The sequence below is a fragment of the Harpia harpyja genome, chromosome 23 (assembly GCF_026419915.1).
Source record: "Harpia harpyja isolate bHarHar1 chromosome 23, bHarHar1 primary haplotype, whole genome shotgun sequence".
Taxonomy (NCBI): Eukaryota; Metazoa; Chordata; class Aves; order Accipitriformes; family Accipitridae; genus Harpia; species Harpia harpyja.
In genome coordinates, this window is record NC_068962.1 from 10,118,599 (window position 1) to 11,272,031 (window position 1,153,433).

Below are 1,153,433 nucleotides of genomic sequence, written 5' to 3' on the forward strand. Positions count from 1 at the left end.
AGCTGTAGATGGTTCACTATGCATATGGGTGTACGATTCAGGCATCCCTTAACTTTCTCAGGTACTGCTTAGGCACCCAGACCTCCTAAATTCGCTCACCGGCCAAAATTTCAGTCCCTAAAATACAGATGTGACACCAACAGGATTGCCTCTGGGGAAAGGGAACTCCAACTCCAGCTGCTCTGGTACCAGCTAATGCAGCTCAGTTTCTCACAGAAATCCATTATTCAGCAAGTCCTTTTCTGATTTTGCGGTGGAGAAATCTGGCACGGAGCTCTTGACCTCCTGCCCCATTTCGAGCCGAGCAGCAAGCCATGAACCAAGTCCCCGTGCCCAGAGGTTATGGTTCTGCTTATAAGAGTTCACTGAAGTTCTAATTCCTCGCCTCTCTTCTTCCCAAGTTGAACACAAACTGAAAATCAACGACCGAAAATCACGTTCATGCAGCAGAAAATTTCCGGTTATTGTCCAGCCTACCTGTAAGCTACCAGCAGATTGCAACTAGACTTGAGACCATGCCTGTGTTAACAGGCAGCAGTCAGAGGACGTAGATTCCCGCTCAGCCCGTAGCGCAGCCGCCCTGGAGCGGTGTCGGACTGTGCCAGCCGCCGTGGTTTCAGGTGCTGTTCAGGGCGCGGTGGGACGCCCGGGCTCCCGGGGGCAGCAGGGCAGGGCCTGGCTCCAGGCCCCATCCCACCGCCCCAGCCAGGAGCGGGGCAGCCGGGGGGCTGCCCCAGGCCCGGGCATCAGGCACCTCCCTGGGTCTGAGGCCGGGCCGGGAGATGGGCCCACGGGTGGGCCTGTCCCCGCGGGGCCCACGGCCGGGCCAGGCTGTGGGGAGCTGGAGAGCGGCCCTGCTGCCGTGTGCTGGGTGGGGGGCTGACGGCCCCGGGGGGCTGACGGGGGGTCCTGGGCCGTGGGCAGGGCGAGGGGAGTCCGGGGACGGGGGGGTCAGGACTAGGAGGACTCTGGTGCCCTCGGGAGCCTGAGACAGGGCCACGGACCATTCCAGATTGGAAAGGATGGATGAGGCCGTTTCCTTTGGGGCAGAAGAGGAGTTAGCCTTGTGGCTACGGGCTTTGCAAACCTTCCTCTCCCCAGGCCCAAGCTTTCTCTTTTCACAAGAATGAACAATAAACAGACAAAGTCTGAGATATCATGTCCTGTGACAACAGCTGTTGCCTGTTGAAAGTTTATCCTCTCATACCTACGAGCGAAAGATCTTCTCTTAAGCATCTTTGGGCAATCCAAATGTTTTTGCCCTTAGTCTCATAGCACCTTAGGCCGGGGTCTTTAACAGTTTTTCTAACTCATTTTTTGGATGTGCCTCTTACAGAGCCACCTCAAACACCACACTTTTAATCTGCTGGAGCCTGTTCAGAGAAGGGCAACGAAGCTGGTGAGGGGCCTGGAGCACAAGTCTTATGAGGAGCGGCTGAGGGAACTGGGGTTGTTTAGCCTGGAGAAAAGGAGGCTGAGGGGAGACCTTATCGCTCTCTACAACCACCTGAAAGGGGGTTGGAGCCAGGTGAGGGTCGGTCTCTTCTCCCAAGTAACAAGTGACAGAACAAGAGGAAACGGCCTCAAGTTGTGCCAGGGGAGGTTTAGATTGGAAGTTAGGAAAAAATTCTGCACTGAAATGGTTGTCAAGCACTGGAACAGGCTGCCCAGGGAAGTGGTTGAGTCACCACCCCTGGAGGTATTTAAAAAGCGCGTAGACGGAGTACTCCATAACATGGTTTAGTGGGCATGGATGATGGTTGGACTCGATGATCTTGAAGGTCTTTTCCAACCTAAATGATTCTATGATTCTATGATTCTAATCTCTGCTGCCATAGAGATCAGATTTCCATTTGGCCACTGGGTAGTGCGGCATAGCTGCACCCTCAGGTTGTGGCTTTGAGTGGCTGAGCCCGCACAGATTCCTCGTCTGATCCCCACACACCTCTGGGAGTTATAGGAGACCGACAGTGCCTTGCAAGGCCTTGCAAGGGGCTGCCTGCGTGCTTTACCATCGTCATTCCTTGCTTCTGTTCTTTATGCTCAATTTAAATTGGGGGTTTTAGAACTGTATCTTTGGAATTGCCCAGAACAATACAAAGCTTCTGGTCTTGCTCACGTGTTTGTTTCTGCAGGCTAAGATGTCTTGTGTGGATCCCTGACAGTGAGCAGAACTTTGCTGGAGGTGTGAACTGTCAGTTCTGCCAGGCCAGGCGCTTACTCCTTCGAGAAATCTGTTATCTCCTGGAAAGCATCCTTAAACTCTTCCTCAATATTTTGTTTCCCTCAGCAATGTATCTTCTCAAGAAGATCATTTAAAAAAAGGAAAAACTTTTTTTTCTTTCAGAAATTGTGAAGTTTCCAAGTTAATTTTACCCGCATACTTAGTTTTCTTCCCTTCTTAACAGGGGAAAGATCACTCCTATAATACCCTGAATCTAACCATTTACCTTCTACTGTGACTTTTCTTCCAGTGATAATATCACGGTTTCTGGCAGCACACAGGCCTGTGCACCTGTGTCCAACTTAAAATGAATAAATGTTTCATTTGCTTTTGGACTGGTTGCTAATTCATCTTCTGTTGCAATGATGTCCAAAAATTCCTGTTTCTTCATTCTCTCTTCAGATTCTCCTGGCACCGGTAAACTCTTAGAAAGTGATGTAATTACTTACAGTGTCTCCATTTTCTTCTGAAGGCCAGGCATTGTGTTGTTTATTGCAATGCATGGAACTGTTTCATGTATGCTGATTTTCATCTCCACATGCTTTCCTTCTCCCTTATTACAGTAATTAATCTTCTTTTGCATCTTCTGTGTCAAAATTGTGTTCACCCCTTCATGCAGTCCAGGCTGGATGATAGCTTTGCATGCTCTGTCAAAGTAAAAATCTAAATTTTTAGAGTTGAAACTGGATCTCCTATTAATTACTGTCTTCTAATTCAGATTTCAAACATGATTTGCTATACAGAAACTTAGCCTCCCAGATTTGAGGTGTTTCAGCCCTCTGTAAGTCAGAAAGTTTTGTATCTTTTCATTCTGTGATTAAGACAACCTCTCTCATTTCATGTAACATGGAGCAGAGTATTCCTCCATCTTTGTGAAAGAGCTTCAGAGCCTGCCTTCTCTCTCCCGGTGTTTGTGAAGACAGTCAGGTTCTACTCAAAGTACTCCGCATCTCTCTAGGATTTCAGATATTTTAAAATCATTCTATTTATCTTTCAAGTATTTTTTTTTTCTTTAGTTTGCTTCCCTCCTGGCATCCTGCATGGATCAGGAATCATCAGAATCAAAGTACTTGACAAATGTCTGGTTTAAGCTGTAATATCCCAGTCATTAACACTTGATCGATGCATTTCCAGATCACTCAGTAATATACTTTTGATCCGGATCAGATGTGGGCATGCAACCACTGTTTCATAAAATTAAGAGCATATGATATGGTGTTAATGCTGTCTTTATGCTACGGGATTTTTGATCCTGCACTATAGTCTCTAAACCTGACTTTAATGTGTAGTCAGACCATGACCTCAGCGCCTGAGTTGTAAGCTAACAGCACAGCCTAATGTGAGCCTTAGCAGAACACAATGCATTCCCTGTTGCATTTGCAAGGGTATCTATCTGAAGTGTGTAACTCCCCACTAGTTTAGATGAGTTACACAAAGGAACCATGGTCAAAGATGAAATGTGTAACAGTGTATTTTTGTCCATAGACAATGACATAGGACCTCTTGATACTAAATGTAAACCTGTTAAATTTTTTTTAATTCTTTACTATGTTTCTCATTAGTCTGTCATTTTTTTCCTTGCCTGCATATTTCAGAGTCCAGATCTGCATCATCACAATAAGCTTTGGGTCCGAATGCCAGTTTAAATATACATTTATTGAATGTCAGTGTATGTTTAAATTGACTTTCAAACCCAAATAATTAAAATGCTCTTTAAATATTACCGATTTACTCTTTCCTGTGAGGTATGCCTTTAACTTACATTGTAGCTTTAATCTATGAAGTCACTGTGGTAGACAGGGAGAAGGTTGCAGGTTAACCAAAGAACACTTTACTTCAGAAATCCTGTCATGAAAAGATGAACGTAATTGTCCTCAAATGAGCAAGCTGACATACAGGAGGAGAGCATCTATTTCTTCTTTGTCTCTTCCGCAGAGCACAGTTTATTACATTTGTCTCCATTCTCTCATTTACAAAACAGGTGTGGAAATGTATTTGAATATGCTTAGGGTCAGAATCTGGAAGGAAACACCTATGAGCGTATTCTTTATGTCACTATGAATTCCAGTACTAACCGTATTTCATAATTTGTGAAAGTCCTCAGTGGTTGATTGAGGGATTGGGAAGATTTGAAACCTGACATTGTGGAAATTGCTGCTTCCGATTTCAACAAGGAAAGTAAAACTTTTGGCAGATGATACACTGGGACAGAGACATAAAAATATGGGTCCGGAAAGGCTCTTAAGGGATCATTTAGCCCATTTGTTTCTCGCGGGTGAAGGTCGCCTATTAGATGGGATATCAAGCTTCCCCAGAGTGGTGTTGGCTCTGTGCCAACTTATCACCTTCTGTGCCATCGCTTTTGCATAAAGCATCCTAACGCAGTGAAGCCTGAGTGCCCTTGGATGCGTAGGCAATGGATTCAGGGGGGATGAGGATGAAGGGCTGGCAGTCTCCTGAGTGGAGGTAAAGTGGCAAGCAGGATGCAGAGACAATGCTGAACTGGAATAGGCTGAAGTGAGCACTCATCCTATATTAATGCTCATCTTCCCACCGGCTTTGTGCTTATTACTGTAGTCCTTGAAAGGCTGTATGCTGTGAGTTACTGTGGACAGGGCTGGAAGACAATCTTACAAAATATGGGATGGGAGGTGTGGAACCCTGCGCCTTTGGAGCCAGATCATATATAGAGACATGGGAGGCCTGCGGGGTAGGACAGAAAAAGCTGATTATCTATAATGATCAATGATCTACTGCACACATCACTATAAAAATCATTCTTTCCATCCCTTGTTAGATGGTCCTGTAACATCTCCCTTCCTTACTCTCAGAGGAGAGCTCTGCAGATTTTCTCTGAAGCTTCACAGATATTCTGCCTGGATCTGGAGGAGAGAATTAGTAGATTTTGAACAGGAAACCTTCAGTTGTGAACTAAATTCATGTGCAAATACTAAAATTTATATTCTGTGGGGAGCTAAATGGATTTCCGAGCTCTGCAAGCTTAGAAGACTGGAAAATTGCCAGAAACCTGGCAAGGTGACGTCGTCATCATTCTGCAATTACTGTGGTGTAACATAACCTAAGCTTTCTTGAGGGGAAAACAATCCATACTGATCTTGTACAATAAGCCTCTGTCAAGCACTTCCATTTTCGGGAAGCTACAGTGTAGACAGTGCTTTGAACTGGAGTAAATCACACAGTTAACAGAGGGCTCCATGGAACCTGAGACCATAGCTGAACAAATTCCAGTGGACCAAGAGCAACCTCTAGTTCAACACTTTGAATTCATACTTTTCTTTTCCAGTAAGACTTTTAAAGTCCAGGTAGGACTTTGAAAATACATAATAATACCACACATGGTTACACATACATAGGCACAAATGTGAAGTCTGAAAGAAGGGAAACCTAGCAGACAGAATCTAAGCTTCTTTTCTTGGCAGATGTAAGGATTTTACTTTTCTTTTAAGATAACTGTAACATTCCTTAGTTAATGGGGGGGGGGTGACTTTAAAAGTTGATGCCTTGAGGGCTTGATACTCTGACATTCAGAATTTATTTTATATGGTGAAAAAGATATTGTGCCAACGAGTTGATTTCCTACTTTTTTTCTACTTATTACTACAATAAAAGGAGCATTTGTATTAAACAAAAAAATCCTTAATTTAACCTTCTGGGAAAAATGTATGAGAACTAGGCTAGATTGTTGATACTTGTTTGTAATAGAAAATGTACTGGTGTCCTTGCTACATGCCATATAAAAGGTATTAAGACTGGGAAAAGTCCTTATATTTTCCACTGAGTAAAGGAGTTTATACGTCATACAGAGAAGAACCATGTTCTCATCAATTCACTTTTTCCTTTTGCATAAGCTGTACAGGAAATCCTGGACTGGTAGGAATGCTGATTATTTGGCTGCTGATTAATTTTCACAGAAACAAAGGAAATTCTAAAAATATTTCAAGAAAACTCTAACAAATTCTTGAAGAAGAGTATGCACACAGAACTACATGAAACGAGCATCTTTCATAAGGTTCAGAAAATCTCCCTTCAGTAGTTACCTAACTACCGGAAGAACCTGAACTGAGGAATTCAACCACTTGTCTCTGTTTCCCCCCAAATTACAAAAATCTTCGTAACCGTCAAAACTTTGAAACTAACGTGTATCCATCATGCATCCTTGGTAGAAGTGGTTATAAAACATTACCACAAACATTCTCGTCTACAACTTGCTAACATGCAACACTTCATACCTCAGGAAAGTCAAGGTGACTTTCCTGGTGCATGGAAGTTGTTTAGTGCAGGAGAAGATAGAGCCATAGACCTTGTGAACTCCATCCCTTTCTTCCTCTGCCAGTATCTTCTGCGTTAAGGTGCAGCACTGTGAAATCACATTTGGCCGTTTTCCTTGAAATGCCAGTACTTCGAGTCAAGTGGTTACAAAAGAATCTCTTCTACTTTTTTAACAAGTGTTACCCTACTTAAACAGTGACTGAGCTGAACCATGCAGTTCAGAAAGCAGAAGATACATTAAAATAAACAAACAAATAAACAACTTCTTTGTCCTCACCGTTAAAAATACTGACTTCTGAATGCCTGACAGTCAGAAAGAGAGGATAGCATGAAGCAGTCTGCGCTCAGATGTTGAGTGGGAACAGCTCCTCCTTAGAAGTCTCACATCATTAGTGCAGAAGGGCAATACGAGAGGACTCTCTCAAGCCCAATAAATACAAAAAAGCATGCTCAGACACTAGCTCTGGATTTGTCACAGGAGTTATTAGGAAAAAGAGCAGACAGAAAATACATTCTAAGAAAACCTAACAAGGATTTTCAACACTGCTCCTTCTCTGATCATTCCAGTATTAAAATAGCCTTGCAAAAGGGGATGGGAAATGGGAAGAAAAAGGCTCCTGGGGTTACTGTGTAATGACTTTTAGATTCATGTTAATGATTGATATAATGGATGGAAATTGAGAAGATATTCCTTGCATGGCAGTATTACCTCATCTCATATTCAACAGAGAGCAATGGGAATATTTACTAAAACAATACAAAAAGACAAGGTGACTTTCTTTTCCAGAAATGAAAAAATGAAATTGAAAATGAAAATAGAGAAACATGGGAAAACTTAATGGAAACATTACTATATCTTTGCCTAAATTGCAACTTTCATCAAATCCTGACATATTTGTAAAAACCGTGAAATATACAACTAGACACAGTAGAATCAATGACAGAAATTCATCATTCCGTGCTGTTCAAAGCACCATGCTGCAAGGTATGTATTTATACACCATGACAGTACAAGCACAATCACTTTTGTAAATCAAATAGTTATATCCAAGCAGACTCAAGTCAAACATGTTGCCTCACATCTTTAACGCCCACTGAGCTGGCTTAGAATTTTCCCATTAGAGATAATTATTTACAAAACTTTGTGTGTGTTGAGCATACAATGTGTAAAAATAGATACCCTAACTGGAAACAATTCTCCTTTCCATTCTGTTCAATTATTTTGGTTTACATTTGCTATGTTCCAAATGGTCAACATCTTTTTTTCATTAATTAATTAAATTAGTCTTGCTTTTGTTTTCTGTTCTAGCTAAACAAAGTCTAAAAAGTTTCCATTGTTGCTGTTGCTGTGTTTCCAAAACATCCCGTGGTATGTCCAACTCGCTATATATTTGGCTATTTTTTGTGTGCTTGCTTTGAATGTTCAGTCTGCATATCATGCAATGTTCTTTCTGGCATCACATGTCTGAATTTCCTTCCTAGCCTCTCAGTTATTGGTTCATGGCATACTAATTTGATCATGATATGAATATAAAGATTAAATGTGTATATTGCACATACCAGATTTATCTTGCAAAGAAGTCTGGGGTAAATATGTTTCAGAAATGTTTACTTTAACTATTGATTTGATTTTGAAAACATATTTCTTTGGCTTTGTTTGTGCCTATTTTGTGTACATGTTCCATAAATACTTTCATAAATGATCTTCATTAAATGAGTAGTTACAACTGCTGATTTTGATCAGATGCTCTAACAGTTGCCAGAAACATCATTCATAATTCATATTCCATTATTAATCCCCCCCCTTCACTTTACCATTCTTGCTGTTGTAGCTCACGATCCCCTACGATATTCCCCACTTATTTTTACTACAATCAAGTGCCTCATGACCTACCCAGGACTGGAGTAGTGAGGCTAAGCAGATGAACCAAGGTCTGCAGAAACAGATCTTGCTTTGCTGCAGAAATTATCCAGTCAGAAAACAAAGCAGTGGAAAATGTAAATAATAATTCCATACCATTTGTGGACCATCTGCAGGCCAACAGTTACTCCCCGAGGAAATGAATGTAAATTTCAAGACAACAAATATGAGAGATAAATATGATCTCCTAGTACAACTCACATCAGGGGGAATTCAACAGCAAGCAATGAGACAGAATCAGGTAGGCATCTTGCAGGCTGATTTTTAGCTCTTCAAACAAGGTTTAAATTAGATATAAGTAGTTCATGTATTTTACACCTAGGAGAAGAATTCACATCAACCAAGTAACAAGTTAAATTAGTCATTTAATCTGTCACAATGTTTTTCTGTTCTACTATGTAGCACATACACACTCAGTGAAAAATACTCTTTTTACAAAGAAAGATGACATTCAGTCCAGAAAATGGGAACGCTTTGTAGTATTCTTCTGACAGTGCTTACTGAAGCATGCTTGTTTTGTTATGGGAAGCAATTTATTACCCGTGTGCATTTTAGGGCTTCTTCTTAGCAACAAATTGCCGAGGTAAAAAAACCTGGCATTTTAAGACCACAGACAAATACAAAATTTTTCAGGAACTGAATGTAAACATTTCTAAGATCACTTCCAACAGAAGATACATTGATTAGACACACAAAAAAAAAAGAATGAAAAGGAACTTTAAAATATTAATAGGGTTGTAGCTAACTTTCGTAACAAACATTAGGGACTTCAGGTTTTCATTGATAAGTTGTGTCTTACATAAAACTGCCTGTCTAGAATAATTTGCCTTGGGTTTTGGGAGAGCAGACCACTGGAATTCATGTTGCTCAGTACATCACTGTTTTGTTTTCGTAGGCCATATAAACTGAAGGAAATGACTGAGTATATTGGCATTGGGACTTTGTAATTCTAAAACTGTTTGTAATAGGCACAGACATTCTCTGCATCTACAAAACAAATTTCAGATTTCTCTTCTATAAGAAAGCTTATTTAGATTACTTGAAAATATATGTTGCAAACTTTTAGTTCAACTGGAAAACGGTACTTCTCTCCAACACTCCATTATCACACAAATGAAGAAAATAAACCAAAAAGAACAGGTGAAAAGTCCATGGAAGTTAAATATTAAAGATAAAATGACATTTCTAATACAAAAGGATAGCTTTCCTGAGGAGATGTTTCAAGAGTGAAGGTCAATTTTTGAAAAGCACTTTAAAGAACACTTTGTTTTGAAGAGGACTGTCAGAATGCAAATGTAGTGATAATGCAGACGGTGTATGTCCAAGGTGCTCTTCTGCCAACAAAAAGAGATGTTTATGATTTATCACACATAATAATACTCACCTGTTGGAACAGAAATTGGGTTTGGTTTTTTTTTTTTGGTTCTTTTTAATAATGTCCTCTAGGCAACCTGGGAATGATAATTTGTATTGCAATGATCAATGGCAAGCCTGTGAATTCACTGTTCAAGGGAGGCACTCTAGTTCAATAAAAAAATGCTTAGAAAAACCTGGAATAGTACCCTCCACTGTATTGCAAAGCACAGTGCCACTTCTCCTAGAAGACAAAGTAAGTCCTGCAACAATATTCTTGGGAAAGGAAAAGACAATTCGAGAAAATGAAAAATCATCCATTCTTTGCAGTGAAAACTTAGCAGATTTTAGACAGTATTTTAATTTAGCTCCTAGAAGAGGTCTATGCACGTACTTTAGTTTTGATAATCCATGATACATGTGCCTTTCCAGAAAACGTCATTGTATTTTGCACACTGAGCTCTGGCTGCCACTGCTGACATACAGTAGTGCTCATATCCTTCCCCAGTCTTCCGTGAAGGCAGAAGAAGAAAGTATGTAGAAGAAATACGAAGGAAGCAAGAAGAGGAGAATTAATGAGACATGATCTCCAAAATAAAAACTGGAATACAGGTTCTTAGACCCATATTTTCAAATGGATACACCAAAGCATGTGTAATCAGTCTGAATCTCACCCACTTGTTCCAAGAACAGAATTGTTTTCTGATATAACACTTTGTTTCAGTTTTAGTGATGGAAGAGAGATCTGATACTGAGACCTGGAAAGTGTTCTAATTGAAGGTATTTGAGTAAGACAAGGAGCCTTTAGATCACCAGATCTTTTTGATTATGGTGTATTTGTGTTTCTGTCTACAGTGTTTAACTATTCTCTCACCAGCTGGACCCAATCACTTGTGTGCATAGAGAGAAAATATAGGAAAAAAATACTTTAGCAGGTGCGTATGTGAGGTCCTCAATCTTCAGGACCTTAACAACTGCATGCCAAAACTTTCCTGGAGCTGAGATACACAAAACCCAAACCATCCTTGACATGAGCTGAGGACAGGCATAGCTTGGAGAAGTTCACCGTAGAAGAGAACAGTTCCCCAAACGACTGACCACTCCACTGAATTAATAAGGCTACTCGCTGCAATGACTGGACCCATCAGGTACAAATCAGGCTGACTTCCACAGCTGGAATTACCCAGCATTTGGTGGCAGTGTGTCCCAGACACTAATTACATGAAACAGCTCTGCAGGAGACATCCTTGAACTGCTCATCAGCCACAAGCATCGTGCGAGCTGTTCATTGCTACCCTTAGACCCTGAGAGAAAACTCTTAGCCCAAAGTGCTTGAAGGCATAACACAAGCAGCGGGTGGGAGAACAGAAGTAATAAAGCTCTTCCTTCTTTATTCTTCTAGACCGTGCTCCTGTCTTAAAAACTCAGACCTGATGCTCAGAGGATACACCCGCTCCTCCCCTGGACTACACAGGAGTACAGCCATATCAGGGCAGTACTCCACCACAGCCAACTGGCGATGCTGCAAAGCATAGAATTAATTTGGGTTAATACCGTACTAACAGGCTTCTGTGGCCTCTGGGACCCAAGGTAATAATATTGCAGTTGTACATGGTGTAAAGTGGATCTATCTTTCCTTTCCTGAGCTGGAGAATCAGAATGCAAAGCTGGTCTCAAACCTTAACTGACTAAAAAGCAGCGAATTAAATTGACATTAACTTCGGATGACAAAGCGGTAAAGAAACTAAGTGCTCACTGTGAACTGTAACCTTCTCTTGCATGTATTCAGATTTGTTTTGGCAGCTGTTTTAATGGAGAAACATTACATTATTTACCATGCCACAACACTCCTATTTCATTCAATAAAATTGTAAAACACTAACGCGTAAAAACATGAATGTTCCTAGATTTGCTCTTCCAGAAACTTAGGTACAGTTTGCCAAGGAAAAATTAGCAACATACGAAACTGCAATATTTCAATAATACACTAGAAGTGAATGAATAATTGTGATACATTTTACACTTAATTAATTTATGTTGTCTTAAAGCTAAATGCTAAATCATAACAAACAGGAAAATTTAAAAAACTTATTCCCACTGACAAACTGAAATATTAATTTCATTCTTCACTGAGTTCCTACCTCCAGTTACAAAATTTTCAAGTCCTGCTGGAAATATTTTCAATAAAATCACATTTTGAAAGTATTTTCCATAGAAATCCATTCTGAAAATACATCTGAAATGGAATTGTAAAAATCAATCAAAATTTATGTCTCACAGTCTACATTTATAGGTTTCTTATGCAATTCATGGGCTGTGCAGAAAGAGTTATTAATTAACATTACTTTCTTTAACACATAGTTCATGAATAAGGGATGCGCTGCCTGCAAAGTGCTGATAGAGGTGCCTAATTGGGTAAACATACCATTTATATAAATTCAATTCTTTGTTTTACAACAATCTATAAAATTTCTGCACAGAGGAAGGGAAGGAAGGGAAATACAGGTTTACAGTGAAATCTTGCTCTGAAGATACTCTGTTAAAGTACTGTAACAAATGTTGCTTTTTGAAGACTTATGGCTAAATCTTACTTTCCTTATTCATAAAAACAGTTATAATAGAGTTCATGGGAATTTTACCATTGGCTTCAGTGAAAGTACAGGCTGTGACACTTGAGTTATTCTTAGGAACAATAAGTGCCATTTAACTCTGTATTACTGTAATCAGTGCTCTCATTGTTAAAGGACCAGTGAGTGGAGAAAAGAAAATCCTGGGAGTTTTAATGCATTAAAAACATATTATCTGAAATAAAAAATAAACAAAAAGCCATCTGAACCTTCTCTTACTACATATCAGGAAGATTTCAATGATGAACCAGTGTTCACAATAACTTCTATACTGTTCAACTTCCAATACGTATAGATAAAGGAAGTGTACACAATCTCTTTGCCTTCACAAATGTAAATTTGGAACTGTCTTTGTACAAAAGATATTTGATCATCCACACTGTTTGTCTTCAGCAGATGCTTTTGTATCCAAGCCTGCTCCCATGGAAATCAACAGAAATTTGCCAGTAACTCAAACGAAGACGACCCAGGTCTTCACTATGGAAGTGTATGTAATGGATTGTTTTGTATTGGTATCTGTTAATGTTTTATCGATGGACTTTTTGCATAATGCTGAATGCTTGGAATTGTCCTTATTTTCTATATAGACAAATTACAATTATTCAAAGGATGTGGATGTCTTCAGAAAAGTGATGATTTCCATTTCAATGCTATTTAAATGTCTGACTTACTTAGGAAATTATTTTTTCTCCACAACACATGATTTCAATAATTGGTGTTTAGATAGATGACATTAAACTTGATTCATGTGATTATCTAGTGCAAATGGAATGGTTATCCAAAAAAATCACCTCTTAGATACACGTTACATTTTCTCTCACTTCTGCAATACTGTTTGAGGATAAGCACAGGAAGAAACTGTGCTTCTCAAAGTTTTTTCTTTGAATACCTTCTTTTTCTAAATAAACTCAATTAAATTCTGTTTACTACCCCCCCCAAAAGTTCAACATCACTACAGAAGTGTGACTTTTAAAAAAAGCAAATGAGCAATTCTCTAAAGGTCTTGTTGGCCAGAGATTTTTTTACATAGATCAAAAATCTGTCTAGGGGTAATCTTAATGATATTCATTTTCACTACATGACTCTACAATACATTCATATTCTCAAATTAAAACTAAAATTTCCGGGAAAGTAAGGGTTTACATTTTTTTTACTTGCATACATTTTATTTTTATTTTAAAATTTTTAATCATAAACAGCATAGCAACATTTTTGCTGAAATCACCCTTATAACCCTTGCTAGGTAATAATAATCTGTCAATAACCAACACTGAAGAGCTTAAAGTTGATAAAACTTGGTTTATATGCTGTCCATTGAGTATTTTGTGAGTTGTGTTCTTTGAATTGATACCCATGCCTTAGAGCATAAAAAGCTTAGCAAATGGCACATTTATCCAAGTAATGTACAGCTCATTCTACACTTTTTAACATCTGTGTGTCCTCTTGATGACTTCAGCCTTTCTAAGACTAACAAGTGACTTTAGGATTTATAGTTGAGAAACAGCATGGCTGCTTCTGCTGTCAGTCTTTATTCATTACTCTAATAATAGGAGGTGTAATAAACAACATAGATTTACAACTGTACATTTTAATTATTGTTTCTGAAGGTTTACATAATCTGGAGAGGTGATCACTGTTCCTTCTTATTTGGAATTTTCTCTTTTGGTGCCAGACGCTACTGAGTTATTCAGTAAGCAGACAGCTTTGCTCTTTTCATCAGTGATTCATGAAAGAGTTGACAGTTGGTGTGTTAAGGCAATCTGAGCTTCAGTCTAACAATCTGATTTGTTGGCTCAGTAGATTTACTGCATCTTGATTTTCTTGATAAATTCCATGTGAAACCCAATACCAGCTGCCCTGACAACATCTTTATCTACATGAGTAAGTTCATATTGGTCCAGATGCAAAGACAAAGAGACTTACATAAAACAGAATTTTGTAATGAAAAGTTAAAAGTTTGCATAGGTTTCACATGCAGAATTTTTTTGATCCACAGATAAACTATAGTTAAATTTAGAAGTGATATTTTGGTTTTGGACAGTCTTTGTTAATTTTTAACAAAGACATTAAATAATTGTATCTTGTTAGCATGTGTTACATACAAGAAGAAATGGAAAGTCCTTGCTTGGTATACATAGCCACTGTGACTGTAATTGCAAAAGACTGAAAAGAGATAATTTAATGATAAACTATTAAAAACAAAACAAAACAAAAAAATCAAGCATAGACCCAAACTATGAATTATACAACAGGTACAAATTAAATGTTGTATAGAAAATAGCTTGATTTCCTGGGGTGAACAGTATATCAGATTGGTGCCCTAAAAAGATTTTTCACTTTTGCAGCTAGTTCCTAGATTTTAGGCAAGTTTCTTGCTGAAAGTTCATGCTTTCCTGTATTTCCATTGAGTAAGATAATTACATTTCTTCCTACAGTTTATAAAGAGTAGTAATATGCTTTGCAAATCTTTGAGAGAGTTTGTCCACATAATCTTGCCTATGTGTTTTGTATTTGTGAGTGAGGCAGTACGCTCCCCCCAGCAGGAAACAAAACTCCAGGCAGGTAGAAGAGAAAAAAACCCCAAACCCTGGAGGCCGCAGGTTGAAAGTTGAACAGACCAGTCGAGATGTGCCAGGTACACTGAGGCGACCTTTTTGCCCAATAGGGATTAAATGACCACAGATCAGATTCCACAAGGGTATAAACGGGGTCCCGCCGGAGGACACGTTGGCAGTCCTCCTCGGAGCAGCGGGTCTGCAGTCGGGGACTCCCCCTCGGGCCGGGGCACCGCCCGAGGTAACTCCTCGAGGGAGAGAGCCCTCTGCTTTTAGGTGAGTGATATGCGCGTTTTGAGCCATCATTTTTAAATCTTAAGGATTCTTAAGTCGGCTGTGTAGTACTAATTCCCCTTACATTGTTGAGCCTGTAGTTCACTACTGTTACCGGAGTTCTAACTAACTTTTCTACTGAAGAATAAATCTGACTTTTAACACCTGTTGGATTTGATTGTGTGTGTCTCCATAACAGTGAGTTTAACAAATTCTGGCCAACAGTGCCTCATGATGTAACCTGTACATATACTGTGCTTTCCCACCCAAGAACACACTTATGCAGCACAATTTCAATTTCTTCTAAACTTCATTTGTAATCTAGAAACCATTTTCTGATTTCCTTTGAATCCACAGTTCTGAGGAAATGACGGTATATAGTAGGAAGCCTCTTGGATAAAACAACTTAAAATGACTGTAAAAAAAAAAAAAAATCTAGAAGTAGCTCCCACTCATAGCAATTAGTTGAAATCATTTACTGGTTTGATGAGTAACCAAACTGTATTATGAGAAAGGTCCACCTGTGGAACATAAACCACAGGACAAAATTTTGTAACCTATTAATGATAGTATTGACTGAAGTATCCAACAGACTGAACTGACTGAAGAAGTATGTTAAATGGATTTCAATAATGGTATCTGGAGAAATCTTTGAATGTCGGACATACCCATTCTAAGAGTTCTGTTGCCTTTTAACACAAAGCAGAGAGTAGAGTGTCATTCTCTTGCAGATTTCATGAACAGCATCACTGGGATGGGGAGGCAAGTGTCTGTTCCTCTCCAGTTTGATACAGACATTGCAGACAGTCTTGAGGAGGATGCAGGTGTATACTGGGAAGATTGGTGTACAACTGCCTGTTCTAACAGTTTGAGGCAAATCTTCATTATGTTGGTGAGTTTCTTTGGACATTTGAGTTTAATGATAATGTGCACTGGAATTTCTGTGAAGAAGATGCCTCAGAGCTCTTGAATCAAAAAAGACTCCTGAAGAGAAGATGTGCATAGTATTTTTTAATAACCAATGCCTCTCAGGCTGCCTGGTGCTTATTAATCTCTCTGATCATCAGGAATTAATTTTAAGGCTTTAAGAGAGAAAGCAACACGAAGCATAACTGCAGTGCAACTTCTCTGAGGCATCCTAAATCTTAGAAGGATTTTACTCCTTTTCTTAGAGTACGCTGAAATACAGCATTGACAAAGATGACAACCAGGGATAAGGAAATTCAAAGAAACCAACTGCTTCAGCAGTTGCCTAGAGATACAGAATATAGAGCCACCAAACTGAGTTGGTTATTTCAGATGGTGAGGGAACTGCAGCTGTATCCCAGAGAATTAGGCCATGTTCCCATCTGTCAGGAAGTATGGGAATTTTGGAAACTGCAAAATTTGAATGGATCTCAGAAACTAAGGAAGCTAAAGTCACAGTTCTAAGGGATAGGTGGCCAATTTAAATGTCTGGACAACTGTACTTCAGTTCTGATTTGATTAAGGACACTGAAAATTCTTCATGGCTCATAGCCTAGCATGGATTCCTCTCAGAGCACTAGGATATATATCAGCAAGAAGAAGGACATGTATCAGTAAGAATGATAAGACGCATGGGATAAACAGATTTAAAGATGCTAACAAAGACTGGGTATTCAGCTACTTCCCAGAGAAAAGGAACTCTGAAGCACCATACTAAGTTGGCTATTTCACACATAAGCAGGGAAGAATTTCTTGGTGCTGGTCCTATTTTACCACTTGCCCTTAGTATTGTTGATCTCTGGCAATATAATGACACACTTATGATAGTTTTTAGGAAAAAAAGTAAATCTGAACCAGTAAGTACTGACAGGAAAGAATACTCCAATCATCAAAAAGACATATAGCTGCCACCAAGCCAAATACACTTAGCATGCTTCTCCTGTGCAGATTTGATGCCATCATAGGACATACAGATTTTGAGTCTCAAGATTTTAACTCCATCGTGACACAGCAAAAGCATTTTAACTCTAAGCAGACAGTTGTTATTTTAACAGTAAATTAACGAATAACATCAATGAAGAAGATAGTTTGTAATAAAAAATACTTAATATTTAATCAGAAAAAAACTTGAAACTAAAATCCCAGAAACTAAAACAGCACAAAATTTTTTTGTGGTGTGATGTTCTAAGGCATGAATCAGAACTGCAGAATTAAAGCTTATTGTCACAAAAGCAGGCTTGGAGATCTTAGGGCTACAACATATTCTTGGATAGTAAGGTTGCACACATACCCTGCATATACTCTTGTTCCTCCATCCAAGAACAGGTTTCAGCTGTAAGAAAAATAAATAAACCACTCCAATTCTGCTACAGAATCACAGGTGTGCCATGAACAGAATCAGGCAAACACCTGAGGGAAAGCAGGTATATCCACTATTCCTTCGGGAGCGTATCAAGATAGATAGCTCTCTGTCACACTGAAAGAAAATGGAGATTCTTTTCTATCAAAAGACTTCATCATACTTAGGATATGGTTTACATTATGGAAGAACTTCTGGCAATAACCATGAAGAAAAATAATTTTATTCATCTCGATTACTGTCAGGAATTTTTCCATTATGTAAACAATAGCTCATAGGTATTCAGCCATGCAAAGCTTTGAAACAGCTTTGAGAGCAGACAGCAACTGACTTTGCGGAATGCAAACTCGTCATATAAACCTCTTGATAGTTATTATTCTGAGAAGCACATTGCCTCTGTCTTCGCCCGCATAGACTACAAAGTGCGTGAAAAGTACTGAAAGAGCCTGAGAAGTTGCTGGGGGGGGGCATGCAAATTTATTCAGACCTTTTTGAGTCAGTGGAAAAGCACTTTGGCTAATCCTAGAGATGTGCTTGTTATTCTAAACTGTTGCAAATGTCCTCTTAAGATAGTAATAAGAATTCAACTTTGAATTTAGATAGCATTACACACATTAAAATATCACACGAAATTAGCAATAGTCTGTATGCCCTACGCAATTTCAACTGTGTTCAAATTAAACCAGGTGGGGCTTGCTGAAACAAATACTTTTGGGCCATAACAGCATACTTTTAAGCACTTGCTTTCAGTGAGAAACTGTGCTTGCTTTGTTTGGACATCATATATGCCTGGTTTTTAGTATTTGGTCTGAAAAAGCAGAAGAATCAATTCATAACACAAAAAAGGCAATTTCATCCCCGAGTAAATTTTTTCAACAGCACATAAGACTGGGATGACAACACACTAACACTTCACTAATAATTAGTCAACATGTCTTAGCAGAACATAATGTAATAAAACCTATTTTTCTAAGATTCTTGTTCATCTTTTTTCTTTTTAACATCATGTACTTTAGATTGCCTCTTTATATCCGATATTACTGTTTTTTTTTCCTTCCAGATGCTTAGAGGTTAGGAAAGGATTTTATTTCTTTTCATTCCTCTCCTGGGAAAAGAATCTACCAGCTTGTTAGTTTCCTCAGTACTCCCTATATAACAAAAAGTGGCATATATGGAAGGCCTCATTTTCTTTTCTTAGCTCTACTCCAAAGATGCTGTGAGCACCTGCAACTTCTGTTAATTTCCTTGGGTATTGCAGGTGTTCAGCAGCTCTAATGATTGAACGTACTGGGACCAAACAAATGCGAGAAGCTCATACTGGATCCATGGAGGACTGTGAGTCCAAAAATAGACAGCAGTGAACTTACATCACCCAAAAAAAGTATTTCTTCCAAGTGAACACATCAAGAAAGATGTAACTTGTTAGAAGAATACCTTACTTCTCTTTTCTTGAATGGCCATGTTCACAAGCTCTCATTATATTTTGCAGACTGAAACAGAATAAGATTTGTTCCTACTCACATCTGAATCTCAGTCTGATTCCCGTGACTATTACTGTCACTATACAATTCATATAAAAATCTTTTCTCTTGTTCTAATCTTCTGCTTACCAAAGTTGCATTTTCCCCTTTCCTTCTTTAATGCTGTAGTTTATTATTTATTTGTTGTCCTTTTTTCTGTGCACTGGTAGTTAATTATGTTTTGTATATGCTGGAGAATTCTAATAAAAGCACTAGGTCTTAGAACAGAAACTTTTCTCTTTTTTAATTGATGGAAAATCTGCAAGTTTAATTAGGCAACCCACCGAGATAAATGCATCAACAAATAAATTTCCCACTCATGAAGGCAGTACAGCCAACGAGAAACTGCTTAGCAAGTTTCAATTCACTTGGGTACCACAGTCTTTACACCCAAGACATTTGGGCCAGATAATAGCTTTCTGATACAACCCAAGGATTACAGAGTGAACCCCAGCAGGGCAGCTGATTCTTAAGCACTGGGAAATCTCCCACTGGATTAGAGCACACACATTTTTTCTTTCAGAGCGACAAGCGAACAAGTGCATGCCAGGAACACGCCTGAAGGAAGAAGGGGTTAATACAAAACTGCTCTTTGCAGGTAGTTGCTATCTAGGCTCTTCTAGGCTGCTCTCTAAATAAGGTGGTTCTGATGACCTGGAGAACAGGGAATTAGAAAGATCCTATTTAGGCTACGAACCTCTTGTTTACAGTGCAGGTATTTTTCTGTTTACACTATGCACCATCTGAATCCAGAAAAGAAAAAGGCGAGGCTAGTCTGAGACTGCTGATGCCAGCCACTGATAAAAATTGAGAAGGTATGATCTTGTGATGAGAAATATCAAAAGAAGGGGTATTGATACATAGTATAATGCCTTAAAAGGAAGAAACATAAAAATTATTTTAAAATAATAATCACATAATAGGGGTCGTAACTTTTATAATAAAGCCAGGTGTTCAACACTGTTTAATAACTGACATAAGGAAGCAATGGTATTTGTAAAAGAGATATTTATTTCTCATGATTCAAAGAGGCATTGCACTTCCGCAGCTGAAAAGCAAACAGTGTACTTGAGGAATCAATTAAAAATAACAGAATAAAAGTGAGGAAACAGCAGTATCAATTCAGAGTTTTCAACCTATCTGGAATTTGCTTCCACTTAAAAACATGACTGTTTCTTCAAAGCAATAACTGCATAGCATCTGGGGGATTTCACGGGATCAAATAACTTCACAAGTCCAGACCAGGCAATGTTGTCCTATAAAATGATATATGATTGAAGTACATAAAAATGTGTTTGACCTAAAAGCTAAGATATGGTAATAGGTCCACATTTTGAAATACAAAATTGAAAAAAAAAAATTATCCTTAATGCAAAGCAGGAAAAACACTTAACTAACAAGAAAAATCAGGGAAAGTTTGTTGTGAAAAAAAGGACACCCAAACCAGGATGTATTTTAAAGTCATTATATTATTTTTGGCACTATCAAATGATAGCTTACCACACCCTTCATCAATAAACCTTTTTTTCAGTTGAACTAGAGCAAAGAAGTTAAGGGTCAAGTCCTACTCATTTTATGCAGCACATTCTGCTACCGAAGCTAATTAACTGACTTTTCAAATGAATCAGGCCAGCTGGATCTGGTCTTCATGTTGCATATGGCTTTTATCGTTCCTATTTTTTCTTCCTAAACACATTTTGTGAATCAACCAGTACAAGATTAAATCAATGCGTACATTACATTTAGAAAGGTAAATTAGTGCTAAATGCAGCAAGTCTGATCTCCTGTCTTGGAAATCATACAGATCTCTATGTGATTTATAACTGGTTGGCATTTGGGAAAATACATCATTATTTAAATATTTCAAATTGCCTCTGTAAAAATACCAGTTAGAACAAAAGCATACATTTACTACAACTCAGTTGTTCCAAGTGCACTGTGGCAGAGAATAAAGTGAATTTTTACTTATGATAAAATGGAGCTGTTAAAATGAGAGGTTTATGGTGGAAAACCAGAGCTATTCACATGAATGGGTTTAAACTTTATTTTCAAATTTTATTTTGACCGTGGCCCAGAGCAGAAGCTGGAAGATGCTGCCATTTCCTCCTAGGAAATTATTATTTGTCCAAAAAATGTTTACTGGTGCAGAGAAAGTATGACTGCTGCTTCTGAGTTAATCAGGCCAAGCTCAAAATTAGTGTTAGAAGAAACCCTGTAATAGAAATCATTATGGAGTAAATGTAGTAGCATTTGCTTATTATATCCCAGGTCTATACTTGTAAAATATATCCAGGCTGTATGTTAGTCAAATGTACCTCAGTTGACCCATACAGTTGGAAAAAGTGCACCCTCTCTCATCATTGATCTTAATTAAGAAACAATAAAAGGAAATCATAAACATTTTGGACCTAATTCAAAATTTCTTGAATTATATGTTCTAAACCATATTCATTGGAAGCTCTAGCATGTACAGCACAATGTTTGTTTAGCATTTCCAATATTCTTTTTAATTATTAAATATCTCAATATGTTGCATAAAATGAGATTTCTCGCATATTTAATTAATTTATTTTTTACTGCCTATTGACTAGTAATTACCATACAATTAAAAGAACATAAACTTTACTGTTGCTGCTTTGCTGAAAATAAAAACATCTGCTGGGCATATGTTTATACTAAATGAATGAATGCTTATACTTTTGCAAATATGATGAGAATAATAATTCTGCAACAGAGACTTTTGGTCTGCACAGTAATAAATTGGCTGAAATAGTCTCATTTCACTGATGTAGCCTTTAGGTATCATAAAATGTAATGCAAAAATACCTGCTCCTTGAGGTAGCAAAGACGATCCAGAAGTATCAGAAGTTCTATGCAGGGAGCCAGAACAACCTTCAACTGAAAGAAAGATTAGATACTATAATGATTTTGGGAAAGAGGGACAATGCACTTCCACATGGCTACACTTCCACAGAACAATTCCAGTAAGATCAATCATTTTCTAGTGGTTCTGTTGTACAAATGTCACCTTGCCAATTTTCCCTGTGGGATGGACATCTTCAAAACAGATTATATTAAAGATCAAAAATACATGGAATGCCATAAAGCCAGGAAACTATGTTATTTAGTTGGTTTCGAGACATTGTCCAACAAGAAAATGAAATTATATGAAGCAGAACAATTTTAAAGAGGGAAATAATGAATTTTAATAAAAAGAATTTTTATGAAATAACTGCATGGAGACCAGTCTAGGTTTAAAAGGAGGCTGACATTTCATTTTCCAGGGTAATAGTCCCTCTTGAAAAAGAATCATCCATGTGTTCGCTTTATTATTTTACTGACACCTAATATAGTTTTGGAAAAGGATATGCTCCAAAGTTTGAAACGGGGAGCAGCTTTGTTTTGAGATTGCATACCACAGTGTAAGACAGTCCACCTCCACATAAAACTTAACAAGGCTTTGTTCTAGACTAGCACATATATACAAGGTAATAGTATTAATCCTATAACTTTTACCATATTAAATGCTTCAAGCTCATTCATTCTGTGCTTGTATTTTTCGTAGTAATCCATTATACAGCTGTCTGGGAGCTGCAAGGGATTAAAAAAAGAAAAGATATCAGAGTTTTTCTAGTTACATTTTCAAGAGAACTTTAAAATGAAATATTTTTTTTCCTAATTGAAAGTCACACTACAAAATGAAATCCATGTTTTGTTTTTGAAATTAGCACTTTCCTAAGGTTTACAATAATTTTCCAATAGCAGTTTCTCAGTTCTCATTTACAGTAGCTGTTCTTCAGACGGCATTTTGCACTGACATGAAATACTGAGATACATTCATTATTCAGAAAGCTCTAGCCATTCTTAAATGAGTATTACACAGTAAAGTGGAGATAACATTCTCATTTCCCTTCCCATATATCTTAGCCCCTCCTCACCCCCGGCCCCAAGAGATTTATTTAAATAGTTGAGGAGTGGATTCTGGTGTGAGAGTTACATGCTTCAGTCAGGACTTCTGGATGGTATTTCACATTACAAAACCTCCTATCAGATTCTGGAAATACTACTTTGTTTCACTGTGCTGCCTAAAGATATCCATCTTTAAAATAAAATTTTCTCTATTTACTTTGAACTACTACATGTTCTCCTCTTCTTTTCCCAGCCACCTGATGCAACATTGCCAGCACTGCCACTATGACTGTAAATGCTGCGATATGAGGCTGAATTTGATACGAAGGCAGCTCAAGAACTCAACTAAGTCGAATACCCCTTCCCTTTTCAGCCCTTAGCGCCCAGTGCACCACAGCAGGTAGCTAGAGCTATGACCATAACTGCTCTTCACAAAGCGTGCTCTCTCTAGGGCAGCCAGACCACACCATATTCCAGTTTTTAAGGGTCATGATGTCTCTGCTCTTCTGCTGCCCACAGTCCTGGCCACTAAACAAGACGGTCGAGCTGGCCACTTAAGGAACCTGTCAGAGGAGTGGGAAGTAGGGTTGCAATGTTACTGGTGATGGAGGCTGCTGGAGAGAGCGGAGCTGAAAGAGCCTGATCTACTTCTTCAGTACTGGGAGTCTGCAGTATGGCTACTCTGTGGTGGCTATGGAAAGAGCTAGTCCACAACCCAGCGGAAAAGTAACAGTACAGACGGACGTGTAGACGCGGCCCTAAGGGCCACGGTTTAGTGGTGGACTTGGCAGCGTTGGGTTTATGGTTGGACTCGATGATCTTAAAAGTCTTTTCCAACCTAAATGATTCTGCGGTTCTATAACAAAAGACTAGGAAAGCTGAAGTCTTTAATACACTTCTGCACACATTTATTAGTGTATTAGAGTCACCTGAGAGCATGTGGCTAATCCAGTTGCAAAGAAGTAAAATCTCAGCCTAAAACAGGGAAACAAACTAGAGAAAATTTTCAAAAATTGTAAGTTTTCAAATCATGTATGTATTATGAACTTCATCCTAGGACAGCCAAGAAGGGAATGAAGTGACCTCGGAACTATTACTCGTTGTCACTGAGAAGTTCTCAAAGATGGTATGTCAGATGGCTAGTGAATGTATGTCTTTTATTATAGAGCAGTCCGTTCAAATTCAATGCACTGAAAAAAAATGGAACAAATGAAGAATTTAAAAACACTGAAAGATAAGCAGATGAGTAATAGTCAACATGAAGTTGTCAAGAACAAATCACAACTCAGGCTACTTTGCTTGTAAGGAGGGTGCAATATTTCACGACAGTGAAATATGTAAGGTTGTCATATATTTTGATTTCAGCAAGATTTTTGACACCATTTCACACAACAATTTTACAAGCAAATTTAAGAAACAAGGTTTAGATAAAAGTATTATAAAGTGAGTGAAAACTGTTTGAATGACCATAACTGGAGAGTAGTTATTAATGAGCCTTTGAACAACTGAAAAGACCTGCTGACTGGAGGTCCATTACAAAATGCAATGTTTTCACTAAGAACTCAGACACCAAAACAGAAACCACATTAACCAAGTCTGTAAATGTGCAACAGGAAGGCATTGCTAGAACTTAAAATAATTTTCAGAAATTGGAGCATTGCTTAGAAAAGAAGTTTGAAATGCTGTACAGAAAAGCAGAAGGGACTACACTCAGGCAGAAATAATCAGCTGTTCAGGATGGGGAACACCAAATGACAGTCTGAGAGATATAGCAGATCACAAGCTGAGCGAGAGTCACAGTTGTGCTACTGCAAAAAAAGCAATCACCATTCTGTGATATGTATGGGAGAGCAGCCTGCAAAGCGCAGGAAGTAATCCTTCAACTCTGCTTTGCAGTGGCAAAGCTCGAGCCGGAATACTGCATCCATTTTTGGGCATCAGATTTCAAAGAAAGAAATGAACTGTCTGAAAAAGCCCTGAGAGAGAAAAGAGATCAGAGATCTAGAAAACAGGACCTATGAAGAAAGACTGAGAGAACTGGAACTGATCAGGCTAAATTAGAGAAAATTGAGAGTGGGCATAATAACAGTTTTTACAAGGGTATCACCAAGAAGCTGGGAACAGTTTGTTCACTGTGTCTACGGTGGATAGGATAAGAACTAATGGGCCTACATTGCAGCAAAAAAAATTCGGCCAAAAACTTGAAACTTTCTCTCTTTGAGGTTAATTAAGGACTGGGGAAGTTGTCAGCCTCCATTACAGGAAACTTTAAGAAGATTTGACAAATATGTTTTCAGGAACGACACAAAATTCTAACTCTGCCTTAAGACAAGAGAATGGGTTAGAAAAAATTTTGTAGTCTTTCAGTCATATTTTCTTAATTTAGAAAGTACTTTTTCCCAACTACAGAGGCAGTTTGAGTGGCTGATCTGGCATTACTGACATGGACTAGCAGGACTTTTTTGGTCTTGTTGCTATTTTATTTCCAGTAAAGCTGTGCAAATATCTGAGGGTTTTTTTTTTTTTTCTCCTCCCCTCTAAAGAGTCAAACTAACTGAAACATATCAGTCATGAGATAAACAAAATGGTTTATTTAACCTCTGCCCTATAAGCTTTTCGTTTCAACTGAGAATTAAAAGGCGTTTAGTATAATGGATTTTTGAAATTACAGGCTATTTGGAATTAAAATACAAAGACCTGTATTTGTAAAAATGCAGTCATGAAACTTTTCTGCTTTTGCTTCCTTTACGTTCTCCATTTTTCAACATGAAGCATTCAAACTGAAAGAAAACAAGCTGTGAAATGTTTGGCAAATAAAAAGCTGGGTCAAAAATGTCTCTTGGATGTTGCCACGCTCGAGTACAGAGCTTTTCCACTCCCTCCTTGCTTGCTACACATTCCGACTGAGTGCATCCTGCTGTCACGGATAGATTAGCTACTATTCCAAACTGTGCCTCAGTTAAAAGTTTGGTGAGTGAACCAATTCAATGCAACAGCCCAGCTGGAAAAGAGAGAAATTGTCCACCAAAAAGCATTGATAGAAAAGGGCATGAAAAGGGTAACTGGTAGCTAGCTATGTGGTCAATTTATTGCAAGGAAGCTAAAACCCAGATAACACTGACTTTGTCTGAAACTGCAACAGCTTGCCACCGGGCTTCAGTTCTTAAAAGGCACCCAAGACAATCTTCAGCTATCCTTCCAAGGTGAAGTAGGAGTAAAGTATTGCTTGCATTTTCAGGAACAGACCTGTACTTACACATGCAAAGTGAGCCCCATTTAGCCACTGGAGTTGTCCATGCAACTGTTCTCTATGCAGGGTTGCCACACATTTGTGTATCCCGAAAAAATTCTTTAAGTATGTGCACTGAACGTTTTTCTTACACGTTGATACTACAAACTTATGGCCTGAGTGAAAATGCACGAAAAAACCCAAATACATATATCATGCACTTGTCTTAATAATGATTCTGCACTCAAAGACCTAGCTTATGCTGCTGATATTCAATTAACCTTCAATACATACAGAGAGGTTTTGGTCAGTATTTCTTTGCTGATTTAGCTGCAATGTCTCCTGGTCTTTATCAGGTGGTGAACAAAAGCACCTCGTCTCTTTGCACTGTGATGGTGGTGCATGCTTTCTTTTAAACTGATTTCTTTGAGGATTGGTGCGGTCACTCCAATAGCTGAAACAACCAAGAGGAACCAGAGGGCGGCAAGGTCTCCACGGACCCAGTTACAACTATACTATATGCTGGAGGTGGCACCAAAACTGTACCATAGGCCAGACTCATCTGCTGTGAACACTGGGAGACTCAACAGAGCCCTGAGAGCACGTGAGATACCGCGCCCGAGTTCGACTGCAATCCCACAAACACGCCGACTGAGCATGGGCTGAAAGGAAAACTGAAATTCAGGCACAAGGTGTGTGACAATTCGTGATACCATGCTTCACAATTCTCCAGAGAGTATTTTTTCAGAGTTGTGTCTTTCCCTAGACTGGGAGTATTTTGGCTGAATGAAAGTCTCTTTTTTACTGTCCAACGCTGCACACACCCTGCAGAGGAGAGACAGAGCCTAAGGATACGGTTCCACCGTCTGTTTAAACAGATGTAATTCCTCTTTGCTGCCTCAAAGGGACTGCTTTCCCCTGCACTGACTGCACATTTCCATGTTTCCTCTTTCTTCTTGTACCAGCATTATCATGAACGCTAGCACGAGTACAAGAAAGCAGTAAGGCAACCCTTTGAGAAGTGTCTTAGATCAGTTCAAAACACTTGGGAGACCATACCATACGGCAATTTTTTACAATTTTCCCATGACTATGGTAGTTAAAAATAATGTAATGTAATGTAATGTAATGTAATATAGTGTAAAATAATGTAAAACAGATAATGCAATTACTGAGAAACTTAAGTTTATTTAGAACTTTGTTTAAAATGCATTTCAAATGAATGCAATCTGTATTACTTATAATTATATCTAATTGAAATAAAAGTCACATCTCTGAAGATTCCTTGTCAGACTAAAATGCTATGCTACCATAATTGGCATAGTATTTTGTGTGTTTGAAAAACAATTATACTTGAAAACAGCATTATGCACATATACTTTGTAGGCTGTAATACAAGTGTTACCTGAGCCTTCATTCAATATTTCCCTAAGTAACAAATGAACCAGGAAATCTGTGAGCTGAAAATCTTTCTGTCCAAGAAAACAATTAAGTCAACTCTTCAACAATTGTAAAATGTATTAAGTGTGTAAATTCATTTAGTGCCTTCATTTTTTTGACTGTTTAGACTCAGTTAACTGCCGTGTTAGAATTCATGGGAAAGTGGAGAGTATAGTTTTGGCTTTGGCTCCATGTTTGCCTAGCAGCTGTACACAATAAAAAGCATCAAAATTAGAAATAATCTTAGCAAAGACCAACCACTTTGAGGTATTCACTATCATTTAAAGATATCGACACTGAATTTTGTGTGGGATAGACATTAAGATTATAAGAAATCTCAGGTTAAAATTCCCTCTCTCCCAATTTCCACAAAAATTCTCCTTTTTAGTTCCCAGTGTAGTTGTACATACTCAGGTTAGTTCATGTCTTAATGTATTATACAGTTCCACTACTGACAGTTCCCCAGTCTTAATTATGTGGTTTCTCAACACTTTTTAAAACAACAGTAAAATTAAGCCACAGTGAGATTCTTATACTTCCCTTCATTTGCAAACTGCATTTTACGATATCCCACTAGTCATTGCTGAGGAGATATTACAGGTCAAGGGACACTCTATGGTAAGCTAAGAGAAGCGCATCTCCATTTACCCAATGTCCTCTTCCCTGCCTCATTGAAGTAGGTTGTTGTAAAGAATTGTCCTGTACAAAACACTGGCCAAAACGATGGCTGCATTTTTTCTCATTCAGCACATTGATCATTGGTTCACATTATCTCAGCATTCAAATTTTCAAGCAAGCATGGAAACAGGCTGCACTACGTGATCAACAGAAGCTCAGAAAGATCCGGTGCAGATCCCACAGGACACACGGCACAACCTTATTGCATCCCCAGTTACAAGGCGTATCTTTTTCAGTTTCACCCTGGGATGACATCCTATAAGCAATGTAGCTTGGGAGGATTAAAGTGGTGAGGGTTGTAACATACTAAGTCAAAGCGGGCATTTTATTAACTTCATAACAGAACACAGTGCAATGATGTTTTTAAAAGACACTGACAAATGCCAAAGAAGGGGGGAAGGTGCTCTTAAATATTTTGTCAGAGCAGAAGAGCCAGTCACACTCTTTTCACAGTAGCAGCAGTGTTGTCTACCATAATAACATTTCACTTCCAAGAAAGTAGCTTCTTTCAATGCAACTTAGCTGACAGAAATAAAAGAAAAAAGAAAAAAAAAAGAAAAAAAGAGACCATCACAAAACCCACCAAGTTTTCAGAAAACGTTCTGGTGGCACTTAGCATTCTTCCAAGAAATCTACTTGAAAACAAAATTGGTTTAACCCACCAGTATCTCAAATAGCACACCACGCTAAAACTTAAATTATGAATTTGCCAGTGGTAATTCTCTAGTTAAGACTCAATTTTCAGAAACTGAGAAATATTACAGATGAGAAATTAACAACATATTAAGCCATTTGAATTTAGGAAGTAAAAGAAAACCATTTGGTTAAAGAGTTCATATCAGTCCTGAATTAAGCTTAGAAATTCTTCGCTCAACTAATCCTTTGGGATAGGTTTAGAGAATGCCACACTCCTTTGGTCAAAATTCTGTAAGGTCAGAAATCAGCAATTCATATGAAAAACTACTTTTGCTTGCAAAAATTTAAACATACAATCTGTATTAAAGGTGGAAAAAGTAAAGATCCGTCTATTACTTTAGAATGTTCTCACATGGCCGTGGAAACCTTATCAAGCATTTTCTAGGAAGGATGGAACTGCCCAAACACCTCGTTTTAAAAAAGTGCAGCTTTCTAAATACTGTAATGCAACTTATCCTGACAAGCTCCACAAAGACAGAGGCTTTTTATCTTGTCCCAGGCTCACCTGCTCATTGAATTACAACATAGCTTGTCAATGGTGTGTACGGAGCACAGTGTCTCTTAATTACATGGTTTAAAATTATGAAAAAACATGCGAAACATTCTGTTCAACATATTTTGACATAGTTGTGTTCAATGAATCAGAAGACCATTAGAACATCTGAAGCACAGCTGGTGTAGGACCAAACTAGGAAATATACGTGATAAATTGCAAAAGGCATTGTACGAGAAGCACAGATGTGGAAATGGGAAGGAATATCCTCAGAGCCTACTCACCATCACAGGAGTAGGACATGCTCGGGGACTAAAACCAGGACAGCTCATGACACAGGTTGGACTGAGAGCCAACGTGGGGGACAGGGCTTCCAGATGCATGTTCCTCAGAGGGACTACAAAGTCTGCAATTGCTCGAGAGATGTTTCCAAACATTTTCCCAGCCACTGACTGTGAAGTTATCTGCAACGTACATTTACCACTGCATTTTCACAATGCATTTACAGGACATCTGAGTCTCTCAGCAGGAGTCTTTGAAAGTCCCATCTTTAAGTTCTTGCCCTTGCAGTGCGTTAAGTAAAGTGTCCCCGTCTAATACTATAGGAATCTGAACAAAGCAAATTGGAACTATTTTTGCATTAATTTTAAGAAGAGCGCTATTATCGTATAAATAAATGCAAGCAAGCACAGCATAATTTACACCTGCTGAAAATTTATTCAGGACTGAGCCTAATACATTAAATATAGATTTAGCTAACATGAATAACTGCCTCATCTTAAAATGAGAAGACATCTCCTTATTCCATGCTCACTCTGCCATCTGAGCAGTTATAAAGAGGAAACATATTTAAAACTGCAGTTCTAATAAGTGATAAATTACTGAAATTCTCCAAGTGTAAACCCAGTTATTTTAAAAATTAACATATCCTTATTTTATTTTTAAAAAAACCCAACAGAATCCATTATTTTATTATCATCTTACAAAACTCAGACTTTTGACTTTATTTTTTACTTGATAGTTATAGCACTGAGAGATCACTCAGCTCAGCTATTTAGTTTTCAGGTTTTACATGTATGCTAATGCTACTGGTAGGTGCTTTCATCAACAAAGTGAAAGCAAAAAGTCACATATGCATGCTCTTGTGTTTTCTTAAAAAGTATCACTGTTTTAAAAAATCAGTACAACTATACGAAACATACACCAACTAGTCACACTAACTCTATATAAAGTTTCCAAAGACATAAGAAAAAAAAAATTGTCTGACAAAAAATAACCAATTAGTGAAAAAAAAATTGCATTTTCACACAAATTCAGATTTCAGTATTATCTACCAGTTTTACCACTCAAATAGTCTGGAGTTTGCAAAACCACAAAGTCAATGTAGCAAAGGGAAGTAATTTAGGAATTCCAGCAAAACTGAACTAGTAAGCCCAACGTATATCAGATACCTCTGGATTTATTTAATTATATTAAAAATGCAGACATAATTAATATAGGGAAAGGATTACTTTATAAATGAATGATATGTAATATTTTCAGAGATTCTTATAAAAATAAACCAAAATTATATAAAATTATTAATTATAAATAAACCTAAAAGTTTTGGTTATTGTAGAGAAAGCAAGCACTAACACGCTTATTTAATTAAAGGTACTTCTAAATACATAACCTTTGCAGAAAATACAGGATGATATGACATATTTAAATTTAGCTACATAGCTACATCAAGGCTTTGAAATATTTTGAGTCTAACATTGATAGACATATCAAATATCAAAGTTGTTTAAATTACTTCAGATGATAAATGAGCTTTTTACAGGACATGAGTTTCTCTTACCATGTTATTAATGTAAATGCTCCTGTGATGGGTACAGCGCCTCACAGAAGGGTCTAGTGCCCTTTACTGACCCACTAGCTGAGACCTGACAGCTGTAAATCTTTTTGGGATGCTCTACCTGAAGTACAGGATCAGAAAAAGACAAATGGGCAGCAGCTGTTTTTAAGAAGTCTGGTCAGCGTTAGAGCAAACAGGGATGGCAGGAACTAGGCATTAACCATCTGTTTATTGTTGCAGATCTCATCTCAGGTTGTTAGGTGGGGCAGCAGCCAAATAAATGACTTTTTCCAGGGGAAGAGCCCCAGCAACTTCAAGTTACGTGCAGGCACTAGACTGTTTGAAACCGAAATACACCGGTCACGGAGACTTGGAAGCTCAGTTAAACAAAACCAAGTAAATCTGCACCAACACACTCGCTGACAGGCACATAAGCTTCTCTTTATGTGTGAAAGCTTAAGGTGACCCTACCTCTGAAAATGCTATTGAATCTCCGCAGCCTATGCCTACATCTGAAAGGGTTAAGTGCTTTGTGAAGTATTTTGACTAAGACAAAGTAACTACCTTATATGCTATTAGCCCACAGCAGTAACTATAGCGTGAATAAAGCAGGAGATGAAATCAAAAAGTGACTAATAGCTTTTCTTTGCGGATGTGTCAGGAGTGTTTCCAGCCCTGCATATCTTCCTGCAATCGGATGTGGCATTAAATAGCATTCTCTCCTTATTCCCAGACCGCACTTCACATGAATCCTGGCCAGCTTCTCTTTGTTGTACAGCTCCACCCGCCGAGGCTCGCGCTCCCTGGCAGCAACGGATCCTAGCTGGGTCGTGCATCACAAAGTCTGCCAGACACGCATCCAGGCATTAGCCTTGTAACCACTTGCTCCCTTTAATCGCCTTAAAGCCAGGCCCCGTGAAAGATCTTTTGCTAATCTACCCCAAGAACTACGGGACAGCAGGCAGTTTAAGAACGTTTTGGGTTTTTTTTCTTCAAAGACTCTAGGAATACAAAAATACTTATACAAGGACTTTTTGCTGTGGCAGTGCCATTTGTAGCATTTACTGCCTTCAGCAGCAATCAAATGTATTAATGAAGAGGCTCGGTTTTAAATCCATCTGCAACGCAGCTACAAACAGAGCTGAAACATGTTCTGCTGGAGAGGAAGGAGTGATTGCTCTTGCTGTTTGAAAGAAGCAAGGCTAACAAGTGTAAGAGTGGCCAGCTCCTCTAGGAGAAAGAACAGGGATGAATGCTTCATTCTCTTACGTGAGTCCCACATCTATGTTAAATTAGGTAAACCAGTGAATAAAAGGGAAAAGAAATCTTCTCATAGAAAGAATTTCTGCCACATGTATGTGACACTGAGTGCTCTGCCTATACAACATGGAGTGTAGCTATGACAAAGAAAACAACCAGGAATAAAATATTGCCTTGGTGTGTATCCAGAACAATTACTAAGGCCCTGTGCAGGGCTCCATAGCCCACAAAGCAATTCCATTAGTTCTGAAGCTAGACACAATATAGCCATACCTGTGAAGCATCAAGCTCACACTACAAAAGACCTCTCTCTGCCCTCAGAAAATGAGAATACAGACATTCAGTAGTCATGGTGTATGTCTCCATTTTACTACTGAGGTGGAGAGATTTGTGAAAGGAATGATCCTGCACCAAAAGGCAGAAAAATATAGTTCATTTGCATCTCACTGTTTAATCTGGACTTGACAGGCTCTTCCACATTGAAAAGAAACACAATGGAGGAAATTATTTTTCCTAAGGTAATAGGAAACTTCAGTCCCTGAACAGTAACTTGTAACAATGAACGGCCCTAGGTGATTGATAAATGCTATTTTTTTTGTAGAAAAACTATTTTACTATTTTGTCTCACTAACACGCTTCTGATTGTCAATCTTTTCATAAAGGGTCTGGTTCTTATTCAAAAAAGTAAAGATCTTCATATCTATTTCATAAATGAAAGAGGCAGAGGGGCTTGTTCACATGAAGAATTGGCAGGATTAAAGAACTTATCTTTACTGAAAAACAATAGCAAAAATGAACTTACTGTTTGGATATTTATCCCTGATAAATCGAGCCTTCATCAGTTCTATATTTAGCAAAAGGCATACACTTACATAAATGAGTATCACGGCAGGTTAGGTGTCTTACGCCCTCGCTCCCTCTACCCTGCCTCCACAGTTGTCCAGACTCAAAAACGACTGACTGCGCTGCACCAGGGTTGCCCCTTGATTGGGAACGGAGACACTGGTGTGTACAAAGGCAGCAGTTCATCACGAACCACGCGTTTGGAAGGATGTTTATGTCCCACAGTCCAGATTCATCCGCAGTGATCAAAACCATCCATGACTTTACCATCTGTGCCAAGCTACCAAATCCTGGCAGTGACTCCTAAAAACTTAGTGCCACTGCCCCTCTACTTTTCAGTACACCTATTATCATGAAGAGATTAAAGTCTCTTCGATTTTCTGATAAGCACAGCAGAAGACCTGAGACTCGCTGTTTTCTGACTTCTTGTTTTTTAAAACATATTTTTGCACACATAAAGCAGACTCACATGCAAACTATTTTTCTCACAGTTCTCTATTTATATTACACAGTGTTACTCAGTTTTAGCTGTTTTTTTAACAGCACCTAAATAAATTTATGCATGAAGACAATGACTGCCTCTTTTTCTTGGCGAATGACAGGCACATTTTGGATTATTCCTGAAGTATCCTTCATATATGCTTACTCTTGCCTTATATTCTTCCCAAGACATCAGTTTTTGGCCACTGCCGGAGACAGAGTAGACATTCGGTCTATGCAGTACAGCTGCTCTTTTGTTCACTTTTAAAAACAGAGCTAGAAAACAAATTCTGCATAAATTTCTCTTTGATTTTTGTTGTCTTTGAGAGCAAATGTTTAGGCTTCATCACATTTTTAGCTATGTAAGTATTTTTCTTCTGAAGAGAGGAATTTAACACATTCTCCAATATTGTGTAGCTGGAGTGCTGACTCCACCATGAAAACTGCAGTGTCAGAACCACTGTTGAGGGAGCAGTAACAACTTTCCTCTCAGTAGTATCAAAATAGCATGGTTTTCTGCTGCTGCAGATTTCAACATAGCTGGGAAATAAAAAATAATATTGTTTAGATCAGCATAAAATTCAGTCTTAAGTATGCAGCCAGCTGTACATAAAAATGAGGAGAAATATAAACAAAAATGAGCATTTACTTGAATCAGGTCTTTAGCAACCACACAAACATGTGCAGCCTGAAGTAGTGTTGACAGACATCTTTCTCTCAGGGCAACTTGCATTTGTCCAGACCCTTTCTAGCAAAAGGCGGTGTGTCTAAAATCAGACATATTGACACAAAGTTTCTATGCTTACTGGATTTAAAGAAAGTGCATGCTGTTAGCGCCTATTTATACAGAAAAGCAAACAGGTAACTCAATTTGCAAACAGAATGACAAATAATCCTTTTAAAACACAGTGAACTTCAGGCATATGTCTTTTTTTTTAATGCTGTAAGCATGACTCCAATGTCATTTGCATTTACTTGTTTATTTGGCTTTGCATTTTTCTCCTAGTTCATGGTTTGATGTGCCTGGCAAATTTTAAGTGATTTGACATTTTGCCTACGGATTTTAAGCATTGCTTTACCAAAGACTACTCCAACTGCAACATTTACCTTAAATATCTTACATACTTACCACTCCTACTTTTTTCTTTGATTTGTACTACATTTTTTAATAATCAGCCTACTACTCTCCTGTGTCTCCATTGCACAACTTGTTCTCACAGAGTGGTTGTGATCTTCACACAGTCATATTCCATGCCTAATGCTATGTTGCCATCTGTTGACCAATTTAGCAGTTGTAGTACTAAGACAAGACATTCAAGAACATATAAAAATCTCTGGAAGATTTTTTAAGTTTAAATCTCAATTTTGTATTTTCTTCTTTATCTACAAAAGTTATTTAAAAATCTTAATATTTATCCCTAACATTTATTAATTTAAAGAAAAAAAGTATTGGGCCTTCCAAGATCTTCAAAGGCCTCTTAAGGAGACTGTCTAAAGGCTAAAATAAATTGGAAATACTTTGGGAACTAAATTGCAAGAGAAACATACTGCATGGATGGAATTGCCTATCATGCTATAATGTTACATTTTTCAGTTTCAAAAGGTGTCCAAAGGGATCAAGATAATATTGCTACAGAAAAAATGAAAATAAAAAGGGGTCAAAGTGTTTACTATGTGATTCATTATTCATGTTTTTTTGGATCACTTTCAGTATAAACTTAAGTACAGACGAAAAAGTAACATGTTTGTATAGGATAGTATTTCAGCTGGATTTAAAAGGGTGCAAGAGTTACTTTTATCAGGGTGTATAGTATTAGCACAGGCAAGAAGTTCTTCATGCCTGCTTCGCTCGGCATATGAAAAGTGTATTTACCTCTAAATGACAGCATGTATAAAATAGAGTATGTATTACATTTTTTTGCCTCAAAGGAGATTTGTAGGATTAACTTCAGAAATACTGGAAAGGCTTAAAAAAATTCTTATAATGAGCACCATGTATAAAAAAGGATTGGTTTTATATAAAGTCATTAGAATAAAGTAATTTTAAAACAAAATCTTTTAAAGAATTTATACATGGAAGTCTATTTCCAAAAAAACAAGAAAAAACCCAACCTTGATATTGTCTTTTTATGAATACATAAAAATAAGTATGGATTGGCTCTATTAATTTTAATTAAAAAGAGAATGCTTTGTATTTATACAGCAATATACAAACTGAATCAACTCAGTGGTTTAAACATTGCATTGTGGTGCTGACTTCAAGAACTTAACATAGATATAAGAATTTAATGCAGTCTCTGTTTAGTGACTCACCTTTGAATCATCCAGTTCCAGCTTTTTCAGAGACTTTCTGACATAATCTATGAAGGAGGATGATTTGGAGAAAATTTTCCCAACATGTCGATCACTGCAAATACAGCATTGAGATGCAGGCTTTTATACACCCAACCACAGAAATTTACACATTTTTAATTCAATTTTTAATTCAGGAGAAATAAATTAGTTGGACAGCTACTACTGTCAAGTTAGTAACAATTTTCCTTTTTCCCCCTTCTATTTAAAACAGAACAAGCTTGTTAATACTTGAAGAAATTTCTAGATGCAGCAACTGTACAATTGTACTATAGTTATAGCACGGTTATTATTTTACCTAAAAATTTCAGAGTTAGTTGAAGGTTTCTTTTAATTTCTCCCCTAATATTTTTATTTCCCTTTGTGAATGACAAAATTCTTATTTCTGATGACAGATATTTCCTTCTATACTTCTATAATACTTCTATAATTTACTGTAATGCCGCTGTAATTTATTTACCTTCAAACACTGAACTGAGCAAATGCCAAGTTGGAGTGAAATTTCACTTTTGCTTGTTACCTTGTGTTCTTATCCTCGCAATTTTTATTTCACTAAATGATGCCAGAATTTTCTCCTGTTTACAACTCAATGGCCTGCTTTTGAAGCCAGCCAAAAATGTGGGTTGTTTCAGAAAACATGTTAAAATAATGCATGAAAACTTAAAAAATCATATAGGAAGACTGAATCTTAACAGGCCACTTACATTTGTTGTCTTTTCTGTGTTTAAAATATCTTGGAGAAACAACATGCAAAGTTTTTGTTAGTCTGAATTTGCTTTCTTGAGTAACATAATTCCTCTTCCAGCTGTGCAGTGTAGGAGTTACATTTTCAGCTACAGTAGCTGTTTGTGAGTATTCAGTTACTTAAGAGGAAATACACTTTCTCCCCCGTGAAACACAAAATGGAAATATCTTCGTTTAAAACTTTTTCCCCTCTTCATTCCGAGTTAACCACCTTTCTCCTTAATTAAGGATCAGGATTAACGTCTACTGAGGTCAACAGAAAGACTTCATTCAGTGGCAGTTTTAACACTGTTTCACTGGCAGGGACCCCCACTCACTGAGAATCAACAGTGGCATTTATTTTTAAAGAAAGAATTTCTGTTGTCGTATTTAATATTCAGATGCTCTTAAACACTTGGGCTGATGCAGTCTGGAAATCAGTTAATGATGATGCTGTTATGCCATTCTTTGGAAGACGGGTGTCCGTCCTCCTAATCACAAGCTACTGGGGGAAAGGTATTGCCTGGGTCTGGCTGGGATGGAGCTAACATCACAGCAACCCACGCAGTGCTGCGCGTTGGATTTGTGACTACAACAGTGCTGGTAACACACCAATGTTTCAGCTGTTGCCATACAGGGATTGCACAGCATCAAGGCCTTCTCTGTTTCTCCCTCTGCCCCCCAGGGAGCAGGCTGGGGCTGCACAAGAAGTGCGGGGGGACACGGCCAGGACAGCTGACCCGAATGGACCACAGGGATACTCCATGCCGTATAACATCATGCTCAGCAATAAAACTGGGGGGGGGAGGTCTTTCCAACGTAGCCATTCCTTTTATTTCAAAAGTATAATCTTAATTACTTCCTCCAAATGATACTTCCTTTAACAGATGAAACACATTATCATCTATCTCACACTTTTTCTTTTCTTGACAATTTAGTAGCCATGATTTTATGTGTGATATTTTATGTAATTTTAAAATAAACCAGAATTTCTTCTTTCAGGAGTTTGACCTTCTGAACAGTAAGCTGTCTGGCTCTACATTTAGCAAAAGATTTGGGGGTATCTGCATTAGCACTTACTTTAGATCAAGAGTATACTTCTGAAGTGAATTTTCTGGTTTTCCCTACCTCTCATGCCTTGGTTCACACTGTGGAATAGGATCAGAGCTCAAAAAAAGGGTTATTTTCAAACTAAATTAAACTGGAAGGTGTGCTTCTGGATGTGCTCCAAGTGCTAATGGGCATACATCCCACAGAATTAGATAAAATCTAATCCAACTACAACTCCAGAAAAAGAGTACAGTGCAGATGTTAGGTCCTCAGCACCAGCTCTCCAAATCCCATCCTACAAGGGCACGGTACTTGCCAGTGCAGGCATAGGCAGTAAGTAGCTCTTTACAGCCCTGATGGCCATTGAGCTTTCAGCAGTTTTTCTCAGGATAAATGGAAATGTCTTTTTGTTTTCTGCAGTATTAAAGCTGCTAGGACCTCTGCATAACAGGGTAGCCCCGGATTGTGTTGACTTTTTAGTGACTTTGCTGTCAGTTCTCTGGTGAAGATATGTTCTACCCACACATCCAGTACCAAAGAGGACCTCATTCAGCTATGGGTAAAGAAAGGGCAATACATTTGTGATGTGGATTGAGGATGAACAGATCTATCCTGCATTTTAATATGTATACACAGTCTGATGAGACTGATTCTTACACCCTTCTGCTTTCTAAGAAATAACTTTCTCTACAGAATAGAGGTGGAAGAGAATCAGATCTTTGGTTCGTATCCTGTGAATTCAGAGCTTCCTACCTTTTGGTGACACCATAAATTTCTTCTATAATAACCTGAAGAACAGCTCGATAAAACAATGATTCTGTAGGCAGCTGCAAAAAATTTTACAACAGCAAGGATTTAAAATTGGCATTGAAATTAAGATCAGAGTAACAAAAACAGTACTGGCTTCCTTAACTACTTATTGGCTTGTATTCTTTACAATCAGTCATAACAGGTTTAAGAGGACAATTTACTAATGTTCTTGCATCCAGTTAAAATTACGTTTTTGGGTCAGATTCTAACATAACCATGAATGAAAGAAAAAAAAAGAAACCCAAACTCTGAAATAAAAGTTCAAAGGTTGGCAGAGGGAAAAAGAACAGAGGAAAAACATACTGATCACAACCCAAATTCTACTACGCAAAATAAATACAGCAATTTACCTAAGCTGTTTTAAAGACAAAAGGAGGAATTCCCTAGCTGAATCTTCATATACTGTAGTCTGAACCACGCTCATAAAAACAGAATACACTGAAAACTTTGTATCTTTGTATATGAAAGATCTGTTTGCATAAAAATAGTTAATGCTTGCCAATTAAAAATTCACGGCAAAATGCATTTACAGTAAAAGACTGCTGGGGTCAGTGGGCTTACATATGGGAAGAAGAGGTGTCTCAGGCAGTATTTGCACAATTGGTGTCCACCATCCCCAAAAGGATAACTTGCACAACAATAATTCAAAGTATTCACCGGGAAAAAATATACAGGGATTAAAAATTAGAATGATGATGTTTCTAACAGGTTCAAGCTTTTGTCATAACAATTTCTATTTTTACATCAGTTGATAAAACACTGGGATAGAGTGATCCAAACCAGGGATATCAGAAGGACATTCGTACTGAATTTATGTATTAGCTGAAAGATCGTGAAAGAAGTTAGGAAAGGTAGTTTAATGCCTTAGATTTTAAGCTGTGCTTTTTTTTCCAAACTCTTAATTGTCAAAAGAAAACAGATTCACTAAGTACAATCACAGTAATAAAAATGTGATTTCATGATGACACATGCTATCTATCAGGATTTGATATAGTGTGTGCTAGTATTTTAGATCCCAGAAATGTAGAAGTTCAATAAAAGGTCATGGATTAAGAGCATTCAAGTTGGAAAACCACATTTTATCTTAGAATGGCTAAAATAAACAACATAACTTACCATTTGGCCAACTGCAACTCGCTCCAAAGCCTTTAAGAGGGAAGGAATTAAATTGCTGATATGTTTATTCTTTATCAGAACATTTTATAAACACATTGTATAAAAGTCAGAGAAGATGATATTTTAAAAGATTAATGGTGTGACATAACATGAGCTCGCACACTTTAAAGTGTTAATACCTTTAGGGACTCATAATCAGCTCACTCCTGTTATTTTGGTTTATTTACAGGAGAAGCAATGATAACCAGCTGTATGGAAATAGATGCATGCAAAATTTGTTTGTTTTTCTTAGTGTTGTAAAAGAATTTCAGAGGATTACTTTTTGTGAAAGTTCTAAAAAGAAATGTATTTTTCTTGAGTCTGTTCCTACCGAAATGCAAATAAATCACTTTGCATATTCAACTATTGTAAAGTAAATGTTAGTTCAATGTACAATGCCTTTAAATACTTTTAGTCCCTAGTATTCAGATAAACTGAACTTCCACATGTAAAGTTAAATAAAATAAAAACTTCAGAGGAACTGCAGTTTAAAATGTTGTGCACTATCTTTCACTAGATTCTTCATACCATAAATCCTGATGTAGGTGTGAGAGTACTTGATTTTTATGACCACAGTGACAAAGACAATTAATTAAAAGCATGGAATATTTTTCCACAGTTGAAAAGATACTGTGCCTATAAAAATTTCAACCGAGTATTAAAGATAGTAGTAGAAATGAAGATAAAAATTCAATAAATTATCTGACACAACAACAAATTAGATAGCAAACCAAAAATGCCTCACCACTTATGGGTCATCGTCACCTTTAGTCCCCAGACTCCACTACAGTCAACAGGACTGCTTGTCTCTGAATCACCCACTTCTCCTTCTCTTAAGTTTTAGAACTGATCTTGTATTTCAGACTGTTCTTCAAACACGGTCCAAGCAGTTGCAGTTCCTCTGTTTCATGGCTTTGCCCAACTTTCAGGTTTGACTTTTGCTGTATAAGCTATAGCTCTCATACCAGCATAGATCTGCTGCTGCTTAGAAGATGGATGTGGGTTCTAACATGTACTGTAAGGGTCTGAAACTGAAACTCTCATCCAGAACCTTTGGTCCTTGGCACTTTAACCACTTTGAATGACATCTACTAATGAACGTCAGTAATAATGCTGAGTGTCATTGCTCAGTAAATTCAGTTTCCCCTAGCCAGCCACTCCCCCTAGGAAGCTGCACTGCACTGTCTCCCTTGTACCTCCAAGAAGGCAAGGAAAATCCTAGTAATGAAAAATGCATAGAGGGAATTACAAACATAATAACAGTAGAAGTATCTAGTGACACAGGAGAACTCTGCCTTTCATGAATGTTTAAACAAAAAGTTTTTAACTGCCAAATTTCTGTGATTTCTGTGAAATCTAAAATAGATATATATGGCATGATCAGTACTGTCTCTTGGGCGTCATTTGCTTACAAAATTTATCTTCCTACCATTGTTGAAAAACAGCCCAAACTTTTCCTTTCCAAAAGAAATGGAATGGGAAAGGAAATAGCTAATGTGTCAGCTGAGGAGGAATTGGTATTGTATGACACTGACAAGAAAAAGAGAAAAGGCAAATCCCTTTTAGAAAGCACTTTTTGTGGTAAGTTTTACAGCACCATCTCTAAAAGGAACAATTTTTTTCTTGCACCTTGCCAAGGGTAACACATTTAAACCTTACGAATACTAAACAACTGTCCTTCTATACCTTCTCTTGATAGCATTTAATTATCATGTTAGTTCAAGTTTACACAACCTTGATACGTTAGCCTATACTGAGTCTTTAGTCTACACTGTTCTCCGTAATGGAGGTACAGAGCTAGCAGCAGAAGCTAGCCAGAACCTGATGCAATTCATCTTGACATCAGAAATTAAAAATTAATACAGGAAAGGAATAGCAGTCTTCCAACTGAAACAGTGGTTGAAATTTTCAGTACATATCTGTTTTTTCAAATTAGACAACAGTTCACCATCCTGTCTTGATGAGGTTAGGTCTTTAAAAGCACTTTGTCTCTTGGTGCAATGTTAAAAAGATGTTTCCAGTCTCTTAAGCCACATGGATTTTACAGCTTTTCTAGTTTTTGGAATAGACAGGTTTGTTTAGGTTTTAAACAGTCAGAACATTCAATATTATGAATCACGAAGGCGTTGGGGGAGTTACTGATTGCAATCCTTCTACAATTACCTTGTTCCCGCCTAAGTCCTTGGCCAGTAACTATTACCCTGCGGGGTTACCTTGTTTAGGTTTCAACAAAGGTTTGGCCTTTCTGTCCACTCTTAAAATACATTTCTGTCAATACTCATTTTTTCATGCCTTCAGCAAGTATAAAATATATAAAGCTGGAAGGTCAATACTATTTTTTTAAGATACAATTCATCATGCTTACAACATTAATGATGTTATTTTGTAGAGTCTTGGATTAAAGTCATGGCTCTAGGATTAGAAGCCAAAAACAATGAATCCTATAACATCTGGATAAAGCTCTCTGTAGGAAAAAGAAAAGAAGGGGAATCATACCAAGCATGCTGACATTCTAGCATTGCGACCACAGCACCAGCCCTCGTCCTTCAAGTACTGACACATGGGAAATCCCCACACTTCCTCTGGGCATTCTGCAAAATGGAGAAAAAAAAAAATAGGCACAGCTTTCATGGGCTATTTTTCTCTTACTTACAGAATGCACAATGTATTGAGCAGGATGAACAGTAGTAAATGGTAGCGGAAACACTTAACTCTACTAGCCCAGTACCAAAAACCATGCTAGTGTTATAAAAAAACTATTTTCCCCATAACAGATGTTTTCAGTTTATGCTGAATTTCTGATCATTTCACATTTTCCAAAACTCTTTTAAGTGAGTGTCTTTTACGAAAATCCGCTGAAAAAAAGTTCCAAGGGACAAGACAAGAGTTTGCAAGTACTCATGGCAGCCCATGCCATGCCATGAGTCACAAGATCTAAGACGGCAGTCGTTCAATGTAGCAGGACTTCAGTATCGCTTCTCATTGGGTTCTTCTTCCATCATAAACATCTTTTAAACATCACACAGAACGATGTGTATTTGTTTATTTCAGTTCTGAAGGCCCACGCTTTGCTGCGAGGCAGAATGTTTGTTTTCCAGAAAAGAGCAGCTGCAAAGGCTCTTGCTGTTTCTTCAAAACATCAAGAAGCATTTGCATCACAATCTGTGCTCAGTTTGTTTCAGTATCATTTATATTTTGAATAACAACACAATTCTTAATGTTTAACACTAATGCAAATGTGGGAAAACTAAAGTACGGGCATTACTTTATAGATGTTCATAATACCTAGTTTTAAATGTGGACAAACTCTACATTGTTTGAATTTTCATTAGCACGTTTGTCAGCTGATTTTTTGGAATGCTGAATAAGAATTACTACTTTCTTTAAAAAAAACCCCAAATTGGCTAGAATCCTGGCTTTTTAGCATAGAAAGATGACTTGGGCATATTTAAAGATAAATCATGTAACGGGGTTAAAAAAAGGGCAGCAGAAATGTGACTCTTCAAATTTACCAACAGTTTGAGATACACACATGTAAGTAGAATTCATTTCATAAAAGTTAAGCAAAGAAAAAGGGAAATAGGAAACTATAAAGGATACCACCCTCCTCTGCACAGCGAAAGCCCTCAGTTTTCTAGCAGTAGTCCCCAGCCTTTGCTGATCTCTACAGAGTAACAGCAAGCAGGTAATCTTCTGCAGGCAACCTCACAGTTTGCTCTTCTTTTAACCCTGAGAAATGTCAGAGTCAGAGGCTCTTAGGGCATGAATACTGGTTTGAGGACCACGATTTAAGAACAGGATTTTAATTCTGGATAATTAGCAGAAGGAGAAAGAAAATTCCTTTAGATATAAAGATGAAATTTGACAAAACAGACTGCAACTGGTTTCAGCACTAGGAATGTACTAAGAATTTTTAAGTGCCTCATGACAAGCTATAAAACATTAATTAACTTCAAGTCCAATTATTGAGTACATGGAATAAAACTGAGTATTTCTACCGCCGGGATGGTAATAAGAACTTATTAAATACATTATTTGCAAAGGAAACAATGACTACCATGGTTCCTATTGTAAGATTCACACTAATAAGTCCTTCTAATATATATGTTTAAATATTTCGAAATAAAAATTTGCAAACTGAGTTAGAAAGATGAAATAATTGATCTTTTCAAGTAATCCCTTCTAATTTACACCCTGTCCTCTAGGCAAACTAATCATCCATGCAAGTTAAAGTTGCTGCCCGCTGAGCTGCAAACTCAATATTAGTGCACTGTACTCATGCATAATTCTGAAGAATTTATGACACCTTTGAAAAAGATAATCAGGCAAAGCACCATCTTCATTTAAATTATTGGAACTGTAAAGTAGGAGGAAAAGAGAGGGAAACTAATGCTCTAACTGAAAATATTTTGTGTATATCCAAAGTTGACCACATATCTACAATACTGCTTTGAGTTCTATTTATTTTTCCATATCCAATCCACTCTCAAGCACTCTGATTAAAAAAAAAAATTGTAGGATGAATATATTGCTATAAAGTTCATATATTTATCAGCTACATTTTAAAAATCTGGAAATTCTTTTAATACCTGCAACTATTTTCAGATATACTTAGTATTATATAGCTCACTAATTACCATATTGCGCTTCCATCTGACCACACAGCAGCTGTTCTAAACTGTATGAATCTCCAAAAACGTTCAAGCAACATTTTAAGTATGGGTATTCTATGGGAGATTCCACAGCAAACAGCTGAAGTGTTCAATAGCGCATGAAGCAATCATGTTATTATAATTCAGGATAGAGGAGCCAATCAGACAGAATTCTTTCCAAGAAAAGTTAACAAAATCGGGAATTCTAGATAATCATTTGATGAGCTGAACCAAAGCTATTCTATAATCCTAGAACCTATTAATTAAATAGCTATGACTTTACCTCTAAGCTGACCTCTTAAAAAGACTAAATCATGCATTTAATAAAAAGAATTGCTGCAAATATTGCATGAAAAAAATAACTGGGGGAAAAAAAAGGGTAATTCTGTTATGTTCTAGAACAAAATCTATAAACCAAACTATAATTTTAATGTTAATCACTTACAGAGGATGAGAACATAGGAAACGTGATAGAGTTAAAGCAGCATCATGAACAACATGAAAAGTTGTATCCTAGTTCAGCTTTGTAGAACAGGATGGTTCTTTGGAAATGCACACAGATAAAATACTGATTAAGGTAGCTTGAAGATACTTGCTGTAATTGTTCACTGTCCCCATAAATCGAATACATCTGGCAGAAGTCAGAAAACATTCTCATCAAAATCACCCCGTCACACACAGCAGGGTAAGACAAAGTGTAGATTACACAGAAACATCTAATGCTGAATAAAACAGAAAAGAACAATTCCACCCATTAGCCAAGGAACAAATTCCTATTATTTCCCTCTGACTGAGTTTAGTAACATTCGTATTTTCATGGAAGAGTTGTTTAAATGTATATATTTAAACAAACTAATCCTGTCCTTACCATTGTTTTTTGATAGTAAAGAACATTTTTCTGGTAGCCAATATCTCCTCTCCTAGAAAAGGATTTCAATAGGAACTTTCCAAATTTTCACTAACTTTTTCCATTACAATTTTTTCATCTCATTTGAAAAAAAGAGGAAATTAATGGATCTTAAAACATAGGTGGGAGAATCCTTTTAAATATTCACATACTTTAAGCAATCCTTCAATGGATTTACTAACTCTTCTGTGACCACATAGATGTCTCATGACTAACCCTTCAGCAGCTCATTTCTCACACTCCTCTAACAGGCAGACATGTTATACGTTTTGAAGAGAATATACTATATGGAGAAGCTGTCTTCGGTTTATTACATACTTGGAAACCTGTGGAAGAGATTAACACTTTGGGAAACAGGTGCAAATACATCCAGATGCCAGCCAGAACAGAAAAATATTCCCAGAATTTTTCACTCAATGCTGCCTAGCAAAGGAGAATACAAAGCCTAAGGTCTATATTGGTAAAACATTTTAAATTTAAATAAATGTAAAGTCTCATACTTTAACATCAGCTGAACAAGACTGTATTTTCTATAAAGTATGTCAGATTACCTTTCCACTTCTTCTAGGAACCCAATACTACTACTGCTTTTTAATATTTTGTCAGAACAAAGTTCTTATGTCTTAACTTAGTCCTGGAAGTCATATAGAATCATAGAATCAGAGAATCATAGAATCATTTCGGTTGGAAAAGACCTTCAAGATCATCAAGTCCAACCATTAACCATGCCCCCTAAACCATGCCCTGGAGTACCCTGTCCACTCGCTTTTTGAATACCTCCAGGGATGGTGAATCAACCACTTCCCTGGGCAGCCCATTCCAATGTTTGACAACCCTCTCAGTAAAAAAATTCTTCCTAATATCTAACCTAAATCTCCCTTGCCTCAACTTGAGGCCATTTCCTCTTGTCCTGTCTCCAGACACCTGACAGAAGAGACCAACACCCACCTCACTACAACCCCCTTTCAGGTAGTTGTAGAGAGCGATAAGGTCTCCCCTCAGCCTCCTCTTATTTCCTGTTTATTTTTTATTATTTAGATCATTTTGTAAGACCCTCAGTAAATTGCTCTTAAGTTCTGTAGAGGAATTGGACTGCTATTTTGTGTCATTTTTGTAATACTGCAATAGTAGCGGCATATACCATTTGGTACAGCTGTATTATTTTGAACTTTTTTTGTAAAGGATTTTCTCCCTTTCTATTCAGCTTCCAAATGAAAAAAAAAGGCAATACAAATGGACAGCTGGTACACTGAAAACATTATACTGAGAAGTAAAAAAGTATAAATCACAACAAATACATTATATGTTTATAATTAGGTCAGCTACAACTTCCCTCATCATGATTTAATTCTGTCTGGATACAGAGAAAAGCTTCAAGTGAGCCTGATTGTGGTTACCATCCTATTCACAGATACATTAAGACTCTTACTGGCTCAGTAGTGTTTCAAAGAATTTTTTTAAAAGAGTTGTTTAACTAACGAAACAATTAAGTGTAGCTAGGAAGCAGGATTTCCAAAATATAGAAAACACTCATTTTTCTATTTATGTTTCTGTTTCTGGTAGTTATGGAAAAAATATCTGGCAGCAGAAGTAAGATGAAAGGATTTTACTAGCTACTCCTTCTGTATGTGCACAAAGGTTTCCAAGGAAGATCAAGAGAATGGGACAAGCTTCTCCACTATCTTTAATATTAGGCCTTCCATAGTTCTTCATCTGTAAGCAAGATAGTACAATTTCTAGTGTGTTAACATTTAAAATTTACTTTGCACAGCTTTACGGCACTATATAGTTTTTAAGAAACAAAGGACCAACAGGTTTTATTGTTACTAGACAAATGAGCTTAACTAGGGCTCCATGTAGTCTTGCAGTCTTGTTTATTGTCCTTTGCTAACATGTCATGAAAACGTATTTGCATTTACACTTCCCATGGTTTTACTTTCTTGCAATTCCCAACTGTTCTGAACTGCAGTTTCCAATATACCAACTAATTTGTTATGTTTCCTGCTTTACCTTCTGGAAGAGAGAGTTTTATTAAGATAATGTATGGAATGCTATTTGTTAAACTCATCCTGGCAGAAACAGTCCAAATTTTGTCACGAAACAATGCCTATCCCAATGGTTAATGGTTAATTTATGGAAAAAAAAAATATATTCAGGGCTTTGTTTCACTTTTGTGGTATGGTATAGATGATTATAATGTCTGTTTTGAAATTCTTCATCTGCTCTTTAAAAACGAAGTGACACAAATAAGTTATGAAAAATGGCAAAGTACTATAAAATAGAGGATTCTGATTTTTTTGAAATGTACTTTATCTTTCTATTCTATTTTAAGTTTTTAATATTTTCTAGTATATACATAATGACAACAGAAGAGATTTATTTTCTAGTAATGAAGTGCATCAGATCGTAAATAGCATGTGGCAAAGAGAAGGCAGAAATATCCTTTTAGTGCACAGGCTGAAGTTCCCATTCTACTTACTGTATTTTGTTTAAGAAATCATATTCTCCTTAAAAAAAAAAAATTGCATATTTCATTTGTAAACTTTACCTTTAATTAGGCAATTTTTATTGAAATGTTGTGAAACACTACTATCCTGAATTTTTCAGCATGAGAACATAACTTCAAGAGAAAGACAGCTTATTCTAATTTAGTACTTATGCTGACAGTACACCCACAGCTAGTGCTGTATGAAACCACTCACACAGTAGTTTTTAGTGACAGATATCTTAAACTTCCTTTAAAAATTACCATTAATACTGAAACCAGTTTCTGTATTGAACTTCACCTATCATTTTTTTTTGTTTAATACAGAAATGTACTAATGATTTGAAATGATAATATTAAATTGTTAATATGAAGAATTTGAAATGTATTTCAAAATGGTTTAAGCATTATCAGTAGTTCCTAACAATACCATCCAGTGAGTTATCATTGCAGTATAATCTTGTCAGTTCTAAATACTTAAATATAGCTTTGTCTCTTACCACTTAAAAACTGCATTGGATAAAAACACCTACATCTACATTTATTTGTGAAGTGGGATCAATATCAGCCCACGTAAAATATTGCATGTAAGAATGTAATCAGTTAATGTAGAAGTATTCCTAAGAGAACTTTAATTCCTTATTATATTTTCTTATCTTTTTTTATTACATTAAACCAGTCACATCTCCTACTCATTTGCTATTATTTTGATATTAATATCTTTCAGCTGATTCCTTCCTGATGTTTTAGTGCCTCGTCTTTGCCCATCCTCACAGCCTCTACCCCCAGTTTCCAAATTCCACTACAGTTATAAAGTATAATTCCCTAATTTGCCTTTCTACTGCAGTGTATGATTTAGGTATTTATGATGGTAATCCCCACTGATTCAGTGAGCTGTTTTTCAAAGGCTTTATTGATATTTTTTTCATTTTCTCAATTTCAAAGCATGAGAAACCTGGAGTTCAGACACTTATTAATTAACTTCAGTTGCATTTTTGTACTGTACATTATTCACATCCAGTGCACTTGAGTGTCTATGATCTCCTTCTGTGATCACAAAAGAAAAAGGAAAACAAAGATGAGAATAAAAGAAATGCAAGACTATGCAAAGGCTCCATTTTGAACCACTCCTGGGCACCTAGAGAATACTCAAGGCAAAAATAAAAGGAGTGCCAATTGTACAGAAAAAGCACAACTGACTGAAGATCAGACACAGCTGTCAGTGTGAGGTAATTGTGCAAGGACTGCCAAGCACATTGAAAAATCTCTGTATTAATCATATACCTGTTGGCCAACAATGCTTTGGGATTCTCGCCAAAGTCAAACAGATAAGGGCAACATGACATGGCACCTAAAACCTGTGTACATGGCTGAATCTGCAAGGCTGGTACTAAGATCTGCTCTTCAGCTATTTAATTCAAAGAGCAATACCTGAGAGATAACAACCATAGGAATCATGTCCTTGCTTGGGTAGTTCCTGACATACTGATGGTCAGATAAAAAAAAGCTATAACTATTCCCTTTCCCCTTGTTCCTAATTATCCTCTGTCCCACCATTCCTGTTTTAGTATTTGAAGTTGTTAGAAAAATCAATGTGTCCTTAAGAGTGTACGGTAAATGGCCAAATTGCATCTTTACCTATATAAAAAGCTGTGATCTAAAAAGCCTTGGCAGGATCTCCTTCTGTCTAACTAGAGCCTTCCTTCTTCCAAGGAATATAGCCAGCATTCCTAGAAGTGTAAAGCTAAAGAAAAAAAAAGAAAGAAAGCAGGGCACATTTGAGAACTGTAAATGGCATTATAAATTTAAATTAATTTCCCTTCTTCTCTTCAATTTTTTGATCTCAGTTTCATCATAGAACCACATAATTTTTAGGTTGGAAAAGACCTTTAAAATCATTGAGTCCAACCTTAAACCTAACACTGCCAAGTCCACAGCTAAACCATGTCCCTAAGGGCCACATCTACATGTCTTTTAAATACCTCCAGGGGTGGTGACTCAACCACTTCCCTGGGCAGCCTGTTCCAACACTTGACAACCCTTTTGGTGAAGAAATTTTTCCTAATATCCAATCTAAACCTCCCCTGCTGCAACTTGAGGCCATTTCCCCTTGTTCTATGGCTTGTTACTTGGGAGAAGAGACCGACCCGCACCTCACTCCAACCCCCTTTCAGGTGGTTGCAGAGAGCTATAAGGTCTCCCCTCAGCCTCCTTTTCTCCAGGCTAAACAACCCCAGGTCCCTCAGCCGCTCATCATAAGACTTGTGCTCCAGGCCCCTCACCAGCTTCGTTGCCCTTCTCTGGACACGCTCCAGCACCTCCGTGTCTTTCTTGTCATGAGGGGCCCAAAACTGAACACATATTTGAGGTGCAGCGTCACCAGTGCCGAGTACAGGGGGACGATCGCTTCCCTGCTCCTGCTGGCCCCACTAGTTCTTTTTGTTCTCCTTTTTTTAACTAATCAGATTCTTTCAAAATATTTTTATTAAAATGTTTTTTATAGAGAAAGGGATTTTTCTATCTATCACTCTGAAGACAATAACATGTGATTAATAATAGAAACACATTACTGAAAACTAAAAGGAAACCTTGCAGGGCAACACCAAGCGAAAGACGGATGAATGGTTCCTGACAGTTTTACGTCAGCCCTGGCATTTCAGCAGGGGCCACAGCAAGGCAGGGAGGGAGCCCCATCCTTCTGGACTTGTTACTGCTCGGAAGGCCCTGGATGACTTACAGTCAAGCAAATCAGAGAAGCGGAGTGAGGATGGAGACGACAAGCTCAGGCTCAGAAGTAGCTCAGTGACGAAGAAGCCTGGTCTCCCCGGAGAAAACAGAGTTCCTTCTAGTACTACCAACAAACCCAGGAACTGCCATAAAAGTTGAGGTTAGTAGCTGTGACAGGAAATTAAAATAAATTCATTGCTGACGCTGTATTAAAATATTGCTTTTTAGACCTGTTACCTACTTCTAGGAACTTAGCACTAGTCATATTAAAAATCAACAACAGAAACATGGAACTCCAATGCAAACACCCAGTGAATAAGATTTGATTTGCACATCGGCCTTTGATTTGGACATGTATATAGTGCATTAAATACTATGCCATTTCCAATTCTATGATTCAAGAGACAATAGTAATTTTCCAAATGCAGAAACCAAAACATTTACTAGTAAAAAGAACATTATATTCTGGTACGTCAATTGTAACTACAATATTAAAAATTTTACATTTTTGCAAAGTGCTAATTACAACTGTATTAACTGGAAAGAAAAATTACCCCTAATTTTTAAGTTAAATTACCTGGAAAAAAACTCATCTTTACTGGTAAACATGGTAAATGTATAAATTCTCTTTAGTGCAAAAATAAAATGGAGTTATAGGATACAAAATCCATAAACTGCCCTAAAAATGTATATGCTAAAGGAAGAGTATTTTTATGTAAACTCTTTATACTGTGATCAAATATTTTTCTCAATTTTGTTATGTATAAAAACTTATTTTCCTAGACTGGACAAAGGAATATCCTGCAGTTGCTTTTAATAAACTCCAGACAAAAGGGAGATGAATTTCAACACCGGCAAAGGCTGTTTTATACACTAGACTTGTCTACTTCTTTCACTGAGAGAAAACTCCCACTGAAGCCAATTACCACCTTTTCATACTACTGGACATCTCTCATAGCACTCAGTTAGCAAGGCGTGACACAAATTTAAAAAACTAAAAGAATTTATATTCTAAATCAGACAAATCCCATTTGCAAAGTAGGAGAAAGAGGTATAATATATGCATAGACACAATATGTAGCTATCCTTATATATCTTTTAATATAACCAGTAACATTAACGGAACTATATTTTATACCTCCTACTTCTAATTCTCCTCATCCCAGTCATCATTAGCTGTCAAATTTATGTAATATCTCAGTGGAAATAGGTCTTCTGTAACAACCATGAGATATGCCTATGTAAGAACTGCAGGAGTGGATATAACATTATTATAATACATCAGAAGTCTTCTGCACGACAAACCCTGTAACATCCAAGTTGGAATTAACACTCAGAGGTCACACTGTACATTATTCTCACCAAGGCCCTGAAATTGTAATACTCGGTACAGAATATTATGCTTAAAAGGAACCCTGCTGAAGTCATTCAAATACTACAAATTGTGTAGCCTACTTATATGCTGTAGACTGCTGGATTAGAACATGTTCAATTGTATATTTATGTTGATATTATGCTACAGAGATGTGTAAAAAGGCAATATCCTAAGAATTATAAAAATCAATCATCGTCACTGAAACTGTGGAAGATACATTAAATTACTTCCCAGAAACTATATTTCAAGATGGGAAGAAGTTTTCTGAAGTTCTGTATTTGAAAATGGCCTTTGCTTTCAAAATAAAGCTTCTTCTGTCTTATTTCAGTTTGAAAGATCTTTTCTATTTGTTCTCCCTTGTCAAATACGACAATGTTTATTTGCCTAGTTTGGTATAAAATGCACAATGCAGGAGATTTTATGTTGAAACAAACCATTTTTTTTCTGTTTCAAAAAAGGTCAATAGACAATTATTTGATACTTTATTTTTTCAAAAACTATTATTATGTTCTGGCAGATGTTACTGAAATAAGTGGTATATTGAACATGGGTAGTTCATCATTTTCATGATATTTTGTTTCCAGAGAATTCATGTTAGAGTCCTTAATAACTGCTGGAGAAACAGGCATTAGTTCACATACCATAAGCTCTCTGCTCTTGACAAACAAAGGCTGTCACTACGCACAGAAGTCAGGTAAGGAATTACCCTATTCAGACCAGCAGAAAATATACAGCGACATTGTGCCTCAACAGTGTTATAAATACTACCAACCAAACAGGAGATTAATCTTGCTTACCAAGGATTTATAGCTTTAGTAATTCTTCTGCTGTCAGTATAATTAGTCTTTTTGCACTTGATCTCAATAATAGTCATTATAAAAAAAGTGAAGTTTTTTTTCTTCTCAGCTATGTAATTTTTATTATGTTCTAAATATTCTGACTCTATTTCAGAGCATGAAATTGTTAGGGTATTATTCTGAATCTCCTTGAGAGAGCACAAACTATTTAACTGTGTTCTGCACAGTGACAGAAGAAAAAAGGTTATTAACAGAGAACTTTCTTAGTTCAGTAGTGTAATTGGCACAGGCAAACAACATTTTTCTTTCAATGGTTATAAAAGTAAAAAATAATTCTCTATGTTCTTTGATAATAATTTGAAAAGACCTCAACTGTTCTTTAACTTTAATCTCAAATCTCTTCGACCTTTTGCAGATATCTGAGTGTCTACAGAATTTCTTATAAATAGATAGTACTTATAGGACTATCATTGTGATAAAGCTATAAAGGACTGCTCAAAGAAACAAAGCATGGAAGAAAAGCTAAATACAGTTCTTAAGCCACAGTCCCGCTTCATAGAAGGAACTCATCAGATGAAATATCTAAAATTGAAGGATCCCTCGAAGAAGTTAGAGAAAAACAGAAGTTGTAAACAGCAAAAAATTGCCAAGGCCATATGGCATTCATCCGGAAACTAAAAACAGGTTGAAATTGCCAAACTGCAGTGTGCAACTTCTTGATTAAAACTCTTTGGTTCTAAAGATCTGAAAAGCAGGTAATGTAATATTAATGCTTATGAAGAGCTCAAGGGAAGGTCCAGGGAGCTTCCAAACAGGAAGCCTCACATTTATATGGAGAGAAAGTATTTTAAAGAATAGAGTCATTGGATATATGAGGAAATATAACATATTTGGGAACAGTCAAAGTGACTTTCTTAAAGGGATGTCATATCTCACAAACATATTGGAATTGTTTTTGAAGGCTTCAAGTAACACTTAGACAAGAACGATAAGAGTGGGTTTCCAAATGGCATTCAACAAGACCATTACAGAAACTATCAAAACACAGAACAAGATAAAAAGTATTCCTATGGGTAAGTAATTGACAGAAACAAAGGATGGGAATAAAATACCATTTTTCACAGAGGACAGAGATCACCAGCAGAGGCCTAAGGAGACTTGTGCTGGAACAGGTTGTTCATCAAATTCACAAATGATCTGAAAAAGTTAATGAAGAGTAGGACAAAGTTTGCTGATGATCCTAAGCATAATAAAAATCAGAGCCATTTCTAATAAAAATTAGAGATGAAATGGCATATAAAATTCAATGTAGATGAAAGTGATTCAAATTGGGAAAAATATTAACCTTAAATATACAATGAATGGCTATGAACTGAGAGCTGACAGTTTGATAATAAGATCAGTCCAGTACTAAGAAAAGGAAAAAAATACATCAAGAATTATTACGGAAAAAAAAACCCAGAAAACACTATTATGCTACTATATAAATCCATTCTGCACTTGAATTTGAATTCTGTGTTTGGATTTGTTTTTCTCACCTCAGATAACAAGTAATACCACTCAAAAAGGTGGAGAGAAGAGAAACAGGATTGTCATAAGTAAGGAACATTTTAATAACAGGAGCAAGTAATAAAAAAAATCAAAGCTGTAAAACTCTAAAGGAGATATAAAGGATAAAAGGAGAATGAAAAATCTGCAAAATCATGAATGGGATGGAGAAAATAGATAGGGACAGATGTGTACTGGCTTTTACACCCAAAACTAAGGGGTATAAAAAACCTCCATGCAGTTAGCAGCTCTCAAACAATTAAAAGGAAATGCTTCTTCATACACCATGCAGTTGATTCGTTACTGTAGCATGCTATAGATGCTAAAAGTTTACATATGTTCAAAAGTAACCTTAAGGATTCAAGGAATGAAAATCCATCAAGGGTTATTTAATGCAAATATACCACTTTGGTCCAAGATGTTCATGAGCCAAAACATGCTGGAAGCAACAAGAGTATCTGGGGGAAGTATTGCTATTTACTCCCTATGATTTTATACTCTTCTCTATATGTCTGCTATTGGTCTCTATGGAAGACAAGATACTGGAATAGAGGAACCTTTGATGGTAACAGATTGCACGACTTCCATGTCTCTGTTATGGGTACTGAAGCCAGGCCGTATGTTTATTTTGTATCTTCATTCTACTTTGTTATCAAAATATTATTTTATATAAAAATGAATTAGTCTTCTTTCATATACTGATGCTGCATCTGTCAAAAAAAAAGGCCTGGGAATGTGACATAAGTAATACAGACATTAAAACTATATTCTCAGGTCTACCACAGTAGCAGACAGTGTGAAGGCAAGCTAATTATTAACATATGAAATTGTACTTTGATAGTAAAGCAAAGAATTACAGACATTCATTACCTGTAGCAGTGGAGACAGAAGTCTGCAAAATTCTCAGCTATTTCAAGTATTTAAGTACCTTGAAAAACTCAGCTAAAGATGTTTCTAATAAAACATCATGAATACAATGGCAGTTTGGTGCTTATTTTAAAGTTGGGACCATCTTGGTGGATTTATGCCAGCTTAAACTAATTGATGACCTGTTTCATAGTGTGTTTTAATCATAAAAATAACATGGAAATTATGTCACTCAACTTTTTCACTCGTCCATTAATATTAATGAAATTACAACAAATCTGTATTCAAAAGTGTTAAGCTTGGATCATAACCAAGGGAAAATTATTTATCTTAAGTGATTCTGAAATCCTAGAGGATTCATATTACAAAGTGATACCAAAATCTTGCATGCACTTTCCAGTACTAGGACAAAGACAGAATAATTATTGAGTAAAGATTATTTAAGATGAATAAGTAATTCCAAATAATGACATAAAATTCTTGATAGCATCTTCTGAGACTGTAGTTAAATGGAATTAAATGTCATTTTTCCTTCCCTTGAGAATTTTCAGTGGAAAGCAATCTTTATTACCCTCATCAAAATCCTTCACACACAGCCTACTTTGTCTGTTTGTATACACTGCCAAAGTCAGTCGAGGCAGTATTGAAACACAAATAACCCAACCTGCTTCAGGTCTTCCATAGCATCTGTCTTCCATGACATCATAGTATCTGAGTCTACTTCTAGGATTCCAAACAGAGAGGAACTACTTAAACTGCCTTCTTCCTTTATGGGAAAGACTAAATCTTCCTTGGCCAAAGACTTCACAGTTCCTTGAGTTTGTATTTTTCCTAAAAATCCCATCACTAAACAGGATTTTTCTGGGGGGAGTGGGGAGCAAAGGGGGAAGAAAAATATTCTTCCACTTCAGGAAATAGAATCAGTTGTCACTGAATAATTTTCAAAACCCAAACCTAGGGTATGCTTTAGTTACTGCGCATTATAGAAACTTTGGCTTTCTCAATTGTAATCTCTTACTGTGTACACACACAATTATAAATGTAAGACAGTTTTAGGTTTTAATATATTTTTGCTACATTTATTCATGAAAAATACATTAATAACTGAAATAGGTAATGCTGTCATTTAACATCTGTAATACTTACCTAGTTAATATTTTTTCAAGTTTCATATTTTTTCAGGATCAATTTTGATAGGAAACATCTGGGTTTTAGTGACTAGTTAGCTCTGTCACAAATTCATGGAAATGTGCCCTGTGCAGCAATATCTAAAGATGCCTTGGAAAGGAAATCAAGCTTTTTGATCTTTTGCTTGGATGTGTTTTTCTGTGTTGCCATGGTATCAGTGATAGCTATTTTAAGACATTGGCTGTGGAATACCTTTGAAAATATACCTAGGCCACACATAAATCATCTGTACTCTAATACTTCTAAACCAGTAACTAATCTTTCCATATTTCAATGGAACAGAGTGATATGAAGCCACTGTTTGTGTAAGGAACCCTTTAGAAAATTCAGTTTTGAAGTTTTTGTCCGCTGAATCCACCTTATTCAAGGCCTTTTTGGTTTTCACAAATCTGATAAAATTCTGTATGTGAACTTTGACTACCCTTTGCATCCTTTTCAGTTCCTTTAATTATGTTCACTAGCTTTTAAAAGTTAGAGCTTAACAAATGCAGTCAAAGTTTGCATTTACATAACTCGAGAGTCCAAGGCTCTTACTCTTCTGCAAAAGGTTTGCTGACTTCTTCCAGAGTGCCTTAACGAGAAGCTGCTCTCCACAGCTCCCAGGCTGGCTCTAGAACTCCTCTGCCCAGCATATATCTTCTTTGTCCTAGAGCAGTGACCTGACACTGGAAATCCTTACAAAAGCTGGAGTTCCCAAGTTGCAGTACTCAAGCTAACCTCAAAAAGGGTTTCTATCAGACAGCTATCATTGAAACTACCTATAGAACTACACCTATGTCTTATTTCAAATCATGACATACTTATTTATAAGTAGCTCCTTAGCAATAGCAATGTTCATGTGCTTTTTTCTGAAAACAGAGGATATCATTTTGAAGAATTTCACTGGTTTCTAGACTGGTACTGATGTGTTTGGTGGTACAGAGGAGGAAAGGAAAAGAATTAGAATACATAAACACATCCTTTTAAGGAAAGTCAAGTCTTTTTGAAAATATCTTAAATTTGCAGTTACTGTCTGTTAAGGGATAATCATAGTCCACCTGGTGCATTGCTCCAGAAATGTATTAGCTGAATGTAAGATAAAACAGCTCCCCCAAATCCTAAGAATAGCTCCTGAACAGAGGCACAGAGTTTGTTTTTAACCTAAAAATCATTAGCAAACTGATTTTTTTCCAGAAAAACTGCCATAATGGTTTGCTATGTAAATAGGTTTATGTAAAAAGTCTCTAATAAATAGTAAAATCCTTACTACTCTGATGTAATTGACTACCCGATGCAGTAACAGTGAAGAAAAACCCCAAAGGAATCAATTATACTAATGGCTAAGTGCATTTTATCCATAGAAGAATCTCTGTATAAACAGCCAATTCTCCTTAGAGAAAGCCAAAGTAAAACCACTTAGAATTTTCCAAGAGCTGTCATAATATTCCTTATTAACTGAAATTTAGTATTTGGTACTGCTTATAACAGCACTGAAATTTAAAGACAGGTGTTAAAAGTCACTGGCTTCAACTTTTTTTAATTGAATTGAAATTTGACATTACACAGCACCTCTTGGTTGTTGTAGTTACTAATAAATCAAAACAAAGGCTTTCATGATCTTAAGAGTTCAAAATTATTCCCAGCATAATTGGAAATGTGGTCCCATGACAAAAATTTCCAGACGAATTTAGCTTATTTATAGACGCGTAGAAGGACACTGTATACTGATTGCAATATTCAAGACTGTGACTACTGGCACCTAATTTCATCAGAAATGCTCCCAAAGTATTCACAGTGGGTCCAATGGCAAACTGAATCAGGCAGTCTTGCAATATCTTTACCCTTTTTAGAATATATGAGGAATGTAAGGCATTATTCCCTGTAGTTAGCTCCTTAGAGACAAACAAACCAAACTTGCGATAACCAAGGTGATTCAATAGCCCGCCAAAAATAGCATAGTAACATTTTGTTGATATTTTGTCAACTCACCACCTCAGACTTATAACCACTACGTTAGGCATCAAAACAGGTAAAATATCTTCCCATGAGTATCAGTTAATTCCAGTTAATAAGAAGTGGAAAAGCAATTTTTCACTGGCCTCAAACAAGATTGATCTTGGTATTAAATAAAACTTAACTGCCAAAAAACATACAGCCCAGCCATCTCAAGTGATGGCAACCATCAGTCCACAGCAGCTTTTCTGTGAGCTGGCACATCTGCTTCAACTAGGCTTATGAGAACAACCATCTGCATTTACATAAAAGAAGCAGCGAAGATGGAGAATGTGCTACTCTGGGGGAAAGAGCTTTGACATGCACTTGCCTTAACCTTGTCCTTAAGGGTGTGCACCTCAAGAAAATAAAAAAGCTTTTAAACTGGGCAAAAAAATAATATAAATATAAAATAGAGCAATGACATTTTTAAAACACATTTGTAAAAACTTTGCAGCCTCAAAGCTACTAAGTCAAGTTAAAATAAGTATAGAATGCTTTATAACAGAGTGTGTCCTCACAGGCAAGCCCTTGCTTACTGGACTGATTTCAAACAAGTAAGTGATTTCCTGTGTGGCAGAAAATTCTGCCCAATACTCTCTGCTTCTCAGGACGATCTTCTATCCATCACCGCAGAGATCTAGCTCTAAGTCTGCATCCTAATACTCAAACTAGTCTCTCCTCATAAGGCTTCCACAGGTCTCTGCAATCTCTGGCTGATGCCTAGATTAGGCAGTAGCTTCCCTGAGCTTGGTATCAGAGCCTGGGCAAGTGAAGGACTACCTACGGTAGAGATTATATTGGCTCAGGGACCACACAGCAAACTGGAAATACACAAGTCACAAGTGCATGCGACCAGGTGTGATGCATTTCAGGAAACTGAGGCAACTGGCTGGTGTCACCCGAAGGCCGCACTTTTATCATCTTTGAAAGGTCACCTCCATCAAGGGAAGTTCCTGATGACAGGAGAAAGGCAAACGTCACACCCATCTTCAGTCTAACCTCAGTTCTCAATAAGCTTATGGAGTAAATTTTCCTGGAAACCATGCCCAGGCCCATGAAGAACAAGGAGATTGAGAATAGCTGGCAGGAATTTACCAGGGACTGACAAACTTTATTGCCGCCTTTGATGCAGTGAACTCCATGAACTCATGCTCCATGAACTAGGGGAGAGCACAGTCAGTTTACCTGGACTTCAGCGAGGCTTTCAGCAAGGTTTCCTTAGTACCTTTATAGACAAATTGGAAAGATATGACTCAAACAGGTGGACTCTAAGGTGGGTAGAAAATTGATAGGACTGTGAAGCTTAACAGTGAAGCCTGCAGGTTAAGGGATGTGATTATTCCCCCTTTTTAGCACTTGTAAGTGTGAGAGTATCTAGAGTGCTTCTTTGGGCTCTCCAGCCCACCACACTGACTTACTGGAATGAGTTCAGTGGTGGCAAGAGGACTACAGGGCTGCAGAGAAGGTCAAGAAGGGATCTAACTGCTGTCTTCAACTACCTAAAGGAAAGGGAACGGAAAAGATTAAGCCAGACTATTCTTGGAAGTACACAATGAAAAGACAATAGATAATGCACAAAAGCTGCAAATTCTGAACAGATATGAGAAAAAAACTTCACACTGAGTGCAAACATTGGAATGGGCTGCTGAATCACTGCCCTTGGAGATATTCAAAACACGGCTGGACAAGGCCCTGAACAACCTGATCTAAGCTGGCCCTGCCTTGCGCCATGATCTGGACCAGATGACCTCCAGAAGCCACCTCCAGCTTCCAAGTTAAATTATTTCATCATGATTCTATGATTTGGACCATTTTGGAAGCAGTACCAATATTCACTTGCCTCAGACAGCTGCAAGAGGAATTAGTTTACTTCTTGTACAAGTGAATTGTTGGATACATACCACCCGATTAGTTACAGAGCCCTCTAGTATCCTCTACAATGCTTTGTCAGTTTGAAATCCATGCATAGGAAGTATACACATAAGCTGTAGTCCTAATTCTTTCCCATTTTCCCTTTTAAGAAATTTTAACTTTTAGATATTGTCGGTCCTTGTGCTCTTATACCTCCACTGTGCATTTAAGAACAAGCCATACAGCAGAAGACTTTTCCAGGGGAATACAACAGCATTATAGATTTTAGAATATGTACCCTCATAGTAATAGTAAAAAAAAAAAATCAAATTTTTTGAGCATCACTGGAACTACTTATGCATTCTTTCCCAGAAAAAGAATACTGTAATTTCCTTTTATTCTGCCCAAAGGTTCTTCTTTGAGAATAATTTTTATGATTCAAGCTGAGAAAAATCAAACAGCTAGAAATTCCAACATGCAATTTGGCTTCATTTCCATACTGCTGTGAAACTGCAGTATCTCTTACCACTGTGCATGTACATCTTTTTGTTTGAACTTAAAATAGGTTATCACATCTGATCCTTTGGTGGTGTCTGAGTAACAATAATTTAGTAAAGCCTTATGCACTGGTCTGGAAAAAGTAATCCTACAGCTAGAACAGGAAGTCATGTCCTCTTTGCAATAATAAGAAACAACCAAATGTTTCAGACACACAAACTTAATGACAAGTGCCTGAAAAGTTTGTCATTTTTTAAAACTCTGATGTAAAAGGAATTGTATGTTTTTACTAATAATCGCATTTCCATAACTTAGAACTTTTGATTGTATTTTCTTTTTCTTTGTTTTTGAGGTGAAGTATTGTGAAATAACTGAAATTAATACACTGCAAAAACTCTTAAAATTGTTGCAGAGCAAGATAAAAACATTAAAAGATCATTAAAGCAACCAAGAGCTAGCATGTGTCATGGTCAGTCTGGAGCCGTGCCTTAGCTGCCTGAGCAGCCAACTGTTAAAGAGCTGCAGCTGGGTTCCACCTGCCTTTCTGTCTGTGAAGTTCCCTGAAAGAGCTGAAATAAACTTCGCCAATCCACCCCTCTCTCAGATTTGATTGATATGATGATCAGGTTCTGGGACTTCAGCAGATGGTCATTTAGACAGCTCAGCTACATACCACTTGTCTCAGGAAAGCCAGCTACTTAACGTTTTTCATTATCCAGAATTTACCTTTCAAGTAAAGATACCAACTTTCTAACAAAAATGAAAAAAACCCCACATTTGAAAGAAAATTTGCCTGTAGGGTGAATCCCCAAATAATCTTCTGGTTGTCTCCCCAGGAAAAACAGCTATATATGTACTGTTCCATAATGTTCTAAACTGGCAATGCCCCAGATGAGTGTTTTTTGGAGTAATAACTTACATTACAAGGACTTAATTCTGCTCATAGTTGTATATGTACAACTCAACATAAATGGATGTTGCATGCAGACAGCCAAGGGCAAAATCTGGTACAAAATATTTCAAAGGGATGAAAACATATTGGACTAAAAAAGCCTCCACATTTTACAAGTGAAGTAATGGAATAAAACCAGCTGTATTCATAACCACATAAAAACATTCTGCATTAATGTCCCTAATTTCAGTAAGCATATTAGGAATATTGGCATAACAGAAAAGCTACAGGGCATCCGGGAGTGAATGACCCACATAATGTAATTAAAACCAGTACTAAATAAGCCACTGGAAAGGAACAAACACAAGGAGGTTATTAATTAAAAGGTATAATACTCTCAATATGCAAACTGGCAGCCACAAGTTAAGCTCAGAAGAATTACCTTCTTGGTTTTCAAACTGTTCTGACAACAGATGGTAGCAGCAGCCTACACTGCAAACTGCTTTGATTTCAGGCTTGGCAGTAAAAATTCGTAGTGTATTTGCAGCAAGATCTCCACATGTATGTAGACCCACCATCATACAGTCCTAAGAAGAAAAAGAAAAAAAAAGCAACAATAAAATATCTCCCTTTTCAACTGAAAGAGCACGAATGACAACAAACTCCAAAACCGAAACATGCTGCAAATGGTTATCGAGCTGTAAGATTTAAATACACAACTCCATGAGGACTCCTGCTGTTCTGTTCTAGAATTTTTCAATGAATAATAAAAGCTCTTCAGTGCTAAGAAAACATGGTGCATTGCCTCTGTGGGGAGACAGACTGCTCATTGCTTTGTTCAGGTAAGGAACTACATACCTCTGCACTCTACCTTCACCGACTGTGAGGAAGCAGAAGTTCAAGACTATAAAGAGCAGCTGGTTTACCTGCATGGAAGGGAACATCTACATGGTGACTGGACATGGGCCATTTTCTCTTGTCTTTCCTAGCTTTCCTGTTATTGTTATTATTACCACTGCTACTTCCTTTTCTTACTTCAGATTTACTGCTGTAAATCTGGCTGGACCTATCTATGGCATTTCTACTACTTTAAGTTGCTGAAATCAAAACCACTTTCTAAATACAGATGTAACAGTACAGAGCAGGCTTTGTTATTTCCAAAACTGTAGTACTGCCACAGTTTTGCAGTGTGTCTATTACTATTCAACAACAAATGAGTACTTTCTTCCATAGCACAAAGTAAGAACTTCAGCTTCAGATGCTGTGTTCTTCTGTCCATTCTATTTCCTGCTTTCCTTTTTCCTCAATTTCCTTTTTCCCTCTATTTCTCCATCCAAATTGTCCCTCTTCTCACCATTCATAACAAGATATTTCTCTTCTGGCATTATTAGTTGGAATCTACACTGTAAACATGGTGTTGTTTTGAATTTCAGCCTTATTAACAAGGTTATCAACAAGAAATTAGCCCAGAGACATTCAACTGGGATACCTTTCTATAATCATTCTGACTTTATATGCACACCTACTTTTGCTGCTCTATATCTGATTTTCTCACCCATCTGTATTACATATGTACATGCGAAACACTAAAACCTCCCCTTTCCTCTGTTTTTTTAATTCTCCCTGTCCCCCTTCTCACCTTCCACTTTGTGCTGCTTCTCTGTGCTTGCCCTCTCCCTGTCTTAGGATCCAAAATTTTTAGGTGACAAGTTCAGTTTAAGTCCAGCTTAGTTTTTAAAGACTTTTTTCCTATCAGTCAGCTTCGGCTCACCATTCCACAAAGCTTTTTTCCACATGAAATTACAGAAATAGTGGAAGAAGTTTGGAAGCTAAGGGAAGATGTGCACTTGCAAGGGGAACATTTAAACCCCAAGACAGGAAAAGTTAGAGAGATTCTTTCAGGAGAAAGCTAGTGGAGGATGGCTACCACATGCAAGACAGAGGAAACACATTACAACGCTCAAAACTTCTGAACAATCTGAGGGCAGTCTGTCTGTGTCAGGTACACTTTTGGACCACCACTGACTTCAGTGAGGTTGCCTGGGTATAACTGAAAGTACCTTCTGGATTGCTGGCTTAAGTATAGGAAAATTTGGTATCTCCTAGTCCTGGAGCATATTTCATCAGCAGATTAATTTCAGAACTTAGCATATAAATCAGTAAATACTAATTTTACCCACTCCCATTTGTTCCCAGCTTAGGAAAGTTAGAGGAAAAAAAATTAATTTATGGTTACAATAAAAAATTGTAAATATTTGTAAAACTATTTCTAAAAAATATTTTATTTCTAAAAATTCTCAAAACACTTTAAAACATGTAAATGATTGCACATTTTGAAGTTTTTTAATTACACACATTCATCACACATAATGTGCAGTTTGGTTATTACTATTTTTTAACTCAATGAAGCTTTTACCTTTTCTGACAGTAATTTTTTTTATTTATAAAGAAAGGCAGTGATATAGGATTTCTTTTACCTTTTACATCGTACAAATTACATACTAAGAGCATACAAAATCCAACTGTGCAAGTGTAAAGGCATATGCTTCATCAACAAACCCTGCTGCTCAGGGTGTCTTTTGCAGACAGACATGAGCTTGCTCCACATGTTCTCAGATACTCAGTAGGATTTATTAGCTCAAGTTATAGGGCCATCAGCACAAGCCTATGGTCTTGAATCAGAGATGAATTACACCCCTGAATATAACAGTTCAGTTACTACCGAACACAGACAAGTTTTTATCTTTCCATAAAAGACTGAATGTATGTACCCAATCAATGTACGTTAGCTCAGGCATAGCAACTAAACAGCCACACAGCTTCCAGACTTGTGTCACTGTCTTTGGGCAGCTGAGCTTGGGCTTGTTTGTGTAGACACAATCCCTGCCAGCTAGTAAATTACTAGATGAATTTAAAGTAACTCTGAAAAGTCAAAATATAAAAACATTATTTGCAAATAGGGCTCTTTACAAACTCTTTATGCTGAGTAGTATACATAGTAAATAAATTCTCCAATGCCTTCAAAGTTCAATTGAAATTACAAAAATATAAAACTTTAAAAGTAAGAAATTTCAAGAAAATTTAAATTCCAGTGCTTAATATATCCATCTACCTGGTAAATATAACTCTTTTCATAATAATTAGATGTTATCTATAACCACAATTGTAAAATGCCTGAATGCGCTAATATGTATGCTGTTAACTTTGACAACTGATTATTATCTACCCCATAAATTCTAAAGGCTGCTTTACGAATTCAAAATAATCCCAACACATATATTAAAATAGAAAAACAATCCACTAGACATACTTCCGCTAACTGGCTGAAAAACATTAGTGGGCCAGAATATTCATTTACACCACTGACAGCATTCTATGTACATCCAGCAAACAGTATGTACATACGAAAAGGGCAATATAAAGACAATAGACAATCTACTTCAAATATTAGTAAAATAACCTCCAGATCTGTTATGATGTCACTGAGTTCTGTTTCTGCAGTGATGCAAGAGGTCAATGGAAAATACAGGTTTGATTCACTCGACTTGCTTGCTTTAGCCTTGAGAGATGCCATTTTTCTTTGTGCCTTTTCTTCTTCACAGAGTTCCCCACAGTTACACTGAGATGAAGAAAAAACTTCTACAGCATCAGCAGGCAGAACATTTAAAATAGCAAGAACCTCTTCAGAAAGTTTGCTTTCATCAGACTGTGTCCGCGCCACCAAATCAACTTCAGTTTGTTTGCTGGTTTCAGATGTAGCTATTTCTGTGAAACCACAAGAAGGAACTAAATCTTGGATAGTCCCTTGGTCCTGACTTTGAAGACTGCTGTCATTATTTAAGGGCTTTTCAATGATTGCTTTACATTTAACTTCATTTTCCACTGGCCTGTCATTTGCCTTTTCCAACCTCTGGCTTTTGAGGTTTGCTCTTCCTCGACTCTGATACGCTCTCCAGTGTTTCTTCAATTTTCTGTTCCTTTCATGAGCACCATTAGTGTTGGTGTTTGAGGAGTCAATTCCATAAACTTTTAAGTTATATTGCATGGACAAAAATGAACTCAAGTAGCCTTTTCCAGAACCTATATCAATTACCTAGATAATGGGGAAAAAAGAAAATAAAATTTGCTATATTAATGAGCAACAAGATACACTTCAATCAAAAGCAAAATAATTCCCTAAGAATTTAAGCATGGATTTAATACCCACCTTATCAGTATCATCCCTCCTAATACACTTAGTTCTTTTGCTTTGTTGGTCCACCTTCTGACTTTAAAACACAGGCTAAGTCTTAAATGATTTGCTCCAGAAAACAGACACTGCAATGCTTATGCAATGCACATGTCCTGACTCTTCTGGGAAAGACTTTCAGTATATTTTTTGACACAGAACTTCTTCCTGCTAAAGAAAATAACCATAAACCACCACCACCTGCCCTTGCTAAACTGGGTCAGACTATAAAGTTAGCAAAGAAAGTGTTCACAGTATTTAGCTTTAGGCACCTAACTACCATACTGAGGAGCCTACTACCACTAGGTGTACAGAAATAAGCATCTTCAGATTCGGTGCCTGACTTAATCACTTCAGATGTGACCTAAAGACAGGTGATATTGATATCCCCCTTTATGTCAGAACGCTTATTTATACCGCTTTCCCATTCTGTGAAAATGATCCATACAGCTTTGATTAACATGAGGATGCTTTTGTAATAAAACTAAGGGGCTCGTACGTCACGTGCTTTCCACTGCCTGTTCTGGAAGGAGGAGTAAATAGAAGGGATAACTAGCTGACAGGTTTAGTTTGTCTCATAGTTGATAGCATGTGCTAGATCAGTGACTGATATAACACAGGAAGGAAAACACTATACACGGTAGTAGCAGAAACAAGGGTAACCTGAAACCTTTAAGCACATAACTACTGTTTTATATCATGTGTGTTTTAATTTGTAAAAAATATATAACAAAATATTTTACAAGAATAGGCAGAGTGACATTTCTCTAAGGAAAGAAAATGATAATGTTTGCTTCTGTTCAGGTATCTACCAAAAACTATATTGACTAGATATAATGACTTCTTTCTACATATTCCTGAAAGTGTTTGATTCAAGAACATGTAGGTCTTGTTCTTGGTCTGTCACGCGTTCTTAGGAAAGCTTACATTGATATTTGTAAGTCCAAATAGCAGCATACACTACATGGATCCATCTTAAACTCAACTGCATAGTTTTTTACCAGGTAAGAATACTCAGTACAGCAATACTCTTACTGAAATGAAAGATTTATTCCTTATTCTAAGAAAGTTAAAGATTTGTACAGCCGTGGAATTAGAAAGAAAAATTTGAAGCAATGTCACTAAAGACTACGTAAAACAGTGGAGAATACACACTATTAGGTAAAAATCGTTTACCCAGGCTGCACGTGGCTTTCTCATCTGCACTCATCATGTGATATTGCTGCATATTTGCCATCTAGGTATGCTACAATCCTCAAATTTCTTGAATGAAATCAGTACAGGAGTGGATTTAGTGAAATAGAATTGATATAATCTAAGCATACTTTTTGAAAGTGACATTTATTCATCACATTTATCACCAGTATTCTCCTAGATTATTTAAAAGTGAAGGAAAGAAAAGTGTTCAAGGAATAACTTTACCCACTATTTTATGTAACAGATACTACTATTATGCAGAACATGCACACCTCCACTTCTACAACGTTTTTAATTATTTCTGTGAAAGGCAGCATTTGGACACAAGAGTCAGCTAGTGAATTATTCCCAACTCCTATGTGTGACCTCTAGTGGCTGTAAAGACAAACTGCTGTTTGGGTAAGGTTTTTTCAGTTGTTTCCAAGTAAAAAGAAACTAGTAATATATTGTTAAATTAGCACTGGGAGAATAGTTTTAAAACGAAAGGAAAATTTGACTAGAAATACGAAGGCAATGATCTTGTGCTAAACAAATAGACGGCATTAAATTAATCCCTGCTTTACCTTCCCTTGATTACATAAGGAAAGGTAATCAGCAATCCATAGCGTATCTGCCAAGCATGAACTTTCAAAATGAAATTTCCATGATATAATGGACTCCAAAGGTCTTGTCCATAGTGAGTTGGGTACTATGTTTAAACACAGTTTCTGGCACAGCATAATCAAGAACTTTGTTTCCAGAAGCATTCCAACATTTCCCAGCACCAAATCACAAATTTAATGGATGCTGAATGCAGAATTATATCATACTTACATTACACATTGCAACTTTTGCTGCACATGTTGCAATTTCCAAGGAAAACTTTCACAAATACATTAAAGAAAAAAAATGTGCATTTAAACAAAGAAGAATCATCACTGACTTCTTTTCATAGTTTAATCAAGAACTTCTTTACAAAATGAAGTTCCAATTGTACAATAGGAACAATGCTTAAAAGGGGCAGTAAACAACTGAAAAAAACCCCTTTAGTTAGTTTGCTTTAATGTTTTAATTCAAATCATTAACCTAGAAGTGATTACAATAGTAATAAAATTTTTGCTTTTATTCTCATTTTACTATTTATTATACTACATTATAAAATACCACAGGAGAGCAATATCCTCTACCACCCATTATACATCATGGGTATGGAGGTGAAATGGAGGGCATTTTTCAAGCTGTCAGTGATCTGTAATATCTGAAAGAAACACCCTGAGGACACGTGCTGTTGTAAAACATGTGTTGTGTTTTCATAGCTCTAGATTTTTTAATTAAATGTTGCATATATTTTGTTTTGCGAGAAGGACAGAAAAAAAATCAATAAGGAAAAAACTCTCCTAAAACTTTACAATTTCTATATTTTTTTAAGTTGAAAGGTAACCAAAACAAAAGGAGTTGCTTTTTAATAACTGAGAAGGAGCCTTTTCTTTTTTTTTTTTTTAATGTAACTGGAAAGCTCTTTTCATATATTAGGGATTTGTAACTTTGCACAAATAAATTTTGTTACAGTGTATGACTAAAATGGAAAAAAGTTAATATAGAGCAGTCAGCATTTCATATTCAGTGACATACTGCAATAATATTTTTCATTAAATGTTACAATTTTTTCAAAAAATAAACAGAAAATAATCCTTTGTATAAAGATACTCCAAGCCATCTGATAAAAGTGCATAATCACTGGATGAAATTGCAGCATATTGACACATACTTAATAATGATTGGTTTGAGATTTTATTACCAGCTACATCGGGACTTAGGTTAGGTCATTAAGGTGGCTCTACTTTTTTACTCTCCGAACGTGGGTTTTCCTTTCCTTTCATTCCTGAATCTCACAGGAACTATTTAAAATCTAAATGAAAATGCTATATGAAACACCACCTTCCAGAGAACACTTAGTATTGCATTATAAGCAAACTACGCTCTCCTACAGCTTTTTCAGTACGTGAAAGTCTTCAACACTTGAACAACTAATACTTGCCTGAAGCAAAAGCTAAGCAAGGCAAAAAACATGCTAATGATAGAAGAAATTACTTTCACAAATCTGCTGCTACTGTATTTCTATTCTTTACAGAGTGCATCCACTTTAGGGCTGTTGAGGGCACCCACACTTGTCACTGCGGCTGGCTCTTGAAAGAGTTGCTGGAGAGATCGCCTTCCATCGCTGTAAGCGATCGCAGATGCTCACAAATTGACTGCATCTCATCCAGTAATATTTGGCCTGAATTGCAGCTCTCTATTTACTTGGTAATCCCAGTTGTAAGGAGAAGACTGCTTAAAACTTTGCCTTCGTCAGTCGTTCCTCACAAAACAGATGGTCAGGATTCAGAGTTTTGATCTCTGTTTTCAAGGATGCCACAGGCCTGACCCAAACCTATCAAGAGTACCGCATCATTTACATTATCTAAATTAAACTCAGCCTGAGCCAAATAACTTTCTAATCAAAGTTCAGCTTCAGCAACTCGGAGCTGAACCCAAGTTTTGGGGCCTGCCCTTCGGTCTGTGGTGGCAGCAGCAGCAACTCAGGACGCTGCAGTTACATCTCTACCACTAACCAGAACAAAGCACGGCCATGTACTCTACCCCCAGCACTCAGCTGGCCACACCATTAATTTTGAGCAGCCCCCCTGGTGCAGGGATGAAGCAGGCCAACTAGCACTCTCCCATTTCAAAGGCCAGGCACAGTATGGGGGACGAGATACACCAGAGACCATGGTAATACAGACCTGGCCTGCCCAACTGCAGTTGTCTCTTCCCCCTTACAACCAATATGTTAATTTGAAACTATACTCAGACGTATTTACTTAGGGAAAAAAAAGGCTCAGAGGGAATATGTTCAGCATAAAATCTGGGCACATACCTTATTAATCTTTGGTTTTAAACAAATATAGTTTGTTCTCCACAAATCTTTGTGGGAACAAGTATTAGGCTGGAGGAAATTGGTCTCCATTTACACTTACAGCCCCTTGCACAGAAAGCAAGTGCAGCTCAGATGTAGAAAGGAATCAAATGCAGTGTCCACAGTCACTAGTCATCTACAGTTTAAAGCGAGGATGAAGCTACATTAGCCAGTTACTAGCATTATAGAGGTTAAAATGATTAAACCAACTCAGTTCACCCAGATACTTAGTAATACTTAGTTATTACCACAACAAAGGTCTGAGACATGGCATCTAACAGAAAGTTTAACATTTAAAAAGCTTACAGAAAAATTACTTGTATGTAAAACAAGGAAATGGTATTGGTGTACTTTTGTCTAATAGAATGTGAAATATGGTACTCAAGTATTGCCAACAGATCCACAAGTGAACATCTACGAGGTTTTAATGCAACAGTGATCTAGTGCACTGTGCAATCACAATTACATGCTAAAAAGAAAGGATAAGTTACAATCAAGTTTCAGAAAGGAATCCTGCAATTCTTCACCATCCAAGGATGAACTTGCCATCTGATGTATGAAACGGCCAACTCATAGAGTAATCACTGGGTGGTAATGGTGTTGGGTGTCCAAATCTCACATGTGTTCTACCAAATGTATTTTATGCACACTCTGCTACATAAATCTCTGCTTAATCTGGTCTCTCTTCAAACTAAAAAGGTCATAACTAAATTCCTAATTAAACAACCCATGTTAAATAAAGGTGAACAGCATTAAACAATAGGAAACAATTTAAATTTCTTGTGCCAGAATAAGATGAGCTTTCAAAATTTCTCAGATCTTCTACTTGGGTCTCTATGTGGCACTCTTGTGTGCCTGACAGAAGAAGAACGAAGTTTTGCTCTCCTAGTGATGCTTATGGTAAATTCCCAGCACTATAATACTGATAAACATGGCAGTACTCGCGTATAGCAAAAAGCAGTACAATTTTTAGCTGCTCAACATATAGAGGATGATTATAATTTCTTAATATTTTTCATGAGTCATAAAATGATTATGACTCAATGAAAGGCAGCTCCTTTGGAATGATACATTTGTAAACAAAATTGTCCTTCAGCTTGGCTGTAAAGGTTCTTGGCCCTAATTGTTCTTTAGGTACAATTATCTACAGGAAAAATAAGAACAGCAGTAACAGAATATCAAAATTATGTACTCAAACACAATAAGGAGAATAATTTGGAAGGTACAAGGTAACACACAGTAGGAAATGCTTTCTTACCTGCTTTATACCACAGTAATTCGCTATGTTGTCTACCAGCTCTGACATCACCTGCACTTCATGTGATTTCTTATTATTCATAAACTCATCAGTTTTGATACCTGTATCAGATTAAGAAAATACATACACATTAACACAACCTATAATAATAAAGATTTCTAATCAATCAGAAAAAATACCAGCCTAAAAATATGCTATAGTATTTTTATATTTTAAGGATAGTAATTTTTAATTAAAAACTCATTAAATTATTACAAGACTAAACTTCTGAATTACAGATGAATTAGTAAAATTCCACACTGTAAAACTTAGTACTGTTGGTGTAGTTTTAAGATGTAGCATATCTAATACCTGACCAAATATTAGACAATAGCTACTACTATAAAATTGTTCTTCCTGTTCATTCAAAAATATTTATTTTTGTGTCATTTATCACATTTACCTTTACATAGGTGAAATATAAGGGCAGAGACAATTAATAATCACACAGTATGGCTTGTTAATTATACAGATTTGACCACAATATCAAGTGGAAGATGTCTCAAATGAAAGTTATGAGTGATGTTGGGGAAACTCAAAGGAAGATGCACCTTTATTTTTTTAACCTATAGATGGGTTATAGAACTACTACATCTTTATGGTACAAAATCACTCATTTCAGTGTTGCTGGAGAATGTGTTAATGAGATGGAGTCAATCTCTGCCACGGGTTTAATGCTTGCGGAGAATACGAAGCACCCACTTGCTAATCCCTACATCCCCCAACCAAAGGAGGAGCTCAGAAGTCACTCCCTTGGGAGAAACCCACACATTTCTCATAGGTGACCAACACTACAGTACACTTGGCTCTAAGTTAAATTGATGGAAATATTTGTAAGTCTGAGTGATGGCAGAAGAAACTGGACCGTTACTGATGAGTATGCTCCTAGAAAACAAGACTTTTCTACATGACTAGGCAGATTAATATACTTTCCTGTTCTCTGCTTTTTGCACAGTATGTGTTCAACTGTCCAGAAACTGATCATTAGACAAAAACTATGTTCATTCCTTGATCAGATCATGCTGGGAACAGAGCCAAGAGTGTTACTTCTTTAGAAGAGAGTAGGGAATTGAACTGAGCTCATGAGAAACCTAATGTTTTCTCTATTTTTCCCCAAACCCACAGGATCTCTCCATTTCTTAAACATCTGGTTTTTTATAATAAACTGTTATGACAATACTTAAAATCTAATATAGACTGTATGAACTGACAAAAGAAAAAAAATAGACTAAAATACTTTTAAACAAAACAAATAGCAGAAACAAGTGTTTGTCATTTCACTAAAGATTCGCCTTAACTTTCAAATTGTGAATATCTACCCGGTGCCCTAAAAACCTCTTAATTTGTAAGCATTTCAAAAGAAAGAAAAAAGACAGAAAAAAAAAATTTTTAAAAAGTCTCTTTTTTTGTTTATATTTGAACATTTTAGTGCCTGGATAGGCTCATCAGAAGAAGAGGCAGAATGGTAGCAGGAAGAAACAGACATTTAACTTCTTGACAGAAGTAAAAGTTGTTTGACTGTTCTCCAAAGCAGCACTGTCACTTTGAACTATCACCACATACTGCACCTTTTACTCTTCGGTATAGTATGAACTCAAAAGACTGAATTGGGTAATGCTGTGTGAAGTACCATTTCAGAGAGTACTTAAGCCAAATTAAGTATTTCAAACATGGAAGAAATCCAGAAATCCAGAAACAAGACCCAACTTAACGTCAAATAAGTATTTCAAACATGGAAGGAATCCAGAAATCCAGAAACAAGACCCAACTTACAAAAGCTGAGGTTCCACACAGAAAAATCATAGTTTGCTTATACCTACATATATAAAGTATTTATCATCTTAGCTACTAAAGTTTCTTAACCATTTTTAGACTTCTTTTCCTACCTTTTGCAGAATGAGCACTCTGCTTGTATTTCAGCTCAGGAAAAATGATACTGTGCAGAAAATTATGGATTTTTTTCTGCAAAATTCTGATAGATTTTTTAGCATTATTTTGAAAAACAATCAGTCATATTGCAATCTAATAGAAAAAATGTATTTGGGGGCTGTTTTATATTGCCAAGACAACTGCAAATTTGAAAAAAATATATATACTAGTTTTAAACAAACTGTGTAAATTCATTCTGCTATCACAAAATTACTTTCCTGAAACAAATAATCATACATGTAGATTTCCTTATTATGTGTATAACTGATGCAAGCAGAACAAATACTAATTTCAAAAACCATAAGAAATTTAGAGATCCATCTCCTTTTGTGGTGAAAAAAGAAAGTGGGGTTCGAATACTTCACAGAAGTACCCTTGATATAATAGAGTAACAGAACGCTTAATGTTACTAGTTTTAGCTGGTACTGAAATAGTACTCATTTCCACTGTGAATCCCTAGCACAGGTAGCTGCTTTCCATTTGAAAAACTGCTTCAACTCTGTAATGCCATTTACAGCTACATCTTTAGTTGTGAAGCTGAACAAATTAAGGAGAGACTGTCCTTTATACAGGGCTAACACAGATCTTCCTAAGATCTCCTATGGCAGGGTGCAGGGGTTTTATACCCCAACTACCTGTGGGAATTCAGATATACCAGATAAAAAAAAAAAAATTCACAGTCCACACCAGACAACACCACCTATACAGAAGTTACACTACTATGATTTAATTCCATAAGCCCGAGTGAGGGACCAGGATAACCATATACTAAAAAAAAACATTGAGGCAGAGTGATATCCAGTATATAGCATTTAAAGACAGATTTGTTAACAGTCATTGCATGACTACTACCTTGGCGATAAACACATTGCAAATGTAGAGAGTACTCTTAATCCAGTACTGTAACAACCCTCACTTCTTATATCGGATGTGGACGTGTAACAAGATAAATTCTTCCTGCTGGCTTCCTCCCCTTGGGCCAGGCTCTTCTGGACCCCATGGGCTCGGTGCAAGCAACCTGATGGTGCTGTAAGGACCACAATGACCTTCATTAGGAAGCAATGGAGAAAGCCCCTTAGACTCAGAACTCCATTCTGAGCAGCTGTGTCCACAGTATGCTTGAAATGTTTGTGCTTACCAATTATTCCAAGGAAGGACAGCAATATGTCTACGTTAAGATGGTGAAGAAGTTAGAGAGCTATGCAAGTATGCAAACTGTGGGAATAGGCTCATAAGCATGTTTGTCTTAGAACAAGAAAATGTATTAAAAACATCTGAAACATAAATGGAATTATCCTGATGCATACTTTTCAGAATATGAGCAAGGCCATGGTAAAGTTGCCAATTTTCTCAGACTCACACTTCTTTTGACTTGCAAGCTTTAGTATGTCAGGAAATGAATATATTTTCTGAAATACAGAATTAAGTCCAAAATATCTAAAACAGCTTAAGTTAAAAGATCACAACTTTCATTTGGCAACTTGCACGTTATGAATCCGTAATTTGGTATTTTGCTTCTGCCAAATGATTACCAGGAACTTCAATTAAGTTAATTTAACTGATTCTTACTGCCAATTCAACACAAAGGTTTTGAATTATAATACCATTGCATACATTTGGAACACGTTTTATTTTTTCTATAAAGAACAATTTAGAATTACTGCATCACAAACCCAGGCCTGAGTTACCCAACTGAGCAGCACTCCTGCAAGACACAGAATAAAATACTCAGCAACTGCCTTATCCTGATGCTCCATTCTGCATGACAAGAAGATGAAAGAATCCTTGTAGTTTTGTCTAAGAAAGCTAATCCAGATATGAACTCAAGCACAAGGATAACAAAGTAGAACTAGAGAATTACAGAAAATTAAGCGGAACACAGGGAATGAGAGCATAATAAAAATGAAAAGAGCTAAAAAGCAAGCAGAAGAAAAGCAGCATGCAGTTGTCAAACAAGAAAAAAGGGCTTCAGATGAAAGAAGGGCAAAAGGAAAGAAGCCAGGAAGTAAGACCAATGCACAACAACCCATTAAGACTATCTTAGCTATAGCATTTTAGTACTTCTGAAGAAATGAAAAACTGGGGAGCCAATCATGGAAAATGGCAAAATTGGAAAGAGAAGATTGCTGTAGAAAACGGGAGAGATGCACAACATATATATAATGGTGCTATCACTTAGGATAAGAAACATCAGAGTTTTAACATATTACAGAGATGAAACACACTAGAAGGCAAAGACAGAGAGCTGCTCAGTCTGTCTCTGAAAAACTAATGACAAATCTGAAAGACAGTGACAAATCTATAAAGATTGAGGACTCCATGAAAAGCACGTTTTCAGTGAAAATTACAGCAGTCCAAGTAAGTATAAATGCCAGTTTATCATCTGATACAAAAAATATAATGAAGGGTAAGACTTCCAGTGTCCAACTCGATGCCAACTTGAGAGTGTTTTAATTCAACGTCTTTAACTACAGAAAATGAAATCACTCTAGTTTTATGACATATAATTGGTATTGGTCCAAAACATACAGAATGAATAAAAATGAATTTTTTTGAGACATCAAACACTTATTGGACCATATTCAGCTAAACGCCAAAGCACATATTTAATATTAAACAAAAGATGTAACATGAAAACCCACTTGCCAGATTTTAGGGTGAGACTTTTAAAAGAAAGCAAGACTAGCAACCATGATTCCTGCTGCTTAAGGAGAAGAAAAACAAAGGGAATTAACAAGATATCTCAAAAAATGATGTGCCTGCTTGTCTATCTCATCCCCTTTAAAACTGAATCTCAGGAAGGGTCTATAGGTACTGAACGCTGTGACCTCTTTGCTCAAATTTTAGTAAGAGAATCCATTTTCTAAACAAAGGCAATGAAGAAACTATCTAGGAACAAATGAAAATTGAAGTGAGAAGCATGTAGGAAGAAAACCCAACAAACCACTCTCCAAAACCAAAGGTCCTATAGTGAATAAGTAAAAATTTAAATACAAATGTAAATATACCTGTTGTTCCTTGATTGTCTCCTCTCAGTGCTTCAAGTACATCTTCTAACGGGGTACACACTCCAAGGCTGGACAAAGAATAATATTTAGCAGCCAAGGCAAACAAATGTACATTGATAAGCTTCTTAGAGTTTTCACAAAACACATCGGAAAACATGTCGTCATCATCTGTACAGAAAAGAAAAAGAAAAGATTTCTGTCAACAGTGCTTAACATCTCTGTAATAGTGCTGACAGAGAACTACAAGCAATAAATTCTTGGTATCAGACAGAAGTAACCATTTACTTTGCTTCCATAAGTGGGAAAACTCATTATTTTTCTTCAGCTGTATTCCCCCTTCAGAACTGCAGTCAAATTTCGCTCTTATCTGAACTAGTGTAAATGTGGAAAAATCTATTGTTTTAGCAGAGCTACTTTAGTATAATCAACAAGAGAATTCAGGCAACATTATCACTTCTCTTTTGTTTACAAACTTGCTCATTATACATTTCCTAATCATCCCCATCTGACAACACACACTACTAGATTTTTTAAGAAATGCAGCTGTTCAATATATGAACTGTTTTGATTTACAATCACCATATTCACATACTTTCCAAGCTGCTTTGTAACTGGTGAATCTGCTGGGAGAATTAAATTAATTTTTATTACCAATCAGGTGTGAGCCAAAGTTAGATTCCAATGCATATTTTGTTTGACTCAGGATGAAATGCTTCAGTTTGGTATTACTTAGTTCTTAAGTTTCAAAAATGTACACTTATTTCTAGGTGAAACATATTGGTATGAATCATTTATTAATTCTGAGATGGTTTTGTATTGTCTAATTCCTCTCTATTTCAGCTAAAACTATTTGTGAATTCTACATAGCTTTGCTAATAATTTTGTAATTCTTTTAAAATATATAAAAGCTAAGCAGTCCAGCAAACAAACAGTTACAAAGATTTAGAAAATATCTCCTGGTTTGCCTTTTGTCTTATGGGTAGATGTTGAGCAAGCACATACCTAGCACAGTAGCTTTCCTGAATCTGGCCTACCCACCTGCATGACAACAGATACAGCTGTTTTTAATTGACCTCACCTCTAATACTCTTAATTTTCTTGCATGACAACAATTAAAGGTCATGCATATATTACAATTTATTGAAAACAGTCCCAATAGTGTCAACATGTTAATTTTCATAGTATTATGCTACAAAGGCTTAAGTCCAGCAACCAAACTTTGGACCTAAGAAAGAATCAATATTGTCTAAGCTATGACCAGAATTAATATTATTTCAGTTTCTGCATGGCGCTTCTTACTCCTCTCTACGACAAAATTAGAAAGCAAGCCACCTTTCTCTATAAAAGACTTTCTTATTTGAACTTCTGAACATCCAGTAACTTTTAGTTAGTGAACCTTCATAAAGGATAAGGGTGTAACATGATACTAGAGAACAGAAACAAAGAGAAACACTAAACCAGAATAGACTGCAAAGTTTTTAGGGAGAAGTGGTAATTTTGTTTTCCAATGTCTCTGTGGAGATATGTTAGAGGAAGATAAGAAATTAGATGCGTGCATTTTGAAATGACTGAAGAAAAATAAATTTCCTTTCTGACTATACCTTCAAATCAAGCAAATAATGGAAAAGACTAATATAATGGGATAAGATAATCAAACACTTTTGGACAATGTACAGAATTGCGCTTCCGCCCCCCCCCCCAAAGTTTCAAAAACCATAAAAGGAGGTGAAAATCTACACACAAACAGTATTTTTGAGTTCTGTTGGGTAAATTTTATGCAAGGAGTTCTTACAAGAAACTGTCACAGCTTGAGTTATTGCTGAAGAAGAAAATTTCAGTTCATTTTTAACAGGGGGTTCACTCATTGAACTTATTTTAGATTTTCTGCGAATGAACAGCGTTCCAGAAAATTTATAGACATTCACAAAATGAATGTAGTCTGAATCAGTAAAATGCATAGAAATCTTTAGGTCTGATGCAGTGGTAAGAAATCACTAATCTGTCAAGAACAAGGTTTAAGGGATTCAACAAGCAATTATATGCCAACAATTCTTGAGAAACCGATAGACATGAGACATTAAGTCAAAAGGTGCAGAGGGATATTTTGACCAGCCAGCTGCTCAGCAGTTTTACCAGGTGAAGAAGAAATCTAATTTTCTTGATGAGAAGTGGGTGTTCCACTTTGTTTCATGCATATTACGACTTCTTTGAATTAGTATAGTATTTAGTATAACACACTGGAGAAAAGTCTGGCCCATTCTAATACACATTTATGTTGTTCTTTATCTCCAAATTTTATTTCCTCAGTAACCAGTATGGTTTGGGGTTTTTTTTCCATTTTAGAAAACTGGAGCACATAACACTGAAACATACAATCTTTTTATCAACTGGCACATATTTTTAAATACACTGGCTAATCTTTTATGACAAAACAAAACAAAAATCGATCAAGCAAAAAACTTTCCCCCAAAATCCACTTCTTTTCTTCATGGCATAACATTATATGAAATAAAGGAGATTTGAAAATACATTGGAATGTCATGCTGTTACAAAGTATTTCTTCAACATATGTGAGATGCATGAGAAACATCTGAATAAAATTGGAGTTTTGTAATTTTCATTTTCATACATGTATATTACCTATGTATTAAATGCATTTTGGTTTATAAGCAGTATTTTTTCAAAATGTCTGGCTAGATATTGGATGTTTTTGATTGACTTTTATATTTTAAATACACTGAACTGTATCAATAGTGGAAAAAAATGTGCTTTCTATCATTACCGTAGCATCAGATACTTGGGGGTGCAAGAAGAAATAACGCCATTCTTCCTCCATGCAACAGGATAGCAATAAAATTCACAAAAACATGTCACTTTCACATAACTAGTCTATTAGAAGATGCTTTCGTTGACTCCAAGTGTACTAATATATCCATTCTTCCAGTAATATTAAGCAGCTTAGAATTGCTCTTAATGTAAACTTTCAATGGTATTAGTAGAAATAAACAGAAAAAATATAAACCAACCTGAAATATCCTACAGGTGTCATAAATATTACATTTATGTATTTGCTTTAGTTCAAAAGGCAGAGATGAATGCAAACGTTACTGACAAATTAGGTACTTATATGTTGTTTATAAACATGATCTACTTCGATACTTGCGGCATGTTTGTTTCACTGCAATAGGTAGGATCTTTAAGTACATTAGTTTCCTTTATTGGAAATAAACTCACTTATGCCGATGTTAATACCAGCCCTCCAATGCACGGTACAGAAATAGGTACTGGAAAAGGTTTGTTTCAAAGCTTCAGACTTGCCTACCATCTCAGCCCAGAATGGCATCCCAGTCCAACAGAAGTTTCTACAAGGTCTAGGCCAGCATATATATCTCTTCATCCAGAGGTGTCATTCAGAGAAGACAACAGTTAATTCAAAAAATGCGCACAAATACGCACACAAGGATGACACGCCTGCATAAGCTACTATGAGTTGAATATTTTGTTTAATCAATACTGTACTGAAGCTATTATCTGGAATGAAAGCTAGGGCTCTCCCATCCATTTCTACTGTAAGGTCTATAGTCACCTTTCTTCAAACTGGATGAACACCAACTTCTTGGATATTGTAATGGTGATACCCTTAACATCTACCAAATGACTAAATGCAAGAATGCCATTCACCTAAGACACCTCACCTCTGCAACACCAGCCATCATCCAAAACACAGCAAACCCAGTATCTCTCATCTCCTCTGTAAGGAATACATATTATATACCTCATTGGCAACTTTCAGCCAACAACCACTGTGGAAATAAACATGTGAATTACATATACAAACTTGCTACAGTACAAAAAGAAAACTATCATCAACCCTGCACATACACATCTTACACCACACCACCCTGACACTGACAAGGAAAATCATTAAACCTATATACCCTTGAAGAAATTTATCCTTATTTTTCCCACCTAACTTTCAAATAGCTCACCAAGTCAACAGCATAAGCAAATATTCGGCACATGAGAGTTCACAATATTTGGCAACCCAATCTTCCTTTCACATTACTTCCTGCTGATCCCACTATATTGCACAAATACAACTTATCGTGAAACTTCGTAACTTTCCTAGGTTAAAGACTGATTATTGAAATTTAGAATTTTCTGCTTCTTTGTCAGAACTCATGAAAAGCTTCTAAACCCACCACTTGCCTGCTTTCACTTTTTCAGCACCTGACATAAAATATATTAACTTTTCTTACAAATCTCACTTAACTGATATTAAATGCAGTAATACCCAGTGTTCTATAATTTCCCTGAATTCAGTTATCTGATGGAAGAACATGAACAGAGCTAGTAGGATTTCATGCACGATCACTAGTATATAATCTGTAATAACACTCCTGCCAAATTTAAATTGTTGTTCCAGCTTGCCAATTAAAAGAAAAAAAACAACTATATTAAGGTATCTGAAGCATGACTTCAAGCTATGGAATGGCAGTTATCAGATTACTATTATTTTTGAATATTAAAAATGTTAGTTTTCTCAAAATGTTTCTACTTTGGTTGCTCACAAGATGACATCTAATATGTCTTTTAACCAGTCAGTCCATACATTTGCAAATAAATCTTCAGAGGAAAGAAACATATGCAAAAAAATTGGAATTATGGTACAAACAGTAATTTACAGTAAAATATGAAAATACTTAAACCACAGATTTTTCTATGCCTGTGTCCAATTTACAGCAATGACGTGATAAATGACATGCAGTATGGCAAATGTCAGCTTTTTGATGTATAAAAATATAAAACAGTTTTCTATATCTAAAAATGGATCTGAAATTTTTTTGTATGGTACAACTGAAAACAAGGGTTCTACCCTTTGTATGGTCATTATAATGAAATATCATCTGATGAGTATCTGAAAATGTTCTTTGAAACTGATTTACAGAACGTGTAATATTCTGTAACATGATTATCTTCTTGCATATAATACTGTACAACAGAATTTCTTGCTTGCTAGCTTCTATTCAGCATATGTAGTTGTCAAAATCCCTATAGTAACATAAAATATTGTGCAGAATAACAGTTTCGTGCCAATCTGCAATAATGTTACTTTTTAGTTTGCACAGCTATGTGAGTAGGAACTGACAACTTCACATTTTCAGATCAATTCTGTCAAATGTAGCTTATGTTTCCCTATAATTTAATTTGGGATCCCTATTAGAACAGATTCTAGAAAACTTTTCATAATAGTTTAGGGATTGTGAATGTATAAATGTAAAACTTCTCAAACTCTTACGAAGCAAAGGTTTTACCATGTGAAATCAAAATGTCATTTTACGCATATTTTGAGTAAAGTATCTGGGGTACATGACCACAGTGTCATTTGAGCATGCAAAATAAATCTATGCTCATCGCCACACTCCAATAAAAGGTAGTTCTATGAATGATAGCATGAGAACCTTTTAGTAGCCATTTCAAGGTAAATCTAAATAACTAACATTGAAGTTGTTGTGGTTTAACCCCAGCCAGCAACTAAGCACCACGCAGCCGCTCACTCACTTCCCCCCCACCCAGTGGGATGGGGGAGAAAATCGGGAAAAAAGAAGCAAAACCCGCAGGTTGAGATAAGAACGGCCTAATAGAACAGAAAAGGAGAAACTAATAATGATAATGATAACACTAATAAAATGACAACAGCAATAATGAAAGGATTGGAATGTACAAATTATGCGCAGTGCAATTGCTCACCACCCGCCGACCGACACCCAGCCAGTCCCCGAGCGGCGAATCCCTGCCCCCCACTCCCCAGTTCCTATACTGGATGGGACATCACATGGTATGGAATACCCCGTTGGCCAGTTTAGGTCAGGTGCCCTGGCTGTGTCCTGTGCCAACTTCTTGCGCCCCTCCAGCTTTCTCGCTGGCTGGGCATGAGAAGCTGAAAAATCCTTGACTTTAGTCTAAACACTACTTAGCAACAACTGAAAACATCAGTGTTATCAACATTCTTCGCATACTGAACTCAAAACATAGCACCGTACCAGCTACTAGGAAAACAATTAACTCTATCTCAGCTGAAACTAGGACAGAAATATCTGATACTTGTGAAGAACAACCACACAAACAGTTAATATTTTAGAGGAATATAAGGAAGAGCCATTTCTGTTTATGTTGGGTTTCAAGATCTCTAATGGTTTCTGATCTCTAATGTTATGAAGTTGTACTAATGCACTCAAGTAAGTTATGATACCAAGTTTCTCAATCCTAACTTTAATACAGGCTAATAGTGTGTTCATTTTCAAATACAGGTAGATGTTTGCAGGTATCTTCACTAAGAAACTCGTATTCTACTACAATGTATTTTCATCATATGACCGGATAGACAGATACCATGCAGTCAAACAAGTCAGGCACAAACGACCAAATCAGCAAACACATGCCCATTTGATCCCAGTGCCTCCAATTTTGTCATGATACTGGAGAAATTTTGAGAGTGTGTCAAAACCTGACAAATGTTAAATAGCATACTATAATTTTGAGGCTAGAAAAAAAGAGCAATTCTCTTTTTTTTTTAATGAGCAAAAGTAATCCCTGCAGAAACCAAAGAAATGTTATATTTTAGCCACAGCATGAAGGCTTCATAACCTTCTAAAGCACATGCTTCATTTTAGCCATAAATTGTGCCTTTTGTTCCAGTAATTTCTGTACCGGATTCCGTAACATGCATTTTGAGTATAGATCATTAAATGATTTTCTGATTTTAAAAACTACAAAACAATACTCTGCCTTCCTGATTCTCTTTCTACTCTACAGGCCACCACTTCAGTGTCTGCATCATTTCATGGGCTTTCCCATAGAAACAGGTAAGATCAGGGTAATTTTCCTTTAGTGTTTTCTTTTTTATGACTTCAGCGAATAATTAGTGCTGTTCCAGCCTCTATTTACATTTAATTTTATGTCCCGTTGCTCTGAATCAGCTCTGACTCTGACATTACCTGTCAAAAACATTAGAAGTTTTTCCTCGCTGCTTCCCAACACTTTTGCTTGCAGACTGGACAACTGTCTTGTTTCCATCTGGCTCTCAAAGTTAATTCATAATCCAGTGTCTTTTTCATGCACAAATAAACTCTGTGGGTTTTTTTCCCAGATACCTCAACCCTTTAAAAATGAGTCTTACAGTTAATATTTTGAAGGTCTTTAAATCCAAGAGAGAAACGTTACAAGTGATGTAGCAATTCACAGTTCTTCAATCTCTGTCCAAAGCCAAATCATTATCTTAGCTTGCCTGCTATGCCAAAAAGTACACAGCTCCACATGCTACTTTCTGCAGACCCTTCTGTTACACTTAACGTGCTTTCCTGTCTCACGTGTCATTTAACGTAGCATTTCAGAACTATCGCTATGCGAGAGCTATCTACGCTCCATAAGCTTTGGCATGATGCAGGTTTTTCTCGGCTAAGTGCTTTGTCAGAGATTTTACCTTAGTTTTGAAACTGATCTCTTTGCTTGGGCTCAGTCCCCTCAAGTACTATACCTTTCAGATGCTTTATCTTCATTTCTGTGCTCTGCCTGAAAGCGTGTTACTGGTATGTTTCCCTTCTACTTGGACTGCAGTAAATTCAGTAATAGAGTTCCATAGCTGGCCTCCTCCTGAGTTACTTGAAAATTACTAAAAATATGAAGTGCTTCCTAAATAGGTCTTGTCAGAAATAAAACTGTTTTCTGTCTTCCTTTGCCAGACACTCATCATTACAGATATAGAGGAAAGCGGTGTTTAAGACTTTTCCAGCTGTCCTCCACACTTCCAGAGTTTGAACATTTGGAGGACTCGTAACTGTTACATCTTTCCACTCATGTAGAGGGGTTTTTTTTGGTTCATTTTACTTCAGTTCTTCAGAAATTAGTCAGAGCGAAGAGCCTGACAGTTAGGAGTTTCATTTCGTTCCCCAACGAACAGGATGAAACTTATGAGACCGCCATCACAACTGTCACTACCGAGAGCCTCCTAAAGCGCAATTCCTCCCACCGCGGCTATACTTCCTCCGAACCGCGACGGCTCCGAATACATCCCGTTACTCTGGAAGAGACGAGCGCTGCTGGTGCAAACACAGGCGTGAAAAAGCGGGAGCGGGTTCTGCTGAAAGCAGGCTAACCGCCACGGGAATGGCCGTGGCTGAACGCGTGGGGGGAAAAAAAGCAGCTCAAGCAGAGCGGTGTGAAATTCTCCTGTTTTATGAAAGCACGGACAATAATTCCAAACGTCGGTAGGAGGACAGTGAGGAGGTCTCAGGAGGGAGAAGAGAAACCGTCGCCCGCTGAGGCGGCCGGAGGCGGGCAACCACATGAGAGGCCCACGGGTGGCCCCAGCAGCCCAGGCGCCGCGGGAGCCCGCCGTGCCGCCACGGGAGCCCGCGCTGCCGCAACGCCGGCTCTGTGGGCCGTCACCCCTGTCCCCCCCCCGACCCCCCCAACCCCGAGCAACGGCGCCGCGAACGCCACCGGGCCCCGTCCCCGTCCCCGTCCCCGTCCCCACAGCAGGGCCCTCCGGCGGGGCCGGCGGACACCCCCCCCGCCCCACTCACCCCACAGCGCCGCCGCGGCGCCGCCGCCTTCCGCCAGGGGGCGCCGCAGTGCCAGTGGCCCGGCGGCGCGCAGCTCCCGCAGCACGGCGGCGGGGGGAGGCGCCACCAGGCGGTCCCACAGCCCGCCCGTGTAGAACTCCACCGTGTGGGCGCGGCAGAGGGGCAGCGCGCGCGCCAGGAACCCGGCCGCCCGCCGCAGCCTCGCCGCCGCCGCCGCCGGCGATAGCTGGGGCGGCAGCCAGCCGGGCCGTCGCGACATGGCAACGGCGGGCGGGCGGCGCTCGGCTCGTCGGGGCCGCCGGCGGCTACGCAGGCGGGTGTAATCGAGTGGCGGCGGCGCAGGGCGGTGACGTCGCCTCGCTGCGCGACGCCGGCAGAGCGATGGCGGGGGGCGGCGGGCCGGCGGCTCCGGCGGAGGAAAATGGCGGCGCCGCGTCCCGCGGTCCGCGCCGAAAGCGGCTGTGGAGGAGGCCCGGCCTGCTGCGCGATGTCATGGGCAGCGTCCAGGAGGGTGAGGCGGCGGCGGGGGGGGGCAGCCTGAGGCGGCGGCGGGTGGGAGAGACGGCGCCGAGGGAGGCCCGGCCCGGCCCGGCCCGGCCCCGGGCCTCCCGTCTGGGTCGGACCTGCGTGCCTTGGTGAGGGAGCCCCGAGCCCCGTCCTCTCCCGCTGTGTGAGGGGGGGCTGAGGGCACGCTGCGCGGGTAGTCCGTCACCGGGGAGGGGGTCTCGGTATTTGGAAACGGGTTCGGGCTATTGACGGGTGGGTACGCGAATGTAAAAATGAACCGGTAGGAAAAAGGGCGCTGGTTTTGCAGCACTTTTCTGAAATTTCAACTTTATAGGAAGAATCAAAGGGAGAGCTGGGAGTAATTCGGACTTGCTGCCTTCAGAAACTGTTTTGCTGATGAATATTACAAAAGCCAGTAGCTCTTAAGACTAATGCAATAAGAAATAACATCTGAACAGATTAGCGAAAAGTTGTGTTTAACTTAAGATTGGTAAGTGGTTATATAATGATTGAGACTGAAACAACCATGACTTGATGTTGCCTTCAAGGCTAAACCATTCTATGATGTAGCACACGTGAAGTCATGGACAAGCTCTTCTTGGACAGGTGTAGAAAGAAAGCAGCAGCAATAAAAACTCTATTTGTGTGAAAAGATGTAATGGAATATTCATGTAGTATAAACCAGTGATTTAGTGACTCTTTTTTTCCTCTGGCAGTTGCAGACTACTTAAGCAGCCAGTATTACTATTATCAGTGCGTTCTTGAGACTATCTTTAGGAATCTGTTCTGGAGTCTGTTTTGATGTTGCATATGAAGCTGTCAAAAGTAGGAGAGAAGTGAAACGTTAATACATCTTTTCACTGGATTCAAAAAGCATTGGCAAAGGTGTATAATGTGGAGTGTGCATTAAGTAGTATGTTTGCAATGGCATGTTCTTTCAAGGGTTTAGGTGATAATTTTCAGTAAATCTGTACAAGCTGCATTGCTACAGTAGGAGACAGACTTATAACAGTGCTTTTTTTCGTTATTAAAATCTGCAGAAGTAGTGGCTTTTTCTATTTTGGAAAGAAAATGGATTGAAATGGTCCTGGCAACAATTGAATGGTTTGGTACTGCTTCAGTACAGGTGTATTTAACTCCCTTTTTCTTGTGTTTTCAGGACGAGGATTTGCATTTCGGAGAAAACAAAAGATTGAAAGACAATACAGGAAATTATTGAAAAGGGGAAGAAAGGTCCATTCACAACAGGATAATCAGTTTACTGACACTTATCCAGAGCACTTGAAACATCTTTACCTAGCTGAGGAAGAAATGCTTAAGAAACGGTGCAGGGCTCCAGATGATTCAGTTTTATCAGAAGAAAAACTTAATAAAGCAGTAGAGTAAGTTTTTTAAATATGTCTCTAAAAAGAAGTAATTGTTTCCATCATTGAAGAAATATTTTAGATCTTACACTTTATGTGGACTTCAGTATGGTGATTTGCTTTACTAAAAAATATTTTCCTATAACATATAAATATTTTTCCTAATTGTTAGAAAATTTAAACATACAGCTTTGTTGTGTTTGCATCAGAATCAGAAAACAAAATTGATGATGGCTAGGGCTTGATTCCACAGAAATAATGTGACAGTTACTGTTGTACCTTAAGGATAAGGTTCAGCTCAAGAGCAGTAAGTGCTTGGCCTATTTCTTACCATATCTACAAAGATAAGAGCCTGCTTTTCAGGTAGCGTGCTTTTGAGTCTGCAGAGTTTTCCTTTGAATTGATTCTCAGTGTTTTTAAATTAATGTTACTTTTCAGACACATTTTTTGCATTATCTTTCTGTTCCCAGTTTGATAAGTTGTCTTCTTCATATTGCACTGTTTTTCTGCTAGAGTGAGTGATGTTGTGTGCAGTTACCCTTTTGTGGTATGGCTAGTTTGGGGGGGGATTTTAACTATGAATTTAAAAAAAAAAATGAAATGGAGGATTTAGTAAAACCTTAAGGCAGTAAAGTGTTCTTGATCAATGTCATAATTTTAAATAATAGAGATGTCATAGCAGTTTTCCAGTGGTGTTTGGGTTTTTTGTTTTCTTTTAAATTTACTTATAATGATTGGGAGAAGTCAGGTGGAGTTTCTCTCTTGCGGTCTAACAGATGTCAGACAACTTAAACCATTTTTTCCCTGTGTGACAGTAATTCCCCCTGAAATCTTGGTTAGGTATGTTAGTAAAATGAAAAGCATAGTCACGGCAGTGTTTTTAAACAGCATCCAAGTACGGTGATGGAGATAATGCCCTTTTGTCCGCAGTACAAGGAGCGTCATAAGTCTTTGAATTCCAAGGTGTATCTATATCTAAACTTTCCTGGGAAGAATGCTGGTGAGATGGGGGGAAAGGCAGTCAGATCTAAGCCCAGCAGTGGCAGAAAGGTACAGTTTTGTCTGGAATAGGCAGCTAATGCGTGGGGATGTCTGAAATAGGACTCATGTTTTTCTTTAAACCAGAGGGTTTCTTAATTTTGCTTAAACTGTGGTCATTGTGATTGTAAACCAGAATTAATAATTCTGCAGAAATGTGACTGCTAATCTGTGAGGTGGTGTGATGCATAGAGTCTACTAGATAGGCTTCAGTATTCTATGAGAATATAAAATAAGACTTTGGTCAGATAATTCTATTTTTAGCATATGTTGCAATTTAAGTAGTTTTGTACTTGAGACGATGAGGTGTCTTTACACAGTATTGCCACAAGATGGAGATGAGAATAAAGCAAAGATTTTTGTTTTCTTTTCTCCAGAAGAAAGTCGTATTTCTAAATGAAATTATTAGCAAATACCTTTTCTTTCCTTTTTGATCGTCTGTCTGAAATCCCCTAGATGATGATGGCTAGTTTTCAACTTTTTGTAGTGTGAGTAATAGAGTAATCAAAAACTTATTTTGCAAACAGTTCTTAAATATCTAGCAAGGCTTGTATTTTTCAAGTGTGAAATGTCTTTGCTACCACACTGTTTATGTAATGGCTTTATTGTGAATCAGAAAAAAAAAATAATTTAGAGCTAAATAACCAGAAAAATCCACTCAAAGTAGTGTGACAGTAAATGCCAAACAAATGGCACTGGTTTTCTTGTACTGTTTTCTTTGGTGAAAGATAGCTGGGCAGTTTTTTATACTGAAATTTGGAAGGAACATTATTTAGGTTCCTAATTTCAGAACATTAAGGACAATAATATTCCATCTCCTTCAAGAAAACAAAGCTTTTAGAAAGGCATTGTTACTACTGTGCTTTTTCACCTTGCCATGTCAGCCTGACTTCTCTGGCAGGCAGTCTGCTAGCAGCTGGCTGTCCTCATATCTCTGCAGTTGCATCCATATGTCAGAACTAGAGAGAATACAGTGCTAAGCTAGTGCATTCAGTTTTTCTAGCTCTGAAGAGCTCATATGATGGGGAGAAAACCCTCTTTTAGGCACTCTTTAAACTCCATGGAACATCATCCACATGAAGATCTAGCAGATAAGGTATATGTGTTACTAAAAGTTGTGTGCAGTCCAGTGTTTGGTACACTTGGCATTAGAGGAGTTTATTGTGCTGAGTTTTCATGCTAGCTGCTCATTACGTTACATGTAATGGTGTTGGGTATCATGTAAGAGTGGTGCAAATAGGTATCCGTTCAAGGTAGAAGGTTGAGTCTTCTGAAATCTGTATTTCTAATTGACTTCCCCAAATATGCAAAAAACAGCGGAAGAGTGGAAGACTATGCTCTGATTCTGGAGTGGCTATGGGATATATGGTTATGTCTGCTTGGTGATAGTCTGTATCTGAAGCACATGTACTTTTTCTTACAGGTCAGTTATGACTGAAGGGAAGTTTAAGAAGAAAACATCCAATCAGAAGGCAAAAGAAGAGTATGAGAAAATAAAGGCTGAGCGTGCTAGAAAGAAAGAGGTAAATCTTAAACAGAGATCTTTCTTCATTGTAGACAAAGATTAGATTAATACCATTTCTACCTGTCAGTCTTCCATCTGGACCTGAATAGGACCATGGGAGAGGAACACAGGAATTGGTATTTCAGTCTTTTTCAACTGGACAGTAATATTCAGACATGCAGGTGTTCAAAGTTATAATTCTCTTTGTCCTTACTATTTTTGTCTTGTAGTTGCCATTAGCAGGATTGTACTCTGTCAGTTGGTACACCAAGAAAAACTTAGAGCTTGATCTGCATATCCCAGTGGATTATACTAGACCTCTTAAACATTGTAGAAGGGGAAGTAATAACAATACCATCTTGTGATGAAAAATGAAATATCCATCCTGTTTCTTATGTTGTTACCATAATGCAGTCTTTATTTTACCTTTTTATGTGCTTTGACCAACAGTGAAACAATTAAATGTAATAGTAACCATGGCCAAAATCTTTAGTAATTTTTTCCTTTGTTCTAATTTAATGGAACTCATTCTTACAGGGCGTATCTTAATATTACCATTGTTGAATAACTCAGTTGAGTTACTCATTTGAGACATCCTTATTTAGCTAGTTCTGTTCTCTCCCAATACATTGTTCATTGCACTGTAAAATGGCACACATGGTAGCATTGTAGAAGTTGTGTAACTTGCTGCTGACAGACTCAATTTCAGTAACTACTGTGTAAGTATTATGTAAATATATAGCTGGATAAAACATATTATTTCTCCAGTTTAGTTGTGTTGAAAACTAGAGTAGTTTTATGCAAGTGGATCCATGATTCTGTGTGAGTTACATGGTTGTTCAGCTGAGAGCTTCTTTTTTGAATATTGGATACAGATCATGCTAAAAGAAATGAATGTTATGACCAGCTTATTTATAGGAAATGGGAACAAACAAAAACGCAGTAAGACAGGAAGGAGTTTTCTTTGAGCAGCACGTAAGAGTTGCCTGAGGGGAGGTGTTAGCACTTTTGGTCTTATTCAAGGTATTTAGGCAAAACAAACAGTAGCCAAATTCCACAATAACAGTAATCATTTATGTGGAACATTGGTATGATAATCACATACTTTACCCTCACATATGTTAGCAAATGCTGGATTTGCTGTTATTTGTTTCGGGAAAAGAAATAGGCTTAAAGGCACAGTTTTGGCCTCCACACTATATAAAAAAGCTAGGATTTAGTAGAGATCAGAAAAAATATAAACGTAAGTAACAACTACCTAAGTAAGATGAATGTTCTTGCTTTGAGTAAGCATTTGGTTGGTAGCTTAAATGGATGTTGGTTACAACAGTATGCTGAAGAGCAGTAGAATTATTAGATAGGTAGTGAATTACTGGTAAGTTGGAGCTGATGCTACTCTGGTTTAAAAAAAAAAAAGGAATTAATGATATTAATCATTGTTACGGTATAAACTTTATGAGAACAAATCATCCAAATGAACGGAAGCAGTCCTTCAGTCTGATTTGTGATGTCTTGCATATTTTGGTAGGACATGATATAAGTGAAGCAAGCTAGTTAGCTTGCTTATTGTGGATATTTGCCCAAATTACTTACTAAAATGACAACACTAGAGAAGGGGGTGTAAGCTGTTTGATAAAAATTGAACATAATATCATGATGATCATCCATATAGTGTAAGAGCCTCCATTAGTGTTTTGGTTGCATATGTGCTGTCCCCTCAACACAGAAAGTTTGTGCAGTTGAAAATTTGGTTAGTCTTTTTTTTTTCCTTCTGTCTTAGTAAAGACAGCAGTCTCTGTCGCTTTGAAAAGGACAGGTCAGTAATAGTTTGGTCTTGATTAAGTTGCCCTAGGTAATGCTGCTTGTGGTGCTGTCCTAGTATCACAAACCTGCCCAACTTCCAGCTCCAGATATGTCCCATATCCTGTCTGCCAGTGCCATGCAGATGTGCCCAGTATCCTAGCACATCTGGATTGGCAAGAGATTTACATGGATACCACTGGATCAGACTCATTCTTTCTTGCACTCGAGAGGAGAAACTGGGAAATTTTTGCCACTTTGTCATTTAAGGGGAAAAGTCAAGGAGCTCATTTTGCGGAAAGGAAATAGTATATATTTTAGCAACAAACCTTATTGCAGGGTGTTCCACCGAAGAAAACTTGGCTCTTCTCTTGAAGCTTGTATTGGTTTTGTGTGGCAAGGTTTTGGTAGCTACCAAAAGACTGTGATGGGTTAACCCTGGCTGAATGCCAGGTGCCCACCAGAGCTATTCTATCACTCCCCCTCCTTCTCAACTGGATAGGGGAGAAAAAATATAACAAAGAGCTTGTGGGTCGAGATAAGGATAGGAGAGATCACTCACCAATTACCGTCACGGGCAAAACAGACTCAGTTTGGGGAAAAATTAACTTGATTTATTACAAATCAACCGGAGTAGGGTAATGAGAAATAAAACCAAATCTCAGAACACCTTCCCTCCACCCCTCCCTTCTTCCCGGGCACAACTTCACTCCCGGATTCTCTACCACCCCCCCAGCGGCACAGGGGGACGGGGATGGGGTTTACGGTCAGTTCATCACACGTTATTTTCTGCCGCTTCATCCTCCTCAGGGGGAGGACTCATCACACTCTTCCCCTGCTCCAGCGTGGGGTCCCACCCACGGGAGACAGTCCTCCATGAACTTCTCCAACGTGGGTCCTTCCCACGGGCTGCAGTTCTTCACGAACTGCTCCAGCATGGGTCCTTTCCACGGTGTGCAGTCCTTCAGGCACAGACTGCTCCAGCGTGAGCCCCCCACGGGGTCACAAGTCCTGCCAGAAAACCTGCTCCGTGGGCTCCTCTCTCCACAGATCCGCAGGTCCTGCCAGGAGCCTGCTCCAGCGCGGGGTTCCCACGGGGTCACAGCCTCCTTCGGGAACCCACCTGCTCCGGCGTGGGGTCCTCCACGGGCTGCAGGTGGAGATCTGCTGCACTGTGGACCTCCATGGACTGCAGGGGGACAGCCTGCCTCACCATGGTCTTCACCACGGGCTGCAGGGGAATCTCTGCTCCGGCGCCTGGAGCATCTCCTCCCCCTCCTTCTTCACTGACCTTGGTGTCCGCAGGGTTGTTTCTCTTACATGTTCTCACTCCTCTCTCCGGCTGCCGAATACCGCCGTCCCAACTTTTTTTCCTTCTTAAAAATGTTATCACAGAGGCGTTACCACTATCGCTGATTGGCTCGGCCTTGGCCGGCGGCGGGTCTGTCTTAGAGCCGGCTGGTATGGGCTCTGTCGAACACAGGGGAAGCTTCCAGCAGCTTCTTACAGAAGCCACCCCTGTAACCCCACCCGCTACCAAAACCTTGCCACACAAAACCAATACAAAGCTTTAGGAAATATAGTATGTTTTGATTACGGTATATGCTGAAAGAGCATCCTGGGTAAGCTTTTAAGAGTAACGGTGTTTCTAGTGTCAGTACAATACCTAACTGCGAGCATGTTTACAGAAAGAAATCTTATTGCTTATAGATAGCTTCATAGTTACAGAAGATATGTAATTATTTCATAATCCTATCTATCCATTTAATTTCAGGAAGCAGAAAAAAGAAAACAACAAAGAGAAGCAGCTCAACGGTTGTACAAGCAAAAGAAAATGGAAGCTTATAAAATACTGAGTAAGAAGACAAAAAAAGGACAGCCAAATCTAAATTTACAGATGGAGTTTCTTCTTCAGAAAATACAACAAAACACGTAAACCTCTGCATACATCTTAATTGCAGGCTTTGAGTTACCTGTGGACTTTTTATAAAATTACTTTTAATAAATAATGTCTTTTTGCTTCTATATCTCTTTTGTCATTGGCTTGATTTATCTCATCAGTCCAGCAGTGGAGGATATTCATCCTGAAATATGTATTCCATGCTGAGAATGAGAGATCTGGTACCCTGAAAATAAATGGTCTGTATTTCTAAGCTTAAATTTTATTAGCTATGTAATATCCTGAATTCCAAATCATTAGAGCCTAATACCATCTGAACATGAATCTACATAGCATAAAGCATTTTTTTTCTAGCTCTAACACTTCCTGTGATTGTGACTACTAAAATTATGAGAGGAGTAAAATGATGCATGTGATATAATTAATATCTCATGAACTGCCAAGGCTAGGAGTCTGTCTTGTGTGCTGTTGGATAGGGTTTGGCACATGAAAACAAAGAACATACATAAACTATACTTGGATGGCTATTATTTGTCATTCTCCACAAAGAATAAAACTTACCAAAGGTCCAAAACTGGTTTGAATGTAAAGATCTTGTAGACTTAACATACACTTTGTGCTTGGTGATTTATACTTTGGTGATTTATTTGTTCAAAAACTTAAGTATGACTTTCTAGCTATGATGGATCACGTAGATGAGTTGAGGTTTTCGTATGCGGAGCGTATCAAGCTTCTAATCTTTCTTCTTCAGAAAATCTTTAGAAGAAGAATTCTTTTAAACCTTGATTTGGAGGTGCAATTAGGGATCTTTGGCCTAATGAAAGCATTCTTAGTAAGACTAATAAGTTTGCAATAAAACAGGTTAACTATTTTCCTTAAGTTTATACAGGAGAATACTATTACACCTTTGCCTTTATCTCAGTCTATTTTGGCAGCCAACAAATAATACTGAGTTTTTTTGAGCATATAATAAAGACTAGTTAGACATTAAAGAAGTAAGAAATGTCTTGGAAGAAATTTCTCACATCATGCTCCATAAGATTTGCAATACGTTTACAGTATCACAGTATTAAATTATCTCATTTAGAAGTTGATGTCAGCTGCAAAAAATTCCTTATTTAAAATACATGTGAAAAATAAATAGTTTTGAATTGTATGATAAGTGCTGTTAAATGAGGAATAGTTTAGGAGTTTGAGTTGGCTAAAATGTTACTTGTGTCAGTATCCTGAGGCTTTTTCCGCCTCATCTTGTTACACTTTTTGCAAGGCTTTGAATCCTTGTGCTGTGATGTCATTTAGGAAAAACTGAACACAAGTCTTAAGATAGTACACCAACAGATAATGTGGGAGCTTTTCATGAAATGGGCATGTCCATTTCAGGAGAGAAGGGGAGCATAGATTTGACATTCTTATTCTGTTTTATACTTTTGCCTCTATGTTTTTTTCTGATAATTGCTGTAATTCCCAATTTTGAATGGGCTCTGAGCTGAAACGTTGAAGAGCAGAAATCTGCAAAGTGCCCAGAAAGTGGGAAAGGCAAGTTTTGGCATACAGAGTCTTTTGATTCTTGTCATTCTAGGCTGTCAACTTTTATTTAAAAAAATGCAAACAACTATTTGTAATTATTTGGTTTTTTATCAGTAGTGCGAAAGACTTAAAACGTTAGCTTCATGTAACTTGTGAATGACGTGAAATATCTTCCATGTGAATTCATGGTTGAAGTTCTTCTATTTTTTTGTTTGTGTGTGTCTGTTACCCTATATGAGCTTTTATCATTCTTTGGCTAAGGAAATGTTAAACACAAATATTATGAATTGTCATCTTAAAAAGAACTCTTCTCAGTTTGCCATCAGTTCACTTACATACCTGCTGGGCAGATGTTTGCCATGATGTCAGCTGACTGGAAAGATTTCAGAAAACTAAGTTTTAGACCAGTAATTCCATTGGTCAATGGCCATCCTGAATTACTGGTATCGCTATAGGTACTGGTATACAGTCCAAATACCAGTACACTTTTAGATATGGTGTTTATCTGTAAAGCATTTCGATAAGTTTGAATGATGCATTTGAAATCCAGATTTTCTGTTGTCTTAAATTGAGTGAAAACTTTACTCTCAAAGTATTCCATATGCTTGATTCTTCCTGGAGAATAGGCTAGGTAATATGAGGGGTTTTTTTCATTCTTCCTTAGCAACAAGAAGTCTCAGTTGTTGCTTAGTGGAAAAAACCAGAATTCTTCTCTGAAAGAAATCTCCATTTTTTTGCTTGCATTATTCTTTCTTTTTGTTTAAGAATTACAATTTTCAGAGGAATTCAGGATTCCACAGTATTGGCCATTAAAATGTAATCTTACCTCATTCTAACTTCGATTCGTGCCCTTCTCTTTAGTCTTCTTATTCCATGTTCTTGGTGATAGTTAATATGAAACAGACGAGTTTTATCAGATTTTCCTGAAGAGGCCCCTGAAAATGCCTCCCTCTTCCCGCAGTGCTTCAGATATCCTGATCAGGCAGAGCACTTAATCAAAAACCTGTGCGGCATCTGACCTTAGCCCCAGCATTGCTGGTTTCAAGGAGGAGAGGGCATTTCTGTCATTTCTCCCCATCACTTTCTCTCCTGCATAGCTTTATTTGATTTGGAGGTAAAACGGGGCTATGACTAAGCCCAGCTTCTCACAGACTTTTATACGAGAGACCTTCTTTTCCACCAGAAGTTAATTCTTGATACAACAGTTCTAAGAGGAGGAAGTTAAAATTACATATTTCCTCACGCTGTCCTTTGCCTTTGATTACCATGAAGCAGCGGCCCAGGACAGTAGTCGTGAGAAGCCAGTGCAGTCCAGCGTCTCGGCTGCTGCCTGAGCCGGCCGCACTCCTGCACCATCAAGGCTCTTAGATGAATTCAGTACCGCTGGAAGGCAGCGATACAGCAGTGCTGATGCTGCGTGGCTGAAGGTCTTACAGGCAGAGAAGGGAATTGAGCCTTTGCTTTCATTGACAGAGTAGCACTGTAACAACTGACCGGTCATCTTTTTATGGAGAAAAGTGTGGAGAATGGAGGGAAGGAATGTTTTGAGGAAGGAAATAAAGATCTAATTACTTTTTTTGATGTGGTGGTCACTAGGAAAATAGTCCGAGAGCAGTTAGATAAGTTTGTGGAGGCTGCCTGTAAAAGCCACTGCTTTCAACTGTGTCTTTTAATTTGAAGCACATGAGAAGTTAGTCCAATGGGATATTAAACTTGTACTGGTTTTTATTAAACTTTGCTGTGAATATGTAGTGAAGACGTTGATATGTGAAAAAGAGGTGCGTAAGTCCTGTTGCCATTCTTTTTTTTTTTTCCTAGCCACACACTCAAACTTCTCTCTTCTCTAGCAGTTTGTTTTCTATTTTCTGAAAGCCTGCAGATTGCACGTAGTTGTGTCTTTCCAGTACATCTGAGTAAGATGAAGTGGAAGGGATAGGGCTGCACAGTTTGAAATTTTATCCTTTAAGTTGGATAGTCGGTGAATGCAGGAAACTTCAGACGCCTCTTTTTTCCTTTCATTATAGACAGGTGAAGCTTTGAATCAGAAATATGGGAGGAAAGAAAGCATCAGGTACAATACGTTCATTTTCTCTTTTTGGTTCTGAGGAACAGAATGTGAAGCTTCCCTTGCTCCCTTTGCAGGTAATTTGTTGGGAAATCATAATAGTAACTTAGATGGATCATCTCATTAAGCTGGCTTTGACAGTACAGGGACTTTCTCACCCTATACCCATCTCAAAAGAACTTTTTTTCTTGCCACTTATAGGAAAAACAAAACAAAAGCTTTCATCCATTAAGATACTAAGGCTTTGGAAATGTGGGACAATGTAGACTTTGGATTTTTTTTTTCTTTACAGTCTGATAAATTATGCCTGCACTAAGAATTATGTAAAGAACATGAAGTTAAAAACCTGATTGTAATCTTGGTGTCTATTTCTGCTTTCACAAAGTAATGTTTTAAATCATTAATCAAAGAGTTTAGAAGCACTTCTAAATGGATTAATCAACAGAAGTGGTGTGAGCATAAGAAAAACGGAAGGGCACTTCATTTAATAAAATCAGTGAGGACAGGACAGAGTTCCAAAATACCAATTTTCCGTAGAATTTTTATTAACTCATGCATGCCTTCTGGAAATTGCTGAGTAAGTAGTTAATAGTGAACTGGAAGCCATGCAGTGAGCTTGCTGACTCCTCTAAAGAAAACCTTTATGGGATGTGAAAAAGAAAAAAAGTCTGAAGTCATTCAGTCTGAACTCTTGGTAAGATAATTGTTGGTCCGTTCATAAAGCTGCTGTGTAACTGGACCTACAACATGCTGGGTGCTCTACCTTTTGTGTACAGCTTTGCCATGAACTTTGTTGTCTTCTATGTAGTTTTTAATTAGTAGCAATTTGGATCATTATTTTCAAGTCTGGATTTATTCATATATTTTCCCAAAAGAGAAATTATCCCCACATTTGTATCTGTTTTTTTAATATCTTGGTATCAACGCAGTTGAGGAAACATGTCTGTTGAGAAACTATATTTGAGGATCCCACTTTGCAAATTAGAAAAGAAAATAAACATTATAAAAATAAACTAAGCTAGCTTCATGTTTTACTAACCTAACCAGTCCACACTTGCTCACTAGATAACGTGATAAGAAGTGGCACGTAGATTTAAACTATCTATATGCAAAAATGCTGAATTTTATTTTGTCTTTTGTGTTACAAAACCCCGAGTGCTAATAGCACTCTCCCTACGGAGAGTCTCTGGTTTCTGCTCGTGGTAGGTGCTCTGGTGCTGGAATCCAGGATCTGCAGATGAAGTGGTTGCGGCTCTGCTGCACTGATCTGCTAATGGGGCGTCAGAGTGGGCTAAACTCCCTGCTCATGTCCTCCTCGCTGGAGAAATGCTGCTCTTTGGAATTGAACGAAAAACAGATACCTCTGGTTTTGACCCTTGATAGTTGCCAGGTTATGAGAGCTGATACTGTGTGTTAAGACTGTCCTTCTAATCTAAGAAACAATTTATTTTGAAAAAAAAAAGGGGGGGAAGAGTACTATTTGTTACATATATACACAGCATTGAACAAGGATATCTAGCTACAAGGAGAGTGCCAAGAGGATAAATGATAAGTTCATCTAGATAAAGTTATTTTATCAAGTCATTTAGTTTGTTTTCCTCTGTGTTACTGGAAACCTGTAGTCAAAAGTAACAGCAGGCTACAGCTAACCGGTTCTTTTACGTACTTTTTAGATGATGATTGCTTTTATCAATTATGTTTGGATAGCTCAGGGGATTAAGGAGAGTTCTGGAGATTAGTAGTCAGAGTCCGACCTTTTCATTTAGGTCCTGTGCTTATATTTATTGTGACCATAGTGATTAAACTCTTTTCTTCCTGAGAGCTATGCAGTAGCTAGAAATCTTTAGTGGTAAACGTGTCATGAAATCATACAGCTTGTGGTTTTAATTGGGAAGTCCACAGAAGTGCACAGAAAGGGAATAATCTGTTTAATCTGAAGTGACTTTGGGCAATGCTGAAGATGACAGAAACTACAAAACGGGTAAGAATAAGAGTAGTGGTTCTGTAGCTACCAGCAGGATTTCACTTTGAAGTAGCTGTCACTAATAATTGGGGAAGCAGTGAACAAATAAAAGCATTATGGAAATAAATGCGGGTATGTGCATTCAGGAACTATGGATGCTAATTCTTCCATAATACCCATAAACGGTACAAGTGTTGAGACATGCAGCATACAGGGGTGACTGTAATGTAGTAGTCTCAATGCATTGAAGATTTAACTCCATGGCAGGTGTCAAAACCAGGAGTATGGTGCAGTATGGGCTTGGGTTTCCCTATGACATCGATGCACTTTTTTCATTGTTCCTGTGTTTATTATCTGAAAAAAACAACACGTAAGGGAGCTACAAGAGTGTTGTTTATTGGTTTTGTGTATTTTAGAGATCACAGTTTTACATCTGATGACCCTGGCATGTAGTGAAAGGTGTTCTGAGACATGAAAAGTAGTAAGTAAAAACAACAATCAGGGAATTCCTGAAATATTTTTTGACAAACTGAAGGTAGTTTTATTGGTCCTGTTCTAAGAATATCAATGTAACATTCTAACTCTAATGTTCTTAGGGTTTTCTGTAGTCAGTGAGGATACCGTCAAGGGGCAGACAATCTCATCTGAACCTAAATCACAGGTACCACACCTGCAGATACATATCTATCTATAAGGAGTTTATGGTGACTAGTTCCAACATCTAGACTTGTAGAGGTAGGTGAGATGAGTCCTGTCCTGAAGGTATCACACACAGCTGACCAGGACAGGGCAGCAGGGTACCGTGTTCCTCAGCTCCCTTTGAGTAGGGAGCTGTTAATTTTGTTATGGTAGTTTCTCTCTCTGTCCCTGAATTATTTTTTTTTTAGTTAAACAGTAATGATTTGCTACAAGGTAGGTTATTTTTCTTTTTTTCTTTTAGTTCCTTATGTGATATAATAAAGTACTAGGACTTAACTGCCAATAGCAGATGGAAAGTACATGTCCTACAATTGCTGACATGTCATCCTAATCTAAAAGTCAAAGGCATGCTGGCATGAAATTAGAACTAATTCTCCTCCTATTTAACATTTAAAAAAATTAAAACTGTACTGTAATACGTAGTATGTTTTAGGTCAACGGGCAGCTCAAATCAGTTACACACATGGCTTAGATCACTTTAGAGAGACCCAAGTGGTGAAATGTGTGCACTAGCAAAATAATGCTAGATTATGGTAAGGCCTTCATGTTTTATCACTCACTTGTTAATATTTATGTTCAATTTCTTTTATTGTCCAGTTAAGTTAGATCAAATATAAGGTAAAATAAATAAATACTCTTTTTTTCAAAATAGAATCCTAAGTTGAATACTTAACAATGGATTTTTTAATTTGTTCTTAGTTTCAAGGACAGGTTGTAGTTTTGTATGGAGAAGTATCCACCAGACTAGTCAGGCTGGTGCTGTTAAGTGTTCTTTCCCCGAGAGCTGCATACACCAATTGAGCGTTTATAATTAAAACAGTCTTCAGGCTGATTTAATTTATGTTTCCTACCTACACCAGTTTTGGGTTTGCTCCCTGATGACAGGACTGCTGTATTTTTGTCGAGGATTTTCCAGGGAGGAATGGAAGTAGCTGCCCTCCACAGATGGCTGTCTCATTGGCAGGAAATTCGTCTGGTCTCAGCACTGAGGATTTGCTGTGCAGACACAAACTCTGCATTCAGTGCACACACAGTATGGCTGATCTGGCCCAGACTCATCAGATTTATGGCAGGAAGCTTTACAGCTGATCTGTACAGATATCGAGCATTTGAAGCTTCTAGAAATTTTACTGCATGTTTACATACATGGCACAAAACTAGCTTGCTCAGCATCCCTGACAGTTGGCAACACAGTAGTCAAGTCTGCATCCACGCTACTGGGTATCTAAAAGTTGTGTGAAAATGTTAGGTCATCAAACATCATCAAATGACATTGCTGGATACAAAAAGTCCACTAACACCAAATATTTCATAACCCTATCTGTTAATAAATTAAAGCCAAGCTTATTTTTCATAAGTGCAGTTGCTTTTGCTTCAGTGTCGTTTTTCAGTTTGCATCTTATTTTCTGATGATAGCTAAAAAACCCCAACGTTCTGCACTTACGATCCTGGAGCATATATCTGCTGGAGGTAGGACATGTCTTCTCAGATATAAAGCTGTAATACATGATATTTTATACTCCACTATAATCAATAATGTGAGTTTTTGTCATCTCGGAGAAATATGCTAGAATATAATTTCCGCTTTTGAATACAGCACATACATTTCATTCTCCAAATACAATGCAGTGAAAGCTTTTTTATGCTGTTTTGATTTCTCATAATGGTCCATCTGTAGAAATTATAGATATAAAAAGTATGAATTCATGCTGTGTCACAATTTCTACTGATATTTATGATTTTTTTCTGCTATTTATTTCACTGGGGGGGATGTCCTGGGTTTTTTTATTGTAGATAGTATAAATAAAACTGGTACCTTAGGTGGAAAATGGTATTTGGGTTTAATGAGGTAGACAGAGTTCCTTTTAAAATAATCTGGTATGCATTAAAATACAGCTAGTGGTTGATAAACCAATACACAATAAAATATCTATTTATTCAAAGTATGATTTTTGTAATTGTCATATAGGTGTCAACATGTTGAATTGCACTGCAGATTGGAAAACACAAAACAGTATTTCATATGCACTGTGCTCAAGATTAAAGCAAGGGAAGGGGAATATAAATTACACATCCATACCCACACACAGGTATCTGTAAACACAGGTCTGATTTTCAGGCAATTCCTTAAGATAGTCATTTTTTTATTTCAAAAACGATGTCTTGTTGTCTGGGTGGTAGTGATTGCTGTGGTCAGTGTTATTTTAAAACCAATTATATACATCATTTTGAGGTATTTTTACTTTCTGAACCTGCAAGTATATGAGGTTTTTCTTCTTGATCCTTTTTTACAGTATTCTGCTCTGAAGGCAATCTGTTCTTTAATGCAGGGAGATAATGTGTGGAGGTACACTGATAAATTATCTTTGCACTAAGAGCAATAAATCATGCCAAAAATGGCAAACACTTTGTATTTAACAAATATTTTCACTGGGAGTACACAAAGAGGACAAAACACGGTTACAACATACACAGGAACACCTTCCACTTCTGCATCGTGCTTAGTAGTAGAGCAAGTTGTCAAATTTTCAGCTGCGTAAGTGGGGGCAGGACAGCTCTTCCAATGCACGTCCTCACTTCCCATCTCTGCTCAGAACAAGCACGCTTAGGAATGGGCTTCATCTTAAATCAGTGGGGCTTAAGCCCATGCTCAAAATTAATCATACAAAGTAAGAGAAACTAAAAAGGAAAATAAAAGGCTACCTCATCCATCCTCTGACCTCTTACGTTGTTTGGGGTTTTTTTCCTTGAGTTGGAACCTAAGTCTTATGATTTGTATTTATTTCTGGCAGAGTACTTTTCATTACATCACCCCTGACTGCACCATAAAAGCAAATGAGCAGTTACGTGGCAGTAGGCAGGCACAGCAGGAGCTCATTAGGAGCAGTACCACATTGGAAGCTTTTTGAAACACCAGATTTTTGACTGCATTGTCAGAAGATGTCAGAATTAAGCATATTTCTGTGGGAATCCTGAGCTAGTACAGGCAGTAAATAGCATGCAGAAGGAATTTTTCATGAAAGTTTTAAATGTCAGGTAAATTCTGAATATTGCTCATACCTTCAACCTTCACAACTGATGAAATCCTAAGGTTTTTTGACTAGAAGGTGGACCTACATTTAATACTCTGTATATGATGAAAATGAAGATTGTTTGCCAACTTCCTTGGTTCTGAAAGGTAGAGGTATTTTGCAAAAGTAATGTACAGGCATGACTTTCACAGTAGCACCCTTAATTTTTTAATATTTTTAACTTTCTGAACATTCTTGGGTTGTACTGTAAACTTTTTTACAATACGTCATGACCTTCCTTGGATTTGGGTTATCAAAACAAAAACATGGGTATGGTGAGGTTTGAATATTTACTGTTTAAGGAAAAACTTGTAACTGAAAAGAAAAAAAAAGGAAAAAAGTAATCAGAAGTGAGCTTAACCTGAATATATAATGTGCAGGTAAGACTGTCATTTTATTTCCTTAGAACATCATTTCACAAGTGTGAAATAAGCTACGTCAGACCTTAGGTAGCTGTAAAAAAACCCACACCACCATAAAGCAACAAAAAAACCCCTGAAAAGCAGGAACAGCTAGAATCATCTCTGTCAGTTAGTTTGCATTAGGTGTCTCAAAAAGGTGTAGTCTCCTAAAAATTATGAACTTGATACAGAAATGATTCTTTGACCTGTGCTATAAAAAATGCCAGAGTAGATGTTTAGTGTATGACTTGTTTGCAGTTCGAATTATTACCTAATATGTTTGGCGTATTATTCCTACTCCACCAAAACCTAATTCGTACTGAAGACTGCAGAGTTTTGCATCTGTTAACAGTTGCAGATAAATTACAGGCTGAAAAGCTTTTCATTATCCCTCCATTTCATTGTCTTTTAGTTTCAGTTCTGTGGTATTATTAATAAATCATAAACAGTTCTTTCCAGGTAGTAGCGGGCCTATTGTATGTGAAAGAAGAGATTTATTCTGGAGTGGGTTTGCTATTAGATATAAGGAAGATGCCATCGTTAAAGTGATGGGGGATCAAAGAAGTCTATTTTTTACTTCTCTAACCAGCATGGAGGAAGAGATCTTGTTCTTCTTCCTGGCTTGGGGCAAGAGCATTTCCCTAAACTATGTTTTCTTCTTTGATATATTGAGTGCACTTCCTCATAAGCTTGTATTTTTAACAGAAAGTGACACATCACAGTAAAGTTGGGAGCCCAACAGAAAAGAAAGGGATGGAAAGCACAGACAGTTGGGAGAACTGGTTACAACTGTGTGTTTCTTAATACAAACAATATTCAGAATACAGGTTCATATGAACTGCTGTTTTACAAAACCAGTGCATATAAGTAATGAAATAACTCATGTAGTTTAACAGAGAAGTTCATACCTACAGAACTTATTTTATTCTAAGCTCTTTAGGGTATATAACCAGGATATTTCTTTCAGTTTAAAACAGGGATGCCATTTCAAGTAGCTAAATAATCTCAGTTGGGGAAAAAAATAAATGTAGTTTAAGTGTGGAAAATAAGTACTACAAAGTAAAGGGTTATTTATTAGCAAAAGCCAGTGTTGTCATCTATTTTGTATTTAGTCTAAAACTTGAAACTAATTTCAGGTTTTTAGATTAAAAAAACCCCAAACACTCTGAAATTCAAGTTTTCCCTGGTGCCAACTCGATTTGGATGTTTCCCAATGACTGTTTCTATAGCAACAGCAAACATATTATGAAGATAATTTTAAAACATTTTTAAACATCTCACATTTGTGGTTATCTAGCTTCAGAAGGTGGTATCAAATACCTGTCTACATTTCAGCTGAGCCACTGCACAGAAAAGATGGAAAGAAATAATTTGCAGCACCCATGCTTCCACTGGTACTGCATGTGTGCAAGCACTTCTCGGGGCTCTTTTTGTTCTTGGTGAAGAAAAGCCCACTGGGTGGAGGCATGGAGCTGAATTTCATCAGGAGACAGCAATTCATAGATTAATAAATGTAAAAAAAGGAAGGGACATTAAGATCAAAACCTGATAGACTTGTTCAATGAAGTCTGTAAGACTTGATCTTTACTTGAAGTTGCGCACACCTTCCTTAAAACCTACTGATTATAATTTGAAATTATTTCTGGCATTAGACAATACATGGAAAAATTTTGTGAACTGCTCAGAGGTATCCCTTATTTTTAATTTTATGCTGTCCAGTTACAATTTTTGCTATATCCTGCTCTAGCTTTGCTGGTTACACGAACAATACTGTAATGGTTACATATGTATTTATGCTTCCTAATCTACACAGAAGGAAACCCTGAAGTCTTGGAGTATAGAGTCTACTTTGGTAATTTTGGGGCTCTTCTGAGAGCTAATTGCTAGTTTGTCAACACTTTGCTCTTAATAGGGGCACCAAAGCTGAGCAAGGCTAACTGTTCCACAAGCCATTGTAGGTTGCACACCACCTTGTTTTCCACGACATTAAACACTGATCCCGTGCTTAAGAAGAGACTTGGCCACGTCCCTCGATTTCTCATCTGAACTTGCTGCCCGGCTAATAGTATGAAGAGACAACCCTTCCTGCAACAGAAACTGAGAGCAGCAGCAGAAGCTTTCTCCCGCAGGCGCTGCCAGCTGTGGCTGCACATTCCGGTGGCCCCAGTGTCACAGGCAGCTCAAACGCTGGTAGCCCAGTAAGCCTCTGCTCCTGGGGACCAACCTGAAAGGACACAGAGGGTTTGCCTGCATCCCCTGCAGTGGTTCGGACGGAGGAGTTGCTTCACCAGGGCTGGTGACCTCGCAGACAGAACCGGGGGTGCAGGGCCAGCAGCAGTCTATTGACATCCGTTACATACCCATATAGGGACTTTCAAGGGAGTGCTGTGAGGTGCTGGGATTTGCTAATCTCTGCCTAATCTGCTCTCCTGAGCCTTGGACACGGTTTCAGCCCAGGACCGCTATCTGTCAGCTGTAATGATAGCGACATCTGCCATTGACTCGTCCTCTATTGCTATATCTCCGAGCAACATGGTATGAGGTCTTCTCTGTGGAACTGTGTGGGAAGAAAAAACAAAGTCAAATGAGACCTAGTTCAAGGCTTGACAAATATCCTCATAGTCAGCTCTAGTTAATGGAGGCACAAGTACCACAAGGTCAGACTTCATAATTTTGTCTCTAGATGCCTATTCTGTGCTCCTTCCTGGAAAAAGCTTGGAGAAGGTCTCCAGAAGAATTCCAATTAGTTAGTGGAGTCTTGGCAAATGTTGACCCATCTGTGAGACAAGTCAGTGCCCCAAGGCTAACCCAAGTGAGTGCTGTGCTGCTGCAGTGTTGTTATGGCTCGTCTTTGTGTTGGTTCACTTGTACATCTTCAGCCAGGCACAAAGGCAGTCTGCAGACAGGATATATACACCTTTAAAGTAAAAGCAAAAAATTATTGGTTAACATACAGGAGAGAGCAAGGAGTTACTGAGCTGTTAGTCTAAGCATCAGTGTGCCCACCACCTCTGGTACAAAGAAACTTTGCTGAGAGGCCAGCATCAGTTGGGAAGGGGAAGGGTTGGACACCACCACACATCCTTCGTGCTTCAAGTCGCTGTCGGCCACCAGCTGCACCAACGCTGATGACACTGACAATTCGACCCAATGCTTCATAGCTAGTTCCCAAGTGAACAGACCAGCCTGACTTACCTCCCTGCTTTTTTCCCATTAGGACTTTAAACCTTTCCGTGCTGGTGTTTTCTCTCTTGTGTCTTTGAGGTACTAATGATGCTGTCTCAACAATCCTACCCCCGGGTGAGACCGTTGTCTTTTCTTTCTCTTTGCAGATCTTGTCGCAGCACCTTCATGGCAGTCTGAGCCCAGGGTATTCTGCTGTGTCACATGAGAGCGGAGTCTTGGATGCCCAGCGCACTGGGGAGAGTCGGGGCAGCCTTCAGATGGGGTTGAGGAGGGAGGGTTTCAGCCTGTGCACTGATCCAAGGAAAGGTGGGCAGGAGTTCATTCCTCTGGAGAACTAAATTAATCATATTACTGGTTCTACTCTGTTGCTTCTTTTCACAACCCAGTGTAAATTACAAAAAGACTGGGGATTTCTTGTTGCTTGAAGTCACTCTGGATCGCAGGAGCAGTTTTCGTGCAGGTCAGGGTGCTCTGCTTTCAAGTTCGGGAGTGGGCGATACGGTGTGGTATCAGGTTCTGCCAGCCCAGGTCCAGGACTCCCATTTGTCCTTGCCCCTAGCATTCCTATTTGCCCATTCCTCCGTCCTGCCTAGGTGTGAATCACAGCCCTGTCTTTGTGTTTATTGGTACCCCCAATTTGGTGTCCAGGTCACTAATAACATTGTTAGACGTGACGGGTCCCAGGACAGACCCCTGTGGTACTCCACTTCTCACCGGCTCCAGGTAGCATCCTACGGCCATCTGAGTGCAGTCATCCAGCAGCTTTTTACCCATCTAGTAACCTGTTTAGTAATCATTTTTTGAATGGGAAATACACAATGTGTATTTTATTTTGCTTTTCCCCCAGGTAGTGAGTAGAAATATTTATTGAAAATTGGAGCCCTTTATGATTTTTTTTTAATCAGTTTGTTCCTGAAATAGCATTGATAGGATTCCTTTTGTCCTAAATAGACCTTAATTTATTTTTATTTTCCTTACTACCAGCTGTAGAGCTTCCTTTTTATCCTTTAATTTCCTCTATTGATTTTCTACAATTTCTTATTGATATTCATTTCACTATCCTTCTTTTTTTCTGCTCTCTTGAACATAAAAAGGATTTTTTTATTAATCTGTACAACTCTGTGATGTATATATGTAATAAAAATGAAAATGTAGAGGTACTAATTTATGTGCATAAATTCAGCTCATTTAGTATTACTGAAAATAATGAGTATCATAAAAGAGGCAGTGATACTCCACATAAAAATAGTAAAAGCATCCAACAATCCCGAAGCTGAAGAATATTTTCAAGAGTATTTTCTACTGTGTTCTAAAATCCACTGTCACCTTGGACAGCTCTCAATGCATAGTATCTAGGGGGAAGAAAGAGGCCTTTCCACTGAAGATTTTAAAACCAATGTTATCTGCTGTACCAAGATTATTCTAAAAATCTTATATAATTATTTTGGAAATAATTTCATCCAGCTCAGTAATATTAGGTCCTATCCTTCATCCTGACAGACGATGAGTTAGGTCACAGAATTACAAATTTTTGTAGCTTAGTTCCAGTGATCATGACTTGATTATATTTGTTATGTGCAAAATACATACTGAGGAAGGAGTAAGCTTATAATACTTCACAAGATACAGTACTACCCTGGCATACACTTCCTGTTCAGGGATCTCTCAATTCTAGCAAAATAATATAAGGTTATTACAATATAAGGTTGTAAAATAGCTAGATAGCTTGTTTATGATTTCTGATACTTTTATCTCGTAGATTTACAATGAACTAAGCCAATCCAGGAATTTACAAGAAAAAGTGCCCTTGTGCATTTATGCAGATTTTTTTCCTGACTGTTCTTCTCCTGAGACAAAATGTATAGTACACATAAATTGTGGCAACTTACAAATTTGATTTTACTCATGAGTTTTATGGGTAAATGGATGTTTTCCAAACAAACTCATCACCAAGATCTTGTTTACATAATTTGATTGACAAACACCTTGGTACAATTACTTACATACTGTGGAAAAATTCCTGGGGAAAAGCGTAATTGAAGGGATTATTTTGTTTGCTGGAGCTCTAGCGGTATTCTAACAACAACAGTGTATGTACAACAGGGAATATTTTATATAACGCCGAGCCTTTTTTAAATGTCAGGTTTCGTTCCAGATGGCTTTTGAAAACACAACCCTGGTAGACTATTGAATTTGAATTCTAGGGATTGCAATTTCTATGACACCCACTCGGGATAATTACTCTTATGTGTGGTTGGAATCCATAGTCCAGAGCTATACCTGAGGAAGCAGCAATTCGTGCAGAGCTGGAGTGAGGCACAGTGAAGAGAGCTCACCCAACCTGGCAGCGTAGTGTCTGTCATGTGAAGCTCAAAGGCTTCATCGCAGTCTGAAGAGGGCACAGGGTAAGGTAGCTGCCATCTCAGCTCCTTTCTGTAAACTGCTCCCTCAAAGACAGTACCACCTGCTATCATTAAGGAGTGAACATAATAAGTAGGAATGATGCTGGCTTGGCACTGCTCCATCCTGCGTGGTGGTGGTACTCCTTGTGTCTTTGAAGAGCATCCAGCAGAACCAGTCCGTCAGCGGGCAGCAGGAGAGAGTGGGGAAAATACTGGGTGACTCTCCTGTTTTCTGTTATATCAGTTATTCATCACTGTTTACCAAATGCTTTAGGGAAACACAATTCAGCCTGCACGTTATGCACGTCTTCCATTCATGGTGTAATTGAATCTGATATTATAGATTTTTATTCTGACTGTTCTACCAAAACATTTTAAATAGCAGAATGATTGATAAGTAGTAGGTAGCAATGATGATTTTTTTCCTGGTGTACCTGTAAAATGAATATGAGTATTTTAGGATTATCTGTAGCATTACATGTTCCACAGTCTTCAACATCTCTGCAGTTTTGACCTTCAGAGAGAGAGTGTAAAAAGACACTGAGTGTGCCTGTGTGTGTACACGTTTAAAATGTGAAGATGTTACATACTTTCCATTGTGTGATTTTACTCTGGATCCATACAGTAATTAATCTGTTTTAAGAATGAGCAGTTCCAGGGAAGTAATCATGTTCATTACACAAAGGGATAAAATGACGTTTTAAAACAGGTATTAAGAAACTTCAGCAGAGTTGAAGCCATACCGCTGAAGTACTTGATCTCCTCCTTTGCCCATCTATTTTGAAGGCTCTCGTTATTTTTGTTGCACTACTCGATACTAATGATGTTCAGATACTTTTCCTTTTCCTCTAATACTATACTGGTTATATTGTTTCACTACCTGCAAATCGGAGGTAAGATTGCTTCAGCTGGGCTTGTTATAGCCTGGAATTGTTCTGCTGGAAATCAGGAAAACTGATGTTCAGGTCTGAAGATACTGCCTTTCCACTCTGACCATCATATAAAGAACTGGATTGAACGTTTTCTTAGCCTGTCTCAGAGGAAAAGTAACTGTCAAACAAAGGCTAGTCCCTGGGGAACAGAAAAAGAAACCAATAATCTTATGTGAAGTTTCTGGTAGCTGGCCAATTTTCTTGACTGAATAGGGTGTTCTTTCCAGGTCAGTATCTTGATTATGCTTCTTGATTTGGGGTTTTACTGGCTTCTGAGGTAAAAGAAGGAACACCAACTTGATTTCTACTTTTCTTATTAATAGCCCTTTCCCACAGAGCTTCACGACAATATTTTCCCCAGAGAGCCTTAAAACAATACAGCTTTTCCAGACTGAACAGCTTTCTTCTTGGTTCCTCTTCAAGTCAGCAAAGCCTGCTTTCTTGGCTTCTGCCTTTTTTCAACATGGAATAAAGAGAAATCTCTAAGTAATGAAGCAGACTCATTTGAAGTTGATCCTTATTACAATTTTAGCTTTGCAATTTACTGATGGGCAGCCTGAGCCTTGCAAAAAAAAAAAAAAAAAGGCTGAAAAACCAGTGCTGTGAAGTAACCTCCATGGCTTCAGTCTTCACTGCTGGATCTGCCAGCGTTCCTCTCGGTAGTTACGAGGATGAAGAAAGGAGTCTGTAGTGGCAGATCTCAATGTAAGATCAGGCCATTACTCATAATGGGTAGATTTCAAACACCATAAAAGTCATACTAGGTAGCAATGCCTTGTGGAGTTAGCATCTTATCACATATATGTTAACATAGTATAACAGTTATGATATCTCCCAGAAAATAAAGTAACAAAAAATAATTCAATTGTTTTTAAACTCACTAGAGTTTAATGAGAAAACATTAGATATTTTTAAAGTTTGTTTTGCTAAAAGAAAATTAAATTTCTGTCATAAAGCCGTAGTAGTAGCAGTAGTAGTATTAGTAAAATTATCCAGATACTTTAATATTTAAAAAATAGGCATATGCTTAAGTGTGATGATTAGTCATAATTGAAGCAGCTTGTATTAACTTCATTTTATTTAATTGATTCTTGGAGTAAAATTCTGATCTGTTGAAGGCAATCAGGTTTCCATCTTGCGTTTTCAGCATGCCAAGTTTTCTCCCCTCTGTTTCTTTTGTTAACCTTTTTTGCCCCCATTCCAGTCTTTCATTTCTTGAAATGATAGAGTTCAAAGATCTCATCACAAGACCTGATAGATCTTGTGGACCATAGCCCTTAATTTGATGTGTCAGTAATTTTCAAGCTGTAAAAGCAAGCTTGCTAGAGCTCCAGATGAACATATTTTATTTCTTCTTTCTAGTGCATGAGGATGGTAACACCAGCAGAGTGCCTCAAGACCTTGCTGTCTCTGTGATAGAGAACACCCAGATTTCTAGGACCTCAAAGAAAAACACAGTCAATTCATGTCAAACCACTGATTTCTCACTACCCCCGTCCCCTTACCACTCTTTTCAAATAGCTACAGCTAGAGACTTCTTCCTCTGCTTGGAAATGCCATGTATCAGTGCACAGGCAGTAGTAGATCCTGTAAGAAGCATAAGTCACCTTCCCTCTGGTGTCGAGGAACAAATGCCTCACCTCAGATGTGCACCCAAAGGCAAATCTGTTTGGTGGTGTGACAAAGGTACAGGAAAGCATTTTGTAGAACCTGCTGCTTTCACACAGGACACAGAGAGCATTTCAGGGCATTTTGGAAAGAAAGTAAGTTCCAACAACTCCTAGTTTTCATGCTCTCAGTTCGCTTTAGAGGCAGATGAATGAAAATTTCTAGTATCCTTTACAGAAACTATGAAGTACAATCTTAGCAGAAGTCATATGATTCCAGATTTCCTTTGCACATCCCAAACAACATTATCTTGAAAGAAAGCCAAAATGTCATTTCAAAGCACTGTTAACAAATGTATAGTCTGAATAAACACATGTCTCTGCATTCTACCACTAGGTCAATAAAACATTTACAAAACTCAGTTCTAAAAACAAACTGCAAACTTCTACAGAGGAAGTTCAATACTTATGTAGTTACTAATTTTACTGCTTCATGGGTTTAAATTCAGTGGTGGATTTCATGCTAGTCTAAAATGAAGCTTAAGTTCAGTCAAAAATAATAGTATGTCTAGGTTATTTATATCCTCTAATGTCATCAGTTTTTATTTATTACAATCCTGCTATGGCATACTGTTGCATTGTGGGAGGTGGGGTGTGTGTTCTTGTGTCCGGTTGTGTGGTACATGAATTTTTCCAGTGACGGCGTAGAATCCTTCAGAAAAAAAATCCAGACACACAGATTGCTGAATGACAATGTATGGCTCTTTGGGTTTTTTAACTCACGTTTTGTTAATTCCCGAGAAGTAGTTCATAGAACTTCAGGAATGGGTGGATCACAAGCCAAAAAGCAGTCCTTACTATTGAGCAATCCTCCTCATAACTGGGGTCTGGATGCTAAAGTCAAGTCAGAAGCAGCTCAGGGTTGGAAACCAGCAACTACAAATCACATTCACGAAGGAAGGAAAATCATGTCAGGGCAGTATATCAGAATTTTAGCTACATCTTTTGACTAGAATTCTTTCCAGATGGATCTCTTTTAAACCAGCCTTTTCTTAATGTATTGTTTCATAAACAACATTTTGCCCTAACAGAGTAGATGGGATTTTCTGAGGAGTGGCCATTCAGGTCACCTAGAGTAGGGAGAGCCACTTCCAGGTAGGAGGATTTATTTATGGGCATTCACATGAGGATGGTAAGGAACAGACTCTAAGGAAGAAGAGCTGGATATGCTCTAGGAGTCCTTCATCACATCAGAAAATCGTCTGGGATGGTTTGCAGGGAAACATGTATTTTTTTTTTGCTGAAGAAGGGGAAGAGTTGGTTCCCTCATACATCCCTCTGCACTGCTTTACTTAAGACCCTTGTGCCATTTGCATGGGCCATTTCTCTTTGCTAAATGTTTGCGGGGTCTTTTTGTTGTTGTTGTTGAAGGACCTTGCTGTGACTCTGTATGATACTTGACCGTCTCTTTTGGTGAAGCTTTTGATTTCTTTTTTTTCTGGCACCCAGCTAAAACTTCCAAGATCCAAGAACCTCATGCAGTATCAGGAAACACAAGCTGTGGATTAATTCAGATTTAACAGACCTGAACTTCTCTGCACCTAATCTGGTTTTATTCTAAACTAGGAAATGCAGGCAATATTGCAAGTGAGACGTTTACTGCTCATCAATGGTGTCAGTCTTCCAGCATTTCTGAAGTTCTCATAATACGGCTATCTTCATGCCATAAAAAGGATTGCTTAGTAATGATACATGAAGACTGTGAAAATATAACAATTTCCTACAAGGTCTGATTCCATCAGGATCACTGCTAGTGTGAACTTTTGAAACCCATGGAAGAATTTGCTTGGAACCAAATCATGAAATTAGATATTCGGGTGTTATGGTATGGAATTTTAAATGGTGATAATAGCAAGAAATGCTTCTTAAAGGGTTTTCTGCTTACATTTTATGATTCAAATGTTTGTGTTGGTTTATATTTTGTCTTGCCTTGCCTGCATGTGGAACATTTAGAGAACTACTGAAAAATATGGAAGGCATGACATATTCTTCATTGCAATAATGCCCTTCCTAAAAGGATATTTTTCCAGTGATAGAACCAGGTCATTGACAAAGAAACCTTGTTTTACTGTCTGTATTTTTATAACAAACCTGATTTGGGCCTTCTTTAGACGATTGCTTTCCTTTATGTGGATTCCGCAAATGTAACAGATCAGAATAAACAATTCTTAGCAGAACTTGGAACCTTGCTTAGTAATAAAGAGTTACATTTTTAAAAGGTTGGATTTCCTAACATAATGACAGTTCACACAGGACTGAGATCAACAGTACTTTCAGTCACTGACTGGGGAACTGCAGAGTTCTTCTGCATGCTGTGTTTTAGGCAAAAAAAAAACCAACCAAAAACAATTTCTTCCTGACCTTACAAGTATTTCCTTCTTAGTGAGAGTTCAAATTATGTCAGATTTTGTCACAGAAAACCAATAGAAGAAATATTAGTAATATATGTCAGTGAGTTGGGAGTGGAGAAAGAACCAATATAAGGCTCAGTAAGTATTCTTCACAAAATATACCCTGTTTCCAAAGAGGGGCTTCACTTTAATTATTTTTGCTTCAGATTTCATCCACTGAATTATGAATTTCTTAAATGAGAAAAAAAAAAAGTGTCTCACTTCTCCAGGGAAAACAGCAAACTGTCTCAAATAATGAGCTGCTGGATTTGTGGAATTGCCTCCTTTGTTGTCATGGAAACTAAAGTTATGAAAAATTGAATGAAAGAAGCTGATGATGCCTCCCATAGTATTCCTGTAACTCTTAGAGTTGTTATTGTTCCTTAACACAGATAATTATTTGTAAACATTTTGGAGCAAAGGATGGAACAATATGGAGTTTTTTTGAAGAGTAACAATATTTACGTGCATAACTGGAGCATACTAATGCTTGTTAATCAATATTCTACAGAAGAATATTACAAATAGTAATCCCAGTGAAGTTAGTTGGTTAAAATTTACCAGTGAAAGCAGTAGGAACAGAATTTGATCCAAGTGATGAGGAATGATTGTTCCACAAATCCCTAGGAGTTTCCACCATTGGGAATTTATCTCTTTCTAAAGGTTAACTGACAGTTATTCTAGGACTAAAACATTCTTCAACTGTTGTTTCCACAAGGTTAGTGTACAAAACTCTTCCAAAAAAAAAAAAAGCAATGCACTGTCTCCTACAACACAAATCACCTGAACAAAATCAAGCATGTATTTTGTTTAAAACAGGTCTTGTGGGATCAGCCCAGCAAAATCCTCTGGATCAATTGGTCTAGCCAGTTTATAGCTGTGGTCTTAATTATGTCTATAGCTGGCTTCTGAAAAAAAATGATGTGCTTTAGGGTAGTCCAACAGTTCATAAATATGGACATTTTACTTTGGTAATCATCTAGATCAACTTCTTTATTAAGATGGTATCTTGTATCATCAGGGAAGCAGCCAAATCAGAGGTAGTTTGCACCTGAAATATACAGATGTTTGTTGGGCATCAGCCCAAATCCTACCTCTAGTTTATCTTTTCTTGTTGATTTGACAGGTAACTATTCTCTTTTTTTGGTCACAGCATGCGATTGCTATTTTAATAATCTTAAAGCATCTGGGATTTGTCCATGCATTCTTTACAATTATTCTAAAAACTACTACTCAAATAGATATCTACAGCTCGAACAAAAAGAAAGAAAGGAAGGAAGAAAAGGAATAGAAGTCCAGGCATAAGCACTGGCTTTTTGAAGTTGGTAGTGACAGTTCTTTCAACCACCTCTTTCGACAAATTTAATGTTACATGTTTTCGCTACCTTACAAACTGGTACAGTTAGTAGAACTTAAAAATCAGTCATGATGAACCTCACCTCTTACAACGTACCAGCATGTGATACCCCTTTCTGTATAGTAAATTAATGGTTAGAGCTCTGGATATATAGCTAATATCTTGGGTTAATTCTCCTCTTCCACTTAAAGTGATTCAAATCTAAACTAAGATACATTCCGTGCAAGTCATTTAACAACTTGTTTAGAGGCTGGGTGAAAATACCCTCCAGCTTCTCTGTTGAAGCTGTGCATTCTGCAGCAATTAACTTAGTCTTCTCTTAATAGTGAATGGACAGCAGGACCATTATGGACCATGATGGTTTGGGTGTTCCCATGCGAAGGAGTAATCAAAGATTTTTACCCTCTATTCCTATGACTGATTGCACTTTTCATTAAAAAGATTTTGAATATATGGCAGAAGCATTTCTGAGAAGAGGACCCTAGCCACAAGGCACACCTCTGTTTTCTGGCTGTGGTGCTAGGGCCAGTGCCTTCTGCCTCCCAGTTAGTCTGGGGAGCTGTCTGCTGGCTATGCTGGCAAGTTTGCATTGGCATCTCAGGTATCTGACTCGTCCCAGAAACTCTATAAGCAAAGTGCTTAATGCAAAGCTTTTTTTTTATTTTCAGACATCAAAGTAGTATTATTATAGTACTTAACATAATGACTGTTTAATGTACCTAAATCTTTATTGAATCTGATCCTTATTTTTTTCTGCTTTACTTTTTCACTGTGAAGTGATGTTATAATTCATTGCTATTGTTCACAAAGATACTGTTAGAAAAAGCATACAACTGGTGAGTCACTCAGGTACTAAATTAATGAGCGCCATAAAATCGAAGTAGATAAGAATAGATAAAACAATACAATAAAATATATCATTTCAATTTATGAATCTTAAAAATAACTTCCATAAACTAAAAATCCATTAAAAGCTATTCTCATGCAGTCGATGAGAGTAGTATTTCCTATGAAAATACAAATGGTAATATTAGCAGATAAACTGCAGGAACAATAGTGCAAAAATTAAACCGTTCTGTTCATTCTTTATAAAAAGGACAGGTTATTTAGAAATTTATAAAAAAATACCAAGTGCAAAAGAAAACTCAATTATTATCAATCAGAGTTTTGTGTTGCTTTCAGAGAAGTCAGAATTTTGCAAGTTTCTTCTTTGACTTCACTTTAACTTTATTCAGAGTTGTTCATCCTGATTCAAATCATGTTCCACTTTAACTCTGTCATTGAAACCTAAAGCCAGGATTACTTGAAGGACATGTTTGACTGCTTTCCCTAAATCATACCTTTGCCAAATCTCCTGGTTTAATCACATTGTTTTTCCAGAACCATATCCTAGATTTGTGTAGTTAAGAGTTTCAGCTGCAAGTTTTTTCCATATGTCTTCTTTATTAAGCATCCTGTCTTTATAGAAGCAGATAAAAACTAGAAAATATGACTTTAAAAGCCCATAAAGGCACACATTCCAGAAAACAAATAAAAATAACCTCAAACTGTTCTTTTTATAGCTGTTTTTTGTGACCTAGCCTCTTTGAGGTTATATCTTCAGTGACACAGGATCAACATCTCAAGACACATGTAGGAAACAATAATGTTTTTCAAGACAGATATGCTTTTGTTTCAGTGAAAGGAAACAAAAAGCTCTCTGAGTCTTCATACGAATGTTTTTTTCATTATAAAAGCAAGGAAACAAGACTTTTGTTTAACCTCAGGAAGAATGAAGACATTAGAAGTGCTAACAGGTTACATCCTTCATATAATTTGCACTTTTCAGACAATTTATGAAGGCAGAAAATTCTAAAAGATATTCTTTTACGTTAGGCAGTCTGTTTATCCACAAACCAAAATGTACTTGATTTATGACCACATATAACTCTTTTTAACAGGTTAGTAATATCATGATTATTGATAATTTAATAACCAAAAGTTGAATGGCTTGGAAATTTTACATTTTTTAGAGATAAAAGGAACAAGGGAGCTTTTAAATATTAACATGTTTGTTAGGACCATTCTATGCACAACATTAAAATATAATCCCCACAAGGCCAACCTTCCTCTCTCTTCTTTCATTGACATAACTTTTTCCGCTATTCTGGGGTGAAATTAAATTAAACATATACCAATACAGTTAAAATATCTCAGCAATGTCAGCATATCTCAGATCAGATGAGGAAGCTACGTTTATCCACTGGAACATTTAACGAAAGCTCATTCTCTACCACTGGAACTTTCCAGGATGATCTCTGGAAGAATTCTTAGCCCCCTATCTAATATCTTTTTCAATACCTGCAATTCTGATTCATCACTAATAAACATTTTTGAATTCAAGATAATTTTTTTTCTAAAATGTATGCTCTCATTCAAGTACTCCTATGTGATATTAAGGAAAAATAATTAAACCCTGTGGACTGTTGGTGCAATTCTGAAAATTGGAGGAGATTAATCTCATCCAGCTTTCACTTTCTTGAATTTAGGCACCTAGTCTATGTTAGTTGTTTAGGATCCTGTTATATACCATGAAGAAAACAGGTAGCGCCAGACACTGGGTCGTCCTGCTGTAAGACAGGTGTCTAAGCCAGGACAAACAGTGTGCTTTCCAGCAATACCTTTCCCTCTCTCCCACGATTGACGGTGGTGGTATCGGGATGACAAGCGTTAAGCAGATGATGCCGAAGTTTTTGTTAGCAAAATGAAGGGCAATCAGCTTCCTTTCGTAAGGAAGTTCTCATCACCACAGTACTTCAACACCAGGAAATTCAGATGCTGTAAGGCCTGTTTCTGTGCTGCGTCCCAGCACTGGCAGCGGCACCTTTCCTACCTCCATGGCTCCTCTCTGCTGGCGTTGCCACCTGCTCTCCTGCCCGCCGGCCAGCAGCTCCCAGCTCCTCCTCTGCCGTGACTGGGGGGGCCACGCTGGCCTCTGCCAGGTCCCAGGTGAGAAACTCGCTGTGTCAGAGGAGCAACTTGCTGCATATGGGGGTGGGATAACTCAAATTCAGCTTCTAAGCATATATTAGAAGTCCTTAAGGGGAGAGGAGAAATTATGGAAGGGCCAAGTGAGAACTTGGAGGAAAAAGCCTGCCGGGAAGTGGTCAAAAGGGAAAAGGACAGCTGTAGCAGAAGAGACAAAATGTGAGACTTACTTGTGTATGTATAAAACCAAGGTGATATATAGAGGACCACGGAAGAAGAGGCTGTTGGAACAAAGAAGGAGACGTAGTTCAGAGGTTATTTTTATGATGGACATGACTTGTCCTTGAACAGCCTGGCTTGTCAACAGTTAAACGGAATCTCTTGAATAACCTATAGAGTGACATTTGTTTCCATAAATTATTCACTGAATACCTACAAGTAACAAACTCGTTTGTCGTAACTGGCTTTCAAGCAAAAAAAGGGTGAAATTTTCAATACAATATTCAAACAGCTGGAGTTCAGATATGTTTTTATGTATGTCAGCCACAAATACACTTGAGGTGTTATTAGATGGCAAGTGTGATAAACAGGGCATTTCCTTTGCATCAAATGCTATTGATTGCTGAGCTCAGAGAGACATTGTCTGCTGAAAATGTGGAGTATTTGAGCTTTTGCCAGTTTCTTGTTGCTGAGCAACGGCATTTGTCCTTTCCAGTTTCTTGTGTGTATGTAGCTTGTACATATGGATTAAGCTGAATGTAGAAAGAAAACTATCATCTTAACTATTTAATGACCAAATAAAACACCTCCTCTGCTTAAAGAGTAAGAGCTGCCAAGCAGTACGTTTTCTGGATTTTCCTACACAGCTTGGGCTAGAAAGAGGACGCGGCAGTCGGGGAGCAGCCAGAGCAGGGACGGGGAGCGGGCAGCCCAGGCGGCCCCGTGCCGGCCGGGCAGGAGCTCGAAGCCAGGGCTCAGAGATGGTGACCAGGCCCAACCCAGGGCCCGGATCATAAGACAGCACCATGGTGATGGGGTGGGTCCAAGGTGCAGCCAGGACAACGGGCCGGGGACAGACATGGCCCTGGGATGGCTGGGCAAGGCCACGGGGGTGGCGATGGGCTGAGGCCGGGCCGGGAGATGGGCCCACGGGTGGGCCTGGGCCCACGGGTGGGCCTGTCCCCGCGGGGCCCACGGCCGGGCCGGGCTGTGGGGAGCTGGAGAGCGGCCCTGCTGCCGTGTGCTGGGTGGGGGGCTGACGGCCCCGGGGGGCTGACGGGGGGTCCTGGGCCGTGGGCAGGGCGAGGGAGCCGCGGTGCCCCAGGTCCCTGACGCTGGTTTTGGTGAACACCTTTAGTGAGCGTCACGTGTTCTCACTGCTCTGTCTGGAGTACTTTATAACGCCGAATTTCTGGAGAGAAAGCAAAGACCTTTTACTATGCTTTATGCGGTACCTGCATTTTTTTCATTCCATAAGGCCTGTGCGAGCTAAAAATTAGTATTCGTTATCAATAAGCATGTTCTCCAAAGCTTGGACTGTCAGCAAGACAGTCTGTGGGATCCATCACATCCCACAAAGTGGGATTCACATGACAGCGCTAAAGATTATTTTGACCTTTTCGTCAGTCACTTTGAAATGTCAGAGGTTTTCAACTGACTCCACACAGCACCTTTAGCTCCATTAAGCACCTGTTTTCTATCTGATATTTTAAATTTTAATAATGAGTTCAAATAGCTGCATGTTAATTAACACAACACAAAGTGATTTCACTTGTATTTCCAAGTGGGAAAGCTATAGGTAAATTCGACTTCACTGATGTTCAAGTATGAAGTCATCACTGAACCCAGCTTCCAACTCTTTCAGCTCCTCTGACGTCCACGGTGCTTAATTAGAACATTTTTATGAGTCATCGATGAAGGTCAACAGTAAATGTCTTAAGTGTGATGAGAAACTGTCGTGTTGGATTGAGTTACTGATACCTGAAAGTGGTTTGGTCAGACTTTAATTCAACTTTTCTATTCTAGCAGTTCTAACTGGAGTCTTACTGCTGTCAGCAACCTAACTTTTGCCTGCCAGCTGAAAAAGTTATTAGTAGCAGTACAGCAGTTGAAGACTTTTCTAGAGTATATCTGATTTGATAAGTGAAGAGAAACATTGTCTTAAATTTTGAAGAGCTATTACAGCTATCTATTAAGAGGAAAGCTTGACCCTAGAAATGCTGGCCATCATTTTCTCTCTACATTCAGTGCTGTCTGCATCAGTATCTAACTGCTGGTTGCTGTCTCCTTCAAGAATAGTGTTATGTGTACATGAAATGTAACTTTACAGGATGCCTGTCACAGTGAGTAAAGTAAGAGAATAAATCTAGTCAGCTGCTAAGTTTTTTTGTGAAAATGCCTTTTCAGGATCAGAACGAGACATTGCAAAAGTTAGGTATGAAACAGTGTTTAAACAAATGAAGAACACTTTATTTTTTTAATTTCATGAAAGTTGCAAGGCTTCTATTCTTCCATACAGCCATATTGAGTAAATAAAAAAGATACGAAACAATTTTTCATATGCAGCTCATGCATGAAGATGATTTCTATATGAACGATCACAGGAACTTCTCACAAATTAATTATGTATATCTGACTTCCTCAACCCCCTCTCTGGCCACAAATATACCTTCTTTGGATGTGTCATAGCACCCCAAATCTTTGAACTCTTTCAGACATTCATCACAAATTGTAAAACTTCCTTCCCTCCTGTTATAGTCCAATGCCTAGAACAAGCAAGATTTATGTCTGCATCTGTTACCGTCTTCTCCAAAGGGAAGAAAGCACACCCAGAGTATCTTCTGGAGGAGGCTGGTAACTAGAAGTAGAGATTCCAAACTAACCAGTAATATCCATGTTTTTCCCCAAGATGGTGATTGTCCTGTGTGTGGAAAGCCGTATCATGTTACTTTAAGGAATGTGATTGTTCTGTTTGAATGCATGCTGCTTGAATTCCTAAATTTTAAGGAAACTGGATTCTTTTGGTGTCGAGTGTGAAAACAATTATGTTAAAATGACTCTTTAAATATTCTCATTATATTTCCCTAAAAAAAAGTATTGTGGTTTTCCTTTTTTCCTCTAACATAGGTGGCATATTGTAGAGTAAGTACAGCTATATCATAAGATGTTTATAAACAGCCATTTCTGTTCACCCAAACAATTGTTCATTCAGGGTCTCCCAAAATGGAGGTGAGGTGTAAGAGTAAATGACACAGCTTATCAAGTAGAAGACCTTGGTACATTTCATTCCTTGGCCATTTTGGCTTTTGATTGCATTTCTTAGTGTCAAGGGTGTTATGTCCTTAGCTAAACTTATATACAAATATGGTCTGCATATGTACTTGGATTTATATATACATGTATGTGTATGTATATGTGATACATATGATGATTCAGTCATGGTCTGGAAATAATTGGCTTCATAATAAAGCTTTCATCATAAGCTTTAAATTAAGGTAGTGTCACCATAGCTAATCTATTCTAGTCATGCCCTGTTAATATAAATTATTAATATATATCATTCAACAGCAGTGAGTCTACTCTGTAATAAATACGGGAAAGCATAACTGGATGGGACACATTAGGAAATTAAGCTTTGGGGTTGAGAGGTTGAAAATCCCAGTAGCAATAAGCCAACTGGTACTTTTACATTTCTGTTAGAGAAATGTAACAAATCATGCACGGTGAAAGTACAGTGTGGACATAAGGCTAATCCTAAGTCATTCAGATTAATATTATAATGAAAGATTTCTGCAGAAAAAGGGTATGGCTGCTGAATTAATAACATAATTTCTTAAGCTGATGTGTTGGTCTCATCCTCTGATTTTTGCACAGTGATTTTTTTGTGCAGTTACCTGCGTACTGAGTTCCTTTCTTCAACACTAAGCACTAAGCAGCAAGAGGAAGCTCTGCAGAAGTACAGCAAGTAACAGGGTTACAGATATAATACAAATGCTATGATCCAATATTAATACTGATGAAACAAAATTTTTTATCTGAAATAATCTCAAATCCTTGTTAAATCTAGAAGCAGCAGCAGCCTTTACCACAGTAACATTATTGCTACAGCACAAAACTAATAGATGCATTCAGTTCTGCAATGTGAGTCTACCAGCAGCCTTGCTGAAGCCAACTTCTGTGAAGAGAGCGCTGGAGTTCTACCTTAATTGCAAATTTAACCAAGTATAGATTTACCTACTGAGTTACATCGAAATTTCATATAGCTGACTTGGGATTTACCTAGAAAGTTCCCTCCAGTCCCTCGTAGTCATGATTTTGGTTCATGTTGCATGTATTTCTTGGTCATATGACATAGAAGCTCCTCTAAAGCCCTACAGGATCTGAATTTAAGATGGTATTTAGTTAACTGCGATGCCGTCACCAATTGTGCAAGGAGAACTGCAATGCCACTTACCTGACACAATTCATACTTGCATCCAGAGTCAGTTTGCTTCAGCTGCTCCCCAGAATTTGTGCTAAAACGGGTAGATTATGTAAAGTTCAAAGCTGTATGTTCAAAAATACATCCAGTTAATGGTTTTATGAAACTAATATTTATATGGCACTGCAAAGCCAACCGTTTTGTCACAGTATGAATGGAAGTAATGATCACTGGTGAATATTTTGGTACGGAGTAGGTATCATTATTTTAAGAACTTACACTTTTCTGATAAGCTTGTGTCTGTAACCAATATTATTGAAGCAACAGAGTAGAAGGAAGCATTTTACTTTCGTTTTTGAGACCATATCATAAAATTCTCTTCATAAATGGAGTAAACTCCAAGTTTGAAAATCCTGAAGTTGTTTAACTCCCATTACAGCCATAGGAAGGCTATTCTGGAAGTGTACTTCTGCGGGAGGCCTTCTGAATTCTAACCAAAATTTATTCGTGGCCAGTTTGTTTCTATTTCTTTTTATGCCAACATTGTCCCTTAGATTAAATAGCTCTTATTCCTCTCCCTTGTTTATCCCCAAAGTATTTATAGAGAGTGACTATATTCCCTCTCAGCTTTTGTTTTGGTAGGCTAAACAAGGCAAGCTCTGATGACAGATGGTTGGCCAGAACCCAGCCAGGCAAAGCTGACACACCAGCTCCAGAAAGCCAGGAGTAGTCAGTCTTTGGAGGCAACTCCACACTCTAATGCAACCCACCAGAGACTTGAGAGCAAATAAACATTCTCTTGGGCTGTAGCTGTCTCACTTCTTCCCATTCCCCCGTTACCAATTCTCCATGAACTAATTTTTTTAAATGTCAGTCAGAAGCTCAAACCCTTTTATAGAGATGGGAGTTGTAATTGTAGCCTGAGTTGACATAACTGGACTACTTTTCATCTAATTTGTACACCAGAATAAATGAAACTGGCTGCTTGTCACCATGGGTGAGGTAATCCCTACATGTAGTGCTCAATCTTAGAAACTGGCTAATCTCCAAACTGTAAAAATGAATAGGTTGGGCTGTTGAAATACACTTTGAAATCTTGTTCCTGTAAATCTTACATGGGAAAAATATGGATTCTGCTACCTACAGATAATTTTTTGACTAAAAAATCTGGTCAAGGTTTGCCCTATGTCCACGTTTTGCTTTTAAAGAAGTCCAATCTAAAAGGAGTATTTATCAGGACCAATGATCCATAATTGGCTATCTGTTTCCCTCCCTCCTGTTGTCAGTTCCTCCCATCCTTTCTTCCTTCCTCCTCCCCCTCCCTCCCTCTGTCCTCTCCCTCACTCCCTCACTCCCTTCCCTCCTTCCTATCCTCTTTCTATTACTCAGGTTTCTGTTTTATCACATGTCATGGGAATCATCCCTCATTCTGCTGCTCAAATGTTTACATGTTTGAATGAATCGGGGCATAATTTTCAGTGCCAAAATAAGTCCATTAGCACATTCTCTTGATTCATTAGGATATATAATCTGATTATTTTATGCTAAAATTTTCTATCTTCAATTTATCAAACTTGTTCTTTTTCAACATAATTTTTTCTTACTTCCTAGTTCTTCCTATTTTATTTTGTTTTCTTGTTTAAACTGTATTTAAAAGAACTGGAGGAATATGACAATCAAGAAAATATATTCCATTTGACACTACTGACACTTTTCTTATATATTATGTCATATCGACACATTTCCTCTTTCATGTGACTGAGCATGATTAAATGCTTCAGCAGAAACTGAAGCTTTGTTGGCTGTGGATGGACTTTTGGCTTTTCAGTGCTATAATAATATGAATAATATATTTGTTCATTACACTGCCCTCAACAGAGAATGCTGCTCAACAGAAAAAAAACTTTTACCTTACACAGGGGTCTGCTAACTGGGTTTTTGCACCTGCATGAAGTTCAATTTCAATAAGGATAGCTGCAATAACTGGACCCAAATACCTATTATATCCAATATCTTAGCAAACATTCTCGGTACTATCAACTAAAATGCTGCCATTTTCCTCAATAAAATTCATACTCACAGCTATTCAACCAGCAGCCTTTGATTGTGAACACTTTGCAAGAGTAATTTTAAAATAAAACCCAATTTTATTTGGACAGTGACTGAGCAAGGAAGACCTGAAGAATATCTAAGTTCACTTTGAAAGCTGAAATTCTTTAAAGTATAACATGGCATTATCACATTAAAACATGTCTGCTTGAAATGCCTCAAATCTTCAGTGCGCATGTGAGTGTGCAGGTAGGGACTGGGTAAAAGACTAGTGCAGGAAAGGCAGCTCCCAGTGGAGAGGAAGAGGGAGAGAGGAGATGGGAGAGGAGAAAGCGAAGACAAAATATCCCAATCAAGCAACTTCCCATCAGCATCTTCAGAGCAGTGATAATGACTGGCCTGAGCTGACTGGCACGAGAAACTGGGACTTGACAGATGTATTAAAAAATCCAGCAAATATAAGAGCAGTGCAAACCTGCCCGGGTACTGGTTGGCACGGACAGCAAGTGCCTCCAGATGATTCCTAACATACAGGTATTCACAATGCCACCGTACACTTACTTTTCCTTCCTTAATGTTTCTCTTTGCCTGTCTGGATTTCCATATGTTGTACTCTGCCTTACTACCATATGGTGCAATGAAATGTAATAGCTTCTATGTAAAGTTGTATGCAAAGCATTCCTCCACCAGCTGAAGGCTCGCATTACAGTCTTCTCATTGTGAGTAGCCCCATCACTTTCTGGATGATCCCCTGATGTGATTTTTATTCTATTTACATTGGCTTCAAACAGATATTGCATACTGACACTGTTTCTCCATATTTGTGTTTTGAGAGGTTCCTTGGAAATATTTAGCTCTCCAACGCATAATTTTCTTTGGTTTTTCTTTGTTGGCTGTTGCTGCTGCTTTTTTTATAGTTATTAGTAGCTACATTTTTAACCTTTGTTCTTGACAATTTTAAGGTTAAGACTGTGGTAAAGTATTTCAGTGTTTAATATTCTCGAGTGATGACGTTTTAGAATTTCAGTGACCAATTATTGATTATTATGGTTTTAACATAAACATATTATTTAAAAATGAATGAAATGCCAGGAAAATAAGGAAGAAATGACTTATCAAATAAAATTATTTATATGGTTCATTTTTTTTGTATTTCCTTTGATTTAAAAGTTGTTCGGCACAGCTCTGCACACTTTCACTACACATTTTATCATGCATATATATGTTAGCACAATAACATGCTGTCACTGGGAGGAACATGCCATACAGGCAAGGGTAGTTGATAGTAATTCTTGAAGAAATAACTGCTAAAGGCAAAATTACTTCCAGGGGATTCCTGGAACTGATGTAGCCCTGTTTAATAGTGGGTTAAGTGTTTTTGTATGCAAGCAGAGAAGGTCCTATTCTTGTATGGTGAAGTACCTTTTGAATCTGACAAGGGACAAAACTGAATCATTGACGGAAAGACCTCATTTTCAAATCAGTTCTGTTTTGATAGTTCAAAGGCAATATTAAAACACACAAATCTGCTTCATCTGTCAGAGCATGGGAAAGGGAATATGGCTGGAGCAAAGATGCACATGAGCAGAATGTTTCTATGCTGTAGATAGTCCTAAATTATGAACTGTTATGCAGCCCTGAAATGGGTTACTGCTATTAGTAGATGTGGAAAACGTAAAATGACAAGGTTTTAGATGTCTTTTTTTTGTAACTTGCATTTATTACATTTCAGTTTGACTATAACTATGGTGTACAATGTAAAGAAATATCCATTTCTTGTTCCAGTCATTCTGGAGAGAAAAGAGACTGTTTTGTTCCTTCAGAAATGAATTTTTCTAGTCTTTCTTGTTTAGAACTGATAATCATAAACAGCAATGGATTTTTTTATAATTTATTTTGCTTTTCTATGCTACCAGATTTTGCCTATATGTCCCATTGCAAATTGGTTTGCTATACCTTTATCAGTATTTGCTCTATACTTATATTTAAGCTTGTCTCTTTCACGGTGTAGTCTTGTTATATTAGGATTACATTTGGTTTGACTGATTTGTTATCTTTTTAGTGTTAGTTTTCAGATTTAGCGAGTAGCATATACAAGATGTTTATGTTGCAAACACTGTGTCTTGCTGTGTTTGAAAAGCTTTCTCAAAGAAGATTTTGTAGGTTTTTTGCAAAGCACAGTGCTTTTTATTTACTTTCTTATCTCTGACCTTACCACCTTTCATGTGAAAGTTTCTCCCTTTACCTAAATCTTAGAAAGTCAGGACATCATACTCAATGGGACTGGTAAATTTAAAGTGTTGTAGCCTCTTAACATTTAATCTACCTAGAGAATCCTCCTTTTAGCACTACTTGCAGTCACCTCTTAAGGTAGTTCCCTAACTAGTGCATGACTTTTACAATACAATGTACATTTACATTTAAAAAGTGATGTGAAATCTTGTCTATGGTTTACTTCAGACGACATACACTGCATTTCTTTTGTTTTAAAAAACCAGATAACTCGCAGATTAATTTGGCATAATTTAATTCTGCATATCCTCTGCTGCATGTTGTTTTATTTTTCTCCAGGTGTTATTTTTTCTTGCTTTCGTAATTTGTTCTAATATCTTTCACAAAATTGAAATCAGACTACAGGGTATTGTCAGTGACTGTCATGTCAGTTTTCTTCCCTCTTGTTAATATTTTGTGCTTTTGAATTAAATGTCACTTAAACTCAGTAGACCTCACAAACCTTATTTTTTCAGAATCATGTGATGTAAGTAAACACTGAACTCTTTCAGTTTTGATCTTCTTTGGTTGAATCAGTCCTCTCAATCAGGAACATTTTATTAGCAGGCATCATATGGACTTTTTGATTGGAAGTGTCATAGGAGACCAGAACTGGCTCCCTCGTTCACAGACTAAATTTTGGTCTTTAGATAGCTGCCTCTTGTACTATTATTTTAGCCTCAAACATCTATTGAGAGATGACTGGGCTATGGTCAGATAAGACTGAACTCAATGTTGTTTTAAAGATATAAGGTTAAATATATAACATATCTTTAGGAAATAAATGACCATTTTTGGTTATAGCACTTTGAGTGTTAGCAGTTATTTTTCATTACTCCCCACTTTATGAGGTGTTAAGATGTTAAATGACAATGCAAACTATGGTTTTATTTGAGAATATTGTAGCTCATGGCTTGTGTCTTCCTTTAATGTCCACAAAGAAAATGGATGCACTGGAGAACAATGCATATATGCATTCATTAGTGTATTAATTCAGGTAGTAGACATTGTAGTAAAACAATTAGCACACATGCAAGCTCTTTTAATCACTTTAATAATTCTGTAGATGATTGAAAGTTTCAAAATTCTGAAATGTTTATTATAAACCCCAAACCCAAACTAATGATTATTTTGCTGTCTACAGTGAATTCTCAGTATGTGGAGAGAAGTGTTTGTTTGAAGTGCAAAAACAATTACAAACAAATCCACCTTGTAATAGCAAGCAGTCTGAAAATCAGAATTATCTTTGCTCCCATAAATGTGTGTATGCTGCAAAAAACTCCCTTGAGGACACTGGAATTACACAACTAGTACCCAGGAGAAAGGGACTGAGTTCTGAGGAGTAATTCTATACTGAACATTCAAGGAATGCAATACCAGATATCTTCAAGGAAGATGAAAGAGTGGCTTTCACTACTGTAACTGTGTTGATGGCTGCTTGATACTCAAAGAAACCAAAACAAGGAGCCAGATTAGTTTAATTCCACTGTTGTGTGGTTTTTGTTTGTTTTGTTTGTTGTTTGGGGTTTTTTTAATATCTTGTTTGCCACAATTTACAAGGTAATGACATTTTCGATGTACTAAAGACTTTCCACCGAATTGTTAATAAATACCTTGAGCTTCTAATACCACATTTAGCAGGACTAGAACTTTTAAGAAGTCTGCTCTAAGGTTGTTCCTGCTAAATTCTGTACTTGCAAATAAAACAGAATTTATTCTCAGTACTGTATCCATTTCTGTTATATTAGTCAGGGTGTTGTACTAAATACCTGCCAGCTGCCTGTTTGTAACATGACATTTTCAGATGTTTATTATGAGTGTAACAGTGATTGTGAAGATGATGGTGCATTTCCCAGAAGTGGACAAATTTATCTCCAAGAACAGAGGAAAAATATGAAGATAGCTTTGCAGCATATTCTTTAGCAGATGTTGCTATGTAATAGACATTGGTCCACAGGGAAAGCCACAGAAATTTGTTTGTGTGCTTAAACAGTGCTTTGAAATGTTCCTGCTGAGCGGTAGATACAATACAAACTGTATAGTGTTTGTGACAAACTGGTTCTCACAGATAAGTATATAATTAACACGAAATAAAAGGTGTTATTCATGCCTTAACTTGAGAATATATTGTTCCAGAAATCAAAAATCAACATGTTCTTGAGACAGAGCCGTGGTTACATAGCTGCTAAACGTACGTTCTGTGGAGGGAGCTGGCTGTTCTAATGATTACATCTGGCATCTGGTTTAAAGCCTTTTATACTTTTTGAATTAGCTGGTTCTTAAAATACACAGGCTGGCTCTTAAAAGTTATACTCATGACTTCAAAGAGAGAAGCTGACTGTGGCGTGTTGACCCTGGCTGGATACCAGCTTCCTACCAAAGCTGCTATATCACTCCCCCTTCTCAAATGGACAGGGGAGAGAAAATATAATGGAAGGCTCGTGGGTCGAGATTAGGACAGTGCAATAAAGGTAAAGCAAAGATCACATGTGAAACTGAAGGAAAACAAAATATTTTATTCTCTACTTCCCATCAGTAGGCGATGCCCAGCCACTTCCCGGGAAGCAGGGCTTCAGTACACGTAGTGGTTGCTCCAGAAGACAAACGTAAATAACAAATGCCCCCACTTCCTCCTCCCTTTACTTAGCTTTTCTTGCTGAGCTGATGTCATATGGTATGGAATATCCCTTAGGTCAGTTTGGGTCAGGTGTCCCAGCTATTTCCCCTCCCAAGCTCTTGCCCCAGCCTGCCAGTGGGGGGGAATCTTGGAGAGACAGCCTTGATGCTGTGGCAGCACTGCTCAGCAGTGGCCAAAACACTGGTGTGTTATCAACGCCTTTCTAGGGACCAGTACAGAGCACAGCACGACGACGGCTGCTGTGGGGAGAATTAATTCTGAGGCAGACCCAATACACTGATGAGCCACTTGAAGTACACAGATCTGATAATATTTGGTAAAGTACTGTAACTGGGGATCTTGAGGTAGAGATAATAAAACATTTTAGAGAAAGAGGTGAAGGAGTAAGAAAGGATTTAGGTTATTTTAGCTAGGTTTTCAAATAGGCAATTTTTTGTCTGTGCATTTGAGCTGCAACATATCTCAGGACTTCCAATTAATTTTAAAAGCAGTGCTATCAATGAAACTTCACAAAGCAGGTACATTAAACTTGTTCCAATATTTGTTGCAGTATGATTTTGTATCACTAGTTCTTTGGTATCCATAATCTGCCACAGCAGTCACAATCAATTTCTTTGAGATAATACTCCTGAAATTTAATAGTGAAAACACTACGAATTCCCGGGATCTTTTGTTGAGAACTCTCTTGTAGACAATACCAATATTTAACACAAAACTTCTTGTGGAAGTAGCTTGAAGGAAAGAGAGACTCAGTTGTCTTAAGAGCCTTGGTTTTTATTTTTCTATAATAATACACAAAAGTAACTGTGCATGTATGGATATATAAGCTGAAGAAATTGCAAAGATACATTTGTATAAATCTAAATATTCAAAATGGTAAGTTTGAAGTTGAAGATGCATGTTTTTTACAGTTCTTTAAATCTAGAGTAAGAACTAAAATGAAAACTGGCTCTTCAATAATGAATTACGTTCCATTTAATGGGTTGGTTTTCCACAGCACTTAATACTCTTTTCAAGTTATTCCATTTATTATTGCTCTAAAATGTCTATTGCTATGAACATTCCTACAGTTCATAGGTGTACCTCCTGGTTTTGATTGCTGAGCACAAGTCTCACTTGATGCCTTGCGTTTTGACATCTGATTTAGCCCTAGGAACCTCATTTTGGCAGCTCCTTATCTCTAATCGAGCTAGGATCATTCTAGCCCATTCCACCTCTCTGAAAACAGGTCATACTGCTTTCTGCCTACTAATGTAGCATGCTAAGTAAACCACTGAGACCATTACATTGGAACATCATCCTACAAATTTCTATCCCCAGTACTCAAAAATCTGTTTTCCAGAAAAACATCTCCACAACAGAAGAACAACAGCTTCTACTTGTTATTTTCATTCTGCTTGGATGTGTTCAATTCCCTGATATAGTCATGTTAGAGTTCTGTTTACTTTGCACTAGAGGAGCAATGCTACTGCTCAGACGTTTAATGCTATTAATTAGCAATAATGCATATAACCATGAACATTAGAGCCAGATAAATGCCTCCTACCATTTTAATTATCTTAAAAGAGACATGAAAGATAGACGGACCTATTTATTTAACAGCTGAAAGAGAAAATATTTGTCTGTTGGCCATACATAGCCTTTGTATCTTTGGTAACAATACCAAATTATGTAGTTAAAATAGGCTGTCAAAACCAAATGCATGTACTGAGAATTTTTGTACTAAAAATGCAATTACATACTTTTATTTATTGTGGTTTAGTTCATTAGCCACAAAGATTTTTCTTTTAATATGCCGCAAGCTCAATTATTCTTAAGTAGCTTGCTATACAGTGCTGCCATTAGAATAAAAAGAGGAAGATCTAGATTATTCTTTTTTTGTTAAATCTGTCATAGCTAAACAGAATATAGCCTACTTATTATTAAATGCCACTTGCCCAGGCTTTAACTATGGACTTTCACTATGGGTTTGTTAAATTCTGTAATATACTACCTGTCATAGTAAATCTCAATACCAATTTAACCAGGGATTTTGCTTAAAATAACTCCTTGCACTGGATATGAGCTACATATATTATAGGTGTTATTTTAACTATTGCTAGTTAATCTAAACAGTATATCAACTGCCCTTTAAATTTTTTCAGTCTATATGTGCCAAAATTTGGCTTCTGTTCCACTGCTTAAGGTTGGAATTGCTGAGGGGAAGAAGAGGACTGAAAGGTGGAGAAGATTTGGGACACATAGAGCCCTAAACACATATCTACCCATATCTGAGCAGAGCAAGTGGAATTATGAGTAAGCTGGTTGCTGTCTGCCTTTCAGGCACTGTCACGTTATTGGTGTTTGAGAGTCAAGTTGGCCATCTGAGAAGGCATCAAAACCATGTCCTGGGAACAGAATGGTTTTCTGGGAGACTGAACATAGAGCTCTTATACACTGTGGAGATACCACCCAAGATGTGCTACCTCCAGGAACTGACTAGATTTAGATCATGCTCAGTAAGAGTTTGATTCTCTGGCACCACAAACCTGATGGCAGTCATGCTTGTACCACCAAGGCATGGCATCACATATTTGAGATGGAAACTTAGCAAAGAATGAGTGTGCTCCTCAGCCTGAAGGCCCTAGTGTAGTTGTATTCCTTAGTGTTGAAAAACTAAGATGCTTAACCAATGGAAAATTAATGAAAACTGACTAAACGTTATTGCTTTGTCTGGGTTACATCCAATGGGTATGAACATGCACAGAAAAAACTAAATTGGTAAAAAAAAATGGCATGCTATCACATGACCGTTCTTACTGGGAAAATTTGCACCTAATAGGTTGTTTTTCAAACCAGGGTTCTTTTCAAAGGTCAAACCCAGTATTTGCAGATCCTTTGAAATTGAAATGATTTCTGTTTCAGCAAGTAGGGGAGCAGGAAGGGGAGGGAGGAATGGTTGGGAGGACAGAGGAAGGTGTGATGCACAGCTAGCAGAGCACAAGCAGACCAGTAGCCCTCGGACACCAGGCAGGATCACTCAACAGAGACAAGTCTGGCTTGTGCCAGCAGACAGCAGAGCAAGGATGCCATCCCCAGACCCACTCATGGAGCAGAGAGTGGCCTGAGAGTCCATCCCTAACAGTGGCTAAAAAAGGGATTGAGAGGAGTGAGGCAACGCGTGGCCAAGAAAGCCAGGAAGGGGGTAAGGCACCGCTGCAGGGGTGGCTGACAGAGCACCGCACAGCATGCGGCCCAGGGCTGGAAGAGTTAGCTGTGCGAGGGACAGCCAGCTGAAGAAGGAGCTTGGCAGAGCTGTTCCCCCCACCTTATCCTTTCAATTGCTACAAGGTCTTGCTTCCCTGTAATACTTAACTGTAACTGCAGAAACCAGCTGACCTAGTAGTTGCTTTCCCAGAGGAAGAGGAGCACAGATTGTTACAGTTACCTTTCAGAAATTACAACTCTGCTTATCTACGTTGTTAAGAGTGTTCTGCCTGCAATATAAAGATGAAAATACCTCTGTTATTCTGCACAGTAAAGCTCTTTATGGATGGTAGGCAGTCACAATAAGAGCAATTCTTTTTTAATAGGATTTCACTGTGATGTTTTAAGTGTTCACACTGAAGTTCTGCCTGCACACTATGGTTCAGGCTTTACGGTTCCCTGGTACTTTACATGCATGCTCATACTACTTTACGCTATGTTACTTATGGGACTTGCTAAATATAGATCATGTTTGGTTTTCATATATGACTGTGGACTCCTCTATTCTGCCATGGAGCTTTGCCATCAAGTTGTACGTGAGCAGAAATGGCTCTGGGTAAGACAGAAGGGAGAATACTCAGGAAAACGTTAAGCAGACACCTGCAGTTTCCTTAAACATTTCTCAGGTGCAGTATTTTACCTGCTCAATTTGGCTTGTTTGCTACCAAGTGCTTTGGCCCAGTGTATTTAATGACCTTTTACAGAGGACAGACCTTGACCACCTAAGGGAGTCTTTGGGACATCACTGGTACTATTAGAGGGAGCAGATGTTCATTAAAAAAACAGGGTATTTACCTGCTTCAGAATCAGTTACTGTTGGCTGGCTCACAGACCTGAAAGGGCAAACCAGTAACAGATTACGAAAAGTGCTCAGTACTTGTCTGCTGAAGAAAGAACACCAGCTATTGTCAAGATACTCTTGCCAGACTTATGAAGCTTTGCTGTTCATGAAAACTTGTTTCATTGGCAGTAGCACAGAGAACAAGTCTTTCAGGTATTTGCAGATACACAGCACAATTTATACAAGTAAGCATAGTTCAGATGGATAAACTGTATTTGAATAAACTGTATTTGAATATAGAGATGGATAGGAAGCAGGAGGTCCAGCCCCTCCCCCCCCAAACATATTATGGAATTTTCTGTGAAACAAAAATAAAAAAAAAAAAAAATAAACATTTATTTGTGACTTTGAGATTTAATAATTTTCAGTAAAAATATTTTAATTTTAAAAGATCATTTGGAAAAAAAAACCCCAAACTTTCAACACAGAAATGCTCTTTGGTGGGTTGACCTTGGCTAGACACCAGGTGCACAACAAGCCAGTCTGTCACTGCCATTCTCAGCTGCACAGGGGGAGAAAAATGTGATGAAAGGCTCGTGGGTTGAGATAAGAACAGGGAGAGACCACTCAACCAATTACCGTCCCAGTCAAAACAGACTCAACTTGGGGAAATTAGTTTAATTTATTACCAATCAAATCAGAGTAGGATAATGAGAAAAAATGCCAAATCTTAAAACACCTTCCCCCCACCCCTCCCTTCTTCCCAGGCACAGCTTCACTCCCAAATTCTCTACCTACCTGCCCCAGTGGCGCAGGGGAATGGGGAATGGGGGTTGGGGTCAGTTCATCACATGTTGTCTCTGCCGCTCCTTCCTCCTCAGGGGCAGGACTCCTCACTCGTCCCCTGCGCCAGCATGGGTTCCCTCCCACAGGAGACAGTCTTCCACGAACTTCTCCAGCCTGGGTCCTTCCCACGGGCTGCAGTTCTTCACAAACTGCTCCAGCTTGGGTCCCTTCCATGAGCTGCAGTCCTTCAGGCACAGACTGCTCCACCGTGGGGGGCACAAGTCCTGCCAGGAGCTTGCTCCAGCACGGGCTTCCCACGAGGTCACAGCCTCCTTTGGGCACCCATGTGCTCTGGCGTGGGGTCCTCCCCAGGCTGCAGGTGGATATCTGCTCCACCGTGGACCTCCACAGGCTGCGGGGGGACAGCCTGCCTCACCATGGTCTTCATCACCACGGGCTGCAGGGGAATCTCTGCTCCAGTGCCTCGAGCACCTCTTCCCCCTCCTTCTGCACTGACCTGGGGGTCTGCAGGGTTGTTTCTCTCATGTATTCTCACTTCCAGCTCTGTTGCCCAGCAGTTTTTCCCCTTCTTAAATCTGTTCTCCCAGAGGTGCTACCACCATCGCTGATGGTTGCGGCCTGGGCCAGCGGCGGGTCCGACTTTGAGCCTGCTGGCATGGGCTCTGTTGGACGTAGGAGAAGCTTCTAGCAGCCCCCTTCCCCCCGCTACCAAAAGCTTGCCACGCAAATCCAAAATCTTCTCAAATATATGACATAGTATATTACTGAAATTCTGCATTTTGTTTTGAAACTAGATACTATTTTCCAGCCATGTTTTTCTAAATGTTTCTTTTTTTTATGTGATATGGCTACCAAAATTTTCCTTAAAAAATAAAAGGATCAGCTACAGTTAAGTAAACCAATCCAATTTGATGCACAAACTGACTTGTGATGTTTAATATCCTGGGTTACAGAAGATGTCAGAACAGACTGATATTTTCAGGCCGGAGTCTAATCTTACATACACCAGACTGGTATCATCAGTGCAGCTGATCATCATACATTGCAGGAGACTAGGCAAAACTCAGGATATAGCTATGCTAGACAATAATTCTAATCACATTCCATTGTTAAAAGCTAAACAGAACAATTCACTTTAAAAAGTTATTTATGTTTACTTTGAAAGTAGTCTTTGTACCATTAAAAACAGAGGAAAACTACACCTCATAGTTAGCCATTTTATTTGTCCTCTACTTCTTTATGAAGAGGTAAAAAGATATGCAATGATAACACTATTTTAGTGAGCAGTGTACTATTTTCAGAAGAATAACTCAATTTTGTAAGCACTGGGGATTTGTGAGTCTCTTATAAATCAACAGTATTTTTCAGTATAGAAAAGCTGCTGCTGTCAGCTGCCAAAAATTGCTATAACCCATCAAAGTCACTGGAAATATGGTCATATACACCAGGTGACAGCAGGATCAGAAGATTCAGCTTCAGAACAATTTGAAAGAATCAGAACTGCGTGCATAAAATAGCCACCAAAATAGAGTGCAATGTAAACACTACTTTGGCATGAGATGAAACAACTTCAGAAAAAAAATATAATACCTAGAGAGGTGTGGATATAATCAGAATCCTTCAAAAAGTATCAAGAAAGACAGTGAGCAAAACAGTAGTTGAACCAAAATAGAATGTAAACACAGAAGTAAATTCTGCATTAATGTAATAGCTACCAAACAGCGAATGGTACAAGCAGTGAATAGATCTGAACCATGAAGACTCTGACAGTCACAGTAGTGGCTAAGACATGAGTATCTCATTCCTTCCACCTAGTCACTGGATAATTTGCTCTGATACTTGTCTTAACAATGTGCCCTATTACTTTTTATGTATTGGTTTCCAAGAAAATTAAACTAGTAACTCTCACTTGAAACATTTCTAATTCTTATTTCTAAACTTAAGCAATACATTACTTGCAGTGGGTGTAATTTTTTTCTTCTTCACTCCTCATGCATTTTCCCTCGCAGGCCTTGCTGTGTCCTGAAAATCAACTCACCTTTTCCACAGTTGTCCATTACTTATGGAATTGCAGTTTCATGTTATAGATATTCAATATTAATGTATTTAAAATAACTTCTCTTATACTTGCACCATTGTAAAATGAAGGAAACTTTGCCTTCCATTTTTGGTATATAATAAATCCAATTAATGAAACTTCTTTTACTTTTGTGCTAGCACAAGAAGGTCCAGGTTAAGTAACTGAGAGATTGCATTAATTCCAGCTGAGTTAATGAAGCTGATGTGCTAGTTAGCAGAAAATTACTGTTAATTACTAAGGGTCAACCTCTGAATAAAAAAAAGAGTTTACATACAATGAAAACCTTTTCAAAACTAGGATGGTGTGAAATGCAATTTGCAGTAGTAATAAAACAGCATTGAACTCTGAGAAACAGACATCCATACCCTTGTTCTCTGCTTGCATCTATTTCGACAGATCAAAAGTCTTCATTAAGTCCACTGAAGCCATAAATATAAAATATTACTTGATCCAATGTCATTTAAGTCTGTACCATTGTAAGACTTTCTATTTAGATTGACTCCTGAGCCTGTGATGAATCTTGTGGAGTGAATGCCTGGGTTTTTTTCTTCTAATCCTCTGCTGCATAGGTGCTTTTCACAGCTGCAAGCGCATTAGCTTCGGTACAGTTTGAATTTATATCTTTGAAGAGACAGGAGAGAGGACTGCATGTAATTTCAGCCACCTAAAAGTTAGGTTTCCAGCCCAAATCACCTATCTTCATCTGTGTTCTTTCTATTCCAAGAAAGACAGCAATGCACTGTGACCTGGTAAACAGCTGACAATTTTAAGGAACATGTCTTAGCATCTGGTGAAACTTAAGAATATTTTGCCTAAATTGTTTTTTGGTTTTTTTAATGCAGTAAATGCTCTTGCTTGTAGAGATGTTCTATACAACCACAGTAAAGTCCACCAATGCGAGACACATCACTACTGCTAGACAGGCAAAGGCAGAATCCTCTTGTGTAGAAGAAGGAAAAAGTAGCTGCAATGTATTTACCTGTAAGGATAGAAGAGTAAGGTAATATTTGGTGATTGATAAACTAAACTTCAGATCTTGATAGGTAAAAAGAAACATGGAAAAAAAAATCCATCACTGTGGAGCAAGGCACTTTCTACAGATGAAAGCTACAGAAACACAATGGAAAACACCGTCAAGCAGTTTACCCTCTTGGGTGAGCAGGTGCAGGTGAGACTGTAAAGATGCAAATCGTGTCCTCCACTAAGAACAGGGAAGAAGAAAGCAGCACAGATAAGACAGATTTTCAGACTACTTTCTCTGAAAGGCTAACAAAACTTATGTGGATATTCACAGAACTACCCATACTTTTAGTTATTTCTGCTTGTAATTGCTTCTAGGCTTTAAAAGAACTTCAAGGGTGTTGCAAAATACACAGCAGCTAAAGAAGGAGCGTATCAAACTACAAAGTGTAGTAGTTATCAGTTACACTGAGTGAGAAGAGGAAAGAGAATGAAAGGAAGTCTGCATTGATTAAATACTACAAAGACCCATTGCTGGCACCGGCTAATGGAGTTATTGAGAAAACTTTGGGTTCTACTCCCAAAAGTAGCTTCTCATAATTAATTTATTATATTGTATTGCTTCTGCAACCCATTAAGAAAGAATGTTGTGACGTAGAAACCTACATTGTTGGCTCTTAAATTATGACTGCAATGCTCTTTCTAACCACAAAGGAATTTGTTTGGAAATTGTATCAGATAGAAACAAGGATAAATATAAACAAATATTGTACTAGTAATTTTAATAGAAAAATAGAAAACCAGAAAAATGCAATTGAAAAGCTTTTCTGTCTTTTTGCCCAAACAAGACATAATGGCTTTTGGGAGCAATCATGGAAATTTTTTATATCTGCATGTGACTGAATGTTCTAAGCTAGACATGTAAAGGAGTTTGTACACATATTATATACTGGCATGTATAATTAGTTTATTGCTGGTCATATGCTAAACCAAATAGTGAAGCTGGAGGAAAGCATATTCATTCAAACACCAGCACAAGGTACATTCTAAGCTTCAAAAATAATTGTTTATAAAAATAATCTTTTTATTGCCTGTGCTCTGGTATATTCTGCAAATTCTGCTAAGTCACAATTTCTCTAGTCAGTGGAGTCAACAGAGGTTTTTCTTTAATATCTCAGAGCCCAGAAGTCAAAGTTTCAACAACTATCTGGATCCTCAAAACATTTGAAATTAATATGTAGGTAAATATGTGGATTAAGAGTTCTGAAAGTGCTCCAAATTCATAAAATTCATAAATTCAGGAATCATTTGAAGCACAGACTTATAGAAGATTATGAAGATGATTTTAGAATGGAACTGCATAAAGTAAAACACATAATTCACTCTGTTTAGTGTATCACTATGAACTGAAGTAGCTTCCAAAGTAGTACCAATGGATAACTAATACAGAATGTGTATATATAGATGCTGATGAATTTGTTCTGTTTTCTTAAGCAGAGAAACTAATTCAAAGTTGTCAAAAAGAAGGAGGAATTGTTTAACTTCTTCAGGCATTCATTTTTGACATCAGTAATGGATGATGACACAGAAATACATTTCTTTATTAAATACTCTTGTGTAAACATAGGAGCCAAAATGATTTTTCTGACTAAGAGTACAATTCCTTTTTGATGTAGTTCAATTACGTATGTCACCCACCTGATAGCATGCTTTACTTCATATAGATTTATATTCCTCCACAGAATATAGGCTATATCTTATGGCTCTAATGATGGCAGGCTCTTTCTTCTCAATCCTGTGCTGAGCTGAGCCATCGTGGCCCAAGCACGTTTGTCTGTGTCTGGCCTTCTGGAAGTCTGCTGGGCTCTCCAGTGCTCTAGGAGCCATGCCTACCCTCGAGGAGCAGACCAGAAGATGGACACTTCACTTGGTCCTGTCACTCTTGACACTATGGATCACTCCTGCTTCCGTCCCATCCCAGGGGCTGGCATCAAACAACCCACACTGGGCTGCACCACAGACTCGGAGAGGTGGCAGGGAAGCTGGAGACAGTCCGTACTCATCACGGAGATGTGAGGATGTCGTGCATGTCTGCAACTGCTGACCAAGGGGCTGACATCCTCCATAATGACAGAGCAGCTGATGGAGGACGCTGGCTGGAATCACCAGCCCCGCAGTGTCTTGACAAGGTGGACACCGTGTGAACGGCAGTGGGGCCATGGGGGACAAGTAATGACGACCTGTGGAGCAGGTATTCCTGACAAGCTGCCCTGCCAGAAACATTCAAAACACTTAGGGAATGGCCTAAATGAGCACTGTAGATACAGGAGGCTCTGGCTGCTCTCCGCTGTATCCTGCAAGGTGGGGATACTAACTACACTCTCTCCTTACCAGGCTCAAGTACAGCTTCATAATCTTGTCTAACATAAAAAGCCCAGCAGAACTTGTGGGTTCCTTCTCATTGCTGATCATGCTGAAATACTAGACTTCCTGAGTATGTTTCAAACTGATTAAGATACCATCAGACTACCCCATATGTGTTTTCCTTAAATTCTAGATATATGACATTTAATATGTCCAGTGCCGATATTTTATTAATTTTGTGCATCAGTAAATAGATCCACACTTGAAGTATTACTGCGCAAGCCGTGTATCTCAAGCTTATTAAAAATAACACTTTGAAAGAAGAGCTTTATTGCAGAAATGCTGACGTATTTTTATATTAGCAATTTTTTTCATGAGGGCAACTGGACACTAGGGAGTGTTCAGTGCTTATGCCATAGTTTTAACAATGCCAAATTTATGGTACAAGTCTAACATCTGCCACCTTGTTGGGACAAAGACCGACTCCATAATATGAGGGCAGAACTTCAAACTAGCCATCAAAATCAAGCTTTGCCAAGAAATGCACCACTGATCTAAACCCATCTGAAACGGACATGAGATATCTGACTAGTCATAAGTTATACCACAACTAAAATTTTCAAAAATTCTTGAATGGTGAGCTTAAATGTCATTCACTTCCATTAGCACACCTAGACAGATTTTGTAAAGGTACTTAATAACCTGAAAATATCAGTAGATACCTAGGGGCACTTAAAAAAGTTTTGCCTGTAGCTGCCCAAATGTCTGTAAGACTTGGTCCTTAGTTGCCCACTTTAGATTTCAAGTCAGGACTTTAATGTAGTTCCACACACAACTTTTCAGTGACAGTGCTGTTTTCAATAGGTTTCATTCTTCTTCCTGTTTTCCAAGAACTCATTTCCACAGCCAAAATATAACCAAGGAAAATTAGAATTGTTCTTTTATTAAGCTATAAAGTTTATAATTCAGCTGGTTTGGATTTAAAGTTGAGCCTGACTTGGTTGAGAGCCCAGCCCCACAAACAGTTGTGCTGGGGATCTCTGAGGGAGCAGCATCATGAAGCAGCCACAGCAGGTGGGAACGGCCAACAATATCTTAAAAGTGTTGCAGAATATGAACATTTGTCTTTAGGCTGTATTTACTTTGGTGCTTTCAAAAATGTGTCTGAAATAGCTGCTGGTTGTTACAGAAAAGGTCTCTATTCATCTTGGGACATGAGAGTGTTTCTATGTGTATCTGGAAGAGAAAGATTCAGGAGGCACTAAGGACACTTTCAGATGTATTTCATCTGGAGCAGAGGTAGTATTTTTTTGTAAACTACATACTGTGACTTCTTTTTCAGTGCAGTGCTCAATTGCAGCACAGCTATCTACGTTTTCTAATATCCATAGAAGTATGGATAATCAGTGTACAAGGAGGGATGCACGTCAACCACATAACACAAGGCATTTTTTCAGTAAAACGTTGTGTCATGCTATCAGTAATTCAGTATATTTAGTACACTTTTCATTTAAGCTTGGAAAGATGTAGACTTTTATAACACTAGGACTGAATGAGGCTTGAGAAAAAGCATTGCAAAACTTGGCATGTATGCAATAATTTATCATTAAGGAAAGAGAATCAATGCTTGTTTAACCTATTATCGCTGCTGCTAAGTAGGTAATTCAACAAAAGTTGTTTTCTTGCTATTTAAGAGGAGAAATTTTGATTAAAGCAATACATTAAGTTATTAAAGCAATGATTAAAGCAATATAAGAAAGAAACCAATTTTAGCTTATGAAACTCTTCTTCCTTCTTGCAATCTCTTCTGTTTACATCCTCAGGAAATCAGGGTGATGTCTGCATTGGTTTTGTATTTACGCTTCCCAGGCTCACTAGTCACTGCCCTGATAATTCCGCCAGGTCACATCGGTCAGTTTGTGCAAGGACATAACTAGGTGTGGTGCATCAGAGCTAAAACATCAGACCTGAGAGAATGAAAAATAAGCTGCAGCCTGAGGGACTGCCAAAGACATGATTTCAGATGAACTACACTCTTAAAAGAAAATTAAAATAAATATTTGAGGGCATGTGATTAATTTGGTTTGTCGTTAGGTGTGTACAATCAAAAAGAGAGGTTAACATTTCTTTCAGCTGCAGCTGATACCACATTTCTGAAAGTATGTATAGCAATAGCAACATGTCAGATTCCAATCACTCTTACCTCTGTTGGTGTGCAAGGAAACTGGTGTGTGCTCAGAATAAAGAAATAGGTTGATCCTTTATATAGGAATTTAAGACTCTAAGGTGACCCATGCACAGGGTCATTGAGCTGGTTTGTTTTCAAACAGAGTTAGTTTAAATCAACACAATCCCCTGCTCAGACACTTTATACAAGTTACACTGCATAATTCTAAGCACATAATTTTGGCCCCTGAGCTGGATAGTCAAAGCAATGTGAATCTCCCCTAAAGCCTATTGATTTAGGTTGTACTGATTTAAAAAAACCCTCACACAAGGGTAAACTACATGATTTTTAAAGTGACATTAATTATACAAAAAGCAATTTCGTGTGTAAGTTTTTGTAAATATCGGCCCCTCTATAGTAGTAAATGACACTTATACTAGTGAACTAGGCTGCGGCACAGGCACGGATGCTGTCCTGTTTTCACCCCCGTGGTTTAGCGGTGCTGAGCCTGGCTCTGCCCCGGCTGCTGCCCACCTTGCTGCAATGCCCGGGCAGGGTTTGGCTGATAGCTCAGACTGGCGGGTAGTATGGAGGAAGCTAACCCATTTTGGGGCAAAACCCCAAATCTGGCTGTATTGGTACACGCAGTGCCACACAACTTGTCCACCGTGCCAGAGAGTTACGGCCTCTTTTTGTTTTACTAGTGCAGTACCAAGAGGGATTCCAGTCTCCTCCCAATTTTCCTCCTCCTTTCAAAATCAGGCAGTAATCCAGAACAATTCCTGAGGTTTGTCTTTGTCTGAATATAGTGATGTTGTACTATTTGACTATTGCAACTTTATATTTACTTTTTTATATTTAATAATGTAGTTACATTAACAGAGCCTTCATGTATTAGCATAGTGGTTCAGACAAGGCAATAAAGTATGCCAAGATAGTTATTTTAATATAAGTGAAATTGTAGCTGTGATGAAAACGGAGGACTCTATTTCTTTGCGTATATCATTACAGTTAAAGCAATGCAAGATGCACTGTGTATATTACACTGAAAAATGATGAGGAGGCAGAGTGGTAAGCGTTGGAAGAAATACAGAATGATATAAACACAATTGTTGTCAAATAGGTGATGCTACCTCCTCCCCACACCTTGGACCATAAATCTTGGTTTACCCGAATGCATATTTGTAACGGAAACTCCTATATAGTTTTATTCTATTTACTTTTCAGCACCAGACAGAGTGGTTTTGCCATCAGACTGGAAATACTCATCCTTCACATTCCGTCAGAAGCTCACAGAATAAACTGCCAATAAATGTTCTGCTTCCTTAGTAGCTTTATGGCACAACCAGTATTACTATCTTGTCAATAAAATTCACATGCAATTTCACTGAATTCAGATATACCTGAAGGCTTATCTTTGGCATATTTTTAGCTGAATATACATCTTGCTGCATAAAGGTTGTGAAGCTTAAGGCGCAGAAAATTTAGGAAGAGATTTTCAAAAAAAAAGGGCTTTGAATCTATATGGATATTTTCTTGGAAAACAAAACTGTAGTCATAAAATACTTAAACTATCCATATTTTATTTAACCTGAAAACAGTTTTCTGTTATAATATTACATATGTTTTCCTATTCATCTCATGTATCAGAATTCTAGGAATTATTCATGTGAGGAACAAATAGATTTTCTGGGAAAAACCCTGTGAACTCAGGCTCTTCACAGGACATAAAATCCATTGGGAGGCTGTAAGGGACAGCATGGAGAGCAGCTGATGGCAAGAACAGTGTGACACAGAGCTTTTAATTTTCTGGTCCTCATTGGAAGGGTTAACTGTTGTCAGAGACACCTTGCCCTTCCCACGGCAGACATCTGTGGGTGCCTTGGCTGACCCAAGACACAGTTCAGGGTATTCTCCTAGCAGCTTCGCGGGCAGTGATGTGCAGTCCACTGCGGAACGTCAGCCTATTAGTGGGATCTCTAAGTCTGGAAAATGGTGGACATTTAGATACTGCAGTGATTCATTTAAGAGTTTTCCTTTAAGAGATACTACACTTATTTGCTATGTGTAGATATTAAAAACCTATGGCCTACAACTTCATTTACATGTGTATCATGTACACACGCATGCCTAGGTGCCCTATGCATGTGTAAGGTGTACATGCGTATAAGCCTGCCGTGCCTTCAAACTTAGGAAGGAGTGATGATGTAAATCATAGGCAGGGTGCAAGGTCAGGAGCATATACAGAGTTGTACATTTGTAATCCTTGTAGTAATGACGGTGAATTTAGCCTCCAAACATATTAAGCTAAAAGATTATTTTAAACCTTTTATTAATACAAGGTTTCTTTTCATGTCAATAGTATATACATTGGTATATACTTTAGAAATATATGTGCAATATATCTTCCAGTGTACTTGGCATATGTGTCTTCGTCAATAAATTAAGGCCTTCTCAGTGCCTACATATACTTACAATCATCCACTTAATAGACTTACTGGTTTGCTTTACACAATATCTAAAAATAGAAATAACAAATATATGAATTTAAAAATGTGTAGTTTGGAAACACCTTATAATAGCAAATTAGCTGGTTTATGTGTTGATATATAATAAAACAAAAAGCAACATAATCCTCTGTGACCAAAAAGATTATTCCAGGCATGGAAAAAGACCTTAAATGAATGATCTTAAACACATTTCACTTTACCTGAACATCTTCTAAACCATAAATAAAATAATCTAAATCAAAATAGGCACTTAAAACATTTCTGAAATGAACTTAATATACATGACTGAAGATAGACAGGTGGATTTTATGCAGCAGTCTGTAAGTTTGTTAAATTAATCTAATAGGTATTTTTCATTTAAGTACAGTAAGATCAGAAAATTGGACCATTTTGAAAGAGGATTGTCATATATTTCTCTGGGGACCAATTATCCTCAACAAACCAGTAGGATTCCCCTCAATCTTTAAGTCTTTTACATAGGACAAGGCTGAGGTACTTAAAATGTAATTTTTATCTATCAGGTCCTTAGATTTTCTACTTCTCAGTGGCACTGTGAAACTTCACACTTCCTCAATTTCCTACCACCTCTGCTGTGAAACTACCCAGGGTCTACCTGGAAATTCTGAGAATAGTAGAAAACCTTACTACACCTCTGCCAATTTTGGCACTAACACAAAAAATTGTTTCGTTACTCCTCAAGTATTTAGTGATTTCTTTTCCATGCAGGATTCCTTTTTCAGAATAATATGTCTTTCATTTTACTGAACATGTTTAATATGAAATAAATAATTAAACTAAAATCACATGTCAAATTGTGTAGCCCTTATATACATGCATACGTCATGTATAATATACAAATGGTATGTATCTGTCTTGATAAAAACAAATAGCTATGTCATTTTAGAAGTTAAATAAAAAAGTATTCATGAGATTGTGCCAGCAATCACTTATTGAAGTGTTGTTGGTTTAAAACAAAGAAAGAATGGGTGGAACTGCTTAATTATGATAAGGTTTTACCTCCTCATGACTTCTAGATAGCTGCATTACCCTTCCAGATAATATTCCCCTGACATATTAATAAGGTCCTGACTACTTCAACAGTGTTAATTAAAGTTAAACCTTTACCTGAAATTTTCAATGACTATTGAACTTACATGTAAATTACTTCAGATCTTTAAAGAGAGAACTTTTATAATTTTCATCAGTATTCATTTCAGCTGTGTTGGAATGGTCCCTTCAGCTGTTCCTGCAGGCCTGGTAAGGCAATTTCATCATGGATAGGACTCAAACTGCATTGAAATGAAATAACAGCTATTTCGGAAGTTGCTAGTTACGGTTTTCATTTTTGTCACAGTTTCTGGGACTGTTTGATCATAGAGCATTAAAATAAATGCCCATCACTGCTGTCAGTTTTTTTGTAACGTCAGAAAAGTTTGTCAGGAGGAAGATTTCATTTTTTTTATTATCTTCTCGTGAGTTATTTTGTGTGTAGACAAATATAGCCCAAGAAGAATTCATGGGATCCATAAATTGCAGTCTAAGGTTCACAAAAAAAATGATGGCTGGTCTTGAAAGATGAATATGAGGTAAATTCACAAATTGATAGGTACACACATATCTATCCACACTACTGACAAAGTTTCTGCTGTATTAAGTACTATGGGGACAGGACTTATGTTAGAAATACTGTTTTAAAGTTACTAATGCCACATTTCTATATTTTTAGAACTTGCTGTTGATGTGTAAGAGGGTAAATTTTCTGTCATTTAACATTAGCTAAGTCATCCTGTCACCAGAAAACTATTTGCATTACTGACTCTTCGACTTTAACCCCATGTGCCCATAGGCAATTAAATTCCTGAATTATGATTAGCTAAAGGCATTCTCCATTGGACCTTCTTCATTACTGTGATGAAGCTTTCATGTTGTAGTACAATGTGCCATACAGCAAAATGCAAACATTTCAAGAACACGGTTCTGTGACATAGCCTCAAAGCCACCACCAACAGATCTCACAAGATGATTTGAAATTTAATTGCATTTAATACAAATAATACGTATATGACTATTAAAACAGAATTTCAAAACATTTCGTAGATTGTTCACGCTTCATCAAGCCCAAACGGATTCCAGTTAGGTTTCCAGTAGTTTGAAAGATAGAAAAAAATGTTGCACTGAAGCAGAAAAACACCTCCATAGGGCAATATGTCTTACATTTTTTACAACAGGATGAATTGTCTTTCAGAAGTGCCTATTCCTCTGCATTTGCTATGTAGGAGACTAGAAAACTTAGTTGTAGCTTGGCTTTTTAATTATAATTAAGCTTTCAGATGGTTATTATTAGGGAAGATTAATCTTATTTTAGCGTATTATAAAGGCATTTAGGAGTCAATTAAAGTTAGCTGGGATTCATCCAAAGTTCAATGCTTACTCAGAAAGTTATGAAATTAAGGTATAGTCAGTATTTATTTTGCAATTTGTTCTGCATCTGCCAGCATTTGTTTTAAGTGACTGAATAGCTCTTCCTTGGTTTCTCTATGGTATGTATTTTTAAAATACTAAAAAAAGGACGATACAATTAGTTTCACCCTTTTAAGTATAATTTTCTTTTAATCATCAGACAAAAATTAAGAGATCTTAGACTTCACACCAGGAAGCTCAGGGATGCAGGGCTTTTTTCTCTCAGGACTTGCAGGATTTCACTTAGGCAGAGTTGCAGACAGGCTGCTAAATGAGCAACAACTCAGGACAGGCTATGAGACTTATGTAGCAGGCACGCTTCTTCAGGTCTAGATTGTGTCTCACCAAAAGTCTTTGCTCAGCTGTCATCACCATGTGTACCAAAATCCTACTGACATGACTTAGGAAAGCTGTTCATGAGCAATTTGTTAAAGACAGTCATAGTTTACAGTCCTAGACTAAACTCTTCATGAAGAAAAAACAGTGGCTCTTACCAGAGGTAGAACTGATATTTTCAAATAAGATCCTCAAAACAAGTTCATGAAAATGAAATACGCTTTGTGCCACTTATAGCAAAGTATGTTTGCAAAAAAGGGTCTCCCTATTTTTCCCTCCAGACTGAAAACTTAGAGAGTAATAGCTTATTCAATCATAATTATTCTGGTCTCAGGCTTTACCTCAATGTGTTTACTTAACCCTTGTTTACTTGAATGTTACAACATACTTCATATTACTGGCAGCTCTAAGGAAGGAAGGCTGATTGATTGATCCGTCATTCGAGTTAAAACCTTGTCAATTCACACCTCAGTTTGGGAAGCAAAAACCACAAGCATGGTTCAAATAATTTATAACATGGCAATTTCTTTATTTGTGTTCAAGTATAGATTGGGGGTGGAGGAGCTGGGCTACTTCTTAAGTGTTTCTTATTAATGTAATGAACAATGAACAACTACTAAGCAAAATCAGAAGCTGGCCCATGTTTACATGAGTTCTATTTTTATGATTTGCAAAAAGTACAAGTAAAGCTTTGGATAATGGCTCAATATGGTTCACAGGATTAAACACATCAGCTTTTCACATTAAAAGATCACAGAAGTGAACATATTACAGGATTAATTTTTTGAGTCACTTTATGATATTTAAAAATATTTAGCTAATGTGAGGAAATATTATATTCACACTTCAAAGGCATTTTTTACTTTAGTTACCCAGCCAGGACTAATCCAGTTAAAAAGAGAAATGGAGTAGGGAAAAGCTTTGTTAGCATCAAGCTAATAGTGAAGTGAAACATTTATTACTATCAACAGTCCATGTTTTCTATTTCTCTTTGAGAAAGTGATAATGCAAGTTGAAAGATTTGTAAATAGAGGACAGACAACTAAATGCTCCAGTGCCTGCTCTTGTTTTAAGGAAAAAAAATTTTCAGCTTAAAGTAATAACATCTCACCTTAAAATGTTCTCAGCAGAAAACGTGGAATTGAACCAATTTGCTTTAGAAGGGAAGTTGAAAGGGAAGCTGGCTGAACTGAAGACAGGTAAGCAGAGGCAGATGCAGTACAGCTAGGCAGAAAATGAAAGGCCCGCTTATTCCTGTGTGATGTTCTTTGTTTGACAGGTTGCTTACACTTGGCAAAGCATTTGTGTAAAGCAGATGCTGGAATACATTCAGAAGTACACAGCTTTGACATAAAACTTATGTTGAATATAGCATTCTCTACGAGATAACAAAAGATTGACCCTGACAAAAGCATAATGAGATCTTTTTAAGCTCTCATCAGCACTTCAGTGCAATGAATTGATCTTCACTATGTTTTTCCAAGGATGTTTACAAGTACAAGATGAAAGTGGTCCTAGCTGTTGCGGCAAATCTATTCCTCACTCTGACAGAACCTAAATGTTTGTCAAAATACAAGAAAGATGCCGAATTCTATAGGGTAAAAGTCTTGTAGATAAATGACAAACATTAGTCCTCATGTTGTTTACATAACAATCTCCCTTATTTTTGTAGTACTGTAGAAATGTCTCGTGCTACAGATTTTGCAGTTAAAATGCCTTTCAGGGCTGTAGCTGTTTTAAATACCCTGTGATGTGAAATTCTGTCAAAAATGGGTCAAGCATGAACTGAAGGTTGGTTCAATGGAAGACAAAGGATGTTATCATACAGAAAATGAGAGCTTCCTTTCACATTGTGGCTGTTTCAATGTAGTAATGGTTTTCACCCTATTCCACAAATTTTTTTTTTTTTTTTTTGCTGTTAAAAGGGTTCTGTATAGTTAAATGTAAGAATGTTCAATAATAACAGTTCATTAATCACTAAATGCATTAATCTAGGCTCTAGAATCACAGTTATATTTTCTCATGAGTAGTACAGCAACTTTATAACTCACAGAAAGCGACAATGTATGCATGTACATAATCTGTATACATACACCTATGAATAGATATGCATGAGCATAACTTGGATACTAGTACGCATGTTCATTTCTGTGTGGTGTAAGTCTCAATCCACTCTATTTTCTGCTTTTTTCTGCACATATCAAGTCTTCTAATCAGTGGTTTGAATTGTTAAGCTTTGTGGGGACTTCTCTTGAAGATCGCTCATTTTGCTGTGTACCTACACTCTTGACAACTATATGAAAAGTACTATTAGATGTATGGCATAATGTAAGAGCTGGAAAGTTATAAATAGTCCAAGAAAGATTTATGAAGGAAGCCTGCTGACAAGTGTAGACAGGTACTTGTTGAAAGAAAACAATCATGTAGTTCCTTAATTTAGCAAAGTAATAGCATCAGTCTGTACTAAGGACAGCTGTGGGTGCTCCTTACATTAACAGGCATATAGCCTGTGCTTATACCTGCATATGTGGATGAGGTTTTAAATATCAAATTATACATACAATAATTATTAATTTACTTACCCCAATAAACTGTATTATTGAATCACTGGGATGTGATTTGTATCTAATATGATGGCTATTCATATTTAGGACAACACACTGAGAACCCAGAACTTATAATGGTATATGCTTCCTGGTATTGTAAAATAGGATATACTGATACGCTGTTTCACAGGCGGTTTTTTATACTTAATGCTGCAAATACTGTTATACAAATCTTTACTGACGTAGTTCTTAAAACATAGTATGGACTTTCTGATTAAGTGAAATCTGTGCTGAAGAAAATAATAAGGAAGGCATAAAGGTGGCCATTGGAAGATGTCCTTCCTCTTAACTGCAAAGATAAATTTATATAAAGATGTAATGTTCAGAACTGAGGTCTAGTCTGAGGATTTTTACCAAAAATTAGATATGTGAGATTTTATTCACATTTGTTTTCCAGAACTGAGAAGCTTAATCTTTGTGGTTTTCCAAATCAGGACATTTCAGGTTTTGACGCCCCTGCTAACTGTACATGGCAGATTTCCCATGTCCCAGGAGATGTGCCTCTCCCTAGACTCAACAGAAGAAAGGGCAAGTATAGTAACACAGCTGTGGGCACAAAAATATCCTGATATTAATGGAGTGGGAAGGAAGATGGTGCTGAGCTTGCTTTCCTCCCTTTCCTTCCCTCCCCAGTCCCCACTGGGCACACAGCAGGAGGCTGCCTTTTTGGTGAGTGGGAGGGGGGCACTTCTGGTGGGGGTCTTCTGTCCCCTTTCCACCCCCCCTCCCTGCCACATTACATCCTCGTTTACATCTCCAGAGCGCTTCTGCAGCTTTTCTCCGGCTCCGTTAATTTGGTAAATACGGCCTGGGAGTCAGAGCAAAACTGCAGTACTGCAAATATGAGTAGCATACGAGTCTCTTGTGGGAGAGACAGGCAAATGGGCTCATGTAATTCTTTTTACTCCTCGTCTATAATTACTGTGCTCTAGAGGCTGCGGCAACGTGCACTGGTAGTAAGTTTGGATTTTATAACCTCTAAGCTTCAGGAATTTGAATCCATATTTTTCCGCTTCTGATGAAGTACCATAACCACCAGGTGAAGAGGCAGAGTAAGGATATTTCAGCCTCCATGTGGAAAGTCTTACATCAGAGGACAGAAATCTTTGTTAAGCCAGAAGGAGAAGAGAAAGACCGTGACTCCTTCCACCCAAATGGAAGAGGAATGTGGGTTTGGCTCCCAGGGCTGCCTGCCCATATGACATTCATGAGCTGCTGGACACCAGTCCCCACAGAGCACTGGGAGGGGTGACGACGGTGAAGGGTAGATAAACTCGATCTTGCTGGCTTAAAGCTGATTGCATAAAGCAAGTTATAAAACTTGTATTAAAATAAACTTTGAAGGGAAATGAGGAGGCAGAGTTACCAATATTTATGTTATTATTCTACATACCATTTTTTAGTTGAAGGCACCATTCTTCTCTTTGAGAACCAAAGTGAATCTTAACAGTGATGCTGAGTCGTATTCTGGTACGTGGAAATAAAAAAAAAATTGCTCTTGTCAGTGTCCACTGTATTGACCTGAAAGAATTTTTCCCTTTATGTTTTTAATTCAAGATTTTAGCATCAACCAGTTAAAGGTCAAAACATACAGATACACTTTAAATGAAGAAATACATTTATCCAACAGTTTCAAATGTTTGTATCTCAAGAGAGCTATCTATACTGTAGATGCTCAAGAAATTTTCTTTTGTTTTGTTAACTTGCAAGTGAAATTATCAGTAAGATGTACAGAGAGAATATACAATGAACCATACAGTGAATTTGTAAATGAAATTTTATTTATTCTGATTTAAAAATAAATTCACATCATCTAGATGATTTAATTAGATTCTTACTTATTTGATACATCTTTAATTTTTTTTTTTTTTAGGATGTCTGCTTAAAGGTAGTCCTCTTAATAGGCCTGCCTTATTTGTAAAGGCCAGTGGAATGATTTTGAGAAAATTAATCTCATGTTATCTACTTCTACTTATTTGAATGACAAGAAATTTTCTAGTGGATAGTGGTAGAGTACCTTCTCCGCTGGAGTTTTCATCTCAGTTCACTTCAGCTGCTGCATGTTACATTGTGTACCACACCTATTCTACTCATTTGATTTTCACAGTTTAGTATCTGCTAAGTATTCTTACAGTGATTTCATGGAGAATTCCCACATACCCTTTCATCCAAGTCTTAGTCAAGCCCAGGTCCATCTTCACTCTGAAGATGAAATGCTATTGTGTTTATTCTTCCATAGATTATCCCATATGAAAAACATGTTTTTGCATATTTTGTTAAAGAAATGTAATTATGTGACTGAATGTTAAGATGTCATTTGACTCTCAGCAGAGTATTTGGGTACCCTGCATATATCTTTATATAACTGTAATAAAGATTGAAATTAATCAGCACTCAGGTAGTTTTGGGCAAAGCATAGAGGCTTTGGAAAGATGTCACCTTACAGTTCATAGGGCTATCCTTCTTGCTCGCTGTGTTGTATCCTGATTGAAGAGTGCAAGGTAGCTAACCAGAAGAATCCAAAGTAGCCAACACCACTTTAGATCTAACACTAAGGTCCAATTTGTTTTAATGCTTATAAGACAATATTTACATAAAGAGCAGTATGGTAAAGGATATGGTAAAGAGCGATCTGAAAGAATGGAACATCTGCACAGCTCATCTGGGTTTGTTGCTGTCTTGTATCCAGTCTAGAAACAGCTTCACCTGTTGATGTGTGGTCAACGCTGATAATTGCCCAGGTGGTTAAGTTATGTGATTCTGATACAACATTAATTAGTTATTCCCATAGAAATTTTCTGGTTTCTTTAATTTGATAACACATTCTGAAAACTATCTATGAATGTATATTTTCTTATATGAGTTGTTCACCTTATACATTCTGTTTGCTGAGATAATCTAGTCATCCGTGGACCATGCATCAGAGCACTTTTTTTGAGATGCGTACTAATATTCTTTGAGGACATTGTATTTCACCTATCTTTTTGTCTGGTTCAAGATAACCTAATGTCCTGGGTTCAGCTGGGGTAGAGTTAATTTTCACAGGAACCTGGGAGGGGGCACAGCCAGGACAGCTGACCTGAAGTAGCCAAGGAGCTATTCCATACCGTGTGCCCTCATGCTCAGCATATAACTGGGGAGCGGGCTGGGGCGGGTCTCTGGGCTTTCAGTGGGGGAAGTGGCAGAGCATCAGGTTCCAGGTGGTGAGCAGTTGCACTGTGCATCACTCGTTTTGTATATTCTTTTATTAGTACCATTGTTGTTGTTGTAACTTCTCTTTTTGTGTTGTCCCAGCAAATTGTCCTTATCTCAACCCTTGAGGTTCTTCTTTTTTTTTCTTTTCTCCTTTCTGATTGTCCTCCCCATCCCACCGGAGGAGGGGCTGGGAGGAGTGAGCAAGTGGCTGCGTGGTCCTTTGTTACTGGCTGGGCTGAAACCATGACACCTAATTATATTCTTTGTCCTGTATACTTTTTTACTTGAAGGTTCTCAGATTTCCTAGGATGCCTGGAAAGTCAATTTACATAGCCATAGTAAAGGATTATATATGCTTGTGTGTATGTATTATACACACATATTACATATATAAAAATACATACCTACATACTATACATATGTATGTATACTATCTGACTGCTTTTTCTTAACTTAACATCCACCTGACTATGGCAATATCAGTCATGTTTTTTGTAGTTACCCAAGTTGTTTGTCTAAAGTTGTTTAGTTCACTTAAGGCTACAACAGTTGTACTAGATGTCTTAAACCTGAATTTAGATTTGAGGGAATAATGTCCTCCACAGCATGTAAATAGGTGCCTGAGAACTCTGGTCCTGTAGTCTATGAAAATATAAGTAACAGCCCCTTCATCACTTTCTTCTTATATCTTTTATCTCTGGATTAAATAGTAGAATCTTTTTGACCCTTCCATCCAGAATTTCTCTGTTACTGTTATTATTTTTCCTCTATTTTTAATTGCAGTGATAATTATTTCTGAGTTACAATGACCAGAATTGAACACTGAATTACAAAAAATAATAATTTTTTTTTTTTTTTTAATGCATCCAAGGAATTGCTACTTTGTGTGTGATTTCACAGAATCCCAGATAGCTGCCTCGTTGAGGTTGGCAGGGACCTCTGGAGGGGATCTGGACCAATCCTCCTGCTCAAGCAGGGCCACCTAAAGCCTGTTGCCCATGACCATGTCCAGACGGCTTTTGAGTATCTCCAGGGTTGGAGACTCCACAACCGCTCTGGGCAGCCTGTGCCAGTGCTCGGCCGCCCTCACAGTAAAAAAGTATTTCCTCATGTTCAGAGGGAACCTCCTGTGTTTTGGTTTGTGCCCATTACCTCTGGGTACCACCCTTCATTGCCTGTATTCTGTTACAACTTATTAATGAACATATTTCTAGGCAAAAATGTAAATCTAAAGACAGAATTTATGCAAGGAAGAAAATGATTATATCAATGCTTGATAAAACATAAATCTTCCATGTAATGACAACATATAATATCTTTAATGAATTATTTACGTCTGTTGTAGGTAGTTATGAAGTAAATTAAATTAATTTAAAAAAAAATGGAGTTTAGAAACATTTTCCCCATCATGATGTTAATCCATATCAGAGTTAGTAACAACTGTGCACTTAAGAGTAATTTTACTTTTGAGATTTGGGGTTTTCTAATGCTACCTTTCATATAATTACAACGTATCTGTCGTATTCTTTAACCTATTAATTATAAAGATATACTTTCAATCTTAATTTAGTTTTAAGAAAGAGTATTCCCCTGTGGTATATTGTATAATTTTTTGCTTTGTCTTCAAAAAATCTTGAGCTACAGACCCAAAAAAATGTTCTTTAGAGGAGATGCAGAATCCAGTATAAAGACTTTAGGTCTGCTGAGAAAAGATTTGCTTTTGTTTTAGCTATCATTTTATAAACTGCAATGTGGAAAACTACTGACTTCAGTTTGTCTGCCAAAGCTCCTTTGTTTATATAGGAGCTCAGGGTAGCAATGCTATAGGGTGACATCCAGGCACAGATGTCCAAGTAAATAAGCTGTCATAAAATCTTTAAAGAGCAGTCAGTGATAGAAGCGAGGACTTCTTGATTTTGTATTACGTTCCTCTGCAACCCACAGAATTATTGCTTTACAGCAGTACTATAATGGCTACCTAAACTGCTAACATGAATTTCTGCTGATGAACACAACTATTGCATGTGGAACCCTATCTTAAAAGAATGCTATTAAGAGCAGAGAGTAAAACACTCAAAAGCTAAGAAATGCCAGATATAGTTCGCAGTGGGGCAAAGCAATACCTATTATTAGCTTAACTGAAGGGACTAGAATAAACAGGCAAGGTTTTATGCACACAGACCTGTGACTGAAAGAGTAGCAGGCAACTTCAAGGTAAACAAATGAAGAACCTGTGCAAGAATGAAGGGTTAGCATAATGTCAGGATGAAAACAAATGAGGATGTACCACTCAACTTACATGTCCCTGAATTCACCATTTTAAGCACTGAGCAGTGTTCTACAAGCTTTTGTTTCCAGCCTTACCTTCTGAAGCAAATTAGTAGAAATTGAACATTGTTTTTTAATGTATAGTATGTGCTGGTATCTAGACTTGTTTGTACAGCTGCTCCATAACTTATTTAGATGTAAAACATAAAAGAAATGAAAGAAATTTCACAGTCCATTTAAAGCATGGAGCCAAATATTGCATTTTCTGTAGAAGACTGTAAAACAGGAAAATCTCAGCTCATATGAATGCATGGAAGTAAACATAATCAGCATGGAATGGAAATTTAGTAAATTAGACACGTGGAGCGCCAAATCAGTGATTTTTTAATACAGTCCTTGGATCTGGTTCCTGAGCCTCCCTATTCTATTCAATATTTTCTCTGCTTTTTCACTTGACTATATGAAAAAAGCTTCAGGATTTTGTATGTGTTTTGTTTAGTGGATGTTTTACAGACCCATTCTGAATCTCACCATAGTAGCCATTTTAAAAAACACACTTTTATCTGAGGCTTGCCTTAATCTTTCCACTGGAGGAGAAATACTCTTGGTGTTAATGAAATGCCTTACATCCTACAGAATTTTATTTTCCATTTTATCTTGTTCGCCTCAAGCCTATGCTTTTCTCAGCTGTCAGGAAGTAAGAATTTTCGTTGTTTCTTATCCATCCCTTTAGTTTATCTGGTTACCTTTTGCTTTTCATTTTGTGTGTTTGGAGCAATGTCATGTAAGCCAGCTGCTCATCGTACAGTGGATTTTTTAGAGCTTGCGTCTGTTTCCAATTTTACTGGCTTGACAGATGTCTATGGCTCATATTAAGATTAAATTAGCTTCCTGAGACAGTCTATACCTCATACAACCATTTTGGTTTTTTTCCGCACTCTGCTGTGCCACTACAGGTCTGTCTTTTACTAATGAGAAATGCAATTTTCCAGTTTCATATATGTTAGTTTTACATTTTCAACTATACAGACATCCATCCACTGGTTCCCACTGCCTTTAGTTTTAAACAAAAAAAACCCTGGACAATGCAGCACATTTCCCAGATAGCATATCGGCTATGGTAAAGCCTTGCCCACCCATTAACGAGATGGAGTTCCTGCCTGGGGTGCTGAACATTGGTCCTGAGCCTGCTACTGATGTCTATCTTCATTTTACTGTTTTATGGATCACGACTCTCTCTTTCGTCTGCATCAGGTCATAATAATCAGTGATGCACTCACCCTACCATGGGATTACAGTAGGGAAGAGACAGAGCTCATTTTTTACTTATTTGTGTGCACATCTTCATTTAAGCAATGTTTATTCTATTAAAGGAGACTAGGAGCAGTCTGAAGTCCCTTCAGCAAGCCCAGCTGTAGTCTTTTGCAGATGTCTATAATAAAGCCAGGCAGCTGAGTAATTTTGTAGAGGACCAGCTTAATCCTACCATTGTTTCCCTAGGGATGCGGCATGTTTACGCCATTACGGAGCTGAAGAAGCTGGTTTTGGAAATCATTATGACAGTTTATGCTACTCCCTCACCAAACTGAAGGTGAAGAGAAAAGACCTCTCTTTTTCAGTGCAAATCATAGACATGGTAAATCTAGTGAAAGGTCTAGAAAATGCCACTCTTCGTTTACGGCACTTGGTTTCTGTTTTACAGACCTTGGTTTCTGTAATTTTTTGTAGACATTTAAGCATCTGAGTATTTCTTGAGCTTCAAATACTGATATGTTCTTTAAAGATTTGCATAGCTACTTATAGACAGGCTTCCAATTCTGTGGAAAACTAGGAAAATCTGCAATTTCCTTTTAGGACAGATTGAGCTAGCGATACATTTATCTCTACATTCAACTCTTAGCTATAGCTTTGTCCAGTTTATATGTTTAACAGAAAACATATAACAGGAAAAATAGCTTTAAGATTAAATACCAAAACTGAAAAGAAACTTTTTTTACTCCCACTCTCCACTTCCATCCTCTGAATGTGATAACTGGGACTCATTCTGCTAGACAGCCTATTAGGTTGGAGATGAAGTGTAATTTTCCTTCCCAACATCCCTTCTGCAAAACCCATATCAAGGAACATGCCATAATTTAGGAAGATGTTACAAAAGGGGCTGCAACACTTCACATGAGAGACCTGTTCATCGCCGGATAGCCTCTCAGTGCTGTCCTATAATAACTCCTGGGCTCTTGATTTAGGAAGGGGTCATGCCAACATCCAAACCAGTCAGGGGCCAAGAGCATAACTGAAAACTGGCATAAATCTGCTTCAGCGCTGACAGCCTCGACAGGGAGATCTGTGATATGTTGCTACACAGGACAACATGGGGGTCTACCTTGGCCTTGCTGCTGGGGTGTGGGCAGTCTGTATGGCTGCTTCTCCACCTTCCCATGACTGTCACTGAAAAGCAATTGACACAACTTTGACTGACTGACAAATCTCTGAGTTTTCTTGATTGATGGCTATCGAGTGATGTCTTTAGTGAACATATGTGATTTCAGAACTTGCGATAAAGTGTGGGCAAGTTATGTCACTTGCAAGAAACTTGCCCCCTGGGTATGGCTCCAAGCTCTATATGAACTACTGACAGCTTGCAAGCAATTTGTTTTCCAGCTCAGAACTTTTCTGGAAGAGTTTTGTCTCTATCGTGTAAATGTTTGTATATACATATATACATATACCCATGTATAGATACATATTTGAGAATTTCAGTCTGTCTAGCGTTGTATCTTATAACTAGTGGGGGAAAAACTCCACAGGATTCCTCAGTGGCTGCAAGTTTATAATACATCTGGCTCAGATATGATATGACAGCTGTTCAGAATACGCATATTTGTTCGACATTTTAAGACGATTAAGCTGAATTTGGTTTAGATTCTAATACTTTAAATTAGCCATGGAATTTACAGACTGCCCTAATTTTCAGTTTTGTAGCAGAGATTCAAAGCAAAAATCCGCATATTTTCTAAATATTATTAATTTATATGTTGATGCTACTTTTTTGTATTTATTGAGCTAATATTATATAAAATATTAGACAAACTGTGATTTCTTATTTTCAGTGGGAATGAAGCAGTGAAGTAGATATTTTACCTATGGCATGGGGTCGGCATAATTTTTATTTCTATTTTATTCCTTTTGCGCATATACATAGATATCGTGTGTAGTTTTGAGATTGTTTCTCTGTATTTGAAACAATTATTTTGAATCATAGGATGGTTTGGGTTGGAAGGGACCTTTAAAGATCATCTAGTTCCGACCCCTCCACCATGGGCAGGGACACCTTCCACTAGACCAGGTTGCTCAAAGCCCCATCCAGCCTGGCCTTGAACACTGCCAGGGATGGGGCAGCCACAACCTCTCTGGGCAACCTCTTCCAGTGTCTCACCACCCTCACAGCGAAGAACTTCTTCCTCACACCTAATCTAAATCTACCCTCTTTCAGTTTAAAACCATTCCCCCTTGCCCTATCACTACAGGTCCTTGTAAAAAGTCCCTCTCCATCTTTCCTGTAGGCCCCCTTTAAGTACTGGCAGGCTGCTGTAACATCTCCCCAGAGCCTTCTCTTCTCCAGGCTGAACAACCTCAACTCTCTCAGCCTGTCTTCACAGGAGAGGTGCTCCAGCCCCCAATCATCTTTGTGGCCCTTCTCTGGACTCGCTCCAACAGGTCCATGTCCTCCTTGTGTCAGGGGCCCCAGAGCTGGCTGCAGTCCTGCAGGTGGGGTTTCATGAGAGCCAAGTAGAGGGGGAGAATCACCTCCCTCGACCTGTTGGCCACTCTTCTTTTGATGAAGCCTATGAATGTATTTGTATTCTTTTGAAATCATAGAATAATTTATTCTGGAAGGAATCAGTGTAGATCGTCTAGTTCAACCTTCTCAAAGTAGCTCCACTCAGATCAGGTTGCTCAGCACTTTGTCCAGCCAAAGCTGAATACGTCCAAGGATCAAATCTCCACAACCACCCTGAGCAACCTGTTCCAATGTCTGACCACTCTCATAGTAAAATAGTTTTTCCTTATATTTAAAAGAATTTCACATGTTGCAACTTGTGTGTTTTGCCTGTTATCCTACCACTGTGTTACTTTTGAGAAGACTTTGACTGTGTCTTCTCTATGCCCTACCTTTAAGCAGCAGAAGACAGCAGTAAGGTCTCCCTTTACCCTTCTCTTGTTAAGGCTGAAGAGCCCCAACTCTCTCAGCCTCTCATTGTACTTCATGTGCTCCAGCCCCTCACCTTCCTGGTAGCCCTTCACTGGACATGCTCCAGTCTGCCAGTGTCCTTTTTGTACAGGGGAGCCCCAGACTGTATGCAGCACTCCAGATGGGTGTCACAAGTGCCGAAGAAAAAAGAAGGATGGTTGCCCTTGACCTCCCGGCTGCAGTCCTGCCAATGCCACCCAAGGGGAAGATCTTTGCTGCCAGGGTACACGGCTGGCTCAGTTTACAACCATTTTGAAATTAAAATCTTCTAAGAAATATATGTAATGTTTATGTCTTTTAAGCAATCATCGTTAAATATTCAAAGAAAAATCCACGTGTGAAATCACAGCTGCCTACATCACAGACATGATGTGCAGCATCGGGCGGTGGCACCGGGACACAGGGAAACACCTTTGGCTCCCGGTTCTTCTTGGGAGCATCAGTTTGCAGAACGCGTCGGGATCAGGGACATCCCCGCACTGCCAGCGTCGGAGCATGTAATGCGTGCAGTCAGTCTGTTTCAGCAGTTACCCTGTCGTGGGCTTGCAATGAAATACGTTCCCTGATGATCTTGTCAGGAACGCGCAGCCTGTACTCGCCGAGCGTGCTGGCAGGCAATAGACGGTTTATTATGGTATACTTTGTCTTTTTGCTCAATGTCCAATCTGGAGTTCAAAAATATATGTGAAATGCATGATATCCATAAAGATTATGCTCTGTAGTAAGAGGACACATACATAGTTTATAAATAGCTATTAAGTTATTAATACTAGCTGTAAGTGCATAACATGGGCTGAGCTGTTAAGGAATCTTGCTCTGGTTTCAGAGGCTACATCTTGAGCCACACTCTCGAATTCTGTTACGGCCCAAACCTAATTACTTACTTAAACTGAAATTTGGTTCATGGTCATTTCGTTCAGGTGCTCAGGAGCTGTTAGAGGTGTGATACTGGCCGTATGAGCTGTAGCTACAAGAAAGCATTCTCTGAATGGACCAACAAAGCTCAGGCAGATCTTTGATTTTTGACAAAACATTTGCATTGGATTACTCGAAGCATATCAGTAGAATGAGTTAAAGTTCTTTACAGGCTGATCTTCAAAGATCTATAATTGATCTGTACTAAGGCTATTTTAATCTATAGTGTTCTAAGCTACTTAGAAATAAACACTATTACAATCTAAAAATCTTTTCAATATTAATAATTTAAAAACCCTTTGTAAAAGGCATATATTTATAAATTTACAATTAATTTAACAGTTGCTCTTGGCAGTAGGATTGAACTGAAAAAATATAGTTATGTCTTTGCTTTAACTTAGTTGCTTTCTTCAAAAAGGTTTTGCTTATGCTGTATACAGTTTCAGGTGAGTACTGCTTGGCAAGCTGACTGCAGCTTTTATTAGCATCTATTGATGATGTTATTGAACTTATTTGACTAAACTGATAAAAATACAGCTACACACATGAAAACAGTAGGCTCTGGCTAATATCCATAAACACAAAAAAGAAATGTATTAATTGATGCAAAAAACAGTCCATATAGCCTTATCAAAATAGCAGTTGCCTTTAAATAAAACTAACCCAATTACTATTTAAAATCTATATTACAAGATCATGGTTGTGAAATTAAGCTTTCATAAGTACGGTACTGGCTCCCTGTGGAATTTGTTAAAAATAAAGCCCATGAACTCATGCTAAGTTCTTTGCTTTTGGAGAACTAGCTGGGTGGTGGTATCTGAATGACGAATTAATTGATGTCTTGTTTTACTAATACTGTTAAACATGTAGTCCTTTTCTATTTACCGAACACTATTTTAATCACAACAGTAAATGACAATAACAGTTAATCTACATAATGCACTAGTGAATTAGCTGGTGGAAGTTACATTTTCCATTTCCAGATGGGGATGTACCCCCTAATTTTGACTACCTAGTTTGAGACTTCCAAGGCCTTTTTTCTTGAATTATTCCCAAATAATTTTAGTCAGATAAAACTCCATATTTTCAATGATCTCAGCGTTAATTGTGAATTTTTGGAGTGCCTAGAAACCTATAGGTCTCAGTTAAAAGATACACTTTAAACTGGCTTTACCATTTTTTCTCAAAGTAGCTTCATAACACTCTCCATACCTAAGAATTAAAAATAATACATTCTGAACTACCTGTAGGGTTAGCCTAAAATCACATGTAATGCATCGAGTGGTTGCAAATCAGTCATTTTAGCCTCTCAGGTCTGACATACTCCTTTTTCAAATGTAGGTTTTTTTCATTTTTAGATATGTATTTCTGTATACACTGAAATGTATAAGCAATACTTTTAAAAAATTGTTTGGAGCATCAGCTGACCTTTTGGAAAACAGCAGAATAATAATAGCTTTAGTCTGCGCTTTAGATGATACTCTTTTTCCCTTTGACTTGTGATCATTGCAAATACACTACATACTTGTTTTCAAAGTGTATTTTTTTCATTACTTATCTTTTTTATCATTACTACAAAATTCTACTGATCTTTAGAAACTGAAAAGGTTTTGTACATCCACTGTTACAATTAACTTTTTTCCCTGTCCAATAAAAGAATATCCCAGATTATATGCATTCTGGAAGTTAGCGACTGGAAATAATTCATGAGTTATCTATGCTGGACAGGCAACTGAAAATGAGCTTTCATTGTGATATCACGGCAAAAGCAATTAATGAGACTTTGGGGGTTTTTTTCAGATCAGAAAGACCTTCTGTCATCTGTATACATGTATATAGTGAAAAATATCTAAATAAATAAAATAAATAAATAATAGCAGTCTCTTTCATCTAGCAGGTGAAAGTATCACAAGAGCCAGGGTATGAAAGCTGTATCAAGCTTCAGTCATTGGAGCTCCTATTAGCAATCATTAACCACAGAAGCAAACTACTGGGGGAGTGACAGCTCCTTATCTCTTCATGTCTTCAAAAACCGTGTCAGATGTCTCTCTATAGTGTAGCCAAACATAAGCATTAAGCTCAATATAGGGTAAGTGAGAGTAGTGTATTGGTCTGTACTATGGAGACAAGAATATGTTATTTTCACTCTTTAGTGGCATTTCTGGAAGGTCTACAAGTCTTAGGCACAGACCAGATTTGCATAAATCATCTGATAGTCTCTTCTGGCCTCTCTAAATTTTTTAACCGTATGAAAATCCTTACAGATTTGAAACCGTAGATATGCATTCAGTGCCACTCATGGTAGCTCAGTTACCAGCCAGCTTTTCAGTGGTAAAATGAGGTACCAGCCAAGGCTGGCAGTGGCTGCAATAGGAGAATCATCAGCCAAAGTGGATGTCACCATTCCAGCTGCTCCAGGACCCTCCTTGTAATGACCAGGTCCAGGTGTCTCCAGACCCTGTTCTTGGCAACTCTGGAATAACAGGGGAAGAAAGGGAAGAAAGAATAGTTACGAGAAGTAACCTGTGTAAAGCAGGAGATTATATTACTGCAGTACTTCAGCTAAAGTAAAGGAAATTAATAAAAGGGCAAAGGGAAAATGTCCAAAGGAAATGGAAACTCAGTAACTGAGTAGATAGTAGGCAGTTATGGGAAGTGGAGGAAGGCAAACAAGACCTTAATTATCAGAGAGCGGGGTGAAGGGTGGGTCTCTACCATGAGATGTACTCTTAGCCAGGGCTCCTCTTACTTAGAACAGGTTGCTTTCACCTCAGAAGGAGAAAATTGTTTTGTGGCCAATAAACCACAGCGTGGGATGAAAGGTCACGGCGGGGGAGGCAATGTAGACTAGAGAGACAAAAAAGAGTGATGCAAGAGATATAAAACAGGAAGTAGTAAACAAAATCATGAAAAGCAGAGAAAGAGAAAGAATGAAATGAAACAAAGATGAACATGAGAAATGGAAGAAGACAAAGGATGCAGGCAAAGATGGTGAGGAATGAGGAGGAAGGTATGAAAAGCTATTTACTTCTGAAGTTGCCGATTTCTCTGTTTGCACTGGTAGTTAATTGTAGATGACAGAGGAATTATAGAAAGAAGTATACATTAAGATGTGCAATATGACAAAAAAAGAAATGAAATTAGTCTAAAAACACAGGTAGTGTAACTGGAAATAATTGCTTAAGGGACCATTCTGTTATCAGCACAGAGACCAGAGTCAGTGGCTACGTATTAGCACAGGGTCCGTGCTAGTGAATGGTTTGCAAACTGCCTACTGTGAGTGATTCCTGGCCCATTCCAGCTGCTGAGCTGTGGCAAGGGATGGCTCTGGAGAGCACGAGCTGGTTTTGGCCAAATTCATGCCAAAGAACTCTCTAGTTACTATTATAAATAGTCCTGGTCCAGGGGGAACCAATATTTCCAGGCTTACTTGAATTTACTAGCACAGATGCAGACTGTGAGTCCAGGATAATATCTAAATAGCATGAGAAACGGAGCTGCACTTCAACCACAGGAGTAAATCTGGCCCCTGAGAAAGGGCAGCGCTCTGAAGGTACCGTACGGGATGACTGTTTGATGGAGAGATGGAAGGGACAGGGGTAATCAAACACAAATACAGGCCTCCTGCTACAATTGTAGAGATTAATGACAGTGAAACTGAGAAGGAGCAATCAAAGCAGGAAGGAAAGGTGGGATTAAATATCAAGATCTCGGCTTCAGCACAGCGGGATTTGAAGTTTCAGATACTCATCTACCAGCAACATTCCTGTCCGCTCTGCTGCATAGAGTTTATTAGGTGATAAGAAAGGCTGCTATTAAAAATTAGACCATGCTATTAAAAATTAGACACCATTTCCCAAAGCTGAACTTCGGGCATGTTTTAAAAGTTTCCATAGCTCTCTGCAGGAATCATCTTTTTACTAGTGTGTGTGCTTCAGTGCCCGAAAACCTTCAAGACATTCATCGCTTTTAAAGCAGAACAGAAGTTGGTTCTAGGCAGCAGCAATATGAACTCGGGCCTTTAATATTCTGTGGGTATATTCTTAAAACGTCAGTGCATATTTTAGACACTTCACTGCACTTCTGTGCGTCACTTCATGTTTTCAGTTTCTGTTCTGAAGTGCAAATATATGAGACACCACTGAAAAACCTTCAATTGCCATTGTACTGCCTCTGCGGTTTCTTTTGATTCATCATAATAGCTCATCATGGGAACTGCTTCTCTGTACACTTACGTGGATACTGTTCAGTGAAGGTTGTTTGGCAAGATGCATATATCCCCTCAAGGGAAAGAAATACTTTTGTTGTCATCTTTTGCCCCCACATGAGCAGGTGTAAACAAGCTCTGTTTGGGGAAATAATCCAGTGTGTTGACAGTTGCTTCCTCCAAAGTTGTTACTCCAAAGCTGGAAAACGTGCTAGCTAACCTGCCTGGTTTCATATACTGAATTAAAAAAAAAGCATTAGACATTTCAGTATATTTATTTTCCATTTAAAATCACTAAAAGTCAACAGAAATGCTTTTGAAAAAACAAGTGAATAATACTGCTTTAAAATGTGGATTCCTTTCAATGCAAGTGCAGTGTTTAGATGAAAATTAAATGGTTTTAAACAATTTCTGTGAAATAGAAATAGTATTCAAAGCTCTATGGGGTTTTTTTTAAATCAAAAGTACTAAAAGTATTATTGAAAAAAAGCAACTCCCTGCAGTGCCTTGAAGTGTGTGACATTCTGTAGGAAAAACACTGAACCTTGAACTAAGATCCTGTAAGACAGATCTGCTTCTTTTTTCAAATACATATTTTTATTTTCTTGAACTACAAGCAAACACTGATAGCAATAGTACCTCAGGCATGTCATTCTAGAGGCTAAGTTGGACCAGAGGCATACACATTTTTCAGAATATGTGGGTTTTTTTCTGTGATAAAATGCTGTATTTTCTTCTGTAATATAAATTCTATTTACAGAATTTTATGATCGGTTACATATGAAACATAGTGTTCATGCTTCAGATTTTATTAAGCCTCTCTGCAATAAAGGTAAAGATTTGCTTAGTTTTATTTGTTGCCTTCCTTTTTGGTATACTGAAATAGAGAATTAATTTGTGAGTTGCACATATTCTACGCAGCCCGAGCATGCCGTTCATTTCTTTTACTGGTAGGTGAACAATTGGGATGCAACTTTAGAGCTACTGTCGACTATTTAGCCATTAATTTTTGTGGAAAAGTACAGTTCTTAATCTATGTGTGGGTGGCAGCATGGTTCAGAAGATCAGGTTCTGCACCGCAAGCAGGATTTCTGGGTGTTATTTCTGGTTCAGTCAGTGACTTGCCATATGACTACAGGCATTTGCTCTTGGCCTCAGTTTCCTTACGGATAAAGTAGAAGTGACAACACTAGATTTCCTTCACAAACTCCCCTGAAAGCTAGGAAAGAAACACTAATGGAAGTATCATGAAAGACGTTCCATTGTAAATCAGCAGAAAAATATACTTACGGAGGTAATTATTTCTATGCTAGATGAAAACTAGCTAGCCCAGGTACGGAAACAGTAATGCTGCTACAGTACAGAGTTCAGCATGAATTGCAAAACCCACCCAGGACCTGAGTAAATATTCTGTTGGCTAACCTGCACAGAATTTGAAGTCAGCGCATGAATACCCAGAAGAAGGTTGGAAGGTGTTCCTGCACGTCTGGGTGAGCTGCAGCCCCACTTCTGACTGTAGATTATCTCCATCAGTAAGTGAAATACGCAGGACTTAACAGAAAGGTATTAATGAAGAGCTGACAGTGTAAAATATTGCAAGACTCTTAAAAGTGAAATCCTGAAAATCAGATAAATCCTGAAATATTCAGAACAAATTTAAATGCAAGTCTGCCTGCTCCCACTTCCCGCGTGTGAGATACCCACACCGGCTCCTTTGCCATGCTCATATGCATGTTCTGCATCAAGAGCTTCTCAATTCAAAGCACAGCGCCCATGTCCCGCTCCCTCCTTCCACATGAGATATTGCTCTTTGCCCTCACCCGTCATCCACGCGGCGGCCAGGTTGGCACGGTGTAATGGAGCCAAAAAGCCGTGGCACCACTGCCCTGCCACGAAGCGATGATGGGCTCTCTACCAGTTTTGCGTTCAAGGAGAGAGCACCCACGGCAGCTCCAGCCTGGCGCTGTGCTTTGCCTCCATTTTACGACTTTATCAGAGTCCTGACATATCAGGTTTCTTACACAGTAAAAAACCAGAGACCTGTTCAATAGAGTATGCTCAGAACTGAAGGCTTAAAGACGGGGGGGCTTAACAGTACTTGATAGGCCTTCAAATATTTAGGAGTGAGCATAAATCTAGGGAAAGGCTTGGCCTCGTTTTCAAGCAACTCAATACAGGATTCAGCCGCAGCTACCCAGATGTAAAACACACAGTATAAAGGAGCTTAAAATTGTCAAGTAGTTCCTGAATAAATGAGTGGCTGTGTATGAAGTGATTGGAAATGGATAATATTAGCATATAATCTTTGCCAATGTATGGCACTGAATATATGGTTATTAGTAGAGCTCCTTAGTATAATTTCAGACAAGATTTTCTCTACAGCATTTCTACCTGGCTTTGTGATACAACAACTTGTGGTCAACCAACAAAAATGGAATTATGTAATCAAAACAAAATTAAAATCTAAGTATAACCAAATATCCATGGTGTCTGATGCTATATGTTGTTCCAAAACGCAGTAGTACAAGTAAAGCAAACACAGATGATGCAGAACAGAACACCTTGCAAAACTTTTTGCAAGTTCACGAAGCTTTTTTTCAGCTTCCAAGGGGTCTAGATTCACAAGTGGATGCAGTCAAGCAACTGACTGCCTGGGAAGCGTGATAACTGTCACATTGCAAAAACTCTTTTTATGCATAAATATGTCTTCTGTATAATACAAATATACTGCAGAAAGCATTTCTCTGTATCTCTGCCTCATCAACTCAATTTTCAAATTTCATCTGAAAAATGGATCTCCCCTTTGCCTGCCTACTCACCCACCCAAACTTCCTTCTCTATGCTTATATTTTTTTGGCTTTTTCCCTGTTATTTATTTCTAGAAACCGTTTAAAGATCTGAAAGATGTTACATAAAATTAAACTGTATTCAGTAAGACTCATCCAGCAAAACAGACAACAAATACCTAAGCCCCCACTATATTAGAACCGCTTTCACGGATATTTGGACAGCAATCTGACATTGAGGTCTTTTTTTAATACCTCTTCAGCCACCTTTCAATATTTTCTCCTTTCTTCTTTTCTTCTGCCTTCTGCTGTCCCTGTAACACCGTAAGGGGAAACCAGGTCTATGTGGAGAAGTAGCAGCATCAGTCTGGGGAAGGCGGTGGTAGAACTGGTGTGGAATCACTGCAGCACACAGCTCGGCGGCAGCAGCGAAGCCAGCTGACTTCAGCAGGGAATGCAAGGGCTGGAAAGGAATGAAAGAGAGGAAACTAGTGATACTGCCTTAGAGCCGAAATGAACCATTAGCTCTCTTTTGTAACACAGAAGGGTGTGATGAAAACCTGCCTGAGAACAATCACATCTGACCTTTAAAAATTTTGCTTTTAGAGGTTACTCTCTCTGTTTTGGGGGTGGTTTTTTAGACAACAAGCCTTCATTGAATGTAAAGGATGAGCAGGTTTTCCCCTTGCTCTTATCTGCCAAATTTCTTATTGGGTTAAGTACTTTCTCCTGCACGCTATTAGAGCCAATATTTTCCAAAATCAAGGAGACCCACAGTCCGTACGCTCCCTGAGGCGCAGGGAACCCTAATCACGGACCTGAGCCTCCTTCAGCAAAGTCCATGGTAAAACCCTTGCTGACCTGGAGACTGGCTAAGCCTCTGTGTGTGCTCACAAGTCCAGCTTCAACCAGAGGACTTCCCAGTGGAGAAGCCAGTGAGAGTCAAACCGGTCCCTATGGGGTAAATCCAATTCCCACTGCTGTCAGTAGTCATTGGCTTTGCTGGCTGCTTCACAGTGGTTTTATATCATGACAGTAAGTGGGCAGAAGGCTGCTGTAGTAGCATTAAGGCATACAACACAAGCTTTATATCTTCTGTAGTCTGCAACTTTTGAAGCATGATCAGGTATTTTACAAGTAATATCTAATACAGCTGAATAGGGTAGCATTCATTTACAAAAAGAGAGAAAGGGAACTGAAGCAAATGTTTAGGAGTAGTGGGAAACTGTACAACCACTTAAAACAAAGACATTTTTGATTAGATCTGATATTAAAGCTCAGGGGGAACAGGGGAAGATGAATGCCCTGCAGAGTTATTAATTAGGAAAATAAAGGTAAAAGAACTTTCTTATTGCTGCCATTCCATAAAGTGGATTAGGCTGATGATGAGCATTTAGTGCTTTACTCTAGAAAATTGTAGTTACTGTTCCAGTACATTGGAACAGTACATATGGGATACAAAATATTTCTCCGAAAATTACTTGAATATTGAGATGTCTACATAATTGTGAACTAATTAAAGAAGAAATGAAGTTCCTAAATTCAATGGCTGACATTTGACTTTTATTCTCTCTATATCTAAATTCTGTGAATGTTGTACAGCATTTTAACCTTCTGATTTTGAGCTTGGAAATTCTTTTGTCAATAACTGTAGCGGCATTAAAGATTATAATGGACACAGTTGATTGAAAACCGTTGTTTGTATTAATATCCTACAAAAATACCGTTTGATACTACTTTTGTACTTCTGTATACTGTTATTATGACACAGTTGGGAGAGGACGTAGCTGAAAAAAAAAAATTTATTTGTCAAGACTGGGGAAAACAGAAGGAGAACTGAAGGACTATGGCGTGACTTTTCCCCAAAGGTGTTTAAAAATGGCATCTGATTTGCCATCCTTCATTCCTCATATATGAAGGAATGTTTCAGTTAGGAGTCACACACTACCTCTGATTTACCAAATACACTATTAGTAATTTAGTAATTTAGCTTTCCTCCTTGAGCACTCTTAAAACTTTTGGGTGAATATTGTCTGATCTGAAGATTTCTTAGTGTTCCTTGTGCTAATAGGTTTCACAGCCTCATCAAGAGCCACTCAAATTGCACACAGATGTTTATTGAGCCCTTCCTCACAAAGGAAAGGATTGGGTCACAGGAACCTTCCCACTTTCTTCAGCAGTGAACACTGCTCAGTACTTTTCCATTTCGATTCCCTCTAATGGCTTAGTCCTCCTGTGCCTTCCTTTTATACATCCTGATCACCAGCTTGCCCTACAGAATCTCTGGAAGGTTTTATTCTCCTGCTGGGTTTGAAGAAGGATTTAATATTAAATTTGATTCTTCTACTATTCATTCCTCACCTGTTCTTATTGTATTTTTATATCTACTTTGCCAGAATTTACAAGGTGGGTTTTTTTTGTTTTATTTCCCTCATTCTCATATACCATCAGCTTCCTCTCACCTTATTCAAGACCTTAATAGGGATATGTACTGCTCCTGTGCTTACAGTAAGGCATTTTCTTCTTACTGTTTGTAAGGATTTAACTGTTTGAACTGCTCCTTTTGGCAAGCAACTTTCTTTTTAACAATTTCCCTCATTTTTACCAGTTTCCTTTTTTTTGAAGCTCAACACTCCAATTTAGTGGACTGCCCGCCTTTATTATTCTTGTAGGTATTTCAGATTCCCAGTTCCCAAAGGCCAGTGCTAGAGAGCCGCTCTTTGCCTGGAGCACTTTGAAAGAGAACCTGTGCATTACTCACAAGCCAGCCCAGGGTTGCATTTCCTACTGCGGGCTCCCTAATCAGCTGTTTCTCTATTTCTTGCCGGTGCCACTGATGGTATCTAAAAATTCTCTACTTCACATCCGGATATGACATTTGTCTAGTCTGTCTGAGAGTAATTAAAGTCTCTAGTTACACTTGTATTTCCTGCTTCTGTATCTCTTTCAGCATATCCCAGTAAATGTTGCTCTCCTAGTTGAGTCACTGATAATATAGATTCCATACTACATTCTTATTGTTAAGACTGAAACACCAATTCATATCTAACCTTCTCTCTGGGTCACTTTCATTGCACTTTTATCTAGCATAGACGGTGGCAGAATATACGCAAATTAAGAGTAAACAATTGTTTATTAGCTATTGCACACAATAGGGAAATGAAGACTAATGAGCTGCTAGGCTGAGCATTAATATGCTCACCCCCCCCTTCACTGAAGTAGCAGTAGAGCCTTTCTCGGCCAGACTATTGTCAGTCAGAAGGAAAGGGTTATCCTCGGTTGCTCCTTGGTCCTTGGGCTGCACCTCCACGCCGTCTTGTTGCTGTCTTTGGAGTCTCTATTTTCCAATATCCCTTGTGTTTTCACTTTTTTATCTTGCATGGTTCAGCTCACATACTTTCTTTTACCTTCACAAGAGTTTCCTGAGTAGGACAGAGCCAAACCAGAGCCGTGTTGTACCAGACCAGGCCCTGGATCGCATACAGCTGAGCCCTAGGGCTGAGAGCTATTTATATAGGCCCCCTGTAACTCACGGAGGTGTTTGGAGCATTAACGTGATTTAAGGTCTCAGTATGAGAGCCTTCTCTATGACTAGTGGAATTTATTCTACCTTTCCTACATATTTTGGTTTTTTAGCATTGCAATGGCCCACCAAACTTTTGAAAAAGCGAGTAAAACAAAGTCTTAATTTAAGGGTAGATTTCGTTCTACTTCTGTCAACTTCTTAGTTTGCTGGCATTGGAGCAGAAGCAAATGCTGCTGCTCCAGTTCCCTTTTGTGAGTTCCAGTCTGAATGGCACTGTATGTGTTTGATTACCTGTGTGACAATACACTAAACAGCCATGTTTTCAAGATTGAAAATTTGGTATTTCTTCGACCAAGGTGAAATTGAAGCTGAAAAAAAGATTTAATTTCATTTAAAGCATCTCATTTAAGTGTCTTTGCATATGAAATATGCTTCACTTTTGCACGTGAAAATGTTGCAGTTTTGCATCCTTTTCACTCTTCGCCTGGGCCACTGAAGATGACACTAACATCTCTGTGATGGGTTGCATGGCTGCCTGTGTTGGTGGGCAGCTGGGAGGTCACACAGCCGTGCAGGAGCAGAGCGGACCGCTGGGCAGAGCTGGCACAAGTCCCGTTGAGGGCACTGCCCTGCCGTCACCCTCGGCTCCCGCCCTGCCGTCCCCTGCGGAGCATTCCCCTCCGGCTGCCCCTGACAGGCAGGGACCCGGCACCAGGCGGCACAGCTTCCAAAAACCTCTTTTTCCTGCAGCCTGGTCTGTGATGGCACTGTGGCAAAGCTGACCATGAGCACAGGCAGCCAAACCTTCAAGGGATGGGGGGCAGGAGAGGTTGCAGAGCCCATTAGTGCAGTCAGGACCCTGACATCCATTACTGTTTAAGTTTTATTTTCATTTCCTTCTTCCTTCACAGTCGTTTCTGGTGATCTTGCATTCTCAGACATGTTCAATTTAAATTCATGAAGCATTACACCTCCAGCTGCCTTTCCAACATCTTTCCTTGATTTGTCTTTTATCACTCCAACACCTCACCTGTGTATTTTGTTTATTGATACGGCTGGGAGGAAGGACATCCATCTCCTGTTTGCTACATATTTACCAATAGCTCAAGTACATTTGTCTTATTATGGAAAATCAGCCTGCTCCTCAGTTCTTTTCCCTTTCTGTTCCATTTCTAATCTCCTGTCTCTCTCCCTCAAAACATAATTTTTTCTCACTGCCATCACCACTAGCCTAGGGACCACATGCTGATTACTCTTTGAACAAGGGACGTGTCTGTTGGATCCTCCTCTGGGGTGACCTGCCCACCCCCCCCCCCCCATTTATCCCAAGTTCCCTCTTTGACTCCCTATCTATCTCATGTAATAAATTCAAGGCTTTCATCCTTCATTTCTATATTACTACACAATCACCTTTGCCTCCAAATCAACTTTCAATTTTTTTTTTAATTTTCCTCTTCACCTCCTCTTGCAGCTGACTTCCTTCCCTTCTGTGGTTTTCATTGCACCTCTCCTGGGCTCCTCCATTTTTTTAGGCTGCCATGAGTGACACCACACACCGTCCGTGATGGGCTGGGGTAGTAAATACCCAGTTCTGCGTCAAACCACAGAGCTTCGCTCAATGCCCAACCATGGGCTGTCCCCACCGCGGGCGCTCGCAGCCTGCCCCGAGCACCAGTTTCTCCACGCGCCCGCAGCGCTCTCAGCCATCAGCCGGTGGTTTGCCCTCACGCTGCTCCTCTGCTCTTATAACTTGACTGCTCTGATACCCGACAGGATTAACCAAAGCTCACATGCTAACGCTACCGTCAACCAAGCCCAGCCCATGCCAGCTGCCAGATTAACTTATTTTGCTGGAGACTTGGAAAAATCTCTCCACCCTTAGCTCTTTTATCTTTGGAAATGGCAGTTTCTTTTGTTTTAATTAGACTAGGACACTTTAATCAACTTCTAAATAAGAACTTTTAATTCAAAACACTCCTTATATATACACACATATAACTGTATACACAGATGTACACACACACACATATATATATAAAATAAAAGCTGTGTGTAACCACTCTTTATATATGGAAAGCCTGCAAAATAAAGGAGGGATTAATACCAGAAGCAGTTGCCACTCCATTCCCATGAGGTTGCTCAAGCAGTGAGCTATTACAGCATTAGAGTGTAAAGCACCACAGCTACAGAAAAGTGATGTCTTATATTTTAATTTCAGTGATTTGAAGTAAGTATACTTTTTTCCTTTGTGTGACTGTGGGATTGACACCAAATCATTTATTGGCCATGTGCTAGCAATCATCCTGAGGTCCTTGTCAAATTTTGTAATGAATTCTTCTCGGTTCAGCACTTGGTTTTGGGTAATGGGAAGTCTGCCAAGTTCTGAAATTTGATTTAAAGCTTTTAGCTAATTGTACTTCTTTTCTATTAGTTTCATTTAACAAATTCGTTGCAGTGAAACTGCAGTTTATGACCTTGTTTTTCTTCTAAAACAGAATAAATTGCTATAAAAATTTCACAGTAGGGAGGCAACAATTGTACAAGCAAAGCTCACACCCCCTCAAAATATTAAATCAGGATCTCTTTTCCTAGGTAGCAAATGCAGTCCATTATTAAAAATAAACAAATATATATACTGCTGAGATTGTGTCCACATTTCTATTGCAATTTAATTTCACAGGAACCTTGACACGAGAGTTTTTTGGAAGTTCTGATGGTTCTAGGGAATAATGAATTTCGGTTTATACAACATGAGGATATTGGCACATCTTCTTTGTTTGGACCAATAATCTTTTCTGATTAATTCATGCTGATCAATGACTTGCTTCAAAATAATAATCCACAGTGGAACAGGTGACCCCAAGGATGAGAAATCAAGGGGAAGTACAAGTAGAAATACAGGTCAGGATCAGCTTAGCTTCTTGGGAACTCCTAGGACCATCACGCAAAATTTTGCCAAGATGCAGAGGACTCTACACTGCATGTACAGCAAGTCTGACATTACTGGAGATGTGATGGAGAGTCCTTTCTGCACCTGAGGAGACTTCAGGGTGATGGGCAGGTTGTCAGTGGGGAGGGTTAAGCTGGGCTTTGGAGCTAATGCTTAAAGGCAGCTCTGAGCCAAGCTTTTATTACTGCTGAGTAGTTTCTGTTGCTGGTCACTATTCTGTACACTTCCTAAATCATATTAGCCTCAGCTTCTGACAGCTATGATGATAATCTAAATTTAGGTGAACTTTGCTCATTTTCTGCTCAATGTATCTCCCAAAACTTCCTCAGTAATTATTATTCAACATTGCACTTCTTAGAAAACTTCTTTTAAAAACAAATTGAGCTTAAATTTATTAGTGTGCCTGGGAAATGTTTACAAGGAAAGGTAACTAAGTAAATGTTAATTAAGCCATTAATACTTGACACATGGCACACTAGTTCATTTTTCTTTCAGTGAAAGAGAATTGAAAATGTTTGGGTTTTTCACCTGAGTCTTATGGTAAAACTTATAGAGCAGCTAGCCACCCAGATAGTTTTTCAAATGAAAGACCAGGAATGGCAGAGTTTCATTCATTTCATGTCTGGAACTGATGAAAGGGAACCTGCACAGAGATCCTTTTCTAATGCTTTTCACAGCTACGAAAAAAAAAGAACAATTCCTTTTCAAACAAAAATGTTGAATGATAGATTGAACCCCAAAGCTTTCACATCTGTTCTACAGTTGCCTAATACCGCTTGCTGTGGTGCAAAAAGGGGCTATGCGATTTAATACACAACAAACTTGTGCCAATCTTTCCATCACTTATTTCAATTGACAGCATGTTTTCACATATTCAGCTTTTAATGTCTGCCCTGAAGTCGGATCGTTGATTTTGACACATCCCTTTATGCTTTCCACTTACTAGATTTTAAAAAAGTGGGAATGTGGCTTGTATGTTAAAGGTTTCCTATCGTTACTGTCACACACAGCACCGCTTTCGAGGACTTCTCTGTGAAGTTCGTGACTTCTTGCTTTCAGTCCCGTGTTTGCAAACCATCCCCACCAGGCGGGAACCATATCCGAGACATCCAGCATAAAAAGGGAGGGCTTATGTTATGGAAATATGTTTCAGGCAGAACATAGCTTTTATGGACAATAATAAACTATCTTAACTGTAATGTTCCTTTACAAGTTTAAATTAATCGTAACTGCCAGCTGTCACCAATTACTTCCTGGGCCATGTGAGATGTATGAAATATGCTCAGATTCAGAGGGGCTAAACAAGTTTGAAATGATGTAACTTGCACCTTTTCAGGTCCTTTTTAAGAAATTGCGATGATGGGTTGTCATCCATATATCACTGAACACTGCAGGTTCTCATTTCACTGATTTCTTTTAGTCTCTTTTAGCCCAGTTTTTTTGGTCTCTGTTATACTAATTATTACAAGTTTTAACTGAATAAGTACTTAAATCACAGTCAGCTCTACTGAATGCAAATGATTGAACAGGAACTCAAATAATTTACAGCAGGAAGCAGCAGTTGGAAGGAAAATGTATGTTTTTGGTAAGCAAAGAAAGTACCGTGAAAGATTGGAACTGGAGCAGGACAGCACTGTTTGCTTTGGTTTCTAGCAAAGATTTAGTCTGAGGTGTTTGGTATTCTCCAACAATACCAAAGATGTGTTAGAGCCCCCCAAACCTTCATGGTCAAAAATTACTATGCTTGCTGCTATAAGGTAAGACTTAACAGTTTTTGTCACTTCATTAAATGGAGAGTAGTCAGGTTAGGCGAAACAGTTGGTACATTTACGCAAAGGGAGAAAACACACCATTAAAAGCCATTCTCATCCAGCAGTTTTTACTGCTGCCCGTTCTGGCATTGTTTTAAGCATACATGTGCATGTTTGATTTTAGTCATTCCTTTGGCTTCAAAAGCCTCTTTCCTCCCCCAGGTAAAACAAGCTGTATTAAGGAACCCCAGGAGTCACAAAATGGGAACAATTCTGGTATCGTATCAAAAGTTCATGCACAATTATTATGCCGTCTTTCATATAGGTATTATCAGGCTAAAAGTTAAGAATAACTGGGATTTATTTACGTTTGACTGTTTTGTTCATGTTTTGGTATAACTTCTCAAGTGACTGAATTGGTGCTGGAGTTTGCTAACGGTGAAGAAGTTAGAGGTCCACTATCCCAAAGTGTTTCACTGTTGTCAGGCTTATCAAGAGATGATACATAGAAGACAATTATCTATTTGTATGCTCACATCATGTCTGATTTATCATCCCAGTAGATAGAGGCCAATGCAACATTCCTGCCTGTTTCCAGTCAGCGCCAGAGGTGAAGGTGAGAGGTTTGGACTTTAAAGGCAGAAAGAGGAGATGATTGGTTATAACGGCTACAGTTGTCAGCCAAGAGGGGAAGGAGGCACTGAAAAGAAATTAAACCCTGGCTATTCTTGTTACGAAGCAAACGGAAAGTTAGATGAATGAGGGGAAAAAAGGTCTTTTTAATGTCTACCATAAGTCAATTAAACACAATGAATAATGATGATGACTTGAATGCATTTGTCTGTCTGTCTTCACCTCTGCCTTTTCTATATATCTGTGATAATACAGCATGTTTTGAATGCTACAAATAGGTGCTTGTATTTTTATTTTACTAGCTTTGCTTGAGTGAGGTAATTTAAAGTAACTAGATTTCCTTAAAATATTATTTATTCAAGGTATGATAAAGTTGCCTTGGAGAAATTCTCAGTTGTAAGGTTGGGTAGATTAGCCCTGTCAGTCAAAATAACATTTCACTCCAAAAGTAAGTATTTGTAATTACTAGATTTAAATGATAAAGTACAACTATAAACTAGCCTCAAACAGTTTTCCCATCTGTATATAAAATATTTTCCTTTGGCTAACTTTGAGGCACTTCTGCTTGAAAAAACTTTGAACCAGTGGAACTTTGGTTGTCCAGCTGACAATCTTTTGTCTACAGATCAGCATCAAAAATTAGTGTCACTAACTTGCTGAGTGTTCAGTGAGGAAGTCGGCAGTTACCTCTTTCCTCCTTCCTGAGGAGGACACAAATGACCCCTCCATATTTAACAGTATTATCAGGCATCATGTAAATGTAGTTCATTTAATCATATTGTTCAGGAAAAAAAACCTTAAAAGCCACTAGAGCCTGTGTGTCACCATAGTTTGGGAAGAACTCATGTAGATGTACTCTCGCATTAGTTTTGATATTGAACTGCTTATCACACACCAGCTGAAGGAGGCATCATTATTTTTCTCCATGTATTGGTTTATTTAGGATTTGGCTTTGAAACAATCACAGAACTTCACTGCTGGTCAGTAATCTACATTGGAATTGAAATCTCAAACTTTTAGGCTTTGAATCAGTTTGAATTCAGATGTGCACCCAGGACAAGGATGTATGGTATGTAGCAACAAATTGTCTTCCAGGTTTGCAGAACTAACCTACTAGTAAATAACTAAAGGTGTGGTGGTGGTGGTGGTGGTGCTGTTGACACCCCATGTAATCTAAATAATGTGAATTTTGAACCAGTATGATCTGGATTTTTAAGAGTTCTGATAACCTATGATTTTGAGAGGAATGAATGGAAGCAGCCTCTTATGGGCTGTACAGAACAGAGCATCCAAAAGAAACACTTACTCTTCAAGCACACTTTAACAATAAACCACCTTCAACTTCAGTTTCTGCTGCAAAATAGATCTTCATATTGTTACCTATGATTTAACTAGGTGCTGTATAAATACACACTGCTGAAACAAACAGGCAGAGAGAGAGTAGGAGCTTGGGATCCTCTCGCTCCCATGGTGATGCTCCTTCCAATACAGCAAAGTTCTGATCTACGACAACAGCTCCTAAATGAAACACTAATATAAGAAATAACAAGTCATTGTATCTTGAATAAATGATCCTAATCTTTCCTACTGCACTAACAGCTTTTTCAAAATGATTGGGTTCAAATCTCCCAGGATAATGACATTTTGAAGACACTGAATGTACAACATTCCATCTGAGGAATACCCTCTGAAATTATTTACTTTTAATTGCCTAACTATTCAGAGATTATTTAAGTTAGGCAAAACAAACTGATGACAGATTCATAATTTTTGAAATTAAAAAATATGTACACTCTTTCATTCTTTACACTCATAAATTTCACTGGGAAAGTACATTGCTTCTACTGCGCTTCACTCAGTCAATTACCTGATCATAATCAGACATTTTTGTGGAGCACTGGTATGATTCAGTCCCTTTCAAGAGGAAAATGTGAGCATCTTGAATGGCTATAGCATTACCAGAAACCACTCTCAGTTATTTCCTAATTTAAAGAATTTTTGCTTGGTCCTTTTCTTCTGTGCAGGACTTTCTGGCTACTTTAGCTGTTACCTTGGCAACTGTTTGGTCATTTATATTGCAAACACTGTTTGTAAGCTACAAAGAGCTTTTTGAGAAGAAAAGGGAAAGGTTAAACAACAATAAAAAAATTCTTGTTCTCTTTAGCCTTTCTATTTCTGCAGTCCCTCACTACTTCAGGAAAGAAAGTCTTGGGGACCCTACTAGAGCTTGAATTGCTGGTAGGTAGAAAGGAAGGGGGCAGAGGAGGAGAAGAAGTGTCTGTGCAGATGCATTTCTGTGATAGTAACAAGCATGAAAGAAAAATACTGAATGTGTGCAACTCTGAAGTCCTTGGAATAAAGGAACATCAGCATTTGAAGACTCCCTAAAAACAATTAAAAATTAAAATGAATAAATAATACAATAATTATTGAAAAAAACAGTATTAGAACTCAGAGAGAAGAAAACTTCTAAAACAGGGTAAAAGCTGTTGCTTATTGTGTACTGTAGTCTGACAGAGAAATATCATGCTATTTCAGCTACTAAAAAGTCATACTTCTGCACGGGCAGTTCTGCTCTGTTTTTAAGCGAGTTGGCAGAGCCAGTGCTGATCCCTGCGCTACTATTGCTAGACAATTTCCACCATTTTCCTCATTCAAAACCAACAGGAGTCTCTCAACCCCATGTTGCTCTCAGCAGTGTAGACATAACCATAGACTATGAATCAAACAACAGTTGAAAAATCCAAACCAGATTTCCAGTAATCTACATGTACAAAATGAAAGACTACTACAATCAAACTCATAATTACTTATGAACCCTAGATAACAGTAGGGTCAAATTTTGCTGTTTGACATATGCTTAGGAATGCATGATTTCAGTCGCCTTTTCTCTCCCAGCATAGTAATGAAAGAAACACTAGCTTCTGTTTCTTATCAGGACACAACTAGTCCAGTATTTCTACACAAAGATTTCTCAAATAATTTGGAAATCCTCAAAATACCCTGGAAAAAGAAGAAAAGATCATTTATGTCCAGCTATGAAGGACATACACATTTGTTCCTTAGGGTACAGAAGACCTGAAATCTGAATTAGCATAAATTGTACGTGGTTAAACTGAAGATCAAATATAAAAAAATCCACCAGAAAAATCAAGAAAATTGATAGCAAAAAGCTAGTATATATGAACTTACAGTCTAACTGAAGAATACATAAAACTTGGTTTCAACATAAAAGATCAATATTAAACTGACACAATCTTTCCGGCACAATAGTATCACAGATGCTGCAATAAGAGTAGCTGATTATCAGACAAACTGCACTGTGTGGGTGAAGAAACATAGAATTATATGAAAAGAAAAAGACCGAAACAGAAAAACTGCAAAGAGGAATTAGGAAGGAAACAAAATGAAATACATGGATAACAGTGGCAAAGATTCTGAAGAAAATGCTGAAAGGAATGATAGTGAAATATGGCATCAATTCCCATTTCTAAGTAGTGGGTTCACAGCAATAAGAGTGTCTATGAAAAATAAACAAAGAAAAAACCCTCACTACAGTGATAATAAAAAGAAGAAAGAGTATAATAAAAGGTTTCCAAAAGCTATTTGTAGATTAGCATCAAAGAGATTAAGTTGTAATGGAAATTAAACATTCACAATTACATACAACAGTTTCTTACACCACAAAGAAATGATACATGCAGAAAGACACTGAAGTCAAGGAAATCTGTTGGTAAATCTAAACCAGTGGGAAATTTGTGGTCATGAACTCATCACTAAAATATTTAATCTTTTTAATGAAATATAGGACTAATAAAAGCTCTCAAAAAGATGCCATTATAGACTAAGTATCAGAGTGATTCAAGTTACTCCAATAGTTAGTGAGATATTTTATTTCTTTTGGTAATAACCTGTTTACCATAGCACCAGATTAACCAGCAAAAAGAAGACAACTGGTTAAAGATAAGAAGCTGGAATTTCGACCTGAAAGGTCACACATTGACCAGATTTTCAATATACACATAGATATCGAAAAGGCCAACAGATGAAAAAAGCCACCAAAAATCCTTTAATATGTAACTTTTAGATTTTAATGAAGTATTTGGCATTCCATACCACAATTCACTCAGGAACATCCTGAAGTTTAAGGTCTACCAACAGAAATAATTAGCTTTGAAAAGGTTTCACATTAAGATTAAGGTCAAACTGCACAAGTCTATAGTAACAGAAAATCATGTCAGTGAGAATTTATTCTCTTACATCTGCCTGCATTGCCTGTGATTTCAGTATGATAAAAAGCAGAGACTCATACAACACAGACAATACCTGATTTAAAAAAACGTTTTCTAGATTCAGATTTTCTAAATGAAACTGTTCTTTGAAGAAGTGAAATTTAAAAAGAAATCTTTAAAAGGAAGTTACATGAAGTTGTTCTTTTAAAAAGTGACAGGAAAACATGCCAGCAGAGAATATTTTCATCCAGAATTGCACAAACAGAGCTAACAATTCATTACAAAAAAAAAGCAGTTCTCAGCTTTGACTTATCGTAGAAGGCAAAAGGATACATGGCACCAGACCATTCATTTTCTTCACTGTTAATGTGAATTCTGATAATAACCAAAGAGAAATAATGTCTGAATTGCCAAAGCAGCAGAAGCAGCAGTTGTAGTTGATCATCAGAAAAGTACAACTTAAAAAAAAAGAGCCTATGAACTTAACTCCAGTGCGATTACTTTAACACAATAAAAGCTACACAGAAAAGATACACAAAAATATGGATAGAGCTGAAAGCACTATGTAGTTAATGCAGGGTATTTAAAAATGCATCCGTTTTCATCAAAATACTGAATATTTTTTCCTCTAAATTTTTCTGGAAGCTAGAAATAACTAGGCATATCTTAAAAATAAACCAAGACAATCTCTAAGACAGACATGCACTGTACGTGGAGGAACACACAAAAGACGACCTACACAATTTGGTGACAAAGACCATCCTAGGACAGACAACGACGGTGGAGCCTGCTTTATGTTCTCTGTCATTAGATGAGACAGAAAAGAATCACAGTCAACATAAAACAATCGCATGATCATCAGGTTAGCTGACTACATCACTCACTTTTAATCTGTGACATGGTTCTTCATGCAGTGCCATATCAAATTCAGAATTTAATGTCAATAACTTGCAAAATTATGCCTCTCATTGATCATGTAAACTTTTTTATTGCACTAGTGCGCAAACAACTTCATGTCTTCTTTACAGTATCTTTTATCATTCCTTGCACACTACACACTTGCAATTTATAACGTCTTCCCAGATGTTTGAGTCTTTTATTCATTAAAGGCATAAATTCAGCAAGCCTTTAAAGCAAATTCATATATTTAGACAAGTATTTAGTTCTATTAAGTCAATACTTCAAAGTGATCTTTAAATGAAGCTCATACCCTAAGGGGTATTTTTGAGCCAGAGCTACAAATCCTGTCAGAAATTCATTTCTTGCATGCAGGCTTTGTTCCATTGTGTTTCAAGATTGTACCAGACTAATACATGTCTAAGCTGCATAGCGTGTGCTCCACTGACACTCAGGATCGCCTAAATTGCACCCATGTCATTTATACACTACTAATGCTCGCTTGCATTGGGAGAGCAGTAAGTTTCTCAGGTCAGGAAACTTACTTCCCTTCTGGTACAATACTGTAAGTACACAAGAAATAAAAACACTCGTTAATTTGAAAAAAAGAGAAGGAAAAAAAGAGCAATTTTCTGCTACGAAGGCAAAGCACTCTGTAGTTTTAAAGGGGATATACATGCCTGAGACATTCAATTCCTCCTTGAAGCCTGAGGAGTAAAACACATTAGCTCCCTTTTGAGACTTAGCTAAAACCAGTAAAATTCATCATCTGATCCAGAGTTTTAACTTGTGACCTGGGGAGCCAAGGCTACTCTTGGGGGAGCAAATCAGGGATCTACTTTCTCCTTTAATATTGATGATAAAACTTGAAAGTCATTTACCTTTTTGATGTTAGTACAATGTAAATTTGTCTCCACATTTTTTTTGTTTGATTAAACTTTCACAAATGTATGAGTAATGGAAACTGATTTGTCAGGATTAGAATTTCGCAGCGGAGCCATAGTACTGATGGTTTCTAGCACCAGAGCCACGCAAACTTCCCATCTAAGGATAGAATAAAGTAAAACCAGATAGGTTGAAACAGCTTGAGGGAGCTAGGTTTGCAAAATTCTGTGCATATTTCAGCTGGCTGATGAGAGTAGACATCATATGAGCGTCCATATGTTTTTCTGGGCTGACAGACAAAAATTAACTGTTTCTGGTTTTAGTTCACTGGAATTTAGGAATTCTATTTTTCTTCTTAGGGAACCCAAATATGAAACCGTGTTCCTAAGAATTCTACTTGTTTTTCAGGAAATGAGAATGAAAAAAGGGGCTGTGCCTAGTTGTAAAAGAAAGTTTTTCTGGTCAAAAGTGAAAGCTTTTAAAAAGTTTTTTAAGAGTCTCATCAGCAACAGTTTTGGTCTGTCAGAGGAACCCTCACCACAGTAACAGTTGTCTGACAGTTGCTCTCTTAAATACTCAGACTAATACCACCTAATGCATTAATATTCCACAATGCTGGATTGGATATCCTAACAGAACATCTTTCCCCTTGCAATTTCAATTTATGTACTCCATGTTTGGGACCCACCTCAAAGAGGGCAGTGGCAACTGTGCATTCATACCTACCTGAGCTGCATTTCTGGATTCCCCCAAATGATTACACTCTTACTAACAAATCTGTTAACCCCATTTGGGAAGGATGGAGGACAGATTTATGTGTTGTCTTCTGCACTGAAAATAATTAGTATCAGAACATCAGAAGCTGGTCTGGCACCCTGTTCATCTAGTTGTTTTGTGCTATTTCTGTCCCGCCTTTAACCTCTGAGATCTAGAGAAATCAGGAATAACCTTTTCTGTATGCATACAGGCTGTGACCTCTGCAGTTTCAGACTCGTTTTCAGCTCAGCCAACAGCCACCCATCTCATTAGCATGTTATTTCAGGCAAAACAGCACCTGGAAACCAGAATTTTATAGACCAGCATCCCTCATCTGTACGCAGAATATCAGCCATTCACTGCTGGTGGAAAATATTGTGACTCCTTGCCCAGGAGAATTTTGTTTGCTTGCTGCTCGAAATACGCTGCATGCCTGTTTGGTTGTCTGTTGCTTTGCCCAAAAAACCTTTCCCGTGCTTGCCCATTTTAACTTCATTTTCAACACAACCTCCTTTATGATTTGGCTAAACTTAGGTTTCAGAGGCTACCCATGCTTTTACACTTTTTGTATATCACTATGTTTTGCTTTTTCTCTTTTCTCCCACCAGCAGCATCTCTGGTGTTATTTCTTTGGCCTTGAACCACTTTCCATCTCCCGCCAAGTGCCATAGATCCACAAAGTGCTTGTTCTGCAGTTGTAATTTTGCTGCTTCATATAAAAGAGCAGAGCTTGCTCTGGAGCCCTTGCTATAAATAGAACAGAATTTTTCTTAGGTCTCCTTCTGATTTGCCAGATTGATTGTATCTCTGCTAATCAACCTGAATAATACATTGGCATTCTCCTTTTCTCTTAAAATCATCCTATATAAATATTTTGCTTGATGCTTCTGAAAGGTTATTTATACTGTTTTAAACAGAAGAATGTCTTTATCATGCCTAAATGTTTTAACCTTTAATTTTATGTTGAAACATCATTACATGTACACATCACTTGCGTACATATAATTGAGCTATCTGAAGGCTAATTCTGTTAAGGTGACCTTAAACTACATTTTTTCACTTCTCTTTCTATCTTTTCCATCTTTCTGGATGCCAGTCTTCAGAACATGTCAGTAAAACCAGGAAGATGTTTATCATGCATTTAAATACAAAAACTTGCTCTCTTCCCCTCACACTTCCCTGTAAATGCCTTGAAAATGCTGTTTTAAATTATAGATTAACATCTTGAACAATTCTAATATAAAAAAAAAATCCAGTTTACATATCTCAGTGCGGAAAGGGAGAGAAATTTGGTTAATAAGGCTTTTAAAAATAATATAATTAAGAAACCAGGTCATTAAGAGAATAATGAAGAGTTGGTCATTGTTATGGTAATTTCACTATCAGGAAAAGGGGAAATCTATAGGTCTATTAAAAAAGTGATTGATAATATAGCCTTAAATATTTGCACAGTTTGCAAGTACATTTAAATAGAATGTAATCTAATTTCTTTTGGAAGTAAATACTTGCACCTGCAAAGTTTGCAATGGAAAAAAATGAAATATAGCTGTAGTTTCCACCTACAGCTAGGATCCAATCCCGTTCAAAACCAAGCACCTGTACCTGTAATGAGCTGTTTGAGTATTCAGAACAGATATATCAAATTTGTACCTTCAGCTAATTGCCCAAGAGAGTACAATAATTAAGAAAATAGCCGAGGAATAGGACACCTATTCCCCATTCCTGCCTCTGCTATAAAATGTTACTTCCATGTATTTAAGATGACTTTTCAAATTCTTATGCACATTTAAGAAATCTATTGCAGTCTCGTTTGGGAGTAAAGGGGAGAGCAGGTGTATTTTTTGGTATATACAAGATACTTGCTGTTGTGCTGATGTCTCATGACAATCTGAAACATCCTACAGCAGTTCTGCTAGTGCACTCTCAGCTGATGCATGACACACAGGATGGCAAACCCAAAATGTGCCTAAGCCTGGAACGATTGCCGATAGAAACAGAAAGAAAACATACACAAGGAATGACACACACATCCATAATTTATATGCTATTAGCAGGAATATTTCCTCCATTTCGGTACAACTGTCAGATCCTCAGTAATTATTAGAATATTGCGCAGAAAACAAGCCGAGAATATGGGCAGGAAAAGGCATTTCACATGCTTTGGCCAAATGAGTCTCAGCATTAATGCTATATTTCTTTTTATATCTATAGCTGTGTATCTGAAGATATCCCCTATGAATCAATAGAAGCAGAGGGCATCTTAAATAGCAAAAGAAAAAATAATCATAATTTTGCTAAACTAAGGTGAGGAAGTTAATATTTCTTTTTCAGGTGAGCACCAAGAAGGTGATTAATCACAGGGTGAGTACATGGTCTGATGACTCAATCATTTAGAAAAGCATTCATTACAATTGCCATCTCACTGCAATAATTTATGTTATTTTCATGTTATTTAGAAAGTTTTAGGGTTCTTTGCACTCACTTTAATCAGAGATGGGGATTCAGAAAGATATGAATGTTCTGGTGCCACTAAAAAGTCAGATATTGAACATATTTCTGTAGTTATACACAGATAGGTAAAACAGAAAGAAGATACAGAGACAGATTGTCTAAGGTGCCCACCAAAGCCGTTCTATCACTCCCCCTCCTTCTCAGCTGGACCGGGGAGAGAAAATATAACAAAGAGCTTGTGGGTCAAGATAAGGATAGGAGAGATCACTCACCAATTAGCGTCACGGGCAAAACAGACTCAGCTTGGGGAAAATTAACTCAATTTATTACAAATCAACCAGAGTAGGGTAATGAGAAATAAAACCAAATCTCAGAACACCTTCCCTCCACCCCTCCCTTCTTCCCGGGCACAACTTCACTCCCGGATTCTCTACCAACCCCCCAGCGGCACAGGGGGACGGGGATGGGGTTTACGGTCAGTTCATCACACGTTATTTTCTGCCGCTTCATCCTCCTCAGGGGGAGGACTCATCACACTCTTCCCCTGCTCCAGCGTGGGGTCCCTCCCACGGGAGACAGTCCTCCACAAACTTCTCCAACGTGGGTCCTTCCCACGGGCTGCAGTTCTTCACGAACTGCTCCAGCATGGGTCCTTTCCACGGCATGCAGTCCTTCAGGAGCACACTGCTCCAGCGTGGGTCCCCCACGGGGTCACAAGTCCTGCCAGAAAACCTGCTCCGTGGGCTCCTCTCCACAGATCCGCAGGTCCTGCCAGGAGGAGCCTGCTCCAGCGCGGGGTTCCCACGGGGTCACAGCCTCCTTCGGGAACCCACCTGCTCTGGCGTGGGGTCCTCCACGGGCTGCAGGTGGAGATCTGCTCCACTGTGGACCTCCCTGGGCTGCAGGGGAACAGCCTGCCTCACCGTGGTCTTCCCCACGGGCTGCAGGGGAATCTCTGCTCCGGTGCCTGGAGCATCTCCTCCCCCTCCTTCTTCACTGACCTTGGTGTCCGCAGGGTTGTTTCTCTTACATGTTCTCACTCCTCTCTCCGGCTGCCGTTTTCGTCCGTCCCAACTTTTTTCCCTTTCTAAAAATGTTATCACAGAGGCGTTACCACTATCGCTGATTGGCTCGGCCTTGGCCGGCGGTGGGTCCGTCTTAGAGCCGGCCGGTATGGGCTCTCTCGAACACAGGGGAAGCTTCCAGCAGCTTCTTACAGAAGCCACCCCTGTAACCCCCCCCACTACCAAAACCTTGCCACACAAAGCCAATAATACATTGTCATTCACAGAGACAGGAATAGGAACGAGAGGTAATGATAGAGGGTCCTCTGCGTTAATTAGTAGATCTTAAGAACTGTCTTTCCCAAAGCACATGCTACTAGATGCAGAAGGACTTCGCGTTATGAGAAACATTGTCCATACCCTAACTACTGTGAATTTGCCTGTGCAGTTGCTTATTAGCACAAACAAGCAGCACTAAATATTTTGGCAACGTGCGCTGACGTTCCAAGGTAGGTCTTTGGAGGGACCAATGTTTAGAGGGACTGTCCTGGTTTCAGCTGCAACAGAGTTAATTTTCTTTCTAGTAGTTGGTATAGTGTTATGTTTTGGGTTCAGTAAGAGAAGAATGTTGATAACACACTGATGTTTTCAGTTGTTGCTAAGTAATGTTTAGACTCAGTCAAGGATTTTTCAGCTTCTCATGCCCAGCCAGCAAGAAGGCTGGAGGGGCACAAGGAGTTGGGAGGGGACACAGCCAGGGCAGCTGACCCAAACTGGCCAACGGGGTATTCCACACCAGGTGACGTCATGCCCAGTATATAAACTGGGGGGAGTTGGCCTGGAAGGACCGCTGCTCAGGAACTAACTGGGCATCGGTCGGTGAGTGGTAAGCAATTGCATTGTGCATCACTTGTTTTGTATATTCCAGTCCTTTTATTATTATTGTCATTTTATTATTGTTATTATTATAATTATAATCTTCTTCCTTTCTGTGTTATTAAACTGTTCTTATCTCAATCCACGAGTTTTACTTTTTTTTCCGATTCTCCTCCCCATCCTGCTGGGTGGGGGTGAGCGAATGGCTGCGTGGTGCTTAGCTGCCAGCTGAGGTTAAACCACAACAAGGGACTAACCTCTGGAGGGACAGATCTTCACTGTACATTGTACACAGAACTGTTGGATACTAGCTGCATTTGATTTTACCTCTTCTGTGTTTACCAGCCAAATTAAATGTACATCTGGTACATGAAGCAAGTAATACTGCTTAACCCATTGTAATATGAAATCACTCATATGCAAATTACAATGCAGCTTTTGCATGTCAGATGGGAGCTTACTCGACAAAAAAGAGCCTTAAGGAATGTAGAATTGAGATTTATGCATAAAGTAAGTGAATATTAAATATATGCATGAAGAAATACTGATGGTTTTAAATATAGTTACAGAATTAGACACTTGTAAGACAACTTCATATTCAAACATATTTTGCATATGCCCACTAGTATGTATTGACAATAATAGAACTAGAGAACAGTCTAGCATAGACATTTGTTATATGTACAAACAAGGTCTGCTTTTGTCTTTTAGTATGGATAAAGCCTTAGTTTAAAAGATGTCTCAGTGAAGTTTAAGGATGTCAGCCTGAATCAAGGTTTCAGAATCCATCCAATAGTGATTCTCAGGAGCATGTGAAAAGGATAACAACATACTCTTTAAATAAGATTTGGTAAGTAAATAATCTTTATGTAAATACAAAAAGATGTACCCACTGAAAAATAGTGTTTAATTATATTTGTCAAGAGTGTGATTCTATTATCCCTATTTAAATTGTCACATTGTAGCAGTGATTATTCCCACCACAGTCAAACCCAGGCAAATTATTTCTAGAATACAGAGCAATTTCATAAATACACTGCTACCTAATTCTGGAGATGACTAAGTTTGTGATGTTAAAGTTCTGCATCTAGATATGTCATTGAACATCCTAACTATAATGCTGCCAAGCATCCAGGTCCAAAACTGACTCTTAGTAGGAGCATTTTTCAGTTGATTTTGCTAGAAGGAAAGGATTCATTAGACACTACCAGAATACACCTTGCATTGACTTCTCTTACCTACTGCAATGATGTCCATAAGGTAGGCTCTTGAAAAACATATGCTGTATAGTTGATGCAAATAAATGATGTTTGTGCTACAAGAAAATACAGGGCAAGCATAGAAAGAGCAGATTGAGAAATGAGAACAGACCTGGATATGGATGAGAAAAGACACCAAATTTTGAAGGACAGGTCAAATTTCTGGTAGGGATGTAAAGGAAAAGTCAGAAATAGTCAAGAAATGGAGATAACCTTGATTGAGAGGAGAAGTCTTAGAGCAGAGATTTAGATGGTCATCTTTTGGAGATAGAAAGGAAGTAGGGTTTTGTACTTGCAGACTGATGAGTAGGATATTGAACACTCATGATATGGGTAGTGCAGCTGCTCTTATTAATTCAGAGTGAGACCCAGAGCATAGAAGCAACACAGGTAGAATGGGTTTCTTGAGTAAAACCTGAGCCATTTTGCACATAGTGGTACAGATTCTGTGACACCAGGGCCACACCACTGGTGGAACCACAACTGGCCTTTCGTGATCTATACCCTCTAGTCGTACCTATTTGGGGGAATTTTTGTAATTGTAATTGTCCAAGAATACAGTACAAGTACATTGCCTTTGGGACTGCAAGATGACTTTCTCAGGGCTTTCTTATGCACACCATGGATTATATCCTATGCCCACCTAATTTAGCCACCATAGATGGAGCTATTTGGAAGTTCTGTGTTACAGAGCTTCCGCGTGTGCCAAGATGGATAGTACATTTGTCTTCTACATTCTCCTTTCCTTTGATTGGACTGTGAAGAGCCCATATCTTATACCAATTTACCAAACATTTTGTGTTTGAGTTCAGTTTAGGAGAAATGACTATTGTTAATTAGAAAAAGTGCTGCAAAGAACTGAAGAAGGGAAAGGAATACATTTAAGAAGCAAAGCAGGAGTGGAGAGAATAAGGTGTTGGGCTACATAGAAATGCTGAGAGTAGAGCAGGAATTAGAGTTCAGTTTCCATTAGTGGAACTGATGATGAATGTATGTGATCATTACCTCCTAAAGAGAGTCTAGATAGTATGAATAAGGAAGCATGACAACGGTGCTATGGATAAAAAAAGCTTTAAGTCACACTTACCAGCAGCTCTGAGTGAGACAGTTACAAAAATTAATGCAATGAGTGGATTTGTAGAGAGCAATTCATCTTGCTGTAAAATAGGTGTCTGAAAGTTGGCCAGCTGAATGTTTTTTTATACTCTGTTTACTGTATCAAATGACCATATTGATCTCCTTCACCTGTAACACCACATCTAGCTTATGCTAGACATCTAAGTTTAGTCTTAATCTGAGACTGAATCCCATTCATGAAGGCAACACATCTGAAAAGATGAACAAGCCAGCTGGGCTCCATCGGTGAATAGCAGGAAGACTGGACTGGATGTAGTTCTCTAGAAGAACCTGCTGAGACTGCTGTTGGAGCTCTCACTAGGAAGAAAGACCTCATGACATCTACATCTGGTGTCATAGGTGAAAAAACAGCTTAAACTGTCAGTGTTAACAGGTGGCAGATAATTGAGGGAGGGTGGTGAATGTCCGAAATTGAACTTTTGAGCAGGTTGGCTGTAAATTTTGATAACGCTGCGACTAAAACTGAATGTCCTGAATGCTCCAATGTATAAAGAGACATAAGCCAGAAATATCAGTTAGGACACTGTTTGCCCATTGTGCTTCTGTGTGCAGACTATTTAGATTTGGAAAACAGGGAAATCAGAGTGCTGAAAAGAAAAGGTCAAAAAGAAATGTTTGTGGAAAGAAGGGGTTACAGAAATAAGAAGGGAGTCTGGAAAGAAAATCCTGTCTGGAGGGAATATCCTGGAAGTCAGGAGATGTCTATGACTCCAGAAGGCTGGAGATCAGAGAGGTGTGTGGAGATAAATGCTGGGTGATACCCAGGGACCTTGGCCCAGTAACACCCAAGACTGGGAACTGTGAGTAGCGGCACAGCAGAAACCAAAATTACTTTCTGCCCAGCCTTCCTAGACCAGCAGCGATCTCCCTGATGGGAAGTCAGGAAATAGCGAACCTGACACTGCGGAGGAAGCAAGTGAGTGTGTAAAATAAGAAAGAAGAGTAAAATCTCTAATCTTTTTGGTTCTTAAATAAACCCCAGTGTCTGGTTCTACTACTGGTTGTCACTTGGTCTGTCTAGCTTGTGACAGCGGCTCATATCGTAGTAAAGCATGATTCTCCAGTTTGGCATGCATGGCTTGGATGACCTGTCACATCCTACTGCACCTGTAATGATTATAAAAGCTTTGCTGTTAATGGATCCCAGTACAACTGTCTGGCCTTTAATTAACTTCTTATCTGTACCTTGATATTTTTTATGTTAGAGGCTCATTCAAGACAGAGGATGTATACCATCCTACCATCTTATTCAAGCAGCCCAGGGAATGAGACCTGTTTCTAGGGCCATCAGCATAGGTGAACTGGGTTTATATCAATACATGGACTGGTTTACATCAACACCTGCTGCAGAATACAGACCCTGGCAGATATTGCCCTTTGTTCTACAGTAGATTTTTTTTGGCAAAATGGTTCATTTCAGATCAGAACTGGATGCAAACCAGTTACAGTCGGTATTAATAATGGGGCATCTTGGACCCAAGAGCAAAACAGGAGCAAGACAGCATGACAGTAAATAAGCACCTTTAATGTGGTGCTTCAAAGAAGTAGGCTCAGTGACTGTGGTTCCAGTACAGGTGCAGTGATTTTTCCAGAGGGGCCAGCATTCAGGTGGCAGCATTTAGCCCCACTGTCCTGTGATTAGACAGGAGTTACATGGAAAGAAAAGAGCTTAATGTGGAGGTCTGCCCCCTCAGTTTTTTCAAAACAAATGGATGAGGCAGAGGAGTGGGTAGTAGTAATCCAAAAGGTAGAAATTATTTGAAGTGTAGCCTGCTGAAGCAGAAAAGGCAGTAGGAGGGGATTGAGAGCTGCTATATAATGACAGAAACTGGAAGGTGTCACATTGTCACCCACACAAAAGCAGTTCATTGCTGCACAGACCGTGTGGCTGCTAACCACCAAGGTGCACAGGTATCAAGTACACACGACCAGTGATCTTTGGCCTCTGAATGTACTTACTGTGGGGCTTCGTTAGCGTTTTCAGTGCATCAAGCCTCTCAGCACCAATCACCGAAATCACAAGCAGATCAGACCAGGATATCTGTGTCTGCTCCTGGTTGATCTTCTGTGCCTTCTGGGCTTTTTAAAGCTAGGTTCATCCACTATTTCAGCAGCATCCCTACCTTGGGTTTTTTTATACTTATCTGAGTATTAACATCATAATCAGATGCTGATGCCACTCTGATCTTTTAATCAAGGTCAATTTAAACATTTATTAGTTTGTTAGCACATGGTCATATAAAGATGTTAATTGCCTCAATTTCATCCTCCATAAAACTGGCAGTTCTACAAATATATCTAGCTGATATTCCAGTGTAGAGATAGCAATATTTTATTTAAAGCAAACCAAAAAAACCTTCACAGGCATGGGTCTGAAAACTGGGAGATGCTTGAATATATCAAGCAGACTCATTACAGGTAGGTGAAAGTCATTGTGACCTGATAGTGCAAAGGTCTGGGACATCCACCCAATAAAAATCTCTTGGTATAGCTTAAGATGTCATTACAGATCATCTCACAGGGAAAAAAGCCTGGACATGCTCACCTTTCAGTCCTTGTTTCAGCTTCCCTTCCATATAGATGCAGACAATAAAGAATGATTTTTTTTTTTAGAAATCTGAGCTGTGTAAATTAGTTTTCATAATACTGCAAACCTCTCATGTTTCTGTAGTACTAGGTGAAGGGATTTTCACTTCAAAGTTGGGATGTCACAGGAATTTAAGATAAAATTAATGTTTGAACAGGCCCTCCTCAACAAACAGAGCCTCTCAACAGCTTGTTCTTTCAACTGAGGACACATAGCAGGTATATATGTGTGTGTGTATATATATATTTTTATATATATATGCAGGTGTATATATATGGATGAATGGATGGATATATAGACAGATGCATAAATGTCATCTGAGGGTATATATTCTACCTTTATTTTGTCTTCATCAGCCCAAACCACTATCAAGCTTTACACTTTCCTTTTCTAAGCTAGTCAGCAACCAAATCTTCCTTCAATATTTCTTGACTCTCATTCTTCCTAGTTACAGCTCAAAGAAGACAGCGTATGAGCCTTTCCATTTCTCTTACAGATTGCAACCTTCAAACGTCAGAGAAGCAGCAAGCTAATCTGCTGATGTTGCCCTTTTTCAGGTTTTTAGTGCAGGAGAAGCACTGGCCAACCATTTCTGTTCTATTCCACTCTGCTCTGTTCTGCCCTGTTCCTCATGATAGACAGGTCTCCAGTTCTCTTTTAAGAAAGTGCATGGATAAATTCTTCTTTTGATTTTCTTTAGAAAGAACCTATTGCTTTTCTTCAAGAACATCTCACCTCATATCAATTCCTCCTCAGAAAAAAATCCCAACCTGTCAGCAATCCTTCCTTCTGTCTCTTCCCCTCTTATTCTGTGCCACTTAACCCTGCTGATCAGATCCATCTAGGACACACATACTCAACAACAAGTGGAGCTGAATCAGCTTTGGGGGTGGATGAACCCTTGTACAGGTCCTAACAACTTACCTGGCAGTAAATGACTGGTATTAGTGTGGGGGCAAGTGGACTGTATGTAGCATTACAGACTGGTTGTCTTCTTTCTGTCCATAATTTTGTGTCTCAGTTTTATCCCAAAGAAGTTTATTGCTCACCTTCTATCTGTCTGAGTTTCTAAGGTGACCCTACCGGTTGTGTTGTAAGTTAAGTGGTGATACAGAGAGATGGTTTTTTCCTTCATGCTGTTACTCTGAATTTCAGTGGTACCTGTGTATCTTTCTGTTTTGAATAATAGTAACCACCAGGATATAGGGAGCTTAGTGTTCCTGCTTGAAGCTTACTTTGCTTGGAAATCATTTGATAAACTCAACTCCTGTTTAGGGTGCTACTGGCTTGGATTATGTCTTTTTTCCCTCTAAACAGTTCTCAGTTGCTGGAAAACAGGCTTGTAGGCAAAGGTTCTTATTGGATCCAACCATGCAGGACTGCTAGCTTTCAAGAGTGGAAGATGCAGAAGTCAAAAAGAAAACATAAGGGAAAAGACTTCCTGTGGCTTTTTATCTAGTCAGAAATAGAATTAATAGTAGTTTCCATTGGCACCCAAACAGAAGCAGTTACGCCAGTTATTATACCATTACAGCTTCTCCCTAAAAAGGGTGCGTACCATCTCGCGCTGTTCTTTTACACAGGTTTGCCAAGACAGCCCCTTTTGAAGGAGCTAGGTGAAAGCTGCTGGGCCAAAATGTCTCATTAGATAGTTGTAAAATAAATAGCAGGAAAAGAAGTTAAATTTGAGTTTGATATTTTCAACTTGATAATTTTAGCTTGAAAAAACCTTAGAGGTACGCTCAAGCAAGCTAAGATCTTTAGATATCCTTGTCTTTAGATAAGGAAAGCGATCTCTTTCCAGCTCTTTTATCTGCTGTACTAATGAAACAAGGGCAGCTACAGGCAAAACTGTGAACCCACTGAAGTATAGAGCATGAGACCCCATCACTTGTGTTGTCCCTCCCTGCTGCCTGTATTTTATAATAAGCTTTACTAAGCTGGTATTTTTCTTAACATCTTAAATACAAGGATTGGGAGACTATGACAGCAACCTGGTTTCTATGTTTTAGAAGTACTCCTGCTTTTCTCATCAAATCATTCATCCTCAATGAAAAAGGTCCAGTTTCATACATTTAAATCCCACCAGTCATGTAAAGACTGTATGTTAAACTATGTAGCTGTCGGTTTTAAATTTTTCTTACTATTTTTGAGCACTGGCATAACAATGATCAAAGAGGCTGTGACATATCTGGGTACAATGAGAAAGATTTCTTCCTCGTCTTTATGCCAGAATTGCTTATAGAAAAAGAAATATTGAGCACTCTTTAGAATAATTCTGTTCAAATTTCTCTTCAGATTACCTTTCAGTGTCTCTTATCCTAAGTTATCTCTCCAAAAGTCCAACCTTTGCTCCTTTCCCTTGAGTGGGGAATGGTGGTGGGGAACAATCACAGAAAGAACAACCAACTGAATGCCAAGTGCTTTGTACTCTTTTTATCTTTCCTTGAGCAGAACAAAATATCGCCATATATAAAACCTATATAAATCATAAGGCTGCCTGAGGCTAGTTTTTTACTTTCCCTTTTTCTCCTGATATATCTTGCTTTACAATGAGCATGCACACTTCAAGGGATACCTCAGGAAAGACAGAATAATTTTTTCCCCCATTATTTCTTTGATCCAGACTGCACTATCTTCACTTCTCAGTTTCACTCTTCAGTGGGTAAAATGGATGAAGTCTAAATTTGTGAGGAAAGCAGATTAATTGCAAAGATATTTGGTCTCCATAGTAATGTTGCATCTTTGTTATTAGAGATGAAACATCACAGGTAAATAATGCAGAAAAGTCAAAAGCCTGGACTCTTATCAATAATAATTCTTAACCACTTCCCCCCATCTGCTCGTATGTTTTCTTTTGAAAGAAAATTTGCATTGTTCAAATAATTAAATATTGGTAAAAAGTTTATGAGAGAAGCTTGAAATCTAATTGATGGATTGGTTAATTACGGTAAAAAATAACCATGTAGTCATATAAACAAATTTTTTTAAAAAGCCATTCCCCAGAAGAACAGAACATTTAAGATGAAGATGTAAGTTTAATATATGCTATCTTTGGAAAAGAAAAAAGAAACAACAATACCCACCGTATCTGCTTTTTGATACTTATTATCTGTGCCTTACAATGTGCCCACTCATGCACATTTGCCACTATTGCCCAAGTTGTCTTTTATTTTAGCAAAATATGAGTTTGAATGTAGCTTTTTATCTCAAAGAAAAAATTTCTGGAAGAATGAGCAGAATAAAGGAAGAAAATTCAATTATTCACTCACATTCACATTTATTGAAGATATGCTTTTGTCTGCTACAAGCAAAAAGAGAAAATTCACACAAAGGGAAGGTGCACTTTGCTTAGATATGTGAATTCCTTCCAAGTAGCTGCAACAGCCATGTGCACTTTCATAACACTACAATACACATAAGTATGTATGGGTTTGGTGGGAAGAAATGAAATAATCATGCAATTTACTATGGAAGCACACTCAACGACTCATCTCCTGAGGATTCATCGCAGGTCATTGCTCAGTTTGTTCACAGAACAAAGACAAAAAGTCAATGGAAATATGTCAGACTACATATGTGAGGACCTGACTTTGCATTTTTTGCAAAGATTTCAGGAAAATGGACTTCAAGAAATTAACAATCACAGCAGTTCATACAGTTTCTAAGATCATTTTAAGCACACATAAATTTCTGGAAGCCTGTTTGTCTATTTGCTTTTTAGCCTTTGGTTTAATCCTAATTCAGATGAGGTAATTAAAAAAAAAAAAAAAAGAAAAAGGACAGCATGACATATACTGCTATCTTCTATATGCAGATATCCTTGTTGATTTTTTTTTTTTTAATATTCTCCCTTCACAAAACATGTATGTTTTTCATCTTTCTGTGACTTTATTTTTCTTCTCCATAGCATTTTGTTTCAGGCTGATGACTATATTGCAGTAAGGAACATTATGGAAGTTATCACTCATTAAACAGCTGCATGTTGTGAAGCAAACAGAAATATTAAAGAAACTTATCATAAAATGAGTTGTTTATTTTGAAGCACAGAACTGTAAAAACAGCTTTTGCTGTTGTTTTTTTTTTTTTTTTTTCCTGCCTACATTCCTCTGGTGATTTTAAGCTACCTGGAAAGTGGTATTTTGTTACTGCTTTCTCCCATCCCTGCTAAATAATTTCTTAGGTATAATCACTTGTTTCTTGGTTGTTTCTCTTATTCCCTGCCATTCTTAGCTGTTACTTTTATTCCTTTTCAGCCTAGAGGTTGACATAGACCTAAATACTATCATTTCACCACAGGGACAAATTACCTTCTCTCTCAGTAGCTTAAGACAATACTATATCTAGAAATGTTTGATGAGTTGGGCTTGAGAGAAAAAACAGAATGTCTACATTTTATGCTACTGGAATTTAATCTTCATAATAGGACACAGAATAAAATCCCACAGCCAAGATATTCTGATAATAGTTGATTAATATGTAGTTTATTTTATAGTGTAGAATGCCTGTTTGTATATAAATGCAAAACGAGAAAGGAGTTGCCATGTTCTTGCACTTTTTCTAAATATTTTGTCTTTAAAATTGCTCATGAACTCCAGCTATTACCTTCAATCTCAGGGGCACATACATACCTATATAATCCCTAAATAAATAAAATAATAATTAAAAAAAGTTGCTGCCAATATAGTGTTTTGAAGTCTTTATGCAATGGACATTCTCAGACACAAAGAATGACAGTTTGCAGCAAACCTTAAAGAAAATAAATTTAAAAGTTTTTAATTTTATGTATACACTTGCATATATATTAATACATGATTATATTGATCAGGACTTTAAAACTTCACCATGCCAGAATAATTCTGTTTTCTCTCAGATGAAAATAGGTTTCCCAAGAAAAATACACAGAAGAAGTCATATTTCTCTTATGATACTATTCTCCATATTCCTTTTGCCTTTGAGTTCTGAATTGTTATATAATAACAATATAACAGAAATAAACAGGAATTTTCTGATGAAGCTTTTTTTGCTAGAAAGAATTAGTCAGAAAGAAAAATTTTCATGAAAATTTTGTCATCCTCTTTAGGAAAAATCTCTTTGGGGAAAATTTTCCAGGGTCCATGATGGCATCTGGGGAAGTGTGTTGCAGGGTGATGGTATGACAGACTGCTTCCACAGATTTGTTATTTAACCTAAAACCATATGGCAGATCATTTACTAGTTTTAAATGTACCATAGGGTCATTCTGGACTATCTGGGAAACCTATTGCTGTTAAAAGACCATGGGGTTTTTTCCTTCTAACTATCACTATATAATATCCAAAATTTCCTCACACTAATTTGCCTTATGATGCATCTTGGCTTTCAGCCACTTGAATTTGATGTGGAACTTGCTCAAACCTCATGATTAATAAATGCAGCAGTTTTATATTAATCAAAAAATGGCAAGATATTAAACTTTCTGGGTAGCATGAAGTGTTATTTATGTGCTTCTGAAGTAGTATTCGGTGTTTCTAAAATTATGATGCTAGGTAAGCTCAGTTTGTTCACCTGCTTACCACAGATGCATTGCTTCGATGAATAATTAACCATACATGCACTTGTCAGGAATAGCCACTATTTTTCATTCTTTCTGCTGTGATGAAATTTTCTGTTAGATACTATTTTCCATTTCCTTCAGCAACATTTTTGTATTCCCAAAAATAACTGAAAGTACTTAAATTCAACATTCTAAGTAAAATAGTTTTCTACAAAGCCCCGTGCTGGAACACATTTGTTGAGAAATCAGCCAAAAAAAGGGAAGACAGGGTTGGACTGTCACGCGACACACGGAGGAAGCCAAGAGGACACCAGGCTAAGCAGGTAGCGGCCCAAAACCAAAGGCATGTAAAGATGTGACACTACTAAATACAGCTGAACATTTCTTCATCCCATCATCCAACAGCTACACAAAGCAGCAGCATACGGCGGCAGCAGCCCGAGCCATATGGGTGTCTGCAGGGACTCCAGCAAAGATCATAGCGAAGGCAGGGAGTGCGCTGCCGGCAGCACATGAACGTGCCTGCCAAGAGCCGATGGGCTTATGCATCACGAGAGCAGACACTGAGGAAACATCCCTGCCTCATCACCTTCCCATTGGTGCCCTCCGACACTACCAAGTCAGAAAGTTCATGTTTTAAATTCCTGAAAAGAGCACAGTATTAAAGACATGCAGCCACCTGTACTGATCTTTCACGGGAATGCATACAAGTCCCACGAGTGAGCGTTTACAGGATGTACAAAAAATGTCAATCAGTGCACGTCAACAGTTGGAAATCTGTCTAAAACTGTAGCCTCTCTATTACTAACTCTCTTGAGACAACAACGCAGTGACTTTTGCAAATATATCTTTTTCCTTTGTATGTTAGCTATGAAGCTGATTCAAGGAGCCTTTGTGACGATGGCTCAAGAGGAGGATGCCCAGAGAGCCGGTGACTCTGGGTGACTTCCCACCTCCACGGAACTGGAGTCCCTTTCACCTGCTGGTCTCACATTTGGAACACAAGAAAGAAGGAACTGAAAGTTTGGGAGGCTGTGTAGAGTCTCAGTGGCGATGAAACGCTGTCTGAATGACAGCTGGGCTTATCTACCCAAGCTCTGGGCCAACAGCTCAATCAGACAGTTCTGAAGAAGCTGTCATCTAGGAAAAACATAGCTGCTTGAGATAACAGTATCATGTAAGACTCAGGTAGCTTGCGTGTGTTGTTCATTTTTGATATATTGTCTTCTGGCTTCCAAAGGCATTACTATTCTGTGCCTTAACCTGTACATAGGTTTTATATACAGAAATAATTTGTCTAAGTTTCACATGAAAACAAAATTAAAGATACAGTGAAATGAATTTTAAGACTAATTGCTTAATGAGATTATGCAGTATAAGTGAGTTTATGACTTGTCAAGAAAATCCTACCCAATACTGTTGATAAAAACACAAATGCAATTTTCATCTATTGCTGTTGAATGAAATACTCTTTTTTTTCCCATAAACAAAATTTGAAAGATTTTTCAGAATAACTAAGTGCTGCTGAATCCTGTTGCATTCAGTCATAGCTATAGTGGTCAGGAACTAAAAAACTGTCAGTACTATAGAATCATTCTCAGGCTTAGCAGGATAAGATTTTATAGCTAATAATTGAATGTCTGTGTGTTTCATATAATATGGCAATAAATATCTGTCCTGGTTGCTCTCAGCACTTTTGCACATGTCAGTTTTTAGAATATTTTAAATATTTCTATAGATTTTAGATAAGTCACATTGATCCCCCCCCCATTAATTGCTTTTAGCTTCTGTCAATTACAAACATTTTTCTATGGAGTGGTCAAATTCCTGTTTGATCATATTCACAGATCTTTGTATTAGTCTGAGTAAATTTATAGTTCAATTTTACAGAGTTGTCACTCATTTTACATGAAGGACAATTTGCCCTTCTCATGGAAAATCTGAATCTAAATGTTGTACTGTATTTTTAAAACAAGCTACATGTCCCTGCAAGTAATTCCACTTAGCAGTGGTGGCTTGCAAGGGCTCATCTTGTAAAGGAAAAAGGGACAGTATTGAAAAATATTTCCTCAGATTTCTAACAAAATGGTAATAGAAACTTTATGTATAAAATATAACATACATTTATTGTCTTCATACATATGAATATTATTTACCTAAATCTTAACACTCCCCTTTGAGACACAGAATAGTAGTATGTATTCAATGTTTTGCTATATACCCCAATGTTTTTAGGAAGAAGGACTAGCTCTCTCTCACTAATCCCCAGGATTTATGCATGACACAGAGAGGCTAAGCTCCATATGTCTCCTGTCTTTTCCTGCTAGCTTGCTTTTTTCAAGTCAGTAGCGTCTTGTGACTGATAGCATCAAAAACTCTCATGTTCATGCACGGCCATTTACCCTTTACCCAAAGGCAAAATACTTTGCACTTCAGAACTGATAATAATTTTCCTGAGTATAGGGACTCTGCTTCCAGAACGCTTGTGGATCTTTGTGTATGTAGTTAATGAAGGTGAAATGTGGCCTCTTCTAGGGGCTGCTCAGTGTGGTGATGGGAAAGCAGAATTTTATGCGGCTACAGTCCTGGAAGCACACCGGTGACAGCAGAAGACAGCAGCTCTTGTGGCTCAGGTCCTCCCCAGGACTGCTGTTCTTTCCCACTTCTTGGCCCAGCACAAAGCTACATTAAAAAAATGTGGTACAATGAACCGGACTGGACACAGCACATGGGGGCTTTTCTGATGTAGGCATTCAAAGGTGATATGATTTTAGCAACCTAGATCTGCTTAGAGTTTTGACATCCTCTAAAGGATCATGAGCTTCCCCTGAAATGTCTTTTCTGACAAAGAATAAACTACTCAAAATAAACAGTCTACAATAATGATGTTTACACAGCAGATCAAAAGGATGCATTTTTACTGCATCAAAAGAGAACATGGCATTAGGCAATGACTTTTCAGGATGACAGTTTCTAAGATTTCACGCTCATTGTCATGGGTTGATAGTTTTGCCAGCTGGAATGGAAAATATTTGCACCTTTTTCTTGAGCCTGTACAAGTAATTTTGCCCGAGGTTTGGATTGTAGTTGTACACAGCCTAGGCTAGTAATACTCACCCCATGGCCTTATTCTGCATATAAACTTAATGCTGCCTCACTACTAAATGAAGAATGGCTCTTTTTGTTTGACAGGTGACAGATCTTCCATGAGATGAGCTGCAAGAAAATTTTCAAATGTTTGAGGAACAAAGGTGTGTCTTGGTGTTACTTTTTCATATATGACAAAATGATTAATATAAGTTTAAGTATTAGCTCACCGTACAAAATACCAAGGCAGTATTTCATTACCATGTATTGTCCTTTCTGTACAGACCAGGTATAGAAAAAACAGCTGGTAGGATAGTTGGAAAAGTATTACAAAACTACATTGTGCTCACACAATAAGGCAGTTAATGAGTCCTAGTCTCAGCTAAGTAAAACCCAATTCAGAGCAGACAAAGTAGCAAGAAGATCAATTAGTTGCTAATAAACCACCACGTATTATAATAAACTGGTACTGATCTTGGAGTAAAATTCAAATTCAGTTTTATGTGATGTGACTTCCGGAAGATACCAATAAGCACTTGCAGTGGTAATTTCTACTTACCACGATGGTTTTTCTAGGTGACCGTTAGTTTAGACACCGTCTGTAAGTAATGTGCTTTGTTATAAGTGTGAGAGTTTAGAGTTTCCTGCAGCTCATAAGAAAATGCATAAATAGCCTTGTCTGCCTCACTTCCACCTTTTGCTATGATTAAAGAGGGAACCTTTTCTAGAGATGTTGGATGGTTACATCCAGAACTTCCGTGCCGTGCCATATGATGCCATTTACCTCTATCATATGACCAAAATCTTTGACAGCTCTTCTGACTGCATAGTAAGAGGTCTTCAGGAAGGAGGGAAGTGGGGACTGAGATGCCAGGAGGAGACCACTTCAGCAATGTGAGTACAGAGAAGTAGGAAGCACCCGCGCTTACAGTCCCTGAGGATTCTATCCTCCTATCTCACTGTACGTAATGTAATAAAACAATATTTCTCTGGTATCTTGTGCCCCAGACACCTAATATTAGGTGCACTCACTCAACCTCATTCACTTATATCCTTGCTGATCATAAGTGTCATCATCTACTCCTGTGGGAATGTATCAGTGCAGGTTTGAGCCTTTTCCACAGCTTCTTTTGAATTGGCCTAGGCAGTGGTGATTGTCCAGCATCCAAGAGAGGAATCTGATTTGTGACCAGTAGCAATGTTGACACTGCACATGACAATGCACCCTTAGGAGCAACTATTCTTGGCAACTATTGAAAGCAAAACTCAGGCATCTCCACAGTTTTTAAAAACCTCCTGAATTCAGCCTGCATTCATGTCACTTAGATGTTGGTTGCTCTTCCCGCAGATGTCCTCATGGCACAGGGCTCCTGCAGGGAAAACACCGACGTCTCTCGTCTGCCCAACATCATTAGTGACAAGCTGGATCTGGCAGCTAGAGGCTGCACAGAGTCCAGGTGTGGTCACACGGCAGATAAATATGTGTTGGAGGACACTGTAGGCACTATCTGTACCCAACCTTTCCCTTCCCAAAATAGTAGTTGGAGTGGTCTGCATATAGTCCCAAGGGCCAGCTGGATGGGCAGCATGTTGAGCCTCCAGCCTGTCCTGTGATTCTGCCCTCAGTGTCGTGTGACTCTTAGCGAGGACTGTGTAAGTACAGTCGTACACAGAGTCAATTCCCGATTTAGCAACAAAGCCCCTGTGTGCTAAGTACTATACAGAGCAAATTAACAGAGAAAATGTCTCCCAACCTACATGACTTAGAGTTAGGAGAAAGACAAAACTAGCATAAGGGTCAATGAGAGGAGGAGGAGAGGTTAACAAGAACAGAATTCCTGTCACTTTTTCTGAATATTTTTTTTTTAAAAAATAGACAATATTGCATGAATTGTGTGTGTTTATTAGTTGAGGGGATTAATCTGGTGTGGCTAAAGACATGAAGCGCTGTGCTACTGTTTAAACTCATCAGACCACATATCTAGAGAGGAGAAAAAAAAGCTCACAACCCTAAATTACTTGCTTAAATGAACCTTTTAAAAAGATAGTGATGTACAAGAAACCCTGAAGGATTTAGGAAGCTTATCAGCCTCTATGCAGACTTGCTTGTTTCTGCTCTGTGTCTCAAGCATCATTCTAAGGGTTGGAAATTCATTTTCTCCTGTTGCACTGTTTTAACCATAGAATGTCAAAGCTGACACGTTCAAAATACATTCCAACCTTGAAAATGCATCTTCTTTTTTTTTTTTTTCCAGAAACAACTTTGATAAGTTTTAATCAACAACCCTGAAATAACTGTATCAGGCCTTAAAACAGTTATGAAATGCTAGCTCCTTGGGCGTGGGAAGGCAACCATTCAGCAAATCTAGGGGATGGCTTCATTGCAAGTGACCAAAAGAGCAGCACTTCACTCCTTGAGCTTTTTTTTTTTTCTTTTTTGAATTGGTACTGCCACTATATGGACAAATATCATTCCCTCTGGGTACATCAGAAACTGGAAACCTTGCCAGTTTAATTCTCTGTTCTTTCACTAAAGTGCAAGGAAGCTCAGGCTTGAATATCTATCTTGAAACTACAGATTCTTGACAGAGCACATCTGACCATCGTGCAAATCCCCCAAGAGTTGCAGGGTCTGCTTTAGAAGAGCTGAGAGTCAAGAATACTACATGGGACTTTAAAATTATTCCAGAATTTTTGGGACTAGATTGTAGTTCAGATGATAAGCCTACACAAGCAGAAAAAGAAAACTAAGGTACCTCATATGGCCCCCTGCAAATATCTTACTGTGCCGTGGTAGGTGACCATGTTGTGCAGCCACTGATTTTTAAGCAAAATATGTAGGAACAGGAGGGTGAGGAATGGATGGTGCCAACCTTCTGTGTCCCCAGAGTGCTGGATGGCAGAGGTGACCTGAGGAACGCATCTAATTAATGACAGTAGAAGTCATGAGTCTGATGCGATAAGGAAACAAAGTGGCATTGAACTTTATGAATGCGAAACTACTTCTAAGATGGTACAGCTCTCACAGCACATTTTGCTAGGGGCTGTGACAAAGGACATACTAAACCTTTAATGCTATGTAACAGCTTTCCCAGAGCTAAGCAGGGGTCGCTTTCATGCAGAATACTGATATAAAATGTGAGGAAATAAAAATATGACAGGAAAAACAGAATCCTAAACAACAATTTATTGTGATTCAGGAATAATAGCTAACATCCATTATGATTTATTTTGTCCATTGACCAAAGGGCTTTTTTTCTTGCTACTGTCTTATATCTCACACCTTTTTATTTGGGAGAGACATTTTGTATATTTTCGCTCTACTTTTCTGAGAGGAATAAACATTTCTTGTTTTGATATATATCCACTTAAATTGGATAGAGATTAATCTTTGCATGTGTTACCAATGTCACTCTTGGAAGTCCTGGTTTCTGTGCTTCTTTTTAAGGAATGGAGTCCTCTGCCCAGATTTTGTCGTACACTGTATTATGCAGATTGCTGTGGCACGCAAGGGCAGTCCTGCTGAGCAGGAGCACCCAGGCTACAAGTCTCAGTACGGCAGCCCCTTGGAAAAGTAGAGCTCGAACATCAGAATTAAGGTAGATTTCAGTTTGATTCAACAAGTAGGAGCAAAGTGTTTCAAGTCAGAAATGGTTGAACATAACGGTGTGTTTGCAATTATTCAAAGAAAAAAATTTAGAATAATTATTTTAAAATGTCAAAGACTTGCTGTTCCATAAAAAAATTAATTATGAAACAAATATGAGAAAGCCCTTCTACTTCCGATGTTATGACATGGAAACTACAGGGTTTGAGAGCCTTTGAAGGAAGTAACCATTGCATCACATTCTCCCCATAGCAAACTTTCATCAGAAATTTCCCATTAAAATATCCCCATTGACAATAGTGACTTCTAGGGAGGACAAAGGAGTGTCTCTGATATGATTCTCCTGAATCTGTTTTCTCTAAATATTTTATACTAATCTTAACTGTAATGTTGGAAGGAAGAGGAATGTGGAGATGCTGTTGAAAAGATTACTTGCAGTTTTTAATCCTTTCTACTACTGAGGGGAATATATATTCCCTACAGAAACTAGAAATAATAGACAATGTCTTATAAGCTGTTTATGTCAATGTTAAAACCAGGCATCATTAATATATTATTATTGAGAAGTTTAATTCAGTTTAACCAAAGGAAGAGTTAAACTCCCCATTTTTCTTTCTTTTTTTTTTTTTTTTTTTTTCCTAGATTATATTTCAATATTCCTGACTGCTAGATGCAGGTGTGGGATTTGTTTGGGGTTTTTTCCATATGACCTAGGATAGACAAAGCATCAACAAAGGTTAAATGAAGACACAAAAGCAATGGAGAGTTTGAATTTCCTACCACAAATTAGATTAGTCCTTGCTAAACCCTGTCTGTGCTTAGTGTGTTTAATGGACAGTTTTTCCTCTGCTTTCTTGCACTAGGGGCTCCAGGATGGGACCAGAGAGGCGTCGTCTAGACGTGGTGGGAAATGACACCGCCTGCCAAGTGCTGTGCTTGAGCAGAGGGTAACTGGCAGGCTGATTATCAAGCATTCCCCTGCTCCTACCAATAACTTTCAGACACAAAAGACAATCAACATTTTCATTATTTGTTGTTTCATTATTTTGTTTTGCTTCATTATTTTTGTAATTTTGTTAAGCCTATTTCCTTCTTAATGTTGGCAAAGTGTAACAAGAGTTTTGTATTTTTTTAAAAAGTGTCCTTTCCCCAAAGCGCAATTTAAATTAATCTTGAAACTATTTGGAATGCATTTCCTGCTCTAATGGCAAGGTAGAGGCTTTTTTAACCTTCCCTTTCTGTAATTTCACTTTCTTCTGAACACTGAAATTAGTTTTCCACTTACCACTTATAACTATTAATCCCCTGATATAGAAAACCATGGCTTTTCCAGAAGAAATATTTGGTCGGAAATTCTAGCATCCTTGCAATCAGTGGTCTGGTCGCCACCCTGTGAATCTGCAGGATCTTTGTGGCTGAAATTGCTGTCAACCTCCTGTGCTACATTAACTCATATAATGTGACAGACTGCAAAGGCAGTCGCATCTTGGGTTTTAGTGACAAATCAATGGCAGAACTCCCTTTGCCTCCAATGTGGCTGAGTATCACACACATAGAGCAGTCTTGGGCATACATCTCATCCAGCAATAGCAAAACAGGCTGGGAAATTTCTCATCCTGCTGAGGAAGCTTGGATTTTCTGATGAAAGGCAGGCCTTCAAAAATAAAAAAAAAGGGCTATCTTGCTCTTGAATTGATCTTACATGTGTAAAATATACTTTCTGCTTATTTATGCAAATTCCTCTACAGGAATTTGACTCCATATTTATGAATTGCTCTTAATATTTGAGCAAGACTAGTGTTATCCATTTTCTTATTGTTTACACTGAATAATAAAAATACACAGACAAAATTCTTTTAGAAGTGCTGCTTCTTTTGAAATACCTCCTGGTGCAGGGCAGAATGCTGAAATTTCAAAAAATGGGTAAGTGATGTACTCTCAGAAATGTAAACAAAGTTTCCTTGCCTTTTATAGTGTAGCAGGTATATTGTGGTTTTTTTAATTACTTCATCCTCTTAGATAGGCAGACAGTTTCAAACCTGAGTGTTTTCTTCTCAACATACGTGGCAGATGCAATATTAGGGAGCTTGCAGCAAACTCAAACAAGGGCATGATTATATAGAAAGCCTGAAAAGAATTGTGTCTACATCATCAATATTTTAAATACATTTTCAAATTATTTCAAGAATCTTTCTTTAAATAATAATTCTATAATGAAAGACACACCATAATGCTATGCTAAATCAGTTCAGATTATTGGAAGAAACAATATTACAAACCCCAGGCATCAAACAAAATAATCTGAAAATTGAATTTAGTAGCTACCAAAAGAAAATAAACAATATGTTTAAATAATCAGGAAAGAAATTTGTGATTAATGTTAAAGCCAAGTTCATAGATGAGTACTGCTTTCAAAGTTATTCAGATATTTTGCTTTTTAAATTGGCTTTTGCATAAATATTGCAACTTTTAGTATTTAAGCTATGCTTTTATGTTATTACTTGATACATAAAATGTTTTGATTAGAAAGAAACAATCACTTGACATTTAGCTTTGAATCTGTTGCCAACAAAGTATGCAGAGTCTATTTAATATCATCCTACTCTCATTAATATATTTATTATTCCATTTAAGCATAGTAATTGTAATAACTCTGAGTGCCATGGCAAAGTGAAATGATAATTCATATTCTTAGATTTGACTTCTAGGTCTCTGTGATTTGTTTTCATTATGGTTTGTTGGTTTTGCATTGCCTTTCTCCTTTCTAGTGTGTGGGATCGATTATATTGGTGGATGTAAGGAAATGAGGATTGTAAAATCTTTATTAAAAGAATTACTGATAGTAACCATTGTAGAGTTTTAGGAAAGTTATGGTTTGGGGGGCGTTGAGGAGTTTGTTTGTTTGTTTTGTGGGGGTTTTTCTAATTCCCATGCTCAAAACAAGTTTTATCCTAAAGATTTAATTTCAGTATAAATTCTAAGGGGAAACTAAGATCTAAGAAAACTATCCTATCTGTGGTCATTTATGCAAGTATTGTTAACTCACTGTGCTTATATAAATTGATCTTACATAAATGACATTTTTTTACTTTTCATAGTTTACGTACTGAGTAAAAAATCAGTCTTAACTCCTCCACAGCTTTTGGTGCTCTCCCCACCGATCTTGTTTTTTTCTAGCCAAAGAACTGATCTCCCTTTATTATAATTTACTGGTAAATCAGTGTTTTTACATGCAAAGATGCAAGCTAGATTATCTTCAGTTACCACTTTTCAAGTCATAGGGGTAGTTTTCTTGCACATTTCCTCTGCAATGAGCGGAGAAGCAAGCTGGCCACAGCCTTCTTTCACACCAGCTTTCTAACAGACAGAGAAATGCATTAAGATGCCTGCAGAACTTCAATACAGAGCCTAACTATTTTAATGGGCATTATATTTGGTTTGCTTCTGAAATGTTCTTCACTGTTCTTCTGTTTAGTTGCCTTTGTTGAGTGCCACTGTACCTAAGCTACTAGTGCATGTTCACGCACAAACTGAAAAATTGTGGAAAAACCTTTATGTATTTTGAAGTAGGATGAATAGACATAAATCCATCTTATGCCTCAGATCATAACAGGAACACAAGTTCAATGTGTATTCTTTTAATTTATTTGAAAAATACAGTATTTACAACTGTAATTTATATGACAAGAGACTGTCTTTTTAAAATACAATATGCATTTTGTCTAGCAAAACAATTTGCTATTTATTCCTACAGACTGGTATAGAATAGTACCCAGCTATTTAAAATAAAAGTGATCCAAATAATAAATATAACTGATGGATCACTAAACTATAACCTGAAAAATGAATGAACACTTTTAGATAATGTTTGGTTTAAAAAGATCATGTAAGTAGAAGTCTAGTTTGGACAGGCAGTTGTCTACTGCGTATGCATACTGGCTTTCAGAGGGCATATAGGCAATTTCTCTTCACTACTCAGTTCATTGGTTAAATTCAAACCAAGCAGTAAAAATGTTCATTTCTTCATGTGAACCGATGTGCAAATCACTGAACTGAAGAAAAGCTGAGTGAGCAACGCAGAAAAGATGGAATTTGTCTTAGAGATGAGGGCTAAGACCAAGGGCTTAAGATATACACGGTATATCTTAAAAGTATGCGGCAAATTTATGTTATATTACCCCTTTGCATTTGCAGTCTGGGACAAGCTACATCATTTTCCCAAGCAGAATTTAAGAGCACTGGAAGGTTTCATCATCGTCTCCTGGAGATGCAGGGAAGGGATGGATCAGCACGATATCAGTACCACTGCCTACTGTGACATTGGGGGGGAGTAGGAAAGCAGGGGCAGGGGATGGGGCTGTGATCTTCCCCTCTCTAACTATGCTGACTGTAGAGATTGCACCTGTGGTGGAGTAGAAAATGGCCATAAAAAAGGTCCAAACCAAGGCCACAAAACCTCGAGACTGCAAAGACTTTCCTTACACTGAGTTGCCGGGGAGGCACCCTACTTGGAGGGCAAAACCAGCCAGGGACAGCATTCAATTAATAAAGTTATCATGAAACTTTTTAATGTATTAAAAGAAAGATGCCAGGGATGCCTAGTATGGAGCACAGAAAGAATTCAGCCATTTTGCCCTTGTGCTTCAGCTGTAGCCTTAGTGCAGAAACATGATAAAACTCTCTGTACTTAATAGCTCTGCAAGAGGCATTCGCAATAACACTCAGACATACCTTATTTTAATGAGCTGTCTGGTAAACTGTCTGTAGGGTTACTTCAAGGCAAAGTTTGTGCTCTGTGACATACCTTCTTCTAGCACAAAGATGAGTCCAGTATCGCCTGAGCAGCCTGTTCCTATAGGAAGGGTGGTTTTATTTCCTCACTGTCTTTCTCTACTGAGTCAATAGATCATGGAACTCCTTTGGGATCCCCTTTCCTTTAAAACATCTCTCTCCAGGAGATAAACTCTGTGTGTGTCTTCTCAAAAGCATAGGCACGATCTTCGTTCTTTCCAATTTCAGTCCTTTTCTCTAAAGATTGATTAACAAAACAACCAAAATAAGTAACTCACTGATAAGGTTTTCCTATTAGTAGGACCTCCGAAAACATGAATGAGGTAAAATCCGAACTCAGCAGCTTGAGCACCTTTCCTGCATTAATCACTTTTATTTGCATTACTATTTGAGAGGACGGTGCAGATAAATTCAAAGGAAATACAGGGCTGAAGCTGACATTAGTCTTAGCTTTACTTGGTTTTACCTCTGTAATCAGTGCTATTGAGTACAGCTACCTGGGACTCTTCTGAAACAATTTAAACATCGATTCATTACATTATTTTGATGATCCACTTATTAGGAAAAAAAATCTTCGATAAAACCAAGTGGGGGCAAGAATGTATGCCTGCAGGCTGCAGCACTGCCTGAGGATTTCAACCCGCGTGTCTCAGCGCTGCTTCAGCTGACCGAGGCGGCGGGCTGGTGGTTCGCACTCTGGAGTTAGGACCTTTGCCGGGTGCTGCCTTACGCCACATGGATGGGCCAGCTCGGTCAGTGTGTTGTTATTTTGCTCTGGTTTGTGGTGGAGATGTGCCCAGAGCAGTCGTCAGGCCACTGGCATTGCCAGGACTCTCTGTTTCAGTCAGAGCAAGGATCCGAACCTCCTCCTCTCCCAAGAGCCACTGCTGACGGGGTGCAGCTTTATCTCTAACTATCCATTTTAACAAAAATAAAATTTTAAGTTATTAAATACTTTATGCTAGAATTACACTAGATGTACTACTGCAATATATATTTTATATTCTTGTAGAACTGCTACCCAATAGGAAAACAATTTTTATTCCATGAAGATTTCTAAAGTATTCACGAACACAATTCTTACTTATGTTGTCCCAGAAATTACTAAGCACATAATTTACAATGTCCCAGCTACCTATATGATTACTGTGTCAAGTATATTGCAAAGCTTCAGAAAGTCATGGAAGCACCATCAATCATGAAGTGCTAACCTGAATGTTAGCTCAGCTTCTTTTACCAACCCCAGTAAACCTGCTTAATTAAGAAAGGAATGCAGCATCATTTTAGAACCTAAGGTATTGTTGGCTTAAAACATCAATCATATTTTTAAAACAAATTTTAGTTTGAAATATTGGTAGTCAGCTTCCATACCACTGAGAATATTTTTTTTGCTTAAAGTAATTGTAACAGTGGATACCTGTCCCTGAAAAGGAATACCATTTTATTATCACTCCAAAATATTTTTGCTCCTTCCTGAAGTACGATCTTCACGGAGATCACCTAACAATTCTTGCCTCCCCGTGGCAGTGAAACAACTTAAATTCAATTGTCACCAAAGCTTTCCAAGGTCTGAAAAAGCAGTAGAATACTATAGGTAATAGGCTCTGTAAATCCTTTAAATAACTTTATTTTCAGTAACAAACAGACATGTAATTTTACATCTTTTAAACTCCTGTCCATATATGTATTTTCCAGAAAAGATCTTGTTCAACACCTGTTATCAAATGCAAAAAGGTAACATTTCATAAAATCAGAACTAGCTGGTAAAAACAAAGCAAAAAACCCAACCCCCAACCAAACCAATCTGCAAACCCAACACCTAAACCCAGCAGATTTACATGAAAGATTTCTGGGGAGTAAACGCCTTGGCAGAGGCTTAAGGTGCCGACGTGCATGGCGCCGGCAGGACCGACACAGGCTCTCGTCACCCAGAGACACGTCTGGGGGATGCCACCGCTCCCCGCTGTCCCTGAGCCCTCCGCAGCGTTTAAGCAAATACAGACATAGGGCCGATGAGCAAAGCCCTTCTCTGAGCTGCGTTTCCATGTGCACTGGAGGCAGCCTTAACTTGCAAGAAGTATTTCTGCCCTCCTGAGAGCGTGTTTCTGCCACTGTGCTCTCGCCGCCTTTGTGCTGGTACGAGGACTTGGGTAGCCAAGCAGTGAAGCCAAGGGGTGAAATCCTAGGTGTTAGAGCAAACCTCATTGAAAAAGACAGTTTATTGCTGAGTTTATTTCAGAAATTAACACGTAAACTGATTCCCCATCTGAAAGGCTTCTGAGCCATGCTGAAGAATATCATTGCTGATTTTGTTTGATCTTTCTAAATATTGACTTGATCATTCCTTAATTATTTAAACATTTAAATTCTTCTCAGCTCTTATTCAAGTTGTTATATATTGTCCAACCTTAACTCTATTGAAAAACCCTAAGAACAGAAGGAATGTCAGTGACCCTTTACTTGGTGATGAAGAATAAAGTAATGAGTGACTGAGTATGTGCAGTGGCTTGATTCTGTGTTCGCCACTGGCTTCTTGATAAGAGACCAAATTTAAAAAGGAGAATTTTTGAATAGCCTTGTGCCTTTTTCTGGCGTACGAGATGGCGTACCTTTTCCAGTACAAAAATTCAGGTTACTGCATTCCTGCTGTCAGGCTCCATGAAAGGCTCACTGCAAGTCAGCATAATGGTCATCAACAGGAAAATGAGAAGATAACAGTTTGAAGAAAAATCTGCAGTTATTCAGTCAGGGTTGAAATGGTTGCAGTGATCTAAAATAAAGAAGCATTATATAGCACAGGACAGAATAAAGGGCTAAATTTACAATTTTACAGTTGCATATTTAAAAACAAAGCAAATTTAATGTGTTTCAGAAACATCCAAGTCACTGAGAGCAGCCACTGTCAGGACCCTGAGGGATGACTCCTACCTACCCTTCTCGTAACGTTTACAAACACTTTTTTTGTCTTAAAGAAACCTGCAATCCTGCATGGTTCTCATTTCCTTTCATTGCATTAGTATTGACTTCCATTAGTACTAATTATCCTTTTTAGTGCCTTATTTCAGGTGGTTAATACTTGCTGTAATGGGAGTCGCATAAATTAACTCCCTTCTGAACTGGGAGAGAAGATTGGAAGATCTTTGGGGCAAGAATTATTCCTTCTTTTTCTATCTTAACAGTCCCGAAGTGTAACTACCCTTTCTTATCTTGGTCAAAGGCTCATAAGCATTGCTGTAATAGAAACACAAAGGCTCGCATGCCATTGCCAACGCATGATTTAATGTAGCTAACATGGTGCAGAGGGAATTATAAGTCCCAAGATGGGACCATGAGAGACGCTACGTTGCGACTTGGACCCTGTAATAATTACAACAACAAATTTTATTGTGCAGCCTTCCTCAGCATTGTTGACCAAAACCTTATGAGAAAGCATTATATTTTGTTGGCTTTACTACTATGAAATTTAATATAAAAATAATTTAATTCATATTTCTGCTGTCTTATGTTTCACACTTGTAACCCATTCTCTCAACATTACAAAATAAATGCTTACATGTAAAATAGATAAATCTATTATATTGTACATTTAGCCTCAGAGCGAAGTAAACATGTCAAAACAAACAACTCCAAGTGCCTTCATTGCTAAAAAACACATAATCCAAAAAAACCATATTTTATTTTATTTTGATGAATATTTATGTTCAGATTCTTTAAAGTAAGCAGTGATAGTAATAATTCCTGAGGATGCATTCCTGAGGAATGCCGTATCAGAGTTTTAGCTCAATCACAGTCCACAGAAGGAATTTATTTCAGCTGATCTGTATAATAGTTATGGGAATAACAGTCACAGACCTCCTATCCTTTAATCTCCAGCCACTTAATACTGAATATAATAAAAATGTGTTTGTGTGCATATGTGCATAGACGTAAACATTGACAATGCAGCCACCATTTTACACTCTGGCAGGGCTGCACTAAAAAGAGAAGACTTTCATAACTGCACTTCCCAATAAGTGCAAACGTAGAAATGAAATGCTGCAGGGGAGCGAGGAGCGAGAGTGAACGGAGGCACAGTTTGTACATTTAAGCCTCCAGTCTGGAAATTCAGGTATCATAGTTATATCTGCAGCCATATATCCCTCTCGTTAGCAGTGAATAAACTGGGCCACGTCACAGAGGATTAAGTACAGGCCACAGCGCAAAAGAGCAACTGGAAAACAAAAGAAAACAGCTTGGTCCCCATTTGCTCCGACAGAAATCATTTTTTCGGGGAGCTGTGCTTAATTTGAGCTTTTGAAAAATGCCTGCAGCAGCTGGCAAGTGGGGTGAAATTCAGTTTGTCCTAAATTTAGGTCTCTGGTGCGTAGGTACCGTCAGGAGCATTAGGGTGCCCCAGCTCCCATTTGGGTCGTTCAGCACGGTCAGGGGAGGTGGGAGATGCTCCGCAGGGTGGAGGGGAACCTAACCCACCCCCGTACCACAGCCGCACCGCTGCGGTCAAAGCTGGGACAGCATTCGGGTCTCTCCCCCAACATCTGGCTGCCCCTCGAGCGGAGGGTGTCCCCAGGTCCCCCACCGAGCCCTCGCAGGGGGACGGGGCGGCCGTGGAGGCAGTGGGTGCCCGCCGCCGCCCCGCTCGCCTCTCCTCGGCCACCAGCCTGCAGAAGCTTGGTAAAGGGCTGACGGACTGGCACCAGTTAGCAACTGGGATAATCCAGATATACACACTGGGGGAGGTCAAAGCTTTCCAGTTGAGGAGTGCCTTTTAGGAGGGAGGCCCATACCTCTATTTTTATGCATTTTTTTCCCCCACAAAAATATTACATAAAGGACCCTATTTTGAAAGGATATTCCGAAGGAAAAGGTAAACACGCAAATACTAAAAAAATGCTAAGTTATTAATTCCTACCATTAACTGACTCTACTTTTGCACACACACAGGACAATTCAGTCTTTACTAGGCCACATCACTTTGATTTGGATGGCTGCTTGCCTCATTTGCTAAATAAGTAGCTATTCAGTATCTGTTTTTCTCCTCCTCATTTGACCTATGTTCCCATGGCCCATTTAGCATACACCTTATATTTCACCCTTTTTTTTTTTCTTTTAAATGGCTTTGTTCACCTTTCTGGAGAACGTCCTGACTGAGTATAAGCCTGGCTGTATGGAAAATGTCCACATCCCTGATACTGGGCCTCTGGGGAACAAAGCAATGGAAAATCTCATAATTCAAGAGAAAGTACAATTTTGCGATTCCATGATTTGGCCACCCCTTAGAATGAATGAATCCTGGGTTTCATCCTCTGGTGCCCGACTATTTGTCATATTTTATCCCATGACCAGCTACCATAAAACACAAAAACAGTGTTTCCAGGAGCCTTAGTTCAAACTTTTTCTTTCTAATTATTGATCTTGATTTGGTAAGTTTTATGGGAGGTTTTTTAGGTGCTTAAAGGTGTTACTTTGATTCCTAGACTTTCTTTTCCCCCAAATAAAATGCTACTAAAATTCTGCTGGGAGGCCTTGGAACATGCTATTGTGACAGCATGTCCTGTTCAGCATGGATAATCCTCGCCAGAAAATTTACTGAGAACATTATTTTAACCCTAACATAGGTCTCCTGTGGGGGACAATATGCTGATGGGATTGTTAAAGTTGTTATGATTATTAGTATGATTGTTGTTAGATACAATGACTGTAGAAAGTGTAAGACTTGAAGCCATAGGCAATGTTAAAAAAGACAACTAATTTTAACTGTGTGCATGACTACCAACTCTGTCTGTAGGATGGGGATGCCCTTTAGGAGGGAGGATCATGCCTCTGTTTTTATGCATTTTTTTCCCCACATAAAAATTACATAAAGGACCCTATTTTAAAAGGAGGATCCTAGGAGGATGTCTGTTTGTGTAGAGAAATCAAAATTTTAAAATAACTATGTATTAAGAAACAATAAACCCCTCATGAATAGAATTTGCATATAAATATTTTGAGTATACTTTTGCCTGCACCAAATTACTAAATTTTTATGCGTTGCTGAAAAGCACAAAGAGATCATTTCTGGTGTGTTTGCAATCTGCAGCATATAGGGATGATCGAAGTCCTGATTAGCAATGTTTTACGGTATGACTATAGATCAGTGTAGGAGTAAGAAGGAAGACAAAGACCTCAACACAAGCTGCAAAATATAGTAACAATTACTTCTTTTTTCATGACGCTTGCATTATTACTTAGCTTTTAAAACCTATATAAAATGTGTACCTCAGAAATGTATTTCCCTACAATACATGTTTTTCCAATGCAAATTTCTGGAGGCTGAAGTGTTTCTAATACTTTTTGGATGACTAGTACTGGAACAAAAAGTAGAGGGACTGGATTTATTGGAAAGGACTGAAACAGCTATGAAGGGTCACAAATTAGACTGACTGCAGGAAAATTATATTCAACAACATCCAGTGATTGCACTGAAATGATTCTTCATGAGGCTAAATTTAAAACAGAATTTTTTAAGACTCAGGAAATAAATACAGAAGGGTAAGAATGAGTGCAGGAAAATTATTTTCAGCAATGAGCAATGATTGCACTGGAAAACATTCATTGTGACATTAAATTTTAAAAAAAGAACTTTTTTTACCTTTAATCTGAGATTGAGAGGCTATTGATTGTCTTCTGTGAAAATAAATATTGGGGTCATGAAATTGTTGGGTGTCTCTGTCATTGCTATAAGAAGGATGAGAGCTTTCCTTCCAAGCCCAAATTTCCATGTATGATCTATTTAGCATTCAGTGATACCTCATTATCATCACAGACTAAATGAAGCAGAATGGTCTAGTAGCTTGGCTTGCATTATTCTACTCCATGATTTCTGACCCTAAACTTAATTCAGTTTAGCATAGCTGCATTGTTACTGTCTTTGGCAAATTGGGTTTACGTCCTTGCTTTGCTACTTCTTCCAGCACTGATTTTTAGCTACATAGTAAAACATTGCTAATCAACACTTCACCCATCCCCACAACCTGCAGATTGCAAGCACACACAAAACTGATCTCTCCATGCTTTTCAGCAAAGAATTAGCAGTAAATATGGTACCAAGTCTTCAGAGAAAAAAAGAAACAGAACTTGTGCAGACTACTGTAAATGTTAGAAGTTAAATAATGACTTAGGTATTCCACAAACAATAGTCTGTGGCACTTTGCTTTTTCTTAAAGTTTCTTTTTATTTCTACAAAGCTATAAGATTCAGAGACTAAAGTTATCATTCCCTCCTCAATGCACAATAATAAAACTCTGCCACTTTGAAAAACCTGTTGGCATATTTTTATGTTGGCATGGTTTTGTTTTTCAAAGGAACTTGTCTTCTCTTCCGTCTTACACAGAAAGTAATGGGAAGATCCTACTGATATGAAAACTACCTTACAATAAAAACACAGAGGTCTCTTTTCTATAAGTAAAATGAAAAAAATCTTTAATTTCTGATTTCATCTGATTAAAATCTCTTTCAGGAAAGGGTTTTAATTCTTTATGCCCCACCTATGAGTTTTGACACATGCATAAGCCATAAAGTGAATGTAAGTACTCATTTATAGAATTAAAGTGCTGCAAAATTGTTTTAATGCACATAGTAATGAGGCCCAGGACTGTAAAAATAGCTACAACCTCCAAGGCATTCTATTAGGACTCATTTTATAATGAGTAAATTTGCACTAATTTTCCATGGAAGGAGAGTATATGTATTAACTTTTGGTGAGTTTTGGCAATGTGTATCCTCCAATTTGGCAATTTCATGATAAAGCTTTATCACATACAAGCAGAAAATTCCTTCCAAGATATATATTTGTTTGAACAGATAGAAACCTATCTCCCACTTTTTTTTTTTTTTCACATAGAGATTTTTTTAAAAGAAATATTTTCAAATTCTCAAATCATTTAGGGTATGAAGTGTATGCTGTTGAACTATATGTCAGCCTAAAACTAGGATGTAGTTTTTCCTAAAACTAGGAAAGCTTGTATCTTTCATAACATTTTTTTCTTGTTATATTTCCCAGATCATATCTGGTTACTTTTGCAAAGCACATAGAAGCTTTTAAGTCCACCTCTACTAAAAATCACAGTTAAAAATACACAGATGTATTTAAATATATTTTTAAGTGAACATACAGTTAAGTGTTTTAGTGCCATTTTGCATCTAGCAGTATTATCTTTTAGGTCCCAAACTGTGGCAAAACATTAAACACAAGCCACATTTTGATGCTAATAACTTCCTGAAGTACTTATAGTTACTCTTGTGCTTAAATGCTTACTTGGATCACTCATTACATTTGGTGGAGCATTTTTAATTTGCAAGAGAAATAGGATATTTCTTGTAAGAATAAGGAGGGGGGAAAAAGATAGGTTCAGTACAACTGTTTGAATAAAACAATCAGAAATTAAAAATAACTTATTAATTTAAATTAGGAGTAGTTCCCACAGAGAATAGTAAGATAAAGAGAAAAAATGGAGACACGATGGACAGAAACTTTGTAAGTAAAGGATAAGTAATACCCAACCAAATTTAATCCTTGTGGTTCAGGTGGTAAAGGGAAGGATTCCTCTTATTTATTCTTCTTATTTAACTGTAGTTGAGCCATTCAGAAAAAAAAAAAAGACACTTGAAAAGTGAGATTCACCCCACCTTGGTATCTAAAGCAGGTGTGATCAATAGCGGTCTAGAAGCTCTTACTGACTATGGGCACTTCTAGGAAATGCAGAAAAATGACTCAAACATAAATGCTGACTTAGCTGACATCTTTAGCTAGGTGAAATGAATCCCTCCTTAATGTCACTGTGTGGTTCCTTAGGAGGAAGGGCATCTCTATAATGAAATGTGAATGTCTGAAATGGATGGAGGGAAAGAAGGGGGCAACTTTCAGAAAACAGTGGCACACTGACCAAAAGTAAATAATTTAAAGACTTCATAAACAAACTATTATGTAAACAAGTCTAAATTGTGGCATTATTTTCAAAATAAGGATGTGATTGTTTTGAAATAAAAGGTAATGTTTTGTTAGCATTCTTTTTGTTCAATAAAAAAAAGTTTGATGAATATGCCACAAAATTCCATCAAAAAAAAAGAATACAAAAAAACCATCAAAGTGAAGTTCTCTTTCACATAAGACTTTTTCACAATGGGCATTCCCCTGTCTCAATGGCAGCTGTGGACACTTCCAAGTTTGGGGTCCATTTGTTGTTGTTACCTGCCTCCACATGCAGCACACTTTTGAGTCCATATAAATAAGAGGTTTCACAGGATTTGAAGATAGACAGAGATAATATTATTACATATATAAGTAATATACTTTAGTTTCACCAATTATCTGCAACAGTTTTAATCTAAAAGTTGCTAAACCTTTATCTCTTGTGTATCTGAACCACACCTCAGGGACAGGATCTCTGCTTTTTCTCCTCCTTCAGTGACAGCAAAGACAGAAATTTCATGCATCCCACTCTCAGACAGCACTGGGTAAATCCTCACAGGCAACTGAACATATACGGTGAAAGCCAGCCCCCATTTTCTGTACAAACAAGAGCCTAACAAAGACAGTTTTGCTGGCTCCTTCGCTGAAAACAGGGAAAATAAGTGACAAAGAACTGAGGGTAATTTTTTTCAGATCCCTCTTCACTCTCCTGCCAAGTTGCAGAAAATTCAGAAGGAGCCAGGAAGAAGACATTTCTTGTTCATAACCACTATAAAAGGGAGTTGTGTAGTGTCCCTCTTTCCCTGAGCTATTTTACCTGCAAGACCACAGATACCTTGGGAAAATAATGTTTCTTGTACCACTCAATCATTTGCTTCCAGGTACTGTTGTTCCACCCCTCCAGTTTATCTCCAAAATATTGTTTGTTAATAAACAGAAAGGCTCTACCTTCATTGTTTCTACAGTTTGCTCCTTATGTGTTTAGAAAGAGAAACAACAGAAAATAAAAGTTAATTAAATAAATGGAAATACTGATTATGTGAGGGAGATTACATCAGTTTTCTTATTTGGTTCATAAAAAATAAAGTAGAAAGGCAATTATCTGTCCCATTCCATAGACAATCTTTTACAAAAAAATTGTAGAACTGGAACAGGCACTGAATTCTTCATGGTATGAAAGGAAGCAATATATGGTGCTCGTTTTAGCTCTCAAGTCTGCCTACAAGTCAGTAGGCAGATAAGTATTTCAGAATCTATGATTGAGATCTGTCGTTACGGCTCTCTCTTCAAAAAATTACAGAATATAAAAATAAATTTCCTGTAGAAGTACTGATGATCTCTTCTGGGAGAATCTCAAAGAGAGCCTTTTGCTTTTTCTACAATTAAAGTCTTCAATACCTTTAAAAGCCACCACTAAAACCCCTTCAAAACAAGTCTGTGAGTGAAAAAAGTGGAAAGACTACTTCCAACCTTTCAAATGCTCCATTTTCTATGCTGTGATCCTTGATTACCTAAAAAAGAAGGCAGGCAAATGGAAATAATATCTGATTTGCCAAATGCCTGCACACTTTTAAGTAAATCTGTCTTGGCTCCTTAGCCACTGAGTTTCAGATGTGTATAGTGGCAGAACTCTTGCTTTGCTTTCAGCCAGCAAACACAGCAACAGTATATAAAAATATCGGTCCTTACCCAATCATTCTTGGGGTGAACAGCCTTAGGACTAGCTAACTATCCTCTGGTATGGATCAGGAAAAACTGCTTGTCAGTACAGACACCAGACACCATATGAGAGGATATACATGCATTCATTTGAATATCATCAAACTCATTTCTCCGTTTCAAGCAAACGAATCTTAGGAAACGTGGCACACATGTAAGAGCTAAAAAGACAGAAAGTAATTGGCACCATCACGAGTAGTTGGGAATGTGTCCAGGGAGCAGCCCTGTGGGAGAAAGTCAGAATTTGCCTTCTCATGAACGACCTTAGAGCTGAGATGATGCAGTCCAGACCAGTTAACCTCTCTAGGCATTACAGGTTGGAAATTGGTTTATGTGCTTTACATTCAAATCCAGATGCAAAGTTGAAAGAGCTTTATTCCATGAGACATGGAAAAGCAGAGGCTGTTTCAGAAATAAGCTAAAGGCTTTGCTCATATCTCTCTTCATGACTGAAAGTAAAGTTAGTAAAAAAGAATTGTGAAGGGACAAGGCTCAGTGATTGCAATTGCAATCACGTTACCCCTCAGGTCTTTGTTTTGGTTCTTGATTTAAATGTAATTGAAAACCCTTCTCAGTAACATATTTGTGAAACATAGCAGAACAGAGATCAGTCCTGAAATCAGAACCCAGTGTTTGGGAGAGGAATGATAGTTGCTTACTCTAAAGGAATAAGAGCTTTTGCTCCTCTCACTGAGAATATGGTAAAAAGAAAGACGTACTTTTGTTAGAGGTTCCATTCTTATATTCACTGGGGAATAACTAGATGTCTATCCTACAGCTCTCACAATCTTCCTCATATGCCACGAAGCTACAGAACCATGTAGAACAGTTGTCATGGTTTAACCCCAGCCGGCAGCTCAGCCCCACACAGCTGCTTGTTCATTCCCCCGGGTGGGATGGGGGAGAGAATCAGAAGGGTAAAAGTGAGAAAACTCATGGGCTGAGATAAAGACATTTTAATATGTAAAGCAAAAGCCACGCACACAAGCAACGCAAGATGAGGAATTCATTCTCCACCTCCCATGGGCAGGCAGGTGTTCAGCCATCTCCAGGGCAGCAGGGCTCCATCACGCAAAGCGGTCACTTGGGAAGACAAACGCCATCACTCCCAGCGTCCCCCCTTCCTTCGTCTTCCCCCATGACGTCCTGTGGGCTGGAATATCCCTTGGGGCAGCTGGGGGCAGCTGTCCCGGCTCTGTCCCCTCCCGACTCCTCGTGCCCCCCTCGCTGCTGGGGGGAGAAGCAGAAAAGGCCTCGGCTCTGTGTGAGCACTGCTCAGCAGGAACGAAAACATCCCTGGGTTATCAGCACTGCTTCCAGCACAAAGCCAAAACACAGCCCCATACCAGCTACTGTGAAGAAAATTAACTCTATCCCAGCCAAACAGTGCACAAGGACAGAGCCACATTTAAGGAATAATGTGTTAGAAAAACTAACAAGCAATTATTACACACACACACACACACACACATATAATATTGACAATATTAAAGACAATTGCATTTCTTTACTAGGCTAAGAGTATGTATCTTAAGTCATGTAGTATGCAGGCTCAGTAACTTTTCTTTTTTTTTTGAGAATTGCTGACTGCATTAAACATCCAGAAGAACTGCATTGAAAAATCACATCATAATTATCTTTGAAAATTGTAAAACCAGATCAAATTTCTAAACAAACAAACCAACCACATCAAAACCGTAAGAAATAAGGGAAAATAAAATACAAGCACAGGCAGTTACCTCGTGAACTACTTTAATCAGCTATGAATACATCCTCTCTGAGTAGTTCTCTAAGCTGCATCGTTGCCCCTCAGGTTTATTCAAACAACGTAGTTTCTTAGAATGTGAATACCACAGCAGGGAGCATTTTGTAATCATTGCTTACTATTGAAATTACTGTTGAAAAGCTTTGTTTTGTTTTTTCAATGTTCATTATGATTACATCATTGTACTTTCAAGTTCTTCCTCCTCTCCTTCCTGTAACTAATGAGCAAAACTAAACAAAACTTAAAAAACCAAAATTGACTTGGCCTCACTACTGAGCCTGTGATCCAGCCTTGTTTACCTGAATTGTTGAAATAAATTAATAACTTGTATGTAAGAAAGTAAGTGTATATTAAAGTAAATTTACAAGTTCCATAATTTGAGACAAATTTATAAATCTAAACATCCAAAGAAAATAAATTGCATATTTGTCCAGAGCCTTCAGGGGATACTGAATGGCTCTTCAGCGGCTCATCCTTACTATATACTCCTCTAAAAACTCAGCAAGTTTGTGGACAAAAAGATTGTATCCAGTCAGGAGGTAAGGTACAAGTGACTGCAGAAACTTCCCTCCTTACATTCCCAGGCACTAGGGCAGCAGCATCCTCCCTTCTGTGGTGCACCACTTCATACGCAGTATTGAAGAGAGTGACCTGGTTACTCTTCGCTTCCCTGCAACCCATCTCAGTCAGTCAGTTCCTTCCTCCCTCTTTACAGACAAATGACCATGCTCCACGTTCTGCTGGGATGGCTCGTGGAGGCACAGGACACGGCAGAATTCTGCTTTATTGTGAATTTTGCTGTAGGGACCAAAAAGCTTTCTCGAGATTAGTCATCAGCTAAACTCTGTTATTTTCACTCCTGTTTCTTGGCAACTGGATAGTAAGTATATAGAATGTCTAGTCTTTCCATGCTACAGATTTGTCAGCTCAAGCTTTAAGTTTGTATTCTACCAAACAAAGAGACTTAGTGAGGTATGGTGATACAACCAGTGCTATATAATATACTATCTCCATACAAGTTCAGTCTATGTGTATTTTCACTCTAAGATGCACAAAAATTGTATTATAATAAAAACTTGACACTATTGTATTCTTCCAAGTGTCATTTGAAAGAATCCTTCAGTCTGTTACATCATTCTGTTAAAGCCAAGTCTAAGTATTCCACTTAATGGTAACAGTAAGCAGTGAACAAAAGCTACAGAATTCTTTAAAATATCTGAAATTGCAGTGGAATAAGCTAATAAAGACTAAATGGAGTTTTCTTGTCAGCTTGAGGTAGAATAAGAATTTCAATATCTTATATTAGCCTCTGCAGAGTAGCTTTCCAGTTTCCCAGGGAACCTCAGGTAAATTTGGTATTAATAAAAAAATATCAGAATTGCAGATGATATGAATTTTCTAAGGGGGCAATGATAGATGGTACTGGCAATCAAATGTTTTCCAGGTTGTTAATTATTTTTATTTACTTTTAAATTATTATTTCTTCTCCACATTATTTTTTATTGCTAATTATTTTTAAAAGCTAAGAAATAAGCCAGAAGGTATCATATATAAAGGCATTAGTTTCTCATTTTAGTTTAGACAGTCGAGGTATGCAATTTGTATTGTTGGCATAGATCACTAGAAATGTACTAAAAGTCCAGAACACACAAACTATTCGGTCCTTCAAACACAAGACAGCATCACTCACCCAATAACTTCAGCAGGGGAAGTACTTACAGTGCAGCATGAGCTCCTTTGTCAGTTTGCATTTCTTTGCAGTTTTCCAGGACACTGATTGGAATGAAAGGGTGCATGGGCATGTACTGACAAGGAATTCTTCAGGGTAGTCTATCTATTCTTTCTGCAGCATGCCAAGAAGGTGAAAATGGAGAAAACCTAAAGTATTGAGGGCAGGCTGTTGAAAAACAGCTGAAGTAACAGATTTTACGCTTCCTGGTGGAAGCTTGGATTAATTATAAGGACTGAAAATCTGGATGACTGCATACTCCATGCTCTGAAACTGCATTCAGAAATAAGAATTGATAGTTAGAGAGTATATTTGTCAATGTAGAATACACTCATCTCTTGGTCGCTCAGCAGGATTAACGACTGCTTTAAACACTGCTGTTCCCAACAGTGTCACAGAAAAAACTCCTGTTGTCTTCTGCAAAAGCAAGAAAGGATTTTTCTGTTTTAAATTCTCTGGGAGGGGACACCCAAACATAATCACACTATCAAAATTCACCTGTGACATGAAATTCTTGTCTCTCTAGGCTCCGTAGTCAGGAAAGGTAATACAGACTGCCTGAATCACATTTCTGCTTTGAACAGCTTTCTTCTGGAGCCAAATTATTGCCGACGAATGTAGAGAGAGTCCAGGGACTGGTCTGCTGTTTGGGGGAAAACAGTATTCTGGGCAATTTTGGTTTACTCTCCATCTTTATATAAGGTGGAAATAATGTTTATTAGGCTTCTGAGTGACTGATACTGTAATCAAGCAATTCTGTTTATTTTTTGTTTAAAGTCCTGTCAATTGCTTTTCCCCACTCATTATTATGAGGCCATTATGTATGTTTTAGAATATATTCATTGGTATGTGAGCTGTGCTTCATTTTATTGAAATTATTCTTAGTTACAATGAAGACAGAAGGAGTAGGTAGAGGCAGAAGACTTCTCTCAAATATCCAATGTTTGGATGACTATTTTGCTGCTGCAGTTTCATTTCTCTGTTAGAAAAAATATTTCTCTCAGAAAAAATATTTGGGGGGGGGAAATAAATAACTTCTAAGGTAAAAGTTCATCAGAAGATCAAATAGTGTAAACACCCACAGTAATGTGATTTATTACTTAAGTCAATCCCTAGAACAATGGCATTTTGGCTGCTAACTTTGTTAAAACCTTCTTCAGAGGGCAGGTAAAGCAGTTGCTGAAATGGTTTGAAAACTTGAGTAAAAAGATGAAATAGTATTGAAAATATTGTAGAGGAAATTACCCAAGTGAAAGCAAAATTCTTTATTAACCAGTTCAGTCAGGAATTGAGAAACTGCATCTAAATATTTTCAAAATTTATGATACAATTTCTATTGTAATAGAAAAATTGACTGGCTCCATGTTCAAGTAGTAGAAAAACACACCAAATTCATGCAGTAATTTTGTATTGGGTTTGGTATTCATTTACCAATTACTCTGTAAAAAACACAAAAGTGAGTAGGAGTCTTGGATAAATATGCTAACCTGCAAAAACCTGCTTCTAATATTGCATATCTTGGGTAAAGTTTTAATAACCGTCTTTGTTGCTGGGAGTTTCAAGTCTTCCTCATTTATGTATTCTAAACTGTATCACAGTCCTCTGTTATAATGATCTCAATTCCCTTTCAAAGAACCATCTTTTATCTAATCTTTAATCTCAATTTCTTTGTGGGTAAGGAGGTTGTTCCACAGTATTATGAAGACAGTGTGAAAAGGACTTACTGACATTAGTAAGAACTGAATTGAGCTTAGAAACCCCTATATCTGGGGTTTTTTTCCCTTGGCCTTTAATATTTGTCAGTGTTTCATCTTCCTTTTTCCAGATAATCAATGATTATAAAATTTTTTATTAGTGTTAGATACTCCAAAGAAAGTGTACAAGATAAAAACCATTTCTGTAGTACTTCAAAGCTAATTTACTACTGATACTTAAATTTGGGTTATTCTACCCTCAGAATCTAAAAATAACCTGCTAAAATTACACATACATCCTAATTCTTAGAAGAGACCCAAGCTTTCTCATTAATTCTTTTCCAAAAGTCCTGGAGGAAGACCTGAAAGAGGAAGAATCTTTTAACTTTATCTCAGTCTTTCCATCTGCCCTTATCCAGAAATTGCAACATTTTAAAAATATATGTCTTAATTAAAATTTATGCTTTTGAAAGTGTTGTTGGGTCCAGCAGACACGCAGGGAGGGATTTTTTTAATATTGTTTTCATAAAAATAAGGCATGTCACAAAAATGACTGATGCTGTTTACTCATACTACTCCATGAGGAAAAAAATCCATTAGTTTTTCCTGTGTGTGATGCCTTCATTTTTTCCAATAAAATAAATAAAAAATGAAGCCTGTTGAGTCTCAGACATGGAAGTCTCAGTTCCCTGGGGAGCTTGTTCTATTAGCACTGACATCACTATGCAAGAAATCCTGTCCCTCAATTGACAGGGTGCTTCATTTGGGACTGCTGGCATCTGTGGAAAATTGTTTACCAAATGGTGGCACTCATATTGTCCTTTCATAAAGATGAAAACAGATTTTTTTTTTTTTAGCATGGCAAATTAACATTACTACTCCTTCTGTTTTGAAAAAAATACAAAAGGTGACAGTGTTGGCACTAATATTCTGCAGAAATACATGTCCTGAAGTAAGTAAGTGTTTAAAAACATCTATCCTTGGCTGAGCTGTTTAAACCCTGATCTAGTGAGATAGCTTTGTGCTGCAATTTACAGAGTTCTGAGCTGATGTTTCCTTTTAAAGCTGGGATTTTGTTAATATCGGTATTGTAAGCTTAAATTTTTTTTTTTTTTTAATTAAATAAACTGAAATCCCCAGTAGACACAAATCTGTGTGACTCCTCAGCACAAATGAGTAATGTACACTAAGGATCTGGCCTTAGTAGATAGTGCAGGCCATATAAAGACCAAAGAAAAAATTGCCTTAGCTATAACTTTTGCTATAACAGCAGATTTCCTAAAAGTAACAGAAAGTTTGCATAGCAAGCCTTAATTACTAAAAATTTTCTAGTCACTGGGATCGTACTTGAAAAAGTCAGAATGGATTTTTTTTGTTAACGACATTTTGCAACATATATTCTCCTCTTCTGGTGGGGGCAACTTTTTTTGCACAAGTCTTATCTAAAACATGTCATTGAAATTACTTTTTCGGCCAGATTTAAAAACAGTCGTCTTTGAAGATATAGAGTGGGAAACAAGGGGATTATGGAGAAAGGAGAACTAGTATTAACAGGATTTACTCATCCTGGAATGCCTGTTTTATATTTGTGCTTTTGATTAAAAAAACTGCAAGATTTTATATTTAGCAATACTTCTGGCTAATAGGAAAGTCTTTGTTTCTCCATTCCTAACTGCAAGATGATCTGGTGAGAAGGAATTCCAGCCATTGCCTTTGTGTAGTGAAGTTATTTTCATAAAACTTAGATCTTTGTGAAAATAGTTTTAACAACTATATCACAAAGTTACTAGCCATGATTTTTGCACTGTTTGTGTGAAATATATAGAATAATTATCAGTTATTATCTAAAAGAAAGGAAGATAGTTTTCCACTATATTTGATTCGTGACTGCAAAACTTCAAAAAACACCAAATGAAAATATTAAAATAGAATATAAAATTCCACAGAGTGAGGAATGGGGAGAGACTCCCTTTGTTGAGAAAATCATCCATTAAATTAGTGGTGTCTAAGAAATATAAGAGATTGTACCAGGTGTAATTAAACTCCAGTGAAGGGAAAAATATTTCTTTTGGTTGGAGGAACAGTGCTGTCTCCTGAATAAAGAAGGAGTCAACATGCTTTGGGGAGAAAGATTACTCCTAACCAGTTCCCTTTTTAAGTGGTTGCAGTGGGATGGTCCTTTGCTGACCTGGGATGAGCCAGGGAGAGCTCTCGCAGTCACTTCATACAATGGGGACTGTGCCTGGACCCAAAAGTTCCTTCAGAGGATTGTCACAAAGTAAGTAATTATTTTTAGATATTCCTCAAACATTTTCTTTTACTTTGAAAGGGTTGCTTTTCAAGGATCTTGGCATATTACGGCAAATACTAAGATTTACTGAAGTTCTGTATCTTAATACTTTTACAGTGTAGATGTATATGCCTTATGAGAGGTATTAATCTGCCCTGTTTACCCAATTAATTTAACGACTTAACTGCTCATTTTTGCACACTAGCTAATTAATCTGCCATCAGATCTATTCATTTTCTGACCTAACATTTGCAATTTCTTCTTCCTTCTAGCTCAGTAGGTAGGTTTCCCTTACTTTTTCTTTCATTTCTCCAACAGATCAAAAAAAACTTTCTTAAAATATGAGAATTTTCAGATTTTCCTTTTTTTTTTTTGCATTTGTTACTTTAAACTTTTTTATAGATTAAAAAAAAATTACTCTGTGGCTATAGAACTTTCTGATCAGGTGTAAAGAAAATTTGGGCTTACTAAATGCATATTAGGCTGTGGTGGGTTGACCCTGGCTGCCAGCCAAGCCCCCCTGCAGCTGCTCATCCATGCCATCTCTCCCAGTGGAATGCGAGACAATACGAAGACAAAAGCGAGAAAACTTGTTGGTCAAGATAAAGGCTGTTTAATAGGTGAAGAAAAGAAAAGGAAAAGATACCCAAGCAAAGCAAAGGAAATCACTCACCATCTCCCAGAGGCAGACTGATGCCCACCCAGTCTCTGCACAGTATCCACCTTGGAAGACATTCCCCCCCCACCTTCTTCTACCCCAGATTTTGTTGCTGAGTTATGATGTCATACGCTATTGGAGTACCCCTTTGGCCAATTTGGGTCAGCTGTCCCAGCCGTGTCCCCTTCCAATCTCTCGTCCACCCCTCAGCCTACTCACTGGGGGAGGCACAGAGTGGGAAAAAGAAAAGGTTTTGATGCTGCGCAATCGCTGTTCAGCAATAACCCAAACCCTGGTGCGTTATCAACCCTGGTTTAGTCACAAATCCAAACCAACACCACAGGGGTTGTTGTGAAGAAAGTTAACAGCCAGTGGACTATCCCAGGTTCATTCAGCTGTGTGGATTGCTCTTCACTCTGTTTACGTATCAAACCATACTGAACTGACAAGCAGAGATAACAGATTTACATATTATCTTCTGATGCTTTGGAAAAAATGTTGTAAAAGTCACTGACCAAGTTTCAACCTTTTTAGGAATAATGCTGAATATAAAAAGGAAGAGGCTGTGGAGCTGGTTAAATGCCAACAGATTGTCGCCGGCTATTTTTCCTGCAAGCTTTACAAGTAGCTGATTATATTGTACACAGTTGTACGTTCTTGAAACAATATAATTGTTCAAGTAAATTTTGCTGTTTAGACTACAGATGTTTCATTCAGTGTATAATCAGGGCTAATAAAACCTAATAATACTGAATAATTGGTCATGCCATAATTAGATTTGACTCAGCATACTTTTGTGTTTAAAAATGCTCTAGATACAGACTAAGCTTTATTCTCTCAAAACAAGTAATTCAAATGATGAGGCAGGTGCTTTCTCTGGTTTCATTACAATTCCTCTATTTTCTGATTTTTTTTTTTTTTTTCCAAAAACTTTCTAAGGACAGAGGAGACAGCAGCCATGACTTACTCTTCCAGTCCACAACTGAAGAAACCAGATTATTTCTCTAGCTAAATTTTAATGTGTAACGTTATGGATCTTCACAGAAATGTTGCAAAACTCAGCTGGGTAGTACTTCTACAACTGATAGTTCTGGCAGGTTGAAAGTAAATAATGAGGAATTATTTTAACCATTCATGGAAAAGCAGTTTTAGCACAGAAGACACTCACGTTCACTTACCTTGAAGCTGAATGCTGCAGTCTGTCATCCTAAGCATGTCTTAAATCACAGGCTTTTAGAGCTTTCTCTTTTGAGCTTGTGTTTGAAGTTTTGTAATTGTACGGAGCATTTTTGATTCCAAACTGTTAATAAGGTAGAAGAACATACGCAGACAAAAACTATCTCTATCTGCTTGCAATTACTTTTGCATTCCAAATGAAGTACTGGATATTATAAAAGACCCCATACCTCATAACTAAATAATACAGAAGGAATTTTGCTTTTTCTTGACAGTATCAGAAAAGTGGACGTACTTCAGACCAGGTGCAAACACAACCCCCTCTGAATTCTATACCTACAGTGGCACTTAAAAGTAAAATGTCCAGACGTCCTGGAAGGAATATTGCATTTTTAATACATGCAAAGATTAAAACTGCAACACCCTCTGAATTCTGTATCTGTAATGGCATGTTATGGGGAAAGAATCCAGACCTCCTGAAAGGGATATTACACTTTTTAATATATGGAGAGATTAAAACTCAACAAGAACAACTCAGAATGAATGATGTTTAGGCTTTTTTAATTTATCCATTGCCTCTTTGAAGGACAGTACCATTTCCCATTTAAATAACTAAACTAATTGCCATATCAGCATTTGCCCACAATAACAAGAAGGAACATGTGGAAGCTTTACTACAGGGCAGAGTAACTAAAATATATAGAATATATAGAAAATATATAGAAGGACATACTTTTACTACGGATACTAAGAGAGTGTACTGTGTCTCTAGCCTAGAGGCCTCACTGGGAAACACGTACAGTTCTACCTTTTAAGCTACACCTTGGGTTTTTACTCAGGTTTTGCCAAAGGAGCATGTCCTTGGGGGCTCAGACCTGCCTGTGTATTGACAGAGCCCTGCTGACCCCCCCCTCTGGCCTGCCCCCCTCACAGCTTTAGGATATCTTTGTTCCAAGTTTCTTTTGTAACCCAAATATCCAGTGAACTTGAAAATCAGAAATCCCTTTGGGGTTTTTTTTTTGAGATGATTCATTCTCTGACCTCCAGATATCAGAAGTGGGAATACACTGTTGTACGTCCCCCTCGCTACGTGCCTACTTATAAATCAGCTCACAAGATATTGGCACTGCCTACAGAGACTCCAAATGGTAAAGTCCCCGTGTTAAATATTTATACTCCAAATACAGTTTGTATGAATACAAAATGAGTGCCACAAACTGAAGTATTCTCATTTTGAAAAGCTATTACAATTTACAATTAACTTGACAAACTTAACGTAAGACCTACTATCTCTTTTTCCTCTGGCATTAGTGATCCAGGGAAGGTTTTCTCCTTCTCAATGAGCTGAAAGGTTTGTGATATGCTTTAACATGAAAAATCATTATTTTGAGGATTTGGGGGCTTGGGTTTGTTGGGTTTTGGTTTTGGTTTTTTTTTTTTTTAATTTGGATTGCTGCTTCATTCCCAGTACTTGATATTAAAAAGATGTTAGATAGCGTGTGCCCCAACCAAATATTTCACAAAAATACACTTTCTTTGAACGGAGGATGTTTTGTTCACATGATAAAAGGCAATGTGTCCACTGTACTGTAATATCTGAAATCATTACTATGGGTATGGTATTTGTGAAATATTGAACAATAAAGAGTACTTTTCTGAAGAGCAATTTAGTATAAAAAAGATACTATATAATACAGTTCTGCATGTGGCAACGTATTTAATCCCTAATTAATAGCTGGGGTGTTTCATTTCGACTTTATCTTTTATAAATGTCATTAAGTAGGCATTGTTACAGAACAAAAGGAATCTGCTCTATTTTTCTTTCTGTTGTAATATGAAACATGGCGGACGATAGCTACATTTTTCTAGAAATGGAGAAGCAAGCAAGTACAAAAAGAAAAGACAGATCAAAAAAAGGCTCAAAGCTGCTTCCCATTGCAGCTGAAAACAGGCTCTTAGGCTGTACCAAAGCAGCGATATGCCCAGCAACTCTGGTTCTGTAACCAAATCTAACATCACGCGAAAGCTACTTTTGTTAGAAACCGCTCAGGGAAAGCAGGGCTAGCATCCATCTTCCACCCTGCCAAGAAGGCGATGCTGTCCCAGAAGGATTTCTGGAAGAGGCTGGCTCACAGGTTCATCCCCGGAGGCAGCGAACTCACTGCCCCGTCAGCTGCAACCTCAACGGTTTGCGGAGAAGCAGCAGTTCTCCTGCCCGCTCCTCGGCAATCTCCACTTCCACTCTGCCCCTACTCGGTCAGCTCACACAAAAACTGCAAATTACACAAAATGGCCCACATGGTTAAACTGTGTAAGAAAGATGAAACTCTTTAATGTAGCTTCAGACACCCACTGTGTTATAAACCGTGAATTGCTCTTATTTTAAGATATATTTTAATAAAGGTGATGTTCAAGATACACGAGACACATTACGTATTATCTTTCATACTTCAAAATTCCAACTATGTGGTAACAACAGCCATTTAAGAGAGCTGTAACTATCACTTGTGCTCATGCAGATGCGTTTTTTGAGGACTTTCACTTATATTTATACCACTGCAGTGTTAAGTTACCCTCCTCTAAGTCAAATAATTTTGGTTACATAGAGGTACCTTGCAGGTCTTCATGAGTAGTTTCTTTATATGATTCCGTTTCGGACATCTGCCAAAACAAGTGAGATTTAGTGCATCAAATTTAAGACTGGGTACAAACTCCTGAAATATTAGCACTATGGGATTCTTCGCCACAGCAAGGACAGTTAATGCAAAAAGCAGGAGTTTAAAACACAGACTGAAGTAATATGCAGAATTCAGAAAATATTTTGAAAATAATACATTCAAAGTCTTTGCTTTTATCTTAATCATAAGTGTCTATGTTTGTTAGATTGGACTGATAATATTTAATATAATAACATTTGAAACAAATGTGCTGTAATGTGTATTTTGTGTTAAATTTGGCTTATTAGAAAGGAACGTGATAGGTATATTTAAAAAAACCACCTCATCTTCACATATGATTTTCATCCCAAAATATTTTCTGAACACAGGATACATTTCTTCATGAAGCGAAGCAAATTTATGATTAGAATAGAGGCTAACAACTAGGAAAAAAGCAAAGCATAAAAGAGATGGTTGGACAACAAAAAGAAGAAAAATTCCAGTTTGTTTTAAAAAGGATGCAGGGCAGACGATAGCTGTTTATGACAATTTCAACTGTGACATGGTACAAAGCAGTGTCCCTCCCTGCCAACACAAATGAATATTTGGGGTTTTTTTCTGAATCATTCAAAATGTTGCATTTGTTCTAAGTTTTACTAAGTTCTAGAAAATTAACCCCATCAGGGTTGACTCTGAAAATGAAGGGTTTCTGGGTTTCAAACTTGAAGCTCACCCCAGCAAAACTAATAAGACCTATAAGTCTTGCCTTATATTTTTTCCAGTTACTTGTAGCTTTGGGAAATGTAACTGTTAGGTCGGGATTCCCTTGATAAGAATCTACCCATGATTGACTAGTATGCATATACATATATACAAATACATAGAATTAGGTATATATATATAAATTTCAGCACAACATTCATCTCTTCAGTGACGGTGGTAAGGAAAAAGCTATGTTTTTCTTAAAAAATCTGAGCCTCATATTGTTTGTAAAATGATAGTCCTTCTTCGCTCTTGGAAGCAACCCAGAATTTGACAAAGAATTCATCCTAGTGTCAAGAAGATGCTCTTACTGTCCTTCTGCAAAAGAACTCAGATTTGGTTGATTCCCGAGTTCCTAAAACTAATCTCGGCATTTCTCACAGTTGAGCTGTCTAGAGGTCCACTTCTCCTAAGCCCAGACTTCCCAAAAGTGTAGACACTGATTTTAAGCTTTCCTGAAATTTTTTTTCTCTGCTCTGGGATGTATTATGCTACAAGACACCAGAACTGAGAGCCTGGTCTCCCCTGTCAGGTAAGGCAGTATACAAGAAAAATAATGTATTCTTGCATGTAAGTAAGTAAGGAAGATGCTGAACTCAGGTCAGCAGAAAAGAAAGGTGAAAAAGGAGTTGAGGGGGGAGGGAATAGGAGTAAGTCTCTCCACAGGCAATGTGAACATCACTGCAGTTGCAAGCAATAAAAGAATGGATAAGAGGAACTCCCATCTTCCTCATTTTCTATACAACAGGTGGAGATACTCCCGACCTGTTTTGCAGATGTGCTCAGGAAACAAATACAATTAGTGGGAGCTCTGTTTTGAACCTAGGAGAGTATCACATGCTGCCAAATCCTCTGAAAAAAAAATGCCTTGGGCTTCTGCAATTAGCATCTACAATTAGTTATTACTTGGAAATTTGGGCATTATCTGTATACTTCAGTTCCAGGTGTGCAAGTAGGTATAATAATTCCACATTTTTCACAGAGGTGATACTAAAATACATGCCTTAACATCTGCTATCTATTTCATATATTGTTGAAACAGAAACCCTTAAAAAACAAGTAGTTATGTTTTCTGTTCAGGACATAGAGAATATGTTAGTGAAAAGGGCATTTGGCCAAAAACTGAATGATGTTTATGAAAAGTAATACTGAGTAACTACGCATTCAGTAAAGGAAGTAGGAATGCTGTGACAAAAGAATAGAATGAGAGCTTGTAGATGAAATCTGGTTTCCGTAATCACAGAGGATCCAAATTAATGTTATATAGACAGGAACAGAAATTATGTGCTGCTTAAAATTTGGCTGCTTGATCCAGCACTTAAAGACCACAAAGTTCTTTCAGAATAGGTAATCTTTTATGTAATATTCATATACTTTAGAGAGCAATTATTCCCACTTATATTGAGTAAGTTGGTGCTGGTTGGCAATAAATCTCATTGCAGCACAATTTCTACAAGCTGTGCTCTACTCCCAAGGGTGCCTGCAAAGTTGAAAATGGAGAAAATTTGTATTTTGCCTGGCTGTAAAAAGACATGCTGCCTACCAATCAGTCAGGAGACAACATCTGACAGCCTCACCAAGAATCAGGCATTCATATGAAAGCCAAAGTTAATTCAAAGATTCCGTAAAATACTGCAAGGATTTAAACAATGTGTGACAGCGTAAATCCACAAATTATTAATTAGTCATGAGAATCTGCAAATATTTACTTAGGATTATCTCCACACAACTCCTTCAGGAATTACTGTTTGGAGTTGCTTATTCATTTGTGTTTGCAGACTAGCTTCAGGAAAATAAAATATTTTTAAAGATGAGACAAAGAATGGATTAATATTTTCACTGAGTTTCTGCTAAAATTTCTCTGATAAGCACCTTTATATTCTACCCATTCAGCCTTAAAAGGTGAGGTCAGTTCATGTGTAGGAAGAGCCTGATTAAACTATTTCAGAGGCAAAAGGTATTTACTTCCAGAAATTCCCAGTGCACAGACTAGGGACAAGCTTATCTATTGCATACCCTATAAAAAGCATTCTTCAAATAATTCACTCCTCATTTTTAGGTAATTGATTGCATTTCTACCAACCATCTGTAAGGACAAATATTTTTCCCTTAAGAAATCTAACTTCCTGGCACAATGCTGAAAGTTAATGTAGTCAATAAATATAAAGGATGTGCCCTATTAATGTATTATATACCTCAATAACGAGGAATGAGCAACCTGTCTACGTACTAACAAACAAGGATATCAGTTACAGCAGAATATATTTTTTCATGCAGAAGTTCCCAAATTGTGGGTCCTGAACCTGTGGTGGCAACCTGTTTGCTGTTCCTTCTTGAGGACTTCTGCTTCTCACTTCCAACAGCCAAGTTATACTAAAGGTTACACAAGAAGCTTAAAAATAGCAATTCTTTTATAAGGGATAAGTATTTTATAAAGTCTGAGAACTAAACGCAGGGTATAGTGACATTATCAGCACTGAAGAGTCTCCTGCCCAGTCTCCAGCTTTCACTTGCCAAAGGCACAGGTTACCCACAGGAGCAGATGCCTCAGGTACTGCTGGGCACTTAAGACAGAACTAGACACTTACTTACATCTTTGTGTGTGAACTGGTCCAGAGATTTCTCTGAATTCCCTTAAAACCTTAGCTTACGGAAGATGAGGTGTTTTTCTCATTTCCATCTGTGTTACAGTGTTCAGCTCATGAGGCTGAGTTAAGCTAGAGTAAATGAAAATGGCACTGGTCGTACTGTCCTATAAAGCACACTGATGTCTTTTATCATTTGTGTGCTCTGCCACTCTTGGAAGTCCCATGCCTAAAAGGCTTGTGATATCTCCATCTTTGCTTCTCCTGATAATGTATTTGTTTATATTTTTTTTAGTTACAACTGTGGATATTATCAAGTGTAGTTGGATGCTAATAAACCTTAAATGGATGTAAATGACAGAAACTAAAGATCTAAATGCAACCGATAACTTTACCATTCACAACACTCAGTAAAATGTGTGTAATTCAATAAGGTTTTAGAAGCAGTCAAGATTGAAGGAAAGATGTAATTTGAGCTGTATAGGTAGGAAATTGCAGTGAACTGTGCACTTGTATGGGACAGCAGAAGCACCGTATCGATGAACTCTGTCTGCTCTAACGGCTGTGTCTACTGCACTGATTTTGTTCAGAGCAGAAGTACAGTTTTGAAGCTAATCCCCTGCTTGTCTCCATTTACCATGTGTTACTTCAGTGCTGAGAGCAGTTTTGGTGTTTGTGAAATAGATTTTTTTTCAGAGGAAACTAAATCAGAAGCTCTGCTCTCTAAATGTTTCAGTGCTAATGGGGACATTATGCTCCGAACCAAGGTGCAGGTTGTACTACCACAAGATCTTCCACCAGGTACTTAACATTTTTTCCTTACAAAAAGAGTCCAACCACATGAGTAGCTGAAACACTCAACCCAAAGTATGGGTTGAATCACTCAATCCAGACCGAATTTAAACTGAAATAACCCTGCACTATTATATGATGGGAGCGGGTGTAGCCTTAGCTTCAGACACTTCTCTTTACAGATCGTTTCCCATTGTGCTGCATTGCCTGCTAATCTAGGCATAGAGATATATTAAGTTTCATTTTTTAGCACTTAAATAAACTTTGATGATTTTAGAAACCCAGGCGCAGACACCCCTCTGGCTTTCTCTTTTTAGCAGTGGCAAGAACTTCAACAGGGAACCCAGCAGTTCCTTTGCTCATCCCATCTTGCAATAGATAGCCAAAACTAGTCCTATCCTTGTTGGTACAGTTAAATAGTGTATTGCAAAAACATCTGGAAAGAAAATGGACTAAATTATTAACACTATTTGCTCATATATGTTTCAAATGTTTCTGATTTCTGACAATCAGAAATCAAGTTTTTTTTCAGTGTCTCTGACTTCTTATGAAATAAAGATGAGGAAGCCAAGGTTGTTATGCACTGTGGCACAGAGAGTTTCTTATAAAGTTTCTTATAAACACACTGAGAAGTGCCTTCAGTAGCGCTCTAAGTAATTATTCAGAGAGTGGATACTTGGAAAACAATGGCTATCGCTGATCCAGAAGTCTTGATTACGAGATATTGGATTTATAGAGGTAGTGAGCTGCAAGGGGCCTCAACAAAGCCAATATCCTTCTATTGATGCAACAGTAAGATCTTACACTGGTAATTGTGAGCAATCAGGAAATAGAAATATGAAAGCAACTCCTACAAGGTTAAGTTCACTGCATAGCATCTTCTGTAAGTTCTGGTCTATGTATATACAAGGTTACCTAGAAAGTAAAGCAGCTGTTATTTTCAGATCTTGAAAAGTGCTGGCGTTACTAGTGATACTGATATAATTCAGACTCAGGCCAAAAAAGTTATAATTTTGATACAAATTTTAAAATAAGACAAAAGATTATTTTAATTGATATCATGTTCTATTTGTTGTGAATTTGCATATCTGTTTTTTTCCTACAGCTTATTAATTTTATTCTTTCTCAGAATGAAGGGAAAAATTCCTTTTTAAGAGGCTAGTCTTTTGTTACCAAAAATATTTCGAAAATTGATAAAAAAACTCCTTACAAAATTAGAGACAACAGATAATTTCATGACCAGTAGCTAAATCTCTTCTGCTAGCCCAGCCAATGTTGCTTAGATAAGGATTGCCTGTGTTCATGCTCTCATTAAAGTCACTAGGAATTAGCAGTTGAAGTTGATGAGTCCCTCCTAGCAAATGCAAGTCATCGGTTCCTCCAAGCAGCAAATCTGCCTGGCAGAGGTTTGCAGCCACATGAAACAGCCACAGCTCTTGTATTGCTGGGGGGTGGCAGCTGAGAATTAACATGTCCTCTGGAACATGTGATGGCCACTTCTGTAGTTAATAATAAGACCTAGTTTTAGTCAGAGCTTTTCAATGGTAACTCTGAATCCTTCACAAATGAGGCCTCTTTACCTCCAGAGAAACGGATGGACAAAAATGACTTGTTCTAGTCATCACTGTCAAAGCTGGGAAGGGATATAAAATAGAAAATTTTCCCCTTTTGCTTTATTCAGAAGAATGGCTACATAATATGTGCAATCCATGCATCTGAGGGCTGAGCCAGCAAAACAATCGTTAGTGGATTTTGCCTTAAATTTCATGGGAAGAATGGGCTTTCCCCCTGCTTGTTTGATGCTTGTTTGGAAGTGGGTATTTAGTAGCAGTAGGGAACGAAGGTTTTGTTGAAGAAATAATAGCAGGCTGATGGTAGGCACAGTATGGTCCTTCTCTGGTCTGCATTCAGCCCAGCAGGAGCACCAGAACGGCAGTGTTCACTCACTCACAACTGTGTGTTAGAATATCAGTTAAACTCTTTAAAATATTATTTTTATATTACTATTTTCAATTGGTTTTCAATGCATGGGGCTGTCAGCTGCATGCAAACTTTTTCAGAAAAAAGTCTTTCCATCTCTGTGTCTTCATATACTGAATATTGAAATTTCATGATACAGAATGCAGGATAATGCAGGATACATTATCTTCCCAACTTGAAAAACAAGAGTTCTTTTTCATTGCATTTGTGTGCCATCATTGTAGCACTCAAATGATGTTCAGCAAACCAAAAGTACGTTGCAAAGTAATGTTGCAATTCTGGAACCTGAGGTCCTTGTGTATTGTACGTTTGCTCTGTGTTATCTCTATTTTTTTTCTTTTCCTTATGAGCTGTCACTATTTCAAGACAATTTTAATTAAACCCCAATGCACGTGCAAAATTAAAATACTTGATAAAGGACAGAGAGCTCTGCCATTTGTAGGCTCAGTCCCCAAGATATTGCAACAGTCCTTGCAAATGCTAATTATTTTGCAGCTGTCAGTACTCAAACAATGTTTATTTATTAATAATGAGAATTTTTTTAGTTGTGTGTCTCTACAGTATTCTGGAAGCTGTCGTGCTAATATGCTGCTCCATGTTTTCATAGTTTATAAACCTTGTCATTTATGTATAAGGAGAAAATAGGAATAACTCTTACTATGGCATTTGCTTTACATTCATCTCCATTCACTGTTATTCCAAAATATCTGAGAAGACATATTCATGGCTGTGTCTGCCACTTTCTTATTTAAGACAGTTACCTTCTTTTCATTTTATGATCCCTCTCAATCTTTCAGAATGAGTTTTAAGAAATATTTCACTTGCACCTGACTGTCTTGAAATTCCCTCTTAGAAATTTTAAGATTCTGGCATTTGTAGTTTAAAAGTATATCCATTAATTCAAGCAGTAAGCATAATGAAACAATGCCATATCAAAGTAACAGCTCTCCCACTAACACCAGCAGAAAATGTTTTTGAGGTATTTATTCAAAAAAGAAAAATCTGAGAGAGAATGAGGGACATACAGGCATTAATGCCTGACATAACAAACATTTTAAATTCTTTAATTGACTAATTAATTAATGTGACATTTTTTCCCTCTGATAAATATTGTGGGTGACAAGTAACTGGAAGTTATAGCACTCTGAACCAAGGAAGAAAGCACTTATCGTAGAGAGTATGTACAGGGTGCATAAAGTGGTGTGGGATATTTAAAGTGTAAAGCTGTTCAGATACACAGAAGATGTAATGTTTTCTTGGAACTGAGCACTCAGTGAATCACACAATTAATTTTGATAATGGAATAGAGTGTCCATAAAATTCTACAGGGAATTAACCAATATGAAGTATTTCCAAGACACAATGTTTTCCTGCTGATTTATATACTCAACCTTTGGAGAATTATTAGGTCTAATAGTATCAGTCGGTATTACTTTACTTCTAATAAATAAAATTGCTGATTGCAGCACAGAAATATTAGAAACTGTGAACTATAATTGCTAGATTGACTACTACGAGTGGTGGCTGTCAGCCAGTCAAAACACATATGTTGGGTTATTATTTAATACAATAACCTAAGGCAGAACTCCAGCAGAAATCATAATGCATATTGCCTAATTAAAGAATATCAAAGTGTATCATCATGGAGACAATGACTCAATGTTAGGACAATAAATGTACTCCTACCGTTAATATTCCTTAACTTCTGAGAGTTTCACTTGGCAGGATTAACATTATGGAAGAACCATTTTCAAGACCGAATTTGCTGGCGAGGTCTGAATGCAAATTGCCATACCCGATGAGACCAGTGAGCCTCTAATCCACAGTGGTGCTCCAGGAGCTGCAAGATCCACCTGAACGGCAGGGCTGTGCTCCAAACCACACAGCTGCTGAGCAACGCACACCTTCCCCAATCCGGTGCTCCAAGGCTGGAAAATGCCACCACGCATTACTGTTTGCATCTCTTCTAACTTTTGACTAATGTCTTTGGACACACGCTAAATTTGCCATCCTTACAAATTCACCGTCCTGCCTTTATTACAGTTCTACTTAGTGCCTTGGTATGGCCACCACTTCACCAGTCCTTTTCTTGCCTATGACTGAGACTACCTAATCACTGCAATTCCATAACCCTGTTGTTTTGTTTCTCTGCATTCTCTGCATAAGTTTCAAAATTACAAGTCAATCCTTCGATGATTTCGCATGCCGTTTAAGAGAACTGAACTAAACAACATCTCTCTGTAAGGCAGAGACGGCCTAAGGACTCTCCCACTTTGTGGCAGGTTTGAAGGTGTGCAGTTCAGAAGTGTACTTTGACGAGTGGGGATGTCACAGGCAAATTCATCACATTAGTCCTAATGTCAGTGTTATGTTGCTATTGGTTAGTAAACATTTTAAATGCATCTTGTTTCAAACCATAACTTATTAAACCTGCTAGAAAGCTATGTCCATTTAGTGAAATTGCTAATTAAATTAGAGGATATGGGGACAAAATCCTCACATTTGAGGAAGTTTATTTAGTCTTCTAAACTAATAAACTTTAGTAGTTATTGTACAATGGAAATTATCTGTGGAAATTTATATATATGTGTATGTGGAGAGAGAGAGAGAGAGAGAGAGAGGAAGGAAAGGCATTACACAAGTTTTCTTTCAGTTAATGAATCATTAAGTCCCATTCTTGAAAAGGTGTTATGAAGCGCCCCTCTAATGGGGCTTAAGTCCCTTTGTACATTTTCACTTCCCCATTTCCCAGTTTTAGAAGGTGTAGCTGCAGTCTGCAGTTCTTGGGGTAGTAAATCCTGATGCTGCTTGTGGCCCATGTCACTCTGACCTTGTAATGTTCAGTCTTTTTGAAAAAACTCCAGGAATTCTGAGGACTGCAAGTGAGAAAAAGGAACTGACTGCTTTCTGTCACTCATAATTGGTAACTGAGACAAATCTGCATGTAAGTTTATTTTGTAAGTTATAATAACTACAAGTTAGTTACTAACCAGTTGCTACTGGTTAGTGTAAAAAAACCTGCATGCTGATACTGGAATGAAGAGGAACCTTTATAATGGAAGTTGTTAGGCATTGTAGATCATTAGCTTCTCTTCTAATATCTAATAAATCTCAACTCTACATATGAAGTTACCTGAAACACATAACGTGTGTTAAGTATTTTAGGTGAAATGTCTAGCATGTCAGACATCTAACGGACTTTGTACTACATGGTAAACACAGAGGCACCTATAAATACTGGACCTGAAAAATCTTCTTATCGGGGTAGAGAAAATATACAGGTAGCTCAACAACTGTAAAAAGTGCAACGGTACTATAAACTATAAAAGGAAAAAGCAAAAGAACACATCAACAAAATACATTTGTCAAATACAGATGTTTTTTCTTGTGAGAACACTCTGTCCAACTCCCTAGCAGTGAGCTATGCTCTCAGAATGAAGCAGTGTGGCAATGCTACAGGAACCATAGCCTCAGAAGACATTCAGAGCACAAGTAATAAAAAAATGAAGAAATAATTGCAATACATAAGTGTATACTTATGATTGGATTGTACAAAATGATTAGGGGTTGCCACAACCAGATGAACAGCCACCTTCTGAAAATAAATGTTTCAGTAGCAAATTGGCCACCCTGAATTTGTAATGCTTGTTTCCTAGTTCTTTTCTTAGAAAATCTGATTCATAGTGATTTCCTGTAATGACTGAAAGATCCCTAAAGAAAAGTATGCTGGTTTTAACCTTAAACCATAAATTTCTTATATGGCAGCTACCATTTTACTGACTATGGCTGCTCTTTGGTTTTACTGTGGCATCTGTGCTCCTTTAAAACAATAGCAAGCTGTTGAATGTGAATGGTGGCTATGAAACAGATTGTTAAAATTTCCTCTTCCAATAGGATAGTTTTGCTTTTGAGCATTTCTACTTTCTCTCTGAGACCAGTGACATGATTTTCAGCTAGTGGAAATCAGCAGAGTTCTGTCGCCTTCCTCCAGAGCTGTAAATCTGGACAAGTATTAAAACTTGTTTGTTTTGCAGTTCAACATCTACAGGGGTTATTACATCACTAGTAAACAAGATTTCTGCTTGAAGGTGTTTTCAAAATACTTCTGTAAAGAAACAATGAAAAGAACCATGAACTTAGAAGAGATAAAAATACTTAGGGTTTCCTTCCAAGAGTTCATACTGCTCACTGACACACACTTTTTAACTGTTTCAATCAAGTGCTTCTTATGTGCACTTCTACAAGGATCTCTGCGGAATAACGATGTTGTCTTATATGTGTCAGATGTCAGTGTGGATGGAAGAAACTCCACTGGCGCTCATGAGAAGGGAATTGGCAGAGAGTGAATGATTTGTATTAGCAGAAGTGCTTTTGGTGTCCTCTATCCAGTATATCACTGCTTGTTGACCTACTCTGTTGCTTTCTGGAGTAAAATCCAATAAACTGGTGCCAGTCAGTGCCTCTTGTTATTCTTAAATAATGCCATGCATACTGTAGAAATGAATGGTAAAACAGGAAAAAAAAAAAAAAATCCAAGCTTCATTCTGATTTCAAACTGGTGTTACATCAGTATATCTCCAACAGATGCAAGAGAAGAGGACCTTGTTGTTAAGCACTGAGATATGACTCAGAACATGTTGGTGAAATTTCCAGTTCGGCAGATTTTTTGTGACCTTGAGAAAGACATGCAATCCTAATGTATCTCAACTTCTTCAACTTATTCAGGAATAATACTGTAACTTCTTAAAAAAAAGCTTAATTGGGGATAAACTCACTGTCTTTTCAAGAGCTTCTGTACAACGAAAGAATGTACTGTTGTATGTCATTAGGATAAGACCTCCTTCCGTGAGGTCCTCTGAAATATCTTTGCTTTTGGTGGCTTCAGTTTAGACTGAACATGTAGAAACTGAGTGTGCAACGATGTGCAGTAGAAATGGGAGGATCAGAAAAATGTTGGAACCCAAGGAAAGGGTAAAAAGAGGATGGACTTTGCTGTATTATATGCTGAAAATGTAGTTGTGTTTGACCATTCTGATGGGATTTTTAAGCATATAGGGTTCCCAGTGGCTTGCCAGCCCCAAACCTCTATTAGAATCAAAGCAAAGTCACACATTTTAGGAGAAGTGTAGAAAATGAAGTGAGAATGGACACCTCCACCTTGGAGAAGGAGGGAACCCATGAGACACTCTAATGCCAAGGCCAAGTAGAACGGAGAGTTTTATATCCACATTGCTCAAAGCCAACATTCTTCTAAAGAAGACAGTAGCACCCCCATCCCACAACACTTGGAGATTGCCTTGGCTGACTATGTACTCCACCTTTGAGCTTGCTTATGCCCCATACACCTCTCTAATACATCCACTCCCTGTGCAACATGTAGTGTCATGATCTTCATAAAAAAAAAGGCTGCAGACCTACACATTTTTGGCGTCTCTGCTCATCCCTCTCCAAAGACTGATGTTGCCTATTGTGAACATAGGGATCACTGCTGCTGTGGGTGCATCTGTCATCTCTTCAGGTGTTATCCATGGATAAGCCAGAAAATACTTGATGCAGTTTTTGACCCACCCATGAGTCTATCATTCTCTGCAGAATGGTAGCTTTTTTTCCTGTTGCAAACACTTCGTGGGATGACTGAGGTGAGATTCAGGGCCTGGGAGTCCAATGCTCACCAGTGGACCAACAGACTCTGTACACATAGGATAAACAGAAGTTTTGGGTGCATCTGTGAGGCTCTGCAGGGAGCCAGTGGCTACTGGGCAGCAGCAGAGTGGCAGCATCGCCTTGCAGTCCCTGGTGCATAACTATGGGCAAAAGGAGACAAGCAGACGACCTTCTTGGAGTATGAGAAAGATTCCGGCCACAAGTAACTCAGAAATCAGGAAATCTTACTTTATGAACAGCAAAAAATGTTTATTCAAGGGACATGTTAGGAACAAATCAACTTTTCTAGTACTGTCAAGAAATGTTGATTAATGACTGTATTTTCTGCAGCTCATAGGACCTTTTTTTCTGTAACAAGTGTGGATCTTTATCAGATGTTTCACTGTTACAAGAAGATTAAGAACCAGAAAAATGCCAAAGATGCGTTTTTTATCTTAGATTCATTTCAGTGAAGAGTACAGCTTTATCTAAACATGTGGTGTCTATCTAAATATATAGATTTTCTCTCAAAAGCACATTTAAAATTATCTTATCTGAATAAGATAGTCTTACCAGATATCTTTGTTATTTAGTCAATCCTTTTTGCAAAGTGAAAAAACATTAATTCTCCTCTGGTGTCTTTGTCTTGAGACTAGCTTTTAAATAGAAGGAGAATATGAATTTGTTTTCTTTTGCAAAAAGATCTCACCAGTGTGATGAATGAAAAACTCCAGTGTATCCCTCTTAAACAATTTAGGCATGACTATAAATATTTTCTCAAATGCATATGAAATTTTCTTAGGTATCTGGGTTTTTTTTGAGATGATGATGATATGGGGAAAGGGTGGGAGAAGGAGAGCGAGGATTATTCCCAGGATCTCTAGGCTACTTCCCTGGACATATCTGAAATTTGAGCTTTTTTGTGTTTGACTTTATGTAAATTATTTCTGTTCTTTGATTAGATGGGCGTGATTGCATTCTGTTGGGTTTTTTCACATTGACAAGTAGTGGCTCCTAGGAGAATTTCAGCTGATGTCCCCTGATAGAAAATCTGGCAGGATGGAAAGATGAAAAGCCTTAAAGTTGTAAACATTCCTTTCAGATAGAAAGAATTGTCTATTGTTGTGCAAGATGAGGGAAATTTAGAATAATTTTAATCGTGATACATTTAGCTTTTACTTTAGGTAGTCCTTATTTATTTTCTTAGAAAAACTACAGCACATCAAGTTTTATCAATAAGTTGTAAAGAATAAAAGTTAGGTTTTTACATAGGAAAACATTTAACAATACACAAATTGCTGAAAAATGGCTGCCATTCTTTACAGTTCAGGTGGGAGTCTTTTCTTTGACTTTAATGAAGATGTGATCCGTTTCCCAATGGACACCTTGGAAGAGTCTTTCTTTATAACCATGCCTGGTAAGATTTCCCCAGGAATACTAGATTGCAGTGGTCTCTGTTTCTCTGAGACCTAGCTCCACAGCATACAATTTCATGCCATTGTTTCAGGAAATTTTGTGCAGCAGCTGCTTCCAAAGGCTGCAGAGCTGTTTCAGACTTCACCCATTTTTTACTCTCTTTAATGCAATAAGCTATGGGGGTCTTCCTCTGACGTTGTGTAGTCTCATGCAAGTCATAGACCCCAGTCCTGTAACAAAAGCACTCTGCTTGCTTTGCCACCTGCCCTCTAAATTTGAACTAAGGCTATCTCTTTTCCATTCTATTAAAAGAAATAGAAAACTTTTACCATGACCAACAATGGGGATAATAAATTATATGGCATAATACACATTATTGGATTTTTTTCCCAGTTGTGATCAGGAAATAATAGGACAATTATAACAAGAAAAAACAGTATGGAAGCAAAATGAAGAAAAATGAAGAAAAGTCTATAAAGGAATACTTCAGTGTAAGATTTTATTTTATGGTTTGTATTGGAGTACCAGGTATATAAAAATTAAAGCAACTTTCCTTCTGATTTCTCCTTTGGGACAGAGCTCCTATTTGAGACTTAGCAGGAATTCATACTTTCCATTTTTCCCCATGAGTTCTGTATCTGTGATCGCTGCTGTGGGAAAGGATAGAATTAACTGCAACACAGCTCTTTCCTCTTGCTTATCATGGTTAAATCTTAGATTTACCCTTTAAATCTTAAATGTACCAAGGTTAAATGTTTCTTTCTGAAGAAAGAATTGTTTGCATTAGAGAACAGGTGGAGTGTCAATAATACATTTCTTTGGAATAGCACTGCATATTGTATCTGTTCCCAGATGTTTGTGTCATATTGTTTAGGGGCAAATATGAAACATAGGTACAATTTATTACCTAGGGGGTTTGCACAGGAATATGTTTGGAACAAGGACAGTAAATGGACTGAGAGAGATTGTTCACAGACTGCTCATCATGCAGCTATTGTCAGGTAACAGATGTTTTCAGCATCATAAACTCATCATAATTCAAAAATGAAAGCTAAATCAGTCAATCAATTAAAACCCATGTAATTTTTACACTCCCTAAAATGAATGTCTTAGTTCCTAATTCTTCCAGGTGCGTACGGTCTTGCTTAACTGTAAACCTCAGGGAGAGTCAAAGTTCTCAATGCTTTTTGAGCCTTATTCTTAATTTCTCAGCTGAAAAGGAGCAAGACAACATGCAAGTTCCTATTTCTGAAAAATAAAAACTAGGTTTTTTATGTCAGGAGCTCAGCTGGATCTAAGCAGAAGTACAACACAGAAGTACTAGCTGATTACAAGATGATTTGGGGCCATGAAAGTAACAATACCCTCATGAAGTCTCAATTCTATGTATAATTCTGTTCAAGAAAGATCTTAGAATTGCATAGGAATAGAAAAAGATTGCTAAGCTGATAGGAAGAATGAAATGTTTTCCTGTTTTCTATGGAGACTAAAAAATCTTAAGTTCTTTGCTTTATCAAATGAAGGCTGAAAGGAGATATCACCATTGCATAAAACCAAAATGAAAAAAAAACAATGAGAAGAGAAGAAAATCTTTGCACTAAGAGCCAGGACTAGCACAAAAGGAAAATGGCAACAAATTAACTAAGAACAAATATCTCCAGAAAGTACAAAACCAAAACCCAAATGACTCATTTTTGGAACACACCAAAAATGGAAGTCATAGGCCCCCAAATTGTCATTGTTTTGTAAAAGAAGGTCCTAGAGCCCTGCTGTCTCTGAGAGCAAGGTACTGGAATCAGTGACTCAGGATGGTCATTCTTCTTTCCAGCCTCACCAAACTGCTAAAAGACATTAGCTTTGGGGGTTTGGTTTGGGTTTCTTTGTTTTGTTTTGTTTTTCCCATCCTATGTCTCTCAAGGTCTATCTGAACACATTAGTAACTCTTGATTCTAGTGAATTAGGACAAAACTTAATCATAGAGTTTATATATTTACTTACAACAAGATAAATCCTGGTGTGCGAGGACAGATGTTAATAAGGTGAAATTTGCAACTGTGTGCAAGCATGTGCACATGTGCACACATATACAACCACTTTTCTGCATAGTTGCACAATTCAATATTAAATAATTCTTCATTACCTGTAAGCTATTTAAATATATACCATTGAGCAGTAAGCTCATGGAAGCAGCTGTCCCCAGAGATGTCTAAAGTGAGGCTGACACTGTTATTAAATCGCAGATAGGTCTCCTAATTTTCTTGTTTCAAAATCAAAAATAATTATTGGTAAAACCAGTTGAGGGCTCTGAGTAATAACCACAAATGTACTTGTCAGTCATTTACAAAGAAAGAAAATGAGTAATTAAATCTATCATACGGAAATGAAGCCACTAAAATTTTCTTAGCTATCAAAAAATAATTCGTGTTTCACTGTAGAAACCTTTACTCTCAAATACAAAAGCCCCACCACCCCGGTTAGAAATTTCCCACCCACAATGAGCACACATGAGTCTTTGTGTATTAACACTCTCTAATTTACAGTTCCATTTTGAAAAACAGCAGAAGCAACTGGACCGTGGAATAAATTATCAAGGGAAGTGGTCATGGCAACATCACTTCAGAGAGTGAAGTCTGTGACATTAGCGAGGATGGCTTAATGAACCGCTGTGCCAAATGTAGGTCGAGTTGTATCGTACAGATAGTTGGATTATCTGACCCTGAAACCAGAGACTTCAGTTTCCACCGCCATCAGTCTGCGCTTTTCCTTTTCCCCAGCCTTCCTGTCTCATTCTCAGGCTTTTTCCAGCCGGAGGTGGCTGCCAGCGGGGGGGTGGCTGTGTCTGTGCTGTAGCCCCCACCCCGGGGGCACCCAGCGGTCGGGCTGCCCGACCGCCTCCACCGCCTTCCATGCCCCTGGAGAATCCTTGTTGCTTGTTGTGCCCCAGCGAGAAAGCCACGCACGAACCTCATGAGCACACCAGCCTGACAGCCTGCATCTGCCGGTGCAGTAAAGTAGATGAAGCAGGTGGCATAAGACAGCTCTTCTCCTCAAGGAAAAAAAAAAAAACAAAACCAAAACCAAAAAAGACTCCTTAAGGAACTAAAGAGAAGAGGAAAATCCTAAAAATCCTTGACCTGTGCTGTCCCAGGGACTTGGTCCAGGCATTTGTCTGGCTGCTTCTGGTTGCCACAGGCCAGAGCTGTGCCAGGGAGCGCATTAACAACTAAATGGTATAGATGATGTCGGAAGAATGCCTGTGCCCACACCGCAGCCCATTTCTAGCTACCCGAGGCATTAGCCTGGCAGGCAGGTGTGCTCTTCTGGTTTTGACACCATCACCTCACAGTTTTCATTTCTCTTTCTGTTTTTGTATTGTTGTCCCCAATGTCAAATTGATTGATGGGATTTTTTTTACCTTTGTATATTTTGAGGAAGGAAAGGTGGTGTTTGCAGCTGTCAATGTGCAGAGATGAGTGCCATCTCAGTGCCCGGATGCACCACATGACATGACATGGGTGAATATATTCATTGTGAATCTAATTATTCCCTTGGCCACCTTTCTAAAACCTTGTCTATCAGCATATCTTTTTTTGGACCAGGAAGCTCCTCAAAGGAGAAATCTCTGTAAGTGGTTTTTTTTTCTTTCCCTAAGCATCCATTACCGACTAGAGCTGGAGACAAGATAGAGGCTGGGTCAGATTTTGGGTCCTGAGCCAGTACTGTTGTTTTGTTCCATGGTCTACTCTTATTACAGGATCTTACCATAGGATACAAGCAGAGTTTAGTTGCTTCATATTTCTTTAAATGGATGAATTTTTTTTAATAAAAATTACAGCAAAACTGAAGCTGCAAAAGGCTAATTTTAATGAAGTATAATTTAAAAAAGAGACCCTCTGCATGATATTTGCAATAACTTATTTTGTGGCCGAAGACTAGAATTACTGCACTTCTTGTAGATCCTTCACAAAAAAATAAAATAACAAAAAACCTCATGTCCTCAAGAACATGGAAGTGAAACTCACAGTTCACTGAAATGAAAAACTGCCATGACTATTTTCCTTCCAGGCTGTCTTCTTGTTTTAGTAACTACCCACAAGCTCTAGCTATGAAATGTGAAACATGAAAGGCCAGAGAGACTGGAACTTTCAATAAAAAAGCCATATTCATCACAATAACAGAAAAGATTCATTTCACATGAAAGCGAAAAATTAAATCTATGCCTCCACATGTTGTGACAGGTACTGGTCCAAATGAGGTACTAAGTAAGAAGGACTGACTGCACTCAGACTATGAATTCATATGAGTGGATGCCTGATGCATTTATTACAAATATAAACAAACCAAACTTCTACATCCTTTAGTTACCTGAAATGCAATCATGGCTGTGGAATACAATTTACCTCCCAAATAGCCACAGAGTAGTATTCTGACGACTAAAGGACAACTAGGAAGAAAATATTTTTACTTTATTTTTCTTTTGTAACCAGCAACATCTAACTTTACTGCCCATTTCATGACCCTTTATTAGGTTAATGACTGGAACAGATTGCCCAGAGAGGCTGTGCTGTTTCCATCCTTGGAGGTTTTCAAGACCCGCCTGGATAAAGCCCAGAGCAACCTGCTCTGATCCCAGAACTGAATCTGCTTTGAGCAGGAGGCTGGACTAGAGGCATCTGAGGTCCTTTCCAACTTGAATTATCTTATGATCTTTTCAGTCATTCAAAGTTCTAAAAATTTATATTACTTTTAAAATATGCTTAGCTAACTGTTCTTCATTTTCCTGTTTGCCTTATTCTGTATTCATTACTTTTTATACAGGTGTCCTTCTGGGGAAGGAGTGCACAACACCAGGTTTCTCCAGAAGAAACAGCTGAGATCACTGGATGATTTCTGCTTATAATGATAGCTAAAGTGGTGACAGCCAAATGTGTGTGTTGTACGGAACATCTAGACAAAATGGGGTTTTAGTCCTGTCTGAATAAAGAGGCATTTGGAATTAAATTTGAGAAACACACATGCACAGACACACACACACATCCACCAGATACATGGACCTCAAAAATGCAAAGTCTGTTTTCTCGTGTCATTGCTTGTGAACAGAAACTGAATCAAAACCTGTGCTTTTGCTCAAAGGAATGACAATAGTTTCCATTAGCAATGCAATATAATGAACAAGCTGAGCTCTTCAGACCTGATTGTTGTTTCAGTAGTGAAACTGGTGTGAACAGGGTTTTTCCTGAATTAGAATCCAGGACCCTTCCCAAAATCACAGGCTGAGGGATTGCTGGTAGGTGTAGTTAACATGCACATTTATGCAGGGCCTTTCTATCAGAAGTCTTTTGCTTTATGTAGCCCTTATAGACCAGGAAGGCACACAGCCAGCTGAAGAAGGACAGTAAACACCTTAAGCATTGTACAGCTGTAGAGAAGGGAAGGCAAAACCTGGGTAAGAAATTCTCAGTGAACTCTTAAGTGCAGGCTGGGTGATCTTTGTTATTTATAAGACTAATTCACAGTCCTTTTAGGTCTCCATCAAAAGCAGCATATATTTAAAGGCACAGCAGGTAGTTTGGTGACTCAAGGAAAGATATGGTCAGTCACTCCTGCTAGGATTTAAATCTCTCTTTTGAGAGAATTTTGTCACTTTGCGTTCATACATTATTATTTTTAAAGTTAACTAATAATGGTTTGATAAACTATTTTTGCTACTTAGACGAAGTAACCATGAGCAACGGACCTACTGACTATGCAGAATTGGGAAAAAAGGACTTCAAGAGAAACTTTTTGATATATCAACAACCTATTGTGAACTTTTATTAATGTGAGATTATTACTTTCTAGTCCACACATGTTGTCTCAACGCAACATCCTTGTTGCTAAATTGAAGAGATATGGGTTTGACGGACAGACTATTCAATAGATAAGGATTTGACTGGATGGACACATCCAAAGAGTTGCAGTCAAGAGCTCAATGTCCAAATGGAGATCAGTAACAAGTGGTGACCCTCAGGGGTCTGTATGGGGACCGGCACTGTTCAATATCTTTATTATTGACACTGACAGGGGGATTGAGTGCACCCTCAGCAAGTTTGCACATGACACCAAGCTGTGTGGTGCAGTTGATGTGTTTGAGGGGTGGGATGCCATCCAGAGGGACCTTGACAGGCTTGAGAAGTGGACCAATGTGAACCTCATGAAGCTCAACAAGACCAAGTGCAAGGTCCTGCACGTTGTCAGGGAAATCCCCAATATCATCAGTACAGACTAGGGGATGAACGGATTGAGAGCAGCCCTGGAGAGTAGAACTTGGGGGTACTGGTGGATGAAAGATTGGATATGACCTGGCAATCATATCCTGGGCTGCATCAAAAGAAGCATGGCCAGCAGGCTGAGGGAGGTGATTCTCCCCCTCTACTTCCCTCTGGTGAGACCCCACCTGCAGTTCTGTGTTCAGCTCTGAGGTCCTCAGCCCAGGAAAGACAGGGACCTGTTGGAGCGGGTCCAGAGAAGGGCCACAAAAATGATGGGAGGGATGGAAAACCTCTCCTATGAAGACAAGCTGAGACAGTTGGGGTTGTTCAGCCTGGAGAAGAGAAGGCTCCCGGGACACCTTATTGCAGCCTTTCAATATATAAAGAGGGCTTATAAGAAAGATGGAGAGACACTTTTTACCAGGGCCTGTAGTGACAAGACAAGGGGCAATGGTTTTAAACTAAAAGAGGGTAGATTTAGATTGGATATAAAGAAGACATTTTTTACAACGAGGGTGGTGAGACACTGGAACAGGTTGCCCAGAGAAATTGTGGATGCTCAAACCCTGGAAGTGCTCAAGGTCAGGTTGGACAGGGCTTTGAGCAACCTGGTCTAGTTGAAGATGACTAGATTATCTTTAAAAGTCCCTCCTAACCCAAACCATCCTTTAGTTGTGTTTATGTCTATCCATTTATCTATCCAAAACATGATAATATAATTACTTGTCCTATAGTTTGCTGGTCCTTCTAGAGCGAAAAAAGGCAGACAGAAAAAATGTAAGAGAGCATAGTTCAACTATATTTGCTTCAGGCACATAAATATTTTATTGAAGTAAGGCATTTGTGTAGGTCATCAATTTTCAGTCTAAAGCATTTTCTTTATCTTCACTCTCATTCACTGGAGAGAATCAAATGGGAAACTCCAACATCCCAGTGCAAGTATAATATAAATTTGTTTCTATTTTGAATGTGTATGAACTAATGTCTCCATATTCTTGGCTTTAACAAAGCTGTACTAGTGCAGATTGAATAATGACAGTATTTTTCGCTTTCTCATTTTCTTTTAATATTGTTTTCTTATTATATTGAATTCTATGAATTTGAATTTTTGAAAAGATTAAGAGGAATATGATTCTCTGCATGCCTCTATCTCCTGTATTCATTTATACCATCATTGCAAAATAGTTGTAAAGCATTACTGAGACTGGCTAACAGAATTTTATACTCACACAATTTAGTATAAATGAAAACAGAAGCAGAAGAACAGTGTAAATCGAACCATTTATGAGGAGTGGCTGTGCAGTGAGAGCCATGTGCTGATAAACACCTGTCAGCAAATAGGTGACTCCAGGCCAACCTCTCTCTTGAAAGCATCTCAAGTTCTTTTGGAAGCGATTTTAGGAAGTTTGAGATGGTTTTGAATCCTGGCCACAGTGCTTAGAAAGATGCCTTCCAGCCTCTCAGGTCTTCAAGGCAACTCAGGGAAAGATAAGTTCAGTCACTTCTGCTAGGATCTGAATTTGTGGTTGGGGAGAATTTTGCAACCTTGTACTCATACATTATCATTTCATAGTTTGTTTAAATAACTCGGCTAATTAGACCAAAGCTATCCTCACCTTGTCCTTGAAGTAGTCAACATCTTTTAATTCCGATATGCTGATCCTGTAGGATTATGGCTTCCTTTCACAGCAAGGGAACTTGTGCGAAGAAAAGAGCAAATGGACTTCGCCTACATTCTTCTCATCATGAGAGGTGGTTCTGCATCCTGTAATAATTGAATAGTATGTCTTGAGCCGTTGTGCAGCTAACAGCTTCAATATTTTTAGTGGGAAAGAGCTCTATTAGTGCTTACTGACAAGCTATCTGTTGTTGTTTGCGTGATTTCAGTAGAATATATGTTATTTAAAAAAGCATGCAAATAGACTAACACACGTTTCTCTTGCTTTTTCCCATTTATTATTAAAGAACATGTATTTTGTAATTAAAAAAAATGATTCTAATACTAAAGTAAAGAAATTTTGCTTTAAAGAGTTTTTAAATGGGTTTAGATAGACTCTTAGGCACATATGATGTATTAGAAAAATATAAATTTCAAAGTGTTCTAGTGGTACAAATCAGAAAGAGATTTGCTTTTTATGCTTATACAATAAGATTGTTTGTTACAGGTGGTATAAGTAGTAAAGCCTGTACTTAAGGATGCCTACTAGCTTCCATTAAAAGACTCAGGCTGTAATTACTTTTAATCTTGTCAAACTTAATGTACCACTCAGACTGGAATTTTCCATGCTATGCCTACTAAAGGGAGAATTTGCTGAGGAAATAGTTAAAATACTTTAGCCTTTTCCCAGGAAGAGATTAGGGAAAATAATTTGATTCCTTATAATAATAACACTCTTAAGTCAGAGATTTTTTTTTCTTTTGAAAGATGTCATGCTTTCTTATTTTATTAAGTATAATAAAATAACCACAATTTATTATTTTTGTTAACGTTCTCCCAAACTTGGCCAACTGATAAACCATTAACAAATTACAATATGCGGATGGCAATTAATGTTCTACTCTGCCTGCTGTGACCCATCCACTCTCAGCTCATTTGTGTGTACTAGCTTGGACTGGGAATATAGAATATATCTAGGCTGTTGACACAGTAATTGGTAGCAACAGGGGGAACGCAAGAAACATCTGATTCCAGAAAGTGTGCAGGATAGCAGGGCTGCTTGGCTTCACCAAAGCCACTGCTGACCACTGCTGGAAACCTGAGTGTATTTGTTTGCTCCAGGGAGGTGGGAGGAGTTGTTGAGAGCTGAAGCTAGTGGGATATGACAGTCCTGTCAAGTCACTAAGTGGAAAGGGAAGAGACAGTTGCTGGTGAACATGTGCAGGGATAAGGATGGCCAAGTTCCCTGAAGGGACAGCACTTGGTACCCTTCCCTTTTGTTAAGTGCCTGATGCCGCCTCCTCCTCCACCTCCTTCTCCTCCTTCCTCCTCCTCCTCCTCCTCCTTCCTCCAGGAGACGTGCTACACGCATTTCCTCCCGGAAGGCTGTACTAATTAAAATGGCACTTACAAATACAGAGTGTGAGGGATGGTGATCAAGGGGGAGGAGGAGGACGCGGTCACAGGTGGCTGGAGTCAAGAGGGTGTATGAAAACATTCAAGCCCTGACTAGGCTGCAATGCGCCCTCCTGGGAATTATCGACACCGTTTGTCCCAGAAGTGCCTCGGAGTGCCATGGATCAGCAGGGTGCCAAGATGAGAGCTGGCACCCTCAGGAGGGAGGGCTATGCTGAATGCCAAGAGCTTAGTCAGCCAGGGGAAAGGGAGAAGATTTGGATAGCTAGGCAATGGAAGAAGGATTTTGAAAGAGGACAGGAGGTAGGAAAAGGTGCTGGGATGGTTTGGAGACTGAGGGAAGAAGAGCAGAAGGAAGAGCTAAGAAGGAATATGAGGAAAAGGAGGTTGGAGAGATGCAGGAAGGATGGGGTCAGGAAGGTAAGAGCCTGAAAGGGAGACGGGTTCAGGTATGCCCATGGAGAGGAATAAAAAGAGAGAGCACTCACAGGAGCATCGTGGTCTCCTCCACCACTCCAAAAGGGTTGGAGAAGATGGAGGCGAAAAGGAGAGTCTGAGAATAGAGACAGCTCCAGAAATCTTTGTCCCCCGTGTATAAGCACGAGACTACACGCTCACAGAATGTGTGTCAAGCAAACTATTGCAGAGGTATTTATTACACTATACATAATTATGTGATCATAAGCGTGGTCAGCCCTTTCCACAAGATCCTGATTTTATTAAGTATGCAAAACAAAAAGAAATAAGGAACTAATGTCCAGGGCAGTAGTAGGGCAAGAATAATAATGGATTAGTGGTCTGAGTATCTCTGTTGCATCCACTCAGAAGCTCAGCAACCAAGTGGAAAAAAAAAAAAAAAAAAGAAATGTCCTAGAAGAGTGGAGGATATCCTTGCTTCTGCCACTGAGTGCCTTTGTGAGAGGCTGGACAGTTCATTTAAACCAGATTGGTAGTACGTGGTTTTGGATATCTCAAAGAACACACCTTAGCTCCATTTTGTAGAAAAGAACCAGGAGCTCTGCTTTCAGCATATAAAGATGAAAAATGCATTCAAATGCTATCAGAGTACTAAGTATTCTGAAAAACTCACCTCTGTGTGTTTCAAATTAGCACCCTGAAGAATGGATACTTTGGATAATTTTGGCCTTAAGCTATTTACGATAATTCCCCATGTGTGAAATGGAGTTACCTCACAGAAGGACTGTGTAGATAAATTCATTAGCATCTTTAAAAAATGCACTGGATGCACGGGCAAGCATTTAGAAAAGCTCATGAGAGAATGAACAATTCTGTGTTCAGAACAGGTTCAGTAAATAATGAATGGATCCATACACCTGGAATAATGAAGAATAAACAAATAAAATAACATCAAGCTATCCTTTCAAGGAATACTCTTTTTTTCTTACACTTCAGCAGACAGGGTTGTGGGAAAAAAAAGTATGTAACTCTACCAGTTAAAACTGTATCATGAGCTATAGGAAGCCCAGTTAAGGTAGCCAGAGCTAATTTTGCAATTTCAATGCAGATTTCAGGAGCGGGAGGAAATGTGTTATTATATAATACTAGACATTTCAATCACTACTCAATTCTTTGGTGTGAATACTGCAAGTATGGTTCCAGAAAGTTTTTCCTTGGTAGATACTTTCAACAAAAGAAAATGTTTTCTTTTGTGCCTCCACTGAGGTGGAGGCAAAGCTCTCATTTAATTTCAGAGATGGGAAGACTGAAGCTGTTTACTATGCTCCTAAATGTACAGTACTCATCTGTTTTTAATCATTATTATGACTATTTGATAAAAGTCAAACTTTGGAACTGTACTGTTGTGGTGCTTTTTAAATGAATAATATCATCTGTGTATATCTTTGGCACACTGTCCAAATTTTCTCTTTTAAAAAGCATTGCATGTAGGTACTCCATCTCAAATAATAGGAAAATAAGGAAATAAGGCATAAGGAAAAAAAGGTAAACCTGAACCTGTTTTCTTATAATTTTTCTGAGCATTAGACACACAACTTTCTTCAATACAGATATCACAGCATTTATATGGTTTTTTTAAGATCCAATGAATGTAATAAATGTCTTAAGCTCAGCTTCTCTACTTGGCAGTTTCACCATGATCCCTTGTTACAAATAAGAGTTTATACTCTAATCTTTAAGGACAGCTTATGTAAAAGAAAACACTCTTGAAGCAAAATAGTGACGTAATTAGCTGTGTCATTAAAACCTTTCTGAACATAACGATCACTGTCAGGCACACAGGAATTACAGACTACTGTGCTTCTTTCAGTTTTAAATTACAGAAAGGTTCAGAGTATGTTGTCTGAAAGTCATCACACAGAATCAGCAGTGACCACCTACTCCATAAAGAGGGCATAATTTCATAATAATTCAAACAGTAGTGCCACACTGGCAGTTCAGGTTATATTTTCAACATAAGAAGGTAATTTATTATGTGCTTTCCATGTCCTAATTCATTGTTAGTGTGAGTGAATGAGAGTTCAGAAAATGAAGATATGCTCATGTACCTTACCTCTAAGTGTCTGTTCAGCTTAGCCATGGGACAGGTTAGGAAAGTCTGAGTACTGATTTGTTGTCACCTGTTACGTGTTCATAGAAGTGATGTAAACTCAGCTCTGTGTTTTGAATACTTTCATGGATATGGTTACAGAGAACACAGTATGTACCGTATACACTTCTTTTCTATACTATGTTGATTTTCTAGAGGCATGGTACCCTCAAAAGTCCCAATGATGGCAGCTATCTAGGAATTTTATGGTGAGTGAATAGCTGTGGCACGTGTCTCAGTTTCCACACAACATAGTGTGACATAACATAGAATAATGAATGGTTTCAGAAGTGAGTGTTGTAAGCATTAATGAAATTATCAATAGAAGATAGTTTGTACAAACATCAATGTTCAACATTGACCTGATTATTATTAGCTTACAAATGATGCCACCCCAAAATCAAAATAAGGAACTAAACCAAATCATCAAATTATGTTAGGTTGATACACTGTTTGTAGGTTAAATATAGAAATCTATACAAGGAGTTTTGAAGAAACTCAAAAGTGGGAAGATAAAACACCTAAGAAGAAACTGGATTTTTGTTATTGGGAAAATGAAGATGAAATTAAACTTCATTCACCTGGCTGGTTAATTGATGGAACATAATAAAAAAATTATATAGTTTGGCCAATTATTCCCACTTTTAAGGAGGAAACCTCTGCAATGGCTCTATCAAATGATAGATCTTAAACATTTGGAACTAAATTCATATTCTACCATTTTATGATATGATCCTGAAGAGCCAGAGAAATTAAATTCTATCCCCTTTGTCAAATGATCGTCATTTAATAAATGTGTTCATTGTGAATGAGGATGAAGTACTCTGTTCCTTGCATCCTCAAAGAGGGAATTCCCTCATTTAGCTGAAAAACCCGAAGTGAAAATCAAAAGGCAACAAGTTTCTTAAAGTGAAATGCACAATGTTATTGACTCTGTATGTTACTATAAATAGAGCATATGTTATCTAAGAATTTGTCAGTGGATGAATTTATCAGGAAAACAGGTTTAGAACAAAACAAAAGGGAATAACTTTTACACAACATATATTAAATAGTGAAAATTGTTGCCAAAGAACATTGCAGAACAGAAAACTGGAAATATGTTAAAAATGGGTAGACAAATTAATGGAAGTTTTGTTCATTTGTGACTGTTTAATTTAAGAGTGTGCAATTACCCCTAGCATAAGAAGGCATTAATCTGCTGAATCTGGAAGAGCATTTCAGAAAAACTGGTTGTTATACTCTCCCATTAGCATCCACAGTTCTGCGCTATTTTAGACAGTTTGTTATGTAACTGGAATCCTTGCTGCAACCCAGCATGTTCTATTCTTATGGTCATGATGAGGCTGGGTAAAGTTACTTTTGTCTCTACATACATACATATATACAGACACAGATAAAGCACTCATAGATGGTAAGTTTAGCTTAATCTGCCTTTGCACTGTGCTGAGGACCTCCAAAGACTCCTTGGTATCTGGGAACCTGTTGAGTGGTTTTAAGAAATAAGATTAATAAATGCACTGTTACAGTTTAAATAGAATTTTTTAATACTCCTTGCTATAAATTGTTAAAGAGACATAGTTTCTTATTGCTGTCCTATTTTAAGCACTATCCACTGCCCTTTTCTAGGACCACATTCTTCATTAGAATAATCAGAGTTCTGCCTTCTATTTTTAAATGAACTGGTACACTTCAGTCAGATACTCTGCAGTCAACAAATATGTTCTGCATAGTTCCCCGTCGGAAGGAATCTCTGTTTTCCACTTTGAGAACAGTTCTCTCACTGAAGAAATATTCAGAGATATACTGACATAAATGAGATTGCTTATGGTCTTGTAGCACTGTTCCTTCTTTTCAGATAATAAAATATCGATTGAGGCCCCAAGAACAAATAAGTGCAATAAATCACCACCTGAACTGCATATATGAAACAAAGGTAGCTTTTCTAAAACTAAATACATTTACATTATAATAAGATTTGTAATTCATATATGCAACATAAAGAGAAGAAGATTAATGTGGTCAGATTCATTACAGTCCTGAACTGATTAGTGTGATGCTAATTATTCTTCCATTTATAAATAGTTTTATATGGGGGCAAGTATGTGGAGGCTTCTTGGGCAATGTAATGTGGCAACAACACTGCATGAATACTAGAAGAAATAGTTTTTAATGGTACTATACCAATTCATAGTAGGAGATAGGTCACCTACCTCATGTCCTAAATAAATACTCTATAGCCTTACGTAAGCAGCAAACAGTTGGAGAAGAAAATTATTAATTTCTCTGAAGAACAGAGAACTCATATAACATTCTTGTTTTCTTGTTGCTTAGTTGTCTTGCTTACAATAAACTAAAAATATGAAAAAAAATCCTTAATAAAATACATTAGATTAGAAATGAAATATGCAATTATGAGATAGTAAAATTTCATACCATAAATAATCTTTCAGGCATCGGAAAGAGTCAAACTTCCATATTCTAACAAAACCAAAATTCCCCTGCCTGTGGAACTGAATGTTACAGTTGAAATACTAATGAAAATCCTGAGAAATGCCACCAGAAAAAGCAGTAACTACCTTAACCCCAATGCAAAGCATGGAATCAGAGAGTACATAGAGTGTCTGAAAATGGGAGTAATCTAGTCAAGATACCCATGGACTTAGCAATAAGCAGATTTTATGAGTGATCAGCTTTAGCCTAACTTTGCTTTCACTGAAGTCAGTAGCAAAATTCCAGCAAACTCCCCAGGAGCACTGCTAGTACAAAGCAGAGAGTCTTGGAAAATCATGCCCTCGAGATTTGAGAAGAATTCTTTGTAAACAATCCTTTTCAACTGCTTAATAACTTCTCCTTGTTATTTGTGCACCTCTGTGTGGTGGGATGCAAGCCTGCTTCTGACTCTGAAGCTGCGGCACATTTCCTATCCATACCCTCGTGCCGTGTTGGATGCAGCTCAGCACTCCGCAGCTCAGCACTCCACCGCTCTGCTCCATGCTTTGCTCTCCAGGGAAAGGCGACAGCACTACGCAGACGAGAAGGGAGCCGCAGCAGTCCCTGGCCAGGATCTCATCGCAGTGACTGATACCCTGAGCCCATTGGGCTCACCTGCCAGCTGGTTTAGATGCTGTTTAGGATGAGCCTCTGGCAAGTCAGACATACGAGTTAGAGGTAGCACATACAGAAGAAAGCAAAAAATGCAGAAGCTTCGCATAGACGTGTCCATACGTATACACTCATACACGCACTCAGGAGAAAGTTCGCATTCTTTTAATTTTCATTGCTGGTTCCTATCTGTTTCTATTTTACTTAAAGCGTATAAGTAGTTTCTGCCTTTCCAGATGCTATGGTTTCCTCTTGCAAACTGTTACAGATTTAGGCGAGTCTAATGCAGCTGACTTTCCCTGTAATTATTGTTTATGTGGTGAATCAGGAAAAAGCTATTTAAATGTTACAGTCTTTCCAGGTTTTATTATCTTGCCTTTGTAGGAGGACTTTTCTGTCCAATCTGACTCTATCTGATCTAAATGCTTATATGGGCCCAGATCCAGTGTAGCTTTTAAGCACTTATTTTGCTTCAAAGAGTTCATTCTACCCTTGCAATTTCAGTGTGATTACTTTTATATACAAAATGTATATATGTTTGCTTTTCATACAAAATGAAGCTTGTCCCTAAATACTCTGCTCACTCAGGACGATAACTGTCCAGTTGGTAGAGTACAGCCCGCCTGTGACAGCTTTGTTGTCATGGACATGCAGCTAGTGCTTCAACTTCCTTCTGCTTTGGCTATGAAGTTTTGCTCCCCAAGCAACATCTCATGACTTATGGAGTCAAAAAATGGCTTTAAAATAATCCTGCATTCTAACTTGTCTTTAAGCAAGAAGCTTTCTTCAAAGGTCTATCCAGCCCTTCAGTATGGCTCCCATGGAAGCACCTCCATTTGAGCCTACAGAGTCCTAACAGAGTTCAGGTTCCCATATTTCTGTGAAGTACAACCTTGGATAGATGAGGAACCTACCTACCCTATTTCATAAACACCTTTATTCTTCCTCTACAGTAACTTGTTATATGGTATCCAATGGGGATAATTCTGGGAAGACAACCTATAACCAGCTCTCAGCTCTGTGCTCTGTCAAAGCCATCTTAACCTCAGATTTCACCTTTTCCTTACTGCTTATAAAAGTCTTTCAGGAATGGAAGTAAAGAACTCCTAAAGTGTCTCTTGGAAATTACGTAGTGATTCTTCTTCCTAGTACTCCATGTCACCTGTTATTCCCACAGCATTTCTGGATAGCTGGTCAGCAATTCTTCTATTGAAAATTGCAAAGATGAATCTCAAAAACATTTTTAAGGTTTTTGAGAAAGCTGTGCATAAAGAAATATGCCAAATAAAACGTGGTAGCTTGTAGTTTATACCTTGGAGTACACCACTGTGTTGCAGTGTCCTTGGTGCCTTAGCCTTTGGTACTGCTAAGGGTCTTCTATCTGCAGCTCTGTAACCTGCCTTTTCTTTTCCCTCACAGCCATTGAGGAGTTTTCCCTTCCACTTTTTTTCCTCCCCCTCTCTCTCTCTCCTCATGTCTTTTCTTATTTTTCCTAGAAAGTAACTTCCACCATTAGAGTCAATCTATGCCATCAGCTATGGAGGCCACCAATAAATCTTTGTGTATGTAAACATCCAGTTTGTGCAACATAAGTGATGAAGAATTAAACCCCAACACCTCCGAGTTTTAGATTGCTGCTTTTTGCACCTCTGTTGCATGCTGAAATTTCTGCAAAGTCAGTAACTTTATGAAACACACGTTGATCCACTTTCTAAATGTTCAAAATACTTCTATACTTCTGCATGATAGTAGGGGTTGGTTACATTATATGAAGCAGAAAGTGTTTGCCAAAGAGAAGACATAATGTGCTGTTTAACAAGATCAAGGGAGTCTGTCAAAAGATGGGGTATATTTTAACACCATCCTTAGATTTTGAAATGCAACTTTCAAAGCAAATTCCGATTAGGGTGGAAAGCTCCTCAATTCAAGCATTTTAAGAAATAATAGATAGCCCTCATGTTGTCAGGATTAAGTTCCAGAAATTAGGTTTTATCTTTAACCACCTGTCAGTTGATTTCTTTGGCAGCAATGCAATTGAATAGTAAGAGCTCTTTTTAAACCTAGGTGAAAAGGTTTCCTGTTACTGGCATGAAAATACAAATCCTCAGTGTAGCTAAACAGCACACTTGGAAAGAATAAATATTAGAAACAGTTTCAGTGGAATGGTGTGAAACTGAAATGGACAGTTACATTCACCACTGTTGCCACCTAAAAGTCCTATTTACATCAAAATGGGTGAAAAAAGAATTGAAAATTATATTCTGGCATAGACATGTAAAATTATCCAACTGCTAAGAAATTAAGTCGTATTCCTTCATTCGCATTTGCAAGCTTAATTGTCTCAGAGTTAAAATTAATTTTAAGCATTTGCTCATTTATCCAAAGTAATAAAGAGACTGGGTTTATATACCATTAAGGTTTATTTCATGATTTCTCTCAAACCTTCAGAAACTTCGTAGAGAACACAAATATTGATAGTGAGCTTCATAAAGTAAAACTATAACTAAAACCTGATGGTCTAGATTTCAGCAAACAAAAATTCTAACTTTTAACGCAAGCTTAAAAAATATGCCTACAACTTCAGCGCTTCAAAAGTGCCCAGGTGACTTCAGATTCACCTGTCTGTAAAATCATGCAGCAGTTAGGTGGTAGTGGATGGGTAGCCTCTTAAAGGTCTCCTGGAATTGATATGCTAACATGAGTCAGAAGATTAGTGTGGTCTTTTGGTCAAGGAAATGGACTTGGAATTAAGACATCCAGGTGTAATTCCAGGGTCTTTTACACTGAGCTTAAATAAATTTTCTGGCTGCCTGTGAGTAATCCTTTCATTTCCGTGTCCTTTTTCTGTCTTGCGTGGTTATAAACGATTAAGGACAGAGCTGTTGTGAAGAGAGAAATTTCCTGCTTTCCCAGCAAGAGGGAGAAGTGAAATCCATTGCTCTGCAAAGGGAATGTCAGCAGGAAAGACTATTTGAAAACTACCAGTCATTAAAAAAGACACCGATCTTGATGTCAGTAAAGAAGGAGTGTGGGCATCAACAGAGGCCTTCCTATTCAAGCTTTCTAAACTTTGAAGACAGTGAACTCAAAAGTAAAGAATTGGTGGTTATGGAAACATGTTATCTGAAACAGCTGTTCTTTTCCTAAGTGACTGTGGCTTTTTGTCCACTCATTCTAGACTGAGCTACTAGGAGCTCGGAAGTAGCCAAATCTCAGCTGCAGATTAAGTTGTACCTTCTGCTACTTTGGGGATGTAGCTCTAAGTAACATAGTCATCAATTCTTGTGATATTATAAGATCACAAGATTTCTAATTTTCTTATTTTCTAACAAACTTTAAGTTCAGACGATTTATATACTACAGGTCTATTTACAGTGTTGCTACACCTGGAAATGCCCATCCACCTTTGAACTTGCCAGCAAATGTCATCATTCCTATTACCAATGAGTAGTGAAAGAGAAAGACATTCAAATAATCAAAGTGTTGGAAAACATCTTGTTGCTCACTGCACATAACAGAATGAAAAGGAAAAGGAAATATTGGTGGAACTGAAATAGAGATAGTGATGGAACGGCATATTAATTGCCCATCCAAGAGTTATCAATTTTAGATATTGCTCTCAGTGAGAAGCAAAATGGAGATAAGTCACTTAAAATCTTCTTGTTTAATCACTTGTCAGGCTAAGTTAGTTAATAAAAGGATCAACTACTGTATTTAGGTAAAAAATAGCATGGGAAATAAATACTATATTCTCTTGAAGATAAATATGTTAAAATTCTAAATCATATTTCAATAGTTTGAAAACAGGTTTTGTGCTTGTATAATCTCAGGCAGTACCAGCTCCATGGCATGTTTTGCACATGGTTATGTACCTATATTTTTAAATATTTACTGGTTTTGTTTATCCATGTTTCTCAGCTGGGTCATTGTGATTTTATTCTCTTGCTGCATGAAAAGAAAGGGAAAAATCCTTAACAACCTGTTACAAATAAAACTGGTTTGTCTCTGAACTGTAGTGTGTGAAGTGATACACGGAAGCAGTTTGATGGAGCTATCTGAAAACTCATCATACAACAATTGTCATCACTTTAATTCCTTGAGGGTTATTCCTTATTCATATTAAGAAAAGAATGGCACTTCATAAAAGAAGATCTCAGCAACTTCTCAGAGAGAACTGAGAAGTTGTTCAAAAATATCTATGGTTTAAAATGACATTAATCCTTTAAAATTGTTGTGGAGGACATACAGGTCCCCTGAGGTTATTCACATAAGCAACAGCTGAAGATTTAAGCCCACAGTATCTCTTAACCTTAGATGTTTCTACCTGCTATGCCTGTCTGAGAGAACTGTCTTACAAATAGCATACTATAATAATCACTAAGTAAGTGAGGCTTTGGATCATTTTCCCCCCCCTTTTTTGTCATGTCCTCCATTCCCTGAAGAGCAGATGTGAGAGTCTCTATTTTTTTTCAAGACCATGATTCATAGTAAATAATAACTAGTATGGTACTTTAGTTTCCAGTGATGCTAAGGTTTAAAATAGAGGCTGTACCTGAAATTGAGATCAATTGATAGTGTCATCCAGCAGAAAAAAAGATACATGTTTTAAATTACTTAACTTTTCAAATGTTCTTGACATGTAAAAATAACATGGTTGCTGTGTTCCAATTACAGGACTGACATGTTATAAACAGAGATGTCTAACATAGAAAACAGATATTTTCAAAAGTAGGCCAGAAACAAAACACTCTGTCAACCTCCAGCATTGACAAAATCTGGTGAGACAAAGGGTGCTCAATTCGGTCAGTTAAATTGAGGTGTCTAGTGCCCTCTGAGGCTCTTTTGTGTATCTGAAGCTCTCCCCTGGGGCTGTCCTCCACACCTCACCTCAGGGAGTCCCATAGCCTCTGGACTGGCCAAGCTCAAGCACCATACCACAAATGGCACTAGATGCTCGGTGTTTACAATAGAAACTCATGGACTTGCACTTAGATCAGCATCTGCCCTGTGATTTCTGTGACATTGTTAACAAATCAGAAGTTGAATCTGCCTCTCACAATCCAAAGACAAAGCAAACTAGACTAAACAGATTTCTCTAATCAAGGATTGGTTTCAACCTAAGTGAGAAGACCCAAGTTTCTGTCTTTGAAGCTGTATACCTTTGAGTAAACAATGCTTGGTTTTGAAGGCATCAATTTGATTTGCCTCCATCCTAGGTAATTCTGGAGGAATGATATCAAATACATTCGGTCTGTCAGCGTGACCTAGTCTGAGACTGGCAAAATTATGTGCTCCGTGGAAAGGGAGGGGAAGATAGTCAAACCTGTCCCCACAAAAATGTACTTGTGCATGTGTAAAAGGACTCAAAAATACAACTCAGACTGCAACCATTGTACAGGTTGATTAAGGCAATTAGTTTTTAATTGTTTTCAAAGGAATGTTTCCAGTTTGTGTGAAATAATCAAGCATCTGTCATTCTTTAAGCTGTGGCTCTCAAGATTTCTAAGACTTTTTTTGCCAACTCATCTGCAAAGTAGCAAACACTTTGTAGCATGCCTTCTGTGCATGTCTGCTGCTTCTTCTCATTCTTTGTCAGGGCTTCCTTTGGTGTAAATTCCACTCTGCATAAATTTGTAGGTCACAGCAGAACTGAAGAGGTAACCCATACAAAGTTGTAAAGAGACTTGAGAACCAAACTGTAAGGAAACTTGAGATATGCAAAGACATTTTTTGTACTACTAACTACATCCAAATAAGCAATGGCACAGATACACCATAGAAGCAGCTACATTTATCCTTCTGTTCATTGAGAACCTATTCTATTAAAATATGTGGTGGCTTAATTCAGAGCTTTAGTCTTTTAATTTCTCTTAAAAGAATGCTTTGATGCCAGTTTACCTGACAAGGCAAGACTTTAATAAATGAGGGAAAGAGCTTAGCAGACAGAAGTGTAATCAGTACACAGTGCAATTAGTCAAAGCTCTGTATCTGCTCGAAAAAGCAACAGATAATAATGCAAGAAATACTTATTTTCTTTTCTGTTTTATGCAACTCACACTTAAAAAGCTTTACTCAATTATACAGAAGAAAACCCAACCCTGAAGTTTAAGTGAAATAACTTCCCCATCTAGATCACTTTTATTGAAGGATGGACAATGTTCTTAAATTGCACATATACATATATATAAAAGAGCTCTAAGATGGTATTAGTAAGGATTTGATACACGTTACGAAATAAGAAGAGATAGAAAAATAGAACAGATCATTTTTCTCATTCAAAACCTCTTTGGAGGTAGATGTAAAAGAGACTCCTCTGGATAGTGCTTTTGTAGACCCCCAGGATTGGATACAAATATGAGTAACATTATTAGGGGTATTAATACTGCTGAGAATATTTTGTTTTGAGAAACTGTAGCTTCTGATAGTACAAAACCATCACCAGGCTTTTCTGCAGCATGTATAATGATAGGTGTGATAGCCTACAGATTCTTCTACAATAGCCACTGAACTGAAAAGAGACTATCCTATTTTAAATGTGGTTTTCTTAAATAATGAGGTCATTAAAAAAGAGCTAGAAGTAAAAGAGCAAACAAAAAAATCTTGGATTGAGTGACCATGGGTTGATTTAATTGAATAAAAGTATATCTATAACTAAAGTTCTCCAGCCTGACTCATTTCCCATCGGACTTCTCTCCTCTAGGGAGAATGTCATTTTTCATTAAGAGTTAAATCAGGATAGCTATTGGTAAGCAAGTGGGAAGGCAAAACGATGACTCAGAATAACATCCCACAGCAAACATTTGAGGGTACTTTGAAGATGAGTCACTGAAGAGGCTAGTTCAACCCCCTGAATTCACAGAATTATTTTTCAATGGACTGAGTCAAAAAACCCTAAACCAGGGTGAGAAACAGAAATTCAGTCAAAAGTGAAACTAAAATGGAAAAGGAATGGAAGGACTATTCAAAGAAAGAAATAGAGAAGACAGGTGTCTTTACTGAACAGTGAAGTTCAGCTGTGACTGACATTTGAGTATGCAGTTTGGTGGTTTAAATACCTTTTTCCTCAATACAATGCTTGAACCTGTTATTTAGATTAAATAATGTTTTTATTTGAAGAAAACTCTCCATTTAGTCTGTTTATCACCGATTACAGCCTCCCAAAGTGAACAACACAGTCATGCCTGCTGACTAAGAACAGTTGATCCAGAAGGTGTTAACCAGGGTTCTGCCTGAAACCAAGAAGACTGGGGAGCACAAGAGATGGAGGATGAAAGACGGTAACCAAGAAGCTGTCTTCATATTCCTAAAAAAGGATTCTGTAGTGCCAAAAGGCCTAGGGACTGGTTTTGACACTGAGGTCAGAGAGCACTGAGTGGCTGTGTCCACAGTACATAGTATTTGGCTCAGGGTAATTTTTTTTTTTTTTTGCCCCCAAGAGGAACCCCTGACTCCAGATGAGCATTTTTTGTTTGCTTTTTCCAGTTTATGTTGTATGCAACAACATGAGGAATGTGTTGCAGTCCATCAGAATGGTGCTATTTCATATCATGAAATGGAATGCACCTATCACCTGATACCTGGTATGGCATGAGGGCATGAGAGTGTTTAGAGGTTGCAAAGCCTGGTGGAGCATAATATTGGAAGATGACGTACAGCAGAAGGAGCTCAGCTTGGTAAAGTCTTGTCCATGCTGCCTATTGGGAAGAGTCTCTGGAATAAGCTATGTTCTGACCTCTGCTTGGTGTTGTCTCAGGGGATATCCACTGGAAAGAAAAATGGTAGCTGAGGCTGAACAGAAGACTCTGTGGGTTTCACTCACTATGCAGGAGTTGCACAGGGGAGGCAGAGCTGCCATCGTCAGCTATTGCCCCATCCCCAGAATCAGAGGAAAATTATCCTGGAGTTTTTTGCAGCCCTATGGGATATGTAATTACTTCTTCCTGGGAATACTGGAGATACACCTTAGACTAAGAGCACTCTTCCACTTTGCTAGTACTTTGTTTGTCAGACCTTGCACCTGACTTGCTGGTAAGAAGTTGTGTCCCCTGTTCTTCAATTTCCACACAGAAGGCACTTAACCAGTTTTTGGAAGCATGGTGCAAGTCAAAAGAAGCTTGACCAATGGGACAAAATGTAAGAGACAATTTCATGAAATATTTTTAAGAAGTTACTAATATGTTTTCAAAAACTGGTAAAAGAGAAATCACCATAGCCTTAGCAAAAAAGAGATAGCAAAAATATGCTGCTGTGGGAAATATGTGCTATGCAGCAAATTGCCATTGTATTGACAAAGTAAAACAGATAAGAATACAATTGAGATAACCCATAGAAATGTTTATTATCATTTTGTGTATTTCATTACACTTAAGAATCACATGTCAAGGACATAAAAGCTTAGCGAACTGCAAACTGGTTGTCCTACGCCAGGGCACTGGAATCCCATGCTAGGAATTCTCATATATAACTTCAATTTCTACAGACAACTAGAAAGAAATCATAAGAATAGCTAATTAGAAAGAAGTGATTTTACATGATGATTCTTTTGTTCCATGTGCACCCACAGGGAGGAAAAAGACCCAATGCTGACGAGTCATGCAGGTTCTCAGGAAGGACGACTGTTGGATGGCTTCTCTCTGTCATCCATGTAGAGACTGAAGTGGAAGGACTAAGTCAGGAAATGATGAACCACGACACTGTAGGCAGAGTATAGAAAAAAACAAGAAAGTGGAAAAAATCACCAAAGTAAAAAACTGGACAAACCAACTGAATACAGTGGTAATAAAGCATTAACCCGCTGCATGTATGGAAGAGTATGTTACATGTATGTGAAATAAGTTGGAGAGCAAAAATTATAATCAGTCAAATGCAATAAATCAGGCTCAGCTTATTCCTTACTAACAGCATCTGTTTTCTATTCAGCTATTTTTATGAAACTTGTAGGAACTTAATATATTCGATATATCTTCCCTCCAGGGGAAACAGACATACCGCATACAGTGTGTAACCATGACATTTATTATTATATTTAAAATGAAATATATTTCATTATCTCAGCAGTGAAATCTTGTTGAAGTAGTTAACACAATGAATTATGGCTGAAGTTTTTGACTAAAACAATCAAAATTAGCTAGCAATGATGGTTTATAGTAGTTAGGAAAGAAATCATAGAATCATAGAATATCTTGAGTTGGAAGTGATCCATAAGAATCAAATCCAGCTAGGATTTACACAATTCTTCTGAGTCTGCTTTTATTTTTTTCTTTTTAAAAGAAAATAATATTTTAAATAAGCAATCTAATACATAAATACTTCAACTCCATAAATAATAAAGCCAGTTCAAGTTATATCAGTGCAACTTTTTCATTTAGAAAAGGCCAAAGATGAAAAAAATGAAAGATTATGCTTTACAGAATTAGAAGGAACTGGATTTAGACAAGGCATGTGGAAGTAAGTGATTTGAACAATCTCATTTTTGTAAAAACTTCAATTACCAGATTTGCTTAAATTACTTGGCAATTAGTGAGAAAATCAGCTGGTAGCTCTGTGAAGCTAATGACCAAAAAACTCATTTGAAGTCCACTAATGTCATGAAAAATCAAAGCAAAGATAACCTTCCTTGAATCTTTAGATTTATTAATGCCTGCAGGGAGGGATTGTATTATTCATACGTTCTTAATTCAAAACAAATATTTCACCGGATTCCCTTGTGTCTACTAAGAAGGGAGCTTATTAGCAGTTTTCACCATGGAAACACTAATAAGATATCTTTTCTCTATAAAACTATCTATTTTCATAAATATTTAAATAATGTATTTCCGAAATTCTGAAGTGCCAAATTTGGTTGAAACTGGCCAATGTGACCAGAAAATATTGGATGAAGGCAGAGGAAGTGTCTCACATACTCAGGCATACATGAAGCTGGGACAAAAAAACTTGGGTGCAGCATCTTCACTCAACTATGCATTCTGGGTTCTGGCCTTACATCTTGATATTTTCAAGTCCATTCCTTCAAAATCTCAGTAAAAGATCAGAAATGCAACCACACTATAAAATTTCACACCTCTCTACCCTCAGTTGGACACATGGGAAATAACTGAAGTTTATAAAAGACAGGAAGAGGGAGAATGATAAAAGGTCGATGCTGGGCAAGGAATCCAATAGGGTATTCCCCAGAAAAGAACAGGAAACATCGGAACTTTAGTTTCTCAACAGATGCTCACTGAGATCAGGCTAATGAAAACAGCTTGCAAAGTGAATTTAGTAGTCAGAAAACTGTATCTGTTTTAAATAAAATCATCTCGTCTCAGCTTGTCCAATCATATTGCAGCACAAATACACATATATCATTTCTGTAAAAAGGTGCAGTTATAGTGGGCCTGAAGGTTTTTGCTAAGTATCCAAAACACTGAGTTTGAGTCTCACTTCACACCCATGTCAAAGCTGACCTTCAGTGGTCCAGCTCTAAGGGATGCAGGTTATCAGGTGGGGAACAAGGCTGACTGGAATGTCACTCATACATCACCGGCTATAAAAACTCTTATCATTTAAATATTATTGCCCAGCAAACTGCCTAGGTTTAAGACAGATAATTTGTCTGTATGTTAGGAATACCACTGATGTCATTTTAACCATTATTTTAAAATTCCTAACTGCTAGATAATGGTTCACAACATATTTGTAAAATGATTCATGCTGCCATCACAGTGCCCTTCCAAGTCTTCTGGAAAATGTTATTTTTGTAGCACATAGAGCACACAGCACATAGAGATCCCAGCCATACATCAATGCCTTAATATGCCCTCTGTATTTCAATATATAAAATATTCTAAACACACATAAAAAAGAGATACACTGCCTTAACAGATCTTGCAGTTGACTTTGATATGATCCAGTCTCACCTTTGTAGCAGTTTTCAGCACTTTTTGTGATCTTTTGTAACACTGCATGAGAGAAAATGCTGCATACTCAGTTGGATTTGTATTGAAGGCAGTGTCCCATGCTAAAGAATATGTGAACATCTGCCACTAGAGTCAATGAAGTTGTACAATTAATTAATTAATATTTAAAGTACGTTAAAGATGAAAAGTGCTATGTGCTATTATTGCTTGTTGATGACTTTTGATGAGTGTATTAAATGAAAGTCTGATAATTCATGAAATCTCAGAATGAATCTTTTCCTGAACCATTAAGTCATTGGAACACTTATTCTACAGGTAAACAGAAAAGAAAATCAGGTTATTTGTTTCCAGCACATCATATGTAAGATGCATGTATTTTTAATTTGAATTAAACAGAAGAAACATGAGTTAAAACAAATGAAATGCTTGGGAATTGTACTTATTGTGTGATATAATTGTTTACTTTTTTACTTCTAATATCTTCCATTACCGAACAGTGCATCACCTTTCATCGATAACTAAATGGACCGTTGACAGTTTTCAGTTGAGTTAATTCGTACCAGGATCAAATACTCACTGTGACTCTCTGTCAAATGGCATGGGTAACAAAATGCTGACTGGTTTAACGATCTGGAGTACACAGAGCATGCCAGTAACCTCAAGTGCTAGCACAATTATTTGCTAGTTTTCAACAGCAAATAATAAATTGACCATCAGAGCAAAGACAGTCTCTTGCCTCCTCAGATGAGACCTACATTTGAGCAAAGGGCAATTCAGTTTCTTTGTTTTCCATCACTGAAGAAGGATCATTTAATTATAGAATTTCTAGTTATTAAACATGGTTATCAAGTTTATCGTAAAGTACATTGATTTTGAATATATGTGAGAATAATGTATACACAGAAAAGATGCAAAAGAATTTTGATCATTTAATAATCTTTTGGGGGGGGAAGAGGGGGTGGGTAAAAATGGGCTTCATTTCACAACCTCACCATTAGTAATCTCAAGAAAGGGAAGCAGGGAGACAAATAGTTTTTCATTCTAGGACAGGACTGAGCATTAATTTCCCCAAGGAGCCTCCTCAGAAGTAATTTCTACAATTTATAAATCAATTTTAACAGTTGCTCCCATTTCAGACTGTATTAGCTACATTGATTCATATGTTTGTGTATTGTCCTACTAAGGTTGTTGATGAAGATCTTTAATTCTTTTTTCCAGATTTTCTAAGCGTTTGTCTTTTAAAAATTCTAGATTTCAAAATTGCTCTGATTACTTTTCATAGAAGCATCCGAGTCCCACTTCTGGAAATACATGGGAAGAAACAAACATGCCTGTGTTTTCAAATTAATATGTCTCTGTCTTTCCATTAGAAATTTTGTGAGTATCTCTGCATTTCATACCTACAAATGTGAAATATTTGAGAGTGGCGTTTGGGTACTGCTTGGCTCTAGCAAAATACGGCTTTTTGTCTGTCACATTTTTATTTTGTCTCCCAAGCAGATCAAGCAGCCTAGTAAAATCTGCTTCTTAATTTACATGAGGCATGGATTCTCTGGGGCTTGAGGCACGCTCTCTCTAAATGCGCTGGCAACAGTGACTGCACCGTGTTGCACACACGCGCGCCAGCCTGTCGTGTGATGAAATGGCTGACCAATAATAGATTCGCAGAGGGCGTAAATCCGCTAATGGTGATTTGATGTTTTGCTTCCTTCTCTTGAGAGACTAATAGGTTGGGAGGAAAGGGAGGTCATGTGGCAGCAGGGAAGACATTTGGAAAGGCGATGGGCAGAGAGTCAGGTTCCCCGGGGAGACGGGGGGTTGTTTAACAGGGAGCTGTCGCGGGCAGGTGGTTGAGTGCTCTTTGCCACCCGCCGGGAAGCAGAGACAGCAGCTTAACTGGTGGCCTAAGCAGCGATGCACTGAGCAGGCAACTACAGAAATTTCTGCACAGGGATGTTACATCAAATCATCCAGTAACCACATAAACTGAACTGATGGTAACAATTATGAAAGTGCCCACATTAGGAAGTGGTAGAGAATTTTTCCACTAGAACTTCCTTCCAACAGAAAATTAAGTTTTCTTAACTAAGCAGTACCACTGCTTCTCTCAAAAGCATTATACTTGTCCTAGACTAATAACTATTTCCCAAATAGTTCTAACTGACATATTAATTCTGGTACATAAAACTAAATACCCAACCTATGTGAAAGAGAACATTTTTAATAAATTTATATTTTTAAAAATGTGACTATGTAGTGAAGTCATGATGTCACTTCTTACAATACTTGAACAAGCAGAAATACAGACATTCACCTGCCTGTAGAGATTTTATTTTACAAAAAAGCATTATTAATAGCAGCAGAACTAAGATTAGAATAACTAATAGTTCTCTGTACTGTTATTGATAGTTGTTCCCTAAATTATATTGATAGTTTTGAATTGTAGATTGATGTGTTATTAGTGATAACTAATTGTAGTTTAAATAACAAAAGCAAAACTCCTCAAGGTTCTTTTAGAGAAGGTAAGTGGAGGTACCAGGAGTAGAAAGTCTTAACTAAATAATTTTATTTGAATGTAAAAAATTTCATTTGTAAATATATTTTAAAATAATTAAGTGAAAAGCCTTACTGACGTATTAATGGAGGTTGAGAAGTATTCTGAAGATTTTTCCCCTATTAGCTTGATCATTGAGATGAAAAATCCTGGGTTTACAAATACATTATTCTTAGAAAGGAATGCTAAACATGACGGGAACTCAGGTGTTCAGTTTGAAAAAAAATCATGGCTTTTAAAAATATTACCTTTCAATTCCAATCTCCCCATTTACATTTCTTTTAAATTTTGAAAGAGAAAGAACTGCATTATTAATGGTAAAATAATAAAAGCATCTGGTTTTGGTCCTGAAAGGGACAATTAAAATATTTCTGATGAAGAAACTGGATGTCTTAAAAGTCATTGCTTTAAGAAGAATATGCATCATAATATATCAACACATGATTGATGTAGCATATGAAAATAATTTATTTATATCATACAGTGTCTTAATAAGTGTCTTCACAGAGAAAATAACCATTGCAGTAGCCACTACATGTCATTCTTCTTGCAAGTTATACTGCAGAGTCATGCTAAAACTTGACTGGAAATTAAAAAGTCACCACCTCCTCAAATAACCTTTCAAGACAACTCCCCCAACATCCTTGTTCTGGTTTGAAAAAAATGCCTTTGCTGAAGCGGCTCTTCCTGTAGTAGTATGATTAGTATGATAGCAGCAGTGATATAGACTATAGTTTTCTAAAGTGTGAGCCTCTTTTTTAAAAAATTAAAAAAAAGTTCTCTCTTACCTATCCTCCCTCTGTTCTGATGGTGACAAACACAAAATACTATGGCTATAAAATAAGCCTGTGTAAAACTGCCCTCAAGCCAGTGTTCTCAGTATCTGTATATATATGTAAGATTATGCTGACCCTTCACATGGGAGGCATGAGTGCAGCCCCAAAAGATATACCTAATATAGCTTAAATTTAGCAGGGTAAAGCAATCAAAAGTTAGCAGCTCAGGTTTCAGTATGGGCCTATGAGAACATACTTTCAGAAATTTAACTACAGGTATGACTTTTGTGGCATGAATGCTTCAGCTAGCTGGATGAAAGCAAGTTTAAGTATAGTTATAGTTGCTGCAATCATGCCTCCAGTTGCAATATAGACATAATGTAAGACCTCCTGTGGAGAGATAAATCAAACTCTGAAAGTCAAATACATTTGGTTTCTCAGATATGTTTCAGGTAATTTACAATTATAAAAGTTGCACAGTAGGACTGCTGCTTCAACATGATATAAGCTGTTCTGCTGTGCTACACCAGTTCTCTCTGCAAAAGAGAAAACAAGGATAAGAAGTTATTTTAAATTAGAAAAAGAGATGCTAAACCAAGAAACTAATCTAAAACAAGACTTTCAGACAGCCACAGATCAAATCATCTCTGCAATGTTAATCTTCATCTTGAAAAGAGAGCTAGGGAAAAGTGTCTTTTCTTTCCTTGATTTTTGTCCTCAACAGAAATCTGAATGATTTGACTCAATGATTTTTCATGCCACAAAAAGCATAAACATATCTGCAACTACGATTAGGTTTATAGTGACATTAATTTGTGCGGTTATACCTATTACTGGTACTAATACAATATTTTTTACATTTCCTTTCTCTAATTATGCAGAGAGCAGTACAACACATGCAAAAAAATCCTTTTGTAAATATAAGAACTTACAATGGAATATAATAGATTTCTTCACTGTTTTCAGTGACAGGTTATAAAATGATATACTAATTTCTTGTTTCACAAATTTTTCTCATACTTATTACAGACAAAAATGTGAAGCTCGTAAAATATACTTGAGAAATTCAAAGAACAAAAACTAAGCTGATAACAGTCTGCTCCTAATTACTAATATTTACTACACCTGCACAACAGATGTATATTAGTAAGATATGTATGTTACCTCGTCAAGATTAAGCTAGAACCCCTTCTTTATTTTAATTCAAAACTGGATGGTATAGGGTATAAAAAGCTTGTGACCTCTTTTGTGGGACAGCACTTTAGGCTAAAAGTAGTCTAAAGTGTTCATTCGTCCAGCTTAAAATCTAACATACCCTCTCTATGTGACAGTGCCTTCTCCCTGTCTGCAGAATTTCAGAGTTATTAGGCATCTAGAACCACTAAAAAGGAGATATGTTTTATCACACACTAATTCATACAGGATGATAAGGTGATAAGAAATAATGAATAACCTAAACAAGACAAAAATATTCCTTGCACGTGCCCAAGGTGACAGATGTTGTTATGTCATGTTTAGCAGGGGTCTGATCCATTATCTTCTGAAGTCAGCGGAAATTATCTGGCTTTACTGAGACTGAATGAGACTCACAGAGGACTATGGACTTTTTAATACCATATTAGGTCACTTTGTCTAGTAGTTAAATTCATAAAAATTCCTCTCACTGGAAGAAAAAAATAATTAGTAAGAAGCACTCTGCTCTTTGAAAGAAATTAGCTCCCTACAGTTATTCTAAGCTATTTATGAACAATTTTGTGTAGTTTCATGTACTTTCAAACACCAGCTAAGGTCATACAGGTGTTGCCATCACTATCTTGCACTGGTAATAGAAATGTCAATTCTTTTAAAATTGCTGGTGCTTAATCTAAGTACCAGCAGCAAACACAACACCCCAGGAAGATGGATATTAGCAAGAATTGTAGATATATTAACTTTGATACCAAAGTATGATCTGTCTGTGGCTTCCTTAGGATCACCTGGATGTTTTGTGAAGAAACCAAATTTCCACAGAGGACACAACTTGGTCTTCTGTAAAATTATCATAATTTAGTAAAAGAACTTAAAGGAAACGAACAGCACAGATATTCTGTGTTGGTTTCAATTTAAGGGTACGTGTCCGTGCAGGTAGGTGTAGAACGTGGTGGGCTCATAGCACACGTGCTCTGAGCCAGCTGGACTGCACCAGCAAGGTCTGGAAGCCAGTGAGACCCAACAGTACAGACCCACGCCTGAGTCAATGAGCTCATCCTAAGTAACAAAGGAGAGGATCAAGTGTGCGTGGGGGGATCTACAAGGAGAAGAGGGGGAGTATATGCATATCCTCACCCCCAGATCCCGTGCAGGGTCTGTGGTAACTTCTAGGACTTCCTGCCTCAGGGGCCTCCAGCTCTCCCAGAACTTCAGACCTTCTGCTCCAGAGCTTACCCCCGAGTTCTTCCTTCCCAGAACTTTCAAATCCCGGTCTCCTCTATGCTCACACCTCCCTCATTCAACTTAATGCACATAGTGCCCTACTACGGTTGTCCAAGAGTCCCTAGGCTTATTTAGCATATTTAGAGCTACTTAGCTGTCACCAACCCTTCTCTTACAACTTGTCCTCACAATGAACCATCCTCTGAAGGCTTCTTTCTGTATTTGCCTGACCCAAGCCTTTTCACTGAGAACTTCATGTATCTTCCATTCACGTCTATGATCCTGGAGCTAATTCACAGAATTACATTAAATATTGTCATGAACTCTTTGTGCTAAGTAGAGAATTGTGTCCCCTAATAATACTGAGATTCCTGAAGAAATGTGTCAGTGACTTATGAAAATGTATGGATCCCAAAATGTATTTGATGATCTGGGCTTCAGTGATTTCCAAAGGTGACAGAGGAAGTTAATGGCAGAGAGAGAAATTACAGAATACAAACTGCAAAATTATCTTTGTTTTTGTAATAAGTGCCCTAGCTTTAACAATGCATTGCAGAAAATTTCTCATATTCCTAGATATACTGCACTGAATTATAAATTTTTCCAATTCCTCAGATGTATCCCTTCCTCCAAACCATGCCTCCTCATTTATTCACCTTCTTCTCTTTGATTGAATGTCTGTGTTCTGTTTAGCCACTTGTCAAACTACAGTCCTTAGCCCTGCAAAAATTTGCTTTTATGACTTGTGAACAGTAGTAGGGCTCAATGCTACAGCATTTCTTCCAAACAGCCTCTGATTTACAGCACTCAGAGAAAGGAATTAAAAGTAACAGATCTCTATGTGTATATACTGTTACTGTTGGCTTTCCCTCAAGCCCTTACATAGACAGAATTTCATTTTGATGTTTCCACTTGTCATCAGGACAAAATGATAGCCTTTTTGCTACAGCCTAAATATTATACTGGGACATCTGTTGGTCCTCTGCCTTTTTTTGTAGGTTGATTCTTTTTTCCCATTGATTCTTTTGGTCTGCAAATTCTTATTCTGAGCAAAAGAAAATGTAACATTGGGGTTCTGCTGCTTATCAAAGCCATTCTTTCACTTTTCCTACTAATAGCCTTTCACCATCTCTACAGTAATTTAGCTTAGATAACAAGCATAGCTGTTCAAGGAAATATATACATTTTCTGTTATTCACAATGCTCTTCTCACTTAGGGTAGTGTTACAATTTTTAAGCAATGTTTCTAAATTTGGAGTTAAACTAAGAATAGATCAAAATATCACAAAGTGTCATGTTTGCACTTTATTTTTGTTTTACTGATGAATACAATGACCAAACTGTCTAATGTTCTTTTAGGTTGCCATTTAATCTTTTTTAGTTATGACTCATACATTAAAAATAAACAATCAATATTTATGTGTATCCTGAGTGTGCTCTTATAAGGAAAGACAAAGATGTTCTCTCAGAAGATCTGTAGGCAAGTTATTTTTAAAAAATGACATATTTTTGAGTAAGTGGAGATCCTGCTACTGTGGGAATATTTGACTGCATGCAATCTTGGCATTGATTCCACGCACCTCAGGCAGAGTTATTTATTATAATGCTTATTGGTGCACTATAGCTAGTTAAGGGCATAGTTTCCTTTTTTTCCCTAATGCAGGAGAAACCTTTACATCTTCATTTTTGTTTTAATATAGTAATCAGATTACTAAAGAAACTGTGCTTCAGTTCTGGAAACTATAGAAGTACATGGATAGGCTTGTGATGTAGATTCCAACCAAGGTATTTTCTGTCCTTCTACTGAGCACTCTAAACTCAGATGGAATATAACAGTAATTTTTATGTATATAAAACAAAACTGACAGTAGGCAATGAGTCATCTTTCAAACTGATGAAATATATATACACATATACAATCCTTTATCAATAGAATACACCAATTCGTAAAGATAGCACTCTAATCTGTTCCTTCCACATTACTAGCAGCAGTTAAAAATTGCATAGATTTTGTACTGCAACCCAAATGATATGAGAAGAGAAATAAATGCAAGTAGTACTTTTTCTAGTAGTGGATCTATACGCTGTTTGTTTTAACCTGTGGCTGGCAAGACAGAAAACATGTAAAATGGGATTTTTGATGCTATGATAAGCTTATTTTGGTTTCTGCCCTGTCTGTTGGTGAGGACACACCCACACAGTTTGGCTCATTACCTCTAAGCATGACTGATTTATTTTTGATGGAAAAAATGGCACAACACTACAAATTAGTCAACTGGAGCTATAATTGAAAGAAAGTAGAGCACATGAACGACTTGTTTTGAATGCCCCTATAAATCCACTCGATTTTCACTACTAGCATCTGACAAAGCTGGCAAATGCTCTGGTGCTACAAAAGCTTAAGGCATGCAAAAGCCTTTGATGCCTCATTTGTCGGAACAAGTAGTGGAAAATATTATCTATTTCAGAGTGGGAAGGTGAATGGCATGAAATGTGATGAGTTTGGTTTGCTAGCATTATATCTGACTTTTACTTAGTGAATTACAGTAAATACAAGCTCCAGAAATTTTTCTTGACTTCAGACTAGCACAACCATTTCTGTCCACCACAGGATCCTGGAAAATAGCTTGTAGTTTGCATTGACTATATTAATTAAGCAACCTCTTAGAATTTACTGTGGTACTTTATTTTTTCATTCAGCGTTACAACAGGAAGGTTATTGAGGACCTGACTTACACAAGTGAGACAAAATCTTGGGAAATAAAATAACTTTTGGTACAAAATCATGACAACACAAAAGCACAATAACACTTGACAGAGGAAAAGAATCAATATAAATTATCATATCTGCAGATGCACTACAATCTTCCCATCTCAGCTGGGAACTAACACAGGTATTGTCTCACCAGAATTACAGATGACTGCTCCAGGAAGGTATCGATCCAGTTTGCCTGAATTCCCAGTTAACGGAAAGAAAGAAGTGCCTCTAAAGATCTACACAGACAGATCCAGTAGCGGCTTTCTTTTTTTAAATGACTACACTGCAAATGCAGTCAACATGGTTTTTCCTTAAATCTTAATATCAACAGAGCTCTACTTGAGAGACAGGCACATCATTCTGTCCAAAGCAGCCACCTTTCAGTATCAACCACTAATGTTAAGTGCCAAGGGAACTATTAAAAAATTAGGGAGAGTCCTGGAAAGTAGATGGACTGCATTGCTACTTAGAAGGAAGAGAATTTTGAAATGGACCTAACTCCTAATTTAGGCAAAATTTAGCACATTACTAAAATCCCAGTATATACTACTTAGACAATCCTTATGGCGAGTCCTAAGAAAGGTGAGATGGTGGTAAACAGCATTCTGAAGAATTCTCCTCCAACGACACTATGTCGAGACATTTCCTTTTCAGAGTTACTTCTATCTGTACTCCTCCTCTCATTACAAATTTCAGATGCTTTATCTTCGATTAGATGTTCTTATATCTATGCTATTTATCTTAATTATACAAATAAAAAATGTTAAAAAGTATTACAGAAATCTATGATGTTACTGTGTGAGTATTTTTTACTGTGATTTACACTTCTTCCATTAGCAGTTCATCATTTTTCACAATGTCTTAACAAGTCTTCTAAATTATTCAGCATTGCAGTAATAATACTAAATCGTGTAATATAGCGTCATTGTTAGGTATCTTGCAAACTTGCATTGAACTTCTATCTAATATAGGTCTTCAGGCCTGTTTGTTCCCTGCTTACCATTCAGCCTGGCTGTAAGTCTGTAACTAGCTGTAGATATGATTTAAAATCCGGTTTCCTAAATATCAGCAAAACCAGGCCAAGATTCAGGCTTTGTCATAAAGGTTTAGGTAGCTTTGACTGGAAAATGTTTGCTAATAAAGAAACTTACAGCTTATACTTAAGAACTCAAAAAAATGCAATTAGTGCAATGCTGAGTACCATGATCTCAAACCTCCTGCCATCTCACAGAATTGCCATCTCTGATTTGACTGTGCAGACCTGCCAAACTGTGCAACAACATGCCTAAAGGGAAAATCTGAAAGGAATGATTTCTCTGCCTAAGCCAATCATGAATTGGAATGCTGCAAACTGAGAGGAACTTAAGCGTCTACTCTTTATTAAAGATCAATGTCTAAATCTAGCCAGATAGGCAATTCTTTCTGACTGAGATACCTCGGTAGGAATCCTCTCCTGTTAATTGTCCAGAGATTAGTTTTCTGTTAAGAAGAAAACAACATTATGTGTAACAATAGCCAATATCTTAGCAGTTAAAGTTCCTCAGCTAAGTAATGTGAAAATCAGTGTCAAAATCCTATTTCATCCAATTTGAAGCAGGGACTTCATGATCAAAATCAGTGCTAAAATCATTGGAGGTCTGAATAGCACAACCCTCTTTCAGAGGTCTTTCTTCTTGTACTCTTTCAGTGTTTTTAAATACTTATATCCCCCCCAAATATTTGGGTCTCAGTTACATACACCACCTCTAGCCTCTAAGGTATAGTTCTGGCCCAAAGAATACTTTGTTGGTTACAGAAAATAGAAGAATTTTAACATGAAGGACTGAGATTCTCCACCTTTCCACTGACGTTCAATTTAGGGCATTTCCCAAAATACAGGTTCAGGTCACTACCTTACATCAGGCAGACTAGGAATCTGATCCAAAATCTCTCATCTCAAATGGGCTCATAATAGATGTAGGATTTGCACAGCAGCTTTCTATTGCAAATGTTACATTTCATGAAAAAGAGGTCTAACAAAGTCCTGGCAGGACATGGCTCTGGTCCTCAGAGGTTCATGAGCTATGCCATCAGTTTCAGTTAATTGGCTATGGGACAGCATCAGTGTTTAGGTATCTTTCCATCTGCTCACTGACATATAGCCACTGGTGCATATGTCAGAGGTGGAGCTAGGGACTTTGAAAGGTAAATTAGATCTTAAGTATTTTGTAAATCTCGTCCATAAACTGAAATTATTCCTGGGGTTGCAGAGGACTGGCATTTCATAGAATTTTCTTCCATCTCTTCATCTCTGTTTAGAGTTTGATGAAAACAATATGAAATACACTCTTAATCAATGTGAATGGTGTTGCCCCGCTAGAATATATTAGAACATATATAAAACATAGTAAGTTCTATTAAGTTAATATATAGAGGACATATTACACCCTTCCACTTAATGGACAATTTCTTTCTTTGATACTTAACTGTTCTGCAGGTATGGCCCTGCATGTAACATTGTCCTTAAACACTGTAATATAAATTTATTTAAATGGGTTTTTTTTGTTTTGTTTGGGTTTTTTTTAGTTATATGCCTTTTTGTATGGGAGAGTTGCATTGGAAATGGATTTTTGGATTCCTGTACACAAAATTGACTTGTCTAAGTAGAATTTATCACCTTCTCCCAATACAATTAAATAATAATATTGGGAAATTTCTTAAAGTCTCTGTAAATTATAAAAGGAGTTTTTTTCAGCTCTGCTACCATCCACTGTTCACATTCCCCAAAGCAACAGAAAACAAGGACCAAACACATCCAAATAAAGCCATTTGTACAATTCATGAAACACTGCAGAAAGCAACTTGCTCTTGAAATAAATAACAGTTTTCCTGTGATTAAAAAAATCTACTAAGCAGTTCTGATTTCTATTCCAGATCACTCCCACACACTTAGAAGGAGCCTGCTGTATTTTTTGAACTGCAGAAGATACTGGGATTTATATTTCTTCTAGCTGCACATGAGCATAAACTACATGAGGCCAAATTTCTTTTTATTGCAACTCTTGCTGATGTAAGGGAGTTACCTACTGAATAAAATGTCTGTTCCTGGTTCCAATTCTAAAGTATACCAACATTACTAAAAGAATAATTTACTTCAACATATTTAGTAATGAAACTTACTTAAACCTAGAAGTTCAGCTCATAATCCATTAATTTAATGTAGAGATATTTTTCTTCTGAAGCCATGAAAAAACTCTGCATTATAGGGTTTAAACATTGAAACATTCTCCCCCTTTAATCCAGGTATAGTTCCTTCTTTGTTTCAGATTGCTTTCAAAACTTATTCTTAGCTCCAGTCTTGTTACAGCCACAAGTATTAAGAGCCCTTCATATGATCTCATTTTGGATGTGTTTCAGCTGAAGATATAAGATATAATTTTAGTTAAACCAGTGCAAATTTTATACCTAGACAAGGCCTATATTCCAATTGTTAAATATTTATTATTGGTAATAGTATGACTCAAGATGATCCCACTGCTTGCTTATAATTCCAAGTAGAACGTCCATGCTTTCTCATTCTCCTTCCAGCCATATCTAACACCTTCTAGTTTTCAAGCATTGCTCATTTGACATGGGATATTAAGTAGTGCCAAGAAATGTAATATCCATAATGTTATTTTTACAGAGGTATTTCCAAGGCCATTGGCCATTTCTTAACAGGTCACAAAATTCAGATGAATTCCAGGTTATTAGATAACATTTATTTCTAACAATTTCATTTGCTTTTACATTTCCTTTTACTGTTTTTGCTGGAATGATACTATTTTTGATAAATATTTTTTTTCATGAGGCTGTTTTAGTTTTACTGCAATTTTTGTTTGCTATTCTGAATCCATTTGTTTGCAGCTTTCCAAGTGTAAATTCAACTTTTCGTCAAGGAAGTTACAGCCAGGTAATTTTTGCACAGATATTCCAAAGATGGCAACTTTCCTTTAGCTCTCTCTCCAAATTTTCTTCAGGCTTGAGATCAAATGTCCCCCTGCGTGCACAGAGTAGAAAAAGAAATAAAAATGTCTGTAGTTATTTGGTTGATGTTGGGTTTAAAGATGAACAGCATTCTTCACACCTCCAACCTAAGGATCTATCTTCCTAAGGGAATAAAACATCACAGAGCAACAGAGTCTGCACTTTTCAATGGCTACAATGATAACTAAAAAGCTTTTCTTTGGTGTGTAGGGAAATAAGGTCCCATTTTGGGATGTAAATACTTCATTCATATTAGACCACAGAAAATAAGTAACCCTAAAACACCTCAGACAGAAAATAAAATGCATTGAACAGCTTTTATGCCTGAATTATCTTGTCTAAAGATTTATGATCTTAAAAAGAATGAGACAGTACTTTCTTGAAGTAAAATATCCTTGCTCAGTGCTCACAACACCTTTATTGCTAGGCTGCATCAGGAAACAGGCCTCCTCATGTTGTCACACTGATTTGTTTCTTCCTTCCCTTGTTAGAGCTTCTTCCATTTTTTTCTTTTGTCCATTATTACTTCATGGCTTTTTCAGCTGTGCAATTCACTCCTATATTTTTCATATTCTAATGATATTCTTTTTTTGCATCCTGCTTTTATCCTTCAGTTCTGTTTTCAGTCCATCCTCTAGTCACCAGAAAGCTACACAGAGTTGGTGTCATCCAAAGCTGAGTTCTGCAGATGCAGCAACAAGAAAGGTGATGCTGTGGTCTCCACAGCCCAAGTCAGTACTCACACAACTCTCTATCTATCAGCACAAAACAGGAGCTAGAAGAAAAGGTAGAAATATTCACACTAGACAGAAAACCTGTTTGCTGTTTTTGCAGACGTGATAAGAATGGATTTGGATTGTTTGTGATGATTACTTGGAATCAGCTTTCCCCATCCATACTAAAATTTTTCTATTCAGTATGTAACCTTCTCTCCCAAAAGAGAGGACATCATTCTGAAAACTGTTAAATCATTATAAAGTTTGAAAAAGTTAAAAACATCACAAAGAGGAAATCTGTACAAGTTTGCATTACTGACTTGGTGGTTTTCAGGTGTTCAAAATACCTCTACTCCTATGCTCTAGTACAGTGCACAACACCACTTATTAAGGCACGCTGAATAAAGATGTATCATTAAAATTGTAATGCTACTTTAGAAGAATAAAGAGGAATAGACATATACATATTTCCTACAGGTACAGCAGCACTCCTCAATTGTCCAAACCCCTTTTTGGACAAGACTGGACTCACTCTTTTGAGGGGCTTGATCATTCAAATTTTTTGAGATGTGGAATCTGTGCTGGGAATGGTTTGGTTGGGTTTTCTGGGTTTGTTTATTTGTTTTTGTTTTTGTCTTAGAGTACTGCATAAACTACTTCATAGGGAAAAATATGGTATCATGTAAAAATTAGAAGTGATAATGAATATTCTGTTTTCCTCTGCATAAAAACCCCTAAACAGATGAACCTACTCCCAAACTTCACACAACTAAAACAAGTTGTTTCTAAAGAAATGAATTCTGATACCACTACATGTTCTGAACATGCCATCAATCCATAATTAGATTCATCACCTTCAAGAGGGGTGCCACACTAGTTATCGAAAAAGGATGTCCAAGCGCAGTCCAAGAAAGAGGCAAGTGTGATATAAGAGCACATGCAAATGAAATTCAAGCCCTGTAGCTGTAAATGTCATCCTGTGTTCTGCAAAATTTGAATATGAAAGATTTTGTTTTCTGCTCTATTTGTTGTCTTGGTGCAGAAGATATAAATACACTGGGAAGAGATGATTAATTTGTTTTGAAAAGTGATACATCCGATGCTTTATTTGCTGACCATCTAGAATCATATTCTGACACATTTAAACTCCTGCTGGTTAGTATTTTACTTTGAGAACAGCTTCATTGATTTTTGGTCTGGCCCTGAGTCCAGGGAGAAAAGTGCCTAGTATGTGTTCTGATTTGGTTTTGCTTTACATCAGTCATGCAGAAGGAAGGACAATTGATATGTCATTTGAAAAGAAGTGATGTCAAGTCAGCATGTTTCTTTCTGCTCTTCTCCCACTTGCTGAAGAGGCACAAGGGCATATTTGGACTTCGGAAGTTTGAGGACTCTTTCTTGAACTCTTTTTCACAAAAGAAGACCATAGCTAGGTATCTGAACAATCTCCCTCCCCCGTTCCCTCCTTCTCTTTTTCTAAATACTAGAGCAACTGCTACTACTTGAGATGCTGGATACATGCCTACAATGAAGGACACAACAAAAATGAAAAGGAATTCACAGTGATGCAGATACAATTTATTTCCACTGTAACCATGGTTTCATCAGTGAGTACTTCTATTGTTAGTACACCACTTTAAAGGCAAAGAGGAAAACAGCAGGTCTTTCTGATAGCAAGATAGATTTGAATCCAACATGACAGAATGTCTTATGTAAGGAAGACACAAGACTTAGGGGAGTCTATTATAGTTCTCATTACCGCCAGGACATTCCTGAATTACTGAAAAAAATCACATGCTTGAAAACACTATATGCCTTAACGGATTTCCTAATACTTTGTAGAATACTCAGAAATTATGGAGACTGCATCATGCAGTGAAAAGCTAAAATAGGACAATATACGCAGATAGTTTCTAGTACGATCATTAGTATTGTATATGCTCATCACATATTTTCATTCAGTCATTTAATCTAACAAGCAGTTTTGGATTAATTTAATGAATTTAAACTACATTCATTCCCAAATAGACATTTTATAGCAAGTCATATTAATACATTTGGAAGATATTTCTGTTCCTCTTGAAATTTTATCTGAAACTTGGCACACTACATCTTTAATCCCCACAGTTGGTATCTACTTCGGATATAATGGCAAGGATTAATGCAATGCAGAATGAAAAGTAAAAACCAGTGAAGTTGTCAGAAAAAAAAAACCACAGGCAAAGGCATCTATTTCCTAGAAATACTGACTACAAGATAATTAAACTTAGTATAGTAAGAAGGCTGAAAAGTCAAGCACTCAGATGGCAAGAAATTCCAAACATAAAGACAAAAAAACCATGGGGAGTATTAGCATAGCTGTATTTTACTATTCTGTATTTTTAAAATCCCCTTTATGAGTTACCTATAAATATAATGGGTCAAAAGAGCCAACTCTGAAATCAAATAGAGTCAGGGTAGTGACTTGGTAAGAAAGTTTTATCCCTTTATATACATACCAATGAAAGTCATGACAGACTTTACCAAATTAATGTGTTTAGAAATTCTGCCATAGGACTTTCTGTTTATCATCTGCAGAAGAGATCTGGGCTGTGGGACAAACAGCTTACATGAGCCTCAGAACCGCTAACAGACAGACAGACAGACAGACAGCAGTGTCTCTCTTGATTTTAACACTTGCATTTTGGAGGTGATGTTTAACAACACATAGATGATGCGATCTTAAGGCCAGTCCACCTGCTGTGGACTTCACTGTTTGTATGGAGAAGTCAGGACAAAGGCTTAACTATTTCTCATGCTATTTTTACTTTCCTCCCTAATTCTCCCAGGCTGGGGTCACAATTTCAAACTCCTTGGAACTGTTTCATCCAGGTTCAGAAGCACTGACCCACATTTAAAAGGAAAATAAAACAACACAGAAGACAACACTTAACGTACTTGATTTTTTTCACAAGCATCATTCTAGTTGTCCTTATTTTCTCTCTTTCCTCCTCGCTACTCAGAAGTCCTAGTTAAACTACAGGTTTGACATGCCTATATCACTTCAAATCCCAGAGTCATAAGATTGCATGAGAGGAAATTTATTTTTAAACAAAATATGAAACTCTCAGGTTCCATTATGTTGCAAAAGAAGTCTTGAAAGCGCAACCAAATGCAAGAAATACAGCAATATGTGCAGAAAACCTGAAACCAAAGTTCTGAAATCTGCCACAATCAGATACAGCCAGAGAGGAGAGCGTGGACCTCACAGCCCTGCGCCCTCTGCCATGCCGCCCTTGTGACAGCGCTCCCGAGAGCTCGTGCCATGGATGTGGATCTCTTCAGCTCAGTATATTGCTTGTGCTAGCTGCACAGGGACCTCGCGACAGCATGGCAGCAGTGACAGGAGACGATAAGATGCCTCTCTGGAGGTGAAAGGCAGAGAAATGTCCCTGAGCGAATGCCTGGCTTGCCCTGAGAGGGCTCCTTCAAGAGCCATTGACTTGCGTTGCATGTCAAGGCCGCAGAGGGTAGCTGTGACGAAGCGCTGGGTGCTGGCTGAAAGCATCAGTGCTGGGACCGCAGGCTGACACACACGCTCCGTGACACCTCACGCACCACGCACCGAGTACCAAACGACGCTTCTCCCAGGCAAAGCTCAGTCACCTCAGATGCACCCTCACTTTAAAACAACAACAAAAAAGCAAGAGAGCTGCATGTACTTCAGTCTCTTATTCTTCACTTTGTTCCCCATTTATGTGGCTCACTATTTAAAGCGTTCAGTCTTTGTGTACAGTCAGTATGAAGTTATTTGTAAAAATAATGTGTGGTAAATTGGCAGACAAGTACGGTTTAAAATACAGACAATCTGTTGAGTGATTCAGGAGAGCTGCCATAAAATTTCATTTCTTACATTATAATATGTTTAACATTTTATGCAACATCGTACTTCAAGAAAAATGGTAAGATTAAACAGTAAAGATTCTTTGAAAACGCCTTGCAGGGAAGAGCGCACAGAGCGACTGTCAGGGCACAGCGGGGGCCGGGCCTGGGGTGGCAGGGGCTCCCCCGGGGCGGCCTGGCAGGGCCCGGCGCCGGGGCCTGTCCCAGCCCCAGCCCCGATCGGGGCAGCCCCAGCCCCCGGGCGTCGGGCACCTCCCCGGGGACGGGGACCGGCCGAGGCCGGGCCGGGAGATGGGCCCACGGGTGGGCCTGTCCCCGCGGGGCCCACGGCCGGGCCGGGCTGTGGGGAGCTGGAGAGCGGCCCTGCTGCCGTGTGCTGGGTGGGGGGCTGACGGCCCCGGGGGGCTGACGGGGGTCCTGGGCCGTGGGCAGGGCGAGGGGAGTCCGGGGACGGGTCCTGATGGTGCCCTTGGGTCCCTGGTTTATTGAGCTTTCAAGGGAGAGACAAGTATCTACAAACAGTACCATTGTAACCTCTAAGAAAAGAAAATCTATAACTGATATTCTATAATTCACAGAAAGAAAACTTCAGTGTATTTTTCCAGGGTGGAGTTGATAGTATTGTGATCTGGTGACTTTATGAAATAGTAGGATTCCACTACTTGCACTGGGCTACAGAAGACCGCAAACATCTTATAATATATTTGGGGCCTGAGGGCCCTGACAGCAGCTATTAGCAAATGCTGGCAACTTTCTACTTAGATTCACCACTTCTTAAAATTCCATAAAGACTCAAAAAACAATAATCATCTTCTACACTCAGAAATTAATAATGGAGTCAACGTACCAAGTTGTTCAAACACATGAAGAAAAGAGAATACCAATTGTTTTTGTAATTGTAATTAAAAAAATTAAACAGACATAATGAATGATTAATTCGAACATCTAAACACTGTGAAATCCAAAGTCCGTTGAGGCTAAAACCCATGCCTATGTAGAGCCAGAATTTCATCCCAGTTCTTTACACCGATATCTAGCACACAATGTAGTCTCTTTGTGTTGCTGTCATTCTGTATTAGAAACTATCTCAAGAAAAGTAGCAAGCCAACAAAACATTCTTACTTTATTTAGTTAAACTCAATAGGTTTGATTTTTAAGGAAAGTAAATGGGCTTTTTTGTTCAGATGTTTATTAGTTAGACCTTAAATAATAAATGCAGGGGAAAGAGAGGTGTTGGGGAGCTTTCACTACCTGCAAACTGTCTGGCAAAACACAACATATTTTTAAGTTCAAGATCTGCAGAAACTTTCTCCATGTTTACTATTGGTTAGCATTAAGACTCCATTGGGTTTTGTGTTCCACATATATAGGTTTTCCTTTATCAGTACAATATTTTCTATGCCAAACTCGGTTTTCTTTAATCTTTTTCCTGGCAAGAGTACACTTGAATGTTTTTCCCATTTTCATCTGTAGCATTAAAGATCCATAGCAGGGAAGTTCTCAGCTTTGTAAGACCTAATTGGCCCCACCATACTCTTTACGTCCGAGTTAACTGTTAGGCAAAGAGGTATCCTATTGCTTCTGATGAGATTCACACAAGAAAATGAGGTAAAGGACAGTTTGTCTATGCCAAGCAGTAGGAGATTCTCTGAAGGAAAACAGCATTGTGGGGTAAGGCCTGTCAATAAATATTTATTAAATCAGGGGATGGGAAAAGAGCATCCTGTACTTTGTCAGTGCTCTTACCACTGAAGTCTGACGCTAGTGGTAGTTATTGTCTTTTCTCTCTCTCCCTAGCAGAATGTGTATTATGACAGTCATCTTTTTAACACAGCATCAATTTAATTGGAAAATAACTGACTAATTGTATTAATCACCCTATGAATGATAACGGTTGTCTTTTCTTTCTGAGAATGCTAGGTAAGATGTACTCACCGGTTAACTACATAATCTCTCTTACTTTCCTGTCTGGTGTTTGAAATAATTCCTATTTGTGCAGAGTTTATTTTTTACTTTAAACTGCATATTTTTCTCCTTTGCAAATTTCAGATAGTCTTTTTCCTATCATTTGGAAGATTTTTATCTTTTATAATAGTTATCTATGTGTATTAGATTTGATTTGCTTTTATCTCAACAAATGAAGATAGAAATGGACTACCTGGAAGCAAAAGGTAGAGTTGCTTTTTAAAAAAATTATTAATAATCAATAATAGCTGTTAATGGTAATCTTCAGCTTTCCAGTAATAACCTGGAAAATTATTCTTACCAAAATGAAACAAATGCTAAAAAAGTAGGAACAAAAAAAATCTCCAGGATATAAAGGAGATGTGGAGAAGTAGAATATGAACAAAAGATAATTTCTTAGGTGTGTAAAAATTTCATTCTAAAATGGAACTTCTATTGGTCACATTCTATAGTAAGATTTGCTCATTTTCATGTGAAATATTGAAAAAAATACTGAAATAATATTTGGGGTTTTCATAAATTTATCTGGTAATTTTCTGGAGAATTCTTACTGCATTGAGATTTTGTGGGCATGATTTTTTTTTTTTTTTAAATTCTCTTGGGGACCTGTTGGTAGGTGTGTATGCAAGTATGTGCGTGTGCATGAAATGTGACAAGTCTCCTTCAGCTGGGATCTTGAGTTCTGCAAACAATGACTTTTTGTTCATCTTTGCTTTTCTACTTGCCTTTCCTTTCCTTCTTCTGTTAACTAATGGTAGGAGAAGTGTGAAGCTTGTCATGCATACAGATGTTAAGAAATCTTTGCCATGACTGAAAACAGTTTGAAAGTAACGAAATAAATTGCTAGCAGCAATGCACATAATTAGCAGAAAATATGACTCACTTACTTAAAGGGTAAAACTTAGAAATATTGCAAATACATGTATTTCTCCCTACTACTGAATTTCTAGTCCATTCTACTGTGAATTTTTATTCAGGTAATTGAAAAAAGTAGAATCAACATTTTTATATTTTTCATTAAATGGGCATTAAATAGCACTAAAAATTATAAGCACAAGTAACATTTGACAATAATATATTATGCCAAGTATGCTCTGGAATAGCTTACCTTTTGTCTAACATATAGACAGCAAAATAAAGAGTAGGCTCAACATTACTGAGTTTTATGTAAATTTAAATTTGTACTGCTTCATGTTTAATGACACAACAAGCACTCATAGTTCTTTGTTCATGGATGGCTGATTATTCATGTTACTGTATAAGTGTATAAAGAAGTACAGAAAAGAGCAAATGTAAGAACCCTGTATTGCTGTGCAGTCTGACAAGGGGAGAGGCTGAAAACTGCCAACCCTGTTGCAATGTAGTTAATGCTGTTTGGGCCACATGATGAAATATGCTTTTTTGGTTGCAAGAACAGTAGCATACAAACCACTTTAATTTCTCTCTCTTTGTTTTTTTTTTTGTTCTTGTCTGTCATTTATTTGATTGCTATCTGATATTCTTTGTCAGGTGTATTTTGTGGGCAGCAAACTCAACAGGTACATAATAATATGGTTTGTGTATGAAAACACATGTGAGTACATGAATTTCCAAAACAAGCACCAGTGTTGGCTTTTTGTAGTCCTGCACCTTCCACTGTTTTTCTCTTACTGATGATTGTGAACCTAAGCTTGTGCCATAAAGAAGGTGTATGGTTCATACACTGGCTTCTCTTTCTCAGTTTTACATTAATTAAGAAAATACTTTGTACAGATAGAACTCCCACAGTCATTCTCCTTTTTCTGGAAAGAAAACTGGAAACCCCTCCAAAGTACCTGGTTGTTAACAGGAATGCTAGACTCCACAGTGAATAAAGAATCCAGTTTCTTTTTCTTGTTCTCTATTTTTTAAAGGCCTGATTTCATAATTGGCCCCATGTACTAAACAAAATGAATTTACATTGTCCAGAAAGGAAGAAAACTACTTTCTTTTGCTTTAATGTAATTCCTTTAACCAACAAAAAAAAGACCTTTAACCTTGAAACAGTGAGAGCCAGTACATGTATATGGTAAAGCTAAAAAATACCTTGGTGGAGAAAGATTTAAAACTGTATTGCTAATTTTTGTCCTTTTAAATATATATATATAGTATAAATTTAAATAAATATATTTTAAAATAAATAATTTTGAATTATTTATTTTAAAAAAATTTTAAAATGTTGTTTTGCACATCTGTGATGAAGATTTCCCAGCCATAACAGAACCCCATAAACAACTCAGCGTTCTCTGAAACTTTTAAAACACAGTAGGAACGAACAACAGCAGATATTGAAACACAGTGCTGGAATCTCCTAAACTATTGATTCTGCCTATTGACAAAGCAAGGCTTTATTCTGTTGGCAACCCATTATCTTATGAAGTTCTTTCCTAGCACCAGAAGTTACCATTCTCTTAACTGCACCAAAGTGGAAGTGCATATGCTTTGGCTACACATGAAAGTGAATGGTTGAAAGGGGGAGAAACTAATTAAAGAAAAACAGATCATTTTTTGTGAAAAACTATTTAACATTCCAGGTAAGGCGTTTAACCTGTATGGTTCATTATATCCCATTCTCTAGCATAATATTCATATACTTTCAAAATAATTCACAAAGTGTTTTCATTAATATCTCTTTTAACTAGCATCTCTTGTGTATTTTTTTCTTTACCTTGTCACAGGCAGAAGGTGTACGATGAAGTGTCTTACTTCAGCATGTTTTCCAGTGTGCCTTTGTTTTGGCATGTTTATACACTGCTACATTCAGCCCAGCAGCTAAGAAAATCCTATGAGGGTCCTTCATTCTATAATTTTTGCTGAGCAGATGAGATTTTTCCCAATAACGAAACATTCTGTTATAATAAAAGAACGTAACTGTCAAACCCTGAACTTTAATTAATCTAAACTACAGACATCCAAAAAAGCCATGGAATATTTGAAAGTATTGAGAATCAGAACTTGTTTTAAAATTCCATACCCCCATGCTTAAAATCTAGAATAAGAAGTGGAGTGTACATTTTGGCTTTCTCTGACTAACCTGTCTAGCTAAGGAGCCATATTGCACCACAGTGCAGTACTCGCAGTTTCCTGATGATAGAAGGATTTTTATCAGATGAATAGCACTTTTGTAGCAAAGCTGAGAGATTATGAACGTCTAAATAGCTGAAGCTATCTCATTGATGTTACACTGAGATAGAATTTACTGGCAATGTAGTGAGGGAAATTTTAATTTGAATGCTGCTTTGCATGAGTTTAGTGTAAGCAGGTTTGATTTGTGTGTGAAGGAGCCAGGAATGACCTGAAACACCTGTGAGATGCCTCAATATCTTGACATTTTCAGATGGAGAGGTCATTGGTCTCTACCTTCTTACCTTTTTCAGGTTTTTGATGGAGCAAGAATCTTGGGGTGGAAAGGTAGACTAATGGTGTCAGTTAGTTTGTCATGCTACTGGCTATGATGCCCCACCCCTGGCAGTGTTCAAGGCCAGGCTGGATGGGGCTTTGAGCAACCTGGTCTAGTGGAAGGTGTCCCTGCCCATGGTAGGGGGGTCGGAACTAGATGCCCTCTAAAGGTCTCTTCCAACCCAAACCATTCCAGGATTAATGATAAGATCTTTCATCAGCATCAGTTTATGTCTCATGTTATTCTTTGCTGGTTCCCCTGGACAACATCTACTTTGTGGTCCTCAAGCTTGGCTTTGGAATTAGTTCCTCTTTCTTTAACTCACGGTAGGTAAGGAAGTGGATTATGAATTGAATGACCTTTAACGAATGCATTATGATCACAACCTTTAAAATGTTTAAAGTATTTTTAAAATCATGATACATTGTTTCTTCATCACAGTTGCTATTTTAATAGTCTGCATGCGTAGGACATGAATTTCTCCCTCACGTGCCTGGATTTCAGTGGCTTTTAAGGACATTGCTGTTACCCACTCAAATTTGTTCCATGCCATTGGCAAAGACCAATTTAGAGCAATTTGTAAAAAACCTGAAACTAGACAAAAAGGAAAAATTATACCAGAAATGCAAGAAATTTTTTCATGCCTTCATGCAGTTTTTTGCTTGCACCTATATGTTAAAGATAATTAAAATAATAATTAAATTGCAGTCTGAGAATCTGCTAGCACAGCTAGCTATCTCAGTACAGCTCAATGCCATTTTTCATTTTTTATGATAATCATGGTAGGGTAAAATTTTCTATTACACCTTAAGTATTTCAATAGCAGACTGAATTAAAATGTTTGCTCACATCTTATGCCACTTTAGTTGCAAGCAACACTTCAGCTGAGTAACATGAGACAGAGTGGGAAAAGAGCAGAATTACTGCTCTTAAACAGTGTTCCCAATCTCAGATCACCAAAAAAAAGTTCCCCTTCAGTTTTCAGGTCTCATATACAACAGTATCTGAGTAACTGGGATTTTCAAGCAGGTCTTTATCAGCCCTTAAATCATGTCTCCAGAAAAAGCACCCTGAAGGGCTGTAATAAGACCAGAAGATTCTGGTCCAATCAACCATCCCACAGCCAGAAACTAGAACCTGCTCTACAGATAAGCCTAACTGAGACAGAGATAAAAGCTGTTCTTTCCCAGCTGAGGACTTTCAGCTGTACTGAAAGGTGCTAACTATGCTGTCAAACTCTCAGGCTTGTCTTTTATTGGTCTTTAGTTGGCTTTGAACAATTCACATCTAAGCTAAAGGTATGTCCTCATTCTAAACTTTCTCTCCCCTCCATCAAATGTCTGCAATGAGAGATTTTTAAAGTTACCATGACAATTTTTGAGGCCACATGTGGAATGTTTTTTGTGTGAGAAAACCACGTTTAGGACAGTCTTCTAGTGAAACACAGCAATCGAGTTATAGAAGGTAAAACCCACAGCTGAAATAGGTAAGAAATTTAAAGTGAGGAACTACAGAGGAACCCTTAAAGCTATGATAATATGCAGAGAACCTTTGGGAAATAAGCATGAATGTAATTGTAAAGTACAATTGGAATTATAACTCCAATTACATTGGGATGTAATTTATTCACACAATATTACATTTCTTTTTTCCAGTCTCAGCCAAGATCCTCTGAACTTTATTTTTGCACTCCTCTCTTAGTCTCTAAGGGCTTCTTTATCAAATGAAGACTAGCTCTAAATATTGCTGCTTTTTTTTAATTCCTATGTAATATTTCTAAGACAGGTTCTGCTTTCTCCATCTTCATCTAAAAATCTTATGCAGGCCTTCATCATGCTGTAGTAGCTGTTGACAGGCTTTAACAAATGAAGTGCTGTATCATCAATACTACTCAAAAGAGGGCTACAAGAATCACTTTCCCTTCTTACTGCTTTGACTAGATCACATATCTTTGGAACCATTACCTGCTCCTCATTTTGCACTGTATGTCTTGAAAGTAAACGCAAATCTTTCCCAAGTTGGTTCATCACCTCCCTACACAATCAGTTATTCCTTGAGAGTACGGTGGTGTCTGTTTCCCTCTTTTGCCCTGTTCATAGCAAAAGATTTTGTAAGTCTCCACTTCATCTTTGGTGGAGACAGCATGTGAGAAAGACCCATGGCGAGACTTTCACAGGGGAGGAAGCCAGTTTTCAGACATGTCTTTAAAATATTCTTTCTGAAATAAGATTATATTTTATTTTTTGAAATAACCTGGCAAATGGTAAGGAGGACTTCCTATGGTAATAAAGAGTACAGTCTCACTGTACTTTTCCCACTTGTCTTTACCCACTTAATTTATCTCCTGTAAATTCCATGTGCTCAAATACCAGATGAAACAGAGCCAGTTGACAGAGAGACTGAGCATTTCATACTTTTGGGGTAATTAATAGATCTCATTGGCATACTTGGAGTTTAGATAAGCAAAACTATGTTTTGGAGATCTGATGGTCAAATTCCATTCAAGGGAAGCTTAAGCTCATAATTAAATAGTACATTCAGTACTTTTCACTACTGAAGTTTCCATAAAATATATCATTATGCTTTTACGCTTTTGATCAAAATTATTCATGCAGTTAAATTTTACCAAAATATGCCCTCTACTGTAGGGAGTATTCCCTTATTATGAGAAAGCCCAAAGGACTTGCTCCATCCCAGTTTTTGTGGTTCTTCCATAGTTCATTTTCCATTCCTTAGAATTTTTCCTTCTTCTTCCATCTCATTGACCTCAAAAGCCTACATGCTTGAATAGAAGGAGACTCCTGTTTAAATTGGTATCACAAAGCACAGGTACTAATTGGCAGCTTCTGCACTATGCAGTAACCTCAGCACTGTGGAACACAATATTTCAGCCACTTACTCGTCTGTGAATCTGGCAACAGAGAAGCTAAGGGCAGCAGGTCAACTAGGACAATGCTGTGAGTAGCAATAATAGTCTTTTTGTGCTGGGTTTTTGCTTTAATGATTGAAAGGGAGTAGAGAGAATGGGCATGAGGAGCTGAGGGGCCAACAGACTTCCCAAAGTATTCCACAAATGTTTATAAATCAAATGACTATGAAGGAGGCCTGCCTGCTATACAGCTTTGCAAATAATTGACTCCTCCAGTCCATGGAACGGGGACTAGAATCTTTTCCAAGGTAAGTGCTGAAAATAACCACCTTGAGTGAACACAGACAGTGAGCTCATGCCTGGCAAGCGCTTTAATCAGTAAGTTGCTGTTTGAAAGAGGGGAAGAAGGAACGATGTCATCAATATTTATCAAAACTTAGAAAAGAGTGATACTCCCATGCAAACACATGCTGTTATAAAAAATAACAGTGCTGAGTTCTAGAGTTTGAAACTGCAAATCCTGACCTGACCTACGTACCTTATTGTACAGACAGTAATGTGCTTTAACTCCAAAGAATGGAAAAAAAACCCCAAACAAATAATGGAAAAACCCCCCATCAGATATGCTCTTCTTTGAAGAATTTCATACTAGCCAGCCTATGTGGCTGCCTGCCGAACATGCTTGCTCTCACAAGTGCTTTCTGAGCTGCTTAGTTTTTCCTCACTCACCTAACTCAAAGCTCAGATTTGTTGGGATAGCCAGGCACATAGTCTCTGAGGGATATGGATCTTGCCCTCAGCTACAGTGGGAGTGTCAGGCAACTGCTCTAATAGTGTAAGGATCTGGAATGGCCAAGGAAAGTGACAAAAAGCCACTTGGAATAGTGGCACGGTTGGAGGGCAAGAGCTACTTTATTTTGGCTCTTTTAACCCATGCATCGTGCTGAAAGGCCAAGCTCTGGCAACAAACTCTGGCATGGCAGCAGTACTTTCTTTGCATTTGTTTTTGAAATGTCCATGCTGGCAACTCTTCTCAGCTCTTTGCCTTCTACCGTACATGTGCATCCTCTGTGCATTTACATTTTCCACTATACAGTGTCAAACCTACTGTGAAGGCACCACAGCAGCAAGCATCGCTGAGCCTGAACCTGCTGCTGGCTGCGGCTCCCCCGCCCCTCCAGCACCTGTCTAAAGCCGACGAAGTGACTTCAGGCTTCTGAAGCAACGCAGTCAATCCTGCCTGGATGAAACTTTTTTTGGGGGTATGTGGAAGAAAAATAAATACTGAAACGTTTCTTGCAAGAGCAAAGTTTGCGTAGCTGATACCAGCACATCATCCTCCAACTGGGATGAACTTAACTACAAACCAGCGCTCTGAAAACGCCAGCTTCAAATCGTTTTCGGGTACTCCTTTATTCACGACGCCCAGTTCCCCCAAGAACCCCCGCCAGTGCCCCGTCTGCCCGTCCCTTTTCCACCCGCCCGCCTCGGGCTGCGTGGGCCAGCACTGGCGGGTGAGGAGGGCCGCAGGACGGGAGGCTGAAGGGACATCTCCGGGGGCAGCAGACCGCCTCGCCGGGCGGAGGTGGCGTTTAGCGGCTACGGGTCCGCAATCCCCTCGCTCCCTTCGCGCTGCCGGCTTGGCGGGACTCGCTTGGGCCGCCCGCCCGCCCGCCACACAGCCGTTGGGACGGGGACGGGGACGTCTGAGGGGGGTCCCGCGCGCAGCGGGGCGCGTGGGGAGCGGCGGGCGCCAACGGACGGGCACGCGCCCCCCTGCCCGCCCGCCCTTTTTAACGGTCGCTCTGAGGAGAGGAGAGGGGAGAGGAGGAAAGGAAGCGCCGCTCCCCCGTTAGGATCGGGCCCCAGTGTCCTTTTTTTTAATTATTATTATTATTTTTTGCCTTTAAGGAGTGGGCGTGAGGGAATTAGCGCCCTGCGAGCCGCGAAGCAGCAGTAGCAGCTGCCTTCGGGGAGCCGTGTGCGTGAGGCAGGGAGAGGAGACGTGATTACTTCAGAATTTATTTAAGGACTGGTGGAAACCACTGCAGCGGCTTCCAGGGGAAGTCCCCGCCGAGGAGGAGCGCGCCGAGCCCAGCGGCGCCCGTAGCCGCTCCCTCCGCCGCCACCCCCGCCTCTGCCTCGCCCGCCCTCCGGCCGTGCCGCCCGCCCAGCCTTCGGACCCGGGGAGAGGGCGCCTGCTCACGCCTAGCGTTTCCAAACGCGTAATATTAATTACACGCCCGGACTATTCAGATTATAGCAGATTTTACCACTGCTTTGTCATGGTCGGATTACAGCAGATGATACGTTTTATTACACTATATATCCGATTAGATGAGATGTACTGGCGCTTCGCCTGAACTCTTTTAAATTGCAGAATACGGCGCTTTAGAGCTCGCATACCGCTTTCGATCCAGGCATCCCCCAGCGATCAGCCAGGACGAGGGCAGCACAGCGGCGGGGGGACGGCGGTCCCTGCCCCTCGGCGGGCAGCCGGTGGCGGTGCCCCGGGTGCGGCTGCTTCTGCCCCGGGTGCGGCTGCTTCCGCCCCGCGGAGCGGAGGCGCCCGGGACGCGCAGGCTGGTCCGCAGGGCACGTGCCGTGGGTGACCTGCCGGGGCTCTCTCTCCCAGCTCCCGCTGCCGCGGCTCCTGCTCTGGACCGCTGAGATCAGGCGCTGTAGGGTGCCTGCTAGGCAGCGATGAGCTGTGGGTAGAGGATTTCTTTCTGTAAAGCAGAAAAGCGCGTTTGCTTTTGATCGTGCAGGCAGTCGTGCGTGCGTGTGGACTTCAGTCACGCGCAGAGGCATAATTAGCCTGGGAGGTATTGAGGAACCAGAGAAGCCAGATATCGCTCAGTTAAGTTTAACAAAAGATGAGAAATAAAAGAAAGATGCTTTCGCCCTGGCCCCTCCCCCCTGTAATCGCTTGGCCTCCAGCTGCGAAGATGCTGTTGCTCGAAAGGGGCTGCTGGAGCTTTAAGAGCCGCTCCCCCCCCCTCCTGCTCCCGACAATGGTCTGAGCCGAGCTTTGCTTCTCAAAGCAAAATTTGTAATATGCCATTTTTCCCATGGATGCTTCTCCTCTTGGCTGCTGACGAAGTGACCGAAGAAAATGCTGAGGTGCCAAGCAGCCAGTCTTGCCGGAGGACGGGTGCAGGGGCTTGGGGTTCCTCGGAGCAACGCCTGTGTCACCATTGCTAGGAAGATGGTCCAGGAGTGCTCGGCTGTGTGAGTCCCCGCTCGAAGCTGGTGGAGACTGCGGTTGTTATTGATCAAGTGAAATAGCAGACGCCGAAATAAAAGCCACTAGGTACTGAACCTTCTATTTCTGAGTTAGACATTCCTTCCTTAGCCCCGATACCCTCCGGGGAGGTGAGGTGCAAATGCAAAATCTTGCTGTCTGCCTCTTGCTGTAGTACTTGTGTGGTATTTAAATGCATTTCTGTAATGGGAGTCGGGAGTTGGGGAATTTCAGACTAAAAAACGTGAAGCCAACTTCTTTTTTTTTTTTTTTTTTTCGTGTGGTTGAGAGGGATACGAGGCTGGAGGGATGACATAAAGAACCAATGGTTGGAATGAGTCCTTTTTTTAAGGTACTGTGTTGATCACCCCTCCTGTGTGGAAGGAGTGCAGGATGCTTCTGTTAAAGGTGATATCATAGTTTAGTGGAGACTGGCAGGTAAGGAGTTAACTAGGAGGAGGAATATGCATGTAATGCAACTCAGACAATAGGAAGGATTTTCCTTATGGAATTAAACTGTGCTGCCTAAGAGCGATCTTGCTGAGAACATCTGAGAAGACATAATTGCAGTAAGAACTGGTTTTATCAGCCACTGTATCTATTTAATGATTTGGAAAAAAATAGCTTGTAAATGCAAAATATCCGGAATGATCCAATGAAATGAGTTTTCAAGCTGATGTCACTGTGGACAGGCTAGAATGTATGGTAGTTCGATTTCTACTTCTTTCTCCTGCAGCAAAATTACAAGTAACTTGGAATGACTCCTCAACCTTGGTGTACAAATCAAACATCTGAGTATACAGAAAACAAGCTTTTAAAACCAGTTATGGACAGAAGGGTGAGGGAATAAAATTAGATTCATATCTAAGGTGGTAGCCATCAAGGTGAGCAAAATGAATGCTTATCTAAGAGCCTTTGTCAGGCAGAAGCCAAGTAGTATTCCGTCTTCTCATTCCCAGAGCTTGCCCAAGTGAAAGAAGCCCAGCTGGTGAATTATTCCCAGGCTACATGAGATTGCAGAGGCGTTTGTTACAACATTCACTTTAAAAAAATAAATAATCCAAGACTCTTGGACAGTCAAGATAACAGAAGATGTCAAATAGGGTGGGGTCCAATGAGAAGAAAGATTAGAACTTTCTCATTTTCCACCTTTATAGGACATGTACCACAGAAATTTCAAGTAGCTTTAGAAAAAGTCAGTATTGAGGATGTTCTTTCACACCTGGTCCGGACATGATTATCAGCATCTGTGGACAGAAGATAATATAAGACAGTTGCTATCAATTTAGTTGTTAATGGAGTAGCTCCTGAAAAGGAGCTTTATATAATTCTTAACCAAGGGTGGGCATATCCTGTGCTGTTTGTTGCAATTTTTGTCCGTTCACTCACCTGGATGTCCGAACTGAGCTGCAGAATTCCTAACTGAGCTAATGTCGAGTTCACTCTTCATGGGAACATAATGCAGCTAAGGCTATAGATTTGCTGTGACGTTTTTTCAACCTGAAGAATCTTTAATGCAATGGCAATGAACCACATTCTTTCCCCTTCTCATAGAACAGATGACTTTAAACAGTCATTGCTTTTTGCCAGTTCAATGTTGTGTGTTTAGAGGGGAAACCTGTTCATGATTCTTCATAATATTGTAGGCAATGGTCACATAACATCCAGCGTGCTCCCAGCGTGCATAACATATTTTTTATTTTTATGCTCCTGTTTGGAGGTAGTAAAATGACAGGAGGTTGATGGCTTGCCTATGTTAGTGACTTTTCCAACCATCTACACTGATCCAAACCCACTGAAGTCCATGACAGAATTTCCATGAATTTAAGCAGTTGTTGGATTGGCCTCCATGCAAATGATTGGAGAAAATACTGAACTAGGAACCAATCAACCTGGAATAGATTTTGCAGTAGATGGTGTAGTAGATACACAATGGACAAGGAAGAGAATGTATTTAGAAAACTTTAATGTGCTGCTTCACAGGTCTAGAACTACTATTAAAACAAGTGCTTAGGCTTTGTTTCAAATAAGAAGAATTCTAAAGTTTTTACATTGCCTAAAAGTCTTTCCCTAGGGAGCATGTATGTGCTACATGGATTTTAAGGAAAGCAGTAATTCATCAGTATCCTGCTCCCCCTTCAGAACCTCTCAGAAGCTTTGGGACAGTCGTAAGGTGCTACACAAGTTCAGCATCTGCTGCAGTCCTTGAGAGTTTTGGGCACTTCATGTGCTCTCCGAGCAAGGGAATTGTAATGTCTGCTCTGTGGCTCCTGATGAATCTAAGAAACAGTGTTTGTGTATTAACAGTAAAATGCTGGTGACTTAAAGTAAATGCATATTTCATTGAGGAATTGCTTTACTTACATTCAGAATACCAGGTAAAGTGGTAAACTTTTTACTGCAGAGATACTAAGTTTAGTATCAATGGATCTTTTGTTTTTCTTTTTAAAGAAAGAGAAACACATTTTAAAAGTCTTATTTTTATTGTCTTAGATCAGTCAAGCATAGCTTTAATTAAGTTGTATTACTACAGGGCAAGTCAGCTTTTTTCTGGCAAAGGAACAAAAAATTTCTCTTTTTTCCTTTGAATAAAGAGGTATATATAATGCATGTTTAGGTATTAATGAGGCATATGTCACCTTGCTAAGCCCTTTCCCTCCACTCCTTCCTCTTCTTTGCAGTCTTGGCTGTATGGGAAGTATTGCACAGAATAATATACATGAGGGCTTATTCTGTTATCATGGTATTCTGTGGTCTTGAAGATATGGGACAGAGGTGTTTAATCCACCACTTGCAGTTCCTAGCACCCACTGAAGGAAATTCCAGGTCCATCAGTGTTCTCTTGGATGCCTGTGTTCCCTCATATTTATTTAACTCAGCGTGCCTTCACTCATATCCTGACAGAGCAAGATGGCTGCCACTTAATAGTGGGTTGCTGCTACTGTAGTTATCGGGCCTGTTCCTCACTTCCTCCTGAGGACCAGGATAGTTAATGAAGGTCTTCATTACCTGTTCCCTCTCCACTTCCATTCATCCCTCAACTCCTATTCTGACTCAGTTTTCTGGGGGCAACAGCCTGCAGTTCTCTAGTGGCACAAAGAGCTGCATGACTTGCTGGATGCATGGTTGGCCACCACTGGTATAATTAAGTAGGATTTGAGGTATCAGATTAGGAAACCAAACTGGATGCCTGAAGTACTCCTTCATCTTTTCCTCCTTCTTTCATGTGACCAGTGTCTTGGTAAAGAAATCTGTAGTAAATTACTTCAGTGGGAATTTACTCAGTCTCTGCAAAGCTGACTCCCGGTAGCTAGTTACAGATTTCTGAGTTTACTCAACACCATGTATCTTTCCTGTGAGAAGCAAGCAAGTCTGTGTTTCTTGGTTCTTGGGTTTGTTTGGGGGTTGGTTGGTTTGTTTGACTGGTTGACTGGTTTTTTGAGAGGATGGTGTTAGGAAAGCTTTTTTTTCCCTGATGTGAGTATGATGTGTTCATATTTTTACTTATCATTAATGGCATAGCCAGGAAACTTCCGAAATGTACCAAGCACCTCATGCCTTTACATATGTTGTAAACATTAACTTGATGACCTTGAATAGGAACAACTTCAATGTTGGAATTTTGGGGAAAAAATATTTATTTATATGTACCGTTTGTTCCCTTTAGAAGGAGCATATACCACTTAACTACTGTCATACCATACATATGTGTTCCCCTGCCAAGCTAGGCTTCAGCAGCTTTTCAGTCTTTATTCTAAAAATATTTTTTTGTTATTTGCTTTACTGTGATTCACTGGGTAAGTAAAAAAAATATAAAGCATTAAAATCTTTCTTCAAACCTTTTGAAAGAATATAAGTGAGGCCATAAAAGTTGAATTATAAGACTTTTCAAACTTTTAAATTTAAAATGTTCTGAGAGGTGGCATTTTATCATCCCATATAATATTTTAGTTTCTTTTTTTGTGTATATTTTCTGACAAACTGTAATTGCCTACATTTCCAAAAATAAGCAGATTTTTGTTTAAATTTGGTTGTCTAAAAAGTATGTGTTTGTTTCTCATCCTCATGTGGTTATGTTTTCAGATTTCTCTGGTTTGTGGGTTTTTTGGGCAGGTTTTTTTTTATTATTTTTATTTTAATGTCACTCAGAGATTAGCACGTTTAGTGTAAATAGCAATATCTGAAAATGTGGCCATACTTGTAATCAAGTGTAACTGAGTTTTATTTTTTATTTTTTAACGACAATTTTGTTTACTTTTTGTAGAAGTCTTCCAAGTATATAGACCCCCAAATTCTCCACAAGGCAGGCCATCCTAATAAAATCAATGCGGGGTGGGTTTTTTGTTGCAGGTTTGTTTGTTTGTTTGTTTGGGGGTTTTTTTTGAATGCAATGAAATGAGCCACAATGTGGGGTTTTGGTTTTGGGTTTTTTTTCAAATTCCTCTCCAGCTTATTTAAATGTATATTAAATTTCAGAATCTCTCTGGTAAATAAGTGAATCCTTTGAACTTAAAGCTCTCTTCAGACAGATGGAGTTATTCAGTGTGGAAGGGACCTTTAAAGGTCATCTGTGCCAACCCCTTGCCCAATGCTGGGCCAAATGCAAAATAAGATGAGGTTGCTCAGTGCAGGTTTGGAAAATAAAAAGAAGATTCAGTGATTGCTGTAAATTTCTGAAGTTTAAGGCAGGTATTTATATACTCCAATTTTGCTTGTATTTTTATTGCATTAACCTGAAAATTGTAAGAGAAGTTACTTTGAAATTTAGAATTGTGGCAATGCAGTTCAAGCTTTGTGTTATAAACTTCAGAGAAGGCATTCTGATGCTTCATGCACATTGTTGTATGTCTTTGCTCATCCTTCCTTTACTGTTACTGTCAGCTCTGACTTCTTTTTCCCTAACAGGACTCATCAAAGATATGTAACTGTAATTGCCTTGTAGTAGTTGATAGGAATGTATTGATTAGTGAGAGGAATACTACCCTGGGATAACAAAAATCTTAGCATAGGAGCTGGCACATGCAAACTGAATGGAGAGATTAAAATATATGCACAGACTCAATGAACATATTTTTGCATCTGAATTGCAGTGTGCACATGGAGTTGAATGAGGAACTAACAGCCTGTTACACTGTATAAGACCAATTCAGAAGAGCAGAGGGCTGGAAACTTCATCCTGACCTTTTATCTTTTGGGGCTGTCTCTGGTTATATAGTTATATACAGTCAATTGTATGACAGGGGAGCAGGGTCTCAAACCATTGGCTGATAAACACAATTAGACAACATGGAATATCCAGATGTCAGTTTATGACTATATTTGGTGTATCCAAAAGTTATGGTTTAGAAAATCAAGTCCTATCAGCCTAACCAGTTTTTGAAGCAGTAAGAATGGAGGACAAAAACGAAGTTTAAAGATGGTCCATTATTTATCCTGCTGAGTTCTGTTCTGAGTAGAATTGATATCTACATGAATTAATAAGAACTGTGTACTTGAGATGAATACCTGCCACATACGCATGGTCCATTATTCCTGAACTGTATATATATCCACTAAGTCTGGGATACATCTGACCTGTCTATATGAAAATTGATTCATGCATATATAGTGAAATGTATCTGAGATATATCAAAAGTTCTGTAAACTCACAGATCAGCTACAAAAACACGTGTGGCATGGTAGGTCTAAAATGTAATAGAAGTGGGCCTGCCAATAGCCTTATTCTGAGCCTTTAAAAACTGCAGCATTGAATGTGGCTCTGTCTCCCCTATAAATACAATTGAAAAAAGCATATATTTTTCACAGAAAGAATGACTAATTCTGGTTATTTTACTAGCGAGATCACTTTCAGTGTCTAATGGTTGAAATCCTTCCTGTATAAAATATGCTTTAGCTTAACACAGATTTATGGTCTGCGATTAGTGGGGCAAGAGTAGGTAGTTAAAATGATTCCTTCTGATTTCAGTGTATGAAATATTTCAGTTGATTATACTATGAAACCAGAGTTAAAATTGTTGGGGTTTTGGCATTTTTTAATCACCAAAATTAGCTTTAAAATTTAAAATTACATAGAAGGAAAATCAGAAGTTGCCCTCTTCCCCCACTGGAAATTTAAAAATACAATTAAAATTACTCAGGGTATGACCACATTAGCAATCAGACCTAACTGTTCATAGCAATACTATTTTTATTTTATGTTTTAATGTGAATCCCAGTTGTTTCCATCTACATTGTGTTGGCTTGGTTCTCTATGTGTTTTTGGTGTGTGCAAACTAAATTCCTTTCAGCTATAATTAAACTCGAAGCTTACTCTTAAATCTAATGTCCTGACCCCATGTGTGAACCACATCATCATGTGGTTAACCAAGGGTTGTCTAATACATACACACCATCAGAAGGCTCTGGAAACTTCAAGAACTCTTGTAACTCCCTGACGTGATTCACTTCCTATATAAAGATCCAAATGCATATGTGCCCTCCTGTTTGTCCTTAGCTGCCAGTCTTCTACTACTAAATTGTGATCAGTCTGTTTGCTGACACTGTTCCTCTACTTCTGTTGAAGTCCTTTCTCTGCTATACCTGCCCTAGCTTTTGTTGCAGCCCCTCTTGGTGAATCTCCCTTTTTTCCTTTTTTTTTCTTCCTTTTAAAATTATTCAGATAGTCTCACTATTTTGATTCCTTCCTGCTATCAAGCAGAAAATTCATAAAGGGTGCAGTAAGGTCCTGGGGAAGTGGCTCTGTTCTTGAACATGTGCTGGAGGAAGGCCAGCATTTCTTGGGAACAGTGTTAAATGGTGGCAGCCTCAGGACATTGAAAGCATCCCATCTGCTGGCAGGTGTAAGAGTGATAAATGCCAGATAAAGTTTAAAAAAAGAAAAAGAATGCTTTTCTAAAGGCAAGAAGACACAAATCATAGTAAATCAGAACACCATGGCATATAGGTCTTTCACGAAGAACTATAAGAAATCTTTCTTTGGGAGCCCCACAATAAACCTGCAGTTGTTTGAAAGTTTGCTTCTGTTTTTCTGAGTTGATGACCCAGGAACATCCTGAGAAGCTGGGTTCCCTTCAGAGTTGTTCTGGGGGTCCTTGTTGTTAGCTCCCACAAAAGATCCAAGTGAGGACATGGCCCAGGATTCCCATTTCCCCTGCTCCTCACTGTTTCAAGTATCAATGCAGCCCTTTCTGGCACACCCTACCAGTATTTCTGATCTGGCCCAGGTTAGCATACTGCTTTTTGATATTTGTCTCCAAGCTGAGGGTGGGGAAAGGGAGAGGATGCATGTGGTTCCAGTGGAATAATGGTATTGATTTCCGAACTGCTGGAAAGCAACGTACATCACCAGTGTGACTGCAAGACCTGTTGTACCTTTTAAAGATTCTCCTGGGGCTGTGAGCTGTGGGAGAAAACTTCCAAATAGCAACTGCCTACATCAGGAACTGCCCACCTGTTCTCTGCCTTCTCTGCGGTCTTACTCATTGTCCAAGTTTGTTACTTGTGCCATGTCAGGATAGTGCAGCCCAGGCTTTCAAAATAAGCACAGTGCATGGTCCACTCCCCTCCCTGCATGCAGCAGCTTAGAGGGTAGAGAAGACATGGTAATAGTGCCATGAGCATTCAACCCATGGATTCCATTGCTGCCCCACAACCACTTGTATATATGGCTTCCCACATCCCCGTAATGACTACAGGTGGAGATTTTCTATCTACTTTGAATACAAGGTGCTAAGGTAGCAACAGCTGTCTGCACAGAGGTTTCCTTACCTGTTTCCACACACACACCAGCACGCATGAAAAACTGCACCACTCTCACTCTGCCACTGCCTGTGAGCAGCAGTCGTGTATGCTGTGGTGTTCAGACCATAAACCTGATCTGCATGTGCAGGAGGTAATTTCTTGAATGATGAAAGTTCACCAATGAGAATCCCACAGGGCAGGAAGTTTGCCCCATGAGATGTTGATGATCATGAGGCAGGAAAGGTTCAGTGACGATCTAAATTGTTTTCTTTAGTCTTAAAGAATGGGCATGCAGAGACCTTGGTCTCTGGCCACCTGCTGCATATGGAAAAGTTATGATTGAACTGAGCAAGTGGCAGATGGCCTTGGATGTTTTAGTTATCCCTTTGCTCACTGTGAACTTGACCGTCTCAAACTGGTTAGCCACAGGTGGGACCTGGTGGAGACACTCCACAGAGTGATGGCCACTTGCCAAGTGAAATGTACTCCCACAACATTGTGAGAGGATCGTGGAGGCAAGACAGTGGATCCCCCCAGTTGATAGTCCCACAGCTCGAGGTATCTGTGGACAGTGGGCAAAGCAGTTACAACAGCAAGAGCTCCCCAAAAGCTGTTCTGCCTCTGCAGAGAAATTGAAGTGTAGGAGGATGAGTACTCATTTATTCAAACCATCCTTCTGCTGGTGCAGCTGCAGAGTTTAGTCACTCCCCATCTGTGGTGCTTCACAGTACACACTGTCCATACTCAGAAGAGGAAGTGGTAGGTACCATGAAGGTCAGTTGCTAATGGTGCAAATATTTTTAATCTTGAAGCTTTTTATGGCAGTGGAGGCACTGATGTATTAACCTCATATCAGTATGAAAGGACATTGTGGTACTTGCTAGTGGAGCCTATAGTTTAGGAGAGGCAAAGGTTTCTGGAATAGAAACTTTTGAACCTCATGTGTAATGGAGATACGCAGCATCGAATTAGATAATCCTGAGTAAATATACCTGACCTAAATATATTGGAGATGTGAGGAACTTTTCAGTGTCTATCACTTCAAGCTATTAACTGCTTCTCTTGCACCTCATTAATTACTAAGTGGATAATAGCCACAAGCAACCTTTACCTTGCCTCCAGTCTGCTTTAAAAACAGGACCAAGACCTACCTGAAACCTCAGTAGTGAAGCTATTGCTTATGAAAGCTATGCAGCAGTAGCTGATAATTCATGCTGAAATACCAATGTTTGATGCCAACTTTGCTAGTTATCGTATCTGCTGAAAAAGTGAAAATTAAGAATACTAAATTCTGCATGAACATTCAGAATATGATCAAGGCCAGCTAATCTGAGTGAAGCTGTTTAATTTTCCCAGTAAATCTTAGCAGTAAGTAGCGTTAGCACAAGGCTTGTTTGTGACTTAGTAATAGTAGGAGGAGTTCGTTTTAATGAATTAAGTACAGGTGTCTTAGCTCCTTTGTTCCCTGGTGTATGGCCTGTCTTTAAATTACATTCTGTAACAGCTAGATCTTCCATTTTTCATAAATTCCACTTTCACCAGTTCCATTTTCCTACTTTGGAAAGCAGACCAGATTTAAGAATATGTAGAGCTAATCCATCATAATATTGAGAGGGAAATAGTGAGAATGTTACACGATGGCACATTTAACAGTGGAAGTGTGTCAACCGCATGTATTGTAGAAAAAGTTCATGTCTGGAAGGTCCACAGCAAGCTCCTAAGTAAAATATTTTAACTTCCAGTAGATGAACCAAAAGCACCTTGATCCCACTTGCTGAGATAAAAGGCTTCCAATAGTTACTACAATAACAGTTTCCTGAAATTAACCCTTAAATATGTATAAAGTTATATCTGCTGTACTTCTTCAGTCATACTAGAAAACAGTTTCTGATTCTTTGGGTGACTGTCATTGGGTAGATATCTTCTGTTATTAACACAGTCTTTTTATTTAAAAAAAAGATCTGAGCTTTGAGACCTGTCATATCTTTGTTTTGTTTTGTTTTGTTTTTTCCATCTACAGAACCCAGTATCTCGTAGCATAAGTTTCTCCACATACACAAACTGAGGTTTTGAGATATACATAAGAAGCTTTATAATTGAAGAATGGGACTAGGTGATATTATTTACTCTGCTCAGGACTGTTTTTAGGAAACAAACAACAGTGATTCTGTCCCTGGTAATTCAATTTGCACAAGATACCACAGGGATGGTAATTAGCAGAGAGTTTCTAGTTCTTGACCTCTTACTGAACGAGCTCACTGGAGAATAATTTCCCCTGAGGGTGGGAATAACTAGATAGAAAAATAGATTAACCTGGCATTGTTAAGGCAGCATGATACTGGATCGATGGTTAGCCTGAGCTGTACTGTAGAAATGCCTAGAGCAGGACAAACTCTGGCAATTAATGGCAGCTACTGGCATCAATACCAGCAATTCAACAATGACATTAAGTAAGAGAGGGCGGAAAATCAACAAGAAAGGAGACTACAATTGCAGAGGAAGTCTTTTCTGTCATTTTAAAAGAGCATTATTTGCAAAACTATTAATTTAAAATATTCTGTTACCCTCTGTCTCCTTCCAGTCATTCTTCTCTCAGTTTAGAAAGCACATTCAAAGTCTTTGCTGTGTGGAATTAATCACTGTATTTAATCCCTGTCTATCGACCATCTGATTAACATTGAAAGCACAAAGTTGAAAGAGGGAACAATGCAATAATCTACTGTGTCCATATGACAGAGTAAATTCCTCTTATGAAATCCCCTCAAATGTTTTTCTACTGAAGAGCTTTTCCTTGATTTGTGTTTTTTTTAAAGAAATGATGTGTGAAGTGATGCCAACGATAAACGAGGACACCCCGATGAGTCAACGGGGGTCCCAAAGCAGTGGCTCGGACTCAGATTCTCACTTTGAGCAGCTGATGGTGAACATGCTGGATGAAAGGGACCGTCTCCTTGATACTCTTCGGGAGACACAGGAAAGCTTGTCACTTGCACAGCAACGCCTACAGGATGTCATCTATGACAGAGACTCCCTCCAGCGACAGCTTAACTCAGCCCTGCCTCAGGTATGTAGTTTATAAAGATATTTTTTTTAGGTTCACTGATTTTTCTGCTTAATGCCCCTTACTTTAACCGTAATCAGTATTTATTCCTTGAGGCCCAAATTCTGCTCCTGTTGAGGTTGGCTGCAGAACTCCTATAGATTTAATAGTACCTGGTTTGACCTCTTTGGGCCCTGTCTTCTCTTCAAAGTTAAGAGTAGGAGTAATGCTGTTGACTTCAAGGAGAGCAAGATGAAGGCCTGTAGCTACTGGTTCTTTTGGCTGTTGCTCTAGCATTTACAACAGATGAGGGATCATTTAAATTAAAGACCTAATGGTGGGAATGAAGAAAAAACAATGAGGATATTTCCTGCAGACTCTATTCCAGATAAGATTTTCTAACTAGTGTTACAACAAATAAAACTAGCTTATGTAGGTTAAATAAGGCACTACACAAAACCACAAAAACAACTGATATCTTAATATTTTTATTCATTTATTTTAAAAATAATTATATAAATTTCTTTATCTAAAATTACCTTGGTCTTTTTTTAGGAACTGCAAAATTAATGTCTTAATTTAAAATAATAATATGATATTATATTTCAATATTATATATCAATATAACATTATTTTTCAATATACTAGAATTAAAAGCAAAGAAACATCTTAGTTCAGTCAGTATATCTGGCCAGAGGTTTGAAATATACCATGATTCAAAACACAGTTTTTTCCCCATGTTATTTTCTTTGCGTCTTCCAACTGTCACTTAATAGAAAATTTTATTGTAGCCATGAGGGCCTGGGCATACTTACCTGGGCAAAGTTGTATACCTGTTAGACAGTGGTTAGAGAGGAAGACAGATTCAGCTGTGTGATTGGAATAAGGAGGTGGTAAGGATGAATCAAATGAGTGAGAAAGTTCTAAAGATAGAAAGGAAAAAGGCACCCACTGGAGTAGGGAACAGAAGCAGTTGCTTAAGGGCTAACCCCAGCAGGCTGTTGGAATATCTTGGGGTAGGGCTAAAAAAGAGAGAGGGAGACTGTAATAATTTGAAGAATAGCATTAGCAACTTCAGCATGAGCTCCAGGCAATAAGAATGGCTGCACTGGGCTTGGGTCAAACAAAAAGGAGTAGCAATGATCTTGATATACAGTAAAATCAAGGGGTTTTTTTGTTTTTTTCTAATTTGTGGGCAGTTGAGCTTTTCTTCCACTGGTGTCTCTTCATAGAACAATGTAAAAGAATAAGTGAAAGACAGCATAGATCCTTTATTCGAAGTTTTATTGCTAGAAATCTGAAGAATAGAGGAGGTACTGCATCTGTGAACCCCCATTCGGTGTGCCGCGTAGCACAGAGGTGCTCTCCACTCAGCCCATGGTGAGGTATTTCTGTTGAGCATTAGCAGGTGTCTAAGCCTTAATGTTTGTTTCTCACACAAGCAAAACTGCTAAAATGCAGGAGACTACCTAAGGAAAATAATATTCAGCATAAATGCGATACAGAGCCTAAAAGAAACAGAAATTCTAAGGAACTGGATCATGACATGATTTTGATCTTCATTTCTTCTAGTAAAAGTTGGTGTTGTATGTTTTTGAATGATAGCCGTACACCCCCTTAAAAGTAATTGATTTGTCATGTGAACACTTTGCACTACCATGTACCATTAAGAATGTGTATTTCAGATAGCATTCATCCATATATCTAAGTAGAGATGTGGGTTTCCCATATGAGGAACTGTGTGACATACTGCTTACACTTTAAAGCAGAACCAGATTTTTTCCTATCAGTTAGGTTGTCTGGATCTTCATGTAAGCAATTCAATTCTGTAGAAATCTGTTTCTATAAGTACAGAGCACTGGCCTAGTAATACAACATTCTAGTAATAACAGCCTTCCAAGAAAATAACTTCCATATGACTGCCATACTATTTAGCTTCCTTTCTGGACTTGAGATACTCTACATAATACTTCTATCATTTTCTTTTTTGTTTATGGTTTTATGAATGGCAAGCTTGCATTGCTAGCTGCCTGACATAGCCCTATGACAAAATGCTACCCAGTACTTTTATCATGGAGAGGAAGAATTCTGTGTTCACTTGATTTAAGAGAAGAATACATAAGTATACGATAACTACATGATAATTATTACTTAGTTATAACCTGACATCTAATGAGGCTTGCTTTATCAGAATACATTTCTTTTAGCTCTTGATTTCTTGAGTGGTTTTCAAAATTCTATTATTTCTTAGCATTTACATAGTGCTTTGCATGTAGAAAGTGTGTATTGACACAGTTACATTCTGAAGCATTTTTGTTAGGACACTGGTTTTTGTCTTAAACAGTTGAAAATATGATCTGGAAAAATCATTGCACTTTTCATAAATAGAATCTGAACAAAAAGAACCTGCATGAAAACTGGGGTAATGTCTGATTGGAAATAGGAGATATGAAGCTTGAGATATTAGTTAATGCTGTTAGAGCTACAGCTGTTAATGCTGTAGCCAAAATGCAAAATATGACTGTAGATGGCTCTAGGTTTTTATACTGATCTATGCTGTAACAGAACAATGTATAGTTAACTACATGTTTCAAATTTCAGTTAAAAAAATATAGTTGTCTTGCTAATTTCTATCATTGAAGTAATTTTTATTTCCATTAGATTAGCAGTCTTAACTTTATGAACATCTAAGTTTAACTGAACAGCTATGTTTAAGGAAGGAGGGAAAAAGTGAGCAGGCAATTACAGACCAGTTAGACTAAATGTAATAATAGAGAAGACTTAAAACTTATTTTGGAGGAAAAACTAATAATAAGTCAAAAAGTTAACCTAAAAATATGACCAGGGTTTACCAAAATTATCTTTATACAGAATAACTCAACATCACCCTTTGGTACCAGAATTGTTAGACTACGGAACTATGATATCCCTAAAATAGATATCTTTTGAAATGGCCCCATTTAAATTACTAGTAGATGTGAAGTGAGTAAGAAAAAGTAAGATAATTAGTAAGGTAAGTAATAGAGAGAGGAAAAATTTTCACTTACTGTAGACATTGACAGGATGGAAGGAGACTGGTAGTAGTAGTTGATTAAGAAGGTGTTTTGGGATCAGTTTTTGTTAATTTGAGCACAAGAAGGAGGAGCATGCTAGTGGAAATTTTTGATGACACAAAATTTAGTTGAACAGTCAACTAAGAGAATGAGTATGATAGCACACAAGAACAAGAGTAACAGAGGTAGGATGATATTGCATGGTACTGACGTGCGGAAAACAGACTCCACAATCAGTGAGATTGTAAAGTAGGTATGTTTATTCAGCGCTGGGCCGCACGGGGGGTAGTCCCACCAAAGTCGTGCACGCCGCACTCGGCAGTTTGTCTCAAGTTTATACAGTCAAGTGTTACATATTCACAATACACCTATACATATGCATGACCTATCCCCGCTCCATATTAAAATTAGCTCCGAGAGGTCATTTCCATAGTCTCCTCTCAACTGCGCTTGCGCAGTGCCTCTTTATGGTGGTCGTCTGGTGGTCGCAGAGATGAAGATAGATGACTCCTCTTCGTCACCGCTAGTAACCTTTTTTCTTGCGCAGGCTCAGTGATTTCTTGGTATTCACCCAAGCCGCAAGACCAGTCTTAGCTGGCTCTTGGGGCCTGCTCCTGCTTCTTATCAGGAGCTGTCTTTACCTCATTGGCTGGTCCTTGGGACTAGCTCTTCTTATCAAAGACTGTCTTTGCCTCAGCTAATTTCAACAATGTAAGCGCTAAACATCATCCTTCATCCCCCCTTATTATGTCTACCGAGATTCTTTTGACTCCCCTTGTCTCAGTACAAACATGAGGGCCTTATATCTAGCAGTTGATAACAAAAACTTATGTTCCAACCTTTTAGGTAGCAGCAGTAGAGACGGAAAATATACGTGATACAACGGCTGTAGGCAGCCAGTGGGAGGTGGGTGTAAAAAAGGCAAATATAATTCTGAAATGTATTATGTAAGAGATTTCTATTAGAAGTACGTAAGTATTAATGCAATTAAACCAAGGGGTGGTTTGAACCTCATTGCCTGGGTTTTGGCTCAGTAGTGACTGAGAGCCAACTTCAGGCTGGAAGAGATTCAGGAAAAGACTGCTAGAGCAAAGAGGCAATAACATCTTCTGCATGAAAAGACTAATTGAAGTTTTCATACTTCTGGGGAAAACTGAGTTGAGAGGGAATATGAGTGATTTAGTAAATTTTCTTGGAGAGGCAGGAAGATGGAGTGACTAGGTAAAGATGAAAGAAATTCTTTAAGCCAAAAATAATGTTGATGGAGGAAAAAATGAATATAGGGTACCATGACTAAAGATGTATCATTCATCAGAAGAAGGTCTTCAATTATCAAGGAATGACATCCAGAATTCATCTTTCTTAGACAAAGACAGGGTGAAAACCCCAAACTGTTTTCAAGATGAAGCTGGTGTGAAAGACATTATATATCATAGTACCTTTGGTTAACCTTTGAACTTTGACCCAGAACACCCCTCCCTGTTCTTTATTTCAGACTTCACTGTGGAGCAATTCTACTTTGTGTGGGGATTATTCACACAAAGAATGAAACACGAGTCTGAATATTTTTACTAAAACTATTAGAATTACGTGATAGTACAGTTAAGTTGAGAAGTGTTCTGTGCGTAATAGGTCTTTTGATAATAAGAATCTAGTTCACAAGTGATCTTGTTTATTCTTCCCGAAGCTGCCTGTTGACAGCGGAAGCCTCTAAGGAAAGTGTATTTGGGTCTGCACTGCATGTTCCCTTACAACAGGAATTTATTGTATTTAGGTCATAAATCTTGAGTCCAGCAAAAAAATAATAATTGCTAAATACAGTACAACTCTACTGTAATGGGAAAGCATAGGATCTAAATACTTAACAGTATGTTTTTATTTTATTGGAGTAAAATTAGGTCCCTTATTGTAGCATTAAAAAGTGCTCTACTAAAAAGGCTGGTAACTGTAGTTCGAAACTGTAACTCCTGTTTTGAGTGGTAGGAAAAGGAGAATGTTCAGTTACATCTTTCTCAGGCAAATTTCACCATAATCTTCTCTAAGCTAGATTGTCTAGAAAATGTCATCTATATTAGTTGTAGTGTAAACAAACATTGAAGAAATACAATTTATGTCATTGTAAGACTTAAAATGAATTGTAAGAATCATAAGAGTTATTGTAAATGTGCTCTGATAAACAATGCTGAACTAGGCTTGTTTTGTGATTGGTTTATTGTTTCTTTTAGTCTTTCAAAAATAAGTTTCAAAGTATGGAAGATGCTGAGGTATTATTTATATGAAGATGTTCATAGGTCATCAGTCTCTAGTCAAATATGTGTATTTTGTTCATTAATAATGTACTTGCTCAGTGATTTACTTAGAAATTAATCTGATATTCACAGAATCACAAAATGGGTGGGGTTGGAAGGGACCTCTGGAGGTCTCCTTGTCCAACCAACCCTTCTGCTCCAGCAGGGTTACTAAGAACAGGCTGCCCAGAACTGTATCCAGATGGCTTTTCAGTATCTCTGAGAGTAGACTCCATAACCTCTCTGGGCAACCTCTGCCAGTGCTCAGTCACCCTTAGAGTAAAAAGTGCTTCCTGATGTTCAGGAGGAACCTCCTGTGTTTCAGTTTGTGCCCATTGCCTCCTGAATATTATATTACCAGAAACAGGGATAACAATGTGGCCCAGGCCTGTGGCTGTGTGAGATGATGAAGTAGAACAACCTTGCAAGCACTTTAAAAGACTTTAAGATGCTGAAATGGATCCTGATGATTGTCAAAGTCAGAAAAACTTCTCTGATAATTGTCAGTCTCTTTCTCCTATCCTGCACTGGGAATTTAGCTAGACATTACTGGGCTCATTATTAAAGGATTGATGAAAATGTGTAAGATCTTTTCACTCTGATGAGTGAGTTACTTTCAGTTTGAATCTGGACTAATAGCAGAATTATACTGTGGATGATTCTGAGAAAATAAATTCCAAATTAAGTTTTCAAACACAATGGCTTGATTTTCAATTTGAATGTTTATATAATTTTTATAAAAAATATTAAATTCTTTTAAAGTCCTTTGAATCAAAATAAAATATTGAAACTTTATCTTTTTTTTACATTAATATTAGAAGTCAATGATATTGCAACAATTTTTTTGGAAGTTTTGTGCTTATTTCATAAAAATCAGCATTTTTAAATTTTAAATGTTGCTACAGAGCTTAGAGAAATGCCGTTGCAAGGCTGAAAAGCCTGTGATAATCACAATTTGAAAGCAAACTTCATAGGTAAAATATTGTTCCAATTGAAAATGGTAGATCATGACCTGCATTCATTGACTAGTGCTTTGATATTTACAGTAATACATTGATTTTGTTCAGTCATTGAATAAAAAATCTGGTTTTAGAGAAAATTAATAGATGATCGAAATGTCATACCATTGATGACATTGCTGTAATTATGCTGATGTTTTCAAGTGGGTAAAAGATGTTGGTACATAGTTTTTGTTGCTTTAAAGAATACATAAAATATCTAATTCTTTATTTACCAAACCTTCCCTTTGTGTGTTTTATCTCCTTTACTGGGCAGTTGCTGGATTTTTCTAAAGAAGGTCTAAGTTTTGATTTCACTAAACATTTATTTTAGCAGATTTTTTTTTTTACATAGCTGTAGTTCTTCTCGTGTTCTGATGATTGGAATCTGCACCTATGCTATGTCTTTTATAGTACAATTCATTCTGACTAATAAAGCTGTCTAAAAGTTAAGCATTCAGTCTTAATCATATAGAATCTTTCTATAAGAAAATAGGAAAATTAGGCCCTTCAGAAAGGGCAGTTAATTCTGTAAGATGGGTAGGGTGAACCAGGAAATGCTCTGGTTTTGTTTTGTGTTTTCCTCATGACTATAGAAAGAGCCTTAATGCCTAGCTTGGGTGGTTAACTTTTAGATGGCTAAACTTATATGAGGTGAATTCTTCTATGCATGGGTTTAAAATCCCTAAATTTAAAATGGACCTTTTAAAACTACAACAGTCTAAATATGCTATTCTTTGGTAGAGATCATAGAGTAATTTATACTGAGAGGGACTGTTGGAATGCAAGTGGTCCAAACCCCCTGCAAAGCGAGGCTGGCTATCCAGGCCTAGGAAGAGGGTGTTACTGAAATACATATTAATCTGTTTCCCAGAATCATAGAATAGTTTGGGTTGGAAGAGATCTTTAGAGGTCATCTAGCTCATCTGAGACAGCATCTTCCCCTGAGAAACTGTACAGCAATAATAAACAACTCTGTTAGTGGTGGCTAGCAAACAAATGTGTAACTTTTCATTTGATGAAATATTTAATAAAAATTTACAACTTTATGAAAGACCTTCCAATATTACATGTACAATAGAAAAATTGACTTGCCTGTTTCTATACTAGCCTCTTTAGAATTTTATTGAAAGTATCTTTACTATGAATCTTTACAACAGACAGGGAAACATCCAGTACCAAAGAATTAAAGTCACACTTTCTTCTTAGTCTTGATAAGGAACATGGAGGGGAAATGGCTCCAGTTTCTTAATCTATTTTTCTTTAATTTTTTTATTTCCAGCACCTTCGAGTGTATTGTGATTCCAGTGGATATCTCTGCTGGAGTTCTAAACATCTAGTTCTAATTGAAGTATAAATTCTTCAAAATGTAGCAAAAATATTTTTTTTTCTCTCTAATAGAAATTATCATTAGCACTACTTTAAAATCTGCTCTTTCTGAATATAGATAGTAGAATTGTTTGGGGTGTGGGACTGCAATGCTAAAAAGAATCCTTTGATATCCCCTAGTACCCCATAGATTTCAGCTAAACTCTAATTGTTAGCTACAATAATTCAGTAATAAAATCAATAATAGAAATATACTGGTAATCATTAAGGTTTTATTTCATCTAATAAGATACCACTTATTTAGAAATGCTTACTGGAGGCATGATAAAAGGGAAAATCCAAAGAGAGAAATGTAATGACCTTGTTTTATTGAACCAGTTTATGTAATTTGATCAATATTAAGCTTTAATAGGATTGTGATTAGACAATTTTGTTGATAGCCTTGCAGTTTCTTCCAATACTGATGAACAACGAATGTTTTACTGCCAGGGACAAGAAAGGTATAGGAAGACAACAGTAAGTCAGTAGGGCCTTATTCTGAGGTTCTATTTTCTGTTTAAATGTGTGTGCATATAGTGCATAGATACAAAAATAAAATAGCCCACCAGAAAAAAATAAACACATTTTTAAGTAATTGAAAAGAATTTTTGTTCCTTTAAGATTGGACGCTTGCTAAGCAATTTCAGGTATTTGCTGTTTGGGTAGAAATAATAGTTTGACCCACAGTATTGTTCTTAAAATAGCTCTTCTTGTGATGAAGATGGAATGATGGCTTTCTTCCTGTTTATTTCCTTCTGGCTATGCTGAAGAACATAGAGTACCAATGGCATCCTGTATATTTGAATGAATAATCAGTACTTTTTTTGAGGTACTAAAAACCTTTGTATGATGGGCTTTTGTAAGGTCTCCATCAATTTTTTTCATATTGCAAGATAAAACATTTTTTTCTCACATTTCCACAGAGTAGTTTAAAAAGAATTCCAAGAAGTGAAATGGAGATCCTATCCCATGTGTCTGAGGTGGAGGTTCCAAGTTTTCTGTCTCAGAAGTCCAGTGAAGCACTTAGTATTCATGTATGAAAATTAAAGCTTAATCCAGTGCTTGTTGCTATCTCTAGGAGATTTCCACTGTCTTAGAGAACAGTTGTTCAGGCTACTAAATAAAAATGTCTTAATTGTCAGGTGTTCTGAACCCATGCAGTTCCCATTAAAGTCAGTGCAAGCAGCAAGTCTTTGTGACTGCCAAAATCAGTTTAGATTACTAAATATGAACATAAATATTTTCATAAACAAATTGGAATGATGCTTTTTTTGCTAGTTGTCTCAACTGTTTATCTCAAGATATGAAAATTAAGGGAAGCATATTGATATATATGCAAAAGACTAGGTATTAAACATAACTATTATTAATTCTAGTAGAGTAAATATAGAGGTAAGTACATTTTGTTAGAGGATTTAAATGTATGATGGAGAGACAGAGCATCTGGAATTCAAAGGAAACTTGGCATTATTAAGTTACAATGGTTTAAGTGGAAGACAATGCTGAAATATTAGTTAGGTCCAACCTTAGAATCATGTAGGAAAGATTTTAAGTGTTACCCTCCTCAGGGAGCATGTATGCAGAACATGTATACATAGCTGTTCTTTTTCTACATAGGAGCAAATAAAAGTTGTTTGCATAGTATTAAATACCAATTTTATGATGGTTGACAACTCCTAACTAATATTATCTGTCAAAACACAGACTGACTGTATCAGTGGTGTAAGTAGGACAATGCTTTTAGCTGGCTCCTCTCTAAACTGTCTTTTTTTTTTTTAAACTGCCAGCATATTCCCAACAGAGCACAATCATAGGTATAATTGTACATACAAGTAGTTACTTGGATTCTTTTCAAGTATGAGTTTATTTCCTTGCTGTTATGAAGTTCTGTGTATTCAGTAGTGTGTTGCAAATATTGATAAGCAGGAGATTTTCTCTTAAAAGCTGTGGACTTTGTAATAAATACTTGATGACTGAAGAAGACTGATGTGACAGTCCAGCAAAGAAAAAGCTGGGATACAAGAAAAAGGACAGAAACATAAATATTTAGAGGAGGAGGAGCATGTGGTGAATGCCTGAAGCTAGCAACAAGACTATGTACTCCCATTTCACTATATCTGCTTCATAAACATTGCTATCAATTATTTTAGCTTGAACCAGGCACATCAACTGCTACATTAACTATTGATGGCTCATTATCTGAATGCTTATAAAGACACATGACTGAATATGAGATAAAAATGCAATGGTGCTGGTCAACAAATTAGAGCAGAGACGGTTATCCAAGTGCTTGTAAATGAAGCTGTTGCCATGAAAATTGTAGACGCCATAGTTTCCATAACAGCTATAGTCATGGTTTTTTTTCTAGTTTTCATAACAGCTATAGTTGTAACAGCTATAGTCATGCCTGTCAGTGTTTCAAGAGGCATTTGGACAATGGCCTTAATTATATCATTTAACTTGGTCAGCCCTGAAGTGGTCAGGCAGTTGGACTAGATTATTGTTGTAGGTCCTTTCCAGCTGAACTATTCTATTCTGTTCTACAGTGAGGAAAAACTGGAAAAAATAAAAGCAATTTTATAAAGCTTAACTCTTAGGGGATACTCTTTGCTCATGTCCTTGAAAGTGGACGGTAGAGGCTCAGACATCATCCAAGAACAGCACATCAGGACAAAAATTGAAGACAAAAATGTAGCTTCTGGAAAATACATATTCCTTTTTTAATGCTTTCTCTGTTAAAAGCAAAGAAAATGCAAAATATTTAAGAATCAGCTTTTAGAAGTGTCTTACTCAGACTATCTTCTATATTAACAAATATTTGCTTAAACTAACAAGTATTTGGTCAAAACCATAAAATGATGTTAGGAATGTGATTTTTTTCTAAAGTACACATAATTTAACTCTCATTGAAGTCTGTGGAATTTTCCTGTTGACTCTGAAGAAAACAGGTTTGCTTATATTGTTGAATGTGTATCTTTCACGTGATCCGCAGGATTCTGAACTTCTATGGGTAGAAGTTAAGGGCCAGGTAGAGCAATAACCTTATTTTATATAATATAACATTTCTACAGTCTACTCAAGAATCTGCTCGAAATCATTTGCTGACTATATCTTATCTTTAAGTGTGTTTTTTCCTAGTTAGGATCAGATTATGGTTTGTTTTTTTTTTTTTAAATTATCCTTGGTCTACTTCATTCTTCACCGTGTATGAGTTCTAAAAAACCACCAATTATACTGTGACAGTCAATTTGTTATGACAGTCAATCATCTGTCAAAAGAGATAATATTAAATAAATCTTGGAGACCTACAGTAAGGTCCTCTGTTGTAGGTCGGTTTATTTGAAATTATGAAGTAACCAGAATTACAGATTTGGTTTTTCCCATATGTTTGGGTTTTTTGTGAAACTCTAAGCAGAAGGAACATAATGATAAAGGGAAGGAGTAATAATGAAAAGGTAATGAACAAGTAGATAAACCATACTTCTGCATCAAAGTGGTAGAACTCAGTAAGGAGGATAGAATGAAAGACAGTCTGCGCAGGAAGTAAAGCCCTAGGCCAGAGTTCATGGAGGTCAGTACAGAAGTTTTTCCATTTATTTCAATCACTGATAGAACTAGTCCTTAAAGGGCAAGTAGTTAAGGAGCAAGCTGAGCAAAGGGGCAGAGAGGCTGCGAATCTGTTCTCATAATCTTTTCACTAGCTGTTTGGCATTGAAGTTACATCCATTATCAAATAATTGCATTACATGTTTAAACAAGCGCACACAATAAAAAACAACCCTGCAGTTTTATTAGGAGAAATTCATCCCCCATCTTGGAACAACCTTCCTGTCTATGATTCCTTTGGAGCCTGATCTTCTGCCTGAATAGCCCCCTGCATGTCTACAGTTTCATGGGTTACATGGAAGACCGGGCACATGCATGAGAATGCAGTGCTTCTTGAAATGCATGCAGTTACTTCTGAAGTTCTTTGGGCAGTATTTTAGACATATCCTAGTAAGTTAGGGAAGAAATATGCAGGGGCTTCTGGAAAACATTTTGGTTAGGCATGGTGGGGCTTCTAGAATACGTTTTAGTTGGGCGAAACCATTTGTGATTGTTAATTTTTAGGTTGTCTAGCTAAGAAGATGTGAGTATTTGCACTGTGCCCATGTCGAAAGTGCTCCTTGACATTCTCACTTAAAACAAGGCTCATGAGAGTATTTGAGTCTGTGGTGCAAAATTCTGATTTTTGTAATTTTTTTGCTGTTATAAGGACAAATACGGTATAGGCATTGAACACTCTGAACTAAGTACTACATTCAGAACATAGATTTTCTGATCTCCTGAAAAAAAAGTTACTGTTTCTTTGGTACTAATGAATAAAAGTGCCATCTGGACAAACGTGTTTTGGAGATGGGATTTGGAGATTATACACTAAGTTTGTGTATTATACTTCCTTTGCTTAATAGTATCAAATCCTACATTGACAATGGAAATACTGAATACCCAAGACACTAAGAAATGCTGAACACATTTGCAATGTTTTCTTTGCTAAAAGGTGAAGGATGAATACTATCGTATATAATTGGTGCGTAAGCATATTGTTATACAACTTTGGTCAAAAAGTATAGAAGACAGTACTTCTGAAATAATGAACACTAGGTAGATATAATTTCCCCTATTCAATTAATTTGTCATTAGCAGTAAAATCTTGATATCAGAAGTATTCCAAGAAAAAATGAGATATTTTAAGATAGAGAATTTCTTACTGTGCAGTAATTTATAGACAATCATATCGGATCCAGATACCTGACTATTATTTGAGTTGCTGTTTGTATCTGCTATAAACTAGCACAAACTTTGTCAGCCAAAACATATTTAAAATTCTAATACCGGATATGTGGAGAAAATCAACTTGTCCCATTTCTTTATCCTGTTTTATTGAATATTCAACTACGTTCTGTGGCTCATTTTCCTTTCCATCTAACTCTACCTAGGCTCTCAGCTATAACACAAATTTAACTGTCTTCTGTGTTAAGAAAAATGAGTATTTTTGTGTAGTCCCACTGATCCATTTTCTGTGTGAACTACTACTACTTCTGGCCACAACCGTGGCTTGCCATTATGAGCATACAGTCAACAATATAGTATCTCACATGTATTGTATAGATTCCCTACAGAGACTCAATATTTGGATTGTGTGGGCAGGTTTGAGGAGGTACTATTTATTGAAAATTGTAATTTTGAAAAATTTATTTTAAATTTCAAAAAATGCTTTTAAGAAACAGCACAGTTTTTCACAAAATTGAACATGTCTGTGCATTTATAACTTCTCAGATTAGTCTTCAGAAATAATACTGTCTATAGGGAGATGGTTTTGTTTCCATGCAAATAGAAAGTTCTGCGTACTTTATTAGGATCAGCGAAGATTATTTGGGAACCTACATTTAAGTTCGAAAGTTGATAATCTGACTTCCAAAACAAATGGTTACACAAGATCTCAAATAACCTGAATCAGACTTGCTAAAATGTATACATTTGCCACTAAAAATATCACTGTATATTTCTCTATATATTTCCAATTTCACTATTTCAGCTGGTTACAATTCTTTATAATTTAGTCATGGTTGAATCTGAACTATACACTGACAGTTATTTTCTGTTTGAATACATCCTTGATAATTTTGCTTCTTACTTTCATATTATAGAGCTATGATAGCTAGTATTACAAGAAGATCAGTAACAATTTAAGGTAATAAAAAAAATCAATGTTTTGAACTATGTTAGAAGATGCAGAAAAAGAAATTTTTTGTTGCTGGTCATTATTTGTATTCTCAGACATTATAGAAAGAGAAGTGAGAAGAATCACTTTTGCTCTGGACAGAATAAAACCAGAAAGTACTTGTCTCCTAGAAGAATACGAGCAGATACATATGAAACATCTGAAATGCTACTTATTCTAACCCAGTGCTGCGTTTTTGAGTCCTTCACCATAATGTCTCTCTGTTTTTCAAAGTAACTTTCCTATATTACCTAATTTGCATGATGATAATGATATGGCAGTAATCCCCTTAAAGAAGCCACAAAAATGTTTCTTTTACGTAGTTTAACAAAGAAAGAGTTTACACTTACAGATGTTTTTAGATGTATTTTAAAGATGCCTTCCAGATGAGACTAAAATTCTCGTTTCTCACTGGTTATTTAAACAAACAAAGAAGTACTTTATTTGAAATCATATGGCACTGAACTGAATGTAAAGCAGAAGTTTTCTAGGCCTATACATTAAGAACTGTTTTAGCTTTACAATTCTTTGTTTGATTTTTCCAATGATGGGAGAATGACCTCAGGCATAACATATAGGCAAGTGTTGCCGAGTTCATAGCCCCATAGTGCTCATTTCCATAGTGCACAAACACCAGCTGCTCACAAAGAGATGTCAAAGCAAAGGCCTAATGAGAGGAGTAACAACAGGGCAAGCACTGTACTATGAGATCTCCAGAATGCTTTCCCAGACTTCTATCATTTGCAGCTAAGGGCAGGTTTTCAACTTCAGCTTATATTCTACTCCTAAGATAGAAGTAAAGTGTTTGTGTTCCAAAACTGGTCCAGTCACTTTTAGGCCCATGTAAAATTTAAAAAAATTATAGCATGGACTTCCACCTACTTTTTATTTTTTTTAAATTTATCATTTACGACATCACCAGCTGATGTCCTGACCTACACAAAGACCTAAATGATGTGAAAAATCAGCCTTGCTATTACATTTCAACAACAAAGAAAGTATTTAGATACTTGTAAACATGCCAATCTTGTACATGAATGTGCTTGTCTGCATGCAAGCAACGAAATAAAGGAATGCATACATTATATTAATTAACTACAAGCTACTGATCCAGATGCACTTAAAAATCTGAAAACAGATGTGACCAAGTCCAGTAGCAAGTTAAATTTAGTGGGCTCATCAATGCGAGTGTTTTCTCCAAGTAGAGAAGGAAAAATTAAAAGGTATAGATACTACTGAATGCAAAATACTTTTTGGATTATCTTAATGACTCTGCTTCGGAGAAGAGCAAGAGCACATTATACATTGTCCTTGCAAAATTGTTCTGTTGTCATTTTTGCACAGAACATATCCTTGAGTAAGAACGTAACCTGCCTACCTCCTCTTTTTCCATGAGTCAGTTGTGACTCATGATTGTTGTACATTGTCTTCCAAAAGTGAGTTATTTTATGAGTATGAAGTGTGCTATGTATGAGGAACTGTGACACAAGTCAAAGTCACGGTAGATATTATTAGAATATTCATATGGAATGTTGTACATTAACAGAATTTTAAATGGCTTGTGACATCTTCTGGTTTGAAAAGGATGATGCTCTACATGCTGAAGATAAGTAATATATTTGTTTTTCTGACAGGGTGCTCATTTTGTAATGTAGTTGTATAAGTTACAAAATTTGATTATATTGTACCCTTAGTATCCTTTTAATTTCTAGTAGTAAATCGATATTGGTATCTATTTAGACTGTTATTGGAGATTTAGGTTCCTTTCTCCTCTGTCCAACCTTTTTTCCCCAAAAACTTCTGCAGCTTGTTGCTTCTGAAAGCAATTTTTGCGCTCATAATATACACGCTTGTTGGAAGCAGTTTTAGTCACTTGTGAGAGTAGATTTACATGGAATATGGATAAAACACTGATGGCTGCACGTGCCCAGTCTCGGATGCAGTGCCGTTGCTGGAGCTGTTCTTGTAGTAATAATACACATGTTCAATTAACTGAGATTTTCTATTAAAATTCAATTGCTACTACACAAAAGTTTCTACTGGTTTTTATTTTAAAAAAAATCAAAAATTAATCTGATTGCATAATCATCCTATAAAATGTTACTATTATCTAAAACATTATTTTTAAATCATTATAGTTTGGACTTTCCATGAAAGAGAAACTGTTAAATATTTTCAGTCTTTATTTCAACAGTTTTAGAAGAATATTTTGGAACCATTTAATATAAATGCATCTTTGAAAAAACAGGGTTTTGGGAAAAAATACAATTCTGTATTAGGAGCGGAGGTTGCATTTTATGAAGAAAGAAATTATTCACTAAAAATTCTCGTTTTGACAGCCAGACTGATTTTTCAGAGCATGTCAAGACTAGGATATTGTTTTTGTTAGGAAAAAAATGTAACATTAGAAAAGTTGAAGACATTTTTTACAGACATTGAAGAATTTTTGAACATCTTAATGAAATGTTTATATTTTTCATTTAGAAACAGTATTCTATTTTGAATTTGCCTATTTGAGAAATAGTCTTCTGTTTTGAATTTGCCTATTTGAAAAGAAAAAAATTACCTTCAGCTGGAATAAAACATTTCAGCTGAAATGAAAAGCAGGTTTTGGGGATTTGTCTGGGTTTTGTTATCAAGAAAATCAGAAAAAAAAAATCCATAGTATAGAAGGTAAAAACAGTTTATTAGAAATTAAATTTTAAAAACAGTTAATTGCTAAACTTTAATTTTAAAGCAGTGAAATCAGCATGAATATGTTGTTACTTACCATTGTCTATTTCACTGAATTCTTCTTACTTATGTAAATATGATGATTTCAGAAAGAAGAGTAGCTAGGACTCTGGCTAGCCATTCACATTCTGCTTTTGGTAATGATTACTTTAGGGGGATATGCCACATATGTGGTGGGTTGTTTTTTTTTTTAATGAGACATAAAATAGATTGGTATTTCATGAAGGTGTAAAAATTCCTATCTGTCCATTTCTCTTCTGTTTTAGTAAAACAACAAATGGTGGTTATTCTGCCTTCTACTACAATTACGTCTCTTGTTACCTTTCTTCCTGAAAAACACTTCTTGCTTGACCATGTTGATTCCAACTTTACTTAGCATTATTCAGTGGTACAATTGATTGCCTCTGTTCACAGCTGGAGAGAAAAAGAGGAGGAAATACTATGGTGCGGTTTGATCTTTGTTATTCTACCAGTTTTTAAAGGCAAAGTATTTAGAAATAAGGAGGGCATGCTTCTATTTAATTAGATGTTATTCTGTGGTTTAAAATCAAATATGTTTCCTCTCTGTTTTTTTAATTGAACTGAGCCTATATGCCCATATAAGTTTCCAATAGTTAGATATTTTGCACCTGGTTTATTTAAGAAACTGTCAGTGGATTATTTGAGGAGCTTTCTCTGCCCTCTACCATCTAACCAATCTAGTCTCTTAACCCTTTTTCTCCAAAGGTAATTAATGCACTGCATTTGACATTAGTGGCTTTATTTTTGAGTCAAATTCTAATGGGAAGTCTTTTCTACAACTAACATGACATATACAAACCTTTTGGCTTGGAAATCTAATTAATATTCTGTTTGGCACTTCAGAGACAATTGTCCTTTAGGACCTTCTGGAACTGCATAGGACCATTTCTTATTAAGCTTTGGATAGAGATCTTTTAAAGCTTATTTTACCACATTCTGTAAATCTGCAATTCAGTGAACCAAAGCAATACCTTGCAGTTCCTTCCACATTTTGGGCATAGCAGGAACTGACGACCTTATTTCTCGTTTAGTAACTATGAGGTACTCAGCATTACTGAGCACATGGAGAGGAAAGGAGGAGAACACACTATAGTTGAAAGGTTTGCAACTTCAGCAAAGCAGCAGGAGTACATTGGGAATAACACTTAAGATGTTCTCTAAATTCTTGCCTTATGACATTTTTGTGGAGAGTTACCTTTCAACTAATTGAGCAGGATGCCAATTTACATCTCAAAATATAACATGAAGTTTAATTTAACAATGTTTTGTACTTTTTCAGTGTTCTATACCAAGGTAAAATGTTATGGAAATTAAAATGTGATATTTCTACAGAGCAGTTTACATATTTTTTTTTTTTAAATTACAACCTATTTCTTGGTAGGAATGAACCTGAAATAACAAAATTCTTCATTTGTCTAGCTGTCCCCTATAGAAGATGGCTCTTTTCCTTCATATTAAACTGTTGCTCTGAAAAACTGAGAAACTTGTATTTTTTCCTATCTCGAACAGATAGATGTCACTTCCATGCTTACTTTCATTAAAAAATTTAAAATCATTTTGAAAACGTTATCTGCATTTCTACAGTAGGACTGTGAAGCAATTGCATCAAGGAGTGAGGAGACAACCCACTGTAGATCATTTCTTGCTTTCTTTGTTCAGGGTCACTCAGCTGGTAGAAATGTTGCAGGAAAATCAAGGGACATCTTACAACTGCAGTGAGGCAGTGCATTTTTTTTAAAGGAAAAAGGTCTTAAATATCCCAAAGCCTATATCTCTTATGTATTATATGAGTAATCAAAATATTGACCACTGTTGCATCATTTCTATTTAGTTTTTAAATTATACTGATTTTTAAAGTGATTGTAAGAAGACAGGTACCTAATTAGAAAACATAGGAGTTTTTTAATTAGAAGTAAGAGTGGCCATATTTTGAAAGAGCAGCCTTCTTTGGAAGGTATAACTTGTGCTTACAGGATAAAAGCAGACATACAATTCTTTCTGGTAAGTTACAGATAATGTAACTTTGTACTTCTAACTACCTGCTTATGAATATAAATAGAGCAGTGAGGAATGGCAGTATTCATATTTACTTCTACTAATTCAGTCTGCAGAAGTAGTTTGAATATAAAAAAAAAGTGGGACTATGTGACTATATGCTTGGGAGTCTGTACTTGGGATGTGAGTGCATAGCAAGAAAATGAGTCTTTATAAAACAAGACACTGGACTGTGATTTAGAAAAGCTCAGCAGTACTTAGGTCTGCCTCTGATGCCCTAGGAAACCATAGGTCAGTCACTTAAATTTGCTGTTCGTCAAATCTCTGAAATGGTTTCCTTTCTTTTTCTTTACCTTTTTAATGTTTCTCAGGTGTAGCCCAGGCTTTGATGTAACTGGTCGCTCATTTCCTCTGTCACTCAAGAAAACGCAATCTCTTCATACATCAAGATGAACATTATTCTAGTTTCTTAATATTGAGCTCTGTTAAGGTATACAGTAGTCTTCCAAAGAGAACAGCAGAGTGCTATCTACATGTACTGTTTGAAACTAGGCTGAAAAACTATTTTAGATAAAACTTTGAGCTGGCTTTTGGAATCGATTGTGGACATTCTTGTATCAGATTTAAATACCTTTTCTTGTTCAAACCTAGGAGCAAAGTTTTACCAAGAAACCTGTTATAATAAAGCTTTTAAGTTGCCTTTGAAAGGGGAGATGGGGAGCAGATTAGTGTTAACAAATAGAGAAAGATAACCTGTGCAAGACCAGGAAGGTTTAACGCCAATTCTGGGTGACACTGAATGAAGCTGAAACTTCCGATTTATGCTACAGGCAAATGAGCACTGTAGGGTTTAGGTTGTGGAAACTACTTGTGAGAGAGCTAAGAAAGCGGGATTTGTATTTCATTGCTTCCTTGGTTGGTTCATTGCACAGCTGAGTATTTTGAAAGATGTACAATACATTTTGGAACATTCAGTTTTGCAGTAAATATTAATACTTGTGCAGCAGTGACTTTCAAGGAATTGAGCTATGTATCTTTTATTAATATATGGTAATGAAAAAATTTCAGTTTATAAATCAATACACATCTTAAATCCATCTTTGTAACCACAGGAAAATTTATACAGCATATAATTCCTACTTCATATTAATACTGATTCAGTCATTGATGCCACTGAAGTTTATGGTAGGGCCAAATAAGTCTTTGCATTTGTAGTGTCCCAGTATGGGTGGATACTTTTCAGGTTTTCTTCCTTTCATCAAGCTTTCTCAGAAAAATGCCACTTGTGTTGAAGACTTTTTGCAAAAGTCTTTTTCTTTTTGCAACTTTTATTTGTTCCATTTAGGTATCTCTTAATTTTCTGCTTACTTTTCGACTATAGTCTTAAAAAACCAGAACTGTTTGCTGTCTTTTCTGATTATCACTTTCTTTTAAGTTTAGGTGTGTAAAATTTCTAGCTGCCTTAAAGCAATAAAAAAGAGCCACAGATATGATATGCTGAAATAGTTGAATAACTGTAATAAAAAGCAAAGCTTTAGCAGCACTGGTTAATGCAAAACTCTGTGGGAAAATTATTTCCATTGCTATTAAATGGGTGTATTTAATGTACAAATTCATTTTACTAATACACAATCTTGCCACTAAGTATTCAAGAGCAATACAAAAAATACAAGATGAGCTTGCAAACTTATATACTTGTGGCATTTATATAATATTTTTTGTATTAGCAGTCTTCATATTTAGTGTGGTTGTGTGGTATGTGTACTGTAGATTTTTATCGCTTTATGATTATTTAAAAATATAAAGAAATAATGCTGTAGATGACACTATATGCCCGTATGATAAAATCAAGGTGCTATAAGAGCTGGGGGCTCCCTGGGATCCAGGGGTCCGTCAGGGCAGGGCTGGAGACCGGCCCTGCTGCCGTGTCGCTGGGTTGGGGGCTGATGGCCCCGGGGGGCTGACGTGGGGTCCTGGGCCATGAGCAGGGTGAGGGGAGTCCAGGGAGGGGTCAGGGACAGTCAGGGCTGACGGTGCCCTTGGGTCCCTGGTTTATTGAGCTTTCAAGGGAGAGAGAAGTATCTACAAACAGTACCATTGTAACCTCTAAGAAAAGAAAATCTATAACTGATATTCTATAATTCACAGAAAGAAAACTTCAGTGTATTTTTCCAGGGTGGAGTTGATAGTATTGTGATCTGGTGACTTTATGAAATAGTAGGATTCCACTACTTGCACTGGGCTGTGAAAGATTAGAAATGTATTGTGAAATGTGAAAACCTCTTTATTTTGCATGTATTGATGGCTCATGCTTGTTATGAATTTCTTTTTTGTGCATTTATCCCCAAATTTGAAATGCATAATTCAGAAGGAATTTTTCAATCCGATTTTTACACTGACAGTTACATTCAAAAGTTATGATTTTGCAGGTTATAGCAAGTGGTAAAGTCTTTGTTCAGCCAGTTTGTCTTCAGCAGGCTTCAAATAGCTGGTAGGCAGGGCAGTGCTCTTTTGAAGAAGCAGGGGATCGGAGATAGGTAACTTTCTTAGAAATTTGAGAAAACTTAAATTCTGACACAAGAGACTTAAAAATCATTTTTGAATTCTGCTAGCAGGAAGATGATGAGCCTAATTATATATGCCTGAGTGACAAAACAATATAAATTAGTATGATTTGTTATCAATACCCAATTAGGTTATAACTGAGGTTTGTTAGAGATGACAATTGTCATTGAGATTTTAAAACAAAAATACTTCTCAACTAAAATGAGTCTTGAAATTCCTTCATATGGGATATAAATTAGCTGTTAATATACTAGTGAACTTGGTCACAGATGATCTTATCTAGTGATTTAGAGCTTAATGATCTGGAGGTGTTCCTTTTATTATAACAGAGATACTTCATGTAATTACTTGACTGAAGGGATATAATGTACTTAGGTTTATAAACCATATATGATTTTTACAGTCTTTGTTACATCAGGGTTTTAGTGGTTGTCTAACATGCAGAAAAAAGGGCACTTCTTTTAATAAGTGTCGTGGTTTAACCCCAGCCAGCAACTAAACACCACGCAGCCGCTCACTCCCTCCCTCCCACCCAGTGGGATGGGGGAGAAAATCGGGAAAAAGAAGCAAAACCCGTGGGTTGAGATAAGAACAGTTTAATAGAACAGAGAAAGAAGAAACTAATAATGATAATGATAACACTAATAAAATGACAACAGCAATAATGAAAGGATTGGAATGTACAAATGATGCGCAGTGCAATTGCTCACCACCCGCCGACCGACACCCCGCCAGTCCCCGAGCGGCGAAACCCTGCCCCCACTTCCCCGTTCCTCTACTAGATGGGACGTCACATGGTATGGAATACCCCGTTGGCCAGTTTGGGTCAGGTGCCCTGGCTGTGTCCTGTGCCAACTTCTTGTGCCCCTCCAGCTTTCTCACTGGCTGGGCATGAGAAGCTGAAAAATCCTTGACATTAGTCTAAACACTACTGAGCAACAACTGAAAACATCAGTGTTCTCAACATTCTTCGCATACTGAACTCAAAACATAGCACCGTACCAGCTACTGGGAAGACAGTTAACTCTATCCCAGCTGAAACCAGGACAATAAGGAAGAAGAAAATCAACATAAGGAAAAATACAGTATTATTGTCCCTATAAATGATGGTTAATGCGTACTTTAACACTTTCACATGACTGTCCTTCCTTTCAAAGCATTTTAGGTTGGTGGGATACAGTCTTAATGTGACAGCCCTAATTATAAAATTGTCATTTCTGGAAATTAATAAAAAATTTCATTAAGAGCTCAGTGATTATATTTGTGAAGATTGTCTAGCTAATTTAAGTTGCAAGGGTACAGGATGCTATTAAGTGGTAATCTCATGCATTTTAATAGTTGTGTAATTCTGAATAATTTTGAGGAGATTGTTAAACAAATTCTGTGATACTGTTGAAGATGCTTTTAACAGTAGATTGTTCATACCCCATTCATTTTCAGCTTCCAAATATAAATTGGAAAACAGGTATAGGTTAAATCACTTGAGAGGCTGGGTGATTAACCTAGTTAGCAGGCTCATACAGTCGTTGCTGCTCCACATAACAGCAGTCAGATGGGCATACATCAGTAGGGCGGCTTTGTGTCCTGGTGGGACAGATTGCCCTCATTCTTTGGGGCATCTGCAGCATCCCTATTAGTTTCACTGACTTTAAAAAATGGCCCAGATCCTTAAATGTGTCTTTTGCCTAACTGCCTTTGATTCCTCAAAGAGGTTAAGCTTAAAACACAACCAGACTTGTTATCCAAACCTCCAGTCTTCCTCTGTGAGCCCTGTACCTCAACTTTCACATCCACTGGCTTCAGTTAAATACTCCTCACTGTGCCAGTAATTAGCTCAGGGTGGCTAGCAGCTGCAGTTTCTGCAGCCAACAGCCTACACTGCTGCAAGTTCTTGGAAAAGGAACCTTGATTCTCATCTAGTCATTGTCTGTTTTGTGGGAAATTAAAAACCTATAATTTTGCTTCATTGCTTTAATGCTAAAAAATACAAACCTGGTATAAAATGTAGGTCTCTGGAGTACCATATGTTATTTTTTATTGCCTACAGGCTGGCCAACCGAGTATAATTGGCTGAGAATGTATGTATTTTTTGGCTTCTCAGGCTGCTCAACACTGATGCTGAATTGCGTATAAGAGAGGTCATAGAAAGAGCACAGTACATTATGCTGGCTGTTGAACTCCTCTAGGCAGAGTTATGCAAATATATATAACTTTGCACTCTGTCATCTTTCTTCTGAGTGGATTTATTTCAAAAGAAAGTTGGTCTTTTCTGATCTGTAATCATGACTTGGCTTGTAGTCTAGGTCACTTATTCTGTGACCAGCCTCACTAAGGGAATGCAGTTGCATGTAAAGTAAAACTAACTTCTGGGAGTAGTATCATCTGAATTTAGTTTTCTGATTTTGTGGGCTTGTAGTAATATTCACATGAAATGGAACCAACTAAAAAGAAAAAAAACCACCAACAAACTTAATCTAGCTCATAACTAATGAACAAATCTTCAGTAAGTCTTCCTTCTCCCTAGAGGGAGAACTCTATATTAGGAGTATATAGGTATTTCTCATGTATTTGTACAGTTGTCACAGAAACACTAGCTGGACTGTTACCATTATAGAGCTCTGGTGAAGCAATACGTTTTTCTAAACAGCTTTTGAAGTATAGCCTTAGGCTTACAATAACTGTTAGTTGAGGGTTATAGAATCTGAACTGATAATCTAACTTATGAAACACATTGCTAGCTTCTTAAAGGCTGGGTATGGTCACCAAAGTCAACCAGAAGACAGGACAACAAAATCTTAAAGTGGCATCTCTAGTAAATTTTTTTTTTCTAGACTGGGATGGGGAACTGAAGTCACTAGGTCAGATGTGGTAACATGCTGATGTAAAGTGCGTCAAAAAAGATTTTGAGAATTTTTTTTTTTTTTTCAAAATTGGTAGTCTGTTAATAAGCCACCTCCTGTTTTCAAACCTATTGAAATTATCTGTATTTTAGATGCTAAAAGGATATTTTATACAGCAACAAATAATTTATTGGATAAATTGAGATTAACCTTAATCTGTGAAAATAGATACAGGTATAACATTTCTGCTTTCTAATGGACTCACTAGTCTCCTAGCAAGACCTACAAGTTGAGGTAAGGCTAATTTGGACATGAGGTACGACTCTTTGCATAGGCAGTGATGATAATACATCATTGGTGAGACAGTAAGAAAAATTGTTAAGGAATTTGGTAGATTCCTAATCTTTTTAAGTTGAAGTGCTTCTTGTTGAAAAGAAAGACTTCAGCCTTCTTCAAGTTTTTCTCAATAAAAGTTTACATTGCAGTTAAAAGCATATTGCTGCAAAATATTGGGAAAGTAGGAAGAGGATGTAATGATAGGAAGTTATGTCAAATGAAGTTGTAAACTGGCCATATAGATAAGAAAGGCTTATTGCAAGACAGTTTACTTAACAATGAAAGGTTGGAAAATGACATCATGCATTCTCAATTACTGAAAATAAAAATAATATGGTATGAAATATGATTTTTTTCATTAGAAACTCTAAATGTAGAGGGGATCCTATGGTATGGTAATGCTTGATAACATTGCAAAAGATAAAAGGCTAGAGAAGTCAGATAACCATAATATGTAGAATGCAAAGTTAATGATTTGGGTTTTGTGTGTAATTAGAATGGGAGGGTTAGCCTGCATGTGAATAAAAGAAATTTAGTCAATCTTGAACGTGATGGAAAAACCTGCTATAAGACAAATATTCTGTTGAAAAGAATTTCATATAAAATCATGTGTAATAATAAAATGCAGCTAGTATCTTAGCAACTATATGAGTGAAAATCATGATAGGCGTGCAATTGTTTCTTTGTTTATGATGATACATTGTGGGTAGGAAAATGAATCTGAACTTCTTTCCAAAAGGTTGTGTTACATTTCTTTAGCAGCTTAAAATCATAAAAATCTGAACTCTACAGTTCTGCATAAAAAGTTATGTGGGTTGTTCTAAAAGGCTGTGTAAGGCTTCTGTAAAAGGAGAGATTTTACAAAGGTAAGGTCCATCAGTAATCATTCTTGTCACGAAATCAAACATTCAGTTGGTAGCTGTGAAGTAGAATGGCTATGAGAAAGGCCCACAGGGGGAGGACAGTAAAACTAGCAAGCGAACTGGAAGGAAGTCACACTGATACTTAAAGGCACAACTTAAAGTATTACAAAACAAAAATAATAAAAAAACCCTAATGAGCAAAATGGTTCCTTTGTGGATGAGTGGTTCTTTCTGCTGCTGCTTTATAACCAGTTTGATTTCAGGGCCCTGAATTTATTAATGTGTTATAACTGTACTCTGCATGCAAATATTTCCCTATTCTGCTCCTTTTGTTTCTCTTGTTATAAATTATGTATCAGTAGTAATAAAATAAAGCTTTTCTCTTTAGAGCATATTCTTAACACAGTGTGGGGACAGGGAAGTGGTAGGGTCTGCCTCACGCACAAGCCCTGCTCCTGCCATGCCATTGTACTTCATGTATGCTTAAAGCAAATCCTATGGGCCTATGTATAAATAGAAACAGCAGCTTCATGAAGTGTTCAGCCTCCTGTTGTTTGTGGAATGAGAATATGACCTATTCCAGAGACACAAAATTGCCTAGTTTAGAAGGAAGGATTTTGGCATTTAAGCATTTTTTGATAGTTTGGTTATTTTCTTCATTTTATATTATTATCTTGGCTTTTGGGGGAAGAAAGTTTCTGATTTGATATGTTTTACTCATTTTAAAACTGAGTGCAGAAGTAGCTGATGATCAAGAAATGAGCAGAGGGATATCTGACATTACTGATTTGTATCTCAACCTCATTGTGCGCTTTTCTTTGTTGATTTACTGCTTTCAACCCACATCAACAGCTGTGTGACACAGTTACCTCCAGGTCCCTTTAAATTATACATGTCTGAATGTTCATTTTTTTTTTTTTAAAGTGCTTTTGGCACATAATATATAGATATGCTCCAGTGCAGATAAAAATTTTGGTATGTTTAGGTTTGTGAGAAAGATCTTTGCATAAGAAAAGTGATATCTGCAAATGTCATGAATTAATAATTAACTAAAATTAATGAAAAAGTGGCTGGTGATGGAATAAAGAACCAATGTTAGAAACTGATTTGGAATGAAATCACAGGTGCTTTTTTCTTTTGTTTTTTTACTTATTTATACAAAACAGACTTCTAGCATGCAACAAACACTTGGTTTGCATGTTCTTTAAAGGTGAAGCAGCACAGGGCTTCTACACCTGGCTAGCTACACCTGAGTGGGTTTGATGTCAGGGAGGGAGACAGTAACCAACTGGCAAGCAGAAAACATGGCATGCAGCTGTGTGCAGGAAGAGGCTTGGTGGGCTGGCTGGTTGCAGACAGCTGCTTTGTGTCATGGAGGAAGTTGGTGTAGCTTGAGTTACTACTTTGGAGAGAGCCCGTTATCAGATGGTTTCCACTGTCAACAGGATGTTTTTGCCCTCAGTCTACTTGCAGATAAAGGAACTTCAAAGTGGGATTCTGCAGCACCTGAAGTTAATTTTTCTTGGAGAAGTTACATAAAAGTAGCAGGAGGAATAATAGGGAGTGGTAGAAAAATGGTTATGGCTGCTCTTATCTTGGTTGTAGAGCAAACTTGTGCTTCCCTGCTGGCTCCTATGGGATTGGTTACTGAAGTCTGATTAATACATCAGGAGTGGTGTTGCCATGAAAGCAGGAACAGTTGCTGGAGATCTGTTGAGTGCCTTGTGAACTACTGGATGGTGAAGGGGTGAGATGGTGTCCTGTTGTACCGTTGTCACGCTTCTGCCTCAACAGTTAATAACACAGACTTTTTTTTCCCCAGTACTTCCCTGTGTTAATGCTCTCTTTGTTCCATCTCTCATTTGCTTTCTTGTGGCAATGGTGATGTTTTCATTAGCTTAGATTAATTTAACAGTGCTCCATGCTGATTTAACTCTAGTTACTGTAATTTTTCAATAAAAGTTCTTAGGCATAAATTTTCAGGTATAAATTCACAACACTGTTTTAAAAGCTCTTATTTTTATTCTGATCTTCCTTACTGTAAAGCTGAAAAGAATCTGTATCTGTGTTCTCTCAACCTTGTAAGTGACCTTCTAACCTGTGGAGAGAACTTACCATCTCCTTCCCTGGGGAAGGCAAATTACCCATAACTAAATTTCAACTCCCCTTTTGTGTGATTTATTAATCATACCGATAATTTGCCATTCTTTATGTTAAGCTTGTGATTCAAAATCCTGATGAAGTGTAGTTTCTGTTCAGAATCACCAGACAAAATAGCTTCTGTAGGGCTATCTCACTCCATTATGTTGTTCTAAAACATGTCTAATTCTGACACCAGGCTATGTGCTGGTAACAGTGAATTCAGAAACATATTGCTTTCTTCTGCACACAAAATAATTTCATTAGAAAAAGAAAAGTAGTATCAGGATGGGCCTGTTACTCTTCCTGTTCTGTTGTAGAACTGTTGTTAGCCTTGCCTCTAATAATAACAGTATGGATACCTGCACACTCTTAAATTTGTATTATTTTCAAAACCTGTTAGTCTCTCTCTTAATTTTCAGGTTTATTGAAAAAGGACATATTCAGTTACCTTAAATTTTCCTCTCATAGTCTGGATATAATGTATTTGTTTTGTGCCTTATTTTAGTCAGGCAATGACAGCTGTCTGCTACCAATGGTCTGTAGAAATACATGTATTTTTCCTAATACCACCTCCTTTAATATTTCACATTAATATTAATGTTTAATATCAAATGAAGAAGTTAAAGCCTTGTAGTCATACGTTTATGCTACCATTGAATTTCTGAAAAGAATGAAGTATTTGGGGTTTTGCTTACTGATGCATAGTTTCAAGTGCTTTTCTAGAAAAGCATTCAGTATCTACTTCCCTGGAAATAATTCAATGAGCACTCAAATGTCCTTGTGGAGCTGATGCAAATTCTACAGTTTTATGCTGTATTATCTTTGAATATATGCCATGCCCTCTGAAGCTGTTTATTATATTCCGTATAATCATTAAGTTATACAACCCATTAATTAGCTTTATTACAATAAGACCTTTACATGAAGTAAACTGCTTTGGATGATGATATAGTGAATGTCGAGGGCAAATAGAAGGGAGAGAAATGTTATGTTTTAAGCTTCATTTATGTTTAAGATCAGTATAGATTATTGGCTGAACTTACCCTTAAAGAATCTAATATTAACAAAGCAAATAACGTAAGAAGCTTGATTAATTTGATATGCAGACCAACAGCTCTAAACTTAAATTCTGGTCATTTGATTACATTTTATTTTATCTGTTTGTTGTAGAAATTTGTATTCAGTTAAATGTACCACCAGGACAACTTTTTGTAATAGTTTGGTGAAAGGAGTTTTTCTTACTGTTCAGGCTATAGCTATACAAATCTTTAAGTGATGAAGTTAGGATGGTATTTTTAATAAAGAAGTAAATAACTGTTAGATTTCCTCTAGTTCATAATGGAAATGTTGGGGGATGCAAATTCTGTTTTTTATATTGAAGTTATTCTATGATTTGTATTTTGACAATATCATGTATGCTGCCACTGAAAGTAGTAGTTTGATGCACACCTAATATCTTGTTACGGAAGCTGAACTTCAAAAATACAAAAGAAGCAAAATACTAAAACTGAATTGTAGGTTTGTAACAATGCTACCTCATATGCAAGAGTCCAGTGAAAATAACCTAAAGAAGTGTTGAGGAGAGCTCTTGGATTTGGCAGCCTTTTTCTTGTGCTTCCTCATTGTAATAAGTAATGGGCTAATAATTCCATAAGTTCTCCATTTAGAAGACTGGGATCATTAGTGCTAGGCAGCATGCTGCAGGTATGTTACCAGAAGGTCAGAAAATGAAATAAAAATGCCTTTGTGAGTATATGCTTAAAAGTTTTTTGGTTTTGCTTTTTTTTTCCCACTTCCTATTGGTACATGAGGCAATTCTGAAAAGACTTTTGATTTCCCTTTGTGATTGTTTTACACTTAGAAATCTCAGCAGTGTCAGGTGTTTTCTTAAATGAAATCAGCCTGTGCTTTTACCTCCAAACCTACATTAAAACATTACAATTTAAAGAATCAAATAGTATCCTTCTGGTTGCAGTGAATGGGTAGGAGGAACAACATGTTCAATTCTTATTAAAGCAGATAGCTTTTTGCGAGGAGGACCATCTCCAAGAAATTTCTCACTTGGTGGGGGTGGGGCAGTGGGAAGAAAACAGGAGGGTAAGCATGTCATAGACTTGGCAGCTAAATGAGGTTTTATTTTTCCTTCTCTGTCTTAATGTGCAGATTAGGTACATTTGCACAATTGTAAATGTTGTCAGTTCTGCATGATCAGGGGAATGCAAATTGTCTATTTCAGTGACAAACTTCTTCATTCTTTCCCTTTTGTATATTACATTAAAGCAATGAGATGTGTAGTTTGTCTAAACTATTTTTATTCTAATAATGTACTATCCACAAAACTTATAATAGGAAGAAATTGAACTATTTTGTCTCCAACTGTCTGCCTTTCTTACTTTAACAAGATAATTTAAAAACAAATAACAAAAAAACACCCCAAAACCACAGGGCTTAAAGGTATGGTAATTTGTTCCTCAGCTTCTGCAAGGTAACTTTTCTAACATATCAGGATTTTTAGGTATCAGTGAACTGAGGACACTCAATAGTGTTCAAAATCGAATCCAGTAGCATTTTACCTGAGGCTTTTTACTAGTCTAGAATCCCTCTTGTTCTCTGTTCTGTTTCTTTAACTATGGGAGGGTTTTTTCAAGGCCCCTATATGTTTGTATACGTTACCTGTATGAGCAGCAATATCTTAAATTCTGGCCCTGATCAGAATTATTGTGGATACATCTATTCAGCTATGAACATATTTAATTACAGCCTGGTTTTGTCTGTCTTTTTCACTTGGATCAGGAAATGTACACTGTGTTCTTCCTCAAATCTAGTTGTATTTTAGTCATCTGCTCATTCCTACTAGCACAACAGACTTATTTCCATAGGAGAGTCTTTGGCTGCAGAGAAGAAAAATGGCCATCAGACTGTGCTGTGTATTCCATGGCTGTCAACATTAAATCAAAACCTCAATTTAGTGAAAGCAAATCAGATGGGCCATTGTTAGTCTGACACTTTTGTTCTGAACTTAAAAAGACCTCAAAATTTTTTACTATTAGAAATTGGTAATGCATCCTCAACTGAAAAACAAAGCTACTTAAATTAATAAACCAACTGGATAAAGATTAAATATAGAATCACTTAGGTTGGAAAAGACCCTTAAGATCATCAAGTCCAACCGTTAACCTAACACTGCGAAGTCCACCACTAAACCATGTCCCTAAGGGCCACGTCTACATGTCTCTGAAATACCTCCAGGGGTGGTGACTCAGCCACTTCCCTGGGCAACCTGTTCCAATGTTTGACAACCCTTTTGGTGAAGGAATTTTTCCTAATATCCGATCTAAACCTCCCCTGGCGCAACTTGAGGCCATTTCCCCTTGTTCTATTGCTTGTTACTTGGGAGAAGAGACCACTCACTTTGCTACAACCTCCTTTCAGGTAGTTGCAGAGAGCGGTAAGGTCTCCCCTCAGCCTCCTTTTCTCCAGGCTAAACAACCCCAGGTCCCTCAGCTGCTCCTCATCAGACTAGTGCTCTAGACCCTTCACCAGCTTTGTTGCTCTTTGAACACAGTCCAGCACCTCAATGTCTTTCTTGTAGTGAGGGTCCCAAAACTGAACACAGTATTGGAGGTGTATTCTCACCAGTTTACCTTATTAAAGATGGAGTGGGTGACAGTATGTGTTGTTAAGACGCCTGACAGTTTTGACTCCCTAAGGAATGCTGAGAAGTTTTTAAGCACTGGAATGCATCTTAATTTTATTTCTCTAACTCTGAAGTAGTTCTGATTATCATTCTATTTGGCATGCAATATAAAGTGCCTGATTTTCCTTCTTCCTGCACATTTAAACTATAGCTCAGTTTTCACTGTGGTTTAGAAGCACAAAGTCTATCTGTCAACACTGAAACCTAGATTATCATGACCAGAACTTGCCTAAACAGATGACACAGAAGTGCAATTTTGTTTGTTTCTTTGTTGAAGCAACTGGTGTTTTTACATGAGAAGAATTCCAGCCTCCTTGCAACACTGAAATGACACAAATTACAACATGGTTCTTCTGTTACCTTCTGAAATTAATACATTTTGACATAGCATTTGCATAGATTCTAATGTCCAATAGACCATAAACATTAAATATTCCATCATATGCAGGTTATGCTATGCTGGCTGGAAGCAAAAAGTTACATAGGAGATGCTCTGCAATATGCAAGTTCATAATATGCAATGCTGAGCACTTTCTGACAGGTACAGGAGTTCCCTCACTTCCTACTGGGTTCTTTTCCTTTAATGCATTCCAACTCTGTCACAAGTTATCATTCATGTTGTTGCTCTGTTTAGCATTTCTTGCTATCCCTAACACTTTTTATCTTGGAGGTGCAATGGCCCTTGAAATCTAATTTACTATGTAAAAATTTTAAAGGGTGATGTACACTCACATACAGGAAAGCAGATCACGAATACCTAAGAGGCTCAGGGTACTGGTTGTCATCCCTTACTAAGTCCTGTAAAAGGGATGCAAGCGATAACTGCCAACGTATTTCATACACATCATTACTCTCCCCCCGCCAGCATTTACATGCCCGCCATGTCCAGTTTGGTGACTTAGTACAGAAGGTTACGACAGGATTCTGTGTGTGGAAGTCAAAACAGCGTTAACTACAACCAGAAAATATGATGTAGATGTATTTAGATTCAGAGCTACTAAACAAATAATAAACATAAATTATTGTGACTATGTCTTTTCAAACCGAAAGAAGACAGTGTGAACCGGAGGAACAATATTAGTGTGGTCCTAATAAGACTACCAGACAGACCTTAGAAATTCAGTCTTATGGAGGTGGGGTGATGGTGGTCAGAAAAGGCCATCTAGTACAATGCCTCCCACTCTTCACCGTTCAGACTTGACTTCATTTAATCAAGAACTTTTTCATGCTTCATTATAGTACTTAGCTCCTGGTGAATGAGTAACAAATTTGGAAGGTGACAGGCTCACTTGATGTTTGTAATGCCATTGAGAGAAGCTCTGACCCAATAGTCCATTCCAGTCTAGTCACACTAACTCTAAAAACTAATGTGTGGTTCCTTTCAGTCTAAGGGTGTAGATTAACAGTGAAGGTGAGGAATGAGCAATGAAGCTTCATGGCTGCTGTAAGATAAAAACAGTGCAAACTGCACTGCAGATGAAGTAATTAATGCAGCTATGTCATATGCTGGCTTTGCATTCTTCTCCCCCTACCCCTCCTTGACTATAAATTGCACTGACAAACCCAGAAGCAGAGATCCAAGTCGCCTATATGCTTCCTGGCTCACAGGTAGGAATTCAGTTTGATCCAGTGTTCTGCCTTCTAAATAGGATGTGAGGGATGATCGTATACATATGACAGCAATAGGTGCAGCTCCACTGCTAGTGCTGGTTTTGATGCTGTCAGTGTGGATTTTTTAAGAAATAGCTGTCCTCTCTCTGCAGTCACAAATTACAGTTGTGCAGAAATTCTTGATCTACATTTTATTCTTCAAGGAGTGCATTTAATTAAGAATTGGAAACTGCATCGATCCCTTTTATCCCTATCAATGCTTGGCAGATCCATAATTTTATCAGATGTGACTCCTTTTTTTTTTTCTCTCCCTTACTGAATTGGGTTTTATCTTATGTTAGAAAGAGATACAGTTTATAGCATAAAACAGGGTTTCATAAAGTGATGGTAAATAAGCCTGAACTTTTGTGTGTACAGTAGAGATTTGCTAAACAATGGGAGACATTTAAGATTTTTCCTAGCTTTGAAAAGTTTGAGGTTTGGGGGTTTGTTTTGGTTTGCTTTTTTCATAGAAATGGCTACACGCTCTCACCTCATGCCTTTCTTTTGTAATTCTAAATTATACTTGTCAACTAAAATTTACTAGATCAATTAACATCAGCCTTAACTGCTTCAGAGTCTCAGCTCTTGCCCTTCTTTCTCATGTTTTCCAGTGGGTGAATGACACATGCTGGGTTAAGAGCTCTGAGTAGCTCTTTTTTATTCTCCAACATGGTTTCGTTCCAGTTGATCTGTTATAACATTTATCCCCTAATCATGGTGGTTGAGAAACAGGATGTAAGTTGGGAATTCGGAAAGGTGTATGTCCTTCTATCCTTCTGTTCCCCATTTAAGAATTCTCTTTAAGAATCTACTCCTCATTTGAAATTAAATTTCTTAATTAAGAGAGTTTCAACTCTTAATTTGAAATCAACTTGTTTAATTTGCATGGTGCTTCTTTAGTTGTAGTTTTCTGAAAATAGCATTAAAACTTAATTTTTTGTTGTATAGAGTTAATAATTGCTATATAATTGTTAGATATTTCTTTTGATAAAAAGAGCTTCAGATAAAAAGTAAACATGTGAGTTTGGGAATTGCTTCATTTAAAACATGGAGAATTTTAGGAGCATTATTCTGCTCCAAAACCTACTTAAGTCTTTCTTCTCTGCTTCTACTTATTATGTGATTTTAAAAAAATTGCCTTAGGCCCCTCTCATCCCACTAGGAATGGGAGGGCACTAAAGCAAAGGCAAGCCATGTCAAATGCCACACAAAATGGAAGTGTATCAGTAGATAATGCTAGTCCTGTCAGTTCATTTTTGTGGTATGAGAAGTTTATGTGACAATGTTCACCACTGATGAATGCTGAAATACGGAAAATTTGAGTTTGGGCAGGGGAAAAGAAAGAGGTAGGCTCAGAATATATCTGGCCTTGTTCATTAATATTTCGTGCAAACCTAACTGAGTTTCTTCCTTGGAAAATGTTTCATAATGTTACTTTTTAAAAATGTGTCTATGTGAGTTGAATGTTTATTGTATTTCTTGGTTTTTAATTGACATTTCCTGGTACATCAGTTTTGCAGATAAATCAACCTCTTCTACTTAGTCAGGAAAATGCATTGACTGCATAATATTTATCACATTGAAAGAACATATTGATGTTATTGTCAGTTTTGCCTGACCATAAGCTTGGACTTGAACAGACTGATGTAATTCCTGTCTTCTTAATGTATTAAATATAAAAGTTTTAATGTGGAATAGACTACAAATTAGGCAGGGAAAATTCTGAGGGTTTTTTTTTTTAAAGCCATCTTAAACACAAAAGGATTGTTGAAGTCAAGTAGACTCAGTTCATGTAAGCAACATGTAGGGGGAAGCAGTTGGAATGGCTGCATCGTTCTGATTTTCTCTGTGTGCCCACCTAATTAAAAAAAAATACAAAACCAAAACAGCCCATTACTGAGAGACTGTTCAGGAAGATTTCAGTCTTTAAGACTGTCCTGGTTTCAGCTGGGATAGAGTTAACTGTCTTCCTAGTAGCTGGTACAGTGCTATGTTTTGAGTTCAGAGCGAAGAATGTTGATAACACTGATGTTTTCAGTTGTTGCTCAGTAGTGTTTAGACTAATGTCAAGGATTTTTCAGCTTCTCATGCCCAGCCAGTGAGAAAGCTGGAGGGGCACAAGAAGTTGGCACAGGACACAGCCAGGGCACCTGACCCAAACTGGCCAACGGTGTATTCCATACCATGTGACGTCCCATCCAGTACAGAAACGGGGAAGTGGGGGGCAGGGATTCGCCGCTCGGGGGACTGGCTGGGTGTCGGTCGGCGGGTGGTGAGCAATTGCACTGCGTATCATTTGTACATTCCAATCCTTTCATTATTACTGTTGTCATTTTATTAGTGTTATCATTATCATTATTAGTTTCTTCTTTTCTGTTCTATTAAACCGTTCTTATCTCAACCCACGGGTTTTGCTTCTTCTCCCGATTTTCTCCCCCATCCCACTGGGTGGGGGGGAGTGAGTGAGCGGCTGCGTGGTGTTTAGTTGCTGGCTGGGGTTAAACCACGACAGTCCTTTTTGGCGCCCAACGTGGGGCACGAAGGGTTGAGATAACGACAAACCTGACCAGAGCTTGTTAAAACAAATTTGTTATAAGCATTCATTATATCGGTCTAATAGTTGCTGGTCATTATGTTGATTTATGTGTTCTTAGAGTTGTTGCTCTGGTTTTTAAAGTTCTGTTATGTATCACCTCGCTTGCTGTATGTAGTCCCTCTTCTGCTGCTTATCATCCGTGGGAGGTGGATTAAGGTTTTCGCTTTGATGTATTGTATAACACTGGTTTATGGTATGATAAAGTCGTCGGCTGTGGGATTAATCCGGTACTTGCACCCAGCATTGTCACCTTTATACTGTGGAAGCCATCTGTGGGAAACTATTAATAATTATACCATTTACCTTTCCTCCTTGGAAAACCAGTCTATGGGTGGGATACCTTTCTTCCCCTCTCCTTTCTCCTTCAGTCCAGTTACAATGGTGTTTGAGAATTTTGAAAAATTTGAATACTCTTGGGATGTTGGGACCAGCACGGTCCTAGCCCTACTGCTAGGAATTAGCATGCTTCTGAATGTGGTTCAGCTCTCATTTAAGGTTAAACAACTATTTAAGAAAATCACCCAGAGATCTGCCCCAAGGCTGGATAATTATGAGTGGCAGGGTGTGTGGGGTAGTATGGGCAAGTACCTAGAAAAGTGGGCACCTCCAGTGTTTTGGAAATTCACCCCTGAACAAGTGCAGAATCCAGAAGAACTAGTAAAATATTTGGAAAAGGTATGCTGTCACCCCGGCAGCTCCAGAGAGATACAAATTACTGCAACGTGCTGGGGCCTGGCCCATGCCTATCGAGCCCTGTTCGACACCACTCAGTACCCTCAAGGGGAAGAGAAGGTCTCTGGACCTAACAACAAAACGATGAGCACTGTGGCTATCCAAACCTCAGCGACAGGCACTGCAGCCCCTCCAGCCTCGGCAATGAGCACGGCAGCTACCCAAACCTCGGCAACGGGCACTGAGGTCCCTCCAGCCCCAGCAACGAGCACAGCAGCTACCCAAACCTTGACAACAGACACTGCGGTTATCCAAGACCTGGCGAGCGGTACTGCAACTGAACCAGTGGACCAACCTGCACCAGTATCAGTTGCCCCCGTACAGAAAAAGAAATATACAAAAAAATCAGTTCGCTTAGCGAAGGATGAAGGCGAACCAGGGTCATCACGGGAACAGGAGGAAGAGGCAGAACCAGAGGTAATAACCCGGTCCCTATCCTTGAGTGAGCTGCGGGATATGCGAAAAGATTTTGGCCGCCGTATAGGTGAGCATATTATCACCTGGCTCCTCCGATGCTGGGACAATGGGGCTAATAGCTTGGAATTAGAAGGTAGGGAAGCCAAGCAGCTGGGATCGCTTGCCAGGGAAGGTGGCATTGACAAGGCAATTGGAAAAGGGACACAAGCCATCAGCCTCTGGAGGCGACTCCTGTCAAGTGTGAAGGAAAGGTACCCCTTTAAGGAAGATGTTATATGTCAATCAAGCAAGTGGACAACCATGGAAAAAGGTATCCAATATCTGAGGGAATTAGCTGTGCTAGAGACAATTCATCATGATCCGGACAACCCACAATTACCCAAAGATCCAGACGAAGTCCAATGCACACGACCCATGTGGCGGAAGTTTGTACGGAGCGCACCATCGTCCTATGCCAACTCACTGGCAATAATGACCTGGAAAGACGAAGAGGCACCGACAGTGGATGAAGTGGCTCGCCAACTCCGTCAATACGAAGAGAATCTCTCCTCCTCCCTACAAGCCTGCATTTCGGCTGTGGAGAAGCTGTCCGAGGATTTCCAGCAATTCAAAGAGGAGATGTCCTGTTGCCCACCTGTAAGGACCAATGTCTCAGCTATTAGGAGTGAGCGCTCCTCTGCCCAAGAGAAAGAATATAGAAGGTACACACCGCGAGGTGCCCTGTGGTTTTACTTATGTGATCATGGAGAGGACATGAGGAAATGGGATGGAAAACCTACCTCGGTCCTAAATGCACGGGTACGTGAGCTGCGAGGAAAAAACACCACAAAAGGGGATTCTACCAGGAAAAATGCCGCTCCGGTTTCCAAACAGAGTAGAAGGGCTGATCTTATTTCTGATCCTCTTGAAGGGACTTCTGAGCCAATTTTACGAGAAGTGAATACTGGATACTCTGACCAGAATTAGAGGGGCCCTGCCTCCAGCCAGGTGGAGGAAAGGGATAACCGGGTCTATTGGACTGTGTGGATTCGATGGCCTGGCACGTTAGACCCACAGGAGTATAAGGCTCTAGTAGACACCGGCGCACAGTGTACTTTAATGCCATCAAGTTATGAAGGGGCAGAACCCATTTCTATTTCTGGTGTGACAGGGGGATCCCAAGAGTTAACTGTATTGGAAGCTGAAGTAAGCCTAACTGGGAATGAATGGCAGAAACACCCCATTGTGACTGGTCCAGAGGCTCCGTGCATCCTTGGCATAGACTATCTCAGGAGAGGGTATTTTAAGGACCCAAAGGGGTATCGATGGGCTTTTGGTATAGCTGCCTTGGAGACGGAGGGCACGGAACAGCTGTCTACCCTGCCTGGTCTCTCTCAAGACCCTTCGATTGTGGGGTTGCTGAGGGTTGAAGAACAACAAGTACCAATTGCTACCACGACGGTGCACCGGCGGCAATATCGCACCAACCGAGACTCTCTGATTCCCATCCACAAGTTGATTCGCCAACTGGAGAGCCAAGGAGTGATCAGCAAAACTCGCTCACCTTTTAATAGTCCCATATGGCCCGTGCGAAAGTCTAATGGGGAGTGGAGACTAACAGTTGACTATCGCGGCCTGAATGAAGTTACGCCACCGCTGAGTGCTGCCGTTCCAGATATGCTAGAACTTCAATACGAACTAGAGTCAAAGGCAGCCAAGTGGTATGCTACAATTGACATTGCTAATGCGTTTTTCTCAATCCCTCTGGCAGCAGAGTGTCGTCCACAATTTGCCTTTACTTGGAGGGGTGTCCAGTACACTTGGAATCGACTGCCCCAGGGGTGGAAACACAGCCCCACCATTTGCCATGGACTAATCCAGACTGCACTGGAAAAAGGTGAAGCTCCGGAACACCTGCAATACATTGATGACATCATCGTATGGGGCAACACGGCAGAAGAAGTCTTTGAGAAAGGGAAGAAAATAATCCAAATCCTTCTGAAAGCCGGTTTTGCCATAAAAGAAGGTAAGGTCAAGGGACCTGCACGGGAGATCCAGTTTTTAGGAATAAAATGGCAAGATGGGCGTCGTCAGATCCCAATGGATGTGATTAACAAAATAGCAGCTATGTCTCCACCAACTAATAAAAAGGAAACACAGGCCTTCTTAGGTGTCGTGGGGTTTTGGAGAATGCATATTCCAAATTACAGTCTGATTGTAAGCCCTCTCTATCAAGTGACCCGAAAGAAGAATGATTTTCAATGGGGCCCTGAGCAACAACAAGCCTTTGAACAAATTAAACGGGAGATTGTTCACGCAGTAGCCCTTGGACCAGTCCGGACAGGACAAGATGTTAAAAATGTGCTCTATACTGCAGCTGGGGAGAATGGCCCTACCTGGAGCCTCTGGCAGAAAGCACCTGGGGAGACCCGAGGCCGACCCCTGGGGTTTTGGAGTCGGGGATACAGAGGATCCGAGGCTCGCTATACTCCAACTGAAAAGGAGATATTGGCAGCATATGAAGGAGTTCAAGCTGCCTCAGAAGTTGTTGGTACTGAAACACAGCTCCTCTTAGCACCCCGACTGCCAGTGCTGGGCTGGATGTTCAAAGGGAGGGTCTCCTCTACACATCACGCGACTGATGCCACGTGGAGTAAGTGGATTGCACTGATCACACAACGGGCTCGCATAGGAAACCCCAGTCGCCCAGGAATTTTGGAAGTGATCACGGACTGGCCAGAAGGCAAAGATTTTGGAATGTCGCCAGAGGAGGAGGTGGCACGTGCTGAAGAGGCCCCGCTGTATAATAAACTGCCAGAAAATGAGAGGCAATATGCCCTGTTCACTGACGGATCCTGTCGCATCGTGGGAAAGCATCGGAGGTGGAAAGCTGCCGTATGGAGTCCTACACGACAAGTTGCAGAAACTGCTGAAGGAGAAGGTGAATCGAGTCAGTTTGCAGAGGTGAAAGCCATCCAGCTAGCATTAGATATTGCTGAAAGAGAAAAGTGGCCAGTGCTCTATCTCTATACTGACTCATGGATGGTGGCAAATGCCCTGTGGGGCTGGCTACAGCAATGGAAGCAGAGCAACTGGCAGCGCAGAGGTAAACCCATCTGGGCTGCCGCACTGTGGCAAGATATTGCATCCCGGCTAGAGAATCTGGTTGTAAAAGTACGTCACGTAGATGCTCACATACCCAAGAGTCGGGCCACTGAAGAACATCAAAACAACCAACAGGTGGATCAGGCTGCCAAGATTGAAGTGGCTCAGGTGGACCTGGACTGGCAACATAAGGGTGAGCTATTTATGGCTCGGTGGGCCCATGATGCTTCAGGCCATCAGGGAAGAGATGCAACATATAGATGGGCTCGTGACCGAGGGGTGGACTTGACCATGGACACTATTGCACAGGTTATCCATGAATGTGAAACATGTGCTGCAATTAAGCAAGCCAAGCGGTTAAAGCCCCTGTGGTATGGAGGGCGATGGCTGAAATATAAATATGGAGAAGCCTGGCAGATTGACTATATCACACTCCCACAAACTCGCCAAGGCAAGCGCTATGTGCTCACGATGGTGGAAGCAACCACTGGATGGCTGGAAACATATTCTGTGCCCCATGCCACCGCCCGGAACACTATCCTGGGCCTAGAAAAGCAAGTCTTGTGGCGACATGGCACCCCAGAACGAATTGAGTCAGACAACGGGACTCATTTCCGAAACAACCTCATAGACACCTGGGCCAAAGAGCATGGCATTGAGTGGGTGTATCATATCCCCTATCATGCACCAGCCTCTGGGAAAATTGAGCGATACAATGGACTGTTAAAGACTACATTGAGAGCAATGGGGGGTGGAACTTTCAAACATTGGGATACACATTTAGCAAAAGCCACCTGGTTAGTCAACACCAGAGGATCTGCCAATCGGGGTGGCCCTGCCCAGTCGGAATTTTTACATACTGTAGAAGGGGATAAAGTCCCTGTAGTGCACATAAAAAATATGTTAGGGAAGACAGTCTGGGTTACTCCTGCCTCAGGCAAAGGTAAACCCATTCGTGGGATTGCTTTTGCTCAAGGGCCTGGGTGCACTTGGTGGGTGATGCGAAAAGATGGGGAAGTCCGATGTGTGCCTCAAGGGGATTTAATTTTAGGTGAGAACAGCCAGAATTAAACTGTATATTAGTTGCTATATAACCCTGCTACTGTATATTATCCTTACTATAATTATGTGCTATATCCATAGTACTATAGTAAGAATCACTTAGATCAAGCAAGAAAAGAACTGTGATAAAACTGAGCAAAGCGCAGTAGTGATGGAACCAGAACTGACTCCAGCATGCAACAATCCAACGGTGCACACCATCCTCCTGCTGCGCCAAATGTCACCTGCTTGTCACACTGCACTGAAGCCCAATTCTGCTCTACCGACTGAGAGGACTTTGCACCATCCCTCCTGCCCAGAAAGACTGGTATGACAGATGGAGCCCAGAGTCGGAAACTAAATGAACTCAATGAACATTTTATGAACATGACCCATGAACTAAAGGAATGATATCTCTGTGTGTGTATACATATATATATATCATTGCTCATATGTCTTAAAGGGATGGAAAAGTGATGATCGATCAGGATGTAACTAAAGGTATGGGAACTGTGCATGACGTCAATGGTATAGAATAAGGGGTGGATACTGTCCTGGTTTCAGCTGGGATAGAGTTAACTGTCTTCCTAGTAGCTGGTACAGTGCTATGTTTTGAGTTCAGAGCGAAGAATGTTGATAACACTGATGTTTTCAGTTGTTGCTCAGTAGTGTTTAGACTAATGTCAAGGATTTTTCAGCTTCTCATGCCCAGCCAGTGAGAAAGCTGGAGGGGCACAAGAAGTTGGCACAGGACACAGCCAGGGCACCTGACCCAAACTGGCCAACGGTGTATTCCATACCATGTGACGTCCCATCCAGTACAGAAACGGGGAAGTGGGGGGCAGGGATTCGCCGCTCGGGGGACTGGCTGGGTGTCGGTCGGCGGGTGGTGAGCAATTGCACTGCGTATCATTTGTACATTCCAATCCTTTCATTATTACTGTTGTCATTTTATTAGTGTTATCATTATCATTATTAGTTTCTTCTTTTCTGTTCTATTAAACCGTTCTTATCTCAACCCACGGGTTTTGCTTCTTCTCCCGATTTTCTCCCCCATCCCACTGGGTGGGGGGGAGTGAGTGAGCGGCTGCGTGGTGTTTAGTTGCTGGCTGGGGTTAAACCACGACACTGATCTTAGCCTGATCTGTGTCACAGCTGCAACACTGCAATCTGTCTGTAGCATTTTTCTATGCCTGTGCCGATTTTGTTCACCAGTAACAGACCTGCAAGTGTTTTATGTATTCATCCTTTACTGTGATGAGCCTTTCAGCATTGTAAATTGTTCCATTTTATGGGAGAATAGAATGGCAACTTTGTCAGTTGTTGGCTCCACTATGATTTGAGTACTTTGTGTGTACTGATGTATTCCCCCACTGATAAATGAAATGGATTTGCTACAGTAATTCTTTCATTCTTAAAGTAGATCATAACATTTGAAGGTGAGTTTTATTTACTTCAGTATAAAATTATGTCTTTATTTCCTTATCCTGCATCTGTTTCACTATTAAAAAGCCCTATAGAAAATCAAAGCATCTATAAAATTGTTAATTTTTGCTTTTCTGTAGAACTCGATAGTTGATTTTTGAAGACTAAAGAGTCAGGTTCTACATTCTCTGATCACCTGTTGTTTGATTCCTAGCAATTATTTTTTTCATAAAATTAAGGACTGATTATGGTAAAAAGGATTCATTTTGAACTTGGTATCAAAAATTGTGAAATAGTTGAGGACAGAAGGGACCCCGATGACCATCTAGTCCAATCACCCTGCTCAAAGCAGTCAGCTAGGGGAGGTTACTCAGGACCATGTCCAGTTGAGTTTTGAATATCTTCAGGGACAGAGAGTCCTTAACCCCTCTCACCAAATTGTTCCAGTGTTTGATCACCATTACAGTAAAAAAGCTTTTTTTTTTCCATACGTTTAAACAGAATTTTTTGTATTTCACTTTATGCCCATTACCTCTTGTCCACTCACTGTGCATCACTGAGAAGAGTCTGGTTCCATCTTCTTTTCGCACTCCCATTCAGCATTTATACACATTGGTAAGATCCTCTCTGAGCCTTCTCAGGACTAAACAATCACTTTGAACAATTGAGATGGTACTGTTCATGTGTATACCTTAGAATTTTCTGGAAAGTAACAATTTCAGTGAAGATATGATATTTTCATCTATTTGGTAATCTTCTATTTGGCATTGTGCCTGTACATTGTGGCTGATGTTTGTACAGCTGTTAGGAATTGCTCGCAAAGAGACTTGCAGTAGGGAATCTAGCACATAATGTTAGATACAGAAGAGTTCATCTTTTTAAAATCTACAGATGTTCAATCCAAAAAGATAAAAAGAAAATCTCTTTAAAGTATTTTAAAACCCATTCTTAGTAATGTTAGTTCATTGTGTTCTATGAAGTTTTTAAAAAAACACATTAATGTTTGCTGTGGAATTTATGGATTCTACTCAACGTCTGCTAGATGCTTTGCAGTGAACAAGGAGATGATTTCTACCCCAAAGACGTGCTATTAAGATAAGACTGTGGGTTAAGGTAGCAAGAGGAATTTAATTTGCCAGTGTTGATTGGCAGAAGACAATACTGAGTACAAAGGTAATCTGGGTGTGCCCACATCAGCCCTTGCACAAGTTTTTATTCTTACTGCAACAAAACAGAATTTTATTAGATAATTTGAAGGGAAGTAGTAAAGTAACAGAAATTTGTGGAGAATTCCTTTAAAAAAAGAGAAGCAGTTTTAGATGAAACTCAAAGATGTAGATTATAGAACGTCACAAAATAAGCAAGAGTTTTGTATCGTGGCATGCTGAATGGTCAGCTCCCATTGAATCCCCCATAGAACTCCAGTTAGGAAATCGGGTAGCTATCTTACTAGTACTGTGGTTTGAGAGAGAGAAGTCAAGAAACATCATTCCTTTTGGAAGATAAATGCATCATGAATCTGAATCAAGCAACTGCTTTTCATACTTAGGTGCACAAGAGAAATGATGTGGGGGGTTTTTCTTCTTTCTCCTAGTTTAGGCAGTCTCTGTTATGTTGCTATAGTCCAATTTAATGGATTGTTTTCTGTTGCATTCAATCTTCAACTCAATATCTGGTGTTATGGGCCTACTACTTTATTTACCAGTGGGTAATTTCACAATGTGTTTAAGACACTTCTCACCAATAAACAGCTCAAAAGTGAGTGTGTGTGGGAAGGCTCAACTGAAAACTGTCTGAATACGCTTGCTGTGCATACAAGAAATGCTTAGAGAGTTTCAGGAAGAAGTGTTTCTCCTGATTCTGGGACACTTGACTTTTTTTTCTTTGGTAGCTTAATCATATCCAGCCAAATGGTGGAGGCTGCCTTCTGGTCTATGTTTCTTGATGTCTTTCTCATGGACAATCAGAACAGGAAGGGGAATTTGAACATAACAAATTCTTTCCCGACATGGAGCTCAGGAGCAAACCTAGAACTAAGTTCCTAGTTCTGCATGCTGATGGATATCTAATAGATTCTTAAATTACAGCTCACAGTGAAGGAAAAATACAGTGTAAGGACAATCCATAAGGGTTTTTTTTTTTACTTACAGATGTCAGTGTTCATTGTTATAAAAGGAAGGAGAATTTGTATTCACAAACCAGTTTCTAATGCTATTGTATGGTTGTGAGAGAGAAATGATTAAGCAGAGCAACAAAGAGAATTAAACATTAAAGGCTGCTGGGTGTTCTGTTTCTGTAAACACTTCTGTATTCTGAATTAAATAGCACGTAGCTTTTCAAAGCCAAACCATTCTAACTTCTGGGCCAGGTAGTGAAAAAACTTACTGAGTTTAGATGTCATATTTGATACAAAGTTGAATTGCATGTGTAATAATCTCCTTTAGGGCCTGATCCAAGACCTCTTTTGAACAAACTGTCACATTTCTGAGATGTCCTGATAAGAACAGCCAGATTGAATGAACACAGATTCCAGTCTACTGGAGAACATTGTAATTAGCATTTCTGCAATTTGGCCATAGATTTGAATTAAGCCCACACTATCTTCTGTTATTTTTAGTGACACACTTATCTTTGCTCTGTCCTTTAGAGTTGTAAAAAGCTTTTAACCACAGAGTAGGCTCAGTGGAATATTCTTTTGCCTTAGCTTACTTTGGCACTGATGTAGGTAAAAGCATCAGGAGTGGGAAAGATGGAGTTGCAAACTCTTGTACTTCAGCTCTGGACTGCCCTGCTACCTAGGACAGCCCGGTATTTCCTGCTGTAACTTGGATGTGCCAACAGCCATTATGAGCACTGGAGCAGCACAAACTTGGGAATGTGGAATGACCTTGGCTCTCACCTCCCTCAGGCCTCTCAGAAACAGTAATAATACCATAGTGAGATTGCCTTGTATTTCTGGAGCCAATACAGGCATCAGCTGACCTTGGTGAGAGCTAGTAGTGCTCACAATGCAGATCTGAGGCTGGGAAGTAGAGGCTCTAGACTTGTTTTCACTCTCCATCCTCATCACTTAATACCTTAATCTATTCAAATGCTGTTAAATATAAACATGGATTTATTCACCAAACTTCTTAGTTCTGCTGATATATCTATAAGCAATATTCATTTGAATAAAGGAAGGCAGGCCAAACACAAATTAATATTATGGGAACTTCATCATCAGTGTTCCACTGTCCAGAGGAAAGTTCAGTCACATTCTATGGGGCAGATACAAAATGGTGTCTTGAAACAGGCAATGATTAGATTTGTTTGTTTTGCTTACAAACAAAAAAGACATCTCAAAAGAACAAGGAAAAAAATCTCATATTAACTTCAAGTTTAATTAGACTGTAATTAATTAGAGTATGTGAATTATCACTCATCTGCATTTTGTACATTTTTTCAGATTTCTTTGTCTTTTTATGTCGAATCAGAATAGATTGCCTCCAGTTTTACTTGTCCAAAAATGTGAGTAATAAAAATTGAATAGGCATAGTGCACTGAAATATCTCAGCATAGATGCTCATACCCACTGAAAAAGAAAGGGCATTATATTAGAAAGGCAAACAGCCATGAATAATCAAACAAAACTCTCCATGTATATTCTCCATGTATATTGGGACTTAAGCAGAGTAAGAGAGAGAGAAAAAAGACTCATTAGCAAAAGAACAGCTGGCAGAAACACATGTTTATTCTTTATGTCTCTCATGAGATATACAGCTTTCTTCTCTTATTGGAAAATTTAAATTGATAGTGTCATTTGTAATAAAAACAGTTCATGTAGCTTGACTTCATTTGAGGTATGTGCAGGAAGATAGTAAATTCTTTATAGTTCTTCAGGATGGTAATATCTATTAATAAAAATCAACACTTACTAAAAGCCACATAGTGACAATTACATACAGAATCTTGTAGACAATTTTTTTTAAATGAAAAATCTGGAATAAACATACTCCTATCCCTGTCTGAAGCAAGATGGTGGGTGTAGGCAGGTAAAATGATTTTCTCACAGCTTAGTGATTTAACCCTAGTCATACTTTCCTTAACCTATTCCACTTAGTTATAGCCATTCTTTGAAACAAAACTGCAAAATATGCTGAGACTGTGATTTTATTTTATTTCTAAAGATCTGTGAACTTATTTTTGTAAATGGTTGTGAATAGAGTTTCCATACTGATCATTGAACTGGAGTGAAGAATCACTAATGAAAGATATTTTGTGTAGTGTCTGAAGGCTGTAATATTTTTTTACCATTAAAAAATTAAGAGGATAGTTCTTTCTCTTCCTGTCCCTCATTATCTTTTAGTAGATACATAAAATATAATTAAAGATGCTATTGAAATGTGAAGCTTACTCTCTATAAATTCTGTTATGTTCCCCCACGACGGAAAAGCATGTTTGTATGAATAAAATATCTATCAAGAATTTATGATCTGGAGGGTGCAACTTACTGGACTGGTGGTCAAAAAAGGTCAGTTTGACATAACAATTTCCCCAGAGTCCTACTTGACTAAAGAGAATACAAACTATTGCTGTACACGATGTGTTCAGTTTCCTGTACATATTTTGACGATGATACAGGAAAATACTTCAGAACTTATTAATTTATTGTTCGGTATTTAATATCGCATGATTTTGAATTACTTATGAAATTGGTGCATGACTGGGCAAAATCTAGCTTCTGTTTGTTTTTTGTTTTTAAAGAAAACCCCAAACAGCTCTGCAATACCTGTTTTGAAGTTGTTATGCCTCCTCAGTATAAAATGTGTTCTTGGCTGGAAGACAACTTTTTAATAAAGATTATTATTTTAGAATAAAAAAACCTTCCAAGGGCTAAACTGCATGACTGAAGATGCACAAGTGGACTTGCTTGCTCCCTGCCCTCCGCCCCATCAGTTTTACCCGTTATATTCTGCCTGTGTAATGCCAGTTACTCTTAAGAAAATACAGCTTAAAATTCCCAAAGAAGTAGAGAAATCAAGTCCTGAGAGTACAGTAAGCTTCGGGACCTTAGAACACAAGTGACTTTTAAGTCCCTGGCAGTGTTTCACTGAAGCACTAGAGTAACGTGAATCAAATGTGATATAAAGCTCAGAAACGTTAAGCAGTCTCCTCATTACTGAGTTGAAGAATAAACTGTAAAGTATGTTAGGGAATTTATGTTAAAAGTTTAAAAGCAAAGGTATTATTTTTTTAAAAAGCTTCTACTTTTGAATATATGTTTATGTTTACTTTCTATCATATGAAATGTCTTCCTTTCCACTGGTAAGTCTAGTATTTTCTTTGTAAATGGAAGGTACTTACAAAGAAGAAGGTAGACGTGGAGTAGACATGTAAGATTTGAGCTTATTTTCAGCAAAGAAACAGGATGATCCTAAACACTTAAGATTCTTACTCTTATCTGTTATTTAAAAAATTATATTGAGAAGTGATCAGTCTTTGGAAAGCGCCATCTCTGTGAGAGGAGTGAAACCAGTCTACTGTGATCGCACTTGAAGTGCAGTCAGGATTACTGTCTCCCCTTCGCTCCACCTGTCATCAGGTTTATGTACCTGCAAAGGGGAACATGCATACCTCCAGGGTATGCAAAATCACATAAAACCACACTAAATTGGACAAGTTGGTTTCATATAGAAGCAAACCCAGTTTTAATTCCTTCTTCAACCTTTGTTTTTGCAAGGGTTAATATTTTGTTCTTTACCTTGGTATATGTTTGTATTTCTTCTCAGTTTTTATGTACTAAATGCCAGCTTTCAATCATATTTAAGGTACTTTGATGAGACAAGTGAAACAAGAAGTCCTGCCTGAGAGGCAATTTGGAGTAAAATACTACTTAAAGATGAGGTTAAATGTCCTACCCATCTTTGACGAGACCTGGGCAATAGCCACTTTACAAAGGAGATAGTGATATTTTTCTACCATATTCCTGTAAAAGCAAATATATGAAAACCTTCAAGACAATTGGATGTATCTTGGTAGATTGTTCTGCAGGATTGTAAATGCCATTGCTTCCTCTTGGTGATATTTGAAAGTGAGGTTGATACTTAGCAAAGATTCATCTAATGAACTTTTGGCTTTTGCTGAGGTTGCTGGTGTTTAACTGCATATACTCCAATACAAACCATTTAATGTGAGTTCGTTTATTTTATTGATGGGAAGTAGGATAGGTATCCCCTTCTGTCCTGCTCTCGTTTGGAATTATTAACTCAAAAATTTCTGAAGGGATTTTCAGCACACACTTTCAAAACAAAATATTTTGGTGAAAAGTGCAAGTACAGAAACATGTAACCACAGATGTTAACTTCTCCCAAAGTTATGAAAATGGGAGAGGGTGAAAAAGCATTAAAATTAGAGATGGTTGAATTTTTTTTGTCAAAGACATTATTCAACAAATTATTTGTTATTGGATAATTTGAAACTCACATTTGACTATTTCTGTAGCTCGTTGGAGTGACTTCTCAACTTGTTTAGTGAATAAGAATTTTTTTTTTTAATTTTCATTCTTTCCCTGCTATTTAATTTGTTTCATTTAAAAAAAAAAAAAAACCAAAAAAAAAAGCCCCCACGCTTTACATCCTTGTATATCAGGAGCTACCAGAGCTCATTTGAAATACATAAAACTAAAAATGCTTTATATCTCCAAACCGTGTTGTGCGTGAAGACTAATAAAGACTTTTTTTGCAGTGGCGATCATTTAGTTATTCTGATTTTTAAAGCAGAAGAAATGGATGGATTAAATGATCTTTCCAAAGACATATAACCGAAGTAAGACCTAGATCCATACACTAATTGTTGCTTTAAAAAGAGATCTTCTTAATGAAAGGCAGAGTTTTTTTCAAATGTAACCTTTACTTTGAAATTCTGTCACTTTCTGGCTCAGGTAAGCACTGTGTTAATGCCTCTGATTTCAAATGTTGTACAATGTAAACAAATATTAGATTATTCACAACTACTTTCATATAATATGAATGAAAAGTAAATAGGCTAAGATGGGATGCATATGAATCACTGAATCACTTAAAATTATTGTTCTTGTAAGTGAAGACTTTACCAAGATTTCTGTCCTAGTTTCTTCTTCATCTGTGCCTGTTGTGGTTTAACCTCAGCAGCAACTAAGCACCACGCAGCTGCTCTATCACTCCCCTCCTCAACTGGACAGGGGAGAGAAAATATAACAAAAGGCTCGTGGGTTGAGATAAGAACAGGGAGAGATCACTCAACCAATTACCGTCTCGAGCAAAACAGACTTGACTTGGGGAAAATGAACTTAATTTATTACCAATGAAATCAGAGTAGGATAATGAGAAATAAAACCACACCTTAAAACACCTTCCCCCCACCCCTCCCTTCTTCCCAGGCACAGCTTCACTCCCAAATTCTCTACCTACCCGCCCCAGCAGTGCAGGGGAATGGGGAATGGGGGTTGGGGTCAGTTCATCACATGTTGTCTCTGCCGCTCCTTCCTCCTCAGGGGTAGGACTCCTCACTCTTCCCCAGCTCCAGCGTGGGGTTCCTCCCATGGGAGACAGTCCTTCACGAACTTCTCCAGCATGAGTCCTTCCCACGGGCTGCAGTTCTTCATGAACTGCTCCAGCGTGGGTCCCTTCCCCGGGCTGCAGTCCTTCAGGCGCAGACTGCTCAGGTGTGGGTCCCCCACGGGGTCACAAGTCCTGCCAGCAGACCTGCTCCAGCGTGGACTCCTCTCTCCACAGGGCCACAGGTCCTGCCAGGAGCCTGCTCCAGCACAGGCTTCCCACAGGGTCACAGCCTCCTTCAGGCATCCCCCTGCTCTGGCGTGGGGTCCTCCCTGGGCTGCAGGTGGACAGCCTGCCTCACCATCATCTTCCCCACAGGCTGCAGGGGAATCTCTGCTCCGGCGCCTCGAGCACCTCCTCCTCCTCCTTCTCCACTGACCTGGGGGTCTGCAGGGTTGTTTCTCTTACATGTTCTCACTCCTCTCTCCGGCTACAGTTTCTATGCTGCAGCAACTTTTTTCCCCTTCTTAAATCTGTTCTCCCAGAGGCACTACCACCGTTGCTGATGGGCTCGGCCTTGGCCAGCAGCGGGTCTGTCTTGGAGCTGGCTGGCATTGACTCTGTTGGACATAGGGGAAGCTTCCAGCAGCTTCTCTCAGAAGCCACCCCTGTAGCCCCCCCGCTACCAAAACCATGTCATGCAGACCCAATACAGTGCCTTTGGTCTTTTCAAGTTGCCTTGTGACTATGACCCCACCGGTCTACTCCTGTGCAGAGTGTTTGTCATGTGTTGGATGATTTATTATTTTTTATCCTGGGGAAAGTAACTTTTGGCACTTGATGGAAATTCCTCCTGGTTGATTGGACAGTCCTTTACTGGAAAGGCTGACTTCCTCATTTCCCAGGCAGCTGTTCACCAAACTGACCTCTTGGTCATGTGTAGCTAGACCGTGCCAGGAGCTGCAGGCAAGAGAGCCTGTGTAGCTTCCCTGCTGCATAAGCACTCAGGTGGATCCTTTGGGAAAGCTACTGGGTGCTCAACTTCCTTCCCTGGCGGTTACCAGGAACTTCGTTTTCCTTCTCAAAGCAGTTCTGATTGTAGCTTGGCAGTTCTTTTGTTGAAGGAAAAAGAATATCTTCTTCTTCAACAGTTCAGATCAGTTGGGGAATTGGCAGCTCCTAAAACCAGGCTTTGAGAGCTGGCCATGAGTCTGTTAAGTCCAGCAAATGTACTAGTTGGAGATTTCAGTGGATTGTGTGAAACATCTGGAATGAGTGACTGCTGTTATATGGCACAAGCCAGCTGTGGGTTACCAATTTACTGTGATTTAGGTATGTCTCCAACCTTTTGTTGTCAGCAGCTGTTCCTGGGATGCAATGACCCACTGTCTAGCGGTACCCAGAGCAGGATCTGCTGTTGGGTTTCCATCACAAATGATTAGGCAGGAACTACTGGCAGTGAATTGCACCCTTCCTTCACGTCTGCCACCATGGAGTGGAAGGGTATTATTCTTGTCATGTGGGTGGAGAGGTTCCTTCTAAAGACCAATTTCTCTTCTTAACAGGCTAGGTGAAATTTGTGGCTGTGCCAAAACTGCATTGCTTTCTCTTAATCGAAGACATGCCAAGACAGGATGTTCAAGGGTAGGATTTCATTGTAGCTGATGTTTTGGTTTTGATTTCAGACTGAGATGAATTTCTATTTAAAGTTGTGCTTCCAGTGGTTATTAATAACGTGTAATGTTTAGGCTGCTCTGAAAACCATGCTTGGTTTTCTTCCAAATAAACATTATTTGCTAGTTGGTCATAACTAATAAATACATAGCTAAGTTATTGGGAAACATTACTAAGAATTGCACATGATTAGGCATTTTATAGTGCTGTATTTTTCTTGGAAATTGGTGCTTCATTAAACACATTACTTCAGAATGTGATTGCTCTATGCCTTTATACTACTTGAGTTCAGAAAAATATACCTGCAATTGTGTCATTGTGAGTAACTTAGAAATAGTATTACTACTAAGACACTGTAATATTTGCACTGTGTTTTTATTACTTTGGTACGTCCTGTGTTCAGTTTCATCATGAGACATTCATTGCTAGTATTTCTTCAAATGCAAATGTAGACATGCACTTTCAAAAGAATTGTAATTTTATTTGCTGCTCTACTAGATTATACTACATGGATTGATCTACCGCATTATATTTTAATGAAAAGAAGCATGAATTTATTTTGGCTGTCTGCCTACCTTCATTTTGCTATCACGTTAGGTAAGAAAATTAACTATCGGTTTGAATGTGTGTCTTTAACAGCATTGTAACAAAAATCAACCCATTACCACAACTTCAGCCATAATCCAGTTTACTTTTTATACACATTGGTGTTTGTTTTAAGTCTGTGATATATTTTTTTTTAATTCTACTTTTTGCTTTTATATATCCTTCCTTGTTTCCTTCTTTTCAGTATTACATCAGGTTTTTTAGCAGTCTCCCACCTACTTGCTTTATAGAGGTCAGAAGGACGCATGTGAGAGTACCACCTTTCACAGCTGCCATAGAAGCTTGGTTTACATGTATATATGTAAGATACCTCTGAGGTCCATATTGATAAATTAGTGTAGTATTTAACTCAGTACTTACGTGGAAGGCCTCAGAAAGGCGTCATACATGTGATGTACGTGTCTATCAATATGAAGTAGTTGTTACTATATGTCTTCATTTTGGGAGGGACCTGTGAAACATGCATCCTAACTGTCAATATTGCATGTCATCATAAGTTGGGGGGAAAGAGTTGGATAAGTAAGAGAAGAAATTTCTACTTTTTTCTGCTTTTTCTGTAACATCAAATTAATAGCTGTTCATTGTAGAATTATGGGAAAAAATGAATATTCTTCAAGAAAATTTTCTGCTCTTTACAAAACCCAATGCTTAGCCAAAGACATATTACAAAAAAAGTCTAAGTAGATACTCATGCATAAACTGTGAAATTCCAATATCTTTTGCAGTGTACTGTCTGTGTATTTAGACAGTTGTATTTAGAACATTTTAAAATATGTATGCCCTGATTATGCATGTTATTATATTTTTAAATAATTATGACCTAATATGTATGTACACTGTAACAGTAATACAGTGTGTTCTGAAAAATACATTAAAAGTGACGTGGCTTTGCTACTGGTTTTTCTTTTTTTTTTTTGGATGGTGCTGGAAAACCTCGGTGTCTATACTACACTTCATTTGTTTATTTTTTCATGAATATTTGAGACCTTTCTAAATCATGCATATTTAGATGAGCTATATCTATAACCATGTTTCTGTTGTCTTCTTTGAAGAAGATACTATAGCATGATAGTATAATGGTTGAACTTCAAGGATTACTAAATTAGTTATGAACTTGGATTTTTTATCTGTAGTTTTTTTGTCATTTCCTATGTATATGTATGTGTCATATCAAATCAGTATTACAAATGGCTTTCTCTTGTGTTTTGTTTCAACAGCATTCCTCGTTTGGCTGGTGTAAAAGCATGTTAAAATAGATTTGGTAGTTTTGCTATTCAGACAAGCTTTTTTTGCCTTGTGCTTAGAAAATACTTTTTTCTTTTTCCCCTGCAAAAATTTTTAACAACACTTTTACTGTTCTCATTTATGCATCCCTGTGGCATCTGAAACCTTACCATATACTTTTCAGAGATCAATTTTCAAGCATGAACATTGTAATAAGACACTAGCTGCCCAAATATGCATGTTTATTATAAAAAATGCAGGTATTAATGGCTAAACTGAAAAACAGAGTTTATACTAATAACATAAAAATGTAACGTAAGACCATTTTCATCCAGTGCCAGCTTCTATTGTGGTTGATATAACTGCACATAAGTGAGAAAAGTTTTGGGGAGGTACTGATAAATGCTTGTTACTAAGCCCTCATTCTTTTTTGTAAGAAATCATATTGTAAAAAATAATAATTAAGGAATATATTTCTCATATACCAGTCTTGTATTTGCATTAAATTTCAGCACCTGCGAGTCTGGATGTCTTAATTTGTATAAATTATGTATTTAGTAAAAAAAATACTGGCTAGTATTATTAGAAAAGATGGAATCTATCAGGATATTAATTGTTAAAATTGTTTTTCTATGAAAGCTAGGAGGTATGTGATGTTCCTGAACTTAATGTGCCTAATGCATTGATACAAGGAGAGGACTATTTGGATAAAAATAAACTACAAAGCATTATCCAGTAGAGCTCATTAATGTGGAGTTTCTTTTGTGTTTGTATACAGTGAAATGGTGGATGAGAGGATATTTGGTTCAGACTATATTGAAACTAATCTGCTAGATTTTTCATCCAAAAATTCAAATTTTGATATTTCACCTTTAATGAATTAAAAAAATACTTTGATCCAAAACAAAAATTTGTTTTAAAAAATATTATATTTTTTGGTTTGTTGGGTTTTTTCCCAATTTAGGACAATTTGGGGCTAATGCTGATTAGGAATGGACAGGCAGATTTTTTTAAAATGAAGATTTCTGTCCTTTATTTATATGAGTGCAATGACAAAAAAAATGGTTTCTGTGATTCCCACTTCACTTTTGTTTCCTGACCATTTTGAATGTCAGAGAAAAAGCATTAAACGTGTACTTACCATACCTCATTCAGAATGCAAACATGCGATAACACTAATGTTTCTGGATTTAAGATATTTAATTGGGTAGCTAACTATAGTTGGTATTTCAGAGTAGTTCATTTTAAAGTTCCTCGTGTGATCTTAGTGAAATCAAATGGACTGTTTTTTCCTGTCTGATTGATGCTTATTACTCCAGACAGGTATACCTGGAGCTCCGCTCACACCAGTGTGAGATAAAGCTGTTCCAATGTAGGACCAGAGAGGATTGTTCTAGCAGGCAAGAAGGCACAAGATGAGGCCTAGGCTGCTAATTAACCTTAATTAGGAGCAATTTGTTTATAATCAGAAGGTTTATAGCCTACTCTTAAGTACTTCAGTCCTCCCTGTGGTGGCTCTTTTCAGGAATTCCACCAGATGAGCCCTGTATAAGGCTTTGAATGCATGTTGTATCTGAATGTCTGTGGCATCTTCACATGTAGAGTACAAAACCTTCCTTGACACTGATGGAAAACTGTATTTTTTGTGGTAGTAGTAACTGCTTCTACACTGCATTTTTTATTGTGTTCTCTGTTACAAAGTTCACATCAGCACTGTACAGACATTTGAGAGGCAGAACTAGACTTGGTGCATGCTGGTGCTTTTCAGAAAAAAATAATTTTAGGTAGCTTACAAAAGGTATAACGAAGTCCATCCCAAAATCTTTTGGGTAAGGACTCATGAGGTTTTACAAGGTCTGAGGTCTAGGCTGCGACTTTATTTCTTCTCTTGTGGTGTTCATCTTTTTGCACCTGCTACTTGTTATATTTGTAGTTGTTTTTTCCAGGAGGTACTGGAGACCTTTTGAAAGAACAGGAGCTAACAGAGAAACAGTAAAAAACAGATGCAAAGACAGCTAGAGGGATTTTGGACCTACCTGTAATATGACATATTTAATATCCAGATATAGTTCTTGCCATCCCTGAAAATTTTCCTGAAGGGATTGAGGATGCTAGGCTTGTATAGAAATACTTTCTCAAAGCTGCAGGAATGGGGTAAATATTTTAAGTATCAGATGTCAGGTACAGTAGGCACAGAAAAATAAAAGGGCATGTAGAAAAAAAAGCTTGAAAAGAAATACAGTATTTTGCTTTATATCAGAGACATGAGACCTGAAGAGACTGTTGCATTTAAAGGATAATTTTTTCTTTTCATTGTTATCTCAATTATCATCCTGTTAATCCAGATATAGGGGAATACCTCAATTATATTGATTCCTGAAACCAGAAAATGCAACCCAAAGAACAATTTAGACTTACCTGAATTAAACTGGAAGGAAAACCAGTAGTACTTAAGTTACAGTTTTAAATTCAAAACTTATTTGGGAAAGTAAGACTCTAATACACATTTTATGGTGAAAGCAAACATGGTCACAAAGATGTCCACATGTATTTCTTCTCATTTTACATATGCTTTCATTTGAGGTGGCAGACTGTAGTGGTCTACCTAGTGTACAGTAAAAAAACCTGAAACGTCTCACAAAAAAAAAAAAATTTAGGCTGAGGTTAAAGAGTGGAAAAAGTTGTATTAACTGTTTAGGGTTAGTACTGCCATTCATACTGGTACTTACTTTTTAAATTTTCCTAATTAGCATAACTTAAGAGCATGGGCTTTTATCAAAGTGTGTTTTTCTGGGTGGAGGTGAAGGAAAAGGAGTTAAGATTTCTGGAGCTGAGACTTTCTGGAAGCAGATTTGAGCTTGCTCACCCTATGCGAGCTGGAACATCCCAGCTGGTAGAAAGTTCATGCACTGTGATTCCAGGCAAAGGAACTGAACTGTAAGCTTGAACTCGGTCCCAAGCTGCTGTCCTTGATGTCATTGTCCTCTGGAGAAAGGATTATTGGAATAGGAGTCAGTGTAGTGCCCAGATCAGGACACTGCCACCAGATTGCAGCAGTCAGTAAGCACAAGCAAGAGCGCTGCCATGGGGGAAAGAGGCACTACCTCCCCCAGAGGATGATTCTGAAATGCAGTGTCTGGCTTGGTGGACCTCAGAACAGCCACATTGCTTGAGGTGGAGCAGTCCTTTACCCCTTCTTGAATCATAGTTGGAGGAGCCTGAAGAGGGAACAGCCTTCAAGCAGATAACATTGTTTATGTTACAGGACACAGCCAGTGAGATAAACAACATTCAGCCCCGGATCTCCTCATAGTGATGAATGCCATCTCTCACTCCAAAATGACTGACTTCACATAGTCTTATTCATGTGGATGTTGGCGCATAGTTTAAGATGAAGTCAAGGAGCAGAAGAAGGAACTAGTACAACCACAAGTAACAGGGAAAAGTACTAATGGAAATATGAGCCAGCAAGTTTATTCTAATGCCTCAGTCTCCTTGTTAGGAGGATAATTGTCCATTACAGGGTTTGCAGGCACACAATTAAAACAAGATGGCTTTATGGCGTTTCCCCATCCTGTCATTCTCTCAAACCTTCCAAGTGCCCTTTATGTTACTGAGAATTCAGTTTATTTCAGAGCAAGATTTAGGCTCCTCTGTTTCTTTTAAAGAGGTTAGAGTATTATATTGACATAAAGACTGTAAAATATTGCCATTCTATATATGATCCATGGTGTCATCATAGCACAGAGTAGTGAGACACAGCTTATCAGTTTTCCCACTGCATATTCAACAGAATCTCTTTCTACATTTTTAGGTGTATGTTTTCTGTTAGTTTGTTAATTGCTACCACATGGCTTCAGGGTTTCCATTGCTAACCCATCTCTACCACTTCCTCCACTCAAAATCCCTTTCTGTCACATCCCCAGTCAAAATGCAAAGCTATATATGAAGGTACTGGTCTATTCCTGCCGATCGCCCTTTCCTCCCATCCATTATCTTTCTGTTGATGCAGTTAACTCTCACCTCACGTGACCTCCTGGCTATAATAAATGGTTCCCATACAAATGAAGAAGTATTTAAAAAAATATTTCCTCACTCTGCTCTTTAGTCTGCAAAAGTCTGTGGGAGTGCTAATTTCCTTGATTGTGAAAAGCCTTGTGTTAATATCCGCTGCAAATCATCAGCTGTAAAGGATTACTTTTTTTCATCCTTTTCCTTCTGTAATACCTTACATGGAACAGCATCCACAGACAGAGGTGCCACTTTTTGACCAAAGTAAACAAGAGGAAAAAGCAATTAGGAAATGATACAACAGTAGCCTGCCTCTGGAATATGCCACTTAACAGGGGAATGCTTCAAAAATAGAATTCTCCTCTTCTTTATCTGTCCAACAACAGAAACAGAAACATAAATGCTTGCTTACTGAGTGAAGAGATTGCAAAAAAGAATTCTCTGTAACCTTGTCAGCTGAAGTGGTGAATTAAATGCCATGTCTTAAATTACTCAAGATATCAACAAACTCACAGTCAGGCAAGGCTAAAAATGTGATAGTCCAGATACCATTTCCTTGCCATCCTCTGTCTGAATAGATCACATATGGTCCTAGGCAAAGCAGTACTCTCCTCTGAAAGTTCTCCATATCCTGACAATAGCTTTTAAGCATCGACGTGGTGTTGAATTTTAGTAGAATTACAACATCCAGGGTATTTTTAGTTGCGTGGTTGGGTTTTTTAATTGAATGAAAAAATAATGACATAAAGCTTAACCTGATTTTAGTATATCATGTTGGTATTAATGATCTGTTGCTCAACTTGCAGTTTAACCCTACATATTAGGGGTGGGTTGTTGGTTTTCTTTAATGTCCTTCTGGAGAGACAGTTTCAGGCATTGACAGGGTACTGTCAGAAATTCATGTCATATGTTAACCCAGATCAGGGGACTGCCTGTCAGGAATACCAGTAGATGGATGTATGGATATAGAAAACTGACTGAGGATTTAAAATTTTGGGTGTCGTGTGTATCACAAATAGTTTTGTTAAAGATACACATTTCTGTTAGTAGTTTTTGGAGAAAGAGGAAAAAACTCAAACCAAAACAAAAAAAAAGCACTTTCATTTTTTAATTTGGTATAATGTGTTTTTTTCTTTTCATTTGACTCCAGAAATTAGTCACAGATATAACAACTAAGTCTCAGAAGATAAATTTTGTCCTTTGAAAAAGAAGAGAGGATGTTGAAATTGATGTTCTACCTATTTTTCCTCTTAATTTTCTATGTGTGTATTTTCTACACAGAATTTTACCGTGGTAATAAATTACCAACCTTGTTGCCTTTCAAAACTGTACTGTTTACTTTTGGCAAGACTCAGGGGTACTTAAAGAGATTAAACAGGACAATTACTAAGTAAAGTCTCTCAACACTATCTTGCTAATGTGAGAAAGTGCATGCATGCTTCAGTTTAAATGAGAGATGTGAAAAACAAGTTTTTAATATATCATAGTACTGTAGAACATGATGTAAATGTGTTGGAGCAACTTGATGGTTATTGGAAAAGGAAATAAGAATGGACATGAAGCAGCAAGGTTGCTATGGGGAAACATATTAGATCTTTTCATTGCATGCTTTGTAGCCTTTGAGGAATTCTTACAGAGCTGGAATTGGTGACCATTATTTGAGACATCCCTGAATTGGTGTTTCTTCATTTTCTGGGAGGAATGAATTCTTTTTTATTTCCTTTTTTTTTTCTCCCCTCCCCCTCCCCAGCTGTGGAAAGCCTGATTTTACAAAACATCAAATGAAGTAACTGCTTTTCTTAGCATGGTTAGTAAGTGTAAAGGACTCATTGAAGACAAATAAGGTCTCTTCCACTTCCTAGTAATTCTGAGAGCATTAAGGAATGTAATGAGAGGTCTTCTGGGTCCTTCTGGCACAGGCTGATCTTATGCAGTTCCATACTTTGTAGTAATCTCATTGAATTTTTGTCAGCTTTTTTCAGGACCAGGAATTGTGGTGGTGGTTGCTTTTATTTCCTTCTATCTTCTTTTTTTTTTACCATCAGAGAAAGAAGAGGAGATCAGATCAATACTTAAAAAAATAATGCCCACTGTAAAAAACATGAGGCTAGAAATTAGAAATATTTTTAAAAAAGCTAAAATGGATATTGTTTGCTACTGTTTGAATTGAGAAAGCATATATAATTTGATGAAGTCTATTTAGGGCTATTGTGTAATAGTTCTTATTTATTAAGCTTGAAAAAAGAGTACAAATAAAAACTATTGCAGAGAATTTTGTAAGAGATTAAGTAGTTGACTACACAAGTTTTAACCATGTTGTGGTTTAACCCTAGTTGGCAGCTAAGCCGCACACAGCTGCTCATTCACTCCCCTGCAGTGGAATGGAGGAGAGAATCAGAAGGGTAAAAGTGAGAAAACTCATGGGTTGAGATAAAGACAGTTTAATAGGGAAAGCAAAAGCCGCACGCGCAAGCAAAGCAACACAAGGAATCCATCCACCCCTTCCCACGGGCAGGCAGGTGTTCAGCCATCTCCAGGACAGCAGGGCTCCATCACGCATAACAGTGACTTGGAAAGACAAACGCCATCACTCCGAATGTCCCCCCTTCCTTCTTCTTCCCCCATGATGTCCTATGGGCTGGAATATCCCTTGGGGCAGCTGGGGTCAGCTGTCCCGGCTCTGTCCCCTCCCGATTCCTTGTGCCCCCCCAGCCTGCTCGCTGGTGGGGTGGGGGGAGAAGCAGAAAAGACCTTGACGCTGTGTGAGCACTGCTCAGCAGTAACTGAAACATCCCTGGGTTATCAGCACTGTTTCCAGCACAAAGCCAAAACACAACCCCACACTAGCTACTGTGAAGAAAATTAACTCTATCCCAGCCAAAACTAGCACAAACCGTTATCTCCTCCTATGTCTGAAATTAATCCTGTTTTGGATTATTACCTCCACTTACTCTCACACTAGTAAATGTAATAACAGAACTTCAGTACTTTTAGCCATTGGAACCATAAAATTCCAGATAATTAATGAGACAATTTGGATAAAAGACAGAATATTCAATTCTGTGGAAGTTGCAGTTAATATGTTGCACTGTTGAAACAGTGTTAAAACGCAATCAAAACACAGAATAAAATCTTTTGTCTCATTGTTATACTGCCTCTTCTTTCCTTTGAAAAATTGAAGCCCAAATATCAAAGAAACAGAGTAGACAAAGCAGAATAAAAACATTGCATCTAAAAGAAGGGACTGTGATTATACAAAATACTAAAAAGCAATCATACTTCTTGCTGTGCTATGTCTTCAATGAAATCGCTAATGTCATTTTATTCTAAACTTTTAGTTTTATCAAGGTGTGCAAAAAGTAGACAGTGCTTTATTAAGTCTGAAGGTTGCACTTACACCCAGAAAATGGCCAAATAAGGTTTTCATATAGAAATCTGCATTATGGTAATTTAACCATTGTTTAAAGTATTTTCCATGTAAGCAACTATTAATATATTTAGGCTTTTTATTTTGAAAGGTTTATAATCTTTACTGTGATCTGTGGGAAACTGAGAAACTTATTTCTCGTAACAGGTGTAACTTTTCAGGGGAAAAAGGAGCATGGGAACTCTATGTTCCTCCATAGAGTCTTGCAAAACACAAAGTATTTTGCTCCAAAGGTTGTAATGTGTTCAGGGTTTTTTGTTTATTTATATAGCCAAATGAAAGAAATATTTATGTATTTGACATATATTTGACATACCTATTTCATAAATGAACATTTGCATCAGAACATATCCATTTTCATTCCCATCTCTGGGAATCTCTGTCAATCTCTCTAAATATGCACTGGGGTCTGAAATGTGCCCTCCCTAAGTAAATGCAGTCTATTTTGCAGTCACAAGTGCTAATTTAGTGTTTTGAATTATTTTAAAATGGGTGTAAGAATTATGTGAATTATGCACACACAACAAACCTTTTAAAGAAAATAAATCTGTGCCTTGTATAGCAGGTGATGTTTACATGTTTACTGTGACATAGAAGTGACTGATTTTTAAAGAAGGGCATCATCTGCTTTTTGCATGCATTTTTTTCTTTTATAGAAGTGTTAAAATTATTATTGCATCAGAAATCCTTCTTGTTAACATTACGATTGCAATAATCACATGGAAAATTTGGTGTCCTCTTCAGCACACCATTATTTAGTAAATAGGACATAAGCTTCTGAAATTGCTCCTTGCTCTATGTGGGACCTGTTTTCTATTTAAAAAATAAAAACACAAATTATTTTCAGATTCAGATAGCAACTAAATACTATGTATTAATATTAATGTATTAAATAGCCTTGGAGCTGATCTAAAGAGTATTAATTTCAGCTGTTTCATATTAACTTGATTTTTCAGGGCTGTTTCTAGTTTCTGAGAGGAACCAGAAAGAGTATTTCCAAGTTCTATTCTGCCATCCTATTTGAGACATATCCTGCAAACCTAGTACAGCTAAAGGATGCATTTTAATTGTCTTTTTATACTGTTGATAGATCTCTTTTGCTGTGCCTTATGTTTTACTTTATCATAATCAATTATCTTTGTACCTGAGCATGAATTCTGTAAGCTCTGTCAAAATTCCTTCTAATGTGTTAATGACCTTTTTTTTCTAAAATCACAGTTAGTGTGGATGCAAATATAGTAAATTACTTAAGATGTTAATATTTTTCTGCTTTAACTTGCAGCAATACTTTCCCAGTTTGTAACAACAATTTTCCTGCAATTTAGAAGAGGGTAATGGGGACGTATCTCTGATGGGCCAACTAGAGAAGGGTATGCAAAGAAAACAGTCTGCAGCCAAAAAGGAAAAATGGATTTTTCACAGTGATACTAACACAAGAAGCTGATGAGCTGCTCTGTGTTCATCAGTCTATTTCCTTATGTGAATCCATGTCCGAAGGGATAATGGTAATTTCTGCCTTGTCAAATTCTCCCCTTCTTCCCGATTATCCTTGCACCACTGATTCAATCACCTGACATTCTGTTGCAGATTAATTCTTCCCTTGTGGCTTTTTTTTTAATGGAGTATGGATTCAATACAGAAATACATGTTGAATAAGTGCAAGATTATAATTTTAGGAGGTTCCTTTGTGGCCAAATGCTTTTGTATCAGCAGAAGGAAAAGGGAAGTAAGAGGGAGACAAATGAAAGGAGGTGATTGGGAAGAGAGGATGTGACAGGGAAATTGTGTTCTGGATAAAATGTCAAGAGGAGGGGGATGTGGAAAGTTGCTCTGGTTGTGTCACTTCCAGGAGATTCCATGAAAGGATTAAGTCGCCTGCAAATATCAGCACTGGATCCTTGTGAGTGTTCTGTCACTGTGAAAGGAGTACACACAAACATTGAACGTTTTTCAGGGTTATGTATAATTTCTCATTTCCTGTCATCAGTCAAAGGTGAGTGATGTGAATTAAAAAATCCAACAACCTGTAGGCAATAATACACCTTAAAAACCCACAGCAATTCACTGGTACTAAACACTGAGGAGAGTAAGGCACAAAGAAGCAACTGAAGCATGGATCTTTATGTTCCATTTTTGTGCCTTCCTCTCTCCAGTAGTATCCAAAAAGTTCAAAGAGAAAGAGAGACATACAATGTGTATAAGAACTGGAGAGGGCCTGAATAACTGAATAGCTCCATAGATCATTGAGAGACTTGGCATTGTTGAGCCTGGAGAAGAGAAGGCTCCAGGGAGACCTTATAGCAGCCTTTCAATATATGAAGAGGGCTTATAAGAAAGATGGAGAGAGACTTTTTACCAAGGCCTGTAGTGACAGGACAAGGGGCAATGGTTTTGAACTGAAAGAGGGTAGATTTAGATTGGATATATGGAAGAAATTTTTTATGATGAGGCTGGTGAGGCACGGGAATGGGTTGTCCAAAGAATTTGTAAGTGCCTCATCCCTGGAAATGTTCAAGGCCAGATTGGATGGGGCTTTGAGCAACCCGATCTACGGAAAGATGTCCCTGCCCATGGCAGGGGGGTTGGAACTAGATGATCTTTAAAGGTCCCTTCCAGCCCAAACCATTCTAGAATTCTATGATTATTATGAGTGCAAGACATACCAGAAAAATTTAAGTATATCATTACAGCTCAATACAGTAGTGTATAGCATTCAAATTTGCTGGATAGGTGATGCAACCGTCTTTCAGGACTTGGAGTATAGCAGAAATTAATTGAAAAATGACATGCCCTTTGAAAGCATTAGCTATACATAGGAACTAACTGCGTATTTGTCTTTCATGTTGATGGTATCCAAGCAGAAAAATATCAGATGTGTTAGTAAGCTCTGTCTCCTGATCTCCTTATTGTTAAAACTTCATTGTGTAAAATCTTCACTGTATGTAACAAACTTTTTCACCCTTTAGAGGGATTCCAGTGTAGATGTTGGAGAAGACATTTAAGGATCAGCGTTAGTCCCATGAACTCCAGATGGAAAGAAAGCCCATAGCCCATCTTTTACTACTTTGAACCTTCTCCTTTTCTAGCACAGAACTTTTTTTAAACAATTATGTATTTCAGTCTTTCATGGGAAATATTCTTCAGACACATTAGAGGAGAAACAGTTGCTCATTTTACAGAATCTTTAGTGAAGATACTGTTTCGTATGCCTTATCAGGACAAAGTTGAAGATCTTATTTAAAAGTTTAATGCCCTAAGCTATCATTCCACTAAAAGGAAAGCAGTTTTTATAAACATGTTGCTTAAGAGCTTTCATTTGAAAATAATTAATTAAAAAGAATAAACAACACCACCCAAGAGTGATAGGACTGTTTACTTGCAATATACAGTAGATAAGGAGTTTAAGTTAATGAATGTATTTGAATGAAAATATAAAATTAATAGCCAAGTTTAATGTCTCACACAGGAAACTTTAACAGTTATGGAGATTTCGAGGTTTGCCTAGGCCCTCCAAAACTTGGAATCCTTCTATAATTCATAATACTTTTCTGTAATCATCCCAGGTCAGCTATATGCACCACGGCTTCTGTCAGCTAAATCATGCACAGTATTGGGGAAGGTGGGAATATTTAAGTTATTAAACTGTCTGGAATAAAATACTCCATATATTTAGGAGCACTGTGCTTTGTCCCAGTGAAACAGTACAGTTCTGAAGTGAATGCAAGAGGGCAGTGTGAGATATTCAGTGTGGAAGGTCCTCTAAGGATATAGACTATAATAATTCCTGCAGTGAGTCTGGGATGTTAGCTCCTGTCAGCAACAGCCACGTGTTGGCAGCTTTAGAAAATCTCTAAGGCAGTCCATCGTATTAGCCCCAGAGAAGATGGTAGGGGAGGAAGCCCTTTGCAGATCCTCTCCAAGTTTTTTGGGGTATACTGGAACTTCAGGTGTTTTTCAGTTAACATGGAGGGTTGGGTTCATGTGCTTCAGCTATAATTCTTAATTGTTAAAAAATAATTATAGCTTTTTTATTTTGATGTTTTAAATTTCTTAGAGAGAGATTTGCTCTCAAACGTGATGAGCCAAAGCCATCCTTATGAAGCTGCTAATGATGCGTGATAAAAGTGACATGCTTGCTTGAAGTGAGTGATTTGACTGATACTTCTCTTAAAAATAAAATAAATTCATTTTAATGTACATTTAGAAAGGAATGCAAATACTTTATATGTTATGCATGAAAAACAGTTTCAATAATCTTTACTTTTCCAGTTATCCCACTTCCCAGTGGGAGCTGTGTGTGTATTTCTTTCTGAACAGAAATGAAAAATATTCCTACTTATGTATGATCTTCCTGAATCTGAATATGTTTATAAATACATACTTATAGGGGGAATTTATACAGTAGTCACAGAGGCACATCATTTATTAAAAAAATTTAATATTATTTATGAAATCTGTATTTTAAAAGAGTACAATTATGTTGCTAAACCAAGAATTTAGGAACAGCTTGAAGCCTCCTGTCATTATTAAGGTAATCGCAATACAGAAGTACAGAATAAGGTAATGTTAGAAACAATAATCGAAAGAGAAAATATGCCCAACTTGAGGAAATTTTTGATTACTTCCTTTACATGCTCCTGACTCTTGCTTTCCTTCTAGTAAAGGACTTGTGTTATTATTGCATTACTTCCTAAACCAAATATCACCTTTTTATAACTGATCATCTCAGGAGAATGGAGATAGTAAAATGCAGTTGTATTTGCATTCCTACTGCTTAATTTCATATAGATACGAAGAAAAAGCAAGGCTGTGCCTATAAGACACAGACCCAAACTGTGAGAAGCACAGCCGCATTACCTCAAGGGAATTGCAGGGGGGCATGGTGTGCCTCAGGGAGGGACAAAAAGAACAACTGATTCAACAGGAAATGTGCTTAGAGCAATGCCCTGAGAAAGATGTCATCCACTGCTGAAGGTGATGGGGGAGAGGAATAGTTTGCTGCCTCTAATGGCTTGCATTGTGTGCAAGGCTACATTCCTATTTGTGTTACAACTGAGTGATCTTCTGAGAGCTCCAATAATTGCAGCTATGTTTCTCCCTGTGTACATTACTTTTAACAATGCCCTAAGAATGACTCCTGGCTGTATAAATTACACAGAAAAGATCTCGGCATGCCCTCCATATTGGACCTCCTCTGTCATCAACAGTGAATTGTAAGAGTACAACAGTGGTAGTTATAATTTGAGGAAAATTCACAGTATGACTGATTAGATTTTCTTTTGACATTTTAATCATCATAAAGGCTCATTGCTGCTTTGTTGCACTGAAACCTTTGTGAATTGGATAATAAATACATGCCACATATTTGAAGGATGACTCCTTTCCCTGAAATGAGTTAAGCTTGACTAAATGTTGAAAATGCTACAATGCTATCAGTTGGCAAATAGGTTGGTTTCTTAGAAATGTTCTTAGACTGTATAACACATTTGTTTTAAAATATCATACAGCAATTATTTTAAAATCAATACTGTATATTTTCTGGAAACTTAGCTGCTAATGGACAGTTTATTTGAACAGGTAATTACTATGATAACCAATTTAACGTGTTGTAGCTTTTCTGAGAAATGCTTTTGAGAACCAACTTTATCGCAGTACAATTTAAATGGATTTCAGAACAACTTGCAGTGGATTTGGATAATATCCTTTCCATCAGAACCTAATTGGCAGGAAATGTGATTAATAATACATAAGGACTTCTTCAAAAAGTTGATTGCTTGTAAGCATGCTAAAATACCTGAATAACTCTGCACAGCATTACACAGTGCCTACTGTGTAAATAGTCCCATGCAAGCTACCGAGACTAGTGAACCAAGTAGACTTAACTTTCAGACATTGCTAACAAACTACCTTATGAATGTCACATAGGAAAAGGTTCTCAGAATGGGTGTTCTAAATCAGTAGATACTTCTTTGAAATTCAGGCTTAGGCCTTACTTTGTAGATAGCTATGTCTGGACTTACGAGTTGTCTGTCTGCAAGCACTGATAAAGAAATTTGGGCTTTATATTCTAATAACAATCCAGACAGTATTTCTAAAAATTGACATTTGCCATGAGCATTTAGGACCAGTTTCAATACATCCAATTGTTTCTGTATAGTACCTTATTTTTTTATATGCTGCTTAATATGTGTCTGGTTTGCAAAAATATGTACACAACATATGTCTTTTCTATTTGCTTCTTGTCCGAAACAGTTTTAGTGCAAATTAGTACATATATAGTGACTATTATTAATGTTGGCATTAGTCTGGAATCATTTGTTATACCCACTCATCTATATTTTGCATGCTGATCATGTTGAAAATCAATGAAGCATGTGAAATTGTAAACGACAAAGTGAAGGCATTTGCCATTCTATCCACTTCTGCCCACAGATTAACTCTTCAATCTTCAAAAAATAAAATCCCCATGATTCTGAAGGCCAACAATATGAGGTCCAGCCATGTGAAATTTGTCGTGCCCACAAATGGAGATTTGTACCTGTTGTACCAAAATTTCACATAAGGTGTTCAAATGATAAAGCAGCTATAGTGATGTGTACCCATTTCTGTTGTAGATGATTTGCACGCATTGATTTATACCCACGATGTTGCTTGTATAGTATGTAAGTTTGTGTTGGTAAAACAAGAGGAGAGGGAATGAAGCAATGTGGCTGAATTGTTCAAGGTCACTTTTATGAAGTTAGTAGCAGAGGTGGGACTAGAAGTCAACCATTTTTGTAATTGTGCTGTAGACCAATCATTCCCAGAATCCTATCTAGGTGATTATATCCACCTTACATTACAATGCCTTTCCTAAAGGGCATTGAACTCCAAGCTTGATTAATGGTGACACATTACTTTCTGTGACAGGAGCATAAGCTCTGAATGAACAATTATTTAAATGTTCTCAGCTGAGAATCATGCCCTCGTCATCCATGCTTGATGTACAAACGTGGTCTCCTGACTGTCTACGCTTTTGCCCATCTGTTTGGATGGCATAATGCCTGTTCTCAAGTAGGTCAAAACCTTGCCGTAGGGCATGTATGCCAGGCAACAATGGCTTTCAGTGGAAGACTGCATAACCCTGAAAGTGTCTTCACTTCTGCAGGAAGTCCTTCTTTTGGTGTAGGATTGAATCGTTAGCTCCTCAGGTTTATATACTTATCCTCAGATATTGCAAAGCAGCATGTGAACAATGGAGAGGAAAAGGAGAGAATGGCCTGATATGATGGAAATGAGGCAAGAAAGAATCTTTCTTTGGTTTTATCTTATATGAACTCTGAGGAGAACAGTATAGTTTTAATGTTTTAAAGTGTGGAACCTGCCAGGCCAAGGGGAGAATCTGGTATGGTGTCTGTTGTGTTAGTCTTCTCTGTCTATTTCTACTCCACATATTCAGGCCCCGAGGCTGAAAAACAGGGGCATGTTGGTCAATGCACAGACCTCTGATTTCTCAAGAAGACCACTTACTGTAGGAGGTATTGCATAGAGAGCAGACTGTCTTAAAATAATTTTCATCCAAGAAATGAGTGAGGATATATACATAATTTATTTAGTCTGACCTTAATACTTGCCTTGTTTATATCTGATGCGTAAGAAGGCAGCATACAAAATTGCTATGTGGTATGACTTGCTCATTGTATGAACACTTATCTATAGACAGCAACATAAGTATCTTTCTCTTTGCAGGAGGTAGTAAAATGAGTAAAATACCAGGTATGTGTTTGTAAATGTTGGTCTTCTCTCAATAGAGTAGACAGGAGTCAATCTTCTGAGCCTGATGGCTGCTGTACTCTGGAAAATACAAGCTAAGCTCTTTTAGGTTATATTAAATAATGATTTAAATTTTCCATCACAAAATATTTGAGATGCTGTCACGTTTATTTTATTTCCAGCCAGTATATACTAGCATAGCAATATAAGCACAAAAATAGTTAAAATTATGGTTCAGTTTCAATGGCTTCAGTACCCTGAAAGTCACTGAAAGGATTTAGACTGGGCATCTGTCCTATTTTTTCCCCTATGATTTAAGATCTCCAGGGTTATCTCAGATAGGTACTGGTTGAAATTGATATTCACATTAATGTACTTATTGCAAAACACCCCAACAACACTAAAAGCTTCTGGAGTTCAGATACTACAGAAAACTCCATACAGGTTATAGTGCACTAAATCCATGAAATATAAGGGAATAAGCAAAGTGCCCTCTAGTGTAAAAAGCTTAGCAATGCCTGTTGATAGAGTGAGTATAATATATAGATAAAATCATCCACTCTATTTTTGATGTAGTAAGGGCATGGATAGAGCTGAACTTTTTTCATTTTGCTGATAATTCACAACTGATTTTTTCACTAGCACGTTAGTCTGATTTATTGATTATGAAAGCAAACTCAGGCCCACCACCAGGAAAAATCAAACAAAACAAGAATAAATAGCTCAAAATCAGTATTAGGCATATGCTGTCCTAAAGAAACATGTTTGCATTATGAAATACTGCTGGTCTTTCTTTGAACAATGTCAGTCCTGGTGGCCTCTGCCAATCTTTTGTGTTTCTTCCTCTCCTTCCCTTTTGCCATAAAGCTTGAGCTGAAGTTGCCAGTGCCGTTGCCTGTCTAGAACAGACAGAAAAAGTTTGAGAAGAGCTAACATCACCAAGGTGTGTACCTAAGGTTCCTCACATATACCTTATAATTAGTCTGCTGTTCCTGTCTAGCTGTAATCCAATGCAATCTTCTAGTTAAATTGTCCAAGTTCTCCATTGTGAACAATGGATACATATTTGTATAAATCTTCAGGTGGGCAGTCTAAAGTGCTTAAACGAAGAGCCCAGGTCTCAAAATTAGTTTCACAAATGGTCTTGTTCTGTAAAGTGATTCGATGCATCTGTATGCTGGCCTGGAAGTCTTAAGACAGCTGGTAGGAAATGTTACATACAAGATATTTCTGTGCACACGTGTGACTCAGAGCTTCTCAGAATTATTCAGGACTCAGTTACCTTCTGAGATGACAGGCTATTATTTAGTAGTCTAAAGGTTAGAATAGGAGACTTGGGGTCTCAGTTCTTCTCAGCTTGGATCCATAACTGTGTCACCCTAAATGAATGACCTAGCCACCAGAATGCCACCAGCCGTCAATAGGGCCTCTCAGCATCCTGCCCAGGGAAGCTGTGTTACTCTGCAGCCACAAGTGCAAGAAACTCTCAGGTGGAACAAGGGTGAGCTGGAGCACAGCACAGGTCTGGTAAGACCAGCCAGCTGGGAAGGGGCAGCCCAACAGTTCCAGCACCTGATGCTTGGGCTGCTGGAATCGTGTAGAAAACCACTGAACTAACTTTCTTTCAACCAAGTGCCCTAAATTCTTACAGTGCCTTTGTACCAAGGTTTATCTTGCTGGCCTTGTTTCTGGACCCTTGTACTGTTTTGCAGTCCCAGCATCAGCAAGAGCCATGGCAGGAGCTCTCACACAGAATAGGCATTTGTGTGGAAGTTAAGGCTGTCTTCTTGAATTGGGAGTTCTGGTTCACAGCCTACTGGGCTGTGTAAGTGTTTTTACCATTAGGATGTGACTTAAATTCAGTATAGTCACATTATGAAAGTGTATTGTTTGTCCATATACCTCAGATACATCTAAACATTTTTCAGGGACCTACAGATGAAATCTGGCCTTCCAATAATGAAACAAAGGAGTAGGAAATACTGGGTCCTTGGAATGCATCACAGTATACCTCCATGAAACAGCAAACTGACAGAGAATCAAAACCAAGTCAGAGTGATATAAACAATTTCTGTGATGGTTCTTCAGAGCTGCTTCAAAACCACTTGCAAAGCTTGAAGATACATGCAGGGTATTGGATATTCTCAGAGCAGTTTAGAAGGACTTCACAAAATACCCTTTTGTCTGCTTTCTCTTGCCATATCCCAGAAATAACAGGCAGCCTCCAGGGAAGCCCAAACAGTTGTGCTCAAAACATTAGACCAAATCTTTCTTAATAAAATTCAGGAATGTGTACTACAGATGTCTCAGGGTATGTTAGCAGTGTGTGGTCAGTAATGATGGCCTTTTGCAGCCCAGAGAATTGTTACGATAGACCATAGGAAATTAAACAGCCTACTCTGAAGCGCTAAGGGAGAGCTGTTTTCTGTCTCCATTGTCCTAATAAATGATGGGCTGCAACAGATTTCACAGTTTCATCAGAACTTTCTATAAGTTTATCTCTACAACTTTAGACCACCCTCCTTTAAGCATATGATTCATTTAAATTACATGGTCTGGAGGTCAGTCTGCTGAAGATCTACAGAGGGAAGCCTTAGGAAAACTAGCTGGCTAAATGTTAAGGTTAGGGACTGTTAATAATCCTCTATTCTTTTCTTCCTGAATTTAATCCTTTCAGTGTCAGCATTATAATAAGGGGCACTTATGGTTTGCCTTGCACTCCTGTTATTAATACTAAGTAGGAGCCAGTCATTTTACAGATCTTGCAACTTCCCAGTCAGCAGGTCTGTATTTATGGATGCTATTCTGAGATACCTAATTTCCTGTGCGCCCTGTGAAGCCTTGGTGCCTAATACAGGGTTTTGGATTCCTCCCCAGTGACCAGGTGCCTCCAAGTTACTTGTATAAGCTCCTGACATTTTTTTAGTGTCTAGCCATTAAAACAGAGAGTTAATCACTGTTGAACTTCAAAGTGTTTTGTCCAGTGACATGAGGTATCTGGATGTTAGGAAACAATAGGGTGAAGAACTCCCTGATCAGAAACAAATTAGACAAATTTTACATAAGGAAGCAAAAAAGCTGTAAGTGGATTTATGTTACTTTAAAAAATTCAGAATTGTAAAAATCAGAGTAGTATAGGTCAAACCTATGCAAATGTGTACGTCAACCCTCATTTAAATGTATTTTTAAAGAGATTTAATAGGAGTAACAGATAACGAAAGCTTGAATTCAAGAGCAGCTCCTTTTGAATTAGAAGTATTTCACAGGGCGTTGAAACTTTGCATAGAAATCTGGCCTGAAGATATGTGGTACAGGTTTTGGTTAACACCTCATGAAACATCTGAAATTAATCACTATTAATAATAAGGATTCTTGTAGATAATAAAGGAACTATTGTTCATATCACAGGAAAATCAGTCAGGCTCCTGAAATGTTTATGACTGTCAGGCTTAATTATTCCTGGATTCACCAGGTATGCGATAAATCTGATAAAATGTGATTTAGTCTCATGAAATGAATTCAGGCCAGGTTGCTGGTACTGAATATCAAAAGTACTCAATCTGTAGCCATCTTTGGCAAATAGTGCTCTTTACAGTAAAGGTCAAGTATCAGTTGTTCTGAAAACTGTCCTACCAAGTGAAACAACTCTTGTTGTTCTTATTCAGTAGCTGTATAAATGGGGGGTATAAATAATCATGCTGTGGTTATCAAGAAGCAGCAGCACAAACAAAAGCATCTTAAAAAATGTACGTTAAATCCAGACTCAGTGGTCGGTCAGTCTGTTATTTGGTCTTCCTGCTACCATCCCCGCTACTTCTGTTGCCTTTCCCCTTCTTTGCTAGAAGTGGTAAAAATTATAAGGTGAATCCCAATGTGCTGCATTTTTTATTGCTATTTTATTATATGCATCCCATTTTCAGGATATTTTTTCCTTGCTGTTTATCTCTCAGCTAAATTTGGAAAGCTCTCTGCATGCTGGTGTTCTGTTGAATGAGCTGGCCGCCTGAATAGATACGTGATGTGATTTTGCACCAGTTAGGGACTGTAAAATAAGGGTACTGTTCTCTGGCTTGCCAAGGGCCTCTTTACATATATAAAATCTTGCCTCCTCATATGTGAAAAGGCAAAACTAAACCAATAATCCATTTGCTGATTAATTCTCAGATTTAGCAGATAAATCATTTGGAGGAAAGGAGGAAGGGGAGATGCCTCACACTCTAAAATAACAAATTCAGGACATTGTTTGTTAGAAAGTAAGGTGAGAAAGGGACCACTAAGATCAGCTACACACATCTGCCCATAGAATTCCTCCTAGGTACTGCCATACGTTGTGTCTGAAGTGAAGCAGCTGAAACCTCTTCATTTTAGAGACTCAGACTGAATATATCAAATTTTGTGGTAAGTTATTTTGGTTTTTAATTTCTAAACAGAGAAGTGTTCTTGCATCTTAATTCTAGTGTCGTATGTGTACACTACAGTGCCAGAGACAAGAATGAAGCAAATGTATATCTTATATCTAAAATCTTCAGATTTTGCACTTTTTTTTCCACAACCAAAATTAATAAAATGTTTAGTTAAATTTCATATACATTTCCAAAGTTATCCAAGCTTGAGTTCACAAAGTCATATAATTTCACAAGCTTTTAGCACAAAGCTGCTTCTGCAGAAAAAATAAAACCAAATGAAACAGTGCTGGAGAAGAGATGATGAACAGGAGCAAACCATAGAGAAGACAGAAGCAGGGCAGAGCTCTGAGGCACTTCAGCTGTAAGGATCTTGCCTGTGATACAAAAGGGAATCTGAGCTGTCTTTGCCTGCCTCTCTGGCTAAGTTTAAAGAGCTATGCTTCTGAAGTCTATACCTAGCTCTAATGGAGCTGCTCTTGGGAATCCTCTAATATGTTCCTTTTTGGTCGTACATTAAGCACCTTGTGAGAACACCCTCATTTCTAGTCAACTCATTTTGAGAAATACATAAACCACTGCTTTCCCAGTATCTCATTTTAGATACCATTCCCATAATGTTTCCTTTATTGAGTGAAGGCTCTACCATATAAAAGTCACAGTTTTATATAATGTTGTTGCAACTCTATAGTACAATAGGAACAAAATGAAAACACATAACTTTTTAAAGGCATCAGTTATGACTACCACTGGCAGATAACCAAAAATTCTGTAAAGGAAACTGCCACGTGCTGCCAGCAGCTCATAACGAGCACACTCAAATCTTTACATAATATTTCCACTTTGAATATGCTGCTTTTAACATCTGGAAATAGTGCTGAAATTACTTTTCCCTGAATTTTTGCTGGATATGTAGAAATCTCCTAGGCCATGTTTGCTTTTCACAGACTTTTAATAAATGAGTTTATTACAGGGATGATCAGTGATACAAGGAATTTTATTAGTTATGCAAAGTGAGTTTTGTAATTATAATTGTGGATGATGGCATCAGAAATTGATTTATGTTATGTAAAGATGTAAATGTGTCCATTTAAAACAAGGCATGTCAGATGAGAATACTCATCCTTTTTCAGAAAAAGTAACAACCAAGAGTTGTTCATAAAAATAATTAGAACTCTACCCAATATTAAATAAATACTGAAAAAACTTCTTTTCACAGACTTCAAAAACAGCAATAGAGATATAGTGAGTGAATAATTGTTCATTGTATATTAGTCACCCTGTTTCAGTAATTATTATTACTAATAATAGCTGTCTCAGAATGTTTGGACACTGAATTTGATTTAACTTTTCCATCTGCTTATCAAATAAACATCCTTAATTAGGCAAAGACTTGGAAAGAATCATTAGGAACCATTGACTAAACATAGCTAGGACTTTGTGGAGACATGAACCATATCTTTTTACTATCTCTTCCAGAGCAAGGGCCACCCCAAAGTCACAGGAGTTGTATTGTCATTTTCCCTGTATGGAAATTGTAGGATTTCCCTTGTCTTCTCTGGCTTTCGTCCCGAACAGCTGTTCACAATATCTCACAGGATAAAATTGATACTAGTATTATGAGACTTGAAAGGATCCAATTATGCATCACACTGTCTTGGGCTGTCTTCTAACCAAACATCATGGTTGGGAGCAGTGTAACTTGTCATCGCATCATGTGCAAACAGCATCTCAAGTGATGTTTAAGGATTAAAAATTTCCTGTGCATCATGGCATACAGCAATCCATGCACCCCCCACCAGCCCTGGAGGATTAGATCTATCCATTTACTTTATCTTTGTAAAAGGCACTTCCAGTTTGAGGCAGGAGGAAAGCGAGAAGATGTGTGAGTGAAGGAGAAGGGTTCATAGAACTTCTACTTTCAGCAGTAGAAATATAATTTCTATTTTTTTTTTGTTTTCCAAGCCTCCAGAAAACAATATATAAAATTAGAGCCTTAATTTTAAACATGGGCCTGCATTTGATTTTAAGACAATACTTTGCTAATTAAAAAATGTTTATATTTTCTGGCACAGCCTCAGACTATTCCATATTTCTGCAATTAAAAATATAAAACATGTTCAGTTTCCATTGTTCATCAAAAATACGGGAAAAAATGGTTTGTTCTGCCTTCTTGTAGCTTCTTACTCCCTCTCCTTGCTCCCTGTTTACTTGGTTTCCTCTTCTCCTCCCCAGCTGCTTAGAGATTGTTCTGTCCCTGTGGCTTTGCTCTCTGTGGCTTCACACTCCTGATTTGCTCTCTGCAGTTGTCTCCTCTGCTGCCGCGCTTTGCGTGTGAGCTGCAGCAAACTGTCATTGACAAATCTCAGAGAACATTAGGAGCTGGGATTTTTGTTTTTTCCCCTTGCTGTGCTTACATGTGGAAAAGTAAGAAAACAAGGATGGGGGAGTGTATCGCGTTGATGTTTATTCTATTTCCCCCTCTATCCTGTCTAAATGATGATACATATTGTGCTTATATGTGCCTAAAGCATAACACAATCAGGATAGACAGTAGCAGTGTACTGAAACTAAATAAATGAGACAAGAGTTTCTCTCAAAACCTTGTCAATGATTTCCTTTAAAAGATTGCCATAAATCCCTATTTGCTTCATAAAAACAACTTCTGCTGCATATCTGCAGCAAAGTTGCAGAGAGACTGTCTTAACACATTGCCAGAGGATTTTTCTGGCTGAGCCAAACCATTTTCATAGAAGAAAATTGAAATTATAATCGTATTGGGAGATTCTGTGATCCATGCTAAAAGAGATTACATTTAAAATGTAGCATTTATGTTAGACAAAGCTATTTCCACTATTGATATTTTTATTGATAGTATATTTCAAGAGAAATTAATTTAACTTAATTTCATAAAATATGTTTGCTTAAATTTATTGAGAAGCGGTAAGGTCCTGTGTACTTGTGTAAAGCCTTCTTACTTCTAGTATATTTAATTTAAAATGAAAAAATACCCAAAACCTGTCTATAAAATAACATTCCTGCTTCAAGTTTTTGCTTATCAATAAACATATTTCTCAGACATCAGCTCATTGCAGACAGTATAATAATCTTAGGGGAAAATCTGGTTACCAGCATGCTAGGAAAAGTTAACTACATAAACTGTCATAGATAAGGCAGGAAGTGACAGCTAATTATTATGTCTGTGATTAATCTTTGCAACTGAGTAGTACAAAACATCTCAACTCCACTGTGCTGCTATATATATGTGTAACATGAAGACGTGGGACTAAACCTTAAGTCTGAATCTCTCCACCTCAGACTAGAACTTTGAATTCTTATTTTCAAGAAGATTTAATAATTTATACATTGATTAATTCCCATTTTATTGGTTATATCTACTATGAGTCAAAATTAATTGAAATTACAATCTCAGCAAGCATTTTGATGGTAATCATCTGTAGATGGAGTTGGACACAGCTCTGATGTGAATGGGGGAAATAAGCACAGACCTTGTGGTGGGGATGGCCCTTCAGTATGGGACTTCAGCTCCACTTGAATTCCTCTCCTAATTCCTATAACATGCTCTCACTGAGCTGGCAGCACTCATGTTTACAAAAGGGTTGTATGATTTCTCTGTGTCTTGGTAAATCTGGAACGCAGGCTGAAGCAGCTAGAGACCTGCAGTGTCTGCGCCGCGTCAGGGGGTTGATGGGGGATGGCAGGGACATAAAGTCCCGTTTCTCTCCCCTGGTACTTCTGCACACTGTAGCTACAACGTTGGAAAGTCTCCTGCCAGTTGAGCTCTCTTGGTACTGGAATTGAGAGAGCTACAGGAAACCAGCCACCTGCAGCATTAATTATTGAGACATTTACAGCTACTCGGAAAACTTCCTTAGCTTCCTGGCCCACATCAATGCTGTAATTTCAAATAATTATTGGGTCATTCTGTTCACGGAACCAGCCAGCTTAGAACTAATGAAGAGTTTAAGTTAGCTGAAATTTGAGACGGTGCAACTCATTAGTTGTCCTGAACATTATTGATCAGAAAAGGATGTTGTAGTAAGCTTCCCTGACATCTGATTTCTTTCAAAAAGAAAGGCTGAGCCACCTAAGCCCAATTCCCTCACCAGCAGGAGGGAGAGAAAAACTGCCAGTAGCACTCTGTATCATCAGAGGCTGTTGACAGCGCTCAGGAACTGGCAGATGCTTGGAGCAAAACTGCTTTCCTGAGGGCATGGAGATCCTGGTTGCACTTCATGTTCAAGTGGGCATTTGTAAGGCTGGAGACAGGTGATAATCCCTTCACACTCTGGCATCTTTTGGATACTTTTCTTTGGAGGGAGAGGGCACAGGTAGAGAAAAATAGTATGCATGATGGGTAGAGCATCCTGGAGCAGTTTCCTGCAAAATGAACTTAATCTGTATTTCTTCTTAGGCTGGGTCTGCTGATACAAGGATCAGATTGAGTGTTTTCTGTGAGCTGATGCAAGTTACAGCTATCACAATAAAAGGAAATAGAGGCTTTCTTCTGTTTTGTTTTTGCTCTTGATTACTTAGCTCATCGATGCAAGTGAATCTCTATCGCTTTATTTGTTATAAGGTGACCAAAAAGAACAGTACAAGCCTGGTTAGTTTGCCCAGCCTGTTTGCCCAGCCTGTGCCTGGGGAGAGAGGATGCAACTTTGCTTGTTCCAGCAGGCTGCACACATTCCTACTGCTCTTGGCACTGGAGATGGCGTGAAGAGAAGTGTGGCCGATCCTCGGCAGCATCCGAAGTGAAAGACGTTGGTCTCTGGACTTTCTTCTGACTCCCAATCTCTGTCCTTGCAGCTGCTCGTGAACCCTAGGAGAAGGAGATATGGTCCTGTGCTGAACCCTTCCTGCCAGCCCAAGGGGAGGAGTTGGGTGCCTGTGTTAGTAAGGAAAGAGGATAACACGGGGGAAGGTGGAGGAGGGAGGAGAGTGGTTTTTAAATGGAAAGAGAGCTCCTGAAAGCTCACTTGTCTCCCAGTCTCCCTAGCTTCCCCACTACCTATCTAGCATACTTCTACTTCCCACTCCTATAGCAATATTTTACCCATGTAGCTGAGAAGTTTTAAAGTATCTTTTACTTCTGCCCAGGACCTGCTTCCACTGTCATGCAATATTATTTGCTGTTTAACCTGCTTTTTCATAGCACTTTAACAAAAAGGTAGACTTTCTGCTGTGAAGGTAAGATTGCTACAGTATCTCTGTTTATTACCAATTACAGTTCAAGTTTTTTTGTTGGTAAAAGAATTTTTCATATAGCTAAGGGCAGTTCAGGTCACAACAGGAAGTTTTTTTTTCAAGGAAAACAAATGTCAACATCTGCAAATGTTGTTAAGTTAATGAAAATGGGCTAAAATCATTAAGTATAATACAACATATGCCTCACTGGACCAGAGGTTCAGGTTTCAGAGACGTTTGCACAATTCCCACCAAAGCCTGTCTTTTTCATCAAAAGCAGAACTTTACCTGTCTATTAATATTTTACTTTACTATGTATGGTTTTGTTATTTATCTGTCCTTACGAGTAACTCACAACTTTATTGGATTTGTGCTAACCTCATTCCCACAAGATTCAGACGTGTAATCGTCTTACATTTCTCAAGTGAGGAAACAAAACGAAGAGAGATCAAAAACACGGTTTTGACAATTCTGCTTACCCTGTAGAGTTCCTGACTCTGGGAATAACCCTGCTGCTGCCAATGAAGCTTTTTCATGGAGCAAATCAAAGCTGCTAGAGGCTTGAAGGGCATGTCTAAATCTTTCTGGAACCCATCTGAACTAGCTTAGTGATGGGTTCAAAACCAACAGCAGGAAATGAACTCCAGGCTCCCGACACCTAGTGTGATACTTTGGAAGCAAGTGACCTGTTTCCATCACACAGTTGACCCCTGTCTCCCATGAAAGTTGTGGGCTGAAAGAGGGCAGAGGAGAGTTGTGGAGCTGTGTCTCCCGGCCTGCAGCCCGCGGCTGCTCCCTGCCTCACCCTGGCAGGCAGGCGCAGGTCCGCAGCTCCCGCAGCCCGGCCCCGCAGCTCGGCAGCCGCTGCCGCGGCTGCGGGACCGGCGCCGCGCTCCCTCTTGCTCCCCGTAGCTTTGCCGTGGTGAACATCGTCTCAGGAAGCGAGGGACGAGACGCCCTGGGTGGGACCTCGGCCGGATTGGCAGGAGGTCACTGGCCAGAGACTACCGTGCTTTAAATCCCGTTTTCACAAGCAAATTAGTCTCCGTGAAGTGTTTTTCCTCACTGTTTACTAGTTAAAACGTTTTGTTACGCAGGCTTCGTTGAAAATACTTGCATAGGTAAAATGGAGTTGAACCTCTTACCGTTTCTTGGCATTTTACCTTGCTAGGCACAGCAAAGTAGGATTTTTAAAGAAAGAGCACCATCTTGTGGAGGTACGTGTCCTGAGTGTGCAGAACAGCCCAAATCCTGGTGAGAGCCGTGCCCTTAAACTTGGGCCCTGCGAGTTTCAGCATCGGTAGTCTTTGTAGTTACAGTTTTACCGCTGAGAGTTAAGTAAATAAGAAAAAATAAAAGAGGAAGAAAAGATAACGTTTCTTTTGTATTATCATAAGCATTCATGAAGAGTAATTTGGAAGCATAAAAATAATTTCAGGGTTTATTGAAGTAGATAAAATTTAAGATTAAATGAGGAGAAACTTCTATACATACTCTAAGGTGACAAAGCTAGATTTGAGGCTAATTCCTGAGAACATGAACTTGAGGTTTATGATTCCTGTACAGAAATTATTCTAGAGTGTAAGTTTGGGCCATACACTTTCATATAATTCTTCGCTAGACCAAGGCAACGGCCTTAAAAGAAAAGCCATAGTACTCTCCTTTGCAGTACAGCCAGCTATTAGAGCCTGGATTTAAGCCTATAGTACATTCGTCATAAAGCAGTCACTTCTGTACTAGTTGTTATTATGCTGTAGGTGAAGTGCAGTCTTCTTAGACCTTCTGTTATATTTTATATTTCTCTGGACCTTTCTGTACTATCTGGCTGGTTTCGTGCTTTGTTTTTCAGAGGCATTAAGTATAAAAATGTCAAATAGAACTGCTTCATTAAATGGAAATGAGATGATAAATTGATTGTATTTATATAAGCTAGTCAGTTTACTCAAGCCATCACTTATTTACATAAAATTGAAATAAATCAGCACTCAAAATTTACATTTTTACTGCACTTTATTTTCATGTGTATGTGGCACTCTCTGATCCTCCAGTGTAGTTGCTGTGGCTCTTACATAGAGCAGCTGTTGAAATCAGGCCTGGTATTGCCTGCCCATGATCAAGTCTGCACAAATGTCCCAGCAAGAATACAGTCATCCATGAGGCAACTGCATCACACTGACACTGATCATTTGGTATATCAGAAATAAAGGCTTTGTATAGGAGCATAAAAGTGTCTTCTTCAAAACTAAATACAGGATTTCTTTTGCCTTCACTTAATAGCAGAAGAGATTCTCCTATGACAAATATTCTGTTGCACTATTTTAACATTTTATATATATGCATACATAAATATATATCTAATAAAGATGTATACTTTCAGATATATACATATATGTACACATCTCTGCAGAATAATTCCCAAAAGTTGATTCAATGAATAAGTGAACGGATTTACATTTTTATGTCTCTTTCCAACATACAACAACCTTGCAATAACTGTTTTGTTGGTGGAAATGCAGTTCAAAATGGGTATAACTTAATGACTTGCAAAAGTACTTAGAAGTCCCTTTTGTATTACCAGAGTGGACTTCATAACCATGAAAATCATTTTTGTATTCCCGTTAAATGTCCTAGCCATCCTATATAGACATTGATTGTTACTGTTATTTCATATCAGATGGTGTGTGTTTAAAGCAAGTGCTAAATCAGACTGAAACACATGCTTTGATATGTGAATCACTCTTTAAGCAGAAAATTACCTGAAAATTTCCACTTAAGCTTTTGAAGGAGTCAGATTATTTCTGATGGCTTCCTGAAAAAGTTCAAACTGTAGTTTTCTTTTTAGAAAGCAGCTTGTTCTTACTATTGTTGAAGGGTAGGTAGGCTAACATGACCGATCACAGTGATACCTTTGTTCCTATCCTGGTAAGTGTATTTTGTCTGTGCTCTGGTAATGGCCGTGTGTGTATTTAGGCTAAAAGCATACATTAAAGCCTTAGAGTTTGATGTGTCTACCTCCAGTGAACACAGATCAAAATGAGCACAAACTATATATTACACTCTCATGTGAGAGATCAGCAAGTGAGACTTTTTGACCCAGTATGGTAGAAAAACACAGGTGCTGCCAAGTAGAGGAGACTGGAGATCTAACAGTCTGGTATGCCCTTTGTCCCTTAGGGATACATACTTCCAAAGAAAAAGCAAGAAATTTGGAAGGACATTTTGACTATCCATTTACAATAGAAATTGTCAGTTTGTTGGTGGGGTTTTTTGGAGGGTTATTGTTTTGTTTTAAAACTTTGAATTCAAGATAGAAATTAGCATCTTGCACTTGGGTAAGCTATGATTTTTTCCAGGGTTCTTTAAAATTTATTTTGTCTTACAATTTTAAATGTTCTGTGTGTGTAGGTAGGTGATCATCCTTTACCTTGAAACCTACTAAGTGCTGGAAGTGAAAACTCACAGAAATAGGCTGTACATATTCTAAATTCTCTGGCTTTGAATGACTATTCTAATGGATTTGACATTTGTTTCCTTTCCCTCTTTAGTTGCTGTCTCTTTGCAGTTTTGGGGAGTCTGTTGTATCTTTTACCTTGCTCAAAAAACCATCAGAACATGTTCTGAAACAAATGCCTGCAGCAGCTTCAGATATTGTCACCTCTCTACTTGGTGAGAGAGGCCTACCCTTGGTCTGGGTCACCTCCTGTTCTGACAGAAATGAAGATGTACTTTCATCTCAGCCACTGCAAATCACAATCCAGTGCAGCAGTGCAAATCATTTTTGTTGGTAGTTTGAGCTAATGTTGCAGCTTACAAAATGTAATGTGTGTGAGTGAATCTCTGTTTGTGAAAAAGGCAGAATACTAAAAATGGGTATACATACCACTTTCTACAGTTTAAGAAAATCATTGCCTTTACTCACGTCTGTTCATGTTTAAGATGTGTGAAAAGTTTCTTAGTGTTAGGAACAGCTTTTCCTCTTTTGGTGGTATATGTGATGGGTGCCTTCTTCTGAAATCACACATCTAAATACATCTGCCTGGAATCTAACAGCCACAGCTCTACTGGAGACAGAAGGAAGGTGGTGTAATTTTATCTTTGTTTTGTCTGAGGGCTTTTTCTCCAATACCTCATTATTTCTTATTTAGAAGTCTGCTTGAAGGTTTGTTCTGTTGTGTTCTCTCTTTTTTTTAAAATATATTTTGCAGTTGGTGCATAATATTGGGATTTCAATGTGCACAGCAAATACATTAAAACAAAATCAAAAAAACCCTCTTCTTGTTCCCCTTCTTCCACAAATATAAGAAATTCTAGTTTCTGTAACAATCTTGGCTTTGTAGAGTTACTTGAACTTGTAAAAGACTGAGGGATGTGTATTCCTACCAGGATTCGTTGTTAGCTTCCATTTTATTATATTTATCAAAGTCATTTCAAGAATCCGGCCCTGTATTATGTAATTTGTCAGGATTCATACTCATCCGAAGAGATCGTTAAAACAATTACATGCAAGCTGACAGGAAAGCTGTGTTTAAACATTCTACATGAAGCATGTACTTTTACATATGTTCATAAGGAAATGTTTACTTGCCAAAAGCTGGGTAAAACTTTCTGGCATGTTTTGATGAGGTGAACATTAAGGTGTTGTCCATTACTTGGTGAACAAAAAAAATGCAGTCATTGGCTACTTAAATTTAAGTCATAGTCTTTGTGTAGCCAACAAACCACAATCTCCCTACTATATTGTGTGTTATCTTTGATAAATTTCTGTAGATTTGTCCCAGCCCTGGCAAGCATGGTCCCTGGTGCAGCTGCCTACCGCTTCTCCTTGTTAGGACCCTGAGTCAATAAGCTTCAGTTTGCCTGAGTTCACTTTTGTATAGAGCAGTCTTTGCCCAATTTTTTTTTAAAATCACACTTAGTTCTGAGATCCATTGGCTTTCCAGTGGTGCCCACAAGTCCTTTTCCTTGATTCCACTTCTGCAGGCAGTCTGTGTTTGCAGCTGGGCATTTGAGAGCTTTAAGAACATGTGTAGAATACAACACATCTATACACATTTTATGCGTACGTTGATTACTTCTGGCTCCAACACAGCTAGAAGTCTATAGAAACTCTGCACCTGACACAAATTTCCCAGTTTCAGAGATCCTATTACTTCAGGTTTTTTACCATTCTCAAGTGGGGATTTTGGGGTTTCTTTTTGGTCGCTGTAGGTTTGCTCAGTTCTGTTTGGCCTGGTCAGGTGCTGTGGCGGATCCCCTGCCTGTGCTGAGCTGGCAGTGCTCCATGTGATCCCATGACTCAGAAAAGAGGAGACTACCACCAGCATTTGCTTTCCTTGTCATGCGCTGTCCTTGTATTTTGCCAGCCACTTGCAGACAAGGAGAAAACTTGCTCTCCCAGATCACCAGTCCATCGTTTTGCTTAAGGTAACTGTAGGGACATATGAATCAAGATTGTTGGCAACAAATGGCAGAGTTTTCACATTTTGATACTCTATGATTGAATAATTTCACAGTAACAAATTCAACAAGAAATGTTAGCACTGACTTTTTCCTGCAAAGAGTTAGAAAATTTTGAAAAATACTCCCAATGCAGGGACAATTCTGAGAAATTTTCAGCCTCATTGCACTTTATAGCACTGTTGTTACAACTGTCATATACGAGTAACACGGTACTACCTCTAGAGAACAGATGTGATTATGTCTTTTGTACTGTTTATCTTGCATGAAACAGAAGCACATATAGTTCTGTACAAATTTTTCACAAAGGATACAAATACTTGTCCCACTCATGTGAGCTTTAAAACTCATTCCAGTAAAACTATAAATTATATTTGCTATTTTAATGAGTTCAATAGGCTAGCAACAAACTGAGAAAAATTTCATGAGAAGTACTTGGTACCCCTAACTATCAGTGATTTTGAAGGCTCATCTTAAACCTTTATCTAAAATATGTACTACTGACTACTGCTGAGCAAAGTTGCTCATGTGCAAATATGTTTGCAAGACTGAAACTCTAGAGAATTATCATGAATTAGTGTCTGGCCTTTTTGCCAAACTTTAAAATATCCAGAAATTAAGAAAACAATAACCCAAATTATGTCCCATATTTTTTTCCAGATGAAATATTTTATGTATGTATTAAAAATAGTTTACAATTCACCTTACTGCCTTTTCTCTTGAATGAGGCAACAAACCTCTTTAATTTTGGTAACAGCCATAATAACACTTCAGAGGACCCCTGATTTACTTCCTCTGTAATTGCCTTCTGCTTCCATTAGAACTGTTTATCACTAATTTTAAGCAACACATAACACAAAGGGTTTCTGAAATTACTATGACTGTGTGCATTACCTATGGAAGGACTATAAATTTGAATTAACTAAATGTTGTCATGTCTTTTTGACAAAAAGAGATCAAGATACAGCTTGCAGAAAAGTTTGATGTAGTTTATAGTTACCACCACTCCGTTAAAGTAATAATGAAACAATAATGGGCCAGTGACCGAGTTAAAACTTCAATATAAAGCTGCCATGCTGACACCAGTGAGTCGGGAACATATATTCTTAACTTTTCCCACAATTATGGATTGAGTAATCTGGATTATATAACAAGCGCCTGTCCCTATCGAAGCTGTTCATAGATTGCTTTTCCAAGAAGCAAGCACTTTGCAGGGGAACGACGACTGGTGGAGGAGCCCCAACATATGTCATTTTTTCCAACATTATCCTTGTTTTGATGGAAGACTTTGCATCTCTGCAGAATTATTGCCCGTCTCCATCTCTTGCAACCCCCTTTTCATTTGCTGGTGACCTGAAATAGCATCCTTAAGGGATCCTCACCCGCTGTGGAAGAGTCTTTGGGGGAAGACCTGTCCCCAAGCGAGGAGCAGCGGCACCCCCGGCGGCAGCCGCACCCCCGGCGGCAGCGCTTGCGGCAGGCAGCGGCGCCGGCGGCGGCGGGACGCGGTTGGAGGCAGCGGGATCGGCCGGTCGGCGCTGCTGTGACAGGCTTGACAGCAGATGGCAGTCAGTGGAAGAGGACCGGGCGAGGGCTCGGCTGTCGCCATTTGCTTTGCTGGCATTGCGGGGTGTTACACACGCCGAGAACACGGGCGTGCAGGAGAGGGTTTCGGCTGATTTCGAAAAGTCAGCCTTTCGGCTTCTCAGACCTGAAAAGTGCTTCAGTATAGTATCTTGAACTAGAAATAATGCCTTATAATGCCTTTATATTTTACACTTTATCCATGGTCGCTTCAGGTTTAAATCGTGCCTAAGATGTTATATTTTACTAGGAAGATGTGCGTTTTCCTCATGTCATTTAACAAATAGCTTTTGCTAGGATTAAATGAATCATGCACATAAATCCTCACTTCCATGTCCATTAAAATGAAAATAAGCCTCTAGAGCATCAGTGTCCACTTGGCTATTCTCACCCTAAAGATTTAGTGCCTAAATCCATGTTAAATTTGTGACATGTATGTCTGAGAAATCACCTGCTTCACACATATTGTGATACTGAGTGTTTGTAGATGGCTGTTAACTGCATCCTGCTTGACGGAGATTAGAAAGTGGGCCCTTCTGTTTTAAATAGGATATGCATATACTTAAAGAAAAGCCTACTTAGTGACTGGGGGGCCACTTTCTAATCTCAGATACATAGCATGCTCTGCCTATTTACTACATATGGAAAACCATGATACTGAGGAGAGATTAGTGTGGCATTAAACCCGTGCATTCTGTGATAAATTACCTGTATGATGATAAATATTTTAAAATAATTTCTTGAACCATAGAGTGTTTTTTTCTTCTTTTTAAGTGTATCAGCAGCTTCCCTAAGCATTTTTCTGAAACCTCTATTTAAAAGCCAGTATGCAACTTTGATGTGACCTTTGGTAGAATGATTCACATATTATTTTTGCATGAATAGTTTGATACCCACATTTGTTCTCTTTGTATCTGCAACGGCAAGTCATATGGGGATAATTAGTTTTGTTTTAGAAGCAACCATAACGCAGTGGGAATGGACATCTTCCACATAAGGTGAATTCCTTTAAAGTATCTTTCTTTTTACTTGTTTTTGGCTTTGTTTTCCTTTCTTTCTTTCTGAAGAAACATCCTCATCTTTCTGAAGACATTCTCAACACTGCACAATCATCAGAGAAGGCTGATTTTTAAAATGCCTCAAGTGATAGAAACCCAGTGCAAGACATAGAGGACAGAGTAATATTTAAATATGTAGAAGAGTGTGATGCAAAATTTACATCAGCACAGAAGCCAAAACCTGAAGCTTCCTCTTCCAATAATGTCATCTTTCAGCAACAAGAAACCAAAAAGTGTTCTGATTTTTGGCTGGAACCTTGGGAGGAGCTGCTGTTCACCCCACACAGCGCTGTTGGACTCACATGCTGCTCATAGACCTCTCCCTCTGCCAACTGAATAGTATAGAAAAAGACTAGCTCTGCTACCACTTCTTTTTTTATTAGGTGAAGTAGAAAAAGATGTAGCTTCTTAGCATTCATTGTGCTAAACAATTCCTTTGAACACCTACATGTACATTAAGATGCTTGTATACTGAGTTGCAGGGAAAACCCAATGCAAGAGGTGTAAGTCCTCACTTGGATGGTAGATGAAATCTTTTTTTTTGTGGTAATTGTGTAACCGGTCCACTGTTATGCCCTCATCCTTTCGTTTATGTAGCCTAGTTTCATGGGAAAAGCTCCTCGTCTTCCAATATAAGCTGGTTTTTTTCCCTGTGTCATCTTTGCAATATCTGTGCAGCAATATTCTGTGTCAGTAGAAACACTGTTCTGTGAGGCAGCCTTTGCTTTGTAACAGTTTTGAAACCTACATATAGTGTAACATTGGTTTTAACTAGCCTAGTATTTTATTATATGTCATTAGGGGATGCATTTGGTAGTTGCAGTGTTCATAGCGTGTATGTTTGTTGCAGGGTTTATGTCAGTGGTATTTTCTGTATCAGCTGGAAGAAGGGAGTAAAAGTACTTTCTTTTCTCTGTGTATGCTTCCAGGGCTGATGCATCGCAGTCTACAGAGCAGAAAAGGCCACACAGAGTTGTACCATTTTGGACTTTTCTGTGGATAGTGACGTGTCTCAATAGCCATAGATACAACTCCTGTGTTCTGCCATCTTCAGAACAAAACATCAAATGAGGTCTGAGCCAACCAGACTTTAATGGAAGCAACATTTTGTTAATTGTTTCTATAAAATCTAGCTCACCAAATTCATTGAGCAGCCAATAAACAAGAGGAAGAAACCCCAGGTTTATCAGTGCCTAAACCAGAAGGCTTTCATTGTATAACCTACCAAATCCATAGAATAAACACATTAATGTTGAAAATAACTCTTCTGATGGAAAAGGTCCAGTGTAGTTTTGACAGCTGCATTTTTAAAGACGTTATAGTTAATCGCTCTTTTCTTAAATGAATGGATGAGCAAAAACATTTGGTCCTCTGAATTTAGCCACATGATCCTAGCTCAAACTTAGGTCCTAAACCCCCAACCAATCATAAAATAAATTATTGTGAATGCATATACATTACAGCTTTAAGAGTTGATTTAGGAAACACTGAAAACTGTTAAACCATGGACATCCTGTCAAAAGTTATTTACCATTCAGCTGATGCAGAACTTTTTGTTCTGTACTTCTAGATTTTTAGGGCAATATTATTCACTACTGGAAGTAATTTCTTTTAATGAAGAACTGATTACAGAATAAGAACTTACCAGTGAATACTTTTCATTTAGCACAGCTCAGCTGCTGGAGAAGTATCTATGTCCTCTCACTTATCATAGGAGCTGAGCACCCATCATTTCAGTGGAAGGTGATAGAATATGAGGATGCTCAGCATGTATTGGAAAGAGCCTGTGGTTAGCAACACCTCCTGGCAATCATTAACTGAAACAAAAGCTGGGGGGGGAACAGGTTTTAATTAAAAATTGCTTCTTCAGAGCCAGCTGCTTGTAGCTGCGTATTGCTGAAGGGTGAAATCATTTGTGAAACAAGCAGACTGAAAAATAAAATTAAATTTAAAAACCCTCAACTTTTACAAGCAGAGGTGCCTACAGTTTTATGCAGTACTTCTGTCTGCAAGACTGAATATGATCTGTACTCTGGTGATTAAATCAGGAACACTTAGTGAAGGAGGATGTTGTCTTTTGGACTCTGCTGTGGCACTGATTACAGCTATTAAGATGCTGGAGTGTGGCAAGTGAGCAGAATAAGAAAAAGCCTGTCTTCTGGCTAAAGCAGTTGAAAGCTTCTCTGAAGCATGCCGTGCTGCCTCTGCTACAGACTACTTGTATGATTTTGGTCAAATCACATAAACATAAATCGTAACAGACAATCAAGTGCTGGTCTTGACACATGGTCTCTGTTCTTAACTCTTAAGACCATCTAATGTTTGCAGGTCTCAAGCACTCCCAGTAAGAATGACAAAATTTCTTTGGTCATATAATATTGAGTTAGCTGAAAAAAGTTGTTTAAGGTACTTCATGTTGGATGTAAAATTAACTGACGCTTTTGGCTGCAATTTGCCGATGGCACTCATCTGAATTACTGATATGTAGTGGAAAGTAAAAAACAACCTCATCTCAAGTTGCACAAAAGAAATGAGACTTTGAATCACTGGGATGCAATGGCAATATAGAGAAATACAGTTTTTCCTGGGTAGGTGTTAGCAAGACTAAGTTAATTGTAAGGCCAGGTCTTAAGCAGTTGAATACCTTCTTATTCAGAGAGCAACATCAAAATGTCGAAAATATTTTTAAAACCCTGTCGGGAGAAAATAAAAGATATCAGATCACAAAGAGTGTCATTGTCCAGAGTAGTTCATTATGCTGAATTTTAGGAAATTTAAAAGAAGTCTGGAAATATATTCAATTTAGAAACTTTTCATGAAGATCAGTCCTGCCAAATCAGGAAAACAAGCCAACCTAAAAGTACGATGGAACTTCTGCTTCCTTATTTCCTCAAGATAAGAAACACCTCCATACCACATGGATTTAATGCTTAGACTAGAATACATAAAAGGATAAAAATTATGGGAAGGAAAACATGGACAGGCAGGATCAACGGGTGGAGGCCAATTGTATGAGGTTCAACGAGGCTCAGTGCCAGGTCCTGGACTTGGGTCACAACAACCCCATGCAACGCTACAGGCTTGGGGAAGAGTGGCTGGAAAGCTGCCCGGCAGAAAAGGACCTGGGAGTATTGGTCAACAGCCGGCTGAATATGAGCCAGCAGTGTGCCCGGGTGGCCAAGAAGGCCAATAGCATCCTGGCCTGTATCAGAAATAGTGTGGCCAGCAGGACTAGGGAAGGGATCGTCCCCCTGTACTTGGCACTGGTGAGGCCACACCTCGAATATGTGTTCAGTTTTGGGCCCCTCACTACAAGAAAGACATTGAGGTGCTGGAGCGTGTTCAAAGAAGGGCAATGAAGCTGGAGAAAGGTCTAGAGCACAAGTCTTATGAGGAGCAGCTGAGGGACCTGGGGTTGTTTAGCCTGGAGAAAAGGAGGCTGGGGGGAGACCTTATCGCTCTCTACAACTACCTGAAAGGAGGTTGTAGTGAGGTGAGGGTCAGTCTCTTTTCCCAAGTAACAAGCAATAGGATAAGAGGAAACAGCCTCAAGTTGCGCCAGGGGAGGTTTAGATTGGATATTAGGAAAGATTTCTTCACCGAAAGGGTTGTCAAGCCTTGGAACAGGTTGCCCAGGGAAGTGGCTGAGTCACCACCCCTGGAGGTATTTAAAAGACATGTAGACGTGGCCTTTAGGGACATGATTTAATGGTGGACTTGGCAGTGTTAGGTTAATGGTTGGACTCAATGATCTTAAGGGTCTTTTTCAACCTAAATGATTCTATGATTCTATATTTAATCTTTTATGGAAGAGGATAGCAAAACTTGGAATTCAGACGTTACATTGTGGTTCATATGTACATTTGTTTCCTCCTGCAGGTATCTCCCAAGGATTGAGATAGACTTTTGTTTCTTCAGGGCTATTTCTACTGTCCAGGATGTTGCAAAAAAAGTGCCATTTCTTGTCCCAAACATATTCAAAAAGAATTAGTAGTTGTCAAAGGATGCCCTGAATAGGCCTGAGAAAAGATGTGAAAAGTTCTGATCACATCTAGTAATTCTGCTCCTCTATTTCAAGAAAACTCTCATTCCTTAAGAGTAAGGTCAAATGTTTTAAAGCAGAGCCCAACACCTTAAAAATAAAACAAAACACCACCACCAGCAGCCAACAAATCTGCTATGTTGCTCTTTGGCTTGGCTATTACAGGATCCAAATGCTGTCTTCCACTGGCACATTTTTCAGCCATTTCTTTAGTACCTTATGCAATTATTGTGCAATAGTTTTCAACTTTTTTTTTTCCTTTTTCATTTTTAGCATGTTCTTCTCATGTTTCAACAGTTTATGTCATAGTCTTTTAATATTGCTAAGATTTATGCTTTTCTAGGAATGTCTGCTTATGACATGATCCCTCTTGGCTAGACCATGCACACTGTTGTATAAATTATGTGTAATTTACATTACAGAAGTGGAACATTCTCCAAGATCAGTTATTTTCTACACTGAACTACTGTTCTCTTATTCTAGGACTGAAACTTACATCTAACTTCTAGATACTTTTAAGATATATACTTCCTTTGGCCAATGCTATTTCTGTATAATTAACTGTATTCACCTGAGTTCTGACATCTGATTACAAGACACACGTAAACCTTGTGCAATGGTTGTTTTTGCATCTTTTTACATTTGGCTTTTCTTGTGGGTTCTTTGCAAACAGGGTTTCCCTTTAAAAGGAAACAATCTTCTATTATCTTTTTAATTTGTATCCTTTCCTGCTTTATCTTCTCATTTCTGAAGATTAGTAGGTGTCCTGGTTTCAGCTGGGATAGAGTTAACTGTCTTCCTAGTAGCTGGTACGGTGCTATGTTTTGAGTTCAGTATGCGAAGAATGTTGAGAACACTGATGTTTTCAGTTGTTGCTCAGTAGTGTTTAGACTAAAGTCAAGGATTTTTCAGCTTCTCATGCTCAGCCAGCAAGAAAGCTGGAGGGGCACAAGAAGTTGGCACAGGACACAGCCAGCGCACCTGACCCAAACTGGCCAACGGGGTATTCCATACCATGGGACGTCCCATCTAGTATAGGAACTGGGAAGTGGGGACGGGGAATCGCCGCTGGGGGACTAGCTGGGTGTCGGTCGGCGGGTGGTGAGCAATTGCACTGCGCATCATTTGTACATTCCAATCCTTTCATTATTACTGTTGTCATTTTATTAGTGTTATCATTATCATTATTAGTTTCTTCTGTTCTATTAAACCGTTCTTATCTCAACCCACGGGTTTTGCTTCTTTTCCTGATTTTCTCCCCCATCCCACTGGGTGCGGGGGAGTGAGTGAGCAGCTGCATGGTGTTTAGTTGCTGGCTGGGGTTAAACCATGACAGTAGGTGTATTGGCTTTGTGTGGCAAGGTTTTGGTAGCTGGGGGGGTTACAGGGGTGGCTTCTGTAAGAAGCTGCTGGAAGCTTCCCCTGTGTTCGAGAGAGCCAATACCAGCCGGCTCTAAGACGGACCCGCCACCGGCCAAGGCCGAGCCAATCAGCGATAGTGGTAACGCCTCTGTGATAACATTTTTAAGAAGGGAAAAGAAGTTGGGACAGACGGAAAATGGCAGCCGGAGAGAGGAGTGAGAACATGTAAGAGAAACAACCCTGCAGACACCCAGGTCAGTGCAGAAGGAGGGGGAGGAGGTGCTCCAGGCACCGGAGCAGAGATTCCCCTGCAGCCTGTGGCGAAGACCACGGTGAGGCAGGCTGTCCCCCTGCAGCCCAGGAAGGTCCATGGTGGAGCAGATCTCCACCTGCAGCCCGGGGAGGACCCCACGCCGGAGCAGGTGGGTTCCCAAAGGAGGCTGTGACCCCGTGGGAACCCTGCACTGGAGCAGGCTCCTGGCAGGACCTGTGGATCTGTGGAGAGGAGCCCACGGAGCAGGTTTTCTGGCAGGACTTGTGACCCTGTGGGGGACCCACACTGGAGCAGTGTGCTCCTGAAGGACTGCATGCCGTGGAAAGGACCCATGCTGGAGCAGTTCGTGAAGAACTGCAGCCCGTGGGAAGGACCCACGTTGGAGAAGTTTGTGGAGGACTGTCTCCCGTGGGAGGGACCCCACGCTGGAGCAGGGGAAGAGTGTGATGAGTCCTCCCCCTGAGGAGGATGAAGCGGCAGAAAATAACGTGTGATGAACTGACCGTAAACCCCATCCCCGTCCCCCTGTGCTGCTGGGGGGTTGGTAGAGAATCCAAGAGTGAAGTTGTGCCCGGGAAGAAGGGAGGGGTGGAGGGAAGGTGTTCTGAGATTTGGTTTTATTTCTCATTACCCTACTCTGGTTGATTTGTAATAAATTGAGTTAATTTTCCCCAAGCTGAGTCTGTTTTGCCCGTGACGCTAATTGGTGAGTGATCTCTCCTATCCTTATCTTGACCCACAAGCTCTTTGTTATATTTTCTCTGCCCTGTCCAGCTGAGGGGGGGGAGTGATAGAATGGCTTTGGTGGGCACCTGGCATCCAGCCAGGGTCAACCCACCACAGTAGGATATATTAGTTTCTAAGTATTTCCTTGAAATACAAGATATTTTCTATGCTCTTGACAGCTCCCATGTAACTTGCATTGTATTGTTTTGGTTTGTTTTTTTCTCCTGCCCGTCTGTTAGGTTTTGTCCCTTTGCATTTTTAGTATTTCTGTTATGTTTCTCAAAGTATTCTTTAACTGTGCTGTACACATTATGTGCTTTGTGCTTTCATTTGAGATTTCTGTGTGTGTTTCTCCTTGTTTGCTGCTTGTGGTAAACTCGGGCCTGAATCTTGAGTCACCTTTCATGTGCTGTTTCATTATTAACTGTGGAGATTCTTCCAAATATTCTACATGGATAAGCATATCAAAACCGGTAAAATTTTGACAACTTATGTTTCCCCATTCTCTCAGACTTTATTTCAGACTATGTGCACTCTGTATTCAGGAAATATGATTGCAATATGTCTAGATAATATAACTTGTGCCAAGTTTGTTCTAGATGACTTGCATATAAAGAGCCTTGAAGACTTGGCAGCACAGCTGCCAGGAGTCAATGATCTTCTATAGACAATACAGGCAGAGCACATGCTGGTTTACATCAACAGCTAGGGATAACTGAGTGAAATGAATTAAAGGTATCCATCATCTATGTGGTACCAGTCTGCATTCTCCCCCAGTTACAATGTCATATTCTTCAGTCAAAAATGCAACTACTGCACGGCATCCAGTATGGTTTATCTTCACTGAAATTTTAGAAATAGTTGATTAATATTAATCATTCATATCCTATCTTTAAATATGAACCTAAACTCCAAATAATTTTCAACAGCAAGACTGGAAATGCATGAAATCTTTTATTATGTGCTATAACTTTAAACCTTCTGGAAAGGCTTGGCATGTTTATATGCTAGTAAATCAAACAGTACTGGGAAATGTTCCTAGATGGTCGAACACAATCATCTGTAGTAGTTATCTATTGGCCCAGACCCTGGCACACTTTTCATTCACACTAATTTACGCTTTTTCCAGACAATTGCTAGTATGGTGTGGGAATAGGACTGTTGCAGGGACTATTCCCAGTAAGCAGTTTGCATGCAGCCTCTTTGGACAATTCAGTGTCGACTAGCATATTGGTGTACTCTTCTGTGCCAGTTGGCCACAACGACTGGGAACTTTCCCAAGCACTTTTAGTTTACTCCTATAAATACAGCTTTCCTTTCCCCTCTAATGGTGTCACAGCCTCCATGCCAACTCTGCTACCTCTTCTGTTTTAGCTTTGACAGGTTATGCCTGCCTCTTTCTTGCCCCCTTAATGTCTCCAGCAACTCAGATTAGCAACTCCAGAGATGGGCAGTAAAAGTGAATGTTTGGGATGGGATTGCTTAGGAGGATGATCTTTGTCTAAACTGAAACTAGAAACAACAGAGCTGAAAAAGAGTCTGTAAAAGGGTATCCATGAAACAGATTTCTGCTTTTTGAAAGTTATCGGTAAAAGTAAAAGCTTATGTTTAGCCCTCATGGAAAGGGATGATTTTTAACCACAGTGCTTGATATAACATGCCATTTTTAATTTAACTAGAGCATTCAGCATTCCACGACGGACATTTTTTTCTCGAATAACTGTTTACCATTTTACCTTTTAGATTCATTAACTGCAAAAATGAAATTTCAGAAATTAGGAAGATTTTTTTCAAGGTTCTTGTAAAGCAAATTAAGAGTTCACTGGTTAATTCAATATGTGAACAGTTCAAAGACATATGAAGTAATAAAATACCTTGTTTAGCTTGAACAGAAACCCAGTTCATCTGTTCAGATATTATGAGGCGGAGTGTATGTAATGGAAAATTATGGGGAGATAATCATGAATGAGTCATTTGAAATTTTTAAAAAATAAAATCACAAGTTTTATTTAAATTGTTGACTCATCTGTGTTTTGTTTTCCCAACTGTTCTATCTTGCTTGTCTGTCAAATCATGCCCATGGTCATCTTATTTTTTTCAGTTAAACAGAAAGTGCAAATGTTGAAAACCGTTCTGCCATTTAGTGAAATCTTTCTTGGTCAGTGTCCGAAAGCTTTGAGTTACAATTTGTATTTGTGCTTGTCTAAATTGGTTCATATGCCACCTGTTTATTCTGAGATGTAATGTTGTTCAATCTTAGCAAACCACAGTAAACTGCAATTTCAGTGCCATTTTCCATGCACCAGCTAGAAGGTTTGGAGTCTTGGTAAATGAATGGAAGTAGGAGTAAGATAAAATGTTTCCTTCTGATTTCCATCTGGATGTGCAGTGAAGGAGCAAGATGTATTCTGTCATGGTAAGCTGCTATCTGGAGATATAGAGACAGATAGTGAAAATGATTAGGGGTAAGAAAGAATTTTTAAGTGAAGAGAGGGTGTCAGGATTAGCACTGATTGGTTAAAGGAGAAATAAACCAGGACCTATTTATATAAAATGTAAGTGCTATAGAGGAGCTGCACCAAATGTATCTATTTATTTTCTTAATGGAGTAGAGGCCAGTGGATGAAGTTGAAAGATAAAAAATTTAAAACTGATGAAGTCAAACAAATGGTATTCTGTGTATAATATTTCTATGGGTGTCTTTCCCATAAGGTACTGCTGAGAATACGTACTATGTCAGACTCAGGAAAGGATTAAACTTTTGTATGGATAATGCAGTCTAAATCTGTGGTTGGCTTATGCCATTTTTTTTTTCCACATGAAAATTCTTCCTAATGCACTTCAATTAGGAAAATTTTCTACATGACAAATACTCTGATTTTACTGTTCTATTAGCCATAGGTGCATATATTTTATATACATCTTAAGTTCATTATATATCTGGTGCTCCACAATTTTTAAGGATTTCCTATGCCACCTTAAGAACATATTAATTAACACTGCCACTACTTGACACTTAACAAAAATTAAAGCTGCTTGATACTATATGAAATTCTAAACAAAATTCTGAGCTTTGAATCGTAATAAATGTGTGTTGTATCCATTTAATGTACATAAGAGACATGTTCATGCTGCAGTGAACATGAAATAAGCACAGGTATGGTACCAAGAATTAGGAACTGTCTGGCCTGAGGTTGCTATGTTATTTAACCTTGTTGATGTGATTTAATTTGTTTGTGTCACAATATCTCCTTTTATAAAATGTGAGTAATTTTGCAGTTAATTTTACCGTGCGCCATAATTTTCTGTATCTTAGTCTGGGATGTTAATCTTGCATGTGATGATTATAACAGCAGACTGAATCTGGATGTGGCTGTGAATTTGTTGCTGTGGATGTTGCTTTTCACATCATTTGTTTTAGGAAAGTACGAAAAGCCATTTTCAGGTTTGTGTGGTTTTGTTTTTGTTTCACATAGTTGTAGGAATAGTTATTTCTAATAGTAAATTTCCCTCAGGTGTACTTAAATCAGTGGTGGGGTTTTTTGTCCTTGATTATAATATTTTCTTGTCATATTTTGATGATTTGTTTAACATTCAGTTCAGGCTCCCAGGGTAGGATTCACTGCACCTAACTTCAGACATCTACAGTGTAGGCATTTCTGTCTTTACTGCCTCCCACCTCTGTGGTGTGATTCATCTCAAACTAAAATAGACATCTAAAATAGGTCAGAAGCAGTGCCCCTTGAAAGTGCGTGTCTTTACTGACTTTAAAGGGAGCCTGTGTTAACACACAGAGGCGCTGGTGCTTACGCTGCAAATAAAGCCCACCAGAAGACGCTGGTGTTCATTCCTGCCATTGCTTTCTTGAAAGAAAGAAATGGAAAAGCTACCTTATATACATTGGCGAGGAGCTTTCAGTGTGGGGATGTAGTCCTTGCTCAATAGCAGCCACAGAATTCTCAGCTTCCCACCTGGTATCACTCCACCTGAGGCTCTCTGTCCATGAATAATGCTCTTCTTTTGATCTAACATCTTTATAGACTTACCACTAAGCTCTCAGCATTTTCAAAATGAGCTGTGAGTGCAGAACATGAGGCAGTAGTCATCTGCTACTGTGCAGAAGGGACAAGATGTTGTTTAAAGATGAGAGCAGTACTGTGTCTGTATCCCAGTGTTTAATTTAGGTTTGACTACGTTTGTATGCTTTTGTCAAGTAGCTATTTTTCCTGACCATCCAGTCCAAGTGTACGTTTCTAGATCGTGATCTTTAATAACGACAGTTCTTTCTTCAGTTAATATTGGCACACACATTTGTTAATTATCGATCCACCTTCATCTCAATTTTCTAGCTAGAGATATAGATTAAGACATAAGAATGTTAAGAACATATATATTACACTGCTTATAAGTTTATGGCACTTTTTAGATGTATGGCAAGATAAATCGTGAATAATGCTGCTTAGTCACTTGCATGATGAATATTGAAGGGAAATTTTTTTTCCCTTTATATGTCATCCAGACTGAATGCAGAAAGGAAATAAAAAACACTTTTATTTTTCCTATGTCCTATAAATACTGTCTTACTTACTTAATATCCTATCCTCATTTTTATTTCAAAACATGTTTAATAAAGAATAAAGGTGGCTATTGTGAAGATTAAGACATAGAAAGTCCTTTTTCGGGATTTAGCATGTTTGAAGCTAGTCAGCCTAAAAGTTAGGAAAGTGTTGTTTTATATTGTTGACTTTTAACTTTTCTTTCAGAATTTTCAGAAAATAAATAGGATAATTGAAAATCAACATTAAATCGGCATTAACAAGCACAGCATATTCTATGATTGCCCAAGTCTGAATTACGAAGGAAATAAAAATAAAAAAAAAAAATTAGTTTTATTTGAATTTACGTTTCCTAGCACTGGAAAAGTATCTTTCAACTGCATTTGTATATCATAATTTTCTTCCCAGAAAAATGCAACATTTGCTTCTACTTAATAGGTATGCAGTTGCTGGATAGTTCCCCTTGTAAGGGGAAAAGAAAGTCTGCTGAGTCAAGAGCTGGAACAGCCATTTGCCCTCAGGACAGTATTGACTGTTTTGTTTTATAATCCCATATATTTTTTGTGTTGGAAAGATGATTTTAGACAGTATCAGTACACAAACACTCCCACTGCACTTTTGAAAAGGAAAATGGCATCAAGAGGTTAAGGACAAGTGCAGAAGAAACAGGATACATTTTTAGAAGAGACACTGTTTCTGTTTTCTACCATGACCACTTACCTTTATAAGGCTGTATGTGTGACAGTGAAGAGATGTGCACTATAGCAAAGTCTTGGAAGTCTTTTCAAGCTAATATGTTATTACTGATTTGTGGTATGTACTTAAAGAAAAAAAGTGTTAGAAGGTTTGATTGCTTGTCTTTAGCTATAAATGGGAATTTTGCATCATCTGTAGCAGACTACATTTTGTGAATAGAGTTGGAGCAACAGGTCTGACATTTTCAAATTAGCTCAGTCACTCCAAGTACCTGGCCTGTTATGTGTACAACAGTGAGACCTGATGCTCAAAATGGCATCAGCATCATGTAACAGCATCAGCAGGGCTGAAGCGACTTAGAGAGGCTATTCAAAGACTGAGCATCCTTGAAAATTAGATGAAGATGTCTTCAATTAAACAACCAAATTAATTACTGCTTTTGGAAGTATGACTGTAAATATTGTTCCCTTTAACAGTCCTTTAGCAGATTCCAATTCCAAGGGTTGTAATCCCACTCAGAATCATTGCTATAGTTAGCTTCAGGACTGAAAAGCTACTAGGGTAACTCTACTTCTGAGAATTTTATTAGAATATCAGTAATATTTCAATTCTTGCACAATGTGAAAGAAGGCATGATTATGCAGTTTTATGGTTTTATTCTGGTTATTCGTGTTTCTCCAGTTTATGTTCATTTAATTTGGAAATATGTTCACTGACACTCTGGAAAAACTATGAAATTTTAATCGAGAAAGAAAACAAACAGACCTCCTTTTGCAAAGGCCTACTGATATACTCACTCAAGTGAGTATTCCCAGTTCCCGTGTAAAGTATGGGACTAATCAGTTGTGAATTTTAGCTTTTGATTCAAGTCTTTAAGTTCTTACTCAAAGGACCCGTTTAGCAACTTGCATCACTCATTAAGATGAAAGATGTTTGCCAGATGGAGCAGAAATAGAAATAAATGACGAAGACAATTGCCTTGGCACAACCTTTCCTGAGAGCCTTTATCTTCTAGCTATAATTCTGCTACTCATTTTCATTAATAGTTTACTACTTGTGGAACAGAATACTTCTCAGTGTATGTAAGGACTGCAGAATCAGTATAAAATAAATGCATAGAATGAAAATGAATAAAATAGTACCGTTAGGAAGAAAAAATATTTTTTTAAGAAGGAGAGGCAGGTTAAAGAGGATATCTATTCATAGTGAGCTGTGCTAAGTTGTAGTGCTTGAACACATTATCTCAAATTTGTATGTTCTTTTGTTTTCCATCATAGGCCCTTACCCTATTTTTAACCTCATGATGAGGCACATAATGTAAGATGTTCACTTAAAATGAAAAAGCCTCTCTGCTGAGGATGATACTTAGGTAATGTATTATCAATGATAATCATCTCTTACGTTCTTTCATAATTTCTCTCATCCTTAATGTACTGTGATCCTTTGCAGTAATTTACGTGATTTAGATTCTACATTTACTGGTAAGAAACGACTTTTATTTTCCCAAGTACAGTGATACCACTGTGTATAATGTTACAATATAAACAACTTCAAAGGATGTAAATAACGAAAGTGATACCTAAGTGATATAATGCAGGGTGAAATAACAAGCTGACTGTTTTCATTATTTCTTTGCTACCATCTGGGATCACATTATTTTGGAGGTTTTGGTCTTGACTCGTCAAGAGTTAATGTTAGATTTGGCTGGAATTTTATTAAAAATACTTACAAATGCAGTCAGTGCTATGATTCTACATTAAAAAGTATCTTTAATTCCGAAGAGCCTCTAGACTTTTTCATGAAATATGTAGTTATGCCACAAACCAGAAATGCAGTCATTCCTGGCATCAAAAGTGAATGGCAGAGGACACAGGTTGTGTACTAAATATAGTTTAGTATCTGTGCTTTTGGCAGTTGAAGCCCAACAGTTGTAGAGAAAAGTATGTATCTTTACAAATCAGGTAAGATACAAGTTAGAGGAACAGAGAGAAATCTTCCCTCAATTTTTTGTTGTTCTGTTTCATTACACATTCTCCCAACTCTGCCATCCTTTCCTCCTTTAACTCTCACATTATGCTCAATGTCCAGAACACTTCTCTATATTCAAGCATTATGTTTTAATTCAGTTTCTTTTTTAGATTCACTCAGTGAGTCACTGTCATCAATACCTAACTTAAAAATAGATAAAAACAGTGTTTATATGAGGTTCATTTCAGTTACCTAATAAGCTTCTGTGTACAATATTGATTTACTGATGGTCAAGTTACATAGAGGAAACATAGATCCAGTGCTGAGAAGGTGAAGTGTTTCAGGAAAAACAGAATGATACTTTGGATATTTCATCCCAGCTTTGTTGAACCATGCAGAAAGGGAGTCAGATATAGAACTATTTAATCAGTAAGTCTTGAGAGTGTGAGAATTAATTTCTCACACCTGTGATGACCAGAATCTTGTAGGCCACTGCTGCACAAAAGTCCTAGCTGTGGTCAACAATTGCCTGTCCAGAACGTATAAAAGGAAGAGAAATTTTGCTTCTACCCACGCAAACAAATTGCAAAATCAAGCATTGTCTTTTGGACTTATTTGTGTTGTGGTTGCATTTGATGATTGTTGATTATGGACTGCATACTTGATAGGTTGTAGAAAATGTATTCTGGATTAGTTCCTGTATTCATAAACTCACTTAGATGTTGAATCAGTGATTTTAATTTTATTGACCTTTTATAGCATAGAGATAGTTAGCATTAGAAAAATGAATTCTGAAGTTTGCCATTTAAGAGAGAAGTGGTTACGAAAGTTTGAAGTTGATTAGTTGATGTTGACTTTGTTTTTTCAAAATAATTGCAATACTTGGTAAAATGTCCCAGTATATACAAAAAAGCAAGGGTACTTCAAAAAGGAATTACATTAATTTCTGCATTTCCTCTGAAAGCTTCAGTCATTGTTCTTGTGGTTGAAAGGGAAGCCATTGTACAGAATACACCTGTTGGGACATGTTTTATCCTTTACTATTGCTGACATATGGTTTATACAGCTAACAGAAGACATCTGTTCTGCCATGTACTTGCCTTCATAGGTTACACAAATGCTTATGTCTGAGGTTAAAATAGGGCTTATAAGTGCATACTGACTTGGTACCAGCACTTACTCTTGTAAGACATGATTCCCTGTACAAGCATTGGTATTTGTATATTCAAGATACAAAGCAACAAAGAACAATGATGGAAAATGTTGATAATCAGCTCTTAATTACAGAAACAGAATGAATAACAGGCTTTACTTATCAATAAGATAAGCTGATCTATTTCTACAATTCTTCCATGCTAAAAGGTTTTTCTGTTTGTACCAGAAGGCTGAAAGGGAGCAAAAACTTCGTTGTACTATGTTTCATTTTCCTTAATTCTCCCTCCCACTTTGCCTTCTGGGAGCTATACCAGCTGGGAAAGGTTAGTTTCTGACACTTGGTATGTATTAGTTTTATACATTCTTTAAAATATATTCATTTGCCAGTTAATATGTTTTTGTGTTGCTTTTTTTGATGGAAAAAATGGAAATACTTCTGGTGTAGAACTTCATTAAATGAGCTAAAAGGAATTGTAAATTAATTTGGATATGGAGAACAATTGGATGTGATGTGTGACTTTATGAAGATATTCATTGCAATTTGATATGCAATTTGAATGTCTTTTTTTCTGAACTGTGGTAAAGGTTTAACATCATTTCAGCCATTAATAGTTGGAGATCTGAACTCTTCAAACATCAACAGTTTTCAGTTTAAAGCAAATTCAGGGAATTTTAGCCAGATGAGTAATATATCATATGATACTCCCTCTATATTGATGTCCACAACAGCAGATATTAAAGAAACATCAATTCAAGTACAGTATTGTAGATTTTGGAAGCTTAGTAGGATTTCTGTGAGCCTGTGAAGTAAAAGTGATGTGGTCTAGGTTTAATATGAAAGCACTCTAATATTCTGAAAATCACACACTCATTGCTCCTGGAGGAAGGCATGTTTCTTTAACATGGTTTTTCCTGACAGAGACAGAAATGAGAACAGCATGTGATATAAAGTCCGTGTTTCTGGATAATTACGCACCTAATTTAATAAGAGCTGGTGATTTAAATCTTAACTCAAAACATCTGCTTTTCTATTGCACTACATATTCTGAAGAGAAACTATATCACACAAGCACTAGCATATTAAAAAGCTAAGTGTGTTTGTCAATTTAAAAAAGTGCATCTTGTCTCTGCAGTCAGAGATACAAGTTTTTGTATTAGTGTCCCTGAATTTTCAAAGTACTTCACATAATCGTCTTATATATATATATATTCCTTCTTTTTCGTTGGGTAACTTACTGGTTTTTTAATACATATATATCTCTCTACATATCTACATATATCAACATATATATACATTTTTGTATCTACTATAAAAAATAGTAGGCCACTCATCAAAAAACCCATGAGTTTTTTCAAAAATTATACCACACTGAAAGTTTTGGAGAGGGTTATCTATTTAAAATGCAAAGTCAATGTAACACACATAATATAGATTCAGAGCTTGGTAACTCATACATTCAAAAGTAATTGGAAATAAAGCCATCTCCGGAGCATTGCCACATCTCATACTTTTAAACATGTAGGATTTATTTTCTTTTCATACAGACTTTTTTTCCTCCACTACAACTCTTTCACTTCATGGGGTAATTAAATCATTCATTGGAAGACTCACTGAAGCAAGTATTTGAATTGGTACTACATCCTTTTTGAGCACTTCTACCACTGAGCTGTAGTCATGCTCTGTAGGTCTGCTTCTCCGTTTGTCCTGTTGGGTCTGTTCAGTTTCTTTTATTCTGTTCCACTTTCTGCTTGCTTTCAGGCTGTGTTGCTTGATACCCAGCTTAGTGGTTGTGGCATTCAGTTAGACATGGGAGACCTGGCATTCAGCTCCTTGTTCTGAGGAGATTGCTGAATGCCAGCTTTTGGGCTGCTGGCTTTTCTGAAATGCAACTGTCTCTCTCTGTAATTGTGAACACGCATTCTGCCACGCATCAGTTCATACTTTACTGAATTTACCTATACTCTGACTGATTCCTAGAGGAGGTTGGTTTCATGTTTTTTGGAAAAACACTGCTTTACGCAAATGTTTTCAAGCTGTTTAAGTGTTACATTGAAATTATGTTCTGATTCCATGAGGGTCCTGCAAGAACATGGTGTTGGCCTGTTTCACAGTGAGCTAAAAGAAAATTTATAGTCATTACTGGGGGCATTTTCACATGAGGTAAAAGTTAGTGGAGAGATAGAACAACAGTTCTAATGCCATGCCTTCTCTCCAGATCTATACTGATTAGCTAGGGAGATGTGTTTATTCGAACTTAAATGCAGGAAGAGGGGGTGTTGTTGGTTTTTTTTGTTATTATTGTTGTTGGTGGTTTTTTTCAATGCAAATTTCTTCACCTGAGTAGGAAAGCCAAAACAACAGATAAAAGAGCGGGAGCAGTATTTTGAAAAGCAGTAATTTTTTCAAAATAACGGGCAATAATAAGTCATGGCAGACAGTGATCCCAGTAAGAGCTCCCAGTCAAAGGCTGCAGCTAGATGTGCAGTACTTGAGGAACACATAGGGAACTAGCAAGTCAAAATACAGCAATGGTGTTATGATCATGGAGGGCATTATTGAGACTGTCACTAGAGCAGTTATGTTTAACTTTGGTATGGACCATTTCTTAAAGATGTTGACAATATTTTTTTAGGAATGAACTAGCTTAAGGTTTAGCAAATGCCAATATGGGAAGATGAACTCATTTTCTTATATCTCTGGTAGAAACGAGGATTAAAGAATTGTGAAAATTGAAGCAAGAGAAGTTCAACATAATAGGTACAGTTATTTAGCAGTGCAAGTAATTGTCTATTGGAGAAATGTACGTGGGATTTTGCACATGAATTCTTCAAACTATGCATTTGTTGAGGAGACTAAAAGGTAAATTTCCATCATCTTTCAGGGCAAACGACCTTAAGTGTACATAAAAGAAACTTTATTCATTGCACTGCGGGGAAATAGCACATGTTTGGTAGGTAGATTATAAAGAAGAAAGTATCAGCTCAGAATAAAAGGTTGTATATTCAAATTACCAACAATCTGATATCTTTCCTTTGATGAGTTGAGGGGCCCCTTTGCTAATACCACCATCTAGGTCTTCTGGAAGAGAACTCAAAGAGGGGAGAATAATCTGTAATCTGAAATCTAGGTCTCAAGAAAATGTTCCAGACAGTAGTTTTGCTTTGATTCAGTAAATGTTATAGAAGCAATATCGTGCTAATCATAAGAAATTGTTAGACACGACTAGGATCTAAGAGGATTTTTTCTCTTTGGCTTACAAAATATGATTATTGTGGTATGTGCCACACTGGCATACACATTTAGACGGACAGACATCTCTGCATCTATCCCAACTCCTTTCGTAGTCATTTTACTTTAGCTGTATTATCTTCAGTTGCTAAAAGCATTAAGATAAAACAGCATAAAAAACAGAGGCAGCCTGGCAACTCACCAGGCTTTTAGATTTTTGACAAGTTTCATTTTGAAAGTACCATTTCTTAAGTGGTTTCTCTGTCTCTCTTTTAAACCTTATGAATAAAATTCAGAGTGCTTGACAGAACGTGTAAAGTTAGTTTTCCAACCACTTTACATTTTTTACCCTTTACTGAAACACTACTTTTGAATTTTTGTAGATGGAACACTTATTTTTTGTTGCTAAAAGGTGTCAAGTTCTTTGAATATTACTTTCTTTAATGTCTTCATGTAGTTCAAGTGATCTGCATGTGAAGAAAAAATGCAATGAATGCTTTTTGGATGTTCGATGCAGGTGTTCACAAGTATTATTGACCTTAAAAAATAACTTTTAAAAAAGATATTGTGTACAGCTAATGAGCTAAGCTGTAGGTCTATAGCTTTGTGAAGCACAGTAAGGTTCAGAATAAAATTTCAACCTTATACTTAGTAATGTTAGGTAAACCTTTCCTAAAGAGAGATTCAGACTGAAGATGAGAAAAAAGAATTAGAAAAGAATGAGAAAAGAGAGGCTTATAATGTGTATTATACTTAAACTGACTGTAGCTCTCTAAACAGTCTCACAAATATTTATTTCCCACTATTTGCAGTCTGTAGTAGCACAAAAAAAATTACGGAATATAAAAAATATTAATTTGGAGAGTAATACACTGTTGCTTTTATCTAGACAAGGCAGTCAAAACAAAAAAAACACCTTCATGTTATTTAAAGCAAGTTGGTGTGTGTTAACATAGCTGTCAGCAACTGAAATGATAAAATTATCATTGTTATCAAATACAGCTATAAACTGAACACAAGGCATGCTTCAAGTTAGTCAGAAGAGGTCCTCTGTTTTTCACTGTGCACGCTTGCTTGAAATGGAACTGTGTGTTATTGGTTAACTGGGATGCTTAGCATAATCACTTTGCAAGGCTGTGGTGGAGGGAGGTGATTATCACTGAGAACAGATGGGCAGGTCCAAAGCATTGCCAGATTCTGCACAAGCTCCATGTGCTGTAGGTTCTAGCTCTCCTTTCTTCGGCATTTCTAATTTTTATTCATTGTGCATATTTTGAAGGGCTAGCTGAGCTAGAGGTCAGGGAGTGACGACCTTACAGTTTAGCTCACAGATGTAGGAGTGGGGAATTCAAAGCGCTGTCACTATACGTCTGAACGGATGGGGCAGACTGCATTTTGTACGATTGCCTCCCTAAATGTATGAAAGGATTTATCTCTGAGCTTAGCACTCTACTCTGCATCTGTAGCTCTCTGTGGATTGTATTGTGTGTGTGACCAGAAATGATATTCTTGGATATGAACACTGTCTCTGCCTCTCCTAAAGTGCATCCTCCTAATGGGACCCGGTTTTATACTTTTCAGGTAAGAGAACTCAACAAAACCGAAAGGATTTTTCTAGGTACTTAAACAATATGTAAACTTTGAGTAAGAGTAGCTAATAGGTTAAGAAGCTTATGTGTTAATTAGTTTTGTATTGGTAGGAGAAAATATGTAAGAAATCAATATCATTACAGTAAGTTTGCTGCCTCAAAAAAATCAGCATGTAAATTGTTCCTAAACAAACATAAAATTGCATTCACAATGATTTGCTATTGATTGTCTTTACCAATAATATTATCATGTTACAATTCATTAGTTTTATAGCTCCTTAGATAGACACACATTGTCCTTCTGTTTAGTTCAGATAAGCACTGTGTTGGCATTATCAGAAATTGCAAATTCATATTATACAAAAAAATATTTTTAAAACTTTGTATGTTGTACCTGTCTGGATTTTTTTATATTAAACCTGAATGTAGTTTCATGCTAGCTGATGCTTGATTTGATTCATGTGGATAGTAATCATACATGTGCAATTGATAGAACAGCAGAATCTATTGTCAGGTTTATTAAGGTTCTCAGTTTTAAGCCAAGTTTTGCCTCATTCAGGTAAATAAGCTTGTGTGCTTAGCTAAAGGTAAGAATTTATTATATGCTCTAATGTGCAAACCAGTCTAATTACAACCAGCTTTCAGTAGCATTTATTTAAAAGAAATCTTCAGTGCCTTGGCTCTGGAAAACTATGTAATCTTACATTAAGATTTAACAATAATAAAAAAACCCCACACCCCCCCTGCCCCAGCTGCTCCTTATAGCACTCCAGCCCTGCAGGGCAATTCAAACACTTCACTACTTAAAGTGGCAATAGCTTTTTCAGCTCAGCCTCTGATATAGTTAGTATTTAAATAACCTTCCCATTCCTGGTCGTGTAACGGTTTTGTCTTTTTGGTTACTTTATGCTATTGTAGAGTGATATCTTTAATATGTAATAAATCCTGTGTATGCTACCAGAGCAAACAATCTGAGGCAATTAAAAGTTGATCATAAAATGTGTGGCAAAATTCTTTAACAAAATACAGGTACCCCATTCTTTGGGTCCAATAACTGCATTTCATTCTTGTCTTCTTTTAATCCATTGTTTTTAATTGTACTGTCTTGCCCTTCTTACAGTGATGTCAAATGATAGTTGAGGGCTGTGCAGAAAGAGTGGCATCCTCCTAACAGTGATGATCTGCTGATCCTGGCAGTGATTCAGAGACATGAATGCCCCAGGCCTGTTCGTCTACAGCATGACTACTTTTTTCACACACTGACATCTAAATATTCTGTACAGCCTTCTGTAGCTATGCTCTTAAACGCAGTTCCTGACGTCAGGTGTTCTTTCTGAGTGTGTTGAGTTGGAAAAGTCACTAAAATTAGGATGCTTGGTTGTGATACCAAATTGACTATTATGTGGTACTTTATGAAAGTAAGCACTAACAATGAAGTATATAATTTTTTTACAGTCTGTATTGTTGCTACTAGCAATCTCTGTGATTACTGTAGACATTATCCCACATAAAAAAAATTCTCTTTTAAAAATTATTTCTTCCACTGATTTTTAAGCTGAGGGGACAATAGATAAAAGGGAAATATAACCGAATTTCCTGTTGCATTCTGGATACTTTAGTGAGCAATGTAGAGTTAAATGACCTTGGAATGTAAAGCTGCTAATTCAGGACAGTCTGTGTTCGTGTTCTAGAATGGCTTGGTGCTATCAGTGCTAAAAGAATCCCCCCAAAATTAAAAAAAAAAGTCAACGAAAGAAAGCCTGTATTTTCCTGTGCTGCCCTTTTAAAATTATTTTTTCTATGTATTTGTTTACATATGTGCAGTGTAAAGAAAGATATGTGAAGCAACTTTCAAGTTCTTGCCTTGGCTTCCTTTGTCATTCCTTGCTTCCTAGCTTCTGACCACCATGTTTGTGGTATCTTGTCTTTCCCTCTTGAGTTACTTCAGTCTTTGCTTACACATGTAATAGTTGCTGAGAAGGACTTTATATGACTCTTGTTAATTGTTCTGTTTTAAACTACTTTCACTGTTTGCTTTCTTACCTCTTCTGTTGTTTCTATATGTTACATTGTAATCTCTTTGTGACAGAGAATGTCTTTCATTTAAGTAGCTTGCAAAGTTATGGGACAGCTTAATGGTTCTTAATTTGAAATATATATGCTGGTATTTAACCTAAAGGTGTGTAAATAATCTTAGCAAAGCCAATGTCTGGCATATTTAAAACTGAACAATACAAAAATTGTGAGATGAGGGCCTGAACTCTGACTGGTGGAGGGTAATGAATGATTAAGCTACTGAATTAATTGTACATTGATGTAATGATTAAGCAGCTGAATTAATTATAGATTGATTCAAAACTGCAACATATTAATTATTTCAGCAACAAAAATGGTACTGAAAGAAGCACAAAGTGTGTGTGCAAGTTGTAACTTTATTATCAGCATTTCACTGATGTTCGTAGGAAATAAGACTGAATTGTCCTCTATGGGCCAAGGAATCGGACTGGCCATACAGGGATGCATCTAGCAGAGCACTTGGGCTGGGGAGAATCATAATTAGTGGATATCTCTACAAGTTTTTGAGCATTTATTAAGATCTTAATCAAATGCTTTGAATAGTATGCTTTAAAATCAACTTTATAAAATGTGTTTACTTTATAAGTGAGCATTAATTGAAATTAGAAGTCTACCATAAATTTTCAAATTCAGAGATTTTCTTGCCTGGTGAACTTTATTTTTAGTAGATGAAATTAACAAGGAATTTCTTGACAACTAATTGCAACATTTAAAATTATATTTTCACCTGCAGTGACACAGAATGAATAAACATTTTTTTTCACTTCCCCCTTCTCTCCACTTTGTTTTCTTTTATCTTCTTTGTGCTCCGGGGCTTCTAGTGTTCAGAAAAAGTATTGAATTTGAACATTACATTGCTATTTTCAATATCTAGAAGCTATGAAATTCCTAGTACCTTTGCTCTGCTCAGGAAATCTGTCCCGAAATTCTGCAAATGTTAAAAGCGTGATTTGGTTCAGTATATTCGCTGAACCACCTGCTATAATTAAAAGACGCTTAAGCTTTGAACCCTAGACTGTGCTTGATTAAAGCAATTAAAATAGAAAACTGTATCAGAGGAGGTCATATAAAGAAGTTCATACTGTATGAAAGGAAGGAGTTGTAATGCTATTATGAACAAGGTTTAGCTTTATAATAACCAAGGCAATACCAAAGTTTGGTGCTTTGTATTTCAATATCTCTGTTTCATCTCAATTTGCTTGTGCCAACCTTGGCAGACTTCTGCAGCTTTATAACAGAAAGCAGTGATTTTCTTTCTTTTTGTCTTCAAGCTTGATAAAAAGATAGTATTTCTGCTACTCTATGTGGATAAATTAGTTTGCCAGCAGTCCCACAGTGAGCATGTATCTTTCATGAACATTGTAAACATCGAAGTCCAAGTAGTAACATGGCCTTGCTCTCTGGTTAGTCTTGTATTTCACTGTATTTAGCAGTTATTTGCATAAAATAATGATAAAGGTGGAAATGTTTGGATTAGAAAGGAAATATTTTTAACTTGGTTATTGTTTATGAAATGGGAAACATTAATGCACTGAAAAAATATTTTTTAATCAAGCTGTTTTTATAGAGAACTTGAGGGTGGTTACTTTTTTGTGAAAGCATAGCACAAAGTAACTTAATTTTGAAATTTCAGATTTCGTTTTTGAAAGTTGTGTAATACTGCTTTGATCATTTAAAAGCAACTTAAGTTTACATTGGTGTTTATCATATCCAGTAAATATTTTTTGTTTTCTTATATTGGTTGTCTACACTAATACATGTGAATACTAACTTGCACAACTTCTAAACATTCAAAATATCTTCACATTGTACACGATATTTATTTCAACAGAATTCGAAATTGAAAGAGCCTTTTTTCTGTTTCAGCCTCTTTGCAAAAGAAAAACAACTGAAATATTTATATGAACAGTATTTTTAACTCTTGTAACATTCAATTATTAAGCTAAACACACATCTGAAGTGCAGATCTAAGCACAGACCTAAATGAGGGCTAAAAGTGGTTGCTAATAGGCAGAACTTAGGAACTAGGCATGTGCCGTAGAGAGAGACAAACACGCTCAAATTGCAGCGGTACACGGGGTCTCATGGATCCGGCTGCATCTTTGGCTTTGAAATCAGCAGTACATAGTAATGGTTTCCATAAATGTTAAACACAAACTTTCAAATATTTGCAAGCAATACTAGCCTATTTTATAGTCAGATGAGATTTGTGGTTTATAAATGAACTCTTAGGACAATTAGAGTATACTCCTTTTTGCTAACAAGTAGTGAAGTAAGGGCTGGTCTTTTCTGAAACCTTGGGAGGTTAAAGCAATTTTTTAAAGTTATCAGATGATCAGAAGGTCTATAAAGAAATAAAACAACTTTCTTACAAAACCTGCAGAGAAATCCTAAAATATTCATATGACATAAAAATGTAAATACACTATGAACTACTGTAAAAGTGCATTGCTGATGGAAGGTTTGAAACTGGGTTACTGGGAAACTGGGAAACATTTCTATACATAAAACATATCTATCACCATGATGCTGATTACTACTGTTTTTTATTTCTTAGCAACTAAGTGTTACACTGCAATGATAGTGAATTAACAACAGAATGCAAACAAAAATGTTACTTTCCGGTAGAGAATATGCTTTGAGCTGTGTGAAGAAAAACATATCCTATAAGAAATACTAGATGCACTCATTAATTTTCCTATTAGTTCCTATATTAATAGTTTACATGAACTGTATACTTACCCAGAATGTCTGTTTTATACTGTCCTGTAGTTTTAGTGTTTCAGTAATGCTATTGTTCTTTCATGTACCTTCTTATATGGAAATAGTAAATGAAACAAAAAACCTTTCCTACAAGAGAAAGTATCTTGTTAAATTTTATAATTGCAATTATTAGCATACATTTATCATTAGGTTATGCTTTGGGCAGGTATGCCATGCTACTCTGCTTAGTAAGCCATAACTTTTCTTTTTGAATATTTTGTTGCCTCACATATTTCTATGCAATATAATTTAATATCAAAGACAACAGCTTTTGAGTTTCTTTGCAGAAATTCCCAGTTCTATGAAAAAAATATATTTTTGGTGATGGAGATAGGTTATTAGTCACCTTTTATCTGATGTGATCACTCCTACCACTACAAAATTATTGTAAAATGTGTATTTGATGACTCTATTTGTACTCTATGCAGACTTAATTGCATGTGTAGAAAATATACCATATATAACATGCAGAATAGGGCCAAAAATTTGTGTGTACTTTCAGAGCTGTGTCACCTGGTTCACAGAAGAACTGCGGAATCTGATCTTATCTCAAACCCTTCTGCGGGCTGAGCATGTGGGCAGCTCCTTCCAGCAACCCTCTGCCAGGCATGGGATTTCTCCCTCAGTTTTGCCTAAATAAAGATTTTTCTCTTCTCATTTAACTGACTGGCCCAGTATGTTTTTTTTAGAAACATGTAGAAGTACTAGAGACATGTTCTTTGTGAAAGCTGCAAGTCCATAGCCAACTGGTAACTTGTATCAGTAATGATCATAAACATCAGTAAAAGGCCAACTATAACAGGAGTCAACTGAATAATTGGTTTTGTGTGCAAAAAGTTGTGGTACATATCATGTAGGTTGTTGTAGACTTCAGAAGGTTTGAAAGCTGTGTTAGTGAATATAAATGATAACAGTGGCAGAAAGGCTGACAGTGAGGTGTTTTTAAAGACTTTTGACATGTTAACAGTGACAGAAAATAGTAATGCTGGACCAGTGCTTTACCCTGTAGCCAAAAAAAAAATCATTAAAAAGTCTGTGCAGTGTCAAAGGCAGGAGACAATAATAAAGTGATTTGCATTGCAAATAGCTTGGAAATATTTATAGCCGTATAAGTGGGTTTTATATAATTTTGGAATTTAGGAATTTCAGAGAAATAGTGTGAGGAATATGCTTACAGGCTCTTTACTGAGAAATAAATGGCAAATGGCAATAGAGGCTGGTCTTACATTACAAGTGAGTGTTACATATTCTTATTTACTATTATTATTCTGTGATATGTATTTTTATTGCCTGTTTTGTGAAGGACAAACTTAAAGCTTTTCTGCTCAAATACAGACATGTTATTGCAGTGTTAGTCTGAATGTGCCCCAAAATATTAATGTTCTCTGTACTGAAACAGTTATAAAAATTTGAAGGAGAAATATTTAAAAATTTTACACATTAAAACATGTGACACCAAATAAGCTTTCAGAAAGTTTCATCTGGTAGTGCTGTTAAATTTTTTTTTTTATTATTTTTTTTAGAATGGAGAAGACTGTGAACATTTGTTAATCAGTGCAGCTATACTGATGGTTTAATCATTTTACCAAGCTGGTGAGAATGTGGCACTTGGACTCCAAAAATGGAACAGAATTATTCAGGCTGACAGGAAAATAAGAACATTGTCTAAGTGTTCAGCTAAAAAGCCCTAAAACTGTGTTACTGTGAAGTCTTTAATGTACTGTGCCTTAAGTATGTAGAGAAATAATTTTGTTTGCACAAGGGCTTTTGTCTAATTCTGTTGTGCCATAGAATTGTGATTCGTGGCCATCAGAGCTCATGAAAGACAATGTCCTCACCACCAGCAATCCTGTCCACACCTGTGACACAGGGAGTCTGTGGGTCTTTGAAAAGCTACTTGTTTTCTGGTTAGCTTCTGAGTTTTAGCTGGAATCGTGCTGAGAGCTGCCCCAACTGCCTCCACATACCCTCTTCCTGTTTGAAAATCAGTAGCAGTGCATGGCCCCACATATTCCATAGGGTTTTTTCCAGCCGGTCAATAAAATGGTCTGATAGTTTTTATGAATATGTTGTTCTGCATGCAGTGAACTGGGAAGGGTGACTTGACTGAATATTAACTGACTGTTTTGATCTATAGATACATTTGCATCCATCCTCTGGGATGGAAACACACATTGCTTAAGGAAGAAATGAGAAACATTATGGTTCTAAGATGCCTAATTACCATGAATTTGGTAGTGGAAATCAGGAAAACTAATCCTTCTCCCCAAAAGCTGCAAGACGAAACTAAATATATGTGCACACACAGACACATGCTTTCCAAAAAACAATCAAGAAAATAATTGAGCATGGAACAATTCTGTCTATAGTATGTTTCAGTTGTAATAATTAGTAAATTATGTTGTTTACTCCAAAAATATGATAATTAGAGTAAGCAAAGAATACAGGACCTTAAAATACATACGTAAAACAAAATAGAAAGAGCTTAAAGGCTTTGTGTCTTAAGTCAATATTCATGTAAATTTTTCTTTTGCCTGTCATACAAAAATATTTTGTCCTCATAATAGCATTTTTTCATGTGTTGAAACTGAACAGTAACGAAGCAGAGCAGTCAATGTATCTTTCCCATGCAGAATTCCTGTCATTCAGAGTGTGGCTGAGTCTACTTTGCGAAGTAATGGAGAAAAGAGTCAGAAAGTACTTTCCTTTTTCTGCCAGAAGAACTGGGGCTAAAACAGAGCTGCTGCTTCTTTTGCAGCTAAGTGGATGTGACCAATAAAAGCAGGGGACCAGTCAGAGGAATAGCACTAGGAATGCTTTCCTCCTATTCCAGAAATAGGATCATGATATGGTTTCTGAATCATCGCTAGAGACCATGTTTCTGGATCAATTTCAGAAGTGTCTTCAGTGTTGGAATCTGAACCTGGGCTTCTTTTACCATAATTTGCATAGAAAATAAAACTAGAGGAAGAAATCTACTGGTATTTTCCAGAATAGTAAGAATACTAAGGGTTATTACACAATAATGTGTGTGGGTTTGATATTGGTTGGTCCATTCTCCTAACTGAACTCAACCTGTATAAACTGAGATAGCAGAATGTTTGGATAATAAACTTTCCTTACAGGGAAAAATGGAATAATACAGGCATAGCCTTTTCTGAGAGCACAGATTGTGTCTCTGTAGATGGGTGTCCTGAACATCCTGTATAAACTGTGATGATAACCTTTTGGAAATGGCATGGTTTTTCCCTTGATGAGTGTTACCAATCTTGCTATGCAGTACTGCTGAAGTTTTCCCATCCCTGCCTGGGAGGAGAGTGTAAGTAATTTTCTGATTTCATTGTACATTTCAAATATATTCCTAGTAGTTGTCTCGGATCGTGCTGCCTCCTTCTTCTTGATCTGCTACACATTGGACCAAGTAGAGGATGGTACCACTTCCTGGTATTTAGTAAAAGAGGGTGTTTGGTCTGGAAGCTTTTAGTGTTGCCTTGATTGGCTTTTAGTACTGTGTATAACTTCAACTTCAAAATTCTTCTCAGTATAGCTTTTACTGTCTGAAAGCCTGAATTAGTCAGCTGTAAGAATGTAAATGTAGCCCTCTACATCAGCTGATAAGCCTATGCTAATTAGATATCCTTCAAGAGCTGGAAATACTGTGTATCAGCACTTAAAAAAAAGGTTTTTCGTTCGGAGAAAGATATAGTCTAGAGAAAGATATAGTTGCATAGAAACAACTTATTAGACTTGGAAAAAAATAAGTAAATTAAATTAGTATAATTACTATCTAGCACAGTGTTCACTTTATTTTATATAAAGCATTTTGTCCTCACAGTCTTTTTGTACATAGTTCATACATTTGTAAGGCAAGAGGTTCTGTTGCTCACCTGTTATGCACGTAGCATTTATACAGTCTTCATTATCAACAGCATCAGCTGATGATGCTGAGAGGTGGGTGGTCTACCTGCAAATTTCTTCTCTTTCTTACATCTGTCTTAAGGCAAGGAAAAAAGCAGATGAAGACAGACAATGCAAAATACTTGGCATGTTGAACTGTCCTATGATTGAAGGCAAGCAATAAAATGCATGATTTTAATGGTTTTAAATAAGTTGTGATGTGAAACTTTTTTGCTGAGAAACTTATTAACCTATAGGTATGTCTATTGGGGGGAAATTACTGTGATAAAAGCATTAAATTAAATATTCCAATTTTACCTTTATTCATAGGTTGTATTTTCACTTTGAATGGAGTAGTATTAATATACATTACAAGATTTTTAATACTAAATTTCTTAGTAGTGATTTCAGTAAATAAATTTTATTTTGCCTAATCTATTCCTGTCTGGTTCAATATTCAGTTGGCAGTTATGCTTAGCATAACATTTATGGAGGACTATGAGGCTAGGATTGCTTTGAAATGACAGCTGACATAATTCAGTTGATATTGTGATTCACTCAAATATGTAAACAAATGAGAAAAATATGGATTCAGTATTTCCACTGAAAGAATTAGAATTACTGATTCATGAAAATTTAAGTGATCTGTTTATATTTTTTCACTAGGAGGAATTATACAGTTTCACATGACTAAGAGTGCTTGTTCCTATGAAATGTGTTATTTCTAGTGATAGGTCTAACAAAGTATGAGCTGATTTTTTTTTTTTAATTAAGTATTCTAATACTGCATGCATGGTGGTGGCACAGTGTGAGGAATGACTTTATCTACACCATCAGCCATAACAGTGTTGGTGCTGAGCAAAGCCAGAGTGGCTAGGAGATGCCAGTGGCACTGAAAATGCATTGAGGGTGTGATTACATGTAGAGAACACTTGTGCTAATAAGCCTAACTGAGGTGTAAGTGAAGCTACTTGATCTGGATTCCTGTGCTTATGTCTCCATTAGTAAGTAGTGTGGCAGAATAGAAGTTAATCTCTAGAGCAGAAGAGGAGAATCTGATGTCTGTATCGTCCACGTTTGGGGCCAGGTGGGTTATTTTGGAATAGGTCTAGTTAGGTCCCATTGGCTGAACATCCAGGAATGGACGGAAAGCATTAGATGCACTCTCAGAGATCATCTTTCAATTTCATTTCGTCCAGGAGGCATCCAGTTCAGGCACTCTGAAATCACTTCATGATGCAAACCAAAGCAAGTTGAGACAGTGGGGAAATTTGCTTCAGACCTCCTGATGCAAACTAAAACACTAATGTAGACTTGATTTCTGTAATGGCATGCTCTGATAAAGAGCATTTCAGAATAAGGGCTGAGTTCTGTGAGTCCCAAATTGTACTATGCAAGAGCATAGGAGTCCAGAAAGATAAGCCTTCCTATGTTGAGCTAATCTTTGTCAATATAACTATATTCATAAAGACTATGTTGACTCTCTAATGTTGTACAGTCATTTCAGTGGAATCTTCTCAAGGCATGCTATTTGCAGTGTGTTTTATTATTTTCCTAGGACTCTATTACTAAAATAAATATAATGTGGAAAAAATTATTATTAGAATGTTACATTTCTGAGCAAATAAAGTATTGATGTACAGTTTTGATGAAGCAAAGAAAAAGATTTTTTGACATTAAGTTGTGGAAACCTCTTTTCTTTGCCATACTTTTGTATTAGTAGTAGGCAGACAGAAAATTATTTCAGGTTAGTAATTGAGTCTCTGTTTCATGTAGTTGTGAACCTGAATTCTAGATTGGCTCAGTGGACGGATTTGATGTATCTCATAAGATTTGAAAACATATGTGGCCTCTGTTGGCCTGAAGCCTTGGATGGCTTGGCTAGCACTGTAATGAACAGTGGAGCGTAAAGCTAAGTATCTGCTAAACTATGCTCAGCAAAAGAATGAAATTAGTAACTTAGAGTAAACACACACATATACACATCTATTGCTTGAAGTAAAGCTGTCAATATCAACCTTTGTGCTTCAGATAAAGATCTGATGACAGTAGTGTGTATGTTCATCTGCTCAGACTGGGAACATTGTAGCTTGCTTGAGATGGTCTGTGAATTTTCAGCTGGTCAGTAGAAGAGACCAAAAGATTTTTAAGTTTGGATAAACCAAGGGGTGATACTGAAGCCAAATTTGGGATTCTCCATCAGCTTGCAGTTTAGTAGCAGAAGAAACAATCCTCTCTGCTTTCAGCAGATACAACACTCACCATCATGTTTCTCACATACATAAAACTAACACAGCTCACATACAAATATAAGTGAATGAAGAAAGAATGAGCAGTTTTGGAACAGTCTCGAAGAGATGATCAGAGATAGTTTGGTTTGGTTTGGTTTGGTTTTTTTAATATTTCAGATAATGGTATAAAACTCAATGGATTTAACCAAACTATTAATCAAGGAGCCAAGGAAAAATTCAGGTCAGTAGGGAGCATGAACACCAAACTAGAAGTAACCCATTAAACTAAAGAATCTGTCAATTCTACATAGAAACATTACTTTTTACTTCTATTTTTAAACATAATATCTTTCCAAGCACACACAAAGCTTCTCTGCAGATATAATTCGTAAGAGATTTATGAGAATTCCTAGAGGTATGATGGGAAGCTGTAATGGGTTCATTATGGAGGGGTAGTGCTTTGAATTGCTTCTTGGAGTTAGACTGCTGGCAAGTAGTTGAATAGATATCCTCTTTTAATCAAAGTAATTTTGGAAGCATCAGTCATGGTTTTTAGTTAAAGCTTAATTGGATTTTGCATTTACCATAGCATAATCATATTTAGTACTCAGTATGGCTTCTTTTTTTTTTCCCCTCTCTCTCAGAAGTCACTATTTGTTGTTACATCCTTTTGAATAGTAAGAAAACAAAATGTACAAGTTATGTTGAGATATTTTCTACTGTGTTCCTTTTTTCTAAGGGTGACTCAGTGAATAATATGCAGAATACAGCTGCTATTGAATGCAGTAGAAACAAGTATCTTTTCTTCCAATACTGTGCTCTGCCACAGCGCATCTTTGGTGACTAGAAGGCAGACAATACTTACCATAACTAATATGAAAGCCTGTCCCAGATTGTATGTACCCTGAAGGAAATCTCACTTTTGCAGAGCTCTGCCACTATAAAGAGGTCATATCTGAAGTCAATAATGAGCCTCAGCTTTGTCAATATTCAATATTCATTGGCTCTGATTCCAGTTTTCCAGACAAACAAACTTTAGAAAAGTGATCTTACCTTTCAGTAGCTCTCTAAAATAAATAGATGCAAACTGACACAAAAGCCTGCCTTGATCAAGTAACAGAATTCATTCAGGTTTTGTGTAGCAAATGAATCCAGCAGTATTTTAAATAAATGAACATTTGTTTTCTCCTGACAAAGAAAAGTTCATATTTTTGGCTGCATTTTGCTTTTACCCTCTCACTACTAGCATTTCAGACTCGGCAGGACACTACGTAGTGCACAGCACCTTTTGCGTTTGTGGAATTAGCGCTCCTGAGGGTGGTGGCCCAGGTGGACTAGAATTGTAATGTATTTTGGCTGTTTCCACATTAAATAAATAGATCTACTTTTTACATTTAGCCCAATATTAAAAAACTCCTAATCTGTTTTTGCTACCTATTGAAGATACCTTTAATTGGATTCTTTATGTAGTTCTTATTCATCTTCAACACTTTTATTATGTGATTTTCTAAAAACACCAAACTTTGTGGTGCAGTTCCCTGATAATCATCATTTTTAGCCTGCTCTCTTATAGGGCATTTTCTTGTCATAGACTTTTAATAATTTCAAGTTACAGTTTAAAGCTACACACTTTTGGTCAGGTATTAGTATGCAGTTGTTGTCAAGTATCATTTTGGGAGTTAGACAGCAGATAGGCCAAATAGCCTTTATGCAGAATTACATTCTTAAACTCAGAATAAATCATCAGGGACTATAAGGGAAAAAAACACCCAAAAACCCAAACCCAAACCAACCAAGAACAAAACTATTGTTGGAAATTTCTCACAGTTACCCACTTCTTTTCTTACTCTTCCAGGAACAGCAATATATGACGCACAGACTGCATCTTATTTCCCTATTTTGAGAGCACAACTCCATTGGAGGTTTGAGGTTCAGGACAAGTTTCATCCTCTCTCTCACCTTTGGCTTGTGAGGAGATTCCTAATAGGTCTCTGAAACCAACTCTCCTTCCATTACACATGGTTTTTAATATTCATAGGCTATTTATGGAGGGAAGCTTAGTCCTCTGGAAGCATGAAAGTATCAGTAATGTATTAGTGTAAATTTAATCTCTAATCTTTGTAAAACAACAACTGAGAGACCAGTCTTTTTTATTCAACAAGTGGAGGATTTGATTAGATTATCTAATTTAAAATGCCCTTCCCTCTTAATGTAGGTGTCTTCTACTTAAATGTAATGCTTATCTGTAAGAATTTTTAAATGTCATTGCTAGAAGTGGAAAATAAAGGAACGAATCTATTCTCCACCCCTTTAGTCTATATTTTGGTGCAATTTGCATCAGCTCTTTGCTTTCCTGTATAAACAGAGAAATCTGATGTGCATTGAAGTCTTCTAACACCAGCTCCTGGTCCTGTTTGAGTCTCATTGATGTTCTTTGGAATATCAAGAATTTTTCTAAACAGCACTGGACCCATAGTCTCCTGATTTGTGGGCATGGGCATGTTTAATTTAAAAACTATGCTAAGCAAATGTGGTGGCATGACCCTGAAAATAGGCAGTATTAGATCTAATGGTTACACCCTTAGGTTAATTCTTGCCTCTAAACTAAAACGAATGTGATTTTATCTCTTCAAACAACTATTACTTTCTGGAGAAAGAGCAGTTTGCACTTTTCTAGTCAGTCAGAATCACCCAATTAAATTACCATGACTCCGGCGTGGTCTTTGACTCTATCTTTAGAGTAACAGTGGTGGGTTTAGTAGAACAATAATATTCTGTACAATTCTGTACAGTACAACTGTATTGTAAGCATTTAAGGAGAAAAGGAAATTCAGAAGTTCAAAGGAAATGCTCATGAGAAAATCCATGCTCTTATTTATCAATCTTTTAAAATGCAAGTTTAAAGGGGGAGTTAGCTGTCCATTTCTGTTGTAAAATCAATTGTTACACTAACTTAATAAAGATCCTAACTCTGCAAAAAATGTAAAAGACTATAAATCTCCCCTCTCTGTATGACAGACCATTGATTTCAAGGGAGTTATTCCTAATCCATGACTGTAAGCTTCTGTGTATCTTCATAGGACCAAAGCCTGTCTGCCTTGTAAATTTGCTACCTATCTAGCTTATGCTAAAAATGATATGTCAAATCAGGAAGATTGTTATTTCAGCAACTCTCAGATACTTTTTTAGAGAAGTGGCACTTGCAGGTGTACCTGTAGCTCAGTTTGCATAGTCACTATGCTTAGTAGCATAGTGCAACATTGCTGCTCTCAAATATTTCCTGCTTTCAGTGCAGGACTTGTCTGCTATTTTAATTGTTTGGGGGTTTTTTCCTGAAGTACCATAATGATGTTGTGAAACTTCAGCACAAGTGTTTTGGAGCAGTTTCTAAGTCAATGGTAAATTAATCCTTTTATGCCTTCAAAAACATTGACTTTTTTAAACAATACATATTTTGTATTTTAAGGTAAACCATATGAAGTAGATCCATACTTCCAGCATGTTTGTGAGTTGATATCATAGAAGATTTTTTTTTTTCTGATTTTTATTTTGAAATGTCTGGATAAAGCTTTACCCTGCAAAATTTGAGAAATGCACTTGAAAAATCTTTCTTACAGCAGTACTTATGCAGTCACTTTTTCACAGGAATATTTTTCCCCAGTAATTATATATAAACTAATTATATAAATATAGATGAATTCAAATACATGCATGTGTGCATAAAAATATATATATATTTTTCACTATAAAAAAATAGCACTTTGGAATCTGATATAAATGGCAGGACATCAGAAATCTTTGGAGCACTCAAAGAGTAGAGGTTTTTTGGTAATTTTGAGGGATTTCAGCCATCAGAGTTTAAAAATACCTCTGAGAAAGCATGAGCTGTTACAGCTATGCAGCTGTCATTATCTGTCACAGACCGCTTAAATATACTGTTGAGTATTATTTAATTACTGACACTATTCATAAGAAGTTTTGTGTTTTTCCAGACAAATTTGAGGGTATGCCAATCTAGTCTTGCTTTGCCTAGGTGCAATCAGCTAAAGGCTTATTGTGTGACCTCTGAGTAAAATCATACACTAATAAAATCCTAATGTCCTGATGGTAGTGTAACTGAAGCTTTCTGATATGTCACTGGAATAGAGTCCAGAATAGGAGCTTAGCCTTGTATGCTGGACTCTATCATACCCCTAATCCTGTGGGTAGGAATACGATATATGTGAAATGCTCGCATAGTTCAGGACCGGCTTTCCACACTGTGTGACTAGTTGAAACCTCTGTAAATAGAACTTTTTTATTTCTCAGGTTTTTTACTGCTTTCAGAATATCACTGGGTAAGGCTGTATAGAAAACTGGTGAACATAGAGAGAGCTTACCTTCCATTTCTCCAGAAAAGAATGGACTGTCCAGGCAACTATTTCCCATCATTCCCATTTATTATCTGAATGAAGCAAGCTTCACCTTAAGACTTTTACCTCTTGGAGACCTCTGGGCTTAAGGAAGCTGGGGAAAGTCAGCATATAGTTGGAGCTGGTAGTTGACACATGTTTGCATGTTTCCTCTCTGTGATTCATTCATAGAATGCCAGATTTCAGAAAACTGCTTTTGAATACTTGATTTCAGTTTCAGGAAAAAAATGTATTAGTTGACCACCCATCAATGAAGAATGATTTCAGACCTGTGAGGTGAGGAGTTGAGGGCCAGATGCACAAGGAGATATTAGCATGACCCTCATTTTGGCTTATGGCTTTCACTAAAAAGGTAGGAATGCCATTGTAGCTAAGTCTAAATGTGCAGTTAAGCAACAGAGAAAAAATTTGGATTAAGTATACAGTTAAGCACCTGCAAGACTTGAAAAATCACATTTAGCCTATCATTTTTCCCCAAAGGTAGCCAGAACAAGGGAATGAGGTATGTTGGCCAACACAGTTGCCTCCATAAATATGTCAAGACCAAATATGTTTGCTTTCGGCAAGTCAGCATTTATGGAATCATCCCTGGTAATTCCCTGTTCAGCAAACAAAAACTTAACAAATCTAGATCTCTGCAATTGAGCAAAGGTCTAGAGTTAGGTCTTTTGAAGATCATCAGTTCTTGTAAGAGGAAGAATTTAGAGATATGAATTGTTTTTATTAAAGAGAGGATTTTACCAAGGGGACAATAAGCATTCATTTCAATCTTGAGAAGCTTAAGTGAGAAGGACTTACTGTGGTTGAAGAATATGCTGGAAGCTTTTCTATGGCAGCTGCAGCATGTGAGATCCAAATCACAAATTGGATTGCATTTCTCTCACACACAAAAAAGGATATAGATATTTTCAAATTTAAGTCCCACTCATTTCATGTACCAGCTGCTTTATCACCATTTAGTCTCCTTTTATTCCACTTACAGTTCTGATATAGTTACAGTTCTTTTAACATCTCATTGAACATGGCAGAAATATACATTCAGATAGCAGCTGAGTATACAGTATGGTATGACTGGATAGTATAATCTACTGAAGAAATAATAAAAATGTTTTCATTCCATATGTTCTGCATATTTGGGAAAAACGGGCATGTTAGCTCTGATTTTTCACCTGACATTTGCATGAAACTAGTGTAAGAGTGGAAAGTCAAACCCACTATTTTCTTCCACTTAATTTCTTCCAAATAACAGTGTTATATTACTTCCCGACAGGGTTTAATTAATGGCTCTGGAGATTTTTCCTAAACTAAGCTTTGAGATTCTTCAGAAAATTCAACTGTGAATTTATCTGACCAGAAGAACACTAGCAGGCTTGTTGTCATCATTATTTTATTTACAGTGTATATGTGTCTTTGTCTGTGATGTGAGAGAGTTAAAATAATTTCAATTATATGTACAATTTTATAAATGGGTGAGCACAGCTAAGACCCATTTTTTGCTAAGTGAAAGTACGATTATACTTTTTCTCTTTTCAGAAACAAATTTGGATTAGAAGTCAAGGGAAATATAGATTCCCTCCATTTGTCTGTATTTTGGGGTCCTCTGAGGACTCGTCTTTCTAATATAAACGTTTCACCTTCACTTCCAGGGCAAGGTTCATCTCACTTGATATTCTATATCTGTACTGTGAAGCTCTACCCGGACTTCTAAACCTACTTGCAATTCCACCAACCTCTTTTCTGCATACCGAGTAAAGATATAAACTACTCTAAAAGTACCTGTTTCTAAGATTCTGAGGGCAGCTGAGGATGGGTGTCTTTGATTTTTTTATGTGCTGATTTTTGGTCAAATCAAACTTACCTGCAGTGTCCAGAGACTTGAGAATGAATATTTGTTTTGTTTTTAGACTTAGCTTATATTTTTGCATTTTGAAAATTTAAGGAGTAGGTTATTCTTCATGAAAATTTACTGTGTGTGTTCACTGTATACTTACTTGGAGGAAAGCAAATCTGAATATGAAAAAATGTATATTCCATCACCTTCTGAAAAAATAGATAAAGATAAGCTGATAGAAGATTTGATGTGTGGTTGTCTGATCCTTTCTTGCCTAACGTTATGTTAGAGAGTGTGATACAGACATGGAAAAATGACTTTGTTCTACTGAAATAAACATCATTCACTGATTTTTATATAAAATGTTATGTATATAACCATGGTAAGACTGGGGTTTCCAGTGAAGAACAGATGCAGTTTGGGGTTTTAGATCAATCTTTCTTTAAAGAACACGTCTAAAAATACTGTTTACTTACATTTGTAGTAGAATTGGCTACGCTTTCAAATTTGAATACTCTCTCTACGATATGTTTACTTTGCTTACACTGCTGAAGGAAATTTCTGTTTAATATTCAAAATAGTTTTGATATAATCATATCTGTCAAGAATTGAGAGACAGAGCAAAACAAATGAATTATGTCAAAGTTTACACATCAAGAGATCAATCTTGACTTAATAAATAATGGTAGAGTATTCTTTATAAGAACCATATATTAAAATTGTCAGCCCTTTTAAATGCTGTATTATCCTTTTTTGGTTAAAAACAGATGAACTATAGAGGTTGATTTTAAGAAGTCAGAGAATTTAAGGGAAAACTTGTTCAATTTTTGTACATTTCGTCTAATCCTGACATCAGACATCAATTCTAGGTAAAATGAAACCCTTCTCCTTGGTTAAAGGAATACACTCAGGTTTGTAACAACAAAAATTAGACATATTATTGCTGAAATTCAGTGGAATTTTTCACTTTTCTAAAGTGATAGAGATATTTCTGCAGAATTCAAGTAATCTATTGAACAAACAATACATAAGGAGCTGTTCGATTATGGAAAATTAATATTATCTCTTTTATTAAAGTGTAATTGTAAAAATAATTACAGATTTCACCATGCAGTATGGCTGAAAGTTAAAATCTATCCCAATTTGCTCTTTTCTGCCATCCTATTTGATTCCACCCTGAAATCCATCATAGGAAGAAGACAGTAAATTCTACAAGTGCATCCATCAAATAAAAGCATACATCCAATAAATAGAAGCATACATCAGGCATAATGGACTGAGAGATAACTTTCTTTTGTCCTCTGTCTCTGAAAAGTAAGCTTTTCCTTAAGTAGAAGTAGAAAGACCAGAGAACTGCAGCTTTTTTTCACTATTTCAAGCCGTCTGTGATGGTCATAGCACTGATCTACAGCACCTTACGAATGCTATGACCTGCATGGTCTACTAGGTTCTTGAAATCTTTAATGATTTGGTTCTAGAGTAGTGTAGTTAGGCAGTTTGTAGCAAACAAATGCAATGGCTTTAGATAAGCAGCTCTCCAGAAAATATTTTACCAGGGCTAGGAAACAATGACTGTTGTCTAAAGAAACCAACTATGTATAACTACAGGGTCTAACGACTTCTACTGAATCTAGGAACAACAAATTAGTAAAGTTAGGGAGTTACTGTCTAGAAAGAGAGGGAGAACTGGTCAGTGACTGTCAGAGTAAAAAAATACATTGACCCCAGATTTTCAAAGTCTGAGATTATATGGGCCTAGTAATACTTTAGATAAGAAAATATGTTCTTCATTTTTTTTTTTTTTTTTTTTTGGTCATTAATGTTGAACCTTTTCTCAATATCTCAGATATTTTAAAAGTCATGTATTTCAAGTGAACTCCTCTGAATGGAATTTTTTTAGGATCTGCTGGTTGAGTAATTCATGCAGAAGGTGCCACAGTCCTTTAGCCAAGGATGACTTCCAGAGGGATAGAAAATTCAACTCATTGTCAAAGGGGTTCTGTGGAATTTATCATTTCAAATATCAGTTGGCTCCAAATCTCCCTTGCTTAAAGCCAAAACTGTCTGAAACCCATATAAGACAGAAAGAAGTGCAGGGGGTTTTGTAGGTAAAAATATAATCTTTGCCTTCAGCATGGAGTGGCAGCACTTGAAGACTCACTTCAGAGGCTAATTAGAAATGTAGCAAGATCTGTAGCTGTGACATTCCTTAGTTCAAAAATACAGTTTACTTCCATATAAAGGTCAAGCATCTTGAAAATGTTTAAAAACTGAACAGGATCTGCCACGATATCGAATGTTTCATGCAAAGCTGTAGGCGAAAGGTTTCTCCTGAACATGCCATTAGATAAAAGACAAATTGTTCAGTGTCATTATCTAGGTTTTTTTCCAAACTAGCAGGTAAATGACTTTCTTTAAAGTAGTTTTGGAAGTGTTTAAAGAAGTTGTTTTGTAGAAAACAGTAGTGCTGGAGAACGGGGGCTCCAAAACAAAATAATCATCTGTTCTTGCAAATCAGGTATTGAAGTAGAATGATTTTGTTTGTAGACCCACAAATCCAAGAAACAGTATTTATTGCAGCCCCTAGCAGAACAGATGGAACTCTGTGCTTCTCAACTTGCTAATTAAACGCAAATTAAATCTTGTTTCATATCAGCTATTGTTTGTCTTTCTCTTTCTTTGTTCAGAGCAGTGACAAGAAGGCATATAATTCTTCTTACTTTCCCTCTCCTCTTTTCCTGCTTCTGCCTACCCTATGTGCTGATATCCTTAAGAAAAGCTAAAATTTTGCATGTAAGATTTTTTTTTTAAGAGATAGAAGGGTAACATACTTTAAGAAATTTAAGCTTCCTTCACAGTCTAAAAATTTTTGACATTCTTGTGCTTTGTGGGCTAGAAAGAACATTTCAGTTCGAAGTCCTGCTGTGGTAATAATAATGAGAGTTTTACCACCTACAATGTAAGGGTAGCTCTGTTGCAAGTATTCAGAATGAATAACTTTTGAGCTGACCTTTTCCATCTCTCAAAGGAAGGATTAATGATAAAGGCCGGCATGTTTTGTTCAGATTGTCAGTGTTTTCAAAGACTATGAGCCCCCAAAGCTTTGCAACTTTTGTGGAGCTTACTCACTGTGTAAGTGACATATTACACAAAAAATACTGCTCTATAGGAAAGCTGATGGAAATATGTAAGATAAATGACTTCCTTACAAATGCTTCCGAATATTTTTAATATAAAATTTTATACAAAACCATATCAATATATTCCAGGATTTAGTATCTAATGAATTATTTGTTATTGGATTTTCATCAAATACACATTAAAATATATAGTATATTTATGCTTTTTATGAAAATAAATATTATATTCTGGTGTAATTATCTTTCTATTTTAAAATTATAAAGATTTAAGGGTTAACTCTGTCGGTCTTAGAAATGCTGGAATTTGATAGTAGTATTGTATTTAAATTATAAAATGTATGAGATACATTGGCTCATATAGACCATAGCTGCAAAGGTCTAGAAATATATCATTTTGTTAATTCATTTCTATGATACATTCCCTTTAAAAAATTTCCATTGTCCTGCTATTTACCGTTGTTGGAAATTAGCAATACTAAAGGTATGATATTAAAAACAAATAATGGTTCTCTAACTTTCCCCATAATCATGCAGAACCTCTATTTCCAATATTCCTACAACACTAAACATATACTTGGTTGGAGGTATTAGCAATTATCCTTATTATTTGCCCTTGCCGTGGTGCATTTTTTTCAGTATCAGATTAAATAACCTATCTGTAATCTTTCTAGATGGAAAACTGCAGCTGACTTAAGTGGTTCTCTAAGAGGTCAAAAATAGGCTCTTTTTTATGTAATAGTGCTATTTTAAGACAATAAGACCAAATAAATAAGATGTTAAGCTAACAAAGCTACATTTGATTTAGTTTCCCTGTTACTGTTTTATAGGATGTTAAAATGCTACAGCATGTAACTTTCACAGATTTTCTTTATATTAAATATTATAAAATTATAATTATATTATTATTTAAAATAAAATTTGTATACTATTTGTATACTGCCTTTTATCAAAGGCATTCAGGTTTTTTCTTCCCTAAGATCTCTATCAGAAACATAGTTTTATCAAAACTGTATTTCAAATGATTATTTTTTAAAAAAAATTTAATGTCTCAAAATGTTTTGCATTATTCATGTACAGAAAGAAGACTAACAGAATCTTTTTCAGAATACACTACATAATATTAGCTAACTCTGCTAAGCTTTTACAAACATTTCTGCTAGAGAAATGGGAGCACCACTTTGTTGTGTGGTAGGTGGTGTGTCTCCTTTGTGAAGAACACAAAAATGCTTGACACTGGTCAGTGGGTTGAGCAATACTTTTGCTATCAGGCATTTTCCAGGAGCTTTATTTGAACCCTTTATTTAAGTGAAAACAAAACAAAACAAAACACAAAAAACCTTCAATAAGACAGTATAGTTACATGTGTATATATAATAAAATTCAAAACTAGTTTTGAAGGTTGATACCAGCTGGGTCATTATTAGAATATAAGTGAAGACATTAACAATTTAATGCTTCATCCAGAGAGAAAAACAGAACAGAAAAAACCTGGAGCCTCCCATAATTCTTTTTTTCTTTCATATATTTTAAGGAACAAAATGTTTTCAAATATTACCTAGACAGAAAAAAGATTTTTTTTTTCCCTAAGCCAAGCTGAGCTGGTGAGCAGAGATGTAGCCATTTAGCATAACTGCAACTATTACCATGTCATAATCATACATAAATATTAAATATTTCTTCTAAAGAATTTGAGTAATAGGCTAGATCTGTTTTAAACACTGTTGGGTTTTATTCCAGTCCAATTTGATATTTAATAGAAATGTGTCAGCAATTCAATCTAGAGACATATTTCACTAGAATGGTAGTATAAAAATAGGAAGGATAATAAACTTGCTCTTTATTGTCAAAGAGCAAAGCCACTACAATAAACAAGCAGCTATGACCCGTACGTCATTTTCAGCATTGTTGGGAGCTTACTGGTAATTGAAGAGTACTAGAAATGTTAAGCAAAATAGCTAGTTTTCCTTTTCCAGGAGAGGGAGAATAAATGCAGGCTAGTGCCAGGAAAAAAAACAGAAAAAGCAGTCAGCATGGATCTGTGGTTTATTGACTTTCTTAGCTACCTCTTCCAACTTTCACTTTCACTCTGCCCAAGGATGGCATCCTATGGATAGAAAAAGAAATAAACAATAAAAGTCATGGTCATATATACAAGATAACGACTGCCACAGCTAGCATTGCATAAAGGACACTATACAGAACAAGATGAAGAATTTACAAACCTGTGTCATCTTTTATTAGGAATTTAAAACATCTTCCAGTGATTTCAGCTGTCATTTTTTCCCCTCTCTGAAGCTTGTCTTAAGAACAGACTAGGTTGCTTCTCCTTAGAGGGTCTTTGTGATCCAGGAGCGATGAGAGGGTTTTGTCGTTTTGTATGCCATAAGTACAAAACAAAATATTAAATGATAGATTTTTTTAAATCTCCCCTAACCCAAAAAGCAGAGTCCAAAGTCCCAGTTTCTTTTTGTAATGCATTTAATAAAAATATAGGACTACAGAACAATTCCATGAAGTTTTTCTGGTTACTGAATCTCTCTTTTCCTATTTTTTCTTGCTCGAAACTTATGTCCAGTTTCCTTCAGCACTTTGGCGATATTATGAAAAGTATTTTAGATCAATGACCCAGAAAGACCATATTTTTTTCTTTTTCCCTCTCTGTCTGTAACTGTCTTGTGCATATTTTATCTTTGTATACCATATTTTCCTTATTCTGGTGAGTTTTCAAAATGTATTTCTTTAACTGTAGAGTTAAGAAACCTTTTTTTTCTTTATATTAATATATACACTTATAATTGCACACAGAAAATATTTCTTAGTCATAGCCTAATATGCCTGACTTTTTAAAAAAAAGACAACTTCTTAAAAAAGCAACATTAATAATACATTAAATACAATAAAACTTTTTTTGCAGCAGATTGTTTTTATATTCTCAACTGTGTGAACTGGTGCTTTGATTTAAACACTAAAAAGCTCTCCAACATTTACATGGAAGGTTTGAAAGTGTACCACCAAGCGTGTTTTTTTCACAAAATTCAGCCCATGCAACAAAGCTGCCCAGAATAATCAGTAAAAAATTTCATCTCAGTTTTGGTCGCTCTCTTGTATTTTAATTTAGGCTTGAAAATCATAATTCATTGCATATTATCAGACTACTAATTCAAAAATAAAAAATCTATCAGAAAAATAAACACTTTGATCTGTGAGAGTACTTTGAATCTTGTGGAAGGAAAAAGATTCACCAGCTCCTCTCAGTCTAAACCATTTCACTATGTTAATTTCAATAAGGTCTATGTCGAGGGAATAGTACAAAGCAATCCAGACGTCCTCTAACTTTCTCTATTCACCTTACCAATTTTTACCACTACACTCCCTGTATGCTCTCCTGAGAACAGATATTTTGCAAAGGATGTTATCTTTAGGCTTACCTAATGAAACATTTTCAGTGGGGTCCCAACATGATAGGGCATGGGAATTTTAGAAGTTTTTAGCCATGGGAATATTTTGGCACCATATACTTAGCAGGAAGATTTATTGCCAGACACTGATGTTACAGCTAAGTTAAAATTAAACTGGCATGAGACTGGTGAGACAAAGCTTAATGTTTTGAAGAAGCTGAAGTTGCTCCATATTTGGAAGCCTAGCTCTAGGTGGGAAGCCTTTTCTTGTATTAGATTAGAAAAATGGAAGCAATTTTAAAAAACATTTCATACTTTTCCTTCGCTTTTCCTTTTTGCTAATTTAGATCACATGATGCAATTTTGCCTTTGTTTCTTTTGTTCTAAATCTTAACTATACAACCTTTTTTGGAAGAAAGTAATATACATCAGATGCATAGTTGTTCCACTCCTTCCCATCTTTTCCTCCCAACTCCGGCCTCCTCCCCTTTTAGAAGCAGAAATCTGCTACAGACAAATTACTATACTTTCACACTTCTCTCATATGCATGGGCTGACATGTTTGTGTTACCAGCAGGCTGGGAAATGGAGAAAGCTCTGCAGCTTCTCTGTCCTTCTTCTGCACTGTTCAATCGTTTGAATAAGGGACTTGCAGAAAACTGGTGAAGCATTTCAGAAAGATACGCAGTCCAGTGTGCAGTGTGGACCTCTATATTAAATATGCTGTGATTGAAATGCAAGACTTGCAGGAAGAAAGCTCCATGGGGTAAGAAATGTAGAGCCTATGTATACTAGACAAAGTATAGAGCTATGCACAGAGTCCCACTGAACTCTGCCAGCACTGACTTCCGTTCATGCTATTTTGCATTGTTAGACCTGAAGAATGCCCTTCAAGACAAGCCAGCTCTGTTACCTTGGAAACATCCATCTGTCCATGGACAATCTGCCCAGCACTTCTGCAACTTTTCAGAGCTTTTATCAACATTTACTGAAACAGCACCTTTGACTCAAACTAAAACTTGGTTATGTTTATGGAAAAATCACCATTAGCCACTCTGGATTTTTGATGACACTTCAGCAGCCTGACTGGAAAAAAAGTTTGTTATGCAAGAGCAGGTCTTCCTGTCTATCCAAAGCCTGAATGTTGCCTCATTTATTCCTGCTTCAGTCTACCTATTTACCCACAGAAACTACCATTATTGCAATAGTTTGGAAAAATTGGCCTTTTCCACTTCTTGAGGATGGCCTCAAAGGGGGGCATCATTTTGCTGGGACAAGTAACAGGCACTAATATTGTTATTTAAGGTGATTACTTACTCTCAACTTACTGTTGAGATCTGGAGTTGTGTGTCTCAACTCCAACACAATACAGAGCACGAAGCTTCTGGCTGCTGCTGCTGGTCTTAGTTGTAATTATGCACACAATCTGAACTGAGGGACATACGGCTTAGTACAATGTTCTATATTTTTGGGAAAGCATCAAATGTGTCTTAAGGGTCAAACTTCATGTTTTTCTTAAACAGACTGACTTCATGGGTCAGTTAAATAGAACCACTCAGCTGTGATCCTGAAAACCTGTTACGAACTTCTCATACAGACTCAGGCAATTTACTTGACCTTCCTTTTTCTTCATTCTGCAGGTGTAAAATGAGATTAAAACGCCCTTTTCCCCATCCCTTGATCATCTGATGTGTTTAGATTGAAGATGTGAAGGGGAGGGAGTAAGGCCGTTGACCACATGACTTTCTCTATTGCTTTAAATGTCCCAATTTTCATTTAGAAACAACTTGCAATTAGCCTTCCTGAGACATTTTCCCCCCATGTACTAGCACCAAAGCTGCAATTAGCAGAGCCACTGCAACTAGATATCCATCAAGATGAGAAAGAGAGGGAGGGAGAGACTGATGGCAGGGCCAAACTGCTTCAGAAAGACCTGATAGCCCCAAATTGTTATGTTGAATAGTCTGTGTTTGGTGACTTTTGGGGCACTCTTTTCACCTGGAGTCAGGAGAAAGATAGATGGGTTGGCTGTTAAGCAAGTACTGTTCTTCCTAATGAATGGGGCTTTACTTTGAAATACCTGTAGACTTTGTGCAGTTTGCAAATGAAGTGTGCTTCCTCTCTTACTTGGTACTAAGAAAACTGGGCTTTCAACCTCGTATTTGGCCTTTAAGCACCATCATAATTAATGATAGTAGAAGTTTGCCTGAATAAAGACTAAATACGTGTTAAAAAGAACCTGTGCACTTGTCCTGTGTTCTATTTTTGAGAAAAGAAACTTTACATTCAAATTAAAGTCAGCCTCAAAAACCATTCTTGACTTTTGAAATGCTACTCATTTAAATTTTAAGATATTATCCTCTTTTTTCTTTTGACATAATTTTCTAATAACACGCCATATTATATATGCATGAAAAAAATTACTGCATTAGCAATAGTATTAGGTTTTGCTTTTCTTGAGACTGTTTGTATTTCTTTTAAAAGATAAGTAACAAAACCAAAAAGTTTCAGTTTAGCATTTAACCAGAGGTGATTTGATACATGAAGTGGTATTTCTCATACATCTCAAGATGAGAGAATGTCAGTAGGATCAGTCTACTAAAACTCCTTGGGATGCTTCATGATTTCAAGGATAATGAAGTGCAGGGATTTGGCAAATTTCCTCTGGGAAGGCAAAGCTTGTCACCTGCCTAAGACTCCTATCAAAGCTACTTCACAGATAAACTGTAGGTTGAGGTGTGACTTAGATGAAGAAATATCAAATCACCTGGTTTGATCAAATTCTACAGAATAGAGGCTGCCTAAGGAGACTTCCTAATTTGGACTGCAAATGCAGTTATTTATTTTAAAAGATAAGTTTCTTAAAAAGCAATAAAGGAAATTCAAGTAAGGCTGAGAATGCAGATCATGTTTTTGCTCCTTGCTATGTGGCATTTTTCATCTTTCACAATAATCATGCTTAGTTCATCAGCTATCTCTTGGCACATCTCATCTGATATATGTTATTGGGAGCATCTCACATCATGCAGTATCATAGCAGGTTTGACCAATAAAATTTAAAGGGAGATTTTTATTTGAATTTTTTTTTCCAACAAATTCTGTATGTAACAAGGTGGGAAAGCTATGATCCCACGAGAGACTGATTTTTAAAATTTCAGTTTTGTTTCTCTGAATTCAGAGAAGTTATTTGTGTGACAGCCATAGTGAGTGACAGGTTTAAGAATCCAGTATGGGATGAACAGACTAAACATGGATTACTCTGATCCTTAAGGGAACAATTTTACTTTATTCCTGTCTTAATAGCAACATAGTTTTTAAATACAAGTTTGTATTGAGTTCGTGCATTATTTGAAGCGTTGTTTTTTTGTTTTTGTAACATTTTATATTATAGGTCAACTATTGTGTAAGCAGGATAACAGCAATGTACCCCTGAAACTGAAGTATCACATGGTCAGTTACTGTACTAGTGCTATTTATTATTAATCGACTGCTTATAAAGTCAGATATATAAATAATCCAGTGTAATTAAGACTGTCAAAAGGACATTATCAGTCCTTTAAGTCTACAAAACCATTTTATAAAATGTGATCCTCATTCTATGTCCCATTCAGAACTGATAACCTTTTTTTTTTTTCCTTTTCAAGTTTTTGGCGAAACTAATCCCGCTCAAAGGGACTGCCTTTGCCCACACTGTGCTGTGACAAATTCCTTAGGAAATGCTACCAAGGAACCTTAATTTCATTTGTGACTTCTTGGTTAGTCATAGACAAGACATTTTCCTTGTAGAAAAGCACAGAGGAAAAGGTCTGAAATAAAATGGTCCTCCATATAGGCTTTTCTGGGAACATGAGACAGAATGGCAAAACGCAGCATAGAAAAAGGACTGCAGCAGTCCTAATTTTAAAGTCACTTTCGAACTTTCTGGAAAGAAGATACATTTTTGTTGATGATATTTAGGATGAAGTACCCAAAGACTTATCAAAGAAAATGTTCTCGTTCTTTGTATGGACTTAGAGATATGTCTCATATTGGTCTCAGTATCAATAGATGCTGGGAAAAATACACTAGCCTCTAGAGCCTGCACTTTAGAAATCCAATAAAAGAGACAAATATCTAGGGGACAGTCAATTCTAAGGTACATGAGAGAGACAGTGTAGGCATCTAAATTTAGAAAAATTGTGGGGCACAATGATGTGGGATAATCTGGCATTGTGGGGTAATACCTGGTATGTAATACCTAACAGTTATTTAAAAATACAGTCACAAACCAAGAGGAAATTTGATTTCAAATAGGCAAAGCCAGACCGAATGTTGTGCATATAAACAGAGCATGTTCCTGTTTCCAGACCTACCTATTGGAGCAGATTGCCTATACATTTACTGTTTGGCTCCAAACTTTCATTGCCATGTTTTAGACCATAATTAGTTTTTTAAAAAATCTGAAAAAGAGGTATTTGAATAGAAACATTTTTTCCTTTGTGTGATTATATTTAGATAAAGTTTTCAGAGATCTACATCTTGTGATTAAAAAATCACTCATTTTAATTGAAATTCTATGAGAAAAGGATACTGATCATATTTTGAAATATGATTAACTATGTTAATTTTTATTTGTACTTTTCAGCATATAAAACAGATGTCTTTGAGCATCACATTCATGTACATGTATATAATCAAACAGCTGAGCAGATCAAGGAATGTCAGGCTTGCTTGCCATCTCATGTATGCAAATCACGCCTTGTAAGTTTATTATAATTAAGGTGGGTGATTCTTTTAAATGGTAGAATTACATGAATAAATCCAATTGCATTGCTACCAGAGGAATTGAATTCAAAGTCCACTGTAGGCCTAAGGGAGTTGGCAGTGTCCAATTAAATGAAAAGCATGTCTAATACTAAGTGGCTAACAGAAACATAATTACCATGGATAACTAGAAATAACAGGATTAGAAATGAAAAATTACACATTATAATTCTGATCCTGGATTTATTGTGCATTAATTCAGTAGTGAAGCCATGCATAGCAAATATGAGGATTGGAACTTAAATAAGGGTGGATCAACTTTTATTATTGTCTTTTGAGGAAGCAGGATAATATGGGACTACCTGGTACATAGACATTTACGCTTCTTCTAATACCCCAGCTAAAAACACTGCAGTAACTAGCTATAACATTGCCAAAATCTTGCTACAGACATGCTCAGACCAACACAGACCCACACTTAGTATGGTCTAATTCACAGATTTGTTCTTGCTGATAGTTGCAGCTGTGGGGAATCTTTTTACTCCTGTGTAGAATTTTTAGCAGGTATTATCAGCTTATTGAAAGGAAACTGCTTTTGATACAAAACCAGGACTGGGTGAACTAAAACTAGGAGGACTTCATTGTGTTGCCAAAAATACGTGTTCTGATAAGGCCTACCGTGTGCTGTCGGGGTGCATGAAGAAGCTAATGAGGAACAACATGTAGGTAGTGTAGTACTAGTAAAACAAAGTATTTTGAACTCCCTTTTAAGAGGCGGGAGAGAAGAACCAGGCATGAGGATCCTTTCTGCCCCACCAAAGAGAACAGCACCTGGCCAGTGAGTGCTTTAATTAGGTGAATTCGAAGGTGGGTTTATTGATAAAAATCAATCTATCTGAGGTATCAAACCAGGTAGAGCTTATGTTTTTCTCTGCTTGTATTCAATGTATGCTCATTAGCAATGGCTTTTAACATGCCTTGTCTCTGTCTTCCACAACTGCCATGATCCCCTAATACAATTGCTAATTGTAATACTCTTCCTTCCTTCACGTAGTTGTGAGAAATAGTCTATTATTCCTGAATTTTACTTTTAAATTAATCTAGTCTTTTTCTTCTAGACTGCCCAACTTTCCACTGTACATTACCTAGATAATCCATCATAACACTTATGCAAAAGACTGTATAATTTGATCTTGAAATGTTTCTATTTATACTGAGCTTATCCAATTAAAAACAGTAAACGCTTAATTAATCCTTACAGCTTTATACAACATTGTTTAATTACTGCAATATAGTATTGGCAAGAAAAGTAGTAGTTATATATCTGTAATATACTTAGAGGTACTAATGGATTCGATTTAACTCTTTTGTGGCCCAAATGTTTATCTCCTTATTCTGTGGAAACTTACATCAAAGCCATCAGCAGTTTTTAATGTGTCCAGAGGCAAATCCCCTAAATAAATTCTCTTCATATGCAGGAATAATTAACTCTCAGTCTTGTGATGCTCTGTGCATGGATCACAGATCAGAATTTATTGTATTAAGGAAAAGCACATCAAGGTTACAAAATCAGAACATCAATGAATTTACATGTTTCACAAAGCAAATCTCTTATTTCAGCTTCTCAAGGATACATTACTATTAAAAGGCACCATGTACTTTGTTTTGTTTTGATTCCTTGTTTATTGCAGAACATATGAAGCATTTGTAAATAAGCTAATACCTTCTATTTCATATTCAGGTTTCTTTTCTTGTTCTCTACATTCTTAATAGTTTTATCATTTTGACAACTGGTGTGATATTACCAATACAGCAAATGGGGCTTCCATGATGTAACAAAGCCATCTGCTTCTGTAACAAAAATATTACTGAGCTTCCTAGTTTTGAGTCCATGTACCTGTCGTAAACCATCTTTGAGTATAACTTTTAAAAGCAGGGTACTTCCGTGAAGTGGACTGACCTGGACATTCACCCAGCATCTGCTGTTGGGTTTGAGTTTTACGATGTTTGGCCTAAATTCAATTCAGCTTCCCCCAGGCTGATTGGGCTGCAGCGCTCTCTCTCCTTGCCCTTGCCCAGCTGGATGCCTGCTTTCCAGTGGCTCGGCCTCCTTGGTGTGGGTACCAAAGCTGTCCCACGGCCCCCTTGTCTAGAAATGTTTGTTATCTGTCACAACACTGGCCAGTTTCAACTCTAATTGAGCTTTCGCCTTTCATGTCTTCTCCCTGCATAAACAAACCACAGCTCTGTAATCTTCCTGCGAAGCCTGACCTTGCTTCCAGAGGTTCTCCAGCTTCAGTTCAGTTGTCGATCTCTCCAAGCACAGACTCAGAAGTCACGAAGGTATTCCAATGTTGATCATCTCTAACTTTTGCTAGCCCAAGAAAATAATGATTTAAGCAGAACAATACAAGAGTTGAATGTGTTTTCTCACAGAAGTTAATTACTGCCAATCAGACTTTCCCTGGACTTGGAGGGTCATGATTTAAAAATCCAACATCCTTCCTTCCTTTTCTTCTTTCAGCATCTTTTTCTTTTACAGTATGGATGTCCACATTCTCTTCTCAGCAGCTGATTTTTTCTTCTATTCTACACAACTGGAGAGAGTTTTCCTTTATAGCTTCAACCTTTTCCAGATAGTCTCTTCGTTGGTTTCACTCAGTCACCTTCCTTAGGTATTTGTTGCCTGACCCACTTCTCTGACACTGAGTTTTGAAAAACTCCTTAAACCCAGAGGATTGTCTTTTTATAGTTTCATTATATTACTACTGAGTCATTGTTTCATACAGAAGTTAAAAAGGAAACAAATAAGGCTCCACATTCAAATGAGGCTTGCAGCCTGTGATAGAGCCCTCAAATCAGTTAGAATTATTAACTTGTACCCTGACAGGCTTCCCAAACTATCACATAAGTGAGGAAACCAGAAAAATTGAATGCTATAGGAATGCAAGATCTATACAAACACAGACTTCAAAGGTCAGTTTTAATTTGAAGGTCAATTTTTGTCCCTTAATATCTGGCTATTTATTTAGCCACACAATACACAAACATAATTCAGTTAATCCGTCTTGTACATACACACTTCCCCGCAATCCCTAGACCTCATATTCTGGGACACTTAACATTTGAAATAATCGGGTATCTATTGCAATGGGCAAAAGTATCACGAAGATAAAGCAAACGTCCAGGAGAAGAGTAGAAAAAAAGGGTTATGGAGAAGAACATTAAGTATATCACACGGGTCCCTGCTTGTAACTTAGATGCCAAATCAAATTTCACCACCAATTAAACTGCACATAAGTTCTAAACCGTGGAGTGGCTGTCAGTGGAAGAGGTAATTTTGAAAGAGGAGGGAGGTGTGTTAGAGCATTGCTGCCAGGTCTAGCAAACTCCTCAGTACAGAATGCAACATGAAACCCAGGAGGCTTTGGTTACCTTACTGGCTTACTGAACCATAAAGATGAAAATGTTCAACTTAGGGCAAGACTGAATAATTGGTTTTACTTTCTTGCCAAAAAGTAAGTTGAAAAGGAAGAATAAAATATATTTTAAGTTGAACTGCCTATTTCATTAGACAGGTACTTTATTTCACTTCCTGGTGTGAAATACTGTCCCATAAAAGTTAAATATGTAGATTTTTTTCAATATCTAAAGTAGTATTTTGAGATAAAAATTCAATTAATTTTGAAGACATCAAAATTTAGCAAAAATACTAGTAAAATCTGTCATCTAATGAAAGTAAATTTGTAAATAATTTTATTGACCTGAATCTCTGACTTTTTTGGTGTTACTATTAGAATGAAAATAAATCCAGTTCCTTGCATTATTTTTCCTGTGACATGGTTGTAAAATTATTTTTATAGGAGGTTGCCATGGACCTACCTCTTTAAAAGTCTACGGTCATAAAAAGCTAAATTCTTCCCGTTGCTTGCAATCTTTAAATATTTTGTTCAAACAATCTCAAGCACATACTTTAACTTCTGATAAAAAATTACTTCACCGCAATATTTAAATGATACTATATGAAATATTGTTAAAGTGTATAGCTACATATTTGTATTAGAAAAATATGTTTCTGTATTTTGTATCATACAAGGTAGTTCTTAATCACTCAGCTAAGCATTTTCACTTTTGCCCATCTCTGTTTTTCTCATCATCATATCCTCTCTGTGGCTTGACTCTGCTTCAGAAAAACCACTGTAGCATGTACATAAGTGCTTGTCATAGCTGATCAAAGATGGGGTTTGATAGTGCTAGTGAATCAAGTCGTCTTTCTTAGCTGAAATCCCTGTGTTCAGCTGCTCACAGACAGTATAGGTCAGCTTTTGAGCCGTATCAGTGCCTTCTCAGGAAAGAAAAAAATCAGAAGCTTTCACCTTGCAAGCCACTGGACCCATCTTTCCTTTTTACATCTGGTTCATGCCTTTTGCATACCGACACCAGAACCTCAGTGATGGTGGTTTTTTTATTTTATCCTATTGGTAAAACAGTTATCAGCTGTGTCCAAAAGCTTACGGGGTCAAAGGAGCACCATCCCCAGTCAATAGGATTGCTTCTCTGAATTAGTGCCACTTTCTGTTATCTTGTTCTGCCTTTTTTTTTTTTTTTAAATGATATTGTTTGTACTTCAGATCAGGATGCCTGTGCCAATTTATTTTCAAATATAACATGGTGACTTTTTGTGCCATTTAAAAGGAAGTAATAGCGATTACTGCTACCAGAAGGCTTACATCTGGGAAAGCTCTCTGAAATCTGTGTGATACACTCTACCAACCCACAATACTCTGTTGGTGATGCCTGGAAAGCTTTCCTGAAGCTAGCTGTGCAATCAAAGAATGTGGAGGTAGTATTTGTTTTTACAGGTAAAATGAATCTCTACTGATAGTCAGAGCTAAAACTGTACACTACCAAAGACATCAGAAAAGTGTTAACTGATTTTCTGTATATAGGCAGATTTAAAAGAAAAATTATTTAGCCTAGACACAGCTTCTTGGTGGTCCACAGAGTCTGTAAGAGTAACTTACTCCTAATAGAAGTGCCTGTTACTACCCAACCACCTCTACAAGCAGCTGCAGCTGTGATTAAGAAGAGAAATACAGCTGTAAAGCAATTTACTAACCCACTGCTGCTTAACTTAATTTGAATGCTCCTTACGGCTTTAGTAACGTAGTTTTATCATGTAGTGTTTTATTTGATCTGAATATGCTAATGAAGAAGACTGAAGTGCGTATGAAGACAAGGGAAAAGTAGCAAAAAAAGAAAAAAGTACAATACTGGGAGAAGACAATTATATGTTAGCTATATTTCCATGATGCTTGTATTAGTGGTTTTTAATCCTAAAACAGCTGCATAAAGAATGTTGAAGTGCTTTTCAGACTAATTAATAACATAGTGAAGTCACGTTTACTACTTACTAATCAACACATGGTTTTGATCGGACAAATGAAGCCACTGTTTTGTTAGTGAATTATAAAGATTGAAGCTTTAGTTTCATCAAAGTGCATTAGACATCCTTAACTTACTTGAATGTGATGACCTTTGGAAGCTGATGAAATTCCTTACGCTTAAAATTAAGCACATGGTATAGTAATTTGCAAAGTCAGAGACCTTGAATGTTGGCACCCATAAAAAAAGTGAAAGAGGAATAAGTCTAGTGTGTCAAGAAGCTGTTAAAAGTATTCCATTTTTAGCAATAATACTTTTCATAAGCACAGAATGTCCTAAGTGAACCTGAGATATTTATCTCATTGACTTCACATAATTTACAGAAAGCCTATCCAAGTTAAACTCATTATCAGTGTACCAAACAATTCATTAAAAAAATAGAAATTCTGGCTATAAAAAGGAAGGCAGAGTTAAGCATGAGATATCTTGAACAAGTATTAAAAAAAGCATCTGGTAGAAAATTAAATTGACCTTCACAAAAGAATAAACATTAGATTAACAAAATAAAATTAGGTATTTTTAATCCAGGTATCATAGTTTGGGGTTTTTTTCTTCAATAAAATACCAAAGCTAAAGCAATTAAAGTATCTTCTAGTTGAGAAAAATTAAAGCAAAACAATAAAACAATAACACAATAATAATAATAATAATTGAACAATAAAAGTAAAATCCCTGTTTAAAATTCATTTAGTATTATTAATGTTCTCATTGCATATTGACATAATTCTTATGTAGCCTGTACTTGCAAGTATTTTTCTCTCGGATTTCTCAAGAAAATAAATTACTCAGTATCTTCCATATGTTGTTCCTCACTGAATAACACCTACCTAGTTCATGCTGCAATGCTATAGACTTCAAGGATGCCCAACATTGAAGACAAGTGGTTTGACTCAAAAAGAGGAAAGAGGTGCTTTAAAGAACAAGCCTGAATACCTTTTCTTTCCTCACACGCAATCAGTTTCCAGGTGGTTTGGAAGACATTTTGGGTTTATTAACTGTCTGTTCCCTTTGCCCAGGAAGGTCATTTGGCTGCTTGAAGAAAAGATTGAGTCCTCTGTGCTGACTCTTTCTGAGAGCACTGTGCCATGTTTGTCTTTTGCAGGGTGGACAAGCATTTGTCCTTTCTCAACTGATGCAGATGGCATGGTTTTTCAATCTGCTCTGCAATGGCTTAGTAGTTTGATTTTTTTTTTTTCCTTGCCAGTGTTCAAGTACAAATCAATAACTCATGCCACTTTCTTTCTTCAAAAGTGTTGGTTTGGCCAATTCCAAGAAGAACCAAGGTTTTTAGGTGCCTCTCAACACTTAGAAATCACTGTTCTGAAAATCTAAAGTGCTCCCACCTGTTGGTCAAGTGTGGGATTTGACTGGTTTAGTGTCAAGTAAATACTGCCCCAGCTATTCATTGCATTGGGGAAAGGAGTGAGATTTTAGTTTTTGGACAGTTCCAGTGTTACAGGGGTCAGTGGTCAGGAGGCTGCAGTCATGATATGGAATACACAGTTCCTTTGATAGCAGGAGCTAAAAAAAAAACCCCAAACCCCCAACAACCAAACAAAAAACCATCCTATAAAAGCTGACTAGACATCTAGGAATTTTTTTGGTTTGGCTTGATTTTCTATTTTTTTTTCATTCTTGTTGATGTTACAAAATTAGAGAGCATCATAGTGCTCCAACCATGTTGTGGCCTCCAGGGCAGGCTATTTGAAGACCCAAAGGCTGCCAAGCTCTTGTGAATCACATGAATAAGTGCCAACAGACAAAGGTGAAAGTTGGCTGGTGGACAGTGAATTTAGGAAACAAGGTTAAGGAATTTTAGGTCCAGCAAATGAGATATCTTACATCCAGTGTGATCCCTGAGGGACTTAAAGGATTTTTGCTCACATGTTTATGCAATACAAATGGTGCTTTTATTACCAAGATCTGGATATGCATATCTTGTGTCTAGTTATTATTATTTTATGTGTGTATTCAAGAGAGCTGGGGCCTGTCATTTAAGCCTTGCCCTGTATTTGTGTCATGCTGCTTTGTGTGTCTAGGCCAGTTTAGGATTTTCAGAGTTCTTATGTATTCAGCTGAAATCTGAGTGAAGCCCTCTGGGATTGTAATTTATGGGTTTGTTTTGGTGTGTTCTGTTATTGTTCTGTGCATGTTTGTTTTGTTATATGAAATGCAAAACTCCTTGTTTACTTTCTGACAAGGGATTAGCTTCATCTAGAGTAAAAGAGTACTTTGAATGAGCTTCTGCTGCTAACAGTGAGTAGGATCCTAAGCTCCAAGTCTTTAAACCTTTTATGTGAAGGGATCAGTGGGGATTTTTAAGTTGACTAAACTGATGGAGATTACGATACGGAACACCCCCCGAATAGCTGAAAAGGTTAGACATACGTTTTAGGCAAATGTACTTCAGTAGAGTAATCAGAAAGCAATACAGTGTCAAAGAGTTACAAAATACCACGAAGAAAGTTAAAGCAAAAATTGTATAGGTTTTTTGCACAGAATTTTACCTGCAATTTACCTGAAATTTAATGTGCCAAGTATAATGTAGCTGTTAGGTATGATAAAAAACACTTTTCCTAATGTCGCTAGAATGCCACTGTTTAATTATAAATAATATAAAGATATTATCCATTAGATAATTGGATTAAGCTGTAATTGAAAAAAAAATGCTGCTAAATTATCTAGGTAGCTAAAATAAATATCAAGATAATGGTATGTCTTCATATAGCAAAACCAATCTCAGATAGATTTTAGGAAGATTGTTATTATGAAATCTTAATTTACCTCTTTTTTTTTGTAATATATTCACATGGAATTCATTGTAAATAGATTCACATGGAATTTACTGTATTCAGGTACTACCGCACGACTTAACTGCCAGTGATATTTTATTCAGACTTTAAGATGGAATGACCAAAGGAAATTTTTAATAATGAAAAAGGTTACTTATGTATTTTTAAAGGTAGTCAAGGCCTTTAAGAAGTATAATCTACTCCTGCCCATATATTACAAAGTTGCTCAAACCATACTGTGCAACTTCATTGCATTGGGATTCTAAACACTAAAATTGGATGGGGAGGTGTTCTTAAGTTTTGACAGGGTTAGATTCAAGTTATTAATGAAAGGGTTATTCTTCACCAAAGTTCAACTGTATTTTCTAGAGAAAACTGCAAGATTGAAGTTGCAAACTCTAAGTGTGTATCTGACCAGTTTTAACTTCTTCAGAAACAGCTATATTTCTCAATTTGAAAGGGACATTTTTCCCCCTCACAGAATGCAAAAATGTATACTGGAAAATTTTTACTTTATTTTAAAAAGTTGAAATGAGTTTTGCTACATACCATCAGAAACCCTTTTTTCAGCCTCCAGAACTTCTGGGACACTCGTGTAGGCTTAGGTAGGCAGGGGAAACTCAAGGCTGCCCTCTAATGGCACTTTCTCCAGCGAGCCAGTGTAGCACAGCTAACCAAAACTACCTGGTAATTACCGTACTGTAGGTTACACAAACCATTTCCAGTAATTATAGCTCTTCTTTATTTCTGCAGAACACCTGTAAGAAAGTGTACTTTTCATCAAATGAAGAAACAGTTGAAAATGTCTGTGGCGATTTTAATGTTACAGAGTTCACAGAGGGGAGAATGGTTTTTACTCTTCACAAATCACTTCTGTATAAAAAAGAAAAGAAAAAGACAAAGGTACTTAATTTATGAAGCAGTAGGCTCTGCTCTTTGCTGAAATGAATTTCATTTTGTCAGTGCACTGCAATTAGAGAATATTAGGAGAATGATTATGACTGTTCTTTTTTTGTATCTGGGTGCATGTTAGAGCTGTTAACTTCTATCAGCTGGATATCATCCCCAAATTAGGGAAAGAGCAGGTTCTGGCAGGACTCCAGACATGCTACTGCCAACGGATGCACCTGTGTGCTGGGTGTGAGCTTTACAAAGGCTCCAGAAAGCAAAAGAGAGCTTAATTCACTGTAATTGTGGTGGGGGTTTTTTTCTTTGGTTTTTGGAGGCTTTTTTTGAGCCTTGTGAGGAACAAATTACCTTTTGATTGGAAATGTCCCTGTGATATGAAATAATAGAGGGCTGTGTTCTGCTTCAAAATGAGCAAAACAGTCTTATTTTGCATTATTACTCAAAAAGAAAAAAAAGGGGGGGGGAAGATGGAATTATACAGAGCATTCCCATTGCTTTTGAGTACCTAAATAATGTATTTTATACACACTTCTTTTTAGGTACTATTGGTTGACTCTGAGAGGTAATTTCTGCTATTAGAATGTACACAAACAACATTCCTGTGCTTTTAAGTGACTATGTCTTTGCAGAGCACATTCATTTGATCAGATATGACTTCTAAAAAAATCACACTGATGCTGGCCAATAACATTAGCTTTTTTTAATTTGTAGACCTTTCAGCATTACCTAAGAAAAGTTTCAAGTATATTGCTCTCACCAAAGCTGTCTGTTGGTCTGGAGGAGGCATGCCAAATTGAGCTGAAGCTGAAACTCAGGAGCAGCCGTAAAATGTCTCATGCTCCCTCAGAGAATTGGCAGTATTTCTAATGAAAAGCTGCACTAGAATTGAGTTAATTCACTTTTTCATTCTTCCAGAGGAACAAAGGGCACACAGTAATGGAGTGGTAAGAGCTGTGTTTACGCTTATGCCTACTGCAGAAGCAGTAAGATGACACGCAGTATAGCTCAGAAATGCAGACCCTGTTATGAGTAACCCCATAATTTTGTAGGCTTAAGAGAACCTTTCCTATAAGTACTTAATCCTGTGTGGGGTTTTCATGCTTTTTCCATGCAGCATCTGGGAGATTATAAACCTTGTAATTATTAGGGGAGCAAAAACTGCAAACTCCCTAAACTCAAAAATCATAAGCTGTGAGTAATTCTCAAAACTTTCCTTGTGTAAGGATATGACCCAACTGTTGCAAACAGGTAGGAGGATAGGTAGAAGGTAGGTAGATATGTAGATAAGAAAAAAAAAAAGTGTTGATGTGTACTGAAATGATAGCTACTCTCTTGGATCTCTCTGTTTTCCTATGTTCTCCTCCAGTCTGTTTTGAAAGACAATTATTTCAAAGGATGTTTCACTGTAGGACCTTCTTTCCAATTAATATTTCTTATAAAGTAGAAGCTCTGTAAATTTCTAATTTGTGTCACACCAGTTGGACACAGAGGGTAACAGAAGTTAAGAAGAAACTTTCAATTTTTTTAAAATAAAAAAATTATCTTATGTTAAACTAAAAATGAAAACAAAAAAGCATTTACTGAAACAAGGGCATAACAGTGAGAACCTTGCAAGATCATAAGCTGAAATGTATTTATCATTGGCAAATTAGTTTTACAAAAATATTGCCAAAATAGGGGCTACTTTTGAGTTCATGGAGGCAGAATCTGGCCATTGGTCTATCAAGTGCATTAGAACCAAGAAGGAAATTTCAAAGCTCATTAGGAATATTTTATGTCTGTGAAAATCAGGTACCAAGTTGATGTAAGTTCCATTTCCCCAGATACCAGAGAACTATGAGCTCCAGTTTTGGTGGCGGTGGAGTTCAGGTTTGATTTACTCAATGCTTCGTGTTGACAGTGTTTTAGTGAGATAGTGGGGAAGGTATTTATGCTGCTTACATTGGGTATTTAAGGTAGCTTTCCTGATCAGGGAGACAGAGGTGCTCCTCCACAAGACCAAACTTAGGACTCACATGCCCTGAGACTGTGATTATGCAGACCCCTAACCTGACATAGCAGCTGCCTGCTGTCCATGGGCAGTCATGGACCCCTGTTCTCTCCTTCCATTAACACATTGTGGCCTCAGGGTTCTGCCCTCCCCTTTGCATTGCCGGGACATTTGCTGGATACTTTAAATCACCCCCATGGCAGTTTGGTTTTTTTTTTTCCCACCTGAAAATTTCTGGGTTTATTAAGTTAAGTGATCTCACAGAGGAGTCAAATAAGCTGCAGAGGTGCATATGGTCAGCATATGGCAATAGGATCTACCCTTTCAGAACCTGTAAACTCTTATGTCAGCTTGTTAGATCTCCTGAAAGTGTACTCTGAATCACCCTGGCAGAAATCCACCCTGCCCACTGTCTCCTGGGGATGCTGCTGGGGCAGTTTGGCTTCCAACCTACATGCCTCAGTTAGGCAGCATCAGTATTCCCCCACACCCCAAAAATCAGTGAAGAAATTGTTTTGATTTCTCTTTGGCAGTCTTGCACTCTGCCACTCTCTGAAGTTGATGACCTCTTTCTAATCTACATAGAGTCCTGAACTGCTAAACTTGTGTAATTTATCATGTCATTGCAGCTGCCCTCTGGGATGTTGTACAGGAATTTTGATTATTTTAATCACATCATTTTAATTGGCTTTATGAATGGTACTCTTTAAAACTTAAAAATAATTACAGAGCATAATTTACATTTAGCAAGAGCACATAGCTCGTAATAGTGAATGAATAATACATTTACTTGACTTGAAGCTTTTTCAGTTATGGTACACTGATACAGACAGCTTCTAATATCTTTTATACTCTATGTTATTTCTTAGAACAGTGGGTTTTGAGGTTTTGGGTGTTTGGGTTCTTTTTTTTAATGTCAAGTCTCCCTAGAGGCTAAAGATGAAAATAAAAGACTGTCTGAGGCACCTCTCTGTAAAATAATGAAATAATCTCCTTGCCTAACTCAGACCTACAGGTCTGCAATTAATATGATAATGTGACTCTTCTGTTGGTCTTCCCCATATACAAGCTAATTTATTTGTTCCTATATGTTCATCAGTGTTTTCTAGTAGAGGATAAGCTGCTAAGACTTTTCTAGTTTGCAACTTAACTTGAATAGATACATTTAGTATCAAGCCAAATCATGAATGCTGCCTCCTATATTAAAAATATCATTGGAAATTGGCAGTTGTAGAAAAAGAATATGAAAAAACTTTCTATTACTAAATTCTATCCTTTTCTGTTGGCAGTCTACATGTAGAAAATCAGTAACTTCTCTTCCCAAATAAAAACAGATACTCCATAATTAGCTTTTCCTAATAATCCAAATCTGCATGTGTATACATGCTTGTGATTATTTCACAGTATAAAGCCTGGAGGGCCTGTACTCTCGTTTTCAGTATTTAAATAATAGAATATTATTCTAATACTTCCTTAGCCTGCTAAGAGTCAGTTACACCTATGTATAGAACCTAATTAATTATTCAGAATAATGAATACATTTTATGCCTAAGGTATTGTAAATATTGGTTATGTTGATACTTCAGGGAATCAGAGAAATTTTCAATTAATCCAAGCAATTTTTTAAATTGTCAAAATAACTAATTTTTTAATCTAAAAATACATACTGTAAAATTCATTCTGCATGTTCATTCTGTGCATTTCTCTTATATTGGTTTTGGAATAATTGAGTCCACTGCAGTGGCTTTAAGGGAAACTTGTAATTGGTAAGCACAAAGCCAGATTTTATTTTCTTTTGCAAAATAAATTCTGTCCTGAACTATTAATACATGGAGTATTTATGCAGTTACATAATAATCTGCCCAATTTTTATTTTTTATGTTTTAATATATTCTGAAATAAGGTCATAGTTCGAAAAGACTTGGACAGTTAAATTTTAGGTCAAACTGTATGTCAGGAGAAAGCTGAGGGGCAGGTATTTCTCTGCCTGCGTATGAAGTGATAATAATTTTGTTGCTTATCTTCTGGCTATGACATGAGAGTTTTATCAGAGAGCGAGCGTGCTCACTGTACCTGCATAACAGATTGACACATTTGCACTAAGCTACTATTACTCAGAGACTATGTTAAAGACACTGTGTAGTTGCAATGCAAGCTGCTCTCCAGCAAGGTTCCTTGTATTTCAAAGTCATAGTATGTTTGACCTTATTTATCTCTGAGAAGTCTGACCTGGTGCAAATGTATTCCATTTTCTCCTAATATGAAATTATATTTGAGATATTTTTAGTTCTTAATCATTGGACAAAGCCTTCTTTCCCAATAATGGGAGGACAGACATGAATTTATATAATCTCTTTTATCTTGATGCTATATGTAGTTAAAGATTAGGCTAATAATTCTGACATTTCCCCTGTTTCAGTGCCTGCAACTTTAATGCACTATTGGCCTTCCTATTACTTTCATATGTTCTAATAAGAAAACAATAGGCAGGAACAAGTGTGTGCGAAATGTGTTCATTAAAATAGCATACGAAAGCAAAGAAATGTTTTTTTATTAATAGTTGCCTCAGCATTCTTTTATTTTATGTGTGGATAGAGTGTGAACAAACTAAAGGTATGTGCTGCTACTTCATAGAAAATCTAAGGTAGAACATAGTCATTATTAAGTTTAGTAGAGAAAGTTTGGCCATCAAGTTCTTTCCTTCATTATTACCACCTTATTCAGATTTACCAGGATTAAAATTTATTTATATTACAGGAATGACTCTGGCTACATATAAAAAGGGAACAGGACTCTTGGATATTAAGACTGGACTAGAACAGTGTACCCATGAGAACATTAATAGATCTGTTATGACACTTATTTTCCTGTTAGAGGGGTGTTGTCTGTATTTATAGATTACATCTCCCAAATAGATATATCTGTTCTGAGACAGATGGGAGAGTGGGCACTCTGTACCAGCTGTAGGGAGACAGGCATTAAGCAGCCACAACTTGGCTCCTCTGTTATTTGCACATCTTGCCTTCTCTTAGGAGAAGTTGCCTTTCTTAACCACATATTTACAATTACTGTGGCATATATTTGTTTTTCTGAAAGTCATTTTTACTCTTTTATTGTTAAGCATTTGTCGTAGAAGACCATTGTTCACATACGTTCACAGTAGGAGGTATAACTGGATATTAAAAATAATATATTAAATGAGGTTAAAGATGCAATACAGAATTCAGTGATGCCTGTGTACAAAGCTACAGCTTGTACTGTAGGATGATTTTAGAGCATAATATAACCTTCGGTTAATACCATTGATACTACACATGAAGTGCTAATTAACTATATTTAGATACTGTTGTTAATACCTTTATATTGCATATATATAAAGATATTCAGCATCAACATTGTATTGCTCAAGTAATGTATTACTTGAATAACACATAGGGACTATGGTAGTGACTTCTGTACAAAGGTATTTTCTTTGCTTTCCGCTGAGGAGGTGGAAATAGCACCAAAGAGTGGGAGTCTAACAAAGTGTCCCTTTGCAATTCTAAATAACAGTGTAAGCATGTTTTAAGTTAAGTACTCTCTCTCCAAGCTACACATCTATCTGCTTGATCTGGTAGCCTGCAAAATGTTCTGTTAAATCCACCACTGTAATAGGTTACATGTTACACTGTAATATGTTATCTTCCACTGCTTCCTCAGCAAGCAAGTAAACAATGCTCAGAGAAGGGGGATATATGTAGGGACTCACAGTGCATGCATTAAGTCGATGATCCACCATATTTCACTTGCAGTATTTGTTTTACTGCAAGAAAAACTTCTGAGTACCAGGTGTGTCACTGGACTTATGAAATACTGCAATAGTGTTAAAATTTCTTCTTTAACACATTTCTTAAATGAGACATCTCAAAATTTCTTGCACAAACACATCCTCTTTCCTCCACAGCATGTACTTAAGGCTAAATTCAGGAAATTGGTGCTCAATATAACCATCAGCTTTGCTATTGTGAATTTGTGTGTCATCTGCTGAAAGTTCCCTATGCTAAACATGATGTAGGAATGTGTTTAGGACTCAGGCTCTCAAAGTCCCGTGATGAATACAGATGCCAACCTCTTTTGTAAGGAAAAAAATGGTTTAGTTTTAATAATCACAAAGAGTGCTTTAAAATATAACAATGTTTGCAGAAAGTGAGAAGTAATAACTAAGAGGGCAGGAATGATTCCATTAATCCAGATGTGTCCTAAATTTCACTGGAAGACCTCTGCCAATGGTATCCCAGTCCTCGTCATTGTCAGTAGCTTATTGTGGTTTCAGTCAGAGTATTTATTTCGTAAGGGAACTGGAGCATGAATCATCTTCACTTTGAAATGGACTTTAACTGGTCTTGTGGTGCAGAGAAAGTCAAGGACAGATTAAAAAAAACTTGTGATGCTTTTTGGAAGCTGTTTCATGCAATCCTGAAACCCAGTTTAGATATGTGCTGGGTGTGGTGCTGGAGTTAATAGGACTTTGCTGTAATGAGGCACTTTTGGCATAGTTCTTGAACAAAGTTGGTTTCCTTCTTGCCAAAGAAAATCCAGTAGATAGAAGCAGGTAAAAAACAGTCTTAGGAATTTGTTTGCAACAATAAAAAGGGCAACAATGATAAGGAAGCAAGCAGCAGAGGTGGAAAATGAATAAAAGAACCGAGTGCTGATCTATAGCTCCTAATGATAGTGTTTACCTCCATCATATATTGTCATGGCTACTAGGTAGCTAATAGCCTAGTAACCTTAGTATTCCTCTGGGACTCCAGGCAGCTGACCAGTCCTCCAGCCTCACCTGAGCTGGCAAGTTCTGGCCAACTTCAGATCTTACATATGATGAATGGAAAACCAAATAAATTTGATACTGCATGCACTTATTGCATGTTTGAATGCAACAGTTGAACTCAGAGCATCTCAGATGTGTCAAAGAAGTGTTCTGCACACTTCATAATCCCTGAGTTTTCATTGTTGTAGGCTGACCTGGGATTGCAGCACAAGGAGACTGTAAGTATGCAACCTTACTCTGATGGTAAGATTACCTTAATCTGGCTTTGAATAGGAAGGAACAAGGTCCCTTTTTTGCTCCTCCCTGATGCATTTGTGCACGTAACTGTGCAGAAACTTCTACATAAATATTGCAGGCTTTCTGTGTGTGCCAGCTATGGCCCTTACTCGCAAAGCACAACACCCTGGCTTTCTGTGCCACAACATCTCCATTACTACAGTAGTTGACTCTCCATGGTGATATGAATCTGCAGATGACATGCAAAGTTTAAAGCTGGATACTACTGTGGAGTCCATCTAATGGAAAAATTAGAACAAATGACAGTCTTTCTGTTTCAAGAGCTGGTGACGGGTGTGGTGGTGATGTCAACAAGTGATGGATAAGTGCTCCAGAGGTAGAATTATACTGTCTGAAATTTGTTCTGATGTTGAATATATTGAGTGTTGTTTAGTGCTCAGATTCTTCCGTTTGGCACAGGTCAGATGATAAAAACTTGGAAAACCAAAATGGCAAATAATGTCTATGAGGAAAATTATATAACTTCAGACCAGTAATAGCAAATAAAGCCGTTCTAGCTTCACAGTTTAGGTACAGCAGAGTTCCATGGACATCGACAGTACATCCTAATGAGTGCCCCTGAAATAAAAGCAATTTATATAAATAAAACAAAATAATTGATTGTAATCTGCTATTAAATAAAAATTGTTTACTCAACTCCCTTTTGAACACTATTTTACAGTGGTTATTTTCTTTTTCTTTTCCCCTATAAGTACTTCTAGTTACCTGTATCTTCTAGTAAATAGAATGGATTACATCTAAAAACAATTACTGATTTAAAGAATAACTTATGCTCTTGTTGAAACAAGAGAGAACATTCAGCCTGAGAAGAAATTCTGCAAACAATGCAAAAATAGGTTTAGCTACTTTTATACGATTATTTACTCCAGTTCTCCAAATCATTGGTATCAAGGATCTTCCATGTGGAGATGAGAGCAAGAGAAGTGCAATACAGCTCCCTCAAGGGGGATTATTATGGGGAAACTAATACAGAGGGAATAACGGAGTCCTAAAAATAGACTCAGCCTTACAATGTCCTGTTACCATCATAACTTTCCAACTATGTTGTCAGGCACCTGATACCGAGAGATCAAGAGATTAGACAAAAGGCTTTGTATGCTAAAAACATACAAATTCCACTGAATGTGTGCACGTTTATAATTAGGGAGTATTATTGCATGTTCATGAGGCAGGAAACTCACATGAATACACACCTATTTAAGCAGAAAGATAAAGGGAAATTCTGCATTTGCAGCTTAAGGAAGTGAAAGGGACAATGAGGAGCAAAATCGTTAGCTAAATTTGGCCTCTTGCTCTCACAGTATTACAGTCATTTTATTTTTATAGTTATAATTGAAAATAATCTTGAAGCATCTCTTCTCTGTAAAGGAGCTGTGTATAAACAGCACCTTCTCACTCCCCTGATCTGTCTCTTGCACACATTCTGAGTCATACATGTGCACTTCAGGGACAACTATTTTTTCTCTTTTTTTCTCTCCTTTAGAATTCTAACATCAACAGCACTCTAGGGAAGGCAGGTGCGATGTATTCCACCCAGCATATCATCACCATTAGCACTGACTCCATTCTCATTCCAAAATGTTAATTGTTCTCAGTGACCAAGATAAAAATAACCATTTCTGACTTTCAGATTCTGGTGTCAACCTGCATGCAGTGGATTTCTCTATGCCTTTTAACTGCAGTATGTTTTTCATACTAGAATTACTTTTCCAGTAATTTTTAATAGTAATCATAATACCAACTGTTGTACCTTTAGTGGAGAGATTGTTACTTTTCTTTGTGTTTTTCAGAAATCAGTGCAAAGAAAAAGCCCCAATCCAGCATTTATTTTGAAGAGAGTAAAATTTTAAGTAGCTTTCATCATCTTTGCCTTTTTATTGGCAAAATCATTCTTAAGGATTTGTTCTTTAAGCAGTTTTCATAAGAAATGCATGAGATATACGTATATAAAGCTGTAAAGTTATGTAGCCACACATAGGTACATACTCTGTATAGTTTAATTGATACGAGTAGTTTTCAGTATTTGCGGACTTTCATACAAGGTTTAAATTATTTTTGTAGTGCTGATACAGTTACGTGTTGTTAGACTTCAGAAATTCTAAAGAAATCTTTAGAAAGACAGCTATTGGAGAAGTTTCATAGTCAAACACAAAAATTCAAAAGCAGTGACCAACCTGAAAATGTTTTGTGTTTACTTGTCCAACTGCATGCTGATTTACTGGAATACCTGAAAGAGAACTGAATATGCAGTTTGTTTCTTATTTTGATGCTTTGATGCTCTCTGCATTAATACCAAAATAAAAATGGATTAGAAGTTAAACCACAGAAAGATTTTCCTTGGGAATTCCTGTAACTATATTCCTATTTACTGACTTATTTCTGTGTTTAAATGAAATAGAGATATAAAACTGCATTCATTAGTAGCTTATCCCTTCAAAATCTGATAGAATTGAAATACTTAAATGGTTACAAAAGAAGGGTGGCTGCGAAATAGATTGTTATTAAATATAAAATCTAAATCTATGTCATTCTGTTCTAAACATAAGAGGGTTAAGTAGGTGTCCTGGTTTCAGCTGGGATAGAGTTAACTGTCTTCCTAGTAGCTGGTACAGTGCTATGTTTTGAGTTCAGAGCGAAGAATGTTGATAACACTGATGTTTTCAGTTGTTGCTCAGTAGTGTTTAGACTAACGTCAAGGATTTTTCAGCTTCTCATGCCCAGCCAGTGAGAAAGCTGGAGGGGCACAAGAAGTTGGCACAGGACACAGCCAGGGCACCTGACCCAAACTGGCCAACGGTGTATTCCATACCATGTGACGTCCCATCCAGTACAGAAACGGGGAAGTGGGGGGCAGGGATTCGCCGCTCGGGGGACTGGCTGGGTGTCGGTCGGCGGGTGGTGAGCAATTGCACTGCGTATCATTTGTACATTCCAATCCTTTCATTATTGCTGTTGTCATTTTATTAGTGTTATCATTATCATTATTAGTTTCTTCTTTTCTGTTCTATTAAACCGTTCTTATCTCAACCCACGGGTTTTGCTTCTTCTCCCGATTTTCTCCCCCATCCCACTGGGTGGGGGGGAGTGAGTGAGCGGCTGCGTGGTGTTTAGTTGCTGGCTGGGGTTAAACCACGACAGTAGGCTGTCAGTAGCACTGTTCAATTAAAAATGGCTTATATCCCCTAGTTCTGCTATTAAAGTCTGTCTGTTTGACTTAATTCCACAATAAAATTGTTCTGTTAAAAATTCTTGTAACAGCATATGGACAGGGTTTTATGTTAGTCAAGCAGATGCACCCAGAATTCTAATACGTACTTAAGGAGATACCCTTTTAACAATATAAAGACTTAACCTATATTTACAGCTGGGATTTGCATGAGGGTTTATTCAGTGAGGTATTAGTGGCCACCATCATGCTACACATGCTTTTTTTTTTTTTGTGGGTGTATTCAAATAAGAAAAACTCAAATCAGCACAATGAAGATTATGTCAGAAATACCCTTTTCTTTCAATTTATATATATGTGTATTTATATGTGTGTGTGTATATATATATACATAAAAAACCCTAAATCAAACACAGGCTGTGAACAAATACTATGAATGCTTTCTGACTAATTGATCACTCTGCCAGCTGTCAAAAAGCCTTTAGTCTTAAGTATGTTTTCCAGTACTGCTCAAAAAAAATTCTAAATAGCAAGTGATGTGGCTATTAAAAGTGGCTGAGATGCCTAAACATCTTACAGCATAAAGTTGTCAAACAAGGTGATGCTCTTGAAGCTTGTGAGAAGGGGATACAGAGAAGTGGTCACAGGACCTGTGGCATTTATATGTTGACTCCTCTTGACTTGAACTTTGGATGTTCCTGTGGGCCCCAGTCAAGTATTTGGTTGTGCTGTGCTAGGTATTGGACACAAAGTGTGTACAACCCAAAAGCATATGCAAATTAGGTTAGACAATTTATTGTGGGGTTAGTTGACACAAAGTCCTTAGGAAAGGCAACAGGCAGTAATAACAGCATAAAGGGAAGTGGGCAGGGTACACTACCTTTCAGGCCATTGGTAAATACTTTTAGAGGCTACAAGAGAATAAGAAGTGCAAAGAATACCAATGCGTAAGAGTTGTGAATCTAAGTGGGAGACTTCTCAGGTGTTTAAATTGTTCCTGGGCAGAATGATTCACAGTATTTGGGGAAAAGTTGGACCGATACATGACAGAACAGCAACTGCTGGCAGATTAGAAATGAGAAAAAAGGTTAGGAGAATTTCGACAAAAACATGTGCAATGAAACAAAGACATAGCTACCTAACTGCCTCTATCTTAGCAAAATAAAATAACTATTTTGATTATATCTCTCTGTTCATGTAGATAAACCTGGTGCAGTGAAATTCTGGACATAATATTTTGGGTTTAGTTTATAAAATAGAGTAGAATACAAGCTTCAGTTTACACTGTTTATGAGTTTTTAGTTTAGATTGGTTATGCGTTTGTATGTGAGCCCAGAGAAGGTACTGGATATGATGGATATAATATATATATAACATAATGGATATTTTTATTAATGTACTTGAGAAAGAGAGAAACACTCTTAGAACCTGTGCCTCTCACAACTTTTTTTTTCTTTCATAAAAATCATTGTGTTTTGTGCTGTGAAGTAAAATGACACCATTCAGTATATATTTTCAAGTTTAACCTAGCTGTGCAAAGGCTGCAGTTCAATACATTTTGATTTTCGGTGGCAGAAACTCTTATCTCCAAGCTGGATGCTTATAAAAAGGACTCCTCCTCTTTTTGCACCTGTCCAAACTCATTCTTCAGCTTTGCAGTTTTTTAACTCCTGCAGAAATGCAGAAGCGAAGCTTTCTAAAATGGGCAGTTGGCCAGCAGTAATCAGCCATGTTCAGAAATGCTGCGTGCTGCTCTGCTTCTGCCTCGTGATTTTACAGACTGCTAATCCACAGGATCCTTCTTAATCCATCCCTGCTGGCTTTCATTTTTAAGGTTTTATTATAAGGTTATACCTCATGCAAAGGCCTTGAACTAACTATAATATTTGTAAAGAACAGTTTTATACATTCATCTTTCTGACATATAACATTTGTACTCTTCAAAAATATTGTATCTGTTTTTAACATCAGGACTGTTATATGCTCTATGTAGTGTACTGACTTTTCAATATTGGTGACACTACTTAGAAAGTCTGATTAAAGTTGAGGTCCCATTATTCTCCGCAGGGTAGAAATGTAGTTGTGGCTACAAAGAGTGCACAGTGTAACAATTTGACACACCAAATTAAGGGAAGGCTGGAACAGAGGTGTAAAAGCAGAAAACAATGCATTACTGCATAAGACATAATGCTTAATGTACTTGCAAATAAAGTTTGCAAACTTGCAGGTTTTTAAGGCATTTTACATGTTGCACAGTTGGGATTTACCAGCAGCGGGTGTCTCTGTTTCTAGAACTATAATTGTACTCTAAAAGCTCAATACTCAATAGTAATTTAGGAAAGATAGAATTCTATTAGTCAACAGTGACAGAAGCATGTAGTTCAGAAGATAAAGAATAACAAAAGTCTTAAGTGAAGTATTCAAAACCATAATAAAACATGAGCAGTGAAGATGTGACACTTCATTCCAATCCAACAAATGTTAAAATCTAGACACCACTCCATCTTGCTTTCAAAGTATAAGTAGATTTTTCCATGCAAGTTCTTTCATCTAGTGTCAGGAAGTGACATGGAAAAAAGTACACATGCAAATTTGTGGATATCACGAAGGGATATCTGAATGTTTGTCAGTCCAAGTTCACTTGTAAGAAAGTGGTTTTATTGTTTTAAATCAGCACATTCTCCTAAGTGCGGTTTCAGAATGCTTGAGTACTGAGTACAGCACAGTATCCTCATGTGTTTGGAAAAGTATCAGATCCAAATGAAGCATGTTTTTCATCACCTCATCCTGACAGCTTTGAAACTTTTGGAGGTCTAGAAATGATCATGTGTTAACTCCGCATAAGGATATATATTGGTTACAGTTCTTGAGATGACAGTCTCATCTCAGAAAAAAGAGGTGAGCTGGCAGTAGTACTGATTGTTCTGACAAGATATCTGTCTATTAAATAAAACTTGGGCACTAAAAGACTACAAAATCAACCATTTGGAAGGTATTTGTTAGCAGCTTTTCATTTGCTTTTGTGGAATAGCAGCATTGAATATATCTATTCTACTTCCATTTGGTTGCAATAATGTGTTGAGCAAAAGTATGCGCTTGTGATGGCTTAAAATGTTAAGCATTATTCTTTTTATCACCTAGGTATTCTGGATATTTCACAAAGCTCCATTTTGGAAACTTTGGAGAGAGGTTAAATACTTTTTATCTGAAATTCCCTTGAAATGATCCCCAGTCATTGCAAAATTTTGAGACCATCTCTTGTGTTTTGTGTTGACCTAAAGCTGGAAATCAGGTTTCAGAACACATTTACAAGAGTAATCTTAAAAGATATTTATCAAGAAGTAAAAATTGCAGTTTGTCTGTCTCTTACATGATTGGAAATAGATAAAAATCTGAGGTGGAAGCTCTGATAATAGTTCGTTCATAATGTTCCTGAAGTTACTAATAGTTTCTTGTTTCACTTCTCCAGAACTGGTGAACTTGCTCCTGCTGATCTTGAATTTGAAAAATGAGTGAGCTTCATTCATGTTTTTTTCCATTTATTTTGCATTTCTGTTGGTACAACAGACAAATCTGTTAGGTTGGGTTGTTCTTTTGGTTTCTCGATATGCATCCAGTAATGTTAAAAGGAAAATTTTGGAAGCCTTAAAGCTAGTTTTTTGATGTATGTTCGAAGTGTTACAGGGAGCTCTTCACACATAAGCAACATGGTTTTGAGAAGCTGCAGTCTGCATCTTCCTCTTTACTGAAATTCAAGTACTCAGATCACATGCTCTGAAGTAGTTGGCTTGATGGTCTTACCTGCATTTTGGATTGAGCAAATTTGGAGCAGCTTTCTCATGTGGGTGACATGGTTTTATTCTAAACAGCACGCAAGGATTTAGTGTTCATATTCCATGTGACTTAAAAGTTCAGCAGAACTGGTTCAGAGCAATAGATTCTTTTATTCTTCTTCTGACAGCTGTAGGGATTATTTCTTATCTAGAGCAATATGTGCAAACAAAACATCAATTTACAACAGGTAATGCTATCATATTTGAAATGAAATGGTTAAAACTGAAGCCCTGTACTTAAAAACAAATATAAGCCTACATATATAGGTGAAAACCACCATTGTATTTGATTTCTCATTGGATTAGTCAATAGTATTTATACTAATAATCTCAACAACAATATGAGTTGTAGTTTATTTTCTAATATAGTATATGATATACAACCCTAAGAAGCAATGCTGGAAAACTGATACAGCAAATGTTTAAAATCTAAGGATTTTGTGTACTGTGTTTGCAGTGGTGACTTTTTTTTGAAAAGCTTTACTTAGGAATCTCTGCCTACATTTTTTAAATGCAAGTTTCTGTCTTTTTTAGTTTTAAAGATTAAAATAAGAGTCAATTGAGTCATCAAGAGATCTTAGAAACAACTAATAATGAGGTGTGAACCATTTCATCTTCTCTTTTGGAGCCCCATGAGCTTATACAGCTCACTGCAGTCCCAAGGGATCTAACGCCTCAGCAGTGCATGGCACAAAGCAGCATAGAAACACCTGCTTTGTATCCAAAAACAGGGTTTATTTTGTTGTTGTTCCTGGATTACTGAGCACTTCTTCTTCATAGGCATCATGCCCCACTGGTACAGCTATGCTGCTTACCATTCTGGAGTTAGGTCATTCAGGACAAAGTCAGGGGTCTTCTATTGCACAGCATAGCCATGCTCACAGACTCTGTTCTTTGCACTGTATGTTTTGAAATGGTTCCAGTTTGCTTAAAAAACCTTTTTTTTTTTTTTTTTTTAAATTGCTGGCATATTTTGTTGAGTTTCTGTGTCTAGTTGGTACAGTCTGTGCTGGGCTTCTTTTTGACTCTTACTCTTTCCCTGTGCTTATAAGGAATAAGTCATAAAATGTACTTTTTGTTCTGTGGGCAACTTGCACATACACGCAGCGAGCAGGAGGCTCCAGATGAGCACACTGAAGAAGTGTAGTCAGCCTGGAGAGCTGAGCGGCACCTGAAGCTTGGGGGCTGCTGGCGCTGGCTACAAATACAAGCATTTACTGGTACATACTATTGCCAGGCTACCTAGTGATAAAAACAGATCAAAACTTACCATTTTCCTCTCTAAAGCCTGCTGATGAATACTGCTATATGTGAGCAGGGTATTCTTGTTTTTCTGCTGTGAGAGTTAACAAAATTTCAGCAATGTGTAAACACTGTGAAAGAAAAATTAGCTATCCCATCTGCTTTCCTCTGACTAACATTTCTTCCATCACATGTTTAACACTAAGCCTCTCTGATGGAATTAAAAATAGATAGCTACAGAGGAGCCCACATCTATTCATTGACACTCAGTCTTTGAAACTTACAACCATAAAATCACTGGAGTAACAGACCCAACCAGGCATATATATAAAAGGCAGATTTTCATTAAATGCTCCAGTTACACTGTTTCTGTATCTCATCCTCTCAGGAAAATTCTGTTGGGAAGTTCAAATATGAAGATAAATTGATGAGGCTTACACAAACTGGAAAAGTGAAAAGGGTTAATTTTAAATCCTCAGGATGGCGAAAAGCAGGTTTCATTTATTCTGGCTCTCATACCAGCCTATCACTGCAGTATCTGATCACCTCAGAATCACTGTTATAGTGACAGTGAATAATTGATCTTTTTGCTTGGCAGCACGATACAAAAAGGGAAGAGGATAACTGTTGCACTCTGAGCTTGTCACAGCCTAAAGGGTTACCTGGCCTGCAGGTGTGTAGAGATCGCAACTGTGGGTTTGTAGGACATGGAGGCTTTATTCTTTAAATCTCTACATTATTACAGATCACCACAAATACCACAAAAGTCACCACTAGCAAGTATACCTATGATTAATAAAGCATATATATATCTCTATCTCTCAAGCTATTACAAATTAGCAGCAATCAATAGGATAGCAGCGATCAATAGTAACAACAATCAATAATAGCAGCAATCAAGTACATATATAATATTATAGATTACTACAAACATAGAACTAGTGAAGCACACGTATCAATAATATAACAGCAAATATACTTATGATACAGTACTTACATGTATATACATGGTAACAAGCACATTAAACAGATACCAGAAGGGGCCAAACCATCCCAGAAGAGGGAGGGCAAAATGAACTGACCCCAATTTTTTTTTGCCAGACCATTTTCCTGTTCTTGCAGTTAGAGCAGCCAATGGAAGTGTCTGATCCTTACTTTCTCAGGATGTATTCCCCTTTTTCCAGACTATTTTTCACACTTTCAGACGATAAGTTGCCATTACAGTTCATTGGGTTTGCACTTATTGATGGTATCTCGGGATCTCTCTGGTTTCTATGTACTCAGCTGTACTTCAAAGATGCCAGCTGCACTTCTCAGGAATGCTTCTGGTTCACAGGCCGAGTTCCCAGGCTAACAACTCCCAGGCTGGCAGGCATGTTCTCTGTCAGTATTTCAGCAGACATTTTCTTCTATTCAGTAATTTTCCCTTCCAACCAGGTCGCTTTTAAGGCTGCTCACATCAGAGCTATAATTGCAAGTTTTAATTTTTCTATTAATAAGAACTTTGTCAGAAAAAAGTGAAATATTTGATTACAAAGCCGATAGTTTACATAGGTAGTTTAAGTAAACTAAGAAAGTGTCATGTGGTCCACTTTTTTACTTATTGTTTAGTAGCTGTTACATTGATCCAGGATCAGACATTAAATCCAAGCAGCCTTTAGATTCCTTCTGTGCTTGGGAACATTTGCCTCCACTCCTGCCGTCTTCTAGAAGATGGTGCAGCAGCCAGGCTATCCCTTCATCGTGGTCTAACCCCAGCCAGCAGCTCAGCCTCACACAGCCACTTGTTCACTCCCACCAGTGGGATGGGGGAGAGAATCGCAAGGGTGAAAGTGAGAAAACTCGTGGGTTGAGATAAAGACAGTTTAATAAGGAAAGCAAAAGCCACGCACGCAAGCAAAGCATAACAAGGAATTCATCCACCACCTCCCATGGGCAGGCAGGTGTTCAGCCATCTCCAGGACAGCAGGGCTCCATCACGCATAACAGTGACTTGGAAAGACAAACGCCATCACTCCGAATGTCCCCCCTTCCTTCTTCTTCCCCCATGATGTCCTATGGGCTGGAATATCCCTTGGGGCAGCTGGGGTCAGCTGTCCCGGCTCTGTCCCCTCCCGATTCCTTGTGCCCCCCCAGCCTGCTCGCTGGTGGGGTGGGGGGAGAAGCAGAAAAGACCTTGACGCTGTGTGAGCACTGCTCAGCAGTAACTGAAACATCCCTGGGTTATCAGCACTGTTTCCAGCACAAAGCCAAAACACAACCCCACACTAGCTACTGTGAAGAAAATTAACTCTATCCCAGCCAAAACCAGCACACCCTTGATGTGCTGATCTCTTGCTTGGCACCAAGCCATCACCTGTAAACCATTAACAACAGGGTAGGGCAGGGATGAAAATCCAAGTGTGCCATTACCGGGGGAAGTGCCCCAACTGGTCTGAAAGTCATTTTCTCTTCTGGAGGAGCTAACCATATGTAAAAGGGAATAAGTCCAACAGGAGAGATTAAAGTTCACAAAACTTTTGTGAACTTAATCCTGTGGACATTCACCTGAGCAGTAGCAGACTTTGGTTCATATCCATGTTCTGAAAATGGTAGAGACTAAATTTGACATAAGTGTCCCCCCTATCGTGTGACTCTCTTAGCTATACTGTGCATTGACTTGGGGGTCTCCATCTTAACATTGGAAATGCTCTTAGTAATTCAGAGAGAAGTAAAAGAGAGATACTGTTGCAGGGTGACAGCGGAGGACAAGGAATTTTAGTGCCTGAGTGCTAACTAATCTCCCACTGGAATGTCAGATACATAATCTTTTTTTTTTTTTTTTAAATAACAATATAGTAGTTCCTAATGGGATTTCAAGTGTATCAAAACTTTTGAATATTAACAGCAAACCCAAACTATGGGCACAGATATAGGGAACTGAAGATGCATAACCACATAAACTGTCTTAAACAAATATGCATGTAAAATGTTTTATTCTCAGTTTCACTGAGATGATGGTTGAAACAGAGTATGTTTTCAAAACAGATTGACCTGAAATCATAGCTACGATTTCCTTTAAATTCCTGTCTTATTTTAAGAACATTGGGGTATTTCTCTCACTATAAACTATTTAATTATTCAGTATCACATAGGGTTGCAAAATGTCTTGAAATTTTTTTTCCTTATAGATGCTTATGATTAGTCCCATCATTGTTTTTGAGACAGGTGGATGAGTAAAACCATAAAGCTATTAAAATTGCATCGAAAGAGGCAGAGCTGTTGATAAAAACAGTGGGATTCTGAGCTAGAAAAGACAGTACTTCCATTAAGTAAGGTTACATGACACTCATGGCTAAGACTGTCAAATGAATGCACTTATTGATACAATGTATGTATCTTTTTTCCACAACAAATGTTGTGTTAATGATTATAACCACCACACTTCTGACTCACATATTATTAACCATGTCTTCTGCCAGTGTTAATCATGTATTCCTTTGATGCACAAAAGTACCTATGCCAAGTCATTGTCTGGAGAGAGTAACAGTTAATATACGTATGGTGAAATTCTTCGTAGGTTTGCTTTTTTATATTGTTGAAAGATAATGTACTGTATTTGAAACATTATTTAGTCAATTGCAATATAAATTACTGACTATATATCATCTTTTTGGTAACCATTTTTTTCCTGAGCTTATTTCCTGTGGCAAGTGCTACAATTTCAAGTAATGTTTCTAACTCTAAAAATTCTAGGGTCCTGTTTTAATTACTGTCATGCACCAAAGTGCAAGCAAAAAAATAAATGGAAAAAAGTCAGGAATTAATCATACTTTGAAGTCGTGTAGATGGATGGATAGATGGATGTCAGAAAAAATTCATAGTGCATCCTAAAAAAACACCTTTTCCATATACACAAAAATTATAATAATTAGAGAAATACACCTTAAAATCAGTTATGGTTAAGTTATTACTAACTGAAGATACTTCTTAGTTACATAAGATACTTTGTTATGCTAAGCCCTTCATGTCATACCAATAAGACTAGCTTCAGGAGTGAGCTCTTTGCAGCGTTCAGGCCTGTACAGAACTGTCACCCTTTGAGGTATTTTCCTATAGTCAGAGGCAACTCGCTTGGGAAACACTTGCACATGCGAGTTTTGGAATGTGACTGTCCCGTGCCCAGCTAGCACTTCTTCTGGCTTTCCACTTTTGGGAATGTCATGCTGTGGGTCTCCCCAAGGTGTGGACTTGGCAGCTGTGCATCAGTTACCAACAGAAACTGCAAGAGGATAATCTCTGTTTCTCATCCTCCTTCCCCCTACCAAATACATGAGCTGTTTTCACTGCTTTTAAGATATTCCTTTTAAGACATTCCTGTGAGTTAGCCTAGCCAGGATGACTGTTTATGCACACTGTTAACTGCTGATATGTGCAAGCTAATGCAACTTAGTTTAGACCGCAGTGAAAAAACAAAAGTTACTTGAATCATTTCAAGTTCTAATAAGTCAAATTACTTTGCATCTTCCACAGGCCAAGAGCAGGCAGTCAATCTGCAGTGCCTCTTTTGGTAAATTTGCTGTCATCTGCATATTTGCAATTATAATGCTTTCTGCAGTATCTTAATACCAATGAGATATTTCCTTTTATGTTTTATGTGGAATTGGGGTATTACAGATTACATTAAAGTTAGCCTTTTAACTCCATTTGCAACTGAAATACAGAACATCTTGGAGGAAGGATTTAATATTGAGTGAAATTAGAGCGGGGGTTGAGTGTTCCCAAGCTGGAATAAGTTTGCTACAGTTAAAACCCATAACACTGTAAGAAATACAGTGTGGTTTATTTTTTATAGAAATATTGCTGTCACCATTCCTCAGCAGTCTGATTGCCTAGACATTCTTTTGGTTTCTGAATGCATCCTTTACAAATAGCAACTTGTTTGTATTTTGCTTGAAATGGGAACTCAGCTCAGCTTCCTTCTGACAGAGATGTGGTAATCTGCAGCACCAACCAGAAAATCCGGTGTATTTGGCACCTGCTAAAGTTTTCCTTTCCTGTGCTTGCCTGTGAGCAGTGATGATGCAGCAATGGTGAGGAAACAGCTTTTCAAAGCAAAGTATTGTGTTTTGCCAAGAAAAATGGAATTAAAAACCAAAATGCCTTGTCCATGCTTGGCACTGCTTAGGAAGCAAGGCCGGCAGCTTTTTGGCTAAGAGAGAGGACTGTGCTATCTTCAAACCATCTAACTGTAGGCAATTCACTCAGATGTTAAGAATCACCTTTGAAAGTACCTGCTTTTCTCACTCACAGGTCAGGAATCTTGAGCTTTTAACTTCGAGTACCCTGAATTACATTTAATTTAGGTAAGATGTGCAAATAATTCAATTTCAGCTTTCCTGGTACAGATTCCGGATCATAGTTGCTGTTTATAGATCTGTGCTCTCTCCATTTCTTCTCTGTAGGACTGGTCTTTTAACTGATCAGAGTATTTTGATTTGCCCTTTCCCAACTGTTAGAAGACTGGCCCTATTAACAAAGCTAAGATCTTCATTACATCAGGCTGGCTGGCTGTGTGTTTTATGGGGATTCTGCTTCTGGTACTATTAGTTCATATCTTTCTTTTCCCTTTCTAGCTATGTTTCATGACCACTTTTTAGCTTATAAAATTAATACTGGAAGTACACATAACATGCAGATAAATCATATGATAGTTTACTAGGTTGTTACGGGTGGCAAGTTTTCAGTGACAATATGATGTAAAATTTTGATTTAAAAAAAATAAATACTGGAAAGCTGTATTTCTTTTTTCTAACCCCAAAATAATGTTCAACAAATTCTATTTCTTATTAAAATTACAAAATGTTATCAGTGTTGATATCAGATCCTCATGGTTTAAATTTGGATTTTTACACTAATCAACAAAATACTTCTGTTTTGCAAACTAGATTCTGTATTTTTTATATATGCATTTGTCTATATCTGCAGTTATGATGTACTCAAAAAGATTGGTTTTTGTCTGCATTTGTAGTCTTTCATGTTGCTGCGTGGGTGAGTCTGAGAAAAATATATAGCCAATATTTATCCAGTGATGCTTTGATGCTAATTCTTTGGCTGTTTGAGTAAGTGTTGCCAGGGTAATGTTTACTCTTTTTATTATATTCTGTTCATTGTAGTCAGTGAAGTGTGTGCTCTTGAATTTAGCATTTTAAGTTGTGCTATAGTCTCAGTTTTATGTGGGCACAATAATTATTGTAATACTTTAAAATCCTGGTGCTTAGCTAGGTAGAATAGCTGTATGCAGAGAAGCAGTATCGTAGGTTTCAGGAAACCTTTTCTTCCCTGGACCACTCCTTGGTCACTGCTGTAGCACCAAGGACTAGCAGCAGCATAGCAAAGGAAACTGGGCTCGTGGGCATGCCCAGCTATCTTGCTCACTTTCCTCAAGTCTTCTGGCATACATGCGCTTTAAGCACCTTTGTCATTATTTTCAATGGATTTTCAATATCCGTTTCTGTTCATTTGCATTAAAAAGACGTAGCTTTTCCAACATACTCTGTTAGGAAATTTGGCCTGATTTATGCTTCAGGCAGCTGAAGGGAATATTACATGTAGAGAAAATAGACTACTTAAAGAAAAGTTCCCAAAGCTTATTTTTTTCTTGGAGCATTTTGGATTTGGACTTTCAGTCAATGTGGTGTTGAGTTATAGACCAGTGTCAAAAATGACAGTTGAAAAAGAGTTTTAAAAAGCTTTTGTGAATAAACGTGCTGTTTTAATACATAAAGACCCACAATCCTCAGTCTGCTGATCTTCACCTGCAAAGTTTCATATTTAATTTAAATCAAAATTATTTCAGTTCTTTCCTTTACAATTAGAATTTAATTTCATTTTTTTAATGTGCTCTTCTTAATAATGCCTTTCATGAAAGCTTTTGTGGAAAGACTGCGTAATCTCCCTCTCCTACCTAGCCAAGTTATCAGATGTAGAAATCTACGTTTGAGCTATAGTTAATGGAGAGGAATAACCACATTTATGTGCATTTCGTCCTAAAATAGATCCTGACATATGTCAGATGAATTTTGTTTTTATTTTGATTGTGTAGGGTTTTGGGGGTTGGGTTTTTTTAACTTCTTGGACTCTGTGGATGAACACATTATTTCCCTGCCCTGGTGCAATGCAAGAGATGAAACTATATCTGAGGGCTAATGCAAATAATCTTTTGTTTTCAATAACATAGATATAGTATACCACTTTTCAGATTCTTTCAGAAGATAGTAAAAAAGAGGCTTCTGGTTTGCCTTTTCCTCACTCACAGCTTCTTTGTTATTTTCAGTGGAAGTGCCTCCACCTCCTCTCCACTGATATCCTCCACCTTTGGGCAGTCTTTCCAAGGTGTAGTTTCACTGCGTGCATCTGCCACTGCTCATGGCTTTTTCAAATGACATTAATGTGAAGCTGAACTGATTTCTGACATCTGGCTGCTGCCCAAAGGTTTATGAACAGCTGAGAAAAAGACCAAAGTCTTGTTAATTTGTCTTTGCTGCTGCTTAGCAGCATCATAAGCAGCCTCAGTTCCTGAAACTGTATGTAAATCATGAATGTGTCACTGCACTACTGTATATTTGTTTGGTAATTGGATGTCTTTTTGTATCTCAAAAGATTGGGGGGTGTCTTTAAATGCAAAGAAAAATCCTGCTGCTGAAGTCTGTGACAGGCTTCTACACTCACCAGGAAAAGCAAATAAAGCAAAAACAGCAAAGTGCATCCAGCCAATGCACATGTATCCCAAGCATACATTTTTTATACACACATGAAACATTCCCTTCTGCCTTTTTCAGCACTATACTTGCACAGTGCCTAGTGAACATGGTGGCAAGTTATAATATAAATTACTTTAAATAATAATTGCTGTAAGACAGTAAGAATGCACATGATGGCCCTGACCTATTCAGGACCTGAAGAATGTTGTACAGTCATCAGTAAGACAGGGAGAGAGAGAGCCAGATTGCTTCGAAGCTGGCCCAACAGAGTAGCATTAAATCCCCCAGGAATTAGCACTATCATATGCCTGTCCCACTCGTATCTTCAAGAGCAAACTGTATTTTTTCAGCAGTGTCTTCTCTAGAAGGATAAACATTTAAAACAAACCACCAAACTAAGAGCAGTTCCACCAAAACACTTTGCAGACTGCAGATATCTATGTATCTGTACATGTTTTTCTCTGAGGGGACAGACTATGCGAAAAATCAGTGTGCAACAGTGTTAGCCGTATTTACTTGGCTTGTAGAATGATGTTATAGCTATAAAAGTGGTAATTAACTTGTATAAAAATAGAAAATAGAATATGAAATTCTTTTTATGGGGTCTAGGGTTTACACTGATAATCTCAGCAGACCTGTTGTTGCTGGAATTAGAACTGGCAGAGCTTTAATCAAAAACCCTCCTTTCTCTTGCATCATCAGGCAAGAGAGAGAGTGTTTTTAGGTACTTTTTATTTTCCTTTTTAACTTTCTCCAACTCTATAGTTTTAAAAACATAGATTCTTCTATTCTCTAAAGAAAGATAGAACAGAAATAAATTCTCTTAATCACTATGTAGCCAAGTGCCAAAGGGGAAATCACCATGAATGAAAAGAAGCACTTTTTTTGTTGTGGATACTTTTCCAAAATGTATTTAAATCAAAGGTGGGGAGAGGGAAGAAAGTATATGTACTTTAAAATCCTTTTCATACAGTATTTTCTCAGATAATGTTCAAAATTATCTATCTTAGTAGAAATTACCAATGATGTGATGATAGCTGAGATTGGGGCTTGTTGTTTGAGAGGATGGGTACTGTACATTTCAAAGCTGTACCAAGACAGCTTTTAGTTATATACTCAATCTGTGTAAGGTTATTATATTTTACTGTGCATTCACATCCCCTAAAATTTAATGAACCGTCCAAGAAGTGTTAAATGTGGCCTTTCCTATGTCCCCCATCCCTGAGTTGTGTTGCAGAGTCTGGGATGGAGGATGCAGAGTCGAAGTCAACCTTGCTGTCGGTTTGTCCCTGTAGTGGCTGAAGCAGTTTTCTCCACTAACTCGCTCTAGGTTTGTGCAGGTCTCTTGACACAACTGCGCTGAACACAGCAGTGGGGGGCGGAGTATGGTCAGTCCTTCGTGACTGGCCTCCCTGGCCACAGGGGATGGACTGTGTCAAGTCATTTCTTTTTCATCCTGCACCATGGGACTGAGTTGAGGGAAGACATTATGTCCCTTTTCCTTTGTAAGAGGAGTAAAACAGTAGTTTTCCACTTTACTGTCTAAAGAGAGAACTTCTCCTCATTACCTCATATGCCTTCTCTTATTTTTCCTAGAAGGAGTCATTGGTCTACATTTAAAGTCTGGCATATTGGCGATTCGTAAAGCAACATAGCATAGATGGTACAAGCTTACATGTGACAAAGCAGGCAATGACTTGCAGAGGGGGTACAGTAGGAAGTTCCCAGACAGATGTAGGAAACTTTAAATTAATAGAAGTTGTTTTTTTATACTGTAATGGCTATTTTTTTTAATATGAAGTGTATGAAGGATAAACCATTACTGAAACTTAGCTATCTATGTTTACAGTTTCCAGATAGACTTATCTTGAAGACTGTTATTGAAGGACCACTTTGCTGTTGGTCAAAATAGTTCAGTCTATATTCTGATGATTTGGCTTGATGAGGGTATTTCAACAGATTAGGCACAGCACAAATTCTTTTATATATATGTATGTACAGCTAAATGGTAAAGGTGTGTTTAGTGCCTTTAAAGAGTATCCTATCTGACTTCTACTTTCCTGAGTAAATACACAAGCCAGAAATAACAAAACACAAATCTCTTCTTTTAAGATGCAAGTAGCTTGCCCTCAATGTTGGTGTTCGAGAATTTATAGTGGTGGGAATTTTTTTTATGGTTTTCCCATCATAAGAACACTTATCTAGTCATGAAGCCAGATAACATAGTGCTTAAATCAAAACTACAAGCACTGATTGGCTTCTTCAGGGAAAAAGACATTCACCTCTTGCCTAGTGGGAATGCTTAGTTGCAAAATTCCTCAAGACTGTCTTTCAGGCTTTTCATCATTATTACACACATTCACACCGTGAGATTTATTTTTAGCTGTTCTGTTACTGGAAAATTACCAAAAAAAAAAGAGCTTAATTTAGCCTTTATGCTATATTCTCCCTGAAAATATATACATAATAAATGATGTAAAAACACTGTTGTGAACCTGAATCCTATCTGTCTGCAGCCTAAAGTACCCTGAAAAGGACATGAAAAATGAGCACTGAGGAGACTGACATGATCACAAGCCTGAATGAAGGTTTCTGTGCTTTATCCCTTACCATCTTACCTTCTCCTTGTGCATGTTAATCGACAGTTGAGGTATACCATTCTGGGCCTCCCTGATGTACATGGTGGGGTCGTACCAGTTGCTCCTTATTGTTTGCTCACACTCATGCAGAATAACCATGTCCCAGAGTCCTCCATAGCCCAGGCAGAGCAGAGGCTCTCTCAGGAGTGCAAGAAGGTGCTGCATTAGGCACTCACCCAAGGGCATGGTTTAATAACAACAACAACAACAACAACAAAATAATAATAATAACAACAACAATAATAGAATATACAAAACAAGTGATGCACAATACAATTGCTCACCACCCACTGACTGATGCCCAGCCAATCCCCGGCCGCTGTATCCCCCGGCCAAGTCTCCCCAGTTTATATACTGGGCATGACGTCCTATGATGTGGAATACCCCTTTGGCTCGTTGGGGTCAGCTGTCCTGGCTGTGTCCCCTCACAGCTTCTTGTGGACTGCTTGCTGGCAAAGCATGGGAAACTGAAAAATCCTTAACTTAGGATAAGCGCTACTTAGCAACAACTAAAACATCAGTGTGTTATCAACATTATTCTCACACTAAATCCAAAACACAGCACTAACAGCTACTAGGAAGAAAATTAACTTTATTTCAGCTGAAAGCAGGACAGCTCCTCAGGTGCGCTCAAGTTCTATCTAACCTGGATCTGTCAGAGGTCTGATCTCCTGGGACCATGTGCACAGTTTAGCATCGTTCTTAACACACCTTCCTAAACTACGTTTGTCTTATTGCAAGGCAGTATGCAGACACATGTGAACTACTGTATCATCCTTCCCCACAGCCTGGGCATTGGTGAAAAGAGAGATTATTACTGTAGGCTGGGGACAGATCTGGCAGCTGGGTGACTAGAGAAGCAGGATTTCAGGGAGTGCAGGAAAGCACTGTAGGTGTATTTTGTTGGTGGTTTACTTTTTTCTTTTATTTTTCTCTTTCATTTTCTTTAACCCTCTTCCTTCCCTCCCCTCCCCTCCCTTCCCCTCCCCTTCCCTTCCCTTCCCTTCCCTCCCCTTTTCCCTCTGTTTTCCCTCCCATTTTCCCTTCCCTTTTCCATACTAGTCATTGATAAAATGACTTGGAACTGGACCTGGAATGTAATTATCAGACTCGTCATGCTTCATTAGGCAAAGCAAAAGAGTAGTCAACATGATTTCCACAGACCTAGTTTGAACATCAATTAGCATAACATTCCAACATGTTCATATAGTTTCATATTTTTACATTATATCAAATGAGCGTGTCCTTTGTTTTCTACACTTGTAATAAAAAAAGAATCTTGTTCGAAAAGACTTTATGCAAAGGAAATTCTGACAATTAGGCAAGGAAATATTTTTCATTTTTTGACTAAGAACTATTCAGACAGTTCCTTTCTAGACTATTAATTAACTAAATATTTAATGATGGAATATATGCCTGAATTATTTCTGTGCCTTGGTACAACACAGAGTCATTATCTTGAGATGTTTTAATGGCTGTATGAACTCAAACTCTGCTTCTGTGATCACTGTTCTGAATTTTTATTTGCTGTAATAAATTTCTCCTATGTTCAATACATTTAAATCAATATTTTATAGTGTAAATATAAAAGCTTATTATAACTATGATGATTTTCTGCATTCACATATCAAAAGATTTTAAAAATGATTAATCAAAGAATAATTAGAGAGTTCAGTCACTGTGATGCAGGTAAACAAATAAATATGAATCTTACTATCTCTTTAAAGTGCTCACTTAATGATGTATTACCTTACCTTGTATCATCTTGTAACAGTACTGTGGGAATATTACTGTACAGACTGCAAGGTCTGTCTTTCTACATACTATGTTTTAAGGGCAAGATCTTGCAGATTTTTACACGTAGATTTACCTCTGCAGTGATAACAAGTTCCCTGTAGCTCAGTGGGAATACTCCCATGTACAAAGTCAATGTGTACAGGTCAGTGTACATACCAGAGCTCCTGTTGATATAGATGATTGTAGGGGGTGGTTTTTGTTACTTCTTGTTACTTTTTTTTTCCAGGCTATCATCACCAAGCATATAATAATTACTAATTTATGTACAGTGTATGTACATATGTATGTGGATGGATACTGGTGTGTGTGTATATGTACAATATATATCAAATCTTAGAATCATAGAATAGTTTGGGTTGGAAGAGACCTTTAATGGTCATCTAGTCCAACCCCCCTGCAATTACCAGGGACATCTTCAACTGGATCAGGTTGCTCAGAGCCCTGTCCAACCTGACCTGGAACGTTTCCAGGGATGGGGCATCAACCACCTCTCTGCGCAACCTGTTCCAGTGTTTCACCACCCTCATCATAAAAAATTTCTTCCTTATATCTAGTCTGAATATACCCTCTTTTAGTTTAAAACCATTACCCCTTGTCCTATTGCAACATGCCCTTCTAAAAAGTTTGTCCCCATCTTTCTTATAATCCCCCTTCAAGCACTGAAAGGCTGCAATGAGGTCTCCTCAGAGCTTTCTCTTCTCCAGGTTGAACAGCCTTAGATACTTTGTATATATTGCATCTTATATATGCAAAATTATTGTATATTTATATGTACACACACATGCAGAGACACACCATTTTGTGTGTGCTTAACTTCAGAGTATGGACACTTTCAATTCTATTGAGTTGAAAGTACTAAGTTGATAATTTAGGACCATTCATTTACTTCCCATATTTACAATGTCATTACATGTAACTGAATAGTTGACTGAATGAGAAAGTATAATTAAAGAACAAGGATCATAAATGATTTTTTTAGATGGAGGAAGAAAAATAAATTATGTATATTTTGGTTCAGTGATAAAAGATCACTTTCTGCACAGAACCAGCTGACAGCTTCAGGTAAGAGGCCCCTTGCAAAGACAACGTTGATATACTAAGGGCAGCTGATAGTAAGATGGGGCAATATAAAGCATTAGATTTAGTGAAAAGGTTATTGTTGGTGGGTTTGTTGGATTTTTTTGAATAAAATATCTAACATTGTTTTTTAGTACAAATGTTAGGAGAAATTACAGTGACTTTTTTTTTGTTTAATTTAGATGATATATTAATAGGTCAAACTCATTTTTCAGGGATAACTATGCATTTCCATGGAAGAAACAGTGGTGGGATTTCACAGATTTTACTGAGAACTTACATGACATGTAAGTCCCATACAGGCTGAGTTCCAGTGTTAGGGACAAACTCTGGTTTTGCTGTATACCCAGAAGTGTGTTTTACTGAGATTTAAGTATTAATTATAGTTATATAACTTTTTTCAGTTTGAGATACCAATGCTAATATGTAATTTCCAGAAAAGCAGAATTTCAATGCATCAACCTGCTGAGCTCATTTTCCAAAATAAATACCAACTTCTATAGTCAATTAAGTCCTCTACGCGAGTAGTCAGGAGAGATTCAAATGTATCCTTTACATTTTGACCTCCCTAGTTATGTGTCTGTTATGCTGTAGGAACGTCCTCCTCAACAGATCTAAGTGTGGCATGGTCTGCCTTCCAACTTCTTTTCCACCCAAAAGTCTACCTTGCAAGTGGGCTGTGAGTCTGAGTCACTTGGTGGCATTCAGCTTTCCTGGTGAGTCTCAAACTATTGGGCACTAACGTGTCCCAAAGGCTGCAGTCAACCCTTACCCAAAAGCATGCTGCATATGACTGGCAAGTTTGGTCTTCAATGGGCCTGCAAGACTTGTCTTCATTGCTGTATTGCTTTCTAAGCCAGCCTTTACAGACAGTTTTAAGACTTAAAGCCTGCCAGTGGGTCTCTGGGGTGGCTGCAGAAGAGGAATGACATGTTGTTTGTTTGTAATGATGTTGGCAATGAGGTGAGACCTGAAGTCACTTGTTGGTTGTCACAGACTTAATTTATCCAGAGCAAGCCTCAAGAGCTTCAAACTTTTCCATCACTTGAAACTTCAGGCAAGTGCAGAGCTGTCACTAGAACTGTTGTCAGGATTAAAATTCTGTCCAGACTGTCTAGGGATAGACTAGGAAAGGTGGTAAATCTTCACATCCTTCACGCTTTGTTCCCTTCTATTGTAGGAGCTCTCTGTCCTTCTCAATTTATAGGTACCAAATCTAGCATAATGAAAACCCTACATGCTGTAACATGAAATAACATTTAGTATTGAAAAATAATAGAATCATAGCATTACTTGGGTTGGAAATGATCTCTGGGGGTCATCTAGTCCATGCATGGCTAACTTTATAACTAGATCAGGTGTCCCAGGGTCCTGTCCAGTCTAGTTTTGAAATGGTCTTCCATAAACAAGAACACGGTGGTGGGATGATTGTTAGATAGGTATTCCATATGCAGTCTGTGAATTTTAAATAAACCTTTGAGTTTATTAAAGTACCCTTTGCCAATATCTGGATATCACACTTCCTTTCACTTTAGAACAGGCAATATGAATGACATCTGAGAATATATTCTGTTACTGTGAATTCACATGATGACTTCTCAAAGCTAGTAGAATAGACTCATACTATCAAAGATATCACATACATCTGCTGTATCTATGGTGTAATGTACAGTGATATGCTGTGATGACTGTATGGTCTTCAGTTTTAACAGGGAGTATTTGTTTTGTAGCATTACTTCTAGTCCAGCCCACACTTAAAAATAAACCAAAAAACCAAACTAATGGATTCTGCGTTAGTGTACATTTGTGCACAGGTATGTATCAGTACAATATAGCTTAAACGGATTTCAACTTGAGTTGAAGGTACTGGTTGTTGAAGTAATCATGTGAGATGCATGGGATATTACGTGGAACAGGCTTCACTTCAGAATAGGCTTAGCTGAAGCCACTTTCCTAGTCTGAGTGCAGAGAATAGGCAGTGAATTTCACTATGAAATATAAACTTCTTGAAATATTGTACTTATTTATTGTGGAAGTGTTCCTTTTGGTCTTGTTTTTTGCTCCAACTACTAAAGTAACAAATAGAATACTTTCTACAGAAATGGCTTTAGAAAGTAGATAACAGGTCTTTTCCTTTTGGGCTTTTTACCTTGACAACTGTTCAGATAGCCTGCTAAGCATGACCTCAGTTAGCACCCCCACAAAAAGATAACACATAAGGGAAGAAACAGTTCTTTTCTGACATTGCGTAGTTTCACTAATTACTGTGAGTAAATAAAATTTTCAGAAGACTAAAACACCTAAATAGCATTTTGGACTGTGGTGAGTGATGTAAGACTGGTCAGCACAAAATTCTTGTTAAGAAACACCAAATATTGCTCTGAGGGATAGTTTTTTATATCCATCTGTCAGATACCTACATTATAGACATCAAAGAATTGGGGAAGATTCTGCACTGGTTTCTTCAATCTATCAACAAATTAGATTTATTCAGTGCATATCTCTGAATTTGTCAGCAGCTTTGGATACCACTGATTATAAAACCTGACTTTCTTCTTTATTCCATGTCCTTAATTTGGACATGGCCTTGAAATTATTGCTGTACTGCTCATATCATAACTGAGAGCAATAGTTCCTGCTTTACCAGAGCTTTGACTGGGGACTTGCTAAGAAGGTTTGGATTATAACAATGTTGGTATTTAGGAAAATATGTCTCGTTTCATGTGACCTGAACAGCAAGATCACTTGAATGCTGAGTGTAACTAACCAGTTAAAAAAATGCAGTTGCTACATGGTGTAAATGCAGGAATATTGATGTTAGACTTCATGAATTTTCACATATTTCTTGTAGGTTAATTTACAGAATTAGCTAAAACTTTGTTTAATTTTAGTGTTTCCACAGAAGCTCGAAATTGTAGTCTCATATATCCTTTGTCACGCTTCCTATCTAGTTGTGAAATACAGGCCAGTTTGGCGCATATGTGGGCCGTTATTTGTGATTATTGCCTGATGCGGTCTTGGAAACTCCAGGAGGTGTAGCTTGGCTGTGTATGTACCTAGAGGGCTTTTTGTAGGTGATGCATTTTCTGAAAATGTTTTCAGATGTGCCACAGCCTCACACAAGGTCTTTCTATGTGGAAACCCAAAAGAGAGAAGAGAAGGAGCCTGGAAACATTTCTGGGTCCATCATTTAGGAGACAGCTTGAGAATCTGTCCCTGTGCATGTGGTTCACAGGAAATAGTAGCTGAAGTGCTCATCCCAAGCAAGCATATATGCATGTTCTAGAGCTTCATTTTCAGAATTTTCTCTCCCTGTTGACTCTATTTTCTCCTCTGATAAATTTTAATGCTTATGCATTTTCTCAGGGAGGAAGACCAAACTGTAATAGAAAGTTTCATGAATATTAATTCTAATAGGTTATAGTTACTAGGGTACAAATACTAGGTAGATGCTATAATATTAGATGCACTCCTGAATGGAATAAATATTTTATGGACATGCATGAGATGGGAATTGCTGCATTACTTACACTACCTAACTCATTCATGGATTTTGTATCTCAAATGATTGCCAGTAAAATCTTTATGACAATACATTTGCCTCAACATGCACAGTTTGAAGACAAACAATTTGAGAATTAATGCACAAATGTTATACTTTTTATTTAATATTTTTCTTTCATTTCTCTTCTCTGACACTTGACATTTTAGGTACTATGAGTCCAGTTGGATAGGAAATTACCATGGCTATAAGGAAATAGCCTTACAGTGTTGAAATATCAGGGATCACTCATTTCCAATTATGTGAAGTTTCCCATAGTAGGCCTGAAGAGTCAAAATATTGGACCTTAAACCCATCAGCTGCTAGAATTGAACACTGTTCATTTTATACCTTTAATCAATAAACCTTTATTCACAGTTTTACAAGAGGAAAGAAGAGGAAAAGTGTTTACAAGATAATTTGAAAAATTAGGCTAAAGTTACTCAGAGATTATTGCTGTTAACAGCAATGGACAGCAAAGATGAATTAGTTAACAGAGCTCAGATGCAGCAGTCAAAAGTATACAGTAGATCTACCTTTTCGCACAAAAGTGCAAAATTATCAGAAAACATCATATATGAGATGTACATAGATTAAAAAAAGTGCAGAAATGTGTAAACTATTTACACATTAATCCAGGTGCATTTGTTTCAACCCTTTTTTAGTAGTTGTCTATGTATAAATATTGAGATTAAATTTAATAAGCCTTAAACCATTATTAAATAAAGATGTGTGAGACTGAAATATTGAATGGATAAAGTTTATAATGTCTATGTTTTCTTGTGCTGAGATATTGTTTATGTAGAACAGTGTCATGCTGACATAATGTGGGCTGTGTTTTCCTTACAAAATTCTGGAGCAACAGTGGTGTGAAAGATCCATCTAAACATGATACATGAATTGACCATGAAGTTGCTTTGCATGGAAATGTTCTTTTCAAAAGTAACTGCTTTGTATGAATTGAAATCTCCTTTGGAAAAAAAAAACCAATAAAAAAGCATTATAAAAATTTTTTCAAATATTTAATGGTGTAAATCTGAAGAAGGGAACTCTGACACAAGCAAGTTAAGAACTTGCCAGCACATGTGGAGAGTTTTGCTTAAAATTAAAAATTTACTCTCTTTGTTACCACTAATAGCATAATTCTCCTTTAAAACATTGAAAGTTTAAAACTACTTCAAATATTGAAAAACTGTTACAAATCACAATGTGAAGTTCATTGGCATTATGTGCTTTGTCAATAGATGAACATGGATACTTGCCTGGGGCTGTTATTCAATATATTGCTAATGTGCACATTTTTGTTTACTGCAAAAGTAAGTCATAATATACAATCAGTCTTAACTTCCTCATAAATTATAATAGTAAAGTCATAATAAAACACATCTTGCAATATGCTGTATTTTCCAAATGTTATATTGTGCTATTAAAAATACTTGAATCCAAAAATACTGTCGTCTTGTCAGTTCTGAATACCAGGTTTACTAAATTGAGTTGGTAAATAGTCACAGAAGTAAAGCTTAGGTCAATATTTACTTTGAGAGATGATGAAGCTCAACTATAATTAGCATGAACATTGCATGTATTGTTACATATGCTCTCAACAATGGAAAGAAATTGTTTAGAAGATTAGTCTAGAACTGTTCGTTTGGTTTTTTTAATGGCAATCAGGATAGATTGAGCCAGAGGTTTAAAAAATACTTCTAGAACTTTTTGAAAATCTGCTGTTAATTTCTTCTGAAGTAAATATTGAGATCTGAAGAAATGTCAACTGGTCAGATTGCCTACTAGTCGGGGTTTTTCTAAAGAAGAATGCTATATGTTGGGCTCTGCAAAAATAAAAGAAAGAGTCGTGAAAAAGGAAGAAAAGTAACATTCAATGCTAAAATAAATTCTTCAGGTAGCTGAAGGGACTTCCAGATTTTTAACTGCACATAGCTTTTTTCCTACTATTTTTCCACTCCTATGATTGTTTGGTGCAACAGAAAAGTCTGAGACAGCATGAAAAATTTATCAATTTAATAGGTAAAGTCTACCTGGTATTTTAATAGGTTTACTTCTTTTGATGTCTTTCTATAAGATGTTTTAATTTGCGGGGAGAAGTTCCTACTTTCTTTAAACCTCACAAACAGGTAAAACCTCTTGCTTTATGTAGAGACCTCAGGTTAAAGTTAGCCACGGAGCTATGATTATTTCTCCGTAGTTATCTGGCTGTTTGACAGTGCTTCAGAGTTCACTTCTGTGAACGCAGTACAGAACACTGAAGTGACTTACTGTTTGCTTGGTCTCAGTGCCTCATGAGCCAGGATATGTAACAATACTTACAATTTTTTGGTGTGAATTTCAGTTGAGCCACATTTTTGTTCTTTTAGATCAGCTTGCTTGAATGATAATAACATTCATCTTGTTAGCATGGTGTAATTTAAATATACTGTAGCACTGTACAAAATTCTGTTCCATTCAGCAGAATCTCTGTTGCCCCCTTTTTCAGATGACGGTTGCTGCTGGTACGAGCATTGAGAATAACATTCAAAGGACCATATCCTGCCCTAATGTATGTTCAAAATATCTTGGATTTTTGCGTAATTTAAATGCAAAGCCTCCTTATGTGAATTTGATATTTTGTTGCCCACAGAAGCTTGTGCATCTTGAGGTTACTTGACATTATATATTTCAGGGTCAATGAATATTGTACTACAAGTGAGGTCTCAGCCTATCAAAATTACCAAATTACTGTCATTTTTTTCTGTATGGTTTGATGGTGCAGATAGAGACAATGATAATATATTCACAGTTCCTTCTGTGTTTACCTTGCTTCCCACCCAGCTCAATGCTCCTGTCAGTTGAAATCAGTAGAACAGCAATAGGCAAAATGAGGAAAGCAATGAGAGCCTGTATTTATTCTACTTAACGTTGTTCTAAATTGGATTTTGATATAAAGATGTGTAAGACTAAATTTAGAAGGAAGGCAATTTCATTTTTCTTGCTTAAACAAATATATACCATGACTTAAAATAGAAGAAGGGAGGAGTTACTATTGCTCATGAAAGGTAAAATAAGAAATCTATTTTGTTAACAAAAGAAGAAAATTATTCACTTGTAGTATAATAGGTCATTTATCTTTTTTTACTAAAACTATTCGGATAATGGAAAGTCATTGGGCCAAAATTGAACTCTTATACATTAATGGGGAAACATTAATGAGAATTTGGGATGTACCACTGAGAAAAGACTGTGGGTCTGCATTATATAGAAGCTATTTTTTATCATGTAATGTGTTTAATAATTTATTTTTCAGCTGAAGATTATCATGTTCATGGGGGAACTGGCAGAAGGAATTCTGGATAAACATTTCCATCACCTTGAGTTCTTTTAAGATAAATAATCACAGTACAAGCACAATATAGTTAAAATAACTAATAGCTAAGAGAAAAAATACCGTGATTTAATATTGGCAAGAAGTTAGTTAATCCTCCCTATCTGGGAAAAAAATTCAACATTTTAAAACAATCTTTTTTCTGGAAAGTTTGTGCTCTTAAGGGAACATAGAGAAATTCTTACACTGCATTCTTAGAAGATACTGCATCTGACTATCTGAATCATTATGGATTTCTGAATAGATTCCTTGAATGGACCAAAATTATAAATTCTTGGCTGTGATTCATATGTTCGATTCCAGTTTCAGACTTGCTTCTATGCAGAGGAAAAAAGCTTCCTCAATATGTAATGTATGATTAATCTCCAATCTCTTCTGGATTTTCAACATGACTAACTTCTCCAAGGCAATTTTAGTATTTCCATTTTGCAAATATTTCTATTCTGCAAATAGTACCACAATAGTTCCTGTGTAGATAACAGTGAAAAATATTACAATTCAGTTGAAAGACTAGGCTTTAATATTTCCCTCTCAATCTCTCCATGAACTAAAAAGAATTCTTAAATGGTCTTTAATAAATAAGTTAGTTCCCATTCTAGATTTCACCTTTAGTGTAAATGCACTAAAAATAAAAACTTTCATGTTTAAAACTACTGTTTATTTCCTCCCCAGGGGAAAATAACACAGTTCAGTCGCAAAGGGTGTGAAACAAACTCTTGCCATTATTATTTACTTATACCCAAAGTCATTGTCAAGTGGTCATGAGGCCTAATTTTGGATTCTCACTTTATGAATAGGTGCAAAAAATCAAGTTCTTAACTCTGAAGACTCTTAACCAGGACATAACAGTATTTGTTCTGTTTCAGACTTCCAACTAATTCTCAATGAAAGTTTATCTTACGCAGATGATTTTTTATACTTGAATTCCTGAAATTTCTTTTCAGTTTTATCAGATTTTTGAATTTATAATTAATAATGACTGAAGGTCCTGTCAGATACAAAAGAATCCTGTTCAGAGACAGAATATAATGCCTACCAATGTCTACATGTCATCCAAATGCACAAAGCCTGCAGCAAGAGCAAAGAGTGGAAATCTGTACTCACCCTTTCACCCAGCATCTTGCAGGGAGGATAGGAAGGGAAGGCAGTTCTGCTTTACATGTACTTCTCTTACCACAAAATCTACCTGGGGCACTGTAACAATTGCAAAAGCAGATCCAGCTTCAGTTTAGAGAAATACCGTAACTGAAAAGAGACATCCAAAACTTGATGAATAATTGCAAAGTTTTACTCATTCCTAAATCCTCTAGTTTCCTGATGATAGGAAACTGTTTATGTAGCTATTTGTTATTGAATAAAACCCGGCTCCTTAGACTTTTTCACAAGTACACTTTTATATTATGACTGATTGTTCTTATGCTAATTAGAAAAAAATTACTAAAGGAACAACTTAGTGCCCTTTGTAATATATGAGAAAGGAAATTAATTCAATCATTTATTTTATTCCATTGAATTCCAAACCCGCAATTACCTGTGTGAACAATACTTTTAATAACTGGCATTAAGGCTGTCGAATCTACAGCTGAAACTGAATGCATGGTCACTTTTCAGTTATTGGGCTACATTATTCTGAAATGTTTTCTGGTTTCTTGTAATTACTGTGAATTGTACAACTTTGTATTTCTGCCTTTTGTAAAAAGGATAGCTGTGGAGGATGCTTTCAGAAGCATAAAATTTTCAGTCAGTATATATTGCACTGGTTCAGCATTTTAATTACATTGCATTAATTATAAAACTCAGTTATTTAGTCAAAAAAAGGCACAATACATTTGATTTGGCTTTTCTGGCTCTTAATCTCAGACCTAAAATATATTTCTAGAAGTACTCATCTAGAAGCAGAGTTTGAGATGCTAAAATTGTACAGAAAACATAGAATAGATTGTTCATGAGCCACATATGCTAAAATATTCAAAAAGGCTTTATTAAACCTGAGTAACATCTCTTAACATTATTAATAACAAATGTAAGCAGGTTTTTAGATATACAGTGTGTAGTATATCATTTTGCTTAATAGAAATACACTACAAAGCTAGCAATAAAACTGAAACTCAAGAAGAAACTGCAATATATTCAAAATTGAGAACTCAGATATTATAATGATTTCAAGGTACAATTTTGTGGGCAGTTTCCCACAAATGAAAAAATCTAATTTGCGTGCTGTTGCTCTGTGAAGTTTACAACTCCACAATCTTCATTACAGGCCTCAGTTTACCTTTATTCCCACGTAAACTTTCTGTTTTCTATTTCTCATTATTATAAATTGTTTACACGACAGCTGAGTGGAGAAATTGGTATTATATGCAATAGTAATATGCTATTGCGGTTTATTCCCTTCTACGTATTGCTTAGGGGGATAATAAGAGGCACTTAACTGCTAGGTTTGCTGTCTTTCATGCAAGATATCCCAAATCTTGACTGCATCTCTCTATATATGTATTATATTTATAGATTAGTCTTTAAACGACCACTACAATTGCTGTATACTTTGAAAACACTCTTTCTTGATAAAAAGTAATTTCTGTAGATGTACTCTTAAAGTATACTTGTGTTCTAATATGCCTGGATGGACATTACTGATGCATATAGAGTAGTTTAGACAGAACGCTCTATCATACTTTGATATCTCAATGCCATTACTCGATGGCTGGAAACAGTGCAAGCTAATGGTCAGAACAAAGACAGGACACTTTGTATGCAGATCCAGTTGCTGTGGTTGCATGACCTTGAGCTTCTGCAAAATGGCAGTATTAATACCCCTTTTTTTTTACAGCTCTTTAAGGTCCACAGTAAAAATGTAAACAGCAAAATACAAAAGAAAGTGGTGGCAGGTATTAAACATGCTGTGTTTTCTTCATTTGAAACAGCAGAACTTAAGTCTGTGATTTTTTAAAACAAAATTGCTGCATATAATAAATGAAAACATACTTCACTGCATATAACTGCAAAGAAAACTAATTATTTAATTTTAATCAAGCGCAAAACCAATGCATTTTGTTATTGCACCATCAGCTATTCCACTACTCTTTCATGGAAAAGCCACATTTGTTCTGTCTAAAGGGATACATACCTACAGGAATTCTTCATAGAGCTAGTCACAAGTTTTACAGTAATTACTTTGAAAATGCAGGGTTTTTTAAATTCCAGCATATGTGATTCAGGCTGTTTTGTTTGGGTAGATGTTTTTATTAATTACATAGCTTAATGTGTGTAAATTTTTAACATCAATGTTTTTGATTATCTTATGGCTTTAGACAAGATATAGAGCATATATATAGACATTTTCTACAGTAGTTCTGTAGAAAACAGCAATTTGCTTATTTTTTATCAAATCAGATGTTATGCAGCATCTTATAAAACTGCAGTTTTTCATTCATCAGCAATCTTAAGTCTTTATTTCAAAAAGTGTTTTGGGAGGGTTACAGTAAGGCGGGGGGAGAGAGAAAAAGCTTTGGTAATATATAGATACCTTAAAATATCAGTGTATTTATTTTTCTCCCAAATTAGAATGAAACTACTTCCTATGCTTTCCAGATACTTTGTTTTCTATCAGAGATTAAATCCTGCTTGTTTTCGTAAGTTTGTTCGTGTGAATATGCTGAGCATGTTTTTTCCTTAAGTTTAAGCCAAATGCCTTTATTCTCAGGTAAACTGAAGCAGAAGTAATTTTTTCTATCCTGGGTACATTTCTGAGATTAAGAGGAAAAAATAATCCAGAACTACTACACATAGGAACAGAAAGTCAGAAGCCTGAACATAATTACAAACCTCCGGTCTTTCTCAGGTTGCTATGAAAGCTCTGAAACTCCTTCATCTCTTTCAACCTTCATAGGATTCTGGGATTTACCAAATAGTGACCTACCTCTTGAAGCTACAAACCCATTTTATGTGATCACCTGTCACTTTCAAGTGTCAGACCCTCTTGGCATATAGATGTCTTATTTTTGTCCATGGAAGGAAAAAAATCATAGGGAGGTTTCCTTTCTCAAGCTTTTACCCAAACTCCATAGTTCAAGGTCTGCAGGAGTTACTTCATTAACCACTAAACTTGCAAACAGAAAAGCAATTTCAGTTTGTTCTCACTGCCAATGACTGTGCAGCCCTATATTTTGAGCATGACACTAATCTTTTGGCCCTCATCTCCTGTTTCCCTGCCACAGGGCCAGCAAATCTCACTGTGCAGCTCAACATTTCTGCCTCTGCTCCAGACCTCATGACAGGCAATTAGCTGGCAGATCTGCTGCCTGGCCAGCTGTGCCAAGTGTGTTAAATCCTAAGGTAGAAAGAGATAGCAGCAATGTGCTGCAACTGGAGAGAAGAATCACTGTATGTCTTAGCAACAGCGTGGTGTCCTGGTCCTCAAGTACGTGGCTGCATGCTCATGGTAATGCTGTTACGTGTACAGCATCGGTGTCCCAGCATAGCTTTGCAAGCACTCCACTTTTCCATGGCATTTGGACTGACACAGGCCCAATGCATTTATTCTATTCATTTGAGAGATTGAAAATTGCAAAATGGAAATCGGGAATTAGGAGTTGTAGCAGCATTAGCAAGGGATTTGCAAGGAACAATGCTCAGATGATATCAAAGTTGTTCCATACCCTTTTAATTTTTACTTTTATATATGAACGTGAATGGACACAGTACCATATGGTTAGGTCTGTTTTCAACTACAGCATGCCAATTTATAGGTGCTTATCTGTTGCATCCTGGGACAGGAAACAACTTTAAAATCAGTACATCAATATCATGATGAAGCGTATTATATGAAAAAAATCTTGCCTGGGTTCACAGAAACTAGATGTTACTGGACAGCTTTACTGAGCAGATCCACTGGAGTGAAATATGCAGGACCCTTAAGCTAGGTATTCGTCTCTGTGGCCCGCTGAGAGGCTTAACTGTTCTTGTGGGCTGACCTTGGTCAGCAGCCAGACACCCACCAGCTCCCCCCTCAGTCCCCCTCTTCAACAGGACAGGGGGAGAAAATAGGATGAGAAAGCTCATAGGTCAAGATAAAGATGGGGAGATCACATACCTGTTACCACATGGGCAAAACAGACTTCATTTGGGGAAAACTAGTTTAATTTATTGCCAATTAAAATAGAATTGGATGGTGAGAAACAAAGACAAAATTTAAAAAATTAAAATAACACCTCTGTTGTGGTTTAACCCCAGCCAGCAACTAAGCACCACGCAGCTGCTCACTCACTACTCACCCCCCACCCAGTGGGATAGGGGAGAGAATTGGAAAAAAAGTAAAATTTGTGGGTTGAGATAAGAACAGTTTAATAGGACAGAAAGGAAGAAACTAATAATGATAATAATAAAATAATAATATAATAAAATAATTGCAACATACAAAACGAGTGATGCACAATGCAATTACTTACCACTTGCCAACCAATGCCCAGTTAGGTCCTGAGCAGCGATCCCCTCCCAGCCAACTCCCCCCAGTTTGTATACTGGGCATGACGTCACATGGTATGGAATACCCCGTTGGCCAATTGGGGTCAGCTGTCCTGGCTGTGTCCCCTCCCAACTCCTTGTGCCCCTCCAGCCTTCTTGCTGGCTGGGCATGAGAAGCTGAAAAATCCTTGACTGAGTACTTAGTACACTACTTAGTACACTACTTAGCAACAACTGAGAACGTCAGTGTGTTATCAACATTCTTCTCATCCTGAACCCAAAACATAACACTATACCAGCTACTAGAAATAAAATTAACTCTATCCTAGCTGAAGCCAGGACAACCTCCCACATAATCCCATGTTTTTTGCCAGGCTCAACTTCACCCCTTCTCTCCCAACTCCTCCAGTCCCGCACCCCAAGCAGCACAGAGGGGTTGGGAATAGGAGTTGGGGGTCAGTCCATAACAGCTCCTCTCCGCTGCTCCTTCTTCCTCACACTGTGAGCCACCATCTGCAAGAGCAAATGAAGAAAAGTTTATCACCAGAGGCTTTCTCCCTCTTCAGCTCATGCCACATCTCAAAACAGTTTCCATGTGCTTTCAGGAAAGGAGCTGAAAAGAACTGAAGCACTTACCTAGTATTTTCTGTTTTCTTTTAGACTTCCTCACTAGTTTTCTTTTTTTTTGTTGGTTTGGGTTCCCCCCCTCCCCTGCTTCTGAGACACATCTTAATTAAGGAGGCTTTCAAGCCACAGAATGAAAATCTAGATTTGGAAAGAACTATGCTTTGCCTGACTTTTAAAGGAAATCTAGGCATATAACGATGCCCTTTGGGGAGAAGAGCAGATTTTCATTGGTTTGGTAACATTTTGCCTCTGTATTATTACTGAGAAAAATCTTGGTCCTATCATCAGAAAACAGATGGGAGGAAACCATTCCATGACAGAGATTTAAAGCATAGGAAAAAATTTTCTAGGTAACAGTGATGCTCCTAGATACTTTCATTTACTACTCTTCTAGAACTTGCATTTGTCTTGGAAAACAGATACAGAAGAGCCACCAGCTGTTAATGACTGAGAACTAACTCATTTGGCAAAGGCCAATTGGCAAAGTCCTTTGCAAGAATAAAGGAACGCCATCCACCCCTTTGCTGTACCCTCCTACACTGGTCCAAATGTTACTGCTGACACTTTCCTGAACACTTATTATGCTGAGTTAAGAGGGCTGGAAAGAGAGCTTGACTCTTTGCTGCAGCCATTAGCAGGCTCAGTCATCATCCCCTTCTAATAACATAATCTCAGTTTTATTCAGTTTCAAGGAGTTGTATTCACTTTGACACCATCATGAATCAAAATGAAGTTTACATCCCAGCATTCTTACTGGTCCTTACAAAAAAACCCACCAAACACAAAGCCAGCAAAGGTCAAAACTGTACCCCAATCAATGAAACATTGGGAGAAACTGTCCTTGAAAGATGACTAGTGTGCTTCTTAGCAAATAAGAGCCTAAATGGATTTAGAAAATCCATTTAAATTTTTATTTATCTGTCTTTGCCACATGGCTGTCAAGTACTGTGATTTTGTTATCATTACAATGTAAAGTCATTTTTAATCTATTCAAGGCATGGATAATTGCCACTCACTATCATCAGTGAAAGTCTGTGATAAAATGCTCACTGATTGTCATCTCAGACTAGGATTTAGATTACTTGGGATATCTAGCTGTTTCTTAGTCATAATCTTGTTTGTTTTAAATACTGTGTGTTTATACACTGATATTTCAATTAAATGGAAGTATTTGACTAAACATCTTCAGCTCTAACTTTAGTAAAGAAGAATTAACTCTGATTACTTGTAACTTGATCAGTGCATCAAATCACAGACTTACTTTTCTGCAACCAGTAACACTACACTTTCTTGCTTTGGTTACATGTAAATTTCTATAGCTACTAAAGGTGTTGACTGACTCCTGGCAGTTTAAATAGTCGACAATTGTAAAAAGAACATTATTCAACATTTACAATACTTTTCAATCTCCTAAAACATGCAATCTCCCCAAATGACAGGCCATGTCACTCCCAGTGTGTCTGAAAAGAAGTTCACATGTTTCTGTTCTGCACTTTTTCTGCACTACACATTTGGAAAGTTGTACTAAGCTAGGTTCTACACTGGGTAGGTGAGTGAGGAGGGGTTTAAGATAGAAACATGAGTGTCCTGGTCCTGAAGAGTTAGGACCAGGACCTGTGAAAAAGAAATCAGCTCAGATTCAGTTTATTTTTATGTTTAGATCTCAAGGAATCCTTCAATTAAACTAAGTAATGAAAGCTTGAAATTCCTTATTTTCATGGTTTTAATTGACAACAGCAGCAGCTTACAGTTTTTTCTTCCTTCTATTATATTGAAATAGTTGATGGCAAAGAGTTTTTCATGTTTTTTCATGACAATATTATAATATGCTAAAATGTACAAAATACACTTTTAGAATCAGTGTCCAGTAGGTTGAAATTGTTTGAATTACACTAAACAGATCTTTCAAAGTCTCAAAATGGGATAACTAAAAATCCTAATAATAACAAAAGTTTAAGCTTACATAAACTCATGGACATGCTATTTTTTTACAAGTGATGATAACAAAGGTTTTGATTTAATCTTCTAACACATTTTAAAGCTGAAGTTAAATATACCTATTAAGGATGAACAGTCATAATCTTATATGTGTTTAGCCAAAGTTTAAAAAAAACCATTTTTTTACACCTATGTGGAAATCTTTATTTTTCATTAAAACATATGCCTAAGCTGGATAATGAAAGTGTAAAAGGATAGCCACAAAATGACAGTAAACAGTTCACGGAGCATCAGTATTAGTCATGTCCATGCTACTTACTTTTAATATTGATGTTCAATAGTTCAGTGCTGCTGTCCTGGTCCTAAATCTTCACAGAGTGGCAAATTGTGCATTTCTGATGTGAAGTCTGTGAACAGAAGGGTTATGTCGAAATTGTACTTCAGGTGTTTGATGGGTCACTGCATCCACCCTGTCGTTCTTGTCTGCTGCTCGTGGCTGTGATCAGAGCCCATCACTGTTCCCGCCTGCCCTGCCTGCCAGGGTGTTGCTCTCCCCAGCAGCAATGGTTGCAGATACAAACGACTCTGATTTATGTGGGGATGTGCCTGGGGCACATCCAACCCCACGACTGGAAAGAGTATCTTTTCCCCAACATAGATATAGCTGAGATGAATATGCTGCCAGGCAAATTTGATTTAAAATGGAATCAGTTTCTAAAACCATTTAGAAATTGTTTCTAAAAATGTGGCTATAATCTATGTAAATGCATCTGAGTTCTTCAGAAGATAGTAGAAGGGATTGTACGTGTGACAGATAACAAGACAAATCAGTTGCTTTAGTGGTTTAAAACCATGTCCCTTCAATTTAAATCCCATAATGCGAAACTTCTGGCATTTAAAATGGCAGTAGCTGCTAGTATTGTGGTTGCTAGCTAGTAACTACAATACTAGCGTAGAGTTTGAAGATAACTTGAGTTTTGAGGACAACATAACCCCCAAAGATGTTCAGAAAACCCCACTCAAGCTCTGCTCCCATGTTTAGTGTTTACAGATACTCATAGAATTAAAATTAAAATCACTGTAGACTCTAAAACAAAGACTTTTGATGGATTATATAATCAGATTAGAGCTAGGACTTCAGTACTGCAAATAATTAATGTCGATTGATGCTAAAACATACTTTTGGTGTCGGGGTCTCCTGCTCTGTCTTGATTTTGGGGTACAGCTTTTCCTTAATGAGCCTGGGAGCCTTTCTCTCTTGCTGTTGTGGCACCTTTGCTGGAACCAAGGGGAGGCAGAGGAGGAAGCTCTCCCATGCAAAGGGGAAAAATCCTGGACTAGAACAAAATAACAGTCAGATTGAAAAGGGCAGCCAAGGAGTCACTAAGCATGGAGTCTGGAAGCAGGATCAGAGACACCAGTGGGAACAGGGGCTGGTGGCTGTGGAGCAGGGACATGAACTGAGGCAGATGAGAAGTAAGAGTAGAGAAGAAAGTTTTCAATGACACAGCTCTCCCAGCTGAAAAAAGCAGATCATCAAAAAGAAAACTTTTCATGGGAATGTATCAGGTTTTATAGGAAAGATATCTCAGGTCTAGAGACTGAGGGAGGATGAAAGCATGACAGAGGTGCCCGCTCAGAAGGTATCCTAAGTTCCAATAGACAAAACTGTGAATGATGGTATAATAGTGGCTTGTGTGCATGAGGCATTTCTGTAGACAACCATAATCCTGCTACTGACACCTAAATAAGTCTTGCACTCTTCTAATATAGCCCTTTTACTGTAATTATATATATATATGTACAAATATGTTACATTTTGAGTGGTGAGATAGAAATTTGGTTGTAACTGTTTCCCCAGCCAATAGTTCTGGTTTGTTAAATTGCTCATAGTTGTCTGCTAAGAAGAAACAAACACGACCTGAGCAAGAAAAGGAATTATTTTAAAGGTCAGTATTACTTAAGCACTTGTTTCATGCTTACAGAAGATTAGAAATTAGAGTTAGAAATAATTGGAAAGCATACCGATATTGCAAGAGATGGATCAGAGGAAAAAGCTTACACCAAAGCTTATGTTTTGAATTTGCTCAGTGCCTCAAGGAAGTCACTGGCTTGGAAGTGCGTAAATGCTTTATACAATAACGATTGAATATAATACTAAGGCAAGGATTAAACTTGATTTTAGTTTCCCAAAGGAAATGCCAGGGAAAAAAGAAATCTATACTGTGAGAACTCTAAACTGTATATCTCAAATATAGCATATTTATTTTCTTCATCTGAGGAGCCATGATGACAGACCATTAAAAGAAATTCATTAAGAGAAACTTTCCCTCCAGTGTTACATTTACATTCTAATGCTGCTGCAGTATGAATTAGTTTATGTTTGCAAAAAGATAGAAGTGGGAATATGATCCTTCTGTAGAGTTTGAATTTCACCTGACCTTTGAATTGCACCATTACTTTTTCATTCATATGTAGTAAACCTATTAAGGGTTACCTGGGTAGTGATACAATTAATTTTGCAACTCTTCATTTTCTGATTAAATTGCTGATGCATTTTAATCTAGGTAAATAAAACAAGCACAAAAAAAACTTTAGAAGAACTTGTCATCCATCAGTTATTTGTTATCTGATCTTTGTTATATCTAATTATTGTATGTATGTAAAATATTTTTTTTGATATAGATATGTCTGTCCTTTGTATTACACATCTTAGATACCCAACAATATGAAATTATTAGCATCAACTGGCTTCTTATTCCATTATTCCCTGTCTTGTATTTTAAATAGAAAAGGGCATAATTATATAGTAAGGTACAATTATAGGGTAAGGAAGAAGTGTGAAGAGACGGATGATTTGAAATAAGAGAAATATTTAAAAATTAAACAGAAAGAACAAAAAGAAACATATTTAGCGACAAGTGAGCAGAAAGAAACCTTATGAAGATACTTCTAGAAAGGCATCCTGTGATCTGCTAAACATACTTTTTTTCTCTATACATACTAAATTTTCTCTCTCTTAAACATATACTTTTTCTATATGAATAGATTTCCCTAGACAAATAATGAACAGATTTTACTAGCATGACTTCTTGATTGATGCATATTGAGTTACTTCTTAGCTTTATTATTCTTGCAATTAGACTTAATCCAAATTTGATACAAATGGAAAAAGAACCCTTTTCAGATCTTAGTTTAAAAAACTTCTCAGGATTAGTCTGAATCTGTCTAAATTTCTGTTCTGACAGTAGTATTAACATAATTCTGAAAACTGGATAGTGAGAAATCACAAACTTTACAGAGATTAGTTTCTCCATTTTATAAAATATTAATTTAAAAAATATTTTTGAAGAAATAACCTTATTTTACTTTCATAAAATAAAAAGTTAAATGAGTTCTCCTGTCTTCTCTATGGCCACATCCTCCAGGTGAGGATCAAAACCTATTAACAATTTTTTAATTTTGTCCTGATTCACGGAATCAACTAGTACTGCATTTGAGAAATAGATAGATTAATTTTGAGAGAATTGAAAAAGAATCAGTTTGAAGCATGGATGCCCAGTTAGATTTAGATGTGGAGCATGTGCTGGGTGGCTGGTTTCCTCTCTCAATTCTTTAATATATTCTTGTCATGAGCTCATTCTGTGCCTCCCCTTGAAGGGCATGTTCCCTACCAGGGAGAGGGGGAAGGAGAGCAAGAATGTATTTGGTTGCAAGATTATAAGAATAGAAGCAGAACTGTTTTCACTTTGCAAAATTATCAAAGAAATAAAAATAGCATGTGTTGTCATGGATGAGTGGTTTAGATCACTTAATCTGTAAAAGGGCGACTTAACAGAATTTGATGGTAAGGTTCACTCTTACTTACTACATGGGAGAAACATACAAAGGAAAATTGAGTTAGAATTGATTTTTCCATGATTTGCACAGAGGTCAGAGATGCAAAAAAGTAAGGGAAACCCTCCCATTGAGTCACGAGGTTCAGAATGGACCCCCTTGCTTTCTAAACTCCTGATGGAGCTTAAGGGTGGCTATGTCCAATCTTAATCTCAGACCTGGTCAGTGGTTTATATCTAAGAGATTCAAAGGGTATGGAAACCCTCCCATTGAGTCATGAGGTTCAGAATGGACCCCCTTGCTTTCTAAACTCCTTCTCAGAGAGGAGTCTAGGTGTGGCTGGATCCAGACTTAGTCTCCAACATGGCCAACAGTTTATATCTAAAATATTATATGTGCACAATCAATCCTTTAAATCCCTTACTGAGGATTTCAAAGTTTAGCATGCTATTAATCACTTAGCGATCCATCTAGGCATCCAGTGTTAGTTTGCTCTGAAGTTCAAGCCCTCAGTTTCCCAAAATGGACTCTCAGGCATCGAGTCTTAGAAAAATAAATAATTTAATAAAGTGGTACAGCAGCAGGACCAGCTCCCGCTGAGTGCCTCCAGGGAGGGACCGGTGGAAGGAAGGGGGGAAGGAGAAGGAGGAGAAGGAGAAGGAGAAGGAGAAGGAGAAGGAGAAGGAGAAGGAGAGGAAGGACCCGAACAAAGAAATCCCTGGGCACTTATACCCTGTAAGGTATAATAGTCTGTAAGACTATTCACCTGCCCCTCACACACTCTTCATGCATCTTACACACACCCTTTGGTCCCATAGTGATTCTGGTCTGACACCGTCTGACTCCTTATTGGATTCCTTCACTGTCTCCAGGCAAGCTGTTTGTTATCTTGTTGAGTTGCAGGTGCTGTTGATGGTTGTAGCCTTGAAGCCTTCTTATCTCCTGATCTCTGTTGGCTCTGGAGGCCCCTGTTTTGACTAAGTAGGTACCTGTTCAGTAAATCTAAGCTAAGGTTTATGGCTGCGGCTTAATATTTCAACAAATCTAGCTTCTCATGCTAAGTAAGTAAACCTAAGCAAACAGCATACTAAATCACACAACATGATAACTCTAAGTGATTCATTCTATTTAAAACTGACTTATTTAAGCTAAAAGACTAGTATCTCATAATATTGAGAGACGTCCATGCTCAAGGGGCGAGTTGCCTGGCATGCAGTCCAGTTGCTGTCCGGGGAGAATTCAAATCGGGCTCATCCAACATTCTGTCACTGGTAAAAGATATTGTTGCTGGGGATGACCACTATGCAGCCACACTGCCTAGCAGGGAGAGCTCAAAGAAGGCTCACTTAGGCTGTGATATTTATGGGATAAAGTGGTTGGCTTGTAGTCAGATTGCATACAATGGGAGAGGTATGCATGAGACTCCTTGTACCCACAACTTTGTGTCTCTCTGCTCCTTTGTGGGTTTCCTAGAGGAGTTCTTGGCCCGGCTATGCTCAGGCCTTTACCTCCTTTGGAGCCTGTACCAAACTGCTGCTGGTTTGGTTAAGCAGGGGTCAAGTGCATCCATCACATGTATATTGTGAAAAAAGCCTTACTGGATTTCAAAAGTGATAGAAGTATCTCTTAGAATGGTCTAATTTTTCTGGTGAATTAAATCAGCACTTTACTATTGACTTCAATATATTTTGCTCATTTTCATCAGATGAAAATTTGGCACTTTGTCTCTTTGATCTACTATTTTGCTAAAGCAAAATAATTAGAAAGTTACTGAAATATTATTAGCTTAAGCTTACACTGGAAATCTATTTCTTTTGGCCGTCATGCGGAAGGAGTTTTATATTTCCATTTAGTTTCTGAAGGATTTTTGAGGTTTTTTTGGGGCAGGTATCATTACTGAAGCTTTATTAGGAACTGTTACCTTTAAATTAATTTTCTTTTTCAAATATCATCCTCAAATTTCATAATATGTTTTTATTTGTTCCATAAACAATGTCTTTGATATTTCTCTTAAAGGAGATGAAAACAGAATCATAGAATCATAGAATTATAGAATAGTTTGGGTTGGAAGAGACCTTTAATGGTCATCTAGTCCAACCCCCCTGCAATTACCAGGGACATCTTCAACTGGATCAGGTTGCTCAGAGCCCTGTCCAACCTGACCTGGAATGTTTCCAGGGATGGGGCATCAACCACCTCTCTGCGCAACCTGTTCCAGTGTTTCACCACCCTCATCGTAAAAAATTTCTTCCTTATATCTAGTCTGAATATACCCTCTTTTAGTTTAAAACCATTACCCCTTGTCCTATTGCAACACGCCCTTCTAAAAAGTTTGTCCCCATCTTTCTTATAATCCCCCTTCAAGCACTGAAAGGCTGCAATAAGGTCTCCCCAGACCCTTCTCTTCTCCAGGCTGAATAACCCCAACTCTCTCAGCCTTTCTTAATAGAAGAGTTGTTCCATCCCTCTGATCATTTCTGTGGCCCTCCTCTGGACCAGCTCCAACAGGACCATAGATACAGAACTAACCACTTGTTCAACTCAATTGATTTTAAAATATTGGGTAGGCATCAATATTTACCTTGAAAAGGAATCAATTTTGATTGATGACTCTATGTTTAAACAACATCTTTGAAAAGATGCAGTTTCTCAAGATGTATTGTTTACTATTAGATCCAGTTCATCAATATGTGAATTACCTGCCTGGCTATTTAAAAGAATATGGTTTGTCATAAATTACATGGACTGTAGCTGGGAAGTTTGACACAAGGCTATGCAGTCACACTGGGAGTCTTTCCTCATTTTGATTTTCTCACACATTTACACCTGTTTTAACTCAGAACCCAAACCCAAATGAAAATGGTAAAAGTAGATGAAGGGTAAAAATAGGACTAAGAGGTCATAATCTGTTTAATATTTCTAAATTGATATATATAATGTGATCTATATGACATAGCCTGTATCAAATTGCATTTTGCAGTCACGATTCATCCATGCTAGGTCTATTTTTTCTCCAGGAGGCAGGAAAAGACTGGGAACAATAGTGAGTCTCAATCCTGTGTATTACACAGTCACCAGAAACAAGCATACTGCTCACACGTAGGAACAACATTACTTCGTGGGAGCTACTGTAGGAAAACCCCATGTACTTCCTAGATACTGTTTTACCTTTCTTTTCCATAGGACAGTCTGGTCTTATGACCTCCTGCCCACAAACAGCATAACATCCCATAACATGTTAATTTTCCTGTTCTTACATCCCTTTGAGGACAAGTCTGAGCTGTTAGAGTGGTACAGTTTGGAGATCTCATTTAACCTCCAACTCCAGCACCAGCTGTCCAGGTGGCATACACCTGGGGACAGTTTTAGCATGCAATAGATTTAGTTAATTCTGCAAAGAAAATATGCCTTACAAGGTAAGGAGACAGGTTTTCAGGGACTATCTTGCAGTATAGTTCCTTTTTGGTAATTAAAAATGTGTGACTTGTTTCTATATATTATAGCTAGTCCAAAATCCTCCAAAGGTATCCCAGAAGGCATGTCATTCTCTCCACTTCTTGGTCTCCCCTTAAAATATTTTATTCTGACATGACAAAAATTATGACATTTTTGTGGTTATTCATTTATTAGTGTGTCTAAGGAACAAAAAGGGTTTGTACAGGTTCCCATAGAAAATTACATTTTTATGAAGATCTGACTTGTAGCAAAGTGTGTGCTTTTATTCTTCACTCTGGAGCTGTACCTGAGGATGAGGTCTTCTTCAGACAGTATCTCTGTCACAGCTCGTGGTATCATGCACTCTGCAGCTGTGAGCAGAGGAGATGAACTTTATTTGGCCTGAACAAAAGCATTTGCCCAAGATCAGGACCAGGAAGGAGAGTGAAGTGGCAATGCTATGGCAAACACTTAGGAATTCCTAGCACAGTCAGGGAGTCAGGGACAGGAAGCCACTGCAGGACATCTTGACTCTTAAATCTCAACCAGATGCTACAACAGCCATCTGCAGATTTTTTTTTTTATTCTGCCAGCCGTGTGGACAGCTCATGATGCAATTTGGGAATTGCAGGCTGTGGAGACAGACATCTCTGTAGCTGGCATAAATGTACACTGCTGCTTATCCCAGAAGGCCCTCAAAGGGAAGGGAAGCACAGAACAGTTTTTTCTTGTTGTTCTGCCCTATACTTTCCTATCCTTGGATGCAAGGATCTTATAGTCTTTGTTTAATCTCTCTTCAGGAACACTGCAGTAGTGGACAGCCCTGACTCTAAGCTACTGCTGCACTGTGGAGATTGCCTGTGGCTGGAGGTGATTGTCCATGGCTGTAAGCTGTTAGAATGGTCCCAGCACAATTTATTCCCAGGACAACTAGCTCTCACCCAAAGCAATTCCCAGGTTTGGTTTGGGAGTTGTCATGACCCAGAGATAGCAAGCCACTGAGTAATTTGCCAGTAGTTACCCTGTTTTGAAGGCTAAGGAAGTGTAATTAGCATAGGTTTGGCCAGAGTATGTAATTTTGCCCTTACCCTTGAAGTGTATCAAGTTTCCACTTGCAGTTTTGGTGGTCTATAGAAGAATGTACGGCTGTTACCTAGGTCTTCATAAACACACACAGGCATGGTTAATTCTCATTCCTGTCAGAAAGCCCATGTGCCTTGCAATAATACATTTGTTCTTACATTCTTCATTGCTATTTCTATATACTATTCTTTTCCTTGTATGTTACACATATTTTTAATTAATTGTTATGTCATTCCATTGTAGAAGATTACTGAAATCTGGAGGTTACTTCTGTCTTGTTGAATTTCTTACCCTGGGGTTTTTTTCACTTATAACATTGTTAGCTACTGTTTACATATTTTACTTTTATTCCCACCAGTTTCAGTTATTTTTCATATTTTTGCTATTGTTTTGTTCATTCACTTTCCTGCTTACAATTTAATGCACTTTTCAAAGCTGCTTCATTTTGCTGAAAAGATGACTTTACTGTTAATCAGGAAAAGGAGGAATGTATTTCCTGTGTTTACACTCACAATGTTAGTTCAACATAAAGATGAGAAAGAGAGCGGAAATGAGAGTTCCCACTGAAAAGTGAGCCATATCAAAAGGTTGCATGGCCCATGTTGCTGGCCCACGACTCTGTAAAGGAAGAGTTAGCAATCAAAGCACTGAAGAACACACACAATACAGACCCATCAAGCTCTAGGTTCTACTGTATGAAAGCATATAATTCAGCTCTCCCCTGGGATTACTGTTTGTTTGTCAGCCCAGGTGGCTGTGATGTCTATCTTTTCTCATTTCTGTTGATTTATCAGGAAAAATGATTATGCAGTATGTAGCTGAAGCCAATTATCTGTCATGTTGTCACATTGTCTCTGACTTGTCCCTCACAATTTACTGCCTCTTTTTTTATACTGAGATTATAAATTCCTTCGGAGAGAAACCATACCTTTCTCTGCTTTCATACCACACAGTGTGATGAAATACTAGGCCTTGGGTAGGGTTTCTACTGCAAATTTATAAAAATTATTTAATATGAAATAAATTTTTTGTGTGTATGGAATGTTATAGCATAAGGACTGAAAGGAAATTTATATTACTTTCACTTGGATCAGCCAGAGACAACACCCAATATATCTGACCTTAAAGAGAAGGTGTTTCCAAGTATTGTACTGCTGGTGGCAAAAATTTCCAAAGCTATGTATGTATGGGATGATATATTTGGGTTTCTTAATATTTTCAAATTACATAAAAGCACCAGCTTTCTTTGTCAAGTTTTGATAGTTTAGTTCTTGTCCCTTCAAAAAAGTTTACTGGCTTAAACTTCTAAGCCTGACTGACTTTTGAGAGAACTGTCTGAAGTCAGACTCCAAAGTCAGGGTAGAGGAATCCCAACTATATAAATGGATAATTCCATCCTTGAGGAGGAATCCATTCACTGGATTTAGGTATCAAGATGCAGATTACTTTTTGGAATTAAAAGTTCCCAAAATATTAAGGCGTTTTTGTGATCTAGTTTAGCAAGATTTACTGTGAGGGGCTAACTTTCTGACATGGTTAGCCTTGCCACATTAACAGATCCGATGGAGGGTGTGGCTGATGATGCACATCTCTTATCTGGGTCGCAGCATGATTTTTTTTTCTTGATTGAAGATAGTGCAGTAGGTGCTAGAGGCATTGCCGCCTGGTACTTTCAAGCCATGGGGAATCGTTTATGACATTACTGCTACCATAGAAACCTATTTCAACTCAACAGAAATTCAATTCACGGAAAAAGCTTTTGAGTCCAAATCATTCATATATTGTTACTCCTAAGAGGTTTGCCAATGCAGTCGAGGCTTCTGGAAACATTTTGCAGTCCCTCGGAGCGGTAGTTTTATTCAGATGCTTTGAAACTCTGACTGTATCCACAATGTGGTCCCATGGTCTCTCCTTTTAGTAGAGCCCCAACATAAACTAACATTCTCCACACATGCCTACATAATATCATCAGTTTCTAAAGAAGTGAAGAAATCTGACAGAGCTATTGAATTGCTACTGCTGAGTTTTCAGAATATCAGAGCCCAATAATCTCTGACCAGGTTCTTTTAGATATTACGTATGAGGAAGGTTTAAGGTTTAATACCAAATTTACTTGTTTGAAGGTATTTGACATTTCCTGGGATTTTGATTTAGAAAAGTGATACAGCAATATTCTGAAATCGCAATGCAAGCACAATATACCAATCACACTATACAGTGAAATCAGATAATGAACATAATTCCCATAACCGTTCTCTCTAAGCTTTTATGGCATTGGGCATTCCTAGTTGCTGGGAAGGAATACATAGGTTGAAGCCACCTCAAACCTGCTGCTCTCTTCAAAGTCACTTTTCCTGTTTGCTCAATATTTATACTCTTTGTTGGGCTGAGACACATATACTGCTCCCCCATGTTGGCCGGTCTGACTTAGGAAGATAATACTTTCTATTGATTATTTTAGAGAAGGCCATTTACATAAACAGTTGACCCACTCAACTGATACAGCCATTTGTCTACAATAAAGGCCACCCTTCAGTCTCCTTGGTGTTAAGTTTAGCTCTCTTTATGATAGCTGTGGCCACTTCCAACATTCTTTTCTGACCTTCATGAGCACATCACCCTTGCCTGTCTTCTGTGACCTTTATTTCTTTGTAGGGGTTCATTGATTGATCTCACAGAATCAGCAATATTGCAAAATGCAGCAAATATTCTTGGAAGAACAAAAAGAACATGTTAAGCAGTTCGTACATGCATCTCCCTTTTTCCTTAACAAGTCCAAATGACCACATTCAGATAATAAAGCTGAAGTTTGTCAAATTCACCTTCTTTGTCAAGTATTCTGGAATACAGAAGTCCTAATATGGAAATCTCATCAATAGACAAACAGAAACATGATACTGCACATAGGAAAGGTGAAGAAGACATTGGTCATATGAATAATTCTTTTTATTACATAATTAATTCTCTGATACCAAAACAAAGATTTGTTTTAAAATGTTTTATAAAGATATCTATGAAATACTATCCAGTTATTACAGAGAAGGCCATTAGAGAATAATTTAAAAGAAATAAAACTTTTCATTTATATTTAAAAATTAAGATATGTGTAAGTTCTTATGCAAACTGTTGTTTGAAGATCTAGTAAAGACTGCATGCACATATGTTCATACAGTTTTACATAAGCTACCTAATAACAGACAAATAAAATAGTTTAAATCTTGACATAGTTTGTAGAAAAAGAGGAAATCAAGTTGAATAGGCTTCCTGAGGCAAAACAGAAGATACAACTTTATGCAAAGCTCAGCATGATCCGAGGGGAAGGATATTTTCAAGTATTTCTATTTCAGTAGATATGGACTTGTGTGTCTATGTATATTAAGTGCAAAAAATGGTAGCTTTTATTATCCCCTTTATTTTTGGAGAGAGGCCTTGTTCATTTCTCATATTTCATTTTTTCCTGTTGAGAAAGTCTTTTGATATGATTGCATTGCTTTGGGTTTTGGGTTGTTTGGTTTTTGGTTTTTGTTTCCGAAAAGGTCTAAAAGAGGGTAATGAACACTGAAATGTTGTCACTGCATTTTAATTCATTTAGTCTTGTTATTTTTGGCCACTGAATGCAGTTGAAAAATAACTCCAAAATTTAAAGAAGGAACTGTACTTTTCTTAGATGTCCGTTTACTCTCTCCCACATTAGAATACATTGCTTTCTTAGTGTATAAGGCATATATAGTTCACTTTAAATAAAAATATTGTATTAACTTATACGGTAGCTTAGTGGCTTATTCATAAAGTTGGTAATAAAATTTTGAATAATAGAAACTGGAAATGGAAATGTTAGATAACACACAGCTTTACAGAATATTGAAAACCAATTGTTTCAAAAAAGATGAGAAGGAGAAGAGATGCCTCAAGGTGGTACTTTCAGTTCCGTAATATTAACTGATTTTCTTGCATTCCAGTAGTGCTAAAATAGATATCTGCCTACGTAGATACCTTCAAGACTTTTAGTAAATTCATATGTGATGATTATATACTAAATACAGTGCAGGCAGCTAACCTTTTGGCTGGCAAAGAAGTCTGATTTTCAGTTCATCAAGCAGGTCAAGACTCTGCCCAGGTATACTAAGGCAATACCTTTCCAAACTGTTAGGTGGTTTAGCACCCAGGCAGGGATTTAGGACAAATTTAGGAAAATTTATGAGGTTACCCGCAGACAGTTTACAGACAGAGATAGCTATGGTAGCTGTGAGAGAGCTGAAGGTGGGCTGAGTTGCAGGCTGCATGGCCACACCTGGGACAGTGTTTTACGGGCAGCTAGGATGTAGATTTTGGCATGTAACAAGAATCTCTGGAGTTATCTTCTGCCTTATTTCTGATGCCTGGGATTCTTTCATTTTTTACCTCCTCCTCGTCACAACCTTTGTTAAACAATATAAACTCAAAAGTGCTAAACTAGATCTCTGCCTGAAACAGATATATTCAAGTTTTTTAGTAAACTAATGGGTGATGGCTATATACTAAATATATTGCAGGCAATTACCTTTTTGTGGTGCCAGATATTTCAGGGCTTCAGACTGAGAGGATTGCAGGTCTCTAAATCAAAGTTTACAAAGTGTAGTACAGTATGATTGCTGTAATTATTAGTTATCTTTACTACACTTAACTAAGTCCCTCTGCTTTTGTTACAAGTAGCAAAGCACATACATTCCCTAGAGAATGGGGAACTAGTGAAGCATCATTTTCTGCAGGATTTATGTTCTTCCTGCTTAGAAAAATCTTGCTTTTATGACTGGGAAATTTATTTTCATATATGGGTGGCATGATGCAGTGCTGTAGCCTTAATTCATGATCTACTTTTCTCCATATCAAAAGTACCAAATCCCATTTCTCTTGATTGAAATATTTCTTTACAATGATAAGAAATTTTCCTCTTTTACAAAGGAGCTAAAAGGTAAATGTTTAACATAAACGGCTTACTATAGAGTTTTGTTGGTAATTTATGCAAACAAGCAACTGCTCAGTTTTACCAACCCTAAACTAGTATAAGAAATTGTCTTCCAGAAAGACTGTCATCTATTAAGTTTTGCTTTTCGCTGAATTTTAGTATCCTTTTGATTGCAATCATCACTTTTTTCTCAGACTTCTCACATGATGACTTTTTTTTTTTGTAGATACGCCAAATAGTTGATGAGTGAAGGGAGATTCCTTTATTTACTTTATTTACTTTTATTTGCTTTCTGTTTTATTGAAGAGATACTTCCACATAATTATTTATAAATTTATCTCCACCTTTTGCCCAGTTGCCCATCAAAGAAAGCATTAACCACATTCAGAAACCTGACGGAATAAGCTGTTGGAGCAAGTTAATTGCTATTAACTCTTAATTGCTTATCAGTTTATCAGGGCAAGCAGAGAGTTTAATACAGGGCTACCATCATGGATACTTTGGTGATACTTAAACCTAACAATCTTAATCTCATTTGTGAATGCTGGCACTTAGAGTCATGTTGTGGCATCATGATTTCATCCACTGCTACCGGGCCGGGAGAGGTACCAGAGTAAGTCATCCTGGCTAGAGACGGAGGAAGGAGTGCCTGTGTGAGAGCTGCCCATAAGCTCATGAGCCCTAACTGTGGCTTTCTGCCTAGCTACAGTAAAAATTTTCCTCTTAAATTAATATGCTTTTCAATTATAAATTGGCTTCAAGGAATTGAGGGGTTGGGTCTAGGGACTGACTTTTAAGGAGCTAAATCCTTCAAAGTTTTTCCACTGTTGTGACTGAGTTTGATTTCTTTGCATCAACAGGCTTCAGGAAGAGGGGTACTGGGGCAAAAGGAGGAGAATATAGCTGTAAGGTTTTGAAGCACTCTGAACTGCTATGGGACCCCAAGCTTCAGCACATGTCTAGTTGTATATTGTGGTTGCTGTCTTGTGGTTGTCATGAGAAATATAAATAGCCAGTTTAGGAAAGATAGAACATTATCTGATTTAGCAATATTGCATGATAATATATAGGTATACAAGCAACTTTAGGAAGATTGATGAGGTTACAGTACTAATACATTTCAACCCAGCTGGCAATTATGACCATGCTCTGAAACAAGTGTTCCACTGTTTGGATCCACAATATGTTGGATTTCTGGTGTTTGTCTTTGTTTGGATGTTTACTTGTCATTTTTATAATGGTCTTGTTTCTGGAAATATACTGTAAATAAATATACCCAGGGAAAAATATGTATCTAACATACACTTTTATACACGTTACCTAGTTTGGGGTTTTTGTTTTGGTTTGGATTTTTTTTTTTAAATTTCTGAACGTTGGGGTTAGCACATCTTGGAGAAATACAAATCATAAACTGAATATCATACAGTAAAATGTAAGAAGTTTGTGAAGTATTTCTATGCAGTGAATCTGACAGATGTTATCTATGGGCAGGTAGGAATGAGTCTGTATGCATTCCATCTCACAGGGGAGGCATAATATAAACATGGTTTGTTTATGTTGCAAATACACCAGGATTTCTGAGAATCAGTATTATTAAAATCGTGTTTTCAATTTCTCTTGATGTTAGCTACTGCAAACGCAGAGTGATAAAGAAGGGCTGAGTTATAGTCTGAGTCTAGTGGGTTATGAGATCTAAATGTATCTTCTGAAAGTATTTAATAGTCTGTATGTGTGTGTTTGTGAGTGTGCATGTATTTCACTAAAACACTACCTTAGAAAGGTAATTTTTATTTCCTCTCCCCTTCATATAACTCTTTCAGATCTTGTGGTGTTAGCTGTAATCCTAAACTGAGCTTTCCTGAATAGAAGAGCTCAAAGCTGTCACGTATACTCTGTCCTGAACATTATCATCTGTGTTTATTTAGTTATCTGGAGACACAACATAGTAAAAGGGGACAGATGTAACATTGAATTGGCAGTAATGTAGTAGGATAATGAACTTCAAACAGAAACAGTAGCTCTACAGCACCTCAAAGGCAACTGGGCTTGTCTGAAGTGTAACTTTCATTTAGAGCACTAGATCTGGATCAGCAAATCTGATTTAGCTTTCAAAGTGACAGTCACACTTCAAACAAGCCCAACTGCTTCTGAAGTGTGTGTGTGAAGATTAGGTAGCAAACCTTTCTGTGAGACATGCTTGTAGTAAATATTTTAAACATAACTTAAAAAAAAATCTCCGTGCTTGCCCATTTCTGAGTTTTCATTTTTATGGAGAAATACAGGTAGTGTTAGCTGGAGTCTTCTAAGTTATAGAACTAAATTAACAAAAGTGGCTTCTAGTTCATATATTGTGTAATGTTTATGTGAGGTGATCATATGCATACACCAGTAGTTCTGGCAAGACATGCAACAAAACTCAGGAATGTGCATACATTTTTCATCAGAACAGATACCACACCAGTTTTTGGAAGTCACGGACTAGACCCCAATTTTGGGGTACAGTCCTGCTGGTAGTCATGCTGTTCTCTGGTAGTGCACAGGCACTACCCATGCCTGAAGGACTAAATAACAAGATGTGGACAGAAAGGCATGAATGGCCTGGGCTCTGAGTAGAAGCACCCTCTGGACCACCTGTCCAGTAGGCAGCTCAAAAATTTATAGCTAATGAGGCCTTATTTTGATGTAACTTCTTTATTTATTGAATGCAATCACCGGAGTCCTGCCGAGCTCTTGATAAGCAGTGTTTTTTCTTACATATTGAACTACTTCTTATAGCCAAGAGTACACTATGTATAGAAGATGTAATTTATAAATTTTTTTCTCCTCTCATGAACACAGCACATTATTGCACATCAGTGAAAACATCCTTTCATCAAAATTTCTGATTTAGTGTCCTGTTTTTCTGAAATCATCAAGACTCTATTATTTTTGCTGACTCAAATAAAATCCTTTAGGATAACAAATATTTTTATTATTATCACTATTAACTACTGGACTTTATCAACTTCTTTCTTTACAGAGAAAAAGATAAGTTTACTCACTACATTTTCAGAATTAAAAAACTGCTATGTGTTTTACATCAATTATCCTCTATTCTTATAAAAAAAAAGAAAATTTTTAAAAGACTTTAGTAGTGGGCAAGAGCACATGGATGAAATTGCCAATGTCTGAATGTTAACATCATTTTAAGATGTTTTATTATTCCTTTATCTTTAAAATGTGAGGCACAGAGGCTAGTCAGATCTTTGTTGGTTGTGCAGTTTCTGATATAGAAAATGCCATTCTTTAATTTGGTGTTCCTGGCGTCTGTAAGTACATTGTATATTTTTCCTCAGGACAAAGTCTATGTCAGTAATTACCAATTTATCTTTAATTACCAATTCATCAAATTTCTTGATGAAGAACATCTCAACTAATGATATTGTTTTCTCTACTGAAGTTTTTAAATTTGATTGTAATAGTATAGACCAAATGAAAGATTACTGTTAACAATCTCAGTATATAAAACAAGGTTTGAGCAAATTTTAATGTTATTTCTATTGTACATAAAAAAGCCAAATGTTCTGTTAGATTGCTGGAAAAAGCAAAATTGGGATTCCTGCTTGAGGTACATATTTGTACTTTGTGGATATTAGATAACAGTTTAGACTAATTGGAAAGAGAGCAAATCAACATAAGAAGAAAAAGTAATTTGTTTTCAGTCAAAGCATCAGTAAAACATTTCTACAAAACAAACCACATATATCTTACATTTCTTATCAAACAGGAAGCAAATTAGTTAAATCCATGGCTTAAATTAACTCCACCAGAGACACCAATAAAGTGCTATGTGTAAATGCAATTTCATCATAGAAGTAAATATATGCTGTAGTCATCTAAATTAAAGGATCCACCAATAGAAGGTAAAGTAGAATTCACAGTAGTGAAACTGTATATATGGATTCATTGTCATGGACTCAAAAAATAAAAGTATCTTCCAAATGTCATTTATTCCATCATCATTCTTTGATACAAGACCATAAACCCTTACAGATATTTGTCTGAATTGTCACTGAAAGCATGTCACTACACAGTTCCTATATAGCCAGTTTTTTTGCTTAACTATTCTTATAAAGGGTTTTCCTAATACCGCCCTGAACTGCCTTAGCTGCAGTTTAACGTAGTTATTTATGCCCCATTCTTAATGCACACAGAGAATAATCACTCTTGTCATTATAACAAACAACCTTTTGCTTATTGGAGCAACAATACTTCATCCTCAGTTAAACTTCTCTTTTCTAGAGAAAACAATCTGTCCTTTTTAAACCATCTTACAGACACTCTCTCCCCTACATTTCATTATATTCTTATTTGAACTTTCTGGTGTTCATCCTGACTGGTCACTTGTCTTGTCTTCCCCAACAACCAAACCACCCCATACTACTCCAGTTGAATACTAGCGCCTAGAAGAGTGGGATAATTACTACCAATTTATAGTTGTTATTTCCACAATTTTATTTTTGGGGGCAGAGTGAGGGTGGTGATTGCCACCAGTGATACCAACTGTAAAGTGATCCCTGATAGCTAAAGTTGGGAATTTTATTTACTTCTCTCTAACAAGCTTTAGTTATACTGGTCAGACCAGAAGCAGACTTCTATAGTGTAGGAGAAAGAGTTTTCCCAATTGCCTTTATAGAAGTCCTATATAGAAAAATAAGGAATTCAAAGGTGTAGTTCTTTTCAACCCAGAAGAGATATCTATAGCATGTTGGGTCAATCACATCCTACAAGTTCCTTTATTCCCCTTTGGTGCTCTTGGGTGACCAGCTTGGATATAGATTTTAATACAACATACCTTTCAAATTAGGTGAGAGAAATCCAACCCAGAAAATCTAATATTTGCATATGCAAGCTTCAGTTAGCACCTATTCTTGCCAGGAAAAAGATCAAACATAGTTTATGCGAAGAGATCAGTTGATGGATGAGGTCATTTAGTAGACTTGATTCTGTTTTTAGCTTGACAAATCTTTTTCTGATAAAAAGAAGAAAACCCCCAACTTTTTAACTTAATGATTTTTTGTTAGAACCAAGTATATATAATATTCTGAAGTTTGGGGGTTGTTATTCAAAATAATAGAATTAAGGCTGTTTACATTTTCACTGTCCTCCTTTTCTAAAATATTTTACACACTGAGCAAATTCATAAAAAAAATGGGAAACAGTGGAAAACAGCCAAAATATCAGATACTTTTCACTTGATTTTATAAAGTAATGAAAAAATTACTTTTTTTAGTTTTTAAGTATATTTAAAATATTAAATTATTTAATGTCAGTTACTTAGTATGCCATTTCAAATTCTGAAAGGGGAAAAATATGATTTTACTGTGGAAGGAAGGATGTGTTCTGAATCAGAGCAGCAGACTTGTTGACCTATTATTAATAACCGAATGGGTCATCATGGATAAAATTTACCCAGAGACAATACTGAGGAAGAAGAGGAGGAGGCAAGTGTCAGAGCAGTATGTGTTACCCAAAATGAGGGAGAAGGAAAGGTCACCCTGTATTTTGTCAAGTTTGCCTGGAAGAAAACAACAAGATGCTGTGCAGACAAAGAAGTCAAAGCTAGAGAAATAAAGAGTTTGAAAAGTGAGTCAGGCATGCTAAAAGTCAACCAGACTTGTAAGCTGGAATTGGCACCAAAATAAGCTGCGCATTCCTTACCAACATTATAAGACAAGGCCTATTCTGTTTAGTGGTAACTATGTGTTGCTTCTTACAGTCACCCTTCATATATCCTCTCTGTCAGGATTTATTTTAGGTTATTTCTCAGGGCCATGTACTGACCTCAATCTGCCTTACAATGAGAGTTCTATGTATGTGTGTATGTGCTGAAGCCATTGTACAGTCTGTAAAGTGCTTCAATAATTTGCATATTGTCCAGGGTGATTCCCTTTATAACTTTGTGTTTATTTTAATTTTGCAAAACAAAATGCAGGATGATAAGCATAAAATAAGACTGAGCTGACAATAGGAGGTTGTAGTCTTGTATTTCAATACAGCAATTTATTCTCTGCTTATGCTACTGCTCTGTGACCATTTCACATATTTAATATTTAAATATCTGGAAAAATATCCTTCTGATTAATTAGAATAAAATCAATCCAATTTTCCATAAAATTATTTTATGAAGTACTCATGGTCTGCCATTTTAGACCATATTTTGCCTTTTTCTCTTTATAGTGGCTATGTAAGAGCCACTAAGATCACACCTGAAGAAAAGCACCTTATTCCTTGACTATGAAGGCATGGTGTGAGTCAAAGTTCAACATGATGTGGCCCACCCACATCATATTATTTATTATATAATTTACTACTAGTGGCCAATTTTCTTGAAGGGGTTAAAAAAAAAAAGCCCACTGCATAAAAATGGGAGAAAGGGAGACTGAATCAATTTGGTTTACATTTATTTGTGGAGAAGTACAGAAAACTCTCCATGCAAACAGCATCATAGTGAAAACTGATCTGATAATATTTTTAAGAGACTAATTCAGAGACTAATCTACAATTTTGAAAGTATAACTTTTTTATTTGTGAAGAGACCAAAATTTTAGTCCTGAGATCCAAACAGATTTCCTGTTCTTACCTGGGTCCTGTTACAATACAGTATTTCAGGGTACATGTTTTCCAGCCTAAAACTTGTGTGCAAGTGAACTCTCATTTTGAGCAGAAATGTAAAAATAAACATTTCAGAAATTGACACTAACCCACATATTTAAATCTTGCATTCAACCTGAGCTAGAATCAAGGACTATTATTATGGCTCTTCTGTAGTAAGAAGATCGAGTGAATTACATTCAGAATTTTGTAGTGTTTTGTCTTCTTAATGGGAGTCAACAAGGTTGAAATTTATGTGCCGGTAATGGCAAAGTTGCTAAAAAGAATCCTTGGTCATTTAAAAAGCATGGAGAATTTCCAACATTTCCAATGAAGGAATAATAAGAAAGAAGGTACAATTTTTTTTACAAAATTGGATTGGATGAAAACAAAACTCTGAGGGAATTGTAGTAGATAGTAATTTCCTATGTTAAATGAGTTACATCTAAATTTGTGGGAAAGCAGATTGTTTAGCATAGCTTGTGTTGAATGTAAAATAAAAATGATAAAGCCTTACCATTCTTTCTTCATGCAGAGGTTAGTTCACTCATTCATTCCTGAAATGAGCTGTAGTTCAAAGATGGAAAATCCAGAGGAGGAGATTTTAAACCGAATCTCCGCAGCATCTCTGAAATGGAATTTTATGGATTTGGTTTTTTGTCTTACAAAATTTCTCCTTTCTTTCAGTAGGGGGTTTTTTTGGGGGGTGGGGGTGATGAGAGACTGTTTGTATTTTCATTTCAACTGACTCTGTAATGTACTGTATACACATGCTCAACAGTTAACCATTGCAGCTATGAGGTCTCATAATTTTTGTGGCATACCCTCAGCTTGCAGACTAGCTATATACATTTTCTGCATATTTGGTCACAAAAAATAAACCTCGCAGGCCTTTCCTGGGAACAATAAGCAAAGAAAGCAGCATTTGTTAAGCCAATCCCTGGAGGCAGAGATTTAATAGTGAGAGCGCTGTGGTATGCGTCCCCTGCGCAGTCCTGCTGCCAACACATCTGGCAGGGCTGTCAGCCTGCCTGTCCCGATGGCCTCGCGCTCTCCCAGGCACCCTCCAGCCTCTGCTCTGACTGTATGTCAGCTGCTTCACCAGGGGAAGTCCTTGCCTTTTTTTTATTTGTAACGCCTAGCGATCCCTTCGGTGGCTACAAATTTCTGTTGAATTTGTTTTCAAGGCTTCTGCCCTCTCCTCAAATATAAACATGGGATAAATGAAGAGCTGTCATTTTGAGTCAGCTGTTTTTCAGTCAGGCTGAGTGTTATAGCCCAAGTATTAAGACAAAAAGAGAAACAGCAGATAAGACAGGCTCTGAGATTATGTTTATTCAGATGGCAAAAAAATGCTCTTTCTTGGGTTGTTTATCATGAAAAAAATTTGTTAGTGTTCTGATGTCATAGTATAGTATAAAACCAGTGCAATCAACTGAATAATTTTCATACAGTTTTAAGTCACTTCAGTTCTTAATTAGCTTTATAGCTACACAACTTCTACATAAGCTTTGAGAGTGCAGTTGTGCCTGTCAAATCGTATTAGTTATGCAACAGATACCACCTTCAGGGCTCCCAAAGTATGACTGACCATGCAAGATTTCTGCTGCAAACAATAATTCCAGGTGACAGTATTCCCTTGATCCCTGTATGTGTAAGAGGGAATTGCACGAGCAGAGGTTGTTATCATTACATGTTATTTATTAGATAACTGGGTAAAACAAAAATATGCTTTGCTTTGCTTCTAACCTGTGGGAGAAACATGTTCCCTGGAGCACTACATTGTCATATCTCAGGGACACCTTGGATGAAAAGGGTGTATTTAAAATGAGTTTTACTTGTAGTTTTGGAAGCATGAGTTGAAAAACAAGTTGTTGTGAGGTTTTATCCTAGTTAGTAATTCATCAAAGCAGATGTGACAGAAATAATCATTTGTAAAGCTCTAGGGCAAACTCAATTATATTTTGAGACTTTCCCTGTAAAAGGCTTATGATATAAACACCAAGAAAAAAACGCCTCTTTCTGTCATCATTCGATTCAGAGAAGTCAAAGCTCTTGGCAACTGAGCCATCTCTAGTACTTCAGATGAAGAGAGAAAGTTGGCCACTTCAGCTCCAGAGGTACGAAGAGGTGACTGCTTGTTGTAAATGCTAGTACTGCAGATATGGCAAGAGCACAGAGGAATTTCAGAGCAACAGCAACTGAATAATTAAAAGGCTTGCAAGGGCTGTGTCAGTGACTCAAGTAAAAAGGTCTAAAATACTGGACACAGGTAGCCCAGCTAAAGTGGATGCTAATAGTTATTATAAATATAAGCTGAAGATATTTTGAGGCTGAGAGGGCAATGTGTTAGGTATGGGACTCTGGGAGCAGAATTTTGAGTAATGATTTGTTTTTAAGCAAACGAAAACTTAAGCTGATGACCAAACAAAATTTCCCTGAGAATAAGCTCCATGCTGCTCAGCAAACTAGTAGGAACTCCATTCCTTAATTATTTGAGATTATATTGACTAAAGCATTAGGGACTGTACTGCTGGTAGCAGACTTGCCTTGGCACAGCAAAGAATGTACAATTTGATAAACTCGTATCTTTTTCCATTTCCAAGGAAAGCAACAAAAGCACATTATCAGACCGCTTTGCCTTACTGTAGTTAGGAACTGAATCTGTAAGTCACCAGCTGATACTTGTTATCCTTTTCACCACCTGTCACCCATCCAGATGCCCAAGCATATGCCAAAATGTCTATTTTAATTCCAACTGAAACATTACAAAGAAATTAGAAAATATAAAAACAACAACATACTACATAGATTACACAAAAAGTTTATTCTGTGAGATTCTGAAAGTATTATAGACACTTACCCATGTGTGTAAACTGTAAATTAGTAGCAAGAGTTCCACCCTGTAGTGCTATAAAGTTTCTCTTAAGAGGAATATGAAGAAAAAAAAAAGTGTATGTATGGTTTTGTGCTTCAAAATTCCTATGCAATCTGACTTGAGATCGTTAGCTTTCTGTTAAATATGATATTTTCATTTGGTATGTAACATTAATTATAACCTTAAGGACAGGAGTTTTTTAAACAAATTCTGGACAGAATAACACGGCTGGACTAGCAGTTTCTGAATCCTAGAGTAAGACCTACAGGCAGAAGTTTTAATGATATTTTTGAAAAGTGAGAGAGGTGTTTTAAAATTTAAAACTCATTTTCAAAGCTAAGTTAAGGGCTTTAACATCAAAGTATGCTGCATAGCCTTACAAGTTCTTGACCACTAGGGTATAAGATGAAAATACTGATTAGGAGGTATGTCACAAAACATCACTACATGGTTCATGTGATCAATAGCTGATCTCTAAAAGAAAATCCACTGAGGATATCAGAACAACACTTTCCTTACTACCATGTGATTTGCATGGAGGTTTACTGTGAATCCAGTTCCAGCTGCTGAAAAATGAAAAAACAACAACTTAGTTACACATTGTCAGAATAACACTTGAAATCTATTTGAATACTTTTTAATATATTATTAATAATACCATATACCATTAACTATTTAGAAACTTGATTAAAACAGAATGAGCCTAGCAATACCTACCAAACTTCTGTTGAATGGCACTTTAGTTCAGATAAAAGCTGCTTTCAGCAACTCAAGGGGAAGCAGCAAACTAAGCCCTTTTGAGATCATTGCTAGCTTTTGTCTTAAATAAGTAGATTTAGTCTCAGCTTCATCCTACTGGCTGATAAGATAAGCCACCTGGACATGTTTTTTTCTTAAACTGCTTTTTTTGGGGGGGGAGGTGGGAATTAGGAATTACTTCAGTTTAACTCTGGCTGCTTGTGGGTTCTTTTAATCACTGACTATTTTGGTCAAACTAAAATTAACTTATTATTTAAAAATATGTATATTTCATTGTTAAGCAGCGATGCTGTTCATGAAGACATCTTTTTCTTCTGACACATGATCACAAATTCTAAAGGCTTTTCATACTTTGCCTCACTGTTTACATGAGACATGTAGCATCTTTTTGCTGTAAAGGATAAAATTAACCACTATAATTCTGTATATGTTGTGCCTGTCAAAAATAAACACATATGGCGTAAACCCTTTTCATTACTGAAATGAATGACAAATCTGTGACTGCCCTTTGTACAGGCAAAAATTTATATATATATTTGAAGAGTAACAGCAATGGTAAAATCAAGACATTTTAATAGGAATTTTTACAACTGAAAAAATGTGTTTTTCAGAAAACCTGTTACTTGCATGTATAAAACTTACCATCAGGAACAACTTAAAATCCAGTTTCATTTTATGTTGTTCTTTCATAGGAAACTCACTCCAAACTAACAAACATTAATATTGTTGTGACTCATCACAGCCTTTCACTATAATACCCAAATACAATTTAATAGCTAAATTCAAATATCAAGTAAAAATAATGAGAGTATTTTTTTTACAACACACATATTACTTATGTTAATCTGATATTAGATAGATTTTGATCAGTGAATACCTGATATATATATATACCTGCCATATATGTATGTATATATACCTACTGTATTGCAATGGTGCCCTACAGAGAAGCAAGAACACTCGCTAAGTGGATATGTTGAGTTGAACCTCATTATGCGTAAAATGTGGTGTCTCTGTTGCTATGAAATAGGCCAGTTCTGTTCTTCTGGTGTGGTTCTGATAGATTATGTATGAGGGATGTTGCCATCACCTTGAACCTTCTTTTGTTTCTAAACTTAAATCAGTGTTTTCCGTAGGCACTTTTTATTAGATATGGCTAGACTTTAAATGGTTTTGGTAGATGCTGATGCTTACATATGCTATTTCAGTTTGTGTTGATGATTTTAAATATTATTTAAATCCTCAAACTCTAGAATGCATATGGATTTGATTATACTAGTGTTTACATCTTCATATATAATTTTATTCCACAGGAATTTGCTGCACTAACAAAAGAATTAAATGCATGCAGGGAACAGCTGCTTGAAAAAGAGGAGGAGATTTCAGAACTGAAAGCTGAAAGAAACAACACAAGAGTAAGTATACAGCAGACCTTTTCTGGATATCATGTATTTGTAAAGCAGGAGGAATATACTTACATATAAATTTAGATCTTCATTTGTATACATAAAAAGACAAAATTCCAGCCTTTTAATAAGTACTTGAGACTTGTAAGGTTCTAAGTAACAGGATGTATCTACCGTGCTACAGTCCTGGAGGAAACAAGCGTATGTGTTAGCAAGATATATTACAAAAATGGCTGATTTTGTATATAACATGGTAAGTACATTCAGTTTAAATGTTTTCTAAAGCAAGGGACTCATGCAGCCTTCTAAGCCCCAGGGCCTGCTTACGTAGCCCTCACATATCCTCATCTCTTACCAAGGCAAAAGGCAAGGTTACAACAGAGCCAGCTTTCCCTTGTGGTACAAAAGGTGTACAGAATGGTTTTCAGAATAAAATAATTTGCACATGCAGGTGTCTGGGCAAAGGCAGAAGTGATCAAATGTGAGATGGGAATGGAGGAGGCTTTATGGGGTGTGGAAAGGTGTGAAAAAAGAGATGGAGTAGTCCCAGACCAGCCAGGAGTCAGGCTGGTAATGAACATGTGGAATAGATTTCAGAGAGGTTGAACACCAAGGATGTTTTCTCATATACATATGTCATTCTTCTGTGATCTGGATAACTCTTCCTGTTTTCCTCCTCTCACTAAACTAAAAGCACTTTGACCGCTCAGATAGCATCTTTCCTTGGTCAGCTAATTTGCATTCTGAAGGAAACCTAACAATGTACATGACAAAAGAACTGGGAGAGGGTCTTTCTCCCTCCTTTCTTCTGTCCAGCTATAGCACCAGGGTGCCAAGAAATCCAAGGAAGGACAGATGATACAGATGCCTACAAAGAGGCAAAGCTGCCCCATCTACCTCCATGCTAGCTTGGAGGTGCAGGAGATGATCACATTTAGCACAAAAGACGTAGAGGGGATGGGTTTGGGAAATGTGATGGGAGACATAGGTGAGACCTACTTTTTCTCCCACGACTCTCATACATTCTAAACAGTCCAAAATGACTTCCACAAAAATAGAATTAATTAGTGGAGAAGCATGTAGGAATTGCACTGCATTTTTTAGTTTTAGCAAACCATCTCAACTTTCTAAAGCTGCTTAAATTATCAGTAACTGCTACATGTATCAGTTATTTTAGTATTTAAGGTAAAAATACGAAAGTCAATGAAGAAAATCATTTACATAGACTAAAGAATACTTTTTGTTAATTTCCAGCACAAACTTTTGAATACAGAGATGTAGTTAAAATATACACTCAACTGTACTTGTTCAATAATCTACATATACCCATTCCTGCACAGAACATCCTTCCATTTGCCTTCCTTTACAGAAAAAATACCATGTAAACTAAATTTGCAGTGTCTCTTCTCAGTTGTCCTAGGTTCTTCATAAGCATGTGCACAAAACTGCCTAGCACAATGCTTTATCCATTTCACTACAATGCCCATTGAACACCGACTTTGGTATATTAAAACTGCAGTGTACCAATACTTACTGTGGGTCTGATATAAGTAGTGCAGACTAGCAATAATCCCAAGACAGCCTAGTAGCCAAAGATAGTCACTTGCCAAACAACTGTGGGAGAAAAGGAAGATGAGTCAACTGCAAGTCATCGCGTAAGTCAGACTTAGCTTTATCATAGGCACTTTCTTTGCAAACCAAGAGGCTTAAAGAGCATCCATTGTTATGTTTCTGTGTTATGTAAAAGAAAAGTCAGTAAGAGCTTTTCTAGGAGAACTAATACCAACAAATGAGAGTTATAGAGTGTGATAATCTTTGCGAGAAGTCCTTGCAGTTAAAATTAGTAAACTCTTAACAGTGTATTTTCAGAATGAGGATTAAGGTAGGTATTGGAGATGAAAAGATTTAGGCTATGAAAAAATATAGGAAATGCAGGAGATGTTACGGTAAACAAGAGGTAAAGATATAGTCCAAGTATTAATGGAGAAGGAGGGAGAAAAAAATCAGACATGCCTTACCCTGACCTCTAGCATCTTCATTAATAAGTTGTCACCCCATGGTGTCATATATATGTTCTTGCCAGGCTCTAAGCTGCCATATGCTACATTAGTTGCCGGACTTTGCTGTAATAGTCATACCGTCTTCCACAGGCTCCTGTATACTTCTTTTGTAGGGAAAGACCAGCATTTTAGATACAAAGCTGTTGTCTTCAGAATACAGTCTCAATGATGTGGTAGCGATGAGATTTCTAGCAACATTCATTGAGAAGGCATTGCCTGTAAAGAGGCACTTTTGCAAACTGAGATTTATGCAAAACAGCATTAATATTTTGTAAGAAAAGGTTGCTCCAAATTTTTTCTGTTAATTAAGCAAAGATTGTAATAAAGTAATAATATTTGGAGGACCACTGATACACTTTTGCAATGAGGAAATTAATTGTCTTTTCTGATATATGAAGTTAGTCCAACTAATGCTTCTTTCTTGCATCCCACTAGTGTTCACACTTAACCCAGCTCTAGCTTGGCTATGCTAGCAAGGCTTACCTGCCCTCCCAGGACATGCTCATGCATAACCACACGTACTGGAACTACTCACTACAACCACTTTTGTCCCAAGTAGCTCTTCCTACTACCTTTAAATAAAAAGGCTCAGTTCCAAATTCTCAGATTGCTGTTTCTGAATTTTTTAACCCAACCTTTCATCTCCCTGGGGTAACAGCATAAAGATACTGTTTGAAGTACCTACTTCTTCAAACTGAAGATCAGCAAGAAGAAATAAAGTGGCAACTCTGTCAGATTCCAAGTACACACTAGCCTTCTAGCTCCCTTGTACATTTTCAGTTATGCCTAGCTGGCAGTTTTTTTCTTTACTCTAGACCCACACCTATGTGTTTCTTTATTTCTTGGCAACAGTCTTGTACAGTTTTTGCCAATCTCCACAAAAACAAACAACCAAAAACCCAAAACAACACACATCATGATTTGCCACTCTATGCCAAGCTGCAGTGGCAGACTCTGACAGTAACATGTATTAGAGAGAGACCGTGATGGAATTACATTCTTTGGGATCCGTACACTCCAGGTCTCATCCAAAATACCAGGGTTTAAACCTTACCCCAATATTTAATCAAGTTCCTTCTCAATCCTTCTAGCAGCATTCTTAAGCAAAGCTTCCTACTGACCTTTTGCTTTTGAATATGTATTTTTACTGCCTATGATAATTAACTTTTTCTAACATATTACAGTAGAAATATTTTCATGTCAAGAACTTAGCTGGCAACTTAATCTGTCAGTACGCGAGGCAAAATAAAAAATGCAGGAGCATACGTTTATGTATTGATTGGTGTGGCATTGCTGACAGGAGGACAAACAGGTTCTCTCTGGAAAATCATTGCATGGGACTTTGAAAACATATACAAAGATATCTTAATAGAAACCGTTATTTCTCTGGATATTCTGTAGCTAGAATGATCACCTATAGCATGCGGAAAACAGCATCTTTTCTGAAGCTGGAACACAGGTCAGTGTGATCTAGCATATTATTTAATGGAAATTATAAAATAACACTAATTTGGCTGTGCTAAGTTTAATTAAAATTGAAAGTTATTTTTGTCTCAATCTGTACTTTTTAAAAGTAGGAAAAGTTTGTAGGATTAACTTATGAAATCAGAATATGATTATGAGGAAATTCGGGGTTTGGTTTGGCAGCTGAAACAAAAAAATCTATTATAATACTGATATGGATTAATCTGATTGTGTTTTTTTCACTACAACAAAAAAACAGACACATACATATGCTTTTTGTATACAGCATAAAATGTTACTTAAATTGGTCTGAAATATTTTAGTTCAAGCAGTTTTAGAAACAAGAAAAATTAAACCTATGTTAATGAATGAAACAGCAGTAACAAAGACAGTGTCATTGTCTTTCTTTTACTTAATACCTCAGGAGCTGAAGCATTTACTAAAGTGAACAAGGCTGGCTTAGATTTAATTTTATTCATATTTTATTGTCTCAGTTCCTTAGTGAATGGTTTATGAAACATCTTCAATTAGGCACTGCAGTCTCATAATACCCATAGATCAGAACTTCACCCTATATTTATGATTAAATTTCCCTTTTATTGTGTTGGGAAACTACAAATATCTTTTAAAGTATGGTTTTAACTCATTTATTTAGCTCATTTTCTTAGAGGTCCTTTTACTTATATCAGTTTGATAAGTGCTGAAACTAGATTGGGCACTCTATTTTCTTTTTTAAACATAGTGAGTTCTTACTGTTTGAGAGCACTGTACACATGAAAATAAGTATAACTGTTTCCTAAAGTTCTGTAAAGGCAAAAGCATTGTTTCACTAATGTCAATGACAGTAATCTTCATTACTTTTGCCTCAATATTATGATCTATCTTCTAGACACCTGTGTTTCTTCTGTCACAGAAAACAGGGTGACAATAGATATAAATGTAATACATAGTAATTCAATACCTGTATTTTCAGACACTGTAAAATAGTTATTATATTTGTATTCATTACTCTCATAAAACCCCTTTTCTTCATTTCTATTACTTTGTATCATTATCCTGATTATTACATTTTCTTTTGTACTTTTGCTTCACATATGTGTGTTTCCATTAAGGTTTTAGGTTGCCAGTATTTTCTTTTCTGTCTTGGTTGTACAGAAAGACAGACATGGGACATATGCTGTAGTTAGGCTGTAACTGCAAATTGGTTTCCACCACTGTGGAACAATGCTGAAGAAAATGACTGATTTTCTACTGGTTTTAGAGATAATCTTCAACCCCATGTCTGCTTATTTTACTTGTCTTCTTTGCCTGCACCAGAGATGGAGATTCACCAAACAATGTGCATTCTAAATATAGACTGAAAGGAAATTCAATTTTGCCTGTGCTGATGAGAAATTTTAAGTTGGACCTCTAAAGAGAATTGTCTTCTCAGTGGGTTGCCCCATTCCTCTAAGGAATCCCTTAAGCTAAGTCTGTCTCATTTTAGTAAATCCCTTATCTTTTATATTTTTCCCTGTATTCCATTATTTATGCCTCTCCTTTTCTCTCCATCACCCTCTCCTGAATCTTTAATTTCTCCATTTATTATCCTGCTGTGAACTTTTTTTTTTTTTTTACAAATAGGTTTGTTAAAAAGAAAGAAAGTTAAGATAACATATTTTGTATTGATTAAAATCCAGGTCCTGTGGTAATACAAACTCTGCTGAGTCACACTAATTTCAGCTTACTGAGTCATCATTCCTGATAAAGAATGTTTTAACTTTTTTCGTTTTCCATATGTAAATCAGTGTCCATGGAGTAATGATGGTATAGTATAATATATGTGGGTAATAACCTACAGCGATGCAATTTATACCATTAAATTTAGCCATGCATTTCCATTTCACAGAAATCACTCACTTCCTTAAGTGCTTTAGAAGTGATTTGAGAAATACAGGAAGCTGGCTATATTCTAACAATATTCTCTATTCTTGTTGATTTAGTTCTAATTAACATTTTAAAGATGCTTCATTCACTAACAAAATATGCACTAGAACATTTTTCAGTCCTTAAATGATTATATTTATACATTCTTTATGCTCATGAAGAGTCCAGAGCTCCAGAAACCTTCATCCCATTTAGCTAAGATAGAGTTATCAGCACAGCATCTTAAGCATCCTAAAATTTGCCCAGCATAAGAGTAAAATTCACTTGTCAGATTATTTCATAATTGATTGTCAAGCTTATGCTTTCCAGTAGGAAAAGCATAGCAATGATGCGTGGGTGATTCTGTCCCGCCTGCTGCTGTTGATCTTCATCTTCTTTTCTCTGCACGCTGCCTGTCCCTCTGAGTGCTTGACAACTGTAGCAGCTTGGCACAGTGTGAGGGAGCAGAAAATGCTCAGCAGCCCATGATCTTTCTTAATGCCAGAGTTGAATTGCAACATACCAAAATACCTAAAGCTGTTTCTAACTATTCTCTTGTAGTTTAAATGAACTACCAATATTGTTACAATGTTATTTCGACAAGAAATCTTGTGGTCTTCTCACAAATATATGGAATTGTAATTCTTGAATTATATAGGGGGGAAAGTCCTCATCATGCCTCCATGCCCCCAAGTTATTGTGATTTCCTTAAGTCATTAAACTTAAACGTTGCTTGGACACACCATTATCTTCAATGTCAATTTTATATGTTTATACGTCTCTTCCCCCATCATTGCAGCAATGGGACACTTCATCGTTCTGTCAGTGTAGTTACATTTGCTCTTCCCAGGGAAGCAAGGAAGATCTACTACCCTTTTTTTAATATAATTGTAGTTGAGGCAACGATGGATAAAATAGCAGTATCATTTCAGCAGAGCAGGAGGCAAGGATTTGCCATCAGGTGCTCAGTCACAGTCAGATGTTCCAACCCTTGGGCTATTCTTCCCTTTCAGCATGTCTGGGAGTAATGTGGCACTGGGAGACCTGGTTAATAATACTGTCTGCTCAGCTGGATTTGCTGTAAGCAGTGCTTACAGAATTTGTGGAGAAATAGAGTTGACTTTTGTTGAAAAGCAAAAGCAAGAAACCTTTACAAGCCAGAAACCTATGTCAGCATGCCTTCTTGAGCATTCTTAGGGCTGATGGTAAGGAAAATTCTGGTGTTCAGAGGTAGTTTCCTGAAAAATGAACCACTGTAAACTGAGTAGCTTGAGTGAATAAGAACAGAAAGAAAAAGCGTGAAATGTTCACAAGTAGTGCAGTAAATCTTCATGAGTATTTTGACACTTAGCTGTGACGTCAGCTCATCTGTCTTTATGTAGTAAAATAGGCAACACAATATTTTGCACTTGATTTATTTAACAACTATGAAGTATATGCAGACATTGAAATATGGTTTTGTTACCTCTAGAATGGTAATTCTAAGCTAAAGGCAAAATTAGCTTTTGTGTATATTAAATGGATGACTTTCATTGGTTTAGTTTTAGATATTATGCACATTTCTAACATGGCAGTAACAACCTAAAGTTAAATATGTTATCTGCTGCTCTACAAAGGGCCAAGGTGCTGCACTCTTCATCCCACATAGTAAACTCCTCCACAATCACCCCATTAGAAATTCTGAGTTCCCACCACTCTGCTCTCTTCTTATACTTGGAAACCTTGTTTAACTTTTTTTCTCTCTTCGTCAGTATCTTCGATCTCTAATCTTCCTTCTCTTAGTAAGGATCTTGTCTTTCTTCTGTCCATGCTGACTTCAAATTCCTTGTCAAGATTGTCTGTTTACACCAGTTCAAAATGAGGTTCTAGATGTATATTAGGTTTTTTTCCTGTGTTCCTTATTTACCTCTGTGCTGTAGGTTATGCATAATTCCTTCTGTCATGAAAGTTTTTTCCATGTCAAGAATTCTGTGTCACCACCATTTTTCTTCTCTCCTAAACTAGATTTTCTCATTTTTCCTTTCAGCTAAGACTTGCATGCAGGCTCTCAGAACTCTCCTTTCTAATCTAATCACAGTGTTTGTCTGGGAGATAAGTTGTTTAGGGTAGTAAGGCATCAAATGTGATAAATCTGCTGAGCATTAAGGCAAAAAATAGTTACCAAAGTTTTGTTGTTTTGGACCATTTTAATGGGTGTCAGTTTGAGCTTCAGACAACTACAGACTTATGGAAGGAATGGCCACGCTAAAAGCTCAACTGTGGTTCAACATTTTCCTTTTTTTCCCCAATTTCTCTAGAAATTCATAGCATTTTGACTGGATTTAGGCTGTTCCAGAGGTAGCTATGATGCATTGAAAAGTTTCTGCATAAAGAAAGGCAGACAAGACAGATAACAGAGCAGGATGAGCCAGGCTCTAGCGGGAACAGTCAGCAAGTGGGAATGACTGTGGAGAGGTACAAATCCACAGCATAGATTAGAGTCAGAGTCTGGCTACCCCAGGGCTACGGAGTGGGGCAGAGTTGGGCTGCAGAGAGAAGGAAATGTTGCAGCCACACAGTCTCTTTGGAGAGATGGCGCAGAGAGTAGATTGTAGCATTAGAAATCTACTATACTTTCCTCCAGCTATCTCCTAGGTAAACTAGGTGGCCTAGAAAAATCATGAAGTTATATGAATTTAGAACAAAATTCAGAAATTCAGTTCTATTCATGACAGCAATTAACTGTGTATTTAAGTACTGCTATGAACAGAAATACTCTGTAAGTATTTGGAAGCTATTCTGATCTCATTTGAGTTACAACCTTACCATGGCCCCGTACCGAGTTCCTGATGGCTCTATGATGACGAAGTCTCTTCGAATTTGCCTGTTACTTTAGACTGCCTCAAATAATTAAAAATCCACCTATATCTGCCATCATCCCTGCAGGGATCTGATGACAAAGCTCATGAATTTCTTGCTCATTTGCCTTTGATAAATACAGGCCATCACCTGAATTCAGAAATGGTAGAAATACCCTCCTTTCTTGAACTGGAGTCATTACAATTCTTAACGTATTAACAATGTTTGCATATGTGTTCACTATTTTTTGTAAATAATAGAGCTATTGTAACATAATAACCAGCTGCAAATACAGACACAAGAATCACGTTTGAAGCAAAGTTAACATCAAACCCTAATCATTTGTGACTTAATAGCAATATATTACAACTGTAATGTGATTACACTCTGATTTTGCTCTTCTATGTCTATAATGTAACAATAAAGTCATTATGTGACTGAGAATAACTACGGATTACAGATAAATATATATCTTTACTAATAGTAGCTATATTAAGAACCACATCGAAGGAGAAATAATAAACAATTATAATAAACAATTATCCATGGTAACTTTCAAATTTCCAGTTCAATGACTTAGATATAATTGTATGCTGTGATTACAATACAGTTAACATGCATTGTGATTCATGAATTTAGCTAGCCTCCTTTAACCTCACAGCTAACCAATTGTCTTTTATGTTCAGACAGTAAGAACAGCAATGGTAGCCCTATGAAAGTATAGACAAATGGGGAATTTTCTATACAACATCAACATATCGTTTTAATTTTTCATTTAATCTCTGAGTAATAAGGAAAAATAATTATCATATTTTTTTACAATAGGTTATTTACAGGTTATTTTACAGATATTTAGAATAGCCTGAAATTTCTCTGTATGGACCTTTTTGTCTTCCATCTTGTTTGCAATACAACAGAGACAATGAACAGTTTAGAGCACATCCTAGTGACAAATGCCATTAGATGTGGCATTTAGAATGAATAGTCTTAAAAATGTAATAAAATAGACTGTTTACTTTTATATATTTTTTAAAGTAACTTCCAGAATAAATTGAAAATATATTACTGTTAGGGTGAATTAATTATAAACTTCTTTAGTATTTTTGCATGATGCTTTAGACTGGCCTTGGTTGTTACTTGGTTGTTAATGTTCATCAATTACTATCACAAATAATATCATAAATATGTACTTAATTTAGTTAAATAGTGACTCTATGCTGAGTGATTTGTTGTTCTCGCTTTTCATAGCAGAGTTTTAAGTAAAATCACAAGTAGATCTCCTATTGTTCTATTTATTCCATCTGATTTAGAATCATGAAGTGTTGTCAATAATTCCAGCAGTCTCTCCTACAATGAGGTTGCCAAGAAAATTGCCATTTGTTACCATGCACTTTGTAGTTAGTATTTCCATGGCATTTAGGTGCACAAAAATTAATAACCTTTTATATCAAATCCAATAGCTGTTACTGGAGCATTTGGAGTGCCTTGTCTCAAGACACGAAAGGTCACTGAGGATGACAGTGGTGAAACGGCAAGCACAGTCTCCCTCAGGAGTTTCCAGTGAAGTTGAGGTCCTCAAAGCTCTGAAATCTCTGTTTGAGCACCACAAGGCTTTGGATGAAAAGGTACAGTATGGGAAAAAAGCTTACTAAATACACTCTTTACCTTACTTAACTGTGCCTTATGATGCAGCAGAGAAACAGTATTGTTTATTTACTTCTTGGAATATGTCCTGTACTTACAGCATTTACATGTGTCCAGAGAAATCCATAAGAATGTATGACCAATAGCTGTAATGCACTTCAGGTCACTTATCTATCCTTTGTAGACAATAGTACTGACTTTTCAAAATAAGCAAATCTCACCCCTACAAGATATGCTTCTCCTATTTAGCACTAAATACAGATGACACCTTGGAATTTATTGTCTGTACAACATGCTTTTAAGTTATTGCTGAGAAAATGTAGGTATCTCAAATTTTTAAAACACACAGAGTAAAAAGGCAGAATGAGATGTTTCTAACTACATAAAGGAACTTGCCTCTTAAAAATTTTCAGGAGGAAAACCTCCTAAGTTTCAGAGATGTTTTTTAGCATTTACTACATAAGCACAGCATTCCCTCTACAAATAGGGTAACCTAAAATAAGTAGTAGATACTTTGTTATCAGAGGTAATGAAGGGCTTACAGAATTAAGATAAAAACCCCTGGTGATAACTGCATCTAGTCATGCTAATTAAGAGCCTCTTTCCACTGGATTCCTCATGTGTCCTGTGCTGGAAGGACTCCTTTGTGTGAATGAAATTTTGTACAACTATGAGGTATCACCTTGAGCATTGCTTACATGAATGCAGAAATCCAGTTCATTTCTAGAAACAATAAGCTCAGAAGATGATGTATCTGAGTTAGTAAGTGCCTCAAAGCTACACATGCAGGGAGCACGTGAGAACCATTGCTCACAAGCAAAGAACCCTGTTCCTTGTAGGGTCTGTCTTGGCTGATTTGCTTGGGCTGCAGCTGAGTTGCTTCTCTGAGATGGTTGGGTAAGCAGGGGAGACATTGTGCAGCACAGCATCTGAAACCGTTGACTGCACAGTTGAGCTGTGTTGTGTAGAACTAGTTAAATCGTCTCACAGTAATAAATTTAACTTTTTTAAATTCAGAAATATACTCAGAAAGTTGGCTGTATTTAAGGAGCTATTATTAAAAGAAACAGCTTTATGAGAAGGATAGCTGTAGTTATATAGTAATATTTATTTTTCGTTGGTAATAAAGGTGTTAAACACTGGGTTATGAGTCATACTGGGTTAACTATCAAGTTCAAAGTTAAATGAATTTAAGGAACTTATGCCAAATCAAAACTTAGTTTGTGTTTAGGTATATCTCTTTAGTTATATGTTCTATTCAGTTACATATCATGAAAGCATATTTAAAGAAAATCTAGAAAAGGGAATATAATGACTTCTACCCACTGTAAGCAATTAATTGTAATAAGAAATTGGATGTCATTAAGACTTACAAAATCCTGTATTATTAAAAATATCTTTTGAGAATCGATAGGGTTTATGGTCTGAGCTTTGATCTTTTATCCTACAATTTAAACATTGATAAAACTATAGAGTAGGGAGCTCTCCTGCTTTTAAACTTTTTGACACTGTGCTGGATAAATATGAGAAATAAGAAGAACTAAACTTTAAATAGATTCTGATTATTCAGCAGTTATGTACTTCTTACGTATTTTGTGAAGGTTTTAGTGTTTCGGTACTATGCAGTTAATTTTACATGTCATTTTGAAAATTATTGTACAGAATTAGATTGAAGCTAAATATAATATTTTGACCTATATTCTTGAAAATTATATATATATATATTTTTAATGTAACAAACAGGTTAAAATCAGTATTCCGTTCATTTAAAAATTTTGGAATGACACAGGTACGCATCTTACATATATAATGGGTCTCTGACCTAGCAGTGGTGATAATTATCAGTGTAGAAAAATCAGCCATCTGCAATCATATTAACAGGAGATTTGTTACATTATAAAACAAGTTTTAAATTTGATTGGCCAAAATTACTTTTTTCCTATGTGCTATTCACCTATGCGTCGAACCTTTTTTATTTTGATATAATAAATCATATTTTTATTATAAAACATTCCAAGGTCAATCAAGGAAACAGTTTAGTAAATAATTTTAAAATACTTTGATATAAATCTAGCACACATTATTTTCAGGTACAAATCCTGTATAAAATTATGTATTTATGTTATAGTGTCTCTCTTTAGAAGGATTAAATCAAAGATGTTTTATATATCATCCAGATACCTGATAATATAATGCTATCACATTATACCACACATTGTCAGCATTATTGGGATTTTGATTCCAAAATAATGGAAGTAAAAAAGACTGCATGCACCCAAATGTGCTAAAAAACCTTTATGGCATGTAAGTCATCTATTATACACTTTCTTTGACAGAAAAATTATATAAGTTAGATTTGTTTCAGACCCTTCAGAAATAAGATATTAACCCACCTATTAAAATTCGTTGAAGTTATTCAGAGACTAGTAGAATAATGTAGGTTGGACCTCCTGATGACGTCTGGCCCAACCCCCTACTCAAAGCAGGGCCAACTGTTTCAGGTTGCTTAGGGTCCTGTCTAATCAACTTCTGAGTATCTCCAGGGAGAAAACCTATCCTGGTGTTTCGCTACCCTCATTGCAATTTTTTTTTCCATAATCCCTAGCTGGAGTTTCCGTTGTTGAGTCTTGCACCTGTTCCCTTTTGTCCTGTCACGCTGCATCTCCAAGAAGAAGCTGGCTTTGTTTTCTCCACATCTTCTGGTTAGCTAGTTGTAGACAGCAGTAAGGTCTCGCATGAACCTTCCCTTCTTAAGTTTGACCAGACCCAGCTCTCTCAGCCTCTTCTCATATGCCGTGTGCTCCAGCCCATGACCACATTGGTGGGCCTTCACTGAAGTCTGTCAGTCTTTCTTGTACCGGGGAGCCCAAAACCAGATGCAGTCTCAAAAGTTCAGAGGGGAATAATTGTTTCCCTCAACGTCCTGACTGAACTGTGTGTCTGGCCTTATTCACCCCTAGGTCTTTTCTGCAAAACTGCTTTCTCTTCCCCAAGCCTATCCTGGGGTTATTCCATTCATAGTAATGGGATGCGACTTGGACTTTGTGTCACTGATCACAAACCTCTGAGCCTTGCAGTCCAGACAGTTTTCTATGCGCTGTATAATCTACTTATCCAATTCATATATCACCCTTTTCTCCAGGGGTAAATGGAAGATCTTGCAGAAAGCCTTGGTAAAGACAAAGTAAAAAGCATTCACTGTTCTCCCCTCATCCATGGAGCTGGTCATCTCATCACAGAAGGCAATAAGGTTGGCCAGATGTCATTTGCCTTTGACAAAGCCATACTGGCTCTTCCCAGTCCCTGTCTTGCTCTTTATGTGCCTGGCAATGGCTTCCAGGAAGATTTGCTCCATAACCTTCCGAACACTGGCCAGCTTGGACTTCCCTGGATCTTCCCAGGATAATACCTGGCTTTCATGATGGTGGACACAACATTTGTGGGTTTTCCACTCATCAGCAATCTCCCCTGACTGCCATTACCTTTCGAAGATGAAAAAGGCCTCACTGTGACAAATTAATCAAGTCGCTCAGCACCCTTGGGTGCAGCCAATCTGCTCCCTTTGACTTACGTATGTCTTGTCCTCCTGTATTGTGGGTGATGCTTCACTCCCACAGACGCTGCCATTATGCTCAGGGAGGCCTGAGGGCAGAACTTTGCAGTAAATACTGAGGCAAAACCCCATGATATATGATATACTGATGTCACAGGAAATAAACACTGCCCCATCAGAAAATGCACCCAAAACCGAAGTAGGTTAATGGAGAAAGACCAATGAAAACTGTCAAAAGTGCATTGAAAATGTATCATGACCCTTTGCAAATAAATAATGAAAACTTTTCTGTAATCTTTTTCTTCACAAAAAATGTTGACATTGAAACCAATAATTGAGCCAGTACACCCTTGAGAAAGCATAACAAGATATTTTCATTAAAATGTTTGCCTTTTAAACTTACAAAACTCCCAAGAAAGTCTTTACAGTCTTCCTAAATGCAAATTTTCTTTCATGTTTTCACTTCCTACACTAAAACATCTCGAGGTGATGTAAAAGCTCTGCCACTGGTCATGCAAGGATTGCTATGTACACAGTACAAGAACTACAAAAACATCCTCATTACTGTAACAAAATGCAATGAAAAATACAAAACAGACTGGAAGGTGGAAATATTACATGAAGTCTGGACTTTGCCTTTACCTTTTGTCGAAAAGATAGACCACCATAAAGAGATCACGGCCATGATTGCATTATTCAGAGAAAGCGTGACTGTCATTGACAGTTATTTCAGTGTCTGACAGCTCCTTCAGCATCCCTTCACACCCTGTAGAATGAAAGCTTGTCATGAGCTTCCTACACTAGAGAGCCAGTCCTGTCTGGCTGAACCCAATAGGTACATCCTAGTGAGAAGAAGGTGGTAAGAGCATGCTGTTATTCTTACCCCATTATCCATACGAGCTCCTAACAGTGCCAAACAACAATCTTCATAGTCTGTTCTTGCATAGTTGTAGTGTACTTTGTGAGAATTTTCTCTTTAGGGCATGGGGATAATGAAAGAGTTAATTTAGTTTATAAATATTTACTATTTTATGTGTATCTCAAAGAAAACTCATTGTGTCTTCTTGGGTGAGTTGTGTCACAGCAAATGAAATTGATACTGCACTAACTGCATTATTATTATTTAGAAATTTAATTTGACAGAAGCTATACATATTTTCAAACATCTTTATATATCTAATTATGCTAGTATTTTTAGAAATCTGAAAACACAGGACATGGGCAGTTCTGCTACGAATACCAATTCTAGATTTTCTTTATGTACAAAGTTAAATTCAGTGATTGTTTTTCCTAAGTGTAAGGTTAGGTTACATCCCACAAACAATGAGCATTGTTTAAAAAATGGGAAGTTTTAAACACTAGAGGTTAGGACTGATTATGACTGGGACCGATGTGAAATTCTGACTTAACATTTGTAATAGCCTTTGCTATTGAGTAAAGTCACTTGAAATTTGCAGCTGTATTCATAGGGAAGACAGTCTGTGTGGAAACTTCTCTTCAGTTAATCACCCCTCACCTTAATGCTTCAGATCTCAAAGACTTCTCTTACTGCTGCTAAGTAGCTGATACCTTTCTTTGTTTTATTTCATGCAATGAAAAGTTGTAGAAAAAAGGTAAGACGGTACTATGAAATATTTTGGGATATTATATATGGATATACACAGAATAGTTTATAATACAGCAAATGAAGATGAGATTTACTAGACATCATTAAAGTTGAATAGAATATAGAAGACCAGATTAACTTCACGGTTAGAATGACATTGAGTATAGAGTAGATCGGGAAGTACGTATTCCTTATGTGCAATTCAGGAAGAACAAAAGCTAGAAAAATGGTTATTTTATATATACCATTCTATAGCTATAATTGACTTCTAATATCTGTCTGAACATGTTTATTTTCCTGCAGACATTTTTCCTGTTTTGCTTTAAACTTGGGGTTCAACATTTAAAATGTACATTTGGAAAGAAGAAACTGTTTGAAGCAACTTCTTCTCCAAATCCATTTTTTTTGTCAATTTTTTTGGAAAAGTGTCCAGTTGATCTTCACAGAGGAAAGCAACTACCAGGTGTTATTGTCCTAGCTAAGATTCAAAAAACACTGGTTCTCTTGAGATTAATTCATGGCAGAAAAGTATGCCTAATCTTCTTGCAAATAAAAACAACCTATTCATGTCAACATTATCACTATCTTTTTATTCATTAGCAGGTAGCTAGGAGAGCTTTTATTCAGTAGACTGTTCATGAAGAAAAAAGCAATCCAATTCTAGCATGCACAAGTGTTTTTTAAAAGCTCTTTGTGGGCTGCAGATCTGGAGAGAATGAAGAAAGAATTTGACAGCAAGGAAAAAAGTGGGAAGCAGTTGCTAGGAGACAGAGAAAGATGGGTGATATTTTGCACTGGCAGCAGTGCTAACATGACATTGACTGTGTTACATTTCAAGATAATGTGGTTGCATTAAGCCAGAGGAATACCCAGTCATCTGGGCACATGTTGGATACACCCTCTAACATGGAGAGAGCAACTCTTTTCTGCTGTGTCTATGGCACTGTAGTGGGAATCTGTCCTTTAAAAATGCATATTATAGCATGTTCTGACAGATCAGGTGACATCTGGTTAGTTTTACTTTATGAAACTTTACTTAGAAAAGCTTTATCTAGTGCCCAAGAAAATAGAAATACATTGAAGGACAATATGAAATTTAAGTAGTATGTTATTTCTGAAGTGATAAACACAATCTCACTAAGATAATGCTTACTTCTATGAACTATAGTGACTCACTGTCTCTGAATTCCAGAAAGGAGAAAACAATGCAATATTCTAATAATTAATTTGCATTCATCATATGAAAAAAAAAATTATCAGATAAAAATAGTTTGCATTTGTTCCAGCTCCTTTTTCTCTAACAAGATAGTGACCAGGAGCAACACCCTTTCCTGCACCTCTCAGAAATGAGGATGGTTCTGTTTGTTTTGTTTGCTGTAATATAATTACAAAATTATTTGCAATACATTTGTATATGGCTTTTCAGAGGCTTTGGCTGTTGACCCGTGTTTAGATTCAAAGGTTATTCGATATGAACTTACAAAGTTACAAAGGAAAACATTAATACAATTACCAACTGGTAAATACTGTTCAGAGTAAAATTTTTTTCAAAATATATGTATACCACATACGTTAGTGTGGCATTTGTAGCCTGTACTCTTTCCTGGAATGTGAATGGCCAAACCTGAAATCTTTAATCAGCTTTTGTGTTCTTCCTCGAGTTTATTTTGAAATCAGTTGAAGACTGAGAAAGGAATTTAAAGTCAGAAATAAAGTTAGTTTCTGGGCTGTAAACCAGAGCAGATTTCTCCTTCAGATCAGAGCGCTGATGTAGAACTTTTCCTTTTTTTCACTGATAAAATCAAAGATTTCCCTCAACTTTAACAGCCACTATGTATGTGGTTGAACATGAAGAACTAATTGCAACATTTCCAATGTCACCATGGCAAATGTGAATCTGAATTAGTTGCTTACTGGTCAGATGAAAGGGAAAAAGAAGTCATCTGTGCCAAGGCGCAGTTGCTTTCAGTTCCTTTAGCAACTCTTATATTCAGAGAACAAATAAGGGCCATCAGACAGCAATTTTGGTTAGGTCATTATAAAAAAGGCAGTGAATTAACTGTGTACATAGAAGGGAGGGAAGACAAGGCAAGGCAAGGCAAGGAAAGGCAAAGGAAAGGAAACAACTTCCAACTGTTGCTCTGTGTCACACTGTACTGTTCCATGTTGTTGCTGACAATAATGAAAAATATTGGATTTGAATATAATAGCTTGATAATCAGAGTAAAGATATTAATTGTCTACCTATTATTTTTTCTGAAGTGCCATGTAAAAAATGTCTCCTAAATGTTCTTTGAAACAAATGCCTATTATTTCCAAGGACTGTTGTTTTCAGGCTTTAAAATGTCCATATAAAACCCACTACGATTCAGTTCTACAGTGCCACAGTGTGTAAACGTTAAGGATAATTTTTCTGATTCCAGCTCCTTGTGGAGCTGTGACCTCCTCAGTAATGTGGCCTAGTTGGTTTGCAAATTCTAACACTGTTCAAAGTGAACGCCAGTGGTAGACATCTTATAACATATTTTTTAAGCATGCATTCTCATTTATAAAACACTTAGGCTTGAATACATGGAGGGTTTAGGAAACTTATGAAAATTTAAAGTAAAATTACCAACTCATTGCATTTCATTTCAGCTATTAACAACTGCCGTCTTATGAATTTTCTCTTAATCATCTTGTCCCTCAGCAGCGCTTACAGCCAAGAGGACTGAAGCCAGAAAGATGACTGTCATTTTTCCATGTATTTTTTACATCTAAGCTGAGATTTCCATTAAGAAATTGTTGTCTGCCAGCTCCCACTGTGGTTAGAGAGGTTGAAATCAGGCCTCTTGAAGACAGGATTACACCCCTCACTGGTAGGACATGGACTTTAATAGTGGAGAGCTAGTGAAAGACAGAAATGGTGGTGGGAAGAGAAGCAGGATACAGAAAGAGAGTTTGGGGATCCACAGAGGAGTTGGGGGAACCTCTGGGAAGGCAGAGAGTGTGGTAGGAGGAGAGAGAGAGGAAAAATGTGAGTACCTTGTAGTGGACTCACACTGCCTTGGACTTTTCATCCATCTGGGTGGGGAAACAGGTCATTGAGCAGCCCTTGGAAGCTGGTAGAAGAACTGGAGAAATAGTACTGTTTTTCAAGCAGAATATGATTTAAAAAATAGGAAAAAGGAAAGGCAAATGAAGTAAGAAATACTTTTTCAGCTATTTAAACAATTAAAGTTTTTCAATTACAGCCAGAATAATTGATGCATTATACATTTGGTGTGAAGTATTTTTATGAAAAATAGAATTAGATGGAAATTATGAATAAATTAGAATTAGTAAAGATAATATTTCAAATTAATTTTACATATTCCGAGTGTGTTAGAATTGAATACTAAAAAAATTACATAAAATGATTGTGATAATAGCTTATGTACTATGATAAATCTGAAGCTTTATGAGGATGTTTTCCAGGAATTATGTAGCTCATTTTGGAAAGCAAGCTTTATGGTTAAAGATTTTTGCATATATATTTGATGAAAAATAGTACAAAAATTTAATAAATAGCAAAATCATTTGGGGTTCCATTGCAGATTTTCACTGTATTCTGTTGTTCTGGTGCATGAAAACAGTTGAAACAGCCATGAAAATTTGTAGTAATTTTCACTCTTATTACTGCCACTCAGAGATGGCTCAGTCACTGCCACTTCAAGATGGCTTAAACTTCTTTTGCATCAGGTGAGGAACAGGTACAGTCAGTTACTGCAGCTTACCTATTGACTACATAGTCACACCCTATAGGAAATGTCCATTTAAGCTACAGCCTGCATCTTTGGGAACATTAACAGTTCGGTTTTTTCAGTCTTATAGAGCTGAAGGCATAGACGGAAATTAAAAAATCAGAAATTGGACTAAAAAATTGAGGATTATTTCTAATCTTGAGAATGTCTTAATATTTCTTATACCTTAACACTCTTCAACTCACTTTTCTTTTGCTCCTTTGAATAAATCACTTGTGATTTCTGTTCTGTTAAGGCTAGCAATATTGTTTAGTGTATAGTAAAACTATAGTTACCTGAGAGCATTCAAATAATTTATGTGAATACATAAAATAAATTTTCAATTTTTCTGTTAATAAAGCTGAAGTATGTAAAGAGAACAAAAAACCTCAAAGTACTGCATGAACAACTATATTTGCATTTGTTAGAAAGGCTGAATAATTTTCTTTTTTAGTGTTGTTTTTCCTGAATATGTATTTGATCTGTAGATTTAGTTAGTTTTAAAGTTTAGTGAAAATGCTATGTTATAGTTTTGCTAAGTAATTTTAATCTATTAAATTCTAAGCCATTCTTGGGAGGTAGTGAGTCTCTGCAAAATTTCACTTCTATAAGTAGTAATGGAAAATAAATTATGTAAGGAAAGGTAATATTTATTAGACTAAGAGGTATCACTGGAAAAAGTATGAAAGTGTTAGGACATACACAACCTTTTCAGGGATCTTCTATATTTGTCAAGGGTGTGAAAACAACTGTACGTACATGAAAATGTACAATGTTCCATTGTACATGAAAGATTGATTTTTGTTTTGCTTTGTTTTCCAGCTACATCTCTTGGTCTAATAGAATATGCTAACTTTCCCTACAAACATTGCTAACAGCCTTAAACATCCTTGGACCACCAGCTGGAACAGCATTGCTGCAGCATAGGTGGAACACGTATAGAAATACATCCTGAGTGTTGACTAATTAGCCAGGTTGTAAAATCATGTGAGGTGCCTAATGAAGTTGTATAGATTAGGAGAGGAGTTGCCATAGGCTCCCTTCATGGTCAGGAGAGAGAGTCACGTACCCACAGCCCTGAAGATTGTTTTGGGTCTGATTTGCCTTTAATCATATTGGGAGACTGGCAACTACATTGCCAGCTTAGGTTGTCTATGCTACCTGAGCTGACGCTTAGCCAGAGCACTCAAACAACAGTAAATATGTCTTCAGAGGTATTAAATTGCTATTATTTAATAATAATTAATATTTAGTAATAATTACACTAGTAATAATAATTGAGTAGATCATAGACAACCTTAGAACAGAATAGGTCATCTATGAAACTGGTACAAACACAGCAGTCTTTTCTGCTTATGAGAGTATATCTTGTTTATGACTTTTTGCAGAACCCAAACAAACTGCATGATGATGTAAAAATACTTTAGTATGTGTGCCTGAAGTCAATGCTGCAAGTTATTTTTTCAGTCAATTTGTTGCAATCAATTAATATGAACAGATTAGTTATCTTCCATGGAGTGGACTTAAAACATCTGCAAATGGTTTTTTCTTATCCTTTGTAAAAGATGCTTGTGAACAGCGTTTTATTTTTATGCCTAGTGTGGTCTTAGATTATTTGCATTTGCTATGCATTCCATAAAATTATAGGCAAACTGTGGAACAGCAGTATGGCATTTAAAGTTTGACACCTATTTTCGTGGGTTAAGTCTTCCTATAGTTAGGTTTAAATGTTTACTACACAGTATGTCTCATGAAAGGATGCAACACACATGCCTGCAAATGGACTGGCAGGGCATGCAGTAGTGCATATGGCAGATTATATAATCTTTAAAGACTGATAGAAATTACGTTACTGCACATATTTTGATTTTTCTTCTAGGTAAGGGAACGACTGAGGGTTTCTTTAGAAAGAGTCTCTGCACTGGAAGAAGAACTAGCTGCTGCTAACCAGGAGGTAACATAAAACACTTTCTCCCCTTTTGAGGTTCAATTTCTCTAATACTCTGTCCCATGTATTCCCTGTCACTTTTCTTCAAACTGTCAGAAAAAAAAAAAAAAGATCAATTACATTCTGAGTAAGCTGCTCAGTGAGGCTTGTTTAAGGTGGTTGTAAGATTAATACAACCTTCTGGTTACTGATTTGTTCCCTTCTTCTATTCCCTTGTGAGCAAGCCAAAATCCAAGAGCTAGTGACAGATTCCCAAATTTCTTGTTGGACATGAAAAAGGAGTGAACCAACGAATGTGTCAGATACTATAAACAATTTAATAATCTGAATTTCCATTTTACTATAAAATTAAGTAAAACACACACATACATATACACATTATATAAATGTTAACATTGATCAAGGAAGGATTATGGATGACCTTGAAATTTAGGTTTGTCTCTTCCCTTTTAATTGCAGTGTATCATGGTGAACTGTGGTGCCATGTAACTATTGTGAACTTGGACAAGAGATTTTTTCTCCTGTACAGTATTCTGCAGACTGTTCTCTTTTGTTTGAAAGGGTGAACAGCAACACATAACTGTATTGCACACACAGCTGTACACACATACAGAAAGGAATTTTGCACCCCAGAGACATGATTCTGAAGCCAGAAAATATAAATAATAGAGTCTGCTGGTGACTTCACCATTCCTATCATGTTCTGAATCTCCACCTAACATGTGCTTCTCACACTGTTACAAATAAGTCAGACAAGCAATAGAGTTGGTTTAAAGCTATTTTGGGTTATGTCCATTTACCAGTGTCATTTTACTCAGGTTTAAGACAAACTGAAAACAGCCACAGACAAACTTAAAGTACTACCAAATAATTCTGGAAAAATGAAATAACTGTAGTTCAGAATAATGTATGATAATGTAAAATAGAGACTCCTAAAGTAATTTTTTTCCAATATTAAGCTCGAAAAGTTACTTTCTTAAAGTAACTTCTTAAAAATAGGATCTGCAATTAAGATATTAGTACTTCCTTTTAATAAACTATGGACCAGATTATATTGAATCAACCTTTTCTTCTCTGAATTAACTGCACTTTATCTGTACAAAAATAAAATCCCTCTTTTATTCTTCCTTTTCACAGTCTCCAGAATACTTGGCTTCAAATGACTTAGTTATACTATGTTGCATAATCTGTTATTTGCACTAGTGTTTATTAAATAGAAAGCAGCCCCTTTGGTCAGTCAAGCCAACTGAGATGCATCGCACTCCCCTAATCCTTCCCAATCATGATCCAATTAAATCCAAGTTCACTTCACGGGGCATGGGACCAGGTCTTTAGAGCGTTGCCTTGTTATCTGGAGTTTTTAAAAAAAATTAGTGAAACTTGTATTGACAGTAAGCTGTAAAAACATACACAATGAAATTAAATTGAAATAGGACTTTCATAGCCTTTCTTGCCCCAAATCCTTAGAAATGTTGTACAAACTTTGTGTCTACATGATACTAAAAACATTTAGAATGACATTTAATCAACCAAGCATAACATAACCATTAACTCAATATAAATACTGTTATTCCAGTTTCCTGTGAGAAAATGTTAAAGATGAAAAATGGAAATTCAATTAAATAATAATGAAAAAAGAGCTAGATGGGAAGCAATGTGGAAGAGAATGAGTGGATTATTTTCAAACAGTTAATGCATTTGAACAAGAGGTCAGATAATGTTCACGCAATTAGTTATTTAAACGAGACAAAATTAATTAGAGAACTGCAATATATAAGCCTGGTTTTATGCTAGATTCCACAGTGAATACACAGGCAATAAAGGGCTTTAAAAATTTATTGTACTATATATGAAAATAAATGAGCCAAGTTTCCAAGGGAATTGAATATGTTTTTCAGGAAATTCTGTATTCCTGTCACTCAGTGTCTGTTCTCCCAAGAGAATTAATAATTTCTTTCATATCCATTTTCTCATACTGATTCTGAGTGTCCTACATATTCAGGACTATACCTAAACATAAAATGATGATGGTAAATTGGTCCCCTGATTAAATGAGTATATGATTCGGTATATAACAAGTATGAGATTCAGGGATAAAAAATAGTAGAAATGTGTATGTTAAGATGGCACCTTTCTCTGAAAACTTATGGCTGTGGCTCTGACACAGAGCAACAATAAGAAACTGCAGACAGTCATGAGTACTTATTGGGAATATCCTTATATAAAGAGGAAAATTGAGTAACAGAGACTATAGCTTTCCATCATTAGATGGTAAATAAGCTCTCATTTAACAGTCTTTGTAGCATATGACATACATACCAAAGGGAGTGAAAACATCTCTAACTCTGGCAAAGCTGTTTTCAACTCTAGTTGCCAACACCATCTTACAAAGAATGTCATATTTGATAGGGAATATTAACACACATTGACTTTAAACTGCAGGGGCAACTGAGATGGACAGTTGGATCCATCGGGGGAACTTAGCACGTGTAGCTAATGTTTATATGTAGTCACACAAGGGTAATAGAAAAGGGCTTTGGTCTGCAGTTCCAACAGTGACTATTGATATGGCATAAGTCACTGTTGTTGGTTCAACTGAACTTTTCAGAAACAAGAACGTCCACCAAACGGTTCATTGCTGTTTTGATTCTGTGAAGGCAATAGTTTCTATAAAAAAGTGAACATGTAGTTTATCTCCTTTTCACGTAAATGCTACACAGAAATTATTCTGATTTTATGTAACATTTTTAATTTGCTAGCAATTTGTAAGGTTTTCAAAAAGCCAACTCTCTGTATAAATTACAATATAAAATATACATCAAATTATCAAGGGAATGTTTACCACAGGTTTAACAACAATGTTATAGGGGTAGAATTAACCAAATCAGTTACATTAACTATTCTACTGAATATGAAGTCTTGGGTTTAAATTGTGTCAAGCTGCAGGATACTTATAGGGTACATTAGCTCCTTAGTAAAGCATGTTTACAAACACTAAACATTATACTGTATCTTACAGAGCACAGGATTCAGCTCAGAATTAGGACTCTTGAATTTGAGTGTCTACATGTGAGCCGGTATCTAAAATCTGTCTGTAGTCTGTGGAGCTCCAGTAAATCCAGTCTGCCAGCTAACCTGGTGGTTAATCTGCCAGGGCTGCCAGATACATCACAAAATTGATAGGAGAGCCATGTCTGTCTGGAGCTCGAGGTGGGGAAGGAATATTCCTTGTCACTACGATGACACCAAATGCCTATGTAAGGTAACTGACTCTCACAACAAGCTCATATGCAGACACCTAATACATAGACAGCTAAATTTAGGTGTCTTACTCCTTACAAACAGCAGAAGCAATCTGAGTCAGGCAGTGGGCTTCTAGATATGGGGAGATTACAAAATGGGCCTATATTATATTTAAAGAGTGGATTGCAAATTCTTTAAATACATGGTTTACAAGGGGAAAAAGTTATTTGACTATTTTATTTTGCTGCAGCTGATTAGTGGCAGTAGAAGGGACCTTTAAACATAGCAGCAATCTGAATTGCTGTTGGTGAATTTTCATGCAGACTGGGGCAAGATAACTCTCTACAGTAATTAAATTCCATAGTCATCCTTGTAATATTTGCTTTTTATCAGCAGTTATTACACAATGTACCCAAAATTATCACATTTTTTTCTTTATGCTTACACTGGAAGCCATTATTTGTTCACAACTGGTAGAGATGTCCTATTCAGTGTGTCTATTGTAGCTGACAGGAATAGTAGATATTGTTAACAATTTTCAAAAAAATTTACCTCCGGTTTTAGTTAAAATTGCTGTAAAACATAGCTACATTTGCTTACCCCTCAGGTGCTTTTAAAATAATGCTGGTTTTCATCTGGTTCCACATAACGCATGGCCTCTCCAAATAGTTTTGTCTCTGAAGGTTATAATTTGCAGTTAGCAATTAGACAAGCTGCAAGTGGTGCATCCAATACCAAAGCTCAGTGGTACAATAGTGTCTGTCTATGAACATTTTGAAGGTATATGTGATGTTTTTCAGTGAGTATATGAACATTTTCAAATTCCAACAAAGTTCTGCTAACCAGCTTCCTTTTTACACACTAATGTGAGAAGAATGAGTCTCATTTGCAAGGGAAGTGGGATGTGAATTTTCCTTCCCAGTTTTGTCATTTATGATCTTCATGGAAATTAACTTTAATATTGAAATTACTGACAAAATAACCACTTTTTTCCACAGCTTTTGAGATCCTCTTGTTAGCATTACGAGCGTGAGTCCTTGTTAAAAGTATGCTAAACTACAGCACTTGCAAATGACACACTAAGATACTTCATTAGTGCCATATGTCACCAGGAACTCAAGCTCTAGTGGCTTCCACAGGGCAAGGCTACATAGATTATAGACCACGGCCCAGAGCGATGCTTTTAAATCCATTTCTGCTGCAATGTGCGGTGTTAAATGACAACAGTTGCAATTTCCGTTAACAGATTTCACTGTTTCCCAGAACTCTCAACAAATAGTTTCCCAAAAAATAACCTTCAGAGCTTTTTCCCAAGGCTTGTATGTAAAATTAAGCTTTATACATAGTTAATACCATACTGTGAAAAAGTAATTTTTTTAATGGCTGCGCTTACTTTGCACATGAATTTTCTCCTGCCCATTTTAAACATTTATTCAGCCCTTGTAAAATCTTCCTGTATTAATAAGAATTGTATGATAAGTGGCATTCCAAAACCCTTTTTTGTTTCTGGTTAATATGCTGGCTTTTCTTTCTTTCTTCATTAGTAGAAAATGTGGCATGACAAATACAGCTTTAATTACATTTATTATCTCAAAGATATACTTTAGGAACCCAGAAAACGCTGGGACTGTGTAGAATATGAAATTAGAGAAATTACAGGTTTGAGTTTATATATCACTGTACTACCATACGCTTTTCTTCAGCATTTGTTGAAAATGCCAATGCTGTTTGCAAATGCCAAACATATTGCTTCTGTCAATTGACACATAGATTATATTTAAAACACTCAAGCTTCCTTTTAAAACCTCATTGTTACAATTTCCACTTGCTTCTACAGAATTTTACTCAACTTTGAGGCTAAATTTAACTCTTGGAGCTATCAGAGAGCTTGCAAGAGTTTTGGACCATAGACCTCTGCTTCGTGTAACTGCATGCATTCACCTATTTGGGCAGTGGGTTTCTTCCTGCCGGTGGGTTAGTTTATTCATTAGGGTGCCCTAATGCTATTTTTTATAGCATCCATGAAAGCATTCATACATCACTGAAGAGAAAGGATGATTTGCAATTTGTGATTCTTTATATTCTATACCAGAAACACCAGAAAACATAAACGCTTATTGACCAAAGAACTTTCAAATACCATGTTAATTGCTTAACTTTTGCTATGCAGGGCAAGTCAAGAAACCAGTAAAAAATGCAGATACTTTTAACAGTTGAGGACAGTTTTGACTCTGACCATGAGGGATGCTGCAGACATGATTGTAGTATCATTACTGTTAATGTAATGTTCTGTAATATTTAATATATATGTATTTTAAAGTAAAACCTCAGCTGACTATGGCATGTGCTTTTTCCCCATGGTTGGATGTGAAAACATATTTTTATCCCCAGCTGTTTCAGGTCCTATTAGCTTAAGGCACTTTTTGTTGCAGGAGTTTCTTGGTGGCCTTAGCCTTTTTATGTAAATACAATGCAAAGTGATTTTGGAGTAGAAATGTTGTTAAAGGAATAGTTTGCTGAGAAAAATAATATGTGCATTTCTTGAACGTATAGTATACACAGGATTTCATCAATCTGAAATTCAGAAATGATGGATGTCAAATCTCTGGATGAAACTGGGTGAAATTCAGTGACTTTTTTTTTGAAGAAGGCCAGGTAGATGGCTTATACCTGTTTCTGGTGACTTTAAGTATATTTTTTTGTGAAAAATCTGAAACAGCCTTCATCTATAGTACCTTGTTTTACCATATTTTCTCAGAATGGTGTAACTGAAAGTTATTGCTTTCTAAACTCTCTCCTACATATTAATTTTATTTTTTTTAAGCTATAAATTTACACAGGTCTAACTCTGGAGAGACCTTCTTTGTGGTCTGAACTTTAATTTTAAATGTCTATGTAATTGTGCCAAATTGTATCTTTTCTGCAAAGTTGCACATAATTAAAAATATCTTTATTTGAAATTTAATCTTTATATGCTATATGTAATTGCTTTTCATTCTGCCTTTACCCTTAGCCATCTAGTTACATGTTAACTCTGCAAAAAGTTATTGTTGCCCTTAAGTTTTAAATGTGGTAATGAAGCAAAATGAAGTGGGGTTTTGTGAATGTTTCTCATACTCCATATTCCAGAGCATTAATTCCTGTCTCTACACATTTGAATTAGGATGAGTGGCATGGCAGCTGAAAAGGTTGAAAATTACTACAGCAGCACTACATCCTTCATTGCCTTATTTTTTTACAAAGTCAAAAAGAAATAAGCACAAGAAATAGTCAAGTCGCTATAGCTATTTCATTTTATGTACTCAAGTAATTCTAATCTAAGTTCTCAGAGGAAAAAAACACTAAAAGTCTTTGTGCATATTGAAGTCAGCAGGGCTGATCTTTGCATTGCCATCAAAAGCATTTTTCACTAAATTCAGGGCAGAATAGGTCTAAAATTCAAGGCATTTTTCAGATAGTCACTTTAGAACATTAATTTCTATTGACGTATTTGAGACAAACTTCACTATTCCACTTGCAAAAGTGGTTTCTTAGCATAATTTCCATAAATATATACCACAGAGAAGAATTCTTCAATTTTGAGTGCAAAAAGAACATATCTTTTCTACAGTGACAGCAAATAATGATTTTGCATGTATTTTAGTATTGTTATACAAAAATATTGATAAAAAATGCTCATAGATTTAATTTCCCCGCCTATAAATTTCCTTAGTGACTTATGCCTATTTATGTGTTGGCCACAGTGTACTGTTGGCAACCTAGTAATATATGTTAAATAAGTTCAGCAACTTTGGTCTTCACTGAAATGATTTTGCAGAGCAGAAGTGTGTAGATGCCCAAATGTCTTAGGGTATTTTTAAAAGACATCCTGAAATGCTCTGTTCTCTTACCCCTCCATTCAGCATGTGGCCACCTGTAACAAATCCTAAAATAATGATGGCATGTTCAAATTTTGCATTGACTTTTCATCTAATTTGAATGCCTCCTACATATTCTTTAGAAGAAACCAGTTTGTAAGAAAGACTGTGATCAACAGAAAGGATGTGTGGTCTGTGCTTGTATTCATGGAGAGCTTCTTTAGAAAAACGTAGCTGAAGGGAGAGGCTTTTTATTCCTTCATTAATCCAGTGTGATTAATGGTTCTAATAAAATCTTTGATGTTGAGTGCTTGGTAACTTGTATATATTACTATCCTTTCAATATCATGTTATCAAGACAACTGTTACTTTCTATTTTTACTTTCCAAATATTGTAAGACCCCAAATATGAATAGATTAGGGTCCTTCAGGATGTTACGGCTGTTAAGGAAGAGTCAGATTCTTCCACTGAAATGATATATTCAGGCTTCTAAGCATCTCCACTGCAATTTTGATGTTTTAGAACCTTGTGTCATGGCTAATACTTCTCCTTCGTTTTTTTTACTTGTGAAATTTTTAATGGGTTTTGTTATGTAAAGATTTGTGACTAGAGTGAATCCCAGTATCACAGATTTATCATTGAAGAGTAGAGTTTAGTTTTAGTCAGATTATTCACAAAACAGCCTGAGATCTATTGCACCTCTCAATTTTCTTCTATGGCACATCCTTATGTATCAATAAGCATACATACATTACTCTCAAACCGCTATAAACTGTTAATTGCAGTTTCTGAAAAAAAGAAAAATCTAAGTTTTGTAAGATACTGCTTAAAAGAACATGGCAAAAGGTAAAAAAGCCATGTAAAACTGTGATTTGCTAATTCCTCTTTCTTAATTGTTCCCCCAAACCTGCTGTGCAGCTATGAAGCAGTTGTTTAAATATACATTAAAAGAGCAGAAAGCTAGATATTGTAAATATATTTTGCAAATCTCTTCAAATCTACTTCATTTTTTTGTCTAACAGAAACATTTGACTTAATGAAACCTTGGTCCCCCATGATTAGAAACATGGGTGGTTTAATGCTTTGGTTTTATCTCTGAATAAATGATGACTGGAGATTAAAAATTCCCAGTTTCCTCTAAACCTTGCAGCACAAACGCTCCATAAAATTAGCATCTTCATCAAAATGAGCATAAACCTAATCCAGTATATTCTCTCACTAATATTCACTCCTTAAACGTCATACCTGTCACCTTCACTACTGATTATTGTTAAGCAAGTGATGACAAATTTTTAGTCTTTCACATCTTTTCTTTTTTCCAACTCTTTGGTCCAAATAATTAAACAAAAGTAACTAGGAAATCTATGACAAATATTCATACTATTCTTTTGTTTAAATGTTATATTCTCATTTTTATAATACCTGTGGCCTCAGACTTTTGCCTTTGGGGTGAAACTGTATTTCTATTTGCATTAAAAAATGTGGCCTAATCTTAATTACAACTTAGAGTGCTGCAGAAATATAAATATTTATTGGTACATTTAGTAGTAATACAGTCCATCTTCACATTCATATTGGAGTGCTTTTATTACACATTTTTACTGTGATTGTTATTGCATTACTACACTCCCAATAGAGCTCCAGTAAAGGACTAGGACTCCATTTTGTTGTAAAAAAAAATATTAAAACATGGTTTCTGCTCCATGGCATTTATAGTATAAATTTGCCTTGTAGTGTCCGTTGCTCATACAGCTGTGGAACGGAGAGTGTTACTGTAAAGCCAAGGTAGCACGCTGACCTGTGCAATACATGTGATGGTCATTACTTACCCCTTTTACTGTCACAGGAGCTCTGTGAATATCACTCACAGGACTCGGGCTAATCTGGTCCTTTTTGAATATTCTTTCTCCTAAAAGCATTGAGGTTATTTTAACTGGGGTGACTGGCTGACTGTTCCTACAGCAGAAAAAGTAGGATGCAATCCAATAGAATTCATGGGTGTGATGATCAACTTCCCAAGTATTGATAGATGAACTTGGCTAAATTGCATACCTTGATTTTTGACAGCTGATGGCTGTAGTGGCATCTACTCCGGTATGCAGTCTGCCACAAAATTGTTGTCCTGGTACACCACATAAATCCTGGTACGCTGCATGAATCCTAGCGTGCTCACCACATCATAACTCCATGCTTGGGAGTTAAATACTGAGTACATGCCCTCACCCCAGCTCCATGCCTGTTTTTTTTAATGGAAGAGAGGCTGGGGCTGCAGGCAGGGAGGGAATGACAGTGCTTTCTATGAGGTCCTGAGACTCAGTAACTGTAGGACATGGTGTTCAGGGCTCACTACGTAACACAACTGCTCTGCAATTAATCAGCATGTATGGAAAATTTCTGTTTTCTGGATCTCATGAGGTTGAGTAATTGGAGTTATTTTGGGGGTCTGTACAATGGTTTGTATTCATCAGTAAATAGGGATCACGGAGCATGCCTGACATTCCTGCACAACAGCAAACAAATATATCAATATGTGACACAGAGCCGTGAAGCTGAAGAACATGTCTCAGAGAGTGATAAATGGATCTCCTGTTATCGTCTCTACTTTATTCCAGAGAATTACAGAATAGGAAAGCTCTGAGTTTCTAGCACAGGTTTCATGGATTTCTTATTTACCACATATTCCTCACCCAAAGCAGAAAAAGGGGAGAAAGAGGAGGTGGGATGACAGCCAAGGAAATATAAGCTGAAAGAAGAACACAGGGATGGCAGGAGCCAGATGTGTGGCTGAGCATATTTCACAATTGTTTGCCTACACACCTGAAAACTCCAGGAGATTAATGAAACTGGAAGGTCATTTGTATATGGGTATTTTAGGGATTGTTCGTAGTCAGCATGAGATTAGACACTGGGATAAATTCAGATTGGATTTAACGTCATATATTTGGCAGCCCTTTTAGGGAGCTTAACAAGTCAATGGAATACAACTCTCACTGGCCCTGGTTTCATAAGGTTATGTTAGCAAATGCCTTACTTTAAACATGCCAGCTTCTTAAAGTAAAGAATATAGTATATATTCAAAGGTATGCTTAGCTGATTTGCATTGTAGAGCTTACTATTACTTGTACAAACGATATCAGTGAAAATTTTAATGTCTAATGTTTAATTTGCTCACAATATACACAGAGTGCCTTTCATGAGACATCAGAAAGAATATATCACTTCTCTTTGATCGGGTTTTTTGGGATTCATAAACTTTAAAATGTATGCCATTTTATCCTGCACTGGAAGTATAAATTCAGGTTTAAGAACACAGCTGATTATCTTTCTGTCTGTATCAGCTTCAGGGTCATTTGACATTTGTCAGATTAGATGTTCATGCAGCTCAAGATAATTTCACTGCAAGAATCAGTCTTGTTGATTCTGTATCATTAACAATCTTCTTGCGCATCCATCTTGATAAAAATGCAAAACCCTTACCCATTATCCTTTGCTTTTAACCTGCTGGAACAATATATTGTTTTAACATTTGTTTAATGTGCTTGTGTGGAATGATTATGCAATTTTGTGTATATTTGTTAAATATTACATGTTTTATTAAGAACATCCACATCCACTAACTCTTAAACCAGATTTTAAATAGTATAACAAGATCACAGTATTATCTTTTATGCCTATTACTCTCCATAATCAATTTTTTAATGTATGAATAGGCCTTACATGCTGCATTTGAATAAAAGATTTAAATTAATAACATGAGTCAATAAATATAATCAAATTTAAGCTTCAATAGGCTCATATTTATTAATCAATATTCCCATTAACATATGAACTAGAAAATGTATCATTTGTGTTTTCATACTAGATGAAAACCCAACAGTGCCCATGCAGCTGTAAGAGTATTCTGCAAATTCATAACACAGTTAACTAGCAAGACAGTAAAAATTAATGTCTGTAAGCAGTGTCAGCAATAACGTGAATCAAGAGTAATTTGCTACTCCGAGATCTGTATAGGCCCTCCATTGTCAACAGGCAGAGCAAGGTCCACAAGCATGACAAATCAATTCCACGTTTATTACTGATAGACTATGAAGAAAATTATTACCATTTTGCTACTGGTCTGCTAACGCTGATAAAACAGCTTAGCAATAAAACATTTGTGAGAAAAATAGAAATAGAGACTGTGCTGGGGATGTGCAAAGGACAGATGTATCTTGGTAAATGCTTACCTAAGTAATCATATCAGGAGATTTTTAAAATTAGGGGTTTTTTAATTTAGTGCAAACAAGTTCCCATCATATGTCTGTAATAGAAATAAATACAGAAATAATTTTACTTGAGATCCAAAAATGTAAAAAATATTTTGGGTTTGATGAGGCAAAATTAGATACTCATACTTCTTTGGGATCTTGACTGGAAAATGACAGCATTAGGAAATATTAAATAATCTTCAGTAATATTAAGAGGGACTATCAATGTATAGGTGGAATTATTCCAAGAGGAGCTGTAGAGGGTTTGTTTTACCTGGTTCAGTCCATGAGAAATGATCCAGCTTGCTTGACATTGCATCTGGAGAGTGTAGTTTGGACGCCTTTAATCATGTAGAATCCATGGTTACAAAAAAGAAGGAAAAAAAGAAACCGTGTGTATAATTCTTTTGCATTAGAACATGGCTATCATGTTAGATTCCTTTCTGCAGTAATCCTAGAATGAAAACATTATTTTAGAAATTCACCTTATGAAGAATATTCTTTATCATTAAAAAACGTATAAAAATTGTATTAGTGAGGACCGTATCCTTGACGTTCACTGGAGAACTCTGTGGAAAAAAATCACTCCCAGTAAGAATGTCATTGAAAAGTATTAAGATCTTGACTAAAATTAATTGAGTACATTTGGTTTAAGGTTTGAAATGTAGACTTTAATTCACTCTACTGTGCTTTGATTTTAACAGACTGGGAGTTGGTTGACTTTTCTTCAGTTTGTGCATGCAGATCAGGGCTTTGATATTCTTTAATTGTAGTTCTGGGGTAAGGTTCATTTCCTTTCTGGATTTTTACTCATATCCTATCTATCTGTTGTATTTTCATGTTTGTACAATCAGTAACACAGATGGTGATTTTAATACAGATACACTGTATAGGAAAATCTAATAAAACTGACTACATATGCAGAATAGTGGTGTTTTCACAACAGATGTGTCCAGTCAAAATAAATCTAAACAATCTCAGAGTCTCTAGGTGACAATATGCAGACAAAGAATACAAAATTTCATTTGGGGAAGACTGTTTTTACTCAGAGGGAAATATATTAATGTAATCAGAAGAGGAAAATGGATTTGCAGTGCAAGCTAAATACTTCATTTTAACCTGAGCAGGCTTTTTCAAAACAAATTATATACCTTAAGCATGGGTAGTTTTCAATTAAGTGCTTATGTACTAAGAGCAACTACATAAAGCCCTAGAGGCACATTATTTTATTTATGATTAATGTCCTGGATACTAAAAATAAGTTTGTATGTATAAACATATATATCCATATATAATTTTATAAACAGGATGTATATAATTATATAAATAAAATATCGGTGTATATATTATCATATATATCATATATATATACACACACATGCTATGTATATATATTTCAATAACTCATATATTGTTGAAAACAATGAAGATCATAATGTTTCTGCCAAATCCATCCTCGACTCTGACCAGCTGGAAATCATCCCTGGACTACCAACGAACTCTAGGGCTTTTGTATCCTGGTTTCGGTACATTACTAGTGTCTTTGTGAGAGTAATAATGAAAGAATAATAAATTTGCTACTATTTTATTGAGCTTGGTTAGAAAAAAAAAGCAAGAGAAATTCGTCAGCAGGTGTCAAATGCACACTATAATGCAACCATGTAATTGATATTTGTTATTATTTTTTCATTGTGCTAGTCTCTGTAAAAGACAGTTCTTTCACTGTATTGTGTTTCATACAATTTTGGTAACGAATTAAAAGCAGTACATTTTTGTTTAGTTAGAAAAGGGTTTCTGAAGAAAATGTACTGAAATGTACCTGGTAATTTTCTGTGAAAAATCTTGACAGATATTCTTTTTCATAATAGCAACTGCACAATTGCTTTAAATGACTCCTGTTTGCAAAGTGTTGCCATTACCCCATAGAAATAGACGGTGCATGCTCTAGACAGTTATTTACACAGTAACACTTAATTTGGTTCAGAATTCATAATGAAGCGAAGGAGACTAATAAACCCTATTGCCTTATTACCAGCCTAACATATTAGTGTATTATTACATTTAAAGCATAAAAATGACTGCTGATCCAGGCAGTCAGTGTTTGGAAGGAGTCAGGGCTCAGTGACGGTTTAAAGGGACGACAGGAGGTCCTGCGAGCGGTCCCCCACTGCAGCCAGCCGAGTGCCACAGCTGTGGGCTACCCCTGGACCACAGTACCCTTGTCACGAACAGAAGTGACCTTTGTAGGCAGGTCAATAAAACACTGATAGCCAGGACCTGTCAGTAGTTACGACCACAAACCACCAGCAGGAAAAGATCACGTGTGGTTAGCGTCTTCATGTTTTCCAGTTAAAATTATGAATCTGTGGCAGATTCAGAGCATCTCCAGTCATCTTTGCATGTTGTCATTCATTATTTGCACTTCAGTGACATGAAAGCAGAGTCTGAAAGTGCTAGCCACCATGCCAGCAGGGTCACAGAGAGCAGTGCCTACGTCAAGATTATAAGAATAAAATAATCAAAACATACCAGAAGCTGCAAAAGCAAGATGGTTTAGCTTTCTTTGACAGAACTTAAAGCATAGAAGGTAAAGACTTATCTAAACCATGAAAGAACTGTAACTGAGGGTGGGAGCTCAGTGTACTACCTCCCCCTTTTGCCACAAGGTAAAGACCCTCTGACTTTTTAAGTCAACTATCTTTTACAACGCTCCTCTGATCAGCTTAAAAAGTGTTGCTGTAAATCTGAATGTACATTCTCTTGCAGAGCCTGCTATCAGATGCTGGATTTCTGGTAATGATAAGGCAACGCTTCTTGGCCATTAAGGAGTAAGAGTGTAGAGATTCTATTTCAATTTCTACTTATTTAAACTCCATGTAGCACAAACGTACAAGATTTGTTTTCATTAGGACTGCTACTGTCTAATCTCCAAGGGTTATAAACACTCCCTCACGAGGATGATTTCACCTTAATCAGTATTTCTCCATAGCAATGAAAGCTAAAGAGCAATATTAATAAAAGGTCAACAATCTCAAAAAGGAAGGAAGAGAAGAATTTATGATGTAAAAATGTTGAAAATACGTATTACTCATAACTCCTACAGGTTTTTTCTTTGAATAAAGTAGTATTTTTCTTGTCACGTCAGGACACATTTTAAAGGGCTCAATTGTGTAAAGTTTCTGGAAAGCTCACCACTTAAATAGCAATAAAATACACTGGAATCCAGGCAAATATAAAATAAACCTAGCTGAGGTTGTCAGTCAGACACGAACACTTAGTTTACAAATGAATTTTCAGAGTGATACAAAAGCCCTACTTGCAAATTTTCCTGTTTCTGTTTTAAGTAGTTGAATGGGAGAGAAGGCAAAGTGCTAAGTTAAAAAAAAACAAAAACTTTTATGTTTTTTTCTTCCCCCAAAGTGAGCCCAAAGTGCATTGTTAGTGCTGAAGGTTTCATTCCCCACCTTCAAAGTTATTTTTGCAATCTGAAAAGGCTTTTTTTCTTTTCTTTTCTTCTCTCAAAGTGTGGCTAATGTTGATTACAATGCTGTACAGTCCATAGGTATTTTAACTCCTACCTGTTGTGAAAATAAAGCTCTAAGTCCGTATTTACGCTTTTAAATATAACTGGTTGCAAAGCTCAGAAACTGCATTGCTGAATGGAAAAACTAAAGCATTTCAGCACTAAAGTCATCTTCAGGGAGATTCATTTTTTTCTGTTGTTTTAAAAGTCTCTGTATGGATTTATGAGAAGTTTGGTTTATGAAGCCAAAATGTGCATTTATGATAGCCTGAAGAGCATCTTGCATTCACTCTCTCAAATGCTATGTATATAGCCAGTCATCAATCCTATGCAGTTCATTTGATCACGATACTGAAATGTACTGAGATTTTAGCTACCACTCTGGGAAGGAAGATCCCCCCCACCACAAGCCAACACCTCACTTTTCCATGTGTATTTATTAATTTCATTTTATACATGGATAACTCCAAAATTCTGTATTTGCTTCTCTGTTGGGGAAAAAAAAAGAAAAATCTGTTTCTTGCCTTAATCCCTTCTTTATCCCATCTACCAAAGTCAGGCACTTCGGTAGATGAGAAGTTTCAATTTAGTGAATCTTAGACTTTCATCTGCTGTTGTCTAGTAAAGAATGTTGAGAAGGTGGCTGAGCCACACACATCACTTCTCCCCTGGCTTTTGGGGAACACTTTCATGGTCTTATTACTGGACCATCCCACTAGTACACCTTTCATCAGTTATTCAGAGACCAAGCAACCTCCCTACTTGGGCTCTTCCTTTGATCAATATAGAAAATGAAGCCAATCAGAATTTGTGACTCAATCCCATTGACTGCTGGAAATAATTAAAGCATTGTTGATCTTTATGACAGGCTAAGAAAGTTGTCATTAGTGGATGACTAAATAGAGTTTGTTCAGTCGTGTTGACTAGTATATAAGTTTTTATTGGGAAAAGGAAGTCTTGTGAGAGTTTAAATGGCAGGTGTCAGGACGATATCTGCCAAAACCACCTAAGCCAGTGCACTGCTTTATGTATTGAAATTCAGGTAGGTCTTGTTTCAGTGCAATCAAGCTGCTAATCCTGAGATCCTTTGTAGTGCTCCACGTGTGCCTCTCCAGGGCAGCTAGCACTCAGTTGGTACCTCTGCTTCTCACCGCGAGAGCTTGTGATCCAACCGCTGTCCTGCGGGGCCTGTGGTTACACCCACTTCTGTGCTATTTACTGGAAGACCCTGTACCTTGGCACAGGCAAAACTTCCTCTGGGATCCTGCAAACAGTGACAGCATGATGTAACTTAAAAGTGGTTTCTTTCATGCAAAATATGATTTATTGTGCCAAGAGGTGCCATGTCATGATTTTGTCTTTCCTGCCTTGTTTCTTATCTCATTCCAGAGCACATAATAAAACATAAACAAATACACAGGGACATGTGCAATATTCATAGGTATGAATGTAGAGGTTTCCCCCAGTTCTTCAGGATGTATGTTTTAGGCATGTTCGAAAATAGGACTGTTCAATTGGAATATGTTTAAAGCCTAGAAATGGCTAATCTTCTTGCCAGAACAAATTAAAAATCTTAATAATGTATCTACTTTCAGGCAAAATTTAATTGGTCATTCAAAAAACTTGCCACTATAGTGTAAAAACAGATTTCCATTCACGTCTTTTCATACTAGTTTGACTACTTCTAAACCATCACATTATAATGGCTATACAGAGTTCTTGTTCGTGATTTATCAAGTGGTCTATCATGTGAACTTATCAGTGATTTATTCAGTGATGTGAATATGTGTGAAAACACATGCAGGCAAGTGAATACTATGCTATGCTGGAATTGCTATAATTTGGCAATCATGAGGCTGCAAGTGATTACAATGCAGTGGGACAAGAAGGAGTATGAGCCGGAAAGTGGGGGATGAAAAGACTTTCAGACACCACCATGACAATTTGTTTTGCCTTTGGTTTGTAAATTGTACTACTTTGTAGACTGGAGGAATCTGCTAAGAAATTTCAAATCCCTGGTAGATTTTTCTCTGTGCTTGTATAATATCCCCTGCCCCTGTAACAGAGAATGCATTTCTGCGCCTCGGGTACCACAGTTCCTAGTTTTGCATCCTCTATGAAACTATGTTGAAGTGGAAACTTGTGACCAGCGACTCCCGTGCACTTACTCATGCTGCTGCTGATATTCTGCTGATAAACTCGGACTGAGAGGATGGAGTCACAAATGTCTTAAAGTACTGCAGCTAAATCTGTCACACCTCAGCTGAGAGAGTCATTAAAATTGCAGTAAAAGTTGAAACTATCCAGTGGGATTCTAATAAAATATTGAAAGTATCTTTTCAAAGAGGATTATTAAAAGATTCCTTTTTACTCATGAAGAAATACAGTTAAAATTAATATTTTGACATATCCGAGCTTTTTATGTAAGTCCTTTTCTTACAATTTACAGCAGGCATCCAGGTGACCCCCACTGAATGAGATGCATCCTTCCTAAACCTACCTGCAGGAGCACATAAAATCTCACATAATTGTCTTGGTTTGGTTAAAATGCCCTCCCCTTCATGAAAAAATCTCCTTTTATAATACCTGTTTTTTACTCAGATTCATAAAAGGATCAATTTGTTTTTCATTAAAATGTTTTGCAAGTGTGCATCCCATGCTGTGTTTTTCACAAAAGAGTGAAAGAAATATAGTGTATTGTTTATACAAGATCCTGATAATACAAAATGCTGTTTACCATTATAATTCCTTTCAAAAGCTACATATAAAATGTCAAGAAAATGTATGTGCATTTCTGGCCCTATATCTAAAATAAAATATTAATAATGACAAATTTAATGTACAATTGAAACAAATTCAATCACCCTATTTAAATATCCTGAACTCTCTAACCAGTGGCTTCTGAAAGGCTGCGTTGAGGTTAACACAAATTAGAAATATATAAATAAATTGGAAAAGTCTATATTTATGTTTATGAATCAGGATTTACATTACCATTGAAGCAGAAGGAAGTCACTTCAGTCTCTAAGCATCCTTTATTCCCCGTGCTACACTTAATATTTACCATATAAAATGATAGACATTGATTAGAGCTTAACACAAGCTATCCCTGTCAAAATTAAAGCAAAGTCAGAAGGTGGACCAGGAGTCTGAATTATGTTCTCAATAGACTGAAATCTGATGTTTAACACTGTTTAAATATAGACTGTTATGATAGAATAATGTAGGAGGACATCCAGGTAGGCAATTTCACTGTTCTCTGAAAGACTTACATAAATAAGAGCTGGATGGAAAACTGACGCAATATAGTCACAAGAAGTTTGGGTTAACATACTATCCATGTAAAAAGAAACACCTTCTTGATAAGAGGAGATTAGACAAAAAGCCTTCTAGATCTGTCAGCTGTAGCAAAGTGAAACATGGTTATCAGTGAGTTTAATTGCCTAGGTCAGATTTGTTTCAATGTTGGAAGATCAAAGAAACAAGTTCAGTGGTTTAAGGTAGGGCAAGTTTATAAACCAGCTTTTCAAAACCTTAAAATAATTGTCTTCCTTTAATGCCTTCCTTACATTTTTTTAAGTGATCCAGGTTCTTACTGGTTTTAGGGGACTGTTTATATAACATTGTATATGTGTGTTTAGAGCCTCTGTTAACAGCAAGAGTATTGTTCTAAAACTCTTTAAAGTAATGATAAATTAAATAAATGCAAAGTAGAAAAATTTAAATAATTAAGTAAAAAAAAATTCCTACTGTTTTAAATATTAGAAGGAATCCTACAAAAAGAAACCTCTGTAAACATTTGGCTGTATATGCTTATTAATTACATATCTTTATATCTCCACATACTGTAATCATTTATTCAATGGAAATCAAAATTAAATCAAGATGATTACAGTAATTACATTTAAATCCTTTGCTGGCAGATGGGTTTCAACACAATTTAAATAGCAAAAACAGTAAAGAAAAACTCAATAGAGAAGTTGATTATGCAACTATTTTAAAAATTAGAATAGGATTTTATTTAGCCTACACAGAGGCCATATACTTTTGAAAACATATAACTAATCTTTTTTTTTTCTCTATACCGTACTGTGTACAGTACTCTGTACTGTATACACACTGTGTGAAGAGAAGTATGTATCCATAAGGTAAGGGGAACAGTTTTCCCCACTGTCTCTGAGAAGTGGGCAGGATCAGGCTAGTGTATAATACCATATTACAGGCATGCTTTTTACTTCATAACTCGAGTTACATCTGGAATTTCTTCAGTCCTTTGATGGTATTTATTTTGCTTAAATTTAGCCATTATAATGGGAGCCCCTAGTTTAAGATAATTGTCTGTTTTCCCTTCAGTCAGGAGAAAATGTATGCACATCGTTCATCCCACCTGTTTCAGCCACAGAAGACCCACTGGCGATGTTTCTCGCTCCAGTGTTTATAGAAGGAATCAGATAACCACTTCAATCTAAGCGTTCAACAGTTTGGCTTTTCAGTTATGCTGCTCTGTGCCAGCAAGATAAGTTCAAGATTTTCAGCTCAGTTATTGTAATTCTGCCTGAAGTCACTGCCTGATACAGGATGCCTAATGCTGAAAGTTAGCGGTTTTGCTCTCAGTACTCCGTGCTCTGTGCTGGGGTCACTTACGGAGTGCTCACTTTTTACAGAACAGCAGCACTGGAAACAAGGCCTCGGGGGCCAAGACTTCAAGCAAAAGAAATTGTTATGGGTAGGAAAAGTACCCAGAATACCATCCTTGGAATTTACAGTATATGATATACATTGATAGTAACAACAGCTTCTCCCTGAGGACGTCAGAACACTTACAGGGAAAGCCTAGTGGCAAGGGCATTACTTTGTCTGGTCCCTAACTGGTCAATATTCTCTGATTCACCCCAAATCTTATCAGGTAACACCACCAGTGATCATCTCAGACTTCCAAATCCTGAGCCCCCCCTGAGATTTCAACTACAAAATCATTCTTCCTGTCTAAAGTTATCATTCTTCCTTCCTGCAGCTGTCAGTGCTGCTTATGGACCAAATATCACCATGATTTATAACAGAAGAAGGAATGCATTTAGTTCCTTTCCACCAGCCTGGAGGGATTTCAACTTAATATGTGAACAAGAAAATATTTTCTTACATATTTATATCTTATATCTAGACCATGTCTGACAAGTTTCGTGGTGTTTTGTAGGTTTTGTGCTCCTTTCTTACCGGATTTAAAGTAATTTGATCAAGAAAATAAGAAATTAATTTAGGTTTGTTCTTACACATCTGGTTGCAAAGTAGCAGTCATCTTTCTGTTATTACATGCTCACAAAAAAGCCCAGAACACAAAAACACAGGACAAAAAGCAGCCAAAATATACATCTCTGAACAAAATCATGAGAGATTGAAGAATGCTGGTGCTTTGAGGGGAAGTCTGGCAGCGAGACAATTACTGCTCCTAGGAAATCTCATAAAAGCTTTTCCATTGATGCTTGAGATATGTGTACATAGTAAAGAGACAGGAGCAAAGTTCTGTAAATGTAAGACAGACTCCTGAATGACACCAGACTGCACAGACCAACAAGTGTGTAATTAAAAGGTGGATCTATAATAGGCAAGCCTTAAAAAAAAAAGTGTAATAAGTTGGTAGTTCCTTTTCATTGCTGTTACAGGTAAGTATAGTATGTATTCGTAGTACAGTTAATTACCTGAAGCCTGAATCTATAATGAGGTAACGAATGGCCACTCAAACAATTGGAAATAGAGAACGGATTAAGTTGCAGCAGCAGAGGTACCCAGTCATTTAGGATTTTGTGTGTTTAGAAATGGATTCTGATCTCACACCTCTCAAATAATTTAATTAACTGTTTTGTAAAATACCCAATGTAAACATGTAGAGGAAATGCTTTTCCTGCTTTATTTTGTGTCTTGTGAGAGACACTTTGCACCATGAATAAATCGGTTGCATCTTCATGTATAGTTTGTGTTCCAGTTTGGGGTTTTTTTGTCCAATGAGCCTAGTTCAAATGTTGCCATATTTGTGTGCTGATTTTTCCTTTTCTTTTTGGTTATCCTTCACGGTTTAGTAGTTCTTGCAACTACAATGTGAATCTTTTATTTCTTTCGTTTGTATGTCTTAGTCTCCTACTACAGATAGCAATCAGAGTGTTTTCCTTGCTAAATAGATGGAATTTATGCTATTTCTTACTGATTTATAGTCTTATTCATTATGAAATTATTGTCTTATTACATTGTCCTTTTCACCAGCATAGCTGATGGGTATGGTTGTATAACATCAGGTACTTCTTCAGATCAGTTCTGGCTTATGTATTGATATTCTGTTCTATGGTGTATTTTAATATTTGAAATGAATATTCCCTTAATACCTGAATTCAGACTACTCTTTTCAAGTGTACAGGCATGAGATGTACATTTGGTCATTTATGGAAATGTAGATTTGGTCATTTATGGAAATGAAGACCAGTTGTAATTTTGAATCTGAATCGTTGAATCCTAACTTCATAAAAAAAATCATTCGGTGATGTCGGTAGATAATGGACACAAATTTTGCTAAGATTTTGGAGGGAATTTATATGAGTAATGTAGTAGGGATGTTTACCAAAATTGTAATTCAAAAAGCTGGGCTTTAGGAAAGTTGAAAATATTTTAGAGTTGAGACAAAAAGGTAGAAGTTGTGTAAGGATATGTTCAGAATGATTATGACAGAGTGGGGCTTTAGAAATTATGCCATTTGTTTCTATGTACCTTTGAAATCCAGAAGAAAGAATCTAAATAGATGGAAGTTCTTTAAAGTTTCAATGTTATGAAATTGTCCCTTGTCAGTCATAAAAACTGATTAAAAAATGTGAGAAGAATGTTGAAGATCAAAATGCCTGTGAGAAGAGAACAAGATAAAGCAATGTTTCTTTAGATTATAGGATATTGTCATGGGCTTAAGCAACAAAAGTTAGAAAGGTCCAACTAGAAAAGTAATACTCTACATTCTAGTATTCTTAAATTCACAACCATTGTTTCAGTTTTCTCAATCAAAAAACAACTTTTCAGTTCAGCTGACTGAGTTTGGCAAAGTTAGCAGGGAGCCAAATTTAAACTTGCAACGGAAACCTATCTTTAGACTTAACCATGGAGAGACTAGAATCTCTGAAATTTTACACTCCCTTTACATTAGAGTCATGTTGAAATGTGTTGCTGTGGTCCAGGTCAAATCTTGACAAGTGTGCTAAATAGGGAAATAATGTCTGTGATAGCAATTTAGAAAAGGAATCTAATCATTTGAGGTCCACAATCAGAAGTTGATAACGAAAAAATACGTGATATGTTTGATCATATTTTAGCAGGTATTATCTGGACTTGAATGCTTAGGTTGATTGTCCAGTTTGGGGTACAACAATGGTAAATACAACAATGGTATTTATCCACATTTATTTTCTATTAATCTGTCTTTTAATTTTTTGGATTTTGTTTGGTTTGAGCAGATACGACTCCATCCTCAAGAATGTTACCTTTTACTTTTTCAAAGGAGAACTTAGCGTGAAAACCATTAGGAATTTAACCTTATGGGGTTAAATAGTATGTAGGTACTTGGAAAGCTGTCTGTAGACATGTTTTCATAGAATCATAGAATGGTTTGGGTTGGAAGGGACCTTAAAGATCATCTAGTTCCAACCCCCCTGCCATGGGCAGGGACACCTTCCACTAGACCGGTTTGCTCAAAGCCCCTTCCAGCCTGGCCTTGAACACTGCCAGGGATGGGGCAGCCACAGCCTTCACCAACCTCACAGTGAAGAACTTCTTCCTCACATCTTATCTAAATCTACCTTCTTTCAGTTTAAAGCCATTACCCCTTGTCCTATCACTACATGCCCTTGTAAAAAGTCCCTCTCCAGCTTTCTTGCAGGCCCCCATTAGGTACTGGCAGGCTGCTATAAGGTCTCCCAAGAGCCTTCTCTTCTGCAGGCTGAACCGCAACTCTCTCAGTCTGTCTTCATAGGAGAGGTGCTCCAGCCCTCTGATGGATCTTTGTGGTCCTTCTCTGGACTCACTCCAACAGTCCATGTCCTTTGTATGTTGAGGGCCCCAGAACTGAACACAGTACTGCAGATGGGGTCTCATGAGAGTGGAGTAGAGGGGAGAGTCACCTCCCTCGAACTGCTGGTCATGCTTCTTTTGATGCAGCTCAGGATACGATTGGCTTTCTGGGCTGCAAACGCACATTGCTGGGTCATGTTGAGCTTCTCATCAACCAATACCCCCAAGTCCTTCTCAGGGCTGCTCTCAATCCACTCATCGCCCAGCCTGTATTTGTGCTTGGGATTGCCCCAACCGATGCGCAGGACCTTGCACTTGGCCTTGTTGAACTTCATGAGGTTCACACAGGCCCACCTCTCAAGCCTGTCAGGGTCCCTCTGGATGGCATCCCTTCCCTCCAGCGTGTCGACCGAACCGCACAGCTTGGTGTCATCGGCAAACTTGCTGAGGGTGCACTCAATCCTACCGTCCATGGCACTGACAAAGATGTTAAACAGTGCAGGTCCCAATACCGACCCCTGAGGAACGTCACTTGTCACTGGTCTCCACTTGGACATCGAGCCATTGACCGCAACTCTTTGAGTGCAATCGTCCAGCCAATTCCTCATCCACTGAGTGATCCATCCATCAAATCCATATCTCTCCAATTTAGAGACAAGGATGTTGTGCAGGTCAGTGTCAAATGCTTTGCACAAGTCCAGGTATTTGACACTGTCCTGCATGATATCCTTGTTTTGTAGTAGATATGTTAAGTTGGATATCATAAACATAAAATCATCAATATAAGAAATAGGCATTTCTCAAAAGTAGTATTACTGAGTTTTATCTGTATTGAACAGTTGGTTTCTTACCTGGATCTGTGCTATTATCGCTGTCTGCTGTTGTAATGATCATTAGAATTTAAGAAGATTCAGAGGCTACCTAGGAAAAAAATTAGTCTCATCCATGTCTTCACCTTCACCTATTTCATCATCATCATCTATTCAGCCATGTTTTTGCTACTTGTGTAGAAAGTTACACAAATTGTTCAGTGATTAAATTAGCACATTTTCAAATAATTTGCACATTATTGAAAGTTCAAGTTAAATAAGAAATAAGTAAGTAATAAACAAGAGTGTGGTAGCCATTAAAAACCTTTTGTCTCAACAAACTGAAAAGTAAAAATTCATGTTTATTTGTAAGACACAGGAGAGTTTCCATGCTTCCTGAGCAGCACTAATTCTGCCTTAATTTATTCTTTAAATCAAGAGGAGAGAACAAGTATGAAAGCAAGTTAGCTGTGTGGTTCTTCAGAACTTAGATCTGTTATCTGATGACTACCCTAGAGCTGAAACTTTTAAGACAAGCCAGACTTCAAACTCCATGTTGTTCTTGTATACAGTTACTCTGCATTCATTACAGTAATAAAACCATTGAAAAAATAAGCTTTAACAATGGATGGATTTTTTGCAATGAAATTGTTCCCAAAGACTCAATAATCAAGCGAATCCCCCAAAATAATGATACACAATATTGTATTCTTTTATTTGCCTTTCACTTTGAAGGGATAATTGAATTTTATTTATTTATTTACTTACTTACTTAGAAAGTGGTGACCCTAGGGTACCTAAACACCAGCAGAGGCCAAGAAAAAATAAACCATTGTGGAATATGTGATGAAATGATAAAATTTTGCAGTACTGTTTATGCAATATTCTTATTGAGCTAAAGGGTGATTAAGGATTTGTATTAGACACAGGTGATAATTCAAAATGAAGGCATAGTGAAGTCTGCATTGTAATGGATCAGTGAAGGATACTCACATGAAAATCCAGATCTATTGTTGACTACCAGTTAACATATCCTGTGATTTTACATTTGTTTCACATGATGTTCAATTACTCTCCATAAATCATAATTTTATAATATATACATTGAAGTATCTCCCTTAGTCTATCTGAAGTCACTTTTAGCACTAATTGATGGCTAATTTTGCTTGCTGGGAATCATATTTCTGTAGTTGAGATTTGAGAACCATTTAAACAGTAAAGAAAAAAAAATGAGTGAAGCTATTCAGAAAAAAGAGTTATTAAATTACTGATTACTGTGTACCAAGGGAGTCTATGCTAATGAGATTATAAAGACCTTTTTCTGTTATTTGAGACAAACCTAATTCTCTTATTTAAGCAAAACGTTTTAAAGCTCAGTGTATTTGTACAACCCCAAAAGACACAGATTGTCTCAATTTTAATTCCACTCTTTTATATTTTGCTATAATTGCTTAGGGTGAAATGTTGCCCTCAAGTCTCGGTTTTGGCACTGAAATCAGTGGGAGTCACACAAGTTCTGCAAGGGCTGTAACTTGGAATTTAGTGAGCAGTGAATCAGCCTGACTCATAGCACAACAGTTTTCAACATTTGTATTAAGGAAGAGTTGTTTAAAGTGGTGTGTCCCTGAGATCTCAAATGCTTTTCAGAGCAGATTCAAATGGTCTTTACAATCCGAACTTAAACATCAGTTAAAAAACATATTTGAAAAAAAGTCTTTTTTTTCCAAACTAAATTATACAGATCAAAGTAAATATATTTTTAATGTAAATTAAAATTAAATTAAATTAAATATCCCACAAAACCTTGGCTGCTGTACAAGCTTACCAGGTAGTACTGTCTTAAATCTTCCCTCCTACCCCATGCTTTTGTATTCTAGGACAGGACAGTGGTTTGAGGCGTTTCTGACTCAGGATTTATGTAGACACAATACAGTGACAGAAGCCTTTAAATTTACACCAGCTTTCCAGAAATGGCATCTATACATCCTACCAGTGTTCTACTGCGTTTAATACACAATATTATCCACTCAGCAAATAATTTATTACATGTGCTTATGAAAGCAGAATGGTACAGAGAGATCTAACTGTGCAATTTATCAAAATAAATGTTTTATATTAGCCAGATCTTCCAACTTAGCATAGTATAACATGTAAAATGTTTTAGGACCTGAATATTTCCATCCTGTGTATTGTCTTAGAGTAAGCTACAAAGTTTGAGAGAAAGCAACGTATTTTCCACTAGCTGCATGGGATTTTTAATAGCACTACCAATAAATAAAACAATATTTTTAATACAATAAAACCTATTTGTCTATGCTCTAAAATAGTCAATGAATACCACAGTAGAGGACTTTTACGTACACTTTTTTCTTAGCAAAAAACACTGAAAACTTATGTTGCAGTTACTAACAGATGGGAAGTTGACAGAAAGCTAACACTTCGCTTTACATCACTTGGTTTTGATTCATAGCCTTTTGGCACTGTTTTTGCTATAACACCAGTTTGGCATCCATTGTGTGCTATATGAAAGAATGAGTCTTGTTCTTGCAGTGTTACAAAATCAATGCCTAACAGCTCTTTCATCTTTTGAGATTAAAAAAAAGTACCCTAGCACGAAGTAAGGATAGAAGATAAAACAAGACAATGTTGACTATCCTGTCATTTATTGGTTCCTTTGTATCCTTAATGGCCTTTAGTCGTTATTAATAGGTTTGGTTTTTAAACTTCCCTGAACATACAGACATAATTTTGCAAATGCTACAAATGACCAAGATAGGATGAAAATGTTAATAGATTTAACAAGTTGTCTGCTCAGTAGTTTTTTGGTATCTCATGTATATTGACCACTTATTTTCTTTCTTTTGCAGATTGTAGCTTTGCGTGAGCAAAATGCACACATTCAAAGGAAAATGGCAGCTGGTGAAGGGCCTGCTGAATCAGAGCATATTGAAGGAATGGAGCCAGGGCAAAAGGTTCATGAAAAGGTAGGAAATGTTAGTTTTCATTGGATCACACAATCAATATGAGAAATAATCAGATGTTAGATTTTTGTAATGTGAATATTTTATGGGATGTCCCTTTAGAATATTGTCTGCCTACTGAAACCAGTATCAAAAAATGAGCTTGTTTAAATGGAAAGGAAATGCAAATGGGCAGGTCCTTGCTCTTTGATAGGGTATTGAGTTAGACCCACAGCTTATAACAAACTTTTCTTGGAATTTTTTGCATAATGCTACAATTAAGGATACTATATCCTGCTGAGTGATCCTCTGTATGTCACATACAGAAGAGCAAGGTGTAGTGGCACGTATATGTCAAAGGGTATATATGCAAAAACTGCTGCCAAAATAGTCCATAAGGGGATGACAGAGACCTAAAAACTAGAAAAAGTGATTTTCCTCTCTGCTACCTATAGATACTGTTCAAATTCATGTCCATGTTCATCTAGAGAGAAGTGAAGAGCATTTTACTTAGCACTATTTCAATAAGAAACAGGTATATAGAATTTAGGCTATTTGCCTCTTAAGGCTGAAAGAGAAAAAAAGGTAGAGAATATCAGATTTAGAAACAAGGTCTTCTTCTAAGCCTTTGTTTTCCACTTTGATAAAAACCAAGTTGCGTATCTTCCTCTCTTGCTTCACAGTTATTAAATTAAAATGCAAGCATAACATAACATTTGACAGACAGCTGAAATAAGTAGAGCTGCTGCTTGGATCTCTAATTGTGCATTTTTGTGTAATGGCATGTGATGAACAGTGGCATAAATCATACTTATAAAAAATAACATTCATCATTACTTATTTATTTTATAGGCAATCCAATTCACAAGGGCGCACTTGCACTGCAAGCATTAATTTTACATGTTTTGTGGTTTATTTTATGTGTGTCTTTTTCGTTGAGTAATCTATGTAGTTGAGAAACATACAGTAAACAAATACTGTTCAGCCACTTTCCTCTTCCTTGCAAAATCTTACTCTTTGACACATCCGTGAAATTTTGCTAAAACAGTGAACATCCCACTCACTTGTGCTTTTAAATACAACCACACTGCTTAGCTGAAAATCTCTAATTTTCCACTTTCTTCGCAAGCTGTGTCTTCTAATTTGAATCATTGGTCTCGTTACTTACAAGCAGAACAAAGTGGAAATAAGAATATCTGTCCTTTAAGAAATCTGCGTATTTAAACATTAATGAAAGAGGAATGAAAGCCAAAGTAACACATTAATATCATTTTATATGAAATGTTTCTAGATTATTATGTCCAGAAAAATTCTGTGCTTCCTAATCAAAACAATTTAAGTTGGTCTTGTTAAGCTGAGTTAAAGGCTTGTGCTTACTAAGTTTTGCTCCTTATAGCAATGAAAGCATACTGGATAGGGAGTTAACAGGAGGCTATACTGACACCAGATCGAGTCCACTCTCATTCACATCCTCTGCACTAGCTGCTCTCTACCTTTCTACTGTTACCTTAGTGCCCACCATTAATACCTTCTTATTTTGTGAAGAGAAGTCACCACTTTGTAAGATACTTCAGCTGAAGCCCAGACTCTAAGCATCCATTGAGAAAATATTCCTTCAACTTCAGCAGTAGGGATGGAGAACAATAAGCTATGCAGTAACGGTTTGTACCCTCTTATAATGCACGAGATCAAGGTTCAGGTTCAGTCATCTGAGTAGATCCTACATTTTAGGTTTCGACTTTGAGGCTGATGATAGTCCCAACAACTATATAGGTAGAACTTAAGCAGTACCTTCAGGAAGTCGCTGTATTAATCATGCGTATCTTCTTGGACTTCCCAGGAGACACGGACATGGTAAAGTCTATGCAGACATCGAAGTACAGCTTGCCTAGGTTCCCAGAACGGGTAGTCCCAAACTGCTATAGGCAATTAGAGGATTCCTCAGGTAAAAGTTACCTACAGAAAGAGTTAGCCAGCATGGCTAACATGGAAAACATGAAGACTGGACTGTTTTCTGAGATTTAGGTGTGTCAAAGTTTAACATCCATTCTGAAGCTGGAATAACTTCTTGTGTATTTAGGAAAAAGATGTCACCATAGATTTCAGCTCATTTGTAGCATCAGGACGGAATTATTACTATACTCTCAGGGGAAAAAAAGCAAGATAATCTGACTGCATTCCACAGCAACACAGAAATATTTTGTATTCCTTCAGTGTCTAGAATAGGTGCTAAAAGTTGTTACTATATACTTTTAGGCTACTTCCTCTTAAGAGGATAGAAAGAACAGTCCAAGAACTTTTCTGGGCCATTCATTTTCTTTTTCAAAAAATCTTGGAAAAATGAGACATTGCCAGAAAACTGAAAAGTTAATGTCATGCCAATAATCAAAACAGTATGACCAAAGTTGCATTAGTCTGTTTATCTACATTGATACCAGCAAAATTCTGAAAAAGCTAATAGGGAAAATTAAGAATTAAAAAAAAGTAGTTTATGTATATATATTTTTATGAGACAAAAAAATTGGTTCAAAAGGAAATTGTTCTACTGTACCATAAACTGATTTCTATAAAACAATGGCTCAGTACATAGTTATTTTTTTTTTAAATGAGCAGTAAGGGAAATCAAGCTAGTTAATCTTTAAGAAAGAGAAATCTTATTAATGGTGACAGGGTGTAATCATAAATGGAGACTCATTATCAAGTATAAATGAAACATCTCAAAAGAAAATAATGGTAAAATAGAAGTAATGAGAAGTATTAACTATGAATATTTATTACTTAAGAAAAAAAAAAACACCAAAACAAACAAAAAAACCAAAAACCAAAGCAAAAATTCTAAGAAGAGAAAGAGTGAATGGCTTTTAATTCTGATTTCACAGAATTCCAAACTTTGTAAGATATCTGCTGTAGGAAAGTATTAGGGATTTCAACATGGAATCATCCTGATTTAAAACAAAACAACAAAAAAACCAACAAGGAGCCTCTTGGGTCTAGCTTTTTGTGCCTGGAACAGACTGCAGATCGCACTGTGAGTTGCTTTCATTGGCAGGTGGATGCCAGGTCATTAAACAGGTAAGGTCACACGTGTTCTCTAGGGGGTACCTGGACCAGGTAGGTTAAAATTTCTGCTCTATGGCAATAAAGCTTCTAAGCTATATTGTTTAGGCAAGAGAAATTTAAAAGCTAGCAGATACAGAAACCTGCAGAGAGGCCCACTTGCACAAACAAAAGAGCTTTAAAGGATTTTAAAAAGTTGTTTAAAAAAAACCTGAGAAAGATCACCTGATGTGGGAATTAAGATGCAACCATTTCTATTATCAGATATTCTCCTACCTAGATCTGTGACCACTGGACACCACTTGCCACCACCCAGATCCTTCGCTTGATCTGTAAGGACAATAGCCTGATTTCCCCACAAGGGCAGGCCAGGAAAGGCAGAATTCCCAGTGAATAAAGTGCCCATTGGGAAATCTATTAGGAAGCAGGTAGGGAAGCTGCAAAGGTGGGACTGAAGAGCATTAGAGATCAAGATGATACCAGTGGAGGATGCATGCAGGGATGTTAAAGGAAAGAAGCTGGGCAGATATGAAGCTCTGCAGTGGCACAAACAGTGAAGAAGGTGTTAACGGGGCAATGTAGAAAAAGATTGTTATCATCTGGTAGAAGACTAAGTAGGAATAACTTGCTATCCATTCAGATAAGGTTCTACTATAAATCACGAAGTAGGAAGATGAAATGGATTAAGTGTCTTATGAGCAATAAGCAGAATTATTCAGAAGGTAGGACCTACACTGAAGATAACCTAGGGTGGTGTAATTGCCAGTGACAGAGGTAGGATCTCAACCCCAGGTAGGGAATAAGCTTCATCCCTTGCTATGGAAAGAGCCCTCTGATAAAACCTCATAGTTATTTTTTAGGAATTCATACAAGGTACAGGAAGGCTGGAATGAAGAAACATAATACCTACATGATATGGGAAACAGGATTGTAATAATTCTACAGAAATGGTTCTGGGGATTAATGTGGATGATAAAAATACAACAGATCAGCAGTATAAAGGCAAATGCCATGGTGGGATAGCTAAACAGAACTTGAACCTGCAGAACGTGAAATATTCCTGGACCTTCCTTGGCATCAATAAAGCTTCAGCTGAAGTCTTGTATCCAGCTTTGAGTGCCACTCTTAGAGAGATGTGGACTGTCTTGAGAATTCAGAAGATGGCAATAGAAACAATCAGAAATCTAGAGAACATAACCTGTGCGAAGAATTTTCAAGATGTAGGCTGAAAGCCTAGAGAGGAAGAGACTAATGGACACAGAATTATTATCTTCAAATGTAGAAAATGTACCTTCAGATATAAAGAGAATCAATCAATCTAGTGAGAACACTAGAACAGACTGCTGAGATCAGGTGGAGTCTCCACAACTGGAAACTTTTTAGGATTTTTAGGAGAAATAACCTACATTTTAGACAGGGTACAGTGCCAAGAAGGTGGTGGGCTAGGTGGCCAGCTCTATGATTGTGTCACAGGGCAGCTGAAACATTGCTTTAAATTCTATAATCACAAGCGCTGTCCTCTGAACCACCAAGGCTTCCAACAGTAACATATTAATTCCCAATAAAAATGATAATATATTCAGTAATTGCTTCAGAATTCTGAATACAAAAGCAGTCTTATGAGATGCTAAAGCAAGGCATATATCCTTCTCATTGACAACTACATGACCAGTTCTCATATATGAAGGCTAAAGGGAACTTTAAAATAGAGAAAAAAGACAAAAAATATTCCAATGATAAAATTAATGAAACAAAGACAAGCAATAAATATGAGAAACAATTAATAAGTATGTAGAGTAATCCAAGAATATGCAAAACTCCAGAATTGGCCCTCATTGCCATGTATCAGTGTAAATTTTTTAATGTGAAATAATGAAATCATATTAATTGTTTAAATCTGTAAGAAAAGTTTCAAAGGAAAAAGAAAATAAAGAAATTGTGGCATACCAATGATCCAGTTAAGCAAGCACTTTTTATTCTCAGTTCAAAACTGTGACAGGTTTTAGAGAAAATCCATCACAACAAATATTTGGAATTATTCCTATGCAAGCTTTTTTTTTCCAAGTTCTATTTTGTTATGTGTAGAACTGTATCTGAAACATTTTTTCATGTCCTATCTGAAGTCACTTGGAATAGTTCTATTATTCATATTATAAACAAAATATACATATCTAGAGAGAGAGAGTCTACATTACAAGTATAAAAACCTCGTGTATTCTTATGGAACTTCACTTCTTCACCAGTTAGGGTTTTTTTCAGACAAATGACTATACAAAGGCTAATATTTTTGTTTGGAAGAAAAAAAATTGTACATACCAGAGATCAGCATAAGATTATTTGCCCATCTAACTCATAACCCATTGTGCTATTTCCCATGTAATTTTGTCAGTATGATTCCTTCTGGTTTTTATCAAAAAGCAATATAGAAGTCCCTCTAAGTGTATGAAGTAATGAGTTACTTGAGGAATCCAATGCCTCTACTTTTATTTGCCATTTTGAACTAGCAATCATTTTCATCTATATCCAATCAATGATCATGTTCAGGTTGGAGGAAGGAAATCTTTTTCCACAATATTTGAAGGATGATTTGTCAAGATAGCCTAAATAAATGATTTTCCTTACTAAAACAGTAACTAGTATATTTAAAGACATATTGGGATGCCTGAACCTGTGGCTGAATCTCATGCACCATCTACCATATGTAACTGGAGCAAGAAATAGGAATGAGTCTCAGATGCTGATAGGAAGCACAGTGTGCTCTCATTTCTTGCTATAAACTCTGTCCCTTTAAAGTGGTGCTTGCTGGACCCCCAAAAATAAGATACTAGGAATAAGTAGTTTTCAAATAAAGTCATTGTTTCATACTGGTATTTATTTCAGCTTCTATAAGAACCATGGAAATTGAATTATTCAGTAAAATGGAATGTTTTCAGAAATGCCCATATGCAAACTGAGAAGGATTGAAGTTGCTTTGTAAAAACATTGAATCTTCTGATGTTTGTATACCTTAAATGTCCACCATAAAAGTATCCCCTTCACTTATAATGATCTCTTTCCTTGATGGTTCAAAAGTCATTGCCTATTTCTGGCCCGTATTGGAGAATATTCCACAGTAAGTTCCACACCACATCTTTTAGTTCAAACATATAACAAATCTTTGCTATAATTCTTCTGAAGTTAATGGATTTTTATCAGAGATGAATTGGCCTGGGGAATGACTATTTTTATCCTCAAAGATGCCTTGTATGTTTAGGAGGGTTCCTGCTTGACAAAGCACTTCAGCGTGGATTTCTGTTACACTGAAGACATGAAAGCTAAGTGTTTAAGTACAGTGTAAATCGGGGTGTTTCTCCTTGGAAGCACACTGTTTCTATTTTTCAACTTCATTGCTGACATTTGTAACTGCAACTTGTAAACACTAGTAAAATAGAAAGCCTGTTTGTCCCTATTTGGTGCCTTTTTTTTTTTTTAATATTTCATATGTCACTATGTTACCTATAACCTGCTAAAAAGGGAACTCATCCTTATTCCAAGATCCATAACTGTACCATTAAAACTCATTAACTAGTTTTGTGGTTTTACCTACTTTTTCTAACAAGTATACCACACTGGTCTTACCCGTAGTAAGGGCAGTTTTACCAGCATAGTTGTTCCCTTCCCATCAGGAAAATAAACCAGAATATTTTAGGCATGTGGAAACAGATACATATACCAGGATATGTAAAACAGTCTGATAGTTCTGGTGCAACAAAGACCTTTTTCTCCTAAATAAAAAAGGTACATTTTATGAGGAACTCAGAGCTGTATATAATTACTTCTAACAGCTGGGGGTATTTTGCCTTATAATATACCTCAGGCAGTCACATTCAACTTATTTAAGAATCACATTTTTTCTTCGCACTCATAACACTAACTTATTCCAATAATTAAATCAAATGCTGGTAGTTTATAAATATTAAAATCTGTTAAGACATTGACATTGTATCCTGTAGGAGCAAACAGTGCGCTAAAATGTTCAGAGTGCAGATCAAATACCGTTAAAATGAAATAATATAGTAAAAGTAGCAGATTGCTTTCAGAGCAATCATCAGAATCTGTTCCACTTTTGAACTTGACTATTTTTCACTTTTCTGATCACTTTGTAGGGTTAGTAGAAAACTGCAGAACAAAACTTTCAGTTTCAGTTTTTACTTATTTATATCATGTGTGCTCCTTTTTTTGAATGAATAGATAAAAAATCTTTCCTTTTAACTGGCAGCATAGTGGAATGGCAGAGAAAGGAGTGAAGGCAGGACACATGGAGCCCTCAACAGACGGACCAGTTTAAAAGAGGACTTAGTAAGGATTGAACACCAACCAGTTTGTAGGGTGTTTGTAACTCAGAGAAAGTTTGCTGTAAGAACTTTTTGTTTTGCTGTTACTGAATGCAGTCAGAATGCATGATGTATAAAAAATAGTGGGAGACATGATCCTTGCCCCAAAGCATTCACATTCTGAATTAGAGAAATAATACACTTCAGACACAAAATACATTTGATAACCAGATGGTGGGTTTGTTTCCAAGTAATGCAGATATCTTTCTGGCTTTCTAATCATCTCTTTCTGGATTAATATTGATAAAGTTAATTAAAGAAGCATGTGCTGAGGGGGACTTAATGAAGCTTGATGGCTTGGCCCACCTGGGGAGGTGAGGAGTTTTCAGAGTGAAAGGAAATATGGATAAAAGCTGCAGCTGGGAGTAGAAGTCTTTGTGAATCTAAGGAGTAAGTTTGGGGGAAGTATGTAATGTTTTCTCTGAAAAGGTCTAGGCAAATATTTTGTAAGTACTGTTCTGCTTAATAGTTTAGTATGTCTGCATGACTATGAATACTTAGTGCTCAACATTATAGCATAGGGATTTTATTATACTGAAAAGCTGCATTACTTATGCATTATTTACATGATAAATCAATAAACTTCTCAGTCAGATCTTTACTTTTTTGAGAAATCAGCTCTTGATCTGTTTCAGCTCTTTGTTTCTTATAAATTAATTTGTCTTTCAGTCATATAAACTTCTTTTCCTTTTTACCTAATGGAAAACCCTATATACTTGTACATATCAAGCCTGTTAAAACACTGATTTTAAAAGTCTCATTACCTTTGCAGGGGAATTTTACACTTCAAGCACTGTGCTAGCTGACAGCATTGGCTGACTGACCTTTGCTGGATGATTTTTGGCAAGGAGTTGCCAGGCCAGTCATTTCTAGTGGTAGGTTGGTGAGACTAATAAGAAAAAGGAGTTAGTCAAGGCAAATGAGAGCAGGGTTTGCCTGTATAATTTGGTTTGGGCAGCTAACTAGCCCTTATAATAAAGAAGCGGGAACTGATTTCCTTCTCCTGTGTAAGATCTCAGAAACTCTTCTAATAGTGCAAAAGAGAAATAGGCAGGCATTCTGGAAGAGGCCAGCAACAAGAAGAAAAATGCCCACCCATCAAGTAAGCTCCCCCCCCTCCCCCCCATGCCATTTTGCAAAGTGAATAACGTGTGACAGGTGATTGCAGGCATCAGAAAGAAGAATAAGAACTGAAAGTTGATCAGGTAGCAGAGTTATTCCAGATCTTTAAAGTAGCAGTAAAAACTGGAGTCTTTTGATGGCTTGGTAGAAAGAGCAAGAAAGTGAGGATGTTTGGAGAGAAAAGTGCTGGAGAAGGTAGCTATTTTTACATCAGTATTGGGGTGGGGAAGAAATATTTCAGCTGAGAGAACATTGGTTTTGATAGCTGATTAGAGGTTAGAGAAAATTCAGAGTAACTGAAGAGGAGGCCTCTAATGATTGTGAGATTACTGCCTGACACAGACCAAAAGACATAGAACAACCTAGAGAAGTAGCACAGCCTTCAAACATAAAGAATCAACCAGCCACTTAGAAATTACTGTGACAGTTTAGGTGTAATGCTGTTATTTTTGGCATAGCTTTTCATGTTCTGTTTTGTGTGCTGATTATACAGATTATGATCATATTGCTTTTGCTTGTTCAGTTGTCGCTTGTGATTGGGCTATCACATAGCTACGTATCTGTGTTCATATCACTTAATCTCTTTTAAACCTTTTGCATGAGACATTTGAGTGCAACAGGGGTGGAAAAACTCTACACTATAGTGAAAAGCAGCTTCTGGCAACTTGTTATTCATTTATGCTTACATCTCAAACAGCATCAGTAGACATTACTCTTTGTAGCATTACATTTTACTCTTACTTTCATAAAGTCAACTGAAGTGTATAATTTAGCTTCCTTTGGTGATTATTTTACTTCCTTTTTAGTATTTCCATACTACAGAATTCAGACAAGTTTATTTAACCTGAGAAATATATGGTATTTCTGTCTCTCCCCTGATGATCTGGCCTTTGTGGCCAGCTTTTCTAAGTCAGACAGAACATCTCCACCACTACAGAGCTAAAAATAATCTCATTTCTCTGGGATTTGGGACAAAATTTTCCAATTTGTCTGCCTAACCATTTTTAAAGCCTTAAAAAAAACAAAAACCAAAACACCTGTTTTTCAAGTTTTTAAACTTTATATTGCCATTTCTTTCCTACTCTTCCTCATGTTGAATTTTCTATATATGTATTATTCGTAGGACTTACGTTGGTTCAAAGAGAGTCTAAATATAACTTAGATTTTAAAATTGGTACTACTACTGATCATGTGGTATTTAGAAAATATTTCTAGTGATTTATACCATCAAAGTTCTGTATATTGCATGTGAAGTACAGGAAAGCTCTCTTATCTCAGCTGCCATAGCAGCAGCTGACTGACTAAAAGTCAGAACAACTGGCTAAATACATCCATATTTTATAGAGCAACAGCTGGCGCCTGCCTTAGTAGAAGAGGAGGGGAGAAGTGTCACAAAATGAAGTGAGTCAGTGATGAATAACAGGGAGTAAAAAAGGGATCTTGAAGTCCAGTCACCATGAGTATTAGGGTCACAGGCTCGTGGCAGATATGAGGATATGTCATATCTGGAGGCAGGTAACAGTATAGTCCAGTGTCCAAGAGCTTCTGCAGCAATGACGTTCTGTTACTTAGAAACAATTCTGTCTTATTTTTTTAACCTTTCTAAATATTGTGATTTTTCTAAGAACAACGGAACTTGCTGAACCTTAGCTTGTATCCATTGCTTTATTTTTTGTGTATGCTTTAGATCATTGCTTTCTTGTCCAACTTCATACTGGCAAAAAAAAAGAAAAAAATAAAATGCCCTGATTTGGCATGTTAAAAGATTCAGAGAGAACTTGCATAAACTTGTGTTCTTTGCTTACACGTATTTACAATATTTATATGGACAAATGTACCTTCACATAGTTAGCAAATAGAACTTACGATATGCAGACCTTTGAAAAGCCATTTTAATGTTAGATTTTATGTTGCATGTCAAGAAAAATATGTATAATCAAAAGGGTGCTTTTAACAAAGGTTTTCATGTTTTTAAAGATAACTCATAACTGACATAACTTTAGTGTAACATAGTGTCATAAGTCTGTGTGATGCTATTTGCCAAAGGTAGCTAGCCTAACTAATACAGACAGTTGCCTTGAACATTAGGAGGAGAGAGCCTGAGAGAAATTTGTTCAGCATGAACTCTCAGAAACCACAATGACATTATACTGACTTGAGAACATGGTGAGGACTTCAATTTTGACGCTAGGGATTTATGGTGCAATGAACTTGCCAGTACTCCTTTAAAAAAAGAATTTAGAGAGTGTCTTAGTAAAGAGTAGACATAAGGCACACACTCCTAGGGTTTAAAAAACCAAACCACCAAACAAAATATCACAAAGAAAAAAAAAAAAACAGTGCTTATACCATAAAAATACTAGTTGTTCTAGGAATTCTGAAAGACCAGACTTCTGAGTTTTAAGATTATTTTCAATTATTCAATGGTACCTTTTGGTTAGACAGAGCTTAATGTAGTCCTCAGGCATGGAAATGTTTATGTACATGGGCACCATGTGAATCACCCGTGCTCATCCTACCACAAACTTCTCAGGCACTGATGAGGAGTTCTATCAAGCAAATGAATCCTATCTCCACTGCTGGTTGTTCAGCAGTAACCCTGTGAGATATTCTTTTTTTCCTTCTCTCCACTCTCTCGGGTTAAATTCTAGCACAAAATACGTAATTAATTGCTGGTTGATAGTATTTAGACCAAACATATCTGATGTTTTAGAACTGGAGAGAAAATATCACTTGGAGATGCTTTTTACTGTTCTTGGGGTTTGCCTTTATAAAACTAGGTTCCTGTGTATATTTTGCTACATATGTAGTTGACTGTAAGGTTCTTTCTACAAAATAAAATGGAGAAGTATTTTGCCTGGGACAATTTTACAATTTCTTTGCTAACTGCTGTAGTCTGGTGTCATTCTTTTTCTTGAACTTAAGTGTACCTCAACTCAGTTTGCATTCAGTATTATTGCTAAGGCTTAATTGAAAGGGCAATATGAAATGGATTAACAGAGGCTCCAATATTCTGGTTTAGTCTTGTTTTACGCTTTCTCCTGCTGTTCCATTTACCATTGTTCTTATTTTTTACTAGTAAACCAGTCTGCTGCTGGTTTTCCTTTTATTATTTCATGGCAGAGAGAATAGGGGAGAGAAGCAACGATTTAGGGGGGATTTATTGTTATGTGCTACCCAATTTGCTGTCCTTCTCCCTGCTGGCACTCCTATACAAGCAGCAGATTGCCTTATGGCTGTGCTTTTTGGATCTTGAAAGAAAGAAAATCTGATACCAGGGGTCTTGGTTTCCTTTTCATACTGTTCAGCGGTAGGGAACATGAACATTTATTTCCCTCCTCCATTTCCACAGACCATAAGCAACTCAAAGATATTCCCACATGCCCCCCCCCCCCCCCCCCCGGGCATTTTTTGTTTAATCCCTATTACCCTTTATGGCACTCGGTCCTACAGGATATTTTTTGAACTTTGATGTCCTCTGCAGTATGCCACCTCAGCTGTAGTTAATACCATCACTGTCATCAGATTTACTTGGCGATTATTTCATCTCCTTTCTGTTTCTCCTCCTAGCTCGCTTTGCTATATTTGGTTGAGTGTAAAAGCTTTCTTTATGAAGTAAGGGTATTTCTGAAACCCTTAGTATGGACTGTGATTTCTCTGTTACTTATCTGGTATGTGGTGATATACCACAAAAAAAGCCCTCCAAAAACCAGCAGCAGACCTTCCTCTTGCTCTTGCTTTTCCCAGCGATGAGGAAAACAAGTGCTACGTTGCTGGGTACAGATGTACTTGCTCTATTTACCTTTGTTTGCTCTGAACTAGCCCAAGCAAAGACGTCTGGAGTTGTATGAAGTCTTTCAGGCTGATGCCAACCAGATTTCTCATCTGGCTGAGAAACCCATGGAAGGGGACAGGGGAGAGGGCAGAGACCCTGATGGCATGAGTCACAGGCGTGTACACATTGCTGCTGTGTGTACCTGTTGTGTCTGCAGAAAGCAAAAAAGATGAAGTCAAAACTATATGAGGATACCATTTCTGCAGCATTGTGGTCTAAATAAGTAAATGTGATAGGAACAGGTGGACTATCTTCTCTTGGATAAACCAGTTAGTAAAAAAAAAAAAAAGCAAAGCATTGGAGCGTATTAGTTATTTGCCACATTTCTTTTTTCAAGGAAAAATAGCCATTGCTAGTAGATGCTTTTATGTGAAATTATTGAAATTAAGGAATGTGTCCATATGTAGCTTTTTCATGACCACATTTGATAGGCAGCATCACAAAATTTGTTGAAGGCTTTATCTAGATGACTAACTTGTAAGCCAGATCTGGGGACCGTCTACATTTTTCATTTGCTCTGCTAGAATATTGCAACTGGTTAGAAAGTTTCCTTTAATGTTCCTGCCCTCCTTTAAAGACTTCCCAATTGTTTCAGCTTACTTTCAGTACTTTCTTTTTCCACCCCTCTGTACTAATTTGACACTATTTCTTGCATATATTGGCGATTTAGGGTAGTGTAGGGGTATGACAGTTAAGAATATCTACTTTGAAACTTCTTCTGTCTGTGCTCTTTTGAGAAGATTTCCCTTAGTGCTTCAGGTAATAATTAACAGAGATCTATTCAAAACATAGATTTCATTATTATAAGCATTCAACTAATCATTTATTTACAAATGGATTGCTATTAATACACAGCATCATCAACAGGAAACTCTTTGAATACCAGGAAATATTTCAGCACAAAAAATTCAACCAGATTACAAAAAAAAAAAAAAAAAGAAAAAAGAAAAATTCAGCCCGATTTAAAAAAAAAAAAAAAAGAAAAGAAAAGATGAGGGACATGGACATTCTTCACAAAACCAGTAATAGAGAAGATGCTGCAGTTCTGACTCCCAGCTTATTCTGTAGGGAATTCCTCTGGGGCATGGGAGGTTCCTGCTCCTTTCACTAATTCAGAAAATGTGTTTGAATCAGCATCATATACAGGATGCCTTTTGCTTCTACTGGCATAGCATATTTTCACATTCTTGTTTGAGCTTCTTTTGTTTGGGAGGGCAAATTCAATGAAAGGTAAAATTTGTTCATCTGTGACAACCGCTAAAATTGCTGTATGAGACTAAAACTGTAAAACAGATTATAGTTATCATAGATTAAAAAGCTATCTCAAATTTACACAATGGAATAAAGTATGATGCCCTGTTTGAGTACTATTTTTTTTACATATGTGATTGCTGCATATTAATGGGATTTTGATTGAAGTAGACTAACTGAACACTTTCCAAATCACAAACTGAGTGTAAATAAGTTTTTAATTGCTATTGTCATTTTACCATGGTGTCCTGAAAGTAGATCAATGATGGTTCAGCAGCTAACATAAAATGTCAAAATAATATAATTAACCAGTATAAAGAAAGCAATTTTGGAACTCAGTTATTTGATGTAATGAATTTTTAGAGTAAAATAATTTTATTCAATGATCTGCAGAGGGGCAGGTGGTCTTGATCTGGGTTAATTTTATGGCTGATTGGGGAAAGAATGTTGTTAAAGCCATTAAGCAAAGTAATGTTCTTTGAATTGCTAGAAGATTTCTGTATAAATATATTTTGACAATAATAATACAGAAGTGCTAAGGAAAGCAAGCTTGGTTTCCTCTCAGATCTTGCTAGGAATATTTCTTATATACATTGCTATACATCCTACCATCTGAAGGACAAGAAGCGCCTTTTAGGACCAATATTCCTGTATGATGCTATCTGATCCATAACCTATTTAAAATGACAGTTACGGTGAAATACTTTGTTCCCATACTGCATAATGTAAATTTAACCAATAAAATTGCACCTAATCAAGAAAGTTAATGACAGGTTGGACTAGTTTGGTTTTATTTTTTCATGTTATAAGTCAAAATCAAATCATTTTGGTTTTGCTTGTTCTTTTTGCCTATTTTTTTGACATGAGATAAATTTGTATGAAACCATGGCTTAGCCTATGCTGGAAAAGGTTAGTGCAACTATCTGTTACAATGAGGCAATGCTAACAAGTCCTGCTAGTGAATGCATTTCTTTCCTGGAATCATTTATTTGCAATATAAATCATATTCCTGAGATCATATTCCAAATGCAATGTGAGTTTTGGACTCTTTTTTTTTTTTTTTTTTTTTTTTTTTTCCTTTTTCTTTATAACTATATTCATACCAGGGCTTTCAGCAGCACACAAACTACTTCATCAGAACTTGTTTCTAATGTAGACCTAGCCAGTATGTTGTCCAGACTTTAACTACTTTCTGGTACAGTCAGTTTGTGATTTATTTGTGTTGCTTCCTGTCTGCAGCGTGGCCTATCTTGCAAATGAAATAGACTGATTAAGTTTAAATGCTGTGTAAGTTGAGCTAAGATGTATTTGTGTCATTTGGTGCTTTTTAGGAGTAGTATTGTTGCAATTTGTACTTGAATAGTCATGATGTCAAACTAAAGCTATTTTTGTATAGTATTCTGCTCTTAATGCAAATGTTTACTTCTCCCTGTGATGTTACATTCTGGAATCCCTTGATATGAATGAATACTAATCTTTTGCAATTTTTTCGTTACTACACCTGTCATGTACCTAATGTAGATATGTAAGGTAATGTAGATAAGGTAAGATAATGTCTTATCTTACCTATCCTATCTATCTAATCTAATCTAATGAAAATTATTGTGTTTTTCTCTTCCTAGTTGCTTCTGTAATTTTTAAAATAATCTTTGGTTTAGAAATTCTTTAGATAGAGTCCACATTAAAAGATAATTAATAAATGATGTCATTTCTGTGTTAACAGCGCCTATCAAATGGCTCCATCGACTCAAATGATGAAGCCAGTCAAGTTGTTGAACTTCAGGAACTACTGGAAAAGCAAAACTATGAAATGGCACAAATGAAGGAGCGTTTGGCTGCACTGTCTTCCCGGGTGGGAGAGGTAGAGCAGGAAGCAGAGACCACCAGAAAGGAGCTCATTAAAACAGAGGAAATGAACAGTAAATATCAGAGAGACATTAGAGAGGTAAGGAGTTCACCACACTCACCTCCTATTTCTTGGCTGTTGTTCCTGTGATACCAACTACAGACTGCCAGAGGCCAATGAATACGGACAGCAAAAGCTGGGCACTGATAAAAGCCCTTGTACATAGGAAACACAAAATTTACATTAAGAAATAGTGCTGGAAATCTCTTTATAAAACCGTGTTCATAAAAGTGGGTGTGTATATGTGCAACTCTAATAGGAGGAAGGCCAACTCCTTAGTGGGTTAGCTTTACTACAGTGCATTCTGGCAAGTTTTCAGCTATTTCAAGTTTTTAAGATGAACTCTGCTAAATAGAGATGCTGGTCAGGTAGACAGTCTGAAGTACATTTTTAAAACTCCTGGGCTGTTTTATAAAATGGTGTTATTTATATAATCAATTACAATATTTACTCCTGTGTGGTAACTTCATTACCTCTGTTATAATATTCTATTCCCTTCTCTCAATAAAGAGATATATAATTCAGTTTTCCTTTCTTTCCTCCTCTTAAATTTGTGGTGCTCCTTAGTACTCCAGAGTGCTCCCGAGTATCTTCTCTTACGTGGATGTTCTCAATATGTGTGGATGGATGGCTTCTAGAATCTATTTTAGTATTTTGATATTAAAGTAGTTATCTTTCTGTTACCCTGCTTCCTAAATATAGGTATTTCATATGGATTTATGTGTGTGTGTGTATATATATGGATTTGTATGTATATATTTAACCTGTTATTTCTAGTATTCTGGAAGAAATGTTCCTTCAGAACTTCTGATGCCTGACACAGCCTCAAAGTGTCTTCACATCTTTGTACTCTGCCTCTTTTAAGTATTGTATCATTTTTATCTGGTTACAAAGAATAGTTTGCGCTGATATGTTTCTCCTTTCCCACCACTGCTACATCATATCACTAGGGATCTCTGATATCTCCACTCTCATTTACCTCTTGACAAATATTGCTGTCTCACAAATGCTTGATTGCCACTTGCTGTTTCTCTCTTAAATACCACGTCACACCAGCTACAGGCTTACTTGCTTTTAGCCCTTTGCTTCCTAAGCAGAGTGGCCACTAATACATTTGCATGTAGAATAATTACCAAATGTCAGTGCAAAATCTGCCCTGAAATATATTTGTAAAGTTGGAAGTGCCTGTCTTCATTATTTCGTACTGCCACAAAACATAGTCTTCCCAACACAGAAAATGAAATACCTGTAACAAGAAGGGTAGTTTAGTATTGGATAAATTACTGGATTTTTTGTGTGTGTGTTTTTTTAATTAATTGCATATGTAATTAGGGGGTTTTTATGTTTTTTTTTCCAGCAATATGCAAAAGGATCACCTCGATATGGTCCATTTTAGGACTAGCTATTTGGATCTATTTATATGTTCATTGTGTCTTGAAAAATAATCTTGCTTACTTCAACACTGCTTTCATAATGTAATATAACGCAAACAGCAAGATATGCTCATCAGTAAATATTTTCATTGTGAAAGATTATGTGGCAACATGTAAGTCTTCTCAAGAGCCAGACACAAGTTTAAAACTAATAAAATTTTCTGCCTTCACTAAAATTAATTGAAGAGAAATAAACAATGTAACAGACAGACTAATGAATAATCTATCTAAATTACAGCTATTGACTTCAGTGAGGCCAGCTTTTGTAATACATGAATAAAAACAGCTCAAGATTTTAAAGGAATCCTATTCATAACGTATATGGATAATGTGGGTAACATACCCATGTCTTATGGTTATGTCGTGTACCCAGCATCATGGTCACTTGTTTGTCTGAAATTTCAGGACGTGTCACGGGCTGTCTGCTACATGTACTTTGGCAGAAATTTTTAGCAGGAAGAGTAAAAATGTGCCTATACGTTTTTCCCCACATCACTGTACTATGTTTCTACTATTATGTAACCATATCAGTTTTTCTGTTTTCTGATCAAGCCTGCTGCTTTTTAAGAAACAAGCAAGTAAATGTGAGCTGGGTTTGCTATGGGTTTTTGCACTGAAAAATATAGAAACTAGAAAAATACACAAAAGGTGAGGATTGTTTCTGTTTGCTCTACTCAACAGCTACCTCTTTAAATATTGTAGTTGCAAGAAATCCCAAAGGAAATAAATTCTCTGTAAAACAGAAAAATTACTGCTGAGCATACCTTACATCCTTGTCTACTGTTAGCATGAAAATTAAACTGACATAAAATTCTGTAGCATTTTAATTGCATGGTTCTTGATGGTTTTTTTGTCACATTAGGCAATGGCACAAAAGGAAGATATGGAAGAAAGAATAACTACGCTGGAGAAGCGCTACCTCAGTGCACAGAGAGAATCCACCTCCATACATGACATGAACGATAAGCTGGAAAATGAACTGGCAAACAAGGAAGCCATCCTACGTCAGGTGCAGTATCTGCATGAGTTGCTTCCTTCATACACAATGAAAATTAATGCAAAAAAGGGGGCAGATCTACACTAGGAGGTTTCCATTAGGTTAATCTGTTCATTTTTAATCAACAGATCAGTTAATCTAAAAAAAAAAAAAACCCTAAGTTGTTCAGCATCTCTAAGCTTTATATCAGCTACTACAACCGTGAATACCAAATCAATGTGTACATTCAATACTGGAAAATAACTGTGGTTTCTAATAGTGTCTTGCATAAGTGCACATAGTCATATCGCCTAGGTAAAGGATTATCTTTGTTTCTTATGTAACAATTTTCTGAATTTTATTTAATAAAAATAAAAATTAAAAATAGTATCAGAAATTCCCTTCTGCAGGAAAGATGAAAATTTGCATACAGTATATTCTAGTGATTTCACATATTAGTAGTATGTAAATAAAATTTCACAAAGCTAAACTATCCATGAATATGTTTTTAAAAAAGAGTGTAATGTGATTGCGCAGCTTTCTCTCATGGTACATTTTTTCCATGATGATTCCAAAAGCTGAAGTGTAAAGTGAAGAGAAAACACTGGTTTGTGATTTGAAGAATACAATGTGAACAGAAAGCTAACATGAAATGAAAATAATTCACTGTTAAAAATGAAATTCCTCCTCAGCCTCAGTATTAGACTTCTTTATTTTTTTCACCTATCATGTCTTGAAACATATGGGAAATAAGCCTGTATGATCTGATAATCTCTGCTTCTCTGATTGCATGCAGATATATTTACATATACATGCACGCATCCCTCTGTATGTGTGTATGTATATTTGTATGTGACTAACTCTTCAGGGAAATTAAAGCATCGGAACTCAAACTTTCCGGCTTCTGCCAGCTACCTTTGACTATTTTAAGAGGTATCTTCAATTGTTAGAAAAAAACCCAAACCACCAACAACCAGCAATGGAAAAGTAAGGTACCTGTATCTGAGTTTTTATTGCTGCCAATGTAAGTCCTGCTGTGCTGCAGAGGTCTACCTACTCAAAGCAGTGATCAACAGAACCAGGCTTAGAATGTATACAGGCAGACTTAAAGTTGATTTGCAGCATTCTGATGCGAAAAGCCTGCCTTTTCATGCTTTTGAAGAGTTCAGAAGAAATCTAAAAGCACACTCCTTTTTCATTATGTCTTCTATAACCTGGAATGAATAGGAAAGCAGGAAACACTTATCAAGCTGTTAAAAAATTCTTAATCATGTGGTGCATCTCAGTAGGCCAGAAAATACTGCAGTTATCAAAAGTCCTCCTGTTTCTCTTTAATGGTTATCACAGGTTAATCAATTTCACCTCCTTAAAATCAGACTTAATTGTAGGTTCACAATGAACAATATCGCTGCAACCTTAAGCAAGTAGCAACCAGGTTATGATCATGAATGAAATGTTAAAACTGACACTTCCTAATATGTGATTGGCATTTGTTCAGAAAATTGCATTTGGCAATTTGTTCAGAAACTTTTCTGGGAATTCTATCCTTCTGGAATTTTACTTCTTTCCCAGTTTAGCTCATATATAAACTTTTCCATGAGATGGACCCCATATTTCTATTTAGAAAATTCTCATTTTACTGGCACCAATACTTTTATTTGCTCAGAGAAACAACAGGTTGATCAGAGGAGCTTTTTGTTCATCTGCATTAGTGCCATTTTACAACTCCTTTTCTTCATCTCCATATGCTACTTGAGCCTCAAATCACTCATCATTAGCAAGACAGGCAGCCTACACTGTTCCAGGCTTGAGTTAATACCTCTCCAAGAAGCTCTCCCAGGTTGTGGAGTGTCTATGCCTATGTAACGAGTTGTGATCGCTTCCCCAACACCTAAGAAACTGAAGGAAAATCTTAATTTTGATTATTTTTTTTTATACCTGTTTATCTGTCTTTGGCCTTCAGCTGGAAGACAAAAACAGACAGCTGCAGGAGCGTCTAGAGCTGGCTGAGCAGAAGCTGCAGCAGACGATGAGGAAGGCTGAAACCTTACCCGAAGTGGAGGCTGAGCTGGCTCAGAGAATTGCAGCTCTGACTAAGGTACTGCCCTGAGAAATAGGTTCACTTCAGAAGCCCCGTTGTTTAATGTTGATTTGCATCCCGATTCCTCACCTCAAGGACAAAACAAAAGTAGTGTCAAACTGATTTGAAAGAAGAAAACGTTTCCTGATAAGTATGTGCCACAAGTTTAACCAGGAATGGTCTCAATACTGTGTTTGTAATTCTTAGCATTTTGGTAATAGGAAAAGTAGTTATCTGTAAGTTAGCCTAGACTATATTTACAAAGGAGTCATCTATTTCCAATATATGTGAGCATTACTTATCCTAGGAGGATTCGTTTTACTGTGTAAGAGTTTCTAATTTAAGGGGAGAGGGGTGGGGGGAAGTCTCATTCTTATACTTACTTAGTTCTGGATGTTTTCATACACCGTGTATTTGGAAACAATTACTTTCATTCCAATAAGTGCTATAAAATCAAATCTTAGTGGCAGCTGGGATCATTTGTACAACACAAATGAAGACAACTTGCAGTACATACTTACAAGGTTTGTTTTGAATGATTCTTTGTATCATATATCTGCAAAGACAAATGTGAATCCTTGAGAGGACTTCAAACTGTTTTTTCTGATAAATTTATTATATGGCAGCTTTCTTGCAGAAAAATAAGATAAAAATAATTTTCCAGTTGTGTGGTTTTCCTATTTGGCCTCTAATACTTTCAGGTGTGCATGTAGTTAATACTATAGCTCAGGTATTATCAGCTTCATAAAGACATATAATGGTAATATGTTTATTCTTCATCTCTTAAAATCAGGCAAATAAAGAAAAATGCATTTAAGAGGTTGTATTACATATCATTCTGATTTATCTAAGCTTTCCTTTCTCTATTGCCAAGGAATATTTCCAGCTATTTATGTGCCTAGCTATTTTTAAATTTGATGGATTTTTTTCAATTCTCATGTTTTTCCATTTATAGTGAAGCCTTAAGTGCTGAGCCGCTCATTAATAAAGTGTGATTTTTAAGTAATTTAGTTAAGAAGTAGAAAGAAAGAAAGAGAGGCTTTGTGGGCATTTGGTTTGGGTTTTTTTATTTTATTAAGGCAAGATCATTATTCAGTAATCAAGATTTTGTGCTGTCAACTTTAGGTTTATATGAATGGGTGGGAATCTGAAAGAGAGACTGAAAATGGTGGGGAAAAAAGAAGAATCAGCAAAAAGAGAGCTATATGAAATACCAAATAAATATCATTGCATTTTAATAAAAACTCAGGTGCACATAAGAGCAATCCCTTGGCATTTTAACATTTTTTTTCAGTTGTTTCTGATTCAACAAATAATCACATATTCTAATGCCCTCAGTAGCTTAAAAATATTGTTTTCTATTTTAAGAGGATTTTTCCTGAATAATTTCTCCAGCAATTAGGCACCAGTAAGTATTTTGCAGTCTCAAGCATGTCTTTTCTTGCAACTGCATTTTTCCTTGAACTTATATTAATGACAAATATTGTAAGAAGAAGTCCCATTTCAGCCATGCAGAGCACTCAGAGATTTCCATGAGATACTGTTGTTGTTGTGACCATAAAGCTGCAGTATACATCTCCGTTTGTCTTCTTACATTATTTCATGGGATGTGGTTAGAGAGCTGTGAACAGAGCTGGTGCTCCACTCCATTTCACTTTGATGTACTTTATCAAAGTTTTTGCCAAGCAGGAAACTCTAAGAAGTATATTAGACTGTAATGTCGGTTCTGTTCATTTCTCTGTGATTACATGAAAAACTGAAGAAATTTATTTTATTAAAAATTGTGTCTTCTTGGAATACATGACATGAAGAAGGTCAGAATTTGGCCAACAGGCCAAATAAGCCTATGTTTTATATATCTTGTATACAACATCTTTGCAAAATGTAGAGCTTATTAAAGTGCTGGTTTGACAGCTCTGAAGTTTAAAGTCCAGTACTTTTCATGGATCACATAAATGTAGCTCGGAATCAAGGATGACGCTGTAGTCACTGCAGCTTACTTTAGTTTTAAATTAGCTAGCTGGTATACTGTTACCACACTAGCTATTCAGTGAAAGCTGCAAGACCTACCTAAGGGGCTGAATAATGCTTAATTAATTTTGCCTTTGTTGAGCTTTGTGCCAGCATACACATTGTTGGTAGGGCTCAAATTAGCCAGCTTCAGACTACCTTAAGTCTGCCTACCTGAGCTATGGTCACTGCATGTCCCTGTATACTAAGTAAAAGATGAGCCCCCTGAATCAGCTAGTCTTTCTGCACTGCAAAAAAGTCAAAACTGATTCTCCTTTCTTTTGTACTACCTCAATGAAAGTGGCTTCTCTGAGATTAATGGGGTTACAATCATATGAAAGAGGTGAGTTAAGCCTAATATGTTTTACATGTTTTTTAAAGGAAAGTAGTATGGGATAACTGGAAACCATGACTGCTTCACTGTGGGTAAAATATAAGACCAATTATTTACATGTGGAGATAAAACAGAACAAACGTGTTCTGGATTTTGATGTGATTTTCTCCCCCCTCCCCCCCTCAAGTTTAAAATATGCATGTTACAATTCTGCATTCAATTTCTTATACCCTTCCTCATAATAAATCTGGGTTGGGATTCTGCAAAAGAAGGGTGGAGAATGAGATCCTCTTATGGTGTCAGTTTTTAAAACGAGTTGTTTTTCTTTTTTATATATATGGGCTAGTGAATGTCTTTTGCTACTTTTCCATGCCCAAACTAGTTCATAAGGAGTGAAATTCCAAAGTTTGGACTATACAGTGAACTCAGATAAGTACCCATAAATTTACCTGAATCATTTGAACTTTTCTTTGGTTTTGTTTTCACTGTGTTCTGCCCATTGGGTGAGCAACTGGAGGGTTAGTCAGCCTGTGGCAGACTAACCTGGAACAGCATGATCCCATGTACTGTGCTGTCCTGCCTGGCCGTTGCACTGGTATCTGTCTGGTCATGACAAGTAGCACAGCCCTCAGCATGTATCCCAAGGTTTAGACTGCCATGACTCATTGAGCCACCTTGTACTCACTCTCACAGTATTGGTCTGCTTGTTTGCCTGCCCTGGAGAAGAGGCAGTTGGTAGTAGAAAGAACCTCCCTCCAATATTAACTAAACCTTTCTTTATCCTGTAAGATGTGTATTTTCCTCAGAAGGGACAGACATTGGAGCTTCCAGAATCTCCAGATGGTTAGTCTGTCAAGCACGCTTTCTCCCTGCATGTATTCAAGGAGCGGTCTAGTGGAGACAACAAACATCTACCTACTTCCATTCACTTGCTCCCAACAGTAGCCACTCTCCCCCTCAGGTGCTTGTGCAGCCGAGGTACTGTGTCACTTCTCTGATCACAAGACAGCAGTCAGCATTTTACTCCATCATTCCTGTATGCAGGTCACCAGAAATACCGACAGTGCTTTTTAGCTGCATTAGAGAAGCACTGAGGTGGAGAAGAGGAAACCATAATCATCATAAACCACATTTAGCATAGTAACACCTTCAGCTTATTTTAAAGGTGATTAAAAAATGACTTGAAAGTTGGAGGCAAGCGGGCCACAGTGCTTGTTTTGTGACAATGTGGGGATCTGGTTTGCATTAAGTAGGGAAGAAGTTGCAAGAAAGTGAAAGGAGGTGGTCTAGAGTGGAAAGGATGTAAAGCGGGGAAAAGTTCTGCAAGAAACGGATATGGTTAAGATGCAAACCTCTCTGAGAACAAGGGAGAGAGAGAAAATGATGTGTTAGCTGGAGAAGGAAGTTGATAAACCTTCTTCTGGGGGAGGGGGGGGAAGAAAAGCACAAATCTTCTGTGGGGAGGGAAGCCTAAAAGTCCACATTTACAACACATTACTGTCTTCTCAAACCATCCCTCCTCTTGTGCTTCCTTTTCCACAGAAGATTTTGTCCTGATAGGAGGAAGAAATGAAAGAAGCAAGTTTGACAGAGCTAAATGGAAGGAGTTGCTTACTAAACCTACAAGGTGTAGAAGGTAGTGGAGAAATGAAGGAGGGGCAAGAATGTGTGGATATCTAGTGACTGAAAGGCTGGGTTTCAGAAAAAGGGGTGACGTAAGCCAACATATTTTGTCACATTTGTAACAGGTTAGAAGTGAGCATGTGAACAAATAGCTGATAACTTTAAGCTGTTGTTACTTAGTCATCATGATCACCTATTTTCACCTTCAATTGCATAGCTCAATGCGATAATGCATTCCTTCTTCTTGAATAACTCACTCATTCCAAGGATAGCCAAAGGAATGTGTACCATAGAAAGCCAGTAGAAAATCCAGAGACAGCAGGTGTTCAGAAGTCAAGGTCTCAAAACTGTGGAAATTGGCTTGTACCATTAGAAAAGTTTAGATTTGTTCATGCAGCTCAGCACGAGGAAGAAAAATTGTAGCACCTGTACTGTACAGGTGCTTTCTGCATCTGAAATTGGATTATTTTTTTTCAACTAAGATGCAAAGACCTAGAAAATGTGCAGTGCCAACAGTAACAGATGATGGGAAAGCAACATTTTTTTGGTGGGTGCAGGAGCAGCAGCAGAGTTTTAACAGGGTTAGAGAGCAACAATACAAGCTGCTTCGGTATTCCTTCAAAGCAAAATTTTCCTATTACTGGCTTGTACTGGCTATTTCTATGCTATTTCATAGCATATAGAGTGCAAAGTGAGCATTAAGACTCATGCTGGTATCTCATAGGTGTCAGACATTGTTAGGTTTTGTCCATATATTTTTAATCCAAACTAAGATGCACAGTTTCACAAATCTGTTTATAACTGAATGTGCTGGCTAAATGCTTTAAATGCTAGTTGCTGAATACCGCACCATGTGTCTTACTAATCCTCCTGTACAGCGTACTAGTGCACAGGCATGCAAGTCATATACTAAAAAGAAGAATGTAGGGTAAGGTCTGCCAAGCAAGTAGTCACACAAGTTCCACTTCAGAAAGTTTTTAACTCAGTTAACTCTTAGCAAAGCAAATCAGAAGAAATCCAACTTCTGTTTATGAACCTCAGAGTCTACAGCTGTCCCTTCTGTCTCACGTGTATCTGAAATTCTGGTACGGGAATGTGACTAACACTGGTGTCTCAGCCTCTGCCTCGTGCCTCAAACCACAAGGCAGAGATGGAGACGTTCAATATTTTTATGGTAGGCTCCCAAGTCTCAAAGAGCCTAATCCAGTGGGAATGTCTGGGGCTGACTAACATACATGGACAACACAAAAGTGTAGCCACCACAGGTGTGTCAATCCTGACAGTACGGCCTGGGGAAGTCTGTGCAGGAAGCATTTGCAAATCCCTTAGGGAACAGCTAAATTGCTAGGTCTTTTTGTCTGGCAGGGTCTCTTTGAGACCTAGGTTGGGGCCTTCCTCAGCGTAAAGGGCAATGAGAGGTGTTGAAACCCTCATTTGGGGGGTTGCCAGCTAGGCACACCAGGAGACGGAAGGACTGCTCTTTCCTGCTGCAGCTATTTGTCTACAGGTGGGTTTCTGCAAGTGAGAGGAAAAAAAGGAGTATGTATGTGTGTTGCTGTCTCCCTCGCCCATACAGAGGATGCCCTCTTGATTCATGTCCCTGCTGCAGGGGCTGCTTGTGCATTTGGCACGTAATACCCAGTGATTAAAATCCCTAAATAGCATAAGAGCCTGGGGTGGGTACTAAGGCTGCACACCTGTGCTTGTTCTCTGCCAGACAAGCAGTGGAGACTAATTGTTTAATGTCTCAGTTATAAAATAATTTGGTTCTTTTAAAGTAATACAGAATAACACTTTAGAAACAAACAAATGAAATGCACATAGATAAAGGGAACATAAAATATTCAAATACATTTTAAGTGCTTAGAATAATGACATTTATTTTGATTCTAAGGCAAACTGAATTTTAATTAATTTTAAAGTCTCTTTATCCTACCAAAGAGTTGTAAAGTGAGATGAATGTGGAGATCAGCTCTGTTTTCTTTTATGCTGGGAAACAAAGTACCGGTACTCTGAGCCACATTCAGGAAGATTTTTTTTTTAATAAGGATGTACCTATGAACATTTTAATAATCTTAGAGAAATAACTGAAAACTATCATCCAAAAAGATTTTATATTTATCATCCAAAAAGATTTTTTTAAACGTATACCTTACTGAATTATTAAAGCAGTAGGAAGTTATGAAATAACAGAAACAGGCTTGGTTTCTGTCTGATCTTTTGGTCCTGATAATACTACTGAGTTTAAGTTATGGGTAATTTTAAGTTACGATGTACATCTGGAATTACTTTGGTATTTATTCCTAATTATTCTGATAAATCATTAGTAGGCAACAGTATGAAAAAAAGTCTTACAAAAAAAACAGTTGTAAAATTAGTATTTCATGTACATATTAAAGTTTGCTCATCTAAAGATGGAGTTCAGGATCTCTTTTTGAGAGAGGGTAAATCTGACAGTGAAATAGCATTTGACAAGCACAAGCTCACAACTCAAAGTCATCAGTAGCACTGTCTATATGCCTTATGCACATTCCTGTTTCCATAGCAACAAATCCAATATAGCATTTCCCTTTCTTTAAGGGCTTTTTTTTTCATTTTGAATGATAACATAGACTTGTTTGATATGACAATAACATGAATATTCATGTTTTGTAACAAATGACCTAATTAAGGTCAACTTCTGTCAGAAATAGTAATGAATCTTTGGATGGATTACCACTTCTATACTCAGTAATGACTTTTCATTCCTATTAATGAATTTTTATTTATAGGTTCTTCTTTTATCTGATGACCTTGATCTTCCAAAGAGATCCACCAGGGTGGATCCTTTCAAAGGGACGAAAACTATATTGTTTATTTGGATGACAGGGCTTATGTAGTGTATTCTAAAATGGAATACTAAAGCTCGAGCCTTGTCTCTTTTGATGTTCTTTCTGTTTTCTAGAAATTAGGGAATGTACCATAACATTGCACAGTTCTGTAACTGACCGATCCATTAATTTAGTATTTATGCATTGTTTTCATTCCTAGAAAATGATAGAAGAATTATAAAGGACTTTCTGACACTGGCCTCACAGAGTCCTGTTCTGGTGTTTAGTTTGCCATAATTCAGGAAAAAACATTAGATTAGACAGTATTGCTTTGAATCCACTCTGTAGTAATATGTCATCAGCCAGCCATCACTAACCTTGAACCTCCATGTGTAGGTTGATAGCTTTTTTAGCATTCCATTCTTTTCTGTTTCTCCACATCAACTGCATCATATTCACCAAGTATCAGTGTAGTTTATTCCACGTAAAAATCTGTCAGTTAAAAGTATTAAATTTTCAGTCACGCTTTTCTTTTAAGCATTCTGTGCTGTGTTCTGTTCAGTGTCAGTGTCTTTAGTTCTGATTTTTCAATTTTGTCCCTCTCCTTTTCCTTGACTTGTTAGTCTGATCCAACCTCTTCTACCTCATCTGATGATTATCAATATGTTATGGAAGCTAAACTACAAGAAATGATCTCCATACGTAGGAAGGTAGTCCTACTGGACTTTACTTTCTATTGCTAAATAGAATCCATCTGATTTGTTTTCATTTTCTTTAACTTATTTTATTTTTTTTATTGATAATCAACCATCGTGCAGTTCAGTGCTTCAGGAGCTTACAATTTTACGATGGCAGGTTTGTGTTCAAACCATGCACAGTCTGCATGTTACATTTGGCTGATTTCATTGCTCATAAATAACTCCAATGTTTTGCTGATGCTTGGATGTAACAGGCCTTTGTAGCTGACACATTTCAAGCAATGCTGTTCAGCTGCCTGTTTAAATAAAGTTTCTTTTCGGAAAAATAAGTTTGCAGTTAGTAGTAGCTTGCTTTATGTTTTGTTTAAACTTTACTGACATAAAAACTTACAAAGCCACTTAAATTACAGAAGGAGTCTTTCTATTTTTTTACAGGCAGAAGAAAGACATGGAAACATTGAGGAACGTATGAGACACTTAGAAGCTCAACTTGAAGAGAAGAATCAGGAACTTCAAAGAGTATGTGTATTGCAGACAACTTCTGTGCACTTTTCTTCTTTTAATTTGTCAGTGTAGCGCTACATTATGCACTCTAGCACACAAATCTATCTACTGGTAAATATTTTATTTATAGCAGTGATGGCAGCATCTTCCCACTTAACCATCTTAATATACTAGTTTACATCTAGTTTCAGCATTCAGAGTATTCTACTAATACAACAATGAATGTGCATTAATCAGTAACTAATTAGATTTCCTGTGGAATTTCTTTAAATGGCTACAGTTAACACAATTTTTTTTTTATTTTTTAATGATACGAGTCTGTACTGGCTAATTTTGGAGCCTACAAATCTGTCTCTTCTATTCTACATTAAAGGCAAGGCAAAGAGAAAAAATGAATGAGGAGCACAACAAAAGATTATCAGATACCGTAGACAGACTTTTGACAGAATCCAATGAGCGTCTGCAGCTACACTTAAAAGAGAGAATGGCAGCACTTGAAGAAAAGGTACAGTGCAAAAAGCAGTATAAAGTTCAGTTTAATAAAGATTCTCCTGTATGAAACATGTTCTACTTTTATCAGGATGGAGGCATCATGCTAATTTTGTATTATCAAGTATTACCACAAATATGGTCTAACTTACACCTTCCACTTTTAATTCAAGAGTGCGCTCAAGCATCTTTCCAGAACTACTGCAAACTGGATATGCTGAACATTGTGAGTCCCTGTTTTATCAGCAGGGAGTCTGATGAAGAGCTTGTAAAGGACCAGTGCACGACATGGTGCAAGGCACTGAGAGAAAGTGGATGAGAACTGAGGAATGGCCACGTTTCAGATGTGCTGTCATTCCTGTATTTTAACCTGCTGATTTTACCTCCCTTCTCCCTCTGGGAAGAGTAAAATGCTGTCACCACAGGAGAAGGAGCATCTGCCCTTGGAAAGGGAATGTTATTTACAGGTTTTCTGTGATGTGAGATACAGCAGGCCTGCAAAATTCAAATCCTTTGACCTTGATATACACCCTCCTTAATCCCTCCCTCTTCTACGTATTTACCTTCAGTTTGATCTAAGGGGAATCTTTCAGTGTCTTTCAGAAGGATATTTCAGAACCTCTCAGAGGATGTACTTCTGGTTTATATCATTGAAACAAAATGTCGTACAAAGCAAGAAATAGGCCTGCCAAAAGAAGAACCTGGGAGAAATAGATGTGTAAGAGTGTGACAGTTGCTCAGTTCAAGCAAGATGCAAAGTTTTTGCTGTTCTTGAAAAAACATGGTCCTACATGTTTGGATTATTTCCAGCGTTTAAAATTTAATATATACTCAAATGAAGCATTAAAGGATTTTAGTTTTAAAGCCCAATGAATATGAACTTTGCTAACTTGTACGTGGAGGCTACATATATATGGTGATATCTGCTATTTAACATATCTCTAATTTCCTTCTCTCTTTTTTTTTTTTGTCTTCTTTTTATTTCTAGAATGTTTTGATTCAAGAGTCTGAAAGTTTTAGGAAAAACCTGGAGGAGTCTTTGCATGACAAGGTACTATAAAATACTCTGATTTTATCTGTTTTTATCAAAAGTTATATATTTATTATTTGGAAATATGTATATGGTATATTAATTATCCAACTAGCATGTAAAATCTTCCTGGCATCAATAATAATTCCTTTAATCACCCACATGCCTTAACTAGCCTTCGAGGGTCTCTAACAATTGTTCTGAGCCAAGTTCATGGTTGAGATCCTAGCCTCAGGAATTCAATACTGAAATTCATATTGATTTCACTGGCTCTGGAATTTTTGTTCTATCAGTTTTAATTCTGAAAAAGTCTTGTTTAACAAAAATGTATGCATAACTGGTTACACTTTCATAGTGAAGAATGTAATTGCTTGATGTGATGCAATTCTTCTTAACAGGTGCAGTGGCATTATGCTAAATACAGCTGAAAGTGGCCTTTTTTAGTTTGTTGCAAACTAACCCCTAATACTGTTTAGTGAATCAGTCAAATTAATTATATTTGTTCCAATCCCAAATGTTAGGATTTTGTTTTGAAGTTTTACTTGCCTTGAGTACAGTAGGATACACAAATGTATCTGCATTCAGATTCACAGAAGTGTTTTTGTAATGTATCAAATCCATTTAAAAGCGATTGTATAGAATTTAAAAAACATAACTCCATTCCATACTAATATAATTATATATCATATGACATTCAAAATCAAGAACTTTGAGAAAAATAACAAAAGAAGTATCTGTTCAAATGAACTGTTATTTTATCTACATTCAGATAACCTTGTAGAAAGGCAGTGAGATTAAAGTCCAAAAAAGCAGCTCGTACTGCATTTTAAATAAATAAAATTTCTGTGCTGTACTACCACAGTTATAAGGTGATTCAGCTGTCTCAAAATCAGGATCATACTTCACCATCAAGTTAGATAACAAAAAGGACATTTCTAAAGCTGTGTCAATTGAAACAAAAGTTTCTATGATTTTGCTACCAGAGAATCTAAACCTGAATTATGCATACCAATTTTGTCTGTGTAAATAAGGTATTTTTCCAATGTTATCTCCAACTTAACTGTATTGTTTTAATAGCATTAGAGTGGAAGTGAATACAGTGGCTAATTCTTTCAGTCTGTTTTCTGGCTTGAATGTACATATCAACTCTTGACAAAGATGAAAAATCCAGTACAAAAATCTACATTTGTATCAAAAGTATTTTTGTAAAGATATTTTTATTTATTATATTTATTGAGTCTTGCTTAAGGGTGGGAAGTGAAAAAAATAGACGACCTCCGTTACCACTCCGTGCAATTGGAGATGAGTTCTCTTCACACACAACCACATACATCTGACTCCAGAGCTTCTAAGTTCCCACTTTAAAGGGTTTATTTGTTCCACTTTGAAACTGATGAAGCAATTTCAGATAAATGGACATAACAGCAGATATTAATAATCTCTATATAACTAGCAAATGATACAAGTAGAGTGACCACCAAGTCATCTCAGTAATTCTATTCAACCAAGAAATAGTGTAAAAATACTGTAATAAGAATTATTGAATCTGATATTACTTAAGTGCAGATCCTTTTCCTTCCTAGTGTTTTGGAATCCTGAACATTTTAAACTCTAGGAACAGCAGTGTTACATCTTCATCCCATGTTCTTTCTTAATATCTTTTAAAATTCTTTGATTTCATTTTATTAGTAGACGATAGTTATTTGTACAATTTGGGAACAGTGCTGTTTTCCCTAGTGGTTGCTGTCAATAGCCTTTTTGTTAGTTGGTTCCAAAAATCCAATTTTTGTGGCACACTGTCATTTGTCACTAGCAGCACCTCATACTGGAATTTCATCAACTCCCAAGAGTGAGCTGTAAAGCTGCAGTTCACCAAGTCACCTAAAATGTGGTTGTCTCTAAGTCTGTGTCTCTGTCAGTAAATAAAAAGGTCAGGACACAATCTCGGTCTCTAAAGGACAAATGGAGTGTTGCACACTGAACTATGCCTGGCACGGATAGTGCAGTTAATGCACAAATTGGTGCTGGTTCTTCTTTTCCTCACCCTAGCTATATAAGAAAAAAAAAAAAAAGTTTCAAGGACAAACCTGTCCTGTCATCACTTCCAGCTAGTGGAAAAACAGTAGAGTGTTCTACAGATTCCTCTTGATGCATATTGTCTTATTAGCAATAATGAGACTTGAATGAGTTCGTTGCCTTTTCTTGCTATAGTCAGTGCTACCTTCAGTGTGTCTTATCTTACTTGTTTAGCTTTATGAGAGCAATATCTCATAAAGTAAATGTATTTTATATCACAAGTAAGTATGTCTTACTATTCTCATTTGCAGGAAAGACTTGCCGAAGAAATTGAGAAACTGAGATCTGAACTGGATCAAATGAAATTGAGGGCTGGTTCTTTAATCGAACCCACCTTGTCAAGGTAATATTTAATGGCAAAAGTTTCCTCACTTTGAGTTGAAATAGACCATAAATGTAAGTGTCAAGCCTTTACAACAGGGGTGTGTTCAGACCACGCATAAAAATAGTCATGTATGTCTTTAAAAATGTAAAATCTGTGCAATGATTATTACTGTTGCTTTTCACTTTTTTCATAGGTAAACGGGGCCTTATAGCAGTGAGTATGCACTGAAATATTACTGAGATTAAGGAAAGTCTTTTAAATGATGGAATCTTTTCAAAAGTATATGCAAATATCCCTTTTTTTTCCCAGGAGACCTTAAAAATAAAGTTCAAATCATCGTCTTTAATGCTGAAACTGATCAGCATATTTATGCTCATATTTATTTATTTATTCTATCAATTATATCTAATAATTATTTTTTTATTAGCAAGAAATAACTCAGCTTTGCTTAGTGTGTAGCATAAAACCACGAATCTTCAGCTAAAGATCAAGGCAGTATTGAGGGAGATCTGAAATTATCATAACAGGACATTAAATATTATGCCTCTTTTTGGCGGAAAAGCAATATGGGAACAACAGTGAGACAGAGACCATAAAAATAGCTATTAACAGCTGAAATTAATTTATAATTCTAGAAAGTCCTTCTTGCCTAAAAGTATCCCTCAAAATAAAATTGTTACTTTATTGATAATTGCATGCCATGTCCTGTTTTCATAACAAGCAACATGTTAATGTCTAAAACCTGCCAGCCAAAGCTCATGGACCAAGACTAAATTCAGAGCACTGTAATCCTCTGAAGTTATTCTTGTTGGATAATTTTTTTGCTTGCATCAGGTATTGTCTGCCCATTGTTTCCTCAGACATCTTGCTCAGTATCTGGACATACTGTCTCCCTCAGCCTTTTACTGTGTCTTGGAATAATATTTTTCTATACATGGAGAAGTGTAAATCGATTAAATTCAGAATGTGATGCTTGTAACTGTTCCAATTTTTGTTCCTTTGGGAGTGTAAGTGTGACTACAGGCACACACAACACTTTTTTGAGAGTGCTCACGAGGACACAGACTATTGAACTGCTGCAACAAACAGCAGAGACTTTTTGGAGCAGTGTCGGTGAACAGCAGCCTTTCTTGCTGGGCAGATGAGTATCACTAGCTTGTGCTCTGTAACTAGGAGTCCGACTAGCCCTTGTCAAAGGGCTGTTTGAACTTGGTAAGCTGTCTAAATGTCTTGGGAATCCAGCAGATTCCCCTAAAACAGTATACTTACCCTTCCATGACCTCACCTCACGAAGCTACCAGCCCTCTCAGGAATAGGGAGGTATCAGCATTACATACTTGCTGTTCTCAGCCATATGCAGTTCTGTATTTGCAGGAGTTTGTTCTTGCAGCAGAAGAATAATGAAGCTGGTCAGCAGATAGGTATTTGCTGCCAGAGACTGGAACTTGGGCTCTTTCTTTTCTCCTGCCAACTTACTGCACAAGTACTAAGTACTTTCAATTATCAGAGCAAAGTTCTATTACAGCAAATACTGTACACAGAAAATAAAAAACAGTCACTGCCCTAGAGGGTTTACTATATAACAGATGAGAGACATACAGACAAACTAAACATACAAAAACCCCAAAAGATTATCATCTGGTACTGTAGATGGAGGGCTTAGGACATTTGTAGCCCAACTGTTGTCAAGTTTTCTTATTGGTATAATGAAAAAAGTGAGGTTTAGAGAATTTTTTAAAAGGTAAAATCATAATTTTTCTAATATTATGGAAGTTCCTACCAGGCATGACAGGAAGCATAAGAGAAGATAAACTGATGGTTGTTCAGAAAAGGACATTTATGACAACAGTATGAGCTCTGATGTATGCTCTACCCAAAACTAAGTTCTAAAACATTATTCAGTATCTGTGACATTTTTATGGATCTGATTTTATTGCTATGGCACATAGCCACGTTTCAGGAATTCCGGTACCTCTTTTTTTTAATTTGTTTTCTTATGGTATTTATTTTTTATAAAAGAAACTGTGTTAGTGCTTGAAATCCTTCCATTATTATTGTAGATTTGTCACATTACTTATAATACCAGATAGTAATTACGTTTCTTCCTTCCACTCTGTCAAAGTAGCTCATAGCAGAGGCTTTCATGTCTTGTCTTATGATGTTTTCGTATTTCCCATTTATCAATATACAGGCATCACAGTTGTAATATTTTATCTTTCACTTTTACTTTATTAATGTGATGTTTAAAATTTTAGACCAATGCTTCAGTCTTCCAAGTATGAGTATGTTTTAATTCAAATGAAATTCTCCTCAAGGAAAAGTGGATCTCTATGTTTAGAAACTGACTCGGAACTAGAGCCCAGGAAAACAGTCGTGCTTACAGCCTTCAGTTTTCAGCACAGATATCTGTGGTTTTCTGAATTATTTCCTTCATTTTGGAAAGCAGGCATTCTCTTACTTAGCTTTTTTTATGTCTAGAATTAAAGCCATCATTTTACTGAACAGCATTCTTTTCAAAGTGAGAGAAGTGCTTAAACCCAAAACTTATTCCTATATTGTGTCCCCAAACTGATTACTACCATTGCTGTGAACCCCATAAGTTGTCTGTATGTGATTGCAAGCATTTTTCCCAAGTTTAAAAAAAAAAATAATTAAAAAAAATTTAAGTATGACATTAAACTCTCATTTTATGCTCTTATAGATAGTAAAATGTCAAACACATTTTAGGATTCGCTATAAGCAAATACATACTTAGTTGTCTTATTAGTATAGTATTTGTTACATTTCATTTTTCTACTGTAATCATGCTATTCATATATTTTCATGTGTAGATTGCTTATGTGTTAAGAACTAGAAATTGTTTAGGTCTCTACTGCTGTGGCTGGATGCTCAGATGGTGCACGGAGCCTCTGCTCTTCTGACTCAGCTACACGGCAGGTGGGCAGAATGCTTCTATTGCACCGTGCAGGGAACTTCACTGCTGTTGTGTGACCAAGGACAGAAAGACCAGGGACCGTTGTCTGCAGCCAAGCAAAGATATGCTGAAGTCATGATGTATATGCCTCACTACAAGGTCCCAAGACTTACCAGGACTACAGGAAAAATTGGGGGTTAAAACTCTCAAAAGCATCATCAAGTAAAGATGAATCATTCATAACCAATGTTATATATTGCAGGCCAGTTCACTGATATTTTCATAATGTAGAGCACAGACTTACAGTAGGAAAGTGTTATAGATATCCTCACTCATGAACATGTAACGTGCTTACAGTAACCTCAGGCGTATTTATTCAGGCGAGTAATGGAAGGAAAATATACAGGATAGTACATTCAGCAGCCAGTTCTGTTAATTATCCTGAAATCTACTTGTTTTATCATGTTAAAGTTTTGGATGGTAAGTTTTACTGTGCAAGTCCTTCATTTTGAAAAATCAAAGGTTTTATTTGTTTTCTTCCTTAATTTTCTCGTAATATGATTTCAAGTTTTCACCTTTAAATAGTACTTTGTGATGTGTTTTTGTCATTTATTATGTGATACATAACAATTTGTTTGTTTAAAAAAAGAAATCTGTGTTCCTAGACTGAAGGTCATTGGGTTGTTGTTGTTGTTGTTGTTACTATTAGTCTCTCAGTCTACTTATGTGGTTCTTTTTATAGGCCTCACCTTGACACATCAGCAGAGCTGAGGTATTCTGTGGGCTCCCTGGTTGATAGCCAGTCTGACTATCGGTCAACTAAAGTGATAAGGCGACCTAGAAGAGGCCGGATGGGAGTACGCAGAGATGAACCAAAGGTTAATCCCCAATTTCTTCTCGTATATTCCCTGATAAGAGAATGTATTTCAGGCTGTTAAGCTTACAGTTGATGTATTTCCAGAAAACAACAACAACAACAACAAAGCCAACAACCCACCAAACAAGAAAACCCAATCCAAATAGCAGGATTTTTCTATACATGCTCAAACAAAAGTACGGTTGTACTAAAATGAAGGCAGAAAAGATTGAAGTTCAGACAACAAAGTTCAAACATACTAGACTATCTGTCTTTTCTGGGTGTTTGTGTAAATTTTCCTGATGGTTAATTTTACACAGCATTAGAAATTACATGAAAATACTTTACATCATCTATGGTAATATTGCAAGTATTAATGGAGAATTAATCATTGAATAAATACTCTTAAATGTTAGTTGCTTTCCTTTCCCATTTTATAGAAGTTCAACTTTGCAGTTGTTTTTCATGGAATAAGCCATATACATCCTAATTCCTACTCAGGTAAAATCACTTGGAGATCACGAGTGGAATAGAACCCAGCAGATTGGCGTTTTGAGCAGCCATCCCTTTGAAAGCGACACTGAAATGTCCGACATCGATGACGATGATAGAGAAACACTTTTCAGCTCCATGGACCTCCTGTCACCAAGTGGCCATTCCGATGCCCAGACTCTGGCCATGATGCTTCAGGAGCAGCTAGATGCAATCAATAAAGAAATCAGGTATGTAGCCTGAAGCAGCTGTCATGCACTTCTGATCACAGCTTCAAGCTTCCTTTAGTGCATGAGTTCAGGTACTGATCATAACAATTAGGAAACCACTTGTACATTTAAAGGATTGATAAAGTGTCTGCTTTTCATAAGTGATTATCGATTGTGTGAAGATAACAATGGCGTCTTCATTTCCTAACCATAGAAATTTCTTTCAAAAAATGTTCCAAGTGAAGAACTGCTGGCCAATTAAAGAGAAATACATTAGAGAAGGCTAGCACATGGCAGATTTGACAGATCACTATTCATAGTCCTCTTTTCAAGGTCTTTTACACTGTTCTGCATGACTCCACTTTCTAATGATCTAATATCAGAAATATTTTATTTCAGTGCTCTTCATGCTTTCTTCTGATAATTATTCCTGTGTTACATTTCATATAAGCCACGTTTTCTAAGACATGGTTTTGATTTTCTATGGAGGCATAGAATTTGATTTTTCATGCTCCAAGTTGGGTTATAGTGCTTGGAAATAGGTGATGCTTTGAATGTAACTTAATAATTTCTGTGCAAATTTAATGGTGTGATAGACAATCCAATGACATATTTTAATTAAGTGATTTTTATAAATGAAACCATATTTTACACTTAAAGCATTCCTACATGTTTTTCAGGAAGGGTAACTTTAAAAGAACTTGGTGTATGAAAACCATCCTCTCATTAGTGAAATATAATCAAAACCAGATTACTTTTTGCCAGATCTCAGTCTTTCTCTGAGCAAGATAACTTTAAAAGGAGAACTCTATTGAAATATATTGAATTTGAATAACTTTTCTGTTCAGGGGAAGACTTTTTGTTACAGATCTACAGCTTTGCATTTTCACTTCTCCCAGAATTTCTTCATTCAGATAGGATTACACTGCTATTTTCTCAAATCTCTTATTAGACTTGTCAAGATAGAAAGTCAAAAGAGAAATTGTGTTGTTGTAAGTGTAAATCTCCTTAAAGCAGTATGTATAAAAGACAGACCCTTATCTGTGTTTTCTGTTATTACAAAGAAGTCAGCACTGTGACCGATTCAGGAAGCTGTAGATGGAACAAGTATATTTGTTTTAAAAAATACTACCAAATTGACAATTTAACAAGTAATTATGTAATACATTAAAACGTTTTCACACGGAATTGTACCTGCAGGTGACATAGTGGGATATTATTCGTGCCACCCTGAATCAGATCACTGTTTTACTTAACAGAGGATCTTGACTTAGATGTTAGGTACAGTTTTGTCTCAAAAAGGAAGCAAAGGTGCACATTGTATATAGCTGTTTTTACTGGAGGTCCACTGAGAGTAGTTTATTTCCCCTACTGCTAAGCTTATACTGAAGTATAGGCTTTCATTACCATCACTGTCATTATTAAAGAACCAGGTAACTAATTTTGTATTCTTTTTTTTTTTAATATGTTTCAGGAAAAAATGGTTCTACAAGGATAGTCTTATAAACTGTACTGCATTTCACATTTTCTTGTTTTGTTTTGTTTTTTTCTTTTTCTTGACAAACACTATAAGGGTTTATCAAATGATTGGAGATGTCAAAAGAGATTAAGGATTTATTTTGCCTTAGATTGGTTTTATTATACAAGATGATTCAGAATTTAGATTACTAAAATTAAAAAGATTGTTATAATTCCGTTTCAAAATATTATTTGCTGTTAAGTTTCTGCCACGCCTCATTTCAGAAACAACTGTAGACATTTTATCACAGCACAGGAATTCGTAGGTTTCTATTTTCAATGTATTATGGTTTCGTTTATTGTACTTGCTTCATTTCACTCAGAAGAGCCTGGTTCACGGTTTCAGCCTCCCCAGACTTTGTATTCTCTCATTTAACCTTGATCCCTCATACTTTTTCTTCCTCTTCTCAAAAAAAGACTCCTTCTAACGTGGGTTCATGGGCAAAGGTTTTTTTATAAACACATTTTTTCATTCTAGGTGCAATCACAATGAAAAACCAAAACTAAAGAACCCAGTGGAAGCATCCCATGAGGCTATATGTGTTTAAGAAGCTTATATTTGTTGTTAACAAGAGAGCTATTTTAATTAAATTCACTTAAAAACTCAACGGTTTAGAAACAACTGTCATTTTTTCATCAATTTGTAGAGATGAAACGGACAATTTGTTTTGCATCTTCTCTTGTTTTATTAATACGGATTATCTTAGCAATTCCCTTCTTAAAGGTCCAATTTCATTTGACTTTAAATTTGTGTTCGTGCTTTAGCAACAGAAAATCAGATGAAGCCAACTTAAGATTGGAATTAGTTTCCTATGGTAAATCGGATTGTTAAACCCCCTCCCCTATACTGTCTCCTTTGCAAAGGAACCAATTTTCCTGAAATGTCATATGACAAGTCTTGTTGTTGGGCAGCTTCTTCAAAGAGTTTTTGAGGACGGAGGAATTAAGAAGAACTTTATAATTCTGGTGATTAAAAAATACCCTTTTCAATATTATTTTGGAGTTGATCTATGATATTCATCTTTGTTTTATTTTCAAATCTCATTTGAAAGGAAATATTTTTTAGTTTTGCTTTTGGGGTATTCAGAGACAAATACAACCACATTCTTCTTTTATTTAATAAGGTTAATCCAAGAAGAGAAAGAGTCGACAGAACTGCGTGCCGAAGAGATAGAGAACAGAGTGGCCAGCGTGAGTCTGGAAGGCTTAAATCTAGCCAGAGTCCACCAAGGTACATCCATTACTGGCTCGGTGACAGCATCGTCACTTGCAAGCTCATCCCCTCCCAGTGGACACTCAACTCCTAAACTCACACCTCGCAGTCCAGCCAGGGAGATGGACAGAATGGGGGTTATGACGCTGGTAAGAAACTTTGTGATGCCAATTTTAGGTGTGATATTTCTAGGGTTAAGTACTTTTCACTGTATGAATCGCTCATGTCTCTAATTCTTTAGTCACCTTTTCATCATACATACTGATAGCAAATTCCATAGAATATGGACGTTTGGGTTGGTTTGGGTTTTGTTACTGTGTTTTTGAGCATTGCATGATTCAGCAGGGACATAATGATCTGAGGATCAAGGGCCTTCAGCACACAGGCAGTGGAATTAATAAGAAACAGAACTGATCACTGAAATTACTGTAATCAATTTAGAAGTAAAATATGTTTAGTAATGAAAAGCTCTGAAGTGATACAGTTATTACACAGTAGTCTGTGGGACTATTGCTGAGTTTAAACCTCCAGGAAACATTAAAACCTGTTACTTCTAGGAGACATTAAAACCTGTTACTTCATATGTATGATCATTTGGGTATACTTCCATATTCGGGGCACTCTTTGCAGAATTTTGTATGTATTCTTCATATCAAGCACTTGAAATAACTGCTTTGTTTTCCAATAATTCATTTAACTGATATATTTTGACACTACAAGCAGCACACATAGATACCAAGCCGTCAAATTATCATGCAAAGCATTTCTAACATTGCTGTACTTTGAGGACGTATTCTGAAATGTCTGGTTTGATTTGAAAAGGGATTTGCAAAAAAAAATTAATTTTGGTCCTAGACAAAAAGAAACAGTGCAACAGTCAAGTAAGTGAAGGGTAGCGCATGTCGACATATTCAAGATGTACAACTCTGATGCTGATAAGAGTGCAGATGCAGGGTTCAGTGTTCACTGTGGGCTACAAACCAGTCTGGAGCCTGGGTGAATTCATCCCTTTAAGCACTAGGAGAGAATCAAAGCAGCCCACTCTGCTGATCTCTACATACAGGGAGGAGAATAAGATATGTGTAACCCCATTTTTTATTTGCTGTTTCTCTGATAATCGTAATGTCACCAATGTCCCCTTGTGGTCCATTCCTGGGAAGCAGCAGCACTGGTTCCCTGTGGAGCCTCTCAGCAGAGGGGAAATGAGCCTTGATCTCAATCAGAAAGCAGAAGTTAACTCTCCTAGCCAAGAAGGCGGCTAAGAAGAGCTGGGAGTGGAGCCTGGCTGTTCATTCTGCTCAGCTGGGAGCAGGGACTTTTGTCCGCTATCATCTAGCCGAGTACTCCCTTTTCTGGGAACTGACAACTACTTGTATCCACTTCTACCCCTCCCAGTTTAGGATGATGTTTGCTGCCTTCTTGGGGACTAAAGACAGCAGAGAGGAGGTCAGGGCTGGCAGTTGTGGCAGACTGCAGCACTGATTCTTTGCTGCTGCCCCCAGTTCCCACTGCAGAACAGCAGGAATGAAAATGTTGGTGGTGCAGACCATTGTGGAGGAGGTGGGTACGCAGGCTGCTGCAGTGCCACCCGCTTCACCAAAGCAGCACCCTCCCAAATACGCAGTTTGGCTCCATTTCACCAACCATTTAAACTAAGCAATCTGGCTACAGATAAATGGCAATGGTTTAAACTGACCTTCCAGCAGACACCGGCACTGCCTGGTTGCCTTGATTTGGACACAGTAACTTTGGGTCAGTAGGTTCATCCGATTCAAATACAAAATGACAGCATAGCCTCTGCACTTCAGGTTGCCGTGGCCTCACTGGCATCCAGCTCTAGCTGTGCTAAAGCTCAGATGGCTATGTCTGTATGAGTTTCAGCTGAACTCTTGACATATCGTAAGCTGTAGAAGCAGCACCCCACGGCATGCTCAGCAGCACAGCCCACAACTTGGCTCACCCTCATCAACTATGTCAGGACACTTCTGCCCTGCGCTGTTTCAGCAGGAGTTCGGTGTTGAATATCTCCTCCTTACTGGCTGGAATACTTACAACAGGCTATTAGACATCCTCTAAGTGGAAACTTTGAGTTGGGAAGAGTTCTGTAGAGGTCTGGTCTCCAGAGCCCAAATTGCCAAATGATCCTGTAAGGGCTGGCTGGAGAAGCAGTACTGCATGAGTTTCCAAAGCCCAGGTCCATGCAGTAAATAAATTCTGCAGTATATCTTCAGCTTTCCTTGAATTAATGAGACATCTACCGAAACTGAAAATGGAAAGGGGATTGAACAAGACACATTCTAGCAGCCTTCTACTGCCAAATAATGCTGCAGTACAGAAGATGGGTGAATTAGTATCCATTGACTGAAAATGCATCACTTTAATATGGGATAACTGGAGAGAAAGACCACTTTTTCAGACATGGTATTTGTTGGTGATATTTTGTGTTTATACTTGGTGAGACACCAATAGATTTGTAATATTAGGTAAAAAAAATAATTCTGTGTTGGGGGTAGTGGAAGGATTTACATGAAAACTCCAAAACCAAAAACTGCTGCTATAAGCTTGCAATGTTCTATTCTTTACTAAGCTTATGAAAATGAAGGAGATGGAAACTTTAATAAAAATAACTCCTTTCCTAGAATGCCATATTTGTCAGGAGTTATATTATGTTATGACACCAAGTATAATTAGTATATAGTATGGATAGTATTAAATTAATGAAATCTCTGCTTCCCACTTCTGAGTGTGAGAAGAACGAATGTGTGGCATTTTGTTATGCTCAAATAAGATTTATTAATCATTCTTTTTTTGTTGTTGCTGCTTTTGTTACCAATCTAAGCCAAGCGACCTAAGGAAACATCGGAGAAAGGTATGATACTGGGGGGATTTTTATGTTTGGGAGAACACATTTGTCATATTCCTCTGCTATTTAGATAACCAGGTTCCTTGCCAGCCACTGCATCCCCTCTGCTCCTTTTCACTCACTTCCTAAACATAATCATTTTAATCCTACTTGGAAAGGCTTGCAGAGGTCACAGCTAAGCCACAGAATCAAGGCCCACCAGTGATACCTTGGAGTAGTAGCCTCCACAGCACAAGCTCAAAGGAATAGCTAAAAAAAAGTGTGGACACACACAAGTATTTTGGCCATTCTTCTTGCTGGAGGAACCAAAGTCAGATTACTTGAAATCTTCTGGAGCAATATCAAGTTGCTTACAGAATTGGCACTGTATATGGGATCTTTACATGAGCAGAGACAGTAATTAAGATAAATCATTATATGCTGTGACAAAATTCCTTTTTGTTCGGGCTTATTTTTAAGCATTCTGACCATTCTGCTAACAAGCTATGGAGACAGTGGTCCTGTTTATGTCTGCATTTACCTTCTCCCTTATATCCCTGAGAAACTTTGTTTACTTGAATAATCCCGTTTAATGCAAGAGACCCACTCACATCTAAGGTTATTTTCATGTTTAGACCTTTACTGCATCAACCTATTTGGCATAAAAGGAATGAATTTTTTTCTCCAAGTGTAATCTCTCCTCTTTCAAATACATACTTTAAGCTGCCATATTTAGGCAATTGCTCTTTCCCAATAGCCTCTTTCAAAATAAGAATCCTTACAATTGGCTCAAAAAATTGCACTTGAAACTATACATGCTTCAATTCACTTGACAAATCGGTGCAGCATATGTTGAAACTCTCTTGAAAAGCTAATCAGCTCTCAATGGAGTCTCTCTCCCCCAGATTGCAGTAGTTGAAGAAGATGGGCGTGAAGATAAAGCCACAATCAAATGTGAAACTTCTCCTCCTCCAACACCCAGAGCTATCAGAATGACTCACACCCTTCCTTCTTCATACCACAATGATGCCAGAAGGTAAGATGTTTGTAACATGAATTGCCACCTCACAGTTTTACCACGTATTATTGTTTAACTGTTCCAAAATGACCTGATTCTTCCTGTTTCTTCTTGGCAATTGTTTCCCCTGCCATAAGAGAGAAAGCCTTAGCCTTTGCCTCTTGCATGACCCTGAGAACGTTTGTCAGTGCTAAAATACATGCTGGATATTTCTAGTTTGAGGTAGAGTTTTGATCACTACTAGAAGCAGTGATACTGCAAATCCTAGAAAGACAAACAGCAGGCTGATTCCTGTATTTTTTATCAATTGTTCTTAGCAAATTAAAAATATTTATTTTCCACCTTTTTTTTTTTTTCTTTTAATAAGATCCAGTCAGCCTGGTGGAGAAAATGTGATGTTGTATTGCTCTACATGTTGCTAAATCATTTAAAGAAGAAGATGTGATTGTTTCACTTGTTGGGAGATCATTCCTAAAGTATAACTGATTAATTTGTTTGCAGAGCTGCTCAGAAGAAAGTAAAAAATTATCTGCAAATGTTATCTATTCCATTTCTTTATTATCATTTTCTAGTAGTTTGCCCGCTTCGTTGGAGCCAGAAAGCATTGGTCTTGGCAGTGTCAATAGCAGCCAGGACTCCCTGCACAAGGCTCCCAAGAAGAAAGGAATCAAGTCTTCAATAGGACGTTTGTTTGGTAAAAAAGAGAAGGCTCGACTTGGACAGCTCAGTAAGGAATTAGTGGTAACAAGCCAAGGTCACCATTTCGCAGTCATTTTTCCATTTTTAATTTTGCTTCTTTTCAGTTTCCAATTTGCTTATTTTTCTCTTTTTGTCTGGCAGAACTTTCCCATTAAACTTCATTGCTCTTAGCAATTACATTTGTCAGGAGTTTGCTATGACTATAATGCAAATGAAAGGAGACTTCTGGCACAAATTAGTAGACTCAGCCTCTTCACTGAACCTACTGCTTCAATAGTCTCTTGAAGTAGGGTAAAAGTGCTAACAGTGTATTCTCAAATAACCAAAATAAAGAGGAGGTGAGAAAGTAGTAAGTAATAAACCACTATAAGGGGTGTAACTAGATGATATGGAAGGTCCTTGCAAGTAAGTGTAGCTGCCTTTCACATTCCAGTGTGTCAATAGATGTCTGCTGGTGCCTCTCACTGAATGTATTTACCGTACTCTTTCAATTAGTTATGCTGCTCACGGCGATGCTTTTTCTTCCTACTTCTTCTGCCCTTTTCCCTTGCCAAGACCTTAGTCTAATTCATTCCCGGTTAAAAATCTTTCCCTGTGATATTCCATAGGATATGTCTATACCACATGCAAAAAAAAAAAAAAAAAAAAAATCAGTCCTAGCATAACTTTATTTAACTACCTTAGGTAGCATACGCAATGGAAGGTGCAATGACAGTCTTCAGCAAAGGCTTACAGCCTGCATCCCCAGATGGGCAAATACATCCTTAGCTGCAGTCTATATTGCTAGGCTATCTGATTTAGCTAGATTAAGATTAGTATATATACACATGCCAACACAAGCATCAAATTGGTATAGATGTGTCAGTAAAATAGAAATACTAGCTCTTTCCTAGTCACGAAGATGTCACACAGTACGAATTTGTGAGGCACTAAATTTTTACTGCCATGGTGATCACTTAACACCTGTAAAAGAATTTTAAGGGTTTGCAATAACCGTAAACACTTAAGCTCTATGTAAGCCTGAAATTAAAAAACTAAATTCCTATTAAAACATGTCCTTATCACAACTAACAAACCCATCATTAAAATGGTACAGAATAAAATAAGGTAATATTAAGGTCAAATTATCAGAGAAAAATCAAATAACTGAGCATTCTCTGTTTAAACTCCAGCCTTTCTCCTCTCTGCCTGTGAGAATCTTCTGTTCTTGAAAAAAATTAACTAATTTCTTAGTGCAATTTAAATTCCCCTTTTTCTCACTATGGGAAGAGTAAAACTGATTTATTCAATCTTTTTTGTAGTTTAATGTAGTTCAGAATCTGTTAAATGAGTGTCTCAAATACACCTGCATGTCACTGTCTGCACTGATGGAGAATCTCATAACTTTAGACTGTGTTATTAATTCACATTTACATTGCATAAAACTGTTTTATTGATACTGATGGATTACACATAATAATCTATGATTTCACAGTAACTCATGAACGTAGAGGACAAAGATGTAATAAATGTGTTGGTCTTCCCTGCAGTTCCTTGCAATGTGGAACAAAAATAACAACTTTAAAGATTATCTCAGGAGCAATGTAATCTGGCAAAAGATTAATTTCTTAATAATACCCACCATGATTAATAAGACATATGTATAATTGGATAAAGCCTATTTGTAATTCCCAACACTAGCTTATGAAATTGCAAAAAGATATTAGTGAAGATTTGCAATTAAATGAAATTTTTGTGGTTTCCATCCTTTAGCTCAACAGCAAAGATTTCAGTATAATGAACATTTTAGTTAAGCAACCTAGATTTACAAGCATGTATAAAATTAACAGTAGGACTGTTAACTGACAAAAAGTAGGAACAAAATATTTTTAGAAATTGAAATGACACTGAAAAGCTGAATTATAGAGTAGTTTTCCTCATCTTAATTTTTAAGATACCAAAAGATATTGAGTGGCAGTTTCCATTCAATGGCAGTACTCTGAAGACAAAACAAAATTTAAAAAATAGCAATCATGGTAGTACTTGAATCAATTCAATGACAGGTATGCTATCTGTGCAGCTATATAATTAAATAGGTCTATTTATAGTAAGATACTATATCACAGAAATCTAGATAGTAAGTCCTATCATTACTGCACTGCAATATATTTGTATAGTTTTCATAACCTAAATTTATAATACAAAATCAATAAAAGAATCTCATTTAATTCCTTGCTTAAATTAAACATTCCAATTTGATACAGTTACATACTTCTTATATTTTTGAATATGGAAAATACCTTTTCTTCAATAGCATGTCAAATACCAAAGAGGTAATAAATGTAATTTTTAGCCTCAGAAATATTTGCTTTCTTATATGCATATTTGCACCTGCACACACTTAAAGGAGCACTTTAAAAGTTCACATCAATGCAGAGGATATTAGGGTTCCCAGTGATATTATACACTCTAAGTACGCATAATACTTCTGTAACTAATTCTATAATATCTCTAAAATCACATGTAATATATATTCATATTTAAGAAGTAATATTGGAACCTCCAAAGTTTTATCACTAAATTCAGCAGAGCCAGGCTATCACCCCAAAGATTTCCTTTCTCTGCATTCCCTGCAAAATTCTGAAATTATTAGTTTTCAACTGCTAAACTTGCCATAGTTTTGTTATTTTATAATTTGCTACTTTTACCATCTCTGCTAAATTATTTGTGTTATTGTTCAAAGGCAAATTCATGCTTTAGGAGATCTTTCTTAGAATCAAGATTCAAGATTTCTAGATTCTTCAAGTTTTCTTTTAAATATTGGAGAGGGAAAAGGAATGTCACAGGGAGCACAAGTGCCTTTTGGGGTTGGATTGTTTATTTATTTATTTATTTGATTGATTTTAAACTTATCCAGTCTTCTCTCACTTGAGGAATACCACACTAGACACTTAGATATTCTTCCCATGTTACATTTTAAATATTCTAGTCCCTAAAACAAACAATGCATTGCAGGGATTTTTAGCCCTGCCCAGGCAAGCTGATCTGTATGGTGTATACAAAGGTCAGCTTGCTAGGAAACATTTGTTGTGGCCATCTGCGTGCCGAAGATGCTGACAGGCACAATCACCTCATCCAGTACAACGTACCCTGGGTTACTCAAAGGGCCAGATGTGTTTGTCTTACGGTGAAGTCCATTATGCCAAGAATACGTTCCAGTCTGTGACAAACCCCTCATTGCACTGCCCTCACACCATCTCTGTCTAACATACTGAGGGCTGCTCTCTCAGAAAGGTGCAATATATTGATACAGCCGTTTGCTAAATTAAAAACTTACTCCAGAGTCCGCCAGAAACATTTCCTGAGATATTCTGGAAAACTTTGAAAGGCCGATGAAGTAAAGTATACATTCGTTTTTCCTGCATTTGTCATTGGAAGCATCATTCTCATCATGAGACTTGCACAAGTAGTGTCTTCTTTAATAAAGAAAAATTCTGTCTAGACAAGCAGGAGTGTGAAAACTACACCTGCTTTGAAAGGACAGCTTAAAACCAGGCTTTTCTAAGTTAACGTCATAAACACGATACAGCAGTAGGTTTTGTTCTCACTTGATTGAGGTGCCTGTAAATGTGACTTGTAAAAAGGCTGTGATGCTATTTCACTATGTAACATTTACTTGTTATTTTATGGTTAAAAATCAATGAATTGGAATATAAATATTTTAATTTATACTGTGCTGTCTTAATTATGCCAGTGTTCACTCTACAATTGTTCACTATCCGTTAGCTGAGAAATAAGAAGTTGCCATTGCCAAATGGAGTCAAGCACCAACGTTTACCATACTCTTGTGTCTTCCTTCTTGTGCCAGTTACACACCTTCTGAATAGCAGCACAGGAGAAAAGCAGCCTTCAAAGAAGTGCTGCAGCCTCTCTGTCTGCACACATATGTGTGCAAATGAGAGGACAGCGTGGAGCCAGAGCCAGGAGACCGTACTGACAGCTCCATGAGCAGGTCCCTTCTTCCTTGAATCTAGGCAGCAATAAAAAAGTCAGAGCATCTTTCCACTTTTGCACTAGGAAAGTCATGTTAGTGGATATATTGTACGATCAGCGTGGATCATACAACACCAGTCGTGTCCTTAGTTTATAATACTATCTGATTTTGGTCCAGGTGTCCTTGCTTACTGCAAGCTTCCCTTGTCACTCTATGCAAGCTATTCAAGTTCCCATGACTTTGACAGGAATTAGGTGCCTATGAGATACATCCAGAGAGACCTAGGAGGCTTTTTACTTCTCCGACAGATTCTTTGTGTCATCTCTGGCTTGGGAGTTTGCAGGGATAATGACATCGGAGACTCTAAGACTCTGTGAGAGCAAAATGAAGACTTTAGTATTACAACATTAAGTGATGCTGTCTTATGTCAATAATAATGATACAGTTCTTGAGAAGGCACTTTCATTTGTACATTTCCCAACTAAGATTAAAAAATGGCAAGGGCATTGCTTACTTAGGACCAAGAGCCTGAGCCTTAGGAGGCAAAGAAAAACAGGCAAAGTACATCAGCGTGCTTTTCTCATACATTTCTGCTAAACACATGGAGGAGGAAACAATTTTTCCCTCTACTTCTACTCTTTCCCATGTAGTAAACGCTTGCCAGAATTCACCTCTGTAGGTGGTAGATGGTATCCACAAACCCCAGATGTCATGGCCTAAGGAAACAAACATAGATGATGGTGGCGGGTGAGAGGGGGATTGAAGGGCTGAGGAAGGGAACTAGGAAAGGGCTTTGGGAAAATACAGCGGGGTTTGGTTTGTTTTCTTTTCTTTTCCAGGAGGTTACATGGAAACAGAGGCAGCAGCTCAGGAATCTCTGGGATTAGGCAAACTTGGAACCCAAGCAGAAAAGGACCGAAGACTAAAGAAAAAGTGAGTACCTTTTTCACATGACTTTCACCGGCTCAAACTTGATTCACATGTCAGGTTTTGTGTTGGTTTTACGCAGACATGTAAGGAGAAGCAAGACCATTTACTATGGCAGTTTACCACTTAGTATGGTTTTTTTCCAGTGTAAAAGTTTTTATAGCTGCATATAAAATATAGGGAAAAATATTTAGAGTCTGTCAATTGTACAATAGTGTTTCATTTGTGAAAGAACATAGGTTTATGAGAGAGAGACATTTTCTATTTCATGTTGTCATTAATTCCGTGCCGTTTGCCTTCTCTGCAATTCTTAAAAAATAGCCAGGCATTTAATGACTCACTACATAGATTTTTCAGAAGGGAAGAAAAGACTTTTTGCATTATCTATTGAACACATGATTATTTCTGTCTATAGAAGTCAAAGGCTCGCCATAAACCGTAGAAGCTTCGCTTTCTTTTTGCCTGTCAGCACATGGCAACCTAGCTTTTTGTTCGCATAAATTATGTAATAATTTAACGCTGTCTTTGGTGCACCTCCTTGTAAAACCAGTAAACTGACTCATAGCAGCTGCCAGGAGCTAAGGAGAACTATTAAAATAAAGCTACAAACACAAAAGAAATCTCTTGGCAGCATCACAGTTCCAGTGTAATTAGAAGGTGTCAGAGAAAAAAGATGGTAGTTAGAAACGGCTTTGTAAATTCATTCTGTAAACAAACAGGTTTATTTTTCATCCATAACCATTAATTTTAGTGCTATTATTTGTATTCTGAAAGCCTCATTTTTAAAATTTGTAGGGTTCTCAGGTTTCTTTCAGTCTTTTAATGTTCCTTTGCAAAGCTTCAAGAGAATTTGTAGTTCTAATCCAAAGAATCTAGGGGTAATGTTTCAGCTTCTCTTTAAATTTATATGTAGAATATTTTTAATCACTACTTTCATATCAAGCTCCTGATGAAATATAACTTTAAATGCACACATCCATGTAATGCACAAATATAAGTGTTCCACTTGAATCAGCCTCAATTTAGCAATTAAAGATAGAGAAGCAGTCATTGTGCTAGCTGAGAGAGAAGAAACATTTTAAATTCAATTAAGAAACTCACAATAACATTCACAGAGATATCGCAGTTGATGAGTCATGTCCCTGTATTTCTTATCTATACATTTTTATCACTCTTTAGTCATTTAGAAATATATAGATATAAAGAGTATATTACTATGCTTTTTTTACTAAATCTAGAAAGCATCTTTGAGACTGTCGTTACCATTCGTAAAGAATATCATTGATTTTTCAGCAGCCTATTTTTTGCAGTCCCTATTTATCTTTCAGCTCTGAGGACTGAAGGTACCACAGTATTGAAATCACTTTGAAGGGACGAATGTGTTCACTTTGTTCACTTTCTCATATGTTAATTCCTTAAACTGGATAAAATAACATAAGATCTAACACGTACTACTGCATACATGACATGACTACTTCATATAAGACAGTGGCTACCAAGTTTGGGGTCTGGAAATAGTAGGTGTACAGGTAACCTGTTATTAGTCTTCTGTCTAACCTCACACTATTAGACTTTTCCATGCTTTCTGTTTTTCAAGTCTTTCCTTTCTTTCTCCTGTGTCTGTCTGTCCTTGGTTCTTTATGGATTAGATATACTCAAAATGTTCTCTGGTGGAAGGAAAGGAATCTTTCCTTTGTGGCTATGACTATTCATCTAGTCTGAATTGTATAGTATTTATCCTAAGTATATGTTATATACTTATGTCATGAAGATTTTTAATTTTTTCCCTGTTCCTTTAGATTTGTTTGTCTTCTTACTTTGGAATCCTTACAACTGCTTTTAGGATTCCTCTTAGGTTACTATCTGAGAAGAGTTAACATACATTGCTAGTTTATATTTATATTATATAGTTGTAGAGGAACTGTTAATATGGGAAAAATGTAACATTTTGTGTTAGAGATAATTCAGTAGAATCTCATGTATATGATAGTCATTAGGGTGGCAAGCTATTAATAGGGTGTAATAGAAATAACATTTCCTTGTAAAAAATGCAGTCAGGTATTTGCATGTCTTATCTTGGAAAGTATTAAGTTGAAACAGTCCAGAAAGTCATTTAAATGAAAAGTTTGTCTCAGTAGGTCAGATTCCTTTTTGCCAATACTTAACAACACATAACTCCCTCTGGAAGTAGAGCCTTCAAATACCTACAGTAGCTGCAAGATTGCTGATCTGGGTAGTGCAAATGAGAATGCTATGCTGTGTAACATTAAGGATGACAATAATGTGTATGAGGTCTTTATAAGACGTATTAAGAGAAGTCTGAGAATAATTTGCTATCTCATGATGTAGCAGTAGGATTTAAGTCCAAGTGTTTGATTCCTTTTTACTGCTAAACAGGCTCTACAAACCCTGCAGAGGCAGAGCCCTGTCTCTGGAACAAAGAGAGCAGAGCACTTCACCTTGTAAGGATTTCTATGGCTTAGTTTAGATTAGGACATAACACCCCAAGAGAACCAGGCCCACCAGAAGGATAGTTAGAGGATAGGCTAAAGCAGGGAAGGACTCCTTTGTATTACATTTCAGGTCTGGGAGAGCTTTCTTTATGCTGACTTTGTCACTTCCTTAGGGGAAAAACAAAAAAAAACAAAAAAAACCCCACAAAACAAAAAAAAAAACCCAAAACAAAACAAAAAAACCCCACAAAACAGTGATCGCAGAGCCAATTCCCTTTTCTACAAAGCAGGAATAATACCACATACTGAACTTGTGTTTCTCTTACACACGTAAGTCAAGTGAAATGGCTTTCAGCCCTGTTAACAGCTCAGCAAACTTCTCTTTCAGATCAATGGTAGTTCTGGTGCAGGAAAGCAAGGATTCTCTCCTTGACATGAAACCAGAGGTCTGATTCATCACTGTGATCAACACATTCTCGCGGTACTCATTAACTCACCAGAGTTTGCAATTAGCTTTGAGTTAGTAAATTAAAACTGGGTACAAGTTATTATAATAAGATGAATTCCTGTTAAAATGTTATCCATGGTATTTCTTTCAGTTGAATTAATCTCTTAAGTGAAAAATACCTTAAAATGCCAAAATTCTACTTTTGCATTTTTTAATGTATTCAACTTCATCAGTAATGCAGCAAGGATGCCCCGACCCCAGGGATGAAGCAGCACGATGTTTCAAATTCTGAGCTGCCACCGGCAGTAGGTACTAGTGGTCCTCCAGGTGTCCTGGCCACCTGAGTAGCAAGCACGTGCGTTGACCCTGCTCTGGCCTCATGGAGTTACAAACACACTGCATCGTGTTATACTATTTTAGCACAATTTGCATGCATAGAATAGATTACTGAATAATACATTTCACTCTGAAAAGTTTCATGAGAGAATATGGTAATTCTGGAGACCAATACCCTCTCTGGTGTCATTAAAATAGCTTTCAAAGTTTTCCTGCTTCTTGCTTAGAAGATGCTATTTAGATGTAAAATTTCTTTCAGTTTCAATTGACTACTTAGGCATCATTAAAATGTAATTAACAGTTTGTCTCAGTGATATGCCAGACATTTATAAACCTCAAACAAGAGTCTGTATTCATCCAACATTTGGTTATTACAGTAGATTTATTAGGAACAAGTATTTGTCCTAAGGCATCAAAGAGAAATTAAAGAAGCTGTGTAGAATTTCTTAATTAGACCCAACATGTTCCTAAAATCATCTGAAAAGATGAACTTAAGTTGCCTGAATCATCCATAGATGTTTGCTCTCAGACATTAAATGTGACAGCTCTACTTAATATTGAAACTTTTTAAGTCTTACTAGTTGTAAATCGAGCATGCAGTCCTAGAAAACAAAAAATGAATGTTAGAGGTATTTAGAGCGTTTAGGTTGTTATTCCATTATTTGGTGAAAATGAGTGATGTTGGGGTGTGACAAAAGAATAATGCACTGCATTTTTTTTTATTCAAACTAGCCTTTATATTCCACTTCTCTTGTTCTATACAAAAGCTGTTAATATTTTGTATGTAATGTCTTCTGCCTTTTGTCTGACTCTCGGAGCCTGTTTGCCTAATGAGTAACTTCTTCAAGAAAACTCAGTTTAGGACTAAAAGCATTAATGGTGCTGCTACCCTCTATGTCACCATTATATTCATTTGAGTCCCCTAATGATTCAAATAATTTGCACTCATCTGAATCCTAAATTTTATTTGCTTAAGATATATTTTCCAGAAGGCAGCCATCACTGAAATGAGGAATGGAGCTTTTCTCTTAGTACTTCTTTTCTAGCAAGTAATCGGTCTCCCTGTGAAAAATGGTTACCTAATTCCCAATTCTGACTTTTGTAGGTACCTTTTCTCTGTGACCCTGTATACTCTATCCCAGCTGTTCATAAGATCATCCTTTGTGGGTGTTTTTGCACCAAATAATATGACGGTGCACAATAACTTGGCCTTGGCTTTCACCCAGGGGTGTTGTGATAGCACAAGCTGGGACCCAGCGTAGGAAGTTTCAGGTCATTTCAGTTTCTATCGCAACTCATAAAGGTTTGCGGAGGGTTCGGATACAACCATATTGTCCTCCGGGACAGCAGAAGTTGATCAGCATGTGTCCCACAAGACAATTCATGCCTCAGAAAAAGAGTAGATAACACTGCGCCTAAAATCAAATTATCTGTATCCCCATTAAAAACACATATCCCCGCTGACCTTATATCAGGTAGCAAATTAAGGCGCTTAACAGAAGCTCTATAAATGTTTTTCTGTCCTTTTAACTAAAATACCATATGATGAACCCTTTCTAAAAATCTTCTTTAACAATGGACACAATGGACTCAGCCAAACTTGAAATATTATCAAGAAATAGAGCCATGCTTGCTTACCTTTTTGCTATAACTGTCCTAGTGAATATCAGTTGTATTCTCCTCGTCCACAGTTTTGCTCAGGAGTGATGTCAAACTGTCCTTACCCAAAAGCCACACTGGTGGCAAATACAGCTCTGAAGAGCCTTGCTTTGTCTTTCAAAGTGCAGCATAGCTCTGAGCACCAGTAATATATATCCTTTTCACATGTAAAATTTGATTTGATCTGCAACAATATGCAGTGTTGCAGCAAGTAAGTATCTGCCTGAAGAAGGAAGCATGCTGAAGACAGACAAGACATATATGTCTTCTGTAAAAGTGTGTAATGGTTGGTCATAATCACTGATATTTCACAGGATGTGTTTATTTCATCCTGTGCAAGGCACCAACATAAGGCAAGGCTTGAGAGACATTTAAGTGCTATGGAGTCCTAGGTTGTCACAGGGAGGTGGATTTGACCTTGTCCACACTGCTAGTACAGTTTGAGATCGGCCTATGCCATCGCATCCTCAGCAATCCCAAATACAAATTATCTCCATGAAAAAAAATTCATATGCAAGTCAGCCAGCCTGGATCATACTGACAGGATTCCAGCCCAGAAGCTGATGAATTCCCCAGTTTATTAATATGAATGTTCGAATAACAATCATTACATACCTCATAGCCAGTGAAATAACTGCACTGTGACATAATGCTGTCACTCCTAGTCATCTGGCAGTGTTAGGATGGGTCAAGAGCAGAGCTTTAGCTTCACACTTTTCTTCAATTTTTGTTGATTTGACTCTGGTCAAGAATCTATTAATTCCACATTTCCAAAACAAGCTTAAGATGTGAGGTTTATGTTTTCCAAGGAAAATCGAAGTAAACCATTCTTTCCTATGAACCTGTTTTGGGGAGATTTACTCCACAGGTACAGGTTTTTGTTTGCCAGATATAGCCTCCTGCCTTCAGGTGGATTGCAGAAAAGCCTTGATATGCCAGGACACGTACATATGCTTACATACACGAATAAAGACCTGTAAAATCAAGGCCTAAGTAATTCTCATGTGTAAAATTACAGTGTAAAAAGAAATTCTTAGTATTCATAGCCTTATAATTAACCTTGCAGAGAGAATTGCAGTGCTGTTAATTCTCAGCTGACTACAGAGATGTACATATTAAAGAGTAGTAACTTTCATATGAACAGAAGAGCATGTTGTATTAATTGACTCTTCTTCCTTTCTACCTAGAAAAAGAAAGAATTATAAATGTTGATAAATTCCTTTGATAGATTTGACAAATTGCTAATAATGCTTCAGTCCTTTTCTTTTGTTGGTTTTCATTTGTATATATCCTTCAAAAATTGGGAGATGATAGAGAGAAGTCACAAAAAATAGGCCTCATGTTGTGGTAATCCACATTTAAATAAAATCAGTAAAAGAAAACAGAACACTGGGACTTCCATTTTTTACAGGTGAACCTAAGTTTTAGATCCCTGTCAACAGGCTACTTGAAAAAGTGTCTAGGTAGTCCTTTTTGTGGAATAAGAGTTTGAACCACTGTAGTTATCATTTAGTTGATTTTGAATCCACACAATGCCCCTTTAATTAAGTTTTATGTGTGCAGCTGCAATTAGAATTTGACATAGTGTATTTGTGACTACAGATAATCTGTCCTCTGCAGTATACAAATAGCTGTTTCTAATTATTTTCTTAATTGCACACATTTTGAAAAAATGAATCCAATTGGATTAATTAAGGTCTTTTTCTGTGCCATCCATCTAATGTTCCTGTATATTTAATGCATATTAAACACCATTATATCCTAAATGTACATGTTTTATTTTTGTACAGTAGCTCTTAAGAATGCAATGCCTTTTTTTTCCCCCAATCTTTTATTTACTAAATCATTAGGAAAATTCAAGTTTTGCATTTAATTTCTTCCCTTCCTACCTCATCTATGAGAAACTACTTGATGCTGTTAGTAGCTTTCAGACTGATCTTTAGTTCTTCCTCCCTTTCCAGCAAACAGTACTGTGTTCAGTAGCTATTATTTTCTATTTCCTGATTCCAGTGGAGGAAGGAGAAGTATTCAGTGTTCTGATACACAGTTTAGGATTGTCTGCTGTGTCCACCATGGTTTTCTCTTGGCCGGACTGGTGTCTAATCCTTGAGACATACATAAAGATGAGTTTTCTTTTTAAACTTAATTCCTTTAGCAAACATTTTTAACACTTACTGGAAGACCCTTTCAAATCATTAGTCAGTAAAAGCTTTTGCAATGTTAAAAAGGTATCTTGGTACTACATTGGATACTTGGAGCCTTTTTAGCATTACAAATGTAAGGATATATGGGTATTTATCTTGCGGAGGATTATTAAACCTTACCCATTATTCTGAGGATGAAAGAATTGATACAACATTTTATTCTAGATCTAACTCATATTTTTAAAAATCTTGTCTTTTTAAAAATAATGGTTTTATCCTTTGCCAAGTTCTTTTTATTCTTTTCCTCATAAAAGATAAGGATATTTTTATCAACAAGTTGCAAGTTTTTAATCAAACAAAAACAGAACAAGGCCCCAGTCCTTGCCTTATCTACACATATAGGCCTATCTATTGCAGTTTGGGATTTCTGGATAAATGTAAGCAACTACCCTCATGCATGCAGCTGGCTCTCTAAATGATGGTCTCCAGCAGATGCAAATATCCTGTCAGATTAACTGTAGAATTAAGGTTTAAGGGAAGAATGGATAAAACACAGCAGAGGAAAAAAATACTACATAACTTTTAGTTTAATACATGTCAAAGGGAAATACTTGTGTTCCTTCAAATAAAATGGTGATAAAATGGTTGTCTTATGAAAAGGTGAAAGCTACAATTTAAAGATCCATTTTTTTCTGCTGTATTTTATTATTCTGCAGACAAAATGTTCAGGCAGTGAAGGAATATCCCTTCATCCTCTGCTTCTATGATGGGGGAGACTGGAACAGCCTTCAGGTCCCACAAGTTATCCCCAAGCGACTGCAAACTGCCAACTCATTAAACCTGCCAGAAAATGACTCGCATTCCAGTTAATCCCCATGTTCATTTCTCTCTACCCATACCCAAAGGAGTATTCTGAGGAAGATGTAAGAAGTGGGAGTTCTAGTTCAATAGACTCTGAAAGGTCCAAAATTAAAATCTCTTGCAGCAAAGGTATTCAAGTCAGTCGTTACAGTTAGCTCAGCAGAAAATGAGCATGAATCATGAATGCATATTCAATTCTAGTGCTACTTCCATCAGATTTGGTAATTGTTTGAATAGTTCCTTAGTCCTTTATTTATACTGCATACCTTCGTTGTCCTTCCCTTCCTTAATTTTCCTTTCTTAAACTTTCTGTGTATAAATGTCATTTGATTCCATCTACTTTTCTGTATCACACTTTCTCTCCTCTCTCCCAGCTGTTCTGCTGATCTCACACATGTGAAAACAAAATTTAAGATCTTGAAACCACCACTCTCCTGAACTCACTGAAATGTCTGCAACCTCTTCTTAATTAATGAGAGCACAGGCTTTTTGCCCCTAAGTTTTCTACAGCTGTGTCTACCAAGCATTTTTATATCTCTGTAAATCCTTCATTAATAGAAATATAATATTCTGACATGTCTGGGTTTCATTCAGGCATATAATTTTCTTTTTATGATGGCAATTAAAGGATGCTGAAGAAAGTTTATTATCGCCAATGGCATCCCGCTTTCTCCTACAGATACTGTTACCAATTATATTGGCAAGACTAGGTTACTTAGAGGGCAAATCACTCATACCAGTATTGTTACTAATCTAGCATTAGTACGACTGCTTAAATTAAAATACCACACAACAAGAATAACCATTACAAATGTTAGTCCTATGTGCATGAAATCTGCATACTTAAAAAAAAAAACCACCACAAAACCCCAAGTCTAGGTCATTTGTGATTACAGTAAGATATTTTGCTAAAGTATTAGTAAAGTGCGCATGGAAAAGTAAACCTTGGTTTGTAGTCCACTCAATTTTTCTGTGTCTCTATAGTAACTTGCTTAAATCCACAGGTTTGGGATTTTCAGGATTTTTGGTGTTACACAAAAATCATTATGAAATTATTCAAATCTGGGCAAAATGCTTTGATTTGAAAATACCTTCACTGTGTTTACAGATCTTTGCCACAAATATGTATTTTAGATGGTAGAAGTGCTGTGCTGAGTGGTACCTAATAAATAGCCAACATCAGTTTAATGAAAATCTCATTTTGAAAGATGTATCTGTTCTTCAAAACAACATTAACTTCTTTAAAGCATTCAAAGACCACTTAGAAAGATTTTCATAGTTATAATGGTTGTATTATTTTATCTATCATATGATTTTATTTTATTTTTTATGGATGACTATATGTTCATTAACATTTATGTGCTTTTTTTTTTTTCCATTCATCTCTCTCCATCTCATGAAAAGCATATCTGGGTAAGTTAAAACACCATGGCTGCTGAACGTATTCATTTTCAGCACCATGTTTATTTTCTTCGTTTTATTTCTTTTTGTTTTTCTGTGAACCTTATGTAACAAAATCATGCATAAAACTGACCCAAATAAAAACTTTCGAAGTATCCAAAATAATGGTAAACCTTGAAAACATACACAAATTCAGGTCAGGACTTGCTCCTGTAGGGCTTAACAGAATGGATTAACTAGTTGGAGATAACTTCTGTCAATTTCTGTAAATAAACACATTTGGGGAGGTCTAAAGTCCAGAATCACAAAGGCATTTGAAAGTTTAAGTCACTGAAAAAATCGTGAGAGTGAAGGCCTAGATTAACAAATGCTGTTAAGGCATAAATTCTGTTTAATTAAATCACAGAGGACTCAAATTCGTAAACACTCTAGTAATCCAGAGTACACAATTTCTTTTTTTCCTGTTTGAGCCCTCATGCTGTGTAGTAGTTGTACAATAATATTTCATTTATGCTTATAATTTTACTGTTTTCTTTTTCACCGGTTCATTTTTTTATGTTTGGGTTTGGCTTTTTTTAAAATTGTTAACCTGATATCAAGTTTAAAATCTTCGTCTCCTCTTTGATCTATTGTACAAATGTTATTTTTTCTTGAATAATTTTTGGAACTTGGGGAGAAAATTTCATCTGTTCAAAGCATGTATGAGCTATAACTTTCTAAAGGTGTAAGGACAAAAAACTCAAAGAGAACAGAGGTTACCCCATTAATTTAGAATACGTGATTTTGAAATGGCTTTATAAAAATAGATTTGATAACATTTAATCAACGTGGGAACTCCAGGGGTCTCTAATGCAGGACAGTACATACAAGATTGCAAGGCTATGTATTATGCAAGTCTGTTTATTTCACAGGTGTTTTATTTTTTTTTTAATAGTAGCTCTCAGAAGCTCTAATTTGTTAGGGTCTGTATTAAGCATTCCTGAACATGCTTCACTTAATATGTCTTCAGAAAAAAAAAATGCTGTCCTTCAGTTTCCCTATACTTAAAATGTACACCTATATAGAATAATCACAGCATTGTTAAATCTGCTTTGCTAATCTGTGTTATCTGGGATGCTATTAAATTTAGAGTTATACTTCCTTGTTTTCTAGATTTAAAAACTTTTATTTATTAGTTGCATCTTGATTTCTGTATTTCAGTCATTTTTTCTGAAAACTCCTTAAAGTTGGATACAAAACAGTTTGTAAAGAAGGAAATTGAATTTTGCCCATTGTTCTCAGTCTATTATATCAAGTATCAAAAAGGAGAAAGAATGAGGATTTCAAATATTTAAAAGCCAGGTCACTTAAGTGCCGAAGTTGAAACAAGATCTGACCCAGTTTTTAATTAGTGCAGTCTTTAAGTCAGATGGATCCTTTCAGATTAAATTAAATCAGCATTATGTGGCAATATCAAGTCTGAATCTCTCTTCTTTTTCTTTTCTACTTCCTACTTTAAAAACATTTATAGTCTTGCAGAAAAATAAATAGATAAAATGTAACTTATTATTTTTTATTAGACATTTAATATCATTATTAATTTATCCAAATTCAGCTACCTTATTTTGTCATACAATGACCTTAGCTACAGGATTCTACCCTCTCTTAAATATTTAGATGACAATAGAAAAGATAAAATCCAAATCCAGCTTAATTCATTAGAAATCCTCTCTCCTGAATTTTGGAGTCTTTGAATGTGAGTATGTTAGCTTTCAAGAGGCAGATGTGTTTAATCTTAACTTGAAATTATAGGATTACTCAGATGAATGCAGCATATTTGGCCTATCCTTTCTGTCTAAATCTCTTCTAGAAACCAATCATGTATAATATTTTGTTGTAAACTAAACATTTTAGTATTCATGATAACAATAATCATGATAGTATCAGTAATAATAATAATAATCAGAGGGTCAATGCTTTTGTCTGTTATTTTTTTGAGAAAATGTCTATGAGTAAAGGCCATTTCATAGGATCTAAATTGCCCATTAGCCAAAATTTTTAACTAAATTCTGCTTGGATTTTACTAACATGATTTGGCTCTTGACTTCACTGTGCCTCGTTTTCAATTTATCTCACATTCATGATTACATTTTAACTAAGAGACATTGTAATATGCGTAATATAATATCCCTGACGACTTTTCTTGTGAACCCTACTAGAACTATCAGAGTAAATGCTATTATTTGCAGAAATATGAAGATCTCTGTTGAAACATTGTTCAAGTTTCATCAAGACAGTGTGTGGACTTTGTGTACTGCACCGAGTCTTTGCATTATGTGTGCCAGAAATCCTAAGCTGTTATTTCTCGTTTGCTTCATGGGGGGAGCCTCATCTTCGTAAAGAAAATTGAATGTCACTAAAGTGACACACTTTAAATCAAGATCTTGTTAACTTCCGACACAAAGTCTATTTAAAGATTATTCTTATTTTTAATAAAAGTTCATTGAGTTTTATGCAATGAGTTGGTGAGGGCTGCTGATACAGAGCTAGAATTTTCCTGGTGCAAGGGAAGGATATATATGAGGGAGAAAATTTGCAGGATAATAACATAGTTTTGCTCTTATCATTTCCCCCTTCCTTTTGCTCCCATGTACCTCTGCTCTCTAGAGGGATATTGAAGCATTCGTAGTCCCCATGGTATAAGACAGTTGTGCTCTCAGCTTGGTAGGTTGATGATGATTTGGGCAGTTGTACCTGGGTCTCAGAAAAATGGTGCTAAAGAAAATGGCCCGATGCAACAATATCCTTAGAAAGTCATTTTGGGGAGGATTAAACATCAGAAGTCAGTGCTGGGGAGGCAGCCCCGCTTCTCTGACACACAACTTGACATGACGTGATTTTTTTTTTTTTTTCCTCTGTCTTTGAAAAAGAAAAAAAAAAAGAGCAAAGGCAGCCCACTTTGAGGCACTCTCTCTGAAACAGACAAATACAAGCATCTCTCAAATTTTGGATGACTGCTAAACAGTTGAGGTTCATGAAATTTCCTGACTTTGCAAAACCAGGCTCAGGGTAGTGATATATTTTAAATAGCATATTGCAGTTACTCCCATAATGTCTCCAGGAAGAGGATTTCGTTCTTGAACAGTAATAATGTTATCTTTAAAAATATGGCTTTAATTTGGAATTCATTCCAGTGGTAGTAAGTGCTTTAAAGCCTTGTCTGTAAAATAATAGCATTTATAATAATGCTTAATAAATGTCAATTATTCCTTATCAGCTTGTTTTCATATGTTGCCAAAAAACTAAATGAGCATGGAAATAATTACATTTTAATTCCCTACCTCCTTACCAATGCAAAGTGGCCACATTATAACATGTAGTACTCATCTGAAAAAGCCTTAGTGAGGAGAAAATCCCCATGTTCCCCTGCAAAGCATCTTCTAAATTAGAGAAACTGTCTAATGCTATTCACGATCTCCAGACCCTATCTTTGTAATGAAAGGAAGAGGGAGTGACGAGCTTTAGGATATTCATGTCTTCTTCCTCCTGTGATCAGTTCTATGTTTTTGTAAGGAAAATTGAACTGCAGTCGCCAATGTTGGGCTCTGGGGACCTGTTTTCAGGAAGCCAGTGACTATCCCACAAGGACAACAGTACATTCAGGCGGTTCTAAAATATAAGGATTATATTTCAAAATAGGGAGATCACTGGATTCCTTTTTCTGATTATTTGCACTATGGATCAAAATGATACATGTTTTTTCCTACGTGACACTTTTAACTTATTTTGAAAGAGTGGAGTTTTTTCTATAGTGCTAGTTCATATAAAAAAAACCCAGAGTTTTCTTTGACTACCAACTAAAGAATATCTCTCTTAGTCAAAATATAGAAAATCTGGGGTTAGTTCTGGTTTAGAAATTGAAAATTCAGGTTCTGCAGATCTCCTAGTGTATATTAAGAAGTAGTCAAAGAATACTGTTCAAGAAGAAAAATATAATTTAAATAAACTTTAATATCTGAGAGGTGTTTAAATGAAACTTCTGAGGGAAGGAAGTATAAATTCTGAAGCATAAATTTTTTTTAAGGGAAAGAAATATTATAAAAATCCTTTTAGTATTCCACATCAATAAGTGAGGCACAGGCCTTATGATGGCTGTATTCCCTGTGTGCGTCTGAGTAAAGGATTTTAACTTTACACTAAAAATATTTTCAAACCAAAACACTTTCCTTCTACATGCCAAGACCCTCTGGATTATGTTTATCATGCTGTAGTCCTTGGCTATAGCATATATAGGGCATCCCTTTTCTGGCCTGGCCCCATTTTCTTCAGCCAAAATCAATAACCACAACTATATTTTCCTTTAGCTCTGTGAGCCAGAATGCCTCTGAAGTAACAGAAGTGCTTTCCTACTCTTCTAGAGTATATTTGTTTGAGAAGCACTGGAATAATGCTAAGCCTCCACACCACGCCTCAGGCCAGTTCAAATGTTGCAAAGTCACAGAGGACTCCCTAGAAATATGTACGTTATAATTCCAGCATAAAGGAAATAAGTTTTTCATGGAAGTGAGAACTTAAAGTGCCAATGCCTCTTCTGCAGGCACCTCGGTGGCTTAGGCCACGCAGGGATTTAACACCAAATCAAAGAAATAAGCCAAAAGTTCTTCCTGAACCCCGTCACCTTGTAGACCACATGCTGCTCGCCTGCTTGGAGCAGGAGACCAACGCAAGCAAGGAAGGCCCCTGGCCCTCAAAGCCATAATCTCCTTTTTTTCTTACCGCGATAGCCAACCCTGCCCTTTCAGCTGGTATGGGTGACGAGAATACCCCAGATGAGGAAAAATCTGGGCTCAGGTTCCCCCAAGGACGGCGCCTCCACGGGACTCCCAGCCGCCGAAGGGGCCGTTCCCTGGGCGCGGGCCGGCTTTGGGAAGGCAGCGAGTCACACAGGGTTTTGGAGGGTCCGTGCTCTGCCGTGGGACACCAAAGGTGGCCAGGTGAGGAAGGGGCATCCCTGAAAGTTTGGCTCTCCCTAAGGACCGCCGTGTGGCACCGGCGGGAGGTACAGCACTGCTGTAGCCGTGCGGGCAGCCTGCGGAGCCAGCGTGAGGGAAGGCTGCAGCCCCAACACCTCGTCCGCAGGTAGCTCGGAGGCGGTCACGGCTGGCCGTGCCTCGATTCTGCTCTCCTAAGCAGCCAAGCGTGTACGTCTCTCTTGGCCTTCGCTGCTGGTCTCCCCGGGAATATGGCATTCCCGCACCTCCAACAGCTACTGAAGGGAACGTGGTGTTTATGCACCCAGAGAGCAACTTCTCGTTTTACTGAAGATTATGCTTTCACAGAAAGCAAAATTCTTTGGAAATCTGAGTGACAAAGGATGAGGTATGCTGCAAAGGATGTGTGGGAGGAGAAGCTAGATAAACTTCAGTAACGCTGTCAAGTATTTGTAATGTTACATATTACTACAGCATAAACATAGAAAGTAAAGCAGCTGTCTTTCTATTAATATTCAGAGCCAGAGATTTAAACACATATGCAAAATTGCATATTTGAGTTCCATTTTCCACTAAAGCTGAATTCTCTCAGTCTGGCCCCTCAGCAGTGCAAAAATCCCAGAAGGAATACTCCTTAGGGGTAAGATGATTCCATCGCTTTTATCTGCTGTGATTTTGTAGTATATATATTTGAAAGGCTGCTAAGGCAGTGAAGAATTGCCGAGGGATAACTGAACCACAAAGGCTGTAGTAATAAAGGAGGACGGAGCAAAATTGAAGCTGTAATTCCAAGATTTCTTTGTTATGTGGGAATGTAAGCAAATTTTAATACTGCACTAGCATAGTCCCTGTCTAATTTGTTTCTCACTACCGCTTGTTGCTGAGAGCCTTCTTTGGTGTTTCACTCAGTAGGAAGCAGCTGAAAATATGTTGTTAAATACCAGGAAAAAAAGACTTGTGAGGGACTGCTTTTTCTATGCACCACCACGGTGGGCTCTTTATTCCTGCTCCAGGAATAAAAATGTCTGGTCAAATGGTTGAATGTGTTTAATATAGAGCATTTTCCTGATAGTCTAGCTGACTGGCCTATACGTAACTTTACCAAATATTTAATGCCACTGTATTAAAAGTATATTTTAAGCTTTGAGCATGATGTTTTACATACACACTCATTGCAGTCCAGAAAAGCTGCAAATGCAGGAGTTGGATTGGTATCGGATCAACTCAATAGATATATATCTATGTATATATGTATAAAATTGAGAAACCACATCAATTCCATAATTATAAAAATGTATACACCAGTAAACCACATGGATTTCTGTTGTATATAAGCAATAATAAAAAAAAAAAAAATTAACACGGAACTATTAAAGATACAACCAACTCTTAATTAGCCACAGATGGCTTATTTAAAATGCTGAATAGCTGTACTCCAGAGACCCTAGAATTGTGCATAGCTGGTCCAGGAGGTTTTGTGTTTCAAACACAGAGACCACTCAGACCCAGCTGCGTTACATCCATGCTTGGCTCAGGTCTAGAAGTTGACTTTTGTGGGCCTTTCTGGGTCATTACCAGACCAGAGCTATGCTAGTCTCAGCAGGAATCTCTGTTTTCTCTCTTCACCAATATCTTCTATTATATGGGTGATCCTTTTGAATAGGTTATCCCAATTCTATATTGCTTCAGCTAAGAACAGGCAGAAGCCTTGCCTTTTGTATGTTAGGTGTTTAAAGGGATGCAAAAATGCACCAAGAAAAAAAAAGAAGAGTTGGGAATAGTTTAAGGAATACATTCAAAAAGGGGAAGGAGCTGTATTGTTCACTGGTCTTTTCTATGCCTGTCGGCGTGTTTCACTATTGTTACCCTTAACGAAGAGGCACAGTTGCATCTGTATTGTCCCTACACATACCTCTGCATATGTAACGTTTTTTAATCCATTTTTAGACATGAACTTCTGGAAGAAGCTCGGAGAAAGGGTTTGCCTTTTGCACAGTGGGATGGCCCAACAGTGGTTGCCTGGCTGGAGGTGAGTGTTGGCCATAACTTGGAAATGTGAGTCACGTTTGTAGACTGCTTCTGTGTGCTCGTCCTTACAAATTCTAAAGGAGACTATTAAAGTCTCCTTCTCTCTCCCTTGTGCGCTGTGCCATGAGCACTAAGAAGATTTTGACACTGGATGGCATAAAGCAGAGACTAGAGCTGCAAAAAGTAAGACAGGATTACACAGGGGGATGAGGACAGGAAAAAAGGCTTATTAAACGCACTCAAACCCCGAATTTATGAAATCTTATAATTTCTCAGTCTCTAAATATCTAGGAACTCCACAGACAGAGTTTATGTAGGGTGATGTGCTAAGGACAAAACAAAAATTAGCTATCAAATTTTATTTGAGCTTAACACAGAAGTTACATCTTCAGAATTTTTAATAAATTTAAAGAATTTGTAACTTTCTGGGTTTTTTAAAATATAATGGGAAAGGGCTGATTGGCCTAGATATCACTCAGAACAGGAAAAAGAGGTGTTCCTCTTGGCACTTTCACCCAGGGTGTGGGAGATCTAGGTTGAAATCTGTCTGATTTGACAGGCAGTGCCTTCACCTCTGGAATCTAATCTGCAGAGGGCTCTCCTTGATTTGGAGACCCTAAATGAATGGATTTTGGAACCCATCCAGAGAAACATTCAGCAGAGCTGTCCATCAGTCTTGACAAAAATCAATGAATGTTTTAGGTGAAAGAACTATTCAAAAACTACCCAGATGCTGAGGGGAGGACAAGGCAGAAAGTAAGGATGTTCTTATACAAATACATGGTCATTTTTACATGACAAGGCTGTATCACTTCAGCGGAGATACAAGCTCTTTGTTTGCTCAAGGAACAGGTGTCTCTATTCCTTGTCTATACCAAGTGTCTCTATGTATTCCCACCAATTCTCAGGTCTGCTGAGGGTATCATCCCTCCATTGATCATCAGATAGAATTTGTAGAGTTTCTCCCTTCAATTAAAAAAAAAAAGGTTCCTCTCCAAAGCTTTAACAGGAGTATGTTCAGGGAATAAATGAAGGATGAGGAATGAAAGCAGCTAATGTCTATAAAATTTCTGCTTCATATTGGAATTGCTGAAGGTACCTAATGAAAAAGATGAAACGAAAACTGCAGAAAGGCAGTTCAAGCATTTGCATATGACCTTGGAAAATGGGATGGTATCTTCCTTCCCCAAAAATATCTCTGTTAATATGGAACATTCATTAACTTGGCCACTACCTAACTTTTTCATATGACTTTGAGAGCTCTGTAACCATATTTGTATCAGTTGGAAATATACAATATTACAGTCAAAGCTGATTTGCTGGAAATGTGAACATACAAAGGTCTATACATTTCTGAATACTGAGGAAAAATCTGCCCTTGATGTCCTCCAGGGTGACCCAAAATTTGAAGACATTTCTGACAAGTTAAGCCCCAGTCTTTTTTTCCTTTGATTCTTAGCTCTAAAATAGGATATGCTTCCTGTATGTCTCAGAGAGGGGCTGTAAAAAGAAATTGATGTCTATGAACTTCTTGGGAAATATGATGAGAGTAGCACAGGAAAGCCCATGAGGAAGTTTATGTTGCAGTATTCAATGCAGATTGAATACTGATGATAAAAAGATATGAGGACAGAAGTACTGTATTTCTTCAGTGAGCATCAGTGCATTCAGTCAGCAGATGGACACTGTGCGCATTTCATACTCTCCTGGGGAATATATAATATGTGACCCTTCGACTAAAGAACGAAAATAATATTAAAGGAGACAAAGGCCCAAAATAAAGAAGTATATGTGATAGCGATTGTGACATTTCCAAACTTTTCAGGGCTTGACTTTTCAGCCGTAGCATTTATTCTGGTCATTTGTATGTGGCACAGATGTAGGTGAGATGTATTTTAAGAACTGTGGCTTTTCTTAGCTAATTCTGGAAGAGTATATCAATCTTGATATCTAGGTTCTCGGCATAGAAAAATTACTGTGCCCTCTTCTTAGAGACTGTTTTCATCTAACTGCACTTTTTGGTAGAGACAGCTGTTTGTTAAAGAACTAATTTACCTAATGAGCGGCAAACATTTGAATCTATTTCTGCAGGGTGAATAACTCCCAGTATTTACGCTTTCCTGCTTTCAAATGCATGTATGAAAAAAATTAATGTCAAATTAAATGAGAATATTAAATACATTTTAAAGCTATGCATAGTTTCCTCATGGCCCTTTGTTTAAGTGCAGCTGGGTGTAATCTACGTAATTTTTGTTTTCATTTTTGGACTTTCATGAAACTTTGTATTTTGTTACAGTTAGTTGGAATTAGATCATATTTTTGAGGTTCAGACTAGCATTGGATGGAAGGCAGTGGCTCATCCCATCAGTGGGAAGGGCTTTTTGAAACATGATGCAGTCGTTCCTCAAGCTCTGTGATACATCAGGAGTCAGTACAGAAAAGCCTGACTGAGCTCTTTTGGAATCTGACATTCAAGTCTGTTTTCCCTGTGACATAACAGCGATCTAACAGCTGTATTTTAAGTAAATGTTTCCCAGATAAGGTATAGACTTGTTAATAACCACACAGTAGTTCCCTGTACTACAAGAAATTAAATAAAAATCCCTTCAACTGGTCTCTGCTTTCCAGATTTGTTGGTGAATTTACTGATGGCATATCTTGACTCCTTTCCGTGACCTTGTGTCCTCTTTTAGTAAGCCATTATTAAGAGAGAAAATTAAAATAACGAAATGAGCTAATTCTGATGGCCTATTCGAGATGCACCTAGCTAGGCCTGTCTTTGTTTTCCATTGCGTTATCCCCAAAATCTCAGTGATTATGGCATTTGCTGCTTACATCCAGTTTTTGCTACAGCATGATGTGTTTCATACTGTGACAGAAACTTCCCACATGTATGTATCCCTGCTATGGAATTATCTCCTTTGGGAGCAAAGAGCTGTAGACACTGACAGTCGTATTAATGAGGCAGCACAAAATGAGAAAGCTGAGAAAACCAAGAAGAATTCTTACTCAGTAGGTCCCAGGAAAGACTGCTAGGAGTGGCGAGTACCTCTTACAAGGAAAGACTAAGCGGTGAAGCAAGGGGCTGTTGCTGACCTCAGCTGGTAAGGCTAACATTAAGGAGAAGAAAAGCATGAAGCCGCAAATATGTATCTTCTAAATCCACAGGTGATGTAGCTGTGCTCACGTTTTGCTGCAACTTCTAACCAGTATTTTTAGCTGGGATGTGACGCCATACCAGACTGTTCCCAAATTTACAGTAAGCTCAGTCCTCACTAGGTCGGTTATGTGAACTGTGCTTGGTTTATTTCTACCAAGAAAATAAAAGCTGAGAAATGTAAGACTGTGCCCCATAAGTACACCATGGGGACTAAAACGGAAAAAGAGAGAAAGCCATTTTGGTCCAAAAGTGAAAAAATTACTTAATTCCTTTTAGATTGTTTTCTGTATATAAGACAAGACTATCAAATGGGCAGTAACACTGACGTGTGCCACTACTTGCTCCTTAAAGGCCTAGGAAAGGAGTAGGCGCTGGAGGCACAGCTCTAAAAATAATTCAAAGCATCCCTTGCTTTAAAGTTCTGGTTACAATAAAAGCAACTAAAAGAGTTCATATGAAGCCGTGGCAATTTCAAAAGTTCTGAAACAATTCTGGTTTATTAAAGACTATGATATTCATACTCATTTGTGTGTATTACCATGCTGATTCAGACTGATAGGTGCCTCGATGATTAATTTAATTTGAGAAATGAAGCAATGCTTTGGGTGAATGCGTCCTTTCTCTCAACAGCTCTGGCTAGGCATGCCAGCCTGGTACGTTGCTGCCTGCCGCGCCAACGTGAAGAGCGGAGCTATTATGTCTGCTTTGTCCGATACCGAGATCCAAAGAGAAATTGGAATCAGCAATCCTCTTCATCGCTTAAAGCTCCGATTAGCAATCCAGGAGATGGTATCACTGACAAGTCCATCAGCACCTCCAACATCCAGAACAGTGAGTCCTGTTCAGCTAACTCTTTCTTCCCCACCACCTTGCAGGAGTCTGCAGAAAGACTTTTGTAGTACGAGTGGCTCTGTGGTAACACTCACTTCCCAATCAGTGTGAACTGTCCTATAGATACTCAGAAGGACCTGTTCATCACTTGCTTGATTGTTGATCACTGATATTTTTCCTTTAGCAGATACTCTTTTTTTATTTTTCAAGTAGTGCTTTTGATTAACCTTGATGTTATCTAAATGATCGGTATTGAGCATCTTATTTGTAGTTTTGCCTGTCTCTTCCTTTAAGTCATCTCTCCCAACCAAACCAGATTGTGTTTCTCTTTTTTTGTTTCTCTTCTTTTTTTTTTTCTTTTTTTTGGGGGGGTGGGGGGGTGGGATGGGGAGGAGCAAGGCAGGAGCGGGGAGATGTTATGTAGGAATACAGCTCCTTTGAATCTTGTTCCCATTCTCCTTTTTTGCATCCTTTCAAATGTTATCTAATCTGAGTTGGCTGGCTTTCGGTTCTTCATGCTTTTAAGAGAAGCAGTGATTGGAGGTGTGAAAGGAGAGTCTGGAAGGGAGAAGTGGAGTGTGTGCATTCGGTGAGGAAGGGAGAGAGAGCCACAGGAGACAGGAAGGAAGCAAGTAAAGAAGAAACACAGAGATACAAGTCTGAAAGGAAAGGGCAATATATCAAAAAGAGCAAGAAAGTAGATTAGGGGAGAGTAAGAATATATGTGCTATAGATAAAAAGCACCTTTTAGTGGAAAATGAAGAAAACCAGGCCAAACTGATGAGGAGATAAAGAAACGAGATACCAAAAGGGGAGTTTCATGCTGAGAGGCTGATGGTGATGGCTATGAAAGAGGCAACAGAGACTGTAATAAAAAAAAAAAAAAAAAGTCTTGATCAGATGGGAAACATGGCATAGAAGTGAAGGACAAAGACTACTACTCAAGTAGTGCAGCCCAGACTTCTAATAGTAAGATGATGATAATAATAGTAATAATAATAATAATATTTATTTTTTTTAGTCTCTTTTCTTCATGGAATTCATGGAGAATCTTTTGGTGGAAATGAGGGGTACCAGATCCACTGAGCAACATAAGTAACTGGGCAACAGGACTGTAATGTTCCTATTGACTGGCCTTTTATCTTCATGTCATATATGTCATAACCATGGTAATACTATGAATCATAATGGACTTCACCTAAGTAAAGCAGTATAGATTCAACAGGAATTGGAATTACTAAACAAAATTAATTTTGATTTTAAAAGCATAAGAGCATATTTCAAAGCATAAGAGCATTGACAGTTATGAAATGAGAAAACAGTATATTCAAGCTAGAAACATTGGGAATAATTCTGCCTTGGTTTTTTTATTTCTCCCTGAGTAATTGGCAGCACAAAGCTGCCCTGCCTTGCAATGTGCATTTCCAAGTCCCAAGTCTTTCTGCCTCCCCTCTTTCTCAGGAAAGGAGTGAATTTACTTCAGCTCTCAAGAAAACACAGCAGACTTCCACACCCCCTCCCTGCCTCATCTCATTGTCCTAGTAATAATCTGACTGAAAACAATAGGATGAGGGAAAATAGTTTTACAAGTGAATTCTCTTGACATTTTTGATTTACAGACATGCAGCGGAAGTAATCATTATTTAGATTACAGTATGAGCATGTGATGTGTGCAGAATATTTAGGCTGGAAAATCTTTGAGAACTGAAGCTTACCTCCAGACAGCTATGAGCTAAAGGTTGTATTTGCCACTTGTGTGTGAAATGCAGCTTTAATTATTATTCTTTCCTTTGTGACGGTGGTCCGCCAGATTTCATCCATCAGTTCTAGTTGAAGCACTCCATCGAGTCTGTTCAGAATCCTCTAACTGAAAGATACAAACCAAGTTGTCTAAAGTTGTCTCTAGTTGCAGCTCGGTAGAGGCAAGGACGTGGTTGTGCTGATGGTGATGCTATACGCTGTTAACTTACAGTGGTGCTGCCTTTCTTCTTTACCACTGCTTACCTAATGTGGATCCCACCTGCCTTCCTGCGGGCCTTGTCCATAGCCCTCAGGCAATGTTTGGGTGACCCATGAAGAAATGGAAAATCTTGCTGCTCCAGCTAAGACGGTTAGTCTTTCCACTTCCATTTAAAATGGTTTCAGTGCTTGAAAGAGAACTAGGATGTATCTCGTCTCCTTTAACACAGATGCCGTATCTTCTGTAGGATGCTTCCCAAGCATGCCATTAGAAGGTTGCAGGGAGTCGTGAAATTGAATCTAAAGAACAGTTACATCCTTTCTCAGCAAAAGAAATTACAAACTGTATTGCGATCACAAAAATTGTGTGAACCTAAAACCAGTATTGGAGTTTTACAGTACATAATAGTTTCGCTGCCAGTGTGAAACCTCATTTAATGAAATGAAATTGTCACGGTTACAGGTGCAACATTTCCCCTGTACTCTACTCCCTAAGAAGTACCTCTTCTAAATATAGTTTTATATTTGCTGAAAACAGAAGGAACTAAGAAAAAGCTTGAGAATGGTGCCTTACACAACTCAGTGTTTTCATTAATGCTGAGTCTTTCATGTCCATACTTGTGTATTCATGCTCTTTGATTTAGGGTGCATGGAGTGTGTCATTTAGTTATTGACTTTTGTCAAACCTCTCCCTGCTTTGGGGGGACATAAATAAATATTAATAGATTTTATTCAACAGTTCTGACTTTTTTCTTTTACTTGGAACATATGTTATTTTAGGTTTTGTTTTTAGCATTACATCATAACAACTCCATAACAGTGCGTATAAAACATAATACAATCCTACAGTGAGACGTCTGAAAAACCTGTCTTCAGATTAGAAAATGGTATAGTCAGCCCAGTCCATAAATGGTGGGGGACGTACTGAAGCTAAATTTTGATGCAATAAAGACTTATTTCTTAGAAATTTATGCTTGCTATACTATTTTAAGTTTTCTCATGAACATTCATGAAGCAGATTTTCATCAGTAACTTTTTTTTTTACAGCTGAGCTTATTTTCAATTTTATTATGTTGGCAAAGATAAATACAAATGTAATAACACTCAACTAACCAGAAGTAGAGTTGATCCTGTTTAACTGGCCAGCCAGAAAACTATAGTTTTGCCATTAAAAATGTTATATAAAAAGCTCCTTTACAATACATTCACAGGAAGACACCTTTTTGTTGTGAATGTTGCAAAATCTAACTAGAAACAAAAAATGGCATCTCTAATGCCCAATTTTGTAAGTAAATGGTTGTGTTTTGATTGTGAAACCCTAAAAAGTGTTTAAGATAATGCTGTAAAGGTTCACCAAGCTATAATGATTTTATATCTTGAAAACTTAGCTAGATTTGCCCTGCTAAGATTTTATGGTTTGGGTCTTGTAAACTACCTTAAAAGCTAGTTTAGCCCAGAGCATTGCTGCTGACTGGAGTTATTTTATCGGCACATTTTACATGTATGTTTTCATTGGTTCTAAGATTAACATACACGTGAAACCCACATCTTTTTATAACTCTTTTTTATTGTCTTTTCACCTGCTTTACTAATTGCTTCCTGCTGATAACACAGAAGGAGTCTGAAGAAGGCAGCTGGGCTCAGGTATGACCCTTTCACATGATTTTTTTGAACTGAAAGCTAATAATAATGTACTTAACAGTGTATCAATATGCATAGAGCAGTATAGTATTGTGACAGTATCTCGACTGAATTATGATTTACACATTTTAGAGTTCTTCTAATACAAAGAAAATATTCTCTGGACAGGTTTCCTAGGAAAAGCACAAAGAGGTACATATGCTGTAAATATTTTTCTTAAAAGAAACAACTACATTCCAGAGACATCCTCTACCTCCCAGCCAAATCTAGAAAAAGTATTTTTGAGAACAGGCTAATTAAATATGCCAAGAGTTTGAGATCTAACATTTCTAAAATTACACCAGATTTTTTTTAGAACAATTGTATAAATCACACCCAAGTATCAGTCTACAAATAGTCTTGTATAATTAGGAACAAAATTTTTCACTTCAGTTAGACTAACAGTTACTTATATTTTTCAGCTTCTTTCTCTCTAATATATGCACACCCTTACACAATCTTACTGTCTTTATTTATGGCATGGCTTTTCTCTTCAAAATCTCAGGAATGAGAGATGAGGGGACTATATTTTCCCCCATAGAAAATATCCAGCTCTACACTGGGTTATCCTTTTGTCTATAATGACAGAAGACATTAAAAACAAAACCAAAAAGATAATTAGGCTTGAAAGCGATGCTCAAAGCTGAGCACGATCCTATTGAAGAGGTGTTAATTTTTTGATTTACGAGTTCTCTTTTCTGTTAAGTTTTAGTAGTACAAAATAATTGCCAATAGTGAGATGTAAAATCTATTTTGCATCTTAATTGTGCAACCCACATAAAAATAGCTCAACGTGCGTATGTTTTTTTCATATACTTTCTTCCTCACCCTATTGAAATTTCAGCTGAACAATGAAGTCACTTAATGTCTGAATGCTAGCTTCTAGGAGGAATCCGGTTTGCTTGTATCTTAAAGAATTAATTTATTGAGCTCTGCATATGATGCACTTAGGTTTAAGCTGTTCACAGCTGAAAATATCTCATTATTAAAATGTATTTGGTCACCTGCTCTGACTGATGGTGAAGACTGATGGGGAAGGTAAGCTTGGCTGACAAACGACTGAAATGAACTTTTAGTCCCAAAAGGACTACAGGTGTGTAACCATGAAGTGTCATTAGATCCTATCTAGGAAATCCTAGCCCCCACTAAACAATGACACAAACTTCAGTGGATTCCCTGAGGCCACGTTTGTATTACCAAGTTCAATGTAGGAATTGCCTAGCATAAATATTCTAGAAGGTCAACTGAAAGCAAGTAAGATTATGAAGCAAACACATTTTGATTGTGTAATAAGTTTGCTTGCATTTAAAAGTCAAAATTGAAACTACTATTTCTTATTATAAAAAAAATTGCTTAAAATTTACAAAGATAGAAAACAAGACACAACAGGCAAAACTGCTATCAGTAACAAATATCTCACGGTGGCTTCCACATCCAAGGCCAAAACGATGTAAAAATGAAGCATTGGGGTTTTTTTTAGACAGGATTTCTAAGCTAGGAAGTCTCACTAGAAAGGAGCAGAGCAGATAGATAGACATTCTGTCTTCAGTCTGTGGTGCAACCTGGAACAAACTCAAGAATTTATTCACCCTCTCCCTTTTTTTTCCCTGCAGACCCTGGCTTATGGCGATATGAACCACGAATGGATAGGTAACGAATGGCTCCCCAGTCTGGGTTTACCTCAGTACCGAAGTTATTTTATGGAATGCCTGGTAGATGCGAGGATGTTAGATCACCTGACAAAGAAAGATCTGCGTGTGCACTTAAAAATGGTGGATAGCTTTCATCGGTATGTTGGTATAAAGACTATACCTATAAAGACACACATAGTCTGATGTAGTGTTCAGTGCTGCACAGAATAAAAACTTACTTTCTGTGGTTCTGGTAGAAAACCACACAGAAAAGTGAATGCTGAGTGTCAGAAATCTGAATTGAGAGAGATTCCTTTAGTAATAGCAACCGCATTGCAATTATGTGTCTCAAAACTAAGATATTGGTACAGATAAATTTCATAGTGAGTGGGGAACCATTAATACATAAATAAAACCTTGACACTACAGAAACAGACATAATTTATTAAGTGGTTTAAAGTATCAGAAAGCGGCAGACTAAGATTTGAAGCCGTGAGATCTCATAATAATGAAAAGCTATTGTGTGTAGCACATAAAAGCTGTTAACAGTACAAGCAAATTGACAGTTGTTCGCGTTACCTAGGGATATAGCCAGGAAGCTAAATTGGAAATATGGAAATAAAGGCATTTAGACTTTAGGGAGAATGATGTTTATGTGACAGGAAAGGGATTTTTTTTTTTAATGTACTGTCTGTCACTTTTTTTGAGGCCTGATTTGACAAAACATTTCACGGCTCTCAAGGGCTGACCTTTTCTGAATGCGATTTTTAATGTTTTGGCTTTCTTATGGTAGAACATTTATTCAAACATACTCATTTTGGTTTCGTCCATTTCATTTTTGAAGTCTGTGGAGTTTTTTTAATGGTTTTGCTCTGCCCTCTATCCTCAAGATTTGCTACATGGGCACTAGGAAACACCTCATGTGACATGCAGGAAATACATCCTACATATGTTCCCATCTTCAAAATTATCTTTATTAACTCTGTAAATGTTTCTTTTTAAATAACAGAACAAGCTTGCAATATGGAATCATGTGTTTAAAGAGATTGAATTATGATAGAAAAGAACTGGAAAAGCGAAGAGAAATGAGTCAGCATGAAATAAAAGGTGATAGTTCCTGGGAATGAATACTGGGAATGTTTCTTCTTTTGAAGCTTGACATTATTAACCCCTTGTCATGCCATTTTAGCAAAGCATTTAAGCATGTGCTTTAAGTAAAACTAACCTGTCCATCTGTCTTCAGAACACAAAATATCTCCTTATATTAGGCACAGTTAAGTACTTTGCTAAATTGGGGCTGCAATTCCGAATGGTGGTTTGATACATACCTTTTGCTAAATTGGATTTTGGGGACTTGGATTTTGGGGACAGAGCTTATCGCTGCCTCTTTCAGTTTTAGAAGCAGGCGGCCAAATAGCTTGCAGCTCAGCGGGATGTGCTGGGGGCATTGCTGGGAAATGGCAGCACTCAGGACCCTAACACTGTGCTCCTGCTTTTGAAAAACTTTGCCTTTGATTTCTTGCTTCAAATTATGTACCATAGAAAATGTTGCTTGGAGAGGTGGCCGCTGAGGCAGCTGGTTGGTATATAAGAATAGTTCCTAACAGAACTGGCCTTATTAGAAGATTTAACATCTGATTTTAAAGTATTATTCCGTGTGAAGCTCTCTAGAGCAGCTGCAGGCTCGCTGCGCGGTTCCTTTTATATGTAACAATTAGTGGTGTTGGTTATTTTTTCCATTACCAGAAGTGAATCCTTTGATTCCTTTAAGCATTTCCAGCTCTAGCAAATACAGCAGTTAACACTTCTCAAGGGAATTATGAAGGGGGAACGGCTACAGTGAAAGCGTGCATTTGCTCAAGGCAGATGGTGGCATGCACTAAGGCGAAGACTTTGCCTTGGATGTGGAGGCATCGGTGTCAGTCAGCCTGAGTGGGTATAGCTGGAGACTGACGTGGGGGAATTGGGTATCGGTCCCAAATTTGGGTGTTGCTTCAAGGCTAGTCACTGCTAGGACAAGGGTAATAACCCACAGCCTCCTTCACCCAACCTTCCCCCGGCCGTGGATCGGTCAGTTAGACACGGTCCCAGGTGGGATTTGTCTCAGTGATCCCTGGCTGCCATGCTGTGTTTCAGCTGATCCTGACCCCAAAGTCTGGGATGCTCTTGGTCAGGCGATGAAGAATGCCTGCTCCCAGGACAGCTACGTTAGCGGGACTCCTAAGGGTTCAGGAAAAAGCCTCATCACTTAGTAACACAAAACTCAGTATTATGTTTCCTACTCACAAGTATAAAGATCAGTATAAGTAACTGTCTTTTAATCTTACAGGCAGGGTAGAATACTTCTTTTTATAATAGCCAAGTCCTCGGAAATGGTTTCCTAGCTTGTTTTGCTGCCTCAGCTTTATAACTGGCATGGACCTTAACAGCTCAAACAGCTTTCTGAACCAAAAATAGGTTTAGGCTCTAAAACTGTGAACTCATCATTTGCTTTATGGCATGTTATGAAATGGTGACCCAAGCCTCAAAACGTGTAATACAAAACTTTCAAGTGAAGCCTTGAGGAATGGATATTTCTCCTGTGCTCTTGCACTGTTAAACTGTAAAATCTTGCCCAAGAATTGAAAAAGGATATCTATAGGAGGTGGGAGGAATTGCATTCTGGAGCTGCCCTCTGGAGGCACCTTTCTCATTTGGACTAAACATTTAACTTGAAGGTAGCTAAAAATCACGCAGGATTTTGGAGATATTAAAGCTCTATGAATAGTTTGCTGGCATTCCTCATTTAAGAAATAAAGCAGTATGACATCCACAGTGCATGCAAAACTACAGAGCCTGGAAGTCGTCAGGTATCAGGAGACTGAACTGGTGTTATGTCCTTACAGATGTGCTGGTATGGAGCAATGATCGAGTCATACGCTGGATACAAGCTATTGGCCTCCGGGAATATGCAAATAATATTCTAGAAAGCGGTGTACATGGTTCACTTATAGCGCTGGATGAAAACTTTGATTACAGCAGTTTAGCTTTATTATTACAGATTCCAACACAAAACACCCAGGCAAGTTTGCTCATGCTAATTCTGGTTAATCTGTACACATTATTGCCTTTGATTCATCTTCAACCATTTTAATTTTTTACTTTGGTATCCCTAGGCACGGCAGATCCTTGAGAGAGAATACAACAACCTTTTAGCACTAGGAACTGAAAGACGACTTGAGGAAGTAATTAATTTTATTTTCAGTATTTATAAAGTATCACAGTAAAATATAAAAATTAAATTGAATGCATGAAGACATGCTAATTTGCACACTGTTAAAAAGAGTCAGTTACAGCTTTAAAAAAAAATTAGGAAATGCCAGTCAAGGTTTTTAAAGTAACCTCAGTATGACTACATATTCATATCATTTTGGATGCTAAATTTGGCACTGCACTCTTACCTTAAAGATAAACATTTTCCATAGAGGAAACATGCAGAAAGGAGTAGAATTTTCTCTCTGGCCAGAGCAAGTGGCGGTGGGGTGGATGCCTGTGCAACCTGTTCTTTAGGACGCTTACACCCTTTCTTTAAAAATAAAGAAAGAAGAAAAGTGGATTTTTGGTGGGTTTGGGGTTTTTTTTTTTTTTTTGGTTCTTCAAAGTTAATCTGTACGTAATAGAGTGGGATTTGGGACAGTTATCTAGGATAGAGAATCTCACATCCACCTATGGAAAATATCCAATCTTAAGGTAAGAGTCCAGTGCAAAAATGTTCAAGTCTTGAATTTCTGCACGAGAGGAGGAATAAAACTTTTAAGGACTTGCTGAAAATGTGAGATACCTATGAATTCTGGGCATGCACATGAATCTTTAATTCTTTTTTAGCACTTTATGTAAGCCTCCTAATGCAGTAACAAACCACTTTACTTTCTGTTACTGTGTTTGGAAGAGAGCTGACTTTTAAGAAAGTTCTATTTCGGCTGATACTAAAACCCTCTACTATATGGAGCCAGAGGTTTAAGAAGAGTTTTCCACCCTAGCATTTAATATTTCTAAAGCATTTACTTTTCCAAGAGAGTCTCAAACGCATTGCAGCTACTGGATGCAGTGCAACAGAGCAGGGTAGTTGTAGAACACATTTGACACTGGGAGAGGCAGCAGACAGCAGGATAATTAATCAAAAAAATTCACTTTGCTTTATCAAGTACAACTCTGTGTTGACAGAGCGATGACAAGAACTTCAGACGCGGCCCCTCCTGGCGACGACAGTTTCCTCCGCGCGAGGTTCATGGGATCAGCATGATGCCGGGCTCATCGGAAACGCTGCCGGCTGGGTTCAGATTAACCACAACATCAGGGCAGTCACGGAAGATGGCGACTGATGGTATGCAGTCATTTCTGCACTTACTGTTGAAAAGCAAGCGGCTTATTCTAGCATGCTAAATTGACTTTTTGTGCATGTCTGTCTTGCACCAGAATGGCTGTGTTCACATAACTAGGATGAACACAGTCTGGGAGAGTTGAATTAATTGGGGAATGGACAAGCACTGTGACTTGGCATACTGTTGATTTTTTCAGGTTTGCTTCAGAGTGTCAGTGTTTATATATATATATAAAAAAAAAAGGCCACCTAGCCATCCTAGATCTGCAAAGGAAACATTAGAAATAGAGGGATTAATTTACTGACTTTCAACTAAGATTGCATATAATATCTAAGCAAATTTTTCAGCTCATTAGCCTCTCCAGCAGGTGGAAGGTATTTTAGAGAATGAACTTAGAAAGGGCTATCACCTTTATTTTCCTATTTGACTTTCAAACTAACTAGCTTAGCCTTGACCATCAAATAATTCAAGTTGCTAGTAATTAATAACAATCAGATGGGTAGTGTAGTTAGCAAATACTGAACTTAAGGTACTAATTGAGTTACTGTATACTAGTCTTCATTTTCTCTGGAAAAATTTTAATTTCCAAAAGATACACTAACTCAGCAATGATTGGAAAAGTAACAAGCAGATCATAATTAAAAAATAAGTCAAACTTAAAAATCATTGTAAGAGGGCAGGCAGAAGGGACAAATCCCATTGCAGCTACTCTGTCAGGTCTATGGATGATAAAGCCATGTATATCTGCCTGAAGTTCTGAGAAGTACCAGTACACAGATTGGCCCATTTAAAAATACTGCTGTTCATTTCCTCATGAGAGAATTTAGGTCTATGAATATACTTGTCTCAAAGTAATTTAATACACTGCTTGTACTGATTACATTTTGTAACTCTTGAATAAACTTGGTATGACAATATTGCCATCTAAATTCCATTACAGCCATCTAAATTCCATTAGTTTCTCACCTTTAAAAACAAGACTTCATAGTTGCAGTCACAGATGGAATAATTTACTGGTTGCATCACTGAATTCCATTGACTCCACTGCTCATGTGCACGCTTTGCTTTTAATCCTGTACTTCTTAGCAATGATGAAGCTGAAAGACAAGAATCCATTCGAAGGCAAATTCCATGTACAAATAAAGGCACTAGCTCCCTAGGCACTTCCATGGCCCACATTACTGTAGCAGCCAAGAACCTTACAAACATTCATGGATTTCATCTTCTAGCCATGCTATGATGGCATGGTTAATGGTTGGACTCGATGATCTTGAAGGTCTTTTCCAACCGAAATGATTCTATGATTCTATGATGTAGAAGATATTATTGCCATTTTACAGATGGGGAACTAAGGCACTAGGGAGATTTAGTGATTTACTTGAGGTCTTCCAGACAGTTTATTATTGAGCTGGGTACTGAACTCAGTAGACTTAAAGGTAGGTAGCTTTGAAGACCAATGTCTTCATCCAGGATTTGGCTTCCTATCTCCCAGTGCTAAGAACACTATAGTATTTAAACAGCATGATAGGTACAGTATTAGGACTTCCAACAAAACAAAGACAAAATTGAGTTTTAAACTGTAGTCACTTACTTAAGACAGATTTCAATAGTACACCAGACATGAAGAAACTCTCAGTTCTGAACTAGACCGTGCCCCGATCATGTCACAGAAAGCCACAGAGCAATTTAATAGCCACCCTTCCAGTGGGAAACAGACTGATTTATTTTCTTCCTGATTCTAAAGAGGTTCTGGTTTGTTTCTTTTTTTTGCAATTTGCAGTTGCTTCATCACGACTGCAGAGGTTAGACAGCTCAACAGTTCGCACATACTCATGCTGACAAGGCCTAGCAAAGAAGCCAGCACTGAATTGTTGTGAGTATTCATAAGGGGCCATCATGAAAGCTCCTTATAAAACTGTACACTACACCCAATATTCCTTGGCATTATTCAAGCAAGAGCCAGCATGGCACAGAGGATCTAACTCAGACTCACTAGGGTGGTCATTTGATCATGACGACAGTCTCAAGCTCAGTCTGAGAGAGGCTATGCTATTCTTTTCCCCATCTCAAACAGCAGATTCTTTCTGCTGAAACCACTTTAGCAGATAAGACAAAAGTTTTCAGAGAACCCTGTGCAGATGATAGCTCACCAACCACAATGTATTTTGTACGCTCTCAAACTTAAAGGTAGAACTGGGGAGACAGCAGTAGGCACAGGGCCTGAATTTACTTTGAGAACTTGAAGGAGTTCTACCAGGAGCTAAGGAGAGGGGGTGGGGGGAAAGCTAGTAAAGCAGAAGAGATTTACTTTTCTTTTTTTAATGAGAGATATGGCTCAATTTAGAACATCAGGTAGCTGCACAAAGCTAGAACAAAACTTCCCCTATACAGAAAATCTTCCAAAGTTATCTATTACAGAAATTCTTGCACTTCTCAAATCATTCAGAATTGACTAGTGACAAAGAAAGGATATTCTGAGCTGAATGCAACTTTGGATCAGATTTAGTACTGGAATTTATGTTGCATTTCTCACCACTTATCTTTTGAATATGGCTATAAATCTCACTCTTCCAGAGTTCTGAGGAAATAAAGTTTTCTGCTACATCACAAGTTTTGCAAAATACTAACATGATGAGCGCTTTCATCAATATGGCACCATTTCATGCTAATATTTTCTCAGTAAAACAGTTTTGTTTTCCATTTAGTTACTCAGGGGATTGTAGGGGAGCTGGAAAGAATATTTGGATAGCACCAAAACCTCACCAGGTATTAAACATGCTTCGGTAGCTGTTACATATTATAGGCAAGATATGCCAGGATCTGCAAGAAAGTCCTTTTTTTAGACTCCCAAGACTGGGAGAGGCTTGGGGCCATCGAGATTTTACTAATTCTGGGCAGGTTCAAAACGTGTTTAGGAACAGCAAATGTTACCAGTGGAAAATATAGATTGCTCAGGATCCTACCGATGATATAAGCATTACTTCACAGATCTTCAGGAGACTGCAAGAGTATAAAATCTGAAAAATAAGCACAGGAGATTTTTTTTTAAAAATAGGTATGTTTAGCAGCTGGTCCTACAAAGATGATGATGAAACACATGAACTATATAAATCTTTTAATGTGTACATATTATTTATAGATTAGAACTTGGTGTTATGTCAGTGAAGCCAATGACAGTACTCTCAGTGGGTTCAGTAGGGGTAGAAACTGATAGCAGAGATGTGTATCTTTTCTCCTATATGCTTCAGAATTGCACTGCTGAAAGCAATAAAGTATGACCAAAAATTAAGTTCAAACACCAAGCTATCTATTAGGCCAATAGTAATGGGCCAGGCACATGAGGTGATATTTTCCAATAGGTTTGAAGAGTGCAGCAAGGGCAGAAATTGAAAATTGGTATGTTAACAAAAATTAACTTAAGATTATCCAAGCTGTTTATTCCCACTGTATTCAAAAACTGTCTAAAGAGTAGCAATCCACAAACAGAAGTAAAGTGGCAAACTTTGCTGGCACTATATGTATATGGGAGTTACGCATTTTGAGCAAAAAGATGTTTATACAAAATTGTACGAGCTGTACAAGTTAACTTCCATTTCTACAGGAGTTATTAGTAGTGTTTCAAGTATCAGTGATATGTATCACATTGGTACTTGCTGCTTGTCCACTATTCTGCCAATTACATTCTAATCTTAAATGCTTGAGAGCTCTATAAGAATATCAAATTTACATCTAAATTGCAAAGGCTAATAAATGAGGAAGACTGACACTAAAATACTACTATTTCTTTTCACTTACCATATACTCCTTTTAAAGAAGCAACAAGATGGTGTGAACTACAACTTTAGTATATGCGCTGTTCGTAAGTGCAACTTCAAAATGTCATGCAGGTTAGAAACCAAAGAGCAAGTTAAAATAATTTTGGATTTCAGTAAATTACATAAAAAAATATGCAGGGAAAAGATTTCCTTCATTATTATATCAAACTTGAAAACTTAAAAAAATTACCTGAATCTCAAGGATGAATGCATAAACAAAAACTGCTCCTATGGGGGATGTGAAGTTGGTTGAAGGGCAACAGAAGAGTTTTGTGATCACAGTTTCTTCATGATGCCTCCTGAAATTTTCCAGATCCAGGTCAGACTGAGACCCAGGCTTGTAACACCTTGCCTAGAATACATCAGTAGCTGTGTTACTCTGGTGACTAAATTATCTGCATGCATAGAATCAGGGACTGATTCTAACTAAGAAGCAGAGGGGATGGATAGCTGGATGAGCTATCACACAATAGCAATATAAGAGAATTTTTAATATAGTAAAGGGGAATATGCAGATGAAGAGCAGACTGAAAAGAGAGCTGCAAACAGGTTGCACGTGGAACAAATGAGATGGCCTGTGATCACAGCAGGCTGCAGATTCTTGCATTCTGCTACTCACCTTTCTTACAGAGAATGTCAGCACCTCGTATTTCAAAATAGTTTATGCCAACACCACCAATTGGGTACAACCTTACAGTGTCTTACGGTGTTTCTTCACAACAGCTGGGTTCAATTCATATGCTTTTAAGTTGCATTTCAGGCATTTTTTTAAACATTTGTTGAAACCACCCTGACAAGCTGCCAGAAACCATGAACTGACATTCTCAGAACAGTTACATGAGCTTACTCTGCGCAGCCCAGTGCGCAGCACTCTCAAGATCAGAAATTTAAGAACATTTAACACATTGCTGGTGTCTGGCCATATAATCTTGCAAAGAAGTTTACCGTAGAGCACATGGGACAGGTCAAGCCTTCTGCTGTGGTGTAGGTTGCCCAGCTGAGCCTCTGCAATGCCATTACACAGCCAGTGGACTGGGCAGTCACACTGTCTAAGCTTTCCCAACACTTTCTCTTATGAAGTACTTGTCACCACCAAGTCAGAAGTTTCAGCCAGGACAGTTTTGTTGCCACAGGCTGGGACAATAGAACATACTAGTTTCACTTTTATCCTAATGAAATGTCAAAGGGCATTTGGCAAAATCAGCAATGCACTTTATCAATGAAGGATTCCAAAGAGGATTTGTAAAGACAGATGGAGAAGAGTTCCAAAAAGATGTGAATAATCTGGAAACAGCTGGTCCATAGCAAAGGAATTGTCAGGGTGAAGAAGGCAAATGCTGTCAAGCTGCAGTGAACAAGACTCACAGGGTACATTGACAAAGTCTATAACACTTAAAATGTGTGTTCCGCCTTGTGCCACACAGGCAAAGGTCTCCAGATGCAGGAAACTAACCCCAGTGCTGAATCAAAACAGCAAGAAAACAACTGTAAAATGAACATAAGCAGGAGTCTGTTTTGATCTAGGACAAAAATCAGTATACATTAGTAAAAGATTAAAATGCATTATTAATAGATTTATGTTGCAGATCTAAAATTAAACAACAAATGCATGTCTCGTGTGTTAGTAAAACATGCACTAGCTTAGTGCTATAATATTTTCTGGTGTCATTGCATCCTAGACCAAATTAGAATCAAAGCATCTCGCTAATTAATGTTTGTTTGTTTTCTCCCTTAGATGTCATCTCTTTCTTCTACTTTACCTGAAGTGCACTCCCGCTACTTAGGAAAAAGAGCATTAAAACTCTCTGCAAGAACAGGGTAATAGGGAAGAGAACACATAAGGTTTATCAGACAAACAGATATGATGTTCCTTTCATGTATTGGTTAGTTTAAAACAAGAATAAAAAAAATACCTAAATTACTACAAAAAAAAAAAAAAAGAAAAACAAAACAACCTCCCCCTTTCCTCTCAGCATCTCTGTCATCAGAAATTTGGCAGTAGTGCACATCCAAAGCTTTTATCAAATGAAGCCACTCATTTTTACATTGTTCCATCTGTTTTATTGTAAAATACTAGACATTTACGTATTTACTGTGTATGTATTTCTTTTAAAATGTGTAAGTCTTATGTAAATGGATATAAATATGATTTTTTAAAAATAAAATCTATGGTACATGGGGTCTCAGTGCAAACATTTGACAATACAGTGTCAATAATACTGTTTGTATCTTTCCATTCCACCATTTTTACAGTTTTTGGATTGTAACAGTCAAATGAATATGTTTAGCAGAGTTAGAAGCTTCAACATGTTCCTACTGAGAAAATCTGTCAATATTTAAAGCTGAACACCTGCCTCTGATGATGTATAATAGGATGACATAACCTGGAACTGGAGCCAAAATGGACCTCTAAAGACAAAATGGAAATGTTAGATATCTATAGAGAAGCACCATAATGGCTCACCTGTTAAAAACAAACAAATAAACCCAGAAGAACTGTTTACAAAAAAAAAAAAGCAATTTAATAAAACATGATTTATACAAAAAACCAAAAACTTTCTTCTATGTTACCTGCGGACCAAGACGAATCTTGCTTTACCAAGAGCCACCTTTTCGTTCCAGGATCTTCAGACACCAGCCAGCATTGGAAAATTAAATCTAATATTTGCATAGAATCAGATTCTTGTTTCCAGATATAGTCAACAAAGAAAAAGAAAGAAAAGAGAAGCCAAACCCCACCATTTCTTCATAATAACAGGGCATTAGACAGGCTCCTGTCTAACGTTATGCTTTTAGCCAAGATGGCCTTGCTGAGACTTCACAGAAGTCAGTTTTATCAGAGGAAATAACTGAAAGACAGAGTGATTAATATATAGTGTATAAAAGTTTAGAAGAGCAATTATTACCTGCTGTGGCTTTATTTGGTGGTGTTATTGTTGTTTATTCTTTGTTTAAATGGGAAGTTTCAAAGTAAGACCTACTTAATAGTCATTTACCTATTTGCTATTTTTCTGCTGCTTGATCTTAGCTCAAGACCTGTCTTTTAGTTATTTCTTTTAGCAGTTTGATCTGCAATGTTTGCACGTACATAAACATTTGTTTTGTCTATTTTCATTTGGCAAATTTCAGTCAATCAGATGGTGAAAGATTTTTCTCCCCCAATGTCAATAAAAAAGAATTCAGTGCTATTTGTGTTTATAAGTGTATTAAGCTTGGTACGTAGTAGCATTAAAATAGTTTGGATGCCAGATACTTCTCATAGCTAAGCGTAAGCACATTTTGCCACAAACAGGTGGGAGTCACGATGGAGTTACTGGTCAGAATCTGCCACAAGAGGGAGCACGGAACTCGCTGATGGGTGATGGCCTGGGTTAGCACCCAGCTCTACACAGACACGGCTCTTTTACATACAGTGCCTGGGGTTTAACCGACATCCTTGCTGATGTTCCGTCTTCTCCTCCCTCAACCTCCTTTTGGATTATTTTAGTCCAGAATGTCGCGAAGTAAAGCAATGCAAACACCATTTTCAGTGGCTGCAGTATCATTTGAATACACTTCCCCTCGTAAACACCAGCTCCTATTTTACAGAATTCTTTTTCAGCCCACGCTCTTACAGCTCATGCTCAAATTCAGGGGGCAGAAGGGGATGAGGTGTGTTGGGGAAAAGAATGAGCAAGACCTTGCAACCAAAGCTGCAGGTATCCTGCCCCAGGAGTACAGCAGCCCAAAACTATTTATTTCACAGTGGAAGAAAACCGACCAGAAGAATTAAAAATGTATTTTAAAAAGAGGATTATTGTGGACTTCAGTTTTGCTCTAAGGCTCACATATAAAATCTCCTAGTACATGCCTGTCTCCCCCATATGAGCTGAAGCTCTAGTCTCAACAGCTAGAAATTGTGGCTATTCTAAATATTGTCTAGTTGGCTCCAACCCTTTCACTACGCTGGGAATAATTACTACATCAACCTCCTCCAGCCAAGTTTCAGTAACTCCCTGACCATTCAAATCTACCCACATGCTGCTTCTCTCTAAAAATAAAATTAAGAAAAGCAGCGCTCTCCTACCACTTATTAAACAGGCTTGTTCTTCCTTGATGGTATAACCAGGTTGCTGGGCAGCACCAGAGCCGTCCACAAGAATGACTACTCCTTCTTCTCCCTTCCTCCAGCTCGGCACAAAGCTAAAGCTGCAGACAAAGCATTCTGCTATCACAGTTCCTCAGCAAAAGGCTCCTCTGGAAAACAAAAGCAATGCCCATGAAACAACTACTTTTCCATACTGTACTGCTGCAATAACGTGGCTTGCTTTGTCTGGATTTTCTGAATACTCATGAATGAGACATTTGGCATTTCTGGAATCTTCCACATTACCAGGGCAGGAGCAGAGTGAGTACACCTGACCACTCTGCCCCTCTCTTTTATCCCAGTCTTGATCTTAAATGATTCCCACCAAAACAGAAAATAAAAAAAAGAGGAAAAAAAAAAAGAGGAAGAAAATGTAAAAAAAAAAGCTCAGACTTCTGCAGAAAGCAGAAGTTATTACAAATATTTTTATCATGGAGACACTCTAAGAATGCTAACTATTCAAGCTCTTCACAAACAGTTCAGAGGACAGATCATTGTTTCTTGTCAATATTAATGAGCAAATAGCCCCTCAGAAAGGTAAGTGCCTAAGTATCCATTACTAATGGGGGTTTTGTTTTGTTTAAAAGGTCCGATATTAATTCTCTCTTCCTTAAAAAGAGAGCCCCAAACTAGAAAACAGGTTACCTTTTCTTACAAGTGGAGAAACTGGTGTAAGAACATGAGATGTCATTGGGAAAACTATACAAGATCTACGAAATAAATTCTCTTCTCCTACATCCTATTGCAGTATCTTTACTAGAGGGCTCTCACTAATTAGTTCCCCTCCCCTGCTTCTGCAATTACAGTGTGATGGCTGCAGCCAGGATAACTACAGCAAACATACACAACTTAACATCTCAGCTTTCATTGTACAAAAAAGAAGTAATGGCCATGTACCTTGTGAATGTGCCAGTTTCTCTGTGATAAGACCCTTGTAGTTTCTCACTGATATAAAAAAAAAAACCATCAGTGACAACTCCCAAGATCGATCTCTTGCCCTGTAGCTATTCAGCATAGGTTGCTAAAAGTTGTAGCATTGTGAAAACGAAAAATACTCAGCAGTCTCTGCACAGCACTACATTATTTGGCATAGGCCTCCTATTAAAGCCTTGCTACTTAAATAATCCATCCAGAAGAAAATAATATCTTCAACTAACTGCAACTTATATAAAAAGTATTTAAAGAAAGTTTTCAGGACATCTCTGAGGAGCAAAATTACTCCCACATACAAATCACTAACCTGTATAGTTAGCGTATCTACCGTAAAGCATCATTAGCCTTTACTCAGTCTTTAAAAGCTTTTACTCCTTGTTCAGATTGTGATTTTCAGTTAAATCAAATAGCTGAACAGGGTGGCTACCTTATGCAATTATTTAGCAAAAAACAAGTACAGCACAGACTCAAACTAGGCTGTTTTATTATATGACTGTATGACCTGCTTCAACATGGTTGGCTCAGCTGCATGCAGTCCCTAGTGAAAAAACACATGGACATTTTATTTATTTCCTATGTAGCTGGTAGAGCTCATTGACTTTACAAAAAGGTTACAGGCACAAGGCAACACTGGAGTATGGCTCATGTTAATTAGCACCTATCACCTTTTAGCTCCCACATCAATCTGCTGGTTTATTTTATCCCTTAACAGGGCTATCATCCTTACCTCTACGCAACAGAAGGTAACAGTATGTCTGGACTCTTTTGAGGACACACTGCCATAGCAAAATACATCTAGACTTAAATTCTACCTTAGCTTAGCCTAAGTACAGAACCTCTCTTTTATACCAACATCATCTGAATTTGCATATGGCTTACTGTTTCTTCCTCGGGAAAGCATTGTCGAGTTTGAGTAACTTCTCTGCTTTTAAACTTTTCTGTGAACATGTATTTTAAATAGGATTTTTACATTTATTGTTCAATTAAAAACCTGCAGCTTGAGAAGTAACACATGTAGAGAGTGTATCCTTCATCCCCTGCTTTGTTGAGAACCCCATAACTATTTTGAAATAGCCTATGAAGTCAAGAATGGGCTGCCTAGTATCTGTATTTGCTAAATTTCCTGGTTATATGTATCTCAGTGAGCCTGAAATGTCTGATTATGTCAGCAAAAGCACATTCTGGTTATCCTTACCGTAAGTGATACAAGCCACAACCACCAAATTATCAGAAAATGCAAAGGGTAAATGCCTGCCTTCATTTAAAATACATTGTTTTTATTGAATAGTACTATGGACAAATCAAGATTTTCACAGACTTGAAAGCCAGAAATTATCTCTCATTCTACAAAAACAGACACTTCAGAAAGTTATTGAGTAAAAAAATTATAGGAATCTAATTTATAGCAGAAAGACTTAGAAAAAAACAACAGTGGATCAAGAAAACTAATTTTAAAATTTATAAAAATTTAAAAGACATAAAGGCTCATAATTTAGAATTGAGGACAATTTATGTCTGCAATAATTTTCACAGTAGAATTCCTACTTATTACTGTCCTCAGTTCATGATTTACCTTTTGTAAACTGTTTTAGCCAAACTCAAGTTACTGGTCACATTATACAATAATGGATTGAAATGTAAGGTTACATGACTTCATATGAGACAGATAATCCAGTGACTCCTTCCTTTTAAGGCTATAGAAATGTATGAATTCTATTTGCAATTCTTAGCAATCTTAATATCAGCATATAATGACAAAATGCAGAGACTTTAGTATGCTTCATTGGCTGTGACAATATGGTAAAGAACACAGAAACGTTTCTGAAGTAAAAAAATTTAGTCCCAAATCATTACTAGTTTTTAAAATGTGGTATTTCCTAACAGAAAGTCTCTTTCTGTACTTCAGTAACTGACACGTTCGTTATCAACGTTATTATCCCATTTAATTTTTCTTTAGCACTTCTTCAATGTGTTTAAACACACTAGCATCTTCAATGGTCGGTGTTATCTGAAAAGGAAGAATATACAGAAGCATGTGATAGTAGATTGTGGTCCTTCAACAGTAAAACAGAATTTCATTCAGAGAATCTTCTAAATCTAGCCATCAAAAGCAATCAAGAAAAAAGTATCTGGAAAGCTCTGGAACAAAAAAGTCTTTTGGGTAAGCTACAGTAGAAGTAAAATACAATGTACTACCTGAAGTCACGGACCAGTTGCAGAATGGTCTAGAGAATCGAAACCGTGATGTTGTGTCTTTGATGTGCATATGTGCCTAATTCATTAAAGCATACATCTCCAGCTTACCTTATAGGGCTTTCCACTGACAAGTGCAGAAAGAGCTGAACGTGGTATCTTGCCAGAGCGTGTTTTCGGTAGCTGTTTCACAAACACCCCCTTCTGGAAAGCTGCTACCGGACCAATGTTAGTTCGAACTTGCTCAACAATCTCTTCCAAAATCTTCTCCTCTTCTGTCTTTGTACCTAGTGAAGAAGTTCACATACTTCACCTTTTCTGGGACTTTTGCAAGTCTAAGTAACATCAGCATCAGCGAGCTCTCACCTTCTCTCAGTACACACAGCGCAAATGGAACATGTCCTTTTAAAGGATCCTCCTGGCCCACAATAGCACAGTCTGCCACAGCGTGATGGAGGAGAACACACTGAGGGACAGAAAACAACACTAAACTGAACTAATAATAACTGAATATTTCAGTGAAAAAATTCCATAGGCATGGACATAAAAAATAAACTTATTTCCTACATTTTGACAGCAAGAAGTATTTAATCAGTACACCTCAGGATTCCAATTACACATTGCAGATGCACATGTGTGTATAGTTTCATACACACGTGTAGTTTTCAAACAAACATGAGAAATAAAAACTACAGTAACACAAGATACAAATATAGAACAAAACAAAGGTGATTTCCTGACAGCTTTGGTAGGGTATCACATCTTTGGTTTTGTTAGTGAGATCTTTGCTGGAACAAATAACATTAGTCTAACGTTACGAATAACATGGAGTTAAGTGTGTGGAGTAAGGACCAAAACCACAGAAGCACTCCTACTACAGGGCTATAAATTATATTGGTTCATGCTCTCTGACTCCTATCTTTTTCATTCTTTATTGCACAAAGGCATAGTTCCAACCAAAGCCCAACACAGGCCCAACCTCAGCTTGCAGCTAGCCTAGTTCAGCTCACTCTCTTGGAAACGCTAGGTCTCAGGCTCCTTAGACAAAAAAGGGAATTAAACAAGAGTCCCCTCCTTCCTACTACACATTTACACTATTATACAAGTGATGGACAGTAGCACTAATATCTCAAACTCTCCTTTAGGAAAAACGTGAGAAGATTCTCTTTTCTTTCCAATTAGCCAGCTCAAGTTCTCATTTCCTGGAGAAAAGTCACCAAGAAGTCTCAGTACATACTGAGATGTGTGTCACCAACTCCGGGACAAAGTTGGACTTAAGATACCAGCAGTTGTGAATCCTCTTCCAAAGCAACTGGCTCTTTTCATGTAGATATCAGTGTCCCTTGGGGCATCTTGCTGTCAGCAGTGCTTTCAACATGTCCTCTGTACTCAACCCCGAAGAGGACCTAACATGACCCTACACAAAGGCAATACAGAGGCCACGTAATTATTAATTTATCTGTGCATACAAGGACAATGTGTTTGCTAATAGCAGATCTTCACATGCTGGTTGTCAAATCAAAGGCAGTGGGATGATTGAGAGGAAGACTAACTAAAAGAAGTTTTAAGAATAAAGGCTTTTTTTTTTTTTAATTAAGTAGGAACACCACATTTGCATTGGCTACTCATACAATGGCATGAGCATGAAGAAGACAACAGGAAAGGTACAGAGAAGACAGGAGAAAAAAACCTGAAGGAATGGAAAGCTTAATCATTGTTGTTCCAATTAACAAAATGAAGGCTCTTGTGTGACCTGGTTGTGAAACCGATGGTGGAAGGAACAATTCAAAAGGTCTCCCATAACCCATCCTCAAAACAGATTTCACCATCCTTAAGATATGTAGTCAAAACAGGAAGGAGAAACTGATGGTGGAAGGAACAATTCAAAAGGTCTCCCATAACCCATCCTCAAAACAGATTTCACCATCCTTAAGATATGTAGTCAAAACAGGAAGGAGAAACTGGATCTCTGTTCCGTGGTCACTGCAACACACACCAACTAGTTTTCAGCCAAAAAATCTGCACAAGATGTTACTCACGTGCTTTGTTTGACAGAAGCTATACTCATTTCACGAACTATGATCCTAGAAATGTCCCATGTTACAAAAAAGCAAATGGGAAACACTTAGCTTAATAGTAGAGGCATACCCTATCAAAATACAAAAGCATGACTGTTTACACACAGCTTTTGAAACTCTATTTTTCAAAGGAATTAAATGGGATGTACACAAGCCATATATAGAACAGCAAGTGCGACAGACTGGAGTTAGTTCTGGCGAGGCTTATCCCAGAACTAGAAGGGCAGAGCAGCCTGCTGCAAAAATGCTGAAGTTAAATATCCATAAGTACATTTGAACTCAGATGCAGCCTACTTTGTCCAGAAGTCATTGTATCCAAACTGACAAATCATACAGGAATGAACCTTAGCAACTCCAAATCTCCATCATATTTCAATGCATCACATACACTTATGTTCTTTGGTCACTTCTAGTCCAGAGCCTCAATAATGCATTCCATTTCCTGCTATAAATACCCATTCTTTCCTGCTCCAACTTCTCGATCCTGACCACAGCAACTTGATTGACATATGTAACACCCCCCGCCCAAAACCCAAAACTACAACAAAAAAAAAAAAAGGAAAGAAAAAGAACAAAAGGCAACGAATTATGGAAATGTAGACTAGTAAGGTCTACAACTAGAGTAACTATAGTTTTTCACAGAAACGTAGGAAAAAGGATTTCTCATGCTAAATTCCTCGATTTCAAGTCTGTTGCCTCAGATAGGCAAGAATTGATTTGGTTTTTTTCAGAGTCAAGGCAAGCAGGGACACCATAGATATACAGACAAAAGAGATGGATAGATCAACACAAGCTGAGGTTACCCTAATGGCTAACATTCACTGATTGGCAAGGTAAACAGTAACACCTACTGCATTGCAGTAAAGATGGAGCTCCAATGATACCAATAGATACCTTAGACAAAGAAACTAATTGTTTGGAACATAGTAAAGCTGAAATTCTTAGTGAAAGCACTAAGGAAAAGCTTGTTAAGCTTGTAATGCAGCTATAATGTAAATGCAGATAATATACTTGCTCAACAAGGTGACTGTCACTTAATTAGATGGCGATTCAATGAACCTTTAATTCTGTATTTACTGATCTTACTGAAGAGCTAACTGTGGTCTTGTTAATGCTTTCCCATTTAACTAGCAATTTGCTGTGCATGCATTAACAACACTCTTGTTTTTTAGCTTTGTTCAAAAGGTGAATAGAAAAGCTTCTAGAATTTTGTAGTGATGAAAATTTTTTTGCTTCTAGGGAAAAGACCTAACTAGCAGGGAGAAAAACAGACACTGAGCTTGGGATGATGGATACAAAGGTAATACAGCTGAGAAGGGGATTCAATTCATCATTTGTTAAAGGAGCTTCAGATTCAGCCTGAAGTGAAGAAAGAATGCCCAGCTCAGTCCCTGAGCAGTCGAGCAGTCAGGGGTGGGGATGAGATTCTCCGCCACGCTTTAGTAGAGCAACACAGAAAACTGACTTCAAAGGGAAAGAGGTTTAAGCGGACTGAAAACCAACTTTATGTCTCCATAGACCCAAGTCAGGGCAGCAGCTGGTTCAGCTCCCTGGCTGACCGATCCTCAAAGGATTGCCTATGTTTACCTGAATTTGTTCACTTCTGTGTAATCAGAATGTCTTCTATTCTCTTTTAAGTTTTCTAGCCTTTAAAAAAAATAGTCACTAGGCTAATAGACATTATAAAGCAAAAAAATGACTAACAGATTAGTTTGTGATTCAGTGAACAGTTAAATTCTGAGTTCTTAAAAGTGTATTTTTCCCTTGTACGTGCCCAGCACACCCTTTTCTATACTCCCTGAATAAGCAATTGATATGTCATCAGGGAAATTTGTAACTGGCAATCAATCACAGTGGTTCCAGAGAGGTGAGTGAACAATGATATGAAATTCAGATACTATTATGAACTGCACTATTTTCAACTTTTTGAGTTGAATGGGTATTACATTAATACTTTCAATTTAACAGCAGGGGTTTTTTACAGAAATTTTCATTGTTCATTTAACACTGCTCATACAATAAGAGACAAAACAGGTCTCAAGAAACTGTGAAGGAAGCTCTTCAAATCAAGAAAAAGCACTGGATGCCAGTCTATGTGAAAAGAATTCAGCCAACACCAAGCTCTTTAAAAAAACCCACAACTAAAATCTGTATTCTAGGAATGGAAGTTTCTACTCCTAAGTAACTACAGTAGCTGGTGAAACTACTTGGCACACTGACCCTACATTATCTTAATGTATTCCCAAATAAATACATTATCAGAGCTTACAGGAATGCTTCCCATACTACCATATTGCCCCTTAATTCCACCTTCAAATATCAAATCATGCCTCTCTTATCAATCCCATGGTACAAACTGCTTATTGTTGACTAAATTTATTATGGTACTGGAAAGCACCTTAACAGGAAGGACCTGAAACAATTAGTGTTTTGCTTAAAAGTACCAATGGAAATGCAATCAAAGAAAGCAGAAAGAAAATGAGAGAGTTTGTGATATTTTCAGTCTCAGCTTTCTTTATTCATCTCTCACTCTTCTATTTTACTGTCAGGCAACACTAACCTCTTCAATTGCGCCTGCTGAAATTCTGTGTCCGGCAACATTGATCACATCATCAGCTCGGGACAGGACGTATAAATAGCCATCTTCATCCATATAACCTGCATCCATGGTATCATAATATCCCTAAACACAACACAACCAAAAATAAACTCAGAAATAGGAACATCCATTCATCTCCCATGAAACCAACAAACAAAACTGATTGTTTCAAATGAAATACAGTTTTGGTGCCTGAAAGATTTAATTCTGTAATATTTTTCACCATTCTTACATCATAATATACCACACAGCTCCCTTTCCAGAAAGGTTTTGTAGTCTTTGTTAAGACAGAACAGAAGACAACACATAAACCTGGATTTTTTCCAACTCTGCTTATTTTGATCCCTGACAGCTTGGAGAAGGATGTTGCCTGAATCGACACAAGGAGAATGGAATGGTTACAATATAATGACAGTTGTTCAAATTGCTCCTAAGGATATTCCTGTTCGCTGGATCCAAACATACATCATCATCATCATGCAAGTGCACACAAAATATAATTTGCCTGATCAATTCACTCATTTACCTTCATTGAGGCAAACCTTCCATTTTGGAAATTCACATAGGACCAATGTATCTATTCCTGTAAGGAAAGGAGGAAGCCAGTCCTTGGATAGTCAATCTGACAAGGAAACATAACTAATGCAGTAAGGAGCCTTCAATGTATTTAGATGCACAGTGAGCAAGTGTATATTTTGGACTTATACTAAGTTAGAATGGCTGCATGTCAACAGCAGTAGCATATTTGAAGCTATGCTAGTCTAAGGTTGCGAGGCTTGTTTCTGTTATTAGATCAAATGACATGAAACAACTTTTAGGCTCAGGAGCTTGCAGTTTACTTCTTCTGTTTCAGATCTTAAAAAAAAAAAAAAAAAAAAAGTGTGCCCAAAAGCTTAAAGTATGGATGAAGAAAGTTTTACCTTGAAATGTTTTTAACTATATAATATATATCAAAGATCTCCCATTAAAATAAGATATGATAATTTTGTATATTATCCAGTTTAAATCTACTATCATTCAGTCCTACAGGATTACCAAAAGTTTATATAATTCATTTCGTAATTCTTACTGGAAATTTTTGGAAATATAACTTCTGGAACGTTTCCTGATTTTCCCAAAGACCTGAGAATGCTCCAGGAGGCAAAGGCAACCTTAAATTAAAAAGAGCAGAGGGAAGTAGTAAGAAACACAGATATAACAGGTACAGCTCATGCTCTCTATTCATACTTCATATTCAAATAGTCATTGGCTATACAATCAGAAAACAGTTCAGCTTAATAATATGCTGATAACAGATCACAAAGACCATATATTTATTGTGATCACATGCATATAGCTCTGAACTGTATCCAGGCCATACCTTATATATAACATAAGCATCTCTGGCATTCAGTAAAACAATGTTTGGTCTAGTAAACACTATATACCGTACTATAAATATGTTATCAGCATTCAGCTTTCAACATTTCCAAGGAAAAAGCATGTCAGAAACGTGTGCATATATGTTATGATACAGACAACTTCGTTATTACAGGTATCTCTTTCTCTAACACACATACACACTCACACATGCATAGACATATTAATTGAATTATCAGACACACAGATCTTCAGTTTCTGTAAAAAGATATAACTCAAATGACTTCAGTCATGAGAATCTGAACAAAAATGCTTTTCTTTATTTAAACTGTGCATAATATTGGAATTATTGGAGGAGTTCTTTGAAAGTATATTGATACAAGTCACTTTTAGAACTTTCTAAAATAACTGGACTTATTTTTATTTTTTTAAGAAGCAAAGCTGCAAAATTCTGGATGGGTTTATTCGCTGAGTTTTCAATGCATATTATACACTCATTTTTCAGTCAAGGACATGGGCATGACAGAATATGGGACACTCCACATACATATCTGCCAGAAGAAGAGAAGCTACAGAAGTCTCAGCTAACAAAGAAGCGGTTGTTTCTTCCTTCAAAGCTCTGACAGAGTTAAACACAGCTTACTTAAACTGCCTAAGACACACATATTTGGGCATATCAACACAAATTTTATGAAGCTTAACCCTAGTAACAGAGGGAGAATGATCATGCAAGCAAGCATATTTATACAGATAGAATCATACGTGCCTTATGCAGGTTTTACTAGCATATGCCTGCATTCCTAACCAGCAAATCTTTAGCCAGGGTTATTTTATTTTCTACTCCAGTAGTGTCCCTGTGACACCAGAAGGCAACATCTCTCTCTACCACTGAAACACACCTCTGCAGTGTAGCAATACCAGTATCATTACAAGTCTCCTATGATGTTCAGGTCACAAGAACAGGTGCTACCAGCTCAGTGACATGGACATTTCTAACATCACATTTACAAAAAGAATAGGGTTTTATATATATATATATATATATACACACACACACACTTTTTTTTTTTTACCTAAATTTGCTGTTGTCATGGTTTAACCCCAGCCAGCAACTAAGCACCACGCAGCTGCTCACTCACTTCACCCCCACCCAGTGGGATGGGGGAGAAAATCGGGAAAAGAATTGAAACTTGTGGTTTGAGATAAGAACGGTTTAATAGAACAGAAAAGAAGAAACTAATAATGATGATGATAACACTAATAAAATGACAACAGCAATAATAAAAGGATTGGAACGTACAAATAATGCGCAGTGCAATTGCTCACCACCCGCCAATCAACACCCAGCTAGTCCCGGAGCGGCGATCCCCCACCCCCACTCCCCCCAGTTTATATATTGGGCATGACGTCACACGGTATGGAATACCCTGTTGGCCAGTTTGGGTCAGGTGCCCTGGCTGTGTCCCATGCCAACTTCTTGTGCCCCTCCAGCCTTCTTGCTGGCTGGGCATGAGAAGCTGAAAAATCCTTGACTTTAGTCTAAACACTACTGAGCAACAACTGAAAACATCAGTGTTATCAACATTCTTCGCTCTGAACTCAAAACATAGCACTGTACCAGCTACTAGGAAGACAATTAACTCTATCCCAGCTGAAACCAGGACAGCTGTAAATAGTACAAGCTACATTGAAAAGACCGTATCATCTAGTAATGATTCAAATCCATTATTTTTTACAATCCCAAGTTTTTTCAGTTTAATTCAGCTCGATTAGCATAATAGAATATACTACTATAAATATTTCTACTTTCTCTGAGGGTTCTGGCTCAACACATCCTATAAATCACATTCCCTGAAAGTATGGTTAAAGCAAGGCCAGAAATGGCAAGACACTTCCCAGGTAGTCACCCAGGCTGCAGGAGGGCAGGTTGGCTTCTGCCCATCTGGAGGGAATTCACTGGCCTATTTTAAGCCTTTCAAGCTTAGTACGCATCTTCGCGATACACAAACATGACCTATAGAGTATTTGCCTTGGAAAAAAATAAATTAGAAAAACAATATATTGATCCTGGTGTCTGTGTATGTACGAGTTCAAAAGAAAAATCTCTTGTTTAGATTCAAGAAAAACCACTACAGAATGGTAGTTACTATGGTTGTTGCCTGGTTGCTAATAGCACAGCAATTCGTAACAGCCTCAGTCACTGCACATTTTGCACTTTAAATTTATTTAACAGTCTGAAGCATCCTTGTGATGGGAGAGAAAGGACAATTCATATTGACAAAGTCCTTAATTTCTCCACAGCTCTATTCAGTACTTTGCGGTTAGTCATTAAATAGAAAAACCAATTTCATTGCTGAAATCAGAGAAGCACTTTCCTTTCTGTAACTGCAAATGTTTAGAAATCTAAACCCAGAAGTACGTAACATATCACCAGAAATATAATTCCTGCTCCCACCATTTGGTGTTGCTTTTTTAGTTGGGGGGTTTTTGTTTTGGGGGTGATTTTTTTTGGGGGGGGGGGGGGAGGCCACAGTGTTTGGTTTTCTTGTGGTTGGTTTTTTTTAAAGGAAAATTGCATTGATAAGTACATGCACAGTGCATATTTCGTAAGTCTATGGAAACCAGACTGCTAAACTACTGGCTACCACAGGTACGTCCATAGTGCAAATCATAGCACAATACAGACACAATCTGAAAATGTGCTTCCATGGCTTTCTGTAAAAGATTATTTGCAGTTTGGACTCCATTCCATCTACAAAGCAAAAACTGAATGCTATCTTCCATGTGTCCATCTTTCAGGCAAAATAATTTCAGAGCAATAGGCACATACAATTCTTCCGTGATAGTAAAGTTCTTAGCATTATGACTGACTAGAATTTCTAGGTGCTGTGCAAACACAAATAATTAATAAAATTAATAAAGGTAGAATTCAGCTTGCCAGAACATAATTACATGTATTGGAATTTTGCCAGGACATCAGAATTAAAATGCCCAGAGCCAAAAATACCTCCATCCCACTGCTCTCAGTGGGAACGCTGCCATGAACTCCAAAGAGAGCAGAACTGGATCATAATTATGTGCAAGGAGCCAAAGAGAGAAAATGAGATAGTCAGAATATAATGGCAACCTGAAAGCAAACACCTCTTCCTTTCCTCAACCCCCCCATAATAAAGGAACATTTTGAGATGTTGGCTTTGGGTCTATTCTCCCTAGGAAACAACACACACCTACAAAAGTTCCGTATTGAAAAACTCTTGCCTCTTTGTCCAAACACTGAGTTGATGCTCAAGGCCTTTTGGGGTTATTTTTATTAAGAGGATATATTGACCAAAAAATGCCAGGTATGCATAAGTAAGCATGATTGCCCCAGAGATGGTCCTGCTTTGCTTTCACAAGCGACAGGACCACAGAAGACCAAGAGAGGAGCAGGTAGGTTCCTTCATCATCATTTCCACAAGATACAAAGAAGTTGCTTTGCTTGGTTTCCCTTTGGGCCATATTTACTGTATTTCTCTAGCTATCTGATACCTTCTCTCTCTCTCTCATGCTGCATGCCAAGCCACTACCCAGTCAGTGTTGAGCCTTTGCATCTACTATTAGTTCCAAGATAAGCCCACCCTTACGCTATTCTTGCTTTGATTTTTCATATGGTCATAACTCTGGTAGCATCTTCTATCTCCTCACTGCTTCCTCCTTCTGGAGGAGACAGTCACAAGCTTCAACAAATACAAATTCAAGACAAGCTTGCCAGCTTTTTCTAAAATATGAATGTGTTACCAACTATATTGGATCAGTCTAACTACAGTCAACTCATCCTGTTTAACTAGCAAGAACAGGCAGTTTCAAACCCAAGCTGAGGTTCAAGCCAAAAAACCTACACTGAGCTGAATCAAAACATGTGAACTTGAGAAAAGTTTACCTTTGGATTGCAAACCTCAAAAAAGATGTATAGGTCTGAATTTTGATCTCACTCATGCCAATTTTTCACCAGTACATCAGCAGTATAAATGATGCTATTCTCCATTTACTCCAGTGAAATTAAGATGACAATTGTAGTACTACAGTAATACAGATCCAGGTCCATTTCTCACTTCAAGGTTGAATACATTTAGAACAGCATCAGGAAAGCTAGGTAAACTGTGTAAATTAATGATGTAAATTATATGGGTTCATTTTGCAAGGATCCACTCCGGTTACATTTTACAAAGATAAGAAGGTAATTTCATTATAAATTGGAGAAACTAAGACAGATAGGTAAGCTTGGCAGCATCACAAAAAAAGTCTGAAGTACTTTCACAGTAACGGTCTTCTGCTAGAGAATTTTAAATGACAATCATTATCTGTTTTTTAAGCATTGGTTCACAGTTCATTTATTTCATACAACGGTGGCTGACCTTACACAGAACAGCCCACCTTTAGCTTAGCCCAATAAAGTCTGACTCCATGTGTCACATCCTTTCAGGATGCCTCTCATCAAAATGGTGTAAGATTTCTTTTTGATGGAACAAAGCAATTATGGACACAGCACTCAAAAGATAATTTACACAGAAAAGCAGATTTCTGAAAGTACAAATGAAAGTCAAAAACTATTAGACATGCTACCTTGCTGAGTTTCTGAAAAAACATCCTTTTATTTTATGGTAGACAATGGTACTCACAGGCTGTTCATTACAGCCAGTCAAAGCAAGTATAAGCCATTGTTAAATGAGTTTGGGCTTGTGAATGGAGCTAAATCATCTTGACTGGCAGCTATATTATTACTCAGCATTTATGTAGTGCTGTGCATAAACATCACTCAAAAAAATTTTTGATTGCAAGTTCTAAAGCCATCTGGAATCTAGAAGCTTTTTCAGACACTAGGAACAACAGCATAGGAAAAAGGGTGGAGAAGAGGTAAGAGAAGAGTAGAGGATCTCAAACATTCATCAGTCTGCATGAAGCACTATTTTAGTTAGCTGAAAAGGGTCACAAAAGTAGTTGGTCTCAGTGTGGATTTTGCAGAAAAAAAATACAGTTTAGTGGGGAAGAGAGAAAGCCATCCAAAACTAGTGAAAGAGCTTGGAAAAAGCTAAAAGTAAAGAAAGTTCAAATGCTACTCACACGTACTCAGCCAGAGATCTGTTAGAAAACCTATCTTGGGCCAAATTGCTCTCACATTGAAAGTCCTACTCATTGTTTCACTCATAAAGGGAAAAGACAAAGCTGATAAACGTGGAAGGCTGGCAGGGAGAGAAATTTTTTGCACAGATTCTTCATGATCATCTAATCTGCCCTCCCATGTAACACAGGCTAAAGGATGCCATCTACTAGATCCTGCCTCAATCCTGTAACTTTTGGTTAAAATGGATATGCAGGTTTGACCTAGAGGTGTCAAAGAAAACCAGCCTATTCCCAATAAGTTGTTCCAATGGTTTAATACTTTCACTGTTAAAACTGTGGTTTATTTCTCATCTGAATATATCTAGCTTCAGCTTCCAATCTCTTTATGCTAGATTAAACAGCCAACTCTCAGAGATTTCTTTGTCCTGTAGGTATTTCCTGACCTTGATAAAGTTATCATTTACCTGATCTTGGATGAACTACATACCACAAGTTAATCTGTAAGTTTCTTTAAGCCAAGCTTTCCAGCACTCAAGTCACTCTCATTCATACCTTCTCTAAAACCCAGTCACTTTCTCAATAGTCTTTTGAAATATGGCCATAAAAACTGAACATAATGCATTAATGGTTTTTCTAACATCATATCCACAGATAGTAATATTAGGTCCTTTTCAGTTTCCCTACTGAATAACAAGGAATCATATTGCCTTAGTCATACTAGCAGCTACATTTCATTCAAAGATCTCGTGTATTCAGAGGTTTATTCACTGTAACATAAAAAGCTCCTCTGAAAGTCACTGCTTTCTAGGGCACAGTCCTTCATCTTATAAATCTAGCAAATTTTCACTCTTCCTAACTGTATGGCCTTTACTTACAAGAACATATTGCAAGTGGTCTGTGCAGGATGACACACTTTACACGATTCTGCAAGCAACGCCTTTCTCCCTCCAGCAATCTTCCTTGAGGCCAAGCCACTCAGACCAGTCTGCAACATGTCCTCTGTTGGGTTGCCTTTAATTTTCTGCTACCTTATGTAATTTTTAAATTTATTTTATATTAAAAAAAAAAAACCACATTAAACACCACTTCCAAAATGGCAAAGCACATCATTAAAATGACAAAAAATAAAAACAACTCAAGCAATGGAGATATAGCTTAATCCCCTTCAGACAGTCTAGAACAATCACATATGACAGAGACATTTCTTAGCACATCTAAGTACTTGAATTTTGGAGATTATTACATTCATAGAACAAAATCTCAGAATATTGAGTCTTGTTTTTTACCACTGGATAAAATTTAATGATAAAAGTATAGAGTCTTTTAAAAGCACAGAACAGCAATAGTGTCACACTTACAAAAAGAGAAAAATTGACAACATTCATTACTGAGACACTATGTAATGATAAGATCTTCAGTGGCTATTTTGGCATCTCAGGTAGCTTCTATCTAACCATCTGTCTTCTGAGCTAAGGCTATATACCCCTCTCCTGGCTTCAGATGAAGTCTCCCCTCGCTTTCCTTATCTAAAAACACTGCCATTGCACCCAGCCTCCTTTTCTTCCTGGGAAAGGGAAGAGTGCAAATGAGAGCTGTGACCTCTCTCGTGCATATCCCAAGTTAGAATGCCCAAATGCTGATCCACCAAGTCTTACAAGATTTTTCTTATTTTCTTTAATAGAATACCGAGGTACTATGCTGTGCTACGAAAGATTACATCTTTTTCTTTCCCTTTTCTTCCTTTAAGCTCTTTTGGTTAGCATTTCTATTGTGCATCTTAATGACTACATGCCTAGCTTCAGGTTGCTGCAGACTTCCATGTAGACACTGATTTTTTTTTTTTTTAATGCATTATAAGAAATACTAAATAAGTAAGCTTTTTATTGAACATCTATTTGCTCTCTAAATACTGTATAAAGATTGAACACAGTACCACAAATAGTGAAACTATGAATGGGTTGCTTGATTCTGAACAATATCTCTTCCACTAAAGGATATTAACTTCATGGTATTTGCTTCAAACTCCTGTCACATTTCTATTCAGCTAACTTAAAATCTGAAATTATGAAAAGCTCTAAGTTTATCATGACCCTTTCTTTATAAAACCTCATGAATAAATATTATTTTTCAATACTTTACACTCTTAGAGCACTGTACAGAAAGTTTTGCACGATTTTACTCTATATAATGGGGTGGGTAATCATTTCAATCATTTTAACTATTGACAGAACATTATAAGTTTCCTTCCTCTTCCTCCACTAATCCCAAATTCACAAAAACCCCCCCACAACATTAATGGTCTGCAGCACCTTTCACACAGTCACTGTTCTTAAATGCAATTTAACCAACACAAGCAAAGCATTTCAGAATCACTGTATGATGTATCTACATTGTCTTACCTCTTTCTGAATATGGAACACAAATATTTATCAGTAAAACAAATTTGTAAATACTTATCCCATAAACCTCCATTATTATGGCACAAAATTAACTATACAAACACTAGAGGAAATGTAAGTAGGATCTACCAGGAAATTTACTGACAGGCATTACTCTCTGGATAGAATGAGTATATGGCAAATGTAGTCCTCTTGCTGTTGTGAGTAAACATAAAAAATAATGCTAGCTAATGAGACAGTGCCGACAACTGCTTCATAAAAAAAACGTAATAGGTTTGTGATCTTTATAATGTACAAGAGCAAAACTGAGTTTCCCACTGCACTGGAATTTAAATTGGATTTCTTTTTGCTAATGTTCCTTATGAGAACAGATAACTTTGAAAATTCTCATGGCTAATCATGATTACATATACACACACACACACGCATTTTCAAGTGTGTATTAATTACAGGCAGGTGAGAACAATGCAAGCAGAAGTGTGTCACTAAATCAGACTGGTCTTACTAATGGAAGCGGAGGTCATTGCTGCTATCATTTTCACTTCAGAATAAATCCTCGGTTAATTGTCTTTCATGTCCAAAGATTCTAGCTCAAAAAAATGTAAATTTAGAAACAATTCATATGAGCACACTCTCATGAGCTGCAGTCATCTTCGTTTTCCCTTGTCCTTTCATCATAAATGTTGTGACACTACATTTGATTACTTTATCCTGAGAGACTTGTGAAGTCAAAAAGTTTACTGTGTTGTCTAGGTAAATTAGCCTGTATGAGAGTTCTTGTCAGCAAAAAACTTTCCAAAGGGCACAGATGATGGTTATATGAAAAAAACCCCAGGTATCAGTTGGTAGATGAGAAAACAAAAGAACGTACTTGGAGCAGAAAGATGGAGTAATTAGGTGTAAGAATTACTTATCTAAAGTATTTGACTCCTGCAGGATAAAATTAAAGTTTAAAACTCTGTTGCAAGCATATTTTAAATACTAAACTTACGAGCACCACAGGCCTCAAGCAGCCCCCAATAGTCTTTACGGGGAGTTAGACTGGGATAAAAATAACGAAGAGCAGCAGCATCACACTGCTTTTGCACACCTGGTATTGTAGGTAGTGTGAGGCCAGTCTCCAAGAAATACTGAAGAATATTTCTCAACTCACATATGCTGCAGATAAAGCAAACACTTTTGTTTTTTTCTAAAATGGTACACCGTATTTTGCTGCTGAGTGTATGACAGAGTAATAGTTGAAACTATCCTGACTCCCCCATTTTCTTCCAGCTGCGTGGGGACATGTCCCTGGGGTGACCAACAAACACTGCTAGTAACAAGGATGATCCCCACTATTTTTAAGGGGCCTGTACATGTAGAAGCCTGACGAAGAGATGAAGAGTGGAAAGGCTTTTTTGCAGGAGGGCTTTATGAAAACTAGCCCTAATCAAAAAATGAAAAAAGTTTACAGCTAAATAACTGCTTAGCTGAATGAAGCAGAAGATAAAAAAAATGTGATGCCTTAACCTAACAGCCAGAGATTTTTATGACCAAAAAAACCAAGTGAACGCTGCAGAAAGTTGTCACTTACCAGGAAACCTGGAACAAAATGTTAAGATGCTGCAAACCGTAATATCCTAAAACCAACTTCTGTTAACAGTCCACAGATTGAAACCTTGGAAGTGTTAAAAAATCCACAACTGGCCTCCTAAAGCTGATCAATACCTTTGCCTTGGTTTTGGGGTTTGGTTTTTTTCGGTTAAGCTGCAGAATGAATTTTAAGAGAGCCTATTGTCTCAAAAGAGCAAGTCAGAAAAAGGTTGGAAGAGAAAGAGGGGTGATAGTTAACCTACCTCACACTTGGTTTCATATCAACTATGTTAATGATACAATTTAATTTCTTTGCCCCTTGCTCTCCCCCCTATTTCAGAATGGACATTACAATACATATGGACATGATAAAATAATAGTGTCCCCATGCCATTACTCTTTCTTGAGTGATCCAATGAAAAGAAAAAAAAAAAACAAAAGTAAAACCAAAACCCCCCCCTTTTTCCCTATCAATTTATTTGACTGCAGCAGAAGTCAAGATAAAATAAAACAAAACAAAACAAACAACAACAAAAGTCAATATATAAACACATTTGTAATCCCTTAAGATAAATGCCTAAACGTGGGGCCACATTAGGGAAAATAAATTCTGGCTTTAAGAGTTTGACAATAAGCCCAAACAGGATCTTCTAATATGGCAATATCCACTCCTGACAGGCACTTAAAGATAATAATGACTCAGAAACGTATGCACACATCTACCAACATTACCTGTTAGTAGATGTAATTCGGGTTGTTTGGCAGAGTTGCTAAGGATGGAGTTCATTTTATTTTGCTTTTGGTAGATAATGCTAAGCACCTACCCTAAGCTAGCTGTATCACCCCTGCAGTCAGTGGAGAGACAGGAGCACAGGTAGGCAATTTATTCCATCCTAGCTGAATGCCTAAGACAGCTAGGATCAATTTTCTTACAAAATACATTTCTCTCTCTCCACTGATTACAAGCTTACGTTTTATTATGGCATCAGGCACTACAGAGGTGAGAGCTTCAAAAGATAGCCCTCCACTCCGACCTGGATTACGGATACTGCAAACCACAGCTTATTAAAGCCTGGAGCAATTTTAATTATTCATACTCAGCAATGGAATGAATGCACAATCTTACATGTGTCACAGGAAAACTATGCCTAAATACGAGTCTGCTGCTTCGGGGGAGATCCGTGTGTGCACTTAAACACATGCCTGCGTGTCTGGTGGCTTAGCCCAAGATGTTGAAAATTAGGCAGGGCATAGACCTCATCCTGAAAACAAACGTTTGTGTCACACAGTACAATAACTTAATGTGAGACTGTCTTAGCCTCCACAGGGGTCTCGTCACATTAGATCAGTAGTACAGCTGAGCAAAAAACCTCTGTACCTTCCCAAGGAAGCGCTCTGCAGCCAGCCAGCCTGCATTTTCAGCGCTGCACGCCTGCAGCACGCTTCGGTGCCTGTCGCTCTCGCGCATCTCATCTCCAGCTCATGTGGCCACTGCCTCAATCCTCAGCTAACTTCTCTCTTCAACAGCTCATCGGAATTGGTACACCTCTCCCAACGCTTTGGCTTTTGACAGAATTTCAGTTCACTGAAGGTTAATGCTAATCTTCATATTTCCTTCCATTCATCTAAGCAAGCAGTGAAGAGACTGAGTTACCAAAACTCTCCTAAATTTTATGACAGAAGAAGTGGATGAATGCATTTCTTTTGGGACTTGTATTTGCTGGCAGTTAGTTAGTGTTCAGAGCTGAAGTATTTTCTGTGACTGAAAACAGAGAAGACTACAGCTAACGTGTTAAACACAAAGTAGGTATCTGTCTGAGAAAAATGCCATTTCCCTAAAAGCCTGTGAAACATCCAGAATCCGGAGCTGGCATGGGCTGTGGGGAGCAGTAGCCTGTCGAGATCTACAGAAGTAAGGAAAGGTTCTGGCAACACTGAGACGGCAGAAGGTAAGATATGAGAAATGTAACTGATGTTCACAATGTTATCTAAACAGTGGCCCCTCTATCCGAGAAAAGGTGCCAAGAAAGGTGTACTTTCAAAAAGAATATTAAAGCTTATGGAACTCATCTGACAGGAGTCTGGTAAATGGTACTAAAAATCACCTACATGATGAACAGCAGGGCTTTTTTTTCCTTTCTTTCTCTTTTTGCTGGAGTCTTTTCCTGTAGGTATTTTGTCCAAGTACTACCACAACTGAACACTGTTTCATGCAAAGCACGTGCGGAGACTTCTTGCTGTTTTTACAGAGAACAGAAAACATACATTCTCCCTCTAAGAATGTGCATCAATTGGGATTAGGAGATAGTGAAAGAGGAGGCAGCATCACACCCGTAAACCAAAGCATGTCAATCTGCGCTGCTGTACTATTTCACTAAACTGAAAGATAAAATAGCGAAGAGAATGATTCAATATCTTGCTCATACATCACAACAGGAAGGCTTCATCCTGTGCCAACAGGATGGTAATTAAGAAAATGGTAAACTTTGCTGTAGTCTAAGAAAAAAAAACAGCAATCCACACTCATTCACTCACACAAGTTCATCTGCAATTTTTCAACATTAATGGACATAAAAAGTTCTGGCAGTTTGGTACCAATATCAGAGACAGGCATGCTTTTCAACCCTTGTTACTTCAATTATTGTTTTATACATATATATATATATATATATATATATAAAAAAATATATATATATAAAAACTTCAGTCAAAAGACAATCAACCCATGCAGGAAGCTTCTCAACTGTAACAGACTTAGTTTGCTTACTTTACCACAATATTTCCCAAAGTCTTCGCCTTCACTGGTTCCTTATTTTCATCCAGAATCATCACTGTAAAAAAGTAATATAGGAAGAGGACTCCTGGTAAGTAGTGTATTTTCAGGTGGAGGACAGCATCTTTCTTCATGCATATCAACTTATGTCACACTTCAGAATGGCAATACACCAAGAAACAAAAGGAATTAAGTAATTTGGGAGTGCCAAACTGGATAATCTCATGATCTAATTAACATTCAGCCTTAAGTATAAAAAGTCTTAAATAGTACTCGTGCTTTGGGAGCAGAAATAGCACAAGGTCCCAAAAGGGAAAAACATAGAACTGAAAATTAAAAGATACCTTCATACTGGAAAATCTAAACTTCCAAATAGCAAAGGACTCTTCAGATACATGACAAATCCAAGAAAAAGTGTGCAGGTAACATGAGTAGAAGTAACAACTAAGATTACTGGAGGCTAACCCGGTTAACATGAGAAATACTATTAGCAGTAAGTAAGTGTGTCTGGTTTTCAAAGGCTCTCAGGAGACCCAGAATAACGCTCCCCCGCTGACAAGGCTTATTCTCCTCTAGCACAAAGAGGTAAAGTAACTCGTGAACCACCCAAAGCCGCAGAGCAGGTAATGCCAGAGGACAGCGAAGAATCCAGACCTCCCAACAGAAGCCTCTTCCCTGGATGACACTGGCCCATCGCCTTCAGTGAAAGCATCATATCCTGGTACTGAGGTTTCTGAGGAAAAACACCTGCAATAGCCTCTTCCATGCAGTCACCTGGGAAATCTACTACAACCACCCATTCTATCTGAAGGTATGGGCATAAGGAAGGAATGGCAGGTATCAGCTTGGCCTGTGATACATGGAATTAAACAAAGTGAAATGACTAAACCATGGAAAAACAGGGAGGGAAGGTTTTGACAGACTGGGCTGACAAGGATTTAAAAACATGGTTTTTGAAGCCTGCCCAAGCAAAGAAAGCAATGTTCAGCTAAATCTAAATTACTACAAGTAATCTTACATTCTGTATTAAAAAGTTCCAGAGGAAACGGGGAAAAGAGGATGACAGACTTCTGATTAAAACCCTGCTAACACTCTTATGAGTAATATCATACCCTATCTGTCCAAAGAATGCCAACGTCTGTAATTTACTCTTTCTGGCTGAAGCCACTCCTGCAAAAAGGACAGTAATTTTTAAGTAACTGAAGAGCCTGCTGAAAGCAATGGCTCAGCACATAGACACAAGCAAGTGTGCAAGGTCAGTTTTACAAATCAGTGACTTGGAAGGAGTAACTGGGATAGGAAATCAAAAGGATGAACGGACACACAGAAGACACTTATGAAAAACAGCAAGAATGGCATAAATAAAACCCATTTATGATCTGTAAACACTTTTTTTTTTTACTTATGTATTTTAGATGGTGTAAGAACATGTATAAGAACATAGTATTGTTAGATTTAGAGAATTTAGGCTTAGAACACACAATGAAAAAGACCCACTCACATGTAGCTTTCAATGCTTTCTCTCCTATTTTTTCCTATTTTTATTATACTAAAGTAAAATCTAATCAGTTTATTGTAACTATTATCAAGGTAGCAACTCCAGCATTTATTGTCCTCCTTGCAAGCAGTGTATTTCAATGTACAAAAATGTACTACACTGCTCACTCCTGAATTACTGAAGAACTGACTTAATTCTTCAAAATGTGGGACTTGCTTCAGTTTGAAAACAGTGCAATGAAATTATCTGGAAAGGGTTCAAGTAGATCAAAGGAAAGCACAATATAATGTCTGATTTGAGGCAACAGAGCTAGAAATTAATATGGTATCTTGATTCACTTTTAAATGCAATTTGTGCCACTGCACTTTGATATCATAGCTAAATACTGCTTTTATTCTTTATATTCTAAAAAATCAGCAATCAGTTTATTTTAGCAATACTGTGACAGGAAAGAATTTGGCTGCGTTTAGGAAAAAAAAAAAGTAGATTTTGAAACTTTCTATTTATATCAGAGCATAAACACAACATAACTTTAGCAATGTCCGAAACCATTAACAGTTGCATGTACCATCTAAAAATACAGAATCTATCTTCTAAATGGCATAAGGATCTCTTCTAATTAATATAGTAATAGCAACAAAACAACATCAAAACAGAAGTGGGTGACAGCAAGACAGCTGCCAGTACAGGGTAATTTCAAGATCCACTATTTTATGACTGGCTGCATTACAGGACATAATTGGCCTCAAACCAAAGACTGAGAAGTAAAGTTCTTTCATAAATTGTTAGTGAATTTTAGTGCTCATTGTATGTTTCCCTTTTAAGGCATGCTAAAGACATTTCCTTCATTCTGTCTGAAGAAATTCTTTACTTACACTAGGCCCAATGTTCCAAAAAATTCATATGAAATTTTAATATTCTTCCTACTCATACTTTTTTCTAGGCCTGACTATCATCTGATAGCACGTGTGATGCAATTACATTCTTCCACTCTTCCCTATTTATTACAACTCTGGACAAACTTCGCAGCTTTGTTTTAATGTTGTTTTTAAGCTACGGCTTGTCTTCATGCCATAACTGTAAATGCCAAAACCCAGAGCTGCTGACAATGTTTATTTTCTTTAATGTTCACTTCCACTTGTATGTAAGCAGAAGAAAAAACAGCTTAGCTCTTTCTGCCCAGTGATGTAACAACTTTTCCTGAAGATGGTTTGATGTTTAATGTAATTATTTTTCGGACTTCAAGTAATTCTTGAAAACTGTATTAAAATCAGGTTTCCCAAGTATGAAAATATTTTTGCATTCTTAATCCTGTGGCTGCACCCTCTGCATGCAAATACCTTCCAGACAATGAGCTCTCATCCTTTTAATGTTGGTCCATAGCCTATCATTTCTCCCAGCTGGAAGTAAAAATGCTCCACAAGTACTGAAAGATAATGTGCTTAACAACTCTCTTAAATATGAGCCCCTATACCTGTACAAAAAGGCAGAAACCTGACTGATTTTCTTCAAGAAAGTATGAGATGAGTTCAAATAGAAGATTTATATCCTTGCCAACCTGCTTGTTAGCTCACTATGATGTATTTGTGGAAGACGCAGACCTCAGTAAGAATTTGCTTTATGCACTTCAGAATACTTCTCATATAAAATTGTAGGGCCAAAAAAAAATCTAATCAATCTAATCAATGTATCTCTGAGACATAATTATTCGATGTACATCTCCCAAACCAAAACTATTTAGCCTCTGAAAATTGAAAACACAGGTATAACAGAACACTCAAAGTGTAAGTTACAGCAATTATTTGTCTAGTTAACATTCCCTTTTTTGCTGATAGTTATTACTAATGTTTTTCTTCCTGATTTGCCAATACAAATTTTACTACTGGTCATTTAAAACAGTGCAACTATAAAAAAAGCCTTAAAGCACAGTATTTTTTCATATCTATCTTTTTTATATCCAGTGTAGAAATATGTGCTAGCCCTTTCTTATAAGAAAGGTATGAGTAGCTGATCAATTTTCTTAAATGTAACTCTGAATTTCTTAGTCACAATCACATTCCACAACACAAAAAAGCAGAGCTTCCTGTTACAGGAAAGAGGAAAATGTGTTAATAAGACTGTAATTTGCATTCTCTATGAGGTATGAAAATTAAAGAGCACTTACTCTGGAATATAAGCAATATCCTTTCCTATTATCATGTTTAGCACAGTCTTACCATTGTATCCTGGCACTGGTTTTCCTGCCTGTCCAGGTGGAGGTGTTGTAGAGTTCCCCAAACCAATACAGGAAGCAGTAATTGCAGAACCAGATTCTGTTAAGAGAACACAAATATTGTCAGTTAAGGTTGTTCTTAGTGTCATTTAGTATTTATTGGTTCTAAGTTTTACCTCTAGTTCTGCACATCAAAATAAAATAAAATAAAATAAAATGAAATAAAACAAAATAAAATAATCCCAGACAAGCAAAGGAAGATTTAGAATTCAGGAGCTCTTATGTATTATCTAATGAATGTAAGTTCACTACAGAAATCTGCATTCTTCAAAAGGGAATTTTTTCCATTCCATAGAAGACAGTCAGAAATAAACACTTTCTGTATTACACCTGTAGTTTATTCTGCTAAAGGTATAAGGTCATACCATGCCATTAAGAAACTGCCTACAGCAAAGCCATGATAGAAATACTGTGCAGGGCAGATGTACTTCAAGGGTTATTTCATGAGTCAATATCCTTGGGAAGAATGAAATCCAGAAAAAAACATCAATCCATTCTTGGTTGATTGTCTTACCGCTGTAAAGCAATACCAAAGCATCTGTTGTTCTATTCTGGAGCTACACATTCAGAGGTTTGGAAGGTGAATAAATGCCAAATCTTCTCCATGACAATATTGGTCACAAAGATCAGAGAAGAGGTAGTGCCTAACAAAATTTACTGTAAATAATGAAGGCAGGAATAGCTCTTTTATAGTCCTGGAGATCTCACTAGTATTTCTTGGTGGGAACTATTTCAGGTAACAAAAAGGCTCAAAAAGAAACAGGGTAGAAAAGTCAGACCTACATTTTCAGTGTTGCCAAAATAACTCAAAAAGAACAACCTAAGGAATGGGATTCAAACTGCTGCAAGGTTTTGTGATCATAATCCAGATGTTTTCTCCTCTTCCACCCACAAACATTAAAGTTTTACTAACCACAGCATTTTGGAGTGCGTTGCGGGGGGGGGGGAGATGTGAGAAAACAAATATCTCTTGGTTTTTTAATCTTACGAAGATATTCATTCACCTAACTGCCAACAGACAAACGGAACACTGGCACTGTGTGCCTGTGCTCCTGCACGGAGCCCATGGAAGGCAGGTCTGGAATCCCGCTGAAGCGCCAGCGTAAAATACCTTGTTTGGAGCTTCCAGATGAGACAGCACAAATATCTCCTGGAATGCCTATGCCTTCCTAATTATCCCCTAGTTAGGCAGCTAAAAATTCCTCCCATTTCACTTTCCTCTTTCTCTTAAGCAAGCTCAATTTCACATAACATTTTTATACTACAAGAGTTGTTATTGTAGAAGAAGAATAAAAACTATCAAGTCATATAACACAGAGTCTAAGTTTGAAAAAAAGACAAGTTGCTCTTCTCTCTTTCCCTCTAAGAAAAAAATCTATAGAAGTTACTTTTAAATGCTGTTGTAACTCTGAGCCACATAAAACAAAGCGTAGGTGGTTGTAAATATTAGCAGAAACACAGTATGAGACTATTACTTTAAAAACATGGCCTTATTCTGGAGATGGCATTCTGGAGATGTCCCAAGTCTCAGGTCACTTGGCCTGGAATTCATAGTCCACGCCACCCTCAAGTGTCAGCACAACAAAGCAGGTTTGTCTTCAGCTCTATATTTATATCTGATCAGTATGGTCAAAACTATTTTCAGTTCCCTTGCATTAGGAAATTACAGTTGGTTTTGCTGTGAATTTTCTCAGCTTCCTTAGCATTCATCTGCCACCTCAGAAGTTGTGTAAATGACTACTCAAGTGGTAAAAGAAGCAAGAACAAAATCACAGAAACTTGTGATGGGTTTACGTTAGGTGTTAGTAAGCCGCTGAAAATTAGCATTAACATAGCATAGTTAAGCTAGGGCCTAACTCCAGCTGTGGGACACAGAATGAGAATTATCAACCCTCAGTGCTAATAAAGACAGGCTAAAAATTTTGCTTAGCTGCTTCCCCAACTTCCCCTGTTCCTTCTTCTACATAATGCACATTCCCCGCATAATCGTGAATCCTGATCTTTTCTTTCAACAAGCAGAACACCCAAGCTACAATTACAGTGGTGACACAATATCAAAATGATCTAACATACTCCATCCATGATCACACTGAAAGTTGCAGGAAGAGAAACCCACAATTTATTCAACAGTTCGGGAGCTTCATTTTCTGCACAGTACCTACACTGAAGACTTTCTTCCTCTTTTCCTCAGAACAGAATGAAAAATGGTATTTTTCTTAGAGAACAGTGAATTGGAAAAGACAGTGGAAGGAACAGTTTCTTTTCTGACTGTGTTAGGAAGAAAAGAAGTAGCATCACGGAATTATATCTTGCTTTACATATTGCATGGCAAGAGCTAAAAACCATGCTGTAACAGATCAGGTAAGAAGGGTATTCTCCTATCGCCCAAACATAGTAATTGGGTTTGCTACTGAGAGGTAGGGAACACAGCATCACTGTTAACCTGATGTACCAGTAAGATCTGCATGAACTGGGAATTGACAAACATTTCTAATCAAGAGCTCTCAATCAAAAAACCCTGAGGGGAGAGGGAGAATCTGAAATTTCTGAAAATTAGTTTGGATTTGCTTGACTCTCTGATACCTTGCTAATGAAAACAATATAAACTAGAAAGGAAACTTCATTATACTAATTAGTCTGTATTTGTCCCTGCTTTTCAGACAACAGCAAATAAAACTGAGTGAAAGTCCACTTATTCTAAACAAGAATCACAAGTTCTAAAACTTTGCGAATAGGTCTTTAGAATTGCTGCTTTTTCTTCTATTGTCTTCTCAGTTACCAGTGGATATATCATTTTCATATTTATCCAGTGCTCTAATCTCTAAGCTGTACATTCAGTTCCCATGGGACAGTAAGACTTTTTAAATACATGAAAAAAAATGGGGTTTTGGTGCTTAGAACAGATATTAATTCAGACAGGGAATCCCAAAAGCATCTGCTCTTTGTGTTAGATTAACAGTTCCTGAATGCTAAAGATTCCCTTACAATGTAGAAGCACAAAGGAGTACTGTCAAAGGATAGCATGAATCTTTGTGCTGTACATTTCTTGGGAAATTAATGCATATCTTCCAAACAGGATGGTGGATTGAAATATCAATTTCCCAAACCTATCAGAAAACAGCAACCCCTTTCTAGGACAGCATTTTTTATCACAGAAAACAGTGACTTGGAAGTGGAATTCAATTCAAAAATCCTGCTGACAAGAAGTCATCACTGTCCAGAAGAACACAGAAAAATAAGTACTGATGAGAAATTTTCCTTACCAATTATGTGTAATACAAGTACTGTGTGGCCCTTTTATATATTTCCAGTAAGTAAAGTTGCTTACGAATCTTTGGTTTGAATTAAGGTTGGTTGCTTTACAATTCAAGTCAGGACCTATATGCAGGTCACAAGACACAGGTCTGAAAGTTAAAACAGCAACAGTTTGAAGAAGGATAAAGCTTGTCAAATCAACATTGTATTCCACCTACACCTTACATCAGGTTTCTGAATTCACAAACACACATCCCTTACCTGACCCTCACTTGTTTATCGTTGCAGATTCTCTGAAATGAATACACAGCATCTCAACAGATTCCCAATGCTGAAGTCTTTAGGAACTTGCATATTTTTAATGTAAGGAACAGAACAGTAGATCTGTCTTCCAGTCAGTCCCTTCTGCAAAAATGTTTAGGCACTAACCTTCCACTCACTACGCTAGCCAGTTAGCTCACCCTCCGGCTGTGGAAGGCTTTTCAGGGACAACTGGATCATAAAACCAATTTCCTTTTTGCATAACACCTTATAATGTGACAATGAAACAGCTATTTAGAAGAGCAATGTTTTACACCCGAAGAGCAATGTTTCACAACTAGTCTGGCAACTACATTCAACATCTGCTCTGAGTTATAATGGAATGAATACATATACCTCTGAGAATAATGAAAAGCATCTCACTGAGACTTGGAAGAGAGAGTTAGTGAGAGATCATCTTAAAATCATAGCTGTTAAAGTGTCCCAAGTCCCTCCTTACACTTTTACTTTCAGGAGAAGGACTGATGTAAAGAAATAGCCCTCGAAATTCAAAGATGTGGCCGCCTTTGTTTTGTCCCACTCTACAGGCAAGTGAAAGACATTATTTTAGCCATATTTCAACATTATTGAGCTATATTGGACAATTAATAAATAGTCCAATACAGGCATTTTTGTTGCATTTGCACCTCTGGAAGCAATTCTTATGCCAGAGAAGGTGCTGCTGATGCAGAAGGAAGAAGTGCACTCTTGTGAGTAGCAAGGGGAATCTGTGAGGCTACGCCTGACTTTATTCATCAGAAAGCTTCCACCTACCCGTGTGCCTGACTTGCAGAAGCTGTGCTCTGCCAAATGATGCAGAGCAACAGCTAGTAAGTTCTGTGCTCAAAATTGCCCTGCTCATTCACAGTCAACAGTCAAGTTCAATCAAAATAAACAGTTTTGAAATAACTCACGACTTTAAAGATGCCCTGTACCACTTACATTCCTGATACATTATAATTTCTAGACAGTGTCTCTTGTTCCTCAACATAATAGACTGTCACACTGCTGAAATACTCTATTTTCTGGTAGGAAGTACTTAGGGAAAATACGCCGCATTCTGACATTAATATTTGAGTTTGGGCTGCTCTAAGTGAGTAATGTAAGGCTGTCTGCTTTGAATTTCTTAGGATGCAATGGATAGACACGAAGCATACTAAAGAGGTGGGAAGTTGTTATGTAGCAGGAGAAAAAAGAGAAGAAAAAGGAGCAATTGTCATACGTTAACACATTAATGAATGCAATAAATATAATACACTAAATTCTCACCGTGGCAGTGCTGTTTTGAGCCATTTTCCTGGCAAAGCTGTCATTTTGGTTGAGGGGAATTAAAGGCATTACTACAGCACAAGACAGCACTGATAAAATGGAGAAGAGGATCTACGGAAGGGAGAAAGCTTAGGCAGCAACTGATTACAAATCCATCCACATAGCAAGAATGAAGCTCTGAGGACACTCCCTACACATGCTCCCTCCACACAGTGCTTATTTAATTATGCCAGAAAGGGTGGAATGAAAACTTCAATAAAGTAACAGCAACGTTTTCTAGTATGGCAACAACTACTGGGCATCCAGGAACAAAAGACCACAGTACCAGATGAATTATAGCACTCAAAATCTGCATCACAGCATACCATACTGTTTCCTTATAATAAAACCAAATCTAACACATCACAGAAATAATATGTACTGGGAGGGTCCTGAAGATTCAGGGGCCAGATCATCAAGTATTCATATAGACCTCATTTCCTTCATCCTTCAGCGTATGACTGTGGAGAGCAAAGAAGCCAGTTTCCCAGTCAGTTCTTCATCCCCAAAATCCAAGCAAGTTTCTAAGTCTCTGACTGCACTAGCAGTAGGTGGCCTCACTCACAACTTGTAATTTAGCACTGTTAACCCTGACAAATTTTGTCTAGATAGCCATGCTGCAGGCTGGTAGCTCAAGCACCACTTTAGTCTTATGCTACTGGTGTTGGAAGATAATTTCACATAATTGTACAGTACAGCTCAGCCATGACTTCAGCAAGGACTCAAAAACGTCCACTGTATAATTCTGCCGTGAAGTTTTCTTTACCTCTTCCCTGGAAGAGATCTATGTTCTCTGCTCAGCTCCAGGTTGGTGCATGAGACATGATGAAGTATTAATGTGTAGAAAGACCAACTACACCTGGCTAGTGCTGAGTATTTAACTACAAACAGTCTGATGCTAATTATTCCTCAACACTAAAACAAGGTGATGACACCTGGCCACTATTATCCCAGGGCCCTAAAGGGCAGAGGAGAACAGGTTGGATAATCCCAATGCAATGTGATGGGTGATGCTGGGCTGTCAGCTTGCAGACTGCCACAAAAGTCCACAGTATAGCTGCACCCGCATTGTTAGTATATGTTGATATGCCATGATTTTTACCACCTTCTAAGGGTAAAGGCTAGTGAAAATTACTGTTCAGATCTATGATAATTATATCATGAGCTTCCCCATCTATTTTACTCATTTCCTCTTCATTTTGCTTAAGCCTGTCATCAGATGAAGTAAAATTTAATGACAGAGCTTATATTTACTGAAATTCTCATCTTCTAATATATTTAGCAGGGTTCTGCAGCAAATTATAACAGAAAAGTGAGAGGAGCCACAAGGAGACAAAATGACTGAAGAATCTGGAGAACTCTAAATCCTTAAGGATTCCCTGATTCAGTTTTACCAACTGCCAGAAAGCAAGTCTGAAATTAAATCCAATTCACACATTATGTACAATTAGGTTAGATTAAAGACAATCTGTCATCCTAAACTGTGAAAGGCTTTGCTGCCTAATACTGAAACTTCAAAAACTCTTTCATGCATCATTTGGCATTTCATTTCACCCCTTATTTCTGAGGAGTATGACAGATGCAGCAGAAAAATTCTTGAACAGTGATGGTAATTATTTATTTTTCCTCCATCTGACTGCATTCTTAAACTATTCCCCTTGTGAATTAAGCACATGCAGCATCAACACAATAAATACCAGGTGCATACAGAATGCCAAAATATGGTAAGTGAGTAGCAGGGGTCTATCCTAGCGAAACCCCCAAGAAGTATCAAATTTTAGGTGGGGTATACAAGTTGAGTGATTTGTAATAAAGATTTTCATACTTGTCTTACAAGGAGTTTTTCAACTCCTTACAAACTTCAGTAAGGCTAGGGTAAAGAATATGCAGTAAACCAACTGGAAAGAATTTCAGTTAAGACTTTCTTGCTCAAATATTATTTAGAGAGACTATCACATCTAAAGCATGACAGCATGACCTTGTCCATCAGGCTGCTTACAATTTAGATTACATTCATTTGGCAGAAGATCAGAACAATTTGCTACCTTGAGGTGGGATGGCTGCAAAACATGTTCATTGACCCCACTAGTACTCTACAAAACAGTGTAAAACCTCTACAAGTTAACTGTAAGTCTCATGGAAAAACAACAGTGTTTTTCACCTATTCTTCACATTCAAGTGAAATTAAATTTGACCTTTCTCACTTGGTTAAATTGTATACAGAGCCTTAAAAAACCTCTACTTAACTGCTTAACTTTCTCTACACTGAAACTGTAATGTAGAAACTTCACTCAGGAAACATGGAAAAGAGATATAAATAGGAAATGAAGGAATTCCTTTTTTAAAGGGTGACTAAGGAAACCAGAAAGATCTGTTAAACAGACTCTCAAGTACAGCTGTATTTGTACAATAGGACCAGTGCATTGCACAAAAATTTGCTTTTTTTCTGGTTATGAATACTTGCTGTTCAGTATTCACTTCCACTTGAAGTTCTCCTGATTCTCTATATTCTTTATTGTACGGTAGCACCAAGGGTGCTCAATCAACAACAGGGCCATACACTACAGACACCACAGAAAGTGGTTATTGTCTGAAAGACAGCACAGACAATAGCTAAGAGGGACAATAATGTGACAGCCATATTCATTTTCATTATCCATTATATGAAGAAGGATGATTTTGTAATTAAAATGCACAACTGGACACTGCACAGTTGACTTGAGCTAATTTAAATGCATATCAGTGAAGATAACAGAAAAAAAAAGTGTGGTCTCATTATCCTTCTACACCTTGGCTGTACATTCCCGTCTTCCTTTTTCCCCCATTTTTACATGGAATTGGATTGAACTGATTCAGGTTTCAAAAAAAAAAAACATATTATACTTTCTTTCAGCCAGGTTAATTTTTGCCTAAATCAGTGCTCTGATTCTGCTTGCCATGCGGCCACACGCATGGCAGGACAGGTACAAAGGCAGTGCCAGAGCTGAAGGAGGGATGCTCCACTCACTCTTTCACTGGTGGTTTGCACTCACATAAGCTTAGACCGTTCACAAATCACACACCCAGTTACACACTGCCACCGCCGAGCTATTTATCTCAGTATGTTTCATTTAAAACAGGAATAGTATCACAAGTATTTCCTCCCCCACAATCAATTTGTCCATTTAGTCTTAATTCACAGTTTAGGATATCACTTTACATTTTAATGTCAAATGCAACACAGGTACACATTTAAGTGCTTTCATAAGCGAGGCCATTTTTCTGAAACCAAGTTTCAGTGACAAATAGCTTTCTGAAAGCTCATCTATGTAGTTACTCTATTGGTTTAACTTTATATCAGATCCTATCCTGCAGTGGTATTGATGAATGCCTCCCACCTCAGCTGGGACGCTATTTCCAATCTTTAAAAGGAAATACTGCATTAGATTCAGTGCTGCACTAATTAAAGTATATTCACATTTAAATAAATGGGCAAGCATTCCCATATTATTATGCACATATACAGCACTGAGAATGACAGCTTCAAGCTTGTTTGCACAATCTAGGAATTATGATGTTAGTATAAACCTGGCTGTGGAGCCATATTAATACATGTACAACAACAGCTGTGTACAGCTAGCCAGAAGCAGAGTGTTTCCCTCATTTCTTGTGAGTGTACAGAAGCACAGGAGAAAAAAAATCACAAAATAAGCTAAAGGTATTTGAAAATCTGAAGCCTGTTTCTCAAAATAAAATCCATTTTTTTTATAAAGGAATATATTTTCTGAAAGTAGCTGAGTTTCCATGCTTATTCTTAGAATTTAACGTCAGAAGAGAAACCAGTAATTCTTTTAGTATTTTCTAAATGCTTCAAAGCACTTGTAGTCATAATGCTTCTATTACCATGAATACATATTACACTTGTGAAGGCCAAATACTTCTTGTATAACCATTCCATTGCTATATTCAATCCACTCATTTGAAAACAAAATAAACCCCCCAAACCATTAAAATTTCCTCAAGTCTCGCCTTCACAGTCCTATCCAAACACAGACCGTATTTACAAACTGTGCTGTTTGTGCTATCATACATATACACAAGGCCTCTGAAGATTTCAAAGCACATCCAAATAAAATCTCCAGAATAAATGTACAAAATGTAATGTAAAGAAGCTCTAACGAGCTTAGTTAAAGGTTGGTGGGCCATGACAAGTATTAAAACCAAAGAAGGAAATAAGTTCAGTTATCATGAACTGGCAAGCTAGTCATAAAGCACGAGAAGTTTATGCATTCATTTTGTAAGCACATCAGGCCCTTCTGCCTCCAAATGGTAATTTATAATATACATCTTGTAAGTTGCCTATAGCAAAATGACAGCCAAGATAATCAGAGGAGAATAGAAAGCTTTTTGGTCATATTTTGAAGATGTCAGATGGCATGTTTAAAGATGTGTTAAGTTGGGCAACGCACTGAATTATAATATATTTTCAGACTAAAGCTGAATTTCACATTTTTATTTTCCTCGTACTGTAACATCATAACTGATACATGAAGAAATGCTAAGAGATAAATGGAGATTATAAAAAGTAATTACACATCTCAGTGCTAACTGTTTACTGTTTAATCATTTGGGGGAATCTTAATATATTGTATGCATAGTAATACTGCCAAGATGGAAAAGACAGATAAAATTACTACTGTGCAATTTCAATATTTTTTCCTGTATCAGAGTCTAACATCTCAGAAACTCCTGTTCTCTCTCTTTCTACCTTCACTGGGCAGCCTTAGATCCTGCAAAGGACCATTCCTTCCATGCACTAGATCCATGCAGCTTACTACTAGCTTTCCTGCTCCTAAATCATCAGGAAATTCATCTACTTTACACTAATAAGGACTTTATTCTCTGAGCAACAGAAAAAGCAGTTGCCATGTGACAAGAATGAGATCAGCAACCTGTAACATCTTCACACATATACATACTGGAGGTGCTGTTACAGCTTGTCTACTTCAGACAGATGAGACTGCATTATTCTTATTTAACATATCCACTCCTAAAGGTGTCCCCTCTTCTTCATTTGCCTATTCAGTGCATACTAAACATTGTTCATGGCTAAGCTCCATAACTTCAGGATGCTTTACAGTTCTTTTTTTTTTTCAGTCATCTAAACCACATCAGTGAAATTCTAAAAAGGAGGAAAACATTTATAATACTTCATTCATATTAATGCATGTCCCCGGCTGCATGTGGAAAGACAATCAGAAAAGATTAAGATTAATAAGCACTGAGAAACTGAAGTCAAATGGGAACAGAAAAGCTTAATACACACTTTCTATCAATTCTAAGTTAGAAAATGTCAGCGCAAATGAGACAGAGTGGCAACGGCACAGCTGATACTGAATTTGTATCAAGACAGGAGGTGCTGACCAGTGGGAAGAAAAGAGTATAGCCAGGAGGCAAAGAGAACCTTCCCAGCAATTTAAAGAACAGAGGTGCATCCTTTTTTTTACCAGAAGGACCTAGTGTGCTTACTGACTTAACCATGACCAAACTGTAATCAATTCCATAAATAAAAGCAAAAGGAATCCATCTTTTTTTCAAGCCACAACACCTCTGACCCAGTATCATCTTTGCAACATGGTGCATTTCCCGAAATGCATGGGAGAACTGAATGCCATGTGAAATGCACATCTGAAATAACCCTCAAAAGAGAAACATTTTGGGAGGAGAAAACACACTTCATGAAATGAGGGAGACAGTGAACAGCACTGAAGACCACAATAAACCTATGCAGCTGTAATGATTCATTCAAAGTAAAAACACCTTGGAGAATATGTATATAATCCAGACATACATTCTTTCATGTCCAACACACACATAAGCAGTACATAGTAATAAACAAGACATTTCTGTAAAAAATACTTCCTAGCTAAGCAAATACAGTCTAAATTTCTGAAGGAGAATGCTCGTCACGTGGATTCCACAGAGAAAACTCATGAAAATTCAAGACTGGAAAGATGAGTATAGATGACTGTAAGACTGAAACACTACAGAAGGCAACACAATCAGGGAAGCAACATCACCCATTTTACTAAGGCATGTCACGAATCATATATGATGGAGATGCTAAACTGTGTTAGCATGAACAGAGATTCAATATTTTACCATTAGATTAACAAGGATTATACCAATAAAATGCCTGGTTCTGAGCACTGGCAGTCTTCAAGGCTTAACTCTCTTCTCTACCTGCCTGGAAACAGGATGGTCCGAGGTAATGTTTTCACAAGTAAGCAATTTTTCCACCTTTACAAATAAAGGCTCATTTAAGATACTTCTGCAATTCTAATGCTCTGTGTGACTGCCCATATAGTTCATATCATAACAAAACCCCTTCAACAAAAAATAAGGTGGGGTGGAAGGAGAGTGAGGCTGAGGAAATTTTGTCTCTGCCATTACAGCACGCTCCTGGGATGTAGGCACAGACTGAGGGCTCCCATGTCCCACGCTGAGGAGGGGCAGGTTCCCCCCCGCCTTCCTCCACATCTGAGTGGTAACATGACTGGAATACTGGGACAGAGAGGGACAACTGCTCTTCACAGATTTAAGAGGCTGGTTGGCTCCCCGAAAGCTATTTAGCCCCAATTACTTGGCTCATTAGAAGCACAAGAGTGTCAATTTCTAATTTAAATCCATGTCACTCCTTTCAGTCATGTTAAATTATCATAAGATAAAAATTGCAAGAACTAACAATGCTCCAACCTCAAGAAAGAAGCCAATCATCAGGAGGAGTTAGGAAACAGCTCCTTGATTTTGACACAGGTTGATCAAGCAGACAAATAAAAAATACATTAAAGTTCTGTTCTTTTTTCCTTTTTCTGAAGCTCACGGTAAAGGCCACTATACAGAACGAGACAGCCACACGCTACCAAAAGGTCAGTCTCTGCCTTGGCAATGCCCGTGGCCCCTAAAAAAATTTCCTCCTCTCACTCCTCCAATATGGACAACCAAAAACCTGTTTGAACTGGGTGTCCTAACATGACACTGAAGGAATGACGAGCTACTGTAACTAATGACACGCAGTCCACATCTGCACAAGTCTGATTACTAAGCAGCAAACAATGGCTGAAACAATCTTTATGTTCATACCCTTAAAGGACAGAATGCAAGCCCCCAGCTAGAGACATGATAAATGACCACTTTTCTCCTCTTCCTCTACATGAATACCTGTTATAAGTTCAGTTATCCACAAAATTATGCTCAGAGGACTCTGCAACTCAGGGCTGCAGAGCTGCAGAAGTTACTGCAGAGTAATTCCCACTTTTGTAGAACTGTTCTGCAGGATATGAGCTTCCACTAAAAAAATATGATCCTAGTCTTGACAGGATACACACATCTTCAAAAAGCACGAACTGCACCTACACTGAGGCACCACCTGATAACCTAACCAGTAGCCTGGACTTTGGAAGAAATTTGTTTCATCTCAGCTCTATTCTTGGGCTCTATAACTTCAGAACTGAATTTTTGGCACTCAAAAAAAAAAAACTTTCCAAGAATTGACTCTTTGCTACAAATTAAACAGCCACCCTTTGTTTAGTTTACCTTTCCTGCTGCCTCTTGGTCTGAAAATGTCACCATATTAAAGGAATGCACTGGACTGGAATGCATCATATTAAGGAATGCACTGGACTGATCTGCACAGTTTTGAATGGGGCAAAGCAGAAGATGATTGAAGAAAAAAATCTGGAGTACAATTGTCAAATGTGGGGAGATAGAGGTCTATACTGACAAGGTAATTCACCTAAAGAACAGTTCTGTAGTGGAAACCTGGAAAAATTAGCTAACAGAATTCAGTTGCAAAATCCATCCTTCCAGACACTCACGAGAAGATTCTGCGCAATGTTGCCAAGACAACACAATGGAAACTGAAGACTGGGGACCACGTCATGCTGCTTGGAGACCACATTAATAATCTCTTCCCCATACATGATTGTGGTAGGAATTACTTCATAGAAATATATTACAGTGAGTGCACTTAACTATGATTCGCATTTTTTACATTTAATTCAATGATACAGTTTTGTTTGCATAGTCCTAATAAAAGACCTGTATAACCATTACTCCTATGTGGAATTACATAATAATAGTATGTTCTAATAAAAAAAATATTAACAACATAGCATTTGCATGTTTTGGAGGTAGGACACAGAGAAGGAACAAGAACAATTTTAAAAGTGATAGAGTATATTAATTAATTGTGCTACAGAACTTGGGGAATTCCTACCAGTCAATTTTATCACATTATGTCTCAGAGCATCCAAGATCTCATTACAACATGCGCATACTATAACCTTCTTTTTCAGCAGTGATAATGTAGGAAGCACTATGTGATTTTTGTCCTAATGCCTGCTGCAGACAGCCATTCCTTACTGAATAAGGCAGCTTATTTCCATGAAAACAGAAAACATGCACAATCTTCTCATAGTTCTGCCTGCTAGCGAGCTGACACTCAGAACATAGAAGGTATCTCCAATTTGAGTCTCCTACACTTGCATGCTCTGTAACTGATTCCCATAGCACACGACCAAAAAAGTTGTATGGAAACATGTCTCTTGACTGAGATTTTATGCATGTCAAATTTTATCACTGAATTTTCCGTTTCAGTTCTGTTTCATCTGAATTTTCCCATACATCCTCAAAGACAGAGTCTCAAAGTGTTTTTATTTAAAAATATCGAGAAAAAAACCTCTTTACAACCTATACTTGTGAAGAAATGGAAATTTGACTTCTTAACATTTTTTTAAAATGTCAAAAACGATGTGGTAGAGTTTCGGTTTATTTCTTTTTACCACAAAATACTGAATAGCTAACATGAAAGCGGTTGAGAATGTTTTAACAAGCTTTCAGAGCCTTCGTGCTTCCACAGTTCATCACAACCTCATGGCTGTTACCCCTTTTTTTCTTCTAGAATTCAAAGCTGGCTCCAAAACCAACGTAACCCAAACTCACATTTATTTGTGTATTGAGGCCTCTCCCAAGGATGTGACACAGCAGATACAATCCACTGTTTAGGCTACTTCAAATAGATTTGGCAAGGTGCCCTGTAACATACTTACCTGTAATACTGAAACAGAGCTACTGTATCATTTCCTTAAAAGATAACTACACACAGAGACAGAACAAGGTCTAAAATGTACATTCCTGTTCCCTTTCAGAGAAAATATCACAAAATATATGTAAATATGACAAGAAAATTTATCTCTGAGCAAGAAAAATCTCTGTTTTCTAAAACTCAGTTTGCAATGGCTTCCTGGATAGCTTGCGGCAAGATACTTGTCTTTCTCTATTTAATGTCTGCAAGACTGCAATAACTTTACTCACTTCGTAGGTGTGTTAAAAGAATTAATTTGCTTGTGTTTGCACAATTACTTTGAAAATGAAAATTGCTATTAAAATGCTAAGTGTCATTTTGTATAAATAAGCAAAAACTGAACACCTGCACAAATCCAAAACAAGACTATCCTCTCTCCATGTATGGATGAGTAAAGGATCTGAAAGTCCCGTTCTTTCATCCATTGCCATGTCTCCAAAGAAAACAGCAAGTGCTTATCAGCTCTTGCTGCCTCAAATCCTACTTGCTGCTCATTGATCCTGTGGCATACATTTCACAGCTTGTAAGATGTGCTTATTGTACTTGTAACACAAATTTTAACATTTAAAATAAGTGTTATTGATGAAGGCGTATTGACACAAATCAAAGTTTTAATCAATCATACTTTCCAGGTGTAGCTGCTTTGAAGTCCCCTAATGAAAGCTTTCTTCTGTTTCAATGTACTGTTTCAACTCACAGTGATTTCATATACTCCATAAATCTTCCAAAGACAAAATGAAAGAAAACTCTATCTACATTTCTTCGTCCATACTCATTTATTTCTAGTTTCAATATATGGCAAAGGGGCCAAGAACTTTGAAGATATCTTACTGAACCTGAAGCAGCAAGTGGTTTGCACTTCCTTTTTATTTTATAATACTTTTGTTTGTCAGTCTTTTGTTTCCCTTCACTCATACTCATTTCTGTCTCCAAATAATGACTCAGTCTCTTCTCATCTCTACAAAGCTGATCTTTTCCCTCCTTTTCTCAGTCATAAACAAGGGAATAGAAATTACCCAATCATACAAGAAACATGGAAATAGAAATTAGCCCATCATACAGGAAACACTAATTACCCAGATACTGGATTGCCCTCCTCCTCCATCTTGTACTTTAGTCTTAGTTGAAAGAGCCAACAACTAAGACATAACTGCATAAGTAAGACCTACAGTTTTCAGGTAAAATTAAGATGCCAACATTTCTCACAGTTTTACAATGCTCTTGTTTTGGAAGAATGCAGACAAATATCAAATTGGGGAATAAGTAACAATTTGCCAGATTATCAAAGGTCAAAAGCATTTTCGTATCTAGAAGTAAGTCAGAAGCTTTCAATCTTGGGCATAACAAAACACCAATTTATAACTTCAGCTGCAATTTAATTACAAAAAAGGTAATTCATAAAATTCAATAGTTTGGGGTTTTGAATTGAATTTCATTATAAAAAAATTCCATTTTAAAAACTTATTAGCTCTACATAAAAGAGCTAATTGTCTCAACCTCTTCCTGCTAGAAGTGATTACGGCTTTTATTCTGTGCTTTTAGTTGTTATTTTTTATTTTAGAGATGGTTAGGAAAATTGTTATTCTGAATTTCTGGGTCCTCTGTTCTGTATCAGTCACTAACCTTCCCTATTTCTAATATGAAGTGAAACAGCCAGTTATCTACTCTCTAAAATATTTCACATTCAGCACGTACAGCTTTAACCTAGCATACTGAAATCCAGTACTATTGGATTGAAAATGCTTTTCCAGCACAGAAATCCACTTTCAACGTTATTTTACGAAGTGATAGACACAGCTAAACGTGACATAACTGCTTGTTTTTTCACAGTTAATGGGATACGTTTCATATTCTGCTAAAAGAGAGGTGACTGAACAGCAGAAGGGAAGGCTGCCTTTGTCCACAACCCTGGTTGCTGTGCTCTGGGACAAGCGAAGCCTTTCAGAGGGAGGAGGACCCACTTCTTCCCCCTGAGCAGTTGAGCATGTTAATCTCAAGGGAAGTCCAGGAACACAGGACAGTGTGGGGAGAAGCATTTCTGTTTCATCTCACCTAACAGACCTGACCATTCTCTATTTTAAAAGTTATACAAATCTAGTTCATTAGCTCGTATTCCATTAAGCACTTTTTCCTACGCCTAGGAGGCAAGGAGGGGGTGTTGCACTTTATGTGAGAGGGGCTCAGCCTTGTCAGAGGTCAGGTCAGGAGCCGGTTGAGAACTTCAGAGCTAAGACCAGAAGACCAGCAGGCAGACCAACATTCATGCTCTTGTAGTAAGTATCTGCTGAGGACCTCCCGATGAGGATAAGGCCTGTAGATGAAGCCTTCTTCAAACAAATGGAAGAAGTCTCACATTCACAGGCCTTCGTCCTTATGGGGGACTTTAACCACCCTGGTATCTTCTTGAAGGACAACACAGCAGGGCACAAGCAATCCAGATTTATGGAGTGCATTGATGACAACTTCCTGACAAAGGTGATCAAGGACCCAATAAGGAAAGGTGCTCTGCTGGACCTCATGCATACAAACAAGGAAGAAATGGTCAGAAGCAGCCTTGGCTGCAGTGACCATGAAATGGTGGAGTGAAGGATTCTGAAAAGAGGGAGCAAGGCAAAAGCAAGACCACAGCCTTGGATTTCAGGGCTGACTCTAATCTCTTCAGAGATCTGCTTAGAAGTATCCCACAGGATACAGAGAGAAAAGGGTTCCAGGAGAGCTGGTTGATATTCAAGGATCACTTCCTCCAAGCTGAAGAGAAGTCCATCCTGACAAATAGGAAATCAAAGGCAGGAGGCCTGACTGGATGAGCAAGGAGCTCCTCACTGAACTCAGACATAGAAAGGAAGTGTACAAGAGATGGAGTAGGGGCAGATGGCCCAGAAGGAGTACAAAGATGCTGTCCAATTCTGCAGGGATGGGATTAGGAAAGCCAAGGCTCACCTGAAGTAGAATCTGGCAAAGGCCATGAAGGGCAACAAGAAAAGATTCTACAAGTACATAAACAGCAAAAGGAGGAGTAGGGAAAACATGAGCCTGCTGCTGAACAGGACAGGGGATCTGGTGGCAAAGGTCACAGAAAAGGCTGAGGTACTGAATGCCTTCTTCACCTCAGTCTTTACTGGTAAGACTGACTTTCAGGATTCCCAGACCCCTGAGACCAGAAGTCTGGAGCAAGGAAGACTTACCCTTGGTTGAAGAGGACCGGGTTAGGTAGCACTTAAATAAACTGAACATACATTAAGTCCATGGGGCCTCATGAATGGCACCCGGGAGTGCTGAGGGAGCTGACTGATGTCATTGCAATGCTGCTCTCAATTACCTTACCAGATCATGGTGACTGGGAGAAGTTCCTGAAGACTGGAAGAGAACAAATGTCAGTCCTCTCTTCGAGAAAGGCAAGAAGGAAGATCCAGGGAACTACAGGCTGGTCACCCTCACCTTAGCCCCTGGGAAGGTGATGAAGCAACTAATGCTGGAAAGCATTTCCAAACACACAAAGGACAAGAAGGTGATCAGGAGTAGCCAGCATGGATTTATAAAGGGGAAATCATGCTTAATCAACATGATTGCCTTCTACAATGAGATGACTAGCTTTGTGGATGAGGGGAGAGCAGTGCATGTTGTTTACCTCTACCTTAGTAAGGTTTTTGACACTGCCTCCTGCAGCACTCTCACAGATAAGCTGACAAAGTATGGGTTAGATAAACAGACAGCGAGGTAGACTGAGAACTGTCTGAACAGCCAGGCCCTGAGGGGTGTGACCAGTGGCACAAAGTCCCATTGGAGGCAAATCACTAGTGGTGTACCCCAGGGGTTGATAGTGAGGCCAATACTGTTCAATTTCTTAATTAATTACCTGGACAATGGGAAACATTGTGCCCTCAGCAAGTTTGCAGATGATGTAAAACTAGGAGGAGCAGCTGATATATCAGACAGGTGTGCTGCCATTCAGAGGCACCTCGATAGGCTGGAGAAATAGGTCAACAGGAACCTCATGAAGTTCAACAAAGGGAATCACAAAGTGTGGGGAGGAATAACCCCAGGCACCACTGCACACTGGGGACCAGCCAGCTGGAAAGAGGAGAATCTGCAGAGAACGAACTCAGGATCCTGGTGGACAGCAAGATGACTACGAGGCAGCAATGCATCCTTGCAGCAAAGAAGGCCAATAGCATCCCAGGCTGTAAAAGGAAGAATGTTGTCAGCAGGCTGAGGGAGACGATCCTTCCTCTACCCAGCACTGGTGGGGTCACACGTCAAGGGGCCAGTTCTGGGTTCCCCAGTACAAGAGATGTAGCTACTGGAAAGAATCCAGTGAAAAGCCAGGAAAAGGGACATCTTTCATATGGGGAGAGGCTCAGAGCGCTAGGACTGTTCAGTCTGGAGAAGGCTCAGGGGAGATGTCATCAATGTGTATAAATACGGGATGGGAGGGAATAAACAGGCTGCCAGACTTCTCAGTTGTGCCCACTGACAAGACAAGAGGCAATAGGCACAAACTAAAACACAAGATATTCCAGCTGAGCACAAGAAAAAACATTTTTACTGTGAGGACGGTCAAACACTGGCACAGGCTGCCCAGAGAGGTTGGGGAATCCCCATCCATAGAGGTATTCAGAACTAGACAGGATCCTGGGCAGCTCTCTCTCTGACCCTGCTTGAGCAGGGGGCTTGAACTAGATGACATCAGGAGGTCCATCAACCTCAACGATTCTGTGATTCTTCCTTCCTTCTTAGCCCTTGAAATTCAGTTCTCTGATAGGAACTCCGACTTAGTAAATTTTTCCTTCAGACTGAATGCCTTGCTTACATTCAACAGCACACATTTCCACAGAAATCACTTGGACATAAAAATGGATCTTTAATCAAATTATTAAATGCTCTCAAACACTGTATTTGAAATGGTCTTAGCTCATTAAGTCCTGCTACAGTTTAATTTAAGAGCATGCCATGAATATAAAAATGAAGAAACATAGTGTATCCTGAGCTGGGCTTGTGGTCGTCTTTGAAAAATCTCTCATACACAGTCTTACCTCCACACACTATGAGTACAATTACATCCACATGCTTAAGATCTCTCATTGATATCTGAGATATATCTGAATGAATGCAGTAACATTAAACTTTTGCACTAAATATAAGTCAAAGCTATAGGCAATTATATATATATATATCTGTGCACAGACAGATAAAAACACACGCAAAATTACACACAGTAATATTGCTTACTGCCAGTTCAGTAAACAAAGACATTATTTGATCTTTTAACCTTTTGCAGTTAATTGCTCATTCTGCATCAGAGGCCTGTTCTTGCCTACAGACATTAGGATCATAGAGAAGTGAGCAAAATATAGGTCTCATCCCTCGTATTTATCAATTAATTAGCAGATTAAATCAAGATTAAATAAAAAATGATACTACCACCTTCCAGAACTTTCTCAGTATTTATCTAAGATGGGGGGGGGGGGGGGGTGTTAATAAAAATTATGCATTTTAAACCTCCTCAACTGATTTCATTATGTAACATATTATAGATGAACTAAAGAGTTTTCCACTTTTTATTCTAATCTTATATATCTGCTATCTGACCCATCATGGGGGGATCAAAACATTTTTCAACATAGAGAGAGAGACCAGAGAAAATCTTCATCTCAAAACAATGATGCACAGAAAATAGAAGAGGTATTCTTGGAAGGAAGCGAAGGACGGCAGGGAGGAGAGAGTTTTTGTAATACAATTCCTTAGCTTAAACAGCAATAATATCTGTAAGAAGCAAAATCCAAATTTGATCTTGTAATAGTGAAACGTGAAAATATCTTAATCCGTAGTTATAAGGAGATACATTTGATCAAGGCTTATTCCAGAATTCAACTGGGATTTTTGCAAAGTTACACATAGATTGGTACTCCAATTCCTTCATTGCAGTCTAAATATCTAATCCTCCTCCAGTGAAATAAATGGGAAACATTCCAAAATAATCAGTAGAAGTTGGATGAGATCCATACAGAACAATATTAAAGACCAAGGAGTCTACTCTGTGCTGCAGATTGTTTATTTTTAATTACATAAAATGTATGTGCAAAAAACTTAAACCTGAAAGCTTCCCTAAATACCAAATCTTCTGTCACAAAATAGTCACGCATGCAAACAATATAAAAATATACCTAGAAAAGACACCTAGAAAAAACACTGATGCAAACTTTTTTTTTTTTACTATATACAGGCATCAGAAAATACCTTTTTAATATATATATAGCTTTTAAAAATGCTGTGTTTTAAATATATCCTGAAGTCACTTTTCAGACCGCTTCCAAACAACATTCTTCCTGTTTGAATTTTTATTTTCACGCTTGGTCCTGCCTATTTAAATGTTCATGGAAAGAGAAACCAGTTCTACCTGCAGACTCGGGAAACAAGTCTGAAAATATCTCCTCCCCTTATTTTACAACACTCACCAGTTTGCCACCAGTGGTCCAAGACAGGTACCTTGAAGACCTTTTTTGACCATTGTAGCGTGTCCACATCACAGTGCTCACCAGCTACAAATAACGTTCTGAACCTTCAAATAAAAATAAAAAAAGTATATCTATCTTGATCTGGATGGGGAAAGGAAAACAAGATAACAAATTCAGTAAATAGCTCTGGTCAGTGTCCCAGATAAAGAGAAAAGGGAAGGGAGGACTCTTACCCTTTGTATGCTCCTTCCTACTAAGTAACAATTAGAATCTTAGCAATATTCATTTATGCTACTTAATACATCATGTAAAAGAAACTTTATTTTCTGAATGCAAAGACCTTGGGAGACCAGAGGCAAGCAACTGTCAATGGAAGTAAAAAAATCATTAAATGCTCTGTACACAGGAACTAGGGAGATACTGTTAAGCAAAACATAAGAATGAACTACCAAAAAAGAGTCAGAAACAGATATCAGAAAAATTAGTAAAGAAATAAACAAAACTAAAAGGAAATACCTGTAGCATAACTCTTAGTTTTAAGTTGTTAATAATGTTCCATTTAAACAGATTTTAGTATTTTTGAACTGCTGAGTCATCTTTTTATAGACATTTGGAGATTAGTTTTGGGGGAAACAATGGGACATAAAGCCATTTTCCTGTGGAGAGGCAGGCTATATATACATAAACAAACAAACAAAAAAAAGTAATCCTACTAGATAATGCCAATCAGAACAACATTCAGCAGCCTTGGGTCCCTGATCGTAGTACTAGACTTCAGCTCATTTGACTGGACACTCCACAGCCAACTTTGGCAGAGAAGAGATGCAACGCCTGGCAGTCCTGACAGACGTGATCTGCATGTTTGTACCATTAAATTAGGCAGTGCTATATAACTGGGTATTAAACCCACACACAGACTTTAACTTCGGAATCTTTTATCGGATGTTTAGTCACACTTTATCATCCTTCATTAAGCATTACAAATTCACTTCACACCCTGTTTAGAATGATAAGCTCCTCTATGTCAATGGTAGCTTTCTTAAATATGACTATCAGCACTCAGAAGCTAGACATTACCGTACATTACTGCGTGCTGCTAAGGTTTTGATCTTTCTAACACTTGCACAGTAACTTCATTCATGTCATAGCCGATTTTTTGCACTTATTTCCTAACAAGCAATTTAAAGCCCTGTTAAATTGCATACGGTGTGGCCTCACCCTGAGTACTGTGTGCAGTTCTGGGTCCCACAGTTTAAGAAGGATGTTCACGTCCTTGAATGCGTCCAGAGGAGGGCAAGAAAGCTGGTGGCAGGGCTGGACGGCATGTCCTGTGAGGAGCGGCTGAGGACGTTGGGTTTGTCTAGTTTGGAGAGAAGGAGGCTGAGGGGCGACCTCCTTGCTCTCTGCAGCTTCCCGAGGAGGGGACATGGGGAGGGAGGTGCTGAGCTCTTCTCCCTGGGGTCCAGGGATGGGACACATGGGAATGGTTCAAACCTGCGCCAGACGAGGTTTAGGCTCGACACTAGGAAGCATTTCTTTACTGAGAGGGTGGTCAAACCCTGGAACAGGCTTCCTAGAGAGGTGGTCGGTGCCCCAAGCCTGTCAGTGTTTAAGAGGCATTTGGACAGTGCCCTTAATAACATGTTTTAACTGTTGGTCAGCCCTGAATTGGTCAGGCAGCTGGACTGGATGATCGTTGTAAGTCCCTTCCAACCGAAATATTCTATTCTACAGTCATGTATACTCATGACACTGACAAGACATTGTCACCTAATAAGAAGATACTAAGGAAAGAATCATTTACCATCTTGCCCCAACACCTCCAACAACGAAATAAGCAATCCTTTTCAGGTAGAAACACAGAACTTTTAATTAAAGGTTCATGATGTACAGATGAAAATGAACGGCCAGCTAAACTCGGATGAACTGCTGATTTATATTCAATACTTTGTCATCAGTACATGCCTAGTTTTATAGTCTGTGTTGTGACAGCATGATTTCTACTGAGAGCAATGCATAGTATTTATCTTACTTGGTTCTTATTATCCAAAAAATATGGCTATGCTGAACTAGTTCTCTAGGCTTCTATAGTCCACAAAGAACAAGAGGCAACTTTAGAGTAATTTACCTTTAAGAGACTCAAAAGGGTAAGGTTTATTTTTTACACGACAAAAACAAAATGAAAACCAAAATGAAACAAAATCCCAGGCCCTAGAGCAATACTAACACATGACTAAGCCACAATATAGAGACTTTGTTAAGCTACTGTTTAAAAAAAATAGCAATACACAGAGCTATTAAGTTATTGCATTATAACTTGAAGGGATGTTCCTGCATCTCTGAAAAAGGAAATCAGGAATGTCTGAAAATTTTGGACATTCTTATTCTGCTGCACACTTAAACATGTTCCTATTTAAGCAAGATTTTGGAACAGAAATCAGCTATTGGGAAAGAAAATCTAAACCATAGGGAAAATTAAGCTGTAACATTTCTGGTTTCATTTTACAGAAAAATCACAACGGAAAACTGCATCTCCTTCCCTGGAAGGCTGGTGCAGCAATCTGAAACACTTCAGCCACGTCACTGCCTGTTTGTAACCACCAAGTAGGTGCAATCCTGTCATGAGGTATAATGTGAATTCTGAATGCAGAGATGCCACACACATGCCCTATTACTACAGACCAAAGAACTTGCTTCCCTTCTGTAGTATCTGCACAGGGTGAGCTCATGCCTTCCCTCTCTCGAATCCTCCCTACTCAGCATATGACCAAGATAGACAGCACTTTCATTTTACCCAGAGATGCAATTTAAAACCTCAAAGAGTAGAGGGAAGAGAGGAAAGATAAGAGGCAAACACAGATTCAGTCTCCACATCAGAAGAACTCTGTTTACTAGCAAATAACCTCTTTCTTTCTTTGAGTCAAAGTGTACAGGTGTACTCACACTACAAGTGACTAAACATTTCACAAACAGCCTGCCATGCCAAGAGAAACTGCAGACACACTCTACCAAGTACTGCATCAATCCTCGAGGCTTCCAAGATGACAGAATGCCAAAGATATGAATGGAGCTTCATGTGGCCCAATGTCAGACCCTGGGATTAAAAATGCTTCTCCAAAATGTTCCCTTGTTAGGATTGCAGCACGCTCTACCACAGCCAGACCGATATCAGTGACATTTTGTTTCGCTTCAAGTCTTCACACAGTCCATTATGAATGAAGACAACTGCTGAACAAAGGACTTGATCCTTGTCCTTCAGCAATGGACACAAACTGCATTGATTTTGTAAAACCTGTAGACTTGTGGCCACAAAAAGAATTCTTAGATATGGTGGGCATGAAACAAATTTCACTTCAGAGGCATTTAGAAATTTAGAAAGAGAACTATGAGATTCATCTTTCCATGTAGATAAATCCAGAAAGCAATCTAGGAAATTATGAGAAAAAAACAGAGCAAGTAACTCAAGGGTGTCAGAAATGAGAAACGCACAGATCAGCATGTCTGACCATAGAACTGGGAATACCTCTAAGAGGGAACCTAGAGATTGACCTCTCATCTAGAGACCACAGACATCCCATAACAAGGCCGCTCAAACCAAAAAGCATACTTTGAATATTCACACTCCATTCCTCTCCAGAGGACAGGCACATCCCATTAGCATAAAAGGCAGCCTCTCACAGTGTAAGGACTAGTGACCTACTTGCCATGTAGATGCAAGGCAGGAGAAGGTACAGAGTAAAGCTACATCTGGACACAACATAAGTAAAACATGGGATGAAACTTCATGAAGTGCAATAAGCCACGTGCCCTAAAATTGAACAGTTTTTTTCACAGTGATGCTTGGCCTAGACATAAAAAAATTTATGAGTTTATTGTCTTTTAGATCCACTTACAGATCCATAGAATACAGGAAAAGAAAATTCCACAAGCAAAAGATATTGGGAACTCTAATCACCAAGTTAGGGACCCCTGCACCAGCTAAATATAACAAACTGACAATGGTCTCATCTGTGAACTAAGTAGAAGTAACAATCATAGAGGTAGTCATCATCATAACTTTGATATATGAAAATCAACTTACTGCATATCTAGTTACAAAGTTACAAAAGTCAGAAGATCTTGAACAATGTTACCATGTCGAATTTGAACATGCAGCTGAAAGAATTCAATTTCCTTAATTTCAGAACAGCATTTCGGCCAGCCCTCCTTTCTCACACCCCAAGATGGCTTGGAGTGGCTTCTTTCTTGGAATAGAAGGCAGGGGGTCAAATGTATAAGCAGCTTTCACATCAAATAAGCATAGTTTTCTGTACTCATACATATACAACATCATTTTGGTAAACTGCTTTCTGAGCACATCTCCCACATTAGAAGATAATGATTGTAATGAGTGTGACCCCAATCAATACCTTGCACCTGAATGCTTTTTATTGTAAAGCTCAAGCCATTGCTGATAATTACAGTTAATAGCTAACTGGAAGTTATAACACAGATAAAAGTTTATGATAGAAGAGAACAAAATACTGTATAAGTAAAAACCACAAACATGTACTTCATGAAAAGTTTTGTGAGACTCATGGTCACATGCAGGGCACTCCTGTTAAGCACTGCTCAATGTACATTATATGGAATGTTCTGTAATTAGGCATGTTAAAGACAACATTTCAGCTATGATGTAAAAATTCAATTTATGAATTCATTAACTTTATAAACTGCTGAAAAATTCTGTGAAGTGTCCTTGTTTTAAAAATAGGGCTATTAAAACACCAAGAACTTAAAAGACTTGACAAGTTAACTAAAAAAGTTAAGACATCATGTTACCCCCTGAGCCAAAAGCAGAATTCCTCTCTTCTGAATCACCAGCTTTAATAATCAGATTTAATAATCTGCAGGCTCAAGAGCAACCTTATGTTGTGAGAAGGAGAGGGATTAGCTCTTTGGCAAATTTACAGCACAGAAGAATCAAAAAGACTATCAGAGCAAAGTGCCGCAAGCCTAACAAAGCATAAGAACTATGGAATTATTTTCTCCTATCAAACAGTATAGCAAGAGAGAGGTGGCAATGGTTATAAAATGTCCCACTCTTAAGTGGACTGTCAAAAAATTGTTCACACTTCAAAGTATGTCAGTGCACCTGTTATTGCAATCATCTATCACTGCAATGCAGTTAATCGGGAAGAAAGATCTTAAAACCTCTCTGTTAAATAAATATGTCCTAAGCTGTTTTTCTGAAAAACTACATTTCGAACACAGAATTCGGTGCAATCAAGCTTTTAGGCCCTATTCAAGAGTCCAGCAGAGTGGACTTGAAGTATCACCCAATATAGGGGACAGATCAAGGTCCCTAATGGCCCTGATGCAATCTAAATTGTTCAATACAGGATGTACATTTTGGTGTCACTCCAAGCACAAAAGAAACCACATCTCCAAACTATTTCCCAAAAGCAGAAGTGTTCACATGGGTAATAACCTGAGCTGCACTTTTCCACATTAAAAGATCATGGAAGTGTTTTTAATTCTGGAATGCATATGCCAGTTTTTTTCTGGCAAAGAAAAACTCTATCTGTATCATGTTAAATAAGCTTTTTTTCCTGAAAAGACAGCGAGGAAGGTTCATTTGCACTTCTTAACATAAACTGGAAATAAAAGCTCTTACTAATTCTTAATGCACCTGGAGACTGCAGACACCTAAACATGTAAAATAAGGAAGTAATATTTTCAGGTCTTCTGATTTTTCTCCATTGATGTGTTTGTTTTCCTCCCTGAATAGATTTTATCTTGGTCATGAGGGTCCGAACACTGGAGGTTTGGGTGACAGAGTTAGAGAGACACAGAACACAGTTACAGCTCAGCTCCTTCTCGCGGTGCAGGTGAAGGGGTGCTCCACAAAGGCTCTTCATAAACACAGCTCAGGACTCACAGGAACGGCCATACATGATCTACCGCAGCCCAGACTAGGGGGTAGCAGGCAGAACTGCATAATGTACTTCAGTCGTCCTAAATTCTGGGTCTTAATCACATATCCTCTAGCAGCATATGTGAGACATCAATTATATGAGAAAGTATTTTGTTCTAGCAGTTTTGAATTTGACACTTTAATTTCAAATCCTCTTGTGCCTGTGTTATGAGACAGAAAATGGGAGTTTCTAATCTACTTTATATTCATTATTTCTGCACAGTTTTTATGCAGTCTCATATTTCTTTCTAAAGCAAGTGCATTAATATCTGGTATCAGATGAACAAGCTAGAATCTCTAGGTTCTCTCAATATAAAATGGCAGAACATTCATAATTGACCAAAAGTGAAGAAAGCCAAGTAGGCTATAGAGTACAAACTGCAAATTACTACTTGTATGTTAATCTAACCTGCTGAGTTGTTGCCCCATTTCATGTAAAACTATCAGTTGTCAATCATTTGGAAATCAGACCTAACCAGTTCATAACAATTAAGTCAATTAAAGGATGAAGTGTGATTCCAAACATGGGAAGAATTAATGGCTTGCTGTTACGGAGTTACCTCATGAAGACAAGAACAGATTCCAAAAGCTGAACAGAATACCCCCAGGTACATGAGGGTCACAGAATTTGGATGCTACTTGTTTTTCAAACACAACAGCCAGCAATACGATCAGACAGCCTGCTTAGCAGCACTGTGTGTTATCAAAAGCCTAGTCTTTAGATCCTCTAGCAATATGTGGTTGAACAGGGCTTTTATCCTACAGTATTATAAATTAAATATCTCTTTTACTGTTACCCATGAGCCATGTTTAAGACATAGGTGACATTTTGTGTCAAAGGCAAACATATTTCAAGATTTGACTCCAATAGCCAACAAGGAATTTGAAGCATACACACTAGAACCTTTGGAAACCTCACATATAATTTTGGGTGGAGACCAGTGATGCCACCAACATCAGTTCTTAACAGAAATTTATTTTACTTAAGTCATTTCAAAAGAACCCAAGTCTGCTTATAATTCAGTCTACTCCTGTAAATCAAGTACTCCCTTGTATACTAGAAGCTGGCATTGCCTACCAACTCTGTACCTTATCAGTAATTGTCTTTTTTAACAGGATTTTTTAAAAGTGACATTGACCTTTATCAGTTTTTTAATGGAATTTTTCAGGAATGAAATGTACTGTGGTGGAAATCTCTTTCAGGACTGCATTCTTGGACATGTGTTTTGGAGTCTCTAGAGTAAGTAAGGCTACATCTTAGCCCAGGTAGCAGAAACACATCTCATTTCAATGATTCTGCACCATGTAACAGAAAAGAAAGCACCATAGATCAAGTAAATGAACTAAAAGTAAGACTGATTTCAAACTAAAACTGACAAAATTCATTTGACCTTGGATGGGAAAGTCCATCCAAATACCACCCAAAAGCAAGGATTTTCCTAGAATGGAAATTTTAATCACCTGTTGGACTCGCATTTCTTAACAACTGCACCTACTAGATACTAAATGCTGCACTACAGGGTTTAGTAAAGAGAAGTCACGGACCACAAATGACACGGCCCAAAGCTGAGTGAATTATGAGACAACTAAATCTGCAGACAAATGGAGAAGCTCATGCACTGAACAGGAATGATGAAATACCTCTTTACATCTGGGGCAACTGGTATCAGCAAGGAGATTCTTACCTGGAATTCTCATTTGGCCAGAAAATGCAACAACTTACAGAGCAGGTTAGCAGATTTTTCCATTAAATGAATATGCTAAAGGCAGACTAAGTCAGTTTAGTCATTGCCTAAAAAATGCTGAGGAACAGCAATTAAATTTTCTAGAATCTGAATCACTTTCTTGTGACATCATAGAAGAATAGTGCATTAGGGTCTCAAATGAGCTTGTTTCCTATTTCAAGGAGGGGTAAGGATTGATGATAGCACTCAAAACAGATGGACGAAAGTAATGATGAACTTGTGATGAATACCTCAGGAATAAATCCAGCTTACTTTCCTGGGCAATTAAGAATGTGGAGGTCTCATGAAGCTACATGGCTTTGCATTTTCCCCTTCCCTCTGGGCAAGTGTAATAAAAGATGTTCTTATGACTGAATACTGCCTATACAGTCTGACACAGTCCTTGCTGAATAATTTGCTCAGCATCAAACTACAAGATTAGATGTGGTCCAAACCCACATATTTTTCATTTTTATAATGTTTGCCATAAGATACAGAAACTTGGTCTGTAGAAGTACTAAACGCTCATGGATGCAAGCCAGTGTGAGAGGCATTTTATTAATATAATGCTAGTAACACATTTTAACTATATAAAGCGAAGAACTCTGAAATAGTGGTAGTTCAGTGGCTCAGACTAGGTATTCAAAACTAACAGAAGACTTTGACCTTAATCTCTCTGTGCCTCAGCTTCCCATCTGCAAAATACAGATAATACTACTCTCTCATCTCACAGGGGATTTGTGAGGATGAACTCAGTCATGATTTTGAAGCATGCTGATAGTATAGTGATAAACACCTTAAAAACAGTACAAGATAGCAAATAGCTCAGTCATTGGAGCACATAACCATAAACAGTAACTAAGTTATGGGGAGATAAACAAAACATTGACTAGCTGCTGATTAAATGAACACTAAAGATCCTGTGCACTCAGTAAAATGAGAGGTCATGTGGGAAAACAGTACGGGGTCATGCAATCCAAGACTGTATTACAGGGTATAAGCACACTGGAGTAAAATTAAGGTTGAGCAAGCAATCCTAACCCAGTAAGACCTCTTAACCTTAGAGTCATAATCTTTTCAACAGCTTTCATCTCCTCTAAACTATCAATATAAATTTACAAGCAAATACATGTACACCTAAATTGTCAAGAATACATTTAAATTCTGCTATACAGAGGTGGGCAAAGCCCCAGACACTCTGCTATTCTTAGTTCATCCAGCCTGTTTCTGTAAGAAACTGCTTCCAGTGTATCCTTAGTTCACCTTTTCAGAGAGTACTGCTTTCCCAAGGCTCCCTCAGGGTCCTGCTGACGGATTGCTCTAATTGCAGTTGGTGAAGTAAAGAAGGCAGCTACTTCATGCTCTGCTAGCACGCGGAAATAGGCACCAGCATCTGGCGTTCCCACAGGCTTCCCCTATGGAGAGAATAATTTAAAATGTCACAGGATAAAAATACCTCATAATTCCTTGACAGTTCAAGGCTTGAACACGTAACAGTAGTGGTAGCACAGCAACAGAAGTAATTTCAAGTAAGACTTTAAAGAAGGCTTTGTTAAAAATAATAATACCGCGAGCGTATTCACTTGTAGAAATAAATTCACAAGCTTTGGGCACAATCTCTTGCATGAACACAGCACATACTAGCTGCTACTTAGAAAAATAGGACAAACAGACATGCGAATGAAAAGACAGCCACAAAGAGCTGTTATTACACTGGCAGCAGAGAGAGTCATGTCTCCATCTACCCTTATTGCGAAGCAGCCTCTAAAACACCCAGAGTCCCACTGAACTAGGAGTCTCTAGACACAGTGGCACTGCAGCTATATCTCCATGCACAGGCCTATGGGACATAGTAACAGCTTTTTCTCACCTAGAAATTTCCTCCCAATTCTGGAAAAATACCCACTTAACTGCTTACAGCTGGCTTCTTGCAACCTTTGTGCTGCTACCCCCACATGAAGCCTGGAGAGAAGCTGAAGTCCCCTTTTCTGTTTTAGTGTGCTGCCAGACTGTGGTCTGGTTTGTGGTTGGGTTTTTTTTAAAAACTAAACATGGTCCTGAGCTAAGGGGCATAGTCAAGAGAACTGTAAACAGAAGTAATCTGATGTGACAAATTGTCCAATGCTAAGTAATAATAATAAAAAAATAATCAAAAATACTTTTCTGTGGTGCTGCAAATATGAAAAGCACTCAGCACAGGATCATATAATCAAATCTTAGTGTATGTAATTACCGCAGTGCATGAACGGCTCCTTACATGTTCTGAAATTATAAAAAGATGATGTTAATGTGGAACGAGTTTTAGTGTTACAGGTGTTGCCATAACCTTTTCACTAGAAAGGCCACACTTGGAAGACGAACTTTGACAGAGTACACAAGTTAGGAGACACATACACTTTTCACACTGCAAACACAGCTTTGTCAACCCTTTATGCAAGAAGCCACAAACACGGAGAAAGTTTCACCACTGAAATGTCACCACCTTTACAGCAGTTCACCAGTCACAAGACAAATTCATACCTTCACCATCCTTGTGTAAATGCAAATTTGGAATAGATAGATTAATAGGTCCGGGGGGGGGAACAGTACACAAACTCTTAATTAATACTTTTCATTTTACAACGATCCAAAGGAACAGAGGGATATGAATACCTTGAAGAATTTACTAAATTCAGTATTTTTATTCTGATAATGAGGCACTAGTAACACAGTAAATGCCTTTATGAAAAGGCACACTAATCAAGTTAGTTGCCCCATCCCAGCATAAAAAGCAGCATGCTGGCTGCAATGCAGGCTCACAGGAATTCATCCCTTTCCCTCTTTCCCATCTGCCCTCCCCACTGCAGCCTTCCCCAGGCTTGTTCTGCCTCCAGCTGTGCCTGAACACTGGCAAGAGCACTGATGAACCATTTGGCAGATTTAAAGCAAGACACCTGAGGCTGGATACGTACCATTGGCTTTGCAGCCCTATGGTGAGATACTGCTGGCAAGAGGAGTGCTGGAGCAGAGGATCACCATAAAAGGAAAAAAACCCAAGACAAAACAGAATGCACAATTGAAAAGTCTTTTTTTTTAAAGGATGGAGCAGGCGGTAAGAAGCAAATGGAGAAAATAAACAAAAGAAACAGTTTGCAGCCCAAGTAGCAGGGAGGAGTATCACCAATGCCAAAACCCCTCTTTTTGCTAACAGCCAATCCTAAATTACCAAAGAGAAATGCAAAAGAATGCTATTTGCTTGCTGAAAAAGTGAGTTACGTCCTTTTTTCTGTCAGATAACACACAGTTCCCAAAGAAAAATCTTTCACCAGACTGTCTTTAAGCATCATCCTTGCAGCCTTCTTTATCACAACTTTCACGTGTTCAATACTTTTTCACAAACCTATTTATTCAAGTTGATGTCATCTCCCTATAATATTCACCATACCTGCAGATCTGTGACCATCTGGTTAGGAGTTCAAGCCCACATGACTAACTAACACTAAAACAAACGGTCTCAGACTCTGAAAAATTCCAACTTTCCATAAACTTCTCTTTAACTAATGACGTAATTGAACAAGTAGCAATCATCTTGGACAGCAAAAAACCTAACTACGGAGTAATCTGAAATTGGTTAGTCTGCCAGTAATAACGTAGGCTGTATTTTTAACCAAATGGCAATGTCCAGAGCCCATAAAAGGGCTGTGTCTGGCCCTGAGCACATCCACTCCCTCCTAGGGGCTCAGCTGCCAGTGCTAAAGGCCAGGTTTGCCATGGTGCAGGTGTGTAACCTTGGATCAGACCACCAGAAAAACAGCAGAGTTGTGAGAAGAGCTGAAAGGAGCCTCTCCTTCCTCAGGAGGTGATTTATGCTCAGGCCCTCACCCTTGGTCCCTGCCCGAGCTACGTCACAGCCGTGCCTGTGCCTCACACCTCCAGCAAGCTCGAGCCTGAGAGCATCTTCAACGCAAGCAGCTAAACCTTCAGGAATGCGTGGCCAGGCATGAAGGGCTCTGACAGGTTGGTATTTATATGTCACAGGTAAGCTACAGCAGCTTTGGTTTGGAGAAGTACCATTCTCAGATCTAGGAGAAAAACAAATAAAACGCAAAGAGTGCAAGGAAAGGAATAGAAAATTCACCTGACAGTTGATAGGAAATAATACCCAAAGAATAAGGCCACACTTAAAATATTCATTTAGGAAAAAAAAAAACTGGCCCAGCTGTAAAATATTGTTACTGATTCTGCAGAAAAACTTCCCTGTGCCTTGGCAGCTGTTCACAGTTTAGCAAATGTATAAACAAAAACTGACATAAGCAAAACAAATCTGAGACAGTGCAAATTAATTTCAGAGCCCAAAAAACTACAAATAAAATTGCCAAAGAGAGTTCCCATTCATTACACAAAAATTTTAAGAAGTACTGCAAGATGCCATGAGAGGCTTATTACCACATGCAATTTTGATTTTTAAAAAGTTAGCAATATAAACAATAAAGCACAGAGTAATTGAATTCAGAATATGCTGACAGATTGCTGAGTCAACTGGGGACTATGAGCAAATGAGATGCTTCCACTAGATTTCTGCAGGGATCAGTTCAAGTCCTGTTGCTATTCGGTATTTGCATCAATACTGGAGATGAAAATTTATTTTAAAAGTTACTGGCAATAATATCTCTGGTTGGCAGGAACTGAGAGCATGGTAAACAAGAACAAGGCAGTCAGAAAGAGAATGATCTGCCTCACCTAATTTAAAAAAAGAAAAGTAGAAACAGACACTTCTTGTACCAGCTAGGAGAATTCAAGTAGAAAAGACTTTCTTTCAATAACCTACCACGAGACTCTGAGACAGACAGACAGATAGGAACACCTTTCTGAAAGTACCTAGATTTAGCATGTAATTTATCTGATGTCTACCAGCTGAGCAGACATCCTGAGGCAGGAATGTGTTGATGGCTAATACATGATTACAAAAGCAGATTCATAGTCAGGCAGCAAGAATGATCAAGGGGATAGAAAAGTTCTCCTATGGAGAAAGTCAGAATGGATTACTTGAGGAAAAAGACATGTAAGAGGCACTATAATAAAATAACCAACAATGCATCAGTAACAGCACGGCAATTCCCTTTCTGTCTGACCCCTAACAAGGGGCTGTTCAATTAAAGATAAATTCAAAATCATGAGGAGGAAATTCTCTCTGCATAGCAAGTATTATACATGGAACTCATTGCCACTAAAACCTGTTGATGCCAAAGCACACACAAAATCCTGACATAGCAGGATTCAAACAAATATGTTCATAGAAGCATTCACCCTTCTGCTGCTGACCCTGCTGCCAAACCTCCACTAAGGACTTGAGATGATACGTCCTACTGAATTCGCTCCACAAATACAATCAGTATGGACGATGGCAGAAAGATCACAAAACTGGCAAACTTCAGAGACAGTGCTTGCTTTGTAAGCTGATGATAATGGCTTACAAGAACTGTAGAAAGGCTGGATGCCTCCAAGAACTGTGCCAAATGAGAGCAGTCAAACCTGTTGCTGCTGTTGTGCAGCCTGCAGTTTTGTTGCGACAGCAGATTTGTGTACCCTGCAGATTTGTTGGGGACTGGAAGGACCCCAGTGAGCATTGTGAGGAAGGCTTCACGTGCACAGCAATGTCTTGCTACAGCTCTGTATGGGACAACAGCTACTTCTCTGTCCCAGACCACCCAAATGAAGTCCTTAATGCATGGCTCCTTGGCAAGCATGGGCATCCTCTCCCTCATCCTAGCTCCAATTCAAAGCGCCAAGCACTGCAACTACAATTCTGCCTTTTTCCTGACATCACAGGGAGCAGCTAGGCTTCCTCTTCACGCTTCCCTGTTGCTTACAGCTCGTGATCCCATTAGCAAGAGCAATCCAGAGTGGGCTCTGAGACTTCAAGTAGCTTATTTATAGCTGAAGTTTGTCATGCCTTGGAGAGAAACAATCCAGGACAGATTATAAAAAAAAACAAACAAACCTTGCTGTATTCAAAGGAATTCATTACCGTCTTCACATTCCCAACAGTGGTGTTACAGCAAGTGAAAATTGAAAGCACATAGTTTCCATAGCAAATGTTAAAATGACACATTGTCACCTACTAAGTAATTTAAAAATAAACAAATCTCTTTAAGAAGTGAGGGTATGAAGTCGGCACAGTTTATATTCAATAGTGGTTGTCTCTAGGCAAAGGGGATGAGGTATTCTTTCCCCGTACCTAAACACCATAGTGATAGGCCCTAGCCCAAAAGCCATCATTAGGCAATCATTTAGGAAAAACTTTTGACTACAAATTTATGAATATTCACTGTTAAGACAGTCTTCTGAGCAGAAGAAAAATTATACACTCTTTGTCTTTCGTAAAGATTATTTTTCTCCCTGTATATACAGAAGCCTTCCTTTTCTTCCCATTTTTAATCCTCAAAAAGATGACACTGATGTCAGGAACACTGATTGGTGGCACCTCAGAGAAAGAAAAATGGGAAATGTTCTTATTACTGTTTAATAATGCTCTCACCAAGAGCAAAAATCACAAAGCAGACATGTAGGTCAACCACATATTAACTCTGATTCTTCTTTAATACTCACTGTTAAAGAAATAGGATTTTTACTCTTTTTATTTTCCAAACCCAACACATTTTAAATTCAGAGGTGCCTTTATAATGACAATAACCATCTTGATCCCCATGCATTCACACAGAGATAAAGCTTCACTGTAAGATGACTGTGTAACAGAGACTGCTGAAGGAACTCATCACTTTCCACCCCGTTCCTTCTTGTCTTACTCTACACCTGCTAGAATGAAAACCTCTTCATTGCAGTATTTATTTTAGCAGTTCTCTTCTGCCAAATAAATGCAACAATTTTAGGTGGCCCAGTGTATCAGTGCTCAAAAATAGCTACTATAAAACTATCAAAGTCTTTCCTTATCTCTAAGAAACTGCCATTTTTCTCACACTGCTTTCATCTTCTACTTAACTAGTGTGGTGGTGGTGAGTTAATCCCTTTGGAATGAAGAATCTAATTAACATCTATTAGGTGTTTAAATATTAATTAGACTATAGTAATTTAATACTCAAGCTAATATGATATTTGATTCTATAAAAGTGCATTTCTGCTACCGGGTGAAGTTTTTCCTCCTTGTTATTCAGAATATCAGAGAAGTCAACCACCATGGTCCCCAGCCTTAAAATTCTATGAATTTAGTGGGAAATCACTGGGGGTTTTCCAGACAAACTAGAAAATGGAACTCTTTTGTAATAGAATTAAACTTGAAAAGGAATAAAACCTATTTCTTTCTATTTTTTTTTACTATTGCATTTCTATTTTTGTAGTGAAAGTCATTTATAACTGGACTTCTCTGTTTAATTATTTGTAGAGATCCTGATGCCACTGAAGCCCCCAAAATTGCATACCAGAACTATATTGAGCATCTGGAGATGAAATAAAGATGGAGATGGGATTTAAAAAGTATCCAACATTAGCTAAATTGTGCAAGTTATAAAATGAGCCCAGAAAAGAGCTCGATTTCTTTCTTCAAATTTCAGCTGAACTCACACATTTAGTGTCGCTACACTCTGAATACATATGTGTTCACTGCCTCCAAAATTTCTTGATTAAAAAGCAAAGAAACTTAAAAGAAGACCTTATTATTCATGAAGTAGGATTCTAAAATACAAAAAAAAAAATCAAAGCAATACTTTTTGACTAGTGGATAGAACAGTTGAATAAATCAACTGAAAACTGTGCATGATTAAATACACTTAGAAATATAAGAAATAGCCATGCACGTGAGGGGGGAAAATAGATAAATATCTATATAGGTACACTTACATAGCATGTAGGCTTACCTTTATGAACACCCATCTGCCTACGGGAATGCACATGTATGACACACACTGACACTGCAAGGACAAGCTCTTAACAGCATATGCTGAGATTTCTCACACTCCTACACAGACAAATAAGAATTTGGTCTACAAATTCTTTAGTCAAAACAGCTGACAGTTTACTATTTCATGGACTGCAAAACCAGCAGTGATCCTAACTAGAGGACTTGTATATACTACCGAGTTAGTGATCCACATAACAGTTGACCTGAGAAGGTGCAGCCCTGTGCTGTGCTTGTCTCTCTCTTAACTTTGCCCAGAAGATCTATTCTGTGTGAGTAAATCCAAGCGAAGTAAGAAAGCAAAGATTTCTAGCTTGTGTAGAGACCATATACCAGAAAATTAACCTCACATATTGATCCATACTAACACAAAAAATGTCTTCAGCTATAAGATCAGCGAAAAATAGATATTCTTTTCCTAGAGTGTATTTCTGCTTCATAAATCTTGAACATACTTATTAACTCTGATTACCTATACATATAATTTAAGTTACTGGTAAAGTAGATTCAAGATAGAAGGACAGCACCTTAGTAGTTAATTAAATATAGCTTACAGTGATGACCACACATCCTTTTAAGCCTTCATTTCCAGACAACAGAACGAGGTCAAAATAAGTAACAGGGTTTTTTGCTCAAGATACTGAATTTCCAAAGATTTCACAGGGTCTTTACATACTATGAAGATGTAACAGCAAAGATTGTTACCACCCGACAGGAGAGGCGCAAATGGAGTCTTGTGGGATTTAAGTGCAGCACACAGACTGTTCTTCCTCACTCATTCACCTCAGGAAAAGGCAAGTGAAAAATGCACACTAAATACCTCAGTATGCAAAGCCATGCATACTCCAGTTAATTTTTCAGAGCTGAAGCTTGTTTCTCTTGTTTACAGTGATCTCTTCTGACACCACAATAATGCAGAAAATAATGTCCAGACTGTTTCTCTTCTTCACAGGAAAAATGATCTTTTTATACACAACAGAAAGAACATTGCAGGGATCTCTTTCTTTCATAAGTAGTTAACTGAGAGCCTACATGACTTAACTCAACATACTAAAATCAATCCCCAAATTATTTAGTGAACCTTCAGGAGTTCTAACAGATGTATCCATGCTTGCCCTACATAAGCGAACACCACACAGGAAGAATCTGACAAGCATGACCTCTGGGATGAGCAAAAGGTACAGGACAGCTGTACAGTATGTACACACGTACTACAAAATATCAGGAATCCACCTCTGCATCCGGAGTTATTTACAAGTTCAAGTACACAAGTATATAGTGTTAGTTCTTCTGGACATTTTTATCCATCTATGCAAATGTATGTATCTGAACATATGAACTGTGGTAAATTTACTGTACTCCCTTTTCCACATAAAGATATAGTTACTAAGGGATCCTTTCTGCAAAAGTCTATTTCATGAGTTCAACATATTCTCTCACCTACCTGTTCCTCTTGAATTCTGCCTTTTTTTCTTTTCCTAGGATTTTGCCCTACTGCTTTTAAACAAACGCCTTCCTCCTTTTTTTAAAAACCTACTTGATTACTTTTAATTTGCAATGTCCTAGAAATAACCTTGCTTCCTAATGTCCTTCAGAACTTGTACGTGCACTAAGAACCAAGCATCACTCCTGCAATCAGCAAGCTGACACTTGTCATTGACTCAAAAGCTTTCAGAAGTTCCACAGTGAGCTGGTTTGTAAATTCACAGAAGCAAGTGGATTCCACTAGCTTAGCACATCAGAGACTCTTCAAAAAAGAGCTAAGCATAAGCAATACTCAAACAAATGGCTGATTTTTACTGCCATAGTTGCACTGTAGATATTCTCTGCATCATGTATTTCAATAATGCATTCATTGTAAGCTTTCATGCTGAACGCTGAAAGTAAGCAAGTCAGTAAACTTTATCTGGACAGAAGGTACATTGAGATTCAAATTAAGAATAACTATTTGTTTAAGTTTGCTCCAGCTGCTGCAATCACTGGCTGGGAGCATTAAGGCATGCGAGCTTCTCTGTCTTAGCCATTTAGAGAAAAAAACCCTTGTGCTTGTCATTATCACTTTGTGTACTTCAATAAAAAAATACTTGTTTTGCAAACCTGCTTTTCAGAGAGATTACTGAAAAATCAATCCAATGCCTAGAAGCTAAAAAACAAAGTTATTTGCCTCAGATCCTACAGATCACAAAATAATGAGGAAAAAAACCATCCTGACAAAAGCTCATTTTCTATTTCATAAAACAACTTAACACACTACCCACAGTCTTTCCATGAACAGAAGAAAAAGTTAACACTTTTAAAACTTAACCACAAAGACAAGAACACATTCCAAAACACATTTTTAAGACCTCAAGATTTGCTTTGCTTTTAAACATTGCATTTTGTTTCCTATTTTACATTTTTCTGTTACAAAAATGATAAACAACAGGATTTTGTACAAAGCAACATACACAGGTGTCACGTAGGCACAATCTGCTGTTCTATAAGAGATTATCAATCTTCTTCCTACTACATGCACTGGTAAAAATAAACTTAGTACCACATGAAATAATAACATGAAACATGAATGCGAGCACATATGGTGTCACAGACTTTGTTTACATAGCAAGTAGTGAGGTGAATTAGAGCAGATTAGTAGATCAAGCCATTTAATGCCAATGCTCTTTACCTCTTCCATAGATGTTATTTGAGGGTTATTTTAGATGAGACTTAGCCTTGTTTACTGGACCAAAAATGCAGTTCAAAGTTTTCTGATGGAAAGCTAACCAACAGATCTTTGCTTCCTTGATTGAATGGACTTCTCTTCTAGGAAGTGTCATGCTGTCCCTTTCACCTCTTTCATACAGATGACAGTAGCATGTCAGTTCACACACTGCCAGTAGACTCCACCATAAAGTTTCTATATACCCGCATTCCGTATCTCTGGTCACAGAACCAAAACATATGCCAGTGCCTTCTTGCCAAGAAGGAACAGGATCATTCATGATGTCCTCAATGCCAATGAGCATCATGAGAGATGCTGCATACCCTTGTGCCCCACACCGTAAGGTACACTCTGACAATGGTGCAGCACTGGCCTAACATAATTGTGCTTTTACTGAATGCATAATGGAACCGCAGTCTACATTTGGTCATCTGAAAGACACTAGGCTACGTGGGACAGACACTGTGCAAATGTTTCCAATACCTTCCAAATTCAGGGTATCACTTTTAGTCTGAGCCATCTGTGAGGACATCTTTGAGACCTTCTTTCAGACTGAAACACTGAGCACAACTTCTGCAGTACCTGTATGAAGGGTTCTCTGCTCTCTTTGCCATAGGTGGGGCAACCAGCAATGCACTTGTGTCAGGACTTTGCTCCTTCACTGAATACAGTCATCAACCCACTGAGCATTCAGGTGTGGAGTGGGATGGGAGGAACACTACTGGACATCAATGTCTTTCAATCTGGCAAATGTTATGCAATGATTAAAAAGGAACTGATTCCAAATACTTCTCTCTGTCTTTAGTTTTCCCCTCTTCCACACTTGTGTGCCTCACACACTCCCTTGCTGCATGCAATCCATTTGTTTTGGGTAAACCTGGGTAATTCAACTATGCCTTACCCCAGCCTGCAGTGCCCGTCCCTTTATGACCTTTCCTGAGTGTGACTTGGGGCAGAGGAAGAGACAATATATTGCCAACAACAACCTTAACCACTGCATTTCAAAGAAACGGTATCATCCTGAATGGTATTTGTTGTACAAGCAACTGACTGCAGGACAGGACAGGATCTGACATGTGGCCAGAAGTACCAGCAGGACTACCACCAAAAGGTAGGTCCTTTATACACTGCATTTGAGACAGTGTGGCTGGGGTTTTGTGCAAAAGCCTCGGAGAGATGTTATCAAGGCATGCCACTTCCCTGACTTACGCGATTTCCAGGACTGTGCCTGGCACACAGGCAGAGCTGGGATGGGGCACGTGGTGTCTGATGGAGCTTGTTGCTCCACAGAACTTCCCTCACAGCTCATGGCCCCTGGGGAGTCGTCTCTCAAGGCATAGCAGCTCTCACAGTCAATCCAGAGACTCACACTGCCTTTCCACAGCTCTGCGACCAGTGCCCTAATTCTACCAGAAACCTCCTAAACACAGTCCCACGCTCAACACATGTACAGGAAAGGAGTACGCACGCTTACTCATGCGGGCAGCCGGACCCCTGATTTTGCAGTTCCCATTGCCTGCCGTGGCAGAGAAGGGACGTTCCTGCATGTTGTCTCGCGGGGGTCCTCTGGGGGTTGCAGGCACGTAGATGTGTGCAGCACTGTAGGCACACTTTTCCCTGGACTTTTCTCCTGGACTGTTGGTCCTGGGACTAAGGGTGTGGATGGCTTCATGAGCAGTGGGCTTGGTGGAGTGCTCTCCCATCCCCTGACAATCTGTTCAAGATCTCTGTGGTAGCAGCACACGCACCATGCCACCTCTGAAGCATGGTTTTCCCACCTCATCAAGAACATGGTCTTCATCTACTTGAAATGAATGCAGCACTGCTTGTCAGTCATCTCCCACTCTACAGCAGGCTTGACATTAGCAACAGGGTGGTTCATCTGCTGGAGAAACTTTTGGGCCTTTCAGAGCACATGCTGTCAAGCTCCAGGTTGCCCCTTGCTCAATATTCTGGAAGGTCAATGGAATGGTTTTCACTATTGCAAAATGCAGCAGTCGGAAAGGAGGAATAATTTTAATAAGGTTGTAAGAAAGATGTTCATAAAGGAGGAACAGCAAAAGAAATAGGGCTGGTGAAGACGATAGAAGCAAAAGCTTGGGAGAAATAAAGGAGCAGCTGAAAGTCAGAACAAGCAGACATCTGGCGGTCATTAGGAAATGTGAAACTGCACATAGCATTTGGCCCTTTTGCATAGCACAAGTACTGCAGAATAAGGTGGGAGCTCTTGACAGTTTTAAAGCTTTCTGTTGGCAGATGTAGTTTTCATTTGTTCTGGAAAACTTCACAGCAATGCAGTCCCACTCATTGGATCCTACCCTTTTATCCCAAGTGGCAAAGCTTCTGTCTTAGCTTTCTCTGTAAAGATGTCATTCATATGTCTAAAACCACTCAGTGAACCAAATCAATAAGCAAGGACAATCAGACGACTTATTTCAGAACTGCACTACTGCTGCGATTTGAAATATCATGTAGACACACCCCTAATGACTACTGCTTTTCTGGAGTTGAGGATTCTTGACCCACTTCAGGAGGCATCTTCTGCTTGAGAATCTCACTTATAAGTTTATAAAGAGAGTGAACTTCGAGCAGTAAAGTCTACTTCTAACTTCCAAAACAGGATGCAGCAAGCCACAGTCAGTTCTGTAGTGTCTGATGCAGCGGCATCCAAACAATTTTGGAGGCAACCTCATCTTACTACAACTGTCCATGCTTCTTCAGTATCCCCAGGATTCAGAAACATATTTACTCAAAATTCAGGCACAATCCCAGCAACAGCTACCCACTAACAGCAATGTTGGTAACTGTGAAGCACATCTCAACCAATACCAACTTAACTGGTTGTGCAAACACCAAAGGATTGTTTTGATAATGCTTGTTCCTGAAAACAGTAACAATCCATTTCTGTTCTAGTATGGTCATCTTCAGTTGTATGGTGTAATAGCAGAAAGATGGAGAAAGTTTAATTGTAATATCCATTTTCTTATGCAGAACTTCTGCACCTATGATGGTCTGTAAAACAGTATGTTTCCACCATGTCATGCTGACTCCCCTGCTCCAGAAGCACTGGGTACACGTGGTGCTCTAACAATTGCTATATTCACAATGTCATCAAAGCTTGTTTCATGTGCTTTTTCATGCCCTCGGTATCCAGTACGTTTACCATACTTCTGCAGTTCTTGTATGGTCTGAGTTACCACTGGATTCCTCTTAATGGCTCACATGTTTCTAATTACCACTACAAATCAACAGAGGTGATCAGCATGCCACGATGGCAGAGCTAAAACAACTCCTGCCTCTAGGACTGTTGAACAAGACAGACCAATTACTAGGTGGGTGTCATGCTGCACAGTGTCGGAGAAGTTGGGATATACCTAGAATTCCTAATGTCAGGTGAATGCAGACAACCAAGTCTCAGCATGCTGAAGAGCTAACAATGTTGGCGCTTCTACATAAAATGTCTTTCACTATCACTGATGGATACTGGATTCACTCTCTGAATAATAAAGAGGATGATTCAAGCAACACTGTATTTTCTTCCCTGGTGATTAGAGAACCAACAATAACTTCTGAAAAAATAACAACGTAAGGCAGCGTGATTGCTTTTTTGAGCACCAAAGTTTGGAAGCAGCAGGCCACTCTAATTGGACTAGTCTCCTCTCCACCCCACTGAGTTTCATCCCCCAAGGAGAAGGACCAAGACCTGAATGTCATTTGAGTCTTGGCTTCAGGTGCCTTGAGTGGTAGAGGGAGGAAAGAAGACACAAGTCTCCTTAAAAGTTCTGGCTCCAACCATAGAGCTGCCAATTGCCTCCAACTCAGATCCAGTAAGAATCTGTCATCTCCAGACATGCAAAACACAACATCCTCACCTAGATACATAATAAAGACAGTCTAACGGCCTATGGCTGAAGCCTCAACAACACAAGTACACTCCACCATCTGCCATTTCTAGGTCTGTTGTTTTGGAGTTCCTTGCCCCATCAACCATCACCAGTCACACAGATGAAGCAGACATATTTGAAGGATAGTGAAGTAAGTTTTCCTTAAGAATTACTACAATAGACAGGAGAGTAAAAACACTGAAGATATACACACAATTTAAACATATGTGGCATGAAGAATAGACAGGCATAAACAGGATCATCAGGATCATCAACCAGGGGAGATATTGCCTTTTCAAAGGCTGGCTTTTTAGAATGCATCATACCTCATACAAAACTGTAGTATTCCCATGAAGGAGAGGCCCATAGCAAACGTAGGAATGACCAACAACCCAGCCTAAATCAGAAGCTGCCCACCACACCTAAAATGAAATAAAAACGTAAATATCGTGAGGATTTATTAAGAGGAGTTCAAAAACATTTACAGGACATTTAAACAGAATTACCTCACCAGGTTTGAGTCCATATACAGCTGACATTGTCCAGTTCAGCATAACTGCGTAGCCACCTGTTGGTCTGACAACACCCTAAATGAGAAAATTTGAATATTTAAGATCATTTGAAGGATGCAATGATAATCCTGCCTTCAAAGAAATTTGGGGGTTTTAGCAGCAATTGACTTAAAGTTGCCTAATTCCAATGCTCCTCACTTAAGAAAAGGATCCATTCCAACAAGTACATGCTTGTGCTAGCATTCCCACTGAAGAAGTAATTTGGGAAAACAAACAAACAAATAAACAAACATACATTAAGACAAACATAAAAACCCAACCCAGGACCTAGATGACAACAGTTTTCAGAAGATAACTAACAAAACTAGAATTCTCTCATTAAAATCGGATATAGAAATATTTAGTCAACATACGCTGACAAAAAATAAGAGATTATTTACCTCACTTCAACTGTGGCCATCTAAATGCTAGGCATGTTTTAAATTCATTGCCTAGTCTCTCTGTATCATCACTGGAAAAGAGGTGGAGTAACCAATCCTTAAAATAACCAGGGTGAATTACTCCCTGAAATGTTCCCCTCTTTCTGCACTGACTCTTTTTAAAGATGTCAGAAAATTGACTTAAACCAGCTGTCTATTTTTGAAAGGTTTATTATCTAGCCCAAAGTATACATACAAATGCAAAACAAAGAACATCCCAGTCTTAGTCTAAAAGAGGGATTTGAAAATTAGAATGAGAGAGCATCAATAGCATCATGCACCTTGGTAAGCTGAAAATCAGCTCTGGAACCGTTAAGGGGAAAAATTTAGAAATATTTTATAATATTTCTATGCTTAATATACATTTAATCATCTTCTAGTACACTGTTTCTAGAAGACAGAATTAAGTAAACTATGTCCTGAACTAAAATTCAGATGAGATTGATCAGACCAAACAGCTATCTACAGTGCGGACATTACAATGCAGCTCTGTCTGTGCTAGGCACAGTACATTCTCTTTATGTAGTTAATAGAATGAAATAGGCACTTCCAGACCTCGCCCAAAAAACAAGGGACTGTGGAGGCAATATATTAACTCATTAAAATGGAGGTTGCCACAGCAGAGAATGGTTAACTAACAATCCACGAATTTCAGAAAGCAGACTGCCTTTGTTAGTCTCAGCTTCTTAGTCCCTGCTCTTAGATTAACAAAACTTTTGTTATGAAGGTCATAACTGAGTAATTTTACTTGCATGACCATTTAAAAGCAAGTTCCTTAAATGAATAAAAAGTTATTTTATTCATTGTTACTTACTGCACTTAGTACTAGTTGACAATCTCCCTCTTATAAGGGTGATTCATTCAAGGTGTCTATTCTTCTCTGAAGAGCCAACACAGTGAAGTAAACTTCTGAGAACTTTTATCTCTGATATACTGTATTTTTGAACTAACAGTCAAGGAAAATACCTGTTGTAACAAAGGATCTTACCTTGGACCTTTATAATGAAATAATTCAAGATACATATGTTTCTTTAAAGTGCCCATGTTCAAGGCAAAATTAGAAGACATTTTTCTCAGCAAAACTGATGTTTGTTTTCCCTTACCTCCCCACAGATTCTGAACTTTATAGGCCACATCATTAAACAATTTTCTAGTAGTAGTCTAAGCACTGCCATATCCAGGGATGTGTGATACTGTCTCTGAATTTGTGGTGGTAAGACCACTGCCAGAAAATTCTATTCAGCTTGCCTTCTACACTTGAAAAGAGAACTGTAAGTAACAAGCAAACACTCAAGAGTTTGCTTTTAAATTAGGATCTTTTAAAAATATATCATTAAGACTAATTGACATTTGAAAGCAAACATTTTCAAAGAATGCCCTGTTAGTTTTCACTTACTCAATCTAAACTTTCATTTTCATGGGAATTATGTTCTCAGAACTGTTCAGTAACACAAGCCTTCAGAGCACACTTAAATCCATTTAATCTGTAATGTCATTCACTACATCTTATCTATGGGAAGATGAGCTACTATGTAAATAATGAATAAGCAAAGACTATTCAGCAATAAATGCTATCACACAAGTGATATATTAAGTAATCTTGCCATTAAGTGACTATACTATGCTTATCTGAAACAGTTAAAACACAGAAGATATTAATGGATAAAAGAAATTCTGCTGTCCTCAAAAGTTTATACTATACAAACATTTTGAAGTAAATGCAGTTTATCTTTAGATTATTACTATTTAAATAAACGAACATGATTTATTTCTAGACACTGACTGTAAAGTAGTGAAATGTGAAGAAATGAGATTAAACCATTTCTAGCAAGGCTTATCATTTATAGCACTGAGCTCTGGCAAACAATTTCAACCTGTTAATTAAATATTTTCTCAAGTGGAACTGCAAATAGGTTGGTCACAGACACTTAGACTACAGATAGTCCTTTACCTTGGGCAAGCCTGTTGTTCCAGATGTATACAGAATATAAAGTGGATGGTCTGAGGGAACGGAGACACATTTATAACACTGTGCTTTTGCAAGCTCTTCTTCCCAGTCCAGATCGCGACCTGGGGCAAGAGGAACATGGCCCTGCCCATCGAAAAATAGAATATTGTCAAAAGAAAAACAGATGCAATAAATGGAATTGGGTCAAAAAACATGTACTATTTAATTTTTTTGTACAATACTATTCAACATTCTGAACAATAATCTCTCTGCTGCATTAGTTCGATTTACTATTTAAATCTTACGACTACAAACTTCTCCCATAAAATTCAAAAACAAACTACAACAGATACACTAAAAATTTTACTTGTACAAGAGAAAAGGCACGTGCACTACATACACATCTGAAAGTTAACATAAAGGCACAACAACTGTACACCCACCAAATTAGGTCGCTTGTAAATGAGAACTTTATCAGGTTTGCTCTGTGCCCTTGCCAGTGCTCCATCGAGGAGGGATATGTATTCCACTTTCCTTTTTGGTTCTACTCCAAAACTTGCTGTTACAATAAGTTTGGGCTAAAATAAAGAAGTTAGATTGTTAATATATACATTTGCAATATATTTCATATGTAACCTAAGAACATGTTTTCCATGAAATTCTTTGATTAATGATGTTCAATGTAAAAAATCTATCTTCACATAATTAGAAACAGGGGGTTAGATCAGTTTTCTAAGGAAATCAAGCTTGTGTGATCTTGCTGTCCATGCATGTTTTTTGTTCAGGAGCACACTAATAACTTCTGACACTCTTCACCATTTTCAACCAAATTTGAGTAAGGAATCAGCAGTATTAAGTTCTTGTAAGTTGCATAAAAATTAATGAAGAGAGACAAAAACCCATCTGCACCTTAGCCCCTCCATTAAGGAAAAGTGGTACAGTGATGGCAACAATTATCTGTCCTGTTTAGCCTGCTTTCTAATTATCTGCCTGCACCCAATGGCATATTTCAAAACTAGCTGTAGCACTTTGCTGGCTCTTTTTCAGCCTGCAATTAAATGGCATGGGAGGGAAAACAGGAGAAAGAGGAAAAAGAAGGCAAACAAGAGATGACAGGAAACTAGAAACACACGAAGAGAATAAGCTAAAGTCATAAGGCACATGAGGGAAGTAAAGCTAGAGTCTTTCAAGTGATGGTTGCGGGATTCAGGATGCAAAACCACTAAAAATCAGTTTTCCATCGTTCAGGGGTTTTTTAGAATAATTTCTATTTCCAAAGGTGGATTTAGCATCTTTGTCATTAAATTAGCCTCAGGTTTTATATAAGATTTCCTAAGTCAAGAAATCTGCGTACAAACTATTTTGACTTAGGTCCTAAGATCAGTATTTTTATTTCTTGTATTTCAGGAAATAAAAGGTAGCACCAAAGAAACTATGTGTTAGAACACATTTTAATTGGAGAAGAATGAGTCTTCAATCTCCTTGCTTTTGGGGTTTTAGAATTATATTTATCTTATGCCCCTCAGTTTGATCAAGCTAGTTTACTAATTGTAGGCATTAGCATAAATCTCATTAAGTAGGCACAAACCACAATGCCACAGTTAAGGCTGCATTAAACTCAGAACAGAAAGCACAGATTAAATTGTTTTCTTGTGCAATAATAAAAAGTTTCCTGTCCAAATCTGCCATTCAGGGGAGTTTGCTAATTAGTGTGTATTCAAAATAAAGATTTCAGATGCGCTTTAACATTTCAGCATTTGTATTCTTTCTCTTTTGGTATGCACTGATTTTAATAAAAGATGATACAATGCAGTGCAGTTAAACTGAAAATTCATCTGGAGGCTACCCTGAAATTAGACCGTAATTAATGTAAGATATTAACACAGTTCTACTCAATTGTTAAGATGAAAGACTGTTGTCAACACTAGGTTTACAGTCATTTGTAAATGGTGCCACCTCTGCTCATCAACTGTTTTGTATGCAGTAACGAGGTCTAAAAATAACCAATACTAAATTGGCTAAGGTGTTGTATTTCCCAAGTGAGGGTTGCTACTTGGAAGCATCAAAGATCACTCTGTGCAAATCAAAGGTCCATTACTGGCTTTAACTGCTGTTTTCTAGTGTTTTACCTCTCTGCCTACTGACATTACTTCCCCTGCATCTCTGCTCCCATACTGCTTTTATACACCCACTTCACACCTCTTCTGTGGCTCCATGTAGTCCTGCACAATAAGATTAGATAGAAATATAACTAGCTTGAATGAAAACCAGGAAAGTTCAAAGGTTTGCTGGAGAAGGAATGTCAGTGACAGTGAGCTGTAGAAAAAAAAAAAACAACAATATGAAGAAGTAGAAATGAGATAAAGCAAGGCCCAATAGTACCAGACCAACAATTTTATTCTGTTGTAAAGACTCCTCCTACAAATTCTTCTACAGTCCCTAACAGCATTCAAGGCAAAGTTTAGAAAAAGCTATAAATACATTTTATTGGCCCAGCTAATAAAGCTGCAAAAAGCCCAAACTGAAAATCAACTAGCTTTGGGGCACAAAATGTCAGGAGTTTCATGAAGATGTTTACTGAGAGATCCAGCACTTGGGCCTTCATTATTCAACACACAACGCTTGTTCCTCCTCATGCCCCAGCAGCACATCTGATCACAAGCCTATGCTCAAACTTACTGCACTTTTGTTGTGCCTCACTCCTCCTTAAAAAGAGTGACACGCATTTTAATGAAATCCAGTGCCTATGCAGTCATTATATAGCTCTGCTGCACCTGCTGGTATTGCACTGGCTTTGTGGTGAGATGATCCATGTCAGACTGCCATGCACATTAAATCCTGCCAATATTATACAGTGCTCTAAAGAAAGAGACCTGAATCATACCATACAAGTAGTTAAAAATAAAACACAATATAGTGCCTTCTAATCTACAATACATATTCCAAAAATAAACAGTGCAGGACAAGAAAAGACCAGACTGCAACTATTGTAAGGCAATTGTGTATCTTAAGTATCAGCAGCTGAGCTTGCAGCCTAATCACTCAAAAGGTTTGATCGTGTTATGATGAGTAGGGGTGATGATTCATAGCCACATCTGTGCACAGGAACTATGTCTTATTCAGAATAAACTATTACAAAAGATTAGGTCATTTTTTTCAAGGAGGTCTTACTAAAATTTCCAGATGTGTCAACTGTAAATAAGTGAGGAATACAGTATTTCCAACCTCAATGAAAGGCAGTAACAGTTTTGAGTTAACTTCAGTGTCTCGTACATTTTGTCCTGTTGCGACAGGACAAGGGGCGATGGTTTTAAACTAAAAGAGAGTAGATTCAGACTAGATATAAGGAAGAAATTTTTTTACAGTGAAGGTGGTGAAACACTGGAACAGGTTGCCCAGAGAGGTGGTTGATGCCCCATCCCTGGAAACATTCAAGGTCAGGCTGGACAGGGCTCTGAGCAACCTGATCCAGCTGAAGATGTCCCTGGTCATTGCCGGGGGGTTGGACTAGATGACCTTTAAAGGTCCCTTCCAACGCAAACTATTCTATGATTCTATGAAAGTATCTACTGTTTCAATATTGCAAACTATATATTCCCAGATTCAGGTGAAAGGAAAGATGACAAGAAATGCCTGTTCTCACGCCTGTAACACTTCATCACAATTCACGGCAGAATGTCTGTAACTGCTAATACCTGACGAGTAGAAATTATCAGCTGCAGGACTTTGCAGCATTCCCAGACCTACTTAAAATTCAAGATAAATTAAGGTAAGCTGGTAAAGTATGTGTACCTTTTCATAGTCACTAGAAAGTGCTTGTTATTTCTTTCACTTAAATATTCCAATAAAATATGAAGTTCGACCTTTCTTCCACAAGAGCATCTCACAGCCAGCTTTCCATTGCACATCTTTAACTCCTAATTAATCTCAGCAACATTAGGTCCTGTACTGCAGCATCTAAACCAATTCACATAAAAGCCTAAAAGAAAGGTTAGGGTTTTTTGAGACTGCTTCGATTAACTTCTGAGTTCAGCAGAATATCATCTATCACAGCTACTTATATACATATCTTAAAGATAGTCTCAGTAGTGTGCAATTCACTTATCAAGAAAGCTTTACTGTGTTGCAAAATTGGGGCATGTTTTGAAATTTAGACTGAGGATGTGCCTCTCCACTTACACTTTCATTACACATCAGATGGACCAAAAATCATCCACAATATTTAGATGTGCCTTTTAAAGAAACAAAAAGGCAATATACATTAGGATTTAATCCATGGCCTGCAGCTAGTAATTCTATAGCTAACCCTTTGAAAGACTTGCTATGTGACCTTGGGTAAATCACTTAAACTTCCTCTGTTTTCTTTTTAATGCACGAAGCAAGGATTATGATTACTGTGCTGTCTCCCTTTGTTCCTCAGAGAAAATCCATTGGGATTAATTAGTTAATATTTGCAAGATACTCTAAAAGTAAATGCGCTAGATGATTTGTATTGTAGTAACCTTCATTTTAAAAGTTTATCATTTTTTCTTCTACAGCATTTTTCCCTAATTCTATGAGTTAAAATTAATTTTTATAGCTTGTTAAAAAAGTGGGGGAGTGGGAAGAAAGACAGGGAAAACTATGGAGCTGTTGTTAGCTCTCCCCCAGGTTTTTTTCACAATTCCAACAAACCATTTCAGCCATTTTATTAACTTCTTTGTTAAAACATCAAGGCGAGGAGGGGGGATGCATTCAACTTTCTATTTACAGATATTCATAAAATTCAAGCCTTGGTGATGTGAAAAGCACTTCCATACACAAAAATCTAAGTACAAGTTCCACAAATCCTGTGGACTTTACCCTGCATAGTGTTTTGGCTTATATGGCTAACCAACGGGATTCAGTGATAGATGGCCACCATGGATGGTCCGAATGATCTAGACGACTCATCAAGATGACAAAGACTTGTCTTGTTCACTGGTGGAAAACAAGAACAGAAACTTCCAGTACAAACATTTTTAGCTGGTTTGCAACTAATGCACATGCAAGCTACTAATATGCACATGTAAGCTACTAAATAGATTATTAAAGTACTATTTGTATTTTCATTTACAAAGACTTACATAATGCTTCATAAACAAGCTCAACTTGTGCCGAACTTGGAAGCCTTTAAAGCATTCAGCTCTATCAATTATGTTCTCTGCAGAGTCACTTACTTAAGGCAACTGGTTCCCTAGCTGCCTTGATTCATGTAGAAATTAGATGAAGTAGATTTATAGCTAAAAAAATGTACTACTTAATATGTCTAAACATCAAGTAAAATAATGAAGTCATTTAGGGTAGGCAGCATTTTCCTCATAGACTTGAGGAAAATGCTGGGCGAAAAGCCAATTTTAAGGGGACGCTTTGTAGAAAAAGATTGACAAATGGGAGAAGAAAGTATGCTCTAAACAGACAGCAGCGTGTTAAACTCATGCTTTTTCAAAAGAGGTCAAAATTTGTATCTCAATGTCTGTTATAAAAATATCAACCTCAGCACAGATGTAGTACTTTGTTCACACTGCAATGTTAGGTATTATAAACAAATTGAGACTGCATGCCACACAAACACAAATGTTGTTACCCTCTCTGGAAAAAAAAGCGGGTTTTTTGGCATTCACTTACATAAGTAACTAATGCAATGGTGTTTGTTGTTCCAAATACATATTACCTTTGCATGATCAATGCGAACAGAAAGCTCTTTAGACGCAAATCCACCAAAAATCAGGCTATGGATGGCTCCTATTCTTGCACAAGCCAACATACAGTACACTGTCTGTGGAATCATGGGCATGTAGATGACCACACGATCTCCTTTCTTCACACCATGTCTGACCATGACATCAGCTAACTTGGAGACCTGTACTGACAAAACATTCCCAACATATTAGAAGTTTCTCCAGATCTGCTGTTGCCCCATAAAAAATAACTTTCACACAATCAACAGATGCAGGACATTAAGATGATGAGCCAGTATGATATGGAAAGTTGATGAACAATGTAATCCAGGTTCAATAAATTTAGGACAATTTCCTTTTTGCAAAAAACCACTGTAATACTTTTTATTTTGTAAAATGGGAATGGATTGAAACTAATTATTTTACACATTACAGCAAACAAAATCAATAGTGATGTTTTGCAAATTTTTAAATGACACTCTAACCTCTCATTCTTTTATCCAGATAACTGCTTATATTTCTTAATTTTAGCTTTTAAGAATGGATGTAAACAGGGCATTTCATAATGCAAATTCTGTCCTAACTAGCTAAGTTTGAAACACAAATCAATATGTAGTAATATTTTCTCTACTACAGTGGTGTAAACTTTGCAGAATCTGAGATAAGAAATCTTACACCCTGAACTAAATGTAAATACAAATTCAGAGAAACATGTTTAGATTTAAGAAGTCATTTTTTCCTCTCCTTTTCAGATTTTCATTTTTGTTATGCGGAACCCTGAAGACAGACTATGCATGGCAGCAAAGGACTGGAACTCAAGAAATGTGATAGATGAGCAGCAATGTCAGCCATCTGTATCACCATGAGAAAATATTTATTACCTCAACAGTGTATAGTATTCTGTCACAAAACTAGTATTGAATATTTCATTAGTACATCAGGACGGAAAATTTACCACATAGTAAGTTCTGTTAGAGTGAGCATAGGACCCTGTGACAAGCACTGTGCACTTGTTCCAACCTGCTTGCTGCGGCATGGAAATGTGGCATCTTCTGAAGGAAAAGCAAATTACTAATTCCCCAAGAGCGACTGAATGAAGTCAGCTGTCAGAGGTTTCTCGAGTTCCAGCAGCTGACAGCTGTGTAACACTCAGTATCTAAACCTGCTCACTGCCTTTAAATTTTTCAATTAGACATCAGTGTGTAGAGGTGTATAAGTAGTAGAGGTAAAACTGCACGTAACTGTGCACAAAACATATGTTAATAGGTTAACAAGAAAAACTGTAGACTAAGAAGAACCAAAGTAGACTAATAAGCTAGGGAACAGGATGGAAGTAGAAACATCCCAGGAAGTCGTGAGCTGGAATACTGCATAAGCATGGTTGTTTACATGCCAGTCAGATGTAACCAGAACAGGAGTTCTGCTTGCAATAGTTTTACATTAGTGATAAGACTAAAAAGTTAAATTCTCTAGGAAGTGCTTGGGATATCTGAAGACATAAATCTAAGTTGAGAACAAAGGAGTTGCTCTGTCTTACAGGGGAACCCTTCTTACCTACAGCAGTAAAACTTTTCTTTAAGAGGTTGCCATTCACGAGAAAATACTACAATAAACATAAGAAGTTTAAACATTCTAATTTCTTTCACTATCAGTGTAACATGAATCTACTCATATATGAATTCCTTACATCTTACCTGTACTGCATTATTCCTTATTTATTCATTTATCACATAGATAATGTTTCAAGTAAAACTTAGTCTCGTGAAAGACTCTTCTTCAGGTACTATCAGACTCGAGAGAAAGGAAAGGGGAGACAAATTCCTGAGAGCAGCAGGGGGATGTTGCCTGTAGAATAGAAAATACCCAAACTCCTGAAGCAGTAAGAGATGATTCAGTGACTCAGCAAATAATGTAAGCAATGGGAGCAGCCTAGGCCAATAATACACATTGTGCAAGCAGGACAGGTGGGAAGGACCCTCTTTTTCAAGGATGAGCTAGTCAGGAGGGTAGATTTTATTTGAAATGTTTTGCTTTCATTTATATTATTCATCAAATTTGAGTTTTCTCTATTTAGAGAGTTACTTTTTTCCGGTTTAATATTTCAAATTCCAGTACCACTATTACTTTCCGAGATTTGTAGGCATTAGGCTCTTTCTTTTATCGTCATATTCAAGAAAATTTGGGGCAATTACATCCAATCCTAGAAGCCTGATACATGTACTGAACACGATAATATAGCATTACTCACTGCTTCTCTCTTCAGTGGGAACACATGTTCAGATTTACAGCAACCTGAGACAGTAACATCCAGAAGCTCCAGATGTATCTGACCTGTGTTTGCATTAAATACAGAGCTCATCCACAATAAACTGCATATTTCTACACTTCTGCCTGAGGATTTAAGAAAATGGAAACATAGAAGGTCCAAGCACCCATTGCTTACATCAGAAGATAACAGCATAGCTTCCATTTTTTATAAACATTTCATAAATCCCTGATGTTATTTTCAAACACAAGAGTGAATATGTTTATAAGGCAAAGTCATCACCATACCAAGCTGAAAACTCACACAAACTAAAGTATGTATATGATTTATTTGTAACAGACCTCTTATATTAAATGTTACTGATTATCAAAAGAAAATATTTTTAATTCTAGACCTATTAATACCCATCTATGAAACTGATATATGCTGTCAAAACCCAACAAAAATCAACAAGGCCTGGACATGTACACAACTAGAATTTATTGCCATACTACTGGCATTTACAGTCATTTCTAGATAGGACTGGTGAATGTAATTGTAAGTAAGAACAACAACTCTACTTCCAAAGGCAAATTACTTTTCTATACTTCCTACTGTGAACACATCAAAATCTGCAAACTCATTGTAACACAGAGCTAATATCACCTATCTCAAAGAACTGAGAAAACTAATCCTTATCTTTGCTGCTTATGAGACTCTCAAGCAGAGTGTTGACAAAAAGGCCAGAGGCAATGAAAACAATATTTAATGAGTAATTTTATAGTCAGTGTAAGTATGGATAGTAGGCAATAAGGAGTTATACACAATAGATGAGTATTATTATTCATTGTTATTATTTTATAATTATTAATGATGATGAAAAAGGTAATGTTTGCCTGCTAAAGGAAAAAGGCATCATTTAAAGATCATAATTAGTAATTTTGTAATAGAAGATTCCCAGTACCTGTATACAAGCTATATAACTGGTACTTGGTTGTAGGAGGGAGACAATGAAGAGATCTGCATGTACTTAAGTCATTTTTATTGAAACGTATCATAGGTAAATTGTACTTAAAGCAGCATAGATGTAGCATGCTGTAGACAGAAACCACGTCTTCCCATGTAAGCAAACCCAGTAATCACCTGTCTGCACTTAACGTCCCCACCCTAGAGAGTTTAATGCCACTGAAGACAACAACCCAATACAATATGTAGGTATCTGATTTTCCTTGTGCCCTTTCCCTCATCCTTCCGACAGCTGGGGAACATTTGGGCTACACAATAAAACACTGTCTCTATCTGCAACTATTTGGAAGACTAGGGAACATCATAAAGCAGGTTTACATTGACCTTAAGACTGATGTGGAAACCCTGAAACATCCAAGCAATCACTCTTCCTAAAAAAAAGGAGGGGGGGGCAGAGGGAAGCGTGAGTAGTAACATTTCATTAAACTGTTAAAAGCCATGAAACCTTCCACTTTGTTACAGTGTGTTGTCATTTATGGTTTACATTAAGACAATGTACTTTATCACTCAAGATTTTACAGTTGCTATTTTCCTACCAGCATGCTGTTTCTCCGCTGTTCTTCAAGTTTAAGATTGCTCTATCACTTTAATATATTTGACACTTCAGTAATAAAACCCTTCAGACCAAGTGATATAATAAGAAACTCAAGTAGGCTTTCAGCTTTGAAGATCTGGGCTTAAATTACATTTTATCAAATGCAAGCCCCCAGTGACCATGGCTTTATTTTCACCCAGCCACCAAAAAAATACTACATCTGTGTTAGCAGTGCAGGTTTGGAGAAGTACTGCAGTTCTGAAGTAAACCACCTGGCTGTCCCTAGTACAAAAAGCAGTTTTGGTCCATGCCAAAAGAATTCTTCTAAGAAGATACTAAAACAGAAATTCCACTCAAAATGCTCAAAAGAGGGATTTCAAACCTTCCTGGGTTGAACAATGACTGGGTCTCACCAGTGTCGAGTCCTTCAATGCAAGCTAAACACAAAAGGATTCTTCAAATACCAAGAGCTCCTGAAATATCCTGAAGTGCATCTCACGGCATAAAAAAAGCCACGTCACATACACATTCCTCTAAACCAAAGGAAGCAAGTCACCTTATGCTCTTCAGCTTCTCCACTGTGCTGTTCTTCCAAGACTACTAAAGGAAGTACTCCTTCCTACTCCCCCACCCCTTGATCAGCCTCTTCACTCTTCTGTTACTCTTCTTAATTATTGTTTCCTCCTTTTACTACTGCTGCAAAAGCTTCTCCAGCAGATGCACCACCCTGTTGCTAACATCAAGCCTGCTGCAGAGTGGCAGCGGACCGACAAGTGGTGCTGCATTCATTTCAAGTACATGAAGACCATCCTTCAGAGGTGGCATGGTGCATGTGCCCCTACCGCAGAGATCTTGAACAGATCGTCAGGAGAGGGGAAAGCACTCCACCAAGACCCACTGCTCATCCACAGACATCCACGGACATCCACGGACATCCACGCCCTTGGTACCAGGATCAGTAGTCCTGGGACACAGTCAAGGGAAAAGCATGGCAATGGTGCTGCACACATCTACGTGCCTGCAACCCCCAGAGGACCCCCGCGAGACAACATGCAGGAACGTCCCTTCTCTGCCACGGCAGGCAATGGGAACTGCAAAATCAGGGGTCCGGCTGCCCACATGAGTAAGCGTGCGTACTCCTTTCCTGTACATGTGTTGAGCGTGGGACTGTGTTTAGGAGGTTTCTGGTAGAATTAGGGCACTGGTCGCAGAGCTGTGGAAAGGCAGTGTGAGTCTCTGGATTGACTGTGAGAGCTGCTATGCCTTGAGAGACGACTCCCCAGGGGCCATGAGCTGTGAGGGAAGTTCTGTGGAGCAACAAGCTCCATCAGACACCACGTGCCCCATCCCAGCTCTGCCTGTGTGCCAGGCACAGTCCTGGAAATCGCGTAAGTCAGGGAAGTGGCATGCCTTGATAACATCTCTCCGAGGCTTTTGCACAAAACCCCAGCCACACTGTCTCAAATGCAGTGTATAAAGGACCTACCTTTTGGTGGTAGTCCTGCTGGTACCCTCTTTCACAAGTAATAAGAAAAAATATAAATCAGGATTATTTCTATTTCTTTCTTATACAGCCAGACAGCTGCTGGGATTGCAGCTAGTTGCAGTAATTTCTCCTTCCTTCTTTCAGATGCCAAGAAGTTCTTTGGATTGAGAGGAAGCTGGGGATTTTGGGGAAAGGCTATTTTCCTTCCTGGTTTGGGAAGTCAGCTGTGCACTGTGTGTCTCCAAGGAGGGACTGGGATGAGATGGGGATTCTATAATACTTATCAGCTTGGCATGGATTTAATGTTTGATCAGAAGTGATGCCATGGCATTCACTCTGCAGAAGAGATGGGTTCCAGACAACCATTTGCCTCAGAAGGGATTTCTGGTACTTGTGAAGGATGGCCCAAAGTGTTCTGCACAACTCCTACAGCATCTATGTTCCCCTAAAAGGGCAATATCCACTCGGGGTGGGGAGAGAAATCAAGCAGCAGTGAGAGAGATGAGGGGTGAGCATGGCACTTCCTAAAGGAATCCACAAGTCAAGGAAGCAAAGATTTGTGGGGTAGCTATGTTCAGACAGCTTTGAAGTGAGCGATGGGACATTCGGTTCAAAGCATGAAACTAAACCTAGTCCAAAGTAAAACTCACAAACCACATACAGTGGAAATGTCAGGAGCCTCAGCAGTTAATTTAGCATGGCTTTGCTTCACTCATCTGCCCAAGCTGCACCAAATTATACATTACTGTTGGCATTGCTGACATTGACATGCTGCAGTACAACTACCTTCAGTCAGGGGAGATCAAGTTCCAGCTGCTTCTTCAGACTTTTACAGTGCACTTGGAAGTCTTTTGTGTGGAATGTGAAAAACCCAAGACATCACTCTTCGTAAATTCCTGATTAGTCTCATCCTTTAAAGAATACTAATATTGATATTTTTTAAGAGCTACCCCAGCGACATCACAGTTAAATCTTTCTAGGACATGCACTGAAGAATGCCATTTGAGATTTAAATAAGAGAAGGAAAACCAGCATTAAAGAAGTCTAATACATAGTTTTATGAAGATAATGTTGCTTTACCAGACAAAGAGGATAAAAAGTTGGGTTGTCAGTCTCAGTAGGATTTTCTATCCGTATTCTAGTTTTGATTCTAAATCAGCTCTGAGAAAAAATATCTACAAATGAAAGTTACTATTTCTAGCTAAGAAGGAATTGGTCATTTTTCAAGGCAGAAGGCAAAGAAAAAAGATGGAGTAAAGCATGAAGAATGAGAAAGACTACTAGAAACAGAACAATCTGGGCGATTCCTCAGTCACGTACAGGAGATACGAGCAGAGCAAGACAGATACACATATAAATCCAAACTGACAATGGCTAATACAGCTATTTTGGAAGAATATGCTTTTAAGGTGTGTATTTATGGAAAAAACCTTCCTACAGAAGAAATTACATCCTAGTCCACTGTTGATAACCTGAAGCCCTTCTTTCTCATCCATGTTTTTGTAACATTCAATGCTGTCAGAGGCTTGGGGGGGTGCTGGTTTTACTAATCCCGTCACGTTACTGCACTCAGAAATTGTTTATTACGACACATGTTAACTGTGAATTGTTATTGAATCACAGAGAGAAATCATACTGCTTTTGTGCACATGATCTGTCAAACGTCAACAACTGCAAATAATATGACTCTCAAATTCTTAAGATTTCTTTGTAGCAAGTGAGGTGTTCTAGAGAATACACCCAATGATGTAAACAGAAGGGTTTTTTACCTAACAACCTTTGCCTTAACTTGAAAATGGTAGCATTTTCCAACACAATCAGAAAATTTGTTTTTGAATGAACAGAAGCCATTGCTCCTTATTTCTTCCGGGTGTCTTTATATTTCCCTAATACTACACAGGCTCAGTAATATTTCTAACAGAATTTGTGTCTCCCTTATCTTTTCCTGCCACCTCACTACTGGAATTAGAGAATGTCCCAAGGCATACTCAAAACTTTCACCTACATCCCATTTCACTGGCTTCAGTCCAACATTGTAATCCCCATTTAAAGGCCTGTAACAGGCATCAGTAAAGAAAAAAGTCCAATCAGTACATTCCAGAAGACTGTTATGTCTTAAATTTGCCAAATTTCTCCACTCTGCATTTGGAAGATTTCATCTGTAACAACATATAATTAACACACTTAAAATGCAACTGTATGCACTACGTACAACTTCACTTTGACTGTAATTCTCAAGACTTTCCAAGTGTGAAGACAGCATAGTTGTACAGAATATCAACACAAACTGATCTTGCCATTATTTATATCAATAAAGAATTGCTGAAATTGTCCTGCAATCCTTCTGTTCCAGTTCTGCCAAAAAAAGAAGTTTCCCACAGGTTGGGCACCAAACATCCACAAGCTTCCAACATTTCTCTCAATTATTTATAGTTTAGTGGTGCTTAACTTCAAAATTGCAGCATCACTGTAGCTCATAGGTCTGAACAGCAGTAAAACAAGTAAAAAGGGCAGGGATAATTTGAAAACAGCAGGCTTCCTGAGTACATAGCTCAAGCTATCCCACCCTCCCTAAGGAGCCTTATTATCTCCAGCCAAGCACCTATGTCATTTTTTTCATCCTTACCATGAGTTTGATCCTGGAACAAATGATCCAACCTGCTACAAAACTCTGCCTCTTCCCATCCTGTGACCCACAGTTATCCTACATAACTTCTGGTGAATCCATCTATAAACTCCACTTTTATTAGGAATTCCACCACTTCAAGTGCTGATCTCTTGTAGAGACATTTTGAACAGGCAGCCTCTCTGAAAAGACATCATCATTACACTAACAGCTTACTGGCCAGACAGACTACTACATATTCGTTGGATATGGACAGTCCAAACAACAGTCTGAACACAGATACACACTGTCAGGCTATTTTAAATTGGGAAAGGAACTCAGGAAAGAAGGCAAAAGGCTTCTTTGCCCGCCAAGAGGTTCATCAACTTTGGTCATATGTCTGATCTGCACTCATACTGATCTACAACGAAACATTCGGAGCACTGAAAGTCTATTTCAAAATGACAAGATACAGTACTTTTAGCTTACGCTGAGCAGACTGTGAACACAGTGACAAGCAGTGACTGAGGGCTGTGAGCCAAACGCCATCACCCACGCTCCACAGGGGTTTTGGTAGGCCTTTTCTAAGTCTCTCCTAGCACTTACAAGATCCATGACACAAAATATAGCTGCCCACGTCTCTCCCACTTTCAGCAGATCTCTTTGTGAATACCTTTGTTATCAGGTGTCCAGTAGTTACCAGGTAAGCCAAGTTAAATTTAGTCCACAAGAGTAGACTAGAAAGCTTTGACAGACAAGATATTAATCTCAAATCCTGCCTTTCACTTATATTCCCTTGATTAAGGGAATTAATTAATCCCTTTGATTAAGAAGAAGAGCAAACTGTAGAGAATTCAAAAATGGTATTTAGATAGGAGTCAACTACCAGCAAGATTATAATGAATGTCTGAATGAATTCTGCTATATACTCCCAGAAAACTTAAACCAGTTCTTCCGTTCAGTTTGGTAATGCTGCTGTAAGAGGAAATGTGGAGGAAAGGATGTGTACGTCAACTAGCAAAATTTTCTCGTTCTGCACAAATCTGCCATATCCTAAAACATCTAATACACTTATAGGGAATAGAGACACACACTTAGGAGACTTAATACCAACATCAAGCTTAAAAAGCAAAACAAAGGCTACTTTTCAAGTGCTTTTCAGAGGAAATTTCTACAGAGAGAGTCCTTTAAGATCATTTACATTAAAATGTTGTATTACTTCATTAAAATAAAACAAGAATGTATTTTTATATGTATATGTATGTATAAATTTATTTCATATATACGTGTATATATTACATATATATTTATATATGGCATATGACACAACATTGTATATATAAATGTATAACTTTATATATATTCTATATATTATATACATATAAAATAATAAATAAAATTAGATAAGGAGCTGGGCCCTTTTAAAGTCTTCTGATTTCTTAAAACACCGAAGCTAGTTGTTCTAGCTCCAGCATACTGTATGGTAACTTCCAACTTCTTTTTTGGACTTGGTAAACCAAGAGAAAACTGCTGAGGAGTAAATGTTTTCTATATTTTCCTTAAAAAGTTGAGTGCAGTACAGGTTTATCATTTTTTGTAGCTGTATGACTTCTCTTTTCTTGCAACAGTGGAATAAAATCCTCACAAACTGAATTACTGTATTGTGAACCTTATTTCACATTTCAAACCACAGGTTCACATTACTCCAGACACTACATGCGTATCTGAGGTAGAGTGAGTGTGTTCCATTTGCTGTAATGCATCTTGCACATTGAAATACATTAAGGAAGAACATGAGTCTGACTCCAACGTTTCTTTGTACTCAGTGTTAAGTGCAACCGCTACATATAACTGGAAGAAAAAAGCCAGCTAAACAGAGGAGTGGCGTGAGGGTAAACCACCAGCTGACAGCTGTGAGAGCAGAGAACTTTGAATGGGGCAGACTGCAAACATCCATGGAGGCAACAGCCCGCGGTCAGGCACTGAGTAAATCTGAATGGGCTGATGCAGAACTGGATATTCAGGACCCCAGCTGGGGGTAAGCTACCTCAGCCGATGGGGAAGTCGAAATCCACAGACTTTCCAGACAGAAAGCTAGTGCAGGGCCACCAGCACCCCCACTACAGCCTGCAATGGGGCAGGTGACGCAGCTTGCTTTAGAGCTCCTCCCTGTTAAATTTCATTTGGTTTTACACTCAGTTATGTGCAGCAATAGCCAAGGTACACATCTTCATTTCTACAGAACTGAATTTTTGTCCATTGTAGCAATCGTCAAGTGACTTGACTAATACTTTGCTTTACCTTTGAAATATGAAATAAGAACTGTTGGGGGGGGGGGGGAGAAATTCAATAGCGAAAAGTTCAAAATTTAAGCAACTAGGAAAAAAATTATTAAACTGCAGAAGATAAAGAAGAACTAGAGGAAGATCAAAACCTCTTAGATGCAGTATAATTGGGTACAGGTAGTGAAGCTTATAAATCAATACTGAGCACAGCAAAAGGAACAAACTAGCAAGGTAGACCATTTCTACCTCTCTCGTATCTACCTGCTGTGCAATATTTACTGCCCATTTTCAGTAACAAGGTTATTCTCAAACATACCTGTTCAAGAAGTTCCTTATATGTTATTTTCTCTTTGGTATTTGTTACAGGACTGTCATAAATAATGGCAATTTGGTCTCCTCGTCCATTCTCAACATGACGATCTACAGCATTGTAACAGATATTCAGCTCTCCACCTACAAACCTAAAAAAGAAGTTGGAAGTATGTAACAGCCAGTCTTCCAAACTAATAAGACTATTCTTTTGCATTTTATGGTTTTTTTTAAGGAATGAGAGCATGCAATTATAATATAGCTCATAAAACTTTATACTCTTTTATATATTTTATTTATATATTATATATTTGTATATATTTATATATTTTATATAGATACACTTTTTATTCTATAATCTCACTATTTACTCAAGAAGCTAAATAAGCTTATTAATGAAAACAGTGAAAGTAAAGTACTGTACCGTAATTGACTTAACTAAGAACCTGCTAAACTTGGTCCTGATTTAACTTACTTTTCATCAATCATTCTGATTTTTATAGCTAAGATTTCACAGAAAAAGCACACATTCACATAAAATAATCTGACATTATGAAAATACGTTATTACACTACTTTGTATCGGCATGCACACATACCCTTTTTAAGAAAAACAGGTTCAGGACTCAAAATATTCTTATTCATCTCTTGGCAATAACAGTTAAGAATACAAGCATCTGTATCTAAATGAAACTGACCCCAACAGTTATAAGATCTTATAAATTTGTCTGACATTCATAATGCATTTGACATTACCGTGTTTTACATCAGTGACTCAAAATCCCCTGTAAAGCAATGTGAGTCATAGTCTCTTCAGCAGCCAGATATTTACAGAAAATTGTCATCTTCTAATTAAAGAAAAACGCTTCACAAACTCAGGTTCCATTTTTATTGTCATTTTACACAGAAAAAGAAAATTGAAGTGCAGCATAATCCTCAAGTAAGAAAATACAGAAGGCATCAGACACATAGATGACTCTACTAACTGAAAGATGACACAAAATCTAAAAATTAAAGTTCATGCTAAATAATGCTCTCTGTTTATTTTGCTATCTGCACGTATCTCTCTACAGCAATAAGAAGAGCAACACACAGAAAAAACACAGTTGAGAGTTTCCAAAAAGTTCTATGGGGATGCTCTACTGTGATAATGTATTGTTATAATGTAACTAGAAATAAAAACAGACAGCCTGAAGTAACCCACTATTAGTTGAAAAAGTATTTCCCTTTTCACCTTTCCTGTCTAGTAAAGGACTGCTCTAAATCAGGATATTTTATATATTATTCGTCTATCCATATGCACAGAAGTCAAAGAATGGCAATTATTAAACCAAAACCAGCTAGGATGTTTAGGATGCAGCAATCTTCTATTATGACACCTTTACAATGCCATTAATAAGTAGAAAGTGGGGGACCAGGAAAGTAACAAAAACATTCTGTACTACAAACCCCTTTCCATAAAAGAAGAACTGTATGAACAATAAAGGATTGGTGGTTGTTTCATGTAATATAGAGAAACTCTGTATTACTGTCATAAAAAGTTGTGTAGGATTCAGGTCATCCATTGATTTTATATCAAATGACTGCAGGATGATATGAACAAGGGAACAAGGGAGTGCAGCACCTGGGCTACTATGTGTAACCACCTAAGAACAGTCAAAACATGAGCAAGCACTGGAGCTTTGATTCTTCTAAAGATACATGGCAACATCAACGCTGTCACATAAATTTTTAATAATTGTTTGCGAACAAGTATGTGAAAGAGATGTGACTGCAAGTTGAAACAAAACCCAAGACTATCTGGACAGTGTAATGAGAGCTTTGCAACCCCGTTCAGAAGGAGGGAGGCTCTTACGGGATCAGAGAAACAGAGATGCACCTACCATGACCATAACTGCAAGACTTTCACTTCTCTACTGTCACCCAAGGACATGCTCAAATACTTCATTCTGGCTGACAAATAAAAGCTGCTTGGCTTTGAAAAGGTGCCCTGTGCTGCTGCAAACTTCTGTTGATACAGCGATTCCCAAGGACACGAATACCTGTGAGGAACTCTGATTTGCTTGAATAAGCTTTAGTTGGAAAGAAACAGCAGCATGAAACCAGGACCCAGTCTTGGAATAAGGACGTCAATGAGATGCTCCTATTTAAAACAGAGGTCTAGAATCAAAAAGAAAATATTCCAATAGACTGCAGAAAGATCAGAGGTGGATCTGCAGGATGTTTGTAAGAACTGCCAGTAAATCTTGCCATAATAGGCAGGACTGTAAAATGCTAATCTGTTGCTAACCAGACAATTATCTCAATGAGGCTTACCAACTGAATCCAAGTCTGAAGAACCTTATTTTAGGCCGTGTTCCTAATGCTGAGAAATTAATAACATTCAACAAATGGAGCAGAGGAAGAGTAAAACAAATAAAAAGAGTAAACAGTAACAACTCTAATACATAAAAGAAACTGCATTCAGTTCACTAGCAGTCTCTTTGAAGAGCTCATCTACCGTTCACTGGTGCTATGGTGCAAAAACATGACAAGGTTCTTCCTGTCAAAAATGACAGCAGAATTTAAAACTGGTTATAACATCAAAACAGCTTGCTTTACAGCAACATTTTAAACCAATATTCTGACAATATCTACCTATCCTTTTGATAAGTCTTTTTTCCCCATACAACCATGAAAGCAGCTGCCTTTGATAATCCACATTATGCATAACTAAGATCTAATAAGGCATCTTTTTAATAACTGGAGTGCAGTTACCCACATTAGGACCCTCTTAAGCCTCTTCAAAGCTGCCTACAGCAGTCACCTAGGACTTACTGCTTCTTCGTGACTGGGGCTTGGCACCTCCCATCTCACCCCGGCCCTGAGGTCTCGCACAGTTTCTGTTGTTTCACAAACAGGAATCTCAAGCACACGCACTTACCTCTTTAATCATACTTTAAAATGACTACTCTGTTAACCTTTTAGAGGTAGGAGTAGTAGAGGGCATGAAAGCACTGATCTCCTGTTCATTTTTTACTCTTGGCAAGACAGTCACTTAGGTCTTCCATAGCAGGACTCCCATTACATACAGCTTAACACCTACCATCTATGGCCTGGAAATTTTTTTTTACTGCATTCAGTATTTTTTTGGATGTGACAACAGCCTACTTGCTAGTAACTAAATAAGTATAGTAGTGAAGAAGGCAACACATAATTACGCCTTAATTCACCTCACTCAAATATTCAAAAGTTATGCTTTTATTTCCAACACTATCTGCTATCTGAAGAATCAAAGCAGTTGTATTCAGAGACAATTTTTAGTCTTCATTCAATGGTTCAGAAGCAGAGATAATTAAGAATAAAAAAAGAAAGAAAGTAAAGGCTCTGAATAAAGCTGGCATATATGCAAAAGAAAAAACTACATTAAAATCATTTTGCACCACAACTGTAAAAAAAGCATATTGCTAAAATCCTTTTTTGCCATGCCGGGTACATATACTTCTCCAAGCCAGCTTCCCAGGAATCAACGGGATGTTTTTTTAATTTTTCTAGATGAAGCAAGAACAGAAGCTGAATAAAATGTTAGACAAAACCACAACAATATTAGATATTTTGAGATAATACTATGTTAATTGATCCAGTCACATTTTTTAAAAGTGTAAGCAACATTTGAATAGCAATCTGCGCAACATTCCTAAAGTTCAAAGGGGATTTTATATTGCACTTACATCTTAGAATCAGGGAAAAAACATAACTTGCAAAATTGCCCTCTGCCTGCACACGTTAGGAAAAACTGTTTCCACGTTCCTGAAGAAATACTTGCTTTAACCTTTCTAACTGGGATTCCACAAGATCCCAAAATAATCTGTTGAAGTGTTTCACTTTCTTTAGCATTAAAAAGAATTTTCTTTCTAACACCTAAAATCTACATCTCCCTTGTTGCAATTTAAGACTTCTAGTTTTGACCTCTTCAAAGCCAACTCAAAGAACAGTTTTTCCTTCAACTTTGTAGCCAAATTCTACATGTTTTAAAACTTAGGTCTCCTTTTTGGCTTCTACACCAATTTCAATTCCTCCATCCTTTTCTTGACCAATCATGCTTTTTTGCTCTTCTCATTATTTTTGATGTGGGCAAAAACAGATGATGTTTTGCGCCATACCAGCCACTGATGCAGGTCAGAACACTCAGTGGTACCTGGGATTACTGCCTCAACAAAACAGCCAGGGATGGTGACATTGATCACATAGCTTTCGGAAATCATTTTGCATCCCACTGACCAAATACTGGTATTTCCAATGGCAGAGACTAAAGCAAACGCACTAGGGCATGCTGCACATTTCTTTCGTGCTCTTACAGTATTTAGAGAGGATGAATTGGCATTTCCCTTATAGCTACATTTTACATATGTTAACCGCCTCCTTCAACTTCTTCAACTGAAGTAAATGAGACTGGAAAATATATGAAAACTATGTTTCCATAAGTATCACGTTTGGCAACCAAAAACATAGATACTGCAAGAAATGGGTATTTATTAATTGACCTAATAATACGTTATGAATAGATAAATTCTAAGTCAAGAAGCACATACATGAACTTCTTAATACTATTTTTAAGGTCTCCATAAACTGCTTCCTAGGTAAACCTCAGAACCAGAGCTACATCTTCACCCTGTTAGACCAGTAAGCTATGCTTTTCTTGGAAGCCTTGGCCTCTTCCTCACTTATGTTCTGTCCTCTTCATTTTCTCTTCAACACGTCCTCTGAAAGAGCCTCTAGTATCCTCTCTCTCTCTCATATTCAGTCTTTTCCTCAAAGAACTTATCTATCTGTCGTCCTGCTGAGCACACTGAATGCTGGTAACCATGTGGGACTTCAGAGGCATTACAGTAGTACACTAGTATCACATACAGCCTGTTATCACTTAAGGTGAACTTCAATAAAAAAAGTTGCATATTAAGACATTAAAGAGGATTACACAAATCTGAATTGCTTAATGTTCTATTATCCACAACAGAGCAACAGATACCTGACATCCAAACAATAATTATGGCCTGATGTTGAGTCTTCAGAGACTTCCATCTTTGCATAATCCCACAGAATCATGGACTGGTTGAGGTTGGAAGGGACCTCTGGAGGGAAACTGGTCCAACCCCCTGCTTAGGCAGGTCCATCTGGAGCCAGCAGACCAGGACCGTGTCCCGATGGCTTTCGAATATCTCCAAGGATGGAGACCCCACAACCAACTCTGTGTCAGTGCTCAGTCACTCTCACATTAAAAAAGTGTTTCCTGATGTTTGGAGGGAACCCCCTGTGTTTCAGTTTGTGCCCATTGCCTCTGGTCCTCTCACTGGGCACCACTGGAAAGAGCCTGGCTCAGTTTTCTGTACACCCTCCCTTCAGGTATTTGCCCACATTAGCGAGATAACTTCAGTCTGTGGCAATTTGCATCCACAGAGGGAGAAGGATGCAAGTGAGAAGTGAGGCCAGAAAAGACCCTTGGAAGATAAGTCTGACTTCAGCCCATGAAACTTTATCCAGTTATCCCTGCTGTAAGGCCAAATAACTTCCATCTGAGAAGTCACAATGCTTTACAAAGACCTAACCTTGTTACTTTCAGCTAGCAAGCTTATCATGCTTAGCAAATCAAACCGTTTGTTTGACACAATCTGATAGCAAAATCATGCTCACTAGCATGTATTAATTCTCATTCCTTAGTTCTTAAAAAGTAACCATTGTATTGACTTCTTCATTATTCTGTTCAGGAATGCCAGAGCCAGGGAGCTTTACCAGTCTTTAATCATAGAACCGTTTACATTGGAAAAGACCCCTAAGATCATCGAGTCCAACCATTAACCTAACACTGCCAAGTCCACCACTAAACCATGTCCCTAAGGGCCACATCTACATGTCTTTTAAATACCTCCAGGGATGGTGACTCAGCCACTTCCCCTGGCAGCCTGTTCCAATGCTTGACAACCCTTTTAGTGAAGAAATCTTTCCTAATATCCAATCTAAACCTCCCCTGGCGCAACTTGAGGCTGTTTCCTCTTATCCTATTGCTTGTTACTTGGGAAAAGAGACTGACCCTCACCTCACTACAACCTCCTTTCAGGTAGTTGTAGAGAGCAATAAGGTCTCCCCCCAGCCTCCTTTTCTCCAGGCTAAACAACCCCAGTTCCCTCAGCCACTCCTCATAAGACTTGTGCTCTAGACCCTTCTCTAGACCCTAATTATGCAGGCAATCCTACCTGCCCGTTTTGCATACTGCCATGACCTAAAAATCAAGGTCAGTGGGCCCTATCCATCTGTTTTAGGCCTTCTGACTGTTATACAGCCCTGCAGACTTAAAGAGATTTATCCTGGCTGGGTGCTGTTTAACATTCAGCTTAAGACATACAAACAATTTTCACTACTAGAGGTGCCAAGCAGTAATGTCAGACACCAATAAGAAAGCAAGCTCCACTCTGCTGGTTCTGTATCTCTTCATGCGGGCAAATTTGAGAATGATTAATATTTTTAATTATATTTCTAGAATGATTAATATTTTTAAATTAAAATCAAACCAGAAAAATATAAAAATGGCAAAGAATGTCAGTGTACCAAAGAAGACCCTCATCCTGCTTTGCCTTTTTCATTCTATATTGGCTTCTCCTTGAGAAAAGATAAAAGAGCATGATGTAAACTTGCTCAAAAAGAGGCGGTGGTGGTCAACACAAAATTTTAACAGGGCAATTGCCTTTGAGGAAGTACTGAAAATCCTATCTGGCAATTTATAAGAAGGATATCGCGTTCTGTCTCAGGGCACTCTGCCATTCACCACACGGGTATATACATCGCAACGCCAATGCTTCTGCCAAACGCTACTTTAACCACATCCTCTAAATTATGACCTACTTAGATAGTTTAAGCAACTCTGAAAGCCACCCTGTCTGCCTTTTCGCACACCTGCCTCCCCTAGCACCCGGTGCCGGGTTTCCCGTGCTCGCAGCAGCCCACTCCCCACCCAGGCCCAAAAGGGGACAGACGGGAGAGCGCGGGGCACGCTCACCCGTGTCATCCGGGCACGCGTGGGCTCACAGAGGCGTGTGTCGCACCTGTCCCAGTGCCCGCCAACCGCCCTCTCACCCCAACACGCTCATCCGTGCCGCTTTTAATCATTAAGCGGGACCAAGGGTAATCATTAAACTCCTCCATGCTCCGCAGCCACCTCCTCCTGCCGCAGCCCACTCCAAATACGTGCCGGGGTAGTTTCGTCTCAACCACACGACCCCCGCACCCAGCACACCCGCAGCCCCCGCGGCAGCCAGCCCTCCCCGCCACGGCAGAGCCCCCGGCCCCGGCCCCGCACCGCGGGGGACACGGGCAGACTCACCAGGAGGCGCTCCCCGGGCGGCCCCTCTCCAGGGCCCGGGCCCAGGGCTTGAACCACTGGATCTGCTCGGCGGCAGCTCCCCACACCTTCTCGGGCTCCCTCACGGAGGACCTGAAAACTTCCTCGTACTCGCCCAGCGCCCGGGAGGAGGCGGCGCGGCCGCCGGGCGGCGGGCGGCGGGCGGCGGCGGGCCGGCCCGGCAGCGGGCTCCCCGCGCAGGGCCCTCCCGGCCCCCTCCAGGCACCGCCGCCGCCCCGGCCCGCCGCCGCCCCGACAAGTTTCGGCAGCGCCGCCAGCCTGCCCAGGAAGCCCATCTTCCGCGGCCTTCAAGGGCGAGGAGCCGCGCGGGCTTCGCTAAGGCTCCGCAAAGCCCTCAGACGGCACAAGGCGGAGCGGCGGCGGCGGCGGCCGTTGCCCGGGGCACGGCGGGGCTGCCCCCGCCCCGCGCCCCGGCGCTGCCCCCGGCCGCCGGCTCCCCTCAGACAAGGGAACGCGGAAGCGACTCGGAGCCGGGCGGGCAGCGTCGCCTCGGCCGGGGGCGGGCGGGAAGGAAGGCGGGAAGGCGGGCGGCCGGCGGCGGCTGCTGCCCCCGGTGGAGCCGCGGGAGGGTCGGGGCGGGCGCCATGTCGGGGCGGCCGGCCTCGTCAGCGCTCGGCGGCGACCGGCGGCGGAGAGGGACGGAGAAAGGGGCGACCCGAGATTATTTTTGACTTGATGGTTTGCATGACAGGTAGCCATAACGCTCCTCCAGTATTTGTTTTGACAGACATTCTTGCTTTGAGAAAACTTCCCTGTGACGAAGTGAGGCGTACTGTTTGTGCCAGGAAGAATGTTTGTTCTGTTTGCTAGAAGACCTCCGTCATCGGTAGCGGATCTTTCGGTTTGCGCATCTTGGCATATATTTAGAAACCCTTCCTGAGTTTCGGTGGTGATGTTTCAGAGTGTTATAATGCACAAGGCAGCTAAGACATACACCATCTTCAAAGATCTTATTTTGTTTCTTACGAAATTATTTTAGCGCTATAATAAGTCTGTCCATTACAGGTCTCTCAGGAAATTCTTCCTGCAGTCACATTATAAAAATGTCATATGGCTAAGGGGGACTCTATAATAGGTTTTATATTCATGGTTAACTTAGGCATCCGTTACCTGACTGTTGTTGAATTGGTGTGATAGGAACATAACAATTTATCACATTGCAGGTAAAGGAATAAGGGGATGAGAAAAACTAGACTGCTTACCTACTACAGTAGGTTTAATATATGAAATCAATTTCTTATCCTGGCTCAAAAAAACAAGAGGGGTGGAGGTTTGGCCTACAGAGTTCAAGTTCATCAGAACTTTTAGGTCACCTTCAAAATGACTAATAGTCTTTCAGCATAAACACTGGTTGCTGCTTCTGTTTTCTGAGGCAAATATAATTAGCTCACAGAGAGTTTCCCATGGCTTGTAGAGTCTATTATCATTGCCCAGTGTGGTATGAACTACCTGTCCCACGCTGCACTGCCGTTCACCTCTTTCCTCCCCATCAGTGCCTCAATAACGTACAGCCCTGAGTGGCATAATGCGCTTTCCAAAATGTCCAAGTCAAGCATCAGAGACTTATTTCTAAAAAGAAGTTAATACCCCCAAACCCTAAAACACCTGAAGGACTAAGCGGACATTTTATGAAAACTTCCTTACTGCAAGGTAAAGGCTACAGCATGTCAACAAAGCAAGAAAATAGAAGAGATGTTTTTCAAAAAAAAAAAAAAAAAGAGAACTAAAAATACATGTTCTCAAATGTAATTATTTTATGATTACATTTGAGAACACTGCTTTCTCACACACTTTCACCACTGTGACAGGACAATTGCTGTCAATAAAGTCCATGAGCCAAGATTTAGAAAATAAATAAAATAAAGAGGGAAGCTTGCAGAGACTGTAAACACTGTGACACCATGACAGCCCTGAAATCAGATGCCATTGATGGATGCCTGGTGGTATGGCATGCATTGTACAAATGTGCCTGAAGAACACAAGTTCCTGGTCAGGTCACATGTAGTTGATCTTGGCATTTTAAAAATATTCCCAGAATTATCTCTTTTATTTCCTACCTTTATGATGGCTAGACTAATTTTGACTTGAAAGAACCATTCTGACTGAAAATTGTTATGGAAACTTGATTAATTTTTTTGTTGCCTGCTCAGAATTCAGCACACACAGCCTTAGACTTGAGGGTGTTCACAAGCCCACTATGTGGCTGAATCCAGTGCGATGACTGTCTACCTGAGGCATGCAACTGGTGGACTTAACGAGACGTATCAATTGCCTCAGCCCAATTTGTGAAGCCGACTCCCCCAAATCAAATTGTTAGAGGTACATTATGTCCACTCCTGAGGGTAACCCTTCAGATTAATTGCCTTATAAGCTACGTTCTTTGGATCACCAACACTTTGATGCCCATCTAGTTAGGGAGGGTCCTATAGCAGTTGGATGCAGCCAGCCTCTGGGTGGTGATAGCAATCTGTTTCTGAGCTGGAACATCTCCCTTTTCTCTACTGGGGAGAAAACTGTGGAGGCCAGGCTCGCTAAAATATTTAAGTATGTGTATTCTGTAACATGTTAGTTGTAGGCACTAACACTGAAAGAAGTATCCTGAGATTAAACACCTACTGGGTTGTGTCTGCTGATGTGGTGTTGAAGAGCAACGCTAACCATTTTTCCGCTCTGTCCATAGTGTGTGTTTATTGTGAAGGTATAAGCATTTGGCAAAGGAATTTGCATTGCAACAGTAAACACGCTGCTATTCATTTTGAATATACGTCCTACTAGAAATAATACACCAGAGGTGTAGGGGATACAAATGAACTTAATTGGAACATGAAGTGCATTAAATTCCTATTTTAGCTAACATCCTAATATCGGTTTCCTGAAGGAGTGTTTCTAATGAGTATCTGTGGAATGTACTTTGTTAATTAAACTCATCACAGGCCGTACTGATAGCTAAAAGGGTAAAGAAGGGATTGCTACTTCTCCCAATTGCTTACTAGCAATTTAAGGTTCACCTACAAATGCCATTGTAGCAGATTTCTGAACTGATGAATTTTCCCTCTAAGGATTTTTTTTATTTTTTGCAAAACCTGATGCTCCTGAAATTCACTCTGAACAAAGAATTTTGAAGTAATGTCAAGTGATGTGTGTAGCAATTACCCTTGTAGCTGTAGACTTCCTTGAAAAATACATGTATGTTTCTAGGCATAGATTAGCAAAGAACAAACTGTGAAACATGGCCTGGGTACTTCTGTAATTGCAAAATCATTTATCTGAAGCCTTTCTTTCATTTAAAAAAACATTTTTGCTGCAACTGTATCCTTTAGTGTAAGGCATGCATGTTTGAAGATACATGTATGTTGAAAAAAGATTAGCAGAAAAGTATTACAAATATCCCCTCCTGTATACGAAATGCTCTGACTGTCCTAGTGTACAAGACTTCCAAACTTTGGTAATTCAAATTTGTGCTTTTGTAAGCACAAAGTAAAACTGTAGTTTAAGAATTAGTACATTTTTTAAATAACTTTCCTATAGTTCTATACTACCTTTTGTCCAACTCTTAGACTGTATCTATCCTGAAGAACTGCCAGTCTTGTACAAGGAAGTTTCACAGTCCTGTATATTGTTGATGTCTAAAAAATAGAGGCAGGCACAGTTTTCTACAATATGCAGTAGTGTGCAGAGTTAAGTTCAAGTCAAAATAAACTTTTCCATTTTCCTGAAAGGTTATGGAAGTAGTAGTAGTAACCAGCACCTTCTATGGTATATAAGTAGATATAGTTATTCTTCCAGTTTAATATCCAGTCTTAGAATATTAAACATCTCACTTGAAATCCACTAAAAATCTTGTACAGAATTCAAAATAATTAAATTATTACTGGAAAAAATACATATTTTGAAATAGAACTTTTCAAGTAGATATTTTGACTATTTTAAGTGAATGTAAAAGATGGCATGGTTTGTTCTGCAATAGTAAGATCTGGTCATAGGGAAAACCAAAACAAAACAAAACAAAACAAGCAAACAAAAACCAAAACAAACAGAAAACCCCACAGAAATACCTGTACTCACCGCTTTTCTTTGACTGCTGCCTTCCAGCCTAAAGATGCCTTCGTGTCAGAGGTCTTGGGTATACTTAGTTTTTGCAGCGCTTAGAATAGTGATGCAGTGCAAAGTAGTGAAATCAATGTGCCCGTGGTGGATGACCCACCTGCCCACTGAAGTGCTGGAAATTCATGACCTTCCGTTTATTTCTGTCTTCTGGAAATGAGTGTATAGTGTGCTGGGAGACAAACGATGAGAACTTATAAAAATGCTAAAATATCTGTCTCTGCAGGCAGAAGCCACTTTTTACAGACTTCTGGAAAGTGCTGAAATGAAAGTCTGACTCAATCCAGGTGACAATGAGTTAGAGATCCTTTGGGATGAAAATGTGATTTTAGTATCAATTATTACTGATGTTATCATTTGATTCCTCCCCAAGGAGGTCTTACAGTTCAGGACAACCTGTATTTCATCCATATTTTTCCAGATCTAAGTTCTATTTCAGAAAGCTTCTCAGGCATATGCTGAGATTTATTCATGCAAGTAGTCTTACTCACATGAGACCGTGATAAATCCGAGTCAAATGTTCAGACAGCTTTGATAAAACTCTGCTGGGCAATGAACTTCCATACTTTTAAGTTATAAGAAGACTTTGAAAATGTGAGAAGCAAAATCAGATAGATAATGGGGATTTCTTAATTTTTAAAAAAACACTAAAAGAACTAACACACCACATAACAAATCAAGCACATGAAAGCAAAATAGTTTCACGCAAAAGCAAAATTTATGATATGTTCTTCAGTATTTAAGCATGTTTGAGGAAAAGAGTCCATGGTAAATTCCATGGAAGACAAATAGAATTTTAGCTTCTGCTTTGCATTTCTGCTGTTGTGGACTTAACTTACAAACCTGATGATGTAATTTTATGAAGACTGTCATTGAACTTTGATTTTTAGGTAATCCATGTCCCTGGGCCGCCCAGCTTCCTGAAATTGCAGATTATTGATTGTTTGTCTCTGCAAGAGTAAAATCTGCTGTTTTATCCAAAGCTGTTCCCATTTCTTTGGTATGCCTCTACCACTGTTTTCCAGATCACTGCATCAGAACCATCACAGGCACAAGCACTGTTATTACAAAACCTTCAACATTCAATATATATTCTTCAAAGGGCACAAAAGGACTTCACCTGTATTCTTACTGATGTTCCTTTTGAACGTGATAACAAAAATAACCATGGATTTTGCAACCTTTTTTTTACCCAGAAAGTTGTCTTTTTCACAGAACTATGAAAGAGTCCATTAGCCCTCAATCTAAGTGTTAATGTCACTATTGGCATAAAAATAATTTTTAAATTACCTGTTATATCAATATTTCTTATCAGCAACACTTTCTCAAATTGAGAATACAGCCCAAGAAGTATGAAGAAGTTAGCCATTACTGGAGAAACTCTATGCTTAAAAATTGCAGTGACTCTTAAGTTGTATTTTCAACCTTCCTTGGCTAAGATAAAACAGGAGGGCTGATTTTTCCCAGAATATCCAGACTTCCCTGGGTCTAAAGTACAGAGATTCTGTCTCCTGTCCTGGAGGGGTTGGGGAGGGCGAGGGGGGTATGGTTTGTATGTAGCTAAAGATGGAAAAAAAAAAAAAGACATACGCTTGAGATTTTCAGAATACCTAAAATCTAGTACCGAGCTGCTTTCGCGCTCAAAGCTCCGTGTTTCACACGAGAGCTCTGGGTGCACAAGGAGTGCAGAACTTGCATTATTGGCTGGGCTAAAGACTCCTGGGATGCTCCTAGGAGCACAGAGTTAGTTGGCACAGCTTTAGTACTTATCTCGTCACCTGTCACATCCCTCTGCAAGAAGCTATCAGTCGTATTGCAAGGGCAGCAAACTTGCCTAGGAGCCTGGCCCATGGCATATTTCGGCTCAGCATGTTAACATATACTGAAGGGCGTTTTTTTGTATAACTTGACGTTGGCTTAGTCTGCTCCATTTCTTGTTATCTCCCAAAGTTTCATTCTTGCAATCCCATTCTCAATAGTTGCTGGATTTTGTCCTTGTGACATATTTCATGATCCTTACTCCACTTAGGAATCCTTATTCCTTATATTCACTCACTGCATGACAAGAAAAGCTAATGTACAAACACTGTGGCAATGTGCTGGTGTAGTTCATCTGCAGAATTATCTTGCAAGCAAACAAGAGATTAACACCTAAATTGACTAAGTGCAAAGTCCATAGCATAATCCATTACAACTGTCATTTATTAATGTGTGCTATATTTTTAAGAATGCGAGTTCATCCAGAGCCATACAACAAATAAATCTGTGAATTCCTTGAATGATCCCAGTTTTGAGCAGCTCAGACTGGTAAAGAATGGATGAAATTTCACAGCAGCTTAGGGAAGAAATAGTAGCTGTCACTCCGTTTGCCCCAAATAACATCAGTAATAATCTCTGGAAATAGCTTTTTCTATAGCTCATCTTGCAAATTAGCATGTCACAGGATTCTGGAAGAATCTAAATAAAAAAAAAGGCATGAATTCAGGGCCGAGAATCATTATATGAAGCAGAAGAACTCTCAACTGGTAAGCCAGCAGCAAAACCATACGTCCACATACATTCAGTTGTACATTCAAGTCCACATTTTCTCATGGCCTCACTCTCTTATGGTGCTGAACTAGGCTGCCAGTCATTTACGTTTGCACCCTCAGAAATAAGATTCCAGAATTAAATTTCATAGCTATGGGGATTTTAGATTGCAAGGTAAAATTTTAGACTCACTAGAGGCCAAAAGTCATTGATTATAACAGAGCAGAGGCTACACAAGGTACTATTTTTTAGTCTCTGTACATATTTATACTAGTGTAAAATGAGTATAGCAGATTCATGGACACTTACCCTACTTTTCACACATCAAGGAGAAATTCAAGGTAAAAGGCAGTGAAGAATCTTCTGCCATCAGATAACCTATTTAAGCTCTCTGGAACTGAAAAAAAGGCAGGAAAACCAATTCCTTTGTCAAATTAGTTTCATAGAAGTGGGATTCAATGAGGCAGACATCCCACATTGAAACCTGATCATTTGCCTTATCACTGTTGTGCTATTTTTCCTTCTCCAGGCACCCTGAAGTTTACTTGAAGTACCTATACGGTTCTGCTTTTTCAGGGTCAAGGGAAGGAATTTCAACATGCACACTGTGTGTTCAAATATTTGCTCACTCCTGTTAAGGAAAAGCAGTGAATGACTTCTAGGTATATGTTTTAGATAATGCACAATATTGGATCTTGAAGATTTATTTTTCAGTAATAGCTTTAGGGGGCTTATACTCAATATTTCTGCTCACTGGAATAGCTGGGTTACTTATAAATCTAAAGGACATTCAGCTGGTTCTTGCTCAGTTATCCAGTGTCTGTATTTGGAATTATATAACAAACGATATTTTACTGTATAATTTAATAGCGGAGGCTAAATTTCCCATTCATTTTGAAGGTCTAGCTCTCTAGTGGACTCTTCTTAAGCCATGCAGTTGTTATCACAGCCTTTGACAAGACTGAATTCATGAATATTTGTGTGAAATATTTAGATGTGCATTACAGAGGGCAGCTTAAGCATCCAATGTGAGCTTGGGAATTTGTTAGAATTTTAGAACCAAGTCTTACGGGCTATACCCGAACAGATTGCTTTATTGGCTGTCAAACCCAAGGCAGCCCATTTAAGCTGTTGTGTCCACGTATAATGGTCTCTAGAAACCAGAGTCCAAAGTATGACTTCTTGACCGCTAGGAATATTAGGCCAGCAAAACCAATGTCCAGGCTTTACATCTCATGGTGAATATAAAAAAAGTCCTTGAGCAAAAGCTGAGTCCTTACTTTTTAAATAGATTTGTTTTTCATCTCATATAAAAATCCTACATGGACTCATTAACAGCAGAAAATAATTTTTATATGCAGTTAATTCTCTGATATTTTAAGTCTCTTTTCTTGTAAAGAGCTACCCTAAAGGATGTCTCTCCCTCTATAGAACACTATGATATTTCATAGAAAGCAAACAAAAAAGCATCCTTCCTTGTAACAATTGGAAAAGCCAGATGGCATCTTCTGTAAAATTCCGTTCCCAAAAAGTTGACCTATTTTCTTGACAGTTAACATATTTAATGAAAAATGAATTCACAGGATTCTATTTTCCCAATAACAAAATTTGCTCCCTTTTTACACTAGTTATGGTTTGCTACTGAATGTCTTCTTTCCTTATTTAAGTGTAGGTAAATGTGGAAAACAAAAGCTAAAAACCTATCTCCTCTCATTCTGGCACTAACATAGACGGGACAGTAGATAAAACATCATGAATAAAATGGAAAAGCTTGCTATTTCTGCTCGCTGACTGCGCCATAACCAAATATCACAAGGTTAAGTATTAATACCTATACAAACAATTGACACCCTGTGAGCTACACAATCTCTGACCAACCTGAACTACTTTTTAAATTCTAAGAAAGAGCTTGTTATAAAGAGTATGAAACTATTGTGGATATTTTCCAAGTCTAATCTGATCAGCCCTTACTTTCTATTTCTGGCAATCAAGAGGAAAAATGAATATCAAGTCATGTCTCCTTCCAAAGCTAACAGCATGCACATATATAGGTTAACTTTTTTAGGACAACTACAGGGTGGTTTTCTATACATCACTACCTAGTTTGTTATGGGGTTTTACCAGTCTTAAAAATCTGCAGATCCAAGAACCCCCGTGTACGGGAAAACATTCCAATCATAGACATTTCTGTACGTTTTAGTAACAAAACAGCCTGACTTAACACAAGGGATAGTAAAATACATGGATGAATTTAAAGAACTAAATTCATTTAAAATAAATTAATCAGAGAAACAAATACTTCTTCATAAACTTTGTCTGCTAATTTGTGGCAGTAACAGTCTTATTTTCTAGCAGCTCCAAGCATAAGAACAAAATCACAGTCTCAATATCCACCAATAGATTTATTTCCAGCCGTCAGATCAAGGACGTGTTAGGGTAAGGATCAATACCCTCTGATTTCTGTCTCAATACCTGTAAGTGCCAATTCAAGCAACAGGCTTGCGTAAACTAAACAGCTAAAAAACAATCATTATCCTCAGCCTTACTCCTCAGTAAAAAGGGTCATGATAATTCCATTGTAGCTTCAATGATGATATTTTAGAAAAAAAAAATCCCTCCTCTTCATATGCTGAATATTTTTTGCATACATATACCTCTAGATCTAGGAATATTTTGCAAAAGCAGGTTTAATTGAAGAAAAAAAGGTGTTGCAATATATAGAATACAAACAAGTGGCAAAACCAGAAGCATTAGTTTTCTTAATAACTTGTTTGTATCTTAGCCAAAGGAAGAATAACTCCATTATAACATGTCTTCATGGATATTGGCCATCAAATTTTGGTTTCTTTCTGTACATCTATATCAAAAGGATTAGGTAGTGTCATGTAACAATACAAAAATAAAAAGCAGACTCTAGTATAACTTCAATTTAACAAGCTATCCAAACTCGAAATTTCATTCTCTGTCACAAACTTAGCAACAAAGCAAAGAGATGCCAATTCCACTTTCCATATTCCTTACACCTTTGAAGGTACAGATAGAAAGCTCCCTATGACAGATTTGTTTATGATCCTATTTCACCCATTCAGTTACACAGAATCTCACTTAATCTTCTATTTTTTCCCAGCTACCCTAACCTTTTGCATCTTCTTTTCTGACAGAGTTCAGTTTTGGCATTATTTTTTGTCCTCTGAGGTTTTAAAGACCATCTCATTTTCATTGAACTAGTATATACACTATTCTTTAGAGCATTTCATGGTCAGGCCCAAACTGTTTTCTTCATTTTTGGCTTCCGTGAGCCAATTTCACTTCTGGAGCTCTGACTTTTGATGTATTGCACATGGTCATCATTGCAGTGTGGAAAAAATACAAAGGCTTGAATATGCCTCTGAACATTCTCCATATATTCAAAATTAACTGCCTATTTGACATGTCAAAATATTGCCAGCTGAATTTTAAACGTCAAGATTCTCTTAGATAATAACTTTGGATTTTGAAAGCCTTCATTTGAGGACCATAACCACCCTATAAACTTTAATGAATTTATTTTCTCAGTAACCCTGTGAGTTAGTATGCATTAGAACCACATTTACACTAGGGTAAAGTAAAACATTAAATACTTCAGTGGTATATGAATATAGCTCCACTAGCCATAACGATTTTTTTCCCAAATTACAACCATCACGAACTAAAACAAGTCAGGCGCTGCTCCTTAGCCAAAATCAAACAGGAAAGCTTATGTCTAAGAAAGCGTTTAGTTATATATCTGAATAAATATCTAGGCAGAATCTCTGCATCTAAATTCAAGAGAACAATCAAAGAAAGCCCTGAGGCACCATAAACTATTCTACCACATTGCCCAGTGTGGTTACTGATGACACCGAACATAGGGGATACCTAGGTCCTTCTCAAAGGCACTAGGTCACATAAATTGGGCATCTGAATTGCTCCCTAACTTTATCTCCTGCTTTATGAGCATGCTAATCAGATGCAACCCAGGCTGTGGACAATAGTACCACCTCCTCCTCTTCCACCATTAACAGCAAACAGTGAGGCCTCTTTGGTTACTTGAAGGAACTTTTGCACACATTGATTTTTCAAGACAAGATTTGAGGGTCAAAAAACAATGGCAATGTCAAGCTACAACCTTGACCTGGGTGCCTAAATTCCAGGAGCAGGGAAGGAAAGGGAACTCAGACATAGATTTCTACTCATTATTTCCTTCTGGCTCTCTGTAGGAACCTGTTTTGTTGTTGTGGTTGTCTGAAGAAAATAAAGGTATAAGTACGAGGGAAAATCTTTGTCAATTAAAGAAGCCTGACTTTCTGTAAATCAAAAATAACTAAAGCAGTCCTTTGTCAGTCTGAAGCGGCTCCAGCCCACACTTCCTCTCTCCTAATTGCCATAGCTAACCTGTGCAATGCAAAGGGGAGCAGGGACAGGAGGAAGAAAAAGCCTCATTTTGTTGTCCAAGGGACAGTGACTTGGAGGTTGGAGCTGGGTTTGCATTCCAGGCTTAGTTCTCAAGGTTACCTCACAGAATCACAGACTGGTTGAGGTTGGAAGGGACCTTTGGAGGGAAACTGGTCCATCCCTCCTGCTTAAGCAGGGCCACCTGGAGCCAGTAGACCAGGACCATGTCCAGATGGCTTTTGAATATCTCCAAGGATGTGCCACTGCTTAGTCACCTTCACATTAAAAAAGTGTTTCCTGATGTTTGGAGGGAACCTCCTGTGTTTCAGTTTGTGCCCATTGCCTCTTGTCCTGTCACTGGGCACCACTGAAAAGAACCTGGCTCCATCCTCTATACTATACACTCTTCCTTCAGGTATTTATATACATTGATGAGATCCCCCTGAGCCTTCTCTTCTTCAGGCTCAGCAGCCCCAGCTCTCCCAGCCTTTCCTCAGAGGAGAGATTTTCCAGCCCCTTAATCATCTTAGTGGCCCTTCATTGGACTCTCTTCTCTCCTGCTAGCAGCCCAGGACACCATTCGCCTTCTTGGCCACAAGAGCACGTTGCTGGCTCATGTTCAACTTGGTATCCACCAGGACGCCCAGTTCCTTTTCTGCCAAGCTGCTTTCCAGCTCAGTGGTCCCCAGAATATACTGGTGCATGGGGTTGTTCCTCTCCAGGTGCAGAACTTTACCTTTCCCCTTGTTGAATTTCATGAGGTTCCTGTCAGCCCTTTTCTCCAGCCTGTTGAGGTCCATCCAGATGGCAGCACGACCCTCTGGCATATCAGCCATTCGTCCTGGTTTGGTGTCATCCACAAACTTGCTGAGGGTACATCTGCCCCATCATCCTGGCCACTAATGAAGATGGATTGACCCCTGGGGTACACTGCTAGTTACTGGCCTCCAACTAGGCTTTGTGTTGCTGATCACCACCCTCTGGGCTCTGCCATTCATCCAGTTTTCAGTCCACCTTACTGTCTGCTTATTCAGCCCATTCAGCCATCAAGAGTTTGTCTTTGAGGATCTTATGGGAGACAGTGTTAAATGCCTTACTGGAGTCCAGGTAGACAATATCCACGGCTAGCCCCTCATCTGCCAGGCCAGTCATTTCATCATAGAAGTTTATCAAGTTGGTCAAGCATGAGTTCCCATTGGTGATCATTCTTGATTACTCCTGAGGATTTTCTTGTCCTTTATGACCCTGGAAATGGTTTCATCACCATTCATCATAGGGATGGAGGTGAGACTGACCAGCCTGTAGTTCCCTGGGTCCTCCTTTTTGCCCTTCTTGAAGATATGAGTGACATTTGCTTTCCTCCGATCTTCGTGCACTTCTCCCAGTTGCCATGTCTGATCAAAGATTATCAAGAGTAGCCTCGCAATGGCAGCAGGCAGCTCCCTCACCACTTGTGGGCGCATCCCATCGGGGCCTGTGGTCTTATGTATGTCCTGTTTGCTTAAGTATTCCCTGACCTGATCCTCTTCCACCAAGGGTACCTCTTCCTTGTTCCAGACTTTTCCCGTGCTGTCTGGGACCTGGGATTCCTGAAGGATGGTATTGCTAGTAAAGACTGACACAAAGGCGGCATTTAGTACCTCAGCCCTTTCCATGCCCTGTGTAACCAGGTCCCCTGTCTCGTTGAGCAATGGGCCCACATTTTCCCTAGTCTTCCTTTTGTCCCTTATGTACTTATAGAAGCCCTTCTTGGTTTTGACATCCCTGGCCAGATTCAATTACATTTGGGCTTTAGCTTTCCAAACGTCATCCCTGGATGCTCGGACAATGTTTCTGTATTCCTCCCATGTTACCCATCCTTCCTTCCACCCTCTATATGCTTCCTTTTAGTGTTTTGAGTTTGGCCAGGAGTTCCTTGTTCATCCACACAGGCCTCCTGGCATTTTTGTGTGCCTTCATATTCTTTGGGATAGAACTCTCCTTAGCTTGGTGAAGGAGATTTCTGGTTTTATTCTATGCATTTTATATAAAATCCACAAAAGGGAAAAGGGACAAAGCCATTCCTCACCTACTGCCTTGCCCACAAAAGACACACTCATGCGTGTGAGACAGTGCTGGAGGTACTTGGTTCACTTTGCAAATTACACCACCTGCAGTTTTCCCCCAACCATTAAACAGAGAAGTTCAGACTGCAGGTTTGGAGTTAATTGCCTCATCTACCTAAACATTGATTTAGACATCACAAACTTTTTAAAAATTTTTTAAACCCATATAGCCCTTATGTAGTTGCACTTTAGTCAGTTGAACCTGAGGACTTTTAAATAGAGGGATGTATGTTTAGATGGTCTGTTGAACTGGAACTCTCAACAGCCTTGTAAAAGATGTACAACACAGTCATGTTAGAATGTATGCTCATTTATAGACAGTACCAGCATTTTTATACCTGTTTTGCATGGGTCTCATGATTAAATAAGCGCAAAACAGTAACAAATAAATCCTCTTTTTTGTTTTTGAACTTGTGATCTAGAGATGATTAATGGTAGCTCATTAATCAGGCTGAGTTATTTATTTCACTCAATTCTAAGGCTTATGTTCTAATGAATCCTTTACAAGAAAAACACATACTCGTTATGTAATAGCTGTGTGTGCTTGAGAGGGGTTTTGTGCTTTGTTGTTGCTTTTTAATCATCTTTAAATTTACTACTTCTTGTAATGGACACTTGTGTATTTATAACAATATTCTGTTTACCCCTTAGATTATTCATGCCTGAGTGGCTAGGCTACTGCGGGAAAAGGTTTAATGAGTTTCAAGGGGATAGCACTGTAAAAACAGGAAAAATATAAAACAAGTGCCTGAATACTAATGTAACCCTCTAGCTAAAGCATATCGTCCAAACCTATGATAATAGACAGTCGCCCCATGACGTACCTAATTTTTAATAGGATACCTTTATTCCTAATTGTACAGTATCTCCTTACCTGATGTCTTTCTAAATGAACCACACTGTAGCTAAGCATTTCAACAAAGCACACCTTAAAACTGAGATGGTTGCCCCTACCCTGAATCTTTTACATGTAAGAGCTCCACATATTAGCAGGCTCTTCTATTTCACGTTTCGATTTTCAGAAAATTGAGCTGTTTGTCATGGTGACTCCTATGGACAATGGACAACTGTCACAATGAAATCCAATATTGCCATACTCATGTTTGAATTAGATGCATAACCCCTTAATTTGTTTGCTTCAATTGTTTTTATCCAGGAAAACACAGATTTCACTTAGCTACTTATTTCTTTTCGTAAAAGATGTTTATTGTTTCTCCCAGTGCTAAATTTATAATTAATCTTCACAACATTTTATCTAATTGTGTTTTCACAGAGCTCAATAACTTTTTTTGGCTAAAAAATGCAAAATCAGAATGTCCAATTTGCCACAAAACTAAAATCTACATATTCACACCAGTGGTTTACATTTCATATTTAATTCCTTCTCTCAGTCACCTACAAGGATTTTGAGATTTCTTGAAGTTTTTTCTATTTCTGCTCTCCTCTAGGGTTCCTGAAGTCTTCTCTGATCTCGGTAGTGCCACAAAGTATCCTGCAATTGGCTTCTAAAGTATGTTAAATATGCTATCACGGCAAACTCTTCTGATCCTGCATTATTGAAGGCTCAAAAAAATTTTATTTCACTTCCTCCACTGTTAATCTGGCCTCTCATCCTGCTGTCTTTGAAATGTAAAGTTTATCTCCACTGACTGCTAAGCAAAAAGCTTCACAGTGCATGCTGGATCTTCAGCTCTTCATAAATTCACTGCAGTTTCTCCTGTTTTCTTTTGACCCACATTTCTGCAGATGAACAAAAATGAACAGAATGAAATCACCTATACAATATTCTTATCCACTACCTGTTGATTTAATTGCCTACCTCTTCTTATTTTCACTAGGTCTTTGTCCCATTCTCTAATCTGTCAGTAAAACACCCTGAGACTGAGGCTGCCCTGTCCCTTGCCCTGGGTCACCAAATACTTCTTTACCCTTTGCGCAGCAGGGGCAGGTGTTGCGCATCTGAAGAAACAATGTCATGAAAAGCTGGAAGAAAAAACGGAAGTTTTGGCTATCACTTGAGTCTGATACGAGATCTAGCGTGCTACTTTCACCACATCTTTTCTGATCAATAGTAAGGGTTTGTATATTTATGAATCTAGAGGCAGCAGAGAAAGGCCTTTATTCCACATCATCCTTATATTGATCCAACAAAAATAACTCACGTGAGTGAACATAAAGAAAATCCATTTAAGTAATGACATATGTGACATACAATATGTCACCTCCCATTTTAAGTAGATCTGGAAAAGCTCATCTTGCTCTATAGGTAAAGGTATAGCAGAGGCATCACAGCCAAAGCTTAGCAACAAAAAAGCACAGCATGGAGGATCCTATCCACCCCCCATTTGCTGGGTAATTTACAGGCTGGATTTGTACAGTATTTGTACAGTGATCCATTCACAGTCTCCCCCAAAAAGTGAAGATCTCTGTGAAAAGATGCTTTCAGAACAGAATGCCAGTTTTCTAGTTGTGGAAGAAACCTGGCAGCGGGGCTGCTATTTCCATCTATTGCCACTGCAGGATTGCTGTATATGGCCACACAAAATGAATCCAGGGCCATAGAATCCACAAACTGAATTATTCTCACAAGACTGCTACCAAGCTAATAGACATCCAGAGAGGAATGTCATGCATCTACCGTGCTTTTGAATTTCTGACACTTCCCCCTCATCCAAACTCAGATGAATGGCTTTTGAAGGAGTTCCTGCATTGTGTGGGGGAATACAAAGATTTTTAGCCCCAGGGCCCCTTACTTTGTTGGAAGTGGTTATGAAAAGAACTGTGTGAGATGCACTCCTGAAAAGGGTTTTTTATTACCAGACTTACATCTAATAACTTTGTCATGGATTTCTACACTGTGGTAAGCCTTTGGAGAACTCCAGAAGAGACATGGCAATATCAGTAGTATAACAAACAGACAATTGATGGGACTCAAGAGACCAACGTTTACCGCTGTGCTGCTAGCAAGTCATTTAAACTCTGTGCTTGAGCCTCTTCCTCTGTAAAATGCAGTCTTGACAGTCATCTCCCTTGAAAGCATTTTCAGATCAATTGGTAATATCCGAGTTACTAACCACTGCTTTTGTGCAGCAGCGTGGTGGTCGCTGTGCCCTCTATCTACAGGTTTCAGCAGCCTGAGGGTCTTTGCCACTTCCCCGAGTTACCATGGGCCACTGACATCAAGACTATTTGAATAAGTTCATGCTAAAAGTTAAGAAACTTCTGGCTGCTTTGCTTTCTCTCTTCGTGCTGGTTTTATATCAGTAGTGCTTTCTGATAGACGATTTTCCCCCTGCTTCCACACTACTCACAACATTGCAGCCAGACTTGGGGATAACTGTAATGACAAACGACTCCTCAGTTGTCATATTAACTGGGTTTTGCTCCTGCATACATTTAATGCAATCAACAAAAATCTACCTCAAGAAGATTCAATCACAAGCTAGATGGCAGATCCATCGCTTTCCTCAGAACCAGCTCTATTAAATATCAGGAAGTGAAAAATAGTCAGAATATGGTGAGTGTCACAAGAACACAGCCTTCTCCTTGCACAGCCCAGGAAAACTTCTACATGAAGCTTCACTCCAAAATTCTTTTCTATTTCTCACCTGGAAAACAGGAAGTTTTAACAGATATTAAATTGATATTTATAAGTCATATGATAAATTATAAACATAACCTATAATCACAAGTGGTTTAATTATAGGGGCAACCAGCCATAAGATGTGTGCAGGGCTATACATATAAATATCCCAAACAGTAATGCATTATTACAGTAGTTTCTAGGACAACATGTCTTGGGCAATAGAAGTTATATTTAAATTAGCAAGTCATGCAGCACAATGGGAATGGATATACAGAAGGAAAAAGTTGCTGCTGAGAACCTTAATGGCTAAAATACACTTTTTTAAGGAAATCTTACTTTGGATTCCCTTTAATCTGGTCCCAAGCATTAAATTGCTATTAACAGCTGAAATGCATTAAGTGCACCTTGGAGCATATCTTCTGCTTTATCATCATCTGAAGGGAATTCCACTTGCCTGCCCAAGGTCTGGTCTGTCATGTGAAATTCCAGAAATTGTCACAGAATATGCCATATGCTGAATTTCTTTCTGAACATGTTACAGAATTTTTGAACTTCAGACTGTGGCTTTGCATAAAATGTTAAAAGAAGGTCTTTAAATGTTTTGTGGTATCAGCCTACCTCCTCTCTCTAACAGAACAGAAGCGCTGCCCAAGGCCGTGAACCATGGCTAAATGCACTACTGGCCAACTGGTGCTCAGTCACAGCTCGAATGTGCAGCATGAGAAGGCACACTGCCTTGAATGTACTGATTGCTTAAGAAAGACTTTTCTGGTTGAGAAACAGAAGAAAAAACAGCTGTTAATTTTAGAGTGTACATTTTTGGTTATTTGTTTAACATGAATTACACCACTAGTAAGTACAAGTCTTATTTCAGTGCAGTTCTTTAAAAGCAGACTGACAACAAAAGGCAGTTTCTTCCTGTGATTTTAATTTATTATCCACTTTCCTCTTGCTTACTAACACTAAGCTGGTTTTATACCAACCAGTGCTCTTTTCAGTAACAGAGCATTTGATAGCTGCCCTAGCGTTGATAATGATGCAAGAAATGAGATATGTTGATCCCTCCTAGTTCTGATGGAAGAACAAAAGAAAGTGGCAAAGAAGTGAGAAACAGAACTTTTTCTGACAAATCAGGCAGCTAAAGCTCAAGAAATCAGTAATTAAGAGCACAGACAACTGAATATACTGAGTTGGACTGATACAGGGGAGAAACTTGGTGAATCTTGTGCAGACATGAACAAGAGGCAAGCAAAGGCACCACATCTGTCTCCCCTTCCTAAGAGAAAAGAAAGGAGAAGAAATTTAGTCACCCTTCAGCATGTACCACAAAAATCTATCCAATGACAATGAAAATTAGAACAATCAGAAATAGATCTTTTTTCTTAAACACACTTCCAAATAGAAAGATAAACTTCAAAAAATTCTTTGTAGAAACAACTTTTTTGTTACAATCTATGATTTTAGTATCTAAGCTGATGCAATTTGATTCCTATTTGTGAGGGAGATGCTTAACTGCAAAATTGAATGTTATATTAAGATAGCTTTATAGCCAATCATGGCAATTATTTCACTCACATTAAATCATCTGCTGCTGGTTTTTTCTACATGACATTTTTATAGGCTATCTTTGAAACATTTATTATTCCTAAAAAAAGCACTGATGAAGTGATGTGGCCAGGAGAATATTTATGTAATCAAGCTTGCTTTTGGCTAATATCTCCAAGATTTCATTTAATCCAAATATAAGAAATGCAAAGCCTGCCCATCTACAAAAAGTAACCTCTTTTTCTACTTTGGACGTGACATTCTAATGGAAGGTGAATCCTAGTAGTGAGTAAACACAGGACTTCTGTGGAGCCCATAGCTGCAAAAAGTTCACACTTCTCCATAACATAGGGAATCAGAGGTCATAATCTTTCATCTCTCAGACCCAACGTAAAATCTGAGCACTTTCCAAGGCACTAACTCACTTCCCCAGCAATACACTTTGCTAGCCAAGAGAGCTCCACTTTCTACCACCCATTACTAATGGTCAAAACTGTTAATGCGTTCCAGCTCGCTCACTTTTATGGCCAAAGCACTATCAGTATATAGGATACTGCTTTGTAGAGTTCTGGCAGTGTGAAAATGAGATGTTATTGTGCCTTTCCCACCAAATTAGTCTCCTATTGGTTTTTTTTCTTTGAGCATCCCACATCATTTCACAGCAACACATTGCATTGTCTCAGTTAAAAGTGACTGATTCCCACAACAATTTTTATATGAACACTGCTAATGAATGTGTGAACCTTTCTGAACCACAAACCAAAAAATTTATGGTTGATTAATCATAAAAAGCATACTTCATACGTTGGAGGTCTGAGGAGAGAAAACTCAGAGTTCCACATGAGTGAGTGAGGACCATAGAGCTCATTGCTCCAGTAAGGGCTGGGACAGAACTGAGCCGTAGGGTCTTAGGGCAACCAGTATCAGCCATTGGATGCTCACCTGGGGGTTCAGAGTATTCAGCAGCTTCCCAGTTGCCATAGTGCCAGTTACGGGAGCTGCATTTGATCTACTTGCAGATGTATGCGAGATACACAGGTGGGTCACCTGTGGTTTTGGTCTTGCTCATTTGCATCAATGAGAGTCTTGCCTACAGAAGTAGTACAGGACCATCCTACACCAGTAATGATCCATAGATTCTATTTTCAGATCAGTGAAATAAATGTATTAGATTTGGTTCAGCACAAGAATAGGATGCATGCGTGGTGGACAGAGGGGAGTAGAAACACTGTTAGATCCTTGCTGGCTGAAGCCCTTCAATCCTTGCTATTTAGGATAATCAGGATACGGGAAGGGACTTGGAGTAGCTCCTTCTAAAAGTGAATGTTGTACAGCTGTAGATCCTTTAAAAAGATTGTCATATACAAACTTCTATCAAAATTAGTTTACAACATTTTAATGATATAAAAAATGCACTTTTCCTTTCCTATTTTAAATAGAAAACTGTCACTTACTTTATACTAGTGTTATGTATACCAAATCAATACAAGTATAATCAGCATTCTCCTTATGAAAAAAATGAAGTTATCTCGAAGACCAGGCATTATTTAAGATTTTCATTTAAAAATAGCGTAAACCCTAACTTTGAAATAAAAAGTGTCAACAAACCATGCATTTTTAATTAGATTTTCATTTATTTGCATTTAAAAAGAATAAAAACTTTTGAGATACTGTTTTTCTCATTTGAAATTCTTGAAGCGTTTCCAAGGATGGAGTGGCCTGCTGCTTTGATATTGCTACTTATTCACAGAATTATCAAAACTCAAGCCTTAAAAATTTACCTCTTTTTCTCTAAAACTAACAATATAATCACTTTTTAAAAAAATTATTGCAATTTTAATTTAATGCAGCAGATTTTTTTTTTAATACAGCATCAAAGAGGACAACAAATCAAAATAAAAAAATAGCCTTGGCTTATTTCTAAAATATAGTCCATTATCCAGAAAGACTTAAAAGAAAAGTAATATAGAAATTGTTTGAGAATATTTTCTAAAATCATTAAAGAAAGAAAGTCAAAGTAAACTGCCTTCATAATACTCTACTTCATTTCTATTCAGTGGTATTAGACAAATTCATATTTGTTTTCCTCCTGTTTTTTCGCTAATTCTTGTGTAGTATGTTTTGCTGGTGACTTATTTGTCCTAATTATAAACTTCCATGCTGCACTCTCTCCATGTTCTTTTTACAGAGATGAGTGCCTGAAAAGTTTTATTTAAGGACATCAGAAAAATAGCAAGATGCCCTAATTGGGTTTGTAATTTTCAAATTATTTATGCTCTTTGCCTTATTTTATGAGTACAGCAGAGCAGAAATATTTGTCAGATTCAAACAATATTTTCTAAAAATATTTCTGGAATAGAGATGCAGAGGCTCATGCCTTCTGATTCACTTGTGATGCCTAAACATTCATGAACAAAAATTGACCCTCTTGATTTTTGTTAGTCTCATTTTCAAGTTTTGTAACAATTCTGTTGCACTGAAATGTAGGTGGGGTTTTGGCAGGGGGCGGGGTATTTTGGTTTGGTTTGGTTTGGTTTGGTTTTGACAAAACATTGGATGGTCTTGCTATGGAAAAATCTAAGATAGAAACACAAAGCCCAGAAATGCATATATAATGACTGAATCCCTCCATTAAGAATGCAAGTACTAGAACTCAGACAATTCGAACATATTTTTCTTCATTCAAAACTAACCTGGTTTAATGTTCATCTTCACTCTGTTTATTTAATTTGCTGAACTAGAATTTGTTAGATATATATATTTTAATGTAAAATATATATTTTTCCTTCCCATCACAGACATTTCCTGAGCATTAGGGTAGGACAGTAAAGACAAAAATTGCTCAAAGTGTCTCAGTGTCCCTCCTGGGAAGGGTGGATATAATATTCAGGATAACAGGACTGTTGCTGCAGCTTACATTTTCTGGTATGCTAGCTTTTCCCTTTTGCTCCCTGCTGCATACAACACTGTAATCCAGAGCCTTAGGGGAGGGAAACCTTGAGCATGGAAATGTAATGACAACCGAGACCTCGGGAAGTCACCCATCCCTTCACCACAAAGACTGCCGAGTGTGCCTGAACCTGAGACACGGCTTGTTAGCCTGCTCTGCAGAACGTCCACCAACACTGCCTCCAGGATTTCCCCCTGTGCTCCCCTCCTGTTCTCCATAGCTAATGAGCTTTCCCTCGTACCCTGCTTACAACTTCTTTATGGCAAGCTGAGCTCATTATTGTTCACCGTGCTAAGCAGACATAATGTATGACCGCTATCTTCATCAGAACAACTTTCCACGTGTTTGAAGACACCTCTTATGTCCTCTCGCAGGTTTCTGGTTTCAAGACTAAAGACGTACAACTCTTTCAACCTGCTTTCATGTTTTATAATCCTTTTATTCTTGTTGCCCTGTTTTGAACTCTCTTCAGTTTGTCTACGTGTCTAAAATAGTTACAGCATTTCAGATGAGCAGGTGAGGACTACTTCCTTGGATCAAGCAGAGCGAACTACTTTATCATCCATGTCTTTTTTCCCTTCCTCTTTGCATCAATATCATACAGTAATTCATAGTCTGATTCTTTTGTACGGTACTTGGTCAATTATTTTCCATTCCCTGTTTGAAAGTAGGATTTCATTTTAGGGAAGTCATACTTTACAAAGGTGAATGTTCTGCACCAGGGGTGGGGAGGGCAGAGAGAGAGAGAGAGATGGTGAAGGGGTTTGGGGGGGGATTTCAGTTTAAAATGCCCAACAAAAAGTGGCATGATAACATAGCTGTTTTAATAAGATAGAATAAAAACAGGAGTATAGATAGTGAGTAAATCTTGCATCCTGTCAGATGCTGGGAATTCCACTTTCACACAGCATCAGACAGACCGCAGATGGATTTTCCCCCAGCACGCTGCGCAGATCCTGTCCGTGGATGGGTTCCTTCTCCCTCCCATGCTGTAGTGCCTTTAATTTTGTGTAACAAGCATAACTATGCATCTTCTCCTGACAGGCTGGACTGTTATCTCCATCGTAACATCCACCAGCATGCAGCACAGGCTGGTATGGGGCACTCCAGCAGATTTCCTTACAGCAGCTGCCATGCTAACGTATGGGCTGCTCCAGCCTTAGGCACAGGGCCCGACAGAGCAGACACGGCCTGCTCAAGATCACTAACTCCTCAAATACAATGTCTTCCGCAAGGCTCCCAATACAACAAAGGACACTCAGTTTTGCACTGTTGATTTCAGACCATTTCCCTAGTTTTATCAAAATAATACTCCATGTGAGCACCCAAGCCAACTTTTCGGAAGCTGCCATGGCCTCCCGTGCATAATGCTCTCATTCATTCACCAAGGTGAGTAAGCATAATAGACCTCCTGAAGGATCTCCTAGGAAAGAGCTTGGCATCACCTTTATCCACAATGCTTTTATCTCATCAAACACATACATGGGATGGTCTTCCCTGCCCGTAGAGAAAAATCAGAAAATCCACTTTCTTATTTATCACTTTTGCCCAGTGTTTTTACTGTGGTAGGGTGAAGGATTTAGAAATGTGTGCATTTTTTCTTTTTGCTTTGTAGTGACAAAAAAGAAATTAAAATAAGTATTCAGCTGGACTAGGAAGGAATTCACTTGCTCTCTTAACGTCTTGAGCTCCATTAAGTTTCTGTCCTTTCAGAGGTCTAAGAATGGCTAGAGATCCAGGTAAAAGTAATCGGTTGTCCCGGTAATAGAATTGCAAATGCTATTCTTGTTTTTAAAGTTCAGAATATCGGTTCTCTGTTTAGTTTAGCATTTAGAGATTGTCAGGTACTGCAGTAAATAAATTCATAAGAAATGACATTTCTGCAATTTTGCAAAACACAAGGATGATCTTTATGTCAAACAGAGGAAATGTGGATTTGTCCAGCAAATTCTGTAGTACTGCTGAGAGGATAAGCATTACAGAAACAGGCTCAAAGTTTGTTCTTATTGGGTGTAGATTTGTGTACTAGCCATTGAACTTCTGCTGTTGAAAAAGATGTCAGAAAACTTACACAAACAGAAAATGGAAAAATAGCATGTGTGATTCTTTAATCAATTGCAAGGTGAAATAAGGAATGGAATAGCTTTTTTTCTTCTTTTTTTGTTGCTTGAGTCTAGCAGCAAGGGTCCTGCAACTTAGGTCTCAACATATATTTAGTAGAATCAGGAAACAAGGTCAGCATGTATTGTACTAGCATGTATAAAAATACATAGAAAATATTAAAGAAAATGCTAAGAATGAAATGGCATTATATAAATTGAAACATACACCTTCACCTGCAATATCAGCAGCATCAAAAGATATTAAAAATGAGTGCAGAATGCCATATGACATAATACTAAAAAAGATGTGAATTGTATAATTCAAAGAGAAAGAAAATAAAGATAATTGTTAGAAATACAGAAGACAATGAATGGATCGTGTAAGTAGGTTACTTAGATGCTCCTATGTACACTCTCAGAGTATAAAGGTAGGTAATAAGTGTTGAAAATGAAAGAAAACACCTATCTTGTTAAGGATCCATTTCATTCTCACCCTTTCATAAGAACAATTTTTCCAAGATGGAGAAAGTCCTGTGATACATCTGTTTTTCACAGGCTCTTGCAAAACCAGTTTTTTGATACTTTGTCTCAGTTCTGCCCATCCACACACCCATACATCACCATTAGCTCCGTGACTACAATGGAAGTTTTAGCAGTAAAAGGGCTGCCCGCTGCACCTGATCTGAGAGCTCTTTCTGCAGCAGGCAATGGTAAGAGCGCAAGGAACCCTTTCATCCAACTCTGTAGAGCAGCTTGATCAAATTATAGCTGGCCTGAGAACCAGGTATTTCATTGTTCACCTTGCTTCACATACCTCTCAACATAACACTTTAGGTGGATGTCTCCAGTTTTGTTAAAGAATTGAAAAAAAGGAACCCCAAAGAAAGCTCATTTCTGTATTTTCAACAGTCTCATAAAGTTATCATATTCACATTGTGATAGTACATTGGTCTCCTCAGGTAGCACCTGTTGAAGACTAGAAGGATTTTTCTATTTTGGGACAGTATTTTTCTATACATGGTTTTGACTCAAAAATAATCGAGTTGGTTCAGTGCAGTCTGACTGGATTCTTCTTTGCTTGGAAACCAGAAATAGAAAATTACAACCCAAGAAGTAGTGAGTCACAAAATGATTATTTGAAATCAGGTTTTAAAGCAGAAAACATTTTGTAACCCTAGCATCACTATTGCCCATGCAGGAATTCAAGTTATTAAAATCAAAAGCGTAAGGGAGAAAAGCAGGACAAGCAAGGTAGGTTGTTTTGAACCTACATATCTGTAATAGCACCAACAACAGTATTGCTTATAGATGTTCTCAGCTGGAAAAAGAGAAAATGGAATTGTAACATAGATTTTTCTCCCTCAAAACCTATTCATGTTTTATTGTGGAGGCTTTCCATGAACAGCTTTAGCTCAATTTGAGCATAGAGGTATTAAATACAGAGTGAATGAAAGAGAACGTTTAGACAGGAGTAGTAGCACAGACCCACAAAAGGATTTTGGTGGCTGACATGGGGTGTAGGCTGAAATGGCAGTCTGATCTATTTGCTGTTATCACTGTTCTGTGGGATTTATGCAAAAGTGACAGCCTCATACAGACTGGGTACTTTTGATAATAAAATTCAAGCACAGGATAGTATCTTTCAATCAAAAACATAGTAAGTTGAGTTACTTCATTCTGCTGTTTCTATATTCAGCCAGTTTATCTTACCAATACTCAAAGACCTGAATCTTAAATATTTTTGCAGTGCTAAGATAAACCTTTAGGTAATTTCTGGCATTGTACTAGAAGACTATCAGGAATCAAGTTTCTGCAAAACAAACAAACAAAGAAGTACTGCATTTTCATTCACTCACTGAAAGAATTTCAAACACTACAATACACATCAAAAAGAATCTCAGTCCTTTCACAGAAGGCAATATGATGTAGTAATGATATAAGGAGTGTTGAAAGGGGACTGACTAAATGACATTCATTTGTTTTGAAATTAAAAGAAAATGAAACCATTTCTCCCTAAAGATTGGTATTTCCACTTCAAGCACCTAGAACTAACATTAAGTCATCTTTTAAAGCACTCAAGCCCTGCCACACAGATGTAAAGCTGCAAGATTTTATAACTCAATCAAGACCCTTCTGTTCTCTCTTTGAAACAAGAAAGGAAAATGGAAGTGTGTAGGTGCTGCAAAGATGAAAAGGAAGGTTCAAGGAGGCCACTGGGCAAAGTGCATACTAGTTCCTAAAATTTCCATTACATGCTTTTTTTCCAGCTTGCAGATTATACTCATGGAAAGACTCTCATCAAGCTCAATTGTGCCTGTTCCTCAGCCTGTGTATGGAAGAGAAACATTTTAAGCAGTGCCTATTCAGGGCAGCAAAGCTTACCTTTCTCCAACTGTTCAGGGAATTTTTTCTACAGTTATGAGGTCAGCCTAGATAGGAAGTACATTCATGATGAACAAAAAGTAATATTCCCTGTTAACATATTAAAGGGAGAAGTTGCACTGCTGCTGACAAGTGCTAGACAACTCAGTACCTCGCACCAAATGCTTACTCATCCATTTGTCTAGACAAATCTGTGATGATACAGGCAGGTTTTTTCAGCTCCAGATCAACAGCTGGGTGCTTCTATCGCCCCCATAACTCCCTTTAATGACCTGAATACATCAAGTTATTTCATTTCTAGGATTTCTGAACATTGTTTCAGAGTGAAAAGCTCCAAAAGAATAGTCATCTTACAGAGATCCCTCAAACATTAAAAGTTGCTTTATTCAGAGATAGTACTTCCTTACTTCTGGGTCTGGCAGTTCCCAATGATGGAGCAGAACAGGTCATAAATTCAATATGGGGCTATAAAAATGTATAAATGCAGGAAATTTAAAATTTTGCATGAAATTTCATCTTCGTCCACTGCAATAACTTTCATGACTTCATTTCTAATTAGAAAAATCTTCAATCATAAAGATGAAAGGGCATGAAGGTGTGTTATATGCCAGAGTTTGCCTCAGGTAGTGACAATATATTTTCCTCTTGTGCTTCAAATATCTGACTGGTTTGGGCCATTTTTAAGGACAACAATTACAACTTTGTTTTTAATTCAGTTACTAGTACTAGTTCTGTCAGTTCAAACCCGCCCAAATTACTATCAGAAAATGCCCTCTATCTTACTTTTCACTTCTTCTGAGAACCACATATAATGGCTTTTACTTTATTCCTATGACCGCAAATATGGAACTCATTTAAAGTTCTGTATCAGTGCAAAGTTATCTGTATGTCAACCTATCAATCTTTCAAACAATTATTTCATGCATTCTGTTGCAGAAGTGTCCAGTAAGCACAGATTTGCTGTATTCCTTGAGTGGAAACAGAGATTTTTCAAATGATGCATTTCTTCTCTCTGTTTTTAGATCTTAGTTTGGACTTCTATAAAAATTTTGTGCCAGAGATTTCCTTTGTTTGCATTAAGACAGAAATCACACCCATTGTTTATCATCTCTTAGAAACCTGTAATTCTTTTTATTTTCTGGCTCTTCCCTATTACTGAGTTCTGTTTTGAGTCTTGTAACCTAAGATCTTGGGTGTGACACATCTACAGCAGTTCCAGATGATTTAGTCAGTATTATTTTAGTGATCACATACATTACAGCAGGAATATCTCTATTCATTGAGAAAACACTGTAACCCAGTGTTGTTACATTTATACTGGAGGAGGACCAAAACCAAAATGGCTACTGTAGAATAGCGAGCGATGTATACTCCTTCTTTACCTCGGAACCAAATCTGCACCGAGATGAAATATTCACTTCACTTTCACACTTTTAAGGGATTGAATTCTAGTCTAGGCATGGCATATGGAGGGATCATTGCCCATTGCAAAAGGCCAACTTTGTCTACTTTGGGCATCATACTAGCCTATCCTCAGTGGGTCTTTCTCATCAGATTCTGCAAACCAAGAAATAGTATCTGTACTCAATATAGTATCTGTGAAAGCAGCTCTTTTAGAAAGTTGTTACAAGTAGCATAGTACTGACCAAGAAAATGCTTGCTCGGCTTTTCCACTGACATTCTTAGAGAGGAATATGAAACAGACATGTAAAGGAGAGCACAGCATTGTAATCTGTGCAACGTACACAGTAACACGGGGACTGAGTGGCCACAAAGGCCGTTGCTATGTGTGAGCATCACCAGAATGCATTTCTGGTAGAGAAACAGAAGCCTCTGCTCTCCCATGTAGCAGGGATGTGAAGGACAGGGAGAATGACAGGGAGAAAGGCTGTAAGGAAACAGCATTTTCTACGGACAGACAAGCTAAAGGCATTTAGTGCAATGAGCAGATCATATAATAAATTCTCTCTTTCTTACCTGTTCCATATCAATACAAATGCAGGCAGACCTTGATTACTATTGCAGTGAATAATAAGCAGGTTTGAGACTATATAAAACAAAAGCATAAGTGATACTCTGATAAGAGGCAAGAAACACATTACAGATGCTGAATTTCAAGAAAAAATAAAAAGTAAACAAAATAATGTTATCTGGATTTTTTCCATGACAAGGATTTTTAAATAGTCAGCTAGATTTTTAAAATATTGTGATTTGGAAGCAGAAACCCATAAAAAGAGACATTGAATACAAGCAAGATGGGAAATGAAGATAGGAGAACCCCTGAGCAAGTTATAGGAAACTCCTCTGTCTTTCTCCTGGAAGACTAGAAAACAAGACTGCTTTCCTGCTCTATTTAGTTTGGCAGCAGACCAGTATGTCCAGTATGACTGGGGTGGTCTAGGGTCTTATTATTAGCATCTGCCCACCTAACAATACTACTATTAAAAGGCCATTCCAACCTTCCAAAGAGGAAGGGAAGATTAAACTGCTGTAAGTGGAAATATATGTCATTCTTTTTTGCCCGTGTGTTTTATTTTTTGTTTTCCTTTGGCTACTGATCAGGACTGCCATTTTCCTACTATAGTCACCCAACTTGAGTGCATAACATGACGGTTCACAGTACTACTCATGACAGACCATAACCTGATTTTCCTGAAAGGTTAGCAAAGACAATTTGCATGAACAATTACAGTGTCAAAAGCAGCTAAAGGCCTAACCTATGCTTAACTGCCATCTCCATGTGATTTTTTTTTCCTAATTTTTCCTTTAGAGACAAAACAAGCCACTCACCACAGATGAAAAACTTGACTACCCGGAATTCAAAGGGGTTGTGTGTCAAAGCAGCACTTCTGGTGAACTCTTGCTCCCTATCAACCTCTTTTACAGTTTACACTTGAAATTTCCAGCTCAAGGTTCTCAGTTAAATTGTTTCAGCTGTTCATCTTAAGAGCCACCCACTCATGAGTAAAAATGACTTGACTACTACAAAAATAAAATCCGGACAGGAAATTAATGAAATTCATAACTCCCAGAACAAAACTAGGGCTTTATTTTCAAGAGTAGCTTTTTTTATTTACTGCTTCACTCTTTCTCCATTAAATAAATATGGTGTTTATCTATACAAGTGCGTCATTCTCTATTACCCAGAATTTGCAAAGTTATCCTTGGATTTGCCATGAAAATGAGTGCTTTTAAGCAGAATTGTATTTTTCCATATGACTTAACAGTTGTATAGAACATAATGAAGCAGGCAGGAATCTGCATGTATTTAATTAAGTCTACCAATCTGTCAGTCCTACAGCATTCACCTTTAGTTGTGTTCATTATATAGTTTGATTGTGTTTGCTACTGTTAGGTTTCTAAACTTAGTATGTGCTGTAAACACTGTTGCCCATGGCACAGGTCTCCTGTGGAGTATTCAGGTCTCCCTGCAGTACTCAGGTCAGCAGATTTGCAGTTGTCCTGGACCATAAATGAAAAAAAAGACATTGAAAACTAACCTTTCTAGTGCACACAATTTTTCTAAATTTAGAAATTTATTCAAAAGACCTGACCGGATATAGCATGGTAGTTGTGTCCCATAAGAAATTATCCACATCAAACAACTGATAACGTGTACAAAATGTCTTGCTATGTTAAATCCTTTTTGGGGTTAAAAAAATGCAACAAAAAAACGAAGGCAGGATTTATTCCAAAGCCTGTTAATGATATTTGCAAAGAGCCTTTTTGAGTCAGAATGCAAAGTTTGCTCCATGGTGGCTTAATTTGCCAGGCAAGAAGTGCTCTCAAGCTCTGCTAATCAAAAGATTGAAATGCAGCCTTTGGGATCAGGCTGAGCCTGTTACTCAGAAGCTGAAAGAATTTAGTTGAGTTGCCAGACCAACCTTAGAATCTTTCTTCAAAATACAGTTAGTTTTCACCCTTTGCCACTCCAGTAGAGTGAAATCTCAGCACAATGCAAGACAGATTAGACATGCAAATGCCTATTAATAATAAAGACAGGTAGGTGTGTCTCTTTCACAGTTCAGGAAAATTACCATGGTTTCCAAGGGCCTTATGGACTTCAGAAGCCTACTGCAGAATATACCATAACCTAGTTATTTAGAGGTTAGATGACAAATCAGTGAGACAGTTGACTGTATGAATAATATTGTTTTTTCAAATGGATGTCTTCTAATGCAATGATTTTATCTTCTAATATAATTTCTTGGTTTGCTTGTTTAGAGAGTTAAAAAACATCAGACATGTCTCCTCTTACTTGTTCTCTCCTGTAATCACATATAAACGTCCTTCAAAACACTCCTAGTGTATGTACTAAATTACATTGCATCTGCTTCGTAATTCATGACTACCAGTTGCACAGTCTTCCTTTGAATGCTCTTTGTGTCTTCAACAGTGCAAAACTAGTCAAATGGGCATTAGCAGTAATATTAACATATTCTGCAGGGGAATATATGCAAATTCACAAACAGATATGCACCTATAGCTATGCTTAACTGGTAGAATCACAGACTGGTTGAGGTTGGAAGGGACCTCTGGAGGGGATCTGGTCCAACCCCTCTGCTCAAGCAGGGCCATGTAGGACCAGTTGCCCAGGCCCATGTCCAGATGGCTTTTGAGTATCTCCAGGGCTGGAGACTCCTTTCTGGGCAACCTGTGCCAGTGCTCGGCCACCCTCACGGTAAAAAAGCATTTCCTGATGTTCAGAGGGAACCTCCTGTGTTTCAGTGTGCCTCTGGTCTTATCACCAGGCATCACTGAAAAGAGCCTGGCTCCATCTTCTTTACACCCTCCCACCAAGATGAGATCCCCCTGAGCTGCCTTTTCTCCAGGCTGAACAGCTTCAGCCTTTCCCTTAGAGGAGAAATGCTCCAGTCCCTTAAACATCTTAGTGGCCCTCTCCAGTCTGTCTACGTCTCTTTTGTACTGGGAAGCCCAGAACTGGACACAGTACTCCAGGTGTGGCCTCACCAGTGCTGAATAGAGGAGAAATGCGCCACTCTCCGGTACTTCACGCTTCAAACATATACCAGCACTTTCCGAAGTTGTTTTGGTACTTCCAGGTCTCAGGGCCAGTATTTCTGAATTTCAATTACTGTACTAGATACACTGACAGCAATTACTTTAATAAAACAGACTGTCTGGTATATTCATCTATTACATGTAACCGTGCATATGTACACATATGTATTTCATACAGGAAAGAGCTATTCAGAAGACCCCAGTTATGCTGAATTTAGTATCATTTTATGCAGAGTCTCAGCTTGCTGTACGTTACCATAGGGTTTAAGTCTTTGTTGAATAATTCAACACTATACTTGTCACTGTTGGAACTTCCATTTATGCTGCTATTAGGTTCTCATCTGACAGACAGCTATGGTCCTTGTAACTCTCTTCTTATCTGGAGAAGTAATTTTATTTTCTCACCCAGTGCTCATGCCAACCATGCATATTATTTTCCTTGTCTCTCCTTCTGTAAAGACATTTTTCCTGACATTTACCTCTTAGATTTCTTAATTTTAGAGAAGATTCATGCCAGTAACTACTTAAATCATCTTCAGGTATATACATTCTCCAGCAGCTGTTTCTATTTAAACATGCTTCTTGAACTTCAAGGAATGTTCTATGAGAGACCTGTAAGATTTTTTTGCTGCTGATCCGTAAAATCATGTACTTACTTGAGTTTGAATATCTTCTTTTTCACACTTGCATAGCCCAGCAGAGGTCTCTTAGCAATTCTTGGATTTAAAAAGGGTTGCAAGATTAACATGTAAACAAACAAGTGAAATAATATATGTCTTGTATAAAAAGAAAACTTAACCCTTTCCACAAACAACCACCAAAGGAAGCCCTGTAAGTGTTATGCAATTCTCAAGAAGTAAGTGATCTGAAAAAACCCCAACATTGGCACTTTTTTCTTTGAGGACTGCTGTCAGGCATCTATGTCATTTAATAAGTGCCCAGACAAATGGTCATGATATGCACTTAAATGTAACCATCCTCAAATGATGAATCAGGGTTTCAATATCCTCCTGGCATCTGCAAACACTTAAGCTGACAGGTACCTTCAGAACTCTCAAAAATGCTTTTCTGATTTTTATTGCATTTAGATCACTGAGATAAAACTTGATCAATGATGTGTCAGTAAATATAGCAATGGGTAAAACTGGAATTTTATATATTTCAGATTACATCTGTCAATGTTTTATGTTTAAATACATACTGCATCAACCTGTCTGGTGAACTGATGTTCTTTATTACATATTTTATGAGATAAATGTTTGGTGGAACACAAAATTTTGATATATTCAAGAGACAAGCTTACTAGCAATTTATTCATATTGATTTCAGGGCCATGAAAACATACACAGGACTCATCCTTTTATCAGAAAATTCCCTGTTATCAGAAGGTTTTCTTCAGATGTTTGCTACTTTGCTTTGGTTGTATTAATAAAATAACTTAGAAACCCACTCATTTTTAATATTGTAATAAATTCTGTGAGGAAATGATCAGGCAGGAGCTGAATGTTAAGCAGAGACAGCATACAGAGGTTTTATACTACAAGCTCCTTTACTTTTAAAAATTAAATACTTTAGTAATGGAATAGTTCAACGAAGCATTCATCTGAAATACCCAAGATTAAAAACACCACAATAATTAATACAACTACTTGTTATGAGGAAATAATATAAATAGGACCAATAAGGAGAAGACATTTTGCTTCCTAATAACAAGAATTGAATTGCCAGTCAGGACCTAGCGGGACCTATACTCAATGAATACAGAAAAGGTAAAGCTACCAAACTTCTATTTCCGGAATTGACAATAAAAGGAAAAACAGTAACTTTGATCCTAAAAGTAAGTCATAGTGAAAGCTGAGGAAGTTAGCAAGCAGTAAAAATGAAATATGTTATTAATTTTAATAAATATATATTAATGAAAAAATGACATTTGAAAGAAAATTGGAACTAGTTCCAGTCTTTTGCACTTTGTTTTACCACTTGAGAAAGAACACATTAACCTGCACAACCACAACAAATGTACCATTGAACTTCTAGTTTAAACCTCATGCAAGATCCACCTTACACTATGAAATAATACCCCAATACACCATGCAAGAGATCCAGTTATTTTAGAATAGCTGTGATCTTTGTTATGAAAGACTTCTACAATCGGGGAAGAAGTTTACAAATGGCAGATTAAATGGGACTTAAAACCATGCAGAAATCAGGTACAGATATGCAATCCTGTAACAGACAAAGAGAGATATCCAGTCAGTCCTCCCCACATCCTAAACTGGATTTTCTCTCCTGTCTTTGGCTTGATACCCAATCTGGTAGATATTCTCAAAACACACATGCAGAACTGGACCCGGGAAAGCGAGAAGTCGACCCACACCTGATCTGAGATCCCTCTCAGGTCTCAGACACGTTCTGAGCAGCCAGGCAGCACCAGCACACATATAGCCATGTTCAGGATAACCAGCAGAGGCTTGGGCACCTGGAAGGTTCAACGGAGCTGGGACTTTAAGCATTTCATGATGCCCAGATACCACTTTTACCTTCACAGAGTAGCAAATTATTTCCTTGTGGCTCTATTCTCAACTTTTGGGAGCAGATCTGCAGCCTTGTAGTCCATGAAATATGGGATTCCCCCCTGCTTGTAGACCACAGTCATCATGCAAGCTACCAACACAGACCTCAGGTCTTGTGAGGCTTTGGTCTTGTCCTGGACTGTCTGGAGCCATGGTTTAGTTTGTTTAGCTGTAACAGCAATTATTGAACAACCAGGTGACTACAATTCTTTTAATTTTTGCTAAGATTTCGTAGAATCATAGAACCATTTACATTGGAAAAGACCCTTAAGATCATTGAGTCCAACCATTAACCTAACACTGCCAAGTCCATGTCCCTAAGCGCCACGTCTACATGTCTTTTAAATACCTCCAGGGATGGTGATTCAACCACTTCCCCGGGCAGCCTGGTCCAGTGCTTGACAGCCCTTTCAGTGAAGAAATTTTTCCTAATATCCAATCTAAACCTCCCCTGGCGCATCAGTTGTACAATTGTGTGGTGAAATCCTCTCACATATTTCTCATATATTTCTGTAACTAATAGATGATAATAACAAATAGTTACTGTAGGGGGTGAACTACTTTTTATACTAAAATAATGTAGTGTGGAGGAGTACAAGCATGAGATGACAGCAGGGACCTTGAAAGTGTGGGCACAGGATGATACTGGAGGCCCCAGGGCTATAAGCAATTTACCAGCAGTCAGCTACTGGTTATTGAAAGGAATGCAACCTTTGGAGCTGTGCAAAACTAGTGTTAGGCTTAACAAAACTTATGCATATCCAGCATACATATACCACAACATATATTGCAAACCCAGATGTAGTGCCACATTGCAGATTAATGAAGAAAAAGCAAGGTATAGTGTGTGTTAGCAAACACATGAAAACGAGCCCGGGAGTGAGGAGGAAGAAGCCATTAACATCAGCATCATACTCATCCTATGAAAAGACCTGGGATGCCAATACCTTGCTGATTAGACTGTTAAGACTTCAATTAGGTTAACAATAAGTTCTTCTTGGCTTTGCCTATGAGGTCCTCCCTTTTTCCCATAACAAGATTTTAAGTGTAACAAGTTGGTGGGACTTCAAGCACCTATTCTGTAACTCAGATGCAACAGATTGGGAATAGATTGAGACAGTTTGAGATTGCAAAGGGGTGAATGGCTGGAAGAAAGATGAATTGCATCAATGCACCATCACAGATTCAAAGGAAGAAAAGTATAGCTGCCATTTTCAGACTTACAGAAATAACTTTTATTACTTATATAAATACATTTTAAAGAAATTTTTATACATATACCCCTATATTAAGGGGGAAGACATTGTTATACAGTGTGCCAAAGTAACAAGTGCCTTTTCTTCAAGATCTGGAGTAGAGAAAAACATCAGGCCTAATAACAACATTCAAAACTAAGATATAAATGACGAAGGGGTCTGTAAGAAAGGGAGAGGTGATAATATAATTCATGTCATTTTGCTGACAGTCAGTCTCACAGCCTGCTCTGCCAATCACCAAGAATAGCAGCAGTCACCCAGCAAGGAGAACTGATTACAGGCAGTGAGAGGTAAGGACAAAGAGTTTGTTCCTTTGCTAGGATTCCTGGCTTCTCAAACGCTGAATATTTATGTTAACTTATCACTGCAGTTCACATATTTCAAATGCAATTCATAAATTATTGTGTGCATTACTGAAAAATAAATGGCATTTTCTTTGTAGTTAGCTATTCTGGACACAATAAGGTAAATTATAGTTAAATAATTGATGTCTTTGTTGCTGTCTTTTCTAATCCTGTGAGTGGTTAGTGAGAGCAGTGACTTCAATTTCTAATTACGATGAATCTCTTCTGCTTGTGGAAAACAGATCAGAGCATGAAAGAAAACACACCAATTCAGGTAGCTGCTGTCACAAGCTGCATGTAAGATGACATCATCCAGTGCTAAAAGGCTACAAACACGAAATATGCTTTAAAGGTGCATATACCCAAGCAGTCTGCTATTGCCTGAGATCATGAACATGTATGTGTTGCTAATAGACACTCCAAAGACAATAAGAGAAAGCCCCACAAGCATTTCCATGCAATTTTTGCTGTAACAACTCACAAGATACTTATCTTTTTTTCTTTGGGAGACTTCAGAAATTACTCAAATCCTTTCAGAATGAACCCTGAGTGATCCCTTCACTTCCAAAGCTCTCAGCCATGCAGTTTCTTGTCTTTGCTCAACTTTTCCCCAACTAGTCCCACATTTTTGGAACCTTGTCGGCCTGCTGACAGGATGAAATACATAGTAGTTCACGTAGACATTCCTTGCTTCCCATAAGCTGTGTGAAGACAGCAGTATAATTCATGTTTCTTGATACATCCCAAAGTCTGACAGTCTCAAATGTTACAGCAGTTGGCTAATGCTGAAGCTCTGCTGTGTTCGGGGAGAAGTAAAAGAAGAGAAAATAGTTCTGAAGAATTTGCTTCCTTCGAAACATCCTCCACTATTGATGATCTTCCCTGTCATATTTTAAGTCTGTCTGCACCCAAAAAATCATTTTGGATTCATTCAGTGTTTCTTGATCTCCAAATATCAGTCAGGAAAAAAAAAGTGCGAGTAATCAGAAGGTCATAATCAAGTGTGATCTGTCATTGACACAGCGATGCCAACTGTCAAGATAACCAAGCCTCATCCCTGCAACCCAGAATGAAACAAAGATCCAAAGTAAGCAAAATTCATCTCGGTACAGCTGTCTTATTCCTTTGCTAGTGATGTGCTAGAGTCCTCTGCAGCAACGCTTTCCTGTAACTAGATAGTCATGGCACGCCGTTGGATCGCTGAACGACCAAGGATAGATCCTTACAGGAAGCCCTATGAGACTGAAGAGTCATGCTAAGTCCAAATGTTGCAGGAAAACTCAGAGCAGCTTGAATATGACCTCTAGGCCTAATGCTGACCAGTCCAAAGCAGAAAGCCGATGTTTATAATTTCTGAAATCTCTGGCCATCTGTTCTCTAAAGCTTTACAATATTTCTATTCTGCACATGTCTAAGCAACAAGGCCAGCTTTGTAGCTGACTCATAATCCCACTCCCTGAAATTACTTCCTTATATTAAGAAAGTAGTCTTAATAAAAATGGGGGTGGGAACCCTTTCCCTTTTAAACTGCTACATCTAACATCTGGAATGTGCCCATCTTTGTTTATGCTGTTCTGTATGACTGAAACAAAGTCCCTAATGAATATTGTTTAATGCCTGCAGTGTCCTGACATTGCACTGGTAGAAATATTTAAATTCCCATTTTTGAGCTAACTGAAGCTTGGCTTAAACAGGCTCCACAACATTCATTTTGGTCTGAACAAAACAATCATTTTTCTCTTTTTCTAATTCTCAGTGATGCAAAGCTAAAATGCCTTCCAGTGCCAGTTACATTTTGTTTTGGGGTTAGTGAAAAATGAAGTAATGCCTTTAAAATGCCTAACAGCTAGTGGTGGAAGCCTCATCCAGGAGATTCTCAACACCTGCAGTTCTGCTTTGCCCTGAGTATTGACCATCTCTGTACTGAAATATTTACCAACCCACTGGCGGGCAAAACACATCTTTGCTTCGCCTAGTCTCTTGGATTTCTTCAGTTCTTCTTCTGTCCTTGTGGATGCTAATAATCTAATCTGTTAGTAATAACATCAACCCTATGAACTAATGAATGCAATTGATAAATTATGTCTCAGAGAGTACTTGCTGTGCTCAGCATAAAGGCTAGCTGTTCTTCTTCATGTGACCACAATGCTGTTTTGTTTAGCTAGCCTGTAAAATAATGCCCGTTGTATTTTCTTTAGCTGCGCTCCATGTAATTTGTATTTGCATGGGGGAACTGGAGGAGTGGCTTTGAATAATGCCAGTTCAAAAGCCCAAGAGTTCTCTGTGGAAGTATTCCCTTACTCAACTTTCCAGGGAGTTAGCACAGCTCAATATCTTGAAGCACTGGATCCTAAAATATCCTTTACGCCTCACTGCAATTCATTTGTCGAGTATACACGTACACAGAGACTCAGTTTCTGCATGTATCACTGAAAGTGGTTTTAGACTTCATTTCTCAGGGGTTGAATGCCATAGAAACAGTTAAAAAGCATTTTGTGCACTTACTATTAACAAAGTCCCTTAGCAGGCCAGTCTCACAGCACAAAATCCACTTAAACACTCTATTTAATACACTATAGTAGGTTTGTGGATGTAAATAGCCTTTAGCTTTTATCAGAAATACCAACAGAGGCATTAAGAATGGTAGCATTGGGACCTCTAGGTATATCAGACATGGTGTTTTAACTGAAGTGGGGGGAGCAAGGAATAATAGCATGACTGTCAAAGAAGCTGGGGAGGGAATCAAACTTTCACAGTCTGTCTCCAGAGCGACAGTCTTACTGTCATCATCAAGTCATCAGACCTGACAGAACTAGCCAAGGGATATTTATTGTGACACAAAAACAGATTAAAAATTGACTTCTTTATAAGAAAGCATTTGTTTTTAAGCTCACTGGTTGTTGCCAGACCTTTTGAACCATAGCCACTTTCCAACCTGCAAAATGTTTCAAGCTTTAACATGTACCCATTTTATCAAATGTTGTATCAAATGCCCAGACCAGCTATAGACCATCCCACTCCTCAGCCCAGAAACATGGTTCAGCAGAAAGAGGAGATAGCTGAGAGCCCTCTTCCTTCCTGGTGGGAATCCCCTTCGAAGGGGAACACCAGTCAAAACATGAATTTTGAGCAGCATGGTCTCGGGAAGTGGAAAGGTGTCATCTCGTAGAGCAAAGAGGATATGGCTGCTTTTTGGGCTCCTCAGCCAGGACCAGCTGAGGAGCCTCTGTGATCTGTGACACAGCAATTTAGCTTTCTTCGTTACTCCTGCAGACATTCCCAAGTTGTTTAGGGATATTCTCCTTTAATTTTAGGATGTTCCTAATGAGAACCAAAAGCAAGGGGTCCCACCGCAGCTCACCTCTACCCCCTTGTGCATACAGCCTTAGGGTATGACCATATACTGGCTACCATGTTACGCTGTATCAAGTCATTTCCTTCAATACAGAGCTTGCTCACAGCTGAGAAAAGAAAAAAAAAAAAAAAAAAAAAGAATTTTGGTGTCTCCAGCCCCCAGCGTTGCAACAGTATTCAGTTTTACAGCACTAGCAGAACAACAGCCACAGAAGCGGAGGGTGCCAGTGCAGGTCCAAGTGGCCAGGCACACTTCCAGGGGCTGTGGGTAGGTGATGGAGTCCCACACTTTCTTCTCCTACTAAATGAAGGAAGGATCGACCCTGCCAGCAGACAGCATCTTGTCCTATGACAGAGACCGGGGCTGTCGGAGCCCGGTCAGGACTGCTGTCTCACTGCAGGGCAGCGTTCCCCGCAGGCAGGGACCGCTCACCTCCGGCGTGACCGTGGGGTTCAGGAAGGCAGCCACAGCGCAGGGGTATGCCGTGTGCCGCTCTCTTTATTTTGTTGCCCAAGTCGGTTATGCTTGAAGCCAGCTCTGCTTCTATGTTATTGGCCTGGAAGACGAGCAGTGTGTTGTGGGAAAAGCTTCTTCAACAGCTACACAAAGTGAAAATGTAAAGCACACATAATTGATGGGGGATGGTTTTGCAAGATCTGGATATAGAGGGGAAAATCCTTCCAGCTCCACACCTTACGGTTCTAATCCCGCACCAGAAGATGAATCTGAATCAAGATACTGAAATCCCCTGCTCTTCTGAAATTGTTACCTGTTCATAATAATAGTCCTGTTCTCTTGCAAATACCCTGGAGTACAGCCAGGTTTAGCAGTTTTACATAAAGACTGTTCTGAAATCCCTCACAAGCTAGGAAAACAGACACAGCTTTTCTTTTGCATGGAAACTAAGAATCCACAGGTATCTCTGGAGGGAAAAAAGAAAACAGACTTTAAATCCCTCACTGGCCCATCTGTGAGATAAAGAGTTTCCCTTCTTGCTGCCAGAGAACTTGAGCTCAAAATAGTCTGTTCAGTCTCACTTCAGGAGAAAAAAAAAATGAATAAACTGCAAAACTGAGACCTTTTGCAGGCAGAGAGCAAAAGAAAAAATTACAAGTCTAGCGAATTCCCATCCCACAGCCTGCTGATAGCAGTGCCCTTCTCTTGTTATTTTTCTCACTTAGTTTCTGGGCTGTCTGGTGCTCTGGTACCCAGTCCTCCCTGTCTGAAATCCACTGACATTGCCTTAGTAATGCATTACCAAGTCAAACCCCAACTGCCCATGCAGGTTTCACACACAGCACTGGAGAGTGCAACACAGAGATGTTCGACCCTATGAAGTCCCCTTGGGTTCAGCGAAGCTTATTTAGTTCAGTCTTAGTAAATGACAGACATCGTACAGGTCTCGCTCCATTCGGGTTAGTAGCTCAGAACGGTAGGGAAGGTCAGGGGACATTCCACAGCTGGCCAAACTGGATCTGGGACAGGAGGTAGAGCTGCTGGACCCGGACTTACTCTGATCACCCAGGCTCATCAAGTTCTCCCCTCTCTCCTAGCACGTGAGATATCATCGAGTGATAAAAAGAGCAGCTCACATGACAATAGGAGGAATGGCAGTAATAGGCTATAGTAACTGTATTAGGCTGGTCCAGGTGTCTTGTAGCTGCATGTCACTGCATATGGGGCCTCATCCTGCCATGTTTTTAGCAGTGCACCTCCAGTATTCACTGGCAAATAGCAATGAGGTCTAGTGGAGAGGATCCTGGACAGGGAAACTAAATGTATTCCACTGATGCAGAAGAGTGAAATGCGAGTGTAACTGCAGGAAGGGTGCTGGACAAGAGGTGGATGTGAAAGGCTTGCTCTCAGGGTGTGAAATTTTCCAGGTAAAGAAGAGGTGACAATAAAGATCAGCAGCACTTCTGCTTTTCCTCAGATGAATCTTTCCAAGGATTGTGAGGATTCATTCCCTTACCATATAATCAGTGCTGTTCCTTTGCTGATTTTATTAGCTAATTTTATTAGCTTCATGGCTGAACCAGCAGAAGTAGACTCAGCTATCTTTGCAAAATGTAATAGGTAATCAACCACTTACAGGGCAGATCCTCAATGCATCTAGGGCAATTCAGTACATGAAGTGCATATGCTGGCCAGGGTAAAGGTACAGGACAGCATTGTACAAAAAAAAAAAAAAAGTATTACTTAAGTCAAAGGACAAAGTTGAATTCAGAAAAAAAAAAAGTAAGCAGAGCAGAATCAAGCCAGGACATGATTTCTCTCTGATAATTTCTCTCCTCCACCCTGCCACCTCTCTCTCTGGCAAAGCAGAAGGCCTTGGTTAGGGATACTCTTACTTTACTGTGCTACTGCACAGAGCTAAGTTGGTCCCTGTGCCCACGCTTGAGTGCCGTACAATTCCCCAACTCACACAGCACTCCCCAACTTCGGAGAGACTGCCTCGTCTCCTATGTCCCAATATAGGTAGTGTCAGGAATCTAGAGTTTCACAGTAGGTGACAGCAGAAGGGCATTACTGGCAAGATGCTAAAGAGGCCCGTGAATCACAGCCAGGCTGAGCGGGTCCGCGGGGCAGACACAAACGGCGTGCAGCCTGGAATGCCCTCACGTGAATTACCGTGAACGAGCTGGCGACTGTCCAGCGGTCACTACGCTCAGAGCCACTGCTTCCGAGGGCTGCTCGTAGGGCACAATTAACTGTACATCCATGAGGGGAATTTGCCTGACTAGGCAGAGATGCGGCAAAACATGGCTTCTTGTGCCGATGCAGGGCGATGGTACCGTCACACGGAGCTTCAGTACGACGCGCTCACAGGCTCACTGCAGCCCCTGACCAGGTGAGATAGTTCTGACCATCACTGCAGCGACCGAGACAGACCTGGAGAAAAACTGGAGGCTCATCGTTTGACGATAGCTGTTGATGTGACAGGAGTGCTGCTACAGCGGGCCTTGTTCGTCATCAGTGGCAGTGGAGAAAGCAGGGCAGAAGACCCCTGCGACCTGGTGTTAATCCCAGCGGTATCTGTCTATTATTTCTTTAACTAGTTTTTCTTTTAAAAGTTAGATATAAACTGCTGACAGTGCTGCAGCCATTAGAGTGGAAAAAATTGAGAATTTGTTCTCTGGCCTGGAACGGAACATGGGTCAACTTGAAGGCAAATTTGATGGCTTTGAATGTGAATGAAGAGCAAATTTACCAGAATGGTGTCATCTGAGGGCTCTCAGCAGATGGACAACAGCATGTGTTGGAGAATACACTTCGTATAGTGCCAAGAGGAAATGTTCTTCTGAATATTAAAAATAAGTTATCAAAAAAATCAGCCAGGAACCTTAAATTTGTACATTTCAGGCTTCCCTGAAGGCCTTCCATGAGGAGAATATTGTATATGTCATTTAATTAGATTCTGAACTGACTTGGGCACATGTTCTCACATTAGTTAACTGCACTGAAGCAAGTAAGTTTGCCATGAGAGAAAAGATAGAGTATGCCCAGACGTTTGCAGGATTAGTCTTGCAGACTCTCTCTCTGGCTCAGGAACTAAGACTTCAAACTGCCTCTAGACAAACAAGTTTACCAAAATACTGGGACTACACACAGTCGTATCAGCATCTGTATGCATCTAAAATCCATACGTGCCCTGAAGCTGGTTTTGCCTCTGGGATGCACAAGGAAATAGAATAACTTGGCAAGTGAGTATGACTGCATTGCAGTGACCAGATGTGATTTAATTGTTCACAATGTCACACAGATCAACTCTGAAGTGATGTTGATCGGAGATGCAGAGATGACCATTAAACTGCTTCTTAGAACAAGACAACTTAATCATATTTCCCCTTGGCTCTCTTTCCTTCTGAAGACAAAGTATTATTCTCAACAACAATCATCAGTAGCCCTGACATTCTGGTCTCCAGCAGTACTTAAATACTGTCATCTCTTGTGAGCGTGTCTCTAAAAAAGCGGAGGAAAGCTTCAGTACAATCATTATGTATCTTCTGAAAGCTAAAATAAAATTAATCTTTTCCTTTTTTTTTTTAATAAAAAGCAGGACTGAAACAGAAATACTGCTGAGTTTCATTTTAGTCACAACATTTTTTTCTCCAAGTTCTCAGTTTTTTATTCTTCACTGGTTTGTTGGTGCTTTTTAATCCTCAGATTGACAAACCTGGTTATCTGTGTAGCTTAATCAGGTAATCGATGATTTCAGATAATACTTAAGCTTAACTTAAACCTCGTATGTCTATAAACACATAAGCTTTGCAAGCAGCTTGCTTTTCTTCACTTCCCAATTAAAATCTGAAAATGCACTCTAAATCCCAAAAGGGCTTTTTAATCATATTTTATTTTTTATGGCTCAAAAAGGTACTTACAGAGTATACTAAAATCAGAGTTAATTACAGTAACTCCTTGCAATCAAGGTTCCACCCATTTTTGGATGCGTATCATAATGTCACTGATCTCACATGAAAATTAACACAGGACTAACAGTTTCAGGAAATACAAGGCTGATAGCCAGCGTTATCTGTTGCACTGTTCACACTCCCAAATTAATTAGCTGTGGCAATTTTACAGAACTGTGGTTTGTCCTTGCACTTCTTTCTCTACGCCTACATGCTTGACCATGCACCTCCTTGTAACTACCACTATTAGTTCACCACTCATAATTCTAAACTATTGAAAATTATATGTTCTGCTGTTTTAACTTCCTTTTAAGGTATGTATCTATTTCATGACCACATATTCTTTCCCTGTCATCATTCTGTGTAGGGATGTTTTGATGGAAACAGTGAGAAACCCAGTGAAACACAATCAGTAAACATATTCCCATGGACAAGTCTACTTTTTTTTTTCCCCCACTCAAAGGGTTCTTGTTAAGAAATCCCATTGATCCAAAAATTCTATCCAAATTGTATATTAATAGAGTGGACAAAGAAGGTAGGTGGATAATTCATTATGCTGGTCTATGAGAAGAGCAAATAAATGCCTTTGTTCAGTTGTTCAAATAACTAAAACCACTGTGTGAATTCATGTATTATAGGTATGTTAAGACTACAGGTACCGTGCTTGAAGATGAAGCCTGAACTGGCATTTAACTAGCTAACTGAAGATGTCTGTGGCTTCACAGAGGATAATTTACACTCTTCTCAAAGGTCCTCGGTACTGATAAAATTTAAGTGCAGATCCGATCCTTAGAAGAGTCAAAAATAAGTAAGTCACGGTAACAAAGGGAAATAGATTCAAGTTTCAGATTTCAAGGGTATCCAAAGGTGATCATGGGTTGAAGGTCTGATTTGTAACTGCTTTTAAACTGCCTCCCTGCCTAAAAGAAAAGGGGGACCCTGCCCGCCAAGGCACAGCCCACTTCCCCAAATAGCAAATGTAAGCCTACCAGCAACAGGTTTGCTTTCCTTAGCTTTTGCAGTAGTTATTTTTAAAGTGACTACATAGACTTACAGGCTTCTAGAGACAATAGAAATAGTGAGGTGGAAACTCGCTGGACTGAGTAGACCCTCCCCACCTGAATTTCAATGTAGCCCAAGGAGAATTTCAGCAAAGCTCGGTCCCGTTCTCCCTGTTGTCAACTGCAGTTGACTCTTTAACAAAACCAGAAAAAATAAAGTATTTTTAAAGGCCAAATTTCCATGCAGTTTCCATGGCAGAACTTGCTGTTTGAGAAATCTAATGGTTTAACAGCAGTTTGTTTATTGGATTTTAAAAAAGGGAGGATTCTTTCCCCTGTAGATGCAAAATGCCACTCAAAAAGCAAATCCGAATGATGACAAAAATCCTCCGCCTTCTGAGAATACACAGCCTGTGTTACAACACTACCACAATCTTTGCTTTTAGTTGTGCTGAAGTGCAAGGCACAAGTGAAGCACAAAAAAGAGAAAAGGCTGAATGCATATTCTGAATCAGTCCTAAGAGGTGGTCTAGGGTCTTGAAAGTTCTCTGTACCTGGAATCTTCTCTGAAATAACCTGGAGTTTCACGCAATGTGCAAACATAACCAAACTATGTTTAATGGGGGAATGACTGATACAGCTGATCATCCTGCAAACTGAGTGTGTAGCAGTCCCCAGGGCTGTCAAGTTGATACAAGAACAGTGGAATAACATGCTGCGTTTAACAAAAAGATGAACAAACAAGATATAACTGTGTCATGTAATAAAAATTATCTATTTTGTAGCCTCGGGGTGAAATAAAGCAGCTGCCCAACAAACTTTTCAATGTAAAGCTGGATGTGAAAATTCCTGCAGCAAACTGAAATTTCACGGGAAACGTAGGTAGGAACCCAAATGTAAGTACCCGAGGTGAAATTTAGCCCTGACAAGACATTTAGCACAATGACTAATATCCAGAATATGGCTAAAAGGCATAAAACAATGCTGTGTAACCCAAACACAGATTTAGCTGTGCCACTGTGGTACGGCCCCTTGCCACAGAGCCCTGTAGCCGTCATAAATAGGGCTTCCACCTCTGGTAGGGGTGGTGCTGGTACTGAAGTGAATATCTGCATTTACAACAGTATTCCAGTCGTGGAGCAGCATCTTAATTAATTATCCCATGCAAAGCTTAGGAAAAGGGGAGATGTGCTACCCTGGCAGCCAACAAATGCATTCAGAGTGGTGCTGGGTTTTCCCACATTGCATTGCACTGTGCTGTGTAGAAATAATTCTCTGGCCCTTGTAGCACCAATTCTTGAGGGAAGCCAAAGGGTCGTAAAAGTCATGAGAGTAACAGAGCACAATCATTACCTCATCTAACCTCCTGAATACCTCAGCCATTCTGTTTTTCTTTAGAAGTTAGATCAAAGCAAGCCTTTTAGAAGGACCTCTGATTTTTGTTAAGATTTCAAGCAACAGTGAGTAATTGGTCCTTATCTTGTCCTTATTGCTAGAATAGTACATCTTACTCAAGGTTGAATTTCTTAAACTTCCAGTCACAGGATCACCTTATAAGACTAGAAATTTAAAGACTATAAATCCCTCCACTATTACACCTCTTCCATATACATAGACCTACACACAGCGATTCAGTTCCTTCTTACCCTTTTCTTTGATAAGCTCTGACTGAGGTTCTTACACCTCATGTCAAAGCTGATTTTCCATCTTGAAAGGCAAACACCAGATCTGGACACAGTATTCCAGTCAGTTGTTTTATGGATGCTACGTACACAAGAAAGACAATTTCTCTAGTTTTATTTGCCATTCCTCATTTATATATTCAAGGATTGCATTAGCCCTTCTGGCAACATTGCACCAAGAACTTACACTGAGCCTGCTACGTAAGAACACCCCTCCCCAAAACAATCTCCAGTCTTGGAAGTAACCATTGTGTTCTTCATCGCTTGCTTGCAGTGGCACTAAAACACATTATTTTTTAAATATAACAATCTAATCCAGCTATTCAGATAATTCTTACCAGTAATTTGGACAGTTTATTACAGAACCATAGAATAATTTTGGTTGAAAAGGACCTAAAAAATATCCAGTCCAAATACTCTTGCTCAAAGCCGGGCTAACTTCACAGTAAAAGCAGGTTGCCCAGATCCTTTCCCAGTCAGGTTTGAAAATCTTGAAAGATGGGAGATTTCACAGCCTCTCTGGACAACATCTTTCAAGGTTTACCCACTTCTATGGGTAAGTTGTTTGTTTTTGTTTAATTTTAACCTGAGTTATCTAAAAGCATAGCCACTGAAGCCTTTATATCCACATTTTAGATCTTTGAACAAAATACTGAATTTTGTTAAAAATTTAGCCAGAAAAAGTCTACAGGCATCTTATCAGCAATAGCCTTATTCACTGGCACCTGACCACTAACTACATGTTAAAGATGTGTCCGTACGCCAGTTTCCAGTCCATATGATATAAAATCTGTTAATTCAGTCTAGTTACATTGGTTCTGTAAACATCATGTGATATTGAATTAAAAGCTTCAATACAGCCCAAGGTATCAACAAGATGACTGACAGTCAGACCAGTTGCTTCTTTCTAAAGAAACACACCTGCCAAGGTGGCAGGCTGCCTGGTACTCATTCTTTTTGACTGCTGACTTTTGCTATTAACTAATTAACTATTTCTCCTGGGAGCTGGCAAAGCAAGAGCTACTGCACAGCTCCCTGCCTCATTCCACCCCCTTTCTCCAGCTGCTGAATTCAGCTGGACATCTTTTGCAGTTTTCCCAGTTCGGCTGCTTAAAGTATGCCTCAGCTAGGTCTTTAACGTTCATGAGCGTTAACTATGCAGCTATGCTGATTAGGAAATGTTTAATTTCAGCAAATGCTGCTTTTCATCTTCCTTGAGTGCAGCTAATACTCCCATTCAAGTCTCTCATCCAAGTGCCAACTAGCCCCTGTGGCAGAGCACACGAAATCTGACCAGAAGTAGATAAAAAAGGATAAACCCAGAATAAGCTTATTGCTTTACACAAGCACCCTGCTCAAGCTCAAACTTTGATTTTTCTGAAGTTACGTATTTCTAAAAAGTTACATATTTGGCATTAACACTACATATTTATTAACAGACAAGTTATTCTAATAACTGTATTTTGCTTCAAAATGTCTGTTTGCAAGATGGCAGTTTAAAAGAGCAAGTCTGAGGGTTATGAAGTTCTATATCGAAAGCAACTTGATCAGCTAATTAACTTGGCACCTAGCTTTTAGTATTATTTAAACACACTTTTGTATCTGTAATACATTTTTTTCAAGTGTCATAACAGTTTGAGAGTTGTCACATTAGGTTGTTATAGCTCCAAATGTGTACTTCTTCTCCGTTCAGGACTATGAATCCAATATACAGTAATGTGACTACTTAAGAGGAGCTGTTACACTTTATGTCAATCCAGCTGCTATGCAAGTACATAAAATCTACATAATAAAAATCCTTATGTTGATTTTGATTTTAAAAACTGACTGCTTGCCAGGAACTGATTTCTTGACTTTGATATTTTAGCCAACTGAAACATTTTCTTGTCAAGGTACCCAAATGGGCTACTGTTTATTGTTTATTAATTAGAGAAACTTGTGCTGAATTCAGTTTATCAGGAGAAGTGGGTGGTTCATATATATTATTTAAACTTCTCTAATTTTAAAACGGCCAAATGTATTTTCAATCTGCTCTGAAAACTTTTAACGGCGAAATTTCCACAGCTTCCCTAATTATCTATACTGGTACTTAAATACCCTCGCAGTTGAAAGCTTTTATTGATGTGCAACTGCCGTACTTCCCAAGTCCCCTGTGGTCTGTCAGATCCCGGTGGGTGCGGAGAAGAGCGCTGCCTTCCCCTTCGGAGGGACGCTCCACCCCGTCCCAGCGCTCCTTGGGCAAACGCAAGACCACAGGTACTGCAGAGGGCAATGGTTAAAAGAGGACGCCATTCTTCACTCGGTCTCCACACCGTTGTTCACCGTAGGGAAGGCAGCAGAGACTCTGTGGGACTCTGCCACACCACCACCACCCTCCTCCGACGGCAGCTGAGCGGGTTCCTTTGACTTCACGCGAACAACGCGAGTGGACCATCAGAGGGCTGCAAGCAAGCAGAGCTCCAGTGTGAGATCCCACCTCCAGGGATGGTCTCCTGGGAAGGCCTCCACGCTCACACAAGCGGCAGCTGATCTGTAAGCGGCGGCCGCCACCCGTCTGGGACCAACCTCCCGCTCTGCAGACGCGGGGGACTCAACCCCACGCTGCGAAGACGTCTCGGGTGCGCTTCGTGAGAGGACGCCGGGTGTCCTGAGGATGGCCGGGCCGCGCCCAGCAGTTAGAAAAGAGGCGATGCCCGGCCCCATGGCGAGGCCGACGGTTTGGTCCGTCCAAAAGGGCCCCTACCCGGCCCGTCCCTCCGGCCGAGGCCCTGCACAGGGGCCAGGTACCTCCTCTCCCGCCTTCGCACGCGGATTTACATCCCCTGCGGCCCCTCCTCGGCGCAGTGCCTCCCCCCACACACGCACCGTCCCCCCTCCCCGCCGCCGACCGGGCCCCCAGCCCCGGGACGGGGCGGCACGGCCCGCCCCGGCCCGCCCCGCCGCCCCCGGCCCAGGCGAGGCCGGGCCGCCGGATCCGGCCCCCGCCCGTCCTCCCCGCCCCGCGGCGCTGCGGCGCTCCCCGCCCTCAGCCCTCTCTCTCTCTCCCCCTCTCCTTCTCTCTCCCTCCGCCGGCCGCTGCGGCATCCCCGGGGCGGCGGGACCGGCGGCCGCCCGTCCTCGCCACCCCCGACCCCCGCGCACGGCCCCTGCGGGCCCCGGGACTGCGCCCTGAGGCGAGCGCCGTGAGGAGAGGGCCTCCCGCCAGGCCCGGCTCCGCTCGGCGCAGCGATGCCGGCAGCCCGGGCCGGGCCGCGCCGGGCCGCCCTGCGCCCGCAGCATCGCGGCGCCCCGTCTGTGGCGAGCCGCCCTCCCCTGGGCACCCTCTCCGCCCCGCTCGCCTCCTCCTCCTCCCACGGAGCCACCCTCCTCCTCCGCCCCCTCTCCCTGCCAGCCTCCTCCCCGCCCTTCCCCGCACTCCACGCCGGTGCCGGAGCCGCGCGTCACTCGGGCTCCAGCCCCGCCGCAGACATGGCGACACTGACAGCGGTCCAGCCGCTCACGCTGGACAGAGGTAAGCGCGGCTGCCGCCGCCGCCGCCGCCGCTCCCCGCCCGCCCCACCGCTCCGCGCCCTGGCCCGGGGCCGGGGCCGCCGCGGCGGAGCGCGGGGTCTTCTCCCCCCCCCCCCCCCCGCAGCCCCCCAGCGCGGCGGGCGGCGGGCGCTGCCGCGGCGGCTCGCCCCGGCCCCGCGACGCGTGGGGCCGGCTGTGGCGGAGGGCTCGGGTGGGAGGCAGGAGAAGGGCCGAAACGGAGGAAATAAAAACTTTGTGCGGGCGGCGGGAGGGCTGGCATCCCGCCGGCGGCAGCGCGGCGGTGCCGCGGGCGCGGGATGTGGCTCCGCGGCCAGCGCTCCGCTCCGCCGGGGCAGCTCCTCGGTGCCGCTCCGTCGCCTCCGCCCTGCGGGGCTCCCCCTCGGGCGCTCGGCCCCGAGGGCTCCGCCGCCGCCCCCCGCAGGTGGCTCGGCGAGGGGGGTGCTCCGTGGAGGGGCCGGGGGGGGGGGGCAGCGGCTCCGGCCGGCCGTTCCCGGCAGCGCGTTGGGAGCTCGCTCCTCCCGAGGAGACAGTGGTTTCTTGGCAAAATGCGGCGTTTCGGGGGGCTGGCGGGGGGGGGGGGGGGGGGTATGAGGGGAAGAGATCGGTGACTGCAACTTCTCTCTTCGCTGGCGTTAGTGATGCTACCCGACGGAGCAGCGCTTCTGCGTGTTCCTGTAGACAACTACTCGGTCCGGGTAGCGAGGGCGGCTGGTGTTTTGCTAGCCTTGAGACTCTTTCAGTATAATGTAAGAGGGTGCTGAAATCTTGAAGTTATGTTAAAATTCAACTTTTGCTTCCAGGCTGTAAAAATTGGACCTCTCCCCCGCAGTGCATTTGTGCCCATAACAAGGCTCAGCAGAAACATTACTAGATTCTGTGGGTTACAGAGGAGAGTGACTTACCATTCCGATCTGTTTCGCTCCTTCGGCTCCATCGGTTAGAGAGGTCCAACAGCTCCCGATACAGCATCCTGAATTGCCGAGGTGTCCTTCTTCCTAACTTGCATCCAGAGGCTCCAAGCATGTATAAATCTTGTACTCTTGAAAGTATGATTGAGGCCAGTGCCTTGGTTTTTTGAATGTTTTTTTCCAGAGGATTAAGATGGGCTTTCACAGCAAGGTAGAGAGCTTCTTGCCATAAATCCTGTGCAAAAGAAACCTGATGAACTCAGTTTCAAAATGGTAAAGGAGGGATAGGCAATGAAACCCAATTGAGAGCAAAACAGCCCACAAAGTACTCTAAATACAGTTTGCTGGATGGCTTAAATTCCAACATTAGTAGAAAAGGAGACTCTAAAGTTATTTTTACTGAAATAACAAAGTGCTAGCATGCACTTTAAATAAAACTGCTCAGAAATCCACTGTGTAATCTACAGTTTCACCCTAATACTGTTTTCAGTAAGCAGGACAAATCTATTTCCTGGCAAAGAGTTGAACAGATGGCAATCCATTAGCAAACCTGGCTTTTCATAGGAAAGTATTACTATTTCGGAATTACACATTCCTTTTCGTTACTAAAACTATGCTTTAAAAAATCCACAATACACAAAAATGCAAATTAGTCCCAATTTAAATATAAGCATCTGTTGTCTGTGTCCAGGATATGCTTAACCATTTGGCAGGGGTGCCAACATTACAGTCTCCCTGGTTGTCAGCCAGGGCTGGTATTAGTGCGAGTGAGATAAAACATCACAGAATGATAGGATGTGACGTGCAAAAGGAAAATACAGACAAGAAAAAATAGATTTAAATACGGCACCTGGCCTGCAGAAGGCCATTTCGTCAGAGGGCTACACTTCGTCACCTGTAACATGTTGCTGCTACGTCAACTGAAGAGGGTGGGCTGAAGCAACCCCAGAAGCAACTAGACCAAACCCAGTGCTTCCAGATATTTCCTCTGTAGTCTTTCTTTCATAGCCATGGAAGAAGTAAAGTGCTACATGGTGAGATTTTCCAGATTTCTGTTAGTTTTATTAAAGCAGACGCAGCTATGTTTACTGTCACTATGCTTTGCACAGCTCTGCTGTGATCCAGGCGCAGCCCTGAAAAGTCTTGTACACTCATATCCACTTTGCCATGTCCCACGGAGAGCTCAGCGCAGCAAGAAAATAGCAAGTGTTTCAGGAGAGACGGCGTTAATAACCTTGCATTGCTGAGGGAATTGTTGCTTGATCTCTGGTCAGGAAGTGTCCTTCATTTTCCCCTGCTAAGGGTCACTGAAACGGTAAAACTTCCTGTAAGATACGCTCTGACGTGCTCTCCTCCTGGACAAAACATATACACTGTATTCTAGTACACGGATGGGAGCTTTCTTAAAGCCTGACCTAAATGGAATTCAAAACCTGTACGGTAAAATGAATTACCATTTAAAGGTGAGGGCATGTTGTGTGTGAATGATTGAAAGCCAATTACATTCTGGAAGATTACTTCAGTCCAAAGCGTAGGAATTAATTTCCTTAATTCCTGTCATCATGTGCCTTTCTACCTGCACAAATGTGTGCAGGTTCCATTAGGGCTCTTTAATATGTGGAACAAGTTCACAAAATAATGGAAATTTTAATCACTTACAATTTAATCTCAAAGGCTTTTGCCTGACCTTTGTGTGGTGCTCTGCTGGGAGGAGGGGAAGGAATCCGCAACTGTTCCAGGGAGGAAACGTAAAGGAGTGGAGCTGCGTATGGGTACTGCTCAGGGTGCTTAAGGAGGGTGGCCCCAGTGTTTGGGAGCTTTGGAAGGGGGAAGAGCCTGCCTGTCGGGCATCTTCCAACAGCCAAGTAGGTCTTCTCCGTAAAAAAGTGCACTCTTCCTTTCTTTATTGCAGATGTCTTCCATCCTGAATTGTTACCACCCCATCAGTAATCTCTGGTGTCCATCAGAGCTAACTGGGGGAATTTTTTAGGCCGATTCAAAGCTTAAGCCCTGAAGATATAGGGAACTATGCCTTGTTCCAGTTGAGACGGAAAGTTACAGTGCTGTCTTTCATAAAATGACAAGCAAAAAAAGTAAGGTTTTTTTGTTTGGGTTTTGGGTTTGGTTTTTTTTTTCATTTTATGTTCAAGGTTATGGATTTTGAAGTATGTTCCCAGCTTAATTTACCTCCATTCAAAAAACCAAACCAGTCGCTCCAAACCAAAAGGGAAATGTTGAAAAACACCTATACAATTATTTCTTACTTCTTCCACAGGTGTGTCTTTAGTAAGAACTTGGTTGACACTAATTTTGGCTACAGAGAGCTCTGGTTGCAGTTAGTTGGCATTTTCCAACAGTATTTCTTTGTATTGGCATACCGCTTGTCTTGTCGCATCTTGCATCTCGTCCTTCTCTACATGGGATGGGCAGTGCTGCCTTTGCCTCTCCTCTCAATGTCTTTTCTCTTACGCAGAGGTGTTGTCTCAGCCTACCCCATCACGAGCAGTTGCTGCCTTCCCCTTTATTATCCAGAGCCCCATGTCTCCCTTGCATGCCATCTTCTGTTGCCTGGCTCTTCTCAAAGCCTCAGTGCAGTTAACTCCATCGCTCTGTGCATTGCCTATAACCCTCATCCATTTTCACTGTTCAGCAACCCAATTTCCTCCTCTAATCCTCTGTTCTTCTGCTGTCCCATGACCGCCGGCACCTCACCAGCTTGACGTTGTCTCAGATGCTGCACACGCATCCAGCAGCAGTGTTCTGCTTTTCTCCAAGTGCAGTGTCATCTCCCCCAGCCAGCTTAGCCTCCTCGTGGTTCTCCGGGGACCTCCTGTGAGTTTCTGTGTGCCGCACGTACACATTGCGAGCAATTAGAAATTGAAGGAAGCTTGTTGTGGGTGTGTTAGCACAGTCTGATGGAAGCATTTTCTGCAAGTACCATTATGCTCCCAGAAATACATTGAGAGGGAATAGATTTCTGTGCTTCCCTTGGCACTCATTTTGGGAGTGGTCATATGGAGGCCTGCAAATGGAAGCAGACGTCTTTCTAGCTATGCATAATAGATGTTGCTCTATCTGAACTTTTTTATTTTGCTAAACCTCTGGCAAATTTTTCATAAAGCTTATCTTACTTACAATTTTACTTGGGCTCTTCCTTCCAAGATGGAAATCTGCTCTGGAAGAAAACTGACCATGTATTTGCTCAGATTGCTGCAAAACCTCAGTCCTGGTTTCTCGCTGCATAGGACCTTGAAAGTGGCAGCTTTAAAAGGGCACTTTTTCAAAAGTTCTTTTTGTTTTTGAATATACTATATAATTAGCCTGTGCAAACACCATCTTATGATTAAGAGCAGGGGAATATCTTTTCATGTGAAGGGGGGCTTTCAAACTGTCTTTTGTTAATAATCCGTGTCCTATTATGTTTTTCCTTATATAGTTACTATTCATGTCACTGATAGTTTCACTTCTTCATGTGACTGAGGATAAAAGAAGAAATTTGAATAGACTGAATATACAGTGCTGATGTTTTAATCCCTGTGAAGTTTCATAACAAGGTCATAGCTATTGGCTATTGACAACCAAATTTCTCTTGCTTTCAACTATATCCTTGGAAACTGGAAAGACTTCTTGCTGTTTGGCTGTAACGCGTGACTGAGTTGCGTTGGTTTTTTATGAATTCAAGCAAATATTTTTCCAGTGAGTGGGTGTCCCAAAACTTCCCAAAAATCCTTTAGAGAGCACCATGTTCAGTGACGATGAATAAGAATATGAATGGGCTTGGAATTGCCATCGGCTGTTAGAGGTGGTAGACAATCTCTGTCAGATGTGGTACCGGATGGCGCCTGACCGTTAATATGCATTGGTACTTGCTAGAGTACTCCTCCTTCCTTCCTCCTCTCCTCTTCTTGTCGTTCTTCTTTTCATTACATCCTCATAGCCTATATAAATGGGGATTTTTCCCCATCTGTGCCCATATATATGTATGTAACAGAAATTGTATCGAACATAAGTTGCGGTAGACTGCGCATATATTAGTATAATGTATATTATCTTGGGAAAAAATATATAACATACTCATCAGGAAGAGAAAATCAGATTCATAAAGTGTGAAATACAGTCCTTGACAGCGGAGCAGCATAAGGCCAGATCTCTTTCGCACAGGGTGAAGCCCTGTGGAGCAGTGCTAAGCGATGTGCTGCTTCCCGCCTGGCTCCCTGTCTGTCACGGGGATGCCTTCTCTTGCTCTTCAGCCTAGCGTGCTAAAATTGAAAAATACTTCTGCAAGTGCCACACGCTTTAAGTCTAGCATTTCTCTGTTGGGTGTGCCAACTGAGGACATGTAAATAACCAAATTCATTCTTCCAAGAAAAAAAAAAAGGCCTATTGTTTGTAGGAACAGAAAAAAGTGACAATTCTGGTCACAGACTGAAATGTTTGGGGTTTTTTACATCAGTGTGTCAACATTTATTTGATTTTTTTAAATGCATTTTTATGAAGGGACGGGTTAAGGTAAGCGTACCGAGCTGGTGGTTTGTGGGCGATGAGCGGGACGTTTTGTGAGGACCCGTGCAGTTGAAGTGTCGGTTCGTTAAGTGTGCCGCTCAGCCCTGCCTCCTGGGGCTCTGGAGCCGGCGTAGGAGCAAGTGCCTGCCTCCATGTCATCTTTGGTTTTCGCGAGCGGTGTAAAAATACATGGTTTGAAAAGTTAAATGCGCGTGTCCGGCTTAAATGTCTCCGGCAGCACGGGCCTGGCCTGAAGAGGCGCTGGGGCACATGGCGGCACGGGAGCTCGCCCCTGAGGCGGGCCGGGCGCCCAGGGGAGCGCAGCCTTCGGCCGGCCTTCCCCTCGCGGAGAGGGCCCTGTCCGCCGGGCCGGGGCGGCTCGTGGGGACGTGGAAAGTGAGGGAGCTGCACCTGCGCACAGACCCGTGGAGACGTCTGCTGCGAAAACTCGTGGCATCTGGTAACGTCGTCACCTTTGTGGAGCGTAGAGGGGGAGTGTCTTAAACTTCCAGTCACGTTTCCTTCAGAAACACGTAACTGATAATCGGGCGTATTTCTGCGGGAGCTGGATGTGCGGTCAGGAAATGTTTGTGAGGCACCTTTGAAAGAGTAACCAGGCTCATGGCCCGCCAGCGGCCACGCGGGGACCTTGTGTTCCTCCTGCTCTGTCAGGCTGAAAATATTCTTTAGACATGGTAGCAGTGAAATATAATCGGTTTAGTCTATCTATCTGATTTTATCCCGTGTAGAGCAAAGTGGTAAGCAGAGCTCGCCTGTGTGTGTCCTGCTTGGGATCCCTCAAAGGGGACCTGCTCCTGCAGCTGGGCGAAGTGGATGGAGGCTTTCACAAGCCCCTGCAGAGGTGCAGGATTCACCATTTGCAACATGTTGCAAGAGTGTTAGTGGTGGTTAGAAAGCACAAGGGGTGCTATTTTTATATGTAGTAAATGTATACTCTCTGTCGACACATAATGTTGAAAAGGAAGGATTTGTTTTATAAATAACATCCCTATGCTGGATCCTACAAACTTCAGTTTCGCACTGATGTCTGAGAGACATTTGTGTAACTACAGAAAAAAAAGGATTAACCTCTTAGTGCAATTGTAAGTAAACAATTTGCTTAATTCCATCCTATCGCTTGAGTTGGACCCCTCTGATGATGTTACCAGACAGAAACTTTTTTAAAAAATGTGACAAATCACCAAAGTCATCAGCTTTGTGCAGAGGATAATTCGTTCTTTGAGTTCGCTCTTTCAGGACACATACATGCACATCTCTCCTTAACATAGATGACACTCATGCAAATGCAAAAAGATATAAATACAAGCTTTTGGCTGACCTGTGTTATTCAGATACAAAATAATGTTCTTGTAGGTAATGCAATAGAATTTGAAATATGGATTACATAAAACTATTTATTTTAGTTACTCATTAGAAGCACAAGTAATGAGAAGTTGAGGATTTAAGAGAAAACCAAGCAAAGGCAGGTAGTGTTTTGAGAAGCACAAAACTGTAAATTTGTAAGTCTGCCTTCCATCACACACAGTTAATTTGTTTCACGTGATGCATTTTTGACATTTTAAAAGTAATACTTACTAATGTGCGTAAACTGTACATGTATGTATAAATCCAGGCATTTTCAAAGTTAATCTCAGTCAGCTTAATCTTCTTTTGAGACATTTGCTGGAGATTCAGCCTCTGAATGAGAAACATTCAACTGTTAATTCTCTATTCAGATGAGAAGATTTGATTCAGAAATGCACATTTACATACTAACACTGTTTTCCTGAGTATTTAAACCACAGGCTTGGATCTCAGATATGTTAAATACAGAGTGAGATGTATGCACATATTTGAGAACTTGTTTCACCAGGGTCCAAAACGGAGTGGTTAAATAAACCCCAAATTTCTCAAATGCAACTCAGCTAAGTTACCAGGAAACGCATACAGCTTCTCATAATGCATTGTTACCCTAGTGCTACTTTATTAATAATCGTAAGAAAAAGAGAGAAAAAATCTTGATTAGAAAACTGTTTATCAAGAAGAGATCGGAGGAGGATTGTTCTTTATTATTTAAAAGATGGAACAATGAAGTATCCATGAACACACAGAGCATCAAAGCATTGATTTTAATTATTTCTGTATAAATGTTGATAATTGTATAAGGAAGACTGTTGCCCAAAATAGGGTCTTAATTTAGTTCTTCTGAACCAAAATTACTTTTTTACTGGTTCTTTTCAATAAAAGCCCATGTTTAATCGCTAATCGTTCACATCTGCTAACTCTTTAATTTTCTTTTTCAACCATGTTTTCTGGAAATGAGTAAATCTTCTAGACCTTAATGTATGAATCCCTCTACAATCAGTTAAGCATTGGGGAAGAATGTACTTTAAATAGATTAGGTGGATGACCATGGCCATCAGCAGCAGTCTTAGCCCTCAGAAATTTATGTACCATCATCTCTTCCCTTTTCAATAGATTTGGCAGCAGTGTTTTTGTCAAATGGTATTTACTGAATCAGCACAGGAACAAATGGATAATATAGCTGTTCTTTGTTATACAGAGCCAGATCAGAGAAACTGGAAGAGGGCATGATGGCTTTAAAATCTATGAAGCAGTCTTTGGAAAAAGAGGTGGTTGTAGGTGATCATGCCTGATCCCCTCTGTAGCCTGTAGCTCAATAGTAATAGCTCTGGAGTTTCTACTAAATTATACAGCACCTTTTGCATCCTAATGGTACAACCATGTCAAAGCATGCCAGGTGTGTCCCTCATGTCTTAGGTAGATACCTTGTGAAATCAGGCTGCAACCCGAGATGAGTTCCAGTTCTGCTCCTATTCTCAGCATCATTCAACATGTAGGACACCAAGCAACAGCACTGCAAAGGTGACAGTGAGCTCTCTTGTTTCTCACAGGAGCTTTCTGTTTCAAGGTTTTGTTTGTATCTTGCAGCAGCAATTCAACATAGTTACAGCTTGCTTCTACGATCATGTTTGTTGCAAAGTTGAAAGTTAACAGTGGTCAGTTGCTGACATCTACCAGCAGCATATCTGTACTGCCTAGTTTTGCAGGGATTTATTCACAAAGGGTTTTATTTATATTGTTTTCTTCTTGCTGTTGTAGCTTTCCACATACACACTTTCAAAGAACAGGATTTCTTCCTTTCATGAGAAATGACTAGTATGTAGCCAGCTACCAGAGGGATTCAATCTGCAAAAAGCAATATCCTTAAATCCACTAAAATGGAAGAGAGAATATTAACTCTCTTCTTGTTACCTGAGCCTACAGATAAAGTCGTGTTAGGTATGTGTATGTAACAACGTATGTTGCATCCATTGTATTGCATAAATGCCATCTTTTGACTGTTCTCTCACCGGAGTCTCAAACCACCTAGAAAAACAGAAGATAAAATCATGATGCTAGACTTCAAGTGACAATTTGTATTGTCACTATGTACAGTTGCCAGTAGCCCACAGCCATCTTTCTCATCTTTCTGGTAATAACAGAAAAAGATTTAAGACTAAGATTAGCTGGAGAGATAAGAACTGAGGAGAGGCAGCAGGAGACTCAAGTAATGACATATGAGCAGAGAAGAAAGTGAGAGTTACTGCTTTGGCTCAAACACGGTGCCTGTTGTGAAGGAGAATTAGCATCCCGAAGTTAACCTTACCTCCCTTTGTGAGACACCTGTTTGGGTCTTTTTTTCCCTCTTCCTGTCTTCTTCCCTGCCAACAAAAATCTCTCTGATGCAAACTAAAAACACACGCTGGAAGTATCAGTGTGGGAAAGGCATGAGGTTGCCCATATGGCCAATACTTTTGGTTTGTGATGTGCACATAGGACGCATAAATACTTGCTTTTGCTTAGGCAGGGGAGTGAGAGGATGGATTTCAGCAAAAAGAAAGTGTGTTGTTTTTCATCCTTGTAATTATTTCTGTTTTCTGCTTCTCTAGCTTAGTCAAATTTTTAATTCCCTCACTGATTTTAGTGTTTTTCTGTATATGCTTGTGATTTAAAATACAAAAGCAAGTAGGCTGTTAAGTAGGGTCTTTGGAGTATGTTAATGTACCAGTCTTTTTTTCTTTTAATCTAGGATCAGAACCTCTAAAGTGTTCATGTTTGCAGTTTCAGCAAAGTGTCCAGTGTGCTTTTGTCTAGAGTTTAAAGCAGCTCCACTCCAGCATGGTGAGCGGTGTCTGCTGAGGCAGAACTGATCCTACAAGATCAAGTGACGTTGTGATCAGGAGACAGATGAGGCTGGTAGAGAGCTATCAAGGCATCTCTTTACAGGGTATCTATGGCTACAGGAGGCAGTAGACAGCTTCCTTGCTTTCACATATTTCAACTTATAGGAACTTATTCATTAAGGCCAGGTCTGTTCACCATACTGAATTTCTCAGGGAATTACAGCTTTGCTTCAGAGGATTTTCTTTTTGTCATTTCCTAATTTCAGGACAGAACAGAGTCAGACAGAACACCAGTTTACATGTCCTGTGTAGGCAAATAACTGCTTTGAACACCTGAGATTTCTTTTTTTAAAAAATACTTACAGAAAGACTGAGAATTAAAATAAATAACACAAAGCTTCAAACTACAGAATATCCTGCTTCCTGCAGGAAACAAGGGTTAAATTTTTTTATTTAAGGAATGAATAAATACTTATATATTCATTATATATAATATATATATTTATTTGAATACAAAATAAACTTTAAAAAAACTGTTGTCTTTTTGTGTCATATTTGTAGCCGACTGTCCCTAGTCAAAAACAGGAACAGAATCATGTCTCATCTTTTCTGTTCAGCAGTGAGTGGCTAGCTATAAGTCATAGTTATGATCACAAAGAGCAGGTGTGATTGAGCAATATAAAGTCAAAACTATATACAAAGGGAAAAAAAGGAATTTTACCTTCCCTTCCCTTTTCTCTATAGCTAATGCAGGGGAAAAATCATGGCATTCTGTTTTAAGTACTGTGTTAGAAAATACCATGGTTTTCAATGCTCTTCTTTCTTTGCATTTTCAGCTTTATTTCTTAATCTTTTCTCTTAAAGAATAATGTGGTAACTTGTTTTCACACCGATGCTATGTTCAATGCCTTCTATACAAAAGCAGTGGGTGCTGTCAAATGTAAAGGGTTGGTGTATCTGTAATTTCTTGATTTCTCACAGATGGCAAAATCTTCTGGTGAAAATTTTTGAACTCATATTTATGTACCTCCTCATCCTGATTGCTTTAGAAATTGCAGTGAAACTAATAAATTTGGAAGAATAAAAATTATATCAGTGTTTAAAAATGATTAGGTTTTAAGGTTAATTTTAAATGCCCATCTTTGAAAATTCTGAATTGCATTATTACTCTTCAGGCTGCAAATTAAGCCAGTGAAACTCATCTTATTGAAACGATCCTGAATTACCCATTAATTCAATCTTTACTGTTCTGTGATTTATTGTTACTCCTTTAAAAAGCAACAATGGAAATGTGACAGTAACAAGCCACTTTCTCTAAGTATCTGATGAACTCTTTAAAGTTTTAGGAACTCTCTAGATCTCTCTCTCTCTCACACACACATGCACACACGCACATGCACACGCACGCAGAGTTGCTGACAAAGATGCCCCTGTGACATCAGTTATGTGAAGGCTTCAAGGAAAAAATTGAGGACTGGCTCTGTCTATGTACGGTAATGAATATGCTAAGAAGATTGACCAAAGTAAAGCAAATCCAGTTCTCCCAGTTGGCCTTCATGGTAGGTTAAGGCTCTGATAATCCCTAGCTGAGGAGAAGAACAGAAATCACTAGTTAAAACTTAGGAGAGTGAGAAGGCGGGGGAAGATTACTCAAGACATTGTAGACATTGTGAGGTTCAGAGAACATAGAGGAGCATATTTTTTCATTTAAGAGAACCTTCTGAATGTTGCATTTGAACAAGCTAAGCAGCGTATTCAGGAGCAGTATGCTTGAAATGGCAGTATTTCAGTATTTCAGGCAGAATGCCTGAAACAGCAAAAGTGACTGAAATTGCTGAAGAGAGCCCTGAAGGGCTTTTGTGGTGTTGAGGATGCTGGATGGAGGGGTCTGCACACAGTTTGCTGTCTGTATTTGGATCACAGGTGGCACTGCTTTCCCTGAAAATAAACTGTATCCTTTCTATAAGTTATTTTGCAAAACATCTCAGAACTTTGCTGTCATATTCAGGTGTTCCTGCCAAAGCTGCTGGGAAAACTCATGGTATGCACTGTTACACATTACACATGTTATACACTGCCTTGGGGTGTGCAACAGCTGGGTCACAGACTCTGTGTCTGAGAAATAGAGTGAAGCAGAGAACTTGGATGCCCATGGTGTGCTTGAGAAGGTTGAGCCAGACAGAACCTGGGTGCAGTTCAAAGGTATAGAAACATGTAGACCAAAACACGGTCTGACGACTAGCCCAAGAAAATAAGTCTGTTCCAGGCAGTGGGGGACTATTTAACTGCCTAATAGTCTCTTAAGTCAGAATATAACATTTATTTTAAGGACTGCAGACCATAGACTCTCACTCATAGACTAGCACAAGAGAGGAAGGTTAGACACTGGTAGATATACAACAGTTTTCACATTTCGCTGTATAAAGCGCGCATGCAGGTATGTAGAAACGCATGGGGATATATGCCGTTAACGTCATTGGGGGCAGTTGTCTCACATCAGGCAAAATGAGACAGACAGATATACTCAATCATATTTCATGGTTCATTTTTCTCATACATTAAGAAGAAAAAAATCCATAAAATCATTGGTTAATGCATTTTTAAAAGCTTCAACTAAAAAACACATTGGCCTGCCCGCTAACAACACTGTTCTTGTCAAATGTAACTGTTCTGAAGTACAGTGTCTCCTGGACCGCATGGAGATAAATTTGCATGAGACATTCACTGTATATCTGGACAGTAAGGGTGGGTTTCAGCATACTGATGTAGATGTCTAATACGCAGGATGCAGGCATTTACATCTGAGCTAATCATCTAGTCTCCCTTTATAGTCAACAAAGGGAAAAGGCACTCCCGGAGTATGATTCATCTTGTCTAAAATAGGTCAGATGAATTGTAGCCTCAAAGCGACTGTTTTTCCTCATTGACTGTAATGGCAATCTAGGGTGAGTCGCTGAGCTGTCGATGTCTATATCAGAAGTGTGGCGGCTTGAAACCCTCACCACAAGATGCGTCATGAGAGCTCTGTATGGTTGTTCTTTGTTACATTTATTTGTGCATTCATAGTAATGTTTAACCGCAGAAGTGTGAAGTGACACTGCGTTAAATCTGTAACTGCTACCCATATCATCTAAACTAGAGTATGAAAGCACTGGTAGTATTATTCTCGCTATAATTAATTTGAATAGACCTTACAGATACACACTATAAAGTGTTGAATAATATTGCTGTTTTCTAATAGCTTAGCTCATTGCTCCCTGCACATCGATGATTCACCATGGTGAAGTACACCTTTACTCCTACTGGTTAGCATGAAATTTTGGGCAAGACACCCATACCAACTTAAATGGGAAAAAAAAGGCTACTTTTTGCCTCAGTGTTTCTGAACTCTTCAGATTCGATTAAATAAAAAATTAATGGAAGAGCTTTTGTATTTCAGGAGAGCACTGTGCTGATAGTAAGGAACCAAAGAGGTGAATGGAAGCATATTGGACAGTCTGGTGTTTGACACCAGAGTAAGAATTTCCATGTTGTACGAAGCAGCGACTGACAGCAGAGCTCTAGTAATACAGAAAATTTTCAAGAGATACACACTGAAGATTTTCCGAAGCTGGTGCTTTAACCATGAAGTCACATAAATAGTTTGATACAATGTACTAGGGCTACTAGCTATGAATTATGAATGAACTTTGCTAATCACCACGGAATTCTGATTGCCCAACCATTGATTACCTGCTGTCATTTGACAGTGTTTGGAGAAGATTGCTAAATATAATAAAGCATCCCATGTAGGCTTTGGGAATTATGATCAAAAGTTGACAGAATAATATTAAGAATTCTGGAATGTATTCTCATGAGCTTAAAGGAATAAATAAACCTCAACGAAAGTACTGGAGAAATGAAAAACTACTGACAATTATAAGGACCTGTTATGTCATGCAAATTCTTCACCTTCAGCCTGATTAAAGGTCTTCAAGCATGACAGAACAGAGCTTGAAAACTGCCAGGATTATTATTCTGTAATGCCATGGTGAAGGTAGTGAATATTTTAGAGACTTACTGAGTATCCTTGCTGTCAATTTGTAGTGATGTTCCACCTCTTTGAGGTACCAAAGGGTGGTGTTTATGCAACACATTTGCTGTTCCTAGTAACTGGCATACTAATGCAGCGGAGGTCTCCAGAATTAACAGGAATGAGGCATAGAAAGACCTCAGGAAGATGAGAAACCTGTTCTCTAACATCTTGTTAATAAACAAACAATCACTGTATTTTGGCTTTGGGAACAACCCAACAACATTATTCTAGAGTAGTTATCAGAGTAAAGAAATACTATGTTTCTGAGTAATTACTGTTTGAACCCAAGCTAGTATTACACAGTGTTGTAGCTACTATTGAACTGCATAATAGTCTTTTAAGTCAGAGGATAATATATTTATGTTAAGGACTGCAGACCAGCTCATAGACTAGCACAAGAGAGGAAGGTTAGGCAGTGGTAGATACACAACAGTTTTCACATTTTGCAGTAGAAAGCACGCATGTACGTTCTTTTTCAAGAGTCACTCTGGTATTAAATGGGACACATTTAGCATGCTAAAATAATTTGCTACATTTTTCCTAATAATTTTCAACCTATCTGACTAAACTGAAACAAACATAAACCCTGCACAAAATCTACCAGAGTGAAACCCCAGACTGGACAAGTTTCACAGAATGCTGGACCCTAGTCTACCCAATTTTAACAGTAATGTAAAAGAGCGCCAAGTTCAGATGAGCCAGGATTCTTTCTGTGGATTCCTAATTTGCTTTCAAATTGTAAAAGCTGAATTGCAAAGTATTGGAAATAGCGTTTACTTTTCAAAACATCCAGCAAATTAAACAGATCAGTCTGCGTTGTGCATTGCTAGCTATTTGAACAAAAAATCAGCAAGTAAAAACAATATATAACGGAACAAAGTGATAACTAAGCCAGGTGACCTTTTTCTCAACTCCACTATGCTATATGGTTACATATACATGATTCAACTTTGTTTAGTATAGCATGGGAATGTTCCACTTGTATTACAGTATGGTATCCTGCTAGTTCTATGTTCTAGTGATGCCTCTCTCTCTTAGGGATTGTATGGTAACCTCCTGCTTGTGTCCTACTAGCAATGCAGATGAAATTTCATTCAAATGAAAATACAGAAAGAACACTTGAAATGAGATTTTTTTTTCTGAGAGTCATGCTTTTCTTTTGATGAGTACACTTGATAAAATGTGTTCCACCCACCCGCAGCCCCCCTGCCTTCCCTGTGTTTCACTGATAACGTGACCCACCACACTGAAACAGTATTATTTCCTGAAAGGCTGTAGACAAGCATGATGATGAGAAGACAAAGAGGGAAGTAAATGTTAAACAGAATGGGAGAGAAAGGAATTGTGCATATGTATGAGGAAATCAGAAAAAAATGGTAAAAAAGGAAAGGTGTGGTTAGAGTTGGATATAATAAGGGGGGAAATAAGTGCATATTCCTTTTAAAGTGTATGCATCATAGAATACAGAGGAATAATTCTACCCACATTGTTACTCAAAATTTCCACTGATTTCTGTGGGGTATGAATGTGGGAAATGAAGATAGATTTCAATGACATTAGCATGAGTTTAATGTTAGTATAATGGAGTTCATATTTTGGAAAATGTTTGAGAGTAGGCAAAACAATCCTTTTCAGAAGTTGTGTTTAAAAAATATCTTTGCTTAAAGGAAGGACAAATCAGAAATAAAAAGCAAGGATATTTTATTTAAATAGAACTTAACTGTTTTTAACATAATTCCAGGAGGTTTTTTGACATACATTTATATAAATACTCACACACACTCTTTTCATCAATCTGCACTTTCCACAAGTATGTAAGAAAATGGTATTTAAGAACAATTCCTTGGTGATAACGTTTACAAGCAAAGCTAGTTAGATTTTTAATCACAGGAGTATTGTGGACAAGAAAATTATCCCAGCAGAGGAATACCAGTCCTTCTCAAATATATGATGATACTCTAATTGACTTCAACAGGGATGGATTCCCTGCTATATGCCTTTTTTTCAATGTAACTTTGAAATCTTCCTTGTTGCCAGTCATATCACTTCTTTGAGCAACCACTTACTTCAGTTTTAGCTGGAACTCACCTTGAGTGAACCATCAGCAAAAAGCCTGTGCATCACTTAAGTTCTTGTGCACTGATAAATTTCACTTTTTAACCTGTCCTAAAGGAATTGTTCATTCAAGTCTCCCCTTCAGAGTTATTAATGGAAGGAAATACAGCCTATTTCTGGAGGTCATATTTTATACACTCATGTTTATGCATTTTTAGTCTACTCAAAATCTTTGATTTTGAACCAACTGTGATATTTTGCTCCTGACAAAGCATCAACTGGTGACAAACAGCTTTGGCCCTGAAAACATGCCTCATTTACATTCTGTAATTTTATCCCATGAAGCTCTTTATTATTCTATATCGTCTCTACCGTGAGCAATATCCCACAAGTCATTGCCAAATTGAGCAAGCTATGGGCCTAATTGTGACAGGAGAAAGAAGACCGCTTGTTATTAACAGATATGATAGGTGAATAATAAATCAAAGCAAGAACTTGGGCAACAGCATTCATGTATTTTAGCACGTTGGATGAATTTGAAAGTGTGAAAAATCAGAATGCTCTGGGGATATTCTGCATTTTCTTTACCCCCAACCACTTCTTAATCACAAAGTTAAGTAATCTAGTATTGGCAAACGACAACTGAGTGCCCAGTTTTGCTTATGAGACTACATACTAAACACCCATGCCAGACTTTTCAACCAGAATATGAATTTATCATTTGTGTTGTAACATTTGTCACTTTAGAAGTGATAATTATCATCTAGAGTCTGGTCCATGCCCTAGGGAAATATTTAGACCTGTAATTAACTTTTATATTGATTAATGTACCTAAAGCCATTTACGTTTCCTTCTGGATCAGAACAGATTTCTCAATCAGTACAAGTTTTTCATTGAATATCATTTAGTTCAGGACCATAGAAAATGTAGAGTGATTCACAGAATTTCTAGGTGTGGTGATGAAACTTCTAAGCAACTGCAAAATAACAAGCAATCTGTCATCTGTGGCACTGACCTTCTACAAGTATAGCTGGTGAGAGGGAAAGACAGTTCGAAACTTACCTGAACTGGCACTGGAAAAGACCACAGTCTGATTTAGAATACCTGAATAGCTATTGCATATCACGTGAATTTCAGAGGCCTTATCTGATCTATTGTGGGCTGTTGAAGCTTCTTCAAAATAATTGCTTTGTGCTGTCTGACGTACCAGTTTGCACCAACTGGTACTAATAACTGGGGAGTGTGAGATTAGTATGTAGCTAACTGCAAGTCTTGGGTGGCAGATACAGACTTTAAAAGAAAAATTCCAAGGTAAATTATTTGATAGTTTTTTTAGAAAATCATTGTGACGTTATTATTACTGAGAACATTAAAAATTGTGTTTGTCTGTTGCATCATATTTTATTTAATGCATTGCCATTCTTTTGCATCCCATTGAAATGGTTCTTGCTAAAGAGTGTACTTACCTCTTCTTAAATCTCAAAAACATCCTCTTTGATGTATTAGCTGCCATCAGTCGTATTCTTCTTTCTAGAATCTCATTTTTTCTTGGTTTTCCGTGGCTGCCTTACTTCCCGGATCTCCTCTTAGCTTCCTGATCATCACTTCAGTAAGTGCTTTAGAGGGATATTTCTTGGTACACCTCCACATCATGTCTTCCCTTTTTATTTGCAAATACAGCTTCAACTGCTGTCTCTGTACATGCAGCACACAAATGTGCTTTGTTAATCCAGACCTTCTCTTTCCCATCACACCAAGGTCTCTGTCTCTCAGATGGTCCCTTTTGAATGGTGCTGGCTATGTGTCTACCAGCAGATAGTGTGGAGTGGAAAAATGGGCAGATCAGGAAAGCAAAAGAGGTGGTGCTGAGGACCTCAGGCCCACATTGTGTGCATTGTGCAGAGAGATTATTTCAGACTAGCCGTGATCTAGTAACACAGACTGGATGCCCGCTAGCAGTTGAAGCACTGCTTAGAGCAAAAGCACAGGCGCAGTCTTTGCACACGGGGTTAGGGTTAGTTTCATCTGAAAGTTCACGAGCTCCAAGACTGCGCTGTGATGCAAACTACAGCCCAGTTAAGTGGAAGTATCCTTCTGAAAGAAACACTGCGTGCTTTCTGCCATGCTTCCTCTCATACTTAGAGCTGTCTTTTGGCAGATGCCTATAAAAAAAGCTTGAGAATTATTTGGGTGTTAAAGTACTATGGCACAACCTACCACACTGACCAGTTGCCTGCCTCTTTTAATTAAATTGTAAATTTTTTGAGGTGTCATCTTCTCTTTTGCTAACACTGAAGCAGCTGGATAATAATTATTTTCTTATAAATGCAAATATATGATTATGATTTTATTCCTATTGCAGCTCATCTACTGTCATCTCTTTTCTATTTCCAGAAGACTTCTCATGTCTTTGTTGTATAAGACATCTGGTCAGTATAGCTCAGCTACAAGCCAAGGATTGTAAGAACTGTTTCAATTAGCATAATCTCCCAGTCACAAACAGTACAATCTTTGTCATCGGAAAGGAGAATTATATAAGGTTGCTTCTAGCCATTGTAGTCATTTTGGAGTCGTGTGGTTGGGGGAGGTTGTTTATTTATTTTTTGTGCAGTTAAAGTGCAGAATTAAAATGCCTCAAATACTGTTTTATCATTTAGTACTATGCATTCATTTCATCACTAGGATACAGACCTATATTTAGTAGAGTGGTGTAACTGGCCAGTAGTGGCTCTGGTAGCGATGCAAAAAATTCTAGAAGATGTGAAAATGACCACACCGTCAAGACAACAGCATTGCCAGGTTCAACCATACCAGCAAATTTATAGGAAAAGCTGCAAGGTAGCATTAAAGGACACGGGAGAAAACCCTCTATTTAAGCTCTATCATCCTGAAGACTGACCAGGATGTGTGTCACTGTTCACTCCTGCGTGTAAGTCAGTGTGTCCCTTGCTTGACTAGGCTAGCCTCCATGAGACCAGCCATTATTTCTTGTGCCCCTGTGTCCCCAGCCATAAAGGATTGTTGGGCATCTCATGGGTTGGGGTTTGGGTTTTGTACGTATCTTAGTAATAACTGTGTAAATTAGGAACTAGTGTTAAAGAGGAAAAGTATTATGAGGGTGAGGGTATGGGCACTGTTCAACTGGACCAGATTCCTGCTCACCACTCAATATGGTTACTCACTTAAGCCCTCTGGACTGCTCTTCAGAGACCCTTCCATCTTTCCCTTGACAAAACACAGTTGCTTAAGGAGAATTCAGGCCACCAGAAATATTATTCCCTGTATTTCTGTGGGTCATATGGGTTTTGTGTGGCAGATCAGGTCTTTGGAGACCTAGACAAGAGCCTTACACATTTACTCTTCTGTAGCAGACTTCCCATTCTTCCCTAGCAGACTTTACTTGTCTCTAGAAGACTTTCTTTATCAGTAGTTGATATATAGATTTATGAGAAAAAAAAGGTCAAATATTTTTCTTAGGTGTTGTCATCCTGAGGGTGCTTACATAAGGACTCAGCTTCATTCTTTCAGACTTTCTGAAAGTAGGCCCCATACTGTTCCTGTGCTACTTTCTCTTATGCAGAAAGTAAGAAATATTTTAGGTCTGCTAATACAGATTAGCCACTTTGAACTGGTAGCTTTGCTCCAAAGAATGCTTGCAACTAAGATGGAACCTCTTGTGTGTGTGTCTGTTGTATGTGTATGTGCGCGGTTTGTTCGTACTTTGGGATTTGGATCTCTGAACGGCAGTGTTGTTGCCTAGCTGAGGCTGGTATAACACAAGATTCATACAGTATGTGTTGGTAAAGCTGATTTAAAACTTAAAATGACCATCAGCGCGCCCCTTTTGGTCACTTATTAGTCACTGTTTATACTGATCTGTATTCCTCTTTTTTCCCCACTCAGATGTTGCAAGAGCAATTGAGTTACTGGAGAAACTGCAAGAATCTGGAGAAGTACCAGTACACAAACTACAGTCCCTAAAGAAGGTGCTGCAGAGTGAGTTTTGTACAGCTATCAGAGAGGTATGAAATTGAGATTTTTAGTTATTTCTCAGAATAACATCCCTCTCCTGAAAAGAAAAGTCTATTTGCCTTCCAGTGCTGGAGAAGCAGGAGTACCTTGTATGAAGGATGATGGATGTGAGATGTGTCTGTAGCTGCCTGCTACTGTGCGGAATGCTGAAGTTACTGAAAAGCAGACAGAACAGTTGCCTCAGCAAGGCATCAAGCCTGAGGCAATTAGCCTTGCTAAGGAGAAGGGGTGATTAATTAGTACTTTAGTATTCTGCTCATGCTGTTTCAGGGTCTGTGCTAACCTGTACAGCACTGTGCTGGGATATGGGGACATGCCAAGTTGGGTCAGTGCAAGCTCAAATGCCTCTCCTTTGAGCTCAGGTGTGTGATAGGGATGTGCTGATAAAATCAGAATGCTGTGAGAGACAAATGGTGCAAGCACTGAAGTTAACTGAAGCCGACAGGAATCTTGCTATTGAAGTCAGTGTTTGGGTCCCAGTGGGCCTTGCTCCACGTGTCAGAAATCCTTGTCAGATTGCTAGAACTGTGATCATTACCCTGCCAGCCATGGTCAGGGCCTTCCTAAGCTCTGCCCAGCAGTACATAAATGATGATTGTTTTCTTCTAGTCAAGCTAGAGAAGAAGCACCCCACTTCCTACATGCATACAAGCAGTATCTGTAAAGCAGTTAGTTAAATTACAAGTACTTCTGTTAGAAGTTTCTTAGTCAAAAACCATGAGTTAATACAACATTGTGTCAGACTTCTTACCTACTAGACTAAGTGCTGTTAGCCTGCCAGACAGAAGCAGCTCTAAATGCCCTAATGAAGGCAACATCTTTTCAGCAGAAAATCTGTAAGAACTTCTGTTTCAGTTTATCTGTTTAGTGCCTGGAACTAATCCTCCCTTGCTGAAATCAACGGGGAATCTAATGTTCCCTCAATGGTAGCAGAATTGAACTCCTGATAACTAGGCAACAGCAGCGCATTGATTGAGTGGACTGCTGGGTGGCTGGAAGGAAGAAAGAAAGAGAGGAAGAGACATTAGTTTAATAAGCAAAATGCAACACACTCTTTGTTTTATGGAATATATTCTTCAATGTGAGAAACAGATAGAGGCTTCCACTTAATTAAATGGCAGTTTTTGAGGCTTTTTGAAGGGAATAGTGTTCCATGACAATAAATAATGGCACTATGTGCCCTGAAAAGCTGATATTCTGACTAGCCCTTTCATTTAACCAACTAAATGCTTCTTTAATTGAGCACAGAGCATTGAAAAGTTGTGAGGTTGAGTGTTTTTTTTTCAGATAGCAGAGCCTGGTACTCCAATTGTTAAAGGCAACTTTCAGTCTTTGCAGCTTCATCAGTGAATTCTTACCAAATTTATATTCATCTCTGGAAAACAGTCTTAGCAAATGCAAACACAAAGCTTGTTGAAACAGGTACAGAGTCAAGGAAGTAGGAAAATGGCTTAGACAAATGCACTCTCAATTCAGTGAACTGAAAGTAGATTTTGACAAAATCATCTCAGTGGCACAAAAGGTCTTTATAGAGTGTTGTGTAAAGACTTCCTGCACATGACAGACTATCTAATTACTGTTAGATTCTTACAACCAAATAATAGCCACTTTAAGAACCCTGGAGCTAGTTGTTACACAAGACTTGAGTGATGATAAATGAGCAGTTAGATCAGTTCTACCAACTTCATAAACAAAAACATTTCTTTCTTTTAAAATATTTAATATATTTTTATATATATCATAACCTATCTATCTAATGTATCACTATCAGAGAACAGAATTTCTACACCCCAAAAAATTATTAATGCCATTCACCACTATGTATGTAAATCTTTTCTTAGAAGAAATCTTCAAATATAAAAGTCCCAGTAACAAATCTTTTCATTTAGGGAGAGTGGGAGAATTGACATAGATACATTGCTAGTACTTAAGGTTGTTCAACATGTGGCTCCTCTTTTCAGTTACTTACATTAAGCGCTTGGCAAATATTTAGACTGTAACTCTCTGTTTTTTCCAGCAGTTGAAGAGTTGTTGGAAAACTGCAGAAAATAATTTCTTCCATTTTTTAAAAAAACTAATTAGAAAATCATGGAATATTTTGGTCACATTACATTGTTATACATCTCCAAGCACTGCAGCAAGGGCTTGGAGGATATCTGGGTTGGGTTTTGCCGTTAATCAGGGATGCCCTTCTTGCATGTCCTTCATGTACACTGGAGTTTGTGAAAGACTGATAGCTACTTTATTGAACAGCACAGTTTTTTTCTGAGTGTATTTGAGCTTGAGATAGCCGAGGCTAGACAAAAATCTCCCTGCAGATGCTCCCTCCCATTGTTTATCCTCTCTTATCCCAAGTGCAAGACATGAGAGTGTGGTGACTAGCTTTTAATTCCCTCTATTAGCACTCACATAGACTAGAAGAGAAAAGGTGTTGACCTTACAAGTGAAGGCATGACAGTCATTTGGAAGTAACGAGAAAAGTGGGAGTTGCTTGGAAGACAAGAGCCTTCCTGGAGAACACAGTGAAGCAGACTGGGTGTGAGCAGTAGGTAGGAGTAATCGAAATGGGATGAGGAGCAGCGGCAGGCTTTGTATTAGTATGCAAATTCTGGAAGAGGCTGCTTATTATATGTATGCAAAGATTCAGATCTGCAGTGTGGTGTGTTCATCGTGTAATGCAAGATCTGAGCCTAGCTTTCTTTCATCAGAAAATCTAGTAAAAGAGGTTAAGGCTGACTCCTGTAGTCCTATAAACTCCGTAATGGAGGAGCTTTGGAAATAAACATTTTCTTTTCCAGTAAGAAATTACGGACACTTAACTATCCAGTGAGTTTGATTGTTAAAATATGCCCCAGAGAAACTCAGTATTGGGCTGAGTGCAGGTGAAAGAATCAAAGATAAGTATAATCCACACAGTGTTGATCAGATGTGACTTGTCCCTTCTGTGAGTAGGAATTCTTTAACTACAGAAGGAGGAGGTCACTTTTATGATCAATTAGCCTTTAAAAGTATGAGTTATTTCATTAGATGACATACATTCCAATCTAATGTGTAGGAATCTATTAAATGGCTGTAATGAATTGTATTTATGGGAACTTACTTAGTAAATCAACCCACCAGTTCAAATCCCCACACTAATATCCCATAGAAATAAAACCTTTTTAGAGTGACTGAATGAGTGAAATTTAAGTAGAAGTACTTTGGCATTTTTCTAGGATGCTATGTCAGGAAGTGGTGATTAATGGTTCTCACTTAGCTAAATATAAGTACCACCAACTGAAATATTCTGTCTGGCACTAGGCAAGAATACGTATTAGCTCTGAAAATAATGGAAATAACTGAAGTATGTAATGGCCTCAGTATTTCCTTTTCACCTGAAGACCCCTAGACCAGAAAACAAGTTAACTGAAGTCTGGTCACATTAAAATTGAGTTTTGAAAAAAAAAAAAAAATTAATTGTGTTTTTAAATTACTTGTTTCAAAAGCTCCCTAGCTACATGAAGATTCATTAGCTTTCTATAGCCTTGTCACCTGGCAAAAGATGCATGAGTCTTGTCCATTATACCGTTAAGTCCTTTACCCTTCCATGTGTGTTTGCTGTTTATTCAAAGCTGCTGTTATGTTATAGTCTTCTGACTCCCAGGGGGTTACTGGAATAGATGAAGGGCAAGGCTGCAAAAAATGAATGCATAACTGAACTACTGAGAAGGTACGTTCACGTGCAACTAGGTAACCTGAATTGATACTGTGACTTTGATTGTTCTGAGTCAGTAAAAAGGAGGTTATGAGAACTGTAAGATAAGATGAACTTCCAGTCTGACAAGAAACCTTAGAGCTGTAGGCACAGAAGATAGAATAAACAGTTGAGCAAAATACAGTGAATCATCAACAAGAAAACTTGGCATACCTTAGCAGATTATGGGAATTTCATTTACTGTTAACATCTGGTAATCGGTACTGAAACGCTAGGAGAGTAACGATACAGCTTGATAAACCCATGCATCTCCTGTTGAGCGGAAGTTTTCTTTCAGGTTGATTCTCAGGTTTCTATTTCTGTATGTGAAATATGTAAAATTCAGGTGTATCTTGCTTTCCTCCCAGCCTTCCTTGGCTACTCCATTTTCTCTTTCAGGATTAAATCTAATGGGTTTTTGTGTGGATATTATTTAAAAGAAAATCTGACTGGTAAATACCTACAGTGAAACATTTATCAATACCAAAAGTAATCAGATCAGAAAGTCTTTATAAAAATGTGGTGTGGTAACTAGACACAGAAAAATAACCATTATTTCATTCTGTTATCTTATGACTCCCACCAAAATATCAGGTCATCACAGAAGAGCACTTTTGCAGGACTGGGTCCCTGACAATAGTTTCTTAAAGGAGGAGCAGTCAACACAAAATACTCTACTGTTCCGTGTTTTGTATGAAATGTGTGTTTAATCTGTGGAACACCGTGTTGTCTTTGAAAGTAGTTCAGTTTCTGCTCCAGTAGTTTAAAACTTTTAAACTTACTATAAAATTATCTTGGGCACAGAGCATCCTGGACATTTAAAGACCACTTGTGACTTACAGGCAAAAAAAATGGTAGTGGCAGAACACCGACCCATTTCTGATGAGGTCTGGATGCCCCCCAGTTACTTTAGAGATATAGTTTCACTATATGCTAGGTAAGATAGTTCAACAAGCCTAGTCAGTATATTGGAATTATTTCCTTTAATAATTTCCATTTTCATGCCTTAGCAGTCTGAGCGCCTGGAATCCCAGAGCTGCTAATATGCAATGTGTTATTATCTGGTCATTTCCTCAAGCTGCCTACCTGCGCTTTTCCTTATTAACCCTGATATATGTCTCTGCAAATATTAGGGAACCGGAAGAAGGCTGGTGGGTGGTGAAAGCTGGGTCTGGTGATACTGGGCTCATTACTTCACTGCGATGCAGTGTGTGACAGCAGGAGGTCGGCTGGAACCCTTAGCTGTCCTCTTCAGATATCCTAGTACGGTGGTGTACTCCATTTTAAAGGGCTGTACTAAATGTAACAATCTGGGTATTAGCTAGACTCAGGTGAAACTTCTCATTAATTCTTTTATTAAAATTATTAATTTAGGATTTTAATGTAGGAATCATTTAAAGTCCTGGTTTCACTGTGTTTCAAGAATCTCAAATTTGTTCAGTTTGCAATATAATTAATGCTGTTCCTCCACCTCCCAGACATAGCCTCTGAAAGCAGTGTTCCATTGTTTTCTGCCTGATGAATCTCATTCCTGTAAAAATACAGGTTCACCAGGCCAAACTCTGTTGTTTGGTACCGAGGGCAGCCCCAGAGTTCAAATCCTGCCTTGTGTTACTCTTTCTTTTCACTGGGAGCTGCATATTTGTTACAGGAGGAGAAATACAATTCCAGTCAGTCTCTCATCTCCACAGAGTGAGCCCAGCTTTTGAAGTTTTTAAATTACAAGATGCAACTTTGGGGAAAAAAAAAAAAATGTCAAGAAGACTTACTGCTATAATTCAGAGCACAGAAGTGTGATTAAGGCTCAGTAGGAAGCCTGACGTCTGAAGTCCCCTACTGTCACATTTACCCATGCAAACAGAGGTGTTGGTCAGGATTAAGCAAAAGTGGTTATGTTGGACTTACTAATAAGGCAATTGGTTAAGAAAAGGGCAATAGGACAACTCACATGAGTAGAGTGAGAAAGATTTATCAGCTCAGATTTGTAACTCAGGTCATAAAAGCAGTATAGTTGTATTAGCATGATACCCTGCTAGACTGGCTAGGAAGTAAAGTTCTCCATAGGCTAATCTGATACCTTATTATACCTTGTTCTGGTATTCCAGATAGCTTATTCAGAATTACTGCACTATTAATTAGCAGTAGCACTCATGCTGTAGCAAATATGGAATTGTGCAAATTGACCGAATTCATTCAAATTTTCACATTCTTATGCATGGATTGATTTGTACCTTTTCATTAGAATTTGCATTCCTGGATGCTAATTGTAAAGTTTCAGCATTTTATCTTTTTTTAGATATTGGCGTGGATTATTATGTCAGCTGAACCAGTCCAGCTTACCTGAAATCTGGGGCTATGTAGCATTTGCAAGAATCTTTTGTTGTACCTTTCCATCCCTTTTCCATTACCATTGTCCCAGCAATGAAAAGCCACATAAAATAATGATAACAATTTCCACTAAATGAGTACCTACATCACTGTTTGGAAAGGGCATTACTTAGATTCAAAGATGACGGTATGGCAAAGTAGTAATGTTTTCACGTTTTACAGAGTTTTGCTTTCCCTCTCCTAGTTAGAAGTACTGTATCTATAATGATGAGTTGAGAGAAGGATTTTTAATGTATGTAAATTAGGGCAGAAAAAAACCCCAAATTTCGAAAGATGGGCTGCCTGCTTTTCGTCTTGCCACCATGCTGCATTAGGCATTGAGAAAGTTCAGCAGAAAAGCTTAAGTTAGCAGTAAACAGAGAAAATATTTTTTTTTATAAAATTACCCTACTGTGTTAAAATATGTGCTAATTTTTAGGGTGAATGTAACCAGAAATTATGCAAATTTTGAAAAACAATGAAGTTTCATTTACCACTTTACCATAAGTGATTGAAGCATTACTCTGTTGCTTGCAAGCCCTGGATGGCATGAATGAGAACTTTTGGAATGATTACCTTGTCACTCAGCAGATGGCCTTCATTAATGGCAATTATATGAATTTACCAAGCTGCCCAAGCATTATCTGAGAGAAGGCATTATTAAGTCTCTGTGCAATTACTAAGTCCCTACGACTTCCATGACTTCACTGCAGGAGATTCAAAACAGCTGCTGTTGTCACTTTTTTTTTAGCTGCCTAGAGCTAAATACATTGATTTCACAGATGTAGTACCCCAGAATCTGGGGCCAGACCCTATCACTGGTCTTTAATCAGTGTTTCTCCCATTGCTTTTGATTAAAGATCAATTTTCAGAGTTGGCTGATGGCTATATATCTACTCGCATTTGTGCTCTGCTTGCGTAATTATGCCTTTCACAAAAGATAAATATTTGAGTGCTGCAAGAGTCCTGCAATGTATAAAATCCGAACAATGACATATCTTGTTCATGTTACAGTTTATCTGGATAGCTGTACCATATTTACTAAAACTCGCTGATGAGTGGTGCTCAGGTGATGTTCTTAGTTCTGCACATGGCTGCAGTTGTGTGTGCTGCAGGTGACTCCAGTGGAACATGGGTGCTGCATCTCAGCATCTTTTTTGTTTTCCTCACATTATCATTTTAGTTTATTGTTGCAGTATCATATTTGATTACATAAAACTCTTAGGAATAAACAGAATAGCCTCTGCTGCAGTTCATCTCAGGCCTGCTTCTTCCTCTTGAGAGAAATCAGCAGCAAGGTGAACTACCGAGGAATATTTACGCTGACAGGTTGTTGGAAGCTGCTGCACCACTGTTCTGCCTTGATGGAGCCTCAGTATCCCCCTGCTTCTGCTTAACTGATGTCACTGATGAGACTCCTGAGAAATGCTGCTCAATCTCCATTTTCTAATTGTGCCTTCAGAAAAGAAAAGAAATCGTAAAACTGTTATAAAACTCCATTTTAGCTACATTTTTTGTTGGTATTTAAGACAAGAAACATCAGCAGTTTCCCTCCTTCTCCCTGCCTTCTCAGCATGATAGGAACACTTGAGATGAACTTGCATGACAGGCTCAGGTTATGTCGTGTTTCGTCTAGGTGCTAGTTTCGGAAAGGTTTTGCCAAATCTGTTGAAGTTTGGAATCTGGCTATTGCATACGGCAGCCCCAACAGCATATACAGACTTACTGATAAAGTGGAGGAAGTTAGTGTTTATTAATGCTTGGCATATATTTGAACTCAAAAGTAACTGGCAGTGAGGTCTAAGAGAGAGTTTTAAATTATAAGCTATGAATTCCAAGTAGTCTTATGGGAATTAACTAATCACACATGTTGCTATTTCTTTTGATCCCATTATCTTGCAGTAGAAGCAGCAAAAGAGACAGAATTTTGCTAAGGTTTAGTGACTGCAAAGCATACAATTTCTGAGACACCTATAACATTGTCTTCCAAGATGCCAGATCATAGCTGCCATTGACTTAGGGCAGAGTATAGAACAGTGTGTAAGGGAGATGAGATAAACTAAATGACCCAATCATATTTTTATTGTCCCTCATATAGGTAATTTTTATTTGCAAATAAAAGTCCATTTTTCCTTATTCATAAGAGGGTGCCAAGTAACTTCCTATTGACTTTACAGTGTCAGAGTGATGTTTCCAGACAGAATCGACATTGGAAGAAGAGGGAGCACACAGAGGTCTTGTGTATCCTAACAGCAACACCAGGAGTGTTTCAACTGATTCATCCAATATGTGCAGAGGATGTGACAGCATGCATTTCCTGGTACATCTGCTATGTTCTTCTGCTCACGCAGAAGGGAGAAAAGAGATTCTGGCCGCAGCCTGTAACCCCTGTTGGGTTGTTTCTTGGACAGGCGCAGCCTCATATGGCAAGAACTCAGGGACCAAAACTTAGTTCAGCTTTCAGACAGCAACACAGATACTGTCAGAGCCGAGTGAGCACCACTCTTTTCCACACAAAAAAATGAAGAAATGCCAGAGCAAGGTATATTTTGGCATTTTAACTGGACCCTCCATAAAGTATTCCACCCTAAATTAAAATACTATGCCCTTACGATGATCATACTTCATTTATATTTTAACAATGTTTCAGGCCTGTGCTGTTTTTTTCTACTGCCTAAGGACAGCTTAATAATGCATCAAGATTCGGATCATTTTTTCACTTTGGTAAAACTGACCTAATTTCCTCCATAACCCCCTCCCCCCAAGAAGGAAACTTTTAAATAAAATACACTCTATGAAAATGTAAAAGCCAACAGTCATAATGTTTCTTCCACATCTTCTGAAATTAAAACTGTCTCATCTCAGGTTGTTAAATGAGACTGAGTTTCATTTACAGGTTTGAGTTTTTTAATAGGTTAGCATCCCTACTGCATGTGGCAACATCCATGCAGTGTTACTTCAGGGAAAGGGATTGTTATGACAATTGTAAAAATTATACAGATGTTTGGTTTTGAAAATAGACACCAACAGTTTTCCCGATGCAAACACGTAACTGCTCACAGGCTAATGAAAGCTTATCATGTAAAAATACTCAGAATGCTATCAACCTTGAATGACCACATTCTGTCAGATATAAATAGCTCATTAATATAGACTAGTTGTTACAAAGCAGCTTTTTCTACAAGTTGTCCAAATTCAGTAGCTGCAGGAAATAACTTATGGAATACAGACTTTTTGGTACTCCAGTAAGCCCTATAATGTATCACATGCCTTCCTCGCAAAGGTGCTTTTCAACCATGTCAACTTCACCATACTCACAGGCATCCATTGACTTGTCCTTTGGCATTGACAGAAGACGACCTTTTGTCAGCTTGCTCTCAGAGACAGAATGAAGATGATGTACAGTATACACTGTGAACACAGGTGTGACATTGCCTAATTCTGCTTCTGCCAAGATTAATCAAACCCGTAACAAAATGGGCCTTTGTGATTCATTTGCTCAAACAATCTCATTTAAGAAGAGTCTAAGTTTATCGTAACCTTGAAGTTGCAGTGTGTGTAGGTGGCATCCATGGTGTTCTTCCACAGCCAGTGGTTTTCTCAGGTTGTCAATGTCCTCCACAAGGACTGCGATTTAGAAAGACAGTCTTGTCAGGTTCTCTTCAGTCATCCAGAATAGTTCCTTCCCCATTTTTTTAATTAACTACCAAAGATAAAAGTAGCTATTAACACAATGAAAAAACAATATGAAAAAAAAATTTTTGAGTCAACTCGATGGATATGAAAGAAAAGCAGCCTGCTTTCAACTGCCTCATGGAACTACTGTCTTCTGGGCTGTGGTGTGTGACCGTGTTTAGTACAGAATCTTAGCTAGAGGCTGTAGCTGTGGTGGAGAAAATATGCTTTTATGATGTATCCATGCTTTCCTGAGCATGCTTATCACATGAGATAATTTAAAAAAGCAGAACACAGGCACAAAACCAGAAATTCTACTTGATATTCAAGAGATGCAAAACTAAATATAAATACACCATCATTAGAGATTTTGCATTTTCATTGAGCTATCATGGGTTTATGGCTGAATGGAAGTGCTCCACTACATTGGTTTTGAGCTTGAGTTACGTTACAAAGGTAAAAAGTCATTATGAAAATGAAGAGTGGTCTGGTAAGCTGCATACCTCCACGCTACTTACATACACTTTTGGTTGTGTTTGACTTGTTTTCCTTCCTTTATGTGCTCATCTGTTCAGGCGTCATCTTAAATGGACAATTAGATGGGTTTGCAGGGTTTTTTGTAGAAAACCAAATGCTGTTTGAAATCTCGACAAACTTATCATAAAGGGCATAGATATCCAAAATGAGACAAAGGCCTACAAATACTTCCAGTGGAGAAGAAAGAAAGATTACCAAAAGAGATGAAAAAGGCCCAATTACATCCAACAGTTATAACTTGAAATTGGACAAATTTAGCTTATAACTAACTCATTTTTAATGGAAATGCTGTTAACCAGTTGACCAATTTCCTAAACAAGCTGGAGGCTTGAAATTCACAGACCTTTCTAAAGACTTTGTAGTTCAAGCAAAAATTATGATTGGTGCAGAAATTACCAGATGAGGTTTCATGGTTTATGGTGTACAAGAGGTTAAGGGTGACCAGAGTCCCTCCTGATCTTTGCAGCATTTAACATGTCCTTGCCCACTGATGTGATGGAAGTATGATCTGAATTTAGTGCTGAAGTACAGCTCTGGGGTAGTCTGTCCAGGCATACAAACCAATGCATCCCCCTCCACAGACATAAATGTATTGGATTAAGAATGGAAAATACAGGCAAGAGGTTGTAGGGAAGGAAAAAATGCCAAACAGAATGTGAAGAGGTAAAAATGATAAAAACAAAGCAGAGGGGGAAAAAGGACACAAGTGGTTTGTGCTGCAGGTGGAAGTTTGCCCTCAGAAGCAAGGCATTCACAGGCACCACAGTGGAGGTCAGCGGCTCTCCAGTGCACCTTTGCACTGTAACTTCTCCCTGTCACAAAAGCAGGCGTCCTCCTGCCCTGAGGACTGGACCACACATCCCAAATGAGATGATATATGGGTCTCACCTCTTAGGTCACAAGGAGGTTGAAGGTTTGAGAACCGGCTGCAGATTTGGGGAACAGGGGAGGAGAGAGGCCAGCAGCTATGCTGCATAAAGCACATACAACATACAAACAGGCATGAGCGCTTCTCACCGTGGTAAAAGACTGACTGAGACATTCCTTTTTACTTGACAACTTAGAAGGGAGAAATACTTACTTCATCCTTTCCAACATATGAAGGCAATTAGAGAGACAGTGATTCAGCATAGTTGATGGCAGAAGCATCATGCCGAAGTGTAAGTAAATAATAATTTCCCTTTTATAGCTTAGCCTCGGTTCTGCAAGGATGCACACATGTATACTGTTCCATTGACAAGACTACATAAATGCAATGAATCAATTGTCTTCCTTGCACTGGTTTTTCTCATGCTAAGTCTCCCCTCCATACTGTCTGTCAGGCTCCTGTCTTCCATTCCTTGAAGGACTTCTTCCAAAAATAGATATACAGTTCTCCTCTTCATTGAAGCATTAAAAAATATGGCAGCCAAACTAAACACAGATGATGCCAATACATGTGTTAAACATCGGTAATCGATCTCTTTGCAGGTTGCTTCTTCGTTCCACCCTTTAACCTTACCTATGGCACTTACTTAGGTTGTGACTTCTTGAAGGAAGAGTTTTATGTCCTTTTATATTTTATCATACTGCAGGCACTGTGGAAACACAACTGATTACTACTTCTTACATATGTTATCTCATGTGCTAAGAAACCCCCAACATTTTCAAAAAGGTTACTCCTTCACTTACAAATCTCAGAAAAGTTTGTCTGGGCCTGCTGCTTCACAGCTCTAAATTGCAATGTACTCTGTCTTGGGTTTTGTCTGTGGGTTTTTTTTGAACACTTGTTCATTGTTGCAAAATGATTTCTGCCTCACGCCTCTTCCCTTCTGATGTTTAGACTGAGTTGTCCTAACATCTATTGAGCGTCATTATTGTAGGTAGAGTTGCAGTTAGAATTACATAATATTTCATCAGGGGAGGAAGCACTGAATACCTCTTACAGAATTTAATGGAACAAAATCTGTTTAATTAAATTGTAACTTCAAGAATTCAGCAGAAGAGATGCTGCATCATTCAGGTTGTAAACAGAATGCTGCTTCTAGTCACCTTTATAAAACAGGCTGCTAAGTGCACTGTTATTCCTGGGCCTCCTCCTAAAGCTTCGCATTGACTTAAATAGGCCAGCCCAGTACGTGCTGCTTTGTTATGAGTCCGTATGGAGTAATTTTTGTTAAGAAGCTAGCTCCTAAAGTACCTGTAAGGCAATGCCCCTTCCCATGCTTCAGTAATGCTAAACCAGCTGCTTTGCCTCCCAGCTATGTGCGTGGGGACGAGGAGCATCGTCATAACAATTATACCTGCTGTATCTGACTCACTACAGCTCCTGCTGGGAGAAGTAATAAAATGTACATTTCTGTGTGCCAGCAAGAGCTGCCACGGTACAAGGAGGATTCACTTCTAAGTTCAGATTTTCTAGTTGTAATTTTCCTCCCTCTCTCTTTTTGTATTTTTTGAGTACTGTGGGAGAATAACTTTAGATTATGGTGTCTGAGGAGACTACCTGCAGAAGCTGAAAAAGTCTGAGATCTATATTCCTGCTTTCAGGAGTATTTCTTGATGGGAGTATTGTATTCTCTGCACCACAGGAAAGAGAAAACAAAGCTGAGTACATCTAGCTCCACAGCACAAATGAGAGCTTTGTGAACAAACCCCTGTCTGCAGCACGCTTTTACCCGATGAACGTTCAGTGTACAGACACTGACAGTCTTCGTAGAAATCGCTGTGGGGGAAAATTATCTAAAACATTACCATTTACCTTACAGCTGCAGCTTTGCGTCTTGAAACATTGACATTTCACCTGTAATTTAATCTCTATTATTAATGAATTGTGGAAACTCTTTTCCCTAGGCACTAGACCATCAGACTGTGTATGGAGTCTGTCAGCAAATAATATTACTGAACACCCGTGTAGTCTTTCAGACACTCTAACAAGAAATAGCTGTACATACAAAAATAGATATGCAGCTCTTTTTCAAATTAGTAACATGTAGTAGCTGCCCAGATACTGTCCTGGGCAACCGGCTCTAGGTGGCTTTGCTTGAGCAAGGGGGTTGGACAAGATGCCCTCCAGAGGTCTGTTCCAACCTCAACCAGTCTGCAATTCTGTGATATGTTAATTGTCTTTCTTCAACTCATTTGTATTACACAATGATGTCTTTTGAAATGATTCATCTGTCATGGTCAACAAAGGTCACTGTTTTAAAAGACTTCTTTAGTAAATATCCTAAAAGAGCTTTTCAAATACTTATAATTAAATTCTGCACCTTTGTCTTCTTCTGTACTGAGTGATATTTTGTCCAAATAAGGAAATTTACAGAAGGTCTTATAAGGACATCTTAAGGTTGACATTGTTAGATTCAGGAGAATTGCTATATGTTAAAACTTCAATCGGGTGTACAAATAATAGTAGGCACTGAAAGGAAAGATTTTATAAAACCATTTCAATTATTTGTCATGTACAATGGATTGAACAAGAAGCTATATTCCACTCTGGGAGGATTTAAATGCTACCTTATTTAGTTTGAGAACAAAGAGATTTTCAGTTTATCTGTTCTATGTACATAGAAGAGGCAGCAGAATGGATTCGTTGTGCACAAATCATGGCTAAGGTGGTGCTGAGAACAGCATAGATAAAGGGGTTAGTGTGGCTACAGGCAAACAACGATTATTTATGGACTTCAGTGTGCTTTTTGTGCATTGCTAGAATGAGCAATGATTAGATCTGAACCCTACAAAGAGTTTAAGGGGCTTGGTGGAACAGGTACAGTTGATCTGTGTTTGGTTGTTAAACTGACATAAGAAAGTTATGTAGGTGTATGATTTATCCTTCTTAAACTCAAATTATATTAAACGTTATGTAACAGTCAAATAGGAGAATTAGATTTACAAATGCCTCAAGCAGATACTCGACTGGTCACATCTGTTGCTTATAGAGAGTGAGATTTGACATGCAAGACTTCTTTTCCTAATAACTGTGCTATAGATACTATGATCGCTGATAACTCTTTGCAGAACACAATTTTAAATCTGTTATCACTGGAAGTTTACAAATGAACCCAAGGATTATATGACATTATTGGTCATATTTTCCACAAGTTTTTGAGTCAGTTGATTCTTTTTTGACATATAGTTTAAGCACACACTAGTGAGTTTGTTGTTTCACCAGTATACTAACTAGTTACCAGGATATTGGATATTAGGAAGCTTGCCAGCTAGATACTGGTAGGATGCATACAATATGGAATTATATGACATCAAACCTAGCAAATAATCACATGAATGTATCATTATCAGCTCACTTTTGTGATATTCTGCCTTAGTCATGAATATTTTAAAGAACTTCTTCGTAACTGTTCCTACCTCTGAAATACTGTGACCTGTTTTCAAAACAATTTAATGTCATAATAGTTGAGCAATCAAATATATGCTTCTAGACATTATAGCTAGCCACAGCATTTATAGCTGTGCAAGCAAAAACAATATGTACAACCTGCTCTCATGCTATAAGGTGAAGGTGAACCTGCAGATATCAAGAAAATCGAGCATTATCAGTGTGATTCAATACAGAATGGTTTTTGAAGTAACAAGTATTTAATGATTCATTAGTGCAATTACACAGTATTCTTATATAATGTAGTAGTTGTTCTTATAAGAATACGTCCTACGCCATAATACAATAAACATTGAACTGATCGGTGCAGGATAATGCTGAGTATGTAGACTCAACCTGTTTTTATGATGGCATCACCGAGTACCTAGACAGAACAAGCCAGAGATCCTTTAGAGGCTATAGAAGAGCTTTCTTTTTTCATATTTTTAAAATTAAGGGCAAAATCCTGGCCTCTGCTGAGGTCAATGTCAATTTTACCAATGGAAGCAAGATTTCATTTCAAATGGAGAAAGCAGAAAACTTTTCAGTGTGTTCCCCTTGTCTCAGTTTTCTTCACTGGCCCAAGTTTTTCTGAATTAAGTCCTAGAATGACTTATGTGCTGACAGTAGTCAAGACAAATAATCTTTTTGCTGTACTTTGAAAGTGTTTAGCATATTTTAGATCTCTAAAATGGATTGCATTAGTTATCTCCTTTCCTTTCTTGCCTTTTCCTTGTGTATGATATCCCTCAAAAAAGGTTTGGGGATCAGTCATCCCAAACATTTTACTACTTGAGAGTGTTTGATTACCACTATGTCTGTCCACTGAGATCAGAAATGAGCCACACATCTTAATTCCGTTTAGATGTTTGTAGCAGTATGTTCGTCAGTGTGTAAGTTTTATAATAACAGGCTCAGTGGGGAGAGATACATCATTATGATACTGCATAACAAGTCATCAGGACAGCGGGATGGGGAAGTTTTACCTATCAATGGGACAAGCCGATGTTTATAGAATCGTAGAATCATTTAGGTTGGAAAAGACCTTTAAGATCATCAAGTCTAAGTGTGAACCTAACACTGCCAAGTCCACCACTAAACTGTGTCCCTAAGTGCCACATCTACATGTCTTTTAAATATCTCCAGGGATAAGTCAATTAAGTACAGGATCTGACACCTTCTCTGCCAAAGTAGCATTTACATTACCAAAGAGGGAAGTTTTGGCACTCCTGCTAAAGTAGCACCAAATCAGTGAAAGGTAAATATATTTTCAAAAGTACAATTGAATCTGCACTCCTCGAGGACCCTAAGAAAGAGATTGCTGTAAAACCTAACATACTTTACCAGCAAAGGTTCTCTCTGAGGAATGCAGCCTGAGACATAAAGCACATGTAATGAAGACATAAAGCACATGTAAAGACAAAATTCCTGATGAAGTAGGTCGAGAAAATGCCCGGAGTAAATCAGTGGCACAGAGGAACATTTTTTTAGGTTTGGTGGTTTTATAAGAAAATTAAATCAAATGTTTTGTTTGTTTGCATTCACCTTTGTCTTTCAAAAAAATATTCTGTATGCTGTATATAAATATTTTAAGTTTGCTTTCAAAATGACTGGCTCGTATCATGGCATTTTTTGATATTTTTTGTCTAAGAATGTGACAAATCTAGAGAACAAAGGCAGTGTGAGAGAGCCTTTTCCTTTCTCCTTACTGAAAATGTTTAAAAGGGAGAGTTAAGGACCAGAGAAAGTGGGCCAAGAGTGTATACCAGAAAAAAAAAATAGACAGAATGTTGTACATATTGGCAATGTTGATTTTATGCCATTTATGTGAATGTACAATTCCTTTCTAAAGGATAAGCTTACCCATTGTCCATGTCTGACCTACCAGACTGCCAGCCCTTTTCGCCATTCCTAGCTATGGTTGATGGAAACCAGTACTGTGGCCTTTCTGCAAAATTTAATTTTCACTTCCACTCTTCAGAAGTAGTATGCTGAACAACTTACTTATATATTTTTTTAACATCAGTCTCCTAAATCTTTAGTTCTTAGGAAAGTTCAGAGAACAAAGAAGCCGTTGTTGGAGGCTAAGACACCACTCAAATCAGTTCACATCATTTGCATTCAAATCAGTTGCCTGGAGACACCAATTTTTGATAACATAGAACCTAACTGTCCTGGTTTGGGGAAATGACGTGCTAGAGATGGGAAGGGAATCATGTTGGAAGATGTACAGTTAAGTTTGCAAAGTGTCATGAGAAACACAGATTGGTGTTCTCTGTAAACCTAAGCATGCACAACTTTAGCAGACACTTGGCTATGTGATTGCATGAATACAGCATTAATGAAACATAGCCTTATGAGGGAAAGGGACAGTCCTGTCTGGGTTAATATATAGTCCTTGTTTTGCTTCTATAATTAATTTCATTTTATTTTCATGAACGTTTTAGGTGTATCAATACATGCATGAAACCATAACTGTTAATGGCTGCCCCGAATTCCGAGCCAGGGCCACTGCAAAGGTAGGATACGTGCAACTGTTGAAATACATGTTACCAAAGTGACCTAGTAATTGACTGTGCGCGTGTGTGTTTCAGGTATTCGTGTGTACACTGTAAGAAAATTTAGACATCAGTGGCAGCCCAGAGTCTAGAACCAGTGCTACTTCCCAGGTAACAATCATAATGGAAAATTTCAACCTTTATGCTGCTTCTGTAGCTTAAGAAAAGAGAATGATTTTATGGAATTTGATGCTTTTTGAAAAGTTGCTTTGCAAAAGCAGATCTACTGGTTCATTCTGTAGAAGTCTGCCTGCGACAACCAATATTTTAATGGACTGTTTTCCCATACAGCTTATTCAGAGAGGACACAATGATTTGGGAGATAGAAACTAAACAGTCAAAATTCTACTTTTAACTAATGGGAACTGTAGGTACTCAGCAAGTGGTAAGGATGAACAGTGACAAAAATGGCCTGATCAAGAGACTCCAGAGCCAAATGCAAACCCATTTTTTCTGATGCATTACCTGTTATAATAAAATATATTGTCTCTTTGTCCATGTGGACCTGCCTCTCTCATATCCTTAGACCATGACAGCTACATTACTGCTACTACTAAAATGATAATTTTCTAAGGAAATTCACACAACCATGAAAGAACCCATTCTATGTGCCACTATGAAATATGCTCTGTATTTTCATAACATATACAAAGATAGGTGCTTCCAAACAGAGAGATCCACCATGGCTTTCTTTTTCCCATTATCATTTTGTACTCAACACTATCTTCTGGGTGGTATAGCAGATATTATGCAAAACAGGTAAACCTGCAAAAGCCATAAATCTTTTTTAGACATATTTCTTTATGGTCCCACTCCTGTGAAGTTAGTGACAAAACTCCCTGAAATCCTAACGGAACTAAGCTCTTACCATTATGTATTTAAGTTAAGACATTTTAATTTAAAGCTGTATCAGAAGATGAAGGTTGGGAGTGTGTTACAAAATGATTTCTACAGTATTTTAGAGAAGCAAGCTGTATAGTAGCCAGCAAATAACCTAATATACACTAAATTGCAGTGTATTTTCCTTACTAAATAGAGCATTGTTTTCTGTAGGCTGTTCTTCTGATTTTAACCTTCTTCTAATTGAAAGTTAATGGACAATGTAAATTTGTAAGGTCTATCGTTCTATATAGAGAAATGTGTATATGAAATCCTGATTTGTCTACACTGCAGGTAAACATAGAAATTACTGCTATGTTGTATAGTAAATGGGGAGAAATCCAATTAGTGTTTGCCATTCTCATTTCTTATTCATATAGAACAGCAGGGTTACAGAGCAATGTTTCAATATCGCAATATTTCCTGGTTATTTCTGGGCTGTCTGCATTGCATTCTCCTAGTGCATTCATGTCTGACATAAAATGTATGCATGATGACAAGGTCTGCATGTGCAAAAACATGTAACTGAGAATGATCCATTATGTCACATCATCCACTAGCTTCTATTAAGCACAAGCGTTATTCGGATGCTCAAAGAACATTAGCGTAATGCAGAATTGTTCGAGCAGTTTGGACTACAAACACATGCTGAAAAGGATAAAAGATTTTCTTAATATTTATTTAATGATTTACTAAGATCTGTAAGTAGGAAAATACTTGTAGTAAAAAATGAAGTATGAGAGGTAATATTTTTCTGGATGCAAGCTTTACAGTTTGTTACTTTTTTTTTTTTGCTAGACTAAGATTAACAATATAGGATTTTTCTAATTGATTTATAAATCCATTGTCTTAAGATTTAATTTTTCAATAAAAGTTTTGATCCAATTATTTTATAAAAACTCATATTCCTGTTTCAGGAGTTATTTAGTTTGCAAGATTTCATAAAGATTATAAACTAAACTTTTTAAAATAAGAATATCCTTTTAGGATTTTTTCTGTGTCCAAAGAATAAAATAAATAATTCTGTACCTCTGAAAGCAGAGCAAAGTTAACAATTCAGTTCATCCACTTTATTTCAATTCGGAACACAGTAGAGATCACATTCTCTTATTCCACAGTAATAAATTTTCTCCCTGTGAAAAGGCAATGAAGAAACGCATTAGTGATCATAAGTGTTCACCACCACGCAGTCAGGCTTCCCGGTGCCTACTTCTGGCTCTGCTGCTAACTTTCTGCGTTATCTTTTGACAAGTCACCTAAACTCTCTATTCCTCTGCTTATTCCTTTATTTCAAAAGCATTGGCATGGAACTTAATATTTTTAAAATGCTTTCAGATAATCAGAAAAAGAGTAAGATACTAAAATGTTTTCACAGGAGTGAATTCTTCCTGCAGATGAACAACAGGGTGTATATCAGTGTTCTCCCCGCATAGCCAAATCACTCATTTTTTTCTTCCAGGCAACAGTTGCTGCTTTTGCTGCAAGCGAAGGCCATTCACACCCACGAGTGGTGGAGCTGCCAAAGACTGATGAAGGCCTGGGCTTTAATGTCATGGGAGGAAAGGAACAAAATTCACCTATTTATATTTCTCGCATCATTCCTGGAGGAGTGGCAGAAAGGCATGGAGGGCTCAAACGAGGGGACCAGCTGCTTTCAGTTAATGGAGTGGTATGTGGAAATTTGATAGAGCTTTCATTTTCATCTGGATTTTCATTTTTCACAGCTGTTATAATACCGTGATTTAAAATGCAGCCACATAAAACAAAAAGAATTAGCTCTGTGAGAGACCTCTATTGTGCATTTGTGGTGTAGTGAGGCAAAGCTGCATCGACAGCTTTGTGCCACTACAATTTCTGTTGTAGTGGAGTGCTTGAAGAGCTTAATTTCAAATCCATACCACATGCTTAATTTCCAAGGAAGCTATGTCTTTGTAATTGATAATTCTGCAAATTCCTTTTACAGTAAAAGCATAATAACAGACTTTATTGTCCTTGCGCTTCATAGCTTCTGAGGCACACCACTCTTTCCTAGAACAGTGATGCCTTAGTGGCGCTTGTGTAGTCTTGTGGACTTCAGAGCCTTTGAACACATAAAATCAAAATAAATTTGGTAAGCACATTTGGTGCTGATTTGCAATGGAAGGTACATTCCAGATTTCTTTCAGTGACATTCATCCAGCTATGATATTTTTGTCAGAGAAATCACTGGTACAAACGTACATACACAGGGAGCATGTATTCTCAGTAAAAAGATACATTTTTTACATAGTTGTTTTTCATGTAAGTCAATACTTCAGGGTGGAGTGTTTTGCGGTAGTTTTGCTGTGAATGTCAATAAGGAGGTAAAAATAAAAGGGCTGTTGGAATAGAGGAAAAGGGCTCTGACTACATGATATGGGTCAAATTCTGCCTTTCATTTTGCTTTTTGTTCCCTTTTACAAGGGAATGTAAAGTACTGAGAATGTAAGCATACTCATTCATATAACCCTACACTTCTCTTAATGAAAACATAATTCTTTTTTATGCAAAACCTCTCTCTAAACCTCCTATTTAAATGCACCAAAGGCACGTAGAAGCAATTCCTGAATCCAGTCATAAATATAACTTTCCAACTTAAATTTCTTCTTTGTTGCAAGCCCATAAAGAATGAAAAAAATGCTGTTTTCTACATGCTTTCATGTTGTCATCTGTTTCTCTCAACAATAGCTATTCCCTTTCTCTTGAAACAAAGTATCAGTGCAACACTTCAGACAGACTTTTTACCACTTCTTCTATCAACCATCATGTTCTCAAAAGAGAAGTAATTGGTCTGGAAGCTTGCTTGCCCCAGTACACAATGAGAAAGAAAAGATACAAAACAAAAAAAGAAAACCCACTGAAAAGATTATTTAGTCTCATTCATTGAAAAAGAAATCAGCTGAACATTTAATGAAGTAAATTGCCTTAACTTCACTGATCAGAAGTAGATCAAATAATTTTGTTGTTGTTCACCGCTTCTTTCAACAGGTGAATAAAAAGGCAGGTAAAAAGAGTTTATAACCACTGACTGATGGATGGTTCTTGAAAAATCCTTTTACTGTCAACAGCATCTAGCCAAATACTGGGGAAGAAAGTGGTGAACATTCAGATGTCAAGATATATTGAATTTGACTCTGTTGTCACCCCTATTTCATGACACTCTCTTCAAAAAATTTGATTAACGTGCTCTAGAATATATATTAAGCTAATGTGGCAAAAAAACACAATATAAAACTCCCAATTGCATGTAGGCACACGAGAATGTTGATTCAGAGATGCAACAGAAATATTTTTGTGTTCGGAGTCTAAACAACAGGATTTGAAGTTTGAATTGCAGTTGCATACTTGAAATAATGCCTATGAGCCAATATTCATAAACCAATCTTGGGCTGAATTAAGCCCATACAATATAATTCATAAAAAGGCAAAAATTATAGAAGCGGTAATTTGTTTGCAGACAGCTTCAGACAGGAGGAAAAAGGTCTAAATTTAACATTGTTCACTGGGACTAGTTCACTCTGTGCTTCTCTTAATTTAGCTGGAGAAAAGCAAATAATATACAGTATGTACAATACAACAGACGGCTCAGCAGTGGAACATGAAATGAAAATGAAATATCTGTAACTTGTTTGTGCTCAGCAGTTGGTGGTTATCCAACTTTATAATTATCAACATAAAATTAGAGCGGTGTGTTCAGAATCCAGATTCATTATCCCAGCATGACTGGGATGACTGTTCCTTGAGCTGTTTCACCGGATGTTTAAAAAAGTGTTTTCTCATTATGCTGGGGATTTTGTTACATACTTTTGTCCCACACCCCCTAAAAGTAAAGGAAATTGAAAGCAGTAAACGCTGCAGATGGCTCAGCAAAAGCACTTGCTGGTGGCTGTTCATATCTGGCAAAGATTCTGTGTTTGTCAGATACCTGGTGTGAGTCAGATACAGAAGGGGATGCAAAATAGATTTATAATGGCTAATTTGTCACCCAAGCATTTGTTTACATATACCTAATAGAAATATTGTCCTCAGTTTCTCAACTTGTGGGGTAACAGTCAGATTCTCTTTTTTGTCTGCAAGAGAGTGGGATTTTTTTCTCTTATATTTATGACAAGTCTGTGAACCTGGAGACAGTAATGGTTGGTGTTTCCCCACACCATATCTGCAGTTCTTTCACCTGTTCTTGTCTCTACAGTATTTTGCATCCTTCTTTTTGATGCAATCTGCCAATGCAATAATGGAATTAAAGGCGTAAGTATATATAAATATATGTAATAAAAAAATGCATATTAAATAACGATGTACATGCCGAAAAAAAATTATTAAATCCTGTGTTTGGTGGGCGGTTCTAAAGTAACGTGAGTGTGTCAGATCCTCGCAATGTCCCCAGCTAGTATAACCCAGTCAGCAAAATCCCTTGTACAAGCATGACCGATACCAGCAGGAGTCCCTCACCCGCACAGCCTCAGAGGTTTGCCGAGGCGGAAGAATTCAAACAGCAAAACAACCTCCTTCTCTGGAGGAGCTCTTTTCCCTACTCCAAGGGGCTCTGCTATTTCAGTTGTGCAGCTACTGCTATGCAGGTGAAGCATTTGTAATGCCTTGGAAATATGATTGCAAGCAGCAACGAAGACATTAAGAGCAAGTATAGCAATCATATTAATAGCAGCTGAAGGCTGTAGTTGTTAAGACCTGAGTCAGGTATGTTTGGAGAGTAGGATTCATTTTTAGCAGCACTATCTTTTACTTTGCCTTTGTTATTTTCCCCTCTTTGCTTATGGTTCAGAGCTTTAGGCTTAATTCTGTATCATCACTGCTGTTCGAGTCGATGGGAGTTTTCCATTGACCTGGATAGCAACAAAGTCAAACCCTTCATTTCTAATTAGAAAATACTGGCTGTAAACTGGAAGAACAAGACCGGAGGCAAATGGGAAAGAAAACAGGCAATCATGAATTAAATCCAGTTTACTAAGTTGTATGAAGTATTAAAGTACACCATCTTGTTACTCCCCTACAGAACAATCACAATTGCTTATTGGTGTCAGAACATCCAACTCTTTGAAAGCAAATGAATATTTTAGCTACTTCATGTAGCTTGGGCGATTACGATTTTTGTTCATAGCCTGTTCTAAGTTCATACTGTTCCACAGCAAAACTAATCATGACAACACTGAATACACTGTCGTTTCCTCTGGATGTCCATGCCACGTCATACTGACCACGATTCACAAGCAAAAAATGAAATATAAAACAATGCCAAATTTTATACAGTTCCTCTTAAGGTGAGAACTCTGTTTACAAAAGCCAGTATCAAAGCCTGTCACAAAGCAATGAGTTATAAAAGATAGTTACAGTATTTGTTAGGTATGATTGCCTATTCTAACATTGAGGAGTTATGGGATAGGGGACTTGGGGAAGAGGTTTTAATTTGTATCTGTGATCTGTTCATTAAAGCAATTTCATAAAACACCCTGTGCATCTGTAGCTTTTTATTTTAGCTCTGGAGCATTAGACACATTCACTGTTTCTTATACAACAACAATTGCCTCTTTTTCAAATATTTGTAAGGAAACACTTTTTTTCTCCAAATTACTTTTGGGTAGCAGTGCTTGTTCAGCAGATTTATCCCAATCACAATTTCTAACAAATCTGGTGTCCTGGTTTCAGCTGGGATAGAGTTAACTGTCTTCCTAGTAGCTGGTACAGTGCTATGTTTTGAGTTCAGAGCGAAGAATGTTGATAACACTGATGTTTTCAGTTGTTGCTCAGTAGTGTTTAGACTAATGTCAAGGATTTTTCAGCTTCTCATGCCCAGCCAGTGAGAAAGCTGGAGGGGCACAAGAAGTTGGCACAGGACACAGCCAGGGCACCTGACCCAAACTGGCCAACGGTGTATTCCATACCATGTGACGTCCCATCCAGTACAGAAACGGGGAAGTGGGGGGCAGGGATTCGCCGCTCGGGGGACTGGCTGGGTGTCGGTCGGCGGGTGGTGAGCAATTGCACTGCGTATCATTTGTACATTCCAATCCTTTCATTATTGCTGTTGTCATTTTATTAGTGTTATCATTATCATTATTAGTTTCTTCTTTTCTGTTCTATTAAACCGTTCTTATCTCAACCCACGGGTTTTGCTTCTTCTCCCGATTTTCTCCCCCATCCCACTGGGTGGGGGGGAGTGAGTGAGCGGCTGCGTGGTGTTTAGTTGCTGGCTGGGGTTAAACCACGACATCTGGTCATCACAGATCATGAGTTTTCTTTAAGATCTTTGAATAGGAGACCTACTGGAGGAATTTCATAAACATACAGTTCAAAAACAGAAAGTCATTTATTTCAACAATCGAATGTATGTTTACTTCAAGGTTTTCTCTGTTTCTGGTAATCATTTCAGCACCTGAAATGACATTCATTATTTCTCTAACTTGCATTAATATTTTCAAAGCATCTTAACATTTCTGTAGAAACTCTTTGAGTCCAGTCAGTTGACCCAGACATGAAATAATTATTTGTGTTGATATCTTGAAGGATATTTAACGGAAGGAAGATAAATAGCAAGGCAATAAGCTTGAATTGTGTTGTTTATATTATTTATGTAGAAGTGTATTGTGTCTGCTTTTTGAAACTTTTAAATCATTATTTCTAGCTCATAGTGTGCCACAGCAGAAGTAATTCTTATTCACTGTTCTTGCACAATGCTACTCAGTCAAATAGGAGAGATGAAAATAGAAAGAATTTTCTTCTGACAGTTGCTATAACGATGCTAAGTTATTCTTTTAGCATGAATTGAACTTCAAATATTTTGAATGCTGCTGCTTCTCTTTGGAAGCCTACGGGTATAGTTTCATTTTAAATCGCATGGTATACATAAGAGTTTTAAACCACAGCATGTAGTAAAACTTGAGTTACTTTATGTGGGAAGAAAATTACTTATTTTTAAATGGTCTAAAATCCCTGTGAAGATCTCAGGTGTGCAGGCTTTTTTCTTCTGTGCAGAGATACTTTTGTTTGTTGGAATATAGCCTACAACACACGTGTGCAATCATACACCATTAGAAAATTTCTTCCTTTCTCTTAAGGTGTGGAACAATCCACATTCCTGAAAAGCACTCTGGTCAGTCCACTTAATGGTAGAAATTAAATACTCTTTTCACAGCTGAGTCACCTCCCCCTTTTGGAAATTTACTGTTTCAAACAATGCTAGCATAGAAATCAGAGCTTGAGCCCCTTTGGGAATACTTCTGCTTTAACAGCAGATATCATCTTACTATAAAACACTTTGCAGAAAAGGAGGGAAAATATATATTCCTTCGGCAAGAACTTGCAATGTTTCAGTTGTTAGTGTTTGATTGCTTACAACAAACCAGATAACGACTAGTTTATTTCCAATAGAGAACCCATGTCACGTAAATGTTAACTGTGTGAGCAATGCCATTAACTCTCTAAGACGCGGGTTGTCCCTGGGAGCAGCGGGCATGCTCCTTCGCCTGCAGCTCAGCGACTGCTTAATCACCACATGTCGTTCCCTGCGGGATCCAAACAGGGCCAGGGCGTAAGAAAGGAATTGCCATTTCAAACTTGCAATTTCTTCATTTCTTACCCACATTTAAATAGGATTTTACTTTTGTACCTTGCAAACAGTTCATTTGGGTTTTTACTGAGGGGTTGGGGGTTTTTTTAACATTGTTTTTGTTTGCGTAAAGCTCATTGAGTATTTCCCCTCCTTTTCACACAGATCAGAAATTAGGTTTGTAGTGCAACCTAAAACAGATTAGGGTTGTTTAAAATAAGAAGATGAATACATACCCAGCAGCGCATAAATCTTACTTAACGCTTTCCCTTGATGGCCCTTTGAAAAATGTAAGGTGCAGAGACTTCCTAAAACCCCGACAGCCTTTCCGTATGAAAAAGGGGACAGAGCTCTAGATCGAAGCAGCTTTACCATTATTAAATCTGTTCTCCCTGCTCCCAGAGCGTGGAAGGAGAACACCACGAGAAGGCAGTGGAGCTGCTGAAGGCGGCCAAGGACAGCGTCAAGCTGGTGGTACGCTACACTCCCAAGGTGCTGGAGGAGATGGAGGCTCGCTTCGAAAAACTGAGGACAGCCCGGCGCCGGCAACAGCAGCAATTGCTCATTCAGCAGCAGCAACAGCAGCAAACCACACAGCAAAACCATATGTCGTAGGTGAGAGGATTCATTGGTCTTCCCTAAAGCCCCCTGACGGCACCCTGCCTGGGCCAGCACCTCCCCGGGATCCAGGGATCCGTCGGGACAGGGCTGGAGAGCGGCCCTGCTGCCGTGTGCTGGGTGGGGGGCTGACGGCCCCGGGGGGCTGACGGGGGGTCCTGGGCCGTGGGCAGGGCAAGGGGAGTCCGGGGACGGGGGGGTCAGGGACAGGCAGGGCCCCAGCAAGCCCATACTGCAGGGAGGATGATCGGAGCTCATTCTTTAGTACATCTCCACACGGACTGTCCCGGTAAAAGTGCATTTTGAAAATAAGTGAAAGGCCGTAACAAACTCTGGAGCCAATTTCCAACTAATAACCCCGAGATCAATAGCCACTAGGCAGCCCTGGCTTACCTGCAAGCAAGACTGTGTAAGCAGTCTGTTGTTCCTGGGAACGTTTTTTAATTAAAAACCAGAGCATCTGTGACAAGTAAGAATATGCTACCAGATATAGACAGAGTTTAATATATTTTCAACTAGTCTGTTACCACTCTGCAACAAAACATCAGGATCTGCTGCTGGTACATGAAGAAAAGTCTTCCTAGTCCCTCCCCTGCTGTAGGGAACCCAAACATCACTCTGTGGTTACTCCGCAGAGAACCTTACTTCTCATCTCCAGTTTGGTAGGAAGTATTTCATTCACTCTTGACTGACATTCAATATTACAGTAGCTTCCGAGAGGCTTGCAAGTTTCCCGGTGCAGTCAAAACACATGACGTGAGGCACAGAGATTCTCCCTATATGCATTTTTTCTGAAGTCAGTGAGAGTTTGTGACATAAATACATTTATAGATACGCTCCATTTGCCCAAACGAAATCAAGTAGGAAGCACGTCCCAATGACTTACATCCCAATCCTCCACATCTCATACCAGCTGTTCCCAAAACAGGATGTTTGTACCAATGAGAATCTACAAGTGACTCAGAAAGTCCCCAGACGGTCAGAAACTGAAGCTCCCAGTGATGGTTTCATCGTTATTAATGTTAACGCTGTCCTGTGTTGATATTTAGGGGAAAACATCCACCTTGTAGATCCCCTGTCCTGTGACCACCAGAATTCCAGCTTTGTTGATGCAAACAAAGGCTGTGAGTGGGATCTAAATCCCACCTCAGGGCTTCAACTCGGGCAGGAGGTATAAACAGTAGTATTTCATGAAGGTAAGTTTTGGGTTTCTGTGTAAAATAGGGCCATTGCAGGAGATGAACATGCAAATGGCACAGTCTCATGGGAATTTTTTCATTTTTTTAAGTTACCTAGATCTTTTCATTAGCAAATAAGGTATTTTTACTGATTTTAAATTTTTCTTCAAACTGAAAGGGAAGAAAGGCAGGCAGAGACAGCCAGCAACTTAATTCCTCAGTTCCTTGTGCTTGCTCTGAGAAATGTGTTTCTTTAATTCTAGGTTATTCTCAAGAAAGAAAAAGCCTCGATCAAGAGTTCAGTAATCAAGCAACCAGAGGTGTACTTCAGTATTCCAGCAAAAGGAAACAACTACAGGAACACAAAACAGAATTCATCTGGAGAATGTGCAATACAAGAATAATGTAAAGACAGCCATAGGGAGGGTACCTTCACGATAAAGCTTTTCCGCACACGGCAGTCACAGATACATAGTACTTCTGTGACTCTGTTCCTAATGAGAACAGCATGATAGGTAAACCCTATGAAACAAAGAAGTCCAGGGCTTCCAAATAATTCTGTTTGATCTAATCTTGCACTCCTTACTCTGGCAAATTGGCCAGTTGGCTTTCTGTAGTCACTGAAAGTTTTGTTTTAAGGAGATCAAGATTGGCTGCTTTGGGGGACAGAATCTTTCTCTACAGTTATCTCCAGAAATGAACAACTACATCAGTTCGAAATTTTGCCACAGACATCAAACTCATACATCACGCTTCATAGCCACTTTGTACTATATATTGTAGAGCTGTTTTAACCTAACTTCCTGTTTATAATTTTCAATTTTCCCTCTGGAAATAGCAATTTACTATATTTATAAAGTATTCCATTTGTAGAAGCAATTGGCTTTTTACTCTTGGTGTTTCCATATATTTTATTATGCATCAGAGTGAGAAAGTTTTAGGTCAATTTTAATTTTATTAGTAGTAAAGTTAGGGAATCCTAGAACTGTATTTTTAAATGTAGGTATTGCTTGTATCTATTATAGTTACTATTCAGAAATCTATAACTGGATATATTATATATTTATTCCATAAAATATATATTGTCTGAATGTACCTGTTAGAGAAATAGGGTCTTTGCTTAGCATGTATTGCAAATGTAGTAAGCTAATGTTAGCAAAAGACCAGGCTTTGTTTGACAGATATTATGTGATAGCATAATCTCAGCTTTTCTGTATTCTTTACTTTATTTTCCAGTCTAATGTTAATATATTTTAGAGAGGAGGAAGTACAAGTTGTTTCTTTTAGGACCTGCACATTATCATTTAAATCAATTTGAAGTTAGAGTTGACTTTTTTTTTTTAATCAAACCAAATTGGAATGTGCAAACAAAATATATAACTAAGTTCTTAAGTTTACATGTCTGCTTTTCCAAAGAAAATAGTCAAAGCTGGAAGGCAATGTCATCTACTTTGAAGAAAATAATAAAATGGAACCCCCAAATTCTAAAAAAAAAAAATCATTTTCAGCATGCCTTCTATGCTTCATTAGAAAAGACTGGGGGAGAAAAGGAGCTTAGGGGAGAACCCTTGCATGTTGAAAACTCCAGCTGATGTCGGTGTAAGTTTAGTAATGTGAGGAATGTAGAAACGGTCTGAACCAGTGTTCTGGTTGTGAACTTGGAACAAAGTCACAATTAATATTTTTGACGGATCTATTCTCAGAGAGAAGCAAAGCAAAAGAGGGGAAAATGGCAGCATCATAGCATATGTTAGAAACCAAATGCAGGCTGGCCAACAGTCTTGACAGGGTTTGATCAGTGTAAGTAGCCATTGAAAGGAAATTACTGCATTTTTAAAACCAAACAGCATGAATTCATCCAGAGAAGCCTCATTTTATACAGAGAAGCAATTCTATCCAGTGGTCATTGGTGACAATATCAATTAAGACAGTGGAGTTTGAGAACTAGCAGAATTAAAGATGAAATATATTGTATTGTGCTCTGCACGGTGTCTTTTTATACTTAATAAAATTGTACGTACCTATTTTAAAACTGTATTCTCAAACAGACACTGCTATTAATATTGACAGTATATAAATTGTTATTATGACTGCATATAACTGTTCTGTATCTCATCAGTATGATTTGAATTACACCGATAGCTGCATTTTCAGAGACCAAGTATTCAGATTTAGTCAGCCCACTGTACTGCAGTTTTCCCAACCACCTCTCCACCTCCTCTCCTCCTCTTCCTCAAAAAATTTCGATTTGATGGAGTGGAATGTGCTGATTAAGAAATTTCAATAATAGAATGTCATTCATATAGAGAAGCATATTGAATTCATTTTCATATATTATTATTCAATAAATTATTTATACACACTAAAATTACCATTCTAGTCTTTGCCAACTTTTAACAATAAGATGAAAGAAAAATATAAGTAAAATACAACTGTCAATGAATTTGAAGCGGAAGCAGGAAGAAATAAGGGTCAGTTTTCATGCCCCTTCTGATCAATAAAACATATAGCCACTTAATCACAGAATAATGTGTGTCCCTAAACCTATCGTCTGCATTTAGTTGTAGACCGTCTTTAGATTTGTGATTTAAATGTCTTTGGTCCTGATGCAGTAAGGCACTTCCACACGTGCATTGCTGAATTAGGACCCAAAACAAGTGCAGAGAGGACAACACTTCCCACATGCAGGTCTGCAGGTACTTGTGGATCGTACTTTACCTGACTGGTCTCCTGGCATTTGCTGTTTCACTACACTGAATTGATATTCCTTCAGTCAGCTTAGTGAGTTTTATTGCTCACATTTACCCTTGAGGCTCCCTCATGCTTCTCTGCACTGGCAGCAAACTGAGGTAGGAGATCCAACAAGTCTTTTCTGGCTCTTTATTACAATAACCAAAGGGGTGCCATATGATTTTTACAAGCTCTTGCATCATGTTCACTTATGCCAAAGATCCAGATGTAAGATCTAATAATAAGAGATTCAGGGTTGGTGGCATTTACTTACTGAAGTTGATGGATCTGCTGTGCTAGCCATAGTTTTTCTGTTTGTGACATCTGATCCCACTGGCACTTTATAGGGGGTTGAAGGATTTCATAGCCCTCAATAAAGTGAAAAGCTCACCAGGTTGCATTTTCCTTTTTTCCTTCTACAGTGACAAATCATAGATGAAAGGTCAGTGAATGCCCATGAGTGGAAGAAATCACATAAAAATCTACCTGCCGTTCCCTGGTGAATAATACTGCAGACCACTTTGTCCTATACTTCGTACCTTTTATATGTATTTATCACAGCCAAGCTTCCAATCTGACTTAGGAACCTTTGGGAACTCTTGCAGAAGGCACAGAGCTATATGCCACGTTTGCAGGAGAAGAAACTATTCATCTACTAAATTTAGGGATTTTAGAGTTCTAAATGAAATTAGGATCTCATGAGCAAACAAAGTTCCTAGAATAAAAAAATGCTAAAGAAGAAGGGTGGTTTTGCCTGTGTTTGAAATAATACAGGGTTTTAAGCATAATTTCAGCTTTTAAAACAGTTATTATGCTCATAGAAGATGTATGTTATCACAGGAGGAGAAACTGTTTCAGAAAGTAGCAATTCTTTCTGAATCTTTCTGAAAATGGGATAATAAAAGAAAACTGACCAAACAATCTCCTAACGCAGAACTGTGTCTAGAAGAGCTAAGGGAAGCAGAGGATTATCAGCTAGACGTACTGTCCTGCATAAGCACTAGTGAGACCGTTTCCATATCCAGCGTTCAATAAAACAAAACAGTTTCAAACCCAGAGGGTATTCGGGGACAATTTGCAAGAATGTGCTGCCTGCTGCAATACGTGTCAGATGAGAAATAGAGCCCGTTATGCTTGTCCATGAGAAGGTCAGGACGAATTAGGGATGTGTTCAAACAGTCTTGCAAGCAGACCCAGGCTCACCCTGCCTGTCCATGAAGCGAACGCAGTCTTGTGCTCTGAACCAGCAAAAAGATTTAGATATATGTTTGATTCATTGCCTCTGCCTTCAGCTGTCTAAAAGCAAGCTGCAGAGCTTACGCTGATTGTTTCCATGGTCAACAGAGAGTTAGAGGCATCCCTTGAATGCGATTCATTCCACCTGTCTCTGACATCTATCTTAAGAGGATAAGGCATCCCATAAAAGGGTTTGTAAGCAGAGCCACTGACTAAACAGCCTAAATTACTAGCTTGAAGTAAGTAATGTCTTTTGGGTTTTTTTGCTGCTTCACTCATACACAGCTTCCTAATAAATAAATAAATATCCAGCCCCTAGTGTTTGAATTCCCTAGTCTAAAACCTGTACACGCATAGCTCAGATGACTAATAGGCCTTACACGTGAACTGGTTTGTAAGGAGGTTCCTGTTGCTACAGATGCCTGTTCTGAAACAAGAACTTTAAGAGCTCAGCACAGGTATCATTAGCAAAATGCTTTGGTTGTGGTATATCCAGGAGCAGACTACAACAAGCTTCGGTCTGCGACTGCTACTAGCAGAAGTCTGTACTGCCAGCTGTAACACTGGGCTGGTGTGTGTGCATTTTACCGTACCTGCAGCCAAAAAAATGAACAATTGCTTTTGATTTTTGGTTACAAACAGGGATGCACAAAAATTAAAGCCATCAAACTTCCAACATAGGAATTTGTGATACCAGAAGTCATAGCAGAACTTGAGCAGTTCTGAAATCTAGAAGCCTGCAGCTATCTAGGATTAAGTAAAAAGATTACAAAAGCAGATGTCTATAAGAAACAGCCAAAATCCACGAGAAAAAAAAATCCCGTAGGGATTTAATCTCCAATCTGCTTTTAATTTACTTTCTTATAGTTAGTTTCACTCTTATCAACTCATCTGACCAAAAGGGAAGCATATTATTCAGCAATTGCACTTACTTTTACCAAAACCATAAAGAGCTGTTAGGGTAGATGAATACCTCTTCCCTTCCTTCCTCTCTCTGAGGCTTGGATGAAGCTGGGTTTTGTCTGCAAAAAGGTGACACCCAAACGTCCCAGTGCTACAGAGAGTTTCTTCATTACTCATATTACAGTTCCTCCCCACCAGCAATTCTCAGTATGTTTCCTCAAAGTGGGCATGTTTTATAGACTCACAAATGCATGTTTATTTCAAGGAAAACTTGATGTTAAGCCTGAAGCTGTAAAACTTGTCCAACCTTTTCATTTTGACATCCCAAACCAGACCAACTATTGCACTTGTAATAATCCAGCTGGGAGCCTGGGATTAGCTTGTAAACTGGTCCAATTAAAAACTGTATCCCAGGAGTCACTTCTCTAACATTTCTGTTGAAATGAAAGAAATGTGAAAGACAAACACAAAGTATAACTTCTGAAGTACAGAGAATAGGCAGTGCAGTGTTACAGAAAGGGGAAAATACTCAGGATTTTCCACACATGCGTGAAAACTTCTCCAGGAATATAGAATAAAATTTTTCTCTAAACAAGTAACTTTTCTATGTTGGGAGGACAAGCCACTTCTCTGGTAGCAGGTTTGGGTAAGAATAAGGCAAGATGCCTAGCTAAAACGAGAAACAGCATGGGAAGAATCCTGGGTGTGTTAAGGTAGCCATGAACAATTTGGTGGCTAAGGATGGGTCCACCTCAGATGAGAGTAACTCAAAGATACTTCTCCCACTCATCTCTCTCCTATCCCAAGTCTACTCGGACCCAATCCCCCATATCCATTAGCTGCCCTCTCATGGCCACCATAGTCAGCTGTCTTGCTTCCCCCACACAAAATAATTTAACTACCTGTGAGGAATACAGGGGGGGGGGGAAATACGTTGAGGGGGTAGAAAAATGGTAGATAAAACTTGAAAAAAAAAATTGTCAGAGTACACTGAGAACGTCCCCTCTTTCCTGTGTCAGCTCCTTTTCAGCAGGTGATAATTTTTACCTTCATTTAGTTCCCTGCTGACAAAGCATTATATGCTATGGCACTGACTGTGAACAGCCATACACTCTCCTCTGGCTGAAACAACAGCTCCTTCTCTGGAACCAGTGGACATCTAGACCTGCTCGAATGCGTGACACAGTGAATTCACACACATGCAGTAGGTCGGGGTTACCGTGCACACACTGACCGTGCAAGTTGTACAGGTGAAGAAGATCCAGCATGTCTGGCACACAGACCCATGTCTGTCTGGGATTTTGGAGATCAAATGTGGACCGAAGCCCTGGCGATATCCTAAGATAGAGTTAGAGCCTTCGGCTGCCCGGTCTGGAAGTGTTTGTGTTCTAAAAAGACATTCAGGAACCAATGTTTCATTTGTTTCAAAACTCTTTCAAAGTAAGTTTTCAACAATAAGCAATGAGAAACCTTTCTTAAGAAAAATGAGAAACCTTTCTTAAACTCTTAAGGACCAAATGTGCAGAGGACTATTAATTTCTCTACTAATTTTATGCTTCAGGTGCAGCACTTAGGCCAGCACCATCTTTCCACCCTCGGGTTTGTGCATGTTGGGCTCCTCTCGTCTGCAGCCTTGGCAGAAAGAACCGTTTACCACTGGGTCTTAGTAGCCCTAAAGGAAAACATAAACTTGACTGCTTACAGGAAGGGGGCTTAAGCATCAATTAACTCAGACTAGGTCTTTTGTAGCAATATTTGTCTCCACTGTTTTGTATTGCACCGAATAGATAATTTCAATAATTTGTTCCAAAACATGTTAGATTTCTCTCCTCTGTATACGTAGCACCTTTACAGCTCAGTTGTACGAATAAATCTCGCTGTCCTTACCCGTGTTTGGCTCTGTTCCGCTGGCTGAGGCATCGCACAGCTCTCGCTTGAATAACTACGCTAAGGGAGACGCCTAGTGTAAAGCGATGCTCATCGCATCTTTAGCTGCTCGTTCCAGTCTCATTGCTGCGCGGTTCTTTTTCTGCTAGCATTAAACAGCAGATACGCACAGAGGTACGCAACACTCATTCAGCCTATTTCTACACATTTTACAGCGAATGGACAGTTCAAAAAAGGCTCCATTTAACATGTGCGATAATACCACATGAGTGAACGCTCTATGTGCTAAGAATGGCAAATAGCAACAGGATAACAGCAATATTCTTACCTGGGTAAGAATTCTATGGTTAATGTAAATATTGCTTAATATGATTAGTGGACTGCACACACTCAGGGTCTGATCATACTACACCTACTGTTGCTGCTGTTGAAGATTATACGTGTGCTGATGAAAAAATTACGCGAAGCACCCTTAGGCAAGTGTATCGCCCGCATTGAAGTAAATGAAACATGAAGCACATGTCTTTGTGCCTCGCTGAAGGGAGCCATGTGAGCCAGATGCAGTAACAATTTGATGCAAGTCATGAATCTCACACTCCAGCAGCTGCTCTGCTTTCAGGGGGGGACTTGCCAAAGGTAGTCATCAAACTGGGTTTCCCTTGTAGCTGTGATTTTTCTCAAAGATTCTAACGGTCTGTACCACTGCCTGGCACTACCTTCCTCAGAGTGGCACCCAAACAGTCCCAGGTCATTAGATCCAGGTGTACCTATAGACTAAGCTGTAGAGGCGTTTTATTTCTCCCCTTCTAGACACTCTGTAATATTTTCCCCTTTGTCCCCAAACTCTAACCAAGGCTTTGATATTTAGCTTAAATATGCAGGTATTTGAAACTTTTCCTTTTTGTCAGTAGGGAAAACAAACTAGGAGCTACAGCTTGTACACCACAGCTTATCTTCTCAGGCAGCGTCCTCTCTGAAAGTCCTGGGAGAAGACAATACCCAAGAAGCACACAGCTTGACAAATACAGGAAGCCTCAGAAAACTGGCACCAGTGTTTGGAAGAGAAAAGGACATTGCCAGAGGAAGGCAGCCAGGAAGATAAAACAGTCCTACCTCAGGCAAGCTCCAGTGGTAAAGTCCAGGCACTGACAACTTTCACATTTTTTCCCATGAAATATAAGGGGCAAAGACAGCACCTGGGAGGGAGGCAAGGGCCAGATCTCCTGTTCAGTCTTCATGTTCTGAGTATGGAGCTTAACAGCAGCCCAAATTCTCCAGTTCTGTTAGAAAGCAACCTACTCTGGTAAGAGTTACAACCCCGGACAAAGAGGTAAAATGAGACTCAGCCTGGAATTGGACGGTGTGACTGCATAACTGTTTGCCAAATTTAAAGTCAAAGACTTTAAGGCTAAGTAAGGCCAAAAACATATTTTGACAAAATGTATGTTGATTGCTTGAAAGCTTCAAATAATAATCTCCTGACATCTGTAAACAAGTCTTCCACTGACTCTGGTGCAGCTGAGATTTGGTTTCTTCCCTGTGTCCCTGGCTAAATCTAGGATGATTAGCTTAAATCTGAATGGAGCGAGGATGTAAGAAATAAGTCGGTGGCTCTAATGGAAGTGCAAGTGATTTTCATGAGATACTGAACAGTTTCCAGCCAGATTCTTTGCTGAACTAATGAACCCTTGGCAGCTACCCGCATAACAATTAGTACACCTCCAAAGCATGATTTAGAAGCAGTCATCTTGCCTTCAGTAAATTATTCAGCTCAGCTACTCAGGAGTAATACTGATTTGGTTTACTAAGGAGATGAGTGCAATCCTAAAGCAAATTTGCTCTGCAAGCCAAGAGTCAAAGAATGACAATCTTCAAAGCTGAAGAAAAAAATAGGAGGAAAAAAAGAATAGTTCCAAATGTCAAATCAGATGAAGACTTGACAGATTTCTCTGACTGTAAAAGTAACTGTTGAAGTGGCTGAAGTGACTCAGGAGTCACCTGACATTATTTTTTCCAGAGGCCAGTGTCAGTGAAGGAATGTCATGCAAGATATTTTGTTACATAGCTTTGGTTTAACAGCAATTTAGGATTTATAAATATTTTTGAGATAGATCACAAGATTAAGTTGTATAATTTTAACAGTACTTAATCATCAGCATATTTAACAGAGTGATTCGATGGAATTTATTACAATCAAATTTGCAACTTAGTTAAAGATTCGAAAATGGCAAGGATCACCCAAAACTTACAGCAGGGTTGTACACAGTTGGACGTTAAATCAAATCACACACACGCACAGACAGATAAAACAGTTCTGGACCACACAGACGGACAAAATAGTTCTGAACCAAACTGCAAATGCATGCACACATCCAGATAAAACAGTTCTGAACCAAGTTTTACACACAGGTGCACACAGAGGTTAACCTATGACTAAAATTTCCCTTTCATGAGTTTCATGAATTACTCACTCCTATGCACCAGCATTCATCAACAGACAGTCAGTGAACCTTGTGAAATCGCTCCTTTAAGTCCTCACAAACCCACCGATGGACGGTCTCTCAACCCTCACAAAATCTGCCCCGAGAGGTGTCCCAGCTCAGCGGGAGACATGGGGTCACACAGCCCGCCGCAGTCCCAGCGACCCAAAGGTCTCACCTTGGATCGCTATTTATAGGGTCTCGAGATGATTGGCTTGGGTCATGATTTTACATTCTGGCCGCAGTTCCTGCTCGGCCATTCTGATACGCAATTCAAGCGGCAGAAGGCCCAGGTGTGGCCAGCGCCAGGCTTCTGCACTCCCAACCAAAATCACAGCCCAAAGGGAGTTTTTCCCAAAGCGTGCATAGCTTATCCTGAAATATCGGAGTGGTCCTGATGTACCATTCAGGCAGCAGATTGCCCAGGTGTGGCCAGAGTGTCTGCTGCCCGAGTCACTGCACTTGTAATCAAGATAACAGCCCAACGGGAGGTTTTCCCAGAGCATGCATGGCTTATCCTGAGATCTCAGAGTGGCCTGGGGCGGGGGGGGGGGGGGGGGGGGGGGGGGGCTGCACTACCACAGGGCGCAATTAATTGCAGCTAACATCTCTCTAAAACAGAGGTTTCTGGTCTAAGCCAAGCATGCACCTCTGCAGTTAATGAGGGAACAATTATCTCCAAGGGGTGATTCACCTCATCTGTGTAATGGTTACTGACACAATATAATACCTTTTTTTTTTCCAGTGAAGACAGCAGAAGAATTTTCTAATCCTCCTCCTCCATCCCTCTCCCCTCTGCATTGCCAGTCTTTATTCCCACCCCAGCTTTAACAGATTTCTGCTTCATCCATTGAAGCAGAATAAAACCTTTTCTCACCTTCCCCATTGAAAGTCCTGTGGTTTCTTGGTTTGTCTGTAGGAACATCCTATTCCTGACTTGTCACTGAAGAAAATGCATTGGGTAATTATATCTCTCCCATCTCAGAATATTGTTAATGGGAAATGCCTCTTTTTCTTTATTCACTACAGAGGGGACCTAGATGAACAGGTCAGACAGAAGCCTAAATTTTAGATGCTACATAATGCAACAGTCTAACTGACAAGCACAAAAATATTTGCCACCAGGACAGTAACTGCCAAAGATTAGTGCACAGAAGCCAGGCAAACTGACTGTACGAAGTGAATGGGCAATAACTGAGACAAAGAACTATGTCTGTAGCATACAGATGGCATTGAATCAACAACTGCTAGGATGTAATTCTAGGAAATTGCATGCTACCTGGCTATAAAACCATCTGGTGATACGTATGTTGTTGGTTTCAAGAGAACAGAACATTAAAGATCGGAGGGATCACACTGGCTGAAACCAGGGCTGGGAGCCTCGTAATCCAACTCCAAAGAGTGGAAGGGGAGCCAAGCGTTGCAGTGAGCTCCCCCCGGCCCCCCCATATCTGTCTTCCAGCTTCCAGCAACTTGGAGCTTCCTTGGAAGCTTCTTGAACCACAAACAGGTGTCATTGTATTTAGTAGCCCTTGAAAAATTTCTCTTACATGAATTTTTCTACGAGCTTCTTGAAGCCAGTGTTTTCAGCAACCACCCACCCATACTGCAGCAGAGTTTCACAGTTTACTTACACATGGTGCAAAGAACCAATTCATTTTGTTTTGAACTGACTTTTTTTTTTTTTAAATTAACTAATTTGGTGCCCTCTGGTTGCTCTACCAGGACAGACATTAAACAATCATTCCCTCTCTGCCTTCCCGTGCCACTCATGGGCTTTTATCACACCCTTACCTTTTCTCTAGGTCTTTTAATAAAGAACTGCATCTTCCTTGAGTCATCAGTCTTCTGATGCTGGGTAAGTGGTAAGAATTAAAAATAAAACAGAAGTCCTAGGTTATTCTGCAATGTACATTCCTTGTAGAGAAGCCATTTGGGAATCTTTGACCACATTTGTTGCCTTGCCATGAATCTTTTCCTATTCTGCTAAATAAGTCTTCAGATGGGAGTGCCAGAGAAGCCTGTACAGTGTGAGGGCACACTGAGATTTGTATGATAGCATAGTGATATTTTCTGATTGCTCATTATCTCTTTCTCTAGAACACCTAATACCATTTATTATAACTTTCAGATCTTTTTCCTGAGTGGCAATTGGTAAGATAACCCAAATTTTATATGTGAAGTTAGCAGTGGTTTTCCCCATGTGCATCATTTTACATTTATCAAAGCCGACTTTCATTGCCATTTTAACAGCCAGTCACTGAGTCCCATTAAGTCTTTTTGCAGTTCTTACAGTCTTGATTTATTATTTATTATTTACTACCCTGATTTGTTAACATCAATAAACTTTTTCTCCTTTCCAGTCACATCTTTTTCCAATCACTTACAAATGTTACACAGTGCAGATCCCTGCAGAACTTCACTAGTGACTCCACTGTGAAAACAAACTTTTTACTTCAACCTCATCTTTTCTAACTTTTCTCCAATTATTTATCCAAGCAAAAGGAATGACAGGATTCCTATACAATTTTGATTACTTTTAAAAAGTGTTACCTTTTTTTAAGCTATTTATTCAATTATCTTAAATTGCTAAAGAGCAATTTCCAACTGTAGTAAAATTTGAGGTTTTATATACAAAGTTGTTTCGGGTTTTTTATTTAACCTCTTCTCTCCTCCAGAGAAGTTTCACATCCCCTTTCAAATTTGAGAGCTGCTGGTAGAGGGGGTTCGGATGATCTACTCAAGGCTGTTGCTACTTATACCTCTTAAGACTGAGTTTCTTCTGGGCTTGCATATATGGAAAGCAATATGGAAAGGAAGATTTGTTTTAAAAAAAGGCAAACCATGTAGTAAACAAAATAGCTCCCCATATTTTACACACATTTGGCTTTGTGTAATGGGCATTTCCCTCTTTTTTTTATTTACAAAGCAACACTAACAACAAAACCCCAACCAGCAGAGCTTAGTCTTACTAACAGCCTGAGAGCGCCATATGGCCAAAAGAACGAAGACATTATTTCATTAAAACTTGAGCAAAACAAATGTTTATATTGCCAAAAAAAGATTTAATTTACTTTAACTGCTTGCCTGTTGCCTTTTAACAATTGCTTTGGGAAGAACTAATAGGAATGACAAAAACCCACAACTACCACATAGGACCATACCACACTGTTAGCAACCTGCGGCTGTGCCTGGTGGTTCCTCAGCCCGGCACGTTGTTTCCCCTTCGCCGTTGTCACCTGGTTGGTTTGGGACCACTTTGGGGGCATGCCACGCTCCCCGAGGACTTCTCCTGCTGCCTCTGCCGAGCCCTGAAGCAGCGCTGCTTCTGGAGATGCTCTGCTTGCTGCACACACACACGTCCTTACTGCACCTACACGTGGGCTGCCCTATACGGCTACAGTGTCCATACGATGTTTAATCCTCCCTTCTACCCCGTATACTGGCCCTGAGGCCAAACGCTGCCTGTTTTCCCATAGAGCTGCAGTCACTCTATTTTATACCTTTAAGCTAAAGCATTTGTGATGCTTCGAAGAAAATCAAAAGCAAATGAGCAGGATCTGTGTCTGGAGAACTATTTGCTCATGAAATGGCGATCCGATGCTGTATTTTACAACTAGATCCCCAAATCCTCTAAAAAGACAAATCCAAACTCTGTCTGAAATCCATTCCCTGAGTGTCTGAAGCACCACCTGCCTCTTGCTAAAAGAAAACACTCCAGAAACCAACTTCATACTGAAAACGTTAACCATATCTAAGCAGGATAAATTAATTTTACCAAAATTTGTAGCAGATGGCACATAACATCATAAATCATTCTGCAGAAAGTTTACCAGTATAGAACTAGATACAATAGCAAATTATCACAGAAACCTTTCACGTACAGATTTTAAGATACTATAAAAAAAGGTGACAAAATTACACTTATGCAATCAGCAAATGACTAACTGTGCTTTTTTAGCACTTTTAAAGTGCTATTATTTATTAGGTACTGATTATGTCTTAAAGGTACAATCACAGATCAAAATTGCATTGCAACGTGTGGTACTCAAAAACAGAAGAAATGATTGCCATCTATAGCCCAAGGCACACAACCACAAACCTGGATTTATAATGCATGCCCCTGGCTTCACCGGGGAGTCCATGCCATCCTAAGCCGGCCATGCACTGAAATCATAGTGAATTGAGACCTTACAGACAGATTTTCTGAGATATTTGGGTGCCTAAAGGTAGAGGCAAGATCCAAGGACTAGATCCCAAAGGCATCACGGAAGCTAGGAAAATCCTTCCTTTTAACCATTTAAGATCAGAAAATGAGATTTTTTTCAGGATAATCCCTCAGATGTCGATAACCCCAAGGGTACCAACATTTACCAGCGCCTCAGTTTCCCCGAGGAGGTTTCTGGAAGCCTGCTCTCCCTGACAGGGCCCTTTCTCATCTCACCTTGTTTCACCTTCCCAGGTGACCCTGAATCCCAACCAGTGAAGCTCCCATATCACCCGCTGCCCCAAAAGAGGAAAATGGCCAGGGCAGTCCTGTGTTCCGTGCCCACTTTGTGTGGCCCTTCACCCCTTGTGTGACTGGAGTTGCAGGTGTGGTGTGATTTACCCTGTACCACTCTTACACAGCCCAGCAAATAGTTGGTTGGATCAAATGATTCCTCCTAGTTAAGCATTTTTGCTGTGGACAGCTGCTCTATATATTACAAAGATGCTTGTTTAATAGCTTGGCATGCACCAGTAAATGCAAAGGGGATGGGAACAGGCAGTTGATGAAAGTTTGGGTGCGAAGTCAGGTTGGGGATGACAATTTCAGGAGGACTGACCACAGCTTTATCAATGCCATGAATCAAGTTACAAATATGAATTCTTAAACTGACAAATTACAAATTTAATGGGCTGCAGCAAGCCAAGTGGTCAGGACAGTCTGGGTCATCTCCAAGGGTGGGGTTTGACACTCTATATGTCCTTTAATTTGCCACTTTAAAAAGGTTTCTGTGCCTCTCTGTAGTTCCCTGAAAAGTGTCCCTTATTAAATGATTTCTTGTTTGCAGTTTTAAAACACAATCTAAACAGGTTTGGGGGTTGGTTTGTTGGTTTGTTTGTTTGTTTCAAATATTCCTATCATTTGTGGGGTTGACTTTGATTGGTAAGTTCTTTGCAGATGCAGACATTCCTAGCTAGAGTGGAGCCATATAACAAACTTAGTTCTGCCCATCTCTATTCCAACATAAATCCTAATACTTGCGGAACAAAATCCTGGCAAATGTGAGAATGAGATTAAAGGACAGTTTAATCTGATGAAGTCCAAAATTTCAAAGTCAGACTGTGGAGGGAATCATAATTTGGAGAGATGGTACCATTTGGTGTATCAGCATTATTTATAATTGAGAAGATTGGGAAGCAGCAGAAAAAAGGGCTTAGTTTAAACGCATGAGTACAGCATCCACATTCATTAATCTGTTTCCCCAGTGACTCAGATGGAAAATTGTTTTGTGCAATTTGCTGCCACTCCACATCACAACAACTTCTGAAAAGTATGAGCAGCAGCCTGGCTTTTTGTCATGCATTAGCAATAGCGGATGGATTTAGTAAGGCAGCGCACACTTTTCAAACAGTTTTTCCTTTGGGTAAAGAGATAAGCAGGTACAAGCAGGATAAGCAGTTAAAAGCACCCTGTGTACTGCAAGACAGACCTTGCTGCTTTAGCATCCTTAAACGTGCAAAACCCGAGGAATCTGACATGGGTGACTGCCACCACTTTAAGTCACTTCATCACAGGATTTTAAAGGATACAGGTTAAAAAAAAAAAAAAGTGACAAATGCTGGTGTCAGAAAAGTACAGGCATGTAGGGAATTATGCCAAATTATACTGCCTATAGTGCAGAGAGAGGATAAAAAAAGTCTGCCTGGACATTGCTGTATCCTTCAGCATTACCCCATGAGTGGCTGCCCGCACACACATTCATTCTGAGGGTATTCAAGCCATCAATTACTTGAACATTGGAAAAAAGACCACGACATGCTGTGCTGTTCTGCTGCAGGATCCCAGGGCACTCCCCAGTCCTTACAGTGTGTCCCAGCAACACTGCGATTTGCAGCTGAATTTTCTCAGTAGTGTAACAGACATAACACAACGACATGCTCCAGCATGTGTGCCTGAGCTAACTGCTGATGCTGTTTCATCCTCAGTTCATTAACCCGCTTCCCACATAGTCACCATTCAATTCAACAACAGAGATTACAAATACCTGTAGGTAACACAGATTTCTCTTTCTCCGTTTCTCATTCAATGATCTGGGCTGCTGCGGCAGCTACGATGTATAATAAGCAAACCTGTTCAGCTTCTTTGGACATGACTATTCAAAGTACATGGTCACCATTGGAAAGAAAACTCCTCCAGCACTTGACAAAGGCAGAGAATAAGTAATGATACATTGCTATTTCAGTATGTACACTTGATATTTATCAGAAGCCTTGTGGCAATCCTAGAGCTCCAGCTTGCCCCAAGAGGATCAGGTTTGGCAAGGAGACCTCCTCTAGAAAGCAAGAAGGTCTAGAAATATTCACCTGAGTCACTCAGCAAACAGTGTAGTGGATGAAGAGCTCCCTGTTACTACCGCTCATACTCCCTCCCAGGCCACAGCAGAGTCAACGGCCATTCCCGCTGCAGGGCTCCAGTTCACAGCCCAGCGTCTGAGCGAAGATCCACCTCCTGCAGCAGCCCCGTAGTTGCAAAGCTCTTGGTCCGGGATATCCCCACAGCCTGGTGAGGAGGATTCCGTGGGCTCTAAGTCCTAACCCTGCCTGTTCTGCACAATGGGAAGTATGCCTCCTTTGTGGCCAAAACGCGTCTCATCGCACAAGGGACACACGTGAAGTCAGGGTGAGCGGATCGCTCCCATCACATGCCCCAGCGTACACGAGGGGTCCTGTCATAGGACTGAATGTGCTCTCGTTGCAGGATGGAGAACACCAGCAGTTAAGCCATTTATTAGCTGTGCTTCCAGCCACACGACCAAAAAGATCCCAGAGAGCCCTTCAGAAAAAGGGGATCGTACGCCACACAATTCATCCACCCCACAACCTGGGGAAAAGGCAAGCAGGAAGCTGATCTGGGGGCAAATTAAAAGTCTGAGAAGCCAAAGTCATCCTGCGAGCTGCAGGAAGGACAAGCTGGTTTAGTCGGTGCAGCTGAGCAGCTCAAATACGCGCTGAGGACACCATGCCCCAAAACACCCTCTTCTCTCCTGATCAAAGCCCTCCCTTCGCTAGAGCAGAAAAGGGCACTGACTCGTCTTCGCTCACCATGAGTGAGGGCTGTAAGGGATAACCTATTTAATAAAAGGGGAACAACTTCACACCCCCCCTTCTGCTTTGCAAATGAAGTGTTTATTCCTGCTTAGACCATGAAATGCAGGGCTCAGGCACAGGAAAGAAAGAAAAATCTTGACTGGGAGAAGACACTATATTCCAATCCAGATTAAGTCATTTAAGTAGGACATGTTCTTCATCAAGTTCTTGTTATTTAAGCAGAGCCCTGCTTTGCATAATGTATTCCCAGACATTACAGTGGGAGCCAGGTGCCTCACTGTGTGTTGTGAATTCCCTGTATTTACAGTGTTCTGTAAAGCTAGGCAATGCACTTGGCACTGGGGATCCCTAACCCCCTCTTGTGGCTCTGGAGTCTGATTCTCAAATATATTTAAACATCTAATCCCACTGGACAATTTGAGCCTTTGCCTGCTATAGGATTTTGAAAAGTGCCTAACCCCTACAGATTTCAATGCTTTAAATAGTACAGGTGATTTTTGTTAAAAAGTCGTGCATTTAAAATTCTGCACTGCAACATTTTGGAGAAACAGGATTTTTTTTTAAGAAGTCCTACATTCTTTAGAAAACCTGTCCCTTAAATTTCAGAACATTTGAAAAAAAAAAACCAGACCTCGTCCTGCACTTCCTAATTTTTTTATTCAGACTAGAAAGATGTTTTCCATGACTAGAACTACTACTGGGCCCAAAATAGATCTACCATTTCCAAATACTCCCCAGTGACAGCTGAGTAGCATAATGATGCTTTATCTCATGTTAGTGACAAAATAAATTGCTTTTCCAGCACACACACAGAGCTTTATAAAAAGAATAATCCCACTGGAAAAAGGATTCTTCAGCTTTGAATTCCTGCACCCAAAAGGGCCTCAGCTGCAGCAGCCTCCTCTGGAGAAGCCAGAGGGAGTGAAACCTCACGCAAGTGTAGGGCGTCACTTGAAGGCAGGCACTTCTGTTAAAACCAAAAGAAAATAGATCCTAGTACTCTTATGTTTGAGTGCTGCTGAACTATTTCTAATTTTATAAACACTGATGTGTTATACTTTCTGCTGGATCAGTGTTACGCTTATAAATTCCGATTTTTCAGGCTACAGCTATTTCAGTTACATTTGGCTGGGACGTACAGCATATGCTTTCAGTATGGATTGGATTATTTTTGTGTTCTCTTACCAATTGCTTCATTTTGTTTAATGGCGGTGGGAGAATTACAAGTGCCAGAATTAATCCCAAAGCTCGTCTCCCCACTTCCAGCTTTAAATTAGAGCCCGGGTCTGCCGGTCTGCCATGCAGAACAGCACCGACGTCAGCTCAGGACCTGGCCGAGTCCTGCCTGGAACGTGCATGTCATCAGAAAATTTTGAATTTTCCAGGCAGAAAACCCCACTGCATGTAGTCCCTGGAGTGGAGCCCACCGGCTTGGGACTGCGCTGACCCGTGGGATCTAAGGAAGAAATTTTTTACAGTAAGGGTGGTGAGGCACTGGAAGAGGTTGCCCAGAGAGGTTGTGGCTGCCCCATCCCTGGCAGTGTTCAAGGCCAGGCTGGATGGGGCTTTGAGCAACCTGGTCTAGTGGAAGGTGTCCCTGCCCGTGGCAGGGGGGTGGGAACTAGATGATCTTTAAGGTTCCTTCCAACCCAAACCATTCTATGAGTCTGTGATTCTACATGATGTATTGGGTGTTGCAGGTCTCCTGGGATATTTTAAAAGGCAGCACAGGCGTATTCCAAGCAGACTGAAATGCTACAGTTTGAAACCCCCGTCCCAGGTGTGCATTGACTACAGGGTGACAGCGTGGAAAACCGTGTTGTGTGGAGCAGCTCAGCAGCTTCATGTTGTGTGCGATGGAAGGCTCGGCCAAGCCCCAGGACTATTCAATGTTGGAGCAATGCTCGTTTGCTGCTCTAATTTTTACAATGCAGGCAGCTCTCAGATAACCCATATTTTCAAGTGGGTTATACACTGCTTTTCTCTTTTTCTAAAGGAAACAAGAAACCTAAAAGCATTCATAAAACACAAAATATTTTCCAGGCACATTTCTTTCTGGAATTAGAGGAAGAAGAGTTGTAGGTGTTGTTCGCGACTTTTCACCAAGTGACCTTCAAGGTCAGAATTGAACAGAGCTCTTCACGTCCATAAAACATGCAGAACATCACCTTTGCAGAGCTACTCTGTCACGAGCCTCTAAGTTCTCTAGTGAAGCTCCAGAGTTTTCCAAAACAGTTGCCAGCAGCAATATGATAATAAAGCTACTGTGGAAAAGCTTTGCCAGAGACACTATGGACATTTACACCCGACATGCCAGGATTATTTATAATAAAAATTAATTGGGGATTGAAGAGTCAGTCAAGCATAGGATGGCCAATCTCCAGACAAAGTTGTCCTATGTCAGTTTACATAAATAATCTGGTAATACTTATATACTGTTTCTCTTCCTTTCCCCAAATCACTATAATCGTAAAGAAGGAACTGCTTGCCTCTATTTTTAAGCCTTGAACTTGCTAAAACTTGCATATGTAAGTATGCCTGTGCACAGGTATTTCCACTGGTTCAGAAGGATGTAAAAATAAACCTGGTTGCATCTTACTCTAAGGTCTTATACACAGTAATTTATTTTTAATGATTCTAAAATTTGTTCTTAAAAAGTGAATGGTTTTATCATATGTTCAGCAAAATTTTCTCTCTGACTATTTTTTTAAATATACAGATGGGTGAAGCTTAAAAAAAAAACCTAGGCTGCAGAGCAAGAGATCTTCAAGAATTCCTTGCACTTACTACCTATCCTGGTATTCACTAAGAGCTGGTTGGCATTCAAGACTGTCGAAAAATCACTGCAGTTATTGTGAGCGTAATTTCAAGCTCCTATTTCTGGAAATCACGGCCAAATAAAACAGAAGACATGATTGTGCTTGATACTGCATAGTGTGTGAACAGAGTGTGGGCCCTGGCTCTCAAGCACTCTGCAAGCTGTGTGAACCGCTGTATCCATTATAATTGCAATAAAAAGCAATTTTCCGCAGCACTTTTCATTTAACGAAAAATTCTTCTCAAAACGGGTTTTTGGGGAGCGGCGCAGCAAATCTCCCAAGGATTGCTGAGCTGAAAGGGTCGACCCACAACGCTTCTGCCGCGGGAGCAGGCAGGCAGAGCTGGCGGTGGGGAGGACGCTGGGCAGCGTTCAGGGCTGGGGCAGCACCTTAGACCCAGGCTCCCTGCAGTTAAACCCCAGTATTAGCTAGGCTAGTCCTTATTTAGGCTTGGACACTAAAGCAGTGCCCCTGCCCTTGTTTACCCTCAGCAGTGGTAGCCTCCTCCTTCTGAAAGGAAAGGAACGGTTTTGGATACCAGAGGATTTGGAGCAGAGGAGCTGGATATTTCAATGTTGTTCAGGCTTCAGTCATCATGAATATCACTTTACAGCTTGGTGCATAAACAGTCCATTTCTGAGGCATGAGAAAATGAATATATTGTAACTATATTCTAGGCCTTCTGGCCCAAATCTGTTCCTGGTGAAACTCCAGGGGTTTCAGTGGAGTTGCAGCAAGAATAAACTTAGCTGTCTAGCTGTACTTTATAATACACTATTTCTGATGAAAATAGACTTTACATGAAGATAAAGATTTGTTTCCATACATATTAAACCAAAATGGCTTTCAAACTTATTCATGTAACCAACTGCATTGTTTATAAACAATAAAGCTTTTTAAAGATTAAAAAAATGGAGAATAAAAAGCAGTAATAAAAATAGGACTATTCATTTTATAAACAGGAATGTAAGGAAGTATGGTATTGCTGAAATGATGGATTAAAGCAAGACCATACACCAAAGTATATACATTTTTTTCTCATAGTCCTTATCTTCCACGGAAGACAGAGGTGGGGCCATGGGTTGTGGGAGGCAGACATGGTCACCCCTCTGAGCAGACCACTTCTGCTTGAGAAGACTAATTTCACGAGCACTTTTCTAAAAGGAGCTTTCACTCTCCTGCTTATTAGGAAGTTTAGAAATAACAAGTTTCACATTTCAAAGTTCAGTCATTTTTGTATTTCACCCAGGCGATAAACATGTGAGAAATTTGTACCCTGTGAAAAATGTGCATTTCAGGCACTGATAGGATACAGCTGTCTCGGCCCTTGTTTACTTGGTTTCTCCTCTACTTCATGCTCGGCATGGGGGATTTTAGATTTATTAAACTTTTTCCCAGTTGCCCAGAGTCACCATCCCTTTACTCCATACTGAGTAGCTGCGTATGCAACCGTGTGACAACAGCAGCCCTCCCAGCTTGCAGTGCTTACCCTCCTGGCTTGGGCAGGAGCCCTTTTTCCTGTCATCAGGTGCATCTTCCAAAGGGAATTCCCAATTTACAAGACAGTCACTTTCTCCCAGACTGGCTGTTAAGCCACCATATTTCCAGCAATCAAACAGTTTCAGACTACCGAGGTGTCCCCTTTCCCACTGCATGAGAGACCCGCATGGGATGTGTCTTCCTTGGCCAGTCCCGTGACGGGAACAAACTCCTACACTACACCGTGACCAGGTAGATAGTCTCATAGAGTTTGCAAGGAAGACAAGGGTGGATGCTTAAACTCAGGTTGAGGCCCCCCAAATCCCCATTTAATCATGCTGGGATTATGAGCTCAAATCTTACTACTTAGGTGCTACTCGAGTCTTCGCTGCTGAGGTCCTGCAGGTGCCCAGGAGGATGGTGCTCACCCAGTTGCAGCAGCTTTGCAGCTAAACAATTCACCTACGTGTTTGGGGGTTCACAGCGTTATATATAGCTGAGAAAAAGACACCTGAAGGACTCCCAGCTGCTTACTTGAGACACGACTTTAACGAAACATAGGAGTCGTAGGACCAGAACGACAGCCTTTGAGAGGCATACACCCAGGGGAGAAGGGCGTTTGGTGGTCTGTTCCTGACAACAGCTTGATACTATCCAACGCAGAGACAATCACGACAGTGAGGAGCAGAGCAAAGGCACCCACCTCCCAGATGCCTGACTGACTACTCCAGCCACCTCTGAGGGGTTTTAAAGCTACTTTTTCAAGTCACTGAGATAATTCAGTTAAATCTAAGAATTTTTGCTGTGATCTCTACTGTCTGTGAAGGCGTTTACCACAAGTCTACACATAAGCCTTAAATTTGAGGAAGGGATTTCAGATACATACTTCGGATGCACCTTCAGTGTGGCCAGCAGAGACATTTCCTCCTCTGCTTTTCAAAGCACTCAGGCAGCGAGGTTCAGAATTGCACAATTTGAAGATGGTCCACAAAAGCAATTGTAGAAATAAGTACTTTTCAAAATGGAAATACTGTTTGTCTTTCTATTTCTTCAAAGCAATGCAAAGTGGACAGGAAAACAAACAAATCTAGTATTTTTTCATGCTAGTGAAAAAAAAAAAACACCAAATGAAAAGACACCCACAACATCTTGCTTATATGGTTACTTAAAACATGGAAATGAGGGGAACAGAATGAGTTTTCAGCAGATTCAAATACTTCCATTTACAAAAAAAATTAACCTCTTTGCTGGAGCAGTGGTGCATTTGCTAATGAGGCCTTTGCACGGAGCTATACGCAGGTATAATTGAAGTTATAGTCATCGTTTGCTCACCAATAATTAAGGAGTTATTCATTTATTAATTTAATAAATTCTGTGGAATCAAACAATTAAAGGCTGAATTCAAACTTGATTTAATCCAGAGTTTGGCTCCCTATAATGTATTATAGGCACACCAGCTTGAGTTTTATACTCCAGCCAGACCTTTGCTGGGTTCCTGAGTCCCTGCTAAGTAGCTAAGTCCCAGTGCAAGCAGTAGGATTTGGGACTTCAAAAAAAAAAATAATCAGAATTAAAACTTTTAGGGCTTCTTTTTAGGATTTAATTTTTTGCTTACCATACGGGTTATATGGATTTTTAAAACAGAAAATAATATCAGCTCAAAAGCATATATTCATGGAAGATCAGAGAAATAAAGAGAAAAACCACACATTTATTCCTCTGCTGCTACTCCAGGTTTGAAGGCCTCTCAGACAGTATCAGATTCAAATGCACTTGGTTTAATGCAGCCACTGGACTACCTTTCTGCTCTCTCACTGGGCTTGCTGACCCTCATATATCATGCCCACTCTCACCTTCTTCAAGCACAGCTGAGCAATGCCTTTGGCATCATAGCCACCAACATCTTCCAGCAGGTTGCCAGGCAGTCCATAAATGTTATTAATGCACAAAATGAAACCAGGCTCCGGGACTGGATGGTGCCTATCAGCTGGTCTGGGGAGCAGAAAGCAGAAGACCTTTGAGAAAGTAGCTGGACTCTGCGGTACGGTGGGTTTGACCTGAGGTCCATGAGCATCCAGGATGCGTAACCTCCTGGAGGAAGGAAAGCGGAGCACCTGCCGAATGAAGAGAAAATGTATCACACTGTGTTCGGGAAGGGGAATGACTCCTTCTGCCCAGCCCTGTCCATCTCTTGGACTGAACGGAGAGAACACCATGAGATGCAGTGAGGGCAAAGGCGGCCACTAGTGAAGCCTAAGCTAACTCTCAACAGAAAACTCAAATAAAGCACAAGAAAAAGAGCTCCACAGTCTCTTTTTTACTCATTCCACTGATCCAGTTGGCTGCAGAAGGAACCTGGCCCTGACGCCCCGGGGCAGCACGTGGACAGATGCGCTGCTTGCCCCCTCCACATTTGGGGGTGAACTCCTCCATCCCTCACACAGGATCAAATTAGCCAGCAGGATCCCAGCCCAGACTCCAGCTGGCCAAGCTCATAAGATCTTTAGTTGCCAGGAAGGCAGTTGTGGCCAGCTGTAAGGCTGATACCCCATGCAGAGCCTGCCAAAGGTCAGCAGTCATCAGCTGGCCAGCTGCGGGTCCTCCTGCGGGACCCCACGGTCCAGCTGAGAGGAGTAAGGAGAAGTGATGAGCGAGTCAAGGGCTCTGCAGAGGAGGAGGAGAAGGAGAAGGAGAAAGAGAAAGAAGAGGAGGAGGAGGAGGAGGAGGAGGAGGAAGAGGAAGAAGAAGAGGGAGGGAGCAGGGAGCAGGGAGCAGGGAGCATGTCTGGGGTGGGGAGAAGTGAGCTGCCTGCTGTGGTTAAGTCTGACTGCTCCTGACAAGCAGGCTGAGCCGGGAAGGCGAAGAACTGAATTTCCCCTGAAACACAGCCATGAATTTGGGGTGTTCCTAGGCATATTTTGACAAACAGTATGATTTAAGACCCCTTCATCCTCCAAGGACTAATTACTAAAAGTTTATCACTTTTCACAGCCTTACCACAGAAGAAAGAGGTCAATCTTTTCCTACAGGGAAAATGAGTGTTTTTCCACCCAAGCAACTCAGAAATACATAGAGCAAGCAGGACTTTTGTCCTGATGTTGTATTTAAGAGACCTTTGCTAGGTTCCTATGTTAGTTTTGTAATGTCCAGTGGGCCTTTTGATCTGAGATTAAAATACGTATTTCACTGAAGATCTCTGCTTGGTTTCTTAACAAAAGATAAAAGATACAAGAAGCTCTTCACACACACACATGCAAAAAAAGAAAGCACAGCTGCCTCCCTCAGTCAGAATATAAGCCAAGAAAGCATGAGTTTCAGAGCTAAAATGAAAATAAAAAATTAATTGTGTTTTTAAAATTGCACTGAATTATGCCCTTCATTGCAGTGAGTGATAGAAAACTTGCAGCTTCTGTGTTACATTACTCTGACACTATGAGGCATCCCTCCACCTGCCTGCCTGCGAGATCACCGCATGCCACTACAGAGCCTACAGCACTCAGCCAGGTAGTAGGAGTTGCGAGAGGTGGACCTCAGGTCAGACCATCATCTTCTCATGTGTTTGTGAGCACAGCCTTCCTTAAATGAACGTGATTCACATAGAATACAAATCTTTCGTTTCAGTTACACTTATTATTCACTATGCAAAATCTGACCACAACAGTTATCTCCCAAGACAGCAGCCTTTTACACCTTGTTCTCCCAATCCACGGGCTAAAGGTGGTTTCACCGTGCTAACTTCCACGGATTACAGCACATTTTGGGCTCACAGGAGCTTTGTTTATAGATGTCCTGTAATTAAGAGTTTGTTTTTCATTGGTGTGTATAACAAAACCCTCAGATTGTAATCTAGCCTAGTAGGACCGGGGAGGCGGTGGACAAACATCCCACAGGCGGGATACTTCTCCTCACTCTCTGAAAGCTACTTCTCAGAAGTATTGACCTTTTTGCAACTCTTAAAATGTCTGCCAGCCAAAGAGAGGTGTACATTACCAACATGTGATTTGCTAGTATTACTCTGCATACTTCACAGGCGATCGCTTGCCAAGGTCAGCACAGTGCAGGAATGAAATGCTGAAAGTTCTCCAGCTTAGCTCATTTTAAACCATCATTTAAAATGATCTGACCTGTATTAGATCCTGGCCATAAGCAGTATCCTTGGACTGGTGTTTTTGGTTGAGAGGAGCAAGAGCTGCAGCACTGCAGCAATGTGTAAGAAATCATGAATAAAAACCAGTGACGTTCACAGTCTTGCATAGGGATTTCTACGAACAGAAGCCTCAGGAAGTGATCACCCGTAATCAAGAAAGACTGTGTTTGGGTTAAGGCACTTGCATGCTCCTGAAACATCTGTAATGACAAGAGTGTGCGAATACCTAGTTTGTGCCTCTGCACGACCTCACTCCAGGGTTTTCAAACCACTTTTTCTACTCACTGATTACTTGGACCTGCCTATATACACAGAAAGCCCATTCTGGAAAAGGCTCCTCCTGAATTACTCTGCGGGAAAGAAAACACTTACCTCAAGGTTACACAGCAAGGGCAGAAAGTGATTTTGAGGGAAGCCACGCAGAAGGGACAGGCTGGCCTTCCCTGTGTCAGAAGCTCGGCTGCCTGGTGCCCAGCTGAGCAGCTCAGGCAGGTGGGTACCGCCTCGCTTTCTCTGTAAGCCTTTTGGGGGGGATGTGGCCCCTCGGTGTGCTGCGAGGACAGGGCCATCCCTGAGTGAGGCTTCCTCCATCCTCAGTACAGAGACCGCTGCCAAAGAGCAGTCAGGTGGTAACTTTGGTGACATGACCAAGCTGGGCTGGGTTCAACTGAAAGATTTATCAGAGGTGAAATACCACTTCCAGGCCCCTTGGCCACCCAGTGCTAACAACATAAACACAAATGGCAAATACTTCCTTATCCCACGCTGGTGAGGTGTATATCCCTTCCCACTCAGAGTGTTTATCACAGGGGACATTTCTGGATGCACTGAAAGAGCCCATCTCTCCATCTCATCTCTGCCTTTTTTGGGGGGGGGCAGGCGGGAGGGGGGGGCTAGAAAAGTTTTGAATTACAGCTAGAGCAGTGCAAAGGGCTGGAAATTTTTCATGGTAGAAAGACTTAGATTAGTGCCTGGAAGGAAATAGTTATTAACTCTGAAACTCATGAAGACTTGACCTGGCTATTTCTAGACCCATGTAAATAGAGTAACGTATTTTCATCTTGGCTGGTGGGACCAAAGTCATTAAGAGCAAATAGATCTATATTGCTTTCCGAATATTGTGAAACGTACCTTGTGGATTGTGAAAGAGATCCATGTGGTTTGTTCTTATCACTTTACTAAATTTGTCTCTGCCAGAGCACTGAGAGTGACTGACAGTAAAATTCCCTGACAGGGTATCAGAGCTAGATCATACAGTTGTTTACAGAGAAGAGTCACCATGCAATTTTAGGGCCAAATCCTGGAATACACGTTCAGTCTTCATACCCAGGGAAAGAAACAAGGGCTTTGCCCGGGCGGGGGGGGTCGGGGGAGACAACTATGAAATATTACTTTTACTCTTGCAGAAAAAAAAAGGCAATGCTGCCCATAGCAGGACAGGAATGGAGGGACATCTGCCCCTCCACATTTTTGTTTCTCCATGTTTCTCCCCCCCCCCCCAACACCAGGGAACACACTGAAAGAACCAGCAGACCAGACAGCTCTCTTTCTTACAGCACGTTTTATTCGCAGCGGGGTTTCCAGGGTAGCCCGTGTGTCCCGAGCCCCAGGGTCACTCTGCCCGGGGGGGGGACGGACGGACGGACGGACCCCGGGCCGGGCACTTTTTGCCCCCCCAGCCCCGGAGGGAGCCGGCGGGCCAAGCCAGCGCTGGGGCTGCCCCCTCGCCCGTAGAAGCGGCTGGGCGAGGGTGGGGCGGCCCCGGGAAGTTTTTTTTGGGGGGGGGGGGAGCAGCGACAAGGCTCGGGGTACCGGCCCCCCCCCCGGGCCCCCTCATAGCGCCTGGTAGGTCCGTCGGGGCGGCGGCGTCCCGGGCGTCCCCGGCCCCGAGTCGATGCTGGCGCTGGGCGAGAGGGAGTCGGCGTCGCGGAGGGGCAGCCCCGGTTCCTCCGCCGGGGAGAGGCGGTCCACGATGCTGGAGAGCAATCCAGGCTGGACAGGGCGCTGCCCTGCTCGGCGGCATACCCTGAGGCCGGGGGGGGGGGGGGTGGGATGAGAGATGATGAGGACGGCAACCCGTTACAGCGGGAGACCCCCCCCCGGCCCCCCGCTTCCACCCCCCCCGCACCCGCGGCTGCCGGCGGGTCGGCCTTACCGTGGGCCATCTCGGAGCAGTAGACGGCGTCGAAGCTGCTGCCTCTCGCCGACCAACGGGGCTGCCGCAGTCGGCCTGCAAGACAGCGAGGGGCGAGTGCCGGCCCGGCCGCCCCACCCCGGGGCTACTGGCACTCTCCCCCCCCCCCCCCAAAACGCGGAGGGACAGCGCCTTAAAGCGAGGAGGGAGCCGCTGGGCAGCGCCTTCCCCGTCCCCCCCCGCCTTACCCCGCGCTAAGCCGGGGGGGGGAGAAGACGAGCCCCCGGGGGCTGGGGAGCTTGGTGGGTGCCCTCTGGCAGCCCTCCCGCCCCCCCCATGCGTTCCCGCAAAGCCCACGCGTATGCTGAGCGTTCAACGTGAGAAGGGGCTTGTTTCGTTTCCACGCGAACCGTCCGCCTTTTCCTGATGTCCGCTGCGTTTCGGCCGGTCCCACGCCCGTGGGAGCGGTGCCACGACGCTGGGCCGAGGGGGACCTCCCCGCGGGCCTTCCTGGGGTCCCCGCAGCCCCATCGCTCCTGCCCCTCGCTTACCATCCCGTCGGAGCAGCTGGAAGTGGGGCTGGTCGGTTCGGAGCAGCTCTGTCCCGGCAGGTGGTAGTAGTTTTCTACCTGTTCCCTCAAGAGCTCCTGGAGGCTCTCGATGTATCTGATGGCGTTTCTCAGATCTCCACTTTGGGGAGTCTTTGGTTGGGGTTGGCGGTGGTGCATCTCTTCAGCGTCTCAAAAGCCTGGTTCACTTTCTTCAGCCTCCTCCTCTCCCTCATGGTGGCCGCCTTCCGCCGGTCCATTGTGGTGGATTTTCTCTTGCAGGCTTTGCAAGCCCACATGAGGCAGTGGCCGGCCTGGTGGTGGCCGGTGGGAGCTCGGACGTGCTCCTCTTCCTCGGAGCAGGCGGGCTCGGGGGGGTCGTGGGCGCCGAAGGGAGGCAGGTCCCGGGGCTCAAAATCCTCGGGGGAACTCGCCCTCCGGGGAGGAGAGGCAGGAGCTGGTCATAGAAGAGCTCGGACGGGGAGAACTGGCAGCTGTCCATCACCTCCATCCCTGCAGCGGAGGCGTCGGTGTGGGGCGGCAGCCACCGGCTCTGGGCGAGGAGCTCCGCAGCGCGCTGGGCCAATTCCTCAGTAATTAGCGACCCCGAGACGAAGTGTCCTTTGGCTGATGCGGGGGGCCCTTATATATACATGTAAAGGGAGGCTGGTCCGCAGCGGCCGCTCGGTATTAGCATATCCCACCACATCCCCTGCCGGGGGCTGTCTGGGCAAGCCCCTCCGGTCCCCAGGAGACAATTTGCTCCGCACCGCTCCTTTGGAGAGCCCTGAGCTGGGCACTTCTCTAGCGAACGTCCTCCCCACAACTGGGTTGCGACATCTCCCAAGTTTAAGCCGAGCCTGGGAATTTGCAGGTTTGGTAAGGACCGAGAAAGAGGGGCAGTGGACGCGCACCGACCGCTGACATTTCCTCCAGAGCCGTTCCTCGTCCCTGTCTTCCCATCTCCCATCACACGCCGCAGCGACGGACACCGGCTCTCCCACGGGGCAATTAACGCAGAACAGCCCCCCCCCCCATAGCACCTACGGTGTCTACTTGCGTATCTTTATTCCCCACAGGCCGTGGCCCAGGTCTAACCTGCAACAATTTACTCCTCTTTCAAGACCCTAAGATTTGTTCACGTATCTTGAGGAGCGCTTTGTCCTGTAGCTGAAGTCGTGTCACCGAGCGTGTAAATTTGCAAACCAGGGGACAAAAAGGCACAGCTACCTGTGGCCGGGAGAGACGAAGAGGGGGGAAGCCCAGGTTTAGTGCTGTCGGATCGGGTCCCAGGGAAAGGGACTCACAAAAGAAAAGGGTACGTGTCTGCTCCGAGACAAATCCCTTCCCATTCTTTCTCCTACTCGTGTGACCCGGTGCTGCTAGAGACACACCAGTCGAGCAGTGCCTTGGGCTTGCTAATTTTCTGCTTTCAGGCAAACTTGTACCGTTACAGATGCGTCCCAGCTGCCAGTGCAACAAACCCCTCCTGGAAGTGTAAAATTTCTAACCCCTGCAATCCCTAAGTAACTTTCAACAAGTCGGGGACAAAAGCTTCGCAGAGCTCCAGCCGCAGCAGTAGCTGAGCGGAGCGGTGCAAGGGTCATTAGAGTGGTAATGAAGCCCAGGAAGCCTTTGGTTTCATCCAGGTGGCTTTTGTAGTTGAGGAAAATATTAGGAGAAGGCAAAGGCAACCTTCCCTACCTGGGAATAAAATTATGTGACCTAGGTTAACTCAAACGGAGAGCGAGTGACCCAGCAGCGGTTCAAACGCTACGGAGCCGGTCTGTGTGCCCAGGAAAAAGGCGTCTTCAATTAACCTCTCGTCAGGAAGAGGTAATGCGGAGGGCATGGCGAGCCGGTTGTCTCAAGGAGCCGCTCTTCGAGTGAGCGAGGCGGGTAGGGAACATCTCCTTAGAGATGCACAAGCGCACACCGCTGGCAAGCTTTCCGATCCGCCGGGCGAGCGGCCGGCAGCTGGGGCTGGGGCTGGGGACCCCCTCTGCTCCCTGCCTCCCCTCTCCCCCCAAAGGCGGATTTCCACCCTTAGGCTAAAACTTTTCCTAAAAAAACCCACAAAACCCCATGCACACACCCTTCTTCCTATAGCGGATGCATAATTATCTAAAGGCCGGGGAAGGCTACATCTGCACTGCTTCGGTTTATTTGGGGCCATAAACGGGGGGAGCCCCCTTTGAAATGAATACTGTAGGAAAAGCAGAGAGTTGATAAAGGAGTAAAGTTACAGAAAGGGGAAAGCTCAGAATGTCAGGCTTCTGCCGCTCCGAGGTGCAGGTTGCTGTTGAGTTGGGCCACATCTGAAACAGGGGCAGTTCCCTATTGTTTTCCTAAGAAACCGGCAGTCCGAAGGGGGGGTCTGCTCGGCAGTAACTTGAACTCTTCACCGGGCTGTGGCGTGCACACACACACACACACAATTTGATTTACCACGTTTGCACTGGCTAAAAGAGACCTGTTTACAGATTTATGCTTTGCGCGCAAACAAACTTGATCTTTAACGTGCCGGTTGCAGTTCTGATCGCCTTTCAGGGGTTTCTCTCCGAGCATGCAGTGTGGATCTCCCGGTGCACAATGCCAACTCCCTCGGTCCCGCTCTCCTGGCGTCCAGAGCTTTAGCTCGCAGCTTTAACTCTTAATCCAGCGGGGCTGGGGCCCTTAAGAAACGTGCCTTTTCCCAAAAGTCTTTGAGGAGCTAGGAAAATTTGTTTCCTTTTCCCTTGAATATTTTGGGGGAAGGGGAAGAAAGGATGGAAGAGCCTGTCACTCAGGAAGGAAAAAACATCTGTAATTAGTATCCCTTAAGAGCCCCGGCTCCTCTGGTAAAGTGATCTCAAAACAAATTTGCAAAAGTGCAGTAGGCGAGTGGAACTAAAGAAAGGGGAGAGAAAACACAAACTATTAAGGCTGGCTAATGAGGCTGCTGGAGGGGAGGGGGCGGGGGGGGGGGGGGATATGCTGCATTTCAGGAGGCTCAAATCCCGAAAGCGGGAACAGCCTTGAGCATCAGACACTGTCTGCTCCTGCTGCCAGCCGGAGAGAAAATGGTGAACGTGTCAGGAGCTCGTTAAATGGTGTTCCTCCCCCCCAGCCCTCCCGCTCCGCAGCGATCGGCGTCCCGCACCTATTCCTGGAGGGATTCGATCCCGTGGGGGGACCACTGGCAGAGCGTGCGCTCTTTTTCCAAGCCCCGCGCCTTTCTGTGCTTTCTAAGCGAAGAAAATCCCACAGAATCCATAAGTCACCGGGCCGGGGTGTGTGTGTGTGAGGTTTTTGGGGGCCCACGGGAACGCGCCCCGCCGTGCCCCCCCCCCCCAGCCAGCCCCTCCGCACCCCCGCAAAGCACCGCGCCGTTCCCCCCGCAGACCGCCGGCCTCGCCGAACGCCGGAGAGCGTTATTTTATTTAATGGGGCGGGGGGGGGACACGACACGACACACAGAAGCGTCCCCCCCCGCCTCTCGCCCTCCCGCCGTCGGGTCGGTGGGTGCCGGCGGCGGCGGGGGCTCCTCCGCATCGTCCCGCCAGCAAAACTGTTTCCCAGTTGGGGGGGGGTGTGTCGGGGGGGGGGGGCGGGCTCTTCCAGCCGTGTGAGAAACGTTTGGTTCCCCCCAGCGCTGGGAACCGTGCGCACCTAAGTAAACACATTAGTACCTGCCAGAGGGATTTGTGTGGAAGACAGCTGAAGAAGGCATTGGCCTCTGCTGGCACCCTGGGACTCCCAAGAGAGATCAAAGGGACACGAGGGGGTTTTTAGCAGCCTTGAGACTGGGAAAAGTCGCTAGTTCCTGCTAGCGGAGGGACGGCCCAGCGAGCACATGGTTCAATTATTCAACCTCCTCCCTCCCCTGCCCCCCACTGCCGTTCCCCAGTTCGTTCTCCACAGCAAGGTGGAAGCTCTGGAAAAATCGTGCGGGTTCCCCAAGGCAGCAGCGATCCGAGCAGGAATTTTCCCCGTGGAAATAGCTGCTGGGTCGACGCTTGCCCGCCTTGCCTTCGACCTCCGAAAATAAGCTGAGCCCGCTGCCGGCTGCCCTCCTCCCTCTCTGGGTTGCGGGCCGTTTTACGGAGGGAAATAAAGATGCACAATAAAAAAAAAAAAAAAAAAAAAAAAGGGCTTCAGGGGCGAGGGGGGGGCGGTGTTCGGCTCCCCGGCAGCAGCGCTCCAGCCCGCTTTCCTCGCGTTAAGTAAACGGCAGCGGGGCGGAGGGACCGGGGCGGGGGGGGGGGGGGGTGTCACCTGCATTCGTGTAAAAACGTCGATAAGTTTGTGCGTGGCCCCGCCGGAAAAAGACTTGATTAAATCACAAGCCTCTTGTCCTTACCCAGTTATTACCCTTTGATTTTGTGATTCCAGGGCCCTGTTTGCTTTGGCTGGGGGACTTAGGTAAAGATTATCCTTATTAATATCGAACACAAACATTTTAATCGCAAACACGCTGAGGACCTTCACTGCGAAGCCCGGCATGTCAGCCGCAATCACGGGGGTCACGGAGAGTCTCTTCGGGAGGTATTTTCTTTATTTAACGGAAAAAAAAACCCAACCCCAAAACAGCTCCTTTAGGCAAACTTCCTCCAAACAATCGCTCGAGTTACCCCGCTGCGGGAGCAGACCCTGCCGCGGGGGTCCTACCGGCCAGTGCGTTGAGGTTAATGCTGGGCTGAAGGCAAACCTGACAGTAGGCTGTCGGCGTGACACTGTGCTCTGGGGGGGGCTTCGGCCCCGCTCCTGCCCCGCTGCGGGAAGGGGGTCCTGCGGGGCTTGGTTCGGCCGGTGCTGCATCAGGCAGCCCTTCTCTCTGACCCGGCGGGGATGGAAAGAAATTGTTAAGGAAGGCGACGAGCCCCTAACGCGATCTGACATACTCCATTACTGCCGATCGAGTCCCTTCGCCACAGAAGCGAACGGTAACATTTTCGCCAAAATGCAGAGCTCGCACGCCAGGACCCGCGTTCCCCGAAGAGCCCGAGAGCTCCCCGAGGCAAGGGGGTTTGTCTGAAACCAGAAGAAGGGGGGAAACCGCCGTTATCTCTCGCCACCCGCCCATCACACCGTGCCGCCGCAATTAGAGCGAGTACTTAAGCGGTTTAAAAACCAGGCTGGCCACGGTGGCACGAAAAGGGAGGCGGGAGGGCACCGCGGTGGGAGAGCCAGCTCCCAGGGCTGCCTCCCTTCCGACGGGAGACCTTCCCGAAACGTGGCTGTGACCTCTCAAAAAACACCCCCCCCCCCCCAAATAAATCAAGGGTTAAAAGAGTCGAAGCGGAGTCCCTTGGCTTCGGTCAGCTCTCTGGCCAGCAGCCCTGCGGGTCTGTGCAGGGCAGAGCGAGCCGTTCCCCCGGTGGTCGCCCCTTCCCGGGGGTATAAACGATCCGTTACAAACCGTAACGCTCTGACTGCGAGCAGCTCCGCTCCGCCATCCTCAGCGAGGCTGGGTTTTTTTACATCACTGAGTGAAAGGCTTCATCTGTTGTTACCCCCCCCCTCCCGCCACCCCCCCCAACCCCTTTTCGGCCGCTTAACTCTTTCCTCCCTGAGGGACCCCCGTTCTCTCCCACCCTCAGGCTCAAGGAAGCGGAGGGGAGTTACCTTTCCTGGGAAGAGATGGCAGCCCCCCCCGCCCCCCCCAGCCCCCAAGGGAGCGGGCTCCTGTCCCAGCCTGTCGCTGTAGCAGGCCCACCCGTTCTCCCGCAGACAAGTCCTCCGGTACCGAGAGGAAAAGGTGAGACGCACCGAGCCTCTCTCTTCTCAAGGACCGGGGCGGCGGGGGGGGCTCTTTGCGCTCCCCCTTTCTGAGCTCACCCACCCGGTGCAGGGCAAGGCTGGAGAAGCGTCCCTGCCTGGCGAGCCACGCTAGCGGCACTGGCGGACATTTTAGGGGAGCAGTGCCCACCCGTGCCTGCCCGGGCACCCACCCGTGCCTGCCCGGCTTCCCCGGGAGCCAACGGGGGAGGCGGGTAATGAACACCGCGGGTGCGGCCCTAGGTAAGGAGAGACGCTCCTCAGAGGAGAAAACGAAGGGAAAAAATCTGTCCCGAGTGCTGCCTCCCAGTCACACGGGTCGTGGCGTGTCGCGGCTACACACGTCTGGCTCTTCAGGGCTTGGTCTCGCTGAAGTCGGTGGCGGGTTTTAACTCCGGGGTCGGGCTATTAGTTAATTACGAGGGGTTGGGAAACACTGTAACACAAAGAGCTTTATTTTACAATCCAAGAAATCCGTCGGTTCTTATATACAATATCACATTCCAGCATTTAAATATATATTTGTTATGTTTACAAAAGAAAAGACAGTACTAAAATTATTTACAGGAACGAAACGAGGCGGGAACTCTTTAAATACGACTAACACGAAATGCAACCAACAGCTTCACTCAGACAGGAATGAACTTTCCGGTGAGTCTCAGACAAAGCGGATCACCGGTACACAGGTAAGTATCTTAAATTAAAAAAAAAAAAAAAAAAAGAAAGAAAGAGGAGGGGTGGTCTATGCAACACAATTTAAAGAAAACAAAACCCGGGGGGGGGAAAAGGAGGAAAGAAAGTGGGGGAAAGTCTGTTTGGCTCGAGACAGCGAGAGCCGTTTTCTGTGGGGTAGGTGTACCTTGCCTCGACCTTACCAAGGCCCCTGCCTGGGCTTTCCACCGTGTTAATTGGCTTCATTAGTTAGTTTAGAGGGAAGGGGGTGGGGGCTCCGTCTCCGTTAAGCACACTACCAGAGCGACCGGATTTATTTCTCCACCACTTCCTCCACGCCGGGCAGTTTGGGCTCGTCGGAAGAAATACTGTCCACTATGGAAGAGAGACAGCGAAGGCTGCTGGAGGCCGACGACTCGACGATGGAGCCTCCTGCTTCAACGAGAGACAAGGCGGTTAACGAGCAAACGGTTCCTCCCGGCCGGGCCCGAAGGGGCGGCAGGCGGGGGGAGACCGGCCGGCCCTCGCCGAGGGCCGCGAAGGGGAGGCGGCGGCCCGGCGGCGGGTGGGCCCGGCCCGGCCCGTCCCGTCCCGTCCCGTCCCGGAGGACGTTACCTTCCTTGGGGCTGACTCCCAGGGCCCGGGAATGGTCGGAAACGCTTTGCCAGTCGGAGCTGCAGGTGCTCAGGAAGTCTGAACTGGGGATCTGCGGCACACGGGGGGGGGGGGGAAGGAGGGGTATTAATTAGTTAAGGAGGGCCGCGGCTCCCCCCGGGGCGGGCCGGGCCGGCTGCCCGCTGGAGGCCCGAGGAGCTCGGACGTTTCTCCCGGAGCCCCCTCCGCGGAGGGCCGTGCCGAGGAGGAGGAGGGGGGACACGGACACGGACACGGACACGCAGGGGCGCGGCGGGCCGGGCGGCGGGAGGAATGGAGCGGCAGCGCTTACATTTCCCTGCTTGGGGCTGAAGGTGAAGGGGTCCCCCCCGATCTCCTGCATTTTCTCCTGCTGATCCAGCCTGTGCAAGAGGTCCTGCAGCCTCTCGATGTAGCTGATGGCGCTCCTCAGGATCTCCACCTTGGGCAGCCGCTGGTTGGGGTTCGCCACAGTCCGCCTTTTCAGAGCCTCGAAGGCTTCGTTGATCTTCTTCAGCCTCCTCCTCTCCCGCAGGGTGGCCGCTTTCCGTCTGTCCGTGGGGGCCGACTTTCTCTTGCAAGTTTTACAAGCCCAGATCAAACACTGGCCGGGGCAGTGAGGGGGTTGTAGTCCCGGGGGTGCCAGCACATGCTCCTCTCCGCTACTGTCGCTGCCGGCCTCCGGCGGCATTTGGTCCTGACAGGGCGACAGGGTGCCATCGCTGCCTGGGTACAGCGGGGATCCCTCGGCCATCTCCAGCTGCTGCAGGGCTCCATTCTCCCCGTCCAAGTAGAAGAAATAGGAGCCGGTTTCAAAAAGGTCCATCATCATGCTGTCCCTCGGCCTCTCTGCCTGCTTGAGTTGGGTGGCAGGCTCAAAAACACCCCGAGGAACAACTCGGATGGAATTTAATTAGTGCGGTGACATAAGTCCCCCCTGCTTTATATAGGAGCTGCTGAAACCCTATCCAACTTCTAGCTGTCGCGGTGTATCACCCTCCAAAACTGATTCCAGCCAGTCTCCTGGGCGCTGTCCTGAGAACATCTCCTATTTAGAAGGGGGGGGGCATGAAGGGAGGGAGGCAAATTGGAAAAAAAAAAAAGGAAAACAAGCAAAAAAGAGAAATGCAGCTGAATTCTTCTCCCCCCCCCCGGCCCTGAAATCCTGTGAGCTCGGGGTGCAGCGAAGGGACATGAGGTGGGGGCTCGGGAGCCGTGTCCGGGCCATCCCGTCCTGTCCCCGCTGCTGAGCCCGCGGGGGCACGGCTGGAGGACAAAGGCACGGGGCTTCACAGGGAGCCCTCCCCCAGGCCACCCCTCACACCCCCCAGCGCACGCTCCTTGCCCCGGTGCTAAGTATAGATCTATAAGGAGAGATTTCAAAGGCGGCCATCGCTCTCCAAATAGACGGGTTAATATTTTCAGAAGAAGCCCCCGCTGTTCCCCCCCCTCCCTTGAAGCATGCCATTCCTGTGACCCAAGCCACCGGGGCCAGCCCAAGGTTAGGAGCCAAGCTCACTGTTGCTCCACACGCAGGGGGAAGGTTGCCAAGGCAGAGCCTTGCTGCGGTGCTGAAGCACCCATGGTTATTGCACCTCGGCTTAGGCTTTTAATGTGAACTTTCCCACGTTGCCCATGAGGTGACAGGAGTGATTCCGGGTGACTGGGTTACGGTCTGACGGGGCTCTCCGCACAGCCCCTGTCCTTGACGGTGTTTAGGGCAAGCGAAGCCCAGGCGTATGGTGTAACTGCAGTTTAATCCCTTGGGCCTGGCAAGATATATAGAGCTTCCTAGCCCCTGAGACAGAAATGGAGCTTGCGATCACTCCCCGTTAGCGTATACTGTAACATCACATCGTGTCTAGGCTTCTCTTACATCAAGAAAGAGAAGGTATGGGAAAATCACCTGTTTGCCTCTTTCCTTGGACTGCCTTGTGTTCCTTAAATCCCGTGTGATTTCTCTCCGCTAAGGTAAATATATGCGTATATGCATATATATGTGTCCATATGTATAGACACACACATATGTATGTATATTTATGTGGATAAGTAAGTATGTGTGTGTGTGTATGTATACACGTATATGCACATGTATATGTACGCTTTTTCACAGAAACTCAATAATATACGAGGAGTGGACAAAGCACCTGGAATACCACAATCTCTCTCAAATGTAGCTTCTAACCTCATTCTTTCTGAAGGGAACTGTTGCATTTTTGTTCATTTCTCAAAAGCTACAATGAAATTGATCATTGACTTGACTGTTTCTCCAAAGCTGATTGCAAACCAAATTCTCGGAGTACAAAGATCTTAAAGAGCAGTTGTGATTTTGTTTTGACCACATCAGGGTTGTTGGAATGGATCTCATTTCTGCTTTAATGAGGCAGAACAATATCCAGGTTTGGACGAGACAGAAGAAATTCAGACTGTTCTCAGCGAAACTAATTTTGATATTAATATTCCAGCACTGAGTTTTTTATCCTCTTCAGATTAAAGAAAGGGTAGTCTTGCAGCTAAGGAGCTGAACATAGGACACCATTTCTCAGTTTCCATGCTCTGCAACTTGCTTTCTGTTTGACCTTTGACCAGTCACTTAATTTCCCTGTGATTTAATTTTCTACCTTTAAAAAGGGATATAATGTTGACCTTTACCCATCCCTTGTGTTTCTCATTTAATTTGCTGACTATGCAGTCCCTTGGCATTACATGCTTTGGAGTCCCACAGGGATGTTTGTCCCATACCATTGGTGATGGCAGTAATAAAAAAGAGGAAAAATCATAAGTCTGCTGATTATTTAAAACATTTTCACATTTACTACAGTAATTTTTTCTTACAGTCTTTAGTTTATTTGCTACTGCTCTGGGAATGTTTGGAACAAGACAGAGACGAGATCAATCTACTGGCAAGGTGCACAAACAAAAACTTAGTTTAAGGGAGAAATATCATTACCAAATTGTTGTTGTCCTTTCAGGAGTTTTAACTGGGCTTAGGGAGTTGGGAAACTGGACGTTTAGGAGCCAGATGCTCCTCTGTCAACAGATTTTTTTTTTTTTTAACAGGAAACAAAATAAGAAATTCTTTCTTTCCAGCATTTAGTGCTAGAGTAAAGACATTTGGTTCCTCACAGAAATGTGGGCACAGCATAGTTAGCCCTTTATCGAGCAAAACTCCTATCAACTGTAACTGAATTTTAATTTGAATGAAGTCAGCCAATTTCCCCATCACATAAGCAACTTGAATTTTGCTGTAGCCATCACACTGCGTCTCCCATTCCAGCTCCTTGGTGAACATAACACAGCTAGCAAACGCCCCTAGCACAGTTGAACAAAATGTCCTCAGTGATGGTCTCCATTACAAAAGTGGAGCAAGTGGAGGATTCAAAAGTTGGTGCTGGTCTTTTTTCTTTCATACCTTGCATTCCAGATCATGTTAGATATAAGCACAAAGACATAAGAGGAAGTAAAACACGTGAATAAGAACAACTGGACATAGAATTGGAAGGAGGATCACTGCTGAACTCTGCTTGTAACTTCAGTCGGCTCGATAGCCCCGTACAGAAAAACTCCCTTTTGGCCTGTGAAGCCAGTTCTTTATTCAATTGTTACTGCTTCCACCAGAATACTGTAGTACTCTGCTGAAAATGTACTTTCGGTATATTTATACAAGTAAAATATGAGATGTACTGCATTTCACTGGTCTACAAGTCTGTTGTCCTACCAAAGAAGTATTTCAGTAAGTCAGTGAGTGGTAAATTCAGTAAGTGGTCAGGATGACCCAAATCCAAGAAAGATGCACTGCATTTTAAGTCACAGCTGATATCCAGAACTTCAGTCCCTCCAAATTCACTTTCCACATAAACCTTTCTGGATAATTGTGGTTGAATAATGAGCCTGGAACTGCCCAGGTCATTCCTGACACCTTATGGTTTAAGCAGAAGTTCAGTCTAGAATTACAGAGAAATATTTTGTCATCTGGGACCCACATAGCACTACCTACCACTCCAAACACCTCTTTTTTCTCCTTCGCTGTCCTCAAGATTCTTCCAGCCACAGGCATTGTGTATTTTTAACCTTTGATATTTTTGACGCTTTTTTGCAGTGGCATCGGCAGTCAGTGGCTATCATCAGGCATATCCACTCCCGTGCGGCACTCTGAAAGGGCACCTAGGCCAAGGTGAAATTTTCAGCCTGTCTTTGTTATAGCCCTGTTCTACTCGTACAATACGCGCCTTGATTTGAGAGATGGTTAGATACCCTGGCTACCAGGTAATCTGCTTCTTGCGGATTTCTGAAGTGCAGGTTATCAGGGTAGGCGCAGCTGTGGGCATGCTGGGGTTCTCAGAGTTTGTTTGCACTTCAGAGATGGAAATTTTTCTGTTCACATTCCCAGTCTCCTTTTTTTTAACTTCTATGCTCATGTTCAACAGCATCTTTCTTGGCAGAAGCTTTCCCTTTCAACATACTTTATTATTAATACACAATGCTGTTCTGCCTTAATTTCTGTCTTTCCAAACAGTTTATATTCTTCAAAACTTGTGTTTCACCAAGTTCCTGAAATCTCTCTAACATTTGACTTGATATCTTCTACTGATATTTCTAACATGTCCTTTTTTTCACAGGAACAATAACATCCCCTTTTAAAATTGTAGCATTTTTCATCTAATTTCTCAACAGAAAAAAATTATGCACTGTCGTCATTATATTCTCAAGGTAACTGCTTAGAGTACCTCTTTGCTACAGAAAAAGTCTAGGCTCTTACTCCTGTCGTGTTCTCTGCCAATTCCAATTCGCACAGAAGACCTTCTCGCCTGAGTTTGGTAGTGTATTCAGGTAAGGGTAGGTGGCATGTCTGGGGATGTGTGTTAACATCCATGTTTTGTTGTCACTTGTAACCTCTATGTTACATAGTTAGGACACCAGTCTAAGCTATTTGAGAGTTAATTGTCTGCCATTCCTCCTGACGTGTCAAGAGGTGCACTCAAACACTCACCCGGGATGTGTTCACGTTCTCATTTTGATTTGTCAGGAAAGCCCATGTGGAGCAAATCCCTGAACAGCCCCCACTTACTGCACCTGTGATACTCCTTACAGGGTGCTCTCGGAGTGTGTCATCTGGGTTCTGTTCAGGAGAAACTGAGGTGGAAGGCATCCTGAAACAAGAATTGGATGCTAGGTCTTCAGCACTGCCAGTTTCTACAGACCTGCTCCTGATGCACCGGTATTATCTGCTAATGTATTCACAGTCGCAGTTCATTGGGAAGAACTAGAGAAAACCTTGACTTGTTGCTGCACTATGAGATTTGCTGCTGAAATAGTATGTTATGCCAAGGATTGCAAAACATTTCATTTCTCCTTTGCCTTCAGAAGGAAATTTTAAGCAGATGGGAAGGATTGAGGTATCTTTACTTTTTAAACATGTTTGAAATGGTTGAGAGATGTGGAAACTGTAAGGGGAAAGTTGGTGCACAAAAGAGAGGTAGTCTGGTAAAGAACACATAGCTATCCCTGAATCTACAACTTATTACAGAAATGTTTGGTGAACAGAGATTAGAGATTTTCCATGAGTTTTCTTGAAGGTCTGGGCAGTGGAGACTCTATGGGGGACCAGCATTTCTTGTGCTGACAATGACCTATGGGAAATTTAAGCAAAAGAACTTTACTGACATTCATGGAAGCAGAATTCCTGCTACTGCAACAGAACATATGGAACTTCATGGCTTGTGGTATGTAGGAGCACTTCTTAGCTCAACTTCATTATCTTTTCTTGCCTTAAAATGTCTGAATTTCACAGAAGTCTGCAGGGGTAACACGGACCAGCTTTAATTCTTGATCTTCATTGTTATGTTGTTAGACGATCAGCTGACTTTTGCCTACCTAGGCTCTGTTGTTTACTTGCCCCTATTCAAATTCTGCTTGTCCAAGGAAATGCTATTATTTGCATATCCACATTGTCACCTGCACTCTCGCTGGAGGTTTGGGAACTGACTAGAGGAGGTGTGTGTACTCTGCATGCCAGTGCTTGTGGATAAGTATGTGCCATTTCGGAGAATTTAAAAGCATGTGGGAGCAACCATCCCTCAAATGCAAGTTTGGTGAGTAGTGAACGGTGTAGTATATGCTCTGGAGCTGGGAAGCCAGAAAGGTAGAAACCTGGAAAAGACAACTTTGTATAATTTTACGGTCTTTGTAGGGGAAGATTTAAAAATTCTTATTCACAGAGGCCTTGGCTGTATAGCTGTCCCAAATTATTGCTGTTTTCCTTTGATTGGATATGGACTTTAGTGTTCATATCAGTTACAGTCCTGTTAGTATCTGAGAGGTGCAACCTTGCTAACTAAACAGACTTCTCTAGTTCAATATGGTAAGGTAGGATTTCATTACAGCTCTCATGTTGGGCGGTTATGAGACACAGTTCTAAATGGCAGATGCTTTAATGCCTGTGTCAGGGTCTACAGTGACAAATAGTCACCACTGCACAAACACATTTATTTTACTACAAGACGTTTTCCTGGGGAGGAGGGAGTGCCAATCAGAAACCGGAGGCCCGGTGCGCTGTTGCTGGCTGGGACAGGCATTTTCCATGGTTCTATCCACAAGCAGGCATTCCTTGCAGGAAGAAAGGTAGTAATAATGACAGACGTCTTCTACTTGTGATTAGGCAAAGAACGGGGGACATGAAATGGGACACGAGTACAAGACACATCATGTGCTATGCAATCATATTTCTGCCATCACATTTTTCGTAATTACATGAAAGGCCATTTTTACAGTCATATACTTATTTGTCTGTTTACACTACAACCTGTTGGAAGCATAGAGTGCATTTTGACACTAGGTGGTTTCAGAACATGATGACTGTGACATCTAAACTTCATCTCAGTCAAAAGGGCAATAGTTAAACCATAGTCGCTACTACTAATTAAAATAAATATTCATTGTAGTTCTGCAAGTGAAAGGAAGGAAAGGGTGTGTGGAGAGCTAGTTTCTGCATCCAACACTCAGGCTAATCACGTCCCCGCTGCCTATGGATGGAAGGAGAGCTTAGTGCTCACACTGTGGAAAAATGACAGCTTACTTCCCTGGGGCTCACAAGGGATTTTTGCAGAGCCATGGATCTTCATGGAAAACTGGGATGATAGTGGCTTGGAAGTGGAAGCTGTGAAAATACAGTGAAGGTAATGGATGTAGACAGTTACCTCCTCAGCAATAACATAGGGATTGTTTAAAACAGCACATCACAAAACCAGGAAATGTTTATGTCGAATGATCACTTTTTATACATAAATTGTATTCAACTGTTTCATCACCCATTGCCAAATATTCTTTTGGTTTCCTGGTGTTAGCTCTCTGACATGTGGGCGTGCCAGTTTAATGAGCCGTTTGATTATAGCTACATAGCATTGGATCATTAAGATAAAGTTAATAAGCCATACTCAAATGCAGGCATTACTTGGTCCTGACTTATTTCCTGGTGCTGCATTAATTCAGTCCTCAATTATTCCATGCACATGTGGATTTAAAATGCAGAAACAACTGAAAAGGGAATCTCTTGAGATATTACTGTTGCCAAAATGTGGCTACAACATCGGAAGTAATGCAATCATGTCATAGCTCTATAGAATTCCCTGTTCCTCCTGAGCTTTTGTGTATTTTCTCTGTTGTCTGTAATTTAAAAAATTGTCCATTTTATTTTCAGTATTCTTCTGCCTTTGTGGACAACCAGTTTAGCTCATAATTTTGAAGAAGTGTTGATTTCACCATTATTTATACTTTGTACATTTTACATGATTTGTACTTCAAGGTTTTGTTCTCCATGTATCATCGTTACCTCTTGCTTTCCACATCCTACGTTGCTCTTAACTGAACAAATAAAGCTTGTGTCATGTACCTTGTTATGACTTGCTTGAGATCCTTTGGGTGGCACGGCATCAATCTTTTACAGTATATGGTAAATACAGAATGTTGTTTTTGCTGTCCTGTCACATTTTCTGTTTTAGCAGAGATACTTGCTATGTCCTAAGTGTTCTCCTCTAAGTTCTTCCTCAGGTACAACGATTAGCTTTGCTGAGTCAGTGTCAGCTTTGAAAAGCATGTATGCACCATCTTAATTTCCATAAATATGTTCCTGTCTGATTTGAGTGTAATGTTCACAACATGTACTTTGGGTAGTCTGATATGTGACCATTCCCTTTCCAAGCGTCAGTCAGATTCCTTTCTCTGTGTAGTTTTTCACAAGTCTTTTGATTGCTGTATATCCATAATCCTTGGGGTTTACTGGGCTTTAATGCAAAAAAAAAAAAAAAAAAGAGAGGGGTTTTGTATATTCATTCTTAACATTTCCTATTTTCTTCCTCTCTTTCTGTGTTGTAGCAAGAAAAAAATGTTTTCACAGTTCTATCTTTCTTTATCCCTTAAGAATACACCAATCTTCAAACATTTTCATTATTCATTCTAACTTCTTCTTACCATCTCCACTTGGTTTGGGCTGGTACACTAGCTGGTGTATTTTGGGGCCCTTTTGCATCACTTATGGTCTCCTGCACCTGCTGGCTGCTTCTAATCATTGAAAGACAAATGTACTTCTGTCCCTTCCTGGTGATAACCTAGGCAGTTGTCCACCTGGAATATACCTCAAAAGTCCTTAAAGTTCTATCTCCCATCAAATACAGGGATAAAGTGCTCAAGGTGCCACACTGCAGTCCACCAAATCTGTTGTCTGTATTTTTTGAGCAAGGCCAGTATCAGATGCTTCAGTGGAAGATATGGGATGCTCTGAAGAGGTTTCAACAGAGAATTTTCATCCAATCCCTTCAGTTAGAGTGGTGTGAGCCCTCAAATGTGACAGCCTGTATCTCCTTCAAACTTAAAAAATAAATTCTGTATAATGCATCTGGGACTAGAGAAAATGTTAACACAGAATCCCCAAGTATCTTATCTACATGGGCTTTCAAAAGGAAAATAGCTGCTGCTTTTGGAAAACAGAAGCCATTGAAATAAAGTCTTCCAGAAAGAAATTTGCTCTGTATTAAATAGCAATAATGACCTTGAATCCAACATATATTGTATCATGTTATCGGAACCTGTTGCACAGCTGCAAAACTGTTTTAGGCTGTGAAGGTCATTCTGTTATTCGGCTGTGTGTCATTTAAGGTACATGCTTGTAAACAAGGTTGGTTACCTGTGATCTGGTAGTGCAAGAAATATGGCAATCTATATTGTACTCTTTCACCTCTCTGTTCTGTTCATTTCACGTAATCTCACTTAATAACTTCTGCACGGATATATACTAAGATTTTACTTGCCTTGAGATTCCTGAAGGCTCAAAAATGTGTTCTTTAAAGTACATTGAGATCTAGGTGTTGTAACCTGGCCTCTTGAACATGCCATGAGTATGTGGCATGAAGAAAATCTGCAAATTTGTTGTCTGAGATTTCCAAAATAAGTAAATGGCTCTGACCACTAGTTCTGCGCCATCTTAAAGCACAAAGGACTCTTATGGTCATCCTAAAAGACAGCATGAAATTTCTCAAGGTATGGAAAGAACGTCGGCTGAGCTGACACTCTTCCTTCCCCATGCAATTCATCTGGCATATCGGACACAAGACAGGAATGAAAAGGGGATAGTATTCAGAAATTCTGGGTGATGAAATGGGTCTTACCCTTCTCATTCTAGCCAGGCTTCACAACAGCATGCTCAAAAACTGCCTGTATTTCATTTTTCACCAGACCACTCCGGAGAACATATCAGAGAAACTGCATAGACTAAAAGATTGCCAGATGCCCACTCTGCCTGCAAAAAATCATCAAAAATAAGGCTTCAGCTGAATTGATGTAAGTAAGTGCTTGGATTCTTGGAGAAAGTGTACTAATTATGTTTTTTGGGGAAATGATTTGATAATTAAACATTGAGGAAACATTTAGAAGAAAGAAACAATCTATTCTGATTAGATAAAGAATCACTGGAAGAGCAATCCTAGATCTGTGTTCTGAAACTGGTAACTGGACAACATATAGCTATGTTTAGACTGACTTAGAGAAAATATTTTTGTTGTGAAGTGTGAAACAGCTGGCCTATAACAGAATCTGTTGACCTACAGCGTTATTATTTGTAAACAACATTTGTGTATTACAGCAGCCTAATAGAAATTTTGGGCTGGAAGTGCTAAGCATTACAATTATTACTTTGAAGTATTATTGATCACTATAATAACTGAAAAATAGCACAGAGAGAAGCAATTGTGCACCAGCAGTTCCTAAATAAACTCCAAATGATGAACAAATTAATTATATTTTGATAAGTCCATACACAGTAGCCTAGTCCCGTGCTGTTCAATGGGAGCTGCTGAGTGCTTTGGACTTCTAAAAAGCTTGGCGTTTAAATGAGATGACTAATTATGGATTATAAATGTCATTTTATGAGAATACAATTAATTGTAAAAACTTTGTATTGGAACTACTGCCTTCAGCTTGGGAAAGCCATAGTGGAACAGCTTTTCAGTAATGTCTGCAGGTGGGTTCTGAAACTGGATGGTGTATGAGGAGGGAGGAGTTAAAACCAGATGCGTTCAGAGCGTGGCATTTACCACTTCATGTAATTGCACCCTATCTTTCTTTTCCTTCAGAATTGGTTACTTGCAGCCGTGTTAATTAGCAAGTTGCAAATTCAATAGTGAGCAGGGTTAATGAGAGCAGTTGCGCTTACAGCAGGGAGGCAGTCTTCAGGGTACGAAGCTAATCGCAGATTGCTTTCTTCTTGCATTCACACTGCTGTCATTGGTAAACCATGTCTCGCTTTGAGGAATCAGGAGCTGTTGAATTAAAGATATGCAAGACAGAACTGATATTTCAGAACTGTTTACTGGTCTGCAAACTACTACAGAAAAAGAAGAAATCAAACTGAACTGGTCATCATAATCAGGAACATGACTATCACTGATAAAGTCATTGGTGCAAATGCTGAAAACTCAGTGACATTAACAGTCACTGGACAATCCAAAATCATCCAAATTTCTGCTCTGGCTGTGGAGGCCAGCGTCAGTGTTTTTTGTATCAAAGATTCTGAGTGATGTTCCTACAAGGCCACTTGAGCCCATTTGGCAGTATGAAACAGAATCCCCTAACAAAGTTTCTCATCTGCAAGTATTTAACAACAGGATAAAGAAACTTTGTCATAGTTGGAAGATACGCTGTGAAGAATATAAAGGCTCTGAAATGTTTACAAGAATGATCATTAGCAGTGGCAAGGGTAAGAGAGAAGTTGTCCCTGAAGATTCAATCTTTCCTTTTATCAATTTTCAAGCTGTGAAGTCCATCCTGCACAATCTATTAACCTTCAAGGACATTATGGTAAAGAAACTGACATTATGAGAAGCCTTAGATGAACTTTTCTACAGTTTTTTTCCAAGGAAATCACTTTTCATTATTACAAGAGAATTAGAAATCTGCATCCAAGATATCTGTCATTAGTGAAGAATTATCAAGAAAGATTGCCAACTAATTAATAACTAATTAATTGAAATTACTTTTGGAGAAGAGAGCCCTCTGAAGGTTGTGGACCATCAGCATTGCTCTATTTGGATCCAAAAGTCATGTCAATTTACAGAAAGAATTTGTCTCTCTCTCATCAGCTGATGCTAGACCTGAGTATTTCATGGAACAAGGAGTTATTAAATGATCACACAATTGGTACCATGTTTACAAACTCTATTATTCATTATACTGGCTGAAAGGTAGTGTGTGAGCACATTCAAGGAGCATCAATGCTTTGTGGCTGCTTATATTTAGCTGTCTTTTTCCAGGTAGAGGATGTGTCTTTGCAGAAGTTGATTTTACACAGGCAGCAGCAACAGTTTATAAACAATAAAGTGTCTGCAGATGCTCAGATTATCACCTCTCATTGGGGAGCTTTCTCAGTCGAGCATCTCAAATTTGACGTTTCCATGGTTCCAGGAATTTTGTAACACTTCACATCATAAACTATTTTCCAGAATTCCAACTGTTCAGTACTGTGATTATGTCCTCATGCTGGGTTCAATCAGCAGTGAACTTGCTTAGTGTTTTTGGGAAGCTTTAAGCTGTTCATAAAGTTGTGTATGTGAAGTAAGAGGAGAAAATATGAGACTGGAAAAAAGCAATATGTCACTTCCTTGGGATGTATGACATTCTCTGACAGAAGATAAATGTTCAGTGTCCCTGAACTGAAATTCAAGCAATAATTTGATGATCAGTAGAGAAACTGCCTGAAGTAATGAAACAATTTTTTCCTCACCAACATGAGCTATCTAATAAAAAAGAAATTGTAACTAAGTTTTTATTTCTGAAAAAAGTCACTGAGTCATCTTAGTTACACACAGCACATTCAAGAATTGCAAGCGTGCCTGCACAGACCAACAGTCACACCTGTAACTCAAACAGACACCAGTATATAGAGAGTTGTAAATAAGACTAAAGTTAGTCAAACTACTTAATGTGACTTTTCAAGAGCCCCAACATTTCTGAGTAAGCCAGGATCTAGAATGTTCTTATCAACTGTGCCAGGCCCTTGCAAGGAATTAGGTTTCTGACTGTGATAGCTTTTGGTTTGAAATACTTTGAGTTTATTTTAATTGCAAATTTCTGAGGTAGTAACATGAATTCTTCATCATTTGTTTGCAACTTAGTAGTATCAGATGGCAGAACTGATTTGTGTCTGATGAGTCCACGTTATACCAACAGCTTTTTCATTTGAGCTGACATTGCACACTGCTGATCCCAATAAAGTCATGCTGAGCTATGGTGAAGACAACCAGAAATGCACTACTGATATTCCTGAAAGAGATTGCATGATAAGACTTGTCAAGTTCTCATTGTCCTGCATAGCACTCCTTGTCCAGTTTACTAGCTTCAGTTCAGCAAGATGGCATCACAGTTCAGATCTTTATGATCTTAACTCTACCTGAGGCAATGCAATACTAGCAGGAACAGATTGGATTAATCTCAGCCATCCTTATGTTCCAATTTGCCATAAGAATTCATATGTGATAGAAACCATTGAGCTGAACCAAATGGCTTCAATAATTATCAGAGTCATCAGACCTGTGATATATAGTCAATGATGTCCATCATCCACATACTTGTTTTTTGACACAGTAAGCTCACAGAAGTAGTTAATGGATTAGTGCAAGCGACTCTTCCAGCTTTTAGTACAATGGAAAAAATTAAGTCACATATAAGAAATATATAATATGCAAGAAATTCCCTGCTAGGGCAGCCCAGTAGTCCATCTAGCAGAATATTCTGACTATTTAGAAAGTGCATGTGAGCTTGGCCACTTCTGGTCATCTAGTCCCTTTATAATTCCTCAGTATCAAGAACTGTCTAAAGAGGGATGTTATAGGGCACATCCCTGCCTAGTTCTGTTAGTATCTGTTTACAGACATGTTGCCCATGAATTTATCTAATCCCTTTCTGAACATCCCAATAGTGTCTCACCTCCCAAAGTATTTTTTGTAATTACTTACATCTGATAGTGCTTGCAGGATCAGGTCCCAAAGGACAGGCCAGCGAAGGGAAACCTAGATAGATAATCCTTCTTGGACTAACCGTGGGAAGGGTCTCAGGGCTGCCAAGAGACATCAGGAAATGCATAGGTTAGCACATGCCAATTAGCAGTAATGCCATCAAGGGCCTGATTCCACATGGGACTTTCGTGCCTGTGCCCCACTTTGGGTGCCTAAATTCACAACGTAGATTTTCAGGCCTTGCTGCAAAACCTTAGAGATGTCTGAAAAGTGTGTATGATGTGCCACGTTTTCTTCAGAAAATTCCCAGAGGTATGTAAACATCATCTTCCAGACGTGTGCAGAAATCCCTCACTGTTGGCACAGCAGAGCAGCTGGGTCTGTTATTTTTATGTGCTTCTGCCTGGCGTATCGACAGGACCTAGAGCAGGTGGACCTAGAACACACTTTCTAGATTGGCCCTCGAATACAGCTTAGCCAGGGTCATTTTAGGTAGCAGTTCAGACTTGCTAGAATGCCATTCTTCTTGACGAGACTGTAACTACCTCTCAGTGAAATCACAAGATAAATGGCGATCTTGACAGAACAAGACCCTGAGTAACCTGATCAAACTTTGAAGTTGGCCCTGGGCTAGATGACCTCCACAGGTCCTTTCCAGCCTAAATTATTCTAATATTCTGTTCTGAAGCTGAGGAAAAGCAGTCATGAACAAGATAGGAAAAAAAAAAGAAGACAGAACTAAGGCTGGGGAAGAAAGGATAGCATAGACATGTTAGGACAAAATCAGAAAGGCAAAGGACAAAGCAAGAAAGCACTATCAAAAGACATAAAAAGTAAGAAGAAGCTTTAAGTATTGCAATAGCAAGAGAACTAAGGGAGCCTGAACAGAGAGAAAGCCATTAACAGATGATGATATGCTTAACGCCTCTGTCAATTCAAATTACAATTAAAAGGTGAAGTGCATTTAGCTAGTTGTTAGCAAAATTATTAGTGCTAGTAACAAAAGGAGAAGGAGTCAGGATGGGACAGGAAAACCAAGAGGTAAAATAATTAGATTAGTGTTAAAACTGGTTTGGCCTCGGTGTACTTAAGAGAATTGGCTGAACTGATCTCGGTGCCATTTCCTGATAGCTTTGAGAACTTGTGGGGGAGGAGTGAGACTGCAGAAGAGTGTTGATGGGCAAATGTAATGCATGTTCTTAAACAGAAGGAAAGCGGGACTGGTAGATGAGGAGTTCAACCTGTTTCTGTGAAAATACTGGAAAATGATACAGTATTTGTGTGCACCTGGAAGAATACAAAGGGGTGAATAATGCCAGTATGGAGTAGTCTTGTTCCTGTTAAAAAATCTTCAAGACTAAGCTGTGCCAGATCAATTTATTGTCCCGTCATAACAGGAGAACAATTCTTGTGGTTATGGGATACGCAGAAGTCGCTTACTTGATTTTAATGAAGTTTTTTTATACAGTTTCACATGACATCCTCACATGAAGACTAGGAAAATTAAGCTCCTATGGATATTCAACTCCTTGGAAACTCATCAAAGAAGAACTCTCAAATGACGGACGTGTCAAGGTTCTGCTCTGGGAACACGTTTTAATAACTTGGATGATGGACTGGAGAATACACTCATCAAGTTTGCAGATATCACAGAGATGGTATGAATTATCAGCTTGTTGGAGGACATGCCTAGGTTTCAAACTGATTGTGATGAATCAGAAATATGGTCTTTAACAGGTTTCAATTTGATGAGGACAAGGGCACAAATGAGCACTTAGGCAAGCCAGATCACTGCAGAAATATAGATGGAGGAACTAGGTAGGTGGTGAGTCTACAAAAGAAGGAAACTGCTGGTCACAGTGAATCGTGAGCTGAACGTATGCCATGCTGTTGAGAAAAAAACCCCCCACACATGCCACTAGGACATGCGAACAGGAAGGAGACACGTGAGGTCGTCCTTCCGTCCTCTTCTAGGCTGGTAAGACTTCAGCTGTAGTTCCGTGCCCATTTTCAGGTACTGCACTGCATCTCAAAACAGATACAGCCGGTACAACTAGAGAAAACACAGAGTACTAACGAGAGTGATGAGAGGCTTAGAAATGTCAAAGTAAATGTTGAATAAATGTGGTGGTATAGACTAGAGAATAGAAAAGTCAAGAGAAAGCACTAGCAGTGGTCAAGCAAACAGTAAACAATTGCTGCAAAGAGGCACAGAGTAAACTGATGCTGGTGATTATGTGGGAAGAAAAAAAACCAACATGAAATTTGTTATAACAAGGCCGATTTAGGTAAGTCTCCTGATGGAAGGAAAGACACCAGACTGGCTTAGCTGCAGAGCAGCAGCTATGTAAACCTCTGTTAGGAGTGCTGTAGCCTTCAAGCAAAATATGACAGACTATGGCACTTCCTAAGATTTTTTTTTTTTTTTTGGCCTTGTTTTGCTATGAACTATGCTGTCATTGTTCCCTATTAGAAAGAATTCTACTTTGTTTGTGATAACTGAGGAGAATTAAGGACAGAAAAAAGAAAGGCAGTCTGGGTATCAGAGCTCTTGCAGGAGGGAGAAGATCCACCTAGGCTCCTGTAATTTTTTTTAGTACTGTACTTGGGTGTTTGAACAGCTGCCTTCCACATTTCATGTGAGAGCCTGCCCCCCTCAGGCTACATCCCTTTCTGAATGAATGTTTGAATATTCTTGAAAGCGGCACAACTGGGGCAAGACACATAGCGCACATGTAATACCCTGGCAGCCTTAGCCCAGGGATCAACATATTTGCCTGAGATGTGATAAACAAGGATAAACAGATCCCTGCTCCGAATCAAGCAGGGGATGAAAATAAATCAGTGGCTCCTATGTATTATTTGAGTGCTTAAAATACAAGCCTGGAGATTTACTCCTGGATCCTTTTTTAGAAGGGGACGTCAGAATTGGCAATTGCAGTTGAATTAGACAAGAATTAAATGACAATTAGATGATGATTCCCTAACAGGAGCGTGTGACAACCATACAGCCGTGTGGGCACATACACTTTGCCACTTTTTATCTGCATTGTCAGTCCTTGTCGTCTCCCGAGTCCCATTCATAATTTCTGAGGTGCCTTTCTTAAGTGGCTGTTTTTCTACGTGCTTTGAGTTTGGGCATTTACTTGTCAGCTAAGGCTTCTGCTGAACAACAGGATGTCCAAGAGTTAAGCACTGTAACACTTAAATGCCCTTGAAATTCTCTAGTACGAGCCAACTCCTTTCTCAATACCTGTCTCTTTGACCTTCAGACACACATCAAAAAAAACCAAACAAAAACCTTCACACAAAATAGCTTCATGGAATATGGAGTGGATTGTAATCTGTCTGGTCTGTATACTGAAAACTTCCTGTGCCCAAGAGCCACAAGTGTTTCTAGTACACAGCCAAGCAGGAGAAGAGCACACATTTGGAAAGGCTCACACTGATCGCCCTGTGATCTCACTGCTCCGGTGTGAAATAGGACTGGGCTGAGCGTCTGGGCTATTTTGATGATGTTGGCCTCAGCAGCTTCCACTGGCTTACTTCCTCCCAGAGTCAGGGGTTTGGATTACCCAGCAATGCCAGCAGACCCTCGCTGCCATGTGAGATTTTTTTGGCACAGAAGCTTCATTTGAATTGTGTGTAAGCTGTGTGCGGCATAAGGCTAGCCTTGCTGAAATATAAAGCCTAAACCGATTCTTGCAGTCCTTCTTGAAGAAGAACTATACATAGTTCTTCTACAGTATATACTCTCTTGATTTCCCAAATGTGAATGCAAATATTCTAGATAGATCATAAAGAATTATTTTAAAATAATAATAGAAAATCTTGCTTCATTCGATTTGTAATCTCTTAGAAATAAAACCATAGGGCTTTCTCACGGATTTGCTTCTTTGGAAAGATGAACTTTTTACCAAAGTTCATCAAAATACTGAACTCTGACTTATGTTTGGAATTTCTTTCTCAGGAAAAAGGAAAACACATCATATGATGTTGAATATCAGTGGAGTATAGTATGTTTAATTAATACACTATTCTTTTCTCCTAAGCATTTTGATACATGCTGTGTCAAACACGTTATTCACAATGGATTTTTGTTAAGTACAACATTCTTTTCATACAGATATTGGCTCTATTAACATGGTTTCTTCAAGCTCATGTCTAAGTTTTAAATCCTTCTGGAATTGACACCAACTGTCCATTTTGACACTTGTTCATTAGTTTTCTCTCAATGGAAGCATTCTCCTTCGTTCAGCTGTTGTAGCAATTTTATATTTCACAAAGTCTCCTTACAAGACCCTGCTGAACATTTTTGCTGGTTTTGGAGAACCAGATAATATGACAGCCCAAAGTATTTCACAGCTCCATTAGAGCAACTTGCCACTTGTTCCAGTGCACGTGCAAAAAAGGAAAGCTTCAACCTGACCCCTTGCAAGTTCTTTTTTTTTTTTTAAATCAGAATCAATTACTTCTGTAGATCAAGACTTAATGGTCATGACTATTAATCCAAGTCATGCTTCCCTTTGCTAACCTGAAGCAAGCTAGTCACACCTGACCTGACCGATTTAGATGTGCCTTTACTTTCAAGAGCTTGAGTACCTGCTTGTGCATGCATGAGTAATCAAGGATGTGTGGATGTGGTGTATCGTAACACTCATCACAAGTCAGAGAAAATGTTGGCATCTTAAGTTAACTCTTGTCATTCTTCTGTTATTCCAGACACGGAGCCAAGAGTTTTTTGCCCAAAGACTGAAAAGAAGGAAGATGCCTTTTGTGACAAGCACCTGCTGCGCTCCTGGGGTGCTCATTTGGAACCTTTCCAGAAAGAAGTTAGCTCCCTGCAAATGCTCTCTTAGTAATGCCCTCCACATTGAGAGCCACTGCCTACCGCTAGTTCTTTTTTGTCAAGAGGAGAGAACTGAAGGGATGGTGAAGGCAAAGCAAAGCATGAGCATTGTGTGGCCGTGATGCTGCCCATAGTGGCTCTTGACAATCTACTGGCCATTTATTTGTTTTGGGATGACATTATAGGAGAAAGAATTTATTACTTCGACAGTATTCTTAGTTGCGATAGGAGGTGTGCAAAGACATTTTGGGAGAAACTGCTTTCCCCACAGAACTCCCAAATATAAATAGATAGGACACATAAATGTTAGGAAAAAAGGTTTAATACAAGTTATTATTATTTTTTTCCTTTGGCTTAGGTAGTTGAGATACACAGAAATTAAGTGATTTGTTTCAGACATGCAAAGTGTGTGAAAACTTGGAACTCAGCACGGATTTTCTGCCACAGTAGCACAGGACCCTCTTTCTCTGACTGCCAGTTGGCGCTGGTAGTGATGTCAGGGATCCCCTCTGGCTTCAGAGAGAGCACACCGGTATGCAGGGGAGGAATGTTTGTCTCATTAAATTTTGTACAGAGTTAGTATAGCTGACACAATTAATCTCCATTAACCAGCAACCTGATATGTCCCCAAAACCTGCTTAGGAGTGCCAGTAAAGGATAAGAAGAATTGAAAGGGCAAAAAGAATGGGAAAATCAAGAAGTGATAAATGTATCTGCCTTCCTGAGCATTCAGTCCCATTCTTCGTGTATAGTGTATTTATTAGATATGTTCCTACAATAATGGCCACCCCACAGGAACTAGGCATATTTTTGAGGAATTGCAATGATATGGCCATTATTACAGAACTTTTTTTTATCAAAGCACCCTCCTTATGGCTGTTTTATCAGGACAGCTCAGTATTTTCCTGAAACAACCTGTAACTATTCAGAAGTCAGTATTTCCAAATTCCCATTCTGAAAGAGAAAAAAAAAGATATAAAGGAGAGAAATGTGTCAAAATTTTAAATGCAAACCATGAAGAGGACAGTATGTCTTTGTAAGTTTAAGGCACTATTAATACCAATTAAACCAAAGGTTTTGCTTCTTAGTGTCCTAAGCAGCAAAGATGAGTTGCTGACAATGATGACAATGCTAGCTCTGAATTTTCTTGTTTATCCTTAACAGAGAAATGTTCAAATTAAAATCCTACATATAAATGTCAGTCAGATTTGGGAACATTTTCTGAACTCCCCGACTGGGACAGTGCCTTGTCAGATAACTGTCCTGGTCTCAGAAGGGAGGAAGATTACCTGCTAGGCAGCCAGTCTCCTCAGGTCAATTCCTTGCCCATGCCTGGAGTGCAGTATTGTGTTATCACAGCTCACTGCAGAATTCTGCGCACAATATGCAAGCCCAGATTCACACTATGTGTGTTGTCTCTGTAATACTGACAGAGAATTAGTAGAATTCTGTAAGAAAAATAGTTAAATGGAGCTATTGTGAATCCCAGCAGAAGTCTGATAAATGAAAAGGCACAGTTCTGTAACTGTTACATGCCGGGTTCTGAGAAAGGGATTACCAATATATTAATCAAATTAAAAATGGATAAATTTTATGTATCTGCAGTTATCCCCAACTGGTGAGCACATGCAGACAGCAGCCTGAGGGAGAGAGAGGGACATACAGTTTTAATTACTTTTTTGCTTATGCCCCCAATAGTGGAAGAAAATCCTCTTCTCTGTCTATACCCTGTCTGCCTGTGTTCTACACTTGTGGTGTCAAAATATTTGTTTATATATTTAAGATTAGTGAAAGGATTGACTAAAGAGAGTCCTTTGGTTCCTAGCACTGACTTGAATCACAAAGGATGTTACCAGCTGTCATAATAGGTGTTCCCTGTATTTGTGTTTTTCAGGTGAGCTAACAATATTTTACAGCAAACCTTATTTAAGTGCTTTCCTGCACGGCTGGTGAGAGTGCCTTGTCTTGCAGTACTCAGCTCCAAGGTTGTGTTACGTTGTCCCAAATAAGCTCCGTGTGTTGTAGGACACACTTCCTGCTCAGCAGGCTTCATGGAATGCAACTGTGAATGGTAGAGCTGTAGTTGCATATTAGGTTTCCAGTATCCAAGTATTCTTTTTATATCATTCAGAACTCCATCTCCTGCAAAATATTTCAGGAACATCCTTGTAAAACTTCCTTCAGCTCATTATTGACTGTAAAGAGTACTGGAATGGTTTATTCATGATTACAGTGGATAGCTGGGTGCAGCTGTCATCCTACAAAAAGATCACCCTGGTAACACCAATCAACAAGCAGAGTAAGATGATCCAAATATAACTGAAACCTTCTAAATGTTGTCTTTCAACTGAAATATAGAGGCACAACTTCATCGCAAACTTTGCCTGATGATGTGGGATCTGTGAAATGTATCATCACAGACGTTGTTATTCAGTGCTGAAAAGCCATTGCTTTTCAGTTTTCTTTACATAGTGGAATCTGAGAAAGGGCCTACATGATAAGGGAGCTGTGAGAATAAGTAATTAAAATAAGTAATTAGTTCAGCATCGTTTGGGAAAAGTCATTGGGAAAAGAGAATCACCATGCAAAATATCAAACATTGGATCCTTCTTGCTGTCTTCAGCTGACACTGAACAATGACCAGCGCCAAAATTTATATCAGAATTTATTATAGCAGTAGGGGGAACTTCTGGATAGGAAGCCAGTTTATCCTTACAATCGCGTACAGTGCCTATGCTGCAGAGACATGCAACTGATACCACAGTTCAGCTCTGAGATCAGCACAAGAGTAGGTTTGCACTTGTCTCATCCCTCGTAACCATAGCTGAGGACAGGGCAGAAAATGTATTCTGGGCAAGAGCCAGCGCAAAAATGCAGCTGATATTCCGTGATGTCATCTGGAAATCAACTCATAGGGAAAGAGATAGAGAGAAGGTTTGAAGCAAGACCACTACACACCTTACTTGAGAATGATGTATGCCTGTAGATCATGACTGCAGTATTTGAATTCAGCTGATCCATATTATTGTTTACAATTCCTTCTAATATAGTCACATATAGACAAGCAATGCAGCATTAGATAACAGAACGGAACATGGAGAACAATATTGGGAGGACTTGTCTTTTCAACACCATACATAGAGTGGTGACACCACAGTCATGGAAAAGTGGTGAAACAGTAGATCACCCCTCAGTTCATTTTCTCTGACTCATTTCCTTAAAATCAAACCTGACAGAGATAGGACCAACACTGTGTGTTAATGGTTTCCACTTACAGTCTACTGCACTCAATGCATTGCAGGTTTTGCAGCACTGAATGGGCACGTAGCTTAATTGTAAAACAACGCTGAATTCATTGTTACCATATGTATATCCCCTAAAACAGAGAGCTAGTTGGATACTTTTCACAGTTCTTAAAACAAAAATTAATTTGGATCTGTCCGTTTTTATTGTTTCTTTATTTCCATGGATAGACGATGATCTTGTGTAATGCTTAATGTACATGTAATACATACTCTGAAACAGGTACTTTTCAAGTTTTATTTTAACTTGCTGTCAAAATATTTTCAGAAAAAATAGCTTCTGCCCACAAACCTCACAGGGCTTTGTGTCCTGAATCCCTGCAAATTCATGTCCACATCTAGGAGGGTTTTTAACTTCTGTGTGCAACCAGGAAAGCTCACTGTTGTGTTACCTTAGTATGAAATGTGATCGATTCATTGCTCTTTTCTGCTTTGTCTTAGTAACTGCATATGAGCATACTTTGTATTGCAGCAGTACACAGATGGTATTACACAGATTAATACATGTTATTAATATTTCACATAATGTTCTGAAATTAAGTTACTGAATAGCTCCATGTTTATAGTAAAAGCACGTTTGAATGCACAATTATTTTTATCAACTCCTTTAACAGTATAAAAAAAGGGCTTTAAATTCAACATGAATGTGGTGTTCTGCTGTCTTTCTATTACTTTTGTAAATAGAACAGATCAGTCTTTGAAGGCACTGACAGTAGCCTCTTCTAATGATATCCAACAGAACTGGCTATAAATATATATATAAAGACTGTTTCTTCTACGTATGGAGGTATATCAGTCTCTACAGAAATTGCCTGAATAATTTAATACAGTATGACCTAATTTCAATACAATTGTAATCACCCTATAGCATTTGTATATTCTTCTCCAGTTTTTATTCATTCAGTTTCTTATTTTGATAGAGTACACTCTTGCTATATTAGTAGTGCCAAGAATCTGTAGAAAATTGAGTGGCAGCATTAAAAATGAAAATGGTGTGCTGCTTTACATATATATATATATATATTCTTAAAATAGCGATTGGGCAAATTCTGCTTGCCTCCAGCTCGCCAGTTCTGTCAGTAGCACCATAGGTGTCATTGCATAAGGGAAGGAGGGCTGGAAGACAAGAGACTATGTGGAAATTCTTTCTTCATGACTGAACTGAGGAGATCTCCTGATACACAGATACTCCCCTATCCCTGTAAATCACTGGCAGGCATACAAGAAGGTCAGTGAACTACTGCTGTATTTACACTGAAAACCAGTTCTTGGAGACAATTGCTTGGAGTTACTTCTTTCCCTGACCATGTGTCTTATGAGTTGTGGCCAGTTTACACTGAATATTGGCTTTTACCCTAAAGACAATACAAAATGTGTCAAGGTAGCTTGTATCAGATTGCTGACATTAAATTGTACAATAAACTACTTGAATTACTTTTCAGTTTTTCACTTTGCCTCTACAGAAAAGAGAGTCACATTTTCTAGTATCTAAGTTGTCAGACAAGCATGCTACTGAATGTAGCATTTGACCCCAGGCAGATCCTGTAAGGAGGATGTAGGAATCTTCATCATTAAGTATTTTATAAAACAGAAAACACTTAAGCACATTTGGAACTTCTGGAGTTCACCTGTAAGTTGCATAAGGCTTCTTAGCTTTTTCCTCCAATCGAAAGGAATGACACACACACCGATATTCCACCATTGTGGATATAAGATTATACAAGATTATGACTCTATAATGTCAATTTATCACAGTGCTGCATGTATGGCTACCAAGAACAAATACAAATCATGAAAAACATCTGTATGTCCCTATAAGCAATTTGTCAGAATACTTTAAAGTACATGTATAATAAATGAAGAACACATGTTTCATAGGAACCAAATGAAACTAGAGCTGTACCGAATGCTTTGCCAGAGACTTGAACAGCTGTGGACATCACCTCTCTCTCCCTCTATCCAGCTTTAAAAGGCATTGTTTTCTTTTTAGCTTGACAGGTGATGTTTACAATACCGTCAGTCTTCCTGAAAGACAGATTGCCCAAAATATCTCTGTAGACCATTTCCATCTCCTTAAATGCTGTCTTTTGATTTTCATTTTAGATATTTGGCACTTTCTGCTAAATTACAAAGGGTCCTCACTGCACCATCCTTGCCAGCTTCTAAAAAGACATCAAACACCTACCATCATTTACTTTTGAAAAAGTATCAGGTTACATGCTGTATAGCATTTTCTGTCTGGTAGCTACAGTTAAGAGATGGAAAGTTTTGTTCATTTAGTATTCTGTTCAGAGTGTGTGCACAAACACACCCACACACATACATCTTTCAAGGTTCTAAAGAGGTTTGTCTGACTTCCCTGAGCTTGATGCCTCAACAAGGCTATGGATTTCTTCTGTCTAAAGAGAACATAAGATGGCAACTCCAGAGCCTCTTCGCTATTGTGTTTTGCATCTCAGGTTAAGGTCACAGCTTAGTATTATTCAGAATGATACATTTCTTTACACAGAGAAAAACTTAGCAGCCAACCCTTCCCCCCAATAATAAAATTGAATACTGTCACTTCCATGTAAAACGAGGGCACCCTGTTTAATTATCTCTCTAGTCTTCCTACCCTACCAGGTTTTGCTTTGCTTCTCAGATAAGAGCTTCCTGCTTTTCTCATTCCTGTTTCAGATCTATTTCCGGTAACGGTAATCACTGGGAGTGGAAGATGTTTTCTTTTATTAAATCTCCAAATGTTAGTTCCCATACTTTTCAGTGTCTACAGTGATTTGCCAAACCTGAGGAAGGAGCAACAACTTTTTTACGTGACAACTCTGTGTTATAGAATAAATTGTTATTAAGTTTTGAGTAACCTTTCAAAATACTGAACAATGTTATATTCAAGAAATGTGATTGAATTATAAACATTCTATTACTCAAGTCAATCTAACATGTGTTGTAATATATAATAAATTCATAGTTTTACTTTGTTTTATCTGCTTGAAAAAGTAGCAGGAATGTAAAATACTTTCTTCAGCACTGAACATATGCAATCACCATTGTATATTTAAAAAAAACAACCCGCTGATTATAAGATGGCTTAAATAGCCCCAAGTGTCCCTGAAGAGCTACTGTGTGCTGTGTAAAAGCTGAATAATCCTCCCTATGTCAGAAGGTGACTCTTCAGCTGTTCAGGATCATGAGCTGATATGCTACCACTCGTAAAAAAAGATTCAAAACACAAGAACATACAGTTAGGTAAAGATCACTGTGATGGTATTGGAATTAATCTGCAAGAGTTGACAACATTGAAACCAATCTAGCAAGAATGATTCAAGGAACTGTAGCTTTTACTTAAAACCAACACACAAAGAACACAGCAAATTCACACCAAAATAAGTTCAATGGGAATATGAAATTTTTACATCATATTTGGCTCATTTTTCTTCTTTTACAAAGGTAACTGGAAAAAAGGAGTATGTTCAAACACACTTTCTATTTAAATACATACTGAATGCAGTATTCATATAACACCAGAAGTGTAGTCTGTGCAAAAGTACTCCTAATCATTATTGCTCAGTGATCTGCATAAAATACTTTAACATATTTATGAAGGCACATTGATAGAAGGAAAGATATTTCAATCATCTGTGTGTGTTTTAATCACCAAAATAGGGGAATTCACTTTGGCTCCTGTGCTTAGAAAAATATGACTTTGACTTTCAAAATCTCATTATCTTTAATATTTAGTCTGAGTATTTACATGGTCGTTTCTTCCCATTCAAGCTCCACATCACCTACAAAAGAAACAGATATATTACATTAACCTACCTCATAAACAAATAGTAACTAATGGCAGATAACTGTTTTGGCTGAACTTAAAAGGTCTCGCAGGGAAAAAAGTGGAAAGAAAGCTTGAGCAATGACTATTACTATGAAGGAGACTGAAGAGCAGCAAAATGCTAGAAATTTACACTTCTGAAGCAAAAAAAGTATGTCAAAGTTTTTTTTTTTCTTCTTCTTCTTAGTCAGACAAGTCAATGCACCTGCTATGAAAAAATAATTTTGAGACAATCTGCATCTCCTTACCTTCCATGGCATCCAGAGAGTCCATCTTTTGCAGTGCTGAATAATTTACAAAACATATGGGCTGACTACTTCCCTTGCTTGTCAACAGATCCAATACACATTGATGCAAAAATATATATTGTGCCTGTAAGATGTGAATTTAAAGACGTTTGATTAGAAGAAAAATGTAATTCTAAACCCCCAAAACTTTTAAGTTTTTTATATAACATCTAGATGTTCTTAAAGTAACTGCAGTTTAGCTCATCAATCGCAGTACTTCGATGACCATATCATATATGCCCGATCTGATTTCATTCATTATGAGGCATAATGCATTAAAATTTGTCAAAACATGTTAATCCTTATGCCCAGTAAGATATATGAAATTAAACTAATCATAACTGAGACTAATAGGGTGTTCCACAACTTTCTGTAAAGGTTTGTTCTGTGAAAAGACATTTGATTACTTTTTGCCACCAGATTCAGACTGAAGAAACTGAACTACACAAATGTTATATTTAGGTAAGGAAATTTTCCTCTTTCTAGCATAGAGAAAACCAGCAGGGTGCACTCAAATGCAAAAGTTCAAGTAAATCTAAATCTACATGTTCTAGGAGCATGCACCATTGCTAAGAGCAAAAAACCACATTATTTTTAGTGATACTTCTTGAACTGTAGCATCACTTTTAACAGACTATAATGCAGAGAGTGGGCAACTGAAGTTAGTTTGACACTTCCAAGGACATAAAGTAACTCTGGGTAATGATTGCTGAAAAGAGAAAAACAAAATAAGGCAATGTAAGAATGAAATAAAGAATGAAAGAAAAGAATGAAAACAGAAAGAAAATTAATGGATTAAGCATATCTTCACATAGGAGAAGTACTGTGCATGCAGATGCAGAAAATGAGCCAGATCACAGTATCACAATTTGTTCAGATTGGAAAAGACCTCTTGAGATCACATAGTGCAACCCCCCACTGCTCAAGCTGGGTCAGCTAAAGCACATTGCTCAGGACCTTGTCCAGATGGGTTTTTAGTATCTCCACAGATGGAGATGACCAAAATAACTAACTCCCTTGACTTTTGCACAGTTAAATACATTAGTGTAATTTTTCTGCTCAGTAATTGCTATTTTGTTTCAGAACTGCCATCGATTTTCAATTCAAGTGTCTCAGATTTATAAGAGAAATTTGCTTACGTGTGTATGTTTTAGGGTCACAGCTCCAGAGCCACGGGTAATTAAAACAAGACTTTCACAGGCCCCTGAAGTACACAGTACCATTACACCTTTCAATAGCTTGCTTACTGAAGCAATAGCATGGCATTACTTCAAACTAGCCTTTCTACTTGACTTGGCAAGATGATAAACTTTAACAGATCCACTGGACAAATATGGATGTCTAGAATGAAGGTCTTAAGTTTCAGTGGAGTTTAGATTGGTTACTCCAATTCAGAAGGCAGACTCTGAAAGCTCCATAATCTCTTGCACTCACGCAGCTACTTGTGAGCATGCAGCAATGACCATCTTTCTGGGTTTGTCAGGGAGAGTGAAGCAGGATACCTGGGGAATGTATGCGTGACAAGTTATTTTCCCAGTTGGAATTAATGACATTCTTAATTAACTGAAAGCCTTTTTATGATTGGAAGTGGGAGAAAGAATAAAAAAGTTCACTAACGAGTAGGTTATGCGCTTTACACGTAGTCGAGGGGCAGGCCTTGGTACTGTACAGGCCACCACGCAGAGTACCAGGATTTTGAAATTATATCTACATTAGGGAATTAAACAGTGTCTGGGTACATAACCAGCTGGTGGAACCTGATCACCCAAACTACTTCAAATTGCTTGGATAGTCCCTCACATAGTTTCGATCCACTTGAACCAGCACTATCTCAAATAATTTCCAGGTGTGTTTCAGGAGTTACTGCAGACTAGGGGTTGTTCCCTAGAGAGATCTTGTGAAGAGAGTGGTAACTGCAGAGGTGTTTAATTGCACAGATGTGGGCCATTCTGTGCCCATGGGCTAACAGTAACAGAGAGTTGGCAAAAGGAAAACTATTTTGAAGCTATAATCAAGCAAAAACCAGGTCTGAGAACAACCAGTTTTTATTTATTTTACTCATAGATCTTACAGACAGTTTGACTGAGGGACCTCTAAACTGAGTTCTGGGAAGGAATTGCTCCTCTCTTTATATCTTCTGCGCTGATCACATAAAAACTGAACCATAGACTACTTAACAGTGTTTTATAACAGAACTGTCAGAATAGCTTGGCTACTGAATCTGCCATAAAAATTTACAAGATTTGGTTCCCGTGGGGCAAGTTTTGTTGCTGATCTGCCTTTTGTAGTCTTGCAAACATGAGCTAGAAATGACCCGGACAGAGAACAACCTGTCTCAGGATTTTGCATGTAGCATATAGATCAATACTTGATCTGTTTGGAAATCAGAAATATGAGACCATCATCTTCTATTGCATTTTGGCACATCTTTTCTTAGCCTTTTCCAAAATATGCAAATGAAGATGCACATTTTAAAAACATACACTGATCTTATCAAATGTCTCACTGTTTTAAGATTTTATTTTGGGGGTGGTCCCATTAAATTGTCTTCCAGCCTCCGCCTTATTGTCAGACGATTCTCTTTCTAGCCAAAAGTGTAAAACAACAACCAAAAAAAAGGTATTCCCAGAATTCATCATCACAGGAAAGTCCTGGCAATTGTTTAGCTGCATCAAGACTCCAAAAAGAAAAATTGAAAGCAATTGGTAATCAGACAGCACCTTACAAGAAACAGCATGACAGAGTATCACCAGAAGGTCTCAAAAAAACTACTGAAGTGCAGTTGCTGAAGAGAGGTTAACTGCTCTTTGTATATTCTGACATGATATAGAACAGCAGAATTGCATTCCTAATGGAACAAGTCTCCTTATATTAAAATCAGCTTAAATCCATCAGTCATGTGGAAGTTCATCCTGAAACTGCTCACCCATACTGAGAAGTTGGTAAGTCATGCTGTAGGCTCAAAGGCTTCAGGCAGCTGCCTTGGGTTAGACCTGGCCTGCAGGAGGCTTATGCCAGAAGCCTTACGCAAATACAGCTGGATTTCCATTCCACTGGGCATTCAGGATCAGCTTTAAATTCTGCTATTACTCCTTTACATATACCCAGATCTCCAGATACAGCAGAGGTCTTCCTTACCAGCAGGTCATCACTAACTTATATCCATACACAATAAGTCTGCCAGAAATGCACTTTTTTAGACCCAGACCCCACCATTGCCTTGATTTTGCAAACTCTGAAGTCTGTGCTTAATTCTATTGTATGTGTTATTTTATTTGAAGCAGTTTAAAAAGAATCAAGGAATCATTAATGAGGTCAAAGGTAAAGTTAAAAGTTTGGAGGACTATGCTACATATACATACACAAAAAAATAGAGTTAAGTAGTAAATAAAGTCAAATTAAGTAGTGCATGAGCAAATCCATTTTTTATTTAACAACTGTTCTTCAACCAAAACTTGAAATGAACTTTCTCAAAGTCTGAGAAATTATGATTCAAGTTCTAAAACCTAAATATCTCAGCACTCTTTCAGCACTTGTCAAGACTGTTGGCCAAATATACTGAAATAGATACAAACCATACACATCTGTACAATGCTTGAAATCCAAATAGAAGCAGAATTTGGTTGAAAATGTATTTGACAGCTGATTGTTACGAGCTTTCTAGTCTTGTTTTGAAGGAGATCAGATGATTAACTTTTTAACAACAGGAGAACAAATAGTTAAATAAGTAAATCTTACCAGATTCTGTACCATACACATTCTTTCACTTCTTAACTCAGCTACAAGTCCATAGATATCCACAAAATCATGGTCATCTACATGTTGGGTTAAATGGTCAAGTGCAATATAAACACCTGTTCTTCCAACACCAGCACTGCAAACATAATACACAAGATAAAATAAAGTTTTTATGTTAATTTTTCAGTATAAAATATTTTCTTAGAATATTCTGGTTAAATTAAGTTTATTGTGAAAAAAAAACTTCAGAAAAAATTTAATCTTTTTCAGTAGTTACTTTTCTCTGTGTGTGTGTGTCTCCTTGCTGATTGGGATCAAGTGAAATCTGGATTTGAGCCATGTTGTGATCTTGATTTTACAAGGGGTTGCATTGGACAAATGAGATATATCTAAACCAAGCCTGTATAAGTGGAAAAATGGTCCTACAGCTCTTCTGTGAATTTTCTAGAGCTCATTAATTCAAAGAAAAAAAATCACAAGATTTTGTGAAATCATACCTGGATTCTGTGATGCTTTTGGTATTTGAGACAAAACAACATGGGATCTAGCAAAACATCTAAAAGAAAATACTTTTAAAAGGAGGATGAGCGTGCAAGACACGCTGGTAGCTGGTGGTGTTTTATTTAAAGGTTTGAAAACGAACAGGATTTTCTCAAAATCACTATCAGACTTCCCTGCAATTGGTGTAATAAATGCAGGGTATATCATTGCAGATAATCAGGAAATGTATAGCAAAACTTTCTTCAACCTGCAAGATCTAATGAGCAGAAAGTAATGAATGAGTTTTCTGGATATGAGAGCACATAATGCTGCTTTATAACCATCAGGAATTTGAGCACAGGTGGAGTATCTGGCCCATGGTGGTCCCTTTACGTATCTGTGTTGTGAAAAGGGGATAGGATTCGTTGCAGAGGGGCCCCAGAGAATATAAGTGTCCTCAAAATGTGAAGACCGTGTAGTTCTCTCCTGTAATAGTCTCTGGCCCCTGCAGTAGAGGGAAATGTCAAACTGTCAATGATAACAATATCAAATAAAACGAGGCTTTATCACCCATTGTGGTGGCACCTGTAGGATACCGAGGACAAATAAAAAGAACTGCCATGCATGATAAACTGGACAGTTAGGGAAGAGATTTGTGGCACCAAACTCAGCTTTTCCTTCCACATATTTCCAGACTCGCACTGAGTGAGAATGAGACAAAGAATCAATTGCAGACCTCAGAGTTCAGATCGCTATTTTGGAGTGTGCCCACTCATTCAGTGGGAACACTGACCTGCATATGAAATGCAGACACACTCACCACTTTCCTGAAGACTTAGCCTTCCCCACACACTTACTCTTTGAAATAGCAGTTTAAGGGTGTTGAGTATGAAATCAATGGGAACTATGACAGCTGAACACCTCTAACCACCAGACCATTTATTTAAGAGCCTAAATATAGATTTTAGCTGCTTACAGGCATCCAGCCTTGAAATCTGGCATATGCAAACCCTTATTCCTATTTGTCATTCTCTGTGGCTCCCAAACAGTCTCCTCCTTTTGCTAAGTGACATGTACATTTTAAATACAGTTTTTAATACTTATTTCTTAAAATAAGCTATAATTATAATAGAAGTAATTAAAACTAACATGTCATTTACTATTCCTCTTCTTATGATAAAGCGGAAAATTGAGATAAATCCAGCAGTACCTTATGGTATTCGTTGAATTAACTGTTTCATTGGCATCACCTCAATGGGATTTCCATGAATGGAAGAACAGACACACTTTGGCATTTTCCCTCCTAGAAAGGACTAAGGAGCACTGCTAGACAAACCTTCACTGCTGTCTGTACTAGAACCATACCTGTGCACTCAGTTTTCATTGTTCTTCTGGCAACTTCCCTGAGCTTTAATATGCACTTGAAATTCTAAGATACTAAATGATGATTTGGTGAATATGCTTACCTGCAGTGAACCACCATCGGTGTATTATCGTGTGCTCGACTTGCACGGATAAGTTTTACAAAATGGATAATTGGTGCAGTAGTTTCGGGGACTCCATGTTCTGGCCAAGAAGTAAAGTTACACTGCCGCACCATCATGCAGTCTCCATGCTGAAAAATATAAAATAAGGCAGTTTTCACAGAAGAAATGTGACAGAAGATCCAGTAAGCTACATGTAACCTTCTCAGCAATTTCATGTAAAGAAGAAAGTCAGAATAGCATAATAATTGTAAGATGTACTTGTATCAATGGATAATTTGCTGTGCACAGATCTTATGGCAGGTTTTTTGAGAGATGACACCAAGTCCATTTTTCAGGAAGTATTAATGACTTCAGCAGTCACTCTCCATTTGACTTCAGTCACTGTATCAATGTAATTTGTAGACTACAGGTTGAAGTTTCTTTAGCGCATTTACAAGTTTAGTGAACTGGTTCAACAATTTGTTTAGGAAAAAGCAGCCATTCTAAGACTGATCTTACAAACACACATACATTGGTAAACACAGATATATTTTCTAAGTGTTTGATGCCCTCTCAGTCAGAGCAGCAGCAATAGTAACTCAAAGAAAAGAGCAGGTTATGATCTGATATCTAAATTAACTATGAAGGACGCAAGAATAAAAGCACAGGATCATGGCAAAGGCCTGTCTAAACCAATATCCTGTTTCCAACAGTAGTCAAGGAAAAATCTTAGGGAAAATTATAAAACATGACAACAATGTATCTATAGTTCCACAGAATATCCCTTCCATTCTTAATAGTTTGTGACTTGTGAACTGCCTCAGTCAGAGGTGGTATCTCGATATTTAATAGCACTTGTCAGAATTTTCTTCTACTAATTTATTCAGATTTTATGAAGCCCTGTAAGTTTTTAGCACTCACAATATCTTACAGTAAGGGGTACCACAGTTTAATCAACTGTTGTGTAATGAACCAGTTTTTTTTTTTTTTAACTTTTTTTGAACCAACCACTTGCTCTTTTCAGATTGCAAGAAACACACTGAACAACTGTGAACAATTATGTGTGGCAACTGCTTTGGGTCTGTATTTTTTAAATTGATCATCATAAAACCAAAAGAGAAGTGACTGTGGATGCAATATGGCAATAATTGTGAATGATTTGCCTCACATATGCTTTTCACCTTCACTGGAAGATCATCAAGAAGCCATCCATTTGTGAATGGAAGATGAAGTACAATCTTAAAGCCAGCAATATGGCACATTTAATGACATGCTTATAAAGGACATAGCTTCTTGTGCAGAGTAGTTCAGCTATAGTAAATGGATCACTTAGTCAATTTGGGTTACGTTGTCTTTTCTTTTCAGCCTCACCCTGGTTAACACAGGTGACTTCGCATTTTACTTAAATGCATTTTTACTGTAAATAGTCTCTTTTCCAGTCTTGTTTACTCGTTTGTCTTCTCTCACGCGTTTTAAAATGTTCAATTCTCCTGTACTATGCGCACAACACATCCCTATGGGGTGACCACTGAGACAATCCCCTAACTGCTATGTTCCTTTTGTCACATGCATGTGCCACGGGATGGTAACGCACGTATTTGGATAGCTGAGTTCAGGTCCTAGCATCTGGCTGCACTACATACAACACAGGTCAATGTTGGGAGTGCAAAAGAAGGCTGACTTCATCTTGGGTCATTATGCCCAGATTGCTTTCTGAGCCTACCTGCTGGTCTGACTTAATGCTGCGTGCTAATTTTTCCAAAGAGTGGAAACTATAGTTGTGGATCATGACAAAGATGAACATCTATGCTGTACCCCCCACACCCTTCCCAGCACAAAGAGTGGGAGTAATACTGATGATTCTCATTTATATTGGGTGAATCTCCTGGGGGTGGAGGCCACTACGGCTGGTGGTACAATGCAAAACAGCTGCGCTGCACCAGAGAATCTTGCCCTTTAATCTGAGAGGGATACATTCAAAGGGATTTGTCTGATCCCAGAATGGTTAGGATTACTCCTTTCTAGAAGAGACAACTGAGGTGTCCAAATAGAAACTTCACCTCCCACAAGACCAGAGGTTCAGTAACCTTGATAGGCCCTTCATGGCATGTTGGACAAATATCTGAGCTCTTTGTGACAGAAACTGGAGAAAATCCTCAGGAAAAAAAAAAAACCAGGAATGAAAACAAAATGCAGGAAAACCAGGCAGTACAGTGCACTAAAAATGGTGGGATGGAGCACATCTGATGTTCTTTGAGGTGTTGGATGGGTTTTATTCAATCAGCTTCCGGTTCTGGCTTACCCTTTCAATTTTTAGGTCTCTGATGGTCCAGTCTATCTGAATATCTTCCATCAATTTAGTAATCACTATATCCCCAAACACAGTCACTGGTTTATTATCTTCTGGCCAGTACTGATGACATCTTATCTGCAGTGAGATGATTACTAATTAACAATGATCATATTATAATCTTGACAGAAACTACATATAGAATTTCCTATTATATCAAATGCTGTTAGCTGGTACACTGATAACTTACCCGTCCTTTTTCAAAACATTGTGTAAGCATCACAAGTGTTTTTGCTCTTGTCTCCCACACCATTCTCCAGAAATCACCCACTGTTCCTGGCAATGGTCCCTGAGTTGCAATAAATTCATTTGGACATAAATAACCCTAAGAAAAAGAAGATATTTAATACATAATGGTTAGAAGGGAAAAAAAGAGTTTGCATGTGACTCATAGTTGTGCCTGTAGCTACCATGCCTAAGGCTAAAACCTTGTCAGACATACTAAACGAATTGCCATAGGCCTGGCTAATCATTGCATGGCAGATGGCCTTGGAAACCTAAGGAAGTAATGACATTTTTTCCACCATGTAGATCAGTTATGAACCAATGCTCTAATAAAGTTTGGGGAATGATATCCTAATAGAAGTGCATTTAGCAGAGGAATTACAGGGACATCAGGTCAGTAATTCCCATGTAAAAATATCTAAGCCTTCATATTAGCCTTACTGCAGATCCAGCCAGAGGCCACCAAGAACTGTGTCAGGAGGTGGCCAACAAAGGAGAATTAAATAGTGCTAAGGAGCAGTGGAGCCAGAGAAACTAAAGAGCTGTCTGAGAGCTAGTGCAAGCTATACACCACACTGACGACCTCGTCCTTCCAGTGATCATCAGGGATCTGCTGTAACTCGGGGATGGAGCTTACTCAAACAAATCACCTCTGATAAAAGGTCTTTGAGAAACCTACTGTAGGGGTTGACTTTTATTTTAGTGTTGGCTTCTCCTGTTTAGTTCATTTATAAATTGATGTAAAACTTGGGGAGAAGAAAGTTTGTTGAAAAAACTCTGTGTAAATGCTGTCAGGGCATGGGTTCTCATGGATCTGTTTCCTCAAAGAAACCAAGCATACCCTACAGGAACTCTTATGTACTACAGAAAGTCCAAAATAACAATAGCAATAATAGCAATAAATTTATGCTGTAGAGCTAGCAGTCTATAATATCACAGAGTTCTGCTTATTGCTCAAAACAACTGACACAGTGGTTTATAGCACCACTGAAGATCCTTGTTGGAATTATAGCCCTATAATTCACAGCTGCCTGTTACTTACTCCATCTATAATATACAGAACAGGTGGCAGTGAGAAACTATGTTAATCCTTCCTAGTTTAAGAGTGAGGTGAGAAACTAGAGTTCAGGGATGCAAAGCTCACAGTTCAGTTACTGAATTTTTCTTGTTTAACCAATGAAAATAAAAGTAGCAGCCAAGTTCCAGTTTGTTAAAACTATATACAACACCTCTCTTTCCCTCTCTTTGTATGTATGCATATGTATATACACCTAGATAAATAGGTACATAAATACACACATGCACAGATGTTGTATATTTACAGCTATATGCATTTATATATTTACACATCCATGAATATGGAAAGTGAGAGGATATAAAGGGGAAAGATTTAGCCCTGAGAAATGGTAACATTACGGTTGTCTCTTCACTGATGAACGGTGACCAAAAGCGAGATGCCTGTATGCAGTAAAGACATGCAAAATCTCAGCAGGGAACACTCTCTGCAGCTGGCTTTTGCTGCAGCTTTTTGGAAGTTGCTGTTAGTGTTCCCTGCCTAAGCCTTGGCATGTCACTTAGTGACAGGAAGGGTAAAGCCTAGGCCATGCTGCAAGCTGTCTGGTCTCCTTCTCAGTGTATAGTCCCAGCGTCAAGTAACAACGTGGCATGGCTCTTCCTGTCTGCTAACTGTCAGAGTTAGGACATTCTATATAAAGGGGATAAATAGCTTTTGCTAATGAGAGAGGAAGATGCTCTCAGCTCTGTTGCTTATTCTCTGCGAATGTCTCTTAGTTACCTGGAAATAACTACTTCTACTTGCTATTGTGTCATCTGTTTAGACTACGGTCTGCATGACTTGCTATGTGTTTGAATAGTGCTTAGCGTAAATCAAGTCTTGACCTCATGTGAGACCACCAGCCACTGCTACAACAAATTAAATGCATAATTATAAGTCACACTTTGAGCTTCAACACGACAAAAATGAGATACAAATATAGATGAGGAATTTACTGAGAACACAATTAGAAAATGGAAGGTCTAGGAAGAAAGCTGAGGATGAGAAATACAATATTAGTTTCTTCTTCAAGAAGCCTATTTGCATTTTCCTCCATCGTAACTTTCACAAAATAATAAGGGGCATACTAATCCCTCTCACCAAAATTATTAACCATTTCTATGAAACTTTTCAGTTCAGTTATCTTTACATTGTCCTGTTCATATACAATAGCTCCAGTGCCTGAACTAAGAGACCAAACAATGCCTGCCTAAAAAATTGACCTTAGTGGGAATTTCACTATTGTTTTTAACGATAATGGTATGAGACAATTTATAGAAAGTAATTTGCTGGACACAGTTTTGATTATTACTGAAAATCATTGCTTAGCAATGAAAATGGGATAACTTATAATTTTAACTAGTCATGTTCAATGCCACAGGAGTCACTTGAACAATGCCATGGCAACAGTAGCTGTAGTGAATGAAAGAAAAATCAGAATCCTGTTCTTCTTGCAAGTTATTTTTTGACTCTCTTGTCTACCAGAAAATAAATATACTAAAAATGTGAGAGACTTTCTACTTACAGACACGTAGCTGGCATTAATGTAGTCAGATCCAGGAATACCAGCATCAGGCATCAGCTTTACTCTGTTGTTATTATCTATTATGGAAATAAAGTCTAGTTAACTAAAAGATTTGTTCAAAAGCCATAGATGCATGTAACAAGTGTTTCCGGAGTGCTAAGAAATCAAAAATACTGTTATTGTTGCTAATCTAAAAATACTTGACATAGTAGAACACTAATTACAAAGGGAATTTAACCAATTTCCATTACTGTATGGTCATCCTCTAATGTCCAAACATATTTTAATATAATACTTTTTAATTAAAATGGTGAACATGCCCAAACCTCCGATTTGATGTATGTATGGGAGGATCCTCTGCCTGAAGGTAGCCCGTGTACTTTAAGCCATGCTGTTCTAGCACAGACAACCTCTGTGTGAATCAGACGGCAGGGTCAGGGGGCTGATAGTCTTTCCTATATACTTGCTGCCCAGGTCATAGATTTGAGCCAGATCCTGGCACTTTTACATACTTTTACTTCTCTTACATAAGGTAAGTTCATTATTACAGAAAACCCCCCCAGTGATTGAGGGTTTCTGATTTGGGCCCATGGTATGTATGTAAAAATGACAAAAACCAGGAAAGATGTCATATGTGAATAAGTAAATGCTGAAACCAAACATTCCAAATTTTGATGTTTGGTCCTCAACTTAGGAAGAAAAATTAGAATACAAAGTTAAAGATTTATGAAACTTATCTGTTTATATTTCATTGCATGTCATGAATATAAATGTTTAGTGACTGTAACTTAGAGTATGTCTTGAACAAGGCAGTAGATAGCAGGAACAGCTGCTCTGAAAAGTTAATAGCACAGAATGTAGCATTATTAACCAAGGAATGCCATGCTCCCCATCTCACATCACAGTTAATGCCTAAAATAATAATGACATTTCTTGTCTTATTAACTGAAAAATGAAGCAGTGTTGAGTACAGAGAGACAGACTGCTGTCTCCTGTGATAAAATCTAGCCTTGGCTTATAAGTTATCATACAGTCACTCTGATCTTCTGTGGAACCTTTGCAGCACATGTACACATATCCACAAGAAAGCATACCCAGGCTCCTGAGGTAGCTGAATGCACAAACATGTGGATTTTATATGTTTAAAAAAATTACTTCTCACTAAAGGGAAAAAAAATGAGGAAGAATGTTAAAGAGTTTGCTACATGGCTTGAATTACAAAGCTAAGAAACTACTGAGGCTACAGTTTCTTGCACCTGCATATTAAAGCTTGTGAGAGCAAGTTGAAAGCTACTTGCAAATAAAACTGTCTTTAAAAAAACACAATGAAAAGACAGATTACTTGACAGAAAATTATTTCATAATGTGGACATGATTGTACCGCCATTTCAAAGGCAGATCAAACAAAAATACAGTTGCATTCCAAATATATGCTGCGCTGTTGAAGGTAGAGAGCAAAATGGAGGAGTTGATCAGTAAACACACATACATGGCTTTATGTTTGGGAAACGATTCTTAGACCTGTTCCAAGGCAGATCAGCATCAGTTGAAGCAAGGTCTTCAAGAAACTTGGGAAGTTCCTGTAGAGGAATAAATGTTTGTTAGCAAACCTTTGCGTTTCACCTTCAGTGAATATAAAAAATGACACAATCATCCAGTAAGAGGAAGAGTTCTTCAGTTCTGCAACAGAGTGCAGAACAGCTGGAAGCATTCCACCTCACTGTCAACCCCAGTTACACCAGCAACGGTAGATGCAGCACTGCAGACAAGGCTGTCAAGTTGAACAATTAAAGCTTACATGAACTTTCACCTTCACAAGTCTCGATAAAGTCAGCCTATCACCTTTTGTAGTTCTTTTCTGTCTTTTCATGAAGTCACATGCTTGGTTACCATGCCCTACTGACTCAGCCTTACTCTTGAATAATGCCTTTTCCTGACTCCTGTAGCTTGGGAGAGTTCTTGCCACAGCATGAGAACTGATGAGAATTTAATTAAGTCGAGACAACTGGCAATTAGCTATTGTTCACAGGACTGTTTGTGAGAGGGGTGGGAAGAGTTATTTTGGGTTGTACTGCAGTTTCATAACTGGTCATTAGTGCTATTACTGAAGGGCAGAGATGGATAAATCATTCATATTGAGGAACTTATTTGATGGGGGTGTTTGTGTACATAAATAGGTATAATTTCCAAAGCTGAGTAAAAGACAGGAGAGAAATTCATAACTTGTTAATGGAGAAAATGTATTAATGTGATGATCTTGTGATGATAAGAGAATAGAAAACTCAGAAACCCCAGAATTTAGCCAGAATTTCTAAGTTAATAAATACATTAACTGTAATAGATTTTCCTTTTTTTGACAAATGTTATATGCAAGTCTATTTCAACATCTAGCTAAGATACAAATGAAGAGATCTACCTATTGCCACTTGTGCTGAGTAATCCCTTCAAATTTGTCTTTTAGTATTAACAGTTACTCTACATGGGCTACTTCCAAAAGTGGGGCAGATAGCCCTACTATCAGATTCAGTGTTACTTATTTTCAAGTGCTCTTTTGCCCAGGTATTTGAGACAGTTTGTATTCTATAAATAAAATGTAATGGGCAACTATTAGCAAATTAATAAATGAATAAATGAAAGTCGTAATGAAAAATGAAAAAAAGGAGTGATTTTTGTTCCAGCGTTTTTATTTCATTGCTAATTCCAATATTTTGTTAGCCTTATTTGATGGGTTCAGATATTAAGAATAATTTAATATGAGCATTAGCAGAATGGGGTAATTTAAAAACTGATGTAATAAACCAAGTCAATAATTCATCTAATCTGATATCCTATTTTGTACAATGGATAACGTCTGACATAAAAGAGAGCGTAAACCCCTTGAACAGTATTATATGAAATATTATCCCAAGAAAAATTTGTTTCTTTCACCATCTGACAAAAATCCTATGGCCTGAAGCATGAGGACTACTTAATTTCTTGAATTTCTATAATTATATCCTTGATAATATAACTGCAATTGCTTCTGAACAGGAGGGGAAAGATGCTTTCACAATGAAAGTAAAGGAGTTTCAGACAAGGGACATGACTTCTCTTCCTAGCTCTGACACATATTTCCTTGCAGAAAGAATTAGGGGAAGAATTGCAGAGAACAACTAGATGCTCATCTCCCTTTGAAAATTAACAAGGGACTAGATCCCATCTGTGCCCTTCAAAATCTCTCTAAATATCTATGTTTCCTAGGATGAAAATTCAATAATTATGCCCCTTCTAAAAAGAAAGTTTCTGACTTAAAATCACCTTTTAAAGAATGGCCGACTTTACATTTATATCTCTATGTTAAAGAATTAAAAAACATAATTAACAGACATGAAGTAAATACAAACCTAAATAGATTGTAACATGCTGTAGAAAAATATCTTTAAAGAAAGCACACATTATTTTAAAACCTTGTTTTTGAATCAACCTCTGCCATACTCAAGGCACGTTTCTTTTACCTGTTCGGTTGTCTCTGCCTTTTGTCTCAATAATCCTTTAGAGAAGTAAAGCCCCAATCCTACAACAACCTAGAAAAAGATCCCTGCTCCAGACACAGTAGAGTCACTTCTGTGCATTCCTGTCAGGAGTTGATAAGAACAGTAAAACACAGCTAAGGGTGGAGATGTTAAAACTCCTCTCATTCAGAAAGCTGAAACTCTCCCACAAAATTTCTGTCATTGAATTTTGCATGAAGGAAGAACATAGATGAAATGCCTACGGCATTTTGCAGGTGTTATGGTCCATAGGATCCCACATCATGTGCATGTCGTGAACTTTAACTTGCCTCATTTGCCTCACTCCTCTGAGTTTTAGCTTGCCAGTTAACTAGTATAGAAGTAGCACTGTTGTACAGTACTTTGTAGCAGAGAGGAAATAGAGAAGCAGATTATGTTATTTTTGTAATGATGCTTCCTTATCTGAGCAAGTGCTCAAAAACCTCATACCATTTCCCTGCATCAGTATGGATTTCAGTCTAAATTATTATTTTCAGAATTGGGGAAAGACTATTTGGATTCCCAGATTCAATAACAATTTGTCACAGAAACCATATTTCTTTGCAGACTCAAAAAACTTTGAAATAATTAATTTGCACTTTGTTTACTATAGTACTTTTATGGTACTGTGGTGACATTCAGAGGTATATCACTTTTTTATTCATGAACAGAACTTACTGTAAAACACTTATAGAAGTATTTCTGTTTCAGTAATTTGCCAGTTACTAGAAAAACTTGATTTCCCAAAGGAATTGGGAGATACTTGAATCATCTCAAAAACTGGAAGTTTGAATCCCAGCTAGGTGGTGCCCACCATCAGTTACTGTGGCTCCCTATGGTTTCTTTAAACTTGTCTTTTCTGACAACACATGGATCTAGATCCAGAGGTCCAGATTCTCTTCTCATCATGTTTACACACAGGTCACGTTCACATGTGGACCGAGATTGAACCCTGGAGATCTCCAGGCACAGCAGCTTGGTCATTCCAGCAAATCAGATGAGACCAGGAATGTCCCTGGATTCCAAGACTAAGTGAAATGGAAAGAGCCACATTTATGCTAGAAAACTCCAAAACAGGTTTGTTGTCTACAAACTGCCTATTGTAAATGATCCCTAGACTACTTTACTTACCAAAACATATCTTGCAATTGTCCAGGAAGACTGCTAGCTGAAACAGTCCAAATTCAAGGCAGGGAATATACTAACAGTTTATTAGTGTAAATTATCATATTCTCATGTCCAGTTCCTGGTATACTTGAATTTACTGGTACAGAGACAGCCAGAGAGCCCAAGCAAGCTCAGCACCATGCTTTTAGTTATGTGCTTCAGATATAATGGTCCATGGGTTTATATCCTGAGCTTACCTCTCCTACACACATTGTAGGAGCCTTGAGTCATTTATGTGAAACTAAAATAATGAATGTGGATGAAAACAATGCAGGTCATGAGGTCTGCTTGTTTGTTGTGTGCATTGCCTGTTTCTGTGCATTGTCATTTCTGATGTCATTTCAAGCACATTGTCAATCCCATTATTCATCTGATAAAACAGATGCTACAGGTACACTCTCAGTCAGGGACTGGACCTACCCTGCAATTCTGCGTGCCCTTGGACAAGACATCTGGGAAGATATCACTACACTCTGAAACATGGAAGCTGAAGCTCAGGGAGAAAAAATATGGAAGCCTAAATGACATATAAAAAAGTTTATTATAAGTTGACTATATAGTTTACTTGAATGAGGCCTCAGCTACTTGTACTTCTCTAAATTTGAAATGGATTGCCAAGATTTTGATTTGATAAAACACTTGTTTAAGTTTTAAGGCATTACAGTGCTGTAAGGCTTACCCAATGTGGGTCACACCTAAAGAAAGTAATACTAGAAACTTTCCAGTGATGAACGTTAATATGTGAAAATGTTATTGCTAGTAAAACTTTTCATCTGTTCAGTCATGCGTAATATAACTATAATCACTCTTGTTCAAGTGAAATAACACTTCTGCTCTTGGAAAAAAAGTTCTCCTTACTTTATTGCTCAGAGAATTTTATGGTGCTTTTTATTATTAAATCCAGACCAATTTTACCTAAGGAGCATAACAAAAAAGCTGTAGGAAATACCATTAATCTTTTCACACTTTTGATGGTTTTCCCTCAGAGACTGAAATATTATAATCTAGCAGAAGAAAAGCCAATTGTTGAGTCTTCATTTTTGTTAATCCAACTGGTAAGCAATTCATGGTAAATCTATAAATCCAAAATAATAAAGTCACTGGAGACTGACAAATTGTTTTTGTGAGGGCAAATGACTGTATGTGTTAAAAATGATGGTGATAAAAATTCTGAAATAATGAGAAGATATTGTTGAGAAAAAAAAATATGATAGCCGTAAAAATGTTACTTAATGAAAATACTAAAAACTTTGAGATTTAAATTTGAAAGTATATATGCATTATATGTAATGTATATTTTGAAAGCTGGTCTCTTTTCAGAAAGGAAGACAGGCTTGCTGTATTCATCTACTCATATAAGGAGATGGAGGCTATTCACATGGAGGCTGTTCTCAAGAGCATGACAAGTATGACCTATTATTTGTAGAGGAACAAAAGTCAAAGTACCATGCACAAGCTTTTTACTTCCTGCACTGAAACCTATGAAAGAAAAACATAGTTCTGAGTTCCATGGCAGTATGACTGGGGCCTGAACATTTCACAGAATAAATGTCAGCTGTTTTTTGGGGGTCATCATCACTCAGGAAAATGAACTTATTTAACGCAGTTAAATATACCTGTATATATGTTAGAAAACTCTTTCTAAATAAACTGTTCTCAGGTAAACTACATATGCATCACTACATATGTAAAAACATAAATATTATGGTGCTCTTGCAAAGACTAGAGCCTAAAGAAGATCATCTTTTGCTGACACTTAGGTGAACAATTCTGATCAGGTTGCAGTGTAGACTGCAGAATCCGAATCAGTGTAATATTACTTTCTAAACAATCAACCTGGTAATTGGGTATTGATTATCAAGGCCAGAGTCCTTCACGGCCTTGCCTGCTTAAAATGGACATGAAATGTGACACATGAAACGACTGAAGGTCTTGCGATGTTGTGACAACTGCTAGCAACATACCGAAAATTCTTCCTGAAACTTTAGGTTGTTGTTTGTGCAAAGCTCTTCAACATGTTGTAGGAAGGATTTCTTGCTTATTGGCCTGAAAGTAATGACAGAAGAATTAGAAACCTATAGGGGATTTCTTTGTCATCCTTGTTATTCTTATTTAACTGCAGTTTATTAATAAACAAAGTTTTTCAGTTCAATAGAAACTGATACTTATAGGCAGAAAATTATAAATTGCTTACAGCATGCTTATTTGGTTTGTTTTCAGTCACTTAAAATAGAAGCATTTTCTCCCTTTGTTGTTCCCTCTCACCAAATTTTTAATGTTGCTAATGTTAACAGTACTGTAGGGCAGGATTGTTTTTATAGGTAACAGCATTCCAAGGCGAGGTTTTGACATTAATGGAAATTTGTAAAGTTATCATTGCATTCTAAAGTACATAATACTTCTTTGTCGCACAGAAAACACTTTATACATTGCAAGGTTTTAGACATATAAAATATTGCAGTGACCTCATTCTCATAATGACATGGTTTTTAAACCCCGAGGAGTTTAAATATCCCTGTATTACTTCCCAAGCTAAAACACAGACATGCAGGCTTCACCCCAGAGAGAGAGAAAGCATTTCTCCAGTTACCATGCAATTAGTCATGCTTTTATGATTTATACGCAGCTTGGAGTTTTTTTCTAATAAACATAGAGGAGGGAACCACACATTGAGACTCACCGATGACCACAATATAAAAAACTTTAATCAACTTACTTGATGGATTTTCTATAACTAAGTAACCTGCAACAGAGATTTTTGTTAAATGTAGCAAGCTGAGAGTTAACCAATATTGTGCATATTAATGGATTTTAGATTAAATACTCCAGTAACTAAAGAACCAGATTTATTTCTCTCATGGATTCAAGTACTATTATATGTCAGATATCTTGGGTGACTGTCTTGCTTAGTTTTTATCTCAGGTATTGGCAGATATGGATATGGATATGGTAGTTACACTTTCTATCATTCTCTTCAGATCATTTTACAGTGCTCTGGGCTCATATAGCCCTGGGAAATCCATACTTCCAGCACACAACTTCATATACGTTGACAGGCTTCATTTTGTACTATGTACTCAATATCATTCTTTTAAGGGCCATTTCAGAGCATAAGGATAGGATTCATCTGACTGAATACAGACAGCTATTTCTGAGCTAGTCAGTCTAGATTCCTTTTATAATCAATGAAGAGAAATAGGTGTGATTTAATCTCATTTTAAGCAGATATCTAAAGTAAGTGACAGATGAACCATGCTATTGGTATACCTCTACAGAAACCAAACAGCTATGTCTGTTTTTCTGAAGATTTTAAAAATGAGTGCGTGTTTTCATGCTCATTTTCACATGTTCACTGCTCTTTCTGGTACATGGTGATTTTAAAAACTGTGCTACATATTAAATCTTTAACTTGATCCCACGGCAGGTTTCATGAAGATGTTACATGAGCATCTATACACAGGGGACTTTCAGATGGCTTTGAAACTTGGTCTTCATCATCGCCTCTGAACCCATTTTAAGAATGTCTCAGCATTATGGATTTAGAAGCCAAAATTTGGGCACTCAGACTCATAAAGCTTGTCTAGAAGACCAAGCTAAAAATTTTGAAGTAGTGCATTTTAAAAGATAAGTTGCCCTTTCAAAAAAGCTCTAAGTATACCTTTTATGTGTCTGTCTCTCCAAAAATCATACATTCTTATCTACAAATATTACAAAAACTATTCTATAATACAAATACAAATATCTACTGCTGCCATAATTTTAGTAGAAAAGACAACAATTTGCTTTAAAAATACTTTGGTTTATGAAGTTATTCTTAAATATTTAAATTTTAAATTAGATAAAAAATGAGATTAATACAATTGTTGAATCATTTATTATTAAGCATCAGAGAAGTTAATTTCAAAGCTACTAAAGATGCCTTTGTGGTACATACTTTGTTATGACAGTTCTCTTCAAACAAAGCAAACTGGCTGTGAAAGCCTTGGGTCAATCTCAAAGGAGTAAAAAGAAGTGTAAGAATTCACAGAAAAAGGCTCAAACTCAGAGTGCTTACTAGGACAACTGAAGGAGGGCTTTAGAATGAAAAAGAAGACAACAAGACAACAAAACATGCAACGCTATTTATTCAGAATGTTTAGACATCTAGCTAGTGCTTATTGTATCACTTATGTTGTTTGCATTACGTGGCAGATGAAACTACCTTCTAGTAATATTGGCAACGTTATAGAGCTAAAGTTTCCTGAAGAAAAAGCATTCTTAATAGCTGTGCCGATGTATTGCATGCTAACATACTTGTCTTTGAGCAGAAAGTAAACATTTTTTAGGCCCTTTTTCAGGACAAAATTATAAGCGGTCTCTGCAAAGAAATTACTCATTTTTTCTTTGAATTCACCTATCTTCACCATAGAACAACAGGAAAAAAGCCATCTCCCAGTTGACATCCCAGTAATTTTTTGAATACTGTTGGCTTTCCTCCTCTCGAACTGATAGCATTTAGGGGCTTACTGCACCTACTTTGCAGTAAGCAAATGCAGTTTGGTCATCAGGGAATAAAAATTACATCTATGCTGTACATAAGCAAACTGGGTATGTCATTTAGTACTTCAGCGCTGAAGGTACATGGATCCAACAGCAAAGAACATAGGAGACAAGCAGCACCGTCAACACTACCTTACTCAACAATGTTTCCTTCTTTTACTTTCACTCAAAGCAGGGAAGGAAAGCACTGAAATAGCTCAGGAAATGAACTAAACAGTGTTACATATGTTGCTTTCTAGTTCATTATTAATATTAATAACAGGTGATTTTTTTAAGGCATAATCATATATTATCTGTCACAAGCAGTAAACATTTTTAAAGACATCTACAGATTGACACTTTAAGCTATCTGTGGGCATTTAAGTGAAGAACTTGATTTTTAGAACTACTGAACTCTCACACTTGTGTTGGTAGCAAGTGCACATTGGATTGGCTTGGCAGCTCAGAAAATAAGACTATTTAATTGAAATGCTTATATGAGAATTAATGTCTAACTTGAAGACTGTGGCAAATATGTTGGGTTTGTTGTGTAAGAATCTTCAGAAGGGATGAATTTTGTATGCTCACTAAAGACTTACAGCTATGCTCAGTTCCAGCATCCTCAGGCTTCAAAAATTAGTATTTTTTCCAAGCCTCTTGACTTGGAATATGTAATAATAATCTTAGAGTATTTCATCAATGAACAAATACTTGTCTACCTGTTCTCCACATTTCCCAGTCTTTTGTATTAAACATAAGAATATAGATATCACTAGATTTTCATGAGCACAATTTAGAATCAAACCAGGAAGTTGCAAATTTCCCTATTTCAGCTGGACAATTCCAGATTCCCACTTGTATGACTTTGAAACTAGGAAAGAAAAACATTCGCTAAGATGAAGAATGCTTTATTGCCTTAAATCTGATTTTCTTTTAAAACAGTGTATTGTTTCATGTGTGGGATTTTTTTTAAGTCTATCAAAAATCTGAATCCCACTCAGATTACTTATGATAGAGCTAGAAAGAAGCCATTTATTTGTGTTGGCAGTGGTAACTGAAGACCATATTGTCACACAGACTCGGCTTTCTCTCTGGGTCAATCATCTGAAATCCACAGGGAATTAAAACTCCGTCCAAATAGAAAAAAACAGAAATGAGTATGTAGGCAAAAAGCTTAACTCATAAGCACCATTGACACTTCCTAGGACCAACGGAGGAACTAATTTTTAGCAAGTTAATTGAAAGCAATATGGAGCTTAACCCTTCCTAAATATTAAAGGCCCAAGGAAAGAGAACACATGGCCATTTCTTCCATTGTACCAGGACACGTACATTCATAAACCCTGTACTCCTGGGATACAAAGCTCAGGAAGCCTATTTTTGATAGTTGATTACTAAAGAGAAACTTGTTGAAGAAAAAGGCAAGGCAGGAACCACACCTATCCCCACCCAAAGAAAAAAGAAACAGGCTGGTCTAGAGAAAGTAATGGGTGTGCAGAAGTGTTACCTCAAATATAGACACCTACTGAATGCACAATATATAGCAAAGGTGAGATCAGACAATGATTTTATATACAATACTTTTCCTTAAAGAGTTCTAATTACCTGGTATTTGCAAGAGTTACGGTGTCTGTAATTCAGAACTATTTCTTCTGAACCTCTGCCCCATTTGCTTGACAAGCTGTCTCACATAGCATGAAACAAAAGCCTCAAAGCACCCACCACAAGGTGCAACTTCTCAAGGAAAGTTTTTAAGAAACGAGGACCTACATGGCTCTATCCTTGCTGCAGAAACCACTGCAAAAGTAGGGTGCCAGAGAAGTTGTCTCCTGTTAGAAGTAGGTTGTCCAGAGAGGTTGTGGATGCCCCATCCCTGGCAGTGTTCAAGGCCAGGCTGGATGGGGCTTTGGGCATCCTAGTCTAGTGGAAGGTGTCCCTGCCCATGGCAGGGGGGTGGGAACTAGATGATCTTTAAGGTTCCTTCCAACCTGAACCATTCTATCATTCTATGATTCCTAGCTGAGCACCTGAAACAGGGAAAGTTACTTGTCTCTCGCCAAACCTGGTGCACCCTGAAAATTCAGTGACAGAATCTATTCACAGCAGATGAACATCTGCTTTGAAAAGTGACTTGCCAAACCCTATGGACATGTTACAAAAAGGAAGTGATGAGAGGACCCAGTGTATGTATATTCAGTGTGCTTAATGAACCAATGAATAATCCAGTTTAGACTGATGGGCTATATACGTTTTAAACAAGGGTTGTTTTTTTCTGTTATTGCCTGTCTCATACCATCTCCACCATCACGGAGATCAATGTATGTCCCAAAACTTTCAAAGTTAGCATTTTGGCTTCATAAAGTGGATCTCATTTTCCACTGAATTCAATAGGACTTAATTCCCTGCATGCCCTCTGAAACTACATCCCATTAACTAATTGTCTAACAAAGACTTACTGAGAGATGGTATATGTAGTAGCTGGTATTAGTAATTTTCAGAAACTCAAGTTTTTCAAGTAAATTTTTTTCTGGTGACCATTATGTTAAAAAATTATTACTGGGAACTGGGATTTGCCATGAATTTCCTGATTTGAAAAAAATGTTGACCCTCCCAAAAGTTTCAAAATTGGCAAAATGGGATACTTGGTACTTTTAGATTTGATAGTTTTTCTACTTAAACATCCCTTTGTAATGCAAAATAATTAATATTAAAAAGTTATAGAAATGTGTGAAATAAAATGTTTTAACTTATACTGAACATTTGCTGAGTTTTGGTTCATTAAACTTTTCAAGCTTTTCAATTTTTGGTCTGCTAAGAATGATAAAAAAATATTTCCAGTCATATTCTTGCAGAATGGAAAAACCTTTTTCTATTTCTTTTTATTTCCATGTGATACCAGCTGCAAAAATTTTCTGAGAATATGAGCCAAGGTCATAGGCCACGATCCACTAAGTATGCGAGAACGTTTGAAGAGACAATGTACGAAAGACAGTCAAGAAGGATCTCATGGAGTAGGCTAGAGTATCTTGATTCTGTGGATGAACGGTGTCAGCTGCAGGTCCATGCTTTTACTGATTTATAGTAGCTAACATGATAAATAATATACTGGCTGAGAAATGACAAAACACCTGGTTTCCAAAGCATCTCCTTCAAATGACCACTGAATGGGATGATTAGTAGGTACAGAAAAAAATCTATACTGCTCTTTTATCACCTAAGATTTTCACACAAACTCCCCATCACTCTTTCAGGGTAGAAAGTGTACTTAGTTGGACCAGATTTCAGCTGATTTACCAGTATCCAAGAAATACAAACAAACCAGCCTGGAAAAGGAGTCTGTCCATCTATGTTTTCCTCATAAAATTACAAGATGCCATGAACTGAAACCAGCATTCTGCAACACAGCAAGCTTTGCAAACACAGCTGAGACGGCTGACTAAATGCAGCCAACGCATGGCAGTAGGTTATGCAGATGCAGTGATGCACAGTCCCATTCCAAATGCATGGTAAGTTTGTGAAGGTTACACTGTAGTCATCAACATGTAATACAGTAATTCAACATGCTAACATGTCACTGCTTTAACCACAAATCATGAGAATGATAAGACAACGTAAGAACTGGGACTGTGGTTGACTTCTACATAGCTATTCCCCAAAGGCAACAGGTACTAAAGTTCTTCCGTGGTGTAACTGTGGAAGTCTGAAAACAGGCAGCAAAAATATTTTAGACATTTGGTTCTGCAGTAAGCTGCCTTGGTGCATGCTGCCATGCTTCTGCCAGCTTCTTGATATAACTCATCATTACCAGGAAGGATGTATCTATATGAAGGACAGCATTAGAGACACCTAAAATGTCTCTTTTGGTTATTGACATTACCAGAACAAAATCTTACACATATTGAAACATTCTTTAAAGCTTAAAAAAAAGCTGTAATAAACTAAAAAATTTTGAGCAGATAAAGGATATCCTGCCCCTCATTACTATATGTATGTTATCTAGTAGGGTCCCACAGTACATTTACTGACTTCCAGTTGAAAAGATGGCATGAATACTGTCCTGTGGAAGTCTCAGTGTCTGCACTTCAAACTTCAACAATTTGTTGTAGTGTCCAACAAAGGACCTGGGCAAGGAGCCTGCTGTAGCTTCAGTGTCACTACTGTTTGAAAAATAATAATCCAAAATTTAACAGCTGCATCATGTACCTTACAAGAATGGCAGAAGAAGAGAGTCTTTGCTTTTGGCCATTAAAGGAATGGGGAAGGAGGAAAGAGAAAAATACAGATGGAAGGACGTGACAAATTGCAAACCAAAATGTGAGACTGACTCATTAAAATAAGGGTGATGTAACTAAAACTGCTGAAGCACTGTTCAGTAAAGGCCTTGCTGTGCATAAATCATGTAATGAAGAGCACATAAGTATGAAATATTATAGTTTGCAATTACCCTGTAGAGTTTGAGACTGTACAAATCTAAACTATACATGATTTAGACAGAAAAGTGGCAGAATAGTACTCTGCAAGCTGATAAAGGATTTGACTGCATGGACATACTGCTGAGATTGTAGTGGCATAGTACAAAACAGCTGCAGTATAAGCGAGTAGAAAAAGTAGTTGAGAAAAAAAGAGAACTTCTCTTAAGTACGTACATTCTCACTGCCGAAGGAAAGAAACAGCATGTTTCTTATGTCACATTTGCACTACATTTCCTTCAACAATAGGTTGTATATATCAGTGCTATATTGTTATAATGTGTCATAATTTCCATGTAAAAATTTCCCTCATTTATTTCAATATAGTTGTGGAACTGTTGAACCTTAACATTAGGGACTAAAAATAAACATGATTTCATAATGACAAATACCACTGTTTGTCACTAGTATAGCTGCAAAGATTGACGTTTCATTTTGATTAACTATATCATTCAATATAGTATGGTAGCACATGGGTTAAGAGAACAGAATGGAAAACACACCGTGTTGCTTCAATAATACAAAAACTTACTGGATGACAAATATCTCCTTGCGTCTAAAGAAAAATGAAGAGTATCTGAAAGTAAAATCCATTAACACTTTAGTATATAAACAAAATCAGTACCATTCTTAATCAGCTAACACTTTGGAAACAAGGCCATTTTGAAGATCCATCAAGATCATTTATACCAGTCACAGTTATCACAGTGCATTGGCAATGGTTCTGTCTTCAGAGAATGTTTTCCGCTGTTATTAGCAGGTACTAAACAACGCTATCTGAATGACACGTGCCCCACACACAACATACCACATCCATTAGGTCAATAATTTCCAGATGATTCATAGTATGTTTTCTCATCTGTTACAAGCAGCCATTCCTGTATGCACTATTTTAAACAGGTTTGTACATGCAATCAACTTACTCTGTACCACACACATAGACATATACACACTCAAACAAAACAGGTCAACAGCTACAACCTTTCATCTTCCAGCTATTCCTAGTCTGCAACAGTAGGATGCCTGACTGCTAGGGGAAGACTATTTTAGGCTTCTCATCTTTAAGGAGACTGCCTACCACAGTGTTTCATCTGTGACACAGCAGGGTAAATACAGGCAGGTAAAGAATGTTCACCAAATATTTCTAACTCAGTTGGATGTCATGTATTATTGAGAATCATCATTGTATTTATTCAGTGAATAATATCCATATTTCTGGCAGTCAGAAAGGGCAGCTTTCCTTCTGATAAATATCTGTGACAAGATTCTTTGTCAAACAGAAAATATGAATAGCCCAGAATTGCTGCATACACCTTAAAGGAATAGATGTCAGGATAGCCAGTGTGCTGAGCTCCATGGAAACCCAGATGTTATGCAAATCCCTTTGTGAAAAGAATGCTTTCTAAATGTCAATTAAACAATGACAGATTTGTTCTTGAAATAGTTTACCAGGACTTCTGGGAGTTTGACTCTTTCAAAATGCTTATGTAGGTTTGCAGTCTACACAAAACACTAAGCCATCAAAAAACCTCAGAAATTCTGCATGTTTAAAAATATGTAGCCCTTTTTTTGCTAACACAATTAAACAGTGATTTGCACTTAGATCTTTATCTTGTTGTAAAAAGAGCTGAAGATTAAGTGATTTTCTAAAAGCTAGTGAGAAGTGTCTTGAGGATAGAGGTCGTCCTTTGAAAGAGGATCTCAGTGACCTGTGTAAATAAGAACACCACAAACACTTCCAAACAAGCAAAGGTTAGAAAGGGGTCATGGCTACAGCCCCTTTGGACTACTGTTTTGCCTAAGGAGTACGCTTACCGTGTAAATCTCTCATCCTTCAGCTCCAAGTCTGCCACTGTGATCAACTGATCCAGTTTGAACTTAGTATCAATAATTTCAGCATCTCGCGGGGAGTATGTGCCTCCCTCTTTTTGCTTTTGCCGAATTCTAAACAGAAAATAATAGTGAAAAATAAACATGCAAAAGATTTAAGGACAGATACGTCAATAGTTTGATTAGACAGGCTGAAACTGAAAAATGGGTGCCGGGAATCCTTCCTTGGCCTTTATTCTGCTCTCCCTTCCAACAGTGTAATTTAGTAAAATCCAGCAGTTACATTGTCTAAAATTCATACAGAAAGAATCTAGCCTATGTATTCTCTTAGTTTTCCTACATAAATTCTTTGGATGCCTGAATGATGCAGCTGAGGAAGAACAGAAATTCTGGTGAATGAGCAAACTAACATCACATATGCCTTACGCAGTCTGCTTCTTTACATGGACATTTTGTTCACAATTTGAATTAGAAGTCGATTTCTCTTTCACATGTGAGACTTCAATGTATTTAACTGATAAATTTATTAGTAAGACAGAAAAGAGTATTTAGAATATTTATTTCATATCAAGCTGTCAATAGGGTTAGCCATCATGCTAACTTTAGCCAGGTGATACTCTGATCTGTATCATCAAGTCAAGAGAGAAGTGGCTCTGAAAGGGTAAGATAGGCTACTGCTCTGATTTACCCTCTGGAGAAGTTGGTTTTTCTCCTTCATCTATGGAGGTTACCCTCACTAGACTAAAGCCTTTGTGAGTCCCTCGCTAAGTTCCTACATAAAAGAAAAAAAAAAAAAAGAAAATGCAATACATTTTGAAATGACAGATTGGCTCCATTTATAGGACTGTTTCAGCTTTTCTTTAAAATATTTTTGAGTGCTTGCAAACACGGTATGGCAAGGATACATAAATCTCACCTTGCAAAAGCATATACTGCAGCCACCAAAAGAACAACTGAAAGTACACACAAAGTAACAGCAAGGATAACTTCTACAGATCTTCCTGACAGTCCTTCACCTGCAAAAGAAAGGGGAAATCTAATATTTCATAGATTCATTACAACTTTTACATTTCTGACAGGGTGAAATCAGGGAGTGATGAGAGACAGACACTCTTCTCTCTGTACAACTGCATCCGTTTTGTGTCAGTCGAAGAGCTGCTCAGGAAAGAAAAATATAAGAAAACCAGAAACAATTTATGTAAAGGTTCCTAAGCATTGCTGATCTATGGAATACATAATGCTAATAGTATATGTCTACAACTATATGTGCAGCCATCCCCTAGTGCTTTTCAGTTTTACCTGCTAAACAGGTTAAGGTAGGTCTACACTGCAGTTAACATCAGTCTGAACACCAGCCTGAGCTGAGCCCCTGCGTCAGTCTCTGTGCAGCCAAGAACAGACACACTGCTCTAACAGCTAGGAGTAATCAAACTCCAGAAGTGGAGAAGGAAGAGGCACAACTCTAAAGCTAAGAGGCTGCAGCTGTCATTCACAGGCACAAAAAAAAAAGGTGCTTTTTTGGAGATGCTCTCCTCAGGGTGCTGAAGGAACCCACCTAGTGATCGGATCTGAACCTTCTGGATTAATCTACCTCACTGACCATTAACTCATTCTCTTTATTTACGTGGGAACTGGTGATATTGTTAAGAATAACCACCAGCAAGGCAGAAGTAATCATAAAGGCCTCTATGATAAAAAGGTAAAAGTGCTGGTATTCTAATCAGTCCTTCCAGATGAGAATGAAGGCTCACACACAGACTGATAAACAGTTTAGATTAGTAGTTTCTAGACCTCTTTTTGAACAATTTGGTGCTAAATTTCTGAGAGTCATTTAATTTCCCACCCTTCCTGGTAATCCTGTCCCTATCTCAAAAACCTCAGCCTCTTTTTTTCCTTAGGCACACAGTGAAAATAAGAAAAGCAAGGGATTACTACTGCTGGTATTGTTCACCTATGCTGACATTCACCTCCACTTGCTGATCCAATGTAGAAAACCTAGCTCCTGTCCAGCTTCCAGGAAGGACAGAAAAATGTACTGCTTCCTGCCATATGAAACTGAGATTTCCCACTCAAGGGACAACGTCCTCCCAAGGACACACTGGGAAACACTGAAATCCTGGCTTTGTTTCTCTCAAAAGACTCTGATCTTTGGATTAGAGAGTATATTGCAGATGATCTGGACTGCATGTACATTGGACAACATGATTAAAATTCAAAATGATCTTGATTTAGCTGAAGAAATCATCTTAAAACAGTAGGATGCAATTTTGCAAGATCAAGTGCATGGTTCTACACATAGGCAAGAATAATCAGCTACAATAATACAGCATAGTAAACAGTAGGTTAGGTAGAAATATATCAGAAGGAAGTGTGAGATTACTGTAGACCGAAACCAACATGAATAAGCAATATCATGCCTGTATAAAACTATAGACAACAGAATTAAGTATAGTTTACAAAACACCTGAAATAATTCTTCCACTGTATTAGTGAAGTCTCAGATGCAACGCTGGACACTCCAAGGTAAGAACAATTTAGGCCAGGGAAAGACAATAGAAAAGAAAAGCAAGTATATAAAAAAATGTTGCAAGGAGAAAAGGAATGAAAAAGTCCATGCCACTCACTGATCTCTGTGATAAGGCACACATGTTAGTAATGTGGAAGAAGAACAGAAGAATCTCCAGAGGAACCTCTACAATAGTTCTATCTATTTTGCACTAAATAGTGAAGTCAATGTTAAACCTTAGGGTTAACATCAGTCCAAACGTTGCCGATGTTAAACAAAACAGTGCTGGCAGAATACCCATCAAGAATAAAAAAAAATACATTTTCTCCTACTTTGCAAAAGGGAAGGACCACGCACATCTGTAGAGCTAATCATGGGCAAGGGAAAGGAGATAAAACAGAAGACATCATGTTGTATAACTCTGAGGTGCTGCAACTCAACACTTGATAACAAACCGCAATAACAGAATATCATAAAGTAGGTTTCTAGGCAAAAGGCAGTGTCAGGAAACCCCATTTTGATTATTTCCTGTCTCATCAGCTTTGTATTTCACATGGAAAAAGTCTACACTTACACAGCACTACCAGCTGCCCCACGATGATTTGCTGAACTAGCTATCAGAGTTTATGAAAAGGTTATAAGCTGCCTTGATGTATTAGAAGTTTAAACAGTATTTGTCACCACATCTTAATTATCTCATGGAAAAATCCTGACCTTTCATTGTAGTATGGATGTTACTTTTGCACAGTCAGCCATGGGTTATAAGGAAGAAACTCTACTTCTCCAGCTCAAGAGGAGAGTTGTGGTACTCCAAGTATGGTTGAGTGGGAGCACCATATTAAAATGTATCCTCTACTATAATTAAAAAATCATTATTGCAGCCGTGTATTCCAATAATTTCTGCTTCAGTGTTCCTCCCTAGCAAAACTCCTATTGTTTAACAAGAACATCTGACATCTGTCACAGAGAACTCTCTCATAGGTTTTCCAAATTTTTTTCTGCTTCAAATATATTTAACATGCAGTATTAAATTGCACAGATACAAGGTTAGCTTTCTGGTTTTCCAGTCTATAAGTAGACTTAGAAACCAAAATAATGTAGGGTTCTTTGAACTGTCATGAATACCTCTGCCAAAATTCAAATTAGTGTTTTATCTACTAAAATTAAAGTGTAATGTCAGGCAGCATAAATTTCTTCTGAAAAAAATGCTGTTGTTACAAGTGGAATAGAAGCTAGGTCACGGAGATGCCTAACAGCTACTGATCTTTCTGGTGTGCATTCTGGGTTATACTTCTAGAGCAAGTCTGAAGTTCATATAACCAAAGCATGTTCTATAAGGAAACACTTGGCAAGGTTCCTCAGTTTATGTGTCTCAAGAGAAAATGTGTCTGAAAAAATCTAACTTCCTTTATTCACTTAAGATGACATTGGTAATGGCATTGCCAGTGCTGTATCTTCAAGGCCACTCAGCTGCAGCACCTGCATCACTTGTGAATATCAATTTGATGTTGATTTCACACTTGTAAGAAAGCATAGAAGGAACTTTTAATTATCTGGCCCACTTGAGTTTTGTTTCTTGTTTGATAGGCTCCGAAATTCAGAAGTTAAGGCCAGAGAAGAATTTGCTGTAGTGCCCATTTTAAAAGCAGTGCTTGATGTTAATTAAACTTTAGTACAGAAGGCACTGGATGGGCATGAGGAGCCATGGATATCAGGAATTTATCAGGTCTAATTTTTTTCCTATTACATTTTAGTCAGCATACAAACAGATCTTTCTTCTTTATGATCTACACCAAAGGAGAATGTGTCACAAGTTTTCAGTAACAATATAGGAGAGAATGAATTACACTATCTGTCTGCCAATAAAACATGGTTTCTTTAACCATTGCAGACTTTTCTATTAGAAAGGAGAAAGTTGCCCAGAGGACTGGATACAGTTGGACTCATTTCCAGTAGGCTTGTTTTCCTTGAGTGGACACACTGTCTTTCCCTTACTGGGCAAACTATTTGCTTCATTGGCTTAGAACTTTTAAACCCAGAACATATAAAGACAAGTTTTGTGTTGCACTTTCCAAAACATTCAGGGCTAGAGAAATAGCGCCAGATCCATTCAGAATATTCAGGTAGTGAATTAGCATTTCAGGGTCTTCAGTATCAGATCATGTAACAAATTTCTAACATGGATTAGATGAATAAGGGAGCTCGTATCACAGAAGATGAATGCCAAATGAAAAATATGTGCCCACTAAAATTCTTCTGGGTACTCATCCAGTTGTCTTGGGATCCCTTTTCAGAAAGTCAGGGGTAATGCTTAGCTAAGTAAGTTTTGGCTTACCAATATATTAAAAGAACTTACAGATCTTATTGCGATCTGCTATGAGAGTCTTCATTCCCAGTTTTGGGGGTAGATCAATACTGCCATGGAGGAATTTATGCTGGATTTGAGACCCCATAACAGCTGGCCTGGTAGCCAGTGATGTCAGAACCAGATGGATTCTATTAGACAATATTAATTTATTAATTAATATGTAGCTTTGTCTGTATCTAAAGGATGAAGGGCTGAAGGGTCATGTCCTCAGATGAGCTGTCACTAGGAATAATCTGCAGCCAAGAGGTTTCCTACACTAGGCTCACTGGAATAGAATCATAGAATCATAGAATCATTTAGGTTGGAAAAGACCTTTAAGATCATTGAGTCCAACCGTTAATCTAGCACTGCCAAGTCCACCACTAAACCACTTCCCTAAGTGCCACATCTACGTGTCTTTTAAATACCTCCAGGGATGGTGACTCAACCACTTCCCTGGGCAGCCTGGTCCAATGCTTGACAAAACTTTTGGTGAAGAAATTTTTCCTAATATCCAATCTAAACCTCCCCTGGTGCAACTTGAGGCCATTTCCTCTTGTCCTATTGCTTGTTACTTGGGAGAAGAGAACGACCCCCGCCTGGCTCCAACCTCCTTTCAGGCAGTTGTAGAGAGCGATAAGGTCTCCCCCCAGCCTCCTTTTCTCCCGGTTAAACGATACCAGTTCCCTCAGCCGCTCCTCATAAGACTTGTGCTCTAGACCCTTCACCAGCTTCGTTGCCCTTCTTTGAACACGCTTCAGCACCTCAGTGTCTTTCTTGTAGTGAGGGGCCCAAAACTGAACACATTTGAGGTGCGGCCTCACCAGTGCCGAGTACAGGGGAACAATCACCTCCCTAGTCCTGCTGGCCACACTATTTCTGATACAGGCCAGGATGCCATTGGCCTTCTTGGCCACCCGGGCACACTGCTGGCTCATATTCAGCCGGCTGTTGACCAATACTCCCAGGTCCTTTTCTGCCAGGCAGCTTTCCAGCCACTCTTCCCCAAGCCTGTAGCGTTGCGTGGGGTTGTTGTGACCCAAGCGCAGGACCCGGCACTTGGCCTTGTTGAACCTCATACAGTTGGCCTCAGCCCATCGACCCAGCCTGTCCAGATCCCTCTGTAGAGCCTTCCTACCCTCGAGCAGATCAACCCTCCCACCCAACTTGGTGTCCTCTGCAAACTTTCTGAGGATGCACTTGATCCCCTAGTCCAGATCATTGATAAAGATATTAAACAGAACTGGCCCCAGTACTGAGCCGTGGGGAACACCACTTGTGACTGGCCACCAACTGGATTTAACTCCATTCACCACAACCCTTTGGGCCCAGACATCCAGCCGTTTTTTTACCCAGCAAAGAGTATGCAATACTAGCTCTACATCCAACACAGAGGGAAACTGCACAAACAGTATAGCTCTGGCAGTTCACCAAGCAAGATGAGTTATCCTGTCAAAATGGTATTTTTATTGGTATAACTGAATCTCTGCTAACGAACTTTGTCAATACTGCTTCTTCCTTTAATAGTTCAGGCTAAGATAAGACCTCTTGACAACCTCAAAAGGACACATTTTGGGAATGGATATGTTTCCTCAGCCATTCTGGTTAAGCTAGGTCCAACAAAAAGAGAGATTACTTACTTCAGGGAAACCACTGTACTAAAAAGAAACATGGAATTGTCTAGATATTCTTTGGAAACAGAGAAATATTTTAGTAAATTACAATCTCCTTACCTAATGTTTTGACAGGGTCAGAATAGTCAGAATCTGTAAACTGTCCTTTAACATTAGTTGCTCTGAACTTAAATCTGTGAAATAAAACCAAGAAAACTGATGAAATACAAGCTTATGTGCATTTTCTTAAATATTATTTCACTTAGAAACTAAAACCTCTTTTTCAGTTTTAGTATAATATAAGCTGGAATCATTATTCACCTGCTAAAGTGACGTTATGACAGACATCAAGGACTCAGTGTCAATATCTTAAATGTATAAACAAACTATATGAATTACTTACCTTGAATTTGGGCTTCTTTAATTTAAGAACTCAGTAAGCATCTTTTGTTACCTAAAACATTTTAAAAAAATTTGTCTCCCATATTTATGCTCAGCCAAAAAATTTAAAATTAGAGACACATGAGGATCATTTCAATCTCCACCTTTTCATAATTGAACTACACATTGTGTGTTTGTATAAATGTATATTTCACTTAAATCTTTCTCTTGGACAAACATAGAGACAAATGTACTTACAGGTACTGTTTTCTTGGTTTCAGTGGGCCATTACATATTTTGTCATGACTGCCTGGTATCATACATGTAGTATCAGCACCTATGACATATATTTCTTCTTTGCCACTCAGATCTTCTTTTCCTTCTATACATGATGGGTTCGGAAAGCCTTCATTTGTAAAATACGGCCTCGGTCTGTTGAAGTAGGCATCATACCACTTAGTAACATTCCCATCATGCTGAGCTATTTTCAAGAAAAGAAATAGAAATAATTTACATTCTAACCAGACTGTAATTAAAGAAGTTAAATAGGAAATTAATTTTTTTAAGAGCTTAGCATGCTATCAGTACCATTTACACAACTAAGTCTATAACTGTATTTGCACTTGAACCCAAATTTCCCTATTATCCACACTATCTATATTTTGTTAACGCAGAGTAAGCCAACTGAATCACAACTAGAAAATTTCAGGGGCAGTCTTGCACATGAGCTCTGCCTGCAGAGGATATCACTTGTGCAAGCCACTTTGAAACTGAGCATGGCTAGCAAAGACAGTAAAAAGTGTTTACTCTAAAGACAGTAAAGACTGTTTAATAAATGAAATTACTAGATTTCAATAAGTGGACAGTACCCAGCAACTCAGGAGAAAAATCATCAACATGTTGCTTAACATGGTATTTGTATATCTATCAGTTCAAGAGAATCTTCACAGAAATAGCTATGAAGTAATTGTAGGATTAGTGCTAAAATGCAAAATTCAGAAAAAGGTGAGAGGCTTAATGTGAACTCACTTAGTGTGAATGTTTTACTTCTATACTTTGAAAGCAAGCAAAACAAGGGAATTAAATACCTGGAATTTGTCCTGCTTAGGTAAAGTAAGCCTGACCATATGATGTCCTATCATGAAACTCCCACTCACATTGGTAGGCAATTACTCAGAAGAGCATCATGGCACTGTTCATATGAGTAAATATTCATCAGTCCATACAAGGGAATACACATTCTAACCCACAGTCTACAGAAGGGATTTATATAAATCCCTCTGCCCCCGTTATGAAATGGAAATATCAACTGCACATGACTGCATTCTTTTACAGGCAACACTAATAGCAACAGAAGAATAACCTTGCAAAAAAAAGTTTCAGTTTTATTTACCTTTCGCAAATGCCAAATGTATTTTTTTTCAAGGAAATAGGAAATAAAGAAATATGAAGACAACAATAGGGCCAGAATAATATTGGTGACTTCAAACAGCATGGATGACTTCGTCCACATGTGTTCCCAAAATCCAGTACCCAGCCCACAGGTATTGTGAAAGGCACTTTGCTCTTAGTACTGTTGCCACAGCTAAAGTGACTTTGTTAGCTGTTTTCTAACATGAAACTACTGAGACCCAAGAAAAGAAATAGAAGAGAAAAGACAAACAGCCTGAAAATAAATAAAAAAACCTGAAAACAATTTTCAAGAGAACTTATAAAATTCTACCTCCGGCTTCCACAACAAGAACTTGTATCTTCTTGATAGGGCCATGATCATCACTGTAGTAACATACCGGCATTCTGATCGTAATTGTTGTAGCTGTGACGAGTAATGCCCCATTGGTATCATAAACTGGTGCTGGTTTCTTTTTAGGCCGTGGTGGTTCTGTTTTTAAACAAAGATATACAACAGAGTTTTGTTTTAAAATGCTTTCACTACAAGTACTTTGTTCAGGCACATAGCTGTGTTATGCAGGACAAATCTTCAGTATATTTTTAGGGACAAGTTAATGTTGTACTTAATGCCTTAAGCCTCTAAAAGCTGTATTCTGATAAATGCCTCTGCATATCAGTTTTCGATTAAAGGAGAAAACAATAAAAAGACTGGGTCTTAGTTTTTCAATGAATTTCAGTCAATTACTGTATTTATTTCCACAACTGTGATACTGTGTACTTAGCCATACCTCTGTGATCCAAGCTGTTTGCTGATGGTAACTAAAATACTGAAGTTGGTATGATTACTTCACCAAGTCTGCACATGTTTTACAGTATCATTCAGATAGGAATAGCAAATGACCGGTGATATGCAGTGAAATTGAGCACTGAAATTCAAGGCTATCAGTTATGTGTTCCTGTTCCTACATTATGTGGCCTCTAAATAATAGACAAAGGCACACAGCTGTGTACTCACAGGTAGAAGAGCAATTTCTTCAGCATTTATAGAGATTTCAGCTAAAGGGTACTTTATGAGACATACCTTTGATATCCATGGTTATTTTCAATTGAATTTTTGGCCCTGCACCAGCACCATTAATTGCATACACCTTAAAAAAACAAACACTTTTTTTAATGAGTATTGGTACTAGCTTCACATTGGCCAAATCTGGATATATTTGAAGCAACAATGAATGCTGAAACACTCCTTTTGTCATTCACACTTTGGTAGAACTTACTTCATATTTCTTTACAATCCTAAGTACAGTAACACTTCATCACTTGTAATGTAGCTCTTACAAAAAGGAGAAAAACAAGCCCACTTAAACAGTTATGCCGCCTCCTTTTATGTGCTAGTCTCTGATTATTTGAAAGGACTTCACACACATACTTCTAGCAAGCTCCCCTTGCAGAACTGGACCTTTCATCTGAGCCAAATAAGCAATGCAAGTAGTGGAATTAAGAGAGAGATTTAGTCTCGTACCTGTGACGATGTGTCACAGGCTGCTTTGCTAGCACATGAACCGGTGGTCCAGAGTACAAAGCTAACCACCAGTGATGTGTCCTGCTCCCACTCACTCCACCCTCTTCATTGCTCCCCTCATTCCTCAGACTTGTCTCTCTTCACACCCCAGCTAACATTCTCGGCATGAAAATCTCATTTTCAGCCAAGGTTTGTGTTCCCTATTCAGACTAATCTCTCACTCATATCAAAGAAAAAAATAAAAGAAAAAGTGTTGGTTCTTACGCTGACATTATAGGTATGTCCTCCTTTTAGTCCTTCTATCATGGCAGTAACTGACTGATCTGTTTTATCAATGACACTAAGGTTGTGGATCCGGATGGCAGCTGGGTCGTCTTCATTGTAAACCATAGCTTGATACACCTGAATATTTCCATTTGGTTCAGATGGCGGCACAAATGTTACTTGGAATTTTGTTACTTCGTCTGGTATCTTCTGAAACGTTATGTTGTTAGGTGGGTCTTCAGGCACTGAAATAAATATTTCAATGATCCACTTAATCAGTTTACTACTACTACTATTAGAGTAAAACCTGAAAAATTAGAAATTATATTTTTGCATATCAGTGTTATTTCATTGGTATTTTCTGTTTTTATTAAAAACACCACAAATATTTATTCATATGTAAATATTTATAAAGACAATAAGAAGTTAAATATTTAGTGAAATCCTATTCTTAATGATAGCATTTAATGCTACAAATATTAAAAATAATGATTCGATAACCCTCAGTAGTCTCTACTCAGAAAAGTTTCTTCTGATTTTCTACTCAGAAAGCCTGAAGGCATCATTATACCTTGAAATACATCCGGGTAAACAAATCCTTGCATGGATTGACAAGCAAGAAGCAAGTGTTAGTCTTGAGTATCCCTTTCTGAAAGCTCTCTGTCAACAGCAAGCTCCTTCCCAACATATAAACAAACCACCACGCTCCTAAGAGTCTCTGCTTATCACAGCTAACTCTTCAGGAAAAAACTTTCCACTAGCCGATGCCCAGACACAAACACAACAAGCATTTTTCGCAAAGACAGTTATTTGTCAAATGCTCATTCCAGTAGCTTATTCTCAAGACAGTAAAGGTATAAATAATTTTCCTGATGTCCCTGTTTGAAAGAAGAGGCTGTAACATTCTTTCCAGGCAGCTAAATAGCAGACAAGTATGTAGCGTGACCTCTAAATAGTGAAATCAAGCAACTGAAGGTAAACACATTCCCTCAGCCAAGGATTTAGATGCAGTTGTCCTACCTTCCAGGTTTTTTACACCAGCCAACAAATGCTTACTCAGGCTTCTCTGGAGTTAGTCTGTGTAAACTGGTCCTAACTCAGCCATATGCTAGACTGTACAAACCAGATGAGACAAGATGAGATAGAAAAAATAACTGTTCCTCTCTAAGTTTACTGCACCTCCTGATGTATCACATTTTACATAAGAGAAAGGGCTACCAGAAAATACAGCTCACAGGACAGACCCAGCTACCACTTAATTTAATCTTCATTCATTTTTCCGCAGTAAAAGACCGTATCAGCCTCCAAGGATGTAAACAGGTCATGAAATTAAAAGGTATTAGATATATATCTATATATGCACACCCCCATCCCATCCCATCCCATCCCATCCCATCCCATCCCATCCCATCCCATACCGTTAGGGGCATTGGATTTTCATACATGAAAGGAAAGATAAATGATAAATACAATCACTGTGTAGTATGTCTAAATCTGAAATTAAGCTGACTATATAGCTAAAAGAGCTGACCTGCATCTAACCTCACTAGGGATAAGGCAATTGTAGTTTATACACAGTTGATAATTAGTTTGAATGAAACAAAACTTCAATATCTTTTCAGAAAATATTTTTTTGTTGTTTCATTTGTTTGTTTGTTCATATATCCTTAGTGAACAGTTAAAAACAAACAAAGATAGCAGACCGAGCATAACAAGGAACTATGTATATAAAGCTAGGACTATATCTTCCTCATGTACATCTGTTTATATTTTCCTAAGCAAATGCTATCTACTTTTCTGTACCATAGCCTCTCGGTATGATGAGGCCCTTACACAGTTCCTCACTCTCATCTCTCAGTTTTATTTCTCTGAGTAACTTAATAGCATCAGCAACGTTTGTCATCTTAGTATCCACCTCATTCTCCAGATTGTTTTGAATCTGTGGAACAGCTGACTCAAGCACAGATCCCTTGGGCCTTCACTAGCAACCTCCTTCCACTGAGAGTACGCAGATCATCTCCTCAAGTCAGTACAGGTACCATTTATAAATGGTAGGATTCGCTTCACTTAATTTTTATATGTTTAAATTTTGCATCAAGACCAAGGATGTTGTAGAGAGTTTTCAATAGTTTCTTAAGGGAAACAGGCACCTCTACAGAGGGCAGCCATCCCTTCCTAAAACAGGTATCTTATATATACATGCTAATATAGATAGGACCTCTCTTCATTGACTACAGAAGTAATCTAGATGGCTGTATTCCACACATCTGTATTTTACAGGAAGCAAGTTAAGATCTCTGCATTACTAAGGTAAACCTTAGTATTTATTATCACCATCACTTTTTCTGTCGACTGCCACCTTTTTAAATATTAAAGAAGAAATATTGTGAGCACAAATCTGCATTAAAAGTGCACCATGTGTTCAAAACTCTTTTTTTTTTTTTTGTCAGGTGTAAGAAAAACTGCAAAGTTTGATCCACATAAAGTAGAGAAAAATACAAACCTGCTTCAAAAGTGGAGACAATTACTGGAGAACTAGCCTTGCCTTCAAGGAGTGCAGCATTAATGTCCCCCGTAAAGGCAATGATTACTACAGAATACCTTGTAAATGCTTTTAAATCAGAAATTTCTAAGACTTTACCCTCATTATTTGTCTTCAGAAATTGAGCTTTATAATTGTCATTATCTACCTGTAAAATAATAATAATAAAAGAAAAATTATTATGAGACTTGAAACAGCCAAAATCAGGACATTATTATTTGAACACCTTATTTAACTTTTATCTTTCCACTTTTCTAACCATTCACATAGAAGGGTTCACAAGAAGTCTCTAGCTACCAAGACTAGAAAGCTGCACAGGGGAGTACGCTCCCATCTCACCCATGTGTTGCCTCCTTACCACTTCACGTAGTATGGGATTAAGGAAATGGACTGTTTGCTTGGTGCTGTCTTCCAACAAGCAAACATGAACCAATTGGTAGACACTGGTCCAAGGGAGCTGTAGTGACTTGAAATGGGAATCAAACTAGGCAAAGATCCAGAAGATGAGCAGCTCTATATAGCAGAAAATTGTTTGGAATACAAAACCAAAAAGAAAATTGGGCAGCAATATATAATGTTGATATGACTGCAGAAAGTGCAGTTCCTCTTGGGATATATTAATAGAAGCACTACTTGTAAGACAGTGGGGAGGAAGTAATTCCCTCACTAAAAAAGCTGGAAAGCAGAAATAATTGGGGTTCAATCTAGAAAAGGGAGGATGGTTGAAGACAGTAATAACTTCAAAATATAAAAAAGGTTGATACTAAATTGAAGATAATCCATTGTTTCTAGTTCATGAAAACACAAAGAGAAATTTTATGTGCAGCAAAAAAGGATTAGAATTAAAAATGACAAAACCTGCAATGATATACCTAAATATGTAAATAAAACTATGACTATAAGTTTAGTTAAGAACTAGAACAATCTATTGAGGGGTGCTGAGCAACTTTCAGCACTGGACATTTTTAAGAACAGGATAATGAGTCATTTGTGAGGAGGGCTTTAGGTATGCTTGTTTCTGTGTTAGAGCAGAATATGGACTGGATTACATCTCGGGATCCCTATCATCCCTACATCCCCAATAATCTGTAGTTCTACAGAAAAATCTACAGTGTTGGGCTTTATATCCAATTAATCACTTCTAATGTTAGCTTAAAAAAGGAGAAAAAGGAAAACATGAGAGCTTTTCTAGTGTTTGATCAAATATCATTTGCAAAATTCTTTTTATGTCTATTCCTGCTACTTCAGTTAATGATGTTTTCATTATTGTTTCTTCAGTGTGTAATTTAAAAAGAGGATTAGGTAGCTGTACAGTAGTTTTCCCACTGGATGAAATCTGTATCAAATGCAGCTGCTAAAACATTAGAATAGTTCAAGCATACCTTTTATTTGACAGATATGCATCTATCCCCACTGAGAATTAACCTGAACTAAACTTTCTGATGGACTAAACAGACATTCATTTCCTGGGATGGTCATCAAGAGCTGCAACAGTTTTTCCTATCTGGCTATCAGAAATCTGGCATATAAATATTTATACAAGAGCTAAAATACAATCACAGCACTACATCATTAAATGTATTTCTAGTCTTCCTTAAATTTAATGGTTCAGTTCCATCTTCCTTACTCATTGTCAGTAATACTTTATTCAGGACTACTAATTATAGTAGGCAGCAAGACAAACTAAAATATGACTTGAAGGAATAATAATGAGGGAGTACTTTTCAGTTTTTTCTGATCTGTAAAACTGCAAGGAACATCCTAGCAATTTAAACAGAACCTATTCACTAATGAATACTAATTATTATCTTTCAAGAATAAAGATGTCACAGAGTAGAAATCTGAAATTATTCGGTTCTGCGACCCTATTTTTGTAAATCCTTAAAAATACTCAGTTGAGAATTAAAATGAGTAAATTTATACATACAGGAAGTTTGTGGAATTTGGAGTCTTCATAAAAAATTTCCCACTGGGACAATAAAATATATACTTAAATTTTCACTGAAAAAGATTGTGACAGCTTTATTGGCCTTTAAGAAGGAATAGATTTGTCTACTAAGATGATTAGCTATAGAACTGGCACCTGTAGTTACTGATCATTAGACAGACAACATCTAATTACAAGGAATCCCTAAATATAAAGCTAGATATCTGAAATATATTTGAAAAAAACCCACCACTTTGTAAAAACACCACCAAAGCCCTCCAAACTGAACATTTAAAACAGGTTTTTAAGTTCCTTCCGAATGCTGGCAGGCTCACATGAAACATTCCATACTTCATCTTACTTTAGGAATTTTGCTGTAACTTATATTGATAAGGTATTTATAACGTTTTCATAGTGTAGAATCAGATGACATCCTGTTTATAATTTAGGAAATATCAGACAGAGGAGAAATCTTTTAAATACAAATTGATTAAATATTACACACAAAAAATCCAGCTTTGAAAATTGAATTTGGAAGTTTTATCAAAAGCATGAAAGTAATTTTTTCTGTTGATGTACTATAAAGCTGTTTAGTCAAAAGTGTCAGGAACTTTTCACAAGGAAAAAGTCTTCTCTAACTTCAGCAAAGGAGAAATAAAAATTGTTATCTAGTTTCTAGCGACCTACCCAACAGGCCAAGGAACCATTCCTTCCCTGTTAGCATTCCCCTTGTTATTGTACATTCTTCAACCTGTCATACTATTGCTGTGGTAAGTGTGTTCAGAACTGAACAGATTGCAGTCTACATATTGAACAATGAAGTTAGAAGAAAAGAAAATAGCAGGACTACACATTACTCTCTTGTAACTTTACTGAGGAGCTTAAAAATATTTGGTACTTTTTTACTGATCTCTTTAGAAATTTTGATTGCACAAAAATCTCAGCATTAATGTTTTAGCATACCTGTAAATCTTATGAACAACTCAGAAACATTGAAAATATACACATAATAGTCTTACTTTCTTCTCAGAAAATTGAAAGAACTTTCTATTTAAAGCCTTTAAATAGTTTGAAGTAGTCTTTCATTTTTTTCCCTATTTATCTAACAGAATGATTCAGGATTTTTGAAGCTGCAAACAGCAAGTTTTCCTGGGTAAACTGCTTCCCATTTTCACTGATAGCCCTGCCTGTATAATTTCTGGAAGAACAGGGAACCTATACCCTACTTAAAACTACTCATGTGCTCAAACTTAGAAAGTTTCATATCTTGCCACAGGGCAGGAAATGAGGTTTATTAATGGTTGTTTTAAGGAGTATTGTAAGGGGAGTAGGGGATGAAAAGAGAAAGGCCACTAGAGCTTTTCTATTATGTCAGCTTTTTTTTTGCTTATAAAGATCAAGGAGAAAGAAGTGTTATTACTGTGCTACCAAAATACAGCTAATCTGATGGACAGAGCACCAAGTGGAAAGTGGGAAACCTAGTTTGATTTTAAAGTTCGCCCTCTGATGCGGTGTAACTTTGTACAAGTCACTTCCTTTTGCTAGGCTTTCCACTTGGCTTTGTAAAATCATGACAATGAACTTTTCCTTCCTTTGAAGAAAAAAAAATCATTATTATTTTTACTGGTAAACAGCATCAGTATTGTTAGAAAGAGGTACAGCTCCACAAAGCTCAGCTACTGTTTTCCTGTATACATTTATAGCTGCACCTTTTTTTCTCCAAGACCTCTTATTAGCACACATTTTTTAATATCACATAATTAATTTATCTCCCATTAAGAAATTTATAAATGTACAATTAATTCTTAAGTGGAGTTTATGTGGAAATAGACACAGTCATATTGTTTTTCAATCCAGTTTGTCTGTCCTATAATTTCTATAAGAACATCTGTATTTATATCACCAAACATCTGTATAACTACCAACAATAAAACAGAGTTGCCTTACTGAGGTAATGTCTATGAGGTAGCATGTTGGTCCAGTGATGATGACAGGTTCACTCCAGCTGATATTAATACTGTGAGGAGATGTAGCTAAAACAGTCACATTTTCTGGAGGAGAATCTGGAGCTGTAGAAAAAGATATGTATGAGAATCAAGGCCAAAGACGTTCACAACAAATAACCCAGTAATTTTAGTGGCCAGTAGAGATTATTTTTCAATTTGAAAATAAAACTTTTTCACACATTTACCATTATACACTGCTTAAATAATTATAACATTTTTTCTTTCTCATATATAAAGCATACAATGTGATTTAGAAACACATCTTTCATTGCAATTACTACAAGTTTTCTACAGTCTGAACTGCCTACAACTTCATCTTAAATTGAAATTATAGGGTTTTTTAATTACAAGTTATTTATATTTATTTTGCATGACACAAGCAAAATATACACAACTATTTAGACAAATAGACAAGCATAATATATTCATTTATGTCAAAGGAATCATTCAAAGAACAAGAAATTGTGAAAACACAAGGTCTTCTGCATGCTAGAAAAAATTTCCAGAAATGTTGGAAAGTACTAGTATGAATAATTTTATACAGAAAAAAAATATTTTCTAGGTTTCATTTCAACTTATTCTTAACATGTTGAGAAACTCTGGAAAACACACACAAAAAAGTAATAGGAATTGTAAGTGGGCAAGAATGTTCACATTAAGAAATGGGATTTTCCTAAAATTGCCTTTTGTCAAGGTGATATGTGAATTAACCTAGTTATTTCTTATTCGTGAATAACAAATTAATGAAATCATAATAACAGCACAGCAGTTCTTAGTAAGTGGTATTACTTTTTCGTAATGACCGTGGTAAATTTCAGGAAAATAAAATTTGGAATAGAAGTGACAACAGATTTGTAGATAAGGCAAGAACTTGGCTCCATGGTGCCTTTTTTGGGGAGTCTACTACAAAAAAAAGACAACCATGGTGATATGTATCAATGAACAGCCTGTTACAGAGGCAACAACAGATTATTTCCAGGACTTTTTTTTTGTGCCTTTTTTTTTAATCTACCAGAAAAAAAAATACAGCTATGATTAACACATATCTGTGAACAGTCTGTTATAAAAAATTATAAAAGTAATCATATTTATCCTAATCAGAAGATGCAGTCTAGTTTCTCAAACATGATTAATGCATGAATATGTATTTTTTTCACCATTAATCATTAGGTAAGAGGGCTTAATGAGGAAAATTGGAGTGTATACAAGGCTACTTATTTTTTAAAGTAGAAAACAGGTTAGGAAAAGGAAAAATAACATGGAAGGAAGTATATGTAGCTATTGAAATTACGTGTGAAAAATTAAGGAAGAGAAATCATAAAATTTTGCACTGTGAAGGTGAAAATTTTCCACCATGGTTGCAGAATAAAACAGGAAGATTTGGGAGTTGATAAGGTGCTATGAGGAGTTTAGGGTGTTGGATATAGGAGGTAGATTGCTGTGCTGGGATTAGCAGGAATATATCAGACTTTGTAGACAGGATCAAATTCAGCCATTGGAAGCAGTCCCCCAAAATACTGAATAGCATGGAACAACTGAATGAAGAGTGTAACTGAATGAACTATGAAAACACATGAGGGAGGGGTGGTGAAAGAGGAGACTGCTCAGAGAAGGCTGGCCGTCGAGTGGGGAGTTAGAACAGATAAAACAAAATAGAAGGGCAAGCATGTTCCTTAAAAACTAGAATTAGCACAAATTAAGCTTATTTTGCAGGTAATGTGTGTGAGACTTGTTGCTCAAACAGTGTCTTTTAGTGTAAACAATGCTTTCGGTAACTGTGGCAGTGGTATTACCTTTATCGCCAGCTGAAATTTCTGAAAAATGGTATAAAATGATATATATATAGCTTCACGAGCCTTAGTTTGCAAATCAACCAAGTTTCCAAAGACAATTTTCCATTACTTTTTTATAGCATTAATGGAGCGTTTAATCTCTCAATATTTTTTTGCAGAAGCCACTTTAGGTTTATGCATTAGACAATGATGGTGTGAAATAATTTTAAAGCATAATCTAATCTACAAATTACCCAACCTGAAGTTATTTATATGGATAAGTCCCACATGCAGTTTATATTTGGTACATTTTTAGATCTTTGCAAGAAAATTAAAATTGAGTATGCTGTATTTAAGATACTTATCTAAAACACATCTAAGCGTTAATACTGGGTTTATTTTCATCATGAAAAGTACAATATTGGTCATTAACTGAATGACACTGAAATATAGGAATATTTTCTGAAATAACCTGTATAATTAGAAAGAAAACTAGAAAATGAAATGTGTCTAATGTGTCTCATGTCTACAAAACCCGTCTTTTTAAAAACTGTGTTTGCTTCAGTGGGTAACTGCCATGTTCTGATTTAGGTTTGTTTGTGAAATGAACCTAGTCAATACGAGGCCATGATATCACTATACCCTTTCTCTTATAAATCACAGCAATTTACTCAGTAGAAATGACCTAGTCTTATTCTCTCATTCCCCCATAATCCAATCACTTCCTCTCATAAGCACTTTTCTCCTGGTTTTCACAATAATGCATTTTCTGTAACTAATAACCATCATTTCCTGATTATCATGCTTCTATCCTTGCACAGGAATGTGGGTCTTATGGAGGTCAGGGTCATCTTTCCCATCCATCTGTGTCCTGATGCTCAGGCAGCAGTTAAGTGAAGCTTGAAGATAAGTCTGGATAGCCCATCATTTAGCATAATCCTCAAAAATAAGACTGAATACTCCAGTTTTCTAACAGAAATTCGTGCTTGCCAGTTTGGTTAAGACTTTTTCTGTTTCCCAACAAAAATTAAGTGTAAGGTTCAGTTATATTCATTTTATAATCACCTAGGTTACTTTTACCTATATTTAAACATTTATATCTTATATTAGGCCATATTTACTTTCCAATGTTTAGTTCTGAGACAATGAAAGGAACAAAGAAGAACAAGTTCTCTCAGGCGAAACCTGCCAGAAGAAAGGGCATACAACAAGAGATAAAAACCTCATTGCTTTTCACCACACAGAAACATTTCTTTAAGTATACCAAGCAACTGGCTATCAGCAGGGATTGAGAAAGAAGGTGCTGAAAAGAGAAGCATAAACCTCTGCCCCATGCATCTATGTCCTAGCCTTCATGGGACATTTGAACATCTGGGGTTTTCCTTTGTATCTCAGTATATCCTGGCATTAGGAGACTTGGCAGTTTACCAAAAAGCATTGCATTGTGTAACTGTACGAGATCCAAACTGAGGTCACTGATCTCACTGCCATTCATTTTCCACCTAACACTGACCCTCCAAAATGATTTTTCTCGTAGAAAGCACAAGTTTGGCCAACGTTATTTTCCTTATAAATGTAAAAATGAAACTCGAGGTAAGTGCAGGTGTGAGGGAACAAAGTTTCCCTAGCTATGGAAAACATTTCTTGCCCTTTCCCTTACTGTGACACAACACTGTGATCTTCTGTACCGGTAACTATATAAATCTAGGTTATGCTGAAAATATTTCATCTTGCAGAGTAGATTTGGCTCTTGGGTAATCCATCAGCTAAGTAATAACAGTGCCATCAAACTACTTTATGAGATAGTAAGACAATTCCTGTGAGGATAATCTGCAAGACAGAAGGCTGAATTGTTTATCTGTGTGATGTGAGAATTGGACTGTACTGAACAACCTATAACATTTTCCATGGAGTAACACTATAACCACCTTCCGTACAGAACACAGCCATTATTTTTTTGTTTGAAACTTGCAAACAAGTTAAAGAATCTTAAAAAGATTTCCTGTAGCCTTAGATTTACCTTCATAATGAACAACTGAAATACATAGCTCAGATTCTCACCTTAGTCACTGAATATTCAGAATTACTAGGCTTTTCTGCTTTAGCACAACAGTCAAATCCTCAGCACTTGTAAAGGGTATTTAGGGTTTCTGTTATGTAATTTTTGCTGTTACTGAAGTTTCATCTCTTTATATTCTGGGAAATGAGTCTAACAGTTTTCAGCTTAAAAGCTGTAACTTCCTGAATATGAGTATAATAAATGTAGTAATTTCTTTAGGCTTGGGAGAAACACAAACTTCTGAGAACCCAATTATTTCTGAAGAAAAGTCATTTTACTATTGTTTCACAACCAAGGTAACGTTCCCTTTGGCAGAAGCAATGTCTTACAGAGGCATTTCTTGAAAATCAGAAACAGTGGCTAACTTCTGCCCTCAAATCTGCAAACACAACTCCCATTGATTTTATGGGCTAAGTACTCAGGGTATTTTACATAGCAGCTAAGCACCCTTAAGCCCTAACAGACCATGTATATTGGCTGTGTACCAGCAGGCTAATCCAGAGGATGCTTGGCCCTGTCCACGAGGGAGAGGAGAGGGGGATCGACACCTGTTCTCTGGATACACTCCGCAAGGCTGCCCAGAGCGCCGGGTCAGTTTTTTGTGCATCCTGAATTTCTCTTCCCTCCTACAGGCAGCACCCTTTGCAAAAGAAAAAAAGGAACTGATGGGTTTTAGTCTGTTTAATAATATTTCTAAAGACTAGTCTTTGGAAAGTATGAGGTCGGGTAGCTAGAGACCTGCCCTTGCTAAAGATCAACCGCTGCTCAGGGAGGCTCCTGGCGCTGCTGAAGCACACCAGAGCTGCCAGCTGGCTACCCAGCCGTGACGTGTCACCTTCCTCTTTTCTTCCTCCTCAGCTGATTGCCATTACCCCAGGAAAAAGACCAGCACGCAGCCATGGTATCTGGAGTAGTGCCCATGCTTCCTTGACTCCCCAGCGGTGTGTTTTATAAGCAGCTCATCTCCTGATGCGTCACTGATTCAGCTCACAGGAAATTTGTTGCTGCCCACTTCCCTCACCACAGACACAGGCCAGCAGCCCCCGACACTTGGGCTGGAAGAACTGGTGGAACTTTTTTAACTTCTACCCCACCACCGTTTGTTAAACTAGCTAATAGAGCACACAGAGGACCTATTGCTGAGAAGAACACTATATTGGTACGGAAAGGGTTTGTGCAGTCTAATCAGATTTTTATACTTTTAACTACCGTCTCCTCAGTGCGACTGTTGGGAAACTAGTTCTCTCTTAAAGCCAATTATCACTGTCCAGAGAGGGAATCATAAAGGGGATCCTAACTTTATGTAATTACATGTGTTTTCATTATCTGCCTGTCTGTCCAGTTTAAATCTCTAACTTTCCTAAACTCAGCAACAATTTTTTGAAGAGAAGTATTTGCATATGTCAGCAGCTGAGATCTATCCATCTAACAGTAAGAAATCACCCCAGAGCTGCTAGCTCAAGAGCTGCACAACTTCTGTTAGCTATTTTCTGCTCCATCTGGGGTTAAATGTTTGGGGGTTTGGTTTTTTTTTTTTTCACTTTCATTTAAAATATGCCATTGATTTACAGGCATAGCATCCCCACAAGAACGACTGGACAAAGAAAGTAAGTGCACATGAGAACGACTCTGCAGCTGATTCCAGTACTTCTCAATCCAAAGGACTGCTTCTGTGCTTTATGTGGAAAATGGGCTGTTGTGATTTCACTATCACGGTGTCCAAATCTCTTTGCCCCTTGGGGCTTAGAATTTCTCTATTGCAATTTCTCATCTGCAAATGAAGACAACAATATTTCCTTATCGAGGAGAAAAACTGTGAAGTATTTAAGGACAGATGGATGTATTGCTGTACAGAGAGTGCACAGATACTGTGAGGAGCATTATAGAAAAGCCTCCTGAATTCACATCACATGATTGTAAAAACATGAATGGAACAAAATAAGTATGTGGACCATTGAACAGTCCTTGGTACACAGCTGTTTAAGTCCTTCGTATCTCTATTACGATTACTTTGGAAGGGGAAAGGAGTGAAAGAGCTGTGATTTAGGCAGGCCACTCACGGTGCTTCTCAATTGTTTTACACAGGCCAGAGGCCGGACCTCAGATGTGCTCTGACCTAGGCTGGCTGCAGACTGAGAGGGAAGGTCATATGTCCCCGTGACAACTGCCTAAATAATTTATGTTTCACGTCCCCTTCTCTCAAATATCTTGTGATGACTTATCTGTTACAACTAACTCTTCTCTCACTTGGAAACCGAAATCCTCAGCTGAGACATGACAGTTCTATGTGTCATGGCAGTCCTGCAGGTGTTACATGGCTACTCTGTAATCTCTTTAGGGGGATATGCTATTAGAAAGAAATCTTAATTCCTCTGAAACTATTGCTTAAATTCTATTGCCAGGAACATACAGCAGAATTTCAGGAAACTGTTACGATGTGAGTGAACAGACTTTTAGTCAAGGAATTAAAAAAAAGACTACTTTTCATTGACACACCCCACATATGAAAATGTATTGAAAATGGCATATCAACCCAAAATAGTCAAAATTCAGATTTCTCAATTCTAGACGAGTAGTAGGGCTGAGAAATGAAATTGCTGTTGGGTAAGCAGTAACTAGAGTAGAGCATACAAGAGGTACTAAAATCTGATGCAGTGTCAAGTATGCATACATACCACACGATTTATATCATATTTCGTATGTGAAGAGTTGCAATAAACACTTAGAACTTTACCAATATTGTAGGTCTATGAAGAAATAACTTCTACCAAGTGTGGCTTATTCAGGTGAACATCACACTGTTATAGCATTATGACACATGGCAGACATCTTTACTTACAGCCAGGAAGTGTTTGCGTAGAAATCCAAGGTGAAGAACTGCCATAACCAACGTTCGTACTGGCAGCAACTGCAAATCTGTACCATCTGTATTTTTTCAGTCCATACACTGTCTCTTCTATCCAGTCATCCACTACATTTTCATATAAATATTGATGCATCTCATATTCAATACATTCCTTAGATTCCCAGTCACTGCAGCGGATGGACTGTAGCTGTGTTGTAATCTTGTAGTTTTGAAAGTAGCCAAGGACAGATTTCGGTGATCTCCAATTCAGGGTCACACTTGTTGATTGCACATTGGAAAAAACAATATCCCTGGGAGCACTAGGAACTACAAATTAAAACACTTGTAAGATATCTTCATTTGAATGAAAAGTGATTGCAACTATAACCCTTTTATCCAGTGTTGAAAAAATATCTTAATAAGCATGTCTAAAGACCAACATTCAATTTCATATGGTTAATAAGGAGTAATTCCACTGGTGTAAATCACAGTGTACATATATAGGTGGCATACATTTACTGTAGCTTTTGAAAGAAAGAAAACTACTTTTAGGTGTGGCAGGGGCAGGGGCAGCTTTGAGAGGTGTGACATTGCTGTTGCTACATTTGGGGCTATGTCTCAACCGAGGGAGGGAATATCAAGCAAAGTTATTTTTGGCCTACCCATAGCATCTTTTACTGCTGTTGCTAACTGGGATTCCTCACCTCTCACTTAGAAATACTTATTTGTCTCCCTCTCTCTTGGTAACATATGAAATCCTCAAGCAACACCTCAAGGTTTTATAAATGTCCTGTTTCACCAGCTGAATGGAAAGTATCAATGCATGCAAACAACAAATTAAATTAACAGGAAAAGCTAAATAATATGGCAATACAAAGCAAAAAAAGAAACTTCCCATAAACTTTCCTCCCATGTATTTATATACATAAGTATACGTGGGTATACACAGGTTATATTCATGAGCATGGAGACAGAAGTAGTGAATGTATGTACATACATACACATACACATATGCACACACATTTATCCATATCTATATTAAGCCAACAGTGTACTCCCAGCTCTCACAGACTGGATGCAACATATGGTTTTGTGCTATATCACATAGTCATACAGTAAGCTAATATTATCTCTAAGACTCTGTAAGATAATACTAATACTCTCTGGGGCAAAAACTGTGCAGAGAAATCAGCTCGGAAATCATTTTGTGCACTTAGCTTTAAAGAGTGCTTTAGAGTCTTTGGGGTAAGAAGTATCACTGGTAAAAGAAAAACATGATACATCCTCAAAATGAAACTGAAGAAGCCCCAAGGCTTACATAAAGAATAAAAGGATCCCAGACCAACGTTACTGGGGAAGAAAGAGAAAACCCTCCATTTTTTTTCAGCCTTGTGGGAATATCTGATCTCTGCTTTCATCTGCAACAATTTGTTTATAGAAATCATCATAATATAACAAGCTGAAGCTTCACCACTGCATATGAATATTTAACAAGAAATGAAAATTCTGAGTCAAACCAAGTCGTGATGATGAAAATGCTGAGAAATTCAAATCCCTTCAAATAAGCCCAAAGCAGGTGGAGCCTGCAGGAGAGGAGCCAAGGCACAGGAACCGTGGGCACTTCCCTGTCCTTCCACTCAGCTCTCACGCATGCGTACACAACATCGCAGCATGCAACAGCCCCATGTGCTCCCACCCTGCTACACGCTAAACAGAAACAGAACAAGAACAAACTGCCTAAGAAAAAAATTGTTGCCGGAGACAACTTTCATCATCATACTCCATGCTGTCAAAATTGAAGCTGTTTTGCTCTGTTGTTATTAGCATGAAGAGAAGTACAGGAAGTAGTAAATAAAAACAAAACAAGCAGTAACATTCTTGCTTGGTCACAGTTTTGGAGATGTAATATTCAGTTTGTCCACTTTCAAAAAAATAAACACTGCAATATTTTCATAATAGCTCTATAAACTGTATTTGGTACTAGTGCAAATTACAAGAAAGGGCTTAGTTTGACCATTAGTTAATGGAAAGTAAAGGCAGAGAAATGTTCAATGGTTACTATAAAAAAATCTGTATTTTTCCTTAAAAAATCCTCTACTCTATTGTAATATAAGCTATTAATATCTAAGATACTGCAAAGAATAAGAATCTTACACACTCAATTATGACAATGATAAAATGTGGGATAGAATGGATAAAACTGTTTGAGTGAAAAAAAAGTTACCACCCAGTCTCACTCTGAACTTGAATTAAAGTATTTTTAAGACTCAATACTACCTATGCTAGGAATTAAAAAACTAAGAGTCAGCAATTCCAAAGACATATGGACAGATAAAAATTAACAGAATTTAAGGAAATTAAACTCTCCTCCTTCTCACTCAGAGGGAACTACTCTTTTTTTTTATAAGGAATATGACCTCACCTTTCCAGGCACACGACTCCAGGAACTCTTGCTACGATAGCAACAGCAAGCATCGGCAGGTTTGGAATAAAAGTGTGAAAGTATGCAACGGGGAGATGGAAACAACTGGCTCTAATGCCTCTTAGTCTACCATTACTAACTTCCATCTGCTGAAAACTGATTATTGGACTATACTCCAGTTTAAATGAAAGACTGGATCAAATACTGAAACAGGGGCTTGGAATAAAGTAGATAGTAACTGGTTGCTTGCTGGGTGCCAAGAGGAAGTGAATATATACCTTCACTTGCTCAAATGTGCAGCTGGTAGAGCCATGGCTGGCACAACTGCAGTCCCCGCACCTAAAACGAGGCAGGTTAAAGAGGCTAGTCACAGGCAGGAAGACCAGTGCCCATGTTCTAGCCAGCATGGTGGGCTTTCCTTCTCAGGGAGAGTACCCTGTTCCCCCAGTTTCAACATGGATGATGACATCAAAAAGAATTGAGAGCTAGCAATGTTGCAGTAAAGATGGAAAAGACGCTTGGCAGTTTCACAGAACTGGAAATTATATCAGGAAAAATAACAGTGGCTCTGATTTGTGGGCTCTCACACAGACTATCAAAAGTCTAATAAAGCCAGTCTCCATGAGCTCTCCTTGTATTTGGTGGAAAGAGACAAACTCCCAGAGAGCAGGGGAAAGAACAGAAGGCAGAAAAATGACATTTCTCTTTCCATCTGTCCTTTTTCCCACTGGCTACAGAGGGAGGCCATACACATTACCCTCACAAGGCAGAAGATATTATCTGTGATTATCCCTGTGGGTAACACTGCATGAAAACCACCATTTTGAAAGATAAACTTGCAGGTATCATGATAACAGACAGATTAGACAAGCACTTCTTTCATACAAAAGCTTTGTATTTTCAATACAAAAATTGCTATTTTATGTCATCATTTTTCCAGTTTACTAAGACACATATAAACAAAATATTTGTAACCCACAAAAGAAAGTGTCAGTTGGCAGAAGACACAGGAAATTTTTCTCTGCCAGTGCCTAAACAGAACTTAAAATGGAATCAGAGCCTTAAATATTAGTCAGTTTAAAATCTAGTCTATTTTATCTCATTGCCTACATAGACAAATCAAATATAAATGTAATCTCTTATTAGAGCAAATGAAAAGATGTGATCTGAATCTGGAGGAAATGAAAGAGGTTTGCTCCAAGGGCCACAGTGAGGAGCAGTGACACCCAGTGGCACAGTGTCTCTTGCACTTGATTATTGTGTTCAATGAGACAATTTCAAGACAACTATGCTATTGGGTTACAGATACAAAGAGGATTACAATTACTCTAGCATGGAGAATCAGATTTCCATTCCTCAAGAATGACTAAAATTCCCCCAACTTTTTCTGTCCACAGATGGTACTGATTTGAACAAACCATTCCATGCTTCCTAGAGTAATCACGCAGCTTGTTTAAATTTTCTAAACATGACTCAACTATGATGAAGTGATCACTGTTCACACTAAAAACAATTAAAGCAAAAAATTGCATCTTTGTCAATTATTCTTTCAGATTAAATTGGAACTGTAACAAAGACTTATGTATCTGCTCTTATACACTGCTGCTTTGATATGTGCCTAACAGGAACTTTATTATTATTCCTGCAGAAAGATGCACTTAAAGAAAAGGCATGAAAAAGGCTGTGTTTGTAGTGGTGTAGGACACTAATTGTCTAGGACTGTGCTCTGATTAGCTATCTGGCATTCTAGTGCTAATCCCATATTTAAATTTCCCTGGAATCACGGGTAGGACCCCTTAAGTCTCATCACAACATATCTGACAGTCTTTCCCTATTGAATTATATTGCTTTTGCTATAATTCAGCTAGTTCTGGGAGTAGAGAGTTTTTCAAAGTCTGAAATTTTTGGTGCAATGTACTCTATCGTTTTCCATTTAATAGCTTTTAATTCAGCTTCTGAAAGCCAGCCAGGGAGCTGGCAGAGAGGCTGGCCGTGAAATGCTGGTGAATTCAGTTTCTGGACTGGAGGATGAATGAGGTATTTTCAGGTTCATCCACCATTGTTCACATGATGGCCAAACTCCAACAAAAAGTGCCTGAAGCCAGATCCACATGGGATTTTAAGCTCCTAAAACCTATTTACGTGCCTGAACTCCCACTGAAGTTGACAGGAAGCTAAGCACCTAAATAGAAGTTACTTTCACAGATCTTGGCCCCGGTTCCCTATGCTCGTCTGGCTGCAATGCTAATCAGCCCTTCCAAAGCTGGTGGACTGCTCTGAGATTAAGTTTTTATTTGAGAACCTAAATGAAAGGAAATGCCTGGTAGAAAAAGCATCAGGACTGTGCAAAGACTCTGATCAAGTTGAATTGGGCCAGTGGAACTGGTTTAATCCAACAGAAATACTGGGTAGAAAAAATCTTATTCACAATGCAAAGATAACCTAAGGGCAGCAAAGGACACACACACAAAAATCTACTGAGAAAAGAGAGAAGTTACGGCTTTCTGTAAAGACTTCTGTGAAAAGCAATGACTACAGCTGCACGGGCCGGGAACAGAAGACGGTAATATGATACGGCATAGTTCCTAACGAAGTTAATAAAAAAAAGTCTGCCTACAGAACAGCTGCTTGTAGCTGGAGTTTGGATTAAAAGAACAGCGGCAGCCTAGAAGTCTGTTGGGTGGTATTAAGAGCATCAATAGGAGGAAAGTGAAGAACAAAGTAGAACAGATAGCAGTGGGCACACAACAAAAAGTCTTCAGAAAATGGAGGTATCTGAAAAGAAAAGTAATATTCTGTATTGATTATCTCTATTAATTTTTGAAAGATTACTCACCCAAAGGAGTTCCCTGGGTTAAGCTGATAACCCTGATCATACTAAATACTACTCTAGTATAGACTGCTAACTTCAGGGGGACTCATCATGATATAAAGTCCTGCTCAGTAGGAATAAGGACATCACAAATAGGTCCCAAATGATTTTACAAACATAAAAATGTAAAAAACTGTAGACTGTTTTTCCCATGACTTGGGACTGATACTATCAGACATGCTTTAAAGGAAATTGCACAGTTGAGAACATGTCTTAAAAAAGCCTCTCTGGACTGTGTTTCTCAGTCCTTAGGACATTAGAAAACTCAGTCTCTAACTGTGGGATCTAAGCACTGAAAAATCAAATCGTACAAATCTAGGAAGAAATGCACACCTTTAAACTAAGCTTAGAAAAGTAGTGAAAAGCTGTCAGTACGTGAGTCTTAAATTAAATTAGAATGCTCAGCTTTCCAACAAACTGGACCACTGTCTACTTCTCAGTAAACAATGTATTTGACCCGTAAATACTTTCAATGTCAGATTTGTATGTACCATTTCTCATACATTAATGCAAACTTGACCTAGTCCTTAAAAAAAAAAGTTCCTTCATCCTACACTATATGATTCTTCTATTTTTATCTACCTGCTTATAAAAATAACATCAATACAATTTAATTGGCAGCAACCAAGTGATCACTACATTTGTCTAGTGAAGATTTGCCTTCAACATCAAAGCCATTAACTTACATTTGGACACAGCAACTAATCAGAAAATCTAAAACAATTTCCACATTACATAAAGAAAATTAAAGTCTGGGGAAAAAAAATCAATTTTGGTCACCTTGGAAAGAATTGTTTCAAAGGTTCTTAGTAATGCAATTTTTGGATACTATTACTTTAATACAGTTTGGAAATATGAACTTGCAGCACTGATTGAACATGTGAAACACACTGCTCTTATCTGTAGTAGTGACAGGGGACACCCAAGCTCTTCCATTTCCAGTGCTGTGGCCCTGCAGTAGGTTGATTCCTCTGGATAACCAGGCCAACACACTGCACTGCACATCATGCTTGGGGCCCTAAGAACCACTTTAGGGTACAGGCTTAAATATTTCTTCCAGTGCATTACAGTCATCTGTAGTTCTCTTCAGAAGTTAATGAGGAAATTCATGTAACTCCAACTCAGAGCTGCCATGTCCTAAGAAAAGGATTACTGTGAAGGAAACGGAGCATTTCCTTGGATATGAAGAAGACTTTAAGCCCCTGCTACATTTTGTGCTCCTTGCAGGCCTGGATGAAAAACAGGTCCACATTTTCCAATGGGCACCTCCATCCTGGAGATACAAACCCAGCATCTTTAAAGGTTCCCCTGTGCAGAGAGTAAAGACATTTTGTGCACAGGTAACAACAGATGATGTTAATTTGCCACCTCCACACCAAAAGACCTAAGAAACTTCCCCATTACCAATCCTTTTAGGCACTACTCTCCTTCATGCACAAGGCATACTTCTGTGTATAGCTACAAGTTATTATTGGCCAGCAAAATTGAGCACAGATTAAATTAAAAAATGCTTCTTGGACAAATTTCTAGCCATATTTCTTTTGAAATTAAGTTATGACTTAATCTCTGTTTAGTAGAAAACAAATGGTGAGGACTGTCACCACAGTACTATGGGGACCTCAGCCTGTTCCAGGACTCTGTGTTCAGCTATAATATTCAGCAAAACTAGCAGTAAGGAGGGAAAAATTACTCTGCATGTCTTAATACTATAATCAATATTATTAATATTTTCAGAGAAGAATAAGAAGTCTATCAAGAAAAATCTAAATTAAAAAAATTGAAAGCAGCAGCAGTTTTCTTTTTATTATTCATGCTTTGAACACCCCAAGTGGCTTTTTAATTGTTTTATTTTAATTCTTAACTGAATTACTATTATACTTGTCCCAGACTTGTGAGTTAACTGAATCTTCACAGCTTTAGTGTGCCTTTTGGAGATGTTTCCTACCATTTTATGGCTCTTCCTCCCTTCTAAAAACTCACTCAACCTTAATGAAATTTCATTTTAATATGTGCATTTTCTTGAAAATAATCCAAGGATAGCTATTCAGTCATAAAATCCTAACTCATTTATGCATGTGTACGTGCTATATTATCTTTCATATCCTTTACAATATATTTAGTCACAAAGTAATACTACCACTACAAAGCCAACAGTTTTTATAACATACTGCAGCCTGGCAGAGGTGGTTTACTGTGACAACGGAGCTAGATTAGACATAAAACACTACTAATCTCATAAATTTAATCTTCATGATTCATGTTTAATTGTACCCAGATATGAACAAATTTACCTCAAAAAAAGGCAAATAATCTTGCTAAGAATGTAAAGGTCAAACACTATGCAGTGAGACACTGAGCCAAATTCGATTTTACTTTATGTCAGAAATAAATGCATTGTCAGTGACTCAGTGCTGGCTACATATTCTGTGACTAATCTTAGACCACCATAAATAAGAAGCTGACAACAGCTATAAAACTGTTTCCATTCCCATCCATGAATCTCCAATTCCTAGTACCCAGTCACCACAAAACAATTCATGCAAACACACAGTTAAGGAAATGTCCTAATAATAACTAGTTTGTTGTAAATATGACTAAGCAACAACATGTAAGCAACATGTAAAACAGCAAGAAAGGGTCTGCACAGTGTATGTGGCAAAAAATACATGTATTGTAGTATAAATCCTTTACTTCAGAAAACTCCCAGTGATAAGACACATAAGCCACATGTTGTTACAAAATAATATCTGGTTTTTTTCCTCTTGCTCGTACAACTCTGTGTAACACAGACCACAACAGACTAGCAGTCTGTCTCTCAAGCCCAGGCTTAATACCACATCCACAGCTTCTCCAGGCTTTCCTCAAGCACTAATTAATAGCCAACCCCAAATTTCTCAGAAATCCGAACAATTAACTTTCCCAGGTGCCAGGCTTCTTTAACACTACTAGAAGCCTTTCCACCATCCTCCAAGAAGTGAGGTACCTGGGAAGCCTCCTGTTCTCCTCTATACCAGAGGGCAACATACCTCCTACAAGACCTTCAGGTTTTGGACAAGTCCAGTTTTAACTGGTCATCAGCCCACCTGTCTGCATACTCACTCCCAGTTTCTGTCTTGCTCGAGCTCTGAGTCAGGGTTGGCTGTTCAGCAGCCCCAATTTAAAAGAAAGAGTGGAGAGTTACAAACCCAGTTGAGAAGTGTACTTAGGTGCACGATTGTGTGCATCCTCATTCAGCACAGCAGTTAAGCTCACTACAGTATTTCCAGCCAACGCTGTAAGATATGAATACGCTCATCTCCAATATTTAAACAGTGCTTCCTTCAGAAGTGGATTTTGAACCCTGCTGATGGACAGGAGTTTCTGAGCAAACAAGAAGGTGAATGACCCAGGCAGAAGTCTTAAATCTTCCTAAAGGAGCCAGACAGAAGTGAACCAGCAGGGATCAGAAAAAGGCAGAATTTGTAGGGGAGCTGTTGTTGATGAGGAAGTCAATTCAGAGAGAACATTTTTACCAGAAACAGGTATGAATGTGCCACCTCATTGTTCAAATAGGGCATGTGGCCAGGCTTTAGTGGGATGGACCATATTACGAGGAAGGGCAGTCATCAAAGTACAACCCTTGCTACTTTCACATTGTTGGCTCCATTACGCCAGCAAGGGGCTGCTCTGCTTGTCCTCATTGGGAGCTTAGCCATTTGATCTGGAACCAAAGCAGCAGTAGCTCAGCTGACGATACAGATTTGGTCTAGATTCATTCAGACATGCACATCTGCAAGTCTAATTTTAAGAAGTGTGGAAATCAATGCTCAGAGCAGGGCACTAGGGCTTTGTGAATAGGAGAGATCCAAAGGCTGAACCTGAAGAGGGGCATGCTGGTGAGGAAGCTACCAACATGAAGTCTAAGGATAAGTCTGTTCTCCAAGTATAGATGTCTGACTCAAGTCTGCATAGTAGATCTCCCCCCTCCACTTGTCATCCAGAACCTAAACCCTGTTGCTGACGCAGACTTTTGTATTTATCATTTGACAGAACTGAGTGAAACTCACTCTTTGAGTTGAAATATATACGAGAATGAGTGCTGCAACTCATCTTTTAAGTTATTTGATAAACCAAAGCTAGGTTTGGTTTCTAAGAATCAGGGGATACAGTTGTCTCCCCCTTCCCACCCCCATGTTTCCTAATGATCCAGCTGTTCCAAATCAGAGAGCTCCTGAAGTCCACTGCATGAACTGATGTCACTGAAGAGGGAAAAAAAAAAAAGGAACTAAATGCAGTAATTGTTCCTGTAATTCAGTAGGAAGGTGAAGTCTTTTTCTGACTTTTGTACTAAACTATCACTGAAGAAGAAAAAAACAAGAGAAAAAATCCCAAGAGTAGAAATCATCCCTAACTGGGGAAGAGAACTGAAACAGGCATTTGCTTCCTGGATTGGGAGTTGGCCTCCTCTCCGCTTCCAGTTTAGAAGCTAGGCACATAGCTATTTACACAGAAGCAACACTGTATTTTGCACAGAATTTAATCTCTGAGTTTCAGATGCCAAACGAAAGCACAGACAGGATTAGGCGAAGTGTAAAGTGTGCATGGAGAGAGAAAGGAAGACAGACTTTGGGTGACAATTTTCTATTCCAATGTCAAAAAACCTGCCTACATTCTTCTTTGGATTTAGCTCACAATTTTCTTTCTTGCTAAAAAATCCTGTTCATCAAGAGTTATGACAAAGTCTGCTTGAAGAAGTTAAATTCTTCTCAGTTGCACAAATTCTCAACAGCTTTATTGTCAATCAATTAAGTCATAGTATTGGCTGCTGGTAGGAACAAAGCAACAAAAATTTTCCTCCCCCAAATTTTTTCAGACTTACAGTATCAAATATGCTAAAGGCACTGGGAACAAAGCAGAGATTATAAGACAAAAAATAATATATGATCAGAAATGAATAAAATAATCATGCAAACTCAACACAGAAAAAGGCACTCACTACGTGCTTTTTTAAGTGGCAACAAATTCTCATCACTAAGTGTATTCTAAAACAGGAGAAAGAGGAAGCCCTGTTTCTCCTCATCCGCTATTAGCAAGAAATTTAAACAACAGAAGGATTTAATTGTCTGAATTGAAGCAGGTATTTCAGGCCTGCTTGTTTCATAGTCATCATTTAAATTAAACAAAAGAATTAACTTGAATAATTTGTTACCTTTTTCTGGAAGTGTACTGGCATTGCATATCTGTTCTTCACCATCACCAGCAGATGTTGCAGCTTTTATTTTAAATTGATAAGTAATATTGGAAAGCAGATTTCTAAAAGTATGCAGTGTATCATAAGATGAAAAATTTGTAGAATTTCCTTCAACTGTTATGATGTAATGAGTAATTACACCGTTGGATGAAGCAGGAGGGTCCCACTGCACTAGGATTGATTGCCAACTCCTTGCAATACAATGAACATTCTGGACAGCATCTGGTACTTAAAAGATACACATGCACCAAAGATTAACATTCCCACACATTTAACATGGTAATCACAGAACAATATAGTCAGAGAAGCAGACACAAAGTTATAGCAAGGGTCAAACATTCCAGTGGCAGACAAATTGATAAAAGAAACACATTGAGAGAACAAAAATATGTCTTCATCCTCATTAGATGGTTCATTTCCAACTACTATGAACATGGCTGATGCTAGTACTTGAAACAGAAGAGGCCATTTATTTGGCTTCTTCCTAGTTGTGTGCTCCAATTTTATTTTCACATCTGCTTATATTTTCCCCATGTTTTTTTAATTGAAGTATAGTAAAACATACACAATAGAGTGAAACCCATATACATACTCCACAACAGTATCAACAGCAGAAGTTCCTTATTTATCTGTTAGCTTTGTTTCTTTTAGGCACTTTATCATATCTCTCTGTCCTTTCAGAAAAGGCACGACAGAAGTCACTGGGCAGGTTTCAGAGCTGTCATGTCAATGCTGTTACCTTACTGTTCCCCATCTCCTTGCTGGTTCCAGCAGGAGAAATTTTTTTAAATTCTCATTAAAAAATTAATTAAAGGTAACAAATATTATACTTATGCTGAAAATAGAGCAGTTATCTGTGAACAATTGATTAAATAGAAGAATGAATTTAAGTATCTCAGAAAAGGCTAAATTGCTGGCTGTACCAGCTAAGAGAAAATGAATACATAGTGAGGGGTGCCCCAAGCTACTTCCTCTATTGAAACATGTCCAGGAATCCATAAAATAGTGAAAAGACTGTCAGGGAGGTACCAGGAATAGAGGGCAACATGTTCATTATCACTGCACAGAGGTAAATGAATCTCTTTAAAATGATTAATTTTCTTTTCAGAGTTCAAAGAAAAATCCGGCTTTAAAAAACAGCCTCTGCAGAAGAAAGATTAACTAGCACTTATAATAAAGACTAGAGACAGAATCCTTAGATGAACTCAGTGAGGAACTGATCCAGCAATTGCCCAAAATCTGCGTTGGAGGGAGAGGAAACAATGCTGCAACTAGCCAAGCATAAAATCTGAGAAAAAGCTGTAAAATGACTAGACCATGCTCCTGTGGGCAATGTCTCTCCAGCAATTCTGAAGAAAGTACCATGAGTATGGAATGTCAGTGATGAAATGAGACAACTGATGGATGACCATGGCTCTCAGGCAGGACAACCTCCAGCTGCAGGGATCCAACCGCCAACCTGAACCAGTTCAGCAATGGTCTAGATTTCTCACGGTGTTGTAACTGCTGGGTACAATAAACAGCATAATTTTTCCCAGAACCCCTGTTTTATCCTCTCTGGAAAGAATATTTCACTGGAAGTGTGGTCTTGAAAAACTGTAGTCACCATAACGGATCTTTTGATACTTCGTCTGCTCCCTTTGCTGTCAGTATAAAGGAACCTGGGAGTTCAGACACAGCCCCCTAATCCATGCTAGTCCCCTGGCACTGACAGCCCTTATAAAGTACATGAGCCTGGGGATTGCTCTGACCTGGCAAAGGAACTACAGTTTTGCACAAAGGCCAGTTTCACAAACTCACAGAGATCCTGGGCTGCCTTTAGTGAATGTTGAATATTCACTTTCACATGATACACTTTTTCATTTTGAAACAACCTGCAACTTCAAAAGATATGTAGAAGGCACAAGACAAAACTGTACATAATTAATTAATTAAACCAGCTATATTGCTTAGTTCTCCCCAGTTGTCAGGACGAATAAGATCTAACAAATTAGGATATTTAATTAGTGGCTAGCTTCCCTTCCTAAAATAAATTATAAAAAATGTTAAAAATTTGTATTTGTTTAATACGATTTCCAGTTCATTTGCCAATCTTTTGTCCAGCTGCTTTTGATACTGCTAAAGTTTCAGTTATTTTCACAGGGATCTGAATTATCACTTTGATCTGCAAAGACTGATATCTATCTAATTTTCCTCCCTTTATCTGTGATGCTATTAAAAGATTTATAGTAGCCATATAAGCCTCTCATTTCAGATGAGGACATTTCTAATTCTACACTTCCGACATCAAACTTCAAACCCAGCCTATCCGGTACAATAGGAATGTGAATCGGCGTTACACAGGCAGAAGACAATGAGATAGTGTTACATTACCTTTTCTTCAGAGAGAAGAGGAAGACTGTTGTTCAGCCATACAAGGAAAATATATATATAAACAGAACAGCAGCTTAGAAAAAGTCACGTCTAACCTGATTCCATCGTTGTAAACTGGACAGCATTACTGAACTGATTGCCATTCCCAAGCTTGGTAAATGCAGAGACACTGATAAAATAGGGGCTGAATGGTTCTAATCCAACAAGGTTTGCCTCATGGTTTGAACCTGAAATGTTCTTAAGGAAGGAAAAATTATTAGTATGCAATTAATCTGTGTAAACATTGTGGGCCTCACTTTGAACCCACTGAAATGAACAGAAGATTTAGAGCCATAGTCTTGCCTCTTCTACTCTGAGTAGCTTTCAGTCAAAGTAGTCCCTGAGCTCAACAAAAAAGAATGCAGGGTCAAATTCTTCCTTTCCCTTCTCCTCTCCCTCTTTCACTGTGGCTTGTGAGGAAGATATGCCAAAGGATGGTATCATAATTACTATAGCATTGTTAGAACAGATTAACTCCACATATGCCTTTTTTTACCAATGCTGAAAACTTTTGTCACCTCCAAACTGCCACATCAACCCCCTCTCACTTTCTGCTTCCTTACTACACCTCTGCAGTGGGAGAGGTCATGGGTCATAGCTTTTCATTTCTTTTTCTTTACCTGAGCCAGACACACAGACTGACGAAGAGCTTTGAAAAAAGCTAAAAAACACAGTTCAGTTCCTGGTAAGCTGTTTTTCACACAGCATGCAAGGCCTATTTTGTGCAAATGTTGAGAGGACTATAATAGCAGCAGGGAAGAGCTGAATTTCAGCAAGAAAACCTGGTGAACATCTTGTGGGATCCAAGTTATCAGAGAATTATGGTGCCTAACTACAGTATTTCTATATAAATTGCTCTGCCTGTCTTGCTGCCACAACCTAAATCTGATTTCTTGCCCATATAACATTACAAAACGTGAAGAAACGTAAGGCATGGCAGACACATTCAAGTGCTCCAGCCAGTGTCTGTATTCTAATTGGGTTTGAGTCTACCTCAGATGGACAGTGGAGAATAATCCTTGGTGGTCTCCATGAGCACCCAAAAAATGTGTTTCCAAAGGCAGCTGGCTGTAGAAACCACTGTTCCTCTTCTGCATGTGCATTGTGCTCCCCCTCTTGCAAGGACTATGGAATAAACTGGGGTGATGCCAGCACTTCATTCCACAATGGGGAACAACAGCAGACTGCATAAGGGGTAGCGTAGTAGGCCACCTCACGGTGACTGATTTCCACAATGCACGTGCTTAACAACAGCACAAGCAGTTTCCTTGCATGCCAAGTCTCTGCAATAAGAACTGTATTGCTGAGGGAGTTGGAGTAATGAAGCTCCTCACAGTGCCACGCATACCTTACACTGCATGTCTTAAACTCATGTCTCACTGCAGCAATGTCTTTTCCCTGCAGCTTTTACAAGTGTCTCGGGTGAACAGAACTCACTATGTAGTTTCTAAGCCTGAGACGCAATCCTGGCCTCAGCTTGCTGCCGTTACAATTCATGGCACATTTCTTGATGCCATTTAAGCAGATATAAATGCCTTGATCAATTTTTGTATATAATTTTATAGCATCTATTTCACTTAAGATTTATTCAGTTATTCTTATTTTGTGAAAATAAAAAGATGCAAACCTCTAAAGAGTTTTTAACCATTTTTCAAGATGACTAGGAGTTTCTGTCATTCTTTCTGAATCTTGAAAGCGTGCAGATACTAAATAGCTAAACAAAGGTAGCCACAAGGTAAAACAAGTAACTTCTGGCATTTACTAACATCAAACTTACATGGAAATATGAACTAAAGATTAATAAAACTCATCATTAATGAAATATTAGAAGCTCAAAGCAAATTAAAATCTAACAATTTTTTTCTATCTAATTTTAAAAATTGAATTACAGGCGTGGTGGAAGGGTAAGTAAACTGTCTTAATAGAAATTTAGAGGAGCTTCGTAATTCTAGGAGCATAACAGATGTTTGAAATATTTGTCATATATTTTGTTCCTAAAGCATGAAAAAAGTATTTTAAAAAATTAAACACTGTTATATGATTTATATACTTTATTATAACATTACAATGATACTTGATATTTTATAATTCATAATTATAAACATACCTGATAAAATAGTTTTTCAGTGTTGTTTTGATAAATCTTAAAATTATATCTCATAATAACACCATTTGGCTGGGGACTTGGACCCCATTTTAGCCACACAGAATCTGCAGTGTAGTTGGTAATGGTCAAATTCTGGGGTGGAGCTAGTGGCACTGCAAAAGAGAAATGCTATTGAGTTTCAAATTACAAATAATCCAGGCAAAACCAAACACTTTGGAGAAGCAGGAGAACATATGTACTTTTGCTACCATTTGTATCTGAACTCAACAAAACAGTACTTCATTGCTATTTTAATCTTTTTCTTTCTCTTTGGCATGAAACAAATTCCATTAATCTGAAATACATGTTTAGTCAGCAAGGGATCTTCTTAGAGATCTAACACATCTATTCATCGCTTAAAAACTTCCCCATTGTCAGAACTAAGGCATTTAAAAAAGTCATATTACATATATTACTGGAACGTGATATACTTCACTTCCTACAACATATATTGAGCACAACTCAATATATATTTACAAGATATGTCATTTACCATGCAGGTGAGAGGAGGTCCCTGTAAAGAAGACCTGTGTGAATGTGTCAGAAATATTTCCATATTTTATCATTTTTCAATTACGTGGGGAGATGAAGAGAAAGGTATTGTTGTTTGCTTCAAAATCCCTGACACTTGGCAAACTGTAACACATTCCAAAGGCAAAAGACATTTCTTCTTGGAGTTATTTCTCTAATCCTATGCAGAATGTGACCTCCTCTTGCACACTGTGGCGTGAGGAGAACGCAGAAAAGACTTCTCTTGTAGTGTTTCCTTCTTCTGAAAGCTCTTCACACACAGACCAATGGAAAATGAATCCTTCATCTCAACTCTCTCCAGGTCTGATGTTCAGATGGATGCAGTAACATAGGGCCAATATTTCAAAGTTGGTTACGATTGGATTTGCTTACCTGACTCATCTGTGTAGAACTGAAGCACGGCAGATGGACCAGGTCCTTTTATTGTTCTTGCAGCTGCATAAATGCTGTATAATGTGAATGGTAGAAGGTCTTCCAAGATGATAAAATTGTTGGTAGTAGAGAATGAGTTATTCCTTTCTGGCCCAAATAAATTTAAATCATAACTTATTATAATACCACTTGGCTTAACAGGAGGGTCCCATGAAAGCATAACTGAGGTAGTTGAGAGATTTGAAAATGTTTTGATTATAGGTGCTGATTCTGGAACTAAATGAAGAAATAAGAAAGGGAAAAACAAGGATAACCTCAGAAAAATATGAGTTACAATGAAAAATGTCTTTTAGCTATCACTTAAAGTTGTGCTCTGAGGGGAAAATTCTATTTCATAGTCTCAACACAGAAATGTGCAGCAGTTCTTTGTGTCATTGTATAACAAAAAAGCTTTAAGTAACATGGGAAAAATAAACACAATAATCTTTTTTTCTTTAGAAAGCTATTTGTTTTTTTTCTACATTTCCTTAGGAATGAATAAAATATACTTATCTTACCATCTTCATCAGTTCTTATACGCAGACTTAGAGCATGCAGTTCAGAAGATCCTTTATCAGTGGCTGGTGTGATTTTCAGAATGTAATCAGTATATTTCTCCAGATTGTCAAGAACTATGCTTGTGTTGTAAGTAAGGAAAGACAGTATCTTATGGGTTCCCAGTTGCAATAAACTTAGAGAAACATGAAAGAAGACTAAGCCATTTGGCTGGGATGGTGGAAGCCAGCTTACATTTACAGAAGATGAGGAAATGTTTTGATAGACCAGATTTTCAACAAAACCATCTGGGACTATGAAAGACAATAAGCAAAAAACAAATGCACGGATTACAGTAATAAAGCATCCAAAACCAAAACAGAAATAAATGCTCAAAGTATGATTAGTCTGTAAATCTCACTTGTAATATTTGGTACAACTTTTACAAATTATTTATGTTTCACTATTGAAAGCAAAATGTTTTGAAGGCATATATGAATAATCATCTGTTAAATTTGTTTAACAAAAGAGTCTTAATGGTGGTTTAAGACAATATTTTTATTGCTCATATCCAAAGCAGCAGCTTGTGAACTATGTTCTTAGTATTATAAAGCAAAGACTCAGATCAAAATGTCTTCCTTGCAAAGAAAAATACTGCAGTATTGAAAACAGTACTTACTGGATTTTTTTTAACTTTGCCATCATAATTTTAAAGTTAGAGAATATTTAATAAATGGAAGCACTGATATACACTGAGCATTAAAAAAGTTATTAACTTACTATCCTGATCTGTATACACGTCTATTATTTCACTGGTTTTGTTTCCATCTCCAAAAGCTGTGCTTGCAGTTAACCATAGAGTATAATGGCTGTATTTTGCCAGGTCATCCAGAACTGCAGACTGGGACATACTGACATCACTGTCGTTACCATAACTTGTGAAATTCTAAAGGACAAAAAAAAGTGTTGCCATTAAAAATGTTATTTATTCATTGATTCCTCTTTCTAGTTTCCCATGTAGCCATTACCACCACCAACAGCTGTGATTCAACATAATGTTCAGGAGACATAAACCTACACTTTGACTCCTAATGAGTCCTGATTTTTACTGAAATACTCAAGTAATTTATTATTTGATGTTTATTGTTACTCCTGGTATATATATACAGTGTATATAACTGACAACTCTTGCTGTCTGTAGTTGTTCAACGCCAGTTCACCTTTTTTTAAAACACATTGTAACATTGTAATGTGTTCATCCATATTGCATCAAGAAAATAACAAAAAAAGTATCATCTGCTAATTACTCATACATTACATGATCACACATGTGACTGTCTTGCTTGATCTGCGTGAAGCAAATCAAAGGACTTCTCTCACTTTATTATTATGGGAGTAGATCTTACAGAATATTGACTGATTTTGAATTTAAAACTTCCAGTGGCAGAGATCTCACCGCAACACTTGATAAACAGTTCCTTTTGTTAGTTGTCCTTTCCATTAAAAATATGCCATTATTTCTAATGCGATTGTCTATACTCAGTGGGTTGTGTTAAATGGAAGGAACAGACAGAATTTCCTTTCTTTGTGCAGTTACTTGCTAACAAAAGGACTCCACCAGAACCCACTTTCTTTTGAACCATATAAAAAAATCCACTAAAACTGTGACTGTAGCAATAGGTTAGTGCTCTAGATCAGCCACTCTGAGGAGGCTGTTCCTGTTTGGAATAAACCATTTTGGAAACTGAAAAGAAAAAAATATAAATCACATTATTTATGTAAGGTCAGCTCTACTACATAACTGAATGTGTCAAATCACCCACTGCTTTACAGGAACTTGACTTAGATGATCCAAAGCAGTTTGGTTCACTATTTGAAAACTGTTGAGAGGTTATGTACCCCATAAGCATATTCAGCTCCAGCATTGGGTAGGAAGTCAAAGCTTTGCTCCTGATTCGAAGAGTCAGTATCATTCCTCTCTGGCAGCCACGTTGCCCCATTGAGCAGACTTCTCAAAACCAAAGAAGTCCTCCTAATTTTTCTGCATAGCAACGTTTTCATGGTGAGCTAGATTTTGCCCAACCCCCTGATGCATTGCCTAGTACACATTCCAGTTATTTGGCCTGCCCACTATTTTCAGTGTTACATCTTATTCACACCCTCCACCTCCTTAAAATCAAAGCTAGCTTTAAATTAAATGCTTTCCTAAAAAAGAGAGGCTGTGATAGCAGACTTACTAAAACAGGAGGAAGGTGGCTGTAATGGTTGCATTTTTATATTCAGAAATACCACATACCAACACAGACATACTAAAACCACATACTAAAAAATGGGTTATATTTCTCTTGAGGAAAATTCCTACTGAAGAAGTCGGTGTGATATACTCTACCAAACAGTTGAGTCAGTACTGTGCAAACTGATAGTTCAGTATACAATCTTGATGTCTGTCACCAATACATATCAATTTATATATCTAATATAACACTTCACCACTTTTTTTGTACAGGCAAAATTATTCTGTTTCTACAGAAGACAATAGGTGACACTCTCATTCATTTCTCTGAGATTTTCATACCAATATCAGAAGACCTAGTTTTGCCTATAGTCACTAGTGCTCACGTAACATAAATAAGTAAACAGTTTGTTTGGCAATGAAAATGTAAGCCTTTGTTTCGAATGCAGAACAGAAGCTGCACAAATTGGCAGTATAAATTTCTATATCCACTCCTATTAACAGACTTAAAGCACACTGTTAGGTTTGTCTGAAAGATTAGGTTAAGTCAACATCAGTTAAAATACTAAGAAATTCCACCTTAATATATGACTTTCTTCTAAACGTAGATGGAAGCTCACACTATCTTCACCTAACTGAAAAAGGCTGGGAAGAGCTTTGGTTTACACTTGGTTAGGGTAAAATACAGGAAAGAGAGGATCGAATTCCAAGGTATTTAATTAAACTTTCTGATGCTCAAGCACAGTATCACAGAAAATACCTTCTGACCCAGAAGCATGATTTTACTACCCTCCCATTGTTATTATTATTAGTTATTGTAATTATTAATAATTAGTAATTGATAATAATAATATCTAATAATAAGATTAAAAAAACACCTTACATAATTCTCTGAGTTTTCAAGGTAAAAATGTCAAAGGTACCACACCCAGTTTTGACTCTAGATTTAATGGGAGTTTACTGGTATGAACAGCTGAAAACCCAACTCTTTTAGTTTAAAAAGCATACCTTTACAATTTAGTCAGCTGTCTGGCAGTTAAGGACTCGGTGAACCAATGTGAACACTATAACAACAGGCTTTTTGGTGGTTCAACAAAAGCTGTTTTAAGAGGTAGTCCCCTTACTATGAGGAGTCCAAGGACTGGGGATTACCTTAAACTTCTGATATGACAAAATATTAGAAAAGAATGAACACATAATTAAGAGTAAGGGTGAGCAGGAAGAACTGTGTGGGTACAAAATAAGAAAAGATGAAACTTGTACTAATTGTACCCTGGGGATAAAACACTATAGGAAGTTTTACAATTAACTGTGGCTGCAGATGAAAGCAAACAGCTTAGGATCTTTGGCTACAGCTGAAGAAATTCTTCCTTCTGTCCCTTTCTTCATCCATACATGAAAGAAGTTTTGACATAGCAAAGTATCAGATTATTAAAAGCAGCTACGTGTAAGCAATACACACAGGCCATGAAAGCATCAGCAGAAAGTAGTATCTTCTACACCTCAGGAAGCGGCAGAAATTTCCAGTGGCATAAAGCTGTAATTAGTTGTATACAGACAACACAGTGCTGCTGTTCTTCACTGTTAACCTTTTCCCCCTGTTCAGTTTCCTTCTTTAGGTTCATTGTATTGCAATGTTGTTTTGAGTTAGAGTATCCCATACTTGACTCTGGCAATCAGGTGAGAGCGGTGACCCTGTGAGGGCTAATCCAAGCCATTCCTCAAGGAGCGTAATGTTCCAGTACTAACCCAAGTGAAGATATTTCCTTTTTGTGTGCTGTACCAATCTGAGGTCATCTTTTAAAAAATTTGCACTGTATTTTAGGGAAGTTCCCCTTTTATCCCTATTTTGGTCATACTGGTGAAAGAAAATGTTTGGTTGTTAAATTAATATAGCACATTGCTTGCATCCCTTGTCTGCATCCTGAGGGCAGACCAAGCCGAATTTCACTCTGAACTGTGTCCAGTCATGTGCACTTAGGTTGGCTTGAAGTACAGGGGTTGGATGATTTGGGGCCTAATGTTCAGTCTCTAGAAGGGTGGTGGGCTTTTTTTCTCTACTTAGCTCCTGGTTCGCCTGTCTGGTTTGGCAGAGCAGGACAGTTGTCACCTGTACTGAAATTGCTACGCTGGAGAACTTTCTCCAAACATAAATTTATATTTGTAATTAGCACCTTTTCCACTTTCTTGCTAATCAAAACACAAGTATAGAGAGATTGAATGAAAGAGTTTATTCAAGTAAATGATACCTCTTATAGATCAGTATTTAGCAATGAGACAATTACTTCTATAAATTCTTTGTCTTCTTTCCTCGATAAGAATGAGAACGTGGGCAGTATGATTGCTTCAAGCACCATGCAAGGCACCATGGAGCAAAACTTGCAAAGCTGCTATTGCAAACAGTGAAAGCTTGAACCGTAGGAATCGAGCAGTGTCACAGAGAAGTGATGTGAACAAGAGGTACACTGCCATGACTTCTGTGTAGGAAGTGCCCTTTGTCAGAATATGTGCCATATCTTTATGGCACTGGGGCAGAGTAGTGAATGTAAACCAAAAAGCAGCATTTTCCCTAGACATATGGCAGCAGAAGTTGAAAGATAAAGCTGAACTTGAACCTAGCCTAGTGCAAGTGATAGTTTCTTCTATTTGGTTACCAGTCATTCCTCCCTCTCTGACACTTTCTTTTACAACCCGTCAGCATCCCCATAGAAACAGCCCACTCATCTACCAAAATCCTCAAATCTAATCTCCATCACTAAATTTTTCCTTCTGCTTCTCTGGTTCTGAATCCTAGGTCTGAGCATCCCGGGCCTTCTGACTGGACAGCCGCAGTGTGATTTTTCATGTAGACCTGTAAAGCAAAGAAACTATACATTATTTTTCTGCCCTATGAAGGTATGTAACTCTTTTTCTTTTTAAAGGAAAATATTTTTCCTGCAAGTTTCTGCATCATGTCAAGGAGCAAACTGCATCCTTTATCTCAGGTCTTTTGTTTTTTTCCCCCTAAACAAAATGCTTTTCTCTGCAGCTACTAATTCCCTGTTTTTAACATATTCATAATCAGTGCCTTATATTAATTAGGTTTTAATATGCCTGAGGACTTTGAGAATGTGTGAGAAGTGAAAACTTGAGACAACAGAATAACACTAGTTTTAGTATAACTTTTGTTTCTATTTCAGATTATGACAGCATTGGAAGATGTTAATTTGCTTGATGTTCTTCAGCCAGGATGTTTTTTCAGGCATCTAGAAGATATGCTTTAAGACTTGGACCTCTGTTATTATGTCCTGACAACGAAACAGATGAAAGACTGGCAGAGAATTACTGCCTACAGCAGTGTGTCTGAGAAGATGAGGTTCCTAGAAATGTGAAAAGATCATCTACTTTTTTAATTCTCCTGTATCATTTCCCAAACTGAAAATATGGTTCAGATAAACATAAGCAGAATGGTGACCTAGATGCAGAGTATTCCAACTAAGGATTATTTCTTTCCAAATGTGTGCAATACAAAACTTACCAACAGACCCTGCAACTACATGGTTATACTTCTAAGTTACAGGCAGTTGTAAACTGTATGTGTGCACACACTCATACAGCTTACAACTGTCTGTATATGTCATGTATATACACTATATATATATATATGTATCAGGCTGGCTTTCACACATGCATTTCTCTGTTGTAAAAAGAGTAATATAAAATATCTGACAGAAACGAGCAGGGGAGAGTTGTTTTTTTCTCCTGTTTGAAATCTGTCCTGCACCCACAGGAATGCCAAGGTATAGAAAAGGAGTGCAATGTAGATACGGTAGTTGCCATGCCAAATAGTGAACAGAAAGGCATGTGAAGAGCAGAGGGAGTTAAGGGGAGCAGACAGCTTAGGACTGGATCATGATTTGAGAGATTAATGGTGATCTCCCATGGCCAGTAAGAGACAGATGCAAAAGCAGCTGAAACCTATCTTCTGATGGCAGAGGGATGGGTTAACAACCAGAGCTGAAAGGGCAAAAATGGTAGTTTCCACACCTAGAAGTGGAGCTACTGTCAGTGCTTTTCTGTCATCCACCACATAATATGCCAAAGCAGCAGTAACTTCCACCCATGCCACCATCCTTTCCTTGCCCAACTACATCACGTGATAATGAAACTGGACCCTCACCTTGCTGGGCCAATGCTACTGTGCTCCATCTTCCCTATCTTGCTCCTTCATTTCCAGAATCCTGGGCACATCCAGAGGGATTTTAGCTCTCAGTGTATCAGTTTCACCTTACTCATTCACCTCAAAGTTCCACCTCCCCAAAGGCAGGAATAGCTCAAGTCGGTAGTCCTCCTCTAAAATCCCTTGAGCTGTCCAAGATCAGATAAATGTAGACACTCTTCATAGGATGGGCTGGTTCAGGTAATGCACTGGTGTAAAGGTTTCTCCAGGGATTTGTCAGGCTAAGAAAAATGCTGTTGGTATAGCGGCGTGTGCAAGCAGGGTCTGAAGCTCTGAAATGTAGCCCTGATTTTAATCTCATCAGAATGTGAATTCATGGCACGGTCCTGCTTGCACCTGAAACTATGCAGACAGAGCCTGGCAACCACACAGCTTCACAGAAGTCAGAGAAGTGTATACACTGAAGTATGTCAGCAATTATTCAGTCACAGGTATTTGTAAAATTTGTGAATATTTTTTTCTAGTTATCCTCAAACACATGCATACCTCAAACTAGACATATCTTGAGCCTAAAGTTATGCAGTAGAGGTAATTTTTCATGCATAAGTTTCTTCAAGAATTTATATTTCTTTCTTTTCTTCCACATGTGTAAAGCTTGTGACCAAAAACCTGTCAAGAAAGCTTATTTCTTCTTATTATATTTCTGTATCGTAATATAGTCTTAGAAAGGACAACAGAAAAACTATATATACAATTAATAAATATGGTGCATAATTAAGGATGAACGTAGCAACAAAAAAACCTACATGGAAATGTGCAGATCACCAAAAAATTATAAATAACAGTTTATTTATCTTTTATGCTTTAACTTAGGAATCTCAATATCTTTGTTTCAATATACTAGACAGTAATTTCCTTTTGAGAGTAACAAAAATATGAAATAATAATGTATTCACTACTTTGACATTACCTTCTTATTTTCAGGACTGTACAAACATGCATTAAAAAGTAAAACCAAAACTGTTACAGAAATTTATTCAAATTGATAGATTAGACTAAAATAAAGAGCTTTAAGGATGTGCAATGAATGTAATTGGTCATGTGTCTATATATGTTGTGCATATGTATGTATTAGATGTATGTGTGTGTATATACGTACATACATATAAACTTTGCAATATGGAATATTACGCAAAACCTATTTGCTTTAAATGCTTAATGACATGAATATCCAATGAGATGCAGAACACAACACATATGATTACAAGATGTGCGTCTGTCTTTATAAGTTAAAAAACTGCCTTGTGATAAAGGAAATATGAAAAAAAAATATCGATAACTATAAATTTGATTTAACCTTTAATGAATTATTAGAACACTTTATTGAATTCTACAAAAGAAGAATAGAAAAATAAGCTTACCTGTATGAATATTCCTGAATTATTTTTGAAATAAACTGAATAGTACAGTATATTTCCATTAGGCTTTTGAGGAGGAGACCAGAATAGCATTATTGATGTGGAAGTAAGGTTTCTGTACACAACATCTTTCGGTGGATCACTTGGTGCTGGAAAAATGTTAAGTTTTAGCATACCTAATGCAAGGTTTTGTACATTTTGGTGCCCAAGAAACATGCACTATAGATTTAACAACATCCTATGTCAAATTAAATGTATTTCTGATTATGGTATAAAAACTGCTTCAGAAAATGATGAAATAAAATAGTAGATGTAAATAAATTTTTAAAATGCTATTTTTTCAGACACATTTGTATTTAGCTGCATCTGTAAACAGATACTTTTTGCTTATAGAATTTGTCCTGTACTTAGTGCTTTGGGCACATGGAAAGTCTAATTTGCAGACATGGAAGTTGACTGAGTTAGGCCTCTACGCTCCATATACAGTTAATAGTAAAAAAAAAGGATTTGTTTCAGAAAACCTAAATTAAAAGCCTTGTTCTCTCTTTGCTCATTATAATGAGAATTTAGGCTTCCAACTCAGGTAGGTAAACCAGATACTTAAGCTTGGACAGTATGATCATCTCTGTTTTTTCATCTTTCCTCAGCCTATTAGACGTGCAGGAAAGACTCTGTAAGTCTTCTTCAATTAGCCTCTCCTCCTATCCTGTAAAGAATAGCAGCAGTGATGTAGGAGACTCAAATTTGGTTCCTTAAGTCAGCTTAAGAGAATTTAAATCCGTATTTCTCGCCATCCAAGAAAGTGCTCTACACAACATGCAGTAGAGTACTGAACACTATAAGTTTTCTTATCTCTGTTGCTTTGGGCTATTCTAGTTTGTTTAAAATACTAAAATATTAATTGAAGGGGGAACTCCAGGATCAGTTCCTAAAAATCCTGCCCTAAAAAGTCAGTTCATGCTTCTATAACAGCTTCAATAGCACAGACTGGGAATACCTACAACCTGATGATTTAGACAGTCTTTTGAGGGATGGCTTGGATAGATGCTAATCCTACCAGTGATTGTGTGTTGGGAAGTCAGTTTATCTATGCAGGATGATTCTGAAATATGCCTGCATACTATACATTTTGGAACAGATCGTAGCAATATAATTCATTGGAAAACCAGAAACGATAATTCAACTGAATGACTTTCAAAGCACAGTATATAGTATGATCATTTATAAAAGTCATCTATCATGTTGGAAGTATAAAATCATTAAAATAGAATAAACAAATCAGTGTACACTTACAGATTTTATTTTCATATTAAAAACATTTCAGACTTGCGAGAGACTCTAAAGAGTATTTTCCCTAGTGGAAGTTGTGTCATGGCAAGATAAAGCAAAGAGCTATTAAAGCATATTCTAAAATTAATTTGATTTTTTTCAAAATTTAAAATTAAATTATTTTAATCTTACCTGTCTTGAAGGGAAATGCAAAGTTTTCTTCCATAAATTAACAGAAATACCCATCATAATTTTACAGAGCCATAGATACATGTACACACGCAGATAGACACACATACAAATAGACAGGTAGAATGTCTCTTCTTGACCAGTCAAATGCCACTTCTACTTCAGTAGCTTTATTAACTTCAAAAAGGCTGACAGAAATTTAAGGCTGAATGAAATTAAAAATTCACACTATATATAAGCTTACCTCCTTCTGAAGTTCGGAATGTTATAGTATCACTTTTTATGTTGCCATCTCCAAATCTTGTACTTGCTGTTAGGTAAGCACTATACTCATAGTTTTTTTCCAGGTCTGTGAACTGCAGTGATGTTTCTGTTACATTAACACTCCTTTTTGACATTTTATTCCTAAATAAAAAGTATTTTATTAATTATATATACACACCATTTCTGTATGTATACAACTGTGACATATGATACAAAATTGAAAAATGCAGTATTGTGGTAAATACAAATATTTTAGGCTTTAAAAAAAGACTAGGATAACTTTTGTCTTTTATGTTGAAAAGCTCACTTTTGTACTGCTGCATTAAAATAGGGCTCTTAATTTTGCTTTAAAAAACAAAACAAAACAAACCAAAACAACAAAAATCCCACAGAAATATATTTGTAAATTACATCAGCAAAGACAACAATTATATGGAATATCAAAGAGGAGCATGTCCATCTAGTAACTGCTATCAAATGGTTATGTGGTACCCTTGGGAAGGACACAGTAGGGCATAACTAAACTGTCTCCCTGGACAGGAATAGCGAAATATAAAAAGATTATAGCAGGGAGCATGCCCTACTGTGACTCTGTGAAATTGGTCAGAAGGCTGAAGTTATAAATGGAATAATAGAAGATGATATGGAACAGGAATTAGCTGGTGCTGAGTTAATTCTGGTGGAATGTAGCAGGGGATCAGAATGGAACTCTAGTCAGGTCAAAACCCGCCTAGAAAGACTGTAAGATGTAACATTAATAAAACACTGGTATTAGCATAGGTATGAAATGATTATCAGAAAGTAAAATAAGATACAGAAATAACTAACTTGAATTCAAAAAGTCTGCTATTCCTCATTAAATTAATTTAATCTTTGATGAAAAAAACCAGCAGTGAAAAAAGCTAGCTAACGTTCCATTCCTGCAAAGATTTCTGTATATGTGGGTGCCCTGTGTCTTTAATGGGATTTCATAGAGGGATGATAATTTGACAAGTAAAACTGAGTATCTTGCTCCAGGAGTCACTGTGGACCTCTTCACAAACAAGACAATGAGTTCTAATTCTAAAAAAAAAAAAAAAAAAAAAAAAAAAAGGGAAAGGAGATTCAAAATTATTAGATGGACTGATTTTCATCCTTTGATAAATGAATGAATGTCCCATTAGCAAATATCACCATCTGATACTCCTGAAATAAAGTTACATTAACAAACAATTAGAAGGAGAAAATGTATGAGAATGAAAAAACTAAATTCTCCCTATCCCTTTCAGATTTTGAGTGGAATTTCTCTTGACATGGGAAATGCTCTTGGTAACAGAGAAAGTTAACAACATTTACATTTTTTCCAAATTTCTGACATCTTGAATAGTCAGTAAAGAGATACAAAAGGTTGCAGCTGCAGTTATCAAATCCTACACAAAGAAAAGATATCTGTTCTTGGATCTTTGCCCAATATATTCTTAGTATGGAAAAACGTAGCTGGTTATAATTTAAGCAAGAAGAAAATCCACAGTTTAGTGCTGCAAACACTTCTAGTCCGAGTAATTGCATTCTTATAACATCTTATTTGCCAAAAAAACGTTTCCACAATCAGGCATAGTTAGACAGAAGAGTAAAAGCTTATGGTGTTTCAAGAAAAGTTGATTTTCTATTTAGAAACAACTGAGATTGCAATCCAAACAATAAGGAAACACTGATCAAAGTGAGTGCAGTCTTCTTCACAGACAATGAGAAAGAAAGTACCTAGCAGAATGAGCTAAGCCAAGGAATTTTAATGAAGAACAATAATATTAAGTTTTGAATGATATCTTTCAGAAACCCAGACAAAAGAGGTTCTAAGAAATTGCGTACTTTCACTTGACTAAGACAGGTACCATATTTTCTTAAAAATCTGTACCTCAAAGTAGATCTAATCAGTAATTATCTCACAAAAATTTGCTGAACAGGATAATGCCAAAAGACAAGAGCTATATACAAGTTCAGCAACTTTGTTAATATGCCTTTGATACTCTAGAACTGCAAACTCAAGGAATATGAGTTTGTAGACTCAAGGCACAAAGAAAGTTGCTTTGCTACCTGCTAGCACCCAAAACCACCTTGTCTTGCAACAAATACCATGAAAGATAATAACAAAAAAAACATTACAGATACTACCCTTTCTATTCTAGTAGTTGTGGATTCTTGTTCCCAATCCCTTAAAGAAAGGTTACCAAATTCTCTGTAACTGTTGCAATATATTTAAGGGAAGGAATATTTATTTAACATATGTATTAACCTTCTTCTTTCTGCTTTATTGAGAGGCTCTGGGATTAACTATCTCCCCCAAAATATATTGAATACCTCCCAAAAGCAGCAACTATGGCACGGCAGTTTGCCTTGTCAAATCTCACACTGCAATGCATTTTATGAAATTGTATAGAGAATTCTCTTAAATACTTAAAATTCTGCTCCTCCCCCCCCCCCCCCAAAAAAAAAAAACAACCCTCCAAGGAAGGAGTGAAGTTGTGTCCCCTTTGAAGGCAATGGGAGTTTTTCTCCAATGTCCTTGCCTCAAGATGATACCTAATGCCTCTCTAATTTTAGATGTGGCACAGTAAGGACAGATAAGACAGAGCAAGGAGAATATGGAACGAAAAAGGACAAGGCTTAGTGCAAAAAGTTATGTGGTTGCTTAATTCAAATATTTAGAAAGATGGATCAATTAGCAGTTCTTAAAAAATAATTCTTACTCGTTTGTCGTAATAACAAAAGCAGTAAGCTTTAAGGCAATATAAGGATGAAAAGTTGTATAATCTCAAGTCTTTGAACACAGCCTGTGTCAAAACCATAATCCTTATCGTGAAGTGACTGTTTCCTAGCTAGAGGATAGTCTTTAATTTAATGTTTTTTGTGGTTAAAGAGCACCAGACCTTGCCAAAACAGTAGAAGTAACAAGACAAGCCAAATTTAACTTTTCTGGAAAGAAGAGTTCATTCCTGTTCACTTTATCAACAACTTAACTAGATGCCATAATTTAAAAAAAATTCAATAGGATCTGAGGCCAACCCTACCCCAAAACTGTCAACTAACATTAAAATAATAAATGTAAGCTCAATGGTAGTGTGTTTATAATGACTGCTGATTTGCACATCTGGTTCACATCTCATAAGTTGCATGTTAGCATTTGCTTCCTGCACCTTAGTAGTGGCAATAAAATGGTACAGCATAAATGCAATATATTAAAAGCAATCAATAACAAAATCTTTTCACTACCAGCAGAAGTTACACATAGATCTTTGAAGAGATGCCACATCACTAGACCAAACTATGTTATCCAGAGAATAGGATAGAAGCTGCAAGTTTTTAAGTGACAAAACTCCTTTTTAAAGGTGAAAAAAGATCCCAGGAGGGATGACAGAGAAAAAAAAAATAGGGAAAAAGAAAGGATAGATAGAAAAAAATAAAGCACATTAAGTGAAAAATATCTGTTAAAAAATACTCGTTTGCTATGAATATAATAAATACAAAATATAACAGTAGACATAACTGATAGCACATACAAAGACTCTTAACATTGCTCTTACACACTTTCTACAGAAGGAAGAAATATTTCTCTATTTTAAGCCTATTTTAAATCTCCTTGACAATTTAGCATAGGCTTGTGCCCTGCCTTACAATAGGCCTAATCAGAATATAATGAAAATAGTCATCATGCTCTAATTTAAATTTCAATTCATTTAACATAACATAACCTTTAGAAAAATGTGGAAAATGGTTACAAAATATTTAATACCCCAATTTTCAGCTACTACATTATATCTGAATTTGTATATACAAAAGGCTAGTATTTTAAGTGCTGGATGAATATTCATTCTCCAAAAACGTGTAATCAACACATTGTGTAAGAAAAACCTAACATTCCTGATAGGTTACAGATTAATATTTGTCCTCAGAACTACTTCCAGAAAATCTTACCAGACATAAACTGTGTAATAGAGGATAATTCCGTTTGGCTCCAGTGGAGGTTTCCATGACAACTTCACAGTGACACCCGACAACTGTTTTACGGAGAGGGATTCTGGAGGAGAACTCGGAGCTATAAAATAAGAGAACAGGACACAACATCTTGTTAAACAGCTAAGATCGATGAGATACGCAGCATCCTTAAATAGGTTTTTAATTATTTGTGAAGGAAAGTGAACTTTGTACTACACCGGTGCAGTATCCATCAACTAATGTTAAAGTGCAGCTTCTTTTCCTTTTTCTGACAGATGATAAAAGAAGATTTTGCATGGTGGTGTTAGAACATCTGTTTCTGTGATTCAATGGAAAAAGTACTTCATGAGAAAACAGAGCAACGGGTAGGTCACAGTGATTCACCTACTGTCCAAGTACATTGCTGTAATTTTTTTTTTTTCCCCTTCTAATAAAAGCAAGATCTTTATAGGTATGAACACATGTAAAATATAGCAAAATAGTTCTCCTGAGGAAAAAGAGGTGCTGTAAAGAATGATACAAAGCACAAAAACGTGGAAAAATGGATAAGCATGGCATTGAGAGATGATAAAAATATGGGATACTAGGCAGCGGTAAAATCTATTCACTCCATCAAATAAGGACCACATTCATACATTTAACATGTCACAAGGGCAAATATAAAGATAGGCATTGACTGAGACCCTTAAAATTCATTTTAAGATGAACTCTACATGACACCATGTCACAACTGTGTAGGGAAACAACGTAAGTAAATGAAAATGCTAGACCATGTTTGATTTCATCCTACAGTTCATATAAATATTGCTGAGGAAAAATATACCCCTGTATGCATAAGTGACACTGCTTTGTATTAGCATGTTATTGAGAAGTAAGTATTTTTCTTCATCTTGATTCACGGATATATGTCTCACTATGAAGTAATATTAGAATTACTTTTGTTTTTCTCAAATTAAACCAAAGAGCATCATGCACTAAAAATTCAGGTCATAGCTGTAGTCATGCATGAAAATTGAGAATATGAGCATAGCTATTAGCAAATCTATGAAACATTTGGTCTGAACCTTGGAACACTGTGTTCCTGTGAATAAAGAACATGTGGTGTATTATAAATATTGTTGTTTTTCAGTTGTTGTTCCTTCTTTCACTACCTCAAAAGTTGGCATAAAGGTTTTAGAACTCTGTACATTTCAGAAAAAAAAATATTTTTCATGAACAAAGGTTCACTGAATTCAGTGAATGTCTGTATTTACTAGCGAAAAATGGTGACAGCTGTATTTAGTGTTTTACTTGTTATATTATCCTCAGTGGCTATATAATAAAAGATCTGTCATACTGTGAATGTCATGTCTTTTTGGCATGTGTAGTTCGTTCTACAGTTCTTATTCAGAGGATATTTTTTGCTGAAGAATAGAATCTACATTTCTCTAAATAAAAATACTGCATGCAAAAAAAGGATTTATCCAAATTAGCTGTTCACAGTGTGCTCCAGCAACATTACTCTTGAGCAAAGGTTTATTACTGACAGTATGAATGTAAGCTCAACAACATCTTGGAGATTTGCAAACATCCATTATCATCAAAACCTGGATCTTAGGCAAGTCAGTGCTCCCTAAAACATGAAAAAAGACTTAATTTGAGAAAGGCTGGTGGGATGTTTGTGTCAATGCTGCTTTAGTCTAGGTTCCCAGAGACTTCCTCCCTAAGCAATGGAGAGGGACAGACACAGGCTCCTCCAAAATGTGAGTGACAACACCTAAGTTAAAATTCTGCTTTGAATTTTTTTCAGAATTCCCCCCCTCCAGAAACTATAGAGGGGACCAATGATAATTTCCCACAACTAAATTGGGCACTGAAAGTACAAATACCATTTTGCGGTTCCTCTGCTGATTTGTGACTTACTGTACTAATTAGCAGGGGATGCAATAACTGTGTTCTACCCTCAGCCTACAGTGCAGAACACTCCCCTGCTCAATTTGGAAGTGTAGTACTACAGATGATGGACTTTGAGCATTTTCATAGTATTAATAATTCTACATCTATATATGTGTATCTGTACATGCATCTCTTTAGAAGAATCAAAAAATTTCCAAACGAACCAGAAATGTCCCTGGACCATTCAAGCTGTCTTTTGGTGGTTTTCCCTTTCTCCAACTCTCACATGTCTGCAGAACCAAACACAATATTTAATTCTACCATGTGGTGTATTAGATTAAAATAATACTAGTAAATTAAGAGTCTTCAAATTCATAAGATATTGGTAAGACCAAATGCCCATGCACAGCAATCATGTCATTTCACATAGCTTGTACTGGTAAATATATTAAGTAACAGATAGATAGATAGATAAGACAGACAGACAGATAGATGAGTATGTTTGTGTGTAGATAGATACAGATATCAATACAGAGATATAATTGCAAAAAAAGTATATAAAACCCACACATATCTGACAGGAAGTGTAAGATTAGTTTAAGACTACAGGTGGACAATGATACTTTGCAACTTCTGACTTACCATCTTCATCAGTCAGTATATGCAGAGGTGAACTACGAAGGCCCTCCCCCATTGTGGTACTAGCAGACACTTCTACAGTATATTCTGTATATTTCATTAAATCTACATAAAGAAGAAGAATTCAATAAACCAACCATTCACTGGGCTAAATTAGGTTTTTTAATGGACCATAAGTAGTTTGAAGTGCTGAATAAGCCCATCACTTACACTGATCTGTGTCTTTAGAGACTGAAATAAGCATTAGGAAAACTTGAACACAAAGTATTCTGCATGAACAAAAGAAGGGGCAAAGCCCTAATTACCAGTTTATACTTCATATTCCTAGAATGCTTTACCGTTTGTCCTTAGCTGCACTCTGAAAATTTACTGGTTAAGGTACTGAGCTCCCAGCATTAACTGCTGTGTCATACCTCAGTAATAACGACAGAACATAGAAAAAGATGCAAAGGTGAGTGGAAAGGGAAGTATTTATTTTTATCCAGAATAAGATCAGAAAGATATGTAGGTGACTTGAGTGTTTACTTTGTTACGGTGATATATATGCAAAGAAATCTATTGAAGTTCCTTGTACTTTAAACATCTAAAATACAATATAATAATAAACATCTAAAATACAATAAAAACCAGATATAAGTTAGACTCTATACCATTCGTGGCCTGTTCCGCCACATTACGGCAGGACACAACAGGCTATTTCTCAGGACAGGTAGCATATAACTTTATATAAGGACAAGAAAGATCATGTCCAACCAGTGAACTAATTGATTTGCATCAGTCTGTTGATCCCTTCTCAGAACAATTTACAGTTGCCATAAGTTCCCAATCATTATATACTGGCCTGTAATACGTAGCGTCAGAAGAGTAGTGTTTATGACTCTTTGCTCAGTTCCATTAGTCCTCTTGAGATATATTGTGTAAGTCTGTATGATTCCATTGGGAATGGATGGTGGATAAAATGATAGTTCAATTTCCATGGATGAGATGTTCCTATAAGTTATGTTTTCTGGTGCAGAATCAGGAACTAGAAGACAAAATTTAGACTCACAGAAGATTTCAGTCAGTTTCATTGATTTGTTAAGCATTTTCTTAAACTTGTTTAAATGAAACACATTATAAACATTTGGATTTTTATCCTACTTTTTGTATAAAATAAATTTTAAAAGAGGTTGAATTGGAAGACCAAAACCACATGACAGACACACACTGTAACAACAAGGTACAGGTAACTTAAAAAAAAAAAAAAAAAAAAGATGGAAATCATCTTAACATGCCAGATGAAAAAATCTGGAGCATGACACTAAACTTCCTTCTGTTAGAAGGTTTTTGTGTGCATGTGTCTGTCTGTCACCAAACAGATACACAAATATGTTTTCCATTATCCAAAACTGGACTGATAGCATAATATATGTTACTCCAGAAAATCATAATCATACAATGACAGGAAAATTTTCCCAAAAGGTCAAGTAAGGCAGGGACATGTTTTTAGGATGTCCTAAACATTCTTATAACTGTACTGACATTTGATGAAACCCTGCATTCAAAAAACCAAATGATTTCTGCTTAAGCAATATCCAGAAAGGGGATAAGTGCCATGAGAGGCAGTGAAATCAGCCCACAATTCAGCCTAATTTCATGGCAGAATGGTAACAGAGAACTCCCAAGAGCTCTTGAAACACATCAGCCCATTAATCGGTTGTGTTCACTCAAAATGCTCTATTCTCCAGATCCTCCCTTGGTTTTATTCTTCTCATCTCAGACAGTGTTTTTGCAGCTTCTCATCTCTATCACAGGCAGCTGGAATTCAAATTTTTGTTCTGAGTGTCAGGGGAGTTAGGCACTGAGAAAGAACTGCCTTAAAATACAACTTAGACAAAAGATAGATGTCTGTTAAAGAGAGCAATAAAAAAGGTTATATCTAAGGACATTGTATCAGTTGGGCAGGTGCCTACATACCTATGGTATCTGACCAAAAAAAATCCTCAAATGTAGCACAATGTCTTGGCAGAGCTAGTTTGGTGCTTCTGTTATGACTACTGTTTCATGTAGTCTAAAAACTAGATGTTTGTGTCCCTGTTCCTTAAGAGCTTGACTTGTTAGACAGGCCTAGACCACAACTACTTCACACAGGGAAAATAAAAGTTCATTTCAGAAACAAGGAGGAGAAGGAGCTCATAGTGATTCCACTGTGTCTTAACAATAACTGAGCCAAAGCATCTCCCTGCCCCTTCTGAGAGACATCAGTACATGCATGTCTTTCCTTACTGAGAAAAATGTGATAAATAGAGCATGCTTGGTTCCAGGGCTAGCTCTAGGTATAGATAAAGTAGGTACTTGTCTGAGGTAGCAAATTGGTGAAGATGGCAAAAGGCCCCCCAAAAAGGATGATCATCATACCAGTGCTACCCGGATATGGCTGAGTCCTAAAGGAAACTAAGCTTCATATCTGTCTCCCCAGCCACCTTTCATTCCTGAGTCTACAGCTTAACCAAACATCTATTCCTCCATATAAATCATTATCTTCAGGTTTTTTCTCCAATACCTCTCCTGTTTAGCTCCATTGAAAATTTAATGACCCCCTGTCAATATTTTATACTCCTTTCCCTACCCTGTCCTACCTTACAGTTACTTATTTATTTTAATTATTTTCCTATGCCTTGTTATACCTCTTTAATGTTCATCCTTCTCAGTCCTCACTTCTAAATTTACTTTCCTTTCTTGGAAAAACTGCATCTACTCTAATCGTCTGTGATTTTGTTTTAGCTGTACCTTCTCCAAAATATTTCTAGTAACATAAACAACTTTGCCTGCTACAAAAGAGCACTTATCTGTGAATTCTGATATTTTTTTTAACCATTGTCGTGGTTTAACCCCAGCCAGCAACTAAACACCACGCAGCCGCTCACTCACTCCCCCCCACCCAGTGGGATGGGGGAGAAAATCGGGAGAAGAAGCAAAACCCGTGGGTTGAGATAAGAACGGTTTAATAGAACAGAAAAGAAGAAACTAATAATGATAATGATAACACTAATAAAATGACAACAGCAATAATGAAAGGATTGGAATGTACAAATGATACGCAGTGCAATTGCTCACCACCCGCCGACCGACACCCAGCCAGTCCCCCGAGCGGCGAATCCCTGCCCCCCACTTCCCCGTTTCTGTACTGGATGGGACGTCACATGGTATGGAATACCCCGTTGGCCAGTTTGGGTCAGGTGCCCTGGCTGTGTCCTGTGCCAACTTCTTGTGCCCCTCCAGCTTTCTCACTGGCTGGGCATGAGAAGCTGAAAAATCCTTGACATTAGTCTAAACACTACTGAGCAACAACTGAAAACATCAGTGTTATCAACATTCTTCGCTCTGAACTCAAAACATAGCACTGTACCAGCTACTAGGAAGACAGTTAACTCTATCCCAGCTGAAACCAGGACAACCATTAGGGTTGAATTCTTATAAAACTTCAGTTCATAACTTGAATTCCAAATTGCACTCACTTTTTGAAACCCCACCTTTCCTACAAATAATTATTTTCCTGCAAGGCACAAGGAATCTTCAAGGACAAATAGTAAAATATATGAAGCCCATCAGGCATAAAACTTCACTTTTTTCTGTACTTCTTAATCCTCCTTACTATTTCCTTATTTTTGCTTTGTATATAAAAGAGAAAACAGGGTTCAAACATACTGCTTTGCAAAGCAAACACATACTTTTAAAACTAATTAAACTGATCTGTGGGGCATCAAAGGTCACCATAAAGCAGTTGACTGTGGAAAATTTACATTTTTTAAAAAAACTGTATACTCACCAGTTTCAGAAGTTCTCACCAGAAGTGGGAAAGATGACTGATTCCCATGGCCAAGTCTGGTGAATGCCCTTACAGAGATGTTGTAGAGAGTATATGGCTTCATTTTGCTTAGTGACATACTTGTAGATGAGGCATTTTTAATAAATAAATCATTGGAATCACTGTACAGAACTTCATAGTGAGTTATGAGACCATTAGGCTGCTCAGGTGGTAACCATCTCAGATTTATTTCTGTTGCAGTTACATTTATTAACTCTACATTTTGGGGTGGGGAGTCTGGTTCTGCAATACAGAAAACAAAGAGAAAAAAAACCCTCTGAGACTTTCAATTAATTGAATATAGGACTGATCTCATAAACCTATTGGATCCTAACATTTAAATTAGCTAACTGTACCAAAAGGGCTACAGTCAGTCACTCACTCACTCACTCACTCACTCTCCTTCTCAAAGCCTTACCACTTTTTATCTTAGTTAATTTCAGCATGTCTTCTTTTCCATTCATAAAACCGGGCATCTTTTTGCATCCCAGACACTTCAGCTTTTCTGGAGTTTCTTTTCTCATCCACTTATAAATCTGTCCAAAACTGCATTTATTAAGAAAAAAATCTCTTCTGTCTACTGCTTTCATGCAGACTGATCCTTCAAATCCTCTCACTGTCTTCCTCAAATTCAGGTTCTTTAAATTTAGCTGAATGCCATCTTCTTACTGCTTTCTTCTTAAATAGCCACCCATCTTATTTCACTCAACCAAGCATTGAACCAAGAAAGGGACTGTATGCACTGTAACTAAATTCCCTTTAGTTTACTGATACAGCTGCTAATTGATGACCATGAAGACCCCAGTGTAAATCTTGCATGCGCTGGTGTGAAGGTCATGCACAAAACAAGTCCAGTTCCAGGGCAGTGTGTTGGCTAAATCTACTGGCAACATGAGTGCATGTGACTCCAGTGAGCTAATAACGCATGGAAGTGTTGAAGGAGTGTGGGCTGCACTTATGAATAAAATCAGCTCTGAATGTCAACCCTGATTCTTCCGAAGGCTTCATCACTTCACCCCCAAAATAACCTGCCTGTAAAGTTTTAAAAAAATGTACTAAGAACCCAGGATTATGCGATTCAGTTTGTGTACAAATACCTATATCCAGATATTTCAGAGTTTATCATGAATTCTTTTGTCCTAAAGGTCTCACAAACCACTTTCATTCCTGATTTCTGAGCCCATGAATGAAAAGTATTAACTGTAACAGATCACTACTCTGGATGACAAGACTGCCCACATGGATATTTCCCATGTGAAGAAGCTTAATTTTAAATTGAAATGCATTTTGCAATTTATCTGGCATGGTAAAATATTTAAATGCAACAGCCTAGTATCTTCTGTCGTAACGTAAGTTATCTAAGATAGATGTAGTGAATCTTTTATTTGGAGGTATCTCTCTTTTCAAGAGTCAAACTAGTTGTCACTCCTAGCTTGGCTAAAGTTAGGAGACATGAATCTCAACCTGAATTACCTCAGGAAAACTAAAGAACAAGAAGATGACAAGAGTAATTACACATAGCCTTATAAAAAGGCAGGAATTATTGGTGGTCTTCTCAATAGTTTCCTCAAGACTTGCATGCATCTCTTACCAATCGATCAACTGTTGGACTGCAACACTACTCTGAACAAATTTCTGTAATGCTCAAAGGCAAGGAATTGTAAACTTTCAGAGAAAAAGATATTTAAATAGGTAATTTTCTGTTCTTGTGATATGCCTTTCCCCTGCAAAAAACTAACAGCATAGAAGCATGCAACCTTTAAAAAAATTTACAAGCACTTAAAATGTCACTGTTTAATTTGAGATTTTGGTTGGTTATTCAGATCATCTAAGCTTCATAAATCACCATGATTTTTAATCCTGTAATCCTTTTCTCTCTTTTATTCTCACTTAATTATTTTTCCTGTATTGTAGCATATTTGGCAATGAGAGAGATAAATGACAACTGGACAATTACCTTCTTTATTACTTTGGTAAAAACTGGAAATAACTTTGCTGAAACCAGTGAAAATATAAACCTGATACAAGTGAGAAAAGCTTAAGGTTTAATACTCATGACTCTGCTCTGTAAATCAGATTCCTGTGTTCTCTTTGCAGAGGCCAATGGCAACTCCAGCTACTGCCCCTGTGCCTTCATGGGTGGAGACTGCCTTGCAAGCAAGAAAGCAAGATCCAGAAATCTTCATAAAGTAGTGTTATACCCTACATTAAAACTATTGATCAGTCTTAAAATGAATAAAGCCCCAAACCTGTACAAAAACAACTGCATATAATACCATGCAGTGTAAAAAACCCTCGCTTTATCAGCAGCTCTGCTTATAGACAGCAATATGGCCTCTGAATTGTTGAAAGCTGCCATTTACAGATGCTTCAAAACCAACCTAATTTCCATATGATAACATAAAAAAAAGGATAAGCTGCAGTCTCAAAGATAATTGATTATGGTTTAATGGTTTAGATGGGGTCTAGGGACACACTGTTTTCAGTGAAGGAACCTCAGCTCTGCAGCTTTCTTCCCATTTATCTGTCAGAGTTGAGATTAGTTGATTGCTGGTCATGCTGCAGCTTTCATGCTTATTTCTAGCACTTACATAAAAATGGGCTGAATGCAGTCACTGACTGATAGAAGACTAATAATTTCAACAAACATTGATTTTATTCATACACTTTCTTCCCCTCCTTATGTATGTGCCCAGTCTTCTGAACAAGTGCAAACTTAAATATAGAAATCAAATCATTATTGCAAACAATGTATTTACCATCTTCAGGGGTTCTCACGAAAACATCATTCTCTTCAGACAAAGCACTTTCTCCAATTGTCGTAGAGGCTGCAACTCTCATTTTATAATTTGTGTACTTTTTTAAACCTAAAAAGATTAAGTAAAAAAATCTTGACTGTTGACTTCTTAAACATATTTTTTTCCTCATAGCTACTTATAAAACTATAAAAATGGCTACTGTTCTAAGAGTTTTTGATACACATTTGTTACCTAAAAGGCAGAATATGTATAATACCATTCATTTGGGGAGACCCAAATAAGCACTTAGTCAAATCAACAGATTTTGAAATAAGTCAACCAGCTTCAACCCTGTAAATAGCTTTACGAATTTATTTGTCAAGACAAAAGATGTGTATGTGTACATCCAAATATACATTTTTATTCTATATGCATTACTCTGTGTCGTGGTTTAACCCCAGCCAGCAATTAAGAATCACGCAGCCACTCGCTCACTCCCCCCCACACCTAGTGGGATGGGGGAGACAACCGAGGAAAAAAAAGTAAAACTCATGGGCTGAGATAAAGACAGTTTAATAGGACAGAAAGGAAGAAAATAATAACAACAATAACAACAACAATAATTAAAAAATTACAATAATAGTAATAAAAGAATTGGATATACAAAACAAGTGATGCACAATGAATCACAGTTGCTCACCACTCGCCGATCAATACCCAGTTAGTTCCCGAGCAGCAATCTGCACCCCCCAACCCTGGCCAACTCCCCCCAGTTTATATATTGGGCATGACGTCACACGGTATGGAATACCCTGTTGGCCAGTTTGGGTCAGCTGCCCTGGCTGTGTCCCCTCCCAGCTCCTTGTGCCCCTCCAGCCTTCTTGCTGGCTGGGCATGAGAAGCTGAAAAATCCTTGACTTAGTCTAAACACTACTTAGCAACAACTGAAAACATCAGTGTGTTATCAACATTATTCTCATACTAAACCCAAAACATAACACTATACCAGCTACTAGAAAGAAAATTAACTCTATCGCAGCCAAAAGCAGGACACTGATTAGCATAAATAAATGCCTGAAACCCCATGAGGAATGCATTTTCTTCAATTACTATCAAAATTATCACCTTAAAACAAGAAAATTATTATTAAAGTCAGACAAATACTGTGAAAAAAATTCAAGTCTGAAAAAGAATTGACAATTTAGGAATATTTTCCTATGTGGAAGGAAGAGGCTAAGGAAAAAAATTCCAAGGAGAAAACCATTTCAGAAATTACTACTTAGTACATTTCACAAATTACTACTTGGCGCATTTCACAAATTACTGCTCGTCTTACCTAGTCCTCTTCTCCCATCTCACATTCCCTACGTACCCCTCCACAGTAGACAAGTCTGTCAGTAGTGCCCCAACCTTGCTTTCACATGCAGTTGTGTTGTGTGGGTGTGGGTGTCTGTGTGGATGTGTGTGGATGGGGGAGATCTGGTCCAGCTACCTGATGAATGGCTACATTACATAAAGTTGGAAAAAATAATTTTCTGTAATGTATTTGCAATTTTTTTTTTTTTAATCAAATGACAATGTACCTGTCATAAGTAAGCTGTTGTTTGAAGTTGTTGTGTGGAATGTTTGTTTTGTATCCAGTTCCATGGCATAAACAGTATAATGAATGATCTTCCCATTGGGATTTGCTGGAGGATCCCAATACAGCAAAACAGAGGAGGAGCTAATATTCTTGTAAGATATATTTTGTACTGAGCTTGGAACTGAAATGAAAACAGAAAAATATAAGTAAGTAAATGAATGATAAAACAGAATTTAAAATGTTCAGTGAAAGATGTCATGTATGCTAACTTTGATAGTATCAGACTTACAACATTTTACCTTGTTCATGTGTCCTGACTGTAAGAACGGATGGTGGTCCTTCTCCAACAGCAGTGAAAGCAGACACACTGATTGTGTAGTCTGTGAAAGGTGCAAGGCCCTTTATAACATAGGACAGTTCTTCGGCCAAAATGTTAATGGTGTACTGATTATCTGTGATTAAATGGAGAGAAATAATTACTTACTCGTAAACTCATTTTTTTCTTTTGCATTCTAAACTCACTTTGACACAGTGACCTGGAACTATTTTATTGCAAAATAATTAACTTTCTAGGCAATTACAAAAATATAAAGAAAAGTTTACACTCCACCTCCTAACTCAATCAAGGAGAGGCTATTATAAGTCCATTTTCATGTGTACAATAGATAGATTGGCTAGATGAAAGAATCAATGGGCAAGAACTAAAACCATGAGGTTTATACTGACAGTTATCTCCAAAAAATTTTGAGAGAAATCCCCTAGGAACTAGGAAAAGGCATATTTGTATATGGCCTAGTATCTCCAGTGACTTCAGAACCATGGATCCTAGGTTGGTCGAGCTTTTAGTTTTGTTTTAAATTTTTTCTTTTAATTGAGAAAGACAGATTCCCTCTTCCTTGCCCTCCCAACAGTGCTATAATAACTGTACTTGAATTGTCTGCCCTCACAGATCCTTTCACACTGGTATTTTTAGCAGAAGAGTTGTGGCCAGCAGACTGAAGAAGTCATACATGCCCACAAAAAGTTTTTGGTGCATCTGCAATAAAGTTCAGTCAGCTGCAATCCAACTGTCCTAGTCAAAATCATGTTATAAAGCAGCCATTATGCCACTGCAACATGAAAAAGTGTGGGTGCTTCACATATCTAAGTATAAGGCTCAGAGTTTTTGCAAGACCAGCATTAAAATGAAGGCATCTAAAAATCAGCAGACCCTGTTGAAAATTTGGCTGTCAACAGCTTTAACTACTATAATAACTACTATAAAATAATACTTGTATGCTAGATTACAAGAGATGCTGTCTGAAATAAATTTTTTAGCAATACAGACATCTTTTAGCAACTCAATACCTCAACCTGAATGAGGCTGTAAAAAGAAGATTCACATTTAAAGCACCGTACGTTTTCTCTGTATGACGAAGAAGATTCTTCAGGATTAATAAAGTACAGAAAAGATCCACTGTAGTTTAGACTAATGGATTGAATTATCATTTTAGATACTGGTGTACATGGAGGAATTTGGTGACTTTAATAAAAAAATAAAAACTTGACTTTCTCCCCACAGTTCAAAACTCACTGTAAAAATCTACAGTGGTATTTTAAGTTCCTGCCTGTCAACTGAGGCCTGCTTAATGATTTGTAAATATCCATACTTGGTAAAGAAACACTGGTCCATTGATAATACAGAACAAGTGTACACACTAATGACATCACCATGTCATGGGGTCATCTCCACCTGTTTGTCACCCATATAGCAAATTTGTAACTTTTTGACCTATTTCCCTTCACTGACATTTGAAAACCTATTAGTCAAAAGGCTTAGAGAAATCAAGGTCTCTGAAGGGCTTGGAGATATGTTAATCCCTGACAATCACACCTGCTTTGGCAACTGTAATAACTGATTGTCTATGCAGCTTGGCTGATGGCTTTCTGGTGCTCCTTTCACTAGGAAGAAGGTCAGCTGGGTGACAAGGGGCTAGTTCCCGCCTGTGTGGCATTCCCATTTGCTTCAGAAGGTTATTTGGTAGTAAAAAAATCCGACTCCAGCAAATGACCCATTCATAATTTGCTTGAACCATGTGCTAAAGATCATATCTGGGACAGTGATGGGGGTCCTTCAGAACAAAGGAGCAAGTAGATAAATACCCTAAAATATCTTACCCAAAGCAGAATGCAATTTTGCAGCTCCATTTATAGCAGGTAAATCATCACCAGATACACTTGTAAATATTACTGGGGAAGCTGTCTGAATGCTGGAAAACATTTCAGCTGAACCTTCATATAATTCATTGGCTGTTTCCACTGAATTCCAAGTGGGAGAAGGTTTGATGTTTTCATTTATCATATATGGTTCCAAAGAATCAATCAAATACTAAAAATCAGAAATGTAAAAATAAATCACAGACCTCATCATCACTAAATTATTTAATTAAATTCATATATAATATAGAAATAGTGTTTGTATATTTGTGCACATATATCTACACACACACTATATAAATGTTGGCATACAAACATTATCTTTCATTACAACAATAATTAACTTTGCACAATACAATATTTCTCATGAAAAAGCTCAGCTGCCAGTAACCTGCAACCTTTTATTAATTTTTATTTTTTAAACACCACATTCTTTTTTTTAATTTCTTAAAATATGGTTTTTATAGTAAAGTGGCAATTTTAGAGCAAGGCCTTTAACTTTAATGCTATATCCTTGGAGTTACATTGAATAGATATATGTTTGAGCCTGGGAGATTCCATTTGTACTAAGCATGTTCTGAAACGAGGTTGCAGGCACTGAAAACAAGAGGGCTTCAGATACCCCTACTAGGCCCTGAAGAAAAGGAATAACACGTTGACTAGGTCACTGAGAGGGAATAAGGGGAGAGAGAGAAAAACAGAAGCTAATGAAATAAAGAGGAGAGGGAAAATAAGGGAGTATATATGTGAAAAGGGAGAGTGAAAGGGAGATAAGTGATACAGAGGTCCATAGGACAGAAGGGGCAAAAGACAAATGTTGGAAAGGGCTGGCAGTAGATGTAAGGGGAGCAAGAACTACAAAGAGAGGAACAACAAAAGCAGAAGAGAAAAGACAGAGAGGCTACAGCATAGGTACAAAATAGTGTGTAAGCACTAGAGCATTATGCCCCTTCAGAATCTGGGACCGAATCCAGAACTCTAGTGTCTTTAAATTGTTCTGCTGTCATCTGTGAACACTCCCCACTCACACATATGGCCCACTTCACTGCCAGACAGAGATGCTTTTACAGTGATGTAACTAATACACATTAGGTCTCTCCCTACAGACTCTGGGTGGGGAGAGGGCAAAGCAGCTTTTTTACTGCTTCAACTAGGGGGGATTAACCACAGCCAGAGATACAGCATCAATCTCACCTAAGTACCAACAGGTAAAAGCTATACATGCCTCATCTTCACCAACATTTCATAGCAAAATAGTAACCCACATGGAAATACTTTTTGCTTCTGAGGCTTTTCCACATATAAGACAACAGTTTTTGATTGCTACTAGTTATTGACTACCGTTAGCACTGTGGATCTGCCAGTTCAAATCCTGTAGATGGTCTAAGCTTGGGTCAATGGGGTTCTAAATAAAGTAATGTTTATTATGATTTGGTTTGGTTTTTAATTAGAAAATTACATTCAATAAACTATAATAAAGCAGCAATGATGCTACACTAAGAACTCAAAAATTAGGAAATCCCATCATTAAAACATGTTTGTGCAGACAATTTTCATTTCTTCTGTGTCTGTACTATGATACAATCTTTAATTATAGTTATAAACTTTCATTTTCCAAGGAAGCTTGCCTGTTTTAATGAATGGATCCTTATCCTCATTTTTTTTCCCATACTCCTTATTTAATGTTTGGCTCCAGGGCTCTATTTAATGTATACCATTCAACTTGAAAGCAAACTCCTTCATTGAGCTCTACATCAAAAACTTAGATTCTGTGTCAGATCAAAGAAAGACATCATTGTCTAAAAAAAGGTATTATGCAAACTTTGGGCACCTATGTTCAAAATTCAGACCAAAAAGCCCTACCTCAGAAAGCACTCAATCCTGAGCTGAATGTTTGCTAGGGCTCTACAGTTCTGTGCTGCATGCTCAGAGCTGCCCCACCTAAGCATGTAGAGCATATCAGCACCCAAAATCCAGAAGCTAGACTGACTGACAGCCTAAAAGTCCCCTAAAAGATTTGATCCGGTAGATGTGCACAGGTATCCTTAGTATACAACCATAGCATGGAGTTCAGCATGTAGTATCAGACATGTAAATTCAAGGATACAAATGGGGGCAGAAAGTATAACTTAACGAGCCTTGGGAGACTTCTGTTGAATTCACTTCTCCGTAGGATTCATACCCATGTCTTCTAGGAGTTTGCCTGAGTGCACCTAAATCTGTACTCTTATTGTTAGGTCACCCTATGCTCCAAAGACCTCAAGGGCTAGAAAGGATAAGACTGTGGGCTACGGCTTCCTGCCTTCAGTAGCTAAGACAGTCTGGATCATTCTGCCAGAATTATTTATTGTTTTCATGTTGTGGAAACAGCATTATTGGAATCTCTTTAAAACCCAGCCAGAGAAAGAGGGTGGGGTGAGGAAGGTGGCTTTTAAAAGCATTGACATGTCATCTGTGGTGGCTAATTCCATATTCCCTACCTATCAGATAAGGCAGAGAAGCAATTTAATCTAGCAAAGAAATCCATATTAAAAAAAAACTGAATACCTTATTTTTTCCTTCAAGAATAGTGTTTTCCAGAGTCATCTCTGTTTTCTGCACATGTACTTTAACTCTGTAATGGGTAATGATTCCATTTGGTTGTCGTGGCTTCCTCCAAACAATTTTTATATATGTGGCTTCCACTTCTGCCAGATGTAAATCTGATACAGCACCTGGGACTAAATATTCAAGAAGAAACTTGTGTTAATTAAACATCTGTGATTATTACAAGCTTTTTCAGCACTGTGTGCAAAGTACAATAGGCATTTAATCAAATTTCACATCCTTATCTTTTGAGTTGCTCCTGTGCAGGTACAGAGTTACTTCACATGTTTTCTTAGCAAACAAGTTACAGTTCTAAAAATATGCACACAGTTTTTTGACATATATGACATATGTATGAATATGGTCAGATCCTAAGATGAAGTAAATCAGGATAGTTCCACTGAAGTCAGTGACTGGAAGCAAGCAGACCTTTGCTTAAGTATATTGAAAATGAAAGCTTAATTCTCAATTCATCAAAACCAAACAAGAATGAAGTAAAAAGCTGAAAGCAAAATAATGAATGTGATACATCTTGTTCATTTCCCTTTTATAACAGGTTTTGGTTCGACTTCTTCTTTAACTATGCAGTAATAATGATACTGTACTTTATGCAGGACTGCCAGAGATCAGATACATTTATATTCAGTAGAATGATATTCAGATTTTATATGAAAAATTATTTTGTCCTAATATACCTTAGAAAAAGACAAACTTGAATTACTTGCATAACGAAGATTTGTAGATTTGACGTTAAAATGCGACATTCTATGTCATTCTCAGAAAAAAACCCAAACCCAAACCACCGAAATCCCCTGTGGCTTCTGACAGTGAGTTTAGACAAGAGGCGAGCATGGCTGCACTGAGGCAGGCCATCTCTGGAAATTGTCTCTGAGAGCACAAAAGCAGATACTCCAGGAAAGAATATGATAAATAAGGATAGGTGCTCCTCCTGCTGTTACACCTTGACGGCAAGCATTGCGGCAATCACTGATTAAGATATTTTCTAAATTTGTGCTGTGTGGCATAAATGTAACACAAATAACCATCTTGAAACTGCCTGCCTATTACACACTGATTCTCAATTTTTTCTGGTTGCATCCTCAGATGCAGACCAATAATCCTGCACAATCTCACACACATGCAAGATAAAACCGCATTTCTATATAGCAAAGGACTCTCACCTGGTGAGTTGACTACTGGGAGCCAAAACTCCCAAACGACAGAGTAGATGCCTCAGGGGCAGAACCAACCACTTGACTGCCCCAGGACAAGATCTCGATGTTGGGTCTGCCTCAGAGCTATGGACCCTGGTAAAGGTGGCTCCATTAGAGACTGGTATGGGGCCCTAGATTTGGTGAAAATTAGTCAAAGGAGGTTTAATAAGAAACATTGGGGCTGAACAAACTAGCCGTGGGGAATCCTGCGCTGTTCTTTCTTTTCCACTTGCTGCCATCTAACGGGTAAGGGCAGGACCTGCAACTTAATTACCGTATCTAAAAATACTACTTTCATTCAGGCAGAAACCACCTTTCTTTCACAATCTCTGAAGGCTTCTGATAGCAAATAAATTTAGTGACAGTGTATGAACTCGACAAAAATGGAGAAATAAATCGACATAATAAATTTTCAGCTAATTTCTTTCAGTAGCTTTTTATTGCTCTCTTGCAACACTCTTAAAACACACCCATTATTTATTTTGCAAAGTACCTAAAAGGCTCTGCAGGGAAAACTGAAACCAGTTACCATGTACAGCCCATTTATTTCACTTCTCTATGCTTACTTACCATCCGCAGGAGTGAAAACTGTAAGGTTAGTCTTTGGCCCCACCCCAGCACTTGTCTCAGCACTGACGTACACATCATATGTTGTAAACGGCACAAGGTTACTAAATACAAACTTATGATCTTTTGTGCTGTTATCCAGAATATGACCTGGAATGAAAAATAAAGAGATTCTAGCTCAAAAATAAAAACAGTCCACAGATACTTTCCAGGATGATGAATGATGAAAAGACAAATTTTTCTGTGAAAAATCTCATTTGGCATCAACTTCATTGGAAATAATACTGAATGTCTGGGGAAAAAACAAACAAACAAACAAACAAGCCACCTCAAGAAGGTACGGGTTTCAAGAGGAAGGGATTTTGTTTATAAGCTAATTTCTATTGCTTTTCCTGTGTGGTCCCATAAAAACATTAGTATGCAGCTCATTAACTTTTTACTTAACTACAGGCAGCTATATAATTTCTTTATATATACATGTCTGAGTTAAAAAAATTACAAAAACATCAAAACAGACTCATACAGTTGATTGCAAACTACACAGGAATGAAAATCATCCAGAAATCTTTAACAGAAAGAGAAAAGAGTAAAAAACCAGAGAATGATTTAGATATATAAGCACCCTAATTCAGCTGCGAGCCTAGCTTGTCATCTCTCTGAAAGAGTGAGGAAAGTTGGTTTCCTCCACTCTTAAGAATTTCTAATATGAATTTAATTGCGCACTCTTCCTTATGATGGACAGACTTTCCCTTAAAAGTAATCTAAAAACTACTAAAAAGTCTAATAGTAAAAAGGATACATAGAACTGCTTTCAAATATTCATTCTTGATTGGCAGGGACACTAAGAATGCAAGTGTAAGGAAATAATCACCAAAAAAAAAAAAAAAAGAAATAGAAACATCAATTCAGACTTACCAGATGGTCCATACAGCTCAACTCTGTAAGTAAACTTTCCTGTTACTATGGTTGGTGGGTCCCACATCACTGAGAAAGACTTTGCTGTAATGTTGCTCTTGGCAAAATTCTGTGGTGGATCTTCTGGAACTTAAACAATATTGGAAAAAGTCTTTGAACATAAAATAATTTATATTAGGATTTCCAAGAACCACATAACAGACAATTCATTTTAAACATAAACATTAAATATTCTGAGGGGAAGCTACATTAAAAGCACTTCTCATTAAAATGACATATTTATTTCATTTCTTTTTTAAGGTATCAAGAGAGCTGGTAGCATGCAAATAATCCTTAAAAGACATGGGTGGCAGGGATTCTACCAAGTTCAGCATGGACTTGATCATGATACAGATTACATACAGAAAATGCTCAAATATGATTGTGATGCTCAGCAATACAGAGCTCACATCGGGTGTGGGGTTTTTTCTTGAACAGATTCTTTGTTCATATAGACAACACTTCGTCTTAAAGATTTCTGACAGCACTAATGATACACATTACTATCCACAAAGGTAAACCTGGAACCAACTAAGCTTGCAAAAACATTGCATACTTGAGTAACTTTCTATTTTCATGAAACTATTCACATAAATTAAATGAATCCAATACTCAAGTGATTATGGAATCTGAGTCCTTTCCAAAGCATACCTTACTGCATTGATAAGTTAATGAGAGATTACTACTGAGATTAAAATCTGAATCCAAAGACAACTAAAGGAGGTGGAATTTTTTACATCCATATAGAGTAAAAACAAACTTGATTTTCAAAAATGCTGCATATGCAAGTAAACTTATGGGAACTGCTTGATATAAATTTCTACAAAAATCAGGTCGCGATATGTCATGTGTGAGATTTATGCCAATATGGAGATATAATGATCGTGTAAACAAATATGCAAGTTAACTAACATACTACTCTTAAAAAGTACTATCGCCTTTTGTAAAAACTAAGGTACAAACGAAATAAATAAAAAATCCCGTCATTCCTAAAAGATATGCTATAGATTGGTCAGTAGTGACTACTTAATCATTCTTAGTATGCAAATTGCATCAGCTACAATTGCACATAATTCTGAAGTGTCATCTTAAGAGTCCACTTTTTTTTTTCCAAGGTTTAAATCTTTTTCTCTTTGTAGAAGTATCCTCTTGACAGCTACCCGAGCAAAGAAAATATTTGCATGCTGAGTTTTCAAAAAATATTTATAATGAAACATTTTAAAATACTTTAAAGAAGTAGCCTCTTTTTCAAAAATCAAATAAAGAAAAATATCATCTTTGTCAGCAACACAGGAGAGCTTCAAGACGGCTCAGAAAATTCTGGTTGGAGGGGACAGAAATAATTTTTAGCATTTTAAAATGGAACATCAATGAGCCATACAGTAGCGACATATATCACCTTCATCTCTGGTGAAATGGGCATGACAACAACTCTGTGTCATGCTCTTGTGTGAGCAGGAAAGTGATATTTGAAATAAATGCACTCTCCATCCTCCCACCTGCTATGACAAACTATAATCCATCAATTCCTCTCCCTCAAGCCTCGTCTCAGACACTCCAGTGGAGGATTTGGCCATATGAGAAACTGGTAACTTGGAGGGGGTAGCTAGTGTGACGCTAAAGAGATTCTTGTAAGAACCAAGACATTTTGAGAAGGGAAGTGGATTTCAGTAATTACAGAGACTGGATGATGGTGCTTGATACTAGAAGGTGAACCTGTTAGAATAATTGCAAAGCAACACACCTAAATCATGATTTTACTACATAGGCTATACGGATAAATACAAACTTTAGCATGTAGAAACATCTTTCCCACTGAAGCAAATGAAAGGTAAGAAAATAAAAATAATGAGGCAAAATGTCTATTAACTCGTAATGCCTTCCTAACAAATCATCAACCAACTCTACAGCCAGCCTCCAGACAGAGTCCTTGGCACACAGGCATGCAGGACTCAGGGGAACACTTTAACAAACACCTGAATGCTCATAAGGTGAAGATCTAATAGAGGTGGATCCAGAAGCTTGGGCGTACCAGTGTGCTGCTAAGAGGAAGGACTTACTGAGGCTTGGGCCATGAGTGCTGACTGTGCCTGTGGCCCTGTGCACACCACACATCCACCCACACTGACCAGTAAGCCAACCTCCCTTTTCCCAGACCATGCTTTAATAGGTCAACCCTGGCTGTACGGGCACCCAGTACGTAAGGACTGAAGACCTCATCTTTCAAACAGCTGACATCTTTCGATGTATTTGGCAGAACTAAACCCCATTGCATAAGCTTTTCATCACTTTCCAGGGTTTTCTTACTACCAGTGTACCTATCCTAGGATGTTAACAGGGTGAAAAATAAACTGGAAATCAGCCCTGAGATCATTAGAACAGACACTACCCAAAACTTCATTAACCCTAGACAGAACAGCAAACTAAGGATATTTAAATTCTAGCAAAGCAATTCAAATGAACAGTGCTAGGAGGGAATTAAATTTCTTTTCATCTGAACAGTGCTATGAATTCTGGATGTATGAAAGGGGAACCCAGTAACATCAAACTTTGTCAGGCAAAGGAATGATGTACTAGCAAACGGAAAGCCAGAATAACATTCCTCTAGAACACCTTTTTGCTATGGCTCTATTAATAATGTTGCCCACTACCTAAGTCATTATAAAACTCCTGCTCCTGGACAACCTTCATTTCCAATTCTAACTTCTCAGTGCATTGCAGGTAATCCAAAATCAACTTTCCTAGTGTTTAAAGACTTCTTCAGCACTGAAAAACTTTCTGCAATAGGTCCAGACTGAGGAACCATGGGACAGGAGTTTTCTTATACTGCTTATGTTTCCACGAAAGCAAAGAAGCTTTAAGTGCATTGCTACGTACACAATACACATACTTTTTGAATACTATGCCTGACGCCTTTTTCCTTCACCTGTATTTTTAATTCTCCTTCAATTGTGCCATTAATTGCAGTTCTTAAATTATACTCAGTTTTTCATAAAATTTGATCTGTCCTGAGCATACTTTGGTATCTTTGACTTTTAATAATGACTGAACTCCAGCTCACTATACATTATTAGATACATTAATAGTTATATACACTTTCAGTTGATTCGATCAGGTAAAATAAAAGTAACCATGTAAATACAAGAGCATGATACAGATAAAGACAGATTTAGACTGAAGTATCTTGCAACATAACTTCAAACTGATATTTTGAAGTTTTCATATAAATGTGAGAACTTTATTTTCATTTGAAAGCAGTATATACCTGATTCTGGTGTCCGGACAATTGCACTGTCAATGTAGCCTGCTTCGGTGGTAACTGCAGAGACTTCAAAAAGATAGGTGGTATATGGCCTGAGGTTAGTTATAACAAAACTAATTGGTTCATTCCAAACAGAGCTCATCTGACTCAGTGCCTCTGGACTTGGTGTAACTGTAGTCCGTGAAGGAACCGTGGACTTGCCAAAAGTAGTTGAAGGAGTGGTAGTACTCCACAAAAATGATTCACTGTTATCCTATAAAGACAAAATATGAAACATGATAAGCTGCATCTATAACCTATAATTGTAAACATATGTAGATCAAAAAAGGCAGACCACCTTTGAAATACCATTACCCTAAAATGGTTCTCCTTTTTATACTTCAATCTCCAAAGTTAGGTTATTAGTTGACATTGCTAGTACATCCTATTAGTGACAGTATTATAGTTTCCTGCCTTATCCCAAAGGATCTCAAATCTGACTGAACAGAAGCAGCTCTCTAGGATTCATTTAATTATTCCCAGATCCCATTTTCAGCGTTCAGTCTGTCTCTTAAAAAAAAAAAAGTTCCCTAGTGAGGTCCTTCTACATCACATATCTGTTATATGTATGTATGTGTATATACATATACAGCATACATATATCCATATATCATGGATAAGACCAGACAGGAGTTTCCTAATCCATACTGTCAGGAGAGACCTCTGAAAAAGTGCTAGACATTAGCGTAACCAATGCTTATGATTCAGTAGGTGGCAGTCTCCCTTCTCAGTGCTGAATTAAGTCAGCCTGATGTTGGGAACCTTCACAATGCCTAAGATGATCTTCTAAATAAAATCTGAAACCAAAGTTCTGATAATTTTTGTCATTTAAAACTGCACTTTTCATTAAAGTACTAAGCCTAGCATCCTGAAAAAAAATAAAAATAAAAAAGGAAAAAAAAGTTACGCAACTTGACATCTGAGTAATCACAATACTCAGAATACAGAGGAAAAGGAGAATAAATACTAGAAAAGAGAATCTTCTTCAAGAAATTCTGAAAGGTATACATTGGTTACAGGTCTGAATCCAATGAATAGTCAAAATTCAGAAACTTTTCAATGAATGCTTATTTTAAGAACAACTCAGACTAGAAATGTTTTTTTAAAAATCACTGCTAATCATGGGTCTTTTTAATTTTATATTAAAAGTACTTAAATAATGTTGAAATGTGATACACAGAATAGAGCGTACATTTAAAGTATCAAAAGCATTATCATACTGCATATAAAATTAATATATTAACATTACTATATGTCTGCACTGATCAAAAAATCCCACCAATTCTTGCTTTTTCTACTTCACTGCTGTATAAAACAAAAATAAAAAAATTGAATGCTGAAAAAAAAATCAAAATTATCTATTTCATTATTTTCTGTTAAAAGGATGCCAAATTGAACCTTTAACACTTTTACTTTGATTAAACTGAGCTTTTCAAGGAAAAGCATTCCATTTAAACTATTTTGAACAGAAGGGGTTTTCTTCAACCATTATATCCTGCCTTCAGCCTAAGTTTGTAAAGTATTTGGGATTGTTCTGAAAAGCAAGCCTCCAAATTTTTTATGCCTCAAAATTAAAATGTAAAATTATATTCTGTGGCTTGAGTCTATTTCTAATTTAAAAGGTTTATAGCACTTACATTACATTTTGGTAACCTCCCAGACAGAAGGTCCTCTACATTAACCAAGACATCTTTCACTACAATTCCACTTCTCGCATGTTTCACACTAATCTTGAAACTAGTTATCTTTCCATTTGGTTGCCGAGGGAGAAACCAGATCAGATTTACAGCTGAATAATTTAAGGCTTCAACTGTGAGATTCACTACTTTACCTGGAGCTTGAAAACAAAACAAACAAAAGCAGTGAGACATATTTTTCTTCTCAGCACTGGAAAAAACAAATACCCATTTCTTTTTTGTAATGTCATTTCTAGCTTCCAAACTCTGAAGCAAATAAATAACAACCATTCACAAACACATGTAAAGTAGCTGATATGCAACCAGCTGTTTTCCAATCTAGTTTAAGTGAGAAATATGATTATTTCAGTCTCATAGTAATATAGTAATTGGTTTGGTCAACTTAAAAATATTCTTCCTAGAAGCAACACATCTACTGTGCCAGAAGTAGCAAAATTTTGCCCATTTTTGTTTGTTTAAGAGCATATGATGGCACTGGGTGTTTTATTTCACTTTACTTGTGTCATCTTTTCAGTTGGATATAGATTTTTGGTAGCTTTAAATAGCTCAGTTTAATTTGAATATTCACTATTACTGCAGAAATGGTGTTTGTATCAGTGACAGTTTCCAGGGCCTTTTGTCAGAGCATGTGTATTAATCACAGCACAAAGGAATGGGATGCAGCATCTAAACGAGACTTTACATGCTATCTGAACTTTCCTGTGAAGTAGAGCACTGTGGCTTTCTCTTAGTCCTGTCTGCACGGCACAGTCAGCAGCAGGTTCCTGCAATAGCTAGCCTTAGTACTAAGGAGAAAAGGGTTATGCTGCCTTAAAAATATACAACTGTCCACAATTACAGAACTTCCACAGGTGAATTGAGACAGCTCCTCCAAGCCTCTTATTTAGTTTTTGCTTAGGCCCTGCTGAACCTTTGGCAGATCTTTCACCTCCTTCCCCCTCCTCCCAGACTACAGCCTTTATATTTAAATAATCATATCTTCTGGCTAACTTTCCTGCTTTAAACTGCAGCTCTTCATGTTGATCAAGACGTTGGGCTTTCTTTAACCATCCAAGCAAGAGTTAAAAAAAAAAAGTTGAGAAGGTGAAAGTATAAATGTAGTATCAGCGACACATTAACTCTCACCTAGAATTTGAAGAAACCTTCCAATTACATTTATAATAAGGGATTTTAGCTTTAATAAAAATGTAAGCAGAAATGCATCAAAAAGTAAAAAGCTAATGTTTTCATATGGAGGAATGCTAGTGTTGTCCTCTGTCAAACATGAGTAAATAAAGCTCATGGAAATATGGTTTTCTACCAGCAATAATGTACAAAGAATAGTGAAGAATAATGATTTTGCATAGCTCCACCTGGCAAGTTTACTAGTCCTTCTTATATTTGGTTTCATGAGTCATTGCATTATCTCAGAAATCTCATGCAGAGTGATGATTTCCTGCCATTAACTGAGATGGGGCACTCTGCAGTTTGCACAGCTACAGAAACCAACCAGGATTCCTAAACACAGAGGGACGGTCACCGCCATGGCAGCACAAATTCTATATTCCACTGAGACTGGTTCACCCTAGCGTAACTGGTCTGGTGCCAGCTCTTCAGCCAAGGCACAACTGCTCCTGGAACATGAGCAAGACTGCAAACACAAAATTAATAAAGGTTACGCAAATTCAGACTATATAATTTTTTAATCTTCAAAACCATCAAGTCAAATTTTCATTTCAGGCATGTACTATTTTTTAATTTTTTTTACTTCAGAATTAAGAAGTAAAAACTTAGTAAAATACATTCTGTGCTGGGCTTCTTAGAAAAGGCACTTGACTCCAGCACTAAACAAATATGGCTTGACATAAGTAGGCAATGCCAGAGCTGATCCCACAACAAAGTCTGTCTCCTAGGACTGCTGCAGGCAACAGCAGATGGGTCCACTTGATAGGTAGCTCTGCTCTCCTGTGACCTTGCTTTCTGGAAGCAGCCTCCCTAGAAACTGGCATAGGAAAACCCCAGCAGAAAGACTTTGCATATAAGAAACCCCCATGTGTGCACTCTCTAAATGCTGTTACTAGCAAATAGGACAAAATGAACCTTTTCCACTGAGTGAAAGAATAAGAAAAGAATTAGGATTTTATTCTAAATGCATCAGAATTTGTTCAAGTATAAAATGTGCCATGGATACTTCATTTGAACAAATTAGAGCAGCTTTAATTAAAATAATTAGCAACTTTATTAAAATTACCACTTTCTGCAGTCTGAAAAAGAAAAGGATCACTAAATACTCCAACACCAGCACTGTTCTCAGCAGCAACCTACAGAAAAAAAAAAAGCCACATTGGAGAATCTATAGGATATATAGTTTCAGGGACTGTGAAAATCTTAAGGATACACAGAGATTCACCTTCTAGCTTTAAACTATATATATACAAATGAACATGCCTTTATAGTTGTATTGTTTAATTTATACTCAACATTTAAATGTGAAAAAATAAAATGGAAAAATTATGAAACAGTATAAGAAATTGAGAAAACCACATGTGAATATCCACACTTCAAAAGTGCCGAGCCCCTGTTTTATGCTAAAGTCAACAGCAGGAATAACATCAGTAACATTCCTTTTCCTTACCACAACTCACTTAAACCAGCTTCCCCATTCCTATTTTACTCGTACTATAACTTAAAAGAGTAAAAGGGAAAATAGGTTCTCTTTTATTTCTTGAACTCCTGAAGGATAGCAAAAGCAGGTCAACCTCCCTCAGAGCAGAAACCCAAGGAAAGCATGTCTTTTGGCAGAAAGAAAACAGCTCAGGAAACTGTGGATACACATTATGGTGGATGTGCTTCAATGCTCACAATCATAGCAGAGTCTTCCTGCAGAAGGGCAGTACATTGAGACTTTGGTAGAATTTATGGTAGATAAATACAACAACAATGCTATTTGCTCTGTAATATAGGACTTACTGACAATTCAAATCAGTGATGGGCTATGGCATGCAATACTTACAAAGAAAGAGGAATGAAGTCTGACTCTTTATTTTGAAAAAAAGTGACAGAGACAACAAAAGGTAAAACATGAGCAAAATTCCAGCAGTGGTGGTAAGAGATGTGTGAAAGAAGCAGTGAAGTGAAAAGCTCTTCAGCAAGGTTAAAGTTGGCAGAATCATTCCCTCCTGCCAGTGTCAGGTAACAAAGTCATGGCAGTGGTGCTGATGGAGCTGACAGTGCAGACTGTGGGGAAAGTGGGGTGAGAAGGGGCAGATGTGCAAAACTACGTGTGGATCACAGTAGAAGTGGCGACAGCATGCAGGGGATAATGAAGGGCAAAGAAAGTGGAAGGAGCCAGGAGGTCAGAAGAAAAACTGTTCTAATCACTTCTCAGGAATAAACTGTGTGTCTTTCAGAAGACTGTATAGCTGTTTCAACAAAAGCATTAAGCTACGGTAGACAAACTACAGCAAAGAAATATGACGTAACATGGAAGACTTAATCTAGGATGTAAAGGGACACATACGCCTACAACCACTTCCCAAAGCAGTGCATGCTCTTCTTGTTGAAGGAGAACCTGTATCACTGGCCAGCTCCCTCCTAAGCCATACAAACACCCTCTCCCCATGCATGCACACCTCATGACTCCAGCCAGTCCTACCTACTTCTGTGTCACAGAGAGAACGACCTGAAACATCTTTAAGCATTGATGAATTCTACAGTAATTGCAACAGCTGAGGAAATTACCTGGAGATCTTCAGGGGGTTGACAGGCAATCAGAAAATTCTGACAGTATTAAAATTACATTATATAAACCTAAAGGTATGTCCTAACCTCATTTTTTGTTATCTCAACTCAAAGTAGGTATTGTAGAAAGAGTCCAGAAAGGAAAACTAGCATTAAGACAGACATGGAAACTCCTATTTCATATGTGTAGTTTCAAGAAAACTCAAAGTCACTATGACATAAGTATGCAAAAATTTGCATGGTAAAGGTGTCAGCTACACACACCAATTAGCTTTGAAGAGAAATCAGAATTAAATGCTTACACAATGTACTGCTAGCTTCTAGAGATCACTGCCACAAAGAGCCATTAGAGAAAAAATCTTGCAATCATTTAAAAAGGACAAGTTTACTATGCAGATAACAAAGTACTATCCAAAGTTCAAGTAGCTGCAGTTCACATTTGGAAGGACTATTAATTTTTATGCTTTGAAGTATGTTGCCACTAATTATGTAAGTTTAGAAAAAAGTCTTGAGTGCATATTTTTACAAAATTATCAATGATCAGATGTTCAAAATTGTCCATAGCTCTCCAACAGTTAACAAATTATCACTTCTAACTGCTATTTCTTTAAAAATGTTTTTTTCATTAGATGTAAAGAAATTAAGACTGGGCTGTTACAAACAGATTGGAAACCCATATTCAAAGCTTATAAGCTTTGTTGAACTGTACTGTCACATTATTTACCAGAAAGAATTTCACAACAGGACCAAGCCAGGTACCCTGAAACAATAAAGAATGTTCACCCATGCAAAAATCAAGAGCTACTTTTAAATGACACAACAGACTCCAAAAATTAACCAAAGAACCACAAGAAATTGCTCAAGAGAAGGAAAACATGTAATGTTTCTTTTTGGCCACATCTGTGAGGTAGAAAAAGTGTTTCCACCTGAGTTGTTATTGAATCCATGAGGTTGCTCGTGGGTCATGCGGTCAGGGCGCCCACCAAAGCAGTAGGTAACGTAACAACCCTTAGCTTGCCAACAGACTTTTATTCACTCATGAGAAAAGCCATGTGGTCCCTGCTAGACAGAGGTTGTTGGGTCACAAGTCACTTTTCTGAGTCAAATTCTGCTCTAAGATCAATGTTTCAGGCACCATCAATGGGAAGGATTGCCTCTCATATATATAAACAAAGGGCAAATTATTGCTACGTAAAACAAACGATTTAAAATGTCCCAGAGTTTTCCCAAGGAAGATTCATGTATGGAGCAAAGAATGGAATTTGCAAAACCTTTAATATTGAACCCCACACAAGTGCTACTGAGGTACTTAGAATTGCAAATTGAATTATCTTAATAACTTTTGTCTGAGGAGATTAATCTGCTTAGAGTCTAAGTGATAATACTTTTCTCAAACAGTAGCTGAATGTTTTTTGTGGTTTTTTTGTTGTTTTGGTTTTTTTTAAACAGATGACTGGCAGCAGGAGATCAAAGGATAAACATTTCTCCAGCTGTGGATATACTGGCTTTTATCAGTATGGTCATCACGACTAGATTCACAGTGAGCAACTTTCCCCCAATGGCAGACATAATTATATTTTTACTTTCTTACACACATACTTTCTTACACACATACCACCTTTACAAAGAATCACTGCACAGTCCTATTCCTAGTCTGGTCAACTACAATATTTTTTTATAGCTTGGTGCTATAGGAACATACATGATATGGAAAGAAGCAAATCAAACACATAATTTCACTTCATTCTTGATATTTGAAAGAAGCACGTCTCCAAGGTTCTTATGAAAGAATAAGACAGGCGAAGAACTGCTTGGCAGATATTGCCAAGAGGACAGCAGTTCATTTCTGTCTACTCTGATCAGGAGTGCCTAATCTCAACGTAAACAAATTCCACATAGAGAAGTCATGAAAATACATGTACTGATTTTGGCAGTAGATATTCACTGTGAATATCTAGGCAATAAAATCTGTGGAAAGGGAATGGAAAAGTATGACTTTTTTATTTCAGGAGATAACACCAACTAAAACTCCCAGCCTTAGGGAAACCAGGCTAAGGTGTTTACAGGCTACATCTAAACAGATATTCAGGCAGGAAAACTCCTTCTTAAACTAATTAAGTTTAAAATCAAAGAAAGAAGTATGTACCTACACGCTTTTCTGGATCTGGCTGAGATGATTTAGAAATCTACGTGTAATATCCAAAGTGCAGCAGTGATTTGAAAGATTAAATCTCAACGAAGATGAAGAAGGGTTTAGATATTCTTGAAAATTCTACCCTTTGCTTTTTACTTTTTACCACAAATGCCATATGTCAATAAGAATATCAATAGAAGAAACTACATTTTAGTACAATTTTGGTTGGAAATTATTTAAAGTAGATTTAAAAACGACTACTGTAAACATATACCTGGCTAATATATTTTGTTATATGGCAACAGTAATTAGCAAGGTCCTTCAGAAAACACTATATGGACCTACCATAAAAAGTCACACACTTTACAATAATTTAGAATTCAAAATACTAAAAGGCATACATAAAGCTTTTACCATAATTTCATAAGTTGTTCCAGGGTTAAGACTGGTAAGAAGAACTTCCAAACTATCTGGCTTTGTTGTGACCTGTGTATAAGTTGTTTGCATCCATGGGCAGACCTCTTTATATTTAACAATATAGGAGAGAATTCTCCCATTTGGATGCAGTGGCGTATTCCATGACAGCAGAATCCCAGCAGAGCCCACTCTTTCACCTGCAAGGAACGCAGGAGGCCCAGGATCTAAACAAACAAAAAAAAACCCCCCAAAACCATATTTTTTTTTTATATAAATGTATACACACACACACACAAACACACACATATAAAACATCTTTGAATTAAGTTTCCAGATAATGGAGACACCTTCACAGCTTCTATAAAGAAATTAAATCATCTGCCAGCATAAAACAGTAAAACTACTGAAAACTAACGTACTGTTGAATAAAAAGCTTTTTTCCTGGCTAGAGTCCTGTTACAAAAACAATTAAATAAATTTTGGAACATCAGGAACATTCTTCTGTAAGAATGTAAAAAATGTAATGCTCAAGATCTTCATGGACAAAACAGAGTTTAATGCCAATTTAATATTTGAGACATTCTAGCACGCTTAATTTCAGTTCCTTTCCGTAAAACTATTCAAAACCAAACTGCACTCTCTTACAAAACATGTCTGATATGGCTACATTTTTTTGAAATGTCTCCGAAGTCTACCACTACACATATAAAATGGGGCACGGAAATTTTCAAAAGCTTATAAATTGTTCTCCTTCATGCTTTTATTTTCTTTTCTCTTTTTTTTTTTTTTTTTTTTTTTAAATAGCCAAGCTAATGGATGAATACAATTACAACTCCTATCCAGGGCTGCTGCTTAAAAATATCTGATGCAGAAACTCTCATGCTCTCATAGAACACCTCAGTGTATTTTTTAATGGTTAAAGAAGATGAAAAAAAAAAAAAAAAAAAAAAAGAATGTTCAAAACTGATTATCATTTCTCAGATACTACTGTGCACATAATAAATACAAAAAAGCATAGTTAAAAAAAATTAACAAAATTTCATCAGTCATTATTAACTCACTTGTCACATTTGTTGTCACTGTTCTACTTGCAGGTGAACTGTAGAGTGAAGAAGAAACTGAAGAAACTGTAACATTGTATGTTGTTCCAGGAATAGTATTAGAAAAATCAGCCTGAAATAGGACATAGATTTATTTAAGTCTTTCACCAAGAATTATGAAAATGAAAAAAAAAATGAAACCCAAAAGTTTAAGCATTGCATTACTAAAAGTGATCTGTTAATAAGCTTTTAGAAATACAGCAGTATAAAACTATAGTTTACATCTGTTAGCTCCAGTACAGTATTTTGCCATCTTATTTAACTACCCTCCATAAGATTCGTATAACATTCAATATTAAAGAACAACAAAATTAACTATTAATTTTATCACAGAATCACCTATCAGTGTATCTATGAAGTTTTTCTGTATCACCATCATTATCAAAGTAAATATGAAGCATTATAAAATTCCTTTTAGAAAGAATAAACACAAAAGCAGCCTGAAAAACTTACAAGTTTTTGATGCTTAAGCTAGCCCATCTTTTGAAATAAACATAACAACTTTTTAGCAAGCATTTATATACAATACCTGTATCTTTGCAGTTCCAATAAAAAACAAAAGCAAAACAACCAGAATAACCATTATTTCTGTTAATATTATTATATTTTCCAGACAGCAGAATCAAAAAGTGCTCCTATTTCTTTTTGATGGCTTAGCAGTGAAATGTTGCCTGCATTAATGATTTAAGCACAGATCTTCCTGGCAAGTACACAATTAATGAGCCTGTATTACTCAATAGCTCTGCTCTTCCTTTGTTAAACTATTCATGAACCCTTGGACGACTGGCTGTATCCTTCTAGCAGACTTAAAAAAAAAAGTAAATTCACTACCTGTTGTTAGTTACCAAACTCTGGATGCTGAAATTTGCTCTCACCAATTTTTCATTAATACTTTCATATTCATATTTGCATTAAATAGCTAAGGAGTCAAGCTTGAATTCCTCATGAGCACAGTGCATAAGGAAAAGCTGGCCATGCAAGTCATGTAATAAAAGCACATACTTGATACTCCCTAACTCCAAGATCTAGGATAACAACAGAACCATGATCAGGAATAAGATCCACATGAAATCTGTCTACATGTCCATACGGTAGTCTCCAATACAGTGAAAAAGAATATGATGAAACATTGAAGAACTTAAGTCCTTCTGGCTTTGCAGGTTCTGAAAGAGAATTGTGGAATATAAGACATTAACTTAAATAGCCCCCTTTACAAATATATTAGTAGTTACAACTGAATATAAAAGCATCCAAGAACAGTTTACCTGCTACTTGAAGGATAATTGCTAATTAGTCTGGATACAGCAGTATATTGTACTATAGTTGCTATACTCCCACTGAGACTTGGTTGATAATCTCCCAGCTATGCTGTGCAGACATTCCCATTCACAGAGAGCAAGCTCAAGTATCTCTGCCCAGTATTCAGTTAACAAAGAATCTCTGCACAGTCCTGGTGTTTCTGCTGTCCTCAACCTTAAAGTTAGCACTACTACTGTCATAACTAGTGCTACTTAACTCTTTTATACTTTCCATGTATTTAGAATCCCAGTAATTCCGTGAAGTCTAGTTAGCTAAGCCCCCAAAATTTGGATGTTTTACTCTTTTTTTTAAAGTCAAGTTTCCACCTACTCCTGTCACACTATCTCACTTTCTTCTGCTTGTAAATGCACCTTTAAATCTGTATCATCCACTCTAAGCCTAGTAATGAACCAGATTTTAGCTTCTTCAATAGGTCATTAAAACATTATCTACCTATAATATTGTATAATTTATCCACCTGTGCAATCCATAGCCATGTGCATCTATCTCCTTTCTACTTTGGAAAGTACACACAGCCAACAGCTTTCCCTATGCTTATCTCCCAGAGCAAGCCCAGTCAGTGATGCTATTCACCACGTTTCAGATTCACCACTACCCTTGCACTCAGTCCTTTGTCTGCCTTACTAACATGGATCTTCAGAATTCAGACTAAATCATCTAGTACTCTTTATACACTAATATCATACTGTGCAGTCTGAATATCATATCACTGCCATCCTGAAAGAGTTCCACTCCTTTCTTATTTCCTGTAAATCTGCTTACGTTATATATCTTTCATGAACTCTTTACACTGACTATCCAAAATTGCAGAATAGTTTCAGATTACTCCAGTTTTGCCATCAAATAATCTATCTGAAATATCAATATATCCAAATATTACCTTTAGATTTTATATTCAGTCTGGATTTGCCTTATATGTATGATTTTTAACTTGTTTTATTTCAATACTAACAGAACAACAACAAAAAATATATGTGGAGGTGTGCAAGTGTAACTGAGAGCATAATTTCCTTCCTTTTAGTATACTTTTTGAATTTTAAGTCCTACTGCTATCATCAGTACTATTATTTCCATGGATCTCAACTTCCTTTAAAGCTGGATTTTTTGCTTATAGAGGTCTTTTTATACAGACCCATGATTAATCTCTGAGTGTACAATCATCACAATACTGAAGACCTCTCTTTACCTCAGTTGAATTACTTCTGACTCAGCAGTAGAAGCGAGCATAAAAATGTCCTCATGGAAAGAGAAATTTAGCGCCATGAAGCTAATGCTCTTTCAAGTATTAGCCCATGACTAAGAATTACCCTTCCCACTGACGCTGAAAAAAAGCCTCACTTCTACCCTTCTGCAGATTTAACCACATTATCAGGGAACGTATACGTGAGTGTGGTTCACTCAAGCCTCATTGCACCTGCTCTTGTACAGTTCTCTGCTCTGTTTCACGCACATGCACACACAATTCTTACCAGCAGTCGTCAGCATATTTGTATAAAGTATATAGCCAGTATATTTATGTAAAGCATAGTCAGAACAATTTGCTGTAAATTTCACAATTTCACCTGCAAAAATACTCCTTAATATCTGCAATATATATTCAGAGTGATTGGATTGAAAATTAGTCGAGGTTGAGTAGACACATCAGTGAATATGGAATGCATATTTTTCAAAAAATTAACCATTATAAACCAGCAGGCTCAGCATCACAATGTAATCTCAATACCTTTAAGTAAAAGGAAGCACAATTAGGTCAACGAAACTGACTTAAATCTTCCCTGCATTAGAAAAAAATATTAATTGCAATTGAAGTATTATAGCACTGCAGTCCTAGTTTAAACCTTAAAAGATATACAAGATTTTTTTCTTATTAATTTTACCCTCAAGACATTACCTCAAAACAAATGTAAGGATTTTCACCCCTAGGTCACTTTATTTTAAAGGCTCTCTTTGACCTCTTGCTTCAGTCCCCCTGACTAAGGCAGAAGAACCAGCAGTTTGTCAAGCATTGATCCCAAAAGCAGACATACAAATGTCATGACATTTGGTCAAAGTTGTCATTCAATGACAGCTTCCAACACTTCTCAGGTCTCTCTCATACAACTATGTCATTGCCACAAAAAAACCTACAAAAAGTAGTATAAGAAAGTAGTAAGAGAAAATGGTTGAGGTAGTTCTGGTGCATCTTTCTCCTCTTTAAATTTCATCTGTATTTCACATTAGTACATTACAGTAAACTGCAGACACGTGTTAAGATTAAGATTTTACCCCACTAAGTTTTAATCACAAATCTAGTAAGAAACAGTCCTTGAATGGAATAGTTTACAATCTAAAGCCTTAACTCTACAAACATTTGTAAACCTGTTTAACTTCACTCACTGCAAAAAACCTACTGAAATCAGATAAGGTAAAACTCAGCTCATGTGTAACTCGTTGCAGGATAAAACCTGAAAAATAACAAAAATACTAAAAATGGTCAAAAGAAATGCAGCACAGCTGAAAAAATTGTTTCTGGTAGCATAACACTAGATGCAGGTTGAATAGGGTATAAGTAATATATGTCCACAACCACAGCAAACTATTACATGCAAGATCTCTTGAAATTCCAATGTTATTCTGCAAAGTGAGATGTACAAAGCTGTGCACTGCTATTGACAGCTACCATTCACTGGCAAGGAGAGAAAGCAAGAAAACATACAGACCTGTCACGATTTCAATGAAAGCAGAAGCTCCTTCAATATTGCCTCTTAGTCTTTGCAGTGTGAAATTATAAATGCCCCCAGCAGTCAGGTCTGTAACACTGAAGTCAGTCAGTGCTCCTGGAATCCTGAACTTGTTAATAAAGGTGTTGTTTGATAAAGATGCTTTATAATAAGTGAAGTTAGTCTTGGTTGGATTCCACATTAAAGTTGCAGAGGAAGTATTTACCATTTTTAATGCCAGACCGCATATCCCAGCTGGTTCTACAGTAAAAATTATTCAGATTAATAAAGAAAAATTTAATGCATAGCCCTGAAAACATAAGAAAAGTACTATCTTTTAAAAATAAGTGGGTTTTTATTTAAATGATTTGAGGGTTCACAGCATCATGAAACATAAAAATTTTAGAAGTGTGTTTGTATGGATATATAGTAAATAGTGCCATTATGCTGCACAGGGTAAAACATGGGAATGTACATCCTGTGTGCACTCTGTAATTTATGGAAGAAAATTCCAGACTTATCAGACCTTCTGTAAGATCAGTAACATTGCTCACTGATGAAACAGAATGAGAATGGAAAACTTTGCAAACAGAAGTAGAGATTTTATTCAGTTAAGTTTTCTAAAATATACCATAAGCCACATAATTTTAGAAAACTATTCATCTGTTCACTTAGGGATACAGTAAATCACATGGTCTCAGTGATTATCCCTTTTTTCCTTTCTAAACATTCCTTTTGGTTATATTCAGGTTCCTCAAATCACAGATAGTTATTTACAAACAGCACCTCCATTAATCTGTGCAGCACAGCTGCGGTTAGAAAAGAAAAATATTTCCATTCTTCCCAAAAAATTGAGTCTTCCAGATTATTGATTTATCTTGCTCGAAGCTTTCTGAAAAATACTAATTAGCATAATCTCATTAAGGGCTGGATTATTCAGCAGGAAAAAAATCCTAAATGTTTGCCATTAAAATGATAGAGTAAATTCTCCTTAATCTAGCCATATACTGGACTCATCCACAATACTCTTGAAAATATTTGCTTGAGGATAAAAAGCACCTTCAGGACCATGATGATGATTATTCTGCTGCACTTTTCATTAACAAGAATCTGCAGGACTAGATCTGGGTTTTTTCAGAGATTCACTCGTCTTTGAATAACTAAGTGCTGAGCCTCCTTAACTATTAACTGGGTTAAGGAGTTACAGTCCAAACAGACCACAGAAAATCCATCAAGGAAGGGAGGAGGTCTATGACATGCATGTGTATAAATCTGGGAGTTGATTTATTTTCCGATTACACTTAGCTGCTCTTTATCTGCTTTGGTAGTCCAGAATCCAATATAAATCTACTCCTTCAAATCTCTACCACAAACAAACTCTCCTCTTTTTATGCTGTATCACAGGAGCATTGGAAAATCCATGTTTGCTCAGAGACAGAAAATGAGTGCAAGATACAGGTTAATTTTCTGGACCTTGTCAAGCTATCTGAAGCACAATTCCTCTTACTCTTTTAAGCATTCTGTGGCCTTGTACAGGAGCAATCCTCCAATCTTGGACCATGGGCTTGCAAGAATTTAAGAGGTGTAGAAACAATTGTAAACAAAATGCAAGGTAATTTTTAAAGTATAGGATGCTATTCTGGCAAGATCTTATTCTGCTAGAGCTGGAAGAATTTTGTGAGCCACCTCTTTTTTCGAATGGTTATCTGCAACTATGTCTAGGCTGCTCGACTTCAACCCAGCAAGTTACATACAAAGCTCCTGCTTAAACAACTATCACAAGAGGAACTTGCCTCCCGAATTTAAAGTTTCATTTTGAACTGTATGACCCTTTTGAGTCACTTACATACAATGATTTAAATGTCTCTGAACATTTACTGTTTTTCAAAAAGAAAAAAAAAAAAGACAAGTTATAAGGTATTTCCTTACTTGTGATGACTTTTTTCTCCACAGCCACAGAGGAATCCAAGCCTTTAACTGTCCTTAACTGAAAAAAGTATTCTGTCCCAGGGGCCAGGTTTTTCACTACAGCTCTGCTGTCATAAACAGTTCTGGTAAGCTGCTTTTCATTATTCATTAGACAATATGAAAGCTATGGAAGAAAAATAATTTCTTATATTGGAGTATTTCACTTCATAAAAATAATGTTCAGAGATTCCAACTACCTGTTTATAGAAAAATATTTACAGTATTTTCCACATTTTAAAGACCAAAAAAAAAAATCAAGAATATTTTGGCTTAAGCTTTATCTTATGTTCCACAAGGTTGATCCACCACTTATTCTGAAATTCCTTACTAGCGCAGTGGTGAAAGCAGTGACTTTAATCTTTAAAAGTAGATGGAGGAAGCAAAGTTAAGTCATGGCTTACAGGTGACATGTTTTTGCTCTTGGAATAAGGATAATAGAGTGTACTCCAACTGCTCAGTCACACAGCTGTACTGATGGATGAGATACATTTTTTTTATTCTACAGTGGAGACACTTCCAAGATCTCTGTACCTTTCTGGCAAAAAAACCCCAAACAAAATCAAACAAAACCAACCAAAAAACACCCTTGCACTGTTCAGAGCTGAGATTCTGAAAAGAGTCCCAAGGAATCAGCCACTCAACTCTGCTCACTGGTACACGTTGAAAACTCACTTGTTTAGAGCCACTGCAGAGAATAAAAGTGCTGGAGATACCACGTAATTGAAATTTGGGGACTTAACTCCTAGAGGCTGTGAGGATTCCTTCTGACCTCCCAGACAACTCTAAGATGAGAAAAAAAATTCCTGTGATAGTCCTTTCTTTGGACTTAGAAAACTGTCACTGCAGACTGTTTTATATCTGGACTAGTGAAAAGCAAGATGCACACTGTGTCTGCCCTGCAGAGGAGGGCTCGGCAAGCATCTCCAGCACACAGACATGGGTTTCTCAGGCGTGGCAATTAGTACTAGGAGATCAAGAAGGTTTACAACTCCTACATCAGTGTGTCCTGTCCTGCCACCTGTTATTTCCTCCAACAGAAGAGGGATATTCTACACACAGCGGTGACCTGAAAGCACTTTGGTTCAGCTGCTATTCATTTGGGGAGGAATGATCCAATTCCCCTCTGTATATTTTACCAGCACAGTACCTGTTAATACACACTAAATCTTGGAGACTGTCGTCACCTTATTAGAATTACAGCACTGCAAAATGCTAGAACCAAAGCTATAGATTAAAGATTTACATCTAGTATAAAGAAGTTAGGAAAGTACCTTTTGTGCACTCTTCGCTCTACAAACTACAATATATTGCATAGAAAGTTGGTGAGCTGGGATAATTAATTTTAAATGATTAGTAAAATGATCCCTTTTATGCAGGTGCACCTTACTAAGCAACCAGTCTACTGAAGCCTTTCTCATTAAATATTTAAAGATAAGCTCATTTATTCAGACAAAACACTGTCTAATGTGGCTGCTTGCTCTATGAGATGCTGAACAATAATACTCTGCCATAAAGATCAATATTACAATTACAAGATGACAGTTACTTTCCACAGGATGGTAAAAATAACCTGACCACATACAAAAGTATATCTGAACTGGTTCCAAACATTAATGAGAGAATTTAATTTAATTTTAAAATTTGTAAAACCACTCCAGTCTACATCACCAAATTGTGCTGTGGTAGGTCAACTGGCTACTCTTATTCATTCAGATCAATGCAGCTTTATACTAATGAAGAAGAAATGTCAAGAAACTATACTAAGAATACTCAGATTTCAAGTTTCAGGTAAGGATATAATTGAAGTCATGGGGAAGGGGGAGAAAAAGTATTGGAGACTGTAATATTGGGGTATAAACTGTGTAAGACCACTAAAGCAAAGTACTTTGTCTCATGGTAGTGCTACATGCTAAAGAATATCCTAGTCAAGTAAGTTAACTGTGCAAGGCTATACCTTGAAATCTTTATTAATTCAAATGACGTGTTTAAAGAACAGTTTGCTATCACAAAGTTTTATTGACCGCATGACCGTGTTTATACAGTGACTGCAAAATGCAAAGGATAACACAGACTGCAAAAGACAGACTGCAAAAGACAGGGTACAAAAGAGAGACTGGTTGAATGTCATAGTGAAACATGATCCACAGATGAAGAATTTAGATGTCATAGTGGATTGTTTCTGACCAGAGAACTGAAAGAACAGAAATAACTCTAGATTTTGTGCTAAGCGTTGCAAAGGATATGGTTCAAAATACAAATGGTAAAGAGCCACTCTGTAATACCAACCATGAAATATTAGAACTCAGCTTCTTTGTAAGAATAAAAATAAAAAGTCCAGCACAGTGACATTTAATTAGAAGAGGAGAAATACTTAAAAATTATTAAGCAAGTTAAAAGGAAATTATGAGGACGACCCAAAAATATTATGGTATAAAAAACATTGAAATGCAACTTTAATACATAATACACCACTCAAAAAGTTTGTAGAGGGAATGTAGAAATAGCAAAAATATTTGAACAGTAAAGAGGATTACTTTAAGAAAAGATATCCTTAAAAACTGGAGATCGTGTCAAAACAAGAAAATTAAAACTGTAAACTTGTCTAATTCATGCAAGCTAACTTAAGAAGCACAGGGAAGTCGGGCAGAGCAGAAACACTGGTAAGCAGGCCAAAAGAGACTGAAGAGCAAATTGAAAATGGTATAACAACTAATGAAAACAATAATTTAAACACACAATAAGCTTATCTGGGTGTTGGGGAGGCCACCAGCTGACCAAAGAGAGCACTCAGTATAGACAAGCCCATATGAGAAATAGTAATTGAATTATTTGTCCCAGTGGTCAAGGATGTTCCCACAGCAGAATCATTATTAATGAACTATGAATTGTGAGTCAAATCAAGCTGTCTCAAATTGAAATGTCCATAGAAAAGGTTTTTTAAAAAGTCTTGACATTAGTCAGAAAGGTAGACAGCATGTTATTGCCTAGGAAAGGAACAGGAAGGAAAACAGAAAACACTATTAACCTTTTGATAACTCCATTATGCACCCAAACTCAAGAAGGATAAAAAAGGCTTAGAAAAATTAAAGAAAAAAATAATAAGAGATGTAGAACAGCTTCCACACAAGAATGATGCACAGAAGACAACTGAGAAATTAAAGCTTATAAAATCACAAAAGATATGGATATGGTGAATAGGGAAGTACTAGCTATTTCTAATACCACAAGAACCTAAAGAATACCAGGTTTAAAATAAAAAGAGTGTACTCTTTCAAACAGGGCATAATGAAATTGTAAAGTATACAGGATTAAACAAATTCAGAAAAAAAGTCACCGTTTGTCTTATGTATGTCCAGTTTCAACCTATCACCCAGGAAATCCCTGAGCTACTTAGTGCCCAAGGCCGGGAGGGTATGGGAGGTATCAAATGTTTGCAGTTTTGCCTTGTAAATTGCTATATTAAAAAAAAAAAAAAGTTTTATTCTGGAACTTTCTAAACAAAACATTTAGATCCTTCCACAATGAATTTTTTACTTTGCAGTTTAATGAAATCAATTTGTATTACAAATTTGGATTGGAAAGCTAAGAAAAAAAGATTAATTGCAGTTGCATTCAACCCCTGACCTGTAATCTTCTTTTTTATTGCACACTAGCTGAAAAATCAGTTTTTGAAAGCTTTTAAAAGCATAATTTTATAATCTTTTAAAAAATAGTAATGTAATATGAAGTATGTATTTAGCTGATCTTCTCCCATAGCAGTATTTCCCTCCCATACTTATGTGGGTTATAAAGACAAATATTTATTGTTTGCAGTACATACAGAATGATAATTTCATTGACAAATTAAAAAAAAAAAAGATGTAAACAATTGCATTGGTTTCTTCCCACTATTATCTCACCTGAAACATATCAAATCCTCCTCTTGGTAGTTTCCAAGAAAAATAGACTGTATTTTCTTCTTGCCCAAACACCTGTAAATCTGATGGTGGATCAGGATCTGAGGTAAAGACAGGAGTGGATGCAAAATTTACTATCAAAATAATCTATATTAATTTGAAGGAAATTAACATCTACAGAAGACATTGCTGTAATTCATTATTTTATAGTTCAGTGTAGAACCAGATTTAATTTTGTACTTAAGAAGAATATAAAATAAATTAAATTCATCTCTACATATTAGCAATAGAATCAAAAATAAAATCAATGCTTGTAAATTTTTATGGAAAAGTTATGTCATCCTAATATTACTGCTGATTCAGTTACTGGCAGAATCCCATTAACTACAAAGGAAACTTGTTTGTGTTTTTTGTAGTAACTTTCAAGAATGTTTAGATTGAAAAGAAAGACATATATACATTAATCCAGCCACTGCTAAGATGCATTGATTTAATAAGAAAGAGCTTTTCTTAGACAATACCTTAAGATGTAACAACCCTAATTATCTGAAATCATGAAAAGTTATTAATAAATCATGAACCTACAGGTGCTAATCTTGAGGATGGTGGGGTGACTTCTTTTTAATCCATTGGTTGTCACAATACTGATGAAGAAATCAGTGCCTGGCAGAAGACTCTCAAACTTGTACATTCTACAAAGATTAAAAAAAGAGATTGTGTTCTTTAGGATTTTTAAAATGTATGTATCTTTATATGTTAATTCTTTATAGTGTTATGGGTATTATTTACACGTGATGTGTATATACATGTATATATATTGTCAGTCAAAAACTATTTTAGTATGATAAAATCTTAAATAGGATGCATCACGCTATGGTTCACAGCAAGTTCAGGTACTAGAAACTCATAAAAGATTATATTAAATCAAATCCAGAATGACACACAGGTTCTACTGGTGCTCACTCCAGTGCAGTATTTTGTTTGCTCTTCTTTGCACAAACACATCATATGAGATTTGTAATTTGTTTAAAAATGCAAGTCTTAAAATAATCTTTTTTCACATGGGTATAGTAATGTATATCAACTAAAACATCAAATACATATCACATGTAAGTAACACTGCAGGCTACTTATTTTAAATACACGAATACAGTGAAACATCTTTTTTGAGTTCATGTCAGTTATTTTTTTAAATGTAATCCTCATACCTTACACCGGAAGGTAACATTTTCTCCTCATTGAAGACCTTACTGTTTATTGAAATAACATATCCATCAAACATATTTTGGGCTGGTGGCCAGGTAACAGTTATTGATTCAGAGTCTCTGCTATAGTTCAGATATTGAACTGCGCTTGGTACTGTGTGACAATAAAAAAAAATGCATTACTTTTAAAATAAATTTTAAATACATTATTTTATGACAGGACTCATGTCATCAGAATGCAATGAAAACTCCATGAAAATTATGTCATGTCCTTGCTTATCCAAGGACACACAGACCAATACCACTGCGGTAATGTGTATAGGGACTTCTGTTATCCACAAGATCCAGAGCCAAGCTGCTTGCTGCTCTGTAATGCTACTTAGTGCAGTTCTGACATCACTGATGTAGAGTTCCTCAAAAATGCACAATTCCTCAAGAAAAGAAATGTCAGTATAAGAGGTAGCATACTGGGCCGAGACCAAAGTCCCCACTAGCACAGTATCTTGTATTGAACAGTGGCCAAAAGTGTGTCTACAGAAAAGCAAGACTTGCATAGAGTGATAATCCCCTTCAGTAATCTCCCAGACTGCAGTTTGGAGCCCAAGGATTTCCTGAGCCAAAGGTGATTTCTGTGAATTTAGTAAACCTCAGCAGATTTCTCTTTTATGCATGTGTTCAGTCTCCACTTGAACCTATGACCACAATCATGACCACAATCATCACGGAAAATATCATGTGGCCAGAAGTTCTGCAACTTATCTACAAATTTAATAAACAGCCATTTCCTTTTGCTTGTTTTCTACTTGCTTTCTTCCAGTTTCAAGTCCTTAGTTCTTGTAAAGGAAATGTCAGTGAATTATAATTTCTTACTCGCTCCATAATTACCTCTCCATGACTTATCTTCTCACAAATGATTTTACATTACACCATTGTTCCTGTATCAGTTTTAGCTCAGTGGTTCCTTAAATGCAAAACATTACATATCTTTGATCACACTTGCTGCTCTCCTACGAATCTTTTCGACTGCATTTACTATACTTTACTTTTTCACATTAGGGACCTATTAGAGGAAAATATAACATGCCAGATCCAACAGCCTGAGAAGCCATGTCCCCAGCTCCAACCAGCAGCAAGGCTGAGGCTGTATTCCCAGCAGGCACACGCACACAGAGCACACATATACACCACATATATACACATATACATGGCCGGCCACACAGATCACAGACAGACACTCGGAGCACTCACACAGACACAGACAGGACCAATGGCCTCATCCTGCTCCCCTCTCCTGCTGAGAATGGAGGTCCACTAGTGAGAATACTTATATACATATGTACAAGGTGGATCTCCCCAGCAGTTGGGCTCAGACAGTCTGCCCAGTAGATGCCCCCGGATTCCCATCTCTCCAGTTGCTGGCACACACACAGAGATGGCCAGGACTTCCCAGGTCCCAACAGATGACCCCCGCCCCGTGCTCTCGCCCCTAGAGACACACAGATGCTCTCACACCCAGAGCTGGCCCACCCACCCCCTTGCTCCCAGGCCACTTGCCCTACCCACCAGCCCATCCAGCTGGATCTCACTAGCAGTCACACACTCACCCACACACCCTTGCTCACTCTAGGTGCTGCATCACAGACACAAGGGCCCTCTGACTCACGGACCAGCTCCAGTTGCTGCACTCACGCTCCTGTACACACACACGCACAGAGAACAGGAAGGAGTTAGAAAGGGATTTAATAAAACAGGACAGATTGTGCTGATCAGGTGCAGGGCACAGTCAGACAAGCAAATCATTTACATGTGATGAGTTGTTTTTATCCCCTTAGCCCCTCTATTTTCCCACATTTGTTCTTCCCCAAATCACCTAATGCCCTCCCTTTTCCTGCCTTTGATTCCTCCCCTACACACCCCATAATAAGTCCTGTGCAATCCCAAACTGCTTCTCCTGGCATCCCATAACATGTCCTACACCCCTAGGCAGTAACCCCCCCCTTAGTCCAAAAGGTGATCCAAAGAGCTCCTCCCGATGACTGTCTTGATGTGCTCCACGCCTGGACACAGGGGCTGAGGGTCTCCTGAGAGCCCTGGGAAGGACCTGGACAGGGTCTGTTCCTTGGGAGGCTGTAGTTCGGGTTCCCGCCTGCCACTGTGTTCCTCTGGGCTTGTGGAGACGGACCTTTGAATGGCTCCCGTGATGGGCCTGGCAGCAGTCTGGCAGGGTATTATTTGGGGTCCCCTTCTTGCCATTGCCTCTCTGGGCTCCTTTGGGGATGTGCAGGTGAACTGTTATCACTGCATGCTGTATTCAAAAGGCAAGAGTACCTGGACTCCTATAGATAATACAGCAATATTTTCTCTTTTGTCCTATAACCTCTTCTAACATCCCAGCTGCTTTTTACTTTGCTGCTGAGCTACATGCTGATTTTTTCATGGAACTACCCATCGTATTCTCAAGATACTGCTCCAGAGATGTAACAGTCAGCTCGGAGCTGACCATATATGCGTGAAGTTTGGGTTATTTTTGCCTTGTGTATCACTTTACGTTTATTTAAACTGAATTGCATCTGACACTTTAACATCCAGCCACTGAGGCACATATGGTCTTTTCCATAGTTACTCTTTGCTAGTTCTCATCCTTACTATCCTGACTAACTGTACATCAGCAAACTCTGTCACCTCCGTGTTTGCTCACTTTTCTAGATCATTTATGAATGTTTTGGACAGAACAGGTCCCAGAAATCATCTAACAACCTCCCTCTACTGTGAAAACTACTTTTATCTTCTATTTCCAGTTGTTAGGTCAATTTAAAAGACTGGCTACTTTTTTAAGAGCCACAGTAAGGGAATCTCACTGGCAGGTTTTTGGAAATCCACAAAGCATACATCAATTGCATCACCCTTACCACATGTTTGATGACTCCTTGAAAGAATCCAAAGATGTTTTTGAGGCATACTTTTCCTATACTAGTAAAATCCTTCCTTGTTCTGCCTCTAAACTATAAGATACTACATAGTTTATTATTAGCTATAACTTTACAACCAAAAAGCAATGCAATAGTGGATGTATTCGTAGAGTCAAGACAGCCTCAGAACCACTGCTGAGTTACTCTGCTAGCCAAGAATAGTGACACTGCTAGTCTAGTCCAGGTTTTATCTAGAGCTAACAATCAAAACTCCTTTCTCTCCACACCATTAATTCCTATACCCAAGATGAAGGTACCATTTTCCATTGGAGCAGGATATCTCAGTATCTATGACACTGTACATTACTGGAGACAGAGAGCAGCTCAGAGACTTTGAACTCTCTTTTAATGTAGTTTCACTGGAATAAGAACATCATGCTTATTGAAAGAAGAAGCAACAGTGAACTGATACAACTCTGAAATTATTATCTCAAGATAGTACGTGAAGGTTACTGGCCACAGTACTCACTTTTTGGTGATATCTGAATAGACTTATTCACAGTGACATCAAAAAGAAGAAACATAATTGTGTTACAAGTGAAAGCCTGATATGGACAGAGAGAAGAAACATCATTCCAAAAATGAAAGAACTCTTCAGAATGAACATACTTGCTAGAATGAGAAAAAGAAGTAGAAAAATCTGACTTCAAGGGATCTTAATTTAGAAAGGAAAAAAGTAACAATCAAAGAATGGTTTTTAAATGTATAATGGAAGGAAGCCACTAGCAGCTAGGAGAAGAACTGGAACAGAACAGAACTATGCTGCTGAGAATCAAATGTCCTAACCCAAAGTAGAACTAAATGTAGAAAACCTCAAATTTAGTCCTGATGTAAGGGGACGCCAATGAGAGAACATCATAAAACTAATTCAGTTCTGAACACCTAAGTGTGTTCAAACTCAGCACTGAGGTGAGAAATCAAACATTAAAGAGAAGTCTAAGAAAAAAGATTTTGTTTTCTGTAATGTTGGTCGCCAGACAGTGTGCAAGTGTCAATTACTGGACCGTACACCTGCTTGAGTCATTATGAAGTTAACATTGGTAGTTCATCGTACGCTGTAACCGTATTCAAATTCTTAAAGGACACAAGTAGTCAAAGAATAAGGAAAATAATAATGAAGGACAATAAGGAGAAAATTATGAAAATGATTGAATTGCTCTTCTCTAAGACAAAAATAAAATTCAAGAAGAAAGCAAGACATATAGATGGAGTAAAACAAATGCTGAATTTGACAACATTGTGGTCTCACCTGTCTCTATTTCCTTTGTCACAAAAATACTGTCTCTGAAACCTTCCTTTTCTGTTCGAATTGTAAAGTTGTACGGCTTACCAGGAGTAAGGTTGGAAAACGTTGCTGTTTCTTGCTTGACCTTCTGGACCTAGAAATCCAAATACAGTTTTCACAGAATTGCTTGCGAAATTTGCTTATCTTATGTAAATGCTACCTCCACCTACTTTAATGGGAGATATAGCTTTTAATTTAACCTCTGATTACTTAATAGAAGACTTTGAAAAACAACTGCATTGCCTATACACAAGTGGTCTTTTAAAAAACATACCCTGAAAGCACTCTCACAATCTGTACATGTAACTTCATATTGCTGAAAATCTCCATCAGCACGGTCCCAAGCAATCTGTATTGAAGTGTCTGTAACGTTACCTTCTCGTACATTGAGTGGAGCTGCCAGACCTGCAAAAGGACATAAAACATATTACTGTTCAATCCGGCTTTGTTCAATCCAACATTTATTATATCTCCTATGGAGACACAGAAGTGAAGACAATCGGTAACAGATTCAAACAGATAGAGGGCAAAATCTGATCTCAGGCATGCAAACACACAGACATTCCAAAATAGAAAAACGGAAAAAGAACAAAGAGATAATAGTGCCACTGTTTAAAGAAAATTGCTTGCTTGTTTATCTTAAAACTACAGGGGGCTGAACATGCATTTTTCCCTGAGGATAGAGCTGGCACTCCTAGGCAGGAAAGTCCTCCAAAATGATGTTAATCCCTCCAATACCACCACCATAGTGCTCAGAATGTACCTAAATTTTGTCAAACAGCTCAGCAAAACCAAGTAGACCAGGCAAGACAAACACATTTTATCCCTAATTAGCATAGCCTTGTATGATACAATTCAGATCACGTTACAGAGGAGCTTCTGCTCTTCTCTGCATCTCTTTCACTCCCACCACAGCTGTTTCTGGCTGGAATGTACCAAAACTTACACTTTTTTTAAGAAAAACTGTATACATGTGAGGAGTCAGTATTTTTTTTTTGGTCCAAGTTTTTGGGGCCCCCAGGAGAGACAGACCAAAACTAGGTTGTCTAAGGCAGTTTCATACTAAGTTTAGGAAATGTTTTCATAAGAACAATCAAAGCCCAAGTTTTTATTAAAACTATATTTTAAGAAAAATCAGCTTTCAAGGTTTTCACTATTTGGGGAAGAATTTTTCTGTCTTGCCCTCATTCTCCTCTCCTTTCTTCCTTGCTTCTTTCTTTCCTATCTTAATTTTTCCTTTTATAACATTTCTACTTTGAAAGAAACAGAGCAGAAAAGAATTTCAAAGGAAAATGATAAAAAAGAAAAAGAAAAACTTTTGGAAGTATAATTATAATAAAAAACAGGAAAGTGAAAACACAGAATTTCAGCATGTATTTTTAAACATTTTTAAAGTTCTTATTAAAATTCCTCTTTTAAAGGCCTTGCTAGAAGGAGTCCCCTTCCCATAATACTTTTTTAAAAGTCTTTGTTATTGAATTTTCATCTTGGAAAATGGGAATCTCAATGCTTTTATTATTTGCTTAAAGATGCACCAGGAGGAATAAACTTACTAATTTCAAGACACAGAAGTAACTCCACTGATACTCATCTTCTTGGCTAAAATAAATGGTCAAAATGTGTCTTGTTTCCCACAAGGGCAACATTTTAATACAGCCTAAATTCCTGAAATACTTACTAGACATTTTATAGACTTGATATAAGAAACACAATTTAGAAAGTTTTGAAATTATAAGGGATGATTATAGCCTTGTTTAAAAAACAGCTAGTGTTAGTATAATTATTAATTGCTTACACAGATATATCAAGGTGATTTTTAAAAAGCCTGTCCTTCTACTGCACTGAAATAAAAATAACTTTACAAATCAAAATTTAATATGGTGCAATTTTATAGGAATAAACTTAAAATACTCACATGTTTTTACACCAGATACATGGTAAAAGGAGCTCAACATTTTTCCACTTTTTGTAGAAATGCAGAAATCATATTCTGTTCCTGCAGTAAGGTTTTCAATTATTATTTTACCATCGCTTTTTAAAACGAATGTCTCATTAGGTCCTCTTTTACTTGTAACATATGCGCCATCAAATACTCCAATATCAGGCATGCGAACAAATAATACCACAGCATTGCTATAAAGCACATAAGGAACTACAATTTGAACAGGCTTGGGCTCTAAAAGAAGAAGAAGAAAAAAAAAAATTGCCACATGTTAAATCAGCTGAAAATAAATTCAATGAAAGCCACACAATAAATCTGAAGCAACTGCCCTGAGAAATATGCTTGCCCAGTGCAAACAAATGGCTACTTATAATAAAACATGTCATTGCTCAGGAACAATAAACAACCTGATCTTTTTAAGTGTTTATTACTGGAATCCTGAAGCATTTGACAAATGATTTATGAATCAAAGCAAGTTAGGCTTCCAAAGGTATCAATGAATTACCTTTTCAACCACAACTGCACCAAGAAGGTAAGTCAGGATAGCTGAAAAATATACAGAAATGTACATGTGGACAGGGAGATGAGCATGGAGAATGAGATACATTTGATGGATGCAATATTGATGTGTTTAGTTTTCTTCCCTTACAGCTGGCTCTGACGGCTGTGAAAAATCCCATCTAGAATTTTGTCATCTATGTCTTGAATGAGGTATTAAATCTAATCCTATATAAAAATTCTGAAAAAGACTAAGCCTGCTACCCTCCAAAATACTGTAATCATTTAGAAAAAATGACAGTACAGCATTTCATGTATCTGTAACCTGACAGCTGCAGCCTTTATATACCACACGTATAAGTGAATCCTGCCCATTCCTTTCACATATGCAAAAAATGTATACTGTGCCAAAAGCATTTCAACATCTTGGTAAATTATAACTAGCAGGAAAGACCCTTCTATAAACAATGTAAAGCTTTTACCTTTCAGCTACTACTACTTCTAACTCTTAAAATCTTTTCCCAGCACCCTCTCACCAATAGCAGAGTAGTTTCTCTCTCACGGTTCACAAAACACTTAATGCATCTCCAAAAATAAAGTCTGTTTCAACCATTCCAATATTTTGTTACTTCACTGGAAATCAATGATTCACTCGATTTCTTCTGTCAGTGGGACCAGGATTCCCTGCTATGGTCCTCACCACAGTTAAACAACATTCAGTAGTACCAATGTGTTTCCCAAGGCTACACCTCTTTGAAAGTTAACAGCATCTGCTTTGCTGTTAACAATTAGGATCAGATTGGTACACTTCACGTGCAAGTTTTGATCCTTGGCTATTAAGCAAATCGACTTGATCTACCAAATCCGTTAGATGATAGTAATGATAATGAGACTGATGTTATGAGTATTATAGTCTGTAGATTCCACTGTTAAAAGATATCTTACTTAAAGTGCATTGAATGGTCTTCAGTTCACTCATATTTCCATTATTCACACTTGCCACTGCTATTTCATAATCCATTCCAGGAATTAGGAGATCAATCTTAAATTCTTCTGTATTGTTTACTAAAAACTTCATAGTGTCACCTATGTCTGCATTAGGTTTCACTTGAATGTAGGATTCCTGACCCTCTTGTGGCAGCTTCCAGTGGAGGATTACACTCTCTTCTTGTACATCCTCTGGGTGAATATAAACAGCTGTAGGTGGGCTGACAGCTTGATCGAAGAAAAAGATGTCAGTATAAAACCACAGATCAAACTTACTATCAATTTACAATCACTTACCAATGCTGCCTTTTGGTTTATTTTTTCTTCTAAAAATTCCATGATTTTAAAAGTACTAATTCATTTAATTATTTCTTAAAATAGTTTGTAGACAACTACCTGTTACAGGCAGATTCTGCTTTCTGTTTTCTCATAACAAATAGGGACTTATTTTATGAGCATATTCCATTCTATTGGACATATAGAGAGTAACAAAAGATGACGCCATCTGAGTCACAGTATCTATGATCAGAAAAATAAATTAATCTGCCTTCACCTACATAATTTGAGACATGATGGTAACGTTTCTACCTTGCTAAAACTAAATATGCTAACTATATATATTTATCAAATAGGATGTTGCTTCTTTAGCACATATTAATGTGCTGTAATTAAGTAAGTGAATAAATAAATAAAGGGATAGGTACGTTCACACTTTTGGAAGGTTCTGAAGGTTAGAACCAGTAAACAGAGAATATAGAAAAGAATTGTCCCGACTTTCCCCCAATACACGTGAACAAACTGCAATCAGTATGTCGCCTTAAAAATACTTTTGTGCCTTGTATTTTCAATTGAAACTCTGTCTAGTGAAATAAAACAACCAGAAAATTGATACATCACCTGTTGTGATTAATATAGGCTTCTCATGGCAGCTGAGAGTTCCTTTCTCTGCTACGTTCTGTAAATATACCTGATACTGATGATAAGGTTTTACATTTCCTATTACTACTGAAGTCTTGTTTTTTTCAACTGGTAACTGTTCCCAGATGTTGGTTTCAGTATCCAAAATGCTGACTAGGTAGTAATGAAAAGCACTGGATGAATGCTGTGGAGGCTTCCACTTCAAATGTATTTCTGCAGATGAAACATACGTAGCCTCTAACTTCTGGGAGTGCAATGGCCCTATTGAATAAGATTAGGAATAGAAATAGGATAATAGCTTCTGATGCCTTTTACCAATAACTTTTTTTTTTTAATACAGCCTGAAAAGCTAATAGTACACACTTAAATACATGTTAAATAGTATCAGAGGAAATCAAACAATGCAACTTTGACAGTGTATCTAATATTGATACACAGAGCAATACCTCTACTTTCTAATTAAGGTTTTTCTGAATCACCTAGCTCTTTATGTAGAGCTCAGTCCCCACTTAGGTCCTCTCTTGTATTTCAGTCAGATCAGAAACATTGCCCAAGACAAATGTTATGAATTACCCAAGTTGTTAAAACCTGGTCCTAATGAATTACATGGCAAAATCTACTAAATTTCAAAAAGTTTAAGTGTTCAATGCACACTGTTTTTATCAATCATCTTAAAACAGTTCTTCACATGTCTCCTACACCTCTTCCAACAATTCAGTCACTAGTCTAATTAGTAAATCGTGTTATTTTTCCTTGCCTGGACAATTATGTTTCTGTAGATAGCAATGTTGCAGCTGAAAACCTGATTTCTGAGGTAAAACACAAATTTGCTTCTCTTAGGAGAAAGCAGAAATATCTTTCCTTCGTTATAGAGGTAACTTGCATTACAAGGTCTTATATACAGAAAACAAACCATCAGATTAGGGAGCAGAGAAGCTGGTAGGCACAGGAGATGAGAGGACTTTCAAGTGCACTAAAGCAGCCCAGGGGATGAAGAAGTGAACTGTACAAAATGTACTTGCTGGAGAAAAGGAACAGCTTCTTTCCCCTAAACTAAAACCTGTATTTTGTTCTAAGAAAATGGACCTCTGACTCATATTTGGACTGCGTTGCCAGAATTGGTAAAAATGTTAGGGAAGTATGTTTTCCTTAACTTCTGAAAATCAGAACATTTTCCCAGTACCACGGAAACAGGAACATGAAGAAAATTTGCACCTAAAACTGTGTCCATGAAGTAGTTTTACCTTCAGGACATCTCCATTTGATCACCTTTAGATGCAAAGGTATTTTTCATCTCTACCAACTGGCAGGTTTCATTTGGCTTCGTTCAGCTAGACTTTACTAGAACACAAGTTAATTTGTTCATGAATTTCTCTTATGCCATGCTGCATCATGCAGAATGTCAAAACACAATGTATTTTTAAACCATAAAGCTTGTCTTAATCTTAACTGCACATATACAGGGATACCTCCACTTATTCCAACAAATCTTTTACTTCAGATTGGAAAGTATGCTTCTGCATTTCACAGCCAAAAAATACCTTACTGCTACTCTGACATCCAGCTTTACCTTTGGACATCAGTAGGAATTCTGTGAGTAAAATTATGGTAAGAAAGAGCTTTTAAAATATACGTCACAGAAACAGAATTTGTAGCTGGCTTTCTGCTTGCAGCCACCAAAAACTCCTGAGCTTTTCCTCATCAATCCCAATAAAGCATTGTAGCACAAAAGCAAAATGAAGATGTTGGAATCCACTCTGCAAACTGGTAAATCCTGGATTCAGAATTCATGTTCAGAATTATTTCTATTTTCAGACAAAATAGCATCACAAGGAACAGTGTAATTAAAAGAAAAATATAAGAACTGTATGATTATCTGATTATTACTGCTATTTATTTTTGTAACTTACTTGTTTCTACCTTCAGAATTGGACTTAAGATAGTCTGTGTCCCTTCTGGGTTCCTTGCTGCTAATAAAAATTTATAGCAAAGGCCAGGAGACAACTGCACAATTTTTGCTTGAGTTGTATTCACAGGCAAGTTCAGAATGTATGGTTTCCACTGATCAAAATAGTACTTAATTGTAAGTGCAAAGCCTGACTTAAGCCGCATGTCCATATCACTCCACATAAATACAGCTTCAGTTGTCTTGACATCACGCACACTAAACGTGAAGTTTTCTGGTACCAGAGGTACTGAAAAAGAACACCAAAAATTAAAAAAAACATTGAAAATCATGAAAACCTTTTCCTATTTATATTTGTATCTTCAAAGATAAAGGTAATTGGGGGAAGGCTTTTAAAAATAAATGCAAAAGACTGGAAAAAATATAGTTACATTCATATTCACAAATATATGGTAGCTGTATATAGCAGAAAAACCCTGTGAAGAAATAGTCTGGACCAGTGGGATCTCTCTGAAGGGCATAGCAGTCCGTTTCGTTTTCTGGTATCATTGACAAAGTTGAGATACCAGCCTTTAGAAGATAAGGAGATCTATCTGTCCACAAGAGCCGACCTTCTTCCTACATTGAAAAAACAGAAATAAAAACCCCATGTATTTTTACATTATATTTATGAATTATTAAGGCTTTCCTCATTGCAAGCATATCTCCTAAACATCCAAAATTTACATACTTCATTTATGCAAATTAATTGCATAGGAGCATTTTGAATAAAGTAAATATTTCAGTGTAAAATTCTATCCCTTCTATTACAAAAGATTACAAGGTAATAATATCATATGTCATATAAACCACATAAGGCTAATGTAGAGTGTTTGATCATTACAAACAAACCTTTAAAAATCACTATTAATCAAATAATCTAATAATCATGAATGGATAATTTTCTAAAAATGTTAATCACTTTAAAAAAATTCAGTCAGTCAAAAATATACATAAATTCCACCTGAAAGCAAAAATAGTTTAGCTGAAAAAAATCCAGGTCTGGATTCACAATCAGATGAGGAAATGCTATCTTTTCCCCTTTCTCCTATTTGCTGGTAGCTTGGCAGTTAGGACACTCACTCACACCTGACTCCAAGTTTCTAACTTTTGAGGTACTTTCAGTTTCTCCAGCAGAGCTCTACAAATACTAGACCAGGGCAACATGATATTTTGGAGGAAAGATGCTTGTAGAATATGCTTACAGCACTCCAATGTAGACCCCTCTAGTGGGAGACAGGTTTCAGTTTGCACTGCACTAACATATACTAACATCTACAGGGATTAATAAAAAACCCAACACATTTATGCACATTTATTATCATTGGAGCACTCTCAGGAGGTATACTAGCATAGTGTTTTCAGGCATAGCAAGTCTGTGGTCCTACAATCTAAATAAATGCTTTAAGTATTGTAATGGAGAAGAGTTGAGGTACCACCATAATTTTAAGACTTGCATTGCTTTTCCATTTTGTTAAAGATATTCAAAAGGAGGGAGGGGGAGGAGGAAAAAGATTTTTTTCCATTTCTTTGAGAAAACAACAAAAAATCACGTTGGTTGAGACTAGCCTGTTTTTTTCAATTCATCCATTGAACTGAAAAGAATCAAATAAAATTCTGTGATGTCTTTCATTTTCCCAAGAGAGTGAACAAGATTTTCAATGGTATGAAATAATTCAGCTTGACTTTCAGGAGGACTTGTGTGTCTAGCCTGCTGTTTCAAAAATACTATGTAAATCAATGCCTATCTTTTTCTTATGCTGGTCTTCCTGGGCAGAGTTAACTACAAGCACAGGAAGCCACAATATACTACTATGATACAAACCTCTGTAGCAGGGCTTGTAAGAGAAGCCTCAGCAAATAGTCTTTGGCTACCTTTTCCACTTCCTAACTCTGAAAAACTGCACAGAGTGTCAGGACAGACATGTGGGTATCACCAAAGCGCTCCATTCATCCTTGCCCAGCTCACTGACCTACATCTCCAGGGTCCCTGTTGTCTTTCACAGGAATGCTCACCCTCGTCAGGAACGGTTTGAATGCAGATACAGAACAAAATAGGGTTAAAGAAGGAGAAACTGTGAGAATGCAAATGCTACAGAACTAATTTTGCTCACAATGTTGCTAATTTTTAACAGTGTCACAGTGCTTGGCAGTTTTCCTAAGGCTGCTGAAATCTTCTGAGTAGGTTACAGTCTCAACATTTTTTCATAGAACTTTTCAAGTCCCATGGGTACTGGGAGAAAAGAACTTGAAAACAGAAATTTAACTCCCTAATGGTTCAAATGTGAAAGAGAAAGCAAAAATAATTGAATCCATATTTTTTATTTCAGATTTTAAACAAGTCCTGCAATTCCTAGCATATGTCCCATGATCTTTGAACTCCTGGGGTAAGTACAATTTGGTGCAAGTACAATTTGGAGTTCTTGTAAGATGAGAGCAAATGACAACAATGACACTTAGGAGGACTTCAACATGTTCATACAGTACTTGAACACACTAATTAAGTACAAATATTTAGGAAGTGCTTGAAAAACAAGCATTTTATTATTATCCCTTGCTACTCTTAAAACAAGGTACTCATCTAGTTCATTTAACTGACTAGACTCCCACAAACATAAAAATGCATGTAATGATTAAACAGTTCACTAGCAGTCAAATTCCAAACTGGCAATTAACTCTTTTCTGTGTAATCAGAGTTTAAAAAGAAAAAAACCCCGCCTTTCTAGCACTCTTTCCAACATGCAAGAATATTATGCTTTCATGGGACATCTATTTCTGGCAGCCTCTTACAAATACTACCTTATTTCCAAAATACCAAGTTGGTTACAATTAGTATCACTATGGTGTAAAAACTACAGCAATTCTAAAATCTCATGCATAAAACAATATTACATGTAAAATGCATATATTACTGGTGCTTTACTAACCAGGAAAGTTAGAGTGCTTCTCTAACCACAAACCTAGACAGGTTTGTGTTTCCTCAGTTTGCATGTTATCCCACTCTGACTTGTTTGTGTAGCCCCATTAAGTTTTTTAACAGAGTCTGCAAAAAAGAAATTTTCTGTCTATGACATGTTTGCCACTTACTTCCTGCCTTTATAAATAAAGTTTACTTTGTTTTTACTGATTTTCACAGCACTTCTTTCAAAATTAATTTGACCAAAATGATATTAAAATTAAATTTCGGAGCGTAGATTTCCCAAACCAAAAATCAGTGGCCTTCTCCCAACCTTCTGATACTTACCACAAAAGAAGGTTTCACTATGCCTAATCACAGGAAGTCTGGATCCCACATTTCTGGCAGAGGGTCTCCATCTTTCTGAGAGCTTCCCCAATACTTTTATTTATCTCTGTAGCTGTTCCCAAACCACACACCACACCACAGTGAGTCATTTAGTAATAGCAGAGCTGGCATTAAGACCCTTCATATCCCAAATATGAGGAACAGGAAACTTTTTACAAGAAATACGTTGCTCCCATTCATTCTTCCACTGGCTTATCCAGCAGCCATACTGGACAGACCTTGCTAAGCTCAACACTCAACATTTCAGACCTGCATCAAAACTGAGAAAGCCAACCCCAGGCTTCGATATCCATAGAAAGCAACATACGTAGAGAGTAAGACTTAAAATCTGGCAATGCAGCACCACCTACAGGCAAAACAATATTCCTGTGAAGTACTCAGAAAAAAAGAAAAATTAAACAGGTTATGTAAAAAACTATGTCTCTTTTTCCCAGCTATGGCCTGCTAAATATTTTCAGTATTTCTAAATAGGAAGAAATAATGATTCCTCTTCCAACTACTAATAACTATACAAACAAATAACCAATTTACTGTGTAGCATTTTTTATTCCAAGGAATCAGGCTCTGTATATCAAAATTCTCCTGCTTCCATATATGTAATAGCAAAGAAGATAGAATAGACTGACCTTTAGGTCATTAAGACCCGTCCATAACATGATTATTTGACTAATTGTCTGGAGATAAGACAAAATGAAACCATGTTCTTCTTCACTCCCTATGTCAAGAAGATGCGCCCCTTGTGAAGTCGTTTCACAGATCTCTTGTGCCACCTTCCACGGCTTGCTCTCCTTACCCATTCGATAGCAGCTGCTTTGGAATGCCACCCACCCTTGTGAACAGGTGCCTATAGGTGAACAAGGACAGGATTTTAAAGATATTCTGTACCATTCACGGCAGTGGTACAGCTTAAGAATTTTTATAATTACACAGACATTTTGATGACAATAGCATTTAATTAATTCACGATTGCAAACCCCCCAAAATTCAGAAATTATGAATCAACACTCCTTCAAAATCCTGAGTGTCTTAAAAAAATCTGATTGACTGAATTAAAGGAGTATCAACTACAACCTACTGAAGCAAAAAAAAAAAGACCCATTAATTTTTATCCTACTCTAGGAAAAAACTCATTCTTTAAGCTTAGTTTCTGATGGCTCATTTTTTAAATTTCAAAATTGAAGTTAACAAATCATTTCTTTTTAATAGTTTCTTGAGTTTAGGAAAATAATTACTTCCTTGAATTTGAGCCTATATAATCCTTTCATTTGTGTTCCTAAATTTAAAGATTTTAAGTTGCATTATCCGAGTAGCACATTTAAAGGAATGAAGTTACAAAATCAAGCCGTGACATCCTCAGAATCCTACCTCTTTCACAGCACTTCTAACAAAACAGTGTAGCTAGATTAGCCACTCAGCAGTACAAAACCATCACTTCAAACGCTGGCAAAAAGCATTCCATATCCTTACCAAATTCAGGATTTTCCCTGCCTTTTCACTGAAGCTGTATAGCAAATTTGATCCTTACACTCAAGTAATTACAGTGCTTAACCTCAACATTCACTTGACTCTGTTTTAGACTGTAAAAAAAGGTAGTTAGCTTAAAACATTTGCACATACGAATTTGAATTCTTGCTCCTAAAAATACTAGGAAATATTAACTAGAAATAACTTTTCTATGTCATTAACATTCAATTTTTTTCAGCTTTCTAGAAAAGAAATAATCCACACCTGTTAAAAATTGTAAAATGGAATACAGGCTTTTTACAATTTACTCTTAAACCTAGAAAATATGCAGTGCTTCCTTGCATTCACTGTGACTACAACAAACTCTAATATATACCTGTTTCAGCTTGAACATCCAGTGCTTGAGACACATTTATAAATTCAAGATGTAATTGTTCAAATATAAACTTAAATGTATATAAGGTGGCAGGTGCCAAATTACTCCATACAAAGAATCCACTGGGGTTTTTTATAAACTGAGAAGTGCCATTCAGTGAAGCTGAAACTGAAAATTCTTTGGTCATTGTACTCCAATTAAAAGACACTGTAGTAGCTGTCACAAATGTTCTGATGTCATTTTCTGAAATTCCACCTAGTAGAGCAAGAAAAAATAAATACTGTCTTTACCACAAGGGAATAATTAGCTCAAAGTTTTATTGCATCAATATTATTATTCTTTTTCTTTTAAGAAGTGATGAGGGATACACACATTAGGGAGAGAAAGGTAGTATCAAAACAGAAAATGTCTTACTGAGAAATTAAGTCACACTCTTCTTTATTGTCATGCTATGTAAACTTATGTGTGAAGCAACCAGAAATAAAAGTGCACAGTTTAAGGAGTGCTTAACTGTAAAAGTACATACTTTGCTAGAATACCAGTTATGTAATAGATGTCAAGCGCAGTAACACATCCATGTGTTATGAATTATTCCCTGTAGCTTGCTGAATGTACTTTCAGCAGAGTCAATGGCTGCTGCAATGTTTTCAACTTACTACGTATTTTTCCCAGTGATGTTGTTTGTATTCAGATCCTAGACTATTCCAAAGCTAGTATGAGCTTGTAATGTGTACAAAGGTAACGCCATAAACTATTTTAAAGCAGTTAACAAAATTAAGATTAAAAGGCCCTTTCATTCTAGTAATTGGTGGGACTTGTGGTCCTGAACATATTTACTGCTATAAATGATGTTTTTATATGTTCAGTGGCTAGACTCACAAATTCTTATACTAAAAGTCTGTCCCACTTAGTCACAATACTAAGATCTTCAAGGTACTCATTAACCCTTTTTAAAGAGGGACTGTCATAAAGTGGAAACAAAAATATTTAGTATTTTTAATTTATATGACAAACAACCACAACCCTACATTGATATGAAATTGCCAGACTTTAAGTAACTTTCTCCATCATCCTCTTCTATAAATCTCTTCTCCTAGAATTACTGTAGTATCGCAAAGCCCATAACATTTAAATATCTCCCAAACTTTTACATCAGTCCCATATTGCAGAATTGTTACACTAACCAAATTAGTTACATAAAATTGTTCCTTCTACTCTTCAAGGTTGAAAACATACATTGATGCGAATTTTCTAAATACATGAGTAAGCTCCAGATTTCAGCCCCTACTTCTTTAATCTTCAGTATTAGACCAACTATAATAATGCCAAAATATTTTTGTGCTACTCTACTTACGTGTCTTAAATGATTTTACAGTTAAGATTCGGCCATTTTTTAGAGATTGTATTGTAATATCATACTTCTTATTTTCCTCAAGCAGAATTGTAGTACTGACAGGTTTCTGTTCAACTTTAGAAATGTTTCTTACATTCTGCAAGTTAAAAGAATTTCTGGATATAGTGAAAGTAATAAAAATACAATTCATAAATGATCTATGAAGTTTTTAAAAGGGTAGCTTATATTGCAGCATGTCAAACTTAAGGCTGCAGTTAAACTGCAAAATACCCAATGCATTTAAAACAAGACCTTTTGGAAATCAAACTAACACCTTCGTATTAAAATCCCCATATTTTCTTTAAGTTCCAGAACACCCTGTGCTCAAAATAAGAACAACATCTTCCCCCAGAGACCTGGGGGTAGTGTCTGTGCCTCTTCTGGAGAAGTTAGACTCCTCCTTCAAACCACAGTACCTTGAAGAACATGCATATTCTTAACTTTGAACATATGCCTATCTATACTTATTCAACCAGGATACTCAATGGTCTTTTAAGTCCCACTGGCTTCAACAGGACTCTGTAAGAGTGCACATAAATGACAAGAATTACAGAATTCAGTACAAGTTTTCCAAACTTTCTCTTTATTTGCTATTTTACATTATTTTTTTTAAACAAACACACACACAACACACAACGGTATTAACTACTGGTATCTACAGCTTAAATACATATGGAACTACTTATCACTTAGACTGACGAAATTTACTTTTTGACTGAAAGCATCTGCTTGCTGGTATGTTACAATATAATAGTCTGGATCCTCTCCTTTGGGCAATTCAGTCCACTCCATCAAAACTACTCTAGCAGGCTTTTTCACTTGGTCACAGTCTAGACTCTCTGAACCCTGTAACAGAAACATACATGAATGCAACTTAGTAGAAAATGCAGAAAATGTACCTCTAACTAATTAAATTCTGTCAATTTTAACAACTTTTACCTAGACCTTGTCAGCTAGCAACAGTTTTTATATGGACCAGTATCACCAGCCCTACTGTGTGACACACAGGGGCTTCATAATTTTTTTACAAGTTCTGCAGGTACAGATTCTATTTTTCTTTCTCTCTCCAGAGGTGGACAAACCATGTCAGTTGACCCAAATATGCCCTACTAGGAAAAGAGAAATCTGTCATCATTTTAGAAACAAGGTCAGAGATTTAACTTGCAGTGTACATATTGCAATTACAGTTAGCGGTCAGCCAGGGTTGGAGGTCTCTGTCCAGGAGTTGGAGGTCTCTGTCTTGTTCCCACATTACATGGTAAAGACTTTACTGGCATCACTTTCACAGCTTCCAAATATCTCAGAATAAGAAACAGCAACGTTCAAGAGGTAAAGAAATAATTTATTATACAACTACCTACCAATCCAATTTAGACATGGCATTACAAACTTGGTTCAGCATTTCAACTTCTTACAGAGGTCGACTCATTCTAGACACTAGTCTTCTGTATTTTTGACACTAGCTTTTTAATAACTGTACCTGCCTTTGAAGGACTTTGGCTTAGCGCTTTAGAGAAGCAGGTTCCTTCTGTGTTTGAATTTCATTTGGAACCAGAAACTTACAGGTTGCTTCTATCTAACAGGATAGAAACCTGAATCACACCTCTGAAATTCAGAGAAATTGGGGCATGTAATGCCAATCCCTATCACATGACATTTGTTAAAAGACTGCAGTTCTGTCTTTTAAGTTCCATTTTTATTTTCTTTATGAATTGGCACGACAAATAAATGCCATCATTTAGCAATGAACTCAAAATGTAGTTCAAAAAACCAAACCAAACCAAAAATCAAATAGGAACCCTAGCACACTAAAATAAAAGTTAAGGTTTTTATTATTATATTACTTTGTGTTGTCCTGTAAAGCAATCTACCACACAAAGAAATGCACCATAAAAAGCAAAAACACTCAGCTCTTCTCTATTTTTTAATACAACATACTCTGGAACTCAGTTTGGTTTACGATAACTTCCTTTAACTAATGGTAACTATAAATCTATCAAGATCTTAATGTGCAGAGTTTAGATCACACTTTTTAAAGTACAAACTTTATAAAGTTTATAAAACCTTTAACCTCTATAAACCCTTTGTAAGACAGTACATACCACCTCTTGGAAGCCCCTGAATTGACATACTACACTAATATTGATGGCATACACGAAAGTGTTTAAAGGAACACTTTTCCAGGAAAAGTAGCAGGCTTTTAATTGATGGGTGTATAGCTGTCTTATATTGCCTGAAAACAGTCTAATCCAGAAAATCCAAAGGGTAGGAAAATCTGCTCTTAAAGATAATAAAAAAAATGTATATTTGCCAATAATTGAATTAACCATGTTTAATAATTTTCCACCATCAACAATACTGTATGCCATTTTACTGTACATAAATACATATTTCTAGACATAAAAACAAGAACTAAATTTTCAAGTGTACACAGAAATTTTACCATACTTATATCTGACAAGAGGTATTTAGAATGTCCCTTTTTGTCACCAGCACCCTGTTGGTACTTTTTAGGCCTTTACCCAAAGACTGCAGCAATTTAAAAAAAAAAAATTAAATTGACCACAAAGACCTAAGGTTCAGATCTATCTTCAGGCTAGCTACACACCAGCCAGGAGACCTAAAATAAATACTGACTTCTGTTATCAACAACTTCTCAATATATGACTTAAGTAGGCTTCCCAGTCTAAAAAAGAGGCACTTGAGGGGAAATACAACAGAGGTCTACAAAATCTTAAGCAGCCAGAAGAAGTGAGCAGAGATTGATTTTTCATTTTCTTTTCAAATACAGGAACTGTGAAGGATGACGTGTAGCTGGTATGCTCCAGATTGAAATCAAACAACAAGAGGCAGTTCTTCACAAAATAAATATTTCTCTGACAAAGCTTAAAACGAGTATTAAAAGGTTCGATGGGCTTCAGAGGCGGCCAGACAAGTTCATAGAAGAGAACTACACTGGAGCTTACAAAACGCACTGCAACTACATCCATCTCAAGAAGTCCTTAAGCTGCAAATGGTGGGAAACTAACACAGTATAGGTAATTCTCATATTATGCTATTATACAGTCCTCCACAAGGATCTGCTTATTGCCACTGCTAGAGGTATGATACTGAACTCACTGAAGTTTTTATTTCACCCCATCCTTAAGAGCCAGGCACTCGCAGCTACTCTGCAACTGACAGGAAACTTCCCTGACTAAGGCAGATCACAGACTGCTGCATGATGGCTTCCACAAAAAGCAAAAAAGCACTTGTTCTCAAGCTCAAAATGGGCCAGTGCAACTGGACACTGTCTGGATATTCTCAAGGAATATAGCAGGAGGCTGGGTACCACAGCAACATTTCGCCACTCCAAATACACGGCTCTCTTCTCCAAAGGAACAGAGTGGTATTTGTACCAGTAATTGACAGCTTTGAAATCACCTTTGCTGCAAAGCATGTTAAGCTAAGTGTAAAATAAAGACTACACATACAAAAACCAAATATAGGTAAATATGGACAAGACTACTGCAAAGTGTACTAGAAAATGAAGCAGAAAGACACATGTGGTTCCTACGTATGTCGTTCTTTCAATAACAGTCAAATTAAACACAAAGGGCTAACCCACAAACAGCAGTTTTGGATCAGAAAGTAAAATACTCCTTGCACAAGTACACTTCCTAAAGGCACAGCCAGAGTACACCCCTGGGTCCCAGAATGACCTTGAATTTCCAGCATCCCCATGCATGTCTCCGCAGTGTCCAAAAGGTGACAATTTACACAGCAGTATGAGCTAGCTTAGGACTTAAAGATCCTGGGATCTCTTACTTCTTCTGTGGAACAACATTAAACAAGAAGCAGCAGGCAATAAAGCAGATTAAGGATCTCAAAAGATCTTCCAACCACTTAAATAGAAGGAAGACTGGGAATGCTCAGTAGCAGTAACTGAGAGCTCGCTGTGACTGCTAGAACTACAAAAAACCAGTCCAAATCACAAATCATCAATTTTCAACATTCAATTTGAATATCTATCCACCTTCGAGAAAAGGGAATATTTTTCTTACCTTAAATAAATAGTTTAATAAAAGCAGGAGGAGAATTGCCTGATCCATAAAGAAATGTTACAGTCCCAGTGTCCCTTATGTGTCTGAAGCACAACAGCTTCAAACCAAAATGGTGTTAGAATATCTAAGACACGAGAAAAACTAACACACATATTTATACTTCACATAGATACAGCAGCAGCCAATGGCGCACCCGAGATTTGTGTCTTTGCTCTAGCCCTGCCCCTTCCCAGGCCTCATATAAAGTTTTCTGAGATCAGCAGAAGGCCGTCCTTTAACTTCACTGAACTGCGGATGTGCCTGTTGTTCATTAGTCATTTAAAAACCCCTCAGTGTAAAAAACGTCAGGGTTTTCTAAGTTTTACTAGTGATTACTGGATCAAAATTCATTGAAATCAGTGTAACCCCTCACACTTTCCTCAAGAGACTCTGGTTGTTTTCCACAGCACACATTTCTAGCAAGATGCCCCTTTGTCAGTGTTCCAAATAAGCCTTAAAGCACTTTTACGTGGAAGTACTAAGCAAACCTGCAGAACCCACTGACATGTCTTGTTAGCATGTCCGAGAGAAATAAACAGTGTGAGTTTATGATAATTGCCGTTAAATTTGCTCATGGAAAGACAGGTTCACACCACTACAGCACCAGGAACCGCACGAGCAAGTCTAAAACCCCTTACAGAAAATACCAAATCCTACTTCTCAACCGAAAAGCAGAGCCTGTAAGTCTCCTAACTCGCACACAACCCACTCATCGGAGGACTTCTCAAACTTGTAGTTACCAAGCACAGCACGCAATTCCCGGGAGAAATCTCTCCAGCACCAAGAAGCCCTGGGCGCTGGCGGCGGAGCGAAGAACGGCCGCCGCCGCCTCCGGAGGCGCCCGCATGGCGGCAGGCCCCGCAGCCTGACAGGGGAAGGGCGGGCGGCAGCGCTGCCCCGCGGAGCCCGCAGCCGGGGAGGCGGGAGCGGGCCGGCCGCCACCATCGCCCCACGGGCTCTCCCCGTGAGGGGAGACGACGCTCCCCTTCGCCGGCGGGGACAGGCACCCACCTGCGGCTGGCGGGGCCTCCGCTCCGGCCGCCTTCCTCTCCCCCTCCTCGCTTTCTCTGTCCCCAGCCCGCCCCGCCGCCGTGTGTTCTGGCCTTTCCTGCCTTTTCGCCTGCTGCCGGCCGGGTCGAGGCGGGAACGGGCAGCGCCGTGTGGCGGGGGTCCCGGCTGCCGGCCCCCCCGCGTCCCCTCATCCCCAGCGGAGCCGTCGCGGGGCACCGAACGCGGAGCTTCCCGCTCATTTCCCGCTCATTTCCCTGAGGCGGACTCCTGAGGGGAAGGGGCGGGCGGCGGCGGCGGCGCAGCGCGGCCCGCCGCCTTCCCGCCCGCCGTGAGGCCGCGCCGCGCCGCCGGCGAGAGCCCAGCACCGGAAAGACTTTGTCAAAATTAAAAATAGCTGGAATGTTAAGAGAGGTGTATGCGTGTATGGGAAGTCACAGCCGAACTATTCCTGCGATCACCGGGCTGAAAGGAAACACTGAGGAGGCAAACGGGGTGTTTCAGGGCCCGGGCGCTGTTCGCTGGTTTTTGTGTGAGGAGCTGTCGTGCTTTGTGGTGGTCTGGTCCGCTCCGATACCCTATTTTAGGGTTCTGTTATCCAACTGTACTGGAATGTGGACCCATCGTAAATTCACTGCGAGCAGATGTTCCTCAACTCTTTTTACATGTAAGAGCTGTGTCTTTGGGGCCAGCCATGTGTGCGAAACATGAAGGCTGCTCGCAGGAGTACTGGCTTTAACTTGCTTTGAGAAAATACTTTCCACTTAGGCATCGTAGAGTTTCAGAGTATGTCTCTGGGAAGAATGAGTAACAAATACCATCAAAGCAACTAGCATGAAGTACTGCCTTCTATCCTTTAACTAGCTAGCTAGATTCTTAACAGGCATTTTTTGGTTCTAGATTTTATATGAAGAGGGTTAAATCAGACTGCTTCGGAGTAAGGTTGGTCTCAGAAATGAAGTCGGTCTCAGAATCCATACAGCTGCTCCCCGGTGTGACACCAGTTTCTTCACCAGTGAGTATCCCTACTGTAAAACACAGAGATTAGCCCCAGAGGAGGAACAGACACTGACATTGTCTTGCTGCTGGAGCCGCTGCAAAGATCCTCATTTACCTCCTTGGGGCAGAATTTCTCCTTGGGGCAGAATTCCTGATTCTCCTTATCAAGCTGTTGGCCTCTGTACAGAGGTCCCACACAAAGTTACCAGTGCAAGCATCTATAAACGAAGAACAGACGAGAATACGTAACAGTAGGACCACTGATTTATTTCCCAAAGGCTACTGAACAAGAACTCGGCTCAGACAAAAACTTCGGGTGACATCCACCTTTGGCCAGATCTGAAGCGGTGAATTCAGAGGTAAACTTACCTCAATATAATTCCCAGTGCCCTAACCTTCCCCAAATTAACCTTTTTAATAGAAAATTAGTTTTCCACTGTGCTCTTTGAAATTAAATCAGTTTAGTAAGCCGATAAAAATTGTTTACCAATTATTTCCAGACAAAGTAATTATGGAATAAATACAAATTAGTGCCACTGTATACATGTACCATAAAAATGAGCAACACTCGTATTATTTACTGTGTATTTTCTTAGGTGCTATCATCGCATAATATATTATTCCTTTCTTGAGATAGTATCTTGTTGATCAGTGGGTTGTTCCCCATTTTTCCCCAAATCTGTACCCAACTGAACATTGAATCGTGAAATAAGGAATACAATTTTTAATTAGACCTTTATTTAGAACTTCTAGTAAAGAAGGCAGGCTTAATCTCACCAGAAAAAATACCATTTTGGAGCTTTTATGTTACCCAGGCTCAGAGACAGATGTAGTAAATCAAAAGCTGCTGCAATGAAACACCTGATCTCAAAAACACTGAGTCAGTCTCTCTCTGAGAAACACACACATACAGAGCACAGGTGGGGGTGTCGCCTGAATGCTATTTTAGCTATCAATGCCAAAAGTAAGCTGCTGCCTATTCAGCTGTTTTACAAAGCAGATATACTCATTTTTTTTCCAGAGAACTTTGTAATCACCAAGCACTAAGGGAGGCTTTATTAACAGGGCGATTTTCAAGACAACAGCGGGAGCCCTCTCTTTTTTAACCTCATTAAATTAAGTGTGCATGGCACATTCCACCTTAATCAAAAGAACACTCCCCAAAACATAACCACTTTCCTTTTATTCAGCATTTCTAGTGATTAACTTTTAACATCATTAACTATTGCGTTTCTCCAGAATGCAACATCAGTACAGAAGCTCTTCAAGTTCCCCCAGTCTTCATACAAAAACTACTTGTAAAGGTAGAACCTACATGTATAAGGTATTTTTTTCAGACTATCTCCTTTGAGTGAGATTCTCAAATCTCTGATCTTGGAGAACCTTTTACCACTGATTTCAATAGGCGTATGATGACCTAATATGGTTTATATGGTTATGTGTGACAACTCACGTATGTTTTGTCCCCTGTACTAGAACACATGCCTGTGGGATTTTTCCATAGGACATACACCCATACATGATTACACCAGCAGCATAACCTCAAGGTAACATCTGGAAAAGGATTTGATGGGACAGAACTCGAAAAAATTACTTCAAGACAGTGTTTCCCACTACCACAGTATTCCTGATTGGTACCTACACATTTATTTGGCAGTAAGTTTTTACACAAAGGTGAACCTCTGTAATATTTGGAAATTGGATGTCCTATAAATTCTTATAAAAGGAGAGATAGAAGAAAAAGAGATGGAAAGAACTATGCAGAACCAATGCATAATCAAAAAAAAAAAAAATCCAGGCTCTATAATCTGAGTTCATCAGCAGTGCAGAAAGTCAAGAGAAAAAAACTGAATTTGTGTCAGGAAAAATGGAGTGTAAAAGGAAGGGGACAGGAGCCACATCTGAAGTGGCATTTGTGACTGCTTAAGCACTGTAAACAGCACAGTGACCATTTGTCACCCTGGAGTGTGTTCTTGTAAACACCTCCACCTTTGAGTATATTTTGCGCCTTGTAACTACGTTCAAACACCATACTTCAGGCCTGATCCTGTTCTCAAAAGAAACTAGTAACAAAGACCTCAGTGCAAATAGCTTTTTCACCAATACACAGGTGCATGTATTTGGGAAGACCTCCACCTGTAATGTGGAAAAGTAATAAATCATGCAAATGTATGTATTAAGTTTTACTGTTGATTTTTAGTATACAGACTTGGCTAGCTAAAAATGAGAATATTGGCTGCCTGTATAGCTGTACTGTAGGTCTTGGATTTTATTAATGAAAACACACAGTAAGTGGCTTAAACCCAATATTAAAAGCTGTGCCTTAAATTCCAGTTGCATATTGGGGCAAGAATAGGTCTTAACAAATGACCTGGTAATAAGGCAATGGAATTATAAAAGTCAAATATTATAAATAATATGGCCAAAGCCTTACTATTTTATAGATGCATGTTCAGTTACAATCTGATTCTAAGTATAGAGATAGATTTAGATTAATCCCTAAAAAAAAAAAAAAGAAATCTGCATTGTTTTATGGGTAAGCCTTTATATTGTGGAATTCCTTTTGCAAGTGCAAGTAGGAGAACAGAGCAGTGGAAATACAGGAGCAAAGGACCAGTGCAACCAGCTATGAATGGGGGAGATGCCAGGGCACGGCAGGACCGCAGCGTAAGGCCTGCACTCAGCCATGCACGCAGCTTCTCCCCAGTTCCTCGCATTTTCCAGTGGCAGCGTGGGAGTTTGAGAGAGGCATGCATTCCCAGCCTTTCTTTTAGGGGAGTAGAAATTATTGGAGTCTTGATTTCAGGGCGGGGGTAGAAGGGAGGGAACTCTGTGGGTATTAAAGCTCTTTTAGTCAATAATAAACAAACTAATTAATTTTGGTATTTAACTAAGTTAGGTTTGAGTTGGATCAGCTTTCCAAAGCAGCTCACAAGATGCCTGAGCAAACAGGGTTACACGCAATTTGAGGCTGGGGGTTGAGGCAGGAATGCAGTTGAAGAGAGATGAGGAAACCAAGACAGAACCACAGACTCCATCTACGTTTATATTTAAGATACAGATGGAGGAAATATTTGGAGCAGAACAGTCCTGCCACACTGCAGGCTCATTCAAACCTTCTACCCATTGCAAGGCCTGCAAGGGCTAGTTCACATTGTATAAAACATACCACGTTATGCCAATGTCACCTTCATGGAGGTAATGGGGGTGGGATGGCTGTCCAGAAAATGGTTCACAAGTTTTAATAGGTGTTCACTTTCTGACCAGGCCAAAGCAGCCTGAATTTGAAGTTTAATTGTCAAATGAAAGGCGATCTTAGACCATATCCAGCTCCACCGAAGATGTAAGATTTTGCTGTAGGCTTCAGGGAGGATCCCGACACAGTTCCTACTGATTGTTGCACTTAAAAAAACCAAGTTGGGTGAGTGGGAAAAGATCTTTTAATACCATTTTTCCTATTACAGGTTATCATGGAGTTAATTTTAAGCATAACTGCTTTTATAATTTCCAGGTTTGTCTAAGATTTTGCATTATTGTTCATCTTTAGTGGCACAGGTAAATTAATTGCATCAACACTGATTTATTATCATTCTGCAAAATAATGTTTATTAATTTCTCTTTAATTACAAATACAGTTCTAAATCTCAGGAAAGCACATTGCTTAAAAAGCACAGCTGTTCAATCAAAACACATCAAGAGTTTGTCATTATGTGGAAAAATGCTATCTTGTAGGAGGTTCTTTAGGTAATTCATCAAATGCTAAATTCATTAAGAAGTTTTGGGCCAAACTCTCTTGATGCAAATATAGGATTCCTATCTCTATGTTAATAAATCAAAAGGCCCTAAGGATGAATTTTTCTTTTAAAAGTTGTCCTTTTAATTTGCTGCATGAGTACACAAACTGTACGGCTCTACCTCTGATTTAATTTCCATTTCTGGCCTGCATGAAAAGTTTCTGTACACAAATTCTGGCAGCAATATCAGAGAATATTTTGGTTCTAGGCCCTAGTATATAACACGACTTGAAATATCTGCCATACAAATCATAAAAACGTGCAAATGAAGCATATGCTTTCTCAAAACAGCACTTTATTTTGATCGCTAGGTGATCACTATTTCTTTATAGTGGTTAAATATTTTACTGATAATACAATGGATTGTTCTTTAATTTTTAAACCAAGTCACTATTTTTAAGGAGATGGATGAGTAGATGACAGTCTTGTTAGTAAAGACAGATTTCACTGTATATACTATTTTTCTTTACAAGCCTTCAAACTGCATACAGCAAATGTTTAAAGATTTGTCACACAAAGTAGCAAAATAGCCTTGGATTTTAAGGTTTTTTAATTTTATGTTGCTTATTTTTCATTGCATAAACGAATGTGATAATCCAACCTTTTCGTAATTAAATGATGACAGCCTGAAATAAAAACTGCGTCAAAATGTTTTCAGACTTTCAGACAAGAATTTTAATTCTGAAACAGTTTCCATGATAAGGAAAATACTGACATCATTTAAACAAGTTTCATTCAGTGAGTTTATAAAGCAAAGTAATCTTCTAAAAACAAGCCTAAAATTCTATTCTTAGATTTTAAGATAAGATTATGTAGTATGTTTAATAAAAGGGAGAGTATATTCAGCTTAAGGTGCTGAATCATGCACATTCACAGCCTGATTGAACATGAATAGCTCACCTAAGCCCTTCAAAACATATATTTTACCTGGATTTTGTTTTCCTGGACTCAAAAATTATGAATCCTAAATTCAATCAATAGTCCAAATCTCAATATTTAAAAAAACCAAACAATTTTTATGTATTGTATAAAAATACACTGAACACAAATCTTCAAACTGGAAAACAAAGGAAGAAACCCACTATGAATAGTTAAAATGTGCAGTATCCTGTTTTTTTAATATATATATATACACATAATATCTTATTCTACAGCTAACAGTAGACAGCCAATTTCTTAGTTGTGAAAACTGAAAACTGGATATAAAATAGAATCCTTCATATCAGAAACAGCTTCTAGATATTTTTAATAAAGGCACAAGTGTTTGAACTCTTCAGCCTTTGCTTAGTCATGCTTCATATTTATAATATATATAAAAATTAAATAAATGTCTAAGGTTTAAAGACACTCTCATGATTTTACTATATGCTCTGGAGATTTACTACAGTTACTTACAGACCATGGTCGTGGTGTTTCTCAGTGACTTACAGTGTAAGCAGAGTCCAGTCATTGACAACAGCTTAATGGATGAAAGATAAACTTTTCAGCAAGATAAAAAATGTTTCGGTTGAACCCACTATTTTTTTAATAAGTTAATTCAGTCATTCTCAAAACCCCAATATGCTGCTTACCCATTTAAACATGGGACCAGTGATGGTTCTCAACTGGAAGTTTCCAAGTAAAAGGAAAAGAACCACTGAGAAATTCTGGACTTTGATAAGTAGCCACAATCCAAAATTTTAAAACACTGGAAGTACAGACATTAACCAGCTTTCAACAGCTCATCAGAAAGCCACTGAGTAGAAATAAATGATGGATAAATTATACCTTGTTCAAAAGAATTTATGTTTTTCTCTCTACACATGCCAATATTTAAAAAGAAAATTTGCAGAACAACAAACAACATCTTCTTCACTAGATTTGTGAAAAGTTACATTATAAAGCATAATTGAGGAATTTTTTTTTTTCTTTTTTCCCCTGCAGAGTACTATAGCCATCCAAGGTCAAAAAATAGAGTCTGGTGAAAGGAAACTCATTTTAATTCTTCAGATTAAATCATATCCACAGTAATGTTCAGTTCCATTGGCATGAGCAGTCTATAGGCTCTTGAATGACGTACATAATTTCAGTGCCATTTCCTGAGCAGCGTAGTGGCACAGTCAGGTTACGTGTTCCATTTTCTCGACAACATTTACAGAATCTTAAATGGCTATCAATGTTGACATTGAAAATTGTTGCAGATGGGCATTTTCCATCACAAGAAGCCACGTTTATCTATGAGCAAAATAAGAACTGAAATTAGACATCTCATATTTTGTTATAAAGATATTACGTTTCAAACTTCTTTGTGATTAAAACCCATTTTTACATTTGAAAATGTAAGAGAAAATGTTAAGACTCCGGTCTTAAAAATTATTTTATCTCCTAAGATTCATTCATTCTAAGTGTAGACACATTTTAAATTTTTTTTTTAATTAAACTTTTTTTGGTTGTTTAATCATGTATTTTGTCTTAACCTTGAGCAAAGTGTTGTGCTGTGGATACCAAAATCGAATCCCTAGTTTACAAATTAATAACTTCAAAACAGCACAGCTAAATTCATGTTCTTTTCATGTTCACTGCTGAAAAGTTAAATTCTAAGCAAAATGAAGGAAAGTCTATCATTCTCCTTGAAGGTTCAAGAGGAAAAGCATATCAGTGCAAAAGCTTCTCCCTTTCTTATTCATACTGCTTGTGACTAAGGGCACACCAATATTAGCTGTGTTATCACTGTAACAAATATATCCAAAAAGTAGATGCACTAACAAACCAGCAAGGGCAGAGACTGGCTATAAAATTATTTGTGCTCTAGACTTCAGCAGAGCAAAGCTTTCTCTCACTATTACATTGTGTGAAGAGTCTTCTTAGCTGATACTCTGACAGAAAAGAAATTGATACTTTTTAATTAAACCTTAAATGGAGTTGATATGCTGGGAAATTGAGAACAGCCATACTAGATCTAGTTCCTTCTGTGATAGTTTTAAATCTGATTTCTTATGCAAGTAAGGAGTATGAAAGATGCTTTGATCCGCTCCCTTCCAAACAGCCTGTGAACAAATGGGCCATATCCAAAACAAATTGGACCAAAAGGTTACTCTTACAGCTTTCCTGAAATAAGCCCTTGTCCTAAGCACTAATAATCTCAGTTATTAATTAATTAAATGTAACCATAGTCAGCCCTATCCACAGTTTGACAGCATTAATCTGGCAAAAAAACATGTATGCAGTTCCAAACCAACCATAGCAGATACCGCCATTTGATGGACCAAAATCATGCGATTGAAATAGATTGCCAGGGGTTTTGCAGTGGGGGAGCTGGAGAGGAAAGGAGGTGGAGCTAAGGATATGAATAGAGATTTTGAGGACATGAAAATCTGGAGGTACTTCTGGATGAAGGGAATCTGGACTGTGGGAAGGGTTGGCAGCCATCAAGGAAATGGGGAACAAGAAGATACTGGGTAAAGGGGGTTGTAATATGGATGGAGGTGGGATGGGGGTAGGTCTGTTTGGAAGGTGGGTAGAGGGGGAAGGAAAGATAAAGAATCTACAATAGAAAGTCATAAAAAGGAAGGCTTGTGCCGTTCATGGAATGACCTGGCCAACATTCTCGTTGCTCCTCTCTGAACCCTCTCTAGTTCTGCAGCAATGTAGAGGGACCATAACTGCACAGAGCACCCTCAATAGTAATGCACCATTGACTCCTAAGAGACACTAGAATGAGTTCGTTTCCACACCCCATCCTATTCCCCAAGTGTCATAACTCTTAGTTAGCCTTTCCGTCTGCAGGAGAGCATTTAACAGAGGTTTTCACAGAACTGGATGCAAGGGCAAGGTCCTTTTCAGCTAGCTGAAAAACCTATCAGGTTTGACTAAATCTTTCTGTTTAATATTCTTTGCTTTAGTCAATACAATGTCTTTATTTTGTCATATTGCTGTCCCTTAACCTAGGCTGTTGAAGTAACTGTGAAGCTCTCCATAGTCTTCTCTCCTCTTAACTATGGCAAAAAACTGTAATTTCATCTAAATATTTATACTCCCTCATTACCAACCCTTCTTCTAAAATGAAATAAATACACCACACACTCTTACTTCTACTATTAAACTTTGGGCATGTCACTGTTGACCTTCTATCAGGACGGAAATTAAACTGCTCAGCTTTCAATCTGTGATGATATTTTGCCTCTTCCCTTATGACTGTTTAGGTTCTTCAACAGACTCTTACCAGAGGCCTTTTGGAGTTCTCGAGATATTGTGTGGGTTGCTTCTCTTTTAAGTGCTACGTGAGAAGCACATTTGCCTCTCAGACATGTCCTGGGTTTTGTAGATGGGGCTACACCAAAGCTGAGAAATAAGATGTCTTAAGTAGGCCCATAAATAAACGGGATCATGAATTTATGATATGGAGACATATGCTATGTGGAGGAGAAGACACCCAGAGAGTAAAGGTCTTCAAAGAGGAATGCAGCAGTGTTTCCATCACATCCTAAGTGGAAGCATTTCTACTCCTCTTTTAGAGTGGGATGCTATTTCATGGTGAAGAGTTCAATGCCTTTGTTAGTTACAAGCAATTCTGCTGTGCACTTTTCATTTGAAGCCAGATGTTTTTCCAGGTAGGAGGGCTCAGTCTTTCAGCCACAGGAACAGCTAATTTTACTCCATTTACAAGTAGGATAACATTCCTAGGGTCAAAGGTCTGCTTTTGAGAAGATAGCAGCATTTTTTGTTGCTTGTTGATAGCTATAACCCACTTCTTAATACTTGATTTGGTATGCCATAGGCCCAGCATCAAACACAGGTCTTTTATGCTTACCGGGCTTTGACTTATACAGTCATTTTTCCTTATGGTTGTCCTGATTGTCATTTTCTGGCAAATCCTTTCTTCCTTTTTGCCTGATAAAATACAGAAAATGCATATTGAATCAATACACTTTTTGTACTGTATCTGCTACTAAAAAAGTGAAACTATTAAAATAATTTTAATAATTATACTTTGTTTACAATAATGTACACATCGAAACTATTATTTCCATAATTAAATATTTTTTTAGAAAAAAATCTCATATATTAATAAATACTTCCTGTGCAAAACTATCGATTTTATAGCTGGATTCGTATGAGGCATCAAGTGGCCCATTAAGCTATACAGATTTTATAAATATTAAAATATTAATATGATTTTAAATTGCACATATGGCAAGATAAATATAAGCAATTAGAAAAAAGATGTCTCAAGTAATTTTGAATAGTGTTAGAATTAATTCTATTTTAATCGGAATATTGAATGTAAACAAGATTTTGATTCTGATTTTAGAAAATTTTCAGAACTTAACACTTGATAAGGTAAAGCTGTGAATGCGAGTACAACCATGGTGCTATTTTGAATATTTAGAATTTAAATAGAACCGTATAATTTCAATATATTTTTGAGAAAGATGTCCTTCAAGGAAGCTTTGCAAGAGAGAGATGCATATATTTGCTAAATATGGTGCAGTTTTTACCACCAGAACTGAAGCATGTAGCACTGAGTCAGCATACGGATCTAGGATTAGGGAAATACTGCATTTTTAAGTACATTCTGGGAGATATTGATAGGAGGTTTTTTCTTTTATTTGGAAAATAAAGCTCTACAGTGCAAAGCCATTTTTAACATAATAAAAATCATAATATAATAGTGAAACAATTAAACGTACAATCTTTCATGCTGCACTCCATATCAGACTGTTATTACTATGTGTGTAATGGCAGTTATTTAGATCTCCTATTTCACTACCCATCAAAATCACCTATTAGTTTTCCTGCGCAACCATTCTGTACATCCAGCATATCAAATAATAAGCAATATTCAGCAGAGTTTCTCCACCTTCAGCACATGCCTTCATGGTTGTGTGTATACAAAAAGAACAACTTTTCTGTTCCCCAGAAGCTTGTGAGCACTTTCATAAGATAAATGAGCTCTGAGTAACCAAGATATTTGGCAACCACAGCTCCAGTGGGTATTTAAAAATTAGGCTGGCTGCAGAGTACAGCTAGATTTTAATCTGCACATTGCAGGATCAAACAAGGTTCTGTTAGTGAACTAGCAGATTGCTGAATGATGGAAGCTGTTAGCCTACAGCATCTTGGTTTTCCTTCCTCAGCAACACTTAAGAAAAAGAAGTCCTCTGATATTTCCATCAGAAAGCGCTTGCCAGCATGAATACGTGTAGACAACGCAATCTTTGTACTTCTATAAGTCCTAGAGAGACATAAATGACATTTCAGCGTATAAGGTGCTGATGTCCAATGAAAACTCTGCTGGTATACTTTTCTCTCTCCCACCTACAGCTGTCAAGAAGATCTGCATTCAGTATCAGGTGTGCTTTTTTTACTCACTCCTTATTTGAGGCAGGAGTTTCTGTGACTTACCTATTCTTAAAGGCAAAGAATTATGATCATAATGCAACAGCTCTGTAACATTCTGTTATTTCTGGTGTAGAGAGTATTTATTAACGCGTGATTGTAATTGTACATTCCACCCTCCCCCCCAACATTTTCATTACTTTCTAAAACATGTTATTTGTGACAAAGAAGAAATACAGCATAAATCCCTATCTGCAAAGGTGAGACCAGACAGTAACGCACACTCTTGCTCTATTTTAAGGCAAAAACAATTCAGTCATTAAATTCAGAGCCCTGGGATCAGATTTAGAATCTTTTGGTAACAGTATTCAGCATGAAGATATTTTTTAAAGTAACATTTCTTATGACAACTCCCCTGTACAGTAAGTTCACATATTAAAACCAATTTGAGAAATGAACAGGAGGAAGAACCATCAGCAGCATATACCATAAGTGGATGAAGCTAATTCTGACAGGTGCCGAGCAGTGAACCCTAACGAAGCTTTAGAAAACCACTGATCTGGGAGGGCAACAGGGGATCAGCATCTCTCGGTATCAGGCCCAGTACCATTAACTGCATGGTAACATTTAATGGTGGTGACAGCTATACGTGTATATCAAGCAGTGCTTACACTATTATTAAAAAAAGAAAATACATTATTAAAAATAATACCTGGTTCACAATTAATACTATCAGTAGGCACTACTGGACTAATGGCAAAGGGTAATAGACCCAATCCAGAACCTGGCAGAATCATTAGGAATGTAAGTTTCTCATGAAATAAAAACATTTTTATATAAATGACATTTCATTAATTCTTACACTGCCAACTGCAATTTTTCTTTTAGCAAAAGATGGTGAGCTTTCCTGTTAGTCTTCCAAATTTTGAAACTCTGCAGCTGCTTCGAGTCTCGCTAAAGACGGCCTAAACTTTATTACTCCTCTGGTTAACACAAAACTGGAATGATGCTTCCTTGTAAACCAAACTTTTGCAATGAGTCTCTCTATGGCAAGGTAAGAATTAAATATATGCACTCACTTTGCATGCATTGAATCAAGCTCTTTCAGAAAGATTATTTGTTCCCATTAAAACCCCAAGGTGTTGCAAGCTCTATTTGTAAGTACTCTTTTTAACTGTTTCATCCAGGGCACATGCTTTTAGTTAAAAATAAAACAAAATAAAAATAAAATAGCATATCATTGCATGAATTACATCTGTTTTTTTAGCAGCCACCTCAGCAAGTATTTCTGAAGTATAACGATGCATTTTCTGAGGCCACAGAATATGGCCAAAATTATAAATCTTCCTGGTCAACAGAAAACCAGTAGCCATTAATTCTTTAGACTAATTTTCTAAATAAAGCCAACCTAATTGGGGGGGGGTTAGTTAAATATTTTTCAACATAGTTTATCTCATTAGAGAAAGAATATTGATTAGTAAGATTTTAGCACAATTCTGGTGTGTTACTTTTCTATGCTGATTCTCATTCAAAAAAAAAAGTATTCTGTTGTATTAAAATAGCTTTTATTTTCTATGTTTTGGATACAATAGAACAACAATACTTGCAGTTGACTTTCAAAGCTTTGCATAACTTGGAAACTTGAGTATTGTTCTGTATTTGATAAATATGAATATTTCTCCTTATATCGCTGAATTATTTACAATACATTGCACTTCTGAATTTTATTTAATAACTGTGCAATATATGGCTATAAGTCTGTGACTTCCTAGTCAATATTATTAAGTAAAGGTTTGTCTAAAAAACTTCCAAAGACTAATTTGCTTATATATTTTAACTCTAATGTTGAAAACAAAAAAGGTCAAAAAAGAGGGGGGAGGATTTTCTGTGGCATTCAACAAGTTCTTGCTCTACACAATTAGTTTTACACAACAGTGTTTTATTTTTATGTATACATAATTATATACCTTGGTAATAAAGCCTTTCCTAGTCAAAACTGCAGAGAAAATCAGTTTGTTCTCAACTGACTTTTAAAATTGCATAAATTATGAAGCCTTTATATAAGCTTGCATCACAATTCATCATGTTTTAAAGTTACACACTCAGAAAATGTGAATGTATTCCCAGATATTAAAAAGTAAATTTTATATAAGGGTTGCTAACGTCAGTATTACTTTAATTTTCCTCATTTGGGATTTAAAAAAAAAAAAAATATTATTCCAGTATTTTGGCCCTAGAAAATACATACTAGTGATACAGAATAAATTGGTAAATTTGGAGACGTATTTCAAAACATCATCAAATTATGAATCAATTTTAGGGGGAAAATCCTTATCTTTTATGGTGAAAATTATATAGGCAATATTTTGGTGTCAGCTTAGCAATAAAGAGAATGTTTTCATTATTTTAATCAAAATAACTTTTCATCTTCCACAGGTTATATTTGGAGAGATTTGGTTATACTCCAGAACAATAATGTTAAAAATCACCAAGTCAGCAGCCAAATGAAGCAAGACCTTTTAATAGGAGTAGTTAGGTAACTATAAAAATTTAATGTGATTTGGGGGAGGACTGCATGCTTTTTTCTTCTTGATGTCCCAGCAACTGAGGTTAAAAACCAAGCCCTCCAAAACCAAAGCCAAACTAGCACATATTGCAGCCTTCATCACTTACAGGTCTTGCAGCAGCCATCATTATACGTCTGCACAATTCCTCCATTCTAGGAAAGTAAAAAGGAGAATATATCAAAAAAGACTGTGCTCAATGCAAAGGTGAATTGTATCTCAAGACATTCCATGCTCTAGCGATGTCCAACTAATACAAAATAGTATCACTGAAATCAAGAGAATTACACAGGTATGTATCAGCTGAAGGTTTGGTTCACAAACTGTTTACAGCCTTGGATATTGAAAATGAACTTACCACTGCTTATCTGAGCTGATCTAGTCTCCTTTGAATAAGCCACTTAGTTTCGATAAGTATCTTTTTATATCATCCACTACCATCTATTTCCCGACCACTGAGATTTATTAGGATGGTTTAAAAAATTAATGTGTGCAACTTTGCTGATGATGTAAAAGGATTTATACTGATCATATGGCAAGGAGAAAATGAATACCTAATAAGTAGCTTTTTACAACATTAAATATATATATATACACACACATGCTTTTGAAAGAGAACATTAACTGCAGAATTTCAGAACCATTGGTGTGCTCAATTCCTTTTCTCAATTATAGTCTTTGTTATTGATTTCTGCTAAAGTTGCTTGTTAGCTAGAAAGTAAAAAATGTATGAAAGAGAAGAAAATGTCCTTTTGAAATTAAAAGAGAGCATGAGAGGGAGAGAGAGACAGAGAGAGAGGCTGTCAGAATCTGTCACAATCCGTGCAAGCGAGAAACACGTGCCCACAATTTTAGTGCATAGCCCAGAACTGCATATCAAGCAGACAAATGACCATAAAGAGCACTCTTACGATAACAACAGACAAAAGACATTTTTAAGCTTCCATCTTTTCATGCTAGCATGCATTTTTTATCTCATTACAGAAAAATTACTGAATAAGTTGTTCAAGAACTTCTAAAATGAGCACTTAAACTCAGCCTCTTAAATCCATATTCATAAATTATCCTGAGCTGCCTGTCAGAAGAGCTTTCTCCTTGGCTACTGGTTCAAGTCTATGCTCAGCATCTCTGAAAAACAGGCCAGACTGATTCGGGAAGTTAATTTTAGGGCTCCATTCTTTAAAATCTTAACCATTATTACTAAGGAAAGATCCTAATATATGGTGACAAAAAGGTTCCAAGAAAGAAACTTGAGCATAAAGTGAAAGTAGAACAGGCGTTAAATTTAGATAGAATGCCTTCTTCAGGATTGGAAGAAATAAGGACTTTTTTAAACAAATGCAATGGATAAGTAGGACTTGTGCTAAATTTGTGCTAAATTTATAATCTGTAGTCAAGGCAGCAATGGTACTTACCCTCTCTACATGTATATTTATTTTATTATTATTTGTAGCTTATATTAAATATATGGTGTACTGCAAGTGCAAGAATTATGGCAAGTATTATGAAGTTAGAGAAGTCTTAAATTAGAAATGAAATTGTAAACAAATATGTAATGTACGTGAAGCATCCACATTCTTCAAACCCGTTTATATGGGTATGCCAAATTTATATTTTTAGATATATGATGTAGGTAGATACCCTTTCATGTATGATAGATATTTTTTGTTATGTTATACAAAGTTTAGTTTGAGAGATAAAGTTTATATCTACTCTGTCATCTTTCTAAGCTTTGCACAACTTAAGGAATTTTTAATATAGCCCACTTTTATATGTAGCATTTCTGAATTGCATGGTCCAATTTATTTAGTGTATGGGTACTGTGAACTTGGCAAAGTGTTATTCCAAACCAAAGTAAGACATAGTGATTAGAACCTTATATAGTGGTACGTCAAGCATGATTCCAATTCCACAATATTTTAAAAGCAGTCATCATTAAGACCCAAACAAACTTTCATACTCCTCACAGATATTTTGTTAGTCAAAAAGCAAGCAGGAACATAGAAAACAATGTAAAGTTAGCGAGTAAATTGCTTGCTTTCATGTTTTTACTTACCACTTTTTTAATTTAAAGAAAGTACATGAGGTATGCATGCACTGTCAACTGTAAGCCAGACTCCAGATCAGTTATTGTCACTTACCTCACCCCAAGTACAAACCTTTGTACACTCAGTGTCATTAAAAGGGGGGCAGACAACACTTGATCCCAGTATCATAGCCCCCGCAGCAGTCTTTGCACACTTGTAGTTGGTGCAGTTGGAGCTCCAGGTGCTTCCTTCCTGAATACATAGAACGAAACCATTGTCAGGAAAGACAAAACACTTCAGCTTTATCTCCAACCCCAAATGTCTGTAGAAGTGGTGCCCTCACACTGTAGTACCTGCTGGAGTGGAAAGTTTATTGCAGACCACCCACAGGCAGCAAAGGCAAAACCATCCTCTAACTGCCAGTGGCTACTCCTGCCTGGAGCCATGGCTCTAGTCTCCAGCATGCTGCTCAGCATGGGTGTCCTAGTGCAGAACAAAAGGGGTCTGTGCCAGAAAAAGACTCCAATAGTTTCTTTTTCTCCAAAAGCAATGGGAAGCATGAACCAAGTCATGGCCACATCTAAATTTCCTTGCATGTGGATGCTGGAACACACCATCAGGATCCTGACCCCAGTGCTTCAGTTTGCACACTTCCTTTCTGTAGAAACCAGAATGAGGAGAAGAGTGGCCCTGGGAAGAGGGGGACATAGGAGTCCTCATGTGGACTCGGAAGCTCCCAACGCATCCAAATCACAGTGTATGACTTAGAGTTACAATTTGCACCCTACCCTGCACTTAGAGCATATGCAGCCTTAAGTAAATGATGACATTCGCATATCTTTGTAGAAAATATTACAACCGATAAAATGAAATAAGGTATTCACCTAGTGTGAAATGGCAGGTCTTTAAATCAACACGCTTTTTTCCTATTATATACCATAAATAGTCCATAAGTACGTAACCAGCAGTAAGGAGGTATGAAACAAGACTCACAGCATGAGTTAACTAAGAAGGGACTGTCAGACACCTGTTTATCATATTATTATAGTTATTTTCTATCTCTGTCTAGAGGCACTTACCTCATACACAATTAGTGTTCCATTCTCAGTATGAAAAGAGCAGGACACGTTTTGACAGGTACCACAACAAGTATGGTGACTGGAGGAAGGAATATATATTTGATGCTGGAAAGAAAGGAAAGCAAAAAGAGAAAAAAACAAGTATTTTTTTTAAACATACAGTATATGAAAATTCATTGATTTCTGAAACGAAAAGTACCAAGAGAAACAATGTACAGATGGATGGATGGATATGTTTATGTATGCTGCTAGAAATTGCCTCTCAAAATAATCCTGGGGACACACGATACACATCATCACTGTTAAGTTCTCAAGTTCTTGCTGAGCAAACAGGACTAGCAAAAGTCTTCACTTTGACTTTTATCCTAATTGTGTCATTGTGCTCACAAATTGCATCATTCCTGTATTTTAAGAATACTCACAGCTTCACATTGCTGGGAACAGTTCACCATTGTAAAATGCATGGCATTGTATCCCGTGTTCTGATCTCTTTCTTGTAAACACTGTACAGTGTAACAAAGGTCTCCATCCAAGTACTGAATCACTGACTGTCCAGGATTCAGTACTGTGACCTCTTGGAAGATGCACACATCATCCTTCTCTAACACCAAAAGAAATAAATGTTACCAGAGGGAAAAAAAAAAATAATCATCAGGCAAATTAACGAAATCGCTGTAAAGACAAAAGTAGGGCAAAGTCCCACGCTCTGTAAAAGTATTCTAATTTTTAGACTTGATTGGTTTGTGGTTTTAATTACCAAATAAGGGGGGGAGGAGGTATAATTCACCTTAAGAAAATGCTACAAAATGCAAAACTGCCTAAAACGGATAGTGTTCCTACCATGAAAGTAAAAAAAAAAAAACTCTGTTGTTCTTATTTTTAAAGAATTCTAATATTTAACATTGGGCTAAGTACACTATATGAATTATTCTGCACACCACAAAATGTAGCCTTTCTGTCAATTAAGCTAGTATGTCTACAATTACGTGTGGGACAGTAATATGCTCAAGCTGTACTGTAAATGCATGCTTTGCTCCCGGAGGTAGTCTAGCCTGGGCTGCAGTCAGGATTGCAGCGTACCTCAAGCACACCCATGCACAGTACAGCTGAAATCTAGTCTACATGGTATAGCTGCGTGCGGGAAGGAAGCAGGGGTCTGATCTTAACTGGTACCTACCCTCGTGCTGGCTGGACAGGTCTGTTGCTCTGGTGTGAGATGTTGTCTCATTTGTGCTCGACAGTGGACTAGGAGTAGTCGCACTGCTCACACTCAGCTAAGGTTCACAACCTGCTTCCTATCTGCCTCTCACCAGAGAGACCGTCCCTCACTCTGAAAGCATGGACAGTTTTACGACACTCCTACACCCCACCAGAACAGACAGAAAATGGATGGGTTAGCAGACAAAGCATCATATTCAGAAAAGAGAGCATAATTGCATAACTAGGTAGACACCCATAAAATCAAAATAAAAGAGCGTTTACATTTGAGAAGGTTATTATGGTCCTACTTCTGCTTCCTTTGCGTGCCCTTTTTACTAAAAACTAAAACAAACCAGCTAGGAATATGAAAAAGTTACCACAAATGTAGTGAGTGCATCCACAAGCACTGGAAACACTATCTATTTTTTTAACTTCTCCCTGAGTATAAAAAGATAAAAAAGTTTGCAAAGTCATACACAATTACATATAGTGCTAAACAGACAATTTTTCTCTAAAAATGTAAAATACTACTTTCATCACTTCCACCCCTGCTTTCATAAAAGAGAAGAATTGCAATGTACTCAAGAAACAGTAGCACATTTCAGTTATTCAATGTGTTTATCTCTTTAAACAGGAGCAAAGCACTTCATTTTCTCTAGGAATGCACATGAATAGCAGAGTCGCTAAACAGCAATTTTTACTGAGATACAAAGTTATTTCAATAATAAAAATATTAGCAAAAGACTGCCTTCTACAAATTTTCTTCTAAAAGACAGGTGAAAGCTATTCAAATTTGCAACTCCTGTTTAGACCTTACATCATGCAGTCTTCACATAAGGGGAAGACAAGGACAAGTTACAGGCATTTGATAGCGAAAATATCCCTGTCACTATGGTAATAATGGGAGTTTGAACATTCACTCATAATGATTTTCCAGATCCAGATCCTATTACAAGAAAGTATGTGAGGAGCAAAATATTTATGACTTCTCATATCAGCTAAATTCAATAATGTTAAATTATTTTAATCAAAAGTATAAATGATTAACAAAATAACACATTTCTCCAGATGATACATATGATCATAAAGCTCATTCCTCATTAATTATTAAAAATGGTTGGGAATTATTTACTTGGGAAACCTTCCCAGCATATTGTTTTGAGTCAACATTGAACAGAGTAATATTACAGTTGCTTTTCTTCTTTGACATCTTAAAACACACAAAGTGAAATTTCCCCAAGGAATAGTTGACAACACTGTGCAGACGCTTGATGGAGTTACATGCTTGGGCTGGAGACTGGGAGGCAGTCCCAGCCTGTCCCTGTTCAGCTTCATCGCCCTTTACAACTAATTGAAACAAGGAATGGAAAGGGAGGAGTAAGAGGGCTGAACACCATTAATAAAAATATCTAAAGGACAGTGCTTACCAATTTACAGGTCAGCATAGTGGCATTTTCACAGCTACATTCTGAGAACAAGAAAACGGTATTAGTTAGCTAACCGTTAGCTTTTGTTAACAGCAGTGACGAAGGAATAAAGCAATAATTACCACAGTGCCATTCTGGACAACACTGCCCAGGTATTTTTTCCTTCACAAGTGTCATGTCATCTGTGCAATTCATAGGAGGCTCAGGACAAAGATTTTCATCGCAAACTAAATGGGGGGAAAAGACATGTATGAGAATGTACTCAAATTTTGTTTGAATTTTCCAGCTTATATTTCTCTTGATAAACTATTATTAAAATAATGACAGTTTTAATACATTTTTATTGTGTTTCTTAAGCATCTGAATTATATTTGGAACTGAAAAAAACCCAAAGATTTTCAAAAGTGGTTTTAGTTGCCTTAGAACATGTTTAAATTTTCAGAAAATATCACACAGGAATCATTTAATATTCTTGCTACTTCAGAGTCACTCAAGCTGATAACTAGTACCAAAGACAACTAAAATCGCAGCTTTTGGAAAACATGTTTTTTTTCCTCTCGGCTACAAATGTGCTGTAAAGCGCATTTCTGTAAGACAACAGGGAGCAAATGCCCTCCTGGGATGACTCGAATAAGAAAATACCTGCCTGTCTTATCGGAGGTGGCTTACTGGGACTCTGAAAGAAGACCACATACTAAGATCTAACATCTACCTGCCAGAATTTGGCAAAAACAGTGCCAAATGCCTTTGTGGAAACTTTCACCTGGGTGCAAGTGCTAGGAAAAGGAAAGGACCAAAACATGGAACCACCTGAATTAAAAATGACTAAGCTCCAAACTTACTGGAAGACAATTTAATTAATTGAAATTACCCAAAGACCGCAACAGGACAAGAGTTAATCTAAATTAAGCAGTTACACTTGTAGACGTTACTTAAGAACATATAGCACAACTTCTGTGTTTTATGAGGCTACCAAAGAGACTACATTACACTGCAAATATTTTTCTTATGGATCCTCATTTTTTGAATAGTAGTCAACCCAGCAGTACTTGAAACCCTTGGCCTAATCCTTCCCTTAAAAGCTAAAAGCGCAAAGAAACTGCCTAAAGACTAATGAATGGTACAACAGGGGAACAAGATGGAAGCTGGTTTATTACAGGTATTTTAAAATGTGAACAATTGCATATTTATATTCCAAGGATGGGATTCAGTTCCACATTAATGTATTCGTATTTAGATCACCCTGAAAGTAGCTATATGCTGTCTGGTGAACTAAATAACCTCTCCAGACTCCATTGAGTTAGACCACCACTGAATAAACCAAGAACTTTGAAACTATCTCAAGTGCAGACACCCTCATTTAGATCTCTTAATCTCTATCTGAAGCCCACCCTAAGTGCTGAATCAAAGAAATCTTCACACACACACACTGTCTGTCATTTTTACTAAATTTGGTAACATATTGAACTGCCAACATACTCACCACAGTAGTAATGAGGACAACAGTAATGTATGGTATTAAGGTCTACAGTGAGAATTTCCCCTTCATTACACAAGGGAACAGGCTCAATGCAGGATTCACAAACTAAATTAAAAAGAATTAGACATTTATAAAGTTTTAAATACTCAATAGTTAGCACATGTGAATTCTATTTAATAGACTATATAACAAGTCATATAATGTTTGTTACTTGGATAACAGCTTTTATGGACTGACATTGAAATATAAAAATGTAACAAAGTTCAAGTATGATGTTCAAAATGATGTTGGAAATAAGATTCCAAACCCCAAGACTAATTCATGCTCCAGTCAGCCTTACCTGTGTGAAGTCTCACTGACCTCTCCAAAAATTCCTGGCTTAAGTTATTAGGTTTAGAACTATAGACTGCTTTTGTAAATACTTAACTATTCCTTAGTTATCCATAAAAATATTAGAAGCTTCTTACCGCAGACATAAGAGAAACAACAAGGATTTTCCTGTTTTGCTTCAACAATAAATTGATCTTCTCTGCAGTCCAGCTGGGAAGCATTGAAACAAACTGAAGGATCACATTCTGTAGGATGTGCAATAAACAGCATTTTTAAAAGAGTCACAGAAACAATACTAAAAAGATAAAGAAAAGATATTCTTCATCTACTAAGTAAAACAAAATACCCCAAATTGACTGTAAATCAAAAGTGACACAAAATGCAAACAAAAAAATATTGGAGAGTGTGCAAAAAAATACATCATTGCCTGGTGCTATTTACAATGTCCCATTCTTCTAACAATCAAACCAACTTGTAAGGCAAATTTTCTTACAACACATAATACAAGCGTGGAAAATGGCCCAGTAGCTGTGTTTCTGTATTTCCCTTACCACATCGGTACTGTGGACAGCAGGACAAGGGGTGGTAGCCTACCGCTAATTTTTCATTGGGTTTGCATGTTGGAATAATGGCATCGCACAATGACATGTTACATTCTGTGGGATAAAAAACAATCAATTTTGACATATTTGAACAGATACAAGTGCAAGTCCTATAGCTCAAGATATTTATACCATCTAGGATAGAGATCCACAAACTAAGAGCAGCCCAAGTCAAATTAAAGTGCACTCCATACCATTATGTAGACCTCTGAACTCAACCCAGGGCTGGTATAGCTCCATTCGTGTGGCACTGTGCAAGCACAGTTATATCCCTCTTAAAGCAGGTGTTTACTTGCTCTGCTTCCTACACATGAAACCAGCTAAAATGTCCCAGTGAAAATATTCCCTAAACAAATTAACAATACAGTGTTGGTTACAGGTACCTGAACTGATGAAGAAAAGCACCATACCAGCTGGACCATTTGTTCTCGTTTTCCTTGAAGATGTTATGAAGAAATAAGTATCTTTTGCTTAACATTTTAGGATCAATACATTTATTCTTTTTTTTAACAACCATGGCTAGACAGAATATTAGTATTCAGTGATCAGCCCACAGAATACTGCTGCTGGGAAACAGCAGTAGGTCAGAGGATACTGCTCTTGACACAGAAGCACTAATAAGAATAGCAAACAGGCTCTGATGACAGCCCCGATTACCAAGATACTTTTATCATTGAGTATTTATCAATTTCTTTTGAAATTCCACCCAAGAGCTTAAAAATTCATTTTTAACAGAAGTTTTGTTTCACTAGTGGACTTCTAAGAAAAAAAAAAATATTTCAGTGAGTCAGTTCTTACAAAGAAAGGCAGCCTGCTTTGCTGGCCCAACCAGGCACAAGTACCTAAAAATCACTTCTGAAAAATGTTACCTTGAACCCTGTCTAAAGATTGTCATCTGCTGGTGAATGTCAAGCACTTACCTTATACTTCTCTTACTGAAAACAGGTGTGGTACATACCACAAACTTTCTTTGGACAGCAAGCTCTCTCTTCAATGACATGTATGATAACTTCCCCTTCTCTTTCACAGACTGGTGGAGGATCCTCGTTGCATTCAGGTTCTACAGCAACAATGCTTCCATTTTCTAAACAGTTGTACATGCAACAGCCTCTCATGGACCCATTCCAAATCTCCCCAGCAGAGCGGGGTTGTCCTTTGTTATCTGTACATGCTGAGAGAAAAAAACATTATATCCCTTCAACAAGTGGAGAGTGCAGATTTCCTGCAAGCAACTATGAATTGCATTAAATTATTGCATAAAATAAGGGCGCTGTGGAGCATTATGATCAAGGAATCCAAGAAAAGATGATGACCTTAAAACCCCAAATGAACAAATGCTTCACTATGGTTGAAAATAAATACTGAGTGCAAGGGAGAGAACCTGCACATGCTACTCCAGGAAAGAAAGCCTGGGAGCTACGGAAGAAGGACCATCATTTTTCCCCAACAGAAGTACCTCAGCACTGGGTCTTGAATACAAGTGAGCTGAAAGCACAGACTGCTGTAGCTTGAGATACAGCGAGGCTCTGTTGAAGGGAGCTGTACCAGATTCACACTTACTGAGGACTGACACAGAACTTAAACATCACTTACACTGAGCTGCGGTTAATATTAGCATATCTGCAAAATCACTCTGTCCTGCTGCACTTACTACATTTTTCTTCTGGTATACAGAGGTCAGAGTCCGTTCTATGCAGAATAGTGCCGTTTTTACACACACAGTCTTCCCTTAAATAGGAACAGGGAGAATCTTCATAGAACCATTTATTCAAGCAGGTCTTGGCTTCACAGGGTTGCACACAAGGCTGGTATTCCTTGCCCTCAGGACAACTCAATGCTGCAAGTCATAAAAATAGGACATTGATTGCTATTATTCTTTCAGCATTTCATTGGATAAACAATAAGAACAAGTGTATCATAGAAAGCATGCATTTGTATTTTTATCAGTACTTCAGGTAAGCAACTCATTCAATCAAGATTAAAACTGATCCGTGACACCTTGACTAAAACAATACATCTTAAGAACTTGCACCCTGATTTACTAATGCTGTGGTAGAATGAAGTGGCACTTACAATAACAATAGAAAGAAATCTATTCTTAACTCATCACTAAACACTGCAGCAGTATAAAGCCACATTGGGGTGTAGAACATGATTATCTGCTTACAACAGTAATCAGGTGTCCTCCATTTAATGCAGATGTTGTGCTTGTTGCATAAAGCCACATATGCAGAAAGTGCATCACACTCATAATTCCAAAAATAAGTACTGTTGATCCACATCTTCTCACAAAACTCCTGTGGTGACACCTAGGAACATATTGTAACTAAGAATTAACAAGAAGAGCTTTCTGTAATTAAAATAAATCATGAATTACAAGAAATAATACAGCTGCAAGAGAAAAAATCACAAGCAGCGTCTAAAGTAAAAAATACTGATTCTGCAAAACTTAAACTTCCAGAATTTTTTATGCTCATTAGGAGGCACAGAACACAGTCCTAATGAGATTGTCACACTACTTACAAGAACTTTTGAAGTATAGCCCTGTCAGCTAAAAGTCAAAAATCTCAGCTAAACGTTGCTGCTATACCTTCCATAAATTCCTGCTGTGAATGAATTATTACTGAGTGCTCTGCTTCTGTCTCTATAGGACCCCATGACCTATGTTACTGGGTCTAAATGCAGATGGTGCAACCTGTCTTATTTCTGTTGGTTTTATTTGCATAAGCTTATAACAAGGTGGAAAAAGTCAGATTTTGTTTCATTCTGGCTGTTTACTGCTATGCTGCAGCCCAGCTCTCCCTGTGGTTTTAGCAAATCTTCAGTCACTCACTTCTGCCATAAAGTTCGTTACACTAATGACTCTCTTACCTATCCTTGTCCAGTTCCTTCATGCCTGTGAAGCGCACAATACACTCCATCCACTCTAGCTCTACCACCATCATGTATATGAAAGAAAACAAATTTCGTAATGGATGAACCAAGGGCTTGGCAATTTTGATGCTATGTCAGGTTTTGTTATAAACCAGGAAAAGATGCAATTGCATTGTATCTGAGGCTATGAGAGTTCTCCTGGAAACACATGAAGTAGGATTTCTGACTAGTCAGATTCCCTTTAATTATTTTTAAATGAGATATGCTAAAACAATTATGAAAAGCATCCTGCTACCCACTGGTGCTACTCTCCATTCTTGATTCCAAACTGATAACCAGTGTTCCCTCCCATTAAGCTGCTGTGGGAAATATCTATTAATCTTTAAAAAAAAAACCAAAACCACAAAACCCCCACAACTCTTTAAACCCTTTCTTTCAGATCTCCCTCCATTTTTTTCTACCTGGGGAAAGTGAGGAGAGGTCTTGGGAGTTTGAAGGAAGGGGCTCATCTGCCTGCAATATCTTTAACAGCATTTGTCTGTGATGAAAACTGAAGAGTAACACAACGCCAGCCAAGGGTGGAAATGCAGAACAGCAAGAAGTGAATCAGGAATCTGGACATATCTATCCCTGAGAAAGAAAGGGCCACTTGAGTAATTAATCCTTTTTATTTTGAACTAAGTGGGAAAAGTAAGTCAGACCTCAGAGATTTGGGGCTTCTTGATTTCCCATTCTGGGAAGCAGCTGTGCTGCACTGCCCAGCTCTAGTGGTAGTCTGAATGCCACAGCTATATCCCCATTGGAAAGTACAGTGTCCAGAAACAAATGATAATGATTTCTGTAAGAAATGCTACCAAATTGTCGACATAATAGTGCCTACGTCAAAATTTGTTTAACTGGAAATTTCTTTAGTCCAGTCTCAGACTGCATGAGTTGCTGTTGTATGCAGCAGAAGCATGAGGCTTTCTGTTCTAGTGACCCCTGTCAAGCATTTATTAAAAATAACTCGTTTGGAATGCGTTTGTGTTGAGATGATGATCTGGTGTTTCTCCTTTGAGCTTTGCCTACTAAATGATTTAAGAAACAGCGTAATAGCACAGGGATCCAGATAGATGTGTGTTTACAATGGACAACATGACAAAAGTATTAAAGCCAACATGACAGAGGTATTAAAGCTACCCATCCAGCTGTCAGCTCATGAAAATAAGCAAAACATAAAAAATGTGTATATCTGTCTCTTTTCTTACCTACGTATCTTTTATTTAATTTCACCTGGAATTTATCTGATCTTTGTACTCACTTTTTTGTGACAAGGGATGAAAATGCTTCTGTTTAACAGTTCCATACAGTATGTGCAGTTATCTTCAGTACAGTTTCGTACTGGCCTCCTGGTTGTTACATCAAGTGATTTCTCAATTTCCCAACTCTTAATGAATACTTCAGTTTCCTCCATATTTGTAATTATGGTCCTGTTTTGCATTTTCAGGTCATCAGTAGGGTCTCCATTGCACACCCCTGGAGACAGGGCATCACATTCAAAGCACAAACAAACATGCAATATTTACTTCCTTAGGGAAAAAAAAGTGCACTTGATAAGGTAAGATTAACATTGCATCAGGCTCGCCTGTGAGACTTAGTCATCTGAAATTATAAATGAAAGCAGCTGTATGTCCACTGTAGTTCCAACATTCTACTTGTGGTTTTAGTTGTCAGCTCAATGGCTTAGCAAAAGCAGCAGATCATACAATACAAGTAATGATACTTTTCCCGATAACGAAATAACCTTTGAGAAAAACTGCTACCAAAATGCGCTGTTGAATGTAGCAAATTCACTGACATGGCACCAGATTCTGATCTCATCCTACTGAATAACAATCAGCTCCATGGGAGTAAATGTAGATGGCTTTCAAATTAACTGCACGTCACTGATGATTTGACACTGAAACTTAGTTGAACATTCTAAATGCAAGAAGTTATGAAAGGAATCTTTTGATGAACAAATTGCTTTCTCTAGAGAAAATATTTTTCTTACTCAATTTATTAATGCAAAACCACTGAAAAAGACACTCCACCCAAACCCCTGACATCCATTGGCTACCTGAATTCATTATTGTATGTATTCAATTAATTCATCAATGGAAACATATACTTCCTATAAGCACATAACAAGTCATTAATGCCAAAACTGTAATCCTCATAATAGTGTTTTACATCCCAGGAACTGATCAGCCAAAGTTCCTATATCCTTTTTCCACTTTCCTTCTGCATTGCTAACCACACCCGACGTCCTTGCCTTCATGCTTCCAGCCCTGCATCCCGATACTCTCCAGGGTCCCTTGTTAGAACTGGGCTAGCCTGGCGTGATGGGCTGTTATTCTCTCCGACAGCATGGAGAAACACAGAAGATGGAATTTGCATGATAAGAAGCATTTGACAGTAGCACCACTTTCCAGTGTTCTTAACACTTCTGCTTCTTGCTGCTGTCCTAATGCCATCCCACAAACTGTGCTGGCGTTAGAATTTGGAGGGCCATAGTACAGAATTGCAGAATCAATACAGCTTTAAAAATAAAGGCAGGTTACCACATAGTCCCACAATTTTTTCAGTATGAGGGGGAGAGGATAGGAGAATCCCAGACAGGAGCAAACGGCAGAGAATAGGAAAGAAGCACTAAAAGAGGCTTCAGATTTTACTGCAAAATAGCAGGTAGAACAACACTTTACAGTGGAGGTTGGATCTGTCTGCATAGTCTTCCTCTTTCTGTCTTTTCATGGCACAAAGAGTAACTATTCTATAATCCGTCCTACATCCCAATCTTTTTCAGCGTGCATGGAGAAGATGGCAGGGTGCTGGGAAAAGATGCAGTACGTGCCAGGGCCAGCATTTGCCTTCTCTCACTAGATCTAGGAGAAATTTCCTTTTGTTCAAGCAGAATATAGCAATTGATTTTAAACACTTTATTTTTTACATGTATATTTAAACTGTATCTGAATAGTTTTGTTTGTTTTTAAAACTAATAACAGTTTAAAAGTTTATAAAAAGTTCATTTTCCTGTTCAATATGGGGTAGATTCTGTAAAATTACAATGCACCAGAAAACGAACATTTCTGATAGAATTAAGGGAACTCTAAAATACCTGCTTATGCTTTTCCGTATAATTCATACTGGCAGAGTTATAAAAAGGCTATCAGGGAAGCCTGAACCATGCTAAATTTACTGTCATTGTAATTTAAGCCTGAGGCACCTCAGCACACTTTTGGACCCTAGATCCAACCTGAAGAGGTCTGAATTTGGATTCACTATCCTCAGGGGACTTGGACCCTGCCCAAGATATGCCTTTTATCAGTATTTGCATAGTGATAAGCTGCCACTGGTAATATCTGACAGTTATTCTTTTCTCTCACAATCACTGAAATATACTGTCACTACCTGAACTGCTTCAGCAGCCACTTCTCTATTGAAAATTTTCCCCTTTTCTTTACTTGACTTCAACAATATTCTTAAACACAGAGATAAGTACATTTTTAAAAAGTTAATTAGATACAATGTACTGATCATTACTTGCTCTGCAAAATACTTTATTAGCAAGGAGTGCTTTGAAACAGAATTATTGAATTTTTATTGTTAATTAATAGAATTTCACAACCCCACCTCAAACAGGATCGTCAGTGTACTTAATGGGGGTCACAAGGAGAGCTACCGGGCAGCAGGTCACAGACACAAAAAGGAGGTGTAAATTTTAAATGGGAAATTATTAAATAAGAGAAAAATTTCCACCATAGCCTCACCACAAAGTCCTTCTGTCTTCATCGATGTGTTAGAGTGTAATCCATACTGTATATCTATGATGCCTGTAACATGAGCCCACTTGATGCTAATACCAGCTGGGGTATTAATGACATACATTGCACCAGTATCCTGAATACTCAGTCCTTCTTTTGAAAATGGTAATGATTGGATTACAGAATCCACTACTACCTAAAATAAATCAAATACATTTTAGGAAACAAAACAGATTGCGAAGATATATCTTATGTGTCTCTACATTTTATAGCATAAGATATTTTTTACAGCCTCTGCCACATACAATAACAGTCACAGTGCTTAAATCACAGTTTCTCATCAGTACCATTTCCTATAACTGCAAATGAAGTAGGCATGAGAAAAAATAATGATACAGAAATCTTTTCTAATTAAGGAAAGAATAAATCTTATTTATCACATACCGCATGATAAAACAAAACAAAACCAAACCTCATTCCAATTATTCAAAGTTCTCTGTTCTGTCCTGTCCTGTTATTGACTAGCAGGAAAGGCAGCTTAAGTATTTATCAGGTCTTGGAACATTTCCATTCGGTTCTAGGTTTTCTGGGAATATGAAGTATAAATGCTTTTGCAGCTACTTTGAAATCTCAAAAGAACTTTGAAGTGTCATTTTGGGTAAATGACATACAAGTGAAGCATGGTATCAGAAATGAGTATTTTTTGCTTCTAGCATATCATGAATTACCTGAACTGCAAAAGTAATCCTAACCCTGTAGTACATTCATTGTAAGTCTGATCTATTGCATTCTACAATAGAATAGCTCTCCAGCTGTCTTTTAAGTGTACACATGCTATATACTGGTGATATATACTTACTTTTCTTGCTAAACGATTGATAAGTAATTTATATGTGCGTGTTGTTACGTTTAATTTCTTAAAACAGAGCCCTGAAGCGCTTGCAGGGGGAACCTTGAAAGAAAAGGGACAAACAAGTTTAGTTACTATTGTTTTTTCTAATTCTGTACCAGTGCTATAGGGAATTTTTTCAATATGTGTAATATTAATGTATTTCATAATTAGTAAAAGCAAAAAGTACTCACTAGTTTTCTTATTGAATTTGCACTCTGGAAAACATTGAAAATAGATTAGAAGTGCAATGATAATCAGCAGCATTCTTATTTGGCAAAAATAAGTTGACTGTGTTTGAAGTTCTACAATCAATCAGCTTCATAATTAAACTAATTAAGATATTCCTTATAAATATGAAAAATATACATTTCCCAGCATTCCCCCTCATCAGGAACTTGTTTATCCACAAACCAAAGATGGAAATACAAGCCAGTAGTTCAAGGGCTGCATAAATTTGGACTATGGACAATGCAAAGGAAATGTATGTACAGACTCGAAGGATGAGACTGACCTGACCTAAACTGGCAGTCTAAAAATAAAGTGGCTGGATCCCCTCTGTAGGCAAGGCAGAGAGTTAGACAGCTACAAAGAACAACTCATGACACTAATCTCAAACTCATAAATACTTTCCCAAAATAACTACAAAAGATTTTTGTGGCTATTCAAAATATTTTAGTGTTTTGACCATATTGTAAATTATAAATTCAAGGCCTCAAGATTTGTGAGTGGAGAGCCTGAAAGGAGACATGCAGGTTCAGAAGTTATGTCATCCCTTATAATTTAAAAGGAACCTACATTTGAATTTCCTTATAACATGATACAACAATTACTATTTAACCTGAGATAACATTCTTCTTTTATCTAGACAACATGATTAAGCATGCTCCTCAAAAATTAAATAACTTGCCATTTTTCAATGGGCATGGCTTTTATCTGAAAGTTTTAGGTGATACATTTTTGCAGAATTTCATACCTATAACACAAAAATTCAAGAAACTATTACAATTATTGCCGAAATGCAAGAATCTTACCTGATTAGCAGGACATTTTTCAATGTGAGCAACAATAGTTTCTCCTGGTAACTTGACTAAAATGTAGGAAGCCATATTACAGAGGGCTATGTTGTTTCCATCAAATGTAATAACACTCAGTTCAGACAGTACAGAACATTGACCTAAAAAAAGAACTGTCATTTAATGCGGTTACCACAAAACTGAATACAGGGCATTTCTAAAAACTGTCAGTTTTAGCAATATTTGCTTTCATATGTACATTCATGTATATATTGATGACTTTGTTCTGCAGACAGCATACCAAGCCATAAGCAGAAGCAAGTATCTTACGTTACTCAATGGAAATACTTTACCCTACTGCTATGTGCACAGGGAAGGGGAGAAAGTTTAAACTGGTGAAAATTTTCACTTAAGTCAATGTTTTACAGGCAAGGCCAATGAATCTGTATGTTGTGAGATAAAATATATGCATTAAAAAAATACATATTTTTGAGATACTGATAACAAGAGACTGATCCGTCCTATCTTGAGACAAATATTTAAAAGTGCGATATTGGTTTCCATAATGCTACAAGGTTTTTAATATGACTTCTCTTCGGCCTTTTTGTTCCCTTGACAGACAGTCATCTGCCAGTTTCTGCACTTTCCAAGTATGAGTAAAAACTGCAGTTAGAGCTAACTGAAATTTGGGGGTCCTGTCTTTCAGAAAATGCCAGTATTTGTTTTCTTCACAAAATGTTGAAATCTCAACATTTCTACTGATAGAAATTCTGAAAAGTCTCAGCTGGAAAATACTGATGTTCATGTTGCAGATTTCATTTCAATGCTTTCATTCAAAACAAAATATTTTTACTCTCTTGAATGTTAATTCAAAGATACCAAAATATTCAGTATATTTCATTCTGGTTTGCTGATGAACAGCTCTTTTAAATTCATTCCAGTATTCAACCTCATATTCCTACTGTAATAAACCCTTAATTTATTACTTGAAATTTACAGATCAAGGCTCTATGTTGTATTTAAAAATAAAACAGTGACTTACAGGGACACTCCCATTCTGGGCAACAACTATCAGCGTTAACCTGAACTGGCATTCCTCGAAAACCACAGTCTGGCTTCTGCACATCCTTAGGGCAGTTCCTTGAAAGGTTGTATAACATCCAACCCGCATTAACACATACATATTGGCTACATTTGTCAACAGGTTCAAGGTATCTTGGCTGCCATATAAGGAAAAAAACAACCAGAATCAACTTTACATTCATTGCCCTTACGAAGTCCAAGCGATCCCTTGTTCATCACCCTGCTCTGAGACAGAATCGGTGTATCTACGTGACCCCTCATCAGTTATTTTGGAATGAATTGCTTTTATGTGGTTGTAACAGGTGACAATGATGCACGTCCATGCACGTCCTCACCCTTCCTGTTCCATCTAGCTTTGGTGGAGTACTCTGTGTAAAGCATTATGCATTGAGGCTACATGTTATGTTCAGTAATAATCTGAAGCATTTTAAGAAATACAGAATCATGCATTCCCATCATTTTAAACTCTATGACAAAGAAACAAATGGAAAAAAGAAAGACAGAGTGAGATTATGCAGAAACCTCAGAATTCCATGGGTTATGGCTTTTTCTGCACATCAGACATATATTTTGCTATCTAGAATCAGCACATAGTTTTAAAAGCCTTTTTTTTCTAGAGCAATACATCCAAGTTGCAGAATATACCAGGGCAGTGTAAGAGCAGCAATACAACAATCCTCTAAGAATAATTGTGTATTTTAAAACATACAAATAAAAACAAAAATAGGAGATATTTAAAATCTCTGGTATTACATCCATAACGTAACAGAAGGAACTGAAAAGCAATATATATTTTAACACACAGGGGCAAGTAAAACTGAACATACCACACATTCGGAAGATGTAGACATCAGCGTATGCATCATTGTACCAAAGGAAGACTTGTCAGCTGTAGCTGTCATTGTTCCTGTGCTTGCCAGAGAAGTTTGTGTTTCCACAGGCTCTGCAGAGGAAGGCAGAGCTATTCCACCACTAGAATGAGCTAAATCTGTTATAGTTCTGGTCTGCAGCTCTGTGGGCTCTGTTAAACTGAAATAAGGTTTAATGGTTTTCTGTGTTGAGATTTTGGACCAATCTGATGTTGTTACGTCCAGGACTCCAGAAAGAAAGAGATTTTTTCCTGAGGTTGTATTTCTTGAAAAAGGTGAACTCTGAACTGCAGATACTGTCAAATAAGGCAGGGAAGATTTCTCAGTTGTGGTTGACTTTGTCTTGGTAACATTTCTTTGCTCATGTGAAGTCTGACCACTTTCTAAAATAGCCACAGTTCTTTCAAATGAGGTTGCATATTTAACTTCTGAAGCTGTAAATGAGGTACTCTTCATCTGTGATAATGGACTTGTAGTACCAGTTGTTTTCGTGATCATCATTTGTGGAGTTTCTGTAGTGCTCTGTGAAGTTTGAGATGCTGCAGATGTAAATAAAGATTCGTGTGACACATGCATGAGTGTTTCTGCGGTGGTAGGAACTGAAGCTGAAGCCATATAAAACTCCAAATCGGCAACAAAAGAATCAGTGGTTTTTGTAGTAATCCTAGAGGCTACGGTAGTGCCAGAAGCAACTAATAAACTGGCTGAAGAGCTAGGTGGTATTTTTGCAAAAATATAAGGTGCTTTTAAGGATGTAGCATTCACTGTTGTGTTCGTGATCATTGGTGTAGTGGATTGAGTGATGATTCCAGCTGATATGGCTGATATTGTTCCATCTTCTTCTGAAGAACTTACTGAAGAACTCTGTTTTCCTAAAGAAACAGTAGAGATACGAGTGGTCTTAGGAGGAGGTGAAGACATAGGGACCCTACTGGGCTGGTTTTCTAAAGTGGCTTCAGGAATCGTAGGCGTTAGTAAGGAGGGCATTCTAATGGAGGCTTTTTGCACCGCTGAAAGGCTGGTAGAAGGGCTTATGTTTAAAGTGAACGTAGAAAAATCTACAGAAGAATTTGCGAAGTCTATAACTGGACTTTCTGAGGTTCCCTGTCTATCTAGAGATGAAACTGGTGTTTGGGTAGCAGTTATATTTTGTGTTAACGATGATGTCCTACTGACTATGGGAATCAATGAAGAACTTGTAGGAAGAGATGTCACATAAGATGGTACTGATGTTGATAACAAGATTGTAAATAAAGATGATGACCTTGTAAGAGAAGGATCTTTAGGAATGAAAGTGCCTGAACTTTGTGCTACAGGGTCAGTTTTCAATTCTCTACGTGAACTGCTTGGGTACTCTGTAATTTCTGAAGTGGTTATTAATGTAGCATTTGGAGGTAATACCAGTGTCCTAAGAGGGAAGACTGTAGAACTAATGGATTTCCTTGGCTTTTCAGAAATGGATGACACTGAAGAGGAATCAGTGTCCATTATGTATTTGTTTTCTGTTGAGGCTTTACTTGCTATAGACATATCAGAGATTGTTGGATTGACTAGAAGAGCGGAAGCAGTGGAAGGAATTTTATAAAGACTTTTGGAAGTAACAGAGACATCTGCCATAGTTTTGGGCTTCAGGGAGGTAATCAGAGAATGCACTGGTACAGATAGTGTGTGTGTTACAGAAGGGCTTGAAGAAGTGTTTATAGGGATTTGAGAAGCAGATTGAGGTGAAGATACAGTTGTTACAGGCAGAGCAGCAGAAATACTGTCTTTTATTAATGGAGATGTCTGCTTGGGAACAGTCACTGAAATTTCCACTGAAGATAAAAATGGCTTTGGAGAAAAACTAGCTAAAGAACTTGCATTTAAAGATATCAGAGAAGTTTTAGACAAGGGTTTTGCTGTTTCAAAATATGAAGCTGTGGTTAATTGAGGAAAACTTGCCTCAAAGCTATCAAATCTAGTGGTCATAGGAATTTGAGGAGCAGTTAAAGTCAGTGCAGAAATGGGTGCTGGGTGAACTGCAGTTTGACCAGTGCCAGACCTAGTTTTAACAGACAAAGTAGATATAGGAGAAGTAGATGTGCTTAGTGTCAACTGTGAACCTAGAAGAAATACAGGTCTTGTGAAAGTTGCTCTGCCAGCCAGGAAAGCAGACAAAGACACTTTGGAGGATACTGTTGCTCCCTTAGAATGACTTACTGGAGGACTCCTACTCTTCCCAATCCCTGCAGGCAGCTCAGAAGTGACAAAAGATGGCTCGAAGGTTAAAGCTTTTAATGCTGAGGTAGGGGGAACCGTTCCTAGCTGAGTGATTGATGTTTCAAGTGGAAAGGGAACTACCAGTAGGGACGTGGGTGTTAATAATGCAGAACGTGTTGGAATAGGACTTGCACTGAGCAGGATTGTTGGAGTTGCTATTGTAATGGGTAAAGTTATAGATGCAGTAGAACTGACAGTACGTGATGTGGCTGCTGAGGCTTGAAGAGCAGTTGGAAAATCTGTTGAGGAGATGAGTTTGGAAAGGACAGTAGGGCTGGCTGTGCTGTGAAGTACATCAGAAGGCTCCACTGTACTTGGTAATGAAAATGTTGAATAGGTGGCTGCATTAGATGCTTCCAGTGAATGAAAGTCTGTAAGGGGCTGTGCCGACATATTCATTCCCATTAAAGTGATGTTTGCCTTCATGGTTATTTTGGCTGTCACACCGGTGTGAGTTGACTCAGTCCCTGAAGTAACAAATAAAGGAGGTGTCTGAGGAAATCTCTCTGTGGTAGCACCCGTGTGAGAGATTAACAGTGAAGGTTTTGTTTCAATTGCTGATTCCGTAGGTGTCACAGGTATGCCTAAAAGGAAAAATGCATATTTCACTGTCTTTTAGGAATTATTGGTAAAGCAAAATAGCAATGTCTATCTCTACTCAAGTTCCATTTAAATATTAGCAAATCAGAGCATCATTTTGCTGAGAAGATAACTTGCCAGTGGTTCCAGGTTGCCTGATGACTTCGAGGAACTCAGCTGACTCAAGAAGTTTTCTAATTTTCTTTGCAAATGGAGTAGCTAGGGTTTTTTTATTAGTGAAAACCTTGATTTTGCAGAGCAGTTTTGAAGCAACAAGGGAATTCCATGGAAAACTCAGTAAATCCAAAATAGTAAAATATTTGGAATAAATATATTATAGAATATGTTATCTTCTTTTATATCTTTGGAAGGTAGTATACTATATGAGATAACTTTGTACTAGCAAATATCAAACATAAAGTATTTAAGTCAAAACTTGTGAAATAAAATAAGAGATACTATTAAAATGTAATTTATGTTAAAAGAATACTGTATCCCCCAAATAAGCAAATAATGTGGTAACTTCACACACCAGAAGTTATGAAATTGATGCCCTGAATTTGTTAGTAGTGGCTCATCAACTGAAAAGTCCAAACTTTTCACCCCAGCAGTATTTCTTCCTTTTGGGATCTTTCGCTTACATACATATGATATACTAGCAGTATATAATCAAATATATTTGTGATGAGTATAACACCATCATAAAAGGTTAAATTTAACACACTATTAGAGAAATGAAAGAATTCAACTGTAGCTATGGCTTGTTTGGATGTAGGAGATGTATTTTGGATGACTGGGAATGCAGTCTATGTCCCAGAGAGACATTCTTCTTCTGGTAAAGCATTTAATAAAAAACAACAATGTACATTTGATTAAAACCTTTCCTGGGATCTCTAGAGTGATTTATAAGATTACAATACAATAAAATATACTTACAGTCTTCCAGATAAACACATTTAAGTGTGACCTCATCAAGGATCATGTTTTTGGGACAGTATGGCAAGCATCCTTCAACCCTTTAAAATATTGTATAATTAATTCTAAAGCCACAGTAGAAATATAAATTAACTTTAAATTATTTCACTTTGGCAACATGAAACATTAGAATGTATTCCTCATCAGCATTCTGAGAACTTTCCAGTGTAATGGTGAACACAGCATTTTGAGGCATTTTAAGCTCAATAAGACATTGAACAGCACAGTACTGTTTCTAAATTGTTAATAATCAATTCTTTGCATAGTCTGATGAACATGATGGCTTTGGACCATTCTGCTTCCACAACCAGGTGGAAGTTCAGATCCCTAAGCAGAAAGGTTTCCCACAGGACAAAGAACTTCATTACAAGACCACTGTTTTACCCAGATATGTTCATTTGAGACATTAAAATATTTAAATGGATTCTATAGAAAGTCTCATTCTTGTGCACTTTCAGAGTAGGAAAGTGCAGACAAGTTCATATATCCCCTTGCCTTTTAATTTTTATTATTAAATTAACAACCAGTGTGCCCATGTGAAAAAAGATAATACCAACAGAGAAAATCAGCAATATTAGCAATATTCCTAATCATAAACTGCACATGCCTAGGGAGATAGTCTGCAATTCAAAATATAATTTCTTTCCCACCAGATTTTATGCCTTGAGTTTTTAGACATTTTTCTTTTTAGTTTGCTTAAAAAACTGTGGTTCCATAGGTGCCAGGGAAGATCCATGGAGACAGGAAATCTTTTTACTAAGGAACAATATAACACCAGCAGTGTGAAATCCCTTGCGTCAAGCCCATGAGCATCTCTTACTATAAAGTTCCTTCCTCTTACAGGAGAGGGCGTAGTCCACCCTTAAATTCCTCCAGTTTTTGGTCTCTGTCACATAAACACCAGAAAGAAGTAGTCATTTACAGCATCATGGGATGCTAGTTTAGGATGTGAATATAAAACCATAGAAGGGAACAACCTTCATTTAATTTAATAGGTTTCTACCTAACCACTACCAGAAGCTAATCCCCTGAGCTAAATAAAAACCCTCTCATTCTGGTGTTGAAAGATCACATGTAAACAGGAATATATACTGTGGGAAATGAGAGGCTTGTTACAAACATTTTCACATGACTTGTGAGAGCTGTTCACAAGAGTGATGCTGAAATCTAGATAAGTAAAAATGAATGGATATTGCAGCTGCAGTAATTTTCAGAAAGCCTATGGTACAAAAACCACAATACAGTAGCAATACTGAGCTTAATTTGACTTACGGAGGAAGAAATTTACATGCTATTCCTTCAGGATCACTACATGTTTTAACACAAGGATTAGCACAAGATTCATATCGCCATTCACACAGCCGTCTATAAGGCACTGACGCACCGAGTTCTGAGAAAGAAGGAAAAGGTCTTATTTATTGATTGTGTAGTCAATAAACTATAAATTTATAGTCTTTTCTATAATGTACATTGGGATTTTCAGAAAAACTGAAAATCAAGTAAAGAAATTCTTGGGAACTTTCAAATAGGTGAGATTTAGTTCATTTTCAATTTCAAGTATTTTAAATTCAATCAAGCCAAAAGACACCGAAGCTTCAAAGATACAAACAGGTACTTGCTTTTACAACATATCCCGTTTAAAAACCTTAAAAATCAATTAACCGTTGTGAAAGTACTGTTGGCTGCAGAAGCAATACAGTTACCCGTTCATTTAAAAGAATAGATATCTATAGCTCACTAGCGAGACATTAACACACATCTTTTTGTGACATGCCACGTTCACTTTGAAAGAGTAAAACAATGAAAATGTAGTCCAAAGATAAAGTGATCATCACATCTGCAAAAATTAGAAAATAGTAACATTTAGAGGTGGGGTGCAAGAAAAGAATAGCAATTAAAAATAGGATAAAAAATATTTGTTACTATTGCTGATGAAAGTGCTCTAAAGGCAAGGAGAGGAAACCATACTTATCCCTGGGGATTATACAAAATTTACCTTCAATATTAAAGGTACTCAAACGTTTGAATTCTTCTGAATCATCATACTTTGCCACTTTAACACCGGATGAGGTGAGAATGATGAAAAAGCCTTTTTTACTGTGCAGTTCAAAGGCACTGAGCCCTGGAGTCCAGAGGCCCTGGTGATGGAAGAAGGTGGCTCGTCTCCGAAAGGAGGCACTTGCTTGCCACTGTTCCAACCCAACAGTTTCATTGTCGTGTACGTACAGAAAGTAGTTTGGTCTTTCAGCAGATTCAAGGGAAACGAGAGAGAGCGCTGCCACAGAAGAAAAAAAAATAACAATGCGAGATTTTCACAGAAAACAACTTAAAAGTGAGATTAAAATCTATGTATCGGCTGTTAAGTGGCTCCTTTTAAACAACTGCTTTTCACAAAAAAAATATTTTGATTTCATGTAACACACAAATGAAGTTAGAAATGCAGGGTCTAAAGGAGACTTCAGATGATCACATAATCCAGAGCCACCAGAGAGCTAATCAGTTAGATCAAAACTACATTCGGCCTACTGCTGCCAGCCTTTGAAATGATCCCTAAGCAGTCTCAAACTGGGAATTGCTCACATTGGGAGTTTTTCTCAAAATCAGACAAATGCCCGACAGTTCATCTGTACCAAAATTTCATTACTAAATAACATCACGCAAATATTTTAAGAACATGCTTGACTTCACCTTGAGGTCAGGCTTTTTTTACATACCATCATATCCAGCAGTACAGTCAGAAAACCTGTGGCCAAATAAAAGACTCATCCCTCTATTTGCTCTGCCCATGCCAGAAATGAAAAGTGAAGAAAATTATCAAAAATTTAAGAACTTAGAGGAAGACTAACTTCATATTTGGTTTTCAACTTGAATAAAATCTTGAACTGTCTTTAATCTAGATGAATACTATCTCATTCCTCACAGATACAAAGACTACCTGTGTACTGCACAGCTATAATGAATGTTTTACTTCCACTTTACATTGGTTGGAGCATTGACAAGGCTGAATTAATGCTTCTGTTTTATGTACTGTCTCATTTCAAAATCATATCTAAAAACCTAATTTCTCCACTGCAAAATTGTCAACTGTTTGTGGATATAGTTTCAAATTTTACTGTGACAACAGCCCTTCTCTATGTTGAATTTTGAGGGTTTGGGATTTTTTTCAATTAAATTCTGTGAGAAAGCAATGACAAAATCTGTATTGACTTAATTGACACAAACCCAATACATGTGAAGAAAGGAAAATATATACAGAAGGAAAAATATTTAAACATACTTATTTCTGATTGTGTAGTTTGGATCAGTCTCTCATAAGTGAAAAATAGAGCTTAGGAATAGCTGATCACCTAAAAAACTTCCTTCTACTTTGTATGGAGATGCTGCTCACTAACAATGCAGGAGACAGACTGGTTTTTCTAAGTTGCACATTTTATAATCCACTGAAAGTCACAAAAAAGAAGAAAAGATAGAGTAGAAGTGATTTGACTGGAGACAAAAATATCCTGCATTCACCTTCGGTGTTGACACTTGCTAGATACATGTGCAAAATTTTCCAGTTTCCAGTTATACAAACTAAGTTTTTTTTTTTCACAGAGGAATTCTATTCACTTGTATTTTGCAATATTTCTAAAACAATCTTTGAAAAGTCAGCTTTAAAGCTGGCAGTGAGGTTTTCCAATATTTAAAAAAAAATATTTTAAAAAATCAGTATTCCACCTCAGTTTTGAAATTGGCTGCTTCATCCTCACTTATTCCAATAACTAAAAATATCTAGACTATTTTAGGAGATTTAGAAGATGCAGCAAAAATCATTCGTGCAGTTTGAAAAATATGTATTGCCTTTAGCAAAACTGTTGAGAAAACTTACATAAATCTTTATCTTTGAAAAGGCCTGGAGTTATCATGAAACTGAAAAATACATTTCCATGTGCTCCGGTTCTAGGCAGAGGAAATATTCTTCTAGTGGATACATTAGCTCCTATAATTGTGTCATTCTCTCCATAGCTTGCCAAAACATAAGGTCCTTCACCAAGACCTAAGGGAAGAAAAATCAAATAGAAAAAGAAAAATCTTCCTTGCATAACATACAAAACTTAAATCTTAGCTGACATAATATATTACCTTAAATATTTCACCATACCTGGAATCAAATAAGTTTGGAACTACAGCTTAACGCCTCAAGGTATTATGCTGGTATAGGTCTGTATCTATCGGTTCAATGTACTCTCTTATTCTTTGCTTCCTGCTCACGATAGAACAGATACAAAGTGAGCACAAAAAAGTCTGGGTACTTATCCTCACGAAATGACCTGTATGAGAAAGCAATCTGGGCTGCTTTTTAGTCTTTTACGTGTCCTTCTTTCTATACTTTGAAAGAGCAACAGAGCAACTTTAATATTATTCCCCAAATAGACACTGAAGCTACTCTAAGATCTACAATGCAATTCTCCCCAAAACCCCCAGATTTCAAATTATAAGGCTGTAATTCAACTTTTGGCAGCAATATTGCTTAAGCAGTTGTCTAGTTCATCCTCTCCCACAAACCACTTGCTTCTTCCCCCCTACTGCCCCATTTATTATGCCATCCTAAGTGCTTCAGCAGTGAAGTGGTCCAGCTGAAAAACAACCAACTAATTTTTCCAGTCTTGTTCACCACATCATCATTCAAAAGTTCCTGCCAATATAACAGTGACAACAGCTTCAGCTGATACCACTGCCAAAGCGGTGCTGACCTAACCGTGCCCCACAGCAAACCCCTGCAGCTGTTTCTGCTGGGCTGGAAAGGCTCACAGGGATACCTCCAGATACAACAGCATCCGTCCTTGTCACTATATCCCACTGAAAGAACCAAGAGCAGCATACTTCTAAAAACTCACCTTAGGAGTACTAAACAAAACGTGTAAGTTTTGTGAAAGCTTTTAATCCTTTCAGTGAAAAGACTGAACCACTTCCTAGCCTAAGACAGCTCCTTTCAGATATGACTCTTCCAAGAGGGAAGGAATTCTCATAATAATGAGATTTAGCTCAGCTAGAAGTTAAACACCATTTTCTGAAGAAAACTGCATGAAAATAACTACTGTTTTTATATGGAAACTATATTGGAGCTCATATGCACATGAAGCCCACAATCTTTCTACAAAATGGCTGCTTTTAAAGAAGTGGTGAGACAATTTATCTTAACAAGACTCTTTGCTCTAAATCACTGAATGTTTATCCCTACATGTTAACAGACATTTTGCCTATGACTTGAGCAAAAGCAGGAGTGAGCTGTAATTGATAAGGTTTCCATAAAGATTCAGGAGTTTGACATCATGTAGAACAAAAAAGAATGAGAGGAGGAGCCATCCTAGTCCCAAAAGCTGTTTTGCTGGCACTTGGTGGTGGAAACGTGCATAACACCATCCTTGATTTTAACCCTGGTAGGCAGCTAATCACCACACAGCTGCTCTCTCACTCTCCCCCCAAGAGAACTGGAGGGGAAGAACTGAAAAAACTCATGGGTTGAGATAAAGACAGTTTAATAAGTTTAAAAAAAAAAAAAAGAAAAAAAGAAAAAGAAACAAAGGAAAACAAAACCAAGAAAAGTGATGCAAAAAACCCCAATTGCTCACCACCAGCAGACCAATGCCCAGCTGGACCCTGAGCAATGGCAGCCCCGGCAAACTTCCCCCCTGTTTTTATTGCTGAGCATGACATCATATGGTCTGGAATATCCCTTGGGTCAGTTGGGTCAGCTGTCCCAGCTCTGTCCCCTCCTGACTCCTTGTGGCCCCCCAGCCTGCTCGCTGGTGGGACAGCGTGAGAACCAGGAAAGGTCTTGACACTGTGTAAGCAGTAGCTAAAACACAGGTGTGTATCAACACTGTTTTCATCACAAAACCAAAATATATCACCATACTAACTATATGAAGAAAATTAACTCTACCCGAGCCAAAACCTGGACACCCTACTACTTTTTAAATAAGACAAAATTCCCTATTGCAAAGAAATTATGGAAAGTCAGCTATACCAAGCAAGATCTACATGGTGCCACTGTACTGGGCCAGAGTCTTTGGAGGAGAAAAAAAATCATCTACTATATGATGTTCATTATAGGATGCAAGTCGGTAAAAAAGAGGTATCAAAAGTCACATTTATATCATTGCTTTTAGTCAAGTTTCCCTTCCTTTTCAGTATCTTGCTCCCAACAAAGTACATGCACAGGATCCAAATATAAGAAGGGATGCCACAAGAATTAAATTTGTTAAATGAATACCACTCTCGTTCTAAGGAACTGTTCTTTACAGTGCAATACTTGTGAGACTTGTGCATAAAATCCTGTAACCTATCAATTTCAAAATATAATAGGTCCCAGTTCTGAAATTTACAGCACAAGCACAAACTAACATCCTTCTAGAGCTTCTCCCTGACTGCCAAGATATGCTGCATGGTGCATTAAACCACCCCCACATTGAATATGATGAGGTTATTAATTGAGACATTAGGGATTACCAAGATCGTTCAACACAGCTGGGCCGCTGACCTTCATCCATTAAAAATAGAAGCAATGTTAAAACTACATGCACCAAGTCAAAGAAAAAGCCTATCAATTAATTCAATTGAGTTTTTAATTGAACCAGAGCAATCTTTTATATGTCAATGAAAGAAGGAAAAATAAAACAAAGCAAGCCACTTCAGAATGAAAACCTAGAAGATAATTGCATAGTGTGACAAATGTTCATAAAATTTATGAGGCTTTTTTTTTCCGAAAGTCATACCAAATTAATTATTAATCTGATTAATCTGAACTCGGTATCATCAGAGTTGCATTATATCTACACCATTCATATTTGGAGAAAAGGATTTGAATTTCCATGTGCCAAAGGCAATTAGTTCAGTGATATTGCACAGAAAAACAGTATTTTAGATATCCATAGCAGAACAGGAGGGAAGAAAAAGTCAGTATAATGACATAATGATATTAAATAGACAAGGAATATGTCGCAGAACGACATACAATACTCCAGGCTGCTCATACAAGTCACCTCTCCTTTCTAAAGGATTTGAAGGTCCAGTGAGCTCGAGGGATTGTGACTATGCAATCCTACCCTAGGGAACGGGGAGAACGGAAAAGAGATAACCTCCAACACTGCTGCAGCTGACAGAGATTCTTCTCGGCACAAGCTACAAAGGGGTTTATTTGCAGTGTGCACTGTATCGTGTTTCATCTGAGATGCCAGATGTGTTGTTTTGCTTACAACCACGATGTTTGTTTCCATGCCACCGCTGTCCCTGGACATAGAGCAGAAGGGCCCATGGGGACTTGCTTTGCTGACTTGCTGAGCTCATTAAACTCACTTACCCATATCAGGAAAAAAAAAAATCATTCTAACCTGTGAAAGACAGAAATTACCAAACTATATTTTCTTCCAGGGTTAGTCTGAGTGAACTGATAGAAGAAAAGTGTCTCTGTGGTATTTGTTTTTAAAAGAGAAACAAAATAATTGAGTGGGGGAGAGATCAATATCTCAAAATAGCATCATACAGAAAGAAAGATGATAGAATGGTACCTCGAAGATGCATTCTGTATTCTAGAGTTGTTGATGTGGGGAATTATCTGCAACTAAATGCTTTATAAAAATGGATTCCATTTTGGAACCAGGGAGTACAGATTTGTTTCTAGCACATAGCTAGCTGGTACGCTAGAAAACACGAAGAGTAAGTGTATTCAGCAAGGTATATGAATATGAGGTTGAATCAAAGACAGTAATATTAAATACTACATACCTTGATTGTAATATTCACAGTCATAAGCTAAAAGAAAAAGAAAACAAGCACATTATTATTACAAAGTAACAACAGAATCTATGTATATCTGCGTCCTAAAGATGTAAAATTCACTTCCATCAGAAGAAGTTTCATTTCCCATAATGTATTTCAGTCAGTGACTTTATTTCCTTAGGCTTTTACTCAGTGACATACAGCTGTATTTAAATAGATGTGCCAGGGCAGCAGACCTGAAGCATAAATTATTCTACAGCCAAGAACCCTTCTCGCTGTCAATGAAAAGTAGAACGGACTGAATCTCTTTGCAGCCCTACACAGAACACTGGACGTACCACAGATCTGGTATACCGGTGCCTTTCCAACAGTTTCCACACTGGCACGCCCTAAGCACAGCCAGTCCTCTTCAGTAAGACAGCAAATTTGGGTGTATAAGACTAACAGCTGACACACAGACAGCATGAAAAACGTGAAGTACATTCATTATCCACCTGCTTCTGTCGTATTTGTATTACTAGGCAACAAAAGGCCAAAGATGCCTCAAAGATGACCTGCAGTGCAAGACCAGCCCAGGTACATACCACAGAGAGAAGGAGATCGCCAGTGAATTGCTGCTCCTTGCTGGCAGCACTTGTGGGCATAAGCTGCAATACTGGTACACAAGCACTCACAGTCCCCACCAAGATTGCAGTTGCACGTATCTGTGTGACAATTTTTCACAAAAGAAGTCACATCAATCTGAGGGGAAAAAAAAAAAAAAAAAGAAAAGAAAAGAGGGCTGGTGATTTAATTGCATGAGCTGTACAAATTCCTATTGCACCATTTTCAGCAGAAGTGCTACCTCTGGATTGACTGAATTTAACACAAAAATAAGGTATTTTCTAAGGTTTGGGTACATTCCTATACAAAAAGTACACTTCGAATGGACAGCTTGTACCTACATCACAGGCCAAGAGAAAATTTCAATCAGTGACTATTAATAAGTATGACTGTCCACACACTTGCTGTTCATCGATTTTGGTGAGTGTATTGAAGCTGGCAGTTCTGTTTTAATAAGGCAAATACTGCCATCTATAGTCATCCTGTCAGTTTTGCATGGACAAGAACAAAGTCAGAGCTGCAGCTCTGATTATCAAGTAATTAAAGTAATAATTTGTACAGGGGGTTCTGGTCAGGGAAAGAAAGCTTGAGCATGCTGGTGACATTTTGCAGGAAAATATTTCTGCACTTATCAAGATTTTAATATACATTGCCTGCAAACCTTTATTAGATCAGAAACCCACATCCTCACTCTAAAATCCTATCATGTTATTTTGTGGTTTTACGTGATACACTATTTTTTGGGTTTTAATCATGTTTTTTGTAATGTTGAGCGTTTCCAAAACAATGTTCTTACTCAACACACGGAATGTTTAAAGCAATGCTTTTCTTTGGTTCAGACTCTGGTCTAGCTCAGTTGTAGAGCACTCAAATGGCACATGTCAGATTACAGAAATACTGTCACAGTAATAAAGCAGCACTTATCTAACACGGAGACAGCTTCTCAGCTGGCAGTTGCTAGAAGCTGGCAGGGATACGAAGACTGTTTTTCTGCCTTCAGTGGAGAGAGATGCCATTTTGCTTTCATTCTTTTTCTTATTTTGAAAACAGGGATACCACTGGGGCGGGGGCATGAGCATTAGCTGCCTTTAAAATGGCTGTAGTATCTTTGCAGGAACCACCAGACAGCAGATTGGCTCCAAAGAGCTCAACCTGTCTCTCATGTCTGCAGGACAGCATCTCCCATGGGTCAGCAACATCCTGCTGTTGTGGCAAACAACAGCCTCGTGTCAAAGCTCGTGCTGAGTTCAGGAGTTATGAGGAAGACTTTTTTTTGTGAGTGCTGAGGCTCCTCAGCCCCCGCTGAGTTCAGCGCTTAGCTGGGCAACTGCAATCCATCAGTCACTGACAGCCAGAGATGCAAGATTTTGTCTCCCCGAAAATGGGGTTTTCCAGCCTCAGCTGAACTCTGCGGCCGCCTGTCCCATGGGCAGGCGCTTGCCTCCGCGCACAGCAGGATCCTCCGCCACCTGCACGGCAGGAGCGACTGTAAGAGCGCTGTGCTCCAAGCACGTCCTCAAAGCCCCATCTACACTTTCTGTTCCTTCCGTGCCCCCAGTGCCAGTCTCTGCTTGGGCTTTTTCCCATGGCACCCAGTTCCCCAGCCATGCAGCCTGCAGTCAGCTGCAGATATCCTTGATAGGAGGTCACTTTACATTACATTTGTAAGAGCTGTATTTTCACATGCTGATGAATAGGTTGCAAAACCACCTGAAAGATGTTTGCTTTACAGGCTGTCCCATTCAAGATGGACATGTGCATGTGAAAATACTTGACTACTAATTAAATAACATGTTTTGCACCTGACATGCATTTTTTAACATAAGTATGCTAAATTTTGGCATAATGTTTGCAAATTTTAATCACAGCATGGATAAGATATAGAAAATTAATGTTCAAGAGAAAACATCTTTCTTTGTGAGTTATAATAATACAGGTCCTTAAAAACTCTCAAAAGTTCCATTTTTATTTATTACTTTCCACTTTGAAAATACACTCATCACTATGTTCTCAGGCACAAGCTCAAAAAATTCTTTACATAGTAACTGAAGTCAACATTAATAAATCTCTCGGGTTAAGCTACTGCAACCTCCTCCTCAGGCAAATTCCTAACCATGTTGATATCAAACTTCAGTCCTGAAAGTCAGGAGGTTCATCTGGGACATCTAATGATCTCATTTAGTATTAATAGTCATAAAGAAAATAAGAGACTGAGATGAAATGTTGTAGTGGCTCTTGCTTGCCCAGGTGTAAAGAAGCACCTTCGATAATTAAATACCTTTGGGGGGCTAAAATCAGAAATAGGGAAAAATGTATAAAGCATGTCTTGCATTGATAAAGGGTGGACTAAAATGGAATAAAACATTCCCACACAAGTTATTGTTGCCCCTATCTTGTCTAGACTGAACTTAAGGACATTCTTGTAACTCAAGTCCCAGGCTCAGCAAGGTATTGGGAAAACAAGGACACCAAACCTCACAGTTTTGATAAAAAGCAGATGATAAGCTGTCAGCCATTTAAAAGTACTGATAGCTCTGAAGCTGAAATCTCATTCTCTCATATTTCTTTCTGTATTGAGCAGGACAGTTAACAAAATAAAACCATTTGAGATAAGCTGTAGGCACATTACACAAATGCTTATTTTAGAATCCTGCAATATATACAAAAGCCTTAAAAATTTTGTTACCTATATAAGTAAAAGCTATAAATAAAACCTAAAGAGAACAGAACTTTGATTATCCAGTCTATTAACTCATGGCTCCCAGTTATCACTATTATGTTTAGGCTCCAGCCTTGACAGGACCAAGGAGCTCTGCACAAACATAGCCCACCCACACAGAGATACTTGCACGGCTCTACTCTGTATCCTTCACGGCACTCAGACTGAGGGCAATGGCAAGAAGAAATTAATTACTGGAATTTCAATATTTTCCTACATGAGGTCACATCTTGGATATTTAATAAACTTACCACATTGCGACAAGGTGCAAAAACATCACTGTATAAAATTGAGCATTCCTTTTTGGCATAAGGGAACTTGCTCTGATGTACCTCACATGGTCTTAGTGTTTCATTTGGGCTCTTGCACTTAAAAACAAGCAAAAACACCACAAACATTTTATACGAAGGTGTGTTTACCATGGACTCAGGTACACTATAGTATCATGTAATTCAATACCTGCATACTCAGAAAACAAAAATAAAGTTTAAATGCTATCTTCTTCATCTTCTCCTTTCACTGATTTGTTGTTATAATTGAAAACATTTGCACAAAAAAGAATCTTTGTGTTTTGTTCTGAAGTACTAAAATGTTCCTGCTGTCTGCTCAGCGCATAAAGACAAGATGTTTTCTTTGTGACACATTATAATCATTACCAGAGCAACCAACTGTAACATCACAAACAAATACATGGTCCAAATCCATCCCTGGTGGTTTTGCACTGACTTTAAATGGAGTCACACTACAGATGGCTTTAGCCCTGTAAGTTCAAATAAAGAAGGAGCGGTAGGAAGATAGCAACCCATAAAAAAAAATAGAGTCAAAGATCATCGTGATAACTCAAAAATGGCTGAGATACAACTCCCTCTCCTAAAGTCTCTCTTCAAGAAGAAAAACAAATGAACAGAAAAATGTAACAAAACGACACTCAGCTCAGAAAACATGAGTTCATCCAAACCCATACTCTCTTGGTGCAGCAGGGAAGCTCAGGAGGAGGTAACAATGGATCCGTAGGCAGTATTGGGGTGTCCCAACGCAGCCTCAGCTGCAAGGCATCGCCCACCTATGCTGCCCTCCTGTGTGGATGCTCAGATGCCACTGTTGGGGGGACATGCTGCCACTCCCAGGAGGGAGAAACCCTGGAAGCATCCCACGCTTCCCGGTGCCAATGCAAGCATGTTTGCCAGTAGCAGAGTTGGGTTCTAGGCCTCCAGCTATCAAATACTTCTTTACAGTATTTAGATTTTGCAGAAGACATGGCCAGGATACATCTCTACGAAGGCCAAAGGTCCTTTCTGAAAAAAACCCTAACGCCTACTGCAGAGCAGATGAAGTGTCAAGTCTGGCTGAGCGCAGGCTGCCTGCAAGGCCATCATTGAACTCAGATCCTGAGTGCTCTGGCGGCCACAGAGATTGGAAGATTACATGAGATTTAAAAAAAAAAAATATATATATATGGCCACAAAAATGCAAGTGCAAGTTTGTGCTGCATAAGCAAAGGTTGTAACATCCTGGAAGTTAATGTGCTATGCAAACATTATACACTTTATTCAAGCAGCCACTGAACTGATAAATTGGAAAAGAAAAATTTATACACTCCATACAAAACATTTACACATTCCTTTATGTACCACCTTCTAGATGAGCCGTATAACCACCAGCACTACACATTTGCCTTGCTTGCTCACAAAATTTAAACATTTTGTATAGAGTAAAATAGATACAAAGGGAGATATTGAGGAAGAGAAACCTCAAAATCTTTACTCCAAAGCAGAGTAGGCATCATATTCTTTCATGAGGTAAGAGATTTTGGTTCAGTTTCCTGCTGTGAGTCAAGGAGAGAACAGATTAAAAACTGGTTCTCACAGACATCTTAAGGGAGTGCTTTACAAATACTGATTTTTCAGAAGGTTCACAAGGCTATAAAACCTTACAACTTCTCAGCACAAATTAATAAAATACCTATTCTCCTGTGTTATAAAACACAGTTGCAGTCATCCACTCTCTACAGCCTCTTTCCTTCTCCTCAGAAACAAAGTTTCCGTACTGGATTTTGCCTGTTGCTGTTCTGAGCCTTTTCTGTCTCACCCCTTCACAACTGCTGCTTCAGCAGTTTGTTCTCTGTTTACAAACTGCAACTAAAAAGAATCACCAACTTTTTTTTCGGTGTTCAGAAAGAGACTTTTTTCCAGACCTTTTTTTTCCAACTCTCAGATTCTATTTACTTTCAAATCCTGATGCCTCCAACACCAGAGAAATTAGAATTGTTTTTAAAATTGGGCTGAATCCAAAATATCAGAAGCAATGTATCTAACTTTGTAGGAAACTGAAATCCAGACAGCTGTGATAATTATCTTATATAGGGAAAAATATATTCTTCTCTAAAGAGATTGTTTGGTTTCATTTAAATTCAGTATATGTTTCCTATGACATAAGACATTATTAACACATTTCACATCTACAGACATAAAAGTTAAAATGTCCTCTTATACACTCACCATGAGTTTAGAAAATCACTGTACATCATGTGCTTATAACGTGTTCATTTATAAATTAAAATTATCATCTTTTTTTTCCAAATTTTTACCGGACATGGGACTTACCTGTCCTAATACCCAGCTGTCTCCAAACACCTGTGCATTTCTCACCTCCATGTTGTTTGATGTAGTCAGATCATTTGAAGTATATTTGTCAAAATTTCCACACAAACCTGCCAGTTTACCCTAAAAGAGAAGAAGGATTATTTTTTTTTTTACGTATACTGACAGTCAATAATCAGTACTAATGATATGTGGAATAAAGCACTCTTAAATGGAAAAAGGTGAATGCAACTCTGATTTATACTTTGAAAATATCTGACACTGCTACGCTTACAGGTCCATATTGCAAATAACTTTTAATAGAAATTTATGTTTTCATTTTTTCTTCCTGTTTTTCAGAACCTGTTTTTACTGTCTGCCTGTGAAAAAGGACTGGAATCTAGTCATATTTTTTTCTGAAAGCTTAAGAGTGCATCTAGTCCAAAAGTCAAAAGTTCAGGTGAATTACCTCATGATTTTGAAGCCTGACTGGTTGTTGTCATTAAAACTTGCTGCCTCTAATTTTAGCTCACAATAGCAAGAACATTTGTAATAGCAGTTACAAAAGAGACAGCTGCAACTTTCTTGTGTTGGGGCATGTGCTGCTGATGGAAAAAGTATATATACATGCATACATGTGTACGTACATAGACAAAAGATATTTCTGCACAGCAGTAAAATGTAAAGATGGATTTCTAGGGTGCTGTGGCTCACTTCAATTAATTCTTTTTCCTTAAGGTCTGCTGTAGACATTATCTTACTGAACTGGAGCCTCTGGAAGAAACAGTCATTGGAAACAGAAGGAGCTTTAAGTATTTGTGTCCCTGCATGTAACTTGCAGAACTAGAACTCAACTCCCTGCTAGCTTACTCAAAAGCAGAAGAATTTTTTTTCACTATGTGTATTGATGGCTGATAAATCAGCTTGTATGTGAAGTAAGCATTTTATGGCTACTGGGACAAAAGCCTATAGTAATGTTGTTTTAAAAGAGGATTAGATGGTCATTGTAACTTTAACACTTCAAAAAATCTGATACTGTATTCTACCATGGAGTGCTTTCTTTTCTTTTACTGGAAAGAGCCCTATCAATATGTGTGTTCGTGGTTGAGATGAAGCAGGAATGTAATTATTGAATGTGCAGATAAGGTTACTCTGCTAGGACCCAAAGACTGAGTTGCAGAGACACCAAGGCAGATGACGATGTAGGAATGGAACAGAGAAGAGCAACTGGCAAGAGAAGGAGCCTCATATTCTTCCCTGCATCATGGCTGAACCCTGTCACAGTATACTTATTAGGTTTAAAAGTCAGGTTTTGTCTAGATCCTTTCCTGTATCTTGTCTTCTCAATTTAAACCCAAGATATGACTCCATCTGTTTATCTCAGCAGTCTCTACTACATCTCAGGGTGCAGTTCCATCATCAGCTTAATCCAATCTGTGCTACAAACCTGCCATCTTCCATGTCGCTAGATATGGAAGCTTCTTTTCCATTGGCTTCAGCAATTATGAAAACACGCAGTAAACTGGGTAACTCAAAACTAACCCTCTCTTCCCGCCCCTGAAGTAACTTTGAGTCAGGGCTGAATCACTGCATATCTGCAAGGTTGCAATGTGTGGAGCAGCAGAGTAAACATGCATGTAGGAACCATCCCTTCTCTTCAGGAGTCCAGCCATTAAATCACATTCTCCATCTCTTCTTAACCTGGGAAATGCTAGCAGCTGAACACCATGATAAACAGCTATATCACTGGGAAAGTTAGTCACGAAGAAAAGACAATCACAGTTATTCAATAAGAGATCACATTAGCAACACAGAGAGCTACACAAAATCTCAGGCTTTTATTTTGGCTCACCTTCCATCGAGGTCCAACTTTAACATGAATCATTGTCTTCTTATCCCACAGAATTGTGATGTCCTGTTCTGGAAAGTGTATCACAGTATAATATCCAGCCTTCCAAAGCTGATAGTTAGATTTGTTTTCCTGTCCCCTCAAGGTCTTCTGACAGAAATGAATATTTATTAAGATCTAATAAAGTAATTCTACCAACATATACCGCCAGTTAATAACAAAGCGTATACTGAAGAATACTTTATCTTTAGGATATAGCTGGATCAATAATATTACTAGAAATGTTGTTTAATATTTTGTCTTTTCAATCGTTCAAGATTGCTTGGATTTTGTACCTTGTTTTTCCCTTTCAAAACCAAGCAGAAAGAAACAAATAAATGCCAATATGTTTTGACTGCTTGAGGCTTTTGAGCAGTCTTCTTTGTAGGACAAATAGAACTTGAAAAAACCAGTGAAAAAATAAGGTTTTTCCTGCGACCTGCTACTTTATCCAGGCCTAGGCACTTGTACTATGTTAGACTGAGAGATGTTTTCCAAAAACATGCTCCTTTAGAGTTGTACCTTTACAATGCTTATCTTAAAGGGCAACCCAAAAAGGAAAGAAAATAACTAACCTGCTTCTCAGAAGGTTCACTAAAATAAATCTCGGTGTCTCCAACAGTGATGAAAACATTCTTCGAGCAAACAATATCATTGTCAAAGCACTTTTTGTTCTGAGCAATTATAGATATATTTGAGTTATCTGTGCTCTGCAATATGAAGAAGAAATCATTTTACTTATAGATTCAATTGCATTTCACTCCTGCAGATTTATACCAGGCTTACCATCACAAAAAGATGGATAACTTAGTATTTACACATCTTTGAAATTAAATTTAAGAAAGCTACCAAACAAAGAAATGCATTTTTAAATTCAAAGCTGAACCCCTAAGCAACTCAAACTTTGGAGTTAAACACAAAGAGCCATTATGTTCAGCTGTGAGTCCTCTTTCTGGGGACTTCACAAACTCATAGGATCAGCCTACCCCTAAAATAAGAGTCTGGTTTAGGCTTTTAAAATGTCCTCATACGTGGAATTCAATATTTACTGCACCGTATGGTTGTCAAAATTGAGACATGCTATAAAAAGAGCTTTATTTTTAAACCAAGGTACATGAGATCAAGCTGTTTTCATATTTTTAGAAGCAAGAAACCTACCATCTGTCAGTAGTAGATAGAACAATTTTTGTACCACCACCCATCAAAATTCACAAAACATCAATGTTATTGGAGGGGCCAAATGTTTCTGTTGATATATTTGTTTGTATTTTTTTCTTTAACATCTAGAAGATTTGTCTAGTCTGTTGTCTTTTGATTTGTTGGTGTTTTAGCACCCCAAATTTGAATTCACTGCCTTCCCAATCCCATATCTGTTGGCGCTCCAGCCTGTAAATTAATAGATTCTAGGCACATAAAATCACTTTTGCACCTTGGCTCAACATATCTGTTTATTCATCTACAGCTTCTGTGGTTCTTCTGTACCCTGAGGGAAACACACATGCACCTTGTAATTCCCCATGCTAGGATTGGCACTGGAACAAAGGAGATGAGCTGTATTTTCAGAGTTGATAACACTACCACAAACAAAAATAAAGTTGAGTTACTCGTATTATTTCTTATTTTAATTTGCCTTTCAATTAATTTCTGTACAAATCCTTAAAAGTCAACAAGAAGCCATAACTATAGAAAAGATTTGAGAGCGTTAACTTCATAACATTAATATAAGCCAATAACAGTGCTTCCGAATCCAGTTAAATTTTTGATCTAATTCAGTCCTACAGTCATTACAAACCTGAGACAGATATGAAATAAAAATCTTGGAGGTGGTGAGCTATATATCTTACCCACTGAGTCATCCAGTCTTATGAGAGACAAAAAGATGTTTAAACTTCTCTTCTTACTCCCACCCTCCTTTAAACACTCTCTGAGACTATGACTAGCTGAAACTACTTGCAGGTGCTAATGGGCACAGTGGGATAGATGGGAACCGTGGCTTCCAGCAGTTCCCCAGTCCTAGGAACTCCTCTTGGCTCCCAGTAATGCTCTTGGAGAGCTCCACTTGGCCACAACAGGAGGGATCCCTTACCTTGGTTTGTGCCCACAGCATCTCTCCCCAGAACAACTCCCCTCCCTTGGCCGGTGTAGCCCTGAAAGGTGCTGGGTACATACTCCTAACTACTCCTTGCCTGTCTCTCGTTTGTACCCTTATTTGTTCTGTGCTCATCAGAATTCAAGAATTAAAAAAACATATCAGCAATTTTTCCTCACCAGTGAGAAACATTGCATACAGAAAATATGCGTGCTACAGGAAGCAGCTTTTTGTTTTTCCTTAATAAAAGCCACTGTTATAGTCACAGACCAAACTGTTTAAAGAACACTTTCAACCTAAAAAAAAAAACCAAACCAAAAAAAACCCCTAAACAACCCAACCCTAGGTGATGGGAAGCATAGAGGTATTTTTGCTGCCACACAGAGGAGGTGCTACAGCTTTGCTGTCCTTAGTCTATCTAGCATGGCCCACCAGCCAGAGGATGCTGCTACTTGGCATAGGAAACACTCTACAGCTAGTGTGAGCAAACGCAATGAACGTAAGGTATGGGAGACTGCCTGCAACCTTTATGTTACCCTGATGCCAGGGCTTAAGAAACAGGTGGTATGTGTTAGCAATTAGCTTGGTAGACAATGGTTCAGGTGGGTAAAGTTAGCCACTAGCTGCTAGTGGTACAGGGGTGTAGGAAATCAGCTCTTCATGATTTAGAAGGGGAACTCAGTTTAAAAGTACTGAAAGCTGCAGGGTAAAGCAAAGTTCATCTGTTCCATTCTGTTGTAAAGTTGTTTTAGGTTGCACTCAGAAAAAAATTGGTCACTACCTTTTTGGGAAATACATTGTGTTTTAATTAAGCCAGGCTTGCTGCTGGAGTCAGTCCCATAATTATTCCCCTCCAAGACAGATAACAGCCCAGAGCTTTTTTGGATTTATTGGAGGTGATGTGGTAAGTTAAAAAGGACACAAACTCATTAGTGTGGTAGATAGGATGCAAGCTGATACATTCTGTGCTGGCCAAATGAAAAGCAAGCAAGGAAACTACCTCCCCACCACAAGTCCGTTCAGAAAAGGACTTTGCTTGCGGTCTGTGGGTCTGTTTGATGCCTGGGACATTGTGGGCTGTTTTCATTGCAGAGTTCATTCCTCTTCAGTTAGCTTAGCCTCAGCAAAAGGGGACACTGAGTTAATAGGGAAGCAATGTCTTCACTGTAAAAAAAGAGATTGAGGGCTTTATTTTAAATAAGGATAGTTAATTGAGGCTAATTATCCCACTGTAAAAATACACCTTTTTTGGCAATGGAGACAAGTTCGTGGAGCAGCAGTGGGTAGCTGTATTAGCTATGCTAATTGAAGCTGCTGCCTGTGCCTTCTGACAGTCCAGGCCAATCCCTTCAGCTGAACAGCATCAACATACTCAAGTCAGAAGTTTTTGTGTATGGTTGGGATTTGAGCCAAGGGCAAAAGTTGAGTTATATTTCAAGTTAACTCTGCAGTAGAGAGAAGCCTGGAGACAGGGAGTGTTTTGCTGACCAAAGCCAGAACAGGGAGTCCTGAAGACATGTGAAGTATTTCCTTACTTGTAGGACTGCATGTTGGTGTTAAATTACTAGAAATGATGCGGGATGGAAAAGCAGAGAGACAGTGGCGGTGGTTCAGTAGAGCTGTGAGTAAACCAGACATTTAAGAAAAAGGGCTTTGCATTAAATCCTGAGTCTTCTGTGCTTTCTCTCTTTCTAATTAAGTCTTAGACCTAAACCCAAATATAAAAATGCCATTATGGATTACTTATCTCTTGTGGCTCAAAGCTTTCACAATAAGATTTTCTTTACATACATACCCTTGCTATTCTCTCCATACACCTCAATAAAAATTGATTCCTTTCCCAGCCATACAGTACCAGCCAAATTCAAAGTTGAATGACAGTTTCTACCATGGTCTTCAAATTATTCTGTAACTGCTATATGTGCAGCTTCTTCTTTCAGCAGGGAAGAAATAAAGTGCATTTGAAACTTGGCACTTAACTATTGCCAACACAGAAGAAAGAACAGGGACTATTTAGATAAAGTGAGGATCATCTTTTAATGTTTGTATAAAATGGTGATGTCTTGGGCAAATCTCGACAGCTCTTAGGGACTGTGATAGTATAAACGATAATGATCGAGTTCCATCTCTCTAATCCACACTGGATCCACACAGGTATGAAGCTTTTGTCATTACCACTAGAAGAAATGTCTGAGTAGACACTAGGAGCAGGTCTAATGAATAACAAGGTGGGGGGTTTTGTTGGTTTTCTTTTTTTTTCTGCACAGTCTCTTTCCAAGGCAGAGTCTCTCTTTACCTTTTTAGGTAAAATGCACCCAACAGGGGATGTACTACAGTTCATCATGTGAAACCTACTTACACTGACAGAAACTAGAAATAAAATGGTTTTCCCACTGCAAGAGTATCTTCCCACGTAAATTACCATATCCAGCCTGTTCCAACTTAATATCAGTTTCTTTGTGATAACATGGAGTTGCCAAGCAACAGGGAAGACAGAGTCACAGCTCTGGGCAGTCAGTCAAAAGCTCATTGTCAGTCCTGCTTCTCAGGACATTCTTTTTCTAGACTTCACTGCACTTTTTTTCCATATTTCTTCCTAGCTGAAAAAGCAAAGCACTGCTTTCCTTTTTTTTTTTTTTTTTTTGTAGTGCTTAAGAATGCTAGGGTTTATTTTTGTTAGAAACTTTCTATTTCAATAACCCGTTAGAATTTTTCTATTGCTATCAACCAATAAAAACACTGTGCGGTGTGCTTACATAGTCAAAATGCAGCCTGGGAGAAGACAACTTAAAAGTAGCTTCATTTATCCTCTTTGAAAGTTTCATTAAAATCTCTCTAACTGTTCAGTGTAAAGACACATTCTTTTCCATTCTTAATACCCTGATTTCCCCCTTTTTCTTTTATTTTGTTCCCTACAATACGCTAACTTGCAAACTAGGGTGGCCATAAAAGCATCTAGGGACATACTGGAAACTGCATAGACATAATTAGTCCTATTTTCCTTTTGTTTTAATGACTCTTTAGAGGTTTTCATATATAGCCACACACACAAGTACAAAAACTCTAAAAATACTGAAAAAAATATACAGTAGTTTAAAAAGTAGAATTTGCTTTCTCCTTCCTACATATTTTCACAGAGATACCATTAGCTCTGTTCAAACTTAACCTTTCAGGAAATTTTATGGAAACTCAGAATTAGCTTGGAGGTTGTTTATTGGGCTCTGAGTTTCTTCTGAAGCAACTTAACAATTGAAACTATTACTTCTAGTGAGCTTGATCCTAGGAGAAGTAAAGCATCTTAGCTGAGATTTAGGGAGCATTTAGGCATAAATATTTAAGTGTTTTTGGAGAGCAGACAAATGCCTTGGCACCTGACATGACCTTGCTCTGTTAGTTTCTTGTGCCATTTTGGGGGGGGGGGGTGATCTCCAGCTAATCAGTGAAAACACATTAATTATGCAAAACTCATTCACAATTTACACCAAGAAGCATCTCCTAGTGGGAGGCTTCTTTCGTTTTGCTGGTGTGATAATTTCTTCTATACCATTTCAAAATTATATCTATACATTCTGTGTAACTTTATTTAATGCCTGCTTTTGCATCCTGTACAAATTTGTATGGTCAAATGCTTTTCCCCATAGCTATTCAAACATTGGAGCAATATTGCTTGGAGTCAGCAGATGGCACTAATACACACTGTCTCAGTTTGGGAAGAAATCCACGTGAAATTTGGGAAATAATGCTATAGGAAAGATAGTAAGTGATCCTCTTACAGGAGAGAGAAAAGGAATAGTAATTGTACTTATTTTTCCACTGATGTTATGTATTTCTGTACAAGTATTTAAAAAAACCCACATTTAGGAACTAAGAACCTAAGAGCTAAACTGCTCATGCACACACACATGCACATAAATTCTCTTTTCCCCAGCATCTTCTACAGAGCTGCAAATTATGTGATTATTTTCACTTAGAATATGGCAAAGAAACTTGCAATACACCTGTAAGGTATGATGCATTTCTAGCATTGTAGCGTAGTTGAGTAGAAATGGAAGAGAACAACATGACTGAGCAGATTCACTGATGCAAATTCAAAGGGAGTGAGATTATTCCGGCTACTGACTCACCCTCAAACAGCTTCCAGATGTCTGCTATATGCTTCCATGATAACTCTTTCCTATTTCTTTCAGAGTGACTTCCCAAAAGGATACACCTCAGGCAGAATAAACTCTCAACAACTCTTGAGAAAGATGCATTACAAGTATCTGTGTGTATGTATACAAGCAATAGAAAAATAAATCATTATATCATATTTCCTTTATTATACATAAGTTTTTTGTAGTAGATTTTATGGCAATATAGAGTTGTTGGGTGTTCTGAGGTTTTGTCAAGAATATTTTTAAAATCCAAATAATTTTAAAAATCCATTGCTAATAATGAAAAGTACATAGCAGGGAATATTTTAATTGATATACTTCAAAACCTTGTTCTAAGTCAACTTTTCTTAACTTTGAAAAAGTTGATTAATCAGATAGAGATCTCTGGAAAGGTTTTGGTTTTCTTTTTTATATTTTAAGAGAACTATATTAAAAGGTTTGAGAAAAGACCATTTAGAACAGTTTTTCTTTTGTTTCACCTACTTAGCTTTGCCTGCTTGTGTATCAGATTTGTCTTTTGCATGGGTCACATTACTGCAATCCCTTTCTAATTAAAAATGAGATATTCTGAATATTAAGGATTTGGGAACATCCAAATATTTGTTTCCAAGTGACACCTTCTGAAACACAAACTATTCTGAATCACAAATCAGTAGCACAGTTGGTGGTCTTAGTTTTAAATATCTAAACAGGTATTTACATGAGACCTATTAGTATTGTTTTATTAATAAGTGCATGATAAATGTCAGTGTTTTATCATTGTTGGTTGTAGTGATAAAGCACAACATAACAGGAAAAAAGGACAAGACATAGTGGTGATAAATTTGCCTTTTCTGAGCTCTCGCAAATGATGGCAGGAGCTAGAAAGATGGAACTTGCACAAAGCTTTTATTTTTTTAAATATAACGAATGTTCAATGTGTTCATTTACACTGCTGAGGTTTAGTTTCTATGCATTCAGAAACAAAAATACTCATATCCTGACCTAAACCAGAGTAAATTTAATTCACAGTTGTCGTAGCTCACTCATAAGACCCAGAGTCGGAGGCCATCAACTGCTAAGCAGCATCCACAGGTGACTAGCCCGAGCATCCTCCCACTTCAAACACAGCAAAAGGCTTTCATTTTACAGCTGCCAACATACCATACAGCTTCCTGAAACAGCAGCACGTCATGCTGGGTTTTGCTCATCTTTTACTGCTTTATCAGCAGAAGATGGGCATCAACAGTCCATAAAGCTGTACCCACCAGAGCCAATCCAACTTGGGCAGTCATTCCTACAGTGAACTGCCTTTTCAGGCAGCCATCAAATTATAACATTTTAGAGTCAGTATAGCCAAAGGGCTGTAGATGCTGAACATTAACCCAAAAACAGAAATTCAAGGTGAAAAGGTCACTTTCTTCAAGCTGTGTGGTCGCTAAATGCCAATCTCCTCAGAAAGAGGATCCAACTTCTGAGTCACACTATGCACACACCGCCTCCAAACTGCCATTCTTATGGCAAGAAACTTTTCCCCAAGCCTTTCCTGGAAGCCCTCCATGCTAATCTGCACAAATTGAAAGAAATCTTTCCTTTGTTGGAGAAGAAAAGTGATTCATTCACTGCATAATTTAATGGTCTGGAGAATCAGGTGGTGGAGACGGAAAGGCATGTAGAGGTAATTGAGTCTGAAATCATTGATCTGGAGAAAATGGAACTAGAGCATAAATCCATTGCCAACTGTAATCAAATCTTTTGCTCACAGAAGGGGTAGAACAAATGGAAAAACAGGTACAAGCCAACGTTATCTGAGCACTGTGCTTCTCAGCTGAAGGCAAGGATGGAAGGGGATGTCTCCCACAGGGAGTTCACTACTGACCCTTACAGGACTTCCAGACACCCAGAAAAAAGAGGGCGTCCAGAAAGGTTTCCTCCAAAATCATGGGACTGATGAAAAGCAAACTGTTGGTATTCTTTGCAACTAGAGCAGGGCAAACTATTCACCATAAACAATATTTTCACTGAAATGTAGTCTCTCTTTTTTTGGACACAAATTTGCACACAAATTGTCAAGAAACACATCATTATTTCTACACAGTTACTGTTGCTCTAAATTATTTCACAAGTGGTTTAGGTGAACATATTTTGGCACGTCACTCATGAAATTGTTTGCTGGAATGTGGCTTTGAGGATTAGATATGTTAATTAAAAAATTAAAGTCATTCTGACTGGAACTCCATGTTACAGTTTTATTCCCTGAATAGATGAAAATTACTTTCAGAGTCAGGTTTCCAATTTAAAACATTTGTAATTTCAAATTCAACATTATTTATTTTCCCATTAAAATCTTCAGCATCTATTAAAAGAAAATATTTTTCTTAACAGTGAACAGTCAGTTGACAACATTAGTTAACCATGAACCTGCAGGTTTAGTCCTCCATACAGTGACTAACAGCAAGCAGAATGTATTAATTTTACAAACAGGCTACAAGACAGACCATGCAAAATACTATTTCATTCTATAGGTTTGCCAGCTTCATGGATCTACAGACTGGCTACCTGGCACAAATGATGTTGGAAAAAGCTGCACAAAAAATTACAGACATTCAATTAAGGGAAACCGGGATAAAGGCTACTCTGCCTCCTCAGATGTGACAAATCAGTAATTTAAGAATTGTTGCTTTGTGTGTGATTGCTCCAGCTTATGCTCAGTTTCATTTAAGAAATTTACCATTTGAGATAAATATATCAGTGAGTAACAGGTAAAAGATTATCAGTGCATCAACCAACTTCTGTATTAAGCACTCTAATAAAAGCATCATAAACTAAAAGCTTTGAACTTGCCTCAAGTTACAAAAGAAGGGGTATGCAAGAAAAGAACTCCCTTGCTGCATTCCCCAGGGCAGACCAGGTATCTAACACTGGGCATTACTCATCAATAGGATAATCATTTGGGAAACTGTAGTACTGGTTCACCCGACACATGTTTTGTTAAATGAACCTCTGCCTTAACAAATGGGCTCTCATGTGGTGTCTTCTGGCCCAAAAGAGTTACATCTGCACTTCTAATCAGCATAACAGTTCAATTATTTGATCAAATGTCTGGTTATTGCTTTCATAATCCTCCAACACACTAAATCTGGAGATAAATTTGGCTTTAAAAGAGCCTTCATGGTTACATCAAAAAGATTTAAAAGGTGACTAAAATGGCCAAACCCCCAATGTCAGATGAAAAGAAGTGCAAATATTTTTATCGCATGCTTTAAAGTTAGGACTAATCCATAAAGTGTGAATACTTGAGGATGAGGGCTTAGTTCTTCTGACCTCCATCTTTCAGGATACAGGAATAACACAGTCTTTTTTCTTGGCTTTAGGACCTTATTGACAAAGTTAATGGAAAGACTTCAGTGGGTTGTTTTGGGTTTTCTTTTAAAAGGCAGATAAGCATTTCAACAGAGCTCGCTATCATTCAAAGATATTCTGACGGGTAGACTATCCCTCTAAACCCTTGCTTGGAGACTTCCCCAAATCAGAGAAAATATAATTCTGCTTCTCAGAAGAGAACAAGTCTGAGGGGCTCCAAGGGCACTGACCCTGCAAGCCTTAATAAATGCACTGAACTGCAGGACTGAAAACCACCACAAAGCTAGAAAAAGGGCAACACGTGATAGAAGGACGGCAATTTTACTATAAAAGCAGAAGTCTATGAAACAGGCAAGGGGAAGAAATAGACTGCACGTACAAATAACACACAGTAAAAGTTTGCTAGAAAAAAACCACATTTTGTTAAGGAAAGAATGTAGCATCATCAAAGACAGAAAATGCACAAGAAAATGGAAGAAAGCAAGCTATTTAAATCTTTTTAATTAAGAAATTGGTTGGCTTAAATTCATCAGTATTCAGATTAGCTAAAATGAAGTGTTTACATGATCTACATTGATAAAACTTAAATGAGTTGGTCTGCTAAGTTTTTTCCTTTTTTCCTTTGAAATTACTGAGGTTTTAAAATGTTAGAAGCAAATATTGATGTCTTCCCTGTGACTGTCATTTATTCATACAGGGACTTTACTTCTCAGTGTGTAACGTAACTCCTAATTCCTTGAAAAAGATGAAGTTATTTAATGAGTCACTACTGCCCTAATTTTTCTTAACTGCTGCATCAAATATTTTTGGTCATTTTCTGACTGATACATATATCTGTTGAACTAGTTATAAAGGGCTTTTTCATACACTTACTGTCACCTTAAACAAAAAGGCCTGACAGATGATACCGGTGTTGAAAACAAAGTTTGAAGTTTCATAATTGGCTGAAAGTTGATACTTGATTTTTCGCCCATAAGAGCACAAGAGCTCCTTATTAAAAACATAGTAAAAGGTAAGGATGACTTCTTTGTTTGTTACAGCGCAATACAGGGACAAATTAAAGAGCTGTTCAAACAGATTACATTTAGGGAGGTTAACAGCCAAATGAAACAGTGAGGGTTGGTAACGTGGATAGGAACAGTGCATTATCATGCCACTGGGGACATGGGATTCAGATCATAATTCTTGGACTCAGTTCTACATCTGGGAGGAACTAGTATGCCAACAAATTTATTGTAGTTATCATTTCCCTTATTGCACGCTACAACACCTTTGTTTAGAGTATATAAGATGACAGAGACAAAGCGGTCCACTTCTCATAGGAAAAAGATTAGTAAAAGGGAAAGGACAAAGTTATTACAGTGTCATATATACAATACTACAACCACTCCAGCTGTTTCAATTTCAGGTGTTTGGTGAGCCCTTTACCTGTCATAAAAATCAGCCTTGTAACAGCACCACGAACTACCATTAAGTCAACGGATTGTGTACTAGCAACTATCAAGTCTATGATAGTCTGTAATACCTTACAGGTGAGGAACATGAAGCACCCAGCACATACACACCATGGCAGGGGGGGTGGACTAGATCTTTAAAGGTCCCTTCCAACCCAAACCATTCTATGATTCTATGACTTAAGTTAAAAAAAAAAAACAAACAAACAAAAGAACCCAACATTGGTTTGTAGAGCAGGTAGCATGGTTTAGGTGGCAAGACTGCCCCAGACAGCTATTCCTGCCAAGGTGTTAGGCAAGGCATTTAAACTTTCGCAACTACCTATACTTTCCCACCTTTCATATGGCTTGTTTATTTGGATAACAGGCTATAAGAGACAGGGCTCTCTTGCATACCTTCTGAGCAAAGAGTAGCTCAAGGGAGACTCATTATATTGCTCTGATACCACTATTGAAAAAATGTCACTGCACATGGCCACAATGTAAGGGAGGATGATTATGAAGAAACAGCCATGGAAACCTCTGCTCTAGGAACAACAAAGCATATTTCAAAAAAGGAGCAGCCTCATCATGCTGTCAGGTCTGCACATATAATGTAGTTTAACCACATCAGTATGTGGTACAACTGCATAGATGTACGTGGTACAACTGTGGTGTAACTCTGTACATGCAAATAAAAGCATATGTGAAATTGGAGGATGGATGACACTCTGGATTATCACTCAGGCTGCCACTAGGAAGATGCCAGTTACATCTGTTTCATATATTTTTCTCACATAAAATTCCATTCCTGCATAGTAGTAGCTAATTTAGTGCCTATCTTCATGGTAGCATAGTTACAGTTATTTTTTCTGTTCACTGATTTGCATATTTCATTGTTGAATTTCATCCTCCATTTTATCATGCAGTGTTTTCTGCCATAAGATTTTCTGAACCTTTTAGTGGTCTGTCTTTGTTTCAGCTGTTCAGGCTGATTCTTTACCATCAGCATACTCCACCTCAATCCTCACACTACCTTTTCAAAATTGTTTCTCAAGATGCTGAAACAATCTCAAGATCCATGTCTCAGCATGGATCCCTGTGGGATATCACCAGGATTTCTCCATTCTACAAAAAGGCCATTTATTCCTATCTTTTAACTTCTAACTTTCAATTCGTGTCTCAAAGAATCTTCGCCTTCATCCTATGAGAGACTAGTCTCTAAAAAATATTTGTTGAAATCTGTCTCCAAAAGGACTTTAAGCTAAAATACACACATATTGACCTGATCATCTTCATCCATATGTTTATTGACTTCATGGAATAACTCGGAAGATTCATCATGCATAAATTTCTTTCACAAAAAAAAGAGTTCAACTCTTCTCCAATTGTAAATTCTCTTTATTAGAATTTCTATTAATTTCCTTCATATGTAAATCAGACATATTGGTCTGTTCCTGCCAAATTCAGCCATGGAGTCCTTTTAAAATATACTGCTATCTTCCATTCCTCTGATTCCAGGATTGCACATCACATAGTTCATCAGTTCTGTCTTTTAGTTCCCTCAAAGCTCTTGGGCATCTGCCATATGATCCCATCCTTTGTTTCTTTTTTTTTTTTCCCCTTAAAACTTCTCCAAACATTTCACAGTCAAAAACGAGCCCACAGATACATCATCTGTTCCAGACATAATTATGCAGTGCCTAATTTGTAATAAACAGTCCTTCAATATAGATCATGAAAGTTTTCCATATACTAAAGAGGAAAGAAAAACGATGAACAAATTAGGCCATACTTTCTCACATTAGCTAAGTTTGGGGAAAAAACAGTTTGAAAAGCTGAAAAAAGTTTGAAGAGTCTGAAAAGCAGATCTACATAGGCAGCATTTTCATCATTTGTGTCATCACATTCACCTGAAGAAAGGCCTGTTGGCAGCATGCCACATGCCTTAATTATGTGGCTGCCAACTTTATTCTTGGACTCTAAATGCTCCCCATGGTTTGTTTCCAGATAGATAGGTACTTTCTTATGCTGTAGAGTAACAGGTGACATTTGATTGTAAAAGCAAAACATCCCAGTATCATACTAAATTTTGAAAAAGCAGCATAGATTTGTCTTACACACCTCTCTGGCTGGATGGCATAAGAATTAAGAAATGACAACCCACCTTTCCACCTCATCATACAGGCAAGATGATTTACAGGTAAAGTAACCCCTATTTTTTTGCATCTTAAAGGAGGAAGGTTTGTGCAAAGGTTCATATACCTCTAAGAGTAAGAGCTCTTTTATGAGACAATATGATACATGCCAGGAGTTTGCTATGAGGTATTCTTATTATCTTTACCAAACCTCTCTTTTTTTTTTTAAACGTAGAAAAAAATCTGGAACCAATCTATTTTATTTCACAGCTGTGAATACTCTACTAAAGCGTACATGAAATAAACTATTTGCAGTAGTCCTTGTTGAGAAACCATGCTTTTTCTTCAGGTTAGACAGTCAGGGTTGACAGAAAATGAGTATTCTTCTAAACACATTACTGTAACTCAGAAGACAGACTCTTAGCCTTAATAATAGCAACAATGATAATAAACAATAGTGTTGTTAGTAATAGAATATATTTCTAAATGTCAGTGATGGTATTTTTAAACAAAAAAGGCTAGCAATGTACTGTAAATGTGTGCTATGAGGAACATTAGCACGTAGCTGCCAGACAATCTCAATGAAGGATTTCATTGTTGAATTATGAAATCATTGTGTTTGATATTACACACATACACTCCAGATCAGATGCAGATCACATTCAAGAAGGATTCCAAGCAGTCTCAGAGGTCATCCTTAACCCTCTGCCAAGCAGAGTTTATAGAAAATTATTAAATAAATCTATAGATTATACCTCATCCTAGAACAGTTTCTGTAGTGTTATTCTTTGCTCATTGTGATGAAAGCATGCTTAAGGTAGAACAGAAAACATTGTTTTTTATTTTTCTCTAGACTACATAGATACGTAAGGACACACCCATGTACCATTTTGAAATGGCTGAGCACGAAATGTCATTTACAGATTCTTCCTTTCAGACACATCTGTTCTGCACCTGGTTTTTTTAATGTTTGTTTCTATAGATCATCTCCTAATGTTCAAAATACTTGCCCTCTCACAGAAACTTTCGCTTGGATGCATGAAAATATATGAACAATCTTCCTACCTTTAGCAGGTAAGCTTGGCAGTCACTGACATAATCATACTCCAATCCATCAAAAGTATAATAATGTCGATCTCCATAAATAGTGCATACAGCAGGACAGGGGTAACTAGTGCAATTGAATATCCCTCTCCGACAAACACTGTAAGGAAAATTAACAATCAGTATCTTCTCACTAGAAGGGTCAGTTACTTTTCATTTTCAAGAAAAAGCTTTCTTGGGTTCTTTATTTCAAGTCATAAAGAAATTCATGAAAGGAAGAAAATTCTCAGACCTTGAAACACAGAGCTAGTCTGTAGATTGCTTCTGAAGTTATTGGTGATGCCATGGCAGAAGAGTGTTGAGCATTTTGCCATCAGCATTTAGGTACAATAAAAATGCATAAGAAATGAATGTAAAATCTTAAAAATTTTATGGCTAATGCAAATATTTCCATCACTGCCTCCAGTTTAAATAAGACACCATGCCACAACATGCTCATTCATAAAACATCAATATTATATTTTTTCTCAAGAAATTCTGATCAAAATCTGCACATATGCAATGCAAAAGACCTCCAGTTGCTACCTGTAAGATTTCAGGGTATCAGACAAGTATGGAATGAGTTTAAGAAATAAATGCTGGTATTTTGCAGGATTACTTTTCCTGTCAGCTACATTCAGTGACTTACATGAATTTGTATGAAGGTAGTACTGACAGCCTCTAGTTTTGCTTGTGTAAGTGTATAAGCTCAGTTGATTTGCCAATGAAGTTTGTAACTGATTAAAAGCTGCCATGCCAAACTTTTTTATTATTAAATATATACTTAACTGAAGATATATATTTTGGCTAGCAGATTATAATGGATGAAGAACTGGTTTGCATTAATACGAGTCAGGTAAGACTCCTTAAAAAAGATGCTGGGCGCTAGCTCATTTTCCAATTCTAATGCTTTTTTAAATTTTTTTTTATTGCCCATCTTCTTCCTATACAGTCGCTCATGCTGACTGGTAACTCACGCTGCACAGTCCAGTTCCCGAAGGAGCAGGCTATTTACCACTGTCACACATTTAATTTCTCTTTTTTTCTCCTTGGTTGTCTTTCATGATATTCTGTTCTCCAAAATGCCAAATGCCTTTTCTTTCAGAGATTAACTGATACGTGTGGAATCAAGCATTTGTTCTTGACTGCTTTTTAACTCTGATATCTTCTGCTTCCTTTTCAGACCTGAAGAAAAGTCTGCGTACTCTTCCAAGTCTATTAGTGAGCCTAATAAAAGATATATACGGTAACTGACTATAAACAAGCATGTATGTTTTTGATTTTCAATGTACTCAACACGTTTTCTGTATCAATTTCACTTTGTGGCTAGACCCAGGTGATTTGGAAGTATGCAAAATGCATGTCACTCACCAGGTGTAACACGGTGTAGCTATCACTTCTCCTGACAGAAATTCCCTGTCTTTCCAGGTGCATGGACAACTATCAGGAATGTAACATTTCCCTCTATGCTCAGCCATCCTTCAAAATAAAAGAATTATTAAGATGAAAGCGTAAATTCACAAGTAGATCAACATAACGGAATGTGGAGTATATTGTCTAAACCCCACCATGGGCAACCTGTCTTCCATCCAAGCCAAGGACAATTGTTTCAGCAATAAAATCTGTCCGAATCAAATGATCTCCACTGTGCACAGCTGGAGACCTCGCAAAGCTCAAAGCTGCAGCTTTCCTTCTACCTCCAAAGGGGTATGTTGGTGTGGGGCAGCAGCTCCTATGCAAGAGCGCAGGCAGTTTAGGTGCTCTTCCCTGCAAACCGCGGAGCATCTGTGTGTTACGCACGCTGCTGAGGCTGCAGCCGGGCTGCCCTTCCCTCTCTGCTGCTCCCTCGTCCTCCTGTCCCAGGGAAGCAGCCGTTCTGAGTTTCTGAGCACAGGATAGTGACCTGGGCTATGGCACCTGTTGCAGAGTTAGCAGCACAAAAGAAACACAGTTTACGGAGGGCGGTGGTGGAGGTTACCTGCCTACCCTGGGGAAGTGGAAACAACTAACAAGGTTAAGACAAAACAGGAGCATTTAATGCAAAAAGCAGCAAATCTAATTAGATCATGAATAAGTGACCCTGAGATGTGGTTAACCGCTTTTTGCTATGTCCTCTTTTCCATCTGCTTAGCCACATTAACTTTTAAAAAAAAAAATGTTACTGACACTCCCAATGCTGCTGTTTAGGGGAGCCGTTCCTGCAGTTGTCATTGCAACACACGGTTGAGAGTATAGAGAGATGTATTTTCAAAGTATGATCTTGAGATTGCTTCACTTGAAGTTAAAAGGAACACACAGATTAGAGTTTTCTTCTCCCCATAATTACTGGTTCATTAAAGATTAATTGGTTTTAAGTAAAAGAGTCAAGTGTTCAGAAAAATGGTTAAAGATAGGAAAGCACTAGAACAGATGGCTTGGGAAGGTCATTTAGAGTCTCTGTCAATGGAAGTTAAATACCTGCCAAGAATAACAGATATTGCTGATGCTACCTAAGGGCAGGAGAATAACTTAGCCCCATGCGGTCCCTTTCCATACTACTCTTCTGTACTTCTGTAATTCAACTTATTCTTTTATATCTCCAGCTCAGTGTTAGGGTGACTTTCAATGTATCTTTGGATGATGAATTTACTGTCATTCTCAGCTCATTTCCTCATGAAATTTTGAGCTATTCTATTCAATTTTTATAGCATAACAGAGACTTTCAGTGTTTCTTATTCTGTCACCTCTTTAACTACTGACTAAAAGAACCACAAGCTGTTGTGCAAGAATTTTAACAATAGAAAATGTAAAACATTTTTACTTTAAAACGACCACTTTTTGCATACTAGAGTCCATCCTGTCATGGGTTTCCAAAGGAAAGAGTTTCAATACCATGCACAAGCTGGTTTACTTTGTGAGCACCATAAATACCTGGGATGCTAGAATAAGGTGCCAGTCTCCAGGACAGTTCAAGATTCCACCCCAAAAGCTTAGGTCATTGGGTCAAACAATGGGTGGTAGTAGAAATAAAGTGGGAAAGGAGAAACAAAGAGAAGAACAGCATCTTAAGAGAATTAAAAAATGACGTAACAGTAAAACTGCTCATAACAAGGCTTTCATGACTTGTCCATATAGATTTAATTTCATGAGGTATATGCTTAACATTTACTTGTATTAAAAAAAGAGAACTTCTGAATGCACTATTTAAGATAACCCTGCTGGTGCCTTCCTAGCTAAAAGCCATACTCACTTCTCGGAATCATGAGCCTGAAAGGCATAATGGCTTCACAAATAAAATTTAACACCGATGATGGTACTAACTGCTTAAATGTTACACATTTACTTTTCTATCTAATAGCAAAATAAGTGTTTATTCTCTTACTTAACAAAATAATTCGTGTGTTTTACTCCATTATTTGACAGAAACTTGGGATTTGGCTTGTCTGTACCCCTTTTATAGTTTATAATTCAGAAAATAAGTAACATATTCAATTTGGAAAGATATAATACTACTTGACTGCGAGAGCAGGGCTTTAGCTCTGTTTTTCAACTTATGTTTTAATTATTTCAAATTTTCAAATGAACTTTCATGACTCTGCTGCTAGTTTAAGTTCACGCAAATATCATGGTGATGTTTCAGTAAAAATTTACTAGTTTTTATATGATGCCTTGTACAGATTCAGGCATTTTTGTGTTAAAAACAATTGTTTATTCCTGTAACACTAATGGTCTTGAAAGCTAACTCCTCAGTTGAGGCAGAGGTTGTAGAGGACTACAGAATACCAGGCAAGAAAAACTAGTGAAATCTTAAATAGCTGTGCCTGAAATCTGTCCTTCACCAGTACTTAGTCATCCGTGAACATCACAAGTTGCTGGAAGGGGAATTCTGGCAGTCTCATTACACTCTGATCTGTGTACAACTGATATACTGTCAGGGGATCACTGGATACACATAGTGAAATAAAATCAAATGTTGAGAAAGAACAGGGAGCACTCCACCTGAGGTCAAATTGCAGCAATTTGCACAGCATATTTGCCTCTTCAAATCTGAAAGTGCATGCAGCAGGTATCAGGGGAGGGAATGGAAACAGATGGAGGAAGTAGTGAGTGATCCTGATAGAAACTTCACAACAAATGCTTTTAGCTCTTGTACTTTGATATGACCCCTGCAAAGCTCAGCAGACTGTTTCTGGGCACCAAATCCAAATTCATGAGCTGAGAAAACAAAAACTTTGGTTGAGTTCAGAAGGACAGAGAGAATGATGGGGAAGAGGGCAGGATCCAGCCCGCAACCCCCCCCACTCCCCGCCCCAGGTTGGGCATCAATACTGTAAGCCTGAGTAGAAGTCTAGGTGAGACAATTATTTGGGCAGTAGGAAGGAACACAGATGGTTTACATTATGATTTTTTGTCATGTTTGCTTCTACACTCAAATAAAATATACAGTGCAAGTGGTGGGAGTCATCTCCTCCCCAGAGAGTCCCAAATACCAGCCAATCGGAGTGGTAGCAAGATGGGTATCTCATGGGATAGTGGAATCATGGTCTCAGGATGGAGAAACCGTAGGACTCCAACTGACAAATCATTATATCATGGAGCCTCACACCAGCAGGAAGGAGAAAAGGGCTCTCAGAGACAAAAGAAAAAGTTGGCCTTTTAACTGTGACTCTATATCTGCAAATTTTATAGAACAGTAGCTTCAAAATCAGAGGTGTGATACCACTGGAATTTAAAAAGAAAAAAAAATGTGCAGAGTTAAACTGTGAAAAATAGGTATATGGCTTGTGCTCCAGGTTGTCCTGCCAAAACTTACCCAGGGGGGCAAATACAGCCACTTGCACAGGGTGGTGAGGGGACACAGGAGAAGTTCATGGCAAGGTTCGCACAAGAGATCCCACAATTCACACCCGCTGCTGGTAATCCAGGCACAGGAGATCTGCAGTCATAGTAGATTTTTCCTTCAGGGCATATGTGAACTTCAAATGCAAAATGCAGGTTAAATGAGATCAACTGCTCTTTTACACTGAAGGTTTTCTATTGGTTTTTGTTCTCAATCTATTTTTTTAATACACAGTTAGCCTCCATTACAGTACACATAAGAATATAACCTGAATAAAAGTCTGTAACTTCATTTGTATTACAGAGATATAAAATTAATATATGTTTTAATGTAAAAAAAAAGATGAAAACTTAATATTAAGCATCTGGATCTATGCGCCCTGGATCTGATACACAGCCAATTCTTAAGGGAGGAGTAATTATGCCTTAGGTAGACAGAATCTTTAGAAGTGGCATAATTTTCAGTGTACTGAAATCTCTTTTAAATTCATTAGAAATTAATTAGAAATTTACTTACTAGAAGTCAAGATCTTAAGGATTCCTAAACAAGGATAGTGAGCCTAATTTTAGGTATTCCCATGAGAACATACTGACCTACACCTCACATGTAATTATTTATTATTTTAATTTCCCAAGTGACTTAGTACAATTTGTGCTACAGAAAAAGGAAAAAGAAAAACCAAGACAACGTGTGCTCCTAAGCTCCTATTTCAAATATATTTTGACGTTAAGTATCTCATAATGAAAATACATAGGAGGAGAAAACCAAATTACTATTCAATGTCAAAAACCTCCTCTGTGCAACTGTAATATGAAAAAAAGACTGTAAATTACCTGTATTTTCTGTAGTGGCTTCAATACATTTCACTGTTCCATTCAAACACTGACTGGAAAAGAAAAGCACACCCATCTCTATTCTAAGGGGAAAATGTTTTGTAGCCACCATGTTAAAAAAGATAATACAACTTAACCCAATTTAAACAACAGAAATGAGGAGGAGAAGGAGGATTAAAAACCAAAAGCATGAGTTCTAACCAATATTTTGTTGGTATTTTCTAACCGCTGATCTGTAATGAGGGCCCAAACTCACAAAGGTGTTTATGTACTATTTAATTGTCTAACGTTCACTGAAATAAAAAAGAAGCTGGGTATGTCAGCCTCTGGGGGAATGTAGGGCCAGGTGATTCAGGATGCTGGCAGTGTAACGCAAAACCTTAACCTTATATTTGTGAATATGGAAGGATACAGTATGCAAATTCCTGTTGCACAGATGTTAAGATACACAGCTTGATTCTTTTTATGATAAAATACAGAATTACAAAAAAACACATTCAACAATAAACCTAGTCCTAATTTTTTCATTTTCCTTTTAAAAAAAATTGTGAAAAAACCAAAGCTTTGCAGAGGCATAGCAGTGGCAGAAAAATGAAGCCCCTTCTCTCACCTCTTGAACTACATGATTACCAAGCTTCAGTTATAACAACTATAATATATAAGACCTCAGCAAGAATCAACCCTGATACTCAAGTCACAGACATGATTTTAAATCAGCAGGTTGAGTGCATTTCTTAAAAAATGAACAAGTTTGACCATGAAACCTGGGAGGTTTCCTCACTTGTTTCAGTGAGGTCAGGATTCCATCATGAATTAATAATACAAAATGACACAAGCATAGCTCCCTGCAAGCCTTTGTTTGAAAAACTTTCCAAAATAGAATCACTTTGTTTATTCTTCCAAAACCAACCTCATATTGCTATCATAATGCCCCCAGGTCTAAGAACAGAACTGCAACCTCTATGCGTGTGTTTTGAGATACTCTTTAGTCCCTGGCTTACAGAATTTTCCAGGTATCCTGTTGTTAAAATAAGCAAGTATGTAATCCAATTTATATTAGACACCCTTTTACTAAGTGTGTAACAAAAATAAAATCTTGATACAATAGACCTTCATTCTATGTGAAAAAAATCTCAAGGCTCTTGAGTAGCATCCAAACTGTGATACATGAAAGATAAAACTCTTGGTGCTCAAACCTACCAGGAGCCTGTTGGTGTAGGGAGGATTTCTCCAGGCTGGAGGGCTTTGCCCTTGTAATGACAATGACAGGCAGATCTGTTAAAAGAATATTTATGCATGTAGATACAAAAGCAAGACAAAATGGGATTTCAGGGCAATCCATTTATCAAGATCTTATGATAAGCAGGCCTTATAATTCATTAACTCAATCTTTATATTTAAAATATACATCTAAAGGCAAAAACTAAAGGATGACGCTCTGACTGTATTGAAGTCAGTGGCAAAATTCCTGCCATCTTCAACAAAACCAGGGTTTTCCTCAATCTCCGTATTATTTATTTGCTGTTTCTGTGCATTAGTCTTATAGAAAAGAGTTTTTCTTCCCAGTTACAGGAATAGTAAGGCAACATGTAGTTCCCATTCAAAGTACTGTCAAAATCATGGGACAGAGGAATTACGATAGAAAAATCCATTAACCCTGTCTGTGGTAAGAGCCAGATGGGATGGAAGTAGCAACAGAATTCCCTAGAAACCATGCAAAAATATGAGAATACCAAGTTACCTCAAACTCTTTAATAGTTTAAAACAGTCTTTATCCCTACAGTATGAACTTTACTGATCTTTCCAAAGTACATGTAGCGATGAACAGCAATATCTCTGTATAATCTTGAAATTTACATAATTACTCATTCCAGTTTTTAATTCAGTACCTGAAGTCAGTAACTCCCCATGGCGGTAAGCTGTAAAATTTTGGTACACAATGTACAAAAACTATTTCCTTTCATTGACCATTTCCTTCCATTTAACTGAAGGGGTTTGTATTGTGAGACAGAAAAAAGACACTCCTAGCCACTCTCTCCATACTATCCCTGACTTTATGGATTGCTACTATGTAGATTCCTTCTCATTTTTTCTTAAGTGTTAAAAACAAGGTTTTCATGTGAAAATGCTTTCCCATGAATTAAAAAAGTTTCAGCACCCTTCTCTAAAGCAGTGTGACATATCTTCTCTCAAGTGCAGTAGATGGCTGTACACACAGTACCAGATGAGGCCCCACTATTTATTAGTACAAAAGAATATGAAATCTTCACATATTGCTTGCTATCCTGTTTAGGCAGTCTACATCTTGACGGAAACAGCAGAAAAACTACTTTAAATCTTGCTGGAAAGAGGAAAATGTGCCTACACATATGTTCTATTTTCTTATGACTTACATTGATACACAAAAGTTGACCGACTCTTCAAAATACTTCCCATCAGGACAATTACATCCTTCTGCACAGTCATCACCACAGATATTTGCCATAGAAAGTGAAGCACAGGAGTGTTTACAAAAAGAAGAGCACTGATGATAAAGCATACCACTGTGACACATCACAGCTGGAGGAGAGAGAGGGAGAGACAAGGGAGAACAACATACTCTTCAAATGTGAAAAATAGGAAAAAAAGCAGTATATTATGGGAGTGCAAAACAGCAAAGCAAAATGGTCTCTTGCTGCACTCGGGTGAGTTAAAATGCATGACAAAAATATGCTATTTTACTGATGTATTAAGTTAGAATTGTTTAGATTCGGGTGGGTTTATGTTGGGCAATTCCTTGGCTGGAATTGTCTATTTTGTAAGCAGTAGGTGTCTATTCTTTATATATGTTAGGTGTGTGTGGTGGGTGTGTCTGCCTAGTAACTCAGGTTTCTAAGAGAGGAAGAATGGTCCAGTTAAGGTTAGGGCATTACTCTACAGTTTAGAAATGCCTTGTTTTAAATCATTGCTACATCCTACTTGGCAAATCACTGCCCACCCTGCCCTGCCGGCCCTGGGGAGCCCCTGCCACCCTGGCTTGCCTTCCCTTAGGGAACAGCCCTGCTCCTGCCACTCCCTGACTACTTTAGCCTAATAGAGGCTTCCATATGACTTATGAGTTCAAAGTCAGAAATTTAAATTCTCTCTGTAGGCAAAGGAAAGGTACAAGTACCCCCTGTGAGGCAGCTCAGGTTCCCCAACTCAGATGCCTAACATAAAGGCTATTAGTGTTCACCCCTGAGTATACCATTAGCTCATGGCACAATTCTAGTTTCCAGCAAAAAAGGTCAATCCCTCTATTTTGTGGAGCAAATGGTATTTGTAGAACTTTACACATTTCTAAAGATACTCCATTCTGCAAACGTTACTCACCACAGTAAGAAATGTGAGATCTGAAGTCAACGATGACCCCATGCTTGCTACAGACGTAAGCATAGTGTGCCAAAGCATTACACAAACAGCTGCTTCCGCATTTGCATGCATCAAAGCGGCATAGCTGGTAGTATAATCCTGGACTGATGTAGGCATGGCAGGGAGCAAAAACTTCTTGATTGATGATATCACAGTGAGATGCATACCCAGCTAAGAGAAGGTGACATTGTTTTAGCCAGATCCATTTTAATATAACAGTCAAATGAATAGCACAGAATATTAAAACCAAACATAGCCAGTTGTGCCACAAAAACTTGTATATAATGCCTTTCTGCAAAGTTCTGTAGTTTAAAATTGGTATTGTAAGCAACTCCCTCAACAATATACTCCACTTAAGATAAAAATAACTATATAAAACCAGTTATGTCTTCCTCTAGTAGTGCAGGAAACTTAAACGGCAAAAGAATATTTCAAAAGAGTTAGTTAGAAGAGTCCTCCAAAGCTTGGAATATGTTTTTTCCTACTTGATGTTTCATTTAGCTTTGAAATCAGCAATGGCCATATACTTCTTGGCATGTGGACCCAGGAAGCACTGCAAACTGGAGCTCGAGGGCATGCAGGTCCCAAGCTGGCTATATACCTTCTAGCACCAACAGACCCTCCTCCTACCACTGAAGCATACTACCACCACATGTGGTGGAATATCTCAGGAACACCATAGTGTGCATCACATTTAAGCCAATTTTGCTGCTAAAAGGGTGTCCCTACCCTTCACCCTCCCTGTTCATTCCCACATACACACACTGACACAAGGATTTCTGGAGTCTCTCAGGTTCAAAGAGTGAACTTGACTTAGTTGAAAAGTAACCTGACAAAATAAGTAAACAAACAAACAATCATTTATTTTTTAGTTTCATCAGATTAAGATCATCACAGACCTGGAAAAATGCTTATGCTGGCTTAGCACAGGTGGTAGCATGGGGCAGGATCACTTACTCAGGGGCTGCTTTTTCCAGTGATGATTACAGGATCACAGGAAAATTCAGGCTGGAAGGGACCTCAGAAGCTCATGTAGTCCACCCTCCTGCTCTAAGCAGTTTACATTTATGTCAAACTCCACCTTCACTGAGGAAGTACAGTGGAGGCATGAGGTATCTTGGAGAGAGCTAACTTGGCTGAGATGCACTGCTTTAGAAGACAGCCAATGCTAAAGGACATAAAAAGTCTTAGAATGCCCCAGATTCTTAAAAGTTTATGGTTATTCTAGGCTTGCTCCCACAGGCTCTAAATATGGCCAAATCCCACATCCTTAGTGAGGCCTTATGTCTGAAACATTAAAAACATTAGTCTAAATTCTGACAGAATTGGCAACTACTGTCTGCCCATTGTCTTCATTAATTGAAAAGAACAGCAACATGGAAAGGAGGAGACAGTGAAAGTTCAACGCAAAATATAGGCACATCAACCAGCCAAAACTAAATCTTTACTCAGGAATTTGAACAAATCCATGGATCTCAGGTTGTTTGCATCAGTTTGTGTCAGAGAGCATAGATGGAGGATAAGGAAACTTTTAATGCAACAAGCATGGAGAAGCCAGAGATAGGACTTTTGATCTGAACGCTCTTGGCAAGGCACTGTCTCCTGTACTTTCTTTGTCAATCTACAAATGTGCATCACATCATTCCTCTTGACTGGCATAATATACAGGACTGCAGACGATTTTCTGCCTAGCACTCTGCATATATATTAGACAGCAGAATTTAGGACTCATGCCCAGTACACCCAGCATTAAACGATCAACTAAGCTTGTATTTACAAAGGACTTACTTCATTTTACATGCTAAATGTATGGAAAGAATTGTCTTTGCCAAAAAAGAAAAAGGAAAGGAAGAGTGCACATCTAAAACTGAAGTTGAAATACATATATGTGCAACTCATTCAGAGAGAAAACAAAAAATGTCCCATAATAATAAGATAAAGCTAATTCCAGACTCCCATGTGAAAACATACCATTTTGCTGATTAACATTGCAGGGATCAACCACAGGAATATTGATAGGCACAGAACAAGCTGAGGAAACCTTCCATGCATTGGCATGAAGTTGTGGGGTCCCTTCTATCATCCCTGCTGGAGAACTGAAAAGGAAAATATCAACACTGTAAGCGTCCTGCTGACCTTATGGATTACATCTGTGAGGACACAAGTACATCAAAAAGCCTTAGGTGCACAGTCACATTGAACATTCAATGTGTCAAAAGAATTTCCACCTGTGAGTTATAAAAGAAGCGAGACATGAAGCTTTTTCCTCAATATTTTACTCATGCAAAAATATTCTTACACTCAAAGTCTGCCCTCACGCTTAATTCAGGTACTCTGAAATCAGTTGGAGGAGGCATTAATGAGAGGAGTATTTGGCCTTACTGGAGTACATTCATCCAGTGAAATGTCAAAAATTTGACCTGTTAGCTAATTTCAGTGTTCTAGAGGGGGGCTGTTTGCATTTTGATGCTGTTTTTCACCAAGGATTTCAAAAGCATTTGTTATTGCTAGAAAAGTTTTATGATATTATAGCTTGAGGAACTTTGGAGGAAAGGAAGTAAAAGAATAAGAAAAGTGTGCCCTTGTAATTAAACCATTCCTGTGGTTCAGAATTACATTTTTTTCCATTAAAACTTGACATGGGGGAAAGAAATCAAGCAGTAGTAAGTGTTAATCAGGTAAGGATGATGCTAGTACTATCATCCACTCTTTTTGTCAGTGCTCATGTATTTGTTCTGATGATAGGGGAGCAGCAGGGAGGAAAAAACGTGCATTCAAGCAATATCATCATCCAGAACTTCTATAAATAATATGGTAGTTTTCTAGAATTACTTAGCTAAACAGCTTAGAATGACTTAGCTAAATTTATGAGTTATTTTAAAAAGTGACTAACATTTTCATGTTAATTAAGAGATTTTGTATTGGTTAGTTTAACAAAGTATGAGCATGTTAATGAAATGAAATAATCAGGTGATTACATTCAACAAAACTTTTGACTTGGTATTAAACACAGTCTAAATGTACAATATGCAACTTACAGAAAATCATCTCTTAAATTTCCATTGTAAGTTCCACATAGTCCTAAGGTTCTTCTCTTCCAGCCAACATCAACTTGAACATAGATCCTCTCTCCATCTTTAGCAAACAGTATCTTCAAACCAAAACTAGTTTTCAGTTGAACAAAGAAAGAAGATATATTCTGAATTTCAATAGCACCTGCATATAGCAAAAGAAAAAGAAAAACAAAGTCACTAAAATCCAATTTCCAGGTTGTATTGGTTTACCCCTTAAACAAAATAGATTTTGAAAACTCAGAAATAAAGTGAGAAACTATGCACAACCCCACCTGCAGCCAAATAACCTCACCCATTCTCTATCCGAATTTATGAGACTACATATCTTTTTCATTAGCAACACAAATCAGGAATTGCAGCTACTGTCGACAGTAAAAAATCTCTCACTTTTCTGTACCTGTGAGTTATCCAGAAATCACTCTCACATTTCATTTTTCTTAGAGAAAAGCAATGCAACAGCATGCCTCTGGCAATGAGAAGACAAGACAAGAAACCACTTGTTTCTTAGTCTCCAGGGATCTTATAAGATTAATTAACAGATGTCTGTAAAGCATATTGCAATCTTTAGATAGAAGGTTCTCTCTTACTGCTATTGATATGACATCAGTATAGCTCCTTCCTTAGACTGTATGTGAACTAAGGCCCTATCAAATTCCCAGCTTTCCTTCCCAGCAAATCCATTATGTGAGGAAATGGAAATTTCACAGTCACAGCATTCATTTGCTACACATTGTTGGGCTACTTGCAGCTGCAGGCTTAAAGCAGATCTACCTTGACAAGCAGCCCCTATGCGTGCACACACACACACACACACACTTGGGTGCATAAACTGAGAAGAGGCTGATAAAATGCTTATGTGAGCTTAAAGATGGTCTTAGCTGATAAGACTTACTAGATACACCCAACTATCAAGAACGTGACACCAAAATATTTGTCATAGATTATAGTTGTCGCAGACTATGGAAAGAGAGAAGAAAGTGAATAGGGACTGATTCAAAAGACATAAAATGAAATTAACAATGAAATTATGAAGCAGAACTGTCAACATAACTGAAAGTACGACTGAGCTATGAAACTCGTTGCCATAGGAAGCTGTGAATGCCAAAAGCAGAACTGTGACTGGAAAAATTCAATGAAGAAAAGACATAGCTTCAACCACCAGCACAGAACTCCCTAAAAGCTCTTTTGCCAGAGGCTGGGAAAGGAAAGGGGAACTCCGACTTTACTCTTTCAGAAAGAGACTAAAAATCCAGTAAGAATTTACTATGATCACTGTAAGATACAAAATTTAGCAATATCATTTCCACTTTCAATGCTTAATTTTATAACATCCTTTTAAGGCTCATTTATTTTAATATCCTTTCCAAAGGGGTGAATTAACCTGCCTGAAATCACAACATAAGTCAGCACTGAAAGCAAGGTAGATCCCATAGAGCACATGGATTCTATTCAATGCCATGTATTCCAAAAAGCTTTAATCAAGCTAGACCCTAACATCAACATCAAGATGATTTCCAACCTCTCTTCATCTCCCTTCTTTTTTTTACCTCCTCCCCCCTAAATACAAACAAAATGAGTGGAATTCTAGGTACTCTGCAAGATAAGAAATGCAAAAAAATGAGGGCATAATGAAGGAGTTTATTTCACAGGCTGAAAAAGTACATTTCTAGAACTATTACTAAGGTCATAAGAAGTGATTGTACATTTCATAAGTGGTTTGAAGAAATTCCTTTTTCATAGACAGGTATTATTAAAAAGCTTTGGAGCATATAAAAGAAAGAATGTGAACCCTGCTAAAATTCCACTCCATGCACTTCTTACCATTAAGGTTAAAAACTTGGTTAGGGCCAGTTTGGACTTGACCATATCTCGTGAGTGTTAATTGTTTGCTCACATCATCTTCAAGAACTAGTGTTATAGACTCAATGCAGGCGTGGTCAAAGTTCTAAGTAGAAACAAGTTTCACCATCAGAAACAGGCAAAGACATTAATATTACCACGGAAAGCAAAAACAAACAAATGGGAAAAAACAGTTGTATAGAAAGGAAATACCAGAACTGTCTTCAGGTAAATCAGTTGTAAACTATCACACAAAGCATTAAACAGAGCACCCAAAATTCTATGTAGAACATAATAAAACATTGCATATGCATATAAGAGCAAGGAGAATGCCTTTTAGCTATTATGGCAGTCTAGTAGTAAGTGGGCAGAGATCCCCAAGTACTGATACTGCATTCAAAAGGCCATACTTGCATGGCCACCCTGGGCACTCCGCATTGCTGGGTTAACCAGTGTTTGAGCAAGAGTCTGACCCCGTCTATAGAAAGCTGGTGTAACCAGAGCCCAAATGCAGCAATGCAGGGGAAAGAAACTATTGCACACATGAAGGTGCTTCTTGCCTTGAAATGTAGTCATGATGACTACAGACCAAAAGGATATAATTTCTCCTGAATTATACTACAATAATTCATAAATATCTGACTATCAAAAAATGGTGAGTTATAAACTAACTCACACCCATCATTTTGGAGCGCTATCCGGGCAGAATTTATGAACCTAAGTACACAACAAAAGGTGACACATAACCAGCTTAAACCAAGCATTTTATGCTCCCCAGGGCCCCTATGTTTTCACCCAGAAACTTTCCAATGTGCCTAGAGTCATGCTAAGGTCATTTCCAGTAGCATCCTTGTCTCTCAGTGGCTACCTAACCAACCATTTCATGCTTGAGGCCACCTGAAATGCAGAAAAACCTCAACATCTATGCAGAAGGAGGTGCTTACAAAAAAAGCAGAGGCACCAGCTTATAGTCTAGCTTTTGAAGGAACATGAGAGACAGTCCCATAGTTGTGCAGCTTCAGTGCATCACTCCCTGCTGATGAGTTCAGGCATCCCAGCCCTCAGCACGTGGGCAGCTGTGAGTCATAGTCTCAGAGGCCCTTCTCCTGAGAGCCTAGGTGACTAATAATATCATTAAATCCAGTCTCACAGATAAGTACTTTTTATAAGCACCTCTATTCGTAAAGCCTGTTGTTGGATACCTGCCAAAATACTTTCAAATATGTGTGGTGGCTAGTCTCTTCAATAGTTTTCTAAAAGGCATTGTTCCAACAAATTAAATATGCTATAACATATCAAGTAAAAAAACTAAAGCTACCAAAAAAAAATATCTTGCCTAACTAGCAGTGTATTAAACCTGTTCAGTGCTGCCAGCAAGAGCTTTTCTAAAGCCTAAGACATCTGTGTGTACCATAACCAAAGATGTATATACTTGTTTAATGTGCATAAATGAATAACTCTATAGACTTTATCCCTCTAAAGATGCAATTGATTTTACTAAGGGCAATACAATACGTAGCAATACCACCGCTTACAAAAAAGATGTAAAATGGTTTCGATTTATATTTTCTGTTAAACATAACCTGGTAGTTTACAGTAGAACCTGTACAAGATTGCCTGAAATATGAATGGACACGTTTGTTGTGAATGTTCAACAAAAACGTGACTTACCTGTCCACAAGGTGCTTTCTGTAAAGTGATTGTGAATTTGTTTTTCCCAGTGCCTTTTACCAAAATGTACTGGCAAATCCCAAGAAAGGTAAAATGACGTCCATCAAATGTTGTAAAATGAGAACTACCTATGATGGAGCACTCAGCTTGAGAGAAAAAGGATAAACAAGAATGTTCACTTGCATAAGAATGTGTCATTATTCTGTAAATGATGGAAGAGAGATAAATAAGAAACCTTCTCCTTATTTCTAAGCACATAATCCAGGCTAACGTTAATCTACCTAGCTATTACAGCATTTGGAAATAAAATATATTACATACACCTATTTCCATCAGATACCATCTCATATTGCACACACCGATGTGCAGCACCCTTCGGTTCTTTTGAGATGAGATGCCTTTGAGTCATGAGTTCTCTAAAATAAGAAAGAGTTTTCTCTGTATTACAACTCTGAAGTTTCCTAGAATCTTCTTCTCATTGTCTTTTGGCATGACTGAGTGTGAAAGAGGACAAGCTTCTTTCTCCTTCCTTCTAGGTACTATATTCATTTTTCAGTTCAGACCAGGAGTGCACTGTTGAAGCAAGTTTCCAGCGCATCCCCACTTACCACACTTTCATTCACACCATAGGGCAGTGCCAGAACACATGAACTAGATTTATTTTGTCTGCGATTACTGCAGGAGGTGCTCTGTGGGAGCACATCTAACCTGCTCCCACTAACAGGCATTTAGTCCTTCGGACCAGACTAGTCATAGTTAACCCCCTACATGCACACACACCACACACAAGTGGTTCTCAGTGTCAACTGTTTTACACTACAGATCCACCCTGTCCAGCCTTGCTTAGTAACTCTTAAGCCTTGTTTATTACCTCATTCAGAGGGGGCTCCTTAATTTGTAAAAAATTGTCTCTTTCACAAGTTTCACAGTATAATCTTGTCTAAGATACAGAACTGTCAAGGAAGTTTCACTACCCAACTACTGCATGTTCCTCTGAGTAACTCATTACAGAGACATGTAATCTTTAAAGATAAGGATCATTATCCAAACGTGAACTGCTGTTACAAGGGAGAAAATACAGCACACTGAGCATCAGAATGATGTTTTTCTTATTGTTTGCATTACAATTGCACCTAGAAGTGAGGAGATCCTTATACCTGGCCTAGGTACTGCACAGGAAGTAGAAATAAGCTGCCTGCCCCAAAGAACATAGACCATAAGCAGGAGATAGAAACAAGAGGTGGATGTAACACACTGAGTCAGGGAAACAAATGGGAAAAGGTGAGATGAGTATGGTCAGGCAGTTAACAGCTTCACCCCAGCTGGCCCACTGCTACTCTCAACATCCCTCTGGCTTAATCTTTATTCTTAAATTAGCATCCCAAGCCTTTGGATCATATTTGGTTCTGTTGTGTTCTGAAAAGTTTATCTCTTATGTTCACTGAGGACTGAAAAGAATAATGAAACACAGATACCTGGGCAATCATGATCAGTGCAGTTCCAAATGCCACCGATACAAATACTAAAAAGAAAAATCACAAAACACAGAAGTTCAGTGTTCTGATCTTTAGCAAAAAGAGCAGCTTTGAGCTAATTAATACATCTTGAATTCACCCTTTCCATAGAATAGCCTGCATATTTTAGTGATACACAGGGCCCAGACTATAAAACATAGATACTAACTATTCCTTAAAATGTAAGTGTGACTATGACATTAAACTAACTATGGGCAACAGTCACAGAGAGAGGAAACACAGACGTGAGGTTTTCACATACCAGTTGCTACATTCTTGTTCAATTTTTGAGCCTACAGGGAAGGCAGTTCCATGATAAATACAAGGACAATTCGACACAGAGATACAAGTTCCATTTTCCATAATGAGACCTATTGGAGGGAAGTTAATAAATGAGATAAGAAACAAATTAACGAACTCCGGATCACTGCTCTTCCCCCATCTGACTCAAACATTCAAATCTGCCAGAAGGTGATCTCACCAGGAACCAGCAAAAAGAGTCACCCAGTGAGTGCAGAGAGCTCAGAGTGATGAACAGTGAAGCGCTCTCAAAGCAATTGTCACTCTGAATAGTTGCTTTATGAAAAATGTCTGCCTTAAGCATGTAAAACTGTACAGACTCAAAAATTAAAAGATTCTGAGATCACATAATCTTTAGTGCTTCTAGAACAGGACGGTTCGTAGTCCAATTCCTAATTTTTATTGAGTACAGGTCTCAGGAAGTTTGTTTTCTTGTACAGAGCATAAGACACATTCTGTTTAAACAAAACCTCAATAGATTTTGGAATAATTCAAATAAAGTGGATTAAATCTATGCAATATCTTATTGTAGCAAGCATTAGTGATGGCTCCAGTTTTTAAGTGATATTTCATTCTGAGCCACCTTTGTATTCGAGAGAAATGTTTATAACACAATAAAAGAAAGAATCACAGTGAGAATAACAACAGCGAGAGCAGAATTTACAATATTCATATTTTCAGGCTTTACCTTTAAGCACAGTCTATTTAGGCAACTTTATTATGATGTTGGATATTAGCTTTACACATATTTTTTTACATAAAATTAACAGTACTTACCATCTGGACAGTAACAGCCGTCTAAGCAGTGTAGGTTGCTGCCAAGACAATCTTTTTCAAACGTGCAGGTTGGTGGACAGCAACTGATACAGTCACGGTGTACAAAGCTGTCTTCACACTTCTCAGCTAGAAAAAATACATGGTAGATTGAACATTAGTGCAATTTCTCTTTCCATACTGGAGAACCCTCTCTCTCAAATAAACAATTGTGTAGTGCTTCTAGTATAGGTAATTACTCAGGTCAAGTAAAATGGATTGTTTGGAGAGGTTTTAACTGATGAACTGTGGTGAATCTCTCATCAGTATTTAAGTCTTTCTTTACCAAATTCTTACATCACCCCTCCAAAAGAAGTTACAGTTTCTGTGGCAGGGGAACATGTGCTCAGATCTCAGTTAGTTCAAAGTCTTGTGCATGAGACTGAACTGCAATTGATGGGGGGTGGTGATAACTAGAAGAGCTGGATTAACTGTATTAATTCTGTTTATAGGGCCAGTAGAGGCTGAAAGGTCACCTGGGAAGAGGGGAAACATCAGACCTCCACATAATATGATCAGCACACATGAAGTTTCAAGCAATCTGTGGAAACATGAATTTTGTATGGATCTAGATCAGATCACAGTGCAATTAAACTATTCCTCTAGCAAGTCATTGACTTCATTGTTTGCCAGCAATAGTGAAGCTGGCTGATCTACTTCAGTATCACGTTTGAGTCCTATAGTGACAAATGTTGTCAAGATGGAAGTATTTGAAATGAATACACGGGGTATCTCAAAGGTCACATAGTATGCTTTATTAAAGAGTCTTACTACAGGCAGGAAAGTCATCCCTCCAGTCCCGCACCGGGGACCCAGCGTGAGAGCATGCTCTAGCGTACTCTGTCACTGCCCTGCAGTACGTTTCATCGTCATCCACTCTGAAATGATAAACCAAGAGACTAATCAAGGAATTCAAATCCCTTCTACAAATCTATGCCACAGGACACTGCACAGGATACCTCACACATAGCTGACACCACTCAGTCATAACAGCACACAGTGAAAATACTATGAAAAGGAACGAGCTGTACTGAATACACTGTTGTGTTTTTATCATTTGATGTCACAAGAAGTTATTTCATTTTAATATTACCACAATGAACAAAACCACTAATTTATTACAAAAAAGATAAATGCTGCTTATGGCGAAAGAGAAACACGACCTTGTCTTGAAGACAACAGACAACTCAACAGTCTCAAGATCCACGTCTCAGGCCCTCTGATTCCTGCATGATGTGGAAACTCTGACCTACACTGATAAAAGACATTCTGGTCCAAGTAATCAAGTTTCCAATTGCCTGTCAGTCCTTGAACTTGGGCAAGAACAACGCTGTTGGTGGACTCCTGAACTTGTGCTGAAGTGCTTGGCACCAGAAGCATTATCCCGTGAATACTGTAGACAGGCACAGGGATTTACAGCGTGACCTTGGGCAAAGTCATTATCTCTGCCTTAATCTATACAGAAGCAGCTGTCCAGTGCGCTTTTGCCAGGATCAAGTAAAAAGACATTCATCAGTGTTCAGGTAAGCTCAAATTTTATTCAGATATAAGTCACATAAGGTAAGATACCACCAACCTTTTGTTATTGTGAAAGTCCAACAACTCTCATCACTCCCTGTGGAGGACTTGATGCCAAAATGAACTAGTCATAACACAACATTTCTATTATAAACATGACTGTGACAGATCAGCTGAGTTTGTCTTTCAGCACACAAGATCATGCTTCCAAAATTAATGGTCTTAAGAATATATTACATTGTGTTTGTATTCTGCTTTCAACACATCTGTTATCAAATCAAACACCACTATACTCTTTGTTACAGTGATCAGAGTCTCTCCAGCTCTCCTTATCTAATCCAATTAAATGGGTTTTAATATAAAGAATACTTGGCATATGCTATGGCCCCACAAAAAACTTCATAAACCAACACTAAGCCACGAGAAGAGAGGTCTCTTTTATAAACAAAATAAGCCTAAATTAATGAGATTCTAAGACACAGAAACTTCCTTCAAGGTTTTTAATGTTCACACAATTCACATCAATGCACATATGCCTGTTGACAAAAATCAAATCTGCCTTAACACCGTGACACTGATTCAATATCACATTTGAAAATTTGCTTTTCATTATTCTTCTTTTGCTAAGAAAAAAAGTCACAATAGACTCCTGAGTTACAAAGAGACCATACAGAGGCAACTCATCTCTTCTCTGAGCAAAATCAATGTACAGACCATAAACTTCAGGAAGCGCACTTTGGAGATTTGCCCACAAACACAAATTCTTCCATCCTGACTTTATGGTAAAGCAGAAAACTAAAAATTAATCAAAAATTAACTAACAAGTTGTAATGGATTATACTGAGTGATTCTTACTTTTAGTCTTGTGATCCTTTCTGTATGTTTTTGATTAAATTGATGACACTCTGAGAAGGCCATAATACTATCTGGTAAAAATCCTGCTATTTATGACAATTACTTCTTAATTTAAAACCATACTAAAAAGGAAGTGGTACACTGCTCAGTCATCTATTCAATTACACTCTGGATCACCAGTTTAATTTGAATGACAAGAACTAAAGAGGAGTCTGGAAAACTCAGGGAAAAATACCAGGTTGCATATAAAGCCAGCAGCTGAGGGGCTGTAACTCCCACCACAACCAATGAGAGTTGAATTTCTTTTGACAACTCTGAATTTACATAAATAAAACAATTTTGAAAAATTCTACTGATTTGAACCATAGTGGTTGCTCGTAAAAACAGTCCGACTGTGTCAGACAAATGGTCCAGCTCCTCCAGTATCATTGATATTTCCCCCTAGTATCATCTCCATGTATTTTTGATTCAGGACTTCCAGATGCAGATTTCAGGGGTTTTGTGATTAGCCGCTCCTCTTTTGTCATTAGTGATTCTCCATGGATTTCTCTTCCATGTATTTGTCTAGTATTTCCTTGAATCCATGTAAACCTTTAGCAATCAAAATATCCCTTGGCAGGCTGGTTCTGTGCCCTTTGTTTCCACACTAAATCACCCACTGAGAAACATCATCTCTTTCACTTTGAACTTGGTTCCTTCTAACTTCCCTCAATACTGCTCAGTTCTGGTCTCAAACAAAATAGTGAGCATTCATTTCACACGTCAAAAATAAATACACAAGAACTCCAGTCTTACCTGCAAAGATCATTCATACAGCTAGAAATATAAGAATATGGATCTATGCTTTCATGACAGCTGAGAAAAGGAAACTGTAGGAATATTTGGCACTTGTAGAATATGTCCTGCGCATTAAAGAGAATCAGTAAACAACAGTTAGCAAATACTTTCTAAACAAGCATAATTCTTTTTAGTTTTCCTTCCCTAATCTAAGGTCCTTTATATCCCCATTAAAATTTGAGAATCTGACAGTCTCAATTCATTATTATGTCTCCTTTTTATTATTCCTAAAATTTGTCCTCTCTGCCTAAGCTGGCTTGATTGCATACTGCTCCTAAACCGGTGAGGATGAAAGAGTGTGAAATGACAAAAAAAGCATTTTGTGTCAATGCAGGACCTGAGCATGTTACTTCTGCAGTATTTCACAATTTCCAAAATAACAAGGTGTAAGATGCCAGGACTGGAAGCTGAAGCCAAGTTTAATGCAGCAATGAAGAGCTCTGCCAGCAGACCTGTGCCACTTGGCACATCCCATCTGAGCCTTTGTACTTTTAAGCTAAACATCTGAAGACTTTCAGACATTCACTAGCAACAGTCTTGATCCGAATCTTCCCTTTCTCAAAGCCTGAATGGATTTAAGGCTTTTTTCAACATGGTGTATATTGCTAGATTCTCATACCATCACGGTGCAGTGAAGATTAAGAATATACATATAACATGATTGATTTACCTCAGTGAATTCTGCATCAGCTGGGCAAGGACTGGAAAAATCTGAGGCAGTAGGTACACAAGCTATGTCATCTGAGGTTTGCACAGCCCAGCTATTTGCAAATTCAGCAATGTCTTCTGTATATTCACCTACTGTATGAAAACATTGGAAGAGCATCCAGGCAAAAAAATATTGTCAACACAAACACAAAAGACACCTTGGAAATTTCTGGTAGTGTTTCAATGTGTTCATTACCTCAGATACAGATACGCTCAAGTACGGGTGGTGCTGAAAAGTATTTTTCTTTTTTAATTTCAGGTAGTATTTTATACTACATTTAAATGAAAAGATTAAAATAATCTATGACAAGGTGTTGGTTGGGGTTTTTCTAAGTGCAATCACTGACAATTTTATAACAAATACACAAATAAGGACAAGCATAATGCATTGAATACTTCAGAAAAAAATACATTTCTTTAAAACAATTTAAGGCTTTCATCATGTTCCACAAAGGTCAGTTAGCACTATTATCTCCATCCTTTTCCCTTGCTGCAGAAAAGCCCTACAACAAACACACCACTACATGCCCAGCTCTCCTCACAGCATGATCATGGGAGAATTCATGAACGAGATGCGTGACTGGAAGTCATAGCAACAGGCTGAGGAAGATACATGAACATACAACAAGGTTGGCAGTAAAGAAACAGACCCAAACTTTCCATATTTTTGCAGCAAGAACTAAATACTAACTTTTCTCTATGTTCTTAAGTATGTTAAAAAGGGCATATTGCCTCCACCTTGAAGAACCTTACAGTAATTGGTATCTATGCTACGGTTATCTATAGATATAGATATATCTATGCATGGTTAGGAGATAGGGTACTGAAATGAAATCAGCTACAGTTTTTTTTCAGAGCTGTACTATCCAAAGCTTAATCTAACTTCTTCTAGCACAAGATGTACAAAGTCTGACACTCTGCAATGTGGAAAGCCCCAAAGCACACTAATCAGATATTTGTACTTGGGTCTCCACAAATAAACAAAGATAAGTTCCTAACCACCAGTCTATTTTACTTAAGAGCCAGGGAGACTTAAAACATTTCTCCCTCTCTGAGAGAATAGTTCTTTACACAGAAACCCCTTCCCAAACATAAAAAAAATGGGTTTTCATCTAGAGGTAAACCTGTTGACATAACTCTGCTTCTACAAAAACATTAAAAATATTTTATTTACATTTCAATATGGCTTGAAAAAAATTTTTAAGTCCTTAAAAAATGCCACAAAATAAAATCGTCCTTGAACCAGTTCTATACACAGATACAGCCTTGTATATTAAAGCAGTATAAAGATGCCATTAAAGATGAAGGTAAGGAAACAGAAAAGGAGTTTGTTTTTAAACTGTGCTTTGAAATGGAGTATTACATGCTTCTCAGCAACTTATTTATTTGGGGCATTGCAAATAGAGAGCATTCAGACTCTGGAAGACTCAGGATAGATGCAAGAGCTTTGCTTATGCTACTACGGGAAGTAGTTTAGCTGGGGGAGATAAATCATCATGCCAAATGATTTACAAGATTTGGAAACACTTAGAAAAATGTTGCGGCTTAGAAGTAATTTGAATTAGCAGTCTATTCTTGTGAAGGTATCAGAACTTCATGCTTTGTATTTGCACAGAGTCAAGGCACCATGTTATACAACTGGTTCAAGGTTAAAATGATTCATAGTGCTCTCCATTGTACACTACAATGATACTATAATTTCTGATAAAGAAAAATTCTAAAAGAAATTATGACGGTGAAGAAATGTAGCGCTGGAAATAAAGCTAAGAGCTGGAAGTCTTGTATAACAGATAATACATTTAAAGACACTGAAATTACTATTTTTTAGAGATGGTGTGAATTCATTATTTCCTTCAAATTCCATTTTTCTCCATTATTAGAGATCACCAGTTTTAACTAGTTATTAAACATACTATACTCTGGTGTGCAGAAGTTAATGCATGAAACAGGGAACTTGCTGCTCTCATGGCAGAAGGGGTATGAGAAATTTATATTGGGCAGATTTTTAGGACCATACAAAGATAAGTACACTGTGTCTTCCTTCACTTAGAAAGTCAAAAAGCTCCGCTATCAACCATAAAAAATGGGGAAAAACAGAGGTGGGGAAAAAAGTTACAGTGAGATAACTTTTGTGACTTCAGAATATGCAGGGCCGTGGGACTAGATTCTCTCAGCAGTTAATGGTAACAGTAAAACAGTCCTATCTTTGTTTTTATCAGAGACTGAGAAAAACATTCCTCATATTATCAAGCTTGTTCTTTTTTTTCTTTTTTTTTTTTTTTCACATTAGTTGCAAGTAGGACAAAAGTCCCTATAGAGTATTCCCTACACAGACTACAGAATATTCTACCAGCTTAGCAAGTCATCTCTGCCTCAGACGCAGCATTGAGCAACTCCTCATCCTACAGGGTATTCAGAGGCCCATAATATACCATATCAACAAAGTGATACAAGGAACTCCTTGGCGACAGCTTTGAAATTTACATTTTTCAACTAGCATTTTTATGATGCTCATATAAACAAATTACTTGAGATGGTGCTTTTTTCCAAATATTAATATTTTGGCTCTTCTCTCCTTCTCCCTCCATCTTTAAATGTAGAGAAAACCACAAGCATTTGTTTATTTATTTATTATTTGAAGGCACTTTCATCAGCTGAGATAAACGCACCCCAAATGCTTTGCTGAGCAAGAAAAGGCTTAAACATACATATAAATACTTTCTTGAATTAGGACCATTTCCCTTAGCATCTTTAATGATGAGGAAGAGTAGAGCAGATATTCTATTTTCTACTGAAATAACTGAAACAGGACTCTGCCTTTTTACAGTATTATATTTAAAGTGAACATGGAAGCTGTTCACACAAGGTAAGGGTGTATTTCTAAGCTATTTACTCACTATTTTGTAGTATCAGGTCATCATATTTATTGCCATTAAAATTTCCACAGAGGCCACAAGGTTTTCCCTTATGATCTTCTGTCAGCTTAATATAAATGCCAGAGTTTCCATCCCAAGCAAGAGAAAAACCAAAGGTAGTCTTCACCAGAATATAGTCAGCCAGTCTCTCAAGGAAAGCATTTCCAACTGTCTGAGGCAACATTAATCTGGAAAAAGAAACAGCCTGTTTCAAAGATCTCAGATGAGAGGAGGTAGGTGTTAGAAAAATACCACATAAAACATCACCTTCTAACTCACTAAGCCCTTTTTCCCAGGTCTATAAAGTCACTTCCATTCAATTCTTCGTCATATTTTCACTATCTTTTCTTCTGTGTACTTCTCTATATTGACCATCAAAAATGAATGCTTTTCTGCTATATACACCTATCAGCTGTATGAATTATAAGCCTGAAAGAATAATGAATCTTCATTTTCAAAGCCCAGCACGGGCATGTTGAGGAATACATGACTTCACGAGCATGCTGCATTGCACGAGGAGCTATGTGACACTATGACCACCAGCAGCCCTTCCGGGCACAGGGTCATCACTGCGTTAGGTGTCTGCAAATGGAGGAACTTACAGTACAGAAAATACTATTGACCAAAATACTGTATATCTTCCTCCTTTGGCCAAAGACCACTGGACAATAAAATTGGAGCATGGATCTAATCCTAACCTTCCAAAGTTGCTTCTGTTGGGATGAGTAGTATCACTGTAGCTATCGGTCTCAGATGCTAATGGCTGTAGCATTACATCAAAGAGGATGGCAAGAACACCTTAACAACTCTTTGAAATTTTCCGTACTTTATCAATCAGTAAAACGTACTTATCATAGTCTTGCACTCATCTTTTTTACTTATTAAAAAAAACTGGTAAATTTGGGGGTTTGATATACCTCAGAGGTGTTTTGTGGAGTTTTTTCCCCAAAGGGGCAGAAGGGACTTAAGATCTTTAATTCAACCAATTCAGACTTGTCTAGAAAAAGATTATGTCTTACATTACATATAGCTACCAAGAATAAATAATGACTGCCTTGTTCAAAATGATATCAGGATGCACCAAGGATTAGCTAGAACTGTCTGATCCAGACTTTGTTTATACAAAGTAAGGATAGGTAATCGTTAGGTTACAGCTGAGAAGTTGAACACAAGGTTCATGCAGGAGTGTATGCTGTCCCCACTCAGGTATTACATTAGCACCATTACATCTGCTCACACTAGAGCTCTATCAGCCCCAATACAGAACAGCGAGGGATCAATAAAGATATATATCAAATTATTTTCTCTGGATGGTGTAAAAAGCATCAATTTCCCAAACTCCACACTATCTTTTTGCAATAAAATGGTAAAACCCACCATTAGAACACTTACTTGATTCCATCTTTTCTTACTTCATGTCCTGAAATAATTATTTCTTCTTGGTTTGAAAAAAATAAGCTGACAGACCTCTGACAAGTATATACTGAACCATAGCAGTGAGGACTGTTATGAACCTTAGAGGGGAAAAATATACACACAATAAGTGTTTGTTCTTCAATAACTTCATGCAACTTTTCATAAACTCATGTATGATATTTTACATTTCTATGCACCAATCACTGAAACAGCTTTACAAATAAATACTTAGAATATTACAAAGATATGCAAAACTAGAAGTTCATGCTACCTGATACTATTGAGAAATACAGCAACTGTTTAATAGCACAAAGCATCACATGACAGTGGTTTAAATACTGGATGAAATACTCGGGTATTTTACGTAGATGAACTTCAGGGACAATGTAGTGAGCTAGCTTGTAACTGCCAACATAGGAGCTTGTTGTTTGCACTGAGGAGACACTCCCATTGCTCTGTTTCTAGAGGTCTGATCTATAAGAGGGAACTACAAACCAATACAAAACCTCAGCATAATACCAGCATTCTACATGCCAGCTGAGACTGGCACCAGCTGAACTACAACATGCCTTCCTGAACCACTCGGGATTTGTTGAGATCTTCAAGTGCTCCCACAGATTACTGCAGGCACCTAACTTACATGGATCTGTTAAAACCCATTTCACACTGGCTTTCCAGCCCTGCTAATGGAGAAGGGCAGGCTTTTCTGAAGTCTGCCTCTCCCCATTATACATATATAGCATAATGAGCCAGGGTATTGGTTTGAATCACGTATCAGTTTCTCTAATTTGAACACAGCGATGGAAATGCAAGTTTCGGTCAGCCAGAGAGAGATTTGCAAAACTGTGTGTCTCAGGTATTGGCAATGTGTGACTTCCATGACTGCCCAGTACTAGAGAGAGGTGTTAAACAGATCTCAAATCCATGCTTCCAGAAATGAAAACCATGCAACTCCCATCTCAGCATGTCTATAGCTTTATGGCAGTGAAGGAGATCTTGCATTAAAAAAATGTATAATCAGACCTTGGAATAGGCATGATAAGCCAGCACTCTTCCTTTTTGTAGTTTGGCAAAAAGGAGGCTACCCCTGAAGTCAGACTTCCTTTGCATTCGCAGCCTTCGGGATGGCAGAGCATGACTCCTGCAGGAAGGTCGTTGTCCCCAGACACCACACAGCTTTCGCTGGCCAGGGCATGCTCTCAGGACTTGAAAACTGTGGGTTCAGATTTACTCTGACTGATGATAGGTATATAGGTCTCCAACATTCTGTGCATATGCTCTAATCAATTAACTACTACACAGTTTTGAATTACACTCACATAGTCTAAGTGAGTTTTAACCACATACCTACTCCAAGGGCTTGAGCGGAACTTCAACAGCTTTCATTAATCTCAGTGGGGCTGAGCCACCCAAAACCTGTGGGATGCCCTAGACTACGGTGCTTCAAAAGCCTGTGAGCTGATTTTAGACACCACTGAGGAGACAGGGGAGTGTGTTGTGAATCTTAGATACCAATGATTACCTAAATTAAAATGTAGACAAAGTTTAGGTAGCTCAAATATGACTCCTATGACTGTGTGTGTCACCGTTCTCTGAGAAGGATGGGAGTTGCATTACCAGTTTACTTGACAGTGCTGTGAAGCTAAATAGATGAATAATTGGGAAACATTTTGCCAACATAGTAATGGAAGCTGTAAAAGTAACTAGAGCTATTGTTTTTGTAGAAAAGATCTGTGGATAAACACATACAGTGCTAACACATACTCGAATTAATCTTCCTAAACTGACACTTAATCCTGGAAGTAAAACCCAGTTACTGTTTCTCTGAGTGAAATAAACCAAACCAGGAAAAGCATTAAAGCTTTTACGCGTATAAAGATAATCATAATTAAAGACATCATAAATGTTACTATTATTGACAGATGGTTTCTATGTAAACCTGGCCCAAGACAGAAACACAATCAAGGAAAATCAAAATAATTCTTGTGTCGTCTTCTCCTCTAGAGAGGTGGATTATTAAAGCCAGAAGGACCATAATGTGAGGATTTGGCAAGGTTCTTGGCTTTCCGTTGCCCAGCCTGTAGTGGCTGCAGTGCTTTTTATCACATTACTTATGACTTTTCTGAGTAAACATTTTCAGTCTTTAGCAAAACATGACATTTGTTCCAGCAACTTAATGATAGCTTCTCTCTTTCCAGAGCAACTGGAATCCACTGAAATATTGATTCTAGATTTTAATATAATCTTGGGCTTTGCTACAGCGTTTTTTGAAAATGTCTAAAAGATCATAGCTGCACACAGAATCCAAAGAATTAAAATGACATTGCGTAAGGCAGATGTAACAGCATCCATCTATAACCTGAGTGAATAGAAATAGCAGTTTTAATGGCAGATTTATCTTTGCTAGATGCTGTTATCTGCGGGGAGAGGAGGTCATGTGTTTATAAATGAAAACTAGTCCTTGGAGCAGAAATCAGCATCTAGGTCTGCCTTTGCCCCTCCGAGCACTGTGACCACCAGGACTCAGAATTAGGACCCCTCTTGTCCCGTTTCCTCCACCCCATCAGCACTAAATCCCAACCATTGTGTAAAAAGTAACATAATAAGCCCATATCTTCTCTCCACAGTAACCAAGAGCCTGATAAACAGGGTATCTTCCTTCAAAGAGGGTATACGTTTGAACTCTCCCTGACCCAAAGTCATTAACCATGGATAGTCAGCAATTTGAGGAAATTACTAAAAAGAGTGCCTTCCATACATAGGTCAAGATGAAGGCTTTTGAGCTGTTAATCTTCTCTGCATGACGTAGAGGTAATCCAAAATTAGAATGCAAATCCCCAGAGGGGACAGAGTTTTCCGTGGGCCAGGGAGACAGCTCCCCATAATGTGCTGATGGCTGGGAATCAGGGCCCAGTACGCTTGGGTGCTCAGCTATCAGGCAGGTGATAGCTGTTTGCACTTTACTCAGCAACTCAATTTTTTTTTTACAATCTGACAGCTAAAGTTTATTGAAGTTTCCAAGGTCTGCTTTAAGACCCACTTTTGCTCCCAGAAAGGAGAGATCAGAAATCCTTTTTAGGATAGGGGCAGTAAGAAATACTATTTTTAATATACTGACTCTGTTGATTATCATTTCATCAGTGTTTCGAGGTTACTGCACATAGGCTTAGACATTTTCCAGCAGCATCGTTTTAGATTTAAGTATGCAATGCAACAGTTTGATCCATCTATTGTCTCTCTACTTATTTTACTTACGATTAAAAATAAGTCCTGTAATACAGAAATACACAAGTGTGTTATTTCTAGAGTATGCTCACATACTTACCCAAACAGTGTACTGGGGTTCTGGACTACTGCAGTCTTTTGCAAAAATATAGGAGCAATTTCCTGGGAAGTAGTAGTAGATGCCATCAAATGTTTCAAAATGATACTGTCCCCACGATTTGCAAATCCCATCTCGGTCCTTACCAGTGTTAGGTACTGGAAAGAACACACTGAGTTTACGACAAGCATGGTAATCAAAAATTGACAGGTGTCACAGGCTTCTACAACAGTAAGAGCTCAGAAAGGAAATAAGAGCTTATAAAGGAGATACATAGCAAAGACAAAAGATAACCTCATTTCTTCAACTTTATTTAAAGTCAGTACATTTTTTTTTAATCTTTATGCTGCAGTTTTAGTCACATGCAATCATTGTAAGTTTTTTTATTTGCTTCAGTGGAGACATTTTAATTATAAGTAGAGGCAAGGGATTTAGATCTACTGCAGATCCTGGCAGACAATTCTTGTTGATCCCACACACAGCAGATTCCAGAAACCAGTGCATTGAAATAGTTGGTAATTTTATCTGTAATAAGTCACTGTTAGAAAAATGCAGTGACTTTTTGGCTGTTCAGCTAACTATAAAAAAGCTGGCTAGCTACTGATGTACTAGACAGTGATCTATCTGTTATGGTATCTACGTACCATTACAGCCCAAGTGCTAAAATGTAGACATTCCTGATGCTGCTTTCCATATATCCCTAACGCATATCATTTTAATCCTCTTAGCTACTAGTGGAATGACAGTCCTACTACAGAGGAATCACAAATATGCTGTTAACAGTATTGTTTTAAACACCTGCACCTGAAATCTCACTTGAAGCTGAAACTTGACTCTTTTGGCCCAAAACTTACCAATTTGGCACCTGCTTCCTTGAGCCTGAAATAACTCACAGTCACAGTCACCTGCCTCTGTGCAGACTGCTCCATTAAGGCACTCCTGAGGACATGAACCTGTAAGCAAGCATAGCAGCCTTTTAGTAGATACAGTATTTTGCAAACAGGCCAAAATCCACATTAAATCTATTTATTGTTAAATCATAAGCAGCTATATTAGCTAAGAAAATTAACGAACAACAATCTCCAGTTTTTAACATTTACTTAATTTTATCCTTTGTGTTCCTTGGTTAAAAGAGAAGCAAGGTTCTCTTTCATTTGTTTTGAGACTTGTAAACTAACAAAGGAGCAAAAGGTCAGCCTCCTCCCAGCAAACAAAAGGTCAAGTTCCCATGTAAAGACACCAAATCCCAGCCCTGCTGATCTCGAAATACACAGGACACAGATTATTCTAATTGACTAAATGCAGCACAATTTATACGTATGTTCAGCTCCTCCCTCCTCAGCATTACAGCAAAGGGTACATTCAGCTTGTGAACAGTCCAGAATATGTAATTTACAGAGTCAAAAACAATTATAAATAACCTTCCCCCCATGTTAAAAAAAGTCAGTTAAAAGGTTCTTTCTGCTTAAGAGGTGACTGGAGTCAGAGACTTAAGATTCCATGGGAATGGCTTGTTTTGCGTTATAATTAGTAATTGTTTCCAAAAGCAGTTTCATTAAAGGGTTTTATAGTCTGTTCGGAAGCTAAGACCTCACTGTCATCTACTAGCCATTCGCTGAGGTGGTTCTAAATCATAATTCCCCAAAAGTGGAGAAGAAAGGTAGTCCCAAAGCAAAATTTCATCAGGTTTTGCAGATAGTTGCTTTCCTTCTTGGGGGAGGATTAAAACACTGGATACAAACACTTACAATCTTGCTGATGGAGATTAAAAAAGCATTGCAGAAAGCAAGAAGTCAATGAAATAAACAGGCCCTTCCACTCCCAATGAAGCCATGGTAAAGCTGCTAGTGACATTAAATGGGAAGAAAATGGGACTTTTACAGTAAAGCACACACAGAAATTACCAATTGCTAAGAACATCAGCCTTCACTGTGAATACTCCTTTCCATGCTTGGTTTTGAATTTTTTCCATTTAAGAATTGCTTTCCAAATATACACAGATACTCTGAAAATACTGACAAAGCAGAAAATACTGTTTATAGAACAGCACTAATATGGAAAACTTCTTTGTTGTTGTTGTTAGAGTTGTGAGCTGTAAAACTACATATATTCATTTACGTGGGAAAACACAACAGAAAGCACCAACCCAGGGATACGTATTTTCCAAAGTTTGGTTGCATACAATGAACTTTTCCGCAAAACAACTTCTGTAACTTGGACCTGCTTTACATGTTTGTACAATGCTTAAAACCTTCCACGAGCAGCTGCGTGCTCATTGCCTGAGCACCCCTGTCCCTTCGTACAACCAGTTACATGCCTCTCAGACATACTTACATCCTCTGCCAAGGCTGGAAAAAGTGGCAGAAAAGAAAAAGTGCAGTAGAACTAAACTTAAAAAAAAAAAAATCAAAGTTTTGGCTTAGTTAGCTGTTCAGATTTGGTTGTAAGGCAGTATTTTGAAAGTACAATTTTAACAGGAATTTTCCATGATTTAACATGGATAAAATGAGAAAATGACACAGAGCAGGGTTTTGTAGGGGACGTAATGAGCAGGGCTTCCACAAGCCATGGTAACACAGGAAAGCTGGTAGGAAGGCAGCATTTTCAGGACTCTCTCTCCTCTCGCGGGTAAGGAGCATGGCACTGACCTCCTGGCAGGCTCCGCGTCAAGGCCCCATGAAGGTGCAGCCGAGGAGAGGCAGCTTGAATCTGTCAGAGAAACGTAAAAGCAAAATCAGGGTGTTTGTGCTTTACAAATGAGCTGATACAAGCCTGAGGCTTTGCAGCCTAACATTGGGTTGGGACTTCTAATACAGAAGAGTAATTTGCAGCTCAGCCGGCACACGGCACAGCCGCAGGCACTGCAGGAGGGATCAGCAGCCTGGGCCAGCGTGGAAGGCAGTGACTGCAGCAACCAGCACCGTGGGGTGGAGAAGCACGGCTTTTGGAGGGATGGGGAAGGATACAGCTGCGCTGTGGGATCACTGCTGGCCTCCTCTCCATGCCCTCGAGTGCCAATGAACCAGTTGGGCTCTACCAGGGAAGTTTTGCAGTTACGTTTGGAAGGAAGAGTGAGGGGACAGAGAGCACTCCTGCCCTTTTCACTTTGGTCAAATACCAATAGTTGGAGAGCTCCAAGAGGTGATACCCCTCCATTTCACCCTCTCCCCTAACTCATGCTCTGTGCCACACTCCAATCATCCCACTGTGGCCACTCCAGCCGTGATGGATTTCATGTCCTCCTTGAGATCCTTCAGAATTGCGTTTCGGTGCATCCCAAACAAAAGAGGCGGTGGATCTGCCTGGTCTGCTTCCTGTCTTGTTTGGGAACCAAGGAGCATCAGACTATAAGCAAGCCCTGGATCTGACCCAGCACTCTGCTACTGCAGCTTGTCACGTCGCGTCATCCCTTCTAAGAACTGATCCCATTCCAGGCTGAAAGCACTCTGGGGTTTTTACCCCCACTAGTCTGATTGGAAAGTTTACCAGGGTGAAGTGCTTGGTAGTTAAATATTTCCCTCTTACATTTGTTCATGGCCAGTTTATATCCTTTTGCTTTATAAAGCTTGGCCCTGTTGCTTAAATAGCTTTTCTTCCCTGTGTTTTTTATTTATTCCCTCTCTGATGTTCTGTAAGAAAACAGTTACCCTTCCGTGCTCCCCACAGACGTATATGCCAGCCTTCAGCTGCACAACTAAGCAAAACAAATTGTTTAAGTTTTCACTTGTAAGCTGATTTCTTTCTTCCCTCCTGCCGCCAGTCATTCTCCATGTCTGGAGTTTGAGCCAATGGATCTCAAAGTGAACGGCACTGCACAAGTAACAGGTTAGGTTAAGTCTCACTAATGCCTCATACACTGACATAAAAACTTCCTTTTCCCAACTGGAAGTACTTTGTGGGATGCATCCAAGTAGCACAGTCTGTCTAAAATCAACCCAAAATGGCCTTCATCAAACCACCACCTGGAAGGCCGCTGCACCAAAACTCTTCCTGATCCCCATGGCTAGCCGGAGAGGGTCCTTTCCCTCCCTGCACAAAACCCATTTCCCCTGATAGTTACTCTGAGCCGTCCTCCTCAGGAAAGCGGCTTTTGGCCTTTGCGTTATTTCGGGGAGGTAGAGCGTCCTGGCTGCCACAGCACTTTCCTGCTGAAGGCCCTCCCGGGACACCATCAGTCCCGAGGGCCCGTTTCCCTCACAGGCTCGATTCACCTTAGCACAGCATTTCACACCAGATACCCTCTGACTCGGAGAAAATCATCCGCGGTTCGACTGCAGGTTCCCCGCAAGCCCGTGAGGAGGGACCGCCTTGGGCTTCCCGCCTGCCCCCGTCAAACGGGGTTATAACCCTCGGGCTCCATAGCCCGAGACGTGTACCAGCGAGGGAACGAGATTCCCCCGTTTACTATTAAATTTCAGTGCAACATTGCCGGGATGCAGCGCTGGGGCAGCGGTGGGCCGGGGCGGTGGGAACCAGGGCCGGGCCGGAGCCGCCGCCGCACCAAGCGCGGGAGGGGGAGCCTTGCCGGCGTCGCCGCCATTGTGCCTCTCACCGAACACTAACAGCTTTCCGGGGCTCTCCGTTGGCCCTCACAGAAGACAGAGGCATGGCGGGTTTATTTCCCATGGCGGTGCGCGTCAGTCGGCTCGTCAGGGTGGGTCGCCCACCAGGCGCTTTGCTGAGAGTGACTGAAGGCATGAGGCCACGGGCTGAGGCAGGGGACAGGCAGGTAGGGCGTAGCTGCTCCTCCTCAATGTCCTCCTGTTACAGCCGCCCTGCTCCCCACAAAGGCTCCTTTGTAAGGACGGCAAAGGCCCGGAGCAGAAAAGGGGGGAGGCCTTCCCCTCCCTCCTGCTTTTGGAGGTATAACCTACCTCGGCTGTTACGAGATCTCTTTTCTGTCGAGTTGCATTAAACTCATTTCTGGAAGAAAACAAAAAGGATCTTGTATAATCAAAGGTCCCTGGAGCAACCTGAATAAGCAGCTCCCTGGAGAGAAGTGTTTCTCTCTGATTACCATCACTTTATCAAAGAGGGCTTTCTTGGGTTAACATTTAAAAAGGTGATTTTTTTTTTTTCTTTTTTTTCTTTTCGTGGTCTCGTTTTACAGAATTGGGCAGCGCTCCGATCTCTGCTTGGACAGGGAGGTACCTGGGGTTTGTGGGAGAGACGTAAATAGGCAAAATAGGCTTACATGACAGGATACAAAAATGTAAAGTGACTTCATATTTACTTGACTCTGCATGTGAGTGGCTGTAAGCTCCCCCAAGTGTTCTTTGAATATACTGTGATGGTTCTTTTAATAGCAAGAAATGACTCTCCAGCTGTGGCTGACTTAAATTTGTGATCAAGTTTAGAAACAAGGGCATCCAACTATAAAACATACTTAGTTTTATCAACAGTGCAATATGGCATATCATTTGACGTACATGTGCGTTCACTAGATATGTTAGAGGTCATCAGACATCCGAAGCTATGTCCGACTGGATGCTTCCATTGAAAGTAATGGCATAGTTCCCATTTAATTCAATGGGATCAGGAACATTGCCTAGTTTGGGTTTTGTTTGGATTTCAGCTTCTACATGAAAACTTGTATTGAAAATATTTATTTTAAGGCTGTATAGCACTTACTTTTCTGTGCTTCAAATAGCAGCTAGGATTTTATCGTGCAACTAAAACTCCAGAAGGATACTCATTTAATGTATTTTTCCAGTCATGAAATCATGATCTCATCCTGGTTTCATTCCATTATTCCTCTAAACTTTCTTGAGACCACAGAAGTATCATTTTTCATAAGGACCTCCATTTTTCAAACAGATGACCCATGCCCTTTATGTAAATTCTTTGAAAAGAGTTGTAAACACTCTGAAAGCATGTTTTACATCCAACGTACATGTACATGACATTTTACATGTCAAATTCAAGGCTATATTTTACTTTCTAACTTGCACTGCATCACACTTATTCATTCTTGTTATGTTTGTAGGACTTGACAAATAAGGAATAAAAACTTACCTGGAATTTCTTCTCAAAAGAGAAAGCTTGCAGTAAGATCCTGTAGATTAAAAAGTCATCAAGTTTAATGGTTTTTTTACAGCCTCACTCTGTATTTGGTAAACAACAATTTGTTAATTTTGCTCTAAGTTTTCCAGAGCATCTTTACACACTTTTTCTCTTCCCAAGGGATGTAGCACTACATGCCTGCCTTCCTGAGAGTTTGATTCTTTCAAGTGGTCATCACCTGCAAGTTTTCATGGTCTCAGCTCTGGTACATGCTGCCATCAAAAAGAGCAAAGGCTTCATAGTTCTTCAGAGACTCAGACCAAAACTGATAAAATACAAGAGGTGCTCAGAGCTTTCCAGAATCAAACCTCTAGGGTGGTTACCTATAATAATTTTCTGAATGTTACTTGTAAAACTCAGTTGTAAGCCATTTAAAATGCTCTAGATATCGTGCTTTAAAAAAACAAAACAAACAAAAACCAAAAACCCCAACCCTCCTTTCTCATATTGCCTTAGAAATCTTTATAACTGTTGCAAGAGAACTATCTACAAGATCCATTTGCACTACATAGAAAATAAGATTGTTTCTATAACCAGAAGAGCGATGATTTACCCTAGCATTCTAAAAATCCTTAAACAAACTGCAGGTGCACTCTGATCAGACAAAATCATACCCTATTGAAAAACATTATCTGCTTACTCATCTGGCAGTAATGGCAAGAAAGCCAAGAAACTTAATTTACATTCCTAAATAATTATTTGGTAACAAATTCAGACATAAAAATGTATCTTTTTTTTTAAAAATAAAAGCTGTATTTTAGTTTCTACATTTGTCAGAGAGAATGGTGCTATATAGTTTTTTAACCTGTGTTAATTTTTTTTTTATTTATGAATTCCAGCAAGGGTAACAAAAGTTGCTTCATAATGATAGAAAAAGAAGTAACCATATTATTAAAATATTTAGAAAAATCTTTTTTAAAATTAGCATTACTGCAAAAAAGTAATAAAGGTCTTACCTTGCAGAGAGGACAGTAGTGAATGAAGCAAGAATATACTCCACGGTATCATTAAATTGAGCTTTCCCACAATGTTCATTTCAGTATAACTTAGCAATAGGAAATTTATCCAAATTACTGGCTTTGATTACGATGGCATCTTAGAACTATGTATCTCTACAGTGTGTTTAAATCCTTTAAAAGTTAGATAGTTGGATGCATTATTTAATACAATGCAATACAAAAAAGGAAAAGAAAAGGAGACATCAAGCTTGGTAGCTACATACAGCTTCAGGAGCTTTACAAGTGTTGCATACAACTTTCTGGCTGCATGTCTCTCATTAGTAATGCATGGTAACTCCTCAGCAGAGTCTGTATTAGTTACACTTTCACTAGACCCGTATTACTCCTCTGTTGAACTGAATTGGCCCTTTATAACATAGCAGACAATGACATAGAAATGTTGCCATGTCATGAAGGTTTGAGAGTTCCTTCAGTCATCACACACACCTTTGTGTGCTTTGAGGCTTGCGCTGAGTGCTGCCCTTTACTGCTTATCACAGTGAAATATTTTTTGCAGACCCTGCAATGATGGTACTGTATAAACTGTAACCAGACAGGTTTAGAGATTAAAATATTAATGTTCTTTATCTGTTCTAAAAGGCGAGACATTAATTTCCATTAAATAATACACCTGGATTTTTAAGACTATTTTAGATATATTTTTGTGTATAGTTTGCTTTTATCACAAAAGAAGGCTTCCCAGAGGATAATTATATTTCATTTTTCACAAAACGTGTTATGAAAATTTCACATCAGCAAAAAGGAGAAAGAAGTCAACAGGACCAATGGGGTTTGTTTCTAATTCTCATTAAAATACAAAAATATAATTTCACCAAAACTAAAAATGATCATATTTTAAAACAGAAAAATCTTACCCGCTTTACCCTAACAGAATCATTAAAAAGCACAGTTTTAAAGACACATATAATGCTAATTGAAACCGATACTATTCATTTTATTTTGCGAAGCCTATCTTTTGCCTAACCCTCCACTCTTCTAGGATGTGCTTTGTGAGACCCTCTGAGCATGCTACAGAAGGTGGGTTTGCACCAAAATAAAATTTAGAAGTTGATGGCCTCTCTCGGGTGAAAAGGTCTCCCATCATTTCTTCTAGCCCTTTCTCTTCCTTGCTCCCCAGCTGGACTAGAAGCCAAGGCAAAGGAAAACACTCAACCTCTCCAACCACAGACAGAGACAAAACCCTGTGCCCACACAGCAGCCAGCAGCACGCACGCAGGTTCAGGATCACTGGCGGTCCAAGGATACTTATAGCAAACTGATATATGTTATAACACTACACTGTGTTTGGAGTATTTCTTAAGAATTATTTTTACTACTGTTGGATCTGAGAAGCTGGCATTCACCTAATTCACATTTTAAGAGGCTTTTTCCTGCATTTTTACTTCTGACTGGATATGGGCT

General features: G+C 38.1%; 9 protein-coding genes and 3 long non-coding RNA genes across 48 annotated transcripts; 3 read left to right on the plus strand and 9 right to left on the minus strand.

Annotated features, from left to right (window-relative positions):
* Window positions 1–20,080: 20,080 nt before the first annotated feature.
* On the minus strand, window positions 20,081–85,267 carry METTL25 (methyltransferase like 25). 9 transcript variants are annotated; one of them, XM_052774285.1, is made up of 12 exons: window positions 84,985–85,263; window positions 76,400–76,567; window positions 71,424–71,524; window positions 65,266–65,898; window positions 62,248–62,392; window positions 42,541–42,635; window positions 40,006–40,035; window positions 38,833–38,906; window positions 36,268–36,361; window positions 22,606–22,680; window positions 21,916–21,987; window positions 20,081–20,345 (listed from the first exon to the last, which is right to left on the minus strand). In XM_052774285.1, the coding sequence occupies exons 1-12, from the start codon at window positions 85,241–85,243 to the stop codon at window positions 20,247–20,249; spliced, it is 1,845 nt and encodes a 614-aa protein (XP_052630245.1). In that variant the 5' UTR covers window positions 85,244–85,263; the 3' UTR covers window positions 20,081–20,246. The 9 variants fall into 9 exon arrangements, 8 of the variants coding, with proteins under 8 accessions (XP_052630245.1, XP_052630250.1, XP_052630253.1 ...); XM_052774290.1 differs by lacking the exon at window positions 84,985–85,263 and adding an exon at window positions 83,937–84,429; XM_052774293.1 differs by lacking the exon at window positions 65,266–65,898 and having other exon boundaries at window positions 84,985–85,267.
* A 67-nt stretch (window positions 85,268–85,334) lies between these two features.
* CCDC59 (coiled-coil domain containing 59) lies at window positions 85,335–93,421 on the plus strand. The gene is made up of 4 exons (XM_052774294.1): window positions 85,335–85,495; window positions 86,651–86,873; window positions 89,317–89,416; window positions 92,972–93,421. Exons 1-4 carry the CDS (start codon window positions 85,366–85,368, stop codon window positions 93,131–93,133), a joined length of 615 nt encoding a protein of 204 aa, XP_052630254.1. The 5' UTR covers window positions 85,335–85,365; the 3' UTR covers window positions 93,134–93,421.
* A 205,590-nt stretch (window positions 93,422–299,011) lies between these two features.
* On the plus strand, window positions 299,012–654,343 carry PPFIA2 (PTPRF interacting protein alpha 2). 12 transcript variants are annotated; one of them, XM_052774386.1, is made up of 32 exons: window positions 299,014–299,381; window positions 309,866–310,116; window positions 487,481–487,543; window positions 521,277–521,378; window positions 531,097–531,261; window positions 542,080–542,154; window positions 568,733–568,849; window positions 584,187–584,408; window positions 586,665–586,811; window positions 588,742–588,876; window positions 596,769–596,852; window positions 597,211–597,342; window positions 598,315–598,377; window positions 600,684–600,775; window positions 604,414–604,549; window positions 605,029–605,249; window positions 607,871–608,108; window positions 610,799–610,828; window positions 611,707–611,837; window positions 612,395–612,573; window positions 617,331–617,424; window positions 633,638–633,719; window positions 637,509–637,709; window positions 639,757–639,819; window positions 641,283–641,312; window positions 642,962–643,137; window positions 643,989–644,086; window positions 645,865–646,040; window positions 646,135–646,203; window positions 647,183–647,342; window positions 649,121–649,213; window positions 652,891–654,343. In XM_052774386.1, exons 2-31 carry the CDS (start codon window positions 309,868–309,870, stop codon window positions 649,177–649,179), a joined length of 3,789 nt encoding a protein of 1,262 aa, XP_052630346.1. In that variant the 5' UTR covers window positions 299,014–299,381; window positions 309,866–309,867; the 3' UTR covers window positions 649,180–649,213; window positions 652,891–654,343. The 12 variants fall into 12 exon arrangements, with proteins under 12 accessions (XP_052630348.1, XP_052630354.1, XP_052630346.1 ...); XM_052774385.1 differs by having other exon boundaries at window positions 299,015–299,381; window positions 612,392–612,573; window positions 641,286–641,312; XM_052774383.1 differs by having other exon boundaries at window positions 299,017–299,381; window positions 612,392–612,573.
* On the minus strand, window positions 647,336–652,897 carry LOC128135437 (uncharacterized). 2 transcript variants are annotated; one of them, XR_008233087.1, is made up of 4 exons: window positions 651,346–652,897; window positions 650,272–650,357; window positions 648,307–648,437; window positions 647,336–647,603 (listed from the first exon to the last, which is right to left on the minus strand). It is a non-coding gene; the product is annotated as an uncharacterized LOC128135437 (long non-coding RNA). The 2 variants fall into 2 exon arrangements; XR_008233086.1 differs by lacking the exon at window positions 651,346–652,897 and having other exon boundaries at window positions 650,272–651,261.
* Window positions 654,344–657,470: 3,127 nt separating the features above from the next.
* ACSS3 (acyl-CoA synthetase short chain family member 3) lies at window positions 657,471–749,550 on the minus strand. 5 transcript variants are annotated; one of them, XM_052774611.1, is made up of 16 exons: window positions 749,138–749,550; window positions 741,792–741,936; window positions 731,287–731,475; window positions 726,038–726,172; window positions 725,598–725,738; window positions 723,162–723,242; window positions 722,982–723,077; window positions 709,443–709,594; window positions 700,500–700,603; window positions 680,002–680,097; window positions 676,282–676,345; window positions 664,154–664,235; window positions 663,046–663,168; window positions 658,774–658,873; window positions 658,519–658,694; window positions 657,471–658,222 (listed from the first exon to the last, which is right to left on the minus strand). In XM_052774611.1, exons 1-16 carry the CDS (start codon window positions 749,449–749,451, stop codon window positions 658,157–658,159), a joined length of 2,064 nt encoding a protein of 687 aa, XP_052630571.1. In that variant the 5' UTR covers window positions 749,452–749,550; the 3' UTR covers window positions 657,471–658,156. The 5 variants fall into 5 exon arrangements, with proteins under 5 accessions (XP_052630571.1, XP_052630573.1, XP_052630572.1 ...); XM_052774613.1 differs by lacking the exon at window positions 749,138–749,550 and adding an exon at window positions 732,988–733,138 and having other exon boundaries at window positions 741,792–741,905; XM_052774612.1 differs by lacking the exon at window positions 731,287–731,475 and having other exon boundaries at window positions 749,138–749,538.
* Window positions 749,551–763,478: 13,928 nt separating this feature from the next.
* Window positions 763,479–799,424, minus strand: LOC128135507 (uncharacterized). 2 transcript variants are annotated; one of them, XR_008233098.1, is made up of 4 exons: window positions 798,971–799,424; window positions 765,748–765,935; window positions 764,147–764,310; window positions 763,479–764,067 (listed from the first exon to the last, which is right to left on the minus strand). It is a non-coding gene; the product is annotated as an uncharacterized LOC128135507 (long non-coding RNA). The 2 variants fall into 2 exon arrangements; XR_008233099.1 differs by lacking the exon at window positions 798,971–799,424 and adding an exon at window positions 784,569–785,524.
* On the plus strand, window positions 797,707–847,677 carry LIN7A (lin-7 homolog A, crumbs cell polarity complex component). 2 transcript variants are annotated; one of them, XM_052774493.1, is made up of 6 exons: window positions 797,707–798,048; window positions 817,700–817,818; window positions 834,942–835,013; window positions 837,391–837,600; window positions 843,916–844,128; window positions 845,573–847,677. In XM_052774493.1, the coding sequence occupies exons 1-5, from the start codon at window positions 797,766–797,768 to the stop codon at window positions 844,126–844,128; spliced, it is 897 nt and encodes a 298-aa protein (XP_052630453.1). In that variant the 5' UTR covers window positions 797,707–797,765; the 3' UTR covers window positions 845,573–847,677. The 2 variants fall into 2 exon arrangements, with proteins under 2 accessions (XP_052630453.1, XP_052630451.1); XM_052774491.1 differs by having other exon boundaries at window positions 843,916–844,124.
* A 24,411-nt stretch (window positions 847,678–872,088) lies between these two features.
* MYF5 (myogenic factor 5) lies at window positions 872,089–873,918 on the minus strand. Its single transcript, XM_052774516.1, is given in 8 exon segments — window positions 872,089–872,286; window positions 872,289–872,330; window positions 872,460–872,516; window positions 872,519–872,534; window positions 872,990–873,123; window positions 873,126–873,411; window positions 873,413–873,445; window positions 873,447–873,918. Coding segments are annotated over 8 exon segments (768 nt in total). The 5' UTR covers window positions 873,498–873,918; the 3' UTR covers window positions 872,089–872,137.
* A 1,214-nt stretch (window positions 873,919–875,132) lies between these two features.
* LOC128135696 (uncharacterized) lies at window positions 875,133–876,730 on the minus strand. The gene is made up of 2 exons (XR_008233210.1): window positions 876,658–876,730; window positions 875,133–875,764 (listed from the first exon to the last, which is right to left on the minus strand). It is a non-coding gene; the product is annotated as an uncharacterized LOC128135696 (long non-coding RNA).
* Window positions 876,731–879,183: 2,453 nt separating this feature from the next.
* MYF6 (myogenic factor 6) lies at window positions 879,184–881,094 on the minus strand. 2 transcript variants are annotated; one of them, XM_052774769.1, is made up of 3 exons: window positions 880,365–881,094; window positions 880,034–880,124; window positions 879,184–879,853 (listed from the first exon to the last, which is right to left on the minus strand). In XM_052774769.1, exons 1-3 carry the CDS (start codon window positions 880,881–880,883, stop codon window positions 879,732–879,734), a joined length of 732 nt encoding a protein of 243 aa, XP_052630729.1. In that variant the 5' UTR covers window positions 880,884–881,094; the 3' UTR covers window positions 879,184–879,731. The 2 variants fall into 2 exon arrangements, with proteins under 2 accessions (XP_052630729.1, XP_052630730.1); XM_052774770.1 differs by having other exon boundaries at window positions 879,184–879,850; window positions 880,365–881,092.
* A 23,544-nt stretch (window positions 881,095–904,638) lies between these two features.
* Window positions 904,639–1,021,923, minus strand: PTPRQ (protein tyrosine phosphatase receptor type Q). 3 transcript variants are annotated; one of them, XM_052774661.1, is made up of 47 exons: window positions 1,021,881–1,021,923; window positions 1,019,952–1,020,212; window positions 1,016,935–1,017,095; window positions 1,015,894–1,016,005; window positions 1,014,830–1,015,056; window positions 1,010,792–1,010,861; window positions 1,008,502–1,008,701; window positions 1,006,829–1,007,078; window positions 1,003,525–1,003,653; window positions 1,002,613–1,002,759; window positions 1,000,790–1,000,962; window positions 998,204–998,414; window positions 996,346–996,498; window positions 996,048–996,227; window positions 994,486–994,593; window positions 991,688–991,969; window positions 988,721–988,903; window positions 987,883–987,984; window positions 985,345–985,465; window positions 981,374–981,534; window positions 979,675–979,820; window positions 972,642–972,807; window positions 971,885–972,175; window positions 971,328–971,603; window positions 970,386–970,537; window positions 968,335–968,476; window positions 965,825–966,094; window positions 955,337–955,669; window positions 948,608–948,729; window positions 944,695–944,881; window positions 942,192–942,436; window positions 941,487–941,553; window positions 940,737–940,895; window positions 939,272–939,494; window positions 938,753–938,826; window positions 933,083–933,182; window positions 932,152–932,280; window positions 924,066–924,092; window positions 923,314–923,395; window positions 918,142–918,232; window positions 916,653–916,729; window positions 914,039–914,173; window positions 913,801–913,926; window positions 911,499–911,647; window positions 909,553–909,688; window positions 905,776–905,899; window positions 904,639–905,483 (listed from the first exon to the last, which is right to left on the minus strand). In XM_052774661.1, the coding sequence occupies exons 2-47, from the start codon at window positions 1,020,178–1,020,180 to the stop codon at window positions 905,446–905,448; spliced, it is 7,266 nt and encodes a 2,421-aa protein (XP_052630621.1). In that variant the 5' UTR covers window positions 1,020,181–1,020,212; window positions 1,021,881–1,021,923; the 3' UTR covers window positions 904,639–905,445. The 3 variants fall into 3 exon arrangements, with proteins under 3 accessions (XP_052630621.1, XP_052630622.1, XP_052630623.1); XM_052774662.1 differs by lacking the exons at window positions 1,016,935–1,017,095; window positions 1,019,952–1,020,212; window positions 1,021,881–1,021,923 and adding exons at window positions 930,869–930,913; window positions 1,016,462–1,016,617; XM_052774663.1 differs by lacking the exons at window positions 1,016,935–1,017,095; window positions 1,019,952–1,020,212; window positions 1,021,881–1,021,923 and adding an exon at window positions 1,016,462–1,016,617.
* Window positions 1,021,924–1,054,262: 32,339 nt separating this feature from the next.
* Window positions 1,054,263–1,152,343, minus strand: OTOGL (otogelin like). 8 transcript variants are annotated; one of them, XM_052774514.1, is made up of 59 exons: window positions 1,151,970–1,152,343; window positions 1,150,966–1,151,005; window positions 1,149,825–1,149,873; window positions 1,147,599–1,147,659; window positions 1,145,805–1,145,903; window positions 1,144,954–1,145,108; window positions 1,141,605–1,141,726; window positions 1,140,195–1,140,400; window positions 1,137,260–1,137,390; window positions 1,136,548–1,136,654; window positions 1,134,151–1,134,257; window positions 1,133,344–1,133,469; window positions 1,132,529–1,132,637; window positions 1,132,228–1,132,274; window positions 1,130,753–1,130,898; window positions 1,129,064–1,129,187; window positions 1,127,207–1,127,384; window positions 1,126,140–1,126,264; window positions 1,124,130–1,124,339; window positions 1,123,172–1,123,337; window positions 1,121,979–1,122,053; window positions 1,120,779–1,120,831; window positions 1,119,919–1,120,081; window positions 1,116,498–1,116,605; window positions 1,115,109–1,115,247; window positions 1,101,463–1,101,597; window positions 1,100,852–1,100,998; window positions 1,099,024–1,099,143; window positions 1,096,672–1,096,788; window positions 1,093,683–1,093,839; window positions 1,093,105–1,093,131; window positions 1,089,206–1,089,373; window positions 1,087,334–1,087,612; window positions 1,086,610–1,086,727; window positions 1,085,299–1,085,378; window positions 1,084,098–1,084,367; window positions 1,081,483–1,082,396; window positions 1,080,615–1,080,792; window positions 1,079,591–1,079,733; window positions 1,078,751–1,078,774; window positions 1,078,527–1,078,619; window positions 1,077,674–1,077,863; window positions 1,075,186–1,075,400; window positions 1,073,179–1,073,320; window positions 1,072,663–1,072,848; window positions 1,071,970–1,072,182; window positions 1,070,961–1,071,065; window positions 1,070,547–1,070,654; window positions 1,070,083–1,070,184; window positions 1,068,722–1,068,826; window positions 1,068,600–1,068,640; window positions 1,067,550–1,067,610; window positions 1,066,395–1,066,573; window positions 1,065,973–1,066,077; window positions 1,065,026–1,065,145; window positions 1,062,976–1,063,021; window positions 1,061,015–1,061,086; window positions 1,058,774–1,058,853; window positions 1,054,263–1,056,198 (listed from the first exon to the last, which is right to left on the minus strand). In XM_052774514.1, exons 1-59 carry the CDS (start codon window positions 1,152,046–1,152,048, stop codon window positions 1,055,998–1,056,000), a joined length of 8,166 nt encoding a protein of 2,721 aa, XP_052630474.1. In that variant the 5' UTR covers window positions 1,152,049–1,152,343; the 3' UTR covers window positions 1,054,263–1,055,997. The 8 variants fall into 8 exon arrangements, with proteins under 8 accessions (XP_052630474.1, XP_052630473.1, XP_052630471.1 ...); XM_052774513.1 differs by having other exon boundaries at window positions 1,083,984–1,084,367; XM_052774511.1 differs by having other exon boundaries at window positions 1,081,483–1,084,367; window positions 1,100,852–1,100,995; window positions 1,137,260–1,137,387.
* Window positions 1,152,344–1,153,433: the final 1,090 nt, after the last annotated feature.

Excerpts from the sequence above, each read along its gene's own strand:
- MYF6 (XM_052774769.1), bottom strand. The coding sequence starts at position 880,883 with ATGATGATGGACCTTTTTGAAACCGGCTCCTATTTCTTCTACTTGGAC. Across the intron at positions 880,125-880,364 it reads TCAGCCCCAAGCAGGGAAAT|ATCCCCAGTTCAGACTTCCT; the intron begins GTAAGCGCTGCC and ends CGTGTGCCGCAG. Across the intron at positions 879,854-880,033 it reads GGGAGTCAGCCCCAAGGAAG|CAGGAGGCTCCATCGTCGAG; the intron begins GTAACGTCCTCC and ends CTCTCGTTGAAG.
- PTPRQ (XM_052774661.1), bottom strand. The coding sequence starts at position 1,020,180 with ATGGTAAATACTTCCTCTGCAACTTTAATGTGGAATCCAACCAAGACT. Across the intron at positions 972,808-979,674 it reads ATTCAGGAATATTCATACAG|AATTTCACAAGTTATGGTAA; the intron begins GTAAGCTTATTT and ends TTTGTCCTTTAG. Across the intron at positions 972,176-972,641 it reads CGTGTATACAGATCAGGATA|TCCCAGATGGTTTTGTTGAA; the intron begins GTAAGTTAATAA and ends TGTCTTTCATAG.
- PPFIA2 (XM_052774383.1), top strand. The coding sequence starts at position 309,868 with ATGATGTGTGAAGTGATGCCAACGATAAACGAGGACACCCCGATGAGT. Across the intron at positions 597,343-598,314 it reads TGGCAGCACTTGAAGAAAAG|AATGTTTTGATTCAAGAGTC; the intron begins GTACAGTGCAAA and ends TTTTATTTCTAG. Across the intron at positions 617,425-633,637 it reads GACCGAAGACTAAAGAAAAA|ACATGAACTTCTGGAAGAAG; the intron begins GTGAGTACCTTT and ends ATCCATTTTTAG.
- CCDC59 (XM_052774294.1), top strand. The coding sequence starts at position 85,366 with ATGGCGGGGGGCGGCGGGCCGGCGGCTCCGGCGGAGGAAAATGGCGGC. Across the intron at positions 86,874-89,316 it reads AAACTTAATAAAGCAGTAGA|GTCAGTTATGACTGAAGGGA; the intron begins GTAAGTTTTTTA and ends TTTTTCTTACAG. Across the intron at positions 89,417-92,971 it reads AGCGTGCTAGAAAGAAAGAG|GAAGCAGAAAAAAGAAAACA; the intron begins GTAAATCTTAAA and ends ATTTAATTTCAG.
- OTOGL (XM_052774507.1), bottom strand. The coding sequence starts at position 1,152,048 with ATGAACATTGTGGGAAAGCTCAATTTAATGATACCGTGGAGTATATTC. Across the intron at positions 1,080,793-1,081,482 it reads CTACATCTTCCGAATGTGTG|CCAAGATACCTTGAACCTGT; the intron begins GTATGTTCAGTT and ends CTTATATGGCAG. Across the intron at positions 1,066,078-1,066,394 it reads GTTCCCAGCAATGTGAAGCT|CATCAAATATATATTCCTTC; the intron begins GTGAGTATTCTT and ends CTTTCTTTCCAG.
- METTL25 (XM_052774285.1), bottom strand. The coding sequence starts at position 85,243 with ATGTCGCGACGGCCCGGCTGGCTGCCGCCCCAGCTATCGCCGGCGGCG. Across the intron at positions 38,907-40,005 it reads GAGTTGCAGTTGGCCAAATG|CTGCCTACAGAATCATTGTT; the intron begins GTAAGTTATGTT and ends AATTTTTTGCAG. Across the intron at positions 22,681-36,267 it reads TGGAACTGGATGATTCAAAG|CTCCCAGACAGCTGTATAAT; the intron begins GTGAGTCACTAA and ends AATCCCTTGCAG.
- LIN7A (XM_052774491.1), top strand. The coding sequence starts at position 797,766 with ATGCCGGCAGCCCGGGCCGGGCCGCGCCGGGCCGCCCTGCGCCCGCAG. Across the intron at positions 817,819-834,941 it reads TTTGTACAGCTATCAGAGAG|GTGTATCAATACATGCATGA; the intron begins GTATGAAATTGA and ends TGAACGTTTTAG. Across the intron at positions 837,601-843,915 it reads TGCTTTCAGTTAATGGAGTG|AGCGTGGAAGGAGAACACCA; the intron begins GTATGTGGAAAT and ends CCCTGCTCCCAG.
- ACSS3 (XM_052774611.1), bottom strand. The coding sequence starts at position 749,451 with ATGGGCTTCCTGGGCAGGCTGGCGGCGCTGCCGAAACTTGTCGGGGCG. Across the intron at positions 723,078-723,161 it reads ATGGACTCAAACCTGGTGAG|GTGTGGTGGGCAGCTTCTGA; the intron begins GTAATTCTGTTT and ends ATTTCATTTTAG. Across the intron at positions 664,236-676,281 it reads TTGGGAAATATTGTGGTAAA|GTTGCCTTTGCCTCCTGGAG; the intron begins GTAAGCAAACTA and ends TTTTAATTTAAG.